The 1,153,433-nt window shown below is 48.3% G+C and overlaps 4 protein-coding genes and 1 non-coding gene across 5 annotated transcripts; 2 read left to right on the forward strand and 3 right to left on the reverse strand.

Moving 5' to 3' along the window:
• Positions 1-306,796: 306,796 nt before the first annotated feature.
• LOC138489513 (zinc finger protein 771-like) lies at positions 306,797-366,586 on the reverse strand. Its single transcript, XM_069617255.1, has 3 exons — positions 366,528-366,586; positions 343,526-343,915; positions 306,797-309,028 (listed from the first exon to the last, which is right to left on the reverse strand). Exons 2-3 carry the CDS (start codon positions 343,881-343,883, stop codon positions 308,802-308,804), a joined length of 585 nt encoding a protein of 194 aa, XP_069473356.1. The 5' UTR covers positions 343,884-343,915; positions 366,528-366,586; the 3' UTR covers positions 306,797-308,801.
• Positions 306,797-880,234, reverse strand: LOC138489514 (zinc finger protein 658B-like). Its single transcript, XM_069617256.1, has 4 exons — positions 880,031-880,234; positions 739,681-740,003; positions 606,193-607,223; positions 306,797-308,758 (listed from the first exon to the last, which is right to left on the reverse strand). The coding sequence occupies exons 2-4, from the start codon at positions 739,967-739,969 to the stop codon at positions 307,895-307,897; spliced, it is 2,184 nt and encodes a 727-aa protein (XP_069473357.1). The 5' UTR covers positions 739,970-740,003; positions 880,031-880,234; the 3' UTR covers positions 306,797-307,894.
• LOC138490908 (5.8S ribosomal RNA) lies at positions 342,326-342,479 on the forward strand. Its single transcript, XR_011275796.1, has one exon. It is a non-coding gene; the product is annotated as a 5.8S ribosomal RNA (ribosomal RNA).
• A 46,366-nt stretch (positions 880,235-926,600) lies between the features above and the next one.
• LOC138489512 (zinc finger protein ZFP2-like) lies at positions 926,601-1,007,628 on the reverse strand. The gene is made up of 3 exons (XM_069617254.1): positions 1,007,464-1,007,628; positions 978,302-978,653; positions 926,601-931,382 (listed from the first exon to the last, which is right to left on the reverse strand). The coding sequence occupies exons 2-3, from the start codon at positions 978,606-978,608 to the stop codon at positions 930,259-930,261; spliced, it is 1,431 nt and encodes a 476-aa protein (XP_069473355.1). The 5' UTR covers positions 978,609-978,653; positions 1,007,464-1,007,628; the 3' UTR covers positions 926,601-930,258.
• Positions 1,007,629-1,064,815: 57,187 nt separating this feature from the next.
• LOC138487588 (putative surface protein SACOL0050) lies at positions 1,064,816-1,070,019 on the forward strand. The gene is made up of 2 exons (XM_069614058.1): positions 1,064,816-1,065,610; positions 1,069,108-1,070,019. The coding sequence occupies exons 1-2, from the start codon at positions 1,064,816-1,064,818 to the stop codon at positions 1,070,017-1,070,019; spliced, it is 1,707 nt and encodes a 568-aa protein (XP_069470159.1).
• Positions 1,070,020-1,153,433: the final 83,414 nt, after the last annotated feature.

Below are 1,153,433 nucleotides of genomic sequence, written 5' to 3' on the forward strand. Positions count from 1 at the left end.
ATCTCTGTAAGGAGTCGACCCCGTCAGGGTGCCGCCTATGACGTTCTAGCTTAAATGGCATCCCTGTAAGGAGTCGACCCCGTCAGGGTGCCGCCTATGACGTTCTAGCTTAAATGGCATCCCTGTAAGGAGTCGCCCCTCCAGGGTGCCGCCTATGAAGTTCTAGCTTAAATGGCATCCCTGTAAGGAGGCGACCCCCACCCCCCCCCAGGGTGCCGCCTATGAAGTTCTAGCTTAAATGGCATCCCTGTAAGGAGTCGACCCCGTCAGGGTGCCGCCTATGACGTTCTAGCTTAAATGGCATCCCTGTAAGGAGTCGACCCCGTCAGGGTGCCGCCTATGACGTTCTAGCTTAAATGGCATCCCTGTAAGGAGTCGACCCCGTCAGGGTGCCGCCTATGACGTTCTAGCTTAAATGGCATCCTTGTAAGGATCGACCCCGTCAGGGTGCCGCCTATGACGTTCTAGCTTAAATGGCATCCTTGTAAGGAGTCGACCCCGTCAGGGTGCCGCCTATGACGTTCTAGCTTAAATGGCATCTCTGTAAGGAGTCGACCCCGTCAGGGTGCCGCCTATGACGTTCTAGCTTAAATGGCATCCCTGTAAGGAGTCGACCCCGTCAGGGTGCCGCCTATGACGTTCTAGCTTAAATGGCATCCCTGTAAGGAGTCGCCCCTCCAGGGTGCCGCCTATGAAGTTCTAGCTTAAATGGCATCCCTGTAAGGAGGCGACCCCCCCCCCCAGGGTGCCGCCTATGAAGTTCTAGCTTAAATGGCATCCTTGTAAGGAGTCGACCCCGTCAGGGTGCCGCCTATGACGTTCTAGCTTAAATGGCATCCTTGTAAGGAGTCGCCCCTCCAGGGTGCCGCCTATGACGTTCTAGCTTAAATGGCATCCCTGTAAGGAGTCGACCCCGTCAGGGTGCCGCCTATGACGTTCTAGCTTAAATGGCATCCCTGTAAGGAGTCAACCCCGTCAGGGTGCCGCCTATGACGTTCTAGCTTAAATGACATCCCTGTAAGGAGTCGACCCCGTCAGGGTGCCGCCTATGACGTTCTAGCTTAAATGGCATCCCTGTAAGGAGTCGACCCCGTCAGGGTGCCGCCTATGACGTTCTAGCTTAAATGGCATCCCTGTAAGGAGTCGACCCCGTCAGGGTGCCGCCTATGACGTTCTAGCTTAAATGACATCCCTGTAAGGAGTCGACCCCGTCAGGGTGCCGCCTATGACGTTCTAGCTTAAATGGCATCCTTGTAAGGAGTCGACCCCGTCAGGGTGCCGCCTATGACGTTCTAGCTTAAATGGCATCTCTGTAAGGAGTCGACCCCGTCAGGGTGCCGCCTATGACGTTCTAGCTTAAATGGCATCCCTGTAAGGAGTCGACCCCGTCAGGGTGCCGCCTATGACGTTCTAGCTTAAATGGCATCCCTGTAAGGAGTCGCCCCTCCAGGGTGCCGCCTATGAAGTTCTAGCTTAAATGGCATCCCTGTAAGGAGGCGACCCCCCCCCCCCCAGGGTGCCGCCTATGAAGTTCTAGCTTAAATGGCATCCTTGTAAGGAGTCGACCCCGTCAGGGTGCCGCCTATGACGTTCTAGCTTAAATGGCATCCTTGTAAGGAGTCGCCCCTCCAGGGTGCCGCCTATGACGTTCTAGCTTAAATGGCATCCCTGTAAGGAGTCGACCCCGTCAGGGTGCCGCCTATGACGTTCTAGCTTAAATGGCATCCCTGTAAGGAGTCGACCCCGTCAGGGTGCCGCCTATGACGTTCTAGCTTAAATGACATCCCTGTAAGGAGTCGACCCCGTCAGGGTGCCGCCTATGACGTTCTAGCTTAAATGGCATCCCTGTAAGGAGTCGACCCCGTCAGGGTGCCGCCTATGACGTTCTAGCTTAAATGGCATCCCTGTAAGGAGTCGACCCCGTCAGGGTGCCGCCTATGACGTTCTAGCTTAAATGACATCCCTGTAAGGAGTCGACCCCGTCAGGGTGCCGCCTATGACGTTCTAGCTTAAATGGCATCCTTGTAAGGAGTCGACCCCGTCAGGGTGCCGCCTATGACGTTCTAGCTTAAATGGCATCCCTGTAAGGAGTCGACCCCGTCAGGGTGCCGCCTATGACGTTCTAGCTTAAATGGCATCTCTGTAAGGAGTCGACCCCGTCAGGGTGCCGCCTATGAAGTTCTAGCTTAAATGGCATCCCTGTAAGGAGTCGCCCCTCCAGGGTGCCGCCTATGACGTTCTAGCTTAAATGGCATCCCTGTAAGGAGTCGACCCCGTCAGGGTGCCGCCTATGACGTTCTAGCTTAAATGGCATCCTTGTAAGGAGTCGACCCCGTCAGGGTGCCGCCTATGACGTTCTAGCTTAAATGGCATCCCTGTAAGGAGTCGACCCCGTCAGGGTGCCGCCTATGACGTTCTAGCTTAAATGGCATCCCTGTAAGGAGTCGACCCCGTCAGGGTGCCGCCTATGACGTTCTAGCTTAAATGGCATCCCTGTAAGGAGTCGACCCCGTCAGGGTGCCGCCTATGACGTTCTAGCTTAAATGGCATCCCTGTAAGGAGTCGCCCCTCCAGGGTGCCGCCTATGAAGTTCTAGCTTAAATGGCATCCCTGTAAGGAGTCGACCCCGTCAGGGTGCCGCCTATGACGTTCTAGCTTAAATGGCATCTCTGTAAGGAGTCGACCCCGTCAGGGTGCCGCCTATGACGTTCTAGCTTAAATGGCATCCCTGTAAGGAGTCGACCCCGTCAGGGTGCCGCCTATGACGTTCTAGCTTAAATGGCATCCCTGTAAGGAGTCGACCCCGTCAGGGTGCCGCCTATGACGTTCTAGCTTAAATGGCATCCCTGTAAGGAGTCGACCCCGTCAGGGTGCCGCCTATGACGTTCTAGCTTAAATGGCATCCCTGTAAGGAGTCGCCCCTCCAGGGTGCCGCCTATGAAGTTCTAGCTTAAATGGCATCCCTGTAAGGAGGCGACCCCCCCCCCCCCCAGGGTGCCGCCTATGAAGTTCTAGCTTAAATGGCATCCCTGTAAGGAGTCAGCCCCTCCCAGGGTGCTGCCTATGGTTCTGGGCCATCTGACAGAGTAGGGGGGGTATTTGACACAGTTGTTCTAGCCCCTGAAGTTGCTTGGCCATGTCCCAGATCAGGAGTGTGTCCTGTGCAAGGAGTGAAGAGTGGCTCCAAAGCAGTACACTTTGCTCTTTCTTCGATGCAGACTGAGGGAAAAGCTCTTTCTCCGAACGGGGCCAGCAGATGCAATTTGGGGAAGATGGAAACCAACGATATGGACAGAGTAGAAAGTCCAGTTGAAACAAAGTATGAATTTAACAACAATAGAAAAGACATACCTGGGTCCATAGAAGAAGTCCAATATGCGCAACAAAGCGGGAACTCTAGTGGTAGGGTGCAGGACAGGAACATGCTCAAGGAGGGGCCACTGAGGCAGTCTCAGCCCCAGAGGACAGCCCTCTTGAGGCAGTAATTGGGGTGGACCGATGGGATCACCACTTTCCTGATGAAAAAAGGTACAGTGTAGACCTTCTCAGCCTTGGGTACCAGGTCCTTGGATCATTGGAGATTATTGCATATTCGAACCTGCTGGAGAGGTGCCCGGCAATTTGGTCATTCGCAGCGCAGCCTTTGCTCTTTGGTAAAGCCTGCGTTCCATGCAGGCCACTGGGATCGCTCCTGCAGGTTGCCATTTTTTTTGTGCCCTCTGGGAAGGCATCTTGGTGTAAGGCACAGACAACAGACTATGAATTAGAAATACAACACTTTTTATTAACTTAAGTCCGGATGGAAAAAGGCCTATCTTGCCCTATAATATGGTGGGATTTCCCAGCCGAAATAAAACTAAGGAAAGACAGAGTCAAAGAGTTCAACTTAAGAATCTGTCTGTGTACAGAACCTATACTTGCCCTCACAACTAATCTATACAATGTGTAGGGATGTCGGCAACCAACAAAACAGTGTCCAACAGAGTTCTGAGCTCCACCCAGCTTGCAGCTTCCTTTCAGCTATGTTCCCCCAGAATAAAATAGTTCCAACAAAAGTCTCTGAATGGTCTTCCTTAAGTTCAGGATGATTTTAACCAGTACTCAGTGTTCCCTTATAAGTAATATCTCAGTTCCAAACACACAAGAATCTTGAGACCCCTTCCTCTAGTCAATAAATGGGTGCAGCCTCAGAATTGATTACTAAGCTGTGTGTAACATAAGCATTAGGCTTAGTGGAAATCTAAAAAAGACTTGTAGTTACACCTCTAATGTTCCAAAGTTCATTCTGAGTATTTTTCTACTGAGATTGGTGGAAGTGTGCTCCTCTATGGTCCCTGGTGAATAAGACCTGGGGTATACCTATGTTATATAAGTGTACATTACGCTGCACACAGCTTGGTAATCAATTTCTTTTTCTTCACCGTATGTAATGTTTTGTTAAATAACTTTGTCTATGTTTACATATGTATTTTATGTTTGTATTAAGTATTTTGAATTGAAAGGGCCTCTAGAAATTAATGTACGTCACAATGTATGTAATATGGATCAGATGGAAATATATGAAGTAGCAGAAGCCGTTAAATGCTGTATATTCGGTCAATGTTTTGCACTAGTTTTCGTTGAAATAACTTTTGAAAAATGAAAGACTAAGAGGATGGGGATCGATACCATCGCTCTACACTGAAATATAAACTAAGTGAAATCATAATTAATTGGTGATTGTGATGTATTGTTGCTAATTCATCTGTTTTGTATACAGATAATAAAAACTAAATGCACTCAATGTGCTTCAAAACAAAGAGGACAATTTCACATTATACAACCCCTCCAGAGCTCACCATGTAATGGCTTCACTTCCACTGTTAAAGTTCCATCACTTAAATTCAAAGTTCTGTTCACTTGAAAGTTCTGCATATATTGATTGTGCTTGGAATAAAGTTTCATACATTTCAGTGTTCGGCACATGGTAGTTTTATTTGAATTTAATACTCCATTCACTTTTAATCTTCGTATATAACTGTTCTGCTTGTTTATTAGGTTTCTATTTAGTTCGTAATGCATTAGCCATGTAGTTTAAGGTTTTCATTGAGCTCGGAATTCAATAATCGTGAGGTTATGTTTGTTAAAGTTTTCATTCAGCTTGATACGTTGTTTAATAACTTTGTAGATTGCCTTTAATGAAGTACCCAGCACACAGACTTGCGAAAACCTGTTTTCGTATACACGTGACACTCCAATACAAAGTTTTTTCAGCTGTTCAATAGTTAACAAGGATTCACATGGAGACCGTTGAAAACGTGTTATATAATATCATACAAGCAACCACTCCAATACAATGTAATCCTTCACGAAAGTTCAAACACTCACATACCAGGTTTCTCCTTTGATAGAAACTCATTGGTGCGTCCATGAGTTTTCCAGCAGCGCAGATCGTTCGCTCTTCTGCTCTCTGCCTCAGGGCTCCACCTCCTGCCCCTCATGCACTCCTGTGTCGGCTTCTGTCCACAGGAGAACGAGCAATGAACACCAGAAAAAGGGCTAGTATCTCTGCACAGCTCCCTTCCCAGTGTTCAAATGGAGCCTCAGCTCCCAGGCCGCACTTCCATGAACAGTTGGCGTGCTTCACACACGCAGCCTGCTGTTTCTCTTGGCGTCTCTGCTGCTGCTTCACAACTGCCTCTCTCCATGTCTCTTGGATTGCGTGCCTTTTATACACCTGCATCCCCTTGACCGGCGGCAGGTGTGATTTTTATTTTTTTTCTCCAATTGGCCCTGCCTAACCACAATCAAAGGGACATGCCTGACCTTGACAGTCCTAAGCAGGCATCTTCTTTGTCCCATTAGCAGAGTGGTAAAAGCACGTAGGCCCTCATTACGAGGTTGGAGGTAACCATGCCGCATTTAGCGGCATGGTTGCCTCCTTAACGCATACCGGGCCCGGGTTCCTCAAATGAGGACTTACCGGGCCATGCCAACCTTGGCAGACCCGGTAATTCCTCTTCCGAGGAACCCGGACCCGGTCCATCCCCATTCCCATTCGAGCCCCCATAGGGCTCAAAGGGAATTGGGAAGGAGCTAACAACGGGCCCATTTATAACGGGCCCCTTGGCTCCCTGGTCTCCTTGCCGGACCCGGTAAGGACGCCTGGTTTTACCAAGCGCCCATTGCGGGTCCCGCGAGGAGACCTCGTAATAGGGTGGAATGGGTTTACCGGCACCATTACCGGTGCCGGTAAACCCATTCCGCCAACCTCGTAAGGAGGGCCCTAGACTTCATTACTCCTGGTTGCCTCTTCTTCCTCCCAGTACTGTCAATGGTCATATATGAAGAAGTCAGGGGTGCAGTTTTACAAAGGATATGAAGGGTTGGGTTGGTCGTCAGTAGGGAATGCGGGATACCATGTTTCTCCCAAAGGCATCCCCCTCCTAGTCACTAAAGATCCTCCGCCCATCTTATATTTAACTCTTTGCTTTCTTCCTGGCCCATCTGGTGTGAGAGTATCCCATACCATTTTCTCGGTCAATGGGACATGGATAAAAATATCCCATAACTGCCCCCAGGATCAAGGTTTCTTTCTGGCAGGGAATTGGGGAATACTGCATCTCGCCTAAAGGCACCCCACTCCCCATCCCCAAGGACCCTCCACCCAGGTGATCCTCCCCGGCTTCTCCATCTTCAGGGTCTGGATCCAAGAGCGATGGCCCTTCCCTGGCCACCTGTGCAGAAGATTCCAAGGGAGTGGAAGTGGGAATACCCTGAGGTTTCTCATATACCCTTCTACTATGAAAACAGCCTCCTACACAAGGGACTGATGCTGCAGGGTCATGAGATGTTACTTCATGTTGTGATCTTTTCTGGACCTCCGGCCTTTCCCATACAACATTATTGGCTTCAAAAGTATCCTTTTAGAGGGGGTGGGTAGGAGACCTTGGAGGGACCAACTTCGTGTAATAATAATAATGAAAAATTCAGGAAGTCGGTTCCAATAATGTTTTCCTCTGGTAACCCCGGGATAATGGTAGTTACCCGGGATAATGGTAGTTACCCGGGATAATGGTAGTTACCCGGGATAATGGTAGTTATCCCTTTTACTTGAATGGGGACATTTTCTTTAGGGTAGATTTGATTTCCTGATCCCCAAGCACGCATGTTCTCTTCACTGTGGAGACGCTAGCTCTGCACTCAGTGTGGTCTGCTTGCTGCCCGAGTCCACGAGGGCCTGGACTGGGATCCCATTAACCCCTGCTGGTTTATAGGTGGATTGAGCAGATATGCCACAAAGGAAATGACTTTCCACTTCCTCCTCATTATTCCCCGGATAGTCCCATTCTTCCCCCACCACACACCCAATCTCCATGGGTTCCTCTTCTCTATTTAAGAGATAATTTCAAGCCCAATATACCAGTTCTCTACAGGAGAAGCAGGTAATTTTGTTGTTCTATTCTCTTCTCTCTTCAGTTCTTCTCAGGGTTTGGATTCAGGTCTCTTATCTATTCTTGCTCTCTCTCCGCTATGTAAATCTCAGGACCGGTAGGAAGGCGCAACCCTCTGTTTAGGAAAAAAGGAGGGTTTAGGAGGTCCTTTACTTTCTCTCCTGCTCGGGTTTGTGTAAAGAATGAAAATATTTGTTGGCATCAGAATTTTGTGCGGTCTCAATAGCTACAGAGAGAGAGTAGGTTTATTTAATTGCTAAACCGCCCGCTGGACTGAAGGAGGAATTGAATTAGTGAACTGCTCCAAGTTTTAGACTTCCAATATTTTGGGCAGAGTCTTCCTAACTGTTAGGGAGAATTCTCTGTTTGGGCCGAATTTCCCTACCTAGTGAGTCCCCCAGCAGCTTTGCTGGATTTCTGGGGTTTCTTTTTTTCTCCTGCCAAGAGTGAGACTCTTTTACCCTCACTCTTGGACCTGTTGAAGTGTGTTTTCTTGGTTAAACCTTGTGTTGAATGGGCTATGGGGTCTTTTACTCCATAGGGCCTCATGTATTTTTGTGATGTGGGTCACACAGCACCCTCTGTGCCGTGACCCAGGGGTGTCCTAGGAACTCCCCAACATAGACTCCATACCCTGGGACTGACTACTGTCTCCCAGGGCATGTAAAGTCACCAAAGACTTTGCTAGTCTTGAATCCTGAACAGAACCAGTACAAACCATCATATTGTGGACGTACTGGCTGGGGCAATTCGATTGCCCCAGGGTCTGTTAGTCGAGGGGGCACGTATCCGTCCCCCCTGATCGAGTTTTGGCTGGTGGCAGTGGAAACTACTTTTTATATTCGACCGCGAATATTTCCCTATGGGATTTCCCATTGTTTTAGGCTAACACATTTAATTATTTATTTACGGTAGCCTTAAACATACCGCCGGTTTATATATTTATTATTATAACTCCGGTTGGGACTTTTTGCCAAAACTTGATTCTAAAATGGCGTTGGCGTTCGCCTCTGTAACTCTGACCCAAAGTGGAGCCCTTTGTTCCACTTTTGGCGGGCTTCTCCACTGAAGCCCTCCAAAGTGGTGCCACTCTGTCTGGGGTACTTAGGAGGGGTGGAGGGGGATTTAGGCACCCTGGACTGAGTTACCTTGGTAACTCAAGTCGCACTCCGTCCTGATTGGCCCAAGTGGTGAGCCGGCCGGCTCACCACTTAGCATGTTTGAGTGACAGCTAGGCTGGGTGAATGGGGGTTTGCTGCATAAAAGCAGGGCTTTGGGGACTGGAACTTCAGAAGTCGCCACAGGACCAAGAATCCGACGAGGGAAGAGCTGAGCCGACCTGCTTCGACGACACCACCCGGTGGAGCCCTGCTGAACCGTCTCACCACTTTTCCCGACGACCGAGGAGAACTCTTAACGGAGTGGCTCCTTCCCTTGACTGATGGGGACAACCAGTTTTCACCTTCTTTCCGCTTCTCGAGGTATCTCGTGGCCGCCTTGCCCGTGCCAAGCACCCCGGCAACCGGTATACCACACTTTTACCCCTAACCGCGAAAGTCGGTACAACCCCTTAACCGGAGGACTCCGCGGCTGGTTTCTTCCCGGGCAGTGCAACGACCTTCTTCTTCTGCTCTTCAGCGAGAACTTCTTCTCCCCTGACCGACGTCGAGCCTTGCTGCCACTGCCTGGAACAACTGCCACCGCTGGAGGATCCTTTCCGCTTAAGGTACCGTGTTCCGCCTGGCTTCCCTTGCCACCGACTGTACGGGGTAGATTTAGCCCCCGGCTTTCGAACCTGGGAGTGCCTGGGACACCCTGGCTAAACTTTCTAAGCCACTCTAAACTCTTTCTAACTCTTTGCAAGACTTTGAATCCCTACTAACAGTGTGATCTTGGGCACATTTTCGCTCCGGCTACTCTAAGAGTGGGCCCTGCCTAGTGACTTTTGCTCACCTGTGACTTTGTACTTCTTTGAGCCTATTGCAAGTGTTCTGGACCTTAGAGTGGTGTGTTTAACCTATTTCTGTTTCTTTTATCCCTTTCTTGAACCTACTAGAGTGTCATCTAACGTTAAGCACTCACCTCTGTTCGAATTATGTGGTGTTAACCTAGAGTTGTCTAGATAGGAGTAAGGGTTGAAACTGCTTTCATTATAACTGTGTTTGAAGTGTTTACTATATTTTTGCTAGAGTGATTTCAACTTATGTGTGTCTAATAAATAAATAACTATATACTTTTGAAACCAAGCTCTGGTCAGTGTTTGCTTGTGCTATTGTATTTGAGTACCTATGGTGTATACTTTACATACTGCCTAACTCTTCTTGAGGGAAGTCTGACTGCTCAGCCACAGCTACCAAGTAAATCTGGGTGGTGCAGACTGCTACCAAGTGGGTTTACTGCTATACCTGTAGTCTTAAATCTTTTGCAGTGTTCCCCAAGGGAACTGCACAGGTTTCTGCCTAACACTAACCATAGAGACACAGGGTTTTTGACCTGCTCTCCAAGTTCAACTAGTGTTTCTCCAGGACCCAATTTTCATTCAATACATTTCTGGTGGTAAAAAATACCCGTTTGACCTACCCGTTATAGAAGCCCCTCTTTAATATCAGCGAAAGATGCAGTCCCCAGAAGATTTAACAGTTGGTATGTCTATAATCCTCCTTTCAAAAGGGGGCGTACACACAGATTTTCATCTCGTTCCCCCAATGGAATTGACGAGCTAGCCTTTAAAAAGTTCAGAAAAATAAATCCCAGATAGTCTGCCTTTTTGTAAGGTTGTAAAACACCCTGGGGAATCCTGGGTTTTTCTTGGGTAGCTATGAGTCTTTCCAGCCTGGTTTGTAGCCGGCTCAGCCTCAATCTGGTGTTTGGCTAGTTGTGCTAATAACTCCTCTATAGATGCCATCCTATCAGAAGAAGATATGGTATCCCTTGAACCCCTGTCAGAATCAGATCCAGAAAACCATTCTAAATCGTTGGTGGTATCAGATTTTACTTCCAGATCTTCTTTTATCAGTTCTATATGAGAGGAAGGGAGGGAGATGGTACATTGTCCCTGGTCTGGCTTTATAGGACCACGGCTCGAATAAAGGTTCTGGATTCTCTGATTTACAGCCAGATTTCATCCTCGTGCTTAAAGTGATAAGTGGTCATGGTAAGGGTATCAAGAAGGATTTGCGATTGATAGAATAAGTCTTGACACTTAACCGGGAGGTGTAACTGCAAGGAGATGGCCCTCTTTAGTGCCAACACTCTATCCTGCTCTTCAACTTTTACACTAATGATCTTCCTTACTTTTTGTTGAATTTCCAACCACATAGGGGTCCCTCAACTTGTATCGGCTGAGCCACATCCCATTTCTGAGACCATCTGTGAAGGCATCTTAGAGAAAGACAGACAACAGATTCTGAATTAGAAATACAACACTTTATTCACTTAAAATTCAGGCTGGAAAAAGGCCTGTTTCTCCCTATACAATGTTGGGATTTCCCTACCTATTGAATTAAACTAAGGAAAGTCGGAGTCAAAGAATACAATTTAAGAATCTGTCTGTGTCCAAAACCTATACTTGCCCCCAACAGCTAATCTATTCAATCCCCAAGGACCCTCTAACCAGAGGATCCTCCCTCACTTCTCCAACCACAGCGTCAGGATCCAAGAGCGATGGCCTTTCCCAGGCAATCTGTGCAGAAGATCCCAAGGGAGTGGAAGTGAGAATACCCTCAGGTTTCTCAAACCACACTGTCCCCAACCCACCCTCATGCCCCTGAACGTGCTATGGCACCCACTAACGTGGCTCCTTCCTCCCCTGGTTTCTACTTATAATGCCATCCGGCCCCTCGCCGGCCTGTCCATCTCCACTGCCATGATAGACATAGAAAGGTGACTCCTTTACTTTTAGCTATGTTGCTTGGATATAGAGTTATACCATGGAGGTGTGACATACCTGTCAATATGGTCCAACATGAGACCCCTGCCTTGCTAAATGCCACATAGTGTTCTTATGAAGCAGCATGGTAAGAAGCGGTTGGTCATATGTTGCTGGACAGGCAGCGCTGCTTATAACTGATGTAGTGCTGTGGTGCAAGGCAGCACAGCATGGAATGGGGCCTACAGTGATGCACAGGTGGAGCAGACACTCAGCTATATCTGGATGTGCAACGTTGATGGGCTTGTAGCACTGTAAATGCCAGAGACAGTAACAATGAAGACAAGATGGATGCCACTTGTTTTCAAGTGTTAATGCATGTTGAATAGTATTTGCACATGAATAGTGAGGGAAACATTGAATAACTTGGCACCCATGCTACAGGGTAGGTCTCGACCTTCCTGTCCTACATAAGAGGCAGAACAGGCCAAAAGGAATCCACTTGAAAACTTTGTTTGTAGAGTACATTGTATTCAACCCTGCAGGTCAGCGCCTCTTCACAGACACCAAGGTTAATGCAAAACCAACCCAACATCAACACCAATGTATGCAAAGAAGAAAAAAGCAGGAAGACGAGACCCCTGCCACCATCTCAACCACCTTGGCGGACCCGGTAATTCCTCTTCCGAGGAACCCGGACCCGGTCCATCTCCATTCCCATTCGAGCCCCCATCGCAAGTTAGCCCAAGAGGTGGTTATTTCCCCCCCCCAGCGGACCAACCCTGAACCTTCCCCGACGGGCACAGGCCCGTAGACTGACTCAAAGTCCAGGCGAATCAAGGACTTAATCCACTGGCCAATAGGAGGAGTGGAAGGCGACCAAGAGACACCATGCCAATTTCGTGGATCCTAGCATGATGTTCTTATATTTCTTCACTCCTTCAAGGTAAGGATGGCTTTAACCTCCCTCATCTGCTATTTTTGCTCTTTGGACTCGGGTATTCCTCTTCTGACTTTGTTAAAGTGCCCTGCTCTACTCGTGTTCACTATCCTCGTTGGCATTATCACCAATTATGACATCTCTTCACTTATATACCATATTATTGTCGTATCTTAGATATTTGTACTCGTACACTTGATGTAGCCCTCCCCCCACCATGAGGTGAGGCTTTCCCAATCTGTGCATCCATACTATGTTGTATCTTAATTTGGGAGTATAGCTCAGGGACAATGTGCTCGCCTTGGAAGCAAGACGACACGGAGCACCACAGGTTGGATCCCCGGGTCTGCGCTTAGAAACCACTGGGTATTCAGCGCGTTATAAATAATCTATCTTATTATATCATATTTATATCTGTACACTTGATGCAGCCCCCCGCACCATCCAGAACTATCAAGGACCACATCGACGCCCTTGCTCCAGCTTTGGCCGATTTCTGCAATCACTCCTTTGCCACTGGAATCTTGCCCCCCCCCTTAAGTACTCACTTGTGCACCTCCTTCTAAAGAAGCCCTCAGCCGAACCTTCTTCTCCAGCTGACTATCGCCCGATCTCCATCACTCCTTTCCTGGGCAAACTCTTGGAAAAGCTGGCCATCTCCCAGCTTAATGTACATACTGAATCTGTTGGTTGTCTCCATGACCACCAGTCTGGCTTCATAGCTGCCAGAAGCACGGAAACTGCTCTCCTGAACACCTGTGAAGACTTGCTCTCCAATCTTGACCCTAACCTCCCTTCTGTCCTCATTCTCCTTGATATATCCTTTTTTTGACATGGTCAACCATGCTATCCTGCTCAATCTTCTCTGGGACAAACTTGGTATTACTGATCAGACCCCGGCCTGGTTGACCTCCTTTCTCACCGGCCGACCCTCTCCGGTCCAACTGGGGTCTTTCGTCTCATCCATCTCTCTCTACTTGGGTGCTCCCCAGGGGTCTAACCTCTCTCCCTGGCTCCAATAACTACTTAGCACCTCTTGCCCACTGCAACGCTACTTTCTGCTCCAATATTCAATGTTATGCTGTTGACACTCGGCTCTCCTTCAGGCTCCCCTCAGCCACCTCTGCTTCTTGTCTTATTCTAGACTACCTGGCCGCAATTCAGGAATGGTGTGTCGCCAATGATTTCTGCCATAATGCCAGTAGGACTGAGATCCTCTTCAAGGGGATACCCGCTGCCTCCTTTCCTCTCGCTCTCTGGCCGCCCACTCTGGGCACTCTTCCTGCTTCTTCCAGTGAGGCTAATAACCTTGGTGTTGTCTTAGACTCTACCCTCTCCTTCTCTCCTCACATCTGACGTCAAACTATCAGCGGCACCTCCTCAGAGGTATTCTTCCTTTTCTCTCTTTCCCCCAGAAGCTTACTGTAGCTAGAGCTCTGGTTCTCTGTAGGCTGGACTACTGCAACAGCTTCTTTCTAAATCTGCCTACCTCTACTCTTCAACCTTTACAACTTATCCAGAGCAGGACTGCAAGACTTGTCCTCAGCCTCAAGCCCAGGAATCGTATCTCTCCAGCTCTGAAATATCTTCAATGGCTCACTGTGGCTGCAAGGATCAAGTTCAAGATCCTGTGCATCGTCCACAAGGCTTTCCGGTGCCAGGGACCGCTCTGCCTCCAAATTTCTCTTCCAAAACATCTTCCTTCTCGAGCTCTACGCTCATCCACCTCCAACTCTGAGGGTCAGATGCTTCTCCAAGCAGAGAGTTGGGGGCAGATCTATCTCCTCGGCTGGGGCCTCCCTCTGGAACAGCGTCTGTGCCACTCTCAAACTTGAGCAGAACCACCTTCAGTTCCGTAAACCACTCAAGACCTTCTTTTTCAGTTCCGCTTTCTCTCTTCCTCTGCCCTGCTGATGCACCTGACTTCTCTGCACACTGGTCACCTGGTCACCCTCTGAACTTGGGCCCAGGCTCCTGCATGTCCAGTTGCCCTTGCACTGCCTCTGGGCTCCCCAACATTTAAGGGTCTGTATCTGTAACCCTACAGTCCCTTCTCTGCATTTATGAGCCACCCGCTGGCTGCACTTGTGAGTTACTGGACTCCTCCCCACCCCCCCCACCCCTCTTCCCTTCACGTGCGTGATCTGAATGACACAAGGCCTTGTAAGATAGTTATTTTGTCCTCCCTTGTTTACCCCCTCCTTGGCCTGTCGCGCCTAGAAACACTTGTGTACAGGCGTGTTATAAATGCCACATCCTATCGCCATTAGTGAGGCTTTCCGAATCTGTGCAACCATATTATGTCCCATCTTACCTATTTGTGCATTTACACTTGATGTAGCCCACCCGCACCCTGTAGTGAGGCTTCACTAGTCTGTATACACTCACCTATTCTGCCTTTAACTATTTACTCTAATGACCTATGCTCTCTCTGTAACTAGTGTCAAGATGCCTCTAGGTGTTGTGCTCTGGGATAAATGCAAAAATCAATCATGGACTATGAATTCTTTTTAGACTCACTTGCTTGAATCACATGTTTTGGAAACAATGATAGGTTCCTAAGCTGCCATTGCAGGAGGAGTTTTTTTCCTCCATATCTTTTTCGTATTTTCACATTGTAACACTTTATTTAATTTTTATATAGCGCCTAGCCAACCATCAAGCCTGGGGGCTTCAGGATGCTAATACAGACATAAATAAAGACACACAAAACATAAACCACAGTACCCTACAGAAAAAACAGTAAAACCGTTCCAGAGTTGCTTGAACAAATGAAAAGGCGGTCAGGTTCAGGCTGTGACACACAGCCCTAACATCCAGGTGCAATGAATTCTAGAGCCTGCGTGCTGCGCAGTGAAAAGCATCCTGGCTAACCAATGACAGTTTTGATCTCAGAACCCATAGTAGATTAGTATTCTTTCATCTCGGGGTCCTCCGGCTCGGTAGCCATGAGAGCCTTTCCGACAAGTTAGCAGGCCTCATGCCAAATGGGCATTTATGCCTCAGAGTCAAGAGCCGAAATTAGATTCTTGTTTTAATTGGGAGCCAGTGCAGTTCCCTTCTGACTTGTGACGCATGCTCTATTCTCCCTAACCCGTCCACAGCATGCATTGCACTTTTTTGGATGACTTGTAATTTGGGGATGTCTCCCTTCCCTAAACCCTTAAGAAGACTAACTCAATAATCCAACTTGGTGCTGATGATGGCTCTCTGCAGTAGTGGCCCAGTTCTTCTTGGTTACACAAGCTCGCAATTGACTAAGCAGTTTAATGTAGTAGGCCAATGAGGACACAATATTTCCACGCACCTTCATTTTCATCTCTTGATAGAAATATACATGCAGGGTTTTCACCTTTGGTAATGTAGCTATTTTACATCCTGCTATAACAAAATGCTTATAATCCGTTCCAGGTTTTTTCAACCTGCATGCTGTGCCAGCAACCATTGAGGGAAAGCTAGAGCCACATGCTCTAGTTCTTCTTACCATAGGCACACAGAGCATGTCAGGAGGAACCGCTTCCTGTGGCAGTGCCAACATCATATTCAGATGCATACTGAGGACATGGTTAGTTGAACAATTTGGTTTTTAGCAGTTTGAGGAAGACATTGTAGGATTCTTCGTTCCTGAGTGCAGTAGGGAGGGCATTCCAGTTCTTAAAGGCTAGGTGTTGGAAGCTGGAACCTCCTGCTTTTACTCTTTTGAAGGGAGGGACATAGATCAGGTTAGAGAGATGTGTTCTGATGGGTCTGGATGACTGGTTGCGGGTGATCCTTTCTGAGAGGTAAGGAGGGGCATTAAGTGACAGGTACTTGTGAGTGATGGCCATTGTTTTAAAGAGGATGCGTTCTCTGATGGGTAACCAGTGCACGTCTTTCCTGGCCTGGGAGATATGTTCCTATTTGGGAATGCTCAATGCTGCTCTAAGGGCATTGTTTTGTGTTACTTGGACCTTATTGATGTTTTTGGCTGATGTGCCAAGGAATAGTGCATTGCAGTAATCTAGCTTGGTGCCTACTGTGTCTCTGGCAATTGATCGGCGGTTTTTGATTGACAGGAAAGGCTTGACCGCATGATGATCTTAGTGGTGAGGGCAGCAGAGAAGGCTATTGTATTGACCTGGCGTGTCATGGTTGGGGAGGAGTCAAGGTGTACCTCTAGGGTTTTGACTGCTGATGACGCTGTAATGGTGGTGTTGTATTGGGGGGAGAGTTTCTTAAGTGTTTCTTTAGTGCCTTTGACGACCATCTCTGTTTTATCTCCATTGAGACAGAAGTCATTGGCTGCCATCCATATTTGGATGGCTGTGTAAATGTTGGTTAGAGCAGTAGCGTCTTGTTCGTATATGCCGGTTAGGGGGAGTAGGACTTGGGTATCGTCGGCATAGTTTGTGTAGGCTATGTCACGTTGATCCAGGTCATTAAAGAGGGGGAGGGTGAAGATGTTGTAGAGGGTGGGTGCCGTGCACAAGCCTTGTGAAACTCCACAGTGTATGGTGGTAGGAGAGGCACAGGTGGCGTCTGAATACCCTCATGAGTCTCCCTTTGAGGAATGACTCAATCCAGGCTGTTGATGCGTTTGTTGTAGGAGGACAATTTGGCTGTTTTTATTGCTTTTTTTGTATTGGGTCTTGTCGAAAGATGAAGTGGATTCCTGAGAAGACCCTAACCATTTACTTAAGGCTTTATGTTTTTGGGTACGCAGTTCTTCCAGTTCTGCGGAGAACCAAGTATTAGTGTTTTATTTTGTTTGCTTTTTTGCTTTGTAGCGGTGCAATAGTGTTGACCGTTGTGGTCCGATTAGCATTGTAGATGTCCGTCAGAACAGAGGTGTCTGGGGAGGTTGGAAGGTTGAGTGTTAACAAGTCAAGGTGAGGGAGGATGCTTTCTTTTGTAAGGTAGCATGCACTTCTGGCTAGTGCGGGTGGGATAGAGCTGAGATTTTTGTGAGCTGGCATCTGTTAGTAGGAAGAAGTGATGGTGGTGGTGGTCAGACCAAGGGGTAGGAGTGTTGGAGCTGACGTCTATACCACAGTTATGATCTACCAGCCAATCAAGGGTGCATCTTTTGCAGTGGGTGGGAGTGGGGATTTCTTGTAGGAAGCAGAGTTCCTGTAGTGCTTGGGCCAAGGCTTTAGATGGTTTGTCTTTCTGATCGTTAAGTGCCAGATTGAAGTCCCCTAGAAGAGCTGTTTTGGTGGAACCTTTGAGGTTTTCACCTAGGAGGTGGGTGAGATTTTCATGGAAGTCTGCTATGGGACCTGGTGGGTGGTAGGCTAAGTGTAGGTTGACAGTGGTATTAGGGGAGATGAAGATCTTGACTATAAGGTAATCGGTGTTCCCCTCAAGGTTGGAGATGGTTTGTCTGATCTCTAGGTAGTCTTTGACTGAGGGCTACTCCACCCCCTTTGGTTGTGTGCCTATCTTGCCTAAGCATGGAGTGTCCTTGTGGGAGGGCTAGTGCAAGGGCAGGACCAGCAGCTTCGTGGAGCCAGGTCTCAGTGACAGCTAAGATGTTGAGATTGGTGATGAGGTCATGTATTTCCGTGGCGTATGCTGGGAGGGATCTTGCATTAATTAGTGTGCATTGCAGATAAGTGGGAGATGTTTTATTCCTTGTTTTACCTTTGGCTGGATGGGTGGGCAATGCTGCTGGTGTAAAGGTTCTGTTGGCATTAGGTGGGATGGGGATTGTTGGAGACATGACATTACAGTGGAGGCGAGAGCCTAGTCTGGCGTTTCTTAGCTTGAGGGGGGCAAGGAATCAGTGGAGTAGGGCGAGAGGCAAAGCGTGTGATCCATTCGATGGGTGATAAATGATGCGAGGTGGTGGCATGGTCTGTATGCCAGTTCTCTGTGGTTGGTTTGGAGTGGAAGGTAGGGAGGAATTTGGTGGGTGTTATGGAGAGGGATGAGGTGGGGTTAACCGCTATAGTGAGTGTTGCTCTCTGTGGGGAGTGCATTGTAAGCTAGAGAAATGCAGGACCGGTGTCAGAGAGATATATGTGAGGTTAGTTGTGGTGTTGGGCTTAGGGCTGGCTAGGGCGGCTATGAGACAATGGTGAAGTTGCAGTGGAGCACGGTTACAGAATGCAGTCTATGGCACGGTTACAGAATGCAGTCTATGGCACGGGTACAGAATGCAGTCTATGGCACGGGTACAGAATGCAGTCTAGGGCACGGGTGCCAGGAGCAATCTAAGGCACAGGTACAAAAGCAGTCTGGGGCAGGCAGAACTGTTTAGAACGAGTGTTGTACCTGTTACAAGGGGCACATCGTGTGCGAGTCAGAATGGGACACATAGGTGCGCAGCTGCAGTGTTTAGCTACCGTTTTGTAGCGTGGATTACGGCTGACCTAACGGCCGGATGCAAGTCAGGTTGTGTCTAGAGGCAAAGAATGAGTCAGCGTGAGGTATATGCCGGCAGTAAAAGTATTTACATTTGCATGATGAGGATGGGGTGCGACGGTGACAGGCCCGACGTGGACAGGCGCAGACAGGCAGCACCCTTGGTGAAACAGCTGGCTTGCTCCTTCCGGTGACCCTGCGTCACTGAAAGAGGACGGAGCAGTTTATCGGCATTAGTAACCGTTGCCTGGCAACGGAGTAAACGAGGTGATGGTGGCCATATTGGGATCCTCCTCGTGGGGAATGGCGGTCAGCGTGAAGATGTAGCCACTCAGTGAGTGGAATTAGCACGATGAGGCACTGTGGGCAGTGTGGCTTGAAGGTGGGGCCATGCTAGTAGCACAGGCTTACCCAGGGATACAGTGCAGCCAGAGGCGCTCCAGCGGGCTTAGCAGCATTTGCAGGGGGCTCCTGCCCTCCTGATGGCTAGCGCGATGTGCAGGCGCAGACAGGCAGCACCCTTTGTGACGCATACTTCCTTATACCTTCTCCACTTTGATTTCACACATGCACACACACCACGACTCATCCACCTTCCTTCCTTTTTTACCACAAGATAGCAAGAGAAATATACAAAAATAATGGACTAAAATCCAGGCCCATTCCTTATACCGAGCCACTACTGTTTTTCCTTATATCCTTTGTAATACCACTTTCCTGAGCATTTTTTAATATGCTGAGGATCCTATTGCTTCTATCGTCAAAAGAATAATGCGTGGTACTACCTTCTCAACCTGTTATGGCTTCACCCCCAGTCCTTATAAGCTGGGGCTCCCTTTCATCTCTGTCTTTTATACGCGGAGGGTCCCTTTCATCTAGTCTTTTATATGCTGAGGCTCCCTTTTTCCATTATAAAAAGTAGAAAAACAGAAATATGCAACCATTTCAATACATAACCCACCTCCTATCCAATCTACTCATTAAAACCAAAAATCCTATTCCATAATAAATCACCAAAAGGTTCTATTCCATAATACGTCTCCATACTAACATTCACATTACCATATCATAAATATATGTTCCCCTGTTATCACTTGCAAGAGTATACTCACATGGGCGTGCTTCACTTTAGTTTTTCTCCGTTATGGAGTCCCATGCTGCACTGTCTTTCTGGAGCCACGCCCTGCTTCAGTAAGCGGAGAGGATTTATTTTAAAATGGCTTCTACTAAAACCTCTCTGGGAAACGCGCCTTTTTTTTAATTAGGGGACCGGACACTATAGATGACCTTGGCTGACTGGTCTGGGGCTTCGTAAAGTACGGGGCCAAGAAACTAAGATCACGTTGGGGTCACCACTGAAAGGTAGCCCAATTTACAGGGGTACCCCTTAAGTATATGGGTACTCCTAATCACGCTCACACCAGACTACATTTCACCCCTCTAGGGAATTAAAACCAAGAGTCTTTATCTTGCAAGGATAACTAGTTCAATCTGTACAGAAATGAGGATGGGGGAGGGGGGAAATAAATCTGCACCCCGACCGGCATTCTGTCCCTCTTCCGTGGCTGGCTCCTGCAGACTGGTGCCAAGGAGGAGCCTTATATCTGTTTAACTTGGATACTGGATACTGCATGGCTCATCCAAAACTACCCTTCTTCCCTTACAAGGGATGTTGTAGTCTTCCTTCCTGCATGGCCGGGTTTCCATTTAGGTGTAAAGACCGGAGGGGGGGGGGTCTGCACTTCCGTTCTCTATATGGTAGAGGGGAGGCACAGAGACTGCTGCCAAGATTCTCTAGTATTGGTAGTTATGGTCGAGCAATCAAGGCCTAGCTTCTCGGGAGGTGATGCGAGCTGGTTCTTAAGTACAGTGTAGTCCCCGAGCACCCACGAAGGAATGTCCACACACTGTATCGGTTAAAACAGTCTTTAAATAATTAATATTCAAAGTCATATACATGATCACGATAACTTCACTTTGTACTCCGAAAATCAACAATGGTAGATATGTACAATTGTAAAGTGGTACCACTAACGTTATTAGATCTCATTAAGGTGCATACAGTGAGAAAGACACACAGATCAGAATAAAGAGGAAACCAGCAGTAGAGAGAGGAAGGAAAGCAAGATGGTTGAGCAATTGGCAGAATACTGGTCCCGCTACCTAGACAGTTTTGTGTGGAGATCCCCCCCCCCCACCTGGGCAATCTGTAGAAGAAAGATGCAAGCCCAGTCCATATATAGTTCACACTAGACTTTCCAATAGTTCTGCAACCCCAAAGTACCTTGGCATTGTAGCGTTCTGCGTCGGGGAATCTATGGCCCTTCTTGAGTGTCCTTCCTTTCAGGCAGGAGTCACGGGTCATTGAACGTCTGACGGAGAGCAGGTCGAGCTACGACGGTGAAGTGGCCGCGTCGTTCCTAGCGGTGCTTGTTGACGGGGAAGCGTAAACATCCTGCCAGGAAGAGGTGTGCGGGGCACCTCGGTGACGATACTTCTGAACCGCAAAGAGTTGAAGAACTGTGGCCCAGCAAGGACGTCGAGTAGTCGGAATCTCTGTGGTCTTTGGGTGGCGGGAAACCCACCGGTGGATGCTCCTCGGCGCGTCGACGGTCAGGCCTTCTCCAGCAGGATACAGCAGCGACAATGCGGACGAGAGTGTCCTTGGATCAATGAAGTTCTTAGTCAACGGGAGCACGGTGGCTCCAGCCGGCGATGGCAGTCATCGACAGTGGCGGACAACAGTCTGGGCGCTTCTACTTGGAGTTCCGCAGCAATCCCTGTATCGGGTCGACAGCCTGTTGAAGGTCTGTCTACCAGGGAGCTTAGGCAAAGATCAGCTGTGCACGATGGTCCCTCGTAGCTTGGGAAGAGGGCGCCTTACCAGGTCCTCTCTGGGTCAGTTCTTGAAGCACAGCAGCCTTCAGATTGCGAAGGAGAGAAACCGCAATTCTTCTCGTCCAGCAGGGCTTCAAGGGCAAGCGTCAGTTTCACTCCAGTTACTCTTCGTAGTTTGGACTTCAGCTCTGAACACTTCTGAACACGATTCCTAGCAGTGAGAGGTCCCCAGATATACTGTTGATCTCCCATTCTTTCCGCTGTGTCACACTCAAGCATCCAATCACTACGAAGGGCATTCATGCAGGCAGGCAGCCAATCAGGCACACAGTGCGTTCAGGCTATTCACTTCTCTCCAGACACTCACAACAAGTTATGTGTATTGGGACAAGTACCGAGCCATTCAACACTCCCAACTGCATTCATACCGGTTTCGGGCAGGGGTGTCTCAGTCATTGTGTCGACCACTAGATACTAGACAACTACAACACAGAATGCGTATTCGTCACACACTCCATTCACCCAGGTCCCACCCACGGGCGTACCCACAACATATAGTCCTTGAGAAGGTCAGCACTTCCCCCACACTACCATATATGGAACTTCCACCCAACAGCCAGTCAGGGGGAAGGGACATAGTCAGGGCTTCCCGGGACTTTGGGAAGATCAAGGTAACAGGCGATGGAAGGCAAGAGGCCATGGGGGCCTTCTTGTCTCCATCGGGGATCTATAGATTCCAATGATAGGGCCTGGGCATCCCAAAATGGAGGACGCTCAGGGCACCATTCAATTCAGCACAGAGCTGCCACCAGCCCGTACCCTTCTCTGTGGGTCACACACAGGTGCCCAAAAAACATACACTAGGGGCACAGGGTTGCACCCCTACTCATGGGTGCCATAAGGGTATCCCATGGGTCTGTTCACCAAACCGAGAGAGAGCTTCACCGCCAGGAGTCCCACATGAACTCCTGCACGGAAAACACCACAGAACACAAAAGCAGTAAAGGACAAAGATACGTAGGCCCTGTCCCTCCGATGCATTTCCAGCATCACATTAGGACATACTACTTAGCATACTGCTGCCTAGGCAAGAATGCATTGTAGCTCCTGTCTATCATCATTTTGCTATATTATAAACATTTATATATAAACACATTTTCCCGTCATACTCTCCATACTTCACTAAATGTACTCCTATTTTATCTGGTCCAGTAATTCCCCTTTAAAACCTTATTTTCTCATAATGTTGCATTGTGTACATGAGCCCAAGGCTGCCTGGGTTTTTTGATGGACAGGAAACAGCTGCTCAGCCACTTTGTGCGCTCTGCCAGAGCTAGCCTCAGTAACGCAAAACTGCATGCTCTGCGATCCATTTTTAGAGCAGGCCACAGCACAGGCCACATTCCTTTTGGCACAGAGCCTACTGCTCTTTACCGTGCTTTGAGAAAAACTAAATACAATTTAACATTTTACAAATGTGTTCAGCTAATGGTTATTTACACCTTTTATTTAAATACTAAGTATCTTCATTTAGTGCCTGGCCAAGCCTGTGTGCGATTTTATTTTTGCCTGAAGAAAGCTTTCTCCATGCTATAGTGCTTGGAGAAGTGTTGCCTAATTGTAAAGCGCTTGGGGATGCGGGAAGGTGTAAGCTCCTGCCCCACACTGGCCCACTTCAATCTACCTATGACTCACTATTACTTTCCGCTAAACATAACTTCAGTTATCTGTTAAATTCTGTCTTCCCACCCTGTCACTTATTTCACATCATGAACTGCATTCTTTCTCCCCCTGCACCTGACCCTGCTACACTCTCTCCACTTACTGTACCTGAATTTATATTTCTTCAAAAATTCTCTCCTTCGCTCTTCTATTCTTATTCTGCTTCATCTGATATTTCTCTTTTCCCCGTCTTCGATGTATGTATTTTCTCCTCTTTCTGACTAACGTTTCTTCCTTTCTTGTCAAAGCCGATACTACTACTGCCCCTTCTGACCCTCTTCCTTCCTCCCTTATTCCATCAGTCTGTCCTCCTCCTTCTTCTTCCTTATTTCCAACAGTCTATCCTCTTCTTTGTTCCCTTATTCCATCAGTCGATCATCTTCTTGCCTTATTCCATCTGTTTGTTTGTTTGTTTATTTATTTATATAGCGCTCTTGACCCGGGGGTATATATGCGCTTTGAACATCAGGTTACAGGTAAAAGACAATAGTACAGTGTTGATAGGGCATAGATAATAGTATTCAAACAATATACATAAAATTGGACATTCGGAGTGCATACATATGTGGTAGGACAGTTATTTGTTGGTTAACCAGGAAATGACCTTGGTTCTGAAAGGTTGGAAAGTAGGTGTGGATTTAATATCCAGTGGGATGGAATTCCAGAGTTGTGATGCCAAGGTTGGGAAGCTGGATCCTCCGGCTCTTTTGAGGGAGTATTTGGGAACTGTTAGTTGTAGTGAGTTGGACGATCTGGTGGTTCTAGTGTTCTGTCTTAGTGTAAATTTGTTCGAGAGGTAGGGTGGGGCAAGATGATTGAGGGCTTTGTAAGTAAGGCATATGGTTTTCAAATCAATTTTCTGTTGGATGGACAACCATTTGCAGGCAGTTCTGGTGGCGGAGATGTGTTCCCTTCTAGGAATATTGAGGGCGGCACGGAGTGCGTTATTTTGTAAAACTTGCAATTTATTGATTACTGTTTTGTTGGCACCTACATAGAGGCTATTACAGTAATCCAGTTTAGATTGAATGAGTGCTCTGGCTAGGATGAGACAGTTGCTAGGGGAGATCAGTGGTCTGCAGGCCCTGATACGTTTACCGGTGTAGGCAGTGGCTGAGGCGGTCATGTTGATTTGTTTAGCTAGGTTGATGTTCGTGTCTAGGTAGAAGCCGAGGGTTTTTACGCTCTTGGCAATGGGTATGGTGTTACCGTCAATAGTGAAGCTAGTGTAGCCGGGACAGAGTTTACTGATAGTGTTCGGTGAGCCGACAAGAAGCAATTCAGTCTTGTCATCATTCAGGCATAGGCCATGTGTGGCCATCCATGCCTGAATGATGGAAAAGACTTCATTGATCCATTTGGCGTCCTTGTTGTAGTTGCCTGATAAGGTGAGGAGTATCTGGGTGTCATCTGCGTAGTTAGTATAGGTGACACCCAGATTGTCCAGCTTGTCGAATAAGGGCTTGGTGAAAATATTGTAAAGGGTAGGTGAGACACAGGATCCTTGTGGGACACCGCAGGTGATGGGGATGGGGTCAGCCGCTGCTAGGGGGGAGAAGACCCGCATGGTTCTGTTGTCCAGGAAAGATTGGATCCATGTGACTGCAGAGTGGGAGAAGTGTGCTGCCAGAGATAAATGGTTGCACAGGATTTTATGGTCGACCAGGTCAAAGGCAGCGGAGAGGTCAAGGAGTAGAAGGATGGCAGCCTTGTTTTTGTCTTTGAGTTCGTCTATCTGGCATTTGAGATCAACAAGGGCCGTTTCTGTCCCGTGTTGTGGTCTAAAGCCAGATTGGCGAGTTCCTAGTAGGTGATTGGCCTCAAGGTAGTCCTGGATTTGTAAATAAGCCACTCTATCCAAGATTTTTAGTAGGAATGGGACGGTGGTAATGGGTCTGTAATTCGTGGGGATGTCTATCCTCTTCCTTGTTACCTTATTCCATCAGTCTGTTATCTTACCCTATTCCATCAGCCTATTCTCTTCCTTGTTCCCTTAGTCCATCAGCCTATTCTTTTCCTTGTTCCCTTAGTCCATCAGCCTATTCTCTTCTTACCTTTACCTTATTTTATCAGTCTATCCTCTTCCTTGTTCTCTTATTCCATCAGTCTATCATCTTCTTCTTGCCTTAGTCCATCAGTCTATCATCTTCTTGCCTTATTCCATCAGTCTATCCTCTTCTTCTTACCTTAATCCATCCGTCTATCCTCTTCCTTCCCTTATTCCATCAGTCTATTATCTTCTTCTTGCTTATTTCCATCAGTCTATTCTCTTACTTGTTCCCTTATTTCCATCAGTCTGTCCTCTTCTTATTCCCAAATTCCTTCAGTCTATCCTCTTCTTCCTTGTCTTACTCCCCTCTTTAACTCTGTTTTCTCTACTGCAACCTTCCCTTCTTCATTCAAACAACTCTCCATTCTTCCTATTCTTAGGAAACTATCCTTTGACCCTTCTCTCCCGGCCAACTTTTGCCATATCTCACTTCTACCCTTTCTTTCAAAGCTTCTTGAGTGTATTGTTTATTATCTGGTATTGGTTCACATTAATGCAAATGCACTTCTCCCGCCCTTCCAATCAGGATTCTGCCTATGCCAATCCACCGAAACAGTTCTTCTTACAGTTTCAAACTCTCTCCTCGCGCCCCGCTAGTCTAAACCTTCTTCTCTTCTTTTACTAGTAGACTTGCCTGGTGCTTTCCATACTGTCGATCCTTCCATTCTTCTTTCCGCTCCCTATCATCTCGGGCTTCAGGGAGCTGTTCTGGATTGCTTGTGTTCATATCTTTCAGGTCGCACATTCTTGGTCTCTTGGCTGGGTCACTCTTCTTCTGTTCACTCTTTGTTATGGTGTCCCTCAAGGTTCAGTCCCAGGACCCTTACTCGTCTCTCTTTGCACTATCCTGCTAGCCTCCTTTACACCCTCACTTCAGTCTTTTCTATCTTCTTGCTATCCAATCTTGGATGTCTGCCCATTACCTTCACTTAAACCCCTCTAAGACTGAGGTGCCCCTTTTCCCTGCCTCAACTATTCCCTGCTATTTCATACCATCCATCTTTCATTTCACCCTCCTCTGCCTGCAATCTTGGCATTAGCTTCAACTATTCCCTGTTCTTTTCTGCTTATATTTCTACCATTGCTCGTTCTGGCTCCTTTTGAACTTTACAGTGTCTAGAAGGCTTGTCAGTTTCTTACCACTCAAGCCACCAAAACGGTTCTTTCCTCTGTCATTTTCTCTTGTCTGTTCTACTTCTTCAGCCTCTGCCTATGGACTTAAGCCACTCTATTTAGAATTATTCTGTCCGCCTTTTTTCCGGTTTACCTCCCTGTGACTTTAATCGGCCTGCTCTTGTGTGTCTTTGCTGGCTTTCTTCTGACTCACGTGCACTGTTTAACTTTCTCTGTATTGTCTTTGTCTCTCATGGCCAGGCCCCTCCTTATTTTTCCTCGCTTGTATACTTCCATTTTCCGGCCCCTCTGGTCCCAGACTAGATTTCTTCTATCTGTTCCTCATCCTTCTTGATTTTTGCTCCTTTTCTGTTATGGGTCGTCGTTCACCCCCCTCTGTGCGCAAAACCCAGCCACCTGCACCTCCAGCACTTCGACTTCCTAGTGCAACTACCAGAATGAAGAGGAGATTTGTGGCACTCCCCAAAAGAATTCGGCATTATGCTGCCCCATTTCGTGCACGATGGCAGCTGCCGTGGAAGTTAGTGAATCGAAAACTACATTCCCCAGCAAACCTGGCTCCGTACGGTAGTTTGCCGGTAGAGCCTCGCATTGGCTTGCCCCGCCTCTCTCACTGATGTAGTCCATGGAGACAGCCAGGGCGCCGCTTCTGTTTACAGCTACTCCCGGCACTTAGAAGCTCCATCTTCAATTGCTGAAAACCTCCTTGTTCTTACGGATTCGACTCGGACTGTTTACTGAACCCTCTATTTGGAATACCCTTATTGAACTGCCTTCCCGTGTACCGAACCTGTTTTGCTTCACGGACCCCACTAGAAAAAGTTTGTCTTTGTTATTGTCCGCTAGTGTACCAGACCTTGCCTGCCTTCGACTTCCTATCTCAGGAATAGCCATCCCGACTGGTTGTTCTGCATCGTGCCAAACCTTACCTGCCTTCCACTTCCCTTCCCTGGAACTACCATACCGACTGGTTGCTGTCATCATCCTTCGTTCATCAGTGGTAAGACTTTTTGCTTCACAAACGGAACATTTGGAAAGCACCTGGTTAATCCGTGCACTTAAGGACGCTCTGCAGCTGTGCACCATCCCGAATCCAGTGCGACTCTCGTGCCGCCCGGGTATTAGCATCCTACTACTAACATTTCCTTTTTCTTATTTTATCCCTGTCGTTGTGTTCTAAGCTACTCAAATCCTCCATTCATTCTCCACTGGTAAGATCTTGTCCACCTCTTGAATTGTGTCATAGTTTAAGCCAGTTAGATACTAAGTCTTGTTATATTCCTAGGTGATTCCCGAATAGTGCTGCTCTTCTATCCTACGGGGGGAAAAAGCCCAGGTATTCCATCAGTTAGTAAGGCTTATAGGGGACAACTGTTACCTTCGTGTTACTCACTTGTTATTCTTCCTTTACAGCCTGGTTCGTGGCGGTGCGCTTTCTCCCCGCCCTTCTGGGTGATCAGTCCCCTTGTCTGGTTAAATACAGCAAGTGGTCATATCATTTCGAAGGTCTTATTCCCTCACAGAGAGGAGGCTTGGGTAGAGGCCCTACCCAAAGCTCTTCAAGCAACTTCCTGGGTTTTGGATACTCCCCGGTTCCACGCACTCATCTCACCGGTGAGTAACATTTTCCTTATTCACCTCCAAACACTGTAATGCCATCTCTTTTCCCTCCGCTCACCTTTTCCCTCCGCTCGCCTTCTTCTTCCTGTCTCAAGGATCATCTTCTCTCTTCCTGATTGATTTGTCATTGATTAATTTTGCACCTTTCGCATCGTTCTTTGTAAAGCGCTTTAGTGTAACTGGCTATTGAAATACAATACAAATACAGAAGAGATGGGGTTGAATGGACAGGTGGCAGCACCTAAATGGGTGGTGCAGGGAACTCATGGTAGCAACAGTAAAGTCACACAAGTGATTACAGTTCAAGGGTGTTTATTAAACTGTAGGCATGTTGGAAAAATGCCTAATCCAAACCTATTTCTAAGATGGGAGCAATCGTCGACTATCAGATTAAAATAAGGCAGTCCTAGTGGCGTTGTGTCAAATAAAAAGGGCTTATACTCAAAAACCTATTGCCAAACCTTACAACTAATACAAAAAGGGTGTTGGATGGCTTTTGAGAAAGGAAAGAAGTGTTCTCGAATAATATGTCAGGATGCAGTAGCTTGGATCTCCCTTCCCCACGTTTTAAGCACGTGGTAAGATGGGATCTTGGAGCACAGTACACTCTCGAGCTTCCCCAGCACGAGTCGACAGTTTGGTTCCATTTTATCAGGAGCCTTGATGGCCATGCCTCGTTTCTCTTGAAAGTCTCTTGCCTTTGAGGGCCTGACATATTGAAGCAACAAAACTAAAGTTTCTTCAACAAATTAGTTTTTACCTGGTTTCACTAGGGCGAGGATTCTTAACCCCTGGGTCCCCATCTTCCGGCCATGACCCCTGTTCCTCGTGGTGTTAGGTTATTGTTTTTCGCCCCTTGGATCTCCCTCTTCCAGGCTTGGATCCTAAAACAGTTCCTTTCAATATCAAGGCCTTCAGTGGTTGGTTTCCTGGTTCCGGGAGCCTTATAGGTTTATGGAAAACAAACAAACAAACACAAAGTTCTGTTTCACGTATTTCTCAGGTGATGGCTTCACCCTTGGGTCCCCCTCTTCTGGGCGCAGACTCCTTCTCTCCTTTCAGGCTCCCTCCACCAGGTTCTCTATGGCTTTTCTCCGGTAATGGATCCACCTCTGGATCCCCCTCTTCTGGGCGTAGACCCCTCTTTGGTTTCAGCCTCCCTCCGCCGGGTTCACTATGGCTTTTCCTTCTTTCACAAATCTCAATGTCTTTTAAACAGTTCCAGTGGACATCCCTCGATCGGGTTCACTCTTGTCAACGCACTGTTTCTTCGGACTTTAGACTGGCCCCCTTCTCGTCCGCATCCCGCGGTTGGGTTCACTCTTGCCAACTTCACATTCACAAATGTTTGCGGGATTCACTTCCCTTGCTTTCTCACAGTTCTTGGATCAAAGGCTTTAGACTGTAGAGGGGTTTTGCTTGTCCTCCGGTATGACCACTTTGACCTAACTTGGTGGCTCTCCTATGGGCTTAGGGTACCTGTAGTTTCATTCAAATGGGGATCAACCAGAGTCTCTCGAGTTAGCACCCACGTGGTGCTGCTTCGCTCTCCAGCTGGTCTCCCCTCAACACTTTCAGAGTTCTTTGAACTTGGCTCAATTTGCCATTTTGCGTCTTTCATTCACCACATCCCGGCTCTTATCGGCTCTCCCCTCGACACACTGGATGTGATGAACCACTTGGCTTTCTTCGTAATTGGAGTCCAGGCCGGTACCACGGTAGCAGGCGTTTCCCTCGCTCCCGCATATACCGTTGACATCTGTTGCAGCACACTTGAGCTATTGTCCTTGGTCTTACGAATCCCTCTACGGAGGTTTCGTGGGTCTGCGTTGGAAAGGACAAGATCGTGTCACTGCTTGTTAGCCTCTCGATATTCGCCGCCTTTCTCCTCCTCTTGAACTGCTGGACCTGTATAGCTATCTTATTGTGCGGTCTGCCTTGCTCGTACTGTGCTCTCTTGCTCCACCTTTTATCCCTGGGGGGAAAGTAAAGAGCTGTCGTGTGTGATTCTGATTAATTGCCTGACTGTCTAACCCTTGTGTTGGGACACATCAGGAAAACAGTTTTATGAGTCCGTCGTCTTTTATGGGGCAAAAAAGTGTTCGAGTTGGACATGGGGTTTAGAGTGTCAGATTGTTTTATGGGGTAACAGTGCTATATGGGATTACAACCCTTGTATTCCAGGGGTTTCTGGTAAACTCAGAAGGGCGGGTTTTGGAGGGGGGTTTGACATGAGTAGGAGGGTTTGTGAGGCAAACGGGAATGGCTAGGATCGTGAAATAAACGAGCGATTGTGGGAACGGTAGTATTTTGCCTGAGCAGGTTGGCAGTGCGGGAAATAATCAGAGGGGCGGGACAGAAAAGGACTGGGAGTATTCGAGTAGGGTGTAGGGAAACAGAGATTCTGGGATAGATAATCTTCAGGTGCAAGTGGGTTGGAGATCTTGGGGGATTGGTTCTGTACAGAGGGTTCATTGGCTATAGGTAGGAGAGATTTAACGGGAGGAGGCGAGGTAGAGATGTTGTATCTGATAAAGCCTCAGAGATTTCGACGTCCTCTCCTTTTCCCTCTGTACAATACCACGTCTCCCTTGGGTTATTAACCCCAGTACAACCTCGGGTTCCCCCCTCCTGGTCAGCCTTTCTCGCTCTTTCACCCCTAGAGTTGGGATCTGAGGGAATCAGCCCTTCATTGGCCACCTGAATAAGGGTCTCTTGAGGTTTGTTGTGGGAGATACCCTCAGGTATTTCACAGTGGTGAGTGCTATTGAAATAGTGCATCTGCTTACAATAGTTTACTTCATCAGACCATCATTAAACGTTAAGGGTGCCCTTATCGGTAAAGGGCCTGTCTCCAAAAATGATCCTCATTTGACAGTAGGAGAGGGGCGAGCTTTACAGTTGCTCTCCAGGTCAGAGGGGCTGGTACATTTATCACAGTCTTTCAAAAGAAAGTTGCTGTGTGTAGAGTAGACACACCGCACTAAATATACCGCACTGATGAGGAAACGGGACAATGGCGCCTGTGTGCAACCCAAGCATTCCCGGCCAATGGTGAGTTGCAATTCACCTACTCCCGGTCATTCTCTTGTTAAAGGGAGGGAATATGTTGAGTTTATTTTAGTGTCTAGGGGCGTTACTGTTTGTGTGTGAATGTTTGTGTTGCATGAAAGTGGAACTTTGATTAGAGGAAGGAAGCACACGGAGCACGCACTTGCAGTGTGCTGAAAGGAAATCTGCATCTGAGACAGTGACATCACCATCCAACAGGCTCTCTGCATTCTCAAATGTTGTGGCTGGAAGTCTGTCTATCATGTCCTGTGCATTCTCAAAGATGACTTAAATGGTGTGGCTGGAAGTCTGTTTATCATGTTTATTCTGAATATAGTAGTCTGCAAAGGATAACTTGCACACATGTTACTGTTTTAGGCAGTCTTGAGACCTGGATCACACACCCACAAAGCACTGAGAATATACACACCGCTGTTACTATAAACCTGGGTCATAACAGTAAATGTGCCAGCATGCAAGAGATACCGTGCATCCATATTCTAGTATAATGGCGCGCGCATCCGGAAGTGCATGGGAAGTGCCAAGGCTGTTTGGCTGGGACCGCTGCTCTACGGCATCTGATTGCTTTGCCTTGCCTTTCGTTCCTCGTCTGATGCCGCGAGTGGGGCCGTCGGCAAGAGGAAGCGTGAGCTCCGCCCTCCGACCCGCCCACTTGCTGATCGCGTCTTCCCTACATCATCTCCGGTGCCCGTGCATCTCGTGCGCGCATCCGGAAGTGCATGGGAAGTGCCAAGGCTGTTTGGCTAGGACCGCTGCTCTACGGCATCTGATTGCTTTGCCTCGCCTTTCGTTCCTCGTCTGATGCCGCGAGTGGGGCCGTCGGCAAGAGGAAGCGCGAGGTGTGTGGAAACACCTTAACCAACATTGTTTAGATCTTTAGTAAGATCTCCTGGACTTGTGCTGGACTTGTGCGCAACTTCTGCATCTATTACTCTGTAGATACGCGCCAACCTTTTTTTGATTTTTTTTTTTTTTCTCTCCCCCTAGCTCCGCCCTCCGACCCACCCACTTGCTGATCGCGTCTTCCCTACATCATCTCCGGTGCCCGCGCATCTCGCGCGCGCATCCGGAAGTGCATGGGAAGTGCCAAGGCTGTTTGGCTGTTCGGGTGAGCGGGAGGGCGTCCGTGGATTGATCCTGGACTAAATATAGGTTCTTTTTTTATGTTAGTACACCTGTAGAGTCCTCTATTGTATTCTAGGTAGGATCTTGCTATTTAAAATCCATAGCTATTCTGTGATCATTATAAAAATAAAAAATAAATAAATAAATAAATAAAAAAAGTGAGTTACTCTATCGGGCACTTATTTTGTCTTCATATATGATGGCCAGTGGTCTGAGGAGCAGAAAATGCTCAAATGGCGATCCCCTCTAATCTTACCGACCAAACTAATAATGGGGCATTTTCCATGAGTACTGCCGATATGGATATTACAAGACATCCGGCTGATCTGAATATAGAATCGGAAAAGCCTGATGACTTGTCTCTAGGCACTACTAATGAATCGCAGCCTTGTAATAGTAATCTAGATCTCGAAACTCTGGCTGATTTGGACTCCCGTATTAGGCTATCTATCGGTTTATTGACTCCACTAATAACAAAAAATCGTGACTCGCATATGAATGCAGATAATTCTGATGTATATTTACCATCAAACTTACATCTGCCATTCTTACCTGCAAATGATATAGCTTTAGATAATGCCTCTCACTCGGAACCTCCTATAAGCCCTGATCTCCATGTTCCATACTCACAAAATATTGGGAGTGAACTGAATTCATCCCCTATTACCAAGAACCATTCACTTTCCCAGTGATAATTCGGATATTGGATCTGTTGGACAAAGGACATGATGTCACTCACCTAGAATTAAGGGATATAAAATATTCTATGAATGAGATTATGTCCAAAGTAATAAGGATGGAAGGATTTATTCTTGCTTTGGAAGGGCTTAATGTAGGGGTAAAAAATCCCATTGAGGCCAAAGATATCATTTGTCATGAACAAAGCACACAAACTGAAATCAATGACTCTTTTCTTCAATGTTTTGCTAATCAACCCTTTAAAGGATTTGACTTGCTCCTAGGTGAACTTGGATCTATCAGCTCTACAATAATTGAACTTAAAAATAAAATTGAACCTCCAACCCCTAATATATTACCAGAGATAAGTGGGAATACTGCTGATAGCCCTTCAGTCCTAATTAAACTCATAGAAGAAGGACAAGACAATGATGGTATTGTCGATAGTGACATTGATTATAAAGGCTACTCTTCTAGAAGATTTCGCAAAAATCAAAAACGGTGTGTTAAACGTGCTGAAAAAAAACGGAGATCTGCCAATGAAAAAATGAAAAAATCAAAAAAAGAAATCTCTGTGATATCAGAAAGCGGGGGGTGAAGATGTGATTGATGTGGAACAGCTTTCTGTAGAATGCCAATCACACCTTGGGGCAAAGAATATGGAGGCGATAAAGACAATAGATACAATACAGCCATCTACTTCAAACAATCATGTTAAAATGGTTAATGTTGAAGTACATTCAACTTGTGTATTCTAGTATAATAAGGGAGGGAACCAGTTCAGATGGCTAATCCTAGCAGCACTCCTCAAGGGTGAGAAGCACGGAGATATAGCAGCTGCATAAGATAACCCTCCACTTCCTTGCTGTCAGGCGAGAGTCCAGAGGCTGACCGGCCTTTGCTTGTTTCTTGCAGTGCCAGGCCAGTCCCTACTTTTTCTATCCTAATCCATTTTTACTTGATGCTGCTGCCTTTTTCAACAGCCCCCTTTCCCTCCTTTCTCATCTGCACAATGCTCGGGCCACGTAACCCTTCTAAAATCACAGGTTGTACTTTTTAATAGTGGACCTGTAATCTTGGGAAGTATGGGGTTGGTTTATTTAATTTATTTATTTATTGTGTTCCATAGTACAATTGTACTTTTAACACATTTACATAAGAAATATACATAAACCCGAAATACATAATCATACAATTCATTGCAAAAATATCCCAAAGGAAGCTAAAACTTAAAAAAAAATATTGCAACGTTCTTTAAAAATTCTAAAACATGTATACTCAGACTTGGCTCATTAGTTTAAAATTCTCTTCCACAAATCTTCTTCTGATGAGTATCTTATCCTAGAAAAAGCTTGGGTTCTGAGATTTACCAAGTTAGGACACCCCACACATAGATGTTTTAAAGTTTCAATCACAGTCTTACAATGGCGGCATAATTTTAAGTCTCGTGGGATGTTAAGGCGCCTGCCCACTATTTCATTGGTTGGGGCCAAATTCAACCTAAACCTTTAAAATTGAGATCTATAAGTCCTTGAAGGGTGTATTTTCAGGTAAGGGGCAAGCACATTAAAACTTTTACAAGTCCACACAAAATGGTCCCTATAACATTTGGCATCCATGATCGTAGATCTCGTACTTGACCAAATGTACCTACACCATCTTAACCTTGCCACTTTAGGTGTAAGGGCCAGTTGTTCAAGCAAGATTTCTGCACAAAGGAGCATTGATTCACAGCTCAAAACCCAGTCATTGAGGACTCCACAACTGCCCTGTAACCTTACCGGGTTAAGTTCCTCCAAAACCGAGGCTGTTGGAGGGTTCAGGATATTTATAAAGAGCTGGAGTTTCGCCCAGTGCACCAAAGTTTGGATGGGTAATTGTCGTAGCTCAAACAAAATCCCAGTAAGGGGAACTGACTGTGGCAATTGTAAGAGACCTCTCCACAGAACACCCTCCAGTTTTGGCCAGTCTATGAACTGACTCCTAGTTTGAGCGCCATAAATTAGTTTGGGAACTAATTGCTGCTTGTATAATTTCAAAGCTGGTAGGAGTGAATATCTACCGAATTTGCCATCAAACACTCGAAGTTTCACGAGAGCCCCGAGAAAGTTAGCCTTCAAATCCACTTGGGGGTCTGGACCTGTAACTTTGTCATAAACTGTAAAGCCTAGGTAAACACATTTGCTCACTACCTCCAGCTTACCATTTTCCAAAGACCAAGGTAAGGTTTTACAACTTTTCTTTCTCCCTTTTAGGACAAGCACCTTTTGATTTAGCAACCTTTGGTGTTGGTTTATTCTTTTGTTTTTCTCATTGGTTAAAGGGAAGCATCTTTACCTGTTCTTCTTTTCTACAGGAAGATGAAGATGCAGCTTCAATTTTCTTAGATCTTGGAGAGGAAGTGGGAGGAAGAATCATGGACCCTGATCCAGGTGAGTGTCCACTGCCCCGGGTGCTTCTGAAGCTTGAATTGAATGGAGAAAGACCCTCCTTCCCTGCATTGTGGATCGGATCCGGATTGGCTGCTTTGCTGGATTTGCTCACTTTGTTCACCTATGCCAGCTGGTGCAGATTCTCCTGATTGTTGCATATCTGGGGTGGAACGTCACCCATCACCTCTGGTTGATCCCGATTGGCTGCATTGCTGGCTATGCTCAGTTAGTCCTCCTGTGCGAGCTGGTTGCAGATTCACCTGATTGTTGCATAACTGGGGTAGAGTGTCATCCATCCCCTCGGCTTGATCCTGATTGGCTGCATTGATGGCTCTGCTTTGTTAGTCCTCCTGTGTGAGCTGGTTGCAGATTCTCCGGATTGTTGCATATCTGGGGTAGAGTGTCATCCATCCCCTCTGCTTGATCCCGATTGGATGTATTGCTGACTCTGCTATGTTAGTCCTCCCATGCCTGCTGGTGCAGATTCTCCTCGTTGTTGCATATCTGGGTAGAGTGTCATCCATCCCCTCTGCTTGATCTCGATTGGCTGCATTGCGATCTCTGCTCAGTTATTCCTCCTATGCTAGATGGTTGCAGATTCTCCTTGTTGCATATCTGGGGTGGAGCATCATCCATCCCCTCTGTTTGATCCAGATTTGCTGCATTGTTGGCTCTGCTCTGTTAGTTCTCACGTGCAAGATTGTTGCAGATTCTCCTGATTGTTGCATATCTGGGGTAGAGTGTCATCCATCCCCTCTGCCTAATCCCGATTGGCTGCTTTGCTGGCTCTGCTCTGTTAGTCCTCCTGTGTGAGCTGGTTGCAGATTCTCCGGATTGTTGCATATCTGGGGTAGAGTGCCATCCATCCCCTCTGCTTGATCTCGATTGGCTTCATTGCCCCAGTCATGAGGATCCACCCGAAACCTGCCTCCAAACATAACACCTGGTATGACTCTGAACTTACAGCCCTGAAACGCAAGTGCAGTGCTGTGGAACGGGAGTGGTGAATCTCAAGCTCACCCTATGACGATCTGGCCTGCCGCCTGCTCCAAAGGCAATACAGACACTCCATCTGTGCTAAGAAAAGAGCCCAAATTCAGGCCCAGATATCGTGTGCATCTAACATGGCTGAACTTTTTAAATCTTCAGGGACCTAGCCAGTCCATCTGCAGTCTCCTCATCCCCTATTCCATCCCAGGCCCTCTGGAACACACTAGCCACACACTTCACCACTAAAACTCCGGATATCCTGAGCACCCTTGCTACCCTCCTGCCCAACCCCTCCTTCACTCCCTCTCCTCCTACGGCTTCTGACCCTCCTTCCTCCCCCCTCCTTCTCCCTCTCTCTCCTCCTTCTCCCCTGTCACACCTGAAGAAGTCACCAGACTTGTCCACTCCATGAAGGTCTCTTCCCAACAGGTTTCCCCTTGCTCCTCCAGAACCATCAAGGACAACATTGGCTCTCTTGACCCTGCACTCTCTGATCTCTGCAACCACTTTTTTTGCCACTGGATCTTTCCCATCCTCCCTCAAGCACCCCCTTATGCGCCCCCTTCTGAAAAAACCTTCAGCAGACCCTACATTTCCAGCCAACTACTGTTTATATCTATTACCCCCTTCCTTGGGAAACTGCTTGAGAAGCTGGCCTTTCCACAACTTATCTTACCTCACACATTGAACTTGTTGTGGTCTCCACGATCATCAATCTGGATTCCGAGCATCCAGAGGCACATAAACTTCTCTTCTGAACACCTGTGACCAACTGCTCGCATCTATGGACTCTAACTCTCCAGCTGTCCTCATCGTACTCGATCTATCCTCTGCCTCGATACGGTTAACCATTCCATCCTCATTAAATGGCTCTGTGAGACCCTTGGTATCTCGGAGCGGGCACTAGACTGGCTGACCTCCTTCCTAACTAACCATTCATCCCAAGTCATTTTGGGCACCACCTTCCTTCTCCACCTGTGGTGTCCCCTGTTAGGGAGAATTCTCTGTTTAGGCTGAATTTCCTAACCTAGTGAGTCCCCCAGCAGCTTTGCTGGATTTCTGGAGTTTGTTTCTTTTCTCCTGCCAAGAGTGAGACTCTTTTTCTCCCACTCTTGGGCATGATTTGTGGTGTTCTTTGAATGTCAATGTGTTTCATGGGCTATGGGGTCTTTTACTCCATAGGGTCTCATATGTTCTTTTCTGTGGGTGTTACACAGCACCCTCCGTGCAGTAACACTGGGGTGTCATAGTGACCCCCCACCATAGACTCCATACCCTGGGACTGACTGTCTCCCAGGGCATGTAAAGTCACCATTGGCTTTACTAGTCCCAAATTGCTAACAGAACCAGTACAAACCATCATATTGTGGACGTACTGGTAGGGGCAATTCGATTGCCCCTGAGTCTGTTGTTCGAGGGGGCACTGTCCCGTCCCCCCTCGTCGAGTTTTGGCTGGCGGCAGTGGATACTACTTTTTCTATTCAACCGCAAATATATCTCTATGGGATTTTCCCATTGTTCGAGGCTAATACTTTTTTTTTTAACATAGCCTCTAACATACCGATGGTTTATTTAATATTAATTCACCGGTTGGCATTTTCTGCCAGGGCTCGGTTTTAAAATGGCGTTTGTGTTCGCCTCTGTAACTCCAAACCAAAGGTCGAGCCCTTTGTTCCACTTTTGGCGGGCTTCTACACAGAAGCCCTCCAAAGTGGTGCCACTCTGTCTGGGTACCACAGGGGGTGTGGGAGGGGGTTTAGGCACCTTGGACTAAGTTGCCTTGCCAACTCAGGTCACACTCTTGCGTGATTGACCCAAGTGGTGAGCCACCCCGCTCACCACTTAGCATGTTCGATTGACAGCTAGGCTGAATAAATGGGGGTTTCTTGCATAAAAGCAGGGCTTTTGGGACTGGAACTTGAGAAGTCGCCACAGGACCTGAAAATCCGACGAGGGAGAAGCTGAGCCGACCTGCTACGACGACACCACTGGTGGAGCCCTGCTGAACCGACTCGCCACTTCCCAACGACAGAGGAGATCTCCCGGCTGGAGAGTCTTCTTCCCTTGACTGGTGGGCACAACCAGTTTACCTTTTTTTTTGCTCGCATCCCAGGACGTCTCGTGGTCGAATTGCCCATGCCAAGCTCCCCGGCAACCGGATAGCCACTTACCACTGGACCGCAAATAAAAGGACCGCTCCTTGTAATTGAGAACTCCGTGGCTGGTTTCTTCCCTGGCAGTGCAACGGACTTCTGTTTTCCTCCACGACGAGATCCTCTCTTCCCCCGAACGAAGCACTGACTTGCACCCGCTGCCAGGAACAACTGCCCCCGCTGGAGCGTTCTCACCATTTTAAGGTACCGTGTCCGCCAGGCCTCCCTTTCTAAAGATTGCTACAAGGTAACAATAACCCCTTAACCTTCTGGACTGGGCTGGCCGCCTTGACCATCTAACTGGTCCCTTTCTTTTTGCTCCAACTGTTTCTGAAACTTTTGCGAGACTTTTGGGCACTTTCAACCGTGTGACCTTGGACACATTTCGTCCGGAGCCTCTTAAAGTGGGTCTGGCCTTTTTGACTTTACGGTTTTAATCTGCCTTCTTCTCCTACTGGGTTCTTCCGAAAGTGTTGGGATCTGTTTCTATCTTTGCTCTGCCTTTCTCTCCCTTTTAAACCGATTGATTAGAGTGCCATCTTCGTTAAGCGCTCACCGCTGTCTGAAAATAAGTGTTGCTTTACTTAAGACTTGTCTAATAATCGTTAAAGGGAGTGTATATCTTTTAGTGACCGTGTTTTTGAACTGCTTAATATTAGTGCCAGTGTGTTTAACTAGATTTGTTTTTAAATAAATGATGATATCTCTTTTACACCAAGCTCTGGTCAGTGTTTGCTTGTTCTACTGTGTCCTTTTCACCTATTGTGAATACTCTGTATACTGCCTAACTCTTCTTGAGAGAAGTCTGACTGCTCAGCCACAGCTACCAGGTAAATCTGGGTGGTACAGACTGCTACCAATTGGGTTTACTGCCAACCACCTGTAGTCCTAAATCTTTTGCAGTGGTCCCAGAGGGAACTGTACAGGTTTCTGCCTAACATCCCCCAGGGCTCAAACCTCTTCCCCTGGCTCTTCAACACTTACCTTGCTCAGCTAGCACTCCCCATTTCCTCCTTCTCCGCCAACTTCCAGTGCTACGCAGATGAAACACAACTTCTTGTTGATATCTGCCTCAATTCCAGCAAGACTGAGATCATTCACATTGGGACTCCTGCTTCCTCTTTTTCCCCCCTCACTCTGGCCATCCCCAATGGGTTCTCCCCCTGCTCCTTCATCTGAAGCCAGAAACATTCGTAGTCATCTTCGACTTCTCTTTGTCCTTCCGCCCTAACACTCGAGACATTGCCAAGAAGTCCCACTTTCAGCTCTTCCTTCTCAATGGAATTCTCCTTTTTCTCACTTTGCCCCAGAAGCTCAATGTTACCTGAGCCCTGGTTCTCTCTAGGCCTGACTACTGCAATAGCCTTCCCTTGAATCTACCTTCTTCCACTCTACAACCCTTCCAGCTAATCCAGAACAGGGCAGTGAGACTTATCCTTGGCCTTAAGCCCGGGGACTGCATCTCTCCTGCCCTAAAAACTCTTCACTGGCTCCCGGTTGCAGCACAGACTCAAATCCCTCTACATCATTCACAAGGCTGTCTGGGGGCTGGGCCCACCTTATCTGCAACTTTCTCTGCGTTCCTCTGGCACCAACTCTCTGTGTAAAGCATTTAGCTAAACAGATAGCCGGAGGCCGATCACTTTCTTCAGCTGACTCCCTCTTATAGAACCGATACCGTGGAAGTGACTGAATCCAATGTTTTCAAGGAAGAAGTGACAACATTTTTATTTTAATTTTTTTACGGGAAAAAAACATTTTTATAAAATGCAAGTGATATTAATAAAGGTAGAGGGGACGAGCTGTTGGGGGGGTCAATAAAGATACATTTGGTCACTTCACTCTTTTGAAAACATGGATTCGCTCAAATCACCTACATCCTTATAGAACAGCTTCCCCCTCCCTCTTCGTCTTGAGCAGGACTTCCTCAAATTCCAGAAGCTCCTCAAGACTTTCCTCTTTATCGCCTCTTTCCCTTCATCCCATCTCTGCTAATTTCACAGTCGCTGTGATTGGTGGCCAGGGCCCTTACTTATCCCTCGGGGACCTGGCCACCCATACCCAATCGCCCCAGCCTCTGCCTACCCCTCAGCACTTGCCTCAGCACCCGCCGGCCTCAATCCTGTAGGCTTGCACTTTCTACCCAATGCGGCTTCAGGCCGCATAGCACTTACTATACTATGCACTTCACCTGCTGCTCACCCATGAGCACGGACATTCCAGCACTTACCCCTAGCCCCCACTTTCCCTCTTTTTGCTGCACTTGCAGGTTCTGAATACTCACAAGGCATAGTAGGTTTGTCTTTGTCTTCCATTGCATTAATAGTTTTTCAATTCCATTTTCCCTCCCTGCTGCCCTGTGGGTGCTTTGAAACAGAATTGACTTGCTTTATAAGTGTCTAACATGCACAATACAATAAAAAGATATGTAGCGTCGAGATCGTCGTTCAGCATCTTTAGCGTGCATCGCATTTCACTAGGTCTTGTACTGCTGGCATCCTGGTTGCCAGTTGTAGGCGTGCATTCCGCTAGAGCCACTTCATTTTCCGTCACCCGTTCCGATAAGCAGCATACATCTTGCCGCAACAAGCCGAGGTCAATCCTCACTTAGTTTACCTTAGTTTCTATTGAGCTCCATAGTGCTGCAATCGCAGCCAGCACTTTATCCTTGTGGACTTGCCCCCCAGGATCAGAGTGCAGCTGATCAGACAGCCCTGTTGACGCTACAGGGTCTTTCTGTGCTGTTTTTGGTGTGAAGGAGTCCATGTTGGTCCCCTTCTAGCCAATTGCTTCGAACTAGCGGCACACTTCGCCGCCATCTTCTCAGAGAGGTGACAGGAAACAGAGGATTGCAAGCACCGAGGGAAGAGGATCAGGGCAGGAGCTCACTCAAAGTACGTCTTCACAGCATGGTCTCCGGCCAGACCCCCGCTCGAGATTTGAGATGTCTGTGAGACAGTGGTCGGAGCATCTATTGTGCCCCGTTAGTCTGAAGATTGTAAGCAATAACAAAATTGGGTACATGTTTTTTTGCTAAGAACCTCTTCCAAGTTAGCGTAATAAAGTTTCTGGAAAATATAGTGAATCTGCATGTGAGTGGTTCTTTTAAAATTTTAATTGTATTTGTAAAAAGAGCTGATTCATTTTTTTAATTGGGGTTACTAAGTTAATCGTTAGCAGAGATGCAAAGACATAAACCTACCTTAATTCTGTGAGTCTGGGATGAGAAACTGGATCTGTGGCAGCAAGCTTGTGGGCAGACGTGTGTTGTGCTTCTCTATTGAGTCGCGCATACCTCCATTCTGTGAGTCTGGTGGAGAACCTGCGTCTGTGGCAGCCTGCTTGTGGGCAGGCGTGTGTTGTGCTGCTCTATTGAGTCGCGCATACCTCCATTCTGTGAGTCTGGTGGAGAACCTGCGTCTGTGGCAGCCTGCTTGTGGGCAGACGTGTGTTGTGCTTCTCTATTGAGTCGCGCATACCTCCATTCTGTGAGTCTGGTGGAGAACCTGCGTCTGTGGCAGCCTGCTTGTGGGCAGGCGTGTGTTGTGCTGCTCTATTGAGTCGCGCATACCTCCATTCTGTGAGTCTGGGATGAGAAACTGGATCTGTGGCAGCCTGCTTGTGGGCAGACGTGTGTTGTGCTTCTCTATTGAGTCGCGCATACCTCCATTCTGTGAGTCTGGTGGAGAACCTGCGTCTGTGGCAGCCTGCTTGTGGGCAGGCGTGTGTTGTGCTGCTCTATTGAGTCGCGCATACCTCCATTCTGTGAGTCTGGTGGAGAACCTGCGTCTGTGGCAGCCTGCTTGTGGGCAGGCGTGTGTTGTGCTGCTCTATTGAGTCGCGCATACCTCCATTCTGTGAGTCTGGGATGAGAAACTGGATCTGTGGCAGCCTGCTTGTGGGCAGACGTGTGTTGTGCTTCTCTATTGAGTCGCGCATACCTCCATTCTGTGAGTCTGGTGGAGAACCTGCATCTGTGGCAGCCTGCTTGTGGGCAGGCGTGTGTTGTGCTGCTCTATTGAGTCGCGCATACCTCCATTCTGTGAGTCTGGGATGAGAAACTGGATCTGTGGCAGCCTGCTTGTGGGCAGACGTGTGTTGTGCTTCTCTATTGAGTCGCGCATACCTCCATTCTGTGAGTCTGGTGGAGAACCTGCGTCTGTGGCAGCCTGCTTGTGGGCAGGCGTGTGTTGTGCTGCTCTATTGAGTCGCGCATACCTCCATTCTGTGAGTCTGGTGGAGAACCTGCGTCTGTGGCAGCCTGCTTGTGGGCAGGCGTGTGTTGTGCTGCTCTATTGAGTCGCGCATACCTCCATTCTGTGAGTCTGGGATGAGAAACTGGATCTGTGGCAGCCTGCTTGTGGGCAGACGTGTGTTGTGCTTCTCTATTGAGTCGCGCATACCTCCATTCTGTGAGTCTGGTGGAGAACCTGCGTCTGTGGCAGCCTGCTTGTGGGCAGGCGTGTGTTGTGCTGCTCTATTGAGTCGCGCATACCTCCATTCTGTGAGTCTGGTGGAGAACCTGCGTCTGTGGCAGCCTGCTTGTGGGCAGGCGTGTGTTGTGCTGCTCTATTGAGTCGCGCATACCTCCATTCTGTGAGTCTGGGATGAGAAACTGGATCTGTGGCAGCCTGCTTGTGGGCAGACGTGTGTTGTGCTTCTCTATTGAGTCGCGCATACCTCCATTCTGTGAGTCTGGTGGAGAACCTGCGTCTGTGGCAGCCTGCTTGTGGGCAGGCGTGTGTTGTGCTGCTCTATTGAGTCGCGCATACCTCCATTCTGTGAGTCTGGTGGAGAACCTGCGTCTGTGGCAGCCTGCTTGTGGGCAGGCGTGTGTTGTGCTGCTCTATTGAGTCGCGCATACCTCCATTCTGTGAGTCTGGGATGAGAAACTGGATCTGTGGCAGCCTGCTTGTGGGCAGACGTGTGTTGTGCTTCTCTATTGAGTCGCGCATACCTCCATTCTGTGAGTCTGGTGGAGAACCTGCGTCTGTGGCAGCCTGCTTGTGGGCAGGCGTGTGTTGTGCTGCTCTATTGAGTCGCGCATACCTCCATTCTGTGAGTCTGGTGGAGAACCTGCGTCTGTGGCAGCCTGCTTGTGGGCAGGCGTGTGTTGTGCTGCTCTATTGAGTCGCGCATACCTCCATTCTGTGAGTCTGGGATGAGAAACTGGATCTGTGGCAGCCTGCTTGTGGGCAGACGTGTGTTGTGCTTCTCTATTGAGTCGCGCATACCTCCATTCTGTGAGTCTGGTGGAGAACCTGCGTCTGTGGCAGCCTGCTTGTGGGCAGGCGTGTGTTGTGCTGCTCTATTGAGTCGCGCATACCTCCATTCTGTGAGTCTGGGATGAGAAACTGGATCTGTGGCAGCCTGCTTGTGGGCAGGCGTGTGTTGTGCTTCTCTATTGAGTCGCGCATACCTCCATTCTGTGAGTCTGGTGGAGAACCTGCGTCTGTGGCAGCCTGCTTGTGGGCAGGCGTGTGTTGTGCTTCTCTATTGAGTCGCGCATACCTCCATTCTGTGAGTCTGGGATGAGAAACTGGATCTGTGGCAGCCTGCTTGTGGGCAGGCGTGTGTTGTGCTTCTCTATTGAGTCGCGCATACCTCCATTCTGTGAGTCTGGGATGAGAAACTGGATCTGTGGCAGCCTGCTTGTGGGCAGGCGTGTGTTGTGCTTCTCTATTGAGTCGCGCATACCTCCATTCTGCGAGTCTGGGATGAGAACCTGCGTCTGTGGCAGCCTGCTTGTGGGCAGGCGTGTGTTGTGCTTCTCTATTGAGTCGCGCATACCTCCATTCTGTGAGTCTGGGATGAGAAACTGGATCTGTGGCAGCAAGCTTGTGGGCAGGCGTGTGTTGTAATGAACGAAGCAAGAACTCTCCTTCAGTGAAGTTCATGTAAGCTTTATTCTCAGCTCAAAACATACTGCACCTCCCCTCCGAAGGTGAGCATTTTAACTGACTAAAATATTAAACATTCTCAAACACTCATGAACATTCTTGAACACCTGGGTTCTGATGATGAAAATGACAGTGTTCCATTGGTAATGTGGATGCATTGCTGGCACCCTGAGCCAGCAGGAACTATGTACATGTGAACTATCTACCCTCTGAATTCGGGCCGAGATCCCTGCCCACCAGCTGCACACCGGCACTGCCTTCTGGCAACCCTTGCACTTGGGTCTGTATCTGCAACCCTGCAGTCCCCTTACCTGTACTTATTAGACACCCGCTGTCTGCGCTTAATTCGTGCACTTGGCTGCACTATCTGTTATTATTTTTGATCACGCGTTCAGCACTTTCCACTCCTCCCCTATGCCTTGCACTTCCCTCACCCCTGCACTTGCGCATTCTCAATGTCACTGGGCCTAGAAGATCGTTGTTTTGTCCTCCCTTGTACCACTCCCTTGCCTCGTCGCGCCTTGAAACACTTGTGCATGGGCGCCACATAAATAAGATATCAAATCAGATCTACATCATAACACACATCCTTTCCTTTGACAAAAGCAATTCTATGAATGAGTTATCCAAGGAGAATGATCATAAATGGCACCAAACAGACCTAAACTATGTACAGGTGAACTATCTACTATTCTTTGAGGTAATGTCTCTGATTATTTCAACCTCAGACCACTTTGTGAGTAAACCCATTACCACTATGACATAGCTATCCTGTGTTCCTCGAAAATTTAGAGGACCTAACAAATCAATTGCTATGCTGTCCCACACCATTTTGGGAGTATCTGGTATCTTCACGGGCAAACTCTCGTTCCTAACACCTTGTCACTGTCTCTGTACTGTTCACACTCTTTTATCCTGTTCTCAATAAATGTGTCCATTCCTGGCCACCAGAAGTCCATTTGAATAAGGGCTTTGGTTCTACTGATTCCCATGTGTGACCTATGTCTGAGAACGACAACCTTCTCACACGTACTAAACGCTGGCCTCTACCCAACCTGCCATCCATCACGCTTAACGCGACTTTGACTCTCTTAAACACCTTTATTTTTACTCTGGAATCTCCTTCTACACTGCACCTCCAACTCCTAAGGGTCTTCTCTTTAGTTTCCTGATACACAACATCCTGCCCACATGTGTCAAAACTGCTTCCCAAAGTTCCTTCCCCTGGAGTCTCCTCACCTTGGTCTTCACTGTGACTGGTGGCTTTCTGTCTTCTCCTCCGGTCTTTCGGGGTTTTCTCCTCCTCAGTGTCCTTCTTAAGGAGTCCTTTACTCCTCTTGCGTTCGAAGAGATAGGGACGGTCTCCTCCGGAGGCCACCTTGACCGTGATTAGAATACACCGTCAGGTGAACCCTGGGGAGTCCGCCCCTCCCAAAACAGGGAAAAAGCCAGTAAGGCAGAAAAAACCCTGTGAGGCTGTTGGCGAGGATAGATTGGAGGAACAGCGGATCCAGATGTCGTAAGAGTCTTGAGACTAATGTCCAATAGTAACAGGACTGTGATTCCTTGGCAGGGATGAGGGCGCCTTGGGAGAGGCGATGGGATGAGGAGCCACGAAGGAAGACTTATCAGACTCCGCAGGATCAAACAGAGGCTCCGAGGACTGCTGACGGAGGTAAGTTGGTATGGAGAGAGAAGGCACGAGAGCAAAGGAGAGTAACACAGAGTCCGTGAGGGTGAGAGAGAGAGAACGCGAGAGAATATGAATGGGAGAGAGCAAGTGACTATGAGAGTGCGCGAATGCGAGGTAGAGTGAATGCGAGAGAGTAAGAATGAGAGAGAGCAAGTGACTTTGAGAGTGCGCGAATGCGAGGTAGAGTGAATGCGAGAGAGTAAGAATGAGAGAGAGCAAGTGACTTTGAGAGTGCGCGAATGCGGGGTTGAGTGAATGCCAGAGTACACGAAAGAAATAGGAGTGAAAGAGAGGGATGGTAAGACCGAAGGAATATGGAAAGGCAAGAGAGAACGGCCTTCGCCTGGTGAAAAGGCGAAGGGCCGCGGAGAGCAAACAAGAAAGCAAAAGAGGAGCTCGGTAGGTCAGGAGCTATCGTAGGCTCGAAATCGAAAGTCAGCATAGCGAGTTGCAACGCAACTCGCAGGGAGGGCGTGGCTTCTTTAAATGCTGCGACTACCAAAAAGACTGGACCGCTCACCGACAGACATTCAGGACCTAATAACGCCTCCATCTTGCCCATAGCTTCCACGGTCTCAGCGGCGTGACAGTATGCCCTCTCCTTATCCCTTCTCCCCCAGGCTTCCCTGGGTGAAGGCGATGGAACAGTCTGAGAAGGCGTGGGGCATGGATGTTACGTCTGGGCTCCCAAGATCGTTCTGCTGTGGAGTATCCTTTCCAATGGACCAGATATTGTACGGTGCCATGTCTGTAACGGGAATCCACCAGCCTTTCCACCTCATACTCATCGGGGTCCGGGTCCTCGATCCTTAAAGAAGAGGGTCTACGATGACTCGTAGGATCGGGAACGTAAGCCTTTAGGAGAGACGTATGGAAAACAGGATGAATCCTCTTCATCTTGGGTGGTAATTGTAATCGAAAGGCCACAGGATTTACTTGGGATGCAATGGGGAACGGACCTATGAAGCGGGCCGAGAATTTTCCTGGGTGAACCCAACGTGGGATATATTTGGTTGATAACCACACCTTGGTTCCTACAACCCAGTTAGGGTTGGGGGATCGCTTCTTATCAGCATACTTCTTGTAACGTATCCGACTTGCCTCCAACTTCTGTCCCGCTTCCTTTTGGATGATACGGAGATCATGAAGATGTCGATCCACCGAGGGCACAGTAGTAGAAGGACTCTCGAAAAGAGGTATGTGTCTCGGATGATACCCGTAGGTAAAAAAGAAGGGACTGATACCTGTAGCAGAATGTTGGGTGTTGTTATATGTAAACTCTGCCAGTGCTAGATAGGACTGCCACTTATCCTGCTCCTGACTGCAGAAACAACGTAGATATTGTTCAACGGTGGCATTGAGGCGTTCGGTCTGGCCGTTACTCTGGGGATGGTAACCAGATGACAATGCCCTCTGAATCCCCAGAGAGTTGCATAATGCTGACCAAAAACGGGAGGTAAATTGTGTACCCCTATCAGACACAATGGTCCGAGGCAAGCCATGTAGTCTCACTACGTCTCTCAGGAACACCTCGGCAGTCACAGGGGCGGAAGGCAAGCCATGTAAGGGAGAGAAATGTGCCATCTTGCTGAGGGAGTCAATAGTCACCATGATTGCTGTGTATCCCCCCGAGGGGGGAAGATCTACAATAAAATCGGTAGATACATGTATCCAAGGCTGGGATGGTAGAGGCTCTTGTTGGAGCAGGCCCAAAGGTCTGTGAGTGGTATTCTTGTTGGCAGCACAGACTGGACAACTCATCACGTATGTCTTAGTGTCCTTTACCATTGTCGGCCACCAGAAATATCTAGAAGCCAGGCCTAGGGTTGCCCTCTGTCCCTTGTGACCTGCAGACGGAAGGTCGTGACACCAATATAGGGCTTGCGTTTGGAATTCCTTAGACGGTAGAAATAGAGCGCCTTGATGAAAGTACAATCCACCCTTCTTCTCCAGAAGCGGTTGATACTCTGAAGACACCTCGATATGGTTAGTGGCAAGCTCTACTTCTTGTAGGAAAGAGTTGACCATTCCCAGGATTCTCTTGCCAGCAAACATCCCATCCTGGCCCTGTTTCTCTTCCTCTCGGTACTCCAGGCTCCGAGAGAGAGCGTCTGCTAGGGCGTTCTCCTTTCCGGGAAGATATGTGATTTCGAAGTCATATTGGGAAAAGAAATAGGCCCATCGAGCGTGTCTGGAATTACGACACTCCATTTGCTGCAATATCTTCAGATTCCTGTGGTCAGTACGAACCAGAAAGGGATGGGCAGCTCCCTGTAACAAATGTCTCCATTCGATGCAGGCCTGTCGGATAGCCAGTAACTCTCGTTCCAAAACCGAGTAATTCCTTTCGCTAGGTGTAAGGGTTCTAGAATAATAAGCCACTGGATGTTCCACCCCATCTTTGCCGGTTTGTAGAAGGGCAGCTCCAATAGCCCCTCCAGAGGCATCTGTTTCAACCACAAAGGGGAGAGACTGGTTAGGTTGCACCAGAATGGGGGCTGTAGTAAAGGCTTTCTTAAGTACCAGGAAGGCTTGGTCAGCATCCTCATCCCATTCAAACTTCTGGCCCTTCTTTAGAAGACGAGTGATGGGTAAGACTATGTCAGAGAAGTTTGGGATGAATCTTCTGTAGAAGTTGGAAAGACCCAAAAACCTCTGTATGTCCTTAGGACTCTTCGGAACAGACCACCTAAGGACTGCCCTTACCTTCTCAGGATCCATCTGTACCCCTTCCTTGGAGACGATAAAACCTAAGTATGACACTGAGGCAGCCTCGAAAATGCACTTTTCTGGCTTAACCAGAAGCTGATTTTCCCTTAATCTTTGGAGGACTAGGGAGACATGTCTTCGGTGTTCCGAGAGAGAAGAGGAAAAGACCAAAATATCGTCTAAATAGACTACCACTGAGGCATACAGTAAGTCAGAGAAAATCTTATCTACAAAGCGCTGGAAGACTGCCGGGGCATTCACCAGACCAAAGGGCATGACTCTATATTCAAAGTGTCCCAGAGGAGTTCGAAAGGCAGTCTTCCATTCATCCCCTTTCTTTATTCTCAGCAGATGGTAGGCTCCCCGAAGGTCTAATTTGGTGAATATGGAGGCTCCTTCTACTGCTTCGAGTACCTCCTTTATGAGAGGCATAGGGTATCTGTCCCTTATAGTCAAGCTGTTCAATCCGCGATAATCAATGCACGGCCTGAGTTCTGTAGAGCCCTTCTTTGGGATGAAGAACATAGAAGCCCCAGCGGGGGAATGAGATTCTTGGATCAGGCCGTTCTGTAGATTAGCATCAAGATACTCCTTCAATGCCCTTCTTTCTGGTAGGGACATCGGATACATGCGTCCAAAGGGTACAGATGCTTCGGGTTTCAAATTGATGGCACAATCCTCTGCACGATGAGGAGGTAAAGTACGGGGAAGTTTGTCCTCAAATATCTCGGCATACTGCTGATAATAAGGAGGGATTGTTTGAACCACTGCCGAGGAGGTTGGAATAGCAGCTCCCTTTCCCCTGAAAGGAGATGTCTGGGGAAGACACGAAGTGTAACAATATGAAGACTGAAAACTCACAGTATTAGTAGCCCAGTCTATCCTGGGATTGTGCTTACGCAACCAGGGTATGCCCAGGATGACGGGAAAATGGGCAGCTCTGATGACATCAAAGGTTATTTGTTCCTGGTGTTGGAACAAGGACATAGTGGCTGGACAAGTCTCTTGAATGATAGGTCCAGAAGAGAGAGGAGCTCCGTCTACACCCTCTACCGGTAAAGGACAGACTTTCTGGATTAGGGGAATAGCTTGTTCTCGAACCCACTGGATGTCTATAAAATTTCCAGCAGCACCGCAATCCAGCATAGCCAAAGTTTCTAATGAAGCAAGAGATCCGAACGTCAGATGTACTGTAAATACCATGAGTCTATGGTCCTCCTTCGACTTATCCTGTTGCCTGGAACTGCAGGGATTAATCGATTCCACCCGGTGCCTTTCCCTGCTTAAGACCGGGGAGACGCGTTTCCCGACCGTCTCGGGGGAACTTCGGGACAACTCCGAAGCAGATGCTTAGAGGATCCGCAGTACATGCAGAGACCCTGCTCTCTGCGTCTTTTTCGTTCCTCGGGAGTCAATGGGCCCCTAGTTGATCCTATTTGCATAGGTTCCTCTGGCTGCGATCGATTAGAAGGGTTTGAGGCGGGTACTCCGAAGGTCTGATGTGGTCTGAACTTCCTCCTTTCTTATCTTCGCTCTTGCAATCTAAACTCCAATTGCAGGGACAGCGTGACCAACTCTGGGAAGGAAGCAGGACGTGCCATCCGGGCTAGTTCGTCTTTAAGTTCATCATGTAATCCTCGTCGGAAGAGGGTCTGCTGGGCTGAATCTGGCCACCCTGCCTCCGTCGCCAACTTCAGAAATGCGGAGGCGTATGTCTGTACTCCTTGATTCCCCTGACGGAGATCCAGAAGGGCTTCGTATGAAGAATATTGGACCTCTGGTCGTTCAAATCTGTTCCGCATCAATAGAAGGAACTGTGCGTAATCATTAATCGCAGGATTTGCTTGTGCTATCAAGGGAGTAGCCCACGCTAAAGCATTACCTACTAGGTTGGAGACCAAGAACCCAACCTTGGCCCTATCGAGTTCATAGGCCTTAGGTCGAAAGGTAAAGTAAATCATACAGGCATCCAAAAATTCTTTCAGGAGTTGTGGACTGCCATCATACTTCCCGAAGGAAAACGTCAGGGGAGGCAGGTCGCCTCGGAAATCCTCTCGAGTTGCCACCTGCTGCCGTAAGTTGATGTTCTCTGTTCGAAGGCTCTGAACCTCCGTCTGGAGACCCTGAATCGCTGTTACCATCTCCTGGTATTGTTCCAAGGAGGCCATCGTATTTGTCGGGCGTTGCAAACTGTCAAAACTGCTTCCCAAAGTTCCTTCCCCTGGAGTCTCCTCACCTTGGTCTTCACTGTGACTGGTGGCTTTCTGTCTTCTCCTCCGGTCTTTCGGGGTTTTCTCCTCCTCAGTGTCCTTCTTAAGGAGTCCTTTACTCCTCTTGCGTTCGAAGAGATAGGGACGGTCTCCTCCGGAGGCCACCTTGACCGTGATTAGAATACACCGTCAGGTGAACCCTGGGGAGTCCGCCCCTCCCAAAACAGGGAAAAAGCCAGTAAGGCAGAAAAAACCCTGTGAGGCTGTTGGCGAGGATAGATTGGAGGAACAGCGGATCCAGATGTCGTAAGAGTCTTGAGACTAATGTCCAATAGTAACAGGACTGTGATTCCTTGGCAGGGATGAGGGCGCCTTGGGAGAGGCGATGGGATGAGGAGCCACGAAGGAAGACTTATCAGACTCCGCAGGATCAAACAGAGGCTCCGAGGACTGCTGACGGAGGTAAGTTGGTATGGAGAGAGAAGGCACGAGAGCAAAGGAGAGTAACACAGAGTCCGTGAGGGTGAGAGAGAGAGAACGCGAGAGAATATGAATGGGAGAGAGCAAGTGACTATGAGAGTGCGCGAATGCGAGGTAGAGTGAATGCGAGAGAGTAAGAATGAGAGAGAGCAAGTGACTTTGAGAGTGCGCGAATGCGAGGTAGAGTGAATGCGAGAGAGTAAGAATGAGAGAGAGCAAGTGACTTTGAGAGTGCGCGAATGCGGGGTTGAGTGAATGCCAGAGTACACGAAAGAAATAGGAGTGAAAGAGAGGGATGGTAAGACCGAAGGAATATGGAAAGGCAAGAGAGAACGGCCTTCGCCTGGTGAAAAGGCGAAGGGCCGCGGAGAGCAAACAAGAAAGCAAAAGAGGAGCTCGGTAGGTCAGGAGCTATCGTAGGCTCGAAATCGAAAGTCAGCATAGCGAGTTGCAACGCAACTCGCAGGGAGGGCGTGGCTTCTTTAAATGCCGCGACTACCAAAAAGACTGGACCGCTCACCGACAGACATTCAGGACCTAATAACGCCTCCATCTTGCCCATAGCTTCCACGGTCTCAGCGGCGTGACAACATGCCACAAGCCACCCCCCACGACTGAAGGGATTCTTTCACCAGAAAAATGCCTTTTATGCTTTCATCATACATGGCTTCAACATCACCTCTAGATAACACTGGTCTCCTAGATAAGGCATCTGCCACCACAGTTGCGCTGCCATTCACATGTTCCATAACAAATTCCAATCCTTGCAGTCCCGTGATCCACTTTGAGATGCGCCTGGACACACCATCCAACCCTTTCTTATTAAAAATCCCTACAAGAGCCTTATAATCGGTGCATATTTTGAACCTCCTCCCATACAGGTATACCCTGAATTTTATAATGACCCACATGATAGCAACACCTCTTGTTCAAAAACTGAGTAACGACTTTCCACCTCCTTAAGAGACCTTGAAATACGCTACCAAGTCCACATTTCAATGCATCCGTGTAGACTACTGTGTTGTCCACTTCTCTGAACCCTTGTAAAATTGGAGCATTTGTTATGTCTTCTTTTATCAAGTCAAATTCTTTCTGACACTATTCACTCAACTCAAACACAACACCCTTTCTGGTTAATCTTCTCAAGCCTACAGTTTTATTCGCCAACCTCTTACAAACTTTCTGCAATATTCAATCAGACCAAGAAAGGAAGATGCTTCACTCTTATTGGTTGGGGCAGGCATATCTACGATAGCCTGGACGGTACTCCCTTTCAGCTTTACACCTTCACCAGAAATGATGTAACCTAGGTAATCCACCTGTTTCTTCCTGAATCTGCATTTCACCAGGGTTATAATCAGACCTGCATCTTCTAGCTTCTATAACACTTGCTTGAGTCTACTATCATGTTGTTTAACAACTGCTACCCACACTAAAATATCATCCAGATAAAACCTACCACCCTTACCTCCTAAAATGCTATGCATGACATGCTGAAAAACACTGGCAACAAAGTGTAAAGACTGGAGGATGTATCTGTACTCCTGATCTCTACATGGCAGAGGAGAGGAACAGAGGACCGCAGCCAAGATTCTCTATTCAGTAGCTATGGTTGAGCAATCAAGGCCTAGCTTCTCAGGAGGTGATGCAGGTTGGTTCTTAAGTACAGTGCAGTCCCCAAGCACCCACAAAGGAATGTCCACACACTGCATTAGTGAAAACACAGTCTTTATATAATTAAGGTTCAAGGTTATATACACAATCACAATAACTCACTTTGTGCTCAGTTAATCTACAATGGCAAATATATACCACAATTATTATCAGATTTCATTAAAGTGCATCAACTGTACTCTGGTCAAATGTCACACAAATCAATTAATAAAGGTAACCAACAATATACATATGAGGAAAGCAGTTTGTTTGGAACAATTGGCAGAATACTGGCCCCGTTACCTAAACACAGTTCAGTGTGAGGATCCTCCCACCTGGGCAACCTGTAAATAATTTTGGGTAAGATTTGTGTGTTTGGATGGGAGTTGGTTCCTGGTCTCCTGAGTGAACACTTGTGCCATCACTACAATAACCAGAATCCCTTGACTGAAATTGAAAAAGTAATTAGCAACACCTGAAAAGGAACACAGCCAACACGGCCTCCCTGAAGAGAGTTTGAGACTTGAAAGTACTTGGAGGAGTAGAACTAGTGTGCATTTGAACTGCAGAAGTTGGGATATAACCCAGGTAATTGTTCGGACTATTTGCATCTGGGATTCAACCCTGTTATTACTTACATCAGGATTAAATGACTGGGAACTAGAGTGTGCGCCTGACCTTCTTTTTCTCTGTAAATAAAGATATATCTTTATATATATATATATTGTTCACAAGAGTCTTATTTCCTTCTAATTAGTTCTACAACCCCAATGCAGGAGCCATGGATCGTCGAGATCTTATGAGGAAAAAGGGTGAGCATTGTTGTTGCGGCAGCAGCTTCGCTTCTTGCAGTGCTCGTTGACGATCGGTGGAAAACCTTCTGCAAGCTGAGGCGTGCGGTGCACCTCGACGACAAGGGTTCGTTGCCGCAAGGAGTCAATGAAGAACTTTGGCCCAGCAAGGGCGGCGAGTCATCAGCATTTCTGTGGTCTTCGTGTGATATATGATATGATATGGCATTTATAATGCACCTATAGACAAGTGTTTCGGGAACCCCACCGGCGGATGGATTCTCCTCGGTCGTCAGCGGCCTTGACTTTCTCCGGCAGGACGAAAGCAGTCGTCGAGGATGAGCAAGGGAGTCCTTGTTTCAATGTTCTTAGGCAAAGGGAGCACTGCGGCTCCGGTCGGTGCTGGCGGTCGGCGAAGGATGGCTGTCTGGTGCTTCACTCCGTTCTCTTCGGCGGTACCCCTCTCCAGACGGCACCCTTTCGTAGGTCTATCTACTAGGGAGCTTTGGCAATGATCAGCTGGTGCACGATGGTCCCTCGTAGCTCGGCAAGAGGTCTCCTAGCCAGGTCCCGTCTTGGATCAGTTCCTTGAAGGCACAGCAGCTTTCAGATTAGCAAAGGACAGCGGCAGCGGTTTTCCTTCTTCCAGTGATCTTCAAAGTTGAGCATCAGTTTCAACCTCAGCTTCTGAACGATTTCTAGCAGTGAGAGGCCCCCAGATATACCGTTGATCTCCCATTCACTCTGCTGGGTCACACTCGGGCAACCAATCATCCAAAAGGGCATTCAGGCAGCCAATCGGCTCACAGTGCATTCAGGCCATTCTTCTCCCTCCAGACACTCGCAGCGCAGAATGTGGATTTGGACAAGCACTCTGCCATTCAGCACTACACACTGCATTGATACCACTTTTGGGCACGGTGGTCTGTCATTGTGTCAAACACCAGATACTAGACAATCATAACACGGAATGCGGATTCGTCACATACTCCATTTACCCAGGTCCCGCCCCACGGGCTTATCCACAACATAGTCATTGAGAAGGCTCCAGCCAGTCTGGGCTGCACTTCACAACAACACCATATATGGAACTTTCACCCAACAGCCATTCGGGGAAGGGACTGAGTCAAGGCTTCCCGGGACTTCGGGAAAAGTAGGTTAACAGCCGATCGAAAGCAAGAGGCCACAGGTGCCATCTTGTTTCCTATCAGGAATCCACTGATTCCAATGACGGTGTCACGACTCGCTCCCTTCGCTCCCGTTCCCACCACTTGGGGGCATGATTTGGGGTTTATTCCCTACTGGACCTTTCCTCCGAACCTTATGCTACAGTGCTGTGATGAATTGGGAGCGCTAAATCCCTATTTTCCAAGCTACTTCCCTTCCGGATCCATTCCAGGTTTTTGGCAGCCAGCATGCTTCTTTAACCAAATGACTATGCTTCCCAGAATGCCTGGCCCACTGCTCCACCTCCACCCTTGCAGGACAAGGTTGGGTGGAGGATAGGTAACAGCTGTGGCTGCAGGTGCAGCAATCAGCACACCTGAGGCGTGTGCTCGTTAAGCAGCTTTAAAAGCCTCAGTCTTACTTCAGTCCAGCGCTGGTCATCGTTTGCAGTGTTCCTGTTGTGACTAGTCCCTTGTTCCTTGCCTTTGTACCTAGTTCCTAGTTCCTGTTTTCTTGTTCCTCCGCCCTGAATCTCGGATTCATGCGCTAATTGATTTCTGCTCCCTTGATTCCCTTTTTGTCTTCCTCTGTTTGCAGGCAGCATTTCTCAGTGCTTTCCCCTTTTAGATGCAGCCCAGTTTGTCTGTGTTCTATATTTCTTTGACTCTGTCCTTTGCTGCTGTAAACCCGTATGCCTTAGCCTTCCTCTTAGATTAGCTTCCTGTCTTTTCCTTGGAGGGGTAGGGAGAAGTTTGCATTGGTTATTTCGTTTTTCCCTGCTCCTGATCCTTACTTTCTATTGGGATCCATTCCATGTTTTCCATTGCACTTCTGCATTTATTTCCCATTTGATTATTAGGTGTGGTGTGCGGTTGTAGCTAGCTCCTGTGTTGAATGCTTATGTTTTCCTCACTAATTTGTAATCACTATTCCAATTTAGGTATTTAGTTTTCCTCCCATTGCTGTTCTAGCCTTTCTGGGTCCCAGTTTCATCAACAGGATTCGTGGGCTAGCTGACATTCAAGAGGTTTATCTCGTCCTCGTGAGTACAGTTCTTTAGTTCCCTTATTTAATACCATCAAGAGTGTTAGTTCACAGATCCTGTCATTGCTTGCCCTCCACGTGGGTTTAGCGCTGTCAGTACCTGTAACAGCAATTGGGGGTAAGGCGCTTGCCGACTTTCCTCGCGGTCAGGTGCTTACCCCACATCCCTTTTCATATATTGGTTTTGTTGTCACACTCTATTTGCACTCCTGGGTTCTAGCATACATGAGTCGTTGTTCCTGTGTGCACGTAGTTTAATTCGAAGCTATTCACTGTGTGATTTAGTGCACATTTCCCTTGCCATATTCGCTGCCTTTGTACTCGCCTGACTAATCCTGACAGAATGACCAGCCCAAAATTCCCATTGAATATGGCAAGTTTAAGAAAGAAAGGCAGCAAGGCCTCTAACAAGTTTGTACAGAAAGCTTCCCCTACATTTACCTGTGATAATCAAATCACTAGTCCTGACTTAAATGAACTCCTTGTCACGAATGGGCATTTACGTGCAAAGTATTTTTCCCATAGGATGGCACATCCTACATTGCCTGATCCTAGTTCTATCTTTTGTTTTGATCCCGATTCTATGTCAGCGCAAGCCTTAGCCACAGAAAACAACACACTGTTAGACTTATTATACAAGAGTACCTCTGTTGTTGAACCCCATGATTCCAGTTGTGCTTCACCTCAGATAGAACAGTTTCATGGTACAAACATAAAGAATGGAGGGGTTCCTTGCATAACCTCTGTTTTCTACCCTCAGTCTAAAGCATACTCCTTTGCACAGGTACATACTGTAGTCCCTAATGCCAAGAGGTCTAATGTCAATAGTTTGCTTAAGGGAAACACAGACCAAGTTGGTAAGAGAAACTATAAATCACAGAACCTGCAAGCAGTAGAGGACAATGTACAATCGGTGCACATCCAAATTGCTAGTGCAGGATCCAGCCCTGATGCCACTATGCCTCCCCCTGTGCCTACTGATAGTGATGTACAGTTAATGCAGGGCATGCTAAGAGCTAAGCTTGAGGAGTTAAGACAAGAATTCATTTCTTTACAAGAGGAGAATAAAACCTTGCACTCTTTACTGAATACACCTCAGACTTTATCCGTTGATGTTGAGGAAGTGAACACTGTTCAGCCCCTGAGTGCAGAGACTTTGGTAAACCATGATATTTGTCAATATGTTAGATCTATTGGGAGTGAAGGTCTTTCGTCTAGCACAGCGCTTAATCTGGGCACAGTTTCTAACAATTGTTCTGCTGTTTGTCAGGGATTGCAGTTAGCTGAAGATTTACAAGCCACTCCTTTACCTAAAATTTCCTGTGTAGCAGTTTGTCATAATTCTGAGCTAGCACACATACAAGCTTCTGATTTCCAAACACAATCCACAATGGTGGCATACACAGATTCAGTCACTACAGTAGGCTTAGGCCCTGCTCTTGATACAGCTGCTGAGACTGAAGTAGATGTTAAAGCTGATGTGGAAAACGATGTTACCTCTGGGTTCACTCTTCCTTCTGCCAATTCTGATCAATACGAACAGTCAGAGACAGTACAGATTTCATGTTCTGATGGACTCATTCCACAGTATACAGAACCAAAAAACCGGCAGGCGATTCCTGAACTGTTGATTGTTAATCTGCCTCTTTCAGAAGCTAAAACAGAGGAATGGACAATTGACGAAATCCTGATTAACAGAGACTTTACTATGGTGATTCCACTGGTCGATTTTGACTTCTACAAAGAAAGAGACTCTGTGTCACCCACTAAAGAAAGGGACTGCAAGGGTACAGCTCAGTCTTTGGTTACTGGTGCCAAGGAGTCTACTGCCCTAAAGGTGCCCTCCATTCCTGAGCCACCAATGTGTCTGTCAACTTCTGAGACTTCTGTCTGTCCTCCTACAACCATTGACTCTTCTATGATCCAATCCACAGCCCTGCAGTCATCTTTGGCACACGCGTCTTCAACCAATGAACCACTGCCATGTCTGCCATTTACTCAAGAGCCAGTCCCAAAGACCTGGACATGTTTGTATCCAGCAACCGAGATTGCTTCAGCTTGCATGCCTTCAGCCTCAAGGTTTCCCCTGGCCTGCCTGTCTTCAGCTACAGTGTCTCATCCTGCAGATCATCCTTCAGCTTTAGAGCCTCCGGTAGTCCATCAAAAGTGCATGTCTTCAGTCCCGGAGTATACTGAGTATTTGCCTTCAGTTCATGAGACGCCTGTATCCTGCTTATCCTCGCTGCCAATATCAGAGGTATACCTGTCTACACCATCAGATCCTGCTGTATTTTCTTCTGCTCCAGCGATTCCTCCTGAATCCCAACCATTTACTGTCGATGAACGTCTAGCTTGCCTTTCTTTTGCTTCAGGAGGAGCACCAGAATGCCTGCCTTTTCCACAAGACGATTCTCCCAACTGCTTCACTTTAGCATCAGAGCCTCCTAAAAATGCAGCATCAGAGTTTGAGACTTTTGCCAGCTCCCGCTTCAGAGTCATCAAGCTGGACCAAGTGGTGAGTCAGAACCACTCACCTGGGTGTGCACAGGGGGTGGTGCAGACCGGCGTATTACCTACAGGACTTGTGCAACAGAATTCCGCCAAGAAGCACCAGTTGGGTCCTAGTAGCCAAAGGAAGGGAATGACTGCTGCAGTTCAAAATGTGTCTGTTATTGCTCCTTCTGAGAGTGTGCCTGAAATACCAAGTACTGCGTCTATCACTCCTATCAGTATGCCAAACGTCCCTGCTGTTGTATCCCACGTGCAACAAGGTGGTTACACGACTGTCACCAGGAGTACCAGCCTTGTACAACCCATTGGACTTTCAGGTCTCCAAGGCGTAGAACATGTGCAGTCAAACCTTAGTCACTTTCAACCACAAGCCTTTTCCCAGATGGATGACAGAAGAAAATCTGAACCTCTACCTCAGCCGCCACCTTCTCTAATGGCTGAACATAAACCTTTCCTGAAGCCAGCAATTTCCTCACCTCCCGCATTGCCACTCTCGGCAGAAAGGCTAACAGGGCTTCTACCATTGTCTAAGGCATGTTGCACCAGCCTGCCTCCCTCCTCAAAGACTTATAAGGGTCCACTCCCAGTGACTGAGCTTCCTGGACCTTCCACCTCTGCTTCAGGTCCTGCAAGTCCTTCATGCCTTTCTTCGAACCATGAGTCTCTTCCTCACCAGAAGCCACCGTTTCCATCAGTACCACCTCCAAAGACAAAGCACTCCTATCATGGAAGTCCATCTGCCTTTGCCCACAGGCCACCATTTCCATCAGTGCCACCTCCAAAGAAAAAGCACTCCCATCATGGAAAGAAGATGTCTCGTGCGGGTGGCGGGCACCCGAAGACGGCCGTAGGAGGGGGTATACTGTCACGACTCGCTCCCTTCGCTCCCGTTCCCACCACTTGGGGGCATGATTTGGGGTTTATTCCCTACTGGACCTTTCCTCCGAACCTTATGCTACAGTGCTGTGATGAATTGGGAGCGCTAAATCCCTATTTTCCAAGCTACTTCCCTTCCGGATCCATTCCAGGTTTTTGGCAGCCAGCATGCTTCTTTAACCAAATGACTATGCTTCCCAGAATGCCTGGCCCACTGCTCCACCTCCACCCTTGCAGGACAAGGTTGGGTGGAGGATAGGTAACAGCTGTGGCTGCAGGTGCAGCAATCAGCACACCTGAGGCGTGTGCTCGTTAAGCAGCTTTAAAAGCCTCAGTCTTACTTCAGTCCAGCGCTGGTCATCGTTTGCAGTGTTCCTGTTGTGACTAGTCCCTTGTTCCTTGCCTTTGTACCTAGTTCCTAGTTCCTGTTTTCTTGTTCCTCCGCCCTGAATCTCGGATTCATGCGCTAATTGATTTCTGCTCCCTTGATTCCCTTTTTGTCTTCCTCTGTTTGCAGGCAGCATTTCTCAGTGCTTTCCCCTTTTAGATGCAGCCCAGTTTGTCTGTGTTCTATATTTCTTTGACTCTGTCCTTTGCTGCTGTAAACCCGTATGCCTTAGCCTTCCTCTTAGATTAGCTTCCTGTCTTTTCCTTGGAGGGGTAGGGAGAAGTTTGCATTGGTTATTTCGTTTTTCCCTGCTCCTGATCCTTACTTTCTATTGGGATCCATTCCATGTTTTCCATTGCACTTCTGCATTTATTTCCCATTTGATTATTAGGTGTGGTGTGCGGTTGTAGCTAGCTCCTGTGTTGAATGCTTATGTTTTCCTCACTAATTTGTAATCACTATTCCAATTTAGGTATTTAGTTTTCCTCCCATTGCTGTTCTAGACTTTCTGGGTCCCAGTTTCATCAACAGGATTCGTGGGCTAGCTGACATTCAAGAGGTTTATCTCGTCCTCGTGAGTACAGTTCTTTAGTTCCCTTATTTAATACCATCAAGAGTGTTAGTTCACAGATCCTGTCATTGCTTGCCCTCCACGTGGGTTTAGCGCTGTCAGTACCTGTAACAGCAATTGGGGGTAAGGCGCTTGCCGACTTTCCTCGCGGTCAGGTGCTTACCCCACATCCCTTTTCATATATTGGTTTTGTTGTCACACTCTATTTGCACTCCTGGGTTCTAGCATACATGAGTCGTTGTTCCTGTGTGCACGTAGTTTAATTCGAAGCTATTCACTGTGTGATTTAGTGCACATTTCCCTTGCCATATTCGCTGCCTTTGTACTCGCCTGACTAATCCTGACAGACGGGGCCTGGGCATCCCAAAATAGAGGACGCTCAGGGCACCTGTCAATCCAGCACGGAGCTGCCAACAGCCCGTACCCTGCTCTGTGGGCCACACCCAGGTGCCCAAAAACATACACTAGGAGTACAGGGTAGTACTCCCACCCATGGGTGCCATAAGGGTATCCCAAGTGTCTGTTCAGCAAACGAAATCCAGGAAGAGCTGCACCGCCAGGAGTCCCACATGAACTCCTGCACGGAAAACAAGACAGAACATACATGAAAAGGTGTTATGCCACTTACCCGGGGTGCAGGGCGCATCTGCAGGTCCCGGCGCTTCCCGTCCTGGCACATCTGTCCCCGATACAGGTTGGGGGAACCTTGGTCATCTGCGGCTCAAGCCGCCTCCGGAATTTCCCGTACGCGTGGTTTGCGCAGGCGCGGAGGGCCGTGTTTCGCCCTCCGCGCATGCGCCGTCCACAGAGCGCTCGGGAAGTTGCAAGCTTGCTTCCCAAGCCTCGTTTTGGGCGCTTCGGCACCCGGGGACATCACGGATTGCGTTCCAAGCCTCCCGGATGCTGCCTGCCCTATATAAAGGGCCAGTTTGCTTGAACAAACCGCGTCTCAACTCGGTTTGTTTCCTGATCGCGTTCTCGCTTGTGTTACTCTTGAGTGGCACCTTGTCAGTATTCCCAGTTCTTTGTCCTTGTCCTTCCCTGCTGAAGTTTCCTTTCCTTGTCTGCCTCTGGGAGTTCTTGCCTCATTTCCTTTCTAGCCAGTAGGATCCCTGGGCCTCATTCCTTCCTGCTCCCTTCCTACCTTCCAGCTTTTTCCCTTGTTCTGCCCCAGGGTTCCTAGTCCCTCCTGCCTTTTGCCTGTTGGTTCAGTGCCTTGCCTCCTGCTTCTTGCCTGTTGGTTCAGTGCCTTGCCTTCCCTGGAGTTCTGAGTCTACTAATCCTTCCACTGCACCTTCATCGGACACCCGCTACTTCTGGAGCCTAGCAGTGGTATCAGCTGTGGAATTTCCATCCAGTCAAGACCCGCCTTCCCTGTCAGTGCTTGCACTGTCCCGACGTCACACAAATCAGGGAAGTGCGCATCTGTGGCGTTGGGAGCTGGTTCACCACTGACCCTGTTTGAATTCAGGGTGGGTGTTGCGCTGGTTCCTCGCGTCACACATTCTGCAACCATCAGTCGGACAGCCTGGCTACTTCACCACGACCATCCACTGGAAGTTCAGGTACCCAGCGCCCACGAGACGCTTTCCTTAACAGATTGAGACGCCTACCTTCTGACTCCGAGATGGATGAAGCCCAGGAACTTTGGGATGAGATGCGGGCCCTTCGAGCCGAGATGTCTGCACTTCATCAGGAGAACATTGGTCTAAGACAGTTGGTGGCACAAGGTACCGGGGCTACACCTCAGGGTGAAGGTGCTATGGCTCATACCGCACCTATCAAATTCGATGGAGATTGAAGACGTGTGGTCGAGTTTTGTAATTATTGTAGAATACATTTCCTCTTCAGGTCCTCCTATTTCAACTCGGACAAGGCCAAGATTGGGTATATTCTGGGTAATTTGACTGGGAACGCGCTTGCTTGGGCAGCGCCTTTGGTGGCTGCCAATAGCCCCATTCTCAATGACTTTGCAGCGTTCGAAAAGGCGTTCCTAGAGGTTTTTCAATCACCCAATCTGGCTTCTGCAGCACAGAATCAATTGATGGACCTCAAGCAAGGAGCCATGGACATAATAGCCTATATTGGTCGCTTCCGACAATTGGCCACCGATTCCCAGTGGCCTGAAGTAACCCAGAAGACTCTGTTTCGTCGGGGATTGAGAGAAGAATATAAGGATGAATTATTACACATTCCAGAGCCCGACACCCTTCAGCAACTTGTGGAACAAGTTTTGCGGATTGATCACAGACTGGCAGAACGAAGAGGAGAGAGACGTCGAGCTGAGAGGCTGTTTCCCAGACCCACAAACACGTCTACCGGAATTCCTGGGTCTTTCGGACTCCGGTCCAGAACCCATGCAGTTGGGTGCTGTGAGGGGTCCGTTATCAGAAGCAGAAAAGAAACGCTGAAGAAGTCAAAGGTTATGTTTGTACTGCGGAGACGCCGGACATTACTTGGGTACCTGTCCTTTACGTCCTCAAAGGAAGTCGGAAAACTAGGTGACCTGTCGTCTATAAGAAAGGCAACGACAGGTCTCCCTTCACTTTCAGTCCTTTCCGGTCCTTGCTCCCTGTTTCAGCCCATGCAACCTGCTGTCTTGTTAGTTTTGGAGATCAAATTGAGATGGTTAGACAAAGAGGTGAAGGCTCTTGGCTTATTGGACTGTGGAGCATCTGGCAATTACATCGACGAAAGTTTCGCAGCAAGGCATGGTATACCTTTGTTTTCCCGGAAGAATGTTCTGTCTGTGGAGGTGATTGATGGGACTCCTTTATCCTCGGGGCCAATACGTCAACACACCATGGGTCTATTCATCCAGATCAAGGAACATGGTGAAAGAATCGCTCTGGACGTCATCAAATCACTTTCGTATTCAATAGTTCTGGGTTTACCGTGGCTGCTATGGCACAATCCCACTATCGATTGGGAAGCACGTACTTTGGTTTTTGCTTCCGCTCATTGCCTTCGGAATTGTTGCTTGCCTGGCAGGCCTCAGAACATCGTCATCTCTACGCCTCTTACAAGAAGCAATAATTCACCTGGTCTTTGCTCATTGTTCCCAGTCCCTCAAGTGTACGACGATTTTCGGATGGTCTTCTCCGAACCAGGGGATATACCTCTACCTCCTCACAGAACATTCGATTGTTCCATTGATTTGATACCAGGTTCGGTGATACCTCACGGGAAGGTGTACGCCTTGTCCTTAACCGAGAAAAAGGTCTTACAGGAATACTTGGATGACTGCACCAAGAAGGGATACATAACAACTTCAAAATCCCCTGCTGGTTTTCCTTTATTCTTTGTGAAGAAAAAGGAAGGTACTTTACGTCCTTGTATAGACTATCGACAATTGAACGACATCACGCAAAAAGATAGATATCCACTGCCCTTGATCCGGAATATCATGGAATCCCTTCGAACAGCCCAAGTCTTCACCAAGTTAGATCTCCGTGGAGCTTATCATCTGATCCGGATAAAGGAAGGCGATGAATGGAAGACGGCCTTCAAAACTCCATTCGGACATTATGAATATCGGGTAATGCCATTCGGTTTGTGTAATGCCCCGGCCGTCTTCCAGCGCTTTATGGACTACATTTTTAGTGACTTGATTGGCATCTCCGTTTGGGTGTATCTGGATGATATCCTCATTTTTTCTGTTACCCAGGAACAACATGTGGAACACGTCCGAGAGGTACTTCGACGGCTATCCCAGAATCAACTGTACGCAAAAGCTGAGAAGTGCTCTTTTCACAAGGAAAGCATGGAGTTTTTGGGCTATGTGATCAGTGGATCAGGCATTTTCATGGATCCCGCAAAGGTACAAGCCATTCAGGACTGGAACCAACCTCTCGATCTGAAGTCCCTGCAACGGTTTTTAGGGTTCGCCAATTTCTATCGGCACTTCATACCCCATTTTTCACAGCTAACGGCTCCTTTAACTAAACTAACCAGCAGCAAAGTACCTTTTCTTTGGGATTCGCAGGCCACCTTGGCCTTTGACACCTTGAAAAAGGCCTTCAGCACAGAACCCATTCTGTCTCACCCTAATGACGAAATACCATACATTGTAGAAGCAGACGCTTCCGACTTCGCTGTTGGTGCTGTTCTCCTACAAAGGCAATCCGAAACCGACATGGAACATCCTGTGGCGTATTTCTCCCGTAAACTCACTCCTAGTGAAAGGAACTATGCCGTGATTGAGAAGGACTTGTTGGCCATAAAAGCAGCATTTGAAGAATGGAGGTATCATCTCCTCGGGGGATGGCATTCGGTGGAAGTTCGTACTGACCATCGCAATTTACAGTATTTACGTTCTCTTCAGTGCCGTACCTCTCGCCAAGCCCGATGGGCCTTCTTTTTCTCTCACTACGACTTCCACATTACTTACATTCCCTGTGCTCAGAACTTGAAGGCTGATGCCTTATCTCGTTCTTTGGAAGGAGACGTTAAGGGCGACTGTAGTGACAAGCCACTGATCTCTCCGAAGCATTTTCTACTTACGCTCTCGCCTCATCTCCAGAAGATTGCACAGGATACCATAACAGATCCAGTTCGGGCAAGCCTCTTGAAACGACCACAGATCACTGAAAGCAATGGGTTGCTATTTTACCGGAACAGATTATGCATACCCACAGTCTCTCTTCGAACTCTTGTACTTCGTGGGTTCCATGATTCCCGAATCGGCAGACATCGTGGCATAAAGGCCACCCAAGAACTAATATCCAGGCAATTCTGGTGGCCAGGTTGGGCCGAAGAAATTGAGCAGTATGTCAAGAGCTGTCCTGTGTGCGCCCAGACCAAGACCCCAAGGAAAAGACCATTGGGGTTACTTCATCCCACAGAGATACCTCCCTACCCATGGCATACCATTGCCACAGATTTCATCGTTGACCTTCCTCCATCTGACGGACATACCTGCATCATGGTGGTTGTAGACTGTTTCACCAAGACTGCCCATTTTGTTCCATTTCCCGGAATACCCACGGCATCCCAGATGGCTTTGGCGTTCTTCCAGGAAATTTACAGATTACATGGATTACCAGAAAAGATCATATCCGATCGTGGATCCCAGTTTCTGTCCTCTTTTTGGCGTCAGTTGTGTAGTCATCTAGGCATCCACAGAGCCCTGAGCTCGGGTTATCATCCACACACTAACGGTCAGACTGAGAGAACCAATCAAACTTTGGAGCACTACCTTCGATGTTTTGCTAACGCCACTCAGACCAATTGGAAGACACATCTGGTTCTTGCTGAAGCCTCTTATAACAATGCAAAACATTCTGCTACCAGACTCAGTCCTTTTTACTGTTCTTTTGGTCAACATCCTAAATTGGTGCCTTTTCATCCAGTACCACCCAGTACAGTTCCATCTGCTGATCGTCTGGTCGTCACCATCCAAAAGCAACACTCGTTGGCACACAGAACTCTTGTTGAGGCACAGGGGCGCATGAAGCAGCGGGCTGATAAAGGGCGCACTCCCGAACCACTTTTCCATGTGGGAGATTTAGTCTGGTTGTCCTCTAAGAATCTGCCAGTGCGTAATCTACCTACCAAACTAGCTCCCCGTTATTTTGGCCCATTCAAGGTTACTAAGCATTTGTCCTCTGTAGCATATCGCCTATAGTTGCCACAATCCTGGCGGGTTCATCCTTTCTTCCATGTCTCCCTTTTGAAACCTTATGTGGTTGACACCTTCCAGCGATCATTCTCCCGACCTGCCTCTGTTAATGTCCATGGTGTACCCGAATTTGAAGTGCAGGAGATTTGTGATTCGCGCATACGACGGGGAGTGCTTCAGTATTTGGTGGACTGGAAGGGTTACCCGGCCTGTGATCGCACTTGGGAACCTTGCAGTTATGTGCACGCTCCCCGTCTGGTTCGCGACTTCTACCTCCGATTTCCTTGGAAACCTGGGGCCCCTGGCCTTTCTGGGAGGGGACATAATGTTATGCCACTTACCCGGGGTGCAGGGCGCATCTGCAGGTCCCGGCGCTTCCCGTCCTGTCGCATCTATCCCCGATACAGGTTGGGGGAACCTTGGTCATCTGCGGCTCAAGCCGACTCCGGAATTTTCCGTACGCGTGGTTTGCGCAGGCGCGGAGGGCCGTGTTTCGCCGTCCGCTCATGCGCCGTCCACAGAGCGCTCGGGAAGTTGCAAGCTTGCTTCCCAAGCCTCATTTTGGGCGCGTCGGCACCCGGGGACATCACGGATTGCGTTCCAAGCCTCCCGGATGCTGCCTGCCCTATATAAAGGGCCAGTTTGCTTGAACAAACCGCATCTCAACGCGGTTTGTTTCCTGATCGCGTTCTCGCTTGTGTTACTCTTGAGTGGCACCTTGTCAGTATTCCCAGTTCTTTGTCCTTGTCCTTCCCTGCTGAAGTTTCCTTTCCTTGTCTGCCTCTGGGAGTTCTTGCCTCATTTCCTTTCTAGCCAGTAGGATCCCTGGGCCTCATTCCTTCCTGCTCCCTTCCTACCTTCCAGCTTTTTCCCTTGTTCTGCCCCAGGGTTCCTAGTCCCTCCTGCCTTTTGCCTGTTGGTTCAGTGCCTTGCCTCCTGCTTCTTGTCTGTTGGTTCAGTGCCTTGCCTTCCCTGGAGTTCTGAGTCTACTAATCCTTCCACTGCACCTTCATCGGACACCCGCTACTTCTGGAGCCTAGCAGTGGTATCAGCTGTGGAATTTCCATCCAGTCAAGACCCGCCTTCCCTGTCAGTGCTTGCACTGTCCCGACGTCACACAAATCAGGGAAGTGCGCATCCGTGGCGTTGGGAGCTGGTTCACCACTGACCCTGTTTGAATTCAGGGTGGGTGTTGCGCTGGTTCCTCGCGTCACACATTCTGCAACCATCAGTCGGACAGCCTGGCTACTTCACCACGACCATCCACTGGAAGTTCAGGTACCCAGCGCCCACGAGACGCTTTCCTTAACAAAAGGCAATAAAGGACAAGGTTACAGAGGCCCTGTCCCGATGCATTTCCAGCATCACACAGAGTCCAAAAGACATTCTAACACATCTAAACAGGCCTACATGCATAATAAACGTGAGTATGTCATAAGATGAGGGATGCAATTTTACTTGATGATCCACAGAGCATCAATCTAACAAAGAAAATATTTTGGAGCCATTGAAATTGGTGATCATCTCATCGAATTTTGGTAATGGGAATCTCTCCGTAATTACATTTCTATTAACTTCTCTGAGGTCTATGTATAACCGAATTGAACCATTTGCCTTTCTTACAATAACAATGGGGCAAACCCGCTAAGAGGCTTCCGCCTTCTCAATTATGCCATCTTTCAACATTCTCTGAATTTCTGTTTCAACTTCCTTTTTACATGCCAAGGGCACTGGCCTAACTTTTGCAGCAAACGGGATTGCATTATTTGTTTAGTTTTATCTTGTGAACAAATGTATTCAAACATCCCACTCTAAAACCCTGAGTGCCCACTTCTCCATTTCATCTTTATCACACTCTCCTCCATTCTTTTCTACTTTAGGGGTGTTTTCTGCTGCAGTGTTTTCATTTAAATTGCACACATTATACACCTGTTTGTCTCGATTAGGATCTAATTTCATCCCCAAGCACGCTTGACAGCTCCAAGAGAGTAGATTTCTTTCAACATTCGCTACATACACCTTGGATTGAACTGTTTTTCCCTCTAAATGTTGTTTTTGCATTCAGCTCTCCCATAATAACAATGGGGTTTTCACCATATGCATTGGTTTTAATGTTTGCTTCCTTCAATCTGCAACTTTTCAGACACTCTTGCCATGACTTCCTACTGACTAATGTGCAATCTGCCCCACTAGCCACCAGCATTTGAATCTGTTACATTTATTTCAATTATTTTTCTGGGTTTCTTCACTTTTACCTCATTGACTGCATCTACTACTTGTATGATGTTCAAACCTTCACACACTTCAATATCTTGCACACCATCATCCTCAATAGTTCCTACTTCACCACCTCAAAATCTGCAACACCTAGAAATGTCCCCTCTTCCCACATTATCTACACTCCACACATCTGGCCATGCATTCTTTATCTCTGGCAAAGTGATTTGTATCGCCACATCTATAGCATCCGTTAGCTTCTCTTGGGGTGCAACCACCATATGCTCCCCTGAAACTCTGAAAACCTCTCCACCTTCCTCTGTGGTTATGTTAATCACCAATGTATTTATTAAAAAACACTCCTCTTCCACGGAATTTGCCACTACTCTCGCTTTTCACAAGACTGGTTTCTGATCTTTCTGGGCTCTTCTTTTCGTTCTCGATGGGTTTCCCTTCCTTGACCAATCCTTTAATGCAGGTGGAGGTGTGTTTGACATTCTTTGCTATTTCAATAGCCCTATCCAAGTCTGGGTCCTTTTCCCTGCACAGTTCCTCCCGTATTTAATCTTCCATGCATTTCATCATGAGCTGGTCTACCAGATGCTCTTCCTTACAGCGGGACTTGAATTGACACGTACAGCCAGTCCCCCTAAAGCTGTAAGGAACTCTTCAATTGTCTCACTTTTTCTTTGTTCCCTTGTTGCAAATCTATATTTTGCCAAGATTTTATTTTCTTTAACCTCAAAATGTTCGTCCAGTTTCCATATGCTAATGTCAAACGCATTTTTATCGTGCCCTTTTTCTCCTGATGGCTCAGACAGTCTCTTTAGTACTTCTTGTCCACCATGTCCTAGACCGTGAAATAGTAGGGCATCTTTCCTATCAACGGAATGATTGGGGCCATCCACTGCTCGGGTAAATTAAAAAGAATCTTTCTATTCCTTCTATTTAATTTGTGGTTTGCCGCACCCTTGGGGACGAAATATTGCCAATGTAAAGACTGGAGGGGGTGTCTGTACTCCTGCTCTCTATATGGCAGAGTAAAAGCACAGAGCACCCCAGCCAAGGTTCTCTATACGGTAGCTGTGGACGTGCAATCAAGGTTTAGCTCTCAGGAGGTGATGTGGGCTGGTTAAGTACAGTGTAGTCCCCAAGCACCCACAAAGGAATGTTCACACACTGTTAGTGAAAACGCAGTTCTTTATATAAATAGGCTCAAGTTATGTACACAATCACAACAACACACTTTGTGCTCAAGATAATCTAAAATGGTGAATATATACAGTTTCTGTGTGGTACCACAATTACTCTTTGATTCCAATAAAGTGCATTAACTGTGCTCAGTTCAAATGTCATACAAATCAGTAAATAAAGTGAACCAACAATAGATATAGGAGGAAAGCAGGTTGGTTAAAACAATAGGCAGAATACTGGCCCCTACCAATACACAGTTCAGTGTGAGGATCCTCCCACCTGGGCAACCTGTAAATAAAGGTAGAATATAAGGCCAGTCCATATATTGTTTATGAGTCTTTTATTCCCTCTAAAAAGGTTCTACCACCCCAATGTACCTGGAATAGTAGAGTTTGGCGTCGGGTCGTCGACAGATCCTTCTTGAGCAGCTCCCTTTAAGGCAGGAGCCACGGATCATCGAGATCCCTCTAACAAATGATGAACAAAGACGTTGAGGCAGTAGCTTCAGTCCTGGCGGTGCTCGTTGACGATCAGTCGTGGATGTCCTGCAAAGATGAGGCGTGCAGTGCACTTCGACGACGATGGTTTGTTGCCGCAAAGAGTTACTGAAGAACTTTGGCCCAGCAAGGTTGTTGGGTCGTTGGTGTCAGGTCGTTGGTGTCTTTTTGGTCTTCCGGTGGCAGAGAAACCCACTGGTGGATTCTCCTCGGCACGTCAGCAGCCTTGACTTTCTCTGGCGGGACAAAGCGGTCATCGGTGATGAGCGAGCGAGTCCTTCGTTCAAAGTGTTCTTAATCAATGAAGCGTTGCGGTGCCTGTCGACGATGATTGTTGTCGACGGTGATGGACTTCAATGTCCGGGCGCTTCGCGTCGTGATTCCGCGGCGGCCCCCGTCTTGGGTCGGCCACCTTTCAAGGACTGACTTCAAGGGCGCTTCGGCAAAGGTTAGCTGGTGCACGATGGTCCCTCATAGCTCGGGGAGAGGTCTCCTAGCCAGGTCCTCTCTTGGATCAGTTCCTTGAAGGTACAGCAGCTTTCAGATTAGCGAAGGACAGCAGCAGCAGTTCTTCTTCCAGTGGGCTTCAAAGTTAAGCATCAGTTTCAACTTCAGCTTCTGAACTATTTCCATCAGCGAGGGGTCCCCAGATATACTGTTTGGTCTCTCATTCACTCTGCTGGGTCACACTCAGGCAACCAATCATTCAGAAGGTGTTAGGCGGAAACCTGTGCAGTTCCCTCTGGGACCACTGCAAACGATTTAGGACTACAGGCGTTGGCGGTGAACCCACTTGGTAGCAGTCTGCACCACACAGATTCACGTGGTAGCTGTGGCTGAGCAGTCAGACTTCTCTCAAGAAAAGTTGAGCAGTATGTGGAGTATACAAAATAGGGCAATTCTTCACAGCAAGACAAGCAAACACGCAACGAGGCTTAGTGTAAAGATATTAAGATATTTATTTATAACAGAACATCTATGAAAAACACTATAGCAAATTCACGGCAAACAAATCAAACACAGTTACTCTACGAAGCAGAAAACAATCAATCCCCCTAGCAATACTTTGACAACTCTAGGTTCTACTGGTACCACTTATTTTCAGACAGAGGTGTATACCTCAACCTAGATGACACTCGAACATTAGTTAGGACGGGAGAGAAAAGGATAGGCCGGTTATGAAATCAACACAGTTCAATCCTTCGCGGATAAAATGCAAGGCAGGAAGGCAAGAATCACCATAGATCATAAAGTTCAGAGGCCAGGCCCACTCGGAGAGAGGCAAGGCATGATGTCCCAAAAGTCTCTAGCGGAGATGCATTCAAGTCTTTGTAGCAAATTGTTATCGGCAGATTGAACTAGTTCAGAACAACAAATGAGAAAAGCTTGGAGGCGACCCAACGGAATGGAGAGGATTAAGACACCCCACTCGAACCGATCGAAAGGGAAGCCAGGCGGACACGGTACCTTGTTGTGGAGGGCAGCTCCAGCGGGGGCAGTTGTTCCTGGTGGTGGATGCACGTCGGGTCTTTGCCAAGAGTAGAGATGATCTCGTCGTCGAAGAAAAGTGAAGTCCGGTGCACCACCAGGGAAGAGACCAGCCGTGGAGTGCTCCGTCACAAGGCACCACCTTTTGGACGCGGTACAGGAGTAGTGGCTATCCGGTTGCCGGGGTGCTCTGCACGGGCAATTTGACCACTGCGTCCTGAGGCGAATAAAAAGCAAAGGGGACTGGTTGTTCCCACCAGCCAGGGGAAGAGACTCTCCGGCAGGGAGATCTCCTCTGTCGTCGGGAAGTGGTGAGTCGGTTCCGCAGGGCTCCACCGGAGGTGTCGTCGTACAGGTCGGCTCAGCGTTACCCTCGTCGGATTCTTAGGTCCTGTGGCGAATTCTGAAGATCCAGTCCCAAAAGCCCTGCTTTTATGCAGAAAACCCCCATTCATTCAGCCTAGCTGTCAATCAACACATGCTAAGTGGTGAGCGGGAACGCTCACCGCTTGGGCCAATCACTCCAGAGTGCGACCTGATTTGGCAAGGCAACTCGGTCCAGGGTGCCTAAACCCCCTCCCACACCCCTGTGGTAACCCAGACAGAATGGCACCACTTTGGAGGGTCTCTGTACAGAGCCCGCCAAAAGTGGAACAAAGGGCTCAACCTTTGGTTTAGGAGTCACAGAGACGAACACACACGCCATTTTAAAAACCGAGTTCTGGCAGAAAATACCATCCGATAAACTTATTTAAGATAAGTAGATCGATGGTACGTTAGAGATTAACGAGAAAAAGTATCAATCTCCAACAATGGGACGAATCCCATAGGGTTATGTTTGGGGTCGAACATAACAAGTAGTTTCCACTGCCACCAGCCAAAACTCGACGAGGGGGGACGGGACAGTGCCCCCTCGAGTAACAGATCTAGGAGTAGTCCAATTACCCCTACTAGTACGTCCACAATAAGATGGTTTGTACTAGTTCTGTTAGTAAATTTAGGTCTAGTAAAGCCAATGGTGACTTTACATGCCCGGGGAAAACAGTAGTCAGTCCCCGGGTATGGAGTCTATGGTGGAGGTCCGCTAGGACGCCCCAGTGTTACGGCACGTAGGGTGCGGTGTAACACACATAGCAAAACATATGAGACCCTATGGAGTAAAAGACCCCATAGCCCATAGAACACATTGACATTCAAAGGAATTACACACATACATGTCCAAGAGTGGGAGAAAAAGAGTCTCACTCTTGGCAGGATGGAAAAAAACAAACTCCCGAAATCCAGCAAAGCTGCTGGGGGACTCACTAGGTTAGGGAATTCAGCCTAAACAGAGAATACTCCCTAACAGAAGGGCATTCATGCAGGAAGCCAATCAGGCTCACAGTGCATTCAGGCCATTCTCCTCCCTCCATACACTCACAACAAGGAATCTGTATTGGGACAAGCACTCTGTCATTCAGCACTCCACACTGCATTCATACCAGTTTTGGGCAGGTCTGTCTCAGTCTTTGTGTCGCATACCAGAAACCAGACACCCATAACAAGAACTGCATATTGGTCACACACTCCATTCAACCAGGTGTGATGCTGGAAATACATGAGGGACAGAGCCTCCATATCATTGTACATTATTGCTTATGTATGTTCTGTCTTGTTTTCCGCGCAGGAGTTCATGTGGGACTCCTGGCGGTGAAGCTCTTCCTATTTTTGGTTTGGTGTACAGACCCTTGGGATACCCTTATGGCACCCATGGGTGGAAGTACAACCCTGTATTCCTAGTGTGTGTTTTTGGGCACCTGTGTGTGGCCCACAGAGCAGGGTATGGGCTGGTGGCAGCTCCGTGCTGGATTGACAGGTGCTCTGAGTATCCTCCATTTTGGGATACCCAGGCCCTGCAATTGGAATCACTTGATTCCTGATGGGAGGCAAGATGGCCCCTGTGGCCTCTTGCTTTCTATCGCCTGTTACCTTGTTTTTCCCGAAGTCCCGAGTAGCCCTGACTCTGTCCCTTCCCCCTGTCTGGCTGCTGGTTGGAAGGTCCATATATGGTGTTGTGGGGGAAGTCCAGGCCAGACTGCCTAGAACCTTCCCAGTGACTGTATGTTGTTTAAAGGATCACACCTGGGAGCTTTACAGTGATTATCCATCCCTGACACAAGGAAGCTTAGATGCATCACACCTGGGAGCTTTTCAGTGATTATCCATACCTGACACGAGGGTTGTTAATAGTAGTCATTCCTCTCCCGTGCAAGGCAGGGAGTGGGCTGATGGGTTAATAGTGGTCATTCCTAGTCATTCCTCCCCCGTGCTGGTCAGGGAGTCGCTGATGGGTTGTTAATAGTAGTCATTGCTCCCCCGTGCAGGGCAGGGAGTCGCTGATGGGTTGTTAATAGTAGTCATTGCTCCCCCGTGCAGGGCAGGGAGTCGCTGATGGGTTGTTAATAGTAGGCATTCCTCCCCCGTGCAGGGCAGGGAGTCGCTGATGGGTTGTTAATAGTAGTCATTGCTCCCCCGTGCAGGGCAGGGAGTCGCTGATGGGTTGTTAATAAGAGTCATTGCTCCCCCGTGCAGGGCAGGGAGTCGCTGATGGGTTGTTAATAGTAGTCATTGCTCCCCCGTGCAGGGCAGGGAGTCGCTGATGGGTTGTTAATAGTAGGCATTCCTCCCCCGTGCAGGGCAGGGAGTCGCTGATGGGTTGTTAATAGTAGTCATTGCTCCCCCGTGCAGGGCAGGGAGTCGCTGATGGGTTAATAGTAGTCATTCCTAGTCATTCCTCCCCCGTGCTGCAGGGAGTGGGCTGATGGGTTGTTAATAGTAGGCATTCCTCCCCCGTGCTGGTCAGGGAGTGGCTGGTGGATTGTTAATAGTAGTCATTGCTCCCCCGTGCAGGGCAGGGAGTCGCTGATGGGTTAATAGTAGTCATTCCTAGTCATTCCTCCCCCGTGCTGGTCAGGGAGTTGGCTGATGGGTTGTTACTAGTAGTAATTCCTCCCCCCTGCAGGACAGGGAGTGGCTGATGATATGATATGGCATTTATAACGCGCCTATACACATGGGTAGTTAAGTCATTCCTCTCCCGTGCAGGGCAGGAGTGGGCTGATGGGTTAATAGTAGTCATTCCTCCCCCGTGCAGGGCAGGGAGTGGCTGGTGGATTGTTAATAGTAGTCATTCCTCTCCCGTGCAAGGCAGGGAGTGGGCTGATGGGTTAATAGTGGTCATTCCTAGTCATTCCTCCCCCGTGCAGGGCAGGAGTGGGCTGATGGGTTAATAGTAGTCATTCCTAGTCATTCCTCCCCCGTGCTGGTCAGGGAGTTGGCTGATGGGTTGTTACTAGTAGTAATTCCTCCCCCCTGCAGGACAGGGAGTGGCTGATGATATGATATGGCATTTATAACGCGCCTATACACATGGGTAGTTAAGTCATTCCTCTCCCGTGCAGGGCAGGAGTGGGCTGATGGGTTAATAGTAGTCATTCCTCCCCCGTGCAGGGCAGGGAGTGGCTGGTGGATTGTTAATAGTAGTCATTCCTCTCCCGTGCAAGGCAGGGAGTGGGCTGATGGGTTAATAGTGGTCATTCCTAGTCATTCCTCCCCCGTGCAGGGCAGGAGTGGGCTGATGGGTTAATAGTAGTCATTCCTAGTCATTCCTCCCCCGTGCTGGTCAGGGAGTTGGCTGATGGGTTGTTACTAGTAGTAATTCCTCCCCCCTGCAGGACAGGGAGTGGCTGATGATATGATATGGCATTTATAACGCGCCTATACACATGGGTAGTTAAGTCATTCCTCTCCCGTGCAGGGCAGGAGTGGGCTGATGGGTTGTTACTAGTAGTAATTCCTCCCCCGTGCAGGGCAGGAGTGGGCTGATGGGTTGTTACTAGTAGTAATTCCTCCCCCCTGCAGGACAGGGAGTGGCTGATGATATGATATGGCATTTATAACGCGCCTATACACATGGGTAGTTAAGTCATTCCTCTCCCGTGCAGGGCAGGAGTGGGCTGATGGGTTAATAGTAGTCATTCCTCCCCCGTGCAGGGCAGGGAGTGGCTGGTGGATTGTTAATAGTAGTCATTCCTCTCCCGTGCAAGGCAGGGAGTGGGCTGATGGGTTAATAGTGGTCATTCCTAGTCATTCCTCCCCCGTGCAGGGCAGGAGTGGGCTGATGGGTTAATAGTAGTCATTCCTAGTCATTCCTCCCCCGTGCTGGTCAGGGAGTTGGCTGATGGGTTGTTACTAGTAGTAATTCCTCCCCCCTGCAGGACAGGGAGTGGCTGATGATATGATATGGCATTTATAACGCGCCTATACACATGGGTAGTTAAGTCATTCCTCTCCCGTGCAGGGCAGGAGTGGGCTGATGGGTTAATAGTAGTCATTCCTAGTCATTCCTCCCCCGTGCTGCAGGGAGTGGGCTGATGGGTTCTTAATAGTAGGCATTCCTCCCCCGTGCAGGGCAGGGAGTCGCTGATGGGTTGTTAATAGTAGTCATTGCTCCCCCGTGCAGGGCAGGGAGTCGCTGATGGGTTGTTAATAGTAGTCATTGCTCCCCCGTGCAGGGCAGGGAGTCGCTGATGGGTTGTTAATAGTAGGCATTCCTCCCCCGTGCAGGGCAGGGAGTCGCTGATGGGTTGTTAATAGTAGGCATTCCTCCCCCGTGCAGGGCAGGGAGTCGCTGATGGGTTGTTAATAGTAGTCATTGCTCCCCCGTGCAGGGCAGGGAGTCGCTGATGGGTTAATAGTAGTCATTCCTAGTCATTCCTCCCCCGTGCTGGTCAGGGAGTTGGCTGATGGGTTGTTACTAGTAGTCATTCCTCCCCCCTGCAGGACAGGGAGTGGCTGATGATATGATATGGCATTTATAACGCGCCTATACACATGGGTAGTTAAGTCATTCCTCTCCCGTGCAGGGCAGGAGTGGGCTGATGGGTTAATAGTAGTCATTCCTCCCCCGTGCAGGGCAGGGAGTGGCTGGTGGATTGTTAATAGTAGTCATTCCTCTCCCCTGTGTTAGAGATGGTTCTGTGTCATAATGAGGTTATTGGGGTCCCGCAGTGAGTTATCGCTTATTGAATCAGAGCAGTTGCGTGTCTGCTTTTGTTCTTTTGTTCTGCTCTCCCTTAGATTGGCCCATTGCATATAAAGCTGCAGAAAGTCTGTATTTCACATGAAGATTCAGGTGAGCTAATTACAAGGTTATTTAACTGCAATTAGAACACCTTAAAGGGTGTTTGACGTTCGTGATTGGTCAATCTGCGGGCTATATGAATTTGTGTAGCCTGCAGATTGATTACAGCCTGAAAAATGTAAGCAAAGCTTCCCTACGAGGCGGCAGCAGTTGATTCCAACATGGCACACGGAACTGAAACAGTTAAAGTTATGTGTGCTGTGTTGCCTTTGCTGCATGTCTGGCGTGGCCCCACCCCATCAAGGAAGCAAACTTCCTTTTGTTTTCAGTTTCCAATATCCCCAGTACCCGTGTGCGCACCAGCACGACTTCATCCCACAATTGGTATGAAATGTGGGGATTTGAAACATTCACTTTGCCCCACAGAACGCTTCATCCCAGCGTTCCCCGACCAGCATTATATGGCTGCACTGGAACAGCCACGTTCTAAGGAAAGACACGTTCCTCTGCAGAAGAATGCTACAAAGGCACTGGAGAAATGTTAATAAAAGCTCCAGCTTCATAGTAAATATGGGTAAAAGAGCTGTATTACACCGTTTTGATTTTTAAATAACATGTGAGTAGTTTGTAAGTAGTTCAACCCTATATTTGCATACATTAAAAGATATGTATCATTTGGCATTTTTTTCTTCTTTAAATATTTCTATTTTATTGTACTTTAATTAAACACTGAGGGTGTTCTAATAGCTTTATAGACGTGCAGCTCGGGCCGTACTGGGCGTTATGGTCCCTCAGACCTCGTTGAAGGCCGTCACTTTGCTCCGGCCCTAAACTCGGTCCTCCGGCCCCATAACGCCCGGTACGCCCTTGCTGCAGGTCTATAAAGCTATATTAACTGCCCAACTTGATTTTCCTGCATCTTTGCTAGGACTTGAAATTATCAGCACGTATTGGGTGATCAGGCCCTGATCAGTCTCTGATAGGAGCCTCCAGGATGAGTGATGGACGTGCACATAGTGATGGAATCCCTCAGTGTCTGCAGGCCCCAAATACACTCTGATGTCATATGACCTTTTCAAATTAATTCCACTGAGAGTCCAGACACCAAAATGAGTATGAACAGTCTTTATTCACAACGCAGGAGATCTGAAGCTAAAGCAAATCAAAGTTCACCCACAGGTTTCCCGTCTTGAGTTGTTAACTTGAATGAAACTGTTCCTCTCCAAAAGTTGATGATGATTTTAGTGCAGCTCCTCTGCAGCTCCCCTGCAGCCCCTCTCTGGCTGTCCTGGTCATCTTGTTAGATGTTGTGGATGCCTTACTAGCTCCAGTCCTTGAAGCAGTCCCAGAGTCTTGGCCACAACGTGGAACAGTTGAGGTATCTTGACGTCCATGAGCAAGAAAAGACACTTTGGCCTCTTGGCCGCAGTTTTCTCATAGGAGCGTCCATTGGTCGCATTACCTCCTTTCCTTGAAGTCCTGATGTCTGTCATCTGCTCAAGGTTTGTGACCTTGCACAGGTCCTGACCCTCCTTGTCGTCCCGTCACATGCCCATTCCTCCTCCTCCCGCTGTGCCTTAAGCAATTTCTAATCTGAGCTTCACTTCTACCTCCTGCCTTGGGCAGTGCATGCCATCTTGTACTTTCCACTTCTGACCATTTGTAACCTTATTAGTCTTCATACTCTTCCCCCCTGCTGGCTATCTACCTCGGAATTATTCTTTCTAGCCATTACCTGTTCTTCTGCTAATCCAGTGCGATTCTATGCCTTACCCTTGCCCTCTGCCATTCTCCGCTTTCCACCCTCTGCTGTTCTCTTTTGCTGTTCTCCTCCTGCCACCCTGTGCCGTTCCCCCTTCCTCCCTCTGCTATTCCCCATTCCACCCTCTACCGTTCCTCCCCCTTCCCCCTCTGCTGTTCCCCCCTCTGCCGTTCCCCCTTCCCCCTCTGCCATTCCGCCTTCCACTCTCTACCGTTCCCCCATTCCCTACTTCCACCCTCTGCCGTTCCCCCACTTCCACCCTCTGCTGTTCCCCCACTTACACCCTCTGCCGTTCTCCTCCTGCCACCCTCTGTGTCACAGCTCCAAATTCCAGGTGCAGGAGTGACACGAACCAACTACCCCCACTGCGGTATGGGCACCTGCAAGGCCCCAGCAGGGAAAGAGGGTTAGGGTCTCGTTGGTTGGATAGGTCTCGAACAGAGGGTAACCGGATTAAGGGTTAGGAGAGGGTAAGTGGGCAGGCAAGGGAACATAAGGGAAAAACAACAATAATACATGCATTATCGTCCCATGCATACACACTGTGCTTTACAATAACTTGTGATGCAAAAGAAGCACTTAGCTCTCTGGTTGAGTGCTGGCCTCCTGCCTGCGCACTCTCGGGTCCGGAGCTCGGAGCAGTTCAAATGCTGCAAGAGAGTTTAGTATTGGTGACCTGTGTTAACTCACATAGGCGTAGTACAAACCACAAATATACAAATGTGAGGCATGCCACCTCTGGGTTAGTTAGTGCTGGCACATGCACATTACACATTGAAGGTTAGTCTGCTCACAGAGCCTAATCGTGCCCAACTATAGTAAGTGGTTCAGAACATGTGGTCCAAGTTCGCCGCACGTGGCTAAAAGGGAATAAGATCCATCGTGCCGCCAAAGTTTTGCCACACGTGGCTTAACACCTAAAGCACTACGTCCGGCCAAAGTGTGCCGCACATGGCTGTGGTCTGAAATGCTCTCCGTGCTGCTAAAGTTTGCCGCACGTGGCTGAAGACACGTTAGTAAACAAACGCTGCGCGCGCTCGTCTCAGTGGAGCATGTGAGCCGAAATCGGCGTTGGTTAAATGCTATGGAGCGTTGATAGGCACTTAGCTTTTGGCCTCAGCAGGGGACGTTATGTGGCTGGGCGGTGCCCCCTGCGCGTGCCCCTCTATGGATTGGAAGTTCCAATGCTTCCCTGCTTCTTCCGCACTCTCCCCCCCCGTAGCTGCGCGTCTAATTCCCATATGGGGGTTGATCGCTTGATCACAAGGGGTTTGCTGCACTTATCTGCTGTATGCGAGGGGCCGGAATGCTGGTTCCTTGGGCGTGGCCCCTCGCGTGATCCCCGTCGGCAGGAGCTCTGGAGGATGCGTCTGTTCCGGTTGGGAGCTTAAGCACAAGCCCCATGCCTTTGTTCTTCGCACATGCGTGTGCGCGAGCCCCTCCCAACCTGGGAGTGAAAAAGTACTTCCCGGACCGGAGGTTGCTGGGAGTTGTGGTCTGGAGGGCCCTTTGCCTGCAAAAGGGACAGAGAAGCCTCCTATAAGGCTGGAGGCTGTTCCTTTTGGGTTTGTTTTGTGTTTGGTTTTTCTGTGCCTGGGGCACCTCACTGAGCCCTGATTCCCCCTCACAACGCCCTGCGCCCTGACACTCTGCTGTTTTCACCCTCTGCCATTCCCCCCTTCCTGCTGTCCCCCTCTTCCCCCCCTCTGCTGTCCCCCTCTTCCCCCCTCTGCTGTTACCCCCTTACCCCCTCTGCCGTTCCCCCACTTCCACCCTCTGCCGTTCCCCCACTTCCACCCTCTGGCATTCCCCCTTCCACCCTCTGCCGTTCCCCCACTTCCACCCTCTGCCGTTCCCCCACCTCCACCCTCTGCTGTTCTCCTCCTGCCACCCTCTACCGTTTTTCACCCTCTGCCATTCCCCCTTCCACCCTCTGCCGTTCCCCCACTTCCACCCTCTGCCATTCCCCCTTCCACCCTCTGCCATTCCCCCATTCCCACCTTCCACCCTCTGCCGTTCCCCCCTTTCACCCTCTGCTATACCTTCTTCTTGCCCTCCCCCTCTTCCCTCCTCTGCCGTCCCCCTCTTCCCTCCTCTGGCATCCCCCACTTCCCTCTCTTGTCTCCCTTCCACCCTCTGCCCTTCTCCCTCTGCCGTTCCCCCTTCCCCCTCTGCCATTCCCCCTTCCCCCTCTGCTGTTCCCCCTCTGCCATTCCCCCTTCCACCCTCTGCCATTCCCCCACTTCCACCCTCTGCCGTTTTTCACCCTCTTCCACCCTCTGCCATTTCCCCTCTTCCACCCTCTGCAGTCCCCCCTTCCACCCTCTGCCGTTCCCCCACTTCCACCCTCTGCCGTTCCCCCACTTCCACCCTCTGCCGTTCCCCCACTTCCACCCTCTTACATTTCCCCATTCCCGCCCTCCCCCTCTGCCATCCCCCCACTTCCCCCCCCCCTCTGCCGTCCTCCACTTCCCCCCCTCGGCTGTCCCCACTTCCCCCCCCTCTGCTGTCCCCACTTCCCCCCCTCTGCTGTCCCCCCTCTGCCATTCTCCCTTCCCCCCTCTGCCATTCTCCCTTCCCCCTCTGCCGTTCCCGCTTCCCCTCTGCCGTTCCCCCTTCCCCCTCTGCCGTTCCCCCTTCCACCCTCTGTCGTTCCCCCGTTCCTGCCTTCCCCCTCTGCCATTCCCCCTTCCACCCTCTGCCATTCTCCCATTCCCCCTTCCACCCTCTGCCATTCTCCCATTCCCATCTTCCACCCTCTGCCGTTCCCCCACTTCCACCCTCTGCTGTCCCCCCCCCCTTTCACCCTCTGCCATACCTTCTTCCCTCCTCTGCCGTCCCCCTCTTCCCTCCTCTGCCGTCCCCCTCTTCCCTCCTCTGGCGTCCCCCACTTCCCTCTGCTGTCTCCCTTCCCCCCTCTGCCCTTCCCCCCTCTGCCCTTCCCCCCTCTGCCCTTCCCCCTCTGCCGTTCCCCCTTCCCCCCTCTGCCGTTCCCCCTTCCCTCCTCTGCCGTTCCCCCTTCCCCCCTCTGCCGTTCCCCCTTCCACCCTCTGCCATTCCCCCATTCCCCCCATCCCCCCGCTGCCGTTCCTCCACTTCCACCCTCTGCCGTTCCCCCACTTCCACCCTCTGCCATTCCCACCTTCCACCCTCTGCCATTCCCCCATTCCCACCTTCCACCCTCTGCCGTTCCCCCACTTCCACCCTCTGCCACTCCCCCCTTTCACCCTCTGCCATACCCTCTTCCCGCCCTCCCCCTCTTCCCTCCTCTGCCGTCCCCCTCTTCCCTCCTCTGGCGTCCCCCGCTTCCCTCTGCTGTCTCCCTTCCCCCCTCTGCCCTTCCCCCTCTGCCGTTCCCCCTTCCCCCTCTGCCGTTCCCCCTTTCCCCTCTGCCATTCCCCCTTCCACCCTCTGCCGTTCCCCCACATCCACCCTCTGCCGTTCCCCCACATCCACCCTCTGCCATTCCCCCACTTCCACCTTCTGCCGTTTTTCACCCTCTGCCCCCTCTGCCATTTCCCCTCTTCCCCCCTCTGCCATTTCCCCTCTTCCCCCCCTCTGCCGTCCTCCCCCTTCCACCCTCTGCCGTCCTCCCCACTTCCACCCTCTGCCGTTCTCCCCACTTCCACCCTCTGGGGTTCCCCCCCTTCCACCCTCTGGGATTCCCCCCCTTCCACCCTCTGGGATTCCCCCCCCTTCCACCCTCTGCCGTTCCCCCACTTCCACCCTCTGCCATTTCCCCATTCTCGCCCTCCCCCTCTGCCATCCCCCCACTTCCCCCCCCTCTGCCATCCCCCCCACTTCCCCCCCTCTGCCGTCCTCCACTTCCCCCCCTCTGCCGTCCTCCACTTCCCCCCCTCTGCCGTCCTCCACTTCCCCCCTCTGCCGTCCTCCACTTCCCCCCCCTCTGCCGTCCTCCACTCCCCCCCTCTGCCCTTCCCCCCCTCTGCCGTTCCCCCGTCCCCCCTCTGCCGTTCCCCCGTCCCCCCTCTGCCGTTCCCCCTTCCCCCCTCTGCCATCCCCCCACTTCCCCCCTCTGCCATCCCCCCACTTCCCCCCCCTCTGCCGTCCTCCACTTCCCCCCTCTGCCGTCCTCCACTTCCCCCCTCTGCCCTTCCCCCCTCTGCCGTTCCTCCTTCCCCCCCTCTGCCGTTCCTCCTTCCCCCCCTCTGCCGTTCCCCCTTCCCCCCTCTGCCGTTCCCCCTTCCACCCTCTGTCGTTCCCCCATTCCTGCCTTCCCACCCTCTGCCGTTCCCCCTTCCACCCTCTGCCGTTCCCCCTTCCACCCTCTGCCGTTCCCCCTTCCACCCTCTGCCATTCCCCCACTTCCACCCTCTGCCATTTTTCACCCTCTGCCATTTCCCCTCTTCCCCCCCTCTGCCATTTCCCCTCTTCCCCCCCTCTGCCATTTCCCCTCTTCCCCCCCTCTGCCATTTCCCCTCTGCCGTCCCCCTCTTCCATTTCCCCTCTGCCGTCCCCCTCTTCCACCCTCTGCCGTCCCCCTCTTCCACCCTCTGCCGTCCCCCTCTTCCACCCTCTGCCGTCCCCCTCTGCCGTCCCCCTCTTTCACCTTCTGCCGTTCCCCTCTTTCACCCCCTGCCGTTCTCCTCCTTCCACCCCCTGCCGTTCTCCTCCTTCCACCCCCTGCCGTTCTCCTCCTTCCACCCCCTGCCGTTCTCCTCCTTCCACCCCCTGCCGTTCCCCCACTTCCACCCCTTGCCGTTCCCCCACTTCCATCCCCTGCCATTCCCCCTTCCCCCTCTGCCGTTCCCCCACTTCCACCCTCTGCCATTCCCCCTTCCCCCTCTCTGCCGTTCCCCCACTTCCACCCTCTGCCGTTCTCCTCCTGCCACCCTCTGCCATACCCCCCTTCCTACCCTCCCTCCTCTGCCGTCCCCCTCTTCCCTCCTCTGCCATCCCCCTTCCCCCTCTGCTGTCCCCCACTTCCACCCTCTGCCATTCCCCCTTCCCCCCTCTGCCATTCCCCTTCCGGCCTTTCCCCCTCTGCTGTTCCCCCTTCCACCCTCTGCCGTTCCCCCATTCCTGCCTTCCCCCTTCTGCTGTTCCCCCACTTCCACCCTCTGCCATTCCCCCTTCCCCCCTCTGCCGTTCCCCTCGCGTCCACCCTCTTCTGTCCCCCTCTTCCACCCTCTGCCGTCCCTCTTCCACCCCCACTTCCACCCTCTGCCATTCCCCCTTCCCCACCCTCTGCCGTTCCCCTCCTTCCACCCTCTGCCGTTCCCCTCCTTCCACCCTCTGCCGTTCCCCCTCCTTCCACCCTCTGCCGTTCCCCCTCCTTCCACCCTCTGCCGTTTCCCCTCCTTCCACCCTCTGCCGTTCCCCCTCCTTCCACCCTCTGCCGTTCCCCCTCCTTCCACCCTCTGCCGTTCCCCCTCCTTCCACCCTCTGCCGTTTCCCCCTTCCACCTTCTGCCATTCCCCTCACCCCCCTCTGCCGTTCCCCCATTCCTGCCTTCCCCCTTCTGCTGTTCCCCCACTTCCACCCTCTGCCGTTCCCCCTTCCCCCCTCTGCCGTTCCCCCTCCTTCCACCCTCTGCCGTTCCCCTCCTTCCACCCTCTGCTGTTCCCCCTCCTTCCACCCTCTGCCGTTCCCCCTCCTTCCACCCTCTGCCGTTCCCCCTCCTTCCACCCTCTGCCGTTCCCCCTCCTTCCACCCTCTGCCGTTTCCCCCTTCCACCTTCTGCCATTCCCCTCACCCCCCCTCTGCCGTTCCCCCCTTCCACCCTCTGCCGTCCCCCCCTTCCATCCTCTGCCGTTCCCTTCTCCTTCCACCCTCTGCCCTTCTCCTTCCACCCTCTGCCCTTCTCCCCTCTGCCCTTCTCCCCCTTCCACCCTCTGCTGTTCTGCTAGGCTGTTTTCCTCCTTACAGTCATGTCTGTTCTCTCTTCTGCCCCTCACTCCTGCAATCTCTTCCACGCATTGCCCCGTCCTCCACTCCCACTTCCTTCCTGCTCTTTCCCAATTCCAACCCACTTCTAATGCTGCTCCTCTTCTGCTCCAAATACCTCCAGCACTGCCTTTCTGGTCATGCTCTTCACTTCTGTGCTGCCCACCTCCCCATGGTTTGGGGTACGCTCAGGGTGTCCTTGTTCGGCGCATTATTCACTTGCTTTTGACATTGGTGTTATTTAAGAGGCTGTTGCACCTTGGCTGTTATCCGAGCCAGTGTTACCAGCACGCGCAGAGGCTAGACCCGGGGTGATGAGCATGTCTTCCGCTATGCATGCATGCATGCATGCACGCACTCATGGACGCCGATTTGGGAATGAGTCGTGTCTGCTCCTTTCTGGCGCGTAAGCACTTGGGAAGCGCAGACTGGTTCCAGTGGGCAACTGTCCAGGCTGGCTGGGCACCCTCGGGTCACTGTCTATTCTGATGACCTTGTTCAGGGACATTGGTGTGCAGGGGTCCTGCTCCTTGGTATGGTGAGCCTTACAGTTCTTTCTCTGTAAGGGTCCGGAGCTGTGAGTGCAGAAGAGTGACCCTCCACTGCCTGTTGGAGGGGGTTTACTGGGGGCGTCTTTAAGGTCCATTATCCTCTGGCTCGGGGAGGCACTCATCCCCTCCAGTCACCCCACTAGAAGTCCCTAAAGCAGGCAATGGCCTTTGCCAGAACATGATGAGGGTCATTGAGTTCCTCAGGCTCTGCCACCCTGTTTCACTGATGTACACTCCTCTAGCCACAGGGAATCCTCCCCATTGAATATCTTTGTCACTACTTTCTCTTTCTCTCTTAATTACTAGGATATGACGTTGTTACAGTCCGTATAAAACAGGAAGACCCGACCTGCTGCAGTGAAGATCAGGACAGCACGTCCACAGGTGAGTTTAATCATCGGGGATGGTATATTTGGGAATGTATGCATATGTGCTTTGTATCATGCATGTGCTACTGTGAGCCACTTTCATATGTTAGGAGGATGTTCCTAAGGCACTGTTTCCAGCGCCCAGCTCCATCCACCTCACTTGGTTCAAAGGATCTCCTTTGGGAGTATCAGGCTCCCCAAAGAGGCAGAGGACAGAGCAGCCCCAGCCTCGCTCTCAGGCGATGATAGGGGGGTCAAAATCAAGCACTTTACTCCTTATATAAATAAGGCAAAAGGGGAAATCGCTGCAATTCCTGGTGCGTAATACTTAATAAGACACATGTTGACATCAAGCCTCAATAATAGAAAGTCTCCTCGTTCTTGGCAGTTCGGGAAAATGTTTCTCATAAGATGAAGAGACATTTTATAAGGTAAGTGAGGTGTTTTCCATCTTTTGAGGGCGGGAGGGGGAAGATAGTTCAGTGGGACAAAGACTTGTGGGAAGGCGACATTCTTTCAGAACAGTGAAGTGTCTGAGAAATTAACCTGTACAGGAGGTGCACACAGATCTCAGGTGACCAGGTTTAACATATATATATCTGAAAAATCAAAGATATTATAAATGCTGGTATGCATCAGTAAAGGGGCCCAGAAGGGTAATTTCTCAAAAAAAACCTTCAGATAAGTGTAAAGTAGAAAGATGGAAAGGCCTCACCATCTGCGCTTCAGCCCAATAAAGTGATACAAAACCACTAGTGGTTACAGGTGATGCTTCTCAGTTAAACCAATTAGGAGTGCAAAAGTAACACTATCAATTTTTAACACCAGCTTAATGAAACAAAATAATTTTTTATTTTGTCATATAATCCTTCCTTCAACAATGGGCCTCTACAACACCAACACGTGTTTCAACCCTAACTGGGCCATCTTCAGGGCGTAAAAAAATAATAATATATATCACTAACATCACAAATATGTTAGTACATACAAAAGGAAAACATGGATAATGTGGTCATCAAGAGGGTTAGGTAATCAAAAAACATAACGAGTTCAAATGTCCAAGCCATTGAGACAAATCAGAAAAAGGAGGGGGGGGGAGAGCAAGGGGGAGTGGAGGGAGAGGGAGAAAAACAAGAAAAATGTTAAGTGAGCAGTTCTCCATTTGGAACAGTTTAGAAAAAAAATGATGTATCGTTCAGCACATATTGGTGATCCATGTCCAATCCAAGATGGTGAGTACATAGTCCTCCATTTAGTAATATTTGGCAATAGTATTATTATGTACAAAATAACATGACCATAAAGCCCAAAGGCGCACTTGGTGAATATTCCCACATCACATAAAATGGCGAGTAATATTAGCTAAAAATGGGAATACCTGGTCTGTAGAGCACATGTATCTATTGGAGTGCAGAAAACTGTGTTTTACTGGGTACGTTATCCCTCTGGGTTTCAGAAAATCTGTTAAAGTGGAGGAGAAAGCCCGTCTGTAAAAGCCGCGAAGGCTAACTCTAGAGAAGCAAAAAATGCCAGTTTTTATTTTCATAAAAGTGCATAAAAGAAGGTAAGCGACCGCTTACCTTGAATTTGCATCCAGAGTGGAAAAAAGGCATAAAGCTCTTTAAACTCGGTAGTATTCGGATTAAATTCCAAAGTAAGGCAGTGTGGTCTATTGACAAACCCATTCTCCAAGAGAAACTGGAATCAAAAGTGACAAGTAGAGACACATTCTGGAAACTGGACCGTCCTTGCTCGCCAATCGATCGGAGGATTGTGTTTCTCTAACCAAGGTATTCCTAGAATAATCTGAAACTGAGGGGCCTTGATCACATCGAACACGATCTTCTCATGGTGTCCATCTTGACTTACTAGCGTCACCTCTTGAGTGGTATGCGTTACTGGCCCGGAGGCTATCTCCGTTTCATCCACCGTAGTAATGATGTCCTTTACAGCCTTGGGACAAAGAGTTAGATTCATCCTCAAAACCATTTCATGATCCACATAATTGCCGATGGCACCGCTGTCGACGTAAGCTTCAATTGCATGTAATCGATCCGGATTATCAGGGCTAATGAGGACCATAGGTATCACGAAATGCGAGGTCACGGAACTGGTTTTCACGCTCGGCAAGAGGACCTCTATTCTTGTCGGGCGAGGTTGTTTCCCTGCTCAGAGTTTGTAACTTTGGTAACTGCAGCTCCTACTGCCTTCTTGGCAGGTTTCACCGGACAGTCTCGAAGAAAGTGCCCTGAGTTTCCGCTATAGAGGCATAATTGCAACTGTTTTCTCCTTTCCCGCTCCTTTTGTGTTAGAGGACCTTTCAGACCCCCTATTTGCATGGGTTCCCCGGAGTCTACTCCTTTGGAAGGAGTTGGCGGTTTGGAAAATACTCGAGCATCAAACTTGGAACGATCGGCCTTCCTGTTCTGCAGTCTGTGATCTATTTGAACAACTAAGTCTATATAGTCCGAACAATCTTGTGGGGGATTCACTACTTGGGCTAACACATCTTTGAGCTCTCCACGTAGACCTCTATAAAACAGCGTAATCCTTTTGTCCTCAGGCCATTGAGTTTCCACTATCAGTCTGTTGAAAGACGCAATATAAGCCAAAAGGTCTTGATTACCTTGTCGCAACGAAGGAAGCTCATTGTCCAAGGCCTGCCCCTGTGAATGTCTTGCGAACAGTTTTTCCATACTGAGCTGAAAAGCTTGAAAATCATGGAGGACCGGATCATCTTGATTTACTAGAGGGATCGACCAGTCTGCCGCATTGCCACTAAGGTACGAAAGCACGAAAGCTACTTTAGCTTGATCAGTTGGAAAGGCTGCTGGCCGGCATAAGAAATGCAACCGGCACTGATTGATAAATACTGCAAACCTCTTTGGGTCACCAGAAAATCGTTCGGGCGGAGCCAGAGGTACATTCCCAGGTAGGTTGACCTGCACTGGATTCATAGAGGATGTAGAAGGAAGATTTCCCCCAGATGCGGGTAACGGGGTCTGTCCGGCTTGTGACTGTAGCAATTGTCTAGCAAGATCATTTGTTCGCTCCTTGGAAATAATCAGTTCCCTTCTTAGAGCGTTTGTTTCCTGACGGGCTGCATGCACTTCTGCCCTTAGTTCCCCAAGTAACTGGGCTAGCTGGTCGGTATCCGAGGTTTCCATAGCGCCTGGACGGGAGTTTTGTGGTAGGCTTTGCGTTCTGTAACGCTCACCTGATTCCCGTAGAGGCGCCGGTCTTGACTGGGCGTATACCGTATCTTCAAAGGTGATGTGTAACACACGGCTGGCTCTTTGGGCTGGACCTCTGTGCACTGTATGTCTGACTCGAAGGGTAAGATGTCTGCAGATAGAAAATATGGGATTAAGGAACTGGGTTATTGAATGTCTCTCTCTTCTTCCCTTTCTCTTCTCCTGTAGAACCCCAAAGGTTAACGCTCTCACCTTAGGTAAGTGAACGCCGTGCTCTCCATCTGCCTCGGGGCAGGGTGCTGTAACCAGTTTCTTCACTGGATAAGGGGAGCAGGCCTCTTGACTTCAGAGGACTGCTGTCCGTCGTTTACTGCACGAACGGTAAGTTTCGAGTAATTCTAATGTCTTTAAAGTCTTTAGTAATGATGCTTCTTGTTTTGCAGGGTTCCGGCGATGGCGGATGACGGGCTGAAGTGAGTTGAAGATGGAGCCCGTGTGATGAATAGAAGCGCCTGGAAGCACGTAAGTAAGCGCTTGTTGCCTGCTTCACGATGCGCTCTAACTGTCTTTTTATTTTGCAGGTACAAGTTCGGAGCGACTGCAGGGTGCCGGAATACCCACTGGGTTAGATGTGGAAAGGAGTAATGGCATGTGAATATTAAAGTTCCCCAATGTCTTTAAACGCACCTTGTTTTGTCTTTCAGATGCGGGATGCAGCGCCGAAGGCCTCCGGAGCGCACGAAGAGTAGGTAAGCCTTTGTCTTTCAGATGCCGGAATGCAGCGCGAGGCGTTGGTGACAGCCGATGGACCAGGTAAGTGAAGAGCTGTCACTGAAGACTGTAATGCTAACCTGTTCTTTCTTGTCTTTATAGGTGTTGCTGAAGACTGGATTCAGGATGGTAAGCCTTTTTCCTTAGGCCCAGGATCAGATGCAGAAGACATGATGAGCGTTCTGCTGCAGAGGATGCAGAATAACGCAAAGCAAGATTCATCCATCGGGTGTGGTTTAAATAGCCTCCTGTAGTGCTTAGGTGTCTCCTTCCACAGCCACGCCTAGGTAAGAAAAGAGTTCCTGCTTTCCAGAAGAGTTCCAGTGTTCTGAATCTAGGGAGTGGCTCCTGCCCCACCCAACAGGAAAAGTAGTTCCAAACAGAAGAGGATCAGAGGCTCAACTGGCAGGCAAGTAAGCAGCATGGTCTGCTGCAGGTAAGTCCACCCAAGCATTATGAGCCCGGCGCTTCCAGCGCTGGGACTGGGCATATTTATGAGCCTGGTGCCACTGGCGCCAGGACTGGGTCCAAAAGGTCCCAATTGGGACTGGTTGGCACTCGGAACCTGGGTTATGGATCTGCTTCCAAGGGAGTTGGGAAAACCCTGACCTTTTGGAAGCAGAGATCATGACACTGTCCTATTGGGGAAATAACACATTGTCCGATGTGTAATCATTACTATTACTGTAATACGTGTTTGGCTGTGTATCGAAAACGTTCCCACTCTTTCCTCTATTTCCCCCACTCTGGTTTCCATATTGTTGATTTTGCTGTCCCTGACTCTGGTTTGGGGCATTTTGGTTTTGGCCTTGGTTTTGATTACCTCCATTATTGTGATGCTGCTGCATACTATTCCTATTTGGTCCATTCGCTCCTGGGTGTCCTCTATGCTATCTCCTCTGACCAGACCCATTTCTATTCTGTAGATGCGGACATTGCGCTCGCCAATGTCTTTCCTCCTTACAATACGCACACTGATTCGGTCCCACTGTTCCCCCATGCATATTCGAATTACTCGTTCCTTGTGCGTTTCCTCGCCCTCTGTCCTACTACTTGCTGCATTAATACCTGTCTTCAGATTTACCCTATCGCTCTCTTCTTTTTCTTTTCCTGCAGTCACTCTGCGCTCATAATATTGGGCCATATGTAATACTTCGCCCAACGTTTTTGCTTGCCATGCACTTTCTGATGTCATTATTAGATCCTGAATTTGAAGTTTTAACCCCCTCACATATTTGTCAACAAATAACCTCTTTCCCGCTTCCGAACCCACATCCTGCCCACTGAGGTCTGTGAATACTTCTTCAAATCTATTAAAATAAGCTGTAGCCAACTCATCCTTGCCTTTTACACATGCAGTCAATTTGTCCCATTGAATTCTTTTCTCTGGGACAATTTGTTTTAACTTCTGTACTATACGTGCTGCTAATACCACCAGGTTTGCTCCTGGTGTCCCTCCAACCGCTTTATTCCTATCCTCTATCATCAAATCCGCCCATGTGGCGCCAAAGGCTGTTGAGTCATCTACCTTCCTTATTTGTTTCCATATGTCTGCTGGCAGGATCACTGGGAATATTAGGTCTATATCACCCATGGTAAGCACGGATGATTGCAGGCAGGACTCTACTTCCTTGTAAAACCCTGCAGGATTCTTTCTTATATCGGGAATCGTCTGCTTTATATTGTTCACCTCCTGTCTGGAAAAGGGGACAGGCACATATTGGGCGGTATAATGGGCTGGTGTTACATGCGCCGCTATATTGCCCGCTGCGGGAACCTCTACTTTGGGCACAAAGGTACGTGGGACCTCTCATTGGAAATGCCCCACTTACTGTCCCTCCCCCTTCTCTCAGGTGTAACAATATTCCCAGATCCAGCGATAGGTCTGTTTCTCCTGTCCCTCGCTCTAGTGCTCTTCTACATACTGCCATTATTTCGGGTGGGCTGGCCTTGTCGTTTTTTATATCTTTGTCTAATAAATGTTCAGCCATCGACTGTAGTGCTTTTCTTTTCATGGGCATGGAATATTCATCAAATATCTTGTGTATCTCCATTGTGGGATTACTAGGATCCGACATCCATCTAAACGCTTCTCGAATACATACTTTTAACTTATCCCCCCTTTGTACTGACAACATTGAATGTCGTTGTTGTATATATGGCTCTACAGTTTCCTTCCTATTTCTCCCGATATCCCCACTCCTGTACCCAGGTGTAGCAAACATTTCGGCATAATCATTATCTAATTCATCTTTAAGCTCAAAAAGTCTATATACATGTTCTCTCACTTCTTCATCCCTCTCCCTACAGCGTGCTAATGCATTCAAATCTAACAATCGCTGCGGTGGTAATTTCCCAATCAACTGTTTCCATTTCTCCACCAAATAATCACGCATGCATTCCAACACTACCTGTCTTTCGTTGCTTCTACGGAAGTCATATATCGAAGCCAATGTTGCCGTCCCATCATTCCCATCTATATACATCTCTGCCTGTTGCTGCAATTCCACCTTCCTTTCTTTGCTGATTGTGCTGCGAGGTACCCTCGTGCATCCCCGTTGGTCAGTCCCGCCTCTTGCCCCAGTGGTTTCAACTTCAACCCCAGGAGGAAAGGACGGTACCGAGTCTGTGTCTGAGGCGGGAGGTGCGGATGGGACAATGGGAACAGGGAGTGTCTGTTGTGGGCCTGGTTGGCTAATAGGAAGTGTTACGCGCGCGGTCTGTGGCTGTGGGAGGGCTTGAGCTACCGGAGGTGGAGCTTAAACTTCGGGCGGGGTCTGGGCAATAGCTACTGACGTGTCTGGTCTTACTTCTGATCTTGGGCCTTGTTTTGTATGGGTCAATATATTTTCTATCAATTCATCTATGTATAATTCGCGTTGTGGGTATATCTTTTCTATATTCAACTGGTCAGGTCTACCTGCCCTCCTGAGACTCTCAGTCCACTCCTCCTCTTCTTTCTCTTCCGCTACTTCACCTTTCGATTTCTGCCTGCACGCATGCTTCGCTCTACTTCTAAATCGGACATTGCTTCCCTTCTCCAGTCTTTAATGGTCCCAAATGCTGCAGGATGTGCTTTCTTTCTTATCAACACCCTTTCCAAGTTATCTATTCTCGCTATCTCAAAACTACCATTAATCGGCCACTGATGGTCTTGTTGCTTTCTGGTTTGCCTATGGCAAGTCTCACAGAATATTATCGCACCCACTCCATACTTCACATACATCTCATACGCCGACGTTCCCCCAGGTGGTACAATTTGGCCATCTTCCAAAGATCGTCTACCACAGCGGAAAAACCCCGCTAAGGTGGACAATACCCCAGGCATGTTTCAACCTTCCCCCTGGTTAATCAACCTTACCTAGGGCGTTTGATTTTGCAAAGTCAACTCTCAACCAATATCAGGATTACTTTTAATCGGGGAATGAGTCACCTGATAAATCAAGTCGTCTGTATACTGACGCACTAAAGGACGTCGTTGTTGGGGAGAATTCTCTGTTTAGGCTGAATTTCCTAACCTAGTGAGTCCCCCAGCAGCTTTGCTGGATTTCTGGAGTTTTTTTTTTCTCCTGCCAAGAGTGAGACATAGCCTCTAACATACCGCCGGTTTATTTAATATTAATTCACTGGTTGGTATTTTCTGCCAGAACTCGGTTTAAAATGGCGTTTGTGTTCGCCTCTGTAACTCCAAGCCAAAGGTCGAGCCCTTTGTTCCACTTTTTGGCGGGCTTCTCCACAGAAGCCTCCAAAAGTGGTGCCTCTCTGTCTGGGTACCACAGGGGGTGCGGGAGGGGGTTTAGACACCCTGGACTGAGTTACCTTGGTAACTCAAGTCGCACTCTTGTGTGATTGGCCCAAGTGGTGAGCTGGCCGGCTCACCACTTAGCATGTTTGACAGCTAGGCTGAGTGAATGGGGGTGTGCTGCATAAAAGCAGGGCTTTTGGGACTGGAACTTCAGAAGTCTCCACAGGACCTGAAAATCCGACGAGGGAGAAGCTGTGCCGACCTGCTACGACGACACCACTGGTGGAGCCCTGCTGAACCGACTCACCACTTCCCAACGACAGAGATCATCTCCTGGCTGGAGAGTCTTCTTCCCCTGACTGGTGGGCACAACCAGTTTACCTTCCTTTTTCGCATCCCAGGACGTCTTGTGGTCGAATTGCCCGTGCCAAGCACCCCAGCAACCGGATAGCCACTTACCACTGGACCGCGAATAAAAGGACCGCTCCTTTTAATTGAGAACTCTGCGGCTGGTTTCTTCCCTGGCAGTCCAACAGACTCATGCTTTCCTCCCCGTCGAGATCCTCTCTTCCTCTGGACGAAGCACCAACTTGCACCCGCTGCCAGGAACAACTGCCCCCGCTGAAGCGTTCTCACCATTTTAAGGTACCGTGTCCGCCAGGCCTCCCTTTCTAAAGATTGCTACAAGGTAACAATAATCCCTTAACCTTCTGGACTGGGATGGCGGCCTTGACCATCTAACTGGTCCCTTTCTTTTTGGTCCAACCCTTTCTGAACTTATTGCGAGACTTCTGGGCACTTTGAACCGTGTGACCTTGGACACATTTCGACCGGAGCCTCTTAAAGTGGGTCCGGCCTTGTTACCTTTGACTTTACGGTTTTAACCTGCCTTCTTCTCCTACTGTGTTCTTCCGAAAGTGTTGGGATCTGTTTCTATCTTTGCTCTGCCTTTCTTTCCCTTTTAAACTGATTAGAGTGCCATCTTCGTTAAGCGCTCACCGCTGTCTGAAAATAAGTGTTGCTTTACTTAAGACTTGTCTAACTAATCGTTGAAGGGCGTGTAAATCTTTTAGTGACCGTGTTTTTGAACTGCTTGATATTAGTGCCAGTGTGTTTAACTAGATGTGTTTTTAAATAAATAATTATATCTCTTTTACACCAAGCTCTAGTCAGTGTTTGCTTGTTCTACTGTGTTCTTTTGACCTATTGTGAATACTCTGTATACTGCCTAACTCTTCTTGAGAGAAGTCTGACTGCTCAGCCACAGCTACCGGGTAAATCTGGGTGGTACAGACTGCTACCAATTGGGTTTACTGCCAACCACCTGTAGTCTTAAATCTTTTGCAGTGGTCCCAGAGGGAACTGCACAGGTTTCTGCCTAACAGTCGTGTCTGCGTTTCTTGGCTTCCGCCTCGTTTCGGGACCCTCGCCTCCTTGTTCTCTAGCCAGGCACATCGATCAGGGATCAGATGTGTGCAGATCTGCAAAGGGGTCTCATCACTTTTACAGGGCGCCCCAAACACCTCTTGATCCCGGCTCGATCGTCCCGTCCTCGTCGTTCTACGCCTTACTCAATTACAACGTTAAGCGATGGAACAAGTGGGGGAGGGTCCCTATTCGGGTGCCATCTTGAAAGGGGCCCCTAGGGGGACCCTGACGTCTATGGAAACAAGGCGAGTCACCACACACGATAGATACGCCAGACACGAGGTTGTATTCCCAAAGCTAGGGTTTATTGCAAAGCAAAAGTCTCTGTTGGCCAACTCGGTCTCACGCCCCGCGACGTGTATCTCTAGACCTCGAGGGACGCAAGAGTGAATTACGTACATCAGTTACATACATACAAAATGCATATCAAACAATCAGCTATGACATGTTAATCACCCCCCTTTATTGGGTTTCTTTGAACTTGGTGTGATGATGGACATCTCCGACTACTATGACATCTTCAAACATCTATTCTAGTAACAATTTGCAATTTGTGAGTGCAAAGGCATCTTTCAGTTATTGAATCGAACACAGCGCTTCTGTTCTTGGAAGCGAGCTACATACGGGGGGTGGAAGAGTTGCATTCCGGACCTTGCTATCTATTAGGTGCTATTCGTGTCCTGGGAGCCGACACGCTCTAGTGGGCTCAGCCAAGGGGGGCCGTAAGAAAAGCATAATTCAAGCCTTTAGCGGTATTATTCTAACATATTCTACCATATAACGAGACTGGCTGGCAGCTGCAAAATGATTAAATGCCCTGCAGCTCTGCTTCAAGGCTACATTCGGGAGGGAGCCGGGCATTCTTCCTGGCGCTGCCTACGTTTGTGTTTCAACAAACTCTTGTTATCCTCTCGGCCCTGCGGCCTTGTCCTCGCCTACCCTCGCCTTTCACATACAGACAACAATGTTTTACAGTCGAGCAGTGTAAGCGGAAAATATACTGCGAAGCAATAGGAACATAAAGCAATGAGCAATGGTTAGAAAACAAAATGGCGATTCTTGTTCCATCAAAATGGCCGTTCATTGGCAAACTCGAAAACCTATATTCTGTCATATCGTGCATGAGACGGTTGGCCCACGGCCACCAAAATGCGTTTGCGGTCACAAAGTAGAGGCATCCATTTTTCTAGACTGACAGTCTATGGAATCTTTCCTCTTCCTTGCTAGGATGAGGAGGATAGAAAGCCAGAAGCACCATTTTTTTGTGTCGGATGGAAGTCCGATACAATTTTGGGCAAAAATTATGGTTTTCCTTGTAAAAGATGGTTTACAGGATAATGCCTGCAACTCACTCACCCTGCGGGCTGATGTTATTGCCACTAAGAAAATGGTTTTGTAAATTAACAGTCTTAGGGGACAGGAGTGAAGTGGCTTGAAAGAAGCACATGTTAAAAACCTTAAAACTACGTTAAGGTCCCAAGTTGGTACATGGAATGGTGTAGGAAGAAAAAACATTTCTGAGTCCTTTAAGGAATTGAATTAAGGGAATTTTTAAAATGGAAAGCGCAGCCTTTGATTGTTCCAATCTGGAGCCCCACATTTGCCAAATGTAGTAGAAAAGAATATTCCCCGTCGTCAGGCTGGGAATCCTCGGTAAAGAAAAAACCAGTATCAGTTTCGTTTCTGATCTGTCTTTCGTAGTAATAACCAATCACTGGTCTCTGCGTCATACTGACCACAGCCAATGACTGCCCTCTACCTAAGCACCGCCTCTGGCAGCCATCTTCAGATTTTTACCGCACGTTCATGTGTTGGGATCCTCGTGCTATTGCTCTCGAGCGTTAGTGCTATTTTTTCACGTTTTTTTTCTCAAAAACTTTGTTTTTTCGGTCAAAAGAGCCTCATGCTCCACCGACTCTCCATCCGATCAACAGGGACCCGTGTCGGATTCGTCTGCGCCCCTCAAGGGTGAAGATTTCGTCGAGCTACGCTTTTGGAGGACTCCAGAAGTTTCTCAGGCCCGGACATGGCCCAGGAGAAGGGAAGCTCGACGCCCGGAAAGCTGTTCAGGATCTGCCCTGGATGCCAGCTGCAGAACGTCTTTAAGGAGGACGAACACTCCTTTTGTCTCTACTGCTTACATGAGGACAAGACGCACGTGGAGAAGGACTGTGTGTTTTGCGGCAATATGTCGGAGCGGACCATGAAGGACCCCATCAACGTCTCGCCAACTGGCTGGAAGGGAAGAGCCCGTCAGGCGAGAAGAAGAGGAAGAAATCCGAGCGGTCTTCTAAGACCTTTGAGGACGCCCCGGCGACGGGGGTCCAACACAAGGCCAAGCACCGCGAGTCCGCTGGCACCGGGAGCGCCGAACGGTCGGGCTCTACGGGCGCCAGGCAGGGCGCACCCTCCCCGGCACCTTCAGCCACAAGCCAACGCTCTGGGTCGGGTAAGAGGAAGGGCGAGCACCCGGCGAAGCTCCTGGAGAGGCCCCGGTGGAGCTCGAAGGCCCCATCGGAGGGGGAGCGAGGCAGTGTCCCCCCCCCTCAAGGATAAGGCAGTGAGCGCACCTAAGGTGGTGAAGGCCTTAATCCATCCGGCCAAGCCCTCTATCGATACTGTCGCGGCGGCCCTGGCTCAGCCTGTGGAGGCTACACCAGTGGTGGCGACCTCGGGGCTCAGAGTCTCCCTGCCACCTCGTAGGGAGTCCTCTTTTGTGCCCATCGATAGGACCCCCGTGAAATCCCCGGCGGGGAAGAAAAAGGGGGGGCACGGCGTCGTCGTAGATTCGGCCTCAACCTCGGAGGAAGAGCTGATTGAGGTCTTAAGCCACGGCCTTGGCGTGGAAGAAGACCGGCCCGTCGGGATGGATCCCGACGCAGGTGACGACGACATCGTCGAGGGTGCCGACGGGGCCCCTGATCGCCCGTCGGTTTCCCCTCTGCCAGCGCCGCAAGACAACTCGGCGGCCATTTTGTTGGCTATAAAGTCCTTATGTTCAGAGATAAGGACGAGACTACCGTTGCCGACGGAGGAACCTCTCCCGTCGGGGGATCCTGAACCGGGACCTTCTGGTGCTCCCCCGCCCAAGAAAAGAAGGATTCACCCTCCACCTCCTTTTCAGCCGTCGCGCCCCGTCCAGCCGAGGGGATGATACGGGGACTGACACGGCAGCGACGGGTACGGACGACGAGGTATACGACAAGGATATACCGTCGTCACCTCCCACCAGGGCTTCTCCGCCCGACGAGATTGGATCGTTCCACTGCATGATCGCCAGGGCATCCGAGCTTTTCCAACTCTGCCCTGAGGAGAAGAAAAAGGAAGGATTCCTTTATCAACGGCGCGAGGCCAAGAGGAAGACGGTCCTCGCGGTGCCTCTACTGGACGACATTTGGGATGAGGGCCTCGCCCTCCTCAAGAACCCTTCCACGACGCCAGCTAGAAGAGACCGGTACGAGAAGAAGTACCGGGTCCCGGACGCGGCCATCCTGTGCCTCCGGGCGCAGCCTACCCCGGACTCCGTCGTCTCCGCGGCGGCCAGGAAGAAAGCGGGGGGGGTGAGGCCTCCACATCGACTTCCCCACCGGACGGCGAGGGAAAGAAATTGGACGCTATGGGACGCAGGGTCATCTCGTCTGCAGCGACGACGATTAAAGCGGCCAACGCCTTGGCTATCGTGACCCGCTACGACAGGGAGCTATGGTACAAACTGGCTCCCCTGCTGGACTTCCTACCGGACGACAAGAGGGCGGATGCCCTGGAGATCCTGCAGGAAGGCGAGGTGGTGTCGGACCACGCCATCACTATTGCGACCTACATCGCCGACACTGGGTTTCGCCAGTTGGGCAACGGCGTGTGCCTTAGGCGGCGTGGATGGCTCAAGGCTACGGACTTCCGTCAAGACGTACAGACCAGAGTCCTGGACATGCCGTTCGATGGGAACAACCTGTTTGGGAAAACAGTGGATGATTCCCTTCAGGCCATTAAAGCGGACACTAAGACGGCCCGGGCCCTTGGGGTTCTGCAGCAACGACGGACGCCCTTTCGGAGCAGCGGAGGCAAGGGCGCCTCCAAAGGTTCCGGCGGCGGTTTCTCCACCTACCGTCAAGCGGCCCGCTCGTCGTCTCAGGAGGCCTACAGAGGACGAGGCAAGTCTGGCGGACCCCGCCGTCGTCGCCAAGGAGGTCAAGGCGGCAAAGCCTCGTCGAAACAGGATTGAACCGGCCGTGGGGTCGGGCCCCCACCGAAGCACCCCGGTGGGAGGCCGGCTGGCGAGCTTCGTCAGCGTGTGGGAGTCCATCTCCACCGACCGTTGGGTGCTGGACGTCCTTAGCCCGGGACCACGCGCTCGAGTTTCAAAGAAGGTGCCCGCGCGTCCCCCCCGTGGCCAGGAAAGAGCTTCACGTCCCTCAGCTTCTCCTGGAGGTAAAGGCGATGTTCAGGAAGGGCGCCATCGAACTCGTCCCAAAGAGGCTTCGGGGCTCCGGAGTTTACTCGAGATACTTCCTCGTGAAGAAGAAGACGGGAGGATGGCGCCCCATCCTAGACCTGCGACGTCTGAACAAGTTCATCAAGGCACAGAAGTTCCGGATGGTCACTCTCCAGCACGTCCTGGGGCAGCTGGAGGAAGGAGACTTCCTGTCGTCGTTGGATTTGGAGGATGCCTACTTCCATATTCCCATCCTAAAGGGGCATCGAAAATTCCTCAGGTTTGTGGTCCAAGGGCGTCACTACCAGTTCAAAGCCCTCCCCTTCGGACTACGGTCGGCACCCAGGGTATTTACCAAGTGCCTTGCTCCGGTGGCGGCGCAGCTGCGCCGCAAGGGGATCCACGTCTACCCCTACCTGGACGACTGGCTCATCCGAGCCAAGACGAGGGAGCTCGCCGTGGAGCACACGGCAAGGACCGTCCAACTTCTCACGGACCTGGGATTCTCCGTGAACTACGCCAAGTCCCACCTGGTACCCGCGCAAAACGCACTGTTTCTGGGAGCGAAGCTCGACACAGTGTCCCTTCTGGCCTCCCCGTCGGAGGAAAGGACCAGGTCCATCCTGGGCAAGGTACAGCGGATGTTGGTTTCCGACGCGGCCAAGGTGAGGTCCATCAAGTCCCTCCTCGGAATGATGTCTTCTTGCATCTACCTCATTCCCATGTGCAGGCTCCGGATGCGCCCATTGCAGGAGTTCCTGGACGCGCGCTGGATCCAAACGACGGGCGGCTTCGAGGAGAGGATCACACTCGACGAGAGTTTCCGCCGAGCGGTCCGGTGGTGGGGCAACCGCGCGCATCTGACGGCGGGCATGGACTTCCAGACCCCAGACCACCAGGAGACAGTGACCACGGATGCCTCCCTGGAAGGGTGGGGAGCACACACCGAAAATCTGCACGCGAGAGGCCTCTGGCTCCCGACGGAGAAGTCCCTCCATATCAACGTCCTGGAGCTCCGTGCAGTGTTCTGGGCCCTCAGGTCTTTCCTTCCGTCCCTCAAGGGCAAGGTGGTGAAGATCTTCACCGACAACACCACCACCATGTTTTACATCAGGAAACAGGGCGGAACCAGGTCCCCAGCACTGTCCAAGGAGGCGCAGGACCTGTGGCATTGGGCCGTCGCCCAAAGGATGTTTATGGTGCCGTTTCATCTGGCAGGGATAAAAAACACCATCGCCGACTCACTCAGCAGGGAGCTGCGCTCGTGCCACGAGTGGGAACTACGGCAGGATCTAGTGGATCGCCTCTTCCGACGGTGGGGCACACCCCAGATCGACCTGTTCGCGACGGCGACGAACTCCAAGTGCCGGAAGTTCGCCAGCAGGTTTCCCCAGCCGAGGAGCATGGGCGATGCTTTCTCGTTCCCCTGGGAGGGTTTGTTCCTCTACGCGTTCCCTCCTTTGCCACTGCTAAACCGGCTCGTCAACCAACTCAAGAGATCACGGTGCAGGATGATCCTCGCCGCACCTGCGTGGCCGAGGCAGATATGGTTCCCGGACCTTCTGGACTTGTCAGCGTCCCCGCCAATCAAGCTGCCGGTGGACGCGGATCTACTCTCCAGGGAAGGAGGCGCCATCCTCCACCACGACCCGAAATCGCTAAACTTGCAGGCCTGGCTCCTGCAGCGCTAGAGTTTGGAGGATACGACATACCGGCCGACTGCAGAGAGGTTCTTGCAAAGGCCAGGGCGTCCTCGACTCTTAAATGCTACGGACACAAATGGAAGAGGTTCTCTGTCTGGTGCCACGCACAGAATATTAACCCTCTACGGATTACGGCTCCCCAGGTACTGCCGTACCTGCTGACGCTGGCCAAAGCTGGACTGGCACACGCGTCCATCAAGATTCATCTTGCTGCGATCTCCCGATACACCAGAACCACGGGCCGGACGTCCTTGTGGTCTCATCGTCTGGTGAAAGAGTTCATGAAGGGACTGTTCAGATCGTTCCCGCCGGTGAAGGCGCCGGCCCCGGCGTGGGAGCTCAACGTGGTGCTGACCAAGCTCATGGGACCTCCGTTCGAGCCTCTGCACTCGGCCCCGTTGAAGTTTCTGTCGTGGAAAACAGCGTTTCTTGTGGCCATCACCTCCGCACGACGGGTGGGAGAGATCCAGGCCCTTTCCTGCAAGGCCCCGTACTTGACTTTTCACGACACGAGGGTAGTGCTCAGGACGCACCCCTCCTTCATGCCCAAGGTACCGTCGGACTTCCATCTCAACGAACCCTTGGTGTTGCCTGTGTTCTTCCCGTCGCCTTCGTCGCCGGCTGAGAGGACTTTGCACTCGCTGGATGTGGCTAGAGCGCTGAAGTTCTACGTGGACCGCACAAGGTGTTTTCGGAAGACGTCACAACTCTTTGTGAATTTTGGACCTGTCAATCAGGGGAAGGCTCTCTCGAAGGCTTCCATTTCCAGATGGCTCTCCGGCTGTATCATGTACTGTCATCGGTTGGCAAACCGACCGCTGCCTGGCCGTCCGAGAGCCCATTCCACCAGAGCGATCGCAGCTACCACGGCGTTCCTTTCTGGTGTGCCCCTGCTGGACATATGCAGGGCTGCTACGTGGAGGTCGACGCACACCTTCACGAAATTCTACTGCGTCGATCGGGATTCCAGGGAGGAGTCCAGGGTCGGCCAAGCAGTGCTGCGCAACCTGTTCGCCTGAGCCTGGTGAGGAGGTAAGATGCTTAATGTTGAGTTTGATGTAATGCTTAATGTTGAGCCTTTGCCACCTCCCGTGGTTGTGCATGTGTGTACTGCTATGTATTCTTTATTCATGAGCATGTGAATCCATGCCAGACCCCATGCTGGAGAAGGAACAAGTTACTTACCTGTAACTGTTGTTCTACAGCATGGGTCTGGCATGGATTCACATGCGAATCCTCCCGCCTACCCCTCTGCGGCTCTTCACTTGGTCATACTGCCACTTCACGTGCTTCCAAATCTGAAGATGGCTGCCAGAGGCGGTGCTTAGGTAGAGGGCAGTCATTGGCTGTGGTCAGTATGACGCAGAGACCAGTGATTGGTTATTACTACGAAAGACAGATCAGAAACGAAACTGATACTGGTTTTTTCTTTACCGAGGATTCCCAGCCTGACGACGGGGAATATTCATGAGCATGTAAATCCATGCCAGACCCATGCTGGAGAACAACAGTTACAGGTAAGTAACTTGTTCCTTTCCCTACACTAGCTCCAGAACTTGTTCCAACGGCAGCGGTATAGGGATTTTGTTGCTGGCCTTCTGGCCGAAAGCACAATCTCCATTACATCATCCGGATGTCCCAGTCCTTGCATCTCAGCCTCTCAGAAACCATGTGTGAAGGCTGAGTGTCTTGACCTCTGGATGGAGAACCCAACCCTCCTCTCGCGAGAGAAGGTCCTCTCTTTGTGGAAGACGCATTTGAGGACAGATGGACATGTCCAGAGGGTCCGGGTACCACGTCCTTCTGGTCCAATCTGGGGCCAAACCTTCTCAACCTCCTGATGACGTGAGGAATGACGGGGACTGGAGGAAACGTGTACAGGAGTGGACATTCCCAGTCCACCACGAATGTGTCCCCTAGAGCTCCTCTCGGGGGGAATTCCCTGGAGAAAAACAGTTTGCACTTCTGGTTGACACTGGTCGTGAACAGATCCACTTGAGGGGTTCCCCAAATGGTGAAGTTATCTTGAAGGACTTCCTGAGCTGGTTCCCACTCATGGGAGACTGTGCTCTGCCTGCTCAGAGCATCCGCTGCCAGGTTCTTCTCTCCATCTAGATAAATTGCTGATAGGGAGATTCCCTCTTGAATTGCCCAGAACCAGAGCTGCATTGCCTCTCTGCACAGTGGTAGTGACCCTACGCCTCGTCTCTTGTTGAGGTAGTGCATGGCCACTGTGTTGTCCGTCATTATCAGGCCATTCTTTCCCCGTACAGAGGGCAGAAAGGCCTTCAGCGCCAGTCTGACTGCCCTCAGCTCCAAAAGGTTCATGTGTAGTTTGGATTCCGATGGAGACCAACGAACGCTGATTGTCAAATCGTTGGTATGGCCTCCCCACCCTATGAGTGAGGCATCCGTTACTACCGTTTTCTCCGGCCATGGTTACCAAAAAGGTTCTCCCTTTTAGAATGTTGTCCTTGCAGGGCCACCATAGGAGAACCTGTGTGACCCTGCTTGGAACCTGAAGGTCTGACATCCTGCCTGAGAATTGGGACCATTGAGCCCCGAGAGCCCACTCTAGAGATCTCATTCTCAGGTGAGCCTCTGGCACCAGAAAAATGCAGGATGCCATGAGGCCGAGCAACCTCAGAATGTCGAAGGCCGGGTGATGCTGGCCACTCTGGAATTTGGAGACCATCAGGGAGCCGGTCAAGTGGCACAGCGAGTAGAGCGCTCGCTTTGACATCCGTGCAGAGCCTGCGAACGCAGGTTCGAATCCCGGCAGCGCCAAACTCAGCGTTTCATCCTTCCGAGGTCGATAAATGAGTACCACACACCGTGGGTAATAATAAGCAGCGCTCAGATACCTGAGGGTTCGTAGCGCTATATAAATGCCAAATTATTATTATTATCTGCAGAATGACTTGAGCCCTCACCTCTGGTGAGGCTTTTCCCAGGGATGCATCCAGGATGGCTCCAGTAAACTGGAGTCTTTGAGATGGTGTTATGTTGGACTTCTTGTAATTGATCGAGAAGCGAAGTCTGTGGAGAGAGTGGCGGGTTATGCTGAGATGTTCAGGGGTTTGTTTGGGTGACCGTGCCCTGATCAGCCAATCATCCAGCTAGGGGTAGACACGAATCCCCCGTCCTCTCCTGAAACTCGCTGCCACCAGCACCATCCACTTGGTGAAAACCCTCAGGTCAGAGATTAGCCCAAATGGCAGAACTCGAAACTGATGATGAGAACCGCCAACCTGAAGTATCTGAGAAAGCCATCTTGAACTTGTCCTTCCTCAGGAACTTGTTCAAGTATCTCAAGTCCAAGATGGATCTCAGTCCTACGTCCTTTTTGGGTATTAGGAAATAGGGCGAGCGCCATCCTTTGTTCCTCTCCATTACAGGTACTGGTTCTATAGCAGCTTTCTCTAGCAGGGTTACAATTTTCTGCAAAAGGAATGGATCCGGACCATTTCGTGAATGTTTCCCGGTGGATGATCCTGAGGTCTTTGTATACAGGGAGGGCAGTAACCCTGGGCTACTGTTTCCAGTGCCCATGCATCAGAAGTAATACTTCTCCATTCTTTCAGAAGCTGTGACAGTCTGCCTCTCACCAGGGTGTCGTTGGTCAAGACCTCACAGTGGTTTTGAGGCGGCTGAAACAGCGGCTGTTGGTAAAGGAGCCGCTGCTTGAGTGGGTTTAGAACCTTTCCATCGTGCACCACGAGGGAATTGTCTCTGTCCTCTTTGACTAACCTGTCCTCTCGCTCTTCCAACTGAGGAAAAGTAGCAAAAAGACCTACCACTCCAAGATGATTCGCTGGGGTGAAAAGTCAGTGGCTGCCTGACTGCAGCACCTAAGGACTTGGCTACTGCCTTTGAGGTCTGCAGCTTTTCACGGCTCTCATCAGCTTTATCTCCAAATAGATGGGAGCTGTCAAAAGGTATGTTAAGGAGTCTGGATTGTACATCGGTTGCAAATCCTGACTTCCTCAACCACGCAAATCTGCGTATGACAGTGTTTGCCGCCATGGCTGTGCTGACACAGGCAGCTGTGTCCAGACCTGATTGCAGAGACTCGCACATACCCTCTTTGCCATCCCTTATCAGGTTCAAGAAGCCGCCTCTTTCCTCGCCCTCAGGGATATGATCCGCCACCATTGCTACGCAGTCCCACAGGGTGTGTAAACTTTGCCAGCGCACAAGGGGAATTAGCAGATTTTAAAGCCATGCTGCTAGCAGAAAATACCTTCTTTGACCAAGAATCAATGCTTTTGTCATCCCTTTCAGGCGGTATGGTTGGATACGCTGCTTCCTGGAGGCAGAAGTAGCAGGCTGAACTACAAGGCTTTCCAGGGTTGGATGTCTTGAATGGCAGCTAGGATTGCTACTTGATGGTATATATTTTCTTTTTACATTTCTATTTATTGCTGGGTTGGATTGTGGCGCTTGCCAGTTTGTTCTGCAGTGCCACATGGAAGGGTAAAATAGGGTCCTTTTGTGGCCCCTTGTCCAGTGTGTCTGTCAGGTCATTCTGTTCAAATACAGGAGCTGGTCTCCTCCATCCCAGGAAATCAACTACCCTGGACATTTGGGATCTGTAAGATGCATCTGCATGTTCAGTAGGTTTTCTAAAATCTAGTTCTGGGGAGGTGTCAACTTAACTGGCTGTTTGTAATGAGTCATAAAGTTGTTTGACTCTAGTTTCTTCGGAAACAAAACAATCAGGTGTAACAGAATCATTCTGGACATTAAATGAATCCAATTGGAGACCACCTGGTGGTTTCCTATCAGTAGTTTCATATCCCTCATAAATAGCAGTTAGTGAATTGAAAAAATCCTTTTTGGGTAACGGTTTAAATACTTTTTCTTGACTTTTCCCAAAGGTTAAACAGATGGCGTTGATGGTTTAGGTATCGACGTCGAAGGTGTTGATGGTGTCGACGACTTATTTTTAGATTTATACTTCGAGGTACTATACCCTCGACTTGACAATTTCTTTGACGATTCTCGTCTCGTCGAGTGCTCTAAGCCTCTCGAGTAGACTTAGGCTTACACAGGCACAAGGGTGCGTGGGTTTTAGCCTTGGCATCATGCTTGTCTGTGACCGTAGCATGGCCAGTCTTCTTGTGCTTCGAAGGTATCAGAGCCTGATCATTGAAGAGTTTATGTAACTTTCTCCTAAAGAGTTCCCACTCCTCTTTAGAAGATTTGGTCGGGCAGACTACCCTTTCTGATGAAGAAGACGAGGAAGAGGACGGTGATCTGTGTCTTCTTTGATTTTATGGGGAAGAAGACTAATGTCTGCTCCTTGAATTAGATCATTTTTTCGATCGTCTTTGTGAGGAGAGGAATCTCTCGACTCGTGTGATGTCAATTTAGAAGGAGTGGACAGGGATTTGGGCACAATCCTACCCACTGCTAATTTATCCTTGCGCTCTTTTAAGGCCTTACCAGTCATTGACTGACACGATCGATAGTTGCCGGTTACGTGTTCGATGCCCAGGCACCAGAGGCAAACTTTATGCAGGTCTGTGAGGGACATCTTGGTGCCACATCACATACACTTCTGGAAGCCCATCTTCAGAGTACTTGAAGCAGAAGATGAGGCCATGTCGACCGGTTTTCAAAGAAAACTGAAGCGCGCCTTTAATCATGAAGCAATCACTATTGCGGAAAAACGGCACTGAAGCCAACAGGCGCTGCGCATGGTATATGTACTCGACGATGACGTAAGCCGAGATGGAAGCCCTCAAGGGACATCGAGTCGACCGTCTCAATGCACAACACCCTCTGCCGAAAAGAGACATTTTTTTCCAAAGCAAATGAAGCTGGAAATGAAGATATCAGATGAGGACCAGTCTGCCCCACACTACCTCACAGCTAGATTTACTACACAAGTAGCCACTCGCCCTCTAAGAAAAGTCAATTCCAACGTGCTATTAGTACCCAGATATAAACGTACCAAGTCCAGTTGGAGCAGCTTCCCTGTCAAAGCAGCACAATTCTGGAACTCCCTCCCTCCTGCCTTAAGGGGAAGATCTACCCTATCTACAATTCAGATCCAAGCGTATCCATTGGTTTAAGGAACACGATATTTGAACTTACATCATACGCAATCTCCCTAGCACCCACAGTATTTTTCATATATGTGTCCTACAGTACCTCACTGCATTTATTGTATATATTTATCCTACAGCAGTGCTTACCTACCTCCTGTATAAAGCTTGCTCTGACTGGTGACCATGCACACAGCACTGTAACCACGGCTGTTTTTATTCTGTGTACCAATGCAACATAAGCTTAACCCTCTTTTTTGCCTAATACCCTCGGGTCTGGTGCGCAATATAAATACTAAAACAAACAAGGAGTACGTGGGAGGACTCAATCCATTCGCAATGCAGATATTAGACTTCACCAAGCATTCTGCAGAGATTAGAGACTGCTCAGGAATTTCAGTACGTGTGTAGAATGCGCGGTTGGAGACCACTGAGGGAGTCCAGCATGTGGATAGAAACAGGGTCCATCAGGTGGGTCGGGAGTGTTCCTTCAATTCTTAGATAATGTCTGATCTCTGCAGGCACTGGGAGGGCTGCTCGACACTGTCCCGCAGTCTTAGGGCCTCATTACATGGAAGGTGGTAAGGGTTAACGGTCACCGGTAATGGTACTGGTGACCGTTAACCCTTACCGCCTTACTACAAGGTCCCTTTGAGGGTTGGTACTTTAACGCCTGCTTTTTAGCAGGCGTTAAAAACCAACCCGCAAAGGGACCAGGGTGCTAATTACGGTACCGCAATTTGTGGTACCGTAATTAGCACCTTCCCCATTCCCATTATGCCCTATGGGGCAAAAATGGGAATGGGGAAGGGCAATGGGGGAAGGGGAATTACCGCCCTGCCAACCTTGGAATATAGCGGTAATTCCCCTTTCCTCCAAGGCGGTGCCGGTATTTTACCGGCATGGACCAAGGTGCTAGTAGCACCTTGGTCCACCGCCTACCGTGTAATGAGGCCCTAAGTCTTTCATTACAGGGAACAGGGATTCACCCGTCTTACAAACAGGGGTGGTTCCATGAGGAACTTGAGTATAATCAGCTAAGGGGAAGGGACGAGGAGCGAGAGCAAAAGCGTAGGCTTCTGTCATTGTGATCAGAGAGGTGCTGCCTGTATCACATGTCTGATCAGGCAGAGCAGCAGGGAGCGAGGAACCGAGCTTCACGGGGGCCCAGCGCAGCAGTATGCTTAGAATAATTGAATCTTCATAGCCAAGAGTCTCTCTTTGCTTCCCATATGAATCTGCAAATTCAGAATCCTGCAGGTAAAAGCCTTAGTTAATCGGTTGATGTCGGGTGGGGGAGAAAGTGCTGGGCTCTTGTCAGTGGTACAGCCTAGGACCTTCCCCTCACAGCAGAATGATTTAATCTCTCACTATCTGCTGGCCTTTACCATACTCTGATGACATGTGCAGAGTGAGTGACTCCCTCAGTACCTAATGGCCCTGGTCATACTCTGATAGGCATGTGCAGAGTGAGTGACTCCCTCAGTACCTAATGGCCCTGGTCATACTCTGATAGGCATGTGCAGAGTGAATGAATCCCTCGGTACCTACTGGCCCTGATTGTTAGGAAAGATTTCTCTTTCTTACCATCTTCCATCTTCCATCTTCCTTCCATCTTTATGGAACCCCCACACTTTTTGCTTTTATTTTTTAATCTGACATGTATGTTTTGCAGTACAGTGAAGCCTTATGCTTCACTGCACTGGTTTTTGCTCATATGTCATGGGGAAACTGGCATATCCATCAGGCTGTCAGTACTGGGAAACATTGTTTGCATTAGTCGTGCTACTGTGTTACTACTTTTGGTTACTTTTGTATCACTTGTGGTAACTTTTTATCATTGTACAAAGCAGCTTACACGCAGTACAATGGGGTGGATTTTGGTTTTGCCCTAGACTAACACTGAGAGGATTTTTGGTTACTCTAGGTGTGCTAGCGTTACCGTGTTTACCTCCTTTGGCTACTAACTGTGGCTACTGGTCAAGCTTGGCCGTGCCACAAGGGCAGGAAAATCCTTGTAAGGACTTACGGTGCCCGGGAAAGCAGGAGCTTTTGGGCGGGCTACTGGAGGGCTCAGTGTGTGTGCTGGCAGGATGATGGCTGGATCTGTCTGAACCCAATCCACAAACTGGTTTCAGTTTGTCTGAGTGGTATGCATGAGTGTTGCAGCCAGTGGTCCTCATTGGACCACTGCTGGGGTGTGTGTGGGCTAGTCCTGCTATTGGCTAGTGTGAGTTTCAGCTCTTACCTGGCTTTTAGGATAAGAAGAGGACCCCTGCACCCATTCTTCAGAGATCCTGAGAAACCTGAAGGATTCAAGTATCCTGTCCAGCTGTGAGACCCGCGATCCTAGCATCCAGGGGACCCAAGATAGGAGGGAAAGTCTCATCGCAGATGCTGAGTCCTTTTGCGTCGCCCTGCTGTGGTGACCACCGTCCAAAATAGCTCACCTGAACCGGGTCTAGTCCTGAGAGGGGTGCTACATAGAGTTCTTCTGCATTCTTCGACCGAGAGTCCTTCCAACCGTAAAACTGTAAAAGACACCAACTGGAGATCAGCTCGAACCTGCAACCCCTGGGAATCAAGGACTGCGACTTTCAGCAGGAAAAGCAACATCGGACCCTCTCCCTTTGTTGTTCCAAGTCTGGGGAAGAATCTGAGTACGGGGGGTAAGTTACACAGCGTCTAACCCACCCCTATACTCCCATTATAAGTCAATGGGTTTATAATAAAGCTTATTTATAACAATATTAGCTATGCCATTAATTTCTTGCGCAAGACATCTGACTGTTGGGGCTACTTTTGGGCATTTGTCTAGCTAGAACCCTAACTCTAAGAACCCTTTACTGGACCCCCGAGAACCTACCTGCATTTTTTCCTGCCTCCTAACTTCTCTGGAACATGAACCTGGACTTTTGGGCACAAGGCCCCAGAAAACCTGGGGCTGGACAATTTTAGTTAGGGATCATCTCTGTGGACTCTTTTGTGCATAATACTATTCTAACATTTTATTTGCAGGAGTTTCTAATGTGTATTATGCCCTATAACAAAGTGAATGTATGTATGTATTTAATTTGATAGTGTTGTGTGATAAGTCTACCTGCTAGTAGTCATTTCTCTATAGTGTGTTTTGCCATAAATAAATGATTGTATGTGTATACATCCTGTCTTAGTGCAACCTCATTGTGGACACATTAAAAGCTCACCACCTCCGAAGAACCTAGCCTAGACCGCCTGTCACTGCTACCTAAACTGGTTTGGCTATAGCTTCCCAGAGTTGTTCCTATCACAATACAGGTTGGCCTTTTATACATCTGTCCACCAGGCCAGAGTATAAAAAAATCAGTCCTAACACTGATCATACAGGGTGAGTGGCTCCCTCAGCTCCTGCTGGCCCTGATCATCCTGTGATAGACCTGGACAGGGTATCTTAAACCCTCTGTATTTCCTGTCCCCGAGTAGAACCTGATCAGAGCACACATGGTAAGTGAATCTCTTGGTATTCTCCAGCTGGGAGTAGGCCCTGATAGCTGTGTGTAGGGTGATTGAATCCGTTAGCATCTGCCAGCTGTGATCATACATTGTAAGTGACTCCCTCAGTACCTGCTGGCCCTGATCATACAGGGTGAGTGACTCCCTCAGTTGCTGCTGGCCCTGACCACATTCTGATGGGCATGAGCAGGGGGAGTGACTCCCTCAGTGCCTAATGGCCCTGATCATACAGGGTGAGTGACTCCCTCAGTTCCTGCTGGCCCAGTCATACTCTGATAGGCATGTGCAGGGTGAGTGACTCCCTTAGTCCCTGCCAGCCCAGTCATACTCTGATAGGCATGTGTAGGGTGAGTGACTCCCTCAGTACCTGCTGGCCCTGATCATACAGGGTGAGTGACTCCCTCAGTTCCTGCTGGCCCTGACCACATTCTGATGGGCACGAGCAGGGTGAGTGACTCCCTCAGTGCCTAATGGCTCTGATCATACTCTGATAGGCTTGTGCAGAGTGAATGAATTCCTCAGTCCCTGCTGACCCTGATCATACAGGGTGAGTGACTCCCTCAGTTCCTGCTGGCCCAGTCATACTCTGATAGGCATGTGCAGGGTGAGTGACTCCCTCAGTCCCTGCCAGCCCAGTCATACTCTGATAGACATGTACAGACTGATTGGATCGCTCGTTTGTTTATTTGACAGGATTTGAAATGATTTCATTCTGCACAAAAGAGGATGAAGAGGCATATTGCAATGCCGATCCGGACCGTGACAGACCAGAAAGCCTCGGCACGTCCACAGGTGAGTAAACTGTGCATGTTTATTGACACTGGGGAGAGAGCATGGCACATGCGTATGGGAGGAATACGTGTGTGCTATGTAGTGCCAGATGTCACATTCACAGTAAGCTCCAAAGCTGGTCACTGACGCCACATTTAACGCCTGGGTCCTCTTTGCCTTAACTAACCCAGTGACAGTCCTATCAGAATGCAGCTGTCTCACTGGAAATCTGTACCGGAAAGTATGAACTGAGCACATGTGTTATTCACAGTATAGTTTGCCATGTCTCAGTTACTCCACAAAATGAAACCTTTTTTCTCCCTTTGAAACTTCAGGAAACCAAGTCCGCCCCACCACTGAACTGGGCCCCTGCAAAGCATTGCCAGAAGGATCCATTGTTAAGCAGATTCCTGGGCAGTGCCCTTAGGGACCACTACACAAGATTAAGACTACAGGTGGTAGTACAATTTCACCTTTGGTACAAGCCTGTACTGCACAGTTAGAGTGGTAGCAGCAGCGGAGCAGCCAGACTTATCTCAGGAGCAAACGAGCAGTAGTAGAGATTACACAAAGGACTACAATTACTGTGACTCAAGCAAACACTGACTCAAGGTTTTTGGTTAAAAAAGTAAAAAAGTAAAAGTACATGTTCACAAAACACTTCACTTCTATTAAATTAAAACCACACTTCAAATACAATACACACAACCAATTCCCCTTGTGCAGAACAATTCAAGGGAAGTACCTTTGGATTTGACAGACCAGTGTTGTGAAACAAAGACGTTACCGGGGTTGTTACACGATCACTTTTTGACAGTAATGACAGTTCGGTCTTACGAAAGAGAAGCGTACCCGCGGACAGAAATGTTATCGTAGTCAAACACACTTAACACATGAATCAACACAAGGGAGTTGGGGATAAAAATCATAGGCAATACTTTTGTCAAGGCAGATAGAATCAAGAGACACTTTCTAAAACGTAGATAAGTCAATAGGCCTGCACCAGTGTGAATGGGACAGGGGTCCTGTTGTCGAGGATCACAAGGTTAGAACAGTTCATGATTCGAGATTGCCAGGAGTACTTAGATATTGTCAAAAGAGGAAGCAAAACTTATAAGGGGGAAGGAAGATAAGGACAAGCCTTTGGTGAGGAGAACAGGTTTTCACCCTAATTCCTCGAAGTCGGACACAGTACCTTATTCGTATGAAGAAAAGCTGGTGCTATGGCAATTGTTCCTGCAGACTCACGGTTCCTGAAGCTTCAGTCATGGGAACAAGTAGGACGACATCTGGAGAGATCTGCACTACCCAGGGATGAAGCCAGCAGCAGCAAAGCAACGGTGAATAAAAGGTGCGCTCCTTTAAAACAGGAGAGGCTCTTCAGATGGCTATCCGGACCACTACAGCTGTGTACAGCGATTTCGACCAAGAGGATCCTCTGCCTGTGGAAGGTGAGCTGGTTGATCCCACCAGGCTCAAGGGAAGAAGACTCCGGACTGGATCTTCTCTTGATGTTGAAGGGTAGATATCTCAGGACTGCAGCAGAACTTCACCGGGACTCGGGAGTTGCAGCAGCCGTCTTCTTCTCTGCTTCTCTTCGGTTCCTTGCAGTTCCAGTGGCGACTCTGACTTCCAGCCCAAGAGTCCTGCCTTTTATGCCAAAATCCCGCATTCACACAGCCTGGCTGTCAATCACTCAGCAGGGGGGTTGTCCGGCCTGGACAACCACCCCAGCCAATCGACACAAAGTGCGACTCGGGTCTCCAAGGAGACCCTGTGCAGGGGGGTGACTAAACCCCTCCCTCACATTCAGCCCAACCAGACGCCAAAGGAGGGCTTCTGGACAGAAGCCTGCCAAAGGTCGGCGAACAAAGAAGGCAAACCTGGTTTGCCGCGCAAAGTAAAACACAAGAAGGACCTTAACAAAAAGAAAAGCCGATAAAACCCAACCGGAGCCGAAATAAAAAGTATTTGGTCAAGCGGGTTTAAGTTCGAGGCTAATATAATAGCCTAAAACAGTACCACGTTTATATAGTATAATCACGGTAGAAAAGTTAGGGTGGATACCACTGCCACCAGTTAAGTCTTAGGTCCTCATTACACGGATGGCGGAGAATCATGGCGCTATTAGCGCCATGGTTCATGCCGGTAAAATACCGGCACCGCCTTGGCGGAAAGGGGAATTACCGCCCCATTCCAAGGTTGGCATGGTGGTAATTCCCCCTTCCACCATTGCCCTTCCCCATTCCCATTTTTGGCCCATAGGGCTCAATGGGAATGGGGAAGGCGCTAATTACGGTACCGCAAATTGCGGTACCGTAATTAGCTTCCTGGGTCCCTTTGCGGGTTGGTTTTTAACGCCTGCAAAAAGCAGGCGTTAAATCCCCCAACCCGCAAAGGGACCTCGTAGTTAGGCGGTAAGGATTTACCGGTATTTTACCGGTACCGGTAAATCCTTACCGCCATTCGTGTAATGAGGCCCTTAGTGTTAATAGAGCAAAATAAAGCTCAGAGAGGCACAGACAAAAAGGGATAGGAACTAACCCTTTCCAATACTCCATGTAAGATGGGGTGTACTGGGTCTGTAGTTTAAATGACTATATAAGGTTAATGTCAACTTTGCATGTTTCTGGGGGACAGTAGTCAGCCCCAGAAAAATGGAGTCAGTGGGAAGTCTCAGACGACCCTGCGTCACTGCACTGAAGGTGCTGTGTAACACACACAAAAAGTGGGGCTCATGGAGTGTTGTAGCTCCAGAGCCCAAGATCACACAAACAGTAGAAATACACATGGCAAAACACGTGTAAGAGTGGGGAATAAAGACTCGCACTCTTACCAGGTGGAAAAAATAAACCCCAGAATTCCAGCAAAGCTGCTGAGGGACTCACTAGGTGAGGGAAATTAGCCATAAATGCGAATTCTCCCTAACATCCATCACCACCTAAATTAACAAACTGCAGGTACCTCAGGGCCCAACCAGGCTGTGGGTTTGCTACAGTCTTTTTTGCTGTCTGTGGCCTCTATCACATCACTTCCCTGCTTCTTGAGAGATTGCTTGGAAGCTAACGCCCAGTCTGGATTACAAACCACTAAAATATACAAGAAATGCAAAAGATGGCTAGCATGTGGAGTGTCACGCAAAGCCTCATTTGAAACCATGCCAAATTGGTGGCTTTCAAAGCAATCCGGACTTCCAGCTGGATGTAATTGAGTAAATAGGATGTCATTGGTGACACCTCCAGGTAATTCCATGGTATAAATAGGGTGTGCAACGTTCAGTGGCCAGTTGTGTTTAATTTGGTGTTATGCTCCTGAGATTTATTTTCTGCACTGCTGCCATTTGCATGGTCTCAGGTGCTCTGGCAGAAACTTCAAAGAGATAAACGAAAAAGGTGGCGTTTAAGGTTTATTTGTATTACACTGAGATGGTCTGTGAGGGATAGGAAATGCTACACTTAAATGGATCGCTAGGGGTGGGAAATGTGTCGCACCTAGATGGATTGTTGGTGGTAGGAAATGCTACACTTAGATGGATCGCTAGGGGTGGGAAATGCGTTGCACCTAGATGGATTGTTGGGGGTAGGAAATGTTACTTAGATGGATCGCTAGGGGTGGGAAATGTGTCGCACCTTGTTGGATTGTCAGGGTCAGGAAAGGTGTTTCATTAAGATGTATCATTGGGGTAGAACATTTCTCCAGCACGGGGTAGACTTGGATTTACATGCTCATGAATATTCCCTGTCGCCAGTCTTGGAATCCTCTGTAAAAGAAAAATCAGTTTCACTTTCACTTTAAAACTGTGTTTCTCCTCTAAACCAATCACTGTCCTCTGGGTCATACTGCCCCATCCAATGGCAGTCCTCTCCCTAAGCCCTGCCTCTGGCAGCCATCTTAAGATTTTTACTGCACACTTCAGTGTTGGGAGTCCTCAAGTTGCTCTCCAAGCTATTTGTATGTTTTTTGGAGTTTTTCGATGAGAAAAGTTCAATTTTGTTCCAAAGAGCCTGTGTGCTCTTTTCCTCATCTGCCGGCAAAGGGGGTCCATTGTCGGTGAATTTCCGTGCCCCTGAAGGGAGTAGATTCATCGAACAAAGATTCTAGAAGGCCATCTTAGTCCTACTTCACTCCCTCCAACCATGACGGAGGAGAAGGAGGGAAGGTCCCTCTTCAGGCCCTGCACCAAATGCGGTCTATGGAATGTGTTTGTGGAAGACAAACACCTACAATGCTTATACTGCCTACACTCGGACCATAAGAAGGTAGAGTGCAAGATATGCCTACGTTTCTCTAAAAAGACAAAAGACAGACATAGTAGGCTGGCGGCATTGCTTAACTCGAACAAGGCCTCGGACTCATGCTCTGAGCAGGGTCATGCCTTGTCCAGGACTGGCCGGTCCAAGGAGCGGTCTTCTAAGTCCTTTGAGGTCGCCACATCCGTGGGGGTCCAAGATAAGGTCAAAATCCCCAAGTCTGAATCCACCTGGTTTGCCACTGATGTGGGTCCCAAGCTTGATATGGCGCGATCAGCATCACCTTCTGCCTCTATAGCCAGACTACTGTCAAGCTCCTCTTCAAAAGGGAAGTTGTCCACCCAGACTAAGCTTCGGGAGAAATCTGATAACCAAGGACAGAGGAGAAGAAGGCTGTGCAGCCCAAGCAGTTCGACAGCCACTACTACCCCACAGCAGCTACGGGCGTTGATCCTACATGGGCGACGGTGGGCGCACAGGGTTGAGTTTCCCTTCTTTATCTTGGTGTCAGAGATCCAGCTGAGAATGACACCAGTACTTGTAATGCCCCAGGCCCCCGATCAGCCTATGTCTAAAAAGAGGAAGAGTCACCTGACTACCAATCCCCCCCTCCACCGCGTTGAGTCCCTATCCCCCTGCCCACCTAGCGGACCCAGAGACTCGGACTGAGACAGCCACGAGCGCGGATGAAGGCGAAGACTTCGTCCCAGCGGACAATGAATTGCACATTTGGATGCTCCTCACAGGGTTTCCCTACCGGATGAGGTTGGATCGTTCCACTCCCTGGTCGCCAGGGTTTCCGTGCTATTTCAGCTGGTGCCTGAGGAAACCAAGGAGGAGGGCTTCTTGTACCAAAGGCGGGAGGCCAAAAGGAAGGGGATCATGGCAGTGCCTTTTCTCGACGATATTTCAGAGGAGGGCCTAGCGCTCATGAAAAACCCTTGCACTACTCCAGCTAAGTGGAATAGGCTGGAGAAGATGTATAGGGTGCCGGACTCCGCACCCAAGTGCCTGAGGTCGCAACCATCGCTGGACTTGGTAGTGTTGGTGGCTGCAACCAGTTGGCTAATAACCCATCCTCATCATTGTCAGTCCCTCCTGACAGTGAGGGAAAAAGGATGGACGCCTTGGGGAAGAAGGTGATTAACACGGCAACGTCCACAATAAAGGCGGCCAACGCCCTGGCAATCCTGGACAGGGCATTGTGGTACAAGCTAGAACCGATCTTGTACAATAAGATGGATGCCCTCTTCCAGGAGGGGGCAGTGGCATCGGACCATGCCATCACAGTGGCAGTGGACATCACTGATACAGGGTCAGATGGGGGACGGTGTCTGTCTTGGTTGGCAGGGATGGATAAAGGCCACTAACTTTCATCAGGAGGTCCAAACAAAGGTACTGGAGATGCTCTTCAATGGGGAAAATCAGTTTGGGAAGGCCGTTGACGAGTCCCTCCAGGCCATCAAGACTGATACGGAGATCGCCCGTTCCCTCAGCAATCTCGAGCAGCACCTCTCTACTTCTTTTTGCTCCTGCAGGTCATCAAAAGGTTTCTCCACTTCCTACAGACAGCCTCCCCTCAACACAAGAAACCTACAGAGGCCGCTCCTAGGCCTATGGTAGTGGAGGACTGCGTCACTGTTGCCCACAGGGCAGGACGCCGGCGCCCAAGTAAGCCTGAACCGGCCAAGAAGTCGGGCCCCCACTTGTGCACCCTGGTGGGAGGCAGGCTGACGAGGTTCGTCAATGAATGGAGGAAGATCACCACCAACAGATGGGTGCTGGACGTTCTCGCCCAGGGGCACACCTTTGGAGTTCCAACACAGGTGTCCTCGTATTCCACCGGTTCCACGTCAGGAGCAGCACATCCCTCAACTCCTAGAAGAGGTACGACCCATGCTATGAAAGGGGGCGATAGAGCTAGTTCCCCAATGGGCCTGGGGTTCCGGAGTCTATTCCAGATACTTTCTAGTCAGAAAGCAGACAGTGGGATGGTGATGCATCCTGGACCTACGACGTCTGAACAAATACTTTTTAGAGTCCAAAAAATTCAGGATGGTCACATTGCAGCACATGCTCGGCCAACTTGAAAAGGGGGATTTCTTCACATCGTTGGACCTGGAGGCCGACTATTTCCACATCCCCATTCACAAGAAACATCGGAAGTTCCTCTGTTTCATGGTGTAGGGCCCTACCATTTGGCTTGAAGTTGGCCCCATGAGTGTTCACAAAATGCCTGGCTCTCGTGGTGGCCCATCTACGTCTGCAGGGCATACACGTATACCTGTACCAGGGTGATTGGCTGATACGCGCCCTCTCGCGGGTACTGGCCGACAAACACACAAAGGCAACCGTCCGACTGACGGATCTGGGATTCTCGGTCAACTATCCGAAGTCCTGCTTAACAACATTGCAGAATGCGCTGTTCCTCAGCGCTAGACTCAACACAGTGCCTTGCCTGGCGTTGCTCTTGGAGGAGAGTCTAGCAGCCATTCAAGGAATGGTGCTACAACTTTCGTCGGCGAAGACGGCCACAGTGCTGGCTATCAAGTCATTACTGGGCATGATGTTGTCCTGCACCTACCTCGTCTGTCTCTGCAGGTTGCAGATGCTACCCTTACAAAAATTCCTGGATGCCCGTGTCTGGACGTTTCACGGACAAGGTCCCTCTCAACGAGAAGTTCCGATGGAGTGGTGGGGTGTCCGCTGCCACATCGCCCAAGGCACAGGATTTCAAAATCCCCCATACCAGGAGACAGTCACCACAGACGCCACCCTGGAAGGATGGGGAGTACACACCGGACATCTGCACGTCAGAGGCCTGGGGCTGCCGGAGGAGAAAGATCTGCATATCAACGTCCTGGAGCTACAGGCAGTGTTTGGGCCTTCAAGTCATTCCTACCATCTCTGAAAGGCAAGGTGGTGAGGATCTTCATGGATAACACAACCACCATGTTCTACATCAGAAGGCAGGGGGCACTCGATCCCTGGCGCTCTCCAAGGAAGCTCAGGACTTGTGGCACTGAGCCGTCAGACATGGGATGTTTCTCGTCTCTCTACCTGGCGGGAGTGAAGAACACCATCATTCAGCAGGGAAGTGTGCTCTTGCCACGAGTGGGAGCTTCATCAGGATCAGATGGACCGGCTGTTCGTCACACAGGCAGACCCCAGATCGATCTGTTTGCCACAGCGGAAAACGCTAAGTTCCAGAGGTTTGCCAGCAGATTCCACCAGCTGAGGACCTTGAGGGATGTGTTCTCCTTCCCGTGGGAAGGGCTGTTTCTGTACACGTTCCTTCCGTTCCCTCTCCTGCAATGAGTCATCAACACACCAGAGACCGTGTCAATGCAAGATGATAATCGTCGCCCATGGCCGAGGCTGATTTGGTATCCAGTCGTTCTCAGTCTATCGGTGTCGCCTCCAGTCAAGTTGCTGGTGGTTCCTGATCGGTGCATCACAGAGGGAGGTGCAATCCTTCATCACGACCCAGGTTCGCTGAACATGAAGGCTCGACTCCTGCAGCCTCAGGGTTTGAAGGTTTTGAGTTGCCAGCGGACTGCAGGGAGGTGCTTGCCAAGGCCAGGGCTGAGTCGACTTAAGTGGAAGCGGTTTGCTATGTGGTCCCGGTCGCCCAAGATTACCCGTCTGAGGATCACGGCCTCTCGGATCCTTCCGTACTTGCTGTTCTTGGCGAAGGCTGGCCTGGCTCATGCGTCAATCAAGATACATGTGGCGGCCATCTCCCACTACACCAGGTCCCCAGGGAGATCCTCGCTGTGGCCCCTCAGACTCGTCATGGAGTTTCTAAAAGTTTTTTCCGATCCTTCCTGCCGGTGAAGGCTCCTGCCCCAGTGTGGGTACTCAACGTGGTCTGACAAAGCTCATGGGGGGCCCCCTTTGAGTCTATGCATCAGGTCTCACTCAGGTTTCTCTCGTGGGAGACTGCTTTCCTTGTGGCTATTCCCTCTGCCAGACGTGTAGGTGAGATCGAGGCCCTATCCTGCAAGCAACTGTACCTGACTTTCCACAAATCAAGGGTGGTGTTGCGTATGCACTCCTCTTTCATGCCGAAGGTTCCATTGGAATTCTACCCCAAAGAGCCTTTGTTGTTGCCTGTTTTCTTCCTGAAACCTTCAGTGGCGGATAGGGCCTTGCAATCGTGCCTTGAAGTTCTGTGTGACACGCACAAAGAGATTTCGGAAGACTTCACAATTGTTTGTGAACTTTGGTCCTGTGTACCATGGGAAGGCCTTGTCCAAGGCTTCCATTTCAAGATGGCTTTCTGGCTGCATCATGCACTGCCATAGGTTGACGAACTGACCGCTGCCGGGCCGTCCGAGAGCCCACTCCACCAGAGCTAGGACAACTGCAAGGCCGCTAAATGGAGCACACTCAAACCTTCACAAAGTTCTACTGCCTAGACAGGGATTCCAGGGAGGAGTCCAGAGTCGGGCAAGCAGTGCTACGCAACCTGTTTGCTCGAGGTGAGTCTGTAGAGCCCTGCCACCTCCCGTGGTTATGAAATGTTGTACTGCTCTGTATCCTATATTCATGAGCATGTGAATCCAAGCCACACCCCATCCATGAGAACAATAGTTACAGGTAAGTAATTTAAACCGTATTACACTTAAATGGATTGGTAGGGGTGGGAAATGTCGCACCTCGATGGATTGTTGGGGGTAGGAAATGCGTCAAACCTAGAGTAGGAAAGGTGTCACACTCAGATGGATCGTTGGGGGACAGGGGGGTAGGAAATGTATTACACTTAAATGGATCGCAAGGGGTGGGAAATGTGTCACACTTCGATGGATTGTCAGGATTAGGAAAGGTGACACACTCAGATGGATTGTTGTGGGTATGGGGATTGTGTTGCGCTTGGATCGTTTTTGGGGGGTGAGGAATGATATTGCACTTAGAAGACTGCACATGTAGGTCAACGCCTGTGTTGCATCTTGAGCAAATGGTGTACGTTATAACATGCCCTGCTCTTGAATATCTTGGAAGAGATGTGTAAGACAGCATGTAATGTTATCCCACCTTTATGCTCAAGATCGCTGCTGGTAACCTTCATTGCACTGAAAGGTCAGCATTGGTATCCTGATATCACAGTTAATAGATGGCTGTTTGTCGCATGTATAGAACCTGCAAGATAATGGGACTTTCCAGGTAGCCTGTCTATGATGCTTTCAGAATCCTGTATCCGCTGATAGTCTACCTGTCATGCCTAGATGTACTAGGACAGGCAGTCTATTGCACTTGGAAGACTTGAGGATAGCCTGTCCATAGCACCTAGTAGAGTCTTAGAGGGTAGCTGGCATTTTTTCCCCAGAGAAGATCTGATGACACAGCGACATTAAAGATGAGCTCCAGGCACACACTTAGGTGGGTACCATGTAATAATGTTGCCACAAAAATCTCGACATGCAAAAATATCGCCGCAAAAGTGCCGTTTTTTGTGGCGACATTATTGCATGGAACATGCGGGGGACACCCCCGCAACCCCCAAACTTTATTTAAAATTTTTGTATTTTTAAAAAAAAAATGTTTTTGCCCCTGCCCCCATATATATGGTCACCCATATAATATTGCTGCGACCTTTTCCCGGCGATATTATTTACGGCGACCATATATATGGGGATAATATTACCTGATACCCTTAGGTGGACATATTCCGCAGGCACCGCTGTCTATCCACACAAAATAGAATGCAGCTACAACCTACGACAACATTCGGTGTAGCTGGACACTCCTCGTTTTTAAACCTACTCACTCCAGACTTGCCTCAACACCTCTGCCATTGGAATACAGCAACAACCTACGACAACGTTTTGGTTTAGCAGGACACATAACAAGTCTCTTGCACTCACTCGTGACCCCCCCTCAGCACCCACCCACATGCCTGACCTCCTGGGATGCTTATTGTAGCCTAGCAAGCCCAGCCAGTCTCTAATCTTGGCCATATACACACGCATTCTAAACCTCCATGAGAATTTCCCATCCTCTGAACTGTGGTCTCCAAGGGTTTTCCCACCACAAGCACGTGGAGACTGTAGTAATGGTAAAAGGAGCTATATAAATGATAATTACAAATGTCTTGATAAATTTGTGTCATTTTCTCAGGAAACAAAATGAATTGTAGTTTAACACCCACAAAGCTCCAGTCTGATCAACACCATTTCTTAAATCGTCCCTTGAAAAAGCTGGCATGCTCACTCCTCACAGGCCTCAAGTAGAAATGCTGCTTCCTCAAACCTGCTGCCTGCACCCCCTATCACTGAGCCATCCTCACAGGGAAACAGAAATAAAGTCATGCAAACCAATACATTCACAATAACCTGTCCTCCACTTTTTTTGCCAAACGGTCAGCACAGCCATTATCTAAGCTGAAGCAACTCCGTCAGCCACATGCCCAAAGAATCTGATCCTCTTTCTCTAAACCAATAGCAGGAAGAGCCACACAACAAAAGAATGTCACCATTTCCTCTCAGCCAATAGCAAGAACAGCCACACACCAAAAGAGTGTCACCCATTTCCTCTCAGCCAATAGCGGGAACAGCCAGACACCAAAAGAATCGCACCCCTCTTCCACTCAACCAATCGCAGGAACAGCCACCCACCAAAAGAATCGCACCCATCTTCTACTCAACCAATCGCAGGAACAGCCACCCACCAAAAGAATCCCACCCCTCTCTATCATTCAACAGCAGGAACAGCCACACATCAAAAGAATCTTAGCCTTCATCCAATGGCAGGAATTTGTTTTAACCTGTGAATGTCCTGACAACAATCAACAGACTCGGGTCATGCTGAAATCTGCTGCCCTTGTCCCAACAGGCATAGCTAGCGGACAGCAACCCTATCCACCACTAACCCCTTTAACAGCTCTCTCCCCTGGCTGCGGTAGAAAGCTCTCTTGCCACAGCTCTCCTAAGAGCTGATTTACCTGATGCAGAGGCGCTCAGCAATTACTCTCGCCCAAGATCCTAGAGGCGATTAAGGTTTGACACATACCAATCTGGCTGCCGATACCCCTACTTTACATGTGTCTCTCTCCCAGCCTGGGTGGCGTGCAGGATCCTGTGAAAGGTGCTAATGCTATTCACCCCTGTCCCCTCATGCAGGAATGTATAAATGGGTAATCCCTATTTTTTGTTTACGGGGGGTCAAAACAGTAGGAAGGGATGCTCTGTGAAGGAAATTTATGAGAAACAGATCGACCACCCCTCTCTTTTAGTCCTGTATAGATTACGGGTGGAGATAAAGGTTAACCTGTACACTTTGTTAGTAAGGTTTTCGCCTTGTTGGGAAAAATTGCACAGAAATGCAACTGAATACAAAAATTCTATCTCCCAGTCACATTCACCCAGTCTCCCAGTTGCTATTCACCCAGTCACATTATGCAGGATCCTGTGAAAGGTGCTGATGCTATTCACCCCGTCCCCTCATGCAGGACCTATGAAAGGTGTGAATGCTATTTACTCCTGTCCCCTCATGCAGGATACTGTGAAAGGTGCTAATGCCATTTACCCCCGTCCCATTAGGCAGGATCCTGTGAAAGGTGCTAATGCTATTCACCCCGTCCCCTCATGCAGGATCCTGTGAAAGGTGCTAATGCTATTCATCCCCATCCCCTCATGCAGGATCCTGTGAAAGGTGCTAATGCTGTTCACCCCGTCCCCTCGTGCAGGATCCTGTGAAAGGTGCTAATGCTATTCACCCTGTCCCTCGTGCAGGATCCTGTGAAAGGTGCTAATGCTATTCGCCCCTGTGCCATTATGCAGGATCCTGTGAAAGGTGCTAATGGTATTCTCCCCCGTCACCTCATGTTGGATCCTGTGAAAGGTGCTGATGCTATGCACCCCACCCCCTCGTGCAGGATATTGTGAAAGGTGCTAATGCTTTTCACCCCTGTCCACGCAAGATCCTGTGGAAGGTGCTAATGCTATTCACCCAGTCACATTCTGTAGGATCCTGTGAAAGGTGCTTATGCTATTCACCCCCGTCCCCTAATGCAGGATCCTGTGAAAGGTGCTAATGCTATTCACCCCATCCCCTCGTGCAGGATCCTGTGACAGGTGCTAATGCTATTCACCCCCGTCCCCTCGTGCAGGATCCTGGGAAAGGTGCTAATGCTATTCACCCCATCCCCGTCCATGCAGGATCCTGTGAAAGGTGCAAATGCAATTCACCCCCGTCCCCTCGTGCAGGATCCTGGGAAAGGTGCTAATGCTATTCACCCCATGCCCGACAATGCAGGATCCTGTGAAAGGTGCTAATGCTATGCACCCCACCCCCTCGTGCAGGATCTTGTGAAAAGTGCTAATGCTTTTCACCCCTGTCCTTGCGGGATCCTGTGGAAGGTGCTACTGCTATTCACCCAGTCCCATTATGTAGGATCCTGTGAAGGGTGCTGATGCTATTCACCCCATCCCGTCCATGCAGGATCCTGTGAAAGGTGCTAATGCCATTCACCGCTGTCCCCATCCATGCAGGATCCTGTGAAAGGTGCTAATGCTGTTCACATCTGTCCCCTCATGCAGGATCATGTGAAAGGTGCTAATGCTATTCACCCCTATCCATGCAGGATCCTGTGAAAGGTGCTAATGCTGTTCACATCTGTCCCCTCATGCAGGATCTTGTGGAAGGTGCTAATGCTATTCAACCCGTCCCATTAGGCAGGGTCCTGTGAAAGGTGCGAATGCTATTTACTCCTGTCCCCTCATGCAGGATCCTGTGAAAGGTGCTAATGCTGTTCACCCCATCCCATCATGCAGGATCCTGTGAAAGGCGCTAATGCTATTCTCCCCCATCCCCTCGTGCAGGATCCTGTTAAAGTTGCTGATGCTATTCACTCCCGTCCCTGTTCATGCAGGACCTGTGAAAGGTGCTAATGCTATTCACCCCGTCCCCTCATGCAGGATCCTGTGAAAGGTGCTAATGCTATTCACCCCGTCCCCTCGTGCAGGATCCTGTGAAAGGTGCTAATGGTATTCGCCCCTGTCACCTCATGCTGGATCCTGTGAAAGGTGCTGATGCTATGCACCCCACCCCCTCATGCAGGACCTTGTGAAAGGTGCTAATGCTTTTCACCCCTGTCCATACGGGATCCTGTGGAAGGTGCTAATGTTATTCGCCCCTTCGCCATTATGCAGGATGCTGTGAAAGGTGCTAATGCTTTTTGCCCCATCCATGCAGGATCTTGTGAAAGGTGCTAATGCCATTCACCCCCGTCTATGAAAGGTGCTAATGTTATTCAACCCCGTCCCCCCATGCAGAATCCTGTGAAAGGTGCTAATGCTATTCAACTCCGTCTATGGAGGATTTTGTGAAAGGGGCTAATGCTTTTTACCCCATCCCCTCATGCAGGATCCTGTGAAAGGTGCTAATGCTATTCACCCCATCCCCTCATGCAGGATCCTGTGAAAGGTGCTGATGCTATTCACCCCCAACCCCTCGTGCAGGATCTTGTGAAAGGTGCTAATGCTTTTCGACCTCCATCCCATTAGGCAGGATCCTGTGAAAGGTGCTAATGCTGTTCACCCCCATACCCTCATGCAGGATCCGGTGAAAGGTGCTAATGCTATTCTCCCCGTCCCCTCGTGCAGGATCCTGTGAAAGGTGCTAATGCTGTTCACCCTTTCGCCATTATGCAGGATCCTGTGAAAGGTGTGAATGCTATTCACTCCTGTCCCCATTCATGCAGGACCTGTGAAAGGTGCTAATGCTATTCACCCCGTCCCCTCATGCAGGATCCTCTGAAAGGTACTAATGCTATTCACTCCTGTCTCCTCATGCAGGATCCTGTGAAAGGTGCTAATGCTGTTCACCCTTTCGCCATTATGCAGGATCCTGTGAAAGGTGTGAATGCTATTCACTCCTGTCCCCATTCATGCAGGACCTGTGAAAGGTGCTAATGCTATTCACCCCGTCCCATTATGCAGGATCCCGTGAAAGGTGCGAATGCTATTCACTCCTGTCCCCTCATGCTGGATCCTGTGAAAGATGCTAATGCTATTAACCCCATCTATGCAGGATTCTGTGAAAGGTGCTACTGCTATTTGCCCCTGTGCCATTATGCAGGATCCTGTGAAAGGTGCTAATGCTATTAACCCCATCTATGCAGGATCCTGTGAAAGGTGCTAATGCTATTCACCCCGTCCCCTCATGCAGGATCCTGTGAAAGGTGTTAATGCTTTTCACCCTTGTCCATACGGGATCCTGTGGAAGGTGCTAATGGTATTCACCCAGTCCCATTATGTAGGATCCTGTGAAAGGTGCTGATGCTATTCACTCCGTCCCCTGATGCAGGATCCTGTGAAAGGTGCGAATGCTATTCCCCCCTATTCATGCAGGATCCTGTTAAAAGTGCTAATGTTGTTCACCCCTGTCCCCTCATGCAGGACCCTGTTATAGGTGCTTATGCTATTTACCCCGTCCCCTTATGCAGAATCCTGTGAAAGGGGCTAATGCTATTCACCCCGTCCCCTCGTAGAGGATCCTGTGAACGGTGCTAATGTTATTCACCCCTGTCTATGCAGGATCCTGTGAAAGGTGCTAATGCTTTTCGCCCCATCCATGCAGGATCTTGTGAAAGGTGCTAATGCCATTCACCCCAGTCCCCCTCATGCAGGATCCTGTGAAAGGTGCGAATGCTATTTACTCCTGTTCCCTCATGCAGGATCCTGTGAAAGGTGCGAATGCTATTTACTCCTGTTCCCTCATGCAGGATCCTGTGAAAGGTGCTAATGCTGTTCACCCCCATACCCTCATGCAGGATACGGTGAAAGGTGCTAATGCTTTTTGCCCCATCCATGCAGGATCTTGTGAAATGTGATAATGCTGTTCGCCCTGTGCCCTCAGGAAGGATCCTGTGAAATGTGCTAATGCTATTCACCCCGTCCAATTATGCAGGATCCTGTGAAAGGTGCGAATGCTATTCACTCCGTCTATGCAGGATCCTGTGAAATGTGCTAATGCTATTCACCCCGTCCCCATATGCAGGATCCTGTGAAAGGTGCTAATGCTATTCACCCCCGTCCCCTTGTGCACGATCCTGTGAAAGGTGCGAATGCTATTCACTCCTGTCCCCTCATGCAGGATCCTGTAGAAGGTGCCAATTCTATTCACCCCCATCCCCTCAGAATGGATCCTGTGAAATGTGCTAATGCTATTTACTCCTGTCCCCTCGTGCATGATACTGTGAAAGGGGCTAATGCTATTCATCCCCGTCCCCTTGTGCACGATCCTGTGAAAGGTGCGAATGCTATTCACTCCTCTCCCCTCATGCAGGATCCTGTGGAAGGTGCTAATGCTTTTCACCCCGTCCCCTCGTGCAGTATCCTGTGAAAGGTGTTAATGCTATTCACCCCGTCCCCTCGTCCAGTATCCTGTGGAAGGTGCTAATGCTTTTCACCCCGTCCCCTCGTGCAGTATCCTGTGAAAGGTGCTAATGCTATTCACCCCGTCCCCTCATGCAGGATACTGTGAAAGATGCTAATGGTATTCGCCCCTGTCACCTCATGCTGTATCCTGTGAAAGGTGCTGATGCTATGCACCCCACCCCCTCGTGCAGGATCTTGTGAAAGGTGCTAATGCTATTCACCCAATCCCCTCATGCAGGATCCTGTGAAAGGTGCTAATGCTATTCACCCCATCCCCATCCCCGTCCATGCAGGATCCTGTGAAAGGTGCTAATGCTATTCACTCCGTCTATGCAGCATCCTGTGAAATGTGCGAATGCTATTCACCCCCGTCCCCTCATGCAGGATCCTGGGAAAGGTGCTAATGCTATTCACCCCGTCCCCTCGTGCAGGATCCTGGGAAATGTGCTAATGGTATTCACCCCGTCCCCTGGTGCAGCAGCCTGTGAAAGGTGCTAATGCTATTCGCCCCTGTGCCATTATGCAGGATCCTGTGAAAGGTGCTAATGCTATTCTCCCCATTCATGCAGGACCTGTGAAAGGTGCTAATGCTATTCACCCCGTCCCCTCATGCAGGATCCTGTGAAAGGTGCTAATGCTATTCACCCCGTCCCCTCGTGCAGGATCCTGTGAAAGGTGCTAATGGTATTCGCCCCTGTCACCTCATGCTGGATCCTGTGAAAGGTGCTGATGCTATGCACCCCACCCCCTCGTGCAGGACCTTGTGAAAGGTGCTAATGCTATTCACCCAGTCCCATTATGTAGGCCCCTGTGAAAGGTGCTGATGCTATTCACTCCGTCCCCTGATGCAGGATCCTGTGAAAGGTGCAAATGCTATTCACCCCTATTCATGCAGGATCCTGTGAAAGGTGCTAATGCTTTTTGCCCCATCCAGGCAGGATCTTGTGAAAGGTGCTAATGCTATTCACCCCAGTCCCCTCATGCAGAATCCTGTGAAAGGTGCTAATGTTGTTCACCCCTGTCCCCTCATGCAGGACCCTGTTACAGGTGCTTATGCTATTTACCCCCGTCCCCTTATGCAGAATCCTGTGGAAGGTGCTAATGCTATTCACCCCTCCCCCTCATGCAGGATCCTGTGAAAGGTGCTGATGCTATTTACCCCATCCCCTCAGGAAGGATCCTGTGAAATGTGCTAATGCTATTCACCCCGTTCTCTTGTGCAGGATCCTGTGGAAGGTGCTAATACTATTCACCCCGTCCCATTATGCAGGATCCCGTGAAAGGTGCTAATTCTGTTCACATCTGTCCCCTCATGCAGGATCCTGTGAAAGGTGCTAAGGCTATTCACCCCTATCCATGCAGGATCCTGTCAAAGGTGCTAATACTGTTTGCCACTCATCTATGCAGAATCCTGTGAAACGTGCTAATGTTATTCACCCCGACCATGCAGGATCTACTGAAAGGTGCTAATGCTATTCAACCCGTCCCATTAGGCAGGATCCTGTGAAAGGTGCTAATGCTGTTCACCCCCATCCCATCATGCAGGATCCTGTGAAAGGTTCTAATGCTATTCTCCCCCATCCCCTCGTGCAGGATCCTGTGAAAGTTGCTGATGCTATTCACTCCCGTCCCTGTTCATGCAGGACCAGTGAAAGGTGCTAAGGCTATTCTTCCCGTTCATGCAGGACCTGTGAAAGGTGCTAATGCTATTCACCCCGTCCCCTCATGCAGGATCCTGTGAAAGGTGCTAATGCTATTCACCCCATCCCATCGTGCAGGATCCTGTGAAAGTTGCTGATGCTATTCACCCCTGTCCCCTTGTGCAGGATCCTGTGAAAGGTACTGATGCTATTTACCCTCGTCTATGCAGGATCCTGTGACAGGTGCTTATGCTATTTACCCCATCCCCTTATGCAGAATCATGTGAAAGGTGCTGTTATTCACCCCTGTCTATGCAGGATCCTGTGAAAGGTGCTAATGCTTTTCACCCTGTCCATGCAGGATCTTGTGAAAGGTGCTAATGCCATTCACCCTGTCTATGAAAGGTACTAATGTTATTCAACCCCGTGCCCTCATGCTGAATCCTGTGAAAGGTGCTAATGCTATTCACCCCCGTCTATGGAGGATTTTGTGAAAGGTGCTAATGCTATTCACCCCATCCCCTCATGCAGGATCATGTGAAAGGTGCTAATGTTATTCACCCCATCCCCTCATGCAGGATCCTGTGAAAGGTGCTGATGCTATTCACCCCCAACCCCTCGTGCAGGATCTTGTGAAAGGTGCTAATGCTTTTCACCCCATCCCATTAGGCAGGATTCTGTGAAAGGTGCAAATGCTATTTACTCCTGTCCCCTCATGCAGGATCCTGTGAAAGGTGCTAATGCTATTCACCCTCTCCCCTCGTGCAGGATCCTGTGAAAGGTGCTAATGCTATTTGCTCCCGTGCCATTATGCAGGATCCTGTGAAAGGTGCTAATGCTATTCTCCCCATTCATGCAGGACCTGTGAAAGGTGCTAATGCTATTCACTCCTGTCTCCTCATGCAGGATCCTGTGAAAGGTGCGAATGCTATTCACCCCCGTCCCCTCGTGCAGGATCCTGGGAAATGTGCTAATGCTATTCACCCCCGTCCCCTCGTGCAGGATCCTGGCAAATGTGCTAATGCTATTCACCCACGTCCCCTCGTGCAGGATCCTGGGACCTGGGAAATGTGCTAATGCTATTCACCCCGTCCCCTCATGCAGGATCCTGGGAAATGTGCTATTGCTATTCACCCCCGTCCCCTCGTGCAGGATCCTGGGAAATGTGCTAATGCTATTCACCCACGTCCCCTCGTGCAGGATCCTGGGAAATGTGCTAATGCTATTCACCCCGTCCCCTCGTGCAGGATCCTGTGAAAGGTGCTAATGCTATTTGCTCCTGTGCCATTATACAGGATCCTGTGAAAGGTGCGAATGCTATTCACTCCCGTCCCCATTCATGCAGGACCTGTGAAAGGTGCTAATGCTATTCTCCCCATTCATGCAGGACCTGTGAACGGTGCTAATGGTATTCGCCCCTGTCACCTCATGCTGGATCCTGTGAAAGGTGCTGATGGTATGCATCCCACCCCCTCGTGCAGGATCTTGTGAAAGGTGCTAATGCTTTTCACTCAATCCCATTATGTAGGATCCTGTGAAAGGTGCTGATGCTATTCACCCCGTCCATGCGGGATCCTGTGAAAGGTGCTAATGCTGTTCACCTCTGTCCCCTCATGCAGGATCCTGTGAAAGGTGCTAATGTTATTCACCCCTGTCTATGCAGGATCCTGTGAAAGGTGCTAATGCTTTTCGCCCCGTCCATGCAAGATCTTGTGAAAGGTGCTAATGCTTTTCACCCCCATCCCATTAGGCAGGATCCTGTGAAAGGTGTGAATGCTATTTACTCCTGTCCCCTCATGCAGGATCCTGTGAAAGGTGCTAATGCTATTCACTCCTGTCTCCTCATGCAGGATCCTGTGAAAGGTGCTAATGCTATTCACCCCGTCCCCTCGTGCAGGTTCCTGTGAAAGGTGCTAATGCTATTCACTCCTCTCTCCTCATGCAGGACCTGTGAAAGGTGCTAATGGTATTTGCCCCCGTCACCTCATGCTGGATCCTGTGAAAGGTGCTGATGCTATGCACCCCACCCCCTCGTGCATGATCTTGTGAAAAGTGCTAATGCTTTTCACCCCTGTCCGTGCGGGATCCTGCGGAAGGTGCTAATGCTATTCACCCAGTCCCATTATGTAGGATCCTGTGAAAGGTGCTGATGCTATTCACCCCCCGTCCCCTGATGCAGTATCCTGTGAAAGGTGCTAATGCTATTCACCCCATCCCGTCCATGCAGGATCCTGTGAAAGGTGCTAATGCCATTCACCGCTGTCCCCGTCCATGCAGGATACTGTGAAAGGTGCTAATGCTATTCACCCCGTCCATGCAGGATCCGGTGAAAGGTGCTAATGCTGTTCACATCTGTCCCCTCATGCAGGATCCTGTGAAAGGTGCTAATGCTATTCACCCCTATCCATGCAGTATCCTGTCAAAGGTGCTAATGCTGTTTGCCACTCGTCTATGCAGAATCCTGTGAAACGTGCTAATGCTATTCACCCCCGACCATGCAGGATCTTGTGAAAGGTGCTAATGCTATTCAACCCGTCCCATTAGCTAGGATCCTGTGAAAGGTGCAAATGCTATTTACTCCTGTCCCCTCATGCAGGATCCTGTGAAAGGTGCTAATGCTGTTCACCCCCAACCCCTCATGCAGGATCCTGTGAAAGGTGCTAATGCTATTCTCCCCATCCCCTCGTGCAGGATCCTGTGAAAGGTGCTAATGTTATTCACCCCTGTCTATGCAGGATCCTGTGAAAGGTGCTAATGCTTTTCGCCCCGTCCATGCAGGATCTTGTGAAAGGTGCTAATGCCATTCGCCCCGTCTATGAAAGTTGCTAATGCTATTCACCCCCGTCTATGGATGATTTTGTGAAAGGTGTGAATGCTATTTACTCATGTCCCCTCATGCAGGATCCTGTGAAAGGTGCTAATGCTATTCACCCCATCCCGTCCACGCAGGATACTATGAAAGATGCTAATGCTATTCACCCTGTCCGTGCAGGATCCTGTGAAAGGTGCTAATGCTGTTCACATCTGTCCCCTCATGCAGGATCCTGTGAAAGTTGCTAATGCTATTCACCCCCATCCAGGATCCTGTGAAAGGTGCTAATGCTATTCGCCCCCTTCACCATTATGCAGGATCCTGTGAAAGGTGTGAATACTATTCACTCCCATCCCCGTTCATGCAGGACCTGTGAAAGGTGCTAATGCTATTCTCCCCATTCATGCAGGACCTATGAAAGGTGCTAATGCTATTCACTCCTGTCTCCTCATGCAGGATCCTGTGAAAGGTGCTAATGCTATTCACCCCTATCCATGCAGGATCCTGTCAAAGGTGCTAATGCTGTTTGCCACCCGTCTATGCAGAATCCTGTGAAACATGCTAATGCTATTCACCCCCGACCATGCAGGATCTTGTGAAAGGTGATAATGCTATTCACCCTGTCCCCTCATGCAGGCTCCTGTGAAAGGTGCTAATGCTATTCGCTCCCATGCCATTATGCAGGATCCTGTGAAAGGTGTGAATGCTATTCACTCCCATCTCTGTTCATGCAGGACCTGTGAAAGTGCTAATGCTATTCACCCCGTCCCCTCATGCAGGATCCCGTGAAAAGTGCTAGTGCTATTCACCCCATCCCCTCGTGCAGGATCCTGTGAAAGGTACTGATGCTATTCACCCTCGTCTATGCAGGATCCTGTGACAGGTGCTTATGCTATTTACCCCTGTCCCCTTATGCAGAATCCTGTGAAAGTGGCTAATGCTATTCACCCTGTCCCCTCGTGCAGCATCCTGTGAAAGGTGCTAATGCTATTCGCTCCCGTCCCCTTATGCAGAATCCTGTGAAAGGTGCTAATGTTATTCACCCCTGTCTATGCAGGATCCTGTAAAAGGTGCTAATGCTATTCACCCCGTCTATGGACGATTTTGTGAAAGGTGCTCATGCTATTCACCCCATCCCCTCATGCACGATCCTGTGAAAGGTGTTAATGCTATTCACCCCATCCCCTCATGCAGGATCCTGTGAAAGGTGCTGATGCTATTCACCCCAACCCCTCTTGCAGGATCTTGTGAAAGGTGCTAATGCTGTTCACCCTCATGCAGTATCCTGTGAAAGGTGCTAATGCTATTCACCGCGTCCCCTCGTGCAGGATTCTGTGAAAGGTGCTAATGCTATTCGCTCCTTTCGCCACTATGCAGGATCCTGTGAAAGGTGTGAATGCAATTCACTCCCGTCCCCGTTCATGCAGAACCTGTGAAAGGTGCTAATGCTATTCTCCCCGTTCATGCAGGACCTGTGAAAGTTGCTAATGCTATTCACTCCTGTCTCCTCATGCAGGATCCTGTGAAAGGTGCTAATGCTATTCACCCCGTCCCCTCGTGCAGGATTCTGTGAAAGGTGCTAATGCTATTCACCCCGTCCCATTATGCAGGATCCTGTGAAAGGTGCAAATGCTATTCACTCCTGTCCCATTATGCAGGATCCTGTGAAAGGTGCGAATGCAATTCACTCCTGTCCCCTCATGCTGGATCCTGGGAAATGTGCTAATGCTATTCACCCCGTCCCCAATGCAGGATCCTGTGAAAGGTGCCAAAGCTATTCGCTCCCGTGCCATTATGCAGGATCCTGTGAAAGGTGTGAATGCTATTCACTCTCGTCTCTGTTCATGCAGGACCTGTGAAAGGTGCTAATGCTATTCACCCCGTCCCCTCATGCAGGATCCCGTGAAAAGTGCTAGTGCTATTCACCCCCATCCCCTCGTGCAGGATCCTGTGAAAGGTACTGATGCTATTCACCCCTGCCCCCTTATGCAGAATCCTGTGAAAGTGGCTAATGCTATTCACCCTGTCCCCTCATGCAGCATCCTGTGAAAGGTGCTAATGCTATTCTCCCCATCCCCTCGTGCAGGTTCCTGTGAAAGGTGCTAATGTTATTCACCCCCGACCATGCAGGATCTTGTGAAAGGTGCTAATGCTATTCAACCCGTCCCATTAGCTAGGATCCTGTGAAAGGTGCTAATGCTGTTCACCCCCAACCCCTCATGCAGGATCCTGTGAAAGGTGCTAATGCTATTCTCCCCATCCCCTCGTGCAGGATCCTGTGAAAGGTGCTAATGCTTTTCGCCCCGTCCATGCAGGATCTTGTGAAAGGTGCTAATGCCATTCGCCCCGTCTATGAAAGGTGCTAATGTTATTCAACCCCGTGCCCTCATGCTCAATCCTGTGAAAGGTGCTAATGCTATTCACCCCTGTCTATGGATGATTTTGTGAAAAGTGTGAATGCTATTTACTCATGTCCCCTCATGCAGGATCCTGTGAAAGGTGCTAATGCTATTCACCCCATCCCGTCCATGCAGGATACTGTGAAAGGTGCTAATGCCATTCACCGCTGTCCCCGTCCATGCAGGATACTATGAAAGATGCTAATGCTATTCACCCTGTCCATGCAGGATCCTGTGAAAGGTGCTAATGCTGTTCACATCTGTCCCCTCATGCAGGATCCTGTGAAAGTTGCTAATGCTATTCACCCCCGTCCAGGATCCTGTGAAAGGTGCTAATGCTATTCGCCCCCTTCACCATTATGCAGGATCCTGTGAAAGGTGTAAATACTATTCACTCCCGTCCCCGTTCATGCAGGACCTATGAAAGGTGCTAATGCTATTCACTCCTGTCTCCTCATGCAGGATCCTGTGAAAGGTGCTAATGCTATTCACCCCTATCCATGCAGGATCCTGTCAAAGGTGCTAATGCTGTTTGCCACCCGTCTATGCAGAATCCTGTGAAACATGCTAATGCTATTCACCCCCGACCATGCAGGATCTTGTGAAAGGTGATAATGCTATTCACCCTGTCCCCTCATGCAGGATCCTGTGAAAGGTGCTAATGCTATTCACCCTGTCCCCTCATGCAGGATCCTGTGAAAGGTGCTAATGCTATTCACTCCTGTCTCCTCATGCAGGATCCTGTGAAAGGTGCTAATGCTATTCACCCCGCCCCTCGTGCAGGATTCTGTGAAAGGTGCTAATACTATTCACCCCGTCCCATTATGCAGGATCCTGTGAAAGGTGCGAATGCAATTCACTCCTGTCCCCTCATGCTGGATCCTGGGAAATGTGCTAATGCTATTCACCCCGTCCCCAATGCAGGATCCTGTGAAAGGTGCTAAAGCTATTCGCTCCCGTGCCATTATGCAGGATCCTGTGAAAGGTGTGAATGCTATTCACTCCCGTCTCTGTTCATGCAGGACCTGTGAAAGGTGCTAATGCTATTCACCCCGTCCCCTCATGCAGGATCCCGTGAAAAGTGCTAGTGCTATTCACCCCCATCCCCTCGTGCAGGATCCTGTGAAAGGTACTGATGCTATTCGCCCTCGTCTATGCAGGATCCTGTGACAGGTGCTTATGCTATTCACCCTGTCCCCTCGTGCAGCATCCTGTGAAAGGTGCTAATGCTATTCACTCCCGTCCCCTTATGCAGAATCCTGTGAAAGGTGCTAATGTTATTCACCCCTGTCTATGCAGGATCCTGTAAAAGGTGCCAATGCCATTCACCCCGTCTATGAAAGGTGCTAATGTTATTCAACCCTGTGCCCTCATGCTGAATCCTGTTAAAGGTGCTAATGCTATTCACCCCGTCTATGGAGGATTTTGTGAAAGGTGCTAATGCTATTCACCCCATCCCCTCATGCAGGATCCTGTGAAAGGTGCTAATGCTATTCACCCCATCCCCTCATGCAGGATCCTGTGAAAGGTGCTGATGCTATTCACTCCAACCCCTCTTGCAGTATCTTGTGAAAGGTGCTAATGCTGTTCACCCTCATGCAGTATCCTGTGAAAGGTGCTAATGCTATTCACCGCGTCCCCTCGTGCAGGATTCTGTGAAAGGTGCTAATGCGATTCGCCCCTTTCGCCATTATGCAGGATCCTGTGAAAGGTGTGAATGCTATTCACTCCTGTCCCCGTTCATGCAGAACCTGTGAAAGGTGCTAATGCTATTCTCCCCGTTCATGCAGGACCTGTGAAAGGTGCTAATGCTATTCACTCCTGTCTCCTCATGCAGGATCCTGTGAAATGTGCTAATGCTATTCACTCCTGTCTCCTCATGCAGGATCCTGTGATAGGTGCGAATGCTATTCACTCCTGTCCCATTATGCAGGATCCCGTGAAAGGTGCGAATGCAATTCACTCCTGTCCCCTCATGCTGGATCCTGGGAAATGTGCTAATGCTATTCACCCCGTCCCCAATGCAGGATCCTGTGAAAGGTGCTAAAGCTATTTGCTCCCGTGCCATTATGCAGGATCCTGTGAAAGGTGTGAATGCTATTCACTCCCGTCTCTGTTCATGCAGGACCTGTGAAAGGTGCTAATGCTATTCACCCCGTCCCCTCATGCAGGATCCCGTGAAAAGTGCTATTGCTATTCACCCCCATCCCCTCGTGCAGGATCCTGTGAAAGGTACTGATGCTATTCACCCTCGTTTATGCAGGATCCTGTGACAGGTGCTTATGCTATTTACCCCTGCCCCCTTATGCAGAATCCTGTGAAAGTGGCTAATGCTATTCACCCTGTCCCCTCGTGCAGCATCCTGTGAAAGGTGCTAATGCTATTCGCTCCCGTCCCCTTATGCAGAATCCTGTGAAAGGTGCTAATGTTATTCACCCCTGTCTATGCAGGATCCTGTAAAAGGTGCTAATGCCATTCACCCCGTCTATGAAAGGTGCCAATGTTATTCAACCCTGTGCCCTCATGCTGAATCCTGTTAAAGGTGCTAATGCTATTCACCCCGTCTATGGAGGATTTTGTGAAAGGTGCTAATGCTATTCACCCCATCCCCTCATGCAGGATCCTGTGAAAGGTGCTAATGCTATTCACCCCATCCCCTCATGCAGGATCCTGTGAAAGGTGCTGATGCTATTCACCCCAACCCCTCGTGCAGGATCTTGTGAAAGGTGCTAATGCTGTTCACCCTCATGCAGTATCCTGTGAAAGGTGCTAATGCTATTCACCCCGTCCCCTCGTGCAGGATTCTGTGAAAGGTGCTAATGCTATTCGCCCCATTCGCCATTATGCAGGATCCTGTAAAAGGTGTGAATGCTATTCACTCCCGTCCCCGTTCATGCAGAACCTGTGAAAGGTGCTAATGCTATTCTCCACGTTCATGCAGGACCTGTGAAAGGTGCTAATGCTATTCACTCCTGTCTCCTCATGCAGGATCCTGTGAAATGTGCTAATGCTATTCACTTTTGTCTCCTCGTGCAGGATTCTGTGAAAGGTGCTAATGCTATTCACCCCGTCCCCTCGTGCAGGATTCTGTGAAAGGTGCTAATACTATTCACCCCGTCCCATTATGCAGGATCCTGTGAAAGGTGCGAATGTTATTCACTCCTGTCCCCTCATGCTGGATCCTGTGAAAGATGCTAATGCTATTCACCCCGTCTATGCAGGATCCTGTGAAAGGTGTGAATGCTATTCATCCCCGTCCCCTCGTGCAGGATCCTGGGAAATGTGCTAATGCTATTCACCCACGTCCCCTCATGCAGGATCCTGGGAAATGTGCTAATGCTATTCACCCCGTCCCCAATGCAGGATCCTGTGAAAGGTGTGAATGCTATTCACTCCCGTCCCTGTTCATGCAGGACCTGTGAAAGGTGCTAATGCTATTCACCCCGTCCCCTTATGCAGGATCCTGTGAAAGGTGCTAGTGCTATTCACCCCCATGCCCTCGTGCAGGATCCTGTGAAAGTTGCTGATGCTATTCACCCCTGTCCCCTTGTGCAGGATCCTGTGAAAGGTACTGATGCTATTCTCCCTCGTCTATGCAGGATCCTGTGACAGATGCTTATGCTGTTTACCCCGTCCCCCTATGCAGAATCCTGTGAAAGGGGCTAATGCTATTCACCCCGTCCCCTCGTGCAGCATCCTGTGAAAGGTGCTAATTCTATTCGCTCCCATGCCATTATGCAGGATCCTGTGTAAGGTGCGAATGCTATTCACTCCCGTCCCTGTTCATGCAGGACCTGTGAAAGGTGCTAATGCTATTCTCCCCGTTCATGCAGGACCTGTGAAAGGTGCTAATGCTATTCACCCCGTCCCCTCGTGCAGGATCCTGTGAAAGTTGCTGATGCTATTCACCCCTGTCCCCTTGTGCAGGACCCTGTGAAAGGTACTGATGCTATTCACCCTTGTCTATGCAAGATCCTGTGACAGGTGCTTATGCTATTTACCCCATCCCCTTATGCAGAATCCTGTGAAAGGTGCTAATGTTATTCAACCCTGTGCCCTCATGATGAATCCTGTTACAGGTGCTAATGCTATTCATCCCCGTCTATGGAGGATTTTGTGAAAGGTGCTAATGCTATTCACCCCATCCCCTCATGCAGGATCCTGTGAAAGGTGCTAATGATATTCACCCCATCCCCTCATGCAGGATCCTGTGAAATGTGCTGATGCTATTCACCCCCAACCCCTCATGCAGGATCTTGTGAAAGGTGCTAATGCTCTTCACCCCCATCCTCTCATGCAGGATCCTGTGAAAGGTGCTAATGCTATTCGCCCCCTTCACCATTATGCAGGATCCTGTGAAAGGTGTGAATACTATTCTCTCCCATCCCAGTTCATGCAGGACCTGTGAAAGGTGCTAACGCTACTCACTCCTGTCTCCTCATGCAGGATCCTGTGAAAGGTGCTAATGCCATTCACCCCCGTCCCCTCATGCAGAATCCTGTGAAAGGTGCTAATGCTGTTCACCCCCAACCCCTCATGCACGATCCTGTGAAAGGTGCTAATGCTATTCACCCCGTCCCCTCGTGCAGGATTCTGTGAAAGGTGCTAATGCTATTCGCCCCCTTCGCCATTATGCAGGATCCTGTGAAAGGTGTGAATACTATTCACTCCCGTCCCCGTTCATGCAGGACCTGTGAAAGGTGCTAATGCTATTCTCCGCATTCATGCAGGACCTGTGAAAGGTGCTAATGCTATTCACTCCTGTCCCCTCATGCAGGATCCTGTGGAAGGTGCCAATTCTATTCACCCCCATCCCCTCAGGAAGGATCCTGTGAAATGTGCTAATGCTATTTACTCCTGTCCCCATGTGCAGGATCTTGTGAAAGGTGCTAATGCTTTTCACCCCTGTCCATGCAGGATCCTGTGAAAGGTGCTGATGCTATTCACCCCTGTCCCCTGATGCAGGATCCTTTGAAAGGTGCGAATGCCATTTACTCCTGTCCGCTCATGCAGGATACTGTGAAAGGTGCTAATGCTGTTCGCCCCGTGCCCTCAGGAAGGATCCTGTGAAATGTGCTAATGCTATTCACCCCCGTCCCATTATGCAGGATCCTGTGAAAGGTGCGAATGCTATTCACTCCTGTCCCCTCATGCAGGATCCTGTGGAAGGTGCTAATGCTATTCACCCCGTCCCCTCATGCAGGATCCTGTCAAAGGTGCTAATGCTATTCACCCCCGTCCCTTCATGCAGGATCATGTGAAGGGTGCTACTGCTATTTACTCCTGTCCCCTCTTGCAGGATCCTGTGAAAGATGCTAATGCTATTCACCCCGTCTATGCAGGATCCTGTGAAAGGTGCTGATGCTATTCACCCCGTCCCCTCAGGAAGGATCCTGTGAAATGTGCTAATGCTATTTACTCCTGTCCCCTCGTGCAGGATACTGTGAAAGGTGCTAATGCTATCCATCCTCGTCCCCTTGTGCACGATCCTGTGAAAGGTGCGAATGCTATTCACTCCTATCCCCTCATGCTGGATCCTGTGAAAGATGCTAATGCTATTCACCCCGTCTATGCAGGATCCTGTGAAAGGTGCTGATGCTATTCACCCCGTCCCCTCGTGCAGTATCCTGTGAAAGGTGCTAATGCTATTCGCCCCCTTTTCCATTATGCAGGATCCTGTGAAAGGTGTGAATACTATTCACTCCCGTCCCCGTTCATGCAGGACCTGTGAAAGTTGCTAATGCTATTCACCCCTGTCACCTCATTCTGGATCCTGTGAAAGGTGCTGATGCTACTCGCCCCTGTGCCATTATGCAGGATCCTGTGAAAGGTGTGAATGCTATTTACTCCCGTCCCCGTTCATGCAGGACCTGTGAAAGGTGCTAATGTTATTCGCCCCTGTGCCATTATGCAGGATCCTGTGAAAGGTGTGAATGCTATTTACTCCCGTCCCCGATCATGCAGGACCTGTGAAAGATGCTAATGCTGTTCACCCCGTCCCCTCATGCAGGATCCTGTGAAAGGTGCTAATGCTGTTCACCCCGTCCCCTCATGCAGGATCCTGTGAAAGGTGCTAATGCTATTCACTCCGTCCCCCCATGCAGGATCCTGTGAAAGGTGCTAATGCTATTCACTCCTGTCTCCTCATACAGGACCTGTGAAAGGTGCTAATGGTATTTGCCCCCGTCACCTCATGCTGGATCCTGTGAAAGGTACTGATGCTATGCACCCCACCCCCTCGTGCAGGATCTTGTGAAAAGTGCTAATGCTTTTCACCCCTGTCTGTGCGGGATCCTGTGGAAGGTGCTAATGCTATTCACCCAGTCCCATTATGCAGGATCCTGTGAAAGGTGCTGATGCTATTCACCCCATCCCGTCCATGCAGGATCCTGTGAAAGGTGCTAATGCCATTCACCGCTGTCCCCATCCATGCAGGATACTGTGAAAGGTGCTAATGCTATTCACCCCGTCCATGCAGGATCCTGTGAAAGGTGCTAATTCTGTTCACATCTGTCCCCTCATGCAGGATCCTGTGAAAGGTGCTAATGCTATTCACCCCTATCCATGCAGGATCCTGTCAAAGGTGCTAATACTGTTTGCCACTCATCTATGCAGAATCCTGTGAAACGTGCTAATGTTATTCACCCCGACCATGCAGGATCTAGTGAAAGGTGCTAATGCTATTCAACCCGTCCCATTAGGCAGGATCCTGTGAAAGGTGCAAATGCTATTTACTCCTGTCCCATCATGCAGGATCCTGTGAAAGGTGCTAATGCTGTTCACCCCCATCCTATCATGCAGGATCCTGTGAAAGGTTCTAATGCTATTCTCCCCCAGCCCCTCGTGTAGGATCCTGTGAAAGTTGCTGATGCTATTCACTCCCGTCCCTGTTCATGCAGGACCAGTGAAAGGTGCTAAGGCTATTCTCCCCGTTCATGCAGGACCTGTGAAAGGTGCTAATGCTATTCACCCCATCCCATCGTGCAGGATCCTGTGAAAGTTGCTGATGCTATTCACCCCTGTCCCCTTGTGCAGGATCCTGTGAAAGGTACTGATGCTATTCACCCTCGTCTATGCAGGATCCTGTGACAGGTCTTATGCTATTTACCCCGTCCCCTTATGCAGAATCCTGTGAAAGGTGCTGTTATTCACCCCTGTCTATGCAGGATCCTGTGAAAGGTGCTAATGCTTTTCACCCTATCCATGCAGGATCTTGTGAAAGGTGCTAATGCTATTCACCCCCGTCTATGGAGGATTTTGTGAAAGGTGCTAATGCTATTCACCCCATCCCCTCATGCAGGATCATGTGAAAGGTGCTAATGCTATTCACCCCATCCCCTCATGCAGGATCCTGTGAAAGGTGCTGATGCTATTCACCCCCAACCCCTCGTGCAGGATCTTGTGAAAGGTGCTAATGCTTTTCACCCCCATCCCATTAGGCAGGATTCTGTGAAAGGTGCAAATGCTATTCACTCCTGTCTCCTCATGCAGGATCCCGTGAAAGGTGCGAATGCTATTCACCCCCGTCCCCTCGTGCAGGATCCTGGGAAATGTGCTAATGCTATTCACCCCCGTCCCCTCGTGCAGGATCCTGGGAAATGTGCTAATGCTATTCACTCACGTCCCCTCGTGCAGGATCCTGGGAAATGTGCTAATGCTATTCACCCCCGTCCCCTCGTGCAGGATCCTGGGAAATGTGCTAATGCTATTCACCCACGTCCCCTCGTGCAGGATCCTGGGAAATGTGCTAATGCTATTCACCCCGTCCCCTCGTGCAGGATCCTGGGAAATGTGCTAATGCTATTCACCTCCGTCCCCTCGTGCAGGATCCTGGGAAATGTGCTAATGCTATTCACCCACGTCCCCTCGTGCAGGATCCTGGGAAATGTGCTAATGCTATTCACCCCGTCCCCTCGTGCAGGATCCTGTGAAAGGTGCTAATGCTATTTGCTCCCGTCCCCATTCATGCAGGACCTGTGAAAGGTGCTAATGCTATTCTCCCCATTCATGCAGGACCTGTGAAAGGTGCTAATGGTATTCGCCCCTGTCACCTCATGCTGGATCCTGTGAAAGGTGCTGATGGTATGCATCCCACCCCCTCGTGCAGGATCTTGTGAAAGGTGCTAATGCTTTTCACTCAGTCCCATTATGTAGGATCCTGTGAAAGGTGCTGATGCTATTCACCCCGTCCATGCGGGATCCTGTGAAAGGTGCTAATGCTGTTCACCTCTGTCCCCTCATGCAGGATCCTGTGAAAGGTGCTAATGTTATTCACCCCTGTCTATGCAGGATCCTGTGAAAGGTGCTAATGCTTTTTGCCCCGTCCATGCAAGATCTTGTGAAAGGTGCTAATGCTTTTCACCCCCATCCCATTAGGCAGGATCCGGTGAAAGGTGTGAATGCTATTTACTCCTGTCCCCTCATGCAGGATCCTGTGAAAGGTGCTAATGCTAGTCACTCCTGTCTCCTCATGCAGGATCCTGTGAAAGGTGCTAATGCTATTCACCCCGTCCCCTCGTGCAGGTTCCTGTGAAAGGTGCTAATGCTATTCACTCCTCTCTCCTCATGCAGGATCCTGTGAAAGGTGCTAATGGTATTCCCCCCGTCACCTCATGCTGGATCCTGTGAAAGGTGCTAATGCTATGCACCCCACCCCCTCGTGCAGGATCTTGTGAAAAGTGCTAATGCTTTTCACCCCTGTCCGTGCGGGATCCTGTGGAAGGTGCTAATGCTATTCACCCAGTCCCATTATGTAGGATCCTGTGAAAGGTGCTGATGCTATTCACCCCCCGTCCCCTGATGCAGTATCCTGTGAAAGGTGCTAATGCTATTCACCCCATCCCGTCCATGCAGGATCCTGTGAAAGGTGCTAATGCCATTCACCGCTGTCCCTGGCAATGCAGGATACTGTGAAAGGTGCTAATGCTATTCACCCCATCCATGCAGGATCCTGTGAAAGGTGCTAATGCTGTTCACATCTGTCCCCTCATGCAGGATCCTGTGAAAGGTGCTAATGCTATTCACCCCTATCCATGCAGGATCCTGTCAAAGGTGCTAATGCTGTTTGCCACTCGTCTATGCAGAATCCTGTGAAACGTGCTAATGCTATTCACCCCCGACCATGCAGGATCTTGTGAAAGGTGCTAATGCTATTCAACTTGTCCCATTAGCTAGGATCCTGTGAAAGGTGCAAATGCTATTTACTCCTGTCCCCTCATGCAGGATCCTGTGAAAGGTGCTAATGCTGTTCACCCCAACCCCTCATGCAGGATCCTGTGAAAGGTGCTAATGCTATTCTCCCCATCCCCTCATGCAGGATCCTGTGAAAGGTGCTAATGTTATTCACCCCTGTCTATGCAGGATCCTGTGAAAGGTGCTAATGCTTTTCGCCCCGTCCATGCAGGATCTTGTGAAAGGTGCTAATGCCATTCGCACCGTCTATGAAAGGTGCTAATGTTATTCAACCCCGTGCCCTCATGCTGAATCCTGTGAAAGGTGCTAATGCTATTCACCCCTGTCTATGGATGATTTTGTGAAAGGTGCAAATGCTATTTACTCATGTCCCCTCATGCAGGATCCTGTGAAAGGTGCTAATGCTATTCACCCCATCCCGTCCATGCAGGATACTGTGAAAGGTGCTAATGCCATTCACCGCTGTCCCCGTCCATGCAGGATCCTGTGAAAGTTGCTAATGCTATTCACCCCCGTCCAGGATCCTGTGAAAGGTGCTAATGCTATTCGCCCCCTTCACCATTATGCAGGATCCTGTGAAAGGTGTGAATACTATTCACTCCCGTCCCCGTTCATGCAGGACCTGTGAAAGGTGCTAATGCTATTCTCCCCATTCATGCAGGACCTATGAAAGGTGCTAATGCTATTCACCCTGTCCCCTCATGCAGGATCATGTGAAAGGTGCTAATGCTTTTCACTCCTGTCTCCTCATGCAGGATCCTGTGAAAGGTGCTAATGCTATTCACCCCGTCCCCTCGTGCAGGATTCTGTGAAAGGTGCTAATACTATTCACCCCGTCCCATTATGCAGGATCCTGTGAAAGGTGCGAATGCAATTCACTCCTGTCCCCTCATGCTGGATCCTGGGAAATGTGGTAATGCTATTCACCCCGTCCCCAATGCAGGATCCTGTGAAAGGTGCTAAAGCTATTCGCTCCCGTGCCATTATGCAGGATCCTGTGAAAGGTGTGAATGCTATTCACTCCCGTCTCTGTTCATGCAGGATCCTGTGAAAGGTGCTAAAGCTATTAGCTCCCGTGCCATTAAACAGGATCCTGTGAAAGATGCTAATGCTATTCACCCCGTCCCCTCATGCAGGATCCCGTGAAAAGTGCTAGTGCTATTCACCCCCATCCCCTCGTGCAGGATCCTGTGAAAGGTACTGATGCTATTCGCCCTCGTCTATGCAGGATCCTGTGACAGGTGCTTATGCTATTTACCCCTGTCCCCTTATGCAGAATCCTGTGAAAGTGGCTAATGCTATTCACCCTGTCCCCTCGTGCAGCATCCTGTGAAAGGTGCTAATGCTATTCGCTCCCGTCCCCTTATGCAGAATCCTGTGAAAGGTGCTAATGTTATTCACCCCTGTCTATGCAGGATCCTGTAAAAGGTGCTAATGCCATTCACCCCGTCTATGAAAGGTGCTAATGTTATTCAACCCTGTGCCCTCATGCTGAATCCTGTTAAAGGTGCTAATGCTATTCACCCCGTCTATGGAGGATTTTGTGAAAGGTGCTAATGCTATTCACCCCATCCCCTCATGCAGGATCCTGTGAAAGGTGCTAATGCTATTCACCCCATCCCCTCATGCAGGATCCTTTGAAAGGTGCTGATGCTATGCACCCCAACCCCTCGTGCAGGATCTTGTGAAAGGTGCTAATGCTGTTCACCCTCATGCAGTATCCTGTGAAAGGTGCTAATGCTATTCACCCCGTCCCCTCGTGCAGGATTCTGTGAAAGGTGCTAATGCTATTCGCCCCCTTCGCCATTATGCAGGATCCTGTGAAAGGTGTGAATGCTATTCACTCCCGTCCCCGTTCATGCAGAACCTGTGAAAGGTGCTAATGCTATTCTCCCCGTTCATGCAGGACCTGTGAAAGGTGCTAATGCTATTCACTCCTGTCTCCTCATGCAGGATCCTGTGAAATGTGCTAATGCTATTCACTTTTGTCTCCTCATGCAGGATCCTGTGAAAGGTGCTAATGTTATTCACCCCGTCCCCTCGTGCAGGATTCTGTGAAAGGTGCTAATACTATTCACCCCGTCCCATTATGCAGGATCCTGTGAAAGGTGCGAATGCTATTCACGTCTGTCCCCTCATGCTGGATCCTGTGAAAGGTGTGAATGCTATTCACTTCCGTCCATGCAGGACCTGTGAAAGGTGCTAATGTTATTCACCCCGTCCCCTCGTGCAGGATCCTGGGAAATGTGCTAATGCTATTCACCCACGTCCCCTCATGCAGGATCCTGGGAAATGTGCTAATGCTATTCACCCCGTCCCCAATGCAGGATCCTGTGAAAGGTGTGAATGCTATTCACTCCCGTCCCTGTTCATGCAGGACCTGTGAAAGGTGCTAATGCTATTCACCCCGTCCCCTCATGCAGGATCCTGTGAAAAGGTGCTAGTGCTATTCACCCCCATCCCCTCGTGCAGGATCCTGTGAAAGTTGCTGATGCTATTCACCCCTGTCCCCTTGTGCAGGATCCTGTGAAAGGTACTGATGCTATTCGCCCTCGTCTATGCAAGATCCTGTGACAGATGCTTATGCTATTTACCCCGTCCCCTTATGCAGAATCCTGTGAAAGGGGCTAATGCTATTCACCCCGTCCCCTCGTGCAGCATCCTGTGAAAGGTGCTAATGCTATTAGCTCCCGTGCCATTATGCAGGATCCTGTGTAAGGTGTGAATGCTATTCACTCCCGTCCCTGTTCATGCAGGACCTGTGAAAGGTGCTAATGCTATTCTCCATGTTCATGCAGGACCTGTGAAAGGTGCTAATGCTATTCACCCCGTCCCCTAGTGCAGGATCCTGTGAAAGTTGCTGATGCTATTCACCCCTGTCCCCTTGAGCAGGACCCTGTGAAAGGTACTGATGCTATTCACCCTCGTCTATGCAGGATCCTGTGACAGGTGCTTATGCTATTTACCCCCGTCCCCTTATGCAGAATCCTGTGAAAGGTGCTAATGTTATTCAACCCTGTGCCCTCATGCTGAATCCTGTTAAAGGTGCTAATGCTATTCACCCCATCCCCTCATGCAGGATCCTGTGAAAGGTGCTAATGATATTCACCCCATCCCCTCATGCAGGATCCTGTGAAAGGTGCTGATGCTATTCACCCCCAACCCCTCATGCAGGATCTTGTGAAAGGTGCTAATGCTGTTCACCCCCATCCCCTCATGCAGGATCCTGTGAAAGGTGCTAATGCTATTCGGCCCCTTCACCATTATGCAGGATCCTGGGAAAGGTGTGAATACTATTCACTCCCGTCCCAGTTCATGCAGGACCTGTGAAAGGTGCTAATGCTACTCACTCCTGTCTCCTCATGCAGGATCCTGTGAAAGGTGCTAATGCCATTCACCCCCGTCCCCTCATGCAGAATCCTGTGAAAGGTGCTAATGCTGTTCACCCCCAACCCCTCATGCAGGATCCTGTGAAAGCTGCTAATGCTATTCACTCCCGTCCCCGTTCATGCAGGACCTGTGAAAGGTGCTAATGCTATTCTCCCCATTCATGCAGGACCTGTGAAAAGTGCTAATGCTATTCACTCCTGTCCCCTCATGCAGGATCCTGTGGAAGGTGCCAATTCTATTCACCCCCATCCCCTCAGGAAGGATCCTGTGAAATGTGCTAATGCTATTTACTCCTGTCCCCATGTGCAGGATCTTGTGAAAGGTGCTAATGCTTTTCACCCCTGTCCATGCAGGAACCTGTGAAAGGCGCTGATGCTATTCACCCCTGTCCCCTGATGCAGGATCCTGTGAAAGGTGCGAATGCTATTTACTCCTGTCCGCTCATGCAGGATACTGTGAAAGGTGCTAATGCTGTTCGCCCCGTGCCCTCAGGAAGGATCCTGTGAAATGTGCTAATGCTATTCACCCCCGTCCCATTATGCAGGATCCGGTGAAAGGTGCTAATGCTATTTACTCCTGTCCCCTCTTGCATGATCCTGTGAAAGATGCTAATGCTATTCACCCCGTCTATGCAGAATCCTGTGAAAGGTGCTGATGCTATTCACCCCGTCCCCTCAGGAAGGATCCTGTGAAATGTGCTAATGCTATTTACTCCTGTCCCCTCGTGCAGGATACTGTGAAAGGTGCTAATGCTATTCATCCCTGTCCCCTTGTGCACGATCCTGTGAAAGGTGCGAATGCTATTCACTCCTGTCCCCTCATACTGGATCCTGTGAAAGATGCTAATGCTATTCACCCCGTCTATGCAGGATCCTGTGAAAGGTGCTGATGCTATTCACCCCGTCCCCTCAGGAAGGATCCTGTGAAATGTGCTAATGCTATTAACTCTTGTCCCCATGTGCAGGATACTGTGAAAGGTGCTAATGCTATTCATCCCCGTCCCCTTGTGCACGATCCTGTGAAAGGTGTGAATGCTATTCACTCCTGTCCCCTCATGCAGGATCCTGTGGAAGTTGTTAATGCTTTTCACCCCGTCCCCTCGTGCAGTATCCTGTGAAAGGTGCTAATGCAATTCACCCCGTCCCCTCGTCCAGTATCCTGTGGAAGGTGCTAATGCTTTTCACCCGTCCCCTCGTGCAGTATCCTGTGAAAGGTGCTAATGCTATTCACCCCTCCCCCTCATGCAGGATCCTGTGAAAGGTGCTGATGCTATTCACCCCATCCCCTCAGGAAGGATCCTGTGAAATGTGCTAATGCTATTTACTCCTGTCCCCTCGTGCAGGATACTGTGAAAGGTGCCAATGCTATTCATCCCCGTCCCCTTGTTCACGATCCTGTGAAAGGTGTGAATGCTATTCACTCCTGTCCCCTCATACAGGATCCTGTGGAAGGTTCTAATGCTATTCATCCCGTCCCCTCATCCAGTATCCTGTGGAAAGTGCTATTGCTTTTCACCCATCCCCTCGTGCAGTATCCTGTGAAAGTTGCTAATGCTGTTCACCCAGTCCCATTATGTAGGATCCCGTGAAAGGTGCTGATGCTATTCACCCCGTCCCCTGATGCAGGATCCTTTGAAAGTTGTTAATGCTATTCACCCCGTCCCCTCGTGCAGGATCCTGGGAAAGGTGCTAATGCTATTCACCCCCTCCCCACCCATGCACAATCCTGTGAAAGGTGCTAATGCTATTCACCCCGTCCCCTCGTGCACGATCCTGGGAAAGGTGCTAATGCTATTCACCCCATCCCCATCCATGCAGGATCCTGTGAAAGGTGCTAATGCTATTTACCCCCGTCCCTTCGTGCAGGAGCCTGTGAAAGGTGCTAATGCTGTTCACACCGTCGCCTCTTGCAGGATCCACTGAAAGGTGCTAATGCTATTCACCCCCATCCCCTCATGCAGGATCCTGTGGAAGGTGCATATCCTATTCACCCCATCACCTCATGCAGGATCCTGTGAAAGGTGCTCATGCTATTCACCCCCATCTATGGAGGATTTTGTGAAAGGTGCTAATGCTGTTCACCCCATCCCCTCATGCAGGATCCTGTGTAAGGTGCTGATGCTATTCACCCCATCCCATTAGGCAGGATCCTGTGAAAGGTGCGAATGCTACTTACTCCTGTCCCCTCATGCAGGATCCTGTGAAAGGTGCTAATTCTGTTCACCCCCATCCCCTCATGCAGGATCCTGTGAAAGGTGCTAATGCTATTCGCCCCCTTCGCCATTATGCAGGATCCTGTGAAAGGTGTGAATACTATTCACTCCCGTCCCAGTTCATGCAGGACCTGTGAAAGGTGCTAATGCTATTCTACCCATTCATGCAGGACCTGTGAAAGGTGCTTATGCTATTCACTCCTGTCTCCTCATGCAGGATCCTGTGAAAGGTGCTAATGCTATTCACCCCATGCATGCATGACCTGTGAAAGGTGCTAATGCTATTCACTCCTGTCTCCTCATGCAGGATCCTGTGAAAGGTGTTAATGCTATTCACCCCATCCCGTCCATGCAGTATCCTGTGAAAGGTGCTAATGCCATTCACCGCTGTCCCCATCCATGCAGGATACTGTGAAAGGTGCTAATGCTATTCACCCCATGCATGCATGACCTGTGAAAGGTGCTAATGCTATTCACTCCTGTCTCCTCATGCAGGAGCCTGTGAAAGGTGCTAATGCCATTCACCCCCGTCCCCTCGTGCAGGATCCTGGGAAATATGTTAATGCTATTCACCCCGTCCCCTCGTGCAGGATCCTGGGAAATGTGTTAATGCTATTCACCCACGTCCCCTCGTGCAGGATCCTGTGAAAGGTGCTAATGCTATTCGCTTCCGTGCCATTATGCAGGATCCTGTGAAAGGTGCTAATGCTATTCTCCCCATTCATGCAAGACCTGTGAAAGGTGCTAATGCTATTCACCCACGTCCCCTCATGCAGCATCCTGTGAAAGGTGCTAATGCTATTCGCCCCCATGCCATTATGCAGGATCCTGTGAAAGGTGCAAATGCTATTCACTCCCGTCCCTGTTCATGCAGGACCTGTGAAAGGTGCTAATGCTACTCACCCCGTCCCCTCATGCAGGATCCTGTGAAAGGTGCTAATGCTATTCACCCCGTCCCTTCGTGCAGGATCTTGTGAAAGGTGCTGATGCTATTCACCCCTGTCCCCTGATGCAGGATCCTGTGAAAGGTGCAAATGCTATTCACCCCGTCCATGCAGGATCCTGTTAAAGGTGCTAATGTTGTTCACCCCTGTCCCCTCATGCAGGATACTGTGACAGGTGCTTATGCTATTTACCCCCGTCCCCTTATGCAGGATCCTGTGAAAGGTGGTAATGCTATTCACCCCGTCCCTTTGTGCAGGACCTTGTGAAAGGTTCTGATGCTATTCACCCCTGTCCCCTGATGCAGGATCCTGTGAAAGGTGCTAATGCTGTTCAACCCTGTCCGCTCATGCAGGATCCTGCGACAGGTGCATATGCTATTTACCCCTGTCCCCTTATGCAGAATCCTGTGAAAGGGGCTAATGCTATTCACCCCGTCCCCTCATAGAGGATCCTGTGAAAAATGCTTATGTTATTCACCCCAGTCTATGCAGGATCCTGTGAAAGGTGCTAATGCTTTTCGCCTCGTCCATGCAGGATCTTGTGAAAGGTGCTAATGCCATTCACCACGTCTATGAAAGGTGCTAATGCTATTTAACCCCGTCCCCTCATGCAGAATCCTGTGAAAGGTGCTAATTATATTCACCCCAGTCCCCTCATGCAGGATCCTGTGAAAGGTGCGAATGCTATTTACTCCTTTCCCCTCATGCAGGATACTGTGAAAGGTGCTAATGCTGTTCGCCCCGTGCCCTCAGGAAGGATCCTGTGAAATGTGCTAATGCTATTCACCCCATCCCATTATGCGGGATCCTGTGAAAGGTGCGAATGCTATTCACTCCTGTCCCCTTATGCAGGATCCTGTGGAAGGTGCTTATGCTATTCACCCCGTCCCCTCATGCAGGATCCTGTCAAAGGTGCTAATGCTATTAACCCGATCCCCTCGTCCAGTATCCTGTGAAAGGTGCTAATGCTATTCACCGCCGTCCCTTCATGCAGGATCATGTGAAGGGTGCTAATGCTATTTACTCCTGTCCCCTCGTGCAGGATCCTGTGAAAGATGCTAATGCTATTCACCCCGTCTATGCAGGATCCTGTGAAAGGTGCTGATGCTATTCACCCCATCCCCTCAGGAAGCATCCTGTGAAATGTGCTGATGCCAGTCACCCCTGTCCCCTGATGCAGAATCCTGTGAAAGGTGCAAATGATATTCACCCCGTCCATGCGGGATCCTGTGAAAGGTGCTAACGCTGTTCACCCCTGTCCCCTTATGCAGAATCCTGTGAAAGGGGCTAATGCTATTCACCCCGTCCCCTCATAGAGGATCCTGTGAAAAATGCTAATGTTATTCACCCCTGTCTATGTAGGATCCTGTGAAAGGTGCTAATGCTTTTCGCCCCGTCCATGCAGGATCTTGTGAAAGGTGCTAATGCCATTCACCACGTCTATGAAAGTGCTAATGCTATTCAACCCCGTCCCCTCATGCAGAATCCTGTGAAAGGTGCTAATTATATTCACCCCAGTCCCCTCATGCAGGATCCTGTGAAAGGTGCGAATGCTATTTACTCCCGTCCCCTCATGCAGGATACTGTGAAAGGTGCTAATGCTATTTACTCCTGTCCCCTCGTGCAGGATCCTGTGAAAGATGCTAATGCTATTCAACCCGTCTATGCAGGATCCTGTGAAAGGTGCTGATGCTATTCACCCCGTCCCCTCATGCAGGATCCTGTGAAAGGTGCGAATGCTATTCACCCCGTCCCCTCAGGAAGGATCCTGTGAAATGTGCTAATGCTATTTACTCCTGTCCCCTCGTGCAGGATACTGTGAAAGGTGCTAATGCTATTCATCCCTGTCCCCTTGTGCACGATCCTGTGAAAGGTGCGAATGCTATTCACTCCTGTCCCCTCATGCAGGATCCTGTGGAAGGTGCTAATGCTATTCACCCCGTCTATGCAGGATCCTGTGAAAGGTGCTGATGCTATTCACCCCGTCCCCTCAGGAAGGATTCTGTGAAATGTGCTAATGCTATTAACTCTTGTCCCCATGTGCAGGATACTGTGAAAGGTGCTAATGCTATTCATCCCCGTCCCCTTGTGCACGATCCTGTGAAAGGTGTGAATGCTATTCACTCCTGTCCCCTCATGCAGGATCCTGTGGAAGGTGTTAATGCTTTTCACCCCGTCCCCTCGTGCAGTATCCTGTGAAAGGTGCTAATGCAATTCACCCCGTCCCCTCGTCCAGTATCCTGTGGAAGGTGCTAATGCTTTTCACCCGTCCCCTCGTGCAGTATCCTGTGAAAGGTGCTAATGCTATTCACCCCTCCCCCTCATGCAGGATCCTGTGAAAGGTGCTGATGCTATTCACCCCATCCCCTCAGGAAGGATCCTGTGAAATGTGCTAATGCTATTTACTCCTGTCCCCTCGTGCAGGATACTGTGAAAGGTGCCAATGCTATTCATCCCCGTCCCCTTGTTCACGATCCTGTGAAAGGTGTGAATGCTATTCACTCCTGTCCCCTCATACAGGATCCTGTGGAAGGTTCTAATGCTATTCATCCCGTCCCCTCATCCAGTATCCTGTGGAAAGTGCTATTGCTTTTCACCCATCCCCTCGTGCAGTATCCTGTGAAAGTTGCTAATGCTGTTCACCCAGTCCCATTATGTAGGATCCCGTGAAAGGTGCTGATGCTATTCACCCCGTCCCCTGATGCAGGATCCTTTGAAAGTTGTTAATGCTATTCACCCCGTCCCCTCGTGCAGGATCCTGGGAAAGGTGCTAATGCTATTCACCCCCTCCCCACCCATGCACAATCCTGTGAAAGGTGCTAATGCTATTCACCCCGTCCCCTCGTGCACGATCCTGGGAAAGGTGCTAATGCTATTCACCCCATCCATGCAGGATCCTGTGAAAGGTGCTAATGCTATTTACCCCCGTCCCTTCGTGCAGGAGCCTGTGAAAGGTGCTAATGCTGTTCACACCGTCGCCTCTTGCAGGATCCACTGAAAGGTGCTAATGCTATTAACCCCCATCCCCTCATGCAGGATCCTGTGGAAGGTGCATATCCTATTCACCCCATCACCTCATGCAGGATCCTGTGAAAGGTGCTCATGCTATTCACCCCCATCTATGGAGGATTTTGTGAAAGGTGCTAATGCTGTTCACCCCATCCCCTCATGCAGGATCCTGTGTAAGGTGCTGATGCTATTCACCCCATCCCATTAGGCAGGATCCTGTGAAAGGTGCGAATGCTACTTACTCCTGTCCCCTCATGCAGGATCCTGTGAAAGGTGCTAATTCTGTTCACCCCCATCCCCTCATGCAGGATCCTGTGAAAGGTGCTAATGCTATTCGCCCCCTTCGCCATTATGCAGGATCCTGTGAAAGGTGTGAATACTATTCACTCCCGTCCCAGTTCATGCAGGACCTGTGAAAGGTGCTAATGCTATTCTACCCATTCATGCAGGACCTGTGAAAGGTGCTTATGCTATTCACTCCTGTCTCCTCATGCAGGATCCTGTGAAAGGTGCTAATGCTATTCACCCCATGCATGCATGACCTGTGAAAGGTGCTAATGCTATTCACTCCTGTCTCCTCATGCAGGATCCTGTGAAAGGTGTTAATGCTATTCACCCCATCCCGTCCATGCAGTATCCTGTGAAAGGTGCTAATGCCATTCACCGCTGTCCCCATCCATGCAGGATACTGTGAAAGGTGCTAATGCTATTCACCCCATGCATGCATGACCTGTGAAAGGTGCTAATGCTATTCACTCCTGTCTCCTCATGCAGGAGCCTGTGAAAGGTGCTAATGCCATTCACCCCCGTCCCCTCGTGCAGGATCCTGGGAAATATGTTAATGCTATTCACCCCGTCCCCTCGTGCAGGATCCTGGGAAATGTGCTAATGCTATTCACCCACGTCCCCTCGTGCAGGATCCTGTGAAAGGTGCTAATGCTATTCGCTTCCGTGCCATTATGCAGGATCCTGTGAAAGGTGCTAATGCTATTCTCCCCATTCATGCAAGACCTGTGAAAGGTGCTAATGCTATTCACCCACGTCCCCTCATGCAGCATCCTGTGAAAGGTGCTAATGCTATTCGCCCCCATGCCATTATGCAGGATCCTGTGAAAGGTGCAAATGCTATTCACTCCCGTCCCTGTTCATGCAGGACCTGTGAAAGGTGCTAATGCTACTCACCCCGTCCCCTCATGCAGGATCCTGTGAAAGGTGCTAATGCTATTCACCCCGTCCCTTCGTGCAGGATCTTGTGAAAGGTGCTAATGGTATTCGCTCCTGTCACCTCATACTGGATCCTGTGAAAGGTGCTGATGCTATGCATCCCACCCCCTCGTGCAGGATCCTGTGAAAGGTGCTGATGCTATTCACCCCTGTCCCCTGATGCAGGATCCTGTGAAAGGTGCAAATGCTATTCACCCCGTCCATGCAGGATCCTGTTAAAGGTGCTAATGTTGTTCACCCCTGTCCCCTCATGCAGGATACTGTGACAGGTGCTTATGCTATTTACCCCCGTCCCCTTATGCAGGATCCTGTGAAAGGTGGTAATGCTATTCACCCCGTCCCTTTGTGCAGGACCTTGTGAAAGGTTCTGATGCTATTCACCCCTGTCCCCTGATGCAGGATCCTGTGAAAGGTGCTAATGCTGTTCAACCCTGTCCGCTCATGCAGGATCCTGCGACAGGTGCATATGCTATTTACCCCTGTCCCCTTATGCAGAATCCTGTGAAAGGGGCTAATGCTATTCACCCCGTCCCCTCATAGAGGATCCTGTGAAAAATGCTTATGTTATTCACCCCTGTCTATGCAGGATCCTGTGAAAGGTGCTAATGCTTTTCGCCTCGTCCATGCAGGATCTTGTGAAAGGTGCTAATGCCATTCACCACGTCTATGAAAGGTGCTAATGCTATTTAACCCCGTCCCCTCATGCAGAATCCTGTGAAAGGTGCTAATTATATTCACCCCAGTCCCCTCATGCAGGATCCTGTGAAAGGTGCGAATGCTATTTACTCCTTTCCCCCCATGCAGGATACTGTGAAAGGTGCTAATGCTGTTCGCCCCGTGCCCTCAGGAAGGATCCTGTGAAATGTGCTAATGCTATTCACCCCATCCCATTATGCAGGATCCTGTGAAAGGTGCGAATGCTATTCACTCCTGTCCCCTTATGCAGGATCCTGTGGAAGGTGCTTATGCTATTCACCCCGTCCCCTCATGCAGGATCCTGTCAAAGGTGCTAATGCTATTAACCCGATCCCCTCGTCCAGTATCCTGTGAAAGGTGCTAATGCTATTCACCGCCGTCCCTTCATGCAGGATCATGTGAAGGGTGCTAATGCTATTTACTCCTGTCCCCTCGTGCAGGATCCTGTGAAAGATGCTAATGCTATTCACCCCGTCTATGCAGGATCCTGTGAAAGGTGCTGATGCTATTCACCCCATCCCCTCAGGAAGCATCCTGTGAAATGTGCTGATGCCAGTCACCCCTGTCCCCTGATGCAGAATCCTGTGAAAGGTGCAAATGATATTCACCCCGTCCATGCGGGATCCTGTGAAAGGTGCTAACGCTGTTCACCCCTGTCCCCTTATGCAGAATCCTGTGAAAGGGGCTAATGCTATTCACCCCGTCCCCTCATAGAGGATCCTGTGAAAAATGCTAATGTTATTCACCCCTGTCTATGTAGGATCCTGTGAAAGGTGCTAATGCTTTTCGCCCCGTCCATGCAGGATCTTGTGAAAGGTGCTAATGCCATTCACCACGTCTATGAAAGTGCTAATGCTATTCAACCCCGTCCCCTCATGCAGAATCCTGTGAAAGGTGCTAATTATATTCACCCCAGTCCCCTCATGCAGGATCCTGTGAAAGGTGCGTATGCTATTTACTCCCGTCCCCTTATGCAGGATACTGTGAAAGGTGCTAATGCTATTTACTCCTGTCCCCTCGTGCAGGATCCTGTGAAAGATGCTAATGCTATTCAACCCGTCTATGCAGGATCCTGTGAAAGGTGCTGATGCTATTCACCCCGTCCCCTCAGGAAGGGTCCTGTGAAATGTGCTAATGCTATTCACCCCATCCCCTCGTCCAGTATCCTGTGAAAGGTGCTAATGCTATTTACTCCTGTCCCCTCGTGCAGAATCCTGTGAAAGATGCTAATGCTATTCAACCCGTCTATGCAGGATCCTGTGAAAGGTGCTGATGCTATTCACCCCGTCCCCTCAGGAAGGGTCCTGTGAAATGTGCTAATGCTATTTACTCCTGTCCCCATGTGCAGGATACTGTAAAAGGTGCTAATGCTATTCATCCCCGTCCCCTTGTGCACGATCCTGTGAAAGGTGCGAATGCTATTCACTCCTGTCCCCTCATGCAGGATCCTGTGGAAGGTGCTAATGCGTTTCTCCCCGTCCCCTCGTGCAGTATCCTGTGAAAGGTCCTAATGCTATTCACCCCGTCCCCTCGTCCAGTATCCTGTGGAAGGTGCTAATGCTTTTCACCCGTCCCCTCGTGCAGTATCTTGTGAAAGGTGCTAATGCTATTCACCCCTTCCCCTCATGCAGGATCCTGTGAAAGGTGCTGATGCTATTCACCCCATCCCCTAAGGAAGGATCCTGTGAAATGTGCTAATGCTATTTACTCCTGTCCCCTCGTTCAGGATACTGTGAAAGGTGCTAATGCTATTCATCCCGTCCACTTGTGCACGATCCTGTGAAAGGTGCGAATGCTATTCACTCCTGTCCCCTCATGCAGGATCCTGTGGAAGGTGCTAATGCTATTCACCCCGTCCCCTCGTCCAGTATCCTGTGGAAGGTGCTAATGCTTTTCACCCATCCCCTCGTGCAGTATCCTGTGAAAGGTGCAAATGCTATTCACCCCGTCCCCTGATGCAGGATCCTTTGAAAGTTGTTAATGCCATTCACCCATCCCCTCGTGCAGTATCCTGTGAAATGTGCTAATGCTATTCACACCGTCCCCATATGCAGGATCCTGTGAAAGGTGCTAATGCTATTCACCCCGTCCCCTCATGCAGGATACTGTGAAAGGTGCTAATGGTATTCGCCCCTGTTACCTCATGCTGGATCCTGTGAAAGGTGCTGATGCTATGCACCCCACCCCCTCGTGCAGGATCTTGTGAAAGGTGCTGATGCTATTCACCCCGTCCCCTGATGCAGGATCCTTTGAAAGTTGTTAATGCCATTCACCCCGTCCCCTCGTGCAGGATCCTGGGAAAGGTGCTAATGCTATTCACCCCCTCCCCGCCCATGCAGGATCCTGTGAAAGGTGCTAATGCTATTCACCCCTGTCCCCTCGTGCACGATCCTGGGAAAGGTGCTAATGCTATTCACCCATCCCCATCCATACAGGATCCTGTGAAAGGTGCTAATGCTATTCACCTCCGTCCCCTCGTGCAGGAGCCTGTGAAAGGTGCTAATGCTATTCACCCCGTCCCCTTGTGCAGGATCCTGTGAAAGGTGCTCTTGCTATTCACCCTGTCCCCTCCTGCAGAAGCCTGTGAAAGGTGCTAATGCTATTCACCCCTTCCCCTCGTGCAGGAGCCTGGGAAAGGTACTAAATCTATTCACCCCGTCCCCTCATGCAGGATCCTGTGAAAGGTGCTAATACTGTTCACTTCTGTCCCCTTATGCATACTCATATGAAAGGGGCTAATGCTATTCACCCCTGTCCATGCAGGATCCTGTGAAAGCTGCTAATGCTATTCACCCCCGTCCCTCCATGCAGGATCCTCTGAAAGGTACTAACGCTATTCACCCCCGTCCCCTCGTGCAGGATCCTGTTAAATGTGCTAATGCTGTTCACCTCTGTCCCATTATGTAGGATCCTGTGAAAGGGGCTAATGCTATTCACCCCCGTCCCTCCATGCAGGTTCCTGTGAAAGGTGCTGATGCTATGCACCCCGCCCCCTCCTGCAGGATCTTGTGAAAGGTGCTAATGCTTTTCACCCCTGTCCATGCAGGATCCTGTGGAAGGTGCTAATGCTATTCATTCAGTCCCATTATGTGGGATCCTGTGAAAGGTGCTAATGCTGTTCACCTCTGTCCCCTCATGCAGGATCTTGTGAAAGGTGCTAATGCTATTCACCCTGTCCCCTCGTGCAGGATCCAGTGAAAGGTACTGATGCTATTCACCCTTGTCCATGCAGGATCGTGTGACAGGTGCTTTTGCTATTCACCCCCGTCCCCTCATAGAGGATCCTGTGAAAGGTGCTAATGTTATTCACCCCTGTCTAAGCAGGATCCTGTGAAATGTACTAATGCTTTTCACCCCTTCCATGCAGGATCTTGTGAAAGGTGCTAACACCTATCACCCCTGTCCCCTTATGCAGGATCCTGTGAAAGGTGCTAATGCTATTCTCACCATCTATGCAGGATCCTGTGAAACGTGCTAATGGTATTCGCCCCATCCCCTCATGCAGGATCCTGTGAACGTTGCTAATGGTATTCACCCCGTCCATGCCGGATCCTGAGAGAGGTTCTAAGTCTATTCACCCCTGTTCCCTCGTGCAGAATCCTGTGAAAGGTGCTAATGCTATTCACCCTGTCTATGCAGGATCCTGTGAAAGGTGCTAATGCTGTTCACCCCGTCTCCTTATGCAGGATCCAGTGAAAGGTGCTAATGCTATTCACCCCGTGCCCTCGTGCAGTATCCTGTGAAAGGTGCTAATGCTATTCACTCCTGTCCCCACATGCAGGATCCTGTGAAAGGTTCTAATGCTATTCACCTCAGTCCCCCACCACTTAGTCCTGCTGTCACCTGAGTCAGCAGGGCCTGAGGGATGAGCAACTTCATATCCAAACGGAAGCGGTCACTTGCCACGTCCCCTAAGGATCAACTCACACCCCTTTTAATACAAAATATTTACAAGTCTCTTAGGTCAGGGCTGTGTATAAACCCTTACAATGGGTGCTCAGTCACTGCCTTGGATAGATGCAGTGCACTTTACTTTAAAGTGAGGTAGTGGATTACATGTTCACCAATTAAATGATCTTCCAGCCATTACACATTCCTTTATTAACCCTTTTAATGATAGTTAAAGATCATAATCCTCAAGGCCTGAAAGCTTAAGCTTAAAAATGATTCAGAGGCAATACAGTCACCGATATGGCCTAGTACTGGGCTAAAGTGTCAGTGTCTTGCACTGCTGTAGTCATAGGTTTATGATCTAGTTTTTCTAGTATTTCCCAGACCAAGATGGAGGCTCGTGTCCTTGAGGTGATGAACCCTTGTACGATTAAAAATGAGCAGATCAGGAGCCGGATGCAATCCATAGCATTTGAGCTCACTGTTCTATGTATAAAGAATTTGAAATATCTCCCAGCCAGTTTTTGCTTGTTACTTTTTTTCCTGCTGTGGAAATATCAAACTATTGCATTTATTTTAGATCATAAGTGTGTGCACTCCCCTGAAGTGTCATGATCCTGTTCCTTGGGATTCTCTTTAATCCGCAGGACGGGGAGAACAATGGATTCACCCTAGATCACCCATGGCATGGACTTCAGGGGTTAACAGGTCCCTGCTGCTATATTTCCATCATTTCCAGGGCAGAGTGCAAAAGGCAAGGGGGAAGGGTGGCATACAAGCGTGTATACCGCATTTTGCCCTCCCCTTTTGCACTCGCCATGAAAATTGAGTAAATGCCATATGCCATCTACACATGGCAGACACGCTTACAATGGACACTATGGAGTCCGCTGGATTTTTGCTGGTGCAAAGTTTCAGCGGACTCCATAGGGATCCCCATTATTTGCGCCAGCATGAAAATCCATGCCCGTGCATATGCTGGAGTATTTGTATGGCATAGAGGAAGGGAGCAGTGGAAACTCGAGTTGCGTTTTTCCCCTCCTCTCCGCCATACAAATTGAGGGAAATGGGGAGTAGCGTGAATGAAAGATGTGAAAGCTTTACACAGGACTTGTACGTCTTTCATTTCCGTTACGCAGAGCTGAACATGAGCGCCCCGGCGTGTTTTTGGGGAACGAGAACTGTCATTCACAGCTGTAGAGCAGTCCTAGTTATTATTTGTCTCTATGATGTCAGAAAGTAATACCTGGAATCTCTACTTCTTTCAACAGGAAATGGAGGCATTAGCACAAGTGAGAGTCTGCAGAAGAACCCCACAAGATGCAGGTACTGCCATCAGAGCTTTTACACGCCCTCGCAACTCAAGATACACATGAGGATCCACAAGAAAGAGAAAACATTTGCCTGCAGTGTCTGTGGGATGTGCTTCAGGAACAGGCCCAGTCTAAACACACACAAGAGATCCCACACAGACAGGAAGTGCTATGATTGTACAGAGTGTGGGAAAACCTTCACCAAGAGCTCAAATCTATACCAGCATCGGAAGACACACACTGGAGAACGTCCACACCAGTGTACGGAGTGTGGCAAAAGGTTTGCTCAAAGCTCTCAGCTGTACCGCCATCAGAAAACCCATACTGGAGAGCGGCCATACCAGTGTACCGAGTGTGAGAAAAGATTTGCTCAGACAACTCATCTGTGCAGCCATCAGAAGACCCATACCGGGGAGAAGCCCTATGAGTGCATAGAGTGCAAGAAAAGATTCAGTCACTCCTCAGCTTGGAGCAGCCATCAGAGAATTCATACTGGGGAGAAGCCCTATGAATGCACTGAATGCAAAAAATGCTTCAATGAATCCTCTGCCTTGAGCAAGCATCGCCGGATCCATACAATGGAGAAACCCTATAATTGCACAGAGTGCAATAAAAGATTCAGGCGGTCTAACGCTCTGAGCAGCCATCAGAGGGTCCATACTGGAGAGAGGCCCTATGAATGTCCAGTGTGCAAGAAAAGCTTCAGTCGTTCCTCTGCTCGGAGCAGCCATCTGAAGATCCATACCGGAGAGAAGCCGTATGAATGCACAGAGTGCAAAAAGCGCTTCCGTGAGTGCTCATCCTTGAGCAAGCACCGAAGAACTCATACTGGAGAGAAGCTCTATGGTTGCACAGAATGTGGAAAACACTTTAATCTGGCATCAAATCTGAGGGTACATCAGAAATCCCACACGGGAGAAAGGCCCTATGTGTGTATGGAGTGTGGGAAAAGGTTCATTCTGAAGCCACATCTGTACAACCACATGAGGATTCATTACGGGAAGAAAACCTAGCAGTGCATGGAGTGTGGTGAGTTATCTGGCATCAAATCGGAGATGACGCCACAAATTCCACTAGAGGTGGCGGGTCTCTGGTGGTTTCATTAATCAATAATGCACCTGTGCTGGTGTTAGCCTTCCTTAAACCCTATTTCTAATGGATTGTGTCCTCCAACGTATTCCACATCTTTAACGTATTCCACATCTTTGACATGTAATGTCCACGATGTGGAATATGTTGGAGGAACATCCAGTTGAAAGAACGTTACCAGTTGGTAAGTAACTTGTTCTTTTGAGGCTTGTGGAATCTGCTTAGATTCAGATGCTATGCATAGGCCGACATCTAGTGGAAGCTGCGGAGTGTAACAGTTGTTGTTTTCGAAACTCGAAAAGGGACGTCTACAGGGCATGCCAGTAATACTACCCCTAATGTGACATCCACTGTACTCATGGTACTTCACGCATCGAGGTCCCTCAGATTGGTATTTTCGGCCATCATCGATGGACGCTTAATCGTGAAGTTCCTATATTAGCTAACGCCATTGATTGAAAAATAATTAGACTTAGTTACTCTTTCTATCCTTTTAATCGCCGACTTCCAACATCATCTTCGGCGGTGGAAAGGACAAGCATCGGACAAAGACCTTGATTCGACGTACCCGTACCGGGCCTCAGCCCTAACAGTAGGGAGAGTGCGGAGTGGACATTTCTTAGGCCTCTATGAGAAAGCATAGTCCTCTTTACACTCTCTATTTTTACCTTGCTGCCATTCCTATAATTATGGGAAACACACCATTAAAATTCTGCCCAAGTTTTAATAAAAAGTTCCCCCGGAAAAACAAGCACCTGGTGTGCAATCTTTGACTTGCACGGGACCACGGTGAGGGCCATTGTCTAGCTTGTCAGCTCTTCAAACCGAAAACACTCAAGGACCAAATTTTGGGCCCAACACACCATGCAGGGCGAGGCCACCTTGGACGTGGAGGGTGCATCCAGCGACAGCAGCATCGCCGTCTTTTCGGACAGCGAAGGTGATGCAGAACCGAATAGACCAGCCGGCGGCGCTGTTACAGGGACGATACCCGGCGGCAGTAGCACACATAGTGCAACTCACACCAAGCACATACCCCGTGGCCGAAAGTCGACAACGCCATCTTTGACATGGCCAGACATGGCTCCAAGGTGCTAGGCCCTGAAGTCCCTCCCGTATGGAAACAAGGCACAATCACCATACACCAAGTGATACGACAGACACGAGGATCGATTTACAAGTACTAGGGTTTATTGCAAAGCAAATATTCTCAGTCGGCCGACTGGGTCTAATGTCTCGCAACGTGTGTGTCACCCAGACCTCGTAAGACGCAAGAGAGGAAACATTCTAAAACATTATCATATATACAAAAAGACAATCGTACAATCTCTTTGTGACGCATCAAAACCGCCAATAATGTATCTTCTTGAGCTAGGGTTCGGTAATTGACAATTATGACAAATATGACACATTATGACACGTTTCTTATTCAATCTATATTACTCGTTTTAGCAACAGTTGCAATTTGCAGTAAGCAGACATAGTTCTTTGTTACTAGGCACTTGTTCCGCGAGGATACTGTGTTCGTAGGAGAGACACATTCCAAAGTATGTTATCTACTGGTTTCTATTTGTGAACTAGGGGTCAGCCTGTTCTGAGGAGTGCCCGGAAGGGGGGCCACTAGGAAAGTTTAATTCATGCTTTAACAGCCTGTTTCTACAGTTTCAGCGAGACCGGCTGGCACCAGGACTTGTGAGGGAGGATGTTAAATGAGGTTTCACGGGATCGCTGGTTACCTTTTCTTCCCGGGGTTCGTGGAGTCGAGGCTGCCAGTCTGTCGGAGCGACGATGCCGATGAAGCAGTAACGCGGGAAATTAACCCAACACCCTCCTGACAATAAATGGCAGGATAGCACTGAACCAACTCCCAACGCCACGGGTGGCACTTCTCTGCATTAACGTGACGTCTGGACAGTGTTTCCACTGGCAGTGAAGGCGAATGAGTCCTTAAAACACCAGTAGATGGATGAGCTGTTCTTCGGGACTTCCAGGAAGGCAGTAAGGCACGGGTACCGGCAGGGCACAAGGCGGAGGAAGGGAAAGGCCAGGCAGCAAGGACGGGAAGGACTGACCAGGGAATCCCAGGAGACAAGGAAGGGGAAGGCTAAACAGGCAACCCAGAGATAACCCCTCCAAACCCCAAAACCGGAAAGTAGGTAAGGGCAGGACAGGGCTGAGAAACCAGGAACTGAAAGTACCAGGGACTGGAAGGAGAGGAAGGTAGGAGGGCAGGACAAGGCAGGGCAAAACTAGCAAGGGTAACTGGAGAGACTGTAGCACCGAAACCAGGCTCCAGCAGCGCATACACGGCAACAACCGCGTTGAGACGCGTTGTCTCTGTGTATACGAAGCCTTTTTAAGGTCCGGGGCCAAAGCGAGGCCCGGAACGCAAGTTCGCGTTACTGCGCATGCGCGAACGTCGAACACTGACGATCCGCGCATGCACAGAACACGCAAGATGGCTGCGCCCACGGACCGCGGAACGGCGTGGGGAAAGACGCCACCGCGGATAGAGTCTCCATGAAGGAGGAGACTGCCGAGGCCGAGGACCCGGATCCCCGTAGCAGGTAAGTGGCGCACGCGAGCGAGCGCGTGGCAGACACCATACCCCCTCTCGGACAACTCCGGGGCACCAGGCTTCCAGGGATAGCGGAGATAGAAGTCCCGAACCAGGCGCGGTGCATACACGAAGGAGTGCAGCTCCCAAGTGCGGTCACAAGCCGGATAACCCTTCCAGCTAACCAGGAACTGCAGCGCACCACGCCTAATCCGTGAATCGCAAATCTCCTGCACCTCAAACTCAGGAACCCCCTGAACCAAGACCGGGGCAGGACAGGAACAGGAACGCCCCAGAACATCAGGTACATAGGGCTTTAAAAGAGAGACGTGAAAAACGGGATGGATCCTCCAAGAACGGGGTAGCGACAACCGAAAGGCAACAGAGGAAACCCGCCCAATGATGCGGAAGGGACCAAAAAAGCGGGGAGCCAGTTTCACAGGTAAATTGCGTACCGGCCGATTCCTAGAGGACAGCCATACCCTGTCACCAACTTGAAGGTCAGGCTCAGAACTCCGTTTCTTGTCAGCCTGTTCCTTCATACGTGCCTGTGCCACTGCTAAGGTACCGGCCGCCAGGCGATGTTGATCGCTTATCTGAGTCACCAAGGCATCTGCGGATGGTACAGTACTGGTAGAAGTAGGATGAGCAGGTAGTAGCTTGGGATGTAGTCCGGCAGAACAGAAAAAGGGGCTGAGTCCGGTAGCAGAGTGAACAGCATTGTTGTAAGCCACCTCCGCGGTGTCCAACCACTCTGACCAGTTGTCTTGAGTGGCATTAGCGTAACAACGTAGATACTGCTCAAGAGTTTGGTTGGTACGCTCTGTTTGCCCATTGGTCTGGGGATGATGACCAGAACTCAGAGCACGCTGAATGTCCAAATGCCGACACAGTTGGTCCCAAAATGAAGAGATGAATTGAGACCCACGATCCGACAGAATCTTCTCAGGAAGACCGTGGAGACAATACACCTCGTGAAGGAAACGTCGTGCCATCTGGGAAGCGGTGGGCAGTTTAGGAAAGGGCAGGAAGTGAGCCATTTTGGTGAAGCAGTCCACTACCACCATGATACACATATAACCACCAGAAAGCGGCAAGTCAACGATGAAGTCCGTAGCAATGGTATGCCAAGGGTATGGGGGCGTTGGCGTGGGTTTCAGGAGACCAATGGGTTTCTTGCGAGGAATCTTGGTCTGGGCACATACTGGACAGGAATCCACGTAAAGCTTCACCAGCGTGGCCCATCCAGGCCACCAGAAATTCCGTGCGACCAGTTCTTGAGTTGTGCGAACTCCTCAGTGACCACAAACTACGGAATCGTGACAATTTTGCAGAATGATCCTCTGTAGCTCTAAGGTGGGAACGTACAGACGATCCCCGAAGAACAACAAGCCGTCACGTTCTTTGATGTCAGAGCGTTGCAGTATCTGTGACCTGGAGGGATCCGTCCGTGTGGCTTCTAACAACTGTTGAAGCTGGGGAGTCACCATCGACAGGAAATGCTTCGAAGTAATCGGAGGTTCTGGGTCCTTGGCCCCTTCGATGTTGTTTTCCAGGGACCGAGACAGGACGTCGGCCTTCACATTCTGGGAACTTGGGATGTACGTGACCGTGAAATCAAACTGCAAAAAGAAGAAGGCCCAACGAGCATGCCGGGATGTTCTGCATTGCAAAGACCGTAAAAATTGAAGATTACGGTGATCCGTGCGAACTTCCACCGGATACCTCCCACCCAGCAAGTGATGACGCCATTCCTCGAATGCCGCTTTTATAGCCAGTAATTCTTTTTCAATCACAGCGTAGTTTCTTTCACTCACAGACAATTTCCGAGAATAGTAGGCCACCGGGTGTTCTGTTTTCGTAACTGGATCTTGCTGTAGTAAGACCGCACCAATTGCGTAGTCCGAGGCGTCGGTTTCAACTACAAACGGTCTTTCATCATCCGGATGTATCAAAACAGGAGCCGACATGAAGGATTTCTTCAATTCCCGAAATGCCACCTCAGCCTGTGAGTCCCAGAGAAATGGTACTTTGGTGCTGGTCAGGCGGGTTAACATGTTGGCAAGTTGAGAAAAACGTGGTATGAAGCGTCGATAAAAATTAGCGAAGCCCAGGATCCTTTGTAAAGACTTAACCCTGTGTGGCTGTTTCCATTCCTGTATGGCTAGCAGTTTCACGGGGTCCATCCGCACTCCTGTGCTGCTGACTACATAGCCCAGAAATTCCATACTCTCCAGATGGAATTGACACTTCTCAGCCTTGGCATACAGGTGATTGGTAGTTAACCTACGGAGTACTTCCTGAACGTGCGCAACGTGCGCAGTGCGAGTGTCAGAAAAAAACAGGATGTCATCAAGGTATACCCATACTGATATACCAATAAGGTCCGAAAAGATATCATCCATGAACTGCTGGAAGACGGCCGGGGCATTGCAGAGCCCAAACGGCATTACTCTGTACTCGTAATGACAAAAAGGTGTCTTGAAGGCCGTCTTCCACTCATCCCCCTTCTTAATCCACACCAGGTGATAGGCCCCTCTAAGATCCAACTTGGTGAAGACCTGCGCGGATTTCAGGGATTCGATGATGTCCCGGATGAGTGGCAGTGGATATCTGTCTTTCCTTGTGATCTCGTTTAATTGGCGATAGTCGATACAAGGGCGCAAAGTACCCTCTTTCTTCTTGACAAAGAAAAGCGGGAATCCTGCGGGAGACTTGGACGGCATGATGTAGCCCTTGTTGAGGCAATCCTTGATGTAATCCTGTAGGACTTCCTTTTCGAGTTGGGTTAATGAATAGATCTTGCCGTGGGGGGTGACAGCATCAGGCAGGATATAGATGGAGCAGTCAAAGTGTCAATGAAGTGGTAAAGGAATGTCCTCTGGCTTGGAGAACACCTTGAGGTATCCGGCATACTCCTGAGGAACCGACTGAGTGGCACATAGAAGGTCAGATACATTGACAGGATTAAGAGACTCCAACATCGCTGGGAAGGAATCGTGAAGACCACAGTCCTGAGGACAACGTGCCGAAGTGAATACCAGGGATCGTGCAATCCAGTTGACCTGAGGATTGTGATAAAGCAGCCAAGGAAAGCCCAGCACCACCGGAAAAGAGGGAGACTTGATGACGTCCAACGAGATTTGTTCGAGATGCCCTTCCACAGAGAGCCACAAGGGATCGGACCGCTGGCACACCGGACTCGAAGACAATGGAGAGCCGTCGATTACTTCTACCACTGTAGGCCGTTCTTTGTTGTGTAGACGGATCCCATTGGAAATCGCGAACGAGGCATCGATGTAGTTACCTGATGCACCACAATCCAGAAGGGCTCGGGTCTTCGTACACTTCCCTAGCCAAGCCAAACCAACTTCCAAGACCAACAAGGGTACCGGGTTCATGGGATGAATGTCTGATTCAAGGAGACGGCCCGTCGCTGCCTTCACACCAAACAACGGGCCTGTTAGTTTTCCTGCTTCCTCAAAGGACATAGCGGGCAGGTGCCTAGAAAATGGCCAGAACCACCGCAGTACAAACACAGGTTTTGCTGCCGTCTTCTTTTCTTTTCGGCTTTGGACAACGGACCTCGGATGGCACCCAACTGCATGGGTTCTGGGCCCACGTCGGTTGAGGTAGCTGGCCTGGATGATTGTACTGGAAGGACTGGGTGGTACTTGTCGATTCTGCGACGTTCACTCCGTTGTTCCGCTAACCTGTGGTCGATGCGTAAGACTTGTTCCACCAATACAGGCAAAGTTTCCGGCTCCGGAATGTGCAACAATTCGTCCTTGTATTCTTCTCGCAGTCCCCGACGGAATAATGTCTTCTGAGTGATTTCGGGCCATTGGGAATCGGTTGCCAGTTGTCGAAACCGACTGATATACTGGATGATATCACCTGATCCCTGTTTGATCTCCATTAGTTGGTTCTGGGCCATGGCTGCCAAGTTAGGTGGTTGAAAGACATCCAAAAAGGCCTTCTCAAAAGCAGTGAAATCACCCAGCAGGGGGCTGTTAGTAGAGACCAGAGGTGCGGCCCAAGCAAGCGCGCTACCGGTCAGGTTTCCTAGAATGTACCCGATCTTGGCCTTGTCTTGACCGAAATGACTGGACCTAAACTGAAAATGGATCCTACAGTGGGTACAGAACTCTGTCACTCGACGCGGGTCTCCATCAAACTTCATGGGAGTCGTGTAAGCCATGGTGTTCTCAGGCGGTGGAACTGGTTGTGATAGTCTGCCCATACCCCGGCCCATCCCTTGTCGAAGGGTGTTGTTCTCCTGGCGAAGTGTAGTCATCTCGAGGCGCATGGCACGCATTTCTTCGCGTAGTTCCTACATGTCATCCATGTCGAGGCTGGAGGAAAGGCGTCTCAATCTGTTAAACGAGGTTTCACGGGATCGCTGGTTACCTTTTCTTCCCGGGGTTCGTGGAGTCGAGGCTGCCAGTCTGTCGGAGCGACGATACCGATGAAGCAGTAACACGGGAAATTAACCCAACACCCTCCTGACAATAAATGGCAGGATAGCACTGAACCAACTCCCAACGCCACGGGTGGCACTTCTCTGCATTAACGTGATGTCGGGACAGTGTTTCCACTGGCAGAGAAGGCAAATGAGTCCTTAAAACACCAGTAGATGGATGAGCTGTTCTTCGGGACTTCCAGGAAGGCAGTAAGGCACGGGTACCGGTAGGCCACAAGGCGGAGGAAGGGAAAGGCCAGGCAGCAAGGACGGGAAGGACTGACCAGGGAATCCCAGGAGACAAGGAAGGGAGAAGGCTAAACAGGCAACCCAGAGAAGACCCCTCCAAACCCCAAAACCGGAAAGTAGGTAAGGACAGGACAGGGCTGAGAAACCAGGAACTGAAAGTACCAGGGGCTGGAAGGAGAGGAAGGTAGGAGGGCAGGACAAGGCAGGGCAAAACTAGCAAGGGTAACTGGAGAGACTGTAGCACCGAAACCAGGCTCCAGCAGCGCATACACGGCAACAACCGCGTTGAGGCGCGTTGTCTCCGTGTATGCGAAGCCCTTTTAAGGTCCGGGGCCAAAGCGAGGCCCGGAACGCAAGTTCGCGTTACTGCGCATGCGCGAACGTCGAACACTGACGATCCGCGCATGCGCAGAACACGCAAGATGGCTGCGCCCACGGACCGCGGAACGGCGTGGGGAAAGACGCCACCGCGGATAGAGTCTCCATGAAGGAGGAGACTGCCGAGGCTGAGGCCCCGGATCCCCGTAGCAGGTAAGTGGCACACGTGAGCGAGCGCGTGGCATGACAGAGGAAAACAATGTATTTCTGTACTGCTTGGCATTTCCTTCTGGGCCGGTCTCTCAACATGTAAACTGTGGCCTTGCTCCAGGCATGAGCTTTATGAACTAAAATACATTTTGCAAAGCGTTGAACAGAAAGGCAAAGAAAGCAAATGGCGATCTAGGCACAAAATGGACGCTCTATGGTTATGCTGCCGATTCTCTATTGGCGATGTAGAGTATATGATGTGATTGGTTTTCGGCCAACATGATATACCTTCTATGCTTTGGTAGGGTAATTTCTAGACTCACAAACCCTCCTTTTGGCCATAAGCCAGGAGCATCATCCATACATCGCATCTTCATCTGACCATGTATCTAGTTCTGAGATATGCATACTACTGTAATCGTCATCATCAATATTAATTGACATGAACTCTTTCATAGTTTCTGTTTCGTGGCTTGCATTCGTATCCACTTTGGAACTTCTTTTCTCTGTTATCATGTGTACACATTCATTTGTTATTTCACAGCAAATGATTGGCAGGCAGTGTATGCAACAACAACATGTCATGATGATCCCAAGTAATGTTACTAGAATTGCAATTAGTTTCCATCCCCATGAGCGCAGTAACTCCCAAAACCAGGAACTTATATTCATCTCCCAACCACCTGTCTGGGTATGACTGTCAGAACTCAGAATGTGCAATTTCTTGATTGCCTCAAAAATCGTAGGGGAGGAGTCACTTACAAATACGCAGCATGCTGACCCCATGATTTTGCAAACACCTCCACGGTCGGCCAAAATTAATCAAGAGCCATTCTATTTTTAAGTGTCATTAATCTAACTGCCTTCTCTTCTAGGGTCATATTATACAATATGTCTGTCGTTCCATTTATCGTTTTTTCTAATATTCTGGACAGTCTCCGTATATTCCAGGAGTTTATTGCTTGGCCCCAAAATGGGATAAATGATTTTGCTATGTCTTCCACAATTAATCCTGTGTCATCCCGCCGGGGCCTGGATCTAGATAATTTCAATATGTCTGATGTTTTGGAAAGGAATACACCAGGGAAAAGGATCCTTAAGTAACAGGTCCCTCCCCAATTTCTAGGCAACCAGGGATAAGCTTTTTCTCCACATATAAAATAAACAGGATCACCTACATATATTGGTTCTTCTCTCTCAAGTACTGCAATATTCATGCATCTATTGAATGTCCTTACTGAATAGGAACCTTTTTTTCGTAGTCAAAATAGGACAATACGAGAATTGTAATTTATAGTATAGGAGGGGGGCACTACGTCCTTGTTCCCTGCTGGATTCATGTGAAACGTGATTACAGATGATTTATAAGGCACATAAAGTCTATCTACTGGCCTTACCACTGGTTTTATCACTCTTGCTCTGTTAAATATGGAACAACCTACAGGTTCCATTACCACTTTTTCAAACTCATCTATGTTTGTTCCATCTAACTGACCTGTATCACTCTTATTCCACTTCCCATAAAATAGTGCACTTAGGGATGCATAAGGAGTAATGGTTGTACATACCATCCCATTCCTTTCCCGCCATGCTGGGGTAAATGGGAGCAGACCCAGCAATTCGTTCTGTTCAGGACAGAGTGAGTAGTATTCATGATCAAAAGCAACGTGTTATTATCATACCCTCCTCTGTGTCTTTCTTCTAGTGGAGGGAGAGTATAAGAGAGTACATGGACTGGACTGTCTGTGGCAGGTGCATTGGTAACAGGCAAAAGAGAACTTAATGGATGCACGCTCTCCAATTACCATAATACTGGGATCAGAATACAAAGTAGTGTTCTAATCATCAGCATCAATTTCCTACAGCAAATCCTTAAAGGCATTTTTATAGTCTCTATCTATTACGTCATCAGCTTTGGTGCAGGAGGGAACAGAAGTGAGTATAGGCATTGTGTGCAATCCTTCTCTCCACCAATGTTCATTGTGAATAATTTCTTTACAGCAGCGCCTGTTAAAACAGCAAAGCATTCAAAGAGGTCAGCAAAGCGTCTAGGCCAGTTCTCATTAGCCCGTATTGCTAAACATGTGGCAAGATTATTGTGACTCTGCACAGTGCTCCAAAGACTTTAGAGCAGGCATCAATTGTGTTTGTACCATATGCGCCCCGCTTGTTCGGGGTGATCAACATAGGTCATTAACTTTTTCAAAGATAACCCTGGGAAGCCACGTTCCAGAGCTCTCAATTTGATGCAGATTGGTACAGCTCCCACGCTCCACTTCCCTAGGCCTCCGATTCCCAATTCATCCGTGGTGGGAATAGAGGCAAAAAAAACATGTAGATCAGATCACTTCCGATTTTGAGAACGTAGGTTGTACCTTATCGCTCCAGGTACTGTGTCATCTATGAACAATGCAGATTCACTACCAGATGCAGGCTCAGTGTCAGCCTGTGATACAATGAGTGATGAAGCAGGCTTAATGTCAGCTCGCAATGATGCAGGTTCAGCTGGGCAAAGTTGGGGCACCTTTAGCCCTTTTCCTTCATGGCAATCTTTTCAGGCACTTTCTCAGGTTTAGGCAGTAATTGTGGCAGACAACTGGCGATGGTGTCTTTCGAGTCAAAGGCAGCTGTTTCTTTTTTGTCGTCTGGATCAGGCAGCTCTCTCAACGGAAATGGAATTCTTTTTGTATGGGTGGCATGAATCCATGCCTTTCGACCATCCACTCGGACTGCAGTCTGCGTTGCCAGGAGAATCTGGTACAGGCCCCTCCACCGAGGTGCGAGCAAAGATTTTCTCTCAAAGTTCTTCACCAGAATCCACTCTCCTGGCTGAAGATAATGCCCTGGGCCTGTGGATCTGACAGGAAGAGCCTCCTGCACCTGCTGATGAATCAAACGTAGTTCTGAGTTAACACGTTACAATAAGTGCTGAGCAAAGGGTATTCTACTTCATTCAAGCGCCTAGGCTGCAGAGCGCACCAAACATTCACAGGTCTCCCCATCACGATTTTGTATGGGGAGAGTCCAGCCCTTGCCTGCACAGACGTGCACATGCACAACATCACTAAGGGCAGCGCATCCGGCCACCTCAATTGACTCCCTGAATAGATTTTGCTAATCTTAATCTTCAAGATTCTGTTCTGGTGCTCAGCAAGACTGGCACTCATCGGGTGTCTGGCCAAATGGAATTGTTTATCAATCTGGAGGCCTGCACAAATCTGTAGTATCACGGCAGCAACAAAATGCGGGCCGTTGTCTGACCATATGACCCGTGGCAGTCCGAATCTAGAGAAGTACTCTTTCAGCATCACTTTTGCTGTGCTCATTGCTGTGCAGTCCTTAAGCGGGTATGCTTCCACCCATTTACTGAATGCACAGACTTCCACCAGGACATACTTAAGGTTCTGACATCTTTCCATTTCTATGAAATCAAAATGGATGACTTCAAAGGGCATAGAGGGGGGGCCATTGTTCCTTTTCCAATGTTACGTTGCAAGCAAGTCATACAATTCTGGACTAGTCTTTCAGCAGTATTTCTAATGTGTGGATTCTGCCATACTGTGGCCAAATGCTGAATCATTTTTTTAGCACATGTGTGTGGGGCTGTGGGCCATGATGACCATTGCGGTTACGTAGGATTTTGCAGCATCCACTTTCTACTTTCTTTGTCTACCCAGCAACCCTCTGTCTAATTCTGCTGAACCCTCAGCCCACTCTTTTATTTCATCTCCAGTTGCTTCCGCTTGCATCTCTTTGACTGTGGCAATCCCATTTTCTATCAAGCAGGGCATTTCTTCTGACTTTTCAATAAACATTTTCGTGTGTAGATCAGTGGCATTTTGTTTCACAATTTTGTCTGCAAATGCGTTTCCTTTTCCAACGTTACATGTTACTTTTTTATGCGCTTCGCATTTCATTATTGCTAATTGTTTAGGATGCACCAGTGCAGATAACAATCGTGCTATCAAAGGGCCATGTTGAATCTTAGTCCCATGTGATGTTAGAAAACCCATCTCAGCCCAGATTCGACCAAAATTGTGTACCACCCCAAATGCGTACTGACTGTCAGTATATATGTTTACATTCAAATTTTCAGAAATTTCACATGCTCTTGTCAATGATATTATCTCTGCGGCCTGTGCTGAATTATATGGGATCCTTCTGCTCTCAACAATACACTTTAGTGTTGTGATGGTATATGCAGCAGTTGATGTGCCATCGGGCAATTTAAAACAGGAACCGTCACAAAACAGTTCTCCGTCTGGCTCTTTCGGTGGGGTGTCTGTTAGGTCAATTCTTCCTTTCGTTTCTTGTTTAGTAACCATTATACAATCATGGGGTGGTGGTTCGTTCTCACCCGCTCTTTCATTGGGAGGGGGCATTAACTCTGCAGGATTCAAAGCACAACATCTTAAAATTTCAATATGCGGTGAAAACAGGACAATTTCATATCTCATCAGTCTAGCTGATGTAAGATGTTGTTTCTGCGTTCTATTTAAAAGAACGTCTACCGTGTGAGGCACCATCAAAGTTAAGGCGTGACCCAAAACCATTCCCTCGGTTTGTTTTACTGATGCGGCAGCCGCAGCAACAGCTCGCAAACAGTGTGGCAAAGCGCATGCAACAGGATCCAGCGTGGAAGAAAAATAACCGCATGGTCTATTTCTTCCTCCTTGTTCCTGAGTCAAAACAGCCAACGCACAGCCATCATTTTCATGCACGAATAACTTAAAATCCTTTTCATAATTTGGTGTGCCCAAAACTGGAGCTGAGCACAATGCAACTTTGATCAGATCAAATGCATTCTGACATTCCACGCTCCATGGCAAAGGCAAAGCAACATCCTTCTTTGTCAATGCCACCATAGGTTTTACAATCATAGCAAAGTTAGCAATCCACTGCCTGCAATATGAAGCCATGCCTATTATGGCTCTGACTTCCTTCTGTGTCTTTGGAATAGGCATACCAGAGATGCTTTCTATTCTTTCTGGTGTCAGTCTCCTTCCCTCTTTCGAAAGTAGGTAGCCCAAATAGGCCACTTCCTTTCGACAATACTGGAATTTTTTTAATGAAGCTTTATGTCCATGTGCTGCCAAATGTGTCAACAATTTAACGGTACTCTCCTTGCAAATGTCTTCTGTGTCAGCAGCAATCAATAGGTCATCAATGTACTGCAATAGTACACAACCCGTTGGTAGCTCCAGCATATCTAGTTGTTCTTTCAGTGCTCTGCTATAAATACTAAGGCTCTCAGTGTAACCTTGTGGAATTCGTGTGAATGTGAAAAAACGTCCTGCTAATGTGAAAGCAAACAAATATCTGATATCTGGATATACTGGAATGCTAAAAAATGTGTTCTTTAGATCTATAACACTAAAATATGTTGTGGAAACTGGAATCATGGTTAAAATGGTAGTGACATCTGGGACCAATGGAAATTGGGGATCAAATAGTTTATTCAATCCGCGCAAATCAATTATAAAACGATATGGTATTTCATTTCCTCTTTTTTTATAAACTGGGAGAATTGGACTATTGCAAGTGCTACCAGTAATCTCTTCTATCACGTTCCGTTTAATCAAATCAGAAACAATGCATTTCAATGCTTTCTCACCTTCCACCGAAATGTTATACTGTGGAAATTGTGGCAATGTAATTCCCTCTTTCAAAATAATTTTCACCGGCTATATTTTCAAACAACCAACATCGTTGTCATTCAGTGCCCATATACAAGTTGGTACGTTACTTAATTCAGTTGGTAATGGTTTAGAAAAAAATGGTAACACTGGCATTTTTGTGGTGATATTGTCAAATACATTCCATCAGGAGAACAATGAATAACCGCACTTAATTTTTTCAACAAATTTAAACCCAATATATTCTCGCCGCAATTTTGTGTCAAAAGGAATGGGCAAGACTCAGTGAATGGACCTAATGTTATAGGTACTGACTGTGACACTGGGCTAATTACTGGTGTACCTGCAAACCCTATTGAGACTTTTTTTGCCCTGACAGTGGTATCTCTGGAACCAAGTGATGGTCTATTGAGCACTTCTGTGCACCTGTGTCCACTAGAAAAGTGAGCTCTCTATTCCCAACTTTCATCTCTACGTAAGGCCCTTTCTGATAAACGGGAATAGATACTGGTTCTGACCCCTATCTTGGGCTGTCCTAGTTGAACAATACATTATCCGATGCAAAGTCACCAGAATAGTATAAATTGGACTGAGTATCAAAAACTTTTCCTTCTCCTGAACTATTCTGCTGATGTTGGTTTTGGTGTTGATTTGGATTTATTCTGATTTTGTGGCATTCTAGTGTTTCTATTTTGTCCTTGTGTTCCCGGGCGACCTCTATTCTGCCTTCTCAGGGCATTTCCATTCCTATTCTGCAAATGTGGGCACTGTGCTCGCCAGTGACGTTCTTCCTTACGATATGCACATTAATTCAGTCCAATTGGACCTCCGTGCATGTTGGAAAAATTCCCTCTCATTTGTGCATTTCCTCTTCCCCTATTATTATTTGCTACCTGCTGCATTAATACCCTCATTTGTAGATTCACCCTATCCCTCACCTCTTTCTCTTTCTCTGTATTTACTCTATTATCATAGTATTGTGCCATGTGTAATACTACACCCTGTGACTTTGCTTGCCACGCACTTTCAGACGTCATTATAAAATTTTGAATTTTCTGTAGCAACCTTCTCACATATTTTTCAACAAATAGTCTCTTCCCGGGTTCAGTGCTTAAATCTTGGCCACTAAAATCTGCAAATACTTCTTCAAATCTATTGAAATAGTCAGTAGCCAATTCATCTTTGCCTTGCACGCGTGCCTTTAATTTGTCCCAGATAATTCTCCTTTCAGGTACCAAAATCTTTAATTTCTGTACTATTCGCGCTGGTAATGCTAACAGACCTGGCGATGGCTTCTCGCCAGCTTTTCTGTCCGTATCCTCTTTTATCAAATGTTCCCAGGTATCACCCAAAGTATCTGTGTCATCTACATTCCTAATTTGCTTCCATATATCTACTGGGAGAATCACAGGAATTAATAGATCAATATCACTCATTGTAAAAATGGACGATTTCAAATAGGACTCAATCTCTTTATAAAATCCTGCCGGATTCTTCCTCAAATCAGGGATTGTTTGTTTTATATTTTTTACCTCTTGTCTACAAAAAGGGACATGCACGTACTGTGCTGTATAATGGGCTTCTATTACGCTCGGTGGATTTCCATCAGACGTGTGAAGTGAATCTACACTTTTGTACAAATGTATTTATTTATTTTTCATTTGGCTCGTGTTTCATTTTTTGTTCAATTTTGACAAACTTGTTAATTTATATCGTTGCTTATATGTACTCAACACTCTGTTTGTGTTTCACCTAATTGTTTAGATTCTTGTGCTCCAATCTTTATATGCACTTCTGCTTTTACCATAATTGTATGCCTATTTACTACTATGTTTTTGGTTAAATTATGTTTTCTTTTTTTCTTTCAAATAAACCATTGAAATTATTCATAACATTAGCTTTCTTATTCCCGTTGATTATCTTTCTTTGTTTTTAAGGAAGAATTTTTGGATATCTTAGATACCATGATCACTAATTTAAGACTATAGTTTATTGCTTTACAGCTTTTGTATTTCTTGTTCATGGATTTCCATCAGCGGCAGGAACTTCTACTTTTGGCACAAAGGTGGGAGGGTCTTCTCTCATGGGATATATCGAACTGGGCGTTTCCTCATTGGCTCTCTTATTAAGCACTATAGCTAAATCGAGGGAAAGGGCAGTCTTTCCAATTGGAAATGCTCTCTTGTATATTGTCATTAAATCAGGGGGGTAACAATACTTCTTTTCAAAACATTCATCTTGCAAATACTAAACCATCACATTCAATACCTTCCTCTGCATCTCTACCGTATACTGATCAAACGTATCATGCCCCTCCATTGGAGAAATGCTAGCATCTGTAATCCATTTAAGCGCTTCTCGTGTACATATTTTCATCTCCTCACTAACAGGTTTTGACAGAAAAAATTGCCGCTTGACATATGGCACCACCTGTTGTTTCCCTCTTTTCACCTCTGCATGCAATTCATCAAGTTCATTTTTAAACTCAAATAGCCTGTCTATATGCTCTTTTATCTCTGCCGCACTTTCCCTCATAAGTGAAAAAGCATTTAGATCCCGTAACTTCTGCGGTGCTAACATACCGGTCAATTTCTTCCGTCTATCTATAAGATACTCCCCCATGCATTCTAACAATACCTGTTTTTCACAGAGCTTCTTATAGTCATACATTGCACTCAGTGTGGATCCCTCGTCATTGCTTTCATTGTACATTTCTGCCCATTCTTTAAGTTCTTCTCTCCTCTCCCTGCTAACCGTACTACGGGTTACTCTGGTGCTTCCTCTCTGTACAGGCCCCGCCTCTGTAGAACTGCCTTCTCTGGCAGCTAATTCCTGCTCTGTCGGCGGTGGGGGAAATGGTATCACGTGCGCAGGGGGAGATGGTGCAGTTGGAACAACAGGAATGGGGGGTGGCAACTGAGGTGGAGCAATGGATACTGGTGCAATTGTGTCAATATTACTTTGAGGGCGTGCTTGTCTCTTTTCATTCAAAATTGTATTTATTAGTTCATCTGATGCATGTAACTCTTGTTGTGGATATATCTTTTGTATGACTAATTGGATACTCCTGTCCCCTCTTCTGATATCCTCAGTCCATTTGAGCTCTTCTAGTTCTAGCGCTTTTTCTGTGTTTGATTTGTGCCTTTGTGCATGTTTCTCCCTACTTTTTAAATAGAGGTTAGCTTCTTTCCTCCAGTCTCTTATGACGACAAATGTCACGGGGTGTGCTTTCTTGCGCAGCAATACTGATTCTAAGTGTTCTATTTGGGCCATCTCAAAAGTACCATCTTTCGGCCACTGCAAATCTACTACATGTCTGGTCTGCCTATGCCAAATATCATTAAACATTATTGCTCCTATTCCATATTTCACATACATCTCAAACGCTGGCGACCCTATGGGTGGCGCAACCTGGCCAGTTTCCAAAGATTGTCTACCGCAGTGGAAAAATCCCACTAGACAGGAAGACAATTTCCCAGGCATATTGATCTTATTCGTACCTTAACCTGGACGTTTGATCTTGCAAGAGCAACACTTAACCAATATCAGGGCTGTTAAGAATTGGGGCACGACTCACCTGATCAATCAGTTCGTCTCTCAGGGTGCAATTCTTCCGTCTACAGACGCAACCAAGAATAGTCGTGCTTGCGTATCTGGTTCAATCTGCCTCATTTCGGGACCCTCGCCTCTATGCTCTCTGGCTGCTGCTCATCGATCAGAGACCGGTTGTGTACAGATCTGCAAAGGAGTCTCATCACTTTCAGAAGGGCGCCCCGAACACCTTTCGATCCCGGTTCGACGGCCTCGTCCTTGATTCGTTTTCGCATTCTTCAAATTCAACGTACACGATGGCGCAAATGGGGGAGGGTCCCTATTCGGGTACCATTTTTTGCTAGGCCCTAAAGACCCTCGTGTTTGGAAACAAGGCACAATCACTATACACCAAGTAATATGACAGACACGAGGATAGATTTCCAAGTAGTAGGGTTTATTGCAAAGCAAATATTCACAGTCGGCTGACTGGGTCTAACGTCTCGCAACGTGTGTGTCGCCCAGACCTCGTGAGACTCAAGAGAGCGAACATTCTACAACAGTATCATATATACAAAAAGATAATCGTACAATCTCTTCGTGACACATTAAAACCACCCATAATGTATCTTCTTGAGCTAGGGTTCGGTAATTGACAATTATGACAAATATGACACGTTTCTTATTCAATCTATATTACTCGTTTTAGCAACAGTTGCAATTTGCAGTAAGCAGACATAGTTCTTTGTTATGAAGAACACTAGACACTTGTTCCGTGAGGATACTGTGTTCGTAGGAGAGACACATTCCAAAGTATGTTATCTACTGGTTTCTATTTGTGAACTAGGGGTCAGCCTGTTCTGAGGAGAGCCCCGAAAGGGGGCCGCTAGGAAAGTATAATTCATGCTTTAACAGCCTGTTTCTACAGTTTCAGCAAGACCAGCCGGCACCTGGCCGCTGATTAAATGCCTCTGCTCGCCTTCAAGGACTTGTGAGGGAGGAAAACAATGTATTTCTGTACTGCTTGGCATTTCTGTCTGGGCTGGTCTCTCAACATGTAAACTGTGGCCTTGCTCCGTGCATGAGCTTTATGAAATAAAATGCATTTTTCAAAGCGTTGAACAGAAAGGCAAAGAAAGCAAATGGTGGATCTAGGCACAAAATGGACGCTCTATGGTTATGCTGACGATTCTCTATTGGGGATGTAGGGTATATGATGCGATTGGTTTTCGGCCAACATAATATACCTTCTATGCTTTGGTAGGATAATTTCTAGACTCACAAAGGTGGAGGTCCGCAAGCTCCCTGTCCTCTAGGCACTCAAGATCTCGATCGCCACACGACATGCCCCCAAAATCACGCAAAAAACGTGACGCGGCCGCTGTGCCTAATATAACGGCCGAAAGCTGAGCGTCTGAGGATGCAGCTTCAGACCGCCCTTTCGCCGAGATTCAACATTATACTTCAATGTTGAAATCGGCCAGTTCATTGAAAGTAGCGCAACTGGTCCAAAAACATGTCCCAGAGATGCTCCTCAAAGGGAGAACGTCGAAAAAACATTCCTCTAAAAGCCATCAATCCTCTAAAACTCACCATTCCGACAAGGAGAAGAGTAGTACACCTCACAAGGAAAAGGGTATGGATTCCCAAGGGGAGGGTACCTTAGCAGGTGCTTTGAAACACAAGCAACCTACTCAAGAAATACCACAGACTCCCATTCTGTCTGTGAGGACATTGATAGGGTAATGCGCAGAATGACTTTCATGGCAAATTTCTTTGAAACAAATCCACAGGCAATGCACAGCCTACAGAATATGCCAGCCACTAATGCCGCATCCACCTTTCAACCCACAGCAAAGCGGCAACGCCCAGACACACTCTTACTCATTACCCAGCTAGATCCAGGGCAATATGATCAGTATGATACCAATTAAGTCACTGAACATCAGGATACCCAAGGGGGGGAAGATCACTATTACGATGAGGAAGAAGTTTACGTCATGGCCTCTCCCGATCATCTTGATGCACCGGTGGCAGATTCACCTGTGGACAATCAACCCCAGTTCAATGATATGCTCATAAAGGCGGCATCGCATTTTCAAATCCGGACCCAAGAGACCCAATTGGATAAAGATTTTGTGGAGGACATATTGGGGGATAAGAAAGCTGTGACCCCGTTTATACCCCTCCCCCAATCTATACAAAGGAGAATACAGCCATCACTAGGGATGCCAAGCCAAACGTGGGCTGTGAACCCACGTATTGAAAAGATGTTCCGCCCTGTGCCTACAGATTCCCTTGATATAAGGGGTCAATTTAAACCAGACTTGTTAATAGTGACCACTACACGAAAGAGGGCAGGAACACTGCTAGCGTCTTCTGAAGCACCCCAGATAAAGAAAGCTAAAAGCTTAACAGTTAGGGAGAAAGGTGGCCACCTCAGTGGCCTTTCAAACAAGGATTCCAAACAATACTACATTATTGGCGAGTTACAACTGCCATAAGTGGGATGAGGTTGCAACTCTGATATATCAGCACCTGAACCCCTCAAATCACAATTATCCCTCGCAGTAGCGAAGGGAAAGGCAACATCAAATTGCATCCTGAAAAACTATTTTGATAGCGCAGATAACACAGGCAGAATCATTGCTGAGGGGACAATATTGAAATGCCATGCATGGCTTTGCCAGTCAAGATTCAAACTGAAGACGCAGGCAACACTCCTCAACATGCCTATAGAACCTAATGTCCTGTTTGGGAAAGCCTTTGAGGATGCATCAGAATCAGACAATGAAGAGTATGACACTCTTAATCATTAAGCCAGCTAACTAATAAGCCACCAGGACAAAGAGGCGGAAGCAATTTTCGTTGCTTTAGAGGATAAAACTCGCAAAGAGGTTCCAGTTGTGGCCAAAGCGAGGGCTCATCCTAGGGAAACAATCGGGGACAAGCCTTGCAAGCTTTCCAAAGAGGCCAGCGCAGGTGTGGCCGGGGAAGGTCCTCTACTTTGAGAGGTGGAGCAACACCTCCTAAACAATGACCACCGGCTTCAGCTCCCCTCCCATGCCTCTCCAGTAGGAGGGCGAATAACACACTTCACCCAGGCCTGGGAGGGACTCACCTCAGACAAGTGGGTGCTATCATCCGTAGCGGATGGTTATTGCGTGGAACTACTTCAGCGACCATCAAACCACCCCCGCCACAAAAAAACAACCACGAAGGAAGAACAAAGAATCCTTCTAGAAGAGGTTGCTACGCTGCGGCTCAAGGATGCCATCAAGATCATCCCAGCAAACCAGGTAAACAAGGGTATCTATTCAGCCTACTTCCTTGTGCCAAAGAAAGATATAACAATGTATCCAGTATTAGACCTACCCCCTGCAAACACCTATGTCAAACTCCAAAAATTCTACATGACAACACTATAAGAAGTAATCCCACTGCTAAAATGGAGGGACTACATGGCAACGTCAGATATGAAAGATGCCTATGTTCATATTTCAGTGTTCCTAGCGCACAGAAGATTCCTGCGTTTCAAGATAGCAAACCAGCCCTACCAATTCAAGGTGCTACCCTTCGGTATAGCATGAGCTCCAATGGTATTCACCAAGCTACTGCCAATGGTGGCGGCACACCTTTGCAGGGAGGCGATCCAAGTGTACCCATACCTGGATGACTGGCTGATCACAGGGGCGTCTCCCCAAATTTGCAGGCAAAACACTCAAAGAACCATAAACCTTCTCTTCCAATTGAGCTTCTTAATAAATGAGAAATAATCAAGCCCTGTACCAAGCACAACCAAACAGTTCTTAGGAGTTTTTATAAACATGGAAGAAGTGTTAGTCTTTCCTTCAAAGGAAAGAGTCCAAAATATGCTACTGCAAATACCTCAGTATCAAGCCGGTCACGAGATAGGTGTACGCAAAGCAATGCGTTTGCTCTGCATTATGACATCTTGCATTTACCTGGTCCCGCGTGCATGTTTGTGCATGTGCCCCATGCAGGAGTGGTTGGCGAAACAATAGTCTCAGGCAACCGGTCAGTTGGACGATCTAGTGGTCATTTCACTAACACTAGTACAAGACAAAGGAGAATCTGCTGAAGGGAAAACCCTTCCACGATCCAGCTCTGTGCAAGTGATAGTGTCAGGTGAGTAAAAAGTCAGTGAATATGGCAAAGGAAATGTGTACAAGATCACACTGTGAATAGCTTTGAGTCAAACAACATGCACATAGGAACCAAGACACATGTATACTAAAACCCAGGAGTGCAAATAGAGTGTGACAACAATACAAATATATAAAAAGGGTTGTGGGGTAAACACTTAGCTCCTTATGGTTACAAGGAGAGTCGGCAAGCTCCTTACCCACAATTGCTGTTACAGGTACCGACAGCGCTAAGCACACGTACAGGGCAAGCAACGACAGGATCTGTGAGCTAACACTCTTGATGGTATTGAATAAGGTAACTTAAAAACAGTAATCCCGAGGACGAGAAATACCACTTGAATGTCAGCAAGCCCACGAACCTTGTTGATCAAACAGTGACCCACAAAGGCTATAACAGCAATGGGAGGATAACTGAATACATAAGGCTCAAGACAAGGGGCAAGTAGGAATAGTGATTACAGAATAGGGAGGAAAACATAGGCATTCACACAGGAGCTAGCCACAACAGCACACCACATCTAATAATCAATGGGAAATAAATGCAGAAGTGTAAGGGAAAACCTGGAATGGATTCCAAGAGAAAGTAAAGAACAGGAGCAGGGAAAACGAAATTACAAGGGCAAACTTTCCCCACCCAACCAAGGAAAAGGGCAGAAAGCTAATCTAAAAAGAGGAAAGACTAAAGCATCAAAGTATACAGCAGCAAAGGACAAGTCAGAGAAATATAGAACACAGGCAAACTGGGCTGCATCAAAGGGGAAAGCACTGAGAAAGGCTGCCTGCAGACAGAGGAAGACAGAAAGGGAAATCTAGAAAGCAGAAATCAATTAAGCACATCAATTAGAAATCCAGGGTAGAGGAACAAGAAACAGAAACTAGGAACTAGGCGCAAAGCTAAGAACCAGGAACAAGGGACCAGTCACAACAGGAACACTGCATCAATGACCAGCGCCGGACTGAAGCAAACTGAGGCTTTTAAACCTGCTTAACGAGCACACGCCGCAGGTGTGCAGCTTGCTGCACCTGCAGCCACAGGTGTTGCCTATCCTCCACCCAGTCTTGTCCTGCAAGGGTGGAGATGAAGCAGTGGGCCAGGCATTCTGGGAAGCATAGTCATTTGATTAAAGCAGCATGCTGGCTGCCAAAAACCTTGAAGGGAAGTAGCTTGGAAAATAAGGATTTAGCGCTCCCACTTCATCGCGGCACGGTAGCATAAGGTTCGTAAGGAAAGTCCAGTAGGGAATAAACCCCAAATCATGCCCCCAAGTAGTGGGAACGGGAGCTAAGGGAGCGAATAGTGACAGATAGTTACAACAAACGCGTCCCTTTCGGGGTGGGGGCACATCACCTTCATCTCACAGCACATGGTCTGTGGACTCACATCACTGCACAGAACCACATCAACCTGCTGGAACTTTTAACAGTATTCAGAGCGCTTCAATCATTTGAAGCACAGCTGACAAATCATTTGGTACAGATCCTAACCAACAGCACTACTGCAATGTTCTACATCAACAAGCAGGGGAGCACACATTCTCCAAATCTGTCCAAGCTAGCACAGAAAACATGGAAATGGGCACTAGACAGGGGATGTTCGTATCTTCCCAACATGTTCCAGGGGAACGCAAAACCCTGGCAGACTCGCTAAGCAGAGATCCCCTACCAGAGGAACACGAGTGGCAACTAGACACAAATGTCGTAGACCACATCTTCTCACAGTGGGGTTACCCCACGCTAGACTTCTTTGCTTCAAAAGAAAGCAAGCAATGCCCAGACTTCGCGTCCAGGTTTCTCCACCAAGACTCCAAGGGGAATGCCCTATGGATTAGCTGGTCATGGAAATGTGCTTATGCTTTTCCCACAATCCCTCTAATGAACATAATTCACAGAGAACAAATGACGCTCATCCTAGTCGCCCCTATGTGAGCAAGACAACCATGGTACCCACATCTGCGCAAACTGGTGATGTGCAATCCCATCAAACTCCTGTGTCAGACCAACTTACTGACCCAACACGGGGGGATAACAGTACACCCTCAGCCTCAGTCAATGAACTTGGCAGCATGGCTCCTGAGGTCATAGAGTTTGGACATCTAAATCTACCACAACGGTGTATGGATATCCTCCAGGAGGCACGTAAACCAAACACCAGACACGGTTATTTTGACAAATGGAGATTTGCAATTTGGTGCCAGTCTAAACAGATAAACCCCATTGAATGTACTCCATCCCACAGTCTTAACTATATGCTCCACTTGTTAGACTCAGAGTTAGTATTTAATTCTATAAAGGTCCACCAGGCGGCTTTATCAGCTAACACCACCTCTCACAGTAAAGTATTGTGGTGGAAAGTTCCCATCATTAAGGCGTTCATGGAAGGAGTAAAGAGACTCCACCCTCCAATTTCTAATCCTCTGCCAGGCTGGGATCTCAATGTAGTACTTGCAAAGCTCATGGGACCGCCTTTTGAGCCTATGCATAAGTCAAGTCTTGAACACCTGACATATAAAACTGCCTTCTTAGTGGCTATTACTTCCATAAGAAGAGTTGGCGAACTGCAAGCATTGTCTTCCACAAGGACAAATTGGTTTTATGTTCACACCCTAGGTTTTCACCTAAATTCATTGCAAATTTCACGTGAACCAATATATTGGCCTTCTTCCAGAATCTAACAAGCTCAGCTGAGAAGAAACTCCATACACTAGATATAAGGAGGGTGGTCCTTTACTATGTAAACAAGACCAGACTGCTTAGGAAAACATACCAACTGTTTGTCTCCATAGCGCCAGGCAGAGAAGGAGACTGCATTTCCAAGAATGGCATCTCCCGTTGGATAGTCGGATGCATACAGCTCTGTTTTTCTCATTATCAAGTAAAACACTGTCTTTCACACAAAGAGCCCACTCCACAAGGAGGACAGGAGATACTTTGGCTTTTGTCGCAAATGTCCCGCTGGACACCATTTGCAAAGCAGCTACATGTAGCTCAGTACACACTTTCACTCAGCACTACTGTATTGATACTCATTCTAAAGCAGATACACAGGTGGGACAAGCGATTCTAAAACATCTATTTGCTGCTGGACCTTCTCACAACCCACCACCTTCTCCTAACACTGCTCGCTAATCTATGCATATAATGTGATCTAAGGAGATTCCATAAGCCTCAGAAGGGATACATTACTCACCGTAATCGTATTTCTGATGCTTGTATCTGCTTAGATTCATATGCGCCCTTCCTTCCTCCCTCCCCTTGGACAGAAGGTACATAGATGTTTATAAGAGCTTTATCTGATCATAGCTGCTTTTAACACACCTGTACACACGCTACACTTCATGCTACCTCATGTCAGAAACAAAACAATCTGAGGTACTTCGACGCGTGTAGGACCATGGGTAAAGTGGACGTCACGCTAGGGATGGTATTACTGGCATGCCCTGTCGCCGTCCCCTTTCGAGGTTCGAAAACAACTGTAATACTCCACAGGCAGCTTCCACTAGATGTCGGCCTATGCATAGCATGTGAATCTAAGCAGATACAAGCATCAGAAATATGATTACGGAGAGTAATGTATCACTTATAACCCACAGGTGGAACATAGTCCATTGCCATTAAATCTGAAGGATTGGAAATGGTGCATTAAGCGCCGGCAGGTTAGATAGACCTTGCAGCGCACCACCAAGTGAATGTAAACATGAACCAACCTAGGAGGTCCTAAACACAGAAGAAAAATAAAGTCAAGAGGAAGAAGCTGCAGCTGTACTAAAGAATGCATTTAAGACCATGGACCCACAGCAGAGGTCAGAGGCAGCACAGGTATGTAAACTAAAGACCCAGTACTGAAACGGCAGGCGATCAACTATTCATACCTGATTGGGAATGCTAAAGACCTCTGAAACCTGAAGATCAGGACACTGGGCTGTACACCTGCATTAATGCACAGAGACAGTCAGGGAAATCTGCCCATCCAGGTTCTGCCATACAGTTCCAGAGACTGCCTCCCACATGTGTCAGGTTGTGAGGATGTCATGGCAGGGAGACACAACATAGACACTCTAGGAGCTTTACAAATGCTGTAATGTTCCAGTACCTGCAAATTACCTGTCGAAAGTGTTGAAAACCTGATATAGTGGAAGTAAACACCTGCTTTCTGTGCAGAGATTGACAAATGTGAAATACCTGGAGATAGACTCAGAAACTGCCACCAGTGATTGAAGCTGAAACGTGATTTATAAAGAACTTTGATAGGCTGACAGGGACACTGTGGATGCTGAAAAGAGGGCGTAATGTCAGACAAGGAGATAATTTTACGTGTATTATATGTTTCTGTACACTGCTTGTGTGATGAGTGGAATTTGGAGGGAATGGTGCATGCAAGCAAGGTAAATTTATGCACAAGTATCTGAGGGGTGAGGCAGACTGAGGTATGAGTGTGTCCGTGGCTTTGTCCCTCACATTTGTTTCCTGGACTGTGCCCTGTGTTTCCTGTTTTTAGTGTTTGTTTTGTTCATTCTGGTGATGTTGGTTTTTCCAGTGTTTTCACACATTTTAAAAATCAGCATTTATCTGTATTTATGCCCCTCTAGCCCCCCAATTAAGTCGCAGACCACTGTTTTTCTTTAGTTACAAAAAAATAGCTTTTATTGTTGCATATATAACATGTATATTTCTCTTAAAGCAACACTACATGTTTACTATTAAGAGTGAAAGAGTACATTTCTCAAGAGTTTTCCTAGCAATCACAGACCTGGGTTTGGACTGGTTGACCTCCTTCCTCTCTGACTGTCCCTCCCAGGTTCAACTGGGCCCTTTTCTCTGCTCCATCTCACTCCCCACCTGTGGTGTCCTTCAGGGCTCTATCCTCTCACCTTGGCTTTTCAACATCTACCTGGCCCCTCTAGCCCATTTAATCTCTACCTTCTCGCCTAACTGCCAGTGGTATGCAGATGACACGCAGCTCTCCTTCAAGCTTCCCTCCCCTGCTGCATCCTCTTCCTCTCTCATTCCCTACTACCTGTCTGCTAGTCAGGCATGGTGAACTACTAATGATCTCTTCCTTAATTCCAGTAAGACAGAGATCCTTCTCATTTGGGCCCCTGCTCCCTCCTTCCCTACCACCCTCTGGCTGCCATCCATGGGCCCTCTCTCATCACCCTCTTGTGAGGCAAAAAACCTTGGTGTCATCTTCGATTCCTCTCTCTCTTTGTCTCCTCAAATCACCTTGCCAAGAAGGCCCACTTTCAGCTACACCTCCTCAGAGGCATTCTCCCTTTCCTCTCTTTCACTCAAAAACTCAATGTCTCCAGAGCTCTTGTCCTCTCCAGGCTGGACTACTGCATCAGCCTCTTTCTCAATTTGCCTAACTCCTCCCTTTGCCCCCTTCAACTAATCCAGAATAGGACTGCAAGACCTTGGACCATATCTCTCCAGCTCTAAAATCTCTCCACTGGCTCCCGGTTGCTGCAAGGATCAAGTTGAAGACCCTCTGCATCATCCACAAGGCTTTCTGGGGCCTGGGTCCCCACTACATCCAATTCTCTCTCCCTAAATACCTTCCAACTAGAGCCCTTTGGTCCTCTAGCTCCGACTCTCTGCAGATCAGCACAGAGTGGGGGGGGGGTAGATCTCTCTCTCACCTCCGCAGGTGCCTCCCTCTGGAATGGTCTCCCTGACTCTCTGAGACGAGTCCTGAGAATGTCTGCGGCTGCCGCTTGACTGCTGCCTCGTTCCCTCAGATTCATACAGGCTCTCCTTGTCCAGTCTCCCCCTGCACTTGCCACTTGCCCTTCCACCCCCCCCACACTAGCCTGGCTGGTCCTGCACCCTTGAGACCTTCTGGCCCCTCCCTCACCTTGCACTTAACACGTGGACCTTCCTTTCCCAGCACTCTCTACTTTCCCCTGGCTCTGTCCACCGGGCCTCCCCCGGCACTCGCTTATCCCACTTGCCCTTCCGGCCTGACCTACCCTCCCGCACCCCCATCCCTTCACTTCTTGGTACTGCACTTGCACAATCCGAATGTCACAAATATTAGTAGGATCATTTTTTTGCCATCCTGCCACCCCATTTTGTCTTGTTGCACCTTGAAACACGTTGTGTATAAGCGCATTATAAATACCCGATAAATAAAACATCAGATGTTCTGAAATGGAGGGGATATTGGGGTAATTCCAGATGAAGGGTCCCTGGCCAGGGAAAGACTAGGCTCCTTTGCAAGTGCTTAGTGATTTCTTACAATGTTTATGCTTTTTGGCACTATAAGGGAATTGAGCTCATTCTGCTACAACTTAACATTGTAGAAGCACAAGTGAATACATAGACTGGTGCACTATGTTCCAGCACAGTGAACATTTACACCTGAGGAGTGACGCAAGAGGACTTTTGTCTGAGTAGCATGACTCCTGTGACAGAGGCCTGTTTAGCCGCGATGCTCTGGCAAGTACTAAAGGAAGTCTCTAGAATGGGTGCAATCTTCAAATTACCCCAGGTATCTCAACATTTCCCTGTGTCTGGTGTCCCGCTCCCCCAGCTGCTTGCAATCCTCAGATTACCCCAGGGATCTCAACATTTCCCTGTGTCTGGTGTCCCGCCCGCCCAGTTTCTTGGAATCCTCAGATTACCCCAGGGATCTCAACATTTCCCTGTGTCTGGTGTCCAGCCCAGTTCCTTGTAATCCTCAGATTACCCCAGGGATCTCAGCATTTTCCTGTGTCTGGTGTCCCGCCCAGTTCCTTGCAATCCTCAGATTACCCCAGGGATCTCAACATTTCCCTGTGTCTGGTGTCCCGCCCGCCCAGTTACTTGCAATCTTCAGATTACCCCAGGGATCTCAACATTTCCCTGTGTCTGGTGTCCCGCCCACCCAGTTCCTTGCAATCCTCAGATTACCACAGGGATCTCAACATTTCCCTGTCTGGTGTCCCGCCCAGTTCCTTTCAATCCTCAGATTACCCCAGGGATCTCAACATTTCCCTGTGTCTGGTGTCCCACCCAGTTCCTTGCATTCCTCAGATTACCCCAGGGATTTCAACATTTCCCTGTGTCTTGTGTCCCACCCGCCCAGTTTCTTGCAATCCTCAGATTACCCCAGGGATCTCAACATTTCCCTGTGTCTGTTGTCCCACCCAGTTCCTTGCAATCCTCAGATTACCCCAGGGATCTCAACATTTGCCTGTGTCTGGTGTCCCAACCAGTTCCTTGCATTCCTCAGATTACCCCAGGGATCTCAACATTTCCCTGTGTCTTGTGTCCCACCCGCCCAGTTCCTTGCAATCCTCAGATTACCCCAGGGATCTCAACATTTCCCTGTGTCTGGTGTCCCACCCGCCCAGTTCCTTGCAACCTTCAGATTACCCCAGGGATCTCAACATTTACCTGTGTCTGGTGTCCCACCCAGTTCCTTGCATTCCTCAGTTTACCCCAGGGATCTCAACATTTCCCTGTGTCTGGTGTCCCACCCACCTAGTTCCTTGCAATCCTCAGATTACCCCAGGGATCTCAACATTTCCCGGTGTCTGGTGTCCCGCCCGCCCAGTGCCTTGTAATCTCCAGATTACCCTAGGGATCTCAACATTTCCCTGTGTCTGGTGTCCCGCCCAGTTCCTTGCAATCCTCAGATTACCCCAGGGATCTCAACATTTCCCTGTGTCTGGTGTCCCGCCCACCCAATTCCTTGCAATCCTCAGATTACCACAAGGATCTCAACATTTCCCTGTGTCTTGTGTCCCACCCGCCCAGTTTCTTGCAATCCTCAGATTACTCCAGGGATCTCAACATTTCCCTGTGTCTGTTGTCCCGCCCAGTTCCTTGCAATCCTCAGATTACCCCAGGGATCTCAACATTTGCCTGTGTCTGGTGTCCCACCCAGTTCCTTGCATTCCTCAGATTACCCCAGGGATCTCAACATTTCCCTGCGTCTTGTGTCCCACCCGCCCAGTTCCTTGCAATCCTCAGATTACCCCAGGTATCTCAACATTTCCCTGTGTCTGGTGTCCCACCCGCCCAGTTCCTTGCAACCTTCAGATTACCCCAGGGATCTCAACATTTGCCTGTGTCTGGTGTCCCACCCAGTTCCTTGCATTCCTCAGATTACCCCAGGGATCTCAACATTTCCCTGCGTCTTGTGTCCCACCCGCCCAGTTCCTTGCAATCCTCAGATTACCCCAGGTATCTCAACATTTCCCTGTGTCTGGTGTCCCACCCGCCCAGTTCCTTGCAACCTTCAGATTACCCCAGGGATCTCAACATTTACCTGTGTCTGGTGTCCCACCCAGTTCCTTGCACTCCTCAGTTTACCCCAGGGATCTCAACATTTCCCTGTGTCTGGTGTCCCACCCACCTAGTTCCTTGCAATCCTCAGGTTACCCCAGGGATCTCAACATTTCCCTGTGTCCGGTGTCCCGCCCGCCCAGTGCCTTGTAATCTTCAGATTACCCCAGGGATCTCAACATTTCCCTGTGTCTGGTGTCCCGTCCGCCTAGTTCCTTGCAATCCTCAGATTACCCCAGCATTTCCCTGTGTCTGGTGTCCCACCCGCCCAGTTCCTTGCAACCTTCAGATTACCCCAGGGATCTCAACATTTACCTGTGTCTGGTGTCCCACCCAGTTCCTTGCATTCCTCAGTTTACCCCAGGGATCTCAACATTTCCCTGTGTCTGGTGTCCCACCCACCTAGTTCCTTGCAATCCTCAGGTTACCCCAGGGATCTCAACATTTCCCTGTGTCTTGTGTCCAACCCGCCCAGTTTCTTGCAATCCTCAGATTACCCCAGGGATCTCAACATTTCCCTGTGTCTGTTGTCCCGCCCAGTTCCTTGCAATCTTCAGATTACCCCAGGAATCTCAACATTTCCCTGTGTCTGGTGTCCCGCCCGCCCGGTTTCTTGCAATCCTCAGATTACCCCAGGGATCACAACATTTCCCTGTGTCTAGTGTCCCGCCCACCCAGTTCCTTTCAATCTTCAGATTACCCCAAGGATCTCAACATTTCCTTGTGTCTGGTGTCCCTCCCGCCCAGTTCCTTTCAATCTTCAGATTACCCCAGGGATCTCAACATTTCCCTGTGTCTGGTGTCCCACCCAGTTCCTTGCATTCCTCAGATTACCCCAGGGATCTCAACATTTCCCTGTGTCTGGTGTTCTACCCACCTAGTTCCTTGCAATCCTCAGATTACCCCAGCGATCTCAACATTTCCCTGTGTCTGGTGTCCCGCCTGCCCAGTTCCTTGCAATCTTCAGATTACCCCAGGGATCTCATAATTTCCCTGTGTCTGGTGTCCCGCCCGCCCAGTTCCTTTCAATCTTCAGATTACCCCAGGGATCTCATCATTTCCCTGTGTCTGGTGTCCTGCCTGCCCGGTTTCTTGCAATCCTCAGATTACCCCAGGGATCTCAACATTTCCCTGTGTCTGGTGTCCCGCCCGCCCAGTTCCTTGCAATCTTCAGATTACCCCAGGGATCTCAACATTTACCTGTGTCTGGTGTCCCACCCAGTTCCTTGCAATCCTCAAATACCCCAGGGATCTCAACATTTCCCTGTGTCTGGTGTCCCGCCCGACCAATTCCTTGCAATCCTCATATTACCCCAGGGATCTCAACATTTCCCTGTGTCTGGTGTGCCGCCTGCCCAGTTCCTTGCAATCCTCATATTACCCCAAGGATCTCAACATTTCCCTGTGTCTGGTGTCCCGCCCGCCTAGTTCCTTTCAATCTTCAGATTACCCCAGGGATCTCAACATTTCCCTGTGTCTGGTGTCCCACCCAGTTCCTTGCATTCCTCAGATTACCCCAGGGATCTCATCATTTCCATGTGTCTGGTGTTCCACCCACCTAGTTCCTTGCAATCCTCAGATTACCCCAGGGATCTCAACAGTTCCCTGTGTCTGGTGTCCCGCCCGCCCGGTTTCTTGCAATCCTCAGATTACCCCAGGGATCTCAACATTTCCCTGTGTCTGGTGTCCCGCCCGCCCGGTTTCTTGCAATCCTCAGATTACCCCAGGGATCTCAACATTTCCCTGTGTCTGGTGTCCCACCCGCCTAGTTCCTTGCAATCCTCAGATTACCCCAGGGATCTCAACATTTCCCTGTGTCTGGTTTCCCGCCCGCCCAGTTCCTTGCAATCCTCAGATTACTCCAGGGATCTCAACATTTCCCTGTGTCTGGTGTCCCTCCCGTCCAGTGCCTTGCAATCTTCAGATTACCCCAGGGATTTCAACATTTCCCTGTGTCTGTTGTCCCGCCCACCCAGTTCCTTGCAATCCTCAGATTACCCAAGGATCTCAACATTTCCCTGTGTCGGGTGTCCCGCCCGCCCAGTTCCTTTCAATCTTCAGATTACCCCAGGGATCTCAACATTTCCCTGTGTCTGGTGTCCCACCCAGTTCCTTGCATTCCTCAGATTACCCCAGGAATCTCATCACTTCCCTGTGTCTGGTGTGCCACCCACCTAGTTCCTTGCAATCCTCAGATTACCCCAGGGATCTCAACATTTCCCTGTCTCTGGTGTCCCGCCCAGTGCCTTGCAATCCTCAGATTACCCTAGGGATCGCAACATTTTCCTGTGTCTGGTGTCCCACACGCCCCATTCCTTGCAATCTTTGGATTACCCCAGGGATCTCACCATTTCCCTGTGTCTGGTGTCCCGCCCAGTTCCTTGCAATCCTCAGATTTCCCCAGGGATCTCAACATTTCCCTGTGTCTGGTGTCCCGCCCGCCCAGTTACTTGCAATCTTCAGATTACCCTGGGATCTCAACATTTCTGTGTGTCTGTTGTCCCGCCCACTCAGTTCCTTGCAATCCTCAGATTACCCCAGGGATCTCAACATTTCCCTGTGTCTGGTGTCCCACCCAGTTCCTTGCATTCCTCAGATTACCCCAGGGATTTCAACATTTCCCTGTGTCTTGTGTCCCACCCGCCCAGTTTCTTGCAATCCTCAGTTTACCCCAGGGATCTCAACATTTCCCTGTGTCTGTTGTCCCGCCCAGTTCCCTGCAATCCTCAGATTACCCCAGGGATCTCAACATTTGCCTGTGTCTGGTGTCCCACCCAGTTCCTTGCATTCCTCAGATTACCCCAGGGATCTCAACATTTTCCTGTGTCTTGTGTCCCACCCGCCCAGTTCCTTGCAATCCTCAGATTACCCCAGGGATCTCAACATTTCCCTGTGTCTGGTGTCCCACCCGCACAGTTCCTTGCAACCTTCAGATTACCCCAGGGATCTCAACATTTACCTGTGTCTGGTGTCCCACCCAGTTCCTTGCATTCCTCAGTTTACCCCAGGGATCTCAACATTTCCCTGTGTCTGGTGTCCCACCCACCTAGTTCCTTGCAATCCTCAGATTACCCCAGGGATCTCAACATTTCCCGGTGTCTGGTGTCCCGCCCGCCCAGTGCCTTGTAATCTTCAGATTACCCCAGGGATCTCAACATTTCCCTGTGTCTGGTGTCCCGCCCAGTTCCTTGCAATCCTCAGATTACCCCAGGGATCTCAACATTTCCCTGTGTCTGGTGTCCCGCCCACCCAATTCCTTGCAATCCTCAGATTACCACAGGGATCTCAACATTTCCCTGTCTGGTGTCCCGCCCAGTTCCTTTCAATCCTCAGATTACCCCAGGGATCTCAACATTTCCCTGTGTCTGGTGTCCCACCCAGTTCCTTGCATTCCTCAGATTACCCCAGGAATCTCAACATTTCCCTGTGTCTTGTGTCCCACCCGCCCAGTTTCTTGCAATCCTCAGATTACCCCAGGGATCTCAACATTTCCCTGTGTCTGGTGTCCCGCCCGCCCAGTTACTTGCAATCTTCAGATTACCCAGGGATCTCAACATTTCTGTGTGTCTGTTGTCCCACCCACTCAGTTCCTTGCAATCCTCAGATTACCCCAGGGATCTCAACATTTCCCTGTGTCTGGTGTCCCACCCAGTTCCTTGCATTCCTCAGATTACCCCAGGGATCTCAACATTTCCCTGTGTCTTGTGTCCCACCCGCCCAGTTCCTTGCAATCCTCAGATTACCCCAGGGATCTCAACATTTCCCTGTGTCTGGTGTCCCACCCGCACAGTTCCTTGCAACCTTCAGATTACCCCAGGGATCTCAACATTTACCTGTGTCTGGTGTCCCACCCAGTTCCTTGCATTCCTCAGTTTACCCCAGGGATCTCAACATTTCCCTGTGTCTGGTGTCCCACCCACCTAGTTCCTTGCAATCCTCAGATTACCCCAGGGATCTCAACATTTCCCGGTGTCTGGTGTCCCGCCCGCCCAGTGCCTTGTAATCTTCAGATTACCCCAGGGATCTCAACATTTCCCTGTGTCTGGTGTCCCGCCCAGTTCCTTGCAATCCTCAGATTACCCCAGGGATCTCAACATTTCCCTGTGTCTGGTGTCCCGCCCACCCAATTCCTTGCAATCCTCAGATTACCACAGGGATCTCAACATTTCCCTGTCTGGTGTCCCGCCCAGTTCCTTTCAATCCTCAGATTACCCCAGGGATCTCAACATTTCCCTGTGTCTGGTGTCCCACCCAGTTCCTTGCATTCCTCAGATTACCCCAGGAATCTCAACATTTCCCTGTGTCTTGTGTCCCACCCGCCCAGTTTCTTGCAATCCTCAGATTACCCCAGGGATCTCAACATTTCCCTGTGTCTGGTGTCCCGCCCGCCCAGTTACTTGCAATCTTCAGATTACCCAGGGATCTCAACATTTCTGTGTGTCTGTTGTCCCACCCACTCAGTTCCTTGCAATCCTCAGATTACCCCAGGGATCTCAACATTTCCCTGTGTCTGGTGTCCCACCCAGTTCCTTGCATTCCTCAGATTACCCCAGGGATTTCAACATTTCCCTGTGTCTTGTGTCCCACCCGCCCAGTTTCTTGCAATCCTCAGTTTACCCCAGGGATCTCAACATTTCCCTGTGTCTGTTGTCCCGCCCAGTTCCCTGCAATCCTCAGATTACCCCAGGGATCTCAACATTTGCCTGTGTCTGGTGTCCCACCCAGTTCCTTGCATTCCTCAGATTACCCCAGGGACCTCAACATTTCCCTGTGTCTTGTGTCCCACCCGCCCAGTTCCTTGCAATCCTCAGATTACCCCAGGGATCTCAACATTTCCCTGTGTCTGGTGTCCCACCCGCACAGTTCCTTGCAACCTTCAGATTACCCCAGGGATCTCAACATTTACCTGTGTCTGGTGTCCCACCCAGTTCCTTGCATTCCTCAGTTTACCCCAGGGATCTCAACATTTCCCTGTGTCTGGTGTCCCACCCACCTAGTTCCTTGCAATCCTCAGATTACCCCAGGGATCTCAACATTTCCCGGTGTCTGGTGTCCCGCCCGCCCAGTGCCTTGTAATCTTCAGATTACCCCAGGGATCTCAACATTTCCCTGTGTCTGGTGTCCCGCCCAGTTCCTTGCAATCCTCAGATTACCCCAGGGATCTCAACATTTCCCTGTGTCTGGTGTCCCGCCCACCCAATTCCTTGCAATCCTCAGATTACCACAGGGATCTCAACATTTCCCTGTCTGGTGTCCCGCCCAGTTCCTTTCAATCCTCAGATTACCCCAGGGATCTCAACATTTCCCTGTGTCTGGTGTCCCACCCAGTTCCTTGCATTCCTCAGATTACCCCAGGAATCTCAACATTTCCCTGTGTCTTGTGTCCCACCCGCCCAGTTTCTTGCAATCCTCAGATTACCCCAGGGATCTCAACATTTCCCTGTGTCTGTTGTCCCGCCCAATTCCTTGCAATCCTCAGATTACCCCAGGGATCTCAACATTTGCCTGTGTCTGGTGTCCCACCCAGTTCCTTGCATTCCTCAGATTACCCCAGGGATCTCAACATTTCCCTGCGTCTTGTGTCCCACCCACCCAGTTCCTTGCAATCCTCAGATTACCCCAGGGATCTCAACATTTCCCTGTGTCTGGTGTCCCACCCGCCCAGTTCCTTGCAACCTTCAGATTACCCCAGGGATCTCAACATTTACCTGTGTCTGGTGTCCCACCCAGTTCCTTGCATTCCTCAGTTTACCCCAGGGATCTCAACATTTCCCTGTGTCTGGTGTCCCGTCCGCCTAGTTCCTTGCAATCCTCAGATTACCCCAGGTATCTCAACATTTCCCTGTGTCTGGTGTCTCACCCGCCCAGTTCCTTGCAACCTTCAGATTACCCCAGGGATCTCAACATTTACCTGTGTCTGGTGTCCCACCCAGTTCCTTGCATTCCTCAGTTTACCCCAGGGATCTCAACATTTCCCTGTGTCTGGTGTCCCACCCACCTAGTTCCTTGCAATCCTCAGGTTACCCCAGGGATCTCAACATTTCCCTGTGTCTTGTGTCCAACCCGCCCAGTTTCTTGCAATCCTCAGATTACCCCAGGGATCGCAACATTTCCCTGTGTCTGTTGTCTCGCCCAGTTCCTTGCAATCTTCAGATTACCCCAGGAATCTCAACATTTCCCTGTGTCTGGTGCCCCGCCCGCCCGGTTTCTTGCAATCCTCAGATTACCCCAGGGATCTCAACATTTCCCTGTGTCTGGTGTCCCGCCCACCCAGTTCCTTTCAATCTTCAGATTACCCCAAGGATCTCAACATTTCCTTGTGTCTGGTGTCCCTCCCGCCCAGTTCCTTTCAATCTTCAGATTACCCCAGGGATCTCAACATTTCTCTGTGTCTGGTGTCCCACCCAGTTCCTTGCATTCCTCAGATTACCCCAGGGATCTCAACATTTCCCTGTGTCTGGTGTTCTACCCACCTAGTTCCTTGCAATCCTCAGATTACCCCAGGGATCTCAACATTTCCCTGTGTCTGGTGTCCCGCCTGCCCAGTTCCTTGCAATCTTCAGATTACCCCAGGGATCTCATCATTTCCCTGCGTCTGGTGTCCCGCCCGCCCAGTTCCTTTCAATCTTCAGATTACCCCAGGGATCTCATCATTTCCCTGTGTCTGGTGTCCTGCCTGCCCGGTCTCTTGCAATCCTCAGATTACCCCAGGGATCTCAACATTTCCCTGTGTCTGGTGTCCCGCCCGCCGAGTTCCTTGCAATCTTCAGATTACCCCAGGGATCACAACATTTCCCTGTGTCTGGTGTCCCGCCCACCCAGTTCCTTTCAATCTTCAGATTACCCCAAGGATCTCAACATTTCCTTTTGTCTGGTGTCCCTCCCGCCCAGTTCCTTTCAATCTTCAGATTACCCCAGGGATCTCAACATTTCCCTGTGTCTGGTGTCCCACCCAGTTCCTTGCATTCCTCAGATTACCCCAGGGATCTCAACATTTCCCTGTGTCTGGTGTTCCACCCACCTAGTTCCTTGCAATCCTCAGATTACCCCAGGGATCTCAATATTTCCCTGCGTCTGGTGTCCCGCCCGCCCAATTCCTTGCAATCCTCATATTACCCCAGGGATCTCAACATTTCCCTGTGTCTGGTGTCCCGCCTGCCCAGTTCCTTGCAATCCTCATATTACCCCAAGGATCTCAACATTTCCCTGTGTCTGGTGTCCCGCCCGCCCAGTTCCTTTCAATCTTCAGATTACCCCAGGGATCTCAACATTTCCCTGTGTCTGGTGTCCCACCCAGTTCCTTGCATTCCTCAGATTACCCCAGGTATCTCATCATTTCCCTGTGTCTGGTGTTCCACCCACCTAGTTCCTTGCAATCCTCAGATTACCCCAGGGATCTCAACAGTTCCCTGTGTCTGGTGTCCCGCCCGCCCGGTTTCTTGCAATCCTCAGATTACCCCAGGGATCTCACCATTTCCCTGTGTCTGGTGTCCCGCCCGCCCGGTTTCTTGCAATCCTCAGATTACCCCAGGGATCTCAACATTTCCCTGTGTCTGGTGTCCCACCCGCCTAGTTCCTTGCAATCCTCAGATTACCCCAGGGATCTCAACATTTCCCTGTGTCTGGTGTCCCGCCCGCCCAGTTCCTTGCAATCCTCAGATTACTCCAGGGATCTCAACATTTCCCTGTGTCTGGTGCCCCTCCCGTCCAGTGCCTTGCAATCTTCAGATTACCCCAGGGATTTCAACATTTCCCTGTGTTTGTTGTCCCGCCCACCCAGTTCCTTGCAATCCTCAGATTACCCAAGGATCTCAACATTTCCCTGTGTCTGGTGTCCCGCCCGCCAAGTTCCTTTCAATCTTCAGATTACCCCAGGGATCTCAACATTTCCCTGTGTCTGGTGTCCCGCCCAGTTCCTTGCATTCCTCAGATTACCCCAGGGATCTCATCACTTCCCTGTGTCTTGTGTGCCACCCACCTAGTTCCTTGCAATCCTCAGATTACCCCAGGGATCTCAACATTTCCCTGTCTCTGGTGTCCCGCCCAGTGCCTTGCAATCCTCAGATTACCCTAGGGATCGCAACATTTTCCTGTGTCTGGTGTCCCACAAGCCCCATTCCTTGCAATCTTTGGATTACCCCAGGGATCTCACCATTTCCCTGTGTCTGGTGTCCCGCCCAGTTCCTTGCAATCCTCAGATTTCCCCAGGGATCTCAACATTTCCCTGTGTCTGGTGTCCCGCCCGCCCAGTTACTTGCAATCTTCAGATTACCCAGGGATCTCAACATTTCTGTGTGTCTGTTGTCCCGCCCACTCAGTTCCTTGCAATCCTCAGATTACCCCAGGGATCTCAACATTTCCCTGTCTGGTGTCCCGCCCAGTTCCTTTCAATCCTCAGATTACCCCAGGGATCTCAACATTTCCCTGTGTCTGGTGTCCCGCCCGCCCTGTTCCTTGCAATCCTCAGATTACCCCAGGGATCTCAATATTTCCCTGTGTCTGGTGTCCCACCCGCCTAGTTCCTTGCAATCCTCAGATTACCCCAAGTATCTCAACATTTCCCTGTGTGTGGTGTCCCGCCCACTTCCTTGCAATACTCAGATTACCTCAGGGATCTCTATATTTCCCTTTACTATTGTCCCGCCCGCTCAGTTCCTTGCAATCTTCAGATTACCCCAGGGATCTCAACATTTCCCTGTGTCTGGTGTCCCGCCCGCCCAATTCCTTGCAATCCTCATATTACCCCAAGGATCTCAACATTTTCCTGTGTCTGGTGTCCCGCCTGCCCAGTTCCTTTCAATCTTCAGATTACCCCAGGGATCTCAACATTTCCCTGTGTCTGGTGTCCCACCCAGTTCCTTGCATTCCTCAGATTACCCCAGGGATCTCATCATTTCCCTGTGTCTGGAGTTCCACCCACCTAGTTCCTTGCAATCCTCAGATTACCCCAGGGATCTCAACATTTCCCTGTGTCTGGTGTCCCGCCCGCCCGGTTTCTTGCAATCCTCAGATTACCCCAGGGATCTCAACATTTCCCTGTGTCTGATGTCCCGCCCGCCCGGTTTCTTGCAATCCTCAGATTACCCCAGGGATCTCAACATTTCCCTGTGTCTGGTGTCCCACCCGCCTAGTTCCTTGCAATCCTCAGATTACCCCAGGGATCTCAACATTTCCCTGTGTCTGGTGTCCCGCCCCCCCAGTTCCTTGCAATCCTCAGATTACTCCAGGGATCTCAACATTTCCCTGTGTCTGGTGTCCCTCCCGCCCAGTGCCTTGCAATCTTCAGATTACCCCAGGGATATCAACATTTCCCTGTGTCTGGTGTCCTGCCTGCCCAGTTCCTTGCAATCCTCAGATTACCTGAGGGATTTCAACATTTCCCTGTGTCTGTTGTCCCGCCTGCCCAGTTCCTTGCAATCCTCAGATTACCCCAGGGATCTCAACATTTCCCTGTGTCTGGTGTCCCGCCTGCCCAGTTCCTTGCAATCCTCAGATTACCCAAGGATCTCAACCTTTCCCTGTGTCTGGTGTCCCGCCCAGTTCCTTGCATTCCTCAGATTACCCCAGGGATCTCATCACTTCCCTGTGTCTGGTGTGCCACCCACCTAGTTCCTTGCAATCCTCAGATTATCCCAGGGATCTCAACATTTCCCTGTCTCTGGTGTCCCGCCCAGTGCCTTGCAATTCTCAGATTACCCTAGGGATCGCAACATTTTCCTGTGTCTGGTGTCCCACACGCCCCATTCCTTGCAATCTTTGGATTACCCCAGGGATCTCAACATTTCCCTGTGTCTGGTGTCCCGCCCAGTTCCTTGCAATCCTCAGATTTCCCCAGGGATCTCAACATTTCCCTGTCTGGTGTCCCGCCCAGTTCCTTTCAATCCTCAGATTACCCCAGGGATCTCAACATTTCCCTGTGTCTGGTGTCCCGCCCACTCAGTTCCTTGCAATCCTCAGATTACCCCAGGGATCTCAACATTTCCCTGTCTGGTGTCCCGCCCAGTTCCTTTCAATCCTCAGATTACCCCAGGGATCTCAACATTTCCCTGTGTCTGGTGTCCCGCCCGCCCAGTTCCTTGCAATCCTCAGATTACCCCAGGGATCTCAATATTTCCCTATGTCTGGTGTCCCGCCCGCCTAGTTCCTTGCAATCCTCAGATTACCCCAAGTATCTCAACATTTCCCTGTGTGTGGTGTCCCGCCCACTTCCTTGCAATACTCAGATTACCTCAGGGATCTCTACATTTCCCTTTACTATTGTCCCGCCCGCCCAGTTCCTTGCAATCTTCAGATTACCCCGGGGATCTCAACATTTCCCTGTGTCTGGTGTCCTTCCCGCCCAGTTTCTTGCAATCCTCAGATTACCCCAGGGATCTCAACATTTCCCTGTGTCTGTTGTCCCGCCCAGTTCCTTGCAATCCTCAGATTACCCCAGGGATCTCAACATTTCCCTGTATCTGGTCTCCCATGCAGTTCCTTGCATTCCTCAGATTACCCCAGGGATCTCAACATTTCCCTGTGTCTTGTGTCGCACCCGCCCAGTTCCTTGCAATCCTCAGATTACCCCAGGGATCTCAACATTTCCCTGTGTCTGGTGTCCCGCCCAGTTCCTTGCAATCCTCAGATTACCCCAGGGATGTCAACATTTGCCTGTGTCTGGTGTCCCACCCAGTTCCTTGCATTCCTCAGATTACCCCAGGGATCTCAACATTTCCCTGTGTCTTGTGTCCCACCCGCCCAGTTCCTTGCAATCCTCAGATTACCCCAGGGATCTCAACATTTCCCTGTGTCTGCTGTCCCGCCCGCCCAGTTCCTTGCAACCTTCAGATTACCCCAGGGATCTCAACATTTCCCTGTGTCTGGTGTCCCACCCAGTTCCTTGCATTCCTCAGAATACCCCAGGGATCTCAACATTTCCCTGTGTCTGGTGTCCCACCCGCCTAGTTCCTTGCAATCCTCAGATTACCCCAGGGATCTCAACATTTTCCTGTGTCTGGTGGCCCGCCCGCCCAGTGCCTTGTAATCTTCAGATTACCCCAGGGATCTCAACATTTCCCTGTGTCTGGTGTCCCGCCCGCCTAGTTCCTTGCAATCCTCAGATTACCCCAGGTATCTCAACATTTCCCTGTGTCTGGTGTCCCGCCCACTTCCTTGCAATACTCAGATTACCCCAGGGATCTCTACATTTCCCTTTACTAGTGTCCCGCCCGCTCAGGTCCTTGCAATCTTCAGATTACCCCAGGAATCTCAACATTTCCATGTGTCTGGTGTCCCGCCCACCCGGTTTCTTGCAATCCTCAGATTACCCCAGGGATCTCAACATTTCCTTGTGTCTGGTGTCCCGCCCGCCCAGTTCCTTGCATCCTTCAGATTACCCAAGGGATCTCAACATTTACCTGTGTCTGGTGTCCCACCCAGTTCCTTGCATTCCTCAGATTACCCCAGCGATCTCAACTTTTCCCTGTGTCTGGTGTCCCACCCGCCCAGTTCCTTGCATCCTTCAGATTACCCCAGGTATCTCAACATTTCCCTGTGTCTGGAGTCCCGCCCACTTCCTTGCAATACTCAGATTACCCCAGGGTTCTCTACATTTCCCTTTACTAGTGTCCCGCCCGCCCAGGTCCTTGCAATCTTCAGATTACCCCAGAAATCCCAACATTTCCATGTGTCTGGTGACCACCCGCCCAGTTCCTTGCAATCCTCAGATTACCCCAGGGATCTCAACATTTCCCTGTGTCTGGTGTCCCGCCCACCCAGTTCCTTTCAATCTTCAGATTACCCCAAGGATCCCAACATTTCCTTGTGTCTGGTGTCCCGCCCACCCAGTTCCTTTCAACCTTCAGATTACCCCAGGGATCTCAACATTTCCCTGTGTCTGGTTTCCCACCCAGTTCCTTGAATTCCTCAGATTACCCCAGGGATCTCAACATTTCCCTGTGTCTGGTGTTCTACCCACCTAGTTCCTTGCAATCCTCAGATTACCCCAAGGATCTCAATATTTCCCTGTGTCTGGTGTCCCGCCCGCCCAATTCCTTTCAATCTTCAGATTACCCCAGGGATCTCAACATTTCCCTGTGTCTGGTGTCCTGCCTGCCCGGTTTCTTGCAATCCTCAGATTACCCCAGGGATCTCAACATTTCCCTGTGTCTGGTGTCCCGCCCGCCCAGTTCCTTGCAATCTTCAGATTACCCCAGGGACCTCAACATTTACCTGTGTCTGGTGTCCCACCCAGTTCCTTGCAATCCTCAAATACCCCAGGGATCTCAACATTTCCCTGTGTCTGGTGTCCCGCCCGCCCAGTTCCTTGCAATCCTCATATCACCCCAGGGATCTCAACATTTCCCTGTGTCCCACCTGCCCAGTTCCTTGCAATCCTCATATTACCCCAAGGATCTCAACATTTCCCTGTGTCTGGTGTCCCGCCCGCCCAGTTCCTTTCAATCTTCAGATTATCCCAGGGATCTCAACATTTCCCTGTGTCTGGTGTCCCACCCAGTTCCTTGCATTCCTCAGATTACCCCAGGGATCTCATCATTTCCCTGTGTCTGGTGTTCCACCCACCTAGTTCCTTGCAATCCTCAGATTACCCCGAGGGATCTCAACATTTCCCTGTGTCTGGTGTCACGCCCGCCTAGTTCCTTGCAATCCTCAGATTACCCCAGGGATCTCAACATTTCCCTGTGTCTGGTGTCCCGCCCTCCCAGTTCCTTGCAATCCTCAGATTACTCCAGGGATCTCAACATTTCCCTGTGTCTGGTGTCCTTCCCGCCCAGTGCCTTGCAATCTTCAGATTACCCAAGGGATCTCAACATTTCCCTGTGTCTGGTGTCCCGCCCGCCCAGCTCCTTGCAATCCTCAGATGACCCCAGGGATTTCAACATTTCCCTGTGTCTGATGTCCCGCCCGCCCAGTTCCTTGCAATCCTCAGATTACCCCAGGGATCTCAACATTTCCCTGTGTCTGATGTCCCGACCTGCCCAGTTCCTTGCAATCCTCAGATTACCCCATGGATCTCAACATTTCCCTGTGTCTGATGTCCCGCCTGCCCAGTTCCTTGCAATCCTCAGATTACCCCAGGGATCTCAACATTTCCTTATGTCTGGTGTCCCGCTCGCCCAGTTCCTTGCAATCTTCAGATTACCCCAGGGATCTCAACATTTACCTGTGTCTGGTGTCCCACCCAGTTCCTTGCATTCCTCAGATTACCCCAGCGATCTCAACATTTCCCTGTGTCTGGTGTCCCGCCCGTCCAGTTCCTTTCAATCTTCAGATTACCCCAAGGATCTCAACATTTCCTTGTGTCTGGTGTCCCGCCCGCCCAGTTCCTTTCAATCTTCAGATTACCCCAGGGATCTCAACATTTCCCTGTGTCTGGTGTCCCACCCAGTTCCTTGCAATCCTCAGATTACCCCAGGGATCTCAACATGTCCCTGTGGCTGGTGTCCCGCCTGCCCAGTTCCTTGCAATCCTCAGATTACCCCAAGGATCTCAACATTTCCCTGTATCTGGTGTCCCACCCAGTTCCTTGCATTCCTCAGATTACCCCAGGGATCTCATCATTTCCCTGTGTCTGGTGTTCCACCCACCTAGTTCCTTGCAATCCTCAGATTACCCCAGGGATCTCAACTATTCCCTGTGTCTGGTGTCCTGCCCGCTCAGTGCCTTACAATCTTCAGATTACCCCAGGGATCTCAACATTTCCCTGTGTCTGGTGTCACGCCCGCCTAGTTCCTTTGCCATCTTCAGATTACCCCAGGCATCTCAACATTTCCCTGTGTCTGGTGTCCCGCCCGCCCAGTTCCTTGCAATCCTCAGATTTCCCCAGGGTCTCAACATTTCCCTGTGTCTGGTGTCCTGCCCGCCCAGTTCCTTGCAATCCTCAGATTACCCCAGGGATTTCAACATTTCCCTGTGTCTGGTGTCCCGCCCGCCCAGTTCCTTGCATTCCTCAGATTACCCCAGGGATCTCATCATTTCCCTGTGTCTGGTGTTCCACCCACCTAGTTCCTTGCAATCCTCAGATTACCCCAGGGATCTCAACTATTCCCTGTGTCTGGTGTCCTGCCCGCTCAGTGCCTTACAATCTTCAGATTACCCCAGGGATCTCAACATTTCCCTGTGTCTGGTGTCACGCCCGCCTAGTTCCTTGCAATCTTCAGATTACCCCAGGGATCTCAACATTTCCCTGTGTCTGGTGTCCCGCCCGCCCAGTTCCTTGCAATCCTCAGATTACCCCAGGGTCTCAACATTTCCCTGTGTCTGGTGTCCTGCCCGCCCAGTTCCTTGCAATCCTCAGATTACCCCAGGGATTTCAACATTTCCCTGTGTCTGGTGTCCCGCCCGCCCAGTTCCTTGCAATCCTCAGATACCCCAGGGATCTCAACATTTCCCTGTATCTGGTGTCCCGCCCAGTTCCTTTAAATCCTCAGATTACCTGTCAAATTTATAAAGGAATAGGGGTCTCGATACCCTCTTCCGAACCACAGAAGCCAAATAGATTGACCCCTCCCACCGTGGTTGGCACGGGCACCTGAAAATGATATCACAGGTAGCCACATGGCAGCCAATGGGGGGGAAGATGGAGTTATGGAAAGGGGATGGAGTGACAAAGGAAAGGAAGGGAACATAAACAAGCAAGTACATACAATATGCGCAATACTCCTATACCTGTACCTCTACTTCCTGAACACCTAGCCTGACCTCCTATACATGTAATGCACCTGCTACATACCCACAGTAGTGTACCTCATTAGTGGCCCTATACGACTCCACTTTGCACACCACAAAACATAGGATTATAAACATGAACATAGAACTTGAACATAACATAACATGCGCCTTGGGACGTATACTTCCTGAAAACACATAGGGTTGCATACAAGAAAAATGGCACAAACAAAGGGGTTGTCCCTTTTCATGAAGATACAAGACTCTGGCCCGCTGGGCCCAATGAAGCAACAAACAAGGGTTTAGAACAAATACACAAAACACTTGCCCTTGTGCTGTGTGGACCCTAAAGAATGTTTCCAAAACAAGTGCGCTTTAAAGGATAGTCTCCTATTTTCCCAGAGCACTGTTTTGTCAGTTCTGAGATTCATAGCATGTTTCCTCACACATGGCGTGTCTCACATATGGCGTGTATCCTACACATGGCGTGTTTCATCACACACTCCCTGCCGTGTTCGTATCATAAATCAACAAGCGAAAATAAGCATACTTTAACACCAAAACATGAACACTGTTGTAGAAAACTTAACTGATGGTCCGGATGCCTCACGAGGACATCCGGACCCTGAAGTTCGATGCCCAACACTTGGGAAGGAGCCTGATTCACCGCCGTGGCCCGCGACAGCTTTTTCTCCTGTTTAGGCTGCTAATCACCGTTGCGGCCCAGGGAAAGATCCAAAAGTCCTTCGGCGTTCAAAACGTTCCCACATGCTCTTGCTTCTTCAGCTGCCGCCGCCCGTGCTGATAATCTGTAATTACCTGCACCGAGGCACGGGCGGTGGCGAGTTTTCAACAGTTACTGCTAATGAGCAGCTGGCGTACCGCGCGAAAGAGGAACTACACGCATCCTAACGCCTGATAGGAAATGTAGTTTATCGCCTCTTGGGAAACACAAAGCGCCGTCCTCTACCCCAAATCAGATTCCTGACAGTACCTCCTCTCTCAGGGCCCCTTCCATGTTTTGCCTTCTCTGGATGCTGCAAATGAAACTGTCACACCAATCTAGGTGCATGAACCACACTAGCCGGTTCCCATGAACAATCCTCAGGGCCATATCCTACCCACTAGATGAGATACCATAATTGATTCTGTCTCCGTCTTGAGTCCAGTATCTTCTTTACTTCATATTCTGTCTGCCCATTCTTGATAATTGCTGGTGGTCGCTGCACTCGCGTCCCCGGAGCTGCAGGTTTAAGCAAAGACATATGCAACACTGGATGTATCTTTAAAGTTTGAGGCAACTTTAAATTGCATGCCACCGTAGATATACATTTCACAATTTCGTAGGGTCCAATAAACTTAGGGGCAAATTTACGGGGTCCTTTCAAAGGCAAATTGTGTGTCGAAAGCCAGAACTTATCCCCCACTTTATACTGAGGAGCCCCTCTCCTATTCCTGTCTGCATATCTTTTATACTGTTCCTTAGCCTGGTCTAAATTGGCTCGTGCTTTCTGTCTGTGGTGTAGAAGTAACTTTTTTCTATCCTGAAGCATAGGAATATTCTCCATATCAGGTAAATGTTCTGGTAACATATTCTGTGCTTGACCATACAAACATACATTCGGAGACATACCCAAAGAGGTGTGTTCAGTGTTATTATAAGTGAACTCAGCCAACCATAAAGACTGTACCCAAGATTCACGACCATCACTTAAATAAGAGCGTAAATACTTTTCAAGTGTCTGATTGACTCTCTCTATTTGTCCATCCATTTGTGGGTGATAACTGGTGGACAAAGCACACTCCATTCCTAACATTTTACAAAAAGCACGCCAAAATTTGGAAGTAAATTGAGGACCTCTATCGGATACAATACTCTGAGGTAGACCATGCAATCTGACCACATGTTGCAAAAACAATTCTGCCAATTTCCCTGCTCCCGGAATACCTTTACAAGGTACGAAATGGGCTTGTTTAGATAGATAATCCAGCACCACCCGGATTGTATCATACTGATCATCCGGAGGCAAATCAGTAATGAAATCCATGGATATATGTGTCCAAACCTTCTCCGGAGTAAGTAGGGGCTGGAATAACCCTGCTTTCTTATTATGGTCTGACTGACTGCGTACACATGTTTCACAATCTTGAATGTATTTAATAGCATCCTGTCTTAATCCTGGCCAACAAAAATATTTTTCCAACAAACCTGGTGTCTTTTTACTTCCTGAATGTCCTGCTAAAGGTGAATTATGACACCAATGCATCGCCTTCTTTTGCAAAGCGAGCGTCGGTAAAAACAATTTCCCTGCATAGTAGGGAAGACCATTGTGGAATGTTTCTGCAGGATTCGTCTCTCTCCATTTCAATTTGACCTTTCCTTTCATTTCTTGTTTTACTTGTCTCAGTAACTGAGTCATTACCGCTCCTACTACCTTGTCCGCAGGAATGATAGTCTTAACTTCGGTTGCACTGTTTTCCAAATTTTGCTGCCTAGACAGAGCGTCAGCTTTTCCATTATTTTTTCCTGGTCTAAAAGTGACTACAAAATTAAACTCATTAAAGTACTGTGACCATCTTAACTGCCTTGGACTCAATGTATGCGTTGTCTTGAAGTACTGCAAGTTCTTATGATCATTGACCACTGTAACCTGATATTTGGCCCCCAACAAATAATGTTGCTACTCCAGAAATGCTGATCTAATTGCCAATAACTCTTTATCGGTAATTGAATAATTTTGTTCACAGCTAGTAAGCTTGCGACAGTAGAAAGCTACTGGATGCCATACTCCTTCTTCATCCTTTTGAGACAATATAGCTCCCACAGCCACATTGGAAGCATCTGTTTCCACTTGGAAAGGTTTCTCTGAATTAGGGTGTCTCCATACCAGAGCTGACGTAAATGCTTTCTTTAACTCTTGAAAAGCTACTTCTGCCTCAGAGTTCCAATCAAATTTAGTGGCCTTCCTTAATAATTTGGTAATGGGTGTAACGATTTGTGAAAAATTTGAAATAAAGCGCCTATAAAAATTTGCGAAACCCAAAAAGGACTGGATATCCTTGATGCATTGAGGCGCTGGCCATTCCCTAACTGCTTGCACTTTCTTCTTGTCCATCACAATACCAGAGGGAGTCAAAATAAAACCAAGGAATTCCACTTGAGTGGTATGAAAGGCACATTTTTCTAGTTTTACATACAACTGATAGTCTTGTAATTTTTTCAACACTGCTCTCACATGACCTATATGTTGCTATTCAGAAGATGAATAAATCAAAATGTCATCAATATATACTATGACAAACTGATCTAGAAACTCACTCAACACCTCCTGCATAAAGTATTGAAATGCTGCATGAGCATTGCATAGACCAAAAGGCATCACAAGGTATTCAAATAAACCAAACTTAGACCTGAAGGCTGTCTTCCACTTATCCCCTTCTTTAACACGGATCAAATGGTAAGCCCCTCTCAAATCTAATTTGGTGTAAACCACTGCTGTTTTTACTTGGTCCAATAACACTGAAATCAAAGGCAAGGGGCACCTGTTTTTCACTGTCACCTTATTCAATGCTCTATAATCAATACATGTCCTAAGAGTTCCCTCTTTCTTTGGGACAAAGAATAAAGGTGATGAAACAGGTGAGGGGGAATGTCTAATAAATCCCTTATTTAACATGTCATCCAGATATTCTCTTAAATGCTGGTTTTCTGTTTCAGTCAAAGCGTAGATTCTACTACAAGGTAACTTAGCCCCTGGTTCCAAATCAATTACGCAATCATAGGATCTATGGGGTGGTAACCTGTCTGCTCCCCCTTTGTCAAATACTTTGGCTAAATCTTGGTACTGATTTGGGATACTCACAGCCATTGCTCCCACCCTTTGTGGTTCTGCCACCTGATCTGCCAAATATAATGCAGGTCTCACCTCCTCCTCCATGTGACCCTCACATTCCACTCCTGCAAATACCACCTCCCGCTTAATCCAATCAATCCTGGTTTTGTGCTTAAGTAACCAAGGCATACCCAAAATGAGTCCGAACTGAGGTGCCGCTATTAAATCAAATACAATTTCCTCTATATGTCCAGACTCACACCTCATTAGAATGGGCTTAGTTTGTTGACAAATGGGCCCTGAAACCAATGGTGATCCATCCACCGATTGCACCCCCTCAACCTGAGATTTTTCCCTTAATGGTAAACACAACCTTTTCGCCAATCCAATGTCAATGAAATTACCAGTGGCGCCTGAATCCACCATTGCAGACACTAGCTGTTTAGTACAGGCAAAAAATAAAGTCACCAGAATGTACAAATGTGAATTTCTTTTCCCTGTCGTATTTGCACTCCAATTGGGGAACCTAGTTGTTTCTGGGCCTGTCGCCTGAGTTCCCCCTAAGGCCGGCCCAATCCTTTTCCCGCCTCAACCTTGTTCCTATCCACACCTGCTCCTTTCTTGAGTATTCGGGCAGGTCCTAATAAAATGTCCTGGTTGTCCACAATAAAGGCACAAGTTATTAGCCTTACATTGCTCCTTCTCTGCAACAGACAATGGCCCCCTTATTCCACCAATCTGCATAAGTTCACCTACTGTATTCCTGTTTCCCTTACCCTGATCCAACCTGGCAAAGGGCAACACTTCTGGTCTTTTCTTCTCTCCTCTGCGCTCTCCAATACGATGATCCAATCTTAGTGCTAAATCAATCATGGACGTACATGTACTAGGTTGAGGTTCTACTTGAGCGATAGCATCCTTCAATTCCTCTTTGAGCCCTTGGTAAAACAACACAGTCTGTTTATTCTCAGGCCAATCTGTTTCAATCACTAACCTGTTAAATTGGGTAACATATGAAACCAAGTCGTGTGTTCCTTGTCTTAAAGCTAACAATCCTTTGTCTTGAGCCAAGGAAACTTCCCGGCGATCAAACAATCTTCCAAACTCCACTAGAAAACCATCCCAATCATATAATAAAGGATCATCCTTTTGCACCAAAGGCATTGCCCATGCTGCTGCATCTCCCGTTAAATAGGAAATAACAAATGCCGTTCTAGCTTGTACTGTTTCAAACGCCTTAGGTTTACACAAAAAATGAAGTCGGCACTGTGTTAAAAAGGTCATATATTTCTTAGGGTCTCCTGTGAACCTTTCTGGTGCGGCTAATGGCACACTACTAGGGGACTGCACAATCAGGGTAGACGTGGTTTTACCAGTTTGCCCTCCAGTAGAGGTTCCAGCCCCATCAAGCGGGGTGCCTTGTGTGACCAAACCCTGTACCTGGGCTTTCAATATACTGGATTCCTGTCTAGCCTGCACCAACTCTACCTGTATGTCCTGTAGTGCTTTTAGCACATCCGCTAAAAAGGGAGGATTCGAATCCATTTGGCCTCAATTACCCCGAAATCAGGGACAGGTAATTCTGTCAAACTTATAAGGGAATAGGGGTCTCGATACCCTCTTCCGAACCACAGAAGCCAAATAGATTGACCCCTCCCACCGTGGTTGGCACGGGCGCCTGAAAATGATATCACAGGTAGCCACGAAGCAGCCAATGGGGGGGGGGAGATGGAGTTAGGGAAAGGGGATGGAGTGACAAAGGAAAGGAAGGGAACATAAACAAGCAAGTACATACAATATGCGCAATACTCCTATACCTGTACCTCTACTTCCTGACCACCAGGCCTGACCTCCTATACATGTAATGCACCTGCTACATACCCACAGTAGTGTACCTCATTAGTGGCCCTATACGACTCCACTTTGCACACCACAAAACATAGGATTATAAACTTGAACATAGAACTTGAACATAACATAACATGCGCCTTGGGACGTATACTTCCTGAAAACACATAGGGTTGCATAGAAGCAAAATGGCACAAACAAAGGGGTTGTCCCTTTTCATGAAGATACAAGACTCATGGCCCGCTGGGCCAAATGAAGCAACAAACAAGGATTTAGAACAAATACACAAAACACATGCCCTTGTGCTGTGTGGACCCTAAAGAATGATTCCAAAACAAGTGCGCTTTAAAGGATAGTCTCCTATTTTCCCAGGGCACTGTTTTGTCAGTTCTGAGATTCATAGCGTGTTTCCTCACACATGGCGTGTCTCACATATGGCGTGTATCCTACACATGGTGTGTTTCATCACACACTCCCTGCCATGTTCGTATCATAAATCAACAAGCTAAAATAAGCATACTTTAACACCAAAACATGAACACTGTTGTAGAAAACTTAACTGATGGTCCGGATGCCTCACAAGGACATCTGGACCCTGATGTTCGATGCCCAACACTTGGGAAGGAGCCTGATTCACCGCCGTGGCCCGCGACAGCTTTTTCTCCTGTTTAGGCTGCTAATCACCGTCGCGGCCCGGGGAAAGCAGCGGGAGTACCGCGCGAAAAGAGGAACTACACGCATCCCAACGCCTGATAGGAAATGTAGTTTATCGCCTCTTGGGAAACACAAAGCGCCGTCCTCTACCCCAAATCAGATTCCTGACATTACCCCAGGGATCTCAACATTTCCCTGTGTCTGGTGTCCCGCCCAGTTCCTTTCAATCCTCAGATTACCCCAGGGATCTCAACATTTCTCTGCGTCTGGTGTCCCACCTGCCCAGTTCCTTGCAATCTTCAGATTACCCCTGGGATCTCAATAATTCCCTGTGTCTGGTATCCCACCCGCCTAGTTCCTTGCAATCCTCAGATTACCCCAGGGATCTCAACATTTCCCTGTGTCTGGTGTCCCACCCGCCTAGTTCCTTGCAATCCTCAGATTACCCCAGGGATCTCAACAATTCCCTGTGTCTGGTGTCCTGCCCACCCAGTTCCTTGCAATCCTCAGATTACCCCAGGGATCTCAACATTTCCCTGTGTCTGGTGTCCCGCCCAGTTCCTTTCAATCCTCAGATTACCCCAGGGATCTCAACATTTCTCTGCGTCTGGTGTCCCACCTGCCCAGTTCCTTGCAATCTTCAGATTACCCCTGGGATCTCAATAATTCCCTGTGTCTGGTATCCCACCCGCCTAGTTCCTTGCAATCCTCAGATTACCCCAGGGATCTCAACATTTCCCTGTGTCTGGTGTCCCACCCGCCTAGTTCCTTGCAATCCTCAGATTACCCCAGGGATCTCAACATTTCCCTGTGTCTGGTGTCCTGCCCACCCAGTTCCTTGCAATCCTCAGATTACCCCAGGGATCTCAACATTTCCGTGTGTTTGGTGTCCCACCCAGTTCCTTGCAATCCTCAGATTACCCCCTCAGGGATCGCAACATTTCCCTGTGTCTGGTGTCCCGCCCACCCAGTTCCTTGCAATCCTCAGATTACCCCAGGGATGTCAACATTTCCCTGTGTCTGGTGTCCCACCCGCCCAGTTCCTTGCAATCCTCAGATTACCCCAGGGATGTCAACATTTCCCTGTCTCTGGTGTCCCGCCCGCCCAGTTCCTTGCATTGCTCAGATTACCCAGGGATCTCAACATTTCCCTGTGTCTGGTGTCCCACCCACCTAGTTCCTTGCAATCCTCAGATTACCCCAGGGATCTCAACATTTCCCTGTCTCTGGTGTCCCGCCCGCCCAGTTCCTTGCATTGCTCAGATTACCCCAGGGATCTCAATAATTCCCTGTGTCTGGTATCCCACCCGCCTAGTTCCTTGCAATCCTCAGATTACCCCAGGGATCTCAACATTCCCCTGTGTCTGGTGTCCCGCCCGCCCAGTTCCTTGCAATCCTCAGATTACCCCAGGGAGCTCAACATTTCCCTGTGTCTGTGTCCCGCCCAGTTCTTTGCAATCCTCAGATTACCCCAGGGATCTCAACATTTCCCTGTGTCTGTTGGACCACCCGCCCAGTTCCTTGCAATCCTCAGATTACCCCAGGGATCTCAACGTTTCCCTGTGTCTGGTGTACCGCCCGCCCAGTTCCTTGCAATCCTCCTCAGATTACCCTAGGGATGTCAACATTTCCCTGTGTCTGTTGGTCCACCCGCCCAGTACCTTGCAATCTGACACTTGTAGTTACACACTTATAATGGAAAAACAGTACAAGCACCTGATTGTAAAGGGAAAACAAGTTTGAACCAGATATCTAGCGCAGTGTGGAAATACCAGAGGTCTCGGATTACTCCTGTCCCTGGAAATGGTTGTAATTTGATGCGCAAGACAGAGCCGTGATATGATGCCCGAGACAGAGCCGTGATATGATGTGCGAGACAGAGCTGTGATATGATGCGTGAGACAGCGCTGTGATATGATGCGCGAGACAGATCCAAGCCATTTAATGCAGTTATTTTTCTGAAATATCCCTTTTCACATGCATGACCCTTCCTACAAAACACTGTCACGGCCCTTGGCACACAAATGGTGCCTTAACATATGAACCTACTTATGGCATACCTGCGGGGAGGAGTAGCTACAACAATCGCAGAACCCACTAAGCTACCTGTGATACTTGGATGAGACTGTCGTGATTTGGGAAGAAGATAAACATTGGGCCTCATTACGACCCTGGCGGAAATGGAAAAATGATGGCGGAAATGCAATACCGCCATCGAACACCGCTCGTTGCGATTATGACCCGTCACCGTAAAGTACGATGCCATTAGCGACACCGTAGTGAACGCCAACGCTAACTGCACCAAGTACGCGCGCGCGCGCCATGCCAAACCGTAAATACCACCATGGCGCAAGGGTACGCGAATTCCGACCCTAGCGGACATGTACCTAACGCCATCAAGCACGGCGGAAAGCACCATACCGCCATGGTGAGAAGTACGGCATCGCGAATCAACCGTAAACGGCCCCACTGAGTGCCTGTACACCGCTCCCTGCCCACAAAGTACAACTCCCCGTAGGTGCAATGAAGTCACAATGCAACCATTGAAATGTACAAGTCACCCATGCATGCCAACGAACAAAAGAAACACAACAGGGGCCAATGGGAGCTTCAGGGCACAGATGGCACGAATACAGAAGCCATCCCAATGGACATGACCACAGTCCCCCACCAAGAAACGCACGCAAACACAGGCACCTGTGACCAGCAATATTCCGAAAATCACATCATTCCACCAGTCCACCTGGCTGACCGGCATCTGTTACACAAAACCCAATCCCCCGCCCCTGAGCATGACAACATCCAAACTGTCATATAGGCAGCCCCCATCCCTGACCTCACTGGGCTTCGTAGGCAAACGCGCCCAGCACAGTACCACGCAACTAAACCCCGAAGCTGGAACCCAATGCAGATCTCCTCACAATACATCGCCCCCCAAATAGGCATATGCCACATCACTTGCAAAGAAAAACGCTACACGGGCCAAATCAGAATAGAAATTTTATGCACATCAAAGTCACCAAGCCCATACAGCCATCAGGCCATGAACTCCAAAACACTAATCACCATTGTGGGCTGCATCCGCAAGAAATGACCAGCCACTACCTGTGTGTCGCCCTGTTCCCCCATGGTACACAGAGCCACATTCACGTACGAAAAGGCAACATGGAAGCGCACAGAACCGCAGGGCCGACCCAATGGGGAGGCACTAGTCCAGCTGAAAGGCCGAAATGTTGCTCCGAGCCACCAGTACTGCGTAAGGGCATGTGGGCCATTGGCGATCGTCCCATAAGATCGTAATGCTGCTCCACTGATTAACACGAAGCAGCAGGTGTCGGGAGTAAAATCCATCTGCAGGAGTGGCATACAGATGGCAGTGGCAAAAGGGGAGGAGATACCTGTCAACCAAAAGAAAAGAACAAGAACAGAATGGCCATCAGAACCACATTCGAACAACTCATTTCAATGATCACACGAAATCCCCAGCCATATGCATGCTAGCCCACTCAAAAGGATCATCACCACCCCAAAACCACTTGCGACTCATAACCATCTATATCGAGGTGCAAACACACCATCACAAACGAGTGTACCTGTGCATGCGTCTGTCAAAACAGAATCCATCAGATGGGAATGTTAACGTGCATGGACAAAAGTGTCTGAGGGCGCCTCGAGACAGGGAGGGCTCAACAAGGCCAGATAGACGATGGTCCCACTATGGCAGCCCTGCATCACATAGCGTAGGGGAGGCGGATAGATCCCAAGAAGCCCTGTACATGGCAAACTCTGTATCAAATCACCTGCCCATGCATCCATTCATCATTCCCTCATCCCGGGATCAAAACGCCTGAATAATTACTCACATAACATTAGAAACATCCATTGAGTCTGTGCGTTATGCAGCCTGCTAAATCCACAGTGCCCCAGCCCGTAATTCCAGTGTTGTGAAGTAACATGTATTTGGGAATGCCCGGCCTCATCGCCCACGTAGCTATTGCGCATCCCAAACTATTCATATCAATCATTGCTCCCTCGCCATGGGCCCTGTCTCAAGGACATTGAACAATAGAACGTTACATTTGCAGTCAGACCTGTGGGCATCTCCTCGCCGCTAGCTGGAAACCGAAAGCGCCGCCCTTCGAATTCCTCATTTGCAACATCACGTCGAAAAGGCATCTGTGGCCGTTTGAAATCACTAATTATTCCATCGAGTGCGGCTGTGTGTGAAAATGGCAACTGCCTTCACCCACAAATGGGACGCCCCGCCCGTCGTTGCAACTCGGTACAGTGATGCATGAGGGCCCACCGTTACTCGAGTACTACGTACCACTGACCCTTCACAAGTCTGTTCGCGACTGCACAGATAGTATGTGAAACAATGGGACCACAGCAGAATGAACATATCAACCAATCTTACACGGCCATCGGGTACAAATACATGATTGCAATAGCAAGATACCATTCCCCGAATTGCAGCGTTGTGCGCGGGACGTGCTCGGCCAAAGGGGAGAGCAGTTTGCACAGGTGGAATTAATCACCACAGGTGGAGGCCATACAGCCTGGAAACACATAAATTGCACAGCCAGTCTCCTCCCACAACCACACCGAAATGCTACCGGCAGGACTCGCGATGTTGGCCCTGGGGGACCTGATAGCACTGCAAGTGCTCCGACTCCAAGAGGAAGACGAACACCAACTACAACCAGCCGCACGGAGGAGACGCAGGAGGAGGAGGAGGCCAAGGCAGGGCCAGCAAGGCCCACCAGCACAGCCACTACCACCACGCAGGCAGCCCGCAATACCACGCCTCCGAGCACATCCGTTCAACCTCACTGATGAGCAGATCCACACCCTCTACCGTCTGGACCGGGACACCATAGCCGCCATTGTGGACATGACACAGGCTGACCTTGTCAGCATGATAGATAGCCCAACCGCCATCCCACCCCTACTGAAGGTGGTGTCTGTACTACACTTCCTGGCCACAGGCACCTACCAGCACACAGTCGGGCAGTTGCATGGCATTTCTCAGCCACTGTTCTCACGGACACTATTGCAAGTGCTCGATGCCCTCCTGCAGCACGCAGACGACTACATCTCTCTACCACGCTCGGAGCAGGAAATTACCAACACAAAAGTGCGATTCCATGCATACCGGGTTGCATTGGTGCCATCGACTGCACCCATGTTGAATTGGTCGTCCCACATGCCATGGAGGCCCAGTACCGCAACCGAAAACAATTTCATTCCCTGAATGTACAAATGGTGTGTGACTCCAACAGGATCATTACACATTGTTGTGCCCGATTCCCTGGATCAACCCATGATTCTATGGTCTTGAGGAACTCTACAATACCACGCTACATGGAGCGACACGCAGGGAACAGATCCTGGCTACTCGGTGAGTCTCATTACATGCATGATGATGTGGGGTATGTGAATTCGCAATGTACTGGCAGGAAGGGGGGGGGGTGTGCGTACGTATCAATGGCATCCCACATCCTACGTTTCTCGTCCACATACAGGTGATGCTGGATATCCACTGAAGAGATGGCTCCTCACACCAGTCCGGAACCCACGGGACCAGCATGAGGAGGACTACAACCATGCCCACTCACGTACCCGTGTAGTCATAGAACAGGCATTCGGCCTACTGAAGGGCCGTTTCCGCTGCCTCAGCAGGTCTGGCGGGGCACTCCTGTACCGCCATGAGAAGGTTGCAAAGATGGTCATGGCATGTGTCATGCTCCACAACATGTGCGTACGTAGAAATGTCCCCATGCCCCCTGACGCAGAACTGCAAGCACATGATGATGGTCATGATGAGGGTGGGGCTGTGGCAGCACCTCATGGAGTCTGCGAGGCACCGGAGGCCCGTGACATTCGTCAGCATCTCATTGATGTATGCTTCTAGCACTCACGCCTGGTGGCTGATACATGCACACGGGACTCGTGGCACTGCGTGTGTCTGGGACATGCACAATATGGACTCTACGCCTATGATGGCCTAGTACACAAAGATCAATGTCCACACATCTCATTGGTTTATCGTGCACTTTTAATGGCATATGTGATGTCATGTTGAACACCCTATCGACCCGCCACCCAAGTGAGCCCAACACACCCCCTCCACCCTCCTACCTCCCCCCCGAACACCAGTGTCCAAAGATGCTCATTGTCAGTGGGCTGTCGCTATTGCAAGCCCCCTCTGCGGGTATCAGGGGCACCCCTGCCTGTGGAGCGCAGGTTCCTTCCAGATCTACGTTGGGGGCTGCCCTGGACGGAACTTGCAACGGATGATGTGTCTGCCTGCTCACGTCCATGCATGTCCCTAAGGGTTTGCGAGAGCTCAGTGAGCACACGGCGCACTGCGGCAAGTTCGGCACATACGTCTTTGGACGTCGCATGCAGTTCCCCCCTCAGGCTCTCGGTGCTTCTCTCAATTTGTGCCCTTAGCGTCTCTGTACCTCTCTCCATTTCTGCCCTAAGTGTCTCAGTTGATGTTTCTATGTCTGCCTTAGTGCCCCCACATTCATCGGCATGGTCCTTGAGGAGTGTGGCCAGTTGCTGCTGTTGTTCGATCAACTGGTCGAGGGACTGTTGCCTCTGCTGGGCCATGGCCATTTGCGGGGGTGTCACAGAGGGGCTGTTGTCCTCATGTTGCCTTGCCACAGGGCTTGTGGGGGATGGCCAGTCGTCGTCTTGTGGGTGCCCCTGCGTGGTATCCTCATGTTGTACGGGATGGGACAGACAGGGGGATTGGGACAGGTCATGGATGGATCTGACTTCGGCATCCCCGTTTTCTGTGTCGGAGCATGCTGCCATCAATGGGGTGTCACCTATGGTGCTGCTGCCACCAGAGGCAGTGCCTTCTGTGGCATCCATTGGGGGGACCTGTGGTGGTGGTGTTGTGGGCATGCTGGCTGCTGGGGTGCCTGTTGATGTTCCCTCCTCTGTGCTGCCACCTGATTTGTGCTGCTGCCGTGTCTTGATGCGTGCAGCTGAGGTGGAGGGTCTCTGGCCGTTGGTCTTGGCCCTCTTTGCAGGTGTGCTGGTAGGGGTGTCCTGTAGCTCGTCGTTTGGATCGGACCCTGTGGTGGAGTAAAGGAGGGCGAGGGTTATTGATGGGTCTGTGGGAATTGGAATGGCATTGTATCACATGCTTTGGGGTGGTACCTGAGGGTGATTTGGGTCGGGGCCTTGGAGGTGCTTTGATTTGTGTGTGGAGTGAGGGTGCAGTTGTTTGGCAGCCTGCAGTTAGGGTGTGCCTGCTGCACGTGTAGTGCGTGTATTAGGGGTTTTTAATTATTTATGTATTTATTGTGGGTTTTAACGTGCGCTATCAGGCCGATGTGTGTGGACGTTCTCCTGGACATGTGTTTCTGTTGCACTATGTGGACGCATGGTACTTCACATGGATGGACTGTGTGGATTTGGCATTGTTTTATCTGGCCCACCTACCTGAATCTTCGGATGTCTGCACTCCTTTCTCCATCCCTCCGACTCCCTCTATGCTCTCCATTCCGATGGTGGAGGCACAGATTTCTTCCCAGGGGGTCAACTTGATGGGTGATTCAGGACCTTCCCCGGTGGCTGTGGCAATGTTGTGGTTGGCAGAGAGTATGCTGCGGACGCGTATCCGCAGGTCGTCCCATCGCTTGCGGCATTGCTGTGGGGTGCGGGGTGCGGTCCCCACCGCACTTACCCGCTGTGCCACCAGAGCCCATATGGCCTTCTTGTTTGCAAGTGCCGTCCTGGTCATTTGCGTGCAGAAGACGACGGCAGCATTCTCCTGGAGGGTCTCTGTTAGCACGGTGAGTTCCTCACGGGAGAAGTGGACCTGCCGCTTGCGGTCGCACGCTTTCTTCGCTACTTTTCCCATTTTTCTTGGTTTCGCTAGGGTGGTTGACGGGTTGGGGTGTGTTTCAGGGTAGTGATTTTAGTGGTTGTGTGGTTTTAGTGTTTTTATAGGTGTACGCCGGGATGTTTCCCGTTCCGGGCCCATGTTTTATCTTCCGTTTCCGTATATTTCCGGTCACCGTACTTTCCGGTAGGCGCACACTGCGGTGACCGCTAAGAGGGGTGGCGGTATTGCACCTAGGGCGCCGTACGGCGGCGGTGTGGGCCGTTTTGGGGTCATTTCCGCCATCGCGGACTTTGCACTTCCGCCATGGCGTAATGCTCGTGCCCGATGGGTCGTAATTAGCCGCACTTTGCTCCTTCGTGCAATGGCGGAAACGCTATTTACGCTGTTGCGGTCCGGTCAGTCACTTTCCGCCAGGGTCGTAATGAGGCCCATTGTCTTAAACATCTCCATAGATCAGTCGGTAGCTTTCACAGCACATTAAATTCACTGTGGTTTATTCCAAAATGTGCGTACACGCTCTAGATAGCATTCTCTCTCTGGGAAAGAAGCCAGATAGAAACAGCTGTCTACAAGAAACCCATGGGCAGGAACAAGTGTACTGCAACAGGACATGTTTTCATCTAAGCCACACAAACTGATCCATTAGCTAAGCACATGCATCAACACAAGGACAAGCAACTTGTTGCACTTGACTCATTCTTTCTGCAAAAGGGACACCCAGCCAGACAAATTGGCAGGGAGTTGCAGCATGCCTCATTACGACCCTGGCGGTAAGGGGTTTACGCCAGCGTTAGCTGCGCCGACCCCTTACCGCCAATTACGAGGTCCCCTAGCGCCATGGTGCTTTTAACACTTGCTTTTAGCAGGTGTTAAAATCCATGGCGCTAAGGGACCATGGAGTTAATTACGCCACCGTAATTTACGGTGGCGTAATTAACGCCTTCCCCACTCCCATTATGCCCTATGGGGCAAAAATGGGAATGGGGAAGGGTAAATGGGGATTGGGGACTTACCGCCCCGCCAAGGTCGGAATGGGGCGGTAAGTCCGCCAACCACCATGGCGTAAACATAGTTTACGCCATGGTGGTAAAGTCACGGCCCAGGCGGTAACTTACCGCCTGGGTCGTAATGAGAGAGAAACTCCGACAATGGGCCTCATTACGACCCAGGCGGTAAGTTACCGCCTGGGCCGTGACTTTACCACCATGGCGTAAACTACGTTTACGCCATGGTGGTTGGCGGACTTACCGCCCCATTCCGAGGTCGGCGGGGCGGTAAGTCCCCAATCCCCATTTACCCTTCCCCATTCCCATTTTTGCCCCATAGGGCATAATGGGAGTGGGGAAGGCGTTAATTACGCCACCGTAAATTACGGTGGCGTAATTAACTCCATGGTCCCTTAGCGCCATGGATTTTAACACCTGCTAAAAGCAAGTGTTAAAAGCGCCATGGCGCTAAGGGACCTCGTAGTTGGCGGTAAGGGGTCGCCGCAGCTAACGCTGGCGTTAACCCCTTACCGCCAGGGTCGTAATGAGAAAGCGGAACCACATAATTCCAATGTATCAAGAACGGATGAGACCTGGTGGAAGCCAGATAATACGAGGAGTTGCAAAACCAGCCAAGACGTCTGGACTGAATCTTCTATAGCCACCACCCACCCCACAGAACCAAACCATGCAGATTCCTGGCACTCGTCCAAGATCCTCTGCCTCACCCAGTGCAGGAAATATCTGCAAGGAAAGTGCCTAGGTGTAATCTGCCAGGGAGGACCTCGGTGCACACAGGGGGGACATACACTAAAGGAGCTGCCGCTTCTGGGACTGTAAGGGGATCTCCGAAATACAGGAGCCAGACGAACATGGAAGCTGAAAGATCTCAAACACGCTAGCCTGAAAGAACAGGGCTTTGCATGGAGACGTGGGCTTCACGTCTCGCTGTGGTGACCTTTGGCGTCTTGCCCATCAGGCAATGTACCCCTCAATTTCATGTACATTCTAGTTACTATACTCCCTCCCTCGCCAAGACATAGAGGTTGCACACTGTTTGGCCATACCTAAAAAAGAAATGAGCCTTCAGTATGCCTAGGAATGTGAAGCGCTTTTTAGGTATCGGGCCTTCACAAGAAGCAGTCAGGATTGGAACATGTTCATGTTTGGTCCAGAGCTTTTCCGCATTGCAATTCTAGCTGTGAAATGAAGACACTGTAACGTTATCTTCCGCTGCCTTTTAATCGTGCACTCAGAGATGTGTGCCGTGAACAGAAGTAGACATTTTTTAATTGGCTATGGCCACTTTTTAGAAAGCTCTCCCCATGTGTGGAAATGCACAAAAGACTGGACTGCTTTGAGTATTTGTGGACAGTGCAATATCTAACAGTTCTGGTCGCGTAGATTGGAACACCGCTGTATTCCGGGGCTGGCAGCCTGAGATGTAGAGCTCTAGGAATGGCGCCCCTCCCTGCACACACTCCTGCTCTTCACCATGTGATGAGCTAAAGCATTCATCCATTGCAGCAGAGTATTTGCTGCAAGTCCAATAAAAGGTACACAAACGCAACCCTTTCTGAGCTTTATAGAACATATATATATATATATATATATATATATATATATATATATATATATATATATATCAGTGTCTCCTGGAAACTGCTTTGCTTAATTGCTTGGAGACGTTTAAGTAAAATAAAGACAGGCAAGGGCAACATCATTGCAGTGCTATTTTATCCGTGTTGTTAGAAAACCATAAAGCCTAACTAGACCTTAACTGTACCCTTGAGAATTACGCTGCTTTTCTTTCGTATGTGGTCTCCCGCTGTCTTCAGAGATTTCAACAGCCTACTGTGGGTCTCGAGGTGGTGAACCCTCAGCAGATGCTTGAGGATCCTGCTCAGCACTTTCTAGTATTCATGGAAACTGATGTCCTTATGACATGGTTGCCACTACATCAACAGTGCCAGTGCACGTCAGCAAGAGGGCCATTTGAGCAAGCTCAGGGTGTTGCGTTGCAGCGCGCTATAGCAGAGAGAGACCTCCAAGGGTGGGTGCCACTACATCAACAGTGCCAGTGCACGTCAGCAAGAGGGCCATTTGAGCAAGCTCAGGGTGTTGCATTGCAGCGCGCTATAGCAGAGAGAGACCTTGCTTATCCAAGGATGGGTGCCACTACATCAACAGTGCCAGTGCACGTCAGCACATCTGAGCAAGCTCAGGGTGTTGCATTGCAGCGCGCTATAGCAGAGAGAGACCTTGCTTATCCAAGGATGGGTGCCACTACATCAACAGTGCCAGTGCACGTCAGCAAGAGGGCCATCTGAGCAAGCTCAGGGTGTTGCATTGCAGCGCGCTATAGCAGAGAGAGACCTTGCTTATCCAAGGATGGGTGCCACTACATCAACAGTGCCAGTGCACGTCAGCAAGAGGGCCATCTGAGCAAGCTCAGGGTGTTGCATTGCAGCGCGCTATAGCAGAGAGAGACCTTGCTTATCCAAGGAGGGGTGCCACTACATCAACAGTGCCAGTGCACGTCAGCAAGAAGGCCATCTGAACAAGCTCAGGGTGTTGCATTGCAGCGCGCTATAGCAGAGAGAGACTTTGCTTATCCAAGGATGGGTGCCACTACATCAACAGTGCCAGTGCACGTCAGCAAGAGGGCCATCTGAGCAAGCTCAGGGTGTTGCATTGCAGCGCGCTACGGCAGAGAGAGACCTTGCTTATCCAAGGATGGGTGCCACTACATCAACAGTGCCAGTGCACGTCAGCAAGAGGGCCATCTGAGCAAGCTCAGGGTGTTGCGTTGCAGCGCGCTACGGCAGAGAGAGACCTTGCTTATCCAAGGATGGGTGCCACTACATCAACAGTGCCAGTGCACGTCAGCAAGAGGGCCATCTGGGCAAGCTCAGGGTGTTGCATTGCAGCGCGCTACGGCAGAGAGAGACCTTGCTTATCCAAGGATGGGTGCCACTACATCAAGAGTGCCAGTGCACTTCAGCAAGAGGGCCATCTGAGCAAGCTCAGGGTGTTGCATTGCAGCGCGCTATGGCAGAGAGAGACCTTGCTTATCCAAGGATGGGTGCCACTACATCAACAGTGCCAGTGCACGTCAGCAAGAGGGCCATCTGAGCAAGCTCAGGGTGTTGCATTGCAGCGCGCTATAGCAGAGAGAGACCTTGCTTATCCAAGGATGGGTGCCACTACATCAACAGTGCCAGTGCACGTCAGCAAGAGGGCCATCTGAGCAAGCTCAGGGTGTTGCATTGCAGCGCGCTATAGCAGAGAGAGACCTTGCTTATCCAAGGATGGGTGCCACTACATCAACAGTGCCAGTGCACATCAGCAAGAGGGCCATGTGAGCAAGCTCAGGGTGTTGCATTGCAGCGCGCTATAGCAGAGAGAGACCTTGCTTATCCAAGGATGGGTGCCACTACATCAACAGTGCCAGTGCACATCAGCAAGAGGGCCATTTGAGCAAGCTCAGGGTGTTGCATTGCAGCGCGCTATAGCAGAGAGAGACCTTGCTTATCCAAGGATGGGTGCCACTACATCAACAGTGCCAGTGCACTTCAGCAAGAGGGCCATCTGAGCAAGCTCGGGGTGTTGCATTGCAGCGCGCTATAGCAGAGAGAGACCTTGCTTATCCAAGGATGGGTGCCACTACATCAACAGTGCCAGTGCACGTCAGCAAGAGGGCCATCTGAGCAAGCTCGGGGTGTTGCATTGCAGCGCGCTATAGCAGAGAGAGACCTTGCTTATCCAAGGATGGGTGTCACTACATCAACAGTGCCAGTGCACGTCAGCAAGAGGGCCATCTGAGCAAGCTCGGGGTGTTGCATTGCAGCGCGCTATAGCAGAGAGAGACCTTGCTTATCCAAGGATGGGTGCCACTACCTCAACAGTGCCAGTGCACGTCAGCAAGAGGGCCATCTGAGCAAGTTCGGGGTGTTGCATTGCAGCGCGCTATAGCAGAGAGAGACCTTGCTTATCCAAGGATGGGTGCCACTACATCAACAGTGCCAGTGCACGTCAGCAAGAGGGCCATCTGAGCAAGCTCAGGGTGTTGCATTGCAGCGCGCTATAGCAGAGAGAGACCTTGCTTATCCAAGGATGAGTGGCAGTGCACGTCAGCAAGAGGGCCATCTGAGCAAGCTCAGGGTGTTGCATTGCAGCGCGCTATAGCAGAGAGAGACCTTGCTTATCCAAGGATGAGTGCCAGTGCACGTCAGCAAGAGGGCCATCTGAGCAAGCTCAGGGTGTTGCATTGCAGCGCGCTATAGCAGAGAGAGACCTTGCTTATCCAAGGATGGGTGCCACTACATCAACAGTGCCAGTGCACGTCAGCAAGAGGGCCATCTGAGCAAGCTCAGGTTGTTGCATTGCAGCGCGCTATAGCAGAGAGAGACCTTGCTTATCCAAGGATGGGTGCCACTACATCAACAGTGCCAGTGCACGTCAGCAAGAGGGCCATCTGAGCAAGCTCAGGGTGTTGCATTGCAGCGCGCTATAGCAGAGAGAGACCTTGCTTATCCAAGGATGGGTGCCACTACATCAACAGTGCCAGTGCACGTCAGCAAGAGGGCCATCTGAGCAAGCTCAGGGTGTTGCATTGCAGCGCGCTATAGCAGAGAGAGACCTTGCTTATCCAAGGATGGGCGCCACTACATCAACAGTGCCAGTGCACGTCAGCAAGAGGGCCATCTGAGCAAGCTCAGGGTGTTGCATTGCAGCGCGCTATAGCAGAGAGAGACCTTGCTTATCCAAGGATGGGCGCCACTACATCAACAGTGCCAGTGCACGTCAGCAAGAGGGCCATCTGAGCAAGCTCAGGGTGTTGCATTGCAGCGCGCTATAGCAGAGAGAGACCTTGCTTATCCAAGGATGGGCGCCACTACATCAACAGTGCCAGTGCACGTCAGCAAGAGGGCCATCTGAGCAAGCTCAGGGTGTTGCATTGCAGCGCGATATAGCAGAGAGAGACCTTGCTTATCCAAGGATGGGTGCCACTACATCAACAGTGCCAGTGCACGTCAGCAAGAGGGCCATCTGAGCGAGCTCAGGGTGTTGCATTGCAGCGCGCTATAGCAGAGAGAGACCTTGCTTATCCAAGGATGGGTGCCACTACATCAACAGTGCCAGAGCACGTCAGCAAGAGGGCCATCTGAGCGAGCTCAGGGTGTTGCATTGCAGCGCGCTATAGCAGAGAGAGACCTTGCTTATCCAAGGATGGGTGCCACTACCTCAACAGTGCCAGTGCACGTCAGCAAGAGGGCCATCTGAGCGAGCTCAGGGTGTTGCATTGCAGCGCGCTATAGCAGAGAGAGACCTTGCTTATCCAAGGATGGGTGCACCTACATCAACAGTGCCAGTGCACGTCAGCAAGAGGGCCATCTGAGCGAGCTCAGGGTGTTGCATTGCAGCGCGCTATAGCAGAGAGAGACCTTGCTTATCCAAGGATGGGTGCCACTACATCAACAGTGCCAGTGCACGTCAGCAAGAGGGCCATCTGAGCAAGCTCAGGGTGTTGCATTGCAGCGCGCTATGGCAGAGAGAGACCTTGCTTATCCAAGGATGGGTGCCACTACATCAACAGTGCCAGTGCACGTCAGCAAGAGGGCCATCTGAGCAAGCTCAGGGTGTTGCATTGCAGCGCGCTACAGCAGAGAGAGACCTTGCTTATCCAAGGATGGGTGCCACTACATCAACAGTGCCAGTGCACGTCAGCAAGAGGGCCATCTGAGCAAGCTCAGGGTGTTGCATTGCAGCGCGCTACAGCAGAGAGAGACCTTGCTTATCCAAGGATGGGTGCCACTACATCAACAGTGCCAGTGCACGTCAGCAAGAGGGCCATCTGAGCAAGCTCAGGGTGTTGCATTGCAGCGCGCTACAGCAGAGAGAGACCTTGCTTATCCAAGGATGGGTGCCACTACATCAACAGTGCCAGTGCACGTCAGCAAGAGGGCCATCTGAGCAAGCTCAGGGTGTTGCATTGCAGCCCGCTAAGGCAGAGAGAGACCTTGCTTATCCAAGGATGGGTGCCACTACATCAACAGTGCCAGTGCACGTCAGAAAGAGGGCCATCTGAGCAAGCTCAGGGTGTTGCATTGCAGCGCGCTATAGCAGAGAGAGACCTTGCTTATCCAAGGATGGGTGCCACTACATCAACAGTGCCAGTGCACGTCAGCAAGAGGGCCATCTGAGCAAGCTCAGGGTGTTGCATTGCAGCGCGCTATAGCAGAGAGAGACCTTGCTTATCCAAGGATGGGTGCCACTACATCAACAGTGCCAGTGCACGTCAGCAAGAGGGCCATCTGAGCAAGCTCAGGGTGTTGCATTGCAGCGCGCTATAGCAGAGAGAGACCTTGCTTATCCAAGGATGGGTGCCACTACATCAACAGTGCCAGTGCACGTCAGCAAGAGGGCCATCTGAGCAAGCTCAGGGTGTTGCATTGCAGCGCGCTATAGAAGAGAGAGACCTTGCTTATCCAAGGATGGGTGCCACTACATCAACAGTGCCAGTGCACGTCAGCAAGAGGGCCATCTGAGCAAGCTCAGGGTGTTGCATTGCAGCGCGCTATAGCAGAGAGAGACCTTGCTTATCCAAGGATGGGTGCCACTACATCAACAGTGCCAGTGCACCTCAGCAAGAGGGCCATCTGAGCAGGCTCAGGGTGTTGCATTGCAGCGCGCTATAGCAGAGAGAGACCTTGCTTATCCAAGGATGAGTGCCAGTGCACGTCAGCAAGAGGGCCATCTGAGCAAGCTCAGGGTGTTGCATTGCAGCGCGCTATAGCAGAGAGAGACCTTGCTTATCCAAGGATGGGTGCCACTACATCAACAGTGCCAGTGCACGTCAGCAAGAGGGCCATTTGAGCAAGCTCAGGGTGTTGCATTGCAGCGCGCTATAGCAGAGAGAGACCTTGCTTATCCAAGGGTGGGTGCCACTACATCAGCAGTGCCAGTGCACGTCAGCAAGAGGGCCATCTGAGCAAGCTCAGGGTGTTGCATTGCAGCGCGCTATAGCAGAGAGAGACCTTGCTTATCCAAGGATGGGTGCCACTACCTCAACAGTGCCAGTACACGTCAGCAAGAGGGCCATCTGAGCAAGCTCGGGGTGTTGCATTGCAGCGCGCTACAGCAGAGAGAGACCTTGCTTATCCAAGGATGGATGCCACTACATCAACAGTGCCAGTGCACGTCAGCAAGAGGGCCATCTGAGCAAGCTCGGGGTGTTGCATTGCAGCGCGCTACAGCAGAGAGAGACCTTGCTTATCCAAGGATGGGTGCCACTACATCAACAGTGCCAGTGCACGTCAGCAAGAGGGCCATCTGAGCAAGCTCAGGGTGTTGCATTGCAGCGCGCTACAGCAGAGAGAGACCTTGCTTATCCAAGGATGGGTGCCACTACATCAACAGTGCCAGTGCACGTCAGCAGGAGGGCCATCTGAGCAAGCTCAGGGTGTTGCATTGCAGCGCGCTACAGCAGAGAGAGACCTTGCTTATCCAAGGATGGGTGCCACTACATCAACAGTGCCAGTGCACGTCAGCAAGAGGGCCATCTGAGCAAGCTCAGGGTGTTGCATTGCAGCGCGCTACAGCAGAGAGAGACCTTGCTTATCCAAGGATGGGTGCCACTACATCAACAGTGCCAGTTCACGTCAGCAAGAGGGCCATCTGAGCAAGCTCAGGGTGTTGCATTGCAGCACGCTACAGCAGAGAGAGACCTTGCTTATCCACGGATGGGTGCCACTACATCAACAGTGCCAGTGCACGTCAGCAAGAGGGCCATCTGAGCAAGCTCAGGGTGTTGCATTGCAGCGCGGTATAGCAGAGAGAGACCTTGCTTATCTACGGATGGGTGCCACTACATCAACAGTGCCAGTGCACGTCAGCAAGAGGGCCATCTGAGCAAGCTCAGGGTGTTGCATTGCAGCGCGCTATAGCAGAGAGAGACCTTGCTTATCCAAGGATGGGTGCCACTACATCAACAGTGCCAGTGCACGTCAGCAAGAGGGCCATCTGAGCAAGCTCAGGGTGTTGCATTGCAGCGCGCTATAGCAGAGAGAGACCTTGCTTATCCAAGGATGGGTGCCACTACATCAACAGTGCCAGTGCACGTCAGCAAGAGGGCCATCTGAGCAAGCTCAGGGTGTTGCATTGCAGCGCGCTATAGCAGAGAGAGACCTTGCTTATCCAAGGATGGGTGCCACTACATCAACAGTGCCATTGCACGTCAGCAAGAGGGCCATCTGAGCAAGCTCAGGGTGTTGCATTGCAGCGCGCTATAGCAGAGAGAGACCTTGCTTATCCAAGGATGGGTGCCACTACATCAACAGTGCCAGTGCACGTCAGCAAGAGGGCCATCTGAGCAAGCTCAGGGTGTTGCATTGCAGCGCGCTATAGCAGAGAGAGACCTTGCTTATCCAAGGATGGGTGCCACTACATCAACAGTGCCATTGCACGTCAGCAAGAGGGCCATCTGAGCAAGCTCAGGGTGTTGCATTGCAGCGCGCTATAGCAGAGAGAGACCTTGCTTATCCAAGGATGGGTGCCACTACATCAACAGTGCCAGTGCACGTCAGCAAGAGGGCCATCTGAGCAAGCTCAGGGTGTTGCATTGCAGCGCGCTATAGCAGAGAGAGACCTTGCTTATCCAAGGATGGGTGCCACTACATCAACAGTGCCAGTGCACGTCAGCAAGAGGGCCATCTGAGCAAGCTCAGGGTGTTGCATTGCAGCGCGCTATAGCAGAGAGAGACCTTGCTTATCCAAGGATGGGTGCCACTACATCAACAGTGCCAGTGCACGTCAGCAAGAGGGCCATCTGAGCAAGCTCAGGGTGTTGCATTGCAGCGCGCTATAGCAGAGAGAGACCTTGCTTATCCAAGGATGGGTGCCACTACATCAACAGTGCCAGTGCACGTCAGCAAGAGGGCCATCTGAGCAAGCTCAGGGTGTTGCATTGCAGCGCGCTATAGCAGAGAGAGACCTTGCTTATCCAAGGATGGGTGCCACTACATCAACAGTGCCAGTGCACGTCAGCAAGAGGGCCATCTGAGCAAGCTCAGGGTGTTGCATTGCAGCGCGCTATAGCAGAGAGAGACCTTGCTTATCCAAGGATGGGTGCCACTACATCAACAGTGCCAGTGCACGTCAGCAAGAGGGCCATCTGAGCAAGCTCAGGGTGTTGCATTGCAGCGCGCTATAGCAGAGAGAGACTTTGCTTATCCAAGGATGGGTGCCACTACATCAACAGTGCCAGTGCACGTCAGCAAGAGGGCCATCTGAGCAAGCACAGGGTGTTGCATTGCAGCGCGCTATAGCAGAGAGAGACCTTGCTTATCCAAGGATGGGTGCCACTACATCAACAGTGCCAGTGCACGTCAGCAAGAGGGCCATCTGAGCAAGCACAGGGTGTTGCATTGCAGCGCGCTATAGCAGAGAGAGACCTTGCTTATCCAAGGATGGGTGCCACTACATCAACAGTGCCAGTGCACATCAGCAAGAGGGCCATCTGAGCAAGCTCAGGGTGTTGCATTGCAGCGCGCTATAGCAGAGAGAGACCTTGCTTATCCAAGGCAAAAACTGCCTGGGGTGTGAGTCGTTTCCCCCCAGTCCACCCTGTGCATTATCGCCCCTTCAAGAGTGATAGTTTGAGAGACATAAATCCTGGTACAGAACAGTGAGTTATGGAACAAGCCTAGAAGCATTGGCAGTAGTCAGGGCAGCGTTCGGCTGAATGCAACGTTTCTTGCCAACATTGAACTTTTAGTTTCTTCTAGGAGATGCGATATGTTCAGCACAACAGAAAGACATGCTGATGGTTAAAAGAAAACATCAGAGGCATTGCAAAAGCGGTTTCGAATGGATTGTGTCCTCCAACGTATTCCACATCTTTGACATGTAATGTCCACAGCTGTGCACTTCGGAAACTTTTTCAGCAGAGGGCGTCCTACGTCGATGACGTCGGGTCGATGTCCCTCAAAGGCCTACGTCGAGGGCGACGTCACCGGATGTTATAAATAAAACGCACGGCATCCGTAGCCTCAGTTTCCGTTTTTTCCGCGAACGTGTTTCTTCATGAAACTCAGCGCGTCTCGTGTGTTATCATCATGGAGATATCTTTTTCTTCGACACCTCCGACTCTGCGGTCTGGCTTCAAGACCTGCCCGGACAGCAAGTCGTAAATGTCGTAAATGTCGATCACCGACCAGCATCACATTTGTTTGTGGTGCCTGGGCGAGTCACACGACACCGGCAACTGTTCAAAATGCCAGTCGCTGACTGCCAAGGCCTTGCGGGAATGGAAGGGGAAACTCCAGGTAAGTAGGGGCTCTAAGCCTAGTAAGTCCCGAAAATCTAAATCATCCAAGGGGGTTTCCACCGACGACTCGAGGTGCAACTCTCCGCGTCGGGAGGTGGCCCGGGGATCTCGGTCCCAGAGTGGTTCCTGCCATTCTTCTTCCTCGTCCCGGCACTCTAGGAAACGCCATCACTAGCCCCCTTCCCGGTCCTCCTCTGAGGACGGTGCCTCGAGGAAAGTGGCATGCCCTAACAAAGTCCTCGACTCTGGAGGAATGGGCTGCTTTTAAGGAGCAGATGTTAGCGATCTTTCTATCGCAGGGTGCAGTTCCGGTCGCACCTTTTAACAAAGTCGGCAAGGAACGGTCTCGTACCACGGCTCACATGCCTTCGGGCTTGGGTCTGCGACGCGCAGCAGGAACCTTCGAGGTCCCACCCGGACAAGGCTCAGGACAGTTGCAAGAGACATGCCTCCAGGTCTTGGTCCTCGTCTCCAGCGAGACCAATGTAATCTGCTATGGGCTCGAAGCCAGCATCGACTAGGTCGGCGCCGTGTCTGTCCAACTCGGACATTGACGCTTTGCCATTGTATCAGCCCACGGCGCTGTTGGCAACAGTGTCGACATCGACACTGAAGCCTTCGGTGCTCACGACGCCGAGGTTGTCGACGCTCTCGACGTCGAAGCCTTCGCCGCCCTCACCGCCTTCGGGTAATTTTGCCCACAATCTGCCATTGGAGTACCCGGATATCGTGGTCCCTCCTAGGAAAGCTTGTAGGAAGTATGTGAGGCCAGTTTTGGACTCCAGGCCCTCTTCTGTCCCCAGGCCAGGGTTTCAACTCCCTCTGGACGGCATTTATGAAGAGGAAGAAAGGTCTGATTTTGAGGACCCTGGTGAACTTGATGTGGCTCCAGTTTTTTCTGGGGACAGTCAATTGGAGGAGTTGAGGCAAATCCTTCATGATGCCAGTGGGTTGGACACTTCTCCGGAAGTGGAATTTGGTAGGCCTGAGCCTGGGGCTCATGCTGAGTCTTCATACAGGCGGCTCATGGCTAGGGTCTTGGAGTATCTGGGCTGGTCCATTCCTCGTGAAGACTTTGTACAGGATGATCTAATGGACATCTTAGATCAAGGTCCATCTTCTTACCTGGTGTTACTGTTTCATCTCACCTTACAGAAAAGGGTGGCAGCTGCTTGGCAGTCCCCGGAATCTCTTCTGGCTGTTAATAAAGTTCCGCCCTTCCGTTAGCGACCCCAGCTATTTATCCACTATCTCCACTCCCGAGAGTTTGGTGGTTCAGGCGGCTACGGACACCTTGAGGCAGGCAGCGTACCCTACCATCCCTCCTGATAGGGACAAGCACTTTGACAGTTGGGCTCGGAAGGTATTTTCTCCTGGGACCAATGGCCTTGAAATCGGCCAACTCCACATGTGCCATGGCAAGGTTCTCACACACTCTGTGGAACTGTTTATTTAGCAGCTGAGCATATTCCCAAGGGGGAAGAAAGGGATGGGTTCCTTGCTCTCGTGCAAGACGGCAAGGATGCCTTGTGCGAATCCCTTCAGTCGGGTTTAGATACGGCAGACAGTGTTAGCCAATCCATGGCTGAGAACACCGTTATACGCAGATTTGCGTGGTTGCGGAAGTCGAGTTTTGCACCGGATGTGCAGGCCCGCCTTCTGAACATGCCATTTGATGGCACACATTTGTTTGGCAGCAAGGCTGATGAGAGCCTTGAAAGGTTACAGACCTCGAAAGCTGCGGCTAAATCTGTGCGTCAACCTCTGCCTTTTCGTCCTAGGGGACAGCAATGGAGGGTAGGTTATTTTCATTACTCCTCCTTTGGTATAACGAGAGTAGCCGCCAGTCAAAGGGCCTTGCGAATAAATACCCGTGGTGGTTGGGGAAATCCTGGTGCCAAAGCCACTCAGGCAGCTGCCTCTTTGCCTTCAGGCACTGCCGAAGCCGCTTCCAAACAGTCATGAGACAATATCCCATGGTTCGCCGGTTGGGGGCAGACTGTCTCAGCATCTCGAAGAATGGCGAGCTATTACTTCAGATATGTGGGTTCTGGATACCAGTAGCCTACAGCTACTGCCTTCCCTTCCTTCAGCGGCCTCACAACAATCCACCGTGGAAACTGTCTTTGAAGATTCCAGATCTGCTCCTTGCGCAGGAAATCTTAACCCTGCTGGAGAAAGGCACTATAGGACTGGTGCCTGTAGCGGAGAGGAACAAGGGATGGTATTCCCCTTATTATTTGATCCTGAAGAAAGACGGGGGATTGAGACCCATCATGGACTTGCGTTGGTTGAACAAGCTTCTCAGGAAGGACAGGTTCAAGATGGTTACTCTTTCTCTAGTGCTCCAGGCCCTTCAACTTCAGGATTGGTTGGTGTCTCTGGACCTACAGGATGCTTAGTTTCATGTGCCGATTCATCCCAAGCACAGAAAGTACCTGAGGTTTGCGGCTCGCGACTTGCACTTTCAGTTTCGGGTCCTGCCGTTCGGATTGACCTCTGCCCGAGGGTCTTCACCAAGCTAATGGTGGTCGTGGCAGCGTACCTCAGGAGAGGGGGGATTTACGTCTACCTCTACCTGGACGACTGGCTGATCCATGCACGTTCTCCCAAGCAAGCATTGGATCACGTCAGTCTCACCTGTCGCACCCTCCACAGGCTGGGCTTCTCACTGAATTTCAAGAAGTCGCATCTGACACCTTCCCAACAGCTCCAGTACATCAGGGCTGTGTTAGATGCATCCTTGGGAAGTGCTCGCCTCCCAAGGTGAGGGCTCATCACATTGTGCAGATGGTGGACAAGTTTCAACATGCCCAGAGTCTCCCGGCTTTCGAATTCTTACGGTTGCTCTGCCTCATGGCATCCTTCATTTTTCTGGTGCCAGAGGCCAGGCTGAGGCTGAGATTCCTGCAATGGGTCCTCAAGATGCAGTGGTCGCAGTTCTCAGGCAAGATGTCAGATCCCGTTGAGATTCCATTCTCGGTCTCCCAGGACCTTCTGTGGTGGGCCAACGAAGGGAACCTGATGAAGGGGGAGCCGTTTTGGCAAACGTGGCCGGAGGTGACTGTAGTGACGGATGCTTCCCTTATAGGATGGGGTGCTCATGCCAATGACTTGACCGGCAGCCGTCGGCGGTCTCCGTCAGAGTCCAGACTCCACATCAATCTGTTAGAGTTGAGAGCCATCAGGATGGCCCTGAGGGCTTTTCTGCCACCTGTACGGGGGAAGAGTGTCCTAATCATGACGGACAACACAGTGGCCATGCATTACCTCAATAAAAAAGCGGGGTAGGTTCACTCCTGTTGTGCAGAGAGGCAATGCAGCTCTGGTTCTCGGCCATCCAGCAGGAAATTTCGATCTTGGCAGTTAATCTGGCCGGAGACGAAAATGCAGTGGCAGACGCTCTGAACAGGCAGAGCACGATCTCTCACTAGTGGCTGTTGGCTCAGGAAGTCCTTCAGGAGATCTTACCCCTTTGGGGAACCCCACAAGTGGATCTCTTCACCACCAGTGTCAACCTGAAAGTGCGAGAAATTCTGCTCAAGGGAATTTCCTCCAAGAGGAGCCTTAGGAAACGCGTTCGTAGTGGATTGGTCATTCCCACTGCTGTACACGTTTCCTCCAGTCCCTGTCATTCTTCAAGTGTTGCAGAGGTTACCGAGGTTCGGTTCCCACATGATCCTCATTGCTCCGGATTGGGCCAGGAGAACGTGGTACTCCTCCTAGAAATGTCCATCTGCCCTCCACGCCGTCTTCCCTACCGAGAGGATCTGCTCTTGCGCGAAGGGGGGGGTCAGTTTCTCCATCCAGAGGTCAAGACTCTCAACCTTCACGCTTGGTTTCTGAAAGGTTGAGGTATAAGGATTGGGACCTCCCAGATGACGTAATGGAGGCGTTGCTTTCGGCCAGGCGGCCTGCAACAAAATCCCTGTACCATTGCCGTTGGCTTAAGTTCTTTGACTGGTGCAGAGATCACAATGTGGATCCTTTTCAGTGTTCCATTCCTATGGTTTTGTCTTTTTTGCTTTCTTTGGCCCACAGGGGCCTTCAAGTTGGTACCATTAAGGGTTACCTGGCGGCGCTGTCTATATTTAAGTGCTCGTCTGAAGAATGTTCTTACTTTAAGATTCCTTTGATTTCGCAATTTCGTAAAGGACTGTCTGTGTTCCCGCCGTCTCCTTTCCAGGTGCCGGTTTGGGATTTAAATTTGGTTTTGAAATTTCTCATGGGTGCTCTGTTTTGAACCTTTGCACTCTTGTCCTTTGAGATTATTGTCTTTCAAGACAGTGTTCTTTGTTGCGGTTACTTCCGCTCGCAGAGTGAGTGAATTGCAGACACTTTCCTCTAAGCCACCCTTTACTGTGTTCCACAAGGACAGGGTTGTCCGTCCTTTCGACCTAAGGTAGTATCTGAATTTCATTTGAGTCAGAAGGTGGTTCTTCCATCTTTCTATCATCCTCCTCATCCTGGTAAGGAAGAGGAGCGGCTCCATGGGTTGGATCCTAGGAGAGCTCTGAGCTTTTACATTTCTAGGATGTTCAGGGTCAGAGTGGACGATCGGTTGTATACGAATTGATCGTTTTACAACTGCTCGAATGACAATTGACCTTTTCACAATTGACTGAATTGTGAAGGTCAATTGTACCATATATGAGGGGGGAAACCCCCCACAACCCCCCACCCACCGCCAAACCCCCAAAACCCATATATATATATATATATATATATATATATATATATATATATATATATATATTACCAAACCATTATATATATATATATATATTCGGTCAATTGTGAAAAGGTCAATTGTGACCCTTTAAATTCGGTCAATTGTTCATTCGAACAATTGTAAACGACCAATTCGGGTAATACCGGACGATCAACTCTTGTAGGATATGCTGGACAACGATTTGGCCAGGCTGTTACAAAACAGACCTTGTCCAGGTGGATTATCCTCACCATTATGGAGTGTTACCGGTTGGCGGGTAAGGACCCTCCTGAAGGGTTGCAAGCTCATTCCACTAGGGACGTGGCTACTTCCACCGCTTTCCAGTGTGGTGTTCCTATTAGGAATATTTGTGACCACAAAACACCTGTAGGAGGCAGCCTGTCGCAGCATCTGCAAGAATGGCGAGCCATTACTTCAGATGTTTGGGCTCTAGAAATAATAGCCCAAGGCTATTGCCTTCCTTTTCTAAAGCAACCTCAAAGCAACCCACCAGGAAGACACCCGTTGAAACTTTCAAACCGGCTCCTACAACAGGAAGTTCTAACCCTGCTGGAGAAAGGTGCTATAGAACCAGTACCTGCAGCAGAGAGGAACAAGGGTTGCTACTCCCCATATTTTTTGATCCCCAAAAAGGACGGAGGACTGAGACCAATCTTGGACTTAAGAAACTTGAACAAGTTCCTCAGGAAGGACAAGTTCAAGATGGTTACCCTTTCTCAGATCCTCCAGGCCCTTCAACTTCAGGACTGGTTGGTGTCATTGGACCTCCAGGATGCTTATTTTCATGTGCCGATTCATCTCAAGCACAGAAAATACCTGAGGTTCGTGGTTGGCGACTCACGCTATCAGTTTCGAGTCCTGCCATTCGGGTTGACCTCCGCCCGAGGGTCTTCACCAAGTTAATGGTAGTGGTTGCAGCGCACCTCAGGAGAGGGGGGATTCATGTCTACCCCTACCTGGACGATTGGATGATCAGGGCGCGTTCTGCTGAACAAGCACTGGATCATCTGAAAGTCATCTGCCACTTCCGCCACAAACTGGGCTTCTCCCTCAATTTCAAGAAGTCTCAAATGACACCTTCCCAACAGCTCCAGTACATAGGAGCTGTATTAAGCACATCCTTGGGAAAGAGCTCGCCTCCCAAGATGAGGGCTCAAGACATTCTTCAGATGGTTTCCAAATTCCAAAATGCCCAAAATCTCCAGGCTTATGACTTTTTAAGGTTGCTCGGCCTCATGGCATCCTGCATCTTTCTGGTGCCAGAGGCACGCTTGAGGATGAGATCCCTTCAATGGGCTCTAAAGACTCAGTGGTCCCAGTTCTCGGGTCAAATGACGGATCTTCTTGAGATTCCGAACAAGGTCAGACAAGACCTTCTATAGTGGACCTGTACAGAGAACATCCTGAAGGGAGAACCTTTTTGGCAACCATGGCCGGAGATCACAGTAGTGACGGACGCCTCACTCCTGGGGTGGGGAGCACATGCCAACGATTTGACAATAATCAGTTGTTGGTCTCCATCAGAGTCCAAACTACATATCAACCTTTTGGAGCTGAGGGCAATCAGACTAGCGCTGAAGGCCTTCCTGCCATCTGTCAGGGGAAAGAATGTCCTGATAATGACGGACAACACCGTGGCTATGCACTACCTAAACAAAAGAGGAGGTGTGGGGTCACTACCCCTGTGCAGAGAGGCAATGCAGCTCTGGTATTGGGCGATTCAGGAGGGAATCTCTTTAATGGCAATTCATCTAGCCGGGGAAGGGAATATGACGGCAGATGCTCTGAGCAGGCAGAGCACGGTGTCCCACGAATGGAAACTGGCTCAGGAGGTAATTCGAGAGATCTTTGCCCTTTGGGGAACCCCTCAGGTAGACCTATTCGCAACCAGTACCAACCGAAAATGTGAAAGGTATTGCTCAAGGGAATTTCCCCCGAGAGGAGCCCTGGGGGACGCGTTCGTGGTGGATTGGAATTTCCCACTATTGTACGCGTTCCCGTCATTCCTCAGGTCATCAGGAGGCTGAGACGCTTCGGGAACCGCATGACCGTAATTGCTCCGGATTGGGCCAGGAGAACGTGGTATCCGGACCTTCTAGATATGTCCATCTGTCCTCCAGTACGTCTTCCACAGAGAGAGAACCTTCTCTCTCAAATGGAAGGTCAGGTTCTCCATCCAGAGGTCAGAACACTCAACCTTCATGCTTGGTATCTGAAAGGCTGAGATACAGGGATTGGAACCTTCCAGATGATATCAAGGTGTTGCTTTCGGCAAGAAGGCCAGCAACAAAATCTCTGTACCGTTGCCGTTGGAAACAGTTTTGCAACTGGTGCAGGGAAAAGAATGTCGATCCTTTTCTATGTTCTATTCCGGAAGTACTATCTTTCCTTCTGACCCTAGCACATAGAGGTCTGAATATCGGAACAATAAAAGGTTACCTTGCAGCGCTTTCCATTTTCAAGCGCTCATCGGAAGAATGCTCCTATTACAAAATTCCTTTGATAACACAATTCTTAAAAGGTCTCACTATTGTGTTTCCTCCCACCCATTTCAAGTACCGATTTGAGATCTAAATTTAGTCTTAAAATTCTTAATGTGTGCCCCTTTTGAGCCTATGCACACATGTCCATTAAGATTATTAACATGGAAAACAGCCTTTTTAGTTGCTCTAACATCAGCAAGAAGAGTGAGCGAATTGCAGGCACTGTCTTCTGGGCCACCCTATACTGTGTTCCATAAGGACAGAGTTGTATTGAGGGTTAAACCATCATTTTTATCGAAGATAATATCTGATTTTCATTTAAGTCAGAGAATTGTTTTACCCTCATTCTATCCTCCACCTCATCCTCTAAGGAGGAAGAAAGATTTCACAGACTGGACCCAAAAAGAGCTTTAAGCTTTTACATCTCTAGACTTTCTAAGCTTAAAGTGGACAACCAGTTGTTTATAGGCTACACAGGAAGAAAACTGGGTCAATCAGTAACAAAATAGACAATTTCACGCTGGATCGTGCTTTGCATTTCAGAATGCTACAGACTAGCACACAAAGACCCACCAGAAGGGTTAAGGGCTCATTCCACCAGAAGCATCGCTCTTCCACAGCCCTTCAAAGAGGTGTCCCAATAAGGTCCATTTGCGAAGCAACAACTTGCAGGGTAATTCATAGAATTTTGCACAAAAGTGGCGCACGTGCGCTAAAATCGATATCCACGCACAGCGTATTCATGGATTTTAGCCTCCAAAATCAGCCGTGTCGCAGCGACCCTGCTGCAGCGCCAGTTACGCCCCCAAGAACGCCCTCACGCAAGGGAAAGCCATCAAAATTGCCAATTCAGCGCAAAGGGCTGTGCTAACCCTGGACCAGTATACAGGGCTGGCAAACAGCAAACGCCGAGCGGGGAACGTGTATTACTGGGTTGCGCAGGAAGTTCCACACGCGATTTCAGCAGGGTACGTGTATTTCTGGGGTACAGGGAAGTTTAACACGTGATTACAGCAGGGTACGTGTATTACAGGGATGCGCGGGAAGTTCCTCACGCGATTTCAGCAGGGTATGTGTATTTCTGGGGTGCGGGGAAGTTCCACATGCGATTTCAGCAGGGTACGTGTATTTCTGGGGTGCAGGGAAGTTTAACACGCAATTTCAGCAGGGTACGTGTATTACAGGGGTGCGCGGGAAGTTCCACATGCAATTTCAGCAGGGTACGTGTATTTCTGGGGTGTGGGGAAGTTTAACATGCGATTTCAGCAAGGTATGTGTATTACAGGGGTGCGCGGTAAGTTCCACACGCGATTTCAGCAGGGTACGTGTATTTCTGGGGTGCGGGGAAGTTCCACACGCGATTTCATCAGGGTACGTGTATTTCTCTGTGCGAGTGGGGTACGTGTATTTCGGGGGTGCAGGGGAGTCCTACACGTGAATTGGCAGTGTGGGTCCTCCCAGGTGTTCCCTCTACACCCTCCACGGCCCCTGCAGGTAGACCACACCACAGGGGACTACCCTGCACCCCTGGTCATGTCCCGCAGGCAGCCCATCCACCATGGGCATGCCCCCCCAGCCAAGCCACATGTCACCTTGCACTAGTGATCACCAACGCATTACCCCCTTGCACCCCCACCCCACAGCAGTGCAGGGCACCTGCCAGCAGGCCCCCACTCATGTCCCCCAGCACCCCCACCCCCCAAACAGTGCAGGGCACCTGCTAGCAGGCCCCCACTCATGTCCCCTTGCACCCCCACCCCCCAGCAGTGTGGGGCACCTGCCAGCAGGTCCCCACTCATGTCCTCTTGCACCCCCACCCTCCCAGCAGTGTGGGGCACCTGCCAGCAGGCCCCCACTCATGTCCCCCTGCCCCCAGGCCCTTATGGCCAGCCTCTCCAGACCAAAGACCCTACCAAGTATTGCACCCACCCACATAGAAAAGGCAATTACATGATACAACCCCACTGGCAAGTATGTAAATGAACACATGTCCGTCACACGCACACAATGGTTGCAAGTGAATGTGAAAACCCATATCATGACATGCATGAAACCAATGAGATAATACCACACATCGAAGTATGAAGAAAAAAATGTATTAAAAGCAACATGAATGGAATTAAAATCAAACAAACAACAGTGGGAATAAGAAAAGCTGCATGTCCGTAAAAAAATGAAAAACAAGAAATCATAATCCAAAGGAAAGGTGTCCAAAGTCACAGTCCAACAAAGCAAATCCAAGGGAAAAACAAAAGTGAAAACCATTGCTCCATGGGAAAACCAAAAAAAAAAAGATGAATCCAATAGTGAACTATATACAGATGAACAATCCAGGGTCCATGATCCCAACTGAAGAAATGAAACCTATCAAAAATACTACCTAATGAAAAACTATATACAGAAAGGTGGTGCATTTTCCAAGCGCAACCAAAATAAAGAAAAGAAAAAAGGAAACCTAAGACTATCTAACTATTTACTAGGGCAGCGGGCAAGTCCAATGGCTCACATGTTGATGTCCCGGGCCAGGGCATCATCGAACTCCTGCTCAATGTCCAGGAGGCGGTCCTCTTCCATGGCCCCGAGGGTTCACAGGGACGATGACATCTGGAACTCCAGGTCCCTGCGAATGGCCTCGAGGCACTCGCCCCGCCTCAGGGCCCTACGCATGGAGTTCTCCGCCCTGACCATCGTGAGCCGTGCCTCTTCTGCCCGCTGCCGCTCCGCATCTATCGCATGGCCCAACCGCTGCCACACGGAAGACACTTCCCGTCCAGGGTCCTCCTGCCCTCCCGCCGATGCCTGCCCCTCCGATGATGAAGGCCCCGAGCCATCATGGCTCCCACCTTGTTGCTGCTGCTGCTGTGCCGCTGCCTGTGCCCTGGCTCCTGCTGCCTGCACATCCTCCTCCAGCTGGGGTGGAGTTGTTGAGGTGGCCACCCCTGCTGGACGTCCGACTCCCGACTGTGGCAGGGGTGTGTCCTCCACCAGCCTGGCCACAGGGTCAGAGGCAGATCCACAGGGCACCCAGGTGACACATGGGTGGGAAGATGGCACAGAGGACGACTGGCGCATAGGGGGTTCAGTTGAGGAGGGGGTCGGAACAAGGTCCAGAAAAAGGAGAAATCTGGTCCTGGTGAGCTGTCCCAGTGGGTCAACGTGGTCAACGAGCCATGCGAGAAGACGTGCACTCTCCTCATGAAAAGACTGCAGGTCAGCTCGCATGGCACGTTGACGCAATGCCACCCCACCCAGAACAGGCTCAACCCGGTGCTGGATAGCCACATCTGCAGGGAGAGGAAGGCCAGTTGGTGTAAGCCAATCCCCTCCCTGAGAACGGGTCTGGACGTAGGTATCCCTGCTGGTGCAAGATGATGCAGTCACAGGATCAGGGACAGGATTACACACAGGCACCTCCGCGGCGGCCTGTGCTGCCTCCTGTCCCTGCCCCTGCACTGCACCACTAGCACCAGTGGAATCCCCAACTCCAGACCCCGTCTCTGTCCCTTGCACGGCCTCCTCCTCCACCAAACCCCCACCAACCTGGATGACTCCGTGCCATCTTCCTCCGTCAGGCCCTGTGGGGTCTCAGCTGCCCCTTCGGCTGCCGAGGAGTCCAACTCCAACCTCTGCCTCTTGGACCTCCCCTCGGCAGCTGCGACCTGGGACGCGGCACCAGACTCCTCCCCGACGAGATGACAACCTGGGAGGGGAGCCGGGCCTTGCGTCTCCGGCTGGCGGTGCGATCCCTGCCGCTGTGCTCCACACCACCTTCTCCGCCCTCTTCATCAGTTGACGCTGCAGACAGGGAGAGATGGGAGACAGGCATCAGGGCTCTGTACAATGGACTCATACACACATGACAGTTGTACATGAGTGGCATTGTCAAACTTCAGACATGGCATCACAATCCCCAACACACATGTCATTGCAACTCACACACATGAGCTATTCCACAGTCATATTGCAACAGCCAGAACCATCCATACACATACAACAGCATGAGCAGCCAAAGGTAAGCCAGACATCACATGAAACACAGGGAGTGCACTAGACATGCACACACACCACCACAATTACATGCATGTGTACACTTCCGCCAACTGTCGCAGTGATGAGATTGGCATCCATGTCACATCTGGCAATCATTCTTCTACATATGAGTCTCACATGCATCCATGTTGCATCACTGTTGCACCCATGTCAAATACACACACATGCACATGTACACGGTGCAGAATACAGCTGGAACCAACATCCATGTGTGACACCACAACCATGCCAACTTACATACAAAGTATTCCAAACATGTGTGCTCACACATCTGCATTTGGCCTGCATGCTTACCCACACATACACCATCCATGTGTCTCACACATGAAAGGACTTGCATGTGTCAGCCTCACAGCCCTGTACATACACATCCATACAAGGCCCTATAAAACCACATGTACAACCTGCATACTATTGGCACACCACCACACGCACAGCTTCCAATCAGTATGCATGTACACTTACCGCTCGACTCCAGACGGGTCTGCCTCTCAAGGACCTGGACGTGGAGCGCTGGGCATATGCGTTCCAGGACCCTCATCTGATGTTCCGACAGGTGGCCTCGACGCCCCTAAGCATCCGCTGCCTTCAGGAGGCGCCGGGCCTTGTTGAGGGTCCTGGACCTGAAGTCCTCCCAGCACTTCTTGACACGTTGGAAGTCGCGGACTGCCACCCCTCCGCGTTGATGGCAGTCACGATGTCTGTCCAGATCCGAGTCCGTCCTTCCTTGTCGGCGGCCGACCTTCCGAAGAGGGCATCATACTGCCCCAGAACATGCTCCACCAGGACACCAACTTCGGTGGCAGTGAAGCTGGTGGCCCTCTGCCTCTCTAGCTGGGGGTTGCCAGTGGTGCCAGATGGTGTAGTGCCCGACATGGCAACCCCAGAGGCAGGTGTGGGTGGGCAACTGGGTCCTGGGGCTGGGCTGTGGAGCGATGGAATAGCAGTCGGAAGTCTTCGGTTCCAGCAGGGGTGGTCACAGCAACAGCACCCCGGGCTGACGTGCAGGCAGCAAATGGCAGGGCACGTGGGCAGCAGGCAATCAGGCAGCAGCAGATGGCAGGTGGGTGGGTGCTCGGGGCTCTTGGGGGCAGTAATTCGGCCTTCTGGGCAGGAGCGTGGTCTTCCGTGTGCGAACACGTGGCCAGCTTGATACGGAGTGATTTGGCACGTGAAAATCTTGCACGTCAGTGTGTAATTCGAGGAAAGGCCCTTAGCGCGTAAGCGCGTCAGCACGCGTATGCGATTTCATTGGACCAAAGGCCCTTAGCGCGTAAGTGCATCTGTGACGTGCGCGCGCAGGCGTTTCCCTGAACCCGGGTGCATGTTACACGTCCAAGAACTGCACATCCGAGTGTCAGCTCGTTTAATTGGAGGATAGGGCCTTAGCGCGTATACGCGGAAGTGACGTTGGACGTGTGGGCTGGTTCAAAAGGTACGTGTAGGACGTCATTTCCTTGTATGTGCTTTTCGTGGCGAGCGAGTGGGTGAATTCTGTACTTCTTGTCAGTTCACACACGATTTACTTCACAGCGTTTCTAGTTCGTACTCCCTGTTACCTCTGACAGCTTTTTTCTGATTTTCTGTTGGGCCTGTTTCCTCAAACAGCGTTCACTTCTTCTTTTGTCCTGTCTCCTCAGACAGCGTATAATTCTTCTTTTGGCGGGGGGTTGCCAACGCGCACACGCGCTTATTTTTCACGCTCTTTTTACAGGCAGACGGTGAGTCGCGCACGTATTTACCAACTGTGCTTGCCCCTTGTGTCGGGTACCCCTTCAGAGGTCATTGTAGGCTGCGTGTAACACGCGTACGTTCATTTTTGTGTTTCTGGGTGCCACAGCGCAGTGCAGGTTAATTTTTCCACGCACGTGGTCTACGAGGGGTTGCATGCACGTTATTTTCTGTTTTTGGGGTGCCTGTGCGTTGCGTGACCCGTCATATTTCCCCAGGGGTCACATACAGCCTTGCTAGAGCACTAGGGTACAAATTCCATCTAGTACCCTACCCCTTTGACCCCCAATTGCCCAGGACAATAGTTTACTGCAACTCCCATACGCACAACAACATCAGTGGCATGGTTGGGAAGCGACCAAGCAGTAAGGGTGGCAAAGGTGGCTGAGCCTCAAGAGGTGGGCGTGGTGGGCGCGGTAGGGGACGTGGCCGGGATTTGCAGGGTACCCCTTGCCCCCCATGTGTGGAGGACCAGTCAGGGACACACATGCCTCCCCCACCATGGTTGAGGGAAACGTGGCCGACACCATCTCTGCTCAGCCCTTGTTGGACCAGCCCATTGTGACACCTGACCTGGCACAGGGTGACTCCCAGGCTGACTTCCAGGTCGCCAAGTCTAGGCCACGTGTGGCGATGCAAGTTGGTGTCACCAGGCCACGTGGATCAGGGGCAGTTATGTCATCTGCTGCCCCGAGTAGGCAGGGTGGGGAAGCTGCAGGGGCAGCTGCAGCTCCATCCACCCCAGCTCTGACTCTCCCAGCCAGGGCAGTGTTGGTCCCAGTCCATCTTGCTAACATTCGCCCTGACTACGTCACACTTCAGCCAATGCCTGCACCAAGTCCCATGCTCAGTGTGCATTCCCACACTCCAACTACCCAGTGCACCGGTGCTCCTGCCCCTAGTGGCCAGAGCGGCGTAGGCCACTCAGGATCGCCACCACCTTCCAAAAGAAAGAGGAATAGTGCTCGTCCAGTACAGGCTAATACCCCAGACACGGCTACGCAGTACGGCACGCCAAGGAAGCCTAGCTTCAATGATGCCGAACGTGATGCACTTGTGCAGTATGTGTCCACACATGACAGCGAAATGTTGATCACTTCAGGGTGCAAGACCACACCTGCTCGATGTCAGGCACACTGGCAGACCGTCGCGGACATCATAAGTGCCCTTGGATTTGTGAGGCGCACAGCTGGTGAGTGCTACAAGCGCTGGAATGACCTTAAGCGCAGGGCAAAGAAAAAGCTGACCTCAAGTCATGCGCTACTCTGGTGACTGGAGGTGGGTCTCCACAAGAGGACATTGAACTCACTGTACATGAGTCTGTTGCTGGGACCTACGTCACAGAGGAACAGATCCAAGGTGTGGGAGAACTGCCAGATTACGAGGCATTGTCCGGTGAGTGCACATGCATGTGTGTGTGTGTGATCTATGTGTATGTTGTGTGTGTGAGGGGTTCTGATTGAGTGCCAGGAGAGGGTGTGTGTGCCTGAGTGGTTTGGGTCACCCATGTGCTTCATCCAAAACATTCTGCGCCCCTGGATTTGGGTATTACAGTATCCCTTCTGCCCACAGTAGACATTTTGTGCAACATCATGCCAGTTGCCCTTGAAGTGGCATCTTGCAACAACATTGTTCCGTATTTTTCAGTGTTCATTCAGGCTGATTGTTTCAATTCCCACACTTTCACTACGCATTTCTCAGCCCTATTGTCAAACAATATGTGACATGCCTATGGTACATGCCATCTGTGTGATGGCATGTGTCATGTATGTGGATTGGACATGCCACTCACAGGCCAATGTGTGATGGCACTGCTAGCCAGCATTCAGCTAATGTGTTGCTCTTCCATTTTGGTGTCATCAGTGTCTGACATTTTCCTCCCCTTCAAACTCAGTGACAGTGCATGCATGGGAGGGTTATAGTCATGTGGGACATGTGTCAATCAAGTACTGGTTCTGTAGCTTGTCAGGCCTAATTGTGTGCCATGGTGCTAATGCCTGTTTCCATTTTTTGTCTTTCATGTTTTTGCAGGGGATGACGCACTTGATGCTGTTGAGGGTGAGGAGATGGTGCAGACCCAGGAGGGATCTCAGGCACGACCGGGCACCAGTGGGGGACGGGGTGTGGTGGTGGGTGAGAACCCACTTTTGCTGCAGACCGTTCTCTCCAGGGGTGTCTCTGGGTGCACCTCCCCAGACCTCTATTCAGGTGTTGATTCGGATGATGAGACCTATGTGGCTTCGCAGGTAGGTGTTTCTGGAAGGGATTTTGTTCTGTATGACCCACCTGCACCAGGGGTACAGCCCACTATGGGGATGTCAGTGTTGGTAGGTCCACCTTTGGTGGTTACGGATGCAGGGCCACACTCTGCAACATCTGATCCTGTTCCTGGGCCAGCAGATCAGAGGGGGAATGCAGTCCTTCAGCCTCAGGCAGTGCCGACACAGCAAGGCACAGTTCGCTTTGCCCCAGACAGGTGTGGTGCCCGCCAACGCGGTGGCCGTACGCCACCAGGCAATACCGCATGGGAGCAACCCATATACGGTATGGCAAACCAACAGGCAGCATCATCTGAGATGATGGCTCAAGCAATGGAGAGGGTGGCCACTTCCATTGTCCCCCCAGAAAGGCAGATGGAGCAACTACAGCAGGCAACAGACTCCATTTGCCAATCACTCAGGAAGGACATTTTGGCGTCCAACAGGGACAGACGGGCGGCCCTGGACACTATGTGGGTCCCAGGGCCAGAGGGAAGCCCTGAGGGTAGAAGCCCATCACCTCAGGCAGACTCTTGTGGCCCTTGAGGCTTCCACTGTCACGAGGACAGAACAGCTGCTGGAGCGGGTCACATGTACGCTCTCAGCAGAGATGCAGGCAACTCGGGAGGAGGTCCGGGCATCACGTCAGGTGGTGCATGGGGATCTCTGCACCATATTCCTCCAGAACGAGACCTTCCACACCTGCATGCTTGCTGCCATGGAGGACCAGACTAGGGCTTTGCGTGGGCTGCCTCCCATAGCACCACCACCTCCTGTGGCGGCAGCAGCACAGAGTGATGAGAGTGACCACAGCGATTCAGAATCTCTCACGATAGCGTAGCCGTGCAGGCCATGAGCCCATGGAGATTTTTTTTTTTCACAACATCCACACAGGTGGCTGTTGGTGTGCACCCTGTCCTCAGACCTCCTGGGTGGCCTCCCCCACACACCCTGGCCCCCACATGGCCATTTTTGATTTTTGATTTTTGATTACAGTGTGTTGCCTTGTGTGGCTCCCGTGGGCATCCACTGTATTCCGGCTGGGCACATGCAGGCTTGTCCTGAGTTTGGGTTAGATGCTTGGGTTCGCGAGACACACACCCCTCCTGCTTCCCGTTTCCATGGGCTTGCAAAGGGTGTACCCAAGTGACAGTGACTTACACAGTGACGTTGGACTCCCATGACATGTGTGGGCAGTCTGTAGTCAATACTGTGTATACATTCCTAGTGCATATTGTTGTTGTATTGTACACTGCATGGTGTATTGATGTGTGCTTGTGCATCCATGTCTCCCTCCTAATTTGCAGGTTCATTCCTCATGTCTTCACAAGGCCGTCTACTTTGGAGATGGAGTTCATGTTGTAAGCAGTGCACTTCCAGATTTGCATGGCACCAACACTGTACAGTTGGAAGTGGTCGATGTGCTAGCATCACCAGACTGTAAGACTATGTATCCTTTAACTTAGTACTGTCATGTGAATGCTATGTTTGGGGTTGGGTAGCTGCATTGTAGTGTGGTAAGTATTTGGTCATGTGTGTTGTCAGTTCTACATTAATGGGAGCATATTGTGTGTGGCCAGTTTCCATTCGGGACACTGTACTTTGTGACACTTGTGTCATGTTTTAGGGATTCCTTTGTTTGCTCTCACATAGCATGACATGCCATGGTGTGTTGGGTGGCGGTGCTGGGGAGGGGTTGGGTGACATGGCACTGTTGTCATGTTGTATCTTGCAAGGGGGTAATGATTTTAGCAGCATAGAAGTGTGTATTTTGATGACACAGCATTGGTGGTGTTTGTGTAGGTAGGGATGCACACAATGGAACACTTCCAGGTGAACAATCTCAGGCTGGTATGGTTGTGACAGTTGACTGTCACTTGACTCATCATCATTGATAGTCAGCTGGTATGTGCCAGGGATGTGTGCACACCACAGGGGTGTGATTTTAGGCGAAGTAATTATCCACCAGCTGCATACGGGCTGCCTCAACTTGTGCCCTTTCCCCTCCCATGCGCAGTGGGCGTGCATGTGGTTGGGGATGTGGGGGCACCACCATGTCCACAGCCAAGCCCCGGCGTGTTGCAATGTTGTGCAGGACACATGCTGCCACTATGATCCTGCACACTACTGGGGGAGCGTATAACAGCTGCCCGCCAGAACGGTCAAGGGAGCGAAAGTATGACTTGAGCACTCCGAATGTGCGCTCCACTATGCCCCGGGTTGCAATGTGGGCTGTGTTGTATCTTACCTGGGGTGGTGTGGTGGGGTTCCGAATTGGCGTCATCATGTGGGTGCTCAGAGGGTAGGCACTGTCCCCTGGGGAGGTGGTGATGGGTATCATTAGTGGGGTTGTGACATTACTCAGTATCTGACATGCATGCATGTGCAGTGGCATGTATACTCACCAAGCAGCCATGTATCGCCATGCCGCCCAGCTTCTAGGTCTCAGTTTAGGGTTGACATTCTGTAAATTAAACTGTCGTGGGTGGACCCTGGATAGTTGGCATATTTGGTGATGATTCTCTTGGCATCACATACTACCTGGACGTTGATGGAATGCCAGTGCTTGCGGTTTCTATAGATGTGCTCAGATGCCCTGGGGGGACGTAGAGCCACATGGGTGCAATCAATGGCACCTAGCACTTTGGGGAAGTGTGCCACCCCGTAAAAGTCCTGGATGGCAGCCTGCCTTTCTGCAGGTGTTCTGGGCAGGTATATGTGCCTGCCGACTGATGGGCGTGTAGTGATGATGGCCAAGACCTGGTTCAGGCAGCGTTACTGCGTGGCCTGTGACACCCCCCCCACTATGGCACTTGTTCGCTGAAATGATCCAGTGGCCAAGAAGTGCAGTACATTAAGGGCCTTCTCCAGGGGGATGAGTGCTTGGGAGTACAGGGTGGGTGATGTGAGGTCATCCTCCCACTCACTGACCAGGTCGAGTATTATGTGAGGTGGAAACCTGTACCTCCCATACACGTGGTCATCAGGCATCCCAAAAAGACTGGTTCTGGGTGTAAAAATTCTGGCCCTGACTATCCTCCTCCTCCTCCTGCGGTATCCCACGGCCACTGCTGCTAGGAACGGTATATTCATCCTGGCGTCTGAGCTTGTTTGTTGTTTGCGCACACTTTTATGATACGCGGGTCGACATACGCCTGCTTCCTGCTGGCGTACGTGTTTCCGGATTGGCCCCTCTTTTTGGGCGCATGCCTTAGCCACGTTCGATTCCATGAATACGTGTTGTAGGCGAGCGTGTGATACTTCCCGCACACACCAGTAATACACGTACCCCACTCACCCAGGCCCGATCGTGTGTGAAACTTCCCGCGCACTCCTGGAATACACGTACCCCGCTCACCCAGGCCCGATCGCGTGTAGAACTTTACGCGCACCCCTGAAATACACGTACCCTGCTCCCCCAGGCCCGATTGCATGTATAACTTCTACCCGGAATACATGCACACGCTATTTTTCACACAGCGGGTGTCGCTGTTTGTCGCATACCCCTTTGCACGTCATTTGTCCTAGGGGGCCACAGTATGGGACATTCATCAGAGCTGTATATTTGTGCTTTTTGTTAGCGCACATTTTGACGCACATTTTTTTCTAGCGCAGGAACGCTACCGCCTGCCTTCGTGTGGCGGACGGGTTTGGGTCTGTTCGTGTCTTTGCCCGTGCGCGTTGTTTTGTCCTATTCGATTCCATGAATACGTGTTGTAGGCGAGCGTGTGGGCATTCCGCGCACTTGCCTCCTGTACTTCCCCCGTGACGCCCACATTTTCACGAGTTGTTCCCCATTCCGAGTGTTATGCCCCGTGTTCCGCCTACTTTTGTTATGTTCACCGCGCTATGTGCGCTTTCGCTGTGGCCTTAGCGCACGCCGTTAGATGACCTGTGCGCCGGCGTGCACCACGCACTTTTTCAGCGCACATCCCTGATTTTACTCACGCACAGACTTCCATGAATAGATGTGCGCTGGTTTCCCTGCGATATTCGCACTTGCACTGCGATTTTCGCTCTTTCACTACGAATTGCATGTTTTCGCACGCTTGCGCCAAAATTTGCAGCGCATATTAATTCCATGAATCGGCCTGACGGTCTTCACTTCACACCTTCTCAAAATTCTATAGCCTGGATGGTTCCCAGTCTAGGGAGCTGACTTTTGGAAAAGCAGTGCTTTATTCCGCCATCTAAAGGCATTGATGGGAAAAATCTGCCCCCCTCCTCCAGAGGAACTATGCAAAATACTGCTTTGGGAGCCTATCTAAGATGAGGAATACGTTGGAGGACACAGTCCACTCCAAGAACAATTTACTTAACAACTGGTAACGTTCTTTCGATTGGATGTTCCTCCAACGTATTCCTCATCGCCCTCCCAACCTACCCCTCTGTAGATTTTTTCCAGGTTATTGCCATATCAAATCTCGTAAGGCTGATACCTGTCTGCCGGCACAATCTACACAGTACAAGATCACAGATACAAAAGAGGGGAAAAACAGAACTGAGGCGAACGGGCGGCGCGCGTGCTACTTATACACCCGATGACGTCGGCCTCGATGGAGGCCTTCGAGGGACCATTGACTCGACGACATCGACGCACGGCGCCCTCTGCCGAAAAAAAATCCGAAGAGCAGCAAAGCTGGATGGAATACATCTAAGATTAGGAATACGTTGGAGGAACATCCAATCCAAAGAACGTTACCAGTTGGTAAGTAACATGTTCATCTATTGGCTCTCAGGATTGAAAGTTCACATACATCTAAGATATGACATCCATTTTGATTGGTAATTCATAGTGCCATACTGTCTTTATAATCTTTTAAAATGACTGCCCCAGATCCAGAAGATTGAGGATGTAAAATGAGTATTGTATGTGTTACACGTGGCATTAGAAAATGAGAAAAAATCTTATCAGAGCGATAGAGACAGATGGTGAGACTGCATGTCTCATGCAATTTGAGTACTTGTAAACAACCTGCCGTGTGTACACATGAACACAATAACACTATAAATAACATTTTAATTGACTAACTCTGTACAGGCAGGGGTAGAAAATAAAGGCTCAGTCAGAGCCCCGGAATATTGAAGGAGCGAGAAGTAAAATATTAGGCAATTTGTACATGTAAGCACAAAATGGGGAACTGTTAAAAACAACAGTATTTTATGTACCTTCCTAGGCACTTACTGCAGTAGTGATGGACAGAGCAACAACACAAATAACAAGGGGTGGGGGTCCTGGGAGCCCCACTGCCGGACATTAGTCCCGGTTACGAGAGCCCTACCCAGATTCTTTAGCTCACTATCTTTCACAGAGGAGAAATATCCAAAGCATATCAGTCTTTGTCCTGTCCTGCTAGGCGATTCTCCTCTGAACAAGAGTACCAACAGCCACTCCAGACATGTAACCAGGACTACTATCCAGCAGAGGGACTCCCAGGAGCCCCCTTGTTTTTTTGTATAATTTAAGTAACTTGTCCCACCCTAAATTACTAGGGGAATTCAGACGTGGACCCCTTGCTCACTATTCTTAGAGAGGCACAGCTCCTCCATACTGATGAGGTCCAACCAGCCCCAAAAAACGTGTCTGGGGATGCTGTTGGAATGTGGAATGGTCCTTGAAAACACAAAATCAGGTTCTTTGCTCTTCCACTAATTCCTATTGTCAAGAGCAGGCCTATATTTTACTTAAAAGTAATGTGTGGTTAAAGTAACTAGAAGGATGCATGGGAGAAAAACAACCCTGACTCTAGGTCGTGGAACTACTAAGGCTAACAAACCTATGTCCACACACTTGTGGAACACTCCCGTCCACTGCACATCTATGACCATTGTGTTCCAATCAATAGTTCAAAACTTTGTTTGTAGTATACAGCAATCAAAACATTCACGTTTTTCAAAAGAAAACAATTTTCATTGTTTATAAATTTCAATGGACCTCATTATGATACCAGCGGTAGCCATGCCGGTAAAACCATCATTTTTATTCCGGCGCCTGCAAATGGGCAATTACTGGGGCATTACGGCCCTGCCGGACCCGGTAATTTCCCATTGCCAGCACCGGAAAATATTGCTCCCATTCGCCTATGAGTCCCATTGGACTCAATGGTATAGGGAGGCCGGATGCACCGGCACCATTCGTGAATGGTGCCGGTGCATCCGACATGGTCTGCTCGCGAGTGCCGGTATGTTAGGCGGAAACCTGTGCAGTTCCCTCTGGGACCACTGCAAAAGATTTAGGACTACAGGTGTTTGGCAATGAACCCACTTGGTAGCAGTCTGCACCACACAGATTCACTTGGTAGCTGAAGAAGAGTTAGACAGTATGTGGAGTATACAAAATATGGCAATCCTCACAGTAGAACAAGCAAACACGGAACAAGGCTTCGGTGTAAAGATATAAAGGTATTTATTTATAACGACACATCTATAGAAAACACTCTGGCACTAATACGGCAAACAACTTCAATCACAATTACTATACGAAGACAAATATCAAACCCCCTAACAATAGTTTGACAAGTCTAGGTTCACCGGCATCACTTATTTGCAGACAGAGGTGTATGCTTTAACCTAGATGGCACTCTAGTATTCGTTAGGACGGGAGAGAAAAATAAGGCAGGTTATGAAGTCAACTCGGTACCAATACTTTATGGGCAAATGCAAGACAAGGAAGGCAGGGTCTACGGCAGATCACAAAGTTCAGAGGCCAGGCCCACTCGGAGAGAGGCAAGGCGATATGTCCCAAAAAGTGTCTCAGTGGAAATGCGCTTCAAGTCTTTATCGCAAATTGTTATGGAAAGGTTGGACCAGTTCAGAACAGAAAGTTAAAGAACACTTGGAGGCGACCCAATGGAAAGGCGAGGATTAAGTCACCTCACTCTATCCGGCAGAAAGGGAAGCCAGGCGGGTACGGGACTGGTTGTTCCCACCAGCCAGGGGAAGAGACTCTCCGGCAGGGAGCTCTCCTCTGTCGTCGGGAAGTGGTGAGTCGGTTCAGCAGGGCTCCACCGGAGGTGTCGTTGTTGCAGGTCGGATCAGCTTTACCCTCGTCGGATTCTTAGGTCCTGTGGCGACTTCTGAAGATCCAGTCCCAAAAGCCCTGCTTTTATGCAGAAAACCCCCATTCATTCAGCCTAGCTGTCACTCAAAACACGCTAAGTGGTGAGCGGGGAGGCTCACTACTCGGGCCAATCACACCAGAGTGCGACCGGAGTTGGCAAGGCAACTCGGTCCAGGGTGCCTAAACCCCCCCCCACACCTCTGTGGTAACCCAGACAGAATGGCACCACATTGGAGGGTCTCTGTACAGAAGCCCGCCAAAAGTGGAACAAAGGGCTCAACCTTTGGTTTAGGAGTCACAGAGACGAACACAGACGCCATTTTATAAAACCGAGTTCTGGCAGAAAATACCATCCGATAGACTTATTTAAGATAAGTAAACCGGTGGTATGTTAGAGATTAACGGGAAAAAGGTATTAATCTCCAACAATGGGAAGAATCCCATAGGGTTATTTTCGGGGTCGAATATAACAAGTAGTTTCCACTGCCAACAGCCAAAACTTGACGAGGGGGGACGGGACAGTGCCCCCTCGAATAACAGACCCAGGAGTAATCGAATTACCCCTACTAGTACGTCCACAATAGGATGGTTTGTACTAGTTCTGTTAGTATATTTAGGTCTAGTAAAGCCAATGTTGACTTTACATGCCCGGGGAGAGAGTAGTCAGTCCCCGGTATGGAGTCTATGATGGAGGTCCGCTAGGATGCCCCAGTGTTACGGCACGTAGGGTGCGGTGTAACACACATAGAAAAACATATGAGACCCTATGGAGTAAAAGACCCCATAGCCCATAGAACACATTGACATTCAAAGGAATTACACACATTCATGTCCAAGAGTGGGAGAAAAAGAGTCTCACTCTTGGCAGGATGGAAAAAACAAACTCCAGAAATCCAGCAAAGCTGCTGGGGGACTCACTAGGTTAGGAAATTCAGCCTAAACAGAGAATTCTCCCTAACACGGTACGCCTGCCAGGTCAGGCCTGGCAGGCGGAAAGGCACTCGCGAGCAGAACTTGTAGTTTGCCGGTCCGGTAACAATGGTACCGGCAAGCTTACTGGTACCGTTGTTACTGGACCGGCAAGCTTATAATGAGGCCCAATGTTTCCCAAAGCGTACTTTACACAAACTGTTTTTATAGAAAATACCTAAACAAATCATGCATTATTCTGCTCTACGCATTTCGGGATATTTTTCCCACTTCGGGAGCTGTTGTTCATACTTTTCGTGTGCCAAAGTGCACATAGACCTACAAAATTGAAAATAGGGAACACATTTTAATTAAAGAGGGCTGAGGTTTATACAACCGGTTTTAGTATTTACATTGATTAATATTTGTAAGGCAGACACCTGTGCAGTTATCTTAGGGACCACTGCAAAAGATTTAAGACTACAGGTGTTGGCAGTAAACCCACTTGGTAGCAGTCTGCACCACCCAGATTTACCTGGTAGCTGTGGCTGAGCAGTCAGACTTCCCTCAAGAAGAGTTAGGCAGTATGCAGAGTATACACAATAGGCACTCAGGTACAATAATGCAAGCAAACACTGACCAGAGCTTTGGTATCAAAGTATATAATTATTTATTTAAAAACACACGGTTTGAAACACTCCAGCACTCTTATTGAAAAATATTCTAAACACAGTTGCTATTGTAATATATACACCCCTTTTTTCCTTATCAGATAAGTCATTGTAAAACACCACTTATTTTCATACGGAGGTGAGCGCTTAACTAGATGGCACTCCAATAAGTTTGTGAGAAAGGGAGGGAAAAAGACAGAATATGGAAAGGTTCACCACTCTAAGATTCAGGAACACCGTTAGCAAGGCAGAAGAGCAAAAGTCACTGGTGAGCCAAAGTCCAAAGGCTGGGCCCACTCTTAGAGAGAGCAGAGCACAAATGTGCCCAAGATCATACAGTTACACTAGGCTTTGAAAGTCTTGCAGAGGGTTCAAAAAGAGTTTAGAGAGGCTTAGGAAAGTTTAGCCAGAGTGTCCCAGGCTAACCCAGGTTCGAAAGCCGGGGGCTAAATCTACCCCGTACAGTCGGTAGCAAGGGAAGCCAGGCGGGACACGGTGCCTTAAGTGGGAAGGATCCTCCAGCGGTGGCAGTTGTTCCTGGTAGTGGGTGCAAGTTGCGTCGTTGTCCAGGGGAAGAGAAGATCTCGACTTGGAGGAAAGATGAAGGTCGTTGCACTACCAGGGAAGAAACCAGCCGTGGAGTTTTCCGGTTAAAGATGGTACCTTTGTTTCGCGGTCGTGGTAAAACGTGGTATCCCGGTTGCCGGGGTGCTTGGCACAGGCAAAGCGGCCACGAGGTACGTCGGGAAGGTGAAAAGACGGTGAAACTGGTTATCCCCACCAGTCAAAGTAAGAAGACTCTCCGGCAGGGAGCTCTCCTCTGTCGTCGGGAAGTGGTGAGTCGGTTCAGCAGGGCTCCACCGGAGGTGTCGTTGTTGCAGGTTGGCTCAGCTTCAACCTCGTCGGACTCTTAGGTCCTGTGGCGACTTCTGAAGTTCCAGTCCCCAAAGCCCTGCTTTTATGCAGCAAACCCCCATTCACTCAGCCTAGCTGTCACTCAAACATGCTAAGTGGTGAGCCGGCCGGCTCACCACTTGGGCCAATCAGGATGGAGTGCGACTTGAGTTGCCTAGGCAACTCAGTCCAGGGTGCCTAAATTCCCCTCCACCCCTCCTAAGTACCCCAGACAGAGTGGCACCACTTTGGAGGGCTTCTGTGGAGAAACCCACCAAAAAGTGGAACAAAGGGCTCGACTTGGGTTGGAGTCACAGAAGAGAAAACAAACGCCATTTTAGAATCAAGTTTTGGCAAAAAATACCAATCAGAGAATGAATATTAATTAAATAAACCGGAGGTATGTTCGAGGCTACTGTAAATAATTAAATAAAGATAGTAGCCTAAAACAATGGGAAATCCCATAGGAAAATATTTGCGGTTGAATATAAAAAGTAGTATCCACTGCCACCAGCCAAAACTCGATCAGGGGGGACGGAGACGTGCCCCCTCGACTAACAGACCCTGGGGCAATCGAATTGCCCCAGCCAGTACGTCCACAATATGATGGTTTGTACTGGTTCTGTTCAGAATTTAAGACTAGTAAAGTCAATGGTGACTTTACATCCCCTGGGAGACAGTAGTCAGTCCCAGGGTATGGAGTCTATACTGGGGGGTCACTATGACACCCCTGTGTCACTGCACTGAGGGTGCTGTGTAACACGCATCACAAAACCACATGAAGCCCTATGGGGTAAAAGACCCAATAGCCCATTAAACACATCTAGATCCAAAGAAACACACTCAAATCATGTCCAAGAGTGAGGGTAAAAGAGTCTCACTCTTGGCAGGAGAAAAAAATAAACCCCAAAAATCCAGCAAAGCTGCTGGGGGACTCACTAGGTTAGGAAATTCAGCCTAAACAGAGAATTCTCCCTAACAATATTCACCTGGTGTCAGTCTGGTTGATACAGGCCAAACTGTAATGGTATTGTTCTTGAATGAAGGGGCTGTAAAGACTTGAGGGGAGTGTCTGTACTCCTGCACTCTATATGGCAGTAGGTGGTTGTTAAGTACAGTGTAGTTCCCCAAGCAACCAGAAAGGAATGCCCACACACTATGTTAGTGAAAACACAGTCTTTATATAAATATGCTCAAGTTATGTAAACAATCACAATAACATATTTTGTGCTCAAGTTCATCTAAAATGGTAAATATATAGTTTCTATGTGGTACCACAATTACTCTTTGAGTCCATTAAAATGCATCAACTGTACCCAGTTCAAATGTCATACAAATCAGTTAATAAAGTGAACCAACAATAGACATAGGGGGAAAGCAGGTTGGCTAAAACAATAGGCAGAATACTGTCCCCGTTACCTACACACAGTTCTGTGTGAGGATCCCCCCACCTGGCAACCTGTAAATAAAGATACAATACAAGCCCAGTCCATGTATTGTTTTATAGGAGTCTTATTTCCCTCTAGAAAGGTTCTACCACCCAAATGTACCAGGAATAGCAGACCTCGACGTCAGGTCGTCGACGGATCCTTCTGGTGCGGCTCCCTTTAAGGCAGGAGCCACAAATCTTCGAGATCCCTCGAAGAAATGATGAATAAAGACGTTGAGGCAGCAGCTTCGGTCCTGGCAGTGCTCGTCGACGATCAGTCGTGGACGTCCTGCGCAGATGAGGCGTGCAGTGCACCTCGACGACGATAGTTCATTGCCGCAAAAGAGTCTATGAAGAACTTTGGCCCAGCAAAGGCGTTGAGGAGTCAGCGTCTCTGCGGTTTTCGGGTGGCGGGAAACCCACTGGTGGATTCTCCTTGACGTGTCGGCGTCCTTGACTTTCTCATGCAGGACAAAGCGGTCATCCTTGTTGAGCGAGGGAGTTCTTTCGTTCAAAGTGTTCTCAGGCAATGGAGCGTTGCGGCTCTGGTCGACGATAATTGTCGTCGATTGTGATGGACTTCAATGTCCTGGTGCTTCGCTTCGTGATTCCGCGGCGGTCCCCGTCTTTCGAGGACTAACTTCCAGGGGCTTTGGTGAAGGTTAGCTGGTGCACGATGGTCCCTCGTAGCTCGAGGAGAAGTCTCCTAGCAAGGTCCACTCTTGGATATGTTAGCAAATCTTCTTCTTCCAGTGGGCTTCAAGGTTAAGCATCAAGTATCAATTCAGCTTCTGAACGATTTCCATCAGTGAGGGGTCCCCAGATATACTGTTCGGTCTCTCATTCACTCTGCTGGGTCACACTCAGGCAACCAATCATTCAGAAGGGCATTCATGCAGGTAGGCAGACAATCAGGCTCACGGTGCATTCAGGCCATTCTCCTCCCCCAAGACACTCGCAACAAGGAATGTGTATTGGGACAAGTACCCAACCATTCAGCTCTCCACACTGCATTCATACAAGTTTCGGGCAGGGCTGTCTCAGTCACTCACACAGAGACCAGTCACCCATAACATGAAATGCGTATTTGTCACACACTCCATTCACTCAGGTCCCACCCCAAGGGCGTCCCACAACATACAGTCACTAGGAAGGCTCCAGCCAGTCTGGCCTGGACTTCCTCACAATACCATATACGGAGCTTCCACCCAACAGCCAGTCAGAGGGCACTACCATATAGGGAACTTCCACGCAACAGCCAGTCAGGGGAAGGGACAGAGTCAGGGCTTCCCAGGACTTTGGGAAACAAGGTAACAGGCAATCGAAAGCAAGAGGCCACAGGGGCCATCTTGTTTTCTATCAGGAATCAACTGATTCCAATAGCAGGGCCTGGGTATCCCAAAATGGAGGATACTCAGATCACCTGTCAAATTCAGCATGGAGCAGCCACCAGCCCATACCCTGCTCTGAGGGCCACACACAGGAGCCCAAAAACATACACTAGGGTTACAAGCTTGTATCCCCACCCATTGGTGCCATAAGGGTATCCCAAGGGTCTGTACACCAAACCAAAAAGAGGAAAAGTTGCACAACCAGGAGTCCCACATGGACTCCTAGGCGGAAAACAATACAGAGCAAACATGAAAAAGGACTACAGAACAAGGACAGGGAGGCCCTGTCCCTCTAATGCATTTCCAGCATCACAGGGGCACATGGAAATTTCAGGAGGACTGATGAGGCCTAAGGAATTGAAATAGAGTGTGTCATATTCCTGTGCATTCCTTCTATGGCTTATGTTTTGTAATCCATTCCTATTGCCATCTCACCTTTATTAGAAGATGTCCGATTCTATATGGTGGCGTTTCTTTGGGTGCATTCCCAGTTTCTCTCTATCACCTGTGTTAGGGCCGATGCTTACTTTCTGTGGAGGTCACTAGTCGGAGAAAACTTGCGTTTCTCTTCATCACCCGTGTTAGGGCCGATGCTTACTTTCTGTTGAGGTCACAAGTCGGAGAAACCTCGTGTTTCTCTTTATCACCCGTGTTGGGGCCGATGCTTACTTTCTGTTGAGGTCATTAGTCGGAGAAACCTTGCGTTTCTCTTTATCACCCGTGTTGGGGCCGATGCTTAGTTTCTGTTGAGGTCACTAGTCAGAGAAACCTTGCCTTAGATCTAATAAGAGGGTTCTCATATTTCTCTAAAAATCGCCTAGTGGGTTTTTAAAAATAAATCTTGCCCGTAGGGAGGAGGTTCTTGTCCAGGCTCCCTTAGTGGCTGTGTCCTCTCACAAAGGTAAATCTGGAGAAAATGTGAATAATACATTCAGAAAAACTGCTCAATACCACTGTGCTTAGAGACCAAAAAGCGTATGTCATATTTTGTTTAAAATAAGACTAAATTATACTGTTCTAATCCGTGTTCTCGAGTACACTATTCTAGCTGAGGTAATATTGCAAGCTGACTTTTACAATCAGGTCAAATAAATGGAGCATTTTCTCCTAAACCATTTTCCTGCTACAACGTGCATCCATGCACAAATTCCATGTCCAACCAACTACTTTGCAGTGAATCAAGCGCGTTCTCAATGTCACTGGGCCTAGTAAGATCGCTGTTTTGTTCTCCCCTGTTCCCCTCCCTTGCTTTGTCGCGCTCTGAAACACTTGTGTACGAGCGCGATAGAAATAAAATATCAATCAATCAATCCAAGATTTCTGTTATTTATAACGTGACGTGATCACGTAAAAACGTGATGACTTCACGTGTGTTTATCTGCGGATGATGTGGGGGTGCCATATTCCTTTAGTAATTAGTTACAGTTTTCTTGAATCATATAAAGACTTTAAGACTTGAATAAACAATTAAGAAAACATTATAAAAACATTATACTATTACCCAAGGCCACTTTTGTATCCTAATATGGTCTTGCTTTCTCCTAAAAATACTGCCCATGCAGAATAGAGCACACCTTAAAAAACGTTGTTGCCATCCATAGAATCTGTATCCATTTACTCCAACAGTGTAAGTCTACTATTACCCAATGGGTGGCAAAATTGGGAAGGACACTAAATCCTATATTACGCTAGGTGTGAATATCAACCAGATGGATATGAGCCCACTAACAGTGCCCTCAAGTCCACTATTCAAAAAGGGCGTATACAGGATTCAAAGACCTCTCCAGGTGTAATATTATGAACAGATTCCATGTTTGTATATTGGTACATACTTATCAGTTGGTCTCGTCAGTACTATTCTGTGCAATGGTTCAGTTTCATGTCCAATTTCATCTCCATTCAGGTGCGCTAGTAATAGTCTCTGTGGATATTCAGATCTTCATATATTTCACAAGAAGGTGCCTAGGTAAAAGTCTTTGTTCATCCCCTTGGGTGTCAAGCTATCCAGTTTGTCAATCCAGTACAGCTCCCTTTGTTCAAGTTTCCTTCCTAGATTCCCTCCCCTTTGCGATTTCCATAGTATCTCTAATACAATCACCTTGAGTTGTGCCACTGTGTGTTTTTGTTCTGTGAAGTGCCTTGCTACCGAGGAACGTGTACCTTTTGTTCTAATGTTGTTTTTGTGTTCATTCCAACATTCCTTAACCTTTATTTTTGTCTGGCCTATGTAGAAAATCCCACAAGGACAATTAAGTCCATAGATCACTGATTGTGAATCACAGGTGGTATAATCCCTGAGTTTAATTTTTGCCCCAGTGCAGGGATGTCTCACTTGATTGCCTCTCATGATGATTTTGGATTTATAGCAGCGTAAGCAAGGAAATGTGCCACTCTGTTGTTTATGTGGTCTCGTCTTCACAGCCCTTATTAGCTGGTCTCTGAATTTTCTGCCTCTCTTATATGCAATAATTGGAGGCTTTGGAAAGAGTCTCTCTAACTGGGGATTTAGTCCTATAGGTCTCAGATTTTTGTTGATGAGTCTAGTAACATGGTGACTCTGGCTTGAATATTTAAGGGCATACAGAAATGGGATTTCTTTTGTTTTGCAGTGAGAAGGTCCTCCCGTCTTAATTGGCCAACTTTAGCCTGTGCTGTCTCCACATCCGTATTTGGATAACCTCTCTTTATACATTTCTGCCAGGCCAGGCCATTTCTGAGCCATTTTCTCATTTTCCATTCCCAGGGTTTCCTCCTCTGATACAATGCGTTTCAATCTTAGGAATTGACTGCAAGGCAGGTTGCTTTCTGAGGTGCATGGGGTGGTGGCTGAGATAATGTATTGTATTACTCACATAAGTGGGCTTGTGAAATATATTGGTTTTGAGCATGCAAGCCTTCAATTCTAGCTCTACATCCAGAAAATGTCATTTTGGGAGGCCTACTTCCATAGTGAATATAATGCGTTCATATATACTGTTAAGGTAGTCCAGAAACTCATCTAATTCAGTACGTCCTCCTTTCCAAATGACAAATGCATCATCTATGCATCTCTTCCATGTTCTTAGTCTTGTAAATCAGTGTTGCTGGGTCAGTACGTTTTGAATTTCTAGGTTGTACATAAAGAGATCTGCATCGGCGGGTGCCATGGATGACCCCATCGAGGTGCCTGAGGCTTGCAAGTAAAATTGTGTTTTGTAATGGAAAACATTATTGCAAACAGTAATCTTCATCAGTTCAAAAGTAAAATTCCTGCTTGCCTTCCAATTCTCTTTTTGTAAGAGTGACCATTCCAGTGCTTCAAGTCTGACCTGGTGAGGAATGGATGTGTACAAACCTTGTACATCAAATGATCCCAGTATGCCCTTTGTCTGTATACTGTTGGGAAGGAAATTAACCTCTCCCACCCCCTAGGTTCTTTAGAGTAAGGTGAAACCCATAACTACACTTGTGATGTACCAGGGGGGAGGAGGGCGTGCAAAGAAACACTGCACCAACTCAATATCACAAATGCGTAGACTTAGTGCGCACATATAAGTAAGTGCCATTTTTGTAGTTATGGTAGAGACATTCGGCCCTGAAGGGCTGAGTGGTAAACACAGACCCAGCAAAGAAACCTGAACAGGCCCAAGCGCTGATGAGAGAGAGCTCCCATAGAAACTTCCCTTTTTTCCAAAACTGTTGTGAATTCGTGTTATCCCATGAAGGAATGCACCCTGCAGGGCCACGAGACCGCACCAGGTGCCTCAAAATGCATGTTATCACAGCAAGGCCAAAATCAGACCTGCAACTTCCACCCAGCCCACCATGAGTTATGACATCCACACCTGCCCCAGTCCGAGACCCCTGAATTCCACGATAGTAGGTGACCTCAGACCACCAACCATGAATCCAGTGGCCATAAAAGATCTAAAAGAATACGACCATTTCACCTTATCCCATAATGACACACATTGTAATACAAGGTTCAGGAAGGAATAAACTATAGTCCAAAGGGAGGGTGGAAGCCTTCGGTGAGAATAGTGCAATATAGACTGAGTGAGGAATGTGTGAGTCAGCAGGATCTTAAACCTCCCCCTGTGCCAGTCCCTGAATTTCCCAGGTGCTTGCCATAATGATAGAGTAGCATTGTCTTACATAGTAACTAATTGCGAACACAGCCTTGGTTCCCTGGAGATGAGCCCAGCTGACCCCACGTGATGGAAGATGGACGGACGGGGCTGGGTCCAATAGCAGCCTGGTATCCCCTATGGAGCAGGTTGCCGATGTATATGGTCTCGCCAACCAGCCACGCAGGTTTTTTCTATAGGTGTGACATCAGTAGTGACGATGTGTTTCGTTATAACATTCTGCTTGTACTATTTTTCAGCAGAACGTTCTTGAGCAGCAGCGTTCTTTGCTGGCCTACCTACTTTTTGTGTGATTAAAATATGTTATCCTTGCAAGAATCTCTTGGCCTTTTTTCCCTAGAGGATTGTATCAATATCTATTGAAATAATGTGTTGTGTCCCTGAAATAAGTAGTATTTACACAACGGTTCAGGAGCAGGAACACTTACTAGCACACGCGAGAGTGAATGTGCGCAGGGGGGTGCGATTTGTAAACACGAGAATCATCAATGTAGTTCTGCTCTAATTCTGGAACTAAGGGTAGGCCCGGCATAAGTGCTAGTTTAGTGTGATCATCAAACTATACTGTTTGACAGTAATAATGGTGGCCCTGGTCCTAATGCGAGAAATACTTAAGCGCAGTCATATTAGCAGTGAGGCCTAGTATTTCGCAAGCCCTGCTGAAAACAGCAAAGTAATGAGAAAAGAGTCTAAGTCCTATTCCCACCCCAAACCCCAGTACTGGAACTATCTTCCTTCTGTGCGTTGCAACCCTTCCGGTCAGCTGTGCTTTCTTTTGCTGCCGCGGTTTGCTGTATGCTGTATTCTGGCTCCGCTGAGCTTTCCTCTCTCTACTCCTCCTCGTCCTTTTAGGCTCCGATTCCCGGGACCTTTCTCTCTCTATTTTCCTTCTTATTCTTTGGTTTGTTTTTTAACCATCCTGTTTGCTTGCAGTTTTTCCGTTTTATTTGTTGTGGGAGTTATTTCAATTCCTACACTTCCTGTTTCCTGTTATTCCTTCCTTGCTTTCAATTACTGAGAATTGCTGATTTCCGTTGAGTTCAACTGCTACAATCTCCATCAGGATTCCCACCTTCCGTTGTGAATTCCTGGGGTTTTTGCCTACACTTGGCTTTTTTCCCCTTTCCGGTCTCTCCCCGGAGGGGGTCACGGTCAGGGCTTTACTATCGTTCTCACTGTGGCTTCTTTTCGTGGGAGATATCCGCAACAAAGAAAAAAAGAAAAGGACTATAGAGCGCATCGAACTCTCAGATCTATTGAAGAGGACTCTGATTCAACAGGTGAGGAGGTTGAAGAGGGAAGCGGGGATATTGACATCGAGATTGCTGACAGCATGTCTCAGAAGGCAAGTCATATGTGCATGGTGGGATGATGGGGTGGTGTTGGTGAGGCTGGGAGTGTGTTGTGGGGGTGTGTTTGCAGGGCTAATCAATGCATGTTAGCATGGGAAATGCCTGAACCTTCAGTGGAGCCTACATTTTCCATGTGAACTACTCCGTTGTGGACACATTTGCAACGGAAACATATTGCCAATCCCGTGACACATCATAAGCAAACCAACACAGGACTATCAGTTCACCAGCATGACATATCATGAACACAGGACCCAACAGTGTCAATGTCAGACAGTGATGAATCACCATAGCACAAGTGCCTCAATGTGACATTGCCACCACACGTCACCCTTCCATCTTGAGAGTGGGGCATGGGACCGCATACAGCATGAAGTGCATAAACAATGTATGCAGTCAAGGCAATACATGAATAAGCAACATGAAATCATGCACAATAAACAATATACTCACCAAAATGCAGTCCAACCATGCACTGGAGAAGCCATCATGAATCCCACTAGGGGTGTATACACAAGTTGGACTTCAGACTGGCCACACATATGATGGAAGCCCAATGCCTCTGTGTAAGTTGCTGTCACACGGTGCCATCCTTGCGAGCCCATGGAAAGGGGGAAGGAGGAGTGGCATGTGTGTCCGGACCTCAAGCCACAAACATGAGACAAGCCTGAATGGGCCCAGCCGGAACACACAGTGGATGCCTTCGGATGCCACAAAGCACCACACTGTGACATGAATGCACAATAGACAAAAAAAGAAAAAAAAGAAAAAATTGCCATAGTCAACCTGGGGGGGGGGTGAGGGGAGCACCCAGGAGGGGGGAGGTGCAGGGTGCACCTCCACACCCACATGTGTTGATGTTGAGATAAAAAAAAAATCCTAATGGGCTCATGGTCTGAACGGCCTGACCTGAGTGAGAGATTTGGCGTCGTTGTCACCCTCTGGTTGTACATCAGGAGGTTCCCGTGGTACAGGTGCCTGACCACGCATAGCCCCAGCAAGCGCCTCCACGGCAACAAGCATGCAGGCCTGGTAAGCCTGGTTCTGCAGGAATATGGCATAGAGGTCCCCATGCAGCACCTCACGTGAAACACAGAGTTCCGCCTATAAGGACTCAAGTGTAGCACGGAGTTCTGCCTGCGAGGCCTCATGTGACAGACAGACCTCCTCCTGGCTTGCATGGAGTTCAGCCGTGATTGTGCGTTCCAGCTGCTCCATCCTCTGTTCTGCCCGTGTGCCCTGGCTCATCATGAAAGCAGCCAGAGTAGTTCTGAGTGAGGTGCTATCTTCACTCAGGGCTTCTCTGTGGGCCTGTGCCTCAGCAGCAATAGCTGTGCACATAGCCCCCAGTTCAGCCCGGCAGGCCCTGTTGAAGGCTGCCATGCCCAGCCTGAGTGAGCGGCACATGTACTGCGTTGCCTGCTGCTGGAGCTCCACCTGCCTATCAGGGGGGAGAATGGAATCAGCCACACGTTCCATGCCTTGAGCCAACATCTCAATTGCTCCCCCTGTTGCTGTGCAATGGCATACATGGCATTCTCCCACCCAGTGTTACCCGGTGGTGCACGGCCACCGCGTTACTGGACACCACACCTGTTGGGACCAAGGAGACGTGGTCCTTGCTGTGCTGGCACTGCCTGTGGCTGCAGGACTACATTCCCCCGTCGATCTGCTGCTCCAGGAACAGGAGCAACTGGTGTGGAGCGTGACCCTGCACCTGGAACCACCACAGGCAGACATTCCAACACTGACTGGCCCCTTGAGGGGTCTACCACCACTGCAGGTGTGGCGGACAGAACAGCGTCCACTGCAGAATCACTCACCGTCGACAGCATGGATTGATGAGAATCCGATTCAACATCAGTGTCAAAGAGATCCTCAGACTCATACCCAGAGGCAGGCCTGGACAGGATGGCCTAGAGCACCGATGGATGTTCGCGGCCTACCACACCACGACCACCACTGGTGCATGGTTGTTGACCTGAACCCTCCACCCTGTCTGCCATCTCCTCCTCCTCTGCTTCCGGTGCCTCATCACCTGTAACAAAATAAAAAAACACATGAGCACACATGTCAGCAGACAAAAGTCAAGTTCCCAAATCTGGGAACTCACGTCCTCTGCACTCTATCGGTGGCTCAATGATGAGTCCTATTATTAATTTTTTCTATTAAATAGAAGATTGGGTAATATATTCGATTGAGATTAACAGTAGAATGATCAATAATAATTGTTCAATTGTATATGTACAAATATACACAATGACAAAACGTATATTAGTTTAAATCTAATGATTTATTAGGTACCCCAACACGTTTCGTGAATTGGTTCACTTCTTCAGGGGCAATTTTCATAATTTTCAAAATTTTCAAACAATCTCTGAAAAACATAACATTCAAATAAATCCACATTAGAACAAATCATCGCAATGCAGAATATCTTATATACTATTACAAAGGTAATCAAGCCAGTCATATCATGACGTCTAATTTTGTGGATAAAGATCCAAAAAGAAACCCATATCACGCTCATTCATTTGTTCCTTACTAATAGTCATAGACACACTGTGTCCTGTCTGTAAGAAAAAAGTCCATCACAAGGTGAATCACATATAGGGGGTAATTCATAGAATTCAGCGCACAAGTGGCGCACGGGCTGGTGCACAGTGTGCGCGTGCGACAATCTGCGCCAGCCGCGTGCGCCAAAATCCATTTCCACGCACAGCGTATTTATGGATTTTAACATCCATTACCAGCCATGGCGCAGAGTGGTGCAGCGACCCTGCAGCAGCACCAGTTACGCCCCCAACCCCTCACCGTGTGCCATGTACAGCGCACAAATCCCATACATGGCCCACAGGCCAGTGGACCAGCATACAGGCCCCCAACCACGAAAACGCCTATAAAACTCCCTGCGCACCCCTCCGAATACACGTACCCCGCTGCGTGGGGAGAATCACATGTGATTGGCCCTGTGCGAATGGGGTATGTGTATTTCGGGGGTGCGCAGGAAGTTTCACACGTGATTGGCCCTGTGCGAGCAGGGTATGTGTATTTCGGGGGTGCGTGGGAAGTTTCACATGCGAATGGCCCTGTGTGAGCGGAGTATGTGTATTTCGGGGGTTCACGGGAAGTTTCACACGTGATTGGCCCTGTGCGAGCGGGGTACGTGTATTTCGGGGGTGCGTGGGAAGTTTCACACGCGTTTGGCCCTGTGCGAGCGGGTTACGTTTATTTCAGGGGTTCTCGGGAAGTTTCACACGCGATTGGTCCTGTGCGAGCGGGGTACGTGTATTACTGGGGTTCGCAGGAAGTTTCGCACGTGATTGGCCCTGCGCGAGCGGTGTACGTGTATTACTGGGGTTCGCAGGGAGTTTCACATGCAATTGGCTCTGTGTGAGCGGGGTACATGTATTACTGGGGTTCATGGGAAGTTTCACACGTGAATGGCCCTGTGCGAGCGGGGTACGTGTATTTCAGGGGTGCGTGGGAAGTTTCACACACGATTGGCCCTGTGCAAGCGGGATACGTGTATTTCGGGGGTTCGCGGGAAGTTTCACATGCGATTGGCCCTGTGCGAGCGGGGTACGTGTATTTCGGGGGTCCGCGGGAAGTTTCACACGCGATTGGCCCTGTGCGAGCCGGGTACGTGTATTTCGGGGGTGCGCAGGAAGTTTCACATGCGATTGGCCCTGTGCGAGCAGAGTACATGTATTTCGGGGGTTCGCAGGAAGCTTCACACGCGATTGGCCCTGTGCGAGTGGGGTACGTGTATTTCGGGGGTGCGCAGGAAGTTTCACATGCGATTGGCTGTGTGCAAGCGGGGTACGTGTATTTCGGGGGTTTTGTGGGAAGTTTCACACGCGATTGGCCCTGTGCAAGCGGGGTACGTGAATTACTGGGGTTCGCGGGGAGATTCACACGCGATTTCGCTGTCAGAACGGGATACGTGTATCCAGTGGGGTGCGCAGGAAGTCCCACACGTGAATTGGCAATGTGGGTCCTCCCAGGTGTATCCTCTACCCCCTCCCTGGCCCCTACAGGCAGCCCACACCAGAGGGGACTACCCAGCACCCCTGGTCATGTCCCGCACGCAGCCCATCCACCATGGGCATGCCCCCGAGCCAGCCCACATGTCACCTTGCACTAGTGATCACCAACTCATGTCCCCCAGCACCCCCACCCCCCAGCAGTGAGGGGGACCTGCCAGCAGGCCCCGACTCATGTCCCCCAGTGCCCCCACCCCCCAGCAGTGAGGGGCACCTGCAAGCAGGCCCCGACTCATGTCCCCCAACACCACCACCCCCCAGCAGTGAGGCTCAGGCCCCGACTCATGTCCCCCAGCACCCCCACCCCCCAGCAGTAAGGGGCACCTGCAAGCAGCCCCTGACTCATGTCCCCCAGCACCCCCACCCCCCAGCAGTGAGGCTCAGTCCCGGACACATGTCCCCCAGCACCCCCACCCCCCAGCAGTGAGGCTGAGGCCCAGACACATGTCCCCTAGCACCCCCACCCCCCAGCAGTGAGGGGGACCTGCCAGCAGGCCCCGACTCATGTCCCCCAGTGCCCCCACCCCCCAGCAGTGAGGGGCACCTGCAAGCAGGCCCCAACTCATGTCCCCCAACACCACCATCCCCCAGCAGTGAGGCTCAGGCCCCGACTCATGTCCCCCAGCACCCCCACCCCCCAGCAGTAAGGGGCACCTGCAAGCAGCCCCTGACTCATGTCCCCCAGCACCCCCACCCCCAGCAGTGAGGCTCAGTCCCCGACGCATGTCCCCCAGCACCCCCACCCCCCAGCAGTGAGGCTGAGGCCCAGACACATGTCCCCTAGTACCCCCACCCCCCAGCAGTGAGGGGCACCTGCAAGCAGGCCCCGACTCATGTCCCCAGCACACCCACCCCGCAGCAGTGAGGCTCAGGCCCCGACTCATGTCCCCCAGCACCCCCACCCACACAGCATTGACAGGCACCTGCCAGCAGGCCTCGACTCATGTCCACCAGCACCCCCACCCACCAGCAGTGAGGCTCAGGCCCTGACTCATGTCGCCCAGCACCTCCACCCCTCAGCAGTGAGGCTCAGGCCCTGACTCATGTCCCCCAGCACCCCATCCACCCAGCATTGACGAGCACCTGCCAGCAGGCCCCGACTCATGTCCCCCAGCACCCCCACCCCCCAGCAGTGAGGCTCAGGCCCTGACTCATGTCCCCCAGCACCCACCCCCCAGCAGTGAGGCTCAGGCCCCGACTCATGTCCCCCAGCACCCCAACCCACTCAGCATTGATGGGCACCTGCCAGCAGGCCCCGACTCATGTTCCCCAGCACCCCCACCCACCCAGCAGTGAGGCTCAGGCCCCAACTCATGTCCCCCAGCACCCCAACCCCCCAGCAGTGAGGGGCACCTGCAAGCAGGCCCCGACTCATGTCCCCCAGCACCCCCACCCACCCAGCATTGACGGGCACCTGCCAGCAGGTCCCGACACATGTCCCCCAGCACTCCCACCCACGCAGCATTGACGGGCACCTGCCAGCAGGCCCCGACTCATGTCCCCCAGGACCCCCACCCCCCAGCAGTGAGGCTCAGGCCCCGACTCATGTCCCCCAGCACTTTCACCCCCAGCAGTGAGGCTCAGGCATGACTCATGTCCCCCCAACACGTCATTATGATCCACAATCATGGGCCTCATGGCCTCCCAAATCCCACTGCACGCCACCTCTGTGCAAAGACCCAACCAAGTATCCCATTCACCCCACATTGAAATGCCCATTACATGATACAACCCAAATGGCAAGAATGTACATCAACACATGTCTGTCACACACACACAATGGGTGCTGGTGATTGTGAAAACCTACACCGTGACATGCATGAAAACAATGAGAGAATACCACACATCAAGTAATAAAGCAAAATGTATTGAACAGAAAAAGATTGTAATCAAATGAAAACATGAAAAAAATGTTTGATAAAAAGATGAAATGCAGCATGTCCAAAACATAAAAAGAAAAACATGAAGTCTGAATCCAAATAAATCGAAATGAAAATGTTTCCAAAGACTCCGGCCACCAAATCAAATCCAAAAGGAAACGGAAACAGTAAAATCCATTGCTCCTGGCCAGAAAAATAATAATAGATAAATCCACTGTTCAACTATGTACAAAGAAGTAATCCAGGGTCCATGAGCCCAACGAAGGAAATGAAACCTAGCAAAAAAACAACCTAATAAAGAACTATATACAAAAAGGCGGGGCATAGTCCAAGCGCCCCAAATGAATGAAAAAGATAAAGGAAACCTAAAACTACAAACTATATACAATGGCGGCGGGCTAGTCCGATGGCTCACTTCCCGATTTCCCAGGCCAGGGCATCATCAAACTCCTGCTCGATGTCCTGGAGGCGGTCCTCTTCCATGGCCCGGGGGTTCGCAGGGACGATGCAATGTTGGACTCCAACTCCCTGCGAATGGCCTCGAGGCACTGGGCCTGCCTCAGTGCCCTCCGCATGGAGTTCTCCGTCCTGACCATTGTGAGTTGTGTCTCTTCTGCCCCCCGCCGCCGCTCCGCATCTATACGCCGGCCCAACCACAGCCACACAGAAGAAACACCCATTCCAGGGTTCTCCTGCCCTCTGGCCGATGCCTGCCCCTCCGATGTTGATGGCCCCGAGCCATCATTGCTCCCACCTAGAGCCTGCTCCTGCTGCTGCTGCTGTCCATGTGCCCTGTCCGATGATGCCTGCACATCCTCCATCAGCTGGTCTCCAGTTGTTGTGGTCTCCACCCCTGCTGGACCGCCGACTCCCGACTGTGGCAGGGATGGGATCTCCACCAAGCTGGCTGCGTTGGTCAGGCCAGGTCCACAGGGGGCCCTGGTGGAATCTGGGCCGGAAGACGGCAGGGAGAACGACTGGCGCATAGTCTCCACAGAGGAGGAGAGGTCTGCCAGACTGCGCGACACATGTAGGAACCCACCGACCAGGGCCCCTCCCAATGGTGCCACGTCACGACGCTGCTCTTCGTGATTGCGTGCGTGCTCCGCCCAAGAAGCACGCACGTCATCACGAATGTCACGCGCGCGCAACACCAATCAGGACAGAGCCCATACGGTCATGGGACCCCTCGTCCGCAGGTAGTGGAGAGAAAGATGATGTGGCACTCCCTCCTACCTGCGGACGGGCCTGGGACAGGGCATCCCTGCTGGTGCATGGTGGTGCAGTCACAGGGTCAAGGACAGCGACATGCACAGGCCCTGGACTGCACCACTTACACCAGTGGTACTACCCCCACCAGGCCCCATGGGCGGCTCAGTAGGGGGCTGCTCCTCCTCTGTGGAGACCACCAACCTGGATGTCTCTACACCGTCTTCTGCCATTGCAAGCCCCTGTGGGGGCTCACCCGGCCCTTCCGCTACAGCCGTAGTGGCAGACGCGGCACAAGTCCCCTCGCTCCCGGATGATGGCAATTCCTGGGAGGGTGGCTGGGCCTTGTGTCGCCGCCCGGTGGCGGCATCCCCGCCGCTTGGCTCCACGGCGCTGTCTACGCCCTCTTCTTCACTTGACGCTGCGTAGAGGGAGACATAGAACACAAGCATCAGGGTACAGTACAATATTCCCCTAGACAGGAAGCAATGACACATGAGTGGCTCTGTCAAATGTCACTTCCATCCTGTCCCTCCGCAACACATGGGTGAATGCACGCAACACACATGCAGAAACAGTCCTGGCACCTACAATCAACATCAGCATCCATGTACAAGGGCCTCTGTTAACCAAAATATTGCCTTCAAACTCACATGCATCATGGCTCACACTGATCCCATGCACACACATCAACGGAGGGTTATGCATCATGGCTTGTACACCACAGACACAGTGGATAGACACAGTGGATACAACGGTGACCGCACTGCATGAGTGAATCTACACATCATCACGGACATGTGTCATGCATCCATGGCGTTTCAAAGTCACACACACACTTCTCAGACACACACACATGTGCACCATGCATGTTCATGAGAGCAGCACCCATCCCTCACCCCCCCTCCATGTCCAAGAACAGAGACTGGCATGCATGCATGTGTACATTCCGCATACAGCTCCCCATGTTGCATTGGGACACATACACCATCCATGTGGTTTACACATTACTGGTCTCACATGCATGACCATGATGTCCCTGCGCACACACATCCATACATGGCCTATGTCACACATACAGGCAAATATCAGACTACCAGCACACTGCAACATGCCCTGTCTCACACAGCAATGCTTGGCCACTTACCGCTCAACTCCAGACGGGGCTGCTTCCGAAGGATCTGGGCATGGAGCGCTGGGCCTACGTGTTCCAGGACCCTCATCTGGATATTGCTCATGCTGACCCGGCCCCCCTCCGCGAGGTGCCAGGCCTTGTAGAGGGTCCTGGACATGAATTCCTCCCAGCGCTTCTGGACGTGCTTGATGCCGTGGGTTGCCACCCCCTCTGCGTTGATGGCAACCACTGCGTCCTCCCAGATCCTCTCCCATCCTTCCTTGTTGGCGCGTGATGTTCCGAAGAGGGCATCATAATGCTCCAGGACATGCTCCACCAGGACACCAACTTCCTTCTCACTGAAGCTGGTGGCCCTCTGCCTCTCTGGCTGGGGGTCGCCAGTGGTCTCAGATGGTGTTTGCCCCGACATGGCGACCCCCGAGGCAGGCGTGGGTGGGCAACTGGGTCTTGGGGCTGGGCTGTGGAGCGATGGTATCCCAGTCAGGAGTCTTCTGTTCCAGCAGGGGTGGACACAGCAACTGGACCCCTGCAGATGGCTGACGTGCAGGCACCAAATAGCAGGGCACGTGGGCAGCAGGCAGCAGCAGATGGCTGGTGGGAGCGTGCTCGGGGCGCTTGGGGGCAGGTAAATGGCCTTTTGGACAGGAGCGTGGTCTTCTGTGTGTTTTCGCGTGGCCAGCTTGATACGGAGTGATTTGGCACGTGAAAAAATGGCACGTCAGCATGTAATTCGAGGAAAGGCCCTTAGCGCGTAAGCGTGTCTGTGACGTAGCGCGCATGGGCGTTTCCCTCGTGACGTGGGCATAGTGGTTCAGCGAGTGTGTGAAAAAACTGCACGTCCGCGTGTGAATGCGTGTAATCTGAGGAAAGGGGCTACGCGCGTAAGTGACGTGACGCGCGTGGGCGTTTCCCCTCAGCACGGGTTAAAGGTGAGCGGGGCCAGCAGTTCACTGTACGTGCCTTTCGTGGAGACCGACGTGTGTTGCTACTTCGTGTTGTTTCGCGTGCCATCATGACTTCACAGCAGATCAAGGACGTATCTCTTCTTTTGGTGGGGGTATTGGTTACGCGTGTTTTTCATTATCACGCTAGTCAGACGGTGAGTCGCACACGCTATTTTTCCCACTGTGGGTGTCCCTGTGTATTGCACCCGTTTTCGAGGTTATAGTAGACTGCGTGTCCCACGCGTACGTGTTTTTCGTGTTACTGGGTGCCACCACATACTGCAGGAGGTTAATTCCACTGTTGGGGAGAAGCTGGACCCCCACCAGCAGCCATACCCTCACCATCTATGGGAGACCCCAACACCTCCCATATGGCCCCCAGAAATGCAACAGAGTCCCAAGCAGGCAGCAGCATGTTCCAAACTGCGTTTATTTCTGGGCAGCAAAAAAGAGAAAAACACGCAGAGCATCGTGCACATCGAGAGTTCAGGCGCCGTCTCCCCCGGGGCTGGCTTGCAAGCCAGCTTTGTAATAACACTGCAGGCTGACCTCACAGAATTGGATCAGCTCCCAGAAACCTATCTCCTCCTGCTATTGGCTGCTAAGTGATAGGTTACCTATGTAGCCCTTATAGAGAGCCTGACAATTTGATGTTAGCCTTTTGCGTCAGTGGGTTGGTTTAGCTGTGCCAGCCCCCCATTACCTAATTCTAACTTGTTGCAATATGACTTTGTTCCCATAACTTTTTAGCTGAAGCAAGCAGTTTGCACCTGAGCTCTGAGCGCTGATTGGCTGGGCTGAGCCATTCTTGTTACAATTATGTTTCAAATGTTGTGCGAGTCCTTGAGAAAATGTCTTTCTTTCCCAGAAAGAAAAAAAAAACACACTGGGTTGCCGTGGTTTATTCGCATTTGTGGAGAATTAAAAATGTTTGTCTGCAGAAAGCAATCTTATCTTGAATGTGCGACCTTGGCAGCTCGTGGGTTTTGCGAGGAGCATTGCTGAAGGCTTCTGCAGCCAATGTTCAGTGAGAGAAATGAACTTGACTGTAATTTTCCTGAAACATGGCTTTACACTGTGCAATTAGACCATGTTAATTCATATAGGCATTTGCAAGCCTTTAAACAGGGATTTTTGTGTGTGTAGATTCTGATATTGCAGCATTGATTCTAATGTAGCATGGAAGTTGCACTGTTGGTGAAGTGGGTGTGTTTCAGCATATTTGTCACCCATGGGTGCGCTGGGGCCTGGTTCAAATGATAAGTGCGCTCCTTGTTCTTCCTGCTGTTCTTCTGTATATGCGCCTGGGGTGAGGGGGCATGGGTTTGATCTCGGTTTTCCCTCTTCACCACACACATAGGCTGCAGGGTTGCATGCACGATTTTACTGCAGTTTTGGGGTGCCTGAGCGTTGCGTGACCCGTCACTACATCACCGGGGTCACATACAGCCTTGCAGGTGCAGGGGGGCAGTTAACATCTTGCATCCCACCCCAATTACCTAGGACAATTGTGGTGTACACCTCCCATTGGCACTCCTCCATCTGTGCCGGCACTACTCCATCTGTGCCATGGTTCGGAGGCCACCAAAGGTGAGAGGTGCCTCAGCGGGGCGTCCTCCTTGTGGTGGGGGTGACCAGGGAGTAGGGGGGCTCCAGGGTGTCCAGGGTGGCCGCAGAGGGGGAAGAGGCAGGGGTGCACCACTTGAGGACGATGTTGTGCCATGTGTCGGTGCAGTCATGCCACCACCCCCTGTGGTTCCGGGAGATGGAGCTCCTGCATCAGGCACTGGCGCCCGTGTGACCCGGCAGTCCATTTCATCGACTGCCACGGGCCCAAGGGTAGTGGTAGCTGCAGGTGCAGCTGTGGACACCACCACCCAGGCTCAGGGTCTGCCAGCGCAGGCTGCGTTGGCACTTGAAGAGTCCTTGGAAGATTTTCAACAGGCCAGGAGGGAAACCGTAGGTGCACGCAGGACTGCCCTGACCAAGACACGTGTCCCTGGGGCAGTAATGTCATCTGCTGGCCCGAACAGCCGGATGTTGGCAAGTGCAGGGGCAGATGCAGCCAACAACACCCCAGTTGTGAGCCTGCCAACCAGGACAGTCGCGGTCAATGACCCTGCCACAGTGGATGTTGCTGCGCAGGGTCCATTAGAGGGCACCCAGCTTCCACTGACGCAAATCAGGACTTTGGTCGTCCCTCCACCTGCCACTCCCTTGTTTCAATCCACCGGTGCCACTGGCCATACTGATCTGGGCAGCATTTGCCAGCCAGGCTCTGCGCCACAATCCAAGAGGAGGAAGGTTGCACCTGCAGCACAGGCTGGGACCCCACACACAGCCACGACCTCCTGCATGTCGAGGAAGAAGCCTTTCTGCAACCAGGAACTGGACTTCCTCATGGACTACGTGCGGGACCACAGCCGTGACATGCTAGTGGGTCCTAATTGTCAGACTACGGCTGCCCACAGTGATACCCACTGGAAGCAAGTTGCGGAACATGTGAGTGCATTCGGCCATGAGGTGCGCATGGTGCAAGAGTGCAAAAGGCATTGGAATGACCTCAAACGAGGTGCTAAGGCTAAACATGCCTCAAATTACAACTTGACTCTGGTGACTGGCAGTGGGCCTGCACCTGAGGAGGAAGACCTCACTCTGCATGAGTCACTCGTTGCAGAGTTCATACCATCTGAATCGGTCGAAGGAGTGGGAGAGATGCCGGACTTTGATGCCCAGTCCAGTGAGTGTTGCTGCGTGTTTGTTGAGGACATGTGTGTTTTACTTGTGTGATGTGTTGTGCATGACTGCCACTACATGTCACGTGTACATGGTTCTGATGAGCAAGTAATGCAATGCTTCCCTGATGCATGGCTGCTCTGCTGGATGGTGGACATGTGGAGCGGACGGGGACTGTCTGCATCACCACTATTGCACATGCTGGTCACCAGGATGCCCCTCCAGTCCATGTTCCAGCTCACTGGCCCACCTGCATGTAGCGTGGGGTGACCTTCCTTTCAGCCCAGGGACTATGTCATAGCATGACTGATGTGCATGTGTCCTCTGCCTGCATGCGGGTACTCCATGTAGGCATGCTCCCTTGCCCCTCCACCCACCTCTCTGCACCCCATTTCCACCTTTGCACTGGTCTGCTTCAATTTTGCCATTGAGTACTTCCCTGTTCATGCGTCCTGTGTACATGCTAACTTCCAGCAGCCAATCTGCCAGACATCTGCTGTGTGGTACATCCTTTGTACTTGATGCAGGGTGTCTCACTTGTCTGTGCAGAGGTCAGATGCCCCGCAGGGACATGAGTGCCCATTCATGCTCCATGTGTAATCCACGCATGCCCCTATGTGTCCTTGACTGGATGATCATTGTAGTACGAGTACAGGGTGACCGACATTGCATGAAATTTCATCAGCCTTCCCATGTCCACTGTGGCTCAGTCCTGCATCACACACATGTTTAGGGTGTGACAGTCTGTGTGGGTCACAGGCCTCAGCCTGTTTAATGGCCAATGACTCTGTCCAATTGGTGTAGTGTCTTCTTCACACATGGGTGTACTCCAGAGGTTTCATCATGTGTCCTGCTTACTGTCCCATCATCATTTGCTTTGTTGTCACTTGACTCACATGATGCAGCTGATGCTAGTCAACACTGTCTGTCAATACACAGGTCTATGGTCAGCGTTTTGATACCATGCTAGGCATCCCTGCATTTGCACTTGGGGGGAGGGGTGTTTGCTTGTAGCCATGCTACCCATTGAATGCACATTGCATGTGATGCCTGAAGTTGACCTTGCACTGCCTTCACATTTTCTGACACACATCATGAAGTACTTGTACATGTAGATAGTGAGTAACGTACAAATTTGCTGCACTGCATCGACCCACTTCTGTGCAAACTGACACCATTCTACATGCCTAATCACAGAAGCAATGTCAAGTTGACCCAGCATGCATGGCAGGTTCTATTTTGGGTGTGACATGTCTGCTTGATGTGTGTGATGTCTGTGTGTGTGTGTGTTGTGTGCTTCTAACATGTGTAGTGACCTTTTTTCTCTCTACTTTTCAGATGATGATGCAATGGAGCCAGAGGATGGTGTTGTCATGCCAGGCACAGGGTTGTTATCACTACAGCAACCGGCACAAGTGGGGGTAGTGGGGTGGTAGGCCACAAAAACCCACATGTGCTATAGTCCATCTTGTCTCTGGGTGGCAACGAGTCCAGCCCTGTTGAACGCTCTGACGTCCATGTCGAGTTGGATGTGCATCAGGTCCATATGTCAGGGGTGAGTGATTCTGATGTGGGCACTCCTCTGTCCACGACACCTGCACTGAGGGGTCAGACAGTGTTGAGACCTCCGCCTGTGGTGGATCGGGACACAGAGTCACCCTCCACAACAGTCACTGATGTGCCTGGGACATCATGTCGACGGGGGCATGTAGTTGTGCGGCCGCGGACGGTGCCAACACAACGAGGTCACCCGGTCCTTGGGTCCCGCAGTGGTCAAGCCCAGCAACGCGGTCGCCACGCGCAACCGCAGTATACTGAGTGGGAGCAAGACATGACTGCCAATTCTGAACGGCAGGGGGCAGCAATGGAGAACATTGCTGAGAGCATGGAGCATGTGGCCCAATCCGTGCTCCCCCATCCTAGGCAGGTGCTTCTCCAGCAGCAGGCGGCACGGTCCACGGCCCGCTCGCTCAGGCTGGGCATGGCGGCCTCAGACAGGGCACGCCAGGCTGAAATGTTGTCTCTGCGTAAAGCAATTGCTGCTTACGCAGAGGCACACATGGAGGCCCTGAGGCAGGAGTATGCTTCCCTAACATCCACTTTGGGTGTCCTTATGATGTCCCAGAGAGAGCGGGCAGAGGAGAGGTTTGCGCAGCTCTAGCGTACCATCTCAGCTGAGCTACATGCTTTCCGGGAGGTGCAGCAGTTGTCCAGCCAGGCCTTGCAGGAGGAACTTCGTGTTACACATGTTACCTTGCAAGAGGAAGCACGTGTATCACGGGAGGTTCTGCATGCAGACCTACGGGTCATCGCCACACAGAACCAGGCTCATCCGTCCGGCAGACTTGCTGCCGACGAGGGGCAAGCTGCGGCTAGGCGTGGTCAGGCTCCTGTGTCACGTCCTCCTTTCCAGGGAGAGCCAGACTCGGACGACAATGTATCTCCCACATAGGTCAGGCTGTGCAGGCGTTGGGCCCATGGAGGTTTTTTTTCCCTCAACATCATCGCATATGGGTGTTGAGCAGCACCCTGTACCTCCCCCAACCTGGGTGCCGCCCCCCCCCCCCCCTGGGTCATAGCTGGCCATTTTTGATTTTTCTTTTAGTTTAGTTTTAATTTGATAGTTAGTATAATTAGGTAATGTAGGTTTTTCATAGTTAGTGTAATTAGTTAATAAAGTTTAAAATTGCTTGTCTATTGTGCTTTCATGTGACGGTGTGGTGCTTTGTGGCTTTTGAAAGCATCCACTGTCTGTTCCAGCTGGGCCCTTCAAGCTTGTCTTGTGTATGTGTTTGCAGCTTGGGGTCCTTGACTCACATATGCCACTCCTGCGTCCCTTATCCATGGACTCGCAAAGATGGTTCGGTGTAACAGCCTACTACACAAGGGCTTTGGACTGTCATATCTGTGGCATGTCTGCTGCTGTCCAACTTGTGTTAACACCCCTAGTGGGGATGATAGGGGTGATATTGACCACAGTTCTTCCTTTGATAGATGTGGAGTTTCACGATTCATGTGTACATTAATTGCTATGCATTGTGTAGTATGTTTCTTATCTTTACTGTACTTGTGCTTGTTGCAATTCATGCCGTAGATAGTGTGTACCACACTTTGCCTGTGAAAGACGCACTGATGGTGTGATTTCTGATGTACGTCTCTGACATGGTCCAGTCATGAAATGCCTGAAGAGACACACACAGATGATTTTAAAGCATTAATCATGTGTTTCATGCCCTTTCTGCAGGGGAATGAGCCTCCAGACCACCTTTGCCAGCAGACATGGCCAATTGGACGTCTGGAATCTGGACACGTTTGGTGGTGACGACATGCGCATGTGTGCGCAAGCAGAGGCACAGGGATTGCGCTCATACATCCAAAAACAGCTGACGTGTTTCAAGGGACTCCAGGCAAGGTGAGTAGCACAGGGGGGCTATAACTCGGCAAACCTTTCACCAGGCTAGTTGCACATGCATGCTTAGTAGCAGCACTGACGGTGAGCTTGGACAAATATGGGTGTTGAAGCGCACAATACAGCTGAGATGCGTTGGTGGACTAATGGCTAGTTGATGGGAAAGCTGTCTGGGGCACCTGCAGGGGCAGTGACACATACCCTCCGGTCCACCATGGTCCATTGAGGCACTTGTATTAGCCATGTAGCATTCCAAGACATGGAAAGAAGCAGCTCACAGGGACAGACAGCAAGGGACAGACTCGTGTGCAGTGCATTTCATTCCCATGTAGAATTTGACACATGCACTACCTACTTTATTTCGGTCATGGTGGAACATGACTTGTTCTGAAGTCATACCTTGCTATATGTGTCTGGCTGCTTACCCAGAGAACATTACATGTTGTGTGAATCCGTGACACATTGGTCTTCCATTTGCCACGCACCCAAAGGCGCCTGACTTACTGCATTGACTGTGTATGAACCATCACAGGGGTAATGTTACGTATGGGTACGAAGCATCCACACCAGATTGTTTGTTTGTAGAGTAGTTTGTTACTTTGGGGCAAATATGGTGGTGTGTTTGTGTGTTATGGGCAAGCACAGATTAGTAACTGTGGCTCTCTTTGCAGCATTGAACTGCTCTTGTTACCGGACCTGAGAGTGCACAGGCAGGAGGCCAGCACTAACCCCAGAGATAAGTTTCTCTTTGTCTTCCATTTGAGTAATTTGTTACTATGTGCATGATGATCAGGTTTGGTGTAATTGTGTATGTGTTAATGTGAGTAGTTCAGTTTTGTGCATTTCCTACTTTCCTGTGTCAATCCTACTCCCCTCTCTTGCCCCTCATTCCGATTATCCAGTATAGCAATACTTGTCCCGCCTGCATATCCCTGACCCTCCTTCCCCACCAGGGTCTCAGAGGCCTGTGTGAGTTTGACCTTGCAGGCACCCAGACCACAGTGGGGGTGGTTGGTGCGTGCCACTCCTGCGCCTGTACACGGGAGCTGACAGTACACATCAGTTAGTGGTGCATCATTCTGTGTTATGTACCACACATGGTACACATCCTGTTGTGACATTGTTTTACTGTGCTACCTTGGTTGTACGTCATTGTGGTAGTACTTGGGATTTGTGACATACTGCTACTTCAAGTCATCTACTGGAGGCTCTTCTGATTTGTTTTGCTGCCTGCAGGCTTTTTGCTTGGCTTCTGTGTGGGCCTGCTTTGAGTTCTCTTTGAGTTCTCTTTGATTTGGTGTTTTTGCAAGTCAAGGTGGCCTCTGAGGGTGCTGAACACGTTTTACACACAAGATGGAAGATGGTGACAAAGGGGAAGGGTGATCCTGTGGCCAGGTGAACTTCAAGGATGAAGGCTACATAACTCAGGTGCAGTTGTTCAGTGGGTCATGGTGATTTGTGAGGGAGGGGGGGTGTTTTGTTGTCGACAGTTGCCTTGCCCTACAGTGTGATGCGCACCCTGATATTGTAATTGTGGTATCCTATGTACATGATGTATTCTGCTGATCAATGCCTGTTCATGTGTTGCGTTTACCTTTCAGGTGTGAGGGAATAGTTGTGGCTTGACATGCTGGGATGTACACATGGTCAATGTTCACATGTGATGTGTAGAGGACACTGATGGTCACTTGATTGCACATGCATATATTGAGTGCATGTCCCTACTGACCCACACACTCGCACTATGATCCACTACATGTACAACCACACTTCCATGTCCACATGTACACTCTGTTTGCCTTTTGGTGCCCATTGTGTCCCTGCAGCACATAATCTATGACCAATTGTGGATCCTGTACATGCGTAATTTGCTTTTTGATGTAGTTTGTCGCTTAGATGTGATGCTCAGGGTGTGCGACACACAATGGCTGTTCACTATGCTGTGCAGTGTGGTGCAGGAGGTGGACCCGGCACACAGAAGCTGCAGTGTTGATTTTGCAATGCACAATGTGCATGTAGACAGGCATTCATTGTTATGTTACAACTACAACTGTTGGAATGTATTTGGGTATGACTTATTTTGGGAGGGAGGTTGTTGGTCAGTCATTTCATCTGATTCCATGTCAGGCATCATTGTCTGATGCCACTTTACATTTTTCACATGTCAATGTGTACCTTATTGGTACTGTGTTGGTGTATAGCTATTGCTTGCCATGTCATGTTGTGGTTTGGGAGGGTTTGGGTGACATACTAGTGATAGTCATGGCCTGTTTTGCAGGTCTGTGATTCATACCTTGCATGTGTGCCTTTTGGTCACACAGGATTGCTTATGTTTAAGTAGCTAGGGATGCACACAATGTGGCACGTCCATGGCAACATACATTCTCAGGGTGGTAAGGTTGTGACAGTTGACTGTCTCTTTGTCATCATCGATTGTCACCTGGTATGTGCCAGGTCTGTGTGCCCTCCGCAGGGGTGGGAGTTTAGGTGAAAAATGTGGCCACAAGCTGGGTCTGGGCTTCCTCGCCACGTGCCCTATCCCCTACCATGGGCAGCGCCTGTGCCTGTGGTTGGGGATGTGGGGGCAATACCATGTCCACCGGTACGCCCTGCCGTGTTGCAACATTGTGCAGGACACATGCTGCCAAAATGATCCTGCACACTACTGGGGGTGCATAGAATAGCTGCCCGCCAGAGCGGTCAAGGGAGCGGAAGCATGACTTGAGCACTCTGAATGTGCGCTCCACTATGGCCCTGGTTGCAATATGGGCCGCGTTGTATCTTACCTGGGGTGGTGTGGTGGGGTTCCGGATTGGTGTCATCATGTGGTTGCTCAGAGGGTAGGCACTGTCTCCTGGAGAGGTGATGATGGCTGTGATTATTGAGGTTTGTGTATTTGTGTGTGTGTGACATGCATGCATGTGCACAGGGATTTGTACTCACCTAGGAGCCATGTGTCACCATGCTGCCCAGCTTCAAGGGCCCGGCTCAGAGCGGACATTCTGTATATGAAACTGTCATGGGTGGAGCCACGGTAGTTTGCATAGACAGAGGTGATGATTCCCTTTGCATCGCATACCACCTGCACGTTGATGGAATGCCAGTGCTTGCGGTTTTGGTAGATGTGCTCAGTGGCCCTAGGTGGATGGCCTGCCTTTCTGCGGGTGTTCTGGGCATGTATATGTGCCTGCTGACTGAGGGGCGTGCTGTCATGATTGCCAAGACCTGGTGTAGGCAGTATGACTGAGTGGCCTGTGAGACCGCCCCCCCCCTCTATGGCAGTAGTCCGCTGAAATGACCCAGTGGCCAAAAAATGCAGGACATTGAGCACCTTCTCCAGGGGCTCAATGCTTGGGAGCAGAGGGTGGGAGGTGTAAGGTCATCTTCCCACTCCCTGACCAGGTCTAGGATGATACGAGGTGGAAACCTATACCTGCCGTAGACCTGGTCGTCAGGCATCCCAAAAAGGCTTGTCTGGGGTTAAAAAATGCGGGCCCTGGCTATTCTCCTCCTCCTGCGGTGTCCCACGATCAGTGCTGTGACAAATGGGGCATTCATCGTAGCTATATATACGTGTTTGTTGTTTGCGCACACTTTTATACTGTGCACGGGGACGCTTCCGCCTGCCTTCGTGTGGTGGACTCAATGCCTATGCCCGTCTTTTGCCGTGTGTGGGTTTCCCGTATTTGAATCCATGAATACGTGTTGTTCGTGTGCGTGTGGGCGTTCCGTGTAGTTCCCTGCAGTACTTCCCCAGTTACACCTTCTTTTTCACGCGTTGTTCCCCATTCCGCGTGTTACGCCCCGTGTTACGCCCACTTTTGTTGTGTGCGCCGCGCTATGTGCGCTTTGGCTGTGCGCGTAGTGCACGCCGTTGGATGACATGTGTGCCTGCGTGCGCCACGCAGGATTTTAGTGCACATCCCAGGATTTACACGCGCACGGACTTCCATGAATCGATGTGCGCGGCTTTCGCACACTTGCGCTGCAATTTTCCCACTTGCGCTGCAATTCGCATGCTTTCACACGCTTGCACGGCGCACATTAATTCCATGAATTGGCCTCATAATGTCTATTTGGTATGTTGTGTTAAACCCAATAGTCAATAAAGTAATTGCTGTCACAAATAGGACATGTGAATATTCCAAGAGAACATTTACCTATGGTTTAGATTATATCAGTCATCAAAAAGATGGTTTTGCATCTTAGAGAAGGTGGGAAGTAGATCCTCTGTCTATTTGCGTCAGAATATGCTGAGGTCCTATTTGAAGAATATGCAAAAAAATTATTGTAAAAAATGATTGGAATGGATAGGTAGGTAAGAAAAAGTAAGGATATTAAAGGCTGTGGCATAGCTGTATCTTACCAGCAAGGGTCTCAACACAGTTAACAAGTAAATACTGAGGAGGGAGTATACTCGACCTTTGATACTTGTTTGACTCTAAGCCCACTAGGGTCATTTAACCCTCCTTTTTTCAGATTCTTTTTTAGATCAGGGGTTTTCCCTGGCCCATTCATTGCTGAACAAAATGGCTGACCACACTACCAAACTGGATCCCTCCTCAGAAGCACAGTGGGAAAAATAAGTGTGCGCGACTCACCGTCTGCCTTGCGTGGAAAAGAAAAACATACACGCATGTGCGCGTAGGCAACTCCCCCGCCAAAACAAGAAGTACGAACGCTAACCGTAGTGAAGATATCGCGTGTGAACCCACAAGAAGAAGAAACACTTGCATCGGTCTCCACGAAAAGCACGTACAGCAAACTGCTGTCCCGCACGGACCTTTAACCCGTGCCGAAGGCAATGCCCGCGCGCGCCACGTCACTTACGCGCTTACACGCTAAGGGCCTTTCCTCGAATTTCACGCTAACGCGCTGTTTTTTCCAATGCGGAGTTACTCTGCATCAAGCTGGCCACGTGACTACACACGGAAAACTGCTCTCCTGCCCAGAAGGCCATTTACCTGCCCTCCAAAGCCCCGAGCAGCCTCCTAAGAGCCATCTGCTGCTGCCAGCCAGCCTGCGGCCAACGTGCCCTGCAATTTGGTGCCTGCACAGAAGACATTGCCAGAGGTCCTGTTGCTGCGACCACCTCTGCTGAAACAGAAGACTCCCGACTGCTGTACCATCGCTCCACAGCCCAGCCCCAGGACCCAGTTTCCCACTCACACCTGCCTCGAGGGTTGCCATGTCAGTCCAAACACCATCCAGGGCTAGTGGCAACCCCCAGTCAGAGAGGCAGAGGGCTGCCAGCTACACTTCCAATGAAGTTGGCATCCTGGTGGTGCAAGTCCTGAGTCATTATGATGCCTTCTTCTCGACATTGCGCCTCGACAAGGAAGGAGGGGGATCTGGTCGGACATTGTGGATGCCATCAAAGGGGTGGGGGTGGCATCCTGCGACTACCAACGCGTCTGAAAGCGCTGGGAGGACTTCAGGTCCAGGACCCACAGTAAGGCCCAGAGCCTTGTTGAGGCTCGTGGCGAAGTGGGGCGCTGGGACCAGTTGAGCAACATCCAGATACGGGTCCTGGAGTGTACACACCCAACGCTTCACCACTAGATCCTTGAGTTGCAGACCCGTCTGGAGTCGAGTGGTAAGTGCCCATGTGTTCTTGTCCAGCGTACTGCATGTTGAGGTATGGCAGGAGTGGGCACCTCGGCCGTATGTCTGACATGCCCCAAATATGGATGTCTGTGTGCAGGGATGTGACAGTGCTGCATGTGAGTCCAGTCAAGCATGTTCCACATCAATGGTGTCTGTGTTGCAATGCATGATGTGCACCAGCATGTGACAACGCACACATGTTTGCATGCCTGTGTCTGTACTCGACCATGTTTGTGGTGTGGTACATGGATGCTTATGTCACCTTCATGGACGTGTACGGTGTACATGTGCGCGTGTCTGAGTGGTGAGTGTGTGACTGGGAATCGCTATGGATGCATGACACGTCCATCTCAATGTATGATTGACTGATGCTGATGCGGCACAGTTGCCAATGAGTGCTCTGTGACAGGAGGTAGACATGGCCAGATGCATGACTGTCCGGTGGTGTGTGCGCATGTGATGTGCATGTCCCATGATGCATTTAAGGTTCAGCCCCCCCTTCTGATTTTCCCACAGTGCCTTGGACATGGATGCAAATGTCTGCTTGTTTGTGGATGTGTGTTGCTTGCACTGACCCGTGTGATGTGGAGGGGGACGATGGCAGTGACGTTTGACAGCGCCAGTCATGTCCAATTGCTTTGTGTCTAGCTGACTATTGTTCAATACCCTGATGCTTGTGGTCAATCTCTCCCTATCTACAGCGGTGATTGCGGAAGAGAGTGGAGATGGCGCTGTGGAGCAAAGCGGCGGGGATGCCTCCACCAGGCGGAGACGCAAGGCACAGTCACCCTCTCAGTTTATGTTATCTTCCGGGAGCGAGGGGGCTGGTGCCACGTCGGCAACTGCCAAGGGGAGGCCCAAGAGGGGGAGGTTGGTAGCAGGCTCTTCAGCAGCGGAAGGGGCAGGTGGCCCCCTACAGGGGCGGGACAGTGCGGAAGACGGTGCAGAGGCTCCAGGTCGGTGGTGGTTGAGGAGGCCACATCAGACCCGCACATGATGCCACCGGTGCAAGTGGTGCAGTCCAGGGGCAGGAGGTAGCGCAGGTCGCTGCAGAGGGGCCTGTACCTGATCTTGTCCCTGAAACTGAGACTGCATCACTGCGCACTGGCACAGATGCCTCAGTCCAGGTCCGTCCACAAGTAGGGGAGGAGTCCACGGCAACTGACATTCCTCTACCAGCAGACGAGGCAATCCGTGACAGGGTTGAGCCCATCCTAGTTGGTGTCGCGATGCACACACACGTCATTCATCATGATGTGTGTTCTTCCTGGCAGGACCACACACGTCATCACGAACAGGTGTGTGCCATCCTGAACTGGCTAGGACAGCTCATTGACTGGGGTTTCCTCCATGTGCTGGGCGCTCTTGCTTCCCCCTCCTCTTCTTCACCCACTATGCGCCAATCGTCCTCCATGCCGTCTTCCGGCCCAGATGGCACCAGGGCCCCCTGTGGACCGGCCCCAGCCACCGCGGCCAGGCTGGTGGAGATCCCATCCCTGCCACAGTCGGGTCTCAGAGGTTCAGTAGAGGTGGTCACCCCAGCAACAGGACCCCTTTCAATGGAGGTTGTGCAGGCAGCTTCGAGCAGGGCACGTGCACGACAACCCTGGGGTTTGCCATCTTCCCGGAGACAGTCATGGTGGCACAGGCAGATTGCATCAAGGCAGTAGCAGGCTCGACGTAGGCGGCGTCAGGACTCGGGGCCAACTACATCACAGGGCAGGCATCGGCCAAAGGGCAGGAGGACCCTGGACAAAGTGTGTCTTCTGTGTGGCAGCGGATGGGCCGGCAGATAGGTGCAGAGCGGCGGGCAGCAGAGAGGGCATGGCTCACCATGGTCATAGCGGAGAACTCCATGAGGCGGGCATTGAGGCGGGCGGAGTTCCTCGAGGAGACTCGCAGGGAGTTGTGGAGAGCATGGCGGCATCCCTGTGAGCCATCGGGGATAGAGCACAGTCCCGCCTCCGGGCTATACACACAGAGTTCGATGATGCCCTGGCCAAAACTCTTGGTAACAACGGTGAGATGTAGGACTAGCCCGCTGCCATTGTAAATAGTTCTTTAGTGTTAGGTTTCCTTTCTTTTTCTTTTTTGTTTGGAGTCCATGGACATTGCTCCACTTTTTGTATATAGTTGTTTTTTTAGAGGGCTTGTTTGGGGGATTCGTCTGGTTTTGGGATCATGGACCCTTCAAACTTTCCTTGTGTATAGTTGGACTATTGTGGATTTTTGGGCTTTTTTTTTTACACATCGAGTAATGGTGATTTTTGGTTTACATTTGGATGTGCTATAATGACTTGGGACAAGGACCAGTTTCAGATTTTCACTATTTTTGCATTTCATTTCGATTTTGCATTTCATTGTCATGTTTGATTTTCATTTGGTCAATTTTTATATTTTATTAACATTCCCATGCAATCCTATATTAGTGTTGTCTGCTATCATTTGTTTGGTGTATGTGTCAGTCGTCATTGGCTCAGTCATGTGTCACTGCTGTGTGGCCATGTGGGGCTTGTCTTTGGGTGCACGCATGTGTGCTTTTGTCAATGTCATGCCATGGGCCCTGTACTGGGAAGTGGGGACAATGGATGGGTGTGGAGTTGCACTGTGGGGGGGGGGAAGCGTGGTGTGGCATTTGCTACATGATTGTATGTTGTGACAATGTGTTTGTTGGGGGGACATGAGTCAGGCACTGCCTGCAGGTTCCCGTCACTGGTGTGGGGACATGAGTTAGGGCCTGCCTGCAGGTTGCCGTCACTGGTGGGGGGGTAGCATGAGTCGAGGCCTGCCTGTAGGTTGCCGTCACTGGTGTGGGGACATGAGTCAGGGGCCTGCCAGCAGGTTCCCGTCACTGGTGGGGGGACATGAGTCGGGGACTGCATGCAGTGCATGGTGCCATGTGGGCTGCCTGCGGCCATGGTCACAGGTGATGGGGGTCCCTTGTGGTGTGGGCTGTCTGCGGTCATGGTCACGGGTGATGGGGGGTCCCTTGTGGTGTGGGCTGCCTGCGGCCATGGTCACAGGTGTTGGGGGTGTCCCTTGTTGTGTGGGCTGCCTGCGGCCATGGTCACAGGTGTTGGGGGTGTCCCCTGTGGTGTTGGCTGCCTGCGGCCATGGTCAGGGGTGATGGGGGGGTCCCTTGTGGTGTGGGCTGCCTGCGGCCATGGTCACGGGTGATGGTGGTCCCTTGTGGTGTGGGCTGCCTGCGGCCATGGTCACGGGTGGGTCCCTTGTGGTGTGGGCTGCCTGCAGCCATAGTCACAGGTGATGGGGGGGTTCCTTGTGGTGTGGGCTGCCTGCGGCCATGGTCACGGGTGATGGGGTGTCCCATGTGGTGTGGGCTGCCTGTGGCCCTGGTCATGGGTGATGGGGGTCCCTTGTGGTGTGGGTTGCCTGCGGCCATGGTCACGGGTGATGGGGGGGGGTCCCTTGTGGCATGGGCTGCCTGCAGCCACGGTCACGGGTGATGGGGGGGTCCCTTGTGGTGTGGGCTGCCTGCGGCCATGGTCACAGGTGATGGGGCGTCCCTTGTGGTGTGGGCTGCCTGCAGCCATAGTCACGGGTGATGGGGGTCCCTTGTGGCATGGGCTGCCTGCGGCCATGGTCACGGATGATGGTGGGGGTCCCTTGTGGTGTGGGCTGTCTCCGGCCATGGTCACAGGTGATGGAGGGTCCCTTGTGGCGTGGGCTGCCTGCGGCCATGGTCACGGGTGATGGGAGGGTCCCTTGTGGTGGGGGCTGCCTGCGGCCATGGTCACGGGTGATGGGGTCCCTTGTGGCGTAGACTGCCTGCAGCCATGGTCACGGGTGATGGGGGGGTCCCTTGTGGTGTGGGCTGCCTGCGGCCATGGTCACGGGTGATGGGGGGTCCCTTGTGGCGTAGGCTGCCTGCAGCCATGGTCACGAGGGATGGGGGGTCTCTTGTGGCATAGGCTGCCTGCAGCCATGGTTACGGGTGATGGGGTCCCTTGTGCTGTGGGCTGCCTGCAGGGTGTGTTCGTGCTGCCAAAACACAAGGCATTTTTCACACAATTCGGCAAGCGTATTCGCTGGTTTACGGTAGGCCCTTTTCACACGATATGGCTTGGACGAGTGGGGAACGCATATTCAAGGGGGTGCGCAAGGAGTTTTCACGTGTTTTGGCTGGCACAAGCGGGGTATACGTATTTGCGAGGTTATGGTAGGCCCTTTTCACGCGATTTGGCTTGCACGAGCGGGGTACGCATATTCAAGGGGGTGCGCAAGGCGTTTTCACGCGTTTTGGCAGGTGCAAGCGGGGTACACGTATTGAAGGGGTATGGTAGGCCTTTTTCATACAATTTGGATGGTGCAAGCAGGGTACACGTATATAAGGGAGTGCGTGGGTAGATTTTTATGCGTGTTGGCAGGCGCGAGCGTTGTACGCGTATTCAAGGTGGTGCGCGAGCAGATTTTCACACAATTTTGCTCACGCGAGTCTGAAACAAAATTTTGAGGGCTTCGCAAGGCCCTTTTCACGCGATTTGGCTGCAACGAGCAGGGTACTCGCTGTTTTTCACACGAATACGGTGTAGGGAGGCTGTATGCTGGTCCAGGGTTAGAGCAGCCCTTTGTGCCGTATTGGGGATTTCTGTGGCTTTTTCTGGCGCAAGGGGCATTCTTGGGGGCGTTACTGGTGCTGCTGGATTTTTGCTGTGCCACAGCTGCAAATGGCTTGGGAAATCCATGAATTCACGGTGCGCCAAAATGTTGTTTTGTGCTGTGCCTGGCACCCTTGTGGCGCATGTTCCCTCTCTGTGCCAGGTGCGTGCGCTACTTCTGTGCTTAATTCTATTAATTGACCCCTGAATTCTTCCTTCTCCTGGGGACACCTTTTCAGAACACAGGTCAGTTTCTCCCCCTTTCCACTGTATATGGAAAAGTCATCAGAATGCCCTTAGAAGACACTAAAAGTTATACTTATCTATTTATTTCAGAAATTGGAACATACCCTGTACCTGATGAAGGGCAATGCCCGAAACGCGTTGTACAATTATACTCTGCCCCACCATCATAAAACAGTATCTAAATAAAGTCACATTAATGAGAGACAGCCTTTTATGTTGAAATTGTGAAACTTTTTTTTGTCTTTTCTCTTGAAAAATTGTATCACTGTTATTTGATGAATGAATCAGTTTTGTTCATCTTGAATTTTGGTTTACATGTAGTATGAATCTATCAGTGTGATTAACCATAAAAACATGTTATGATTTAATTCCTTAGTTAAATGACACATCTGATTGTGCTTTCATGCACCCAATTACCTGAGATTACGTTATTTACTGAGCAATCAGTTTATAGTGTGCCCTGTTGTCCCCCAGATGTTGGTGGACCTACACTCTATACTGGTTCACTAACTTGCCAGACCTGACCATAGAGTTTACCAAATGTCTCAATACTGTAATCTCCAATGGGGTATCAAGTCTGGTTCACTAACCTGCCAGACTTAATTACATAATGTTGAGTTTGCTCTGTCGTTGGTTTCTCTTTAAATCCTACTTTCCTGCGGTCTCCCTTACTTCTTCTGGGCTCTAGCCCACTGGGTATAGGTATCTTGGCACTGATGTGGTCTCTGACCTTTATATATTTCACTGATGGGTTTTGCCTGTTTCCATGTGGTTCCCAGATCCTGATGCACATTGGCTGGGCTTCCCCACTTTCATATGGGTCCCGGACCCTGCTGTTCTGCTTTAGTGGAATCTCTGTCCCTGCTTCACCTATTCTCCCCTTGGACAAACCTGGTGTACTTGCCTGCCAGCTATTAATGTGTACAATTACTCTCTTATTTCCTTTTGCTTCTTGTGCTGTCTCTGTGTGCTTTACAAAGTTTGCTTCAACTTCTATGCTTCCACCGTTATCCCCCTTTGCTTTTTGGGATGCATTTGTCTGATTTGCAAAGTTTGTATTAACTTGTATTATCCCTCTGGTATCCCCTCTTGCTTCTCGGTGTGCATTGCAGTGGTTTACAAAGTTTGTATCAAATTGTAGAATTCATCTTTTATCCCCTTTTGCTCTTCTGGATGTATCCACGTGCCTTTTTAACTCAGTCAGCTCCCTTGGTGCCCTATGAACCAGTCTGACATTTTCCCTACCTTTGGGAACTCTCAGCTAGAGAACCCTTTTGCCCGCCATATGCAAGGACAAGCTTTGGATAACGAGTTGCTGTCCCTCCGGCAGGGTAGCCAAGATCTCTTGGCTTACGTGGCAACATTTAAATCGCCTGGTGGCCAAAGCAAACTGGCCCGAGGAGAAACTAACAACTTTGTTCTACAGGGGCCTACCGGGGGAGCTTAAGGGCGTCCTGGCACAAGTCTTTAATCCCCTGGATGGTTGTGTGGAATACATCAATTTAGCCATCCAACATACAAACCCGGAGAGCTGACCACGCAATTTCAGAGGGCAGGCCGTTCTACGTGCGACCCAAAGAGATGCCTGTTCGTCAGTCTGTAGAAACGCATCCTAAACCTATGCAACTGGGTGGAGTCCGAGGCCCACTCACCACAGCAGAGCGAGAGAAGACAAGAGCAGTTATGCTTGTACTGTGGCCAGTCTGGTCATTTCCTTAGTAACTGTCCAGCTAAGCCTCCACGAAAAACAGTTGGGGCCATAATATGGATGGGGAAAAAGAAGCTGCCGAGGTGGAAAACTCCAACACCCGACAGACATGAGGGTCAGTTTGTCGAGTGCAGTAAGGAACTACCTGACCTTACATTTCATCATCTCAGTGATCAGCATAGACCAACGGTTTCCTTCCAAGGTACACGCCCTGGAAGCCTTTGTGGACAGTGGAGCCATCGGAAATTACATGGACCCAGAAACAGCTGACAGGATGGGACTACCAATTTGCTCAAAGGATGCTGCAGATAATGTGACCGCAGTAGACGTAACTCAGCTAAATTCTGGCCCAGTAACCCATCGAACATCAGAGGTCGTCCTACTCTGACAAGATGGACATAAGGAAGAGGTCTCATTCAACCCTATCTCAGCCCCGCAACTCCAGATGATCCTGGGAATACCTTGGCTCGAAAAGCATAACCCATTAATAAATTAGCGTAATAGAACACTATTGTTCCCCAGGGAGTGCAGTCACTGTTATGGGACAGGACAGACATCACAAAATCCACTATCCACATCCCCTAAAACAACACCGGTATTGGGGTTACTAGGAGTCTTACCCACCGAATACCAGGAGTTCCAAGATGCATTTGCCAAGGAACAGGCTAATACGCTGCTGCCACCACACCGCTCTTATGACTGCCAAATCGACCTGGTACCAGGGGCAAAAGTTCCTTGCAGTCGAATCTATGCCCTGACAGAGGAGGAGAATGCTCAAGAATTACCTAGACCAATACCTTGCGAATGGCTTCATCCGTCCCTCCAAATCTCTGGCAGCTTCCCCCCTCTTCTTTGTCCCCAAGAAGGAGGGGGATCTTAGGACATACATCGACTACCGGGTGTTAAACCGGGTTACGGTAAAGAATAGGTACCCGTTACCTCTAATCCCTGTATTGTTCGATCAAGTGTGACAGGCATAGGTTTTCACAAAATTGGACCTCGGAGGAGCTTACCATCTGGTGCGCATAAAAGAGGGTGATGAATGGAAGACTCGTTACGCACCAGGTATGGTCTCTGAATACCAGGTAATACCGTTCGGGCTATGCAACGCTCCAGCGGCATTCCAACATTTCATGAACAACGTCCTGCGAGAACTACTAGATGTGCGCGCCGTCATATACATTGACGACATCCTCATTTACTCAACCACCTTACAAGAACATGTGTCGCATGTACAGGCAGTTCTCCGCAAGTTGCGTGAAAACCACTTATATGCCAAGCTTGAAAAAGGCTCCTTCCATGTCACCGAAGTGGAATTTTTAGGTTTTGTGCTGTCACAAGGCATCAGGATGGACAATAGAAAAGTGGAGGCTATTCTCACCTGGCCGTCACCCACATCCCAAAAGGGAGTGCAGAGTTTTCTCGGCTTTGCAAACTTTTATCGACGCTTCAGACCTGGTTTTTCACATCTAGTACACCCCATTACTTCCCTCCTACGCAAGCACTGAATATTCGAGTGGACCCCGGCAGCAGAAGAGGCTTTTCATGTTCTTAAGAGCAAATTCACTTCTGCCCCTGTATTACAACATCCACAACCAGATCACCCATACATCGTGGAGACCGATGCTTCAAACGTTGTCATGGAGCCAGTCCTGTCCCAACGGAATCCTGATACTGGTCACCTACACCTTGTGGCATTCTGGTCAAAGAAGTTTCCCCCTGCTGAGCTGAATTATGCCGTCACAGATAAGGAACTACTAGCGATCAAAGAAGCCCTCAAGGAGTGGAGGCATTACTTGCTCGGAGCCAGACATAAAATCACGATCATAACGGAGCATCGGAATCTCCAGCATTTACACTCGGCAAAAGTGCAGTCGTCACGACAGATACGTTGGGTCCTATTCCTGTCAGAGTACGATTTTGTGATAATTTACCGCCCTGGAGTCAAAAATGGGAAAGCAGACGCATTATCACGTATTGGTAAAGGAGAACAAGCTTACAATATCTCTGACCCGTTAGACATCATTCCAGGCGATAAAATCCTAGGCCTATGCGGGGAGGACTTTCCTTCGTGGGAGGCGTTCAAGCAAAAAATAAAAGACGACCTGCCCTAAAAAAAACTGCAGACATGGAACAAAAAAGGAAGCCACTTTACCATTAAAGACGGTTTACCGTATTATCAGAATCGCCTTTACCTCCCAACACATGCTCTGCAGGAAGAAATACTCGCCAACTATCACGACACACCTATTGAAGGGAACCCTGGAGTTGCAAAGACTGCAGAAAAAATTGAAAGATCCTACTGGTGGCCAACTTGTTGACAAGACATCACTGAATTCGTCAACTCATGTGTAACATGTGCTCAGAATAAAGCCTCGAGACAAGGACCAGCCGGCTTGTTACAACCACTGATGATACCGCCCACTCCCTGGCACACCGTTTCAAATGGACTTGGTCACGGACCTGCCTCCTAGCTCCGGATTTAACACCATCCTAGTAGTAGTTGACCTATTCACCAAAATGGCTCATTTCATAGCCTTAAAGGGTATTCTGTCCGCCCAGGCCTTAGACCAAATCTTCCTCGACAATATTGTGAAATTGCATGGGTTCCCATCCGTGATAATTTCCGACAGAGGCAGTCAGTTTGTGTCACGTTTTTGGAGAAAATGCTGCACCTTGGCTGGAGTTGAAATCCGACTGTCCACAAGTCACCATCCACAAACCGATGGACAGACGGAGCGCACAAATCAAACCCTGGAGCAATACCTCTGCTGCCTTCTGCACCAAACAGAACACTCTTGGGTGGAAATCTTGTGGATGGCTGAATATGCGTATAACAACTCAATACATGCCTCCACACATATGTCTCCTTTCTACACTCTGTATGGGCGCAACCCACGGACATCTGCATATGACCCACCAGAGGCCATCGAAATGCCAGCCATCAAGACCCTACATGACCGGATTACTCAGGCAACCAAAGATGCAGTGGCACACCAAGAGACAGCTAAGGCCACAAAAAAAGAGGTATGCCAATCGCCACCGGAAAGAGGCCCCAAACTACCAAGTAGGAGACTCGGTATGGTTAGCATCTAAGCACGTCACATTAAAGGGAACCAAAATATTCCAACCCAGATTCCTAGGTCCTTTCACAATCGAAGCTGTGATCACCCCTGTGACTTTACCTCCGCAGATGCGCATACACCCGGTATTCCATGTTTCTCTAATGAAACCTGTGCACCCAGGAACTAGGATACTAACACCTCGAGCCCCTATAATAGTAGAGGGTGATGAGCCAGAGTACAAGGTAAGGCAAATCCTAGATTCTAAAATTGTAAGACAAATTCTGTACTACCTAGTGGACTGCAAGGGATATGGACCCCAGGATAGGTCATGGGAACCGAGTGAAAACATCCATGCCCCTCGGTTGTTACGCTAATTCCATCGAGACAATCCCACCAAACCAGGTCCAGGGGACACACCTTTGGGCGGGGTCTTGAGGGGGAGGACTGTCATGGGTACAGGTCCGAATCACACATCAAGGTTACTTCCATTTCTAATTCACAGTGGTAGAAGGGAAGGGCAAGCAGGAGCGTTGTGGGTGAAGGCCTGGCAAGCTAGGAACAAAACATCATTCATTTCAGCCCACAAGAATCCCAGCGCCCATAAGTTATGACACTTCCTGTTTCCACCAACATGGGTTCTTTGGTGCCAGTCCAGTTTTGTGCTGCACGCTCTAGTCTCCGAGCGTGGCTGCCTATATAAGCCACACCCAGAGAATTAACCATGCTTTGCGTCGTTCTGTAGCCTGAGGCACACGCTTACCTGTTCCCGGACTCCTGATTCATCGACCCGCGTTTAGCAGCCCGCGCCCCTCCCAGGCACTCTCCTGAGGTATCCAAGTACCCAAAAGAAGAAGGAAAGAAGTCAGATCGCTGCTGAAGCTCTGCGCTTTCATACTTACATCTCCAGCGACCGCGTGCTGTAAAAACATTCCACAGGACTCCAGCTGATTGCACCTGAAGCGCTGACTTTTCGGGTCGCTCCCGCTGCACCTTTCTTCAGCCGCCGTTCGCCATCCGGCTCCACTGCAACTCCTGGAAACCTGCAAAAAAGGGGAAAGAACAGAGCAAACAGGTTAGAACATTAACACGTATCTCCTGTGTAAACTCCATCGAGCTTTACAAACTTACTTGAACAATCCACACACCTTAACCCAGTGAAGCAACTGGGAGGTTGCACTTACCTGTACCAGATACAGTGATTTCAACTGTGTTCACTGCCTCTCCTGCAGCACAGAGGAACCAGTGCAGTAAATGGCTCCCGGACTCTAATCCTGGAGAGTGAAGTACAGCGGCCAATTCGCTGTGACCCGACATCAGCCCATTCACAGCAGTGGCTGCAGCGACTACAAGTTAAGCTCGCGCAGAGTGGAACTAGGACCATAGCGCCCCTGCAGATGCAGGATGGAAAGCCCACCATACTAAACCACAAGGTAGCCTCCCCATCACCCTGGGTGGAGCAGAAATCCGAACTGGGACCAGAGGGCACATCGCTCCTGCGGAGACTCAGGTGAACGTGACAATCCCGTCAAATATGAAATGATGAATACAGTCCGTTCTTGCGTGGTTTCAAATGCTGCTTGTTTACAGAAGAAATGTAATCTACACTGTGTCAAGAAAGTCATGTATTTCCTTGGATCCCCAGCAAACATTTCCAGGGAGGCTAAAGGCACATGACTTTGCTGCTGTACAATCAGTGTAGGTGGCCGTCCACCTGATACAGACGTCACCACATTGTCCTGCTGTAATGGGGTCCCTTGTGCCACTAAACCCTGCACCTGGGCTTTTAACACTGAGGTCTCCTGCCTTGCATGTGTTAGTTCCGCCTGAATCACCTGCAAAGCCTTTAGCACTTCTGCTAAAGGGGGAGTGGTCGTGTCCATTTGGCTTGGGTGGTAAAATAACAGCGTATATGTAGGCAGTTTATTATGTCAAGAACTTGAAGGGAAGGGTATCAACACCCACTCCCGAACCACAGAGACGAATTAGTTCGACCCCCTTCCACTGTGGTTGGCACAGGATCCGGACGTTAGCAGTACAGGGGGCCACGTGGCAGCCAATGGGGGAAGGAGGGATTAGTGAGCGGTGGTGGATAGGGAAGAGGAAGTAGGGTAACCGGAAAGAGGGTTAGCGTAGCAAAGTGGATGGATAAAGGAATTAGGGAGAAAACACACCCTGATACCTTTGCATAAGCACCTCATAACCTGACCTCTCCTAGACTAGACCAAACCTGCCTGATATCACCTCCTGCCTCTATGTCCTGCTCACATGCTTCTCCTCTGAACTCTCTGGACATTTGTAACATGCAACATGATTTATCCTCACAAAATATGACATGGCAACATGTGAAACAAACAACAGGGATCTCCCCTTATGATTGACAAAACTAATGGCCTGTTACGCAAGATGCACAGAAAGAAAACAAACAGCAGGGTTCTCCCCTTATGATAGACAAACCCATGGCCTGTGAGGCAAAATGAACTAGACACACATAGCACGTAACATACAGTACCACAGAAAAGAAATGTTCTTGCCAGAGCCTCTGCAATGAGTAATTTGTGTGTTACATGCACACGCTTGCACCATCAGGCCAAGTGTAACTCTGTGTCGACTTCAATGGTTCAAAGCCCAAGAGATACTGGGCCTCATCCTAGGTCTGGTAAGCATGCCGGTACTGTAGTTCCTAGACCGGCACACTATGAGTTCTGCTCGCGGATGCCATTGCAGATGCCTGGTCTGACCGCAACGGCACCGGCGGCAGAGCATGTCGGGTGAACCGGCACCATTTTGAATGGTGCCGGTGCATCCGACCTCCCCATTCCCATTTGAGCCCTATATGGGAATGAGGAAGAATGTTTTCCAGCGCCCAGGAATGGGCAAATATCGGGTCTGGAAAGGCTGTAATTGTCAATTTCTGGGCGCTGGAACAAAAAAAATACAGGCGCGGCTACCGCCAGCCTCGGAATGAGGCCCACTGTCTCTCCACTAGAATGTGGAAATAGCGCAGCGTTCAGGTATAGAAATCTTATCTCCTTTTACCACAAACCCCTCTCCCCTGTTAGCAATCACACATGGTTGTCCCGGGGATGCACTTAACTGAAGTCCGGGAGCCCTGTGCGAGCACCCGGACGCTGTAGAAGATGCCTTGCACCCAGGGCTTTCCACCATCACTGCTTGCAGGCTGTGTTCTCGTACTGCTCTCTCGTCCTGGTCACTGTGGAAAAACCATTGTACTGATCTTCACGCCGTGTCCGCCATGCAGACAATCATCATCAATAAACCGCACCTGGCACGGCGGAACAGCAATTTTATGCTCACTTGGTCTGCGTAGCATGTGAAAGCCACGCCCCCAGCATGCTGGGAAATGTAGTTTGCAGCCGCTGCGCCGCATTCCCTAATGCCGCCTGTCCCTCACAACCCTTTTCCTGACAGTCTCTTTATATGCAGACAACCTCTTGATATATATGGGGGACCCTCAGCACTCGTCAGATAGTCACCTGAACACTCAGTGACAATGAGGCATTTAGTGGCCTTCCCGGTGAATTGGCAAAAGTCCACCTTTTTTCTGATACAAGGGGAAGACGGTGCCACCACCCAAGGCTGTCCTTACCAGAGATCGATGGTTGGTTTTAAGTACTGAGGCATAAAAATGGGGCTAAATCACACCGAGTTCCTCCCAAGGAACCTTTATCCCGTTACAGAAAGATCCCTCCAGGATGTTACAAACTGGAAATCCCTTCCGACTTTGCATGGAAAGGCTGATCTGTTTCAGGTACCTCTACATACTTCAGAAAGCCCCGCTCCTGATCCCCAACTCGGAGTTTGACAAGATTTACATGTCTCTTAGGGAACTGTTGTGGGGTGGGAAGCAACCTCATATCAGCTTGGCAACACTATTGAGATTGGTGTGGGAGGGGGCTAAAGACTACCCAACGTATGGCTGTATTACTGGACCGGTCAATTAGCGACAGAGAATGACTGGTTACACAGAGAACCTCAGCTACCACACAGTAAGGCCAAATGGGCATGGTGGGGTGGGGAGGGGGGACATTTGCTGACCCAAGCCCTGTACAGTGGACAGAGGAGACCCACCCTACCAGATACAACATATCCTACGGGTGTGGAAGGAAGCGCTCCAACATATAGGGTGGAGGAGCAGACTGACCCTGATGTAGCCCTTGTGGGATAATGCACATACCCCTGAAGTTAATAAGATCGGTACTCTAAAGGTGTGAGAACAGCGCAATATTTTATCTTTATCAGACGTGGCAGGATGGCAATCACAGGTCTTTAGCAGATCTCTAGCTCTCCTTCAGACTAGCCGATACTGAATACCAGTACCTTCAGTTTTCTCATGCTGTAGGTACACAACTCAGACACTTCAGGATACCCGATTGTACTCTCCCAGAACGGATAGCTACCAAAGTCACATCCATTTCATATCAGGTCAAAACTGCTTTCAGACCTAGGGAATTATCTAGCTTCAAAGCAAGGTGGGAGGGGGGTGTGGGCATAGTTGAGGCACTAATATTATCCAAGGGAGTTTGGAATCTCAACTAAGCTCTGGGTACTACAGTTCAAAATACTCCACAGAGTGTACTACCCCCGCACTGCTCCATTCAAATGGGGGCAGGCTGAACATACAGTTTAAGATTTGGGGGAACTGAGGCAACGTTCCTTCATATTCTGTGGCACAGTAACCTTATTCAGCATGCAAAGGGCCACGATTCTAGAAGACCCTAAACTGCTGTTACTGGGAATATGGGTGGAATCTCTGTATAATCGATACAAAAAACTTCCTATTTGAGAAGGTGGACTTCTGAGGTGGATATGTACTTATCCTGGAAAAAAGAGTTTACAATGCGAGGGGCTGCCCAGCCAAAATACAGAAAATATGGGGATTTGGGCCTTTGTTGTTGCTGTCCTTTTCTTGTATGTTACAATACATGATAGATCTCAGTATCCCCGCTGTCAAATGCAATTTAGGCTCTTGAGAAGATGCACCCAATCATGCTGTAGTTTACTACTCTTTTCATTAAAATAAATAAAAATGTGCTAAAAAAAAAAACTCTTCCGTGTGGCTCAGCAGACCTAACAACAATGTGGATAGGCACCTCCGGCTTGCTGTGGTGGGGGGAGGGGATGAAGACCGGTTCTCCGAGTTGACTTGCATACAGTGGCTGCAAAGGGTGTCAAAACTAACCCCCATTCGATACAGGCCTTGAAAACCCATCACATTCATCAATCCCTATGTAGCCAACAAATGCATAGGATTCTGGAGACAAGGCAGTAGAACACCTATCCCTCTCTAGGGATCGACTGTCATCTAAGATGAGGTTGGGGCAACCTCAGTGGGATCCCACCTGCACTGTACCCTAGGTGGTGTGTAAAGCTTAGCAGGCTCACCTACTTCGTCTCAAAGGAGGTGGCTCCCCACACACCATGCTTAGGCTGATTTTCTGCTCCCCTTTGGAGTGAAATTGCCTCGTACTTACACTCTCCTCTGTATCTATTCCTCCAGAAACTCCCAACTCTTTCTCCTAGAGTGATTGGTCTCCCCTTCTCCTTCCTTTCTTAGATGCTCTGGGTCTATCCACCTCTGTAGCCCTCAATACTTTACCCTCCTCTACACAACCATGATGTCCTCCAGTTTCAACTTACCCCCCATTACAATAAGACTTTTAAGAAGTCTCCACTTTCTAGCCCACTAAAAGAGGGTATCTCTCCCTTTCCACGCTCCAACAATACTATTCTTCTCCTGCTTTCCAGGGGTCTCTCTCCTTTACTTTTCTCACTGCCTTTCACCTTGTGCTGCCATGAGCTCTCGCTCCTTCTCCACCAATGTGACATTCCTCTGTCTGTTCATAAACACTCGCTGCCTCCATCTCAACCTCTCGCTACTGCTCCACCAATGTGACATTCCTCTGTCTGTTCATAAACACTCGCTGCCTCCATCTCAACCTCTCGCTCCTTCTCCACCAATGTGACATTCCTCTGTTCATAAACACCCGCTGCCTCCATCTCAACCTCTCGCTACTTCTCCACCAATGTGACATTCCTGTCTGTTCATAAGCACCTGCTGCCTCCATCTCAACCTCTCGCTCCTTCTCCACCAATGTGACATTCCTGTCTGTTCATAAACACCTGCTGCCTCCATCTCAACCTCTCGCTCCTTCTCCACCAATGTGACATTCCTCTGTTCATAAACACCCGCTGCCTCCATCTCAACCTCTCGCTACTTCTCCACCAATGTGACATTCCTCTGTTCATAAACACCTGCTGCCTCCATCTCAACCTCTCGCTACTTCTCCACCAATGTGACATTCCTCTGGTTGTTTATAAACACCCGCTGCTGCCTCCATCTCAACCTCTTGCTCCTACTTCAAACCAATATATCCCCATGCTTTGCTCACCTCTCCACACACTATTATAGCCTTCCAAGAGTCCACCATTGGGTTCTCCCAAGGTCTGCTATCTATCGCCTATCTCTCCATTGGATTGACAGTTTCTGACTGGGCTGGCTGCCTTTTAGGCCAGTCGCTTCACCACTTGGGTGTTGCTGAGGGACATTGACTGCACCTAGGAAGCTGCAGCTGGCCTTTCCTCCCATTAAGCCATGTTCATCGCGTCAGGCGAGTTGGATAGGGATTGGCCCAAGCTTATATTAAGCTATGCCATCACTTTGGGGTTTCCGGCTGTGTTAGAGGTCTCCCCATCTTCTGGTATTCTTGCCCCCATTGCCCGTTTCCCTCTCTTATTCTGCATGTGAAACAATCAGTCAGAAACCCTCTGGTAGGTGTTTTAAATTGGGATAAACTGGTAACTTGTGAGCTGAGATAAGTTTGCAATTTTGTGTCCCCCACACTGTTCATGGGAACAGGACAATGGCCTGTCCTTGTTTTCAGTTGCAGTACTTGTAGCACATGCACCTCTATTGCTCACAATGTGTAATGGTTCCTTTGGCATCAATGCAGAAGCAATAATGATATTGCCATTGAAATTAACTGTTTCCAGATGGTTCTCTTGAAGGAAAAGAGGTCTTTCCCTACCTATGTGAGGAGTTAAGCTCTGGCTGGGGAGAGCTTCTAGCTCCAGCCATCCTCAAAGAGTCACTCGCCAGAGCTGCCTTAGAGTTTGGGGGTCTTGGATACTATCGAAGCATGCAAGGAGGGTCTGGCCTGGTACCCAGCGACTTTCCCTTGCGACGACAACGAAACAAACCACACAGCCTCGCACAGCACATGTAAACTACCGACTGAATACAAATAATCCCCACACTTCATCCAACGGTATAAACCGAACTGAAGCTGCCAACAGCACATTACAGCTCTCTTGCGCATCTTTCCGCTCAATCCTAGTAACCTACAACACCCTCTTGCTTTTCAGATCTGCCAGAGCGCCAGGGGACCACTCCGGTGGTGATAGTGCGCAGTATCAATATCCTTTAACATAACAAGGTCACAAGCCTTCAAAACATTAGTTTACTATACATATTACAATATTAGTAGAGCAGTGTAAACGTGTAACTGTTGTGGTTTTGAGTGTGTGTTGGATGTGCATTTGTTGGATGCCACAACCCTGCAACCTACACTGAGCAATGCCCACACCCCCATGATACATATTCTCAGTCTGGCTGCAGCAGCACCTTCTGCCGCCAGACAGGAGACTGCTCTAGCATTAGAGCAGTGCAGGACTCCACAATGATATATGATGTGATAGGTAATTTATAATGCGCGTCATACCCAGGAGGTTTCTAAGGGCGGCGCCAGGGGCAGAACCTGTGTTGCTCCGTGTCGTCTTGCTTCCAAGGCGAGCACGTTGCCCCTGAGCTATCCTCCCAAGTCTCTCACAGCCACTGCTAGTGCTATTCTTAGTCTATGCACTGAGTCCAGTGTCCCTTTGACATTCAGCAGGTCTAGGTGAGAGAGCACACCAACAGTAAAAGCTACTTCTGGTCCGACTGCATCCATTGGGCTTTTATAAGCTTGTTTCCTGTTAATGCAGAGGAGTGAATAATCACTGCGAAACGTGGTTGTATCTCTAGGTGCCCTTGGGGCATCATAGGTGCACATTTTGGCATGATCATCTCAGTGAAACAAGCCTTGAGCTGTTATCTACTATGAGGTTCAGGGATTTGATTAGAGTCTTTTCCACTTGAGCTGCAAGGGCTTCTTCTACAGTAGTTTGCTCTTTATGGTTTTCTTGGGCGGAAATGTCAAATTGTAAGCTCAAAGATATAAGCTCTCAACTCTACCAATATCCTAGTGGTAAGTGCAATTCTGCCAGGATACTGGTAACACTGTTACCGGCACTAGGTCCGATAATATTACTGCTGGATTACGCGGGCCAGTAGAAGGCGGTAAATCCCCATTCCATGGAGTCCTATAGGACCTCATGGGGGGGATTTGCCAGTATTACTGGCACCAGTAATACTGGGCTCTGTAATACTGACTATTGTTGCTGTTAGGGTGGCAGAATTACCTCCAGCTCTTACCTGTAGGCAATTCCTCCACTCCACCGGCAAACTTGGTCTTTGCCGGTGTGGGAACGTGCCGCTATACGGTAATACCGGCACATGAATTCCACACCGGCAAAGTCATGATGAGTCACACTGAATGTGAAGCTCAACAGGAATGATAGTAGGTCTTTATACAGCGCTTCATGCCAAGATCGCAATGCTGCTAAGCGCCATCATAATAGCAGTTATTAGCCAATTCAATGATACTCCATTTATCAACCTCAGAAAGATGAAGACTAAAGAGCTGAGCCAGTCTGCCAGAGATTGAAATGTGCACAGAGCAAACAAGCGCTTAACCTATGAACTATCTACCAGCCAGGCCATGCTATAACATAGCATCCCAGAGCTTAAGTGTGAGATTTTGCACACAAGGAAGCACGGTTATGTTCAGAGTACTCTGCCATCTGTAAGTGGACATAAAGTAGACTTGTACTTATGTGCCATCTATTTTCAAGGACACATGCATAAAAAATATATTGTTTATTCATCAAAATCTTTGGTGCTCGATAGTGATAATGCCTCTGAATTTTATGTTTTAAAGGCAATACTAATAAGACAAAGTGAACTATTTTAAAATGTAATTTACATTCATCAGATGTATAAATTCTAAGAAACTGAAGCTACCGCTGCCCCAGGACAATGGCTTACACATTCGCGAACTCACAGTAGCAGGGGTAAAATGGAAGCAGAAGAGAACAGGAAAAGGGTAAAAGAAGAGGAAACACACACATAAATGATGAGACAATCCCACAGGTGGATGTACCTATTCTGTATCTGATCACAGATGGCCAGTGCATAACAGGGGGGTTTGTGAAGTGTGTGCGTGGTTTGTTTTTACTTTTAATCGGTCGATAATACAAATATTTGTTCTTTTATAATGCACTTAATACCAGCGAGTGGTTTCTAAGCGCAGAATCAGGATTCAAACCTGTGTTGCGCTGCGTTGTCTTGGTTCCTAGACACATGCTTTGCCCCTAAACTATCTTTCTTCCCCAATGCTTTCAGATGCTGAGCCGAGTGGATTGCCTCTGTCATGCAAAGTGTGTCAGCAGTACAGAGAATAGTTCATGTCAATCCTTACCGTTGTGCCAGGGAATCTGGGTGATCTGGGTTCCAATGCTTTTTTACACCGCCCAACTAGACAATCAGTTTTAACACGGTGGCTACATTGTATGTGCGCAACAGTATGCTTAACGATACTCACCACACCCTACCTCATCACTCTCCAGCGCACAACCCAACCTTCCAACCCTCCACCTTGTCATGCAGCACCCCTCACCCTCCAAAACTCCAGGGTATACGCGTCTCCTCTACCCTTCACCCCTGCTCCAACCTCAACATAGATCTCCGGGCCCCTCTCCCACTACTCAGGCTCTCAATCTAGGGAGACCACAACTGACAAGACCAGCCAATCGCATCAGACCTAGAAAAACTATATGGAAGATGAACTCCATCCGAGTTTAAGGTATGTATACCTTGCACCACGTCTGTGGACAGAGGCTGCGGGCACGGCCTCCCATCCATGCACTATAGAATGCTATGGCTGTGCAAAGCCGGTCTAGCAGCTCGCATAGCCGTCCACGTGCCTGACCTCGGGGCTACTATCTGAAGCCTAGCCAGACCACCAAGTCCTAACCTGGCAAAATGCACACATGCATCATATAAACATGGACTACGTTCCCCGAGGGTGTTCCAACCACAAAGCACATTGAGGCCATACAAATGGGGAGAGGGCGCTATATAAATGACAAGGGCAGAGGCCGTGCAGGCACCTGTGGGCCATTGCCCCATATAGTGGCCTGCAGATCATCTATCCACGCTAGAACTAGGTAGCAGTGGGGAGCACTAGTGCATAGAATGATAAGAGTGTGAAATGTAGGCCCTCTTAAGGGCCACACAAAGCTGGGACCCGGGTAGAGAGGTTTTCAGTCAATTACAACTTATCTCATTACTTCCTCGAGGAAAGAAGAGGATACAGAGTGGAGCCGAGGGGCCAGATGGAAAAAGAAGCGTGAAAAAAGTTTGGTCATGTATGTGTGCGTACATGTGAACGTCTAATTGAACAGGAGGGTAGTGTGTGGGCATGTGGCAGGCCAGGCAATATGAAAATGTGTTTCACAATGACAATCTTGGCAAATATTGGGCACTGGCTACATTACGACACATGCAAATGGGGCAATGCAAGATTATGCAGTGCACTAGCTCCATGAGATCGGGTTTAAAGGGCCATCCTGGGGGACACAGGATGCATGATATGGTGTTTATAATGGCATGCGAGGGGGTAATGGGCATAGTCAGCATGAAGTTGTGTTTTTAAGTGGAAGGCTGATGGAATGTATTGGACACTGCCAGCAGCATGAAAACAATGTTTTACAGAGGGAATACTGCATATATTGGGCACATATACTACGATAATGCATTTTATAGTGTAATACTATAGCTTTATAGACCTGCAGCGAGGGCCGTACCGGGCGTTATGGGCCCTGAAGACCAAGTAAATGTCCCGAGCGAAGTGAGGGCCTTTAACGAGGTATGAAGGACCATAACGCCCGTTACGGCCCAAGCTGCAGGTCTATAAAGCTATTAGAACGCCCTCAGGGCCCAATTCCGAACTTGGCGCAGTGAATGTGCTAACAAGCAGGATTCACTGCACCAAATCAGTACGCCCAGGCTCCACCAGTATTTTCAAGTGGGCCTGGCCGCCCTCATAGTGCACAACAGTGCACCTTCAGGATTGCGCATGTTTGTCATAACAGGCGCAATCCTGAAATCTCAGCAGCATTGTAAAATAACGACATATTCGTTATTTTACAAAAATGCTGCTGAGAACACAGGTGTATATAAACACCTTCATATACACCAAAGGAAGCAGCTTCCACGTTTAATTCTGCAATGTTGAAGCTGCTTGCTTTGGTGTGTATGAAAGTGTTCATATGCACTGCGGGTGTTTATGAACACTTTCATATACACCAAAGCAAGCAGCTTCAACGTTGCAGAATACAACGTTGAAGCTGCTTTGGTTGCAAACACCCGATTTGCGGGCTGTAATCAATCTGCGGGCTGTATCAGTGCGTATAGCCCGCAAATTGACCAATCAGCTTCCCAGAAACACCACTAGGGTGTTCTAATACGATATATTGGGCATAGCAAGCAGAAACACATTATCAGGGTTTGAAATTGGCAGAAGCTGGGAGCGATTTAGCTCCTGGTTATAGACCAGGTGAGCTTGGTTAGCTTGAAAGCAAGAGCTATCAGGAGCTCATTGAGACCCCCGAGGCAAGTGGTGTCATACAAACACAGCAATGCGATATTAAAGGACGCCTCACATTGGATATCATATGGTAGACAAAAAACAGAACCTTGTGCACAAGTTATGTATACATACTAATGTATGTAAAGCGGTTTAGATTAAAGCGCTATATAAAAGGTTAGATGGGCTGTTGATTATGTACTAGCTCCTGCTTAACGGGTGATGCCCGATACCGAGGAGCGGCTTCCCGCTCCTGCCTAACAGGTGATGCCTGATACCCAGCAGCTGCTTCTAGCTCCTGCCTAACAGGTGATGCCCGATACCCAGGAGCTGCGTCTAGCTCCTGCCTAACAGGCGATGCCCGATACCCAGGAGCTGCTTCTAGCTCCCGCCTGGCGGGTGATGCCCGATACCTAGCAGCTGCTTCTAGCTCCTGCCTAACGGGTGCTGCCAGATACCCAGGAGCTGCTTCTAGCTCCCGCCTAACGGGTGATGCCCGATACCCAGGAGCTGCTTCTAGCTCCTGCCTAACAGGTGATGCCAGATACCCAGCAGCTGCTTCTAGCTCCTGCCTAACGGGTGATGCCAGATACCCAGGAGCTGCTTCTAGCTCCTGCCTAACAGGTGATGCCCGATACCCAGCAGCTGCTTCTAGCTCCTGCCTAACGGGTGATGCCCGATACCCAGGAGCTGCTTCTAGCTCCTGCCTAACGGGTGATGCCAGATACCCAGCAGCTGCTTCTAGCTCCTGCCTAACGGGCGATGCCAGATACCCAGGAGCTGCTTCTAGCTCCTGCCTAACAGGTGATGCCCGATACCCAGCAGCTGCTTCTAGCTCCTGCCTAACGGGTGATGCCCGATACCCAGGAGCTGCTTCTAGCTCCCGCCTGGCGGGTGATGCCCGATACCTAGCAGCTGCTTCTTGCTCCTGCCTAACGGGTGATGCCAGATACCCAGGAGCTGCTTCTAGCTCCCGCCTGGCGGGTGATGCCCGATACCCAGCAGCTGCTTCTAGCTCCTGCCTAACAGGTGATGCCCGATACCCAGCAGCTGCTTCTAGCTCCTGCCTAACAGGTGATGCCCGATACCCAGCAGCTGCTTCTAGCTCCTGCCTAACGGGTGATGTCCGATACCCAGGAGCTGCTTTTTGCTGCATTTGTACAGTCTGAATGCTGCTGGGATACGTTGGGTATGGCCAGCTTAATGTGCTTGTACAATGCCGTGCTAGGAGGTATTCAAATGCTCAGGTGCACTCTATTGCTGTGTTCCACGTGCTCCCCTCTGAACAGACTGCACATTCAATTCTAATGCTTTTTGTAGCCATTTTGTTCTGAAATTTGTGCTATAAAATGACCACCTGAATCCATTAGAAACCAAACAGAAATCCCCTCTCATGCAGAGCTGAACCAAACACCCCCAACGTGGTCTCCGCTGGCTCACTTGGACCAATGCTACTTCATCGGCACCTGCCTTAAGATTTATTTTTCCATTCTAAACGGTACTTTTCTGTTCATTTCTTCAAGTGAAGTTTCTAACTTCATTGTCTATCTAGATTTCCAGTGATGCAAGTTTCTTTTTGCTACAAGTCACAGCTGGCAGAACCTGTAAACCATAAGAATTTAATAATATATTTAAACATCCTAACTAAGCAAGTCTATAGAATGAACATTTTAACACCAAGCCTCCAAAGTTTGTAAGTACTGCTACTTGGGTTTGTGACTCACATTATGAAGGTTTACAAGTGTTTTTTCTGCCATTTGATAATGGTCTCTCTTTTACGATGGGTATGAATGAGTACTGGGGAGCTTTGCATCTTCTAGGCATTTATTTAGCTCCTGGCACCAGTAAACTACATATCCTGCAACATTACAACTCTTGTAGCGCTTCCCGCATCCCACCCAGTTACTAGGTGCCAGGTGGTCTTGAAAGCAGTACAGGAGAATCTGAATGGGTTGATTTCCCAAGCTTTCAATGCATCTTGTAAACAATTGTGGTCCTCACACCAGTGTCGCAAGGTGCAATGATTAATCGCATCTTCATGTTCCATTTCTTTAAATTACCGTTTGCCCCTCGCTACTCTTTTCTGCGGGTCAGTTTTCTGACATTTATTCTTTTTACTATTGCTGTTGCTTCTCCGTCTTCTTTTTGCTCCTCGGTTAATATCTTCCACGCATTGACAGAAGGGAAGCACAGGCAGGAAATACTTGTGTCCAATTTTGTGCATTAAGTGAGACAGACTTCTGTGTCAAGTGGAGGATTTCCAATCCTGTAGATTAAACAATCATGGACTTCAGACCTCGCAAAATGTACTCAACCACTAGCAGAGTCTAGTAGTTTTGAAAAAGTTGGTGTACCATTTACAGGGCACTCGACCCTTCTAGCGAGTACAATGAGATTCTAGGATGTTTGATCCTTGTTTAAAACATTTACTGCAAACAAAGTTTGTTTGCAGCAAATGCCAAATAAAGGTGTTACTGTGCATGGCTGGCAGCAGTGCCCCAAGCATGCAGTGGACTTATGGTGATAGACACCATTTTACTGAAATCACTGGTAAAACCTTTGTCACCCATTACCATCGGTTGAGTGGATTTCTCTTGGGTTAAGTACGTAAAGAATTTGAAAGGCCTGGACTTCATTTCCCCTCTGTTGCGGTGGGGCAGCAAACTATTTCTACAGAAAAGACCAGGGCAGGAAAGTATTGGTTTAGGGAGTGTCTCCTGTAAGAACCATTTGATGCTTGCTTAAAGACGATGGCCCACTTAAGTCTTTCTTTGCATTCTGTGCATTTATAGAGTTTCTTTTGGCATGAGTTTTCTGATGACTAATCAGACAGGACGGGTTACCAAATCTTTTATCGCACTGCGTGCATTCATAGGGCTTCTCCCCAGTGTGGCGCCGTTGATGGATGGTCAGATTTTGGGACTGACTGAATCGTTTCTTGCAGTCTGTGCATTCATAGGGCTTCTCCTTTGTATGGGCCCTTTGGTGGATGGCCAGGTATTGAGACTGGCTAAATCTTTTATTGCAGAACATGCACTCATAAGGCTTCTCCCCAGTATGGATCCTAAGGTGGATTCTCAGGTTTTGGGACTGATTGAATCGTTTATCGCACTCTGTGCATGCATAGGGCTTCTCGCCGGAATGGATGTTCTGATGGCTGAACAGATGCGACCTCCGAGTAAAGCTTTTTCCACAGACTGTGCATGGATAAGGTTTTTCTCCTGTGTGTGTTCTCTGATGAAGCTTGAGGTGTGATTTTAGAATAAAGTGCTTACCACAATCTGTGCACTTGTAGGGCTTCTCTCCCGTATGGATTTTCTGATGGCGCCTGAGGGTGGAGCTGTCAATGAAGCTTTTCTGGCATTCGCTGCATTCATGGGGCTTCTCACCCGTATGAATTCTCTGATGATTGTACAAATATGACCGCTGGGTGAAGCTTTTCTCACACTCCTTACACTGGTACGGGCGCTCCCCGGAATGGATCACCTGATGTTGGGACAGATGTCCTCTGAAAGTGAAGCTTTTCTCACACTCTGTGCACTGGTATGGTCGCACCCCAGTATGGATCTTCTGATGATGCGCTAGATTTGAGCTTGATGCGAAGTGTTTATCACACTGTGCACTGATAGGGCCTCTCCTTTGTGTGGGATCTTTTATGACGGACTAGACTGGGCTTGTCTCTGAAGCATTCCTTGCAGGTGCTGCAGGTAAATTGGTTCTCCTTCACATGGATCCTCATATGCATCTTGGGTAGGGAGGGCTCGAAGCTCTGCTCACAGTCTGTGCATCTTGCGGGGTTCCTTTGCAGGCCTTTGGTTTCAGTAATGGCTCCATCTCCTGTGGAAGGAAGCAGAGATTCCAGGCATTATTTCCCATCACTGTACAGCCTAAACATCAATAAGACTAGTCTAAGGCTGTGAAGTATTGTTCTCATTACGCGATAATACCCAGAGTGATCACGGGGAATCCCGTGGGACTCCCATCCCATTACACAGAACCCTGAAAAAGTCAGTAATGTGATAAGAGCACAGTTTACACATTTGTTTGAGTTTTATTTTAAAATCAAACCTTTCACAATAACTTAAAATATGACATGAAATCCGCACAAAAAACATTCCATATTACCTTGCACAATCCGAGGTGTTAACATTAGAACAATTTGCATTTCGGTTAATAATCCACTCCAAAATTCCTAATTGTGAATTCATTTCTTGATTTGCATTCTACAAGTATATGTTTAAGCAGGTCATTTGAAGTAGACTACTCACAGAGGCTGATTAATAGAATTGATTGCGTGTAAAACAGGGAATTGCGTGCCATTCTGCCCGCAAATCCCCATTCGCCACACAGGGATTTGCAGGCAGAATAGCAAGCAAATCCCCAATCGCCACACAGGGATTTGCGGGCAGAATAGCACGCAAATCCCTAGTTGTCACACAGGGATTTGCAGGCAGAATAGCACGTAAATCCCTATTCGTCGCACAGGGATTTGCAGGCAGAATAGCACGCAAATCCCTATTCATCACACAGGGATTTGCAGCAGAATAGCACGCAAATCCCCAATCGCCACACAGGGATTTGCAGGCAGAATAGCACGCAAATCCCCAATCGCCACACAGGGATTTGCAGGCAGAATAGCACGCAAATCCCTATTCATCACACAGGGATTTGTAGCAGAATAGCACGCAAATCCCCAATCGCCACACAGGGATTTGCAGGCAGAATAGCACGCAAATCCCTATTCATCACACAGGGATTTGCAGCAGAATAGCACGCAAATCCCCAATCGCCACACAGGGATTTGCAGGCAGAATAGCACGCAAATCCCCAATCGCCACACAGGGATTTGCAGGCAGAATAGCACGCAAATCCCCAATCGCCACCCAGGGATTTGCAGGCGTACGAACGCTACCGCTGCTACCATCCTCCCCATTCCCATTGCACCCTATGGGGGCTCAAATGGGAATGGGGACGTACCGGCTGCGGGTCCCGCGCAAGGGGAATTACCGGGCCTGCAGAGGTCGGAATGGCCCAGTAATTCCCCTTTCGCGGGATACAGAGCTGGACCAGAGTTTGGGGGTAGCCATGCCGGTATAAACGGCATGGCTACCTCCAACCTCGTAATGAGGACCTCTTTCCCCTTCTATGCCACCTTTTTGAAGGATGTATCTTGAGCCATTCTCATCTCACAATGAACAAGTGGCTTCTCTATAAAGATAGAATAAATAGATAATGGCCAGTGCAAGACATATCAACTGAACGGGTGTGCATTTTAGTAAGTGTAGGAATGACTTCCACATGCACCCCCCTCTCCTGCTGATCTACCCCAAAGAAAAGGAGGGGAGAGGCTCTACCTCTTGGCAGGAACGATTTTCTAGTTGTGAAGTATGATGAGAAGTTCCATTGAGTAACCTCCACAAGATGTACTATACTTGAAATCTGGTTACTAAAATTGTTTTCAATGTTATCAGGGCTAAAAATGTGCACTTGCTAATAGGCAATATTGTGTGATAACTCACTCCTGGTGAGTAAACAATGGTGTGCTGCGTGCAGGTAGAGAATTAAGGAGGGCAAGTGACTTTTTATGCCTGGCTAGTAGCTTGCAATTTGAAATTGTAACCCCCGATTTTATGATTCAAAGCTGCATCTGCCTTAGAAGTAGTTAAACCCCAAGTATAAGATCTCAGGTCAATATTGTAGTGGCGCGTTGTCAAGAACCCAGACAGTTTTTTCTTTACAGTTGCAATGAACCGCATGATTTTCTGAGGGTGCGCAACAATTAAATTGATATGATATGATGTGGCATTTATGACGCGCCTGTACACAAGTGTTTCCTGGCGCGACAAGGAAGGGGAAACAAGGGAGGACAAAATAACGATTTTACTAGGCCTTGTGTCATTGAGATCGTGCAAGTGCAGGGGAAGAGGGAAGGGGAGAAGTGCCAGGGGTAGGGCAAGGTGGAAGTGCAGTTAACTCACAAGTGCAGCCAGCGGGTGGCTCATAAGGGCAGAGAGAAGGGACTGTAGGGTTGCCGTTACAGACCCTTAAGTGTTGGGGAGCCCAGAGGCAGTGCAAGGGCAACTGGACATGCAGGAGCCTGGGCCCAAGTTCAGAGGGTGACCAGGTGACCAGGGCGCGGAGCAGTCAGGTGCATCAGCAGGGCAGAGGAAGAGAGAAAGCGGAAGTGAAAAGGAAGGTCTTAAGTGGCTTACGGAACTGAAGGTGGTTCTGCTCAAGTTTGAGAGAGGCAGGAAGGCTGTTCCAGAGGGAGGCCCCAGCCGAGGAGATAGATCTGCCCCCAACTCTCTGCTTGGAGAAGCGTCTGACCCTCAGAGTTGGAGGTGGATGAGCGGAGAGCTCGAGAAGGAACATGTTTTGGAAGAGATGGATTTAAGCTATGCTGTAATTCTATTGGTGTTTTATGTAGTGAAATTAGATTGGCAGAGTATACTAGCCACTTAATCTAATACTGAACCAATTTAGAGAAATGTGTTACCTAACTCAGAGGATCCTGTCTGCCAGGCAGCCATGAATAGTTTAATTAGGCAGTGGTCAGGACTCTCACGAACAAGAATACTACAAGTTATTTGCAAATGTGACACTGGTGTGGTGATGTCACTCAATAGTACTGCATTGTATCATGTTAATAATATGACAGTATTTTCAATGTATTAATTATTTGTTTTATATATGTCTGTACCCTGTGTTTTTCCTTGATGTCTGTCTCAACCCTCTCAACCCTTCTCTCAGTCTATATTTTTTTTTTGCTACACGATCTGTTCATTTTGTCTATGTATGCACACATATAATTTTGAATGGCTCATGGATGGTTGTTAATTTGCTTCAGAAACGAGTTTTGTCAATATGTTCTAAGCCCATTTAGAAGCTTTGATAATGACCTGCAAGGTCGAAACGCGTGTCAGTTGAGGCACATTCGATATGGCTCATTTTATTTTTAATGTAAAGGTTGAGTATTTATCACATGAACCATGGAATGTATATTATTGTAATTTCTGATCCGAGTAATAGACCAATAACTGTTTCATTCTTTTTTAATTGAATCCCACATTTGTGACTTATTTACGTGTAATATCAACCTGATGTTGCAACTGTACAAAGAAAACAACCTCATATTTTCTGGTATACCACACATTGGGCCTCATTACGAGTTTGGCGGTAGCGATGCCCTTAATAAGGGCATGGCTATCCCCAAACTCGATGCGGGTCCCGCAAAAGGGGATGTACTGGGCCATTCTGACCTCAGTGGGCCCGGTAATTCCCCTTGCGCGGGAGTCAGAGCCGGTACATCCCCATTCCGATTTGAGCCCCCATAGGGCTCAATGGGAATGGGAAGAATGGTAGCAGTGGTACCATTCATAACGGTACTGTTGCTACCATCCTGGTTTGCTCGCGGGTGCCGCTCTGCACGCCTGGTCTGACCAGGCGTGCAGAGGGGCACCCGCGAGCAAACTCGTAATGTTGTGGCATGGCAACAACGGCACCCGTAGCACTACCGGCGCCGTTGTTGCCGGCGCCGTTGTTGCCTTACTGCAACATTCGTAATGAGGCCCATTGTCTTAGGCTCCATAAAGAGGCATGGGCGGAGCCTCAGTACTCCAGGAACTGCAGCTATCCTAAAACCCACATACTCCAACCTAAGTGCACTTTTTTACCCTGGATAGCCGTAACGCAAGTAGAATCTTCTACCATAAAGCTTCATGTTTTGAAATAATTCTTCCCAAGCAATACCAATGTGTTAATTTCTTTGTGCTTCCTCGCTGTCTTGTATAATGTTGAATCACCCCACCTTCAGTTACATGAGACAGGCGTTTAGAACGAAGATACCCACAGACTATGAAAGTGACTCATCAACACTCCATGATCGTTGTCATGTCTTCTGTAATTATAGCAAGTTCGCCTTGGGAGGACGGACTGCAAATATTTATGAACAACCAAGCCAACATCACAGTCCATGAATCTCAGTCCCAGACAGTCATAAGGTATTCACTCCTGCTTTAAATTATCTACAGGTAGAACATGTTTACAAGGATGAGCAATTGATCTCACTGAGGCCTCCGAGAAATAATTAAAACTAGAGCAATAAGGCACTTCTGAAGACCAGATCTCTTATAATATTAAAACACTGTATGTGCAAACATATACCCTAATCAGGTTGTTCGATATAAAACCCAGTGTGTTCCTGTTATGATGCGACTTACAGAGGGAGATGAAACATGGAACGTGGGGGTGGGGGGCGCAGTGTATCCAGAAGGTTGTGCTTCAAGGTTCTGAGATGTTCAGTTAAAGAGATGCGGTCGAGAAGAGAGGCTGTGCTGGGGTTTGTTACCTTCTTCATAAAGAACATTCACGGCCAGGCTTGTGCTTTACATCATTGGCGACGAGCTGTGAAAGAGCCACCACCCCTGCGTACATTTGCCTGTTTGTGCCATCCTAGCGCTTCTGCAAGACCCTGAATATTTGCGAAGGCCCTTGCGCAAGAATAAAACATCCCTGAGCTATGTAAGGAAGGCATGGTATCAAAGTAAGATAGCAACAAGTGATCACAGTTCAAGGGTGTTTATTGAACTTTATCAAGTGTGTGGAAAAACGCCTAATCTACACCTAAATCTAAGATGGGAGCAAGCTACGACCATCAAATAATGATAATACAGACTTAGTGGAGTCTAGTCAAATAAAGGGCCTATATTAAAAAAAAAACACTATTGGTATGGTATGGTAATGTTTATTTGTAAAGCACCTATATGCAAGGCAAGTGTTTCAAAGTGCTCAAGAAGGGAGGGAACAAGGGGAAAAAACAACAGTCATTTAGAACCCTTGACTTTCTGATCGATACAAGTCTGACCAGGCAGAGCAAGTGCATATAAGACAATTAACATTGTAGATAACAACAAATAAGGCCTGACGACGATTGTGCAGTTGTTCCAAGTGCATTGAGGTGCCACCATGCAAGGAGGGGAGACAAGGAAGGTAGACGATCTTCAAGGCATGGTACGTTCAGACTGTGAAAGGGCACAGAAGGTACAGGAGAGGGGAGGGAGAGCGGGGGGGCGGGGGTGACAAGTGCAGGGGGAGTGGGGTTGTCCAGGTGCGCCCAGTCAGTCAGAAACTGGGGTAAGTACTGAGAGATATCACTCTCATGGGTCAATTACCAAGTGCAGTAGTGATGAGGCAAGTGCAGGCCCAGAGGCAAGGGTGCCAGGGGCATGTGAGACTCTGAGTTACACCGGGCGGCCAGTCAGCAAGCTGTGTGAAAAAGGAGGGAGGGAGGGATAGAGAGGTTAGCAGGGTAGAGGGAGGGAGACAGAAGAGAAGAAGAGGAATGCGGGGAGGCTATTCCAGAGGGGGGCCTCTGTTGAGGATAGAGATCTCCCTCGGAATCTCTGCTTGGAGAACCGGCACACTCCCAGAAGGTTGGAGGTAGATGATCGAAGTGTTCGGGAAGGGACAGTATTTAGGTAGGCATCGTTCCAGATAGGTAGGGGACAGGCCCCAGAAAGCCTTGTGGACAATACAGAGGGTCTTGAACTTGATCTTTGCAGACAGTGGAGGGATTTCAGCGCCAGAGAGATGCACTCTCTGGCTTGAGGCCAAGGATTAGTCTCACGGTTCTGTTCTGGACGAGTTACAGAGGGGGCAAAGCCGAGGCAGGGTGAGTGAGAAGAACAACTTACTTTCTTACCTTGCATTGCTCTTTCGATGGGATGTTCCTCCAATGTATTCCTCATCTTTGATGTTACCCATCCCAGCTTGCTGGCCTCGGAAAAATCAGTAGAGGGCGCTGCATGTCGACGTCCCTCGAGTCGGTGTCCCTCGACAGCCTCCGTATCGGCGCAGACTTCATCATGTGTATAAATAGACTTGCGCAGCATCCGTTGCTCAGTTCCGTTTTGAAGCTTGAAATTACTTTGCATTAATTGTTTATTAAGCTTTAAGGACCGTAAACTGCAACTACAACGAAAGTTTTACTGTGGGGATGGATGGAAGGGGCGATAAGGAATATGTCGGAGGAACATCCCATCGAAAGAACATTACAAGGTAAGAAAGTAACTTGTTCTTCGAAGGGATTGTGTACTCCGACGTATTCCTTATCTTTGATAGACTCCCATAGCAGTAGTGTAAAGAGGAGGCGGGAGTAAAATGAAATATTTCCTCTTTAAGAATGTACAGAATGCAACACAGCTTTCCCAAATCTTGTTTCCCGACCAGAGGAGGAATCCAGGCTGTAAAATTTAGGAAAAGTATGTGCGGACGACCATGTGACAGCTGCACATATGTCTTTAATTGGAACACCTCTTTGGAGAGCCGAAGAGGCTGCGATACCCCTAGTTGAATGAGACCTAAAATGTTGAGGAGGCTCTTTTCCTGCTAATTTGTAGCATTCTAGAATGGTTAAAATGATCCACCTTGAAATGGTCTGTTTCGTGATTGGCAATCCTAATTTGTGCCCTGCATATCCTACAAACAATTGGTCTGCGTGCCTTATTCTAGCAAGTCTGCTAATACAAAAACTCAAGGCACGCCTTGGATCCAGCCGGTGTAACCTCTCTTCCTCTTTCCCTGGGTGGGGAGGAGGATAGAACGAAATTAAGATTATTTTCTGAGTAATGTGGAATTCAGGGACCACCTTTGGTTGAAAATTAGGCTTCACTTGTAAAACAACCTCGTCTTTATGAAAGATTGTATAAGGAGGTTTGCAAGATAGAACTTGTAATTCGCTCACTCTTCCGGCAGATGTTATAGCCACAAGAAAGACTGTTTTAAGAGTGAGAAATCTTAATGAACAGGAATGAAGTGGCTCAAAAGGAGTACCCATCAGACATTTTAAGACTAGATTTAGGTCCCACAATGGAACTTAAGGTTTTGGGGGATAAACATTAGTTAACCCCTTCAGAAATTGGATTATCAAGGGTAATTTGAAATATGAAGGCTCCTCAGCAGTACGCTTAAAGATTGACAGTGCTGCGAGATAGCCCTTGATTGTACCAATTTGAAGACCTGAATTTGTTTTTAAGTAAAGCTAGAACGATGAACACCATTGGTGTTTTGCATGAAAAGGGTTCAATAGTCTCTACACCAGCTGCAAAATTTGTTCCAACGGCAGCGGTATAAAGTTTTTGTTGCTGGCCTTCTGGCCGAAAGCAACACCTCCATGACGTCATCCGGGAGACCCCAATCTTTGTATCTCAACCTTTCAGAAACCAAGCGTGAAGGTTGAGGGTTCTGAAGTCTGGATGGAGAACCTGACCTCCCTTCTGCGAGAGAAGGTCCTCTCTTTGCAGAAGACGAATTGGAGGACAGATGGACATGTCCAGAAGGTCCGGTTACCACTTTCTCCTGGCCCAATCCGGGGCAATTAGAATCATGGCTTTCCGAAATCTTCTCAACCTCCTGATCATTTGAGGAATGACAGGGACTGGAGGAAAACCTGTACAGGAGTGAGAACTCCCAGTCCACTACGAACGCGACCCCTAGAGCTCCCCTAAAGCTCCTGTCGGGGGAAATTCCCTTGAACAAAACTGATTGCACTTCCTCTTGATGCTGGTGGTGAACAGATCCACCTGAGGGGTTCCCCAAAGGGTGACAATCTCTTGAAGGACTTCCTGAGCTAGCTCCCACTCGTGGGAAACTGTGCTCTGCCTGCTCAGAGCGTCCACCGTCAAGTTCTTCTCTCGGGCTAGATGAATAGCCGATAGAGAGATTCCTTGTTGAATTGCCCAAAACCAGAGCTGCATTGCCTCTCTGCACAGTGGCAGTGACCCTACGCCTCCTCTTTTGTTGAGGTATTGCATGGCCACTGTGTTGTCCGTCATTATCAGGACATTCTTTCCCTGTACTGATGGCAGAAAAGCTTTCAGCGCTAGTCTGATTGCTCTCAGCTCTAACAGGTTGATGTGTAGTCTGGACTCCGATGGAGACCAACGACCGCTGATGGTCAAGTCGTTGGCATGGGCTCCCCACCCTGCGAGTGAGGCATCTGTGACTACTGTTATCTCTGGCCATGGTTGCCAAAACTATTCTCCCGACAGGCCCTCCATCTTGTGCTACTCTGTTTGGGATTTGTAGGAGATCTGACATTCTTCCAGAGAATTTTCGACCACTGGGTCCTTAGCGCTTACTGGAGAGATCTCATTCTCCGAGCCTCTGGCACTAGAAAAATGCTGGATGCCATGAGGCTGAGCAACCTCAAAAAGTCGAAGGCTGGTAGACGCTGGGCATTTTGAAATCGGGTCATCTGTAGAATATCTTGAGCCCGCAATCTCTGGTGGCAAGGCTTTTCCCAGGGATGTGTCCAGGACTGCTCCAATGAACTGGAGTCTCTGTGATGGTATCATCTGTGACTTCTTTAAGTTGAGGGAGAAGCCCAGCTTGTGAAGGAAGTAGCAGACAATCTAGCTGGATCGGAGCTTGTACCGAAGATACTGCTCTGATCAACCAGTCGTCCAGGTAGGGGTAGACGTGAATCCCTTCCCTCCTTAGACTTGCAGCCACAACCGCCATTAGCTTGGTAAAGACCCTCGGGCGGAGGTCAGCCCAAATGGCAGAACTCGAAATTGACAGTGATAGTTGCCAATTGCGAACCTCAGGTATTTCCTGTGTTGGGGATGGATTGGCACATGGAAATAAGCATCCTCAAGGTCTAGAGATACCAACCAGTCCTGAAGCTGGAGGGCCTGAAGGATCTGAGAAAGAGTTCCCATCTTGAACTTGTCTTTCCTGAGGAATTTGTTAAATTCTCGCAAGTCCAAGATGGGTCTCAGGCCTCCGTCCTTCTTTGGTACTAGGAAATAGGGGGAATACCAACCCTTGTTCCGCTCCGCTATGGGTACCGGTTCTATGGCACCCTTCTCTAGCAGGTCTACAATCTCCTGCATAAGGAGCGGGTCTGGAAACTTCAAAGAATTGTTCCCTGGTGGATGACTGAGGAATGTGTAGGAAGGGCAGGCAGTAAGTAACCTTGGGCAACTGTCTCCAATGCCCAAGCATCTGATGTAATAGCCTGCCATTCTGCCAGATGTTGGGTTAACCTGCCCCCTACTGGTGTCTTGTGAGGAGAGACCTCAGAGGGGTTTAGAAGCGGCTGACACAGATGCCGAAGGTAAAGTGGCGCCTGCTGCTGTTGAGGTTTTTGTACCTTTTCCCCGTCCACCGCGGGTAAATCGTCTCTGGTCCCTTTGAGCTGGCTGTCCTCTGCCTTTTCCAAATGAGGAGTAAAAGCGAAAGGACCTACCCCTCAAGGAAGCTCCTGAGGGACGATTTGAAGTTTGCCAGATTGAAGCCCCAAGGGATTTGGTTGCTGCCTTGGATGTCTGCAATTTATCCAGGCTGTCATCAGCCTTCTTCCCAAATAAATAAGGGCATGTTCAGAAGTCTGGCCTGTACTTCTGGAGCAAACCCAGACTTCCGCAACCACGCAAATTTGTGGATTGTGGAACTTGCCGCCATGGCCCTGCTGATGCTGCCAGCAGAATCAATGCCTGTTTGGAGGGACCCGCACATTGCATCCTTTCCATCCGCATCCCTTTCTTCTCCTTCTGGAAGACTGTCAGCCGCGGATGAAGCACACTCCCAAAGTGTGGCTGGATCTTGCTAGCGTGCAAGTGGCGTTAATTGACTTAAGCGCCATGCTACATGCCGAAAATACATTTTTTGACATGGCATCAAATCTTTCATCATCCCTATCCTGTGGAATAGTAGGGTATGCTCACCTACTGTTAGATGAAGTTGCTGCCTGTACAACTAAACTCTCTGGAGTTGCATGCTTGCTCAGATATTCAGGATCTGAAGTGGACACCCTGTATTTAGCAGAACGTTTTTTATTTACTGCAGGGATAACTTCAGGAGTTTCCCAATTTGCAGACATTTTTCTTGTAGAGCAGTATGAAAGGGAACAACAGGGTCCTCCTGTGGACCTTTATCTAAAATATCAGTAAGGTCATCCTGCTGAAAAGAAGGTGTAGGTGTAGACCACCCCATGAATTCAATTATTCTGGCCATTAGAATCCTATAAAAGGGGTCTCAGCATGCTCTGGTCTGGTTTAGCAAACTAATTCTGGAGAAGTATCTAAACCACTTGTCTCATGCAGAGAATCCTGAAGGTCTTTTAACCTGTTCTTTTCAGAGATTAATTCCTCTGGCATGGGTATTGCAGTCCTTTGTAAACCAAAATGTCTCATGGTCGGAATCATCCCCTTCCTCATATATAGAGGACAAGGCTCTAAAGTAGTCAGATCTAGGATATGGTTTAAAACCCATTTCTAGAGCAGAGGGAGCCAAATTTGTTGTCACAGGTTGAGAGAACGTTGAGGTCGTCGACGTGGAAGTAATTGGCTTCGACAATCCTGAAAAAGGTGTCGAGAAAGTTTGAAGGGACCTCGATGCACTCGAGAGGATCGGAATCCTACTCAGCGTCATCGAGATTGTCGATGACATCCTCGACGTCATGGTCTAAGCTCTTGACACCTCCACTGTCTGAGTCGTAGTGACAGTTGTAGGTTTGTCTTTTATCGGTGTCGACAGTGGCGTCGAAGACGGTGTCGATGCAACCGATTTATGCGAAGGAACCTTAGACAAAGGCATCGATGACGATGACGCAGATTTATGAGTCGAAGAAATCTTCGACGATGGCGTAGATGACGCGGTCTTACTGTTTTTACTTGAGGGTTCATGATGCTCTCGAGTAGCTTCTTTCGCCGGGTTCAACGACTTGCGACGTTTTGATCTTTCGGGTCTTTCACCCAGGGTATCACCTTTAGATGTCTCCGAGGGAGGGGGGTGGGGGGGTCATGGCCACTTTCTCGAAGACGCTAAGCATTTTTTTTTTACAGAATTCCTCCTACTTAGCTGGAGAGCTGTGTTTCCGTGGGGCAGGTGACCCTTTCTAGGGAGGTAGAGGAAGAAGAGGGAGATCTACGATGCCTCTTCTTGGAGTGTTTTGATCTCGAAGACTGATGAGAACCGCTTCGAGATCTTGAACGGAAATGTTTCTTTTGTCGACGAGGAGACGAATGTCTCGACTCAGCTGAAGAAACTTTCGAGGGAGTAGAAGTTTTAAAGCTCTTACCTCTATCTAACTTCCCCTTATGCTCCTTCAAGGCTTTCGCCGTCATGGACATACAGTCCTCGCATTCCGAACAGTGATGCTCCGACCCCAGGCACCACAAACAGACCCTATGAGGATCCGTTAACGACATTTTCTTCCCACAGTCACAACATTTTTTGAAACCGGACTGTGGAGTTAATGGTTCGGATGAAGAAGCCATCGTATTAAGATAAAATCTTTTTATTCTTCGAAGATTATTTCCTGAAGAAAGGAACTGAGCGTCACATTTCCGAGGCCCACGAAGCGCGGAAAAACCGAACTGAGCAACGGATGCTGTGCGAGTCTATTTATACGCATGATGACGTCGGTACCGATACAGAGGCTGTCGAGGGACACCGACTCGAGGGACGTCGACGCGCAGCGCCCTCTACTGAAAACTTTTTCCAAGGCCAGCAAGCTGGAATGGGTAACATCAAAGATAAGGAATATGTCGGAGGACACAATCCCTTCAAAAGAAGCTGTTGCAGTAGCCCAGCCTTGAGAGAACCCGTCTCTGGAGACAGTGAGGCACTGGGGGAAGGTGAGAAAAGGAAGACTACCTCTCAGGAGGTGCAGCTGATGGACTTTTTAGAAATGTACGAAATGTGAGTGGATCTGGAGAGAGTGGAGTCGAAGATGACCCCCCAAGGTTTTTTGCCTCACAGGTGGGTTGTAGGTGCAGGGTAAGGGTGGACAGCCAGAGTGAGAGTGGGAAAGCGGTGGCAGGAGTCCCAATGCAAACGTTCTCAGTCTTACTGGCGTTGAGGCAGCGGTCGTTTGCAGCACACCCCGATTGAATTACGGACAGACCGTCAGATATGAGCAAGGTAGAGGAGGTGACTGAGGGTAGCCTGAAGAAGAGTTGTACGTCATCCGCATAACACTGGAAGTTAGGGATGAAAGTGGCAATCACACTTGCCAGGGCAGCCATGTACTCGTTGAAAAACCAGGGGGATAGGTTAGAACCCTGGATAACGCCACAGGTTGAAAGAGTGATGGTAGAGAGAAAGGATCCAAGTTCTACCTGAGATGGGCAGTCTGAAGGGAAGGGGGTTAACCACGCCAGAGACTGACCTGTGATTCCCAGGGTGTCACAGAGATGTGCGATCAGTATGTTGTGGTTTACCTTTTCAAAGGCAGAGAAGGAGGACAGAGGGAATGCTTGTGTCAAGATTTGAGAGCAGGTCTTCACGGGTGTTCAGTAGAGCAGTTTCCGTGCCTCTGGATGCTCTAAAGCCAGACTGATGGTCGTGAAGGCAACCAGCTGATTCAGTGTGGAGGGTGAGCTGAGAGATAGCCAGCTTCTCTAGGAGTTTGCTGAGGAAATGAGGCAGTAGTTTGCTGGAATGGAGGGGTCGCCAGAGGGTTTCTTAAGCAGAGGGTGCACAAGGGAGTGCTTTAGAGAAGTTGGGAAAACTCCAGAGGCAAAAGAGATTGCAGAGATCATCCGAGGCTGGAGGGAGAGAGTCAATGTTGTCCTTAATGGTTTTGGAGGGGCAGGAGTCCACCTGTTTGGATGAGGTCTTCATAGACCGGACTTGTCTGGCGACCACTGCCAATCCTTACAACTAGGCTACAAATGGTGTGGGATAATGTTCACGAAAAAGAAAGAAGTGTTCAAAAAATGATAAGTCAGGATGTTCAGGCCGTTGGCCTCCCTGCGCCACGTTTTTAGTACAGGACAAGGCAGTTCACTCGAGCACAGCACACTCTTGGGCTTCTATGGCACAAGGTCACAGTCCCTTTTACCAACATCAGGGCATTCTGTGCCCAGGTCTCTTAGTTTAAAGTCGCTTCATTCAGAGGGCCTCATGTACCAGAAACAGCAATAAAAGTTCCTTTCCAAATATTCAAGTCGGGTGATTCACTCTTCACCCTGGATACCCCTAAGACGGGCTCAGATCCTTTTTCATACAATCAGTTTCCCTCAGCCGGGTTCAGACCAACTTTAGTTTGCAGACATCATTCAGTCGGGTTCACACTTGCCACAGCAATATCTTCTTGGGCGACTTATGGTACATCCCAGATTCCCCTCTTCCGGGCTCAGATCCCCTTTTATACAATTAGTCCCCCTCTTCCAGGCTCAGACCAATTTCAGTTCACAGGCACTTCGATTTCACAGTTCAATAATTCTCACACGCTCAGTTGGATACTAGAGACCTTCGAGTGGCGCCGGACCACTCTGTATCTGGTACCTATTTCAGTTTCATAAAGTTCAATCATATACAAGTTTTCTTTCGTCATACAATGTTGCCGCTTGCAACCTTGAGCGTAACACAGGTCTGCTATCAGTTTCTCCAACTCACCGGCTATGCTGAACTCACTGGCGTTGCTTTGCCTTCATAGTCAAGGACAGTGCCACGCCGGCAATAGTTTCTCCCCGCCTTGGCCATCAATGCGGGAGGGCCCGTGTACTTTTGATACATACTGCACCATTTGTCAGCTGCAATTCCCGGTTTCATATCCTCGAGGCCTCGGTCGCGGTCTTTCTCTGAAAAGGGCAAGGGTAATTCGCCCTCTTTGTCGTCCTCTCTGGTCTTGCCGCCTTTCTCCTCGGTTTAAACTGCAATCTCGGAATTGCTACTTCCTCGTGCGGTTTGCCTTGCTCAGAGTGTGCTTTCATGCTCCGTCTTTTATCTGTGTTGTGAAGTAGGATGGAAGTCAGGTATGTGTAATTTAAATTGCCTGACTGCCTGACCCTTGTGTCGGGACATGTCAGGTATACGGCTGTGGTGTTAGTCCGTTGTCGCTCACAAACTGTCTGTGAGAAAGTGTTTGTGTCGGAAAGGGCGTCTGGGGGGCAGAGGGGATTTGAGCTTCTAGGTATCCTACCTGGTAGGTTGGGGAAAAGGTGTTAAAAGGAAGGGGATAATACCGCATCTCACCTTTCGGTATCCCACTTCCACGCCCCGAAGGCCCCTTCCAGGAACTGGATCCAACCGCTATGACCATGTCCTGGCCACCTGGATAAAAGACTAGTGGTGAGACATTCAGGTTTCTCACAGCTATTCACGAGATGCTGGCGCGTGTGCCCTCCCTTTTAACGGTCATAGTGTGAGAGAAGAGGAAGCAAGATTAGTGGATCGCAAAAGCGCGAGCACTCATGAGATTAGAGGAAAGGACCCATCAACGTGTCCTTACGTGCTGCAGCCATATTTGTTGATGCAGGTTGCCATGGAGATGACATTCTCCTGTGTATCGCAGCTATATTGTTGACACTGTAGCAGAAATCCTTGTTATGGCTCTGCTTTAACCGGCGAACAACAAAGATACGTGGAAATTAATATTGTGCACCCCGTGTGCGATCCCTGTGAAGCGTCACTGCCTGAGATAACAATTGCTGTGTGATCACAAAAGAATCCAGAGTGATCGCCACACAAACTGTTGACCTGAATCACATAAGTACAGAAGTGCAATTGGCAACTATACATAAATGAACACTGTACAGAATCAAATTTAGTTTGTGCATACATTCTAAGGGAAGGATAGCAGCATGGCTGTGCCACGTGCGCCTGGCTCTGCAACATTTATGACATTGCCAGGTCCGGTGGGAAAAAAAAGTGAGCCACTGGAAGAAAAGCTTCTTACACTACATGAAGGCTGCATGTGAATTTCTGCATCTACTGATAGGAAAGTTTCTCTGCTGATGCACTATGTAAGGTACAAAGGACAGCGAATTTTCGACACTCTACCACCCCTAGTTGAGTTAGATGGGGATGCACCAAATTAATTTGTGGTAGTCTTTCCAAAATTGGGACAGGCACTTCAATACTAAAACCAGCACCATTTTAGAGCGCTATCATTTTGGGTTTGCGTGTACAGGAACATGGGGGAAAGCGTGGAGGAATACGTTACTGCAGTATGCCACTTGGCATTGTCCTGCAAATTTGGAGAGACGTTTGAGGAGTATATCAGAGACCAATTCTCGATACATTGAAACAGGAATAAGATAAGAGAGGAACCTTGGTTAAAAGATAAACTGAGGCTAGATGAAGTTTGAGACATTGCCAAGCACGTCGAGCACTTGCTAGCATGTGTGGCCAAGTTAACTGAGGCAGAGAATAAAGATAACAAGACTGAAGCTTTAAACATATCTGAAGGTAGACAAAAGAAGAAGAGGAGGAGGGAAAAGTCTAATCTGAAGAGTGGTGTGGATAACCTAGTGGGCAAGGTCAATTACCAGCAGGGAGATGGACGACTGTTTCTGTTGTGCAAGTGGGTTGCATTTTGCTGCTTCTCCTATTTTCTCCAGACGCAAACTGTTTGCGTCAAATGTGACAGAAGAGGTGTCACAGTGTGTAGGTCTGTACACTCACCAACAAGTCAAACGCTTGGAAAACATTCTATTCATCCGTGTCCCTGGTGGTTGACGTGGCACCTCCAACACCACCAGGTACGCAGATGATATTAGTTCCGTTGCATGTACTGGTTCTTTTTATGTTGGTTCTTTTTCCAATAAGACGGTTCTTTCTTTCTCCCCTCAGCTTGACATGTACTGGTAGTACATTGCTCTTTCGTTTGAATCACAGTGGTACCCGTTTTATCCTACGAGTAGCACAGTGTCTCAATTGAGGAGACCCTCATTGGGTTCAAGTCGTGATCTGGGCAGTAACAATTCAATCAGATCTCGATTAGAACAGCCTCTAGGCGGCCTGATTCTCGGTATGTGAGTACTGACAAGAGGGCACCTTGCAAGTTGTTGTATAAACTTTAAAAGTGCTATACGTAGAAGAAGGAAGATCCTTGGAAGATGAAGAGGACAGTGAGATAGAAAACATTACTGTGAATGTAGTGCACAGTGTAGAAGATGAAGAGTGCGAGAGCCCCTATGCTGTGATCTATGTGAATGGGAGAGAAATCTCTATGATGGAATGACTCAGGGGCAAAATATTGTTGATGCCCAAGGAGGTGATGTCCAGGATTTACATAAAGCAGATCTGAATCCCAGAGGATATAATCTTGACCAAATAGAATTGTTGGGTTATTTTGATGCTCAGTTTACCTCTATGGGAGAAGTGCTCTAGGGAAGACATATGTAACAAAGGGTGCAACTTTGTTGGGATGGCGTGACCAAAAGCAATTACGGATAAGGCTTGATCCCAATGTGTCAGAACAAGTATTGCAGGTTGGAGATACGACTGTCTCAGAAATGTAAAGAAGTGTTTGAGAAAGGTGTAGGAAAAGTTAAGGGGATGAGTCATCGGATAATACCGAAGAAAGGAAGCAATCCCGTGGCTGTGAAGTTACGTTCTTGGTTCTGAAGGAAGGTGTGAAAAAAGTCTTGAGAAGTTACAAAGAGAAGGCATTACTGAAAGGGCACCACTAGTGGTGGTGAAAAAGCCTACCAGTGAGTTGACTTGTGTGAATTAAACAAATGTGTTGTAGTAGACGGACACCCACTACCAAACATTAATAAAATGTTATCCATGATAGGAAAGGGGAGGGTGCTTTTTTTTTTTTTAATCAAAACTAGATATAGCTTCTGCAATCAACACATGTAACTAGAAGAGAGTAGAAGATGAACAGCATTCATAACTCATGGAGGGGTTTTTCAATTGATGAGGAATGCCATTTGGTGTAGTATCTGCATCCTCTGTATTTCAAAAAGTGATGGATCGGTTTTTTAGGGGGATGACCGGAGTATTCTGCTTTCAAGGTGACGTTTTGGTGTGTGGTGAGAGCGAGGATGAACATGACATTCTACTGGAACAAGTATTGAAGATACTAAAGAAAAAATAAGTGTCTTTAAGAAAAGAGAAATGTGCATTTAAAAAGGGAGAAGGCAGAGTATCTAGGTCATAAAATATCAAGTCCAGGTTTAAAGCCCAAGGGCGAGATGATGAATGCTATTAAGAAAGTTGCGAGACCGGCAACAAAAGGAGAACTTAGATCATTTCAAGCTATAATTAAGTTCTACCAGAAAAATGTTACCTACAAAGTGACAGAAATGAGGAAGCTGTTAAAGAAAAGTGAAGAATGTATATGGAACAGTGCATGTGAGAAGACATTCTGTAGCATCAAGGAGGAAATTGACTTGGCAAAAGCGTTAAAATGCTTTGATACAAGGAGAACAAGTGTTGGTACTGTGGAAGCCAACGATAGCAGTGTGGGAGTGGTATTATCCCAGATGAGAGATGATGCAAAGGATGACATGAATGCTCATGCCATTTGAGTGCTAAAAGGGCCTGAAAGGAATTATTCTGTTCTAGAAAAAGAAGCATTGGCATGCCATTGGGCCGTAGAAAGATTCCAGAACTTCCTGTGGGATATGGCGTTTGTGATTCGAACTGACCATAAGCCTCTTAAATGTATACACTTGAGTTGAAAGGTCTCAGTAAAGTGTCTAGAACGGTAGCGAGCTGGGTGACGAGACTTCAATGTCATAAATTTAGAGACCATGCTTGGTGGATTATGGGAGAGAAGTTGAAAATCGTGGATTCTATACTTTATTTGGGGGTGGCTGTAAATAAGAACTGCAATGGTCGTTCCCACTATCTCTCACTCCGATATAAAACAAAAAAAACTAGCAGCCCAAAGATAGATACCCCATATGACCTGGACGTGCCGCTTTGGAAATATCCGGGTATACCGCCCACATTCTATAAAATAATACAGAGACCCAAATAAAGAAGTCCGAATGTGTGACACGTTCCCCAATGGGAAATTTATGACCAGAGAAGAATTTGATGGGGGGAGTTGGGTGGGGACCACTTAAAACACTTCAGTATCACAGGATGAAATCAGCATTCAATGCACGATGGCCACTCTTTCCAGAAGAACCACCCTCAAGTCCATGCATACAGGCGGCGACATCTGGGATGGGATTGGGAGTCTCCAAGTTATACTCACTAGTGCAAACACACATTCCCACAATAAAAAAGGTTAAAAGCTAAATGGGAGGAGGACCTGAACACAATCATCACAGATGGCAAATGGGCCAAATATTGCACGCTTACAAAATCGGTATCATTGAACGCAGGCCTTTGGCTGATTCAATTCAAGGTCCTAAACAGGCTACACTATACCCCAGCCAATGCCCTAAATGCAAGACAGCCCAGGCAGGGTCATACCACATGTACTGGGAATGTGCCTCGATTGCTACATTTTGGAATTAAGTGGCAGAAACATTAGAAGAGATAAAACAGATCCTGGCGTCCGTATCCCGCAAAAATACCTATTCAGAGATATTGGTAAACAGTCCAAAACAACTAGGAGACTGTTCAATGTCTTCTGTGCAGTAGCAAAAAGGTGTACATTGAAATGTTGGAAAAACCCTTTTCCACCTAAGATTGAGCATTTTCTTCGTGATCTAACCTACGTGAATGAATGCGAGGAACAATATACATTGACGGTAACATCAAGTAATCGCCCTAAAGACATATGGGCCCCGTTTCGGATATACCTTTGTGAAATGGCCTCGGATGAGGAAGCCTCCATGTAATGGAAATGCAAATGCAATTGGTGAAATATGTATCTAACAATGTGAGAAATCTATGTACTGTGAATGCAATGTGCAATGAGTTAAATCTGTGTTGATCATTAAAACAAAAACAAAAAAAAAAACATAAGAGTTTAAAAAAAAAAATCTAGCAGCCCAAGGTATGAGAATTTTTTATAAATATTGTAGATTTTCCCTTGCACCTCTTGTAAAACATTCTATCGCCAGAAGGTGGTGCCTATCTTAATCTATGGAGCAGAGGGAATGTGGAGTATGTCTTGGAAGATCTGGCCCCTATTGGAGGGCATGTTTTGGAGGAGATGTTTAAAGCGATCTAATGCTCTGCCAATAACGCTGCTAAAACACGAACTAAGACTTCAATCCCTTGAACGAATTGATTATGGAAATCATTAGGGCTTTATTGTAAATGTAGATTGGCAGTAAGTGGCTCGCACTTTGAAAAATGTAAACTGACGAAGAACTCTATTGTTTGTTTGTTTATATATTTATTGTGCACACCGGACCCGGAGGTATCAGGGCGCAGGTGAAGAGAGGCTTAGATAAGGATGTTACAGAGCAGAGGTGAAGACAATTTCCTCAGTGTTACAGAGTGAGGGTAAAACAGTATAATACATGTATAGAGTAAGTACACATGTTACATCTCTCATGCATTTACTTATCAGCATCCATGTGCCAAAAATGCATAACATACAGGTAGGGCTGGGTTAGTGCAGGAGGAGGGTGTGGGTTACATGTCTTTCCCTATGAGCCAGTTGATTGTGTTCTTTCTGAATTTGATAAACGTTTGGTCAGATCTGAGTGTGTGTGGTAAGTGTGTGTGTCTATTGATTGCCCCCTGAAGCGGTGGCAGGAAAAATAGAGGGAATACTGATAGATCTGGACCTGGTATTAGACAATCTACTTACCAATCCCATGAAAGGAAAAAAAAGTTACAAGAGCTTGATTGGATTGAGACAGTCAGGATACAAAATCTTGATCCCCTGAGGTCCTACCTGGAGAGAGAGAGAAAGGGCCTGAACCAGCCCCCACAGTACCTGCTGAAATTTCCTTCTGCTTATTACAGAAATATGCTGCTAAGGGTGAGATTGAACATTCTCGAAATGAGAGGTGCAATTGGAAAGACACTTGAAATGTCCTATTGCCGTCATTGTGGTCAAAATAGTGTGATGGAAACTCTTAACCACTGGGTTACATCTTGTGTTGCCCTGACAAGCATGCGTTCTATGTACTTAAGAAAACACCAGCTTTTAGGTTATAAATCATTAGATCAATATTGGTGGGAATGGATGCTTAATGGGGGAGAGCACAAGTTTATGGGCCTTCTTACCAGGCTGGCGGTAGCCGTGCCTGTTATACAGGCACGGCTGCCGCCAGTATCCATTTATTTCCGGCACCTGCGAATGGGCAATTACCGGGTCATGCCGAGTTTGGCAGACCCGGTCATTGCCCATTCGCGGGTGCCGGAAAGAAGGGACTCCCCATCCCCATTCGGCCCCATAGGGCTCAATGGGGAGGGTGGTAGCAGCGGTACCATTAATAACGGTACCGGTGCTACCATCATGTTCTGGACACAGGTGCCGGTACGGCCACCAGGTCAGGCATCCGCAAGCAGAACTCCTAGTATGGCGGTACGGTAGCAACGGTGCTGGTAACGATACCAGCGCCGTTGTTGCCTTACCGCTGTACTTGTAATGAGGCCCTATGTCTGGAAGTGTTGAGAGTTTAAAGATGCGATTTTAAATCTCACAAAAGAAATGAGTGAACAGAACTTTGTACTAACAAGAGATTTTTGTGGAAATGTAACCCATTTTTCTTTCTTTGCTTTAAAAAAAATCCTTTTAAAGAATATTTTGCAGGATTTATACTAATTGGATTGGATTTATGCAAATGTAAATGATTAAAAATAACTTTCTTTTGGCCTATATGAATAAGTTGAACCAATAAACATTTAATTAAAAAGAAAAAGAAAAAAAATAAAGTTTAACATGGAGATAATGGAGATTGGTGCACCATGCATCTGGCGATCAAGGCTTCATTCAATTATCATTTGGACCAGAAATAATTGCTACATATCTACTTGTGTCATGGGAATAACATCTATTCGCTACTTCGCCAAGCACTATCTTGTACACCCATCGACTGCTTCATTGGCTGTCTCCTACTTTCAGGTGAAACCCAAAACTAAATACATTGTCCTAGGAGACTTCAACCTAGGCTTTGATGATCCTGCAGAAAGCAAAGCGGCAGCCTGAAAAAAGGCCTTCTAGGAAATGCAATTCTCCCAAATAGTCATCACCCCCACTCATTCCAAAAGGAAGAATTCTAGACTGGATACTCTATTCTCAATACCACAGTAACCTTACTAGACATCCTCCAATCACATTGGACTGATCATTGCTTAATAAAATTCACAATAAAGATAGATACTGATCACAAATCCACAAGTTGCAAACTACCACCTATACAAGCCAGAAATATGCGTAAGCTCACCTTGGAAAATGTATACCCAGTACTTAAACTACTTAACACCAAACCCCAGGCCAATACCACCTCAAACAACATTGCTAAACACTATCACCAATGCTTAAAATCTGCAGTTGATGACCTAGCACCGCTCAAAGACAAAGTTCCCAAAACTAAACGCAGCGCCCCTTGGTTTAATAATGAACTCAGAGAACTCGGATGAGAAAAAAAGAGCTTAAGAGATCCCAACTAGAAAAAACAACTCACCCGACCTACAAACCAAACTACAAAAACTAGCCAAAGCCTACAAATCCAGTGTACTTTCCTACAACAGCCGCAGACTCCAACACCAAAGAATTATTTACTATTATCAAAGAACTAGAAACGCCCATACTTCCCTCCAACCCCATAGTTCCAAGTAAAGCTTGGTCCACCACCATTCAGGATGCCTTATCCTTTGAAGTGACCACTCTCCAAAACAAAATAGACGCCCAAAAAAAAACCTACTAGATCTTACCACCATGCCCCCCCAACCCCTCGACTACATCCATCAGCCCCGATGTACCGGAATTCTAGTTTACACAAGTCACCCCTGTACAAGTCCTTAAAACTATAGCATCCCTCAAGCCCTCGAACTGCAAAGGTGACAGCACCCCAGCTAAGGTACCCAAAGAATGAGACACCATACTAGCACCCACCATCACCTACTTTGTGAATTAATCCTTCACATCCAGCGAAATACCAGCCCTCCATTAAAGCAGCCTGGGTCACACCACTACTGAAAAAAACCTTCCCTAGACCCCACGGTCCCTACCAACTATAGGCCCATAACAACAGTACCATTCCTCCTAAAAATCATTGACAAAATAGCTTACACCCAAGTCCAACGCCACCTTGAACAGAATCACTTGCTAGGGGAAAGACAATCAGGCTTCCTCCCCAACCACAGTACAGAGACAGCCCTTCTAGACCTCAAAAACCAGATGGATGCCATCAGGGACTCCGGCAAGTTATGTATCCTCCTACTCCTAAACCTATCAGCTGCCTTTGACCTGGTCGACCACGACAAGCTCTGCCAAACTCTATCCACCAACTTTCATTTCTCCCACAAGGCCACCACTTGGGTAAAATACCTCATCTGACCGCACTTCAAGAGTATCCATAGGAGAGGTTGCAGCAGATCCCATCCCTGTACCACTAGGTGTAGCACAAGGATCCTGCTTCTCCCCCACCCTATACAATGCCTACACCAAGTTACTCTTCGCAGCATTAGACGCCATGGGAGTAATCTACACAAACTTTGCGGATGACACACAGATCCTCATCCCCATCACAGGTAACCTGGACCAAGACACGGCCACCATCAACACAATTTACTCACACATCCAAAGTTGGGTGGCTTACAACAGCCTTTGCCTCAATGGAGACAAAACTGAGATCCTTATAGTTGACTCCCCCAACAAACTCTGCAAACTCCACCCAGACTACACTTCCATAATGATTGACGACACACCCATCAACATCTCCCACAAAGTCAAAACTTTGGGTGTATACCTCGATTCGAATCTCACCATGAACCACCATATTAGCGTCCTTGCTTCCTCAACAGCCTACACCGCCAAACTCATCACACTGAACAGGCCTCTCCTATCTCCTAATAACTGCTTGACACTTTCTAGAGCCCTCATCCTAACTAAAATAGATTACTGTAACATCATACTGCTAGACACCTCCAAAACTAACTTAACCAAAATCCAGCTCCTACAAAACAAAGCCCTCAGAGCAGCGCTGGGTATCAAAAAAAGAGAACACATCTCACAACACAGAAGAGAGGCACAATGGCTCCCAGCACAGTCCAGAATCCTCCATAAAACACTCACCATCCCCCACAAATGCCTATCGGACACTGCCCCTACCTACCTACCTCAACAACTGCATTGCACGAAAAACCACATTGAGATCCCTTAGATCCAACGCTAATATCCAACAGCACATTCCCCGCTTCAGCGCCACAAGAACAGTTAGTTCTAGCTTCACCATCGCAGCTCCCCGTATCTGGAACTCTCTCCCACCCCACCTATCCAATGAAACATCGCTACCCAAGTTAAAAAAACAACAACTCAAAACCTGGTTGTTCAACAAGTGCTAATATTCTCTCATATGCTTCTTGCACCAGACGGTAAAACCTAGCAAAACTAGATCACTCTTATGGCATTTATTAGATTATGCACCTGCTATACTGCTGTCCTGATCACGAAGATATGTTCTCAACTATCAACAAAGATGTATATAACCTCAACTCGTTAACAAAGATATATGTAACTTACGCCGTGATGCCCAAGGGTTTGGGCTTGTATCCAAAGGTAATAAATAAATAAAAAATGAATAAATGGGGTTCTCATAAAGTTGGACAAATGCAAGCACTGCGACTCGCCAGCTCTAAAGTAACACATTGTGCAGTTTCTAATAAGGCCTTTGCTACAAAATGGCAGAGGCTCTGCTCAATGCAACATTATAGTTCATCAGGGACACTTGTTTCTTCATATATGTATATCTTCGTAGTCTCCTGCGTTTATTTAGCACCCTACATTTCTCAGTGATCTTCTCACTGGACACTGCAACCTAATTCTATTCTACAACGTGATATGACACTTGCCCCCATCCTACTTGTGTTAGTTTGTTGCTTGTATGCAAGCTTCTTCAAAACAGTTGGGACGGATAAAATGCCTAAAACCATTTGTTTAAGTGAGCTCCCTTACCTTATATTTAAGTTCACGTTTTGGAAGCGTGGTGGGTGGTGCACGACGTGATGTTTGCCCCATTTGCACCTTCGCACTAATGACGCTATTAGGAGCTCCTTGAGGCACCACGCCCTCCATAAAGTGTGGCTGACCTATTAAGAGTGGACGCTCACCACCTCCAACAAAAGCAAAGATCAGGAGTCTCGCGACACAGGACTCAATTACTATAAAAGACGCCTCCACCGCGGGCAGCATTGCTCATGGTCCACAGGTGATGCCATCATTTTAGTTTTTATAGCAGTGCACATTTCTTATAAATTACCTAAATCTTTCATGTGCAGTTTAAGTTGTTCACTAATGAAATATTGTCATACGCTCACCAAAACACTGCAAAAGTGCATGAATAGCTCTTAACAAAAGGTATAAATAAAAAATAAATACTATATGATAAGCCCTTTTGAGCCTTCCCACATCAATAAAAAAGACAACTGCTGAACAAATCCAGAAATAATTAAATATAATAATGAGCAGAACCGCGATGGCATGTGTCCAGGTCCTGCTCTAGGCTGCACTGCGTTCTGCGATGAGCAGGGGATTTGCCTGCACTATTTCACTGCATTCTGGGATGAGCAGGGGAGATGCCTGCACTATTTCACTGCATTCTGTGATGAGCAGGGGAGATGCCTGCACTATTTCACTGCATTTTGGAATGGTCCGGGGAGAGGCCTGCACTATTTCACTGCATTCTGGGATGAGCAGGGGAGATGCCTGCACTATTTCACTGCATTTTGGGATGGTCCGGGGAGAGGCCTGCACTATTTCACTGCATTCTGGGATGAGCAGGGGAGATGCCTGCACTATTTCACTGCATTAAGGGATGAGCAGGGGAGATGCCTGCACTATTTCACTGCGTTCTGGGATGAGCAGGGGCGATGCCTGCACGATTTCACTGCATTCTGGGATGAGCAGGGGAGATGCCTGCACGATTTCACTGCGTTCTGGGATGAGCAGGGGAGATGCCTGCACTATTTCACTACATTCTGTGATGAGCAGGGGAGATGCCTGCACTATTTCACTGCGTTCTGCGATGAGCAGGGGAGATGCCTGCACTATTTCACTGCATTCTGGGATGAGCCGGGGAGATGCCTGCACTATTTCACTGCATTCTGGGATGAGCCGGGGAGATGCCTGCACTATTTCACTGCATTCTGGGATGAGCAGGGGAGATGCCTGCACGATTTCACTGCATTCTGGGATGAGTCGGGGAGATGCCTGCACTATTTCACTGCATTCTGCGATGAGCAGGGGATTTGTCTGCACTATTTCACTGCGTTCTTGGATGAGTCAGGGAGATGCCTGCACTATTTCACTGCGTTCTGGAATGAGCTGGGGAGATGCCAGCACTATTTCACTGCATTCTGGGATGAGCTGGGGAGATGCCTGCACTATTTCACTGCATTCTGGGATGAGCAGGGGAGATGCCTGCACTATTTCACTGCATTCTGCAATGAGCAGGGGAGATGCCTGCACTATTTCACTGCATTTTGGGATGGTCCGGGGAGAGGCCTGCACTATTTCACTGCATTCTGGGATGAGCAGGGGAGATGCCTGCACTATTTCACTGCATTAAGGGATGAGCAGGGGAGATGCCTGCACTATTTCACTGCGTTCTGGGATGAGCAGGGGCGATGCCTGCACAATTTCACTGCATTCTGGGATGAGCAGGGGAGATGCCTGCACGATTTCACTGCATTCTGGGATGAGCAGGGGAGATGCCTGCACTATTTCACTACATTCTGTGATGAGCAGGGGAGATGCCTGCACTATTTCACTGCGTTCTGCGATGAGCAGGGGAGATGCCTGCACTATTTCACTGCATTCTGGGATGAACCGGGGAGATGCCTGCACTATTTCACTGCATTCTGGGATGAGCTGGGGAGATGCCTGCACTATTTCACTGCATTCTGGGATGAGCTGGGGAGATGCCTGCACTATTTCACTGCATTCTGGGATGCGTAAGGGAGATGCGGCACTATTTAATGCATTTCTTTTGCTATGTTACCAGATGCAGGATGCTAGATCTCTGAGACCGACATTGTTAGGAAGCGTAGGACACTATATCCCCAGGACTGAGACTCCCAAGAAGTGCAGGGCGCTATATCCCTAGGACTGAGATTGCCAAGAAGCACAGGATGCTATATCCCTGGGACTGAGATTGCCAAGAAGTGCAGGACACTATATCCCTAGGACTGAAATTGCCAAGAAGCGCAGGACGCTATATCCCTGGGACGGAGATTGCCAAGAAGCACAGGACGCGATATCCCTGGGACTAAGATTGCCAAGAAGTGCAGGATGCTATATCCCTAGGACTGAGATTTCCAAGAAGCGCAGGATGCTAGATCAGTGGGACTGAAATTGCCAAGAGGCGCAGGACTCTTATCTCTGGTACTGAGACTGCCCAGGAGGTTATATCCCTGGGATTGATATTGCCAAGAAGCACAGGACGCGATATCCCGGGGACTGAGATTACCAAGAAGCACAGGACGCTATATCCCTGGGACTGAGATTGCCAAGATGCACAGGATGCTATATCCCTGGGACTGAGATTGCCAAGAAGTGCAGGACACTATATCCCTAGGACTGAAATTGCCAAGAAGCGCAGGACGCTATATCCCTGGGAATGAGATTGCCAAGAAGCGCAGGATACTATATCCCTGGGACTGAGATTGTCCAGTAGCGTAGGACACTATTTCCCTGGGATTGAGATTGGCAATAAGCGCAAGACGCTATATACCTGGGACTGAGATTGCCAAGAAGCGCAGGACGCAATGTCCCTGGGGGAATGAGATTGCCAACAAGCAAGCATGTTATATCCTTGGGAATGAGACTGCCAAGAAGCGCAGGATGCTATATCCATTGGACTGAGATTGCCAAGAAGCGCTGGGCGTGATATTTCTGGGACTGACATTGCCAAGAGGCACAGGACTTGCTATCCCTGTGACCGACAATGCCAAGAAGTGCAGGACGCTATGTACTTGGGACTGAGATTGCCAAGGAGCGCTGGACACTATATCTCTGGTACTGAGATTGCCAATAGGCGCAGGACGCTATATCCCTGGGACTGAGATTGCCAAGAAGCACAGGACGCTATATCCCTGGGACTGAGATTGCCAAGAAGCACAGGACTTGATATCCCTGGGACTGAGATTGCCAAGAAGCACAGGATGCTATATCCCTGGGACTGAGATTGCCAAGAAGCACAGGACGCTATATCCCTGGGACTGAGATTGCCAAGAAGCACAGGACGCTACATCCCTGGGAATGAGATTGCCAAGAAGTGCAGGATGCCATATTCCTGGGACTGAGATTATTATTATAATAGTCTTTTATAACACGCCTGATAACGAAGAGGTTTCTAAGCAGGGACCCGGGATTCGAACCCGTGTTGCCCTGCGTTGTCTTGCTTCCAAGACGAGTGTGTTTCCAATGTGCTATACTACCCATGTCTGATTGCCAAGGAGTGCAGGAGCCTTTATCTCTCGGACTGAGATTGCAAAGAACGCAGGATGCTCTATCCCTGGGACTGAGATTCGCCAGAAGCGCAGGACACTATATCCTTGGGATTGAGATGCCCCAGTAGCTCAGGACGATTGCCAAGCAGCACAGGATGCTATATCCCTGGGATGAGAGTGCACAGAAGCCCAGGACGCTATATACCTGGGACTGACATTGCCAAGTAGCGCAGGACGCTATATCCCTAGGACTGAGATTGCCAAGAAGCGCAGGACGCTAGATCCCTGGGATCAGGAACAGTAAAATTACATTACATCAATAGTCCCAACACCCCACATCAAGGCGCAAAGTGTGTTCAGTTCTTTCGCCCTCTTTTTTGTGAATCTGTTGTTGAAGCACAACTGTTTTCTGACGGTGTAAAGACAGGCCATGTAACAAATTTTAAGTAAACCTTCCTGAGATTGTGGTATTCTATCCAGCTTTCATCCAAATGTTTGTGGAATGAGTTGATTCCAATTAAGAGAAAGGAACATCATCTACTGCCCCTTTATAATGAATAGGCTCTGGGGGATGTCCCTTGTTAGACACACTCTTTCATGAGGGATGCTGGGCATATGTCGCCTTTCCATTTGGAGGTTTTCAGGCTTTTGATTAGCTTTAGGACTTCAGATTCCGATAGGTCGGTGAAGCTGAATTTGGGTGTGGGCGGATTAGGGATGGGGAGGTGAGGCTGGTACCCATGTCATTTGGTTCATTTTTGGATTTAGCTTGTTGTACATACGTTTGATACCATCACAATTATGTACAGGAGTGTCCCCCGATTAGGAGCTTAAGACTGAGTATGTGTGTAGTATCGTACTGCAAGGGCGGCATGGTACATGGCACTGACACAAAAGGTACAATTTGTAAAACCGTTATTGAGGTTTCAATGGGGTTGAAGAAACTCCTACTTTGCCCTATAGCTGAGATGGGAGTAGTCTCGACCAAACAATAAATAAAACAGTCCTGGTTGAGTCTGTCAAATCAAAATGGCATGTACTAACAAAAACTTAATGCCTGCCCTATCTCTCGTACACAAAGTGTTAAAAGGAGACTATGTATGCAAAGGAAAGTTAGTGTTCAAATAGAAAGAATAAATGTGGCCGAGTCAGCTCTCCTCCCCACGCTGCACAGCAGGGAGTAAGGTGGTCCATGTAGACAGGATGACACACTCTGGCTCAGGCTCTTAACACAAAGGCAGTTCAAGACGTGGATCGAGGCCCGCCCCGGCCTGCCCTTCCACGTTAAAGTCTTAAAAAAAACAGTTCTCCATCAGTCAGGCTCGGACCGCTCAAAGCAAAAACAGAACACGTGCAGGGGTTCCCTTCCCAAAGCTGAATTCATCGCATTTAGGGGTTCCCTTCCCCCAACTTATTACACCTTCAGTCTTCCTCATTCGGGCTCAGACTGTTTCCCCGATGTCAAATACTTCTGAATGTGTGTGGCACTTAGACTTTCCCGCTTTCAACTCAGACTCCTAGGTTATTTGCCCCACTGCTTCCTGGTCTGGGTATTTCGTATTATGCACCAAAGTGCAACATACACCTTTTTACTCTCCCCTTTTCTCTGGGTCAATTTTAATCACCTTGCATCTACAGTTAATTCACTTTATCGCTACAAACTTTTCACCTTTCAAAGAGACTTTCAAGTGGGCTACTTCCTTTCGCCGGGCCACTCTGTTAATCAGTATCGCTGACTTTACAGCAATCGTTACTTCAAGGTTCATTTGCAGGTCTGCCTTTCTTCGCATCTCATTCACACGCATACAGCCTTGCGTGATATTATGTTGCCACTACAATCTTTTTTTAGAACACACCAGTCTTTCACGTTGCTTGCCACCTCACCGGATGTGTGCGTTTCTTTCTTGTCTTTACTGTCTTTCAGTTTATGAGTCAAGGTTAGTACCACAGGCTTGGCCTCGCCTTCCCAACTCTGCCGTTCACACTGGAGGGTCTCTGGCGTCCTCGATACACATTTCAGCCTTCTAGTTTGGGATTCGGCCTTCTCCACGTGTCTTTCGCAAGCCTTCTGGAGGCAACGTCCTCCTGCAGGGCACTCCTGTGGTTCTCCACCCGTGGCACTCATCCCTCGGTCATCGCTCTGCTCCAGTAGGTTTGCCTTCACCTCGGAGGTTCTGTTGTAACTCGTGTTCCACCTTGCTTGGAGTGTGTCTCTTTGTTCCGCCTTTTATCAGTGTGAGGAGAGCCAACTGGTATCAGATGTATGCACTTTGAGTCATGTGCCGGGACACGATCAATGCGATGTGTAACAGTTAGCATTATTACTCTCAGTCAACCTTCTTCCTCTGCCCACTGTTTGTGTGGAAAGGGGTGGGGGAATTGGGAAACCGGGTAATCCTAAAAAAATAGGAGGGATCATGGGTACGGGAAAGGGAGGAATACCGCATCTCGCCGTTAGGCAGAAACCTGTGCAGTTCCCTTAGGGACCACTGCAAAAGATTTAAGACTACAGGTGTTTGGCAGTAAACCCACTTGGTAGCAGTCTGTACCACACAGATTCACTTGGTAGCTGTGGCTGAGCAGTCAGACTTCCCTCAAGAAGAGTTAGGCAGTTTGTAGAGTATACACAATAGGTACAGAGACACAGTAGCACAAGCAAACACTGACCAGAGCTTTGTGTAAAAGTATATAATTATTTATTTAAAGACACACTTCTAAATTACACTAGCAGAAAGAGGTAAGTAAATTCAACACACAGTCACTATCATATATATACACAACCCTATTCACTTATTAGACAAGTCTTAGTGAGAAACACCACTTATTTTCAGACAAAGGTGAGCGCTTAACATAAAATGGCACTCTAATAAGTTGTAAAGAAAGGGAGGGAAAAAGGCAGAGTTAAGGAAGCACACAAGTTTCAATACTTTTACCAAGAACTTCAGTAAGGCAGGATAGGCAGATTTCTACTGGAGAGCAAGGAAGTCAATTGCAAGGCCCACTCTTGGAGAGAGCAAGCAGAAGGGGTCCAGGTTCACACAGTGGGGTTATGCCCAAAGAGTCTTGTAGATAGTTCGCACAAAAAGGATGAAATTCAAGTCAGGAAAAGTTAGCAAGGTTGTCCCAGGCTAGCCCAGGTTAGAAAGTCGAGGCTTTACTGTCACCCCGAACGATCTGTCGCAAGGGAAGCCAGGCGGGACACGGTACATTAAGTGTGAAGGGAGCTCCAGCGGGGGCAGTTGTTCCTGGCAGCAGGTGCAAGTCGGTGTTTCGTCCAGAGGAAGAAGAGGTCTCGCCGTGGAGGAAAGATGAAGGTCGTTGCACTGCCAGGAAAGAAACCAGCCGCGGAGTCCTCCGGTTAAAAGGTACTAGCCTTCTCTTCGCGGCAGTGGTAAACCGTGGTTTTCCAGTTGCCGGGGTGCTTGGCACGGGCAAGGCGGCCAAGAGATGCTACAGGAAGGTGAAAAGAAGGCAAAACTGGTTATCCCCACCAGTCAAAGGAAGAAGACTCTCCAGACTGGAGACCTCCTCTGTCGTCGGGAAAAGTGGTGAGACGGTTCAGCAGTGCTCCACCAGTGGTGTCATTGTTGCAGGTCGGCTCAGCTTCTCCCTCCTCGGATTCTTAGGTCCTGTGGCGACTTCTGAAGTTCCAGTCCCCAAAGCCCTGCTTTTATGTAGCACACCCCCATTCACTCAGCCTAGCTGTCAATCAAACATGCTAAGTGGTGAGCGGGCCAATCACACGAGAGTGCTACTTGATTTACCAAGGTAACTCAGTCCAGGGTGCCTAAACCCCCTCCCACACCCCTTGTGGTACCCAGACAGAGTGGCACCACATTTGGAGGCTTCTGTGGAGAAGCCTGCCAAAAAGTGGAACAAAGGGCTTGACTTGGGTTGGAGTCACAGAAGAGAACACAAACGCCATTTTAGAATCGAGTTCTGGCAGAAAATACCAACCAGTGAATTAATATTAAATAAATAAACCGGTGGTATGTTCGAGGCTATAAGAATTAAATAATTAAAGTTGGTAGCCTCAAACAATGGGAAAATCCCATAGAGATATATTCGCGGTCGAATATAAAAAGTAGTATCCACGGCCACCAGCCAAAACTCGATCAGGGGGGATGGAGACGTGCCCCCTCGAACAACAGACCCCGGGGCAATCGAATTGCCCCGACCAGTACGTCCACAATATGATGGCTTGTACGGGTTTCTGTTCATAATTTGGGACTAGCAAAGCCAATGGTGACTTTACATGCCCTGGGAGACAGTAGTCAGTCCCAGGGTATGGAGTCTATGTTGGGGGGTCGCTACGACACCCCTGGGTTACGGCACGGAGGGTGCTGTGTAACCCACATCAAAAAACACATGAGACCCTATGGAGTAAAAGACCCCATAGCCCATAGCCCATAAAACGCATGGAAAGTTAAAAGAACACCTCAAATCATGTCTAAGAGTGGGAGCAAAAGAATCTCACTCTTAGCAGGAGAGAAAAAAATAAACCCCAAAAATCCAGCAAAGCTGCTGGGGGACTCACTAGGTTTGGGAAATTAGTCTTACAGAGAATTCTCCCTAACACTCGCCACCGGCTGCCTCAGCCCCACTCCCCGAATACCGCTCACCCAGGTGATCCTCCCACACTGGTCCACCTCCAGGGTCTGGATCCAAAAGGTGAGGTCCATGCCCTGGCCACCTGAGAGAGATATCCCCCGGGGACTAGCAGTTTCTGTTCAGTTCTTGTTTTTTTTTTTAATCTTTTCTCTCACAGACATTGATTAGATCCAACTTGACTGGCATGTCAACATATTCACGGATACCGGTAGAAGTCTTCCCGGGCTAGTGTTTTTCTCCCCAATACACAAAAAGCACATGTTTTCCGGACAGTGGAAATACTAGACTATGCAGTTTAATCAATAAGGTCTTTGGATGGGTACAGCTCATTCCCATAGGTACTAGTCGAATGACACTACACCTAATATAGGATCCTCACATTAAGGGGTCAAGATGCGTGCAGAGCATTCCTATAGGTGCCTTGGGAATCACACTGGACATGCTAATGGATCCTAGCATTAATGTGTCAGGATGGGTGCAGAGCATTCCTATACCACACCAGCTGAACACATATCCGGTGCGCCCACGCACCATACGACACTCTCTCTCTCTACTGACTTGAACTACGGTTCCCGAGGGCGTTCAACCTACCAGCGGTTTGAGATCATACCAATGATACATAAGGCGCTATATAAATGCCAAGTAACACAACATAACATAACTATAGGTGCCTGGGGAATCACACTGGACATGCTAAAGGGTCCTAGCATTAAGGTGTCAGGATGGGTGCAGGTCATTCCTATAGGTGTCCGGGGAATAACACTGGAACTATCAACGGGTACTAGCGTTAAGGTGTCTGGATTGGTACATAGCATTCCTATAGGTGCCTGGGGGAATAACACCGGCAATAATAAAGGAGCCTAGCGTGAAGGGGTCAGGATGAGTGCAGAGCATTCCTATAGGTGCCTGGGGAATAACACTGGAAATACTAAAAGGAGCCTAGCATGAAGGGGTCAGGATGGGTGCAGAGCATTCCTATAGGAGCCCGGGGAATAACACTGGAAATACTAAAAGGAGCCTAGCATGGAGGTGTCAGGATGGGTGCAGAGCATTCCTATAGGTGCACGGGGAATAATACTGGAAATTCTAAAGTAGCCTAGCGTGGAGGTGGCAGTATGGGTGCAGAGCATTCCTATAGGTGCACGGGGAATAATACTGGAAATTCTAAAGACGCCTAGCGTGGAGGTGTCAGGATAGGTGCAGAGCATTCCTATAGGTGCCCGGGGAATAAAACTGGAAATTCTAAAGGAGCCTTGGCGGTGGATCACTCGGCTCGCGTGTCGATGAAGAACGCAGCTAGCTGCGAGAATTAGTGTGAATTGCAGGACACATTGATCACCGACACTTCGAACGCACCTTGCGGCCCTGGGTTCCTCCCGGGGCTATGCCTGTCTGAGGGTCGCAAAAAAAAAAAAAAAAAAAAACACAGGAAATTCTAAAGGAGCCTAGAGTGGAGGTGCCAGGATGGGTGCAGAGCATTCCTATAGGTGCACAGGGAATAACACTGGAAATTCTAAAGGAGCCTAGTGTGGAGGTGCCAGGATGGGTGCAGAGCATTCCTATAGGTGCTGGGGAATAATACTGTAAATAATAAAGGAGCCTAGCATGGAGGTGCCAGGATGGGTGCAGACCATTCCTATAGGTGCCAGGGAATAATACTGTAAATAATAAAGGAGCCTAGCGTGGAGAGGTCAGGATGGGTGCAGAGCATTCCTTTAGGTGCCCGGGGAACAACACTGGAAATACTAAAGATGCCTAGCATTAAGGTGTCAGGATGGGTGCAGAGCATTCCTATAGGGGCACGGAGAATAATACTGGAAATAATAAAGGAGCCTAGCGTGGAGGGGTGAGGATGAGTGCAGAGCATTCCTATAGGTGCACAGAGAATAATACTGGAAATTATTAAGGAGCCTAGCATGAAGGTGTCAGGATGGGTACAGGTCATTCCTATAGGTGCCCGGGCAACAACACTGGAAATACTAAAGACGCCTAGCATTAAGGTGTCAGGATGGTTGCAGAGCATTCCCATAGGTGCCTGGGGAATAACACTGGAAATACTAAAGGAGCCTAGCGTTAAGGTGTCAGGATGGGTACAGGTAATTCCTATAGGTGCTACACCCATTTATATAAACAATAAACATTGCTTGGAGAGGACTGTTAGTGCGCCAGTGTCAGCGCAAGACGTCGTCTCTGAACAATGAATGAGTCACACCATAGTGACCCTCATACTATTCACTTGTTCTTTGATGGAAGAGTGGGGAAGTGATGGTAGCTGACTTGTGATAGTGAGTGCCTATTGGTGACTACTGGGAGCAACATAGGACAAAAAGGGAGTACTCAGGGAACAAGATTGCAAGTTTTTCTTTTTTTTTATAATTCCCTTTCTTTATAGTAAACAAGATATTTCATAAAATTGCAATACTATATTTTAATGTATTTAGTCCTCACCTGCAGCTCTGGCAAATGCCCCCTTCTCATCTTCCGAGTTGACCCTCCTCAGAAATTTCTGAGTATCTCTGTCGGAAGCTCCTTCCTCTTCCTCAGTCTTCACCAGTTTCACCGACTTCTGATAATTCTGGTCAGGTAGTTCCTCTCCTACCACAACCGTCACCCAATCCTCAGAGCTCCCATAATTCCAGGAAGAAGCATCTTCCTCTTCAACCTTTACCTGGATAATGGGGTGCAGACAATCAATGGAAGATGGGCCCTCTTCAACCTTCATGCACTCCATGGAGGTGCCCCAATCCATGAGGGGCGGTTTCTCGTTGCTCGCACTGCAACTGGCTCGTGATGTCCTGATTATCATTAACAGACGCGGGGCTGAACGCCTCCTTCAATCTTCAGTGAGACCATGAAAGAGAGGAGAAAGAGAAAGCGAGAGATTGAGGCACTGGGATAGCAAAATGATCTTCCTTTGGTGAAACATAACTGACTGTTTACATGCTTACCCACCAAGTGCCTCCTTTCAGAGAGCAGAGAAGGCAGGGACACCACAAGTCGCTCATGCTGACGTGTTACATTGTGCTCTCTGTCCAGCCTGCTGCACAGGGACTCGGAAAGAGCCTTATAACCTGAGCATCTATCTTCAGACAAGTACTTCCTGTGAGCCCTGAAGCCATCACAAGCTCCTTCCATTGATTAAACAAACACCCGGATTATCAAATACCCTTCCTCGATTGCTCTGCCCTCCTCCCGTTGTTATTTGTAGGATAAACTGAAGTGTTCTCTCCCGGACTGTAAAACCAGATATTATTCTTGCCTGTTATGTTGTTATCATTAGTAATTCATTAATTCATTTAGTGATTCATGTATCCATCATTCATTCTGAGTAGAGATATTAGTCATCCATTCTCCAGGTTGCTATGTTGCATTGAAAGACACTTGCATGCATTTTGAAGAGAGAAATAGGCCCGGTTATATGAAGAGGCCATGTTTAGACATTGTTATTATGTATGCATTAGACACGCATGATGTGTGCACTTAGTATGCATTGAGTCCACATTATGGAGCGCTTTCGTTTGAGTGAATGTGTTAGGCACTATAGAGCATGTAACTGGCTCTGAAGCCATTTAGAAGCGGTTCGTTCCGCAGAAGGATTGTTATGGTAAACTGCGAATCGGAGAACGTCAACAGAGTCTTGGCAGGAAGGTCATAACTTTGGCCGAGTAGAAGCGAATGAGACGGGCTGGCTTATCAGGCCCTGGGCCTGCTCTGAGATAGACAGAAAAGTGGGAGGCATTTGAATGGAGTGAGGGATTTTCGGTGGAGAGAGAAGGATGATTTTCGCTTGCACTGAGCTGAATGGGAGGATGGTATGTTTATAAATAGGGGAGACGCAGTTTGAAAGCAGTATGAACTGGTCTGTAATGTCACAGTGACTGGGGACATTACAGGTGAGCGCAGACATTTCGACGCTTGCATGGAATTAGAAATGCAGGCTTAACAGGGGAGTGAATCTTAGCTTAGAGAGGATGTTACCACAGAAATGTATGACGTGATTTGACACTATAACTGTGAGCCTGAAATGAGCGAATCAGATGTACTTTGAGAAGTGTTTCGGATGCAGTTTGGGATGAGATCGTGGCATGCAGCTTGGCAGACAAGCTTGGGAGATCGGAAGAGTTTGGGATGAGAACCAGAGCTGAGTTGGCAAGAGACCAGACCACTGAGGGGCCAAGCAAAGAGGCCCTGTGCAGGGCTAGCAGAGGGAGTTGGAGAGGAGAGAGAGGCCCGGTGCTGCCTGCAGTTCTTGGAAATGGGTAGTATGGTTTAAGGCCTAACTGATTGTTAAGACAAGTGCACATGGGGAATTAGGACATGCACTCACACTGAGCTTTTGGCTTGGTGGAAGGGACGATCAGACAGGGATTGTCTTATGAGAGAGAGTGTGAAGTGTGGTGTGGATTGGCGAGGAATGCTGACACTTGCCACATGTATTTTACTATTACCATTTGTTGTTATTAGGCTACAATGCATGTAGAATGGTAATAGGTTGCTATGCACAGAATTTGCATTATAGTTACAACCCATGTAGAAAGGGTTACAAATTTGCTTTGCTAGTACCGATTTATCATGCCTAGCTGTGCATGAATAAAAGTATTTTTATTGTTGAATTGATTCATGCATTTTCTTTGTGTCTTTTGTTATTTCATCTTGTGTCTATATTTGGTTTTTGGGTTTGTATGTGTGTCCCTAGCATAGCAATTTGGCAGTAACACAGTGCACAACCGCCCTAAGATATACTTGCAGGGGGGGCCAGAGTGGTCCACCCCCCTGAGGTAGAGTTGCAGTTCCACAAATGGTCGCCCACGTGGGGCTAGGCTAAAAGGTAGATTCTTTGAAAACTGCCGTTCTGTGCTGCCCAAGCCCAGGGAAGCACAGAAAACATTAAATGAAAGGCAGAGCAATTATAAATACTTTGCCGGCTGCCGGCAGAGTTGTCATAATTGCTGTCACTTTCTTTTCTAGTTTCCCGTGCTCAGTAAACTAGAAAAGAAAGTCGCAGCAATTAGGAATACTCTGCCGGATGCTGGCGAGGTATTCATAAATGCCTGGGCTTACCTCCAAGAAAAGGCGTGACAATTATAAATACCTCACTGTTGTATTTATAAATGCTGTGGTTTGCTTGTTAAGTTTCCCGGGCTCCCCCGGGCCGGCAGAGCCCAGAAAACCTATATAGAAAACCATGGAAATAAATGCTGGTACTTTCTCTTTGAGTCTCCCAGGCTCCCCCTGCTTGGGGGAGGCCGGGAGACAAAGCAAAAGCTACTGCAATCATAAATACAACAACGTTGTATTTATAATTACAGTGATTTTAGACCTAAATAAAAAAATCTAAAGCACTTACCGGCAGCAGCCTTCCTGTCTGCATTCTCTGCACTGCTCTCCGGCAATAATGAAGCAAAAGCCACCTAGTGGTAGCTTTTGTTTATTACAGCTGGCTGGCTTTTGCTTCATTAGTGCCGCAAGGGCAGAGCTTAACACAAGCACAGGAGTGGGGAGGGGGGGGGTGGCACTGTTGCGCACAGAGCCTGCTTTGTGCGAAAGCTCTGTGTAAAAGCCGGATCCCGGGAACAATATCTGAATGAAAGTAGCCCGACTTCTAACAGAACTTGAGGAAAAGCTGTGCGAAGCGGCTGGCACGCTCCTCTGAAAATCCGGGGCGGATTGGTGGAGGAGGGTGCGTGAAACACTGTGTGGAAGGGGCTGCCGGTCCCCCAAACGCTGAGACGCAGCTCCACTGGTATGCCGCGCTGTGCAGTTGCACTACTGTCCATACTCGCTGCTTGCTGAGCAGATCCGACTCCTTGGCGGGTACCTTGGAAGGGCTCTAAGATCAACCCACACATATTCGTCTGACAAGCAGGCGCTCCAGCAACTCTGTAGAGCGCCTGCACATGCCCGTCTCCTGCAGATTATGAGACGAACAGAACGCTGCCCAACTTGCCTAACACTACATCAAGGTGAGGCCCCCCCAATCTCCCTTCTCAATGTATAGCGGTGTCCCTGGGGGCAACGCGGACTGCAGCCTGAGACAGCCCATCAGGGACCGTAGAATCTAGCTGGGAACACGCTCGGCCCGCCCAGCCACCACCGGGGGGGGGGGGGGGCTGTGTGCTCTCATAGTGGAGAGCGGGTGGGGACAAAAGAACCACACCACTCGTACTTGAGCAATTGCTTGGACCGCCACGGGCCACTGTTGGAGAGGCTACCACCGGCAAAGCCCAGGGACAGCACTGGGAAGGCCCACGGACATCCTGCGGTATAGGGGCCTGTGATCAGCCCATAACACAACAGGGATTAGCTTTTAATCCCACAGCAACAACGAAGAAAGGGATTGTTGGAGCCCCCAGTGGCCACCATCACGAGGATCCCCCTGGAGCACCAAGGCATAAGCAAGGAGGCGTCTCCGCTTTACTAACATGTTTAACCCGCTTGGGTTCACTGTGCTGCGGTCTGGGTTCGCACTGATATAGAGGAGCGATAGAGAGATACTGCCCACGACCTTCACATCTGTGCCTAGCGGCCTATTAAGCATCGCAGAGCGGAGCAACAGGATAGGTGGCATAGATCACCCCACATGATACATGCCAATCTACTGAAGGAGGAACACGGAAGGAACCATGGGGTCCGCACCAGAGGCCACGCTAAGACTTACAAGGCGCACCAAGACAAGGGGCGGAGGGGCGTGGGTTGGGGGAGGAGGGGTGTTGGTACCGAAGATGAAAAAAGGTATGACCAAAAACCAAAACGTTTTTAAAAGGTCTTGAAACATTTGAAACGTCAAGTTCTAAGGGGTCGAAGGTGAATGCAGAAGGGGAAGAGGATAACAAGCAGGTAAACTGCATTAAGGAAGACCAGACATGCAATTATGACAAACAGGTAAGAATGACTGCATCCTGGAAAAGCCACGCCTCACGGAATGAGGGGCTGCATCAGGCAATCAGATGAAGTAAAGCTATAGTGGAAAGTCAATCCTGAGGTGCAGGGGGCTACATAAAATATCACTTAAGTAAAACAATACAAACAAAGCATACAAAATAGACAAATGGATGCCAGCATGTCAAAAGCAATACACAGCACATGCTGCGGAAAGTCAGAAACCGTGGATGCAGGTAGGTCAAAGTGCTTTGCACTGCATAGGCTGCAAAAGTCAAGAACAGTGGATGAAGGTAGGTCAAAGTTCAATACACGGCATAGACTGCAAAAGTCAGGAACAGTGGATGCAGGTATGTCAAAGTCCATTACACAGCATAGGATATGATAAATCATTTATAACGCGCATGTACACAAGTGTTTCTAGGCGTAACAAGACAAGGAAAGGGGAGGACAGGAGGAGGACAAAACAACCATTTTACTAGGCCTTGTGTCATTCAAATCGCGCAAGTGTGGGGAGGAGGGAGGAGAGAAGTACCAGGGGGGTGGGGTGTGAAGTGCAGGTAACTCAGTAAGTGCTGCCAGAGGTTGGCTCATAAGGGCAGAGACAAGGGACTGTAGAGTTGCAGATACAGCCCCTTAAGTGCAGGGAGGACTGGAGGCAGTGCAAGGGCAACTGGACATGCAGGAGCCTGGGCTTGAGTTTCAGTGGGTGGCCAGGTGACCAGTGTGCGGAACAGTCAGGGACATCAGCAAGGGAGAGAATGAGAACGCGGAAGCGAAAAGGAAGGTCTTGAGTTGCTTCCAGAACCGGAGGTGGTTCTGCTCATGTTTGAGAGAGGCAGGAAGGCTGTTCCAGTGGGAGGCCCCAGCCGAGGAAAGAGATCTACCCCCCCATTCTCTGCTTGGAGAAGCGTCCAACCCTCAGAGAGTTGGAGGGGGATGAGCGGAGTGCTCGAGAAGGAAGAGAAAGTTAGAGGTAAGAGAAAGTTAGAGGTAGTACGGTCCCAGGACCCAGAAAGCCTTGTGGACGATGCAAAGAGTCTTGAACTTGATCCTTGCAGCCACAGGGAGCCAGAGGCTATGGGGTTGCAAGCAACGAAGAGACGTAGAGTCACCAATGATAAGGGCAACAACAGAGAAGCAAGACAAGGGCAACTGTATAAATGTATAATTGTAAACTGTACATAATGTACCAAGCGCCCTTTTACCTCAGGGTCCGGAGTGCTATATAAATAAATATAACAAAACAAACTTAATGAAGAGGTAAGGAGGGGGCGTAGCATAATGCGAGAGGGAAAGGTAACAGGTGAGCGCCTCAAACGCAGGGTCAAGTGTGGCGCTCTAAATCTGGGTCAAGTGGAGCGAGGCAGGCAAGACAGGAGAAAGGGCCATGAGTTGTGGAGAGTCGAGGGAACACAGAAAGCCCCCATAGGGACCAGGCTGCGCCTGGCAGGAGTGGAGTGATAGAGGGGGAAGGGAGTAACAGTGGGGTGGGGGGGGGGGGAGAGGCAGAGAAGCGAACCATTATGAGAGGCAACAGGCAGAAGCGGGAAATCGGGAGTGACATGACAATTGTGAGAGGGACGGAGCACAGAGAGGGAGGCAGCAGAACAGGGGGTAAGTATAGGTGCTGCGGTAAGAAGGCAGGTGGAGCGAGAGGATGAGAGGCGAAAAAGGCAAAGTGAGGGAGAAGCCTCCTTACCTTACGGGATGGATGAAGAATGACTAAAACTGCAAGCTGCCAGAACGGGAAACTTCAAGGAGATGAAGCGAGGTGCAAGAGGACACCCAGTAACAAAAGGGGGCAAGAGAGCTGGCACCCGGACAAGCCCCGACAGGCAAAGGCCCTTTTAAGTGGGCCTTTGAGGGAGACGCCAGCCATGACTACCAGCTTGCTGGTGGATGTCCGACACACAGGAGCCGATTTAGCTCTTGTTCACAGATTCTTAATTTCCAACCCTGTGAACAGTATGTATAGCATTTAGAACTATGCCAAACAAACGTAGGATAAGAATTATTGGGTAACTATCAGGGAATAAATACCGGGTCAAAACAAACCTACAATATACAAAAAAGTGAATTAATAAATACCTTGCCAGAAGCCTGCGGTGGCTGCAGCTTTCCTTTCTCTACTAGCATAGCATTAATTTTCCTTGCTCGTGCTGCAGCAGCATCCAACGCCCCAGAGGGCGGGGAGGAGGACGTCATTATCAGCGTTCCCAGAAGAGGCCTGCCACTCTAAAACTTGAGGAGATCATCTCCGGTTCCAGAAGCACCTCAACACCTTCCTCTTTGCTTCTGCCTTTGCTCCCCCTCTCCCCTGCTGATCTGTTCTCTCTTGGCACCGTGCACCTGGCCACCCTCTGTTCTCCTGGCCCAGGTACCTGCTCGCCCTGCCAACCTCCCGCACTGCCTCCGGGCTACCCCTTGCACGGGGGACTGTATCTGTACCCATACAGCCCCCACCCCTTTTTCTTCCTGCATTTATCAGACCTACCCTGTCTGCTGCCTTAAACCTAGAACTTGCCAATTGCTGGCTGCACTAACACGGTATGTTGCCCTTATTATTTATTTATTTTTATTCATCTGTTCTCCTTTGCTTCGCACTTTCCACTTCTCCCCCCTTCCATGCTCCTCTTGCACCTCGCTTCATCTCCTTGAAGTTTCCCGTGTTCTCAATATCACTGTGCCTAGTAAGATCGTTGTTTTGTTCTCCCCTGTTCCCCTCCCTAGCCTTGTCGCGCTCTGAAATACTTGTGTACGACTGCAATAGAAATAAAATATCAATATCAATGAATCTCAGCCGAGGGCATTCTCAGGATTGGAGTCCGGATAAACAGTACTTCTGGAAAATGAGTCTCTCTAACTAATTTCCAGACAATGAATCACAGAGGACAGCATTCCATAAAGGTGGACCACTGAATTCGGTATTACCATAAGAAGGGATTGGAGACAGGGCTGAGATAGCAGATCAGCACGTGGTGGCACAAAAGATGCAGCAAAAAGTCCAGAAACCCGATAGCATGAAGAAATTGATGAATCCGGAAGTGGAGCTGCACCACAACCAGTGGAGATGGGGCAAGTATGCATTGTAGCAAGATCATGAAAGGCAGAAAGAACACAGCCGCCAGGAAAGGAGGGGAAAGAAGAAAAACAGATAACCAGGAAAAATGCTGGAATCTTGTAACGCAGTGGATGTCACGCCAGGGCACAGGCTCAGTCAGGTACTAGTAGCTAGCAGAACAGAAGCAGCCAAAAGGCAGACCATGGCCAAACATAGGACAGGAGCTTGCCACTCAAAAAAAGGGCAATCTGGAAACAATCCAGTGACATGCCAAGGTCACTACTACAGGCCAGTGAGTCATTTGAAATATTTCAGGGACAACCAGGGTTGGTATTTGTAAAGGGGAAAAAAAGTGGGCAATCCAGGGACAGGCTCAGAATTGAAATATCATGATATGGCATTTATAACGCACATATACACAAGTGTTTTGAGGCGCGACGAGGGAGGGCGAAACAGAGGGAAGGGGGAGAGGGGACAGTGCAGTACATTGGATAAATATAATAAATAAACAATAAGTAAAAGTACGGCCAGCTGGTGGCAAGTGCAAGGGTAAGTGCAGACATCAGGAGTCAGGTGCTGGTAGTGGGACTGTAGTGATACAGAAAACAGTCCCCAAGTGCAGGGGTTGCCAGGAAGGCAGTGCACGTGTGCGACTGGTGGGGGAAGGGACTTGGGCCCGAGATCAGAGGGTGGCCAGGTAACCAGTGCAGTTTCAGTTTCTGCAGGAAATTCAGCAGGGGAGAGGAGGAGAGAAAGCAGAAGCAAAGAGAAAGGTTTGGAGGTGCTTCCGGAACCAGAGATGATTCTCCTCAAGTTTCAGGGAGGCAGTTCCAGAGGGAGGCCCCAACCGACAAAAGAGCTCTACCACCAACTCCTTGCTTGGAGAAGCGACTGACACTGAGGGAGTTGGAGGCGGATGAGTGGAGAACTCGAGAAGGAAGATATTTCGGAGCCCATAGAAATGGAAGGTTCTACATTGTCGCACTACAAAAGCAGTCATTGAGGAGTGCACAGATAAGTGAGCCTGCACATGCGCACTGCTGGCCAGGAATGCTGGGAGGTGTAGTTCTGCGCACCCGTGATGTTGAAGACATGCCACTGAAACCGCTGTGCTGCCCAGCAGTATCGGTCATTGCATTCACAACCAAAGCATCAACAGCCAAACCATCTAAAAAAAGCATATAATGCATTTTTGTAGATGGTAAAGGATTTAGTTTAATAAAAATGGTTTTTAATGTTAAACAAAGGGGGGGTTGGGGACCCCCCAGCCCCATTAAAAACAAAAATGAAAAGAAAATGCATTAGATGCTTTTTTTTTTTAAGATGGTATGTCATTAGATGCTTTGGCTGTCGATGGAATGACTATAAACCCTGCCTGACATATCTGCCACTCTCTCGATCCATATTGAGTAAGTCACAGGAGTTTACAAGAGTTTCAGTCCATGGGAACGCAACCAGGCCTAGCAGGAAATTGGCAGAGGGTGCAGCTTGCTACACTGTGCATATAGTTTGCAATTTGAGATGTCCAAGTGGATCTCCGGAAAACACAAGCACAGCAAACATGGATGCTCTTCCGCCAGCTCAGTGTGCATAGACGTCGTTGAGAGGAACGGTTTGCGCACATGAAACAGGGAGGCCAAAAGTTCCTGCAAGGATAGGTCATGAAAAGAAGCGTGATATGAAGTAACCACGGTGTGGCTCCTCTCATGTATGATGCAGGACACCGGGTAAGTTATTTAAATGCATGACTGTCCAGTTGTACACTTAGTCCAAGTTTAATGCAGGAAGGAACACTGGCCCATCCAATCCAGTTCACTCTCTCTAACTGTCCTCTTGGAATCCCCAACAGTTAAAACAAAACATTCCAGCCCAACAATCCACACACTCAAAGTCGAAGCACAAGTACATTACTACACTCCTCTACTCGTTAGTTACAACACAAATTAAAAGAGATAACGTTATGCGCAGTAACAAAATGCCCAGCAAATGGAAAGGACATGCTTAACAGAACCTGCTCAAACACACTGCTGCAGACCACTAAACAGAACAACACCCATGACAACAGCACAGTGCACAAACGCAACAGGATGCACCATGCACTACAGATGTAGAGAGCGCTACAAATGCCCCAAAAGCAACTTGCACACTGTAACCCCTAACCCTAACTGCCAGAAAACAAAACCAGACAGTGCTATGGCAAAGATGAGTGATGTACACCAACACACGCTGTAACCCACCTACCATGGATAAACACGCAGATCACAAAACCATTTACAAAGATGTGGCACGCCGCCACAAAACAACACCTTCGCAAACACTGCAACGTTGACAACCCATTCCAGACAAAAGAGATAACATTGCCTAACAGTGGGAATCGACCAACACAACAAGTCACCTCACCACAATGGACGACACCTGAAAAACCCCACAACCACTTTTATGGAGAACAAACCACTGGCTGTAACCAACTGTCTAAAATCCCGGCTGTAAACACCAACAGCACTAACAATTCTCATGACCTCCCTGACTGTAACCAACAGCCTAAAACAACTCACACAACCTCCCCGAGTGTACCAACAGACTAACTCTGGCTGTAACTAACAGCAGAACACCCCACATGACCTTCCCAACAGTAACAGTCAAACACAGGCTGTAACCAATAGTCTAAAATCACCACACACCACTGCGACTGTGACCAACAGTCTAAACTCATCACACACCACGACTGTAACGAACAGCCAACACTAGCTGTAACCAAAACACCACACTATGCTCACCACATATCACACTCAAATAACCAAATAGTCACAACCCCCGATTGTGACCAAGTCTATATTCACAACTGTAACCAACAGTCACAATCCCGACTGTGATCAACAGTCTATACTCACCATACTCATAACTTCAAGCAACAGTCAACACTCCCGACTGTAACCTCAACTCATCCACTACACAAGACCGCCATGCATAAAACATGGCCATGACTGTAACCAACAGTCACACACTCCCAACTTTTCCATCCACATAGGCAACACAAAGGGAAAACACACCCTTACACTCACAAAACAAAGAGCAGATGAAGAAATATAATGGGTGCAGGAACACTATTGAATGCAACAAATGTGAACAATAGATAAAAAGGTCCCACTTGTCCAAAAATGCCCAAATCAGTTACACCAAGCAAGGGAAAATCCAACAAACCCTGCTCCCACATCCCCATAAATGAACCCCTTATGACAGAAAGGCTACCATGTTAAAACACAATGAACATATCTGCTATGTGCGCTCATGGGCCTCAACGTATACATTGAAACACAAGAAAAATATTACAGGCCCAAAACATACATTAGCCCATGACAAACGCCACTGATTCTACACTAACCCAGAGGTCACAACACCAAAAACACAATTTAGGGGGGCACCCCCCCCCCCCCAACACCTAAACCAGGTCAATCGTCTGATACAGTGAGGGCTTTCAACTGTACATACTAACCCCAGAGGTCTGGATCCAGTTCTCTCAACTTTCCCAGGAAACCAGTACACCTTTAACAAAACTCCTCACTCCCTTGTAGACCCACCATACAGATGGGACAGTTCGCCATGCCCATGGATGCACCGAAAACTCAGCTCCTCGTGATTCCGGGCCCCACTCGACACATGAACTCTCCACAATAGCCAACTGCTGCCTCTTCGTGCCCCTACCAATCACACCATAGACGCGCAAGGCCCTGCTACAAACGGTTACTCGTTAACACACACGCCACCTGCAGGAGCCGAATCTTCAGTGCAACACACGCTGCATTCCATGGTAACGGTGCGTTCAATGTCTTCAGTAGAATACGCGCTGCATGCCATGGTAAAGCTGGATTCCACAAGACGAGGCTGCGTCCCTCCCTGAAACCCTTGTGAATCACCATAATTCCTCTGACAACAAAAATGGAAACATCTCCTTTATCTTCTCGCGTCCACGGCTGACAAATAGCCAGCCAAAGACATGCTCACCGCAGACACACCAGAACGGGAACGCCCCGGATGATCACCCTGTTGCTCCTGGCTACTGCCACTGAGGAAACAGGCTCTCGATTGGCCAAGAGCCGGCCAACAGATACAGGTGTCTGGCTGCCTCTGACAAAGTGCAACCCGGCACTCCTCTCTTGCAGTGCAAGACAAATCCGCTATGCCTGGACAGCACAAAACCGCCAGAGCACTCCTGACAGCATCTCTGCACCTTTGCTGGCCCTGACCAACTCCTGGGGGCACAGCCTCCTGCAACCACTGCAGATGCCGTTTCTGTAGGAGATTAACTCTTCCTGTGCCACCCGACCATGGGACTCCTCCAGACCTCCCCGACAGCAGAAATGGTACCTGCTCCAAGGACGGCCGACAGCACCTCCCAGCGCCACCCGGCATGCAAGGTACCTGATCCTGGGTTGCTGATGATTGAGTGGATGGCTAACTTTTCAGGGGGGCAGTGTCTTCCACCCGCTGCAGCTCCTGTTCCTGGCAAAGAAATCCTTGTCGCCAGTGAAGTTACTTAGGTGGGGCCCTTCTCCCAAGTATCGCGCAGGACATCTGGTAAGTTCTTGATATGCTTTATTGTGCAGTTGTACACGTAGTCCAAGTTTAATGCAGGAAGATTATATATTTCCCTCCCTCCCTCTCATAATCCACAACATTCCAGACACTCATAGTTCCGCAGGCACCAGCACATTACTACACAATGCTAAATCCGATGGAGAATTTCACGGTTTGTTGAGGGTCAGGAGAAAGCCCATTAAAACGTCCTCCACGATTAACAATCTGGTGTGAAACCAGCAAGAGAGATGAGATAAGCTTTGCTGCACAGGAGAGTTGAAATCCTGAGGTTTCTGGATGCCAACAGTCTTCATATTCAAGGATCGCTGAGCAGCTTTTGATATTAATCTCACCATCCTCCTCAGCCACCTTGAGACCTCCTTCGGGATCTCAGGCTCTGTTCTCAAGCTTATTTCAGTCTTCTTGGCAACAAGGGAACAAGTCATGAACCTTATTCTCAAAGCTGATCTGTCTATTCTGCGGGGGACAACACCCTATCACCTTTGCTATTTGATGCTTACCTCAACCCTTTGACTAACATCATTATGCAGCACACTACCACCTTTCAGCCTTGTGCAGATGTATAGAAATGCCTTCGACCTCCCACCTTCATCTAAGCGTGCCTCAGTACCTCTACATTTAGGAAAGGATTATCAACTACTGCTTCTTAAATATGGAACTCATGTATCCTGGGAATTATTTCTCCCCCGTTTACATATGATATGATATTGCATTTATAACGTGCCTGTACACAAGTGTTTCTAGGCGCAACAAGACAAGGAGGGTGAAAAAAAGTGTAGGACAAAACAACGATCTCACTAGGCTTTGTGTCATTCAAATCGCGCAAATGCAGGGAAAGTGAAAGGGAGCGAGGGGAAGGGAGAAGTACAAGTAAATCAATAAGTGCAACAAGCAGGGAGCTCATATGAGCATAGAGAAGGGACTGCAGGGTTGGAGGAACAGACCCTTAAGTGCTGGGGTAGCCGGGAGGTAGTGCAAGGTCAACTGGACATGCAGGAGCCTGGGCTCGAGTTCAGAGTGTATCCAGGTGACCAGTGCACGTAGCAGTCAGGTACATCAGCAGGGCCAAGGAAGAGAGAAAGCGGAAGCGAAAAGGAAGGTCTTGAGTTGCTTCCCGAACCGGCGGTGGTTCTGCTCCAGTTTCTCCCAGTCTCACTAGAAGCCGGTTGTCCTTGTGGATCCTGTCTGCCTGCTTCAGCCCCTGTGCTTTCCTGCTGTTCCTCTAAGGGACTGTTGGAAACGCCTATATCTCCACCAGGGGGCGCGAAGAGCCGGCGCATGAGTCCGCCGAGAGTACAGTCTCTCCCAGTCTAACTAGAAGCAGGTTGTCCTTGTGGATCCTGTATGCCAACTGCAGCCCCTGTGCTTTGCTGCTGTTCCTTTAAGGGACTGTTGGAACCGCCTATATCTCCACCAGGGGGCGCGAAGAGCCGGCGCATGAGTCCGCCGAGAGTACAGTCTCTCCCAGTCTAACTAGAAGCAGGTTGTCCTTGTGGATTCTGTATGCCTACTGCAGCCCCTGTACTTTGCTCCTGTTCCTTTAAGACAGGGGTGCACAACTGATTTTGACAGAGGGCCGAAAGTACCTTACATGAGGGCTATAGTGGGCCGAAAAGTAAAAGTGGGCAGGGCGGTAGGCGGGACATGTCAGGAGGCTTTTTCAACCCCCAATTTGTATTAAACACATGGAAAAAGATGTTTTTGAGGGGTAACGATTTTTATTGCATTTCAAACTTACATTTTGTACTACACATTTTCCATTGCTATCATTTATTTCGATTTAGTTATTGTATATCGTCTATTTAATTAAATTATATATATTTTATTGACCCTTGATTGGACATTCCGTTATTTTGGACTGCTATAGTTTGCTGTTTGGGTTACCCAAGAGGAGTATGGCCTTCGTTGAGTCAGGTTACCTCAAAAAAGCAAAGGATGTACATCTCCTAACTGTGCCTGTTTTAGCTTTATTATTGAGTTCACTCTTGGAGTGCAACACTATGCCCCATGGCTCCCATCCCCAACCAAACACTATGCCCCATGGTCCCCTCACCCCCAACCAAACACTATGCCCCATGGCTCCCATCCCCAACCAAACACTATGCCCCATGGCCCCCTCAACCCCAACCAAACACTATGCCCCATGGGCCCCCTCAGCCCCAACCAAACACTATGCCCCATGGGCCCCCTCACCCCCAACCAAACACTATGCCCATTGGGCCCCTCACCCCCAACCAAACACTATGCCCCATGACCCCTACCCCAACCAAACACTATGCCCCATGGCCCCCACCCCCAACCAAACACTATGCCCCCTGTCCCTCACCCCCAACCAAACACTATGCCCCCTGTCCCTCACCCCCAACCAAACACTATGCCCCATGGCCCCCTCACCCCCCTAACCCCCAACCAAACACTATGCCCCATGGCTCCCAACCAAACACTATGCCCCCTGTCCCTCACCCCCCAAGCAAACACTATGCCCCCTGCCCCTCACACTCAACCAAACACTATGCCCCATGGCCCCCTCACCCCCCTAACCCCCAACCAAACACTATGCCCCATGGGCCCCTCACCCCCAACCAAACACTATGCCCCATGGCCCCCACCCCAACCAAACACTATGCCCCGTGGCCCCCACCCCCAACCAAACACTATGCCCCCTGTCCCTCACCCCCAACCAAACACTTTGCCCCCTGTCCCTCACCCCCAACCAAACACTATGCCCCATGGCCCCCTCACCCCCAACCAAACACTATGCCCCCTGTCCCTCACGCCCAACCAAACACTATGCCCCCTGTCCCTCACCCACCAAGCAAACACTATGCCCCCTGTCCCTCACCCACCAAGCAAACACTATGCCCCCTGTCCCTCACCCACCAAGCAAACACTATGCCCCCTGTCCTTCACCCACCAAGAAAACACTATGCCCCCTGTCCCTCACCCCCAACCAAACACTATGCCCCCTGTCCCTCACCCACCAAGCAAACACTATGCCCCCTGTCCCTCACCCACCAAGCAAACACTATGCCCCCTGTCCCTCACCCACCAAGCAAACACTATGCCCCCTGTCCCTCACCCACCAAGCAAACACTATGCCCCCTGTCCCTCACCCACCAAGCAAACACTATGCCCCCTGTCCCTCACCCACCAAGCAAACACTATGCCCCCTGTCCTTCACCCACCAAGCAAACACTATGCCCCCTATCCTTCACCCCCAACCAAACACTATGCCCCATGGCCCCCTCACCCAAACCAAACACTATGCCCCATGCCCCCCTCACCCCCAACCAAACACTATACCCCAAACACACTCTCAAGCATGCACCCATACAGACCCGAACCCCCGCCCCCAACGCAGCACACACATTCTCAAGCATGAACCCATACAGACCCGAACCCCCCGCCCCCAACGCAGCACACACATTCTCAAGCATGCACCCATACAGACCCGAACCCCCCACCCACCAACTCAGCACACACACATGCACCCTTACAGACCCGAACCCCCCACCCCCCAACTCAGCACACACACACATGCACCCTTACAGACCCAAACCCCCACCCCCCAACTCAGCACACACACATGCACCCGTACAGACCCGAACCCCCCACCCCCCAACTCAGCACACACACATGCACCCTTACAGACCCGAACCCCCCACCCCCCAACTCAGCACACACACATGCACCCATACAGACCCGAAACCCCCACCCCCCAACTCAGCACACACACATGCACCCATACAGACCTGAACCCCCACCCCCCAAATCAGCAAACACAGACCCGAACCCCCCCAACCCCAACTCAGCACACACACAAACATGCACCCATACAGACCCGAACCCCCACCCCCCCAACTCAGCACACAAAAAACATTCAAATCAAAACATTCATACACATCCGACACCCACCCCCACATCTCAACATACACACAAAATACATTCAAATACAAACATTCACACACATCAGACACACCCCCCACCTCCGCATCTCAACATACACTCAAAATACATTCAAACACAAACATTCATACACATCCGACACACCCCCACCCCCGCATCTCAACATACACTCAAAATACATTCAAACACAAACATTCACACACATCAGACACACCCCCCACCTCCGCATCTCAACATACACACAAAATACACTCAAATCAAAACATTCATACACATCCGACACCCCCCACCCCCGCATCTCAACATACACATAAAATGCATTCAAATTCCAACATTCATACACATCCGACACCCACCCCCGCATCTCAACACACACACAAAATACATTCAAATTCCAACATTCATACACATCCGACACCCACCCCCGCATCTCAACATACACTCAAAATACATTCAAATTCCAACATTCATACACATCCGACACCCACCCCCGCATCTCAACACACACACAAAATACATTCAAATTCCAACATTCATACACATCCGACACCCCCCCACCCTCCCATCGCAACATACACACACAAACATAAAGTAAAACAGACCCGACACACAAACGCAAACAGACCACTTACCGAAGACGTGCTGGAAGGCAGGTAAGCGGCAGGTAAGCAGGAAAGCTGGAATCGTACTACGGCTGGCGTGGTCCAAGGCTGAAATGCCTTCCGGCATCAAGCCTTATGGACCACGCCAGCCGTAGTGCTGGCCCTCCATTGGGTCAGCACACACACACTACGTGGCTCGTAGGAGCAACGTGGTGCATGTGTGCTGAGCCAATGACGGCCAGTGTTTTGTCCGGCCCGGAAGACAACAAAGACTTTCCTAATGGAGGGCGGCCGCGGGCCGCCCGCCATTAGGAAAGTCTTTGTGCCTCGCGGGCCGGACAAAAGAGCATGGCGGGCCGCAACTGGCCCGCGGGCCGTATGTTGTGCACCCATGCTTTAAGAGAATGTTGGAAAACTTTTGGAACCGCCTATATTTCCACCAGGGGTCACATAGCACCAGCGCGCTAGTCCTGGGCAGCACTTGGGAGCCAGGACCAGTCCGCTGCATATTTTCTACTTTAAAAAAGGAGCCCGCTACTGCAACTGTTGCCAAGACTTCTAGCCTGATGTCAGCTCCTCGCCTGCTCTCGTGCATTCGGGCCCCAGAACCCAACAACAGCGTCTCCTGGGTGGCTTGATGGACAAGCATAGCAGTGCATTTCCTGAACTGGTCGAGGTGTTTCATCAGATTTGTTAAAAAAAAAAAAAAACTCAAAAGCTCCCTCTATGCCAGTAGGTGTAACAAACGGTATTAGCAAACTTCATAACAGATGCAGAGTTAGTTGCTCGAATCATAAATGCAAGATGTGGTGCATAAGGCAGTCACTGAGACTGAAGCAGCCGTGGATGAACAAAATCAGGACAATGAGCTGAATACTGCTTTGCTTACTCAGAGTTTAATCCAGAGAAAAACTACCATGAGACCCTACTCAGACTATGGGCCTCATTACAAGTCCGGCGGTAGCGGTAAAACCGGCAGGTTGCCGCCGGACCTGCAAATTTTACGGGTGCCTGGCTTGCCAGAAACACCAGGGTATTACAGCCCTGGCGGTCTTGGAAGTCAGGCACTGGTAAATGGTAAATCCCCATTCCCATTTGAGTCCCATAGGACTCAAGGGAACGGGGACCACAGAAGCACTGGCACCGTTTAGAACGGTGCTGGTGGTTCCGTGAAAGTCTGGCTACTGTGGCTGCTGTGCCCGGCAGGGTCAGCCCTGCTGGGCACAGCAACTCTGGCAGGCAGACTCGTAGTGCGCCAGTCTGGTAACAGCGGTGCCTCTCTTACTGGACCGCCACATTTGTAATGAGGCCCTATGACTGACCTGCCTACATTAGACAGGTCAGACAAACAGCAGAATGGTAGGTCCCCAACGCGCTGAGTAATTCTGCAGTCCGTGACGTCGCAATCATTCTCTCCGTCTGTCTCCCCACATGTGGCAACTGCCTTGATGGTAGATTGCGAACCCACAGTGAATTCACAAAGAAGAAAGTGTCCTTACAGGAGCAAATCTGTACTGCCAATGCCATCAACAGCATTGGCATCAAAGAGTGCTGTTTTAGCACTGAATACGAGACGCGGACTGCAGGATGCGGTGATGCCTTTGTGGCTTCATTCCCATTTCCCAGAATATCGCCTGTCACAACAAAATCAATTCTGTCTGAGGCATGGGCTGGAAGGATGTCTACACCAACAACAGTTGCGGCTTGACATAAGCCAGTGTTTAACATTAATAATGAAAAATCACTAGTGGAAGAGTTTGACGAACACGATGCTCGCTCACTTACACAGTACTCCGCGAGAGAAATCAATATAACACATCTAATAAATCACTTCAAATGGAGCCTCGAAAAAAAATGCATGACAAAGTACATACCGCCTCAGTAGGTGCAAATAGTGTCAACCCTAAAATATGGCTCCCTAATGATGAGGCTAAGATAAAGGTGACTGTTCCATCTGCCTTGTAAACCAGAGTGGCTGTGAAGGAGAGAAGTCCTACAACTTCTTTAACATCTACTCTGATATTTTATTTATATCCCGCCCATACACAAGCGTTTCTGCACCCAGTGGAATTAGATAGTCCTTCCTATAGCACCTTGCTGTCAACAGAATCGAAACACCTGGATGACTCCTCTCAAATGAGAGAGCGCCACAACTTCACGCAGCCCAATAAAGACAAATCGCAACTATCGGTGGCGGCTGGCATTCAAATCCACAATGTAATGGCTGCACTGACAATTTCACTGGCACCATATTTTAAAAAAAAGCTGGGATTGTACATGAAGCAGAATCTTCAGCTATGTGGCAAGCACGTTTATGTGATCTAGCAAGTGGTCAACCGATGGAAAAATCAACAATGATGACTGCTCTAATTGATATAACCAAGTGGATGAGAAATCAACAACATGGGTGCCTTATTGAGTGTCGGGGAAGTCACTGTGTGAGAGACTGCAAGAGTTCCGATGCTAGCCCCGAGTGACAGATTGGATTAAACAAGAAATATGCCCCACCAAAAAAACGAGTAAAAACAAAAGTAAAAGGGGTGGAATAGAATGTAACCACGGCTCAGCCAGAGTTTGACGGCTGCCAACCTATTGCGCTGATGGTGGATGTGTCTCAGTCAAATGTATCCAAAGACTCTACAAGGGCTTTTAGATGAGAAACAGAAAAGCAACGCCCACTACGGAAAAGAGGCAAACAGGAGATTTGTGTCCAGGAGGTTGAGGTGTTTACAATATTTAAGAAGCCAAACCAACTAGCTGAAACTGTGCAGTCGAATCATCAAAAACGCTGTATACCCAAACCTGCTAAAAAGAAATCTAAAAGCTGCCCCAAGACCAAGTCCAACGGCTCTCGTGTGTTTTTGAGGAACTTGAAAACACCACCTGCACGTTCAATACAGCATGAGCCCAACGAAAATAAAGTCCAGTGAACATTGCATCCCGCGACAAACACAAGAAAAGTCATTGGCCATGACACCACCCAAAATTTCAACGAGGCATGATGATGTGCAGATTGATTTCTGTCCTAAAGATTCATGTAACTCGACAAATATGGACGATCGTGACCGGATGGACGATCGTGACCCGATAGATGACTTATCTCAATATCTAGAAGACAATGAAGAGAGAAGCTTTAGTGCAAGAAATTTCATTCGATTTGCAAGATTTTGAACAGGAGCAAATATTCGCACCTGTAGGACAGACGAGGGTCAACCAACCAGTGCAAAAGATAACTAAGAAAGGTTTGTATACAACACCTACTCTTGCTCAAAAGCAGAGCAATATGATGCACAAGGAACAGCGGACCCAACAATAATGTAATGAAGCCAAATTGGTCATCTCAAATTACTTCAATTATAGAGGACCACGCGCAAGGTCACTGTCGGGCGCAACAACACCTGCCGCATGTGGGATCTCTGGCGGTCCCGCCACCATTGATTTTCCCTTCATGCTTTCTGCTATACTGTTCGGTCTAGTCTTTTCCAACATGACCGCCGCCGGGAGGTTTATCTTCTCTGCCCTCCCGGCGTTTGGCGCGTTGCAACCCTGTATCCACTCGCCTTTTGGGTTATCCCTGCCTCCACTCGCCTTTTGAATTATACGCTGTGTTTTCCTGCTTACAGCTCTGCTCAGCTTTTCCTCTCTCTTTCTCCCACTTGCCTCCAGTTCTGCTTCTCTCCCTTGCGGTTCCGGTTCTGCTCCTCTCCCTTGCGGTTCCGCAGTGGAATGCTTTCCCTTCTCTCGCCTTACCTTTGGTATTCCCTCGGCTTCCCCTCTCTGTCAGACTTCCTCCCAGGGGTCACGGACTCTCCTCTCTCTTGTTGCCTTCTTACCTTTGCTTTGCATCCAGCTGGCAGCGCTCAGAACATTCTGTGTCTTCTATAGCTGGCGTTTCTTTACCAGCCCTTCCAATCTTCTCATCCAGACCTTGAATCCACCATTCCTACCGGAAGCCTATCCTTGTGGTTTACTTGCTGTTCCTTGCTGGACAGAGCTGCTTCACATATACTCAGGACCTGGGAAGGTCACTCCACGGCACCTGCAAGACACTGGAGCAAGATTTTCTTTAACACCAATGCCGGCTTTTTACCCTATCCGGCTATCTCGGGAGTGAGGTCACTGGCCTGCTGGCTATTCAAGCAGCCATTGTAGCGTCTTCCTGAGGTAGGCCATTTCTGCATAAAAAAAAAGATTATCGAATTTGTGGAAGGAAGAAGGTCCAACAGCATCACAGCAGCAGTTTGGGTGAGGAGGTGGGGGAAGGCACCGATTCCGACAGCTAATTATACCAGATTGACAGTCACCATCGGCAACTAACCTCAAGTGCAGCATACCAACAACTTTAGCAGGCTCCTATAGATTGAGTAAGAAAATATACTGTCCGCAAAAAATGAAGTGAATCTAAACAGGAAAAACACGATGCACTTACTCCATTGTGTACCTGCTTCGTGAATTGTTGGATCAGACGACATCTCAATTGTAGAATACATGGATGAGACCAGAACTGACTGGGTGATAGGAATGTTAAATAGAATCTCATTCAAAAAAAAATCTTCGAGAAGCGAGCGTAGAAATGTTAACATTTGGTTTTGAACTACGAGACCATATGCCGTCAGTCTTCGCAGGATTCGATAATCCAAACCGCTCCTCAAATAACTGGTGCATATAAATCATCAGGGTGCAACCTGATTTGAGTTCAAACGAGGCACCGGATAAGAGGGTGCCCTTGCTGAAAGTTACATTTAGAAATAAACATGAGTTGCCCTGACGCACAACTGGTCTTTCCTCTGCCATTGACCAAGTAGAAGGTAATGCCAAGTGGTCATGGCCAATGAAATTGCCAACAACCTTGAATACCCATTAGCAAGCAGTGACAGCAGAGATAAAGGGTACCTTGCTTTCTTGGAATACTGGAGGTTTTAAGCATCTTTAGAACAACTCAATGCCTGGAAGCGAATGGTGCAACCATCATCTGTTTTCAGGAAACCTGACTTCGAAGTCCTCCTGTTTGTGATGGATATTCAACATTCATAAATCCAGTGGAAAAAAGGTCAACAAGGAAGACCATAAGCAGGTCTAATTACATTGATCAAAACCTGAAGGTGCGAGTCTGGTAACCCTAATCCGTTCGTACAGTCGACCATTCTACAACATGATCAATTTGAAAAGAAACCATCCATCTCACACAGTGGTGCTAAATCTTTACTGGAACCCGGTGAGGATAGGAACTACGTCATTTCTACTAATAGTTAGCAATATTATTGATGATGCCCATCATGATTTAACCAATCCACACTTTCTAATCTGTGGAGACTTGAATATTCGGTGTATCGATAATGAGGGTCTACCACTGAATGTAGACATGGCTGAATCGTCGATGATGAACAACTCATGAGTTCCAGAAACCTCTTTATGTTGAATGGACAGACAACGGGCGATACACCAGTAAACAGCATGATCAATCCTCCACAATGGATTCCATATGGACTTATAGAAATGTCCTACATAATATTGTTTGACTGGATATTGTCCCCAAAATAAATACATAAATGGGGAAAAAAGGGGAAGGAGTGATCACAACTTAATGCGCCTTTCGTGGAACCGGTATAGCACACACAGTTCTGTACACAAATTAGGAAGAACAACAAACTAGGGAGGCAATTGTCTGAAAAGCAGCAAAAAAAAAAAAATATCATGGCGCTAACTGGAAGATATCAGGAAATTTGTCATGAACATATCTATGGGCTTTTGTAAGCTCCTTTGCTAGCAAGCTATAAGGTAGTAAAAACAGGATTTAGACAGCCTAATATGAAATTCAAATATATTTATAGCACAGTTGCGGTTCAACAACGCAAAAGCCCACGCTGTGACAGCAGACATTTAAAAAAGCCTCCCCTGAATATGGCAAAAACTGCAATAAATCATGAAAGAGAGCATATAAACCATTGCAGCATTGGGTGCTCAAACCGTGTGCACTGGACACGACTTTGATATAACTACAAAAATCTCCAAGTGGGTCTCCCAGAAATCAATCAGTCTCTACGCCCAAGGGTACGCTGATATCCTGCAAAAGAGCGCACTGCGAGGATTCTGTGGGAGCAGGGGAGCGTCTGATGATGGGAGCTGCCCGGGTTAGTGGAGCACCAGGTGAATGCCGACTCTGCTCCAGTCCCTCCCTGCAGGTGGCAACGTCCCCGATACAACTCGAGATGCAGAGGGAGGAGAGCAGGAGAAGTGACCGAGGGGAAGCAGGCAGGGCTGAGCGGCCAGGCCGGCCGGGGCACATGCCTGCCAGTGCCAGGGGCTGCTCCTGCGGGGGGGGGGGGGGGCAACGGGCACCCTCCCCGGTGTCCCTCTGAGGGGCCATGCAAGGCTCCTAGGCCGGGGGGGGGGGGGGTCTTACCTTGCGCCCCCGCAGGCACGGATCTACACAAGAGGAGACAGCGAGAAGAACGGGATTCCAGAGCGTCCGCTCACGCGACTTCCGCTTCCGGGGCGGCGGAGGCAGAGACAGCACCAGGGCGGCGGTGAAGCCGGAAGTGGAATCCCCCCCCCCCCGCAGACAGGGGGCGGGGGCGGGAGCAGGGCATTGCCCTCGGACCATTGGGAAGGGGAAAGGGGTGCTTCTGTTTCCTCCCTTTCCATTGGAGACTCCCATGATGTTGCTAATGCTTCACTGCCAGTCACTGCCACTCCTCAGCTCAGCCCTTGCAGCAGCAGGGGAGGCTAACAGAGAGGAGCCACTGAGGGCGGCACAAAGAACTCAAAAAGTACAAAAAAGGAGTACATGTCACCTGAACAAATCCAATGGAAAGAAACTTGCCTTTAACAAGACGAGATTTAAAAAGACGAAAAGAGGATAGAAAGCACAGGGAAAGCATTCCAGTGCTAAGGAGGAGTAAAAGTGAGAGGAGGCACAGGCTGGGCCAGGGATAGCTAACAGAAACAGGGCCTGGGAGCAGACAGTGCGAGGACAGTACCCAAGACTAAAGAAGAAAGACATAATAGAGCGCAGAAAAGAAAGTTCATACGCAGGCAGATCAAGAAGCAGTACAACAACTGTGAAAAGACTAGTGGAAATATAAGAAGCTTAGGGCATCGGAGGTGAGAAACCAGCAGGACTTGCGAATGTTGAAGGGTAGAAAATGGCAAGACAGAAATTATACAAATGTGGGAAGTCAATGACAGAGCAGTGTCGAATATCACAACCAAATTGCACACACAAGGGGAAATGGGAAGAGAAGAAGAAGGAAATGAAATAGAGGAAAGGGAAAGTTCAGAAAGAATAGTAGACGTGGGAAAGAACAGAACCTCGGTCTAAAATGGATTGAAGTGTAAGTAGTGGGACGACATCCAGGATTGGATTGAAAGCAAGCAGGCAGAAAGAACAGAATGAATAGAGTTCAAGAAAGAAGAGAAAGAAAGAAGAATCTGTGAGTCATCGGCATAAAGATGATATGAGAAACTAAAAGAATAAACAAGAGGTGTGGTATAGAGGGAGAACATTAAAGAGCCTAAGATAGAACCTTGAGGCACACAGTGAGCGTGAGGAAAAACAGGATTAGAGTAACCCGCCCAGCAGACTGAAAACGTAGAAAGATAAGAGTGGAACCAATCAAGAACAGACTCACAGAAGCCAAGTTGAGAAAGAGAACAGAGACAAATAAAATGGCTGACCATATCAAATACCGCCGCAAGACTAGGATGACTAAGAGGGGAGGATAATATTAGAATAATAAGAAGATAGGAGAGACTCAGGAATAGCAAGAAGAGCAGTTTTGGTAGAGTGGCGTGCCTGAAGGCCAGATTGGAAGGGAGATACAGTTGAGTTCTGAGTCACAAAGCAAGAGACCTGGGAGTGAACGATCCATTCGAGCAGCTTAGAAAGAAAACGAAGCAGTGAGATAGGACGGAATTTAGAGGAGAGGGAAGGATCAAGCATGGATCTTTTAAGAATAGGAAGAATAGAGGCATGTTTAAAAGAAGAAGGTAAGCTATTGGTACAAAGAGATGAATTGAACATAGCTGCAAGATAGGGAAGACGAGTGGTGTAGATAATTGGGATTAAAGCGGAGGGGAAAGGATCACAGAGAGCAGTACTGAGATACATTTTATTTATAAAGCACGAGGCGCCAAAACGCTGTACAAAGGAAACAAATTAACGGTACAAATCAAATGGAATCAGCAAGTAGAATAAAAAAAACAATGGACAGGAAAAATCAAGAAAAGAGGAAATGCTTAAGTCGTAAGTTAAAAAGAAGAAGAGAGGAAAGGGAACAAAGAGGAAGAGCGTTCCAAAGTTTAGGGACTAGAAGGGGAAAATAATGAAAATGAGATTTAGCACAGTGAGGATGGGGAACAGTAAGTAGCAAGAGGGAATGCGTATGGAGGGAACGGGGAGGGACAGAAATAAAGAGTTAAGATAAGGAAGGGCAAGACCATTGAGACATTTAAAAACAAGACAAAGAAAAAAAAAGATGCAATTCAAATAAGAGCCAGTGCAAAGAAACCAAAGCAGAAGAGATGGAGTCGCGAGAAGATATAAACAAGCATCAGCAAAAAAACAACAGTTTTGCCTTGTGTATAATTATTTGGCATTTGCCAGGCACTGCTATTAGATGCCCGGATACTTGCACCATTTTGCATCTGCTGCCATCAATGGCCAGTTAATACCACTTCGGCAGTGCCTGCAAGTGCCTTTTCCCTTGCCTACACAAAAGCCCAACCTGTTGGCATTGTCAATGCTTTAACACATGCCGGATTTAGCCTATGGATGAATGATGGTTTCACAAGAGGCTATCCAAGATTAGCACTTTCCCACCACACTAGTACAGAGCTCACACTTAGGTGTATTTCTGATGATGAACTGGGTCTAAAGATTACCTGCACTGCCTGTTTTCCTCCCCATCTAGGTGGTCTACATATTCCGTGCTGTTAACTCCTTAGACCCCTCAGTCTTGTATATATATTGTATTGATTGTGATGTATTGGTTTACTTTAGTGTTACTGTGATTCTTTGCTATGGTCTATGTTACAAAGGCCTTGTAATAAATGTGTCTATATTTTTAATATAACACCTGTCTGGAGTAATTCATAAGTGCCCTTGCTTTGTGTGCTCATTGAGGTCTTTCAGCCACCCTCACCCCTTAGTCTTGACTGCCGCCAAGAAACTAGGCTGGCCTTCTGAACCTCTGCCCCTCCAGGTCAGAGTTCAGAAATCCGTCTTAACAAATTGGTGTACAGCAGTGGGATGGGACTGAAGGTATCCAGTGTTGCGCACTAGTGAGGGAATTTTGAGTTATTTCTACCAGGGCACATAGTGAATTGTTGTAGTATAACTTTTTAAAGGCCATACTCCTATCTAACAGTATGGAAACAAGTACCTTGTTAACTTTAAATGCTTCTAAATCCGACACATTAAGAAAGATGTGTGCTGAGAGAGGTGTCTCCTCTCAAGGCACGATAGTGGAAATGATCCAAAGAATCAGGGACTGGCAAGAAGCTCAGCTTAGAGCTATAGCTTCTGAGGACAGTGCAGAAGGAGGTGAGACTGCTCTCACTGGTAGAACTGATGGTTCTGCCGCTGCACTGATCCACAGCAACCATGAGGACATGGAGGATGAAATGTCTAGTGTTTCCTCTACCAGTGCTGACGGGGAGGCCATACTTGAATTCAAGAAGCAAGAACTGCTGTTTAGGCACAAGGAGCTTGAGTTCAATATGGCCAAACTAAAGATAGAGCAGGCAGAAAAACAGAAAGACAGGGATCATCAGTTGGAATTGGCCAAGCTTCAAGTTGCCAATGGATCCAAGGGTCCTGGACGTGGGTCTGGGGCCTCCTCTCATCCAAGGTTTCCAAAATATCTGCTCAGTGTGTATGAGGAAAAGAATGAAATTATGGACTGGCTGAATACAGTTGAGTATGCTTGTGAAGTTCAACAAGTTGACAATGCTGATAAAATTGCCTGGTTACTTAGCAGACTGCCCCATTCTGGCTGCAGTGCCATTATGGAAATGTCAAAAGCTGAGAGAACAGATTTTGCAATGTTGAAGCAGACTCTCATCTTAAAGTTTGTGAAGACTCCGGCCCAATACTTAAAAAGATTCAGAGTATAAGAAAAAGAAGATGGTACTTGGGTATCTTATGTAACCGAATCCTTAAAAAACTTGACTGGCTGGGTTGAAGGTTATAAGGTCTCTACCTTTGAAAGTATGATAAGTCTTGTCATGCTGGAACATATTTTTGCATCTTCTTCCCCTGAGCTTAAGCAGCACTTGGCAGATTCAAAGTAGATAGATCCGAAGAAGCTAGCCATTGCAGCAGATTTGTGGGTGTCACATTGAGTGTCCCATAAGGACAAGACTCATCCTGGTAAGCAGGAGGAAGGGAAAAAGTCCAAAGATAAAGAGGGTGGGGAAACTGATAAATCTTCCTCCCAAAAGGGCCACAAAAAGAAAAATAAGGGTAAGACACAAGAAAACTCACAGGGTAGTGGAGGTCAGCCTCCAAAACAGAACTCTGGTTATAATAAGCCTCCCTATGTGAACAGACCCAATGGATCTTGTTTTTCTTGTGGAGCAACTGACCACGTGAAGGGGGATCCCAGATGTAAGGTCAAAACCTTGGTGGTCCACTCTGCTAATCTGGCCTTCTCCTCCTACGAGGAAGAAGAGATTACAGGAGCATCCTTCTCCTCAGACTCCTTCCCCAGTGGGATAGAAGCTGAGGTAGTTTTAGTTTCCCTGTGTTCCTGGGAGCCTAAAGTCTCAGAGGCTTATGCTAGGATTTCAGATAACACCAAGCACTACTTTAAAGACAGTGTGCTGATCAATGGAGTAGATACTCCAGCTCTTAGGGATAGTGGGTGCAGTCGAACTGTAGTGGATTCTACCTTGGTAAACCCAGAGGAAGTTGCCAGAGCTACTCTGATGCCCACTAAGTTGGCTGATGGCCCACCTCTCATGTTTCCAGTAATACCTGTAAATCTTACTATCAATGGTACAGCAGTCAGGATTCCAGTGAGCATTCAGAGGAGTGTCCCAGGAAAGGCTTGTTGGGCAACGGTCTCAGAGCTTTAGGGCTTGTGGGAGATACTGCTGACAGACCCTGCACAAGGTCTCAAACAAGGGCAGCACTGGCCAAGACCAATGCCCAGCCAAAGGGGAAACCCAAGGCTAAAGGAGTCAAAAAACAAAAAAGAGGGAAAGAGAATATTCCCCCTAACTCACCTACCACTAAGGTGGAGGTAGTTGGTCCATCACCAGGACCTGACGAGGAGGTGGTGATACCTGAAGTATTTGACCCCAATGACCATCCTGAACTAAATGGTTTGTTAGTAGAAGGTGGTCCTGACAGGGAAGAATTAAATAAAGGCCAACGTGAGTGCCCATCTCTGGAAGGCCTAAGGAGACAGGCATGTTCCCAGCTTGAGGGTGAACCTCCTGGGAAGCATCGGATTTATTAGGAAGGTGGGATCCTGTATAGTGAGCCTACAGAGTCTACAGAAGGAAACCATCGGAGGTTGGTGGTTCCCCTTGCTGTAAAACCCTTTTCCCACAGCTGGCGCATGAAGTGGTCACCTTGGTATTGAGAGGACCCAGCAAAGGTTATCCATGAACTTCTACTGGCCCAAGATGGGGGTGCAAGTAGAAAGTCACTGCAGGAGTTGTGCCTCCTGCCAGTTATCTGGTAAGAGTGGATCAACAATCCAAGCTCCATTGGTACCACTCCCAGTTGTGGGGGTACCATTTTAGAGGGTAGGGATCGACATTGTTGGTCCCCTTGACCCCCAGACATCCTCAGGCAATAGATTTATCCTGGTGCTGGTCGACCATGCCACCAGGTATCCTGAGGCCATCCCATTGAAAACTGTGACTGCCAAGTCAATTGCAAAAGCGTTACTTGGCATCTTTACTAGGGTTGGCTTCCCTAAAGAAGTTGTGTCTGACAGAGGCAGCAACTTTATGTCTAAGTATATGCATGCTATGTGGAAGGAATGTGGGGTCACCTATAAGTGTTCTTCCACATACCACCCCAGACCAATGGTCTGGTGAAACGGTTTAACAGGACCTTGAAAAGTATGATTGGGGCTCTGGAAGAACCTCAAAGAAGAAAATGGGATCTTCTTTTACCATGCTTACTGTTTGCCTACAGAGAGGTACCACAAGAGGGTGCTGGCTTCAGCCCCTTGGAACTTTTGTTTGGTCACCCAGTACGGGGACCCTTAGCCATAGTCAAGGATGCCCACTCCTGTCACGGCTCGCTCCCTTCGCTCCCGTTCCCGCCACTTGGGAGCACGTTTTGGGGTTTATTCCCTACTGGACATTTCCTTCGAACCCTATGCTACAGTGTTCTGATGAATTGGGAGCGTTAAAACCTTATATTCCAAGTTACTTCCCTTCCGGCTCCATTCCAGGTTTTTGGCAGCCAGCATGTTACTTAAATCAAATGACTATGCTTCCCAGAATGCCTTGGCTCACTGCTTCACCTCCTGCTTCCCAGAATGCCTGGCTCACTGCTTCATCTCCTCTCTGGCAGCCAGCATGCTATTTAAATCAAATGACTATGTTTCCCAGAATGCCTTGACTCACTGCTTCACCTCCTGCTTCCCAGAATGCCTGGCTCACTGCTTCATCTCCTCCCTTGCAGCACAAGGCTGGGTGGAGGATAGGCAACACCTGTGGCTGCAGGTGCAGCAGGCGGCACGCCTGAGGGGTGTGCTCGTTTAGCAGCTTTAAAAGCCTCAGTTTGCTTCAGTCCGGCGCTGGTCATTGTAGCAGTGTTCCTGTTGTGACTAGTCTCCTGTTCCTTGTTCCTGTGCCTTGTACCTAGTTCCAGTTCCTAGCTTTTGTGCCCAGTTCTTAGCTCCTGTATCTTGTTCCTCTGTCCTGGATTTCGGATTAATGTGCTAATTGATTTATGCTTTCTGAATTTCCCTTTCTGTCTTCCTCTGTCTGCAGACAGCCTTTCTCTGTGCTTAACTCTTAGATGCAGCCCAGGATGCCGGTGCGTTCTGTCTCTTTATGCTGTCCTGGTTACTGAAAAGCTTGATGCATTAATCTTACTTTAGTAGTATTTGTTTACTGCCTTTTTTCCTTGGTTGGGTGGGAAAGGTTTCCTTTTGTAATAGCGTTTCCCCTGCTCCTGATCCTACTTTATTCAGATTCCATTCCATATTTTCCATTGCACTTCTGCATTTACTTTCCATCGAATATTAGGTGTGGGTGTTGTTGTAACATGTTCCAGTGTGTATCCCCTTTTGTTTTCCTCACAAGTAACATCACAATTCATACTTGCCCCTGACTAGGGTTTTATGTATTTTGTTATCTTTAACCCTTTGCTTTTACAGCCTTCTGGGTTCCTGTTTGATCTACAGGGTTCGTGAAATTACTGAAATTCTAGTGGTCTTTCCGGTCCTCGTGAGTACTGTTTGAATGTTCCTTATTCAGTATTTTACAGAGTGTCAGTTCACAGAATCTGTCCTTGCTTGCCCGCTACGTGGGTTTAGCGCTGTCAGTATCTGTAAGAGCATAGTGGGTAAAGAGTTTGCTGACTTTCCTTTCAGTTATAAGGAGGTCTTAAGTGCTTACCCCACATTCCTTTTCATATATTGGTAAATACTTTATTTGCACTCCTGGGTTTATACATACAAGAGTCTTGGGTATTTTATGCACGTTGTTAGATCCAAAGTTGTTCACTGTGCAATTCTGTGCACTTTTCCCCTTGCCATAGTCAAGGCCTTCTTCCTTTCTTAACAGAATGACCAGCCGTTATTCCCGTTTGAATATGGCCAGTTTAAGAAAGAAAGGCAGCAAGGTCACTAACAAGTTAGTACAGAAAGTTTCCTCTAAGTCTACCTGTGACAATCAAATCATTGATCCTGACTTAAAGGAACTCCTTGATACAAATGGGTATTTACGTGCTGAGTATTTTACCCACAGGATGGCCCATCGTATATTGCCTGATCCTAGTTCTGTCTTTAATTTTGATCCAGATATGTCCGCACAAGCCTTAGCAGCGGAAAATAAAACACTGTTAGATTTGCTAAATACGAGTACATCTGATGTTGAACCCCATGATTCCGGTTGTGCTTTACCTCAGATTGAACAGTTTCATGATTCAAACATAAAGAATGAAGGGGTTCATTACATATCTTCTGTTTTCAGCCCTCAGTCAACTGCTTACTCCTCTGCACAAGTACTTACTGTAGTCCCTAATGTCAAGAGGTCTGATGTCAGTAGTTTACTTAAAGGTAACACAGACCAAGTCGGTAAGAGAGAGTATAGATCACAAGACTTGCAAGCAGTAAATGACAATGTACAATCAGTAAACGTCCGGATGACTAGGGTAGGATCCAGCCCTGATGTCACCATGCCTTCCCTTGTGCCTACTGATAGGGATGTACAGTTAAGCCTGGGCATGCTAAAAGCTGAATTTGAGGAGTTAAAACGAGAATACATCAGTTTACTAGAGGAGAATAAAACTTTACGATTTTTTCTGACTACACCTCAAACTTTATCCGTTGATGAAGTGAAGACTGTTCAATCTCTGAGTGAGGAGGTTTTAGTAGGTCATGATACTTGTCAATATGAAAAATCTATTGGGAGTGAAAGTCCTCTTTCTTGCACAGCATTTATTCAGAGCACAGATTCTGACAATTGTTCTACCGTTTGTCAGGAATTGCTATTAGTTGAGGATTTACAAGTCACTCCTTTACCTAAGATTTCCTCTGTAGCAGTCAGTCATAATTCAGAGTTTGAACACATACATGCTTCTGATTCCCAAACATTATCCGCAATGGTGGCATACACAGAATCAGTCACTACCGTAGGCTTAGGTTCTGCCCTTGATCTAGCTGCTGAGACTGAAGTAAACATTCAAGCTGATGTGGAAAACGATGCTACCTCTGTGTTCATTCCTTCTTCTGCCAAATTTTGTCACAATGAACAATCAAAGACAGTACATAATTCTTGTTTTGATGAACTCATTCCACAGTATACTAAAACAAAGACCCGGCAGGCGATTCCTGAACTGTTGATTGATAATCTGCCTCCTTCAGAAGTTGAGACAAAGGAATGGACATTTGACGAAATCCTGATTAACAGAGACTTTACTATGGTGATCCCTCTGGTTGATTTTGATTTTTACAAAGGAAGAGACTCTGTGTCATCCACTAAGGAGAGGGACGGCATGGTTACAGCTCAGTCTTTGGTTACTGGTGCCAAGGAGTCAACCGCCCTAGAGGTGCATTCCATTCCTGAGCCACAAATGTGTCTGTTGACTTCTGGGACTTCTGTTTGTCCTCCTACAACCATTGACTCTTCGATTATCCAGTCCACGGCTCTGCAGTCATCATTTTCTAACGTGTCTTCAATCAATGAACAATTGCTATGTCTGCCAATCACTCAAGAGCCTTCACCATGTACGTGGTCAGAGTCAAAGACTTTGACAAGTTTGTCATCAGCTAACGTGACGGCTCCAGCTTGCATGCCCTCAGCCTCTGAATTTCCTCTGGCATGCCTGTTTTCGGCTACAGTGACTCATCCAGCGGATTATCCTTCAGTCACGGAGCCTCCGGTAGCACATCCTGAGTGCCTGTCTTCGGTCCCAGAGCCTACTGCTAGTTTGGCTTCAGTTCATGAAAAACCTGTATCCTGTTCAGCCTCGCTGCCAATATCGGAGGTGCACCTGTCTGCTCTGTTTGATCGTGTTGCAGATTCATCTACTTCAGAGCTACCTCCTAAATCACAACCATTTATTACGGATGAACGTCCAATCTGCCCTTCTTATGCTTCAGGAGGATCACCAGAAGGCCTGCCTCTTACACAAGTTAATTCTCCCAACTGCTTGACTGTAGAATCAGCACCTCCCGCATATGCTACATCTGAGTCTGAATCTTCTGCCAGAAACATCAAGCTGGATCACGACTCGGGAGGGCCTTACATGCAAGGCCGTTGGACTTGCCTGGAGTGTTACAATTGGGAGACGGATACCATCCGCCATGGCCCAGACATCGAACAAGTAGCCAACCAGGATAACGGGCTGGACGGTTCACATTTGGGGGCCAGTTTGGATCAGCCGCTTGACAGCCTTTTTGTTGCCGGATCCCACATGAGCCTGAAGGAAGGGACGGGCACGGCCCTCCAACTGCTGCACCATTCGGGTGCTAGTAGCCAAAGGAAGGACATGACTGCTGCAGTTCAAAATGTGCCCGTTATTACTCCTGCTGCGAATGTGCCTGATATGCCAAGTACTGCGTCTATCACTCCTATCGGTATGCCAAACGTTCCTGCGGTTGTATTCCATGAGCAACAAGGTGGCTACATGACTGACACCAGGAGTGCCAACCTCGTACAACCTATTGGACTTCCAGGCCCCCAAGGCGTGGGACAGATGCAGTCGAACCTTGGTCACCCTCAACCACAGGCCTTTAATCAAATGGATGATGGGAGAAGATCCGAACCTCTACCTCGGCCGCCACCTTCTTTGTCTGAACATGAACGTTTCCTGAAACCTGCTGATTTCTCACCTCCTGTGTGTCCGCTCTCAGCAGGGGGGCTACCAGAGCATCAATCATTGTCCAAAGCATGTCGCACCAGCCTGCCTCCCTCCTCAATGTTGTATAAGTGTTCGCTTCCAGAGACTGAGCTTCCTGGACCTTCTGAATCTGCTTCAGGTCCTGCAAGTCCTTCATGCCTTTCTTCGACCCATGAGTCTCTTCCTCACCGAAAACCTGCCTATGGCTTTTATAGACTGCGGCCTGATTCTATTAATTCCAGTCCTTCTGCTTCTGCCCGTGGGTCATTGTTTCCGTCAGTGCCACTTCTGAAGACAAAGCGCTCCTGTCATGGAAAGAAGATGTTTTGTGCGAGTAACGGCCACCTGGAGTCGGCCGTGGGAGGGGGTGTAGTGTCACGGCTCGCTCCCTTCGCTCCCGTTCCCGCCACTTGGGAGCATGTTTTGGGGTTTATTCCCTACTGGACATTTCCTTTGAACCCTATGCTACAGTGTTCTGATGAATTGGGAGCGTTAAAACCTTATATTCCAAGTTACTTCCCTTTCCGGCTCCATTCCAGGTTTTTGGCAGCCAGCATGTTACTTAAATCAAATGACTATGCTTCCCAGAATGCCTTGGCTCACTGCTTCACCTCCTGCTTCCCAGAATGCCTGGCTCACTGCTTCATCTCCTCTCTGGCAGCCAGCATGCTATTTAAATCAAATGACTATGTTTCCCAGAATGCCTTGGCTCACTGCTTCACCTCCTGCTTCCCAGAATGCCTGGCTCACTGCTTCATCTCCTCCCTTGCAGCACAAGGCTGGGTGGAGGATAGGCAACACCTGTGGCTGCAGGTGCAGCAGGCGGCACGCCTGAGGGGTGTGCTCGTTTAGCAGCTTTAAAAGCCTCAGTTTGCTTCAGTCCGGCGCTGGTCATTGTAGCAGTGTTCCTGTTGTGACTAGTCTCCTGTTCCTTGTTCCTGGTTTCTGTGCCTTGTACCTAGTTCCAGTTCCTAGCTTTTGTGCCCAGTTCTTAGCTCCTGTATCTTGTTCCTCTGTCCTGGATTTCGGATTAATGTGCTAATTGATTTATGCTTTCTGAATTTCCCTTTCTGTCTTCCTCTGTCTGCAGACAGCCTTTCTCTGTGCTTAACTCTTAGATGCAGCCCAGGTTGCCAGTGCGTTCTGTCTCTTTATGCTGTCCTGGTTACTGAAAAGCTTGATGCATTAATCTTACTTTAGTAGTATTTGTTTACTGCCTTTTTTCCTTGGTTGGGTGGGAAAGGTTTCCTTTTGTAATAGCGTTTCCCCTGCTCCTGATCCTACTTTATTCAGATTCCATTCCATATTTTCCATTGCACTTCTGCATTTACTTTCCATTGAATATTAGGTGTGGGTGTTGTTGTAACATGTTCCAGTGTGTATCCCCTTTTGTTTTCCTCACAAGTAACATCACAATTCATACTTGCCCCTGACTAGGGTTTTATGTATTTTGTTATCTTTAACCCTTTGCTTTTACAGCCTTCTGGGTTCCTGTTTGATCTACAGGGTTCGTGAAATTACTGACATTCTAGTGGTCTTTCCGGTCCTCGTGAGTACTGTTTGAATGTTCCTTATTCAGTATTTTACAGAGTGTCAGTTCACAGAATCTGTCCTTGCTTGCCCGCTACGTGGGTTTAGCGCTGTCAGTATCTGTAAGAGCATAGTGGGTAAAGAGTTTGCTGAATTTCCTTTCAGTTATAAGGAGGTCTTAAGTGCTTACCCCACATTCCTTTTCATATATTGGTAAATACTTTATTTGCACTCCTGGGTTTATACATACAAGAGTCTTGGGTATTTTATGCACGTTGTTAGATCCAAAGTTGTTCACTGTGCAATTCTGTGCACTTTTCCCCTTGCCATAGTCAAGGCCTTCTTCCTTTCTTAACAACTCCCCCCATTAATACCAACGTAGTGGACTATGTGTTAGGGCTCAGAAAAAAGAATGGTACTCCTGATGGGTCTGGCTAGTGACAAGTTGAAGGCAGGACAAGCTCTGGTGAAACATTGGTATGACCCGAAGGCTTCCCTCATTAACTTTACACCTGGTCAGAAAGTCCTGATCATGAATCCCATAAGGCCTAGGGTGTTACAGGATAAATGGTCCGGCCCTTACACAGTGGTGGAGTCACTGGGTATGGTCAACCATTTAGTGGACCTCGGAAGGACGGGACATGCTCCAAAAGTGTTCCATGTAAATAGGCTGAAGGCTTTCATCCCAAGAGTTGAAATCGCAGCATTGCTATTGGCTTCTGATGTTGAGGAAGAGGAGTCTGAACCTCTCCCTGACCTTTTTCAAAGCAGTCCTTCAGATAGCTCCTTTGAGGGTGTCCGAGTGGCCCCTCACCTGACTTCTGATCATCAGGCTGAGGTGAAAAGTTTGCTTAGGCAATTCCCCCCCCCCTGTTTTCACAGTCCCCTGGATTGACACCTTGGTGCAAACATAACATAGACACAGGGGACAGTGTACCTACCAAAAGTAGGGGATACAGAATGACAGACAAAGTAAGGTCTTACATTAAGACATAGGTCAACAAAATGTTGGATCTTGGGGTGATTGAACCCTCCAGTAGTCCTTGGTCCAGCCCTGTGGTTTTGGTTCCAAAGGCAGGTACTTCTGAATTGAGGTTCTGTGTGGATTACAGGGCTCTGAATGCTGTCACCAAGACAGATGCACACCCCTTGCCTAGAACAGATGAGCTGGTGGATACTTTGGGTGCCTCCAAGTACCTCAGCATGTTTGACCTCACTGCAGGCTATTGGCAAATAGCGCTTGCAGAACATGCCAAGGAGAAGACAGCTTTCTCAACTCCAGAGGGCCTTTACCAGTTCAGGGTAATGCCTTTTGGGTTGAAGAATGCACCTGCCACATTCCAGAGGCTTGTGAATCATGTGTTGAATGGGTTGGATGAATTCTGTCTTGCATATCTGGATGATATAGCAGTTTTCAGTGGCACCTGGGAAGACCATGTGAAACACCTTGGGATTGTGTTACAGGCTCTTCAGAAGGCCCACTTGACCATAAAGACCAGTAAGTACCAGATTGGACAAGGATCAGTGGTCTACCTTGGACAGGAAGTAGGTGGAGGGAGGATACAGCCTCTACCCAGTAAAGTATAAGAAGTACAAGAATGGCCTACCCCCACTACACAGACCCAAGTGAGAGCCTTCTTAGGACTCACTGGGTACTACCGAAATTTAATGGCAGACTATGGTACCATAGCTGCCCCTCTGACTGCTCTCACTACCCCAAAGAAACCCAAGAAGGTAACTTGGTCTGAAGAGTGTGAGAAGACCTTCAATGGCTTAAAAGACTCCTTGTGCCAGGCCCCTGTTCTCAGGGACCCTGATTACCAATTACCTTTTATTGTGCAGAAAGATGCCTCTGACACTGGGATAGGAGCTGTACTATCACAAGTAGATGAGAATGGTAAGGAACACCCTATTGGCTTCATTAGTCTCCAGCTTAAGGACAGAGAGCTCAGATGGTCCACAGTAGAGAAAGAATGTTTCTCTGTTGTGTGGGCCCTTCGGAAGCTGAGGCCCTACCTCTAAGGGACCCACTTCACTGTGCAAACTGACCATAAGCCCTTAAAGTGGCTAATGAACATGAAGGGAGAGAATCCAAAGTTGCTTAGGTGGTCCATAAGTCTGCAAGGCTTTGATTTCACTATTGAGCATAGGCCAGGTGTCCAACATAGCAATGCTGATGGGTTGTCCAGAATGTTTAACCGACCTGAACAAGAAACTCATCCATGGGTGGATTAGTTCCCTCTGTCCTTAGTATGGGGAGGGCGAGTGTTAGGAAAGATTTCACATTTGAATGTAATTTTCCCTCCATGTGTCGACCCCCAAGGTTTTTGCTGCTGTTCTACACCCAGCTCTAAACTTTGCCAGAGAAGCGCAGCCCTCAGCCGCACTCCTCTGTGCTTTCGCTCAATTCTTATAGGGAAACTGACATGCCCTTAAGACAGCCAGTACTGGGAGACTTTGTTTCCCTTAGTCCTTTCCTCATGTTGCAGCTTTTGTGCAACATGTAACAGTTGTACAATGTAACTTACCTTACAGTACACTTGGGTCTCTAGTCATTCTAAAGGCCCTAGAAACTCTCGCTGGACTTATTTATGAACTATGCAGGTGTGTCACAGACAGGACTGGTGGCAGCTATCGTTTATCGTATCTTTCAAACCCTTTTTTGCCATGTTAACCGCATTAACCGCGTTTGGCACGAATAGGCGGCCTGGCTCCAAAATGGCCATCCCACGAGGTTCTTTGTCCTGTCCTTTGGCCATCTTGCCCCTTCACCTTCCCCAGGTCGAGCCGACCTGGGCCAGTCCTTATTTGGTCATGCACTTTCCCGCGAAACCCTATGCTTTCGCGGGCTTCTGCATTCTGTCACGCCCTCTCACACACCCCATCTCTCACTTCCCCCTCACACCTGTCTCTCTCATCAGGCGCTTGTCGCCGTCGTATTCTCCATTCACATCAGCAGGGGAAGCACGGCAGGCGGGATGCCATGTTGGGCGGACGCGCCTCTTTTCGCCCTTTTCCGCGTTGGCGGTTGCCATGGCGCCTCCTGCACAGCCGGCGACGCCAGGATACCAGGAAGTACCGGCAGCCCCAATCGCTGGCGGCGTTGCGCTCCATGTAACGTGCGCAAGCGGTCACGTGATGCGTCATGTGACACCGCTCGCCGCTTCAAAAGAAGCCGGCAAACAAGACACTTTGCTTCACAGCTACTTCTACGGAGGACTGCCAGGCGTTACCTTTTGCTTCTTGTTACTCTCCTTGCCTCGACCTTGGAACGCTTCACTTGGACCTGCTCTCGGATTACCCTTGGACTCTGGCGTGCTCTCTGATCTTCCGGACCCCTGACACCTGTTTGTACTCTGGATTTGCTTTTGGATTACCCTTCTGTTTCTGCAAACCTCGGATTGCTTCAAGTTTTGCCACGGATCAAGTTCTTGCTCCACCAGGTGCTTTCAGGAGTGCCAAGTACATCATCTCAGCCTGCAGTGGGTTCCCCTGCTGTCTGCATAGGTCTCTTACCTATGCTCCACCCCTTTAGGTAAGCTGGTGTCACTGCATCTTGTTTGCTCCCTCTGCCAATTGCCTTTTGGGTGTTTCCTTGATTATAACCCTTTGCCTTACAGCACTCAGGGGTCCTTCCGGCGTTCCCGGTACCAGGCTGACGACGACACTCCCACCTGTGGCCTCAAAGATTGCTAGGGCAGTATTTTACATTCTGCTCGAGCAGTACTTGGGGACGGAGGCATTACATAACTGCACGACCATCAAGTAGGACCCATCAAGTTAGAACACATGCCGTGTGTGTGTGCCTACAGGATGTGGGCTGGGATGTCTGTTCCCTATACACATCCTGGGTGCCAGAGAGTCTAGAGAGTCCTGAATGCCTGGGACCACTGTGGTCCGTGATTGGTCCACGTATGGAGTGAGTGTTTGTGAGCAGATCTCCCATTAGGTCCTCTCCATTTTGGCGCTAAGGGAATTTTGGATAAGAGGAGGCTGAAAACACCACTACCATGTCGATCTCCTGAGTTCACACCAAACAAAGGATAAGGAGCCAAGTATCCTGCAACATGAAGCCGAGTCGAGGAACTGCTGGTGATCTGCTGGAAGGGTTGACACCCTGAGCCCGTTGTCGTCCTGTGGGACCCCTCTGCATCTGATCGTCCTAGAAGGTCTGCGAAGATGTTCGACCCATTGGAATAGTGGGACCAACTATTCTCGGCACCTTCATCAAACCCTGCAAGTAAGCCTCTTCGGAAGTGTCCCTGGGCCAACCAGTGGACTGACCAGCTTACACGGGACGTTTGCTCTGTCATCGCCGCCGTTTCGGGGAAGCCCTTGAAACTTGGCATACTGCTAGCTCTGTATCCACGGCACCCTCACACCGAATTTCGTACACTTGGCATTCGCAGGTCTGAAGTGAGACGAGTGCGCCCAGACCAGAATAAACGCGGTTGCCGTGTTGCCCTGCTGTGGCAACGACCTGTGCATGTTCGCTGCATTTGTGACCCCCTTGACCCTGAATCCTGATACCGCAGAAACGACACGGTGTCGAGACATCCTGATTGTCGGATTCAAACCTGCCATTAAAGTGAACGGAACTGGCGAAGTCTGGGTCTGCCTGCGTCGGGGACCGGTGAGTAGTCCATACCCCAACCAGTGGCCCCTAGCGCAGGAGCTCATTTCTTTTCTACCGCTGTTGTGAATTAGCGACTCCATCCCGCACTCTCAACCTGCCTCTGCCCGCAAGTGGAGGTCCTGCTTGAGTAGTGGGGACTTGTTCTTCATCGACCACATCCACCTTCCTGAGCTGCTAGTGACCCTTGAAGAGACCCTATCTTGTCCATTGGCACCAGCGTGTGCAGGTACTATTGAGCATAAGGCTCCTCTCTTCATAGGGCTTGGACTGCCTCTTAGTTAGGTGTATTTCTGATTATGAACTGGGTCTAAAGATTACCTGCACTGCCTGTTTTCCTCCCCATCTAGGTGGTCTACATATTCTGTGCTGTTAACTCCTTAGACCCCTCGGTCTTGTATATATATTGTATTGATTGTGATGTATTGATTTACTTTAGTGTTACTATGATTCTTTGCTATGGTCTATGTTACAAAGGCCTTGTAATAAATGTGTCTATATTTTTAATATAACATCTGTCTGGAGTAATTCATAAGTGTCCTTGCTTTGTGTGCTCATTGAGGTCTTTCAGTCACCCTCACCCCTCTTGAGACTTAGTCTTGACTGCCGCCATCGCTACCCTGATTGGTCTGGCTTGTCCAGAGGTTACCCTGTTCCAAGAAACTAGGCTGGCCTTCTGAACCTCTGCCCCTCCAGGTCAGAGTTCAGAAATCCGTCTTAACAGCGGGCATCACACACCATCTGTACGTTCAGTGAATGAAACAGCCTCCTGTTGCGGTACACTACCCCACAGCATGCCAGGCCACCAGCTCCACATGTGAGCAGTCCACGGCACCAATGACATTAGGCCTGCAAGGGCATGGAAGGCTATTTCTATGCCATTCACCTGGTCAGCATTCCGGGGTATGTGCCTGTGGCAAGAAAGTGTACCACAGACACTACCTTCAGCCAGGGGGGGTGGCTGTGCGGTATTGATGATGCTGACCAGTTCGTCATGGATCATGTCCACTATAGAGATGATGGTGTCCCTGTCGAGCCCGTACAGGGTGTGGATCTGACCGGGGCTGAGGTTGAATGGTGTGGCCCTTAAGTGAGGGATTGGACCTGCTGCAAATTGGGGATTCGCTGGGCCATGATAGCCCTCCTTCTCCTCAAGTGCCTCCGCTGCATCCTCCACCTCAGTGCCTCTTCAATTAATAGCTCTGCAGGCATGGCCGCCAGCTCTACTACTGCTACAGCTACTGCTAGCATTGCAGTGTTGGAAGGGATGTGGGTTGTGGGAGCGGTCCTTTTGTGCTGTGGCACAGCCCATTGGGTCCACCTGTGCTGATTTTCAGCACCTGTGGCATGTTTCTACACACCAAAATCCACTTAACGCCTAGTCCGTGATGCCAGTGTTTCCGGCATCATTTTCACGTTGTTAGTGGCATGTCTATGCCGGTGCTGGCGTGTCCGTGCACCTCGGAATGTGTAATTACTAATGCCATGCCGGTATCTCAGGCACAGCTTCCGCATGTCTCCGCAGATACCGGCAACGGTGTTGCCGGATGCGGTGGGTCACTTGCGATGCCGGTGTTACCGGCATCGCAACTCAGAATACACCGGTCCGGAAAAAGGTGCCGGTACGGATATACCGGCACAGCTATTTCCGGACCGGCAAGCTTGTAATGAGGCCCAATATAATCAGGTTCCACTAGTATACAAGCAGGAGCTGAATTGTTCCCAGCCCTTTTACCTAAAGTCTAAATGAAAAGAAATAGGAAAGGCAGGAGAGAGTAGGGAACAGAGACAGGGAAAAGGAGAAGGCAGGCAATTTGAGAAAGGAAATAAGGGACAAAAAGAATGAGTGTAGATTTACAGGAAAGTAAGGCTGCGAGCAAATGTTTCCAGTGGAGATCTCAAGGATGTGAAAGGGAGAGGGTTGAAGTCTAATTCCAACTACCAAGCACCGTCTGTTGCCCCGGCTCCTGCTGTTTTTAAACTGAGGGTGTCTGGCCCCCCAGCTCCTGTAGTGTGTAAAGTGGGAGGTGTTATTGCCCTGGCTCCTGTAGTTTATAAAGGAGGGTGTCTGTCACCCTGGCTTCTGCAGTTTTTAATCTGAGAGGGGTATGTCGACCCGGTTTATGCAGTTTTTAAACTGAGAGGCGTCTGTCGCCCTGGCTTGACCAGTTTTTAATCTGAGCGGCGTCTGTTGCCGTGTCTTCAGCAGTTTTTAATCTGAGAGGCGACTGTCTCCCTGGCTTGAGCAGTTTTTAATCTCCTAGTGGCGTCTGTCGCCCTGGCTTGAGCAGTTTTTAATCTGAGGGGCGTCTGTCGCCCTGGATTGACAATTTTTTTTATCTGAGAGGTGTATGTCGACCCGGCTTGTGCAGTTTTTAATCTGAGAGGCGTCAGTCGCCCTGGCTTGACCAGTTTTTAATCTGAGCGGCGTCTGTCGCCCTGGCTTCAGCAGTTTTTAATCTGAGAGGCGACTGTCTTCCTGGCTTCAGCAGTTTTTAATCTCCTAGCGGCGTCTGTCGCCCTGGCTTGAGCAGTTTTTAATCTGAGGGGCATCTGTCGCCCTGGCATGACCAGTTTTTAATCTGAGCGGCGTCTTTCATCCTGGCTTCAGCAGTTTTTAATCTGAGAGGTGTATGTCGACCTGGTTTGTGCAGTTTTTAATCTGAGCGGCGTCTGTCGCCCTGGCTTCAGCAGTTTTTAATCTCCTAGTGGCGTCTGTCTCCCTGGCTTCAGCAGTTTTTAATCTCCTAGCGGCATCTGTCGCCCTGGTTTGAGCAGTTTTTAATCTGAGCAGCGTCTGTCGCGCTGGCTTCAGCAGTTTTTAATCTGAGAGGCATCTGTCGCCCTGGCTTGAGCAGTTTTTAATCTGAGGGGCGTCTGTCGCCATGGCTTGACCATTTTTTTATCTGAGAGGTGTATGTCGACCCGGCTTGTGCAGTTTTTAATCTGAGAGGCGTCAGTCGCCCTGGCTTGACCAGTTTTTAATCTGAGCGGCGTCTGTCGCCCTGGCTTCAGCAGTTTTTAATCTGAGAGGCGACTGTCTTCCTGGCTTCAGCAGTTTTTAATCTCCTAACGGTGTCTGTCGCCCTGGCTTGAGCAGTTTTTAATCTGAGGGGCATCTGTCGCCCTGGTTTGACCAGTTTTTAATCTGAGCGGCATCTTTCATCCTGGCTTCAGCAGTTTTTAATCTGAGAGGTGTATGTCGACCTGGCTTGTGCAGTTTTTAATCTGAACGGCGTCTGTCGCCCTGGCTTCAGCAGTTTTTAATCTGAGAGGTGACTGTCTCCCTGGCTTCAGCAGTTTTTAATCTCCTAGCAGCGTCTGTTGCCCTGGCTTCAGCAGTTTTTAATCTCCTAGTGGCGTCCGTCTCCCTGTCTTTAGCAGTTTTTAATCTCCTAGCGGTGTCTGTCGCCCTGGTTTGAGCAGTTTTTAATCTGAGCGGCGTCTGTCGCCCTGGCTTGACCAGTTTTTAATCTGAGCAGCGTCTGTCGCCCTGGCTTCAGCAGTTTTTAATCTGAGAGGCGTCTGTCACCCTGGCTTGACCAGTTTTTAATCTGAGCGGCGTCTGTCGCCCTGGCTTGAGCAGTTTTTAATCTGAGAGGCGACTGTCTCCCTGGCTTGAGCAGTTTTTAATCTGAGGGGCGTCTGTCGCCCTGGCTTGACCATTTTTTTATCTGAGAGGTGTATGTCGACCCGGCTTGTGCAGTTTTTAATCTGAGAGGCGTCAGTCGCCCTGGCTTGACCAGTTTTTAATCTGAGCGGCGTCTGTCGCCCTGGCTTCAGCAGTTTTTAATCTGAGAGGCGACTGTCTTCCTGGCTTCAGCAGTTTTTAATCTCCTAGCGGCGTCTGTCGCCCTGGCTTGAGCAGTTTTTAATCTGAGGGGCATCTGTCGCCCTGGTTTGACCAGTTTTTAATCTGAGCGGCATCTTTCATCTTGGCTTCAGCAGTTTTTAATCTGAGAGGTGTATGTCGACCTGGCTTGTGCAGTTTTTAATCTGAGCGGCGTCTGTCGCCCTGGCTTCAGCAGTTTTTAATCTGAGAGGTGACTGTCTCCCTGGCTTCAGCAGTTTTTAATCTCCTAGCAGTGTCTGTTGCCCTGGCTTCAGCAGTTTTTAATCTCCTAGTGGCGTCTGTCTCCCTGGCTTCAGCAGTTTTTAATCTCCTAGCGGTGTCTGTCACCCTGGTTTGAGCAGTTTTTAATCTGAGCGGCGTCTGTCGCCCTGGCTTGACCAGTTTTTAATCTGAGCAGCGTCTGTCGCCCTGGCTTCAGAAGTTTTTAATCTGAGAGGCGTCTGTCGCCCTGGCTTGACCAGTTTTTAATCTGAGCGGCGTCTGTCGCCCTGGCTTGAGCAGTTTTTAATCTGAGAGGCGACTGTCTCCCTGGCTTGAGCAGTTTTTAATCTCCTAGCGGCGTCTGTCGCCCTGGCTTGAGCAGTTTTTAATCTGAGGGGCGTCTGTTGCCCTGGTTTGACCAGTTTTTAATATGAGCGGTATCTGTCGTCCTGGCTTCAGCAGTTATTAATCTGAGAGGTGTATGTCGACCCGGCTTGTGCAGTTTTTAATCTGAGTGGCGTCTGTCGCCCTGGCTTGACCAGTTTTTAATCTGAGCTGCGTCTGTCGCCCTGGCTTCAGCAGTTTTTAATCTGAGAGGCGACTGTCTTCCTGGTTTCAGCAGTTTTTAATCTCCTAGTGGCGTCTGTCGCCCTGGCTTCAGCAGTTTTTAATCTGAGAGGCGACTGTCTTCCTGGTTTCAGCAGTTTTTAATCTCCTAGCGGTGTCTGTCGCCCTGGCTTGAGCAGTTTTTAATCTGAGGGGCGTCTGTCGCCCTGGCTTGATCAGTTTTTAATCTGAGCGGTGTCTGTCATCCTAGCTTCAGCAGTTTTTAATCTGAGAGGCGTCTGTCGCCCTGGCTTGACCAGTTTTTAATCTGAGCTGCGTCTGTCACCCTAGCTTCAGCAGTTTTTAATCTGAGAGGCGACTGTCTTCCTGGTTTCAGCAGTTTTTTATCTCCTAGCGGCGTCTGTCGCCCTGGCTTGAGCAGTTTTTAATCTGAGGGGCGTCTGTCGCCCTGGCTTGATCAGTTTTTAATCTGAGCAGTGTCTGTCATCCTAGCTTCAGCAGTTTTTAATCTGAGAGGTGTTTGTCGACCTGGCTTGTGCAGTTTATAATCTGAGCGGCGTCTGTCGCCCTGGCTTCAGCAGTTTTTAATCTGAGAGGCGGCTGTCTCCCTGGCTTCAGCAGTTTTTAATCTCCTAGCAGCGTCTGTTGCCCTTGCTTCAGCAGTTTTTAATCTCCTAGTGGCGTCTGTCTCCCTGGCTTCAGCAGTTTTTAATCTGAGCGGCATCTGTCGCCCTGGCTTGACCAGTTTTTAATCTGAGCGGCGTCTGTCGCCCTGGCTTCAGCAGTTTGTAATCTGAGAGGCGTCTGTCGCCCTGGTTTGACCAGTTTTTAATCTGAGCGGCATCTGTCACCCTGGCTTGAGCAGTTTTTAATCAGAGAGGCGTATGTCATTGACCATGCTCTTGCAGTTTGTAGATGGGCTGGAGTAGATTGGAGACTTTGTATCTAGGGAGGGGAGTCAAAAAGAAGGGCACAATTATGCCTTAAAAGTATTTCAGGGCTGTGTAGGTAAGCCTTTTAAAGGTGGGACCAATCACTTCCAAATGAATCCTGGAGAACCAGGAGCCAAATGACAGACTAGTGATAGGCTATGGCACATATGAGACGAATGGCATCATTCTGCACCCTTAGGAGTCTATGAACTGATTGACGTCTTGGGGAGACCAGATTAAAGGCCATTAATCTAGTTTGCAAACAAGAGTCCATACATGTTCAACATCCACAGTGCAGCTTTCTGGGGGATGAAGGAGAGGAACCTTGCTTAGGAGTTGAAGTTGACAACCTGAGGATAAAGGCTCATGTCCTGGTCTTAAATGAGACTGAGATTTCTTAAAATAGCTTTGGGGGCATTGCAGTGTACATTGTAGAAGGAGCTTTTGGACCCTAGCATCAGGATCACAGTCTTTAAGCCACTGAGCAGAAGGGCTCTGTGTTATAGGTGGGTTTGCCTCCTTCCAAATATTCACATTAGGAAAAGTAGTACATTGGCACAACAAAGGAGTCTGTTAAAAACATGGCGAATCCACCCACACAAGCAAGTGGATTAAGCGTAGCTCAGTGGGAGGCCTGATGAATGTCAATTAGTGAAAATGTAATTCCCTAAAACATGTTCAAATGATCGTCGGAGATTGACTGCACATCCATTTTTCAATTGCTTCTAATGTTTGGAACACGACTGTGACCTGTTCACCCGAGCCTGTGATGCACATGTAGATCTGCTGCAGAGTAAAAGTGGAGATTGAAGGAGTCCTTCAGTGATTTAAAACAGGGATCATAAGCAAAAAGATAGAGTTGAACTGCTCTATCAAAAAAACGGTGCTCTCAGTTGGCCCTAAAATAGGGCTGCACATTAGATATGGACCAATTGCCAAAAATTAATAAATAAATTGTCAGCATTAATTAAATGTATCAAAGAAATGTTTATTCACATCTCCTTTGGTAGTTCTTGGTTAGAAAGTCACTCAAATGAATATTTTTGTATCCTATTCCATGAGGCTGTGCCAATATCAGGCTAGGATTATATGTACATATGCCAATGCATTTCGGTTGTAAAAAACCTTCATCAGGGCGGTACATTCAATCAATAATCTGTTCACATATATCAATACATTAACAGTCATCACAATAGTGATTCCAAACACATACCAGATCCAAGTGTTCCATAATGAGGATGATATGCAAAAAAAGAGAGAAATTCTAAGTCAATAACTACACATCAAAACACATAAGTTGCTATCATAGCGTAAGTTAGGCAGAACTAAATAAAAAAAAATGTTGTTCGTACCTATATATCCAAATGGCTCGTGTTCGTATTACCATCCAGTGGAAAAGACAACAACTTATAAATTAAGTTCCTGCAAAACCACAGGAAGGTTAATCAGTAGCAAGTAGTTAACAATTAAGGTCATATATACCGAGAAGGAAGTGAAGTGAAGTCAGCCTTACCGTGCAGCAACGCTGAGTCAATGTCAGCCGCATTTGCACAGGTGCGCGCGTGAATGTCAGTCTGGGAATTTGAACGTTCCCATGGTGACCAAAACGGCATCGTGTCAGTGTACGTACGCCTCGGGTCCCACCACAGTGGCGTCACGGGAGGGGGGACTCATCACCATGGAAACGTGATCCGTAGAACGGATGCTTACTCATGCGGGTGTTTCAATCTTTGTAACTTAGGCGCACAACTTTCACGTGTATCTGAGCGGTAAAGCGAACAGCATAATCGTGTGTGTAAACAGCTATCACATAGGTATGTAGCAACATATTATGAAAATACACAATAAACAAAAAAACAAATTAGCTCAATTAGTGCAATTATATCAAAATCGTTCTCATGATGCATATACTAGCGATGCATATCTTGGTCAAGTAGTAAAAAAAGTATCAAATGGAACATACAAAATGTGTAACTACATATGACATTAGAAGTTAGTGAACAGAAATGCAATGCAGTTCAATGTTCTGTAATCAAATGAAAACTGTCAGTAAATATCTTCGTAAAAACAGCCCACTGTATCATTGGAAATCCATCACGCTAAATTTCAAGGAAAAAATCTTAAAGGAAAAAAAGAATTATAGATAACACATATACAAGCCGATTCATGGAATAAATGTGCGCCGAAAATCCCGGCGCAGAGGGGCCAATGCGTGCGCTGCGCCGAAAATCAGCGCAAAGCGCAGGGAAACCAGCGCACGTCGATTCATGGAAGTCCCTGCGCAAGAAAAGCAGAGGACGTGCGCGGAAAAAACGCGCGGCGCAGGCCGGCGCACAGGTCAACCAACGTCGTGCGCCACGGCCACTGCGCCATCACTCCGAGCGCAGCGCACAGCTCTAAAGTAGGCGGAACACAGGGCGGGACACTCGGAATGGGGAATAAAATGGGGCACAACACTCGGAATGGGGAAGAATGTGGGCGGCACGGGGAAAGTTCAGGAGGCAAGTGCGCGGAACGCCCACACGCTCGCATACAACACGTATTCATGGAATAGAATAGGGCAAAAAAGCGCACGCTCAAAGCAGCGCACAGGCACAAACAGGCACAAACACGACCGCCACAAGAAAGCAGGCGGTAGCGTGTCTGCGCCTGCAAGAAATGTGCGCTAAAAGGCGCGCCAACAAATAGCACCTATATACAGACATGACCAATGTACAATACTGTTGCCCTCCTGGACAAATGACGTACAAAGGGGTACCCACAAACACAGACACGCGCAGAGAGAAAAAATAAACGTGTGCGTGCATACCGGGGTGCGCGGTAAGTTCCACACGCGATATGGGCGGGTACGTGGATTGCAGGGGTGCGCGGGAAGTTCCACACGCGATATGGCAGGGAACGTGGATTCGAGGGGTGCGCGGGAAGTTGCACACGCGAAATGGCCGGGTACGTGGATTTCAGGGGCGCGCGGGAAGTCCCACACGCGATATGGCAGGGAACGTGGATTCGAGGGGTGCGCGGGAAGTTGCACACGCGAAATCGCCGGGTACGTGGATTTCAGGGGCGCGCGGGAAGTCCCACACGCGATATGGCAGGGAACGTGGATTCGAGGGGTGCGCGGGAAGTTGCACACGCGAAATCGCCGGGTACGTGGATTTCAGGGGCGCGCGGGAAGTCCCACACGCGATATGGCAGGAAACGTGGATTCGAGGGGTGCGCGGGAAGTTGCACACGCGAAATGGCCGGGTACGTGGATTTCAGGGGCGCGCGGGAAGTCCCACACGCGATATGGCAGGGAACGTGGATTCGAGGGGTGCGCGGGAAGTTGCACACGCGAAATGGCCGGGTACGTGGATTGCAGGAGTGCGCGGGAAGTTGCACACGCGAAATGGCCGGGTACGTGGATTGCAGGAGTGCGCGGGAAGTTGCACACGCGAAATGGCCGGGTACGTGGATTGCAGGAGTGCGCGGGAAGTTGCACACGCGAAATGGCCGGGTACGTGGATTGCAGGAGTGCGCTGGAAGTTGCACACGCGAAATGGCCGGGTACGTGGATTGCAGCAGTGCGCGGGAAGTTGCACACGCGAAATGGCCGGGTACGTGGATTGCAGGAGTGCGCGGGAAGTTGCACACGCGAAATGGCCGGGTACGTGGATTGCAGGAGTGCGCTGGAAGTTGCACACGCGAAATGGCCGGGTACGTGGATTGCAGGAGTGCGCTGGAAGTTGCACACGCGAAATGGCCGGGTACGTGGATTGCAGGAGTGCGCTGGAAGTTGCACACGCGAAATGGCCGGGTACGTGGATTGCAGGAGTGCGCGGGAAGTTGCACACGCGAAATGGCCGGGTACGTGGTTTTCAGGGGCGCGCGGGAAGTTCCACACGCGATATGGCCGGGTACGTGGATTTCTGGGGCGCGCGGGAAGTTCCACACGCGATATGGCAGGGAACGTGGATTCGAGGGGTGCGCGGGAAGTTGCACACGCGAAATGGCCGGGTACGTGGATTTCAGGGGCGCGCGGGAAGTCCCACACGCGATATGGCAGGGAACGTGGATTCGAGGGGTGCGCGGGAAGTTGCACACGCGAAATGGCCGGGTACGTGGATTGCAGGAGTGCGCGGGAAGTTGCACACGCGAAATGGCCGGGTACGTGGATTGCAGGAGTGCGCGGGAAGTTGCACACGCGAAATGGCCGGGTACGTGGATTGCAGGAGTGCGCGGGAAGTTGCACACGCGAAATGGCCGGGTACGTGGATTGCAGGAGTGCGCTGGAAGTTGCACACGCGAAATGGCCGGGTACGTGGATTGCAGCAGTGCGCGGGAAGTTGCACACGCGAAATGGCCGGGTACGTGGATTGCAGGAGTGCGCGGGAAGTTGCACACGCGAAATGGCCGGGTACGTGGATTGCAGGAGTGCGCTGGAAGTTGCACACGCGAAATGGCCGGGTACGTGGATTGCAGGAGTGCGCTGGAAGTTGCACACGCGAAATGGCCGGGTACGTGGATTGCAGGAGTGCGCTGGAAGTTGCACACGCGAAATGGCCGGGTACGTGGATTGCAGGAGTGCGCGGGAAGTTGCACACGCGAAATGGCCGGGTACGTGGTTTTCAGGGGCGCGCGGGAAGTTCCACACGCGATATGGCCGGGTACGTGGATTTCTGGGGCGCGCGGGAAGTTCCACACGCGATATGGCAGGGAACGTGGATTCGAGGGGTGCGCGGGAAGTTGCACACGCGAAATCGCCGGGTACGTGGATTTCAGGGGCGCGCGGGAAGTCCCACACGCGATATGGCAGGGAACGTGGATTCGAGGGGTGCGCGGGAAGTTGCACACGCGATATGGCCGGGTACGTGGATTTCTGGGGCGCGCGGGAAGTCCCACACGCGATATGGCAGGGAACGTGGATTCGAGGGGTGCGCGGGAAGTTGCACACGCGAAATGGCCGGGTACGTGGATTGCAGGAGTGCGCGGGAAGTTGCACACGTGATATGGCCGGGTACGTGGATTTCTGGGGCACGCGGGAAGTTCCACACGCGATATGGCAGGGAACGTGGATTTGAGGGGTGAGCGGGAAGTTGCACACGCGATTTGGCTGTGTGCTCCCAGGCATTACCTGTACACCCTCCACGGCCCCTGCAGGCAGCACACACCACAGGGAACTACCCTGCACACCTGCTCATGTCTCCCACCACCCCCACCCCCAGCACTGTGGGCAACCTGCCAGCAGGCCCCCACCCATGGCCAACCCATGTCTCCCACCACCCCCACCCCCAGCACTGTGGGCAACCTGCCAGCAGGCCCCCACCCATGGCCAACCCATGTCTCCCACCACCCCCAACCCCCCATCCACCTGGGGCACCCTCCACCAGGCCCCCACCCATGTCCCCCTGGCCCCTGGTCCTGACGATACACAATAATGGCAGTAATGACCAGCATACCCAGCACAAACACCCAGGCAAGGATTGCATGCACCCACATAGTGAATGCAATCACATGACACAACCCCAAAGGCAAGTAAGCAAAAGAACACATGTCCGCCACACACACATACACAATGGGTGCAAGTCAATGTCAAAACCCATATCATGGCATGTAAGAAACCAAAGAAAAAATGACACAAGTGTAAGATAATATTAAAATGTATTAAAAAATAAAAATAAAGTAAACTCTGACAACTATCTGGTAAAGCAAATAAAAGGTCCATGTCCGGGAACAAAAATGAGAAACCAAAAAACAAAGGATAGAAAAATGAATAGATTTTGTCCAAAGTAAACACATGTAGAATGAAATGAAAGATAAACCATTACGACATGGTGTGACCAATATGAAAGTAAAAAAATTTATCTCACAAAAAATAACTATATTTACAGGATTGTTCAAGGGTCCATGAGCCCAACACCACAAATTAAACCTAATACTAACTATTTAAAAAAATATGTACAAAGAAGTGGCCATTGTCCAAGCGGTCCAAAAAAAAAAAATTAAATAAAGGAAACCTAGCACTAACTAACTAAAAAACTATATACAAAGGCAGCGGGCTAGTCCTGCGGCTCACTTGGTGATGCTGGCCAGGGCATCCTCGAACTCCATGTCAATGTCCTGGAGGCGGGACTCAGTCCTGGCCCCGAGGTCTCGCAGGGACAACCCCATGTGCTCTCCAAATTCCCTGCGAGCCTCCTCGACGCACTCAGCCCGCCTCAATGCCTGATGCATGGAGATCTCCGCCCTGGCCATGGCGAGCCGCTCCTCTTCCGCCCGCTGCCGCTCCGCACCTATCCGCTGGCCAAACTCCTCCCACACGGAACACACCGCCATGCCAGGGTTGCCCTGCCCTCCGGCCGATGCCTGCCCCTCCGATCTTGATGGCCCTGAGCCATGATGCCTCCCACGTCGAGCCCGCTGCTGCCTGCGACGCCACTGCCTCTGCCAGCACGACGGCATCCAGGCTGATGGTAACCACCGACGCCGTCGTGCACGTGCCCTGCCCGATGATGCCGGCACATCTTCCATCTGCTGGGGTCCACTTGCTGTGTCGTCCACCCCTGCTGGACCTCCGACTCCCAACTGCGGCAGGGATGGGATCCCCACCGAGCTGGCTGCATTGGTCGGGGCAGGTCCACAGGGGGCCATGGTGGCATCTGGGCCGGAAGACGGCAAGGAGAACGACTGGTGGATAGCCTGCACAGAGGAGGAGAGGGCCGTCAGATTGGCCAACACATGCAGGAACCCCCCGAACATGGCCGATCCCAATTGGGCCACGTCGGCACGGTGCACTTCGTGATGACGTGCGTGCTCCTCCCGGGAAGCACGCACGGCATCACGAATCACAGCCGTGCGCATCGCGACCCCAATCAGGACCTGCTCCACGCGGCCAGGGGTTCCCACGGCCGCAGGTGGAGGGGAGTCAGTTGACATGGACATCCCCTCTACCTGCGGACGGGCCTGGGACGGGGCATCCCTGCTGGTGCATGGTGGTGCACTCACAGGGTCAGGGACAGCGACATGCACAGGCCCCTCCACGGTGACCTGTGCTGCCTCCTGCCCCTGGCCCTGGACTGCACCACTTGCACCAGCAGGGATGCTCCCACCAGGGCCCATGTGTGCACCAGTGTCGGCCTCCTCCTCCTCTGTGCAAACCACCAACCTGGATGGCTCCTCACCGTCTCCCGCCGTAGCAGGCCCCTGTGGGGGCTCACCCACCCCTTCCGCTGCAGCCGTGGGGGCATCCCCGCCGCCTTGCTCCACAGCGCCGTCTCCGCCCTCTTCTTCACTAGCCGCTGCGTAGAGGGAGACAAAGAACACAAGCATCAGGCTACTGTACAATGGTCCCCTAGACAGGAAGCAATAGCAGATGAGCACCCCTGTCAAAGTACACTTCCATCATGTCCCTCCACAACACATGGGTCAGTCCAGGCAAAACACACACAGTAACAGGCATGGTGCATGCCATGCACATTTCCATGCATGTCCAATTGACTCTTGAAACATTCAATGAAATGTAACTCACATGCATCATGGCTCATGCATATCACATGCACACACTACACCTCAGTCACATCCATCTGGCCACAATCACACCAAACACAGGCAAAACAAGGGTAAGGTGGGTGCGTCACTGAATCTGTGCATTGTCACACACATGAGTCATGCATCCATGGCATGCACAAGTCACAGACATGCAGGTCAGGCACACAGACATGGCTACCATATATGTACCTGGCATCAGCACCCATCCTCACCCCCATCCATGTCCAGGTACAGAGACTGGCATGCTCTCATGTCCCAAATCTGCATAGTGCTCCCCATGCCGCATTTCTACACATGCAACAACCATGTGGGTCACACATCACTGGTCGCACATGCATTACCATGATGTCCCAGCACACATACATGCATACATGGCACATGGCACACATACAGGCAAGTATCATAGAACCAGCACACCGCAACATGCCCTGTCTCACACAGTGATGCTTGGACACTTACCGCTCAACTCCAGACGGGTCTCCCTCTCAAGGATCTGGGCGTGGAGCGCTGGGCGTACGCGTTCCAGGACCCTCTTCTGGATGGAACTCATGTGGCCCCGGCCCCCCTCCACGAGGCGCCGGGCCTTCACAAGGGTCCTGGACCTCAAGTCCTCCCAGCGCTTCTTGATCTTCAAGACGTTGCGGGTTGCCACCCCCTCCGCGTTGATGGCAACCACACAGTCGGCCCAGATCCTCTCCCGTCCTTCCTTGCTGGCGCGGGACGATCCAAAGAGGGCATCATACTGCCCCAGGACATGCTCCACCAGGACACCAACTTCGGTGGCAGTGAAGCTGGTGCCCCTCTGCCCCTCTGGCCTGGGGTTGCCACTGGTGCCAGATGTAGAAGTGCCCGACATGGCAACCCCAGAGGCAGGTGTGGGTGGGCAACTGGGTCCTGGGGCTGGGCTGTGGAGCGATGTAATCCCAGTTGGGAGTCTTCAGTTCCAGCAGGGGTGGACACAGCAACTGGACCCCTGCAGATGGCTGATGTGCAGGCACCAAATGGCAGGGCACGGTGGCAGCAGGCAGGCAGGCAGGCAGGCAGCAGCAGATAGCACGTGGGAGGCTGCTCAGGGCACTTGGGGGGCAGTAACTCGGCCTTCGGGGCAGGAGCGTGGTGTTCCGTGTGTTTTCGGGTGGCCAGCTTGATACGGAGTGATTTGGCACGTGAAATTCCTGCACGTCAGCGTGAAATCCGAGGAAAGGCCCTTAGCGCGTAAGTGCGTCAGCACGCATACGCGATTCTATTGGACCAGAGTCCCTCATCGCGTAAGCGCGTCTGACGTGATCCGCACGGGCGTTCCCCACTCAGCACGTGAAGACGGAGCACATGTGGAAATCCTGCACGTCAGAGTGTCATCGCGTGTAATTGGCCAAAAGTGCGCGTACACGCCATTGGCCTATGTACGTGTATTTCATCGCGTGTAATTGGCCAAAAGTGCGCGTACACGCCATTGGCCTATGTACGTGTATTTCATCGCGTGTAATTGCCCAAAAGTGCGCTTACACGCCATTGGCCTATGTACGTGTATTTCAGGGGCGCGCGGCCACTTACACAGGCAAGTACGTCAGCGCACCTGTATGCCTGCAGCGTGGGAATTTCCACACGCGATTGGAGTGGGAACTCGATTCCAGGGGTGCGAGGCTCACACGCTGCCAACTACACGCGCAAGGCATTAATTTGCGCACTTTTCAATTAACAAGCCAGATGCCAGGATGAACATACCGTTCCTAGCAGCAGTGGCAGTGGGCTACCAAAGGAGGATGAGGAGGAGAGTCAGGGCCAGAATATTCACACCCAGAACCAGCCTATTCGGGATGCCTGATGACCAGGTGTATGGGAGGTACAGGTTTCCAGCACACATCATACTGGACCTGGTCAGTGAGTGGGAGGATGACCTCACATCACCCACCCTGTGCTCCCAAGCACTCAGCCCCCTGCAGAAGGTCCTGAATGTACTGCACTTCTTGGCCACTGGATCCTTTCAGCGGACAAGTGCCATAGTGGGTGGTGTGTCACAGGCCACGCAGTCACGCTGCCTACACCAGGTCTTGAACATCATCACTGCACGGCCTTCAGTCCGCAGGCACATATATCTCCCCAGGACTCATGCAGAAAGGCGGACGTGCATCCAGGAATTCTATGGTGTGGCTCAATTCCCCAAAGTGCTTGGTGCAATTGACTGCACACATGTGGCTCTACGTCCACCCAGGGCAACAGAGCACATCTATAGAAACCGCAAGCACTGGCATTCCATCAACGTCCAAGTTGTATGCAATGCCAAGGGAATCATCACATCAGTATATGCCAACTATCCAGGGTCCACCCACGACAGCTTCATCTACAGAATGTCTACCCTATGCCGGGACCTAGAGGCTGGCCAGCATGGAGATACATGGCTGCTTGGTGAGCATGAATGCCACTCCACATGCATGCATGTCAGATACTGGGTCATGACACAACACCACTAATGATACCCATCACCACCTCCGCAGGGGACAGTGCCTACCCTATCAGCCCCCACATGATGACCCCAATCCGGAACCCCACCACGCCACCCCAGGTAAGGTACAACACAGCCCACATTGCTACACGGGGCATAGTGGAGCGCACATTCGGAGTGCTCAAGTCACGCTTTCGCTCCCTTGACCGTTCTGGCGGGCAGCTGTTATATGCTCCCCGAATAGTGTGCAGGATCATAGTGGCAGCATGTGTCCTGCACAACGTTGCAACACGCCGGGGCCTGCCCGTGGACATGGTGGTGCCCCCACATCCACAACCACATGCACGCCCGCTGCGCATGGGAGGGGAAAGGGCACGGGGGGAGGCAGCCCGTACGCAACTGGTGGCCAACTTCTTCACCTAGGAATCACAGTGCTGGCTAGTGCACACTGCTCTGGCACATACCATCTGACAATCAATGATGACTCTACCTGACAATGTCTGAAAATTACTTGACAATGAACTGTCAGATACACATCAGCCTGAGATTGTTAACATGGAAGTGTCAATATGTGTGCACCCCTAGCTACACATACACCAGCTATGCATCACAACGCAAAGACACAACTCCATCAATCTAAAATGCATTGCCACAGGCGATTCACTACATGACAACATTGCCATGTCACCCACTCCCTTCACAGTCCCGCCACTGAGGACACCATGTCATGGTATGTGACAGCAAACAAACTGGCCATCACAACATGACACCAGTGTCACAAATAGCAGTGCCCCAAATGGAACATAGCCGCACTTGAGCAGCTAACCGCCCTGGAGCCACTACTACACACCTGTGTAAGAGTAATTTCTATCAAATTACACACCAACCCACCCTGAAGCCCACCCAAACAAGACACATTGCATGTAATCAATGGTAGTCTCATTACCTGATTCAGCTGGTATGTCCTCACCGTCCAGATGTACAGTGATGGCGCCATGCAAAAGTGTCAGTGCACATCTACCGACATGTAGTGTGACTCCAGAGAGTATGCCCTTGTGAAGATCTGTGTGAAATACCTGCAAAACATGAGCAACATATGTAAGTAGAGGCACATATCATACCATCATGCATAGTTAGGTGCAACAACAATGAACACTATGAATGTCTACACAGTATTGACTATGGACTGGCCAACAGCTCATGGGAGTCCAATGTCACCGTGTAATTTGCTGTCACTTGGGCACACCCTTTGCAAGCCCATGGAAACGGAAGCAGGAGGGGTGTGGATGTCTGCTACCCAAGCATCGAAACCAAACTCAGGACAAGCCTGCATGTGCCCAGCCACAATACAGTGTATGCCCAGGTACCCACACAAGGCAACACTCTTGCAAAATAAAAATGAAAAAGAGAAAAAATGGCCATGAAAGGGCCGGCGGGGGGGGGGGGGGGCACCTATGAGGTCCGAGGACAGGATGCACGCCACAATCCACCTGTGTGGATCATGGGAAAGGAAAACACCCCATAGGCTCGTGGCCCACACGGCTACTCTGTTGTGGGAGATGAGTCGCTATGGCTCTGCCCAGACCCTGCAGCTGACTCTGGAGGTGGGGGAGCTGCCTCAGAAGATGGTGTGACAATGGGAGGCAGCCCACGCAAAGCACGAGTTTGCTCCTCCATGGCTGCAAGCAGGCGGGTCTGGTAGTTCTGGTTCTGGGTTATAATCATGCGGAGGTCCCCATGCAGTAACTCCCGGGATGACCTGACCTCCGCACGAGTTGCCTGCATCTCGGCCGAGAGCGTCCGTGTCAGACGCTCCAGCTGCTCCTCTGTCCTTCTATGGGATGAAGCCTCAAGCTCTAACAGGGTCGACCTGAGGTGACGGAGTTCTTCCCTCAGGGCTTCCCTGTGGCGCTGGGACTCCATGGAAAGTGATTCCCGCAGAGTCGCCAGTGCCGCCCGCCTGTCCATGTTGGACGCCAACATATCCTCCCTGTGTGCCTGGCAGATGGACTCTGTAGCCTGCTCCAGTCGCTCCATCAGCCTTTCTGGGGGGACAATGGAAGTGGCCACCCTATCCATGGCCTGTGCAATCATCTCGGATGATGCTGCCTGTTGGGTGGCCATACCGTAGATGGATTGCTCCCATACGGTATTGCCAGGTGGCATACGGCCACCACGTTGACGGGCACCACACCTGCCTGGGGCAAGGCGGACTGCGCCTTGCTGTGCCGGCAAGGCCTCAGGCTGCAGGACTGCATTCCCTCTCTGATCTGCAGCCCCAGGAACAGGATCAGAGATTGGGTGGTGTGGCCCTGCATCCGTAACCACCGGAGGCTGATCTGCCGACACTGACATCTCCATTGAGGCCAATGGCCTGGCTGCAGGTGGGTCGGACAGAGGAGATTCTCTCCCAAGAACACTCACCTGCGACTGCACATAGGTGTCATCCTCCGAGTCTACACCTGAATACTGCTCGGGGGAGGAACCCCCAGAGACACCCCTCGACAGCACGGCCTGCAGCACTTGTGGGTTTTCACCCACAAACACACCACGTCCCTCACTTGTGGTAGGTCGGCCCGGGTTGCCCTCCTGGGACGGCTCCACCACCACATCCCCAGCATCAACAAGTGCTTCGTCCCCTGCAAAGACATGAAAGAGAAAAATGGAAACAGGCATTAGCACCATGGCATGCAACAAGGGCTGATGAACAACATAGGCAGTAGTCCTACGACACATGTCCTACATGACTGGGAGTCCTCCTATGCATTCACCATCACTGGGTCTGTAGGGGAGGCTCAGGGCATACTATGTACTGATTGGAGAGCAACGCCTGCTCACCTTGATGCCTAGCACTGCCATCACACATTGGGCGGTGATTGCCATGTCAAAGGCACATGCCATCACACACATGGCATGTGACATAGCCACCAAGTGAAGAGGGAGAGGAGGGCTACTTTTTTGGATTTCAACCACTCTGGTCCTGACATTGCATCGTCACATCAATTAGTATACATGTTGTACATGGATCTGCTAGTCCAAATTGGCAACGATGCACAGTGCCTTGTCTACATCAACATAATGCAGTAAACATTGTGATTCCACCTCCCCAACACCTGTAACGGAATAATTTTGCATTCGTGAAGCACCGGTCAAGTAATGTTTGTAGGTGCAGCGGAGCACTGAGGGGTGGTGGGGCAGAAGGGGATGCCAGTCAACAATACTACTGGTGCTGGTGTCATTCATGTCACGCAAGTGCAGGGGTGGGTGGCACAATGAAGTGCAAGGGGGAGTGGCGGCTGGAAGTGCTGTACAAGGTAAGTAGGACTTGACGTCAAGGGCAGATGGTGTTAGGCGCAGACAAGTGCTGGGGGGGTGGCCTATAGGGGTACAGAGACAATCATGCTGTGCTGTGGGCTCGGAGGGGACAGGGGAGGTACACACTGCTTCTGGCTCGGCAAGGTCCTTTCAGATTTCTATGTGTCCTGCAGAGTTGTCACATGCCGCAGATATGTGCCCTTGGATTGGGGATCTCATCTTGGTGAGAAGGGTGAGGCGCTATTGCCTTTGGAGCATGTGGCAGGCCAGTTTGCCAGAGGATGGCCATGATGCAGGACATTCCCTCTCTGCCACCCGGCACCTGTGGTTTGGGTTCCCAAGATCCGAGTCATGCCAGGACTCTGCATTGGCATGGGGCTTCAGACAGGTGGTCATGACCGTGGCAAAGACATCCAGTGTACCTGACATGGAGTGGAGCATGGAGTGGGCCCTGTCAGGATGGGAGTGAGCCTAAGGGGGAGCTGGATGGGGGGGAGATTTTGGCAGCATGAGCCTCGACTGACACACACTTCATGGGTCGGAATACCAAGAAGGTGTGTGACAGTGGTGAGGGTGGCTTTGCCTGTGGGGTGTTGAGGGTGAGCTGGGAGGAGAGGAGAATGTGATCACTCCAGGAGAGAGGAGTGCAGAGATGGACGGAGAGGGGAAAGTCAGATGAGATCAGAGCATCAAGAGTGTGCCCTGCAGAATGAGTAGGGACAGACGGGAGTCTAGAGGGTGAGAGGGAGTTGCTGAGGTCACAGAAAGGTCACGTGGGGGCATCAACAGGCATGCAGGTGGATGCGTACCGCACCAAGGATGAGGAATTCTGTGTCTGGGGACATGAGTGAGGAGGAGAGGTGAGGACACTCAGAAAGGAAGTAGTACATTTGACCAGTTTTCCCAGACACAGTACGCACTGTTTGAGAATGTCAAGGTGTGGTGGACAGAAACCTCACACAAGCCATTCCAGAGTGGAGTAGGTCTAAGTAGGTGTGACAGTGGCAGGAATACCCTCAGGGAAGCCAAGGGCACACCCCCCCTGCACAGTAGTGGCGGGCCAAGGAGAGGGTCAAGGATGCAGACAGAGCTGGCCGTCAGACATGTTTCCATGAGACCAAGGATGTCAAGGTGCATAACCTCATGTAAGTGACAGTTATCGGAGGAATGCCTGATGCAGCCGCAGTGAAAGGAGTGTAATTGTGGAGGAGGTTGACAGCCTTGTAGGACTTACGGGGAGTGCTAGAGATCAGAGGTGCCGCATGTGTAGGAGTTGGAGTGGGAGGCGGAGAAGGTTCATGGGAGGGTGCAGGGAGGCAGTGCAGGATTGATGAGGAGAGAGGAGGGGGGACAGCAGGAGAGGTAAGGAAGTTGATGAGATGTGGGTAGCATTTCTCAAGGAGATTGAGGTTGGCCTAAGGGCCTTGGACTGAGACGCTCCCATTACCATGCACATCAATAGTGGTATCTGAGGATTGGAAGGAGGCCAGGAGTACACCCCAACGGGTCCCACCTATGATGGTGGAAGAGGAGCAAGGAGAGAGGACAGGGACCATGTGAAGGGTCTATGGGACAGGCAAAGGCATGTATGAGCAGATGTCAGTGAGAGTTAGCTTAGAGTAGGCTCAGATGCACTGGTCAGCAATAGGGTGGGTCGCATTGGAGGGCAGGCTGCCCTCATTTGACTTTTGGCAAGCAGGTGTCGTGCGTAGGGCACGATGGTCTGAACTGTAGAAGTCATGGAAGATAGACCATGAAGAGCAGCATGGAGTGTGAGGGAATGGGGCTCGAAACCAGACGGTACCAAAGGACCCAGGAAGGAGGTGGATGTCAAGGCTACATCCACAGTATGACTGCATGTTGGTAGGCATTTATATACAGAGGACGCATTAGCATGTGGTATCATTGCATGTCAGGCATGTGAAGATGAAACTTGAATGGCTGGGGGAAAGGAGAGGAATGGTATGTAAGACATCAGATGAATAGACAGGGGAGTATGAGCAACAATGTAGTGACAAAATTACTAATCAAGGGCAACTTCCATGGTGTTGGCCCATATGTGCACTGTTGCCAGTAGGGATAGTGCTGTGGCCAGATGGTGTTGCACTGAACATACTGGATGAGGCACATGGGTGCCACTATCAACTCTGCCACACACCCCCTTGACAGGCACCCAACATGAATGCTTCACACACACACCATGCACATGGATAATACACACATGCATGTGCACTCACCGGATGATGCCTCGTAATCAGGGAGGTCTCCCACACCTTGGAGTTGTCCCTCGGTGACGTAGGATCCAGCTACGGACTCGTGTGGTGTGAGTTCTATTTCCTGTGCTGGGGACCCACCTCCAGTCACCAAGGTTGCGGCATGACTTGAGGCCAGCTTATCCTTTGCCCTGCGCTTAAGGTCATTCCAGCGCTTCTGGCAATCACTAGCTGTGCGCCTCACTACTCCAAGGGCACTTATTCTGTCAGCAATGGTCTGCCAGTGTGCCTGGCGTCTGGCATGTGTGGTCTTGGACCCTGCAACGGTGACCATTTCCCTATCATGATCTGACACATACTGAACAAGTGCATTAAGTTCGGCGTCTGTGAAGCTTGGCTTCCTTGATGGGCCGGACTGTGCAGCCGTGTCTGGGGCATCAGCCTGTGCCGGACGTGCACTCTTCCTCTTGCGCTTGGAAGGGGGTGGGGATCCAGAGTGTCCTACGCCGCTGTGGACACTAGGGGCAGGAGCCGTGGTGGACTCTGTACTGGGTGTGTGTGATTGCCCACTCAGCATGGGAGTAGGTGCAGGCATTGGGGGTAGTGGGATGGGGTCAGGCCTGATCTGAGGTGCATGAACTAGGACCGACACAGTCTTGGCAGGGTGTATGAGAGGTGGGGTGGATTGAGCCACACCCTGGCTACGGGGGCCAGCAGATGACCTATCTGGCATAGATGCGCGTGCCCTGATGACACCAATGTGCACCGGTGCACGTGCAGTGGACCTGCTGACCTGGATGTCAGCGATGGAATCACCCTCGGACAGGTCTGGTGCCACAATGGCCTGGTCCGACATGGGCTGATCAGGGTTGGTATCAGCCACATGACTCTCAACTGGGGGGGGGGGGGGGGCATGGGTGTCCCTGACTGTTCCTCCAGACTGGGGGGAACAGGGGCGCCCTGCAAGTCACAACCACGTCCCCTGTTGGATCCTCCACGGCCACCACGTGTGGCTCGGCCACCTTTGCCACCCTTACGGCTTGCACGCCTCCCAACCATGGCACTGATGGTATTGTGCGTATGGGAGTGGGTGTGCACAATTGTCCTGGGCAATTGGGTGTCAAAGGGGTTGGGTACCAGATGGTATTCGTACCCTAGTGCAGTGGCAAGGCTATATGACACCCCTGGGGAAAGATGACGGGTCACGCAACGCACAGGCACCCCAAAAAAGTTAAGGAACGTGCACAATACCCCTCCTAGACCACGTGTGCTGATGGAAAACCCTGCACTACGCTGTGGCATCCAGTAACACAATGAACGTATGCGTGTCACACGCGGCCTAGATTGACCTCTGAAGGGGTAGGCTACACACGGGGCAAGCACAGATGTTAGATACGTGCGTGACTCACCGTCTGCCAGGTAAAAGAGCGTGAAAAAATAGCACTTTTGGTTGGCAACACCCCCGCCAAAAGAAGAGGTGTACGCTGTCTGAGGAGACAGGACAACTGTAGAAGGGGACACTGTTTGAGGGAACAGGCCCAGGAAAACCAGTACAAGAGGAAAAAGAGAAAAGAGCTGTCAGAGGTAACAGGGAGTACGAACTGGAAACGCCGTGAAGTAAATCGCGTGTGAAACGACAAGAAGTACCGAATTCACCCACTCGCTCTCCACGAAAAGCACGTACAAGGAAATTGTGTTCAACACTACCTTTTATACAGGCCCACACGTACATCGTCACTTACGGCGTGTACGTGCTTGGCCCATTTTAACCAATCACACGCTTTGGCACTCCTGCGTGTAGCTCTCTTTTCACCAATCACACGCTTTGTCACTCCTGCATGTGGATCCTTTTTCACCAATCACGCGCTTCGACACTCCTGCGTGTAGCTCACTTTTCACCAATCACACGCTTTGTCACTCCTGCATGTGGATCCTTTTTCACCAATCACGCGCTTCGACACTCCTGCGTGTCGCTCACTTTTCACCAATCACACGCTTTGTCACTCCTGCATGTGGATCCTTTTTCACCAATCACGCGCTTCGACACTCCTGCGTGTCGCTCACTTTTCACCAATCACACGCTTTGACACTGCACGTGCAGGTAACTATTGACGCACATATGCTGGTGACGGGTTTTCGCGCGATGAGTGTGGGGTTTTCAGGTGCAAAATCACTCCCTATCAGGCTGTCCACGCGTTCTAACACGAAAGACCACGCTCCTGGCCAGGAGGCCAAATTTAAGTCCCCAAGAAGCCTGAGCACGCTCCCACCTGCCATCGGCTGCTGCCTGACTGCCTGCTGGCCACGTGCCCCACAGTGCTGGTGGGTGGGGGTGGTGGGAGACATGGGTGGGGGCCTGGTGGAGGGTGCCCCTGGTGGATGGGGGTTGGGGGTGGTGGGAGACATGGATGGGGGCCTGATGGCAGGTGCCCCTGCACTGCTGGGGGGTGGGGGTGGTGGGAGACATGGGTGGGGGCCTGGTGGAGGGTGCCCCTGGTGGATGGGGGTGCAGGGGGACATGATCAGGTGTGCAGGGTAGTCCACTGTTTTGTGGGCTGCCTGCAGGGGCCGGGGAGGGTGTACAGGGTACACCTGTGGGGGCCCACCCAGCCTATTCGCATGTGATAATTCCCACGCACCCCTGTGATACACGTACCCTGGCCAATCGCGTGTTGAACTTCCCGCTACCCCTGTAATACACGCACCCTGCCTGTTCGCGTGTGATGATTCCCGCGTACCCCTGTAATACACGTTCCCTGGCCTATCGCGTGTTCTACTTCACGCGTCCCCCTGTAATACACGTTCCCTGGCCCATCGCGTGTTGAACTTCCCGCTACCCCTGTAATACACGCACCCTGGCTGTTCGCGTGTGATAATTCCCGCGTACCCCTGTGATGCACGTTCCCTGGCCTATCGCGTGTTCTACTTCACGCGTCCCCCTGTAATACACGTTCCCTGGCCCATCGCGTGTTGAACTTCCCGCTACCCCTGTAATACACGCACCCTGGCTGTTCGCGTGTGATGATTCCCGCGTACCCCTGTAATACACGTTCCCTGGCCTATCGCGTGTTCTACTTCACGCGTCCCCCTGTAATTCACGTTCCCTGGCCAATCGCGTGTTGAACTTCCCGCTACCCCTGTAATACACGCACCCTGGCTGTTCGCGTGTGATGATTCCCGCGTACCCCTGTGATTCACGTTCCCTGCCTAGTCGCGTGTAGTACTTCCCGCGTACTCCTGATTTGGAGATTGCCCGCTTTGCTTTCCTTGTTTGCCTGCCCTGTGAAGTGGTCCGGGGTTAGCGCAGCCCTTAGCGATGATTTAGCGCTTTTGATGGCTTTTCCGTGCGCGAGGGCGTTCTTGGGGGCGTTACTGGCGCTGCTGCAGGCTCGCTGCGATTCTCTGCGCCACGGCTGTTTTGGGAGCTTGAAATCCATGAATACGCTGTGCGCGGAAATCTGTTTTAGCGCACGTGCCTGGCGCAGACTATCGCAGGCGCACGCTGTGCGCCAGCCGCGTGCGCTACTTGTGCGCTGGATTCTATGAATTACCCTGATAGTTTATTTCTTCGTTGATCCCCTTAGGCGCCAGGGTCCCCAAACGATCAATCCAGTAAGTTTCACGTTGATCAAGTTTCTTTTGCAAATTTTCATATTTGTTATACCTTTGTACCACTTCTAGGATAACAAATTTAATCTGTGCCAAACTGTGGCGTTTCTCACACCAGTGTCTAGCTACCGCCGAGGTAACTGTTCGATTCCTAATGCAAGATCTATGCTCATTCCAGCGTATCTTCGCTGTGCGTTGTGTTTGTCCGATGTAAAAATGCCCACAGGGGCATTTGATACCATAGATGGCATTTTGGGTGTCACACGTCACAAAATCCTTTAATTTGATCTTTTCTCCAGAATGTGGATGGTTGATGGTTGGTCCTTTCATGATGTACTGACAATTGCTGCAATTAAGGCACGGGAATGTGCCAGTACGGTCTGTGAGTTTCTTCTTGCGTGGAGATTTGGTGTTCACCAACTTGTCTTTCAGATTCTGACTGCGTTGATATGCGAAGGTTTGGAATTCCCTGAACAGATGCTCTAATATTTTGATCACAAGTTATCGTGTTCCAGTTTTTCTTGATTATTTGTTTAATTCGATTGCTTTGTCTGGAAAATTTAGATACAAAGACTAGAGGAGGTGCTGATTTGTTTTTAGTTTGTTGTTTTAATAATTCCTTTCTGTCTTGTGCCGCTGTGTGGACTGTCGCCGCCTCTATTTCAACTTCAGAGTAGCCTCTCTCCAAAAATTTGGATATATAGGTACGAACAACATTTCTTTTTATTTCGTTCTGCCTAACGTACGCTATGATAGCAACTTATGTGTTTTGATGTGTAGTTATTGACTTAGAATTTCTCTCTTTTTTTGCATATCATCCTCATTATGGAACACTTGGATCTGGTATGTGTTTGGAATTACTACTGTGATGACTGTTAATGTATTGATATATGTGAACAGATTATTGATTGAATGTACCGCCCTGATGAAGGTTTTTTACAACTGAAATGCATTGGCATATGTACATATAATCCTAGCCTGATATTGGCACAGCCTCATGGAATAGGATACAAAAATATTCATATGAGTGACTTTCTAACCATGAACTACCAAAGGAGATGTGAATAAACATTTCTTTGATACATTTAATTAATGCTGACAATTTATTTATTAATTTTTGGCAATTGGTCCATATCTAATGTGCAGCCCTATTTTAGGGCCAACTGAGAGCACCGTTTTTTTGATAGAGCAGTTCAACTCTATCTTTTTGCTTATAATATTTTGGTCCCTATGCCATAGGACCTCTTTATAACCGGATGCCCCAGGCTAAAGTTTATCAATTAAAATCAACTGTGAATAAAATTTAATTAACAGTATTTTTGTAGTGCCCACCTTTTCACTTAGTTTTATTATTTTTCATCTCGGCATTTAACAAGGTGGAGGCACACTGACACAGAACATTAGAGAACAAAGAACAATACCTTTTGAATATGTCATTTGCTGACATAGAAGGTTTGACAACAAAAAAAGCAGAAACATTGGGCTTCACAGCCGAAGAGGCTGACAAAATATTAGGACTAATCAAAGATACTGGATTCAACACAGCCAGCGCAACCACAGGAGACCCCACACGGCAAATCAAACAATTAGAATACCTAATTCGCAAGGAGGTAAACCGGAAACTTCATGCCATAACACTCGGCAGATACTATAGAAACCAAAGAATACCTAGGGGCTTACGCATACAACTAAGACCAACCCTCTGTAAAGAAAATAAGGAGTTTGTAAAAAGATGGGAAGCTATACACAATAAATGTTCTCTTGATCTCATTCTACTAACAATTCAAGAATTGGCGAAAAATCTTAATGAATTGGGGCAAGAAATAGCGGAAATAGAGAAGGCACTGGTTGCAACCCTCAATCGAGAAGAAGTAGATGCTATACTAGAGGACATCAACACAAAATTGTCTGAAAAAACAAAAAGAAAAACCAAACACGAGATTGCAGCAAAAGAAAACATAGTGATCAATTTGTCAACGAGAGTGTTAACACCCAAGGAGAATCAAACCTTACAAAAAGGGTTCAGTTATGTTCCTACATATGACAGTACCCTTTTTGAGTCGAAGATCGAACTCTACAAATTAGTACACAAAATGAAATTGAAAGTGTTTTTCAGTGAATTGGTACAGGACAAACAAATGGATGATGACCGTTAGATTTCAAAGAGTTTAGAAGCAAGAGCAACTTCATTCCACCTATCACTGTACCTTCTGTTGAAATATTTCAAAAGCAAGTTACCAGAGATCTAGAAAAAATTTAATTTGGAGACTCAAAGAAACGCAATATGAAACCGCATGAACTGAAATTGATTAAAGATTTGTATGGAGATGAATCTATCACAATTAGATCTGCAGACAAAGGGGGTAGTCTTGTACTACTCAATAGTCAGGACTATGACCAGGAATGCATCAGGCAATTAAATGACACCAATGTATATGCTCTACTTGATGTTGACCCCACAGAAGAAATTAAAATGAACTTGGAAAGTCTACTTATTAAAGCAGAAGAATTGAGTTGGATTAATCATAATACGAGAAAGTTCCTGACTAACTCCTATCCACGTATTCCACATTTTTACATTCTTCCCAAAGTCCATAAAGATCCTCTGAAACCACCAGGGAGACCCATAGTAGCTGGGATAGACAGTATCCTTGAACCACTGGGTAAATATATTGATTTCTTTTTACAACCCATCATTCAAAAGACTAATACCTACATCAAAGATTCTACACATTTTTTACAGCTACTTGAATCTATACCATTTAACTCCAATAACATTTGTTTAACCGTAGACGTCAAGAGTCTATACACATCTATTCCCCCCGATCAGGGTCGAGAAGTGGTGGAATGGCTACTTTTGCAAGAAGAAGACATACCAGCTCAGAAGGAGTTTATAATGGCATTACTAGAATTTATCGGTAACAACTCCTATTTCCAATACAAAAACTCATTTTTTCTCCAAATAGCTGGTACTGCAATGGGGGCGACAATGGCACCTGCATATGCCAACGCATTTATGTATAAATTTGAAACCGACTTTGTTCTGAAAAAAATCCAATGGAATAACAACATAGGATTGTGGATCAGGTATATAGATGACATTTTTGGCATCTGGACAAGTACAGAAACCGAACTGCTAGAATTTTTCAACTATCTAAACAGCATTGACCCCAGGATACAATTCACTCATGTACATTCTAAAGAAATCATACATTTTTTGGATGTTGAAGTAAAGATCACAGACTATGGGTATCAAACAACCATTTTCAGAAAAAGTACTGATGGCAATAACCTTTTACAAAGACTCAGTTTTCACCAACTGAGCTTAATCAAAAATCTTCCCTACAGCCAAATGCTAAGGGTCAAAAGAATAGTTAGTGACCCTACTGATTATGAAAAAGTGGTGAAAGACATGGGAGACACATTTTTGGAGAGAGGCTACTCTGAAGTTGAAATAGAGGCGGCGACAGTCGCACAGCGGCACAAGACAGAAAGGAATTATTAAAACCTCAAACTAAAAACAAATCAGCACCTCCTCTAGTCTTTGTATCTAGATTTTCCAGACAAAGCAATCGAATTAAACAAATAATCAAGAAAAACTGGAACACGATAACTTGTGATCAAAGAATAGAGCATCTGTTCAGGGAATTCCCAACATTCGCATATCAACGCAGTCAGAATCTGAAAGACAAGTTGGTGAACACCTAACCTCCACACAAGAAGAAACCCACAGACCGTACTGGCACATTCCCGTGCCTTAATTGCAGCAATTGTCAGTACATCATGAAAGGACCAACCATCAACCATCCACATTCTGGAGAAAAGATCAAATTAAAGGATTTTGCGACGTGTGACACCCAAAATGCCATCTATGGTATCAAATGCCCCTGTGGGCATTTTTACATCGGACAAACACAACGCACAGCGAAGATACGCTGGAATGAGCATAGATCTTGCATTAGGAATCGAACAGTTACCTCGGCGGTAGCTAGACACTGGTGTGAGAAACGCCACAGTTTGGCACAGATTAAATTTGTTATCCTAGAAGTGGTACAAAGGTATAACAAATATGAAAATTTGCAAAAGAAACTTGATCAACGTGAAACTTACTGGATTGATCGTTTGGGGACCCTGGCACCTAAGGGGATCAACGAAGAAATAAACTATATGTGTTATCTATAATTCTTTTTTTCCTTTAAGATTTTTTCCTTGAAATTTAGCGTGATGGATTTCCAATGATACAGTGGGCTGTTTTTACGAAGATATTTACTGACAGTTTTCATTTGATTACAGAACATTGAACTGCATTGCATTTCTGTTCACTAACTTCTAATGTCATATGTAGTTACACATTTTGTATGTTCCATTTGATACTTTTTTTACTACTTGACCAAGATATGCATCGCTAGTATATGCATCATGAGAACGATTTTGATATAATTGCACTAATTGAGCTAATTTGTTTTTTTGTTTATTGTCTATTTTCATAATATGTTGCTACATACCTATGTGATAGCTGTTTACACACACGATTATGCTGTTCGCTTTACCACTCAGATACACGTGAATGTTGTGCGCCTAAGTTACAAAGATTGAAACACCCGCATGAGTAAGCATCCGTTCTACGGATCACGTTTCCATGGTGATGAGTCGCGCCTCCCGTGACGCCACGGTGGTGGGACCCAAGGCGTACGTGCACTGACACGACGCCGTTTTGGTCACCATGGGAACGTTTAAATTCCCAGACTGACATTCACGCGCGCACCTGTGCAAATGCGGCTGACATTGACTCAGCGTTGCTGCACGGTAAGGCTGACTTCACTTCACTCCCTTCTCGGTATATATGACCTTAATTGTTAACTACTTGTTACTGATTAACCTTCCTGTGGTTTTGCAGGAACTTAATTTATAAGTTGTTGTCTTTTCCACTGGATGGTAATACGAACACGAGCCATGTGGATATATAGGTACGAACAACATTTTTTTTATTTAGTTCTGCCTAACTTACGCTATGATAGCAACTTATGTGTTTTTATGTGTAGTTATTGACTTAGAATTTCTCTCTTTTTTTGCATATCATCCTCATTATGGAACACTTGGATCTGGTATGTGTTTGGAATCACTATTGTGATGACTGTTAATGTATTGATATATGTGAACAGATTATTGATTGAATGTACCGCCCTGATGAAGGTTTTTTACAACCGAAATGCATTGGCATATGTACATATAATCCTAGCCTGATATTGGCACAGCCCCATGGAATAGGATACAAAAATATTCATTTGAGTGACTTTCTAACCAAGAACTACCAAAGGAGATGTGAATACACATTTCCTTGATACATTTAATTAATGCTGACAATTTATTTATTAATTTTTAGCAATTGGTCCATATCTAATGTGCAGCCCTATTTTAGGGCCAACTGAGAGCACCGGTTTTTTGATAGAGCAGTTCAACTCTATCTTTTTGCTTATAATTTGTTGGTACCTATCCCATAGGACCTCTTTATAACCGGATGCCCCAGGCTAAAGTTTATCAATTAAAATCAAGTGTGAATAAAATTTAATTAACAGTATTTTTGTAGTGCCCACCTTTTCACTTAGTTTTAAAACAGGGATTAAACATCAACAGACACAGTGATGAACCCAGTGGGTCACCACAGGGGACCAGATTGCCTAACACTTTGTTATCGCTCTGAAAGACGAGATGATCTGGGACTCTGCCCATTGCAGAAGGAGGTTTACTTGGGCAGCATCTGTGCCATGTAGGGGCTGGGAGCCACCTTCGCTCTTTTAGGAACTCATGGTGGTAACAGTAAAGATAGACACAAGTGATCACAGTTCAAGGGTGTTTATTAAACTGGATATGCAGGTTGGAAAACTCCTAATCTAAACCTAAAGCTTAGGTGGGAGCAAGCTACGACCATCAAATGAAAAATAAGGCAGTCCTAGCGGAGTCTTGTCAAATAAAAGGGCATATACTAAAAACCTACTGCCAGTCCTTACAGCTAAATACAAAAAGAGTGTGGGATAATGTTCACAAGAAAGAAAGAAGTGTTCACAATTGTTAAGTCAGGATGTGATAACCGGGGGTCTCCCTTCCCCACATTTTGAGCACGGGACAAGGTGGGACTCTTGAGCACAGCACACTCTCGAGCTTTCCCAGCACAAGATGACAGTTTTGTTCTCAGTTACCAGGACCGTTGATGGCCAAGTCTCTTTTCTCTTAAAAGTGTCTTGCCATCGAGGACCTAATGTATTCAAAATAACAAATAAAAAGTTCCTTTTCGCTTGTATGTTGGGTGATGACTTTTCACCCATGGATCCCCCTCTTCCGGGCTCTGATCTACTCTCGAATGCCAGCCTCCCCCGTCTGATTCACTATGGCTTCCCTAGCATTCACGAGTATTAATGTCTTTTTAAACAGTTCACTGTGGGCATCGGGTTCACTCAACACACTGTTTATAGGGACTTCAGGCTTTGGCCCTTTCCATCGGCATCCCTCATTCGCGATCATTCTTGCCAACTTTTGCTAATCACACAGTTCTTTCTCTTTTCTCAGTATGCAGGATTCACCTCCCTTAGTTTGTCAATGGTTTGTAGGTCAAAGACTTTCGACTGTACAGAGGATTTTGCTAGACCCCTGTATGACCACTTTGACCTTTTCTTACAGCTCTCTAGGGCCTTCTGGGATAGGTAGTTTCAAAAAACGTGGGATCAACCAGAGTCTCTCGAGTGAGCACCCACGTGGCACCGGACCCCTCTGCAGCTGGGTTTCCCTTAATGTTAACAGTTCTTTGAACTTTCCTTAATTTGCCACTTTGCGACTTTCGTTCAACACAGTTCGATTTGTTATTGGTTCTCTAATCAACTCACTGGCTGTGATGAACCGCTTGCCTTTTCTTGTCTCTGGAGGCAAGACCAGTACCACGGTAGCAGGCATCTCTTCCTGTCCTGCTTATCAGCATAGGTGTGTTCCGTGTACCACTAACATCTTCTGCAACACATGTTGGCTATTGTTCGTGGTCTTACAATTCCTTCACACAGGCTTTGCGGTCGATTGTCTCCTTGTCACCCTCTCGGTTCTCACCGCCTTTCTCCTCCTCTTCAACTGCCATGCTTGGATAGCTGTCTCGTCGTCTGGTCTGCCTTGCTCGTACTGTGCTCTCGTGCTCCACCTTTTATCCCTGTGGGGAAGGGAAATGGCTGTTGCGTGTGTGTGATTCTGGTAAATTGCCTGACTTTGCCTGACCCTTGCATTTGGACATGTTAGATAAACGGCCCTGGTGTTAGTCTGTTGTCTTTCGTGGTGTACAAAAGTGTTCATGCCGGAAAAGGGGGGTAGTGTTTTGAGTATCCTACGTGGTAGGATGGGAAAAAGGTGTTGGAAGAAGGGGAATACCGCGTCTCACCCGTCGGTGTCCCACTTCCACTCCCAGAGGACCCCCATCCAGGTGATTGTCCCTCATTGGTCCACCCCCAGGAACTGGATCCAATAGCGATGGCTGTGTCCTGCCCACCTGGATGACAGACCCCTGGGGAATGGTCAGGGTGACACCTTCAGGTTTCTCACAGCACTGATCAAGAAGGGTGTAACCTTTGATGTATAGTTTTGGGAGTAAAGTGGCTTCCTTCCTAAGACTTGGGAGATCCAAGGAAGTCCGCTGGTAGGGATGTTTTTGCCAAGATCTCCCTGAGTCAAGTTGGGATTTATTTTTTTATTTCAGGGGGGTGGAGGGGAGCGTGATGTGTAATGCAAGGAATAAGGTATTGTTTTGCTGATCTTGTGAGTCTTCTCCACATTTTGCTTGTTATTTTGATGCCATGACCATTTTTCCCAAGTGAGTTCCATCCAGATATCACTGGAATGCAACTGATGTGCTTGTGGCACTTGGGGGACCTGTATGGCCTGCGCCAAGTCAGAGATAGGAGGTGGAGAACTGGACATTTCTGTTCACATTTTGGCTTTATTGAACTTAAAGAAGAATTCTCACCTTGCTATGTTGCTATGATGGAAGTTCCCTATGCTACAAACCAACGAACAGTGCTTGTCAGGATGTCACACAAACACAACTCGTCCTCTGTCCAAACCTATCCTTATCTTATTGACCCCACCAGTAAATAACAGAAAGACAAACTTGGCTTAGAAAAGAGCTTCCCTTTGTCCCCTTCCTAGGCCTCTGCCAATTGGTGCGTGACGCCCTCCCATAAAAATATCTCTGGAGAAAGGCTCCCTTGACCTCTCTTCACCTTCCACGTTTCTCCTCTTTGAATACAGTTATTGATATTGATATTGATATTTTATTTGTATTACGCTCTTACACATGTGTTTCAGAGCATGACGAGGTAGGGGAGGGGAACAAGGGAGAACAAAACAATGCTCTTACTAGGCCGAGTGACATTGAGAACGTGCAAGTGCAGGGGAAAGAGAAGGGGGGAAGTGCAGGACGGAGGGGGAACAGTGGACAGTGCTAAGATAGGGAAAGTAATAACAACAAAGTGTTAGTGCAGCCAGCAAGTGGCAAGTGCGAGGTTTAGAGTGCAGACAGAGGGTGTCTGATAAGTGCCGAAAAAGGGGGAACTGTAGGGTTACAGATACAGACCCAAGTGCAAGGGTTGCCAGGAGGCAGTGCGTGAGCCTGGCAGAGTGAGCAAGTATCTGGGCCCGAAATCAAAGGCTAACCAGGTGCACAATACCGAAGCAGAACAGATCAACAGGGGAGAAGAGAAGCGAAGGCAGAAGCAAAGAGGAAGCTCTTGAGGTGCTTCCGTAACCAGAGATGGTTCTCTGCAAGCTTGAGAGTGGCAGGGAGGCTGTTCCAGAGGTAGGCCCTAGCCGAAGACAGAGATCTACATCCAGCTTGTTTCTTTGAGAAACGACTGAACCTGAGGGAGTTGGAGGTGGAGGAGCAAAGAGCTCGAGAGGGAAGGTGTTTACTGAGGGAAAGTTGAAGGTATTTTGGACCCAGGCCCCAGAAGGCCTTGTGGACAATGCAAAGGGTCTTGAATGTAATCCTTGCAGCCACTGGGTCCAATGAAGAGATTTCAGGGCTGGAGGGATACGATCCAAGGGCTTGAGGCCAAGGACAATTCTTGCAGTCTTGTCCTGGATGAGTTGCAAAGGGCGGAGAGTAGAAGCAGGAAGATTTAGAAAGATGCTGTTACAGTTATCCAACCTAGAGAGAACCAGGGCTCAAGAGACAGTGAGCTTCTGGGGGCAGGAGAGGAAGGGCAGAATACCTCAGAGGAGGTGCAGTTAGAAGTTGAGGTTCTTAGCCTTGCAAGTGGGGGTAAGGGGAGGGCCAAGGGAGGCCGGCCAGATGGTGACAGGAAAAGAGGGTGAGGGTGTGCCGATAAGGAGTATCTCAGTCTTGCTGGCATTCAGGCAGAGATCATTAGCGGCACACCACGCTTGAATGGCAGACAGGTAATCAGAGATGAGAGAAGAAGAGGTGGCCGAGGGCAGCCTGAAAATGAGTTGAGTGTCATCCGCATAGCACTGAAAATTGGAACAGAAAATGGCAATGCGATGGCCTAGAGTTGCCAGGTATTGGTTGAAAAGCCAGGGTGACATTTTAGACCCCTGGGGAATACCACAGGTAGAGAAGGAGATAGAGGAAAGGAATGACCCAAGTTTGACCTGGGAGGGTCTTACAATCTCTTTCAACACCACACCTTTTCTTATGCCAGGAATGGTACTCACGAATCTTCAGGTTTTATCGGAAGGTCTGTAGAGGAGAGAGGCGAGCCTGCCCGGGAGTCCAGAGACCGTGAGTAGTACTATGTGCACCCGGGGGGCCACCCCCTGGGAAACCCTCGTGGGGAAGAAAACCCAGAATCAGACAGGTTCCGATTGTGTAGAACCACAGGATCAATGAAGAAGTAGAGTAGTAAGCCTGCTGTTCAGTAGAAAACTGGATGCAGAGTACGAGTAATCCAAGGTAAGTTGCTGAGGAGGAACTCAACAATGCCAGGAGAAGTGAACTGACAGTCGAGAGACGAGACTCCGGAGGTAGAAGAGGAGAAAGATACAAAGTCACAGCAGAAGGAGAGGAGCCGTGAGTAAGTGAGGCCAGAGGCGGCAGGAGCCGAGCCGAATGAAGGAAAAGGAAATTCGAGTGTAAGGACTGCAGGAGAACACAGAACCAAGGTTCAGGGAGCAATGCATACACGGGAACGAGTAGCAACGCACAGTGTGTTAGTGATTCAGAGTATAAGTAGGAGTGATCACGCTGATATCTGAGTGCGAGAACTAGACCTGCAATGTTAGGAAGTGGAAACGTGATCCAACAGGCGCCATCTTGAATTCCACTGGGTGCGCCGAGGATGGTGAATCTTCCAGTGTTTCCAAAGACTTCTAGGGGTTTTCCTAACAGAGGGTCGATCAGAGAGGAAAGAGGTCAGCCAGGCCAGAGCCTGATCAGTGATACCCAGGTTGTCACAGAGACGGTTGAGCAGAATTGTATGGTTGACCATGTCGAGGCAGAAGAGAGATCGAGTAGGATGAGCACGGATGGGATGTTAGATTCAAGGCTGGAGAGCAGATCTTCACGGATGTTCAGGAGAGCAGTTTCTGTGTTTCTGGCAGCTCTGAAGCCAGACTGATGGTCGTGGAGACAGCCAACAGAATCAGAGTGAAGATTAAGCTGCGAGATGGCCAGCTTTACTAGGAGGTTGCCCAGGAAGGGAGTGATATAGATCAGGTGATAATTTGCTGGGCAAGAAGGGTCGGTTGTGGGTTTTTTCAGAAGAGGGTGCACAAGAGAGTGCTTCAGATGGGAGGGGAAGGCTTCTGAGGTGAAGGAGAGGTGGCAGAAAATGGCCAGTACAGGAGCAAGGGTATCAATGTGGTCCTTGATGGTTTTGGAGGAGCCGGCAAGAACCTGTTTTGACGAGACTTTCATAGGTTGGACTTGTCTAGAGATCTCATCGGCGGGAAAGGAAGAGAAGGAGGTTGGGGGGAGGCGGCTGCAGGAGGGCCAGCGTCCGCAGAAGGAGAAAAGACAGGAGGGGAAGAGAGGGTGGAGAGGATGTCATGAGTTTCTGAGATGAAGTGAGAGGCAAGGGCCGTACAAAGGGCCTGCAAGGCGACAGGAGAGGTAGAGATTGCAGCAGGGTTGGCCAGCTCCTGGCAGATTTTGAAGAGTTTGGCCGAGTTGTTCAACAAAATAATACGCTCCTGAAGTTTCTTACAAAATCACAAAAAAAAGAATGTTCGTCTTAGCCCACCGGCCTTCAGTTTCTTACACAGTTCTAACAAATCTCCAGCTCAATTTAGGTAACAAGAGCACAAAGAATAAACTTCTGAGTTCCTCCACATAGAGCTTCTCAATTCTGAAAGTTCGGCTTGCAACTGACAAACTCCCTCTTGTAACTCTATCTATCTATCTATCTATCTATCTATCTATCTATCTATCTATCTATCTATCTATCTATCTATCTATCTATCTATCTATCTATCTATCTATCTATCTATCCATCCATCCACGCAAATCTTATATAGCACCATTCACCCATTGGCCTCAAGGCGCTCGCCTAGTCCTTCTCTTTCCTTCCCCCGTTCTCTTCCACCCTTCCTGGGTGATTGGATAGCAGTTAGGATATATTTGTCAGTGGTCCGACTGGGACTGGGGACTCTGTTTCATATAACTGATTAAATTTCACCACGGTGTGTGGATGCGAGTTGTATTCCGAACTGGGCTCAAACCTCTTGAGCCAAAGTCTCCCTCTTGAGGAATATATCTTTTACCAACAACCTTCATGGTTATTTCTGCTTTTTTTAGGTTTTCAGTCACCCTTCCTTGATTGTAGGTTTTGGGCTCAGCCCCTCAAGGTGGTTTGCTTATACTTTGGTTTCTACTAGCACCCTCCTGAATCTTATCTTGAGGAATGTATCTTTTATATACAACCCTCATGGTTGTTTCTGCTTCTTTACAGTTTTTGGTCACCCCTTCTAGGTGGTTTGCTTACTCTTTGGTTTCTGGTAGCGCCCTCTTGGGTCTTATATTAGATTCCCCCCTCTTTGGGTCTCTCTTTGATTTTCAGTATGTTTTTAGGACCACTGGTTCCCTTTGTATTTGTTCCACTTGCTTAGCGTTTGGGTTCTCTTTCGTGTCTCGCAAAGCTTAGCCACCCTCCGCCCTCTCCTCACTACGCCTGGGTTCCTGTGTCCTCACACAGCCTGTCGTCTGGGGAGGCGGTTGCTCCTTCTGGGTGGGAACTGTCCTTATCGGTTCGCCAGCATCTTTGTTTGGGCAACGTGGTTTGTCTCCACAGGTCAGTCACGGCACAGTCTCTCTCTCTCTCTCTCTCTCTCTCGGAAACCTCGGGGATGAGAATCCCCAACGTTCCTGGAATCATCAGTATTTCACAGACTCTCTGCCCACCAGGTATGCAGTGTGGTATTGCCTCCAGGAGGCGCTAGTCGGTGCAGCAGCAGTGGCGGATCCTGGTCTGTGCAGTCTCTTGGCTGATGGCCCCATTCCAGCGGTTGTCCACTTCAGCTCAACCTGCATGCAAGGGGCTTGTCCCTTATGTGCTTTGCCTGGGAACAAGAGACACAGTCCCATTGGTCATGGACTTTCAGCTTCACAAAGGGGTCAGCAACCAAACCCAACATTTTAAAGGCCCATTAGTAATGTGACCAACTTGCATGTATGCAACAACCCGGTAGACAAAGGGGTTAAGGGAGATGGTACAGATGGGCTCACTTAGGAGTCCTTGTCCCCTGAGAGTGGGGTCACCCCCAGTGAGATTCCACTTCCTGTATCCCCTAGGGAGTGTTTCACATAATGGGCCCACCCCCCTGGCTGGATGAATTCTGTGGATTTGACACAGGGCCCAGAGGTGAAGTTTAGGTTCCCCTTAGTCTCCTTAGTTCAGAATCTCAACCCAGAGAAGTGTACTGCTTCTGGTTGGTGCCACTGAACATTAGTGGCTGCATGGGTTAGTGGGAATTGTGGCTCCCAGAAAGACTTTCTTCCCGGAGGCTCCTATGCTGTGAAATCCATGTTGTTCTTGAGTGTTATCGGGTGAACATAGGTCATTACCATATTAGGTCACTTTTAATAATGAGAGCTCTGGCTGGGAGGAAACAAAGCCATGAATGGGGTTCTCTGGGGTTATGTGTCTGATTCCTCTGGGACACCAAAGGTGTCCAGCAGAATGCTCATGAAAGTTACCAAATGGCTGCCAAATGTTTCAATGGTGCAAGTGTGTATGAAAGGATTTAGTGTCAACCTCCACCCTCAGACAAGCGACCCAAGGACGATGGCAACTCTCCACCAGCATCTCCTGGACTCATGGAAATCAGACTGTGAAGCTGTACCTCTCCACTGATCAGAAAGAACTGTGCCCTGTGCTCCTTTCCCTTTACCCAGCATGGTCCGCTCAATACATTAATAATAATAATAATACTAATAATAATAATAATAATAATAATCACGCTCTACTGCCTATAGACTGCCTGTGCTGCCTGGCCATCTAATGTCAAAGCAAAGATATAATGCTTCTTATCTCTGTTGGACATTTGCTGAAGTGTTCATGTGTGTAGCTGCACCCTGGGTCTGTTCTTCCGGAGTGCGCTGCTGCTCTTTATCCAAACCATGACCTGTAACCCCAGACTAAAAATAGATTGGGTTCTTATATTGTGGTTCATGCCGTATTCTGTATTTTGTAAGCGTGGGACCGGGTATCGAATCTGTGCTGCTTTTGTGGTCTGGTTTCCAAAGCTAGCCTCCTAGACAAGACTAGGGTCAATATTGCTGATACAACAATCTCAAGTGGTTAAGTCTCCATTTCTTTGTGTGAATGTCTTCAGGGGGGTCCCCCCTCTATCTTAACTATCTTGTTGGGCCAATCTCACAGGTTAAGGTCTTAGCTGGTTAGGCAAAGTAGGCCAACAGACAACTGAAATAGTCCTTGCTGCTGCTCAAGGGACTCCAGTCTTCAGGTTATTCTATGGTGTGGTGTTAGGCAGAAACCTGTGCAGTTCCCTCTGGGACCACTGCAAAAGATGTAAGACTACAGGTGTTTGGCAGTAAACCCACTTGGTAGCAGTCTGTACCACACAGATTCACTTGGTAGCTGTGGCTGAGCAGTCAGACTTCCCTCAAGAAGAGTTAGGCAGTATACAGAGTATTCACAATAGGTCAAAAGAACACAGTAGAACAAGTAAACACTGACTAGAGCTTGATGTAAAAGAGATATAATTATTTATTTAAAACCACATCTAATAAAACACACAGGCACTAATATTAAGCAGTTCAGAAACACGGTCATAAAAGATATACACTCCCTTAAAAGAATATTAGACAAGTCTTAAGTAAAGCCCCACTATTTTTCAGACAGCGGTGAGCGCTTAACGCAGATGGCACTCTAATAATTCAGTTTAAAAGGGAGAGAAAGGCAGAGCATAAATTGAAACAGATCCCAACACTTTCAACAGAACACAGTAAGAGAGGAAGGCAGAATCAAACCGTGAAGTTAGAGTTCAGAAAGCCGGATCCACTTTAAGAGGATCAGAACGAAATGTGTCCAAGGTCACACAGTTGCAAGGTGCACAAAAGTCTCGAAAAGGTTCTGAAAAAGTTGGACCAAAAGAAAGGGACCAGTTAGATGGTCAAGGCGGCCAGCCCAGTCCAGAAGGTTAAGGGATTATTATTACCTTGTAGCAATCTGTAGAAAGGGAGACCTGGCGGACACGGTACCTTAAAGTGGTGAGAATGCTCCAGCGGGGGCAGTTGTTCCTGGCAGCGGATGCAAGTCGGTGCTTCGTCCGGGGGAAGAGAGGATCTCATCAGGGAGGAAGACAGGAGTACGTTGCACTGCCAGGGAAGAAACCAGCCGCGGAGTTCTCAGGTAAAAGGAGCGGTCCTTTGGTTCGCGTTCCAGTGGTAAGTGGCTATCCGGTTGCCGGGGTGCTTGGCACGGGCAATTCGACCACAAGACGTCCTGGGATGCAAGGGAAAGAAGGTAAACTGGTTGTGCCCACCAGTCAGGGGAAGAAGACTCTCCAGCAAGGAGATCTTCTCTGTCGTCGGGAAGTGGTGAGTCGGTTCCGCAGGGCTCCACCGGTGGTGTCGTCGTAGCAGGTCGGCTCAGCTTCTCCCTCGTCAGATTCTCAGGTCCTGTGGCGAGTTCTGAAGTTCCAGTCCCAAAAGCCCTGCTTTTATGCAGCACACCCCCATTCACTCAGCCTAGCTGTCAATCAAACATGCTAAGTGGTGAGCCGGCCGGCTCACCACTTGGGCCAATCACATAAGAGTGCGACTTGAGTTACCAAGGTAACTCAGTCCAGGGTGCCTAAACCCCCTCCCACACACCCTGTGGTACCCAGACAGAGTGGCACCACTTTTGGAGGCTTCTGTGGAGAAGCCTGCCAAAAGTGGAACAAAGGGCTCGACTTGGGTTGGAGTCACAGAAGAGAACACAAACGCCATTTTAGAATCGAGTCTTGGCAAAAATTGCCAACCGGTGAATTAATATTAAATAAATAAACCGGCAGTATGTTCGAGGCTATGAGAATTAAATAATTAAAGTTGGTAGCCTCGAACAATGGGAAAATCCCATAGGGATATATTCGCGGTCGAATATAAAAAGTAGTATCCACTGCCACCAGCCAAAACCCGATCAGGGGGGACGGAGACGTGCCCCCTCGACAAACAGACCCCAGGGCAATCGAATTGCCCCGACCAGTACGTCCACAATATGATGGTTTGTACTGGTTTCGGTTCATAATTTGGGACTAGTAAAGCCAATGGTGACTTTACATGCCCTGGGAGACAGTAGTCAGTCCCAGGGTATGGAGTCTATGGTGGGGTGTCACTATGACACCCCTGTGTCACTGCACAGAGGGTGCTGTGTAACACACATAGTAAAAACACATGAGACCCTATGGAGTAAAGGACCCCATAGCCCATAAAACACATTAACAGTCCAAGGAACCCCATAAATCATGTCCAAGAGTGGGAAAAAGAGTCTCACTCTTGGCAGGAGAGAAAAAAACAAACTCCAGAAATCCAGCAAAGCTGCTGGGGGACTCACCAGGTTAGGAAATTCAGCCTAAACAGAGAATTCTCCCTAACACTCGCCCCCGCCCCCAGACTAAGGGACATGAGGATTTAATCCACTCCTGGATGAATCTCATACCTCTAGTCGATGACATACATCCTAGAGAGACCATCAGCATTTTGGTGGTGACACCCTGACCTGTGCTCAATGGTGAAATCAAACCCTTGCAGGCAGATTGACCATCTCAATAGTTTTGGGTTTTCCCCTTTCATTTGCATTAACCATCTCAAGGGTTGGTGGTCAGTCTGAATGACAAAAGTAGAACCATACAAGTATGGCCTAAACTTCTTCAGAGCCCACACACTAGCAAAACACTCTCGTTCAATGGTTGCCCACCTTGTTTCAGGATCCTTCAGTTTTCGACTGATGAAGCAAATGGGGTGCTGCCTACCTTTCCCATCCAGTTGACTAAGGACTGCACCTATTCCTACATTTGAAGCATCTGTTTGCACAATGAAAGTTTGGTGATAGTCAGGAGCTCTGAGTACTGGGGTTTGGCAAAGAGCCTTTTTCAGGGTTTCAAATGCCTGATTGCATTCCTCATTCCACCTAACCTTTTTAGGGAATTTAGGAGAGGAGATGACATTCAGTGGAGAAGCTATGGAGCAATAGTTCTCAATGAAATTCCTGTAATATCCAGTGAGGCCTAAGAAGGCTCTCACCTGGGTCTGAGTAGTGGGTGTTGTCCAATTTTGCACAGCTTCAATCTTACTGGGCAAAGGCCTTATTTCTCCACCTCCTACCTCATGTCCAAGGTAGACCACTTTACTCTGCCCAATCTGGCATTTACTTGCCTTTATGGTCAGATTGGCCTTTCGAAGAGCCTGCAAAACATATCTCAGGTGGTCCACATGTTCTTCCCAGGAATTGCTGAACACTGCTATGTCATCCAACTATGCCATGCAGAAGATCTCCATCCCATTCAGAACCTGGTTTACCATCCTTTGAAATGTAGCAGGTGCGTTTTTCAATCCAAAAGGCATAACCTTAAAATGGTATAAGCCAACTGGGGTAGAAAATGCAGTTTTCTCCTTGGCATGGTCTGTCAGGGCTATTTGCCAATAGCCTGACGTCAAGTCAAATGTGCTGAGGAACTTGGCGGCACCAAGTCTATCCACCAACTCATTTGTCCTTGGCAAAGCGTGGTCATCAGTCTTAGTGACTGCATTAAGAGCTTGGTAATCCACGCAGAATCTAAGTTCCTTAGATCCTGCCTTTGGTACTAACACAACTGGGCTAGACCATGGACTAGTAGAGGGCTCTATTACCCCGAGATCAAGCATCTTGCTGACCTCACATTTGATGTGGGTTCTTACATTCTCTGACATTCGATATCCTCTGCTTTTGACCTGCAGACAGTCACCAATGAGTATGTCATGCTGTCCCCAAGGGGTCAAGCCTGGTGAAAGTGAGAACAGGGAGGCAAACTGATTTAAAATAGATTTGCACTCTTCCTGTTGCTCAGGTGTCAGATTTGAAGAGAACTCCTCCTTCAATCTACTCCTTCAATCTTTTCGTCTAAAGGTAAGCCTCTGAGGAGATCAGGAAGAGCTTCACTCTCTTCTTCTTCCTCTGATGATGCTAGAAGCAAAGCTCCTACATCAGGTCTGGAGACATACGCTTTTAGTCTGTTGGTGTGGAAGACTGTTGGAGCCTCCTTGGGATTGCCCAAGTCCACCAGATAGTTGACCTCTCCAAGTTTGCCCACAACTTTGAAGGGTCCCATCCATTTGTCTTGCAAGGCCTTCTGCTTTGTTGGAATCATAATGAGAACTAGCTGGTCCTGAGTAATCTCAACCATGTTAGCCTTTTGGTCATGCCGGTGCTTGACCAATGCTTGTCCAGCTTTCAAGTTATCACTTGCTTCTGCCATCATTTGTGACATTCTCATTCGGAGACCTATCACATAGTCAGTCACTCTGACTGGCTTGGGGGAAGGAGCACTCTCCAACCCCTCCTTGATCAGGGCCAATGGACCTCTGACCAGATGACCATAAAGAAGTTCAAAGGGAGAATAACCTACTCCCTCCTGAGGGACTTCTCTATAAGCAAAGAGAAGGCATGGCAGTAGAAGGTCCCACTTTCTTTTAAGGGGGTCCTCTAAAGCACCTATCATGCTCTTCATGGTTCTGTTGAACCTTTCAACCAGCCCATTTGTCTGAGGGTGGTAAGGGGTTGAGAACTTGTAAGTAACTCCGCAGGGTTTCCACATGGCTTTCATGTAGTGGGACATAAAATCCGACCCCCTGTCAGAGATTGCTTCCTTAGGAAACCCAACCCTGGTAAAAATACCAAGGAGGGCCTTAGCCACAGCCGGAGCTGTAACAGTCCTTATAGGAATTGCCTCAGGGTACCTAGTAGCATGGTCTACTACAACAAGTATAAACCTGTTATAAACCTGTTGCCTGAGGAGGTTGGAGGATCAAGGGGACCAACAATGTCAATCCCTACTCTCTCAAATGGGACTCCCACTACAGGGAGAGGCACTAAAGGTGCCACATTCTTGGAGCCAACCTTACCAGAAGTCTGGCAGGTGTGGCAGCTCCTGCAGTACTTATCTACTTCAGCCCCCATCTTTGGCCAATAAAAGTAGAGTGAGAGCCTTTCCTTAGTCTTCTTGAAACTCAAGTGACCAGCCAAAGGAATCTCATGGGCTAACTGCAGGAACTGTGGTCTGTTCCCTTGGGGTACTACAAGTCGTTTGTTGTCCCCAGGTGCAGACTCTGTTGGTTCACTGTAGAAGAGGCCATCTTCCCAGTGTACCTATATTTCCCAGGCTCTTGCCCTTCAGCCTGAGCATCTGCCTGGTGGCGAAGACCTTCCAGAGTTGGATGTTCTCTCTGTCCCTTACTGAAGTCTGCCCTGTTGGGTCCACCTTCTGCCAGTAAAGACTGCAGCTCAGGATGGTCAACAGGATCCAAATCTCCAATGAGTTCCTGCCCTTCCACTAGCTCTTCCTCAGAGTCTAGTTCAACCACACAGGGTTGTACCTCCCTCTCAGCCTCAGCTGGAGGGGTAGTTACTGGTGTAACTTTGGACAACCTCAGGGAAGTCCTTGTTGGCTGCACTGGAGTGCTGGTTGTGAGGTTCTTTTTAGAAGTTTTAGGTTTCCCTTTTTCTTCTAGCTTCTTAGAGACAGCATCTGACATCTCCAGTGGAGCAGGAGTGATCTCTTTCTTCATCATCTCCTTGGGAGCACCTCTCATGGTTTTCTCCCTTGCAGTTCTGGTGAGCTCCTGTAACCTTTTACTAGGAGGTCTGGTGGTATGTGACACTACTCCAAGAGGTTTTAAGTCATTACCCAGCAGAACCCTTCCTGGCACCTCACTTTGTATGCTGACAGGTATCTTCACAGTCATGTCATTACACTGGATGAGGACTGGTAATTGGGGAAGCATCTGCACAGGCCCTCCAGCTAACTTGGTGAGGCGTTTGGGTGCCTTAGCAACATCCTCAGCCTGAAAAAACGATTTGTCCACCACAGTTATGCTGGCCCCAGTGTCCCTAATGGCAGGAGTCTCCTGACCATTCACCGGGACACTGTCCTTATAATCCTCTTTAGTATTATCTGGGATAGAATTATAGACATCTAAATTCTGTTGTTCCCACAAACCCAGAGACACTAAAGAAACACTGGCTGAGACTCCAATGGGTTCATCAGCCAGTAATAGAAAGTTTCCACTTGCCATTTGTACTTCCTCCTCTGGAGCGAAGGCTAAGGAGACAAGCTGGAACCCTGAAGGTTTACCCTTACATCTGGGATCTCCTTTCACATGGTCAGTAGAGCCACAAACAAAGCATTTACCAAATGCTTTCTGGAATGGTGGCGTGTTCTGACCTCCTTCTGGTTTGGCACCAGAAGGTACACTAGCCTGATTTTGTTTCCCTTGTGGCTTACTCTTTTGGTTTTGTTTGGGGCCCTCTTTGGAATTGGAATTATTAGAATTCTCTTTGGAGTCCTTTTTTGGCTGTTTTCCCTCATCCTTTTTCTGAGTAGCCCCAGAATCCTTGTGAGTGGCCCTGTTGGCAACCCACAAGTCAGCAGCCTTAGCTAACTTCCTGGAATCCAATTCCTTTGAATCAGCCAAGTGCTGTCTGAGCTCAGGAGAGCAGGCATCATAAATTGACTCCAACATTACAAGATTCTTCATTCCTTCATAAGTGTTAACCCTTAATCCATCCCTCTAAGTTTTTCAAACTTTCACTCACCCAGGTACCCAAGGGGTACCATCATGCTTTTTGAGGGTCCTAAACCTCTTAAGGTACTGGGAAGGGGTCTTCCCAAATCTAGCTATCAAAGCTAGTTTCACACATTCATAATCCTTCTTATCCACCTCCCTCAACTCCATTACCACATCAGTTGCAACAGGGGGAAGCCTAGAGAACAGCCAGGGAAGTAACTCATTCCCTGTGATGTCCTGGAGCCCATAATTATACTCAAACATTTTTAACCAATCCAACACATCCAACTTAGGTTCATACATACCCACTAATTCCTTAGGCATCCGGGGTCTTTTGGGACTGGAACTCCCAGAGGAACCAGAGGAGAGAGAAGCATTTTCCACAGACAACTTCTTCATTTCTAGTTCATGATTAAGCTCTATTTCTCTGAGTCTTAACTCAGCTTGCTTCTGCTCAGCCTGGGCATTCATTCTTCTGAACTCTAGCTCTTGGTTTCTTTCAGATTGAGCAATAAAACGTTTGTACTCTAATTCAAGCTTCATTTTCTCAAGTTCAAAATAAGCAGCGTTACATGTAGGACCTGGTATAAGCCCAGTAGGTACAGTAGGTAAGGCAGACAGAGGCTCAGAGTGGCTAACTTCATTAGGTTCACTTTCATCTTCTGACTCATTATCAAGACTTTGATTTAGATCAATACCATCACTGTTTTCTACATTTGCTGGGGAGGTAGATTCCTCACCGTGTTCGGATCGGTCTCCAGTAGGCCTGCATCTTTCTTCTGCGCTCAGCTCCTGCAAGAACAAGAACACCTTTAGGAACAGCCTTACCTTGCAGCGCTTCTGCCCATCAGTCATCGCTCCTTCTGTTCTGCGGGCATCTTCGGCGGTGTCATTCCCATCCCGGCACGCCGCTTCCTAAGGAAAAGGGAAAAGAACAGAAAAAAGGCATTAGTAAGAATTCTGCTAATCTTCGCTTATTTTTAAATATTGTACGAGCTTAAATCGCTTACCTGAATCCCAGCCGCTCTGGGGGAACTCTGTCTCCGGAACTTCTCATCCATCTGCAAGAGGGAAAAGACACTCCAGGTTAGCGTGGAAACATCTAGAGGCGCCGCATAGCGCGCTTACCCACCGCATTTGTTCTTCATAACCAGCATCCATGCTGAAAACGTCGCGGCACCTAAAAGACACAGAAAAAGAACTCAGCTCAATGCAAATACGAAAGGAGTGCATCGCGCATCGCACTCTCACTCACCTTCAGCGCTACTCATCTCAGCAGCACACCGCCATCCCCGGACGACGGCCATCATCTAAGGAAGGAAAGGAACAAAGTTAGAGAACTGTTCAAAAGACTCATTATACTTACCTGTTGAACTCTTGCGAGTAAAGTAACTAGGCAGCAACAAGCCCACATCAATAAACGCGCCCCTGCGCTGAAGGCAGGATAGAGAGCACACTATCCAAGAAAACAAGGTGAGCTGTGGATCCAAGGGAAGGGTTGGACCCCGGGGAAGAAGGGGTTCCAGCACACAGAGACAATAGGAAGTTAAACTCTACCAATCCTGTGTTTCAGGCCCAGTCTCCAGTCGAACAGCCTCCAGGGAAGGGTTCGAGGTCGTAAGAGGCCAGAACAGGCTGAGTGACGTCCCCGTGGATACCAGGTGAGCGTTACAGAACGCAAAGCCTCACATCAAAATCCACCTGGGTGTCATGGAAACGTCAGAAACCAACTAGTTAGCCCACATGTTGGGGCAGCTACGTTCTGAAGTACATGCAGCCAGGCAGGAGACCAATACCCTTAGGAGAGAGCTGATAATAGTCAAAGAACGCACTGATGATTTAATCCGGCAACTTCTCCAGTCACAAGCAGGGCATGCACCATTGCCGGGAAGCGTGCCCTCGATGCCAGCACCATCAGCCAATCCTGTTCAGATAACCCTTCCTGGGCAGTTCCCTTGGCCTTTCTGAATGACCAATCATGGGTCGCTTTTGTGGTATCCTACCTGAGTGGTAGCGCCGCGGACTGGTCTGTACCCTTTGTGGCCCAAGACGCTCCTTTGCTGCATGATTTCAGGGGCTTTCAGCAGGAGATGGAAAAGCTGTTATCCCGTCGTACTCATGGGAAGGCATTAGACAACAAACTTCTGTCCCTACGTCAAGGGAATCAAGACCTATTAACATACATAGCCACGTTCAATAGACTTGTAGTTGAAGCAGAATGGCCAGTGGAGAAGAGAACCACGTTATTTCATCGGGGGTTGCGGGGGGAGCTCAAGGATGTTCTCACACAAGTAGTGAACCCCCTGAAAGACTGCTCAGAATTCATTGACCTTGTTGTTAAACTGGATCATAGGTTGCAGGACCGAAGAGCAGATCGAACCAGAGCGGACCCTCGCCCTATGTATGTGCGTGCAAAGGACAATACTGCCCAAACAACAGAATGTTCAGGAGAACCAATGCAAATCGGGGGGGTCAGATCCCCCTTGACTAAAGCAGAAAGGGATAAAAGGAGACAGCAGCAGTTATGTCTGTACTGTGGAAGGTCAGGTCATTTCCTTAAAGAGTGCCCTGTGAAGCCACCGAGGAGGACGGTAGGGGCCACGGACAAGGAAGAAACCATCAAGGAATCAGAAAACTCCCCAGCCCGGCAAGTGTAGGCGTCCACTTGTCGAGCGAAGAAAGTGAACTACAGACCTCCCATTTGGCACTATCTGTGGTCTTGATCAATCACCAACAACCATCTCAGATGCACGCAGTAAGAGCGTACATAGACAGTGGAGCCATTGGGAATTACATCGACCAGGATCTTGCGGCAAAAATGGGGCTTCCGTTACGCCCTAAATCAACCACCGACACTGTTACCACTGTCGATGGCACGGAAATAGCTTCTGGCCCAGTATCCCCATGCACTGCAGCTTTAACCCTTCTGTGCCAAGATGGACACCAAGAATCTATCGTTTTCGACCTCATTAAGGCACCACAGTTCCGGTTGATTTTGGGAATGCCATGGTTGGTAGCTCACAATCCTCGAATCGATTGGCGAGCAAAAGAATTGGCCTTTCCCGAGACTTGCACCCACACATGTTATCGCCAAGAGAAACAACCAATAGACACCAGAACCTCCACGCTTGCGACTGTGGCAATCGGCACCCTACCAAGTGAATACCAGGACTTTCAAGATGTCTTTCAGAAAGAACAGGCTAATACCCTGCCACCACATAGACCATACGATTGCCAAATCGACCTGATACCCGGCGCACAAATCCCTTGTGGGCGAATTTACGCACTCACGGAACCAGAAAACCAGCACCCGAAGGCCTATCTTGACCAATACCTGAGCAATGGGTTCATCCATCCCTCAAAGTCTCCAGCAGCCAGTCCTCTATTCTTCGTACCGAAAAAGGAGGGGGACTTGAGAACGTGCATCGACTATCGCGCACTGAACCAGATTACCGTAAAACATTGCTACCCCGTGCCAATGATGCCCAAATCTACACAGAACTAGACCTGAGGGGGGCATAACACCTTGTTCGCGTAAAACAGGGGGACGAATGGAAAAACGCTTTTCGCACCAAATACGGCTTGTACGAATATCAAGTAATGCCCTTTGGCCTTTGCAACGCGCCTGCTGCATTTCAATAATTCATGAACGATGTCCTACGGGAATTGATTGATGTCTGTGCTCTAGTGTACATCGACGATATTCTAGTATATTCTGCATCAAAGCAGGACCACGTTAAACACGTCCGATCTGTATTTGAGAAACTCTGTCAACACCCGCTCTACGCCAAGCTCGAAAAGTGCTCATTTCACGTCTCCGAGGTGGAATTCCTGGGCTTTATTCTCAGCCCGAATGGAATCCGAATGGATGTACATAAGGTAGATGCCATCCTGAACTGGCCATCCCCAAATTCATTCAAAGGGGTTCAAAGTATGCTATGTTTTGCAAGCTTCTGCCGCCGGTTCATCCCAGGATTTTTGCAAATCGTGCATCCCATCAAGTCATTACTAAGGAAAAGCAACAAAAAAGTTCCAGAGGACAACAGAAGCCGAGGAGGCTTTCCAGGAACTCAAAGCAAGATTCACATCTGCCCCAATCTTACGCCACCCTCGCCCTGATCTCCCATACCTGGTGGAAACGGACGCCTCAAGCATGGCTATGGGAGCCGTCCTCTCACAAAAGGACCCCTAAATGGGCCAGTTACACCCTGTTGCCCTCTGGTCGCGTAAATGCACACCCCCTGAACTCAATTATGCTATCACAGACAAAGAATTCCTGGCTATTAAGTCAGCCTTTAAGGCATGGCAGCACTCCCTCTTGGGTGCCACACACACAATCACCGTAATAACTGACCACCGGAACCTCCAGTACCTAAAAACGGCAAAGGCCCAATCCTCACGACAACTACGTTGGGCTCTTTTTTTGCTGAATATGACTATGTGATTACATTTCGACCAGGGGTGAAAAACGGGAAGGCCGATGCACTTTCCCGTATGGGGGGTGGAAGAGCAAGGGTATCAAACACCTGACCCAATAGCAATCATCCCGAGTGACAAGCTCCTAGGAATCACAGCAGCCATAACTCAGAAAGAATTATATGAAGAAATCCAAAACCTGATGAGTCCGGAGCAATTACAAGCGTGGAGTGCACAAGGAGAACATTACATGATAAAAGATCAGTTGCCCTACTTCAGGAATTGTTTATTCTTACCAAACCAAGAACTACGAGAACAAGTCATGTCCGGTTATCATGGTTCCTTGATCGAGGGCCACCCCGGAATCGCTAAAACCCTAGCCATGGTAAAACAAAATTATTGGTGGCCCACGTGGCGTAAAGACATTATCCAATTCATCCTATCTTGTGGAGTGTGTGCTCAAAACAAGTCATCAAAGCAGAAACCGGCTGGGCTATTACAACCATTGGAAATCCCACCATCACCCTGGCACACGTTGTCCCTCGATTTTATTACTGATTTACCACCCAGTCAAGGGTTTAACACTATTCTTGTGGTCGTGGACCTATTTTCAAAAATGGCACATTTCATTCCTCTTAAGGGGCTCCCAAATGCTTCCACTCTGGCAAAGGTATTTCTTGAAGGCATTGTATGGCTCCATGTGTTTCCTTCAGTTTTGGTCTCAGACCAAGGTACTCAATTCGTATCTAACTTCTGGAGAAAATGCTGCTCTATGCCCCAGATCGACATCCGGCTATCCACCAGTCACCATCCCCAAACGGATGGTCAAACTGAGAGGACAAATCAGACGCTCGAGCAGTATTTGCGTTGCATGTTACACCAAGCTGAAGGAAGCTGGTACGACCTATAATGGATAGCTGAATATGCTTATAATAATTCCCTACACACCAGCACTGGGCAGACACCCTTTTATACCATGTATGGCAGGTACCCACGTACTTCTGAGTTGGACGGTCCTACAACCCTGGAAATGCCAGCAGTCAAAACCTTGCACACAACCATTTCTCAAACCTTTAAAAGGGCAGCTGAACACCTACTTCAAGCTAAGAATCGCCAAAAGAAGTTTGCTGATCAACATCGAGCAAAGGCCCCCAACTACCAAGTGGGAGACAAAGTCTGGCTGGCGTCTAAACACGTGTCCATTAAAGGAGCCCGAACTTTCCGTCCAAGATACCTGGGTCCATTCACCGTCACCTCTGTGATAAATCCTGTGGCGGTCAGACTAGCTTTGCCGTCAAACATGCAGATTCATCCTGTGTTCCACGTGTCTCTCCTTAAACCTGTTCAACCTGGGACCCGGGGAGTAATGCCACTGCAGCTAGTAGTAGTTGCCTTGGGAGCCTGAATTCGAAGTCAAGGACATCCTAGATTCAAAGTACGTCAGATCCAAATTATACTACTTTGTAGACTGGAAGGGGTATGGTCCACAAGACAGTACATGGGAGCATTGTGAGTCCATACATGCACCTCGCTTGCTTAGACGATTTCATCAAAACCATCCAACCAAACCAGGACCAGACAGAAGAGCCACCTTGAGAGGAGCCTTGGGGGGGAGTGCTGTCATGATTCCTGCCCCTCATGTCCCAAGCCCTCCAAGATGTCAGGCTGGAGCCAGGCCACAATCACCTACATGGCCCTCAAGGGCCTCTCCATCCCTCCAAAGACCCACTTGGAGTCAGACCTGGCGCTTGTGGCACCAGACTCACTCACTCCCATAGGATAACATTGGGGATTGGACTTGTAGTGCATTGATGGGGACAAGATGGATGCCCCCACATATTTCGGTTCCCAGAACTGCATGTGCGGTCTAGTCTTTTGGGTGTGGTTCAGCCCAGAGGCACCTGGGATACCCAGAGACTATTTAAGCCACACCCAGGCTGAGGAACATGCTTTGCGTTTTCTGCACCTGCAGCGTGACACTCACCATGTTCGGATCGGTCTCCAGTAGGCCTGCATCTTTCTTCTGCGCTCAGCTCCTGAAAGAACAAGAACACTGTTAGGAACAGCCTTACCTTGCGGTGCTTCTGCCCATCAGTCATCACTCCTTCTGTTCTGTGGGCATCTTCGACAGTGTCATTCCCCTCCCAGCACGCCGCTTCCTAAGGAAAAGGGAAAAGAACAGAAAAAATGCACTAGTAAGCATTCTGCAAATCTTTGCTTATTTTTAAATATTGTACGAGCTTCAATCGCTTACCTGAATCCCTGCCACTCTGGGGGAACTCTGTCTCCGCAACTTCTCATCCATCTGCAAGAGGGAAAAGACACTCCAGGTTAGCATGGAAACATCTAGAGGCGCCGCATACTGCGCTTACCCACCGCATTTGTTCTTCATAACCGGCATCCACGCTGAAAACATTGCGGCACCTAAAAGACACAGAAAAAGAACTCAGTTCAATGCAAATATGAAAGGGGTGCATCGCGCTCTCACTCACCTTCAGAGCTACTCATCTCAGCAGCACGCCGCCATCCCCGGACGCCGGCCATCATCTAAGGAAGGAAAGGAACGAAGTTAGAGAACTGTTCAAAAGACTCATTATACTTACCTGTCGGACTCTTGCCAGTGAAGTAACTAGGCAGCAACGAGCCCACATCAATAAACACGCCCCCGCGCTGAAGGCAGGATGGAGAGCACACTATCCAAGAAAACAAGGTGAGCTGTGGATCAAAGGGAAGGGTTGGACCTTGGGGAAGAAGGGGTTCAAGCACACAGAGACAATAGGAAGTTAAACTCTACCAATCCTGTGTTTCAGGCCCAATCTCCAGTCGAATAGCCTCCAGGGAAGGGTCTGAGGTCATAAGAGGTCAGAACAGGCTGAGTGACGTCCCCGTGGATACCAGGTGAGCGTTACAATGGTGTGGTTCAAGCAAGCTTCTTCCCAGAAGCCTGTTGCTGTTGCTCAAGGGACTCCAATCTGCAGGTTATTCTATGGTGTGGTTCAAGCAAGCTTCTTCTCAGAAGCCCATTGCTGCTGCTCAAGGGACTCCAATCTGCAGGTTATTCTATGGTGTGGTTCAAGCAAGCTTCTTCTCAGAAGCCCGTTGCTGCTGCTCAAGATACTCCAATCTGCAGGTTATTCTATGGTGTGGTTCCAACATCTTTTGTTCAAGCAGCTGGAAGCGGTGGATCTGCTCCATCAACTCTGTACAGTTCCAGTGCACAAACTAGCACATTTGGAGAGTAATTGTAACCACTCGTGCTGCAGCTTGTGAAGCTACCTTAGCAGGCTTCAAACGTGTGCTGTTTATGCAGCCTTCCTCTTTTGAGATATCCTGTGCTTGAACTCCCCTAATAACCTTTGGCCTGTGTTCCATTCTTCCGTTGCTTGGTGGCTCCGTTCTGAGTCTGCCAATCCAGAAGCAACCACGACAGTACCTGGGAGCAGTGAGTGAAGCTATCTAGCTGGGCTCCTTTTTTCTTCTTCCAATGAATGTATCTTTTGGCTCCTGTTGTCCGTGGAGCACTGTGTGCGCAGACTGGTTACTTATCTCTGTTGAGTAAAATTGCAGAGATAGATATTGCTGGGCGGCATGTAGCTCCTGCTTCTAGCTTAGGAGAGCTTGTTAGCTTGGAAACAACAGTTACCAGGAGCTACCATTGACTCTCCAGGCCAACTAGCACCATACAAGCATGTGTATGTGATATTACCTCTGTATGATTGGTAATATGGATACATGTGAATAAAGGAATCATTTAAGGGACATTTAAAGAAAAATGGAACATACATCATGGGCAAAAATATAGTATTTGCATCTAATGCACAAGTTAAATTTGCAGCACATTGTGTATGGCTCCTGGTTCTCCAGAGGTAGCGCCTGGTTACCGGGTGATGCCAAATAACCAGCAGCTGCTTTTAGCTCCTGCTTATCATATTTCAGTATCGAGCCTGCATTGTGCCATTGGCTTCCATTAGGGCCAAAGGATAACACTGGGTTCCGGGTAAAGTGCACGTGAAGGCTTGAGAGCCATTTGCATTTTGCGGACATAAAGTCACATTTCATGGTCCTGTGTGATCACTATTCTGTGTTTTTTTAAAAAAAACATTTCTTTATTGGCATTTGTTGCACAACTTCCCCCCACCCTGCATCTCCACCCGCTACAACCCCCCGAGGGGCCGCATAGTGTGGCTGTGGAGTATAATGTACATATAGTTCATTGATAGCAATGAGGTTCCCTCTAGTTCCTTTAATAGTCACTGTATGTCCAACAAACAGAAATTTGTGGGCACCATTGTTGCACAAAGTCAATTTTCTTAAAATCAATAACCAATCCCCAGTCATGCCGGAATCTCTCCGTATCCCCATGGATCCGGCAGGTAATACACTCCATTGCTACTATAGCCCACAATTTGTGGAGCCAACACGGTGCCGTGGGTGGACTTTTTTCCCAGTTTTTTGCAATAACCAGCCAGGCTGATGTTAGTAAGGTCACCATAGCTCTTTTCTGTGGCTCTGAAATTATATGTTGCTCTGGGTCTAATAGTCCACATAGGTTCTTGCCTAATAAGAGAGGTTGAACTTCTGGTACTATTTTCTGCAAATGGCCCGTAACCTCTTCCCAGAAGCCCTTGATCTTGGGGCACCCCGACCATTATGTCTCCAATCCCTTTTGCACCCCCTTCAACATTCCTGAGATGCTGAGTCATACATTGCATGTAGTCTGCAGGGGGTTCAATGCCATTGTAGGATCATTTTATACCATGCCTCTCGTAATTGTAGGGACCTGGTCAATTTTGGGATGTTCCTCCACAGCCCCTCCCAATGACCCTCTGGGACCACTTCCCCCAACGTGCCCTCCCAGGCTATTTGGTACAGCCAGATCTTGTGGTCTGAGCACTATTGGAGTATCGTATATATATAAATATCCGACACCAGATGTTTATATCCCGTATGGGTAGTTCCGTAGGTCTCAAATTTTGTCTATGGGGCTCAATGGGAATGGGGACATACTGGGTTCCCTGAAGGGGGAAATACAGGGCCCTCCAAGGTCGGAATGGCCCGGTATTTCCCCATTCAGGGAACCCGGACACGGGTTTCGGGGTAGCCATGCCCTTATTAAGTTTGGAGTTTGCCCACCAAACTCGTAATGAGGCCCCATGTCTCTAATCTTCACACACCCGCTTTCATTCCACCAACTAAATGTACCCTTTACCGTGCTCGGAGTGAAATTGGGATTTTCAAATATAGGAGTGAATGGGGATGGAATAGTCGACAGGTTTCCCTTTTGGAACCACCTGACTATTCTGTGTTTTACCTACATTCCAAGAGGTTATTTCATTTATATTCCTGTAAATATTGTGTAGTTATTTGAAAAGCACAACTTCATAATAAGGAATCTATTTTTCATGGACATTAATGGCTTACAAATCAAAAGTGTTTATTGCACCATTAAACTACCTCGCTCCTATCTCCTTCTGAAGACTTGCCTTGACTATCCTGGACATCCTACCTCTGGAGAGTCAGAAACACAGAAGTAAAACACCCTGTAAACAAAGTAGGCCGATTTATCTGCACACTAGAAACATTCTCTAAGAAAAGTCTCCCCAACATGTAAAAAGTGGTGGTCTTCCCAAGGGAAGGATGAGGTATGATGTATGAAGTAGGGATCTTCTCGCAAGAAGGATGAGGTATGATGTATGAAGTCGGGGTCTTTCCAAGAGAAGGATGAGGTATGGTGTATGAAGTAGGGTTCTTCTCATGGGAAGGATGAGGTATGCTGGATGAAGTGGGGGTCTTCTCACAAGAAAGATGAGGTATGATGTATGAAGTTGGGGTCTTTCCAAGAGAAGGATGAGGTATGATGTATGAAGTGGTAGCCTTCCCAAGAGAAGAATGTGGTATGGTGTATGAAGTAGGGGTCTTCTCAGGGGAAGGATGAGGTATGCTGGATGAAGTGGGGGTCTTCTCAAGGGAAGGATGAGCTACGATGTGTGAAGTGGTGGTCTTCTCAAGGGAAGGATGAGGTATGATATATGAAGTGGGGGGTCTTCCCAAGAGAAGAACGAGGTATGATGTATGAAGTGGTGGTCTTCTTAAGGGAAGGGTGAGGCATGATGTATGAAGTGGTGCTCTTCTAAAAACAAGGATGAGGTATGATGTATGAAGTAGGGATCTTCTCACAAGAAGGATGAGGTATGATGTATGAAGTCGGGGTCTTTCCAAGAGAAGGATGAGGTATGGTGTATGAAGTAGGGTTCTTCTCAGGGGAAGGATGAGGTATGCTGGATGAAGTGGGGGTCTTCTCACAAGAAAGATGAGGTATGATGTATGAAGTCGGGGTCTTTCCAAGAGAAGGATGAGGTATGATGTATGAAGTGGTAGCCTTCCCAAGAGAAGGATGAGGTATGGTGTATGAAGTAGGGGTCTTCTCAGGGGAAGGATGAGGTATGCTGGATGAAGTGGGGGTCTTCTCAAGGGAAGGATGAGCTACGATGTGTGAAGTGGTGGTCTTCTGAAGGGAAGGATGAGGTATGATATATGAAGTGGGGGTCTTCCCAAGAGAAGAACGAGGTATGATGTATGAAGTGGTGGTCTTCCCAAGGGAAGGATGAGGCATGATGTATGAAGTGGTGCTCTTCTCAAAACAAGGATGAGGTATGATGTATGAAGTAGGGATCTTCTCGCAAGAAGGATGAGGTATGATGTATGAAGTCGGGGTCTTTCCAAGAGAAGGATGAGGTATGGTGTATGAAGTAGGGTTCTTCTCAGGGGAAGGATGAGGTATGCTGGATGAAGTGGGGGTCTTCTCACAAGAAAGATGAGGTATGATGTATGAAGTCGGGGTCTTTCCAAGAGAAGGATGAGGTATGATGTATGAAGTGGTAGCCTTCCCAAGAGAAGGATGAGGTATGGTGTATGAAGTAGGGGTCTTCTCAGGGGAAGGATGAGGTATGCTGGATGAAGTGGGGTCTTCTCAAGGGAAGGATGAGCTACGATGTGTGAAGTGGTGGTCTTCTCAAGGGAAGGATGAGGTATGATATATGAAGTGGGGGGTCTTCCCAAGAGAAGAACGAGGTATGATGTATGAAGTGGGGGTCTTCCGAATGCAAGGGTGAGGTATGATGCATGAAGCCGGGGTCTTCTGAAGAGAAGGTTGAGGTATGATGTAAAAATTGGTGGTCTTCCCAAACATTTTTAATTGAAAAAAGTCTATTTCATGTTCTACATCATTGTGGCTGTGTTCTTCTTTAGCAGCTTGATCGGTTTGGCATTGAAAGGCAGCACTTCCATCATGGCCATCCCTCACCTCTAGGCACCGGAGTGCCTGCTCTTCTGGGGTAGAAGTTTCCTGATTGGGCCTCTCTCTCTCTGCAGAGGCCCAATCAGACAAGCCGCAGGCGATTGCCGGCCAGCCTCCCAAGGCCCACATCCAAGGCACTGTCTGAGACTGTCCAGGCCCGGTTGGGTTCGGATGGGTCCCCACCTTATTGCCACTCCACATACAATGTTGCAGCCTCCTTTCCACGTCTTGCTCCTGCATGATCTTGGACCACATCACCCCATGCATCACTTTCTGCGCAAACGTGAGTGATGGTTGAACTGTCCTTTTGCCTCCTCCAGCTATCTCCTTGAACCGTAACTCTGCCAATCCTATTCTGCCTTTGTCCCTTGACCACCTCCTTTAGTCACTGCACTCTCTGTTCTTCAATTGGTAAACTCATGCAAGTTGTGCTTATTGCTTATCCTTTTTCCTCTCGCATCCCTATGTGCACTGCATTGGGATTTTGCTTTGCATCTTCCATTCATTGTGTGCACTCGATTGGGATTGTGCTTGACATCTTACATTCATTTTGTGCATTGTGATCCTTTTTTTTAAATTGAATCCTGCGCCTCACCTATTGCTCTGGATTTGTACTTGTCCCCTGTATGGAGTAATGGAGAAAAGTAATAGGATAGCTAACTTCAGGTGGGCCAACTAAGCCCTCCCTCCAAAATGGCCACTATGAACGTCACTAAATGTACGACGTCCCATTGGCTATGCACACTATAGAACCCCTAACTGTGTGACCCCTACAATTGGTTGGCTTTTTACGCCCATCAGTAATTTCCACCTACGTGAGCAGCACGCAGACTGAACAACCAGGTGCAGATAAGCTCATCTTGATACCAGCTTCCCTGCAATTAAAATGGGATCCATAATCACCTCAATGGTCTAGTGTCAATTAGTACTTTTGAAGTTGGCCTTGAGTCTATACTGTTCTCTGAACATTTTTAAGGAGTATGGGTACTATCTGGCTTCCGTCCGTAGGTGTGACCATCTAGTCCATCCAACTTCCTTCCATCACGTGACTGGACACCATGAATTGAGCCTTTTCGTGTATTTGATTTTATTCTTCAATAGTCCTCTGACGTCTTTTGTTTTTGCTTTGACCTTCTTGAACAGGAGCTTCTGTTCTTTCACATTAATTGTATCCAATGTCAGCCAACTCCTAGTTTGATAAGACCTTGGCTTTCTTGGTTCAGTGAACTCCTTAGCTGAAATGGATTCTGTTGAATTCAATTGCTTTTTGTAACTGCAACACTGAAATGAGGCCTTCTCGTGTTGTTCAGTACTGCTTTATACGTAGTGGAAACACTCATTCTTCACTTAATCCATATGTATCTATGAGGTATATAGATATATGTTGGCACTTGCCGCGGTCTAATCTATTTAAGCATGTGGCTAGCTTCATGATTGCTTTGCTGCTTGCGTTTCATTGCATCTGTACACGTTTAAACGAACTAAATATCATCAACACGTTTGTGGCATAAGTTTCTTCATCATGATCCCAAGATGTCACTTATCCTTGGTACTTCTTTGTTCTTTATAAATTGTCTGCCTCTCTGGTCTGGTTATCTTTCTATCTGGGTGTCGATTCAACTTTGGATGACGTCACCATTCATCTTGGTCATTCAGTTTCTTTGTATCATCAGGAATCTTGTTCAAATGGCCATCATATTGTCTTGGATGCAAGTATGGTTTCCTTAATGGGTACTTTACTTCCCATATTCTCTTAGGTATAGGTATTCTTATGGGTACTGCACAGAGCCCTCTCTCTTCTCTTTGTTGGTTTAACCGTTCAATATACGTCACATATTTTGGTTAATACGTTTCAGGTAATGTAGGCGGGGAAGTTGGATTGGGGGTACTTGACTCTCCTCTACACTCCCCCCTCTGGGCAATTTATCGACCACTCTCACATCTTCTTCTGTATCTAGACATCCTGGTCTGAAGAAATGCTTCTTAGGGATCCATATCTTTATGACCCCCTTCAAGCATCCAGATGATTTCTCATGCTCATCCTTGTTCCATGTCATGAGCATGCACGGTCCACTTGGACTGCAGTAGATCCATCTCCCAACATACTTCTTATGGTCCTTTGGATACAGGAACTTTGTTCCTTCAGGTGCATGGATACTGGCCTTCACAAATTCTCTGATTTCTTCATCAGTCAGATCTTTAGGCTTCCATCCTGTTTCAACATCAATCATAATCTTCATCCCTATGGCTTTCTTTGCTGTCTTTTTGCACTGTGAGATTATTATTTTCATCACACCGAATCCAAGCATCATTAATAATAACAAAGCTCCTCAAAACTTGAACATATCTGCCATCCCTTGTGGAACCCATGAGAAGAGTGATCCAAACCAGCTGTCATCAGCAATGTCTTCGACCTCTTCTATCATCTGGCCATGTAGCTTCGTTAGCATATCTATGGCCTCTGTCAATGTTCCATTCTCGTCATCACGAGAAGGTATAAATGTGTAACATGATTCTCCAATTTTGGCACAAACACCTCCATCCATAACATCAATCATATCTAGGACATATCTGTTCTGGAGGGTCATCAATCTTACAGATCTCAGCTTTTCTCTGATTGCATTTAATCCCTTTATGGTAGTCTTAATCGTCTGTAGCAGATCCCATCTAGTGATTCGAAGCCACTTGGTATTTGCTCCAACCTGGATCCTTGGCATGAAGATCAACGTGAACACTGAATAAGTCTGGCTGAAGAGTCTATGTTCATATGGAACAGCATCAAAGGCTTCTATTGATTTAGCTGAAAAGTTTTTCTCCCTCTTCATTCGATTTATTAGTTCCACAGATCTCTTCTTTCTTAGATGAGCATCTGCTTTCGGGAAACTATCTGTCAGGAATAGGGTTTGGGGCAAGCCCAGGAGACAGTGGGCCTCATTATGAGTTTGGCGGCAGCCATGGAGCTATTAGCTCCATGGCTGCCGCCAAACTGGGCTCCTTTACCGGGTTCCCTGAATGGGGAATTACCGGGTCATTCTGAGTTCGGAGGGCCCGGTAATTCCTCCCTCAGGGAACCTGGGCTCGGACCTTCCCCATTCCCATTTGAGCCCCCATAGGGCTCAATGGGACTAGGAGAGGGAGCTAACAACAGGCCGATTACGACCGGCCCATTGTTAGCTCCCTGGTACCCTCGGGGGACCCGGTAACGATGCCTGGTTTTGCCAGGCGTCCTTACCGGGTCCCACGAGGGGACCTCGTAATCGTGCGGAATGGTGTTAACTGGTCCGCATCCATTAGCGGAAACCGTTAACCCATTCCGCACGGGTTGTAATGTGGCCCAGTATCTGAAGAATTGAGGGTAAAGACTACTGTTCCCAGCATGCTTAGGGGTGGATTGTAGTCCATGGAGTTCGCGCCGTGAGATAGCTGGAGCCCATCAGGAGAGTATTTAGCTGTTGACCGCCCGTGCACAGGTGCTGAAAACTGATGTTTGTGCAGCACGGGTGGCCAGGACAGCATGAATGGGGTTTTGGAGGAACTGATGGCGATCGGGGTCAGCAGGCAGTCACGGCGGTGAGAGGAGATTTGCCGGCCCGAGCCTGCAGATCTTTTCAGGCTACGGCGGTGACTCTGGAAAGGCAACACGGGTCGCTTGGCAGCTTTCCCCGGGCCGCGGCGGTGAATCCTCTAAGCAGCTGCGTTGAGCAGCACCTCCAGGCTATGCGCAGCAGTGGCTACACGTGGCCACAGCATTCCGAAGGCGGCATGTTTTGATGTCCGGGTGTACTCTCGAGTCACCAGGACCCTAAGATAAGTGCATTGAAGTATTTACGTTAGCGCATCGAGCATGGTGTTTAAGTTCTAAGTTCTAAGAGTATTTACTGAACTACTGTAATTTGGCCAGCAGGGCAAAGTTGTTGGTAACATGGTTTATACCTGGAGTATGAGGCAATACTCGCAGGAAAGAGTGAAATCTTTACTAAGTGGAAGGGGCAGAGTCTTCCAGGCACACATCCACGGACAAGTCATGATTTAGGTTTGCTTATGTTAAATGTCAGCCCAGTGGGCCATGTGTCATGTTGAATTCATGTAGGGAAGATTCCCTTGTTTGTGCCATACAGTTTGTGTTACTTCATGTTTGCTATGTGGTATACAGTACACGTACAGGGTCATTGGTATGGTACAATATAATTAAAATCACTAGGTGCTATATAAGTATGCTCAGGAGTAGGATAGGATAGGCAGTATCGAGCATGGAGGGCATGAGTATGAAGTTTATGTGTTAGATATGCATGTTATTTCTTCCCTACCTTTCCTTTGTCATTCCACACCCTTTCCCTAACTCCGTCTTCCCCCCATTGGTTGCCACGTGGTTATCTGTGTATTTACATTCGGACGCCCGTGCCACCCATGGTGGGATGGTCGATCTATTTGGCTTCTGTGGTTCGGGAGAGGGGTTTGAGACCCTTTCATCCCTCATTAGACTTGACAGAATTATCAACCCCCGATTTAGGGGTATTTGAAGAACCACCCAAACCAAATGGAGTCGAATCCTCCTTCTTTAGCAGAAGTGCTAAAGACACTGCAAGAGATTCAAGCAGAGTTAGCACATGCCAGACAGGAGTCCAATACTATCAAGGCTCAAGTACAAGTGTTAGTGGCTCAGGGTACTCCCTTGGAGGGGGCGAGACCATCCACAGGGGCTAGTACAGGAAGGACCTCTACATTTATTGTACAAGCACCCAGTAGTGTTCCATTAGCGGCATCAGAAAGATTTGCGGGAGATCCTAGGAAGTACATGACATTTTTGACGCAATGTAGGTTGCATTGTTTGTGTAAACCCGCTGCATTTGAAACCATCCAAGCTAGGACAGCATTTGTGATTTCTTATCTAACAGGGGATGCAGCGGCGTGGGCCATGCCGTTGGTACAAAAGGATGACCCATTGTTACACAATTGGGATATGTTTTTGACAGAATTCGGACGGATATTTGATCGTAGAGAAGTTTCATTAGCTCAGGACAAGGAATTGTTAGCATTAAAGCAAGGAACACGTGATTTAGTATTGTATGTTACGCAGTTCAACCAGTTAGTAATAGAGACAGATTGGCCAGAGAATAAACAGACGGTATTGTTTTATCAGGGACTCAGGGAGGAATTGAAGGATGCGATGGCTCATGTGGAACCTCAACCGAGTTCCTGTACTGCTATGATTGACTTATCCTTGAGATTAGATCATCGCATGAATGAAAGAAAAGGAGACAGGAAGCGACCTGAGGTGGTACATTTTGTAAGATTGGACAAGGGCCGGGGGGGGGTGGGGAGAAATAGTGATGGAGAGCCCATGCAAATAGGTGGCGTAAGAGAGCCTTTGTCGGCGGGGGAGAAGGAGCAGCGCAAGGTTAATAACTTATGTTTGTATTGTGGTCAACCAGGACATTCTATACGAACATGCCCTAATACGCCAAAAAGGGTTGTGAGAAGTGAAGGGAGCAAGGTGGAAATGGGAAAAGGATTGGGCCGGCCTTAGGGGGAACTCAGGTGTCAGGCCCCAGTCTGAGTAGGTTCCTAAATTGGGCAGCTAATACGATGGATAACAAGAATTCTCATTTGTGTCTGTTGGTAATGTTATTATTTGCATGCACAAAACAAATGGTGTCAGCTATGGTGGATTCAGGTGCTACTGGAAATTTTATTGACATTGGTTTGGCACGGAAGTTCGGATTACCTTTAAGAAACAAGGCACAGGTGGAAGGAGTGCAGTCAGTGGATGGTTCTCCCTTAATTTCTGGTCCCATTTGTCAGCAAACCCAACCAATTCAGATGAGGTGTGGATCAGGACATGTGGAGGAAATTGTGTTGGATCTGATAGCGGCACCTCAATTTGGCCTTATTTCGGGAATGCCTTGGTTGATCTTACACAAGCCTAGTATTGATTGGGTCACAAGGGAGGTATCATTTGAAAGGTCGGGTGTGAAGGACATTTGGAGAAAGAGGTTGGACCGGCCCTATTTCTGGTGGATCAGGCAGGAGATTCACAAGTGGTGGGTGCTGTGGGGACAGGAATTCCTAGGCAGTATGTTGATTTTGCAGGAGTATTTGACAAAAAGGGAGCAGAGAGGTTACCTCCACATCGATCTTATGACTGTGTGATTGAATTAGAACCCGGGGCCAAGTTACCATGCAGTCGTATTTATGCCCTAACAGGAAATCAACATCTATAGGACTATTTGGATGAGATTTTGCAAAAAGGTTTCATTAGACATTCAACTTCTCCAGTATCATCACCTTTGTTTTTTGTGCCGAAAAAAGAAGGAACACTCAGAACCTGCATTGACTATAGAGCATTGAACAAGGTAACCATAAAGAATAGGTATCCCTTGCCTTTAATTTCTGTACTATTGGATCAGGTGAAATCAGCAGTGATATATACTAAACTGGACTTGAGAGGGGCAAAACACCTGATTCGTGAAAAAAACGGTGATGAGGGGAAGACTGCCTTCAGAACTAAATTTGGATTATTTGAATACTTAGTTATGCCGTTTGGGCTGTGTAATGCACCAGCGGCATTTCAGTACTTTATGCAGGAAGTGTTGAGGGAGTTTTTGGACATATTCGTCATTGTATATATTGATGATATCTTGATTTATTCTGCTTTGGAGGACCAACACATAGATCATGTGCGAGCTGTGTTACAAAGATTACAGGAGCATGAATTGTGTGGAAAGTTGGAAAAATGTGAATTCCACACTACTAAGGTGGAATTTCTTGGATTTATAATCACTGTCACTGGTATAGTAATGGATCAAAAGAAGGTACAGGCAGTCATAGATTGGCCAGTGCCTCAATGTGTCAAGGATATTCAGTCCTTTTTGGGATTTGCCAACTTTTACAGAAGATTCATTTCAAATTTTTCACAAACTGTTGCTCCCATAACTAAGTTGTTAAGAAAATCGTCTGGGTTTAGTTGGAATCAAGAAGCAGAGCGAGCATTCAATGCACTTAAAGAGGCATTTACCTCTGCTCCTGTTTTGAGACATCCAGATCCAGAAAGACCTTTTCAAGTAGAGACCGATGCCTCCAATATAGCAGTGGGAGCAGTGTTGTCTCAAAAGGATGGAGAAGGTAGGTGGCATCCAGTGGCTTTCTATTCTCGGAAACTCACGAGTTGTGAGCAGAATTACTCTATTACGAACAAGGAATTATTGATATGATATGATATGGCATTTATAACGCACCTATACACAAGTGTTTCAAGGCGCGACGAGGCAAGGGAGGGGGAACAGGGGAAGAAAGATAATGATTCTACTAAGCCAGGTGTCATTCAGATCGCTCAAGTGCATGGGAAGGGGGAAAGGGAAAAGTGCGAGGGTGCAGGGAGAGGGGAAAGTGCAATACATGGGAAAGAAGGATAAGAATAAAAAACGGCCAGCTAGTGGCAAGTGCAAGGTAAGTGCAGGCATAAGTGCAGGTAGGGGGACTGTAGGGATACAGAAACAGTCTCCAAGTGCAGGGTTGCCGGGGAGGCAGTGCAGGTGAGCAACTGGCAGGGCCGGGCCTATGAGCAGAGAGGGAGGCCATGTAACCAGTGCAGTTTCAGCCAGGAATCAGCAGGGGAGAGGAAGAGAGAAAGCAGAAGCAAAGAGGAAGGTTTTGAGGTGCTTCCGGAATCGGAGATGGTTCTCCTCAAGTTTCAGGGAGGCAGGAAGTCTGTTCCAGAGGGAGGCCCCTGCCGAAGAGAGAGATCTACCACCAACTTGTTGCTTGGAGAAGAGACTGACCCTGAGGGAGTTGGAAGCGGATGAGTGAAGAGCTCGGGAAGGAAGATATTTAGGAAGAGAGAGTTGAAGGTATTTCGACCCCAGTCCCCAGAAGGCCTTATGGACAATGCAAGGGGTTTTGAATTTATTCCTCGCAGCCACTGGGAGCCAATGCAGAGATTTCAGTCCTGGAGAGATACGATCCCTGGGCTTGAGGCCAAGGACAAGTCTCGCAGTCCTGTTCTGGATAAGTTGCAGAGGGCAGAGAGTAGAGGAAGGCAGATTAAGATAGAGGGTGTTACAGTAGTCCAACATAGAGAGAACCAGGGCTCTGGAGACAGTGAGCTTCTGGGGGAAGGTGAGGAAAGGAAGAATACCTCTGAGGAGGTGCAGGTGGTATTGGGACTTCTTAGAGACGTCAGAGATGTGAGGACAGAAGGAGAGTGTGGAGGCGAAGATGACCCCAAGGTTTTTTGCCTTACAGGTGGGATCAGGAAGAGGGCCAAGAGAGGCAGGCCAGAAGCTGCAGGGAAGGAGGGAGTGGGTGTGCCGTGAGTAGAATCTCAGTCTTACTGGCATTAAGGCAGAGGTCATTGGCTGCACACCATGCCTGGATAGCAGACAGACAGTCACAGATGAGGGAAAGAGAGGAGGAGGCCGAGGGTAGCCTGAAAATGAGCTAGGTATCATCCGCATAGCACTGAAAATTGGGACAGAGAGCGGCGATGCAGTGGGCAAGGAGTGCCAGGTATTGGTTGAACAGGCAGGGAGAGAGGTTAGATCCCTGGGGGACACCACAGGTAGAGAAAAAGATATCAGAGAGGAAAGACCCAAGTTGGACCTGGGAGGGTTGATCAGAGAGGAAGGAAGTCAGCCAAGCCAGAGCCTGACCAGTGATACCCAGGTTATCACGGAGGCGGTTGAGCAGGATGGCATGGTTGACAGTGTCAAAGGCAGAAGAGAGATCAAGCAAGATGAGGACGCAGGAGGTGTTGGAGTCAAGGCTGGAGAGCAGGTCTTCACGGATGTTCAGGAGAACAGTTTCCATGCTTCTGGCGGCTCTGAAGCCAGACTGATGGTCATGGAGACAACCAACAGATTCAGTGTGGAGATTAAGCTGGAAGATGGCCAGTTTCTCCACGACCTTGCCTAGGAAGGGAGTGATGGAGATTGGGCGATAGTTTGCCGGGCAAGAGGGGTCAGCAGAGGGCTTCTTAAGAAGAGGATGCACCAGGGAGTGCTTCAGAGGGGATGGGAAGACACCCGTGTCGAAGGAGTGATTGCAGAAATCAGCCAGGGCAGGAGCCAGTTAGTCGATGTGGTCCTTGATGGTTTTGGACAAACAGGGGTGAACCTGTTTCAACGAGACTTTCATAGTGAGGGGCGGGTTGGCTGCAGAAGGGCCAGAGGAGGAGCAGGCGATAGGGGGAGGGAGGCGATAGGAGGAGAGTGAGGATAGGATGTCCTGGGTTTTAGAAATGAAGTGAGAAGCCAGAGCCGTGCAGAGGGCCTGGGAGGGGACAGGAGAGGTAGAGACTGCGGCGGGATTGGCCAGATCCTTGCAGATTTTAAAGAGTTCAGCCGAGTTGTTAGATGCCACAGAGATGCATGCTTGGATATGGGCTCTCTTCTTGGTGACGATGGAGAGCCGGTATTGCATTTGTAGCAGGCGGCAGGCCAGTTTGTCAGAGGATGAACATGAACCACGCCATTTCCTCTCGGCCACCCTGCACTTGCGTTTTAGGGTGACGAGGTCTGAGTCATACCAGGAGTTACACTTGGCTTTGTGCTTCAGGCGGATTCTCATGACAGGGGCAAGGATATCAAGAGTATCAGATATAGAAGAGTGGGGTGTGGAGAGGGCTGTGTCAGGGTGAGAGACAGCCAAAGGGGGATGAGGGGGTGAGAAAGTGGAAGCGAAAGCCTCAACTGACACGCGCTTCATGGATTGAACGCCCGAGAAGGTGGGTGGCAGTGATGGAGGTGACTTGGCCTGAGGGGTGGGGAGGGTGAGGTGGGAGGATAGGAGAAAGTGATCACTCCAGGAGAGAGGAGTGGAGAGGGGGGCAGAGAGGGGAAGGTCTGAGGAGATCACAGCATAAAGAGTGTGCCCTGCAGAATGAGTCGGGCCTGAGGGGAGAATGGTGAGTGAGAGAGAGTTGCAAAGGTTGCGTAAGAGTGCAGAGGGGGGACAGAAGGCATTCAGGTGGATGTTGAAATCTCCAAGAAAGAGGTGTTGAGTGGTTGAGGCCAGGAGTGATGAGTCGAGGTCCGTCCACTCAGAAGGAAGAAATCTGACCAGGTGGCCGATAGATAGTAGCCACAGTAAGGGAATGGCTAGGGGAGAGAGAGAGCCTACAGATGAGGCATTCAAAAGAGGAGTAGGTCTGCGTAGGAATGACAGAGGCAGGAAACCACTGAGGGAAGATAAGGGCAACACCCCCACCAGAGCGGAAAGGCCTGGGAGCGGAGAGGATCTTGTATCCGTCAGGTGGGAGTGTGTCAAAGCTGGTGACAGAGCTAGCCGTGAACCATGTCTCAGTGAGACCGAGGACATCTAGGTCAAGTTCTTCAAGGAGGTGGCAGATATCAGAGGAATGCTTGACAGCAGAGCGAGAGTTTAGAGTGGCAGTGTGGAGAAGGTTGCCATCCTTGAAGGACTTCCGGGGAGGGGTACAGATCAGAGGTACGCCCTGCGGAGGTGTAGGGGGAACCAGAGAGGGGCAGAGAGGGAGGGGTAGGACAAGGTAGCCAAGGAAAGTGGAGGGGGGACAGCCGGAGAAGAAAGGAAGTTGATGAGGCGCGGGAAGCGTCTATCAAAGAGGTGAAGGTTGGCCTGAGGGCCTTGGACCAAGACGGTCCCATTTGAGTAAACATTAATGATGACATTAGAGGAAAGGAAGGGGGCCAGGAGGGCATCCCAGCGGGTGCCACCATTAATGGGAGAAGAGGAGAAAGGAGAGAGCACAGAGACCATATGAAGAGTCCATAAGTCAGGAGAAGGCACGACAAAGAGGATGTCGGTGAGAGTTTCCTTGGAGGAGGCACTGGTGAAGGTGTCAGCAATAGGGAGGCCTTGGTTGGAGACCAGGATGTCATTTTAAAACCTTTTCCTACCAGATTTAGTGAGGAGAGCAGGATAGTCAATGGAGAAGCAGTTCGAGAAGATAGGAGAGACAGAGAGCATCATAGAGTAGGTGGGAGAGGAGAGAGGTGGAGGTACTGGAGGAGGGCACAAGAGTAGGCAGACAAGAGCGAGAGGCAGGCAAGCTGCACAATAGGACAGGATGACGCCACTCAGACTTACAGAGCTAACATATTGCGCAGTAACATAGGAGAGACGACACAGCGAAAACGAGAGCGGCAATCCTGAATAGGGGGAGAAAGGCCTAGGTTCCACAATGCAATTTAAATACTTAGCCAGTGCATATTATACAGGATAAAAGACACCTAAATTTGAGAATCCTATTGGCCATACGAGCAGCATTTCTGGTGTGGCAGCAGTATCTTCTGGGGGCGAGACATCAGGTGAAGGTAGTAACTGACCATAAGAATCTACAGTGCTTTAAAACTGCACACACTTTAAGTCCAAGACAGTTGCGGTGGTCACAATATTTCAACGAATTTGACTTCCTGGTAACTTTCCGGCCCGGGAAGAAGAACGGGAAGGCTGACGCATTATCCAGACAGCAAAATTTAGAAAATGTGGTGACAGAGGTGAAGACTATTCTTCCGGTGGAAATAGTGGTAGGAGCAGTAACCAACAGTCTGTTGAGACAGGTGGAGGAAATGAAGAAACAAAAGAATGTGACATGGGGCACCAAGGGACCATTAGAGACAATCAATGATGGTCTTCCATACTATGCAGGGAAGTTATATTTACCTACTCAAGATTTATAAACAAAAGCATTGCATTGGTGTCATGACTCCCCCTTGGCAGGGCATGTGGGAGAAAAAAGACACAGGAAATGTTGACAATGTATTTCTGGTGGCCAACTTTAAGACAGGATACCATTGATTATATTGCAAAATGTGAAACATGCACACAGTGAAGGGCTGATCATGTACGAAAGTCAGGACTATTGCAGCCACTGCCTACTCCGGAAAATGTTTGGACTCACATTTCAATGGACTTCATAACTGACTTGCCTCCTGATAATTACTATGACACAATTTGGGTGGTAGTGGATTATTTGTCCAAACAAGCTCATTTTGTGCCTTGTCAAGGTATCCCAGGGGCAGGAAAATTGGCAGAGCTATTCTTACAGAACATTGTTAGTTGCATGGGTTGCCACAAAGCATTGTGTCTGATAGGGGTCCCCAGTTTACATCTAAATTTTGGTGTGCCTTTTGCCAAATGCTGGGTATTGAGTGTGCTTTATCTACAAGTTATCACCCACAGACTGATGGACAGACTGAGCGCGTCAATCAGACTCTGGAACAATATTTACAATATTATTTGCATGATGGTATGGATTCCTGGGTACAGGCTTTGTGGTTAGCAGAATTTACGTACAATAATACTGAGCAGGCTTTACTGGGGATGGCACCTAAAGAATGTTTGTATGGACAAGGACAGAATATGTTGCCAGAACAGTTACCCTCAGTGGAAACATTTCCAGCATTACAGGAAAGGAAAGAATTACTGTTGGCTAACAGACAAAAGGCTAGAGTGAATTTAGAACAAGCAAAGAAGGATTATAAGAAACAGGCAGATAGAGGAAGACGGACAGCTCCTCATTATCAAGTGGAAGACAAAGTATGGTTATCTACACATAATTTACCATTGGCAGGATATCGTAAATTTGCCCCCAGATTTATTGGGCCATATGAAGTTGTGACATGTATATCGCCAATGGCTGTTAAACTAAAGTTGCCTGATACGTTAAAAATACATCCTGTGTTTCATGTGTCTCTCCTTAAACCCGCAGTTCCAGGAACACGCGTACAGAGACCGCCAGCCATCACCAAAGAAGGTCAAATGGAGTATGAAGTCAAGAAGATTTTGGATTCAAGACGCAGACAGCGGAACTTGTGGTATTTAATTCAATGGGCTGGTTATGGGCTGGAGGATTGTTCCTGGGAACCTGCCAGTTCAGTACATGCACCAAGATTGGTAAGACAATTTCATTAACGTCACCCGGAAAAGGCAGGGCCAGGGAAGAGCCCTGGGAGAGGAGGTACTGTCAGGAATAGGGTTTGAGGCAAGCCCAGGAGACAGTGGGCCTGATAACGACCTCGGCAGTAACACTTAAATCCGGCGGTAGCGCTATTACCGCCGGATTTAAGGGTCCGCCGAATCAGGGCTTCAGCGGATTTCGCCCCAGCTCTTGGCTGGGGGGAAATCCGCTGAAAATGGGCGCTATTACTGCCGGCAGGAAATCCACCGGCGGTAAGAGCGCACATTTTCCCCATTAAGCCCAATGGGGAATGGGGCATTCCCGAATGGGCTCAATGGGGACTTCCAAGTCCGCCCAACTCGTGATCCCGTGCTATTAGCGCCGGGGGCTATGGCGGTCGCGCTAATAGCCCCCACGCAAATAGCGTTAGCGTTACCGCCGAGGTCGTGATCAGGCCCAGTATCTGAAGAATTGAGGGTAAAGACTACTGTTCCCAGCATGCTAAGGGGCAGATTGTAGTCCATGGAGTTCGTGCCGTGAGACAGCTGGAGCGCATCAGGAGAGTATTTAGCCATTGACTGCCCGTGCACAGGTGCTGATAATTGATGTTTGTGCAGCACGGGCGGCCAGGACAGCGTGAATGGGGCTCTAGAGGAACTGACGGCGATCGGGGTCAGCAGGCAGTCACGGCGGTGAGAGGAGTTTTGCCGGCCTGAGCCTGCAGATCTTTTCGGGCTACAGCGGTGACTCTGCAAAGGCAACACGGGTCACTTGGCAGCTTTCCCCAGGCCACGGTGGTGAATGCTCTAAGCAGCTGCGTTGAGCAGCACCTCCAGGCTATGCGCGGCAGTGGCTACACGTGGCCACAGCGTTCCGAAGGCGGCATGTTCTGATGTCCGGGTGTACTCTCGAGTCACCCGGACTCTAAGATAAGTGCATTGAAGTATTTACGTTAGCTCATTGAGCATGGTGTTTAAGTTCTAAGTTCTAAGAGTATTTACTGAACTACTGTAATTTGGCCAGCATGGCAAAGTTGTTGGTAACATGGTTTATACCTGGAGTATGAGGCAATACTCGCAGGAAAGAGTGGAATCTTTACTAAGTGGAAGGGGAGTCTTCCAGGCACACATCCTCGGACAAGTCATGATTTATGTTTGCTTATTTTAAATGTCAGCCCAGTGGGCCATATGTCATGTTGAATCCATGTAGGGAAGATTCCCTTGTTTTTGTGCCATACAGTTTGTGTTACTTCATGTTTGCTATGTGGTATACAGTACATGTGCAGGGTCAATGGTATGGTACAATATAATTAAGATCACTAGGTGCTATATAAGTATGCTCAGGAGTGGGGGGGCATGGATACAGGGCCATGTAAGTGGACGTGTTCCCAGATGAGCTCCTGCAATGATCTGGACAGGAGCTATACACAAAGGTGTCTACGACTGGAAAAATGAAGTGTGCAGGCTTGTGAAACTGCACAGCATGGCTGGAGAGCAATTTTGAACTGATTGACACAGTGGCTCCCGAACACTGAGTCCAAAGAAGATTTCTGCGGCTCGTAGCAGAGGCTTCAAAATGGCGATTTACTGAGAACAAAGAGACGGCACACGAAGACAAGCAAATACGATCAGACGGCCGCGGGTGGATGCGTTGGAAGCGGATCGACACTGACAAGAGAGCTTGGATGCAAGATTGAAGAGAGGTGACTGTCCATGGTTATATAGCGTGATTATAGCAAGTCCCCGGTAGAAGAAGAGGACGAGCCGGTGGATTGGTAACCGGAAAGTACACACATAGGATCGTAAAAGGCACTGAGCGATCTGCTTGCAACAAAGAACCGACACTGTGGCAGCCTGTTCCCTTTCCTGGGGCACCAGTGGAAAAACGAGAGGGCTGACAGAATAAATGCATAGCTGGCAGCACACCAGCACACTTGGAACCCAAGGGATACAATATAACGAAGACAAACAGAGATGAACATTAAACACACCCATAAATGAAACCGCAGCGGTCCGAATAATCCTTTTGGCAGTAGACAGCACGGTAACATTTTTACAAAAACAAAAAGACACAGCCGCAGAAGAGTGGGTAAAAGCTGGCCAAACTCTCGTTAAATATGGATGTCCATAGGCAGAGGCACAAAAGCCTGCAGAGAGTATGGAGCAGTATGTAATGGGAGCCTGAGGCAGCTGCGGACAGTACATGAAGGTGAGGAGGCAGGGTGCGTACCTAACAGCTGCAGGGGCCAAGCAGTGTGGCTTACAAGGAACATCAGTGAGACAGATTGGAGGAAGAGCAAGCAAATGCTGTGTGCAATCTTATGAAAGCACATTATTTTTCCCAAACATGCTGGACGCCAGCTCCCACGTAATTCAACAAGGGCATGCAACAGCTCGCTGAACAGATGCCCGCATATGCCAACAGTGTGTTCAGACAGACGTAGAGTTGTGAGCTCCATTGGCGAGGCACGAACACCAAGAGTGCGGCATTTTTTCCCTGTTGTGCAACGGAGGGATAGATGACTCGCAGACACTCAGTGTGAGAGCCAAAATAAAAGTCCTGTCCGCGTCATTATAGGAAGGGAATGAATGGACGTACGGAAACAAACAACACACCCTCCTGGTGAAAAGGAAAATAGCGATCCAACGAGCAGTGCAGTATGAGTTGCAGAGCCGCACCAAAGTGCATGCAGGCTGCCAGCTGAGAGAGGCAAAGTGTGGTAAGGTGCCGAAACACAATTACATGGGAGGACACAGCCCACTCCAGGAGCAGATTCAGCAGTCTTAGGAAACACTTAACACGGTCCGCCTGGGCACTGTCACTAACTGCAGTCTAACTTAACGGAGGCCAGAGGCCACACGCTGTGGAGCTCGCACACAGCTCGGACACATCAAGATGACCAACTAACTGCATAGAGCGAAGGGTAAGCAACCCACGCTCAACGAATATGCCAGAACACTGCATGGGGCAGAAGGGGCCAGAAGCAAAGACAAAACCCTCTCCGGGGGTACGGACACCATGGGCAGAGACCAGGAGATCTTTGCTGCGATTGCTGACCTGAAAGTGGCTTGGGAAACCAAACTAGGATTGGCCATGAACGAGCTGAAGGCGGCACTGGAGCTCAAAGTTGGGGCAGTACAAGAGGAGGTGAATTTCCTCTGGCAAGATGTCAGAGCGCTGGCAGAACGTACAGGTGACCTAGAAAAAGAAGTGGCCCCGAACACAGCTGCGTGTGCAGCCCACAAATCTGAATTTCATGCTCTAGTACAACGCATGGGAAACCTGGAAAGTAGGGCGGAGGAGGCGGAAGGATGCACCCGGAGGAATAATATACGTATCGTTGGATTGCCTGAAGGAGCAGAGGGACCCAACCCTACCGAGTACATTGAATCAATGCTGCTTCAGGAGATAACAGGAGGAGTGCTGACCCAGGGGTTCGCTGTGGAAAGGGCGCATAGGGCCCTGTTGAGGAGGCCACCACCGGGAACACCCCCGAGGTCGGTGATAGCTAAGATCCTGAACTATCGTGACTGGGAAAAAAGCTGTGAGTACTTCTGGAAGGGTGGAACGATACAAAGGGCGTCGGCAAACATGACGGCATACCCGGACTACACCCTGCAAGTGCAACGCATGTACTTTGGGGCAGCGGGAGGCAGGCTACAAGTATATACTGATCTACCCGGCAAAACTGAAAGTGTTCCACAAGAATAGAACATTGTTTCTTGAAACCCCGGAGGATGGATGCCATGGAATGGCTAGACACGCAGAGCTGCCCCAAAGAATCAGGTATCCAGAAAGAAGACGGCGCAGATAAGGAACATGTGACTGTGGCACCCATGGTGTCGCAGTCTAAGACATTGGGACTTGAATATAGTACAGGACATAGTCTGCTGGAGGCGTGCGACTAGGGCTATATATATATGCATGATCCTTGAGCTCGAGAAACTTAGGTAAAGGCGTAGGAGCCTAACGAAACTAGCCCTCATACCCCCACAATGAACAGATTAGTTATGTCACCGGTAGACCGGTGACACCCTGCTGGGTTCCTGATCTCGGCATCCTGAGGCAGGATCAAACGCGGGGGAGCCTGAGATCCAGGGATGGACCTGGGCACTTGATGGGGTTGGGTAGGGTGGGGCGAGGGAAGGGGTTGTGTGCAGTGGTTTATAGTTGTGCAGGGAGGGGAGGGGAGTTTTTGTTGGAAGTGGGAGGAGTACAAGCCCAATCCTGTGTCAAACCAGGTGGGACGGGGAACCTGGGAGGGGAGGCGGGATAACCCACAGATGGAGTCGGGTAGCCTCAGAGTGGTGACTTGGAACGTAAGGGGCCTCAACAGCTATTTGAAGAGAAATAAAGTAAAGAAGAATCTGAGAAGGCTGAAGATTGACATAGCATTATTACAGGAAACCCACCTTACTAGAGAGAAGCTGGATGTGGTCAAGAGAAAGTGGAGAGGGACTACCACGGGAGCCACATACTCTGCTTATGCGAGGGGGGTCATCACATGGGTGGCACCTCATGTACCATTTCAGCTGCTTCAGACCACAATAGACCCAGAAGGCAGAATGACAGTGGTGCAGGGGATGCTGGAAAACAGGGAAGTGAGCATTATGAATTTATACGCCCCTAACCAAGATACAGCGGCCTACTTTAGGGCCCTATATGGCAAAATTGGACCCCTATTGGGCGGCGCAATCATATGGGGAGGGGACTTTAACTGTACGTTAAACCCCAAAATGGACAGGTCAGACGGTAAACCAGAGAGACCCACTCCGGCCGCAAAGGCATTACAGGCCCTGCTGAGAGACTTTGGACTTGAAGATATCTGGAGACAGCTACACCCAGCAGATAGGCAGTACTCACACTAAGCGGCCCCACATAATTTGCACACAAGGCTGGATTATATGTTTGCCGCCTCTGAGCTGGTAGGAGAAATGACGGGTGCGGAATACAAGGCTAGGGTGCTCTCGGACCACTCCCCCTTGGTCCTGGAGTGGCGACACCAGCCCCCTAGAGCGAGAATCCCAACCTGGAAGCTCAGAGTTGAGGCCTTGCAGGACTCAGGATTCCATGAGGACTTGAGGGAGGTGATCATCGAGTATTTTGGCATTAACACGGGAAGTGTACAATCGGAAGGAACCTTATGGGAGGCATTCAGAGTGGTGGTACGGGGCACAGCCATATCTAAATCCACAGGGCTCCAAAGGGGCATAGAGCGGGAGTTACAAGAAACAGAGAAGGAGCTGGAAGGCATAATTCGTAAGGGGGGAACCTCACAGGAGGATGAGGAACGGGTGAAGCTGCTACAACAAGCTAGCAGAGAGCACTGGGACAGATTATGCAAGCTGAGTTATAAAAAATACGTCGAAAGGCAACATGCGGGGGGAGACAAGCCGGGCAGGCTGCTGGCTTGGTTATACAAAAATGAAACACCACGACCAGTGATCAGGGAGATCTGAGGAGATGAAGGCCAGATCTGGGATACCCAAGAGGGAGTAAATGAAGGGTTCCTTAGATACTACAAACGTCTTCACAGGGACGCAGGGGAAGAGATGGACCAAGAAATACAGGAAACACTGGAAGACATAGGCTTGCCCAAATTAGACGATCAGGAGCGGGAGGACCTAGACGCCTCAATCACATTAGAAGAATAAGAGATAGTGATCCAGCACCTACCCACGTGCAAAGCCCCGGGGTTGGACGGGCTCCCCAGCAAATTTTATAAAACATACAAGCAAGAGGTGCTCGCCCCGCTGCTGGCCATGCTTAATGAGGCGTTTGAGCACGGTCGGCTGCCGGAGTCCCTATGGGAGGCGGTGGTCATCCCGCTCCTAAAACCGGGTAAACCAAGCACAGATTGTGGGTCATATAGACCCCTATCGATGCTCAATCAAGACGGCAAAATCCTCACGGCGGCGCTGGCAAACAGGCTCAAGTGAGTCATCGGTAAATTGATACACCCCGATCAAACAGGCTACGTTCCTGGCAGGAACATAACCGACTATCATAGGAGACTCCACCACATTATTGATGAAACAGAAAATAGTCTCGTTGGATGCTATTAAGGCCTTCGACTCAGTGAGATGGCCTTGGTTGCTAGCAGCTCTGAGAGAATATGGGATGGGGCCGGGATATCTGAGGTGGGTCAAAATGTTATATAGTTCGCCAAATTGCTAGGGTCAAAACAGGCGCAACAATCTCAGACAAATGGCAACTCAGCAGGGGTACTAGACAGGGCTGCCCCTGGTCGCCCATGCTGTATATCCTCGCGTTGGAACCACTGGCAGTCTGCTTTAGACAGCAGTACGGGGAGATAGGGATCCATACTGCGGGGGGTTCGCATCTCATATCATTGTACGCCGATGATATTTGCGCTTCCCAGAGGAAAATCTACAATATGTCCTGGAGGTGATGGAGCGTTACGCTACCCTCTCGGGCATAGCAGTAAACCCCAAGAAATCAAGCATGTTCCCCCTGGGGAGATAACGACAGACCCTGCCGAGGAGTCTACCGGTCTTGCTGATACCCTGGCAGACCGAGATGTTCCGATATTTGGGAATTGATACATACCACACGACGGAAAAGGAACACAAATACAATACGGAAAAGGCAGTTGACGGTATCAAGAATAGCATGGGGTTTTGGTCCAGGCTACCACTGGCCATGATGGACAGGGCGGCTTTGATCAAGATGGTAGTCCTGCCCAGATTGTTACATTTATTTGTAAATATCCTGTTTGTGATCCCCAAACCTTTTTTGTGAAACTCCACAGCCTATGCAGGGGTTTCTTATGGCATAACTCCAAGAACAGGGTGGCCCTCTGGAAACTACAAAACTTGTGTGACAGGGGGCGTATAAACATACCGAACTTTGAGTTATACTATTTGGCGGGATAGCTTCAATATGTGGTCAGGTGGTTGTCTGAAGAAAAGACGGCCGAATCCAGGCTATTGTACAAGGACCCTGCCCCTTTTTTTCCTAGAGAGACGGTGTGGTTGCCTAAACCCAAGGTGCTAGGAATGGCGAGACTGCTGGTGCTAGGCTGGGAAATATGGCGCAAAACATGGCAAATGGTGGGAAACCCAACCCCATTCTCCCTGCAGGTTCCGTTAGTGGCGCTATGCGGGGAGGACTCACAAATGATAAAAGGTATCCGCAGATACTGGGAACCAATGGGCCTGGCGACCCTTGGAGATATATGGCAGGAGGGGGTGGCACTAGACTTTCAGAGAATAATGGAGGACACTGGGGTGCATAAGGGCCAACACATTACTTATACCAGAATTATTAGATGGGTGAGAGAGAAGTGGCCTGAGGCAGTGCTAGCGGAACAACCTGATGCAACCATTGAGACGATGTATGATATTTCAGAGGGTGGGCACGAAATATCCCGACTATACGAGCTACTAGGGGCTAGGGTGGGCAAGGAGCTGCTCCAACTGAGGCGAGACTGGGAGGACGTGGGAGAACCCATGTCGGATGGGCAATGGGATAGAGCTCAAAGGTATCATGAGAAGGTGTCCCGAAACGCGAGGTTACAGCAGATTCAGTTATATGTTACTCATAGGGCATAAATGACCCCCAGAAAAATCACCAGGTTTTGAGGTCCGGTGGCACAGAAATGGCCATGGTGCAGGGAGGAGGAAGCTGGGATGCTACACATGTTTTGGGCTTGCCCGGAGGTGGGTAGATTTTGGACAGAACTGAAGATACGCCTAGCGGAAAAAGGGATCACGTTGGAGGTAGAGTCAGCTTGGGCATGCATGCTGGGGGGTTTTACCAGACCACGCAACCTGAAGCACATTAGTAAGATGAAAGATCTGGCCTACATCCTGGCCAAATGGAGAATTGCAATGTGCTGGAAGGCAGCCCAACGGCCTAGAATTTAGATGTGGTGGGTGGACCTCATGAAGTGGGCAGAGGCAGAAACGGCCGCTTGGTACGAAGCAATCAGCAGGAGGGGAGGAGGAGGCGGGACCCCTGATAGCATGGAGCCAACTAGTGGCCTCGATGGTGGGACCCTCCCAGGCCGACCATAGTGAAGATGATACGGGAGAGATAATCGAAGTAGACACGCCTGGAGATTAGTAAAACAGTGACATGGAAGCAGGGTTTCAAGTTAAGGGAGTGGGAGGGGGGAGGACCGAAACGTTTAACATGTAATATAATGATGTGAAGCTTAAATGTGGATGTCCTCAACGTTTGGAGTGTTGTTAACAAATAATAATAAAAAATAAAAAACGTATGCTCAGAAGTAGGATAGGATAGGCAGTATCGAGCATGGAGGGCATGAGTATGAAGTTTATGTGTTAGATATGCATGTTATTTCTTCCCTACCTTTCCTTTGTCATTCCACACTCTTTCCCTAACTCCGTCTTCCCCCCATTGGCTGCCACGTGGTTATCTGTGTATTTACATTCAGACGCCCGTGCCAACCACGGTGGGAGGGTCAATCTATTCGGCTTCTGTGGTTCGGGAGAGGGGTTTGAGACCCTTTCATCCCTCATTAGACTTGACACTATCAATGTTCAGGTCACCTTTAGGAATCACTAATGCAGGAACATGAACATTCACCAATGTGCAGATTCCTCCCCAGTCTTTAGGCAGTTTGACATAGGCCTTAGATCCACACACCGAATAATGAGCCATGATTACTGCTGTCCTGATATTCATTCCTGGTGCATCGAAGATTCGACCACAGTTCTAATTTTCTCCCAGTTTTCTTGTACGATTGTTCCTGAAGCACAAATTAGAACCTTTCAATGGTACTATCTGCAGGGGGCCTCCTCTGTCTTCGACCCATGTCAGTAGTTTAGCAAGTATTGGCCATAGTGGCTTGCAGCCATTCTGCACTATGTCAATGGTAGGTTGATAGCCAATAACTACCCATGCTCTGTAGATCACCACTCCTTTCTCCCATCCATCTGGTGACAATACTGTTCCAAAAATCTGCATTTGACCTCTATTCTTCAATCTGCGAGCTTCTTCTTTAGTTTTTCCTGAAACCTCCAATTTCTTGTTCACCTCCCATCTGATTCCAGCTCCTTTTGCTCACGCCTTCTCATATCTGATCACATGATTACTAGTATGGGCTCTGTTTCTTGTCTTTATATCTTGTATATAGTCATGTTCATATGCATCTGTCTTTTCAGTTGCCCATTTGAGAGAAGCATCACTTTCCATAAATTGACCTCTTGGTTTGCAAAGTGCTATGTGCGAAAGACAATGTGCTGTTTGGACATCAATTTCAATAGCTATGAAGATCTTTGACTTTCCAATGTTGTATGGCAAGAGTGCACATACAAAGCATTCTTCAGCTGACGTCCTTCTTCCAACTTCTTTCATGTGTTGGTACCATATGTTATTTCCCAAGTGTGCTGTGCTGTCTAGATAATCATTCAGTTCATAATTATCTTCTTGAGTACTTCTTTTGGTCCTCAAATTCTTCATGTAGTTACTTATAACTACATGTTTGAATGCTTCTTCTGACTGGTCAATTTGCAGGATCATCCATCCAGGTTCCCTGCGTAGAAGAAAGTTCAGCAAGTCTTTCATTATCCATCTGTCTTTTTCTGGCAATAGGTAAAAAAGGCCATATAGTTTCTGCTATAATCTCTGCTTGTGATCTTTCTGTGGGACTTGGGCCTTTTGTTGCTGGACCAGGTGTATCTGAATGCATCATTTGTGTAGGCCCAACCTTTGTCAACCCCTCATTTTGCCTAATCCGCCGACCCTGTTAAAGGCAGTGTTTGAAACAAGTGCTGTGTGTGATTTATTACTGACAACATCTATCTCAAGCTCAGATATCTTCCCATTTTTTCTTGGGACAGGAATAACTATGTGGGGTCTAGGCTGCTTTCTAGTTGCCATGCCCACTGTTTCCTTCTGCTCAGAAACATATAGAGGAATCTTTGCATCATGTCCTCCTATTTAGAAAGCAGCTCTCACTGTCAGTGAAAGCAATATGAGTATGTCTATAATGCATGTGTAAATAATACAGTGGTAGGTGATGCAACAGCATCTACTTCTTGGACAATTTGTACGTCTGTCCTCATGGGGCAACACAACGTTGCTGTTGACATTCCCCATCTTGATCATTTGATGCTAAGGAAGGAAAAACAATGTTTTAATGGCTCTGCATCTTTAAATTGCTTCTGGAAGCTGTTGTCTTCATTCAGCATTCGTCCCTCATCAATTGTCTGCTTTCTGGATGCCTTTAGGAAGAGACGTTGGGCCTCATTACGACTTTGGTGGTAGCCATGCCCTTAATAAGGGCATGGCTGCCACCAAAACTGTGTCCAGGTTCCCTGAATTGGGAAATACCGGGCCATTCCGAGTATGGAGGGCCCAGTATTTCCTCCTTCAGGGAAACTGGGCCCAGCCCTTCCCCATTCCCATTCGACCCCCCATACGGCTCAATGGGAATGGGGAGGGAGCTAACAACAGGCCCATTACAAGCGCGCCCACTGTTAGCTCCCTGGTTCCCTCGCGGGACCCGCAAAGGACGTCTGGTAAATCCAGACGTCCAGAGCGGGTCCCGCGAGGGAACCTCGTAATATTGTGGAATGGGTTTAACGGCGCCGGCACCATTAGCGGCGCCGTTAAACCCATTCCGCAATAATTATAATGAGGCCCTTTATCTTTCTTTCTTGAACAAATTTTACCCCAATCAGGATGCAAATGTTCCTTTATCGTGAAGAAAAATGTCCGTGTGAGCCTCTATGAAATCTGCTTCATTTATTAATTCCCAATCAATGCTCTGAATCTGCTTCAGTCCAGATGACATCTTGCTTCCCTGTCAGCATGAACAAAGAGTTTTGTCCTTCATTCAATTCCCCGATCTGTCCCTTGGAAGAAAGTTTTTACATAGCTCTGTGATTTCTTTCAGAATAGATTGCCATATGGATAATTCCTTCCAGGATCACATTCAAGTTTGCAGTGTTTCTTGGGTCTCTTAACAAATCTACTACACCTGTGTGTCTTCCAATGAGATGCGGGTATTCTTCAATTAGACGAAAGAACACCACACTGACCAGTCTATGTGCTGAGTCCGTTGATAGGGGCATTTGTGGTTTCCTCAGTGAACTCAGGCAACTTCAAAAACTCTTCAGTGATGATTATGAGCAATCTTCTAATAAGTTTCTCATTCTCAGGATCCTGGATATATGCTGGAATGCGGCAAGTTCTCCCCACCAATGTAGGATAAGACCATAACACCCACTCAAGGTACGTAAGTATGTACCTACAAAGGTCATCACTGGGTAACACCATGAGTAAGACGAAACAAGACCTCTGTGTAAAACGAATCAGGGTATTGTACCCTCTTCCAATTGCTGTGTCCACGATCAAAATTTTGCATATCCTTATTCTTATCAAGGTTTGAGCATGCCTTAGTCCAAAGTCAATAAGCTACTGTGGCTTTCAAGAATGCAGATCTTCCCTTAACCCTGCAACTAATATGCACAGAGTGTTCGAATGTGTCCTTTTACCCTTTTATTTGTAGCTGAAAAGGGAGTGTCCAAATTTAAGCCACAGTCCACTAGTAGGTTCCTTTCTTTCCACTTGTCGGGTTATGCGTCCTCCTTCTTCGTCATGGATCTCGTCTGCACGTGATGTGGTTCTTCCCCGATGTTTGTAGCTTCTTCGTGGTGGGTTGCAAGCAGAGGGGTCTCTCCAGAGTAGAGCTTTGTATCTCCCAGGAAAATCCAAGCTCGCCTACCCTGCAATTTGATAGGAGATGGCGTCACGTCCTCAATGACAAAAGGACTGTGAAACCGGGGCTCGTCCCACTTTTTCCTTGTGTGGTTACGAATTAGGACTTTATCTCCTGGGTAGATTGTTGGACGTAGAAATTCGGGAGTTTGGGTTGTTAAAGCATCTCCTTCTGTGTTCAGTACTGCCTTGCACCCTTGTCTCTGCAACTATCCTGAAAAACTAGATGATAAACAGTTCAGACAGTTTTGCAATTCAAGTCCTAAAATTTCTGACGTTGGCTGAGCATCACTTCTAACTCGGGATAGAGGCATTAAAGGTGTTCTCATTCGCCTTCCCGTCACGCTTTTGTGCGGCGTAAAATGGTGGTCAGAACCTGGTTTGTTCCTCAATGCATACAATGTCAGTGGTAGGCAGTGCAACCACCTTTTTTTCAAAGTAAACTTCAAGTTAGCTATTATTTCTTTTAGCAGGCCGTTGAGTTTTTCACAGATAACATTTCCTTGCGGAGGATAAGCCGAAGAAAACTTGTGTTTTATACCAAGCAGCGAGGTGAGCTGCTCGAAAACTGTATTAACAAAGTAAGGTCCATTATCTGATCTCATTACTTCGCACACTCCCCATCTGGGAAATACTTTGCACACTAAGAACTTGGCTGCACAAGTAGAGTCTGGGTGCATGCATGGACCTGCCTATATCCATCTAGAGAAAGGACATATTACAACTAATAGGTATCTATAGCCATTACAAACTTGTATCATGTTGACATACTCGATATGCAAGTGCTGAAAAGGGCCATTAGGTTTTGGGATGACTCCCCTCACTATGTGCAGTGCATGCCCAGCCGTGAATTGTTGGAAAACAATACAATTTGCCATAAAAAATGCAACATGCTCCATTAGGTTCAGTACGAACCAATCCTCAGCAATGGTTACAGCAAGATTCTCCCTAGTTGTTGGGTAGTGTAGCTGTTCTAGTGCCACCCTTAATAAGGGTATAGACATCAGTGGTTTACCAGTGCTGTCTTGTCGCCACAATGCTTCCGAGGGGTTTAAAGAACAGCCTCTTTGTTTCCACAAGTTCTTTTCCTCTTGTGGTGCCTCTTCGTGAAGCTCCACTATCTGTGTTTTAGACACATAATTATATCCCTCATCTACACTCACCATCACAGTCATCTTTTCATTTACGTTAATGGTTTCAATATTAATTCTCTTTATATCTGTATTTGCTATGCGCTTGGCTTCAGCATCGGCTGCTTGATTTCTGTGCAAGATAAAATCTGTCCCTTTCGTGTGAGCTGCACATTTAATGACTGCTATGCCCACTGGGAGTTGTAGTGCCGTAATGAGCCTGTCCAATAAGGCTGCATGCTGCAGTGGCGTGCCGTCCGCTCGGAGGTAGCCCCTCCTTTTCCAGCACGCTAATCCTGCGTGTACCATCGACGTCACGTAGGGGGAGTCGGTGTACACTGTTACTTTCTGGTCGGCGTGATTCTCTAATTGCAAGTATCAACGCCAATTATTCTGCAGCTTGCGCTGAATAATGAGATGGCAAACGAGTACCTACAAGCACTCAAAATTCTCCATTTGCCAAATGTTTCACTACTGCAGCGCCTGTATATCTTTGCCCATCGTTTTGATCAATTCTCGAAGACCCGTCAATGAAGACAATCTCTCCCGCTGCGAGTGCATTCTCTTTTACTCTTGGGAGCTCATCACAGAATTCTTCATAGTTTGCACAATCGTGTACAGGCTCTCCTTCGGTAATGGGCCCAGCTATAAACATGGCTGGATTCACTATTTTACATCAAACTATTTTAATTGCTGGAGTTGATATGATAACCTCATAGGCAGAAGCCCTTTGAGTAGTCAACGTGCCTTTTGGTTTTTCTAAAATGGCAAATAATGCGTGTTCAACAAATAACGTCATGGAGCATCCCATCACTATGCATGTAGCCTTTTCTATGGCAAACGCGACAGTTGTCCAACTCTGTTCGCATGGAAAGTGACCTCTCATTACTGGGTCCGAAATTCCACTGTAATATGCAAGGGGCTTGTGTCCCAACGTGGTTCTCTGTGTAAGTACTGCTGTCATAAAAGTACCATCTATATGCAAGAATAAAACACATTCCTCTGCAAAATTGGGGATCCCTAGAACTGGAGCTGTGCAGATTGCTTTTTTCAATTCATCAAACCCTTCTTCCATTGCTTCAGTCCACACGATTTTTTCTTTTGTTGTCTGTGCTTTTTTCAAGGCCTGTAAAAGGGGCCTCGTATATGAGCTGTAGTCAAAGACCCATGCTCTGACATAATTGCATAGTCTTAGAAAACTGTTTTATCATGTGTGGCTTGGCTGTTTTTAAAATGGCCTCAGCTCTTTCAGGGGTGACCTTGTTTCCCTCATGTGAAATCAATTGGCCTATGTACAACACTTCTTGTTGACAATATTGTAACTTTTCCTTGTCAATCTTATATCCTTTGTCAGCAAGTATAATCATCAGCTAAACAGAATCGCATCTGCACTCTTCCTCTGTGGTGCTGTAAACTAGAATGTCATCTACGTATTGCAGCACAACGCTCTCTAAAGCAATTTTGCTCAAGTCCTTCTGGAGGACTCTGTTAAAAATCAATGGGGACTCACAGTACCCCTGAGGCAGCCTTGTGCCTTTTAATCGCACTTGTCTAAAAGTAAACAATGTCAAATCTTGTGAGTCTTTGTGAAATGGGATTGAGAAAAACAAATTTTTCAAATCAATCACTGTGTAATATCGTGCATCAACAGGTATATTACATAGAATCGTAGACGGGTTAGGGACTAGAGGGAACTCGGCCTCTACAATTTGGTTTATTGGGAAATGGTCTTGCATTAAATGCCACAACCTCCCCTTATATTTCTTGATAGAACAAACTGACGTATTACATGGTGACTCTGACGTCAGTCACTAAGCTACCTTGATCCATCATGGTGGAAATTGTTTTGAAAATACCTTCATCTGCCTCTCGAGACATGGGATCTTGTTGTGCTCGAGGTAAAATTGCTCCGGGTTTCAATTTAATCTTTACTTCCCCAACTCCTTTCAGTAAGCCTACGCCATAGGGGCCAGTGATCCATAATGAAATTGGCACTTTCGCCATATCGTCATCAAAATTTTCAGGACGCTTTTTTGCTTGCATCATTCTCTGCAGAACTTCTCTCTTAATCACCTTTGCCCAATAAGTAATGCACATTTCAAATATCACAAAATTGTCAGATATGTCATCTTCAAACAAATCCTCATCAATGACGTCAGTCACTCTGCAACCCTCCTCAAAGGCAATTATTGTGCTCCATCGTCTACCTTTATCATCAGTTGCATCAAGCAAATCCATATTTCCTCAGTCTATAGCTGCTTCTATGCGTAAGTGGAAAATTCCCCCCTCCTCTTTGTCCATGGGTATCTGAGGTCTAAATAGAAACTCATCTGGTATTCTCATGGTTCTGCCTACTAGACCTGGCAGCCATGTTAACAAAATACATATCCCATAATGGAACACTTCGGGTTCCAATGGTATCGCTCTAGGCGCTACTTGCCCTACGTATGCCCTGATCATTTTGCATAGGTTTAAATAATGCATTTCCGGTGTTGAGCATACTATGCCATCATCTGTAAACGAAATGGTCATATTAATTTTCGTCATTAAATCTTATCCTAATATGTTGACAGGTGTTTGCCTCGAATAAAGCAGTGGCACTGTCATATCGCATTCTCCTATGGCGACTGGTAATTCTTTTGTAAAAAGGAACACAACTCGTTGCTCCTGTAAAGCCCTGAGTATTCATCGCATCGCCAGACATTGAAAATGTACCCTCACGTATGCACGAGCGCGTTGCACCCGTGTCCACTAAGAAGGAAAAAGCTTTGCCGCCTATAATTACGTCTACCCTTGGCTCCTCATGAGGATTCAGCGTAATAGATAGGACTGAACACATCAGGTCTCCCAGTAAGCTGTTATATTTCGGGTACAATCTCACTCCATCACTCCAACATTAACACTTCCTATTCAACGTGTCGTAGACGGTTCTGTGTTTGTATTCTGCTGAAGTTGCATAGGAGATTGCTGCAATTGTCCTTGTGGTTGATTACCTGTTACTTGCTGTGATTGCAAGCCTTGCTGCACTCTCGGTGCTTGCTGCTGCACTGTTTGATTTTGTGCAAATCCATTTCCGCCCTGCTGCGAATATGCAGGTGGATTTGGCATTCCCTGTCTTGAAAATGTCTTGAGAATGTATCATTCTGTATCATCCCTTTGCTTCTACACATACGAGCTATGTGCCCTGTCATTCCACATGTCCAACATACAAGCGGCTGTCTCCCCATCTGCCCTTATTGCATGCTCTGATTTATTTTGCGGCCTGGCCCCTCCCTTTTCCAACAAGGGGAACTGTGACACTCCAAACTCATTCTCATCTCTCATGATTACTCATTCTCATCTCTCTGATTACCATTTTGCATATTCTGGAACCCTCCCTGATTATTCTGCCACTACCCTTGATTTCCTTGCCAACCTCTCCCTCGATATCCCCTTGCTTGTGGAGCATATCCATTATTTGTCTGACCAAACTCCCTTTGGTGATTTACTTGTGGCATGTGCACTGCCTGCTGCAAATTTGATCCACCTACGTTAGTTAACATTGCCCCTTCAATGGCATACTTAGATAGCTTTTTCTGAACTAATCTTGCTTCTTCACCTTTTCGTGCATTGTCCTTTTGCAATTCTTCTCCTGCAGGAGTCTGCAATAATGTGCAATGGTTGACTGGATTTCCGAACATGGTTTAGCTTCAATCCCCACTAATTTCTTGAGTTGTTTCTGTACCTGCTCTGGCAGCCCTTGGCATAATATATGATAAAATACAGGTATGGACATTCCCCAAGCCTCCTGTGTTTCAAGCACCCATGCGTCTTGAAAACTTTGAATGTAAAGCAACGGATCCTCTCCTTCCTTCATTTTCCTCGTCATTATAGCTCTCATATCGGACCTGTCCAGATAGAGCATGCAAAGCACTTTTCAAATCACTGCTCTACAGTTATTAAATGGCGCTCCATCATGTACGGTGTTGACTGTCATCACACCAGGGTAACCTGCCCATGTCTACACCTCCTCAGCTCTCTCACCAAGTATGGTGATTAGAAGACCTCTAATATCCCCTATAGCTAATGAATTCCCTCCCGTCAGTTTTTCTAAGACGTGTATCCATTTTCCAGCACCAGAGGTTACATTTGGTAGTTTACATTTTCTCTGTCCATCTGGGGCCATGGTTTATTTTGTGGCCTGGCCCCTCCCTTTTCCAACAAGGGGAACTGTGACACTCAAAACTCATTCTCATCTCTCATCATTTGTCTATCTACTGCCGGGGTAATATTCCCACATCGTCGTCTACCTGGCAGTGATCTTAGCCTGCTTAGACAAGACGGGGACTCCCCCATCTGAACATGGGGTTGCCTCTTATGTCGATCTGCCTCTGTCAGAGGCCCTGGTGCCTTAGACAGAGGTATTTCTGAATCTGACCATCTTACTCCCTTATCCATAGGCAAATATCCCTCTGGATCACATATATATCACTTCTCTCTTCCCTCTGGAAGGTTTCCCTTTCTTCGTCTGATACCTCTTGTGTCCAACTCATGCAACTTCTCTCCTCATCATCCCTATTTAACGTTAGTCTGTCTAAAGTCAGCTTCTTATGTCTTGCACTACAGGAGGCTTCCTCCGTGTCATACAACTGAGTGCTCTCAAGACGATAATTTTTTTCCTTCCCTTGTGATTCTCTCTGGGCTTGCATTTCATGCTATACCTTATCAATCATGTCCCCAATGCTTCGTGAGTCAAACTCGTCTTCTTGATTTGCTCTAGACGTGCCTGGTAATGACTCAGACTCGGGGAACAATGTCTTCCCATACTACTCGTGGATTGGGATTTCTTACTTCGCTTTCCAAATACTCGAGATCTCGTGCTTTCTGTCTTCTTTTACGTTTCATGTCGTCACCGACTTCGCTGCGCTTTCTCGCTTCTTCTCTTACTGAATCTTACTCTTTCTTTTTCATATCCCTTCGTTCATAGGCCCTTCATATTTCATCATCCCTTCGTCTTTGTATTGTTTTCTCTCTTATCCTTTCCTGTTCATCATCTTCTATTCTTTTTCCTTCTAGCCTTTCCTGATCATCGGCTGCTCTCCTTTTATCGTGTTTTCTTTGCTCTTCTGCTCTCTCTTGTTTTTTAGCTTGCTCATCTTGATATAACTGTTCTTGTCTTTGTCTATCTTTTCTTTTCCTCCCTCTGTTTGTCTTTTCTGTCTTGTTCGGCTTGATCTCCCCTTTGTCTTACCTCTTCAATGCTCTTGCCATCAATTTTAAGTAGAATCTGACCTCCTAACCATTCGTTCTGTAAGAGCGCTATCTCATCAGTTTCATCCTTATCGCCTTTCCATCTCTTTATTTCTCTCCTTATGTCTAGAGATGTGCTTGCTCCATCTGTTCTCTCCTTATCGCGTCTCTCCTTGTCCCTCGGGACTTTGCAGGGTTTATCTTTTCCATTGTTTTTTTTCTGGGCCCTCGTCACTACTTTGCGTAGGTGACACATGACGGATTGCTATATCCCGTCGCTGTTTTAAGTTCTCTTAATGGGTATAATCTTTCGTCTTTCTTAATCTCGTCTTTCATTTCAGACGGGGCAGGCGGAGCAGAAGGCTCTGCACCCCCTCTTTGCATATATTGAGTATCCAATCTAAAGGAGGCTCCTCCTCCTTGTTATGTCCATACATTTTCCAAAGCTCTAGAATCGATAGGCGCTTTTCTAACTTTTTTCCTGTGTACGCAGCATGCAAATATGTCGTCATATGCTGCAGAACTGCTCTCGATAATGACCCACCTTGTGGCCATGGCACAAACATTTTATCTGCAGTTCCTTTAACCCGTTCTGCACTGCACGTACTGTTTAAGTTTAAGCGCATGCTTTGGTAGCTGTTTGCAAAGATGCACTAATGGCGTAACTTCTTCCATTTCTTAACCTTTACTTTTCTCTTTGCTACCACTTACTTAGGCTTTAGTTACAGTTTTTCAATTTTATGTCAATCAACATAAACTTATGAGCAAGCACCAACCGTCGCAAGCTCCAATCCCGTCACAATGCACATGTTTTACTTTATCCAGCTTCCCTCTGTTAATTACTAAGCATGTATCCCTTTGCCATACTTTGTGGTCTATTCACTCACCGTTCGCATGTTTTTCATCTTTGGACACTCGGGATCACCGCCTTCGTTACCTACCGCCTATTCGAGCTGCTTTCCGATCCGCTTCCCATAGATGTGGGAGGGGTTCCTATGTAAAAATAGGGGTCACGTCAGACCTTTCCCTGCAGGGGTTTTTCGTATTCTAACCACTCTCTACGGGAAGCTTCACATCCTGTCAGCCGAATCGCAAAGGTCGTGCGACATTGCAGAGATTCTAAAATTACTTATGTCGACGGCCGATGGTATTTTATCTAACCATCAATCTCTACTACCAAGTGAACTGGAGGCTTCCATCCCTTTAAAATGAGTAGAAATACCCTGGAGATGGGTGAGGATGCAAATTCTACTCATATAGCAATAATCAAGACAACACAAATAGTTTGGCAAAGTTTTTCTGTTTTAATGCAAGTCTTAAAATAGGGAGTACAACAAACATCAGCAATCGCTCGATATTCTGACTCTAACTACCTCATAAAAAAAGTTGGATTCTAATACCCAAAATTGGTCATAGCTGACGTGTTGACCTGCGTCATTACCAACGTCATTCTATATGGCAAACTAGAGAAACTTATCGGGAAGCGGGATTGGGTCTAAGTGAATAACTAAGCATAGGTACTATATCTATATGCAGTAAAGGAGAAAGGTAATAGGATAGCTAACATCAGGTGGGGTAACTAAGCCCTCCCTCCAAAATGGCCACTATAAAAGTCACTAAATGTACGACGTCACATTGGCTCCACAAACTATAGGACCCCTAACTGCGTGGTCCCCTACAATTAGTTGGCTTCTAACCCCCGTCAGTAATTTCCACCTACGTGAGCAGCATACAGACTGAACAACCAGGTGCTGGTAAGTTCGTCTTGATACCAGCTTCCCTTCAATTAAAATAGGATCCATAATCACATCAACGGTCTAGTGTCAATTAGTGCTTTTGAAGTTGGCCTTGAGTCTGTACTGTTCTCTGTGAATTTTTAAGGAGTATGGATACTATCCAGCTTCCGTGCGTAGGTGTGACCATCTCGTCTATCCAACTTCCTTCCATCACGTGACTGGACACCATGAATTGAGGCTTTTCGTGTATTTGATTATATTCTTCAATAGTCCTCTGACGTCTTTTGTTTTTGCTTTGACCTTCTTAAATAGGAGCTTCTGTTCTTTCACGTTAATTGTATCCAATGTTAGCCAACTCCTAGTTTGATAAGACCTTGGCTTTCTTGGCTCAGTGAACTCCTTAGCTGAAATGGATTCTGTTTAATTCAATTGCTTTTTGTAACTGTGACACTGAAATGAGGCCTTCTCCCGTTGTTCAGTACTTATTTATATGTAGTGTAAACATTAATTCTTCACTTAATCCATATGTATCTATGAGGTATGTAGGTATATTTTGGCACTTGCCGCGGTTTAATCTATTTAAGCATGTGGCTAGCTTAATGATTGCTTTGCTGCTTGCGTTTCATTGCATCTGTACACGTTTAAAGTAACTAAATATCTTAATCACGTTTGTGGCATAAGTTTCTTCATCTTGATCCCAGGATGTCACTTAACCTTGGTACTTCTTTGTTCTTTATATATCGCCTGCCTCTCTGTTCTGGTTATCTTTCTATCTGGGAGTCGATGCAACTTTGTATAATGTCACCATTCATCCTGGTCATTCAGTTTCTTTGTTTCATCAGGAATCTTGTTCAAATGGGCATCATATTATCTTGGATGCAAGTAGGGTTTCCTCAATGGGTACTTTACTTCCCATATTCTCTTAGGTATAGGTATTCTTATGGGTACTGCACAGAGTCCACACTCTTCTCTTTGTTGGTTTAACTGTTCAGTATAAGTCACATATTTTGGTTCATATACGTTTCAGGTAATGTAGGCGGGGCAGTTGGAGTGGGGATACTTGAGTCCTCCTCTACAAAGTGGTGGGTCTTGCCAATGGAAGAATGAGGTATAATGTAAAAAGTTGGAGGTCTTCCCAAGAGAACAATGAGGTTTGATGTATGAAGTGGGGGTCTTCTGAAGGAAAGGATGAGGTATGATGTATGAAGTGGGGGTCTTCACAAGGGAAGGATGAGGTATGATGTATGAAGTGGGGGTCTTCACAAGGGAAGGATGAGTTATGATGTATGAAGTGGGGGTCTTCTCAAGGGAAGGATAATGTGTGATGTATAAGGTGAGGGTCTTCCCAAGAGAAGGATGAGTTATCATTGTCAGAATTACGCCATATGGACCACGCCAAGCCATATTGAGCAGGGTTGATTGGTGTTTATGCTGGGGAAGGCCACGTACTGCCATGGTCCTGTTTACACACTACAAATGGTGTGCCGCCATTTATCCTTAATGCCAGTAAGACTGAGATCCTCCTCATCGGGATACCTGCTCCCACCTTTCCCCCCTCTCTCTCTCTCTCTCTCTCTCTCTCTCTGGCAGCCCACTTTGGGCCCTCTTCCTACTCCTTCCAGTGAGGCCAAGAACCTTGGTGTCATCTTCGACTCCACCCTCTCCTTCTCTCCTCAAATCTCCGACGTCTCTAAGAAGACACACCATCAGCTGCACCTCCTCAGAGGTATTCTGCCTTTTCTCACTTTCCCCCAGAAGCTCACTGTCTCTAGAGCCCTGGTCCTCTTTAGGCTGGACATCTGCAACAACCTCTTTCTAAATTTGCCTGTCTCCACTCTTTGACCTTTACAACTTATCCAGAACATGACTGCAAGACTTGTCCTTGGCCTCAAGCCCAGGGATCGCGTCTCTCCAGCACAGAAATCTCTTCACTGGCTCCCTGTGGCTCCAATGATCAAGTTCAAAACCCTTTGCATGATCCACAAGGCTTTCTGGGGCCTGGGATTGCACTACTTCCAACTTTCTCTTCCTAAACAGCTTCCCTCTGGAGTTCTTTGCACATCCAACTCCAACTCTATGAGGGTCAGTCGCTTCTCCAAGCAGAGAGTGATGGGCAGATCTCTTTCCTCGGCTGGGAACTCCCTCTGGAACAGCCTCCCTGCCTCTCTCAAACTTGAGCCCAACCACCTCCAGTTCTGGATGCAACTCAATTCATTCCTTTTCGCTTCCACTTTCTCTCTTCCTCTCCCTTGCTGATGTCCCTGACGGCTCCACGCAATGGTCACCTGGCCTCCTACTGAACTCGGACCCAGGCTCCTACATGTCCAGTTGCCCTTTCACTGTCTCCGGGCTCCCCCAGCACTTAAGGGCCATTATCTGTAACTCACCAGTCCCTGCTCTCTCTCTGCACTTATGAGCCACCCTTTGGCTGCACCTATTGAATACCTGCAATTCTCCCCTCACCCCTGGCACTTATTGAGCTACCTGCCCTTCTCCCCCACCCCTGGGACTTCCACACTCCCTCTCCACTGCACTTGAGAGATCTGAATAACACAAGGCCTAGTAAGATCGTTGTTTCCCCCTTCTTCTTTTTCCCCCTCCTTGTCTTGTCGTGCCTAGAAACACTTGTGTACAGGCGCGTTATAAATGACATATCATATCATAACCCTGCACGTTCTCGTTACACCACCTTTCATCATAGACTTATGCGTGTATTGGCATGCTGACAGTTTAATACTGAGCCGGAATCAGTGCTTGGCATTCCCCAATGTGTCCTGTTTGTTTCATGTTCTTTGTGTCAAGCCTACGAAAGTGCCTTCATTTTATGTTGTTTTCCTTTGGATTGCCTTTCTTCAAACATCTTCAAAAAAACTTTTGGATTGCTTTTTTCCTTGGGTCCCGGATGTATGGACTTTGGGACTTTGTTTGGACATTGAGGAAATAATTTTCTCACGTGGCTTAGCTTTCATCAGCCATGGTTTGTTCATTCCTTTATTATTGTTCTTGTTATGCTACAAGGAGGATCAGCAGAGCTACATCCGTTCTTATTTTGCCTTCCTCATCTGAGCTCCTGCTCTTGGCCCTACACCTTTGACTTCTCAGGTATTGTCAAGTGGTTTCTATGGCAGTAATGCAATACTAATGCATTATTGTTTTGCCTTTTAGCTACTGGGGGGACAGTGCAGAGCCAGATATGCGCCCCACCTTTAGGGCCCTTATCCTAGACTGTAGTGTGATATAGTACTCCATTCTTCGGTGACCTATTGGGGTTTGCAGGGAATTTGCGACGGCCCATAAAGAGTCGACATTCTCGCGACAATGATGTATGAAGTGGGGGTGTCCTCAAGGGAAGGATGAGGCATGATGTATGAAGTGGTGTTCTTCTCTAGAGAAGGATGAGGTATGCTGTATGAAGTGGGGGTCTTCTGAAGGGAAGGATGAGGTATGCTGTATGAAGTGGGGGTCTTCTCAAGGGAAGGATGAGGCATACTGTATGGAGTGGGGCTATTCTCAAGGCAAGAGTGAGGTCTGATGTATGAAGTGGGGATCTTCTCATGGGTCTCAAGGGAAGGATGAGGCATGATGTATGAAGTAGTATTCTTCTCAAGAGAAGGATAAGGTATGAATAGGGTTTCCTGTTTTAGGGGTTTATTTTTTTTTTACTTCTGGGGGTGTTTTTCCAGTGTTTTCAAAAACTTTGGGAATCTGTGTTTATCAGTGTTTTCCCGTTTGCCCCTTTAAAAAAATCGCGGACAACTGTTTTTTTAGGTGTAAACACAGAAATGTTCTTTTATTGCTTCGTTGCGTGCATATGTAGGGTAATCTCTCAGTGCAAGATGTTCTAAGCAATTTCATGTTAATCAAGTAATATGTTACATTCCTACAAGTCAAAATGATTGTAATACATCATACAATATTTCTTCAAGGACTCTTTGCCCATCCGTGCCCTTTCTTTTCTTCCCATAAAGACTTTTATTTGGGAAAACGACCTTTCCACATTGGCACTGGACACGGGCGGGGCCAAAATATCCAACACACAAGCTGATAAATCTGCCCACTGTTGGCGCTTTCCCACCCAATACTCATGCACCCGAAGATGCAGATTCTCAGGCACAGGCTCTGCCAAATAGGCGTTAAACTGGCTGCACACAGTCTCAGTGGCTTTAAAATGGTTACAAATAAATGCATATTTGTCAAAGTTTTGACTAAATTCTTTTTTGCGGAAGGGATCTAGTACTTGCACGGCATACCACCAAGAGGCTTCACTCACTTCGAATGACATGGTGGCTGATGGAATGTTTCGACACAGCATTGCTTGCCATTTTACATGCATTGTTGCGTAGAATATCCTAAAATTCTCCTCAACAGTCCTTTGTTTTCCAAGTGGCAGACATTCCAAAAGTGCACATGTTACTGGACCAAAGTCACTGAAAGTGTCACCCAACTTTCTTTCAAATAAGAGTTTGACCTCCACACCAATGACATTGTACACTTGGTAAACGTATGTGTTTTCGGATTCCAGCCTCTTCATTATATCAACGACAGCAGTCATGTTCTCCTGCAAAAATCGGAGAACACAGTAGACTGTACTTTTATTCACCTCAGTATCAATGTGCGCCCCCAGATCCTCACATTTCTTGCCTGAGGTATCACCACTAAGGAGGAAATTGGTAAAAGGTCACCACATCAATAGTATGGCATTCACTGCCTCTAATACAGAGAACCACCGACTAAAGGAGACAGTTGGGATGACCTTTCCTTTCATGCCATACAAAGTGCAAAATGATAGGTATTTGCGTTTGAGTTCACGTGCATATCTAAATAGAGCACCAGAATGGACCACAAAGTCAACTACACCCCTAACCAAATCTGAGGACTTTAAGGCTGCTTTTAAAACTCCATCAAGTAAGTGGCAGGGGTCTCGCATGGGAAATGCCTTGAAATCGGCATTGCCCTTGGACAGATCATCACATAACTTTTTCATATAACTTGCCGAATCACTACAAACGCACACTACATCTCTCCAGTCCTTCCCAAACTTGCTGAGGACTTTCTGGAGTAATGCCGCTACTGAAACTGCATTGCAAGGTTCAACCACCTCTAAATCTGCCATGATAGTATGGCGCGCCCATCCACTTTTTGGGTCACAAAATGTGAAGAGGACTGCCACTGCTGGATCACCATGCATCTCGGGCGTTTCATCGACAGTGATTGAAATGTTTACGTCGCCTTGGACTAACTCTCTGATGTGGCCAATTTCTGTCATAAAAACCTCCGGTAGATATTTCTCATACATTTGAGTGGATCGGGGTAATGTTGTGGATGCTGGGGCCCGTCTGCGGAAAAGATTACCAATCGGGCCATCTGCCTGGTGCAAGCTGGTTCCTGCCTGGTGCAAGCTGGTTCCTGCCTGGTGCAAGCTGGTTCCTGCCTGTGCAAGCTGGTTCCTGCCTGGTGCAAGCTGGTTCCTGCCTGTGCAAGCTGGTTCCTGCCTGGTGCAAGCTGGTTCCTGCCTGGTGCAAGCTGGTTCCTGCCTGGTGCAAGCTGGTTCCTGCCTGTGCAAGCTGGTTCCTGCCTGGTGCAAGCTGGTTCCTGCCTGGTGCAAGCTGGTTCCTGCCTGTGCAAGCTGGTTCCTGCCTGGTGCAAGCTGGTTCCTGCCTGCACTAAGGCACGCACAAATCCATGTGCCACATCTTTTTCCTCATCCCGTTTTCTTTTAAAACGTGTCAGTGTCTCTGTAAGGGACATTTGGCACAGACTACTCTCAAATTTTGGCGGATCTTTCAACCTTAAGTGGGTCTTTGAAGAAACGTGCTCAGCGATTCGGCTTGAAGTCTTTCCTTTGACTAATACAACTGTTACTCTGCAAGCCTTGCAAATTAACAATTGTTTTCCGTTGTTTTCCTCTACTGTAAAATCTTTGTGTTCCCGGGCGTAATCCTCAGCGGTCTTGCTTTTGCAGGGCATTGCTCGATGTCAGAGAAGCCTATTGGAACAAATAAAAAAGAGGAGACTACTTACACATAGCAGAAGCATGACATTAACTGTGTCCTTCTGATTCAGTCTCAGGACCTTCCCCTGCAACATGTGGTCTTCAAGTCACATTCTCTCACCCCATGCCCTGCGCTCTTAATTTTTGCAGGTGTTTTTGTACCAAAAGAGTATTGCTTTCCCTGTGATTTCTATAAATAATTAAATACAATGAATTAAAAAGACCTCAGCTACCTACATAATGTTGCGTAGTGATGATACGTGACACCACTAATGTTCCCTATTTGGCTGCTGTCTTTTATGGCTAGAGAAGAGCTGCCATGCAGTAATGTAGATAACAGCGAAGGATATCACAACACAACAGTAAGTGCTTGGTCAAATGAACATGGCTGGGCAAACTTGTGTGTAAACGTACCTTTGGTGAATTCAGGTGGCTACTGTTTGGCTTCTTCGGTCCAGTGACTACTATTCTGATTGATTGATGGTGCCAACCTTCTCAAATCCAGTTTTGTTTGCTGCAAGGGAAAAACCATAGCTTAAGAAGTGCTGCCAAAAGCTGTGGTTCTTTTACCTTGCCGGAAATTGTGTTTCATTAAATCTGACCAGGAACTATACTTCTTCCATAACCTTTTATAAATGGTGGAAAGCATCTTGACGTGCAGCATCCCTGATGCTATTTACCACAGTGGGAAATCATTGTGCAAGGAGAAGGAGAAACTTTTCTATTGGCTGAGCGTTGGTTTACAGAATTTTCTTTTGACACAGTAAGGAGCCAAGGACTGACCTGAAACTTTGTGAACCCGGATTTCTTATTTATTTATTTTTTCTTTGAACATTGGGACTAAAACTAACTTGAAACCTGGGGAAGGGGGTCCCATCAAGGTTCCCAAGAGAGCCTGCGAAGATATTAGAAATACACTTGCTGACGTAGTTGTGAACTGCCAAATGTTATCTTTGTATATTTTGGGTAAGTGTGAGGACCAGGTATCCCTTGTTAGTTTTGGATTGGCAGGGCAGTCCTCGTCAGGGCATGGCAAGTGAGGTGTTTGTTCTAATTTAACACTTAATAAAATGGCACAATTTGAGCAATCATGCAGGAGTTGTCTACCTCACATTTCTGAGCCCTCACAATACACCCCCTTAACTGGTCCTGCCCTGTATGAAGACCCATTACCGACACATGACCACCTGTCAGCTGTCAGTGCCAAGAGACTGTGATGTTATCTGCTATGTCATGCTATGCTATGATGTGTTGCTGTTTTGTCTGGAAAGGACTATTGGCCCAAAAGTGTTGCCTGGTGACCTTTCGGTGACCTATGCCTTATTATGAAAGTTAAACAACTTTATTCAGGTGACCTATGCCTTATTATGAAAGTTAAACAACTTTATTCAGTGGCTGAACTGTACTTCTCAACTTGTTCATCTAACCGACACACATGCAACTCTACACAACCGGCATCACCTGCCAGCCACTCTCCATGCAACACACAAACCAAGCACTCGCTCCCCAGCTTCACCCCCGCCCCAATAAATACCCCAACTCCTAACAGCTCAAAAGACCACCTGCCCTAACTCGCATGCAGGAACCTGGCTCTCGCCATCACTCAGCGAAAACTTGAACACACGATGCGCAGTCATGAGCCGGCAGTGGCAACTCCCTGCCTGCCTTACCTCGCAACATCGAAAATGACGATCCCAATCCACACCCGCCCCCCTCAAAATCTATATTTTCGCAAAAATGCGAGTAAAAAAAAAACATGTTCTGGGAATTGCAGTAATGTGATTGGATGTTTTGTTATGATACCGCCCAGCCAATCAAATCGCAAACATTTGGTCTGCTCTCACTAACCCATCCGCATCCCCATCCTTTTTTTTGTTTGTTCTCAAAGGGTCCAAAGTGCCAAGAGGCCAGGTAAATGGCAGAAAGGGCGCTATATTAAGAGTATTTAGATAACCTGCCGCAGTTTTCCAGGTGACGACCCTCGCCCGCTACACGCAGCTTGCATAGGTCGTGGTGTGCCCCCCTCGCCCCCGATCTGAAAGCGGGGCTGGGGAGCTCGGGGCACACGGGAGTCTGGGGGGCACTTTTGCCATTAAAACGCATGGAAGGGGGCTGGGGAGCTCGGGGCACATGGGGGCCTGGGGGACACTTTTGCCATTAAAACACATGGAAGGGGGCTGGGGAGCTCGGGGCACAAAGTGGTAAAAAGCGGAACACCCATGACTCACTTACCTTACTGAAGACACTGAATGGGGGGGGGGGGTGGGTCGCGACTCCCGGGCAGGCTGCAGGCTGGATCCTCTGGGGACTGACGGTGATGCCGGGCAGGAGCAAAACAAAGAAGAAGCTGGCTCAGGCTCACTGGAGACGGCAGACGAGTGGCAAGTGGCTGCTGTCAGTGCTCTCTGCTCTGTTAGTGACACTGGGGTCTTTTTAAGCGCTTTTTATGCGGGCAAACTGGTGCTGGTATGAATGAGTCAGAGAGTGTTAACTGATGACAGTTGCACACCTGCAGAGAGGTAAAGCTGCCTAGAATGCAGGCCCACTCCCCACTCCCCATGCACCGGCGCACCTCCCCTACCATTACAATAACAGCACGAAACCATTCAGTGACTAATGGCCCATCATTAGCAGTTTGGTGCTGGCATTGTAATGGGAGGGGCTGATCTTAGGTGCAGGGAGAACTGAAGTGTTCTTATTGTTGTGCTTATGAAGAAATAAGCACAACAATAAGCAACTAAAACACACGATAAGCGGACAAAACCCTCGACAAGCGACCTATGAAAAGAACACGCGACTTGCTTCAAAAACAAGCCCAAAGTTTGCAATGTGAGGTCCTTATGACCAGGCAGTCAAATCGGCATTTGGCCACAAATTGGCAATATGGGATAATAAAAAATGATCATTGCAGCGTCAGTAGCAATGTCAGTTCCAATAGACAATGGGCCTCATTACACGGAAGGCGGAGGACCAAGGTGCTATTAGCACCTTGGTCCATGCCGGTAAAATACCGGCACCGCCTTGGTGGAAAGGGGAATTACCGCCCCATTCCAAGGTTGGCAGGGCTGTAATTCCACCTTCCACCACTGCCCTTCCCCATTCCCATTTTTGCCCCATAGGGCATAATGGGAATGGGGAAGGTGCTAATTACGGCACCACAATTTTGCGGTGCCGTAATTAGCACCAAGGTCCCTTAGCGGGTTGGTTTTTAACGCCTGCAAAAAGCAGGCGTTAAAGCACCAACCCGCTAAGGGACCTCATAGTAAGGCGGTAATGGTTAACGGTCACCGTTACCATTAACGGTGACCGTTCACCATTACCGCCTTCCGTGTAATGAGGCCCAATGGTTTAACTGAGCTGCTAGGATAGCTCACTGGCAACGTGTGTGTCTTGGAAACAAGACACCATGGTTTTGAATCCCGCTCCCAGCACTATGAAATACAGGGTTTATCGGATAACCCCGAGAATTTTAAAATTTTAACGGGGGTCACGTCACATATCAGGCACTTTACCAGACACCCTAGGTATGAAGTGGGGGTCTTCTCAAGAAATGGATGAGGTATGCTGTATGAAGTGGGGACACCCTAGGTATGAAGTGGGGGTCTTCTCAAGGGATGGATGAGGTATGCTGTATGAAGTGGGGGTCGTCTCAAGAGAAGGATGAGGTATGCTGAATGAAGTGGGGGTCTTTTCAAGGGAAGGATGAGGTATACTTTAGGAAGTGGGGGTCTTCCCAAGGGAAGGGTGAGGTCTGATGTATGAAGTGGGGATCTTCTCAAGGGAAGGATGAGGCATGATGTATGAAGTGGTGTTCTTCTTAAGAGAAGGATGAGGTATGAAGTGGGGGTCTTCCCAAGAGAAGTATGTGGTATGCTGTATGAAGTAGGGGTCTTCCCAAGAGAAGGATGAGGTGTGCTGTATGAAGTCGGGGTCTTCTCAAGCGAAGGGTGAGGTATGATGTATGAAGTGGAGATCCTCTCAAGGGAAGGATGAGGTATGATGTATGAAGTGGTGTTCTTCTCAAGAGAAGTATGAGGTATGCTCCATGAAGTAGGGGTCTTCCCAAGAGAAGGATGAGGCATGATGTATGAAGTGGTATTCTTCTCAAGAGAAAGATGAGGTATGAAGTGGGGGTGTTCTCAAGGGATGGATGAGGTATGTTGTATGAAGTGGGGGTCTTCTCGAGGGAAGGATGATGTATACTGTAGGAAGTGGGGGTCTTCTCAAGGGAAGTGTGAGGTATGATGTATGAAGTGGGGGTCTTCTCAAGGGAAGGGTGAGGTATGCTGTATGAATTGGGGGTCTTCTCAAGGGAAGGATGAGGTATACAGTAGGAAGTGGGGATCTTCTCAAGGGAAGGGTGAGGTATGATGTATGAAGTGGCGTTCTTTTCAAGGCGAAGTATGAGGTATGCTCTATGAAGTAGGGGTCTTCCCAAGAGAAGGATGAGGTATGCTGTATGAAGTGGGGCTCTTCTCAAGGGAAGGATGAGGTATACTGTATGGAGTGGGGGTATTCTCAAGGGAAGAGTGAGGTCTGATGTATGAAGTGGGGATCTTCTCAAGGGAAGGATGAGGCATGATGTATGAAGTGGTATTCTTCTCAAGAGGAGGATGAGGTATGAAGTGGGGGTCTTCTCAAGGGATGGATGAGGTATGCTGTATGAAGTGGGGGTCTTCTCAAGGGAAGGATGAGGTATGCTGTATGAAGTGGGTGTCTTCTCAAGGGAAGGATGAGGTATGCTGTATGAAGTGGGTGTCTTCTCAAGGAAAGGATGAGGTATGCTCTATGAATTGGGTGTCTTTTCAAGGGAAGGATGAGGTATGCTGTATGAAGTGGGGGTCTTCTGAAGGGAATGATCAGATATGCTGTAGAAGTGGGGGTCTTCTCAAGGGAAGGATGAGGTATGCTGTATGAAGTGGGGGTCTTCTCAAGGGATGGATGAGGTATGCTGTATGAAGTGGGGGTCTTCTCAAGGGAAGGATGAGGTATGCTGTATGAAGTGGGTGTCTTCTCAAGGAAAGGATGAGGTATGCTCTATGAATTGGGTGTCTTTTCAAGGGAAGGATGAGGTATGCTGTATGAAGTGGGGGTCTTCTTAAGGGAAGGATGAGGTATGCTGTATGAAGTGGGGGTCTTCTGAAGGGAATGATCAGATATGCTGTAGAAGTGGGGGTCTTCTCAAGGGAAGGATGAGGTATGCTGTATGATGTGGGAGGTCTTCTTAAGGGAAGGATGTGGTATGCTTAGCGTCCCGGGAGGATAGCTTAGTGGCAACCTTGGAAGCAAGACGACACGAAGCAACACAGGTTCGATGCCCAGGTCCGCGCTTAGAATTCTCTGGGTATTTAGGCGCGTTATAAATACGCAACTAAGACCAAAAAAAAACAATTACGCAACAAAAAAAAAACAATTCCTGTAACAGCGGCCGCGGGCTGTGTGAGCGCTTTAAAAATGCAAATAAATAAAATGCTGTATGAAGTGAGGATCAGATATGCTATAGAAGTGGGGGTCTTCTCAAGGGAAGGATGAGGTATGCTGTATGAAGTGGGGGTCTTCTCAAGGGATGGATGAGGTATGCTGTATGAAGTGGGGGTCTTCTCAAGGGAAGGATGAGGTATGCTGTATGAAGTGGGGGTCTTCTCAAGGGAAGGATGAGGTATGCTGTATGAAGTGGGGGTCTTCTCAAGGGATGGATGAGGTATGCTGTATGAAGTGGGGGTCTTCTCAAGGGATGGATGAGGTATGCTGTATGAAGTGGGGGTCTTCTTAAGGGATGGATGAGGTATGCTGTATGAAGTGGGGGTCTTCTTAAGGGAAGGATGAGGTATGCTGTATGAAGTGGGGGTCTTCTCAAGGGAAGGATGAGGTATGATGGAAAACGGGATTATGAAGTGCTTGGACCAGATGGCTGCCAAGATGGGGCTGGTGTTGAAAGCTGGTGAAGGAGCATGTGGGGAAAGATGGTGTTGGTTATGGTGGTGAAAGCTGGTGAAGGAGCATGTGGGGAAAGATGGTGTTGGTTATGGTGGTGAAAGCTGGTGAAGGAGCATGTGGTGAAAGATGGTGTTGGTTATGGTGGTGAAAGCTGGTGAAGGAGCATGTGGGGAAAGATGGTGTTGGTTATGGTGGTGAAAGCTGGTGAAAAGACTTGTGGGGAAACTTTTGAATGGAATTGTGGTGAAAGCGGTTGAAGAGGCATGTGGTGAAAACCGGTGACAGGATGGTGGTGAAAGCTGGTCAACTGGCATGTGGTGAACAGCGGTGAATTCTGGTGAAGAGGTTGTGTGGAAACTAGGGAAGGGGCTGGCAGTGAAGGGGAATTGTAGTGAAAGCTAGTGATGGGCTGGTGGTGGAAGCTGGTGAAGGGAGATGCAATGAAAGGTGGTGAAGGGAATGGTGGTGAAAGGTGGTAAACCAGGCTGGTGGTGAAAGCTGGTGAACGGACATGTGGTGAAAGATGAAAGGGCTTGTGGGGAAACGGGTGAAGGGGCTGGCCCGCCACTGTTGAAGGGGCTGGTAGGGACACTGTTGAAGGGGCTGGTGGGGAGACTGTTGAAGGGCTGGTGAAGGGGCTTCTGGGGAAACTGGTGAAGGGGCTGGCCAGACACTGTTGAAGGGACTGGTAGGGACACTGTTGAAGGGGCTGGTAGGAACACTGTTGAAGGGGCTGGTGGGGACACTATTGAAGGGGCTGGTGGGGACACTGTTGAAGGGCTGGTGGGGACACTGTTGAAGGGGCTGGTGGGGACACTGTTGAAGGGGCTGGTGGTGACACTATTGAAGGGGCTGGTGGGGACACTGTTGAAGGGCTGGTGGGGCCACTGTTGAAGGGGCTGGTGGGGACACTGTTGAAGGGGCTGGTGGGGACACTGTTAAAGGGCTGTTGGGGACGCTGTTGAAGGGGCTGGTAGGAACACTGTTGAAGGGGCTGGTGGGGACACTGTTGAAGGGCTGGTGGGGACACTGTTGAAGGGGCTGGTGGTGAAAGCTGGTGAAGGGGCTTGTGGGGAAACTGGTGAAGGGGCTGGCCAGACACTGTTGAAGGGGATGGTAGGGACACTGTTGAAGGGGCTGGTAGGGACACTGTTGAAGGGGCTGGTGCGGACACTGTTGGAGGGCTGGAGGTGAAAGCCGTTGAAGGGCTGGTGGGGACACTGTTGAAGGGCTGGTGGGGACACTGTTGAAGGGGCTGGTGGTGACACTATTGAAGGGGCTGGTGGGGACACTGTTGAAGGGCTGGTGGGGCCACTGTTGAAGGGGCTGGTGGGGACACTGTTGAAGGGGCTGGTGGGGACACTGTTGAAGGGCTGTTGGGGACGCTGTTGAAGGGGCTGGTAGGAACACTGTTGAAGGGGCTGGTGGGGACACTGTTGAAGGGCTGTTGGGGACGCTGTTGAAGGGGCTGGTAGGAACACTGTTGAAGGGGCTGGTGGGGACACTGTTGAAGGGCTGGTGGGGACACTGTTGAAGTGGCTGGTGGGGACACTGTTGAAGGGGCTGGTGGTGAAAGCTGGTGAAGGGGCTTGTGGGGAAACTGGTGAAGGGGCTGGCCAGACACTGTTGAAGGGGATGGTAGGGACACTGTTGAAGGGGCTGGCCAGACACTGTTGAAGGGGATGGTAGGGACACTGTTGAAGGGGCTGGTGCGGACACTGTTGGAGGGCTGGAGGTGAAAGCCGTTGAAGGGCTGGTGGGGACACTGTTGAAAGGCTGGAGGTGAAGGCTGGTGAAGGGGCTTGTGGGGGAATCAGTAAAGTATGTTAAATTGAAGATTTTTACCACTTATATTGCTTATGTGCTTCATTTTATTTTCCTTCTGGGTTGGAATCGCACAGTTTGGTTCAATTTTACATACATTCAGAGACACAAACAATCTTTAGGCAAGAGCATCTACCTTCATTTTAACATTTCCATATTAAGGCAAGTTTGTAAGCTTTTAAGTCACAAGATTGTATTTGCCCTTCGGCTTATCTGGAGGCCTAACACCGCAGAAGGTGTAATATTTATGTGTGAAGGTTCACCACTGCTGCAGCCACTACCTAGGTAGGATCTGTGATGTCCTATCATGTAATCACCAAATCTGTGCTGATCTACTTTTTTCCCCAGAATTGGTCTATTGATGCCCGAGCAGATGCAGCCTCAGAGAATCTTTTTGCAGACTTCGAACAATGTTCTAGTCTTTGCTCCTTAAAACACTGAAGACCCAGCCAGCTAGCACCCATCTTCAAGAAACCCTTCAATGAGAGAAATCCTAGAGAAATTAATCTAACAATAACTCTGAGATTATGTGAAAAACAACTGCTTCCCACATGAATCACACCTATGAGGGTACTCAATCACTACTCTCCTCCAGTTTAGACGCTCTTGTAAACAAGCCAAGTGCATGTATCCTTCTGGATATATCCGTAGCGTTCCACACCATCAGTCTTAAAACCCTGTGAAAAGGTCAAAGGGACCTGAGAATAGAGGGAACTGCATAATGCATGAGCGATTAATCCATCGCTGGAAGCACCAAGACCACACTGAAGGACACTTCCAGGTCTTGTCTCGCATCCTCACCTGTGGAGTACCCCAGGAATTCATACTTTCACCATTAGTCTTCAGCATTACAGGGCTTCCGGCATGCCTCAACTATGGAGACGATACCCAAAACATCTCAAACTTAACTCACCCAGAACTGATATTATGATATGCTGCTTAACATCAAGCAACTCGGTATAGATTGACTGGCCTGAAGAACTGGCAACCTGTTCACAGCTATCTACAAAGATCAAAAACCTGAGACTCAACATGGACAATGTCCTTGAACTTGAAAGTCAAGTTCAAGTGCTTCTTCCGACTCTGAACTACTTGTTGCATCATGCTGTATCTGAAGTTATCATACAGAACCTTGGTGGTCATGCCACTAATACTCTCCAGGTTAGACTATGTCAACAGCCTGCATCTGGCATCCAGGATTAGTTAGTAAATACAACAACTATGCCAAAATGCTGCAGCTAGACTCATCCTGAGACGCCAAAGACAGGAACAGCGTACTGGTGCTCCAAACTACACTCACTATAACCCAACTGTTGGATCAATCCATCAACATTGCCTTAGTAGCAGTCCCATCTTTAACCAGAAATGTCACACAGGATCTTCCTTCCTAATTCAGTCAACCAAGTTCTGGAACCAACCAATCACTGATTCCAGAGACCGGCCCAAAGGTCCTCCAAAAACAATACCTCAATGTCCACAACTCAAAGGTAAATCCCTTTTGACATCTTCCAACATAAATATCCACCCTGGATTTGGATCCAAAGCGATTCCACAAAGAACAAAAGGAACAACAATTTAGCAAACCAGGATGCTGCCAATACAGAGACAGGACCGTTCCGGGTAAGTCTTATCAACGCATGCCATATGCCTGCAATTCAGTACACTGGGTTCAGTTGGTTAAGTCTTCCATGATCTTGCCTTAAAATAGAACTGTGTTCTATAAAATTCCAAAGGGAAACAACTGGTCAAAAGTCACCATGCACTGGTCAACAACAGGCCTCAAGTACCAAACACCATAAGCAGAGCCCTCTCTGATGGAAAAACTGCTTTTGCTTAAATAACTCCATCATCTACCACCTTACATCTTGCACATGGAAGCATTACAACTACAAATACCACCTTTAGCTTTGTCTCCTATCTGCGGTCATTTCGTAGATCTTGGACTCTTCTCTCTGGATACAACATACACCCAGGTGTCGTCACCAGTAAATATACCGGAACTCGGGAGGAAGGCTCAGGGGCAATGTGCTCGCCTTGGAAGCAAGAGACGCGGAGCAACACAGGTTTGATCCTCGGGTCCACGCTTAGAACCCGCTATACAGTACTCTCAGACGTAGGTGTGTTTTTCTCTGGTGTTTAAAATGCATTGTGAATGTTTTTAAACTGCATTGAGAATGTTTTTAAACTGCATTGTGAAATTATTTTAATTGCATTGTGAAACTTAGGCCTCTCTCCCACTATACAGGACTCTCAGACCTAGGTGTGTTTTCCCACGTATCTTAACTGCATTGGGAAAGTAGTGCTGTCTTTAGTTTTTTCTTTTGTCTGAGCTCTTGCCGTTTTGTCCAATTGTCTACTATTGTCTCGTCTCTGTCTCGTCTGCTTGCGTCCCTCCCTGTGTCCTTCCCTAGTGTTCTCCTGCCCGCACCCACCCTCTAACTCCCTTTCCTCTTCTCTCCTCTCCCTACCTACTCCATGGTGCTCCCTGCCTCTCCTATCTTTTCTAACTGCTTCTCTATCGACTATCCTACTCTCCTCACTAAATCTGATAGGAAGAAGTTTAAAAAGGACATCCTGGTCACCAACCCAGGCCTCCCTATCGCTGACACCTATACTAGTGCCTCCTCCAGGCAAACCCTCACCTGCATCCTCTTTGTCGTTCCCTCGTCAGACCTATAAACTCTCCATATGGTCTCTGTGCTTTCTCCTTTCTCTTCTTCTCCCATTAATGGTGGCACCTGGTGGGAGGCTCTCCTGGCCTCCTTCCACTCCTCTAAGGTCATCATTAATGTTTACCTGAATGGTACCGTCTTGGTCCAAGGCCCTCAGGCCAACCTTCTCCTCTTTGATAGACGCTTCCCACGCCTCATCAAATTCCTTTCTTCTACTGCTGTCCCCTCTCTTCCCTCCACAGCTTCCTTGCCTCCCCCTGCTGTCTCCTCCTTGGCTACCTTGCCCTCTCCTCCTTCCTTTTCTGCCTCCCTCGGGCTTCTTCTACACCTCTGCAGGGCATACCTCTGATTTGTACCCCTCCTCGGAAGTATTTCACAGATGGCAACCTTCTCCATATTGCCACTCTCAACTCTCGCTCAGCTGTCAAACAATCCTCTGACAACTGCCACCTCCTTGAAGAACTTGCCCTCGATGTCCTCTGTCTCACCGAGACATGGTTCACTTCCAGCTCTGTCACAAGCTTTGACACTCTCCTCCCCGATGGTTACAAGATCTACTCTGTGCCCAGGTCCAATCTTTTCTGGAGGGGGTGTAGTCCTGATCTTCTCTGAGTGGATTCCTGCCTCTGTCATTCCTATGCAGGCCTACTGCTCTTTTGAATGCCTTGTCTGCAGGCTCTCTCTCTCTCTCCTAGCCATTACCTTACTGTGGCTACCATCTATTGGCCACCTGGTCAGATCTTCTCCTTCCTCTCCGAGTGAGCGGACCTCTCCTCTTCCCTCCTGGTCTAGACTGCTCCTTCTTGGAGACTTTAACATCCACCTGGAGGCTTCCTGTCCTTACTCTGGACTCTTTTGCGACCTCTGCAACTCTCTCACACTCTCTATCCTCCCCTCTGGCCTGACTCACTCTGCAGGGCATACTCCGGATGTTCTGATCTCTACAGACCTTCCCCTTTCTATCCCTCTCACCACGACTCTCTCCTGGAGTGATCACTTTCTCCTTTCCTCCCAGCTCCTTTTCTCCACCCCTCAGGCCAAGCCAACTCCAGCACTGCCACCTACCTTCTCGGTTATCTCACCCATGAAGCGTGTGTCAGTTGAGGCTTTCGCCACCACTTTCTCACCCCCATTCCCCCTTCGGTTTACACACCCTGACACAGCCCCCTCTATGCTCCACTCTTCTATATCTGATACTCTTGATGTTCTTGCCCATGTCATGCGGATCCGCTTGAATCCCAAAGCCAAGTGCAACTCCTGGTGTGACTCAGACTGAGTGGAAATGGCGTGCTTCCTGTACATCCTCTGACAAACTGGCCTGCCGCCTGCTCCAAAGGCATACCAGCTCTCTGTCCGCACCAAGAAGAGAGCCCTCATCCAAGCCTGCATCCCCGAGGCATTCAACAACTCGGCAGGAATCTTTAAAATCTGCAAGGAGCTGGCCAATCCTGCTGCAGTCTCTACCTCTCCTGCCCCCCCCCTCCCAGGCCCTCTGCACAGCCTTGGCTTCTCATTTCATCACTAAAACTCAGGAGATCCTGTCCTCTCTCTCTTCCTCTCCTCCTCCCTCTACTCCCCGCTCTTCCTCTAGCCCTTCTTCGGCCACCTCTCCTCCCTTCTTCTCTGCCTTTCCCCTGTTCTCCCCAGACGAGTTTTCTAGACAAGTCTGATCTATGCAAAGTCTTGTCAAAACAGGCTCTCCCCTGTTCCTCTAAAACTATCAAGGACCACATTGACACCCTGGCTCCTGCTCCCTTGTGCACCTTCTTCTTAAGATACATTTAGCCGACACCTCCTGCCTGGCCAACTACCGTCCAATCTCCATCACTCCTTTCCTGGGCAAACTCCTGGAAAAGCTGGCTATCTCCCAGCTTAATCTTTACACTAAATCAGTTGGTTGTCTCCACGACCATCAGTCTGGCTTCAGAGCTGCCAGAAGCATGGAAACTACTCTCTTGAACATCCGTGAAGACCTGCTCTCCAACCTCGATTCCAACACCCCCTGTGTCCTCATCTTACTTGATCTCTCTTCTGCCTTTGACACAGTCAACCATGCCATGCTGTTCAACCGTCTCTGTGATAACTTGGGTATCACCGATCATGCCCTGGCTTGGCTGACCTCTTTCCTCTCCGATGGACCCTCCCAGGTCCAACTTGGGTCCTTCCTCTCCTCTATCTCTACCTGTGGTGTTCCCCAGGGGTCTAACCTCTCTCCCCGGTCGTTCAACGAATACCTGGCACTTCTGGCCCACCGCATTTCCCTCTCTCTGCCCCAACTTTCAGTGCTATGCGGATGACACTGAGCTCATTTCCAGGCTTGCTTGCGCCACCTCTTCCCCTTCTCTCATCTCTCACTGTCTGTCTGCTATCGAGGAGAGGTGTGCCGCCAATGATCTCTGCCTTAATGCCAGTAAGACAGAGATTATCCTCATCGGCACACCTGCTCCCTCTGTTCCTGTCGCTCTCTGGCCCTCTTCCTGCTCCCACCTGTGAAGCTAAAAACCTTGGGGTCATCTTCGACTCCACACTCTCCTTCTCTCCTCACATCTGTGACGTCTCTAAGAAGTCACACTACCAGCAGCACCTCCTCAGAGGTATTCTTCCTTTCCTCTCCTTCCCCCAGAAGCTCACTGTCTCCAGAGCCCTGGTTCTCTCGAAACTGGACTACTGTAACAGCCTCTATCTAAATCTGCCCTCTCTACTCTCCGCCCTTTGCAACTCATCCAGAACAGGACTGCGAGACTTGTCCTTGGCCTCAAGCCCAGGGATCGTATCTCTCTAGGACTGAAATCTCTGCACTGGCTCCCAGTGGCTGCGAGGATTAAGTTCAAAACCCTCTGCATTGTCCACAAGGCCTTCTGAGGCCTGGGGCCTCAAAACCTTCAACTCTCTCTTCCTAAATATCTTCCTTCTCGAGCTCCTCACTCATCCGCCTCCAACTCCCACAGGGTCAGTCGCTTTTCCAAGCAACAAGTTGGTGGCAGATCTCCATCTTCAGCTGGGACCTCCCTTTGGGACAGCTTCCCTGCCTCTCTGAAACTTGAGGAGAGCCATCTCCCGTTCCGGAAGCACCTCAAGATCCTCCTCTTTGCTTCTGCTTTCTCTCCTCCTCTCCCCTACTGAACTCCTGACTGAAACTGAACTGGTCACCTGGCTAACCTTTGATCTCGTGCCCAGGTCCCCTCCCCCACCAGTTGCACACCTGCACTGCTTCCCGGGCACCCCTGCACTTGGGGGGTTGTTTCTGTATCCATACAGTCCCCTACCAGCTCTTGACACTTGATGTCTGCACTTACCCCTGCACTTGCAACAAGCTGGCCGCACTTTTTACCTATTGTTTTTATTTATTTTTACTGTTGATCCTATGTATTGCACTGCCCCCTCCGCCCTCACCCCCAGCACTTTTCCCTTTCCCCCCTCCCGTGCACTTGTGCGATCTCAATATCACCTGGCCTAGTAAGATCGTTGTCTTGGTCTTCCCTCTTTTCCCCCTCCCTTGCCTCGCCTTGAAATACTTGTGTATAGGCGTGTTATAAATGCCATATCATATCATGAATCATGAAGTGGCAAGAGGGAACCCGGCGGAGGGATGTCTACTATGTACTGTTTGAAAAGACATTGAGAAACAAAGGGGAGAAAATCCCACTAAAGTGAAGAGAAAGCTATAGTGAACCCAACGGAGGGAGGTTGATGTTTGAGAGGGGTTTGCGCCCGGAAGAGGTGGACCCAGAGGTGAAGAATAATCACCTCAAGTGCAATCCGAAAGGAACTTTCTTTTATTTGTTGTTTTGTAAACCAGGCTAGCAGAACTAGGAGAAGCAACCACCGAAGGCCCCGATATTGATAAGGACTGTTTTGAGATCCAAGCCCAGAAGATGGAGATCCAGGGGGGTGAAAAGCAATCGCCCAACAACACGAGAAGGGTCTGCGTCCAGAAGAGGGGGAGCCAAGGCTGAACCATAGTCACCCTAATCAAGAGCCACAGTGATCCCGGCGGAGGAAGGCTGAGATTCTAGAAGGGTCTCTGCCCAGAAGAGGGGGACCCAGTGGTGAAAGCATCACCCAACATACATTTGGAACTGAACTTATTTGGTTTGTTATTTTTGACCCACGAAGGCAAGAGACTTTTTAGTAAAAAGAAACTTGACGATCGAGGCTCCTGATGAGCTGAAACAACACTGTCGGCTCATGCTGGGGAAAGCTCGAGCGTGTGCTGTGCTCAGAAGTGTCACCTTATACCGTACTCAAAACGTGGAAAAGGGAGACCCCTGGCAATGGCATCCTGACTTATTATTTGAGAACACTTGTTTCGTTCTTCAGAATACTATCCCACACTCTTTTTTTATTAGTTGTGAGGTTTGGCAATAGGTTTCTTAGTATGGCCCTTTGATTTGACACACCACCACTAGGACGGCCTTATTTTTCATTTGATGGTCGACGCTCCCATCTTAGATTTAGGTTTAGATTAGGCATTTTTCCACCTTGCTCATTGTTTAAATAAACACCCTTTCACCGCGATCACTTGTGTCTGTCTTTACTGTTGCCACCATGAGGCTCAGGAAGGGATAACGCCTCTGCTTCTGCAAGGAATTATTGGTCCAACGCACAGTCAGCATAATACGCCAATTTTGCCTGTAAAACAAAAGAACCGGCAAGGAGCCTTACATGTGTACAGGATCTCCATGCTGTCAATACAGCAGTCCTACCCATTTCCCAAGCTGTTTCTAATTCTGCCACTATTGTATCTTGTATCCCTGCAACGGCAGCCCTTTTTATATTAACAGATTTATGTGCTGAATGTTTTTCCATACCTATGGATCACAACTGGGCTGCAGTAATGCACAATGTAGGTTCACAAAGCTACCACTGGAGTTCACAGAGTTCCTACATCTTTCTCTTAGATGTAGAAATAAGCCCTTGATTCACAGGGGGCGGGGGACATTCCTAATCCAGTATGTGGATGATTTCTATTTTTACTGGTGACCCCCTCATTAGTATCTTGCCAACAGGATCTGTTAATAACTCTTCCTTTGAAGAGATGATTAAGCCTTGAAAGAAAAGCTTCAATTGTGTCGAACCAGAATCCATTACTTAGGACATGATTATCTGCTGCTGAGAGATTTAGTCTATAGCTCAAATTAATGTGACTCCCCGTGTGCCTAAACACTACTCAGATGAGAGGATTCCATAGTATGGCGGTTACTGCCTTCAATGGGTTATGCTTCCATTGTACAGCCCGTGCAAAACCTTACCCTCGTGTGCAGTAGAACCTGGGAGCATATCTCATGCCCAGAATGGAATCACCATAAAAAAATGACCTCAGACCCAAATAAACGGATGGACTCAAAGAATATGGAAATTGAATGGTATTACCGCCGGTGGTGTTAGCCCTACCGCCAAACCCCCCGGCGCTATTAGCGCCGGATCACGGGTTTGGCGGTTATGGAATTCCCCATTCCCCACTGAGCCCATTCGGGAATGCACCATTCCCCATTGGGCTCAATGAGGAATTTTCACGCTCTTACCGCCGGCGGATTTCTCGCTGGCGGTAATAGCCTGAATTTTCGACGAATTTCCCCCCAGCTCAGAGCTGGGGAGAAATCCGCCCAAGCCCTGATTTGGCGGACCCTTAAATCCGGCGGTAATAGCGCGACCGCCGGATTTAAGGGTTACCGCCAAACTTGTGATGAGGCCCAAAGACTTTATAATCAGATGAACGTCGGCTATGACGTCATCCTACGTGGCAAACAACACTTATTGACGGGAGGGATTGGATAGGGGGACCAAATATACTTATAATATATGTAAGTGTTAATAACATCATTGGCCGCCCCTTATCAGGCGTGCACGCCTCAAACTACCTCTGAAATGCATATAATACTGATTATGGCAAAAATATTAACAACGGATTGGCTTCTGCAACATTGTATAGCATGCTGCTTCATAGCCACTCATAATTGATTGGCATGTTCTCCCAACATTGGACATTCAGCTCGCTATCAGCACATGAACAAAACAAAACCCAGGTGCCGAGAACGACATCAGAACACTGCCCACTTTGGTCAATTAGCCTGCCATCTCTCATCAGTTAGGCCATAAACCAATGCTTCTCCTTTATACTTGACTTTGCTGACTGTTTTTCTTCTCTGAAAGGGAGTCAGGGTACACCACTATCTTTGTCTGAGGATTAATGAATAGGCCTTGTTTTGTGTTAGTAGACAACGCATTTGTCCATTTCAACCTCTTATTTACTGCCATTTGATTAAATTAAGCTGGGTGCTATTACTCGTCTTGGCCTCTGGAGGCTTGGTTGCTCCGTCTTACAAATGCTTTTTGCATCCTTGATTGTCCAATACTTGGCACATGCATATGTTTTCCCTTCTGCTTAATGTAAGAGAGATGTGCCCTTCATTTATAGCTTATTCTGGTTAACTCCCTTTGTACTTTCCCATTATGCCTTGCTGTGTCATCCTTAGTTTTAGCAAAACAGATATTCTTTGTTTCTTGCAGGAAGCGGTTTCTGCAGCGTCTCCCAACTCTGCAGCCTTGGTTTGTCTCTGAGGTAGTTAAAACACAATCTGACGTGTCTATCTTTCCATCATGGCCGCTCTATTTATGTTATAGCTTCTATATGTCTCATCTACCTTGCGTTTCTGCATCTGTACATTCACTGAACTTCATCTCACTCGTATCTGCATATCGTTTCTATACGTCCTCATATCTTCCCTTTATGACGTCACTTTACTTGTGTCAACTTGCACTTACAGCTCTTCTATGCCCAATGTTGTATGTCGACATCCTTCCACCATTTCAGTACTAGGGTACATTCAGTAAAGTTGTCTGAGTGTATAACGTCTCTTGTAAACTCGATGCAGTACTGGAACAATACCTGGTGTCACACATAGAGCTCTTCTACTGGTGTTCACCCACTATGATGGAGGTTAGTGGGTGGGCACTAAGGATGACATCACCTGTTCCTCTACATTCTCCCCTCTTGTCGAGTCCTCAACCACCTCCTCAATCTTCTTAACTTTTTCTTTGCACTGTGGTTTCTTTGGGATCCATATCTTTGACACCCCCTCAGGTGACCTGCATTCTTGATATGCTCATCCATACTCGAGGTCATGTGACAGCACTCTCCAGTTGGTTGACAGAATATCCAATGTACTACATACTTCTTATGATCCTTTGGATAGTAGAACTTTGTTCCTGGGGGAGCCAGGGGACTTCTTTCTATATGTTCACGAGTAGTGCTCTCATTTTGTATGTTCTGATCACCAGTTTCAGCATTTATGTCAATCATTATCCTCATTCCAACAGTTTTCTTTGCTGTCTTCTGACATTGTCCAATGATGATTCTCACAACACAGAATCCCAGCATTACCAACACCAGTATTGCTCCTAACAGCTTGAAGGCATTTGCCATCCAGGTCAGACTCCATGAAAACAGGGACAATAACCAATCATCTCCTGTCATCTCGTCTTCATATGCAGGTTGGATAATATCGTTATGCCCCTGTAAGGATTTCATTTTCTCCATTGTGGGCAGGTATGTATGTGCCGCAAGAAGGCACGATCCTGGAGCAAACGCCACCTTCCATGGTTGTGACCAAGTCCAAGACATACCTGTTCTGGAGGGTCATCAATCAATAGCCCTTAATTCTTCTTGAATCACATTAAATCCTTTGATCGTGTTAATCGTTTGTAGCAGTTCCTATTTAGTGATCTGTAACCATTTATTTATTTATTTATTTATTTATTTATTTATTTATATTTATATAGCGCGCAAGAAGCCCAGGGGCATTGAGGCGCTGTTACTTGCAATAACTTAGTTACATGGTACAGGCATGAAAGCGATTGTTAACACATTATGAATACTACAAGATATCATACTGTTGTTACAGATATTTCATTGGGACGTATATTACAACATATATGATAAGTGTTCGTGCTGGTGTGTCAGGTCTTATGTGAAGAGGGTAGTTTTCAGAGTTTTGCGGAAGGTGGTGAGGGAGGCCTCCCCTCGGATAGTGGGAGGTAGGGCATTCCAGTGAGTGGGCGCTAGATAGGGGAAGCTGGATCCGCCCGCTTTTACACTTTTTACTAGTGGCACCGAGAGCATGTTGGTGTACGGTGATCTGGTTGGCCTGGTAGTGGAGACGGGGTGGATCCTTTGAGAGAGGTATGCTGGAGCAGTGAGGTGAATGCACTTGTGGGTCAGTGTCAGGGCTTTGAATACGATCCTTTCCTTTATTGGGAGCCAGTGGGCTAGTTTTCTAGCTTCAGAGATGTGTTCTCTTTTAGCAATGCCTTGGGCTGCCCGGAGAGCATTGTCCTGTATTACTTGTAGTCTCTATAAGTTTTTGTTGGAGGTTCCTAGAAAGAGTACGTTGCAGTAGTCTAGCCCAGAGCCGGTGATAGCTCTGGCTATGTTGGTGCAGTTCTCTTTGGAGAGAAAGGGTCTGACTGCGTTGATAAGTTTGGCATGATATGCAGCTGCTGAGGCTATTGCGCTGACTTGTCTATCCATGGATAGGCTGGAGTCCAGGTAGACTCCCAGAGTTTTGACAGAGTCGGAGACCGGAATTTTAATGGAGTCAATGGTGAAGTGGCTGAATTGGGCATCTAGATTTTTTAATGTGTCGGGGGAACCTACCAGGAGGAGTTCTGTCTTGTCAGAGTTGAGGCATAGACCGTTGTCTGCCATCCAGGCTTGGATGGTGTTGTAGAGGTTGTTGAGGGTCAGGGAGTAAGTGTCATAGTTCCCTGTGAGAGTGAGGAGGATCTGCGTGTCGTCGGCATAGTTGGTGTAGGATATGCCCATAGCGTCGAGGATGAGGAAGAAGGGTCGTGTGAAGATGTTGTATAGGGTGGGAGAGAGCATGGAGCCTTGGGGTACACCACAAAGTATAATGGTTGGTGATGCGGCGGCTAGGTCAGAGAATACTTGCATGGTTCTGTCTTGTAAGAAAGAGGTGATCCAGGCTGTGGCCTCTGGGGAGAATTTGGCAGTGGAGGAAAGGTGGTGGCATAAGACACTATGATCCACGAGGTCGAAGGCCGCGGATAGGTCAAGGAGTAGGAGAAGTGCTGGTTTACCCAAGTCTCTAGCATCGTCCATCTGGTTTTTCAGGTCAAGTAGGGCGGTTTCGGTCCCGTGTCTGGGGCGGAAGCCAGATTGGCGGAGTCCAAGGAGTTTGTTTTCTTCAATGAAGTGCTGGACCTGCAGGTAGGCTGCTTTGTCCAATATTTTGAGGAGGAATGGGACAGTGGTGATGGGTCTGTAGTTGTTGGGGGAGGTGGGATCGAGAGTTGGCTTTTTCAAAAGAGGGCGTACCCAAGCTTCCTTGAGGGAGGCGGGGACTTTCCCTGTGGTAAAGGAGGCATTCACAAAGGCTGTTAGGAAGGGAGCTAGCGCTTCCGTGCAGTCTTTGATAATGGAGGCTGGGCATGCATCACCTTTGCAGTTAGAGGGTTTGATGTTCCTCATTATGTTGATGATGTCTTTTTCCTGAATGGGTTTGAAAGAGAAGGGTAGGGGGGGATCCGGGGCAGGTGGTGGGATGGGGATATGCTTATTGGGTAAGGCTTGTTTAGTGGCTAGTATTTTGTTTTTGAGGAGGCTTAATTTGGTTAGCATGGCCGTTTGTATTTCATCACACCAGTCTTTGTCTTTGATGAAATTCTGGGGGGCGGGAGTGGGTGTCTCGAGCTCCCTGAAAATGGCAAAGATTTCTTTTGTGCTAGATTGGGCTTCCGAGATTCTGGATTCAAAGGATTTGGCCTTTGCTTGGGTGATTGCCTTTTTGTATTTGGTGGATAGGGCTTTAAAGATCATCTTGTCTTTTTCAGAGTGGGACGAGTGCGGCTTTTTTCTCATTGCGGAGTGTGAGGAGCTCAGGGGTGAACCAAGAGTTGGAGTGGGTAGTGGGTTTGGATTTGCGAGGTGTGAGAGGGGCAATGGAGTTGATAGCTGCTTTAATGGCAACCTCATAGGTTGTTGCGAGTGTTTCTGGGTCTGATGAAAAAGGTGGTCTGAAGGCAGGGCTTTGGAGGAAGGGCAGTAGCCTTTCCTTCGTGAGCTGGCAGGAGCTTCTGGCGAGGCAGGGTGGGAGCGGTTGAGGTGAGGGGGCAGCAGGGGAGCTAGTGGTGAGGATGCTAAAGGTGATGATGTGGTGGTCAGACCATGGGGTGGGATTGTTTCCTGTGATGATGAGTGGGCAGTTGTGCTGTGCTATCCAGTCGAGTGTTCTGCCCTGGGTGTGAGTTGGGCTCAGGATGGTGTTCTTGTAGCCTAGAGCATTGAGGAAAGAGTAAAGGGATTTGGCTGCTACGCCCTTGCTATTACGGAGCCCTAGGTTGACATCCCCAAGGAGAATGGCTTTAGACTGTTTTTTGAGGTTGTCAGAGAGGAGGTGGATGAGAGAGGCTTGAAAGTCTCCTGTTGGGCCTGGAGGGCGGTAGACAGTGTGTACAGTAATGGTGCAGTGGGGAGAGAGGGTTATTTTGACTTGGAGGTAGTCGCTGTTGTTGTTGGTCAGGGATTTCTCTACCTTTCTGATAGAGAGGCAGTCTTTGGCAATAATTGCTACACCTCCACCTTTGGAGAGGCGATCTTGTCTAGTAATGGAGTAGCCAGGGGGTAGGGCGAGGGAGAGCGCGGGGCCGGAGGCCTCATGTAGCCATGTTTCTGAGATCATGAGTAGATCCAAGTCCTGGGAGGTTAGGAGGTCGTGGATGTCTAGAGCGTGGGCATTGATGGACCTAGCGTTAATCATGGCGCATTTCAGGTGGGGTTCAGTAGTGGCTGGGGGGGTTCATGATGAAAGAGGGTGAGGTGGAGGGGGGGCTGCGCTCTGGGTGTTAGGGGAGATACACAACACAGATTTGACACTGGGGGGGTTCATTTTGAGAGGTAGTGGACACATGTGGCATAGCATTTGGCACAATAGCATTCAAAATGGTGGTAGAAGAATTGCATACCGCAGGTTTTACACTGGGGGGCTCATTTTCAGAGGTAGTGGACACATGTGGCATAGTATTTGGCACAATAGCATTCAAAATGGTGGTAGAAGAATTGCATACCGCAGATTTTACACTGGGGGCTCATTTTCAGAGATGGTGGACACACTCGTCTGGGAGAGGTTAAGCGACATCTCTCTTCTCTGGTACACATCCATTTTTTCAGAAATTCTTCAATATTGAGATCACTTTGAGGAATCACTAATGCAGGAACATGGATGAACACTAAGGAGCATATTTGTTCCCAATTTTTAGGCAGCTTCATATCAGCTCTAGATCCACAGGCCCAATAGTGATCAATTGGTAGAGCAGTTCCTCCATTCATTCCTGGTACTTTGAACGTCTGTTTACATCCTTTATTCTCTCTGACTCGGAAACAGTCTTCATTCCTGAAACATGCTGTCACATTTGTTAAGGCTATTATGGATATGGGTCCTGCTTCATTGTCAACCCATGTAAGTAGCTTTGAATACTTGGCCCATGACTTTAAACACTCGTCATTTACAATTTGCACTATATCTTTTATCAATAAATGTGCTCTGCATAACATTCCTCCCCATCCTGTATAAGTGGCAACTCGTCCCTATACCAACAGCTGAGGTCTCTCCCAGCATCCTGGTACTCCTGTACATTCAATCCTCTTCATTTCAACAATCTTCACTTGTTCCCCAATTAGCAATGAATATACAAGCTTCTTGCTCGTCCAACCTATCTCTTTTTCCATCTTTTGTGTTTTCACATAAGCAGCTTCATATAGGAACGTTCTCCTTGATCGCCGCTGTAGGGTTGCCCATCTCCCTTCGAATTGTCCTCTGGTTGTGCACACTGCTAAATGACTGAGGCATTTTGCAACATGTGCAGATATGTTCTGGCTGCGTTCATGGCATAAAGGATGAGAGAACACACGTAACAGCTTTCCTCTGATGTTCGCTTCCCCACCTTTCTCATGTGCTGGTACCACGTGTTATTCTTAAAATGGGTAGCATTAGCAAGATATGAGTTTATATCCTCAATATCTTCTGCAGCATCTCTTTTTGCTCGAACCATTTGTTCAGAAATATTAGGGAAAAGATTTATTTGCACCTCGGCAAGGAATGATCATAGAAGTAATGATAATACAATGATTAACCTAAACGAACTGATTGATCTTCATCTCACAGAGCTCTTGTACTCTGATATATCCTCATTTTCTCCTCTTTTTTCAGTGTGTGCTTAAATTACTTTTATAAATCTTTTCCCCTTTTCACAATAAATATTGCAAAATAATTGCAATTACAATTCTAAGAATGATAGGACGGTTTTTAGGATCCCAAATAAATGTGACAGCATCCACATCCTGCATTACTAAAGCTGGGTAGGACTGGAGAATATAGGTAAAAAGAGAAGTCAGAAATGTGCGCAATGCTACTATTTTGGGTTTCATGAAGTGACATTTCTATACACATTAGTATTTAATTTCTGGCATATTTACGGCAAGATTGCTGTAGTTTATCAAGCAACAGACAATATGTTATACGATCTTTGTCTCTTCTTTTTAATGTGTAATCTTGTTTTTAGTTCAGCTAAAAATGACTCTGGAACCACAGCAAGTCCATCCACTTCCTTTTAAACTCTAAGAAATGTCACTTGGTTCCAGAATATTTCAAATCTGTTGAGTCCTTGCCCTTGGTAGCTGATCTGGTCTGCATGCGCAGAACTTCTTCACTTGCTCCTCTGTCATCGTTGCTGGAGGGATATGGGTCTCTCCTTTGTAGAACTTCACGTCATTCAGATGCAGCCAAGCTCTTCTTCCTTTTAATTTTACAGCTGTGGGTGTGACCCCCTTCTATTAGGTATGATCCTTTGAAACGGGGCTTATTCCAAGTGCACACAAAACATTGTGCTAACACCTGGTCCCCTGGATACAAACTAGGCTTTATTAATAGTTCACTTGGATCGTTGATTTGGCTGTCTTCTTCAATCTTCTTTGACCCTTCTCTCCGATGTTTGGTCTGTTGAGAAATAAAAGAAACACTAGCGGTCATATTTGTTAAATAATCATGCATCTCATCGCATAAAGCCTTCGCTACACTGTGGGTATCTGCTTCAGTTCTAATGGGAGCAGCAAGGGTTCTCTTGTATTCTCTTACAACGTCCAGTCACCAACTCATGGAGAGTCAGGTGTTGATCTGAACCAGGCTGGTTCCTCAATCAAACAAAGCAGGGGCAGACAATGTAGCCAACCCTTCTTCAGGGTCATCTTTAATTTCGCTATCCTTTCCTTGAGGAGTCTGTTAAATCTCTCACAGATACCATTGCCCTGTGGATGCTAAGCAGACGGAAATGTGCATTTTATCCCTAATAAGAGAACTATCTGTTCAAATAACTCATTTACAAAATGCGGTCTGTTGTCCGACCGCAGGAATTCGCACACACCCCATCTTGGAAATACCTCACGCACGAGAAAGCTGGCAGCGCATGTGGCATCGGGGTGTGTACATGGACCTGCCTCCATCCATCTGGAGAAGGGGAATACTACTACCAGCATGTACCTATAGCCATTGCATAATTGCAACATATCCACATAATCTATCTGTAGATGCTGAAAGGGACCATTAGGCCTTGGGGTTGCTCCTGTCACTGTTCTTAAAGTGTATCCTGCTGTGAACTTCTGGCATTCAATGCAGTTCAATTAATTGTAGAATGGATAACATATTAAACCCTTCCTTCATCATCATGCATCTTCCTGACAATTGTTTAACACTCTCTACATCAATCAGAAATGGTTGGGAAATATGCTGCCCTTTCGGCTTCTAAATCTTTGGCTTTGTTACCGCGAGAAATCAAATCTACCCTTTTAGTATGGGCTGCGCATTTAATGACTGCGATAGCCAATGGAAGCTTTAGTACTTTAATAAGCTTGTCCAATAGCGGTGCATGTTGCACTGGTGAGCCATGTGCTGTTAAGATCTTGATGGTCGTGCAGATTAATAATGCCTCCGTCCCCAAGTACCACACAGACAATTGGTATAGAATGCCTGTGCAGTCTTTGAGGCCACAGGGTTTTGTTTGTGAGCCGTCAGGTCTGGAACCGGGAACTGCCAGAAGGACCCCTTGAGCGCTGTAAGGCAATGAGTGGTTATCAGATAATGTGCGATTGTTATAAGGTATACCCAGCGAGGAGATAAAGCACCTCTTACCTAGAAATACGAAAGGTGGCACCCTGATGGAAGAGGCAGTGAAACCCGGGACAGAGGGCTTGGTGAGCTTCTCGGTGTGGAATGTGGGTGGTATCCAAACCCTGGATGGCACACACGTGGCTTGTGGTAATGTAGGTCAGGCAAACACCTAGCAGAAGCCCAATGGCCAAAGTCACTGAATCCAAAAATGAAATCCGTAAAACAGTCCATTCCAAAAAACCAAGGTCGGGTAACAAATGCCAGGGGTTGACAGACCAATCCAGTAAACAGAGTCCGAGGTGTAGTAACGTGTAAAAAGCAAGAAGTAGACAAAGCAGTCCGGTAGACAAGGCAATCCAGTAGACAATATCCGAGGTCGTAGTAACGAGATTCAAGCATGCGAACAAACGCCGTAAAGTCCTGAAGGTAAACAGCTGTGAAGCAACGCTATCGATTTCAGGACGCCTTTTAAGCCAATAGGAAAGGTCACCTGATGCTGGAATGATCATATGACGTGCGTCCGGTGATGCAGTCACGTGAGATGTCGTCGTCACGTGACGTTTTGCCCGATCACGTGACGTGTAGATCTTTGTTGACAACGTGTAACGTTGCAGGCCAGCAGATGTTTCCATTGTAGACGCCAGCGATACGAAGGCCGGTAAACACCTGATCCAAATGACCATGTCCTAGCATAACGGGTGAGAGGCCGCAACCTCCGTAAACCAGAATGTGGGCGTGGGATACCCTTGTTTTGAAGTGTAGAGGGGTTAGTACGTATGGGGTTAGCACGTGTGCCTGTGGGTTGTCTGGCAGAAACAGGGCATGTCGTGGGAAACGTAACAGATTCCCCCCTCAAAGGCCCACGACCCCGTGGGCTGGAAGGGTTATCCCTATGAAAATGGGCAACCAGAACCAGAGCGTGTACATTACGGGAAGGGATCCAAGAGCGATCCTCAGGGCCATAACCTACCCAGTCCACAAGATACTGAAGACGACCCCTGAAGAAACGAGAACCCAAAATGGTCCTGACCTCATACTCATCGGGAGAGGAGACAGAAACAGAGGCAGGAGGGGCATTGAGTCAGGTAGGGGCAGGACAGAGTTTGAGGAGCGAGGCATGGAACACAGGGTGGATCCGCCAAGCGGGCGGAAGGCAAAGGCGAAAAGCCACAGGATTCAGGATCTTAGAAATTCTGTAGGGGCCGACAAAACGCGGCAGCAGTTTGCGACATCCAGGAATGTGCAAATGGTAAGTCGAGAGCCAAACCCGGTCCCCCACACAATACTCAGGGGCTGCTACCCGCTTCCTGTCCGCTTTGGCTTTCATTATCACCTGAGCCTCGCGTAGATGGATAAGAGTTTGGGCATGGACTGTGACCAAATTGCGTGCGCAGGCATCGGCAGCAGGAGTGGTGGAGGGCAAATCAGGAAGGGGAAGGGTACGAGGATGTTGGACATACAAAGAGTAAAAGGGGGAAAAGCCAGTAGACGAGTGCCATGAGTTGTTATATGCGAATTCAGCTAAATGGAGTAGGTCAAGCCAAGAATCCTGATACTGGAGAGTAAGACAGCGTAAATACTGCTCCAGGGCCTGATTCACCCTCTCAGTCTGCCCGTCAGTTTCAGGATGATAGGCAGAGGAGAAGCGAGAATCAATACCCAGTAGTCCAGTAAGGGCCCGTCAGAAACAGGACGTGAACTGGGAACCCCGATCTGAAACAATAACCTGTGGGAGACCAAAGAGACAGAAAACGGATTGGAAAAACAGACGGGCCAATGTGGGGGCAGAAGGTATTCCTGTGCAAGGTATAAAGCGGACCATTTTTGTATAGGAATCAACGATCACCCAGATTGTGTTGTAACCCCGTCTGCGGGGAAGATCAGTGATAAGGTCCATAGAGGTCGTGTGCCAAGGCTTGGGTGGGACCGGTAGCAGCTGAAGCAATCCCAGAGGTCGGCCTCTAGATGGTTTGCATTGGGCGCAGATCGAACAAGTGTTGACGTAATTCTTAACATCTCTTCTCATTGAAGGCCACCAGCACCACCGCTGTAGCAATTCTAGGGTGCGCTTTTGCCCCGGTTGACTGTTGATTGCAGCGTCATGAGACCAAGCGAGTGCCTGATTGCGAACCTCACTAGTGGGGAGGAAAAGTTTACCTTGAATAAATGGCAACCCCTCCTGAAGTAGAACGTCCCATTCTGTCAAGGCATGAGGGTGTTGGGAGACCCAGTGTTTGATAGTGGTAAGAATGGGAGGGGATGGCGTGCATACACAGATGACGTGACCTTTTTCTAACACTGCATCAGGAAACAGAGGCAAAGAATCCCCCCCAGGGGAACGAGAAAGTGCATCCGCCTTACCATGGGAGAGGCCAGGCCTATGTTTCACGATGAAATCGAAAGCGGAAAAAAATAAATGCCAAGGCACATGCCTACTGTTTGTGCACTTCAATGTGGCTAGGTCTTGCAGGTTCTTATGGTCAGTATATATCACTGTCTGATGTTTTGCCCCGAGGAGATGATGACGCCATGTCTGGAGGGCATCTTTTATGGCTAACAATTCCTTTTCGGTCACCGTATAATGGGATTCGGCTGATGAGAACTTCCGGGAATGATAAGAGACTGGATGTAAGTGGCCGGTAGATGGACAAGGTTGTGAAAGAACCGCCCCTAATGCGAAAGAGGAGGCGTCGGGTTCTAGGATAAACGGGAGTTCTGGGTCTGGGTGTTGTAACACCAGAGCCGTGGTAAACCTAGACTTGAGGGTATCAAACGCCTTCTGATGGTCGGGTGTCCAAGAAAACGGAACAAGAGGGCTGGTTAAGGTCGTGAGTGGGGTAACAATGGCAGAAAAACCGGCGATAAAACGCCGGTAAAAATTAGCAAAACCAAGGAAGGATTGGAGTTGTTTTATGGTGGTCGGGGAGGCCATTCTACAACGGCTCTGACTTTTGATGAATTCATGGAAAGACCACCGGGCGTAATATGAAATCCCAAGAAGTCCACCTCCTTCGAGTGAAACAAACACTTCTCTGGTTTGGCAAATAAGGCGTTGTCTTGGAGGCGAGATAGGACCTCTCTGACATGCATGACGTGTTCTTCCAGGGAGGATGAATATATCAGTATGTCATCCAGATACACCACGACATATATGTCAAGGATGTCAGAAAAGACTTCGTTAATGAAGCGCTGAAAAGTGGCAGGGGCGTTACATAACCCGAAGGGCATTACCGTATACTCATACAACCCTTGTCGGGAGCAAAGCGCCGTCTTCCATTCGTCTCCTTGGCGCATACGGATTAGATTATAGGCCCCCCTTAGATCTAATTTAGTGAAAATGGAAGCACGCGTCAGCCTATCTAGCAGGGTGGATATAAGCGGAATAGGGTACCTATTCTTTATAGTGATGGCTTTCAATCGCCTATAGTCTATGCATGGACGTAGGTCGCCTTCCTTTTTGGGCACAAAAAAGATAGGGCTGGCAGCGGGAGAACAAGAAGGACGGATATGGCCTAACTGTAAGGCTTGTTGGATATAATCTTTCAAAGCCGTTTCTTCAGAGGGAGATAAAGAATATATCCTGCCCTTTGGTATAGGTGCGCCAGGAATCAGATCAATGGGGCAATCGTAAGGCCTATGCGGGGGTAGACCCTCCGCCGTAGCTTTGTCGAAAACCTGTATGTAGTCGTGATATTCAACAGGAATGCTGGTCAACACAGCTCCCACGGTATGTGCTGGAGTGCACGGCTCTATGTCTTCCAGTCGGGAAGAGGCCATGGCCCCAAGAATAGCGGAGGGAGAGGTTAGCGAGTCGGGTTCTGTTAAGCAGAAGTGTTGGCATATGTCTGATTCAAACGTTACCTGCCCAGTTCCCCAATTGATCAAGGGATTATGTTGTCTTAACCAGGGAATACCGAGTATAATGCCGAATTGGGGTGTGGTGATAAGGTCGAAAGACATGGTTTCTTTGTGGGTATTCTGAATCACCACTTCCAAAGGAGCAGTCTGGTATCTGATCGGGCCAGAAGACAAGGAGGTGCCGTCAACTGCTTGTACATGCTCAGGATGTTCTTTCTGAACCAGGGGCAGATTGAGATGACGAGCTAATGTGATGTCTATAAAACAGCCAGTGGCCCCTGAGTCAATCACGATGCGTACATCATGCTCAATGTCCCTAGTGGGTTTCAACAATGCATGGACCACTATGGGCCTGATGGAGCCGAACATGGGTTCAGTGGGGGTCAATGATGGGCTCGCCGGTACCCCCGCTCTCAAGGGCGAGCCTTCGGAAAATCCAGAGTCTTGTTTTTAGGTCGACGGGGGCATTCTTTTACATAATGCCCACTTATACCACAGTAAAAACAGGCGTTACTGGTTCTCCTGCGTTCTCGCTCAGCTGGGGTTATAGGACTTCGAATGCCACCGATTTGCATGGGTTCAGCGCCAGTGGCAGACGAACCTGGAGGAGGCAGGTTAGAAAAGGACGTCTCTGTTTTACGCTCGGTTCTACGAGCATCTAGCTGTAAGGTAAGATCGACCAGGTCAGAGAAAACGTAAGGAAGGGATGGAACCACGGCGAGGGCATCTTTCATGGTATTGCACAACCCTCTGTAAAAAACAATGGCCTTTTTCTGTTCTGGCCAGGATGTCTCCACGGCGAGTTGGTTAAACCGAGTGATGTACTCAATTAGGGAATGTTTACCCTGTGACAATTCTAAGAGTTCCAGGTCTCGTGATTGTGCCCTATAACGAGTATCGAACACCTTCGCCATTTCAGTCACTAGAAGTTCAAAATCGTATAAAACAGGATGATCGTTCTCCAAGAATGGATTTGCCCATGTGGCTGCCACGCCAGATAGATGGGATAGAAGGAAGGAGGCCTTGGTAACAGAGTCAGGGAAGGCCTGGGCTCTACAAAGGAAGTGAAGTTTACATTGATTGATGAAGGTACGGTATTTACGTGGGTCGCCTTGATAGCGTTCTGGGGCAGCCAGAGGAAAAGAAGTCGGGAGTAACACAGGGGTGGGAGCAGGAGGTGGAGTAGGGGCAGGCTGGACAGGAGGGTTGGGATCCCCAAACTCAGCGTCAGCGGGCAATGGTTGGTGTGTGCTTTGTAAAGCGTCAAGACGATGGTGGATAGCAGAGGTGGCGGCGGCCATGTTGGTCCTAAGGGCCGCGACAGCCTGCATTAAAGCGGTCACAGGGTCCCCGGCGGAGGCCTCCATAATCAGCACGACCAGATGGCTTCACAGACTGATGGTCGTGCAGATTAATAATGCCTCCGTCCCCAAGTACCACACAGACAATTGGTATAGAATGCCTGTGCAGTCTTTGAGGCCACAGGTTTTTGTTTGTGAGCCGTCAGGTCTGGAACCGGGAACTGCCAGAAGGACCCCTTGAGCGCTGTAAGGCAATGAGTGGTTATCAGATAATGTGCGATTGTTACAAGGTATACCCAGCGAGGAGATAAAGCACCTCTTACCTAGAAATACGAAAGGTGACACCCTGATGGAAGAGGCAGTGAAACCCGGGACAGAGGGCTTGGTGAGCTTCTCGGTGTGGAATGTGGGTGGTATCCAAACCCTGGATGGCACCCACGTGGCTTGTGGTAATTTAGGTCAGGCAAACACCTAGCAGAAGGCCAATGGCCAAAATCACTGAATCCAAAAACGAAATCCGTAAGACAGTCCAATTCCAAAAAACCAAGGTCGGGTAACAAATGCCAGGGGTTGACAGAACAATCCAGTAAACAGAGTCCGAGGTCTAGTAACGTGTAAGAAGCAAGAAGTAGACAAAGCAGTCCGGTAGACAAGGCAATCCAGTAGACAATATCCGAAGTCGTAGTAGCGAGATTCAAGCATGCGAACAAACGCCGTAAAGTCCTGAAGGTAAACAGCTGTGAATCAACGCTATCGATTTCAGGACGCCTTTTAAGGCAATAGGAAAGGTCACCTGATGCTGGAATGATCATATGACGTGCGTCAGGTGATGCAGTCACGTGAGATGTTGTCGTCACGTGACGTTTGGCCCAATCACGTGACGTGTAGATCTTCGTTGACAACGTGTAACGTTGCGGGCCAGCAGATGTTTCCATTGTAGACGCCAGCGATACGAAGGCCGGTAAACACCTGATCCAAATGACCATGTCCTAGCATACCGGGTGAGAGGCCGCAACCTCCGTAAGCCAGAATGTGGGCGTGGGATACCCTTGTTTTGAAGTGTAGAGGGGTTAGTACGTATGGGGTTAGCACGTGTGCCTGTGGGTTGTCTGGCAGGAACAGGGCATGTCGTGGGAAACGTAACATGTGCATGGAGGAAGCCCCTCCTTTTCCAATGTAGCAATCCTGCATGTATGGTTGACGTCACATAGGCAGAGTCAGAGTACAATGACACATCCTTATATCTCTGGAGTGTGGCGATAAGCGCCACTAATGCTGCAGCCTGTGCTGAACAATGCAAAGGCAGTCTCGCACTTGTCACTACCACAAATTGTCCTCATGGTTTAATTTCACTACTGCCATCCCAGTATGCCTTTCACCAGTCATTTAATCCATTTTTGAAGAACCATCAATAAAGACAACACCCTTTTCCGTCTGTGAGGACATTTTCTCTAACATGGGAATGTCATCATAAGATTCAGTATACGTGTACGATCATGCACATAATCCTCTTTCCCTACCAATTCTGCAAAGAATTTAGCTGGATTTACTGTTTTGCATCTAACAATTTTAATTGCTAGATTCGAAATAATCACTTTGTACCCTGATGCTCTCTGTGTGGTCAATGTACTTTTGGGCTTCTCTAGAATAGCAAATAAGGCATGCTTGACAAATAATGTAATTGAGCACCCCATCGTAATAATTACAGCCTTTTCAATCGCAAATGCAGCAGCAGCTAAAGCTTGTTTGCAAGGGTAATGTCCTTGTATTACTGGGTCTAAGATCCCACTCTAATATGCTAATGGTTTATGCCCATGTCCTAACATCAGTTTCTCTGTGAGGACTGCTGTCATCCCTACTTCATTTGAGTAAAACCTCTCAATATGATCTGATATTCCTAACACAGGGGCTGTGCAAATTGCTCTTTTTAGTTCTTCAAATTCCTCCGTCATTTCATCAGTCCAACCATATTAATCTCCCTGCATCTGTCCTCCTTGTGCACTTGTCTGGGCACACCCTTCGCACTGGGGATTCACACTTTGCACCCAACACGGCGCCTGGTCGCATAGCACTTAGCTTACCTTGCACTTCAGCTCACCCTCGAGCACGGACACCTCAGCACCTACCCCACTGCCCTCTTCCTTCCTGCACTTGCAAGTTCTGAATACTCACAAGGCATAGTAGGTTTAGCCGACCCTTCCTCCTCTGTATTATTTGCATTTAATTGTACTCCTATCCCATGTTTACTCCCTGCTGCCATGTGGGTGCTTTGAAACAGAATTTATTTCCTATATAAGTGCTTAACAAGCAAACAAATAAAATATATGTTTCTTGTCCACCTGTGCTTCCTTGAGTCCTTTTAAAAGTGGAAGAATACATGTACTGTAATCAAAAACCCAGGTCCTGCAATAATTACATAGGCCTAGAAATTGTTGCATCTCTTTTACGGTCTCTGGTTTGTGAGTATTTTGAATCACCTCTGCTTTCTCAGGTGTCACTTTCTCCCCTCTTGAGAGATCAGCTCTCCTAAATATAGGACGTTTTACTGACAATATTGTTACTTCTCTTTGTCCACCTTGTATCCTTATTCTGCTAATATGGTCATGGGTTGAATTGAATCCTCTCTACATCTTTCTTCTGTTTCACTGCAAATTAGTATATCATCTACGTATTGAATTATTGCACTCTCAAGCTGTACATTACCTAGGTCCATCTGAATGACCCTAGTAAAGATTGAGGGAGACCCACAGTACCCCTGGGGAAAACAAGTATGTTTCAGGTGCTGTGGTCTATATGAAAATGAAGTCAAATCCTTTGAGTCTTCATTAAGGGGAGTTGAAAATAACGCTTTTTTAAAATCTATTACTGTAAAATATTTGGATGTGGATGGAATACTGCACACTATTGTAGCTGGATTTGGAACTAAAGAAAACTCTGCTTTGACAATATTTTTAAGAAGGCAGAGATCCTGAATACATCGCCATGACCCCCCTTTTGATTTCTTTAGGGGATACAGACTTGTGTTGCATGAGGGATCTAATGGTACGAATATTCCTTCCTTCATTAAAGCAGAAATGGTTTCAAAGCTGCCCTCATCCGCTTCTCTGGACATAGGGAACTACTTTGCTCATGGTAGAATAGCTCCAGGCTTGAGCTTAATTTTAACTGCCCCAACTCCTTTTAGTAGACCTACATCATAAGGACTACTAGTCCACAAGATGCTTGGTACCTTGTCCAAGTCCTTCTGGAAGTAAGATGCTTTAATTCTCACTAGTGTCATTCCCTGGGGGTGTCTCTGTTCTCTATTGTAATCCAGTAAGACTTTTAAAAAAGAAAACACTCATTCCTTGTCTGCATAATCATGCCTAAACAGTTCCTCATCTGTCTAATCTGTCCATCTGTATCCTTCACCAAGAGCTATTACTGCTCTCCATACCCTTCCCCCATCATCTGTCCCATGAACAATCACCCTCTCTTTTCAGACTACGGCTGCTTCTAGTTCTAGAGGAATTATCAGTCTGTCTTCATTGTCCATAGGTATTTATGGCCTGAACAAAAATGATTTTTTTTATTTCCTTTTTTAAATGAAGATTTATGGTTTGTTAAAAAAAACATTTATCTTTCCTGAAAATGTATCTTAATCACATAAAAAGACATTTGTCTCACGTCAGTAAAAAGAAAGCTAATCCCAAATGGAAAATAAAGAAGTGGAGGGGTAGAGGAGGGCAAGTAATGAGATGGAGCCTATAGACAAATGGGGAAGTGGAGGTGTAGAGAAGGGCAGGTGATGAGATGGAGCATAGAGCCAAATGAAGAAGTGGAGGAGTAGAGAAGGGCAGGTGATGAGATGGAGCATGGAGCCAAATGAAGAAGTGGAGGAGTAGAGAAGGGCAGGTAATGAGAAGGAGCCTAGAGCCAAAAGAGGAAGTGGCAGGGTAGCAAAGGGCAGGTAATGAGATGGAGCCTAAAGCAAAATCAAAAAGTGGCAGGCTAGCGAAGGGCAGGTAATGAGATGGAGCCTAGAGCCAATTGAAGTAGTGAAGGGGTAGAGGAGGGCAAGTAATGAGATGGAGCCTAGAGCCAAATGAAGAAGTGGAGGGCTAGAGAAGGGCAGGTAGTGAGATGGAGCCTAGAGCCAAATGAAGAAGTGGCGGAGTAGAGAAGGGCAGATAATGAAAAGGAGCCTAGAGCTAAATGAAGAAGTGGAGGGCTAGAGAAGGGCAGATAATGAAAAGGAGCCTAGAGCCAAATGAAGAAGAGGAGGGGTAGAGAAGGGCAGGTAATGAGATGGTTCCTAGACCCAAATAAAGAAGTGGTGGGGTAGAGAAGGGCAGGTAATGAGATGGAGCCTAGAGCCAAATGAAGAAGTGTCGGGGTAGAGAAGGGCAGGTGATAAGATGGAGCCTATGCCAAATGAAGAAGTGGCGGGGTAGAGAAGGGCAGATAATGAAAAGGAGCCTAGAGCCAAATGAAGAAGTGGAGGGGTAGAGAAGGGCAGGTAATGAGATGGTGCCTAGAGCCAAATAAAGAAATGGTGGGGTAGAGAAGGGCAGGTAATGAGATGGAGCCTAGAGCCAAATGAAGAAGTGGCGGAGTAGAGAAGGGCAGATAATGAAAAGGAGCCTAGAGCCAAATGAAGAAGTGGAGGGCTAGAGAAGGGCAGATAATGAAAAAGAGCCTAGAGCCAAATGAGAAGTGGAGGGGTAGAGAAGGGCAGGTAATGAGATGGTGCCTAGAGCCAAATAAAGAAGTGGTGGGGTAGAGAAAGGCAGGTAATTAGATGGAGCCTAGAGCCAAATGAAGAAGTGGCGGGGTAGAGAAGGGCAGGTGATAAGATGGAGCCTAGAGCCAAATGAAGAAGTGGCGGGGTAGAGAAGGACAGGTAATGAGATGGAGACTAGAGCCAAATGAAGAAGTGGCGGGGTAGAGAAGGGCAGGTAATTAGATGGAACCTAGAGCCAAATGAAGAAGTGGCGGGGTAGAGAAGGGCAGGTGATGAGATGGAGCCTACAGCCAAATGAAGAAGTGACAGGGTAGAGAAAGGCAGGTGATGAGATGGAGCCTAGAGCCAAATGAAGTGGCGAGGTAGAGAAGGGCAGATGATGAGATGGAGCCTAGAGCCAAATGAAGAAGTGGAGGGGTAGAGAAGGGCAGGTAATGAGATGGAGCCTCAAGCCAAATCGAGAGAAAAGCAACAAAGAAGCAGAGAAAAGAGAGAAGCAGAATAGTATAGAGGTTTCCCCCAAATGGTCCATTCGATATTAATAATTCCTTTGGGTCCATGTTTGATGAATGTAGTAGAGTTCGGTGCAACGAGGAAGACTTCTTTGAGGAAATTTGACAGTGCACAGGTTAGTTTAAAGCCCTTACCCGTGCAGATTGCTCTTCACAAGTCCTCTGCAGAGAATTACTTTTTGGTTGTTATAATCTTGCCCAAATAGTCAGTTCTTTTGAGTCGTAAGCCCTCTGCAATTTAGGGTCAAGCGTTTCAGGGTTTCTTGTTGGTCCTTGGCTTTGCAGAATCTGCAGGTAGTGTCTGTTTTTGGGATGGCAAATATCTCCAGTGATTCCCGAGTTGGTAGAATATAAAGGCGGAATTTCAAAAAGAGACTCTGGTGTTGCATACTCTGGAATTCTACCAAATATTCTGGAGGTTGGTATTGAAGTTGTTCTTGGGATCCTTAAAGACAGTCTCCAGAATAGACCTTCCAGTGTATTCCACATTTTCCAGGGAAATGAAAGCAATGCTTCCACCCTCCATATGAAATATTGGCATGACTTTCATCTTATAGAAGTCCAGTATCGGCCGGAACAGGAACTTGCCGTATTTTTGGTGGATTATAGCGGCCTGAGCCGCCAGAACTTTGACACGTATCCTCAATTCCAGTTGCCTGGGCTTACCTTCGACACTTGAGCTTATGGATACTCCCAAGTAAATAGTTTTTTACCAGAGACCATCTAAAGTGCTTCTTGGATCTGCCCCTCATTTTCCGCAGGACCATGATTTTTTTTCTGCTCATTAATTTGCAAGCCATTTTTGAGAACATACTTCTGCAGATCCATCAGGACTAAATTACTGGCATAGAGGGACCATGCAAGGGGAAGTCTGTTAATTGTAGGTGGAAATGCCCTGCCTTCATTTAAATCCTCATATAGATCAGAAAGGGTAAAGGTTAAACAGCATTGGAACTAAAGGGCAGCCTTGTTTTCACTCTCTCTGGGTGGGAATTTCTGTTTATAGGAGTCCATCTCCATTCAATCTTACCTAGACCCTGGGTTTGTGTAGAGTGCCTAGATTGCTCCCAATAAATGAGGAGGACATTTCCGGTTTGCCATCTTTTCCCATAATCCTTTTCTCTCAACGCTGTCAAATGCCTTTGTTAAGGCTGCACATATTTCCGTTCAATTTTTTATGGCCTTAATTTTTAGAAGATTGATCAGGAACAAAAATTAATTAGGTATTCTCAATATTTTCCCTATTAGCCTGGGTAGCCATGTTAACAAAATGTTTACTCCATACAAAAATACTTCTGGGTCTACAGGGACCCCACGTATTGCTTTATGATTTGCAAATGCTTATATAAGCTCTCCCACATTCAAAAAGTGTATTCCTGGAATGCAGCAAACAAACCTTTGTCAGTAAAAGATGTTGGGCCTCATTCCAACCCTGGTGCCGGGACCAGATGTCCTTAGCGGGTCCCGCGAGGGGACCAGGGAGCTAAAACGGGCCCGTTATTAACAGGCCCATTATTAGCTCCCTCCCCATTCCCATTGAGCCCTTTAAGATCGGCACTAAGTCCTTTAGGGCTCAATGGGAATGGGGATGGGTTTTTCCAATGAGGAATTACCGGGTCCTCCAAGGTTGGAATGGCCCGGTAATTCCTCATTGAAGGAACCCGGACCTGGAACCCGGTATGGAGGCAGCCATGCCCTTATTAAGGGCATGGCTGCCTCCATACTCGTAATGAGGCCCATTGTCACGTTTAGTTTTGTCATCAAATCTCGTCCCAATATGTTAACTGGTGTCTGTCGAGAGAATACAAAGGCATAGATACATTGCGTTCTCCTATAGGAATCAGGAATTCCTCATTAAAAGGAACTAAAGTAATCGACCCTGAGAATCCCTGCGCATTCATGACAATGCCAGACATTGGGCATTTACCCTCTCGAACACAGCAATGAATCGCTCCAGTGTCGACAAGAAATGAAAATGTCTAGCCTCCTATCGTCACCCCGACCCTTGGTTCCTCTTGGGGGTCCTGTGTCACTGATAGTACTGAACACATCAGGTCACTCTGTGGGCTGTCCTATTGTGGGTATAAATTAATCCCAGAACCCGTGAAAGGATTTCCAACTACCACAGTCACACTCCCGATCTTAGGTGTGGATGCTTTTGATGGCCCTGCATTCGTGTTCCATTGTGGTGCGCCGTTTGCTGCATCGGTACTTGCTTTGCTTGTATAGGCTCTTGCTGTAGATACCTTTGTGGCATTTGTACTTGTGCTGGGCCTTGCTGTATTTAGGGCATGTATCTGAGTTGGTGTGTTATCTTGGGCATAATACCCCTGTGGTTCTGTGGTATATTGTGGAACATAGCCCATCCCCCCTCCTTGGAGCTTGCCAGTTTTGCTGCATGCCCCCTCTACTCCCACAACTCCAACAGTGCCGTGGCTGTCCTCCATTAAAGCCCCCTCTTGCTCCTTGGAAGTTTTAAAATCCCTCTTGTCCTCCTTTAGGTGCGTTTCCTCTGCCTCATGGCCAAAAGTTATATCCACATCGATCTACTGGATTCCCTACATTGCCTGACTGCACTGGCTGCCCCCCTTGTGTTACCACACTTTCACCACTTGTCAATACCCCTCCTTCTATAGCAAACTTTGACAATGTTTTCTGAATTTCACTTCCTCCCCTCAGCTTTTTTATTTTTCTTCTTTTGCAACAATCGATAATGATGTACAATAGTCAACTGTATTTCAGGCCAGGCTCCGCTTCCATTCCCACCTGTTTATTCATTTGCAGTTGCACTGGCTCTGGCAGCCTCACCCAACACAAAATGTGGTAAAATAAGGCCACTGTTTTATCCACGGTTCTCTTGTCTCTTGGCAGCTTATCCTGAATTCAAAGAGTCTATAATTAGACCATACCTGGCTTCCAATGAACTGAAACTGTACCGCATTTTACCTCAAGGACAAAGTATGAGTACAAGTCACACTTACACGCTTGAAGATCTTGTGGGCAACAAAGGAACTCGCATATGAGTTCAACAGTTTAACTTTGGATGATCTGCTCTTGCAATCATGGGCTTAAGATCGGCACTAAGTCCAAGGTTCGCTGGATTAGTAAATCAGTGGCCTCTTTGTGCTGGATGCAGATTAAGAATGGGTTTAATAAACCCAGCCTTCGTATATTGAGACCATGACCAATGGTAGGAAACAAACTGAATGCTTCTTATTAAATGCATTTATTCAGTTGCTTTTTCTTAGCACCTACATGCATAATTCTAAGTGCTTATGAATGCATTCTGCAAAACATTTACACAATTGTATATGCAGTTATTACTGACACAATTTCTCAAAATGTTCATGCTTTCTTTTGCAAGCATTGGGTGTTAGGCAGAAACCTGTGCAGTTCCCTCTGGGACCACTGCAAAAGATTTAAGACTACAGGCGTTTGGCAGAAAACCCACTTGGTAGCAGTCTGTACCACACAGATTCACTGTGTTAGCTGTGGCTGAGCAGTCAGACTTCCCTCAAGAAGAGTTAGGCAGTATATAGGGTATACAAAATAGGTACAGAGGCACAGTAGTACAAGCAAACACTGACCAGAGCTAGGTGTAAAGTATATGATCATTTATTTAAAAGACACACTCATAAATTACACTAGCACATAAAAAAAGGTAAGTAAGTCAAAACACAGTCACTATTACTTATAGGTACATCCCTAGTTATTTGTTGGACAAGTCTACGTTAACACCACTTATTTCCAAACAGAGGTGAGCGCTTAACGTCAGATGGCACTCCAACAAGTTAGTTAAAAAGGGAGGGAAAAAGGCAGAAGTAATGAAAACAGCGAGGTAAAACACTTTTCACATAAGGTTAGAAAGGCAGTCTATTGTGGAGCAAAGAGATTTGGTTGCGAGGCCCGCTTTAGAGAGAGCCAGGCGAAAATATGCCCAAGATCACACAATGTCACAAGTCTTTGCAGGTGAGTAGAAAAGGTTTTCCTAAGTTGAGAAAAGTTTAGTTAGGGTGTCCCAGGCTTACCCAGGTTCGAGAGCCGAGGGCTAAATCTACCCCGTACAATCGGTGGCAAGGGAAGCCGGGCGGGACACAGTACCTTTAAAAGTGGAAAGGATCCTCCAGCGGTGGCAGTTGTTCCTGGTAGTGGGTGCAAGTCACGGCGTCGTCCAGAGGAAGAGATGATCTCGACGTGGAGGAAAGCTGAAGGTCGTTGCACTACCAGGGAAGAGACCAGCCGTGGAGTTTTCCGGTTACAAAGGATGTTACCCCTCTTTCGCGGTTGAGGTAAAAAGTGGTATCCCGGTTGCCGGGCTGCTTGGCACAGGCAAGGCGGCCACGAGATGCTTCGGGATGGCGAAAAGAAGGCAGAAACTGGTTGTCCCCACCAGTCAAGGGAAGGAGACTCTCCGGGCTGGAGATCTCCTCTGTCGTTGGGAAAAGTGGTGAGACGGTTCCGCAGGGCTCCACCGGTGGTGTCGTCTTGGCAGGTCGGCTCGGCTTCTCCCTCTTCGGCTTCTTAGGTCCTGTGGCGACTTCTGAAGAACCAGTCCCAAAAACCCTGCTTTTATGCAGCAAACCCCCATTCATACAGCCTAGCTGTCACTCAAACATGCTAAGTGGTGGGTGGGGTGGCTCACCACTTGGGCCAATCACACCAGAGTGCGACATGAGTTGCCAAGGCAACTCAGTCCAGGGTGCCTAAACCCCCTCCCACATCCCCTGTGGTACCCAGACAGAATGGCACCACTTTGGAGGGCTTCTGTGCAGAAGCCCGCCAAAAGTGGAACAAAGGCTCGACTCGGGTTCAGGGTTACTGAAGTGAACCTAAACGCCATTTTGGCGGCGAGTTCTGGCAAAAAATCCCAACCGGTGAATTTATATTAAATAAATAAACCGGCGGTATCTTTAACATTGCACCAAAAAGTGGTGCATTAAAAATCAATGGGAAATCCCATTGGGAAATATTCCGGTGGAATATTTCCGTGGTATCCACTGCCACCAGCCAGAACTCGGCTAGGGGGGACGGGACAGTACCCCCTCGACAACAGACCCAGGGGCAATCTAATTGCCCCTACTAGTACTTCCACAGTATGATGGTTTGTACTGGTTAAGTTCCTAAGTTAAGACTAGTAAAGTCAATGGTGACTTTACAGACCCAGGGAGACAGTAGTCAGTCCCAGGGTGTGGAGTCTATGTTTGGGGGTCTTTAGGACGCCCCTGTGTTACTGCACTGAGGGTGCTGTGTAACACACATTCAAAAAACCAATGATAGCCTATGGGGAAAAATTACCCCATAGCCCATAAGCACATAGCAAGTCACAGAAACACTCTCAAGTCATGTCCAAGAGTGAGGGTAAAAGAGTCTCACTCTTGGCAGGAGAAAAAAATAAACCCCAAACATCCAGCAAAGCTACTGGGGGACTCACTAGGTTAGGAAATTCAGCCTAAACAGAGAATTCTCCCTAACATTGGGCATGGGCAGCTTGCATGCAGAATGCAGCTCCTAAAAGTGTCAATAGGGGATTTTAGGCTCAACAGCGGAAATCGACATTTTTACCCTTAGCAAAACGATTTCTTGGGATCACGCTTCATGGTCTATTACACCAGCAGTGTGAGGGATGACATGATACCTGCCCTTATGGTTATGACCTCATCCATAAGGACGTCATCAACTCAAAGCAATGGGTTTCAGATGCTGTAACAGGCAGCAGAATGTGCACAAGGGATTCCTCTTTTTTTTGTTTGCAGTCTGGTTTTCGTCCTCTTGACGCCACTGAAAATGCGCTTGCTTTCTTTCTGTCTGTGATTCATTGCTTTCTGCTCACTATCGTAAACGCTCTTCTCTTCTTCTTCTTTTTCTTCCTATTGGGACTCCTGCTCCTTCTTTCCTTCCTTCACTCTGGCCACCTTCTTTGGGCTCTCCCCCCTCTCCTTTCTCTGAAGCTAGAAACCTGAGAGTCATCTACGACTCCTCTCTCTCTTTCCTTCCTCACATCCTGGACCTGCCAAGATGGCCCATTTCCAACTCCACCTCTACAGAGGTATCTTCCCTTTCCTCTGGACTATTGCAACAGCCTCTTCCTTAATCTACCCTCTTCCACACCCTCCAGCTAATCCAGAATAGGGCTGCAAAACTTATCCTTGGCCTCAAGCCCAGGGACAGTTTCTCTCCAGCCCTAAAATCTCTGCAATGGCCCCCGGTCGCTGCAAGGATCAAATTCAAATCCCTCTGCATTATCCGTAAAGCTGTCTGGGGTGTGGGACCACACTATCTACAACTTGCTCTCACCAAATACTTTCCCTCCAGATCCCTCTGACCCTTCGGCTCCAACTCTCTGCTTGTCAATCACTTCTCTAAGCAGCGAGCGATTTGCCGATCTCTTTCCTCGGCTGGCTCCCTCCTCTGGGACAGCCTCCCCCTTCCTCGCCATCTTGAGCTGGGTCTCCTCCAATTCCGCAAGCTCCTCAAGACTTTCATTTGCTACTCCTCCTTCCCCCTCTCCCTCCCGTGCTAGATCCCCACGGTCGCTGAGATAGGTGGCCTAGTCCCGTATGTGTCCTTCTGGGTCCTGGCTTCGGTCCAATCGCCATTCAGCCTCCGCCCTCCCCCTGCCTTTGGGTAAACACTGGCCTGGGTTGTCTCACAGGCCTGCACTTATTGCACCGGCAGGTGACCACTCTCCTACCAAGTGGTCACTGCCTTGCACTTACCTGTTGCCCTGCAACTGGCTCTCTGGCACTTCCCACTCCGTAGAACCACCAGCACGTACCTCCCTCCCCTGTCCCTTCTCTCACTCTCTGCACTTGCACGTTCCGAATGTTCATAAGACCTAGTAGGACCGCCTCTGTCTTTTACTTATCATTGTTAATTCAGCCCATTGTCTTGTTTTGTTCCCTCCCCTTTGCCCTGTGGGCGCTTTGAAACACAATTCCTTGATGTATAAGAGCCTTACAAATGCACAATAAATACATTCTATTGGACCTACCAGCTGCGTTTGACACATTGGATCATTCTTTAATTCTAACGCCCCTCTCTTCTGTTGTGTTCTGGTTCTGTTTTCTCTTGGTTTCATTCTTATCCATCGAGCCGTAAATATTTGGTTTCTTGGGCTGGAACTTCTGACACTTTACCTCTTCTTCACAGAGTTTCTCAAGGCTCTATTTTAGGTCCTATTCTCTCTTTATACGTCGTCCCCGCACCCCCTTTGTGCTATTATTTTGTCTTTTGGGATAACACATCACTTCTATTTGGATGATACCCAACATTTTCTGTCCTTCTCTTCTTTATTTTTATTTTATTTAATGTGATACAGTTTTTTGAACAAAAACTTTACACATACACAAATTTACACAAAAACTAAATTCTTAATACAATAATGTAAAACATCGACTTAGAATAGGACAACCAAAAAAAAAAAACAAAAAAAAAACAAAAAAAAGGCAAAAGAAGTGTATTTAAAAATATTTAACATATTTAAAATATTCACATGCATTTCATTATTATAAATTTCATGGGTCACAATCACCTTTAAGTTTTCACTTAACTTCATATGGAAACTCATTCCCTACTGTTATTTTCTGGGAGGTTTGGCCAGTCCATCCGTTTCAAATTTCAAGTTTTAAGTTTCAAGTTTTCCCTTAACCATATCCCATACTCTGTATAGGGCCAAATGTAGACTAGGATTCAAGGTATTGATACATCCATTCCAGAAGACTTTAGATTTGATATGGTCAAGATTATGTACATATCTGCTGTAGTGTTTTATATAGGCTAAAATTAGTCTAGGACATAATGTGAGGACATGTCTCGCAGTTTCAAGTGAGGCTTTGTTCTTACATATCCTACAATAACGCTCAGTTTTGGGGATGGCCCGTTGTGGGCCCAACACCGTTAGAATAGGGAGATGATTAATACGTAGAAGTAATAGAAAACGTCTCAAATTATTCGATGGGCAAAGGTTTAAATATTTTTGTGCCCTTCTAAAAGTGTATAATACATAAGATGTGAACTCATAGCTGTGAAGACTCGCAAGATGTCTAAAGTTATTCTGCCAGTCCCAAATTTTAAGATGTTCCGCCATTTGTGCCTTCAGATGTTCATACTTATCTCCCCAGTTAGGGGTCCATTCGATCATCTCAAATAAGACAGTCATTTCGCTCACAAAATGGACCTGCTTATTCCCATCAATCTCTTCTTTTACCGTCCTCAGGAGAGGATTAATCGGGGTGACCTGGACCCTAATGTAAATTTCTGCTCTTTTCTTTGAGACCAGAGCTTTTAGGGAAGGTAAGCCGAGCTCTAATCTTAAAATTGCCATTGGTATTCCCTGTGGCAAACCCAGCAGCTTACGCCAAAAACGACCCTCCAATACCTGAAGCCAATCCAGATATAAGTGGATTAAAGCTTCCAGCCCATAGATTACCATAGGAATTAGGCACTGGATGTAGAGTTGGCGAGCTTCCCACACAGAGTATCCACTTTTATTGCGCGAGAACTGACATATCATGGAGGTTAATTGTGCTGCTTTTATTTTACGGGCTTGAACACAGGAATGGAAATTACCCTTACAATCAAATTCAACTCCTAGATATTTATAGCAGTTAGTATATTGAATTTCCTGTCCTCTTATTATCATTCTGGGGCGGTTCACTTTGCCATGACTATACAGGAACAATTCAGTTTTCGTTTGGTTGATTGTGAGCTCGTTCTCCTCCGCATATTCCCAGAGCCGCTTAGCCGAGCGTAATATGCCACTGAATGTGTGGTCGAAGATGACCACATCATCCGCATAGGCCAGGACTGAGCAGTGCTGTGCACCAACTTTTGGAGGGCAATTACTCACAATTCCCAAACACTCCGGGATATCTGAGACAAACAAATTGTATAATATGGGTGCAGTGACACATCCCTGTTTCACTCCTCTAGTTTGCTCTACCACCCTAGTAATAGATCCACTTCCGTCCAGCCTCAACTGTACAGAAGTGTTATGATGTAATAGTTGTAGATAATAGAGCAAGCCTTCAGGGCATGCCAGACCCCTAAGCTTCCTCCATAGCTTCTCTCTATTTACCGTATCAAACGCAGCCTTAAAATCAATATATAGGGCATACAGAGGCGGGTTATTAGGAGATAAGGCTTTATCTCTGAGGTTATTCATAATATAGAGATTCTGGACAGTAGAATAACTGACTCTGAATCCACTTTGAAAGCGGTCCAGAATCCCTTCCTTCTCTGTCCAGAACTGTAATTTCTGCAATAATAAGGAGGCAAATAGTTTGCCAGAACAATCTAACATGGAGAGCAAACGATAATTACCTGGATCAGACCTATTACCTTTTTTAAATACCGGCACTAAGATTGCTCTTTGCCATGTCTCTGGAATCATCCCATCCTTTAGGACTTTTTCAAAAAGAATTTTCAGAAAATTAGCCCAGAAAACTGGATTACTCTTCATAAGAAGATTGGAAAGACCATTTGGGCCCGGGGCTCTTCTTTTATATCTTCTATTCATGATAACCTTACTTCTTGTCTTTTAGCCATTACATCTTGGATGTCGGATCATTTTCTTTCTCTGAATGCCACTAAAACTGAAGTTATCTTTTTCCTGGCTAACACTATTCTTCCTCCATTCCCTTTCCTCCCCTGCCCCTTTTGTTTCTTTTCCCCCTTCTCTACTTTCCATCTCTTCTGCTGCTCGTAATCTTGGTCTCCATTTTGACACAAAATTATCTTTTTCTTATAACATTCCACTACTTCATGTTCTTGCCGTTTGTCATCTCTTTAATATCTGTAAAGTTCAGCCTTTTCTTACTTTTGAAGCCACTGAACTCTTGGTTTTGTCACTCATTTTCTCATGTCTATTGTTCTGCCTCACATTTTGGTCGTCCTATATCTCACATAACCCCCTTAATATCGGGTTGTAATGCCTCTATTCGTCTTTTATACTTACTTTCCCCGTGTGATTATATTTCCTTCTCTTTATCCTATCTTGGATGGTTATCTGTTCACTCTTGTCTTAAATGTAACTTTCAATGTATTGTTGTTAAGTCTCCCCATGGTCTTGCGCCTTCTTATCTCATGTCTTGGTTCTTTTTATTTTCCATCTCGGCCTCTCCGTTCTCAGTTTCAATTCTCATTATCAGTACCCTCTGGCCCCTGTCCCCAATCACAGTCTCGTTGTTTTTCATTCTTTGGCCCTCTCTGTTGGAATGCTCTCAGTCTCTCTCTTCGTTCTCTTTCTTCTTCTTCTCTTTTTCATTCCACTCTTAAGAGCCATCTCCTTCAGTCCTGATGTAAAATGATGTACATTTTGTATAGACTTCTACCCTAATGTTATTGTACTGTAAGTTTGGTCTGTACAATGCTTTGGCATAAAGCGCTATATAAATGACAAATAAAATAAAATAGCGGAATGTTACAAGGTATGTAAAATCGCCATCAGAACACGCAGCTTTACAATGAACAAGGCCCATGATTGAATTTGCGAATCTCTGTAATCCCAATGGGCAGCTCTGCGTGGACCTACTAGAGAGTGAAAATGCTCATGTCTTAGCAGCAAAAGGGCAAGGCGTCAGTTTCCAACCTTTCAGAATTCTATTTCCTGAACAGAACCGGGGGCTGCAATAGGCAGTTTCTTGCCTTGGGGGCCTTTCTCAGACCGCAGTGTGTTCTAATACATTTCTAAGTGCCCTTTGTTAGCTACAGTGCTAAAGCGGGATGTTGGAGAAATCCAATGGGCAATGAGTCTTAGAAAAGCTGAACGGAGGAGCTGAAATGTTAACGTTCCATATGCAACAAGCCTTCCCAGACTGCATGAAATGTATAGATATATTTTTTTATTTAATTGGAAAACTATTTTTACAAAGAAAAAGTTCAATTCTTTTGATTCCATGGGGCGCTCCTAGTTTCAGTTGGTCTTAATTCGCAATGTAGTCTATGCATTCATCACCTGATAAGTGTGGATTATCGGATTATCATTCGATCATTGGGTTGCATAGGCCTGTCCAGAGTAGTTTCACTTCAATTTATAAGCGGCCTATCAAGGCCCAAGGTCTGAAAGAAATGCACTACTGCAATCACCCAGGTCGGCTTCTCTCCGCTCATTAGCCTGGCCAACTATTCATCATAACAGTGTAAGTCTTTGAATAGGTGACCTACATGGAGGTTCCGAGCAGCTTGGTCCCCAGGCATTCCAGCAACAGATCCACAGATCCACTTGATCCGGGAGTCTGCAAAACCTGCAACTCTTAGAACTGGCTTTGCTTCTTATAGCTATTATCTCATTTGTACATAACTAATTCAGGCGACTCCTCATGAAGCCTTGAAGAATGTATTGATTCAGGCATTTTTCCAGGTATTTCCTTGTTTGATTTATTTTGTGCTTTGGAAGGTTTTAAGGCTGCAGCTTCGTCTAAAGTGTGGATCCAATCCAACTCTAAAAGGCGTTTTTTCACTTTTGTAAAGTTATTCATCAATTCCTCTTCTGATCTTCCCAAGATGTCTAAGAAGAGTTTATCCTTTTCAGACCATCAGGTAGGCATCTTGCAGGTTTCTCCTTTTATTTCTTTCTTTATGGATTCCAGGATCTATGGTGGCGTTGGGAGGATGAACTTTCTAAACAGCAGTAAGCCATTGCGTGCCACTGTTGTGTTGATTGACATTAGTCCCGTTCCCGCCGGATCACTGCCATTCGTGCTGAGAGCAGTAGGAGAAGGACCTTGCGCCAGTACAACCCTTCTAGTTTTCGCCAGAGAGAGTCCCGGATCATCGGCATAGCTTCAACTCCCTATGTAAACCTCGGTACCATCTTGGATTTGTAAAAATTGATTACCGGGATGAGCGAAAAGCATCCCTATTTTCTTGTTGACTGCTTTTCTTTGCGCTATCATGACCTTTGTTTTGGTATACAAGCTTTCCTGCATCTGGATTTCAGTTGCGCTGTTGCTCAAGATTACTCCCATATATATAACTTTTTTTACTTTTTCAAGTGCAATACCATCGAGAATCATTTTCTGCTGTTCTATTATTTTGGTTGAATTCTCGAACGACATTATTTTTATTTTTTCTTTATTCATTTCCAGGTTGTTTTCCTTGATGTATAGATGTAAATTGGACAGCTGTCTCTGGAGACCAATCATGGTCTGGTCCATTAAAATTATGTCATCCGCGTAGAGGAGTCGAGATAGCTTATCCTCTCCAAGTGTCGGGGGGGGGGAGGATCTGACTCTTTTTTCTGCATCTTTCCCCAATATAGCGCTATATAGGGCTGGTGACAGAGGGCAGCCTTGCTTGAACCCTCTTTCGGTTTTTATTTCTTTAGATAATAGCCCTGATTGGTTCAATCTTACTCGCATAGATGTTCCTGAGTATACAGCCATTATCGGGTCCAAGATGGATCTGGGGCACTTCTGTTTGTCCAGTTTGTTCCATAAGGTGTGTCGGTTGACCTGGTCGAATGCCTGGACCAGGTCAGCAAATGCCAAGAAGACTCAGGGTTTATCCTCCATGATCTTTGCCTTCATGCAGCTTAGAGCCAGGATGTTTGCTGTAGTCCCCAGACCCTTGATAAAACCTGCTTGAAAAGGGTCTGAGGATGCGCTTTGACTGGTCCATTCTTAGAAATTATCCATTGCCACTGATCCAAAGATTTTGCCTATTGTGTCCAACAGGGCTATTGGCCTGTAATGTCGGGGATTGTCTTTAGCACCTTTCTTAAAGATGGTCACCACGTGAGCCTTTTTCCAAGATGCCAGTATTGTTTTTGTGTTCTTACAGTTTTGAAAGACCTTGCTTATGAAGAGAGACCATGGCTCAAGATGTTTTTTCAGGTCGTGATTAGTGATCCCGTCTGGCCCCGCCGCTCTAGAATGATTTTGTTTCTTTATTTTGGCAGCGATCGTCTCAAGGTCATTCGGGATCGCCCAACTGCTTTCCATTTGTTTCCAATTGGCTAATGAAGATTGTACTGGTTTTATATACATATTTGTAAAGAGGTCAATCCACTTTTGTTCCCCCACGTTGTTCTGTAGGGTGATGTTTGTTTCTTTTGAGGTGTTCCTTATTAAGGACCAAAATTCCCGAGCGTTGTTCCCACTTATAGCTCGTAACATTGTTTCTGAGTCTATTTGATAGAGCTTGAGCTTGTGATCCCTCAGCCATGATTTGTACATTTTTTCAGCTTCCTTTGCCTCGTCGATTTTTTGGTCTGTATTGTGATTTTTTGCAATTCTTTTAGCCTTTCTTAAGATCTTTCTTTTGCCAACTAGTTCTTGATTGAACTCGTGGATATGAGTTTTCGGTAATGTATTCTTCGCTTTCTTTGACGATCTGTATACTAGGAGCAATGGTTGGTAATCCACTCCGCACAAGCCCTTCCATATTCGGACCGAGTTGTATTCTAGGTATTGTGCTGTTAGATTCTTAATGGCTTCTTCTGTAAGCCTCAGACGAGAATCGACTCCACAGCTTTCTATTTCTGAGGACATATTCCTTGGCGCTGGACGGGAAGTTCTCCAAGTTGTTATTCGTAGGTTGTATTCACTTTGTTTTGTTTTTAGAACACTGAAGCTTTCTACTAGTGCTAAGAGTTCCCTTGCCACATTGGTGTGATCAGTTGTTGCTTTCATCCCTTCTCGTTCCCATGTTGGAGCACTGGGCAAAGTAGATTTTGTCATCCAGTGCATATTATGGAGGTCTTTCGAGTCCATTAGGGATGACCATATGCGTCCATATTCTAACGATTTCCCTGAGCCTGTCATAGTTTTGTTAGGAGCCCCTTAATCTTGACATGCTGCATTTAAGTCCCCAGTGATAATTGTATATGAAATCTCATATAAATCTTGAGCTTCCTCAATAATGGATTCCATTGCTCCTAGGAAGGATACATTGATACATTGGAGGTATACCCAGGGTTCCAATAAGTGTTAATCAATAAGATGTTTTCTGCTACATCCTTTAGATCATTGGCTTTTGGCCGTTGCCAAGATACCAAGATGGCCTGAATGAATTCCGATGAAAGGAGCGTTTTGTTTATGTGTAGTCCGCTCCCCGAACAGATCGCTGTAACGAGGCCCAATAGGGGGCAGCCTTTTGGACCTTTCAAAGCACTGGTGAAAGCTAAGTCGTAGCCGTCTAGTGTTGGTTTTGTACATAACCAGGTCTCCTGCAAGCATAGGATGTCAAAAGAGCCTAGATTTACATCACTTTGTGAGGTCAAATGGACAAAGCTTCTAGTGTTCCACTAGCACATTATGATGTTTCCATTGTGGGTTTCAGACTGCTCCAATGATTTCGGCCGAGCACAGGCCTCTCCTTCCCTAGGCTTTAATCACTAAATACTTGGTTTGGATGATACAGAGGTTTTAGACCATGACCACTTGCTTGGCGCTTCTTTATGTGTCAATGTTCTCCCTTTAATTTTGTTCATATCCTGTTTCTCTGTTGGTACATGTTGCTCGAAGGTTACCTTGAATCGCGGCAGAGGGCCTTTTGGTAGTCTCTCCAAGGACCTGTTAAAAGGCGAGTCCGGCTGTACCCCGGGGGTGTCCTGGGGCTTTGTTCTCATTGGTAAGTGCCTTTGAGTATAATCCTTTTTTAAATTCTGGGGTTCTCCCTCATGTTGCACTCCTAGGTCCCTATACTCGCCCTTAACCAACTGCGCGGATGCGTAGTTGGCTCGTCCACCACTCCTTTGATAAGTTCTTCCGTGCGCAACTCTGCACTCTTTTGGTGGGTCATCTTTATGGATTGCGTATGTTTTCTCTGGGTGGGCTTTCTTTAGCGACCCATCGGGTTGGTTTCTTTTAGGTCGTACCCCAGAAATTGTAAGTGCTATACTGAGTCGAGTAAAATGTGTTTATGACTGGAGAGTCTACATGAAGAAAGGAGCAGTCTTTATGACCATTTGATTAGGTTCTACCACCTTTAGGTCAGATGATGTTAGATACCTCAGGTTGGGAACTTGGTCGAATAGTCTCAATATTGTTCTACGATTAAGAATCAAGTTGTCCTTTACATCCAAGAATCTCTCCAGTTTAAAGATTCGATTTGGATGGGTTTCATTGAGTTGTGCGAGTGTGACTTTGTTTTCGATACATGGTCTGATTCTGTCCGCTCGCGTATCGCTTTTTTCGATCTTTGATTTGAATCTGAGATTTCTTGAGAGTGACTTTTGTGTTCTTTTTATGAGATCCTCTCATTCCTACCTGCTCTATGTTGTTCATTGCCGGTGTCTGTTTTCCGTGTTATCATTTTCAGTTTTGTCTCAGGTTTTGTGGCAATTCTTGTTTCTAGTATTTATTTCATTTTATTTTTTACATTTGTATAGCGCACAGTCTGCCCGGGGGCATTGTGGCGCAATTACTTGTAGGAGGCTTAGTTACAGTAGGTAAGAGTTCAAACATTAGACAGCATGGATATTATACATACTATGCATTGAAGGTCATTACTACAGAAGACTAGGTGCAGTAGTGAAACATTCGCTGTATCCCTGAGGGAGGGGAAGGTAGTCACATCAGCAAGTAGGGTTGATCATGCGAACAAGGGAGTTTTCATGGCCTTACAGAAGGCAGTCAGTGATGGTTCGGCTCGCAGGGTAGTGGGGAGGGCGTTCCAGTGTAGAGAGACAAGGTAGTGGAAGCTGGCGCCACCTGCTCTATCTCTTTTTACCCTGGGTACGGTAAGAATATTGGCATAGGGTGTCCTGGTAGGTCTTGTGGAGGTGGCGGGGTTGATTCTTTGTGACAGATAGGCTGGTGCAGAGAGGTGGATGCATTTGTGGATGAGGGTCAGGGCTTTGAAGTATCTTCCCTCTATTACTCCCTCCTGAGGAATTAGAGTAATAACAGTCTGTCTAAGACCTGTCCGTGTTGGACGCTCTATTTCTGTTCTCTTGTCGGTCTCTTTCCTTGTGAGCCTGGTCACGTTTCTCTGCCAATGTAAGAAATGTGGGAGATGGAGGATCAATGACCAATATCTTTTTTTTTTTGGCTCTAATGATGAGGCTTCCTTTATCATTTCTTCTGCTTTGCGTTTGTAGGAGTTCTGGTGTGGTATTTCCGACTCTGAGTCTTCCACTGAGTAGGTACTCAAGTTTGTAAGGTCGATGGAGGACGCCTTGGGCTCTTCGTCAACAATTGACTCTCGATCTTCTCCCCTTTCTTTTAACTTTGAGATTTTTACTTTTTTTTAAAGAGAAATTTGATGGGGGACATTTATGAGTTTGTAGCAAAACCACTCGCCTATCTTTTTTTCAGTTGGTTCTACTTCAGATCGAGTGAGAAGACCTCACGCTTTGGTGTAAATTGTGGGTCCTCTGCCTGTATAGTTAGTGCCTTCTGTGTAAAAATTCCAAAGGATGCTCGAGGTTTGTACATGATCTTGATTTGAGCTGAATTGTTTGATTTTTCATGATTTGAGTTGCTATTTTAGATCTTATCCATTGGGAATGAGGTGATCGAGACGTTGCGATGCGCTGTTTCCAGAGTCACTTGTTTGGGCAATTGTGGTTCTAACTGGATTGCAGATGATGGAGTTGGTGGTTTTGAAAGCCTTTTTGATTGCTTGCCTCTTTGGTTATCCATACCCAAGTCTGCAGGTGTTCCCTTCATCGTCTCTTTTTGTCTTCTTTGATCGTTTTCCTCGGTCAAGGGTTCCGTAGTTAGCGGGTGATCAATTAAATTAACAATCTGGTTAAGAGGTACTGATGATTCAGGGTCTCCTGGGGACGGCCGTCTCGATCATGAGTCGGTTTCAGTACTTTGTGATTTCATTATTGGTTTTTCATTGGTCTTGGCCATTATAAACCCTTCTAGGTAGGATAATTTGGTATTCCGAGTGCTAGCATGGTAGTATGGTCTTTTTGGGTATCATTTAGTGCTTCATATAAGTTGCATAACTGAGCCAATGCTAGGGTAATTGTCGACATAATTGACATGAGGTCCTTTTTCTTATGGAGAGTCTTTTATGGCAGGGGCTGAAATCTCGCTCAGACGTCTGTTATGAAGCAGTGGGTCTTGAAAAGAATCTTGGTAAAGGGAATTATCATGAGTGGTCTGAGCCCTGATTGGAGACGGCTTTTGATCCTTGTGTGATTTATTTTGCATCTGTAAGATGTCTACTTTTTTTTCAATCCTTTCCTGCTTAGACCTGGCAGGCGAGGACTGCATAGATGTTTTAAGTTCTTCCAATTGATGAGCGTCTCCGGTTTCTTCACATCCTGAGGTGTCATGCACCTTGTTGTTGGTTACTGATGGAGGGCCTTCCTTGGATGAGGTTTTTAAGCAATGATCAGATGTCTTATTGGTATTCAATGTGCTGTTGTTAGCTACCGAAGAGTCAGATGCAAGCGTTGATTCTTATACACGTCCTGTATTGGCTGAGAGCGCATTGCCAATCTTGCTTTCGTGTTGACTGTAGTGCCAGCTAATTAGAGTGAGAACCGGCACCGTTTCCGTCCCGGGACCGTGTGATTTCTCCCTCCGTTGTACTGATGCTGTTTGTGCATTACCCGGGGGTAGTTGTATAGGTGGGTCACTAGTGGGATCCTCTGCCCCTGCTAAGAGCTCTGCGTCCGAGAGTTCCTCGGCTTCATATGACGCTGAAAGGTGTTTCTTTTTAAAGAACTCTTCTAGGACGTTGATCGAGAATGTATGTCTGGGGGGGCATGGTTACTTTTCTATTAGGTCCCTTTAGTCTGGGCACTAAGCGCATTTGTTTCTTCTTGGACTTTAAGTTCGTACATGGATGCTGCGAAGGGATGCAATGTGCCCCTTTTTTTTGGTTGTTTTTTACATTGTTGAGTTATTGCAACCGTTAATTCCGGGGTATCAGGCGATTCACTGTTCGGTGCAATCTCTACCTTGTGTTCTAATTCCTGATTAGAAGGTATTTCATCTTGTAAGGTTTCTTGGATCTGTGCTGATTCAGAGAGGCTACTGTTGTTGGAAAAATCACTGCCATGAATGTTGGCTGCATTCAGATCGCTCCCTTTGGAGAGTTTTGAGATCGCTTCAGGCCCCAGGCCCCCCCCTTCCCACTCGATGTATGGTGGACTTGCCGGGTCTTCCTTTTCGATGGGTGTGTGGATATCGATCTGTAGTGTGGTAACAGGTCTTGCCACTTCCTTCCCTTTTAGTGCTCCGGCTCTGGTGCTATTTTCCCATGGACTGAGCCCTTAGCGGGGGCATCCTAGCGCCATTCACTTCCCCCCACTACACCTCCACCACCCAACCAACCCTTAGTCCAGCTGTCGGGTAGGCCGGCTCCACCCCCTGCCCCTCCCCCCGCTCCCCCCCCTCCCTTTCTCCCGTGCCGGCCTTCCCTCCTCCACATTCCCTGAGCAAGCAATAATAGGCAGAGACAAATTGTACGATTGGAAGTGTTAATGCCACAGCAGCTTTATTTTGCATAAAGTCTTGGAGTTATCTTACATACGATCCGTAATTCACCACACCACAGGTTCTTCTACTCCGTGTGAGGTTACCTAGGGTCGCCCCCTCCCCCCTCTCCATCGGCGTTGTACGGACGCCTCCGGGGTACCCCGGCCCTGTCTATCTTCTCTCTACCCCATGTTCATCGGTCGTTGATTTCCACTTGCCCCCATCGATATCGTTTAGTTCTCCTCTTAACTTTGGTCCATTGACCCAAATGCAGCTCTGCCCGCCCCCTCCCCTCTCTGCGTCCCCAAGGTCCCCTTCTATCTACCGCAGGTCGCCCCTTGGCGCCGTGCGACTGGAAATTCCTATACAGACACCACCGACAGTGTCCCAATGTCTCATACATACACCGGGCCGGCCCCGCCCTCCGGTGCCGACCCACCACTTTACACCGGGCCGGCCCCGACCTCCGGTGCCGACCCACCACTTTCTCCCTGCCTAAAAAGTCATCGTCCTGCGATGTCCATATGTACTAGTGTCCCATACTACTTTTGACTCACAGTCCCACCTTCTTCTCTAGCACAGCCTCTACTCGAGACCCTCATCCCCAAATTCCTCCCCCCCCGGAGGCTTCCCCTTGTATACCTTTGTTGTATTTTTGAGCTTCGTTCTTTTGATCCCCCCCCCGCCCCTCTCCTTTGGGTTTGGAATGGTTTCCAAGACCCCTATCTCCCTCCCCTTTTTCCCAGGGCCTCCCCTGAGTCTAGTACTCCTGGGGCACCGTAAGATCTAATCTGTTGGCTGTGCATTCCCCTATGGGCCTGACAGCGCTTTGCTACAGGGATCGCAATGTAACTCCGCCGGGCGACCTGTAAAAGAAGCAAAATTCATTACAACACATTTCTTCATAAAGGGAGGGCGGGTGGGAAAATGCTTCTTCGTGGACCACACATGGCGGGGGCAGGAAACCGGGGGAAGAGATCGTTCGTGAAACGATCCTACCCTTTTGTAGGGTCTTCCCCCTCCCCCCCCGGCTTCCTGCTCCCCCCACCCCCCTCCACCAATCCCAGGTACCCCAGCCACTTCCGGGGCGGCCCCCTCCCTCCTCCGTGGTCCTGAGTTAGCCCCTCCTCCCGTGACCCCGTGGGCCGCCCGGAATACCAGGCACGGGGGGGGGGGAGTCTCTGGCCCGGCAACCCCCACTAAGGGGCGGCGCCTGCCATGCCGCGCCCCGCGGCGCATTCACCCGCCATAGCGGGGGCATCCTAGCGCCATTCACTTCCCCCCACTACACCTCCACCACCCAACCAACCCTTAGTCCAGCTGTCGGGTAGGCCGGCTCCACCCCCTGCCCCTCCCCACGCTCCCCCCACACCCTTTCTCCCGTGCCGGCCTTCCCTCCTCCACATTCCCTGAGCAAGCAATAATAGGCAGAGACAAATTGTACGATTGGAAGTGTTAATGCCACAGCAGCTTTATTTTGCATAAAGTCTTGGAGTTATCTTACATACGATCCGTAATTCACCACACCACAGGTTCTTCTACTCCGTGTGAGGTTACCTAGGGTCGCCCCCTCCCCCATCTCCGTCGGCATCGTACGGACGCCTCCGGGGTACCCCGGCCCTGTCTATCTTCTCTCTACCCCGTGTTCATCGGTCGTTGATTTCCACTTGCCCCCATCGATATCGTTTAGTTCTCCTCTTAACTTTGGTCCATTGACCCAAATGCAGCTCTGCCCGCCCCCTCCCCTCTCTGCGTCCCCAAGGTCCCCTTCTATCTACCGCAGGTCGCCCCTTGGCGCCGTGCGACTGGAAATTCCTATACAGACACCACCGACAGTGTCCCAATGTCTCATACATACACCGGGCCGGCCCCGCCCTCCGGTGCCGACCCACCACTTTACACCGGGCCGGCCCCGACCTCCGGTGCCGACCCACCACTTTCTCCCTGCCTAAAAAGTCATCGTCCTGCGATGTCCATATGTACTAGTGTCCCATACTACTTTTGACTCACAGTCCCACCTTCTTCTCTAGCACAGCCTCTACTCGAGACCCTCATCCCCAAATTCCTCCCCCCCCGGAGGCTTCCCCTTGTATACCTTTGTTGTATTTTTGAGCTTCGTTCTTTTGATCCCCCCCCCCGCCCCTCTCCTTTGGGTTTGGAATGGTTTCCAAGACCCCTATCTCCCTCCCCTTTTTCCCAGGGCCTCCCCTGAGTCTAGTACTCCTGGGGCACCGTAAGATCTAATCTGTTGGCTGTGCATTCCCCTATGGGCCTGACAGCGCTTTGCTACAGGGATCGCAATGTAACTCCTCCAAGACTCTCTGCGGGCTGCCGGCGGCAGAGAGTTCCCCCATTTTTTCCCTCCTGCATCTCATACCCTCCCCCGTGCCATCGTGGCCAGTACTCGCCAACATGTTTAAGTATGGATAGAGGAGACAGATTCCTGAAACCTTGACTGGCCCCACACTGGTGTTTGACCCCTTTAACGGGAGCGGGTGCTGCCCTTTTCATATCCACCTCCCGTGGTTAAAGTGTACGAAAAGAAGTAGTAACAGTGCTGCTACTGACGTGTAATTCATGTAGCGCCATAATCCAACGCGCTTTACAGAGCACATATTACATGCAATATCCCCCAACAGTATTTGGTACGACATTAACCAACCTGCATACTGCTGTGACTGTTTCCAATGTTCATCATTAATACCTGCGCACCTCGTGTCTTTTTTCGCTTGGGCGCTTTACCCCGTTACCTGCGTAGGCCCCAAAACCATGAACGTGTTACCTAAACATCTTTATCGCCGAGTTGTACAGGGCCAATCGGGGCACCCTGCCATAAATGGCCCCTTCCGGCAGACGCCATTACCCACGAGGCATCGCGACTCTTAGTCACCCCCTTGTATCCTCGCACCTCATACCCTCTACACCCCGGTGCATTCTAAATTTGATGCTGTGCCCCATTCCGTCCCCTTTGTTCCCACCGCTGTAAAACATCTGGTGCCCAGTTCCTAATCCATGGACATGGGAATATAACACCGGATAAGCCCATTAGGAAGCACACCCCGTGGAAGGAAAAGCCACCTTAGCTAGAAATGGATAAACTTACCGCAGGTAGCCCCGCTACACCCAATGATGGGCAACTTGCTGGCTAAAACTGCCGAACCCAACCGGGCATGGTGCTGCCACCAGCAAACTAAGCCAATCCTGCTAGCATCTCACTGAATTACAGCACGTGGCGCACTGGCCTTTAGGTTAGACACACTTGGCGCGGAGGCCATTAATCTTGAAAATCACCAGCCCCATATAATCGAAATAACTCGATGTGGCGCGCGCCCATCCAACTTGTTAAACACGTGCTGCCTAAAATATAAAACACCCGTTAGTCGCGCGTTGGCCATCAGACTGCTGACAACATGCTGCATTACCTTGCGAAACGACCGTACGCTGCGGGGCGGCCATCGCAATTGGGAAAGAAACCTGCTGTGTTCACCTGAAACAAGCTAACCTTTGCACGGCGGCAATCTTACTGAACCAGAACATGCCGTGCGCTCGATTTAAACCACTAAAACGTGGCGGCCATCCGATACTGAAAAAACAGGCAGGGGGACCTTATGAGAACACCCACCTTAGTAACGCTGCCCGAACCATATTCCATTCGCAAAGCGGACGCACGGCTGCACCTTGCACATAAAACCACTTATCCCTCCATAATCCCGCCGCGTTGCGGCCATTACCTCTACGCTCTATGGGTACCTTGACACTCCTTGTCCCACCGGAACCGAAAACACCTTTGCCGGAACACTGGAACTTCCGCGCTGCTTCGCACGAACCCGCGCGACGTTCTTTCTTCCTTTGAAGGAAAGCTGTACACCCCTGCTTTAACTCCCCATGTTACCGAAAAGTGTCTTCCCTTATACATGATAACGTGAGACCCCGCGTTAACCTCCCTGTCTACCGCATCCGCAATATTGGGCCCTGCTCCCTGAGCTACTGCTCCCTGAGCTACCTAACCACTCGTTATCGACATGCCCTCCTAACAACTGCCGCCATGGGTCAGTCCCTTTTGACATATCATATTGGGCTTATATAGGGCTATGGAGACTCATGCATCGGAGCGCTGTTTTTTAATACCCACAGCCTGTGGTGTTCTTTAATCAAACGGCTGCGGTTGGCCCTGCCAGGATCCGAACCTATGTTAGCAAACCCTGCACGGATGTCAAAGTGAGCGCTCGCCTCACTGTGCTACCCGACCGGTCCTCTAATCCCTCCTAGCAAACCCAATCTCAGTACACAGCATACTTGCCCTTTAATATGAATTGAAGGGCTCCAGACAACCTATCCTTACCAACTACATGATATTTCCCAGCTCCAAAGTGCCCGAACCATTTGCTAATTAAGCTGTGTGGTAAAGTAAAAGCTAGCGTGCTTCCCTTCCATGCTCGGCCACTTCCCAGCATAGCACATGCTAAGGTGTACGGGCCGCCCAGCAGCGAAAATTACCTGCCGCCATCATAGTAAATCATGCACTTAATTACCCTGCGCCCGTGGGGGTGCTGTTCCCACACTAGCCCTACCAGGATGCTTACAAGCAGTATCCAAACATCCGTTTAACCGTTGCCCCAAGCAGACTCCCCTTTATTTTGAAATTCACTATCTCACCCCCAGTTCCATCAATACTGCATGCCGGGATGAGAGGATCCGTATAATCCAAGCCGGACCCTCCGCGCGCCTCCGCATGCCTAACCGCACAATAAAAGTGTGGTGGGGCGGGCGTGCAACATAGAAAATGATGCTACAAACCAGCCTGTCGTGCAATCTCTGCAACATGCCCCATATCCCCTGGCCCGTGTGCCTGGTGATGCCGTTACCAACGTCGCGACCATTTACATTGTTTGACACCCCTTTGTTGCCCGTACCTCTAATCATCGTATTCCCACCCTACCAGCATATGCCTGCTGCCATGCGCAATCTTCTTGACCCATTTCCCAAGTAGCTTGATCTACCACTTGGCAGCTCCTGCTGCACCAAGAATTCATCAAAATGTCCCCCCCAACATTTTCAGCAAAGTTTCTTCACTGATTAAACCACTCCAAAGAAAAACGATGTCCAAGTCGCGTATTTTCATAAAGTGACTAGTGCTCCAGAACACTGAATTAACCTTTTGCAGCCGCATAATGCTGCATGAAAGAACTAACAAGCCCTCAAGGGTTCGTAGCGCTATACGACTCCTAAAGTGATTCTGTAACACGGGAAGGCATCCTACACGGAAAACGTGCACTGACCCCTTCCATAATTCATTTGACCCATCGAAGCCACAACCTTGCACATTTAAAATGTTCTTGGCGACGTCCACTTGCACCAAGAATACATCAAAACGTTTCTACATCCAAACCCATGCATGGGAGCTATCCCATCCACCTTCCAACATGCGTTCCACTCATAATTCCCACTATGCAATTAGTTGTTCCCCAAAATTGCGCTCCACTCCCATGGTCCCAGATGCCATTACTAGCTGCTATTGTCGTTTACTCCCGACGGCCCCCTATCCATATGACTGCGGCCATTTCAATGCATCCTGTATAATCTGCCCGGCCACTTCCTGACGAATGCTGTGCATTCTATTTGCAATATAAATCACCTTTCCGTATCCAAGCAGCGTTTTTCTGCCCTTCTCTCGCTGCGAACAATCAATCTATAAAGCAAGACGTCCCTCCCCCAGCGGTCGAACTCCCAGATACAGAGGGGAACATGTGACCTAATGACCATTAAGAAAGGACATGAAGACGTTCCAACTTACTTGCTGCCGTTTTCTGTTAGCACCCCTTTACCGCCGCTTTCCGAGGTCCCTTAGCGGGTCCCACTAAGGCCGGCTGGTTTTACCAGCCGCCCTTAGCGGGAGCCGCTAAGGGACCAGGGAGCTAATAACGGGCCCACTATTTGCGTGTCCGTTATTAGCTCCTTCCCCATTCTCATTGAGCCCTATGGGGGCTCGAATGGGAATGGGGAATGGTTTTCAGAACGGGGACTTACTGGGTCCTCCAAGTTTGGAATGACCTGGTAAGTACCCATTCCGAGAACTCGGACCCGGTATGCGGTAAGGGGGTAGCCATGGTGCTAATAGCACCATGGCTACCTCCAACCTCATAATGAGGCCCAAGGTCAACAGTTTTGTTTGGACAGCATGCACAGCATTGCAGTCAAGAGGGCTAGGGTGAGGGGAAACATGGCAGCAGACTAGAGCTCATAGGAGAAGGAAGCCGATGGCTGCAGAGCCAAACTCCTAGGAGAGGGAAAGAGATGGCAGTGGAGCTGTGCACAGACAGGAGAAATGATTCCCATGCTTTTAAACTAGTATGACTTTTTCATTCTTTCTTGCTCAAGGTGTTCATTGCTTATGTGATTGTTTTATTGTTAGGAGTTATGTCTTGTTATGTTATATTTGCCATCATCGTCGCTTGCCGAACAAACTTACCTGCTTTTAGGAAATAAAGAGTTACATTAAATAGAACTCTGTAATGTTGTCACTTATGCAACAATTCAGAGTGCTCATCTGCAAATGGGTTTCAAATGATAATCCCTGAATGCTTGTGTGTGAATATGCTAAAAGGCAAAGTAAACTAGGCCCCAGATGCAGAGCGCTGGCATCTTGCGGGGCTTAGCATGCTTTGGACATGAGTGACAGATGACCAGAAGCATTCATCCCAGTCGCGTCAGGAGCAGCAGTTGAATGACTCCTGATAGTTCCTTATTAAGGAAATCAAGACAATCCCTCACAATGTGTCCCACTAGCATTGAAAACAAAGTTTGGTGTTTCCAATCCCACAAATTGCCATCAAGAGAGTCGGGTACACACCACGTTTGTTCAGATGGCATAAGGCCCGCTGCGTGCAGAGAGCTGGGGACTAGAGAGAGGTCTGACTGATAGCAAGAAAGCTGTTATCCTTGCTCGTTTCATTCAATATATTTTTATTCGGTTAACACAGACCTTTAAGTTTATAATAAACAAAATAAACAAATACATTAAAACAGTACATTTGGATGTTCTGGGCCTTCCTGAAGTTGCTTGCAGCCTTGGCGCATAGATGATTACAAGGGAGAGAACATATCATCCCAGTGACTGGCCCGATGCCTCTTTCTCAACAGCCACGTCCTGTGGCTGTATCGAGCTGTTGCGAATGTCACAGAGAGAAGTTAAAAACAACATAACCACTCCAGAATCTCTTAGAACTGCTTTTAAATACAGAAGTCCCAACCTCTTTGACTTTTCACATAGCAAAAAAGAAATGTGACACTGTTTCTCTTGTATTCCCACGCATGGGGCAGACGAGAGATGCTAAAGGGCACCAGGGCTGGGTCCACACAGCAACTGGAAAAATGACCAATCTCAAGCACAAGTACAAAGATCTTTGGAATGGGGCGAGATTTCATCCAGACAAAGCCTAACTCACTGGTACGAGCAATGTAAGCATGACCAAGACTCCCCTTGGAAGCGTCCTCAAGGAGCCATTCCATTGCAATCCACTTGGATGTGCTCATAACTGCTTGACAACTCCCCCTGGGATCACCCAAAACACATTTCTGGTAGCATATTCTTGATACGAGTAAGCCATTTGAGGCTTTTGCTCCGTTCAAAGTGGGCCTCATCACGACTTTGGCGGTAACCCTTAAATCCGGCGGTAGCGCTCTGAGCTAGGAGGAAATCCGCCGAAAATTTGCGCTAATACCGCCGGCGGGAAATCCGCCAGCGGTAAGAGCACACATTTTCCCCATTAAGCCCAATGGGGAATGGGGCATTCCCGAATGGGCTCAATGGGGAATGGGGATTTACTTTACCGCCGAACTCGTAATCCGGCGCTATTAGCGCCGGGGAGTTCGGCGGTAGGGCTAATACCGCCGGCGGTAATACCACCGGTGTTACCGCCCAAGTCGTGATGAGGCCCACAGCATGTAGCAACACCTCCTTACACTTTTCCGGGCCTGGTTGATACCAGACCCTTATCCAAAAGAACACAGGATTAAGCGTAGCCAAAGTGCCCATGGTAGTTATATCATGCTTCAAGTGAAAAGCGGGCGGAAGGAGCAATCCTAGGGAGAAGCAACATTTTTTAAAGAATTTATTTTCTTTGGTATTCAATTGGTCAACCTTCCCATGGCCCCAGAGCTCTGCCCCCATAGAACGTTGCTGGCTGTACTTGCTTGTTATAATAGAACGTTGCACGTTGCTGGCTATACTTGCTTGTTATAAGAGAATGTTGCTGGCTGTACTTGCTTGTTATAATAGAACGTTGCTGGCTGCACTTGCTTGTTATAATAGAACGTTGCACATTGCTGGCTGTACTTGCTTGTTATAAGATAACGTTGCTGGCTGTACTTGCTTGTTATAATGTAACATTGCTGGCTGTACTTGCTTGTTATAAGAGAACATTGCGGGCTGTAATTGCTTGTCATAATAGAACATTGCTGGCTGTACTTGCTTGTCATAATGGAACATTACGGGCTGTACTTGCTTGTTATAAAAGAACGTTGCTGGCTGTACTTGCTTGTTATAAGAGAACGTTGCTGGCTGTACTTGCTTGTTATAATGGAACATTGCGGGCTGTACTTGCTTGTTATAATGGAACATTGCGGGCTGTACTTGCTTGTCATAAGAGAACGTTGCTGGTTGTACTTGCTTTTTATAAGAGAACGTTGCTGGCTGTACTTGCTTGTTATAATGGAACATTGCGGGCTGTACTTGCTTGTCATAATAGAACATTGCGGGCTGTAATTGCTTGTCATAATAGAACATTGCTGGCTGTACTTGCTTGTTATAAGAGAACGTTGCTGGCTGTACTTGCTTGTTATAATGGAACATTGCAGGCTGTACTTGCTTGTTATAATGGAACATTGCAGGCTGTACTTGCTTGTTATAATGGAACATTGCGGGCTGTACTTGCTTGTCATAATAGAACATTACTAGCTGTACTTGCTTGTTATAATAGAACATTGCAGGCTGTAATTGCTTGTCATAATAGAACATTGCTGGCTGTACTTGCTTGTCATAATGGAACATTGCGGGCTGTACTTGCTTGTTATAAGAGAACGTTGCTGGCTGTACTTGCTTGTTATAAGAGAACTTTGCTGGCTGTACTTGCTTGTTATAATGGAACATTGTGGGCTGTACTTGCTTGTCATAAGAGAACGTTTCTGGCTGTACTTGCTTGTTATAAGAGAACGTTGCTGGCTGTATTTGCTTGTTATAATGGAACATTGCAGGCTGTACTTGCTTGTTATAATGGCACATTGCGGGCTGTACTTGCTTGTCATAATAGAACATTGCGGGCTGTAATTGCTTGTCATAATAGAACATTGCTGGCTGTACTTGCTTGTTATAAGAGAACGTTGCTGGCTGTACTTGCTTGTTATAAGAGAACGTTGCTGGCTGTACTTGCTTGTTATAATGGAAAATTGCGGGTTGTACTTGCTTGTTATAATGGAACATTGCGGGCTGTACTTGCTTGTCATAATAGAACATTGCGGGCTGTACTTGCTTGTTATATATGTTGAGAGCCGGGGACACAGCACCACTACTGTGACTGTAAAAGAACCACCTAATGGTGCCACTTCATCAACCTGGGCGACCCAACCAGGATACTCTTGGGATCTCACCCCAAGACAGTCCAAGTGGTCCACTTGTTCAATCAGACCTCCTCCCACTTTTAGGTGAATCACCCAATGTTTGGTAGATTGCCATCGATTTGGTTTTACCGATGTTAAATTTCAGGAAAATAGATGAAGATTTGTTTAGGCCCTGTGGAGTAGTTGAGATTAAGAGAATCTCAAAATAAAACACTGGATATTTGCAAGAAGCTAATTTAAGGCAATCCTGGCATAGGCTCAACAATACATCAATTATTAACTGAATGTAAATGTTAAAGAGGAGCGGGGCAGGGACGCAACCCTGGCCACTTCAAACTGGTCAGTTGCCCCCCACCCGGGCCATAGCGGACACAGGCATTTGTTTTTTAATACAGTTGGGTGAGGACCGGAATAAAGTTTAGCACCCCCCCGCCCCCACCAAGTTAGAAGAATTTGCCACAACGTTCCCCTTGAAACAGAATGAAAAAAACAGTGCTTAAATCAAGAAATACAACAAAGATTCATTTTCCAAAGAGAAGCAACAAGAACAGGATCAGGAACTGGTCCATCGTGCCCCTATTTCTCCTGAACCCCACCTGCAGGTCAGTTATTATGTTATTACTATCCACCCAGCCTTGGAGGGGCTTTAAAATGACTTTGCCAAGTAGTTTGCCCACAACGTCTAGTAAGGAGCTCGGTGGATAATTTGCAGGGTTATCCCTGCCTCCCTTTCTCAATAGCGGGACAATGGCCGCTCTATGCCAGGAGTCAGGTGTAACGCCCATAGTTAAGATGCCATTAAACACTTTTGAGAGAACCGGTGCCCAGATTTTAACTTCGTTTTTCAACAGATCTAATGGTATAAGTGTGGGCCGGGACCCTTACCGCATTTAGAAGTGGCCAAAGCAGCTTACACCTCTTTTACAGTAATAGACAGGGGACCTGTTTCACATAAACGGGGCAAAAAGACACCTAGGGGTAAAGAGGGCGAGGTATGACAATATATACCTTTAAAAACGTGGGTTCTGCACAGCTCACCGCTGATACAGCATAGCCGGGGCTGATCAGATTTAGGCTCTCTACTAGTGAACAATTCACAAAAACAGGGAGTAGCCCCTTCTTTGTAAGCGTCCTGCAGAGCCCCACCACATGTACGCTTCCGTATCGTCCGAGAGCTAGAGACCCCTGCCCCTCCCCCATCCAATGTCTCCAAAGAGGATGCCGGGTGCAATAGCGTGCAGGAATCTCACTCGGACAAATTCTACCCCTTCTAAACCAAAATCCAGCACAAACGTGGCTCCCTCAACACACCCTCCTCAGTCCTTTCTCTCCCCACCTATACACCTACACAGCACCCATCTCTTCAAATTCAGCCATGTCACCACCCAAGAGGTTACATTGCTCCTCAACAGCCGCAAGCCTTTCAAATGCAAAGCAGACATCTGCCCAGCTCCCCTCAGCAAAGAATGCTCAGAGCCTTGGATTCCTTTCATCACTGCCATTATCAATGCATCATTCGACTCCTGCTCCATCCCGTCCTCCAGCAAAGAAGCCTGGATCACCCTCCTCCTGGAAAAACCCTCCCTGGACCTTTCATCCCTGCCAACCACAGTCCTATCGCTCCTGTCCCATTCCTATTTAAAATAATATACTGCACTGCCCATATCCAGGTCCACCTGCTCAGCCCCCCCTCCAATCTGGCTTCTGCCCAGGATGCAGCACTGATTCCGCCCTTCTGGACCTAAAAAATCAACTAGATGATGCCTGTTGCTCGGGCAATCCCTCTCCCCTCATGCTACTAGACCTATCTGCGGCCTTTGACTTGGTTGACCACACCATACTCTGGAACCACCTCTCCGCGGCTGCCCCATTCTCTCCTAAAGCCTGCCAATGGACCTCATCTTTTTTGTCCGACCGCACCTCAAGTGTCTTTCTCCTCTGACCCCACCGCCATCACCTGTGGGGTCCCCCAAAGCTCATGCATATCCCTCACCCTCTACAATATCTTTACCAAACCCCTCTTTGACCTCCTCGACTCCTGCCAAATAAAATATACAAACTATCCCGACAACACCCATATGCACACTCCCCTCCGGCATCCATCACCAAGACACCGCCAACATTAACTGCATCTATGAATCTGTCCAATCCTGGATGGCGACCCATGGGCTTTGTCTGAATAACAATAAAACCGAGCTCCTCCTTGTCAGCAACCCAGCTCACCTTGCCAACCTCGGCCCCGAATACTCCCAATTCACCATTGACAAGAATGCCATTCTGGTCTCCCCAGCATTCAAAGCCTTGGGCAACCACTTGGACTCTACTCTCTCACTCACCAAGCATGTGAACTCCATCGCCTTCTCATCAGCTTATACAGCCAAACTAATCAATGGCTGCCACCCAATGGCATCAACATCGCCCGAGCCACCATCTACTCCAAGTTGGATTATTGCAACTCTCTCCTCGCCGGCACCTCCAAAGGTAACCTGCATAAACTACAAACTGTTCAAAACGACGCCCTCCGCGCTGCACTGGGCCTGAAAAAATTCAGACCATATCTCTCAAGTTCCATTGGCTGCCAGTGAAGGACCGTATCTCCTTCAAAATGCTTACCTTGACCCATTGCTGCATCTATAACACTGCTTCCCAATACCTCTCAGAGTGCATCACCAAACCAACTTCTTCTAGAGCCACCAGAACTGCCTACGCCAACCTCCTGCACACACCTAGGTTCAGAAGAACCAGAGTAGAAGGATCCAGCTGGCCCGCCACAAGCCACCGCACTCTGGTACACCCCCCTGCACTGGAGAACTCTCCGACTATCTTAAAAAAAAACTCAAAACATTTCCGTTTAACTGAACTGCTCTGACTTGGAGCCCCTGTGCATGCCCAACTTGTACGTATCTGTAACCAAGCATCTATGCTCACAGCGCCGTGACGCTAACTATCCATCTGCCGCTGCGACTGGGGCCTGGTCCCTACAGAGTGAAACAGGGGCCAGACCATCCCCTACCAATTACCCCAGCATCCTTTGCCAGCACTTGCCCTCAGGCTCCCTTTCGCCGACTAGCCCAACTTGGTCCTCCATGTCCACCGCACTCATCCTCCCTTACCCCCTCATTGCCCAGGCACTTGCTGCCTTGGCCAGCCTAGCACTTGCCTGGCCCCACCTTGATGGAAACCCACTTCTGCACTTCTCCCTCTACTGCCTCCCTCTTGCATTTACCACCTTTCCATGCACTTGCACGGTAGGATTGTCACAAGGCCAATATAAAAAATGTTGTTCTACTTTTGTGATTTTTATGCCCCTCCCCTCTTGTCTTGTGGCGCCTGGAAACACTTGTGTATAGGCACCATAGAAATGTCCAATAAATACCAATAAAAAAAGCAAGAAAAAAAGGGAGCAATTTGGAAACATGGTTACATCCACTTACCAATTACTAGGCAGGAATCCTGCAGAGGCGCAGAAAAAGGCTAACAAGTGCCAGTAAGCCAAAGGGGCACATCAGCAAGGTGGACCTTTAAGAGGTAGGGGAAGTTTTCAAGCGAGAAGGGGTGGTAGGGCACACCGCATCAGCTTTCTCAGATACAGAAAGAAAAATAGCCAAAAGATTAACCAAAGAATGAGAACGCTACAGGAGGTAAGGATGCCCCTCAGTGCAAGGCACTTACGCAGGAGACCTTGGTGTAAGCCTAGAGGGCAGTCCCATTTTAGACCAACAGACTATGATTTCAGAGATCGAAAACAAATGAGGACTCTACTGAAATATGGTAGCAAGGAGGGCTCATCTCATTCCACACAGGCAAAGTTGAAAGCAAGAAAGGAAAGGCAAGCGTGAACCCGGAGGAGGGATGTCGAGGGAGAGGGACAAAGCCTGACAATCATGAGAAACAGAGTGGGTAAGTGAGCCCAGAGCGGGGAGGACCACCGAACCATTCTTGACAAAGATAAATTGAGAAATTGAACATTTGATAAGTTACGACGGGTTCGAGCCCGACGCAAGGGAGATCCGGGGTGAAGCTAAAAACTCAAAAACTGACACTCGCAAGAGGTCCGGGCACAGCGTGAGGGAGACCCAGAGGAGAAGGGCTACCAGTTGGGAAGGGTCTGAGTCTGAATAAGGAGATCCGAACAGTTTTGCTATCATCCGAACATTCTAGTAAGCAAGGGTCGGTCACATAAGAGGTAGACCCAGGAGCGAAGGCAGTACTCTATTTGAACTTTGTCAAAAGGGAATACAATATAGAGAGGGGTCCGGCCAGGAAATGGGGACCCAGAAAATCTTTCATTTTTGTTTTGTTGTTTGAATGCTTGAGGCCCAGAAGGCAAGAGACTTTCTAAGGCAATGAGACTTAGCCATTGACGGCCCGAAGAACAACTTTTTGGAGACATTGGGCCTCATTACGAGTCCGGCGGTAACTGAGGTGGTAAAACCGCCTGGTTACCGCCGGACTCGTATTACCATTCTGCCTCCGTGACTCCCGGAAATACCAGGGCATTACGACCCTGGTGTCCCGGGAATTCCGGAGGCGGAATTCGGTAAATCCCCATTCCCATTGAGTCCCATAGGACTCAATGGGAATGGGGAAGTGGAAACACCGGCACCATCTTGTGATGGTGCTGGTGTTTCCACGTCCGCCTGCAGGCGTGCGGTGTTAGACCTGCCAGGTCAGACCTGGCGGGAACATCACCTCCCGCCTGCAGGACTCGGGATCGGGCAGTCCGGAATTATCAGTGGCGGCGGGTTTACCGCCACTGTTATTTCCGGACCGCCCGACCAATGTCTCGTGCTGAAGAGGTCCGGGACTATCTTGTGCTCCAAGTCTTGTGCCAAGTGAAGTCCGAGACTGTCTGCCTTGAAACTGTCCTCTCGTGCTTGTGAAGCCCGAGACCATACCAAGCTCCAACCTTACCCCATGCTTAAAACGTAGGGAAGGGAGACCAAAGCCACAGCATCCTGACTTATGATTTAAGAACACTTTTTTCTTTTCTTGACCACTATCCCTACACTCCTTTCTGTATTAGTTTTGAGATTTAGTAATAGGTTTATAAGTATAGGCCTTTTTTGATTTGACACAACATCACTAGGCCTGCCTTATTTTCATTTGATGGTCGACGTCTGTCCCCATTTTAGTTTTAGGTTTAGATTAGGCATTTTTCCAACCCGCAATTTACTTTCACTGTTCTATAAACACCCTTGAACTGTTCTCACTTGTGTGCTTGTGTCTGTCTTTTGATCACCATGAGTTTCTCACAGCACCAATTCAGTCTTTGGACTGTTTACACATGTGTTAATATGACAAAGTTACTTGCCGTAGTGACTACCTTACTCCTAGTCCATAGTCTCCTTTCCTCCGTACTTGTGGGGACATTCTGTCCATCATTAATGAAGCATCCTATCAAAAGTAACCTATCAAAGCATCAAAAAATTCCTTCTTTTATTTTTACACGGGGCCACCGAACGTGACCGCAGCCCCGCCTTCCTGCACTCCGCCCCACGCATCGCCCTTCAGTCCTTTCTTGTTACGCTCACCTAGTATCCACGGGAATGCCACCCAGCTGTGGGGACTCTGGTGCCCTTCTCAGCCGCTCCCAGGTATAATCAGCGGAGAAGTTCTGCCTGGAAAACAGGTGGGCAATGTTCAAGACTGGGCAACTGGGTTAAGAGCCTCCCAACACCCCGTATGCCCGCAGCCCCTCCCCGGACCTTTCCTCGCCTTGTTATAGGTTTTGGCGTGCTCTCCGTCCTGCCTTCTTGGCAGGGGCGCGTTGTCCTTTGTGGGCGAGTGCGACCTAGTTACTTCACTGATGCAAGCCCTTTAGAGTCTTTCAGGTAGGTCTTATTACTGTTATACTGTATGCCTTTCTTGGATTTAAATAATGTCTTTCTCTCTCCTTAGATGCGCGGAAGTTCGCTCTGGAACGTTGGCTGAATTGGGACTCGCCGACAGGTGATGGTGTCTTGAGAGCGCCTTGATGTGGTAAGTAGGCGCTATGCGCAGCGCTATGATGCCTTGCCTTTGCTAACCTGTTGTCTTTTGTTCATAGGTTGCGGTGCTCACCTGGAGCAAGAAGTCCCAAGGCGATGCTAGTCGATGGGCGACTCGTGAGGTAAGCTGCCGGCACAATTGCAAAATGTCTAATGTCCTTTTCTCTCCAGATTCGACGATCCGGGTGGCTCTGTGTACCTTGGATGATAGTTGCAGGAGCGGAGGGCAGCTTGCGTTGGAATCACAGCTAAGCTGCTGCTTTTCACGATGTCCTTTTGTTTTTCAGATGCTGTTCTTCCGTGGTTCGCAGATGCAGCTGAACACGATGAGCGTTACGTTGCTGGATTGCAAAGTAACGCCAAGCATGTACTGGAGTCCGGGCGTGGCTTATATAGCCTACAGGCAACCCACGTGTCTCTGGGCCTGCCAGACCCAAAATGCTAGACCGCATAGTTCAGTTCAGGAACTGAGCCATGTGGAAGCATCCATGTTGTTGTGCAATGCCCTTATGGGCTCAGATTACTGCTTAAGCACATGAGCCTGGCGCCAAAGGTTCCAGGACTGACTCCAAGAGAGTCTGGGGGCAAATGTCAAGGCCCTTGAGGGCCTTATGGGGGTACTAGAAGTAGCCCACCTGGCCTGGCAATCCAGGCCTAGGGCAGGGGTCGTGACAGCACTCCCACCTAAGGCCCCTCTCATGATGTTCCTTCTGTCCGGCCCAGGCTTAGTTGGGAAATTTCGATGGTAGTTTTTGATCAGACGCGGTGCATGAATGTTTCCACAGGGTTCCCAGGACCTATCTTGGGGTCCAAATCCTTTCCAATCAACTAGATATTACAGCTTGCCCCTTGAGTACTTGGAATCCAAGATGCCTCTGACTTCGAATTCTGGTTCTCCGTCAATGAGTACGGGTTTTGGTAGTGTCCCAATCAGTGTACCAGGCTGCATTGGTTTTAATAGGGACACATGAAACACCGGGTGAATCTGCAGGTTAGATGGTAAATCTAGTTTGACGGCTGCTGGATAATTGCCTCGATGGTGTAAGGTCCTAAGTACCTGGGTTGAAACGTCCGGGTTCCCTTAATGGGTACAAACTTGGCAGCCAGCCAAACCTTGTCTCCTACCTGATAGTTTGGGGCCTTTTTCCGGTGTTGGTCGGCAAATTGCTTTTGCTTTTCTTTGGCGAAAATAAGATGTTCTTTGGCCTTTTTGAAAGCCTGGGTGATATTGGTGTGAAGAGTTTTTACAACTGGCATTTCCAAATCTGTTGTGACATCTAGTTCTGAGGTACGTGGGTGTCTACCATAAAGGGTATAAAAGGGTGTTTGTCCGGTACTGGAGTGCAAGGAGTTGTTATATGCGTACTCGGCTATCCATAACAAATCTTTCCAGTCTCTTAGTTCATGGTGTAACATGCACAGTAGGTATTGTTCGAGGGTCTGGTTGGTCCTCTCGGTTTGGCCGTCTGTTTGGGGGTGATGGCTAGTGGATAGCCTGACGTCAATTTGTGCCATTGCACAACATTTTTTCCAGAAGTTGGAGATGAATTGGCTCCCTCGATCGGAGATCAGGACTGATGGGAAGCCATGCAGTTTTACAATACCATTCAGGAACACTTTGGCTAGGGTGGGTGCGTCAGGGAGGCCTTTGAGCGGAAAAAAGTGCGCCATCTTTGAGAATAAGTCCATGACTACCAGGATGGTGTTAAACCCATGACTGGGAGGTAGGTCAGTGATGAAGTTGAGGGAAAGAGTGTGCCAGGGAGTGGGAGGGATGTCTAAAGGTTGTAGAAGACCGGATGGTTTTTGCAACTTGTTTTGCGCACAGACTCCGCAGGACTGAACATATCGGATGACATCTTTACGCCAGGCTGGCCACCAGAAGTTCTGTTTTACCTTGACTAGAGTCTTGGTGATTCCTGGGTGCCCTTCGATCAGGGAATCATGATAAATAGCAACAATTTGTTGTTGTAAATCTTTGGTGGATACATGCAATCAATCCCTAAAAAAGGGTAAGTGATCTTTAACAAAATATTGTTCTCCTCGCGCTTGCCATGCGAGGTACGCACCTGGGTTCATGGTTCGCTGAATCTTATCCCTCAGTTCAACTTGGCTTAAGGCCGTAGTGAGGCCCAAGATCTTGTCTTCCGGTATGATGGGGACTGGATCTGGGGGCGTATATACCAAGTCATCAGTGCCTGTAAAAGAGAGTGCGTCAGCTTTTCCATTCTTGACCCCTGGTCAAAAAGTGATGACATAGTCGTATTCGGCGAAGAAAAGGGCCCTCCGCAATTGGCGTAAAGACTGGGCTTTAGCTGTCTTAAGGTATTGCAGGTTTTGGTGGTCTGTTATAACTGTAATGGTGTGTCTGGCCCCCAGAAGGTAGTGCCGCCAAGCCTTAAAGGCAGATTTGATCGCCAAGAGTTCTTTGTCTGTGATGGCATAATTCATCTCCGGGGGAGAAAATTTATTTGGCCAAAAGGCCACTGGATGTAGCTGGCCTGTAACTGGATCTCTTTGCGAGAGGACAGCTCCCATTGCTTTGCTGGAAGCGTCTGTTTCCACAATATAAGGAAGATCGGGGCGAGGGTGTCGCAGGATTGGCGCAGAGGTGAACCTTTTCTTGAGTTCCTGAAAAGCCTTATCTGCTTCTTCGGTCCAGGCAAATTTCTTGTTATTTTTTCTTAGCAATATGGTGATCGGGTGTACGACCTGTGAGAAGTCTGGTATGAACCGGCGATAGAAGTTTGCAAAGCCCAGCATGCTGTGTACCCCTTTTACTCATGTTGGAGATGGCCATTTCAAAACGGCGTCCACTTTATGCAGGTCCATTCTGATGCCTCCTGGAGTAAGAATAAAACTCAGAAACTAAACTTCGGTGACGTGAAAAAAGCACTTCTCCAGCTTTGCATATTAACGATGTTCCCAGAGCTTGGAGAGGACTGAACGGACGTGCTTGATATGATCCTGTTTTGAAGTTGAGTACACTAAAATATCATCTATGTACACTAGGGTGCAGACATCAATTAACTCTCTCAGAACGTCATTCATAAAATACTGAAACGCTGCAGGAGCATTGCATAACCCAAAGGGCATGACTTGATATTCGAACAAACCATACTTGGTGCGGAAAGCAGTTTTCCATTTGTGCCCGCTTCTGACCCGCACCAGGTGGTATGCTCCTCGAAGGTCTAGTTTGGTATGAATTTGGGCATCTTTGACCTGGTCCAGCATTTCTGGGATGAGCGGCAAGGAGTAACGGTTCTTTACAGTGATCTGGTTTATTGCGTGGTAGTCAATACAGGTTCTTAAGTCCCCTTCTTTTTTCGGTACGAAGAACAAAGGACTAGCTGCAGGGGACTTGGTTGGGCGAATTAATCCATTTGCGAGATACTGGTCTAAATAAGCCTTCAGATGAAGGTTTTCGGGTTCCGTGAGAGCATAGATTCTGCCGCAAGGAACTTGAGCCCCAGGAACACGGTCGATCTGGCAGTCATAGGGCCTGTGCGGTGGCAGCGTGTTTGCTTGGTCCTTCTGGAATACATCCTGGAAATCGTGGTATTCCTCAGGCAAGGTACTAGTCACTCCCAAAGTTTCCACTTCAGGAGTCGTAGAAATACTGAAAGCAGGTTTCTGTTCTTGGTAATAACAGGCTGGAGAGCAGTCACTGGGAAAGGTTAATTTTCTTGCCCGCCAGTCAATCAAAGGGTTGTGAGCAACTAACCATGGCATTCCTAGAAAAAAACGGAATTGAGATGCCTTGATGAGATCGAATGAAATAAGTTCCCGATGTCCGTCCTGACAGAGCAAGGTTATCTCGCCTGTGCGCTGGGTTACGGGTCCGGAAGTGATTTTTGTCCCATCCACCGTGGTTACCTTGTCTGTAGTCGGCTTGGAACACTGGGAAAGCACCATCTCCGCAGCCAGGTCCTGATCTATATAATTTCCAATTGCTCCGCTGTCGATGTATGCTTCAATGGCATGCATTCTTGACGACCGTTGGCTATTAATTAAGATCACCGGAATTGCAAAGTGTGAGGTCGGTGGCTCCTTTTCCTCACTCGACAAACTGACCTCTACGTTCGCCGAGCTGGGTAGTTTCCCGGCTGACACTCCTTCTCTTCATCTTTTTCCATGGCTCCAACGATCTTCCTCAGAGGTTTCACTGGGCAGTGCTTCAGGAAATGTCCTGACTTCCCGCAGTACAGACATTGTTGTTGTTGTCTCCTTTTATCTTGCTCTTGCTTTGTTAGCGGGGTCGTACCCCTCCAATTTGCATGGGCTCCACAGTATTTTCTTGCACTCCACTTACATTGTCTCTAGGTCAAACCTACACTGGCCGAGGGTCCGCTTTAGAACTGTCTGCTTTTCGGTCTTGCAACCGGTGGTCCAGTTGCACAACCAAGTCTATGAATTCAGAACAATCTCTGGGAGGATCAACCACTTGAGCTAGGACGTCTTTTAATTCGCCTCGTAAACCCCGATGAAACAACGTGGTTCTTTTGTTTTCAGGCCACCTAGCTTCAGCAACCAATCGGTTGAAAGTAGCGATGTACGTTAACAAATCCTGATTCACCTGTCGGAGGGAAAGGAGTTAATTGTCCACAGCTTGTTCTCGGGTATGGCGAGCAAAGAGTTTTTCCATTTCCCGCTGAAATTCCCCAAAGTCATGTAATAAAGGATCATCATGGGACACCAATGGTACCGACCAATCTGCTGCGCTACCACTCCGGTATGATAAAACAAAGGCTACCCGAGCTTGGTCATTTGGGAATGCTCCCGGCCTGCAAAGAAAATGAAGGAGACACTGATTCATGAAAGCTGCGTATTTTCGTGGATCACCAGCAAACCTCTCCCGTGGGGCCAATGGGACTGTACCTGGTAACACAACTTGTACCGGAGTAGAGACTGTGGATGACATGCTAGAATTTTGCATCGGTGGGTTGTTTCCAGGTAGAGACGTCTTGTGAAGACTTACCTGCTGATATCTTCGGTATGCTCTTTAGTCACCAATAAGTCTCTCCGGAGAGCGTTAGTCTCCTGTCTGGCAGAGTGAACCTCGGCATGAAGTTCTCCCAACAATTGGGCCAATTGGTCTAATTCTGAAGTTTCCATGGCGCCCAGGTGGATTGATTTGGCAGGCTTCACGTTCTGTTACGCTCACCTGGTATCCACAGGGACACCCCCCAGCTGTGGGCACTCTGGTGCCCTTCTCAGACGCTCCCAAGTATAATCAGTGGAGAAGTTCTGCCTGGAAAACAGGTGGGCAATGTTCAAGACTGGGCAACTGGGGTAAGAGCCTCCCAACACCCTGTATGCCTGCAGCCCCTCCCCGGACCTTTCCTCACCTTGTTATAGGTTTTGGCGTGCTCTCCGTCCTGCCTTCTTTGTAGGGGCGCGTTGTCCTTTGTTGGCGAGTGCGTTCTAGTTACTTCACTGATGCAAGCCCTTTAGAGTCTTTCAGGTAGGTCTTATTACTGTTATACTGTATGCCTTTCTTGGATTTAAATAATGTCTTTCTCTCTCCTTAGATGCGCGGAAGTTCGCTCTGGAACGTTGGCTGAATTGGGACTCGCCGACAGGTGATGGTGTCTTGAGGGCACCTTGATGCGGTAAGTAGGCGCTATGCGCAGCGCTATGATGCCTTGCCTTTGTTAACCTGTTGTCTTTTGTTCATAGGTTGCGGTGCTCACCTGGCGCAAGAAGTCCCAAGGCGATGCTAGTCGATGGGCGACTCGTGAGGTAAGCTGCCAGCACAATTGCAAAATGTCTAATGTCCTTTTCTCTCCTTTTGCAGATTCGACGATCCGGGCGGCTCGGTGTACCTTGGATGATGGTTGCAGGAGCGGAGGGCAGCTTGCGTTGGAATCACAGCTAAGCTGCTGCTTTTCACAATGTCCTTTTGTTTTTCAGATGCTGTTCTTCCGAGGTTCGCAGATGCAGCTGAACACGATGAGCGTCACGTTGCTGGATTGCAAAGTAACGCGAAGCATGTACTCGAGTCTGGGCGTGGCTTACATAGCCTGCAGGCATCCCAGGTTTCTCTGGGCCTGCCACACCCAAAATGCTAGACTGCATAGTTCAGTTCAGGAACTGAGCCATGTGGAAGCATCCATGTTGTTGCGCAATGCCCTTATGGGCCCAGATTACTGCTTAAGTAGATGAACCTGGCGCCAAAGGCGCCAGGACTGACTCCAAGAGAGTCTGGGGGCAAATGTCAAGGCCCTTGAGGGCCTGATGGGGGTACTAGAAGTAGACCACCTGGCCTGGCAATCCAGGCCTAGGGCAGGGGTCATGACATTTCTATCGCTAGGTTCAGGACCATTTAGCAACAATAGAGGATACTTATTAGAGGGGATGGCGGGCGGGCATATGGAGGAAAGGTGACTATGGACGAGGAGTAAGGTAGTCACTACGGTGAGTAACTTTGTCATACTCCTACGTCCCATCCCCTTTCCTCCATACTTGTGGGAGATTCCCAAGCACTGACCAAAGGAAACCTGGGTGGATGGAAATTTCCCAGAATTGGAACAAATTCTTAAAAACTGCCTGGTCAAATTGGGCATTAGCCTGTCAGGTCAAGACAATAACGTCTGCAAAAGGCAAAAGGGGTAGCCCACGTAGTAGCCTTAGCTATGAACTCCCAAGGGCAACAGCAGCTGCTTTGCTCCGGACCAGATGTGCATTAATGCCCTTTGGGGGCTGAAAGCTTTGAGTTTTGTAGGCCTCGGAAATACATGAAGCTATCCAACGCGAGATGGACGCTTTCGAGGCTGGTTTCCCTTTTGGTTCACCAAACACAACAAAGAGTTGTGAAGAACTTCAAAGTTCGCTAGTTCTGTCAAGGTAAAGCTTCAGAGCACGTCCGACGTGTAGGTTGTGTAAAACCCTATCGGCATCGGATTCGGGAAGAAAACCGGTAAATATATTAACTGGTTAAAATGAAATTCAGAAACAACTTTGGGAAGGAAGGAAGGGCGAGTGCGAAGCACAACCTTACCCTTGTGGAAAGTTAGGAACAGATGTACAACAGAGAGCGTGAAGCTCACTTATTCGTCTTGCAGATGTTACCGCAATCAAAGGCCACCTTGCAAGAAAGGTACTTCAGCTTGGTAGCGGCCATAGGTTCAAATGGCTTATGACATAGGACCACAATCAGATCCCATTTGGGATAAGGGGCCCGAACCGGTGGATAAAGATGAAGACCTGCAAAATGATGACTGGGGTTGCCAGTGAAAAAGAGTAACGGTCTGTGGACACATAAGTCGCAATGGGGGATATGATAAGACATGGATGCCAGAGGCTGCAAGGTCGGAAACAAAAGACAAGACTGTCAAAAGAAGCCTGCCTGGGATCAAGCTGTTTAGCTAGACACCAGTGACAAACTCAGAGCCACTTGCTTCTGTATTGAGCTCTCATAGAGGGCTTACATTCCGCATGAATTATACGCATGTTATTTTCGGAGAGGTTGAACTGCACTAATGATCGGAACTCAACCAGGCTGCCAAGCTGAAGGATTGTGGGGAGGGGTGCCACAACTGGTTTTTGCTCTAGTGAAGAAGGTCGGGAATCTGCGGCAACTTGATCGGGGAGCACACCAACAGGTGCTGCAGTTCCGAAAACCAGAACCTGACTGGCCAAGGAGCTATGAAGAGGAGAGTGCAGTTGGAAGCACTCCTGAATTTCAAGAGAGACAAATGAATCAGCGGCAAAGGAGGAAAAGCGTAAGCTTTCATGTTGTCCCAAGGGAAAAGCATAAAGAGGAAGCTTCCTGTTTGTTGAGGTTGCAAAGAGGTCCACTGTTGGAGAACCCCATTGCTGGAAGGCCATGGTGAGAACATCTGTGTTCATCTCCCACTCGCAACTCGCCGCAAATTGCCGGCTAAGGGAGTCTGCAGCCACACTGATATGACCTGGAATGTGCACAGCTTGAAGCCAAACATTGTGCTGGAAAGCCCAGTTCCAAATTTGGATAGCTAACTCCACCAGAGGAGGAGACTTGGTGCCACCCCCCTGTTTGTTGATGTAGAACATCGCTATGGAATTGCCTGTGCTAATTCAAAACACATTGTTGGTGATGGAGGGTTGAAAAGCCTTGAGTGCCAGAAAAATTGCCAGGAGGTCCAGGTAATTGATATTGGACTGCCTATCTTGGGGCGTCCACAATTCGTACATCTCGGGGTGACGTAGTGTTGCTCCCCACACCAGAAGGGAGTCGTCGGTGGTAACCGTTACTTGTGGGAAGGAGGTCCCCATTGAAAGGTTGCTGGCGGACGACCACCATTGAAGATCCACCATCATGCAGGCTGGGACTGGAATCATCGTGGAGTCCAAATCCGTACCATGGGACCATTCAGTACATCTTTCAGAAAGTCTGTGGTCAATCTTAATCACTTGGTCGATCAGAGCTTGAATTGGGACTGTGGTACTTGTGAGTGCCTATGCCTATTGGAAATCTGCTTTTTGGACTTTGTGCTTGCTATTCTCAACCGCCACATATCCAGGTTACTGGCCCTTTAACTAAATCAATGAATGATAGTTTATTTGTATAGCGCCTATACACACGTGTTTCAAAGCGCTTCAAGGTAAGGGAGGGAGCAAGGGAAAAAACAATAACATTCTTACAAAAGCATTCAGACATTAAGAATGTGAAATTAACTATCATACTAGGCCTCGCGACATTTCAGATAGTGCAAGAGCTTTGACAATGATAAGGAGGGGAGGGAGCGAGGGGGGTTAAGAGATGAAAACAGACAAGCGACTATCGTACTAGTACTGACGACATTTCTGATAGAGTAAGTGCATAGAATATAGTGAGAGGGAGGAGGAGAAGACTGAGAAGCGGTGAATGTGGTGAAAGAAGACGAGGCAAAGCCGGCAAAATACAGTATTCTAGAGAGCACACAAAGTTGCAGATGTAAATACTGAACAGCAAGTGCAAGCCTGGATTCAAGTCGTAGATGGACACAGCAAGATTCAAGGCCACCGTGATTATGTGATGCTAAAGGAAGTCCAGCATGAGAACGACGAGATTCGAGAAGGGTGAAACAATGTGAGTCACATGAGTCTAAAAAGTCAAATCAAAGCATCAGCAACAAGGTAGTGATGGTGTCACCATAATGTGTCAATACAAACTCCCACAATGGGCAGGGAGGGATTGTTGATGCAGGGGGGATAGCAGGAGAGGACTGCCATGGGGGGAAGGGACAGCAAGATGAAGGATTCAAGCACACAGGTATCACATGCAGACAACAGGGGGGCAGCAAAATACAAGATGCAGGCATGCATGCATCACATACATACCACGGGGGACAGCGAAATACAAGAGGCAGGCATACAGGCATCACATACATACCACGAGGGGGAGGGGACATCGAAATACAAGAGGCAGGCCTACAGGCATCACATACATACCACGGGGGACAGCGAAATACAAGAGGCAGACATACAGGCATCACATACATACCACGGGGGGGCAGCCAAATACAAGAGGCGGGCCTACAGGCATCACATACATACCACGGGGGGGAGGGGTCAGTGAAATACAAGAGGCAGGCCTACAGGCATCACAGACATACCATGGGGGACAGCGAAATACAAGAGGCAGACATACAGGCATCACATACATACCACGGGGGGGCAGCCAAATACAAGAGGCGGGCCTACAGGCATCACATACATACCACAGGGGGAGGGGGCAGCGAAATACAAGAGGCAGGCCTACAGGCATCACAAACATACCACAGGGGGGAGCAGCGAAATACAAGAGGCAGGCATACAGGCATCACATACATACCACAGGTACATAACACAAGGGGGAGCAAAATACAAGAGGCAGGCATACAGGCACGACATACATACCACAGGAGGGGCAGCAAAATACAAGAGACAGGCATACAGGCATCACATACATACCACAAAGGCAGCAAAATACAAGAGGCAGATAGCGTTATGGTAGCAGACAGGGAGCAGACAGGGGCCTTAATTGTGGGCCTTTGGTGTTTCGGCCAGCTCCCTCCTCCCAGTTGCTACGATTGTCACACCACTTACCTGGAGACCGGGATTCTCTGCACCCGCTTTCCCCTCCACCTCTTGGTGTGTCAACCTGTGCTTTCGCGCATGGGGATCCGCCACGGGGAGAGCGTCGGGGGTCCGCGCTGGAACTCCGCTGCGCATGTGCGGGAAACCGCGGTCACGGTTCCGTGCATGCGCCGTGGATTGGGCCCTTGCGATTGGAAGGGCTTGCCTTCCAAGCCTCGCTCTGGGTCCACCGGCGCCCGGCAACGAAACGGCTTGCGTCCCAAGCCTCACGGGAGCCGGCGACCCATAAAAGGGAGCAGTGATCAGGAGCAAGTCGCGTCTCAACGCGGTTTGTTCCGGATCGTGTTGCCCGCTCGCTCGGCTCCTGAGTTTTCCTGTTTGCTCCTGCCTTCAGCACTGGCCCTGGTCTCTCCTCTCCTTACCTGCTCTCCCTCTACAGCGGGTCCCTGGGCCATTTGCCTGTCCAGCCCTAGCTTGGCTGTGGGTTCCCTCTCCCTGTTCTTGGATTCCCTTGGGTTACCATCCCAGTCTTCAGGCTCCCTCCTTGGTACTTGGGTCTTCCAGCTCCTGGATCAGTTTCCTTCCTCCTGCCTGAGTCCTCTCCTGTTTTGTTCCGGACTTTTGGACAATCAGTTGTTTCACCTATCTGGCCAGTCTCATCTTGACCAGTTTCCTATTGCCTGCAAGTTCCTCGCATTCCTGTGGACAGAGTTCAACCAGCCTCTGTCTTCTCCTCGTGATCATCTTTGGCCAGCCTTGGACTTGATTCGGCCTCATCATCTGCTTAAGTTCTCCTGGGATTGGCTCTTTTGGATTTCACCCTTTGGCAAGAATCATCTGTCTAAGGACTTTGAACTTCCGCCTCTCCTGCCTGTGCCTGCACAGTCCCTACGTCACGCTAATCAGGAGAGTGCATCCCGTGACGTTGGGAGTCGGTCCATCTTCCACCCAGTATCAATCTTGGGTGGTGGAGAGGCTGGTTCCTCGTGTCACTTGCTCATCTAGCAACTGTTGTCAGTCTGGCTGCCACATCAAGATCCGCAACCAAGCAGACAGGTACGCAACATTCTCGTGATACTCACCTTAACAACGATTGGCTGAAGAGGGCCAAGGCAGCCAATGGGAGGGGTAGCAGGTTCAGGCAGCAGGGAAAACAAAGTGAAGCATCGGAGATGGCCATCTTGGAAGTACCACACTTTCAGTAAAATAGGCAAAATGCAAGAGGCATCGATCAACCTGGGTTCTTGGGCTGGTGAAAGATGCCCAAAACTTGCACAATTCTTGCAAACAAGTAAATCAGGTATTCTGTCAAAAATTCCATTTTCCCAATGTGCTGAGGTGCTCAGCAACACAGTGCATGTAAGGAACAAGTTACTTACCTGTAACTGTTGTTCTCGAGCATGGGTCTGGCATGGATTCACATGCTCATGAATATTCCCCGTCGTCAGGCTGGGAATCCTCGGTAAAGAAAAAATCAGTATCAGTTTAGTTTCTGATCTGTCTTTCTTAGTAGTAACCAATCACTGATCTCTGGGTCATACTGCCCCCAGCCAATGACTGCCCTCTCCCTAAGCCCTTCCCCTGGCAGCCATCCTCAGATTTGGTAGCACGTAAAGTGGCAGTATGACCAAGTGAAGAGCCGCAGAGGGGAAGGGGGGACGGTTCGCATATGAATCCATGCCAGACCCATGCTGGAGAACAACAGTTACAGGTAAGTAACTTGTTCCTTCTCCAGCATGGGGTCTGGCATGGATTCACATGCTCATGAATATAAGAATACATAGCAGTATACACATGCACAACCACGGGAGGTGGCAACAGGCTCAACATTAAGCAATACAACAACTCAACATTAAGCATCTCTTACCTCCTCACCAAGCTCACCTTAAGCGAACAGGTTGCACAGCACTGCTTGGCCGACCCTGGACGCCTCCCTGGAGTCCCGATCGACGCAGTAGAATCTTGTGAAGGTGTGCGTCGACCTCCACGTAGCAGCCCTGCAGATGTCCAGCCGGGGCACACCAGACAGGAACGCCGTGGTAGCAGCGATCGCTCTGGTCGAATGGGCTCTCGGACGGCCGGGCAGCGGTCGGTTTGCCAACCGGTGACAGTGCATGATGCAGCCGGAGAGCCATCTGGAAATGGAAGCCTTCGAGAGAGCCTTCCCTTGATTCACAGGTCCAAAGTTCACAAACAGCTGTGATGTCTTCCGAAAACTCTTTGTGCGGTCCACGTACAACTTCAGCGCTCTAGCTACGTCCAGCGAGTGCAGAGTCCTCTCGGCCTGCGACGAAGGCGACGGGAAGAAAACTGGCAACACCAAGGGCTTGTTGAGGTGGAAGTCCGACGGCACCTTGGGCATAAAGGAGGGGTGAGTCCTCAGCACCACCCTCGTGTCGTGAAAAGTCAAGTATGGAGGCTTGCAAGATAGGGCCTGGATCTCTCCCACTCGTCGTGCGGAGGTGATGGCCACAAGAAATTCTGTCTTCCACGACAGGAACTTCAACAGCGCCGAATGCATAGGTTCGAATGGGGCCCCCATGAGCCTGGTCAGCACCACGTTGAGCTCCCACGCCGGGGCAGGGGCCTTCACCGCAGGAACTATCGGAATAGTCCCTTCATAAATTCCTTCACCAGGCGATGAGACCAAAAGGACGCCCGTCCTGTAGTTCTGGTGTATCGGGAGATGGCAGCCAGATGTATCTTGATGGAGGCGTGAGCCAGTCCAGCTTTGGCCAGCGACAGTAGGTACGGCAATACTTGAGGGGCCGTAATCCGCAGAGCGTTAATCTTCTGTGCACGGCACCAGACAGAGAACCTCTTCCATTTATGTCCGTAGCACTTGAGAGTTGAGGATGCCCTGGCCTTTGCAAGAATCTCTCTGCAGTCGGCCGGGATGTCATATCCTCCAAACTCTAGTGCTGCAGGAGCCAGGCCTGCAAGTTCAGTGACTCTGGTTCGTGATGAAGAATGGCGCCTCCTTCTCTGGAGAGAAGATCCGCGTCCGTCGGTAGCTTGACTGGTGTGGACGCTGACAAGTCTAGAAGGTCCGGGAACCAGATCTGCCTCGGCCACGCCGGTGCGACGAGGATCATCATGCACGGGACCTCTTGAGCTGGTTGACGAGCCGGAATAGCAACGGCGGGAATGCATAAAGGAACAGGCCGTCCCAGGGGAACGAGAAAGCATCGCCCATGCTCCTCGGTTGGGGAAACCTGCTGGCGAACCTCCGGCACTTGGAGTTCGCCGCCGTCGCGAAGAGATTGATCTGGGGTTTGCCCCATCGTTGAATGAGCCGATCCACCTGGTCCTGGCGTAGTTCCCACTCATGACACGAGCGTAGCTCCCTGCTGAATGAGTCGGCGATGGTGTTTTTTATTCCTGCCAAGTGGAAGGGAACCAGAAAACATCCCCTGGGCGACGGCCCAGTGCCACAGATCCTGGGCCTCCTTGGATAGGGCTGGGGATCTGGTGCCTCCCTGCTTCCGGATGTAGAACATTGTGGTGGTGTTGTCGGTGAAGATCCTCACCACTTTGTCCTTGAGGGACGGAAGGAACGATTTGAGCACCCAGAACACGGCTCGTAGCTCCAGGATGTTGTGTGGAGAGACCTCTCCTCCGGGAGCCAGAGGCCTCTTGCGTGGAGATCTCTGGTGTGGGCCCCCCATCCATCCAGGGAGGCGTCCGTCATCACTGTCTCCTGATACGCCAGGGTCTGAAAGTCCGTGCCTGCCGTGAGGTGCGCACGTGTACCCCACCATAGAATCACCTGATGGAACTCCAAAGCTGCCCGCCACTTGAATCCAGCGGGCGTCGAGGAACTCTTGTAGCAGACGCATCCTGCAAAGGGGCACAAGGTATATGCATGAGGACATCATCCCAAGGAGGGACTTGATGGACCTCACCCTGGCCACATCTGTGCCTAACAGGCGCTGCACCTTGCCCAAAATGGCCTTCGTCCTTTCTTCCGACGGAGATGCCAATCGCTCCACTGTATCGAGGTTCGCTCCCAGAAACAGTGCTACCTGCGACGGAACCAGGTGGGATTTGGGGTAGTTGATGGTGAATCCCAGTTCCGTGAGCAGGAGGACGGTCCTCGCTGTGTGTTCGACGGCGAGTTCTCTTGACCTTGCACGGATTAGCCAGTCGTCCAGGTAGGGGTAGACGTGGATCCCCTGCACGCGCAGCCACGCTGCCACTGGTGCGAGGCACTTGGTGAACACCCTGGGTGCTGCCTTTAATCCCAACGGCAGGGCTCTGAATTGGTAGTGACGCCCCTGGACTACGAATCTGAGGAACTTTCTGTGTCCTTTTAGAATGGGGATGTGGAAGTAAGCATCCTCCAGGTCCAACGATGATAGGAAGTCGCCCTCCTCCAGCTGTCCCAGCACGTGCTGGAGGCTGACCATCCTGAATTTCTGTGCCTTGATGTACTTGTTTAACCAACGCAGGTCCAGGATGGGGCGACAACCGCCTGTCTTCTTTCTGACGAGGAAGTACCTTGAGTATACTCCAGAGCCCGGAGCCTCTTGGGGACGAGCTCGATGGCACCTTTCTTGAGCATCGCCCTTACCTCCAACAGCAGTTGAGGGACGTGATTCTCCTTACTGGCCACGGGAGGAATGCGAGGACACTTCTTTTGAAATTCTAGTGAGTGTCCGCGGGCCAGGTTGTCCAGCACCCAACGGTCGGTGGAGATGGACTGCCACACGCTGACGAACTTCGTCAGCCGGCCTCCCACCGGGGTGCTTCGGTGGGGGCCGACGCTACGGCCGATTCAGTCCTGCTTGGAAGAGGCCTTGCCGCCTTGGCCTCCTTGACGACAGCGGCGGGACCCTCCTTTCTTGCCGCGACCTCTCTAGGCCTCCTGGGACGAGGAATGGGCCGCCTGGCGGTACGTAGAAGAGCCACAGCTGGATCCCTTGGAGGCTCCCTGTCTGCCTCCAGAGCTCCGAAAGGGCCGCCGTTTCTGAAGGACTCCTAGGGCTCGGGCTGTCTCTGTGTCGGTCTTGATGGCCTGGAGGGACTCATCCAGGTTGTTGCCGTCGAACGGCATATCCAACACTCTGGTCTGGACGTCCTGGCGAAAGTCCGTAGCCCTCAGCCATCCTCGTCGTCGAAGGCAAACCCCGTTGCCCAGCTAGCGAAATCCGGTATCAGCAATGTCCGTTGCCACCGTTATGGCGTGATCCGATGCCACCTCACCTTCCTGCAGAATCTGTAGGGCCTCCGCCCTCTTGTCGTCCGGTAGGAAGTCTAACAGGGGAGCTATCTTGAACCAGAGCTCCCTGTCGTAACGGGCCACAATCGCTAAGGCATTGGCCGCCTTAATCGTCGTTGCCGCCGACGAGATGACTCGTCGTCCCATGGAGTCCAACTTCTTGCCCTCGCTGTCCGGCGAGGAAGTGGAAGTTGAAGCCGCCGCACCCGCCGCTTTCTTCTTGGCCGCTGCCGAGACGACCGAATCCGGCGTAGGCTGGGCCCTGAGGCACAAGGGGGCGGTATCGGGGACCCGGTACTTCTTCTCGTACCTGTCCCTTTTGGCGGGTGTCGTGGAAGGGTTCTTCAGGATAGCCAGCCCTTCGTCCCAGATGTCGTTGAGCAACGGTACCGCGAGGACCACCTTTCTCTTGGCCTCCCGTTGTTGGTAAAGAAAGCCTTCCTTTTTCTGTTCCTCAGGGCAGACCTGGAAGAGCTCGGATGCCCTGGCTATCATGGCGTGGAAAGAGCCAATTTCGTCGGGCGGAGAGGCCCGGGGGGGTGATGAATGAATGTCCGTTGTATCATCACCACTGTCATCGTCCGTCCCCTTCGCTGTATCCATCGCCGTATCATCCCGAGGGTCTGGCGAGGGGGATGAGGGGTCCACAGGCCTTGTGGGCACAAAGGGCGGTGCGGGGTGGACTCTCCTCTGCTTGTTCGGAGGGCTTCCCGACGGCCCAGGTTCTGGATCCTCCATCGGGGTTCGTGGTAACCTCATCCTTATCTCAGTACATAAGGATTGGATCGCCAACAAAATGGCCGCCGAGCTATCCTGGGGCTCGGGCAATGGCTGCGACGGGTGGGATGGCTGCTCCACTGGGCCCTTGTTGTCGCCATCGTCGCTATCTTCGATCACCTCAGCCGGATCCTTCCCCTGGGATCAAACCTTCTCGAACCTCTCGTTGAGGCCTTCGAACCTCTCGTTGAGGCCTTTCACGCTTTCCACCAGATCCTCCTCGGAGGCTGAATCCGAGTCTGTAATGGCCACCGCCCCCCCCTCTTTTTCCACCGGCATCTTCACGGGGGTCTTAACGATGGGCTGGAAAGAGGATTCCCTCCGCGGTGGCAGGGAAACTCTGGGCCCCGAGGCCGCCTTCACTGGCGTAGTCTCTGCCGGCTTTGCCAGGGCCGCTGCGACAACCTCGATAGAGGCCTTTGCCGGGATGATCAAGGCCCTCACCACCTTAGGTGCGTCCTGGGCCTTTGCTTTGGGGGGAGGGTCCTCGCCTCGCTCCCCCTCAGCTCCCTTCGAGATCGATCGGGGCCTCTCCAGAAGCTTACCCGGGTTCTCGGACTTCCTCTTCCCTGAACCAGAGCGCTGGCTCGCGGTTGATCGTGCCGGGAAAGTCGCGCCCTGCTTGGCAGCCAGCCGAAGAGCCCGACCTTTCGGCGCTCCCGGAGCCCGTGGACTCGCAGTGCTCAAGGCCTTCTGTTGGGCCCCCGTTGCCGGGGCACCCTCACAGGACTTAGAAGACCGCTCACACTTTTTCTTCGCCTACTCACCTGCTGTGCCCTTCTCCAGCCAGGCTACGAGGCGGGAACGACGATCTTGCTTGGTCCGTTCCGACAGGTTCTTGCAGAACACACAGTCCTTTTCCACGTGCGTCTTGTCCTCATGAAAGCAGTAGAGACATCTCGAATGCTCGTCCTCCTTGAAAACATTTTGCAATCCGCATCCCGGGCAGCTCCTGAACAGCTTGGATCCGGGAGTCGAGCTTCCCTTGTCCTGGGCCATGTCCGTTGAGGTAAGCCTCAGATCTTCTGGAACCTCCAAGAATCGTAACCCGATGAAAACTTCACCCTTGAGGGGCGTAGAAGAATTCCGAAACGGGTCCCCGTTATCGGAAGTGGAGACGGTGGAGCTTGAGGCTCGATTAAACCGAAAAAATGAGAAAATCTCCTGAAAAAGCGTGAAAACGCAGTAAAAGCTCGAGAGCTAAAGCACGAGGACTCCCAACAATTGAACCTGCGATAAACTTCTGAGGATGGCTGCCAGGGGAGGGGTTTAGGGAGGAGAGGGCAGTCATTGGCTGGGGGCAGTATGACCCAGAGATCAGTGATTGGTTACTATTAAGAAAGACAGATCAGAAACAAAACTGATACTGATTTTTTCTTTACCGAGGATTCCCAGCCTGACGACGGGGAATATTCATGAGCATGTGAATCCATGCCAGACCCCATGCTGGAGAAATTGCTTATCATGCACTAGGAGCACAGTGAAGATGAGGGAAGCAAGAATGCAGGGCTGCTGAGCATGGAGAGGCAGGTCATTGTTCTTCCAGGGGAAAGCAGAGTGGAGCTCTGACCCTGTGCTGAAGTGCCGAGGAAGAGGGCACCCAGACTACAAAATCACCTTCCTGTGCAAAGTGCGCGCGGAAGTGGGCGAAGTGGTCAATGGGACCAAGGGGCTAAGGAAGTAGGAATGTGCCTGGCTGTTGATTGATCTACGCCACAGCGACACAGTGAGGTGCTGTTAGCTGTGTTAGCTTTGCTCTACCTACCTGTCACAATTGGCACCACTGTGGATTATTTGGGACTGATTCATCTCCATAATACTCTCTGGACAACACCTATTCAGATTTTTATCCTTACTTTCCATTTGCAAGACTTTGTGGTACTTTTGTATTTAATTTTGCACACTACATGTCCCATAATGCACCTTGCGGCAGTTCTAATTTCCTGGTTATTCCTATGTCTCGAGAGGATAGCTCAGGGGTAATGTGCTCGCCTTGGAAGCAAGACGACACAGAGCAACACAGGTTCGATCCCCGGGTCTGCACTTAGAAACATCTGGGTATTAAGCGCGTTATAAATAACCTATCATATCGTGCATCAGTGTTGGAACCACAATCCCCAGAAGCCCTAGAGATCAGTGCTACTTTAACTTCCCAGGACCAGGGAGGGAGGAGGCAGGTGTGCTGATAACTAGCCTGCTTCAACACAGGGCAGGGCAGTATTTAAGCAGCAGACTGCAGGAGCACATGTCTCTTGCATTGAGTTCACTCCCAGCCTTTTTCCTAGAGCCTCAATATTCTGCTGTTTCCTGTTGATGTCAGATTCTGCTCCACTGGGCCCCCTGCTTTGCAGCCTGCTAATCTCCTCTGCCTTCTGCCCTGCTCCTCCGGGCTCCCTGCTTTGCAGCCTGCTACTTTCCTCTGCCTTCTGCTCTGCTCCTCTGGGCTCCCTGCCTTGCAGCCTGCTACTCTCCTCTGCCTTCTGCCCTGCTCCTCTGGGCTCCCTGCCTTGCAGCCTGCTACTTTTCTCTGCCGTCTGCCCTGTTCCCCTGGGCTCCCTGCCTTGCAGCCTGCTACTCTCCTCTGCCTTCTGCCCTACTCTTCTGAGCTTCCTGCAGTGCAGCCCTGCTCCTCTGTTGCAGTTATTGTTCCCTGTCCGCAGTTCCTCTCTACCTCCTATTATCTGGCTCTGCTTTCTGCTCTGCTCCTCTGGGCTCCCTGCCTTGCAGCCTGCTACTCTCCTCTGCCTTCTGCCCAGCTCCTCTGAGCTCCCTGCCTTGCAGCCTGCTACTTTCCTCTGCCGTCTGCCCTGCTCCCCTGGGCTCCCTGCCTTGCAGCCTGCTACTCTCCTCTGCCTTCTGCCCTACTCTTCTGAGCTTCCTGCAGTGCAGCCCTGCTCCTCTGTTGCAGTTATTGTTCCGCGTCTGCAGTCCCTCTCTACCTCCTATTATCTGGCTCCCTGCCTGCTGTTCCTTCTTCCTTTTCGTCAGTCTGTGTTTCCCTGGCTTTAGCTTCCAAGTTACAGTCCTGGGTTTCCTTGTAATAGGTCTTCTTTCCTGCCCTTGTTTCCCCACTTCAGAGCTACAGTTTCGCTGTTATCTGTCTTCAGTCCTGCGCCTGGTTATTCCAGTCCAGATTTACTGTTCCTGGTTACCTGACTGCAGTTCCATTTGTCTCATTTATTATTGCAAATTGATTCTTTTCTGCTTGCCCTTCCCCCTTCTGAACCTTGCTTACTTTGCTGCCTATTTTTCCCTAGTTATTTTAGTTACCGTTCTTGTCCTCAAGTGTGCTTCTGTTATTCCTTTGTTCAGAGTTTGGCTGCTGGGTTTCCCAGCAGGCAATCTCTGCCCTTTCCCTTGTCTTGTTTTACTTGTAGTCTATGGTGAATTAATGTAACAGTGTGTTGCATTCTGTTCCCTCCGAGGGCATCCGCTGTAGGTTCCGGCTGGACCCATACCGGCTTGTCTCGTGTAAATACACTCCTTGTTTGTGCCTTAGGGTCCAGACACAGAAGTCACTCCTGCTTTCCCTTTCCACAGGCTTGCAGGGAGTGGTGCCTGTAAAAGTAACCTATAGAGGCATTGAGCTTCCCTTATATCTGTGAGCAGTCCCTAGTCCACCCTGTGTATACACCCCTAGTGGGATTCCTCATTGTTTGTCCAGTGCATGGATCCCACCCCTTTATTGTTCACCACTGAGATCCGTCCTTTTTCCTGTTCCATCATTCTGAATTACCTTGCCTATCTTCATTCTTGTTTAAGTTCCTCCTGTATGAGTTTACCTGCCTCCTTACATCAGCACAGCCACCCAAAACCTACCTAGGTGGCCTGCGCAACATATGACACTGCCACATGTAAAGACTGAGTGAGAGGATTACGGTGGATGCAGGTTAAACTAAAGAAAGATGAAGACCAATGTTCCCTGTAAGCCGCGGCTGAGCACCTTTCACTCTGAAGCCGCGCATATTGTTTTCTTTACCGCGCACGTTAATTTTCCTTCCCTGCCCTCCCTTCAGCATCAATTAATTACAATGTGTATGTGTCTGCACAGTCACTCTCACACCATGCTTGTAATGATTGGCATTTGGCGGTAGCAGCGCTTGCCTGCACGTGTGCGCTGCTACAGCCAATCAAACACGGTTGCTCCACGGTTGCTCCCACCCACTCCAATCCGACCTCGTGCCTAAGGCGTAGCAACTTGGTTGAAGCTCGCTGGTGTGGCACTGGTGATCTCGGGTGGTCCAGCCTTTTTTCAGGCCCATAGATTACTGGGCACTGGCAGTGAGCAACACTGCAGTGGCACGGACAAGCCCTTTACATAACCCTTTGCCTGGGACAAGTGAGGTGAGTACTGCTCTGAGCGCACACATCTGGCAATCACTTGTGAATAAGAAGCGCACTAGTGTACTATTTGTCCCCTTCCTTTTCCCTCACCTTGCTTTACACTACCTCTGCTGTCCCCCCTCACAAATTAAGGATGGGGTTGGGGACGAGAGGGATGCTGTTTGAAGGGTGGGGGGTTGAGGCCGAGGGTTGCAATCGCAGGAGCTCAGGCTGTATTCAGGTTTGGGATGCCATGGTAGTAGTCAGTCAGTCAGTCACCCCATATGGCCTGGGTGGGGGGGGGGGGGATATAACAAAGCTCCTTGCCATTTACTGGAGGAAATATTCAGCATGCAAGGGAATATTAAGTGCATCAGGGAATGGCTCCCAGGCAGGTGGCACACTGGCACTGTGGTACAGGCACTGAGCAGGGTCTGGGTGTGATTGTTGGGTACCCGGGGCTATTGGGAAAGGAAGCAAAACGTATGGCTGAGCAGCACGGGCATCCAGGCCAGTGACATATTGTGGAGGAGAGAATCACCATTAAGCAGGATCTTACTAGGTTGCCTGTGGTGACTGGGAAGAGGTAAAAGGCAGTGCACTAAATACGTGCACAGGCTCGTAGATTCAGAAAACGGTAAAACGTACTGTACGCTGTCGAATGGGTATTTATTTTCATGAAGTAATGCTTCCGGCATTAGGAGGGAGTGTTACCTATCGTTATCTGAGGCACCACCTGTGTTCTGTGGAAACCATTTGAGATTCGGAGTCGGACAATGGTCAGTAGCCACTCCAGAGACCCCCCACCCGGCTCTAACCCCCTTTCTGCTTTTGGAAAAACTGTGTTCTCTTTGTGACTTTAAGCATTGCTTCTGCCCAATTTTGTGTGGTAAATTGTAGCTTTCTGAGTTGAAAAGGCAACACTGCAGTGCAAACTGCACGCAATAGTAATCTCCTAGAAAGCCGAAGCGGAATCACACGCCACGTGCACCGTTGGCACGCGAATGAGACCAATCAGGAAGCTGGTTTTTTGGCACATGGCTTTTATAGTACCCGTATTTGTCAGTAGGGGAGTGCACCCCTAAAAGCTTGGTCATCCAGCAGGTCCTTTGGGCTCCCTATTAAGAGAAAATCCAACGAGGCCTAAGAGCACGCACCCGCTGCCGCCACCATGCTTTTGCACGTATGAGCCCCATTGCCTCTGTCCCTCTGGTAGCCCTCCAAGTGTGCCGCTTGTGCCGCACACTTCCCCATATCCAGTATCCTTGCCTGCGCCACACATATACAGATCCCTGCCATTCCCATGCTGATATCAATTTCTATTTACTGTCAAAGCATAGATGGAACCCCTGTTCCTCTTTAACATCCTGCCAGTGCCACAGCAAATAAGTGTTGTGCCTGTGGCCCGATGTGTGATATTATATTATGCTTGGTCAATCTGTTATACACCATTTCTACTGCTATTGGCTATTTATGTTGTTGGTGTGTTTCTGAGGAACTAATGGGCTCTCTAATTTGCTAATGTACTATAAACACCCTCCTGAGCTATGTCATCATCCCCGGTATGCCCCGCTCTAGTCATTGTAATTGGTTATTTATAATGTGCTTAATAGAGGTTTCTAAGCATGGACCCAGGGATCAAACCTGTGTTGCCCTGGTCGTCTTGCTCCCAAGGCGAGCATGTTGCGCTGAGCAATCCTCCCTCGCCTCTTGTTCAAGTTCTTAGTGTGCTGTTTTCTTGTTTTTCTCTGGATCATACTCGAATTTGCTACACTTGATGGCCGGGTCCGTCCTAAGTGTGTGTCCATTAACTTCTCCTTCTGGCTGGTTAGGAAAGAGACATCTTCATTTGATTATGCCAGCATCTATTAAACACCATGTGGTTGCCCATTCATGTCTTATTAATCACTTATTTTTGCTGTGTTCCGTATGTGCGCTCTTCCATCTTTTCCCTGTGCTGTTAAAGCTGGATGTTGTGTAGTATCTGTCTATCCTGCTGCATGCTTGAGATGGATCGAATTACACAATCCTGAGTGATGCATGTGTGATGTAAGAGAGTTTTTGTGCTGGTTCTGTGGCTGCATTCTATCCATTTCACTTTGTCCGTTATAATTTGTGCAACTAGGGTTGTTGAACACTGCTGGTCTGGAGGACTGCAGTCATCATGGTTGTCCTATCAGGATTGCAGGGCGCTGGGGCTGCAGTATTGAATTTCAGTGACCGATTGTCAGTCTAGTACCAACTCCCTCTGCTTGGGCCCACACATTGTCAGGGACCAAGTGGTTATGTAAGTATTAGAAATTAAACACAGCAAACCTTTCAAGTTGCAACACCCAGTTATAAAAGGCATCTGCCTTTGGCCTGAATGCAAGTTCTACACTTGCACATAGTTAGCCCAGCAACACAGCACTTTATGTGCATGCAAATAATTGCTATTTCTTTTTTACCCCAATTATGGACAAATTGTTTAACTTCAGAAGATCAAAGTCTTCTTCATCAAAGGAAGGGCAAGCGAATGCTGCAGCTGAGAAATTGTGTGCTGCTTTTAAAGAAGATTGGTTAAAGGAAATAGTCGAAACAGAGTCACAGAAATCACAAGATAAGGTAGATTTTGTAGTGAAATGCTGATGTGGGCCTGATTTACAGAGTATGTGCTGAAGCTAAAGTTACTGGAGAATTTTTTACAGGAAAGAAATGGACAGATAGGTGGAAATTGGACTACATGAAACGCCATTTACTTGGAAAAGTCCATGTCTCTGCTGTACAGGCTCTCGGGCACAAGAATTCGGCAGAGAAACTGGGGTTTGGATTGCGTAGTATGCTTGCACAAATATCAACTGAGAGAGTTAATAGATTGCCCATGGTTGAGCGACAACGGTCCAAGCCTGAAGAGGTCAAAGTTCTACTGCGCAATGTATTGCTAGATGTAAAATTGAACACATCCATGCTATCTGTCCAAGAAATCCACAATCACATAGCGCACTACTCCAAAATACCAGACAGTTGGAGAAGTAAAAATTATGCGTTTGAATTCCTGGAGTCCCTTAGCAGCGTAATCAGATCAGATATCATGGCAGAAGTTTGCAATGCTCCATTTCACACACTCATTGTCAATGAAAGCACTGACATTTCAGTTAGTAAAATGTTGGTTATTTACTTTAAGATCAGATCTCTTGCAGCAACATGACATTCAATGCACAAAACTGTGTTTGGTGGCATTGTCAACTTAACATTTTGCAATGCAGAAGCGGTCACTTCACCAATTACTGAATTTTACTCTGCCAGTGGTCTGAATTTGCAGAACATGAAGATATCACATCAGATGGTGCATCCATTATGCTTGGCAAAAACACCAGTGTTGCTACAAGGCTTAAACAATCTATTCCACACTTAATTGAGCAACACTGTGTAGCTCACCGTGAAGAATTGGGCATCGGGGATGCTTGGAAGAAGGTGCCAATGATTAGGGAAGTAGAAACCTTGCTAAGAACTGTTTATTCTGTGTCTTGCAGATCTCCTTTGAGAAAATCCAAATTTGAAGAAATGGCAAGTCATTGAATGTGATGATTTGTCATTTCGACCCCACAATGAATTGAGGTGGTTATCAAGACATTTTGCAGTATATGCATTAATGCGCAATTATGAGGTGTTGCTAAAATACTTTGATGAGGAAATGAAGGAGGAAAATGATCCTATAGCGAAATACTGTTTCCAGAAACTGTCTGACCCCACTTATCACATTTCTTTGGCAGTGTTAAATGATATTCTTCGCGATCTAGCCGACTTGTCCAAGTTACTCCAAAAAAGCAGTCTTACCCCAATTGAAGCCATGCAGTTTGCACGCGGCATGATGAACCAGATCAGGGGACAGTACCTTGGTCAGGAAGTGTTCTGGAGCAGCACAGTTAGAGATCTGATCTCAACATACTCTGACAACGAGAAGGACTTCAGTACTGCATCTATTCTGAGTTCTATTGGCTTAGTGTGTGAGCATATGGAGAAAAGGTTTCCAGAAAACGAACTGAAGGACTGGGCCAGTTTTGATTTTGATTCACTAGCCACTCAACAATGCAGCTTTGACTTTGGAGTAGAAAATGTTAAGCATCTTGTTGAAAAGTACAAAGACATTTTAGATCGTATGGAGGTGGACTGTTTAGAATCAGACCCTACCATGCTTGCAGTGGATTCCATTGTTACGCAGTATAATGCCTTGAAGTACGTGGTAGCAGAGGAGATCAAGTGTGGTTCTTTAAAAAAAATGTCAATTTTCAAGACATGGCAAATTTCACAATTCAAAATGCCACCGAGTACAATGTAGTGGCACAGCTCATGGACATCTGCGCCACATTTCAAGCCTCAAGTGCAGGGTTCAGTCTCATGAACAGCATTAAGACCAAATCAAGGAATCAACTGGAAGAAAGTCACCTTGACATGCTCATGCGAACGAAGGTGCACGTATCACACAATGAAGTCAATCTTGATGATGTGGATCAGCCCTGGAAGGGCGGCAAAGACGGGCGAGAGAAGCATGTGACTCAGGGGGAGTCTGACAGGAGCTCAAAAGATTAGTAGTGCCACGGGCACGGCCATGGCGAGTGGCAGCACCACTGAGGTGTTCTAAAATAACCACTGTTAAGTTAACTTCTTCCCATCAATGCTGATAGCCTGACTTCTAACATACTGACTTTCTGAGCCCGTTGCTTTCCTATCTGATGAGGAATATGTTTGTTTTCTGTAATATTTACATATGTTTTATTTATTTTCTTAATTGACTGTAAAAACATTGTTTTTGAAATGTGCTATCTACCAGTCCCCCATTCCCAAGTTCATGTTCCATTCAGTTCCACGTAATTATATGTATTGATCATGTTGAATCAAACAGTAAAAATAATATACAAAACTAAACCCTTCCTTGTTTAGTGTTGCCCCTTGCTGGACCTCTGCTTTGGCTATACAAGTAAGCACCCCCTCTCTTATGATGCTGTTTTCATCCTTTTCTTGGCAGACTTTGAGACTGTCGGTTTGACTTCCGGTACATACATGATTTACATGAATTTATTTAACCATCCATCCATACCCCCTTTCTTTAGTCATCTTTGTCATTAATCATGTTCATGTATTGCTTATTTCTTTCAACCAATAGAAAGCATTTCCTTTATATTCCATAGGTTTAGTAAGATGAGAATGCAGGTGCTACTGTTGCTACTGGTCTAGATATTAATTTGTGAGGCGGAATCTGTGTTCCACCAGAAGAACCAGACTCCCTTCTTTACCAATCCATCATAAAACAAAAGATCTTGTTAATGTTTTGAGATTTAAAAAGACACAATTTCAGAGGAGTTTTAGTCTTGGGAGAATAGAAAACCTAAGGGTCCCTTGGAGTAGAGTTTTTTGTGCCACAAATTCACCTTGCTCGCTTACACAGTGGATCACTAAACATTTGCTGTGGCTACCTACGAAACAGTCCTGGGAGAAAGGGACGATGAGGAGAATTTGGTGGACATTAGGATGAAACCAGTAGAACTTGAAAAGTCTGAGACCCTGTTAGAAAAGAACGCCCTGGGAACACTGGAAGCAAACATGCAGGCACTGTTCCTGTTGTGCTCCAACATGGCTGGGGACCAACAATTACTAAGAGGAACTGGTTGGCATAGAAACAACGCTAAGGTCTGTAAAGGACATGCATTTCTGCGAAATTGGCCCCCAAATAGCTACCAGGTCCATAAGCACAATGTCCTCCCCACACCCGAGGCAAACTTACAGGAAAAGCCATATGTGGCAGCTGAATCAGATAGTGGGGCATTGGAGGCCATCAGCGCCATCAGCGCCAAATTGTCTAAGCCCCAAATTCCCCCGTAAGATCAGAAGACTAAAGAAGAAGATAAATAAGAGGGGGGTGCTGTGGGGAATCCAGAGCCAAAGCAATCTGGGGCAAACCAGATGAAGAAAAAGGAACAAGTTACTTACCTGTAACTGTTGTTCTCCAGCATGGGTCTGGCATGGATTCACATGCCCATGAATATTCCCCGTCGTCAGGCTGGGAATCCTCGGTAAAGAAAAAATCAGTTTCATTTTCATATCAGAACTGTCTTTCTTCTAACAACCAATCACTGAGCTCTGGGTCATACTGCCCCCAGGAAATGACTACCCTCTACCCAAGCCCCTCCTCTGGCAGCCAACTTCAGATTTGGTAGCACATAAAGTGGCAGTAGGACCAAGAGAAGAGTCGCAGCGGGGTAGGAGGGAGGGCTTGCATGTGAATCCATGCCAGACCCATGCTGGAGAACAACAGTTACAGGTAAGTAACTTGTTCCTTCTCCAGCATGGGGTCTGGCATGGATTCACATGCTCATGAATAAATAAAACATAGCAATACATACATGTACGACCACAGGAGGTGGCAAGGCACAACATAAGCATCTCTTACCTCCTCACCAGGCTCACCTTCAAGCGAACAGGTTGCGCAGCACTGCTTGGCGGACTCTGGACTCCTCTTTGGAATCCCTGTCGACGCAGTAGAATCTCGTGAAGGTGTGAGTCGACCTCCATGTAGCAGCCCTGCAGATGTCCAGCAGGGGCACACCAGACAGGAACGCCGTAGTTGCAGCGATCGCTCTGGTCGAATGGGATCTCGGACGGCCAGGCAATGGTTGGTTTGCCAACCAGTGACAGTGGGTGATGCTGGAAACGCTTTGTGCGGTCCACATAGAACTTCAGAGCTCCAGCCACATCCAGCGAGTGAAAAGTCCTTTCAGCCGGCGACAAAGGCGTCAGAAAAAACACAGGGAACTCCAAGGGCTTGTTTAGATGAAAGTCTGACGGCACCTTGGGCATGAAGGAGGGGTGCGTCCGCAGCACCACCCTATGTCGTGAAAAGTCTAGTAAGGTGGCTTACAGGACAGATCCTGAATCTCTCCCACTCGTCGTGCATAGGTGATGGCCACAAGGAATGATGTCTTCCATGACAAAAACTTCAGCGGAGCCTAATGCATAGGATCGAATAGCGGTCCGATGAGCCTAGTCAGCACCACATTGAGTTCCCACGCCGGGGCCGGTGGGAATGAACGGAACAATCCTTTCACAAACTCCTTAACCAGACGATGAGACCACAACAACAATAGTCCCGGAGATATGGTGTAGCGGGAGATAGCCGCCAGATGAACTTTGATGGAGGCATGTTCCAGTCCTGCTTTGGCCAGCGACAGCAAATACGGCAGTACCTGCGGAGCCGTGACTCGTAGAGGGTCGATCTTCTGTGCACAGCACCAAACCGCTGACCTCTTCCATTTATGTTCATAGCATTTTAGTGCAGACGAAGCCCTGGCCTTGGCAAGCACCTCCTTGCTGGGAGATCGTATTCACCGATCTCTAACGCTGCAGGAGCTGCAGGAGCAAGGCCTTCAGGTTCAGCGATCCTGGGTCATAGTGCAGAATTGCGCCTCCTTTCCTGGCAAGAAGATCTGCGACCACTGGAAGCTTGACTGGAGGGGACGCTGACATGCTGAGAAGGTCCAGGTACCATATCTGTTTCGGCTACGCTGGTGCAACAAGGATCATCCTGCACCGGGACCGTCTGAGTTGATTGATGAGTCGAAGAATCAACGGCAACGGAAGGAACCCATACAAAAACAGGCCGTCCCAGGGGAATGAGAATGCGCCCCCCAAGCTCCCCAGATGGGGAAACCTGCTGGCGTACCTCTGGCACTTGGTGTTTGTCGCTGTCGCAAACAGAATGATCTGGGGATGGCCCCATCTTCGGAACAGGTGATCCACTTGGTCCTGTCGAAGCTCCCATTTGTGGCAAGAGCGCAGCTCCCTGCTGAGAGTCGGCGACGGTGTTCTTCACTCCTGCCAGATGAAACGGGATGAGGAATATCCCCTGGGCTAAGGCCCAGAGCCATAAATCCTGCGCCTCTCTGGAGAGCATCGGGGACCTGGTGCCCCTCTGTTTCCTGATGTAAAACATTGTGGTGGTATTATCCGTGAAGACCCGCACCACCTTGCCCTTGAGGGATGGAAAGAAGGACTTGAGGGCCTAAAACACTGCTTGCAGCTCCAGCACGTTGATGTGCAACGTCTTCTCCTCCGGCAGCCAAAGGCCTCTTGCGTGAAGACTTCCTGTGTGAGCCCCCCAACCTTCCAGAGAGGTGTCCATCATGACCGTTTCCTGGTATGGTGGGGTCTGGAAATCCGTGCCTCCGCACAGATGTGTGCGATCTCCCCACCACCTTATCGCCCGATGGAAGCTCTCATCGAGCGCGATCTTGTCCTGGATGCTTCCCGACACTTGTATCCAGCAGTCGTCGAGGAACTCCTGTAGTGGACGCATCCGCAGCCTGCACAGTCGGATGAGGTAGATGCATGACGACATCATGCCGAGCAGGGACTTGATGGTCTTCACTGTGGCGATCTTCAGTGCTAACAGCCGTTGCACCATGCCCAAGATGGCCGCTATCCTTTCCTCTGACAGAGACGCCAGGCATGACACTGTGTTCAGTCGGGACCCCAGGAACAGTGCGTCCTGCGATGGAATCAAGCAGGACTTTGCATAGTTCACTGAGAACCCCAGGTCCATGAGGAGGCAGACGGTCATTGCCGTGTGATCGACAGCGATGTCCTTTGAGCTGGACCGGATGAGCTATTTGTCCAAATACAGGTAAACGTGAATCCCTTGAAGACACCGCCGCGCCACCACCGGCTCCAGGCACTTGGTGAAAACCCCTGGTGCTGACTTCAGTCTGAAGGGAAGAGCCTTGTACTGATAATGCTTCCCTTGCAGCACGAAGCGCAGGAACTTGCGGTGTCCCTTGTGGATGGGTATGTGGAAGTAAGCATCCTCCAAGTCCAACGACGACAGGAATTCTCCCTCTATGAGTTGTCTGAGCACGAGCTGAAGAGTTACCATCCAGAACTTTTTGGACTTGATGTATTTGTTTTGCAGACGGAGGTCTAGGATGGGCCTCCAGCCTCCGGTCTTCTTTTTCACAAGGAAGCACCTTGAGTACACTCCGGAGCCCCGCAGCCTCTTTGGGACAAGCTCTATCGCGCCTTTCTTTAGCATGGCCCTCACCTCTAGCAGCAGCAGAGGGATGTGGTTTTCCTGCCGGGCCACTGGTGGTATTGGGGGACACTTCTGTTGAAACTCCAGGGTGTGTCAGTGGGCGAGAGCATCCAGCACCCATCGGTCGGTGGAGATGGTCTTCCACACGCTGATGAAATTTGCCAGGCAGCCTCCCACCTGGGTGCACAGGGTCCGGCGCCACAGCTGGTTCAATCCTGTTTGGACGTGGAAGGGCCAGACTGGGGACCCTGGCAATTACATCCTCCTCCGAAATTCTTGGAGCGGCCCCTGTTGCTTTCCTGGGCCGAAAAGCAGGAGGGCTGGTGGTACGACGAGGAACCTCTGCCAAAACCCTTGGAGGATCCTTGGGACTTGCCATCTGAGGCCAAAAGGACAGCCGTCACTGTTGAAGCGTGCCTAAAGCACGAGCCGTCTCTGTGTCCGCCTTGATGGCCTGAAGAGACTCTTCTACAGCCTTGCCGAATAGATTGTCCCCATAGAATGGCATGTCCAACACCCTCGACTGAACTTCTTAGCGAAAAAGTGATGGCCTTAAGCCAGCCAGCCTCTATGACGAAGGCAAACGCTGTTGCCTATTTGGCAAAACTCTGTGTCGGCGATGTCCGTGGCCACCATGATGGCGTGGTCCGACGCCACCTCGCCTTCCTGCAGAATCTTCAGGAAAGAAGTCCAGAATAGGAGCGATCTTGAAACACACCTCCCGGTCGTAGCGAGCCACGATGGCGAAAGCGTTAGCGGCCTCAATGGTAGTCAACGCAGAAGAGATGACTTGTCGTCCTATGGCATCTAACTTCTTCCCCTCACTGTCCGGAGGTTTGGAGGCCGCTGAGGAAGAGGAGCCCAAAGACTACTTCTTGGCCGCTGCCAAAACCACAGAGTTCGGGGACGGCGGAGTCCATAGGCACTTGGGCGCAGAGTCCGGCACGCTGTACTTCTTTTCGTAACAGTCCCTCTTCACCGTGGAAGGGTTCTTCATGAGAGACAAGCCTTCGTCCCAGATGTCATCCAGCAGTGGGACCAAAATGATGGTCTTTCTCTTCACCTCGCGGCGTTGATATAGGAATCCCTCTTCTTCTGGAACACGCTGGAAGAGCTCCAAAGCCCTGGAGATCATGGCCTGAAAGGATCCGATCTCGTCAGGGGGGGAGGAACGGGGAGGTGGAGATGGGAGGTCCCACAACCCACCGTTGTTGTCTGTGCCAATGCCCATCGTTGCCGTGTCCGGGTTCGTCTCATCCCTCGAGGAGGGTTTCGGGGGAAGCTAGGTGAAGGGTGGCATGGAGGTGGAGGGTATACCTTCCTCTTCTTGGCTGGTGGCTCCCTGGTCGGTGGGGCTGTCGGCGGAAAAGGCCTCCTCCTCCGTATCTCCGAGACCAGAATATGCAAGGACGAGAGAATGTCCACTGAGATGTCTTCAGGTGGCTGTGGAGGCGGCTGTTGAGGGGCGGGGCGGCGACTGAGGAGAAGGCATAACCGGTGCCTGAGGGTTGGGTTGACAGCTCGGGTCCTCAACGTTTTGATCCTCGTGGACAGTATCCTCACTGTCGCCTTTGTCTGAACCCCGCCGTAGGGGGCTATTCCGATGTTGTCCTCTTCCCGGATGGTCCGGATGGCAGTAAGCTCTTTGTCCGAGGAGATATCCGAGCCCCTGAGGACTATGTGGCCCCCCGCTTCTTCACAACCAGAGGGAACGACAATCATCTCCTCTTCTCCGGGGCTTCTCTATGGGTTGAAAAGTGAACTCTCTCCTGGGGATGGGGGGGGGACACTTAACTTCAGGTTTGCGTCCTGCGGCTTCGCCACGGCGGCCTTAGCGAGGGACGCGACTATCCCTTCGATGGAAGGCTGGGCCTTTGTTGGATGCACTTGGGCCTTCACGGACAGGACCGATCCCTTGTTCTGCTTAGCCTTGGACAACACAGAGGCCTTCTCCTTCAGGGGAGGGTCAGAGCCCCGCTCCCCTGTGGCCTTCTCCGACAGGGCGGTCTTGGGCTTCTCCTTGAGGTTATCCGGGTAGTCCGATTTCCTCTTGGACGAGGATCCCGAGCATTGGCTGGTGGTTGAGGGCCCTGGAGACACCATACTCGCCCCGGCCGCCGCAGAGCCCGTCGCAACGGCGCTCCCGGTGGCAGCGGACTTGCAGTGCTTAGCCTTCTGTTGGGCCCCCGCGGGAAGGGTGCCCTCAAAGGGCCTTAGAAGACCGCTCAGCTTTCTTGGAAGCAGGCGAGGCATGCTCACAGGATTCACCCGGTGCAGCGGCCTTGGCCTGCAGCCACTCCTTGAGCCACCTGTGCCGGTCCTTCAGCGGGCAGACCATCATCTCCTGACAAAAAGCAAAAACTTCCTCCTTGTGCATCGGGTACAGGCAGTAAAGGTATTGGGAAGGCTTGTCATCCGAGAAGACATTCCGTGATCCGCAGTCGGGGCAAATCTTGAACAAGGGCGCTGAATCCTTGTTCTCCTCCAATATGGTGTAGGCTTGAAGAATCTTCTGGAAGCCTCCATGAAGAAACTCGATGAAATCTGCCCTTAAGGGGTGCTGAAAAGTCTGAAAAACGGGTCCCTGTTAATCGGAAGGTCGATCGATGGACGACGAGGCTCGATTGACCGAAAAATAGAGTAAACTCTGCCAAAAAGCGCGAAAATGCAGAAAAAGCTGGGTGGTCGCAACTTTAGTATCATCCCTGGTGGTAGAACGTATTTGTAAAAATGTGAGGGTCCTAAGCCAGGCGGGCTTTGAAATGTTGGTGTTTCTCTCAAGTGTTGCAGGTGGCCCAGGCAGGGGCAAGTCTCAATCCAGGGAATCCTGGAGCGGGCCAGGAGTGAGTAGCTTTGCCTCAGAGCAGTTAAGGTTGCCCAGGAATTGTGCTGAGATCCCACAAGCCTTACAATGACTGGGTGAAGTGGTAATAACCAGTAGCATGCACATCTTTTCCTGGAGCTCTAGGGGCCACAGCTCTTTCTTAGCCAATACATTAACCATGCAGATACTGACTAGTGTGGGATGTTTTCTGCTTACAAGAGACATGGCTATGGGATACCTTCCACCTACATGGCTATTCGTTAATATTCCGCAAGGCCGAGGTACCCGTGCAAGGAAGACCCAAAAGGGGTCTATGTATTGGCGGGAAAATAGCCACTAACCTTTCCGAGTTTTGCCCTGGCCTGCCCCATTCCAACTTTCTAGCTGCCCAAATAAGGAGTAGCACCCCAGCCCTACTGGCAATGCTGTATGACCCCCAGGGAGGTATAAGTATGGCAGAAATAATTGATACCACTGTGGAGATGCTCAGGGCCTGGGTATCACTTTTTCTGTATGGAATTATAATCCTAACTGGAGATTTCAATGTGGACTGTGGGTATGAATGTGGGGTGGATGGTGCATCAGAGGAAAAGAGGCCAGAAGGGGAGGCATAAGGAATGGCTGGAGGCACTGGCCAAAGGGGAACAGGTAAACTAGATGACTTGGACAAATCGGATATATAGCAGTAGGATTGATTTTATATTCATAAATAGAGAGTATAAACCAATACTGGTAAGGAGAGACACAGGCACCAGTAATCGTGATGCTAATTATGAAGTGTTGCACCAAACTAGGGAATACCAGAGAAAGATTGAGTGGGGAAATAGACTCCGATGGTCAGCAGGCAGGATTGAGCAGATCAATCACTCGCTGAGAAACTGTGGGCTGAGCGAATTGGATATGCTCACACACTAATAAAGATCTCCGATGGTCAGCGGGCAGGATTGAGCAGATCAATCACTCGCTGAGAAACTGTGGGCTGAGCGAATTGGATATGCTCACACACTAATAAAGATCTCCGATGGTCAGCGGGCAGGATTGAGCAGATCAATCACTCGCTGAGAAACTGTGGGCTGAGCGAATCGGATATTCTCACACACTAATAAAGATCTCCGATGGTCAGCTGGCAGGATTGAGCAGATCAATCACTCGCTGAGAAACTGTGGGCTGAGCGAATTGGATATGCTCACACACTAATAAATATCTCCGATGGTCAGCGGGCAGGATTGAGCAGATCAATCACTCGCTGAGAAACTGTGGGCTGAGCGAATTGGATATGCTCACACACTAATAAAGATCTCCGATGGTCAGCAGGCAGGATTGAGCAGATCAATCACTCGCTGAGAAACTGTGGGCTGAGCGAATTGGATATGCTCACACACTAATAAAGATCTCCGATGGTCAGCGGGGAGGATTGAGCAGATCAATCACTCGCTGAGAAACTGTGGGCTGAGCAAAATGGAAATGCTCACACACTAATAAAGATCTCCGATGGTCTGTGGGCAGGATTGCGCTGGTCAATCACTCGCTGAGAAACTGTGGGCTGAGTGAATTGGAAATACTCACACACTAATAAAGATCTCCGATGGTCAGTGGGCAGGATCGAGCAGATCAATCACTTGCTGAGAAACTGTGCCGTCCCCTGTGCCTGCATGGAGCCAAGGAGCACCGCCGGAGATGTTGGACCAGAGGAAGCTGTGTAGCCAAGGTACCACAGAACGACCCTGCATGCGCCACCCAAGTTAGTGCCATGAATGATACAGCCTCCACGTACCACGGGTAGGAAGGTACGTGGGGGCATGACACATCCTGGTCAACATTCCGCACAATCTGATCTGCCTGATCATCCCCTTGAAAAGAGTCATGACAGATGTCTTGTATAGTATGTGTGGGTGATGTTTGGCGCTTTGGTGATTTTGCTAAGGTCTGGCCAGTTTCTAAGAGTTGTCCCATTTCTAAATCTAATGTCTTTTGTCTAATTGGGTATTTGTTCATGAAGTCTACAAAAGTGGAGACTTTGTCCATGGTTTCCTCGAAACACTCCTTTGACAATGTTCCTGCTCTAGGTGTTTCAGGTAGAGGGAACACAATTGCCTTGGTGTCTATTCTTGACTAGGAGAGGGGGCAGCGCTGCTTAACCAAGAGTGGGAAGTCCTGCACCAGCGAGAAATGTAACCCTCTGTTTAATGGATAAGGGAACGATGGGATGAAAAATAAAAAATGGTTGTGTATATAAGTGTTGAATTTTAATTGTATTGTTAAAAGGGTAGATATTAAAGGTGTATTTGATTAGAGGTGAACACAGATTGGCTTGAGTGTGGAGAGTTGGCATACAGTGTGGAGAAGGGTGTATTTTTTTAATTGGTGCGAAGACAGACAGTGAATTGAATTTGTTTTATGGCTTTTGCAGTTAGCTTTTGCAGTTACTCGGGGGTGCCTTGTAGGGGGTGACCTCAGGAGATAGGTTTTGTTAATTGTTGGTGCTTTGCCCATTGTAGTTATTAGTTGTTGTTCAGTATTGTATTGTGACATTGGGCCTCATTACAAGTCTGGCGGTCACCGTTTCAGTCAAACCGGCATGTTGCCGCCGGACTTGCAATATTTACCAGCACCTGGCTTGCCAGAAACATCGGGGGATTACGTCAGGTGCTGGTAAATGGTTAATCCAATAGGACTCAATGGGAATGGGGTTGACGGAAGCACCGGCACCGTTAATAACAGTGCCGGTGTTTCCATGAAAGTCTGTGGGTGGGTGCCGTTCCATCCGCCAGGTCAGAACCTGGCGGGCGGGACGGCACCCACCCACAGACTCGTAGTGTGCCGGTCCGGTAACAATGGTGCTGGTAGGCTTACCGGCACTGTAGTTACCGGACCAGTACACTTAGAATGAGGCCCATTGTGTCACAAATGTGTACCCCAGCTGAACACATGTGTAGGGTGCTCCTTGCATACAGGGATACAAATGTTTACACCATGGCCAGTTGAAGGCACACATGATAAGAGTATCATTGAGCATATGTCTACACACTTGTTATTGACTTACAAAAGGTACAAAGTTGAAGAGACTGAGTATATTAGAGATCTGGAAGCTCTATGATGAGGTACCAGGGGAGTCAGAGGGAGGGGATCAAGCCAAAGGGAAAACACCTCTTGTAGCCTCCGCCCCTCCATTATCCAGAGGCCTCACAAGCAAGACACGGGCTGTGGCACCTGTGCAGTAGTCAGCCCCTCCCCGTGTCACGAAAAGACAAAGCCGGATATACGAATCCCTGATAAAAGCCCCAAACAGAACCAGGATCATCGATATTCCGAGAGCCACTGGGGACACTAAAAACAGATGTCCTATCATAACAAAGCACGTAGGGATCTAGTGGCAGCAATCCAGAAAACAGAGGTAGTACTACAGAGGGTGACAAAGAGAAAGGAACGAGAGCGATCATGTCCTGTAGTTAACGCGTACACAGGGACAGCAGGGGAGGTATTGTTAAAGATGAACAGAGCAGTGATTAAGGATGTGAAAATAGAGACGGAGAATGACATACAGTCAGAAGACAGAAGAGAGGGAAGCTTGGTACACCGAGAACGGACTAGACGACCTTTTGACTATAATTCAGCAGTAACAACGTGCCAAGGATCAGGACGACGATGAGGAAGACTGGGAAACAGAGGGAGAACGAGGTGAGGGAACTCCATGGGGGGAGCGAATTGAGCTGCACCCTATAACAATAGCAGTAGCAAGAGGGAAGGAACAAGCTAGAATGCACAATAAGGGGAAGAAAGGGACCCAATTTCTGTTAATACAGAAGGGGATAGGGAGATCACAAAATATGTGCCAGGCCACATATGGACAAACACAATTTGATAAAGACATGTCCCACTCTTACAGTGGAAGCGGGCAAGTGGACATACGCACTTGAAAAACATACAGCTGAAGTAACATTAACAGTGGGGGACATGAAAAGCTTACTCGCCAGCATATTAGGAGAAGAAATACCATTTGGTAGAAAGCATGGTATTGTGGAGTAAGATTAGAGAATGAGGCACACAATGGGTCTCCATTTAACAACTGAAGAGCCCATGTATGGGACACTTTCATGAGAACGCGCCCAGACAAACCCGACATAGGTTTGATCATGGCATGTACAATGCAAGCTGCCGAAGACCCAGCATTATACATTCACTCAATCCAGGAGATGTGGAGGGATAGAGACAGGCCACACATGGGATAAAACCATACCAATATTTTATCATGTATTGTGCAGGGGTCTTCCAGCAGAGGTACATACAGATTTACACAAAATAGTGGGCACTGAAGCTAAGGCACAGGGGAAATCCAAGTGCATATAGTACATTATTTTAAGCGCAAGAAAGAGAGAAAGAAGAACAAGTGTAGCGAGCTGAAGCAAAATCAGTGCAAAAAAGCTAGAAAAAGTGAGTATGAAAGGCGTGATGTCACAAATGCCATTGATGGGCAACAGGACCAGGAGCCTCAGCAGGGAAGGACAGGTAATATGGGCAATCATAGAAGAAAAATGGGAGGAGTGACAAGGAGCATGAAGCAACTCTTAAAGAGGGAGAGAAGGAGGCTTCAGAGGTTTGAGACCAAGGTTCAGAGGGGCATGTTGGACACGTGGCAAAGTGGGTCATGTAGCACAAGATTGTGGCGGAAGGCAACCATTGCAATATCATCCAGGTGCACCTCCAAATCAGTACCCAGCCTATGATTCATCATATAGGGCACCAGCCTATGGGGGATACACCCCAGGGTCAGCTCAGCCACAATATCCAGGCCCAAACAGTATCCAACAACAAATATTGTGCAGACCACACAGCAGGCACCATCCCAAGCAGTCACACCACCCTGGGAGCAGAACGCACTGCCGCTAGATACAGTAACACTATACAGGAGTAAGCGTCATGGGTGACAACGCATTCCTGCTCCCATGGACGAACATGTATGCACAATAGGACAGCCCACAGCGAGCCCTGACAAGTCCAGTTCTATGTAACACTTGTGTACAGGCGCGTTATAAATGCCACATCATATCTATCACCCCGGACACAGAAAAGGAACCTAAAATGGAAGTGAAGATAGCAGACAGAATGTTTACCATCATGGTGGATACAGGAGCCACTACATCTTGTATAAAGGGGGGAAGGTTTCCATTGACTAACAGATACATGGAAACGCAGGGATTCTCCGAGGCTATACCAAAGGTTCCTTTTACAGAAGATTTACCCCTCACACTAGGGACACAATCGATGTTGGCACCATTACTATACAGCACTGCAACACCAGTAAACTTGCTAGATAGGGATCTACTCCGAAAACTAAACAGGACTATTTCATTCACAGATAAAGGAATAGTGTGTTCCACACCACTATAATAACCAAAATAGTCAAAGCACTATGCAGCACTAGCACAATTCTAACATTACCCTTGCATGAGCAATCGTTCATGTAGGCAGTGACTGTCCTGATTGGATGGCTCCAATCAGTTCAGTTCAAAACATATTTCGCTTGTCAGCGTAATTCCTATTTAGATCATCTGTCCCACAAAAAAGAGCACCAGGTACAAAGTTAATTTTACCCATCGATGCAGTGATCACAAGAAAAGACACCATCATTCTCACAGGCACAGATCAAGAAGGAATAGAATTGTGCACAGTATTGCGCATAGACCCTATGTTACCATTGAGAGAAACTAGTGACAAACATTTATTCGCAGACACAGAACCTGAAGTGGAAACACTGTTCAAAATGTGCATCCCATGTAATACAGTAGAGAGAAGTACTACAGGCTGTGTTAGTGGCAACAGCACCGCCCACACAACTTGCAAAGATGCCCTGAAAAAAAGAAAGGGCCCTTCAATGAACAGATGAGATGACAGAGTGCTTCGATGATCTAAAGATGGCCATCAACAATGCCCCAGCAATAGCAACACCAGTTTACAACAATAACGTCAAATGTTGAACATGCACTTTTCACCATATTAGAGAGAAGCAAATCCACCCTTGCAACACAGGGAGCCTCTGAGTATGACATTATATTGTCCAATCCAGCCATCAATAAAGTGAGATGAAACACTGTAAACCCAGCAACATTTGTAAAACAACATGTAGAGCCAAACGATCAGGTTAATGGCTGTGCAGTGTATGATGGGGAGCCAGAAGACAGAAACGGAGTAAGTGAGAATGCACTCGACACAGGAGAAGTACTTCATGTAGACTGTTCATCAGCAATAAATCAGGAGAATGGTATAAAACCTACAGGTGCTGCAGTAGTGAGATATGCAAAAGTTCAGGAAGAATATTATCAAAAAGTGATGCAAAAAGTATTACCCTCGCACAGGGCAGCACAAGCGACAGAACTTGTTGTACTTCTAGAAGCAATTGAGGGGTCCTCGGATGACAACGTCACCATATTCAGAGATTCAGACTATGTAACATCCAAAGTTCCTTCAGGATTATCAAGACAGAAAAGAAGATAGAGATCTGATGGATCACCCATCCACCATGCTGGACTATAAACCAGACTAATAGATGCATTGAAATGTCCTCTTCATGTAGAAATTGTGAAGTGTGCAGCGCACACCAATGAAAAAGATGCAATTCCATGTGGAAACGCAGCTGCAAATGCAGCCGCCAAACAGGCAGTTTATATGCCCTATCCTATGGAAATTGTCAAGGGGAGTCCTGGGAGTCCCCTTGCTCACTATTCTTAGAGAGGCACAGCTCCTCCCTACTGATGAGGTCCAACCAGACCGAAACACGTGTCTGGGGATGCTGTTGGTACTCTTTTTCAGTGGAGACTTGCCTAGCATTTCGGTGCTGGACTGCCCCAGGGCAGGACAAAGACTGATATGTTTGGGATGTTTCTTCTCTGTGAAAGATAGTGAGCTAAAGACTCTGGGTAAGTCTCTCGTAACCAGGACTAATGTCTGGCAGAGAGACTCCCAGGACCCCCCTTGTCAATTTGCATATTTAAGTAACTTTGGGTCTCACCCTAAGTTACTAGGGGAATCCAGACGTGGACCCTTTGCTCACTATTCTTAGAGAGGCACAGCTCCTCCCTACTGATGAGGTCCAACCAGACCGAAACACGTGTCTGGGGATGCTGTTGGTACTCTTGTTCAGAGGAGAATTGCCTAGCATTTCGGTGCTGGACGGCCCCAGGGCAGGACAAAGACTGATATGTTTGGGATATTTCTTCTCTGTGAAAGATAGTGAGCTAAAGACTCTGGGTAAGTCTCTCGTAACCAGGACTAATGTCTGGCAGAGAGACTCCCATGACCCCCCTTGTCAACTTTCCTATGGAAAGCAATATGCTTGCCATAGCAGTACAGTAGGAAAAGTTAGCAGAATTATACAGGTCAGTGTCCATGGCACAGACTGTAGATCTGCAAGATAAAGCACCCGCATAAATAAAGAACTATGGGTGAAAAGAGGATGCACACTGTCACCGACAGATATTCTGTGGAGCCAAAACCACACAGGGAGTAATGTCTCATGAATTGCTAAATACTGCCCTCGAACAGCTCCATTACCAAACACATGCAACTAAGCAGCAAATCGCTGACATCATTGAGGATTGGTTTGTTCCGAACTGCTCAGAACAAGTGTATAGGTTTGTGGCCTACGGGCAACACTGCCCTGCTCATCAGGACCTTTCAAAGAGCTCAATGTTGACATTATCGACATGGTGAACAGGTGTAGTACATATAGGTATATGATCATGGTTGTATGCTCATTTTCCTGTTGGATTGGGTCTGGTCCTTATGCAAATGCGGGAGCAAAATCTGTAGCCACATTTCTGGTGAGGGAGGTATTTCCAAGGTGGGGAATATGCAGTGTCCTGAGGTCTGACAAAAAGTCCTCATTTTGCAAACAAATTCTTCAATGAGAACAAAAATACTGGTTATAAAGCAAAAGCTATGCACTGCGTACCACCCAAAAGCAAAAAAGATAGTTGAATGGTTAAAAGGACTGCTGAAAAACAAATTGCCTAAGATGTGTTCCATACTAAAAAAAGAGCTGGCTTTATTGCTTGCCCCTGGCCCAATTCAGTTTGCACAGTCAGCCAAGCAAGGACCACCACTTGTCACGGTATGAGGTGGTGAGAGGTAGACCAATGCACACGCCGGTCGCTCTGACGCAAACACTGATAGAAGCTCACAGGAGCGCAGATATTGTTGGACCAGAGATCAATGTTTATCTTAGGAATCTGTCAACATGTGCCAATGTTTCATCCCATCCGGTAACTACAAAGACACAGCAATGGGCCCCAACAAACTCAAGTCACACTGAAGCAACACCATCAGCGCAGCTACGCCCAAGGGACAAGTTCTACATGCGACAGCACAATCGCAAATGGCACCTGCCCAAGTTCATGGGACCCTATGAAATCATCCCGGCTACTCCCACAGCAGTAAAACTAAGGTATCTCATTGGGTGGCTCCACATCACAGTCATCACCTTGTTTATATAAGCTTCTACCATAACAGCCTCTGTTCTTTTGTTTCTATTATTAAGTGGGCGTCTGGACGCCCTAGGGCTTTTGGCGCTATACAAATGTTATAACATAACATAACATCAGAAAAGACACCAGCACAGCGATGTAGCTCCAACGAGAAGCAAACACTGGGACCAGCACCATCAACCAAAGTTGAATAATAAAAAAAATAAAAAATCAGATCATATTTCAGGAGATTACCACAATTTGGGCAGATAAAAGTTGAAAGGTCGACTCGACATGAGACTTGAATAACAGAAACAAGTAGAATGAAACAGCTGTTCGAGGAATTAGTTATTTGTTTTTCCCTCTTCTTCTCTCCTATTCCATGATGAAACTAATGACTCCAGAAGCTAGAAATGGGACCAATGTAACAGAGATTAGACACAACCTCGTTACCAGACATAAAAGAAGTATACAAAAGGAAGAAAATATAAATTCTAAAATAATAGATGAGCATCATTTAGAAGGGAATAATGTATGGTATTAATGTTTTGTGTGTGGGCTTATCCCGTACCCGCAGGCTGTTCATTCCCAAAGAGATAACAGAGTTAGAATCACAGTGCTTGGCACATTTAGTACTCTGCAAGTTGCAAGGACAATTCCAGGGACACAAAGTTCGAATAAGGCTCGAAGAGGTAGATAGAAGCAAGTGTAAAGGACAAAAGGGACAAGACTATAATAAATGTGCTATCAAACCCCAGATGTGTATCTAAGGATCTACATACTAGAAAAAGCAATGGGTAAAGGGGAAAGCAGTATTCAAAGCAAAGGGACCATTGGGGCATGAAGAAATCATACAAAAATGTAGATGGAAAGTGTCGAAAAGTGTGGGCTATATGTGAATAAACTAATTTGCACCAACAAGAGCAACCAGAGGCAAAGACAATGGGCCTCATTATAAGTATGGCGGTAAGGTAACAACGGTGCCGGTAGCACTACCGGCACCATTGCTACAGTACCGCCATACTACGAGCTGCCCTCGCGGCTGCCTGTCAGCCCGCAAGGTCTGCCCTGGCGAGCAGAGTGGCACCCGTGAGCACAGCAAGTCGGATGCACCGGCACCATTTTGAACAGTGCATCCAACGTCACCATTGCCATTGAATCCTATGGGGCTCGAATGGGGATGTACCGGTTCCGGCTAAAGGACAATTACCAGTTGCGAGTTTGGAGCTAGCCTTGCCGGTTTTACCGGCAAGGTTACCTCCAGCCTTGTAATGAAACCCAATGTGCATTTGTTGGCAATGTCGACCCAATGCAAACTTCCATCTACAATCATCCTGGAAAGGGGTGTGCTCCCTCGTGAACCTGCACGCCCTAATCCCTGAATTGTTGATTCCCAAGAAGAAACCCCAGACCCCTACTGTGTCCCCAGCAGTGCAAAGAAAGAATGACTCTCCGAATGTTGGAGATTCCTAGGTTTAAACGTTCGACAGCAGGAGGACCTACTTTCCCTGTTAAAGCGGCACAATGCTGGAACAAATTACCCGTCGACCTCAGACTAATACAACCCTACCCTAAATTCAGACATAAGATACTCAATTGGCTACACATCGACAACACCTAACTGACGAATCACTCTTCTATCTCTCTAGCCCCTACATGACCCTTGCTTCCACCAACTACACTGTAGTTTGGCTAACTGCGCACGCATGATCCTCTGCTCTGTCATATTTGAATACAATATGGACACACGATTGTAGACATGTAAGGTTGTATATGCATATATGTACATGTAGGTGAGCATACACTGATATTCATGATAATGCTTCCTTGATTTACCAAGTTCATTGCTTTGTACTTAATGTATCTTGTAACTGTATCTTGCTCCAATTGCAATCACTGCTCTATGTATTGCTACCTTTGCACTGTAACTAAGTTTTAAGACTTCTTGTTTCTGTTGCGCCCGTCTACCCAAGGGCTTGGTGCGAATTACCAAACAAATAAATAAACAAACAAATATTGAATTGCAGGAAAAAGTCAAATTATTTCGGCAAGGAAGTGAGCAAAGTCCTAGAAGAAGTCCTGACTCAATATCGCCTATTCACCAAGACACAGACATTCTTTGACTAAATTTCTAGCTCCTCGAATACAAGCAGCCACTAATGCAAAGTGGTTGCAAATAGTAAGCTGGTACCTGGTCCAGCTGGCAAACGTAACTGAGCAAGGATTCAATGCCATAATGGAAGAACTGAGGGCGATTCGTATTATGGCACTTCAAAATCGCAAGGGCCCTCTATCTCCTCAAAGCCATAGAAAGAGGAGTTTGTAGGAAAATCAGCAGTTCTTGCTATACCTACATTCCCTTAAACTACCAAGATAATGGATCCCTCACTGTCGCAATAAATGCCTTGCATCATTTAAAGGTTGATGTCATGCCCCGCGTTCCTGCACACGGACGACTAGAGTCATCCGTTTCCATGTGGAAGTTGCCTTGGCGACTGTTTCCAAGCCGCGGGACACGCCGCACTACATTTCCCAGCATTTCCCCTTTTTGCGGTCACATGACACGCCGACAACGCGTCTCACGTCCTGGGAAAGAAACTCGTACTTAACTCAGATTGTCCATGCAACGGGTGCTCCTAAAACTAAGCAGTTAGTTGAAGTGCCCGATTCTCGTTATCCTGTTTTCTAAATCTCCTGGACCCGGCTCTTGCTTTAAGGACTATTCCATACGTCTCCTCCCTTACCATTTCTGGCGCTAAAACCCTCGACTGTTTTCCCTTTGGTAATCGAACCCCTGGCTTTGTATACGGATTGCTCTCTCCTGCTCCTGTTTGTTGTGATGCTTTCGGATTTGCTTCCTCATCACTGAACTTCCAATTAAGCTTTGTTTATCTCTGGCTGCTATCTCCACGGACTTCCTAATTCCCCTTCAATATTCTACGCATTCTGGATTGTTTAATGGTACTTTTCATTTTGTCACAAGACACATCACTCTACGCATCAACGTGACTATATGGACGCTTTCCTGATTCTACTGGTCACAACCTGGATTGCTTACCATCACTTCAGGGACGCTTTGCTGAATTGAACAAGGGATTTCTTTTTGGACATTAGCGGCGCCCTCGTGCCGTTCGGGTTAGGTGAATCTCTGCACTAACTTCTACCAACTGGGACCTTCTTCCTGCATCACCTGGTTTCCGTGGTGTGTTTGGACTCACATAAGGTTGTGGGATATCTTTCTGGCTAAGCAGGTAAGAGAGGGTAATTGTGGGTGGCTGGTCGCTGCATTTTGGGTAACCTTAGTTATCCTATTGAATCATTGTTTTGTTTGCTCCCTTAGCTCTGTTGTCGCTGCTCCTGCCTTTTCGCTCAAGCCCCTGGCCTGTTAGTTATTATTAAATTCCTACAGGCTATGCTCTTGGGGGGGGAAGTCTTGTTTAGCATCACGTGCAAGGTGTCCCGGAAGAATCTGGTTCGCTGCACGTTCAAGCTACCCAGAGCGGAAGGGCTTCCCGAGATTGGATGCTGACTGTATCCTTTACACGACTGTATCCTTTTATAAAGTTTGTCTAACTGTGACAGTTGAAATGGAAGATGGGGGGGGGGATTAAAAGAAACAGTGATTGGATGTCAGAAGGTTTCTCACGGATGCCAAGCTGGTTGACAAACACTTGAATAATTTTGCCAATATTGATCTTCCTAATCCTGATTTGGAGCAAAGAGCCTGTTGTGCGTCTCATGGATAGGGTATAACATTACTTGTAGTAAAGGTAGAAGAGGCCACTTCACCTTGTAAACATGAGAACACACAAACAGATGAGGTAGAGATAATACTCATTCCCAAGATGGTATAGATCATCCCAAAGGCCCGCCAAGAACTCTTTGGGAACCACCCCGGGAATTACCTCAAGTCCTATGTAGATCCCACAGGAGATGGGAGTTGGTGTTTGTTAGGGTGCAGCCCCTGGGGAGGGAATGTAAGAAACATCAGCAAAATATGCATCTCAAAAGATACATTTGATTGGGCACATGGGCAAAACTTAAGAAACAGAGTTCATGAGGGAATTCGTTCTGGACGGAAAGAAAGGTGGGGGAATTTTGGGATGAACGTCTTACATCCCACACGCAAGAGGAAATATAAATTAAGAAAACCCACAAAGTATGATGCAGGGCACACGCTCAATGCCAAAAGGTTGCAAGCAGATCACCCTGTCATTTCCACCATATCCTTTCGCTGAGAGATAAACAAAGAACACACACACACATGCATTTTGAGTTTAGATGCACAGAAAGAATACAGGCACCATTAACCAGTAATCATACGCAGAGTCAACACACACAGATGTAGATGCAAGCGAGTAGGCCCAAGAGACAAGGGGCCTCATTACGAGTATGGAGGCAGCCAAGATAAGGGCATGGCTTCCTCCATACCGGGTTCCAGGACCGGGTTCCTTCAATGAGGAATTACCGGGCCATTCCAACCTTGGAGGACCCGGTAATTCCACATTGAAAAAACCCATCCCCATTCCCATTTGAGCCCGCATAGGGCACAATGGGAATGGGGAGGGAGCTAATAACGGGCCCGTTAATGCACCGTCTCTCCAAGCGGAGGAAGGGGGGGGCGCACGTGAATCTAACCAGATACAAGCATCAGAAATACGATTACGGTGAGTAATGTATCCCTTTTGAGGTTTGTGGAAACTGCTTAGATCACATGCTGTGCATAGATTAGTGAGCAGTGATAGGAGAAGGTGGTGGGTTGTGACAAGGTCCAGCAGCAAATAGATGTTTTAGAACTGCTTGTCCCACCTGTATATCTGCTTTGGAATGAATGTCAATGCAGTAGTGCTGAGTGAAAGTGTATACTGAGCACCATGTAGCTCAGTACACAGCGGGACATTTGCGACACTTGAAATGCTTGAAGACCTTTGACCAATTATGAGGAAACCCTCTTTTCCGTAGAAGGCTGATTTGGAAAACCACATTTTTAGAGAAAACCACAGTTTTAGACATTGTTTAGAAAATAAACCATTTGTGACAGTATTTGTAAGCATGTCTATATGTGTTGGTCCTGTTAGGTGTCTAAAGGGAACTACATATATGCATAGTGTGTGGATGATGTTTGCAAAACTGGCTATCATGTAGAAGGTTCTACCAAGCTGTATGCATATGTCATATTACACTGTGATGCCAAGAGGACCAGGGAAGTTACTGATAGGGTCTATTTCAAAAGAAAAGTTTCCACTCTATGCAGATATTGAGTCCATTTCTCAGTCATTATGTACTAATCCTCACATTGCTTATGTCGATGAAACAGCCACATTATATGATGACACAATATAATGTCAACATGGACTTGTGTACTTATATGTTTGTATGTTAAGGAAAGGAAACTGTTCCTTGTGTGTAAATAAATAAGTTTGTGTACTTTTAAGGCTGTGTTCTACTACAATAAAAACACAGATCTCAAGCACTCGGATCTGTTTACATGTATTTCTGTGCCACACCTGTAAGTATCTCAGAGGAAGAGGTAGCCTGAACCCACTCCTTTTCTCCATAGTATATTTCTCCTCCAGATTCAGGCCCCTCTATAAAAATAAAAGAGGATACCCCTTTCCATCCCTTTACAAACCTGTCAGGTGTTTAAAACTTTACTTATGCATAGGTTCAAAAGGGAGTTCCCATGAGCTTTGTGAGTACTACATTGAGGTCCCAGCCAGGCGGTGGGTTCGAAATTGGAGGGTGCAGTCTCTTCACTCACTCCATGAAAGCTTTAATGACTGGAACTTTCCACCACAATACTTTACTTGGGAGGTGGTGTAAGCTGATAAAGTGGGCAGGTGTACCTTTATAGAGTTGAATACTAACGCAGAGTCTACAAGTGGAGCATATAGTTTAGAAGGTGGGTGGTCATAATTTCGAAAAAAAAAAATGTCGACAGACAAAAATGTCAACAAAAGAATGTCGAAAAAAAAATGTCGACTTTCGTTTTTTTAAATTATATATTTATTTTAGGGATTCGGGAGTTAAAAAAAGGGAAAAATTAAAAAAAAAATTAAAAAAGGGGGGTTGGGGGGTGAACCCCCCCATTTAAAAAAAAAATGCATTGAAAAAAAAAGTCGACATTTTTTTTTTCGACATTTTTTTTTCGATATTTTGACTTTCGACATTTTTGTTGTCGAAATTATCACTGTAAACCGTTTAGAATGTGGGATGGAGTACATTAAAAAGTTATTTGTTTTCACTGGCACCAAATTACAAATCTCCACTTGTCAAAATAACAGTGTCTGGTGTTTGGTTTACATGCCTCGTTGAGGATATCCATACACCTCAGTGGTAGATTTAGATGACCAAACTCTCTGACCTCAGGAGCCATGCTGCCAAGTTCATTGAGTGAGGTTGAGGGTGTTCTGTTATTCCCATGTGTGGGGTCAGCAGATTGGTCTGGCACTGGAGTTTGATGGGGTCACACATCGCCAGTTTGCGCAGATGTAGATACCATGGTTATCTAGCCCACATGGGACCAACTAGGATGAGCGTCATCTGATCTCTGTGAATCTTGTTCACCATCCTGTTCCTTAGAGGAGTTGGGGGAAAAGTGTAAGCAAATTTCCCTGACCAGCTCATCTATAGGGCGTTCCCCTTGGAGTCTCGTTGGGGAAACCTGAAGCAAAGTCTGAGTATTGCTTGTTTTCTTTTGTAGCGAACAAGTCTGTTGTGGAGAAACACCATTGTGAGAAGATGTGGTCTGCTACATTTGTGTCTAGTTGCCATTCTTGTTCCTCTGGAAGGGGATCTCTGCTTAGCGAGTCTGCTAGTGTGTTGAGTTCTTCTGGAACGTGCTGGGAGGATAGGAACATCCCCCATTTGAGTGACCATGTCCAGTTTTTTTGTGCTAGCTTGGACAGATTAGGAGAATGTGTGCCCCCCGAGTTGTTGATGTAGAACATAACAGTGCTGTCGGTTAGGATCTGTTCCGACTGATTTGTCAGCTGTGCTTTGAATGCCTGAAGCGCCTTGAATACAGCTAGAAGTTCTAGCAGGTTGATGTGGTTCTGTGCCTTGATGTGAGTCCACAGACCATGTGCTGTGAGATGAAGGTGATGTGCTCCCCCACCCGGAGAGTGATGCGTCTGTTGTTACTACCGCTTGCACCGCCGGATCCTGGAAAGGTTTTCCCTTCAACCGATTCTCCTTTGTCTACCAGCGAAGGGCTTGTACTAGTGTTGGCAAAACGACCACTAGATCATCCCGCTTGCCTGAGACCACTGTTTCGCCAACAACTCCTGCAGGGGACGCATGCGCAAGCACACGTGTGGGACCAGGTAAATGCAAGATGCCATCATGCCAAGCAAACACATTGCGTTGAGTACGCTTATCTGGTGACCAGCTTGATACTCAGGTATTTGCAGTAACATGTTTTGGACCCTTTCTTTGATGGAAAGACCAACCCTTCTTCCGTGCTTAGGACAGCTCCTACGAACTGGTTGGTTGTACTTGGTAAAAGGCTTGATTTTTTGTCATTTATTGAGAAACCAAATTGGAAGAGAAGGTTTATAGTTCTTTTGAGTGTTTAGCCTGCAAACCTGGGGAGACTCCCCTGTAATCAGCCAGTCGTCCAGGTAAGGGTACACTGGGATTGCCTCCCTGCGCAGGTGCGCTGCCACTACCTCCAGTACCTTGGTGAATACCCTTGGAGCAGAAGCTATGCCGAAGGGTAGCACCTTGAATTGGTAGTGCTGGTTTGCTATCTTAAAATGCAAGAATCTTCTGTGTGCTGGGAACCTTGAAGTATGAAAATAGGCATCTTTCATATCCAATGTTGCCATGTAGTCCCCCCATTTTAGCTGTGTGATTACTTCTTGTAGCGTTGTCATGCAGATTTTTTCTGGCTTGACATAGGTGTTTGCAGGGCGTAGGTCTAATACTCGGCACATTGTTAGATCTTTATTTGGCACAAGGAAGTAAGTTGAATAGATATCCTTGTTTATCTGGTTTGCTGGGAGGATTTCGATGGCGCCGTTGAGCAGCAGCGTTGCGACCTCTTCCACGAGGATGCGTTTCTCCTCCTTCGTAGTTGGTCTTTGACGCGGGGGATTGTTTGAAGGTCATTGAAGTAGTTCCATGCAACAACCGTCTGCCACGGTATATAGCACCCACTTGTCTGAGGTGATTCCCTCCCATGCGTGGGTGAAGTGTGTTATTCGCCCTCCGACTGGAGAGGCATGGGAGGGGACCTGAAGTGGGTGGTCATTGTTTAGGAGGTTTTGCTCCACCTCTGGAAGTGGAGGACCTCCCTTGGCCACGAGATCTGCGCTGGCCTCTTTGGAAACCCTGCAAAGCCTGTCCCTGATTGTTTCCCCAGGATGATCTATGGCCTTGGCCATAACAGGAGCACCTGTGTGATTTGTTTCCTCGGAAGCGACGAAAATTGCTACCGCCTCTTTGTCCTGGTGGTTTATTGGTTAGTTTGCCTAAAGATGTAAGAGTGTCATACTCTTCTTTGGCCGATTTTAAAGCATCCTCAAAGGCTTTCCCAAACAGGACGTTTGGCTGTATAGGCATGTTTATTTGAGTCACCTGCGTTTCCAGTTTGAACCCCGACTGGCGAAGCCATGCATGGTGTTGCAATATTATCCCCTCAGCGACGATTCTGCCTGCGTTATCTGTGGCATCCAAATTGTTTTTCAGGATGTAGTTTGATTTCCGCAACTGCGAGGGATCGTTATGACTTGATGGGTTCAGGTGCTGATGCCATTAGTCTCGCAACCACATCCGACTTGTGGCAGTTGTAACTCGCCAACAATGTGGTATTGTTTGCAATCCTTGTCTGAAAGGCCGCTGAGGTGGAGACCTTTCTCCATAGAGTGTAAAGCTACTTGCGTTCCTTGTTTGGTGGTGCTTCAGAAGACGCTAGCAGTGTTCCTGCCATCTTTCGTGAACTGGTCACTAATAACGAGTCTGTTTAAGTTGACCCCTTATGTAAAGTGAGTCAGTAGGTGTAGGGCAGAAAATCTTTTCAATATGTGGGTTCACAGCCCACGTTTGGCTTGGCGTCCCTAGTGATGGCTGCATTCTCCTTTGTATAGATTGGAGGAGGGGAATAAATGGGGTCACAGCTTTCTTATCCCCTAATATGTCTTCCACAAAATCTTTATCCAATTGTGTCTCTTGGGTTTGGATTTGAAAATGCTCAGCCGCCTTTATGAGCATATCATTGAACTGGGGTTGATTGTCCACAGGTGAATCTGCCACTGCTGCATCAAGATGATCAGGAGAGGCCATGATGTAAAAGTCCTCCTCATTGTCCTCATCGTAAAATTGTTCTCCCCACTCCCCTTGGGTATCCTGTTGTTCAGTGTCTGAATAGGTATCATATAGAGTGAGTAAGAGGGTGTCTGGGCATTGCCTTTTTGCTGGGGGTTGAGAGGTGGATGTGCAGTAGTGGCTGGCATATTATGTAGGCTGTGTACTGCCTGTGGATTCTTTTCATAGGAAATCTGCCATGAAAGTTATTCTGCAAATTCTCTATTAATGTCCTCAAAGGACCATTGGGAGGAGCTAGGTATAGTAGTTGAAGTTGGTATAGAGATGGGTGTTTGTGGTATTTCTTGAGTTGGTTGTTTGTGTTTTGAAGCACCTGCTAAGGTACCCTCCCTTTGGGAAGCCATACCCCTTTCCTTGTGGAGTGTACTACCCTTCTACTTGTGGGAATGGTGAGTCTTGGAGGATGGATGGCTTTAGGAGGAATGTTTTTCGACGTTCTTCCCTTAAGGAGCATCTCTTGGACATGTTTTTGGACCAGTTTGGATAAGGTTGACGAACTGGTGCTTTTAGCAGATTTCGACGTTGGAGTAAAATGTTGAAGCTCGGCATAAAGACAGGCCGAAGCTGCGTCCTCCAACACTCGGATTTTTGCCATTATATTAGGCACGGCGTCCACGTTGCGTTTTTCACACGACTTTGGGGCCTGTCATGTGGCGATCTAGAATGCCAAGAGGACAGGGAGCTTGTGGACCTGCCCCTTGACACTGTGGCCGTATGGACGAAGGTGTCGTCGACTTTCGGCCACAGGGTATGTGTTTGGTGTGTGTTGCACTGTGTGTGTACCGCCACCGGGTGCCGTCCCCGTAACACAGAAGCCGGCCTGTCTATTTGGGTCGGGGGGCTAGCACGTGGGAATTGATCGGTTCCCCATCGCCTTTGTCGTCCGAAAAGATGGCAATGCTGCTATCACTGGAAGCACCCTCCACGTCCACAGCGGCCTCGGCCTGCATGGCGTGGTGGGCCCAACGCTTGGTCTTTCGGTCCTTTAGCGTTTTCGGCTTGAAGAGTTTACAAGCTAGACAATGGCCCTCGTCGTGGTGCCATGCAAGACAAAGGTTGCACACCCGGTGCTTGTCTACCCAGGGGAACATTTTATTGCAACTTGGGCAAAATGTAAATGGGGTGTTTTCCATAATTAGATGGAAAGGCAGCAAGGCAAAAGTAAAGAGTTTAAAGAGGGATATGCATTCTCTTAGTAGAGCCCTAAGAAATGTCCTCTCCCGCACTCTCGCTGCTGTGTGGGCCAAGGCCCAGGGCAGCCTTCCAAGGCCTAAAGGGTGCATCAAATCAAGGTCTTGTCGGAATATTCGTCGTTTCCACCGCCGAAGATGTTGTCGAAGTCATTGATTTAAAGAATAGAAAGAATAACTAATTATTTTTCAATCAATGGTGTTAGCCAATCTAGGAAATCCCTGAGTAAGCGTCTGTCAATGATGGTGGAAGGGACCTCAATGTGTGAAGGACCATGGGTACAGTGGACATCACACTAGGGGTTGTATTACTGGCACGCCCTGTCGACGTCCCTTTTCGAGTTTTGTAATACTCCACAGATTCCACTATGATGGAAGGCTCTGCATGGGCCATTTGAATAGCAGGCCTCAAGTCATTAAAGATAGTTTCACAGGTATAGGATAGGTCGGATATCACTTTATCGATTTCCTTTCCAAGGGAACCTTTTAAGGTTTTGTTATTGGCAAAAAGAGGTTGTTGTTTGAAAACTCGTTTGTATGGGTGTTGGATAAATAAGAGATTTGTAGTAGCAGTGAAACAATTCATGAAAGTGTGGAAATCTAGGAAAAAAACAACTATCGAGGATTGGATTAATGATGTGATTGTATTATCGGAATTTGAATTAGTTCTGTCCAAGAAACAGGGTAAAGAAAGGGATTCTTGGTCTTTATGGAAATCTTTCAGTGATTTGTATGGTAATGTAACACAGGATGAAGGAAGTGAGGTTTGAGGGTTTTTTTTGTATCTGTTTGTGGTGTTTTGTCCTCTTGTCTATAGGTCATGGCATTGGGTTCATCTTGATGCTCAGATGTTTTTGGTTCATGTTTAATTATTTAATTATTTTCTCTCAAAGAACTTGTTCACTCATGCTATACATTTGACTCTCATTTGGTTCGTGTTCTTGTTTTTCTCTTTATTGCTTGTTTCCATGTATCTCATTCTGAGAAATGTTTACTGTAATGGGTTTTATGGGAAGGTTTAGAGCTGTTTTTGTTGTTCTTCTTATGCTATTATCCTTCCATGTTTGAATTTGTTTGGAAATTATAAATAAAGAAGATTAAAAAAATAGATACTTTCACAGCAAAAGGCACACATAAGACACACAAGCTTCATAGGTACCTTAAATTTAGTAGGCCTCAAGATGGAAGGCTATACATGGGCCATTTGAATAGCAGGCCTCAATTCATTAAAGACATTTTCACAGCAAAAGGCAGTCAGTTCAAGAGAGTGCGTGAAGAATGCGCTGGCAAGGCCAGCAGCCTTGAGCACGGTGTAAAGTCGTGCAGCGATTGGTTAGAAGTATGAAGTGAAGATATTTCCCAGGCACAACACAAGGAAACATGACTTAATTAGACTTGCTAACAGAAGCAGGGTCTGCGAGTTCAAGGGGAGCCATGTATGGATTGGCTAAGAATGAGAATGCTCAATCCGGTCCCACATATTCAGCAAGTGAAACAAACAACTACTGAAGGTTCTGCCCATGTTCTGAAAACTAACACAAGGTCACAGCCCTGGCGAGGACAAGACTATGGGCAGAAACATGCACAGGACAGAGTCATTCAAACAGAAGAAGCACATTGCCCCCTGTAGGAAAACATCCACCTAGGAGTGGAGACACATACAATGGATGACAATCTCTCAGCCCAGAGAGGACTCAGTATACAGGGCTAAGGAGGGTCCAAAGGCGATAGTTCAACACAGAAGAAGGCAATATATGGTGTACATCGATTAGGACACCTCAATGAATTACAGAAACGATTTTAGCCACAGACTAAATGTCCATACAGTGGTAAAAACGCACATATTTCCAACAGATGCACAGTCCCAGAGCAAAGGGCCGAGAGCACATCACATGAGGCCAGGCACAGACACCCGAGGAAAGAGAGACGTTACAGGCTTCTAATGAGAGGTTGCAATAATATGCTGCCAGGCACAGAAACCCGAGGAAAGGGAGGCGTTACAGGCTTCTAATGAGAAGTTGCAATAATATGCTGCCAGGCACAGAAACCCGAGGAAAGGGAGGCGTTACAGGCTTCTAATGAGAAGTTGCAATAATATGCTGCCAGGCACAGAAACCCGAGGAAAGGGAGGCGTTATAGGCTTCTAATGAGAAGTTGCAATAATATGCTGCCAGGCACAGAAACCCGAGGAAAGGGAGGCGTTACAGGCTTCTAATGAGAAGTTGCAATAATATGCTGCCAGGCACAGAACCCCGGGGAAAGGGAGACGTTACAGGCTTCTAATGAGAAGTTGCAATAATATGCTGCCAGGCACAGAAACCCGAGGAAAGGGAGGCGTTACAGGCTTCTAATGAGAAGTTGCAATAATATGCTGCCAGGCACAGAAACCCGAGGAAAGGGAGGCGTTACAGGCTTCTAATGAGAAGTTGCAATAATATGCTGCCAGGCACAGAACCCCGGGGAAAGGGAGGCGTTACAGGCTTCTAATGAGAAGTTGCAATAATATGCTGCCAGGCACAGAACCCCGGGGAAAGGGAGGCGTTACAGGCTTCTAATGAGAAGTTGCAATAATATGCTGCCAGGCACAGAACCCCGGGGAAAGGGAGGCGTTACAGGCTTCTAATGAGAAGTTGCAATAATATGCTGCCAGGCACAGAAACCCGGGGAAAGGGAGGCGTTACAGGCTTCTAATGAGAAGTTGCAATAATATGCTGCCAGGCACAGAACCCCGGGGAAAGGGAGGCGTTACAGGCTTCTAATGAGAAGTTGCAATAATATGCTGCCAGGCACAGAAACCCGGGGAAAGGGAGGCGTTACAGGCTTCTAATGAGAAGTTGCAATAATATGCTGCCAGGCACAGAACCCCGGGGAAAGGGAGGCGTTACAGGCTTCTAATGAGAAGTTGCAATAATATGCTGCCAGGCACAGAACCCCGGGGAAAGGGAGGCGCTACAGGCTTCTAATGAGAAGTTGCAATAATATGCTGCCAGGCACAGAAACCCCGGGGAAAGGGAGGCGTTATAGGCTTCTAATGAGAAGTTGCAATAATATGCTGCCAGGCACAGAAACCCAAGGAAAGGGAGGCGTTACAGGCTTCTAATGAGAAGTTGCAATAATATGCTGCCAGGCACAGAACCCCGGGGAAAGGGAGGCGTTACAGGCTTCTAATGAGAAGTTGCAATAATATGCTGCCAGGCACAGAAACCCGAGGAAAGGGAGGCGTTACAGGCTTCTAATGAGAAGTTGCAATAATATGCTGCCAGGCACAGAAACCCGAGGAAAGGGAGGCGCTACAGGCTTCTAATGAGAAGTTGCAATAATATGCTGCCAGGCACAGAAACCCGAGGAAAGGGAGGCGTTATAGGCTTCTAATGAGAAGTTGCAATAATATGCTGCCAGGCACAGAAACCCGAGGAAAGGGAGGCGTTACAGGCTTCTAATGAGAAGTTGCAATAATATGCTGCCAGGCACAGAACCCCGGGGAAAGGGAGGCGCTACAGGCTTCTAATGAGAAGTTGCAATAATATGCTGCCAGGCACAGAAACCCGAGGAAAGGGAGGCGTTACAGGCTTCTAATGAGAAGTTGCAATAATATGCTGCCAGGCACAGAAACCCGAGGAAAGGGAGGCGTTACAGGCTTCTAATGAGAAGTTGCAATAATATGCTGCCAGGCACAGAAACCCGAGGAAAGGGAGGCGTTACAGGCTTCTAATGAGAAGTTGCAATAATATGCTGCCAGGCACAGAAACCCGAGGAAAGGGAGGCGTTACAGGCTTCTAATGAGAAGTTGCAATAATATGCTGCCAGGCACAGAACCCCGGGGAAAGGGAGGCGCTACAGGCTTCTAATGAGAAGTTGCAATAATATGCTGCCAGGCACAGAAACCCCGGGGAAAGGGAGGCGTTACAGGCTTCTAATGAGAAGTTGCAATAATATGCTGCCAGGCACAGAACCCCGGGGAAAGGGAGGCGTTACAGGCTTCTAATGAGAAGTTGCAATAATATGCTGCCAGGCACAGAACCCCGGGGAAAGGGAGGCGTTACAGGCTTCTAATGAGAAGTTGCAATAATATGCTGCCAGGCACAGAACCCCGGGGAAAGGGAGGCGTTACAGGCTTCTAATGAGAAGTTGCAATAATATGCTGCCAGGCACAGAAACCCGAGGAAAGGGAGGCGTTACAGGCTTCTAATGAGAAGTTGCAATAATATGCTGCCAGGCACAGAAACCCGAGGAAAGGGAGGCGTTACAGGCTTCTAATGAGAAGTTGCAATAATATGCTGCCAGGCACAGAAACCCGAGGAAAGGGAGGCGTTACAGGCTTCTAATGAGAAGTTGCAATAATATGCTGCCAGGCACAGAAACCCGAGGAAAGGGAGGCGCTACAGGCTTCTAATGAGAAGTTGCAATAATATGCTGCCAGGCACAGAACCCCCGGGGAAAGGGAGGCGTTACAGGCTTCTAATGAGAAGTTGCAATAATATGCTGCCAGGCACAGAAACCCGAGGAAAGGGAGGCGTTACAGGCTTCTAATGAGAAGTTGCAATAATATGCTGCCAGGCACAGAAACCCGAGGAAAGGGAGGCGTTACAGGCTTCTAATGAGAAGTTGCAATAATATGCTGCCAGGCACAGAAACCCGAGGAAAGGGAGGCGTTATAGGCTTCTAATGAGAAGTTGCAATAATATGCTGCCAGGCACAGAAACCCGAGGAAAGGGAGGCGTTATAGGCTTCTAATGAGAAGTTGCAATAATATGCTGCCAGGCACAGAAACCCGAGGAAAGGGAGGCGTTACAGGCTTCTAATGAGAAGTTGCAATAATATGCTGCCAGGCACAGAAACCCGAGGAAAGGGAGGCGCTACAGGCTTCTAATGAGAAGTTGCAATAATATGCTGCCAGGCACAGAAACCCGAGGAAAGGGAGGCGTTACAGGCTTCTAATGAGAAGTTGCAATAATATGCTGCCAGGCACAGAAACCCGAGGAAAGGGAGGCGTTACAGGCTTCTAATGAGAAGTTGCAATAATATGCTGCCAGGCACAGAACCCCGGGGAAAGGGAGGCGTTACAGGCTTCTAATGAGAAGTTGCAATAATATGCTGCCAGGCACAGAAACCCGAGGAAAGGGAGGCGTTACAGGCTTCTAATGAGAAGTTGCAATAATATGCTGCCAGGCACAGAACCCCGGGGAAAGGGAGGCGTTACAGGCTTCTAATGAGAAGTTGCAATAATATGCTGCCAGGCACAGAACCCCGGGGAAAGGGAGGCGCTACAGGCTTCTAATGAGAAGTTGCAATAATATGCTGCCAGGCACAGAAACCCGAGGAAAGGGAGGCGTTACAGGCTTCTAATGAGAAGTTGCAATAATATGCTGCCAGGCACAGAACCCCGGGGAAAGGGAGGCGTTACAGGCTTCTAATGAGAAGTTGCAATAATATGCTGCCAGGCACAGAAACCCGAGGAAAGGGAGGCGTTACAGGCTTCTAATGAGAAGTTGCAATAATATGCTGCCAGGCACAGAAACCCGAGGAAAGGGAGGCGTTACAGGCTTCTAATGAGAAGTTGCAATAATATGCTGCCAGGCACAGAAACCCGAGGAAAGGGAGGCGTTACAGGCTTCTAATGAGAAGTTGCAATAATATGCTGCCAGGCACAGAAACCAGAGGAAAGGGAGGCGTTACAGGCTTCTAATGAGAAGTTGCAATAATATGCTGCCAGGCACAGAACCCCGGGGAAAGGGAGGCGTTACAGGCTTCTAATGAGAAGTTGCAATAATATGCTGCCAGGCACAGAAACCCGAGGAAAGGGAGGCGTTACAGGCTTCTAATGAGAAGTTGCAATAATATGCTGCCAGGCACAGAAACCCGAGGAAAGGGAGGCGTTACAGGCTTCTAATGAGAAGTTGCAATAATATGCTGCCAGGCACAGAAACCCGAGGAAAGGGAGGCGCTACAGGCTTCTAATGAGAAGTTGCAATAATATGCTGCCAGGCACAGAAACCCGAGGAAAGGGAGGCGTTACAGGCTTCTAATGAGAAGTTGCAATAATATGCTGCCAGGCACAGAAACCCGAGGAAAGGGAGGCGCTACAGGCTTCTAATGAGAAGTTGCAATAATATGCTGCCAGGCACAGAAACCCGAGGAAAGGGAGGCGCTACAGGCTTCTAATGAGAAGTTGCAATAATATGCTGCCAGGCACAGAAACCCGAGGAAAGGGAGGCGTTACAGGCTTCTAATGAGAAGTTGCAATAATATGCTGCCAGGCACAGAAACCCGAGGAAAGGGAGGCGTTACAGGCTTCTAATGAGAAGTTGCAATAATATGCTGCCAGGCACAGAACCCCGGGGAAAGGGAGGCGTTACAGGCTTCTAATGAGAAGTTGCAATAATATGCTGCCAGGCACAGAAACCCGAGGAAAGGGAGGCGTTACAGGCTTCTAATGAGAAGTTGCAATAATATGCTGCCAGGCACAGAAACCCGAGGAAAGGGAGGCGCTACAGGCTTCTAATGAGAAGTTGCAATAATATGCTGCCAGGCACAGAAACCCGAGGAAAGGGAGGCGCTACAGGCTTCTAATGAGAAGTTGCAATAATATGCTGCCAGGCACAGAAACCCGAGGAAAGGGAGGCGTTACAGGCTTCTAATGAGAAGTTGCAATAATATGCTGCCAGGCACAGAAACCCGAGGAAAGGGAGGCGTTACAGGCTTCTAATGAGAAGTTGCAATAATATGCTGCCAGGCACAGAAACCCGAGGAAAGGGAGGCGCTACAGGCTTCTAATGAGAAGTTGCAATAATATGCTGCCAGGCACAGAACCCCCGGGGAAAGGGAGGCGTTACAGGCTTCTAATGAGAAGTTGCAATAATATGCTGCCAGGCACAGAACCCCGGGGAAAGGGAGGCGTTACAGGCTTCTAATGAGAAGTTGCAATAATATGCTGCCAGGCACAGAAACCCGAGGAAAGGGAGGCGTTACAGGCTTCTAATGAGAAGTTGCAATAATATGCTGCCAGGCACAGAACCCCGGGGAAAGGGAGGCGTTACAGGCTTCTAATGAGAAGTTGCAATAATATGCTGCCAGTTAAAGCAGCTCAAAGGGTGAGAATGGTAAGATGGTGCCAATGTTTAATTCTCAAGAGAACAGGATGCAAAAAATAAAATTGTTGCCACACTGTTCACACTTCACAATTTCATTGGTCAATGACCGAAGCGGCCCACCCCAGGATGACCTCAGGAGCCCCACCAATCAAATATTAAAAGACTGAACGAAATATAATAACATGTTGATTATCCAATCAGAAGTCTGTGAAACTAAATGGTACCACCATGAAGTCATTAGTATGATGTAGCTACCAGAACCGTCATGAGGGATAGGATAGGCCAATAGAGCTAGGGATTGCATAGATTCCCCTATAGAGCAACCATGAATGACCAATCAGCGAACAGTATTTTCAAAGTATTCTGAAACAATGTTTTGCAATGTCACTCTACTTTGTACTATAGAACACCACCATTTTGTATTCCTCGTTTAATGATTTTTCAAATTATTCCCAGCCATGGCTGCCTGTAATAAACATTGTTTTTTCTTGCTCCTGCGCACCTTGAATTATTTTTATTATTGATTTTTGTGGCTTACCCTACAAAAGTAAACAATAATTAATGCAATACATTAAATTACATGTGAGTTCTTAGATGCATCCTTAGGGCTGATGCCTGATTAAAGTGCTTGCCACAATCTCTGCAGCCATAGGGCTTCTCTCCGGTATGAATCCTCAGATGGCTGCTCAGAGATGTGGAGTGGCGGAATCTTTTCTTGCACTCTCTGCATTCATAGGGCTTCTCCTTGGTATGGACCCTCCGATGCATGCTCAAAGTTGAGGAGCGATTGAATCGCTTCTTGCACTGTGTGCATTCATAGGGCTTCTCCTTTGTATGGATTATCTGGTGAGTGTTGAGATGAGATCTCTGAGCAAAGAGCTTCCCACACACTGTACACTGATAAGGTTGCTCCCCTGTATGGACTCTTTGATGGATGTGTAGATATGAACTCTGAGTGAAGGTTTTGTCACATACCATGCACTCAAATGGTCGCTCCCCAGTATGGATATTCTGATGGTTGTAGAGATAGGCGCTCCGACAGAAGCTTCTATCACACTCTGTACACTGGTACGGCCTTTCCTCCATGTGGGATCTTTGATGTATCCTTAAGGAAGATCCCTGATTAAAGTGCTTCCCACATTCTGTGCATTCATAAGGCTTCTCCCCGGTATGAACCCTCTGATGGCTGCTCAGAGTTGAGGAGTGGCTGAATCTTTGCTTGCATTCTATGCACTCATAGGGCTTCTCCCCGGTATGGCTCCTCCGATGCCTTCTCAGCGTTGAGGAGTGACTAAACCTATGCTTGCACTCTGTGCACTCATAGGGCTTTTCCTCAGTGTGAATTCTCTGATGGCTATCCAGATGTGGCTTAAGGATGAAACTTTTCTCGCACTCCGTACACTTGTATGGTCGCACCCCAGTATGGATCTTCTGATGGGTGCACAGATGGGACTTCAGAGTGAAGCTTTTCTCACACTCTGTACACTGGAAGGGTCGCTCACCAGTATGGCTCTTCTGATGCTGGTGCAGATTTGAGCTGCAAGCAAAACTTTTCTCACACTCTGTGCACTGGAATGGTTTCTCGCCTGTGTGGGATCTCTTGTGTATAATCAGAGTAGATATGTTCTTGAATCCCTTCCCACAGACATTGCAGGTACACGGTTTCTCCTTCGTGTGGGTACTCATATGGAGTTTGAGTTGGGAATTCATGGTAAAGTGCTGATCGCAGTATGAACATCTTCTTGGGCTCCTTTGCAGGCTCTCTGTTTCGGTAATGTCCCCATTTTCTGTTGAAAGAAGCAGAGATAGGTATTATTTTCTGTCATCATACAGCCATTAAATCAATCAATAGACTTAGGCCCTTACTGTGAGTTTGGCCTGTGTGTTTCTTGCACGTTATGGATTCCAGCTCTTACACTACAGCATATATTGTCAATGCACCCATCTCGGACCAGCCCCAGGAACATTTGATATTGGGCTTATAGGAATATCAGCATCTCTGCTCCCCCTGACTCCCAGAGGGCCATTTAGACACTACCAATCAAATGCATGACTCTGGAATTTCAGCCAGGCCTGACCAGAAGAGAGACCATTCTCCGAGGAGCCTTGAGCCACTGGCAGGAAATCAGAACAGAGGGACAAGGGGATTCTTCCAAGAGGACTTATTATTGATATAGGCCTTCTACGACAGGTCCATCTAGATGGGGGCAGAGCACGAGAAGTAGCATAAAAGGGCAAATGCGCAAATCTTCATCTCCAGAGTTAATGAAGGTTGGGGGGAAAAGCTTCTGATGGTGTGAAAGTACAGGTTGAATAATAGGAAGCAATTGCAGAATAGGTCACATACATAAACGTGAAACCTGAATTCACTGTAATGAAACAGAAGTGAGTTCAATGCTTTTCACTGACAGGTTCTAAAACCACCCACTCTCCTAGTACTGGCAAAAATATTAAAATTAAAGTGAAAATCAACTTTAGTCTTCGCATTGCCCTAGATGTTGCATAAACAAAAGACAAAAATATATATTTAATAAACATTTATTCTAACCTTAAGACACATATAAGAAATATGTGCCATGGCAAAAATACATATAATAAAGAAGGCGCTGAACCACCAGCAGTGATCAAACCGGTATATTCATATCATCATAAGTCACGTGTAAAGCACCTTTTACCATTGGTATGGTCCCAACGCGCTGCAGGTTGAACACCCTCTGGGGCCAAAGTCCATGTATGAGAAATGAGTCAGGGGATTTTACAATGCGTATGTGCATTTTAGCCAAAGCAAAGTTGGGTAGGGGTGGCCAGGTCCCTACTAGCTACCAATGTCGAGCAGGCAAGTGGATGGGTGCTAGTGAAAGGTAGCCCAACTTACTGGGGTACTCCTAATCACGCTCCCACCACAGTAAGAGCACCTCTTGAGGGAATTAAGGCCAAGAGTCATCTTGCAAGGATAACAAACTTTAATCTGTACAAAGATGAGAATGGGGGGCAAACGACTCTGCCCCCCCGACCAGCATTTTGTCCTTCTTCCCTGGCAGGCTCCTTCCGACTGATGGCAAGCAGGCACCTTTATATACTGTTCAGCTTGGTCACTGGATTCCAGCACAGCTCATCCAAAACTGTTCTTCTTGCCTTACAAGGGATTCTGCAGTCTCCATTCTTGCATGGCCAGGTTACAACCTACTTAACATACTGCTGCCTCTGCAGGAATACATTGTAGGTCTTGTTTAGCATCATTTTCTATATTATAAACCTTTATATATAAACACACCGTCCCGCCATACTCTCAACACTTCACTCATATACTCATATGTTATCTGGTCCAGTAATTCTCCTCAAAAACCTTTTTTCCATACTACTCCGTATGTCGTGTATTGAATATTTTTTAGTCTGCATGGGCTTTTGATGGACAGGGAATGTCAATCCACAAAAACCAAACACCCCTTGAGGGTCCGGAAATGAATGATAATTGGTTGGCCGAAGACCAATCGCCTCATTTACAGTGTTAAGAATATATATTCATTCGTTATTACGTAGCTATTATTTCAACTAGAGTGAGGCCATTTTAAGATGACCAGAATCGCCATTTTATTTTCTCCCTCTGCTCTCTCTAACGTTGCCACTTTGCCTCATGTAAAACTGCTTTGCTGTAGATATTATTTCGCTTCAATGGTCCAAGGCTAAGAAACATGTTGAAACATTACACTGGAGAGCCAGACAGAAATGCCTGATTCCCTCCCTCACATATCGTTGAAGACAGGGAGCAAGGCATTTAATCAGTACACGAATGCCAGCGAGTCTCCTGAAAGAATAGCAATGTACGAAACTAGCATTTAAAGAGTTGAATATTCTCTTCTTTACGGCCCCCCTTTCTGAGCCCAGTGAGGCCCCGGAGAGCAGGCTGACCTCTAGAGCGAGAATCGAAACTAAGAGATAGTGAGTTCTGGTATGTGCCAGTCTCCTACGCGCAGCTTGCCCATGAAAAACAGAAACGCTGTGTTCTCACAAATAAAGAATGGTGTCTGTAAAATTGAAGATTGAAAACCGTTACTAAATATGGTGGTCTAAGGTGTCATATTTGTCACACTGGTCAATCATCGCCTCTAATTCAAAGGGAAATGAATTGGGGGCGGCATCATATGTGTCATACTGTGTCATTGCTGATTGTAAGGTGCTCGTTTTGTATATATGTAACTGATGTACGTTTCACTTCTCTTGCGTCCCCCGAGGTCTGTTAGACACACGTCGCGGGGCATGGGACCATTTGGCCAACTGGGACTTCTTTGTATTGCAATAAACCCTAGATTTTGGGAATGGAACCTTGTATCTGGCGTATCTATTCGAGTGTGGTGACTGTGCCTTGTTTCCACATCCGAGGGTCCCTCAGGGGCCCCTTCAAGATGGCGCCCGAATAGGGACCCTCCCCCACTTGTTCCATCATGTACGTTGCAAAATAAGGAAGGCGGTAAGAACGGCGAGGACGGGAGCGATCGAGCCGGGATCAAGAGGTGTACGGGGCACCCCTGGGAAAAGCGATGAGAGACTCCTTTGCAGATCTGCACACCGCTGATCCCTGATCGATGTTCCTGGCCAGCGAACAAGGAGGCGAGGGTCCCAAAACGAGGCAGAGCCGAGATACGCAGACACGATGTCATTGGTTGCGTCAGTATACGGACGAATTGTGTCTTGAAAAGACAAATTGACTAATCAGGTGAGTTGTGCCCCGATTCGTAAGTAATCCTGATATTGGTTGAGAGTTGATTTTGCAAAATCAAACACCCAGAGTACGTTTGATTAGCCAAGGGAAAGGTTAAAAAATGCCTGGGGTATTGTCCACCTTAGCAGGATTTTTCCGCTACGCGAACAATCTTTGGAAACTGGCCAGGAAGTACCACCGGGAGGAACGCCGGCTTATGATATGTACGTAAAGTATGGTATGGGAGCGATAATGTTTTGTGAAACTTGGCATAAACAAACCAGAAAACAGGAAAATCTTCAGTGGCCGAGGGATGGGAGTTTTGAGATGGAACGTATAGATAACCTGGAAAAGGTGTTGATAAGTAAGAGAGCACGCCCTGGGGCACTTGATAATCTCCGGTTCCGGAAGCACCTCAAAACCTTCCTCTTTGCTTCTGCTTTCTCTCTCCCTCTCCCCTGTTAAATTCTTCATTGTAACTGCACTGAATCTACAACTGGGCCACTCTCTCCGACCTCGGTCCTTGGCCCAGCCACTCTCCACTTGCACTGCCTCTCTGGCAACCCCTGCACTGCGGGACTGTCTCTGTATCCCTACAGCCCCCCCTCCCCAGCACTTGTCTGCACTTACCTTGCACTTGCCACCAGCTGGCCCTATTATTTATTTTTTATTCTACTTACCGTGTACTGCACTTCCCTCCCTCCCCTTCCCCTTGCACTTTTCCCTCCTCCTACCCCTGCACTTTCGCGATCTAAATGACACCTGGCCTAGTAGGATCGTTGTCTGTCTTCCCCTTGTTCCCCCTCCCTGCCTCGTCGCGCCTTGAAACACTTGTGTATAGGCGCGTTACAAATGCCATATCATATCATATCATATCTTAGGGACTGGAGGAGGGAAGCAATGCTCTGATTTAGAAGAAGAGTGAAACATGCGCGCAGGTATAAGTCAAAGGCGGAGAAAGCTGAGGAGAAGGAGGAGGAGGAGTGGAGTAATAGCTTGAGAAAGACAAGACGGTGCGATGAATTAAGCATAGAAAAAATATATCCACAAAGAGAGCTACACTCATCGGACAAATTAATAAACAAAATTTTAACTGAAACAAAACAGGGCCTGAGGAGTGAAACTAAACAGACTACGTCAGTAGCCGTCGCTCAACCCCATCCCGTTGCTCAGCCCCTCCCAACGCCAGCACAGCCACAGGTTGCATCAGACACTGCACTGCCCACTAGCCAGCCAGCCCCGAGTGTTTCGCAATAACCACAGCCCCAGCAGACGTATCCCACTCTCACTGCCCCCTCCGTACGTCCCGATCAAGAGGGTGCCACTGTTCCGACTGCCCCTCCCATGAAAGGAATTGAGCAGAATGAATGTACGAGAGTAACTCGCAGCGCGATCAGTAAGGAGAGAAAGCGTGAGCTGCAAGAACAGGTGGAATATACGAGAATGATGGGGCATCCACGCTAGCGTCACTGTATGACTTCAGAAGGAATAACGAAAGACAGATATTGTTGGAATGCATGGGGGAATATTTGTCGGGACAATGGAAAAAGTTAATTGGGAAGTGACCACCGCAACGATTGTTGGATTTGAATGCATTAGCCCGTTGTAGAGGGAGAGATGAAGAAATAGAAGAGCATGTGAAGCAACTGTTTGAAATAAAGAATGAATTGGATGAAGAGTATTCTGAAGTACTCGCCACACCGGGAAATAGGAGAAAGAATATTGAGAGAGGCAGGAAGAAAGCATCAGGACTGTATATGCAGAAATCTTTGCCGCCACCAGGACAGATAGGTGATAGACAAAGATTGCAGGTGTGTGTGCGGGAAACAATGAGATGGATGTCAAGCCCTAGGACTTCGGTAGGGGAGATAAATGAGATATGTAATGAGTACCCTTTGCAAATAAGAATAGAAGCTCTGCGGACGATAGTAGGGGTGTTACTCCAGCAGATAGCAGGACACAACAGGGGAAGGGGAAATGCACAGAGTAGGGGAAATTCGAATATGCATGGAGGGACTTTGGGATTAAACCAATGTGCATACTGCAGAGAGGAAGGACACTGGCGGGCACAATGTCCGCATTTGCAAAATAGAGGCGGATATAGTCAGAGAAGGCCTCACAGAGGGCACCCGGGAACAAATGGTCACAACAGAAATCATATGCAGCAGCACCAGACTAATCCTGGGAATGGTGCACAGAATCAAGGCCAGGCTCTGAATCAAACTACTCAAAGTCAAAATCAGCAGGGTGTACAAATGGGAAGTAGAGGGAGAGGGGGGGACATTTTTGATAACCAGACAGGTGCATACTATAATAACAGTGGTGACTACACATCGGATGATGTGTTGTTACCCCAATAGGACAGCCCAGGACAGGGGTCGGACCCAGTGTCAATTCCCGTGAATCAGAAAGGACCCTACGTAGAGAGGAAAATTGGGAATGAAGAGCATAGATTCCTCGTAGACACGGGGGCACAAAAGTGCTCGATAGATCATCACTTGGTTCCAGACATACCTCTGTCAGGGCGACAGAATATCTCAGTAGGGTTTGCAGGTACCCCAGTAATAAACCCCGAGTCCAAATCAGTAGCAGTGACAATGGGGCCTTTTACTGAACATTGTCCATTTCTTTTAACAGAGCATTGTGGGGAGAATCTTTTAGGATTAAACCTATTGAAAAAACTGAGTGCAGTTATACATTGTTCACCAGATGGGGTATTTTTGACTATTTCTCCCCAGACTATGCCGACTTCTGAATTTGTGGCAGAACCTTTATCAGGGGAATTCAGTAAGGTACCAACTTGCATTTGGGCCGTGAATGACAATGATGTGGGATGCTTCAAAATAGAGCCAGTAAAAATTACATTAAAAGAAGGAATAACGCTACCACATATTCCGCAGTATAAAATTTCAGCAGAAGGAGAAAAAGGATTGAAAAGCATTGTTTCTGATTTGGTGAAATTGGGAGTGATTGAGAGATTACAGGTAGTGTATGTAACAGTCCCATTCTTCCCGTGTACAAGAAAGGGGGTAATGAGGTACCGTACCGTTTCATAATTGATCTCCGTGCACTGAACAAAGTGGTAGACCCCCAATTCCTGTTAGTGCCAGATGTCACTACGATTTTGTCAATGATCCCTGCGTCAGCAGAATACTTTAGTGTTATCGATTTTTAAAAAACGCTTTCTTCAGCATTCCAGTACACAAAGAAAGCAGGTATTTATTTGCTTTCACTCTAGGAGGACGATCATTCATATTTACTAGCATTCCACAAAGCTATACTGAAAGTCTGAATATATACAGTAGAGCATTGAAAGAACAGCTAGACATGTTAGAATTACCAGCAGACTGTGTGTTGCTACAATACATTGACAATTTACTAATCGCTGCTGACACGGAGGAGATATGTAAAGAAGGTACTGTTCTATTATTGACTCATCTAGCTATGCATGGCCATAAAGCAAGCCTAAAGAAATTCCAGTACTGTCAGAAAGAAGTAGCTTATTTGGGTTACCTACTTTCAAAGGAAGGGAGAAGATTAACGCCAGAGAGGATAAAGAGTATTTCTGGTATTCCTATTCCAACAACACAGAAAGGTGTGAGAGCGATAATAGGGATGGCTTCTTATTGCCGTCAATGGATTATAAACTTCGCTTTAATTGTGAAACCAATGGTGGAATTGACAAAAAAGGATGCTGTGGTGCCTTTGCAATGGAATGAAGAATGTCAGAAAGCATTTGATTCGCTAAAAACCATTTTGAGTTCTGTTCCAGTTTTGGGCACACCAAATTATGAAAAGGTTTTTAGGCTATTTGTGCATGAGAATGAAGGATGCGCATTGTCTGTCTTAACACAGGAACAAGGTGGAAGAAATAGGCCGTGCGGCTATTTTACTTCTGCGCTGGACCCTGTAGCGCATGCACTACCACGATGTTTGTGAGCTGTTGCAGCGGCTGCTGCGTCAGTGAAACAAACAGAAGGGATGGTTTTGGGGCACACCTTAATTTTAATGGTGCCACATGCCATAGATGTTCTACTCAATAGAACGCAGACGCAACACCTCACCTCTGCTAGATTGACTAGATATGAAATTATATTGTTCGCGCCCCACTTCCAAATTATGAGGTGTAGCGCTTTGAATCCAGCAGAATTAATGCCAATGCCCGGGGAAAACAGTGGTGGGACTGAATTGCCTCCCCATGATTGCCTAATGGTTACTGAGGAAGAAACAAAAGGGAGAATTGATCTGAGTCACACACCACTAAAAGAACCAGAAGGCGAACTGTTTTGTGACGGCTCCTGTTATAAACTACCTGACGGCACATCAACTGCCGCATATGCTGTTACGACATTAAAAAGCGTTGTGGAGAGTAAAATAATTCCTTATAACTTTGCCCAGGCAGCAGAGATAATTGCCTTAACAAGAGCTTGTGAAATTTCAGAGAACTTGAGCATAAATATCTATACTGAGAGCCAGTACGCCTTTGGCGTAGTCCATAACTTTGGCCGATTATGGGCCGAGAGAGGTTTCTTAACATCCCATGGGGCTAGAATTCAACATGGCCCTCTGATTGTGCGATTGCTGTCTGCACTTACGTGTCCAAAGCACCAGGCAATAGTGAAATGCGAGGCGCATAAAAAGGTGACATGTAAAGTAGGAGAAGGAAACACATTTGCAGACAAGATTGCGAAACAGACTGCCACTGATTTGAATACAAAAATGTTGACAGTACAATCGGAGGAAGAAAATGCATGATAGAAAATGGAATTGTGACTGTTAAAGAAATGCAGGCGGAAGCTACCACCGACGAAATACAGGGATGGGCCAAGGGCTCTGCAGAATTGGATTTGGAGGGTTGCTGGGTGGACAAGAAAAGCAGGAATTGGATGTCGCCAAATGCTTATGTAAACGCAATGGTTACAATGGCTCACAGTCCCACACACATCTGTGCAAAGAAAATAGTCCAACATTTAGCCACAGTCTGGGAAAATCCCCTCATAAAAAAGAATCCCGAGAGGTTAGTACAAAACTGCATTACGTGCCTACAGCACAATGTGGGAAAAGGAACAGTGACTCCAACAGGAAGTTTCGGACATCCCTCTATGCCATTCGAAGTGATCCACTTTGACTTCATAGAAATGGAGAGATGCCAAAATTTGAAGTACGTTCTAGTGATCATATGTGCATTCAGCAAATGGGTGGAAGCATATCCCTTGAAAGATTGCACAGCTATGAGCACGGCAAAAGTAATGCTAAAAGAGTATTTCTCTCGTTTTGGTCTACCCCGTGTCATATGGTCGGACAATGGTCCGCACTTTGTAGGTGCAGTGATACTGCAGATTTGTGCAGGATTACAGATCGATAAAAGATTCCATTGTTCGAGACATCCGAGTTCGGCCGGTCTTATTGAACAGCATAACGGAATCCTGAAGTCCAAAATCAGCAAGATCTGTGCAGGCAGCAAACTAAGTTGGGTAGATGCATTACCAATAGCGTTACTGTGTATGCGAACGTCAGTGCAGGCCAGAACTGGGCTCTCCCCCTATGAAATCATAATGGGCCGGCGAATGTGTGGTGCGCACCCCAGCCTAGGAGAATGAGAGAGGTAGAATACCCTGTACTCAGCATTTACTGTAATCTGTTAGTAAAAAAACTGTGTTTGATTCATCAGCAGGTGCAGGAGGCATTACCGGTGCGGGATACTGGTTCAGGACATGCATTAGAGCCAGGAACCTGGGTACTAGTCAGAAACAATGAACGGAAAACATCACTGGCACCCAGGTGGCATGGGCCCTATCAGGTACTTTTCACCACGCAGGCAGCACTACGCGTGGATGGACACAAGGCGTGGATTCATGCCACGCACGCCAAGAAAGTCCCATCGCCATTCGACATGTCAACTGATCGGGACAAAGACCAGAAGGAGACAGCAGCGGTTCCAGAAACGGAAAAGGTCGTTGCCAGTCCTTTGCCACAGAAGTTGCCTGATCGTGAAACAGAGCCTGATGAGATTGCCATAAAAACAGAAGAGCAAAGAGTGCCTCAACGTTGTCCAGCAGATTCTGCATCTCTGCTGGCCGACATCAAGCGCATAGCTCTGTGGCGCCCACCATCTTCTGTTGCACCACAGCCTGCATTGTCGCTGGGGCACCCCTCATCATCTGCCATTGTGCCCCAGGCTGACTCCAAGCTCGGGCAAGGAAGTTCACCCGCACTATTTGTTGATCACACGGTACCAGGAGCAAAACGGTACAACCTGCGGAGCAGAAAGAAGGAGTGATCACATTTTCATCTCTTGGTGAATTTCTTGCCTCTGTTTCCTATTTTCGGATGAAGTGGGAACCGGAGGCCTAGAGGAGGGTGGCGTAAGAGTTGTGCAAGTTAGACAGCTCACGAAACGCAACTCCTCGGGGCTAAATCCATGTTTCAGGAACCCAAGTGAACAAGCGGGGCGCACGTGGTACAAAGGAGGCTGCTCTGAAACTCTAGGGCAATGCGAAAATGCACGAAGGCCTTGCCAAATGAAAAAGCAATCCAGGAAGATAGCAAACTGGCATAAAAAGATTGTAGACATTGATTGAACTCTGTCAACATCCTGGGAAGCACATGAACAAGAGATATTCACGACAAGCACAGCAGAAGAATAAGGAAGAAAAGAAATGTCTGAACGAGCAAATGCCCCCTCCTGCACCAATGCTGATAGCGAGTTAAATGTAGTACATAGAAAGGCGGAAAAAGGACATGTTAAAAAGAATTGTATGCTGGGTCTAACCATAGTAATGTGCATAATGAGTATATTAGCCCCAGTGTTGACCATATCAGTGTTATGGTACCTAGAGGAAATGCACCCTCTTGAAGTACTCTTGCCCATTATGAACATTTCCACAACAGAAAGCCCAGTCCATGTGATTTCCTATACCTTGTCCCCAATGGAAGAGAGACATAGGGAATGATATGGGAACAACACATTGCTATTAATAATGAATATGACACACTCAATCCTAAGAAAAAACAATTGCTGGGTTTGTGCCCATTTGCCTCAACATGGTGGCAAAGGAATAGGATGGTATGTACAGCCCCTGCCATTGACTTCCGCATGCTATGCCTCTCTAAGCGCCCTATACTATGGGAAATGGAACAAAAGTGAAACTGGTCAACTAGATAAAACAAATATGCATGAATTCGAGGAAGTGATTATGAAAACGGTGGGTTGCTCCATGTTCCATAAAAGACGATTAATTACACCAGCAATAATGCCACAGGATAGATTGTCTGTACCTTATAAAACTTCTGTGATCACGTTCCACATGAACCCACAGGGGAATACAAATGCGGAGCCCCCTTCCTATACAGTAAATTATAATCCACGTTCTGTCCCTTTTTGTTTAAGAAAGATGGGCTCCTTTCAGGTAGGGACATTCACTAGATGTAGGAATATAGCACGCCTTGATAAAGAAGTGGAACCAATATATGTGGGAGATCCGGTATATTTTATATGTGGAGAAAAAGCGTATCCTTGGTTACCTAGAAACTGGGGGGGGCACTTGTTATTTGGGATTCCTATTTCCTGGGGTGTTTCTTTCAAAGACAGCGGATATTGCCAAACTAAGTAGGTCACAAACTCAACGGAATAGTATGGATGGGTTCCTTGCAGAAGACATAGCGAAATCATTTGTACCATTTTGGGGCCAGGCAATAAACTCTTATAACATAAGACGACTGTCTAGGATATTAGAAGAAACAATAAATGGAACAACTGACATATTATATAATATGGCTCTCGAGGAAAAAGGAATTAGATTAATGTCACTGCAAAATAGAATGGCTCTTGATATAATCTTAGTTGATCGCGGCGGTGTTTGCACAATCGTGGGATCAGCGTGTTGCGTATTTGTAAGTGACTCCTCCCCCACGATTTTTGAGGCGATAAGAAAATTGCATGTGTTAAGCTCTGATCTCCACCCCCCTGAAGGTGGCTGGGAATTGAACATAAACTCCTGGTTCTGGGAAGTGTTGCAGTCCTGGGGATGGACGCTATTTGCAATCCTAGTAGCAATCCTAGGAATATTCGTAACATGTTGTTGTTGCATACATTGTCTCCCCATATTATGTACTGAAATTAGCGAAGAATGTGTACAAATGATGAAACAAAAAAACATTACTAAATCAAGCACTTGCCATAGTAATGAATCTGAAACCATTAAAGAATTCATGGCAATTGATATTGATAATAATAACGAGGAGACAACAAGTGTACATGAGTCAGAATTTGAATCAGATTCTGAATCTAATCCAAATACGTGGTCGGAAGAGGATACAATGTATGGATGAGACGTTTGGCATACGGCCAAGAGGAGGAGTTGTCAGTCCAGAAAAATCAAACACCCCTTGAGGGTCCGGAAATGAATGATAATTGGTTGGCCGAAGACCAACCACCTAATTTACAGTGTTAAGAATATATATTCATTAGTTATTACGTAGCTATTAGTTCAACTAGAGTGAGGCCATTTAAAGATGACCAGAATCGCCATTGTGTTTTCTCTCTGCTCTCTCTAACGATGCTACTTTGCCTCATGTAAAACTGCTTTGCTGTAGATATTATTTCGCTTCAATGGTCCAAGGCTAAGAAACATGTTGAAACATTACACTGGCACTGGAGAGCCAGACAGAAATGCCTGATTCCCTCCCTCACATATCCTTGAAGACAGGGAGGAAGGCATTTAATCAGTACACAAATGCAAGCGAGTCTCCTGAAAGAATAGCAATGTACAAAATTAGCATTTAAAGAGTTGAATTATGCTCTTCTTTACGGCCCCCCTTTCTAAGCCCAGTGAGGCCCTGGAGAGCGGGCTGACCTCTAGAGCGAGATTCGAAACTAAGAGATAGTGAGGTCTGGTATGTGCCAGTCTCCTATGCGCAGCTTGCCCATGAAAAACAGAAACGCTGTGTTCTCGCAAATAAAGAATGATGTCTGTAAAATTGAAGATTGCAAACCGTTACTAAATATGGTGGTCTAAGGTGTAATATTTGTCACACTGGTCAATCATCGCCTCTAATTCAAAGGGAAAAGAATTGGGGGTGGCATCAAATGTGTCATACTGTGTCATTGCTGATTGTAAGGTGCTTGTTTTGTATATATGTAACTGATGTACGTTTCACTTCTCTTGCGTCCCCCGAGGTCTGTTAGACACACGTCGCGGGGCATGGGACCATTTGGCGAACTGGGACTTCTTTGTATTGCAATAAACCCCAGAATTTGGGAATAGAACCTTGTGTCTGGCGTATCTATTCGAGTGTGGTGACTGTGCCTTGTTTCCACATCTGAGGGTCCCTCATGGGCCCCTTCAGGAACAGCTGCTGAGTTACCTCCTGTGCTCTGCCAGAGCAAGCCAGCCCCCAAGCAATGCCTGTAGTCTATTTTTAGCACAAGCTGCATTCTTTTTGGCACAGAGAATTCTGCTGTTTACCATGCTTTGAGATTTTAAAACTATATAAAATAACATTTATAAGTGTATCCAGGTAATGGTTATTCAAATACTAACTATCTTCATTTAGTGACCCTCCTCCCTCCTGGACTCTTGCAGTGCTTAGAAAACAGTTAACAGTAGTCTTGCCTAATTATAAAGCGATTGGGAAGCTTGGGAATGAAGAAAGGCACTAGCTACTTCCAAACATTCCCCCCTTTTGTTACTTCTACAGTAACAAACTCATCCCAACCCCACATATTTACAACCCCGGAATATATCAGTTTTTGAGTTTTGCTGTTTATTTTATGGCAAGGTGTTTTAGGTACCCCAATTGATACCATCATCTTTGCACTACTAGGGACTATACGAACACATCATCGGAGACCCAATTGGCACGTGCAGAAGAGAACCAGGAAAAACACGATCACAGGCACCAGTAGTTTTACTGCTGCCCCCAACCATGACGAGACCCAATCAAAGGCAAGCAATAGCCAATCTGTGTTCTGAACTCCCCCTTCTTTCTTCATTTTAACACCTAGATTGTGCACCACCTTGATGACGTGGGATAGTGACCCATTCTGAGAATTCTCCGGGGGTATTAAAGTGCAGCAGCTGCTTGTACTCCAGGAGCAAAAAAAGATCAAAAAGAAAGTCTCTGCTGAGCTAAAAAAGCCGATACTCATCAGGTATTCCTCTGAGCAGTGCAGAACAGTCTTTTGAGACAGTTTGATCTCTTCTTCCTTCCCCACCATTGAAATAGTCTTTTTCTGGCAGCAACATACCAAATTCTTGTGTGATCTGCAAGCTTCTTTCTGCTTCTTTAGGTGCTAGAGTGGCTGCTGTCACAGCGACAGGCATTTCTTACGGGTGTTCTTACAGGATTACTAGTAGCACTGAGTGCAGGGAGGCCAGTGAACGCTTGCCCCTCCAATATAGTAGGAGGTGCAGGTAGGCTTGTCGGCCACAAACCCAGTAGTAATCCATCACTGCTGCTGTACCTTTCGTCATATCAGGGATCACAAGAGTGTGGTTGCACTGTGTGTTTGCGCCACCAGGAACTGTTCCTTCATTGAGTCTATGGCTCTATGTACTAGCACTGGCCCCTTCATTGTTGCAATCCATGTCAGCCTTGTGATGTGCTGGGACCATATTTGCGCACAAAGTCTCTATTTAGGATATTGCTTCTCCACTGTACTCGATCAGTCCATCTGCCTGGCACGTCACTGTGGTGCCCTGCCATTTGCCATTGCCATTTGAGTAGCCTCCCAAGGAGAAATATGGTCCTTTTAGATACTAGCTGTATTTTGTGTTACCATTGCATAACACTGGGTCTAGATCAATGCTCCTCAACTGCACGATGTGTGCCTGGAATGTGCCCTTTAACCCCTATAGAGCACGATGTACCAGGCATAATTGGGCACTAAAACCTTAGGAGCCCCTGATGTGTGCACACACGTAATGGCTTTCATTGATTATATTCCTTCCTGCAATGCACATATCAGAGTAGCAGCTATTCAATGTTTCTACATTCTGGACGTCAGAAATAGTGCCAAAGCCCAACCCCTTATATAAATCACACGCCATTCATACTCCCCGTTTCATTCGTCTAAGAAAACCTGTAGGGGTGGCTGGTAAAAAGTGAGCCATTTTGTATTTCCTTTTTTATAGACATATTAGCATTTTATTCCAACAGTCCATCCCCCCTTTATATGGCCACCCCATATAACAGACATCCCTTCATCCACTCCAACAACCACAACCAGTATCATACAAAACATAGTACTAAAAAGAGGCACTACATAATTTCTAGAACAAATGTAATGTGTTTTAACTTAATCCCTACATAACAGAGAGGTCGGTCAGCCATCTTTGCTTATTCCTGGAGAGGAGAAAAAAGGTTATCAAGAAAGAGTGAGAAAGAGAGAGAGAATGAAAGAGGTGGTGAGGGAGAGGGTGAGAAAAAGGGATAGAGAGAGGGAGAAAGGGAGAGAGAAAGAAAGAGAGAGAAGGAAAGAGAGAAAGAAAGAGTGAAAGACAAAGAGGGGGAGAGCGAGAGAAAGAAAGAGAGAGAGCACGAGAGAGAGGAGGGAAAGAGAGAGAGCAGGAGAGAGAAGGGGAGAGAGGGAAAGAGGGAGACCCTTTTTCCACCAGGGCCGACCGGGTTCTGGACCTTTCAAGAAATTGAACAATCTAAATAAATTGATAAAAGATAAAAAAGAAAAAAGAAAAAATGAAAAGAAAAAGGAAAAAAGAAAAAGAAAATCAGGCGTGTGCCAGTGCACATCACCCTGGCAAGGATCCTAAAAATGTCTATTCTTTGGCTATGTCCTTACTAAACTTTGCCTTGTCTCAGGTGCTCTTCGGACATCCGAGAGATGCACCCAATATCTAACTCCTTCATATGGACGGCGAGAGGAGTACAGAACAGCACCTCATATGGATCTTCAAACCTGGGGCTGATCAGTTCCCCAGGTAATAATGGTCTAGTTTTAATATGGGCAATTCTGTGTATGAAACCATGGTCTCGCTTTCTACAGGGGGTGGTCACTATTTCTCCCCCCCTTTACCGCAAGCCACTACTGCCCGTGTGCTTCCGTCTCACCCCCATGTCAATTATTTATGACCCATGAACATATAATAGGTCTCCTTCCGTCAATGCATGAGCTGTTCATCAAAGTGGGAAAATAATTAAAAGTCCTGTATATAATCCAGAGTTGCTAAAACAGGGGCCGGGGGAATAGCTTAAATCCTCAAATTGTCTATTAATGTTGTCAGTCCATTGAAATGTACTTTTAAGTCCTCTGTCCTTCCCTGAAACTTTGCAACAGTGGCCTTGTGTAGACTGCAAAGTCTAGGATCCATGCCCTACAATAATTGCATAAGCCCAAAAAACGGCTACATTTCCTTCACAGTACTGGGTCTAGGGGTGGTGCATACTGCTGCTGCCCTATCTGGTAATATATTTTCCCCATTTGTAAAAATGAGTTGTCCCAAGTACAGTCCCACCTGTTGGCAGTATTGTAGCTTCTTTGTATCTGCCTTGTACCCTTTGTGAGCCAGCAATTGCAATAATGCAACACAATCCCTCCTGCACTGATGTTCATTTTCACTACATACCAACCGATCCACATACTGGATGCTTGTGCTAGGCACCTGACTTCAATGTACTCTGTACTGGGGTCACATCTCTCAGTAACCCACCATCATGTGGATTAATAGTCCATAATTACGCTGGCACATATCGCATGTCCTCCTCAAACGATAAAAACGACTGGGTCACCACTGCCATCAGGGGGCACTGTACCTTCCTATAATGCACCATGATATCGCAGTGGATGCAGGTTCCAAAAATAATCTCCCCATTTTGCTCACTGTCCTCAAATAACTCCTCATCAGTCATTTTCTTTAATTATACTGTCGGGTCTATACATAATATTGTGCGCCACTCGCACCCGTCCTCGTCTGTTCCAATCAGGACTACTCTTTTTCTGACACTAATAGTACTTGTAAATCTAATGACAATATTGTCCCTGCCACCATCTCGAGTGGCACCATGGGTATGAAAATAAAATCTGTAGGCACTTACCAACACGTTGTCGCAATTGGAGGCATTGCTTTTAACAATACCATAGCAAAATATGCCTGGGACCACAGGACACCCCACGTACTACTGTCTCCCTCGCCATTGCATTGATTATTACCATTGCTCGAGCTACACACATCCCTGGAGTGGAACACACTACCCCTTGATCTGTGAATGATATAGTCCTATTTCGTTTACTGAGCAGATCTCTACCCACCAGGTTCACAGGGGAACTCTCTGAATATAACAAGGGGGCTCGTACTACCTACCCTTCCACTTTTATATCCAGCTCCTCGGTGTCTTTCTTTCTTTCTTTTTATTTATTTGTATTTGTATTTGTTTAGCGCGCAACAGCCCTGAGGCACCGTGGCACTTGTTACAGAGAATGAACATACTTAGTTACAAGAATTATTATTGTGACACTTGTTACATAAAAAGAGAATATTTGATTACAGAATTATACGGTTGTCATATGCACTTGTTAAGGATTATGATATATGTACAGAAAAAATGACATTACATTTATAATACAATTTGAAGAGAGTGGTCGGTGGGAGGGAAAAGAAAGTAGTTAAGAAGTGTGGATTTGAGATTTTTACGGAAAGCATGGATGGAAGATTCAGCTCTAAGGGTGGCAGGGAGTGAATTCCATAGTTTGGGTGCAATGTATGAGAAGCCTTGCCCTCCGGCTTTGGTTCTACGGATGCAAGGGATGTGCAGTTGGTTGGTATACTGAGTTCTGGTTGGGCGCGCAGATGCGGTTCTTAATATAGCTTCTGATAGGTAAGTAGGAGCTGTGCGGTTGATGCATCTGTGCGTAGTTGTGAGGATTTTGAGTGTAATGCGGTCTTTGACCTGGAGCCACTGAGCTGACTGTCTGGCTTGTGATATATGGTCTCTTCTGGGGATGCTCATGGCAGCTCGTAGAGCATTGTTTTGTGTGGTTTCTAGTCTTTGTAGGTTTTTGGAGGAGGTGCCTGCCAGGAGAGCACTGCAATAGTTGAGTTTGGCGCCTATGCTTGCTCTGGCCATTGCAAGGCAGTTGGGTTTAGAGAGGTAGGGTTTAATGGCATTGATAAGTTAGTGCTGAATGCTGACGTGGAGGCAATAGCACTGACTTGTTTGTTCATAGATAGATTGGCATCGATGTAGGCCCCTAATGTTTTGACAGAGGATGAGACGGAGTGTATGGAACTGTAGAAATAGCACCAGAGAATCCCTGCATGTAAAGAGTTTTACCCGATGATGAAAAATTCCCCTCCATGGTGCATAATTTGGTTGCACCTGAATCTACCATAAATATAAATTGCCTGTTTCCTATTTCCACCTCCACCAAGGGCTCCTCTTCAGGGTGTGTGGTTATCAATAGGATTGGACATGCAAGTGCTTTCTGTGGGCTGTCCTAATCGGAATATGTATTTGTCCTGGAGAACGAAAAAAGGGCCGCCCCAGTCATTGTAACTCCTTGGAATGAGGCACTTGTTCCCCCTGCCATTCTGTTAAACTGTGTTCCCTCACCCTGCTGTAGTTGTTGCCCACGTTGCACTTGCCGGTCAGCCCCATAAGGGAACTGATTTTGACCACCTCGCCCAAATTGCTGTTGTCCCATTCCTTGAGGCCCTTGGATTCCCTGCCCTGCAGGTGATGGCCCATAATTAAATCTCATCCCAGGCCTCTTCCTACATTCCCTTGTGAAATGCCTCCATTTCCTGCAATACCAGCACTGTGATGTTCCCAATCCTCTTCCCCGTGGCCCTATCCTCCCAAAGCGTCTTGCTCATCGAAATCCTCCTTTTCCCCTTGGTGCTTCTTCATACTGCCTCTGTGGGTTGGGGTAATGTCCCCTCCACCCCATTGTCCCTGTCCTCCTTCACCCTATAGTGCTGCAATTGTGTAATTCCCAATTTGTTGAGTATCTCCTGTCCTTTCTCCCAGAGCCGGTGCCATCACCAGTGTTTGGACGACAACCTTATTTAGTTTCTTTCCCACTAGTTTTGATTTGTCCGTTTGTCGCTTCCGGGCTGTCTCCCTGTCCCGCTTCCTGATTCTCTTACAATTGTGGACTATTACACTTTGTATCTCTGCCCACCCTTTGGCTTCAATTCCCACAATTTTATCTAGTGCCTTCTGGACCTCTTTTGGTAGTCCCTTCTTTACAATAAAATAGAAAAATGGTACTGTCTCAACTCTCCACATTTCTTGTAACTTACGAATAAACCTAACTGGGTCCTCATCATCACCCATTGTGCACTGCATTAAAGAATGTAAGTCGGGGGTATCTGGGTACATCCTGCGTATGGCAGCCCATACCCTTGCCCTCACTTCCATCATGTTCATTATCTGCAAGATTTACCCCAGCCCTGGCCCATATGTCCCCAGCCTGGTCCCCGACTATGGTGACCAGTAGACTCTTAAAATCTCCTAGTGCAAAGCCTACCCCTGCTGTTCATTTTTCAAATTCAAAGATCCATTTACTAGCTCCGGCTATAAGCTGGGGGCAAGCATTAATCAAATTATTTTTGTCCATTTGAGGCCTTGGCACATACTGCGTTATCCCTACTCCTTTATGTAATAAGAGGCATCTGCATGTGTCTTGTCTTCTACCCCTTTAGTATTCTTCTGATCTTGAACTACCATGATTAAATCTGGTCTATTTCTTGGTCTGTCCCACCTCACTGTCTCTTGTGGCAGGGACAGGGTTCTCACTGCCTACTCTCTTTGATCTCCTTCTTGCCCTGCCTCTTCATTATTTCTACCACCTTGATCTTCCCCTCCACTCTCCCTTGCTTGTTCTACTTCTTGTCCCAGGACCGTCCATACGCTCTGCCCATCATCGTTTTCAACACAAACATTTCTTATTGCCCCAGGGTTGAATCTAAACAAAAAATCTCCTGACTTCCAATCCCCTATTTTCTGCACTGGTACCCTTATTTCTGGTGATACTTCTTCAGGTTTTTGTAACCTGACCAACCTTTCCCGCAATGCTCTTAACTCGTTGTCTATGTCTACTTGTGGCCCCTCTGGGTACACCAATGCTACTGGCATATTAGCGCTTGTGGGTGGCTTACATGGAGGTGCAAAAGCTCTTGAGTCCACCCTAGTTGCTAATCCTTATAATCCTGTTGACACTCTCTCTACCACTGGAGCCTCATATACTGAGTTTTTATATTCTACTACAGGTTTAGGCGTTACGGGGTATATCCCCTTACATTGGATCTCTTTCACCTTTCTGATCTTCCATATCCTCAACTAACTGCCAGAGATCTAGAATCTATTTTCTTTTGTGGAACTTGTTCCCTTCATATTTGGTGCTACAAAGATGAACATTTTTTCTCGCATGTTTCTGTTATGGGATCCCTGCTCTGGTCAGGAGCACAATGTCCCCCCTTCCTTTGTTTCTACTATCAATTATTTATTTGTTCTGTCACAATACAGTGGCAGAACCCTATGCATGTGTTTTATTGGGATTTCTTCCCCCATAATATTGTCCGTGTCCCTAATACTTTACTTAGACCCTATTGCATGCTTCAGTTTCTTACACAAAAATACAGATCAACCCACTTTTTTCCCCACCCCCATTACACTATCTCTACTTTGATTTCACACATAAACAGACACACCACGACTCATCCACCTTCCTTCCCTTTTTACCACAAAAGACAGCAAGAGAAAATATACAAAAAAGAAATGACTAAAATCCAGGCCCATTCCTTACCGAGCCACTACTGTTTTTCCTTATATCCTTTGTAATACCACCTATTACTTTTATCGTCATAAAAGAATAATGCGTGGTGCTACCTTGTCAACCTGTTATGGCTGAGGATCCCTTACCTCCCAGTCCTTATAAGCTGGGGCTCCCTTTCATCTCAGTCTTTTATATGCTGAGGATCCCTTTCTCTTATAAAAAGTAGAAAACAAAAATACGTGACAATTTCAATACATAACCCACCTCCTATCCACTCTATTCCGTAACACATCACCTGAAATCCAATGCAATCTATCCTATCCAATGTATGCCTTATCACCAAAAGGTCCTATTCCATTGACCGCGTACATCATTCACATCACCATATCATACATACATATTCCCATTTTGTTATCACTTGCAAGAGTATACTCACGTGGGCGTTGTTCATTTGAGGTTTTCCTCTGTTACGAAGTCCCCATGCTGGCCTGTCTGTCTGGAGCCACACCCTGCTTCAGTGAGCAGAAAGGATTTCTTTTAAAATGGCTTCTACTAAAGTAGATCAGGATACATGGGTTTTTTGATTTAGGAATCTGATCACTACTGATGGGCGTGGCTGACTGGCCTGGAGCTTCGCAAAGTACCGGGGTAAGAAGCTAAGGTCACGTCAAATGTCACCACTGGAAGGTAGTCCAATTTACAGGGGTACCCCTTAATTATATTGGAGTACCTCTAATCACACTCACACCATAGTAAGTGCACCCCTCTACGGAATTAAGGCCAAGAGTAATCTTGAAAGGATAACCAACCTTAATCTGTACAAAGATGAGGATGGGGGGCAAAGGACTATGCCACCCAAACAGCATTTTGGCCTTCTTCGGTGGCCGGCACCTTCCGATTGATGGCAAGCAGGCACCTTTATATACTGTTCAGCTTGGTCGCTGGATACTGGCATAGCTCATCCAAAACTGTTCTTCTTGCCTTACAAGGGATTCTGCAGTCTCCCTTCTTGCATTGCCAGGTTACAACCTTCTTAACATACTACTGCCTCTGCAGGAATACATTGTAGCTCTTCTTTAGCATCATTTTCTGTATTATAAACCTTTATATATTAACTCACCTTCCCACCATAGTCTCAACACTTCACTCATACACTCATATTATCTGGTCCAGTAATTCTACTCCTTCCATAGTACTCTTTATGTCATGCATTGAATCTTTATTAGTCTGCATGGGCTTTTGATGGACATGGAACAGCTGCTGAGTTATCTCTGGTGCTCTGCCAGACCTAGCCAGGCCCCACGCAATGCCTGTAGTCTATGTTTAGCACAGGCTGCATTCTTATTGGCACAGAGGATTCTGCTGTTTACCGTGCTTTGAGATTTTAAACTACATAAAATAACATTTCTAAGTGTATCCAGCTAATAGTTATTTGCACCTTAGATTTAATTACTATCTTCCTGTAGTGACCCTCCTCCCCCCTGGACTGTTGTAATGCTTAGAAAACAGTTAACAGAAGTCTTGCCTAATTCTAAAGCGCTTGGGAAGCTTGGGAATGAAGGAGGGCACTAGCTACGTCCCAACACTTTGCAGTTTCCCTCACCTACAACACCCACACCTCCACTTGACCAATCTGAATTATTCAAATTCGCCCCACTCAGCGTCAAAGAAGTAGAAGAAATTAACCTAAGCTTAAAACATTCCAGATGCATGGGCAGCATTTGCCCTGCACCTATCATAAAAGAGACAGCAAAGGAGACCGCCCCATTTATTACCTCTCTAATCAAGTCCAATACAATCCCTGCTAACCTTAAGGATGCCTGGGTTATGCCACTTCTAAAGAAACCATCCCTGGACCCCAATAATCCTTCGAATTATAGACTAATCACTACAGTACTTTTCCTTCTGAAGATCATCAACAGAGCAGCCTATCTGCAGATTCAGCACCACTTGGAAAGTAACAACTTGCTAGGGCTACAACAATCCGGATTCCGACCAAGACACGGCACAGAAACTGCCCCGATAGACTTAGTAACCCAGATTGAGTATATTAAAGATTCAGGCTTTCTCGCCCTCCTTCTCTTACTAGACTTACCAGTGGCGTTTGACCTCGTCGACCATAAAACCCTCTGTAACCATCTTTCTTCAGCAGCACAATTCTCTAACGATGCCATTGCCTGGATACAATCATTTCTTACCAGAACAACTAGAGTGTTTGCACCAACAGCCTCTGCATCTCCATCGACTGTCACCTGTGGAGTACCACACGGCTCTTGTATCTCCCCCACAATATATTCATGAAGCCCCTATCCGACAAACTTGACCATCTTAGTATTTCTTACACGAACTACGCCGACGACACACAAATCCTCATACAGATTACGGGCAACCACAACATAGACTCAACGACTCAATGACATTCATTTTATCATCCAAGCATGGATGGCACAACACGGTCTTTGCCTCAACAATGACAAGACTGAGCTTCTGCTAGTAGGTACCCAAGCCAGAATCAACAAACTTAACAACAAATTTAACACCTTCATCATTGACGGCAATAACATCAAAGTCTCAAAAGACATCAAAACGCTAGGTATGTACATCGACTCCACTCTCTCACTGGGAAGACAAATCAATGCAACAGCATCCACTACTGCCTACACGTGCAAGCTCATTAACGCTTGCAGACCCTTCCTGACACATGCCAACTGTATCACTCTGGCCAGGGCACTTGTACTAACCAAACTAGACTACTGCAATGCTTTATATCTAGGCACTAGTCAATATAATCTACGCAATCTTCAGATATATCAAAACAATGCACTCAGAGCAGTAACACATTTCCCTAGAAAATTGCGCATCTTGGAGATGAGGCGCAGTGTTCGCTGGCTCTGAATTAAACAAAGAATCAAGCTCAAGACTCCTTCCCTAACATACAAATGTATACACAACCAAGCACCTATAAATACCTCTGCGATAAATTACTTCAGAAAGACAAACTAGATCGTTCTTATCCAACTGCCTTATCATACCTAGGTTCAAGTTGCAAAAGGCAGGAGGTAGAAGCTTCCCAGTCCTCGCAGCTAAAACATGGAATGCTCTACCCCCCCCCCCCCAACATCAGACTAGAACCTTCATTCCACAAATTCCAGAAAGAAGCCAAAACCTGGCTCACTCCGAATGAAAACTAACCCGCCTCCGGCCGGTCCTAGTGCATATCCAACTCTCTTGTGAATACTCTTTCTTCCATCTGGCGCTACTGTGTAAATATTCTGTGTCTTTATAAACTCGGTTAACACCATGCCTGTAAATTGTATAAACTGTGTGAATGAATATGCCTGTAACTGTAAATAATGTATCTTTATATGTACCTAAGAAATGTGCCCAGTTGGCTCAGGGCTCGGTGCGCTATATAAATAAATACAATACAAGTTGACAAGAGAGTGTGCAAGGTTAGTAGATTCATCATGTGTCCAGCTAGATTGAATACTTGGGGATAGCTGCATTGTAATGGCAGAGGTGTTGTGCAATAGGTCTTTAGGAATGCAGTATGGTTGCAAATGTGTGCAAGTGAGAGGCCTTGCCTTGTGCTACCTTGCATAAGCATGAAGTGTGATACAAACCCATCTGCTGATGCTGGCTTCCCATTTTTGTATGTGTGGTACAGGCTTTCTCCTTTGTTCTGCTGGAGGGTATTAGCTTGTTTTGACCGTCATTCACAGAATGCATGGATGTTCCTTGCTGCCCTGGCCTGCCTGTGGTCAGTGGCTAGTTCAAGAGCACAGGCTTTGCCATGTTCATAGGGGGAACAACCATGTCTTGAGGGCCATCAGTAATGCCAAGTGGTCCTAAATGCGTCAGATGTCAAGCAACATTGAATTCCAGATAGTGGTGGCTTGAACGGAGAAGGTGGAGGCTCCTATTCTGGTTGATTTGAGGGAGGGGATCATCATGAGTAGTGCAGTGCCTGATCACAAGTTTCTGATGGGTTGATAGCGGGTGATTTTCTGTTGGAGGTATTCTGGGCCTCTACTGGAGGGCACAGTGAGTAATGCACATTGGTTTGAAAGTGTCCCGTCATCCAACCGGGAGCCAGTGGAGGACACAGGAGAGGGTGATGTGCTCTCTGGGGCCGAGGGCAATGAGGAGCCTAGCTGATGAGTTCTGGACCCTTTGGAGCTTCCTGAGTTGGTAGACAGGGGTGTCTAAGTAGAGGCAGTTGGTGTAGTCTAGGCGGGAGAGGGCAATGGACAAGATTGCAGTGACTCTGTGGGGGTAGGAGAGTTAAGGGAAGATGAGCAAGAGTGCAGAGGTGTAGATAGCAGGTCTTTGACACAGTGTTAATGTGATGAGTGTCGGGTCAGAGTCCATGCTGCATCCCAGGTTGTTAACTGCAGTGGGTGCAGCGGGGGTGAGGGGTAGCTAGGGAAGAAGGCCAGGGAGTCAGTTGGGGGAAGACAGCAGTCTTCCCGCAGCACAGGATTGCTGTCTTTTCGGGGTTGAGGAGCAGGTGGTTTTCCTTCATCCACTGGTCACTGTCAGTGAGACAGGATGCAAGGTCAGGATGGGAGGTGGAGATGGACTTGGGAATCTTAAAGATGTGACATGTAATTTTGTGTCTTACCACGCTCAAAGCAGATCATTTTCTGGTGCCTTTTTCTATCCTCTCTGGCTCACCCGGAATTAGATCAACCAGCCAAGCATCAATGCCGATGGCTTGACGTTTCGTCTGAAAATATTGACACGTCCATTGAATCTTTTACTCATCAAGGCATTTCCACTGACATTAATCCCTGTGACTCTGAGGCCTTACACTCCACTTTGGATTCTCTGGCCCCTCCTAAACTTTCCGTCTTTCGTGCAAACAAATCTGCCCCATGGTATTCCTTTGAATTGCGAACACTGAAGCAGAGATGCAGAAAAGCTGAACGCAGATGGCATTGACTTTCTGATCTCTCTGCTAAACTGGCCTATGTTCAGGCACGTAATATAAGGTGCCATATAAAATGCTAATTTCCAACACTTTGCGGACCGTATCTTTTGTGCTACCTGATCTTCTAGGGAGCTGTTTTGGGTGGCCAAAGAATGGTCTACCCTGACCCGTCCCCCCCACTACTATACTTACGCAATCGCATTGCAACCAAATTGCGTTCTTTTTCAAGGAAAAGATATGTAAGATCCAGGAGATCATATGTGCTGAACAACATGTTCTTGGCAGCCCCCCTGATGTTTTTCCTTTCCCAGTCACTTCCTCCGTTAATGGTTTTCAGTTTGAGACAGTGACGGATACCATGGTTTCTTCTGCTCTTCTTAAACTCAAATCTGCCCCCCCCACTGACACTATTCCACTCTTGCAATCCCTCTCGCATAAATGTGCCCCTCGATTTACTTCAGCTCTTCAGTATTCGTTTTCTACCAACTACATTCCTGACTCACTTAAAGATGCAAGGATCTCTCCTCTACTGACGAAGTCCCATTTAGATACTGCTGCTGTTGAAAATGATCGACCCATCTCCCTCCTTCCTGCTGTTATGAAACGCTTAAAGCTATTGCCACTCACAACTTTCTCGAGACAAGCTATCTTCTTCATCCTTTCCAGGCAGGCTCCCGCCATGGTATGGACACTGAATCAGTTCTGGTTTCTCTCCTTGATGACATTGCTTTACTTCAGGACCGCAGAGAGGTTCCTGCGCTTATTCTTCTCAACCTCTTCGCAACCTTTGACACTGTTGACCATCACAGACTTTTACAATGTCTTCAAGAAGCTGGAATTTCTGGTACCCCTTTGAAATGGTTCTCATTGTTTCTCTCAAATCGAGTTCAGACTGTCTCTCTTCCTCCTTTTACTTCTTCTCCTATCAACTTGGTTTGTGTTGTCCCACAGGGCTCGGCTCTCTCCCCTCTTTTGTTCAATCTCTATATGGTAGCTCTTGCAAAACTAATTTCTTGTCACGCCATTCACTTTTTCTCTTAGGCCGATGACACTCAAATCATTTTTCGTCTTAATGCTTCTTCTACTGATCCCTCACAAGCTCAAGAACTGTCTCTCTGCAGTAGCCGACTGGATGTCCAACAACTGGCTTAAGCTTAATGATGACAAAACCTAGGTTTTACTCGTTGGCTCTGCCTGCTCTAGTACATTCTGGACTCGTGACTACTGGCCTTCCTGCCTCGGCCCATGTCCAGAGCCCACTTTGGTGGTAATAAGCCTAGGCATAAAAATCATGTCTTCTGGATCCAGAACTTCTCAAGTATCTACAATTTGCCAAGCAGGCTTTGCTAAGCTAAACTTTTGAAAAAGGTCCTCCCTTTCCTTCCGACTGACTCGAGATACAAAATTGTCACTGCCTCCATTATGGAGTCCATACACTATGGCAACAGGATTTACATTGGCCAACCTGAATTCCTGCTTCAACTTTTGCAGATTCTTCAAAATTCAGCCACCCGTCTTGCTCTGAATGCTCCCAGGATGGCAAACTCTTGGGAGCTTCTCTGTCAACTCCACTGGCTCCCTGTAAAAAGCTGCATTAAGTTTAAGGCCCTTTGTCTTGTTCACCAAGCTATTCACAATGCTGGAGCTGAGTTTCTGCAAACCAAATTGGTACCTTATATTTCCTGCAGAACTCTCTGCTCGGCTAATCTCTCTTTGCTCTGTATTCCTCGATTCCGTCGTACCCGTGCCGGAGGTAGATCTTTCTCCGTGCTGGCCCCTACCTTGTGGAATGCTCTTCCAGCTGAGATTTGCAACACTAATTTTCTTTCTTTCTGTAAAAGTCTAAAAATGTTCTTGTTCTAGGTATCCCTGGCTCTCTCCTCTATCTTGTCTGTTCCGCCTTGATGCCTTCACTGGTCTTGTTTGCGCTTTACTACATTTCAGTGCAATACAATATAAACCATAGTCACCAGCCTTGATGCTAATGCAACGTGTGATGCAAATAGTTCATATAAAGTAAACATGAGCCGCAAGCATTAACTTGGAAATATTGAAGTACAATACTTTAGAGGGTTACTTTTAGTAGTCTGGCCGAGCGCCAGTGACCTTGAGCCTGGTTGTTACAGTCCTTTTTATATAAACAAAGCCGCTCATTGCTCTCTAGGCTTTTTTCAGGAACAAAAGCCAATGGTCTAATACATGGAAACCAAGAGAATGCACAGGAAATGCGGAAGAACTACACAACTCTGTCCTTGCTGTAGTTTACGCAGGGTAGGTGCTGTACCTTAGATAGGAGTAAAGGTAGGTGAGCAGAGGTTTTCATTTATGGTCGATACAGAGGCTATGAAATCATGCAAAGAAGGTGAGTTTCCCCTTTCAGGCAAAACAATGGACATTTTCTGGGGTTGTCCTGTCCATTCCTTAGAACGAGGATCTGCAGATTCAGGTAGGTAAGCACATTTCTGTCTGCTCCCTGTAAGAATACCCCAGCAAATCTTTTGGGACGGAACCTCCTGAGAAGCTTAATATGATGATTACTTTTTCAAAAGACAGCATAGAATCCTTGACTCAGGATTGTACCCATTGAGAGAAGTAGCGCTTACCCCTCAAGTATTACAGTGATAGTGCGACCAGGAGCGGTGCTAGTGCATTCAGCATTGTTCCTGTATAGGGTGATGATGGTGTTGAGGGTTTATAGTGATAATATCAAAAGAATAATACCGAAAAGCAAAAATGATGAAAAAAAATGTCGAATGTTAATATGTGGAAGTTAAATACATACAATGGGCAAAGTCATTTATTCGAGAAAGAAAATTCAAAACCGCAATGCCAAGATTGTCACGGGATGACACCCTGTAAAGAGAGGCACAGGACACCCAGGAAGGGTTTTGGGTGGTTGTGCCGAAGTAAGGTGGACAGATAAGTACACACACAGCTGAAAGTAATGAGAACGAAGAGTAGTCAAGTGTAGCAAGGAATAAGGTACTACAGAATGGATTCCCTCTTGGGGTGTATGCAGATATAGGAAAAGAGTATTCCACGGACCTTAGGAAAAACTCTAGCCTTCTGCACAGTTTGCTATAACAGAGGCCCACGCTGTTTGCTCATGGCTTGGAATAACAGCTATGGGTGTCTGTAACGCAGAAACAAGACAAGGGAAGGGGCAGAGGTTGCCTGATGGAAACCAACAGACAAGCTCTGTACAAAAGGGTCTACAAACAGTACAAGAGAAGATACTTACAGACAAATCCAGGAAAAGGAACTTGATAGCAAACTAGCAGAAGGAAATGAAGGGAAAGTCGTATAACAGGATTGGATAGCAGAGGTCAGTATGGAACAAGGTTGAGAGTTCAGAGGAGCAGGAAAGCAATGAGCAAGCCCACAGGAGCAGGGCTGTAAGATAGGGAGCCTAGAGGAAAAGGGCTTAGGGCAGTGGAGTAAAGCAGGCTGCACGGCACGGAGTCCAGAAGGGCCGGGCAGCAAGGAGTGAGCCCTCTGGGGCAGGGCCGCTGACCGTAGAAGGTTGCAGAGGACTGTAGAGGGCTGCTAGGCTGAGAACCCAGCAGACAAAGGCTGTAGGTAGCAAGCAGCGGAGCGTGATCGGCTGCAAGGTAGGAAGCCCCGAGGACAAGGGCTGTTGGCAGCTGAGAGAAGCGGGCTGCGCGGCAAGGAGCCAGAAGGACCGGCAGCAAGGAGTAAGCCCAGAGGAGCAGGGCTGCAGACTGTAGAAGGCTGCAGAGGACTGTAAGCTGCTAGGTAGGAAGCCCAGAGGACAAGGGCTGTAGACAGCCGGAGTGAGGCAGGCTGTAGAGCAGAGGGCCCAGAGGACAAGGACTGTAGGCAGCCAGAGTGAGGCGGGCTGCAGGGCAGGAGCCTGGAAGACCATGGCGGAAGGTAGCAGCTGAGCGTGATCGGCTGCAAGGCAGAAACCTGGAAGGGCAAAGGCAGAGGCTGCAAGGCAGCAGAGCGTGATCGGCTGCAAAGCAGAGAGCCCGGCAGGGCAAGGGCGGAGGCTGGGAGGCAGCAGAGCGTAATCAGCTGCAATGTAGAGAGCCCAGCAGGGCACTGGATCCAAAGCCGGAGTAAGGAGGAACCGCATACAAGATCCATAGCTCGAAGCAAAAAGGTGCCGGAAGGACTCTTAATGCAAGAGACTGAGCCCCTGCAGGCAGCAGATTTTATACCGCCCAGCCCAGCACAGCACAGAGGCAGGCTAATTGGTCGCACCTGGCTAAGCACACCTGCAGACAATCGGCCACCTCCCTCTCTGTTCCTGAGCTGGTGGAAGCAGAGGAGAGCCCTAGGGCTTCTGGGGATTGTAGTTCCGAAGATGGCGAATAGAAATGGCCAGGAAAAGATGGTTATAGCCAAGTGCATTGTGGTAAGTGTATGTTGGGAAAAATAGAAACGCACCACAGTCTCACAAATGGGAAATAAGGTCCATATTGATCGTAAATGTATGCGCCCATGGCGCAGGCATGACAAAGATATCAATGTAAAATGTGCAAAACAGTAAAGTTGATATTGGAGGGGTTTCCCCCCCAAATTCCCCAAAGCCCCCGCAACACCCCCTCCACAGAACCGTCTCACCCTCCACGAAAAATGGGTATGTATTACACATTATAAATGACGAAAAACACACAAAAGGACGATTACTAAGGGTTAAACGAATGAATGAAAACAATGAGTAAAGAACCTTAAGTGAACGCTGAGGAACAGATGACGGTTGCGACAAACTGTCATTACCTGACAGAACCTGAGGTCAGAGCAAACGGAACAATGTACACTGCAGCTACTTTAAGTAAATACAGGTAATAATACATCAATATATACAAATCTATATAGGCAATTAGAAAAGTAAACTATACATAATGTATGACAGAAATAGTGAAACGTTGTTTTCGTTATTTTAGATATAAGATGAGTGAGAACGTGGACTATTTTACGTCTCAGAAGGTAGGAGAACAGCTAATTCATGAGGGATACGTGTATGATAAAGAATCCAAGAAAAATGAAAGAACATATTGTGCATGGAATATACAAAGACAAAGTGTACAGGAAGAATAATAACAGAAAATACCATGGTAAAATTAAAAGGGGAACACAACCATCTGCCTGACAGAACCGCTATCGAGATTAAAAATACGATGAATGAACTGAAGAGAAAAGCAATTGAAAACCCTACAGAGGCCAGCGGGTCTGTGATTTCTAGGACGTGCAACAAAATTCCATTGCACATATCGGCACAAATGCCAGCAGAAAAACACATGCAACGTACAATAAACAGAACAAAACAACAAAAAGAAAATCTGCCACCAGCACCAAGAAATTACAACGAGGTAAACATACCTGATATATTTAAATTGACAGAAAAAGGTGAACATTTTCATCACGCAACATTGGACGTAAAGGATGACAAAATTATAATGTTCTCCACAGACAGCAATTTAAGACAACTTGGTGAGTGTGAGATGTGGCAAAGTGACGCAACATTCAAAACATGCCGCCAACCTATCCATCAGTTTTATTCTATGCATGGATCCATCAATAACCGTCTAATAACACTAATCTATGTTTTAATGCCCAAAAAACCGGAAGAAATATACAAAATAGTGTTTCAAAAAATGAAAGACGCTATACCTGACAAAAAACCAGCAACTATAATAATGGACTTTGAACTGGCACAAATAAAAGCATTCACATCAACATATAAAGAATCAAATATACAGGGATGTTTTTTCCATTTCACTCAGGCAATTTGGTGGAACCTCAGAAACTAGGACTCCATAACAAATACATCGAGGATAGCACATACCAACACAATGTAAAAAAAACTATTTGCATTAGCCTTTGTAAAAGAAGACAGCGTTATTACATTTTATGAACATTTAATCAAAATTGAATATTTCAAAAACAATGAAGAACAAAACACTGAATTAATGGACTATATGGAAAGCACTTGGTTGGGACAATTGACGCGAAATGACACACGAAGAAGGCCAAAATATCAGTTAGCATGGTGGAATTGCTACAATGCAGTGATGGAAGGAAGGGCAAATACAAACAATATGTTGGAAGGGTGGCACAACAGAGTGAACAGGAACTTTAATACTAAAAACCCAACGTTGTGGCATTTCTTAAAAGACTTAATATCAGAACAATCACATCAGGAATTCAGACTATCCCAAAGCATTTCACTAGAAACACACATTTGAAAAAAAGGAAATCTCGAGACTATGAACAAAGAATTCAACAAATAGTCAAACAGTTTGAACAAGAAGAAAGACACAACTACTTGGACTCAATTGCATATAATTTAAAATGTTAAAATACTCACAGATTGAAGAATCCACAAACCTCCATGGAAAATCCAATGTAACCAACGATGCCAATCCAACGTAACCAACAATTCCAAATAGTCTAAACTAAAATCCAATCAAAATGAAAAACACGATCCATGTTCCAATCCATACTCAAAAAAGGAAATCTAGTAAAGAAAATGAAAAAATCCATGTCCCAATCCACAGACGAAAAGTGAAATCCAAAGAAAAAAAAATCAGAATCCATGCTCGAACAGTATAATCCAGCCAAGAAAAATCAAAATCCATATCCGAACCCACAGACGAAAAGTCAGATCCAGCGAAATAAAAGTCAAAATCCATGCTCGAAAAGTAAAATCCAGCCAGGAAAAAACAAAATCCATATCCCAATCCACGGACGAAAAGACAGATCCAGCAAAAAAAAAAGGTCAAAATCCATATTCACATCCATGATCCAAAGGAAAAATCTATATAAAAAAAAAAAACAATCCATCAGGTCCAGAAAATCCACGAAAAAAATCTCCAAAAATAAAAAATCCAAGAAACCGCGACCAGGAGAACCAACCGGAACGAAAGCGCAAAACAAATGGACTTTAAAAATGGCGCTTACGTCGACGTAAGGCCTACGTAAAGTTACGTCAAGAATTTAAAAATAACAATAATAAATACATTGCAATTTGTGATACAATGGCACCATTTAGTGGTGAAAAATAATTATAAGTTAATCCAAGTTCAAAACTGCAACATACTAACGTTACTATTTAATAAACTATTTATTATAGCTACTAATATTGTTTAATAAAATATTTATTTAATCAAAGTTACAATTTAATATATTGTTTAATATTATATACTTACAAAGTTACAATTTAATATACTGTTTAATATAATATACATATAATATACCAATGTTACTGTTTAATAAATTGTATATTATACTACAACACTAACCTTGTATGTATAATTATTTAAAAAAAATTTGAGTTATTGTTTATTTGACATTAATATTTTCAAAATAATATTTTCGACATTTTGACTTTTGAAATTATTACATTCGAAAATATAACTGGATACCGTCCCTGAGTTCGATCCTGGGAATAAAAGATTGAACATGGCGGATAGCTCTTGACATTTTTGTCTCGGCCTGTGTCACAGGAGATAACACCAGGGACTATTGTTACCATTCTGTTAGAAGCAGTGGTTGTCAAGAAGGACATGGTGGTTCTTTCAGGCACTGATGAGGAAGGAGGCGAATGGCCCACAGTGTTGTGTATCGATCAAACCTCATCATTAAGAGACTTGTTCGATGAGCAATTGTTTGAGGATGCAGAAGACACAGGAGAGATGGTCTTTGAGATTGGGGTACCTTGCCAAGTAATGATAGAGCAAAGGGCAGTACCACAGACCATGCTCGTCGCTAGGAAAACGTCACCATATTGGAAGGAGGATTTGGAGAAAGTGCCGGCCCACTTGTGGACCAGCAATCCTCATGATGTGGGGTTGTTGAAATGTGAAGCAGTACAGATTAAATTAAAACCAGGAGCAATATTGAAACGAGTTAGGCAATACCTCATGTCTAGTGAGGCAGACAAAGGGATTTTTGAGAACATTGTGGCATTGTTAAAGCAAGGCATTATACAACCATTTATAAAACTCCATGTAATATGGCCATTTACCCTATGAAGAAAGCAAAGGGGTCTAGTTGGAGGATGGTCCAGGATTTGTTACCTCTAAACAACATTGGTGAAGCAGTTTCCAGTGGTACCAAATCCTGCCACCATTCTCTTTAACATCCCTACTGGGTCGACCAATTTTATAGTAATTGATTTAAAAAACACCTTTTTCTCTGTCCTCTTACAACCTGACGTCTAGTACCTCACAGCGTTTGTGTATCGTGGGCAGAGATTTCAGTATATAAGGTTACTGCCAAGTGTTTTTAATAGGGTTATTAAAATGGATTTCAGGAACTTACAAGTGTCCAGTACCGTAATTAAGTATGTGGACGACTTATTGGGCTGCTCGAGGAGAATGGGAACAAAGTGGATAAAGATAAATTGCTGTATTGCCAGACAGGTAGTATATTTGGGACACGTAATATAGTCTGCAGGCAGAAAGGCTTGCCTAGGAGCCACCACAATCCAGAATACACCTCAGCCAGTTATAGTAAAACAGTTGCAGAAGTTTCTGGGACTAACTATTGTAGGTCCTGGATTTTTGACTACTCTACTTACACGAGGCCCATACTTCAAGCACTTAAGCACAAAAGGAGGTGGGTCCAATAAAATGGTCAGAGGAAATGAGATCATGTTTTTGGGAACTCAAGAATGCGATCAGTAATGCTCCAGTTTTGGCAACACCGATTTGTCAGAAACCATTTTTCTATTTTCACATACAGATGGAAAGTTAATGACAGCAGTCCTGGCTCAAAAAAACATCATAAGGTTACAAGCCCTTGACTTACTACAGCAGGCTTTTGGATTCAGTTATGCAAGGGAAGTTGCTGTGTGAACAAGATCTTGCGGCAGCAGCTTTTGTGATACACAAGTCTTCAACCATTACTGGTTGACGGTGACGTTTGTGAAACCTGCAGTTTTTGCTAACTTGGAAAAGTCTAAGTCAACTTTGACAACCCAAAGAGTATGAGGGTATGAAGTTATTCTGTCAAATGCTTCCATACCTCCGGGAAGGTGTCACCTAGTCAATCTGGCGACATTCTTAGATGAACCAGTGAAACCAGAGTACATTGTTCATGACTGTGCAACTTATGAGGAAAAATGTTACGGAGGACGCCTTCGAAAAGGTGAGGTACTCTTGGTTGACGGGTCATCAACAATTTGTCAGGACACTGATGAGGCACACAGGAGAGGCTGTTGTACGTCTTGTGGATGGGGAACACCGGGTTGGAGTAGAGAAACGTTTGCCTCCACATTACTCTGCGAAGCGGCAGCACTAGTGACACTCATCGAGGCTCTAGGGAGGAGTAAGGGGAAGGCAGTCACAATCTACTCTTGACTCTGCGTATGTGTCACGTCCCCGGTCACACATCGCACTACCACCATGCCCCATGTAATTCCCGACGGCGGTTGGACTACAGCTCATGTTGGCATAGCAAACGACTCAAGAGAAACTCCTTTCCAACACGAGCTCCTTACCTCCAGTGGCGGTTACCATGGAGACTGTCCACGCCATTTCATGGTCTCCGGATTGGTGTTGGTCCCCGCTGCATTAAGCGGTACGTGATCAGGAAGTAACAGGCTAGATTGGTTACACGAGACGAGAAGCACGCATCATGTGATCACGAAGGAAGCGTAACACGTGACGTGCTCACGTGACTTTTCTGATTTTCAAAAGGTTCGAGCAAATGCTCACACTTCGCTTCACAGCTGCTTACGGCAAGTTTTGTAGAGCGTTTTCCTGCTTCTTGTTCCTTGGATTCCTTGATCATGGACTGCTTTCACGGACCTGCTCTGCTTCTCCTCGGTACCTTTGCTTTGGCGATCTTTCCCGAATCAAGATACGAACTTGGTTTTTTCCTTCGGATTTGTTTTTGGATCATCCATTGTTATTGTCATGACCGGCCAGTTTTCTGACCACGGACTTCATCTTGGACTGATTACGGATTTCCCATTGCAGTACTTTGTTCATGTTTCTTGGCAAAATCAGGTGTTTCCTTCCATCAAGAGTGCCACATTACCATCTGCTGCCTACCGCCATCGATAATCATAGAATCCTGCCCAATACTTCACCTAGGGTATCTGACCACTGCCATTGGGGTAAGAAAGAATGTGACTTGTCCTTGTAACCATTCACTGTCTTGTCTTGCTTTCTCTAACCAAGTTGCTTGCCTTACAGAGGTCAGGGGGTTCACTTCCGGCGTTCCTGGTTCCAGGCTGACGACACTCCACACCTGTGGCCCCAAAGATTGCACGGGCAGTTATATTCTATACCTGTCCGTGTGGTGCTTGGGGACGGAGGTTTCATCATCTACACGACCATCAAGTCTTGACAGACTGTGAAGCCTACTGGTCGTTCAGATGATAGAACCCTCAGCCGAGGACTCCGTGGCTGCTCTAATGCAAGCTGTCACAGCTCTAAGAACGGACATGGCGACAGCCACAACCACCATACACCACTGGCTAGACTCCTTGCAGAGTATCCGCCATCCATTGCCGGCAGACGCTGAGTTTGGAGACACCACGCCCCCAAACCCAAGACTTTCCACACCTCCCACACCTCCTGTCCCAGTGGTTGTGCCTACCCCTTTTCCTCTAGCAGCCTCAGAGAGGTATCAGGGTGATCCCAGGGGGTTCTGGACATTTCTAAACCAAGCTCCATTTCCTCTGCCGGCCCCAGGCTTTTCATGATTCCACCACTAAGGTGGCCTTTTTTGCTTTCACATCTGACGGGTATTGCTGGCACCTGGGCAAATCCCTTATTAGAGAATGATCATCCAGCACTCTATGACTTTGATCTCCTGGTGAGCGAAATGTCCAAAGTTTTTGACACCAGACCCAAAGCACAATCCAGAGACTTAGAGTTACTAGACCTCACTCAGGGCAAGCTATCCCTGATTGAATACATCACACGGTTTAATCAGTTATCCGCAGAAACAGCTTGGCCCGAAAATAAAAAGCTGGTAGTTTTCTATCGAGGCTTGTGTAATGCTATGAAGGATGCCCTCTCGGTTGTGCCGTCCCTCCCAGATGCCTTCTCTGATCTGGTTGATCTAACACTCCAAGTGGATGCACGGAGAACCGAGCGTCGGGCAGAAATCGGTCTTTCTAACAACCAGTCCCTTAGTACGGCAGAACCCTCTAGTGAACCCATGCAAATAGGGGGGATACGTAGCCCCATCACTCATGCTGAACGGGAGCGTAGGAGAACCGACAATGCATGTTTTTACTGCGGCCTAAATGGGCACTTCGTTAAGGAGATTTTGAGAGATGGCTGTACAGTTCCATTTGCCCGAGAAGGTGAGATCGATAAGATGGAAATGTGTTTGTTAGTTAATGTATTAACTTAAGTGGGGAATGTTGGGATAGTTGATAAGGGTCCCACGGTTAAAGAGAAGTTTGAATTGTGCACGCCATATTGGCGGCTAAGGTGAAAGAGATATGATGTTGCAATTTAGCATGAATCGAGTGTAGCTAATGGGAATGAGATATGTGTTATTTTTAGTGTTTGTGTTTTTAGTTGATACATTTTTTCAAATTGCATGTGCGCAGCAAGATAAATGTCAAACCTGCTGATGTAATATAGGTGTGTCGTGCCACATAGCACCTAACAATCGGGAAGCAGGGAGCTCTACCCGTGCATGTAGAGGTAAGAGATTTGCAATGAGAAAATCGGTGTGAGAGGATGCGGTAGTCCTGAACATACATGTATAGATACACATACATGGGGGTCTCTAGGGAAATAGGTTTTTGGGCAGTATGAATAGTTTTGCCACAGAGTTCACCGATAATCTAGGAATTGTGCTGGCTGAAAACCTGGGTTGGGCAATTGAACTCTGTGACTGAGAAACTTATTTTAAATGGTTGGGCAAAAGCAGCAGCAGTTGCGATGAATATCAGAAGTTAAGTTTTGGGCAGGCCTCTTTATGGCCTGGTGCATTGTGAAGGGGAGATGCAATCTCTATGAATATGGGAGTCTGTTATTGAATTACGGAGGAATTTCGGCCACCTGGTGGGGCTGGATTTTAGGGCCGGACAATTAAACCCGATGCAAGGGTTGCTTGCGGGGAAAGGAGCACCGATAGATCATGATTTTCAATAGGGTTGTCAAGGTGTGGGTCTCAGGTTCAGGCTGTTTAGTGTCTACAATTGTACCCTTATCACTCTCCCACTCCTCACCTGAGGTTTCTGAGTTGGCTTCCGAAGGCTCATCTGAAGAAGTCTCCACAGGATCTTGGGTTCTTATTCTTCACCGTCTTGCCCTTTTGTTTGAAGAGATAGGGTCGAGCTCCTGCGGAGGCCACTTTGCTAGTAAGGCAATATGCCTGGCAGCGGGGACTACGGGGAGCCCACCCCAAACCAGGGAAAACCTGCAGCAGAAAAGCCCTGGGTAGTTTCAGGTGAGTTGGTCTGTTCAAATAGGTATTCACAATCCTTCTTGGAATACAGCTTAAGTTCATATAAGTATTCACAATCCTTCTTGGAATACTGTTCAGTGAGTGGGTAATTCGCAATCCTTCTTGGAATACCACTTCTTGGGAGTACTACATATACCAGAATGCACTTGAGTGCAATGTCTATGCTTTGGAAAAGATTCCAAGAACTTCGTGAGCAAGGTTGAGTAAATAAACAGAAGGGGGTGACACAGGTCAGAGGAAGCACACAACTCAGGGGGCACGAGTTGAAAGTGGCAGCTGCTTGTAAAAGTGTGTGTGTTAGAAAAGAACTGCAGATAGCAAGTTCATGCTCGCTGAGTAATGGCCCCAGAGTGAACGCAGGTGTTCGCTGACTCCAGCAAAATATAACAGACACACACAATGGGAAGGTAGCAGGAAAGCACGAGCAGGGAAAACAAACAGTGTAAAGGCAAATGGGTGGAATAACAAGGAGTAGCACGAGACAGGAGCACTGTCAACTAGCGTTGGAAAAGAAATCAGTTGCAACGCACCGGTTGCCACACCTGACTGCTAATTATAGCCTCTGTTCCAGCGAGGCTAGAACTAACATCCAGGTAAAGGAGGAGCTCAGTCCTTCTTCCATTGCTTCCATCTCTCCAACAGGCTCCATGGGCGTTTCATGACAGTGGGTTGGGACCATGTGAGCTGGAATGGTAAGTCACATAGTTTAGAATGAAATATGGACACCAACACATTTGGGCGATAAAACCAGCAACAATAGATCAAAAGGAAATTAGTTTGTTCCGCTTCTCTTCACATCAATGGAATTTCCATAGAATAGCTGTGTGCGTCACAAGTAGGGGTAAAGGTTGCCAACCAGATGGAACCTGTGATAATTTAAATTATTTGAAAGTAGTGTAAACTGTGTAACTAGGAGATGGACTATGACCAAATATGGAAGGGCCCCAGAGAGGGATGTAGTGTAAATCTAAAACATGCAATTATAAGTTAAAGAGGATGGCGCTTAGATGAATGTATCCAATAAGAAGTGTGGGAACGAACTGAAGGGAATGTGTTTACATTGCATAGGTTTAACAAATCATGTGTAAGTTTTTTAACTGTTGCAAATTGTATAAAATGCATGTTCTTTGTGTGGTTCAGGGAGACAGGTTAGTTTGACCCTTTATATCATTTAACCCCTCGCGGCCATTTGTACAATAAACTTGCTTTACAGACAAGTGTGCACTTACTGCTTTAAGGTGGGCCTGCTTTGGGTTACGGTGATCAAAGGCCCACTTCTACACTTTGTACTGCTTCCTGGGATCAATGCTCCATGCCAAGATTCTGAGGAATCAGGTATATATTGGACTGTGTATTCTCTGCAAAAACAGAAAGAGGCATTGCCAGGACACATAGGTGTCGACACAGCGAGAAGGGCACCAAATGGCCTACACATATCCTAACAAACTGGGATGCAGGTTTCAAAATTGGAATTCATGGGGCAGGAGCTGGCAGGAGCTGGCAGTAGCTCATGGGTGTCAGGATGTTCCTCTGATCCCAAGCTATTAAAGTCTTATGAATGGAGGGCCTGAAAGTTGCACATCTTGAGCCCCTCTTTCCATTTCTTTGTTGCTCTGCCTTGTACGCCAATGTGCACTATTTCTGTTGCATCCTCACTCTTTGGCCATGTTGGTTTACATGCCTCCACTTTGGACATTCTCTTTAAATTGCTTTCCTTGTATTTCTTTTACTTGTTTTGGTCAATCTTGCTGCTACCTCATTTAGTCTCAACCTAACTTTGCCGCTACATCATAACATGTTTTACTGTCTCTTTACAGTCAAGTATGTCATCTTTTCAGTCACCTCTTTTTCTGTCACATGAGCTGCCTCATCCCCTTCTCTCAGCTGCTGTTGCAGGGGTGGTATCAATAAACAGCATGCAACAAATCGAACTTCCAAATCAGAAGCAACTATGGTCCAGGGGACGCTGATGCCCGGCACACAAAATGGCCACTACAAAAGGCACCCGCTCACCCTCCGGAGCCGGTGTGTAATGTGGTGGAGCACCGGTGCACAGTTTGTGCAAAAATACTGCTTCTGAAAACGGACGGAAGGTTCGGACTGTGAATCTTCCCACGGCTGTCATGCCCTCTTGGAAGATCTGGGATAGCTGGCGCCGTCATTAGATGTTCCATCACATTTAAACCATTCCGTTAGTAACGGTCTAGTTGTTTTTGTTCTAAGATGGCCTCTGCCAGGTTTATACTGACACAACTTCAGCGCCTCGGCGCGTTGCACTTTGGATTCTTTCTGTGCTTTCATGCTCACTCCTTATCGCTTGCGATACAGTTTCTTTCTGCCCTTCTTGCTTACTCCCCTCTCTGGAATTCTGTCCTTCGTTTCCTCAGGTATTCTTCTTCCTTACTTTCTTGCTCCCTTCTGCCCTCTCCGTGCTGGTCTCTCTCTCTCTCTCTCTCTCTCTCTCTCTCTCTCTCTCTCTCTCCTCTCTCTCTTTCTCTCTCTTTCTCTCTTCACGTGGCTCTTACGTGTATACTTTCCTTTCGCCTTTCCCTATTTCTCTTCTCTGCGTCCTCCGACATTTCTGTCTCCTGTTCCGCAGGATTCTTTTCCTTACCTTTCCTCGTCAGCTCTGTCCTTTCCTTGGTTTCTCCGTTACCTTGGTTTCCGGGATCACCGCTGCTACCGAAGCTCTCCTGCTAGGCTAAAAGGTCTACCCCAGTTCCGGCTTGTTTCCTTACCTTCAGTGGATGCGGTTATCACTCTGGTTTCAGAGTGTTTAGTGAAGCTGTACATTTTGGAATCAACGTACCTGAAGAGTCTTACCAGCAAGTCCAGCCTCTGTATTGCTTCATCTTTGATTTCACTTCCAAGTATATACCATCTAAGTTGGACATACAGGGTTTTTCAGCCCGGAGGCTTTTCCCTGTTAATTTTGGGCTTAGTCCAGGGGAGACCACTCTGTTGGGGATCTCCTTACTGACAGAGTAGCATCCCGAGGAGAGAGACCCTATTTACTCCAGAAGAAAGAAAGGAAAGGAAGTATCCAACAGAGGACTGCTCAGAGAAAGAAGAGGGATCCGGAAGAAAACTCTGCTGAAGAAACAGGTGAGGAGAAAGGAAGGGAGGCATCAACAGATCTTGACAGCGTGCAACGCCAAAGGGACACTATGGCCTCATTGGAACAATACCCTGAACTAGTTACAACCATACAAGGCTTGACTGCAGACCCTCCGCTCGGAGAACGTAGCCTTAAGACAACAGGTTGCTGCCAGGGATGAAGGAACCTGGGGTGACTTACCTCCCTACCCGTTACCCTTCGGGAAATACGACGGCAATCCAAAGTCATTAAAATAATTCCTGGATGCCTGCCTTATGTACTTTACCTTCCAACCTCGAGCTTTTGAGTCAGACAAAGACTGAGTTGGATTTTTGGTATCAAATTTGGTAGGCAATGGCCTACCCTAGGGGACCCCTTTGATAACCTAATCGGATCCGGTCATGAATGACTATGCCTTGTTCACCTAACGATTTAAGGCCCGTTTTGAGAGGCCTGAAGTCCAATATTCCACTTACGAAGCCTTGATAGACCTTCGATAGGGCTCACAAGATGTTCAGTCCTACGTCCCAGCCTTTCAGCGTCTGGCAGCTAACGCAGGATGGCCGGATTCGGCACAACTAACCCTGTTCCGCGGTGGGCTCCACGAAGACATCAAGGACGAATTGGCTAGGACGGCTCGACCTCAGACCTTCCAGGAGTTAGTAACCCTCGTTCTACAGATGGAGTTCCGTCTAGGGGAATGAAGACTTGAAAGAAGGCAAAACTGTGCCAACACGTCACCTCTGGTTAACCCTCCTCCGATGAGTGAGAGGCCTGTCACCCCTACAGGAGAAGAGCCGATGCAAATCAGTGCAGCAAGGGGACCCTTGACCGCTGAAGAACAGAAAAGAAGAAAAGAACTAGGCTTATGCATGTACTACGGCTCTCAGAAGCATCTCTTAAGGAACTGTCCAGAGGTCCCTCCACGATGGGCGGGAAATGCTGCCCCCCGAACCTAAACAGGGATAGGTCGGGGGTGGTTGCCATCAGTCCCTGTAGTCTTTCCAAAGCACCTAGAAACCATGGAGGTGGCAGTCTCATGGTTATAAAGGTGAAACTATCTTCTGATATCAAAGAATGGGAAGCCCTAGCTATGCTGGATTGTGGTGCAGCCAGCAACTTCCTCGACATTGGCTGGGCTAAAGAAAACCTACTTCCTATCCGCCGAAAGACCCAATCAATTCCGGTGGAAGGCGTTGATGGTTCTCCCTTATCATCTAGACCCATAGAGAGAAACACACCCGATACGAGCAACCATCTTCCAACATCAGGAAGAAGTAGTATTTGATCTCATTAAGGAGGCCCAATTCCCCATCATATTGGGTATGCCTTGGCTGCGTCACCACAACCCTTCCATAGACTGGGCTGATAACATGGTAACCTTTACTTCTTCCTACTGTAGAGACCACTGCTTGAGCTATCCTAAGCCAGTACCCCTCCTGGGTGTTCAGGGTGAAGGATCGCCCATTGTGGTCAGTTCAGTGCCACCCATTATCTAGAAGTCTTGGAAGACAAAGTTCATCACCTCCTTCCTCCTTACAGAGCTGAAGAATGTGCTATAGATACCACACCTGGAGCCTCCATTCCTTTTGGTAGGATGTACCCTCTTTCCATTCCTGAACGTCAAGCTCTCAAAGACTATCTAGAGACCAATTTGAAGCATGGGCTTATATGCGAGTCCAAATCCCCTGCAGGTATCTAAGCGCTGCTTATTATTACCCACGGTGTGTGGTGCTCATTTATCGACCTCGGAAGGATGAAAGGCTGAGTTTGGCCCCGCCGGGATTCGAACCTGCGTTAGCAAGCTCTGCACCGATGTCAAAGCGAGCGCTCTACTCGCTGTGCCACTTGACCGGCTGAAATGGGCCATGGGCTATGGGGTCCTTTACCCCATAGGGTCTCATGTGTTTTTCCTATGTGTGTTACACAGCACCCTCCGTGCAGTGACACAGGGGTGTCATAGTGACCCCCCACCATAGACTCCATACCCTGGGACTGACTACTGTCTCCCAGGGCATGTAAAGTCACCAATGGCTTTACTAGTCCCAAATTATTAACAGAAACCAGTACAAACCATCATATTGTGGACGTACTGGTCGGGGCAATTCGATTGCCCCGGGGTCTGTTAGTCAAGGGGGCACGTCTCCGTCCCCCCTGATCGAGTTTTGGCTAGTGGCAGTGGATAGTACTTTTTATATTCGACCGCAAATATATCCCTATGGGATTTTCCCATTGTTCGAGGCTACCAACTTCTTTAATTAATTAATTTAATTATTTAATTCTCATAGCCTCGAACATACCTCCGGTTTATTTATTTAATATTAATTCACCGGTTGGTATTTTTTGCCAGGATTCGATTCTAAAACGGCGTTTGTGTTCTCTTCTGTGACTCCAACGCAAGTCGAGCCCTTTGTTCCACTTTTTGGCGGGCTTCTACACAGAAGCCTCCAAAAGTGGTGCCACTCTGTCTGGGTACCACAGGGGGTGTGGGAGGGGGTTTAGGCACCCTGGACTGAGTTACCTTGGTAATTCAAGTCGCACTCGTGTGATTGGCACGAGTGGTGAGCCGGCCAGCTCACCACTTAGCATGTTTGATTGACAGCTAGGCTGAGTGAATGAGGGTGTGCTGCATAAAAGCAGGGCTTTGGGGACTGGAACTTCAGAAGTTTCCACAGGACCTGAGAAGCTGAGCCGACCTGCCACGACGACACCACCGGTGGAGCCCTGCGGAACCGCCTCACCACTTCCCAACGACAGAGAAGATCTCCCGGCTGGAGAGGCTTCTTCCCCTGACTGGTGGGCACAACCAGTTTACCTTCTTTTCCTCGCATCCCAGGACGTCTTGTGGTTGAATTGCCCATGCCAAGCACCCCGGCAACCGGATAGCCACTTATCACTGGACCGCGAATAAAAGGACCGCTCCTTTTACCTGAGGACTCTGCGGCTGGTTTCTTCCTTGGCAGTGCAACGGACTCCTGTCTTCCTCCCCGACGAGATCCTCTCTTCCCCCGGACGAAGCACCGACTTTCATCCGCTGCCAGGAACAACTGCCCCCGCTGGAGTATTCTCACCACTTTAAGGTACCGTGTCCACCAGGCCTCCCTTTCTAAAGATTGCTACAAGGCAATAATAACCCCTTAACCATCTGGACTGGGCTGGCCGCCTTGACCTTCTAACTGGTCCCTTTCTTTTGGTCCAACGCTTTTTTGAACCTTTACAAGACTCTTGTGCACTTCAACCGTGTGACCTTGGACACATTTCGTTCTGATCCTCTTAAAGTGGATCCGGCCTTCTGAACTCTAACTTCACGGTTTTACTTGCCTTCCTCTCTTGTTGTGTTCTTGTGAAAGTGTTGGGATCTGTTTCAAATTATACTCTGCTTTTCTCTACCTTTTAAAATTAATTATTAGAGTGCCATCTGCGTTAAGCGCTCACCGCTGTCTGAAAATAAGTGGGGCTTTACTTAAGACTTGTCTAATATTCTTCTAAGGGAGTGTATATCTTTTAGTGACCGTGTTTTTAACTACTTAACATTAGTGCCTGTGTGTTTTTCTAGATGTGGTTTTAAATAAATAATTATATCTCTTTTACACCAAGCTCTGATCAGTGTTTACTTGTTCTACTGTGTTCTTTTGACCTATTGTGAATACTCTGTATACTGCCTAACTCTTCTTGAGGGAAGTCTGACTGCTCAGCCACAGCTACCAAGTGAATTTGTGTGGTACAGACTGCTACCAAGTGGGTTTACTGCCCAACACCTGTAGTCTTAAATCTTTTGCAGTGGTCCCAGAGGGAACTGCATAGGTTTCTGCCTAACACTGGTGTACAGCGGTGGGATTTGTATTGAGTATACACTTTAAAGTGCTTTTTGAGTACTCTAGGACAACTAACCACAGAGCTTAGCACTAAAAAGCTGATTTTCTAACTATGTCTGCTATGGAGAGTTATACCCTAGAATCATTGTCTGCCAAAACTGCTGATTGCTTAAAAGTATTGTGTAGACATAAGAATCTCTCTGAGAAGGGCAAGAAAATGGAACTTATGGAAAGATTGTTAGAAAACCAAAGTCTGGGTGGTACAGAGGAATCTACCCCCCCAGCAAATGTAGAAAACAGTGATGGTATTGATCTGAATCAAAGTCTTGATAATGAATCAGAAGAGGAAAGTGAACCTAATGAAGTTAGCCACTCTGAGCCTCTGTCTGCCTTACCTACTGTACCTACTGGGCCTATACCAGGTCCTACATGTAACCCTGCTTATTTTGAACTTGAAAAAATGAAGCTTGAATTAGAGTACAAACGTTTTATTGCTCAATCTGAAAGAAACCAAGATCTAGAGTTCAGAAGAATCAATGGCCAAGCTGAGCAGAAGCAAGCTAAGTTAAGACTCAGAGAAATAGAGCTTAATCATGAACTAGAAATGAAGAAGTTGTCTGTGGAAAATGCTTCTCTCTCGTCTGGCTCCTCTAGGAGTTCCAGTCCCAAAAGACCCCGGATGCCTAAGGAATTAGTGGATGTGTTGGATTGGTTAAAAATGTTTGAGTATAATCATGGGCTCCAGGACATCACAGGGAATGAGTTACTTCCCTGGTTGTTCTCTAGGCTTCCCCCTGTTGCAACTGATGTGGTAATGGAGTTGGGGGAGGTGGATAAGAAGGATTATGAATGTGTGAAACTAGCTTTGATAGCTAGATTTGGGAAGACCCCTTCCCAGTACCTTAAGAGGTTTAGGACCCTCAAAAAGCATGATGGTACCCCTTGGGCTACCTGGGTGAGTGAAAGTTTGAAAAACTTAGAGGGATGGATTAAGAGTTACAGAGTTAACACTTATGAAGGAATGAAGAATCTTGTAATGTTGGAGTCAATTTATGATGCCTGCTCTCCTGAGCTCAGACAGAACTTGACTGATTCAAAGGAATTATATTCCAGGAAGTTAGATAAGGCTGCTGACTTGTGGGTTGCCAACAGGGCCACTCACAAGGATTCTGGGGCTACTCAGAAAAAGGATGAGGGAAAACGGCCAAAAAAGGACTCCAAAGAGAATTCTAATCATTCCAATTCCAAGGAGGGCCCCAAACAAAACCAAAAGGGTAAGCCACAAGGGAAACCAAATCAGGCTCGTGTACCTCCTGGTGCCAAACCAGAAGGAGGTCAGAACAAGCCACCATTCCAGAAAGCATTTGGTAAATGCTTTGTTTGTGGCTCCACTGACCATGTGAAAGGAGATCCCAGATGCAAGGGTAAACCTTCAGGGATCCAGCTTGTCTCCTTAGCCTTCGCTCCAGAGGAGGAAGTACAAATGGCAAGTGGAAACTTTCTATTACTGGCTGATGAACCCATTGGAGTCTCAGCCAGTGTTTCTTTAGTGTCTCTGGGTTTGTGGGAACAACAGAACGTATATGTCTATAATTATATCCCAGATAATACTAAAGAGTATTATAAGGACAGTGTCCAGGTGAATGGTCAGGAGACTCCTGCCATTAGGGACACTGGGGCCAGCATAACTGTGGTGGACAAATCGTTTTTTCAGGCTGAGGATGTTGCTAAGGCACCCAAACGCCTCACCAAGTTAGCTGGAGGGCCTGTGCAGATGCTTCCCCAATTACCAGTTATCATCCAGTGTAATGACATGACTGTGAAGATACCTGTCAGCATACAAAGTGAGGTGCCAGGAAGGGTTCTGCTGGGTAATGACTTAAAAACTCTTGGAGTAGTGTCACATACCCCCAGACCTCCTAGTAAAAGATTACAGAACTCTTTTTTGAACCTTTGCAAGACTCTTGTGCACTTCAACCGTGTGACCTTGGACACATTTCGTTCTGATCCTCTTAAAGTGGATCCGGCCTTCTGAACTCTAACTTCACGGTTTTACTTGCTTTCCTCTCTTGTGTTCTTGTGAAAGTATTGGGATCTGTTTCAAATTATACTCTGCTTTTCTCTCCCTTTTAAAACGAATTATTAGAGTGCCATCTGTGTTAAGCGCTCACCGCTGTCTGAAAATAAGTGGCGCTTTACTTAAGACTTGTCTAATATTCTTCTAGTCGAGTGTATATCTTTTAGTGACCGTGTTTTTAACTGCTTAACATTAGTGCCTGTGTCTTTTTCTAGATGTGGTTTTAAATAAATAATTCTATCTCTTTTACGCCAAGCTCTGGTCAGTATTTCCTTGTTCTACTGTGTTCTTTTGACCTATTGTGAATACTCTGTATACTGCCTAACTCTTCTTGAGGGAAGTCTGACTGCTCAGCCACAGCTACCAAGTGAATCTGTGTGGTACAGACTGCTACCAAGTGGGTTTACTGCCCAACACCTGTAGTCTTAAATCTTTTTCAATGGTCCCAGAGGGAACTGCACAGGTTTCTGCCTAACACTGGTGTACAGCGGTGGGATTTGTATTGAGTATACACTTTAGAGTGCTTTTTGAATGCGATCACCGCTGCTACCGAAGCTCTCCTGTCAGGCTAGACGGTCCACTCTCATTCCGGCTTCTTTCCTTACCTTCGGTGGCTGCAGTTATCACTCTGATTTCAGAGTGTTTAGTGAAGCTGTACCTTTTGGAATCAACGTACCTGAGGAGTCTTACCAGCAAGTCCAGCCTCTGTATTGCTTCATGTTCGCTTTCACCTCCAAGTATATACCATCTAAGTTGGACATACAGGGTTTTGCAGCTCAGAGGCTTTTCCCTGTTAATTTTGGGCTTACTCCAGGGGAGACCACTCTGTTGGGGATCTCCCTACCGACAGAGTGGCATCCTGAGGATAGACACCCTATTTACTCCAGAAGAAAGAAAGAAAGGAAAGGAGGTATCCAACAGAGGACTGTTCAGAGAAAGAAGAGGGATCTGGAAGAAAACTCTGCTGAAGAAACAGGTGAGTAAGAAGGTAGGGAGGCATCAACAGATCTTGACAACGGCAGCCTCTTCAAGCCCATTGTGCGTGGAGTGGAGATGGCGCGGTCCCCACTGAGCCCGACAACATTTGAAGACCCGCTTTTCAGCCAGCCAGCGGGAACTATCCAAGCTTGCAGAGTCATTTCATTGAGGGTGAAATACACAGGACGTCGACCTTCCAATCCGGCCCTACCTTGGTTCCCACTTCCCAGCCCATGAACACTGAGTCAATGCCGTTGCAGATCCTGTGTGCGGGAGACGTCTCCTGAGACTCCCCCAGGAGGGTGCCCACCAGCGCCAGCATCACGGGATGCCCCATGTGCTGGTGGGCGCCCCCACTTGGAACATAGTGAGGTGCAGGACCTGTGTGTGCTCTCCGAGTCCGGCCGGGCTTCAGGCGGTGGCCTGGGTCGGTGGTTAACCCCGCCTCGCAGCTTTCTACAAGTGCCCCTCCTATACTCCAGAGCTTGGACCAGAGCACGGCGGGCAGCAACGGCTACCTCATCCCCGGACACTAACCCTCCGCTGGGCACGCACGGCCCCTTGGGTGAGGGGCGCTGTGCATCAACGGATTCCCCGATCCAAAGGTGCTTGTGTTCGTACCCTGCCTCATCTGCATAGTGACTGTGGCCCTCCTGTCCCCCACCGTCGGAGTTGCCTAACGGAGGCAGGTTACTCTCAGCAGCGAGCAAGGAATCGTTGTGGCTCTCACCCGGATTCCATCTTCGCAGGGGAGCAGTTCCGGCAGCTTAATCTGGCAGTACATCACTGTGGAGGAATCGGGTCTTACATCCCGAGTAGGGCCCCTCGGACGCTGTAAAAGAATAAAGGCTCTGCCCGACCTATCCTGCACAATGCAGAGCGTGGACCTCGGACCGTGATCCTTGGCCCCAGCTCTGAGCGGGCAGCCGCTACCCTCCCACTGCCTGAGTGAAGATTTGAACATTACCCTGCTGTTGTGTCCCCACTGGGGGACCAACTTAGGACACCCGGTGGTTCGCCCTGCTGGCGCATAACTCTCATGACAGCTGGCAAGGGCCCCTGGCTAGATCTACTGCGCACCCTAACAGTACTGATTCCTGCATCGGCCTCACGCTCAGCTTCATACTCCATCAGCGATTCCCCGGCGAGAACCCACACCTGATACTGGCCCAGTATTTGAGGAGTGCTTCTGTTAGGCAGAAACCTGTGCAGTTCCCTTGGGGAACACTGCAAAAGATTTAGGACTACAGGTATAGCAGTAAACCCACTTGGTAGCAGTCTGCACCACCCAGATTTACCTGGTAGCTGTGGCTGAGCAGTCAGACTTCCCTCAAGAAGAGTTAGGCAGTATGCAAAGTATACACAATTTGTACTCAGACACAATAGCACAAGCAAACACTGACCAGAGCTTGGTTTCAAAAGTATATAAGTATTTATTTTCAAGAACACATAAGTTGAAAACACTCTAGCAAAATATAGTAAAACACTCTAAACACAGTTATATGGAAATCAGTCCCAATCCGTATTCCTATCTAGACAACTCTAGGTTAACACCACATAATTCAAACAGAGGTGAGTGCTTAACGTTAGATGACACTCTAGTGGTTCAAAGAAGGGAGGGAAAAAGAGCAGAATTAGGATAAACACACCACTCTAAGGTCAAGAACACTTTCAGTAGGCTCAAAGAAGCACAAAGTCACAGGTGAGCAAAAGTCACTAGGCAGGGCCCACTCTTAGCGCAGACAGAGCGAAAATGTGCCCAAGATCACACAGTTATTAGGGATTCAGAGTCTTGCAAAAGAGTTCAGAAAGAGTTTAGAGAGGCTTAGAAAGTTTAGCCAGGGTGTCCCAGGCACTCCCAGGTTCGAAAGCCGGGGGCTAAAACTACCCCGTACAGTCGGTGGCAAGGGAAGCCAGGCGGAACACGGTACCTTAAACGGGAAGGATCCTCCAGCGGTGGCAGTTGTTCCAGGCAGTGGCAGCAAGGCTCGACGTCGGTCAGGGAAGAAGAAGTTCTCGCTGAAGAGCAGAAGAAGAAGGTCGTTGCACTGCCCGGGAAGAAACCAGCTTCGGAGTCCTCCGGTTAAAGGGTTGTACCGACTTTCGCGGTTGTGGTAAAAGTGTGGTATTCCGGTTGCCGGGGTGCTTGGCACGGGCAAGGCGGCCACGAGATACCTCGAAGAAGCGGAAAGAAGGTGAAAACTGGTTGTCCCCACCAGTCAAGGGAAGGAGCCACTCCGTTAAGAGTTCTCCTCGGTCGTTGGGAAAAGTGGTGAGACGGTTCAGCAGGGCTCCACCGGGTGGTGTCGTCGTAGCAGGTCGGCTCAGCTCTTCCCTCGTCGGATTCTTGGTCCTGTGGCGACTTCTGAAGTTCCAGTCCCCAAAGCCCTGCTTTTATGCAGCAAACCCCCATTCACCCAGCCTAGCTGTCACTCAAACATGCTAAGTGGTGAGCCGGCCGGCTCACCACTTGGGCCAATCAGGACGGAGTGCGACTTGAGTTACCAAGGTAACTCAGTCCAGGGTGCCTAAATCCCCCTCCACCCCTCCTAAGTACCCCAGACAGAGTGGCACCACTTTGGAGGGCTTCTGTGGAGAAGCCCGCCAAAAGTGGAACAAAGGGCTCCACTTTGGGTCAGAGTTACAGAGGCGAACGCCAACGCCATTTTAGAATCAAGTTTTGGCAAAAAATCCCAACCGGAGTTATAATAATAAATATATAAACCGGCGGTATGTTTGAGGCTACCGTAAATAAATAATTAAATGTGTTAGCCTAAAACAATGGGAAATCCCATAGGAAAATATTCGCGGTTGAATATAAAAAGTAGTTTCCACTGCCACCAGCCAAAACTCGATCAGGGGGGACGGAGACGTGCCCCTTCGACTAACAGACCCTGGGGCAATCGAATTGCCCCAGCCAGTACGTCCACAATATGATGGTTTGTACTGGTTCTGTTCAGGATTTAAGACTAGTAAAGTCTTTGGTGACTTTACATGCCCTGGGAGACAGTAGTCAGTCTCAGGGTATGGAGTCTATGTTGGGGAGTCCCTAGGACACCCCTGGGTTACTGCACAGAGGGTGCTGTGTAACCCACAAAACAAAAATACATGAGGCCCTATGGAGTAAAAGACCCCATAGCCCATTCAACACAAGGTTTAACCAAGAAAACACACTTCAAACATGCCCAAGAGTGAGGGTAAAAGTGTCAGAAAACGCTTCAGGTCTTGTGGTACCCCCCCTGTTACTCTGTCCTCTCGTAGACAGAAGCGTTTTTCGCTATCGAATGACGGACAGGGGGCGGAGTTGGGTTCTCCACGTGTTGGTCGGTGCAGACGTGTTCGTCGGAAACTGCGTTTCCGACGCTTTGCGTGGAAGATGCCTTGGAGGCTACGTCAGTGGGTGCGCAGTCTTCCACCTGATAGTGCACGTACTGGGTCACGTGATCGTCTTGTTGCCGGTAGTTTGGGTACTTAACTATCCGGCGCCATTTACTCGCTGCTTCTGATCGCTTCTTGACAGTGGCTTTTCTCTTGCTTGGATTTTTGTGTTTTGGACCTCGGATTACGTCTTTGGATACGCTCTCGGATTGCCCTTACTTTGTCTCGGAATATTGGCCTCGGATTGTTCTTTGGATATTCTTGCCTAGTGATTTTGGTTAAGTAGAGTTTGGACCTGGGAGGTTGGGAGACCTCTTGCCTTTTTCCTATCGTTCCTTTCTTTTCCCTTTCCTCTGTTTTCCTGTCCTCCCTCCCTGGGTAGTCTTAGGCGTCCTCGTGCCGGCGGGAATAGGCTTGGTGCTGGACTAGAGACTTCCTGAGCACCCCATAGGCGTCCTCGTGCCGGCGGGAATAGGCTGGGTGCTGGATTAAAGACTGCCTCTACACCTTTGTGCCGTCTGGACCAGTGGCGGAGAGACTTCACACGAGTGCAGCGGAAGACTGGAAGGGGATTCAGTGGAAACGACAACCTATAGAGAACCAGGGTAAGATTCCTTACCTTCCTTACCATTCTCTGTATCTTGCTATCTGGTACTTATTGCATATTTTTCTTTCTTATGGTCTCCAGAATCCATCAGTCTAGAGGATAGTCTTGTATGAAACACTTCTGGGTCAAGCCCGTCTCATACAGGTTAGTCTGTTGATAATTGTTATCTTTAACAGAGAGAGGGTATATGTGGTGGTTAATCAGTTGTCGTCTTCTGCAGTTGTTGGAAGGTAACTGGATGTCTCTTCTGTCGTGAAGCCTGAGGTCCGCACAACTCTCCCGATACCAACGACTCTACATCATCATCTTCCGATCAATTAGTCTCTCAGTCTGTCCTTTTGTACCCCTGAGAGACACATTGATAGGAAGAAATATTTTCTTCACAACGGGTCAACAAGGAGCCGTGCTTAAGGATATCTGACAGAATCAGAAGCCTTTATCATGGATGTTGCTAATGACCCGTTGGCCGTTATGGTGCAACTAGTGGCCGACCTACGTGCCGATATGTCGGCAGCCCAGGCTGACACCCACCGGCGCATTGATGAAATGCAGGCTGGTATCAGGGAAGTGGTTACAGGATCACCGTCTTTGGCCTCCGCTTCTGCTCCGGGTCAGGCAGGGTCTTCAGCCAGACCAGATTCTACGCATGTTTATATGGCCGCTCAGTTCCCGCTTGCTCCCCCGGAAAGGTTTACTGGAGACCCTAAATCCTTTCGGACCTTTATTAATCAATGTAGGTTACATTTTTTGTGTCGGCCTACCTCGTTTCCCGATGCAACTACAAAAGCGGCCTTTGTATTATCGAATCTGGGAGGTATGGCCGCTGTTTGGGCGAACCCTTTGTTGGAGCAGGGTAGTCCGTTATTGTTTGATTGTGATGCATTGATTAGTGCTATGACAAGGGTATTTGATACTCGTTATAAAACTGAGGCCACTGATCTGGAATTGTTAAATCTCCGTCAGGGGGATGCTTCTTTATTGTCTTACTTGGCTAAGTTTAATCAGTTGGTTGCTGAAACCGGTTGGCCGGAAGATAAGAAGGCAGCCTTATTCTATAAAGGTTTGTCTGACTCTTTGAAGGATACCATAGCCACGGTTCCGGTGGTTCCTACGTCCTTTCCCGATTTCTTGGACTTAGTACTCCAGATTGATGCCCGACGGGCCGAAAGAAAAGGGGAGAGGAGAATATACCCTGTTCATCCTGCTGTTTCCTCAGTTCCTGTTTCTGGTGTTGATGAGCCTATGCAGATCGGGGCAGTTAGGGGCCCGTTATCTACTGAGGAAAGAGAAAATCGCAGACGGAACAATCTGTGCTTTTATTGCGGTTCCGCGAATCATCTACTTAGTTCTTGTCCAAAAAGACCCCGCAAGTCGGGAAACGCCAAAGCCCGACAGTAGAAGGAACCCCTACGCCGAGCTCTCCCATGCAGGGTTCCTTGTTGTCTATGCCCTTCTATGTAGACATTTCTCTCAGTTATGATCAGGTCACGCCATGGAGTGCTGAAGCTGTCCTAGACTCAGGGGCTACTGGTAACTACATTGATGCCCAATATGTTCAGAAGTGGGGTATTCCCCTTTTGCCAAAGGATGTCCCAGAGGTGGTGAATGCCGTTGATGGTTCTACCCTTCTGTCTGGGCTTGTTACAGAGCATACTATACCTTTGCAGTTAACTATTGGGGTTGAGCATACAGAAACCATCACGTTTGACGTCATTATGGCACCCCAATACAAACTGATTCTGGGTTTACCGTGGCTTAAGCTCCACAATCCGGTCATTAACTGGGGAACCGGGGCTATTACCTTCAGCTCTCAGCAATGTCTTCAGTCATGCAATTCAGCGGGGTCTATGTCTGCAGCTCCTAGTCGAGCTTTGTTGGATTCTGTGGTCACTATTGGAGCAGTTGCTAGCATCGTATTGCCTGTCGAGTACACAAGTTATAAGGATGTTTTTGATAAAGGGAAAGCTGAGAATCTGCCACCACATCGGCCATACGATTGTCCAATCGATCTCATACCAAATGCTAAGGTACCATCAGGACGCATTTATTCCCTTACCCAAAAAGAAGACGTCGTTCTTAAAGAATATCTGGATAAAGCCTTGGAATTGGGTTTTATTCGACCATCCCATTCTCCGTTTGCTTCTCCATTGTTCTTTGTACCCAAGAAGGAGGGTGAATTGAGACCTTGTATTGACTACCGAGAGCTAAATGCAGGTACTATCAGAAATCAGTACCCGATTCCCTTAATCTCGGTCTTACTAGATCAGTTAGGGTCTTCAGAATTCTTTACAAAATTGGACCTAAGGGGAGTCTACAACTTAGTCAGGATTCGTCGTGGGGATGAATGGAAAACCGCCTTCAAGACCAGATATGGTTTATTCGAGTATTTGGTAATGCCATTCGGGCTATGTAATGCTCCGGCTACTTTTCAGAATTTCATCAATGATGTTCTTCGAGACATGATCGACAGGTTCGTTATCGTTTACCTAGATGACATACTCGTCTACTCCCCATCTATGGAATACCATGTGCGCCATGTTTCGGAAGTCTTACAACGCTTGCGTGATCATCATCTCTTTGTCAAGTTGGAAAAGTGTGTGTTCCATACAACTCATGTCGAGTTTTTGGGATATGACATCACCAATAAGGGAGTGCAGATGAGTAGTAGTAAGGTTAAAGCTGTTTTGAACTGGCCGATACCTACTACCAGGAAGGAGTTGCAGTCGTTTTTGGGGTTTTCCAACTTCTACCGGCGGTTCATTAGACAGTTCTCCGCTATTTCTGCACCTCTCACCGAATTGACCAGCAGCAAGAAACCATATTTGTGGAATGATAGCGCTCAAACTGCGTTTGATTTCTTAAAGGCTGCGTTCACTACTGCTCCTGTCTTGTTGCATCCTAATGCCGAATATCCTTTCTTTGTCGAAGCAGATGCCTCTGATGTTGCGGTAGGAGCTATTTTGTCTCAGTCTTGTGCTGATACTGGGGAGCTACATCCAGTCGCTTATCATTCACGTAAGTTAACGCCCTATGAGCGAAATTATACTGTCACTGAACGTGAATTGCTGGCTGTCAGGGACGCATTTACGGTCTGGCGACATCATCTACTTGGTACTAAAGTGCCAGTCCAGGTATATACTGATCACAGAAACTTGTTGGCCTTACAGTCCTTGACTTGCACTACTGCGAGACATGCCCGCTGGCATGAGTTCTTTTCTATGTACAACTTTACGTTGACTTATCGCCCAGGTGTTCTACATTCCAAAGCTGACGCTCTGTCCAGAAGTTTTGGGGATTGTGTTTCACGTCCACAGGAGGGGTCGTTGTTGTTACCAACACAAGTGGTTTGTAGTTGTGTTTTACAGCCTCCTTTGAAGTCGACGCTCCAAACCTGGGTTGATAAGGGTCCTGCGGAATTGGCAGAATATAACATGGATGTTGTGCATGGTTTACCTTATGTCCAGGGTCGTGTTTTTATGCCTGATCAGGAGACTCGGTGTGCAGCTATTGCCTTGTGTCATGATGCTGCTATTGCCGCTCATCCGGGTTCACAGAAAACTCTCGAACTCCTCAAACGTTGGTGCTGGTGGCCTTCTATGCGAAGGGATGTCTCGCAATATATATCGACCTGCGCCATTTGTGCCCAATGTAAATCCTATTCTGGGAAACCTATGGGGTTGCTTCAGCCATTGCCAGTACCGGCGAGACCATGGGCTATGATTACGATGGATTTTGTAGTGGAGTTACCTTTGGTCGATGGTTTTGATACCGTATGGGTGGTGGTGGACAGTTTTTCGAAAATGTCTTTATTTATCCCTTGCCAAGGTCTGCCTTCCGCTTCCAAACTGGCTGAATTGTTCTTACGAAACGTCTTTCGGGTTTTTGGGTTGCCTGAAATCGTGGTTTCTGACAGGGGGTCTCAGTTTACGTCACGTTTTTGGAGGCATCTCATGTTCGCATTGGGTGTTGATGAACGTTGCTCCACAGCGTTCCATCCGCAGACGGATGGTCAAACTGAGCGTGTTAACGCTACTATGGAGCAGTACCTCAGGTGTCTCATCCTTCAATATCAAGAATCCTGGTTAGCCGTTCTCCCGTTAGCGGAATTTGCATATAATAATTCCAGCCATTCGTCTACGGGAACATCTCCATTTTTTGCCCTATATGGGCAACATCCACGCACTCTCCCTCTTGATTGGAAGCTTCCTGCAGATTGCCCGGCAGTGCAATCTTGCATTAACGATCTGTCTCTAGTCCATGCCAGGGTTTCGGAACATCTAGTGCAAGCCCAAGAGCAGGCCAAGAAATATGCTGATCGGAATCGCCGTCCTTCACCCGTTTACGTTCCAGGTTCGCGGGTATGGCTTTCCACAAAGAATCTACGTATTCCAGGGCGTCGGTGTCTAATACCACGTTTTGTCGGTCCCTATATTATCAAGGATGTCTTGAATCCATTGGTTGTCAGGTTAGATTTACCGTGTTCTTGGAAGATACATCCTGTTTTTCATGTATCCATGATTAAACCTTGTGCCGATTGTACCAGGATAGTTGCCCCTCCGTCCCCGGTATTGGTTCAAGGGGTGGAAGAATATGAAGTCAATGCTATTCTTGATTCTAAAGTTTCTCGTGGTACCAGATATTTTCTGGTGGACTGGAAAGGATACGGTCCGGAAGATCGGACATGGGAACCAGAGAGAAATGTGCATGCCCCGTTGTTGGTCTCCCGGTTTCTGGCCTCTCGGGGGCATGGGGGTCCTTTGGGGGAGGATACTGTCAGAAAACGCTTCAGGTCTTGTGGTACCCCCCCTGTTACTCTGTCCTCTCGTAGACAGAAGCGTTTTTCGCTATCGAATGACAGACAGGGGGCGGAGTTGGGTTCTCCACGTGTTGGTCGGTGCAGACGTGTTCGTCGGAAACTGCGTTTCCGACGCTTTGCGTGGAAGATGCCTTGGAGGCTACGTCAGTGGGTGCGCAGTCTTCCACCTGATAGTGCACGTACTGGGTCACGTGATCGTCTTGTTGCCGGTAGTTTGGGTACTTAACTATCCGGCGCCATTTACTCGCTGCTTCTGATCGCTTCTTGACAGTGGCTTTTCTCTTGCTTGGATTTTTGTGTTTTGGACCTCGGATTACGTCTTTGGATACGCTCTCGGATTGCCCTTACTTTGTCTCGGAATATTGGCCTCGGATTGTTCTTTGGATATTCTTGCCTAGTGATTTTGGTTAAGTAGAGTTTGGACCTGGGAGGTTGGGAGACCTCTTGCCTTTTTCCTATCGTTCCTTTCTTTTCCCTTTCCTCTGTTTTCCTGTCCTCCCTCCCTGGGTAGTCTTAGGCGTCCTCGTGCCGGCGGGAATAGGCTTGGTGCTGGACTAGAGACTTCCTGAGCACCCCATAGGCGTCCTCGTGCCGGCGGGAATAGGCTGGGTGCTGGATTAAAGACTGCCTCTACACCTTTGTGCCGTCTGGACCAGTGGCGGAGAGACTTCACACGAGTGCAGCGGAAGACTGGAAGGGGATTCAGTGGAAACGACAACCTATAGAGAACCAGGGTAAGATTCCTTACCTTCCTTACCATTCTCTGTATCTTGCTATCTGGTACTTATTGCATATTTTTCTTTCTTATGGTCTCCAGAATCCATCAGTCTAGAGGATAGTCTTGTATGAAACACTTCTGGGTCAAGCCCGTCTCATACAGGTTAGTCTGTTGATAATTGTTATCTTTAACAGAGAGAGGGTATATGTGGTGGTTAATCAGTTGTCGTCTTCTGCAGTTGTTGGAAGGTAACTGGATGTCTCTTCTGTCGTGAAGCCTGAGGTCCGCACAACTCTCCCGATACCAACGACTCTACATCATCATCTTCCGATCAATTAGTCTCTCAGTCTGTCCTTTTGTACCCCTGAGAGACACATTGATAGGAAGAAATATTTTCTTCACAACGGGTCAACAAGGAGCCGTGCTTAAGGAGATCTGACAAAAAGAGTCTCACTCTTGGCAGGAGAAAAAAGAAACCCCAGAAATCCAGCAAAGCTGCTGGGGGACTCACTAGGTAGGGAAATTCAGCCTAAACAGAGAATTCTCCCTAACAGCTTCATACAACCCCGCATGGTGAATGGGGGACCCCCCCGGTCAATGGCCTAAACACCAGCCACTCCCCAGGAATACTGACGGGTAGTTTCCTGGTGTCTGTCTAGCCACCCCCTTCCACTAGGGCTACAAACAGGCAAGGGGATAAACCCAAGGATATCTGGACATTGCAGACGCCCTGACTGAACCATCACACCTCCTCCCAAGTGCGCTTGCCCCGTCTGCTGGCCTGGGGGTCCCGCATCGCTGGGTTTCGTGTTAGGCAACGTTTGTATGCAGCACCCTCTGGGACCACTACACACAACTATGACTACAGGTGTAATGTGGGCATATTGACCCATTCAACAGTATTTCCCCACAATACCAAGATGCATGTGCGCAGAAACAGCTAAATGGTTGCGCTGGCTCCTTTTAGCGCGATGGCCTCAAAACTGCATTTATGCAGCAACAAAAAGATGGCTGCACCTTCTTTCCAAGCACACAGGGGCAGGACGGAACAAGGGGACACACTAAGGGAGCGTGCCAGTCAGTTATTACCTGTACAAAAGAAATAGAGTGAAAAGGCAGTACTGCTTTGCTGGAAGCCCAAGATTTCCATTATAAAGGACATTTTTCACCTTTAAATTAATGCTGCTGGCGCTATTTCCATCTGTTTTTCCTTAAATCATTGTCATTAATAAGACCCTGCCATGCCCAGTATTTCATTGTGCCTCAGCAAAACCAGGCATGATTTCTGAATGACAGGCCCTGTCAAACCAATTCAGAGAAATCAACAAGGAGCTTCACCTTTACTCGCACGGGAAAATGTGTTAATTTCTTTACAAATGTATCAAAGCTCAGTAGTTCAAAAGAGACTCCAGCTATCTGAGCCACGTCGGTTTCAATGCATCTGTGCTTCAAATAAACTACTGCCTAGAAGAAAATAACTATGGCTGTAAGGCAATATTGGGAAGTCTGATGGCAAAATCGAATTTGAAAGGAAATGCTAGGAGGTTTCAACACATGTATAATAATGGGCTTTTGCAAAACTAAAGGAGAAAAATGCCTGTTTTAAAAGTAAACTGTTGAAGGAAAGCCTGCCATTACCTAGCAATGTGAAGAGGTTTGTGGCTGGTGAAAATACATACATGGGATATTTTGTTCCACAGGTTTGTTTTAATTCAGGACCAAATATCGGAGAATAATGGTTTTAAACCACCTTGGCTGGATTTGCAAGCTGTCAAAAACAGGTTATTCCGGTTGGCAGAGTTAAAGCTTCCCGCTAGGAAGGGAGCCACACCATAAACTTCCAGGACACGAAAGTGATAATTGATAACTTGAAAAAACTTTGAATGGACCAAGACAAAGAAAGTTCACACGCTCGTCAGACATTCGTCTGTGCTCCAGGCTGGGACAATAGAAGTCCTGGGACACTAACCTGCGAAGTGGAGGGTGCCATATAACCTTCAATCAAACTGGGAACCCCCACCCGACACAGGGCTAAAGTGACAGTTGGTGGCAGCTGAAGAAAGAATAAAATGGCCCAGTGACAGACAAAGGACTGCCATTTGCTTCCAAAAACTATTCTATAAATAAACTTTAAAGACTTTTATCTCTGCAGCAAGAATTTGTAAAAATGTTATAGTTTAAATATGATTTTATGGGCTTTCATTGAAGACATGGTAGAATTCACTGACACTTTGGGGACAAAAATGGCAAAGTATTGCAAAGTTTTGTACATACATCCCCTATGATCATCCACACCCATGTATAAAGTTATGGAATTTTAGGCCGAATATTTCACACTGAAAATGATCAAAAAAGTATAAAAGGGCAAAACAATGTCTCACAGATTGCAGGATTTGACGGCTGTGCTCTATATAAAATATGTGACCTGATTATGTCATTGATTAAGGTGCCACAACTGTACAAATTTATACATTTTGATATGACAGATTTTTGGCCAAAAAGGTCTGTGGGAAGTCTTTTTACATCATAAAATGCAACCTCCTGAACTGAGTCACATCCCAGGGGAGGCAACCAACATTGATTCTCCAATGCAGTTGTTTAGAGGCAGGCTTAGCTAAGCCGACCCAGCAATAGGCTATGATGTCACTATGCATTATAAATAAGAGCCCCTGACAGGACTTGACAGACACACTCTTTCTGACGTTCCTGTGCTGCGTTCCTGTTCCATCCATCCAGATTCCAGATCCCAACTTCAAGGCCAAAGCATTGCCGACCCTACTCCAGGGCCCACTGCAAAACTCAAGCAGTGCTGATCCTATTCCCAGCAACGCCACAATTCTGAAAATCCACTAATCTCCCATGAAAAAGGGGAGAGCTGTGGTCCCTTTGCATCCAGAACCAGCCTGGCTTGCTGCCCACTCACTGCATGACATCCTGCCATCCTGCCATCCAGCTGACCTTTAGTATCCAGTGACCAGAATTGCCATTCCAGAAGTGCCATCCGGTGACCAGAACTGCCCAGCTGTTTGGCAGGTGCGCTGCCGTGCAGTGACCAGAACCGTTGACGGTCCAAAAATCCCAAAACTAAAAAGTGGACTGTGAGTCTAATCGTCATCCCATAGAAACCCATAGCCTATCTTTCCTTTGTCCTTATCTCATTCTCTAAGTCATCCCATCCTTACCCTGATAACTTGTTCAACTGTCAGAATTATCCCTTGATTTCTAGTACTAGCGCCATCTGTCTAGTGATTTTGTCTTGTGTAAATCCTAAGCCATTAGTCATATTTCGAGTGATCGGACTGGTTTCCGTCAGCGTTGGGCGCTGGGGTGGCGGGGTTGAAGTCGCAAATCAACCCTGGCTCTTACTGTGTCCATCTTTGATGGCCTAGCCTGAATACTCTAGTGTAAAGTAAAACTGTCCTTGTCACAAGTGATTTCCTTTCCTATTTCACAGCTCCATTTTATTCAAAGCGCACCTTTTTATTTCTTGCATAACTCACCCAGTTTCATAGCTAGACCTAGTTTCACTTATAGAATATCCCTCGGGTATACCTCTATCCCCCAGCCTAAAAACCGCACTTCAAATCAGTGTATTTCACCCGATTTTACTAAAAACCGTTTGGGTAATTTTAGACGGGAATTGAAAAATTGCAAAGTTTCCAATGTGTCATTTTGCTGCAATCTGTTTTAAACTTTCCACTTATTTTTTAACTGTATGCTTTTGGTAATCCATTCTTTGTGATTGTTAGTGTCTTTGCATTGTTGCTTTAATGAGGAATTATATTTGATTCAAGGTTTTTAACACACATTCATTATTTATTTGTCCATTTCCGAGTTTCATTTCATAACATTACAAGGGGTTTAAAATCAGTTTTTCTCTTTTATTTGGGGAGGGAAGGTCAGATTTGGATTCTGTTTCCTGTTTCTTATTCCTGATTACATGCTGCTTCTGTTCTAACTTGGGTGCTATCTATCCTAAACCATAAAGTGCTCCTATTCCGCTGTGCTGTGTATATGTTCCCCTAGAAAGTTAAACTCAGTGCATTGCTCACATTCACATTGTAATTATCACCCATTGGTGATTGCTGCCCCATATTAAAAAGTGTATGATTTCTTTTTAATTTTAAAATAAATAAATAAATATTGTATTTTACCAACCAGCCTGGTTCATGGTCCATTGTGACCCAGGGTATTTGAAAAGGGGGGTGTGATATGAGTGGTGTGCCATCTCAATATTGAATATGACAATGCATTACTTACCGTAAAAGCATTTCTGATGATTGTATCTGCTTAGATTCACATGCTGTGCTTAGGTCCGACATCCAGTGGTCACTGCGGAGTATTGCATTTTGTTTTTCGTAGTCGAAAAGGGACGTCGACAAGGCGTGTCTGAAATACTATCCCTATAGTGACGTGTGTTGTACCCACAATCCCTCACGCGTCGAGGTCCCTCTGTTTGTATTTTTCTGTCCTGAGGGAGCCTTCTAGACGTGAGTGAGTACAGAAAAGAGAGATATAAAAGGAAGTCTATGTTCCTTCCATCCGAGGGGGGAGGAAGGGTGGGCGCATGTGAATCTAAGCAGATACAATCATCAGAAATGCTTTTACGGTAAGTAATGCATTGTCTTCTGATGCTTGTTAATCTGCTTAGAATCACATGCTGTGCATAGACTAGCGAGCAGTACCCGGAGTTGGCGGTGGGTTATGAGAAGGAACAGTAGAGAAAAGATGTCTTAATACTGCCTGTCCCACCTGGGAGTCAGATCTCGAGTGTGCATCTAGACAGTAGTGTTTTGTAAAGGTGTGCACAGAACTCCAGGTAGCCGCTTTGCAGATGGACTCAAGGGGAACATTTGCAATGAATGCTATGGACGCCCCCGTGCCTCGAGTAGAGTGTGCTCTATGCTTAAAGGGCAGTTCTCTCTTAGCAAGAGTATAGCAGAGAGTGATGCATTTAACAATCCATCTAGAAATAGTGGACTTTGAAACTGCATCCCCTTCTCTTCCTGCTGCCACCGAGACGAAGAACTGATTAGTCTTCCTCAGTGGTCTGGTTCTTTCCATGTAGAACATGACCGCTCTGCGCACTCTAGTGTGTGCAGAGTTTTTTCTCCCAAGTTGGAAGGATTTTGAAAGAACGTTGGCAGTTCTATAGACTGGTTTACGTGGAATTTCGATATGAACTTCGGAGCAAACCTTGGGTGCGTGCGTAGAACCACCTTATCTGTGTGAACTGTAACAAAGGGGTCTAGAACAGAAAGAGCCTGTAGTTCACTTACCCTCCTGATGGAGGTGATAGCTATTAAAAAAGCAGTCTTAAGAGTGAGGTCTTTGAGAGATGCTTTGTGCATGGGTTCGAAAGGTGAGCCCATGAGTCTGGTAAGTACCACGTTAAGGTCCCATCCGGGAGCTGAGTCAGCTATCGGGGGGTGTATTCTCTTTATTCCCTCCATGAAGGCCTTTATAACAGGGATCTTCCACCACGACACCTTGAGTTGGGAAGTGGTGTATGCAGAAAGTGCCGCTAGGTGGACTTTAATGGAATTGAACACTAGACCTGAATCCAATAGGTGGGTCAGGTATAGAACAATATGTGTGGGAGAGCAGTCAATCGGGTTGATGCTTTTACCCCTGCACCAGATGACAAATCTCTTCCACTTGCTAGAATAGCAGTGGCGAGTGTTAGGTTTTCTGGCTTCCCTGAGGATGTCCATGCATCTCTGCGGGAGCTGTAGATGTCCGAATTCTATGATCTCAGGAGCCAAGCTGCTAAGTTCATGTTCTGGGGGCATGGATGCAGAGTCCTGCCCTTGTCTTGTGACAGCATGTTGTACAGGCAGGGGAGTTTCACTGGGGGAGATAGAGACATCTCCATCAAGTGAGCGAACCATGGCTGTCGGGCCCACATTGGGGCCACCAGTATCATGGTTACTTGTTCCTGGTGCATCTTGTGCACCACCTTGTTGAGAAGGGGAGTCGGGGGAAAAGCGTAAACAAATTTCCCTGACCATTGCATCGACAGACCGTTCCCCTTGGATTGGTTCTGGGGATACCTGGAGGCGTATCTTAGGCATTGTGAGTTCTCCAGGGTTGCGAATAGGTCTATCTCTGGGAATCCCCATTGTGTGAAGACGACGAAGACGATGTCTTCGTGCAGTCGCCACTCGTACTCTTCGGGCAAGGGGAAATCTCTGCTGAGTTTGTCTGCCAGCAGATTGAGTTCCCCTGGTACATGTTCTGACAGTAGGAACTTGTTTTGTTTGAGAGCCCACTTCCATATATTTTGGGCAAGTTTGGACAGTCCTGGAGAGTGGGTGCCCCCCTGCCTGTTGATGTAGTACATGGCTGTGGTGCTGTCTGTAAGGACCAGCACAGTTTTGCCTTGTAGGTGTTCCTGGAAGGCTTTTAGCGCCTTGAACACCGCTAGTAGCTCCAGTAGATTTATGTGTTTGGATGCTACGTTCGGAGTCCACACTCCGTGAGCAGTCTGATGGGATAGGTGAGCCCCCCATCCTGTTAGGGATGCGTCTGTGGTTAGAGTGGCTTGCGCCGCTGGTGTGGCAAAGGGTTTCCCTTTTTCCAGGTTTTCCTTTGTCCACCATCGTAGCGAGAGAACCAAGGCCTGCGAGACCACCACTGGATCGTCCCATAATCTGCTGGCCTGACACCACTGGCTGTTGAGCCACTCTGGGGTTTGATAAACTTGTTCGCTGGGCGCAGATCTAATACAGGGCGCATGGTTAGATCCTTTTTGGGAACAAGGAAGTACACTGAATAAATACCTTCCGTTACCTGAGATAGGGGCACAACCTCTATGGCTCCTTTTTCCAGCAGTTGTTGTACTTCTTGGAGAAGGATGGCAAGGTGTTCCGGTGTCATGTGTCGTCCCCTCGGGGGTCTGTATGTTGGGGTTCGATGCAGTATCCGTGGGCTACGGTGGAAAGTACCCAGCGGTCTGACGTTATTCCCTCCCAAGCTGGAAGAAAGGATGTTATCCGGCCCCCGACCGGTGTTGCATGGGAGGGGACGCGAATCTTCGCGTCACTTGGTGTTGTTGGGGGCTTGGGAGCCTCTGGGGGTGGACCCCCGCCCTCTCCCCTTGCCCCTGCGCTGTCCTCTTTGGCTGTACTGCCCACTATTGGTCTGGTAACTGGTGGCAGGGTACTGTTGCTGCTGATTCTGCTTTTAGCGTTGGCCACGAAAAAAGCGTGTGTTGCCATAGCCGCGTCTGGTAGTGGGCTTAGAGATCTGGTCAAGAGTTTTGATAGTATCGAACTCTTTTTTAGCCATTTCCAGAGCCTCATCCACCGCCTTCCCGAAGAGGTTTGCGTCCTCAACAGGTTTATTTATTAAAGACGCCTGTGTCTCCGGTTTGAACCCTGAGTTGCGCAGCCATACATGGCGTTTTAGGAGTATTCCCTGAACCAGGGAACGTCCCGCTGTCTCAGCAGCATCCAGAGAGTTCTTTACAATACTCTGGTTGACCTGGGTTCCTTCGCCAATAGTTAAAAGCAGGCGTGTACGTAATGGTACCGGCGCTTCTTCGGCGTCCTTGCGCAGTTTGGCCCACTGCGCGTCCGCGTAGCTGGCTAGCAAAGAATTGTTGTTCGCAATTCTTGCCGAAAAGGCAGCCGAGGATGTGACCCTTTTAGCAAGGGCATATAACCTCTTGCCCTCCTTGTCAGGTGGTGCCTCACTGGTGGACAGCGGCACCCCTGCACTCTTCCTTGCATTAGATACTACAAGGGAATCCGGAATGGAATGTCCCCTTATGTACAGCGGGTCTGAGGGTGAAGGAGTGAAAAGTTTTTCAATCCTTGGATTAACTCCTCTGATTAGTGCGGGTGTGGATAGAGAAGGGACGATTCTTCTCTTCACTGAAGCGAGGAGGGGAATGGTCTGGCTGACTGGGGGTTTCTCCTTAATTACTCTTTCCACAAAGTCTATTTCCGGAGAGATCTCCCCAATGTCCAGTTCGAAATGTGCTGCTGCTCTGCGCAACAGGGCATTGAATGTGGGCTGATCGTCAATGGGAGACGTGTTTCTGACAGGTGAATTGTCTGGAGGATTTAGGTTCAGGACATCAGTGTCGGAATATCCTGATGGGGATTGCCAGGGATGAGAAGGTCCTTCTTCTGGATTTTCTCCGAAGCCTTCTCCTACCATGTCAGGGCTGTCTTCCAGACCTTCCTCTTGGTTCTGTCCTTCTTCATTGTCCACAAAATCATCCTCCTCTTCTAAGTATTGTTCCTCACCAGTGAGGTCATACACATTATGGATGTCTAAGGCTGTATCCTGCCTCGGGTATTTGGCCCTGGGGTCCTCCTGAGGCCCTTCTCTTGTTCTCTTGGGAGTGGGAGGGTTCTGGGTGTTCATAAACCTCTCCATTCTCTCCATGCAGAGATGGAGCCTTTCCATGGTTTCATGGGGTACCCCTGAGCGGTCTAGCGGTGGAAAATTAGTGTTTTCTTGCTGAAAACAGCTTGACCTCTCCCACAACGTCGAGGAAAGTGTCCCGTCGCCCTCCGAAAAGCCTTCCGTTGTGCTGGGGGTCCCCCCGACTGAAGGGGGTAGTCCCTGTTTTTCTTCGGGCTTTTTCGGCGTGTCTTTCGACCTTTGCGTAGCGCTCGACGTGTCTTTCGGCGTACGCTTCTGGGCGTCGGCTACAACGATCCTCGCCAAGCTCTCTGTGACTCGTTTGTCAGCGGAGGGCTGTGGTTTGGACGTTACGGGTGTCGAACGTTCTACGGCGGCGTGCGCTCTCTGCTGGTGCGCGCCGGCCTATGGTTTGGAGGCGGCGCCCTTATTTGCCGAAAGCCCAGTCGCTGGTCGCGGCTGCGGTTGCGAGAGGGGCTTCGAACCCGAACGGTCCGAGGAGGCCGCCGGTATAACCTGCGTCTCCTTGGGCGCTGATGCTTTATTCGTCTTCGACGAAGAAGAGCTATGGGTTGTGTGCTTATGTGATGTATCGTGTGCGTCCGTGTCGCCGGGGTGTTCATCCCCATAAGCAGGGCGTGAGCCGAGCCCGTCGGGGCTGGGGACAGACGACGAAGAGCGCGAGCGCTCTTTAGAGGGGTGTACGACTTCCGAAGCGGAGGTCGTGTTATCACGTTCCTCATCACTATCGGTGGTAGCAGCGGCGGGTGAAGACCCGGCCTTCGACATCGCGTAGGCCGCCCACCTCTTGACCCTACGGTCTTTTACAGTCTTTGGCTTTAGAAGCCGACAAGCCGAGCAACCCTCCTCTTTGTGATCGAGGGGCAAGCAGCGGTTACACCGTGAATGCTTGTCCTTCCAAGTAAACTTGCCCTTACAAAGTGGGCAAAACCTAAAGGGTGTCCTCTCCATAGCCGAGGCAATAAACCGTGATAACTACCCCAAGGGAAAGGAAGGGGAAAAGGAAAGGCATTCTCAGAAAAAGAATCAGAGATGTCCCACGACCCCACTCTCCCTACTGTATTTGGCCTGCGAGGCCAGGCCACGTGTTCGGCAACGCCGAAGGATCTCCTCCGCTCGTCCCCTCCGTCGGAGATCTTGCTCGGCGGAGAAAGCTTCACAACTGCGTCGAGGGAGGGATCGATATATTAAATCTTTAAACAGGAAAAAACGACCAAAGGTCGAGGAGATGGAATCTGCAATGTCTCTCGAGGAGCTCCGCGTAAAGGCGACCAGTAGCTCGGCGGAAAAAAACAATCTGAGGGACCTCGACGCGTGAGGGATTGTGGGTACAACACACGTCACTATAGGGATAGTATTTCAGAAACGCCTTGTCGACGTCCCTTTTCGACTACGAAAAACAAAATGCAATACTCTGCAGTGACCACTGGATGTCGGACCTATGCACAGCATGTGATTCTAAGCAGATTAACAAGCATCAGAAATATATATATATATATATATATATATATATAATTTAACTTTACTTTCTCTGGGAAACAGAATGTTTATCCCAGAGAAGGTATTTAAACCTTGGAACAGCCTGAAAGGCTTCACTGTGTCACTGCACTGAGGGTGCTGTGTGACACACATGAAAAGATGATGCCTATGGAGTTGTCTAAAACTCCATAATCAAAGAACACAAGAGTAAAACACACATCAAAATACATGAGAGATGGGAAAAAAAAGGCTCACACTCTCTCATGGTAGAAAAATCAAGTTCTCAAAATCCAGCAAAGTTGCTGGGGGTCTCTAAGGTGAAGGCACTTAGCACATTTATGAGAATTCTCCCTAACACCCCGTCTCTACACATCACGCATAAACAGCGGTGGAAGAAACAAGCACTCCAGAGGTGCATCTGTGGGCAACTCAAAACAAACTGAGGTCAGTCCACCTCTAGTGACAGTATCATTGTGATGCCCCTGATTTGCTGGACAGCAAGGAACTAGTGGTCAAGTGAGTCAGAACCCAGTTACTAGCAACAAGATAGGTTGCAAACTAGAGATCTCCTGGCATTTGACTACTATACATTCCCACGCGATCAACCGAGCTGTGTCACTGATTCGTGGGATTTGTCCATGGGTATGTGTGTCTCACAGCACAGTATAGTACAGCCCGACATACCTGCCGCCCTGTTTCCTCCAGAGCCAGCTCGGCATTACCACCACGGCAGACCCTCTCGTGGAAGTCAATATCATGGTCAACCCCAAGAAATAGGCCAGGATGGACCAATTTGCACGCTCTGATCAGTCTCAACCACTGCCGTTATCCCCTCATAGCCAACAGCTGTCCCAGATAGATGTTGCTGCCCTTTATCAAACGCTACTAGCCCTCAAGAGCAGCACGGACAACCTGGGCGCGAAGATAGATGCCTTGACATGCAAAGTAAACGTCTCAGCTCTACAGATAAATTATGCGGGCGCATGTCGGAAGCCAAACAACGCATAGAAGAGGGCGAAGATAAGGTAGCAGTTCTACAACGAGAGATGGCGGAGCTACAACAGACTGTCAAAAACAAAGATCTGGAGGGGCGATCCAGACAGAAAAACGTAAGGATTGTTGGCGTTCCTGAATCAACTGCGATCGACAACATGGAACGGTTTATAGAGAATCTACTGGTGGAGATCCTGGACAACCCCTGGTCACCACGATGTTCATGGTGGAAAGGGCCCATCGTTCCCTGGCCGCCAGGCCCCTCCCCTCAGGCACCCCTGAACGTCTGATCATTGGCAGGATTTTCAACTATAGGGATTGTGACATCATCCTCTGATCTGCCAGAGAAAAGAGGGAGCTACGCTGGGGCCCCTCCACCATTAGATTGTTTCCAGACTTTAGCCCAGGAGTGCAGGACCAGCACAAGACGTTTCAATCAAATACACTCTCTGCAAGAAAGGGATTAAGTATGCAATGCTACCCGCCAAACTCTGTGTGCAACACAATGGATCCACTCTCTTTTTCACTTCCCCGGAGGCCGCAGATCGCTTCGAACTTTCCTTGAGCTGCCATAGCACTAACATACTCTCTTCTTTGCAACCCTGACTATGGTATGTTTGCCGCTCCGGAATGCTTTGAGCGCGGACCAGAGGCAGCACAAAATGGCCATCACCTGTAGCAGCGATCTAGCTGCCTTTTAGTGCCTCATTGCCCGCATCCACTGCGGGATAGATTTATTTGTTCATTTAAAGAACTAGTTATGAATTGGGTGGAGGTGTGGGAGCCGCTCGGTTACTGTTTCATGCGTGGATGGGATTGGGGCAGGGGAGAGCCCCCATTTCGGGCTGATTTTGGGCTGATTTGAATCAATGGTTATGGTTGTGACCAGTAAGTTTATGGGTTTTTTTTGCAACTCACAATGGTATAGTACATTTTCCTAGATCAGGCATCCCAACACTTGTACACAGGGTTCATATTACTGCTAAGTCTCTGTATATAACACGGCTACACCTACGATAGGACCAAAGCCCGGGGCATCTCTATCAGTCCTGACCTGGAATGTCCTGGGGCTTACTAATCAAAAGAAATTGCGACTGATGGTCAATTTCAGTAGGAATCACAGGGCAAATTTATTATGTCTACAAGAGACACACCTCTCGCAGGACACCGCCCTTCCCAGGCTTGCGGGTTGGGGTATTCATAGATACCATTCATCTTATACTTCACACTCCAGAGGAGTGGCCACCTATATACATGGGTCCTTACAGTATAGAATACACAAATAGATCAGTGACACAGAGGTGCGGTACATTATACTAGCAGGGGAACTATGTGGCATGAAGCTCCTACTAATTAATATATATGCTCCCAACACAGACTCCCCATAGTTCTTTCACCAGTGCGCTAAGCATATTCACAAGTACCCAGGCTACGAAATCGTGTGGGTGGGAGATCCCAATCTAGCCCTCACACTAGGATTGGATAGGTCGACAACGACACAGCTGACCACCGCCCCTTCCCCCTGATGACCGGGAATACACATCCTTTTCTGGGGTACACAGTAGCTCTTCTTGGATTGATTAGATAATGGCCACCAATACTATTCTTAGAGACGTAATTGAGGCGACTATTCTCGCCCAAACTCTTTCCGACCACTTCCCAGTATTAATCGGCATTGCGTCCTCCACACGCCCCTCCCCCACTGATCCGTTCCACTGGCGATTCAGGGTACCCGCACTAGAGGATGTAGCGTTTAGATCTGAAATAGGCCATGACATTCCGGCCTACTTCCAGGCTAATGAAAGGTCAATACTGATCAAGGCATACAATATGAAGCCTTTAAAGATTATGTGAGGGGGTGCTGTATCTCTGAAGAGGGTGGAGTTCTGAAGGCCCTTCGGAGGTCAATGCGTGCTTTGGAACTTAAAATTTGTGATGGGAAGAACAGATAGGGCGCCTCGGACACACCTGAGCTCCGCTGTGAGCTACTGGCTCTCAGGGAAGAGCTCCTCCAGCTGGCAACCAGTGAAGAGAGATTCATTGGGGACCCGATCCTTGCGGCAAGGTACAGTGAGGGTGATCGTGCGTGCAAAACCTTGGCCTGGGCCATTAGAAAAGAACGGCAATCTACCAACATAGCAGAGGTTGCAATCCAGAACGGGGAACTTATTAAAGATTTGCAGGGTATCAATAATGAGTTTAGGGAATACTATAATCAACTATGTACATCACGCCATACCCCGGCCATGACAAGCTGACACGGTACCTGGACGAGATAGCGCTAGGATGGTTGGACCAGGATCAGGGAAGCTCCCTCAATAACCCCATTACTGAAGAGGAGATCCGCAATGCAATAAAGTCACTTCCCAATGGCAAGGCCCCTGGACTAGCTGTCCAACAGCAGAATTTTATAAGGCGTACTCAGACCAAGTGATCCCCCACCTGATGGCCATGTATGAATGCGCTATGTCTAGCTGCTCCATCCCGGAATCCACCAGATTCGCCCTGGTGACCTTACTTTTGCAACCCAGAAAGAACCCCCGACAACTCCCCTCGTACCGACCACTCAAGTTAGTCAATACGGACAATAAAATTCTAGCAAAGATACTTACAGACTGCATACTCCCTTTCATGCCGGATTCATCCTGGGTCAGTCCACCCAAAACAAGCTATGGCGCCTGTTTACTCTAATGCATAACGTTGATCCAGAGGTACCCATAGAGATTGCCGCCGTTGACACCAAAAAGGCTTTCGATTCTGTCGAGTGGTCTTTCCTCTTTGAAGTACTGCAGCGCTCTGGCTTCGGGTTAACGTACATCAGTTGGGCCAAGCTGTTGCGCACTGCCCCCAGAGCAACAATATGCACAAATGGCATAACCTCAACGCACATTATCCATTGCGGGGCACCCGCCAGGGTTGCCCCTTTTCACCAGTCCTGTTTGCCCCTGCGATGGAACCCCTGGCCTGCCATCTTCGGGAACTATATGCACACCGAGGGATCTGCATACACACACACTTGTCCATCATCTCCCTATACGCTGACGACGTCCTGCTTTACGTTAAGCACCCCCATCAAAACTTAACCCTGTTGACACAAGAAGTGGTTAGGTTTGGAGAATTCTTCGGGCTGAGGATCAACTGGGACAAGTCTGAGGTCCTTCCCCTGGCCCCTGCAGTACAACGGGCAGATGTAGGCATTAGCTTCCGTCGGTGCCCCCACGGGATACGTTACCTGGGCGTCAAAGTCCCCACCTCACACGACGGCCTATATAGAGATAACTATGCTACCCCACTGGAGATCCTAGAACAGAAGGTGGAAGCTTGGATATTGCTCCCAATCTCACAAGCGGCCCGTATAGCCCTTGCAAAGATGGTGATACTCCCCAAATTACTTAACATTTTTAAAGAAAGCTGCTGACAAGACTGCTTTGGGCTGGTAGACAACCAAGGGTAGCCTATGACACACTAATACGCCCACAAGTAACACGGTGGCCTGGACTACCTGGATATGCATTTATATTATCTGGCGGCCCAAGTCCAATTGATAGCCGGATGGAACCCCCCCCCCCCCATGCCCCAGACTCTCCTCACTCTCAGCTGGCAAAAGCTGTTTCCAGGCCAGACACCCTGCTGGGTATGATCTGGGGCAATAGATCACCCACCATGAGAGGCGAGGTTCAACCCATAGCAGTGAGCTGCAGAGCGTGGGACCAGATAAATCGGCTACTAGAGACTAACCCCTTCTACCTGCCACAGCTGCCAGAGCTGCCAATGTACAATGTAATAGGAATCGAGAGATCCTTTAAGGACCGTTTCTAGACTTTAGGAGTACAGACTCTAGGCGATCTGGTACTGGAAGGTAGATTTGTGCACTGGGAGGAGATGAGACTAAGGGGGAACATAATGCTGTGACACTGCTTCATTACTACAGACTAAGGTGGATTCTGAGGAACAAATGGCCTGACTTGCCACAAGCCCCGCCCCCACACCTGGCCGAAAGTTATGTGATCAAACCTCTAACCTCCGGTAAACTAGTTTCTACCATATATTCCTTGATTCTAAGCGGGTGGAACGTATGGAAACAAACACATAAAACTACATGGGAAGTGTCTCTAGGGGAAGCACTGAGCGAGGATCCATGCAAACTCGATACATATCTTTGAATTGTCGGTACAGATTGGTCCACTACAAATTTGTTCACGATGTCTATTACTCCCCTCTTTACCCCCGCGAGGGGCCCTCTACCTTTTACCATATAGCTTGGTGCTGCCCCCGCAGCAGGACATTCTGGATGGATATAGAAGAGGTGATGGTCAGAATGTTACCCCAATCGAAGGAAAACTCACCCAAGCTCTGGCTTTTAGCTTTGATTGAAGGGAGCACACGCACCGAAAAAAAGCTACTAGGCATGGCCTCAGCGTTACCCAGATATCTGGAAGCAAGAACTTGGGCCAACCCCTGCACATTTTCAAAGTGGTTGGAAAATATGACTGTGTGAACAAAGGGAAACCAGGTACGCCTCAACTCGTAGGGCCAATAACCACCCATTCGACTATTGGCCACCCTTCAGAGCTGAGGCCGATCAACGGTCACAATCCCCAGAACCTACCCAAGGTCATTAAAACACGATTGTCAGCGTGATGACACTGGCGCCGGCTGTAAGATGTAACCGTACACTAACCAGTGTCGTCTGAACTCTCTCCGAGTGCGATGTCTGCAAACCTAATGTACTGAGATTTGTAATCAATAGTACCTTTGTGTGTTGGGGGGAGAGCAAGGGGGGCATACTGGGGGTATTGTTGCATTGTTGGATTTTCTTTGTTAATGTAAAACAATAAAGAAATATTTTTTTTTAAAAAGAAGCAACTAGGGTCCAGTACATCAGACCATTCGTTCTTTACATGTCTTCCAGCAGCTTAAATGTACCTTTTTAGGCAAAGTACTGACACACAGAGTTAATGTCAGACAGGTGTATTTGTGTTGCACCACATGGCTGGGTGAGCCATACGTAGTTCCTGATCGATATTTGTGTCAAGCTAAGTAGGGGCACCTAGTCCCTACGCAGGAGCCAAATTGCTCCCAGCTATTTCTAACCCTCGGTATGTCGGGGGTAGAGGACCTCCCTTAACTTCCTATTCTCGACAGGGTTATACCCATGAACTCGTCACATGATTCAGCAAGGACAGAGCAGAACCATTGAGCTTCACTAGAGATTTGAAGAAAATGATATGGAATGCAAGGACATAACTAACTGGGACTCAGGCCGGGATGATCACTCAAGGGCGACACACTTGCCTCTGAAGCAAGACAATGCGGAGCAGCACGTGTCTGAAAGGATGCATGCCCGCATGAAGCAAGATATACAAACCCAATTGAATGTATGTTTAACTGTTCAGACATCTCCTGGGGGAGGGGGGGTAAGTAGCAGAATGTCTCTAGATCTACTGGCCACTGAAGCACAAGAATGTGCATCCCTTATGCCCACTCCCAATGCACCCGCCATCTTGCTCCGATCATTAAAGGTATTTCGAAGGACCACACTACTGTGCAGTGTGGTACCACGCTCTTGTTGCTGGTTCCCTGTGACAGTATGGGAGGTGTCAACGAGATGCAGAAAGCTATGAAAACTGGAGAGGTGGAGTCAGGTGGTGCTCAGGAGACAGAGCACAGAGTTGACAGTCAAAGTTGGCCATAAAAGAAGACGCCTGAGATCCATCGCTCCAAATGGTACACAGACACCTGTTTAAATTATAAATGTAAGTAATGGGGTACAAAGGTGTAAGAAATAGAAACATAAGGCAACATCTTATTTTGCTAAGGTGACCCAGGAAGAGGGTGAATATTGCTTTAAGGCCAGCTCAAACTGGAAGAGCTACACTGCGTCCTGGCCATGCTGAGCGCCACATGGGCAACAGCAGAGCAGATCCTGGGACAGCAGAGCAAAGGGCCTATAAATGCCTCAGAAGAAAAGGGGAGTGAATGTTACATACGCCTAACGTCCCGCATGCGCGGTGACGTGAGGCGTGCGCTGATCAAAGGGCCCGCCCTGTCAGAAGACAGGCAGTTCCGGGTACGAGCCAGAGCGAGCGTGTTGTGTCCTTTATTCTGCTCCTCTGCCAGGCCCGATGCAGGCCCTGAGCATCTCTCCCTCTGCCTGCTGCACCGGCAGGGAGGGATCCAACACTGGCGACGAGGAACTGATCACACGCACAGATGTTTCCCAGGCTATAACTCAGCCCACAAGCCCACGACAAGGGCACATTTTTGGAGACACGGTAGGGGTACACCCAAAAAAAATAAAAAAAATAAAAACTTTTCCCCAAATCACTCCACAGAGTGTACCCAGATTCAGTGGATGTCACTGGGGGAATTGTTTTTCTCTCACTCCTCGTACTTCATGCCAAGCAGCACAGGGAGCACCACTGCGGCACCTGAAAGGTTACGGAGATGCTGGCAAAATCATTTGTGCTGCCCCAACTGACCAGAAAAGGAGGTGAGGATAGTTCAATCGCTGCCCACACACATACAGGGGTGACTCTAGCACCAAGGCAACATGGCAACCAGCCTTTCCACGCCCAGGCCCAGCACACCACCAAGAATCGCTGCATCGGTGACGCCGCCTGCACTGTCCCCTCGACCTCAGACCACAGCTGCGTTGGGGCCTTTTTGACCCCTACACCGATCCATCATCAGTGGGACCCGCTGGATGCTGTGGATCGAAAAGTTTGAGATGGCAATGGACTGTAGAGGACACAACGCCCAGGAAGATGCGGTCACACCTTCTGCTCAACGTGGGTGATGGCGTCCAATGCACTTTCAACACGCTGGTCATTGACGATGGTGCAGACATTTACCAACTGGCCAAAGATGCCCTCACAGCACACTTCATGCCACAGTTGAATCCGGACTACGAAACCTTGAACCTCTGCACCACAGTACAGATGAAGGATGAAACACTGGACGCCTACCACACAAGACTTAGGAAACTTGCACTCTCGTGTGAATTCGACAACATTGAGATGGAAATAAGGTGCCAGATCATCAAAGGCATGCACTGGGAGAAACTGCGCAGAATGGTGTTGGGCGAAAAGGGCATTCCCCTAGTCAGGATCCTTGAATATGGGCGCCAAAGAGAGCTGTTGCACGCTACAGAAGCTCCAACTGGTGCCAAAGACGGTGGTAATAGCACAGATCGCCAACCGCCAAGCACCAAGGGAAGACTATAATGAGATGAACAGTTCACCATGGTGGCAACAAGGATCCCAGGGCCCACTGAGTATGGATGGTGTGGTGGTGCATGTCGTGGAAGAAGAAACTGCCCAGCGCAAGGAACCACGTGTGGGGCATGTGGCCGGAAGGACCACTGCGTAGTGCGCACGTGTCAGCAGATCCTCAGGGCAGCCTCCACGCCCACAACCGCAACAAGCTAAAGCCTTCCCCAAGAAAATTAAGCAAGCGGACACGCGTCGCGTAGTGGCCGCTAACTCGTCGACAGACGAATCCGGAGAGGACAATGGTGACCCAGCGACGAATGCGGGGACTGGGGGAACGAGAAGAAGAAAAGTCTATTTGATCTAAGCACTTGAGCCCAGAAGCACAGAGCATTTGAAAAGACAGAGAAGACACAAATGCCTTGTGTCCAATCAGGGCAAGGAGGCACAAATGACGATAGACACCGGAGCATCAGTAAATGTCATGCCGTCAACAATGTTCCGGGCACTGCGTCCCCAACCTGACCTCCGGCTAACGTAAACACTCCTGTTCGCCTATGGATGCAAGACGCCACTAACAGTGGAAGGACGTTTCCAAACGACACTAAATAGGTGCGACAGAGTCCTTCAGTCAAAGGTATACATTGTCAATGCAGGAATTGAATGCCTGCTTAGTGGGGATGCAACGTCATGGTCTCAACGGACATCTCCGACCTCCTGGAGAAGTACCCGGGCATCCTCAAAGCCATCGGATGTTTGAAAGGCAAACTCATAAAGCTTCACATCAACCAGACGGTACAGCCCCAGGCGGTACGCCACAGAAGAAGCCAGTTTCATATGGGAGACCTGGTCAGGAAGGAATTGCGAAAACTTGAAAAGGCTGGCATCATTGAGCAAGTCACAGGACCAACGCCCTGGGTCTCACCTGTGATGGTATCGAAGAACCCGAAGCAACCGGGGAAAGAAAGAATTTGCATTGACATGGGCCTACCAAATACAGCGATCAAAAGGGAGCGTCATATCACCCCCATAACTACGGACCTCACAGGGTCAAAAGTTCTCGAAAGTCGACCTGAACGCTGGTTGCCACCAGTTAAAACTACACTGCGACTCAAGGTACATCACCACTCTCTCCACACACCTGGGTCTACGCCGGGACAAGAGACTGAGTTTCGGCATCTCCTCGGCGGGAACAGTGTTCCAAGAGTCCATCCAGGAAGTAATCCAGGGAATCCCAGGGGTGCTGAATGTCGGTGACGACATCCTCATCCACACCAGCAACAGGCAGAAACACATGCGTCGCCTCGAGATGGTGCTCAGAAGGCTGGAGACTGCTGGCCTAACCATCCACCGGGACAAATGAGAGTTCCTGAAGGAGGAGATAATATTCTTCGGGTACGTCTTCAACAGTGCGGGAGTGTCACCCGACCCACAAAAGGTTGCAGACATAAAGGAGCCCCTCGCCGACAACACCTACAGAGATACGCAGTTTCTTGGGGATGGCAACCTATTGCGGGAAGTTCATCCCCAACCTGGCAACAATGTCTGAGCTGCTCAAGGAGCTCACCAGATCGAACACCAAATAGGACTGGAGTGCTGAATGCCAGGAGGCATTTGAGCGGATCAAGACGTCCCTGTTAGCTGAAACAACAATGGCATATTATGACCCACCGTTGACAACGGAACTATATATCGATGCTAGCCCTCTCGGCCTTGGGGCTATCCTCGTTCAAATATCACAGAGAGGTGCAACAAAGCCCATTGCATATGCCTCCCGAGCCGGCACGCCCACTGAACAGCGGTACTCGTACATCGAGGAGGCCGCCATAGCGGTGCTCTGGGGCTGCTGCCATTTACACATCTACCTCTATGGACAAAAATGCAGGGCCTACACAGATCACAAGCCATTCATCCCGATCTTCACAGGGTCATCATCTGACCCTCTGGCCAGAATTGGGAAGTGGCTGCTCCACCTTCATCAATATGAGTTTGAGTTGGCCTACCAAGAGGGCACGGACAATCCGGCAGACTTCCTATCCAGGCACCCAAGGGCTGCAACCCTAGGGGGAAGCGAGTGAAGCAGAGGAGACGGAAGAGGACATCTGCCAAATCATTCACACCATGAAGCCCAAGGCAGTCAGCATCGAAGACATCGTGGAAGCCACGCACACTGACTCTTCCTGCGACATAGTCAAGAACACCATCATGTCGGGCGAGTGGAAATCTTTCCTCCGCCATGTACATAACCGCATGTCAACAGACGGAGACTTCCTCACTGACATGTTCCCAGTATGACAGGAATTGTCGGTCACCAGCGAAGGGTTGATCCTGAGGGGAGCTCGCATTTTGATCCCCAGCTGCCTGCAGGACAGAATCGTGGCGCTGGCACACAAAGGCCACCAGGAAATGGTCAGGATAAAAGCCAGTATTAGACACTGGGTGTGATTTCTTTACAATCATTACATCCTGCCACCCTTGCCAAAGCACAGGAGCACCTCCAAACCTTGAACCTATACAGTCGGCGGAACACGGGTCATCAAGGTGGGACGCCATCAGCGTGGATTTCTGTACGGTACAGGAAGGAACATATCTGCTGGTGGACATCAACGACCACTCAAGATACCCAGAAGTGTAGATCATATCCTCGACAGCAGCAGAGACGGTGATACCTGCACTTGAGAAGATGTTCACTACAAATGGCCTGCCAAGATGCATCAAGAGTGACAATGGACCATCATTCTAGGGGACAGCGCTCAAGAAATACCCGGAGGATTTGCACATCAAAATCACCACATCACGCCCAGGTTGCCACAGGCGAACGTCGATGTGGAAAGGTTAATGTGGACCATAAACAAGGTGCAATGCGCATATCCAGGGCTCAAACCAGCCTCTAGACAGTAGATCTATACAGATTCCTATGGCACTATCGAGTAACGCCCCACAGCTCTACAGTCTACCCCCAGCAGACCTCATGTACGGGATATTGGTAAACTCGTCCATACCACACCACCCAAGCACATGAGTAGACACCTTCGACATCGACTGCACTCAACGAAGGAGAGTGGAAGCAAACAAACACATGAGTGTCAGGAGGCATGCAAGAAAGTCGGGACACAAGGTCGACGATCACATTTTGGTGTTGCGAAACCACACTAAGACCAAGCTTGAAACACGGTATGACTGTGCACCTTGGACAGTGATCCAAACGGACGGAAAGATGGTGACAGCGGCACGAGGGATGCGTTGTGGTTCAAGAGGTTGCCCCGACAAATATGGACTGATGGAGACAGGCAGTCCCAGGCGGAGGCAGAGCTGCCACCAGACGTTTCGAGCCACCGTAACGAGGGAGAAGCGACCCGGAGTCGAGAATCTGAGGAGAAACCTAACCGATCTGACGAGGCGTATCCAGAAGATAAAGGTGAGCTAGAAGGGGGACCTGGCCCGGAGACAGCTCCCCGGTCAAGGCCCGGCCGGTATGACCTAAGGGCAGCCCCAAAGGCTACATGGAGACTATGAGTGGTAAACTGACAAAGTGGAGAGTGCGAAACTGTGCTGACTTGATTGCACAGCAAAGTTTATGATGTTGTTTGATGTGGTTATGTGTTTGCGTGTTGTGTTTGGTTGGAAAAAAGGAGGAATGTTACATACGCCTCACGTCCTGCATGTGTGGTGACGTGAGGCGCACGCTGAATAAAGGGCCCGCCCTGCTGGAAGACAGGAAGTTCCGGGCACGAGCCAGAGCGAGCGTGTCGTGTCCTTTATTCTGCTCCTCTGCCAGACCCGACACAGGCCTTGAGCATCTCTCCCTCCGCCAGCTGCACCGGCAGGGCGGGATCCAACAGTGAGCAGGGCCAAGCAATGAGAAAGCAGTACCACAAACCCCAAGGAACAAGGCTCCAAAGAAGCCATATTAGCAGGTACCACTGGCAGATAAGAAGGCAACTGAACCGTAAAACACTGATGTGTTAGAAACAGAGAAGGAATGCTCATAGCAAGTTAACTGAAACATTGAATTACGGAGTTCCAATGCCCAAAGCAATAAAAAGAATGCATTTAAACACACCAATTTGTTAAAAAAAGAAAATGAAAGCTGACCGAGCAATAAAGAACTAGATAAGGCAGACACATGAATATAGGGTCCATGGAGGGCCCTCGCTCTCAGGAAGCAAGGTGAGCCATGTTTCTGCAAGATGCTCTGTCGCTCTCAATACGTCAGTCTCCATGTCAGTCTGCCTCCATCTCTCTAGTGATCAGGGGAAATGCAGATGGGCTGGGGGGGTTCTCACGTGACCAAAGAAGGGAGGGCCTTGCTTGAAGGACATTTAGGAGTTCCTAGAGAGCTGCCTTACAATAGCACATGTGTCAAAAGACGGAGTGACACACAGATAAAAAAAAACAATGGTGCACACCAGGTTTTTTGCAAGTGGTGGAACAGCTAATGCTTCGATGTTTGATTTGTCAGCAACAAAACGTAGTACGATCTCTTGAAGTTCAGCAAGGGGCACAGCCACTTCAGTGCAATATTTATACCTATGAAGTAGGGGGCAAGCCTGGGGTATGTGCTTGGAGTTGGAGGCGTGTTTTCAGAGGTGATTGCAACATGTCCAACTCGCAAGGGAGACAGCCAAGCTGTGCTGATGACATTGATGTAGGATTGTATTCCTTCACAGGATCTGCAGAGCTCATCGGCATGAGGTGATAGCCTGCTCTGCTCCATGTATTCTCTTTAGGTCTTGGCGCTTCCTTGTGCATCTCTGCTAGTCGCTCAAGTGTAGAATTTCTGACTGCAGGTGGACAGGGAAAGGGCAGTCTTTCTCTCCATTTAGTCTGCAGGGGCATTTCCTAATGTGATGTCATCTTAAAGTCTTGGTATTACCTCTTGCACCATTTCCTTACATTAACGTTACATTTGATGATCTATGACCTTGGAGGGTATGGATTTACAGCACTATCCCCGTCCTGTACTAATCCACTCGACCTACCCACGCTCTAGCGGATCTCTCCCTTATTCGCAACATTGCCCGACCTGAAAACGAGTGTGCATGCGATCACATTCTGGATGCAAGGCGATGTTGCCTGCATTTAGCCCACATTGAGCCTAGTACTAGGCATCCCAGTGACATGGACAGAGTTTAACATAACATACGCACAGCCTCCTGGGCTTTTAGGTGCATGCCAACCAATCACCACTGTTTTCAAGCCACCTCTCAAAACATGGCTTGGCTGCTGTATCATTTTAAGGCCTGGCTGTAGATCGGCTCCGTCCATGGCGTGATAAAATACTGCCGACCAAGCCCACTGTAAATCACTGCTCGCTGATCTTGGAGCTTCCCATCGCTTTCTTTTTCTTTGATAGTCGACTCAAGATACACCTGTAACCCACTCCGGTTTGTACCCAAACATGAGAGATGCTAATCCTCTCTCCTCTCAGATTCAAGGGCTTTGGTGAAGCATTTATCCACAAGGTTCGTTTTCTTCCCTGTCAAGAGGGAGTGGTGACAGGTTGAAATATCTTGGAGAAAATAAAGTAGGGAAAAAAATGAACAAATATCTAAAAATAAAGAGCCAAAAAAGTAAGCAAATGGAAAACAAATGTAAAATTTAAATGAATGAAAATGAAAGTAATCAAAAAATATTCCGTCAGATTCCGTTGTAGACAGGGAAGACATGCAGATAAAGGGAAGTCCTTCGGCCTAAGTAAATGTCTCTATCTTATGCTGGCCTGTTGCTGCAGACTGGCTTCTTGCTCGTTTCATGGCTTCGCCAAAATAATCAAATACAAAGAAAGACACAATAAACCGTACAACATGTGCAATATATCAAACTAAATATTTTGACTTTAGAAACTATGAAAATTATCAAACTAAACTAATTTTTGTTCCACGACATTAAGGCAAGGAACCAGCAGGAGCATCCCCGGAAAGAGGCGTACGTAGCTCTAACTTCACTGTGAATCACAAATCATTGATTTTACAGCAGGAAAATTATTAAGAATGTGCATGGATTTAATCATCAAAACCAGCATCCTGAATACACTTCATTATTATAAGGGTATTGGTTGGGCGTGGACCTAGCTTCGGGAAGCAACAGAGCGCTTTACAATCATAAGAGGAAAAACATGGTGAGAGTCAGAAACACTTCATACATACCATGTTACCAACAACTGTATCAGTAAGTACTGCCACTTCCTACTTTTCCTAATGTTATTTGCACCAGTATGTTACTTCAAATATTGTACACGCATTTCTTTAGGTACTTTTATAACTATTTAAAAAAAATACATCTTATCCTTTAATCTATAAATGGGCCAATTCCAGCACTGGATTCATGATGTGTGCATAGTGTTTAAGATTTTAAGACAGAACATGACAGCTATTACTTACCAGTAATAGTCTTTCTGTAGCTTTCATCTTCTTAGAATCACATTCTTTGCATAGGTCGCCATTTAGTGGTTGGTGGAGTGTTACATAGTTTTATTTTAAACTTTAAAAAACTTGGTGTCGACAGGGGCGTACCTGTAATGCTACCCCTTACATACGAGTACCCATGGTTCGTTAGGCGTCGAGGGCCTCAGACTGCTTTCTGACATGTGAATTGAGCTTAAAAAAAGCATATTACACTTATGCTCCGGCATGGGGAGGACGGGTGGGAGCAAGTGATTCTAAGTAGATAAAAGCTACAGAAAGACTACTGCTAAATAGCATTTGCTTTCTGGTGCTTGTGAATCTGCTTAGATTCACATAATTTGCATAGACTAGCAAGTAGTATCTAGTGAAGGTGGCGTGTGAGCTGAAGGGGTAGGAGTGAATACATTTCTTAAAATTGCTTGACCTCCCCCCACCAGGGGGTCTGACTACAATATTGTTGTGCAAAACTTTGTACTTCACTCCAAGTAGCAGCCTTGTGTGATGAATCCTGGGGCGTCATCACTGTATTTGTATTTATTTATTTATAGCGCGCAGCCTTGCCCTGAGGCATCTGGGCGCGTGGTTACAAGAAAGTGGTTACAGCAGGCATAGTATGTTACAACAGTGACATAGTCTTATTCAGGATAATATATAATACATAAGGCTTAAAGCATAGCATAAAAAACAGTACAGGATACACATAGAAATGGATCTGAAGCTGGAGTAGGAAATAAATGAGAGGGGTGCGCAGGGCTGAGTTCAGTGCCTATGTAGACTGTGTAGTGGGCTCATCAATCTTGTGGAGCCAGAGCTTGGTTTTGTTTTTAAAGGAGAGGAACGTAGGTTCTGCTCCGAGTGTGGCGGGGGTAGTGTTCCAGAGTTTAGATGCAAGAACTGGGAAACTTGATTCCCCAGCAGACTGCAGCTTAAGTCTGGGTATAGTGAGCCTGTTAACATAGGCTGATCTTGGCGGTCTACTTGTGACATGCTGCGAGAAGCGGCTAGTCATGTAAGCTGGTGCCAGGTTGTTCTGAGCCTTATAGGTTAAGGCTAAGGTTTTGAGGGATATTCGCTGTCCGACGGGGAGCCATTGGAGACTATGTCTAATGTCCGAGATGTGAGATCTTCTAGGGATGTTGAGGGCCGCCCTTATGGCGTTGCTTTGTGCAACTTGTAGCTTGTCAATGTTTTTTTGACTGGTCCCTAGGTAGAGAGCGTTGCAGTAGTCCATTTTAGCCAATATTAATGTTCTGGCTAGAATTATGCAGTTCTCTGAATTCAGGAAGGGTCTGCAGGCAGTGATAAGTTTGCAGGTATATGCAGAAGCCGACGCTACGAGTGCCAGCTTGCCCTTATCTTTTAGGTCCTCAATTTGGGTTTTTAAATCTAACAAGGCGGTTTGCGTGCCGTGTTTCGGATAGAAACCCGATTGGCGGAGACCCAATTGGTTAGATTCAAGATATGCCTGAATTTGCACCTTGGACCTCAGCCTAAAATCTCCTCGCATGTAACCAGGGGAAGGCAGCCGCTATTGTATCCTAACCCTGGGGGTGGTATTGAGAGAGGACCACATGGGAGGAGATGGCAGTCAAGTGGAAGAGGTGACTCCCTTAAGAGGGACGCAGTATTCGCCTTCTTATGAGGATGAGGACCCTATAGTTCCCAAATACCTAATGGCATGCTGTCACTGCACAAGTTTCTCCCATGAGAAAACCCAAAGAACATTCTGTGAAGTCATCCTAACACAATAAGGTTTGCACCTCAGGAATTTATGAATTAAATGTAACATCCACTAATAATCATGATTTGGTCTTAGATAGAAGTCCTAACCTCAAGTTTAAACCACAAAAATGTTTATAACATCTCCTAACTGTGATAACTCAGCTCACATAGCAATCAGAACTTGACGATCCATAAGGCATGTGGTCCTGGGATGAGGAAGAGGGACCAAGAGTTCATAACTCTCAGAAGTGCTATTGAAACCAATGCGCGGTCTAGTTGTGAAGCAAGGCACTTACAGGGGACATTTAAATGCCAGAATGAGCCACATGTGCAGGAAGAAGTAGCAGAGGCAGAAGCAATACAGAGAGAGGCCACTGAAGCAGAAGGAAGAACGCCAGCAGAAGCCGACAAGGGAAGAGAAGGCATGTGGTTTTGCAGTGTATGCGCAGCAGGCAGCCGAGTCGTTGATGGCAACGAGGAGAGAAGCCCAGCCGAGTGGGAGACATGCTCCCAACCCAACTTGAGCGGTGCAGATATACAAAAGGACGCAGAGATTAAGCAGAGCCTGCGGAGCTCCAGAGAAGAGCTGTGCACAGAACTGAAGCTACGTGGGAGCGGTGAACAGAATAGGCAGACCATGGTCGGCCTGCCGCAGCAGGCAGAAGTAAAATGGAGATGCCGAAGGAGACCGGGGAGTTGGCCGGAAGAAAAAGGTAACCTCGGGGTGCTTCGGGAACATTTTGCAGTATCAGATAAATTTGAATATAAAACAGAAGCAGTAAAGAGGCAACTTGGGTGCAATTCTCATTCACTGAGCTATCAACTTGGGGAAACATTTAACCCACAATGCAACAGTCAAAAGACTAAACACAGACAGCCATTGTCCAACTCTCCTCAAATAAGGATATTGTTGTGCACAACCCTGGAACAAACATTGCCACTAACAGAAAAGACTAATTGTAGTTATAGGACTTTTTCCTCCTGGCAGGCGAGTAAACCAGGAAAGCAACCGTTGTTTTGAAGAAGTGAAGCAAAAGGGTGTTGTTGAAAGAGACATTTACTTTGATAAACTGTTGAATAACTAAAGATATTTGCTGTGCTGTCCTGACAAAAAGTATTCCATTGGAAGAATATTGTGGTATCCTTATATCTGCTTTATATCTTGGGAAGAACGCTTTGTGAAGAAAACAGTTGCTTTGATTTTGAACAAGTGTTTTATGAAGATATTCACTTTGCAAAGAGAAAGGATATATTGAAAGGAAAAGGCATTTTGGGTTGGACTGAATAGAACTTGGTTGAAGCAAAATGTTTGCAAAGGAATTCCTGAATTGATCCAGGGGAAGGGAACCAAAGCATGGTAGTAAGGAGTATTTTGGGGGAATTTAAAGTTTGAACCTGTTCACTATTTTGTTGAACCGAAATCAGATATATTTACCTTGTACACTTTGGTTATATTAGTGTGAGGGTCAGTTAAATTTGGACACTAGGTCATCTTCCTTTAGTTTTCTAGGTAGGAACATTTTTGTTAGGATAGGGACAGATTCTGTCTGAATTCTGTCTGTTCATGATGTATGCCTACCCTGTATTAGAGGTCAATACCGCTTGTTAGCATCTTGCCTTTAGACTATCCCAAGTGCCACCCATCTGCATCCTAACTATCCTTATTCATAATCTAAAGCCTAATCCTGCATCGGCCCAAACCTAATATCTCTCCTAAGCGCCAGACCACCTACCCTCCAGGAACACGCCTGCTATAACCAACTAGCATGCCTCCACTGTTCAGTAGCCTGTCTGCCTGCTCCTTGCTCCTCCTAAACATTATAGCACGGTTCAGCATGCCGCCCCAACATCCAACCACTATGTTCTCGACCATACCAAATACTAATTCAACTAGTAGCTCACCCTTAATGATAATTGACGCACCTCCAGTGCTACTTACCAGCGCCCCTTGCCCCACTTTAGACAGGAACTTAAGACTCAAACTAGACTAGCCAAAATCTACGAGCCACTCGCCCGTTCTATGCCCACCACACAGAGACTTAGTTCCACCACCACCAGCTTAAACAACCCTAAACCTAAATTATCTCAGAACCACCATAATAAATTTCCACTCTATCCTACTAACAAGAGCAGTACCAAAACTACACAGGAATTGTCAACCACTACAACCACTACACCTACAGCGAGCCCCCAAATTAAGGGAGCCCTAATCAACGCTAGATCGCTAGTAGCTCATGCAACTGAAATTGCAGACCTGATTCTCAAAGAGGACCTTGACCTCCTTGCTATCACAGAGACCTGGCTCCATCCGGCAGCAGGTCCTATGCTCATGTTAGCAGTCCCTGAAAACTACTCCATCCTGAGACAAGACCGACCCAACTCTAGAGGAGGAGGTGTTGCCATCATTCATAAATGTAGTCTTACTATGAGATTAGCTATTACCATTAGTGTCCTTTCCTGCGAATTACTCTCAGTCAAAGTGAAAGGGGCCCCCTAGGGGTCCCTCGTGCTATGGAAACAAGACAATGACCATACACGAAAAGATGCGCCAGACACGAGGTCTCAAATTCCCAATGCTAGGGTTTATTGCAAGCAAAAGATAGTTTCAATTGGTCAATTCTGATCTCACGCCCCGCAACGTGAGTTTCCTAGACCTCGAGGGACGCAAGAGAGCGAATTACGTACATTAGTTACATATATACAAAATGCATATCATACAATCAGCAAATTCATGTTCAACACCCCTCTGTATTAAGTTCCTTTGAACTCGGTATGACGATGGACATATCCGACGAGTATGACGATTATAATGCTTTCGATGTCTATTCTAGTAACAATGTGCAATTTAGAAAGTGCGGAGGCATCTTTTAGAACACGGTGGTTCTGTTCTTGGAAGCAATCTGTACACGGGGGAAGAGCCACATTCCAAGCTTTGCTATCTATGAGGTACTATTCGTGTCCTGGGAGCCGACACGTTCTAAAGGGTTTGCGAAGGGGGGGCCGTAAGAGAAGCATAATTCAAGCCTTTAACTGTATTATTCTAACATATCCTACCATCGTACGAGACTGGCTGGCAGCTGTGAAGTGATTAAATGCCCTGCAGCTTCCTCCCAAGGCTACAGAGAGGGAGCGTGGGCATTCCTCTCTGGGCTACTCAAGAGGAGTTTCAGCAAACTCTTCAGTCCCGCGACCTTGTCCTTCCATATTCAGACAACAATGTTAACAGTTGAGCAGAGTAAGCAGAATCCGCAAGAATTGCAAGCTGCAAAGCAGTTTTTAGACAAAAAGCAATGAGCAATGGTTAACAAGCAAAATGGCGATTCTTACTACATTTAAAATGGCTGTTCGTCGGTCAAGCATAGCAGTTCATATTTCATCAATTCGGTGCATAAGACGGTTGGCCCACGGCCATTAAGTTACGTCTATCATTCGAATGAAGGGTATTCATTTTTCCAGATTGACAAACCCTCCTTTTGGCCGTGTGCCAAACGTCTTATTTATTCATGGTATCCTCCTCTTCTGAGGAGGAGTCGTCTTGGGTATCTGCATCTGAATCATCTCCATCATTAATGTCTATCGCCATGAATTGTTTTACTATTTTTGTTTCCTCAGTGTCTCTGTTATTCCGGCCATGCGTTTGTTTTCCTCTCAACACCATGTGCATACATCCCTTAGTACATCCATCAGCTATTTCAGTGCATATTATTGGTAAGCATTGCATGCAACAGCAGCATGTTATGAAGTTCCCGAGTACCATCATTAGTATCGAAATTAACTTCCATCCCCAAGACCGCAATAATCCCCATAACCAGGATTCTATCCACCAACCCCCTGCTTCAGGAGAGAGTGTGGAACTTATGACATGTAATTTCCGGATCGCTTTAAATATCGTAGGGGAGTAGTCATCTATATACACACAGCATGTAGTTTTTACGAGCTTGCAAACTCCCCCACGATCAACTAATATTATATCGAGAGCCATCCTGTTTTGAAGTGCCATCAGTCTTATTCCTTTTTCTTCTAACGTCATATTCAATAAAATATCCGTTGTGGAATCTATTGTTTTTTGTAATATTCCAGACAGTTTTCTTATATTGTAAGAGTTTTCTATTTGGGACAAGAACGGTATAAATGATTTGGCTATATCCATTGCTATCATTCCATCCTCACTACTCCTTTGAGTTCTACCTTTTGTTCGTCTGGCTACTTCTGCTGTCTCCAAGAGGAACACTCCTGGAAACAGTAGACCTAGGTAGCATGTACCTCTGCAGTTCCTGGGTAACCATGGATATGCTTTTTCTCCACATATAAAATAAACAGGGTCTCCCACGTACACGGGTTCTATTTCATGTTTTAAATCCACTGTGTTCAGGCAGTTGCTAAACGTTCCTACTTTATAGGAACCCTTTTTCTGTAGACATAGGGGAGCAGTTTTGGGGCTGTGATCCACTGCATAGGCAGCGGGCACAGCATCTTTGTTCCATTCATCTCTCATCCGAAATGCCATTACTGATGTTCTTTCTGCTGGCGGGGTTGGTCTATTCTGCCTATGTAATCTATCTAGTCTTGTTATTTTTCGTGTATTCTTTCTCACGGGTTCTAGTGCAAATATGCAAGCTTTTTGGAATATGGAACAACCGACAGGTCTCATGATTACTTCCTCAAATTCATTCATATTGGTCTCATCTAGCTGACCCGTATTACTCTTGTTCCATTTCCCAAAGAACATTGCACTTAACGTTACTTCACAGGAATAAATCAAAGGCAATGGTTGTGCATACCAGCCTATCCCTTTCCCACCGTGCTGTGGTAAATGGGCGCAAAACCAGCAATCTTTTTTCTTTAACACCGCATGGGTCATGTTCATGATGAGCAACAATGTATTGTTGCCGTAACCTTCTCTATGTCTCTCTTCCATTGGGGGTAAAGTACCAGTGATTACATGAACCGGGCTTTCAGTAGCTGTTTTTGGCAAAAGTGTTTCTAATGGGTGTACGTACTCCAGGAACCATAGTGTAATAGCTGTTATTGTTGGTACTATCATACTTAAGAAACATAGGACCAATGTCCAAATCAGTACCTTATTCCTTTTACCATGCTTTCTCCCTAAATTTACAGTCTCTAAATCTATTATTTTTTTAGCAGGGGTGCAGGAGGAAGCTGAAACCGGTCTTGACTTGTTCTTCATCGTCCTTCTTCTTGCTGGCGAAGTTCGTCGTGAATGTCTCTCGTTCTTGATGCCAGAAAAGTTCAACGAAAAATGTCACAGTTCAATTCTCCCAGCCTTTTCACAGCCTGGATCATTTATCCACTCCCGAGAAAGATTAGTTGTTCTTTCTCCCACTGCTCAGACGATGTCTGAACAGTTCTTTATTGATAGAGTACCATGTGCGTCCAGCTTGTCCTGCTCTGGCTCCTGACACATGTACTTTATAAGCGCACCAAGGAGCCGTGAGTTTTGAATTGTCCGACTTGCACAATTCTCACACTTCTCTCCTCTACGCCCCTCGTTCCTACTCCATCCGTGAGTAGAACCAAAGGCCAAAAAGAAAAGCACCAAAGATCTGTGGATCACTTTGCCTGTCGAGGCCGCAGATTATATCGATTCAGTCCTGCTATTGTATGATCCGTGAATAGTGCCCTTGCATTTCCAGTATCAGCCTCAGTGTCAGCCTGTGGCACAATGATGGGCAGCGATGGGCGTCGTGGCAATGATGTAGTTTCTTGCTCTGGCTTTGGTGCATTCGCGAGAACTGGTGGGCGCCAAAGGGGTGCACGCGTTGTTTCTGTTCATGTTTGCAATGCAGGGTTTGTGTCGTTCGGCAGTGATGTTGTTTCCGCTGAGCAACTTTGGGGCACTTTTCGCCCTTCCCCCTTACTGGCAGCCTCCTCAGGCTCTGTTTCGAGTTTCACTTCTCGTTTGCGCTTTGTTTCAACTTTCACTTCTCGCTCAGGCTGATGCTGTGGCACTGGACTGGCAACAGTTTCTTTCGTTTCCGAGACCGTTGTCTTTTTCTCATCGTCTGGATCAGGCAAAGTTTTCAGTGACGCTGGGAACCTTTTGGCATGGGTAGCATGGATCCATGCCTTGCGTCCGTCCACTCGGATGGCCGTCTGTGTTGCCAAAAGTACTTGATAGGGGCCGCGCCATCTGGGTGCTAATGCTGTCTTCCGTTCAAAGTTTCTGATTAGCACCCAGCTCCCAGGCTCCAGTGAGTGCCCCGGTCCTGCACCTGCTGATGAATCAAACGCAACTTTTGTATTAAAAGTCCACAGTAAGTGCTTAACATAGGATGCTCGACCTCACATAATTTTCTGGGCTGCAGTGCGCACCATACATTTGCTGGTCTCCCCATTATAATCTCATAAGGGGAGAGCCCAGTCTTAGCCTGCACAGACGTGCGCATACACAACAGCGCTAGGGGTAATGCATCCACCCAACTCAACTTGGTCCCAGCGCAAATTTTCGCTATCTTTGACTTCAGGATTCCGTTATGTCTCTCTACAAGCCCGGCAGAACTGGGATGCCTGGAACTGTGGAATCTCTTCTCTATTTGCAGACATGCACAGATCTGTAGCACTACTGCGCCCACAAAGTGGGGGCCGTTGTCTGACCACAGGACACGAGGCAACCCAAACCGGGAGAAATACTCCTTCAGCATTACTTTTGCTCGGGACATGGCAGTACAGTCTTTTAAAGGATATGCCTCCACCCACTTGCTGAATGCATAGATTACCACTAATACGTACTTGTAGTTCTGGCACCTTTCCATTTCTATGAAATCAAAATGGACCACCTCAAACGGCATAGAGGGTGGGCCGAAACTACCTGCTGGAGTCACGGTTCCCTTTTCTACATTGTGTTGCAGGCATGTGATACAATTCTGCACTAGCCTTTCTGCATTCTTTTTATATGCTCATTCTTCCATACTGTGGATAAATGCTGTACCATTTTCTTTGCGCAAATGTGTGTAGGGCTATGCGCCATTATAACCATTGCAGTTACGTAACAATTTGGCAACATCCAGTTCTTTGGTTCCTTGTCCACCCAACATCCTTCCAAATCTAACTCAGCAGAGCCCTTAGCCCACCCCTGAATCTCTTTGGTCGTGGCCTCAGCCTGCATTTCTTTGACTGTGGCAACTCCATTCTCTATCATACAAGGTACTTCCTTAGTCTGTACTGTCATCATTTTATGTCCCAAATCTGTGGCTGTTTGCTTCGCAATCCTGTCTGCAAACGCGTTTCCCTCTCCCACTCTGCATGTTACTTTCTTATGCGCCTCGCACTTTACTATAGCTAGGCGCTTTGGAAACGTGAGCGCAGACAACAATCGCACAATCAAAGGGCCATGCTGAATCCTGGCTCCATGTGATGTCAAGAAACCCCTCTCAGCCCAAAGTCGGCCAAAATTGTGAACCACGCCAAAGGCGTACTGGCTGTCAGTATAAATATTTACGTTCAGATTCACAGAGAGTTCACAGGCTCGGGTCAGTGCTATTATTTCTGCGGCTTGTGCCGAATTGTAGGGGATCCTTCTGCTCTCTACAACTCTCTTTAGGGCAGTAATTGAATATGCAGCCGTTGATGTGCCATCAGGTAGTTTAAAACAAGAGCCATCGCAAAATAACTCCCCATCTGGCTCTTTTTGTGGGATATCGCTCAAATCAATCCTTCCCTTTGTTTCTTCTTCAGTGATCATTAAACAATCATGGGGTGGTGATTCGTTGTCACCAATTTCTGCTATGGGCAGTGGCATTAATTCTGCAGGATTCAATGCGCTACACCTCATAATTTGGATGTGGGGTGTAAACAAGATGAGCTCATATCTTGTCAGTCTAGCTGAGGTGAGGTGTTGCGTCTGCGTCCTATTTAATAGAACGTCTATAGCATGTGGCACCATCAGAATTAAAGTGTGCCCCAATACCATTCCTTCCGTTTGTTTCACTGACGCAGCAGCCGCTGCGATGGATCGCAAACATCGTGGTAGTGCGCGCTATAGGGTCCAACGCGCAAGAAAAATAGCTGCACGACCTATTTCTTCCACCTTGTTCCTGTGTCAAAACCGCCAATGCACATCCTTCACTCTCACTCACAAATAGTCTGAAGATCTTTTTATAGTTAGGAGTGCCTAAAACTGGCGCAGCACACAATGCAACTTTCAATTGCTCAAACGCTTTCTGACATTCCTCATCCCACTGCAAAGGTATCTCTGCATCCTTTTTAGTCAATTGTATCATCGGCTTCACAATCAACGCAAAATTACTGATCCACTGCCGACAATAAGAGGCCATGCCTATTACAGCTCTCACTCCTTTTTTGAGTTTTTGGAATAGGCATACTAGAAATACATTTTATGCGTTCTGGTATTAATCTTCTCCCTTCCTTTGAAAGTAGGTAACCCAAATAAGACACCTCCTTTTGATTATACTGGAATTTCTTCAAACTCGCCTTGTGACCATGAGTCGCTAGGTGTGTCAATAGTAATATAGTACTTTCTTTGCAGATCTCTTTCGTGTCAGCAGCTAATAACAAGTGATCTATGTACTGCAAGAGTACGCAACCTTCGGGTAGTTCTAGCATGTCTAGCTGCTCTTTTAGCGCTCTGCTGTAAATACTCGGGCTTTCTGTATATCCTTGTGGAATGCGTGTGAATGTGAATGATCGACCTCCTAGAGTGAACGCGAACAGATATCTACTGCTTTTATCCACTGGGATGCTAAAGAATGCGTTCTTCAAATCAACTACACTAAAGTATTCTGCAGTGGCCGGTATCATTGTCAGTATTGTTGTGACATCTGGGACCAAAGGGAATTGTGGGTCTACCACTTTGTTTAATGCGCGCAGATCAATTATGAAACGATAGGGTACTTCATTGCCTCCTTTCTTGTAAACTGGAAGAATCGGGCTATTGCACGTGCTCCGTGCAATTTCCTCAACCACCCCAATCTCACCAGGTCAGTAACAATGTTTTTCAATCCCTTCTCACCTTCAACAGAAATTTTATATTGGGGAATTCGTGGTAATGTTACACCTTCTTTCAAAGTTATTTTTGCTGGCTCTATTTTCAAGCATCCTACATCATTATCATGCATTGCCCACAGACAGGTTGGTACTCCACTTAACTCTTCTGGCAACTCTTTTGACATGAATTCCGTCACCGGTGTATCGTGAGGCCACATCGTGAGGAACACCCCGTCTGCCGTACAATGTATGACTGCCCCCAATTTTCTCAACAAATTTAATCCTAGCAAGTTCTCTCCACAATTCTCTTTCAAAAGAAATGGACACTGCTCCATAAATGGTCCTATTGTAATTGGGACAGCTTCGGACATGGGGTTAATTACTGGTGTACCTGCGAACCCTACAGAAACATTCTTCTGCCCCGACAGTGGTATCTCTGGAAGCAAGTGGTGGTCTATCTAACACTTCTGTGCCCCTGTATCTACAAGGAAACGGTGCTCCTTATTCCCGACTCTCATTTCTACGTAGGGTCCTCTCTGATTCACGGGAATAGACACTAGGTTCCAACCCCTGTCGTGGGCTGTCCTTTCGCGAAAATAACACATCGTCTAATGTGTAGTCACCGCTACTGCTATAATACGTGTTTGGTTGTGTATCAAAAATATTCCCATTTCCCCCTCGATGTCCTCCACTCTGATCATTTCTCTGTTGGCCCTGCCCGCCCTGATTTTGGTTCGAAACACTTTGGTTCAATGTCTGGTTCTGTTGTGCTTGGTTTTGGCCGTATGATTGGGTTTGAGTACCTCCATTGGTATATCTCTGCTGCTGCTGGATGTTACTTCTGCTTGGGCCGTTCGACCCCTGATGTCCTCTATGAGGCCTTCTCTGACCAAACTCACCTCTATTCTGTAGGTGCGGGCATTGCGCTCGCCAGTGTCCTTCCTCCTTACAGTACGCACATTGATTTAATCCCAATGACAACCCATGCATATTATTCAAATTTCCCCGGCCTTGTGCATTACCTCTACCTCTATTGTATCCAATGACCTGCTGCAGTAACACCCCTACTATCGTTTGCATCGCTTCCTTTCTCATCTCCAATGGGTACCCATTACATATCTCACTTACTTCTTTTACTGACGTTCTTTTGTTCGACATCCATCGCATTGTTTCCCCTACCCATACCTGCAATCTTTGTTTATCGCCTATCTGTCCCGGTACCGGCAAATGCTTTGTACCACCTGGAAAAACTCTCGGCCATGATTTTTTTATACTCAACCTTGACGCCTCCTTCCTACCTTTCTTAATAAACTCTCTACTATACTCAGGTGTAGCAAACATTTCAGCATATCTGTCTTCCATTTCATTTTTTACTTCAATCAGTTTGTGCACATGTTTTCTTACATCCTCATCTCTTTGCTCACTGCGTGCTAACTTATTCAAATCTAACAACCGCTGTGGCAGTAAATTCCCAAGTATCTTCTTCCATTCTCCCACCAGAATTTCCCCCATGCATTCCAACACTACCTGTCTCTCGTCTCTTCTTCGGTACCCATACAATGAGGCCAATGCTGCCGTCTCATCATTTCCTTCAATGTACATTTCTGCCTCTTGTCGTAATTCAATCTTTCTCTCTTTGCTGATTGCGCTTCGAGTTACCCGTCCAAATCCTTCAGCCCTGCCTTTCGCCTCCCCAGTCTCAATCTCGACTTCGGGAGGGGCGGATGGTGCTGAATCTGTCTCTAGAGCGGGAGGTGCGGATGGGACAAGTGACACAGGTGGCATCTGTGAAGGGTCTTCTTGGGTGCTGGGAAATTGTGTGTCCACGGTCTGCGCTTGTGGGAGTGCTCGTGCTGTGGGCGGGGCTTGGGTTAACGCTTGCGTGAGGGGAAGTGCTCGGGCTGCGGGAGGGGGTATGAGAGCTACTGGTTGGGCCCGCGCAGTCACTGCTGGCGTGTTTGGTTTCGATTCTGGTTTTGGGCCTCGACCCGTGTTAGTTAACAAGTGTTCCATTAATTCATCTGCTATGTGTAGTTCCCGCTGCGGGTATATTCTGTCTATGTTCATCTGGTCCCGTCTCCCTTCCCGTCTTAGACTCTCAGTCCACTCCTCCTCTTCCGTCTCTTCTGCTATCTCAAGCTTCGTTTTATGTCTACGTGCATGCTTCTCTCTACTCCCTAGTCGGAGCATCGCTTCCCTCCTCCAATCTTTGACGGTCTCAAAAGCTGCAGGTCGCGCTTTCTTTCTAATCAGCACCCTCTCCAGGTTATCTATCCTCCCCATTTCAAAACTACCATTAATCGGCCACTGATGGTCGGGTTGCTTTCTAGTTTGCCTATGCCAAATTTCACAAAATATTATCGCACCCACACCATATTTCGCATACATATCATAAGCCGGCGTTCCCCCAGGCGGTGCACTTTGGCCATATTCTAAGGACTGTCTACCGCAGCTGAAAAGCCCCGCTAAAGTGGACAGTACTCCAGGCATGTTTCTTTAACCTTCCCCTTTGGTTAGCCACTTTTACCTGGACGTTTGAGTTTGCAAAATCAACACTCTACCAAAAATCAGGTTTCTCTTTGAATCGGGGAATGACTCACCTGATAAAACAAGTCGCCTGTTCTAACCCAACCTCTCCCCACGTCGTGTCTGCGCTTCCCTGGCTTCTGCCTCGTCTCGGGACCCTCGCCTCCTTTGCCCTCTGGCCCGGTACGTCGATCAGGGATCAGATGTGTGCAGATCTGCAGAAGGAATTTCTCCTCTCTTCTACAAGTCGCCCCGTACACTTCTTCATCCCGGCTCGACCGTCCCGCCCTCGCCGTTCTTCCGCCTTTACTCCGTTACAACGTATACGATGGGGCAAGTGGGGGAGGGTCCCTATTCGGGTGCCATCTTGAAAGGAGCCCCTAGGGGTCCCTCGTGCTATGGAAACAAGGCAATGACCATACACGAAAAGATGCGCCAGACACGAGGTTTCAAATTCCCAATTCTAGGGTTTATTGCAAGCAAAAGATAGTATCAATTGGCCAATTCTGATCTCACGCCCCGCGACGTGAGTTTCCTAGACCTCGAGGGACGCAAGAGAGCGAATTACGTACATCAGTTACATATATACAAAATGCATATCATACAATCAGCAAAGTCAAGTTCAACACCCCTCTGTATTAAGTTCCTTTGAACTCGGGATGACGATGGACATATCCGACGAGTATGACGATTATAAATCTTTCGATGTCTATTCTAGTAACAATGTGCAATTTAGAAAGTGCTGAGGCATCTTTTAGAACACGGTGGTTCTGTTCTTGGAAGCAATCTGTACACGGTGGCTCTTCCCCCGTGTACAGATTGCTTCCAAGAACAGAACCACCAATATGATACATTCCAAGCTTTGCTATCTATGAGGTACTATTCGTGTCCTGGGAGCCGACACGTTCTAAAGGGTTTTGCAAAGGGGGGCCGTAAGAGAAGCATAATTCAAGCCTTTAACTGTATTATTCTAACATATTCTACCATCGTACGAGACTGGCTGGCAGCTGTGAAGTGATTAAATGCCCTGCAGCTTCCTCCCAAGGCTACAGAGAGGGAGCGTGGGCATTCCTCTCTGGGCTACTCATGAGGAGTTTCAGCAAACTCTTCAGTCCCTCGACCATGTCCTTCCATATTCAGACAACAATGTTAACAGTTGAGCAGAGTAAGCAGAATCCGCAAGAATTGCAAGCTGCAAAGCAGTTTTTAGACAAAAAGCAACGAGCAATGGTTAATAAGCAAAATGGCGATTCTTACTACATTTAAAATGGCCGCTCGTCGGTCAAGCATAGCAGTTCATATTTCTCCAATTCGGTGCATAAGACGGTTGGCCCAGGGCCATTAAGTTACGTCTATCATTCAAATGAAGGGTATTCATTTTTCCAGATTGACAAAAGTTCCCATTACTAATGCCCAAACCCTCAACATCCATGTGATCTATCGCCCTCCAGGCCCAATAGGCACATTTGATGAGGATCTTAACACTATCTTATCTACCAACCTCAAAAATTCCACCCAGGTACTCACCCTTGGAGACTTCAACATGGGTTTCAACGACCCTGAAGGCCAACCCGCCATCACCACGCTGAACACCCTCACCGAATTAGGATTTACCCAAAGAAGTCTGAAACCCACCCATGACTAGGGTAGAATACTAGATTGGGTGGCTGACTATAATTGTTTAGCTAACATTACCGATATCTCACCACTCGCCTGGACTGACCACCACCTGGTATCGTTCTCGCTGTCCACCACTAGACCTCCACCTTTGCAGACCAGTAGGGCTCCACCCACACTCACGAGAAATAAAAAGAGTATCGCTGTGGAGAGACTCATCCAAAATTTACTCCCTACACTCAACACACTCCCTGACAAACTTGGATCCTGAGACTCTGGTCGAAGAATACAATAAAATGATGTCCACTTCCCTGGACTTAATCGCCCCTCTCAAACTCAGACCAAGCAAGCCAAAAATGCATCTGAACAAATGGTACACACCATTCCTTAAAAACCTAAGACAGCAAAACAGAAACTGTGAAACCACCTTGAAAAGAGTCCCATCAGCAGCCAATAAAATCAAACTCACCAAACTAGCGGCCCTGTATAAAAAATCAATCTTCCTAGCAAAACGTACCTCTTTCGACTCCTGTATCTCCCAAACCAAATCAAACATGAAGGAACTATTTTCTATTCGCAAAGAAGTAGAAACTCCCATAGCACCACCAGATACCTGCATTAAAGACAAGAATTGGTGCACTGAAATCCAAAACGCCCTAGCCAACAAAACTGCAACTCTACAAAACAAAATCTTCTGTAAAAAAGCCTCCTTGAACAACCCTGACCTGTCCAAACTACCCGAGAAGCAGACTTCAAGGGAACATACCCGATTCAACTTCACCAAAGTTACCATACTTGAAGTTGAAAAAATCATCTTGTCCTTGAAACCCTCCAACTGCCAGGGAGACTTGTGCCTGGCACAGCTTATCAAAGACGCTGCCCGCGACCTCTCCCCATTTATCACGAAGCTAATCAACGCCTCCTTCTCCACTGGATCCATCCCAACTAATATAAAACAATCCTGGGTATTACCCCTACTAAAAAAAACACACTTGACCCAGCTACTCCTAATAACTGCAGACCCATAACGACTGCACCATTCCTTCTCAAAATCCTGGACAAGGTCGCCTATGTACAAATACAGAAGTATTTGGAAGAACATCGCCTTTTAGGAGCTAGACAATCAGGCTTCCTTCCCCAACATGGGACTGAGACAGCCCTTATCGACCTTAAAACACAGATTGATTTGCTCAGAGATAACGGCCAAGCTGCCTTACTCCTCCTCCTCGACTTCTCTGCATCATTTGACCTGGTTGACCACTCGGTCCTATGCACTCACCTACACACTGCCGCCCCCTTTTCCACCGAGGCCATAACATGGATTAGATCTTTCCTTAATGGCAGAACCATGAGGTTTTTCTCGCCCATAGAAGCAGCAGACCCCATATCCATCACTTGTGGCGTACCACAGGGTTCTTGTGTCTCCCCCACACTGTACAATATATTTACCAAGCCCCTTTTCGATGATCTGGATCATCTCAGTATCACCTACACTAATTATGCAGATGATACCCAGATCCTCCTTCCGCTTTCTGGAGATTATGGAAAGGATTTGGCCTTGGTGAACAGAGTGTACATCATCACCCAGGCATGGATGGCCACTCATGGACTATGCCTGAATGATGATAAAACTGAACTTATCACCTTGGGTACCACTGCTAGCCTAAAGAAATGAAGCCCAGCCTACTCATCCTTCATGATCAATGGCAACACTATCAGGGTGGGACATGAAGTTAAAACACTGGGCTTCTACCTGGATTCCAACTCCTCCTTCAATAGACAGGTGAACTCACTAGCCTCCTCCACGGCCTACACGTGCACATTGATCCGTGCAGCCAAACCTTTTCTATCTGACACCAGCTGCCTGACCCTTGCCAGAGCCCTCATACTATCCCGTCTAGACTACTGCAACTCTCTTTATCTTGGGTCCTCCAAAGCTACCACTAGTAAACTACAAATTCTCCAGAATAATGCAGTCAGAGCGGCCCTGGGCATCTCCAGAAGAGATCATATCACAGTACACTGACAACAGAACAATTGGATCCCTATCATAGATAAAATCTCCCTAAAAACTGCTTCACTCACCCATAAGTCCCTTAATAACACGGCCCCCATCTACCTGATTGACAGATTTCACAGACAGACATCCCTGAGACCGACAAGGACAGTATACAGAAACTGCCTCTCCGTTCCTAACTACAAACGCTCCACCATAGGAGGCAATAGCTTCCCAGTGAAAGCGGCTAAACTGTGGAACTCCCTACCACCCACTCTCAGAATGGACTTACCCTACCAAAACTTCCGATGTAAGATTACGGGCCTCATTACACGTTGTGCGGTAAAAATCGCAAATTACCGGCATGGCACTATTAACGTGTCCGCCCTCGCAAGAGGGTGCTAATGGCGTACCATTACGAGTACGCGGACACGAGCATAGCGCCATGCCGGTAATGACCCCACCGCCATGGCGCTAAAGTCCCCAAAAAGTCCCTTACCGGCTTCCACGAAAGTGCAGATAGCACCTCTGCCCTCACGCTACATGCAAACAGCGGTCACCGCTATTAGCGGTGACCGTTAAATAGCGGAACCGGAAATAGCGTCATCACACAGGAACGGGAAAGAGCACGGTGGCCATCTTTAAAAACACAATCCATTGCCATCCTCTGCCCGCTGGACCTGTTCTGAGTAGTGTGCAATAGGAAATCCACAGGGACACCCTCAACATGCCTAAGGCTGTAAAAAAAAACTACCGACCGGCAGAGGAAGGAAATATTCAGGGAGGAGCTAATGATGCCAACCCAGACCTTTGCTGCCAATGCTGCCGTGGTCTTTGCCAGCGACATGCGTCGGGAGACACTAATCAGAAAGAAGGTAATCTGGGCTGATGTTGCCTTAAAAGTCAGTGCTGTGGGCACCACCACCAGCAATGTGCGTGAGTGCAGAAAGCGGTGGGATGATCTCCGCCTACGTGTTAGAAGTATCCTATCAGCAAACCACAACATTGCCACATCAGGTGGATCTGATTCCCCTATTAAATTGAAGGAATGGGAAGAGACCTGTGCCAACCTCTTTGGAGTGGAATCCATAGAGGGAGTCGGGAGGATGGAGCATGGCGTGGCAACCACTTCAGATGGAGGTGAGTGTACACATGAAAGTATGCAATGTGAATCTACTAGTCCCCCCATATGCGAGGCCAGAATCAAGTCATGAATGGCCAAACATCCACAGATGCATCCAACCCTGGCTATGTCAGTCTCAAACCCAAATACACACACATGCACACATCACCAGAGACAAGTGCCACACACAACCATGCATGGATGAGCCACTGAACTGACACATCACCTGCATCCTTAACAATGAAGTCAAAATGCCCACAACTGCATTATTGATGTACACTGCATTAAGTACATATAACTGTAACCAATGCCATCCCCCTCTTTGTCCCTGACAGGCTCACATACAGACAGTGAGGATGCTGGCACTGAATCTCAGGCTCCCCCTGTGAGTAAGAAATCAAGGGAACAGGACACAGAGGACACCCCCACAACATCAAGGGGCAAAGGTAGAAGGGTCCACATGCAGAGTGGCAAACATCGGTGGAGCGACACTGCCAAGACGCAGGTGTCCACACCACCAACAACTGCCCCACCTCTGAAGGTGAACCCACCACCACCGATCCCAGCCACGGAGGGCCCACCCTCAGCTGCAGCTAGTTCTGCAGGAGAGGCGGCAGCCACTGCACCACTCTCTGATGTGGAGGATACGACCAATTCCACATGGGGATGCATACCCCAACCCCCCCTGGAACCCCTGAGGCATCACCACAGCAGACACCTGGGTCTAGTGTCACTGGCGAGAACAACGTGGGAGGTTTTAGTGCCCTCCGGTGGCTTCACCTGTTGACCTGGTTGCATCCGAGGGCACATCAGCCACACCACCAGAACGCAACACTGCCCTCGACCTGGCCAGCATCAGCCAGCGGCAACAGGAAATAACAGTGCTGGTTGGGCAGCATGTGGAGGAGGCTGCCCGTCTCAGGGCTGAGATTGCGGCGACAGCAAGGCACTCCAGGGAGGGGATGGAGGCCTGTACAGACAGGCTGTGTGGGGAGATTGTCCGATTTAGGGAGGTCTTCACATGGATAGCAGACGCAATGGACCACCAGTTCCCACCACCACCACCACCTGGACAGTCAGCCACTTCCTCATCCGCCAGTCCGAGGCAGACAAGCTCCCTCCGCCGCTCCTCACGCACCACCAGGCGCACGTCTAGGCAGCCTCCCAATGCTGGTGGTGGCAATGGCGAATAGGGAGTGCATGGTCAGGCTTCCACGTGTATGGCTGGACGAAAACATTGTGGCAGACACATGAGGAACTGTTGTGGGGGGTGGGGGAAGGGTGTTTTTGGACTGTTGTGGGGGGTGGGGGGAAGGGTGTTTTTGGACTGTTGTGGGGGGTGGGGGGAAGGGTGTTTTTGGACTGTTGTGGGGGTGGGGGGAAGGGTGGTGGCATGTTTGGGGACATGCACTTTTACAACTTTACATTTCTCAATAGACTGGTGTTTGATCCATACACAGGCTTGGACTTCTTCATTGTGTATGTGTGTTTTATTGGCGACAGGGTCCATTGTGCGCTTCCAAACAGACACCAGTGCATAACTGCCCATATCCATTCCCACAAAAAGAAAAAATGTAACTCAGAATATTTGGTTGTCTCACAGCACGTCCCTCCTGGCCATCCCATCTTGCATGTCCTGCATCCCCGTCAACTCTGTCCTCATCACCATCATCATCAGGTGATTCTATTTCTACGTCCGGGGGCAGTGGCACATTCCGTCTGATACACATATTGTGCAGCATGACACATGCCATGGTGATCTTGGCCACCTTCTCATGGCCATACTGGAGAGCGCCACCAGACCTGCTAATGCACCTAAACCGTGTCTTCGAATGGCCAAAAGTCTGCTTGATCACAACGCGGGTACGGGTATGTGCACGATTGTAGTCCTCTTCGTTCCTGTTCTGTGGGTTCCGTACAGGGGTAAGCAGCCACCTCTTCAGGGGATAGCCTGCATCACCTGTATGGGGGGACGAATGGGGTCTGGTTACTGTTCACCGCAAGAGCGGCCTGTTCATATCACACAAATTGACTTTGCATTGTGATTGAAGTCCACAATCAACAGCATGCATGCAGACGATCTGTGTGACTGCAATGTGCAAAGTTGAGTTCGAACCTGCAAGTGACCATGCCCCATTAATGCCTCCAAAAGTAATTGACATGTCATTCAAACATTTATGTTGCCATGCTGAGAGGCATCACTTCAGTGGTGCTATAGATGCGTGGTACAATGCTATGGGTAGGGGTTATCCCTTTGCATGCATTCAGGGGCACATTGCATTATTGTCGTTGTGCAGCGCTGAATCTGTATGACTATCTTGACGGCATGTAGGAGATTTGTGTATCTTGTGGTGTTGAATGTTGTGCAATGTGGATGGATGTTTAATGTTTCTAGACCTAGATTGTTCTCTATGTTGTGTATCTTATACTTGCATGTCGGTTCATCTCAGGTAGATTGCGGCCTTCCCAGATGGACATTGGCGTCCATCTGTACGTGCATTTGTCCTACGGACGACAAGCTACACCCAGTTGGAACATGTATCTCTCCCCCCCAATCACACCCAGTTGGAGTATGTATCTCTCCCCCCCCCCCCCAATCACACCCAGTTGGAGTATGTATTCCCCCCCCCTCCCATTCACACTGCCATGTGCTTGCCCTGCTACTCCCCAAGTAGCCACAAACGTTGTGCGGCTTGTCGCTCAATGTAGCGTGGGATAGTTGAGTTCCGCAGGACCATGGAATCATCGGTTGATCCGGGGAAACGGGCACAACAATGTGTGATTACCTTGTTGGCGTCACATACCATTTGGACGTTGATGGAGTGGAATTGCTTCCTGTTTCGGTAGACAACTTCAATGTGATGTGGGACCACCAATTCCACATGGGTACAGTCGATGGCCCCAATGCAACTTGGGATGCCTGCCAGTACATAGAAGCCAACTTTGGTGTTTGCAATCTCCTGGGCAGTCCGTGGCATGAATGTGTCCAGGTGCATGCCTCAGGAGGGCATCGAGTACCTGATACAGCGTGCGTGAGAATACTGGTTGTGAGATGCCATGCATGTGCCCCACTGTATGCTGGTAGGTGCCTGTGGCCAGGAAGTGGAGCGCGGTCACCACCTTTAGTAGAGGGGGGATGGCAGTTCTGATGTCTATGAGGCTCAAGATGTCATCATGTATCATGTCCACGATGCTGGTGATGGTATCCCGGTCCTCTGTGCTGCCTGTTGTTGTTGCTGCTGCACTGCAATCATGTCCTCCAGCCCATGTAATGCTGCTAGTATTGGGACCATCTTGGTGTGGGAAGGGGCGTGGTAAGGGGTGTGGTGTGCTCCTTTTGTGCTGCCAGAGTCTCCATTGCCTCCACCTGTGCTGATTGTGTCCACCTGTGGCAGGTGGGAACACTGCTCCGTTCTCTTAACGGGTGGTTCGCAATGGCGGTATTAGCGCCATGGCGGTAAGGGATTAGGGGTGCTTTACCATGCCGCTATTGGCATGTCCGCTCACCTTGTGATGGTGTGCTATTAGCGGCATGGCGTTATTTACGGGATGGAGGGTCGCGCACACGCAGACTGCCCGCTATTAGTGGCACCGTACTTAGCGGTGCCGCTAATAGCGGTGAGCCGGGTCGTAATTTGCATGGGGATTTAACGTTACCGGTATTCCATTACCGGTAACGTTAAATCCCTACCGCCTACCGTGTAATGAGGCCCTATGTCTTGGTGAAGACGAACGCTCTCTAAACACAATGAGCACAAGATCTGCTTCTCCCTTTTTGCCATCCGGACATACCATACTCACATGTGTTAACCTGTATATATGTAGATACTCCCTGCTATTATTATTATTGTGTGTATGTTATGTATGTATTTTATTGTCTGCAACTAAGCTTCGCAAATTCCTGTAACTACTGCGCCTTGTTACCCTGGAGTATTCCGGCGCATTACAAATAATAAGCAAACAAACAAACATAGGCGTTTATCTCACCCCTTTTAAATTTTAATTAAATTACTTACATTGAGAAAACGATACCTTTGTGTCTGTCTCGCATTTCTGAGCCCTCACACTTGCAAATGGCCTCCAGGGGAATATTTTCAAGAAAAGGTAGAGTTTCCAGTACTTCTGGTTGAAAGAGCCCCTGGTGTAAATGGAAGTGTTTTGTTAGCTATGGCGTAGCACATTTGTATACTTCTGACGATTCACATTGCAATAATTGCCTTGGTGACTGCATCTCCTCCTCTTCCTGTTGCCATGGATATGGAAAATTGTTGTGCTTTTTGTTTATTCTTGGTGTTTTCATGGGAATACATTGGCATCCCACAAACATCTAGTGTATGCAAGGCTCCTTCTCCTTTACTTTGCAGATTTTGGAACAAAGCTGGTAATTCAATTGATTGGTTAACATGGAACTTGGATATGCATTTGAGAAAACATTGCATGTTTTCTCAACGGCACCCTGTTCTTTTGTACAGTTACAAATGGTTCTGAAACTGATAGGACTTGTAACTCACTTATCCTTCTTATTGACGTAATGGCAAGCAGAAAAGCCACTTTGTATGTTAGTTCATTAAGTGCTCCTCTGCGGGGATGCCACCGTTACGATAACCTGGTCTATGCGGAGGCGTTGGGGCACGGTTGCAGCCCTCCCAGGGATGAAACTTCTCCTCTGTGCCTAAATGGGAACTGCAGTGATGAGCAGCGCCGTTCCTACTGAATGATAATGATGAGCTCTCCGTCCTGCTGCTTCTGGCAGGGGCGCTTGCCGAAGAGGACCGAGTTTCTTCACCGGTCCCGTGCTGTGGAAGTCCAGGCCAGCTGCGACTCATCCACTTCTCTAGCTGGTAAGTGTTTCCCTTGTTTCCACTTGCCTGCTTGTCTTTCACAATTGAATTGGTGAAGTTTGTTCTTAACTTAAAGTCCGTTCTACATGTAATGTCTCTTTCTATGCTCTCTGTGCCTTTGCAGGTGTTGTAGCGGTTCTGGCGGTAGCCGCAGTGATCGAAATGCAGCCATCGGTACGGAGGAGCGGAGCAGCGAAGGTCCGGCAGCTAGTAAGCAATTTTTATGGTTGCGCGTATGATTTTAAGCGAGGCGCGACCCTGGGACTGATGTTCTTAATTATACTAACCTTGTCTTATCTTCTTTCTCATTTCAGGTCTTCGGTTTCGGGAGCAGGAGTGCGGATGCTGCGGCGTTGGATTCAGAATCCGCCAAGGAGATGGGATGCTGCAAGGCTGATGAGAACCAGAGTCCAGGTAAGGTTGCAGCCGCTGGAGGGTCCCGCAAGGTAAATTAGCTACTACTCGGTCAGGCGGCAGTGAGTGTCATGTTGGACAGAGGTGCAAAGTAATGCAAAGCGCTTGTCTGAGGGATAGGTGGGTTTATATAGTCTAGTTCTTGGCCACGCCCATTGGTTCTGGCCTGCCTGCCACACCCTGCCCCACCTAGATACTACACATGCTTTTCAGTCTACACTTCCTGCCTCTCTTGGATTCTGCACGTGCCATCCAGTTTGTAAACAGACATGCCTGAACAGTATGCAAGTGGAGAATACCGGTGAATATAAATAAAGCACTCCTGCATTAAATAAACGTTTCAGCTTGTGTTCATTCATGAGCCTGGCGCCAAAGGCATAGTCCAGCTGGCCCCCTGTGTCTAAACGTCCCAAAGGGACAAGAAGGAGATATGTTACCCCTTACCCCTATCACCAGATGGTGTGGTTTCTGCGTTGTTGGGCCTGTGGCCATGACAGCACTCCCCTTCAAGGACCCTCTTATGGGTGGTTTCCCTCCTCGTCCTGGTTTGTTGGGAATTGTTTGATCAGTCGTGGTGCGTGAACTAATTCACTGGGTTCCCAAGTACTGTCTTCAGGTCCATAACCTGTCCAGTCTATGAGATAGTACAACTTGGATCAGATTATTTTAGAGTCTAGAATAGTTTTAACTTCGTACTCGGGCTCCCCTTCTATGATTTCAGGCTCTGGCGGAGTATTGTTTCGCGTACCTGGTTTCAAGAGTGAGACATGAAATACCGGGTGGATTCACATATGGGATGGTAGTTCTAATTTCATGGCAGCAGGGTTGATCACGGCTTTGATGGGATGGGGTCCTAGGTATCTGGGACGGAAGGCCTGTGGTCCCTTCAGAGAAATGTTTTTGGATGCTAACCAAATCTTGTCTCCGATCTGATAAGTTGGAGCCTTTTCAGTGTCGATCTGCAAACTGCTTCTGCTTTTCTTTGGCTTTAGTCAGATGTTCGGTTGCCTCCTTAGGAACGTGAGTGATGGTTTCATGCAAGGTCTTTACTGCCGGCATTTCCAATGCTTCGAGTGAATCAAAGTCAGGTTTGTGGGTGTCGGCAGTGCACTGTACAATGGAGTTTGTCCTGTGCTAGTGCGGATGGAATTATTGTATGCATATTCGGCTAACCAAAGTATGTTCTTCCATGGTATCTTCGATTTGTTGCAACATGCACCTTAAGTACTGCTCTAGAGTCTGGTTAGTCCGTTTGGTCTGACCACCCGTTTGGGGGTGATGACATGTGGACAATCGAAGGTCGATGTTGGCGATTTTGCAACATCTTCTCTAGAGTGCTGAGACAAACTGAGTTCTGCGGTCAGTTGTTATTATCGATGGGAAACCATGTAGCCGAACAATCTGTTCCAGAAATACGGTATCCAGGGTAGAGGCTGTTGGGATCCCTTTTAGAGGGATGAAATGAACCATTTTAGAAAACAGATCCACAATAACCAGGATGGTGGTGTATCCGTTGCACGGGGGAAGATCAGTAATAAAGTCCATTGACAGCGTATGCCAAGGCGCCAGAGGCACCATCAAAGGACGTAGGAGACCTGCAGGAGTTTGTTTTTGAGACTTGTGCTGTGCACAAATACCACAGGTCGCGATAAACTGGGAAATATCCTTTTCTCCAAGTCGGCCACCAATAACTCCTTTTTATCCTGGCTTGAGTTTTAGCAATTCAGGGATGTCCTTCAATTAAAGAGTCATGATAATTTGCTATGATTTGGTTTTGCAGGTCTTTGTCCGGAACATATAATCTCCCTTGATTATGATAGTGTATTGATCTCCTCTTGACAGCCAATCCTGTTGTTCTGATTGGTTCATCAGGTTTTGCAGGTCAATATTTAAGTCTTCTAAAGAGGCAGTGACTGCAATCGCATTTAGGATTTGCTCTTCAGGGATGATTGCCACAGGGTCTGGTGTGGTGAATGCCCTTTCCTCTTCACTCATTCTTGATAGTGCATCCGCTTTCCCATTGCGTACTCCCGGTCTGTAGGTAATGACGAAATCATATTCCGGAAAAAAGAGAGCCCAGTGGAGTTGACGTGATGATTGTGCTTTCGCGGTTTTTAAGTATTGTAGGTTACGATGATCCGTGATGATGGTAACTGTGTGCCTGGCACCAAGAAGATAATGTCTCCATGCCTTGAATGCTTCTTTTATTGCTAACAGTTCTTCATCTGTGATCGCATAGTTCAATTCAGGAGCGGAGAATTTGCAAGACCAGAATGCCACAGGATGTAATTGTCCTGTTTCGGGATCTCGTTGAGATAAAACTGCTCACATTGCTTCATTGGAAGCATCGGTTTTGACTATGTATGGCAATGCCGTAGAATGGGTGCTGATGTGAAGGCTTGTTTTAGGGTCTGGAAGGCTTCCTCCGCTTCTGCGGTCCACTGGAATCGTATGTTTTTCCGTAGCAGGGATGTGATTGGGTGAACGATCTGAGAAAACCCAGGGATGAACCGACGATAGAAGTTGGCGAACCCGAGCACACTTTGTACACCTTTCGTGGAAGTAGGTGAAGGCTGTTGGGGGATGCTATCTACTGTATGTGTGTCCATGTGTACTCCTCGTGGTGCGAGTATAAACCCAAGGAATTCAACTTGGCATATAGCCTGTGTTGCCGAAGTCTTTCCAGAACAGCCCGGACATGTCTGATACGATCCTCCTTGGTGGTTGAGCAAATGAGGATGACGTCGATATAGACGAGCATGCACACGTTTAATAGTTCACGGAGCATGTTGTTTATAAAGTATTGGGCATTACATAGCCTGAAGGGCATAAACCGATATTCAAAAAGGCCATATTTAGTGCAAAATACTGTCTTCCACTCGTCCCCCTTTTTGACTCTTACCAAATGGTAGGCCCCTCGTAAATCCAATTTGGTATAGATTTGCAAATTTTTCACCTGATCCAGACGTTCGGGAATGAATGGCAACGGGTACCGATTTTTTTACCGTGGTTTGATTGAAGGCTCTATAGTCTATGCAAGTCCTCAAGTCTCCTTTCTTTTAGGCACAAAGAAGAAGGATGAGGAAGCTGGGGACTTGGACGGGCGAATGAAGCCATTGGCTAAATACTGGTTCAAGTAGGTCTTTAAATTCTGGTTCTTTTGTGCCGTTAATGCGTAAATCCGACTGCACGGAACCTGGGCTCCGGATACAAGATCAATTTGGCAGTCGTATGTTCTGTGCGGAGTTAAGGTGTTCGCTTGCTCTTTCTGAAACACATGTTGGTAATCCAGGTATTCAGAAGGTAATGCACTGGTAAGGCCTAGCATGATTTCTTTCTCCAAACTTGACTTAGTCTGATCCTTTCCTAAGTATTATTTGTTGTAACAGGTGTCTTTGCAGTCTTGGGGAAAAGTCAGAACTCTTCTACACCAGTCAATCCTAGGGTTATGGGTTTTCAGCCAGGGCGTCCCTAATATCTGAAACTGGAGAGATCCGATGAGATTGAAGGTGATGTCATCTTGATGACCGTCCTGACACAGGAGCTTGACCTTTTCAGCATAATGCATCACCGGGCCAAATGATAACTGAGATCCATCAACCGCTGTGACGTTTTCTGATTTTTGCTTCTGTCGATGAGGAAGACCTATCCGGATAGCCAAATCTTGGTCTATGTAATTCCCCACAGCTCCACTGTCAATATATGCTTCCAAAGCATGCATTTTTGATGGACATTTGTGGTTTACAAAGATAACCGGGATGACTAGGTGCGAGGTCTGTATTGGTTCCTTTTCACCGCTCGACAACATGACCCCTACGCTTGCCGGGCGTTGGCGTTCTTCATCTTCACTCTTGTCAGTTGCTCCGACTGTTTTTCTGGGTGGTTTCACCGAACATTCTCTGAGAAAGTGTCCAGCTCTACCACTATATAAGCAGAGTTTCTGCTGTCTCCTTTTTTCTCTTTCAGCCTTGGTGAGAGGGCTCCTCAAGCCCCCGATCTGCATTGGGTCTGACTGGTCATGTGGTTTGGTCTGACTGTCATGGGGGCGCACGTAAACTGACCGCCCCTCTGCTCTGGCTCAATCTATCTTCCGATTCGGCAGCCTATGATCTAGTTGCACTGTCAGGTCAATGTATTCGGCACACCACTCCGGGAGATTTACTACTTGAGCTAGCACATCCTTCAGCTCTTCTCGCAATCAGAATCCACCGTAAAAGAGCGTAGTCCTTTTTTCCTCGGGCCAATTAGTTTGGGCTACAAGACGGTTGAACGAAGTGATGTAGGTTAACAAATCTTGGTTACCCTGTCGGAGTGACAATAGTTTGTTGTCCAGAGCCTGTCCTTTGGCATGTCGTGCAAATAGTTTCTCCATTTCATGCTGAAAACCCCCAAAGTCCCGAAGCAAGGGATTGTCTTGATTTACCAAGGGTATAGACCAGTCTGCCGTACTTCCTCCCAGATATGAAAGTACAAAGGCCACTCTGGACTGATCATCGTGGAAGGCCCCAGGTCTGTACAGGAAATGAAGGTGGCATTGATTAATAAATATTGCGTACTTGTTTGGATCCCCAGTGAAGCGTTCGGGCGGGGCTAAGGGAAACGCCCCTGGAAGAACTACCTGTACTGGCGTTGATGGTATTGGTTGGGACAACCCTAGTAACGGGATCTGGCCAGCCTGTGCTTGGAGCATTTGTCTTGCTAAATCGTCTGTGTGTTTTAGGTTCACAATGAGGTCCCTCCTTAAAGCGTTGGTTTCCTGTCTTGAGGCATGAACTTCAGCCCGTAACTCTCCCAGTAACTGGGCCAACTGGTCCATTTCTTAAGTGTCCATAACACCCAGACAGAGATTCCTAGGAGGCTTCGCTTTCTGTTACGCTCACCTGGTCTCTGCAGAGGCGCTGGGGCAGGGTCGCAGCCCTCCCAGTGTCAACGAGTTCCTCCCTTCTCACCTGGGTCCGGTGTTTGATGGAGTCCTTGGTCGCTGCCTTCTTGCGGACGGACCTGGCTTTAACTAATGCTGCTCGAGTCTCTTACGACTCCAGGGCGCGTTCAGTTCCGGGAACGCGGAATCAAGGAATCCAGGATTATAGGATGAGTGCAACTAGCACATGAGTCCAGGAAACAGGAAGAAAGGAAGGGGCAAGGAGCGGGTAGGTGAACGAGGACAAAGAAACAATACCGCGAGCTACGGAACACACGTCTGATGGCTACTTTGCAATAGCATTGAGACGCGCAGAGCCGCGGAGGGCGTGGTTTATAAATAGAGTACATTACGTCCAGCGCGTGGAACGAGAAAGGGTCTTAGCGCTGGGCGACCATGTTGGGAGTATTAGAGAATGCAAGCCCCGTTGAGACAAGGACCAGGAGGTCCAAAAGGGGCGTGTTCTGAAGGTCATGACAGCATGCCACCTCCGAAGACCTTTTCCTCCAGGTTTGCCCGGGTGTATGAGGTGAAATCTTCTGAGCAACCGAGGGGCCTTGATATTAGAGATAGGTTCCCAGGTTCTTTCACTAGGAGGGTATCCTTTCCGTTCAACCAGGTATTGAAGCTGGCCTCGTTTATACCTGGAATCGCAAATCCGGGACACCTCATATTCCAGTTGGTTGTCGACCAGCAGAGGAGGAGGTCTACTTGATTTCCGGGAGGTCTGAAAGCAGGGTTTCAATAAGGATGTATGAAAAACTGGATTCATTATTTTCCAGGAGTCAGGTAGCTTGATCCGGTATGAGACAGGGTTAATAATTTCCTTGATGGGAAATGGACCATAGTACCGGGGAGTCAACTTGTTTGGTTGTAGGTGTCGGGGTAGTAATTTTGATGACAACCATACTCGGTCACCGACTGCATAAGAAGGGCCTGGTCTTCTTTTGGAATCCGCATATCTCTTGGTTTGTGATCTGGCCTTCTCTAAGTATTTCTTGGCCTCGTGGTGTATGTTGATGAGGGTTTCGATCCAGGAGTCAACAGTAGGTACTGGTGTTGGATGAGGACGAACAGAAGGTAAAACCGATGGATGGAACCCTTCACTACAATAAAAAGGGCTGGTCTGGAGCGCTGAATGGTCGGAATTGTTGTAGGCGAATTCCGCAACGGGTATCAAGAGTGACCAGTCATTCTGGACCTTGGTGGCGAAGCATCGAAGATACTGTTCCAGGGTCTGATTTGCACGTTCTGTGGCTCTGTTGGTTTGGGGGTGATATCCTGAAGAGAGGGCACGTTGAATTCCTAGAATTCGACAGAGATGTTGAGGTCCTCAATTAGATATGATCTTGGATGGAAGTCCATGCAGGCGGAATATGTGTTCCAGAAATGTTCCAGCTAGTTCGGAAGAGGATGGCATTTTACACAGCAGCGTAAAATGAGCCATATGAGTGAACAGATCTATGGTGACCATGATGATAGTATATCCTCGGGAAGGTGGTAATTCTACTATGACGTCTGTGGCGATGATTTCCCATGGCTTAGTAGGCAGTGTAGGCTGCAGAAGAAGACCCGCCGTTTTTTTTGTTATCATGCTTATTTTGAGCACAGACAACACAAGCCTGGACGTAGTACTGTACGTCAGATTTCATTCTAGGCCACCAGAACTGTCTCTGTATAAGATGTCGGGTATTGGTAATGCCACGATGTCCGGAGTGAAGTGTGTCATGACAGAGGTTTATTACTCTCTGTTGTAACTTCTGTGTAGGAATGAGAAGTGCATTGTCCTTGAATAAATATCCTTCCTTGGCCCTTAGACTCCACTGGTTCTTCCTTGAGATATCCTTCCATAAGTCAGAGGCTTGGGTTTGCTCTCGGATTTCTTCCAGGAGGTTGACTGCTTGAGCTACGAAGATCGTGGGGGAAAACATCATGGGATATGCCTTTTCTTCAGCGGTTAGATAGTCTGGACGTCGAGACTGTGCATCAACAATCAGGTTATGTGATCCAGGAACGAGAGTGATGTGGAACTGATACTGGGCAAAAAAGTAGGCCCAACGTGCCTGACATCTATTCCTACACTCCAATGACTGTAGAATCTGAAGATTCCGATGGTCCGTACGGACTTGGACAGGATGTCTAGCTCCCAGGAGTAAGTGCCGTCATTTAGTGAGTGCTTGGCGGATGGCTAACAATTCTTTTTCTAGGACGGAGTAGTGTGTTTCACTCGGAGTTAGGGTTCGTGAAAGATACGCAATGGGATGTTCCAGCTTGTCCTCTATTTTTGTTTTAATACTGCTCCTATAGCGTAATTAGAGGCATCCGTTTCCGCTAGAAATGGCCGGCTTGGGCCAAAATAGGAGCTTGTGTAAACTCAGCCTTCAAACGTTGGAACTCTGTGTCTTGCGGTGTTGACCAGATAAAAGGGGTGTCCTTCTTTAATAAAGCTACGATCGGTTGGACAATCTCGGAAAAGGTGGATATGAACTTCTGATAGAAATTGGCTAGTCCTAGGAAGGATTGGACTTGTTTCACGGACGTGGGAGCTGGCCATGTCAGAATGGCTTTGACTTTGGAAGGATCCATTCCAATTCCCTCGGGACTAAGGATAAATCCTAGGTAGTGAACAGAGGTAACGTGAAACAAGCATTTTTCGGGTTTGGCTAAGAGTTGGTGTTCACAGAGTCTTTGTAGTACTGCCTTTACATGTTCTTCATGCTTTAAAGGGTCCTTGGAAAATATCAGTATGTCGTCCAGATAAACAATGATGAAGAGAAACAACATACCAGAGAACACCCTATCCATAAAACGTTGGAACACTGCCGGGGCATTAACTAGTCCAAAGGGCATGACCAGGTATTCGTAATGGCCAAAGGGTGTTCTAAAGGCGGTTTTCCACTCGTCTCCTTCCCGGATACGGATCAAATGGTAGGCACCCCGGAGATCCAACTTGGTGAACATTACCGCGCCTCTCACGGCTTCCAGGATATCCGAAATTAAGGGTACTGGGTACCGGTCTTTGAGGGTGCATTGATTTAGGCCAAGATAGTCGAGGCAGGGTCTGAGTTCCTTAGTATCCTTCTTGGGAACAAAGAATAACAAAGCTCCTGCTGGAGATTTTGAAGGTCTTATGGTGCCATTTTCAAGGTTGGTGTCCAGGTATTCTTTGAGGGCCTTTTTCTCAGGTTCCGAAAGGATGAACATCCTGCTGAAGGGAATCACTGCTGAGGGGTCTGTTTCAATTGCGCAGTCTTCAGGTCTGTGGGGGGTAAGGCCTGGACTATGGCAGTCGAAAATACATCGGTGTATCCTTGGTAGGCCTCAGGGACTTGTATGATATTGGAAACCATAAGTGGTGTTTCTTGATCTTTATATGGTTCCCTCGGGGGTGTTGACGAAGGTTCCAGGAATAGACAGTGAGACATACAAAACTCTGAGCCTAGGAATAGTGATCCTGCTGTCCAATTGATATTCGGATTGTGTCTTCTGTAACCAAGGCATACCCAATACCATGATGTAGTGGGCTGATTTAATGATGTCGAACCTAATCAGCTCTTGATAGTGATTTATTGAGAGCTGGATCTCCTTGGTTTGCAGGCTTATGGGCCCTGAGCTGAGGGGTCTTCCATCGATGGCTTCCACCGGCTACATGGTACTTCGTGCCTCGTAAGGTATTTGGTGACTGGCGACCCACTCTTGATCAATGAAGATTCCCATAGCTCCGCAGTCTACCAAGGCCAGAATGGGATAGGTCTTGTTCTTGGAGGGTGATAGAAATGCCTGGAGAATGATCAGTTTGCTTTGTCCAGGAGAGTTCAAGGATGGAATTGATGTGGAGCAAACATCTCTCTCCCAAAGCTCTGCTCCATCTAGGATCGGGAGCTGGCGTTTCCCGAATGCCGAGGAGGTGCTAGAGGACATTCCCTAACCAAATGTTTGGCCGAAGCACAATACATACACACGCCCGTATGGATCCTTCTCAACCTTTCTTGCGGTGATATGGGTCCACGGAAGGCTCCAATCTGCAAGGGTTCCGGTTCTGTGACTGAGCTTGGGTTTGTGTCCGTTCTGACTGTGCTTTCACAGGACATCTTGGACGAATTTCCCCTGGACTTCTTCTTTTCAGCCTTCCTTTCCTGGATGCGGAAGTCTATTTGCATAGCAAGGTCCATTAGTGCCTGGAATGAGCTTGGTCGAGCCACTCTGGCCAGCTCATCCTTTATCTCACCATTCAGTCCTCTCCTGAACAAGGTGAAACTCGCCTCAGAGGACCAATCGGCTTCTTTGGCCAATTGTTTAAATCGGGTCACATAAGTGAGCATATCCTGGGATCCCTGCTGAAAGTCTAACAGGCGTTCCTGGGCACTGTAGACCTGCTCAGGACAGTCAAACATGTTTTTAAGGGCCTGTATGAACCCATCATAGTCATCTAGGAGTGCATCGCCGGAGTTAACGAGGGGTGTAGCCCAGGTCAAAGCGTTACTGGAAAGGTGGGATATAATGAAACCCACCTTAGCCCAGGGAGTCGAAAAGTAATAGGGCTTGAACGTAAAGTGGACCAGGCATGAATCCAAGAACCCGCAAAGGGTTTTTGCCGAACCATCATATTTGTCAACAATGCCACCCAACAGGACCCCTTCTTTGGTGGCAGAATCCCGGGATAGGACCAATTGTTTAAGTGCAGTGTTTTCCGCCTTTAGGTTTTGAACCTCGGTTGAAAGTTCCTGCATGCGTTGCATCAGGTCCTGAACGGCGGCTTCCAAGTTCGGTCGGGTGGCGTCTCAAACTGTCAAGGAGTTCCCCCCTTCTCACCTGGGTCCCGTCTTTGATGGAGTCCTTGGTCGCTGCCTTCTTGCGGACGGACCTGGCTTTAACTAATGCTGCTCGAGTCTCTTCCGACTCCAGGGCACGTTCAGTTCCGGGAACGTGGAATCAAGGAATCCGGGAATCTAGGATGAGTGCAACTAGCACATGAGTCCAGGAAACAGGAAGAAAGGAAGGGGCAAGGAGCGGGTAGGTGAACGAGGACAAGGAAACAATACAGCGAGCTACGGAACACACGTCTGATGGCTACTTTGCAATAACATTGAGACGCGCGGAGCCGCGGAGGGCGTGGTTTATAAATACAGTACGTTACGTCCAGCGCATGGAGCGAGAAAGGGTCTTAGCGCTGGGCGACCATGTTGGGAGTATTAGACAATGCAAGCCCCATTGAGACAAGGACCAGGAGGTCCAGAAGGGGCGTGTTCTGAAGTTCATGACACCCAGGGATGAAACTTATCCTCTGCGCCTAAATGGGAACTGCAGTGATGAGCAGCACGGTTCCTGCTGAATGATAATGATGAGCTCTCCATCCTGCTGCTTCTGGGAGGGGCGCTTGCCGAAGGGGACCGAGTTTCTTCACTGGTGCTGTGCTGTGGAAGTCCAGGCCAGCTGCGACTCATCCACTTCTCTAGCTGTTTCCCCTTGTTTCTACTTGCCTGCCGACTTTCACAATTGAATTAGTAAAGTTTGTACTTAATTTAAAGTCTATTCTACGTCTAATGTCTCTTTCTCTGCTCTCTCTTCTTTTGCAGGTGTTGTAGCGGTTCTGGCGGTAGCTGCGGTTATCAAAATGCAGCCATCGGTACGGAGGAGCGGAGCAATGAAGGTCCGGCAGCTGGTAAGCAATCTTTATGGGTGCGCGTATGATTTTAAGTGAGGCGCGACCCTGGGACTGATGTTATTAATTATTCTAACCTTGTCTTATCTTCTTTCTTGTTTCAGGTCTTCGGTTTTGGGAGCAGGAGCGCGGCTACTGCGGCGTTGGATTCTGAATCCGCCAAGAAGATGGGATGCTGCTAGGCTGATGAGAATCAGAGTCCAGGTAAGGTTGCAGCCGCTGCAGGTTCCCGCGAGGTAAGTTAGTTGGGTCAGGCAGCGGGGAGCATCACGTTGCACAGAGGTGCAAAGTAACACGAAGCACTAGTCTGAGGGACAGGTGGGTTTATATAGTCTAGTTCTTGGCTATGCCCATTGGTTCTGGCCTGCCTGCCACACCCTGCCCCACGTAGATACTACATGTGCTTTTCAGTCTCCACTTCCGGCCTCTCTTGGATTGTGCACGTGCCTTCCAGTTTGTAAATAGACACACCCGAACAGTGTGCAAGTGGAGAATTCCAGTGAATATAAATAAAGCATTCCTGCATTAAATAAACGTCTAAACTTGTGTTCATTCATGAGCCTGGCGCCAAAGGCGTCAGGACATAGTCCAGCTGGGCCCCCTGTGTCTAAATGTCCCAAAGGGACAAGAAGGAGATATATTACCCCTTACATCCATCACCAGATGGCGTGGTTTCTGCGTTGTTGGGCCTGTGGCCATGACAGCCGCATGGCCAAGTAACCACTTTCCTGGGTGTAGGTGCTTTGGAAACTAGCGGTACCTTGTTGCATTTTTGAGTGGCCTGGTGTTTGGTTGTATGGCTGGGCTCGAAAGTGCTGCCTTACTCAGAAAGATCCCCTCTGTTGGTAGGCTTTTCCCCGATATTTGGCGAAGGCTTTTTAGGGTGTCACTTTTTTTAGCCTTCTCTAACAACTCATCTACAGCTGAAGCAAACAGGCAGTTATCTTCAAGAGGTTTGTCCATCAAGGTAGCTTGATTGTTGGGTTTGAAACCCGAATCCCTAAACCAGGCATGTCTTTGAATGTCCAGACCCTGCAACAATTCTTCCCGCTGTTTCTGCAGTATCCAGTGTATATGTAATTACTGCATTGGTTGAACCTTTACCCTCAGATACGATTTTAGGCATTGCTAATTTGGTGGGCTCAGCAACCTGACTGGTGACCTGTTCCATTGCGTCCCGTTAGCCCCGATTATATTGTGCCAGCAGTGTGTTGCGTTGCAATTCTAAACTCGTGGGATGTGAAACCAGCAATTATCCTTCCAAAAGCATAACGTTATTTGCTTTCCTCATCAGGGGGTCTACACTGATTAATAGGGATGCTCTGCCCCTCTTTTCGCAGTAGCTATCAATGAGTCTACCCTTTGCTGCCGCCTTATATACCATCGCTAGGTGCTAGCCTATATTTCTTTTGTATGCTTGGGTTGAGTTTGTACTGAGTTAACAAAGATGGAGTGATTCTTTTAAGCAATGGTATGGACTGCAAGACTGATTTCCTTTTTTGAGGACGTCCTCAAGTCCTTCTCGTCTTGGGGTTCCTCTATTTGAATATTACATTTTACAGCTGCTCTCCTTAAGAGATATGCATACAAGACCTGGTCCTCCGTGGGAGACAAAGGTTCCTCTTGGTCTGGGATGGAAGATTATAGTCTTCTGGGTATACTTATTTCTTCTTCATCCTCCACAAACTACTCTACATCTGAATAGAGGTCATCCTCGACTCGTTCTTCCTCCCCCTCATTTGCCTGCTCTGCTTCAGCCAATACTATTTTGTGCCTCTTTGAGCGGTAGTCTAAGCCCTGACCCCCCACTTTCTATTTTTTGGGAATTTATTGCAAAGTTCCATTAAGGATTCCATCTTTCTCATAAGGAAATTGACTCTCTCTTCTGTCCAATCTCTATGGGGCAGATGATGTGGATCTAGAGTACATCCTCCTCATCTTGTAAATCAGACCCTGAAGCCAAGGCAACACAGATGAAAGTACAAGTTATTTACTCCTGGTAATGTTTGACTGGATGTTCCTCCAACTTATTCCTCATCTTTGACATGTAATGTCCAGCTTCGGCTGCTTCGGAAAAAGAATTTCGGCAGAGGGCGCCCTGCGTCGAATCGATGTCGCTCGAAGGCCTCCGTCGAAGGGGACGTCATCAGATGTTATAAGTAGCATACACGGATCCTGTTGGCCTCAGTTCTGTTTTTCTCCCCCTCGTGTATCAGAAGCGCCCACAAACACGGGCAGGACAGTACTCAGCCTTGTTGAAACTAAAGCTGTAATAGGAGTTGTAGGCTGGGAGGGCGATGAGGAATACGTTGGAGGAACATCAGTTGAAAGAACGTTACCGGGGGTAAGTAACTTGTTCTTCAAATGGATTGTGTCCTCCAACATATTACTCATCTTTGACAGACTCCCAAAGCAGTATCCAGTATATGAGGAGGGTGAAGAATTTAGACATGCAGAAATTTGAGAGGGCAGAATAAAGGACTGCCTTACCAAAAGCAACACCCTGAGCGTGGGAAGTATCCAGAGAGTAATGCTTAGGAAACATTTGTATAGATGACCACGTTGCAGCATCACAGAGGTTCTTCGTAGGGACACCTGTCTGCAGGGCAGTTGAAGTGGCCATGCCTCTGGTGGAATGAGCACACAAACCCTCAGGCAGGTCCTTGCCAGCCAGTCTGTAGCATTCAAAAATAGTGAGGATGATCCACCTAGACAAGGTCTGCTAGGAAACAGCATGGCCTAGTCGGTGTCCAGTATACCCTAAAATGAGTTGGTCGTCCACTCTCAATTTGGACATCCTGGAAACATAAAAGCTTAGCGCTCTCCTAGGGTCCAAGCGATGTAGCCTTTCCTCGTCCTTACTAGGATGCGGAGGAGGATAGAATGCTGTTAGCACAATTTTCTGCCTTAGGTGGAAGTCCGAAACAACCTTAGGCAATAAGGAGGGTTTCGCCCTCAATAAAACCCTGTTCTTGTGGAATATAGTAAAGGGTGGCTTGGAAGAAAGCACTTGCAACTCACTCACTCGCAGATGTAAAAGCACCAACAGGATTGGCTTAAAAGTCAACAACCTTAATGGACATGAGTGCAAGGGTTCAAAGGAAGCATCAATTAGGAATTTCAAAACCAGGTTGAGGTCCCAAACCGGAACCTGAAATGTAGAAGGTGGGAAACTATTTGTGAGCCCTTTTAGAAACTGAGTGACCAGAGGGATCTTAAAATAGGAACATTCCTCTGATGAGCGCTTAAAAATCAAAAGCGTTGCCAGGTAACCGTTAATGGTACCAACCTGAAGACCTTTGTGTGCTAACGAAAGCAGGAAGGATAGAACATCCGGTGTAGTACGCTAAAAAGGATCAACATTCTAGTCTCGGCACCAGTCGCAAAACGTATTCCAATGGCAATGGTACAGAGACTTTGTTGGTGGCCTTCTGGCCGAAAGCAACACTTCCATCACGTCATCCGAGAGGTCCCAATCCTTGTACCTCAACCTTTCAGAAACCAGGCGTGATGGTTGAGAGGGTTGACCTCTGGATGGAGAACCCGACCTCCCCCCACTCTCAAGAAGATTCTCACTTTGCAGAAGACGTATCGGAGGACAGATGGCCATGTCCAGTAGATCCGGATCCCACGTTCTCATGGCCCAGTCCGGGGCAATGAGGATCATGCGGTTCCCGAACCTCCTCAACCTCCTTATTACTTGAGGAATGATGGGGACTGAAGGAAGCGCATACAGCAGGGGGAATTCCCAGTCCACCACTAAAGCACCTCCTAGAGCTCCTCTCAGAGGAAATTTCCTTGAGCAGTACTGCTCGCAATTCCGGTTGGCACCGGTCACGAACAACTCCACCTGATGGGTTCCCCAAAGGGCAAAGACCTCTGGAAGGACTTCCTGAGCTAGTTCCTACTTGTGGGAGACTGTGCTGTTATTAACACAAGGTAGTAGTACGTGTGTAGGTTGGCCTATAGGAAGGTGTGAATGAATTAAGGTCCTACCACTGGTCCAAACCTAAGTGCCCCATTTGGGGTAATAGCATCTACATATAATTGGTATCCATCATAATGCAACACATCAAGGAAAGTCATAAAAATTATTGTAAGTTAGAGACAAGACTTTATGTGCAAACATCAGTGCAAAAAATGAAATAAATGCCCTAAACCATGAGGGCAAATACAATCAATAAAACATTTTTGAGGTTACATATAAAATTCCTTCTAAAAATAAATCAGAATGCAGAATTGCTAAACAGAAATTATGAATTTTAGTTAAAAAGGAAAGAAGAAAAAATGGAAAAGTCAATGGAGCATAAAAAGAAATAAAGAAAATATTTCTCCCAATGTAGTAGCATCAACACTGGGAAAAGGTAACAAATACTTTTTTCAATCTTATATGGTCATGATAAGTATCATTGAAACCCCAGTGTGAATGTTTGTTCATACACCAATTGGGTGGAGTCTGCCAACGCATGAGGGGGAAAAAAAGGAAAAAAGAACAATGCTGATATGACAAAAATGAATAAAGCTAATTCAATAGACAGTGATCTCAGGAAAACAACTGAGTTACTGAACAAATGTTTTTGTAAATCCTGGCTAACTGAAGAGACAACAAAACATGTATTGTTATAGAGAGAGGTCCAATATAGATCAGATGTTATTCTGAGGGACCTCCAATCCCCTCTAGACAATATTGCGTTTCGGCGGTACCAGCTCTGCCTTCATCAGGGCAGTGATAGCAAGACCCTGTGGGAAAACAACAGAGGAAAAGAGGAAGGAATGTTTTAGTAAAAGAAAAGAACTGAATTCGAAGGAAAACAGAAAAAAAGAGAAACATGTGTAGAAAATGATGAAGAGAATGATTTATGTGGAACAAAATTATGTAGAAGAATTGCTAAAGTCAAAAAACTGCAAAGTGCATGATCCTGGTCATGTTTGCAACTCACATCATGCCAAAGTCTAAATCTCCTAACGTGTTGGGATCACCTGGTAACATGCTAGTGTGACCCCCCCGAGGAGAACAAAAGGACCTGGCCAGAAATCCCCTTCTGAGAACAAAATTGCAAGGGACTTGGAACACACCAAGCGGAACCCGCCCCCCCCGGGTGGGGTAAGGGTGAAAGGGCGGAAAGAGAGTACATTTAAAATTAAACCCCCAATTCGGGCATAAGTGGATAGTCGAAGCAAGAAATTGCCATGGAGATCGTAAAGATAACTTACCAAAGGTGATGGTATAAAAAATGAAAAAACCATGGCATGTAATAAACAGTTCATGCATCCAAAGAGTGCATGTGGCGTCTCTATAGAGAACTGGGAAAAAAATGTATTGGTTCCCAAAAAAATCTTGCAGTCAGTAGCATGCGACCGTGTTCCCCATATCTGTGAATCTAGTGAGAAAAAGCATAGTAGAGTATAAGCATATCTGTAAGCTTGGCCCATATGGAGGAGAAGAAAAACGAAGCAAAAATATTACCTTGAGCGTGATCCTATGCTACGCTCAATGAAAAAAGTGAGCCCATTATTACTCGTTGGGAAGTGGCTAAGTCCTATGTGGTGTCAGTTAAATGGGCATTTGCCTCACAAAGGAGATTATATCACCAGATGCGTTCGAGGTCCGTTGAAGAAACCAACCTGGACCAAAAGAAAGGAACAAAACCCAATTAAAGGGCGGTTAGCCTTCAAAGTTGTAAAACACAGGAAAGAAAACTTGAGTGTAAGGAAGCTGTAGTGCAGGTAGTTCAGTACCTGTTATTAGGTGTAGCTGAGTTCCATAACGAAGAGCTTGGGCAGATAGGGAAAGGAGGGAAAGACAGCCTCCGGCTGGCGCCTGTGCCGCGCTGCAAATTCTGCTGCGACTGGCTCCTGGAATGCGGAAAAGGAGCCTTTCTATTTGGAAGGACGCCATGACGTGTGACAGGGACCTAATCTCCTGACCGGCTCCCAAGGGATCTGTGTTACACCCATGTTGTTAGGACCCATGTGACAGGGACCTAATCTCCTGACCGGCTCCCAAGGTATCTAGACTCTTGCGCAATGAGAAGTCTAACTAGACATGGATTTCTGCCAGGTAAGGAAAAAATTGTGGGTGTGCATGTAAACAGTGTATGCATGCCGGGACTGAATGGTATTGTGGAGGCAGTCCCGAGTGTAAATGTGCGCAGCATGTTGAATAACCTGGAGGTCCCTATGTAGGGATAATATGGATGACAATAAAACCATAGGAAAGCTCAGCTCTAAAAAATTATCTAAAAGGGATCTCTGTTAACGGTGAAGGATTCAGGAAGGAGGTAGCTCATTGAGACCATTGTCCAGGGAGTCCAATCTGTACACCCATCTCTTTTCCAATTCGAGAAGTCTGTGCTGTACATTTTGACCTGTATGGATCCTACCAAGGACCCACCACAAGATATCATCAGGGGTATGGGAGTTGGTCAGGTAATGTGTGACCAACGGAGATGTAGTTTTCTTACACCGGATCCTCGAGCGGTGTTCTGAGATCCGAGTCCCTACATTCCACATAGTTTGTCCCACATATCTGAGCCCACAAGGGCATTCAATACAGCATATCACTTGACTGGTCTTGCAATTGGATTGATTGTTTAAGACCCATTGTCTATCGCCAATGTTGAATGTTTGAATCCTCTTAGTAAATTTACATACCGAACAGGATCCGCAAGGATAGTGTCCGGTGACCTTGCGTAAGTTCCACAGGCCTGTGCGTAGTGGAATTTTACTGTATGAGAAATGAACTAAATGATCTCTGATTTTTTTGCTCTTTTAAAAGCAAAGCGAGGTATAGGCTCATCCACCAGTTGTAATCTAATAATGGGCCAATATTTTCTGATCATTTTTTTAAAATCAAAAACATTCGGTCCATGAGTCAAGACGCATGTTAACCTTGCTGCATCAGGGGTATTCGGTTCCGGCCGTGATATCAAAAGTGAATCCCGGTCCGTGAACCTAGCTCTCTTGGTAGCGGTATTCACCAACCTTTTGGGGTATCCACGTAGGGGTAGGCGCTGACCAAGTGCTTCGGCATTCTCATAGAAATCTTTCAGAGAAGTACAATTTCTTCTGATTCTTAGTAATTGCCCATATGGCAAGTTCTGTTTAATATGTAGTGGATGGTCACTTTGATAATGAAGGAGAGTGTTGCGGTCTGTAGGTTTCCTGAATAGGTTACAGGCTAGTTTGTTGTTGAGACCTGTAATCTCTAAATCCAGGAAATGTATCTGTGTAGTACTATGTTCCATGGTGAATTTGATATTATTATCACAAGTATTCAACCATTCAGAAAATTGTTGGAGGGATGTGTCGTCGCCTGTCCAGATGAAGATAATATCATCGATATATCGATGCCAGCGAGAGATCTTGGTGCACCACTGGTTGATTTGATTGAAGATGTATTTTTCCTCAAAAGAGGCCATGAAAAGAATGGCAAGGCTAGGTGCGAATGTTGCACCCATAGCTGTACCTTTGACCTGCAAGTAAAACCGATTGTCAAAAGTAAAAAAATTCTTGCATAGAGCAAATGTGGCTAATTCAATGATGAATTCTGGTGGTATCCGGGATGGGCCGGTCTCAGTGTGGTCCCGGGTCAAATGTTCATAGATACACTCAATCGCTGCATCTTGTGGGATAGACATATATAAGGATTGTATGTACATGGTAACCAAAAGTTGTTTGGAACCATCAAACGACAGGTTCTCAAACACCTGAATGGTATGTGTCGTATCCCTGAGATATGATTGGGTTTTACTGCTCAAGGGTTTAAGGAAATAGTCAATGAATTGACCCAAGGGTTCCAAAATGAAGCCGCAACCCGAGACAATGGGTCTTCCCGGTGGATCCTGTGCGTTCTTATGGATCTTAGGGAGGGCGTATAGACAGGGGGTGCGATTAGAAGATGTGGTTAAGAAACTTGATTCTTTGTCTGTGATCCAATTTCTTTCGAGCGCGAATGCGACCATTTCTGAGATCTCTATTTTCATTTCTTTCGAACGGTACTTTCTAAGTATACGATAGCTGACCCCATCATTCAATAAATTATTGATCATATTGGTGTACTGGTCATTGGTCATCAAGACAATGCCGCCACCTTTGTCAGCTGGTTTTATAATAAGATCATGGTTGCTAGCGAGATCTTTCAAAGCTTTTCTCTCGCCCTTAGTGAGATTATGATGTACTCTATGCTTGTTTTTCTTCTTCAACAGTCTAATGTCTCTCAGGACACATCTCTCAAAGGTGAGTATGTCGTCCGGTGTTTGGTTGTCTGATGGAGTAAAGGAAAACTGAGGGTGAAGGCCTGTATCTGGGTCTGCATCTGGTATATTGTGATCTTGGAAAAAGACACGAAGTCTTAAATTCCGAAAAAAGCGGCGCATCTGAGTTTCGGCCTTAAACCAATCTGTATCACTAGTTGGTACAAAAGACAGACCGTTGGTTAAAAGCAAAATTTGCTCGGGAGTGAGATTAAAGTTACCCAAATTGAAAATCGGTAACTGATTGTTGTCGGGAAAGTGGTCTAACGTCTCCGTCTCCTGGGGCGTCTCCGTTGTCCTTGGCTCGGTGTGTTCCAGAAAGGAGGACCCCATCCCCCTCCCTGTCCTCCTCTGCCTAAAAAAGGGAAAGGTGGGGGGTACGGACCCTGGAGCTGTGGTTGTGCGAATTGATAGGGCTGATACAGAGGGAAGTTCTGGTGGGAGCTTCCCCCCGAGGAGCCCGAGCTACTTGATCCTGGAAAAGTAACTCTGCCTCGTCTACCTCGTGGTGAGGATTGGGATCCCGCTCCTTGTTTTTTCAGGGAATCGAGATAGCCGTCAGTTGTATAAGGGTAGATGATTTCAGTCCTAAAGTCTTTGATATCTCTATTTAATTTGTTGGTTTTCTTAGTTAGGGTATTGGACTTGAATTGTTCAAATTCTTTATTAATGTTTGAAAGTTGTGCCTCTATGTACGTGAGTAAGGTGTTATTTTTGAATTTAGATTCTTCAGTCTGTAAGATTTTTTGTAATTCTGTATTGATACGTTGTGCTGTAGTAATCGTAAGGACCATCAGGTCTCTACTGCATTTTGTAGCAAAAAAACTAAAGTTAGTGGTGTATTCTTTATCTTCTAAGAATAATCTGGGTTCGTTACGCACTATTAGTCCACTGGGTATGATATTCTTTTTCAAATATTCTCGAAAGAAGTGCCCGTGGAGTTCAGTGCGAAAAGCCTTTTTCCTTAATTTTAGTAGGTCCTCAGCTGTGCTGGATGAGGTAGTCGGCTGATTTGGATCTGGAGGGTCAAAGAAGGAGGGGCCCCGGATAAGTTCAATAGTTTCCTCCTCTGAGTAACTTAGTGTGGCATTCTCGGCCATCTCTGTATCACCCAACCCACGAGATGCGGGTGCCGCATGGGTGCCAGTGCCCTTGCGAGATGTACAATGATAGGGGAAAGAGGTGAAATGCCTAAGGCAGGCTAGAGCAAAGGACAGTAAATGAAGAAGCTTTGCAACAGAGCCTGAGTATGGCTATAATTATAAAGTCAATCAAAACCCCATTACGTGGGGCGCCCAACCACAATAACAACCTTGGTTGTCCAATAACAAATTCAACAAAGAAAAAGGCCACACTGTTGTGGCTGTGGTTGTGCCCGTGGGCTAACGTACCAGTAAGAGGGCAAAGAAAACTAATATTAACACACGGTACTAGTACGTGTGTAGGTTGGCCTATAGGAAGGTGTGAATGAATTAAGGTCCTACCACTGGTCCAAACCTAAGTGCCCCACATTTGGGGTAATAGCATCTACATATAATTGGTATCCATCATAATGCAACACATCAAGGAAAGTCATACAAATTATTGTAAGTTAGAGACAAGACTTTATGTGCAAACATCCGTGCAAAAAATGAAATAAATGCCCTAAACCATGAGGGCAAATACAATCAATAAAATATTTTTGAGGTTACATACATATAAAATTCCTTCTAAACATAAATCAGAATGCAGAATTGCTAAACAGAAATTATGAATTTTAGTTAAAAAGGAAAGAAGAAAAAATGGAAAAGTCAATGGAGCATAAAAAGAAATAAAAATATATTTCTCCCAATGTAGTAGCATCAACACTGGAAAAAGGTAACAAATACGTTTTTCAATCTTATATGGTCATGATAAGTAACAATGAAACCCCAGTGTGAATATTTGTTCATATACCAATGGGGTGGGGTCTGCCAACGCATGATGGGGAAAAAAAGGAAAAAAGAACAATGCTGATATGACAAAAATGAATAAAGCTAATTCAATAGACAGTGATCTCAGGAAAAAAACTGAGTTACTGAACAAATGTTTTTTGTAAATCCTGGCTAACTGAAGAAACAACAAAACATGTATTGTTTTGTTATAGACGAGAGGTCCAATATAGATCAGATGTTATTCTGAGGGACCTTCAATCCCCTCTAGACAATATTGCGTTTCGGCGGTACCAGCTCTGCCTTCATCAGGGCAGTGATAGCAAGACCCTGTGGGAAAACAACAGAGGAAAAGAGGAAGGAATGTTTTAGTAAAAGAAAAGAACTGAATTCGAAGGAAAACAGAAAAAAAGAGAAACATGTGTAGAAAATGATGAAGAGAATGATTTATATGGAACATAATTATGTAGAAGAATTGCTAGAGTCTAAAAACTGCAAAGTGCATGATCCTGGTCATGTTTGCAAATCACATCATGCCAAAGTCTAAATCTCCTAACGCGTTGGCATCACCTGGTAACATGCTAGTGTGACCCCCCCGAGGAGAACAAAAGGACCTGGCCAGAAATCCCCTTCTGAGAACAGAACCGCAAGGGACTTGGAACACACCAAGCGGAACCCGCCCTCCCCCCCGGGTGGGGTAAGGGTGAAAGGCCGGAAAGAGAGTACAATTAAAATTAAAACCCCAATTCGGGCATAAGTGGATAGTCGAAGCAAGAAATTGCCATGGAAATCGTAAAGATAACTTACCAAAGGTGATGGTAAAAAAAATGAAAAAACCATGGCATGTATAAACAGTTCATGCATCCAAAGAGTGCATGTGGCGTCTCTATAGAGAACTGGGAAAAAAATGTGTTGGTTCCCAAAAAAATCTTGCAGTCAGTAGCATCCGACCGTGTTCCCCATATCTGTGAATCTAGAGAGAAAAAGCATAGTAGGGTATAAGCATATCTGTAAGCTTGGCCCATATGGAGGAGAAGAAAAATGAAGCAAAAATATTACCTTAAGCGTGATCCTATGCTACGCTCAACGAAAAAAGTGAGCCCATTATTACTCGTTGGGAAGTGGCTAAGTCCTGTGTGGTGTCAGTTAAATGGGCAGCTGCCTCACAAAGGAGATTATATCACCAGATGCATTCGAGGTCCGTTGAAGAAACTAACCTGGACCAAAAGAAAGGAACAAAACCCAATTAAAGGGCGGTTAGCCTTCAAAGTTGTAAAACACAGGAAACTGTGCTGTACCTGCTCAGAGCGTCCACCGCTGTGTTCTCCTCCCCAGACAGGTGAACCGCCGATAGGGAGATTTATTCTTGAATAGCTCAATACCAGAGCTGCATTGCCTCTCTGCACAGTGGTAGTGACCCTACACCTCCTCCCTTGTTGAGGTAGTGCATGGCCACCGTATTGTCCGTCATTATCAGGACATTCTTTCCCCGCACAGATGGCAGAAAAGCCTTTAGCGTTAGTCTGATCGCCCTCAGCTCCAAAAGATTGATGTGTAGCTTTGGACTCAGATGGAGACCAACAACTGATGACAATCAAATCATTGGTGTGAGCTCCCCACCCCGTGAGTGAGAGGTCCGTCACTACAGTGATCTCTGGCAATGGTTGCCAAAAGTGTTCAACCTTCAGAACATTCCTCTTGCAGGCCAACCACAAAAGATCATTCGAGACCCTGGCCGGAATCCAAAGCCGGTCCGACATCTGGCCTGAGAACTGGGACCATTGTGATCGGAGAGCCCATTGAAGGGATTTCATTCTCAGGCGTGCCTCCGGCACCAGGAAAATGCAGGATGCCAGGAGGCCGAGCAACCTCAAGAATTCGAAGGTAGGGGTATATATGAATCCCCCCTCCTGAGATGCGCTGCCACCACCACCATCAGCTTGGTTAACACCCTTGAGGCGGAGGCGGAGGTGAACCCGAATGGAAGGACTTGAAACTGATAGTGCGAGCCGCCAACAGCGAAACTCAGGCATCTCCTGTGCTTGAGATGGATTGGCACATGAAAATAAGCATCGTGAAGGTCCAATGACACCAACCAAGCCTGAAGTTGGAGGGCGTGAAGGATCTATGAGTGACCATCTTAGATATGCCTTTCCTGGGAAATGTGTTCAAACATCTCAAGTCCAAGATGGGTCTCAGTCCCCAGTCTTTCTTGGGAATCAAAAAATATAGGGAACAACAACTCTTGTTCCTCTCCACCACAGGCACTGGTTCTAGAGCGCCTTTCTCTAGCAGGGTCAAAATTTCCCGCACAAAGAGCGGATCCAAAATCCTCAAAGAGTGTTTCCCTGGTGGATTGGTCTGAGGCTTCTTTATAAAGGGAAGGCAGTAGCCGTGGGCTATTGTTTCCAGAGCCCAAGCATCTGAAGTAATGTCTCGCCATCCTTATAGATGCTGAGACAGCCTGCCCCCACTGGAGAACTGTGCCAGAAGCCCTCAAGGTGGTTTTGAAGCTGCTGTTGCAGAGGCTGATGGCAAAGAGGCTGCTGCTGGAACTGACTTCGCACCTCTACCTCATCCACCACGAGGGAACTTTTGTTAGCTCCTTTCATCATCCATTCCTCTTGCCCTTCCAAATGAGGAGTAGTAGCGAAAAGATCTACCCCTACAAGGTTGTCCGCTAGGATGAAAAGGCTGAGGTTGCCTAACAGCAGCGCCTAAAGATTTTGCAGCCGCCTTCGAGGTCTGCAACTTCTCAAGGCTTTTGTCAGCCTTCCTGCAAAAAAAGAAGAGACCCGTCCAATGGCATGTTGAGAAGACCAGCATGCACACCAGGCGCATAACCCGACTTCCGCAACCACGCAAACCTGCGTATCATGGTGCTCATAGCCATGGATCTGCCGATACCATCCGCAGAATCCAATCCAGACTGGAGGGACTCACACATGGCTTCCTTGCCGTCCTTAACAACAGCCAGGAAACCGTCCCTCATCCCCTTTTGGAATGTGCTCCGCTGCCATGGATATGCACTCCCATAGACTGTATGAAAATTTTGCAAACCCACAGGTGGAGTTGGCTGATTTCAATGCCATACTCACCACCAGAAAAACCTTCTGTGCCCATCCATCTACGCGCTTATCGTCCCAATCAGGAGGGATGGTAGGGTATGCGGCCTTCTTCGAGGTAGCCTTAGAATTAAGGTGCCTATATGAAGAGTCGGCATGCTCCCCATGTTCTGGCTTGCCAAACTCCAGCTCAGCAGAGGTATCAATACCACTTGCGTTATGCAAAGTGTCACACAGGTCCTGCATCCTACTCTCCTCTGAAATGAGGCATTCCGGCACATTAGGAGTTTCATACTGGAGCCCAAAAAGGTCATTGTTAGGAAAGATTTCGTAATTGTAAGTAATTTTCCTTCCATGTGGCAACCCCTAAACTTTTTGCTGTTGTTTTTCACCTTGTTCTTGACTTTGCCAGAGAAGTGCAGCCTTCTGCCGCACTCCTCTGGGCTTTCGCTCCTTTCTTACGGGGAAACTGACATGCCCTTAAGACAGTCAGTACCGGGGAACGCTGTTTCCCGTAGTTTCTTTTATCATGCTGCGGCTTTAGTGCAACATGACACAAGAGGGCACTGTAAGCTAAGTTACAGCTCTCTTGGGTCTCTAGCCTTCTACAGGCCCTAGATACTCTTTTAGGATGGTATTTTGATCGGTGCAAGTCATTCAGGGACTGGAATGGTGGCAGCGATCGATTTGTGTATTTTGAGCTCCTTTTGGCGTTCTGAGCGCGTTTTTCGCACTGAACCCAAAATGGTGGCCTGGCTCCCAAAATGGCCAGACCACGAGGCTCCTTTGTCCTGTCCACTGACCGTCTTGCTCCCTTCCCCTTCCCCAGGTCGGGCGACCCGGGGCCTTCCTTATTTGGGCATGTACTTTCCCGCGAAACGTGGTTGCTTTCGCGGGCTTCTACATGTCTTTTGTGTGCCTCCAGGGTGTGGGCTGGGATGTCTGGTCCCAATACACATCCTGGGTGCCAGAGAGTCTAGGGTGGTGTGAATGCCTGGGACCACCGTGGTCCGTGATTGGTCCACGTATGGTATGTGTGTTGATGAGCGGATCTCCCATTGGCTCCCCTCCGTTTTGGCGCGAAGGGAACCGTGGATAAGAGGGGGCTGGAAACACCACTACCATGTCGATCTCCTGAGTTCTCATGAACGAAGCAATACAGGAGCCAAGTATCCTGCAACCACGAGGCTGGACCGAGGAATCGCTGGTGACCCGCTGAAGGAATCCTCCTTTGCACTGCTGTCACCCTGTGAAACCCTTTCCTCCTTTGATCGAACCAGAAGGCCTGTACTGGTGCTTCGACCTTTGGAATAGCAGGAACAGCTATTCCCGGCGACTTCATCATCTCCTGCCAAGTAAGCCTTCGGAAGCGTCTCTGGGCCATCCAGTTGACTGACCAGCTTACAAGGGAGTCCTGCTCTGTAACCACCGCCAGGTTGTGTTGTATTTCGAGTCCTTGTCACTCTCCCACGCTTCGTACAATTGGCGTTCCCAAGTCTGAAGGGAGGAGTGTACATTTGGCTCAGATACACACGGCCGCTCCGTTGCCCTGCTGTGGTGACAAAACTGTGCAGGTTTCTTCGATTGGGACGTCTTTTTGCTCTACACTGAACCTGCCAGCTGCTGAAACTAACGTGGAGAAGCCTGGGTCTGCTTGCTTCGGGGACCGGTGAGTAGTATAGCTAGGATCTGGTCGCCCTCCTGCAGTATCCCATTGCTTTTCCCTGCTGTGTAAAAACAGCACCCTTTTTGCCGTACTCGCGCTCTGCTTCTGCCCGCTGTGGAGGCTGCGCTTGAGTTGCGGAACCTGTTCTCCTTCTGCTGTGCACTAACCCGAACTGCCTGACTTCCTCCGAAGAGCTTCTCCTTTTGCCCGTTGGCACTGGCGTGGCAGGTACTTTGAGCACAAGGCTCCACTCTTCGCAGGGCTCGGACTTCCATCTAGTTAGGTGCCTCTGAAGGCGAACTGAGTCTAAAGCATTATCGCACTGCCTGTTTTCCTTCCCTTTCAGGTGGACTACGCATTTTGTGCGTGTAACGCTTAAGACTGTCGTATTTGTATATATATTGTGTTGATATGGTATGTGTTGGTTTAATATTGTGATATTGTGATTTTCTCGCTACGGTCATTATTTTAAAGGCCTTAAAATAAATGTGTATATATTTTTGATATAACAACTGTTTGGAGTAGTTTGTAAGCGCTCTTGCTTTGTGTGCTCATTGCGGGCTTTCAGTCACCCTCACCCCTCTTGAGACCTAGTCTTGACCACCGCGATCGCTACCTTGATTGGTCTGGCTCGTCCAGAGGCTACCCTGTTCCAAGTAATTAGGTTGGCCTTCTGAACTTCTGCGCCACCAGGACAGAGTTCAGAAATCCGTCTTAACAGTCATTCTCCTCATCCAAATGTTTCTCCTCTTCAAAAATAGAAGTGTGGTTCCTAAAAGAAAGCCATTTTGGGAAGTGGGACACACATTTTCTCTGGAATGGAGACCAGAGGCTTTGAATGCGTTGACTTTGATAGACTCCTTTCTTGAAGGGTCAACAGGTTCTGGGGAATGAGCCAGTTAACTAGACCCCGCTGGCGTCAATGTCGACAATGGCACCGAAGGCACCACAGGCGTTTAATCTCTCTGTCTCTCTGTCTCTCTGTCTCTCTGTCTCTCTCTGTCTCTCTCTGTCTCTCTGTCTCTCTCTCTCTCTCTCCCTCTCTCCCTATCTCCCTCTCCCCCCCTCTCCTTCTCTTCCTCTCCCTCTCCCTCTCTCCGTCTCGATTGATCCTTCAACACCTTGTCTCGACGCCTCGAGGGCTCTCCATATGGATCACGCAATATACCCGGGCTCGAGGGTGCGTGAGTATCCGGCTCAGACAGCTCCTTGCCGGCTTCCACAGAAGGCGCGGACAGAGCCCTGCCCTGCCTCTCAAAGGTCTTAAGCATCTCCATCCGGAAAATGTCCCACTCTGCCGGTGTTGATGATTTGGACGGGCATGTCACCCTCTCGGAGGTACCGCCTGACGAAGACGAGGAAGGCGGCCAGTGGTGCCTTCGCTTCGATGAGGACGAAGAGTGGCAGGAACCACTATGAGACATTGAGCGCTTAGCCTTCTTCCAACGAGTTGCCCTTCGACTCGTTGGTCAAAAGCCCAGCCAGTCTGGATTTACGGGGCTTGGACACTTTGCCTACCTGAAGCTTCCCCTTTCGTTCCCACAAGGCCTTCCCTGTCATGGACTGACATTTGGAGCAAGTAGCCGTTTCATGGCCCTCGGCCAGGCACCACAGACAGACCCGATGCGAACCTGTAGTCGACATCTTGGAGCCGCACTCTTTCCATTTCTTGTACACGGAAGGAGGAGTTGTCGGGGTAGAAGCCAAAGACATCGTCGAATAGATGATATTAGCAAGTACTTCAGAAGTATGAGGTGTGCCGAGTTTCACGAAGCAAACACATTTGCGGAAAAAAATGGAACTGAGGCCAATGGGTGACATGCGTGCTACTTATGACATCTGATGATGTCACCCTCGACGGTGGCCTTCGAGGCTCATCGACTTGATGCCATCGACGCAGAGCTCCCTCTGCCGAATATTTTTGCTGAAGCAGCCGAAGTTGGACATTGCATGTCAAAGATGACAAAATCCATTCGAAGTGTGCCTTTCCATTCTATGGTGTTTTTCAGGTGCGGTCATCCAGTGCTCCGACATGGCCCTGTGTTTGTGCCCCACCCTGTTCCATACGTATCTTAGGTTTATGTGCAGAGTATGTTCTTGGTACGGTAGGTGCAGAAACGGCAGGCATTTTTGGTACGGTAAGCGAACGGTCGGACAAGTGTTTCGTTCAATGTTAGTCTATTTTACCTTTGGTTTGGGGTCTTATGCAACCTTCTGAACATCGGGGGTTGTTTCCACAGCACAACCCAACTTCTGCCCTACATAGCTGGGGACCAGTTGCGAGGAAACTGTTTGCATTTCCTCTTTCACTTGCTCTTCGGTGTTGCTCTCAAAACCGGTGCCTGCTTCCTGTGTCTCAAGATCTTCTGCAGTAGTGGCAGATTCACCCATTTTCTTTTCGGCCTGCCTAGCATCGGATGCCCACATTTATTCTTCGACACTCTTACAGGCTTTACACAGGGAGTCGCTGTGATCCATTGGAAGACAGCTATTGCACTCTGTGCGTGTCCTTGCGAGGGGATTTTGTATTGCACAGAGGACAGAATTAAAACCGAGGCTTCTCCATTGGATAGCCAGGAAATGCGGGAGTTAGAACTAGCAAATAGCGGAGAGTAAACTCTGCACTTTACCTTCATAATCTTGTGGATTTAAAGCTTGTGGCAAAACCACCAAAATACCCATAGATCCAAATGGACTCCATAAATGGGTCCCTTACCTTGTCAATCCTGCAGTAATTTTGCATGCCAGCGTAGCAGTAACAGTACATTACACAACATTCGAATTCTACAAAACTTAAAAATATTATGTTACCTGCAGAAACACTTTCACCTCGCCTTCCTTCAGAATCCTGAAAATCTCTGGCAGATGCCTCCACCTCATCGTCAAAGTACAGCTCCTCGCCTACCTTCACCTTTACCCAATCCTCTGAGCTCAAACAATTCCAGGCAGAAGCATCTTCCTCTTCTTCAACCTTCACCAGGCTAATGGGTAGTGGATGATCACTGGGCCCCTCCTCTACTTCAACCTTCACCCATTCCATGGAGTTATCACAATCCTGGACAGAAGGTGCCTTTGCTTTGTCTCTCTGCACCAGATCCATGACGTCCTGGGAATGCTTCAGAATGCTTGAACGCCTTCATCAATATGAGAAAGAAGAAGAGAGAGAAAGAGAAAGATGTGCGTTAGCCTACAAAATGTATCATCCTTCCTGCCTAAAGGAAATACACGGTTTAGAATGTATTCCACTTCTAGGGCACTAGAGACAGCACAAGCTGCCGAAGAAGTAAATGTGCACCTCTCTGAATTCATTAGCCTTCTATTGACATTCCCCTATTTAAAGAAATACTGTGTTACCCTGAAAGGAAGCCCCATTGATTCAACCACTGCTACACCAAGGAATACAAGGCAGATGCAGGATATCCTTTTGGCCTGGAATTAGGGAGGTAATGACAGCTCCTAACCCTCGGAACGGGGCAAACCTCCTCAGAGCAGCAGACGGGTCCTGCCATACATGAGCGTTGGGTTAGCAGCTCCTGATGCCAATATATGCAGGTGGGTGCGGGAGGCCCATCATAGATAAGCGTGCGGAGCAGCTCCCGGTGGTGATGTATGCAGGTGGGTGCTGGAGGCCCATCATAGATAAGCGTGCGGAGCAGCTCCCGGTGGTGATGTATGCAGGTGGGTACTGGAGGCCCATCATAGATAAGCGTGTGGAGCAGCTCCCGGTGGTGATGTATGCAGGTGGGTGCGGGAGGCCCATCATAGATAAGCGTGCGGAGCAGCTCCCGGTGGTGATGTATGCAGGTGGGTGCTGGAGGCCCATCATAGATAAGCGTGCGGAGCAGCTCCCGGTGGTGATGTATGCAGGTGGGTACTGGAGGCCCATCATACATAAGCGTGCGGAGCAGCTCCCGGTGGTGATGTATGCAGGTGGGTACTGGAGGCCCATCATAGATGAGCGTTGGGAGCAGGTCCCGGTGGTAATGTATGCAGGTGGGTGCTGGAGGCCCATCATAGATGAGCGTTGGGAGCAGATCCCAGTGGTAATGTATGCAGGTGGGTGCTGGAGGCCCATCATATATGAGCGTTGGTAGCAGCTCCCGGTGTTAATGTATGCAGGTGGCTGCTGGAGGCCCATCATATATGAGCGTTGGGAGCAGATCCCAGTGGTAATGCATGCAGGTGGGTGCTGGAGGCCCATCATATTTGAGCATTGGGAGCAGCTCCCGGTGGTAATGTATGCAGGTGGGTGCTGGAGGCACGTCATATATGAGCGCTAGGAGCAGCTCCCGGTGGTAATGTATGCAGGTGGGTGGTGGAGGCCCATCATATATGAGGGTTGGGAGCAGCTCCCGGTGCTAATGTATGCAGGTGGGTGCTGGAGGCCCATCATATATGAGCGTCGGTAGCAGCTCCCGGTGTTAATGTATGCAGGTGGCTGCTGGAGGCCCATCATATATGAGCGTTGGGAGCAGCTCCCAGTGGTAATGTATGCAGGTGGGTGCTGGAGGCCCATCATATATGAGCATTGGGAGCAGCTCCCGGTGATAATGTATGCAGGTGGGTGCTGGAGGCCCGTCATATATGAGCGCTAGGAGCAGCTCCCAGTGGTAAGGTATGCAGGTGGGTGGTGGAGGCCCATCATATATGAGGGTTGGTAGCAGCTCCCGGTGGTAAAGTATGCAGGTGGGTGCTTGAGGCCCATCATATCTTAGCATTGGGAGCAGCTCCCAGTGGTAATGTATGCAGGTGGGTGGTGGAGGCCCATCATATATGAGCGTCGGTAGCAGCTCCCGGTGGTAATGTATGCAGGTGAGTGCTGGAGCCCGTCATATATGAGCGCTAGGAGCAGCTCCCGGTGGTAATGTATGCAGGTGGGTGGTGGAGGCCCATCATATATGAGGGTTGGGAGCAGCTCCCGGTGCTAATGTATGCAGGTGGGTGCTGGAGGCCCATCATATATGAGCGTTGGGAGCATCTCCCGGTGGTAATGTATGCAGGTGGGTGCTGGAGGCCCATCATATATGAGCACTGGGAGCAGCTCCCGGTGGTAATGTATGCAGGTGGGTGCTGGAGGCCCATCATATATGAGCATTGGGAGCAGCTCCTGGTGATAATGTATGCAGGTGGGTGGTGGAGGCAAAACATAGATAAGCGTCAGTAGCAGCTCCCGGTGGTAATGTATGCAGGTGGGTGCTGGAGGCCCATCATATATGAGGATTGGGAGCAGCTCGCGGTGGTAATGTATGCAGGTGGGTGCTGGAGGCCCATCATATATGAGGATTGGGAGCAGCTCGCGGTGGTAATGTATGCAGGTGGGTGCTGGAGGCCCATCATATATGAGCGTTGGGAGCAGCTCCCGGTGATAATGTATGCAGGTGGATGCTGGAGACCCATCATATATGAGCATTGGGAGTAGCTCCCGGTGGTAATGTATGCAGGTGGGTGCTGGAGGCCCATCATATATGAGCGTCAGTAGCTGCTCCCGGTGGTAATGTATGCAGGTGGGTGCTGGAGGCCCATCATAGATGAGCGTTGGGAGCAGCTCTCGGTGCTAATGTATGCAGGTGGGTGCTGGAGGCCCATCATATATGAGCGTCGGTAGCAGCTCCCGGTGGTAATGTATGCAGGTGGGTGCTGGAGCCCGTCATATATGAGCGCTAGGAGCAGCTCCCGGTGGTAATGTATGCAGGTGGGTCCTGGAGGCCCATCATAGATGAGCGTTGGGAGCAGCTCTCGGTGCTAATGTATGCAGGTGGGTGCTGGAGGCCCATCATATATGAGCGTTGGGAGCAGCTCCCGGTGGTAATGTATGCAGGTGGGTGCTGGAGGCCCATCATATATGAGCGTTGGGAGCAGCTCCCGGTGGTAATGTATGCAGGTGGGTGCTGGAGGCCCATCATATATGAGCGTTGGTAGCAGCTCCCAGTGGTAATGTATGCAGGTGGGTGCTGGAGGCCCATCATATATGAGGATTGGGAGCAGCTCCCAGTGGTAATGCATGCAGGTGGGTGCTGGAGGCCCATCATAGATGAGCGTCGGGAGCAGCTCCCGGTGCTAATGTATGCAGGTGGGTGCTGGAGGCCCATCATATATGAGCGTCGGGAGCGGCTCCCGGTGCTAATGTATGCAGGTGGGTGCTGGAGGCCCATCATATATGAGGATTGGGAGCAGCTCCCAGTGGTAATGTATGCAGGTGGGTGCTGGAGGCCCATCATATATGAGCATTGGGAGCAGCTCCCGGTGGTAATTTATGCAGGTGGGTGCTGGAGGCCCATCATATATGAGGATTGGGAGCAGCTCGCGGTGGTAATGTATGCAGGTGGGTGCTGGAGGCCCATCATATCTGAGCGTTGGGAGCAGCTCCCGGTGGTAATGTATGCAGGTGGGTGCTGGAGGCCCATCATATCTGAGCGTTGGGAGCAGCTCCCGGTGGTAATGTATGCAGGTGGGTGCTGGAGGCTCATCATATATGAGCGTCGGTAGCAGCTCCCGGTGGTAATGTATGCAGGTGGGTGCTGGAGGCCCATCATATATGAGCGTCGGTAGCAGCTCCCAGTGGTAATGTATGCAGGTGGGTGCTGGAGGCCATCATAGATGAGCACTGGGAGCAGCTCCCGGTGGTAATGTATGCAGGTGGGTGCTGGAGGCCCATCATATAGGAGCATTGGGAGCAGCGCCCAGTGGTAATGTATGCAGGTGGGTGGTAGAGGCCCATCATAGATGAGCGTTGGGAGCAGCTCCTGGTGGTAATGTATGCAGGTGGGTGCTGGAGGCCCATCATATATGAGCGTTGGACAGCTCCCGGTGGTAATGTATGCAGGTGGGTGCTGGAGGCCCATCATATATGAGCTTTGGGAGCAGACCCTGGTGCCAATGTATGCAGGTGGGTGCTGGAGGCCTATCATATATGAGCATTGGGAGCGGCTCCCGGTGGTAATGTATGCAGGTGGGTGCTTGAGGCCCATCATATTTGAGCATTGGGAGCAGCTCCCAGTGGTAATGTATGCAGGTGGGTGCTGCAGGCCCATCATATATGAGCATTGGGAACAGCGCCTGATGCTAATGTATGCAGGTGGGTGCTGGAGGCCCATCATAGATGAGCATTGGGAGCAGCTCCCGGTGGTAATGTATGCAGGTGGGTGCTGGAGGCCCATCATAGATGAGCATTGGTAGCAGCTCCCGGTGGTAATGTATGCAGGTGGGTGCTGGAGGCCCATCATATATGAGCGTTGAGAGCAGCTCCCAGTGGTAATGTATGCAGGTGGGTGCTGGAGGCCCATCATAGATAAGCGTAAGTAGCAGCTCCCGGTGGTAATGTATGCAGGTGGGTGCTGGAGGCCCATCATAGATAAGTGTCAGTAGCAGCTCCCGGTGGTAATGTATGCAGGTGGGTGCTAGAGGCCCATCATAGATGAGCGTTGGGAGCAGCTCCCGGTGCTAATGTATGCAGGTGGGTGCTGGAGGCCCATCATATATGAGCGTTGGTAGCAGCTCCCGGTGTTAATGTATGCAGGTGGCTGCTGGAGGCCCATCATATATGAGCATTGGGAGCAGCTCCCAGTGGTAATGTATGCAGGTGGGTGCTGGAGGCCCATCATATATGAGCATTGGGAGCAGCTCCCGGTGGTAATGTATGCAGGTGGGTGCTGGAGGCCCGTCATATATGAGCGCTAGGAGCAGTTCCCGTGGTAAGGTATGCAGGTGGGTGCTGGAGGCCCATCATATATGAGGGTTGGGAGCAGCTCCCGGTGGTAAAGTATGCAGGTGGGTGCTGGAGGCCCATCATATATATAAGCGTTGGGAGCTGCTCCCGGTGGTAATGTATGCAGGCGGGTGCTGGAGGCCCATCATATCTGAGCGTTGGGAGCAGCTCCCGGTGTTAATATATGCAGATGGGTGCTGGACGACCATCATATATGAGCGTTGGGAGCAGCTCCCGGTGGTAATGTATGCAGGTGGGTGCTGGAGGCCCATCATATATGAGCGTCGGTAGCAGCTCCCGGTGGTAATGTATGCAGGCGGGTGCTGGAGGCCCATCATATCTGAGCGTTGGGAGCAGCTCCCGGTGTTAATATATGCAGATGGGTGCTGGACGACCATCATATATGAGCGTTGGGAGCAGCTCCCAGTGGTAATATATGCAGGTGGGTGCTGGAGGCCCATCATATATAAGTGTTGGGAGCAGCTCCCGGTGGTAATGTATGCAGGTGGGTGCTGGAGGCCCATCATATTAGCGGTGGGAGCAGCTCCTGGTGGTAATGTATGCAGGTGGGTGCTGGAGGCCCATCATAGATAAGCGTCAGTAGCAGCTCCCGGTGGTAATGTATGCAGGTGGGTGCTGGAGGCCCATCATATATGAGGATTGGGAGCAGCTCGCGGTGGTAATGTATGCAGGTGGGTGCTGGAGGCCCATCATATATATGAGCGCTCGGAGCAGCTCCCGGTGGTAATGTATGCAGGTGGGTGCTGGAGGCCCATCATATATGAGCGTCAGTAGCTGCTCCCGGTGGTAATGTATGCAGGTGGGTGCTGGAGGCCCATCATAGATGAGCGTTGGGAGCAGCTCCCGGTGCTAATGTATGCAGGTGGGTGCTGGAGGCCCATCATATATGAGCGTTGGGAGCAGCTCCCGGTGGTAATATATGCAGGTAGGTGCTGGAGGCCCATCATATATAAGTGTTGGGAGCAGCTCCCGGTGGTAATGTATGCAGGTGGGTGGTGGAGGCCCATCATATATGAGGGTTGGGAGCAGCTCCCGGTGGTAATATATGCAGGTGGGTGCTGGAGGCCTATCATATATAAGTGTTGGGAGCAGCTCCCGGTGGTAATGTATGCAGGTGGGTGCTGGAGGCCCATCATATATGAGCATTGGGAGCAGCTCCCGGTGGTAATGTATGCAGGTGGGTGCTGGAGGCCCATCATAGATAAGCGTCAGTAGCAGCTCCCGGTGGTAATGTATGCAGGTGGGTGCTGGAGGCCCATCATATATGAGCATTGGGGGCAGCTCCCAGTGGTAATGTATGCAGGTGGGTGCTGGAGGCCCATCATATATGAGCGTTGAGAGCAGCTCCCGGTGGTAATGTATGCAGGTGGGTGCTGGAGGCCCATCACAGATAAGCGTCAGTAGCAGCTCCCGGTGGTAATGTATGCAGGTGGGTGCTGGAGGCCCATCATAGATGAGCGTTTGGAGCAGCTCCCGGTGGTAATGTATGCAGGTGGGTGCTGGAGGCCCATCATATATGAGCGTCGGTAGCAGCTCCCGGTGTTAATGTATGCAGGTGGCTGCTGGAGGCCCATCATATATGTGCGTTGGGAGCAGCTCCCAGTGGTAATGTATGCAGGTGGGTGCTGGAGGCCCATCATATATGAGCATTGGGAGCAGCTCCCGGTGGTCATGTATGCAGGTGGGTGCTGGAGGCCCGTCATATATGAGCGCTAGGAGCAGCTCCCGGTGGTAATGTATGCAGGTGGGTGGTGGAGGCCCATCATATATGAGGGTTGGGAGCAGCTCCCGGTGTTAATATATGCAGATGGGTGCTGGACGACCATCATATATGAGCGTTGGGAGCAGCTCCCGGTGGTAATATATGCAGGTAGGTGCTGGAGGCCCATCATATATAAGTGTTGGGAGCAGCTCCCGGTGGTAATGTATGCAGGTGGGTGGTGGAGGCCCATCATATATGAGGGTTGGGAGCAGCTCCCGGTGTTAATATATGCAGATGGGTGCTGGACGACCATCATATATGAGCGTTGGGAGCAGCTCCCGGTGGTAATATATGCAGGTGGGTGCTGGAGGCCTATCATATATAAGTGTTGGGAGCAGCTCCCGGTGGTAATGTATGCAGGTGGGTGCTGGAGGCCCATCATATATGAGCATTGGGAGCAGCTCCCGGTGGTAATGTATGCAGGTGGGTGCTGGAGGCCCATCATAGATAAGCGTCAGTAGCAGCTCCCGGTGGTAATGTATGCAGGTGGGTGCTGGAGGCCCATCATATATGAGCATTGGGGGCAGCTCCCAGTGGTAATGTATGCAGGTGGGTGCTGGAGGCCCATCATATATGAGCGTTGAGAGCAGCTCCCGGTGGTAATGTATGCAGGTGGGTGCTGGAGGCCCATCACAGATAAGCGTCAGTAGCAGCTCCTGGTGGTAATGTATGCAGGTGGGTGCTGGAGGCCCATCATAGATGAGCGTCAGAAGCAGCTCCCGGTGCTAATGTATGCAGGTGGGTGCTGGAGGCCCATCATAGATGAGCGTTGGGAGCAGCTCCCGGTGCTAATGTATGCAGGTGGGTTCTGGAGGCCCATCATATATGAGCGTCGGTAGCAGCTCCCGGTGTTAATGTATGCAGGTGGCTGCTGGAGGCCCATCATATATGAGCGTCGGGAGCAGCTCCCAGTGGTAATGTATGCAGGTGGGTGCTGGAGGCCCATCATATATGAGCATTGGGAGCAGCTCCCGGTGGTAATGTATGTAGGTGGGTGCTGGAGGCCCGTCATATATGAGCGCTCGGAGCAGCTCCCGGTGGTAATGTATGCAGGTGGGTGGTGGAGGCCCATCATATATGAGGGTTGGGAGCAGCTCCCGGTGGTAAAGTATGCAGGTGGGTGCTGGAGGCCCATCATATATGAGGGTTGGGAGCAGCTCCCGGTGGTAAAGTATGCAGGTGGGTGCTGGAGCCCCATCATATATGAGCATTGGGAGCAGCTCCCGGTGGTAATGTATGCAGGTGGGTGCTAGAGGCCCATCATATATGAGCATTGGGAGCAGCGCCCAGTGGTAATGTATGCAGGTGGGTGCTAGAGGCCCATCATATATGAGCATTGGGAGCAGCGCCCAGTGGTAATGCATGCAGGTGGGTGCTGGAGGCCCATCATATATAAGTGTTGGGAGCAGCTCCCGGTGGTAATGTATGCAGGTGGGTGGTGGAGGCCCATCATATATGAGGGTTGGGAGCAGCTCCCGGTGTTAATATATGCAGATGGGTGCTGGACGACCATCATATATGAGCGTTGGGAGCAGCTCCCGGTGGTAATATATGCAGGTGGGTGCTAGAGGCCCATCATATATGAGCATTGGGAGCGGCTCCCGGTGGTAATGTATGCAGGTGGGTGCTGGAGGCCCATCATATATGAGCGTTGGGACCAGCTCCCGGTGGTAATGTATGCAGGTGGGTGCTGGAGGCACATCATATATGAGCGTTGGGACCAGCTCCCAGTGCTAATGTATGCAGGTGGGTGCTGGAGGCCCATCATATATGAGCGTTGGGAGCAGCTCCTGGTGGTAATGTATGCAGGTGGGTGCTGGAGGCCCATCATATATGAGCGTTGGACAGCTCCCGGTGGTAATGTATGCAGGTGGCTGCTGGAGGCCCATCGTATATGAGCGTTGGGAGCAGCTCCCGGTGGTAATGTATGCAGGTGGGTGCTGGAGGCCCATCATATATGAGCGTTGGACAGCTCCCGGTGGTAATGTATGCAGGTGGCTGCTGGAGGCCCATCGTATATGAGCGTTGGGATATGGCCCACCGCCAAAGCTTAGGGTTCTCCCCTTGCAATGCTATCAACCATCGCAGAGGCCTGTGGTCCTTCTGGATCGTAAAGTGAGACCCAAAGATGTAGGGTTTCAGCTTCTCTACAGCCCACTCAACCGCATATGCCTCTTTTTATGCCAGCCCAGTTCCTTTTCCCTTTTTCTCAACTCACTGCTAATGTAGGCGACAGGTTGCTCTACCCTTTCAGCGTTCAGCTGCGCTAACATTGCTCCAATCCCAAAATCACATGCGTCTATCTGGATAATAAATTCCTGGCCATAGACTGTGTTAGGGAGAATTCTCAGAAATGTGATAATTCCTCTCTACCTTAGAGCCCCCAGCTCTTTTGCTGGACACTAGGACTTTTTAATTTTTACTGGGAGAGAGTGAGACCCTTTTTCCCACTCTCATGTATTTTAATGTGATTTGAAAACTGTGTTTCTGTTGGTTTTTGTAGTCTGACAAACTCGATAGGCATCTTTATACATTGTAGCACACAGTGCTGTCAGTGTAGTGCTTCAGGAAAGTTTTACAGGTCTCCCCAAAGGCTTAAAACACCTTTCTCTTGGATAACTACTGTTTCCAAGAATAGTAAGTGAAATTGACTTTATGCTTTAAATGTGTAGACCCAGCACACAGTATCTTACAATAGGACGCTGGAGGGGTTACCTAGTATCCCCTTTGTCTAGCTTTTCATGTTTATGTTACCCTTTCCTCGATGAATGGCTGGTGGCAGTGGTTACTTTAAACTACTGTGGTGTGTCTTTACCGCAGGCTGCAGGAAAGCACCCTTGGGTGCTTTTTTTGTCAAACTGGCCCGGTCGTCTTTTTTCACCATTTCTTTGTGGAAAGGTCCTTCTTGAGATTTACTCTGCGCGTTTTGTCTTTGGTGGGATTCACGAGTGAAGCCCGCCTCTGGCTCCAGGGTGTCTGGTGGGGGCAGGAAGTGAGGGAGGTGCCCGAAATTCGCTGTTCTTGGTCTCCTAGGCGACAGGAATGCACTTCTAGTTGATTGGTCAGCTGGCTGTCCGGCAAAGACAGCCACCCTGCTGGGTGATTGACAGCCAGCCTGGAATGAATGGGAGAAATTTGGAAGGCCACTGGACGAAGGAATCCGAAGAAGAACTTGAAGAGGACGCCTGCTGCAACTTCTGGACTGTTGGTTTGCTCAGTGAAGCCCTGCTGCTGTGCTGAAACTCCAAATTCGCATCGAGAAAGAAGCCAGGACAACTTCTCCCTTTGAGTTGGTGGGACCAATCAACTCCAAAGTAAGCCACCTGGACATCCGTCTCGAAGCTGGTTGGAATTCCACATAGTTGCTGCTGAAACCAAGACACCAGGGAGAGGAACACCAGTTTTTGTGCGTTGCTTTTAAGCTGGCCAAGAGCTCCAGGAAGATCCTCCAGACTCCCAGGAAGCAGGACTGACCGAGCCTGAGCCACCTCAGAGAGCTGGACACCAGATACAAGGAAAGTCCGCCTCGACATCCAGGAACCGCTATGGTGCTGTTTGCGGTAGACGCGAGGAGCTGAAACACCGAATTGCCACTTGTTTGAAGATAGCCGGTTGTTGTCGGTAACCGTCCCATTGCAGTGCAGGAGTCCCTAGAAGTCCTCCGTCTTGTCCCCACGACTGAGGCCCAGGAACACCAGGATCTGCAGAGCTGCACAGGAACAGAAGTCATCTGCTGCTTTTCTTCTAACTAAAAGGTACTGTAAGTCTAAGAGAACTTGCCTAGCGTTGTAATTTGTTTCTACTCTTCACAAGACTAACAGCGTGTGGCCCTACATTGATTCTTCTGCACTAAAGACTTCTAAAACATTGTACAAAGACCTTTCTACTTACATGCAAGAAGTGCTTCAGCTACATAGACTTTTCCCTATTGACTTTGGCCTAGCCTGTTTCCACTGAAAGACTCTTCTCTCCTCTGACACTGGGGAGGGTTGAAAAGTATTTGTCTGCTTAAGAATAATTGTGATCCCTTGTTTGCTCTGAGTAACCTTTTCTTTGCCACATCTCAGTGCTATTCTAAATGCTAACAGTAGCATATCAATGTCCACAGTGTCCTAACAATTGATGTCACCTGAGGGTGTAGGAAGTGTCTGTGTGGCATCCCCAATGGGTGCTTGCTGATTTAGAAAATAAGTGTGTGTATTTTGGAGTTATTTGTGTGTTGCTATAATATTGCTCCCGTCTAAAGAAGGATCATATAAATGACCAGTAAATAAATAACTGGTTTATCAAGAAACCTTGAGGTTAAATGTTTTTTTTGAATACTTGTCACTGTGAATCTTTGTGTAACCACTCTACTGCTCACATTGACCCCTCTTGAGATAAGCCTGGCTGCTCCGCTGTGCTACAAACTTGTGTAGTACAGACTTATACCAAAGGTTGGGTCCTATTGCCAGGAGGCTGAGATCGTTGTAGGGCTCCATAAGAACACTACCCCAAATCTGTACCTAACAGTCTGCACTTTCAGAACTGGGGCCCTGCACAATCCATCCTTTAAATCCTGAAAGGGGGTTTAACAGGCGGGGGTCCAAGTGACCTTCTTTGGCCTCTTTTTGGAGGTTACATCATTCAGGGGGCTGGCACTGGTCCCACACCCTCTGATGAACGACCGGTAGTACCCGGTGAGACCTAGAAAGGCTCTCACATGCGTTTGAGTGGTGGGGATATCCCAATCCTTCACAGCCTGTACCTATGCTTCGAGAGGTTGTTTCTTACCTCCACTGACGAGGTGGACTAGGTAAGTTACTGTGCCCTGTGCTATCTGGCACTTCGTGGCCTTGATAGTCAGGCCTGCATTCTGCAGCGCCTGAAGCACTTGTTTCAAGTGGGGTAAGTGATCATCCCAGGTGTGACTGAACACAGCAATGTCATCTAAATAGGCAACACTGATGTTTTCCAGGCCAGACAAAACCTGGTTAACCATCCACTGAAAAGTGGCAGAGGAACTCTTCAATCTAAAGCGCATCACAGTCAACTGATAATGTCCTTCTAGGGTTTAGAATGCTGACCTCTCTTTCGCTCCATCTGTCAAGCCGACCTGCTGTGAGGTCAAAAGTACTCATGTACTTTGCAGCACAAGATTGCCATTGAGTTTATCTGCCTGAGGAATGGGGTGAGCATCTGTCTTTGTGACAGCATTGAGCCCCCTGCAGTCCACACAAAAGCTAACTTCAGTCTTCCCACTACTGGTCTTTTTAGGGACCAGTACCACTGGGCTAGCCCAGGGGCTGTGAGATGGCTCTATCATTCCTACGGACAACATCTTGGAAACTTCCTCCTTGGTGGTGTCCCTGACCTTATTCGACATACGGTGAATCCTACTCTTCCTCTGCTTACTGTTTCCAGTGTCCACATCATGGGTGCACCAAATTGCGCGACCGGAGTCAGCGAAAACAGACCAGCAAACTGTCCCAGTAAACAGCGACAATCTGTCAGTTGCTGTTTTGATAGGTCTGTTGCAAGGTTGACAACTTCAACTGACCCATCTGTGGCTTACGTGTGCAGAAGGTATGGGAGGGGATCGGTCTCCTCCTCAGTCACTAATGCCATAACCAAGTCATCAGAGCTATAATGGGATTTTAGCTGGTTGAAGTGAAAGACCCTGCATATCTGTTTAGGTCCCTTCACGTCAAAGACAATTCACCTCACTGACCTTTTCCAGCACACAGTACGGCCCAGTCCACTTGTCCGGAAGGGTACTGGGTTTGGCAGGCTCCATAATCCACACCCACTGGCCTAGAGAATAGAATATCAATCTGGATTTTTGGTCGTGCCAGTACGTCATGAGCTCCTGACTGGCCTTTAGATTCTTTGTTGACTTTTCCATATACTTTGCCATTCTCGACCGAAGGGGAGTACATGGTCCACCACATCTCGTGATGGGGGTGAGGGTTTGCTTTCCCATCCTTCCTTGACTAGACTGAGGGCACCTCATACAGGTTGTCCAAACAGAAGCTCAAAGGGGCTAAACCGCCTTACTCCTATGCTGATACGCGAATCATCGTCTGGTTGGATTCTACCCAACCGGGCCTCACGTCTCAGCTTGGGAGTTGCCTGTTGGCTGTTAGTCAGGGGATGGGCAGCAATTGGCTGAAACTTAACGGGGACAAGACAGAGGTCCTGGTGGTGCATCGCCCCTGCGGTCCTCGATGGCCTGTCTCTGTACCTGCGCTGACTTAGTCCCCGGCCTTTTGGCCTACGGAACCTGGGACTTCTCCTTTCCCGGATTCGGAGGTAAAGAATCTAGGAGCGATTTTCTCTGCTTCGTTGTCGATGAATGGCCAAGTTGGGGCTATTTGCAAAGCAGGTTTCTTTCAGCTCTGGGTAGTTCGTAAGGTCTTGCCGCCCCCCCCTCCCGCCCGATTAAGGCCCCTAGTTTCGGCCTCCTAAGTGTTAAGTCGGCTGGAATATTGCAATTCCCTGTTTTTGACCAGACCCCTGTACCTCTTCCAACTTCTCCAAAACGATACTGTACGCATTTGCACGGGCACTCCATATGGTGCCCACATTTCCCCTATCCTTTGCTCATTGCACTGGCTCCCTGTTCTTCAGCGTGTGCAATTTAAATCTCTGGTGATAGTGTATCGGCCCTTTTACGGCTCTGGTGCTTAATATCACCAGGAAAAGTTCTGTGCTTATGTGCCCTCCCAGGTATTGCGGTCTGAGGGCTCTTGTCTTCTCGTGATCCCCCGCTATCAGTTCGAAAGCTTAGGGGGCCATTCATTTTCAGTGGCAGCTGCAAAATAGTGGAATTCTCTGCCAGTTTTATTGAGGTCCACAGAAAATAATTTTGCCTTTTGCAGATTGCTAAAAAACGTACCCATTCTAACTATTTTCTTTCTGCTAGTTGATCTCTTGTCCTTCCGGTTTATCTTAGCGCCAAGATGCTTCAGCGTGCGTGCGCTTTACAAAATTAATTAACATAACATAACCCTACCCCGTTCTGTGACACTTCCCTGTAGGCGAACAGAAGGCATGGTAGGATAATATCCAATGTTCTCGTCAGTTTCTCTTCCAAGCAAACTACCCTGACTTTCAGGGTCTTGCTGAACCGCTAAATAAGCCCATAGGTTTGCGGAAGGAAGGAGGTAGAGAACCGGTAGGTGACTCCACACTCTTCTCACATAGCCTTCACACATGCCGTTTGATCCCCAGTCAGAAACAACTTCCTTGGGGAAACCAACACTGGAGAATATCCCAATCGGAGCATTGGCAATCACATTGGCTCTGATGCTCCTCAGAGGGACAGCCTCAGGGTATCTTGTGGCGTGGTCCACCACCACCAAGATATATCTGTTCCCGGAGCTGATTTGAAGATCCAAAGGACCCACAATATCCATGACTATTCTCTCGAAAGGCTGCCCAGACACGGGTAGTGAAGTTAAGGGTGCCTTTGTGGCACCGCCTGACTTGCCAGAAGCTTGACAAGTCAGGCAGGACCGGACAAATTCCTTAACTTTTACGCCAAGCTGCAGCCAGTAAAAGTGTGCAGACAACCGTCCTGCTGTCTTAGTCACTCCCAAGTGACCCGCTAAAGGGATTTGGTGAGCCAAATCCAAAAGGAACTCTGTGGCATTGGGGAACCACCAACCTTCTGGTGTCCTCGCCCTCAGAATCCTTTCGCTCACTGTACAGGATTCCATACACTTTGAACAGTCCAGAGGCCTCGCCCTTAGCCTGGTCCTCTGCCTGCTTCCACATACCCACCAGAGTGGGACACGGTTTCTGCGCTGTGTAAAAGTCAGTCTGATCTGGACCCCAGCTGATGCAAACTCATCCAGGTTGGGCAAACCCTTCAGATCTGCACCCACCTGGTCCTCCACCTCAGGTTGTTGCGCCAGGCAACTCTCAAGTCAGAGTCCCCTGATACCAAAGTAGGGTTCTACGTGGCTACTACCCCCTCTCCCACAGGAGTAGGTGACTCAGTAGTCTGTGGAACTGGACTACTGGCTATCGGCCATGCAGGTCCTTCCAACAGGCCTTCTGGAAGCACTCCAGGCCCTAAGGCTCTGAAAGCGTTCAATCTGGCAATCTCTCTGGCCCTCGATCGTGTAGCCGCTACGACCATTTCGGGATCGGGAAGATCATTACCAAACAGACATGGTACAGGGATGCAGTCTTTCACTGCTACACGGCGCAGGGTAGTCTCACCTTGCCAGCTGAACTCTACTATCGACAAGGAGCACATACTCTTACCATCAAATCCACTTACGCAGAAATCAGGCCCAGCAATATACTTGCCTGGCTATACCCACTGCCGGCTGACAGTGGTGACGCTAGCCGCAGTGTCTCGGACCGCAGGAGTTTTCTGTCCATTGATCTAGATCGAGTTCAGCATTAATGGGAACTGGGGTCGCTTCTGGAGATTAGGTACCATTCCTACTCAGTGTAACCAATCCACATTCGGAAACTGACTGGCCTAGTGGGAAATCCTCCTCCGAGAGGCCCACACTAATGATGGCCTCTTCCACAAGTCCAACATTCACTATGGCTTGCTTGGGTAAACCCTTGCAAGCAGAATCCTCTTTCCTATGGGCCAGCTCCTTACACACAAAACAACCTTTGTGTGATGAGAACGCAGGTGTCCCAGTGTTAGGGGTGTCGGCACTCTTCTTTTCAGTGTGCACGGCTGAACTAGAGTTTGGGGGTTTCCCCTGGTTCTTTTGGGGATATGACTTTGAAGAGGATGGGGTTGGACCTTTGTCCTTCCCATCCTTGGGTGTGCTCCCCTGAATCGCTTTCTGGACTAGAGTACTCACAAACCTTTCGGCAACCTTTGTAAGCTCCCTAGGGTCTGTGATAGTCTTGTCTACAAGATTATGGTATAGGTCAACCTCACAATTTTCAAAACATACTCACACGCCATCAAACTGTGCATCCCTTTAAATGTGTCAACTCTGTGACCAGTCACCCATCCGCTCAGATATTTCAACAAGTGTGTGAACACTTCAAATGTCTGATCACTTTTCTTTCCGAGCTCTCTGAAGCTCCTGAGATACTGTTCTGGGGTTTTACAGAACTTCCTGAGGAGGGCTGCCTTCATGCTCTCATAAACAGGCCTTTCTTCAGGAGTTAACTGAAGAATTGCATCAGTCCCTGGTGTCGGTAAGCGACTCATCATGGCTGCACCCCACAGTACCTCATCCACCTCCTGCAGCTGGAATGCCAGCTTGAGCGCTTAAAACCAGTTAAACATATCCTTCTCCACTTCATAAGCCTATACTACATCTTTGGGGATGCGCCGTCGGGGTATCGCAGGCACTCTGGTTTGAGCCACTACTGCTGTTCTCGCTAGAGGCCAGCTGTTGGCCTCCTTCTGCTCTTCCAAGTGCCAGCTTGTGCAGCTCTATGGTGAATTTGTCCCGCTGTTTCTGTTCCTCTAGCGCAAGACTCCTCTCCTCGAACAGGAGCTTTCTAGCCGCTACCTCATTAACAGCTGGAACAATTAAATTACTAGGCGACTTATAGACTGTGCTGAGGCCTGGTGTCAATCTGCATTTATTTACGGTTTAGTTAGCATGGGCTAATCCATTAATCCAGTCAGTATGACCTCTGTTTAGCACTATAGTTTGTTTTGAGCTATCAAAGATTGATATTTGCTGAGAGCCATGTAGAAAGAGATTTAGCTTATTTTGTAAAGCGGCCATTGTAGCTATTATGTTTTTGCCCATTATGAATTTGGCTTTTGCTGAACGCGGAAAGGGAAATGAGTTTGCAACTGAACACAGTGGTACAGAGGATTTCATAATAAAGTGTCTCTTGCCAGATTGTCAGCCAGCCTTCACTGCGAAAATAGCCTTGATTTTATGTTTTCGGATTTCTGCAGTTAGACTGTCTTGTGTGGAGAGACAGGAATGTTAGCACGATATGCTTGCTGCTCTTAGAATATAGAATTACATGTCATTGTGAACTAGTACAGGGCTATGTTGAAATATGCACGTTAGACGAAATGCTGTGCCATGGAATGCTTTCTACGCATGTAAATCTAATGCACACATATGCCACTATGTATAAAACAGTGAATTTCTGTTCAGGAGTGGGGTTCGAAGGTGTTCAAGGGGAGTTAGTAGGAGAGGGAGCTCTCAGAGGAGAGTCAGTATGTGAAGCGAGCTAAAGTAGAGTACGGGAGGGACGGAGTTGGTGAGCTCTTTTGCTGGAGGCCCACTTTTGGGTGCTTTCATTACTAGATGGCCATCATTGCTAGATTACATTCTGCCATGCATAATAAACATGCATTCTGTTTATTTTGATTTCTGTGTCTGTGAGATCTCATTTTGTTTCGATAGTATTTACTTCATGTTTTACACTGGGACCCGCAGGATGCCGCACTAGCCCCTGTCCTCACTGACACTCTCGAGTGTTCAGAAACCATACTTGCCCCACCACTCCCGACGGGCTGATTGGCGAGAAACGCTGCTCATGCAGTCATACTTGTCATTTTCCGCCTCCAGAAGGTCTTCTCCGTTCAGGTACACCGGGCCTAGCCGTCCCCTGTGGTCTTCTCCCCAACTACCCTCACATCTACCCAAGCTTGGAGGCTGGTCAGCAGCTCAGGTTTATGAACCTTAGTGCTGTGGGGAAGTCCTCTCTCTTGACATAAGACGTGAAGGATATCCTTGGTCATGCCTTTTACGAATACTTAGCAGTGACTAAATGTTGCCTGCAACAGTACTATTATCGTTGGGTGATTAAGCTGTACGCAAGGCTCCAACTGATCTGACCCTGTAAAGGAACACAGAGGACAGTTTCACGAAGGAAAGGGATGCGCTCTGGATACTGACAGGAAGGTAGTTGGCAAAGTAATCAGTCTTACTGTTCAAGGTTATTTGGTTTCAGCACCAAGGGGGCAAAGAGTTGTAACTTTTTCTAGGGGCCACTGGAGAAGGACCAGGGGAGCAGAACCACAATGTACCTGGTGTTGAAGAGGTTCTTGGTGCTCGACAGAGTTGAGGCGGTTCCAGGGCGCTCCACAGCCCTTTATATGATAGGTTATTTAGAATGCGCTTAATACCCAGAGATTTCTAAACGCAGACCCAGGGATTGAACCTGTGTTTCTCCATGTAGTCTTGCTTCCAAGGTGAGCACATTGCCCCAAGGCTATCCTCCCAAGACAAAGTTAGTGGTGGGAGACAGCTGGGGGTACCAGGCGGCAGGCAGTTCGGCAAGCGAGGCTGGACGGATGTCTACAGGCTGACCGGTGCAGCGGCTGGGGCCACGATTCGTTCTCTGTGCTGGCTGGCGGATCTGGAATGCTGATCAAGGTGTCTCAGACAGCTCTGGTGACTGCGGCTTGACAACAGTCAGCGGTGTAGCCGGATGCGGTTCGAGGACGCGACAGTCTCGGAAATGTCCTTAAAAGATGGACACTGGATGTTGCTTGTGTGGCACTCCTCCTAGTTTCTTCGCAGGGCTTGTGTCCTTTTATGGCAGACGGCCCAAAGCTCAGGAGATTGTTTGCGGGCAACAGCCTTGCCCTTTGTGCAGAGACTCTCTGGCACTTCCCATGTAGGAAGCTTGCTGGCAGAACCTAGCAGGGCATGCTGTATGCTGGCTGGGTACCAGTTCTGGAGCTGCTGGACAGATCCTCTGAGTATGGTATCTCCCTCTGTTCCCTGGGAGATGTTTAGGGGAAGGATCTTGCTTCCCTCTTGGAACTCCTGGCCTTCCTTCACTGGTGGAAGATGTAAGGTAGACTGTACCTTCAGCTCGGGTCCAAATGAGTCCTTTTTACTCCTTTCAAAGTGTTCAGATGATCTGCTAAGTGAGGGGTGCAGCCCTCTTTCAAAGCTAATGGGCCCAAGTGATTGGTGCAGGCTAGACCCACTTTAATGAACCAATCCTGGGTCCTCACCAACAATCTTCTGTTATGCATGAGTCCAGAACCAGAGTGCTCTGCAACAGGACAGACAAGGGGGAGACCATGTATACCCAAGTCCCACCCATCTCCCCATCTGTTGCAGATCAGAGAGTCTCTCTGGTTAACTGAGCCCTCTGTGACTCATGATTCAAGTGCAGGGTTCCCTTGACGTTTGTGCTGGGCGCAGACTTCCTGTCTCTACTAAAGCACATACTTCTCCCCTCTGAAAGGGGTCAGCTCTGCAGTGGTTTTCTACAGTAGAAGACCCAGACATGTATTTCACCACCTTTCAAACAGAGGGGTGGGAACTAGCTTCAAGTTGACACATTGCATACCAAAGGGGTGTTATCTCCGCCTTTCCTGTTGTCTATTCTGGCAACCAAGCCCCTTCAAGTATCTCTCATTTGTATGCAGACAACGGAAAACAGATCCACTGGGCCTTAGATATTTTAATTAGGCTGCCCATGCTGGAGGAAGATGTGCCTTCCTCCTCCTTGAGATGCTTGATGTACCCGGGGCTGTCACATTCCAGCTGAATGCGACAGGGTAAGACGGCAACTGTAGGCTCCGTCCTCCCGGAGTACTTGTGACTATGCATTTTGTGCAGGAAGCAGATGGACTGTACGTGGAATGGACTTGCACAGTGCTCGGGGGGTTGGTCTCCCATCATTCATTTTCATTATTAAAAAAAAAAGAATCAAAGAAGCCCAGACAAGCGCACTCTCCTTGTGCGGATGTCGAATTCCTCACAGGAGCAGCTCCCGTTGCTAATGTATACTGGTGGGTGCTGAAGGCCCATCACATGCGAGCGATGGGAAAAGCTCCTGTTGCCAGTATATGCAGGAGGGTGCTGGAGGCCCACCAAACCTGAGCGTTGGGAGCAGCTGCCAGTGGTAATATATTATGCAGGTGGGTGCTGGAGGACCAGCATAAACGAGCGTTGGGAGCAGCTCCTGGTGTTAATGTATGCAGGTGGGTGCTAGAGGCCCACCATACATGAGCGTTGGGAGCAGCTCCCGGTGGTAATGTATGCAGGGATGTGCAGTAGGCCTGTCATTCATTAGAAGCGGGAACAGCTCTTGATGCTTATACATGAAAGGTAGGTGCGAGATGTAGAGAAAGTCATGCAAAATAAAAAGGATACATAGCAAAACTTTACCTTTAAAATAAACATGCGAGCTGCAGCCGGAGCACAGCATTTGAAAAAGACACATGCGAGGAAATGTGCAATGTTCAGCCTAAGGCCACCAAATCAATATTTCCAGAAAGTATCCAACAACGATCTAAAACAGTCCAACCCGAGATCCAAACAGTCTTTCATAGGAGAGTAAAAATGGAATTTGGGCCTTTATTCTTCTGTTTATTCCCTTACAGGATTAAGAAACCACATTATAAAAACTACATACTCCAACATGGAAAATGTTCATAGGAGTTGGACTGCAAATAAATGTATGATGTTGGCCTTTTCTGTGGAAATATAAAAGCTATGGGAGAAAAGAAAGACTGAAAGCTGCATTTGTGAATGAAACCAGCTTTGAGCCTGGCCAGCAAAGTGGAATTCCTTCCCCTCAGCCACAGTAATAGGAACGAGATGGGTTGCTTTCCCATGAGAAAAGAGTGAACACTGTCTTTGAAGCAGACCATCAAATCTTAGGACTTTGCCTAGAGTGAATTATCAGGATTCAGGCCTTGCAAGAAAAACAAATGCTCCCCCTATTAGAAATTCAATCGGTCTCTGAGCGTACGTTACACGTTCTTGGATATACAAGATATGATATGGCATTTATAACGCGCCTATACACAAGTGTTTCAAGGCGCGACGAGGCAAGGGAGGGGAACAAAGGGGAAGACGGACAACGATCCTACTAGGCCAGGTGTCATTCAGATTGCGCAAGTGCGTGGGAAATAGGCTCTCTACAGCAGTCCTTTTGCACATATGATCTTTTGATCAGCAGACCCTTCCAGAAGTAAACACTGTACACCTTTGGAAATCTGGAGTCTGGCTCAAGTGACAGAAAGTTTCTGTAATCACTCAAGGCAGCAGAGCTATATAAACATGTGTCTATGAGATTCTAAATATTCAAGAACTTGCATCAGGACAGCCAGCATTCTCAACAGTCATAATTGGCCCAGCCTGTGAAATCCAGCATTCCCAGAAGTCATGATTGGCCCAGCCCGTGACATCCAGCATTCTCATCAGTCATAATTGGCCCAGCCCGTGACATGCAGCATTCCCAGAAGTCATGACTGTGATGCCGGAAATGCATCTGAGGGACAGGGCCTCTGAATCCTTGTCCTTTTTCTGTTTTTACCGTGTGTTCTGTCATGTTTTCTGCCCAGGAGTCCATGAGGGACTCCTGGCAGTGCAGCTCTCTTTTGGTTTGGTGAACAGACCCATGGGATACCCTTATGGCACCCATGGGTAGGGGTACAACCCTGTGCCCCTAGTGTATGTTTTTGGGCACCTGTGGGTGGCCCACAGAGCAGGGTATGGGCTGGTGGCAGCTCCATGCTGAATTTGACAGGTGCTCTGGGTGTCCTCCATTTTGGGATACCCAGGCCCTGCCATTGGAATCAGTTGATTCCTGATAGGAAACAAGATGGCCCCTGTGGCCTCTTGCTTTCTATTGCCTGTTATCTTGTTTTTCCCAAAGTCCTGGGAAGCCCTGACTCTGTCCCTTCCCCCTGACTGGCTGTTGGGTGGAAGTTCCATATATGGTGTTGTTGTAAAGGCCCAGCTAGACTGACTGGAGCCTTCCCAGTGACTGTATGTTATGGGTACCTCCTGTGGGTGGGACCTGGGTGAATGGAGTGTGTGACCAATATACACTCCTTGTTGTGGTTGTCTGGTTTCTGGCATGAGAGACAAAGACTGAGACAGCCCTGCCCGAAACTGGCCTGAATGCAGTGTGTAGTGTTGAATGGCTGGGTACTTGTCCCAATCCACATTCCTTGTTGTGAGTGTCTGAAAGGGAGGAGTGTGGCCTGAATGCACTGTGTGCCTGATTGGCTGACTGACTGCATGAATGCCCTTCTGTGTGATTGGCTGCTGTGTGTGTGCCAGCAGTGTGGATGAGAGACAGAATAGTATATCTGGGGACCTCTCACCACTGGAAATTGTTCAGAAGCATTCAGAAGCTGAGTCTCCACTCAAGAGTAACTGGATTTGCTGATCCTCGACGTCCAGCTGGAAGAAGAAGACTTGCTGTGGCATTTGCTTCGACGGAACTGAAGGTTGTCGAAATCGTCGAGGACTGACCCGAGAGAGGACCTGGTAAGGCGCCCTCTTCCCGTGCTCCGAGGGACCATCGAGCACCGCTGAATCTTCGCCGAAGCGCCCTGGAAGTCAGACCCTCGAAAGGCTGCCGACCCGAGACGGGACCGCCGAGGAGATCGAAGTGAAGCACCCGGACCTCGACGCTGTCGAAGTCCATTGCCGTCGACCAGGGTTCGCAGGTCTGTGTAACCGCTGGAGGCCCGTCGAAGTTGTGTTGCCCAGCCGTGGGAACCACTTGACGCCGTGCCGCCGACGACCGGAGCCGTCCGCTCCTTGCCTAAGAACATTTGACTCGAAGGACTCCCTCGTCCGCACCGTCGACCGCTTTTGCCCTGCCGGAGAAAGTCGAGGACGACCAACGCGCCGAGGAGAATCCGCCGGTGGGGTTCCCGCCACCTCACGATCCCAAAGACTCGAGCGACTCGACGCCCTTGCTGGGCTCCCGTCTCTACAATCTTTGCGGTCCAGAACTATTGTCATCGAGGTGCCCCGCACACCTCCGCCTTGCAGGACGCCGACGCCCCGACGCCGACGAGCACCGCTCGGACGAAGCTGCCGCCTCTTCGACATCGTTCTACCTCGTTCGTCGACGGACGTTCGACGCCCCGTGCCTCCCGCTTGAAAGGGAAGGCATTCAAGAAGGGCCGTCGATTCCCCGTCGCCGAGCCCCGAGGTCTTCGACGTTTCTCTACGCCTCTCGACGATCCGTGACTCCTGCTTAAAAGGGGGTCATTCAAGAAGGATCTGTCGACGCCTCTTCGAAGAACTCGACTCCACCAGGTACATTGGGGGGGTAAAAACATTGTAGGAGAGAATAAGACTGTTGAACAATATATGGACTGGGCTTGTGTCATATCCCTTTATTTTACAGGTTGCCCAGGTGGGGGGATCTCCACACAGAACTGTGTCCAGTAGCTAGGGCCAGTATTCTGCCTATTGTTTCAACCATCTTTTATCTCTCCTCTCTCTATTGCTGGTTTCCTTCTTATTGATCTGTGTGCCATTTTTACAGTATTGTGAATGCACTTTAATGAGGTCTAATATTAGTGGTACCACTTTAGAATTGTAGATATTTATCATTATTGGTTTTCCTGAGCACAAAGTGCATTGTTGTGATAAGTGTACATAACCCTTGAATATTAATTATATAAAGACTGTGTTTTCAGTAATACAGTGTGTGGACATTCCTTTGTGGGGGCTTGGGGATACCCTGTACTTAAGAACCAGCCTGCATCACCTCCTGAGAAGCTAGGCCTTGATTGCTCGTCCATCGCTACCGTAATCGAGAATCTTGGCTGGGGTCTTCTGTGCCTCTCCTCTACCATATAGAGAGCGGAAGTACAGACCCCCCCACCGGTCTTGACAAGCTGGTGGCAGCGGTGGGATGCTTATGGTTTTAAGACTCAGTGTATAACCGTGCCACTTACAAAATATCCGCACTTTATTAGATTAAGGTTTGGGTGTGTACCAAATAACTGCATTACAGGCAATGGAGCCCATTGCAAATGGTAAATTGACTCGGATGAGCTTAGAGGCTCTCCAGAGTGCTTGTGAAGCCAGGGAGTTGGACTTTGTGGATAAGTCTAGGGCTGAGCTGATAGCTGCCCTGGTGGACTACCAGACTGATGGTGAAACCCTTGATGAAGGGGGGGATGCAACCAGTGAGGACTCTGCCCCTGGGGTTGTCGCTGAATCTGTTTCTGGGAATGCCACCATTCCTGCTGCCTCTGTTCCAAACCCCAGCAATTCCATGGAACTTGAGTTATTAAGGATGAAATTGGCCTTTGAATATCGCAAGTTGGAAATAGAAGCTGAGCTTAAGAAAGAGGAGCTGGCACAGCAAGTGGAACTCAAGAATAGGGATCTTGCGCTCAAAGACAAGGACACTGAATGTCAGAGAATCCAGCTAGAGAGAGCTAGAGTGGAGACTTCAGCTAGACCAATTGAGAGTGGCAGGTCCCCAGCCACCAAGTTTATGAAAGATTTGGTTGGTGTGTTTGTGGAGGGTTCAGATATCCTCCAATGGATTGAAGCGTTTGAAATGGCTTGTGCAATTCATGATGTAGATAAAAGAGATTGGGCTAAGTGTTTGTTAAGCAGAGTGCCTCAAACTGGATATGACTGTATTCTGAAGCTGAGTGTGGAAGAAAGGGGTCAGTATGAGTGTATGAAGTCTGCTTTGATTGCCAAGTTTGGCAAGACACCTGCCCAATACCTTAAAAGGTTCAGGGAATTTAAGAAAAGAGAGAATGTGTCTTGGGTTGACTGGGTGAGTACTGCGCACATGAACATGATGGGGTGGATTGATGGATACAAGGTGAAAACTTTTGTTGAGTTGTCCCACCTCTTGTTTTTTGAGCATTTTTCTGAAGCCTGTTCACCAGAGCTGCGTCAGTATGTGGCTGACCAGAACATTTTGGACCCCTTTAAGCTGGCTAGGTTGGCTGACAAGTGGGTCTCCCACCGGGTGTCCCCTAAGGACTCCAGTGGGAAGGACAAGGACAAAGAAAAGGGGGCCTCTCAGAAAGCTGAGGAGTCCCAAAAGCAGTCACAGTCGGGTAAACCAAAACCTTCCTCTCCTAAGACCCAAAAATCTAGTGGGGATAAGTCCTCTGTGGGTGGGAATAAGAGTAGTGGTCCACCTGCTGCAAAGCAGGCTCCCAGTGGTTCCAGTACCGTACCCCGCACTCCTGGCACTTGTTGGGATTGTGGGGCTCTGGATCACAAAAGGGGTGACCCCAAGTGTAAAGGTAAGGCACTTGGAGTACAGGCTGTCAGCCTGACCTACCCTTACCCCGTGTCTGAGGTGGAGGCCACTGTCCTCCCCTCCTCTACAGGAATCACATTTGGTGCTCCAGTAGAGATTTCCTTAGTGTCCCTTGGGGCCTGGGACCAGTACGCAGAAGTACTGGCGACTATCCCACAGAACACCCGTAGATTTTTGAGAAGTGTCCTCTTGAATGGCCAGCCTTCTACTGGTTTGAGAGACACTGGGGCAAGCATGACAGTGGTGGACAGGACCCTGCTCAAGCCAGAGGACTATGAAGGTGCTCCTCTGCAAACCACCAGGTTAGCTGGTGGGCCTCCCAAATTATCGCCTGTAGCCCTAGTCACACTCATGATTGGAGACAAGACAGCAAAGCTTCCTGTCCTGGTTCAGGACAATGTCCCTGCTAACATTCTGTTAGGAAATGATCTAGTAGAGTTGGGGTTGATCTCGGATGGTCTTCCCATGACTGCTGCTGCAGTCACTAGGTCACAGGTGACACCGGGTCTGGCTGTGAGTCAGGTATCCGAGCCAAAGGCGAGGCCTAAGGCAAGAAGAAGGAAGACCAAGAAGGCCACCTCTGTGGAGGGAACACCTTCTCTTCCTGCTGTTCCGACAGCACCCAATGGGATCCATGCTCCGGACGGGCTGGGTCCAGCGGAAAACCCAAACTCAACTCCTGTGGGAGAAGAGACAGAAGACTCTCCTGTGGGAGAGGTTCTCAACCCGGAGGATCATCCCGACCTTCAATGCTTGTTAGCTGAAGGGGGACCCTCCCGGGCAGACTTCTGTAAGGGACAGAGAGAGTGCCACTCTCTCGAGGGCCTGAGGAAACAGGCCCTGTCCCAGGCACAAGGTGAAGTGCCTAGGACATTCAAGATTTATTGGGAGGGTGAGCTCCTTGTTAGTGAGCCCACTAAGCCCGAACCTGGTGCCCGCAAGAGGTTGGTGGTACCCCAGGTTTACAGGCCCTTCCTACTGCAGTTGGCGCATGAGGTGCCCTTGGCTGGTCATCTTGGGACCAAGAAGACTAAGCAGAGGCTCTCTGCCCATTTCTACTGGCCACGGATGGGAGTAGAGGTGGAGTCCCACTGCAGGACCTGCCCAACTTGTCAGTTGTCTGGCAAGACTGGAGGCAGGGTCATTGCCCCACTGCAGCCATTACCAGTGGTTGGCACACCATTTGAGAGGGTGGGCATCGACATCGTCGGTCCCCTTGACCCTCCCACTTCAGGTGGACATCGGTTCATCCTGGTCTTGGTAGATCATGCCACCAGGTACCCTGAGGCAATACCCCTTCGGACTGTTACTGCCAAGGTGGTTGCCAGGGCTCTCCTGGGCATTTTCACCCGTGTTGGATTCCCCAAGGAGGTTGTCTCTGACCGAGGATCCAACTTCATGTCTAGTTACATGAAAACCATGTGGAAAGAGTGCGGGGTAACCTACAAGTTCTCCACCTCTTACCACCCCCAGACCAATGGTCTGGTTGAGAGATTTAACAAAACTCTCAAGGGCATGCTAGGTGCTTTGGAAGAGCCCCTAAGGAGGAAATGGGATCTCCTCCTGCCATGCCTGCTGTTTGCTTACAGAGAGGTACCTCAAGAGGGTGTTGGTTTCAGCCCCTTTGAGTTACTCTTTGGACATCCCGTGAGGGGGCCCCTCGCCTTGATCCGAGAAGGCTTGGAAGCCACCCCTCCAGGTCCCGCCAAGCAAGTGGGGGACTATGTGTTAGGCCTCAGGCGGAGGATGACACAAATGATGGGTCAGGCAACAGCAAATCTCAAGGCCAGCCAGGAATTGAATAAGTACTGGCATGACCTGAAAGCTTCACAAGTGGATTGGACTCCGGGACAGGAAATCCTTGTGATGGAGCCTACCAAGCCTAGAGCTTTGGCAGACAAGTGGACTGGACCCTTCAGGATCATCTCCAAGATGGGCGAAGTCAATTATCTGGTGGACATGGGAGCCTCTGGGGTAGCCCCCCAGGTATTCCATGTCAACAGGCTCAAGCCTTTCCACAGGCGAGCAGAGGTCTCATGTCTCTTGCTAGCTTCAGGGCAAGAAGAGGATGAGAGTGAGCCCCTTCCTGATTTGCTGCATAGCAACCCTCAGGATGGCTCAGTGGAGGGAGTACAACTCTCTCCCGATTTGACAACAGAGCAGCAGAGGGCCTGCCGGGCTTTGCTCCAGCAGTATGCCCCTCTGTTTTCACTGACACCGGGCCTTACACCGTGGTGTAAGCACGAAATTGACACTGGTGACAGTGTGCCTGTCAAAAGCAGGAGCTATCGTATGTCAGATACCGTCAAAAACCACATCCAGGCTGAGGTCGCCAAGATGTTGGATCTGGGTGTTATTGAACCCTCCACCAGTCCCTGGTCCAGTCCAGTGGTCCTTGTCCCCAAGGCAAGTTCCCCGGCGGGTACCAAGGATTGGAGGTTCTGTGTGGACTACCGAGGAGTCAATGCCGTCACCAAAACTGACGCGCACCCATTGCCCAGGGCTGATGAGCTCGTGGACACTATAGGTGCTGCCAAATTTGTGAGCACCTTTGACCTTACCTCAGGCTATTGGCAAATAGCTCTGACGGACCATGCCAAGGAAAAGACGGCATTCTCCACACCTGAGGGACTCTACCAGTTTAGGGTCATGCCCTTTGGGTTGAAGAATGCCCCTGCCACCTTCCAGAGATTGGTCAACCATGCGCTCAGTGGGCTGGAAGCCTTTTGTGTGGCTTACTTAGACGACATTGCCGTCTACAGTTCCACCTGGGAAGAGCATTTGACACATCTGGATAAGGTGTTGCAGGCCTTGAAAAGGGCTAACCTCACTATCAAGGCCACCAAGTGCCAGATAGCTCAGGGGAAAGTTACCTATCTTGGTCATGAGGTAGGAGGGGGTCAAATCCAACCTCTCTCCAGTAAAGTACAGGACGTACAGAACTGGGAGACTCCCACTACTCAAACCCAGGTGAGAGCCTTTTTGGGCCTCACTGGGTACTATCGCAATTTCATGGCAGACTATGGAACCATAGCTGCACCCCTGACAGCTCTAACTTCACCCAAACAGCCTAGGAAGGTTAATTGGACTGAAGACTGTCAGAGGGCCTTTGATGGCTTGAAAGAAAGTCTGTGTAGGGCACCTGTGTTGAGTGCGCCTGACTACAGCCGACCCTTTATCGTCCAGACGGATGCCTGCGACACCGGAATTGGAGCTGTCTTGTCCCAGTTAGATGACAAAGGGAGAGAACATCCTATCATATTCATCAGTAGACAACTCAAGGGTAGAGAACTTAGGTGGGCTACTGTTGAAAAGGAATGTTTTAGTATAGTTTGGAGCCTTAGGCGTTTTAGGCCCTACCTTACGGGGTCCACCTTCAAGGTCCAAACAGATCATAAGCCCCTGAAGTGGCTTATGCAGATGAAGGGTGAGAATCCGAAATTGCTCAGGTGGTCGATTAGCCTACAAGGGCTAGACTTCACCATAGAGCACAGACCAGGGAAGAGTCACGATAATGCAGATGGCCTTTCCAGAAGGTATGTTGACCGTCTGGATGAGGGTGTCTATCCCGTGGGAGATTAGGCACCCTCCACCTCAGTCTGGGGGGGGCGACTGTGATGCCGGAAATGCATCTGAGGGACAGGGCCTCTGAATCCTTGTCCTTTTTCTGTTTTTACCGTGTGTTCTGTCATGTTTTCTGCCCAGGAGTCCATGAGGGACTCCTGGCAGTGCAGCTCTCTTTTGGTTTGGTGAACAGACCCATGGGATACCCTTATGGCACCCATGGGTAGGGGTACAACCCTGTGCCCCTAGTGTATGTTTTTGGGCACCTGTGGGTGGCCCACAGAGCAGGGTATGGGCTGGTGGCAGCTCCATGCTGAATTTGACAGGTGCTCTGGGTGTCCTCCATTTTGGGATACCCAGGCCCTGCCATTGGAATCAGTTGATTCCTGATAGGAAACAAGATGGCCCCTGTGGCCTCTTGCTTTCTATTGCCTGTTATCTTGTTTTTCCCAAAGTCCTGGGAAGCCCTGACTCTGTCCCTTCCCCCTGACTGGCTGTTGGGTGGAAGTTCCATATATGGTGTTGTTGTAAAGGCCCAGCTAGACTGACTGGAGCCTTCCCAGTGACTGTATGTTATGGGTACCTCCTGTGGGTGGGACCTGGGTGAATGGAGTGTGTGACCAATATACACTCCTTGTTGTGGTTGTCTGGTTTCTGGCATGAGAGACAAAGACTGAGACAGCCCTGCCCGAAACTGGCCTGAATGCAGTGTGTAGTGTTGAATGGCTGGGTACTTGTCCCAATCCACATTCCTTGTTGTGAGTGTCTGAAAGGGAGGAGTGTGGCCTGAATGCACTGTGTGCCTGATTGGCTGACTGACTGCATGAATGCCCTTCTGTGTGATTGGCTGCTGTGTGTGTGCCAGCAGTGTGGATGAGAGACAGAATAGTATATCTGGGGACCTCTCACCACTGGAAATTGTTCAGAAGCATTCAGAAGCTGAGTCTCCACTCAAGAGTAACTGGATTTGCTGATCCTCGACGTCCAGCTGGAAGAAGAAGACTTGCTGTGGCATTTGCTTCGACGGAACTGAAGGTTGTCGAAATCGTCGAGGACTGACCCGAGAGAGGACCTGGTAAGGCGCCCTCTTCCCGTGCTCCGAGGGACCATCGAGCACCGCTGAATCTTCGCCGAAGCGCCCTGGAAGTCAGACCCTCGAAAGGCTGCCGACCCGAGACGGGACCGCCGAGGAGATCGAAGTGAAGCACCCGGACCTCGACGCTGTCGAAGTCCATTGCCGTCGACCAGGGTTCGCAGGTCTGTGTAACCGCTGGAGGCCCGTCGAAGTTGTGTTGCCCAGCCGTGGGAACCACTTGACGCCGTGCCGCCGACGACCGGAGCCGTCCGCTCCTTGCCTAAGAACATTTGACTCGAAGGACTCCCTCGTCCGCACCGTCGACCGCTTTTGCCCTGCCGGAGAAAGTCGAGGACGACCAACGCGCCGAGGAGAATCCGCCGGTGGGGTTCCCGCCACCTCACGATCCCAAAGACTCGAGCGACTCGACGCCCTTGCTGGGCTCCCGTCTCTACAATCTTTGCGGTCCAGAACTATTGTCATCGAGGTGCCCCGCACACCTCCGCCTTGCAGGACGCCGACGCCCCGACGCCGACGAGCACCGCTCGGACGAAGCTGCCGCCTCTTCGACATCGTTCTACCTCGTTCGTCGACGGACGTTCGACGCCCCGTGCCTCCCGCTTGAAAGGGAAGGCATTCAAGAAGGGCCGTCGATTCCCCGTCGCCGAGCCCCGAGGTCTTCGACGTTTCTCTACGCCTCTCGACGATCCGTGACTCCTGCTTAAAAGGGGGTCATTCAAGAAGGATCTGTCGACGCCTCTTCGAAGAACTCGACTCCACCAGGTACATTGGGGGGGTAAAAACATTGTAGGAGAGAATAAGACTGTTGAACAATATATGGACTGGGCTTGTGTCATATCCCTTTATTTTACAGGTTGCCCAGGTGGGGGGATCTCCACACAGAACTGTGTCCAGTAGCTAGGGCCAGTATTCTGCCTATTGTTTCAACCATCTTTTATCTCTCCTCTCTCTATTGCTGGTTTCCTTCTTATTGATCTGTGTGCCATTTTTACAGTATTGTGAATGCACTTTAATGAGGTCTAATATTAGTGGTACCACTTTAGAATTGTAGATATTTATCATTATTGGTTTTCCTGAGCACAAAGTGCATTGTTGTGATAAGTGTACATAACCCTTGAATATTAATTATATAAAGACTGTGTTTTCAGTAATACAGTGTGTGGACATTCCTTTGTGGGGGCTTGGGGATACCCTGTACTTAAGAACCAGCCTGCATCACCTCCTGAGAAGCTAGGCCTTGATTGCTCGTCCATCGCTACCGTAATCGAGAATCTTGGCTGGGGTCTTCTGTGCCTCTCCTCTACCATATAGAGAGCGGAAGTACAGACCCCCCCACCGGTCTTGACAATGATTGGCCCAGCCCGTGACATCCAGCATTCCCAGCAGTCATGATTGGCCCAGCCAGTAACATGCAGCATTCTCAGCAGTCATGATTGGCCCAGCCCATGACATCCAGCATTCTCAGCAGTCATGATTGGCCCAGCCCGGGACATCCAGCATTCTCAGCAGTGATGACTGGCCCAGTCTGTGACATCCAGCATTCCCAGCAGTCATGATTGGCCCAGCTCCCAGATGCAGAAAAGTAAAGGTTATGTGATACCAAATGTTCTCTTTTCAGGCAGAGGAACTGGAGATGCCATTTAATATTTTGTGAAAGTAGGAAAAAAGCTGCCTTTTGAATTGGATACATACAGAATCATGTTTTCGTTTATAACTTTGTACGAAATGTTGTAGAAAGAATTTTAAAAAAATGTTCAGGGTGAAAAGCTCAGCTGAATGTAAAATTATATTTGTATGATATTTTGTAACTCAGGCGAATGTGGATATTTTCACACAGAAACTACGCAGCCGTACCCTCGCGAAAGGACAGTCGCACGAAGAACAGGACACGAATCCCAGACGCTGCGGCATAGACGGAGGAAAAAAGACTGTGGAACCGGATGTGGAAAATGAAGGATAAGGGAACAAAAACAGAAAATTCCTTATGATGCAAGTGCGTCCGACCGCGCAGAGAACAGGACTGAAGGGTGATGCGTGGAGTGAAGCTCAGTAAGGCCACGTGCGATGGCCCCACAAAAGAATAAAAGGACTAAGTTATTTTTGATGCTTCAAAAGTGCTCCGGTCCAGTCCTGATGGACCGAATGTCCCAACAATATGGAGGAAAGGGGACGGGATGTAGGATTAAGTGGATTTAGAAGTCACTCTCATTAGGCTGCTGTCTCCATTAATATGCTGATTAGCTTTGGGAGTGGGGGGGATGGTTTGTGTGAAAAACGTTACGTTTCAGATTTTTTTCTTGTTTAATGTAGAAATCTCCAAGATGACATCACATCAAATTGGAGAGAATAACAAAGTTACTCACTGTAGTGACCAACTTACTCCTAGTCTCCTTTCCTCCATACTTAGGGACATTCCGTCCATCGGGATGGGACCAGAGCAACTTTTTCTCCTTTTATTTTTACACAAGGCCACTGCACGTGACCAGAGCCCCACCTTTCTGAGCTCCGCCCCACACATCACCCTTCAGTCCAGGACCATTAGCAAAATATTTTTTTAGAAGGGATGACGCGCATATAGAGGAAAGGGGACTATGGACTAGAGTAAGGTAGTCACTACGGTGAGTAACTTTGTTATACTTCTACGTCCCGTCCCCTTTACTCCATACTTTTGGAAGTATCCCAAGCACTGACCAAAGAAATGGGAGGAAACTTCCCTTATTGGAACAGGTTCTTAAGAACTGCCTGTCTGAACTGGGCATATTCCCGGGAGCTCAGGTCAAGACAATAGTGTCTGCAGAAAGCAGAGGGAGACGCCTATGTAGCAGCATTGGCTATGGACTGCCAAGGAACAGATTTCTGAAAGGCAACAGCAGCCGCTTTGCCACAGACCAAATGTGTATGAATGCCTCTTGGCAGCTGAAGGCCTTGAATTGTATAAGCCTCTGAGATGCATGAAGCGATACAGCATGAAAGAGGCATTTTGAAGCCCGTTTCCCATTTCGCCCCCCGAAAGTAACAAAGCTGTGAGGAGCTTCTAAGTTTGCGTGTTCTGTAAAGGTAAAACTTTAGAGTTCTTCTGACATCCAGGGTATGTAGAACCCTTTGCGCATCCGAAACCGGTTTCAGAATGTAAACCTGTAGGGATATGAACAGATTTATGTGGATCTCAGACAATTTTTGGGAAGTAAAGATGGATGAGTGCAAAATAGTCTCCTGCCACAGCTGAAGACCAGTGGAGGATGGCTTAGACTGAAGCGTACCTGCTACCTCTACCCTTGATGAGGGGAGTGGACATGCACACAAAAGGTATGTCCTCTGACAAGTAGCTTGAAGCAAGCGTCAACTTTCCTATTTACGTGCTGCCCAGAATGAGGTTTCTCCCAGACCTTGTGGGCTTCGGCAAGCACATCCTTTTGAAGGAAAAGGCTGGTGCGCTCCTGTGTGTTGTAAGAGTTAACGCAACTGAAAGTACTCAGAGGCTCAGGTATTGGAATATCCAGTAACGCCATCATATCCAAGGCCCAGTCATGAAAAGCTCTGACAGAGTGGGGTGGGTCTTGGCTATCCTGGTCTGCTTGGTCCTAGTCAGTTGTGGCGGGAACTGAAAATTGATCTGCAGCACATGGTACCTCAGTCAATGTGGGCATACTTGTTTATGCAACTGGCGTCTTAAGCACTGGTGAAAATGCAGGCAGTGGTGGCAGTGTAGGAGGGGGCCCACTGGAAGAGGCGGCAGCAGCACTCCAGAAACCTACTGAGGAGTAGGAGGAGCAGGCTGTGACTCAAGAGGCTTAGGATACATTTCTTTGAATAGATCCTTAAAGTAAGCCTTCAATGGGTCTGAGTGCACAAGGGCCTGGATTTTGTCAAAGAACGCCTCCTCAGAGGAAGGTCTAGGCAGAAGAGTGGGTAGAGGCCACTCTGGAGGGGACATACCCCCAGGATTGTAATGAGGCCGATTGCCAAGATGGCCCTCCTCCAACTGGATTCACATAAACGAAGCGAGCAGACGCAGGTGGAAGCGAAAACCGTGTATGCCAATCCATTCTAGTGCAAAAAGGATTTCCATTATCCACATCCCGTGGAAAATGCTGCTTGGTCCCAAAAATAGGCCCCTCTGCACCAGCCGTTGAGAATGTTGGGGACGGGATGTAGGATTAAGTGGATTTAGAAGTCACTCCCATTAGACTGCTGTCTCCATTAATATGCCGATTAGCATTTGGAGTGGGGGGATGGTTTAGTGTGAGGCACTTTTTTAGCACTGTTCAATCACATACACTGACCAATCAGAATAGAGAAATGATCCACACCTGCAAAGGAGACTTTTCTGATCTAGAAGTGCAAACCCACGGATTCGGGGGACTGAAGGCATCATGAAGCAAGACACAGATTCAAAGTCCAAAATAACCTGATTTATTAAAGTAAATGTCCGAATGGTAGAAGGCCTAACTTGCCCTATGCTAAGGTGGGATTTGCCCATCCGCTCAAAACTAAGGAAAGTCTGAGTCAAACAGTTCAACATAAAAGTCTGTTCCCAAAATCTGTTTCACAAAAGTCGAATGATTGCCTTTCTCCAGTTAAAGGCAATACAGTTCTGCACAGTCTTCAGTGTTCCCTTCCCCACGTTCCAAGAAACAGTTAAAAAGAAATAGGTCTTGAGGCTCAGTCCTCAAGACAGCACTTGCAGCTCAAGTCTCAGGGTTCCCTTCCCCAAGACTTTAATGTAGCAACAGGTATTTGTGTTAGTCTTTTCAAAAAGGTTCAACATCACTCTTGGCTTGTTTCACAAGGTCTGTAGTATTCACAACGTAAGGCTCACTGGTCTCGCCGCAGTCGTTAGACCACATTGTCCACCCATCAGAGGTCAGGCAACCAGAATCCCAAGGCTCCTCAGCCGAGACAGGTTCTTTTGTACTTGCCCCTGTGTTCAGAGTCACACTCATCTCTTTGTTCCTATCAGGTGGTCCCATTCATGCCCCACATTGTTCACACACTCTTTTTCATAGCCTACTTTCACTTGGGCACTTTCCTGGTTTAGCTTTCATGAGTTACTTCCATTTAGTTTTCAGGATGCTCAATTAAAAGATTTCGTTCAGTTTTAGATTCAATATGTGTAATCCCACTTATTACTAATTTTCATTCACTTCAGTAAATAATATGTAATATTCAACTTTGTGTTTCAATATGTATGGTTCAGTTTTAAATGTAAGTTTGTATTTAGTTCAGTATTCAATTTACCCCCATGCGGTCAGCTAGCAGCACTCGGACTTTCGAGTGTCTTACTTTAACACCCTCAAGTCCTCAGCGTTCCTTTCCGGCAGCTTTCGCTGCTCTCTGCAAGCTTTGCTCACATGCCGGGTGATGGTGTCTGCACACCAGTCCATCTACCCAATGTGGTTTCAACAATCAGGTCAAAACTCTGTCCTAAATAAATCAACCAAAGCATAAAATTCAGTAAAACATGGATCTCTGCCTATGTACATAATAACTCGAGTACAAACTTAAATGCAAAAAGAGAGAAAAGCCTCTCTTCTTACCGGGTAGAGTATGGTTGGTGCTCATTCATACTGAAAATGTCAAAAGTGAAAAAAAAGTACAAAAAACCCTTCCAGTAAAGTTAATGCCTCCTTCTAAATTACTAATTTTCAAGAGAGGTCTGCCTTGTGACCGCTTACCTCCGTGTCTCTTCATCCACTAACTCGAATGAGCTGCTCAATGGAGCTGCCGCCCGTGTTGTGTATATGTAACGCTATTCATTACGCACATGCGCGGAGCCTTCGGTGGTTAACATATTCTTTCTTTCTACCTGCGATTCTGCTGGAAACATCTACATAGTGCAATACAAGGAGGGCATCATAGTCAAGAAAGAAACTTCCACGATATCACTAGCCTTACATTCAGCTACTGATTTCGGATGGAGCCGAAATCTGCTTAATACGCATGCGTACAAGTATAGTTATTCACTGCTTTAGGTGGTGCGTTACTGCGCACGCGTACAGTGCAAACCACTATAGTTTCTCACTGTAATCATGTTCTCTTGTGACAGTTATTATGCGCTCATGTTCCTTCATGCACCTTTATCATTGCCACTTGTGATAAGTGACAAAAACAGCTCTGTCCCCAAACTACAATGTCTCAGCTTTTATAGTACTCTGGAAGGAGAGTAAAGAGTGAGCACACCCAAGAACGGATGGTGATCTGTTCCTTTTCTCTAAATATTTATGATAACCTTGTGTCAAGACTACAGGGTGTGCTCCCACTAAAGTGCTTCCTCGAAACCAACTGAACTGATTACATTATCCGATAGAGAGCAACACTAATCATACAATAGCAGTGCCCACCCTACCCCCTTGACTTGTCCTGAAACCTATACTTGCCCTCACGCTTCACAATAACCAAGTGTGGGGAAAATAGATGAAAATAAAGAGTGTGACAAAATAATGGCAATGAAAGTGGCTCACCACTCCCATCACTAAGTTCATTTCACTGGGGGGTCTTACTAAGTTCCTTCAAGGTGGATAGTATGTACAGTTAAAAGATTTCCCATAAATTGGTTAGGCTTCCCTCGCCTATTTCAATATCAGTTCAACATGTATAACAGTTCTCTTCAATGGATTCTTCCTGGCTTCCCTCACCTGGTTTCTCAGTTCTGAAACAAACAGGTATTTAAAAAGTTCCTTCTTAATTACTTTCAAAGGCTGCCCGTCTTCAAACACTTAAACATTGCTATAACACTTTCCAGCTAAACAGCGAGGCTTCACAGAGATCGGGGAAACCTCCCTTCCCCAACCTTTGTACTTCAAATGTCACAATGTTCATCTGTCAGAGACCTCGCAACTGCATAGTATTATCACCTCCATGCGTGACCACTTCGACAGCAGGGTCGACTTTTCAATGTCCGTGCCTCTTGTACTTGGTTTGGTAGAACAGGCCCTCGGCCACTCTGCTCCTTATTTCACAAAAGCATATGGTTCATTAGGACCGGCCAACAGCCACTCTGTTCCTTATTTCACAAAAGCATATAGTTCATTAGGACTGGCCCACGGCCACTCTGTCCCTTATTTCACAAAAGCATATAGTTCATTAGGACCGGCCCACGGCCACTCTGTTCCTTATTTAACAAAAGCATATAGTTCATTAGGACCGGCCAACGGCCACTCTGTTCCTTATTTCACAAAAGCATATAGTTCAGTAGTATGGGCCACGACCACTCTGTTCCTAGTTTCACAAAAAGATCAGTTAACATTCACTTTAACATTTCGGGATCTCTGGACACTCTTCCCCTCGTGCCCTTTCCTTCAATGGCTTTCAACACATTTTGCTTTCATCATTAACTGTTCTGCTATCTTTCAAGAAACATTTAACAACGTGCCTTCTCATACAGAAACCGCTCTGTTACTTTGTTCCTTATCGGCTCCCTCGCCGGCTAAATACATTCAAGCTTTCAGTTTAATCTCTTCATCCTTCAACACACCCTTGCGTGTAACACTGTAAATTTCTACAATCAGGCATATCACAAACCAGGCTCTCCTTTCTTTGAACTCACTGGCTTTGATTGCTTTCGCACGTCCTTCAGTTTTCAACTCGTCAGGGTCTTGCCTACCTGCCCCTCAGAGACTGCCAGGTAGACTTGCAGCCCCAGGGAGGAAACAAGCAGTTTGCTGGCGCATGGAGGAAAGGGATTTACCAGCTCCCACTCTAAACTCGCCCAGCTTCTTGGAGACACGGCTCCCTCATTACAATTTCTCCTGCCTTAACTTGCAGCATGACAGTGTCTCGTTCTCCCTGGCCTGGTTCTCGACAGCTCTCCCTCAGCTGCTCCTCCGACTCGCCATCAGTATGTGTTTGTCCGAATGCCTGGCCTTATTAGTGGGACAAGGCCAGTGCCGGTTACTAGTGGTAATCTTCCTCATGAGAAATCTTCCTCGTCCTCATTTTAGTAGTTGGGCTGATAAGGAAAGTTGTAGTATCCCATAAAGGTAGAGGTAATATGGAATAAATAACTGTCTGGAAATGGGGGATACCATGTCTCAACTACCTGTTTCTCCTCCCCACTCTCCTAAGATTCCTACCAAGGTGAGCCTCCCTCGCTAGTCCACCCTCGGGGTTGGGATCCAATAGCGATGGCCCTTCCCTGGCCACCTGAAGGAGCCATCCCGGGAACTGAGTCATGAAACACCCTCGCGTTTTTCACACGTTCCTTTTGGACCCATTTTGGATCCTTAGAAGAGCACTGTAAGTGAGATATAACTGGATTTCACACCCATACTTTTGTCAGTGGAAGAGAGAGCATACAGACCCCAGGTTGCTAACTGATGCTCACAGGTTCCTAGAGGGAGAGAATTTAACCAGTCCCCAAGAGGATTCGTACCTGCCTGTGCAATAATCAAAAGAAATGTGTATGTAAAGATTATATTGAGGGGAAATAATTCTGAGGGAGCGATAGTCTAAAGGGGAATAGATTAAAACCCTGCCGAAATATTGAGGAGGCGGGGTACATAAATGGATTATACATCCTGAGAAATTAATAAATATTTCAGAAAGTGTATGAATTGTGCAATGAAGGAGTTGATAGAGTAGGTCCTATGTGTTGAAGGAAAGCACATGTCAGAAATAAATAGAACCGCTAGGGAAAAAAGGCACAAGAGATTTCTTGCAAGGATAACAAGTTTTAATAGCACAAAAATAAGGATGCAAGCAAAGAACTCTACTGCTTGAAAACTTTCTGTTGAAAAACAGTACACGCAGTCGGTTATAACGCAACACAGCATCATAACTGTGTCATACATACAGTAAAAACGTGCATAGTTGGTTGGTGAGACCCTATACGTGGGACTGCTACACAGGGGATGCCAGGCTGCAACTGGTCCCAACCACGTCCATCTTCCATCACGTGGGGTAAGCTGGACTCATCTCTGCAGGGAATGAAGGTCATGTTCCTCATAAGTTACTACTGCAAGACAATGCTACTCTACTATCATTATGTCGTGCACCTGGGAAACTCTGGTACTGGCACAGCAGGCAGGAACACGATCACGCTGACCCACACATTCTTTGCTCCGTTCATATTGCACTCTCCGAATCCAAGGTATCTGCCCTCATTTTGGACTATAATGTATTCCACCCTCTAACTCATATTACAAAGTGTGTAATTCTGGAATAAGGTGAAATGGTTGTTTTCTTTTAGGACCACTAGGTTTATGGTTGGTGGTCTGAGGTCACCTACTATCGCAGTGCTGGGTATTGGACTAAGTCAGTGGCAGCTGCCATAACTCCTGGTGGGCTTGGTAGAGGTTGGAGATCTGCTGGTGGCCTGCCTGTGATGAATGAGTGCAGCGAGGAGCCTGGTGCTGTCTCGTGGCCTTGCAGGGTGCATCCCTATTTGGGTTAACAAAGAAATTGCAACAGTTGGGGAAAAAAGGGAGTTTTCTATGGTAATAAGAAGGTCGTTCTATCATCAGCATCTGGGCCTGTTCAGGTTTCCTCATCGGGCCTGTGTTTACTGCAAGGCCATGCAGAACTGAGTGCATCTACCATAACTACAAAAATGGTGCCTCCTTATATGCGCACATTAAGGGCACAATTCATGGAATCCAGTGCATTTTCGCACACCGCGTATTCATGGATTACCCGAGCCATTGCCAGCTGTGGCGCAGTAACCATGCATCAGCGCCAATTAGGCCCCCAACACCAACCCTTGTGCAGGAAAAAGCCTGTGAAATGTGCAATACGGCGCAAAGGCCCCACACTATCCTTCGCCCAGCACTCAGCCCCCCTCCATCGTAATCACTTGAAAAATTGGAGTGTACCCCGCTCGTGGCAGTCAAATGGCGTGAAAATGGCATCACGTACCCCAGTGAAATCGCGTAGCCTGCTGGCGCCAGTCAAATCGTGTGAAAAGGGCCTTGCGCACTCCCGCAAAATAGCGTACCCGCTCACACCAGCCAAATCTTGTGGAAAGGGCTGCGTCTGTGGTCACAGGTGTTGGGGGTCTCCTGTGGTGTGGCTGCCTGCGGGGTACGGTCACGGGTGATGGGCTACCTGCGGGATATGGTCAGAGGTGTTGGGGGGGGCCCTGTGGTGTGGGCTGGCTGCAGGGTATGGTCATGGTGATGGGCTGCCTGCAGGGTATGGTCAGGGGGGGTTGGGGGATTCTCTGTGGTGTGAGCTGGCTGCGGGGTATGGTCAGGGGTGTTGGGGGGTCCCCTGTGGTGTGGGCAGCCTGCAGGGTATGGTCAGGGGTGCGGGGGGTCCCCTGTGGTGTGGGCTGCTTGCGGGGTATGGTCACAGGTGATGGGCTGCCTGCAGGGTATGGTCACAGGTGTTGGGCGGTCCCCTGTGGTGTGGGCTGCCTGCAGGGGGTGTTCACGGCTGATGGCAGCACGCAAGGGCATGTTCTCTTGATTTGGCTGTGGGCTGGACCCCCCCCCCATCACCCATGCACGTGCCCCGCAGGCAGCCCACACCACAAGGGGACACCCCCCCCCCCCCCAACACCCCTGACCATACCCGGCAGGCAAGCCCTGCCTCATGTACCACCAAACCCACCAGAGACAGCAACCTGCAGGCAGGCCCCGCTTCATGCCCCCCCAACCAGTGCCGGCAACCTGCAGGCGAGGCCCCACCTCATGTCCCCAACCCCCACCAATGACGGCAACCTGCAGGCAAGCCCCGTCTCATGTCCCCCCCACCAGTGACGGCAACCTGCAGGCAGGCCCAGACTCATATCCCCCACCAGAGATGGCAATGTCCCCCCACCAGTGACGGCCTGACACACACCCCTCCCCCCCCAAACACATTGACCCAACATGCATTCATGTATGAAATATCCACTAAAAATCCACCACACGCTGCCACCCCACAGTGCAACTCAACATCCATCCATTGGTCATATTCCCCAGAACATGCCCCATCCCATGTGAATCACATGCATGACTGCACACACATCACCAACATTGATGGACAGCAGGGAAACAACGTAGCAAGTGAAGAGTGACACATGCACCAAACCATTGAGAGCAGACACCACTTACATTTGAATGAATGAAAATGTATTAAAACTTTAAAAACACACAAAATGAAAACTAAACATGAAAATGTAAAGCAAATCAAAAAGGAATCCCAAAAAAAAAAAAAAAGCTAATCCAGAAAGTGGTCCATGTCCAAAGTAAAAAGTAAAAATAAACTATTAATCCATGGTGAAAACAACAAAGTCCAACTATATACAAGGATGACGGGTCCATGATCCCAAAAGTTAAAACTATACACCCGAAAAACCCTATAAAAAAGAAACTATGTACACATCGTGTAGCTAGGTCCATGGACTCCAAATAATAAAATAAAGGAAACCTAACACTACAGAACTATATACAAGGGCAGCGGGCTAGTCCTACGAATCACTGATGTTACCAAGAGTCTGGGCCAGGGCATCATCAACTCCGTGTCAATATCCCAGAGGCGGGACTCAGCTCTATCCTCGAGGGCTCCGTCATGCTCCTCTCAAACTCCCTGCAAGTCTCCTCGAGAAACTCCACCCGCCTCTCTGCCCGACGCATGGAGTTCTCCGCCCTGGCCATGGTGAGTCATGCCCGCTGCCGCTCTGCATCTATTTGCTGGCCCATCCGCTGCCAAACGGAAGACACACTTGTTCTTGGGTCCTCCTGCCCGTCGGCCGATGCCTGTCCCCGTGATGTTGTTGGCCCCAAGTCCTGACGCCTCCTACGTTCAGCCCACCGCTGCCAATGTGCCCTGCGCCTGCGTCACCAGGACTGCCTCCGGGATGACAACCCACGGGGCAGTCGTACACGTGCCCTAATGGAAGGTGCCTGCACAACCTCCGTTGCCAGTGGTCCTGTTGCTGGAGTGACCTCCTCTGCTGAACCTCCGACTCCCGATTGTGGCAGGGATGTGATTGCCACCAGACTGGCCGCGGTGGCTGGGACAGGTCCAGAGGGGGCCCTGGTGGCATCTGGGCCGGAAGACGGCAGGGAGGAGAGGGGGAGGGGGGGTCACAGAAGGGCCCAGCACATGTAGCAAACACGCAACAATAACCTGTGCTAGCTGGTTCAGGATGGCACAGACCTCTTTGTGATGACGTGTATGGTGCTCCCAGTCACCAAGCAAGTCATCACGAATGACGATTGTGCGCATCACAACACCGACTAGAACGGGCTCAACCCTGTCAAGGATTGATTGGTCCGCAGGTAGAGGAAGGTCAGTTGACATGGACTCGTCCTTTAACTGCAGAACGGCCTGGACTGAGGCATGCCTGCAGGTGCACACTGATGCAGTTCCCAGAATCAGGGACAGGATTAGGCACAGGCCCATCCACGGTGACCAGCGCTGCCTCCTGCACCATTTGCACCTGTGGCATCACCCCTTCCAGGACCCATGTGCTGTTCTGATGCGGCCTCCTTGTCCACCACCAACCTGGATGACTCCGAGTCGTCTTCTGCATCGAATAGCCCCGATGGGGGCTCACCCGTTCCCGAGGAGCCCATCTCCAACTTCCCCTTCTAGGGTCTCCCCTCAGCAGTTGCGGCTATTCTTGCGGACGCGGCACCAGTCTCCTCGCTCCCGAAAGATGATGTAACCTGGGAGGAGGATTGGGCCTTGCGTCTCCACCTGGTGGAGGCATGCCCCCACATTGCTCCACAGCGCCGTCTACACCCTCTTCCTCCATCGCCGCTGTAGATAGGGAGACATGAACACAATTATCAGTGCACCAAACAAATGTCTGCTAGACACAAAGCAAATGCACATGAGTGGCACTGTCAAATGTCATTACCATCATCACCCTCCACAACACACGGGTCAGTGCAAGCAACACACATGCACAAACAAGCATGTCACATGCAATAGAAATTCGCATCCATGTCCAAGGCACTGCGGGAACATCAGAAGATGGGCAGTACCTCACATGCATCATGGTACATGTACATCACAAGCACACACATCACCGGACAATCATGCATCAGGCCATGTAGACCGCCCGTCGCAGTGCACTCATGGACAACTGGGCTGCATCAGTCAATCATGCATCAGTCAATCATGCATCGTGATGCTCATGTGTCATGCATCCATGGTGTTGGCCAGTAACACACTCCCTACTCAGACACACACAAGTGTACACCATGCATATCCATGGAGGTGACATAAGCCTCCATGTCTCACACCCCTTGCATGGTCAAGTCCAGACACAGGCATGCAAACGTGTGTTGTCACCTGCTGGTGCACATCATACATGGCAACACAGACACCATTGATGTGGAACACGCTTGACTGGACTCACACGCAGCACTGTCATGGAAATGCACACAGACATCCGTACATGTGGCATGCCAGACATGAGGCCAGGGTGCACACTCCAGCCACACCTTAACATGCACTACACTGGACAAGAAAAAATGGATACTTACCACTCGACTCCGCACGGAACTGCAACTCTAGGACCTGTGTGTGCAGCGCTGAGCGTATACGCTCCAGGAACCTCATCTCGTTGTTGCACAACCGGCGCCCCACTCCATCACCAGCCGCGACGAGGCACCGGGCCTTGTTGAGTGTCCTGGACCTGAAGTCTTCCCAGCGCTTCACAACATGTTTGAAGTTACGGGGTGCCACCCCCTCCACGTTTATGGCACCCACAATGTCCACCCAGATCCCACTCCGTCCTTCCTTGTGGAGTCACGATGGTCCAGGGAAGAGGGCATCATAATGCCCCAGGACTTGCTCCACCAGCATGCCAACTTCGTTGGGAGTGAAGATGGGAGCCCTCTGCCTCTCTGCCGGGGTGTAGCAACTTGCCCCAGATGTTGCTTGGTCTGACATGGCAACTCCCGAGGCAGGTGTGGGTGGGCAACTGTCATGCCGCCGTCTTTTGGTGGTCGCTGGCGGTTATGGAAGGCTTGTCGTTGGCGGCGCCATTAGATTGTTCCGTGTTTTTTCCTTTCACTTCCTGGTTTGACGGTCTAGTCTTTTTCTCTTGTTTCTGTATTTAACCACGCCCTCCCCTGGGCTCTGTGCGTTGCAACTTTGTTTCCTTTTCCTGGTTGCCATGCTACTTTGTTTTCCGTGCCTTTTCCTGTTGCCATTTTCCGCGGAGTCTATCGCAGTATCCTTTCACTCAGCTTCTCCCCCTTCCTTCCCTTTTTCTGCCTTTCCGTCCTCTTGGTCCTCTTACCTTTCGGGGTTTCTCCTCTCCTTCCTTTCTCCTGGATCTCGTTCCTGGTTCCTGGCGGTACTTCCATTCCAGTCCCTCGCACTGCTCCTAGTTCAGTATCAGCATCTCCGGACTATCCAGCTTCCTGCCGCACCGAGAGACTTACCTTGATTCTCCTGCTCCGGTTTTTTCCTGCATTCCCGGGCTCTCCAGTCATCTCTTCCTGCACAGCATCCGTACCAACTACATCGTAGAGAGGTTTTTTTTAGCGGCTGCTTTTTTCCTCTCGTCTTGGTTTCTGCGGGACGGGGGCCGGTTGCTTCCCTGTTTATCAGGGGATCAGGGTGGCTTCTTCCCGCGGACGGCCGTACCTCTTCACAAAGAAGAAGAAGCCCAAGAACAAGGCCTCCAGACGAGCAACCGTTTCGAAAGAGACAGGTGAGGAGAAAGGGGAGGTGGACGTTGATTTATCAGATTTGGAGGATAATCTGCTGGTTCCCATCATCCGTGACAGTTTGCAACGCCAGAAAGAGATTACAATGTCTATTCCGGAACAGGTCCAAGAGCTGCTCACTGCAATGCAGAATGTAACATTAGAATTACAGGCTGTGAAGGCCGAAAACGCTGCTTTGAGACAGCGAGTCGACCACTTCGAACAGTCCCGGAGAGATCTGCCTCCTATGCCCTTAGCCTGCGGTAAATATGATGGTTCACCTACTAGATTTAAGGAATTCATGGAGGCTTGCATAATCTATTTCACCTTCAGACCTCAGACATATGCCTCAGATGCAGCCCGCATAGGTTTTCTGATTTCTAACCTTACGGGTAACGCTCTTTCCTGGGCTACTCCGCTTGTGACCGGTGCCAGCCCGTTACTACACGATTACGCCGGTTTCACCGCCCAGTTCAAATTGGCCTTCGAGAGGCAAGAGACAGCGGTAGTCGCCAGTGAACAGTTACTGGACATTCGACAGGGAAGCTCAGATCTTCTGTCCTACATCTCCCGCTTTAAACGGGTGGCTGCAGACGCAGGCTGGCAAGAGAACGCTCAGTACACCATTTTTCGCCGAGGATTAAGGGAAGACCTTAAAGATGAATTAGCAAGGGTAACCAGACCAGCCACTTTAACCGACTTGTGGTCTACAGTGGTTCAGCTGGATTTCCGTCTCTCAGAACGGCGGTCTGAACGTCGAAGACAGCGTGGATTTCCTGCTACGCCTGATCCTAGGATTACCTCTCCTTCTCCTACCTGTATGTCGAAGGAAGAGCCAATGCAAATTGGAACTACTCGAGGGCCACTCACCTCGGAAGAAAGAAGAAGACGCAGGGAGAACAACCTGTGTATGTATTGTGGATCTAACCAGCATATTCTTAGAGACTGCCCTAATGTACCACCAAGACGTTCGGGAAACGCCAGTCCTCGGAGCTGGCAGGGACAAGTTACCGAGGGGGAATTCCTGGTCCCTTCGTTTCTTTATCAGTCACACCCATGCTTACTACAGAAGACAACCGTCTTATGGTAGTCGGAGTAGTGTTATACATCTCTCAGCAGTCCTATGAGGTTCTGGCTCTACTGGATTGCGGCGCTGCTGGCTGCTTTATGGACTTGGTTTGGGCGGAAAAGGTCGGTATTCGCCGTTTGCAGAAAGATGAGGACCAAAAGGTGGAAGGTGTGGATGGTAGACCACTCAGCTCGGGTCTTATCACTCATACCACATCTCCTATGCAGATGAAGATCCTACATCACAACGAAACCATTCAATTCGACCTTATCCGAGCAGCACATTTTCCAGTAATCCTGGGAATCTCTTGGCTTCGGAAGCATAACCCGACCATTGATTGGACAAAGAATCAACTGTCATTTACTTCAACATTTTGTCGTCGGTCATGTTCTTCGCAGACCATGCATACCTCTGTCCACATTTTTCCAGATATAACCTCCAGTTCAGATATATTGAAGGTAAACAGCATCCCTAAAGAATATCTCCGCTATCAGGAGGTGTTTACGGACGATGGCCCGCAGGAGTTACCTCCCCATAGACCAGAGGATTGTCAGATCATTCTCCAGCCCAATGCTGTTGTCCCTTTTGGACGAATGTTTTCTCTTTCTCTCAAGGAAAAGAAGGCTCTCAAGGAATATCTGGATTCTAATTCACATCATGGCCTGATCCGACCTTCATTCTCTCCCGCTGGGGCTTCACTTTTTTTTGTTCCAAAGAAAGGTTCCAATGAACTTCGTCCTTGCATTGATTATAGGGGCCTAAACCAAGTCACGCTTAGGGATAGGTATCCCATGCCACTTATCGGAGACATTCTGGAAGCAGTTCAAGGGGCGAAAGTCTTTTCCAAAATCGATTTAAGAAGAGCCTACCACCTTTTGCGGATACGAGCAGGTGATGAATGGAAGACGGCCTTTCGCACTCCCTTCGGACACTACGAATATTGTGTCATGCCCTTTGGCCTAGTCAACGCTCCATCGATATTCCAAAGATTCATGGATCGCATCTTTTCTGATCTACTTTTCCATTGTGCCGTCGTTTATCTTGACGACATTCTGGTTTATTCTAAAAACGCCCAACTCCATTCTGATCACCTCCACCAAGTCCTTCAAAGACTGCGAGACAATCTACTTAAGGCCAATGCTGATAAATGCATTTTTCAAGCCTCCGAGGTCAACTACCTTGGCTTTATATCCTGTCTTCGGAAGGAATCCGCATGGATCCCACTAAGATCGACACCATATTGCAATGGCCTACACCCCATTCCAAAAAGACGTCCAAAGGTTTCTATGGCTAGCCAATTTTTATCGCAAATTCATCCAAGGTTTCTCGGATCGAGTTCTTCCCATTACGAGGCTGTTAAAAAAGTCTTCAATGCCCTTTATCTGGTCTTCTGAGGCAAACCGAGCTTTCCAACTACTTAAGGAGGAATTCTGTTCTGCCCCGGTACTTCGTCAACCAGATCAGAATCTAAGATTCGTTGTGGAGACTGACGCCTCTTCTGCGGCGATTGGTGCAGCTCTTCTACAGGAACATGAAGGTTTGGAGTATCCTGTTGCCTACATGTCCAAGACACTGAATGACAGCCAGACACACTATTCGGTGATAGAAAAAGAACTCCTGGCCATGAAATCCGCATGCGAAGAATGGAGACATCTCCTACAAGGAGCAAACCATCCCTTTGAGATCAGAACTGACCACAAGAATCTTAAAATTCTACAAAAGATGGAATGTGTCAAATCCCGTCAGGCTCGCTGGGCGCATTTTTTCTCCCAATATGATTTCACATTGACTTACTTACCAGGTTCCAAGAACATACTAGCCGATGCCCTTTCTAGAAAGCCATATCCAGATGTGTCTCAGAAGGAGTTTCCCAGTCTCATGCTTCCTGAGGTCAAGGTAATCTGTTCGGTGGAGTCTTTCTTAGAAAGGGTCCGCAAGGCCACGCGGTCCACCTCTCCTCTCTCAAAGGACCTATCCATTCATGATGGTTTATGTTTCAAGCAACAGAGATTGTTTCTGCCAGACAGATTCAACCGTCAGTCGGTTTTAAAGTGGTGCCACGACGATCCAACGGCAGGACACAGAGGTGTTAAGAACACTTTGGAATTGCTTCATCGCAGGTTCTGGTGGCCCGGTATCGCCAAAGATGTTTCAACTTACGTCAAGTCATGTCCAGTATGCTGTCGATCCAAACATTGCACTCAAAAGTCGATTGGATTTCTCCAACAACAGGACCTTCCCAAGAGACCCTGGAGCCTTATTTCCACAGATTTTATTGTGGATCTGCCACCCTCGGAAGGTTGTTCATGCATTATGGTAACAGTCGACTGCTTCACTAAGATGGCACATTTCACTCCCTTGGCTGGTCTTCCCACTGCCGCTGAGATGGCGGCTGTATTTGCCAGAGAAATATTTCACCTACATGGTACTCCAGACAAGATTATTTCTGACAGAGGTTCTCAGTATACTTCAAGGTTCTGGAAGGAGCTTTGTGAGAGACTGGGAATGGAACGAGCATTGTCATCTGGCTTCCACCCACAGACTAACGGGCAGACTGAAAGAACCAATGCCACGCTGGAGCAGTATCTTCGATGCTTCACAAATGCCCAACAGGATAATTGGGTTAGTCTGTTGGTCACTGCGGAATTTGCCTATAACAATGCCAAACACAGTGCCACTGGTCTCAGTCCTTTCTTTTGTTCCTATGGTTTCCATCCCAGCTTTATTCCTTCTCTCTCCTTTCCTCCTTCTACCACTCCATCTGTGGATGCCCTACTTACCAGTATCACGGAGGCTCACAAGTCTGCTACAGGATGTTTGCGGGCGAGCAGTCTTCGGTATCGATCATACTGCAATCTTAAGCGCCAGCCTGTTCCGGCATGGCGGAGGGGCACCAAGGTCTGGTTATCTACTAGGTTTCTGCCTCGCTGGCTTCACCCCTCTAAACTGTCTCTCCGGTACCTGGGTCCTTTCCCTATACTTCGCCAGATCAACCCTGTGGCTTTCCGCCTCCGGTTGCCCAAACACATGCACCGTCTGCATCCTGTGTTTCATTCCTCTCTCCTGAGGGAATGTAGGGGTGATCCCTACCATCGTCCTTTGCCATGGGACCCGGTCCCCAAGGTGGTTCCTTCCGATGAGTATGAGGTGGCCTCCGTTCGTGACTCCCGCTATCGGCGGGGTCGCTTGGAGTATCTCATCCACTGGAAAGGGTACCCCCACTCAGAGGACCCCTGGGAACCGGTGTCTCATGTGCACGCTCCGGCGTTGATTCAGCGGTTTCACCGTCTGTTCCCGGGTAAGCCGGAGGGGGTGTCCTTTGGGGGGGGGGGCATACTGTCATGCCGCCGTCTTTTGGTGGTCGCTGGCGGTTATGGAAGGCTTGGCGTTGGCGGCGCCATTAGATTGTTCCGTGTTTTTTCCTTTCACTTCCTGGTTTGACGGTCTAGTCTTTTTCTCTTGTTTCTGTATTTAACCACGCCCTCCCCTGGGCTCTGTGCGTTGCAACTTTGTTTCCTTTTCCTGGTTGCCGTGCTACTTTGTTTTCCGTGCCTTTTCCTGTTGCCATTTTCCGCGGAGTCTATCGCGGTATCCTTTCACTCAGCTTCTCCCCCTTCCTTCCCTTTTTCTGCCTTTCCGTCCTCTTGGTCCTCTTACCTTTCGGGGTTTCTCCTCTCCTTCCTTTCTCCCGGATCTCGTTCCTGGTTCCTGGCGGTACTTCCATTCCAGTCCCTCGCACTGCTCCTAGTTCAGTATCAGCATCTCCGGACTATCCAGCTTCCTGCCGCACCGAGAGACTTACCTTGATTCTCCTGCTCCGGTTTTTTCCTGCATTCCCGGGCTCTCCAGTCATCTCTTCCTGCACAGCATCCGTACCAACTACATCGTAGAGAGGTTTTTTTTAGCGGCTGCTTTTTTCCTCTCGTCTTGGTTTCTGCGGGACGGGGGCCGGTTGCTTCCCTGTTTATCAGGGGATCAGGGTGGCTTCTTCCCGCAGACGGCCGTACCTCTTCACAAAGAAGAAGAAGCCCAAGAACAAGGCCTCCAGACGAGAAACCGTTTCGAAAGAGACAGGTGAGGAGAAAGGGGAGGTGGACGTTGATTTATCAGATTTGGAGGATAATCCGCTGGTTCCCATCATCCGTGACAGCAACTGGGTCCTGGGGCTGGGCTGTGGAGCGATGAACAGCAGTCGGGAGTCTTCTGTGTCAGCAGAGGTGGTCTCAGCAACAGCTCGGAGAATAGGGGGCAGGAAAATGGCCTTGTGGGCAGGAGCGTGATCTTGCGTTTGTTTTTCGCGTGGCCAGCCTGGTGCAGTGGTACTCTGCACGTGCAGAAATAGCGCGTTAGCGTGAAATCCGAGGAAAGGCCCTTAGCACATAAATTACTGAGGCGTGTGGGCGTTGCCGTTCAGTATGGGTTAAAGGTCCACGTAGGACACCATTTAGCTGTACGTGCTTTTCATGGGGACAGACGTGTGATATTCTGCTTTTTTGTGGGTTCACACGCGATATCTTTACTACGGTTGCAGTTCATACTTCTTGTTCTGGTGGGGAAGTTACCTACGCACACACGTGAGTGTGTGTGTGTTTTTCTTCTTTATTCAAGGCATAGAGTCGCACATGCTTTTTTCCCACTGTGGTTGCCCCTTTGTGTCACGTAGCCCATTTTTGCTGTCATAGTAGCCTGCGTGTTCCACGCATACACATTTTTTGTGTTCCTGGGTGCCACGGAGTACTGCGGGACGTTAATTCCACACACGTGGGCTACCAAGGGGTACGTTTACCATCATGCCCAGGTCAATTGTTGTGTGCACCTCCCATTCGCACTAGTCCATCAGTGCCATGGCTGGGAGGCCACCGAGTGGTAAGGGAGGCAAAGCTGGGCAACCTCTCTGAGGTGTTCGCGGTGGGGCACATGGCTAGGGAGGCCAAGGTGGTCGCAGTGGGGGACATGGCCAGGGATGCCAAGGACGCCACGGTGGGGGGGACATGGCCAGGGTGGTCCACAAGGGCAAGATGTCCAGGCACGTGCTGGGACAGCCATGCCAACCCCCCCCAGCGGGTCAGGGAGATGCAGCTGCTGCAGTCATCCCCAGCACCCGTCTGACCCGACAGGCAGTGTCATCTGCTGTCAAAGGCCTTCCAGGTTGTAGAAGCTGCAGGTGCAGCTGCGGCTACCACCACCCAGGCTTGGGGACATCCAGCACGGGCTGCATTGGCACAGGATGACTCCCAGGCAGATTTCCAGGTCGGGAAGGTGAAGGCACGTGTGGGTAAGGTTGCTGTGACCAAGCCACATCTGGGGCAGTGGTGACATCTGCTGCCCTGAGCAGCCATGTGGTGGAAGCTGCAGGGGCAGATGCAGCAGACACCACCCCGGCTGTGAGTCAGCCAGCCAGGACTGTGTTGGTCACGGCTCTTGGCACTGAGGCAGTCGTGGCGCTGGGTCCTGGCAACAGCACCCAGCAGCCAATGCCTCCAGTCGGACCTTCCGTTGTCTTGCCATTGCCTGCTCCCATTGGCCAGTCCAGCTGCGCTCCTGCAGAAGACACTCAGGGTCCGCACCACCTACCAAGAGGACGAAACGTGTTCCTGCACAAGAGGCTGGGACCCCAGACACCGGCACGTCAAGGAAGAAAAGTTTCAATGAAGTGGAACTGGACGCACTTGTGGGCTACATGTCGGGACACGACCGCGAAATGCGTTTAGAAGGGTGCAACACTACGCCTGCCCAGCGTAAGGCCGACTGGCAGTGCATCACGGAACATGTCAGCACAATGGGATTTGAGAAGCGCACAGCTGATGATTGCTATAAGCGTTGGCATGACTGCCGACGCCGAGCAAAAAACAAGCAGGCTTCCATTTACACCTCTACTCTGGTGAGTGGCAGTGGGTCAACACCAGAGGACGATGAACTCACTACGCATGAGGAGATTGTTGCAAGGTTCATCCAAGGGTCAGGTCCAAGGAGTGGGAGACATGCTGGATTATGATACAATGTCCGTCTGGTGAGTTTTGAGGCATGTGTGTCCAGCCCATGTGTATTTTGCTTGGGTGATGTGTTGTGATTGACGGCCAGTTCAGGCTATGTAGTCATAACTGCCATGTGTGACCCATGCGATGCTTGACTGATACGTGCTTGTTGTGATGCAGTCTGCATACAGGCCATGTGCTGCACACCAAGGCAACCCTCATCACCACACTTGCACCGTCCTTACATGCCAATGACTCGACAGCCTCTTGTCCATATTCTTGCTCCCAGACATGTTTGCGGGTAGCCTGTGATGATCTTCCACTCAACACTCGGCCTATGTCGTCACATGACTGACGTCTCTGTGAAGTCCCCCTGCAAGCTGGTCCTCCTCAGGGGCATACTTCCTTGCCTCTCTATCCCCTAGCAGCTCACTGTCTCCATGGTACTGGTGATTCCCATGTTGGACTACTGTAACGGCCTGTTTTCAATTTCTGTGGATATACACACTTCCCTCTGCAACTCTGCCAGACCTGTACTGTGTCGTACATCCTTTGCCCTTGATGCAGGGTGTCTCAGTAGGACTATGCAAATGGCACAGGCTCCCAGTGGACATGAGTGTTAATTCATGGACCATGTGCATTCCCAGCAAGCCCCTATGGGTCAGTGTCAAGCTATTAATTCTACTCCATCTCTGGTATGTCATCGTCTCATGGCATTTGGTTATCCCTCTCATGCTCACTCAGGGTCAGTTCCTCATCATGCCCATTTTTGGAGTGTTCTCGTCTGTATCGAGCAGAAGCCTCCCTCTGGTACAGCCTCCCTGACTCTATGCAACTGGTGTTGTAGCTTCTCGGTGTCTGAGTGAACTGCTGATGATTCCTCATGTGTTGTGCTTTCTGTCATCCTCTCATCTGCTGTAGTCTGAGATGATGCAATTGACATGCCAACACTGTCTGCTACAATACAGTACTCTGATCCACCATTCTGAGCCATGCACTGCCTCCCAGCCATTCCCTGTAACCCACTGCCAACACTTTGCACATGATGACCGCACTTGCCCTTACACTGCCCTCATGACAGGAAAATTGACATTACTGCATTTGTGATTAGATTGATGGTTGAGGCCGTACACATGTACTGCACAGCACCCACACACTTCTGAGCCCCGTTTCATCCTTCTACATGCCTATTGACTTGTGTGATGTCAAAGTGACCTAACAATAATGTATCCATCGGCCTTCCTTCACTGTATTGCAACACACTAGTGCTGTTGCATCCTGTGACACGTGTTCTTTTTGTCGTAGTGATTTGCATGTACTGTATCGTGACATGCATTTTACATGTGTCATGTCTTTAACTTCCATCTGGGGCTGGTTGTCAGTTCTGCCATGGCTATGCTACGTGACATTTCTGTTGGCATCTGTCAGTTTTGTGCAAGGTCTATGACAGGAAGGAGCTTGTGTGTGATGCACATGCTATGCAACATGCAGTACATGTTTTGGCTTCACATTTGACACGCATCCATGTCTGCTTTCAGGGTCCCCTTCCATTTCACTGTCACTGCGTGCATGACGAATTTGCCTCACGTGTGACATGGCTGCATCATATGTTGGCTGTCAACATTGTGATGCCTGTGTGTGTGGTATATGCTGTTGACATGTGTGCTCATGTGTTCTTTTGTTTTTTTGCAGGTGATGAGGCACTGGGAGCAGAGGAGGAGATGGCAGAGAGGGCACAGAGTTCAGGGCGCCAATCAGGCACCAGTGGAGGGCGTGGTGTGGTAGCCCATGAGCATCCATTGGTGCTCCAGGCCATCCTGTCCAAGGCTGGCTCTGGGTACACCTCTGAGGATCTCTTTGCCTCTGATGCCAAATCGGATATTGATCCATCCATGCCGTCGCAGGTAAGCGATTATGCAGTGGATGCTGTTCTGCCCGAAACACCTGCAGAGGGTATACCCCTCATGGGGCCAGTCAGTGTTGGTATGTCCGCCTGTGGTGGTTACGGATACAGGGCCACGCTCCACACCAGTTGCTCCTGTTCCTGGGGCAGCAGATCAATGGAGGAATGCAGTCCTGCAGCTACAGGCAGTGCCAGCGCAGCAAGGACCAGATATCCTTGGTGGTGTGATGTCCGGCAACGCGGTGGCCGTGAGCCACCTGGTAATACTGTGTGGGAGAATTCCATGTATGCCATTGCACAGCAACAGGGGGCATCATGTGAGATGATGGCTCAGGGCGTGCAACGTGTGACCAAAACCATTCTCCCCCCCTGAAAGGCAGGTGGAGCTCCAGCAGCAGGCAACGTGGTCCACGTGCAGCTCACACAGGCTGGACACGTTGGCTGCCAACAGGGACCGACGGGCTGATCTGGAGGCTCTGCGCACAGCCATTGCTGCTGAGGCAGAGGCCCACAGGGAAGCCCTGAGGGAAGAGAACATCTTCCTCAGAACTACTCTGGTTACTTTTGATGGGCATCGTACACGGGCCGAACAGAGGATGGAGCAACTGGAACACACCATCTCGGTTGAACTCCATGCAAACCGTGAGGAGGTCCGTCCGTCCGTCACGTGAGGCCTTGCAGGCAGAACTCCATGCTACACGTGAGACCTTGCAGGAGGAACTCCGTGCTACACATGAGGTGCTGCATGGGGACCTCTGTGCCATCTTCCTGCAGGACCAGGCTTACCAGACCTGCATGCTTGCTGCCATGGAGGGGCATGCCGGGGCTATGCGTGGTAAAGCATCCTTACCATGCACACCTCCTGATAGTCAATCAGAGGGTGACAACAGCGAAGACGATTCTCTCATTATGGCCTGGCCGTGCAGACCATGTGCCCATGGAGAATTTTTTTCTTCATCTCAACATCAACGCATGTGGGTGTTGAGGTGCACCCTCTCCTACCCCGCCACCTCCCACCCTCAGTCGACCATGGGCATTTAAATTTTTTTTTTTTTTTTTGTATTGCTTTGTGTAGCAGCAAAAGGCATCTGATGTGTGTTCTGGCTGGGCCCCTACAGGGCTTGTCTCATGTTGGTGTTTGTGGCTTGGGGTCCGGACACATATGCCACTCCTGCTTCCCCTTTCCATGGGCTCACAACGATGGCACTGTGTGACAGTAACTTACACAGAGGCATTGGGCTTCCATCATATCTGTGGCCAGTCTGAAGTCCAACCTGTGTATACACCCCTGGGGGTTCATGATGGTTTCTCCAGGGCATTGTTGGCCTGCATTGTGGTTTGTATATTGTTAAATGTGCATGTTATCATGTTGCTTATTCATGTATTGCCTTGCATGTCTCACATTGTTGATGCACTTCATGCGGTAACACGCTCCCTTTAGCTGTCAGAGACACTCAAGATGGAAGGGGGCCATGTGGTAGCAATGTGACATTGAGACACTTGCGCTATGGTGATTGGTACTCACTGTCTGACAATGTCACTGTTGGGTCCTGTGTTCAGGATATGTTATGCTGGTGAATAGATAGTCCTGTGTTGGGTTTGCTTTTGATGTGTCAGGGGATCAGCGTGGTTTCTGCGTCGCAGATAAGTCAGCGACAGAGAAGTTATAATGAGAAATGTACGCAACACTGAAGGTTCGCACATTTCCCATACAAACATGCATTGAATATCCCTACAATCCCACACCACAACCCACACACACACGACACATCCCCATACCCACCCCAACATACCCGCACGCACACCCTACTTACCTTAAGAGACATGCTGTGTCCCTGCAGCGCCTGTTCCCTTTCACTTCCATGATTAGGAACTGGCGCCGCAGGCTCCTTTTTATTTTCTTTTTTTGGGCAGGTGCAGAGGGTTGCGGGGGACACCCCTGCAGCACTCGCATGTTTTTTTATTTTTTACTTACCTGAAATGCATGCCTCCAAAAAGGTTCAAACTTTGGGTGTTCGGACCTTTGGTGGCATGCATTTACATCCTTTTAGTATAGGTCGCACATTTTTGGTCAGTCATTTCGTCAGATTCAGTGTCAGAGGGAATTGACTCTGGCCTGTTTCCATTTGTCACAGTGCACTTTGTGACAGTTGTGGCATGTGTTGTGCATTTATTTTGGAGTGCTCACATTGCACGCCATGGCATGGTGTGTCAGGCGGGTGACATGGGGTTTGTGAGCGTTTAGGTGACATACCAGGATTTGGATGTGCTGTTTTGCATGGGGGTGGTGGATTATGCACCTTGCATGTGTGCCTTTTGGTCACACAGGATTGGTTTTAAGTAGCTAGGGATGCACACAATGTAGCACTTCCAAGGACACATTCTCTGGGTAGTAAGGTTGTGACAGTTGACTGTCCATTTGTCATCATCGACTGTCACCTGGAAGGTGCCGGGCCTGTGTGCACTCTGCAGGGCTGGGATTTTAGGTGAAAAATGAAGCCACAAACTGGGTACGGGCTGTCTCGCCACATGCCCTTTTCCCTCAAATGCGGCCGTGTGTGTGGTTGGGGACACCACCATGTCCACCTGTATGCCACGCCGTGTTGCAACATTGTGCAGGACACATGCTGCCACAACGATCCTGCATACTACTGGGGGTGCATATAGTAGCTCACCACCAGAGTGGTGAAGGGAGTGGAAGCTTGACTTGAGCACTCAGAATGTGCGCTCCACTATGGCCCTAGTTGCAATATGGACTGCGTTGTATCTTACTTGGGGTGGGGTTTCGTATTGGCGTCGTCATGTAGGTGCTCCGAGGGTAGGCACTGTTCCCTGGGGTGTTGGGAATGGTGGTCATTATTTAGGTTTGTCCATTTGTCTGTGTGTGACATGCATGCATGTGCACAGGCATTTGTACTTACCAATGAGCCATGTGTTGCCATGCCTCACTGCTTCCAGGTCCCGGTTTAGGGCTGACATTCTGAATATGAAACTGTCATGAGTGGTGCCTGGATATTGCAAAGACAGAGGTGATGATTCCCTTGGCATTGCATTCCACTTGCACGTTGATGGAATACCAGTGCTTGCGGTTTCGATAGATGTGCTCATTGGCCTTAGGTGGACGTAGAGCCACATGGGTGCAATCAATGGCACCTAGCACTTTGGGGAAGTGTGCCACCCCGTAAAAGTCCTAGACCACGGCCTGCCTTTCTGTGGGTGTTCTGGACATGTACATGTGCCTGTGGACTGAGGGGCGTCCAGTCATGATGGCGAACACCTGGTGTAGGCAGCGTGACTGCGTGGGCTGTGAGACGCCCCCAACTATGGCAGTTGTTCGCTGAAATGACCCAGGGGTCAAGAAATGCAGGACATTGAGCACCTTTTCCAAGGGTCTCAGTGCTTGGGAGCACAGGGTGGGTGATGTGAGGTCATCCTCCCACTCAGTGACCAGGTCTAGGATGATATGAGGTGGAAACCTATACCTGTCAAAGACCTGGTCATCAGGCATCCCAAAAAGGCTGGTCCTGGATAGAAAAATGCGGGGCCTGGCTATCCTCCTCCACCTCCAGTGTCCCACGATCACTTCTGCGAGAAATGGTACGTTCATCGTAACTGTATATGCTTGTTTGTTGTTTGCGCGTACTTTTATGCTGCATGGGGGCGCTTACGACAGCTTTCCCGTGGTGTACGTGTTTCCAGCTTTGCGCGTCTTTTGGTGCACACGCAGGGGCAGGTTTGCCCAGTTGGATGCCATGAATACCTGTTAGCGCGTGTGGGCATTGCAGGATTCCACAGCGGTATTTCACCGTAACGCCCACATTTTTGTGTGTTGTTCCCCATTCCGCAAGTTCCGCACCCTTTTTAGGTGTGTGCGCTGGACGGTGTGCTCCTTCTCTGGGCATCTCGCGCAGGGCTTCCGTGATGTCGCAATGATGTGTGGAAGCCGCGCAGATTTGGCGCAGGTCGAGGGTAAGCCACGCGCAATGGGGTCCATGAATTGGGAACGGGCGCTTGCGCGCGTTTCGTACACGTGCGCTGCCTTTTCCACGCTTGCGCCCAGGTTTCGGCACACAATTTATTCAATGAATTACCCCGTAAGTCTATACATCTGTATTTCATGCAATATTGTGTTTGTGCAGGGTTTCTTAGCACAGCCCTCTACCTGCTGGTAAATCGCACATCTGTCTATGGGATTGGCCTCACTCTAAAGTGCCTAGAGGGGTTGGGAAAGGTTCATTTCCTTCCCAACATTGTGCATACTGGGAGATCCCTTGCCTCCTTCTGTGTGTAATGATCAAGCACAGATGTAGTATTCTGGGAGTGAAAACGATATCTCATTGTGTACACACTGTGTTAAGTCAGAATCAGGAGACTGACAACTCACTGTGGTTTGTACGAAAAGGCTTCGATTTGGGTGAAATCCCAGGTCTTTTCCTACCACTCTGGTTCATAGGATGAAGTAAACAAAAGGGTTCATGTCAGGATGTCATACAAAAGTAAAGCAGCATTCCGTCTAGAAACCCAACTAGCCTGATCCTAACTCTACCACTAAAAAGTAACTAAAGTAACAAGAACTACAAATGAAAATACTTAAGGGCCCCATTCTGACCCACAATGCACTGTTCCAGTTTGTCACTAACCAATGTCTCTGGGGCTCCTTTCTTCATTACAATTCAAACACCCGTGTTTCCTTAGGGCCTCCTGCCCGTGGCATTGCATAAGGAAAAAGTGAATGTCCCTAGGACTCTGGCTCAGTTCTGTACAAAACAAGGTCTCTTCATGTGTCCTTGGATAGCAGAGCTGCTCCCGGCATTGTTCTGTTCCCTTTGGCTCCTACCCCCGATCTGGGGTTTTGGGTTTCACACACCCTTGTGGGATATCCACTCAACCCCACTTGGGCTATTTGCTCTCTCAGCCTCCCTTAGGCTCCTTGTGCCCTCAGCCACTCTCGTGCTCTGGTCTCTCGTCCCAGTTTAGGGCATGTGGATTCTCGCCCCAGCTTAGGCTATACGACGGCTCTGCCCGTCTAGGGCCTTTTGTTTTCTCAACCCTTTTTCGGCCAACTCTAGGCTGGTCTGTCCTCCTCCCAGTTCCCTAACGCATACGTGGCTCACTGCAGTGACTTTCCTCGGGAGAAGGCAGCAGCATGGTTCCAGCTTCTTCCTAGTCTTCCATGTCAGTTTGCAGGCCTCCAGTCGGTTCCTGACAGAACTTTGGTGTGGATTCCAGTAGGCACTGGTCGACCACGTTTCGGGCTATTGCAGCTCTTCTCAGTGTGGAGGGGATTGGCTTCTCCAGCGCTTGCCAAAGTGCAGGGATTCAGCATTCCTCCTCGCTACAGGCCATATACATGGGAATGCTTCCTGACTCCGCCTCCAAGGACGACAGGCCCTCCTCTGTGTCAGTTATCTGCAGGATTTCCTGCTGCATGCCGGCGTACTCTGGTTCTCTTGTGTCAGTCCCACGCGTTCTTTATAGCCATCTCTGAAAGGAAATGCAACACTCCATTGGCTCTATGATGGCAGCAGTACAGGGTCAGAAACCAGACCAGGTAAAACATTCACACAGTGATTTGGCGCAATTCCCATATAACCAATGAGACATGGACGTTGAAGCATATCCCTGCCAAGGACAGCCTGTCCTCTAATGAGGGTGGGGGTCATGCCCCTGGGCCTGAAATGAGGTTTAATGAGCAGGAGCTGAAACCAGCACCTACGATTCAGGCATCAACCGGTAGGCAGGAGCCACTGCTTAGGAACCAGGAGCAAGAACCCACCACAAATCTAACTTCCAGAGGAGACGTACACTTTGACCTTTTGCCTATTATGAATGATCCATTATGTGTACAAGATGTGTCCTAATTCTTCTTTATTAACATTCCTAAAAAGGCAAAAGTAAAGTCACATGCATGTTGTAAAGCCAACACTAGAAGCTGCTGGCCGTTTGTTTCAAGCTAAGCAGGCTTTCCTAGGCTAGAGGAAGTAGCTACATTCAAAACCTGCCCTGCCGCCTAGGGGTTTAGAGGTTACAGGCTTCACAACCAAGTCCCAAAGGGAGCGGCTCCTCCTTGGGGAGAGGGGGGCACATTCCCTGGATCCATCACAATATATAACTGGGAGATTCTCTGCCTCTGTGCAATGATCAATAACACAAGTATTCTGGAAGTCAAAAGGGTATCTCGCGGTTTACATACCTACAACAATAATGTAATTGCCATCATTTCCTGGTTATATTACCAAGAGTCATGTTACTGGTGATGATCCACTCAAGAAAAGGGGGTGCATGTTATTAACTACCACTTTAAGTTGCCCATTGAAAATGACAAATCTACACTTTGTGAGTGTTAGGTAGTCTGTCTTTTAAATTGAGTCTCTAGAACGCGGTTCAGACTCAGATAGGCAGTGAAATTCTGAGTTAATTTGGTTTTCTATAAAATGACAGCTTTATCATGAGCCCCATACACTTTTCAATGCATTGTAGATGCATGCTCAGGGTAAATAAAAGTTAGATGGCGAGGTGAGTATATAAAAAAAAAAAGTTTATTCCTGTAAAAGTAGCATTGAAATTGAGCAACTAGAGCATTATTCTTCATTGGAATCACCATTGACATTGGAATTTCATAAATGTATAATTTGTTTGCATTTACACTGATTAAATTTCAATTATTTCTATTTCACTAATGAATAGACCTGCTGTGTGCCTGTGTGGTTCTTGTCCCGAAAGAGGAAGGAGGCTGTATGGAATACATTTGTTAAAGTCGGGGTTCCAGTTTCATTAAAAAAACAGTGAATGCCCAATTTGGGCTGGGTGGAAAATTCCCCCGAACTAGTCGCCCGATGAAAACATCCTACAAAACTGGAGGTCCCGCACAGATTGAATTTCTGGGATTAGGATTACTAGCGTCATTCAACAAACTGAAGTTGTGTAGAGCATGTTAATGTGCGTGAACGTTTTTGTTGCATGCAAAGGCCATCGTATCGATACTGCAGTTGTGCACAGAGGTCTAAAGCTCTGTAGAATAAGAGGTTTGCATTTGAAATTATAAAGTGATAGTGGTGAAATGGCGGCAGAAAGGTTTTCATTTTTCTGTTTAGCAAGAATGATGACCTGGAAATGTCTGGTTGAAGTGTCCGCTCTTTCAAAATGATATTCTAAGGGGGATTTTTCAGCCAGTTATTGACAGGTGGAAGACATGAAAAGTGGCCTCTGTGGGTTCAGCTATTTGAGATGAAAAAGGCCCATTAAATCAGTTCCTATATGCAACTTTAACAGTCAAAGAAGCACATTTTAACCTGATATGCCTCTCTGCAGACTTGCATGTCCACCTCCAATTCTGGGAGCATAGATTTGCAAACAAGGATGTTTAGATTAAGAAAGTAGCCAAACATAAGAGGTGATGGCTGAAATGTTTAGAATAAATCTTAACCTCCGGCATTGCTCTGGGCAACCCTCCAGACCATAGTTATTCGCCTGCCAAGCTATTACAAAAGGGAAAAGTATGCAAATCAGGCTTGGTCCCACCCCAAGACCGAAACATGTCTGGGGATGCTTGTGATCTCGCGCAGAAGGGATGTGGGCTAGCAGTTCGGGCTGGACTGCCCTTTTTGGCAGATGTAGACAGGGACAAGAAGTGGCTCAGGATAATTCTGAGGATTTGCTGAGCACCAAGCAAATGTGTAAGCACAAATTGGAAGACATTTTGGGTTTGCAGGAAACACTGAAAGAACAAGTTACTTAGCCCGGGAACGTTCTTTCGACTAGATCATCCTCCCAAGTATTATTGTCTTTTGAAGCTAACCTGTGTTTTCTTCTTCTCCTCACAGGCCGCTGTGGTGCTGCGAGTGGATGAGAGCGCGATGAAAAACAGGCCCCCGGAATCCGTTAAGGTAGTACAGCGCTGTGCGGTTGTTTAATATTGAAAGCAAACCTGACTATGTCTCTTTTCCTTTGCAGATGTTGCAGTGATGCTCCGGTAGGAAGCGGGGTGTAGAGGGATGGAATTCAGGTAAGACTGATGGAATTCGATGGTTTGGAAGCGCGCGCTGTAATATTGTTTTTCCCTTTCTCGTTATTGCAAGTCGCAATGTTCGAACAGCAGCTGTGGTAGCAGTTCGCCGGAAATCCTTAAGCTAGTACTCACACGTGAGTCATGTTTCTTCTTCTCTCGGTTTCCACAGGTTGCAGCCCAGTTGAGATGCTGAGTGCTGGATGGTGTAAAACAGAATAATCTTGTTCTTGCAGGATTACAGGAAGATGCTGAAGACCAGGAGCTGGACACGGTGAGCGTCACGCTGCTGGTTGCAGAATAACACGAAGCATGTTCTGCAGTAAGGGTGTGGTTTATGTAGCCCAGGTAAAGTAGTACCAGGGAAAGTAGTTCCAGGCCTGCCACACCCAAAACACTAGACCGCATGGCTTGGTTCTTAGAACTAGACTGTGTTGGTGCTTCCATGTTGAATTTAAAGGCCCATGTACATAAATGGGACCTAGTTTGAACAGCCCTTCCTTCCTACACATGAGCCTGGTTCCAAAGGCGCCAGGACTGGCTCCAGGAGCCCTTTTGCAGTGGTTTTAAGGCCCTCACGGTTCTGGTGGGAGCCTGCCTGTGGCACAACTTGCGCCCCCTCACAGTGGTCATGACAGCATGAGCGGTTTCGGAATTGTTTTTCCAACAGAGGTGCTGTGCGTCGATGCAGTCAACTAGATGTCCCTCGAGAGCTTCCACCCCCGACATTGTTCCTCGAGAGCTTCCATTCGTGACATTATATACACTTGCAGCACCGTTGGCTTCGGTTCTATTTTTACCTCTTCCTCATATAGAATTAACAGCCTCAGGGAGTCCTAGACAGTACTAGACTCTGAAAGAGTGTCAAGTGTAATGCCTGGAAATTCTACAGTGGGGTAGGGTGGGAGAATCGATGAGTAATACGTGGGAGGAAAATCCAGTCAATATAACATTGCCAGGGGTAACATGTTCATCAAATGAATTGTGTCCTCCCACATATTCCTCATCTTATGATAGACTCCCAAAGCAGTGTTGGAGGAGGGAGTAGGAATTTTCAGTTTTCAAGATTTGTCATGATCGTGTATAAGACTGCTTTCCCAAATCCTCCTTCCTGGCTAGAGGATGAATACAGAAGTAAGGCTTCATAAAAGTGTGGATGGTAGACGAAGTGGCTGTTGCACAAATGTCTTATCAGCACCCCTCTTTGAAGAGCATAAGATGTTGCCATGCCCCCTGTTGAATGGGCTCTTAGGCCTTCTGGGGGATATTTCCTGGCCAATATGTAGCACTCTGAAATAGCCAGAATTATCCACCTGGACAAAGGTTGTTTAGTAACCGGACGTCCCAGTTTGTGTCCAGTGTAGCCAATGAAACCTGGTCATGTTGATGTACCTTTGTCATCCGAGAAATGTAAAAGCTCGTGGCTCTTCTTGGATCGAGTGTATGTAGCCTTTCCTCTGCCTTGCCCGGATGCGGTGACGGATAGAAAGTTGGAAGCACAATTTTCTGGGCTTACAAAAAAGACGGTTTAACCCGAAGTGCAACCTTTATAAAAAACGATAAATGGGTGCTTGTCAGATATGGCCTGTAACACTTTCACCCTGCGGGCTGATGGTAACGCAACTAACAGAATGGTTCAATGTTAGCAGTCTTAATGGACATGAGTGGAGTGGCATGCTGCATGGATTCTAAACCCATCATGGACTACAGATATACTCCCCCCAGAAGGGGTAGGGGGGGAAATCAAGGAACAGTTATCCTGGGAAATCGCAATCAGAATTTCAAGTGGGAAGGAAAGAAATGCAACACCCCAAACTAAATTTCCAAAATGCTTACCCTCGTAATCCAAATTTCCAAAACAACTTCCCTCCTTCTCCTCCTAGATTCCAGGACAATACAGCCCAGAACCAAGGTGGGGGGTGGGTAGGGAGACTCAGAAATAAAGATTACAGCAATACTTTGCAACAATATCAGAGTTACCCTGCTAGTAGGGATAGCTATCCTTCCAGGGAGCAATAAAGACATGACCGAAAACATCTACGGTTCCGAGGGAGAAGAGAAGCTTCCTCACCTTGAGGGACATTGGACAGATGTCGGATCCCAACAGAAGTCTCAGAGTGCCAGCGTTCCCCAAAATGCCCCAATGTCCAGGCCACGTTCTCCCAAAGGGAGTGGGAGGGTGGAAGAGGACAATGACAAAAGTCTAACAATCTAGTTCATTTCCAAATGAGTGTGTATTCTGACAGGTTACCAAGCCAACTCACGTGAACTTGCTTTCAAAAAGGAAGTGCATACATGGTTGGCAACCCAGTAACTTGCACGCTCTTTGTAAACTAGAGTCTAAAAAAGGTAGATAATTTGCACTGGTTCAGATGCAAGATCACCGACGTATCAGCCTTGATAGAGACAGGGTGAAAAAGCAACCTTGATTTCAAAACTAACTTTTAATCAACTCAACCAAGGAAGGGTAGATAGTCTTAAATCCCTCTCAAACCTCTTCGAGGAGAACTCAAAAAAATGGGATTGCGGATCTGGGGATTTCAAAAAAGAAGAAAATAAAATGAAGTCGGGTGATGCCGTCAAACTCCAGTGATTGCAGTGGTTCCAGAGGGCAAACCCCAATTACTGGGGAACAACTCTTTCAAAGGCTGTGCCCTCTTGATTGTGTGAATCAGGTTCTCTGGACCCAAATAAACCATCCAAGGGGATGAAGAGGAGATCAGCGTGAATGTCACTTGTCACTTGAATGAACAATGATGCAACCAAGTTGAATTTAATTTTCCAAATAACCAGGTTCTGAGAGACACTAGAGGGTATCCTCACACCTACTCCCCTTGATTTCTCTTCTCAGGTGGCCAGGGAAAGGCCATCTCTTTTGGATCCTGAGGGTGTAGAGGAGAGGGAGGATTCTTGGGGATTGGGAGTGGAGTGCCCACAGGCGAGACATGGTATCCCCCTTTCCCTATTGAAGGCCATCCTAAGCCTCCCCTGGCCTTTATAGGCTATTGTAAAACCTCTCCGTTCCTTTTTCCACATTTTACCTACAACAGTATTGGGGCAAGGAAGATGCCCGTGCTTTAAAGGTCAGGAATGTCCTTTAAACTATATTCAGGCAAGCTCAATTTAGAACCCACACATGCAACTTGTCAAGTGGGTTTTGGTGTATAAAGGGAGAGCCATCGAGCAGCAGAGGGAGCAACAGTTAGGCCTGTGTGGGGGGAGACCAGCACGGGACCCTTCTTGAGAGGAGGTAGCCGTAATGGGTGTTAGGAAGAATTCTCCATTTAGGCTGAATTTCCTAACCTAGTGAGTCCCCGAGCAGCTTTGCTGGATTTCTGGAGTTTGTTTTTTTCCATCTTGCCAAGAGTGAGACTCTTTTTCTCCCACTCTTGGACATGAATGTGTGTAATTCCTTTGAATGTCAATGTGTTCTATGGGCTATGGGGTCTTTTACTCCATAGGGTCTCATATGTTTTTCTGTGTGTGTTACACCGCACCCTACGTGCCGTAACACTGGGGCGTCCTAGCGGACCTCCATCATAGGCTCCATACCCGGGGACTGACTACTGTCTCCCCGGGCATGTAAAGTCACCATTGGCTTTACTAGACCTAAATTTACTAACAGAACTAGTACAAACCATCCTATTGTGGACGTACTAGTAGGGGTCATTCGATTACTCCTGGGTCTGTTATTTGAGGGGGGCACTGTCCCGTCCCCCCTCGTCGAGTTTTGGCTGGTGGCAGTGGAGACTACTTGTTATATTCGACCCCGAATATAACCCTATGGGATTCTTCCCATTGTTGGAGATTAATACCTTTTTCCCGTTAATCTCTAGCATACCACCGGTTTACTTATCTTAAATAAGTCTATCGGATGGTATTTTCTGGCAGAACTCGGTTTTTAAAATGGCGTCCGTGTTCGTCTCTGTGACTCCTAAACCAAAGGTTGAGCCCTTTGTTCCACTTTTGGCGGGCTTCTGTACAGAGACCCTCCAAAGTGGTGCCATTCTGTCTGGGTTACCACAGGGGTGTGTGAGAGGGGTTTAGGCACCCTGGACTGAGTTGCCTTGCCAACTCCGGTCGCACTCTGGTGTGATTGGCCCAAGTGGTGAGCCTCCCCGCTCACCACTTAGCGTGTTTTGAGTGACAGCTAGGCTGAATGAATGGGGGTTTTCTGCATAAAAGCAGGGCTTTTGGGACTGGATCTTCAGAAGTCGCCACAGGACCTAAGAATCCGACGAGGGTAAAGCTGAGCCGACCTGCAACGACGACACCTCCGGTGGAGCCCTGCTAAACCGTCTCACCACTTCCCGACGACAGAGGAGATCTCCCTGCCGGAGAGTCTCTTCCCCTGACTGGTGGGAACAACCAGTCACCTTTGCTTTTTCTTCGCTTCAGAATGCAGTGGCCGAATTGCCCATGCAGAGCACAGCGGAAACCGGATAGCCACTACCCCTGTACCGCGACCAAAAGGTGGTGCCTTGTGACGGAGCACTCCGCGGCTGGTCTCTTCCCTGGTGGTGCAACAATCTTCAACTTTCCTTCGACGACGAGATCATCTCTTCTCTTGGCAAAGACGTGCATCCACCACCAGGAACAACTGCCCCCGCCGGAGCGGTCTCTCCACAAACAAGGTACTGTGTCCGCCTGGCTTCCCTTGTGGCCGGATAGAGTGGGGTGTCTTAATCCTCGCCTCTCCATAGGGTCGCCTCCACGCTTCTATAAAGTTTTTGGTCTGAACTGGTCCAATCTGCCTATAACAATTTGCGACAAAGACTCGAAGCGCATTTCCACCAAGATACTTTTTGGGACATATCGCCTTGCCTCTCTCCGAATGGGCCTGGCCTCTGAACTTTGGAATCTACAGTGGTTCTTGTCTTCTTGCCTTGCATCTTTGTTCTTACAAGTATTGGTATCGAGTTGATTTCTTAACCCACCTTTTTCTCTCCCGTCCTAACGAATACTAGAGTGCCATCTAGGTTAAAGCATACACCTCTGTCTGCAAATAGTTGATGCCGTTGAACCTAGACTTGTCGAACTATTGTTAGGGGGATTGATCTTTTTTTTCTGATAGTAATTGTGATTGAAATTGTTTTGCCGTATTAGTGCCAGAGTGTTTTCTATAGATGTGTCGTTATAAATAAATACCTTTATATCTTTACACCGAAGCCTCGTTGCATGTTTGCTTGTCTTACTGTGTAGAACTGCCCTATGTTGTATACTCCACATACTGCCTAACTCTTCTTGAGAGAAGTCTGACTGCTCAGCCACAGCTACCAAGTGAATCTGTGTGGTACAGACTGCTACCAAGTGGGTTTACTGCCAAACACCTGTAGTCCTAAATCTTTTGCAGTGGTCCCAGAGGGAACTGCACAGGTTTACGCCTAACAATGGGGCCTGAGAGGAATCGAGCAGACATCCCAGAGGACCTGTGGAGACCAGGGCAAGCTACAGGTGTGGGAGCCTCCGTTGTAGAGAGAGAGAAAGTGAGCGAGCAAGCGCAGCTGGAGCCGCGAGCAAGCAAAAAGAAGGAAGGACATTGTCCGCTTTGAGGAAGCAGAGCTACTGGTGTGTGCTGGAAAGCACCCAGATTGCAAGTGGGCCTCGCACAGGCCGTCCCGCCGACCTGAGAAGCAGAAGGGAAGAAACAGGAGCCACCGGAGAGGCATGCAAGTGTTGGGGAAAGTCACTCAATGCCGCTACGCTGCTACAGAGCTGCGCATAAGTAACAAAGTACTGCATGAATTAAAACGTGCATATTGAAAACCAAACTGAATGAAATTAAGCATATGGAACACTAAAACTTTATGGGCAAAGCTAATAGCGGGTGAAAGCCAAAAGGGAAAGTGCCCATTTGAAAGCAACCTATGGAAAAGAGCGTAAGTGTGAAAGAGTGGAACAGAAAGGTGGGGCATTAACAAGACCACCACGAAGTGAAGTTTATGAATGGATACAGTGCGGCAAGATCAAAGACTGGCAAGAGGTGTGTGTGTGACAAATTATGGGAAAGCCAAGAGGCCGACAAGGAGAAACTAAGTGAATGAGAAGCTGTATTACAGGGGCAAATACAGAGGAACCTGTGTGGGCTGAAGAGCCTAGGGTTCCTGGTTGCGCGACCTGTGACGGGGGGACCAGGTAGTCCAAAAACTGCACCTAGACCAGTGAGCCTTAAATTGCCAGACATTGTGAAACAAACAGAGGAGAAGCACTGTAAGTGAACTGGTGATGCCATCCAGAAGGAGGGTCAGGTTGACCGAAAGACTGAAACAAATACCAGTTGCTACATTGAAGCCTTGGGGAAGGGAAACCTGAGACTTGATGAATTGCAAATGCTGTCTTTAGGACGGAGACTCAAGACCCTTTCTTTTTGAATTGTGGTGCCTGAAACTTGGAGAAGGGAACCCAGAGGATTGTGTGGCACTGTATTGCCTTGAACATGGGAAAGGTAATCTTGGGACTTTTGTGGAACTTTTCTGAACTTGGGGAAGGGGAGCTGAAGCCGAAGCTGGAAGTAGCTCAGAACTTTGTGTTGATCACCATTTCTTTTATTATTGACATCCCTACACATTGTTTAGCTTCCGTTGTGAGGGCAAGGATAGGTTTTGGACACACAGACTTAAGTTGAATTCTTTGACTCAGATTTTCTTTAGTTTTGTTTAGGGAAAACCCACCTTAGCATAGGGCAAGTTAGGCCTTCAACCATCCTGACATTTAATTTAATAAACCATCTTATTTTGAACTTTGAATCTGTCATCTGCGTCTTGCTTCATGATGCCTTCAGCTTCCGATATCACCCTTATCACAATAGGAGAACAAAGTAGTGCAGGGACCTCATCTCAAAAAATTAAATCTCCCTCCCAACAAAAATAGTCTTCCACGTTGGAATGGGATACCTTGAGGTTCTACACCTCGGGAGGACCCCCAAGAAATCAAAAGTTCTCCTGAAAAGATTCCAGAAAAATATATTCATAATTTGACCCACATTCAGCAGTAGAGCAAATCCACACTCTTCCCCATTCAGATAAATGGCAGGAAAAATCCTGTGCTCAATCTGGCTAAACAATGGAAAAAGCTTCATTGTAATAGTAATTTACATAGCGCCTTTTACCATTACTATAGTCTCATTGCGCTTGTGGTGTTAATTCCTTCTAGGACCGCAGTCCACAGCATGTGTGCATATGGCATAGATTAGGGATTGGTTGGGCTGGCTAGGTTTCAGTAAACAATCCAAAAGATCAGGCATGTGGGTGGGTGCTTAGGAGGGGGCATGGAGGCTTGATTCTGTGTACATGCAAGAAACTAGTTAAGTGCCCAGCTAGACCGAATTTTGTCGTAAGTCATAGCTGCATTCTAATGTGCACGGATGGATAGCAGTGCCTGTGGCAGATGTCCACCAAAGTGGTGTGTTTATGGGTACCTGGAGATCTGATGGAGCTCATCTTTGATGTCGCTGTGTCATTAGATCATCCATGGGGACAAAAAGCCAGCTTCTATTTGTAGACTCTTCTAGGCACTATTGGAAGCCAGCCCTCAAGTCTTCCAAGTGCAGGTAGGCACCCATAGGATCAAGGATATACAATTCTGAAAGTGTCATAGACAGGCTACTTTGAAAGCCTTACTGTATTATCTTCCCAGTACCTTAGCGCTACTAGCAGCCATTTACTAACTGTGGGATCAGGATGCCAATTTAGGATCTTTAGGTGCCATGAAGGTTACCAGCAAAGATCTTGAGCATAAAGGCAGGCTACCTTTACATGCTGCTTTACCAGTCTCTTCCAAGTGCCCAGCATGTGCCAGTTTTAGATATTCAAATGCAGTACACGTTGTAGTTTACACCGTTTACAATGTCCTTCGCTATGCACTCCCCAAAACCACCCACGTGTGACGTTTTGCACCGAAAGATCCATCCATCTATGTGCAGTACAATTCCCACTTCCCAACAATTCATCCAGGTGCAACACATTTCCTATCCCTCACAAAACCTAAGTGTAGTGCATTTCCTACCCCAAGTAATACAGAGTGTAACGCATGTCCTACCACCAGCAATCCAAGTGCAACACATTTCCGATGCCTCGCAAAACATCTAGGTGGAACACATTTCCATATCCTCAACAGTCCATCTAGGTCCAACATGTTTCCTATCCTTCACAGCCCATCTAAGTGCAATACATTTCCTATCCCTAGCAATCGAACTGATGCATTTCAAAAACATAGCATTTACGTATTCGCATCCTTAGCCACTCCTTGTGTGTCCATAGTCGGCGGAATATTGAGTAGTGTGGATAGTAGCTGCCAATTCCAGAGACGGCGGCCGCGACAACGGCTGGTGCCACCTAGGGTTTCAGGTCATATCCCTGAGGAATTTGCACAGTCATTGTTGAGGGACGGTTGGTCTGTGGTATGCTACACCTTAGATAGGGACACGGCTGTGGCTGGGATGCAATGATTTCATGGCGAAGAGGAGGGACTTCCTTCTACTACACACTTCAGGGCGCCACTGGAAATAGCCACATTTGGGTCCTTTCTGAAGGAGAGGTATCGTTTGTTGTGGTGGATGTGTAATGGATTGGGGCTTGGATACAAAGAGGATGCTCCCAATGTGGTGGAATTGTTGGGGGGGGGGGGTTATGAGAAGCAATCCCAAGCCTGATCGGAGAGATCTAGTCGGGTGGTAGCAAGGGTTCTTGTTCTGGAGGAACTCTGGTCCAGTGTGGTGGAGGGCACGGTGAGTGATGCACATGGCTTTAAAGGTGATACATCGACTGATGGGGAGCCAGTGTAGTGTTCTGTGGGCGGGAGTAATATGTTCGTGGGGTGAGAGGGCAAGCAGAGGACGGGAGTAATATGTTCTCTAGGTGAGAGGGCGAGCAGTAGTCTGGCCGCAGAGTTTTGGATTCATTGGGAGTTTCCTGAGCGGGCGTGCTTGGACGTCTAGATAGAGGGAGTTGCTATAGACTAAGCGGGAGAAAATAATGGCAAGTGTTGCAGAGAGTCTATGAAGGTAGGAAACGTAAGGGAAGATTCTCCTTAGGATGCGTAAGTAGAAGTTGCATGTTCTGGACATTGATGTGTTGGGTAAAGGATGGCTCTGAGTGACTGCCAGTGGGGCTCCTATGGCATGTGTCCAGGGAATTTGTTGGGGCATGAGGGTGGTATTACCGCATAGTAGCATTTCAGTTTTGCCAGCGTTGAAAAGGTGTTTGGCTGTGATCATGTTTGGGGGATCTTGAAAATGATCTGGGAGTTCTTCTCCATAGTAAGAGCATGAAAGGTTGTGAGAGCGGATGAGTGCCGGCTGAGGTAGAGATTGAAGAGAAGGAGTGACAAGGAGGCTCCCTGAGGAAACCTTATCGGGACGGGGCAAGGGTAAAAGGCAGAACGAGCACGATTTGCGATCAATTAGAGTAAGGAGAAGATCCATTGTAGGCAGGGTCAATGATGCCTAGTGTCAGAAGCCGGTCCATAAGAATTGTGTGGTCAAAAGCGGCAGACAGATGGAGCAGGATGAGTGCAGGGCATCCTTCCGAGTCAGCTGTTCTTTTTAGATCGCCCCAGACGGACACAAGAGCAGATCTGGTTCCTCAAAAGGTGTCTGAAGCCAGATTTGGCTAGGTCAAGGAGCATGTTGGCTTGTTGTTTGTAAGCCACCAAGCCAAAGAGTTTAACAATGAAGTGGATGTTGGAGATAGGCCTGTAGTTAAAAAAAAAGTGGGAAAGATCCTGTGCTCGCCAGTCTGTCTATACAATGGAAAAAGCTGTTTCAGCCATTCCCTCCTAATTTCACAAATAGGAAGTTGGCCTGGAAACACAAAATTCAAAACATGTACTACCTACCAGGTGCGTGTTTTCATTTTTTCTGGTTAGCTCCGTCGATTTACAATAGTTTGGATTTATATTAATAACAAAGTTTGGTCAAGACTGCAGGCTTCGACAATGTTGAGAAAGCATTTTGGTCAGCGCAACGGTTGCCTATTGCAGTTGAAGTCCAAGTAAAAGAAGAAGAGCGTTCTATCCCAGGAATGGTGTGAAAATTCAAAGTGCCCCGGAAAATAGAGCAATGACAAACCCTAATAAATCAGGAAGCATTTATAAATGTAGATAGATATGAATCATACCCTCCAACAGCGAGGATTGTCCCTGCCCCCAAACACCTTTACTCAACCTGAATGATGGCACCATTCGAATGTTGGTGGATAAAGGCGATCCTCAATGCATCACTTTGAACACAGGCACCTCTATTGGAATGGCAGTCAATTTTATCGATTTAGAAAATTAAATTGTAGGTCCAATTACTTAAGATTGCTACTAGACGGACAGTATCCAACCGGAAAAGATTTCCACCCGACTGGGAACTTTCTTGGTATATTCTTCATGCCATTACAGGATAGAAGATTTTACCCTGCAACATCTTGGAAGATGAGCATGTATGTAGAATTAACAATTACCATTTCAAAACTATGGAACCCCTTGTTGTCATGATGCCTACCCCCGGAGCACCAGGCCAGGCCCAGCACTCCCTGGAGCAGGCATCACGCCCCCGGGTAAAAGCCCAGCAGCCCTTTATAGGGGCTCTTTGGACTCTGTCCTGGCGCCATAGGCGCCAGGCTCAAAAGGGGAAGTGTTTGGTGCACTTACCTGAAGCAGACCATGCTGCACACTCACCTGATGCAGACCATGCTGCATGAAGAACCAAGCCAAATGAGGCTTAGGAGGGACTATTTTTCTGAAGGAACTATTTTGTTACTTGGGTGGGGCTATGGAAGAATACTCACCTGGAACTTCTTCCAAAGCTATTTAAGCCACGCCCGGACAGCCACACGTGCTTCGCGTTGTTCTGCATCCCAGCAGCTGAACGCTCACCGTGTCTGCTCCTGCACCTGGACTCCAGCCACGCCCGCCTCGAACCTGGAACACCTGCAAGGGAATAAGAGAAGAGAAAGGTGAAAACCAAGAACTTATTCAACCTTCTTACCTGCATCCGGAATCTTCACGCCAGCATTCCTGAAGGAAGACTTCCATTTAAAAGCACCGCGTTGCTCGCTGCAGCGCCGCGTGTCACTCACCTGTTCCCGAGACGCCGCCCGGCTCCATCGCGGCTCTCAGCACCGGTCGCCTCATTTCTGCACCTAGGGGAGAGAAGAAGAGACAAAAGGTGAGCAGGGGAACACAGGAGTAAAGCCGAATTTTCAGCCATATTACTTACCGGCTTTTCTTGGTGAACCATTCCACATCTCGGGTCGGCGCCGCATCTTTGGCAGGCACCGCACCCCGGCCCCTATGGGGAAAGGACAAAAGACAATACTGGGGAATTATAAAGACATTCAGAGGGGTCTCCCTCATCACTAACTCACCTGATTTTACCACCGGCAATTTAATCCCTCAACGCATCGCCTTTGTTCTGCACCTGAAATAAAGGACAGAAAAAACAACATAAAAGGAGGCTCACACTTGAACTTTTGCATCTTCATACTTACGGCGTATCGCTCAGAAAAGTCAAGTGGATGTGCCAGCGCCATTCTGAAAACCAGTGAAGTAACTGGACGAACGCGCGCCCCCGCACCAGAAGCAGGATGGAGAGTTCATCCTTCCAAACCATAAGGTGAGCTTAAACCGGGGGTTTTGGAGGAAGTCAGAGAAGAACGAAGGGGGGAAGGGGGGAGCAAGCACACTATTCAGCAGACAGTTAATCCCCTTTCTCATCTGCAGAAGGATATTCCTACGGGCCAGACAAGCAAGATTTGGGGGTCCTGTTCAATCGGTGGTCCGAATTCTGCGCATCACGCTTGAAGAGGCCATCGCAACCCAGACCAGCGCCTCCGTGGGAGCCAGGTGAGCGTTACACTTGTCCAGGTAAACATCAAAAGAGATCCTGCCACCCAACTGTTTGGTACTTCTGAAATGTCATCCAATGCAAGCGAAGATGGGGGATTCGGGAGAGGCAGATGACAGTGAGGATAAGATGGCCTGAGTTTTGGAGGAGAAGTAGGCGGCCAGAGCAGAGGGTCTGGGAGAGATGAGGAGAGGAGGAGACTGCAGTAGGATTGGCAAGTTCCTTGCAGATTTTAAAAAGTTCAGCTGTGTTATTGGTGGCTCCAGAGATGTGTGCTTGGACATGAGCCCTCTTCTTGGAGCAGATGGGGAGACGATATTGCCTTTGGAGCAGGCGGCAAAGCTGCCAAGTCGGAGTCACACCATGAGTTGCATTTGGAGGGATGCTTCATGCGGATCCTCATGCCAGGGGCAAGGATGTCCAGGGTGTTAAGAGACAAAGAGATGGAGGTTAGCTAGAACTGAGTCAAACGGAGAGTCAAATGAAGGAGGCAGAGGAGGGATGAAGGAAGAGACAAATGTGACAGGTCATCGGTCGAATGACTGAGAAGGAGACTGGCAGTGCGGGTGGAAGGAATCAACAGCGGGCAGGGGAGGTCAAGATGGGAAGAGTGGAGAGAGGGGTAGTAAGAGGGTTGGAGAATGGGAGGTCTGTTGAGATGAGAGCATCCAATGTGTGTCCAGTAGAGTAGGTTGGGTCAGAGGGAAGGATTGTGAGGGAAAGAGTCATAGGTCGCGGGAGAGTACATATCTTCAAGGAGGCGACAGATGTCAGAGGAATGTGATAGTGGAGTGCGAATTGTGAGTAGCTAAGAGGAGCAGGTTGCCCCCTTTAAATGATTTGCGAGGGGAGGCACAGGTGTGGGGTGCCACCACTGAGGGGAGGGGAGAGAAGTGGGGATGAAAGAAGAGGGGGAAGAGGGAAGGGGGGGGGGTTGAAGTGACATGGAAGACGCCCTTCAAGGAGGAGGAGCTTGGGCTGAGAGCCCTGAGCCATGATAGTGCCATCGTGATAGCCATTAATGGTGGACTTGCAGGCTGCAAAGTAAGCCAAGAGCACTTCCCATCTGGTGCCACCAGTAATGGGAGAGAAAGAAAAAGAGGCGAGGGCAGAAACCATAGAGTCCATAGGTCAGAAGAAGGAACAGCAAATAGAACGTCAGTGATAGTCTGTTTGGAGGAAGCATTGATATAGGTGTCTGCAATGGGCAGACCAGGGTTGGATCGCAGGAGTGCCTTTTTAAATTTCTGTCTTCCAAACTTTGCGAGGGAAGGAGGATAGGTGATGGAGAAGCAATTAGAATAGAAAGTGCAGATGGAGAGCACCGTGGGGCAGTGAGAGAGGAGGGGGAATAGGAGGAGAGCAGGGGAGAGGGATAGAAGCACTATGCAACTGTATATACTCACCCGGCAGCCAAGCAGACAAAATCAAACGGGCACACTAGAATGTCACGAATGAAGATCAATTAACAAATTGGAAAGCACATCTAGATTCGAATTTATCAGTAAGCACTAAAAGCAGTATAAAAAAAAGGGAGGTTACACCCGAGAATAAAAACCTAGAGGAAAAAGTACTCCTGGGCACAGACTGGCTTCAAGGTTGATACAGAAGCAGAAAGGGTAATTGAACATTAAGACCTAGGGGAAAAGGGAAGACCTAGAGGAGGGGTGGAGGTATGTGACAGGAAAAGGTTCCGATTTCCAAGCGTTGTGGAGAATAGAAGGTAGGTGGAGTTGGTAGGATGGGAGAGGAGTAGAGTAGTAAAGTGAAAGGGGGTGATCAGATCAAGACGTACACATACACCACACTCTAGAACTAGGTAGGAAGTCCCTGAGGAAGAGGACTCCAGATTAAAGCTAGTTAGCAAACAGACAGTATGGGCTACCATGCTGTAGAAACTAACCGGAGCTACAGACGCCTGTGCTATTGCAGGAATCCTAGAGAAGTTGAAAGAAAGAGAGGGAGGGACAGCCCAAGCACCACGTTCAAATCCCATTTCCAGCCAGTAGATTATGTTGCTACTATTGTACTATTGTCTGTTCTGAAACCTTTAAATTCTGAAGAACCACCTGTAACGAATCAAGGGAATTCATCCCTTCTCTCCAAGGGGAGCACGCCCCCAACCCCGTGAGGCTCGGGAGATGAGCCCGCTCCATAACACTCCTTAGAGGTAGAGACAAGTTGGACCTCACCGGGAGAGACTGCCCCTTAGGGGACAAGGACTACTGTTCCTGTGAGAAATTCCCTTCACTAGTAAACATGATGGCATATATGGGTCTGTCAAACCCTGTCAACAATCAGGAGCGGGCTGAATAAGATCACCAATGCTATTATCTGGAAGAAACAACTGTTTCTTTAAGAAAAAGTGAACAATTCGATGAGACAAGTGGATTGAAAGAGGAGCAGTAAAGTATGAAGCGAAAGGGTAGACGAGAAGCGAAAGACGAAGGGAGTCTGCAAGCAGGGGAGGTTCCCTGGTAACATGCACCTGGGAAGAGGCAGAGCCACAGGAGGATGCTTAGTCCACCAAGTCCAAATATGCTGCAAAGCAGCAGAGAGAACGCTGAGAAAGAAGTAGAACCGAGAGCCTGAGACTGGACAAACTAAATGGGGCTCAAGAGTTAGGCGTGGAATGACCTCAAGAGAACCGTGGTGAGCAGCAGGCCCACGCAACTACACCCATAACGACACAGGGAAGCTGCAACAAATGGAGCATCTCCCTGTTGAGAGGAGGAAAGACAGGTGTATGTGAGAGATGCAGAGAAAGTCGGCTCAATAGTGCAGCAAAACTGGAGCCGGACCCGTAAGATCCACAAAGATGTATCCTGGTGAAGCCAAAGGTAACGAGGAACAGGGGAAGCACGGAAAGATCACAGACAATTATTATACAATGCAAATAATGCATCTCGGTACTAATGAAAAGAAATCTATTGAATGTGAACAGTAACAATATGAGAAAGAATAATATTGATCCCTGAAGGAGAAGAGCACCAAAACTGTACGAATACAAGAAAAGAATAGTAACGATCCTGAAAAAGGAGGTGAAGGAGAGTGAGAAAAGATGGGCATCTAGTGAACTTAGAAAGGCAGCTTCCTGATGGAGGAAAAAAGTGAACACCACTGTCCTGAAAAGAAAGATAGAACCTGTGTCCCAAGCAGAAGAGTGGGATTTAAGAATGAAAGAGTACAAAGAGCTGAAGACCAAAGCGGTCTTCATGATAAACCAGTCTGAACCAAATTAAAATCACATCTAAAGTGAAGAATACATATAATAACGTGAGGAAAGAAATGAATGAACTGACAAAGTTAAGAACTATTGAAAAAGCACATATTGAGAAGATAAGGGCTGGAAGCAACGAGCAGGAGGCAGGAGTCATTCTACCAGTAAAAGAACAGATTGACTTCAAAACCTTCACTACAGCACACCGATGCATCTACAGTGAAGCCCCCATGTACTTGAACCATTGCATCACAAAGAAACAGCACAGTCGCTCACTCCGCTCCTCTGACCAGTTCACCCTAGCTGTTCCACGCCTTAAACTAGCCGGAGCAGGAGGGGTTAGTTTCAGCACCACAGCCCCTGCCCTGTGGAACTCGTTAACTCCACACTTAAGAAATTAGCCCTCCTACTTCCCAGCATTCAAGCAACTTGAAAACTTGGCTGCTCAATAAGTTTGGCTAACACTCCAAGCATGAACTGCCTTCTACTTTGCATGTACTACTTCCTACTAACGCAATGATCTGACGTTTTTACTCTGCTATTATCCTGTACAAACGCTGCGATACCTGCAAATCTTGGCATTACACAAATGTTCTCCTGCCCCTTTATTTTGTCTGTAATGGTGTCAGATAATGTACTTTTTTGGGCTGTGGGCTACTTGTTTTTGGACATTGGAAAAGGTGACCGACAAGCACATTAAGAACTCCTTTGGGTAGGACTAGGAATAGTTAGGTTTACACTTTATTTAATAACCTTGTTGAAAAATGCCCTCAAGAGTCTGCACGCTTCTTCTGACCAGACACAATCGATAGCTCTACTTTACTGTGTGCAGTAATAACAACCCTTGAAGTAGGAAGGAGACTGTGCTTCTTTCAGGCCACTCATAATAATTGTACACGAAAAACTCATTGACAATATGCAGAGATCACTTGACCTTTAGTCAACTTATTGAAGGCTTGGGCTAAGTGGGGTGAAGCACAATCCCAGGAAGTAAAACAACTGAAGAGAAGCCCGTCATAAACTGCTTGTTTAGCTTACCCCATCAAGAATAAAGAGCTTTTCTTAGAGGATTGTTTCTCAGATAACTGCTTGATGGAAGTGTTGTATCAAAAACAAAGTCAATAAGGTTATCTTTTATGCGAGCAAAATATCCTCTGTAGAAGAGACATTCAAATGATTGCAGGAAGGCATTTAGGGCAACAGTATAGTTATTGAAAAAATACTGCCCGTTTAACCTCCCACTAACCGCTACAAGTTCTAAAAAGTGATAGGATACAGGCTGGGGATGTCTCTAATTCAAGAATTAATTTGTGGATTCCGTCAATGCAGGGTGCGAGGTCAGATAGGGCCAAAAGAAGGGGTCCTATAGAGCAAGGTTTGGCAGACTAATATGACTATGCTGAAGAACTGTCTTGAGGACGAAAGTCTAATAACCACTATACGAATGCATATCTGTCGTCCTCGCAAAAGGTAAATAAAGACAACACTTGTCAGGGGATACCCAAAGTTTACGTGGATGACTATTTATTTATTTATTACATTTATATAGCGCGCAGGCAGCCCAGGGGCATTGTGGCGCTACTGTTACTTGTAAGGGAACTTAGTTACAGGTACAGGTTGTGCCTTGGGTTACAGTGAGGCAGGATCCTTTGTTAAGCGATATGAAGTATCATACAACAAGGTACATCATACACCATAGTACATCATACATGTTAGTCATTAAAGTTTAAACATGTGGGGTTGGTTAGGTGAACAAGGTAGTTTTCATGGCTTTGCGGAAAGCAGTCAGTGAGGGTTCAGCTCGCAGAGATGTGGGAAGGGTGTTCCAATGTAGAGCAGCAAGGTGGGGGAAGCTGGCGCCACCTGCTCTAGCTCTTTTTACCCTGGGTACAGAGAGCATATTGGCATAGGGTGTCCTGGTGGGTCTTGTGGACGCAACCAGGTGGATTCTCTGGGATAGGTACGCTGGGGCTGAGAGATGGACACATTTGGGGGTGATGCTTAGCGCTTTAAATATAATCCTTTCCTTTATGGGGAGCCAATGGGACGCTTTTCTGGCATCGGTGATGTGCTCTCTCTTGGCAATGCCTTGTGCAGCACGCAGGGCGCTATTCTGAATTACTTGCAGCTTCTCTAGGTTTTTGTTGGAGGTCCCTAGGAAGGGAACATTACAGTAGTCTAGCCGGGAACCAGTTATGGCTCTGGCTATGTTGGTGCAAGTGTCTTGACAGAAAAGGCCCGATTGCATTGAGGAGTTTTGCATGGTAAGCCGCAGAGGAGGCGATTGAGTTTACTTGTCTGGTCATAGATAGGTTAGAGTCTAGATAGACACCCAGCGTTTTTACCGTGTCGAGTACTGGAATTCTGATTGGGTCAATGGTAAAGTGGTTAAACTGGGAGTCAAGTTTCTTGAGGGGGGTGGGGGGGGATCATACGAGAAGGAGCTCAGTCTTGTCGGAATTAAGGCAAAGGCTGTTGATAGCCATCCACATTTGGATTGTGTTGTATATGTTGTTGAGAGTTGCGCAGTCAGCGTCATAGCCGCCTGTTAGTGTGAGAAGGATCCGAGTGTCGTCAGCGTAGTTGGTGTAGGAGATGCCCATGGCATCAAGGATAAGGAAGAGGGGGCGGGTAAAGATGTTATATAGGGTAGGGGAGAGGCAGGAGCCTTGGGGCACCCCACATAGCACGATCGTGGGTGACGCCGTGGCTAGGTCAGAAAAGACCTGCATGGTCCTACCTTGGAGGAAGGAGGTGGTCCAAGTGGTAGCTTCTTGGGAGAAGTTGGCTGTGGAGGTGAGGTGATGGCAAAGGATGTCATGATCTACAAGATCGAAAGCTGCAGAGAGATCGAGGAGAAGGAGCAGGACAGGTTTACCTTGGTCCTTTGCGTCATCCATTTGGTTTTTAGGGTCGAGTAGGGCGATCTCTGTCCCGTGCCTAGGCCCAAAGCCGGATTGTCTCAGTCCTAGGAGGTTATGCTCTTCGAGGAAGTGCTGGTGCTGGACCTGCAGGTAGGCTGCCTTGTCTAGAATCTTGAGCAGGAATGGGACTGTGGTGATGGGGCAGTAGTTGTTGGGGGGAGGTGGAGTCAAGTGTAGGTTATTTTTTATGTGAGGTCGGACCCATGCTTCCTTGAGGCATGAGGGGACTCTCCCTGTGGTGAAGGAAGCATTGACGAAGGCTGTTAGGAAAGGAACAAGGGTGTCTGCGCAGTCTTTAATGATAGAAGCGGGGCAGGGGGTCTGATGTTTTTCATGATGTTGATCATGTCTTTCTCGTGAATGGTTTTGAAAGAGAAGATAGGGGCAGCCTCTGTGGGTGAGGAAAGGGGGGGGGGTGAGGAGAGGGGGTAGGGGGTGAGGAGCACTAGTTTGGTGTTCAGAATTTTGGCTTGGAGTGAGCTGATCTTGTTGCGCATGGCTGTTTGGATGTCATCACACCATGCTTTATCTTTGGTGAAATTTGGGTGGGGGGGGGGTTGATGTGGGGGTCTCGAGTTCCCTGAATATGGCGAACATTTCCTTGGTGTTTGATGTGGCCTCGGAGATTGCATCTTCAAATGATTTGGCTTTGATGATGGCTTTCTTATATTCATTTGCGAGGGATTTGAAGTTAAGATTGTCTTTGTCATCACGGGATGATTGCCATTGAGCCAGTGCTGCTCGCTTGTCTGTGCGCAATTTGAGAAGGTCTTGGGTGAACCAAGCATTGGTGTGGCTGGTAGGTTTGGTTTTGCGCGGTTTAAGTGGGGCGATAGCATTGATTGCTGCCGTGATAGCAGAATCGTAGTTCTTGGCAAGGGTTTCTGGGTCGTTGGAAAAGGGGTGTCTAAAGGCAGGTCCCTGTAGGAAGGGTAAGAGTCTTTCTTTGGTCAGTTCGCGGGCACTTCTTGTGAGAGCTGGTGGTAAGGGTTGGGGGGATGGGGAGGAGGTTGGGATGTTAAAGGTGATGGTGTGGTGGTCGGACCATGGGGTGGGGGTATTGCCTGTTACTGTGAGGGGGCAGTTGTGATGGGCTATCCAGTCTAATGATCTGCCTAGTGCATGAGTGGGGTCTGTGATGGTGTTGGCAAATCCCAGAGTGGCTAAGGCTGTGTCAAGTGATTTGGCAGCAGGGTCTTTGGTGTCATTCAGGCCTAGGTTGATGTCACCAAGGAGAATGGCTTTGGATGACTTTAGGTTGTCAGCCAGGAGGTGAGTGAGGGAGGCCTGGAAGTCTCCCAGGGGGCCTGGTGGTCGATAGATGAGGTGTAGGGTGATGGTGCAGTGGTGCGAGATAGTGAGTTTCAATTGAAGGTAGTCGCTGTTGTTGTTTATAGTTTTGTCAATCTTTCTGATGGTGATCAAATCTTTGGCTACGAGAGCAACACCGACTCTTGTGGTTAGGCGATCTTGTCTAGTGATGGCATAGCCTGGTGGGAGAGCGAGGGATAGAGCGGGGCCTGAGGCTTCATGAAGCCAGGTCTCAGTGACCATTAGAAGATCTAGATCAAGGGTGGTGATGAGGTCGTGGATGTCTAGGGCATGAGCATTGATGGATCGGGCGTTGATAAGGGCACATTTGAGGTGGGGTTCGGGGGAGACATTTACATCAGTGGGTGGCATGGCTGTGGTAGAAGAATTGCACATTGCGGTAATCACATTTAAAGTAGTGGGGGGGCTCATTTTCTAGGGTCCTAGACATGGATAAAGTAGCATTTACATCAGTGGGTGGCAGGGCTGTGGTAGAAGAATTGCACATTGGGACAATCATATTCAAGCCTGTGGGGGGCACATTATCCGGAGTCATGGGCATTGTTAAGTTGCATTGTGGTCAGGGTAGTGCTTACTGCGTGGGCTCTGGTCCATAGCGTGGCGCAGCCTATGGAGATTGTTGTTTGTTGAGGTTGGAGTGTTTGGGCTAATGGAAAGTTTCAGGGTTCTGGTTTGCAGGCACGCGTTGCATACGTTTGTTGACGTGGTTATTGAGAGTAGTGCACATGTGAGGGTACGGGCACGCAGAATCTGGAGTCTAGAAGCGAGTGCGTTAAGCTAATCAGGAGTGCAGGACTCCTTACCTTGTAATGCAGGCAGAGTTCCACGGCGAACAGTGGGCGGCGAGCAGCGAAGAGCTGCAAAGAGGAGTGCAGGCCTTGTCCTCTGGCCTTCTCCTCGCGGCTTCGCCTGGCGGTGAGCCCAGTCTCCCTTTATGGTGGGGGGGTGGAGCCAGCAGAGCGGGGAGCCAAATCAGGCTGTTCCTAACATACTACTTAAGACGGGGAGAAAGATTTGGTTACTGGCATAGGAACACATGGATGAATGATCCTCCTGAACCCTCTGCTACAAGATTTGCAAAATAGGTCCCTGAAGTAGTCGGATGGCCATAAACCAGATCTGACAGAACTGGTGCTCAGCTCAGATTCTGACTGCGACATGGGTCCCTGAAGTAGTCGGGTGGCAGAGCCGATGGCCGTAAACCAGATCTGAAAGAACTGGTGTTCAGCTCAGATTCTGACTGTAGTGAGAGAGAGAAAGGAGTTGTGGGGGTGTTGGAGGAAGTAGTGCATAGAGGAGGGAAGTGGTAAAGATAAGAAGAGGAGGGCCACCACTGGGGCTAGACATTCGGTAAACACTCAGGAGGAAGCCAGAGGGCAGGGCCTTGACCGGGAAGTGTTTTAACACGACAGTGAACCTTCAGTGCCGTAAATGACTTGGGACGTGGAAGTATGCAGCTTCGAGGTCTAAAGGAGAAAGGAAATCCCTTTCCTGCATCTGGGTTAGGATGTGCTGGAGGGTAACCATCCTAAAAATGTTACAGACAGTAGGAATTTCTTACGGAGATGCAGGTCAAGAATGGGTCTCCATCCTCCAGACTTGAGAAAGTTTCTCTAGTTCGGACCTGGCAAGGAGGGACAGAACTTTGCACAGCAGTACTGCCAAGTGCCTTCCACCTTTGACAAGGGAGGTACAGAGGCTGGCGCCCATTGAATTCCAGTGTGTGTCCCTGCTGGATTAATGGCAACTCCCATTATGATGGAGCGCCACTGACTTAACTTGGAGTGCGCCCCTGCCACTGGGGTGTGAACGTGAATAGGGGGGGCAGGGGGACGACATCGGAGCATGGTTAGGCCAGCTTGATGGATTGGCCTCTGGTGTGAAAGGAGCCACAATGGCGCCGATTCCTCCCCCCTATTTACCTGTAGAATTGCGACTTCCCCTTGTAGGTGTCCAAGGCAGCATAGGTGCTAGGCTGATCTGATACAAGGGCCTCTAGTCGTGTGTATGTCTTGCCTGACCAAAAGGACAACACTGTTGGAGTATGCCCAGGAAGGAGCTGTATCAGTGTCTGCTTTGATGGCGTGAAGCATGTCATCAACCTTCTTATCAAGCAGGTCCTCCCCATCGAAGGGCATATCCAATACCTTCAACTGGACTTATGGGCAGAAATTAGTGGCCTTCCACTAGCCTCATCTGGTCTGAAGTGGCCTCCAGTTCGCGAAGGAGGAAAGAACGTTTGTCCTTGTTAACAGGAAGACAATTCAAAACAGGGCCCAATTTACACCATAACTCCCCGAAATAGCGGGACAGTTTAGCATTAGCAGCCTTGATGGTGGTCGGAGTAGTGGAGACTATATGTTTACCTTCCTTGTCGGGCTGAACATAGCACGGAGGACTGATTAGCTGAAGGCTTTTGGGCTGCAGTAGACATCATGGAGTACAGACTGGGTTGTGTCCGTAGACAATTAGGCACCTTGTATTTCTTTTCCAATCGGCCCTCCCTGGGGCGGGCACAAAAAGCATTCTTCATGGTCAAGAGACAGTCTTTCCAGATGTCAAGGACAGGTATGGCAACCACAGACTTCCTAGTTTGCTCCCTCTGCTGGTACAAAAATAAAAAATGTGTTTCCTCCGCTGGGATATAGCAGCCATGGGCATGAGGGTGTGGAGGAGAATCGCTGAGCAGATCCTCAGGATCATCCCCTGGTACAACATTATCCAACTCAGGAGGTAGTAGTGGGAGTGGTCACTCCACCTTGAGAGACGTCCGAATCTGCCTCTTTAAGGTTGGTAGGAGGAGAAAGAGCAGGTTTGTGGGCACTTGAGGGGTGTCCAGTAGGAGGCGGAGAATAAGGCAACGAGCCGGCAGGCAGATCCTGTCGTGAAGGCAAAGCTGGGACAGGTAGCCTGTACTGTAACTCTGAGAACAGAGTCTGGAGTGTGGATAGGATACCCAAAGAGAGGTCACAGGGCTCTAGTTGAGTGCGAGCCGGCCTTTGTCATGGCCCAGTGTGAGCAGGAATAGCCCACAGGGGCGGCATAGTTGCTAAGGCACCAGCTGGAGGAGTCCTCAGCACATGTGCATAGGTGCCATCCTCACCAGAAAACATCTTCCTGAACTTCAAAATACACCTGACTGACAGGTTGCAAGAGGTACTCAGGCTGGACCATATTTGCAATAGAAGCCCCAAGAAGAACAGAGGGTTGCCAGCGTAAAAAGCGGATGAGAAAGCATAGGCTTTAGTAAGACCGAAAGTGCAGAGGCTGAATACCAAGACTGGGGAAACCCCTCGCAGAGCCATCGACATAGAAGAATGTACCTTGGACGAGGTGGTCACAGATGCTGATGGAATATGGTGCACAGTTAACCGAGTCATCAATGAAGTAATGAAGTAGAAGTCGAAATGGGCATCAGCAAGAGCATAGATTAGGCCGTCAATGAAGACTTGACCTGCTTATGCATCCTCGACAGGGTCGTAGACGAAGTCATTGTTGATGGGCCAGCAGGTGTCGTTGATGAGTGCTTTTCCAAACAAGTGCCGAGTAGAAGATGTAGACGGGCGCTTCATTGAAGAAGACTTAACCGAGGAGGGCATCACTGGCTGGATCCTGGGCACTGATGTCGAAGTGGCAGCCCAGATTTGGGCAGCATGTCCCGTTTTAGCCCTTTTCCTATGGGAAGAGTTATTGTGGGACCGCTTAGATGTGGAGGTATGCTCCTAGGGTCTGCTCTGCCTAAGGGAAGTATGGCTAAGGACAGAGGGTTTATCAGAATCTCCAGCACCATCGTCTAAACAGGTCACCAACCTCCGGTGACATTTTCTGAGAACACCAGGGAGGTGGAACAGTCACCAATCTCGTGGTGTGGATAGATCATCTAAATGTTCTTCAAGCAACAGGTAGCACATGCCTTGAAAAGGCTGTGTCCTGGGGTCAGCTATAGCTTCATGGACACAACTACAAGTCCTCAACGAAATAGGGAGTCAAAAAGGTACCTCCAGAGGTGTCAAGCAACTGGAACACCACTGCTGATTGGTGGAGGAAGTTCCTGGCGTGGTGAAGAATTGCAAAAACAGAAAAAAACTATAAAAACAAAGAAACATTCAGCAAATAAAAGAACAGACACTTTTTTAGGACTCCAAAAAGCTACCTTAGGCAGTAGGAGTCCTCACCAAGCAGAGAGGCTAGCTTAGGCAGTTGGGGTCCTCACCATGCAGAGAGGCTAGCTTAGGCAGTAGGGGTCCTCACCATGCAGAGAGGCTAGCTTAGGCAGTCAGGGTCCGCACCATGCAGAGACAGTACGGGTTCCTCCCCATGCAGAGAGGCTATCTTCGACAGTAGGGGGTCCTCCCCATGCAGAGAGACTAGCTTAGGCAGAAGACGTCCTCCCCATGCAGAGAGACTAACTTAGGCAGTCGGGGTCTTCACCATGCAGAGACAGTAGGGATTCCCCCCATGCAGCGACTAGCTTAGGCAGTAGGGGTCCTCACCATTGAGAGAGGCTAGCTTAGGCAGTAGGGGTCCTCACCATGCAGGGACAGTAGGGGTTCGTCCCCATGCAGAGTAGCTAGCTTAGGCAGAAGGGGTCCTCGCCATGCAGAGACGCTAGCTTAGGCAGAAGGGGCCCTCCCCATGCAGAGAGGCTAGCTTAGGCAGTAGGGGTCTTCACCATGCAGAGACAGTAGGGGTTCCTCCCCATGCAGAGAGGCTAGCTTAGGCAGAAGGGGGTCCTCCCCATGCAGAGAGACTAGCTTAGGCAGAAGACGTCCTCCCCATGCAGAGAGACTATCTTAGGCAGTCGGGGTCTTCACCATGCAGAGAGGCTAGCTTAGGCAGATGGGTCCTCACCATGCAGAGGATAGCTTAGGCAGTAGGGGTCCTCCCCATATAGAGAGGCTAGCTTAGGTAGTCGAGGTCTTCACCATGCAGAGACAGTAGGGGTTCCTCCCCATGCAGAGACGCTAGCTTAGGCAGAAGGGGCCCTCCCCATGCAGAGGCTAGCTTAGGCAGTAGGGGTCTTCACCATGCAGAGACAGTAGGGGTTCCTCCCCATGCAGAGAGGCTAGCTTAGGCAGAAGGGGGTCCTCCCCATGCAGAGAGACTAGCTTAGGCAGAAGACGTCCTCCCCATGCAGAGAGACTAGCTTAGGCAGTCGGGGTCTTCACCATGCAGAGAGGCTAGCTTAGGCAGATGGGTCCTCACCATGCAGAGGATAGCTTAGGCAGTAGGGGTCCTCCCAATACAGAGAGGCTAGCTTAGGCAGTCGAGGTCTTCACCATGCAGAGACAGTAGGGGTTCCTCCCCATGCAGAGTAGCTAGCTTAGGCAGAAGGGGTCCTCGCCATGCAGAGAAGCTAGCTTAGGCAGAAGGGGCCCTCCCCATGCAGAGAGGATAGCTTAGGCAGTAGGGGCCCTCACCAAGCAGAGAGGCTAGCTTCGGCAGTAGGGGTTCCTCCCCATGCAGAGAGGATAGGTTAGCCGGTAGGGGTCCTCACCATGCAGAGAGGATAGCTTAGGCAGTCAGGGTCTTCACCATGCAGAGAGGATAGCTTAGGCAGTCAGGGTCTTCACCATGCAGAGAGGATAGCTTAGGCAGTAGGGGTCCTCGCCATTCAGAGAGAGTAGAGGCTCCTCCCCATGCAGAGAGGCGATCTTAGGCAGTAGGGGCCCTCCCCATGCAGAGACAGCAGCGGTTCCACCTCATGCAGAGGGGCTAGCTTAGGCAGTAGGGGGTCCTCACCATGCAGAGGCTAGCTTAGGCAGTAGGGGCCCTCCCCATAGGGGTCCTCACCATGTAGAGAGGATAGCTTAGGCAGTAGGAGTCCTCACCATGCAGAAAGGCTAGCTTAGGCAGTCAGGGTCCTCCCCATGAAGAGAGGCTAGCTTAGGCAGTCGGGGTCCTCCCCATGCAGAGAGGCTAGCTTAGGCAGTAGGGGTCCTCACCATGCAGCAATTAGCTTAGGCAGAAGGGGTCCTCCCCATGCAGAGAGGCTAGCTTAGGCAGAAGGGGTCCTCCCCATGCAGAGAGGCTAGCTTAGGCAGTAGGGGGTCCTCCCCATACAGAGAGACTAGCTTAGGCAGTCGGGGTCTTCACCATGCAGAGAGGCTAGCTTAGGCAGATGGGTCCTCACCATGCAGAGGATAGCTTAGGCAGAAGGGGTCGAAGCTAGCTTAGGCAGAAGGGGCCCTCCCCATGCAGAGAGGATAGCTTAGGCAGTAGGGGCCCTCACCAAGCAGAGAGGCTAGCTTCGGCAGTAGGGGTTCCTCCCCATGCAGAGAGGATAGGTTAGCCGGTAGGGGTCCGCACCATGCAGCGATTAGCTTAGGCAGAAGGGGTCCTCCCCATGCAGGGAGGCTAGCTTAGGTAGAAGGGGTCCTCCACATGCAGAGAGGCTAGCTTAGGCAGTAGGGGTCCTCCCCATGCAGAGAGGCTAGCTTAGGCAGTAGGGGTCCGCACCATGCAGCGATTAGCTTAGGCAGTAGGGGTCCGCACCATGCAGCGATTAGCTTAGGCAGAAGGGGTCCTCACCATGCAGAGAGGCTAGTTTAGGCAGTCAGGGTGTTCACCATGCAGAGAGGCTATCTTAGGCAGTAGGGGTCCTCGCCATTCAGAGACAGTAGGGGCTCCTCCCCATGCAGAGGCTAGCTTAGGCAGTCAGGGTATTCGCCACGCAGAGACAGTAGCGGTTCCACCGCATGCAGAGGGGCTAGCTTAGGCAGTAGGGGGTCCTCACCATGCAGAGAGGCTAGCTTAGGCAGTAGGGGTCCTCCCCATGCAGTGAAGCTAGCTTAGGCAGTTGGGGTCCTCACCATGCAGAGAGGCTAGCTTAGGCAGTAGGGGTCCTCACCATGCAGAGAGGCTAGCTTAGGCAGTCAGGGTCCGCACCATGCAGAGACAGTACAGGTTCCTCCCCATGCAGAGAGGCTATCTTCGACTGCAGGGGGTCCTCCTCATGCAGAGAGACTAGCTTAGGCAGAAGACGTCCTCCCCATGCAGAGAGACTAACTTAGGCAGTCGGGGTCTTCACCATGCAGAGACAGTAGGGATTCCCCCCATGCAGCGACTAGCTTAGGCAGTAGGGGTCCTCACCATGCAGAGAGGCTAGCTTAGGCAGTAGGGGTCCTCACCATGCAGGGACAGTAGGGGTTCGTCCCCATGCAGAGTAGCTAGCTTAGGCAGAAGGGGTCCTCGCCATGCAGAGACGCTAGCTTAGGCAGAAGGGGCCCTCCCCATGCAGAGAGGCTAGCTTAGGCAGTAGGGGTCTTCACCATGCAGAGACAGTAGGGGTTCCTCCCCATGCAGAGAGGCTAGCTTAGGCAGAAGGGGGTCCTCCCCATGCAGAGAGACTAGCTTAGGCAGAAGACGTCCTCCCCATGCAGAGAGACTATCTTAGGCAGTCGGGGTCTTCACCATGTAGAGAGGCTAGCTTAGGCAGATGGGTCCTCACCATGCAGAGGATAGCTTAGGCAGTAGGGGTCCTCCCCATACAGAGAGGCTAGCTTAGGTAGTCGAGGTCTTCACCATGCAGAGACAGTAGGGGTTCCTCCCCATGCAGAGACGCTAGCTTAGGCAGAAGGGGCCCTCCCCATGCAGAGGATAGCTTAGGCAGTAGGGGTCCTCCCCATACAGAGAGGCTAGCTTAGGTAGTCGAGGTCTTCACCATGCAGAGACAGTAGGGGTTCCTCCCCATGCAGAGACGCTAGCTTAGGCAGAAGGGGCCCTCCCCATGCAGAGAGGCTAGCTTAGGCAGTAGGGGGTCTTCACCATGCAGAGACAGTAGGGGTTCCTCCCCATGCAGAGAGGCTAGCTTAGGCAGAAGGGGGTCCTCCCCATGCAGAGAGACTAGCTTAGGCAGAAGACGTCCTCCCCATGCAGAGAGACTAGCTTAGGCAGTCGGGGTCTTCACCATGCAGAGAGGCAAGCTTAGGCAGATGGGTCCTCACCATGCAGAGGATAGCTTAGGCAGTTGGGGTCCTCCCCATACAGAGAGGCTAGCTTAGGCAGTCGAGGTCTTCACCATGCAGAGACAGTAGGGGTTCCTCCCCATGAAGAGTAGCTAGTTTAGGCAGAAGGGGTCCTCGCCAAGCAGAGAAGCTAGCTTAGGCAGAAGGGGCCCTCCCCATGCAGAGAGGATAGCTTAGGCAGTAGGGGCCCTCACCATGCAGAGAGGCTAGTTTAGGCAGTAGGGGTCCTCACCAAGCAGAGAGGCTAGCTTCGGCAGTAGGGGTTCCTCCCCATGCAGAGAGGATAGGTTAGCCGGTAGGGGTCCTCACCATGCAGAGAGGATAGCTTAGGCAGTCAGGGTCTTCACCATGCAGAGAGGATAGCTTAGGCAGTCAGGGTCTTCACCATGCAGAGAGGATAGCTTAGGCAGTAGGGGTCCTCGCCATTCAGAGAGAGTAGAGGCTCCTCCCCATGCAGAGAGGCGATCTTAGGCAGTAGGGGCCCTCCCCATGCAGAGACAGCAGCGGTTCCACCTCATGCAGAGGGGCTAGCTTAGGCAGTAGGGGGTCCTCACCATGCAGAGGCTAGCTTAGGCAGTAGGGGCCCTCCCCATAGGGGTCCTCACCATGCAGAAAGGCTAGCTTAGGCAGTCGGGGTCCTCCCCATGCAGAGAGGCTAGCTTAGGCAGTCGGGGTCCTCCCCATGCAGAGAGGCTAGCTTAGGCAGTAGGGGTCCTCACCATGCAGCAATTAGCTTAGGCAGAAGGGGTCCTCCCCATGCAGAGAGGCTAGCTTAGGCAGAAGGGGTCCTCCCCATGCAGAGAGGCTAGCTTAGGCAGTAGGGGTCCTCCCCATGCAGGGAGGCTAGCTTAGGCAGAAGGGGTCCTCCACATGCAGAGAGGCTAGCTTAGGCAGTAGGGGTCCTCCCCATGCAGAGAGGCTAGCTTAGGCAGTAGGGGTCCGCACCATGCAGCGATTACCTTAGGCAGTAGGGGTCCGCACCATGCAGCGATTAGCTTAGGCAGAAGGGGTCCTCACCATGCAGAGAGGCTAGTTTAGGCAGTCAGGGTGTTCACCATGCAGAGAGGCTATCTTAGGCAGTAGGGGTCCTCGCCATTCAGAGACAGTAGGGGCTCCTCCCCATGCAGAGGCTAGCTTAGGCAGTCAGGGTATTCGCCACGCAGAGACAGTAGCGGTTCCACCGCATGCAGAGGGGCTAGCTTAGGCAGTAGGGGTCCTCACCATGCAGAGAGGCTAGCTTAGGCAGTAGGGGTCCTCCCCATGCAGTGAAGCTAGCTTAGGCAGTCGGGGGTCCTCCCCATGCATAGAGGCTAGCTTAGGCAGTCAGGGTGTTCACCCTGCAGAGACAGTAGGGGTCCCACCCCATACAAAGAGGCTAGCTTCGGCAGAAGGGGTCCTCACCATGCAGAGACAGTAGGGGTTACTCCCCATGCAGAGAGGATAGCTTAGGCAGTCAGGGTATTCGCCACGCAGAGACAGTAGCGGTTCCACCGCATGCAGAGGGGCTAGCTTAGGCAGTAGGGGTCCTCACCATGCAGAGGGGCTAGCTTAGGCAGTAGGGGGTCCTCAGCATGCAGATAGGCTAGGTTAGGCAGTAGGGGGTCCTCACCATGCAGAGAGGCTGGCTTAGGCAGTAGGGGTCCTCCCCATGCAGAGAGGCTAGCTTAGGCAGTAGGGGTCTGCATCATGCAGCGATTAGCTTAGGCATAAGGGGTCTTCACTAGGCAGAGACAGTAGGAGTCCTCACCATGCAGACAGGCTAGCTTAGGCTGTAGGGGGTCCTCACCATGCAGAGAGGTTAGCTTAGGCAGTAGGGGTCCTCCCAATGCAGAGAGGCTAGCTTAGGCAGTAGGGGTCCTCGCCATGCAGAAAGGCTAGCTTAGGCAGTCGGGATCCTCACCATGCAGAGGCTAGCATAGGCAGTAGGGGTCCTCACCATGCAGAGGCTAGCATAGGCAGTAGGGGTCCTCCCCATGCAGAGAGGCTAGCATAGGCAGAAGGGGTCATCACCATGCAGAGAGGCTATTTTAGGCAGTAGTGGGTCCTCACCACGCAGAGAGGCTAGCTTAGGCAGAAGGGGTCCTCACCATGCAGAGACAGTAGGGGGTCCTCACCACGCAGAGAGGCTAGCTTAGGCAGTAGGGGTCCTCACCATGCAGAGGCAGTAGGGGTTCCTCCCTATGCAGAGAGGCTAGCTTAAGCAGCAGTAGGGGTCCTCACCATGCAGAGACAGTAGGGGTTCCTCCCCATGCAGAGAGGCTAGCATAGGCAGTAGGGGCTTTAAGGAACTCATGGTGGCAACAAGACAAGCAAGTGATCAGAGTTAAAGGGTGTGTATTAAACTGTATGTAGGTTAGAAAAACACCTAATCTAAACCCAAATCTAAGATGGGAGCAAGCGTTTACCATCAAATGATAATTAAGGCATTCCTAGTGATGATGTGCCAAATAACAAGGGGCTATACTAAGAAACCTATTACACCAATACAAAAAGGTGTGGAATAGCTTTCAAGAAAAGAAAGAAGAGCTCTTAAACAATGTCAGGATGTGGTAGCCTGGGTCTTCCTTCCCCATGTTTTGAGCACGGGGTAAGGTGGGGTCTTGGAGCACAGTATTCTCTCGAGCTTTCCCCAGCACGAGATGACAGTTCTGTTCCAGCTATCAGGACCATTGAGGCCAAGTCACTTTTCACTTGTAAGTCTCTTGCCTTCGAGGACCTGACTTATTCAAATAACAAAACAGTCTCTTTTCCATGGGCTTTGGGTGACGACTTCGCCCTTGGATTCTCCTCTTCTGGGCAAAAATCCCCAGAAAGTTCTCCAACGGTATCAGGACCCCAGATAGCTATGTTCTCTCGCTTTCGAGGGCCGGTCAGGTTCCGATAAGTTCAAACAAAAAGTTCCTTCAACAAATGAAAGTTTGTTTTCTTGTTTTACTTAGAGTGAGGATTATTCACACCTGGTTCCACCTTTTCTGGGCGCAGACCCTTTTCAAATCGCAGCCTCCCTAATCTGGGTTCACTATGGCTTGCTCTTCTCTTTAGCTGGATTTACTTCCCTTGGTTTCTCAATGTCTTTTCTAACAGTTCATAGTGGGCATCTCTCGGCCGGGTTCACGTCTGTCAACAGGGTTTCCTGGGACTTTAGACTTTGCCCCTTCTTTGTTAGCACCCCTCTTCCGGGTTCACTATTGGCAACTTTGCCTTCAGTTCTGACTTTCACCAGTGTTTGGGGTGACACCTTTTCACCCTTGGACCCCTCTCTGCCGGGCACCTACTACTTCTAGAATATTAGCTTCCCTTCACCAGGCTCACTATGGCTCTCGATGGGGATGATAGATCTTCACTCCTGGGTCTCCCTCGTCTGGGCGCCGACCCGTCTGCGCTTTCTCAATTCTCTTTTACACAGTTCAATACTGGAGGAATTTGATTCCCTCAAAGGCTTTCGATTGTACAGGGATTTTGCGTGACCTCATGTATGACCACTTTGACCTATCTCAGTGACCTTTCTCCAGCCATTTGGCATCTGTAGTTTTACTCAAACAGGACCGGCCAAAATCTCTCGAGTTAGCACCCACATGGTGCCTTTTCCTTTTGCAGCTGGTCTTCCCCTTATCAAGTTTCTACAGTTCTTTGAACTTGGTTCAATTTGCTACTCTCATTCACCACAGCCCGGTTCTTATCGGTTTCCCCTTCGACTCCCCAGCTGTGATGAACCGCTTAGCTTTTCGCTTCAGTGGAGCTAAGGGCAGTACCACGTGGGCGGGAGTGTCCCTCCCTCCATCTTATCGGCATAGGCTTGCCCTGTGTACCGTGGACATCTGCTGCAAAACACTTGAGCTATTGTTTGAGGCCTTATGCTCTCTTCCACGAAGGGTTTGCAAGTCTGGGATGAAAAGGGCAAGGTTGCTTCTCTCCTCGCCACCCTCCTGATTCCCATCACTTTTCTCCTTTGCTTGAATTGCTGTGCCTGGTTAGCAGTCTTGTTGTACTGTCTGCCGTGCTTGCCTTTCTCGCCTTGCTTGTCCCATGCTCTCTTGCTCCACCTTTTATCCCTGTGAGGAAAAGGAAGGGCTGTCAGGTGTGTGCAATTTATTGCCCGACTTTGCCTGACCCTCGTGTCGGGACATGTCAAGTAAACAGTCTTATTACAGGTCTGTTTTCTACATCAGGGAAAAGTCTTGGTGTCGGAAAAAAGGAGAGGCAGAGTTTCTACAGGTTCTGCGTAGTAGGATGGGGATAAGGTGTTATGAATTATAGTCTTCGTATTGAAAGCGGGAGGGGTTGAGTGTCGGAGTTTCCTACGGGACAGGATAGGGAAGGTTCATGAAATGGGCGAGAATGACCAGGATGGAGAACAGAACAAAGGATTGTGGAAATAGTAGTGTTCTGTCATTGTAGATTGGTGTTCAGGACACAATAACTAGAGGAATGTGGAGCTGCAAGTGGGTTAGAGATCCTATAGGATGGGTTTTGTACGGAGGGTTTATTGGATCTGGGTAAGAGATTTACTGGGACGGGGAGGCAGATGTATTTTAACCTACGAAGGCTATATTAGACAGTAGGGGCCCTCCCCATGCAGAGAGGCTAGCTTAGACAGTAGGGGCCTTCCCCATGCAGAGAGCAGTAGGGGCCCTCCCAATGCAGAGAGGCTAGCTTAAACAGGAGGGGGAACTCTCCATTCAGAGAGGCTAGCTTAAACAGGAGGGGGCCCTCCCCCATACAAGAGAGGCTAGCTTAGACAGTAGGGGCCCTCCCCATACAAGAGAGGCTAACTTAGACAGTAGGGGTTCCTCCCCATGCAGAGAGGCTAGCTTAGACAGTAGGGGCCGTCCCCATGCAGAGAGCCTAGCTTAGACAATAGGGCCCTGCCCATGCAGAGAGGCTAGCTTAAACAGTAGGGGCCCTTCCCATACAAGGGACTCTAGCTTAGACAGTAGGGGCCCTCCCCATGCAGAGAGGCTAGCTTAAACAGTAGGGGTTACCAAGCTATAGAATTCCTCTAACAGTGGGGGTTAGGGAAGTCAGGTTAAGGTGAAGGGAGCCCAAGGGAGTTTGAGGGACCAGCCAAAACAAACACCCCTTTAGAAGCTTGAAACCCCATTTCTAAATACCGTCAAAAACCCTTGAACTATCTATCAGACTCATAAGATTCTTAAGGCTACCAGTGACAATAACAATATCACCACTTCTGAAGAACTGTCGATTAAACATACTGCAGACCTCAAGAAACTGTGGCTGGAACATATTGGCATTAAAATAAACATTTGCTCATGGATGCAGTGTGCAAGCCATTTTTTCAAATAACTCATGAGGATACTCTAGTTTGTACGTGGAAGAGTTGCAATTCTTACTTTTTGAAGGTGTCGGGAGTAAAAAAAACTGGAACAACAGAAATCTTTGGCTGAGCGTGCAGTTTGTGCAACCACAGAGTCATTTTTTTATGCTGGAGCTCATTGTTCGTGTTAATGGCAATGAGCACCTGACCTGTAGGCATGAGCCCATCGCTAAATAAAAATTAATCATGTCATGACATGAATTAACAAGCCAAAAACATGATTGAGATAAAATAAGAGAATTATTACAAGCACTTCCTTAATGAAAATGAGATGCACATTTAACATAAAGGTATATTCTATTAAATTAGTACCAGGCGAGGGGGGTGTGGTGGCCTCTCAGCCAATGGGAAGGATCGGCATGAAGGTATTAACGGACAGTAAACCCGCCAATCAAAGCCTCCTCACGGCTGGAGGCTGCTATCTTCCCCTGCTGGGGAACCAAGAGAGTGGTCCTCCTGTCCCCCTGCCTCTTCCCTGTCCCCAGAATTCCTTCCCTATCCCCCACCCACCTTTTAAGGTTCATTTCAGGTGCAGACACGCTGGAACACTTCTGTCCCCAGCGTGTATGTTCCCGGTCTGCGGCAGGCCATCATGGAAAGGAAGAAGGGACAACCCTTCTCCTGTTTCCATGTCAGCAATTTTTATTGGTTTTTTTCCAGTGGCTGCAAAAGGAAAGGGAAAAACGTAGCTTCCCCGGCGGACATCTTTTTTCTGTTCCAAATGCCAGAGCTTTTCAGAACAGGAAAAAAAATGCTTCTAGTTCCCCGGTCTTAGTACTTCACTCTGGCCTGTAACTATTACCTGAAGTGGTAATGCCACCCCTGCTCGGGCCAAATGAATTATGGAATGTCACAGATTTAAAAAAAACAATTAAAAAAAATTTTTTAAAAAATGCGTTGCCCATCGGGTAAACAGAAAATGAATATAACAATGTTGATCCATAAGAAAAAAGAGTCAATACTTTAATTAGGCTACTTAAGTCATTTATTTTGCATATTTGTGAACTTTCGTGGAATGTCTCCACTTCCTCAGAGATGAAATGAAGCATTTGAAAAAGATCACAGCTTTCAAAGCCCCTCCTGCAGATACCCCATTATCCGTGCCCGCCTGTACTCGATTTGTAGTTTTGCTCAGAAAGGCAAGTGGATGTTCAACTCACCCACACATTGCAATCTTCACGGCCTAAATGGCACACCGTGTTAAATAGTGCGAAGTGGATAGCAGGGTAACGTACTGAAAAAATAGCCCACCTGGTTAGTGTGTTCTCAGGTAATTAGGGGTTTGCCCCGACAGGGATGCCAAGGAGCGAGACAAAGCCAGTGCAGACCCCAGGAGAGACCGGAACCTGACGAGAAGAGCCCTGAAGGTACTGGGGAGCAGGCTGACCGGTGAGGGCACGAGAGGATCCTGGCAACCAAGGAACAGCACATGGGGAAACAGACAGGCACCATTTGGCTAATTTGAAAGGAAGTAAAAGTGAACTTTGCATGAGAGGGAATCTTCCTCATGTCAATGCTAGTACCAAACCCATTGACCACCAGAGAAGGGTCCAGGTCCCCAATGTGTGAGAGAGAGACTTTTGCACCCAAGGTGGTTTTCCTCATGTTGGTGGGACCCCCAAGGCCACTAACCATCAGAAAAGGGTTGCGGATCCCAACGCTATAGAGCAAGATAAAGATACAAGTCATCTTCCTCGTGGCAGTACTTGGAAGGAAGTGAACCAAGTGGGCCAAGGCAAAGAAGAGGTGAAACCAGAACTGGGCAGGGGTGAAGAATGTTAAAAAAGACCAGGGGAGGGGAGACCTTACCCCTGGTTGAGATAAACTGAGAGCAAGATATCAGGAGATGGGAGTCATTCTCCCGGTAGCTGGAAACAGCAGTAAAGTCCAAGAAGACCTGGGGAAGGCAGTCATTCCCCCAGGCTGTTTGAAGGAACAGATAACACCGACCGGAAGCAAGGTCAAAAAGGGGCCTGGGGGAAGGGAGTCAGGCTAGGTGACAATGTATGTCAGGAAAAGGGAGTCATTTTCCTGACCCACCAAGAGGGAGTACCAGAGTATTTGGGACTCCGGTATCAGGGGAAGGAAACCATTTGTCCTGATAACACATGAGAAGTATTGTTTGGAACATTATTAGCAGGGGTTGGAGCTATTCCTCCCGACAACATGTGAGACACTAGACTGTTCTGAAATGAAAAGAACTGTTACAACAGAACTCAAGAGAAAAGAGCCCTTCTCCAAGGATTGGTGCTGACAGACATTCCGACAGTCACCTTTGAATTTTTAGTTGGGGGAGGAACCCCCCCCCAGCGATAGGGATTGGTAGGTTTTCTTTCTCCTTTTTCACTGAATTAAGTCTTTGCCCACACATATGCCAGCTTTGTGTTGGTGTACTGTAGGTTGCAGAAGGAGGAGGCATCTTTAATTTGCATAAGTAGGAGTTTAGGAGTTGAAGTGCAAGTTGCTTTATGCATCTGTCAAGGGAAATCAGAAGCTTCAGTGTACACAGTTGGATATTTGTTATTAGCGATATGTGGAGTAGGTCATGAATTGTAGAAGCATATATGTTCCTTGGGGGCATCAACTTTTGCTCAGTGTTTCACTGCTTGTGGCTGGAGGATGGCACAGGCAGCTCATGACCTGTTGTGGAATGGCAACTTGAAATTGTTATGCATGTGGATGGCTCACGACCCGTTGGGGCAGGGCTAAATAGTAATAGTTATGGATTTTCTCATGTCCCGTTGTGGCGTGGCTGCATTGAATCGTTATGGAATTGCGTGGACCCATTGTGGCATGGCGAAAGGAGATTGGTGAAGGACTTGCTTGTGAACCATTGTGGCATGGGTAGATACATGTGTATTAGGGATCTGTGACTGGAAGTAGCACAAGTCTTAGTTCATGTAATTAGGGAGGGCCATGCTCTTTGGTATCCTGTCACGTTGGCTTGTGATAATATGGTGGCATGGATTGAGGCCTTTTTTTATTCACTTGGTTTAAGGGATATACAATTTTTTCAATTTAAAACACAGGTCGAAAGCCTGTCTTATAATTCTATAAAAGGATAGCAAGATATGATATGATATTTGATTTCTATCGCGCTCATACACAAGTGTTTCAGAGCGCAACAAGGCAAGAGAGGGTAACGGGGGAGAACAAAACAATGATCTTACTAGGCCCACTGACATTGAGAACGCGCAAGTGCATGTGAGAGGGGAAAAGTGCATGGAAGGGGGAGAAAAAGGAGTGTGCAAAGCAAGGAGAAACAGATAAATAATAAATAAAAACATAATAAAGACAACATACAATGGTAGTGAAGCCAGCAAGTGGCAAGTGATGGGTTTTAGGCAGCAGACTGGGTAGGTCTGATAAGTTCAGGAAGAAAAAAAGGAGGGGCAGGGGCTGTATGGGTACAGATACAGACCCCAGTGCAAGGGGTGGACCGGAGGCAATGCGGGAGGGTGGCAGGATGAGCAGGTACCTGGGCTCGGAGGACAGAGGGTGGCCAGGTGCACAGTGCCGAGGGAGAACAGAATCAGCAGGAGCGAGGGGGGGGGGCGAAGGCAGAAGCAAAGAGGAAGGTCTTGAGGTGCTTCCGGAACCGGAGATGGTGGAGACAAGAGGGGAGAAGAAATCGTAAAGACAGCGAGTTAAAGTTTATGTCCATCTTCATCTCCCTACTTGTTACTCTGTCACCCGTTTTCTTTCATTCGTTTTATATGTCCGTTACTTATCTCTTAAGTCAAAAAGAAGATTGAAAGAGCTAGAACGGTCATCATCCCTTGGCCTAGGGAGATGTTTTGAAAGAAGCACGCCACCACTATTACAAAAGAGGTTTTTTCAGCCGAAATTAGACGATTCCACCAAACCTCTCTGTTGGGAACTCCCAGGTCTGAGAAAAGGTGGCGCAGATATGACATTTTCTTTCCTGTGAAGCCTGGACAAGATAGCAAAATGTGCCTTAACGTTTCCACCTGGTCCAATTTGTCACAGTATCAACATTTATTTGAGCCCGATTTACCTCCGATTGCCATCAATTCATTTGTTGGAAATAGGTCAAGATGTGCTCTTAGAAAGGTGATTCTGTGGGATCGACTTGGAAGTTTCGTCATATACCCCGGCAGTTGGTTTAACATTTTTTTTGTTTATTGGCCAGCCAGATATTAACTTATATCCGCAGGCCGAGTCATTAGTGGGGATCCATCAAGTCCACACAGCTTTTTTCTCACTTTGTTTGGATTTAATATGAGATCTTCCTCAGAACAACCGATTGTTAGGGAGAATTCTCTTATGAGGCTAATTCCCCAAACCTAGTGAGTCCCCCAGCAGCTTTGCTGGATTTTTGGGGTTTGTATTTTTCTCCTGCTAACAGTGAGACTCTTTTACTCCCACTCTTAGGCATGATTTGAGGTATGTCTTTGACTTGTTATGTGCTTATGGGCTATTGGGTTTTCTTTTTACTCCATAGGGTATCATCTGTTTTTCTGTATGTGTGTTACACAGCACCCTCAGTGCAGTAAAACAGGGGTGTCACAGTGATCCCCAAACATAGACGCCATACCCTGGGACTGACTACTGTCTCCCAGGGCATGTAAAGTCTCCATTGACTTTACTAGTCCAAAATTGTGAACAGAACCAGTACAAACCCTCATATTGTGGAAGTACCGGTCAGGGGTAATTCGATTGCCCCTGGGTCTTTTTTTGAGGGGGTACTGTCCAATCCCCCCTCGTCGAGTTTCTGGCTGGTGGCAGTGGTTACCACGCGAAATATTCCTTCGGAATATTCTCTATGGGATTTTCCCATTGATTTTAAACGCACCACTTTTTGGTGCAATGTTAAAGATACCGCTAGTTTATTTATTTAATATTAAATCCCCGGTTGGGTCTTTTTCCCAGAGCTCAAACCTAAAATGGCGTTTGTGTTCGTCTCTGTAACTCTTCTCCACAGAAGCACTCCAAATAGTGCCATTCTGTCTGGGTTCCACAGGAGGGGTGGAGGGGGGAATAGGCACCCTGGACTGCGTTGCCTCGGCAACCCAAGTCGCACTCTACTCCGATTGGCCCAGTGGTGAGCCGCCCGGCTCAGCACTTAGCATGTGTGATTGACAACTAGGCTGATGAATGGGGGGTTTTCTGCATAAAAGCAAGGCTTTTGGGTCTGGAACTTCAGAAGTCGCCAAAGGACCTAAGAATCCAAAGAGGGAAGAAGCTGAGCCACCTGCAACCCGACGACAACACCGGTGAAGCCCTGCTGCAACAAACTCACCACTTTTCCAACGACAGAGAAGATCTTCTGCTGGAGAGTCTTCTCCCTTTGAGCTGGTAGGACCAACCAGTTCGCCCTTTTTCGCTTCCAAAGACGTTACTTGGTCGAATCGCCCGTGCCAAGCACCCCGGTGGCTGGATAGCCAAGCTCACCACTTTTGACAGCGAATAAAAGGAATGCACATTTTAATCGGGATCTCCGCGGCTGGTTTCATCCCTGTGCACTGCAACGACTCCAAGTTTCCTCCTCGACGAGATCTTCTCTTCCCCTGCTCGGAAACCCGAACTTCAACCACTGCCAGGAACAACTGCCCCCGCTGCAGCTTCCTTTCTCTACAAGGTACTACTGTGTCCTGCCTGTCCTCCCTTTCTACAGATTGCTAAAGGTGACCCTTAATGCCTTGCTTCTAAACTGGTTTGGCTCCAGGCCTTCCAACTATATCTTTTGACTCACCCCAACCTCTTTTTGAACACTCTGCAAAGACTTTCAGTGCACTTTAAACCGTGTGATCTTGGGCACATTTTGCTTTGCTCCATTTAAAGTGGGCCTGGCCTATGAATTTTGGCTCTACAGTATAACCTGCCTTTCTCCCCTTGCTCTGAACTGTAAAGTGACTCCAACTCAGCACTCCAACTAAGTCAATGCCTAGTCTGGGATGCCCAATGGAAGCCCTTATTTATATATTTTTATGACAAGTTCATTGATCTGGATGATGAACCCTTGTATAACGCACCTCTCTTTGAATCCCCCTGACCTCACTGAGCCAAGAAGTAGGTTTGCTTTGCAAATTAAAAGATTTATTTGAAAAATTAAACAATATATATCACACTTTTATGAATAAATTAATATTTGATGGCACACTTATGAATATAATGTTGATCAACAATGGATAATATTACACTAGCACACTTCTTTAATTACTTAGGAGTTGGTATAGAAAGGATAAGGTAGCAGAGAATACTTTATGGTTTCAAGGAAAAGCAATGATGGAAAGAATGCAGCACAGAAATAAACTGATATGGTTTCATCAAGAGATAATGTGATCACTTTTTCTTTTGACAATTCACTCCCCCCCCTATGCAATATAAGGAGATGGAAGAAGAGCACACAGTTTTCAGAAATACAAACAAATGCAATACAAATTCCAGTTCCTCCCTTGCATGCTTAGAGCAACCGTTATGCTTTTAAACAGGCAAAAATATTTTTAAATGTGATTTGCAATGAAGTGAAAATATGCTAAAATGATTTTATTTCCCTATAGGAGATACAGGGTAGGTGACAGCTACTTTGAATTAGTTCAGGTCAACACTAGCAATGATTCATGAGGGATTATTAGGTTGAAAATGAATTTCAGCAATGCAAGGAAGAGACAGCTATTTTTTAACGTGTGGTGAGATTGAGCTAGTGTTCAATTCGCAGCACTTTTTCCGAGTGCGCCGATCGCGATTACGGAAAAACTATAAGGAATAGAAAGTGTTGGGCTTGTTGGAAAGCTTAGGTTCTTAGCTTTAAAATGAAAGTTAAATCTCGTTTCTAGGATGTGCGGTTCAAAAGATACGGACAATTTAGTGGAGGTAGATTTTCAGAAATAAAGTAAGATTCAAATGACACTTTCACAGCTTTAAAGCCACAGAATCGACACACGGTTTCTATGATGCAGTTCTAGATAGGTGGAAATGGTTTGAATTAGATTATTTTAAACTAAGAGATTGGTTTTGCATAGTTCTCAGGATACTCGCACTATAAATTTGACTAGGCCGTCAAGATCTGGTCAACAGGTTTAGACTGGACATCTGGCGGGTGGTTCTGAAGTCACAGCTATCTGGGTCAGCTCTGCTCTGCTGGATCTCTGGTTCTGGCAAAAGTTCTTGGCACTGCACAGCGGTCTGGTCTGCGGTTCTGGATACAGCTCTGCTTTCTGGGTCTGGAACAGAGTTCTAGCCAGAAGCGAAACTGCACAGCCTGGCTGTTGAGAGTCAGGTTGCAAAAGATTTGCTGAAAATGGATTCAGCTTGTGGTTCAGGCCTCTCCGCTTTAAGTTCTGGAATCTGGAGTCTGGTTTTCTTGTGCAGAGCGTCCCGCCAATGTTCAGGTGATGAGTGAATCTGGAAGTCTAAGTTCTGGATCTGAAGTCGTCCGGCAAAGCACTTCGCAAGAAATCAGTTTGAAGTGGGAAGTGAATGTCTCTACCTGGGTCTCAGTGGCTCTTTTTATGTCTTTTGAAAATGGGTGGGAAGGCTGACTTTCTATGCCCAACCCTCTGAGGATCCTGATAGGTTATAGGATTCTCTGTCCTCTGACTGGGGAACTGAGCTGTGAGTCATCCGGCATCATTTCTATGGCATACAGAAAGAACACTCCCCGTGTCACTTTGCATACAAATCTATTTTTGACTTAAATGCATATTTATCTATGTACAGTTTTTCTAATATTATATGTCGTTAACATATTTTCTGTAGCGCCAAACCATCCCAACCCTGTCTTTGTAAGATGTTGTGTTCACTTCTGACAGAATTCTGCCCTTTTCATCCAGAACACAGTCTCCAAACTTTTCCAGAATTTACACAAATGTGCGCAAGGAATATGGGCATCAGATGATGAAGTGTCAGATTTTTAACATACAGACACTTGGAGTTATACCCCATTTTCCGCTACTACCCCCCAGAACATACCACACAGTTGAGCTTAGTCTTAAATTGTAGGTACATTTTTCATATTAAGAATCTCCAAATTGTACATTTCTGTATAGGAGATACAATATTTTATAAGCAATTTAATAAAACATACATTTGCCTCCAATGGAATTCACATCTGAGTCTGGTCCACCCCCAGGAGCTTGGCTTGACTCAGAGATCAAATGTCTTGCCTTCCCCCAGAGCAATAACACCACAAATCAACATATCCTATTCAGTAGAAAGAGTCTATGGTGTTGAATGAGGTCAGCAGACCAGGGTGCCACTCTGCATCTGGTTAATACGACCATGGGATCTCCGGTGCTGTTGCTGGTAAGGGCAGGTGTGAATGCTTCCCATGGACAGAGGCCTCTTGAACTTTTAATTAAATCAGACTGCCTTCTGGTATAGGGCCCGGGTACAGTAGGTGTGAAGAATTCTCATTGACCAGCAAGGCTTTGAAGTCCCAGCTGACTTAGGATCCTTTTCAGCTCCTGAAATGCAGGTCTCCTGTCAGAGTTTAGATCGCTAGCGCCGGTTAGTGTCAAGCGCCGGTACTACACCCATTTTTGGGAACTGTCTTGAATTAATACATTTCAAAAAGGGGATTTTACTTGATAGCATATGATCCTTGCTAACATTGTATTGATGTGGATTCTGCAGTAGAGTAATGTAGAACACCCAACCAGAAGTTGGATTTTTTATTTGGTGGTATCGTGCCCATGATTTTAGCAATTTCTGACATTAACTAAAACGGATTTTGAACAGCACCATATTCCTTTGCACTGATTTCGCTCTGTGTGCTTATGGCCCATCACGCTCGCACTGGTGGATGGCGGGTCAGGCGACCATTTTGGTGTGCGCAAAAACTGCGCGGTTTTCCTGGATTCTGGCGCAACTATGAGCTTTTCAGCCTTCTTGGATTTTCTAAGCCCACAGCACCAAATGTTGCAGCATAATAACTTGAACATGGGTCGATACACCTGACAGAACTCTTAAAAGTGTTGGGAACCGTTTTATTCTATACTTTGCCTTTTCTCTCTCCTTTTAGTGTGCTTTAACCCTGACTTGTCTGATAGTTATCAAGGGAGGTATGTATATTTTCTATGACTGTGTTTTAACTTGCTTTTGATTAAGAGTGCTAGTGTATGCCTTAAAGTGTGTTGAAAATAAATAACTATACTTTTTATACAAAGCTCTGGTCAGTGTTTGTTTGCTCTACTGTGTTTTGACCCTATTGTGTATACTCTGCATACTGCCCTACTCTTCTGAGGGAGGTCCGACTGCTCAGCCACAGCTACCAGGTAAATCTGTGTGGTACAGGCTGCTACCAATTGGGTTTACTGCTTACTCCTGTAGTCTTAATCTTTTTGCAGTGTTCCCAAAGGGAACTGTACACGATTCTGCCTAACACACGATCTGTTCGAGTGTTGGCTTTGTTTTTGTCAGCCCACATCGTCAGTAGGCTATTGTTTCCATTCACAATTTCTGCGTTAATGATGTTGAAGATTTCCGGTCTAGATGGTAGTAAGATCTTTCTATACAACATAAAGGTATTGCGTAATGTCACTGCTTTCAATGAGCACAGGCTCAAATCACGTCGGATCAATGCTGGTGGAGTTGACGATGGAAGACCCATGACTTGCCACCAAAAGTACCCTTCTAGTCTTGGCCAGATTTTATCAGGCATGAGTGGCATTGCTTAAACACCGTAGGTTAAAGAAGGAATTACTTTGGCCTTTTAGAAGTCTACTACTGGAATGATGGAGAAACTGCAACATTTTTCACCTATGGCTCTCGTTTGCGTCACCAATTTTTTCACCTTTTCAAAAAGAAGACTTTGCTTGAGGTCTTTTGGTTGTCATCTATGCGCTGTTCTCAACCTGTAGTTGTATTGATTTTTAGGTTTTAGGGTGTGAGTGAGGATGTTGGACAGCCTTAGTGACTTCTAGGTTCTTGGTGTAGTACAGTTTCAGCATTACATTTCTTGTGACCTTCGGGTCCTCCTGTGTGCTGTGTATCAGAGTGTTGTCAAAGTGACCTTCCAGTTCGCTTTTTTGGGGGTCGAGTTGTGTGGCTGCCTGAGCACTTTTCTAGTGCTGCCAAGGGAATCCATTCTGGGTTTTGTTGGACTCTAGGTTCCTTTTTCCTGCATGGGGGGTGTGGGGCTCCAGTTCAGTAGCAGTCCATTGTTTCTAGCAGGAATCACTTGTTTTTGTGTTTCCCTTCCGGTTGCACGTGATGATTTTGTGGTGTTAGAAAACTGTTGACACGTTTGGGGAGCTGAATTGCACGCATGGGTCATTATCTAGTGTTGTTGGGGCGTGTGCGTGGCAATGATATGGTCTCCTGGTCTTTGTGCCATCCTTATCTGGTGTACACTCGTTCCTTTCTAGTTTCCTCAAGCTAGATTGCCAAATAATTTAGGCTGTGTTCAAAGTTTACGGGTTGCGCTGCCTGTTTGATTTGTTGCAAGGTCCTTTTCCTCTTGCTGCGAGTTTCTTGTGGCAGGGAGGAGTGTTGTGGTGGGTGGGGCTGCAGCCACTTGTATGCGCATGTGGTGTTGTAGTAAAAGGGCGTGTTAGTTGCCTAGCAGAAGAGCTGGTCGCTACCTTTAGGTTCTCATTAGAATATGGTGTGGAAAGCTTGTCACATGTCCCTACGCGAGTGATGGAATGCAGGGGCTGGAATGCTGGTGTTCGAATAAGGACCGTTCACAGTTGACCGAGTGACAGCCTGCATTTGTATTTATTTTGGAGTATTTTATTGAATTTATAAAGCACCTTTCTTCAAAGGCGCTGAACAATAAAAGAAGTCAAAAACTGTACAAATCAAAATAGCACAAATGCAGTATGAATAAATGTTACATCCGCAGAAGGAGAAAGCAAATAGGTAAGACACGAAAGAATGTTAATGTTAAATGATATCTGTACTGTGCGCTATCACCACCGGAGTGGTCCCCTGGCGCTCTGGCAGCTCTGAAAAAGGGAAGGGGGTGAGATAGTGGGATTAAGCTGGAAAAGTGCAAGAGAGCAGTGATGTGCTGTTGGCAGCCTCAGCCGGGTGGGTCCGTTCACTGGGTTTGGGGCGTTTCATGGCTGTTGTAGTAAATGCTTTTGTGCAAGTCTGTATGGTTTGTTTTGTTGTTGCGGTGTAGTGAAGTTTGTGCAGATTGTTGTGTTGTAGGCTTGTGGTTGTGTTCGGTTAGCGTTTGAGAGGTGTATGCAAAGGGGTGAAATTGTTAGTGGATCGGTTAATTGGCATTGCTGTCATTGCAATTATGTCTAGGTAGGTAGAGTTGAAGATTTGTTTGGAATATCTGAAGAGATGAGGAAGGACAAAGGGAATAGAGTGTTCCAATGTTTATAAGCCGAAAGAGTGGAAACGAGACGAGGCTCAGAGAGGCTTAGGAACAGTTAAAAGAAATAGATTCTGAAAAAGGGGCGTGGCAGAACATAGAACGACAGTAGGGAATAGAGGTAGGGCGGGCCAGGCAATGAGTGCATTACAAAACAATCGAAAGTGATACAAAAGAAAGTGAAATTGAGAGCAGGAAGAATGCGATAGGGGACAGAGGACAGAGGACAAACAGAGGAGTTGTAGATGGAACTAAGAGTGTGGCAGGCATGGGGACAGAGCCATAAAGATGAACAGTAGTCCATGCGGGGAAAAGGTAAGAGGTTTAGTAGCATGAAAGGAAAGATAGGGGCGAGCACAGCAAATGTTAAAGCATAGCGGCAGTAGAGGAGATACGAAGAGAGAAGGAAGGATCAAATATAAAACACAGGTTGCGTGCTGAAGGTGAAAGGGTAAGAAAAGGGAAGGGGGTGGAGTGGGGGAAAGAGCAGGGAAAGAACAGAACCTCCTTTTCGGAAGGATTAAGATGTAGAAAGTGGGAAGACATCCAGTTCTGAACAGCAGAAAGATAGTGAGTGCAGAACAGAATCAAACAGAAAGATCTTGGGGTCATCAGCGTAAAGGTGAAAGGAAAGGGGAGTACGAGTTAAGAGAGCAGATGTGTTGAGCTCTATAAGAGGAATGACGAAACAGAGTAGAGTAATGGAGGAGAGAGGAGAAGAAGCAGAGTGGGCGAAAGCTAGATGACGATTAGCTACTTCAGATGTAAAGTAGTTTGTGAAATCAATAGAAGGGGACGAAAAAGCACACATCAGGGACTTTGGGAGAGAGGATATTGTGCAGAAGCTGAAAGACGCAGAGGGTGGTGAGATAAGGAAAGTGTAAGTTAAGATAAAGTAGGATTTCATAGCAATAAGTAAAAGCAGAATCGAGTGCAGCATTGAAAGTGTAGCAAGATGAGAAAGGGAGCGAGTTTTTCCAAAGCCACTCGGCTTTGCGCAGGCTATGGCGAAGGGAAATTAAGACTTGAGTGAGCCAAGGCTGTGAACATTTTTGAGAAAGGACGTAGAGGGAAAGTCGAGTCAAGGACAGATAGTACAGAGGAGCAAGGCATACGTTTGTTTTCAAAAATTGATTAGCCGAATTCACTAATTAAAATGTTCTTGATTAGCAAACAAACCGAGTAGCGATTCGGTATTAATATGTTAAATGTAATCAGAAGTTATTTGTACCAAAGTCATAAAATAAGCAAACATATAGCATGTTTGTGTACCGCTGAAGTTAAGACAGTGAGTGTCTGTAAAAGGTGCATGAACAGAAATAAAGGCCCTGAAAACATTTTTAAGTGCAGGGCTCTGTGCAGCTGGGTGCTGTCAGTGTTGCACAGTTAAGTGTCCTATATGTTGTAAGCTTCACACCTAACTGTCCATGTAAGGGGGCGTTCAGAGATTTCATAAAACCAAAGAGTTCACAATAAGGGAAGGTCGTAGCATTAAACTGAACACTAAGTGTGGTTTTGTGGTAGGCAGAGTAATTGTCCACGTCATGTGGTTAAGTTTGCCCTTGCCTGGCACTGACATCAACCGTTTACAATATACTGTTAATTACCACTTTCGATGGGAAGGGAAGGGCGGCCAACGGTCCTCAAGGCCAAATTAGGTAAGCACAAGTGCAGCATACCAGCCCTGCACACCCATGAAAGTGATATTTATCACTATCACCACTCAGAGCTGGGGTTCTGATACTTTGGTTTGTTTGTAAGGGAACCAGGCTTGCCCCCAATTTACGCTTCTTTTAAAAAGAAATTGCCCATATATCCACGATTGGAAACAAATATTTCCAGGACCTGAATGTGAGCAAGGAGGTGTGCAAGTGAGTGAGCAGGGGGTGGAGGTTTGCCACTGCAGTGGAGACTTGGCTTGGGACTCTACCGCCAAGGAGAGGGTAAAGGCTGGACACATGCGCAGCAGCCTGGCATGAAAAGCAGTCAGCTACTTAAGATTCAGCTTACATTCCCAGGCTCTGGATTGGCCAGCTCTCTCCTGCATGTGCCATTATATAATGCAATCATAAGCGTAGAGCAAATCGATCTCTAGAGGCTTACTGCAGTGCATGGGATTGCAGTAGATCTGTATGGAACTAATGATCACTACTTTGCATAAACTTCCTAGTTAACTGTGTGTATTGATTATGTAAGAGGAAAGAAAGGAAGTGACAAAGCAGAGTGGATAGTAGCATGTAGAGAACTGGGAACCGCTCACATTCAGGGTAGCTGGTATAAAGCAACAGAGTGGAATGTCAAGGACTTTATGATCAGGTCATGGGTTCAGCACCAGTTGCACAGATGTATGCAGCCAGCAGGTCACATAACTGGGTTGCCATTAAAAGTAGTTGTCCATGTAATCATGCACATTTCAAAAGAGTTCATTCATCGACATGACGCACCTTCCCCAACAAAATGAAATATAGTTTAGACTAGGAGATGTATATACACTTACTTAAACTTTACTGAAAAACATGGTGCCAATTATGCATTATGTAACAACTTAAATCTTTAGGAAGGGGAATTGCAGGACTGTCTTTTAAAAATAAAATGAAGTTAACACATACTGGTCTTTGCCACATAGGATATAGTTAGCTTAATAAAGGTTTCATCTCAATGACCTCTACTTTGCAATTATTTCAGAAAGAGTTTCTTGCCTAGCGCTCCCGCACAGGTCTTTGGCAATTTACTGCTGCACTCTCTCTCATTCGCTGCTTGTAACTTGCAGTGAACAGATAAGAGGGTGGAGGGAGCCCCAAGGGCAAGAGAGGATTGCAGTGTGAGCTGTGCTTTCATTGAACAAGGTCATTTAAATGGCAAGTTGTGCTACACAGGTGGCAATTTAATTAGAAAGCCTATAAAATTGCATAGCAAATTGCTATGCAGCACTGCTTATTTTATGCCTTGGGGGAGTGTAAAGTACTGCCAGCTAAGTCAAGAGAAAGGGAACAGAAGAGTGAAAGTGTTATAAGATGCGTCACGAGAGCTTAAATTACCTTTCTTTACTGGAGAGCGCTGAGTTGAGGCTGCCAGTATGTCGATGAATCACAGCCGAGGAAAGTGCAACGCTAGGAACCGACCCAACCCCCTCCTGACGATTAACGAGAGGATGGGACTGAATCAGCTCCCAACGCCACGAGGGGTCCTTCTCTGTATTAGCGTGACGTTGAGACAGTGTTACCACTGACAGAGAAGGCCAAGCAGAGTCCAGTAAGCAGATCCAAAAGCGAGTCTTCAGAACTCCTCCGGAAGGTAGAGCACAGATACCGGCAGGGCACAGCACAGGCAGAAGGAGGCAGGAAGAACAGCCCACCCAGGGAAGAAAACTCCAAGAAGAGGGAGCAGGGGAAGGAAGACCCAGACAGGCCAGCTAGAACCCCAGTAATAGAATCAGGGGGCAGGCAAGGGGTAGAGGAAGGGCAGTAGGCAGGGAGGACTGGGACTGGGGACCCAAGAAGAATACAGAGAAGCAGGCTAGGCAGGTAAGCACAATCAGGAAGGGAACTGGAGGCAGAGACAAGCAAGGCTCCAGCAGCGTACACACGGAAGAATCACGTTGAGACGCAAGTCTCCGTGTGTACGGAGCCTCTTTAAAGTTCCGGGCCAAGACGAGGCTTGGAACGCAAGCACCCGCTACTGCGCATGCGCGGAACGTCGGATACTGACGATCCGCGCATGCGCAGAACATTCAAGATGGCCGCGCCCATGGAGCCGACCCGGACCGCGGGGCGTCGCGAGGGAAGACGCCAGCGCGGATACAGTCTCCACGAGGGAGACCCTCGTGGCCGAAGAACCGGGACCCCAGAACAGGTAAGTGGCGCGCGCGAGCGTAGCGTGACACCACACCCCCTCCCGGGCAACCCAGGGGCACCAGGCTTCCAGGGATATCGGAGGTAGAAGTCCCGAACCAAGCGTGGGGCATGCACAGAGGAACGAGGTTCCCAAGTGCGGTCACAAGCCGAATAGCCCTTCCAACCGACCAGAAATTGTAGCACCCCGCGCCTGATCCGGGAATCACAAATCTCCTGTACCTCAAACTCAGGAACACCCCTAACCAAGACCGGGGCAGGACGGGAACAGGGACGCCCCAAAACATCAGGAATACAGGGTTTCAGGAGCGAAACGTGAAAGACAGGATGAATCCGCCAAGAAGGCGGCAGGGACAAACGAAAGGCAACAGGAGAAATCCGCCCAATGATGCAAAATGGGCCAAAAAAGCGGGGAGCCAGTTTCACGGGCAGATTGCGAACTGGTAAGTTCTTGGAAGAGAGCCATACCCTATCCCCCACCCGAAGATCGGGCTCAGGCCTCCGCCGTTTATCGGCCTGGTCCTTCATGCGTGCTTGTGCCACCGCCAGGGTACTGGCCGCTAGACGATGCTGGTTGTGGATGAGAGACACCATGGCATCAGCCGACGGAACCGCACTGGGGAGTGTAGGACGAACAGGAAGCAACTTGGGATGCAAACCGACAGAACAAAAAAAAGGGCTGAGTCCTGTAGCAGAATGGACAGCATTGTTGTAAGCCACTTCAGCGGTGTCCAACCAACCCGACCAGTTGTCTTGAGTGGCATTTGCGTAGCATCGTAGGTACTGCTCTAGGGTTTGATTAGTCCGCTCGGTTTGCCCGTTGGTTTGGGGATGATAACCGGAACTCAAAGCTCGCTGGATATTCAAATGACGACACAATTGATCCCAAAAAGAAGAAATATACTGAGAGCCACGATCCGACAATATCTTCTCAGGAAGGCCGTGAAGACGGTATATTTCATGGAGGAAACGTTGCGCCATCTGAGAGGCAGAGGGTAGTTTAGGAAAGGGAACGAAATGAGCCAACTTGGAGAAACAGTCTACCACCACCATGATGCACGTATGCCCACCCGAGAGTGGTAGTTCGACTATAAAGTCCGTGGCTATAGTATGCCATGGGTAAGGCGGTGCAGGTGTGGGTTGTAGAAGACCAAGAGGTTTCTTGCGAGGTATCTTGGTTTGAGCGCATACCGGACAGGAATCCACGTATTGTTTGACCAGCTTGGCCCATCCGGGCCACCAAAATTGCCGTGCAACCAGTTCTTGAGTGGTTTTGACCCCACGATGACCGCAAACAACGGAGTCGTGATTATTTTGTAGGACAATCCTCTGGAGGTCCCACGTGGGAACATACAGGCGATCCTTAAAAAACAAACAACCGTTACGTTCACTGACATCAGCAAGTTGCAATATCTTAGACCTGGAGGGATCCGTCTGGGTGGCATCTTGTAGTTGATGGAGCCAAGGTGTCAGCATCGACAAAAAGTGCTTCGAGGCAATCAAGGGTTCTGGGCTCTTGGCGCTTTCGATGTCTTTCTCCAAAGAACGAGACAGGGCGTCAGCCTTTATATTCTGTGAACAGGGTATGTATGTCACCACAAAATCAAACTGAGAGAAGAAAAAGGCCCAACGAGCATGCCGGGAGGTTCTGCATTGCAGGGAACGTAGAAATTGAAGATTACGGTGATCTGTGCGCACTTCCACTGAATATCTACCTCCCAGCAAGTGATGGCGCCATTCCTCGAAGGCTGCTTTTATTGCTAGAAGTTCCTTCTCGATGACAGCGTAGTTTCTTTCGCTGGGTGTTAGCTTCCGTGAGAAATATGCCACAGGATGTTCCGTCTCTGTGTCCGAATCATGCTGTAATAGGACCGCACCAATTGCAAAGTCTGAAGCATCGGTTTCCACTACAAACGGTCTCTCATCATCTGGATGTTTTAGAATTGGAGCCGTAGTAAAGGATTTCTTCAAATCTCGAAAAGCCGCTTCAGCTAGAGAATCCCAGAAAAAGGGAACCTTATTGCTAGTCAGGCGAGTTAGCACGGTGGTAAGATGAGAGAAATTAGAAATGAAGCGTCGGTAGAAGTTTGCGAAGCCTAGGAATCGTTGTAGCGATTTTATGTCATGGGGCTGTTTCCATTCCTGTATGGCCCGTAACTTCGTGGGGTCCATCCGTACTCCAGTGCTGTTGATAACATAGCCAAGAAACTCTAAGCTTTCCTGATGAAACTGACATTTTTCAACCTTGGCGTACAGATGGTTGGCGGCTAGTCTTCGTAGCACTTCCTGAACGTGCGTGACATGATCCATGCGGGTAGAGGAAAAAACCAATATATCGTCCAAGTATACCCACACTGAAACTCCAACAAGATCCGAAAAGACAACATCCATGAATCGCTGGAAGACGGCCGGAGCGTTGCAAAGTCCAAAGGGCATTACCCTATACTCATAGTGTCCAAAGGGAGTCTTGAAGGCCGTCTTCCACTCATCACCCTCCTTTATTCTCACCAAGTGGTAGGCCCCTCTCAAATCCAACTTGGTGAAAATCCGGGCAGATCTTAGAGACTCAATGATGTTCCTGATGAGAGGTAGGGGGTACCTGTCCTTGCAGGTGATCTCGTTCAATTGCCGGTAATCGATACAAGGGCGCAAAGTGCCCTCCTTCTTCTTGACAAAGAACAGTGGAAAACCCGCAGGGGATTTAGACGGTGTAATGTAACCCTTACTGAGACACTCCTGGATGTATTCATGTAGAACCTTCTTTTCAGTTTGCGTTAAGGAGTAGACTTTGCCATGGGGAATAACTGCATCAGGTAGAATGTCAATGGAGCAGTCAAACTGCCTGTGAGGTGGTAGCGGTATGCTCTCTGGTTCTGAAAACACTTTAAGGAATTCAACATATTCCTGCGGTACAGACTGAGTGACACATAGACAATCAAAGGTAGTCGTAAGAGCTGGAGACCCCAAGGCTGTTGGAAAGGATTCTAGAAGACGACAATCCCGAGGACAACGGGAAGTGGAAAAGACTAGGGTTCTGGAAGTCCAATTGACTTGAGGGTCGTGATAGAGTAGCCAAGGTAGACCGAGTACCACCGGAAAAGAAGGAGACTTGATGACATCAAATGAGATCCGTTCTAGATGCCCTTCCACTGATAGCCATAGAGGATCGGAATGTTGACACACCGGACCAGAGGACAAGGGAGTACCATCAATCACCTCTACCACCGCAGGTTGTTCCTTGCGGTGCAACTGGATCCCGTTGGATGCTGCAAACAAGACATCGATGTAATTACCCGATGCACCACAATCCAAAAGAGCCCGAGTCTTCAAGCATTTTCCTTGCCAGGCGATGCCTACTTCTAAGACCAATAACGGCACTGACTGCATAGGAGGAAGGTCTGATCCAAAAGAACGGCCCGCCGCTGCCTTCTCACCATACAGCGGGCCTGTCAGTTTTCCTGCTTCTTCAAAGGACGCAGTGGACAGATGCTTAAGAAATGGCCGGAACCACCACAGTATAAACACAGGTTTTGCCGGCGCCTTCTCTTCCTTTCCGCTTCAGACAATGGTCCACGAATGGCTCCCAGTTGCATAGGTTCGGGTCCTGTGTCGGAGGTGGAGGTCGATCCTGAAGGGTGTACCGAGGGCCCCGGGTGGTATCGGTCCGTTCGGCGACGTTCACTACGTCTTTCGGCCAACCTGTGATCAATGCGGAGGACCTGTTCCAACAATGCGGGTAATGTTTCTGGCTCAGGTATATGTAGCAGTTCGTCCTTGTACTCATCTCGTAGTCCACGGCGGAATAACGTTTTCTGAGTGACTTCAGGCCATTGAGAGTCAGTTGCTAACTGTCGGAACCGACTAATGTAGTGTATTATGTCTCCAGATCCTTGTTTAATGTCCATTAGCTGATTCTGGGCCATGGCTGCCAAATTAGGCGGTTTGAAAACATCCAAGAAGGCCTTCTCGAAGGCAGCGAAATCCCCTAACAAGGGACTGTTGGAGGAAACCAGAGGAGCGGCCCAGGCAAGAGCATTGCCAGTCAGATTTCCAAGGATGTAACCAATCTTTGCCTTGTCTTGGCTGAAATGACTTGACCGGAACTGAAAATGGATCCTACAATGGGTACAAAACTCTGCTACTTGACGTGGATCACCATCGAACTTCATGGGGGTTGTATAGGCCATGGAATTCTCGGGTTGGGGAGGTACATGCACACCCCGTTCCATCGCCTGACGGAGGGTGTCGTTCTCCTGTCGAAGGGCAGTCATCTCAAGACGCATGGCTCGCATCTCATCACGTACTTCTCGCAGATCATCCATGTCGAGACTGGTGGATAGGCGTCTCAATCTGTTATAAGATGCGTCACGAGAGCTTAAATTACCTTTCTTTACTGGAGAGCGCTGAGTTGAGGCTGCCAGTATGTCGATGAATCACAGCCGAGGAAAGTGCAACGCTAGGAACCGACCCAACCCCCTCCTGACGATTAACGAGAGGATGGGACTGAATCAGCTCCCAACGCCACGAGGGGTCCTTCTCTGTATTAGCGTGACGTTGAGACAGTGTTACCACTGACAGAGAAGGCCAAGCAGAGTCCAGTAAGCAGATCCAAAAGCGAGTCTTCAGAACTCCTCCGGAAGGTAGAGCACAGATACCGGCAGGGCACAGCACAGGCAGAAGGAGGCAGGAAGAACAGCCCACCCAGGGAAGAAAACTCCAAGAAGAGGGAGCAGGGGAAGGAAGACCCAGACAGGCCAGCTAGAACCCCAGTAATAGAATCAGGGGGCAGGCAAGGGGTAGAGGAAGGGCAGTAGGCAGGGAGGACTGGGACTGGGGACCCAAGAAGAATACAGAGAAGCAGGCTAGGCAGGTAAGCACAATCAGGAAGGGAACTGGAGGCAGAGACAAGCAAGGCTCCAGCAGCGTACACACGGAAGAATCACGTTGAGACGCAAGTCTCCGTGTGTACGGAGCCTCTTTAAAGTTCCGGGCCAAGACGAGGCTTGGAACGCAAGCACCCGCTACTGCGCATGCGCGGAACGTCGGATACTGACGATCCGCGCATGCGCAGAACATTCAAGATGGCCGCGCCCATGGAGCCGACCCGGACCGCGGGGCGTCGCGAGGGAAGACGCCAGCGCGCATACAGTCTCCACGAGGGAGACCCTCGTGGCCGAAGAACCGGGACCCCAGAACAGGTAAGTGGCGCGCGCGAGCGTAGCGTGACAGAAAGTGGAGAAAGGGAAGAGTTCAATGTTGATTGGAAAGATGAAGACTCAAAAGAGATTACGACATGTAAAGATAGTCGAAGGAGGGACAGAAGGAGAGAAGATGATCAGAAGCATAAAAGGGGAAAGAGGAGACCAGATTAGGGGGTGGGGGAGAGAAGATGAAGTCTAGACAGATGCCAGACTGATACAAAGAAGGACAAAAAATAGCAAAAAATAGCAAGTGATAAGAGTCAGAGTCAGCAAGTGAAAGCAACAGGGGGAGTGAAAAATAAAATCTCCAAGGAGTAATAAAGTGTAGGAACACAGTAGAAGAAGATGGGATATAGGAAGATAAAGATGTTCAATAAAATCAGGGGTGGGCCAGCGGGACGATAAACAACAAAGCAAGAGATAGCGAAAGGATTAGAAAAAGGAGGAAAAATGGTATTCGAAGGAAGGAAAGCTTGGGAGATTAGAACGAGGAGTTGGGAGTATCAGGGGCTGATCCAAGTTTCAGTTAAACAAAGGAAGTGGAAATTAGAATGAAGAAAGAGGTCAAGAATAGAATGTGACTTATTACAAATAGAGCAAGCATTTAAAAGACCAAAGTGGAGCTGAGGAAGAGCATCGGAAAAAATGAGAGGGCAGGGCAGATGTATTACATAGACAAGCAGAAGGTGGTACTGAAGAAGTGCGAGAGGTTATCCTAGATGGGATAGGACAAGGCACAGAAAGAAGACTGGGAAGGAAAAAAGTAGACAGATAAATGACTAGTCGGCATAGGACATGCCACAAACAGAAATAAATAATGAAAAAAACAAAGCCCTTCAAGGGGTTGGGGGTCGCCCATAGAGTAGGGTGCCCAGGTCTACAGAGGTCCAAAGGTGCTCTTAAAATAGCAGTCACATGCAAACATGTGACTGTGCCGTCACCAAACACAGTGAAACCCACTGCAGTGGCGATAAAATGGCCATGAGGAAGTCAGTTTGAAGGTTCAGGGACGATGGCACAATGTCGGTAGATGACGAAAGTACAGCGCAGATACCAGTCCAAGGAAAGACACAAAGTTGGGAAGTCAGAGGAGATGGTAACATGAATGCAGTGGAAGATGGTAGTTCCGATGCCTTACGCAGAAGTCCAGGCGCAGACAGCCGAGGGATCAAGTGCAATTTCACTGAAGTCTTAAGAACTTCAGGTCACGGCGTGATGCTGACAACCTCTAGAGAAGTAGGCGAAAAGGCTGAGAATACCGGCCTAGTAGTTAGCTTCAAGCGAAAGGAAGGCATGGTATCAAACAGTAATACAGACACAAGTAATCACAGTTCAAGGGAGTTTATTTAACTTCAACTGACATGATAGGATATGTGGCATTTATAACGCGCCTATACACAAGTGTTACACATCTGGGTTTGAAAAACGCCCATCTAATACCAAATCTAAATATAGGAGCAAGCTACGACCATCAAATAACAGTCCTAGTGGTGTCTTGTCAAAATAAAAAGGGCCTTTACTAATAAACCTATTGCCAATCCTTACTTCTAAATACAAATATCATGGGAGACAATGTTATGCAAAACAAGACAAGGCGGTGCACACTCGAGCTTAGCACACTCTTTGGCTTCTCTAGCACGAGGATGCAGTTCAGAACTTCAACAACAGGGCTTTCTGTGCCAAAGTCTCTTTGCCATTCAAAGTCTCTCGTCAGAGGGCCTGATGCAACAAGACAAAACATTCAAGTTCCTTTCTTCAAAATGTAAACAGCTTCTTGGATTTTTCACTCGAGGTCCCCCTCCGCTGGGCTCAGATCAAATTCATGTAATTTACCAAACTTTCTGTATTCCATTCAAATCGAAGACTGTGCGCAGGCTTTTGGTTGACAGACCGATTCACATTTATTAGTTCTTTTTCAATTGGTCTCCCTCGGGAAGGCTCAGAACAGATTTATCTACTGTTATCACTTCTCAGCTGGATACCTTACAGAGACCTTCGATTGAGCACCCAGGCGGTGCAAGACCACGGTCGAAGGTGTTGTAGCTTGCTTTAAAGTTCAATCACTCATCAGCAGTTCTGTGATGATTACCTCAGGTCACTATGATGGCGGCTTTACTAATCAGCCGACTTCAGCTTCCCTTAATATAGCCGTGCAGACTTGTTGCAGTAGCAGACTAGCTGTTTATTTCCCCAGGCACCAGCGCGGGTCGTGATGTCTGCTCCCTCCGCAGCATATCAGGAGAGAACGCCGTGGAATCTGGGCGTTGGTACTCTCACAGGAGAACCAAAGTGCTACGTGAGCTTGTTTAGGACTTTAAGACTTCCTTTATGCTAATTGCCTCTGTCGACTCTCTGCTCCTTTTTCTAGTTGACCCCGTCATCGTCCCTAGTACGGCAAGAGACGCCTTTCCTCTGTCAGTACAAGCCCTGCGTACCTGCCACGCGACCTTTGCCTGCTGTTTCGGAATTCTTCTGTCCGATCGCACGGTAGGCAGACACTCACACGGTTGCATCATATGTCCGTCTTCCAGGCTCTCTCTCAGCCCCTATAGTCAGTCAGGCGGAGCCAGGCTCCAGACACCAGCTCTCTTGCAGGAATACGCCTGCTCCCAACGGGTAGGTTATTCCTGATATCCCAGCCACCATCCCTTTGTGGGTTCCACAGTCTTTTCCTCTTTTTATCTGCCCATTTAACTAGTCTGTCTCTCTCACCAGCCTCTCTGCACCTCAAGGCACTCTTGTTGTGCCACAGCAAACAAAGGCAGCCTAAACCTTCTTGGGGTAAGAACCCAGAATCCACACAGAGGAATCCTCACCCTCGGAAAACAGCCAGACAGAAACCCAGTACTAATCTCCTTTTTCCTGCATCTCCTCAGCAGCCTAAGCTCAGACAAGAACCATTGCTGCAGTACCTGACCACCTATCATCAGTTCCCCATCGCATCTGATCCCTTGGAGACAAGGCAACCCAGCACCCATGAAGGTTTCCCTGGGAGCCTCTCAGTGATCGAGCCATTGTGCCGGGCCACAGAGGGGTACTGTGGGAAATTCCTAAGATCAGCTAGATCCAGCAAGGGCCTCCAATCTCTATCAGGTAGGTGCTCTTTTGGGTCTTCCCTGCTCTCACTTGGTGCAATCAACATTCGTGGTATAACAAACTTCAATTGCGTTTCTTATCACACACGTTCTAACAATGTTCGTTCCAGTGCTTGCCATACAATGTTGCTGCTTCCAACCTCGGCTACAACACAGACCGGTCTTGTATCAGTTTCGCCAACTCACTGACTGTGTTGACTTCACTGAAGCTGCTTTGTTCTTGGAGCCAAGGATGGTACCACAGCAGCAGGCGATTCTGGCTGGTGATTCTCCCCACCTTGATTGACGCAGGAGGACCCGGGGTATCTCAAACACACAATGCAGGATTCTTCAGCCTGGTTTCCTGGTCTTAGGCTTTCTATTTTCGAGGTTTCAGGAAAGTAACTGTTCCTTGTCGAAAAGAGTAAAGGCAATTATCACTCCTTGCGATCCCCTTCTGTTTTTCCATCCTTTCTCGCTCATTCAGGTGCCATCTTGAAACTGTGGTTCCCTTGTGTGCTTTGCCCCGCTCAGAGTGCTCGCCTGCTCCGCCTTTTATCCGTGTGGTGAAGTTTAATGAAGTCAGGTGTGTGCGATGGTCAGTAATTGCCTGACCATTATATCGGGACATGTCAGGTATATTGCTCGTGTGTTATAGTCCGTTTTCTCTCATAGCTGGCTGTCTGAGAAAAAGTGCTTGTGTTGTTAAGGGGGGGGGGGGTAAGAGTGCCTAAATATCCTACCTGGTAGGATGGGGTAAAGGTGTTACAAGGAAGGGGATACTGCATCTCACCATCCAGTGTCCCACTCCCACATGAACCCTCACCCAGGTGAATCTCCCGCACTGATCCACCTCCAGGAACTGGACCCAAAAGTGATGGCCGTGTCCTGGCCACCTGGATAACATATTCCCGGAGACTAGTGGGCGACACAACTTCTTGTTTCTCACAAGGGGGGGGGGGGGGCTCGAGCCAGGAAACTTGGGTACACGAGGGGCTCAAAATTGCTCGGTCACCCCTGGCACCCCACCTCTCCCAAAAGCTTCAACCCAAACCCAAGCTAGAAAATGTTTAGGAAAGGAGAAAAGAGTGGCTTGTGTAGGTGTGTGCACAGGTGTATAGATGATGAGAACAGGAGGTAGAAAACAAGTAATGGAGAAAAACAGAGCACCAAAGAAAAGCTTGGGCTCGAGATGGACGAGAGGCCTGCCACAGGGGCCCCAACAAGTAATCAAGGCATAAAACGCACACATTGCCCCCACAGCATATGCACCATAGTGTTGCCCACTACAGGATGCCCAACTCATCTCACCTGATGCAGCAGTGAAAGACAGGCTCAAGGCTCACAACCTACCAACTCTGCATGAGCCGAGCTCGAGGAGACTCACAGGAGGAGAATGCTGTGGCTGAAGGGAGCCCAGACCACAGAGAGCTCCAAAACACAGGGATGGGACTGCATCATCTTAACGATACCCTCTGAGGTACAAGCAATAAAGAAGGTGTTACTATTCACCTGCTCTTCCATCATCATGGAGTTGGATCCAGCCGGGAGAAAACGTAACTTATCCCTTTAACAAATTGCCCAAAAGGGCTGGTATCAAATCCCCTTACTTTACAAGATCAAACCATTCCTGTCACCCCAGGACTTCCGAGCAGTAGTGTAGGTTCGGATGATAATTTGACCACTTAGATGTGGATAATGAGCTACTAGCAGGGCTCCCAGTCATGTAGCTATCCCCCTCAGTAAGGAGACAAACCACACAGTGAGTCCCTTCAATACCGTGACATGCACATTCGATCCCACATCCCCTCTACTATATGCGATCCGACTGGACACCCTTACCGGCTATGATCCTGTTAAAAGATGCCTGTGTCACCTACAAAGCTACAGCAGCAGGCACAATAGCTTGCACGTTGGCTAAGTTTAACAACTCTGGAAGCTTGTGACAGACACACAGAGGGATCATTACTAGACTTGAGACTAGGTGGGCCAGCAAGGAGAAAACTAGGAAATGGACATTCTCTTGCTAAACTCCGGTCTGATGGAATTCTATCAGCGCACCAATATGGACCGTTCCTTCCCTCCTCCTGTTCTGTAATGAATTAAGATCTTTCATATTTCAGTCACACCATGACATTACCTAGGCTCGAGATTACCCACCAGCCTCAGGGCGGCGATCTGTGGCTCAAAGGACTACCGTGTTAATTGCTATGTGGACACAATGCTGCGTGACTGGTCTACCCCTCAACACTCAACTGTTAACAAGACCCTAATAATGCTCTATGGTGCCCCACTGCTTCAGAGCTTAGTCTGCGCTACATAAATATAAAATAAAAATTCAAATAACATCAAATTATCACCTTTCCAATTCCTGCAAAACACCCTAACCCGACCACTGAGCAGCACCTTTCCTCATCCTGGAGGATTTATTTACAGCCTGGTCCAGACACATCTATGCACAACTCCCGTCTAGACCCCACTCTGGTATACCTGGTTTCCCTTCCCCATCCATGCCTTTCTCTATAACCCCCCCCTACCCCCCTCGCCAACCCATGCATCTAACCCCAAAGAAAAATCACTATCCAAACACACTTAACAAAAGGTACATGAAGATGACACTACAAAAGAGACCCGACCAGGACACATCAACAAAAGTCCAGAACCCTCTAGAAGGTGCTACCCATGACCTTTTACAAACCTGAATCCAGACCCACTTGACAAGGGCACCTTCAGCTCCCTGATTCTAAACAGCCAAAAAACCATTTGCAAGGTCTGATTACCCCTATCCAAAGGGCCATCCAACAACCCCTCTGTCAAGGTCCAAAGGTCCACATGGCTGGAGCCAAATCTTCTAAAGTTCTGCAAACATCTCAAGACTTTACTTTTCTCCTCTTCCTTCCCTCTCCAGTGCCAACTCTCCCGCTGCACTGCAATCTTTTCCAGCACTTGCCCTCAGGATCCATTTCCCGGACTAGCCCTCCTTGGTCCTCCGTGCCCACTGCACTCTTCCTCTCCCCCCACCCGGCACTTGCCACATTGGCCCATCCAACACTTCCTTGCCACCTTTCCGGGGGGCACCCCCTCCTGCACTTCTCCATCTAGCCCCTCCCCCTGCACTTACAACCTTCTCAAGCACTTGCAGTTGTATTGTCACAAGGCCAATATAACCGTTTTTGTGGCTCTATGTTCAGGATTCCCTCGTTACACCCCTTGCCACCCACTCCCCCCCCAATCTTGTCTTGTGGCACCTGGAAACACTTGTGTACAGGCGCAATACAAATGTCCAATAAAATAAAGAAATAAACCTGTCCCACTTAAAAATCCCCATACAAAACCTACCTGGCATTGTTCCATCCAGAGACTCCGCAACAAAGCCACACACAAAAAGCCTCTAAAAAGATCAGATCCGGACAAAGCCCCACCAGAACACCTATGCAAATGTCCAATCCTGCCGCCACTCTGAAGCCCCATACAAAACCTACCTGGCATTGCTCTATCCCAAGACTCTGCAACAAAGCCACACACAAAAAGCCTCTGAAAAGATCAGAACCGGGTGCTTTCTACAAAGCCCCACCAGAACACCTATACAAACGTCCTATCCTGCCGCCACTCTAAATCCCCATCCAAAAGCACTACGACAAGGTCCAAATCAGGCTCCTTCTATAAAGCACCATCTGAAACGGTTCTGCAAAAATCCCAAAGTGATGCCTTCTCTATAGGTTCCATCCAAATCACCTCTTACAAAGTACAATCGCAATATATTCTCTGCAAATCACCACCGAAAAGCAATGACTAGATCCAATTCCCCCCTTACATTGCACCTTCCATAACATCCCTCTAACAAGGGGTCATGTAGACCTCTACCAAAAATCTCTATCGAGCTACCCTTCCTCAAATCGGACTCCTACACCCTGCTACCACCCAAAACCACCCCTACAAAGATACATGCCCCTTTCTTGGAGGTAGTTGGCATTCTCCTCTACAAGGACCATCCTTTATAAACAACACGTGCTCCGTTTACAAAGCCCCTCACAGACGCTCCACTTTCACATTTCAACTTACAAATCTGTTACTAGTACCATGAAGACTGGTCTTCACAGGACTCAAAACGCAACATGCTTTACTGCAATTCACCTATGTACAAAACCATAAGAAATCTGCCCTTCAGCCCAGGAAAAATTTCACCACTCTGCACAGGACCAGAACAAATCTACACAAACATGTACCCTCTTTCTGCACAGGACAAAACATCCATCCCACACTTGTGCTGCACAGAAATTGAAGGCATTTGATCCGGGTCTTTGTGAAAAGATGGACAACCTTTCTTTGGCGGAAGTATAGTAACATATCGTCGTTGTGAGGCCAGCATGCTGTAAAGCTCTGGGTTCCCAGTGATAACTCTGACCTCGGATGATGTTCTAGTAGCTTCTTTATTGAAGTTCCAGTACACTGTATTAAACTCATCAGTTCAAGTACATCTGAGCTCCAGGCAACATGCACCGGCATCCTCTCAGGTAGGCTATATCACTCCAACTGACTCACTCAGACCTCTCAACCATACAACACTCCCACAGGCAGCATGCTATGTCACTCATCCAACATTCCACTCAGTTACAAAAGCAACAAGGAAACCAAATCACTACATCACAACACACATATATCCCTTGCGCGTGCATCACAACCAAACATTAGATTCACCTCATCTGTACACCCTGAACCCTGCCCACACAAAAGTGGTACCAATCTCACACCAACAATGCCCTTCCTTTTTTTTTTAAATTTTGTTTGGTTTTACAAACTTTTCATTATTGACATTTGATTAACATTTCATTGGTTAAAACTTTACATCTGCGTTTCAGACTCATGCAAGTTACTGACATTGTGAATGACTATCCAAAATTTGATTCTTAAAACGAAATGTTTATCGTGTCCTCTTAGTAGACGAGCCCATCGCTCCTGCGTATTCATCTGTTTCTGAGATATTCTGAAAAAGTCTTTTGAGCAAGTTTCTTTTTTCTATCAAGGCGGAACAGACAACGAAGTGTCTCGTGAATATTCTCAGTCTCACAGAATCGGCAATCAGAGGTATTTGTATCCGATTGTTTTGTCTTGATTAGATAGTCACAAGTCAGTAGAATGTTTAGACGAAAGCGTAGAAACAGGTCTCGAATATTTCGGTCGAGAAAACATGCTAAATAGACCGGGAGTTCATGAAGAGCCCTTGTTTCAATTTCACATTTCAGGAAATGTTTGTATTTGATTTGTTCGGCAGTTGTTTTAATCCAATCGTTTCTCTGAATTTTGCGTTTCGCAGATTGCGGTCTATTTAATAGCAGATCTTCAGAAATGTCTTCTTCTTGCATTCTTCTCTTGATCTCGTTAGTCCAATATTGGAGAGCTTTCACATGTAAGGCATTCTTCCTTTCTTTAAGTATTTCCAGTGATGGAATTAGATATTGAAAAATTATTTTTCTATAAAAGATCCATTTGTTTCCAAGCAATTATAATGATTGGAGAGCCACTTCAAAACAGATTCTCGGCATTGAAAATGTTTTAGGTAGAGCTAAAGTTTTTCTCCAAAATATAGCCTCATAAAGATGCCACTTCATTGTTTGCTGGCTAATCAGTGTTTGGCCGGCATAAACAAGGATAGGAACCACCTTTTGTTTATATAAAGGCAATTGTTGATTTTATTGAATATGTCCCATACTTACGATGGAAAAAGCGACCTTGGCGGGCAAGAGATCTTGCTTTTCTCTCAATGTGGTCTTTCCATTCTTGATCCATTGGAGAGGGATTTATCATAGCGCCTAGATATTTGATTGATTTTATCGCTTCAATCTCTTTGCCTTCCAGTTGTAATTTTGGGTTTTCTCTGTTCTTTTTTTAGTTGAAATTTCATTAACTTGGTTTTTTTTAGTGTTAATTTGCAACTTGTTCTCTTTCATTAAGTTTTCGACCTTTGTCTAAGGTCTTTTGTAAGCCTGTCAGTTTTATCCATAACAATGATGCCATCAGCATATATTAGGGTTTGTATCAATTCGTTTTTTATCTTTGGAGGATTCGTGGATGTATCTTGTATCATTTTTACAAAATCAGATGTATATAGATAGACAGGCAGCCAGGGGGCACCCTTGCTTCAGGCCATTCCAAGCAGTAATTGGTTTAGTTACTACTCCATCTTTATTTAATCTAACTTGAATATAAGTATTAGAGTATAGTTGTTTCATTGGGTTGAGGATGGATAGAGGGCAGCCCCATGATGTTAGTTTCTTCTATAGTTGTTGTCTATTGACAGAGTCGAACGCCATTTTTAAGTCTATGAAAACCGCATATACCTGTTTCTTTGCAATTGCTTCATATTTAATCATACTTAAGAGCAGTAGGTTAACATTTGCTCCCATTTTGTTGACAAATCCAGTTTGTCTTTTTCTTGCTTGACATTTATCGCTGGCCATATGTTGAGTTTTTTTAGTAGATATCCTGCAAACAATTTTCCCAGCGGATCTAGTAGCGCTATGGGTCTATAGTTCTCCGGATTTTTCCTGTCGCCAGTGTTATAGACAGGAATCAGGATTGCCGAGGTCCAACTACGCAGAATTTGTTGTGTTTTTCCAATAAGAATAAGGAGTTGATCAAAAAAGGCGGCCCAATCTTCAGGTGCTGATTTTAAATTAGCATTAGAAAAGCCGTCGGGACACGGCGCTCGAGATGGATTAAGGGAAATAATAGTTTTTATAAGGTCTTCTCTTTTCCAGGTTAAGTCCCACGAGGGATTTTTGTTCACTCCTTGTATTGGCAGAATATGCTTTGTTTTATACAGATTAGTGAAGTGTTTATTCCATACTTGCGATTCTACTTCTTGAATCATGGTCGATGCTTGTGAGTTTTCATTTAAGAGTGACCATAGTTGTCTTGTATTTTTCTGTTTTAAGGCTGCTAAAATCACTTCTGCATCATATTGTTGTATTGAGGATTTAATTGAATTTTAATATTTGTTTTTCTTTTTTATTTCCGCTGCAGAGTTGGTTGTTTTATGTTTTTTTAGTATTCATATATAAAGGATTATTTCAGCAGCTTAATCTCACTATTAAAGTGATGTTTGTGTTTATTTTTTATTTTTAGGGTTACCATGCCTTGTCCGTGGTTGCTGGTAGTTCTGCAAGGTCCACTCATAGTTACGTTTTGGGTGGTCTGGGAGTGGTGAGGCTTCAAATTTTGAGAGAAGACCAGCCGTTTGATGTTGATTTATACAGAGTGTGTTCAAACCGTTGTTCAATTCGAAATCTGGAAGATTTAATCGTGGAGCTTGTATTCGCGATGTATCCCATGTTATTGATATTTGGTGATGATCGCTGTTTGGCTGTGGACAAGTTGCTGTTAGTAATGTTCGTATCCTTTCCGAAATGAAGATGTAGGCAATGATTGAATTAGATTTTTCTCGTGTCCAAGTTGTGGGCGGTAGCCCTTGTTCATTTAGTGGTTGATCCGTCAAGGTTACATTTCGAATAGCAATTTCTTTGGTCCATTTTCTTGCTCTTGGGGACAAGTTGTGGGAATCTAATCTAGTACATTCTGTCCTATATAAATGGATATTTCAATCTCCAGCAATGATGAACTCTGATTGTGAGTACTAGCAATTGTATCAAATTCATCACATATTGAATCAATAAACTTATTGTCATTCATTGCTGAGTGGGTTCTAATTGATGTTGAAGACTGTTAAATAGGTTACATGAGGATTCCGTCTTGACTCCGTTGTTGAGGTCGACATACAGAGTGTATATTTTTCTTTGCTATTATTGACCAATTAGGATCTATTTTAGTCAAAATCATCATTCCAGATGAAGGTCTACCTTGTTGTGAAGTGATCGCTGGATTCATGCAAGTAGAAAATCCCTCACAGATTACTTTGTCGGAAAGCCAAGTTTCCTGGAGACATATGTCCATTTCTTTTTGATTGACAGAACCTTCGTTGAAGTGACGTTTATAGCCTCTAGTATTCCAAGAGCATAGCGTAACCCCACTCGGTGGAGATTCCTTAGATATTGGTTGTTATAAATAAGTCGTCATTCGGGGCTTTGGACATCACATTGGGTTGTTGGATTTCTTTTATTCTGGGAGGTGTAATTCATATCACGCCGTAATTCTTGCATCCTGTAGGCCAAGTGTGAGTTTAACTGTGTATTTTTATTTGTAATATCTCTGGCTCATTATTGCTTGATAATTTCCTGATGTTAGGCTTTGGGACACGTTTCTTCAGTTTATTTCGATCATGAGAGTCATGTGTAACAAGTAAAAAAATGTTTTTCAGTCATCGATTTCGTTACAAAAATGTCTTCCGCCGTAAACCCTAGTCTTGCTAGCTGTGTATTTGTAGTATGTTGCATAATTTCTTGACTATAGAAGTCAATGTGAACTATTTCCATCCGAGTCTTGTTAGGGAAATGTATCACATCAATGTGTCTCGCGCTGATTTGAGCCAGTTGCTGAATAGCATTGAATAGACGTAAACTGTTTGATCTATTCATGATTAATGAGTAAGCAGGATTTGGACTACTAGCAGACAGTGATAATCTAAATACATTAGATGCTTTCCGCAGATCAACACATTTTGGTCTAGTAAGTGATGTTTCACCTTGAACGGTGGTCGTGTCAGTAACCTTGGAACAGTTTCTAGCTTCGAGTGAAGTACAGATTTCTTTGTTTGATGTAGTTGAATACACAAAAGAAATAGTAGATGTATTATGATTAATTGAAATCGACTGAGAAGTTTCAGACAAGGTTCCACAGCATTCGTCTAGCACTATAATAGTTCATCTTGTGGATCTGTTGCTTTAGCACCGAATACGTTTGAATGAGCAGTAGTTCCTGTGAGTTTGTCAGGTCAATTCTTTATCAATTGGATTGGTGAGATTAATCACTGCTATTAATGCGTCAAGTGGTTCATCCTCTAGATGGAAGGGAGTTTCACACCCTTGTTCTGACTTAGGCGTTGTTTCTTTGGTTTGCGACCTAGATTCAACAGATCCTAAGTTTGATTGGTTTTGAACATGGTCGTTTTTATTAAGTTCATTTCTGTTTGTCATAGTAGGTACAGGTTGTGACTGTTGCTTTTGTTCTAACTGGAGTTTTCTCAAGGCTCGAGAGCCTGTCTCAGGTTTTTTTTCGGCTCTTTCTTGCAAGTTTGCAGGCCGATTCATGGAATTAATGTACGGGGTGGCACACTTCCCCAAAGTCCTAGGTGCCATTGATTGCACCCATGTGGCTCTACATCCTCCCAGGGCAACTGAGCACATCTACAGAAACTGCAAGCACTGGCATTCCATCAACGTGCAGGTAGCATGTGATGCCAAGGGAATCATCACCTCAGTATATGCCAACTATCCAGGGTCCACCCATGACAGTTTCATTTTCAGAATGTCACCCCTTAACCGGGACCTAGAAGCTGGGCGGCATGGCGATACATGGCTGCTTGGCGAGTATAAATGCCTCTGCACATGCATGCATGTCCGATACGGAGTAATGTCACAACCCCACTAATGATACCCATCATCACCTCCCCAGGGGACAGTGCCTACCCTCTGAGCACCCACTTGATGATGCCAATTCGGAACCCCACCACACCACCCGAGGTAAGATAAAACACAGCCCATAATTGCAACCCGGGGCATAGTGGAGCGCACATTCGGAGTGCTCAAGTCACGGTTTCGCTCCCTTGACCGCTCTGGTGGGCAGCTGCTATATGCCCCCCCCAGTAGTGTGCAGGATCATAGTGGCAGCATGTGTCCTGCACAACGTTGCAACCCTGGCGGGGCGTGCCGGTGGACATGGTGGTTCCCCCACATCCCCAACCACATGCACGCCCGCTGCGCATGGGAGAGGAAAGGGCACGTGGTGAGGCAGCCGGTACGCAGCTGGTGGCTAATTAATTCACCTATAATTACACCCCTGTGGAGTGCACACAGCCCTGGCACATACCAGCTGACAATCAATGATGATGACATAAGGGACAGTCACCTGTCACAACCATACCAGCCTGAGATTGGTCACCTGGAAGTGTTACATTGTGTGCATCCCTACCTACTGAAAGACAACCAATGCTATGTCACAAAAAGACACACATTATGCTGCACGACTGACTACCCCCTTGCAAAATACAACATGAAAATAGTCCCATGTCACCCAACCCCTCCCCATCTCAGCTACCCAACACACCATGGCATGTCATGCAATGTGAAAGCAAACCAATGAGTGCACAACACATGACACAAGTGTCACAAAGTGCACTGTCCCAAATGGAAACAGGCCACAGACAATATGCTCCCAGTAATCAATAACAGCACACATGAACAAATACTTACCAACAACACAATACAGCAACACAGGATGAAACAGTGGCAAAATATGTACAAAATCAAAGTAGTGCAAGTCTTACAACCAAAATCAGCCAGCACATCAACCCCTTCCAACTGCAGAGGGTTGCTGTCAGGCAAATGTGTCAGTGTACTGCATACAACATGAACTGCATCTGCAAAGGGGATGGCCTTGTGAAGACATGAAGAAGGTACCTGTGAATAAGGAGGAAGACATGGATGCACAAGCACATATCAATACAACATGCAACGTTCAATACAACAATCCCCACTAGGGATGTCCACAGTTTTGACTACAGACTGCCCACACATCTCATGGGAGCCCAATGTCACTGTGTAAGTTACAGTCACTTGGTCACACCCTTTGCAAGCCCATGGAAAGGGGAAGCAGGAGGGGTGTGTGTGTGTCAGGAACCCAAGCATCTAACCCAAAGACAGGACAAGCCTGCATGTGCCCAGCTGGAATACACAGTGGATGCCCACAGGAGCTACACAAGGCAGCAAACTTAAAATAAAAAATAAATAAATTTAAAAAAAATTAAAGAAATAAACAAATCAAATATGGCCATGTGTGGGCCGGGGAGGGGGGGGATTTGGGGAGGACACCCAGGAGGTTCGAGGACAGGTCACCCATCCATGCGAGATGGACATGATGAGATGAAAAATGCAAACAGGCCCCAAAAATTCATGTGAGCAGGCCCTTACTCAATCAGCCTGAATGGTCAAATCATTCCCATAACAAAGTAATAAACATGGGCCAATGTGGGGTGTAATCCATGACAGAAGCTCGTCACATCTGTGGCATTAGGACTGAAAAATATGTTGCAAAAATGGGAGGATTGAAACAATCAGGCTGAATGAACACTGAAAATTCTGAACAATGTTCTTGCAAGATGACAGTTCAAGGGCAACTTCAGTAATGTGTTGCTAATTGGCTACTGTGGTCAGAAGGGATACTATAATACCCAAATCCAAGGCCGGTGAATGTTTTGGAGGAAGCACATGGGTGACCCATACCACTCAGGACTACACACCCTCACCTGGCACTCAATCAGAACACGTCACCCAAGCAACATACACATGGATTACACACACATGCGTGGGCACTCACCGGACAATGCTTCGTAATCTGGTAGGTCTCCCACGCCTTGGGTCTGTTCCTCTGTGACAAAGGTTCCAGCAACAGACTCATGTTCAGTGAGTTGTTCCTCCTCTAGTGGAGACCCACCGCCAGTCACCAGAGCAGAGGCATGATTTGAAGCCAGCTTGTTCTTTGCTCTGCGTTTCAGGTCATTCCACCGCTTGTAGCAATCATCAGCTGTGCGCCTCACAAATCCAAGGGCACTAATGTGGTCCGCGATGGTCTGCCAGTGGGCTCTACGTTGACCAGGCGTGGTCTTGCACCCTGCAGTCACCACCATTTCACGGCTATGTGCCGACACATAGGCCACAAGTGCATCAAGTATGGTGTCATTAAAGCTAGGCTTCCTTGACGTGCCGGAGTGTGTAGCCGTGTCTGGGGTCTCAGCTTGTAGTGCCAGAGCACCCTTCTTCTTGGAAGGTGGTGCGGATCCTGAGTGGCTTACGCCGCTCTGGTCAATAGGGGCAGAAGCGCAGGTAGACTGGGTACTAGAAGCCTGTAAAGGCACAATGACCATAGGTCTTGGTGCAGGCATTGGCTGCAGGGCGATGTTGGCAGGGCCAACATCGGTGTGATGGACCTGGACCGACACTGTCCCGGCTGAGAGACTCGGAGCTGGGGTGGATTGAGCTGCAGCTGCCCCTGCAGCCTCCCCACCCTGGCTACTTGGGGCAGCAAATTACATTGCTTCCCCAGATCCACGTGGCCTGGTGACAGCAACTTTCACCGCCACACGTGGATTTGACTTGCTGACCTGGAAGTCAGCCTGGGAGTCATCCTGTGCCGGTTCAGGTGCCAAAATGGGCCGGTCCAACAAGGGCTGAGCTGGGATGGTGTCAGCTAGGTTTCCCACAACCATTGAGGGGGGGTAGTGGGGGGGTGGGGAGGACATAGGTGGCCCCGATTGGTCCTCCACATACTGGGCTCTAGGGGCACCCTGCAAATCCTGGCCACTTCCCCTACCGCGCCCACCACGCCCACCTTTTGGAGGTCGGCCAACTTTGCCTCCCTTACTGCTTGGTAGCCTCCCAACCATGGCACTGATGTTGTGCGTATGGGAGTTGCAGTAAACAATTGTCCTGGGCAATTGGGGTGAAAGGGGTAGGGTACTAGATGGAATTTGTACCCTAGTGCTCTAACAAGGCTGTATGTGACCACTGGGGGCGGGGGGGGGAGATGACGGGTCACGCAATGCACAGGCACCCCAAAAACAAAAGTACACGTGTATGCAACCCCTAGTAGACCATGTGTGTGGAAAAATGAACCCGCACTACGCTGTGGCACCCAGAAACACAAAAATAAGCGTACGCGTGTTATACGCAGCCTACAATGTCCTCTGAAGGGGTACGCGACACACGGGGGCAACCACAGTTGGAAAATATGTGCGCGACTCACCATCTGCCTTGAAAAAGAACATGAAAAAGACACGCATGTGCGCGTTGGCAACACCCCCGCCAAAAGAAGAAAAGAACGCAATCTGAGGAAACACGGAGTATGAACTGGAAACGTGAAGTAATCGCGTGTGAACCGACAAGAAGTACAACAAACACCCGCTCGCTCTCCACAAAAAGCACGTACAAGGAAATAGCGTGATACTCGTACCTTTTAAGCCAGCCCACACATGCATTGTTACTTACGCGCTAAGGCCATTTCCTCCAATAGCACAGTGACGTGCAGTATTCTCACGTGCTGATTCACTATGCACCCATGTTGTGGGGAACGCCCGCGCGCGTAACGTCTCTTACGCGCCAAGGGCCTTTCCTCGGATTTCACGCTGACGTGCAATTTTTTCACGTGCCAAATCACTCCATATCAAGGTGGCCACGCAAAAACACATGGAAGACCACGCTCCTGCCCAAAAGGCCATTTTCCTGCCCCCAAGAGTCCCGAGCACGCTCCCACCAGCCATCTGCTGCTGCCCACGTGCCCTGCTATTTGGTGCCTGCACGTCAGCCATCTGCAGGGATCCAGTTGCTGTGTCCACCCCTGCTGGAACAGAATATTCCCGACTGGGATACCATTGCTCCACAGCCCAGTCCCAGGACCCAGTTGCCCACCCACGCCTGCCTCGGGGGTCGCCATGTCGGGGCAAACACCATCTGATAACACTGGCGACCACCAGCCAGAGAGGCAGAGGGCCACCAGCTTCAGTGAGAAGAAAGTTGGTGTCCTGGTGGAGCATGTCCTGGGGCATTATGATGCCCTCTTCGGAACATCACGCGCCAACAAGGAAGGCCGGCGAGGATCTGGGAGTACGCAGCGGTTGCCATCAACACGGAGGGGGTGGCAATCCGCAACATCAAGCACGTCCGGAAGCGCTGGGAGGACTTCAGGTCCAGGACCATCTACAAGGCTCGGCGCCTCGCGGAGGGGGGCCGGGTCAGCATGAGCAACATCCAGATGAGGGTCCTGGAACGCGTAGGCCCAGCGCTCCACGCCCAGATCCTTCGGAGGCAGACCCGCCTGGAGTTCAGCGGTAAGTGGCCAAGCACTGCTGTGTGAGACAGGGCAGGTTGCAGTGTGCTGGTAGTCCGATACCTGCCTGTATGTGCGACATAGGCCATGTATGGATGTGTGTGTGCAGGGACATCATGGTCATGCATGTGAGACAAGTAATGTGTGAACCACATGGATGGTGAATGTGTTCCAATGCAACATGGGGAGCTGTATGTGGAATGCACACATAAATGCATGCCAGTCTCTGTTCTTGGACATGGAGGGGATGCCAGGGATGGGTGCTGCTGTCATGTATATGTATAGTGCACGTGTGTGCATCTGCGAAGGGTGTGTGTGACTTCGAAACGCCATTGATGCAGGATACATGTCCGTGATGATGTGTACATTCACTCATGCAGTGCCGTCACCGTTGTATGCACCGTGTCTATCCACTGTGTCTGGTGTACAAGCCATGATGCATGACCCTCCGGTGATGTGTGCGCATGGGATCAGTGTGAGCCATGATGTGAGGTTGAAGGCAACATTTTGGTTAAAAGATGCCCTTATACATGGATGCTGATGTTCATTGCAGGCGCCGTGCCCGTTTCTGCATGTGTGTTGCATGCATTGACCCATGTGTTGTGGAGGGATAGGATGGAAGTGACATTTGACAGTGCCACTCATGTGTTATTGCTTCCTGTCTAGGGGAATATTGTACTGTACCCTGATGCTTGTGTTCTATGTCTCCCTCTATGCAGCATCAAGTGAAGAAGAGGGCAGAGACGGCGCTGTGTAGCCAAGCGGCGGGGATGCCTCCACCGGGCGGCTACGCAAGGCCCAGCCACCCTCCCAGGACTTGCCATCATCCGGACTGGTGCCGCGTCTGCCATTACAGCTGTAGCCAAAGGGCCGGGTGAGCCCCCACAGGGGCTTGCAATGGTGGAAGACAGTGAGGAGACATCCAGGTTGGTGGTCTCCACAGAGGAGGAGGAGCCCGCTACTGAGCCGCACATGGGGCCTGGTGGGGGTAGTACCACTGGTGCAAGTGGTGCAGTCCAGGGCCAGGGTCGGGAGGCAGCACAGGTCACCGCAAAGGGGCATGTGCATGTCGCTGTCCCCGACCCTGTGACTGCACCACCATGCACCAGCATGGATGCCCCGTCCCAGGTCCATCTGCAGGTAGGGGGGGGTTGCCACGTCATCTGCCTCTCCACTACCTGCGGACGAGGAGTCCCATGACCGTATGGGCTCCGTCCTGGTGTCGCGTTGTGCGCGTGACATTCGTGATGACGTGCGTGCTTCTTGGGTGGAACACGTACGCCATCACGAACAGCAGCGTTGCGACGTGGCACTGTTGGGAGGGGCCCTGGTCGGTGGGTTCCTACATGTGTCGCGCACTCTGGCGGACCTCTCCTCTGTGGAGACTATGAGCTAGTCGTTCTCCCTGCCGTCTTCCAGCCCAGATTCCACCAGGGCCCCCTGTGGACCTGGCCTGACCAACACAGCCAGCTTGGTGGAGATCCCATCCCTGCCACAGTCGGGAGTCCAGCAGGGGTGAACACCACAATAACTGGAGACCAGTTGATGGGAGGATGTGCAGGCACCATCGGACAGGGTACATGGACAGCAGCAGCAGCAGGCTTTAGGTGGGAGCAATGATGGCTTGGGGCCATCGACATCAGGGGGGCAGGAATCGGCCAGAGGGCAGGAGGACCCTGGAATGGGTGCGTCTTCCGTGTGGCTGCGGTTGGGCCTGCGTATAGGTGCAGAGCGGCGGCGGGCAGAAGAGGCACGGCTCACGATGGTCAGGGCGGACAACTCCATGCACTGAGGCGAGCCGAGTGCCTCGAGGCTATTCGCAGGGAGTCCAACATGGCATCGTCCCTGCGAACCCTCGGTCCATGGAAGAGGACCGCCTCCAGGACATTGAGCAGGAGTTTGATGATGCCCTGGCCCGGGACATCGGAAAGTGAGCCGTCGGACTAGCCTGCCGCCATTGTACATAGTTTAGTGTTAGGTTTCATTTTCGTTTCTTTTGGGGTGATTGGACTATGCCCCACATTTCTGTATATAGTTCTTTTCTTAGGTAGGTTACGTTTCTTTCCTTGGGCTCATGGACCCTTTCAAAATTGATTGTACATAGTTGGACTTTGGATTTATGTGTGCATTTTATTTGGATTTCACCATGGGGCAATGGATTTTTAAATTGACGTTTCCTTTGGATTTGTGGACAATGATTTTGGGCCATTTTTCTTCAGGATTTATTTGGATTGCATCTACATTTCATTTTTCATATTTTTGGACATGCATTTCATGTTTGATTTTTTTGCCTTTCATTTCATTACATTGATTTTGTTAATACATTTTGATATTTTAATTCCATGTGTGGGATTCGCTCATTGGGTTCATGCATGTGAAATTGTGGTTTTACACAATCTATGGCAAACCGTGTGTGTGTGTGTGTGTGACGGACATGTGTTGATGTACGTGGTTGACTTTTGATTTGTGCCCTGACATAGGCATGTCGGTGTGGGGTGGATTGGTGAAATCATTGCATGTCAAGACTGGGGTGGTGTGCAGTGGTATTTTGGTGCACATGAGGGCCACGATTGTGCAGCTTCCTTTCGTGTTGCAAGGGGACATGAGTCGGGCCCTGACCCTCACTGCTGGGTGGGTGGGGGTGCTGGGGGACCAGAGTCGGGCCCTGCTGGCATCTGACCTTCACTGCTGGGTGGGTGGGAGTGCTGGGGGACATGAGTCGGGCCCTGCTGGCAGGTGACCCTCACTGCTGGGTGGGTGGGGGTGCTGGGGGACATGAGTCGGGCCCTGCTGGCAGGTGACCCTCACTGCTGTGTGGGTGGGGGTGCTGGGGGACATTAGTCGGGCCCTGACCCTCACTGATGGGTGAGTGGGCCTGCTGGGGGACATGAGTTGGTGATCACTAGTGCAAGGTGACATGTGGGCTGGCTGGGGGGCATGCCCATGGTGGATGGGCTGCCTGCAGGACATGACCAGGGATGCAGGGTAGTCCCCTGTGGTGTGGGCTGCCTGCAGGGGCAATGGAGGGGGTAGAGGGCACACCTGGGAGGACCCACACTGCCAATCGCGTGTGAATCTTCCCGCGTACCCCCGAAATACACGTACCCCGCTCGCACAGGCCATATCGCGTGTGAAATTTCCCGCGTACCCCTGAAATACACGTACCCCGCTCGCACAGGGCCAATCGCGTGTGAATCTTCCCATGTACCCCCAAAATACATGTACCCCGCTCACACACGCCCAATCACGTGTGAAACTTCCCGCGTAGCCCCGAAATACACGTACTCTCTCTCCCCCCCTCGCACAGGCCCAATCGCGTGTGATTCTCCCTGCAGGGGTGTACGTGTATTCGGAGGGGTGCGCGGGGTGTTTTATGGTTGGGGGCCTGTAAGCTGGTCCACTGGCCTGTGCGCCGTGTAGGGGATTTGTGTGCTGTGCATGGTGCACGGGGAGGGGTTGGGCGCGTAACTGGCGCTGCTGCATGGTCGCTGCGCCACTCTGCGCTACGGCTGGTAATGGATGTTAAAATCCATGAATACGCTGTGCGCGGAAATGCATTTTGGCGCATGCGGCTGGCGCAGACTGTCGCACGCGTACACTGTGCGCCACTTGTGCGCTGAATTCTATGAATTACCCTGTTGATGTATAAGGAAGGTCTTCACGCATATTTGAATACTTACTTTCCGTTTGCAACTGAGATTGTAAGGGTAAAGTGAGCTCTCGTTTTGAGGGAGTTTAAGAGATGGGTTGAAAAATAGGTTTGGACAACGAAATCCGTTTGCTCTCTTGTTCCAACGTGTCCGAGGGATCTCGTAACTTAAGATTGGACACGGCACTGTCGCAACTAGCTGGGAGTTGTGTGCCTCCCATCTGTAAAGGAATTTAAGGGGCTGAGGATCTAGAATCGATGGCCTGATTATTGAATGTTTCTTATTTTCTGACTTCAATGTTAATGATGGTTGCCCTTGGTTTTCCACAGAACAGAGTAGAAGGGTTCTGTCGCAGATGCCATAAGAGGCGTATCTTCTTTTTTTTCCCTTCGCGGTAACACGCGGTGTAGCAGTGGACGTTGGGTGGATCTTGCAGGAGCTTATATGTGGATCTGAGATATTAGTGCCTTTTGGTATGTTTGCTAATGACTCTTCAAGTTTCTCTTGCAAACGTGTGCGGGGCTTGTTAAGGTCCATGGTGGCTAAAATAATGTTTAATTTAAATGTGATAGGACTCTATACCTATAGAGGGGTATGTGGAATGAAGAAAATGGGTTAACACTAGGAAGTTGGTCACTTACCGCGTAACCAGCAGGAAACAGTGAGTCAGAGGCCCTTGACTCCTCAGCGGGCTTCACGCCGCACGGGTTACGATGTCGTAGTTTTATACGCCTCTTCCTGTCGACGTGGTCTTGAACAGAGCTGATAAATGATAGAATAGTTTGCACTCACTTTCAAACTGCAACTGGGTCCTCCCAGTCGGTTCATGTGAATCGGAGCTCAGATCAGCTGATGGAATAAACAAACAGAAGCAGTGGGGTGAGTGGCACGGGGCGGCCTCTCCCAGCAAGTCAATAGGGATAATAGTTAATAATTTCAGCCGTACAGCAGCAAACAGTGAGAGCCAGACGCCCTTGACTCCTCAGCCAGCTTCCCCTTTCTACATAGTGGAGAAAGAACACCAAACCTTGAAAATTGCGCCACTGCAAATCCTCACGACCTCAGACCACAACTACTCACTACTTCTGCACACTCGCACCGGCAAACCATCTACACATCCACTACTCTCCTCACAACAACACCAAACGCACAACTCCCAGCTGTGCACCCACATGTTACTGAGAACCAGACTGGGCATCCCAAACACCCGAGTGAAACGACACAAAACAACATGAACACCTACGGTGCTGTGAAGCCACCCCCATCGTTACCTGTGTTCTCTGAAACCACACAAGCTACCACAACTGCTGTGAGGAAAAAACATCACCACAAGACACACCACATCACTACACGCTTCTTGCACACAAGCAACATCAATCCCCACATTACTAAATGCCTCTAGCACAACGGCAACCTCCAGAGAGCACACTGCAATAACACCTCACTACAGTAAAATACATAACATTTCAACACAGCTCAACGTACACTTATTAGTTCTCAAGCTAAAACGAAAGTCCCACCTGTAAAGGACATTAGTGTAGCACAATTGAAATGCATCTGACTCATTGCAGCGTAACATTGACCAGTCCACACTATCTACACCACCATAAAGTCCATCTGTAGGGAGGGAAAATTGTTGTTGGCACCACCTCAACATTGCACCAAACTGCATAACTCCCGTTACATTTCAAAAATGTGCATCTTTGGGAAAAACAATGTTAAACATAACAAAATATGTGTATCTCTATATCGCAACTAACTCCATTTCTGTGCATACCTAATAGAAGCCACGACTCCCCAATCATCCAGTGCACACCCAATCAAAAAGCACTCACAACTCAACACACCATTACTAGAGTCAACAGTAATTATATAGGCTTCGCATTACTACCATTGTAACCTACTAGCATAACAAAGCAAAGCCAGATTAAATAAATTAACATTATCTGCCGCTTCTCCTGCCAGCTCCTCTCAAACAAAAGTACCTTTGGGGACACGGCCCCACACCAGCTGGCCACTCGAACTAAGTTCTTGTGAAAATTGCCCAGATTGCTGCATCTGCTCGCCGGCATGTCTTTTCTCGTCAGTCGCAGTGCAGCCGCATGCTGCCTCCTCCTCCGGCAAAGCGCCATCAACCCGCTTCCACCAAATTCTGTATTAATAGATGCGAGCCGGAACTTCCCCTTGACCAACTGCTCTATCAGCAGCATTAGCTTGACTCCTGTCCTCCAACGCAGTAACTCCTCACAGACTTCTGTTATGCCCGCCTCTTGCTTCCTACTCATGTAAATGCACGTCGCTGGGTGCTTTACTCTGCCTGCGCTCGTAAAATGCCTAAACCACCGTGTTCTGCTATCCAGCAGTTACGAAGGCTCCCGCTGACTTTTTTTTTCTTCTCACACACAATCTCATGTAACAAACGGTCCCCACTCCGGATGGCATAAGATTCATGCGACTTGAAAGTTCTATTGAATCGCCAACACCCTACGCAGTTCCAACTACATCACCATTTCATGTAAACAGCTGAGAGGAACGGAGCTCCCGAAGCCAAAGGTTGCGGCTTAACTCAAAGTCCACACTCCTCCTATTTCACTCCAGGAAGTGCCTGCAGATTTTCTTTGCTGCATCCAAAACTGTAACAGGCACCCTGCAGCTTCTCTCAGCAGTGACCTTCCACAACAAATGGATTGCGGTCTTCCTCAGCCTCTTGCAGTCACAGACCAACACAGTTCACCACTCACTAGCTGCTCTGAGCAACCAGGTAAGGCTCTCCATACAGCTAGCTCCTTGCCCCTCCTGACACCAGTAGTGTCTTTGTCCATAGCAAAGTCACCATTAGAGCTTAACAGCTCCTCCAAAATGCTGGAATGGCCTCACCAAAGCGCTGCACCTGGGCCCCAAGCCCCTCTGCAACACAGCAACCGACTCCAAGCCCCTCCTAGCCACAGCTTCAGGCTCCAAACCACTCCATCCTTGTAATTGGGCCCTCAGCCACACCAGAGCTCATTTTCAATGCAGAGAGTCTCCTGATCACCACAGCCTCAGCCTGCTCTCAGATGGCATGCCTCCTGGCCCCAGGCCCTGGCGCCACTCACTAAATCCTGCGCCCTTTGTGCTGGGCCCTTCTGCAGCTACTGACAAACGCTCGCCCTACCGGAGAGGATCTTTTGTTGGGAGGGGGGGTGGTCATGTACCATCCTTAGCACCGTCCCCCCAGCACAGCCAGCATCCGAGTCGCCATTGTAAAGCTCTGGGGTCCCAGTGATAACTCCGACCTCGGATAGTAGCTTCTTTATTGAAGTTCCAGTACACTGTATTAAACTCATCAGTTCAAGTACATCGGAGCTCCAGGAAACATGCACCAGCATCCTCTCAGGTAGGCTACATCACTCCAACTGACTCACTCAGACCTCTCAACCATACAACATTCTCACAGGCAGCATGCTATGTCACTCATCCAACATTCCACTCATAGTTACAAAAGCAACAAGGAAACCAAATCACTACATATGTGTGTAGTGTGGCGTTAGTGTAGTGGCCTTGGTTTGTGTTGTTGTTGGGCCTGTAAAGTGCGTCTGCCAGAGTGAGTTTATGTTGTGGCCCGTCCGTGTACCCATTTGTTTCAGGATGCATAACTGATGATTTCGTGTTTACTTTGCAGGTGGTTTTGTTCTTGCAGGCGGGGAGCTGCACAGACTTGAGAGTGTGGGCGTCTTCCAGGTGGATGGGGACACAGACTTTGACTTGAGGGAGGACGTTTCCTCATTCAGCGTGGGTGTTACCCTAATTATCTATGACTCTCTCTCTCCTTACCAGTTTCGGGTCTTTGGTGGGGGAGGGTGCTTGCAGCATTGTGAGGCGTTAAATGTTCTCCGTTTCAGGGTGGGGACAGTTTGTTCTGAGTGCATGACACATATGCGTTGAGGGGCGGGGCATGCAAGTTGCCTGTAGCCTTTGGGGCGTGGGGGGGGGGGGGGTTCAGGCTCCTTACGTGAGCCATATTCATGACCGGTTTATTTTGAGGGTATTTGGCAGGATGCCAGCCGGGTCCTATCCTCGTCAACGGAGCAGTTACTCTTGTTGTTGACAGTGGTGCTCACGTGTTAAGTGGGGTGGGGTGTGGTGTTAGAGTGAGCGCGTAGGTTGTGGTGGTCAACTGTGTGTGCGCAGAGGGGCTGTGCACATTTCAGCAATGGCTTGGGGCCACAGGATGAGTGGTGGTGATCTGGGGTCACAAGTGTTTTGCGGGTGTTGGGGGCAGTCACACTGCTGTGTTCCTGTTTGGGGCAGTCCTGTTGCGGGTTGGTTTCCGAGTGGTGTTTGGAAGCCAGTTGGTTTATATTGTGGTTTGGTTTCTGTGCTGGGACGGAATGATTTTCGGGTTTTATGTTTTTCCCTGGCGGGTTATGTTGGTGTTGGGAGCCGATGGATTGCGGGACCCTTTAGGTGTTAGTGTGCAGGTGGTTGCTCAGGTTTGAAGCTGGTTTGTGCTCATGTGTGGCAGGCTTGAGGCTCTGGGGTGCAGCTGGGGCAGAAGGAGGTTTGTGTACTCAGGGTATAGGTGGTTAGTTGGTCAATTAGTGGTAGGATTAGGTGTGGCAGGACTAGTTCTGAGGGGCAGCTCAGAACAGGTGGCCGTTTGTTCATTTTTATTTATTTTAGTCCTCAGTGGTCGTGGGGGTCCTGTCTGGTGTTAGGTTTTTCTTCTATATAGGTTCTTCAGGTTTCGGTTGTAGGTTTATTGGTACGTTTGGGTTGTTAGGTTGGAATGGATAGTGGTGTGTTGCCTGTCTGTTTGGAAGGGGAGGTGCTGGTGTGGTACCTGTGTTTGGATGGGGAGGAGCTGCTCTTTGGTGTTCGTCCATGCCCGTGGGAGGGCAGTCTTGCTGGTTAGTCAGTGAGTCAGTGTTTAGAGTTTAAGTCCTTTTGGTAGGTTCAGAGTGCGATTGCCAGTATCGTGTTGTGCTGGTCAACTATTGACAAGGGCACTGGTTCATGTACAAGCTGGCCACACGTTTCGTGAAGGGGATAGGTAGTGGAGTTGGGTTCTGGCATAGCACTCAACTCACACTTTTGGCGGTTGTCACCCGCCTTGTGAAGGGCTGACTCACCCGCCAAGCCTCCTGCACACCCATTCATTCCAATAGGCGTCTCACCAGCCAAAAACAAAATTGGGTGATTTCACCCACCTTTGCAACACAAATGGTTGAGAGCTATGGTTCTGGTTTGGTTCTGTTGGGGGGGGGGAGTTGTAATGAGTCTTGATGGTCTTGTGCGAGTGTGATCGTGTGGATGCTGACGCATTGTTGCAGTGACATGTTGGCGTTCCATTCAGTGGCGATTGGAGAGCTCTGCCCACCGGATGGGACGCCAGTGTTTTCCTTGCCCAGGAGTTGGTTGTACATTGAATAAAAATATACTAACTATATCTACAGCTAAAGTACTTCTTTAACTCCTTAACTACCATTATGTCAGCCCAGTCCTAAAAATACTGTGCAATGGGGTGCTTTGAGTGTCCATCTTCAACCCTTTTATTTTTATCTTGAAAGGCTGGTCACCCTATGCAGAGGAAATCCCAAAAATAACTATCCACCTCAATGGACACCGCCTCTCTCTGATGCACATAGGAAATCCTCAAAGCACAACCATGCCAGGAGGCAGGGCAAAAAAGCCTCCCCAAGAGAAAACAAAAAAATAAACTGCACGCACCATAGTGAAGATGTGGTCTGGAAATGGGTATGGGAACGGGGGGAACGCCCATGATTCTCTTGCACATAATGAACACACCCCGCCCTCGGGGCCGCTGCGCTGGAATAACAAGCACGCGCCGCCTCAAGACTCACCGGACAGGGAGGAAAGAAGACGTCAATCGGCCCCGAAACAGCGATGTTCCCCACCAGGCGCAGGGACTCTCCACCAGCCTCGCAAACACGTCGATAAGCTATGCGAAGCCCGTCACGTGACTTTCCAGACACGTTAAAACGTGCAGCCCACGTGATGACCAGAGACAAAGCGTTGCTATGGTCCGTTTCTCGGATGAGAACCGTACACCACCCGAAGTGCAACGCACAGCAAGATCACGTCACTTTCCAGACACGCACGACGTGCAGCCCACGTGATGACCAGAGACGCAGCGTTCCTATGGTCCATTTCTCGGATAGGAACCATACACCACCCGAGGTGAAATGCGCACCGTGACGCACGTCACATTCAAGACACGCACGACGTCCAGCCCACGTGATGGCGAAGGCAACTACACGCTACCATACAATCACGTGATTCGTCCTCCAGTTGCGCCTGGAACACCCAAAGACTAGACACCTCTTCCCCAGTGTAACACAGCTTCACACCCCAAGCAATTTCCAAGCATTTATTATCAGGCTGTTGAGCACACCTGCCTACATTTGAAAATGAAAATTCCTGAGATTTATGCCCCGCCCACAGTCACAAAACTCCGCCCATTTTCACATGGCTCCACACACATGTCAAAAAGGTAAACTGTTGTAATGTGGTGTGATGTCAGAAATGTGCAGTTCAAATTAATTTGCATATTTCATTAAATTTCCTTTTCACAACCACCCACATTGCGTAGGACAAAAGGCATTCACCTTCCATAAAATCAATGTGCACATGTAAACTCCAAGAACCAATACAAAGGTTTTCCCTGAATTTTGCAGTACCGACATTGGCCATTTCACCGTAGTTGTTTTTCATCAGGTTATGTAGTGTAGTGGTGAGTTGTACAGACTGCAAACCTGATGGCTGTGGTTCAATGGGGCTGAGTCCACCCTAACTGTCAGCACAGGGGTCTGCCTCACTCGCTGCGCGCGGCACACATGCAATGAGGCTAGGACATGGAGAGCTTCATTAAACGTCTGCCTTTATTAAAGCTTCAGTAGAACTGCCCCGACCCTACTCTCACCACCCGTCACTTCCCATGCCCCAACGGCACTTCCCGTCCCCTGGCCCGCACCCAACTACAGAGATCTCAACGTGACACTAACCTGGGAAAAAAGAACGAAAACAAAAGAAACTCGCGTTCGCATTGAAACTCGGCAAAAAAGAACGAAAGGTGAAGCAAAATAAAAGCCATTATTTTGCTTCACCTGCATTCTTTTTGCCAATGTGCTGGAAGCGTTACAGCATAGCTCCCAACTCACACGCTTCTGGCGGGTGTCACCCGCCTTGTAAAAGGCTGACTCACCCGCCAAGCCTCCAGCACTCCCATTCATTTCAATGGGCGTCTCACCCGCCAAAAACAAAATCGGGAGATTTCACCCGCCTTTACAACATAAATGGTTGAGAGCTATGTTACAGTCCTTGCTGCAGAGATAAAGCCACACTCAGGCAGGGAGTCCATTGTGGTGCAGACCTGCAAGCATAACAAAAAAAACATTCAGTGAAAGCTTCCCCCCATCAAAATTCCTGAGATTCCACAGTCTTTCCCAGAGACTTAGAGAAATGGCTAAAATTCCTGAGTCTCCGAGAAAAATCCGGAAGTTAGGCAGGTATGCTGTTGAGCCCAGGAACACAGCCACCCTATATCCTCAGCTGCCAGGATAATGCAAAATTACCTCATGCCAGATAAAATAAGCTGTGTGCCTCTCTTCCACGACCTGTGCCTGAGGCCAGGCCCTGGCCCCTTACCTCCATGTGCATGTATTTAGAGATATATCGGCCTGCATCACAGCAAGCAATTATTATCAGGATGTTGAGCCCGGGAACACGGCCACTCTATAGCCTCAGCTGCCAGGATAATGCCACGTGACCTCTGGCCACATGAAAGAAGCTGTATGACTCTCTTCCACATACTGTACCTGAGGCCAGGCCCTGACCCTTTACCTCCATGTCCCTGTATTTAGAGATATATCGACCTGCATCACAGCAAGCATTTATTATCAGGCTGTTGAGCCCGGGAACACGGCCACCCATGGCTATAGCCTCAGCTGTCAGGATAATGCAACATGACCTCTTGGCAGATGAAGGAAGCTGTGTGACTCTCTTCCACGACCTGTGCCTGAGGGCAGGCCCTGTCCCCTTACCTCCATGTCCCTGTATTTAGAGATATATCCACCTGTATCACAGCAAGCATTTATCATCAGGCTGTTGAGACCGGGAACACGGCCACTCTATAGCCTCAGCTGCCAGGATAATGCAACATGACCTCTTGGCAGATGAAGGAAGCTGTGTGACTCTCTTCCACGACCTGTGCCTGAGGCCAGGCCCTGTCCCTTACCTCCATGTCCATGTTTTTAGAGATATATCGACCTGCATCACAGCAAGCATTTATTATCAGGATGTTGAGTCTGGGAACACGGCCACCCTACAGCCTCAGCTGCCACGATAATGCCACATTACCTCATGCCAGATAAAATAAGCTGTGTGTCTCTCTTCCACGACCTGTGCATGAGGCCAGTCCCTGTCCCCTTACCTCATTGTCCATGTATTTAGAGATATATCGACCTGCATCACAGCAAGCATTTTTTATCAGGATGTTGAGCCCGGGAACACGGCCACTCTATAGCCTCAGCTGCCAGGATAATGTCACGTGACCTCTGGCCACATGAAAGAAGCTGTGTGACTCTCTTCCACGACCTGTGCCTGAGGTCAGACCCTGACCCTTTACATCAACGTCCCTGTATTTAGAGATATATCCACCTGCATCACAGCCATAGCTCTCAACTCACACGATTTTGGCGGGTGTCACCCACCTTGTAAAGGGGTGACTCACCCGCCAAGCCACCTGCACGCCCATTCATTCCAATGGGCGTCTCACCCGAAAAAAACAAAATGTGGTGATTTCATCCACTTTTGCAACACAAATGGTTGAGAGCTATGCACAGCAGGCATTTATTATCAGGCTGTTGAGCCTGGGAACACGGCCACCCTGTAGCCTCAGTTGCCACGATAATGCCACATTACCTCAGGCCACATGAAAGAAGCTGTGTGACTCTCTTCCACCACCTGTGACTGAGGCCAGGCCCTGACCCTTTAACTACATGTCCCTGTATTTAGAGATATATCCACCTGCATCACAGCAAGCATTTATTATCAGGCTGCTGAGCCAGGGAACACAGCCACCCTATAGCCTACGCTGCCAGGATAATGCAACCTGACCTCTGGCCAGATGAAAGAAGCTGTGTGACTCTCTTCCACAATCTGTGCCTGAGACGAGGCCCTGACCCTTTACCTCCATGCCCCTGTATTTAAAGATATATCCACCTGTATCACAGCAAGCATTTATCATCAGGCTGTTGAGACGGGAACACGGCCACCCTATAGCCTCAGCTGCCAGGATAATGCCACATGACCTCAGGCCACGTGAAAGAAGATGTGTGACTCTCTTATACGACCTGTGCCTGAGGCCAGGCCCTGACCCTTTACCTCCATGTCCCTGTATTTAGAGATATATCCACCTGCATCACAGCAAGCATCTATTATCAGGCTGTTGAGCCCGGGAACACGGCCACCCTATAGCCTCAGCTGCCAGGATAATGCACCATGACCTCTGGCCAGATGAAAGAAGCTGTGTGACTCTCTTCCACGATCTGTGCCTGAGGCCAGGCCCTGGCCCTTTACCTCCATGTCCATGTATTTAGAGAAATATCCACCTGCATCACAGCAAGCATTTATTATCAGTCTGTTGAGCCCGGGAACACGGCCACCCCATAGCCTCAGCTGTCAGGATAATGCAACATGACCTCTTTCCAGATGAAAGAAGCTATGTGACTCTCTTCCACGACCTGTGCCTGAGGCAAGGCCCTGGCCCTTTACACCCACGTTCCTGTATTGAGAGATATTTCGACCTGCATCACAGCATGCATTTATTATCAGGCTGTTGAGCTCGGGAACACGGCCACCCTATAGCCTCAGCTGCCAGGATAATGCCACATGACCTCTTGCCAGATGAAAGAAGCTGTGTGACTCTCTTCCACGACCTGTACCTGAGGTCAGGCCCTGACCCTTTACCTCCATGTCCATGTATTTAAAGATATATCCACCTGCATCACAGCATGCATTTATTATCAGGCTGTTGAGCTCGGGAACACGGCCACCCTATAGCCTTAGCTGCCAGGATAATGCCACATGACCTCTTGCCAGATGAAAGAAGCTGTGTGACTCTCTTCCACGACCTGTGCCTGAGGCAAGGCCCTGACCCTTTCCTCCATGCCCCAGTATTTAGAGAAAAATCCACCTGCATCACAGCAAGCATTTATTATCAGGCTGTTGAGCCCCGGAACACAGCCACCCTATAGCCTCAGCTGCCTGGATAATGCAATAGGACCTCTTGCCAGATGAAAGAAACTATGTGACTCTCTTCCCTGACCTGTGCTTGAGGCCAGGCCCTGACCCTTTACATCCACGTCCCTGTATTTAGAGATATATCCACCTGCATCACAGCAAGCATTTATTATCAGGCTGCTGAGCCCGGGAACACAGCCACCCTATAGCCTCAGCTGCCAGGATAATGCAACATGACCTCTGGCCAGATGAAAGAAGCTGTCTAACTCTCTTCCATGACCTGTGCCTGAGGCCGGGCCCTGACCCTTTACCTCCATGCCCCTATATTTAGAGATATATCCATCTGTATCACAGCAATCATTTATTACCAGGCGGTTGAGCCCGGGAACACGTCCACCCTATAGCCTTAGCTGTCAGGATAATGCCACATGACCTCTTGCCGGATCAAAGAAGCTGTGTGACTCTCTTCCAAGATCTGTGCCTGAGACCAGGCCCTGACCCTTTGCCTCCATGTGCCTTTAGTTAGAGGTATATCCACCTGCATCACAGCAAGCATTTCTTATCCGGCTGTTGAGCTCGGGAACACGGCCACCCTATAGCCTCAGCTGCCAGGATAATGCCACATGACCTCTTGCCAGATGAAAGAAGCTGTTTTTAGGCAGAAACCTGTGCAGTTCCCTCTGGGACCACTGCAAAAAATTTAGGACTACAGGTGTTTGGCAGTAAACCCACTTGGTAGCAGTCTGTACCACACAGACTTACTTGGTAGCTGTGGCTCAGCAGTCAGACTTTCCTCAAGAAGAGTTAGGCAGTTACAGAGTATTCACAATAGGTCAAGAGAACACAGTAGAACAAGTAAACACTGACCAGGGCTTGGTGTAAAAGAGATATAATTATTTATTTAAAAACCACATCTAGAAAAACACACAGGCACTAATACTAAGCAATTCAAAAACATGGTCACTAAAAGTTATACACTCCCTTAAAAGAATATTAGACAAGTCTTAAGTAAATCCCCACTTATTTTAAGACAGCGGTGAGCGCTTAACCTAGATGGCACTCTAATAGTTCATTTTAAAAAGGGAGAAAAGAGCAGAGAACAAGTTGAAACAGATCCCAACACTTTTATCAGAACATAACAAGAGGGAAAGGCAAAGTAAAACTGTGAAGTTAGAGTTCAAGCGGCCGGATCCACTTTCAGAGGATCCAAACAAAATGTGTTCAAGGTCACATGGTTGCAGTGCACAAGAGTCTTGTAAAGGTTCAAAAAGGAGTTGGACCAAAGAAAGGGACCAGTTAGAGGGTCGAGGCGGCCAGCCCAGTCCAGAAGGTTAAGGGGTTATTATTACCTTGTAGCAATCTTTAGAAAGGGAGGCCTGGCGGACACAGTACCTTAAAGTGGTGAGAACGCTCCAGCGGGGGCAGTTGTTCCTGGCAGCGGGTGCAAGTCAGTGCTTCGTCCGGGGGAAGAGAGAATCTCGTTGTGGAGGAAGACAGGAGTCCGTTGCACTGCCAGGGAAGAAACCAGCCGCAGAGTTTCTCAGGTACAAGGAGCGGTCCGGTGCTTCGCGGTTCAGTGGTGAGTGGCTGTCCGGCTGCCGGTGTGCTTGGCACGGGCAGTTCGACCACAAACCGGGCTGCGGTGCGAAGAAAGAAAGGTAAACTGGTTGTGCCCACCAGTCAGGGGAAGAAGCCTCTCCAGCAGGGAGATCTTCTCTGTCGTCGGGAAGTGGTGAGTCGGTTCTGCAGGGCTCCACCGGTGGTGTCGTCATGGTAGGTCGGCTCAGCTTCTCCCTCGTCGGATTCTCAGGTCCTTTGGCGACTTCTGAAGTTCCAGTCCCCAAAGCCCTGCTTTTATGCAGAAAACCCCCATTCACTCAGCCTAGCTGTCACTCAAACATGCTAAGTGGTGAGCCGGCCGGCTCACCACTTGGGCCAATCACACAAGAGTGCGACTTGAGTTACCAAGGTAACTCAGTCCAGGGTGCCTAAACCCCCTCCCACACCCTCTGTGGTACCCAGACAGAGTGGCACCACTTTTGGAGGCTTCTGTGGAGAAGCCCGCCAAAAAGTGGAACAAAGGGCTCGACTTGGGTTGGAGTCACAGAAGAGAACACAAACGCCATTTTAGAATCGAGTCTTGGCAAAAAATACCAACCGGCGAATTAATATTAATTAAATAAACGGGCGGTATGTTCGAGGCTATGAGAATTAAATAATTAAAGTTGGTAGCCTCGAACAATGGGAAAATCCCTTAGGAAAATATTCGCGGTCGAATATAAAAAGTAGTTTCCACTGCCACCAGCCAAAACTCGATCAGGGGGGACGGAGACGTGCCCCCTCGACTAACAGACCCCGGGGCAATCGAATTGCCCCGACCAGTACGTCCACAATATGATGGTTTGTACTGGTTTCTGTTAATAATTTGGGACTAGTAAAGCCAATGGTGACTTTACATGCCCTGGGGGACAGTAGTCAGTCCCAAGGTATGGAGTCTATGGTGGGGTGTCAAAATGACACCCCTGTGTTACTGCACGGAGGGTGCTGGGTAACACACATAGGAAAAACACAAGAGACCCTATGGAGTAAAGGACCCCATAGCCCATAAAACACATTACCAGTCAAAGGAATACCATAAATCATGTCCAAGAGTGGGAGAAAAAGAGTCTCACTCTTGGCAGGAGGAAAAAAACAACTCCAGAAATCCAGCAAAGCTGCTGGGGGGCTCACTAGGTTAGGAAATTCAGCCTAAAGAGAGAATCCTCCCTAACAGCTGTGTGACTCACTTCCATGACCTGTGCCTGAGGCCAGGCCCTGACACTTTACCTCCACGTCCCTGTATTTAGAGATATATCCACCTGGATCACAGCAAGCATTTATTATCAGGCTGCTGAGACCGGGAACATGGTCACCCTGTAGCCTCAGCTTCCAGGATAATGCAACATGACCTCTTGCCAGATGAAAGAAGCTGTGTGACTCTCTTCCACGATCTGTGCCTGAGGCAAAGCCCTGAACCTTTACCTCCATGTCCCTGTATTTAGAGATATATCCTTCTGCATCACAGCAAGCATTTATTATCAGGCTGTTGAGCCCGTGAACACAGCCACCCTATAGCCTCAGCTGCCAGGATAATGCAACATGACCTCTTGCCAGATGAAAGAAGCTGTATGACTCTCTTCCATGACCCGTGCCTGAGGCCAGGCCCTGAACCTTTACCACCATGTCCCTGTATTTAGAGATATATCCACCTGCATCACAGCAAGCATTTATTATCAGGCTGTTGAGTCCGGGAACACGGCCACCCTATAGCCTCAGCTGCCAGGATAATGCCACGTGACCTCTTGCCAGATGAAAGAAGCTGTGTGACTCTCTTCCACGATCTGAGCCTGAGGCCAGGCCCTGACCCTTTACCTCCACATCCCAGTATTTAGAGATATATCTACCTGCAACACAGCAAGCATTTATTATCAGCCTGTTGAGCCCCGGAACACAGCCATCCTATAGCCTCAGCTGCCAGGATAATGCCACATGACCTCAGGCCAGATGAAAGAAGTTGTGTGACTCTCTTCCACGACCTGTGCCTGAGGCAAGGCCCTGACCCTTTTTATCCATGTCCCTGTATTGAGAGATATATCCACCTACATCACAGCATGCATTTATCATGAGGCTGTTGAGCCCGGGAACACGGCCACCCTAAAGCCTCAGCTGCCAGGATTATGCAACATGACCTCAGGCCAGATGAAAGAAGCTGTGTGACTCTCTTCCACAACCTGTGCCTGAGGCCAGGCCCTGACCCTTTATCTCCACGTCCCTGTATTTTGAGATATATTCACCTGGATCACAGCAAGCATTTATTATCAGGCTGCTGAGTCCGGGAACACGGCCACCCTATAGCCTCAGCTGCCAGGATAATGCCACATGATCTCAGGCCAGATGAAAGAAGCTGTGTGACTCTCTTCCACGACCTGTGCCTGAGGCCAGGCCCTGACCCTTTACCTCCATACCCCTGTATTTAGAGCTATATCCACCTGTATCACAGCAAGCATTTATCATCAGGCTGTTGAGCCCTGGAACACGGCCACCCTATAGCCTCAGCTGCCAGGATAATGCAACATGACCTCTGGCCAGATGAAAGAAGCTGTGTGACTCTCTTCCACAACCTGTGCCTGAGGCCAGGCCCTGACCTTTTACCTCCACGTCCCTGTATTTTGAGATATATTCACTTGGATCACAGCAAGCATTTATTATCAGGCTGCTGAGTCCGGGAACACAGCCACCCTATAGCCTCAGCTGCCAGGATAATGCCACATGACCTCTTGCCAGATGAAAGAAGCTGTGTGACTCTCTTCCACGACCTGTACCTGAGGCCAGGCCCTGACCCTTTACCTCCATGTCCCTGTATTTAGAGATATATCCTCCTGTATCACAGCAAGCATTTATTATCAGGCTGTTGAGCCGGGGAAACGGCCACCCTATAGCCTCAGCTGCCAGGATACTGCCACATGACCTCAGGCCAGATGAAAGAAGCTGTGTGACTCTCTTCCACGACCTGTGCCTGAGGCCAGGCCCTGGCCCTTTACCTCCATTTCCCTTTATTTAGAGAAATATCCACCTGCATCACAGCAAGCATTTATCATCAGGCTGTTGAGCCTGGGAACACGGCCACCCTATAGCCTCAGCTGCCAGGATAATGCCACATGACCTCAGGCCAGATGAAAGAAGTTGTGTGACTCTTCCACGACCTGTGCCTGAGGCCAGGCCCTGGGCCTTTACTTCCCTGTCCCTGTATTTAGAGAAATATCCACCTGCATCACAGCAAGCATTTATTATCAGGCTGTTGAGCCTGGGAACACGGCCATCCTATAGCCTCAGCTGCCAGGATAATGCCACATGACCTCAGGCCAGATGAAAGAAGTTGTGTGATTCTCTTCCACGACCTGTGCCTGAGGCCAGGCACTGGCCCTTTACCTCCATGCCCCTGTATTTAGAGAAATATCCACCTGCATCACAGCAAGCATTTATTATCAGGCTGTTGAACCCGGGAACACGGCCACCTTATAGCCTCAGCTGTCAGGATCATGCAATATGACCTCTTGCCAGATGAACGACGCTGTGTGACTCTCTTCTACGACCTGTGTCTGAGGCCAGGCCCTGACCCTTTGCCTCCATGCCCCTGTATTTAGAGATATATCCACCTGTATTACAGCAAGCATTTATCATCAGGCTGTTGAGCCCGAGAACACGGCCACCCTATCCCCTCAGCTGCCAGGATAATGCCACATGAGCTCAAGCCAGATGAAAGAAGCTGTGTGGCTCTCTTCCATGATCTGTGCCTGAGGCCAGGCTCTAGTCCTTTACCTCCATGTCCCTGTATTTAGAGATATATCCACCTGCATCACAGCAAGCATTTCTTATCAGGCTGTTGAGCCCGGGAAAACGCCCATCCTATAGCCTCAGCTGCCAGGAAAATGCCACATGACCTCAGGCCAGATGAAAGAAGCTGTGTGACTCTCTTCCACGACCTGTGCCTGAGGCCAGGCCCTGACCCTTTACCTCCATGCCCCTGTATTTAGAGATATATCCATCTGTATCACAGCAAGCATTTATCATCAGGCTGTTGAGCCCGGGAACACGGCCACCCTATAGCCTCAGCTGCCAGGATAATGTCACATGACCTCAGGCCAGATGAAAGAAGCTGTGTGACTCTCTTCCACGACCTGTGCCTGAGGCCAGGCCCTGACCCTTTACCCCCATGCCCCTGTATTTAGAGATATATCCACCTGTATCACAGCAAGCATTTATCATCAGGCTGTTGAGCCCGGGAACACGGCCACCCTATAGCCTCAGCTGCCAGGATAATGCCACATGACCTCAGGCCAGATGAAAGAAGCTGTGTGACTTTCTTCCACGACCTGTGCCTGAGGCCAGGCCCTGGCCCTTTACCTCCATGTCCCTCTATTTAGAGATATATCCACCTGTATCACAGCAAGCATTTATCATCAGGCTGTTGAGGCCGGGAACACGGCCACCCTATAGCCTCAGCTGCCAGGATAATGCCACATGACCTCAGGCCAGATGAAAGAAGCTGTGTGACTCTCTTCCACGACCTGTGCCTGAGGCCAGGCCCTGACCCTTTACCTCCATACCCCTGTATTTAGAGCTATATCCACCTGTATCACAGCAAGCATTTATCATCAGGCTGTTGAGCCCTGGAACACGGCCACCCTATAGCCTCAGCTGCCAGGATAATGCAACATGACCTCTGGCCAGATGAAAGAAGCTGTGTGACTCTCTTCCACAACCTGTGCCTGAGGCCAGGCCCTGACCTTTTACCTCCACGTCCCTGTATTTTGAGATATATTCACCTGGATCACAGCAAGCATTTATTATCAGGCTGCTGAGTCCGGGAACACAGCCACCCTATAGCCTCAGCTGCCAGGATAATGCCACATGACCTCTTGCCAGATGAAAGAAGCTGTGTGACTCTCTTCCACGACCTGTACCTGAGGCCAGGCCCTGACCCTTTACCTCCATGTCCCTGTATTTAGAGATATATCCTCCTGTATCACAGCAAGCATTTATTATCAGGCTGTTGAGCCGGGGAAACGGCCACCCTATAGCCTCAGCTGCCAGGATACTGCCACATGACCTCAGGCCAGATGAAAGAAGCTGTGTGACTCTCTTCCACGACCTGTGCCTGAGGCCAGGCCCTGGCCCTTTACCTCCATTTCCCTTTATTTAGAGAAATATCCACCTGCATCACAGCAAGCATTTATCATCAGGCTGTTGAGCCTGGGAACACGGCCACCCTATAGCCTCAGCTGCCAGGATAATGCCACATGACCTCAGGCCAGATGAAAGAAGTTGTGTGACTCTTCCACGACCTGTGCCTGAGGCCAGGCCCTGGGCCTTTACTTCCCTGTCCCTGTATTTAGAGAAATATCCACCTGCATCACAGCAAGCATTTATTATCAGGCTGTTGAGCCTGGGAACACGGCCATCCTATAGCCTCAGCTGCCAGGATAATGCCACATGACCTCAGGCCAGATGAAAGAAGTTGTGTGATTCTCTTCCACGACCTGTGCCTGAGGCCAGGCACTGGCCCTTTACCTCCATGCCCCTGTATTTAGAGAAATATCCACCTGCATCACAGCAAGCATTTATTATCAGGCTGTTGAACCCGGGAACACGGCCACCTTATAGCCTCAGCTGTCAGGATCATGCAATATGACCTCTTGCCAGATGAACGACGCTGTGTGACTCTCTTCTACGACCTGTGTCTGAGGCCAGGCCCTGACCCTTTGCCTCCATGCCCCTGTATTTAGAGATATATCCACCTGTATTACAGCAAGCATTTATCATCAGGCTGTTGAGCCCGAGAACACGGCCACCCTATAGCCTCAGCTGCCAGGAAAATGCCACATGACCTCAGGCCAGATGAAAGAAGCTGTGTGACTCTCTTCCACGACCTGTGCCTGAGGCCAGGCCCTGACCCTTTACCTCCATGCCCCTGTATTTAGAGATATATCCATCTGTATCACAGCAAGCATTTATCATCAGGCTGTTGAGCCCGGGAACACGGCCACCCTATAGCCTCAGCTGCCAGGATAATGTCACATGACCTCAGGCCAGATGAAAGAAGCTGTGTGACTCTCTTCCACGACCTGTGCCTGAGGCCAGGCCCTGACCCTTTACCCCCATGCCCCTGTATTTAGAGATATATCCACCTGTATCACAGCAAGCATTTATCTTCAGGCTGTTGAGCCCGGGAACACGGCCACCCTATAGCCTCAGCTGCCAGGATAATGCCACATGACCTCAGGCCAGATGAAAGAAGCTGTGTGACTTTCTTCCACGACCTGTGCCTGAGGCCAGGCCCTGGCCCTTTACCTCCATGTCCCTGTATTTAGAGATATATCCACCTGTATCACAGCAAGCATTTATCATCAGGCTGTTGAGGCCGGGAACACGGCCACCCTATAGCCTCAGCTGCCAGGATAATGCCACATGACCTCAGGCCAGAAGAAAGAAGCTGTGTGACTCTCTTCCACGACCTGTGCCTGAGGCCAGGCCCTGAACCTTTACCTACATGCCCCTGTATTTAGAGAAATATCCACCTGCATCACGGCAAGCATTTATTATCAGGCTGTTGAACCTGGGAACACGGCTAACCTATAGCCCCAGCTGCCAGGATAATGCCACATGACCTCAGGCCACGTGAAATAAGCTGTGTGACTCGCTTCTATGACCTGTGCCTGAGGCCCTGACCCTTTACCTCCATGCCCCTGTATTTAGAGATATATCCACCTGTATCACAGCAAGCATTTATCATCAGGCTGTTGAGCCCGGGAACACAGCCACCCTATAGCCTCAGCTGCCAGGATAATGCCACAATACCTCAGGCCACGTGAAATAAGCTGTGTGACTCGCTTCCACGACCTGTGCCTGAGGCCACGCCCTAGCCCTATACCTCCATGTCCTTGTATTTAGAGATATATCCACCTGCATCACAGCAATCATTTATTATCAGGCTGTTGAGCCTGGGAACACGGCCATCCTATAACCTCAGCTGCCTGGATAATGCCACATGACCTCTTGCCAGATGAAAGAAGCTGTGTGACTCTCTTCCACGACCTGTGACTGAGGCCACACCCTAGCCCTTTACCTCCATGTCCTTGTATTTAGAGAAATATCAACCTGCATCACAGCAAGCATTTATTATTAGGCTGTTGAGCCCGGGAACACGGCCACTCTATAGCCTCAGCTGCCAGGATAATGCCACATGACCTCAGGCCACGTGAAAGAAGCTGTGTGACTCTCTTCCACGACCTGTGCCTGAGGCCAGGCCCTGACCCTTTACCTCCATGCCCCTGTATTTAAAGATATATCCACCTGTATCACAGCAAGCATTTATCATCAGGCTGTTCAGCCCGGGAACACGGCCACCCTATAGCCTAAGCTGCCAGGATAATGCCACATGACCTCAGGCCAGATGAAAGAAGCTGTGTGACTCTCTTCCACGACCTGTGCCTGAGGCCGGGCCCTGACCCTTTACCTCCATGCCCCTATATTTAGAGATATATCCACCTGTATCACAGCAAGCATTTATTATCAGGCTGTTGCGCCTGGGAACACGGCCACTCTACAGTCCCAGCTGCCTGGATAATGCCACATGACCTCAGGCTAGATGAAAGAAGTTGTGTGACTCTCTTCCACGACCTGTGCCTGAGGCCACGCCCTAGCCCTTTACCTCCATGTCCTTGTATTTAGAGAAATATCCACCTGCATCACAGCAAGCATTTATTATCAGGCTGTTGCGCCTGGGAAAACGGCCACCCTATAGCCTCAGCTGTCAGGATAATGCCACATGACCTCTTGCCAGATGAAAGAAGCTGTGTAACTCTCTTCCACGACCTGTGCCTGAGGTCAGGCCCTGACCCTTTACCTCCATGCCCCTGTATTTAGCGATATATCCACCTGTATCACAGCAAGCATTTATCATCAGGCTGTTAAACTCGGGAACACGGCCATCCTATAAGCTCAGTTGCCAGGATAATGCCACATGACCTCAGGCCAGATGAAAGAAGTTGTGTGACTCTCTTCCACGACCTGTGCCTGAGGCCACGCCCTAGCCCTTTACCTCCATGTCCTTGTATTTAGAGAAATATCCACCTGCATCACAGCAAGGATTTATTATCAGGCTGTTGCGCCTGGGAAAACGGCCACCCTATAGCCTCAGCTGTCAGGATAATGCCACATGACCTCTTGCCAGATGAAAGAAGCTGTGTGACTCTCTTCCACGACCTGTGCCTGAGGTCAGGCCCTGACCCTTTATCTCCATGCCCCTGTATTTAGCGATATATCCACCTGTATCACAGCAAGCATTTATCATCAGGCTGTTAAACTCGGGAACACGGCCATCCTATAAGCTCAGTTGCCAGGATAATGCCACATGACCTCAGGTCAGATGAAAGAAGCTGTGTGACTCTCTTCCATGATTTGTGCCTGAGGTCAGGCCCTGACCCTTTACCTCCATGCCCCTGTATTTAGAGATATATCCACCTGTATCACAGCAAGCATTTATCATCAGGCTGTTGAGCCCGGGAACACGGCCACCCTATAGCCCCAGCTGCAAGGATAATGCCACATGACCTCAGGCCAGATGAAAGAAGCTGTGTGACTCTCTTCCACGACCTGTGCCTGAGGCCAGGCCCTGACCCTTTACCTCCATGCCCCTGTATTTAGAGATCTATCCACCTGTATCACAGCATGCATTTATCATCAGGCTGTTGAGCCCGGGAACACGGCCACCCTATAGCCTCAGCTGCCAGGATAATGCCACAATACCTCAGGCCACGTGAAATAAGCTGTGTGACTCTCTTCCACGACCTGTGCCTGAGGCCAGGCCCTAGCCCTTTACCTCCATGTCCTTGTATTTAGAGTAATATCAACCTGCATCACAGCAAGAATTTATTATCAGGCTGTTGAGCCCGGGAACACTGCCATCCTATAAGCTCAGTTGCCAGGATAATGCCACATGACCTCTTGCCAGATGAAAGAAGCTGTGTGACTCTCTTCCACGACCTGTGCCTGAGGCCAGGCCCTGACCCTTTACCTCCATGCCCCTGTATTTAGAGATATATCCACCTGCATCACAGCAAGCATTTATCATCAGGCTGTTGAGCCCTGGAACACGGCCACCCTATAGCCTCAGCTGCCAGGATAATGCCACATGACCTCAGGCCAGATGAAAGAAGCTGTGTGACTCTCTTCCACGACCTGTGCCTGAGGCCACGCCCTAGCCCTTTACCTCCATGTCCTTGTATTTAGAGATATATCGACCTGCATCACAGCAATCATTTATTATCAGGCTGTTGAACCTAGGAACACGGCCATCCTATAACCTCAGCTGCCTGGATAATGCCACATGACCTCAGGCTAGATGAAAGAAGTTGTGTACTCTCTTCCACGACCTGTGACTGAGGCCACACCCTAGCCCTTTACGTCCATGTCCTTGTATTTAGAGTAATATCAACCTGCATCACAGCAAGAATTTATTATCAGGCTGTTGAGCCCGGGAACACTGCCATCCTATAAGCTCAGTTGCCAGGATAATGCCATATGACCTCAGGCCAGATGAAAGAAGCTGTGCGACTCTCTTCCACGACCTGTGGCTGAGGCCACACCCTAGCCCTTTACCTCCATGTCCTTGTATTTAGAGAAATATCAACCTGCATCACAGCAAGCATTTATTATCAGGCTGTTGAGCCCGGGAACACGGCCACCCTATAGCCTCAGCTGCCAGGATAATGCAACATGACCTCTGGCCAGATGAAAGAAGCTGTCTAACTCTCTTTCATGACCTGTGCCTGAGGCCGGGCCCTGACCCTTTACCTCCATGCCCCTATATTTAGAGATATATCCACCTGTATCACAGCAATCATTTATTACCAGGCGGTTGAGCCCGGGAACACGTCCACCCTATGGCCCCAGCTGCCAGGATAATGCCACATGACCTCTTGCCAGATGAAAGAAGCTGTGTGACTCTCTTCCACGACCTGTGCCTGAGGCCAGGCCATGACCCTTTACCACCATGCCCCTGTATTTAGAAATATATCCACCTGTATCACAACAAGCATTTATCATCAGGCTGTTGAGCCCGGGAACACAGCCACCCTATAGCCTCAGCTGCCAGACCTCAGGCCACGTGAAATAAGCTGTGTGACTCGCTTCCACGACCTGTGCCTGAGTCCACGCCCTAGCCCTTTACCTCCATGTCCTTGTATTTAGAGATATATCCCCCTGCATTACAGCAATAATTTATTATCAGGCTGTTGAGCCTGGGTGTCATGATCTCTGCTTCCAAAAGATCAGGACTTGCCCGACTCCCTTGGAAGCAGACCCATAACCCCGGTTCCGAGTGCCAGCCAGTCCCAATTGGGACCTTTTGGACCCTGTCCTGGCGCCAGTGGCACCAGGCTCATAAAGATGCCCAGTCCCAGCGCTGGAAGCGCCGGGCTCATAATGCTTGGGTGGACTTACCTGCAGCAGACCATGCTGCTTACTTACCTGCCAGTTGAACCCCTGATCCTCTTCTGTTTGGGACTACTTTTCCTGTTGGGTGGGGCAGGAGCCACTCCCTAGGTTCAGAACACTGGAACTCTTCTGGAAAGCAGGAACTCTTTTCTTACCTAGGCGTGGCTGTGGAAGGAGACACCTAAGCACTACAGAAGGCTATTTAAACCACACCCGATGGATGAATCTTGCTTTGCGTTATTCTGCATTCTCTGCAGCAGAACGCTCATCGTGTCTTCTGCTTCTGATCCTGGGCCTAAGGGAACAAAGGCTTACCATTCTGGAATCCAGTCTTCAGCAGCACCTGTAAAGACAAAGAAAGAACAGGTTAGCACTACGGTCTTCAGTGGCAGCACATCTCTTACCTGGTCCATCGGCTGTCACCAACGCCTCGCGCTGCATTCCGGCATCTGAAAGACAAAGGCTTACCTACTCTTCGCATGCTCCGGAGGTCTTCGCACTGCATTCCGGCATCTGAAAGACAAAAGCTTACCAGCTCTTCGCACGCTCCGGAGGCCTTCGGCGCTGCATCCCGCATCTGAAAGACAAAAGAAGGTGCGTTTATAGACATTGGGCAACTTTATTACTCACGTGCCATTACTCCTTCCCACGCCGAATCCAGTGGGTATTCCAGCACCCTTCAGCTTCTCTAAAGCTCCGAACTTGTACCTGCAAGATAAAAGGGACAGTTAGTGCGCATCGTGAAGCAGGCTCCAAGCGCTTACTTACGTGCTTCCAGGCGCTTCTATTCCTCACGCGGGTTCGATCCTCAACTCTCATCAGCCCGCCATCCGCCATCGCCGGAACCCTGCAAAACAAGAGATATCATTACAAAAGACTTTTAAGACATTTGAAGTGCCCAGAACTTACGTTCGTGCAGTTAACGACGGACAGCAGTCCTCTGAGGTCAAGAGGCCTGCACCCTTATCCAGTGAAGAAACTGGTTACGGCACGCTGCCCCGAGGCAGATGGAGAGCTCGGCGTTCACTTACCTAAGGTGAGGGTGTTAACCTTTGGGGTTCTACAGGAGAAGAGAAAGGGAAGAGGAGAGAGGCACCCAATAACCCCAGTCCATTAATCCCTTATTTTCTATCTGCAGACATCTTACTCTTCGAGTCAGACATACAGTGCACAGAGGTCCAGCCCAAAGAGCCAACCGTGTGTTACACATCACCTTTGAAGATACGGCATTCACCCAGTCGAGACCGGCGCCTCTGCTCAGGCTAGATGAAAGAAGTTGTGTACTCTCTTCCATGATTTGTGCCTGAGGTCAGGCCCTGACCCTTTACCTCCATGTCCCTGGGTAAAGGAGGGTAAAGGGGGGGGGCACCAACCACAGGGATAAGAAAGGGCGAGCTGAGAGAGGAAGATGTAGAGTGGGTTTTATTTGGGTAGTGAGCAGGTCTTCTCGTGCTCTGAGACGATAGTCTCAAAAGCACTCCGAAGTCGCTCCCCCCTGCAGAGTACTGTGTCACGGTACATACATACAACTGTGACCCTCGAAAGGTAAGGGTCATCAGCATTCTGTATGGCCTGTGAGGCAGCTTGAGAAAGACGTTGTCCCACAGAGGTGGTCCTTGTGGTGACAGGATCAGAAACAGAGGATGAAGTAGAGGAAATCAACCTGCTACGTTCTTCGCAAGGTACAACCCTGCAAATAGCCTCAGAGTGAAATGACCTCAGGTGTCGCTTCATAGTAGTGGTCCCAAAGCTGTAGTTACCGTGCTTCCCGCGACTGCACTCATTGCAGGTAACATGGTTCGCACGAGCCTTAGGACCATTCCCATGAATGGTAAATAACCGCCACACCCAAGACTCACGCCTAGTGCGGGTAGTAGGGATTTCCTCTACCTCATTCTCATCATCCTCTTCTTCCTCCTCTGCATCCTCAGTCCTGTTCCCCTCTTCAGGCCCTTGGGGAGGTGGTGGTGGTGGAGGGGGTGGTGGTGGTGCTGAAGCAGGTGCAGCACCAAGTGGCAGTTCAGCAGCCAAGGATGCCATGTCGATGATGGTGTAGTCTGCAGGTGGCAGCAAAAATCACTGTGTTCTGAAGAATAGCCAGAAACACAATGGGAACAAGCTCTTGGGCATGGTCTTTTATAGGGGTGCATGTGCGCGGTCCGCGGACATGCGCACTGTGCGCGGACAGATCGAACACAAAAAAAGGATCGGAAAGTTTCAAAAGGTATATAGAAACTCAAGATTGCTATGTGGGACTTGTGGCATGGTGAGATTTTATTGAAAAATATTATGGATTAACTGAAAATGTACTTTTAAATTGTTCGGGAACACGAACAGTGTCCACATTTCAGGACACACGATGAGCGTGGGTGCGGTCATATGATCTGTTTGCGAACTAGTCTGCGAAGGAAGCGCCTGTCCGCAGTACACCAAGTGCACGGAGATTGGTTAGCGCATGCGCATTGATGTCCTACGGACACTGTTCGGGTTCTGAAGTAATTAAAAGTGCGTCACACGTGAAACAAACATTTCAGGACACCGCGTGTGTTCTTAGAACAGTTTAAACTTGGTAGCGAACAGTAAGGACAGATATAGTGTTCTTCAGGACACGTGTAATTTAGTTTATGTACGAACATTTCAGGACACCAATTGTGTTCTTAGAACACTTTCAATTGGGTAGCGAACACTACGAACAGTTGTACTGTTGTTCAGGACACATCATTTTCGTTTATTTACGAACATTTCAGGACACCAATTGTGTTCTTAGGACAGTTTTAGGTTGATAGCGAACATTACGGACAGATATAGTGTTCTTTAGAACACTTTAATTTTTGTTTCTTTACGAACATTTCAGGACACTACGAGTGTTCTTAGAACATTTTGAACTTGCATGAGAACATTACGGACAGATGTAGTGTCCTCAGGACAGTTACATTTTCGTTTCTTTACGAACATTTCCGAACAACCGCGGTGTCCGTGGACACCTAAATTGGTTTTATTACAAGGAACTGAAAGTAATTACAACACAACTTTATTTAACATATATAAACAATTTATGACTGAGAAGGTGGGGCAGAAACGGAAACAAAAACAGGAGAATTAGGGTTTTCAATATTAGTGGGATCAGGTGAAGAAGGGATGCAAATCTCATCAAAACGTTGTGGTCCATGGAGAGAGTTTGGGGATAAACGAATGGGATATGGTGAGGGGGTGTCACAAAACACAATAATAGGAGGAGAGGTCGACACTCTCCCCCGAACCACAGAAGCCGAATGAAGTCGACCCTCCCACCGTGGTTGGCACAGGTACCTGATATATATATAGACAGGACACCACGTGGCAGCCAGTGGGGGGAAGAGGGTTAGGGAGAGGTTGTGGATAGGGTGAGGAGTTTTAGGAACACCGGATAGAGGGTAGAGGAAAAACCTAGTTTGGATAGGACTGGGGAAGTACAGGGAAGTACAGGGAAAAATCCTACACTTAATAATACTTGTAACACCATAATCTGCAATACCTTGATTACTCGATTTCATATATGCCTATTACCTGATAACCCCTACCTTGAGAACATCTTAATACATGTATCTCACACACTATATGTCATCAACATGAAACAAACAAAGCATGATTAGCAAATGAAACATACAATGGGAATACTCCCAAGATGAAGACATGACACATGGCCCATTGGGCTGGTATATGCAACACTTAAGCAACTAACAAGTACAACGAGCACAACAACGTGTAGAACATAAAGATCTGTCAAATGCTTTCTTGCAGCATAACAGAAGAATATGCACAGTCTCTCAGTAGGTCGTTGTCCCCATACGCCTAACAAACACTGAGTACTTTTGTGAGCATACTCGTAATCACATGTGCATTTCATAAATGACCAATGAGCCCTTCCCGCACTTATCTTGTGTCCGGGAAGCTCCTGAGCCTTCCCGGACGTTGAATGCTGTTGCCCGTAGCAGCCGTGAAGATCTCTCTTCTCCTCGCTGCAAAGTGCTCCCGCCTGCCGCCTCTGTGATCATGCCAATTTCATAGCGGGCGGCTCCTGTCTCTTCCGATGCTGCTCCGACCGACGCAGCTTCGACCTCCAAACAAAATAAGCCACACCTGCCGCACGCCGTGAGCCGCTCATAAACTGTTAGCAATCAAGATCAGCTGGCCCCACGCGCGCCCGGCAGTAAACTACCCAGCCTCCCAAGTACTGCCGGGAATTGTAGTTTTGTTGGACTTTTTCAGTGTTTTAGCCCTCTGAGCCCAGTGTACACATGTTTGCCCTTATTCCTGACATTACCTCCTCTCCGAAGGCCCTTCCCAGGACCTGGCTTACCCGGATGCTGTCGATGAAATTGTTTAACCAACCTTGGAGCATGTACTGATTCCGCCAGCTCCCAGGAACAGTCCTCCGGCCCATAACCTGTCCAGTTAATCAGGTACCATAACCGTTGATTCCTTATTTTTGCATCCAGAATACTTTTCACTTCATACTCCATCTGACCTTCTTTCATGATGGCTGGTGGTCTTTTAGCAGTCATCCCCGGAGCTGCGGGTTTAAGTAAAGAGACATGGAATACCGGATGGATAGGTACATTATTTGGCAATCGTAGTTTCATCGCAGTGGCTGACACACATTTAATTATCACGTAGGGCCCAATAAAACGAGGTACAAATTTTCGAGAGCCTATCAAGGCTAGATTTCGTGTGGATAACCACACCTTATCTCCCACTGCATATTTAGGACCTGCTTGTCTATGTCTGTCAGCTTGACTCTTGTATTGTCTTTTGGCTTGTTCTAGATTTGCCCGTGCCTTTTGCCTGATCTCCAGAAGCAACTGCTTACGCTCTTGTAACGCGGGGATTTGTCCCACTTCTGGCAAATGTTCGGGTAGCATATTCTGCACTTGTCCATATAAACATTCATTTGGTGCCATTCCCAGGGAAGTGTGATAGGTATTATTGTATGTGAATTCTGCCAACCATAAAGCTTGTACCCAAGAATCTCTGCCATCACCCAAGTACCCTCTTAAATATTGCTCTAGGGTCTGATTAACGCGTTCTGTTTGCCCATCAGTTTGAGGATGATAGCTGGTAGAGAGCGCACAGTTGATTCCCAGCATCTGACAAAAGGCACGCCAAAACCTGGAGGTGAATTGTGAACCTCTATCCGATATTATACACTTTGGTAGCCCATGCAATATGACCACATGTTGCAAGAATAACTCTGCCAACTTTCCTGCTCCTGGTATTCCGGCACATGGAACAAAGTGAGCCTGCTTAGACATGAAGTCCACTACTACCCAAATGGTATCATAACCATTATCAGGAGGTAAATCCGTAATGAAATCCATCGAAATGGAAGTCCATAGCTGACTTGGTGTTGGTAAGGGCTGTAACAACCCTCTCTTCTTCCCATGCTCTGCCTTGTTACGTGCACAATTCTCACATAACCTTAAGTACTTCTCCGAGTCTTGTTTTACTGTGGGCCACCAGAAATATTTCCCTAGCATCTCTTGCATCTTTCTCAAATCTGCATGCCCTGCCAATGGAGAATTATGGCACCAGTATAATGCTTGCTTCTGTAAATCCTTGGTGGGCAAGTACAGTCTACCCTGATGATAGGGTAAACCTTCCCGTAGAGTACGTGCGGGATGAGTTTTACACCATTCCTGCAGTTGTCTAACTGGTAAAGCCTTCTTGACCTGCTCAATGATTTTCTGTGTAATAGCCCCGACAATTCTTTCAGGTGAAATAACAGTTTTACTTTCCCCTACTGAATTATCCACATTTTGTTGTCTAGACAAAGCATCCGCTTTTCCATTCTTACTACCTGGCCTGAATGTAACCACAAAGTCAAATTCATTAAAATATTGAGACCAACGTAGTTGCCTAGGGCTTAGCGATTGTGCCGTTGTGAAGTATTGCAAGTTTTTGTGGTCTGTTACCACCACCACCTGATGTCTTGCACCCATCAAATAATGTCTCCATTCCACAAATGCTAATCGAATGGCCAATAATTCTTTATCCGTAATAGAATAGTTTTGTTCACATCCTGACAATTTCTTAGAAAAAAAAGCCACAGGATGCAAAATTCCCTCTTCATCCTTCTGTGATAGAATAGCTCCTACTGCCACATTACTGGCATCCGTTTCTACCTGAAAAGCTCTCTCTAGTTTAGGATGTCTTAACACAGGAGCAGTAGTGAATGCTGTTTTTAGTTGTTGAAATGCTTGCTCTGCCTCCACACTCCATGTAAATCTCACTGCCTTTTTTAGTAGTTGTGTAATTGGACTAACGATCTTGGAGAAATTGCCAATAAAACGTCTGTAGAAATTAGCAAACCCCAAAAAAGATTGTATGTCTTTTATACATTGTGGAGAAGGCCAATTCACTACTGCTTGCACCTTCCTTGGGTCCATCACAATCCCTGTGTTTGTCAATATAAAACCCAGAAATTCCACCTGGCTTACATGAAATGCGCATTTCTCTGATTTCACACATAATTGATATTCTTGTAACCTTTTCAACACTGCTGTTACATGTTTTACATGTTGTTCTGGGGAATCTGAATAAATCAAAATATCATCAATGTACACAATTACAAAGAGATCAATAAACTCATGCAATACTTCTTGCATAAAAAACTGAAAAGCAGCAGGGGCATTACACAAACCAAACGGCATGACAAGATACTCAAATAATCCAAACTTTGTTCGGAATGCCGTCTTCCACTCATCTCCCTCCTTTACCCGTATCAAATGATAGGCTCCCCTTAGATCCAATTTGGTATAAATCTTTGCATTCTTTACTTGGTCCAATAGAACCGAAATCAAAGGTAAAGGGAATCGATTCTTGATGGTCACCTTGTTTAATGCCCGATAGTCTATGCATGTGCGTGGCGTTCCTTCCTTTTTAGGAACAAAAAATAATGGAGAAGAAACTGGAGAAGTAGAGTGCCTAATAAATCCTTTAGACAACATTTCATCAAGATACTCTCGTAAGTGTTCATTTTCCTTCTCTGTAAGGGCATATATTCTACTACAAGGTAATTTCGCCCCTTCTTCTAGTTCAATAACACAATCATAGGTCCTATGAGGAGGCAACTGCTCCGCCACTCTTTTGTCAAACACTTTTGCAAATTCCATGTACTGTGTGGGAATTCCGTTTTCCACTGCTCCCACCACTTGGGGCCCTACTACCTTCTCAATTAACAATGCTGTGGGGCCTGTTTCAAGTAACATGTGTTCTTGACATCGTTGCTCATCAAACCTTACTGTCCGTAGTACCCAATCAATTTGCGGGTTATGTAATCTTAACCATGGCATTCCCAGAATCAACCCAAATTGCGGGGCTGCTATAAGGTCAAAGGTAATTAGTTCTTGATGACCTCCTTCACAAATCATTTCCAATTCCTCAGTCTGTTGTCGTATGGGACCTGATGTTAATGTTGAACCATCTACCGACTGGACTCCTTCTACCTGCTGCTTGTCGACCACAGGTAACCCTAACTGATTAGCCAGTGAGATGTCTACAAAATTACCTGTGGCCCCTGAGTCCACCATAGCCCTAACCTCCTGTTTCGTCAAAGCAAAACATAATGTAACCAGAATGTAAAAATTGGAAGTTTTCCCACCCACCGTGTTTGCAATCCACCTGGGGAATCTTACTTCTAATGGGCCTGACACCTGTGTTCCCCTCAAGGCCGGCCCAATTCTTTTCCCGCCTCCTTCGAACTCTTTTCACCACTCTTCTGAGGGGTATTGGGACATGTTCGTATAAAATGCCCTGCTTGCCCACAATACAAACACAACTTATTGGACCTACGTTGTTCCTTTTCTGCCGCCGATAATGGCCCTCTGACACTTCCAATCTGCATTGGTTCTGCTTCACTTGCCCTTCCTCCTCTACTTCTGTCTAGTCGTACAAAAGGTGCTACTTCCGGTCTCTTTTTATCACCTTTCCTTTCATTCATACGATGATCCAACCTCAGCGCTAAATCTATCATAGCAGTACATGTGCTCGGTTGAGGCTCCACTTGTGCAATGGCATCTTTTAATTCCTCCCGTAATCCTTGGTAAAATAATACTGTTTGTTTGGATGTTGGCCAGTCTGTCTCTATGACTAGCCTGTTAAACTGAGTTACATACGTTACTAGGTCCCGCACTCCTTGTTTTAATCCCAACAATTCCTTATCCTGAGCTAGAGACACCTCTCTGCGATCAAATAGCCGGCCAAATTCCGTCAAAAACCCATCCCAGTTATATAATAGGGGATCATCCTTTTGTACCAAGGGCATTGCCCATGCTGCAGCATCCCCGGTTAAATAAGAAATGACAAAAGCCGTTCTAGCCTGAATAGTCTCGAAGGCCGTAGGTTTACACAGGAAATGTAATCTACACTGTGTAAGGAACATCATGTATTTTCTGGGATCCCCCGAAAAACGCTCGGGGGCTGCCAAGGGGACACTACTGGGAGGGTGGACAATTACCGTGGAATTTTGACTAGAAGAGGCAACTCCCATTGCACCTACCCCCTCCAAAGGAGTTCTCTGAGCAACCAAACTTTGAACTTGAGTCTTCAAATTATCAGCTTCTTGTCTTGTCTGAGCTAATTCTAACTGCATATCTTGAAGGGCCTTTAGCACATCGGCCAAAGGCGGAGGAGTCGCTTCCATTTGGCTTGGGTGGTTTGAGTATCCCAATATGGGGGTGGCTTATTATGTCACAAAACACAATAATAGGAGGAGAGGTCGACACTCTCCCCCGAACCACAGAAGCCGAATGAAGTCGACCCTCCCACCGTGGTTGGCACAGGTACCTGATATATATATAGACAGGACACCACGTGGCAGCCAGTGGGGGGAAGAGGGTTAGGGAGAGGTTGTGGATAGGGTGAGGAGTTTTAGGAACACCGGATAGAGGGTAGAGGAAAAACCTAGTTTGGATAGGACTGGGGAAGTACAGGGAAGTACAGGGAAAAATCCTACACTTAATAATACTTGTAACACCATAATCTGCAATACCTTGATTACTCGATTTCATATATGCCTATTACCTGATAACCCCTACCTTGAGAACATCTTAATACATGTATCTCACACACTATATGTCATCAACATGAAACAAACAAAGCATGATTAGCAAATGAAACATACAATGGGAATACTCCCAAGATGAAGACATGACACATGGCCCATTGGGCTGGTATATGCAACACTTAAGCAACTAACAAGTACAACGAGCACAACAACGTGTAGAACATAAAGATCTGTCAAATGCTTTCTTGCAGCATAACAGAAGAATATGCACAGTCTCTCAGTAGGTCGTTGTCCCCATACGCCTAACAAACACTGAGTACTTTTGTGAGCATACTCGTAATCACATGTGCATTTCATAAATGACCAATGAGCCCTTCCCGCACTTATCTTGTGTCCGGGAAGCTCCTGAGCCTTCCCGGACGTTGAATGCTGTTGCCCGTAGCAGCCGTGAAGATCTCTCTTCTCCTCGCTGCAAAGTGCTCCCGCCTGCCGCCTCTGTGATCATGCCAATTTCATAGCGGGCGGCTCCTGTCTCTTCCGATGCTGCTCCGACCGACGCAGCTTCGACCTCCAAACAAAATAAGCCACACCTGCCGCACGCCGTGAGCCGCTCATAAACTGTTAGCAATCAAGATCAGCTGGCCCCACGCGCGCCCGGCAGTAAACTACCCAGCCTCCCAAGTACTGCCGGGAATTGTAGTTTTGTTGGACTTTTTCAGTGTTTTAGCCCTCTGAGCCCAGTGTACACATGTTTGCCCTTATTCCTGACAGGGGGGACAAGTACAGGTGGGACAATGGTATGTTGTTGGTGGTTTTAGGTGATCGTCCACAAAGTTCTATAAATCCATAAAATTTGGCATAAGTTGGTCCATTTTGTGGGTAATGTGTTCAAGAGTGTTATCCACCACTTCTTTTTCTTTGGAAGTTGCAATTTTTGTAGGGTCTGTAAGAAAAAAATGTATATGTTGAATATATACAAAATAATATTTATCAATTGGTTTATACAGTAAAGTGTGTACCATTAGGTGGACTATCTTCTAACATTTCGTCTCGTGGGAAATGGTCCTCTAGCCAGTCCAGAGTACTACACATTTCTGTGAGAAAACAAAGAAGTAATATGTTTTTTTTCTTTCTAATATAGAATGTTTATAAATATATGAGTAAAAAGAAGTGCACTTACTATGTCTGGTGAGATATGTAATCAGTAGTGTATACGTCTGGTCTTGCTGTTGGTTGTGGAGCGTCTGTGAGGTAATGATGGTGGAAGCCACTTTATCTTCTTTTGGTATATTCCATTTTAAAACATATTGTATTTACATGAATGGTTAGTGTGTTACATATATGGGTAAAATTTTTTAAGTATTACTACATATTCTTTGTATGTGTGCTGCTTTGTGAATTTGTTAAATGTTCCTATGTTATGATATAACTATTCCACATCATACCTCCCCAGAGTTTTTAGGTGGTGGTACTGTTCTCCGAACATGTCCGCGAACATTAAATAAGTTCGCGGACATCAAGTTCATAAGAAGAGATATAGTCAGTTCCATATGACATGTATATAAAGTCAAAGTCATTATTGTTAAGTTGTGCTACTAAAAAACTATGAAATTCAGTGAAAAAACTTTGTTAAAGGGACGTTATGGTTAAGTTGCGCTACTAAAAACCTATGAAATTCAGTAAAAAAATGTTGTTAAAGGGACGTTATGGTTCAAAGTAAAAACGAAAAACCCCTGAAATTCGGCAGTTATGGTAAGATAAGCAACCATAACTCGCGCCACCGTGCACTGCTAACACTAACACCCAGGACATCAAAGATGACATCACAAATGCCATTGATGACATCACTGATGACATCACATGTGCATTTATTTTTCATGAAAACTCCGTACAAGGGATTCTTATAATACTGACCAAAAACTGTCAAGGATCATTGGGATAAATATCATGAGCTACTTAGTGTATTAAGCAATGCATTGATATAACTAGCATTCTATTATGAAGTTCTATCCAGTACACTAAGCTACTCATGCAGAAACATAGGCAGTGTGTGCAGCATATATGATGAAGGTGCCATATTCATAATCTTGCCATGTTGAATACTGAAATGATAACTGCTTTCTTATTAGAGTTTTGCGTACTGTGAAACATGTAATAAGTAGATAATAAAACCCACTTAATACATAATTATTACAGACAAAACACAAAGAGACAACAACACACACAAATATGAGTATATACAGGGACAGTGAAGTAAACAAAAAAGCAGAAGTAGTAGCAGAAAGAGTTCATAACCTAACTGATTGTCTTTATACAGAGAAACTATTGCTCTGTTTCAAAGCTGCTACTTACTGTATGTATGTGTATCACATGATGTGACTGCACCCAAAGGAGAGGAGAGTGAGTACAATGTATACAAATATGAGCATATACAGGGAAGGTAGAGTAATAAAAATAAAACTATGAGAAAGTGCTGATAACCCTAATGATTATCTTCATGCACAGAAAGGATTGCTCTCTTTCAAGACTGTGTCTTCCGCTATGTATATGTTTCAAATGATGTGACTTGACCCCAAGTCTACAAATATAGTACCTTTTCAATTTTTACTTCCTGACTGTTACTGAAGAAAACTATGTGGCTTCGATATGTCAGTAAAGGATAAAAAGGGAGAGCCAGCCATGTGATGTCATCAGTGATGTCATCAATGACATTTGTGATGTCATCTTTGATGTCCTGGGTGTTAGTGTTAGCAGTGCACGGTGGCAGTTATGGTTGCTTATCTTACCATAACTGCCGAATTTCAGGGGTTTTTCGTTTTTACTTTGAACCATAACGTCCCTTTAACCAAGTTTTTTTACTGAATATATATATATATATATATATCAATATGGGAAAATCAATTTAGCTAAAAGATGGCGCTCTCCCTCCTTAAGTGGCTGGTGCTGGAGTCAACGAATTTAGCCAAATTCGTAAATATAAGAAAAACACACAAGCCCCTGCGCGGTTGTAACACTGCAAAAAACCACCCAGTGGGCATGCGTAGAAAGTACTCCAGCACACAAGACCTAGCTATTTAAAATATCATATTTATTGTTGCTAAATACAGCACATTACAAAAAACAGAGGTGAAATCATTTGCCCCTGTGACAGCCGTAAGGTTGAACAAAACACTCACCCCACGGGTGGAAGATGGTCACGCGTTCAGCCTGAATGCTCAGGCTTCCTCAGACCTATAAAATCCAAATGCAGCATGCACATCATAGAATTTAAAAAGAAAGGTAGTTACAGAGCGTCCCCACTTGCATCACATCACGTGCAAAAACAGTCATGTGACCGCTGCAAGAAAACAATAGTGAAATCTGTCACATGCAGTGACCTCCATATTGGAATGGTCAAGGTCCTATAAGTGAGGTATATATGATGGCAAAATTTGTAAAAGGTACGCGCAAAGAAATCACTTAGCTCCTTTGTTAGCTGCCGCAATGTGAATTACACCATGGAGACGCTCTAAACTGCTTATTTAAAATATTATTGTCAAATTACAATCGATGTGTAACAAATGAGCACAAGTGTGCCTGTTCATAATTAGATGACTGAAACCAGCTCAGATGGCCGCTCTCAGACATACGCCCCCACATAGGGCCAGTGTTTGCAAGCCAAGGACTACGAGCACAACGGCCGCAGCCAAATCGTCAAAAGGCAAGTGCCCTGTTATTAGAGAGTGTACCCATAATAGACATTGTTCAAACAGGCAGGTGCCCTATTGCTTAATAGATACACAAGTGGACCCGGAGTCAGGGAAAAGGATACAAATGTTTCATCATATAACTCCTTCCAATGTGCAAATAGCAGTTCCTAAATCAATAATACAATCCAAAAGGATAGCAGCCCAATGCAATAAATACACAGAAATTGAATCCATTACAACGCTAAAATGTCCATTGTGCAAATAGCAGTTCCTATGTCAATGATAAAGTGTAAAAGGATAGCAGCCTCATTAAATACATCAATCAACAGCTCAATACATAACAGTGTGGAGATGTTTGACTCTCACCTCTCCCGATGTGCAAATAGCAATTCCTATGTCAATAATACAGTACAGTTCATACAGGTATAAAGTGATTGCCTAAGGGTCATCATGTATTTCAAATATCCAACTGTTATTCCCTTGTGCAAATAGCAGTTCCTATGTCAATAATAAAGTGCAAAAGGATAGCAGCCTCATTGAAAAAATCAATCAGCAGCTCGATACATAGCAGTATGGAGATGTCTAGCTCTCACTCCTCCCAAAGTGCAAATAGCAATTCCTATGTCAGTAATACAGTACAGTTTATACAGGAATGATTGCCTAAGGGTCATCCTGTATTTCAAATTCCCCCTAACTATATGTGCAAATAGCAAATTTAGAACTCTTAATGGCTATCGACAAATGCTTCAATAATGCCCTTATGATGATGGTAGGCAGAGATCTCAACAAAATACATATCTTAAATCAAGTGTGTAGGCAACCCTCATATTATTGAAAAGCTCAGATTTGCAAGAACACATAAAGTTCTGCATCTATGTTCAAGCCTTTCGGTCTCAAGGTGTCAAACTTGCCAATGAGTGTCGCTTCTAATTGCCTCAATTTCAATCCTCGGTTACCTAATCCTTTACTGGGTGGTATGTAAGCCAAGCCCGTAAAGGATAGAGATTTCACATCGCCATTATGCTTTTCTTGAAAGTGGCTAGTGAGAGGGTATGTTAGATCTCCATTTTTGATGGCTCTGTAATGTTGGAGAATCCGCATCTTTAAAGGACCTATTGTCGAGCCTATATAATGAAGACCACAAGTACATGTAATCACATAGACCACATATTTCGTGGTACAGGAAATTCTATGTTTATATTTCCAACAAAGGCCATTCACACTCTGAAAGGGAACCTTAGACACATGATTGCACAATTTACAGTGAGCACATTTATAGAAACCAGTTCTTCCACTCTGAGTCATTCCTATGTTTTCAGCTGGTTTGGTTATTACCATACTGGGGGACAGCATGGTTTTGAGCGTGGGAGCCTTACGATAAGTGACCTGAGGGAAGTCATTAAGCACTAGCTTGAGATGAGGGTCAGTAAGCAGAACCTTCCAATGTTTGTTCATTATCATTTTGATTTCTTTAGCTTGATGGTTAAATCCTGTGATTAGCCTGATTTTTTTGTCTTTCGCTTTCACTTTTCTGGACAACAAGGATTCTCTAGTGGGTATTTTCGCTTTCATAAAACTTTTGTAAATTACATCCTTTTCATATCCTCATTTTATGAATCTCTGACCAATTTCTTTGGCTTCACTCATGTAGTCATCGCTATTGCTGCAGGCTCTTTTCGCTCTCAAAAATTCCCCATAGGGTATGGAGTCTATTAGGGTTCTTGGGTGATGACTTTTGGCGTGGAGAGTTGAATTGGAACTGGTGGGTTTCCTGTATAATTTGGAGGTCAGCTTATCTTTCTCTACCTGGAATTCCATGTCTAGAAATACCAGATTATGTTTACTGATAACCGTGGTTAGTTCCAAATTGAATGTGTTGTCATTGAGTATATTCACATATTCCTTAAGCTCCAACTCGGTCCCATCCCAAATAATAAACAAATCGTCGATAAATCAATACCAAATTTGTATATGTTGGGTCCAATGTTCCAATTCTTCTGTCCACGCCTGATTAGTCTCCCACCATCCCTTGTATAGGTTGGCATAAGTAGGGGCCATACACGACCCCATTGCTGTCCCACGTATTTGCTTGAAAAGCTGATTGTCATTGAGGAAGTAGTTATGTTCAAGACAGAATTGCAACATGTTCAATAGCATCTTATTATGTTGGCGGTAGCTGATCGATCTACTTTCCAAAAATGATTGGCATGCCTTCATGCCTGTTGTGTGCTGTATCGAGGTATACAAAGATACTACATCTAATGATACAAGTAGATAACCAGGCTCCCAGTTGATATTTTCCAACTTCGCAAGCAAGTATGCAGTATCTCGTATGTATGAGTTAAGGCTCAAGACAAACGGCTGGAAGAAAAAGTCCAAATATTTGGATGTGTTCTCGAGCAGACTGCCATTCGAAGAAACAATAGGACGACCTGGAGGATCCATTAGACTTTTATGGATCTTGGGGTTAAAGTAGATCAAAGGGGTCACCGGATGGACATTTTTGAGAAAGAAATATTCATCTCGATCTATAAGCTCCAGATCACACCACTCTTTTAACATTCCATGGTATATCACTTTGGTGTCCGATAGCGTCTCCATTTCTATCGGTATATAGTTGGTACTGTCACTCAGTTGTCTCTTAGCTTCATGTTCGTATTTATGGCTATCCATGACAACAATACCTCCACCTTTGTCTGAAGGACGAATGACTATGGAGTGATCGCTCTTCAAAGTTCGCAATGCCTGGAATTGCGAGTAATTGAGATTGCGATCAGCCGGTGCGATGTGACTAGATAGTTTCTTGAGATCTTTCATTACTAACTCTTCAAAAATGTCAATGCGTCCACATGCTACATTGGGACAGAAGATAGATTGTGGTCTAAACTTAGTAGGACAGTTCAGATCAATAGAGATGCCAAACGTTGCTTCTAACATGGACTCATCCATTGTGATGTTATTATCCATATTAGATTCCACAGTTTCTTCCATATTGGCCAAACATAAAAGGTTAGTCAGATCTTTTTCAGATAGTATGGAGACCTCTTTCACTGCCTGTTTTTTCTTAATTCCTATATTTTCTTCAATCTTGGTGGCATGAAATGCCTACTATAGGTACACTCTCTAATAACAGGGCACTTGCCTTTTGACGATTTGGCTGCGGCCGTTGTGCTCATAGTCCTTGGCTTGCAAACACTGGCCCTATGTGGGGGCGTATGTCTGAGAGCGGCCATCTGAGCTGGTTTCAGTCATCTAATTATGAACAGGCACACTTGTGCTCATTTGTTACACATCGATTGTCATTTGACAATAATATTTTAAATAAGCAGTTTAGAGCGTCTCCATGGTGTAATTCACATTGTAGCAGCTAACAAAGGAGCTAAGTGATTTCCTTGCGCGTAACTTTTACGCATTTTGCCATCATATATACCTCATTTATAGGACCTTGACCATTCCAATATGGAGGTCACTGCATGTGACAGATTTCACTATTGTTTTCTTGCAGCGGTCACATGACCGTTTTTGCACGTCATGTGACACGAGTGGGGACGCTCTGTAACTACTTTTCTTTTTAAATTCTATGATGTGCATGCCGCATTTGGATTTTATAGGTCTGAGGAAGCCTGAGCATTCAGGCGGAACGCGTGACCATCTTCCACCCGTGGGGTGAGTCTTTTGTTCAACCTTACGGCTGTCACAGGGGCAAATGATTTCACCTGTTTTTTGTAATGTGCTGTATTTAGCAACAATAAATATGATATTTTAAATAGCTAGGTCTTGTGTGCTGGAGTACTTTCTACGCATGCCCACTGGGTGGTTTTTTGCAGTGTTACAACCGCGCAGGGGCTTGTGTGTTTTTCATATATATATATATGATACATTACTCACCATAATCGTATTTCTGATGCTTGTATTTTTTTAGATTCACATGCTATGCATAGGCCGACATTTAGTGGAAGCTGCGGAGTATTACAGTTGTTGTTTTCGAAATTTGAAAAGGGACGTCCACAGGGAGTGCCAGTAATACTATCCCTAGTGTGACGTCCACTGTACCCATAGTCCTTCAAGCGTCGAGGTCCCTCAGATTGTTTTGTTCTGACATGAGGATGCATGAAGTGTAGCATGAGTACAGGTGTATCCAAGCAGATAGATAACAGAAAACCCCATATAACATCTATGCAACTTCTCTTAGGGGTGGAAGAGTGGGCGATTGTGAATCTAAGCAGATACAAGCATCAGAAATACGATTGCTGTGAGTAATGTATCCCTTCTGAGGCTTGTGGACTCTGCTTAAATCACATGCTATGCATAGATTAGTGAGCAGTGTTAGGAGAAAGTGGAGGGTCATGAGAAGGAGCAGCAGCAAATAAATGTTTTAGAATCGCTTGTCCCACCAGTGTTCTGCTTTGGAACGTGTGTCAATACAGTAGTACTGAGTGAAGGTGTGTGCTGAGCTCCATGTAGCTGCTTTGCAAAGGCTGTCTAAGGGGACATTTGCAATAAAAGCCACAGTAGCTCCTGTGCTCTGTGTGGTGTGAACTCTTGGTGTAAAAGCAGTGTTTTGTTTGATAATGAATAGCATATTCGTATACATCTGACTATCCAAGTGGAGATAGCATTCTTGGAAATGGGGTCTCCCTCTCTGCCTGGTGCTATGGAGACAAACAGTTGGTCTGTTTTTCTAAGCAGCCTGGTCTTGTTTATGTAGTAAAGGACTCCCCCCCCCCTCACATCCAGTGTGTGGAGTGTTACCTCAGCTGAGCTAGTTGGATTCTAAAAGAATGCCAGAAGCTCAATGGATTGGTTCACGTGGAATTTGGAAATTAATTTAGGGGAGAACCTAGGATGAGTACGTAAAACCAATGTATCTTTATGGATGATAAAGAAAGGGTCCTGCACTGACAAAGCGAGCAAATCACAAACTCTTCTTATGGAAGTAATAGCCACTAAGAAGGCAGTCTTGTATGTCAGGTGTTTAAGACTTGACTTATGCATAGGCTAGAATGAGGGCCCCATGAGCTTTGTGAGTACTACATTGAGATCCCATCCTGGAGATGGGTTAGAAATTGGAGAGTGGAGTCTCTTTACTCCCTCCATGAATGCCTTAATGACTGGAATTTTCCAACACGATACTTTACTTCGAGAGGTGGTATATGCTGATAAAGCCGCCAGGTGGACCTTTATGGAGTTGAATACCAACCCAGAGTCTTACAAGTGGAGCATATAGTTTAGAATGTGGGATGGAGTACATTCTACTGGGTTTATTTGTTTAGACTGTCACCAGATTACAAATCTTCTCCACTTGTCGAAATAACAGTGCTAGTGGTTGGTTTACAAGCCTCCTTGAAGATATCCATACACCTTTGTGGCAGATTAAGGTGTCCAAACTCTATGACCTCAGGAGACAAGCTGCCAGGTTCATTGAGTGTGGTTGAGGGTGTACTGTTATTCCCCCATGTTGGGTCAATAGGTTTGTCTGACACATGAGTTTGATGGGATCACACATCGCCAGTTTGCGCAGATGTGGATACCATGGCTGTTTTGCCCACATGTGAGCAACTAGGATGAGCGTCATCTGTTCTCTGTGAATTTTGTTCACTACCTTCCTCATAAAGGGAGTCGTGGGGGGGAAGCGTAAGGAAATTTCCATGACCAGTTAATCCATCTGGCGTTCCCCTTAGAGCCAGGTTGGGGGAACCTGGACGCGAAGTCTGGGCATTGCTTGTTTTCTCCTGTAGCGAACAAGTCTAGCATGGGGTAACCCCACTGGGAGAGGATGTAGTCTACTACACCGGAGTCTAGTTGCCACTCGTGTTCTTCTGGTAGGGGATCTCTGCTCAGAGAGTCTGCTAGGGTGTTGAGTACCCCTGGAACGTGTTGGGATGATAGGAACATCCCCCGTTTGAGTGCCCACCTCCATAATTTCTGTGCCAGCTTGGACAGATTTGGAGAGTGTGTGCCCCCTTGTTTGTTTTTATAGAACGTTGCAGTGTGCTGTCTGTTAAAGGAATAGTGCTCTCAAAAATATTATTGTCCCAACAGATGGGCAATAATGAAAAACATGCACTAAACATAATTTTAATGAAAGTCCCTATGTAAACATTTGAGCAAAGAGGCTCAAAGAGTTTACATGGGAGCATCCATGTTAAGGTCTGCCCTGGCAGCATTAAACAAGCAGCAAAAGCCCCCTACTGGGAGCTTTTGCTTACTGCAGCCAGAGCAGAGCTGCATGAGCTGAGGAGACTGCCATCACTTTCATTTTACGTTTTCTGTGCTCCCCAAGCCCAGGGAAGCACAGAAAACGTAAAATGAAAGTGGAAAAAGCAAAGGCGCTGCAATTATAAATACAACGTTGTTGCCATCGGGTCAACTTTGTTGTATTTCTAAATGCTGTGGTTTTCTTTCTTCATTTCTCGGGCTCTGGGAAACGTAGAAAGAAAACTGCAGCATATTTAAATACAACAATGTTGTATTTATGTTTCCTGTGGCTTCAGCTGTGAGTCTCCTGGGCTCCTCCAACCCGGGTCGGGGAAGCCCAGGAGACTCAAAGCTGAAGCCACAACTGTCATGTCTCGGCTTCCTCCACATGGATATCGGGACGCCGCCCGCAGACCATGGAGGCTGCCCTGGCGCTTTTCCCAATATCGGATGCCTGCCATCGCAGGAGGACTACAATTCCCATGACACCTGGGAGGCCACGTGAACCACACGCAACGTGCCTTGCGCCTCCTCCAGCAGCTATTGTGGCTTCCCCGGAGTGCGCATCTTGTGTTCTTCCTGCATTGTTTTCTGGTTACCAACCTTTGGATCGTTTACCAACCTGTGTCTCTGGATCATCCTTGTCTGCTTTTGACGTTTGTTTCCCTCGGACCGCCTCCCTTTGGCTTTTTGACTACCCGCTGGCTCCACAACTTCGCAACTGCTTTGCCCTGTGTTTTTCATGTTTTCCTGCTCCTATCTTGCATCCCCGCTCCGGCGGCAGTGCTGCATTTGAGTTCTGAACATTGAACTTGGAAGCTTCTGTATTAGCTCATTTGTTTGCTACTCACGTTTCGCTATTCCAGTTTTTCTCTACTGCCTCCCGGTTGTTCCCATAAAACACTCTACTGCACACCGCCCTTGGATGTTATCTAGGATACACCTCTAGCTTTCTATGGATGCTTTGCTGCTTTCCTTCTTTCTACAGTAACCTGTGGGATGCTCTGCTGTTGGTATTAACAGGTTACCACCCAGATCTTCACTGGACATTTTGGATGGATGCTCTGCTGCTGTTTTCAGGACTTTTGCCCCTTAGCCTGCACCCTCATGCCGTTCAGGTTAGATACCCTCCCTCACAGACATTCTAATGGGACCTGGCCTTTCTACCTCCATTGGCAACATTGCACTCCTTCCCGGAATTCAAGTAGGTTTTCACTTTTCCCACGTCACACACCAGGTAAGAGTGTGGTTTGGAGGGTGGTGCAGTGGGGTAATTTCCAGTATCCTGTGATCAGTCAATGAACTGGTATTGTGTCTTTTTCTAGCTCAGTTGCTGCTCGTGCCTTTTCACTCAAGCCTAGCAGGTGTGTTGCAATCCTGCGGCTGCGCTCTGGAGGGGAAAGTTTTATTTCCTTGTGTTCTCAGAGCGCTCTGTCTTTTCCTGGATTGTGGTTCCATTCCACTTCCCTCGGACCACAACAGCAAACATAAATACAACGTTATAAATGCTGCGGTTTTGTTTGCAGTGCTTTCAAAAAAGAATCAAATGTAAAGCACTTACCAGCAGCAGGTTGTGTTAATCTCTGCTCTCCGGCAATAATGAAGTAAAAGCCACCTGCTGGTAGCTTTTGTGTATTACAGCTGGCTGGCTTTTGCTTCATTAGTGCCGCAAAGGCAGAAATTAACACAAGCACAGGAGGCTCATCCATTTCACAAAATGGATGCCTCCTAGTGCTTGAAATTTTTGAGTTTGAGCCTCATTTGCTCAAACTCTACATAGGAACTTTGCTTAAAAATATTATTTATATATATTTTTGATTATGGGCCATCTTTTTAGGCAATCAAATTTTTGATCGCACTATCCCTTTAAGATCTGAACCCTCTGGTTTGTCAGCTGCGCTTCGAATGCTTGAAGAGCTTTGAATACTGCTGGTAGTTCCAACAGTTCGATGTGGTTCTGTGCCGTGATGTGAGGCCACAGACCATGCTGTGTGGTGAAGATAATGAGCCCCCACACCCAGAGAGTGATGCGTCTGTTGTAACGATCGCTTGTGCCTCCGGATCGTGGAAGGGTTTTCCCTTCAACAGATTTTCCTTTGTTCACCAGCATAGGTTTTGAACTAGTGTTGGCGAAATGACCACTAGATCGTCCCCCTGACCGTTTGCCTGAGACCTCTGTTTCGCCAACTACTCCTGCATGGGGCACATGCGCAGACGTTCGTGTGGGGACAGGTATATGCACGACGCCATCATGCCTAGTAAACGCATCGCTTTGCGTACGCTTATCTGGCGACCGGCTTGATACTGGGGTATTTGCCAAAGCATGTTTTGAACTCTTTCCATGGATGGAAAGGCGAAGCCTGTTTTTGTGTCTAACACAGCTCCTAGGAACTGTTTTGTTGTCTTTGGTACAAGAATTGACTTTTTCTTGTTGTTTATTGAGAAACCCAATTGGAAGAGAGGGTTTATGGTTATTTGCGTGTTTTGTCTTCGAAGATGGGGTGATTCCTCTGTGATCAGCCAGTCTTCCAGGAAGGGGTACACTGGGATTGCCTCCCTGCACAGGTGCACTGCCACCACCACCAGTACCTTGTTGAATACCCTTGGAGCAGACACTATTCCAAAGGGTAGCACCTTGAATTTGTTGAGTCCTGGTTTGCTATCTTGCAATGCAAGTGTTTTCTGTGCAATGGGTACATTGAAGTATGCAAATAGGCATCTTTCATATCCAGTGTTGCCAGGGGATTATCTCTTGTAGCTTTATCAAGCAGACTTTTTGTGACTTTACATAAGTGTTTGCACCGTGTACGTCTAACACTGGCTGCATAGATAGATCTTTCTTTCGAACAAGGAAGTAGTTTGAATAAATACACTTGTTTACCTCATTGGACGGCACAATCTCTATGGCGTCCTTGAGAAGCAGCACGTTGACCTCTTCGAGAAGGGTGAGCTGTTCCTCTTTCATTGTATTTCTTTGGCGCGGGGATGGTTTAATGGTTTCTGGATGACCTCCACATGAAAACCTCCCGCTACTGTCGAAAGCACCCAGTTGTCTGGATATTCCCTCCCATGCGTGGGTGAATTGTGAAATCCATCCCCCTACTGGGGAGGCATGGGAGGGGACCTGTAGCGGGCTGTCATTGCTTGGGAGGTGTTCCTCCATCTCTAGATGTGGAGGATCTTCCCCGGCCGCGGGATCTGTGCTGGCCTCTTTGTTAGCCTTGTGAGGCTTGACCTTGGTTGTTGTTCCATGAAGAATTTTGACCCTGTCCGTACACGGAGCCTCGTTGTAAATTTTGGCCACGTAAACGGCAAAAATTGTTTCCACCTTTTTGGCCTGGTGGTTTATTTGTCAACTGGCCCAGAGACTTCAAGGTGTCATATTCCTCTTTGGCGGACTTAACGGCATCCTCCACTGCTTTACTGAATAAGACTGAAGGATCCACTGGCATGTTAAGTAATGTAGCCTGGGTCTCAAGCTTAAAGCCGGATAGGCGTAGCCAAGGGTGGCGTGTAGAGATTGTTGCTTCGTGCTGTCACGCGCGCGTGGTTTGGTTTGAGTAGATGTGTCACGTGACAGCAGAGGAAGTTAGTCGGCGGCGAGCGTTGGCTGGGTGTCCGTGTGCGGGCCCCAATCGAATAAACCTGTGAACCTACTTTACGGGCCTCACCTCGTTATTTCATGGCGCTTGATTATAGTCCCCTCAGTGATAATCCTGTCCGCATTATCTGCAGCATCAAGGTTCTTTTTTAGGATGCAGCTTGAAGTTGCCTTGCCATCCGCCGCCACCAGGCTAGTTGTGATTTTAAAGGTTCGGGTACAGAAGCTATTAATGCAGTTATTTCATCCAATTTGTGGCAATTATAACTTGCCAACAGTGTTGAATTGTTGGCGATTCTGGTCTGGAACGCCGCTGAGGTCGCAACTTTCCTCTCCATGGTATATAGCTTATTGCTCTCCTTATCTGGTGGTGCCTGAGAAGAGGCTAGTGGTGTCCCTTCCCTTTAACAGGTCGTTACCATGAGCGAGTCCATCTTAAGCTGACCCCTGATATAGAGCAGGTCAGATGGTGCTGGGCAGAAAAGTTTCTCCACTCGCGGATTAACTACCCTGGTCTGGTTAGGTGTCTGCAGTGAGGGTAGGATCCTCCTCTGGAAAGACTGTAAAATTGGGATGAATTGAGTGGCAGCCTTCTTGTCTCCCAGAATATCCTCGACAAAGTCTTTGGGCCTCATTACAAGTTTGGCGGTAGCCTTGCTGGTAAAACTGGCAGGCTGCCGCCAAACTTGCAAATTATTCCGGCATCCGCGAATGGGCAATTACCGGGTCATTATGGCCCCACCGGACCCGGTAATTGCCCATTCACGGGCACCGGAATGAAATACTCTATTCCCATTTGAGCCCCATAGGGCTCAATGGGAATGAGGAGGTTGGATGCACCGGCAGTATTCAAGAATGGTGCTGGAGATCCAACATGCTCTGCTCACGGGTGCCGGTACGCCTGCCATGTCAGAACTGGTGGGCGGGAAGGCACCCACGAGCAGAACTCGTAGTTTGCGGGTACAGTAACAACGGTACCGGCAAGCTTACTGGTACCGTTGTTACCGGACTGGCAAACTCATAATGAGGCCCTTTGTCTAGCTGCGTCTCCTGTGTCTGAATACCAAAGTGTTCAGCCACTTTGATTAGCATGTCGTTATGGAGGGGCTGATTATCCATTGGTGAATCAGCCACTAGGGAGTCCTGTTGAATTGGAGAGTGCAGAGTATACACCTCTGCCTCTTCATCATCATCACAATCATAACAGTGATCAGATTGTTGATAGTCCTCATTATCACCTTCGGTGTCTGTATGGACGTCATGGGGGTCACCTAGTGCTGGTTGGACTGGTAGTGACTCACAACAAGCTCTTTTAGCCAGAGGCTGGGAGCGTGAAGCCTCAGTTGTAGGTGTAACCTGAAAGTTCGGATGAGCCTGAGGGTTTTTTCTAAGAAATTGGCGAAAAGGGTAATTCTTCTCATGACCCTGTCTATGTCTTCTGCAGTCCATTGGGCTGAAATGGGAATGACACCAGGGTACTGAGGAGGGAGTGTGGGGAGTCTTGTCCTAAGGGTGTAGGTATGGGTAGGCCTTTGTTCTGTAAGGCTTCAGCCAAAGAACCCTCCTCTTGTGGGGCAGAGAGTGTTTCCCTATTGGGTGTAGATTTGTCCTTATGAGAGTTATCTTGATGATTAGCACTCTTGGAAGAGTGTTTTTGGTGTGAGTAGCCTTTAGCAGGCTCTCAGGGACATGCGTTTTGACTAGGTCTGATAAACCAGTCTTTTTCGACTCTATAACAGAAATCAACGTATTATGTCGACTCTCGGTAGTAGGACAGACCTCCCCGTCGTCAGACGAAGTTCGGTCGATGGAGTTTTAGGGACAGTGTCTTTATGCCAGGGCCTGTCATAGGGCGATTGGGACCTCGAGTACCCAGAGGATGGGGATTCAGTAGATCTTCCCCTTGACGCCGTAGTTGGGCATTTTGTCATCTCAGGATGTGTGTTTAGTAGCGGGGTAGTGGAAGTGCTTTAGCTGCCGTGTGTAGTCCCCGTAACAGAGCCGGCGGCCTGTCTATTGTGGTCAGGGGTCTGCACTTGGGTTCCCTGTCGCCCTCACCCTCTGAAAAGACGGCGACGCTGCCATCACTGGAAGCTTCCTCCATGCCAATGGCAGCTTCATCCTGCATTGCGTGCTGGGCCCAGTGCTTGGTTCTTCTGTCTTTAAGAGTTTTAGGTTTGAAGAGCTTGCAGGTTCGACAATACCCCTCGTGGTCGCTGTGCAGACACAAGTTACACACTCAGTGTTTGTCTATCCACAGGAATTATTTATTGCACGTAGTGCAGCATTTAAATGGTGTTCTATCCATGTTTGGGAAAGGCAGCCAGGCGAGAAAGGGAATGGGTGGGAAAAAATACATTTTTCCAAGACTGCCCCTCACGCTCCCTACTGTAAGGGCCTAGGCCCGGTGCGGCCTTCCTAGGTCGAAAGGGTCAGTCAAATCTTGAATTCGTCCGACGGCTGTCTTTTCCACCATGTCGATGTCGGAAGGAAAAGGACAAAAAGAGTAAACTATTTTTAATTTTCCATAAGCAAATGGCGTTAGCCGAAAGTGAACTCTGCGATAAGCGTCTGCTCACGATGGCGTAAAAAAACTATCTGATGGACCTCGACGCGTGATGGACCATGGGTACAGTGGACGTCACACTAGGGATAGTATTACGCCATGTCGACGTACATTTTCGAGTTTCGAAAACAACAACTGTAATACTTTGCAGCTTCAACTAGATGTTGGCCTATGCATAGCATGTGATCTAAGCAGATTCCACAAGCTTCAGAAATATATATATACTTTTTTACAGAGTCTGCTACGCGCGTGACCAGGGTTGTCCTCTGGGGAATTCTTGGTTCACCTGATTCACACAGCAACTGCCTCTTTAATGCTTTTCCCCAACGGCATTGTTCGGCACTGCTTATCTCGTTCACTGCCCTCGAGCTGTGGCTCCTTCGCATATAGTCAATTTATCTCGGTGTTCCACTGTAACACTGACTCACGGAGAGAGAGAGAGAGTCTGTCAACTGCTTCCCTCCGGCGCTGGCAGTAATTGATGTGATCACTTCTTTCAGTACAGCTGATACCAGGCTCCGAACGCGAGCCTCGTCAGTTACACCCCAGTCTCCCGTGGCAACGTTTATAAAAAATGTCTTCAGCCGCGTCCCTCCGACAGAGGCACTTCTGGTAACGCTTGCTTCTCCCTCTAAAGCCCAATGTGGTGGGTTGATCGAAACAAACTGCTCTTCATGCGACGAGGGCCTCAGTATGCCCATTCATATTCGTCCTCTTCCTCCACTCGAGCGCCTTGTCAACGAACTAACACAACCTTTAGAGGGAAGCCCCTTTATCTTCCTAATCCTCCTGATTTCCTGCATCATCCCTCCTTCCTTCCTTCCCCATTGTCCCTCCTTCTGGAGTCATCCTTGCACCCTTTCACTGCTGTGATGCTCTGTGTTGCCACGTTTCACCTCAGGGTTCAGCTTCTCCTTATTAACCCCTTCACACAGACCCACAGGTCTCAAGCAAATAGGTTTTTTCAGGCTCCACCATTTTGTTGCCTGTTAGACGGTATCTGCCTTTTTCCTTGCATGCAGGTCCCAAGGCTTCCTGTAAGGTTGCTCTGGTGTGCCCTGGTAGAGGTCCATGGAAAAGCATGGACCTTCCCTCACCCACCCTCTTCTGCGGACAGTACTTGGTCTTTGGCCCTCCTCCACCCTTCCATCTTTTAGGCTACCCTCCATGTGCCTTGCATAGTGGTGCAGTCCCATTCCTTCTCCCATCTCTTCACTCTCCCCTGGACCAAAGTGCCCCCTGGAGCCTCCCTACACTCTCTAGCTAGCTACCAAGATGATGCTTTTCTCTCCTCTGCCTAAGATGTTCTAGCTTTGTCTCACTTGCTAACAACATGGTTGTCTCCTGTCGGGCTTGAGGGTATCTCTCTTACACTCCCCATCTCTCTTTCAACATCTGAACTTCTTCATCCTCCTCCTCACACACTATCCTCTCCTCCCAGATCTGGACTCTCGTTCTGCCAAATGGTATTTTCCTTGTCCTGCTCCCACAGATTCTCTGTTCTTTCCTCTAGAAGGCTTTCCCGTCTCCTTCCTTACAACAATATCCTCCACTGTCTCCATTCTGATATTCTCAAAATCCTGCATCTGTCTCTCCAGATGGTGCCTCTTACCTTCCTCTCCAAGGTGATACCCTCTGTGTCAGCCCCCACCCACTCTCCCTCTCTGTGTCTATAAATGTCCTTTTCCAAATCAGAATCTCCCCCTTTCTATCAACAAGATCTTTCCCCATCTCCTTTAAATTCTCAGCCAACTCAACCGAATCCCTCTCCTCTGGCCAAAACTCTACCCATGCTTCTTTTACTTCACCACACAACAGTTTCCCCTTCCATTTCTCTACCTCGGGCTCTTTGCACTCCAGGTCTCTGCACATGCGGTCATCCAGTGCCTGTCATCTTCCTCCTTCCAGCTCTGCCAGGGACTTACCGACACTCTAGCTGAGCTGGCTGCCAGCCTTTTAAAGAGCAGTCTCTCCTCCCCTGGGCAGGCGCTCTGGGACTCATTGTACATGGGCTGGGTTGCTCTGGTTTAGGCCATGTGTTCATGGTCAGGTGGGCAGAGTCCAAGATTACATTAAGGCCTGCTGCCATCTTGGATTGTGGACTGACCCTGTATGCATAGGAAACCTCTCCTCCTCACCTTGGACAATGGATTGTGTTTACATTTGGTCCCTCACATTCAACGTATGTTAGTTTTCAATTCTCCTCATGATACTTAATATCTGCAGGTTTGTCCGGTCCATGTGGGGGTGACTCAGAATAGTTAATGCAGGTAAGAAATGCATCTGCTTGCTTGCTGGTGATGGTTGAATGATGCATGATGGTCTATTACAGGGAAAACCTTCTTTCGCAACACAGGGAGATTAGATCGGTCTGGATGGAGCGTCTGGTTCCCTCCAGTCAACGGGCCCCTTTCATCCCTCCCTCTCATCTCTTTACATTCTAGAGAGCATCTCCCTTGATTTCCTATCCCGCCTACAATCCCACAGGACGAGTCCAGCTGAGGCCCTCCACCCACACCTTTGCATTTAGAATTACTTTTGTTGATTTCCTTTATGGCAGCTGGACGCTTAACACCGGATGTCTGCACCTTCCCCCCTGCCGTGGTCAATCATCCACTTCTGCACATTCAGGACATTCTCCATCGCTGCTTCCATGATGCTAGGACCTCTGTAGGTTTGTGGTCTCCGTCTCCTGTGGTAGTTGTCCCTCGAGGATATAGGGGGCGCGAACAGTCACACCCTCCTGCATGGTTGCGTGACATCTTAGATGGCTTTATTTACTGAGATATCTGGCACAGCCAACCCTAAAAGATGTCACAGCTTTTCAGGAGGTGGATCATTTTAGAACAGGAATTTGTGGGCCTGGATACAAAATGAAATGCATCAAAATGACAATTGTCAAATAGCAAAATATTAGCCACTAGAAACTGTTCACACCTCAAGATAAAAAGACTAATGACCAAAATGTTATTATATCTTCATAACTCTATATCCCACTAATAATGACAGTTTCAGAATCTTAAAAAGACGGTCTGCGGACGGATTGATATATTCGTAAATGGAAAACCCCCAAAACCTTTAGGATGAGATTGAAAAAAGACTGCTCTGTCTATGTAGTAAGCCACCAGTTGTTTTCTTTATGTTCCACGTGGTTCGTGTACCCACATGCTTGGAATAAAACCACTTTTTTGGGGTGGAAAATTAACTCCAGAAATTCTTTTGTCATTTATTGTACTATAGATGCTATCAACAAGCATTACACTTATTGGCCCCACCATCTTTATCAGAATGAATCTCATAACAAATAAAGGAGATCAAAATCAAACATGCAAATGAAAGATTCTGAATGCAACACAGTGCAAAGCATTATGCAGCCAAGAAACTAGAGGATTGTATGCTATACTGGCAAGACATCCGATAGGGTGCCTAGTGGACATTCAAGCCAAAGACAAGGACTGGATACTGCTCCAGAACATTGACCAGAGCCTTTACGCAAATCTTTATTCTGTTATGGAACTTGCGTTGGTCACAGTGTTCCATTATAACCACATTCCTCTGCATTTCTTTCTCACATAGGTGTGTGATTTACTACTTAATGTCTCTAAGAAAACATAAGAATCATTTGCAACACATTACTTTCAATTATTTTTAATTATTACTTAATATAATTGTATATATTGATACTTCTGTTATATTGATTACAACCAAGCATAAAGGAGTCCCTAAGAGACTTGCACCATGGCAGACTGTTTTCAATAGAGTTCAAAGTAAAAAGATGCCAGCACGCTGTCTGCGCCACTTTACATGAGTAGTTTCATTCACTGGTCTGAATACAATCACAACAGGTGTCCAGTACATGACATGTATTTCGGCCTGGGGCCTTCTTCACAACTGGACTACAAATAATTACAACATTGTCAACCATATATACAATAACAATAATGGCATCATATAAGTCAACGCAATAAAAGTGGATGATTGAATGTTGCATTGTGTAATAAGTGGGGTAACCAGAAATAACAGAAAGACAAAAAAAGCAATGAAAGATAAGAAAAAATAAGAATAACGTATTAAGAACATGGGATCATATATAAGAACATGTTCACTGAGTATTTCAAATATAAGTCAGCTATATAGGACATGTTCTTCTATTTGCCTCCTCTGGAAGTCGTTTCCATGGTCCAATATGCCACTCTCTCTTTGCCACTTACTATACAATGCCACTTATTCAAGTAGTCATCATAGTCTGCTTAATATAAGTTAATACTCTAGCATGTATCTAGATTATGCAAAACAAAGGGGGGGCGTCTGGGAGTCTCTCTACCAGCACGAACACAGCCCAATGACCTGTTCTTGGGTGGATGGACCCTGGGAAAGTCTCAACCAAGTATTTAACTCACTGTCCCTTTCACAGAGAAGAAATATCGCTGCATATCAGTCTTTGTCCTTCCCAGGGGCAGTCCAGCACTGAAATGCTAGGCAATTCTCCTCTGAACAAGAGTACCAACAGCAACCTCTCCTCTGTGAAAGGGACTGGTTGAGACTCTCCCAGGGGCCATTCACCCAAGAACAGGTCAATGGGCTGTGTTTGTGCTGGTAGAGAGACTCCCAGAACCCCCTTTGATATGTATACAGATTAGCTTGTTTTTTGTATTCCTTCATTGAAAGTGCCTAAGTGATCTATGTATGAAGCGCTTAATAGATGCAAGTAGATACGAACATAGTAATGACTCCCATCGTATTACTCAGTGAACATGTTCTTACATATGATCTCATGTTCTTAATAGCTTATTCTTATTTTTTGTTATATTTCATTTTTTTTGGTCTTTCTGGTTACCCCACTTATCCTACCCTTGCCCAACCCCACGATCTGTCTCTATTTTGCAATTACACAATGCAACATCCAATCAACCACTTTTATTGCGATGACTTATATGTTGCCATTATTGTTATTGTATATATGGTTGACAATGTTGTAATTATTTGTAGTGCAGTTCTGAAGAAGGCCCCAGGCCGAAACACGTGTAATGTACTGGACACCTGTTGTGATTGTATTCAGACCAGTGAATGAAACTACGCATGTAAACTGGCGCAGACAGTGTGCTGGCATGTTTTTACTTTGAACTTAATGAGAGTGTAGTGGGTTAACTCTTTTGCCCGCACGTGCTGTCATAGGTGGTAGTGGCTAGATCATTAAATCCTTTCTGACACACAGAGCATGTCGTGCTAAAATTCCTCGCAACCATCCCACAGTTTCATATTGTTTTCAATGGAGCTCTTAGTTTCTCATTTATGACAATATTTTCCTGTGTGGACAGACTCTCATTACTAGAAACTTAAATCAATTGTAACATTAGTACCATTTATCACAATGGAATCCTACATATCCCATAGATACTCACGTTCATGGAATGAAGCACAAGAAAAAAACATCGCTACTTTGTCTACCTTTCTTTTAAAACATGCCGTCTTTGCATCAATGAGAATTGTGAAGAGTCTGGGGAAGTCTTCCCCCATGTGGCGAGGGAAGGACAGAAAGTGCCCGACTCCGACACTGGGGTGGCTATCTGTGGGAGGACCACATGGGGGGAAGATGGCTCACTAGAAGAAGTGTAATGTCCCCCGCACCTCTGTGAGGGATAACAGTCACAAGTCTTTGCCTTCCCACGTACTGGACCTGAAGGGCGGTCTATTACCCAAATCTTCCCTTAGTTATGATATTTTCACACTTGGATTTGGGCATGTTTATTTTGAATGATTTACTAAAAAACAAAGTTTTTGCAGAGCTTTGTTGTTTGTCATTAAAAAAAAAGGCTGTCCTCAAAGTGAACCAATATTAGCTTTATTGGGTTTCCCTTGAGGGCAGGTATTTCTTAAAAAAGGCCCAATATTCCCTAGTCAATGTTTTATGGTATTTTCATCACTGCAAACGTGGTGCTGTCGAGTGGGTATAGTTTGTGCATCTTGGACCGGGGGTCCTCGTGTCAATTCCTTTTTGTTCTTCTTTTATTTTTTCTCTTAATATTGAAGGTTTAGAGTTTTTTTTCTTCTCTGTGTCCCTGTGTGTTGGATACACAGTGAAGATCATTGATCAGTCCTTGTCTTTGTTTGGATCGATCAAACTATGATCTGGCATGTTACATTTAATTTAGTTGTGCAGATACAGTATTGTGATGAGCTCATTTGGAACTTGCTGTTAAAATCCATACACAAACAGATACTTGTTCCTATGGGCCAACTGGGATGAGGTAGAGGGCCTAAGTAATGAAGATCACGCCCACCGAGAAACACACAGTTCAGGCTAGTTGTTGCGAACAGCTGACCAATGCCAGGAATCAGATAAGCCAGGAAGATGGAGATGCTCCATGCCCAAGGCCGGTTGGGAAACCGGAGGGACACCGAACAGACCGAAGATCGGGGGAAGTGGCAGACGAAGCTTCAAGACCAGACGTCCACTGCGCAGAAGGAGCAAGATACGCTCTAGCGGGAGAGCCCCTGTGGTGTGAGGACCGGGGAGCCTATGCTATGTGTTCACTGGCAGGGAGAAGAACATAAGTTGAAAGGGTGACAGACTGAGGACTAAAGTCAAAGAATGACATTTGCTAGGTTTATGACCTAATTTAAACCTAATCCTTTAGTTTTCTGTTGTGATAATCAAGACTGTTGGTACTTGACTTGTGGCTTTGAGTTGCCTTGGCCTGAGACACTTATTAATGTATATATCCAGTTCAACTACACAACAGCAAGGACACAGCGTTCCCATAAGCCCACTGTGCCCATGCACTTGGATTGCAATGTGCTATTCCAGCAGCTCTCAGGCGCTGCCATCATGCATGACGCTCATGGACGATATGTTAGAACACTTATATTGCACCAGCCACAAGCACAGTGGTCTTATTGCTCCAGTACCGTATTTAAAGTTGGGTCAGTGCTGGCTCTGCCCAGTGGGTCTCGCAGTAGCATACAAGGCTGAAAGGTTCACAAGGTGGGATGCAACACAGAAATGACTAAATGTTGATAGGATGGAAAGATTAGGATAGACAAGTGCTAGCAGGATTGTATGTTTTGAGGTTCTTTCGGAAAGTGGCGATGGGGTGCAGTGCGGCTGTTCCATGCTCTTCCATGATATGATATGGCATTTATAACACGCCTATACACAAGTGTTTCATGTGCCCTACCACACTCCCTGCTGCACATGCTCTTACATGATGAATCTATTATGTGCTGAAATGTAAGCAGACATTTACAGAAGTAAGCATACCGATTCACCAGCCCCCATTCTACTAAGTCGGAAGCTTTGACTTTGCTGTAACATTACACAATGAGAGATGTGAAGTGCTGCCCATACAGAGTAGGCATGGAGTGCAGTCATGACTCGTATAGAGACGCTTCCACCATAGTACATATACGTTCCGCATACTTCAATGCTTCCACTTATATGAGTTCTGATACCACCATTCCGTCTAGTGTGGGCAGTCCTAGGGCAGATCTCCAGATGTTTCTCAAATCCATCACCTTGATTCTCAGGTCAGTCTTCGGATAATGGGTTCCATTGCTACCTTCTCTCTTCTCAGACCGTATAAAGTGTCCATTTCGTAGTTACTATGTCTGGGAGCAGTCAGACATTCTTGTTCATAAGTTGTGTCCACCAACAAAAATCAGTGCTACTTATTAGGATAAATTTTGAAAGTTGCTGCTAGAATTTCATATTTCCCATCATGTGGAGCACTGAAAGACTAACAGGAAATACTTTTCTATCTGCTAAGTCAATTGTACAACTATTATCTTTAACTGTTTCTTTCAGCGTATATGTTTGAGTCCTAGCTCTGGTGATTCGCAGACAGTGAGATGTTACAGCACCTGCAGAGCTGCAATGGAATCCGAGACGTGTCTTGCTGAGTGCGATCTCCTGCCCTGAAGATTCCCAGGAACTGGGATATTACAGTACCTACAGAGCTGCTATGGAGTCCGAGATGTATCTTGCTGAGTGCGATTCCCTACCCTGCAGATTCCCAGATACTGAGATGTTACAGTACCTACAGAGCTTCTACAAAGTCCGAAATATGTCTTGCTGAGAGCGACCCCCCCCCTCCCCTGGTGATTCCCAGAAACTGTGATATCACAGCACCTACAGAGCTGCTACAGAGTCCAAGAAGTGCCTTGCTGAGTGCAACTCCCTTCACGTGATCTTGGTTCAAGGTGTTAGTGGGCCTCTACGGCAGTCTGGTGGAATCTGCATTGTTGCGTTTGTGTGCATTTAGTGAACAATATTGACCATGTCCGGCTGTCCTGTGCTGATATGATGGACCTCATTGTTACGTGTCAGTTCTACTTTTTGTTACCATTCATGCATTAACTCCTCGTCAGCATCTGTTTTCGTGCTCGTATTCACCATTTTCCACTATACTTGAGCTGTCTTTTCTATGGGGTCAATAGTGTAAAGTTGGTTTGATTTACTACTTTGGTTGCTTTATTTCATTTTTCACTTTTTTCCTCAGTGTTAGTATCTCATAGTTGGGTAGATGACAAGGCAGCCAGTCAGGCACACTAGGATCATAGTGTGTGCCGCAGGTACTGGCATCTTTGTCCCTTTTATTCTTCTCATGTTCAGTGCACATTTTCCGATCCTGTGATTTGTTCAGCAGGTGGGACCTGTGATGTCGACTCCGGTTTGATGCACTATACTCCATGCACCCTTAGGGCTTCTCCCCAGAATGGATCTTCTGATGCCTGTATAGATTTGTACTGTGCGTGAAGCCTTTGCCGCACTCCATGCACTGGTGCAGTCTCCCCCCCGTGTGGGATTTCAGATGTTTCCTGAAGGCTGTTGCATGATTAAAGTGCTGATCACATTCTGTACACACATACGGTGGCTCCAGTGTATGGATCCAGCGATGGCTGCAGAGAGCTGAGGCATGAGTGAATCTTTTCTTGCACTCTGTGCATTCAAACGGCTTCTCCCCTGTATGGGTCCTTTCATGGCTGCTTAGAGCCGAGGAGCAACTGAACCTCTTCTTGCACTGGATGCATTCATAGTGCTTCTCTCCCGTATGGATCTTCTGATGACAGCTCAGATTGGATGGGGAACTAAAGCGTTTCTGGCACACTGTGCATTCATAGGGCTTCTCCCCTGTATGGGTTCTCTGGTGGATTTTTAGTGCCGAGGAGTCGCAGAAGCTTTTCTGGCAAGTACTGCATTCATATGGCTTCTCGCCTGTATGGATCCTCTGGTGACAGTGGAGATTGGAGGAGTCCCTGAAGCGTTTCTGGCACACTGTGCATTCATACGGCTTCTCCCCTGTATGGATTCTCTGATGGCTGCACAACTGTGATTTTTTAGTGAAGCTTCTCTCACACTGCGAACACTGGTACGGTCGCTCGCCAGTATGGATCTTCTGATGCTGGAAAAGATTTGAAGTGCAGGAGAAGCGCTTCTCACACTCTGTACATTGGTATGGCCGTTCTCCAGTGTGGGATCGCTGATGCAGAGTTAAGCGGGACACAGAAGTAAAGTGCTTACCACACTGAACGCACTGGTGGGGCTTCTCCACAGTAGGGCTTGTGCGAGGCTTCTGAGATGCACTTTTATCACGCTTGCTATTGCTGTAGGGGATGTCCCCCGAGTGAGATCTACTGTGTATAATAAGACAGTGCCTGTCAGCAAAGATCTTTTCACAGAAGCTGCAGGTAAGTGTTTTCTCCTTCATGTGGATCCTCATATGGAGCTTGAGTTGGGAGGGTTCCCGGAAGCTCTGATCGCAGTCTGTGCATCTTCTAGGGTTCATTTGCAGGCTCCCAGTTTCAGTCATGGCTGCATTTTCTGTTGAAAGAAGCAGAACTTCCAGTTATTACTCTGTAACTCTGGATCATACAGCCTAAACATCAACAGACCTAGTGTATAGTCATGAATTATTGATCCAGGGAATCCATTGATCCGACTGTCCAGCAGAGTGCCCTTAGCCATGAACAATAGGATCATGAAACCTGAGCAGACTTTATAATGAAATAGTTGGTGGGAGACAATAGTAACACAATCAGGCATCATAGACTCAGTGTAGTTCTATTCATTTGTGTTTAATAATGTGACAACTTACAGGGCAGCAAGGAAGTGAACATCAAACAACTGCTGTACAGTTAATTCCTACTTGACATTTATATCGTAAGCATAAACTAAACATCAAAGCAGGAATTGCACATAGAGTGTGGCACCAGGGGTGTGTGCATAGCTGAAAGTTAAACTTAAGAAGGCTTACATCTGGGAGGCAAGACCTTCTGGAGGTTGGAAATGTAGGAGTCTATGTAGGTGTCTAGGGGTTTGGGGGGATGGTATGTGAATAGGGCAGATGCTAGAGATCTCTTGAACCTAAATGTTGTAATCGTTTCGGTTCTCAAGCAGTTGGGACTATCATTGCACATTTATGTGGCGGACACCGCAAAGGTTTTCTCCCCATGTCTATATAATTTAAATAGGAGGGGGATTAAGATGCCAGCAGGGGTATAGGGAGACAGTTCTGAGGTCCTGGGGACCCTTCTTATATAAGCATTTGTGGTTCAGGAACAGAACGTTCAGATGTATTTTGGCTTCCAGTGAGAGCCATTTTAATGCCTTGAGTGCTGGTGTGATGGGTCCTCTCTTGCTAAGGTTAGCTCCACGCTGTATTTTTGGGTGAGGTTGTAAACTTAGAAACCACCTAATTATTTACCCATTTGTGTCCTTATTCTTGGCATGATCGGACAATAGAAGGAATTTGGGACCGCTCACCTTATGGTCAATCACTCAAGTTCTAGTGCAGCATACTTGGTGATGCAACATTCAACTGATAAAACGGATAGGGTGTCAGACTTTAAACCACTGCTTCAGGACCTACCCACAAAGAGTCTGTTTGAATCAGGCAGAAGGATGAGGGACTAATGGCATAGTGAGGTTATCAATATACCAACATCCTCCTCCAATTCAGCAGACTAGACCAACATCCTCCTCCACTTCAGCAGTCCAGACTAGACCACCATCCTCCTTCACTTCAGCAGTCCAGACCGACATCCTCCTCCACTTCAGCAGTCCAGACTAGACCAACATCCTCCTCCACTTCAGCAGTCCAGATTAGACCAACATCCTCCTCCACTTTAGCAGTCCAGACTAGACCAACATCCTCCTCCACTTAGGCAGTCCAGACTAGACCAACGTCCTCCTCCACTTCAGCGGTCCATACTAGGCCAACATTCTCCTCCACATCAGCAGACTAGACTAGACCCACATCCTCCTCCACTTCAGCAGTCCAAACCAACTTCCTCCTCCACTTCAGCAGTCCAGACTAGACCAACATTCTCCTCCACTTCAGCAGTCCAGACTAGACCAACATTCTCCTCCACTTCAGCAGTCCAGACTAGACCAACATTCTCCTCCACTTCAGCAGTCCAGACCAACATCCTCCTCCACTTCAGCCGTCCAGATTAGATCAGCATCCTCCTCCACTTCAGCAGTCCAGACTAGACCCACATCCTCCTCCACTTCAGCAGTCCAGACTAGACCACCATCCTCCTTCACTTCAGCAGTCCAGACCGATATACCCCTCCACTTCAGCAGTTCAGACCAACATCCTCCTCCACTTCAGCAGTCCAGACTAGGCCAACATCCCCCTCCCCTTCAGCAGTCCAGACTAGGCCAACATTCCCCTCCACTTCAGCAGTCCAGACTAGATCAACATCCTCCTCCACTTCAGCAGTCCAGACCAACGTCCTCCTCCACTTCAGCAGTCCAGACTAGATCAACATCCTCCTCCACTTCAGCAATCCAGACCAACATCCTCCTCCACTTCAGCAGTCCAGACGAGACCAACATCCCCCTCAACTTCAGCAGTCCAGACTAGACCACCATCCACCTCCACTTCAGCAGTCCAAACTAGACCACCATCCTCCTCCACTTCAGCAGTGCAGGCTAGACCAACATCCTCCTCCACTTCAGCAGACCAGACCAACATCCTTCTCCACTTCAGCAGTCCAGATTAGACCAACATCCTCCTCCACTTCAGCAGACCAGACCAACATACTCCTCCGCCTCCTCTTCAGCAGACCAGACCAACAGCCTCCTCCACTTCAGCAGTCCAGACCAACATCCTCCTCCTCCTCTTCAGCAGACCAGACCAACATCCTCCTCCACTTCAGCCGTCCAGACTAGGCCAACACCCCCCCCCCTCCACTTCAGCAGTCCAGACTAGATCAACATCCTCCTCCACTTCAGCGGTCCAGACCAACATTCTCCTCCACTTCAGCAGTGCAGGCTAGACCAACATTCTCCTCCACTTCAGCAGTGCAAGCTAGACCAACATCCTCCTCCACTTCAGCAGTCCATACTAGACCAACATCCTCCTCCCCTTCAGTAGTCCAGACTAGACCAACATTCTCCTCCACTTCAGCCGTCCAGATTAGACCAACATCCTCCTCCACTTCAGCCATCCAGATTAGACCAACATCCCCCTCCACTTCAGCAGTCCAGACTAGATCAACATCCTCCTCCACTTCAGCAGTCCAGACCAACATCCTCCTCCACTTCAGCAGTCCAGACAAACATCCTTCTCCACTTCAGCAGTCCAGACAAACATCCTTCTCCACTTCAGCAGTCCAGACAAACATCCTTCTCCACTTCAGCAGTCCAGACAAACATCCTTCTCCACTTCAGCAGTCCAGATTAGACCAACATCCTACGCCACTTCAGCAGTCCAGATTAGACCAACATCCTACGCCACTTCAGCAGTCCAGACCTACATCCTCCTCCACTTCAGCAGTCCAGACTAGACCAACATCCTCCTCCACTTCAGCAGTCCATACTAGACCAATATCCTCCTCCACTTCAGCAGTCCAGACCAACATCCCCCTCCACTTTAGCAGTCCATACTAGACCAACATCCTCCTCCACTTCAGCAGTCCATACTAGACCAACATCCCCCTCAACTTCAGCAGTCCAGACTAGACCAGCATCCTCCTCAACTTCAGCAGTCCAGACTAGACCAACATCCTCCTCCGCTTCAGCAGTCCAGACTAGACCAACATTCTCCTCCGCTTCAGCAGTCCAGACTAGACCCACATCCTCCTCCACTTCAGCATTCCAACCTAGACCAACATCCTCCTCCACTTCAGCAGTCCATACTAGACCAACATCCTCCTCCCCTTCAGTAGTCCAGACTAGACCAACATTCTCCTCCACTTCAGCAGTCCAGACCAACATTCTCCTCCACTTCAGCAGTGCAGGCTAGACCAACATCCTCCTCCACTTCAGCAGTCCAGACTAGACCAACATCCTCCTCCACTTCAGCAGTCCAGACTAGACCAACATTCTCCTCCACTTCAGCAGTGAAGGCTAGACCAACATCCTCCTCCATTTCAGCAGTCCAGACTAGACCAACATCCTCCTCCACTTCAGCAGTCCAGACTAGCCCCACATCCTCCTCCACTTCAGAAGACCAGAACAACATCCTCTTCCTCTTCAGCAGTCCAGACTAGACCAACATCCCCCTCCACTTCAGCGGTCCAGTCCAGACCAACATCCTACTCCACTTCAGCAGTCCAGACTAGACCAACATCCTCCTCCACTTCAGCAGTCCATACTAGACCCACATCCTCCTCCACTTCAGCAGTCCAGACCAACATCCTCCTCCACTTCAGCCGTGCAGATTAGAGCAACATCCTCCTCCACTTCAGCCGTCCAGATTAGACCAACATCCTCCTCCACTTCAGCAGTCCAGACTAGGCCAACATCCCCCTCCACTTCAGCAGTCCAGACTAGGCCAACATCCCCCTCCACTTCAGCAGTCCAGACCAACATCCTTCTCCACTTCAGCAGTCCAGATTAGACCAACATCCTCCTCCACTTCAGCAGTCCAGACCAACATCCTCCTCCACTTCAGCCGTCCAGATTAGACCAACATCCTCCTCCACTTCAGCAGTCCAGACTAGGCCAACATCCACCTCCACTTCAGCAGTCCAGACTAGATCAACATCCTCCTCCACTTCAGCAGTCCAGACCAACATCCTTCTCGACTTCAGCAGTCCAGACTACTCCAACATTCTCCTCCACTTCAGCAGTCCAGACGAGACCAACATCCCCCTCAACTTCAGCAGTCCAGACTAGACCAACATCCTCCTCCACTTCAGCAGTCCAGACTAGACCAACATCCCCCTCCACTTCAGCAGTCCAGACGAGACCAACATCCCCCTCAACTTCAGCAGTCCAGACTAGACCAACATCCTCCTCCACTTCAGCAGTCCAGACTAGACCACCATCCTCCTCCACTTCAGCAGTCCAGACTAGACCAATATCCTCCTCCACTTCAGCAGTCCAGACTAGACCAACACCATCCTCCACTTCAGCAGTCCAGACTAGACCAACATCATCCTCCACTTCAGCAGTCCAGACGAACATCCTTCTCCACTTCAGCAGTCCAGACCAACATCCTTCTCTACTTTAGCAGTCCTGATTAGACCAACATCCTCCTCCACTTCAGCAGTCCAGACGAGACCAACATCCCCCTCAACTTCAGCAGTCCAGACTAGACAACATCCTCCTCCACTTCAGCAGTCCAGACTAGACCAACATCATCCTCCTCTTCAGCAGACCAGAGCAACATCATCCTCCTCTTCAGCAGACCAGACCAACATCCTCCTCCACATCAGCATTCCAGGCTAGACCAACATCCTCCTCCACTTCAGCAGTCCAGACTAGACCAACATCCTCCTCCACTTCAGCAGTCCAGACTAGACCAACATCCTCCACAACTTCAGCAGTCCAGACCAACATCCTCCTCCACTTCAGCAGTCCAGACTAGACCAATATCCTCCTCCACTTCAGCAGTCCAGACTAGCTCCACATCCTCCTCCACTTCAGAAGACCAGAACAACATCCTCCACAACGTCAGCAGTCCAGACCAACATCCCCCTCCACTTCAGCGGTCCAGTCCAGACCAACATCCTACTCCACTTCAGCAATCCAGACTAGACCCACATCCTCCTCCACTTCAGCAGTCCAGACCAACCATCCTCCTCCACATCAGCCGTGCAGATTAGAGCAACATCCTCCTCCACTTCAGCCGTCCAGATTAGACCAACATCCTCCTCCACTTCAGCAGTCCAGACTAGATCAACATCCTCCTCCACTTCAGCAGTCCAGACCAACATCCTCCTTAATGTCAGCAGTCCAGACCAACATCCTTCTCCACTTCAGCAGTCCAGATTAGACCAACATCCTCCTCCACTTCAACAGTCCAGACTAGGCCAACATACCCTCCACTTCAGCAGCCCAGGCTAGATCAACATCCTCCTCCACTTCAGCAGACCAGACCAACATCCTCCTCCACTTCAGCAGACCAGACCAACATCCTCCTCCACTTCAGCAGACCAGACCAACATCCTCCTCCACTTTAGCAGACCAGAACAACATCCTCCTCCACTTCAGCAGTCCAGACCAACATCCTCCTCCACTTCAGCAGTCCAGACCAGACCAACATCCACCTCCACTTCAGCAGTCCAGACCAGACCAACATCCACCTCCACTTCAGCAGTCCAGACCAACATCCTCCTCCACTTCAGCAGTCCAGACCAGACCAACATCCACCTCCACTTCAGCAGTCCAGACCAGACCAACATTCTCCTCCACTTCAGCAGTGCAGGCTAGACCAACATCCTCCTCCACTTCAGCAGTCCAGACTAGACCAACATCCTCCTCCACTTCAGCAGTCCATACTAGACCAACATCCTCCTCCCCTTCAGTAGTCCAGACTAGACCAACATTCTCCTCCACTTCAGCAGTGCAGGCTAGACCAACATCCTCCTCCACTTCAGCAGTCCAGACTAGACCAACATCCTCCTCCACTTCAGCAGTCCAGACTAGACCAACATCCTCCACAACTTCAGCAGTCCAGACCAACATCCTCCTCCACTTCAGCAGTCAGGACTAGACCAATATCCTCCTCCACTTCAGCAGTCCAGACTAGCCCCACATCCTCCTCCACTTCAGAAGACCAGAACAACATCCTCTTCCTCTTCAGCAGTCCAGACTAGACCAACATCCCCCTCCACTTCAGCGGTCCAGTCCAGACCAACATCCTACTCCACTTCAGCAATCCAGACTAGACCCACATCCTCCTCCACTTCAGCAGTCCAGACCAACCATCCTCCTCCACATCAGCCGTGCAGATTAGAGCAACATCCCCCTCCACTTCAGCAGTCCATACTAGACACACATCCTCCTCCACTTCAGCAGACCAGACCAACATCCTCCTCCACTTCAGCAGACCAGACCAACATCCTCCTCCACTTCAGCAGACCAGACCAACATCCTCCTCCACTTCAGCAGACCAGACCAACATCCTCCTCCACTTCAGCAGACCAGACCAACATCCTCCTCCACTTCAGCAGTCCAGACCAACATCCTCCTCCACTTCAGCAGTCCAGACCAGACCAACATCCACCTCCACTTCAGCAGTCCAGACCAGACCAACATTCTCCTCCACTTCAGCAGTCCAGACTAGACCAACATTCTCCTCCACTTCAGCAGTCCAGACCAGACCAACATCCTTCTCCACTTCAGCAGACCAGACCAACATCCTTCTCCACTACAGCAGACCAGACCAACATCCTTCTCCACTTCAGCAGACCAACATCCTTCTCCACTTCAGCAGACCAGACCAACATCTTTCTCCACTTCAGCAGTCCAGATTAGACTAATATCCTCCTCCACTTCAGCAGTCCAGACTAGACCAACATCCCCCTCCACTTTAGCAGTCCAGATTAGACCAATATCCTCCTCCACTTCAGCAGTCCAGACCAACATCCCCCTCCACTTCAGCAGTCCAGATTAGACCAATATCCTCCTCCACTTTAGCAGTCCAGATTAGACCAATAACCTCCTCCACTTCAGCAGTCAAGACCAACATCCCCCTCCACATCAGCAGTCCAGACTAGACCAATATCCTCCTCCACTTCAGCAGTCCAGACCAACATCCTCCTCCACTTCAGCAGTCCAGACTAGACCAACATCCCCCTCCACTTTAGCAGTCCAGACTAGACCAACATCCTCCTCCACTTCAGCAGTCTAGACCAATATCCTCCTCCACTTCAGCAGTCCAGACCTACATCCTCCTCCACTTCAGCAGTCCAGACTAGACCGACATCCCCCTCCACTTTAGCAGTCCATACTAGACCAACATTCTCCTCCACTTCAGCAGTCCATACTAGACCAACATCCCCCTCAACTTCGGCAGTCCAGGCTAGACCAACATCCTCCTCAACTTCAGCAGTCCAGACTAGACCAACATTCTCCTCCACTTCAGCAGTCAAGACCAACATCTTCCTCCACTTCAGCAGACCAGACCAACATCCTTCTCCACTTCAGCAGGCCAGACCAACATCCTTCTCCACTTCAGCAGACCAGACCAACATCCTTCTCCACTACAGCAGACCAGACCAACATCTTTCTCCACTTCAGCAGACCAACATCCTTCTCCACTTCAGCAGACCAACATCCTTCACTTCAGCAGACCAACATCCTTCTCCACTTCAGCATACCAGACCAGACCAACATCAGTTCAGACTACACCAACATCAGTTCAGACTAGACCAACATCCCCCTCCACTTCAGCTGTCCAGACTAGACCAATATACTCCTCCACTTCAGCAGTCTAGTCCAACATCCTCCTCCACTTCAGCAGTCTAGACCAACATCCTCCTCCACTTCAGCAGTCAAGACTAGACCACCAACCCCCATCACTTCAGCTGTCAAGACTAGACCAACATCCTCCTCCACTTCATCAGTTCAGACTGTTAAGATGGATGTCTGAACTCTGTCCTGGAGGGGCAGAGGTTCAGAAGGCCAGCCTAGTTTATTGGAACAGGGTAACCTCTGGACAAGCCAGACCAATCAGGGTAGCGATGGCGGCGGTCAAGACTAGGTCTCAAGAGGGGTGAGGGTGACTGAAAGGCCGCAATGAGTACACAAAGCAAGGACGCTTACAAATTACTCCAGACAGGTGTTATATTAAAAATATAGACACATTTATTACAAGGCCTTTGTAACATCGACCATAGTAAAGAATCACGGTAAAACTCCCATAAACCAACACATCACAAGCAATACAATATATATACAATGTAGTTGGAGAGGAACTTTTTAATGAGGAGACATCTTACAGTGTACACTTGCGACCTGTAGATGGATGCTGCTGTAGCTGTTAGTATCTTTCTTATGTGATATTTATCTGGGTTATTTTCTGAAATTTTATTTTGTCGCAGGTGTGTGGGTCAGCACGGAGACATAGAGTTCCTCAACTCTGTATGAAAAATATGAGAAAAAGTTTGTGCCCACACCTAATTGCGCCAAACTTCTTATGTAGCAAATTAAATTCACAAAAGTCAAATTGCTTGATATGAATAATCTGTTTTAATTGGTACGGTTTCTGCCCTTTTTGGATGACACGTGTTTCGGCGTTTAACTAGCGCCTTTTTCAAATCCGGGCTGTTCTCATATAAAAACATAAACACAAAAAAATAGAAATAAAATAACATTTTGAGTAGCATATGACTTGATTGCTATCTTTTGATTAATTACACGTTGTGTACACGAGATAGTGAGCCTGGTTGTTATTGTGATCCTTATGAAAAACATCCCTCAATGTGACAGACACCTGAAAAGTGACAAGCAATTGATACCTCGAGTAATAGTGAAGCAAAAGAAAAAGTCAAACCATTAAATGCGTCGCAGAAAAAGTAGGTTAGACCCGTATTGGCTTAAATATCCAAAATGAAACACATTCAAAATTGATCTCTTACCCTTGCTTATCTAGGTTGAAGTCCCCATTCCGGGAAATATTTTTTTAAGTCGAATTACGTAACTGTAGTCCTAGAGTTTGATCCCTCCTAAATAGAAAAAACCAAATGTTCCATTTATACTGATGTTAGCTGGGATAAGACCATTTATCTCATCATTATCCATCTCTTGTTGTAAATATGTTTCTCACAGTTTCATGCCTACATTTTAATTTAGTACTTGCATTGCACCCTATGTTCTAATAATAGTGCGGTATCCCATTACTGAGGAAAATCCAAATCAGCGCTACTTATTTCACACTTGATTTAACCCGTGATGGCAATGATATGGGACGTGTGTCTTTCCCTTCGGCTCCTGGAGAAAGGCACACCTACTCCATCGATTCCACACTTTTTGGAATGTTAATTATAAAATTGGTGGCAATGATCATGAAAGTTATAGTCTTCCCGCCTCTTAAGGGAGTGAAAGCGCAAACAATTGATTATATTGTCATGTTTTACGGTTGTGCCCACTTCCGCGAGTTTGTTTACCCAAAAACGAACGTGTTTGTTTAAATCCCACGATGGGAAGCATGCTCGCCTCTGTAGGAGGCGTGTTTGTTCTATTAATCCGGGTGCTTTTAGGGCTTACCTGCAAACAATCTCTAATGCAAGTACTAAATTCAAATGTAGGCATGTAACCGTGAGAAACATATTTACAACAAGAGATACATAATGATGAGATAAATGGTCTTATCCCAGCTAACATCAGTATAAATGGAACATTTGGTTTTTTCTATTTAGGAGGGATCAAACTCTAGGACTACAGTTACGTAATTCGACTTAAAAAAATATTTCCCGGAAGGGGGACTTCAACCTAGATAAGCAAGGGTAAGAGATCAATTTTGAATGTGTTTCATTTTGGATATTTAAGCCAAAACGGGTCTAACCTACTTTTTCTGCGACGCATTTAATGGTTTGACTTTTTCTTTTGCTTCACTATTACACGAGGTATCAATTGCTTGTCACTTTTCAGGTGTCTGTCACATTGAGGGATGTTTTTCATAAGGCTCACAATAACAACCAGGCTCACTATCTCGTGTACACAACGTGTAATTAATCAAAAGATAGCAATCAAGTCATATGCTACTCAAAATGTTATTTTATTTCTATTTTTTTGTGTTTATGTTTTTATATGAGAACAGCCCGGATTTGAAAAAGGCGCTAGTTAAACGCCGAAACACGTGTCATCCAAAAAGGGCAGAAACCGTACCAAATAAACCAAAGATTATTCATATCAAGCAATTTGACTTTTGTGAATTTAATTTGCTACATAGGAAGTTTGGCGCAATTAGGTGTGGGCACAAACAAACTTTTTCCAATATATATACAAGACCAAGGGGTCTAAGGAATTAGAAGCACAAAATATGCAGACCACCTAGATGGGGAGGAAAACAGGCAGTGCAAGTAATCGTTAGACCCAGTTCGACATCAGAGGCCACCTAACTAGAAGGAAATCCGAGCCCTACTAAGAGTGGAGCCTTGTGCTCAAAAGTACCTGCACACGCAGGTGCCATTGGGCAATGGGGAGTCTCTTCAGGGAAATCAGGCAGTTCAGAGAGGTGAACAAAACAATGCTGAACAGATCCCCGCTACTCAAGCGTGCCCTCCACTTGTGGGCAGAAGCAGGATGCGAGTGCGGAAAAGGGTTGCTGTTTAAAACAGCAATGGAAAGCCACAGGCTCCTGCGGGAGGGCGACCGGTTAGGGTATTGACTACTCACCGGTCCCCGATGCAGGCAGACCCAGGCTTCTCTGGTTCCGCTTCGGTACTGGCAGGTGCAGAGGCGATCAGCAGGATGTCTCGACGCCATGTAGATTCTGCGACAGCAGGAGTCAGGGTCGAGGGTGTCCCAAATGCAGCGAACACGCACAGGTTTGTTACCACAGCAGGGCAACTCGGCAACCGCGTGTATTCCGGTCCCAAAGCACACGTCTCACTTCAGACCTGGGAACACCAAGAGTACGAATCGTGTGAGAGTGCCGAGGACACGGTATTCGCAGTAAGCCAGACGGTGGTGACAGAGCAAGGTTCCTGTGTAGGCTGGTCAGTCCACTGGATGGCCCAGGGACGCTTCCGAAGGCTTACGTACAGGACTTGGTGAAGATGGCGAGAATAGTTGTTCCCACTATTCTAAAGGGTCGAAGCGCCTTTGCAGACCTTTTCGTTCGATCAGAGGCCGAGTGGTCTCGCAGGACGACAGCAGTGCAGGGTGCCAAACCTTCAGCTGGTCACCAGCGATTCCTAAACTCAGCTTTTTAGTTGCAGGATACTTGGCTACTTATCGTTTGTTCATGAGAACTCAGGAGATCGACCTGGTAGTGGGGTTTTCAGCCTCCTCTTATCCAGAGTTCCCTTTGCACCTAAACGGAGGGGGCCCAATGGGAGATCCGCTCACAAACACTCACACCATACGTGGACCTATCACGGACCACGGTGGTCCCAGGCATTCATGACACTCTAGACTCTCTGGCACCCAGGATGTGTATTGGGAACAGACATCCCAGCCCACATCCTGGAGGCAAACACAAGGCATGCAGAAGCCCGCAAAAGCGTTGTGTTTCGCGGGAAAGTGCATGACCAAATAAGGACTGCCCCCGGTCGGCTCGACCTGGGGGAAGGTGAAGGGGCAAGACGGTCAGCGGATGGGACAAAGAACCTCATGGCCTGGCCATTTTGGAGGCCAGGCCACCCATTTGGGCCAAATGCGGGAAGCGTGGTTAACATGGCAAAAAGGGGTTAAAAAAACAAAGAAACGATAGCTGCCATCAGTCCCGTCCGTGACACACTGCACATTTCATGATAAGTCCAGCGAGAGTTCCTAGGGCCTTTGGAATGACTAGAGACCCAAGAGCACGGTAATTTAAGTTACGGTGCACTCTTGTTTCATGTTGCTCAAAAGCTGCAACATGAGGAAAGGACTAAGGGAAACAAAGTCTCCCGGTACTGACTGTCTTAAGGGCATGTCAGTTTCCCCGTAAGAATTGAAAGAAAGCCCAGAGGAGTGCGGCGGAAGGCTGCGCTTCTCTGGCAAAGTCTAGATCAGGGTGTAAAACAACAGCAACAAGTTTGGGGGTTGCCACATGGAAGGAAAATTACCTACAATTATGAAATCTTTCCTAACACAGACCAGACCAGCATCTTCCTCCACTTCAGCAGTCTAGACCAAACCAACATCCTCCTCCACTTCAGCAGTCCAGACCAACATCCTCCTCCACTTCAGCAGTCCAGACCAGACCAACATCCTCCTCCACTTCAGCAGTCCAGCATAGACAGTGAAGGGAGTCCCATAGAGGTTGGACCTCAACTTCCTAAGGAACTATACGAGGGAAGAACATTTATTTTCTACCTGGGGACACCCAAGTTCAAACTAGTAGCTGGTGTGACATATAGGTTGTTCCTCACCTTTGTCCTTAAGCTGCAATGGTTTCCCTACCACCACAGTGTCATGGGCATCTGCCTGCATTATGAAAGGTCTCTTCCAATCAGATGACCTGGAATCAGGGGCCTGACCTAGGGATTCCATCAGGCCAATGAAGATCTTCTCACACTCCAGAGTCCATAAGAACTCCTTTGGTCCCCTTCAAGTAGTGAGGGCAGTCAGAGGGACAGCTATACGACTATAGCCTGTCACTTTACCCATGTGTTTCCCAGTGAGGCCCAGGAAAGTCCTCTCTTGGGTCTTGGTAGTGGGGGTTGCCCAGTTCTGTACATCTTTTACTTCACGGACAAGAGGCTGCATCTTGCCTCCACTTACACCAATGTTATGCTCAAGGAAGACCAATGGCTACTGTTCAGTCTGACACTTGCTCATCTTCCTGAAAAGGTTGGCCTGATGAAGGTCCTGAAACCCAGTCTAGGGAGTTATTCCCAGTTTATTGCAAGTGGGGTTAGAATCTGCCAAACCACCCAGATATATTGCAGGGATCCTCTCTCCCAGTCAGAACAGTGTTGATTCTCATTTGACAGATGTCAGTTGGAGTCACCAATTCATTGCACTGAAGAAAGGCTCTGAAAAGGCCAAAACATATGTTGCCATACCCTGCAGAAGGATCAAAAATGGAACTGCACTTTTCAGTACAGGGCTGATCCACCAAGTTGTCGTAGCCGCAAGAATCGGCCGAGGATGACACTACCTGATCTAACAGGTGCTTATACAACAAATCGCCATCAGAGTTTCTAGGAATGTATAAATGCATCACTCCGGTGGACACCAGCCGCAGGCATGGTTTCCCGCACACATCAGAATACAGCAACGACAACAAAGGTAGTCTTGCTGGTCACATAATTATTCCACCTACTTACACCAGACTACACCTCTGCCATCAGTATGCAGCAAAGATCTATGACAAATTCGGACGAGCTGGCCACAATGAGCCTTTCACACTCACTCTTTTTCCCGACCTCCCTCAGCACCCATTCACATGTCTGAACTCATTGATTGCTTTTTACCGGAGACCGACCAGCCCTGCTAATAGGCCTTATCGTGGCCAAAAGCACACGCATTGTAAGCCAAATCCATGGTTGCCATATTTTGGGCTTCAGTCCCCTGAGGGCGTTCTCACCACTAGCACATTGAGACTAGAATAGTAAAAGGCACTTTATAAATGTCAACTACAATAACCTGGTCAAAGGAAGACTGTAGCCAGGAATCGTTCCTTTGATCAGATGCAAAGTCTTGGCTAGCAAGTGGTGGGCCAGGGACGGAGTAAGGGGGTGGCAGACACGCATGTAATGAGTCATGTGATATTATGCAGGGTGCTACCTCCTCAGAAAGACGGAAATTGCACTTCTCACACATAGTTTTGGCAAATGGGCCTCTGTCTTGAATCACAAATGTGTTCTTCATCACCAATGATTAGTGATTATGTACAATTCCCACCCCCATATACACTCCATACTTTACTGGCCAACAGGATTTGCCACTATTTGTCCATAAACATCCTCAGGAAATTGTCATTTCAAACCTATACACACCAGTGCACAGTGCTCCATTTCCTCAGAAAGGTCTAGAAAGTAACAAGAAAAAGTCTCTCTGAATCACTCCACGGCGTCGTCCACAATCATCATCTTTTGATAGTTGCAAGGTCCCCTCAGAGTCTGCAGATTGATGACCCCTTGCTATGGGTTCCAAAACTCCTAGTCAGGCATACACCACCTGGAGCTGAGGCAGACTTAAAGGAGTTACAGGCTGGCCACCGTGCTCCTGGCCACCTCCTCACTGTGGGCCCTAGATCTAAGCTTCCTAATGCACGCTCACTCATCTCTTGTAGCTCTGATGGAAGCATGTACCTAAGGGTCCCTTCTCTTGTCTGTCTTGTGGAACCCCTAAAGCCCCTCTCCCCAACATCTCTCCACATGCTTGTATTACCTACAACACATCATACTCACCTCTCAGCATCTAGTATGTGCCCCCCCTCTAACACTTTTTTATCAAGCTTGCTCTCTCTCCTAATTCCTCTCACCTCTTCCCCATCTGCAGGTCTTCATTCAGTCACTACCACCTCCTTTCCAGTTCTTACTTTCGTTACAGCCTCCTCCACCCCTTCCTCCTCCTCAACCTCAGTGCATATTCTCTCCTTCGGCAACTCATCCAGCACTGCATAACTTCTCCAATTCCTTCCCTGCTCGCCTAACTCTCTCCTTCACCTCTTGTTCCTTCTTACACCCAACACTCCTCCTTACTCAGTCTCCTTTGCTCCTCCGTCCTCCCCTTTCTCCAACCTTCAATGTCATTTTCTCCAAACTTCTATACATTGACCCTGTTGTGACCTCCATGTATGTTTGCCCTCTCTGCAGTCTAGGCTCCATGCATGACTTGTGTGGGATTGGCTGGAATTGCATATGCTTCCAATGGAGGGGCATGAGGCTGACATGGCATCCAGAATATGCCAGTCTGACCTCTTACAGGTTACCAGTCAATTGGTCGAAAACATTTGGTCGACAGGACAATTGGTCGACACCATTTGGTCGAATGCCAAATGGTGGAATTTTTTTTTTTTACCCCTTTTTTGGGGGGTCCGGGATTGACTGGGTGATGTTAACCCAGACGGGTCAGGCGCCGAACAGAGATGGGATAGGGGGGGGGGGGGATGGGTGGCAGGGGAACACATATTTTGTCACAGTTCAGACCGGAGGAGCGGAAAAACAAAATATGGGTATATAAAGGGGCTTTGTAGGGACTTGACGGGTCCGTTTTTGACCCCTACGGGAAGAATCGAGACCCAATGCAAAGAAAACGAACCACATACTCTAACAAGAAACATGATAAGGGCCTTGAAGCAGACGTACTGGACGCGCACACACTTGTCCACAACTTAAGATGGCTCCCACGCTCTGTACAGACACGATACGTATTTGCACACTTAATGTCAAAGGTTTGAACTCCCCCACAAAAAGATCCATGGTGGCTAGAGAATTCAGGAAATCGAAAATAGATATTCTTTTTCTTCAGGAAACGCGATATCGAAAGGGCGAGGAGAGAGGGATCCCGTCGCGGGAAGTTGGGCCCACCTTTTGGAGCTCTGGTGTTTTAAAGAAAGCTGGAGTGGGGATTCTGATACGCAAAAGCCTCCGGATTTCAATTCTGGAGACATGGACAGATAGGGAAGGGAGAGCCCTCATAGTCACCGGAAACATACGAGGCACAATAGTCACCCTTGCTACGCTTTATGCACCTAATCAGGGGCAAAACAGATTTCTTCATAAAATCACTGAGAAAGTCTTTGGGATGGCTAGGGGACACACGGTTCTTGGTGGGGACTTCAATACATGGATGGACAGCTCAATGGACAGACAAACTAGAGCCGATGCAGCAGACCCGCCCGGTACCAGAAATGAGGCAGACATCAAAATAACTCTTGATCTCTTGGGCCTCACTGATTGCTGGCGCCATTTGCACCCGATGGAAAGAGGCTTCACTTTCCACTCTCTCCCCCATGACACACTCACGCGCATCGATTACATCTTCCTCTCAGAACACCTCTTACACACGTTGCAGGCGGCCACTATACACCCCTCTGCATGGACGGATCACGATATGGTGATGGTGGATATATCTTGGAATGATCTGGCCCCCCGTAACACCAAATGGAGATGTAACCACTCCTTATGGGCTGATTCGGTCTTCAGGGAAACTTTCGAAACCGAGATCAAGCAATTCTTTATTACCAATGACACTGGGGAAGTTGGGAAGACACACGTGTGGGAGGCTGCTAAGGCAACCCTGAGGGGAGTACTTAAGGAAGGAGCCAATAAAAAAAGAGAACGGCATCAGGGAGAGGCTCGGGAAGGCTCAAGAAATGGCACAGTCCTCTCCATCTGAGAGACCCAAGTATATCGCTGAGGTCAGGCGTCTCAGGGAAGAGTTGAAAATACTTATTGCGGGCAAAAACAGCCCAGACCTTACAGTACCTTAAACAAAAATATTATGAGAAGGGCTACAAGGCTGACGCCCTGTTGGCAGCCCGTCTTCGTGCACAGAAGGCGGAGAGATGGGTTGACTTAATTGAAAGAACGGATGGTACCCTCACGGACACGATAGTCACATCCCCCGAAGACATACAGGAAGCATTCGCCTATTTTTACGAAGACTTATACATGTGCGACCCCCCCCACATCTAGGAAGTATAGACACATACTTGAAGGAAACACGGCTTCCCACACTCACACCCACGGAGGCAGCGTCCCTAGATACGCCAGTCTCGGAAGAGGAAGTTACAGACGCTATCAAGAGATTGACGGCGGGAAAGGCCACGGGCGACGACGGATTCACGCCCGGGTTCTACAAGACGTTCTCCCCCCTCATTGCCCTCTTTCTTGCATCCATGTTTAATCGCATCTTTGACACAGGCCAAGCACCTCCGTCCTTCTCACAAGCCCTTCTTGCCGTTATTCCGAAAGAAGGTCGGGATCCCAGGTTCTGTAGCTCCTATCGTCCCATCTCCCTCCTCAACATCGATGCTAAGATATACGCTAGAGTGATTGCGGCTCGGCTTGAAACACACCTCCCTAGGCTGATACACTCCGACCAGGTTGGATTTGTCCTTGGAAGACAGGGTGCGGGCACTATGCGGAAAACGCTGCACTTAATCCATGAAGCACAGGAAATGGAGGGGGACCCGTCCCTTCTGTCCTTAGATGCCGAGAAGGCTTTTGACCGGGTCTCATGGGACTTTCTAGAAAGGGTACTGGTGTCATATGGGCTGGGACCAAAACTTTGCCGTGCCATCAAAGCACTGTACAGTTCCCCCACAACATCAGTGACGGTGAACGGAGGCTATACTCGTTGGTTTCCTCTGGAAAGGGGGACAAGGCAGGGCTGTCCACTGTCAGCGATCCTATTTGTAATGTCACTTGAGCCATTGGCGCAAAAGTTGAGAAGTGATAATAGGGTAAAGGGTATCACAGTGGGCGATCTAGAATACAAATTGGGTCTATACGCCGACGATATCTTACTACATTTGATCGACCCCCTAGAATCGGTCCGGCTGCGCTCCGCATAATTGAAGAATATGGCGAGCTGGCGGGTCTGAAAATTAACACAGGGAAATCTGTCCTTCTCCCGATTGACAGACGTAGAGATTCTGAGGCCGAACGCTTCGCCCCCTTGGGAGTAAAAGTCAGCCTCACCACACTCCGATACCTGGGCATCAACGTCACCCGTGATCTGGGATCCCTATATGGGGCCAACTTCCCTCCTTTGTCATTAGCTCTTCAAAAAGATGTCCAAAGGTGGTCCAAGCTTACCATCTCGTGGCTAGGCCGTCTAAATGCTATAAAAATGGTCCTTCTCCCCAAGATATTATACTTATTCCAAATGCTCCCCATCAAAATGCCCCCAGAATATTTCACGGATACGAGAAGGCTGTTACTAACCTTCCTATGGCAAAGTCAAAAGCCGAGAATCCCGAGATCCCTCCTCCAACTTCGAAAGGACAACCCTGGGGTGGGTCTCCCAGATATTGAAACATATTATAGAGCGACTCAACTCAGAGTCCTTGTCCCACATTTTAGACAATGGTCGGAGCCACAATGGCTAGCGCTTGATAACTACCATCTCCGCCCCTATATCTTATGTGAATGGCTATGGGTGCCTGGGCCTCAATTACACTTTAGCGTCAAATCTCACCCGATTATAGGCACAATATGGTCAATATGGAAACCGGGCAAGAAAATGGTGGGAGTCACGACATGGCCCTCTCCCCTGGGACATCTTTGGTCTTGGATTCGCGACGCAATTCCTGAACCGGGAAGCTTTGAAACCTCGTACCAGGCGGGGCTAGAGAGGGCAGGCCAATTACGCCGAAATGGCTCTTTCATAACCATTCAGGAATTACAAGAGGCCCTTGGCATAGGTACACTTTCGGTCTTTCTGTATCTGAGACTCAAGGGGGTAATGACTAGACCAATATGGAAAGAGCAGTTACAGAGAGATCTTACCCCGTTTGAGAAAATCCTCGACTTATGCACGGGCTCCAGGGGTTTGATAAGTGCTATGTACCTGGCACTGATTGAAATTGATATTAAACCCTCCCTGGCACTCAAAGGCAGATGGGAATCAGACATGGGTAGGCAAATTTCATCAAAGCTATGGTTGCAAATATGCAGACGAACGGCGAAATCTTCCTTATCATGCCAGTATAAATTACACGCCATTAAGTTATTATATAGATGGCAATACGACCCAACCCGGCTTGCCAAAATGTACCAGGGAATAAGCCCACATTGTTGGAGGGGATGTGGGAAGCGAGCCGATTACTGGCATATGTGGTGGGGATGTGCACTGGTTCAAACCTATTGGTCAGAGGTCCTCAGCTGGATCAGGGACCTGGATGAAGAAGACAGAGAGAAGCATCCACTGCTCATTTTGTTTGCCCTAACTGAATCAGATGACAAGATTGTGAAGGCAGGCAAGATGGTGCAGGGTCTCCTGATGGCTGCGCAGGCATGTCTTACCATGACATGGAAAAGGCCCGCACTCCCCAGCAAAACTGAATGGCTGGCGGTCGCATTGAGCATTTATAGAATGGAATGTATGACTGCAGCCTTACACAGAAATCGTGATATTGTTGAAAACGCCTGGTCTAAGTTTCGATCCACATATGCTGCGTGAAGGAATTGTGTGCAAAACACTGTTGAGTTTCGTGTCAATTTGGTTTATCGCATGACGAGTCTGTGGTACTGGAATTTTGAATCATTGTGCGTCTTCTTTGCCCGAAGTCACGAGTACAATGTCGGTTTACAGGTATTCTTTAATGCTCTCTTCGTTCCCAGGTCTGAGTTTATGTGAGGGGGGTGGGGGGTGGGATATAATGAGAAACATGGAATGGGTTTTGTTGTTCTTACCTGTTATTTATCTGATTTCTAAAAAGACTCTACATACGATAAATGAGAATGTAATTCAATGTAAAGGCTCGCCTTTTTGAATCAAGAGATGTAACTTGCATATATTTGATTGTCAACCTTTTACAAAACCAATAAAATTGAATTTAAAAAAAAAAAGGAGGAAGGACAACCTAAAGGTGCAACTGCTCGTACCTAAACCTTTTCACAGGAAGATAATGGACATGCTGACATTATGACAGCTCAAGTGAATGCACCTAGAACCCCCAAAGATGCACTGAACTCTTTTGAATGACTGAACAGCTGAAATGCAATTCAGAACTATTGCCAAATATTCCAGGAATTAAGCAATAAACACATGCCTAAAGGACCCTTAAACTCTCTACCCAGAAACAAGTTCCCTTTCAATGCAGATGAGACCATGGATACGAAGGGCCCATTACAACCCGCCAAAAACCAGCTTGGCCATCCAATCGCATGCAACTAGATACCCTGAGGCTTTGCCCTTATGGACAAAGCATCTTCAAATGTCTCGTCGCCCAAAATGATGAAGATTAAAGATCTGCTGGTGATAAAACCAGGAGAACCTGGATATTCCACCTCCAAACGGATACAACGTTAGAGCGGCACAACAAGACTGATACACAATTTGAGAAAAGGAGGGGACTGTGGTGGTCCTTCCTACCCTGAATTCTATTTGCAGTTCGGAAGACTCCTCAAATATCGGCCAGTTTTAATCCCTTGAATATGGTTACAATCCACAGGATGTTTTGGACGCAAAGTAGAAAGAGTGGCAGAATCAAGAGCGGAGTAGCACCACCAACTTGAAAAATTCTGAAAATGGGAGTTAGAAATCAAGTCTGAGACAGCTTCAAGACAGCCCAATGGAATCAAAACTTCCCATAAAACACAGACCAGATTTACAAACCTTCCAGGTGGAATACAAGATAAGTGTACGAATGCCCAGTCATGACCACAAATTGCTAGATAGATTTATTTTGGGTGATGCCCATAAAAGTACATTAGAACCACACAACACATTATATGCCTCAACAAGTTACTAGTTCTGCGTCATGGATTGTATCATGCAAAAAACAAATCAGGTCCATCATATCAACTGCTTGAAAGGCGGTGGGAGACAGAGTAGGAAGCTCTTATGAATGCCCATATCACCAAACAAGAGTAAAGTTGAGAGGAACTGTGGGAACCAATGGCAAATGCTATTGCCAGCTGACTTGGCAACATCACCAAAGATCAAAGACAAGTCCTGGAGACTTGTCTACAGTAGCTCTAAAGAGTATTTTCTGATTTTCCTGGAAAAAGACAACATCAAATAATATCCCCTACAGGAAAGGTAAGCCAACAGTGACCCTGTAGACTCCTAGTGGCATGTTCAACAGGAAGTGGAAATGTTTCTGTAAATGGGTTTTTATAGAATGATCATTTAGATTGCCCTCACATGGGCGTTAGTCACACAATTAGGGGTATGAATGTCAAGTTGCAAGTTAATAGCAAACCACAGAAAGTCGCTTGCCACCTCAATTCTACACATACACACAACAAGCCATTTCTTTCTCACCCAAAGTCAATTATCACTAGCCACAATAACCAGGAACAATGGCGAGCTTGAACCCAGATCACGCCGTAACAATATCCGGATCATCAGGCTCCGGAGAAGAACCTGGACGGTTCCATGGAAGACTTTGCAGAGCACACTATTCTAACCCTGCTTGACAATCCTAAACTCTGGTCCCAGTTTGCGGTGGAGCATGCCCACCGGTCCTTGGCACCTACACCTGATGCACCACCTCGTCCAATAATTGCCAGATTATTAACCACTTAAGTGCCAAGGACGAACTAGCTCGTCCTTGACATTACGTTTCTGTTGCCAAGGACGAGAAAGCTCGTCCTTTTTGGCACAAAACTGAAATTCAACCCCCGGGCTATGTGAGGAAGAGGTTTCTCCTCACAGCCCGGGGGTTGGATTTCTTTCAGTTTCACTCCGGCGTGCGTAATGCACACTGACATGAAACTGAAAGTAATTTTCACTGCGGCAGCCATTTTTCAGCTACCGCAGTGAAAAAGAAAGCCGATTCTCCACCTTTCTCCCCCTCGATCTGCGGCACTATTGTGCCATTCAGATCGAGGGAGGTGCTGTTGGAAAGGGAAGACTCTGCCCTTTCCAACAACAGCTTTTTTGAAGCATTGCTGGGCGCAGAGTGCTCAATCCGTGCCCAGCAATGCCACTAGACCACCAGGGATCTGTTTGTGGCGTGGGAATGGAGGAGGAAGAGGGGGAAGAGGGTGCTGCTTACCATGTAAGCAGCCCTCACCCCCCCTGGACCCCCAAGTATGTGGCCACACATATTGGGTGATCATCTGCCCCTAGGGCAAAGGAAGAAAATACATTTTAAAAAAATATGATTGTGGTGGGGGGTCACTAGACCACCAGGGTTTTTCTATATTGCAAGGGTGGGTGGCCCTCTCCCCTCCCACCCTAGTGGTTGGGGGGGGCACCTCATGTAGCCCTCCATGGGGGCAGATTGCTGCCCCTACCTGCTCCCAGGGAGGGCTACAAGAGATGCCCTCCCCATCCATTTGGGGTGGGGTCGAGGGCCACCAGAAACTTTGGTGCAGCGCCCCACCAGCCCCCCCCCCCCCCCTTAAAATAAATTTTATTGTGCATTTGTAAGGCACTTATACAACCAGTAAATTGTGTTTCAAAGTGCCCACAGGACAACAAGAGGGAACAAGTGAATGAAAATCAATTAAAACAATGAACGATAGAGGCGGACCTACTAGGTCTTGTGAGCATTCAGAAAGTGCACATGCAGAGAGAAGAGAAGGGATGGCGGAAGTGCTAGGTGTGGCAGGAGGAAAGTGCTAGGGAGTGAGCAGCTGCCATTAAATAGGTAAGTGCAGGTCTGCAGTGGTATAGACCAATAGTGTCAGGCAAGTGCTGAGAGCGGGGCTGAGGCAGGTGGCGATTGCATGTGGGCGGCCAGGGCCTAGAGGACATATAAGGGCCCTGGTCACCAATCTCAGCAACTGGGGGATTAGCAGGTGAGGGAGGAAGAGGTGAAAAGGAAAGTCTTGAGAAACTAGAGGAGATCCGGCTCAAGAGGAAGGGGGAGGCTGTTTCATAGGAGGGAGCATGCCAAGGAAAGAGATCGGCCACTAGCTCTCACGTTAGAGAAGTGCTTGACACACAGAGTTGGTGCCGGTGGAGCCAAAAGATTTGGAGTTAGAGAGTATTTAGTGAGAGAAAAGTGTAGATAGCTTGGTCCCCAGCCCCAGAGAGCCTTCTAGATGTAGAGGAATTGGATCCTTGTAGTAATCAGGAGTCAGTGGAGAGTTTTTAGGGCTGGAGAGATGTGGTCCCTGGGCTTGAGGCCGAGGATACGTCTCACAGCCCTATTCTGGATTAGCTGAAGGGGTTGTAGAGAAAAAGAGGGTAGATTAAGGAAAAGGTTATTGCAATAGTCTAGTCTAGAGAGAACCAGAGCTCTAGAGACATTGAGCGACAGTGAGGAAAGAGAGAATTCCTTTGAGGAGTCTGTGAAACCAGTAGGGGTCTCACCCGCTAGTGTGTTGGGTGTGGTTTTCTTTCCCTCTCCCTCTCCCTCCCTCCCTCCCGAAGGGTCTTTGGGGAGTGGGGATGAGGAAGCCAATGGTGAGACACGGTATTACCCCCCCTATTTTGTTTATCCAACACATTCTATGTTTTAGGATGCTCCAAGGTCCCAACTCTCCTCCCCCTTTTTACACAAACATTGGGCCGAGGAAGAGGGCGGCAGAGTAACAACATCAACTTTCACACATCGTACTGGACAAGTCCCGCTAATCGGGTTAGGCAAAGTGAGGCACTTACACCTGATATCAATTAACTCTCCTCACACAAATAAGAGGCAGAACCCAAAGCAACACTCTGAGCAAGGCGGAACAAGAGTTCCCTACTGGAGGTCGTTGCCTCCTACAGGCCGCGAAAGACATGTGGAGAAGGGCAGATCCCACAAGTGAAGGCTGCATTGTGTTTCCCTGGTTAACGGCAGAGTTGGGGAGGTGAGGCCAAGCCTGTGGTACTAACCTTTGAATTGGGAATTGCAAAACTCAGTAGAGACGCACACAGTCGGTGAGTTGGCAAGCGACCTGAAAGACCGGTGTGTGTTAAAGTTTGAAAAGTAAATAATTTAAAGCGATAAAGCGTATGAACAGCAAAAGTGACAAATATGTTGAACTCCTAGAGACAGGGAAAGTAAAAGTTGAACTGTAAACTTTGAGTCGACGTGGTCCTGCAGTGGTCTGTAAAGTAAACCACGCACATTCGAAAGACTTCAATATCCGAAAGTGGTCCGAGCCCCACAGAGGGAGATCCAAAGTGAAATAAGGTTGGGGGAAGGATGCCCCTTTGCAAGTTTGTGTTGAACTTTATCGTGAGAAGTCTGAGCCCGGCAGAGGGCGACCCACGAGAACTGTGTGGTAAAAGGTCTGAGCCCGACAGAGGGAGGACCTTTGTGAACATTTTGATTGAAACATTATTTTTGGAAGTCAAGAAAAGAGAGTTAAACCTGGAAGGCCAGACGGGCCTCGATCCATGTTTAGGAACTGTTTATTGTGTTGGAAGCCAAGAGTGTGTCATCCTGCCTGCAGGGACATCCTTGCTCCGTGAGGTCTAAAGTGGGGAGGAGAGCTGTTTCAGCCACATTTATTCATTTGAACACCGATTTTTCCTTTTGCATAACTATTCTCTTTTTACACTTTTTTGTACAAGAGATAGGGCAAGCATTTTTTTTTTTTTAAGCATAAGCCATTTTGATATGACAGACTCCGCTAGGACTGCGTAATTTATTATTTAATGGTCAAGACTACTCCCATCTGAGTTATAAGGCAGAATAGGAGTTTCTCCAACCCAAACAATTTCAATAAAGGTTTTACAAGTTGTACCCATTGTGTCATGCCTCCCCTACAGGAGGTAGAGTTGAAATTGGAACTTCTTGGCAATATCCGGATCTCAGTATTGCTGGCATTGAGGCAGAGATCATTGGAGGTGCACCAGGACTGGATGTCAGATAGGCAGTAAGAAATGATGGAAGAAGAAGAGGATCAGAGGGGAGTTTGAAGAACAGTTGCGTTATCTGCGTAGTACTGGAAGTTGGGGAGAAGGTGGAAATTAGGAGTGCCAGTGGAACAAGGTAAGGGTTAAATAGCCAGGGGGAGAGGTTGGAGCCCTGTGGGACACCGCGGGTGGATATAGGAGGTACAGGAGGAGAAAGAGCCCAGAATAACCTGTGACAGACTGTCACTGAGGAAGGAGATCAGCCAGTCCAGTGCCGCCTCCAAGATACCCAGGGTATCATGGAGCCGTTTTATGAGGATGGAGCAGTTGACCGTATCAAATGCAGAGGAGAGATCGAATAGCATGGGAACAGCTGGAGAGTTGAGTCAAGAGATGTGAGCAGTTATGAGCAGTTTCCGTACCTCTGGATGTTCTGAATCCAGATTGATGGTCGTGGAGGCAAACAAGTTCAGTCTGCTGGGTAAGTTGGGGGGAAGGCCAGATTCTCAAGGAGTTTCCCTGAGGAAGGGGGTGATAGATGTGTGGTGCTAGTGGGCTGGACAAGTGGGGTCTGCTGAAGGTTTTTTTCAGGAGGTGGGCGCACAAGAGAGTGCTTGAGCGCCATAAGGTCAAGCTCTTGTTTTGTACAGGAGACCCATGCTGTTGCTGCCAGGTGCAAGGGGTTCGCCAAAAACTCGGGTAAGAACCTGTTTTTCACCACGTATTTCATGCAGTCTAGGGGAGTGAGGGAGTGATGATGTTGCTTCACAACTCTCTACCATTCACAGCGGAACGTCTACTTGGATCCACTGGGGCGATATGCCATGGTTTAGGGGGTGTTGGCCGGGAGGGATATGATCCTGTATATATATATATATATAGATATATAGATATATATATATATACCGTGCATACTCCTTTTATTCCTCTGTGCAGGATTCCTTTTCTCGCATCGACTTTAGGCTCTCTAATACCCTGCTTTGTGGCCTCACCTGGGTAGACATATTAATATTAAACAGGACATACTCGGACCACTCCCCTGTTTTAGTCACTCTTCAGCTCGATGGGCTCCCTAAAACCTGTACTAATTGACGGTTTAAATCCCAAACACTGTTGAACGCAGGTTTTGGGATAAACCTCCGCGACCACGTAAAATTATACTTTGGACAAATGGGGGGGGGTGTCCTTGTGCGGTAAGCTATGGGAGCCCTTCAATGATTATATCCGGGGCATCACAATGTCAACTGAATATGGGGTCCTCAACACCAAAAGACTAGACATTTCAAATAGTGAGAAGATCCTGAAATAGCTGAATCGGGGATCCCCGGTATAGCACCAGTTCTTTAACTCATGCCGCTCCCAAGACCACCTCCTTCGGTGCGCAACGCAAGAAGGCCGCCAAGACATCTCAAAATTTGGAGTTAGGCACCCCCTCCCGGCTGTCTACCTGTCCTGTATACGCTGTAAAGTCCAATTTTTGTTGGGGGTGAGGGGACACCCTCCGGGAGGCCTGCAAAGACCTACAGGGCTTGAAACTTTAGGTATTTGTCGGTCACCCATTCCCACAGGTCTTTAATCCATATATTCATTCTTCTGGACCGGTAATCCATGTCATCCAATCGTAGCTCGAGATTTTGCGTGGCCAGATTCAACCTTTCCAGGAGGTCTGTTCGTTTTCCGAGATGGCCCACCTCCTGACGAATTTCTGCCAAACCAGAGTTAAGGTCGGTTTGCATCAATTGAAATTGCTCCTGGAAGGCTTTGGCTATTGTTGCCTGAAGGGTCGGCATCTCTGTCAGTCTTCTCCACATAGGAGCCCCTCGAACCTCTTCGCCACCTGTCTACCGTGTACCGTCATGTCGGGAGCAGACTTGGTCAGTCCCTTTGGCTCACTCAGGCCCACATCGTGGGGAGGGTGCCCACCAATTCTCCGGCTCCCGTTGCCTGCCTGTGACACTTCAACCATGCCTTCGACATTCGTTCAACCTCCATGGGCACCGAGATCCTCTGTGCCAACCTCCCAGGGACCGGGGGCCAGTCGGGTCCTGCACAAGCCCTTAGTTTAGGCCTTGTACACCTCGAGCTGAGTCCACAGGTACGAAGGTCCAGGGGACCCCAATACAGGCATCCTCAGCCAGGGGGCCTGCTCGCCACTCAGTTTGTAATCGCTTGTTGTTTTTCAGTTAGGGGTGGGGGGGCTCTAAATGTCCTTTGCACAGAGTGAGCTGTGTCTGTGCGCGCAGCCCCTCTCTCCAGGTCCCCCCCTCAGTGTCGCCCAGCTCAACATGCAGGCGCCTCCAGGTGGCCAGACGCTCCGGGTATGAGGGGGTTCCCTGTGTTCCCCTGCAATCATGCTTTCCTTATTCCGCAGCCTGGGGATATTACTATAACTCCCCTGAAGTTCCTCCCAGGAGCCTGCAAGCTTCTTTACCACCAGTCTAAGTGCAGGGCATGTTGTTGGCCCAAAAACGAATGGCAGTTGTAACTTCAGGTCCGACCTGAGGGGCTCTCAGACCCTTGTGATGCTGCTTCCACTTCTGGATAATGGGACCCCACAGTACCCCGCTGCCCGTGCTCAGCAAGGTCAGATGCCCTCTTGGCCCCTCCAAAGGCCACTTTCAGTTGTGGGCTATTCAACGTCTATCTCCAACTGTCGCTGACGTCTCCCGGGTCTTCAATTCTGCGGGTAGTGCGCCTTCGAAGGCACTCTGTTCCCCACTATGATAACTCAAAGGGGGAGAGTGGGGGGGAATCGACGCCTGCTTGCTGCTCTCCCCTGGAGCCCCTACGGCTCAGTGGGAGAGCACCGGTCGGGAGGGAGCTCCTCACAGCTCGTCGGGGACCCTCCCTCGCCGGTCCCGAGCAGACCTTGGCGCCGGCCTGCCCGATGCCGCTCAAGTCCCTGCCTCAGGCATCCCAAGATTCCCGCGGTGCTCACCTCCTCCTCCGGGGGATGCCGGGTAAAGTGCACCACCTCACCAACACCACAAACCCCGACCAGGCCGCCACTCCTCACTCCTCAGAGGGCTGCATCTCGTGTCCCCCCACTGCTCACCCAGGGGGAACGCCGGACTCTGCACCTGGCTCTGCAGCACCAGCACTTGTATTGCGTCTCATCGCTGCACTTCAGGGGGACACTGCAGCAATCCTGCTCTGGTGTTACCGAAGCCTGCCACCCAACCAATGCTTCAGACTCTGTTACGCTCACCGGGTTCCCACAGGGGCCGTCGATCGGACCCAGGCAGCTGCGGCCTCCTCCAACGTGAAGCGTAGTGCAGAGATGACGGACTGGAATGGCCTACCTAATCTCGTCTGCTTGACTCATAGAAGTATTCTCCTGCAAGTGGAGAGAGGGATTTAGCCACCCATGCACTCTAGTAATGGCACCCCACTGTTCTCCCCACTAATCACCTCCGATATTCCCTCTCAGTAGTCTCACCTTATGTTTTTGAATAATGAGCTCTCCATCCTGCGTGGAATGCAGGGGCGCGTAGATACCAGTTACTTCACTGGTTCGAAGGCATTGGAAGAGTTCCGGTTGAATATTGACTCTGAGATTCCTGACAGGAACCCGTAAGTATAAAGTCCAAAGAGTTCAATATGTCCGATGTTCACTCTTGTCCCTTTCCCTTCTTGTATTGCAGCTGGTCCAAAAGAAGATTGTCTTGTTCCGCTAATGGCGTTCAGGTAAGAGTCTGTATTACCTAACACTGTCCGGTAAAAGATGCGTGTATTTAACTTGTTGTTTTCTCTCTCCTTACAGGTGCGGCGTAAGAAGTTGCGGGATGATAAAGAATAATGCCTCCGGTGGTAAATCAGTTAAGTCTAGGGTGGTAAAAAGAGATTGTATTTGTTGGCTTTCTCTCGGCTCACCTTATATTTCTTTTATCTCCTAGGTGCTGGAGTTCGGCGAAGAAAATGATGGAGGCAGCGCCGAATTGAAAAATGCTGTGAGGACTGGCGAGTATGGCACGGCACTGCAGCTGGCGATGCGACGCGTGCAGAAATAATGTCCTTTCCAAGTTCGAAGACGTGATGGATCCGGAATCAGGTAAGGAAGTAAAATAATGTCCGTGTTCTAACCTTCCCTTCTTCTTTCTTCTTGTTCTAGGAGCTCTGGATTCAAGGCGGGCGTGGCTGAAGACTGGATGCTGACTGCAGACACGGTGAGCGTTACGCTGCTGGCTGCAGAATAATGCAAAGCATGTGCTGCTGTTCGACATGGTTTAAATAGCCCTCAAAGTAGTCCCAGGTAAGAAGTCCCTCAGAACCACACCCAAGTAAAAAATAGTCCCTGATGCAAAGTAGTCCCAATCAGGCCTCACGTTGGCTTGACTTCATTGCAGCATGGTCTGCACAAGGTAAGTAATGTACATGAGCCTGGTGCCTATGGTGCCAGGACTGATTTCCTCTATGAGTCTGGCGCCAATGGTGCCAGGACTGTACACAGACAGCCCCTAGCCGGGGCTGCTAGGCTTTTAGTAAGCACCTGGATGCCTGCTCCCGGGGCTGATGGGCTTGGTCCAGATGCCCGGGGGTAGGCATAATGACAGCACTCCCCCCCCCCCCCCCCAAGGCCCCTCCTAAAGATTTTCTTCCCCTTGGTCCTGGTTTGTCTGGGAAGTTCCGATGGAATCTTTTCACCAACCGAGGTGCATGAACGTGGTCACTAGGCTCCCATGCCCTTTCTTGTGGTCCGTAGCCCTTCCAGTCGATTAAATAATAAAGTCTTGATTTAACCATTTTAGAGTCCAGGATATTTTTAACTTCGAATTCGGGTTCCCCATCTATTAGGATGGGGTCGGGTGGTTTGGCTAGTCTTGTCCCGGGTTGAACTGGTTTCAGGAGTGAAACATGAAAAACAGGATGAATCCGCATATTAGGGGATAATTCCAATTTGACGGCCACCGGGTTGATAATGGCTTTAATAGTGTAAGGTCCCAAATATCTAGGATTAAAAGTCTGAGTCCCTTTTAGAGGTATGTGTTTTATAGCCAGCCAAACTTGATCCCCAATCTGGTATTGTGGAGCATCACTTCTATGTTGATCAGCGTTTTTCTTGTATTTCTCTTTCGCTTGTTTCAAATGTTCTGTTGCTTCCTTAAAGGCTTGTGTAATAGTAGAGTGAAGATGATTCACTGCGGGCATTTCTAAGTGTTGAGGTGAATCGAGTTCTGAGGTTCGAGGATGATGTCCATATATGGTATAAAAGGGGCTTTGTCCGGTTCCTGAATGTACAGAGTTATTGGGCCTCATTACACGGAAGGCGGTGAGCCATGGCGCTATTAGCGCCATGGCTCATGCCGGTAAAATACCGGCACCGCCTTGGCGGAAAGGGGATTTACCGCCCCATTCCAAGGTTGGAGGGGCGGTAAATCCCCTTTCCGCCATTGCCCTTCCCCATTCCCATTTCTGCCCCATAGGGCTCTATGGAAATGGGGAAGGCGCTAATTACGCCACCGCAATTTTGCGGTGCCGTAATTAGCTCCGAGGTCCCTTAGCGGGTTGGATTTTAACGCCTGCAAGAAGCAGGCGTTAACCTCCAACCCGCAAAGGGACCTCGTAGTACGGCGGTAAGGGTTAACGGTCACCGTTGCCATTAACGGTGACCGTTAACCCTTACCGCCGTCCGTGTAATGAGGCCCATTGTATGCGTATTCGGAAATCCATAAAATATCCTTCCAATTGCTTTCGGTTTGGTGTAGCATGCAACGTAGGTACTGTTCAAGAGTCTGGTTGGTCCTCTCCGTCTGACCATCGGTCTGGGGATGGTGACTGGTTGATAACCTCACGTCGATTTGCGCTAATTGAGAACATCTCTTCCAAAATTGTGAAATGAATTGACTACCTCGGTCAGAGACCAATACAGGAGGAAATCCATGTATTCAAACAATGTTTTCGAGAAACTCCTTGGCCAAAATTGAAGCGGAAGGTAATCCCTTTAACGGAATAAAGTGGGCCATCTTGGAAAAGAGATCCACAATAACTAGAATGGTATTAAATCCATTACATGGAGGTAGATCAGTAATAAAGTCTAAAGACAAAAGTATGCCATGGTGTAGGTGGAATATCCAAAAGGTTGCAAAAGACCAGCTGGTTTTTTTCTTCTGACTTTTGTTTTGGGCGCAGATACCACAAGATAGCACAAATGACTTTACGTCTTTTCGCCAGGTGGGCCACCAGAATTGTCTTTTAATTTTAGCTTTAGTTTTTGCGATACCTGGGTGTCCTTCCATCAGAGCATCATGATAATTGGAGATAACTAGTTCTTGTGGTTCCTTATGTGGTAGAAATAGACGTCCTTGATAGTAAGGTAGGTCATTGTTGACTGAATAATCTTTGCCTTTCTTTACCCAATCCTGCAGGGCTGCAGGATCGAAAAGTTGTTGGATTTTTAAATGAATATCTTCTAAAGTCTGTAGAGTAGATATGCCAAGAATTCTTTGTTCTGATATTATAGGCACCGGTTCCGGATTCGAATATGCTTCTCCCATCCCTATTCGGGATAAGGCATCTGCCTTGCCGTTTTTACAATCTGGTCGATAAGTTATCACAAAATCGAAGTCGGCAAAGAATAATGCCCATCGAAGTTGGCGCGATGATTGGGCCTTGGCTGTTTTTAAATTCTGCAAATTCCTGTGATCGGTGATTACAGTGATGGTATGCCTGGCACCGAGAAGATGATGCCGCCAAGCCTTGAAGGCAGATTTGATGGCTAATAACTTTATCAGTAACTGCATAGTTTAACTCGGGTGCCGAGAACTTTCTTGACCAGATTGCTACTGGATGAAGTTGACAGGTTTCAGGATCCTTCTGGGACAGGACAGCTCACATGGCTAAACTGGATGCGTCGGTTTCAACTATGTATGGAAGCTCAGGGCGTGGATGCTTTAAGACAGGTGCAGACGTGAATTTCAATTTTAGCTCTTGGAAAGCTATTTCAGCTTCTTCAGTCCACAAGAAGTGTTTGTTTTTTCGCAAAAGTGCTGTGATGGGGTGTACAATATGTGAGAATTCAGGAATAAATCTGCGATAGAAGTTATCAAATCCTAGCATGCTTTGTACCCCTTTAACTGAACTGGGTGATGGCCACTTGAGGATTGCGTCCACCTTTCGAGAGTCCATTCGAACTCCGTTTGGAGTCAGGATAAATCCAAGGAATTCAACTTCTGTGGCATGAAAAACACATTTTTCCAATTTTGCGTATAACTTGTGCTGGCGTAGTTTCTCAAGGACTGCACGAACGTGCTTAACATGGTCTGATTCTGAGGCGGAGTACATTAGAATATCGTCTATGTATACGACAACACAACGTCAATGAGTTCATGAAGGACATTGTTCATAAAATACTGGAAGGCTGCTGGTGCATTGCACAACCCGAAGGGCATCACCTGATATTCGAATAACCCGTACTTGGTGCGAAAGGCAGTTTTCCATTCATCGCCTTTCTTTACACGTACCAGATGATATGCCCCTCGGAGATCTAACTTAGTGTAGATACAAGCATCCTTTACCTGGTCTAGTAATTCGGGGATCAGAGGCAATGGGTATCGGTTCTTTACCGTAATCTGATTTAATGCGCGGTAGTCTATGCACGTTCTAAGGTCACCTTCCTTTTTCGGCACAAAGAATAAAGCTGAGGATGCAGGAGACTTGGATGGACGAATGAAGCCATTAGCAAGGTATTGGTCCAAGTATTGTCGTAGGTGAAGATTTTCGGATTCCCTGAGGGCATAGATCCTGCTGCATGGAGGTTGTGCACCCGGTACAAGGTCGATTCGACAATCGTATGATCTGTGAGGTGGTAAGGTGTTTGCCTGTTCTTTTTGAAAAACATCCTGGAATTCTTGCTATTCCTGAGGTAACTGCACGACTGGATTAGTGACTGTGGCCAGGCCTTTGTTCAAGGTTTTTTCCGGGTAACATGTGTGTGCACAATCCGGGAAGGTCACTCTCTTCTCTCGCCATTCAATACAAGGATTATGTATGTATGTATGTATGTATTTATTTTTATATAGCGCCGGTAGCCCGAGGGCATCAGGGCGCTTGAGCAATACAACACAGACTACAAAGGACAGGCATGAAATGACACTTGCTGTTGGCTTGGAAGACCTAACAGCCACTGACGCCACCAATTCTTATCTAAAGAGGTATGTCTTCATCCGTTTCCTGAATACAAGGTGGTTTGCTTCTAACCTCAGAGAGTCAGGAAGGCTATTCCACAATGTGGGTGCCAGCACCAGAAAAGATCTACCCAACCCAGATTTCAGCTTGAACTTGGGTACAACCAGAAGGCATTTTCCTTCCGAGCGTAGTCTTCTCCTGGGTGTGTGGAGAACTAGGCTGTTTTTCAGATACTCTGGTGCTTTGCCATAAAGGCACTTGTGGACCAAAGAGAGGGCCTTGAACTTTATACGTTCCTCTACTCTAAGCCAATGAAGGGAAATCCTCTCGGTGGTGACATGGTCATTCTTCTTCAGATTTTTAACTAGTCTAACCGCATTATTCTGAACCACCTGACATCTAGATAGGTCCTTAGCCGAGGCCCCTATCAACAGAGCATTGCCATAGTCGAGCTGTGATAGAATGATGGCTCTGGCTATAGTGGCCAGGTTGCATTCATTAAGGAAAGGCTTGATACTTCTCATTAGCCTAAGATAGTACGCCGTATTTTTTTGAAGATAGCTGGTCTGGGCATGAGAATCAACCGCAGAGTTGACCATCATGCCCAAGGTTTTCACTTTGAGGGCCACCGAAATGATGGCATTCTTAATTTGGAAGGATTTATACTCTGCCCCTAGATTAGCCAACTGACGACTGGAGCCAAAAAGCATCAGTTCGGTTTTTGAATCATTCAGGCACATCCAGTTAGCCTGCATCCAGTCGTCTATTGTCTTGTAGACCCTTGCAATCACTTCGCCGTCTGCTGCGTAGTGGCTACCCCCCAGTTCCAAAATAAGCTGGGTGTCGTCTGCGTAATTCGTAAACGACACACCAGCTTTCACCAATATGCTGCACAAAGTGCACATGTATATGTTGAACAGCATCAGTGACAAGCTAGTCCCTTGGGGCACTCCGAAGAGGATGTCGCAAGGATCGGAGAAATTGCTTCCCCAATGGACTCTGGCTTGGCGGTTCGATAGAAATGACAATAACCAGTCAATGGCTCCTTCAGAACAGCCCACATGCTCTCTGAGAGCCTTAATGAGGAGTTGATGATCTACCAGATCGAAGGCAGCGCTTAGATCAAGTAGCATCAGCATCCCTAGTTTGTTTTTGTCTAACAGGCTCAGCATCTGATTCTGTAGGTCCAGCATAGCTGTTCAGTACTATGGGATGCTCTGAAGCCTGATTGTTGTTGGTGCAGGGCCTCCTGATTTTGTACAAAATATAGTAGTTGCTGCGTTGCTACCTTGTCCAACAATTTAAGAACAAAATTGGAGTTTGTTATTGGGCGTAGGTTAGCTGGGTCCTTAGGATCCAGGCCGGCTTTTTTTACAAGAGGGGTGATGGTGACCCTCTTAAGTTCCTTAGGCACTACGCCCTCCTGAAACGAGGCATTCACTATTCTCAGGAGGATGGGAGCAAAAATGTCTTTATGTTGGAGAATGATGCTGGGTGGTAAAATGTTTTCTGCACAGGTAGTGGGATTCATATTGTTAAACACCTCTAACAATTCTGCTTCGGTAATGGAGTCAAATTTGAATAACTGTTCTCTTATGGTTGCCACCACTTCTATAGGTGGTGTATCGTGATTAGCAGAGGTTCTAGCCTTGATAATATTTTGTCGTGCTTTTTCTGTTTTAGCTTGAAAGGCATTTGAGACAGTATTACAATCCTCCTCTGTGGGCGTAAAGGGGGGTGTGAGGCTCGCAGGTTTTTCAATACTCTTCAGTATGTCGAAGAGTTTACTAGTCTTGTTGTCAGCATGTTCAATCTCTGAATTAAAGAAGTTGGCCTTGGCTGACTTGATTTTGTCTCTATATTCCTTGTCCTTTATTTTCCAATTATTTTTACTGTCTGCTGATTTATCTAGGATCCATTTCCTCTCCAGAGTTCGTTTTTCCTTTATTAATGTGTGGAGTTCTGTAGTAAACCATTTTTGGCAGTTGTTTTTCCTAGCTAATTTAGATTTGAGAGGAGCCTCTGCCTCAACAAGTTCCAGAACATGCTTGTTATATTTGTCTAGGAGAGTTGCGCACAAATCGTGATCCTGAAAGGAGCACAGTATTTCATCAGCGCATGACTTAAGCTGTGTTTCCAACCATGGCATTCCCAGAATTATTTGGAATTGCGGGGCCTTGATTAAATCAAACAATAGTTTCTCGATGCCCATCTTGACCCAACAGTGTCATCTCAGTAGTAGAACGAGTTACGGGCCCAGAGGCAATTTCAGTTCCATCGACTGTAGTGATGACTTCCGAAGCGGTCTTTTTGCAAAGGGGTAGATTCATCCTTGAGGCCAATTCATGGTCCATGTAGTTTCCTATGGCTCCACTATCAATGTATGCCCTTACTGCGTGCATACGTGATGGCTACCTTGGATCAATAAGGACCATTAGTATGATTAGGTGCGAGGTCCGAGTGTCCTTCTTTAAGCTCGGCAAGCGGACCTCTACGCTTGTCGGGCATGGTCGTTTCCGGAATCAGGCTCTGTTCGGCTTTTGTCAGCAACTCCTACTAATTTCTTGGGTGGTTTTATAGGACAATCCCGTAGAAAATGTCCTGCGGTTCCAGAGTACAGACACAATTGCATCTACCGTCTCTTTTCTCTTTCCTTTTGCGTTAAGGGTCCTTTAACCCCCCCGGTCTGCATAGGTTCTGATGCATCTGTTCCTTTGGGGGTAATGTTGGGTTTAACCCATACCCGATTCTCAAACTTAGCTCGATCAGCCTTTCTATTCTGAAGTCGGTGGTCTAACTGGACCACTAAATCTATATATTCTGCGCAATCCTGAGGTGGGTTCACAACTTGAGCCAAAACATCTTTGAGTTCTCCCCGAAGTCCACGATGAAATAATGTAATTCGTTTCTCCTCAGGCCATCCGGTTTCGACCACCAACCTATTGAAGTTTGCGATATAGGTTAGCAGATGCTGGTTACCCTGTCGTAGGGATAAAAGTTTGTTATCCAGGGCCTGTCCCTGTGAATGTCTGGCGAATAGTCTTTCCATGCTCCTTTGAAAACCCTGAAAAGAAGAGGGTCATCCTGGTTGACTAGTGGATTAACCAATCAGCTGCGCTGCCACTAAGACATGATAGTACAAAGGCTACTTTGGCTTGGTCATTTGGAAAAACTCCAGGTCTGCATAAAAAGTGTAAGCGGCATTGGTTCATAAACACTGCAAACCTTTTTGGGTCCCCAGCAAAGCGTTTGGGTGGAGCCAAAGGAATAGTCCCTGGTAGAATTACTTGCACAGGATTGCTCAATGAAACAGGACTTGGGCCTCCCGCCATCCCCCCCCACCCAAGTCCAGGTAGGGGTGTTTGCCCAGCGTGGTTTTGCAGCAGTTGTCTAGCAAGATCATCAGTGCGTTCCTTTGACACAATCAGTTCTCTCCTGAGGGCATTAGTTTCTTGGCGCGCGGAGTGCACTTCTGCCCTACGTTCTCCTAATAATTGGGCTAGTTGGTCAGTCTCTGAGGTTTCCATAACACCCGGGTGGGGATTTGTAGAGAGGCTTCGCGTTCTGTTACACTCACCTGGTTCCCACAGGGGCGTCGATCGGACCCAGACAGCTGCGGCCTCCTCCAACGTGAAGCGTAGTGCAGAGATGACGGACTGGACTGGCCTGCCTAATCTCGTCTGCTTGACTCGTAGAAGTATTCTCCTGCAAGTGGAGAGAGGGATTTAGCCACCCGTGGACTCTAGTAATGGCACCCCACTGTTCTCCCCACTAATCACCTCCAATATTCCCTCTCAGTAATCTCACCTTATGTTTTTGAATGATGAGGTCTGCATCCTGCGTGGAATGCAGGGGCGCGTAGATACCAGTTACTTCACTGGCTCGAAGGCGTTGGAAGAGTTCCGGTTGAATATTGACTCTGAGATTCCTGACAGGAACCCGTAAGTATAAAGTCCAAAGAGTTCAATATGTCCGATGTTCACTCTTGTCCCATTCCCTTCTTGTATTGCAGCTGGTCCAAAAGAAGATTGTCTTGTGGCAGCTAATGGCGTTCAGGTAAGAGTCTGTATTACCTAACATTGTCCGGTAAAAGATGCGTGTATTTAACTTGTTGTTTTCTCTCTCCTTACAGGTGCGGCGTAAAAAGTTGCGGGATGATAAAGATTTCTTTTAACTCCTAGGTGCTGGAGTTTGGCGAAGAAAATGATGGAGGCAGCGCCGAATTGAAAAATGCTGTGAGGGCTGGTGAGTATGGCGTGGCCCTGCAGCTTGCGATGCGACGCGTGCAGAAATAATGTCCTTTCCAAGTTCAAAGACGTGATGGATCCAGAATCACGTAAGGAAGTAAAATAATGTCTGTGTTCTAGCCTTCCCTTCTTCTTTCTTCTTGTTCTAGGAGCTCTGGATTCGAGGTGGGTGTGGCTGAAGACTGGATGCTGACTGCAGACACGGTGAACGTTACGCTGCTGGATGCAGAATAACGCGAAGCATGTGCTGCTGTTCGGGCGTGGTTTAAATAGCTTTCAAAGTAGTCCCAGGTAAGAAGTCCCTCAGAACCACACCCGAGTAAAAAATAGTCCCTGATGCAAAGTAGTCCCATTCAGGCCTCACGTTGGCTTGACTTCATTGCAGCATGGTCTGCACGAGGTAAGTAATGTACATGAGCCTGGTGCCTATGGCGCCAGGACTGTACCCAGACAGCCCCTAGCCGGGGCAGCTGGGCTTCTAGTAAGCACCTGGATGCCTGCTCCCGGGGCTGATGGGCTTGGTCCGGATGCCCGGGGGTACGCATCATGACAGACTCCTGCTGGCTTAGTGTTTTTGCCCCTCAGGCGCAATGCCTCTATTACCACGGGGTAACCTCACAGTAGTCCTGGGGTGGTGAGGAACCCTATTTAGGCCTCTGGGCTTGTAGAGCTGCTGCTAGCACCGTCACTAAGTGCCAGCAGCCAACGTGAATCAGCACTTTAATTTTTTAATAACATGGATTGAGATCTCTTTTAGAGCAACGTGGGATGAGGGGAGATTTAGCAAAGGGTAGCCAGACCTGCAGAGACAACCATCTAACATATTTGGGGAAAGGACAAACATAATTTCACTTTTGTGGTAGATTGTTTTTTTTTTATCAAAGAATTAGATAGGTCCGGTGTAGTTTCACTACTGTGGAAGAAAGATCTCTGTGGGAAGAGCCGCAGGCAGCCCTTTTAAGTGCTGTGGATTCTGCTAGAGTTATGCAATGGCTGGTAACGCACTGTGTCACTCTCAGTCACTGTCCCCTAAAGAAGCCTGGATCGCTCTGGCTCTGAAAACCTTAGCCGCTCTTCAGTCCATGCAGCCAGGTCTGATCCTGCATGGAAGGACCCCCCTGCACTACAAGACAGGGGGCCAGAAGGGCACTAAAGTAGTGTTCCCCTCCCCCCCTGTGAGCATGTCCCTTGCCGGCAGGTTGTTTCAACCGCAAGCCTACAGTCCACTAGACTCCGTCCCAACCCCCTCCCCATACTCTGGGAGTGGGCTTACGTTTTCTCTGCCATTAGCACATCACACCCAGGATTGGCAGCACCTCACTTATTCTAGCACGGTCTGTTAGAGGACCTCAATCTATCTGGTGCTGCCCTCATTGTAACCTCCATATTCAAAGCATGTGGAATGAACGCAGTGTCTGAGCCTGAGAGGAAGTCAGGTTTACATAAAGTAAACCCCCATCTCAGGAATATCTTCTTCAGGGACTCACCAAGAGAGACCTGGGGCCTCATTACACGGATGGCGGTAGGGATTTACCGGTACCGGTAAATCCTTACCGCCTTACTACGAGGTCCCTTTGCGGGTTGGGGGATTTAACGCCTGCTTTTTGCAGGTGTTAAAATCCAACCCGCTAAGGGACCTCAGAGCTAATTACGGCACCGCAAAATTGCGGTGCCGTAATTAGCGTCTTCCTCATTCCCATAGAGCCCTATGGGGCAGAAATGGGAATGGGGAAGGGCAATGGTGGAAGGGGGATTTACCGCCCCTCCAACCTTGGAATGGAGCGGTAAATCCCCTTTCCGCCAAGGCGGTGCCGGTATTTTACCGGCATGAGCCATGGCGCTAATATCGCCATGGCTCACCGCCTATCGTGTAATGAGGCCCCTAGTTAGGGAACTCATTCTCAATAAAAAAAATAAAAAAAGACCCAATGTAATCCAACACAGGGACTCCAAAACTATTTGAATATAGAACTGCTGCGTTCTGGGAAACCGAGTTCTGATGCACATCCACAGCAATAGACAAATGCACATGAACTTTGGGACACGGAATTGCACAGAACTGTGCATAAGTGTCCACACGAGGCTAGATAAGAAGTAAAAACTGATCTGCATGTTCCAGAATAGATGTAGCGGACACCTAAGTGAAGAACATTTGTTGGAGGGAAATAAAGGGCCTCATTACACAGTAGGCGGTAAACCATGGTGCTATTAGCACCATGGTTGCCGCCGGTACCATACCAGTACCACCATGGAGGAATGGGGAATTACCACCCCATTCCAAGGTTGGCAAGGCGGTAATTCCCACTTTCTCCATGGCCCTTCCGCATTCCCATTTTTGCCCCATAGGGCATAATGGGAATGGGGAAGGAGCCAATTACAGTACCGCAAATTGCGGTACCGTAATTAGCACCAAGGTCCCTTTGCGGGTCCCAACTTTAACGGCTGGTCTACACCAGCCGTTAAGGTCGGGTCCCGCAAAAGGGACCTTGTAGTAAGGTGGTAAGGGTTAACGGTCACCGGTACCCTTACCGGTGACCGTTAACCCTTACCGTCTTCCGTGTAATGAGGCCCAAAGTCTCAATTTCTAGGAAAACTATCAAAATTCCCAAAAGAAGAAGATCCACCACATGAATGGGAGCTTGAATGAATGACTTTCAGAATGTGACGGTGCAATGAGGAAGACCAACCTCCTGGCATACATGATCAGGTTCTGGATTAACTAATCTACATTTCATCCCTTACCTTGAGTCCCGAGTCATTGAGTAAGACATCCTAATCCAAAGTCTTGCAAAGGGTAGTATGTCAGACCCGTTCAATTACAGAACAATGGCACTTAAGGACCCAGTAGGCAAACATTTTGCTAAATATATTTTGGTGGGATTACTCGAGTTGGCCAAGTAGAAAAATATCAAGTAAACACACAAATAGCCTTTCGGACTGGGTTTTCTCTCTGGCGCTATTGTTGACTGCCATGGTTTTCAACCACGTGAAAAGATCAAGACTGCGGGATCTTGCCTCGTCCGGGGATTCCACACATAGAACACTGAGATCATCGTGGAACAGGTATTGGCACAGCATCCTGTAAGGGCGCGGAAGTAGGACTGACACAGTGGCATGTTGCTTGGCAAAGACTTTTATTAAGCAAGAAAACATGGAAAGAAAATCCTATGTTGTCATAACTTTAAGAGGGGTTTCCCTACCTCAACTAAAATACTAAAGAATCGGTCAGTATGTACAAAACAAAACACCCACAGTCCGGTGTCAAAATCTATTTCCTTCCCTTATCCTTGCAACTAAACTAAAGTAGTGGAGAGTTCCCTTGGTGCAGAAGAATGTCTCACTTCTTCTGGGCACTGGAGCAGGGTTTCAATGAGAAACCGTCTCTTGAGGGAATGGATCCTTGTCCAAGGTCACAGTCTCCTTCAAAGGCAAAAGAACAACTTTCCAGGTTTTCAAAAGTTCTCAGCAGTAATTTTTAATGTCCAAAATATCAAAATCCCTTGTTGCACATAGTTTATTTTCACTAAAGGGTGTCCCGTTCTATGACCGCGAGGAGAAGATCCAGGATTCAGTAGCCACCAAATATTTTCGGTATTGCAGCAATACATTGGGTCGTCCATGAGTTTCGTCTCCATACTGGCACGATTCAGAGGCACGCGCTGATTCCAGCTCAAACTTGTGCTTCCACCCTAACTCTATCTCCGGGACGTGTTATATCATTCACCCTTTAATTCTGTTATGGCGAGTGCATCACTCCTAATGTGTCAGTGTTGACCCTTGGTCTGTTTGGCCACCATACTTGAGGCTCTCGACATCTTGTGGATCTACCACCTTGCTTCTTAGTGGCAAGTGTATATGTTTTTTCCTGATGAAGACTTTGTCCAAGCGACCTTCATACGTCGAAACCGGTCGAGAAATTGGGGATGTGATCTTTTTTTACATCTAATTGATCCACTCCAGTAGTAGATCACACATGTTAGAACTCTAGTGGTCTTGTACATTGAATTCACTTTATAAAATGAATCTCTCAGTTGTGACCATTAGTAGGTCCTCCCACATATGTATTGTAATTGGGTAGCATTTTATAAATTGTTGAATGAATGGCGGCTGAAGGTAGACGAATGGGCGAATGATTTACTGTCAATTGTATGAATTGGGATGTTCTTAATGGTTAGGCTTGCTGGTGTCTCGTTTAGTTTATTATTTGTAGAGCACACCTAACCCTGAGGTATCTGGGTGCTTGAGCATAGGTGATTGTTACAGGTACATATATTAGGCGACAGGTACACAGTGGCTTATTGACAATGGTTACAAAATAATAAACGTGCCAACATCAAGAATAGATACAAGAAGGCTGCAGCAGCTGGGAACAATTCACAGTTGGCCGTGGCGCACAATATGGATAATCAACAGGTCTACACAGTATTAAGATCACAAACTTAACAAAGGCCGTATAAATAACAATAGTAAGATTGACACCACAAACAATATGGGCAGTAGTTGCGGACGGGTAGAAGTTTAGTGTTGCTGGGCAGATCTAAAAGTCCAAAAGATGGTTCAAATCTGATGGCTGTAGGGAGGGAGTGCCAACACTTTGCAGCTAGCACAGGGAAGCTGGATCCACCGGCAGTTTTTAGTCTGTACCTCTGTTGAAACAGTGTAGGTAGAAGGATCTTGTAGGTCTGGAGGGCAGGTTTCTGGTGAATTTGTCAGTTAAGTATTTAAGGGCTGTGTTTCACAGGCATTTGTGTGTGATGACTAATGTGCGCAGCGAGAATCTGTTGCGCACTGGTAGCCAGTGTGAATCCCGTCTAGTAGCAGAGATGTGATTAGAATGTGGGATATTTAGGGCAGATCCGAGAGCATTGTTCTGGAGAACTTGTAATCTATTCAGGTTACGTTCGAAAGAGTCTAAGAATAAGGTATTGCAATAGTCCAGCTTGGACAAAATGTTACGCTCACCTGGTTCCCACAGCGGCGTCGATCGGACCTGGACAGCTGCGGTCTCCACCAACGTGATGCGTAGTGAAGAGTTGACAGTCTGGACTGGCCCGCCTAATCTTGTCTTCTGGACTCGTAGAAGTATTCTCCTGCAAGTGGAGAAAGGGATTTAGCCACCCGTGGACTTTAGTGATGGCCCCCCAACTGTTCTCGTTCTCCCCACTAATCACCTCCGATATTCCCTCTTGGTAACCTCACCTTATGTTTTTAAATGATGAGCTCTCCATCCTGCATGGCATGCAGGGGCGCGTAGATACCAGTTACTTCACTGGTTTGAAGGTACTGGAGGAGTTCCGGAGGAATATTGACTCCAGTGTCTATAAAGTTCAAAGAGTTCAATATGTCCGATGTTCACTCTTGTTCCATTCCCTCGTTAGGTTGCAGCTGGGTCCAAAAGAATATTGCCTGGAGGCAGCTGATGGTAAGAGTCTGTATTACCAAACACTGTCTGTTAAAAGTTGCACGAGTTTAACTTGCTGTTTTCTCTCCCTTTATAGGTGCGGCATAGAAAGATGTAGCGAATTAAAGGATAATACCTCCGGTGGTAAAGCAGGTAAGCCTATGGTGGCAAAGAGATTGTCTTTGTCGGTTTTCTTGGCTCACCTTGTTATTCCTTTTGTTTTCCCCCCAGGTGCTGGGTTTCGATGAAGAAAATGATGGAGGCAGCGCCGAGTTGAAAGATGCAGTGGACTGGCGAGTATAACGCGGCGCTGCTGCTGGTGAAGCGACGCGTGCTGAAATAATGTCCTGGGTTCGGAATCAGGTAAGGAATCAAATAATGTCTGTGATCTAACCTCTTCTCCTTTCTTTTCCTTTTGTCTAGGAGCTCCGGATTCGAGGCCGGCGTGGCAGAAGACTGGATGCTGACTTTGAGACAGGGTGAGCATTACGCTGCTGGATGCAGAATAACACGAAGCATGAGCTGCTGTTTGGGCGTGGTTTAAATAGCCTGCAAAGTAGTCCCAGGTAAGTAGTTTCCCAGAAACACACCCGAGTAAAAAATAGTCCCGGTAATAAAATAGTCCCATCCAGGCCTCACGTTGGCTTGGACTCATTTTCAGCATGGTCTGCATAGGGTAAGTAAAGGCTATGAGCCTGGCGCCTATGGCGCCAGGACTGAATCCAAACAGCCCCCCAGCCGGGGCTGTTGGGGTTTTAATGAGTATCTGGATGCCTGCTCCCGGGGCTGATGGACTCGATCCGGATGCGCGGTGTTTGGCATCATGACACAAAATCAACGCCCTGGCTAAGGTATGGAAGCTGTTAGTGGACAAGTAAGGTTTGTTGGTATATGCTGTAGTTGAGGCTGTAGAATTGACTTGTCTAGGTAGACACCCAAGGTGTTGACCTCATTGGCAACTTCAATGATATTCCCATCAATGTTGAAGGTCTTGTATCGTGTATCCAGTCTGTTTAGACGAACTTGAGATCCAATGATGAGAAGCTCCGTCTTGTCGTCATGTAGACAAAGGCTTTGGGAAACCACCCATGCCTGCATTTCGAGGTAGATTTCATTTAACATTTTAGAGTCTTTGGGCCTCATTACACGGATGGCGGTGGACCAAGGTGCTATTAGCACCTTGGTCCATGCCGGTAAAATACCGGCACCGCCTTGGTGGAAAGGGGAATTACCGCCCTATTCCAAGGTTGGTGGGGCGGTAATTCCCCCTTCCCCCATTGCCCTTCCCCATTCCCATTTTTGCCCCATAGGGCTCTATGGGAATGGGGAAGGCGCTAATTATGGTACCGCAAATTGCGGTACCGTAATTAGCTCCCTGGTCCCTTTGCGGGTTGGTTTTTATGCCTGCAAAAAGCAGGCGTTAAATTCCTCAACCCGCAAAGGGACCTCGTAGTAAGGCGGTAAGGGTTTACCGGTGCAATACCGGTACCGGTAAACCCTTACCGCCTACCGTGTAATGAGGCCCTTTGTCATGGCAGCTAGTGAGCGTAATGAGGACCTGGGTGTCATCTGCATAATTTGTGTGGTTGACACCCATGTTATCAAGACGATCAAAGAGGAGTTTTGTAAAACAAAATGTGTAAAGCCTGGGTAAAACACAAGAACCGTGTGGGACTCCACAGTAGATGGGAACTGGCTCAGCAGAAGCTGTTTGAGAAGACTCTATTGGAGAGAAAAGATTGGATCCAACTAGCGGCATTCAGAGAGAAGGCTGCAGCTGTGGTCAGGTGTTTACTTAGGATCAGGTGGTCGACGAGATTAAACGCTGCCGAGAGGTCCAGCAGAAGAAGGATGGCCAGATTACCTTTGTGACCTTTGGCTTCTTTGTGACTGCTTCTTGCTCCTCGGTGCAGTCTGCTTTCCCACATCGGACCATGTGTGGACAGACGCCTGAACCTCCTGGTTCGTGTAGAGGGGTTCATCTCCTCTGCACAACGTTGAACTCTCTCCTCGCGGTGCCTCCAAGGAGGATCTATGCCCCTTGTGTGTCCTTCTGCCTTTTTATGTTTTGAGAATTAGCATTGGGTCTCTTGTGAGAAGACTGCTCCTGTTGGTTCCGTAGAGCAGTGGCCATTGCTCTGCACGTCTACCTCGTCTGTATGGTTGCTGACTGCTGATCTTTCAACTCCCCCTAATCTTCCTCATGCCAGTTTTCCGTACTTCTTCAGATTTACATAAGTACATGGGATAGGAGGGCAAAGATGGGGAGATGTAGGGGGTGGAGAGGTGTAGCTATTGGGTGAATACCGTGTTCTCCCACAATAGTCGTCTCTGGTCCCACAGGGGGTTTCCCACTCCATGAGATCCTCAAGCTGAGTACCACCCTCAGGGGAATATCGGGAAGCAGCCTCACCTCTCTGGCTTCATGGGAAGGGGCTCCCCCATGGAAGCAGTGACGATACCCGGGGATTTGTCACTATATATCGTGTGTTGCCCCTTGCACTTCTTGGGCCAGGATAAGGGAAGCCATCAAAGCACAGAGGACGGGGGAGAGGAATCCTTTGCCTGGGGATTTCAAATGCATTACCTTTAATCTTTCTTGACTCATGGCTGTAGAGCGCCTTTAGGTTGCTTTTACTTAACTGCTGATAGAAGCCATGGCTTTTTGACATGGTTTGTATCCCTGTCCACCTTATAGGTCATCCAGAGGTTGATAGTTATAACCTCACTGGTCCCCTAGTTTGCCAATCCTCTGCATCACAATTGTGAGTATGATTTGAAGTGTTACTACATATTGTTGATTGGTTTTTGGTAGTTTTATCATTTTAGAACTGAATAGAAGAGTAAGATGCTAATATTAGGGACAGTATATTGCTTAAATATTATTAACGCTCATATTTATCTCCACAAGATAATATGCATAAATGCTAAACAAGAGAGTAAGAGCATTATGAATGTGTTTCTATTTATGAGATTAAAAGACAGTGGGCCTCATTACAAGGTTGGTGGTAACCCGCTAGTGCTACTGGCGGGTTGCCGTTGACTTCATAACACCGTCCAGCCGCCTGAGATCCCGGTTCAACCAGGACATTACAAGTCACAGCGGCCCGTGATGTCAGGAGGCGGAAAGTGCAAGTCCCCATTCCTGTGGAGTCCCCAAGGACCCCACAGGACTCCACAGGAATGAGGAAAAGGAAGCATCAGCCCCCTGCAGGCATTCTCGTTGTCAGGCGGTTCGGAAAGGGTGCCGATACATTGCCAACGACACCCTTATTTATGGACCGCCAGGCTTGTAATGCCACTATATGGCAAATGCAAACACTGTACTGAATATATAGCAACTGTTTATTATAGATTCATGGGTAATATGCACCGATACATAGGTTCACCCAGAAGCGAACCCACAACAATATTGCTGTCCAATAGTAAACCTGCCAGGAGTTGTAGTTTCTCATGCACTAAAGCACAGATGCAACTTTCACCCAGAACCTTGCTTCAGGTACAGCACTATTCTCTGCCGCAAAACCTGGCACAGCCGTCGGTAGCAATTTAGAGAACCTTTGGTGTGGTGGTTAGGCTCTGGCATGGCAGGGTGTGTGCAACTCATGACACCTTCCTACTCATGGCAATTCTAGCATTCTACAAGGGGGAACAAACTGTCTGGAACCCTTTACCCCTATTAGCCGGGAAGGATTTGATTTTTGCTGCACTGTCATTGTTCTGGAGTGAAAGCAGAGTAGAGGAGAGTGGAGACTGCGCTGTACGAGACTTCTGCGATGAGGACTAGCCATCCAGCCCATTAGGTCCCCACCGCGCGGACCAATTCCGAGAAAGAAAACGGTGAGAAGAGACAGAAGCAGTCTGCCTGCAGACCATCAAGAGCAGAGTAAAGAGAAGGGGAACAAGGAGTGGAAGCCAGTAGCAGGCTTTCCATCTGCAAGGGGGTGCCATCGCCCACATATGGAAGTGCGGAGGGGGAAAGGAAGGAGCCGATTGATACGGACAAGGACATTTTCAAGGGGTAGAAATTTCAAGTTGAAAGCTACAAGCCAGGTATGAAAATCGCTTGCTCTGTCACGAATGCCAGCCAATGCTATTGGTAAGTTCTAATTGTGTGGACTGCATTTCTGTACAAATAACCAATGGCTAGGTCTACCTTTCACAGATTGCCGCTGTGTGTATTGTTTTTTTTTTTGTGTTCCGGCCTCTCTGCCCACATGGACCATTTTATCTCAGATCTATGACATTTCTCTGAACCTGCAATTTGATTGCATTTTATTGCAGTGTATTTAATGGGGTTTAGCATTCCCAAAGACCTTCCTTTGTTCTTCTCATCCCTTGACCTCCAACCCCCACTCCTTTTTTACTCCCTACCCACCGCATACCAACAAACTGTCCTGTGGTAAAGTGCTGTGAAATGACTACAGGGAAATATGGGATACCTTTTTCCCCACCTCACACCAATAGCATAGACTTGTGGTACCAGTAGTCCGGACACTGGACTACAGACTGTTGAGGGGGACTGGGGCTCAGGGGCACTGAAAGAGGGACTGTGGGAATGCAGTTCTAGATCTATACTGTGCATAGTTATTGTATGCATTGCCATATCCTCATCAGCCACATAAAGGACCACATTACGGTGTGTAGGTGTAGGCATGTGTTATAATAAACATTACATAACAGACTACAGAAGTTTAATGTGTTTAGCTCCTCACCTGCAGCCTCCTGAGAATCTCGGTCTGGCACCCTTTCGCCTCCTTCAATCTTCAGGTCGCGCGCTGAATTCTGACATTCCTGAGCAGGTAACTCTTCTCCTACCACAATCTTCACCCAATCCTCAGAACCCTCACAATTCATGGAAGACACATGTTCCTCCTCTTCCTCTTCTTTAACCTTCACCAAGTTAAAGGAGAGCGGAAAATCACTGGAACATGGCCCCTCCTGTATTTCAACCTTCACCCACTCCAGGGAGTCTTCACCCCCGACAGAAGGCGTCTCTCCTTCGTTGCTCATCACCTCCATGACGACCTGGGAATCCTAAGCAGATAGGCCACCACCTATCTCAATCTTCAGCAGATCCACGAAAGAGGGAGTAGAAATTTAAAAAAAGAAAAAAAAGAGAGAAAGAAAGGTTAATCATGCTTTAAAAAGCATTTTAGGATTTTCCCACTGCTTGACTTTATTTTAAGAACACAACCACACCTATTACAATTTCTTTAGCTCCAGATCAGGGAAGGCAGAGACAGCACCAGAAGTCAATCCTAAAAGCTTTAATCAGCTTTCTCTGAGTCCATCCCGCTGCAGAGGGAGGAAGGGACATTCTCCTAACCATTTCACTGCTCTTAGAGATCGAGATATATATATATATTTTACAGGGCCTGCGGCAGCGTCCCTGTAGTTATGGTTATGTTGCTCAACCATACGAAGAGCACTTTTTGGGTAGCTTATAACTTCACCCCCGCCCACTGGACAAATCCTCACCAAAAAAGTATCTGGCCCCTTCAGAATAATTCTGCAAAGATTGGTACGGTTTTATCAAGGGAGGAGGCAAAGTTATAGGGGGGGTCCCAAAATGTGTGTAAATCCTCAGACGTAATGGAAAAACGAATGTGCTTATTCCTACAGCCCAAACCGCTGGACGGATTTTCAGCAAATTGGCGCCAGGAGGGCCGGCTTGGTCCCGAAAGCATGCTTTTGTAAATTTGGTGTAAATCCCTCCAGTATTATTTTTTTGTTTTTAAAGGCCAAAAAAGGTAGGTAAAAAGAGACTCAGCAGTGTTATTTCACTTTAGCAGCATGTCCGTAACTCATTGCGGCTTGTGGGTGGGAAAACTACTTTAATCGGTCAATATTCCATTGCATTGATACATTTCTCCCTTTGCACAGATAGCATTCTAAATTCTATTCACATATGTATTTCAGATATAGGGCTATGCCTTATTCCACACAATTAAGCCACATGGGGCCTCATTACAACTCTGGCGGTAGCCGTGCTGGTAAATCTGGCACAGCTGCCGCCGGAGTTGCATTTATTCTGGCACCCGCGAATGGGCAAGAACCGGGTCATTCCGAGTTCGGCAGACCCAGTAATTGCCCATTTGCGGGTGCCAGCAACAAGGGCCTCCCCATTGCCATTTGGCCCCATAGGCATGAATGGGGATGGGGACGTCAGATTCACCGGCACATCCGACGTGCTGTGCTTTCAGGCGCCTGTCTGCCCGCCAGGTCAGACCTGGCAGGCAGACAGGCATCCACAACCACAACACGTAGTATGGCAGTCCGGGAACTGCAGTACTGGCATGCTTACTGGTAACGTAGTTCCCGGACCGCCAGGGTCATAATGAGGCCCATGGTCTTCTAGCCCAGTAATTACAATGTGCCCATCAGGGATATGGCCTGTGATTATCAACTATCCCTAAAAAGCATGTAAATATTAATGATCTCTAAAAAGCATGCACCAATTTCTTGTCTTTTCATGTTTTATGACCCTTCATCCAACACGGTAGGTAAACATTTATTTCTTATGTTTTTGTCTGCTGGGCATATTGTTGGTATTATGCCATTTTCTTATTAATCACTGTAGCCCAACTAAGTGTCCTAGCCCTGAAGACGGACTTGATCTGAAACGCATTGGCGCTCAATAACATCGATACTCGATACCCGGATGCGCATTTGCCTTTTCATGCAATTAAAAAAACTGGTAATATCTCAAAATCCTTGTTTCGAGAATTGAAGTACAAGAGTTGAACTAATGTGAACATTATTAGCAGCTTTCTAGGAAAGCAGGGCGTGAGCATACCTTGGACTAGATTTTCTTCTAGTACCATTTCTTCACGGAAAACTACATTTCCCATCAGCCCCAGCAGCCTACTTTTCCTGTGACTAGGCGCACCAGCGCCGGCGCACGAGTAACAAGACATTCTTTGCAGGTCATCGGCCGGCTTCGGTGGTCAATCAGGCTCAGGTAAGAACGGAGTCCCACGGGCACATTTGAACTAGGCTCCTTGGGTCTTCTGACAAAGTGGACACTTGCTACCTTTACCTGTTTATCAAGTACTCCTGAGTAGTACATTTATTTACATCTGACGGTGAGAGTGCGATTGGTTGCAGCACGCCTACCCGGGGGAACAGTTTATTACCTCCCCTGGGGCTGACAGAGGTAAAAGTACATTATGGGGTACCTGGAAGACTTAAACCTGCTTTTGGCTGCACAACAAATGGCACGGCCCTCCATTGTCAATAGATATTTATAGCTGAAAATGGACAACACCTCTGTACCCCCCACTACCCAGACTCACAGTCTGCAAGAATCCTACAGGCCCCACCTTTGGTAATTAAGACAGGGGGCCTCATTACGAGTCCGGCAGTAACCAGGCGGTTTTACTGCCTCGGTTACTGCCGGACTCGTATTACCATTCCGCCTCCGTGACTCCCCGAAATACCAGGGCATTACGACCCTGGTGTCCCGGGAATTCCGGAGGCGGAATTCGGTAAATCCCCATTCCCATTGAGCCCCATAGGACTCAATGGGAATGGGGAAGTGGAAACACGGCAGCATCTTGTGATGGTGCTGGTGTTTCCACGTCCGCCTGCAGGCAGACGGTGTTAAACCCGCCAGGTCAGACCTGGCGGGATCATCACCTCCCGCCTGCAGGACTCGGGATTGTCCGGTCTGGATTTAACAGTGGCAGCGGGTTTACTGCCACTTAATTCCGGACCGCCCGACCTGTAATGAGGCCCAGACTCTTCAGATATAAATGCCCCGCACAATGAAAACTTAGAACGGTCAACAGCTATTGATGTTGAACCCAGTCTGAAACCCAAAAGTATCAATAAGATCTGTCCATTGATTGACCCCGCTGACTATCGTAAACTGTAAAGAAAACATGGTTGATTGTTCACACATCAGATTTGCTCTGCTTAATACAAGGTCCCTTAGTGAACATGCTTTGGAAATTCACAATCTCCTTATTGATCAGGACTTCGACATCCTGTGCCTGACTGAAACATGGCTAACTGAGGCAATCGGCATCATAATAGAGATGGCAGTCCCGGAAGGATACTGTATCATTTGGGTACGGTGGTGGGGTTGCAGCTATCATGAAAAAAGATTTTGATTTCTTTGAAAGCTCTAGTGAATGTTACGGATGTGAAATCCTCCATCTAAAACGCACTCCCACTCTGTGTAGGCCGTCTCAATATCACCATAGTCTACAGGCCACAGTGATTCACTTTAACGAGGACCTTATTCAGGAACTAAAAGCGGCCCCAATTGTCCCACTCTGTTGGTGGGCGATATGAACCGTTGGCAGCTTAATGCCAAGGACAAGAAGGCAAACAGATTGGAGGACGCATTAAAGAGATCAATTGCAAAGTGAATAACTAACCCACCGCCAACTCAGGAAACATTCTAGACTGGGTGATCATGAAAAAGCCAAAAAGGTAGAAAAACAAAAACACAGTTCCATGCATATGGTCGGACCATTGTATTATTAATTTCCCCGATACAATTGAGGGTGATTCCGAAAAACCCACCCAATTCAATGAAAAACGCTTACAGCCGTAACTTTAAGAAAATCAAAGGCTCCCATCTACAAAACTGCCTGCAAGATATTATCTCTGCCACACAGGATTCTGATTCCCCAGTACTTTTGGTGGGAAGCTATAAACAAGAGTTATGACAAATATGCTGGACAAAACTGCACTGTTCAAAAAGAAATCTGAGAGAAATCACCAACCATAAAAAATGGTATACGGCCGACCTTGCCCTAGGGAGGAAACTGAAGAGGCGGGCTGAACAAATCTGGCTAAACATCCAACGGGGAGTTACTAGAGCATGCTTATAAATGCAACATCATATCAGCCAAAAAGAACTTCTTCAATGAAAAGATATCAGGAGCAAAAAATTGTTCAGAGAAACTCTGAGATTTTCAAATCTCTAGAGAAGCCCAAAGCTCTGGCACACCCATTTCACCCAACTAACAGGACTGCAACGCGGTTCAGGAGGTCTTTGCAACAAAAGAAAGACAGTGCATGACAAAATGAAACAAGAAGCAGGAAATGGTGCTGATGCCCAGGCCCTCCCATTAATTCCACTGGGGGAATCCCTTAACTTCACCTTTAAACATTACAGATGGATTGGATTCTGTCGTCAATGCATTCCACATCCCGCAGAGAAAAGATTATCCCTGCTACATTAGTGTTCGACAATAAAAACATGCACACTCCTTTCTTGCAGAGATTGGGTAACTCCTCCTTTGACCATAACATCTTCCCAGAACCTATTAAGGTTGTTTCGATTACCCCTTTGGTGAAGAAAGTGGGCCTGGACCCAAGAAACGCTGCAAATCTTAGACCATCACTAATTCAAACTTCCTTTTAAATGTTCTTGACAAAGTGGCCGTTGGCCAACTGGAGTCCTTCCTGGAAGTGTCATCAATACTACACTGCAAGCAGTCGGGTTTTAGAGCTGAACACAGCACAGAGACAGCACTATTAGATCTGTAGACTAACATGTTCGAGAGAATTGACAGAGGGAAAATGGGGCTCTTAGTCCTCCTCGACTTGTCTGTGGCTTTTGACTTGCTCGACCATGACTGCTTGCTTTACGCTGGGAGAGCGCCTCTTCGAGATCTGCCCCCAAACTTTGTGGGGTTTCACAAGGCGCATGTATCTCACCTACTCTGTTTAATCCGTACACCCAATCCCGTAGTGATCTTTTGGAATCGCTGGGAATTTCATTTGCAAATTACGCAGATGATACACAGTTGATCCTTGATATCAGTGGGAATCACGGCCTTGACAATACATTTGAACATATATGAGATCATCGAACAATGGATGATGAAAAAACTGGCTCTATCTAAATGGTACTAAAACCGAGCTATTGCTATTCGGAGGTTCCCAGGCACGAGCAAAACTAGGGAGAGCGAGCGCACGCTATAGTATCTAGAACTGCAATAGGCCAGTGGAAGGAAAGGTTAAAACCTTTGGCAATTTTTATGACTCCTCTCTTACTGCTGAAACTCAGTCTAAATATATATCTAGAAACTCACTATCATTTGAAACTTCTACAAAACATCAAGCCTTTCGTTTCGGAGGATAATTGCGTGTCAGTGGCTCAAGCGATTATTCTCTCTCACCTGGATTATTGCAACACATTGCTGCTAGGGGCCTGCAGCAACTACATGCCCTTCAGAATGACGCAGTGTGTATTTATAAGGTTATCTCACGACTTGAACACATCTCAGCCGGAAGGCTGGCTCTACACTGGCTCCCTGTCCAAGCCCGGATTCACTTTAAGACAGCTACGCTTGTGCATAAATGCTTGTATGGCAAGGCTCCAGTTTACCTAAAGACGAGCATTACCGTACATGAGAATAAACAAGCTTTGCGCTCATCCAAGCTGTCTGATCCGCTCACTCAAGGCCAGAAGGACCAAAGGATTGGGTAGAGAGTTTCTGTTCGGCAGCTATGTACTGAAATTCCCCTGCCAAGCACACTACGGTATGATAAAAACATGAGATCCTTTTGGAAATGCCTGCTCTTCAGGTAGCTCGCTCTTTGATACTCTAGTCACACGGTCTCTCAGTAGGTAGGTGTGTATTTCTTGGCTGTCCGGTCTTTCTTTTATTTTTCCCGTGTGTGCCCAGATGCTTACAAGTTCCCGGCGCATAATAAATACATTTAAATAAAATCAGGGGTTGCGCAGAGTGGCAAAAATGTGGCGGGAACAGTATTACTGCTGCATAACCGCTCTGCCCAATCCAGAGTTTGGGTGGAAAGCTGGAGATTTACCTCCAGCTGCAGCTTTCTGCCCATTTTCGGTGCAATTATCGCTGGCACTATTATCGTTTTACGGACTCTTAAAAAATGGGGACTGACAGCCATACAGCAACTCCGCAACTCAGGATCCAGCACTAATAGCGCCGGACTGGGTTGCGGTAATGCTATTTGCATTGCCGTTATCCCGGCGCAATTACTACTGGGATACCGCCAAGTCTGTGAGGCCCAGCGTAATTAACACAGGAGGGCTTCTGACCCCAAATCACGGGAAGCCACACATAAACATGAGGCAACCAGAAAAAAAACAAAGACCAGACCATGCCATGTCAGAGAATCAGCCGACGTGAGAGAAAGCAAAACAAAAAAAGATATCCAGCCCCCAACCCCGACAAATTCCAGATTATGAACGCACAGCCACGACCATCGCAGGAATAAGAGCCACCCCAAAAACAAGACAAAAATCACTGTTTTACAGCATGTTAGGGAGAATTCTTTCTTTAGGCTGAATTTCCTAACCTAGTGAGTCCCCCAGCAGCTTTGCTGGATTTCTAGAGTTTGTTTGTTCCTCCTGCCAAGAGTGAGACTCTTTTTCTCCCACTCTTGGACATGATTTATGGTGTTCCTTTGACTGGTAATGTGTTTTATGGGCTATGGGGTCCTTTACTCCATAGGGTCTCATGTGTTTTTCCTATGTGTGTTACACAGCACCCTCCGTGAAGTGACACAGGGGTGTCATAGTGACACCCCACCATAGACTCCATACCCTGGGACTGACTACTGTCTCCCAGGGCATGTAAAGTCACCATTGGCTTTACTAGTCCCAAATTATTAACAGAAACCAGTACAAACCATCATATTGTGGACGTACTGGTCGGGGCAATTGCCCCGGGGTCTGTTAGTCGAGGGGGCACGTCTCCGTCCCCCCTGATCGAGTTTTGGCTGGTGGCAGTGGAAACTACTTTTTATATTCGACTGCGAATATTTTCCTATGGGATTTTCCCATTGTTCGAGGCTACCAACTTTAATTATTTAATTCTCATAGCCTCGAACATACCGCCGGTTTATTTAATTAATATTAATTTGCCGGTTGGTATTTTTTGCCAGGACTCGATTCTAAAATGGCGTTTGTGTTCTCTTCTGTGACTCCAACCCAAGTCGAGCCCTTTGTTCCACTTTTTGGCGGGCTTCTCCACAGAAGCCTCCAAAAGTGGTGCCACTCTGTCTGGGTACCACAGGGGGTGTGGGAGGGGGTTTAGGCACCCTGGACTGAGTTACCTTGGTAAATCAAGTCGCACTCTTGTGTGATTGGGCCAATTGGTGAGCCGGCCGGCTCACCACTTAGCATGTTTGATTGACAGCTAGGCTGAGTGAATGGGGGTATGCTGCATAAAAGCAGGGCTTTGGGGACTGGAACTTCAGAAGTCGCCACAGGACCTGAGAATCCGATGAGGGAGAAGCTGAGCCGACCTACCACGACGACACCACCGGTGGAGCCCTGCGGAACCGACTCACCACTTCCCGACGACAGAGAAGATCTCCCAGCTGGAGAGGCTTCTTCCCCTGACTGATGGGCACAACCGGTTTTGCCTTCCTTCTTCACACCCCAGACCGGTTTGTGGTCGAACTGCCCGTGCCAAGCACCCTGGCGGCCGGATAGCCACTCACCACTGAAACGTGAATCAACGGACTGCTCCTTGGACCTGAGAAACTCTGCGGCTGGTTTCTTCCCAGGCAGTGCAACAAACTCCTGTCTTCCTCCACGACGAGATCCTCTCTTCCCCCGGACGAAGCACCGTCTTGCATTCGCTGCCAGGAACAACTGCCCCCGCTGGAGTGTTCTCACCACTTTAAGGTACCGCGTCCGCCAGGCCTCCCTTTCTAAAGATTGCTACAATGTAATAATAAACCCTTAACCTTCTGGACTGGGCTGGCCGCCTTGACCCTCTAACTGGTCCCTTTCTTTGGTCCAACTCCTTTTTGAACCGTTACAAGACTTTTGTGCACTGCAACCGTGTGACCTTGGACACATTTCGTTTGATCCTCTGAAAGTGGATCCGGCCTATTGAACTCTAACTTCACGGTTTTACTTTGCCTTCCTCTCTTGTTATGTTCTTGAAAAAGTGTTGGGATCTGTTTCAACTTATTCTCTGCTTTTCTCTCCCTTTTAAAAACTAACTATTAGAGTGCCATCAACATTAAGCACTCACCGCTGTCTGAAAATAAGTGGGGCTTTACTTAAGACTGGTCTAATATTCTTTTAAGGGAGTGTATATTTTTTAGTGACCGTGTTTTTGAATTGCTTACTATTAGTGCCTGTGTGTTTTTCTAGATGTGGTTTTAAATAAATAATTATATCTCTTTTACACCAAGTCCTGGTCAGCATTTACTTGTTCTATTGTGTCCTCTTGACCTATTGTGAATACTCTGTATACTGCCTAACTCTTCTTGAGGGAAGTCTGACTGCTCAGCCACAGCTACCAAGTGAATCTGTGTGGTACAGACTGCTACCAAGTGGGTTTACTGCCAAACACCTGTAGTCTTAAATCTTTTGCAGTGGTCCCAGAGGGAACTGCACAGGTTTCTGCCTAACACTGGTGTACAGCAGTGGGATTTGTATTGAGTTTACACTTTAGAGTGCTTGTTGAACACTTTAGGACAACTAACCACAGGGTTTTGCACTAAAAAGCTGATTTTCTAACTATGTCTGCTATGGAGAGTTATACCCTAGAATCATTGTCTGCCAAAACTGCTGATTGCTTAAAAGTATTGTGTAGACATAGGAATCTCTATGAGAAGGGCAAGAAAATGGAACTTATATAAAGATTGTTAGAAAACCAAAGTCTGGGTGGTACAGAGGAATCTACCCCCCAGCAAATGTAGAAAACAGTGATGGTATTGATCTGAATCAAAGTCTTGATAATGAGTCAGAAGAGGAAAGTGAACCTAATGAAGTTAGCCACTCTGAGCCTCTGTCTGCCTTACCTACTGTACCTACTGGGCCTATACCAGGTCCCACATGTAATCCTGCTTATTTTGAACTTGAAAAAATGAAGCTTGAATTAGAGTGCAAACGTTGTATTACCCAATCGGAAAGAAACCAAGAGCTAGAGTTCAAAAGAATGGATGCCCAGGCTGAGCAGAAGCAAGCTGAATTAAGACTCAGAGAAATAGAGCTTAATCATGAACTAGAAATGAAAAAGTTGTCTGTGGAAAATGCTTCTCTCTCCTCTGGTTCTTCTAGGAGTTCCAGTCCCTAAAGACCCCGGATGCCTAAGGAATTAGTGGGTATGTATGAACCTAGATTGGATGTGTTGGATTGGTTGAAAATGTTTGAGTATAATCATGGGCTCCAGGACATCACAGGGAATGAGTTACTTCCCTGGTTGTTCTCTAGGCTTCCCCCTGTTTCAACTGATGTGGTAATGGAATTGGGGGAGGTGGATAATAAGGATTATGAATGTGTGAAACTAGCTTTGATAGCTAGATTCGGGAAGACCCCTTCCCAGTATCTTAAGAGGTTTAGGACCCTCAAAAAGCATGACGGTACCCCTTGGGCAACCTGGGTGAGTGAAGGGTTGAAAAACTTAGAGGGATGGATTAAGGGTTACAGAGTTAACACTTATGAAGGAATGAAGAATCTTGTAATGTTGGACTCAATGTATGATGCCTGCTCTCCTGAGCTCAGACAGCACTTGGCTGATTCAAAGGAATTAGATTCCAGGAAGTTAGCTAAGGCTGCTGACTTGTGGGTTGCCAACAGGGCCACTCACAAGGATTCTGGGGCTACTCAGAAAAAGGATGAGGGAAAACAGCCAAAAAGGGACTCCAAAGAGAATTCTAATAATTCCAATTCCAAAGAGGGCCCCAAACAAAACCAAAAGGGTAAGCCACCAGGGAAACTAAATCAGGCTAGTTTACCTCCTGGTGCCAAACCAGAAGGAGGTCAGAACAAGCCACCATTCCAGAAAGCATTTGGTAAATGCTTCGTTTGTGGCTCTACTGACCATGTGAAAGGAGACCCCAGATGTAAGGGTAAACCTTCAGGGGTCCAACTTGTCTCCTTAACCTTCGCTCCAGAGGAGGAAGTCCAAATGGCAAGTGGAAACTTTCTACTACTGGTTGATGAACCCATTGGAGTCTCAGCCAGTTTTCTTTAATGTCTCTGGGTCTGTGGGAACAAGATGTCTATAATTATATCCCAGATAATACTAAAGTGTATTATAAGGACAGTGTCCAGGTGAATGGTCAGGAGACTCCTGCCATTAGGGACACTGGGGCCAGCATAAATGTGGTGGACAAATCGTTTTTTCAGGCTGAGGATGTTGCTAAGGCACCCAAACGCCTCACCGAGTCAGCTGGAGGGCCTGTGCAGATGCTTCCCCAATTACCAGTTCTCATCCAGTGTAATGACATGACTGTGAAGATACCTGTCAGCATACAAAGTGAGGTGCCAGGAAGGGTTCTGCTGGGTAATGACTTGAAAACTCTTGGAGTAGTGTCACATACCCCCAGACCTCCTGGTAAAAGGTTACAGGAGCTCACCAGACCTGCAAGGGAGAGAACCATGAGAGGTACTCCCAAGGGGATGATGAAGAAAGAGATCACTCCTGCTCCACTAGAGATGTGAGCTGGTGTCTCTAAGAAACTAGAAGAAAAAGGGAAACCTAAAACTTCTAAAAAGAACCTCACAGCCAGCACTCCAGTGCAGCCAACAAGAACTTCCCCTAGGTTGTCCAAAGTTACACCAGTAACTCCCCCTCCAGCTGAGGCAGAGAGGGAGGTACAACCCTGTGTGGTTGAACTAGACTCTGAAGAAGAGCGAGTGGAAGGCCAGGAACTCATTGGAGATCTGGATTCTGTTGACCATCCTGAGCTGCAGTCTTTACTGGCAGAAGGTGGACCCAACAGGGCAGACTTCAGTAAGGGACAGAGAGAATGTCCAACTCTGGAAGGTCTTCACCACCAGGCAGATGCTCAGGCTGAAGGGCAAGAGCCTGGGAAATATAGGTTACACTGGGAGGATGGCCTCTTCTACAGTGAACCAACGGAGCCTGCACCTGGGGACAACAAACGACTTGTAGTACCCCAAGAGAACAGACCACAGTTCTTGCAGTTAGCCCATGAGATTCCTTTGGCTGGTCACTTGAGTTTCAAGAAGACTAGGGAAAGGCTCTCGCTCTACTTTTATTGGCCAAATATGGGGGCTGAAATACATAAATACTGAAGGAGCTGCCACACCTGCCAGACTTCTGGTAAGGTTGGCTCCAAGAACGTGGCACCTTTAGTGCCTCTCCCTGTAGTGGGAGTCCCATTTGAGAGAGTAGGGATTGACATTGTTGGTCCCCTTGATCCTTCAACTTCCTCAGGCAACAGGTTTATACTTGTTGTAGTAGACCATGCTACTAGATACCCTGAGGCAATTCCTATGAGGACTGTTACAGCTCAGACTGTGGCTAAGGCCCTCCTTGGTATTTTTACCAGGGTTGGGTTTCCTAAGGAAGTAATCTCTGACAGGGGGTCAGATTTTATGTCCCACTACATGAAGGCCATGTGGAAAACCTGTGGAGTTACTTACAAGTTCTCAACCGCATACCACCCTCAGACAAATGGGTTGGTTGAAAGGTTCAACAGAACCATGAAGAGCATGATAAGTGCTTTAGAGGACCCCCTTAAAAGAAAGTGGGACCTTCTACTGCCATGCCTTCTCTTTGCTTATAGAGAAGTCCCTCAGGAGGGAGTAGGTTATTCTCCCTTTGAACTTCTTTATGGTGATCCGGTCAGAGGTCTATTGGCCCTGATCAAGGAGGGGTTGGAGAGTGCTCCTTCCCCCAAGCCAGTCAGAGTGACTGACTGTGATAGGTCTCCAGAGGAGAATGTCACAAACGATGGCAGAAGTAAGTGATAACTTGAAAGCTGGACAAGCATTGGTCAAGCACTGGCATGACCAAAAGGCTAACATGGTCGAGTTTACTCAGGACCAGCTAGTTCTCGTTATGATTCCAACAACGCAGAGGGCCTTGCAAGACAAATGGATGGGACCCTTCAAAACTGTGGGTAAACTTGGAGAAGTCAACTATCTGGTGGACTTGGGCAACCCCAAGGAGGCTCCAAAAGTCTTCCACACCAACAGGCTAATAGCGTATGTCTCCAGACCTGATGTAGGAGCTTTGCTTCTAGCATCATCAGAGGAAGAAGAAGAGAGTGAAGCTCTTCCTGATCTCCTCAGAGGCCTACCTTTAGACGAAAAGATTGAAGGAGTAAATCTCTCTTCAAATCTGACACCTGAGCAACAGGAAGAGTGCAAATCTATGTTAAATCAGTTTGCCTCTCTGTTCTCACTTTCACCAGGCTTGACCCCTTGGGGTCAGCATGACATACTTACTGGTGACTGTCTGCCAGTAAAAAGCAGAGGATATCAAATGTCAGAAAATGTAAGAACCCACATCAAAGGTGAGGTCAACAAGATGCTTGATCTCGGGGTAATAGAGCCCTCTACTAGTCCATGGTCTAGCCCAGTTGTGTTAGTACCAAAGGCAGGATCTAAAGAACTTAGATTCTGTGTGGATTACAGAGCTCTTAATGCAGTCACTAAGACTGATGCCCACCCTTTGCCAAGGACAGATGAGTTGGTGGATAGACTTGGTGCAGCCAAGTTCCTCAGCACATTTGACTTGACGTCAGGCTATTGGCAAATAGCCCTGACAGACCATGCCAAGGAGAAAACTGCATTTTCTACCCCAGTTGGCTTATACCAGTTTAAGGTTATGCCTTTTGGATTGAAAAATGCACCTGCTACGTTTCAAAGGATGGTAAACCAGGTTCTGAATGGGATGGAGGACTTCTGCATGGCATACTTGGATGACATAGCAGTGTTCAGCGATTCCTGGGAAGAACATGTGGACCACCTGAGATATGTTTTGCAGGCTCTTGGAAAGGCCAATCTGACCATATAGGCAGGTAAATGCCAGATTGGACAGAGTAAAGTGGTCTACCTTGGACATGAGGTAGGAGGTGAGAAATAAGGCCTTTGCCCAGTAAGATTGAAGCTGTACAAAATTGGACAACACCTACTACTCAGACCCAGGTGAGAGCCTTCTTAGGTCTCACTGGGTATTACAGGAATTTAATTGAGAACTATGGGTCCATAGCTTCTCCACTGAATGTCATCTCTTCTCCTAAATTCCCTAAAAAGGTTAGGTGGAATGAGGAATGCAATCAGGCCTTTGAAACACTGAAAAAGGCTCTTTGCCAAGCCCCAGTACTCAGAGCTCCTGACTATCACCAAACTTTCATTATGCAAACAGATGCTTCAAATGTAGGAATAGGTGCAGTCCTCAGTCAACTGGATGGGAAAGGTAGGGAGCACCCCATTTGCTTCATCAGTAGAAAACTCAAGGATCCTGAAACAAGGTGGGCAACCATTGAACGAAAGTGTTTTGCTATTTTGTGGGCTCTGAAGAAGTTTAGGCCATACTTGTATGGTTCTACTTTTGTCATTCAGACTGACCACCAACCCTTGAGATGGTTAATGCAAATGTAAGGGGAAAACCCAAAACTATTGAGATGGTCAATCTGCCTGCAAGGGTTTGATTTCACCATTGAGCACAGGTCAGGGTGTCACCACCAAAATGCTGATAGTCTCTCTAGGATGTATGTCATCGACTAGAGGTATGAGATTCATCCAGGAGTGGATTAAATCCTCCTGTCCCTTAGTCTGGGGGCGGGGGCGAGTGTTAGGGAGAATTCTCTGTTTAGGCTGAATTTCCTAACCTGGTGAGTCCCCCAGCAGCTTTGCTGGATTTCTGGAGTTTGTTTTTTTCCCCCTGCCAAGAGTGAGACTCTTTTTCTCCCACTCTTGGACATGATTTATGGTGTTCTTTTGACTGGTAATGTGTTTTATGGGCTATGGGGTCCTTTACTCCATATGGTCTCATGTGTTTTTACTATGTGTGTTACACAACACCCTCCGTGCAGCAACACAGGGGTGTCATAGTGACACCCCACCATAGACTCCATACCCTGGGACTGACTACTGTGTCCCAGGGCATGTAAAGTCACCATTGGCTTTACTAGTCCCAAATTATTAACAGAAACCAGTACAAACCATCATATTGTGAACATACTGGTCGGGGCAATTCGATTGCCCGGGGTCTGTTAGTCGAGGGGGCACACCTCCGCCCCCCCTGATCGAGTTTTGGCTGGTGGCAGTGGAAACTACTTTTTATATTCGACCGCGAATATTTTCCTATGGGATTTTCCCATTGTTCGAGGCTACCAACTTTAATTATTTAATTCTCATAGTCTCGAACATACCGCCGGTTTATTTAATTAATATTAATTCGCCGGTTGGTATTTTTTGCTAGGACTCGATTCTAAAATGGCGTTTGTGTTCTCTTCTTTGACTCCAACCCAAGTCGAGCCCTTTGTTCCACTTTTTGGCGGGCTTCTCCACAGAAGCCTCCAAAAGTGGTACCACTCTGTCTGGGTACCACAGGGGGCGTGGGAGGGGGTTTAGGCACCCTGGTCTGAGTTACCTTGGTAACTCAAGTCGCACTCTTGTGTGATTGGCCCCACTTAGCATGCTTGATTGACAGCTAGGCTGAGTGAATGGGGGTATGCTGCATAAAAGAAGGGCTTTGGGGACTGGAACTTCAGAAGTCAGCACAGGACCTGAGAATCCGTGAGGGAGAAGCTGAGCCGACCTACCTCGACGACACCACCGGTGGAGCCCTGCGGAACCGACTCACCACTTCCCGACGTCAGAGAAGATCTCCCGGCTGGAGATGCTTCTTCCCCTGACTGGTGGGCACAACCAGTTTTATCTTTCTTCTTCGCACCCCAGACCGGTTTGTGGTCGAACTGCCCGTGCCAAGCACCCCGGCGGCCGGATAGCCACTCACCACTGAACCGTGAATCAACGGACAGCTCCTTGTACCTGAGAAACTCTGCGGCTGGTTTCTTCCCAGGCAGTGCAACAAACTCCTGTCTTCCTCCACAACGAGACCCTCTCTTCCCCCAGACGAAGCACTGACTTGCATCCGCAGCCAGGAACAACTGCCCCCGCTGGAGTGTTCTCACCACTTTAAGGTACCGCGTCCGCCAGGCCTCCCTTTCTAAAGATTGCTACAAGGTAATAAGCCCTTAACCTTCTGGACTGGGCTGGCCACCTTGACCCTCTAACTGGTCCCTTTCTTTGGTCCAACTCCTTTTTGAACCGTTACAAGACTTTTGTGCACTGCAACCGTGTGACCTTGGACACATTTCGTTTGATCCTCTTAAAGTGGATCCGGCCTATTGAACTCTAACTTCATGGTTTTACTTTGCCTTCCTCTCTTGTTATGTTCTTGTAAAAGTGTTGGGATCTGTTTCAACTTATTCTCTGCTTTTCACTCCCTTTTAAAAACGAACTATTAGAGTGCCATCTACGTTAAGCGCTCACCGCTGTCTGAAAATAAGTGGGGCTTTACTTAAGACTTGTCTAATATTCTTTTAAGGGAGTGTATATCTTTTAGTGACTGTGTTTTTGAATTGCTTACTATTAGTGCCTGTGTGTTTTTCTAGATGTGGTTTTAAATAAATAATTATATCTCTTTTACACCAAGTCCTGGTCAGCATTTACTTGTTCTATTGTGTCCTCTTGACCTATTGAGAATACCCTGTATACTGCCTAACCCTTCTTGAGGGAAGTCTGACTGCTCAGCCACAGCTACCAAGTGAATCTGTGTGGTACAGACTGCTACCAAGTGGGTTTACTGCCAAACACCTGTAGTCTTAAATCTTTTGCAGTGGCCCCAGAGGGAACTGCACAGGTTTCTGCCTAACACAGCATACCGCGCAACAACCGAAGCAACAGAACAGATGTCCATACACAACAGCAAGATATCAGGATCCCACAGAAAAAAGGCAGAAACAACCGGAAGAATGAGAAGCTGTACCCTCACTCATGCAGCACCAAACCCCAATAGAAATGCCAACACCATCCTGAATTGGAAGAGGAGCCTGAAATGGTAATGAAGCGAATTAGGTACGTACCCAACCTATTCAATGACGAAACAAGAACAACAACCCAAAGGCGATAAGATCAACCAACAAAACCACCCAAAGAAGCAAACCAGAACAAAATCAATTGACTACAAAGAGAATACTACACTGCAGCCTAATCAACGCCAGATGGCCATGCACGCTACCGAGATCTACCACCTACTCTGCGACGGGGGAATTAGCATCCCATTCATCACAGAAACAGGGCTCGAAATTGAGGTGAGCTTAGAGCTATTTAGCACCTTCTAGCATAGCAGAGCCTGGTTAGCTTGAAACCAACAGCTACAAGGAACTACTTTTGGCTCCTAGGGCCAACGGATGCCTTCCAAACATGTAAATGTGACAATAACTGAGTATTTGAGAATGTTAATAAAGAAGAATTAGAACACATCCAATATACATTTAAACACACTGGTTCATACAATATGGATACAAAGTTAAAGGGGAATTGCTGGTAGCTCCTGCTTCCCCTGCGGTTGCTCCTGCCTACAGGGTGATGCCAGACAACAAGGAGCTGGCTTTAGCTCCTGCCTACAGGGCGACACCAGACACCCAGGAGCTGTCTTTAGCTCCTGCCTACAGGGTGATGCCAGACACCCAGGAGCTGGCATTAGCTCCTGCTCATGGAATCTCCATTTCAAACCCTGCAGAAACCTGGCTAGCTGAAGACTACAAAGTCATACTACACAGCTGCCTACCTGATAACTTCAAATGCAATCAGGCAAACAGGAAAGGAAAAGGGGGCGAGGGGGGTGACTCGCAGTGCCCTACCAAGGACACCTAAAAATAAAAACAGCTCAGCCTTTAAACATCCAAAGCTGCAAATCCCTCATCCGTCACCTTATCACAGGCCCACAATTAAACTTTACATTCATACTCTTCTACAGGCCTCCAACCTACAACACCACCTTCACAGACACGTTCGTAGAAGCAGTCACCAATGTAGCCATCAAACATGATCATATGATCCTTCTTATGTCATGAACTTCAGATCACACCCCTTTTGGACCTCCTGGTCCTTGTCTCAACGGGGCTTACATTCCGTACTAATTCCAACATGGCCGTCAAGAGCTGAAGCCCTTGCTCGCTCCATGCGCTGAAAGCGGTGTGGTCTATTTATAGACTACGCCTTCCGCGGCTCAATGCTATTGCAGAGTAGCCCAGACGTGTGTTCGTAGCTTGCGGTATCGTTTCCTTCTCCCAGTGCTATTACCCACTCCTGTCTCTTTCCCCCTTCCTGGTTCCGAGCATTTCTAGCCTTTCCAATCTCCCAGATTCCTGGTCTCCGTGATCCCGGAACTAAACGCAACCTGGAACCAGACGAAACTCGAGCAGCGCTGTTCAAGAGCAGGAGCGTTCGCAAGAAGGCAGCGATCGAAGTCACCGGCAAACCCCAGACACAGATGAGAAGGGGGGGAACTCCTTGACAGTTTGAGACGCCACCCGATCAAACCTAAAAACGAGATGGAAGCCGCCGTGCAGGACTTAATGCGACACATGCAAGAACTATCAACCGAGGTTAAAAATCTTAAGGCGGAAAACGCCGCGCTCAAACAATTGGTCTTATCCCGGGATTCTGCTACAAAGGCGGGTGCCCTGTTGGGCGGTATTGTTGACAAGTTTGATGGTTCGGCGAAAACACTCGCGGATTCCTGGATTCATGCCTGGTCCACTTTACCTTCAAGCCCTATTATTTCTCGACTCCTAGGGCTAAGGTGGGTTTCATCATATCCCACCTTTCCGGCAGCGCCTTAACTTGGGCAACACCCCTTGTTAACTCCGGCGATGCCCTCCTAGACGACTACGATGGGTTCATAGAGGCCCTTAAAGGCATGTTTGACTGTCCAGAGAAGGTCTATACTGCCCAAGAACGCTTGCTGGACTTCCAACAGGGCTCCCAAGATATGCTCACTTATGTGACCAGATTTAAACAATTAGCCAAGGAAGCAGACTGGTCCTCTGAGGCTGGTTTTACCCTGTTCAGGAGAGGCCTAAACGAAGAGATCAAGGATGAACTGGCCAGGGTGGTCAGACCAAATTCATTCCAAGCACTAATGGACCTGGCCGTGCAAATAGACTTTCGCATCCAGGAAAGGAAGGCTGAAGGAAAGAAATCCAAGGGAAACCCACCCAAGACGTCCTTTGAAAGCACAGCCAGAACAGACACAAATCCAAGTCCAGCCCCAGAACCTGAACCCATGCAAATTGGAGCCTTTCGTGGACCCATATCACCTCAAGAAAGATTGAGAAGGATCCATACGGGTTTGTGTATGTATTGTGCTTCAGACAAACATTTGGTCAGGGAATGTCCTCTGGCACCTCCCCGGCGTTCGGGAAACGCCAGCTCCCGATCTTAAATGGAGCAGAGATTCGGGAGAGAGATGTTTCCTCCACATCAATTCCATCCTTGAACTCTCCTGGACAAAACAGTTTGGTGACTACAGGCCTTCCTGTCGCCCTCCAAGGACAAGACCTATCCCATTCTGGCCTTGGTAGACTGCGGAGCTATGGGAATTTTCATTGATCAAGACTGGGTTGTTAGTCATCATATTCCGTACGAGAAACGAAACACCCTGCAGCCGGTGGAAACAATTGACGGAAGACCTCTCTCTTCAGGACCCATAAGCCTGCAGACTAAAGAGATCCAACTTTCCAGAAACCATCATCAAGAGCGGATTACATTCGACATCATTAAGTCAGCCCATTACCCCATGGTTTTGGGCATGCCCTGGTTACAAAAGCACAATCCGTATATCAATTGGACAGCAGGATCATTATTCCTGGGCTCAGAGTTCTGTATGTCCTACTGTCTATCCCTGGATCCCTCCTCGTTAATTCCTAAAGAACCACCAAGAGACCAAGAAACACCACTCATGGTTTCCAATATCATACAAGTTCCAGAGGCCTATCAGGGATATGCTGATGTATTTTCTACTGCCATAGTCCATGCCTTAACCCCTCACAGGCCCGAAGACTGTGCCATAGATACAGATCCCTCAGCTGTAATTCCTTTCGGCAGAATGTTCATTCTTTCCGAACCCGAGAAAAAGGCCCTTCGGGAATACCTAGACACTAATCTTGAAAATGGCACCATAAGACCCTCAGAATCTCCAGCGGGTGCTTCATTGTTCTTCGTTCCCAAGAAGGATTCCAAGGAACTCAGACCTTGCCTCGACTATAGAGGCTTAAATCAATACACTCTCAAGGATCGGTACCCACTGCCCCTGATCTCGGATATCCTGGAAGCTGTGAGAGGAGCCGTAATATTCACCAAATTGGATCTCAGGGGTGCCTACCATTTGATCCATATCCGGGAAGGAGACGAGTGGAAGACCGCCTTTAGAACACCCTTTGGCCACTACGAGTACCTGGTCATGCCCTTTGGACTAGCCAATGCCCCAGCAGTATTCCAATGTTTTATGGATAGGGTGTTTTCTGATATGTTGTTTCTCTTCGTCATTGTCTATCTGGACGACATATTGATCTTTTCCAATGACCCTCTGAAGCATGAAGGACATGTTAAGGCAGTTCTACAAAGACTCTGGGAACATCACCTTTTAGCCAAACCTGAAAAATGTTTGTTTCACGTTACCTCTGTGCACTTTCTGGGATTTATCCTTAGTCCAGAAGGGACTGGCATGGACCCTTCAAAGGTAAAGGCCATTCTCGCCTGGCCTACTGCCACCTCCGTGAAACAAATCCAATCCTTCCTAGGACTAGCCAATTTCTACCGGAAGTTCATAGCCACCTTTTCTGAGATTGTACAACCCATAGTGGCTCTGCTAAAGAAGGACACCCCATTTTTCTGGTCAACATTACAAGAAACTGCATTCCAGCGTTTAAAGACTGTGTTCACATAAGCTCCCATTTTGGCTCAACCCGATACAAGTCGACCCTTTTTAGTGGAAACGGTTGCCTCTAATTACACCATAGGAGCAGTGTTGAAGCAGAAGATGGAGGACGATTTGGAACACCCCGTTGCTTATCTGTCAAGAACCTTAACTCCTAGTGAAACGCACTGCTCAGTCCTGGAAAAGGAACTTTTAGCCATTCGCCAAGCCTTCACTGAATGGCGACACCTACTTCTGGGAGCCAGACATCCTGTCCAAGTCCGTACTGATCAACAAAACCTTCAAATTCTACAGTCACTGGAGTGCAGGAACAGTCGTCAGGCACGTTGGGCCGACTTTTTTGCCCAGTATCAGTTCCACATTACCCATGTCCCTGGATCACAGAACCTGATCGCTGACGCCTTGTCTCGCCATCCTGACTACGTGACCACTGAAGATAAGGCATTTCCTAAGATGTTCTCTCCCACGATATTCGTAGCCCAATCAGTTGATCTCCTGGAAAAGTCTGATCGCAAACTCAATCCTCGGAATTATGGAAGGACATTTCAACACGAAATCTCTGGAAATTAAGAGCCAAGGAAGGCTACTTATTCAAGGACAATGCACTATTCATCCCTACACGGAAGTTACAGCAAAAGATAATAAACCTTTGCCATGACACACTCCATTCCAGGTACCGAGGTATCACCAACACCCTCCGTCTTATACAGAGACAGTTCTGGTGGCCTAAAATAAAGTCTGACGTGCAGCAATACATCAAGGCTTGTATAACCTGTGCCCAAAATAAACATGATAACAAGAGACCGGCGGGTCTTCTTCTGCAGCCCACTCTACCCTCTAAACCATGGAAAATCATCGCTACAGACTTCATAGTGGAGTTACCACCTTCCCGAGGATATACTACCATCATGGTCACCATAGATTTGTTTACCCATATGGCCCATTTTACGCCACTGATGAAACTACCCTCCTCTTCAGAGCTAGCTGGAATATTTCTGGAACACATATTCCGACTACATGGGCTTCCTTCCAAGATCATATCCGATGGGGTCCTCAATACATTTCACAATTCTGGAAACACCTCTGTCGGGTACTAGGAATCCAACGTGCCCTCTCTTCAGGATATCACCCCAAACCAACGGAGCCACAAAACGTGCTAATCAGACCCTGGAACAATATCTCCGATGTTTCGCCACCAAGGTCCAGGATGACTGGTCTCTCCTGATACCCGTTGCGGAGTTCGCTTACAACAACTCTGAACACTCAGCGCTACAGACCAGCCCCTTTTATTGTAGTCAGGGGTTCCATCCATCGGTCTTACCCTCGGTTCTTCCTTACCCTACACCAGTACGTACTGTTGACTCCTGGATCGAAACCCTTATCAACATTCACAGAGAGGCTAAAGAACACTTAGAGAAAGCCAGATTACAGACCAAGAGGTATGCAAATTCCAAGAGAAGACCAGGTCCTTCCTATACGGTCGGTGACCGAGTGTGGTTGTCATCAAAACTACTCCCCCGACACTTACGACCAAACAAGCTGGCTCCCCGCTACTATGGTCCATTTCCCATCAAGGAAATTATCAATCCTGTCTCATATCGAATCAAGCTACCTGACTCCTGGAAAAGAATTCATCCAGTTTTTCACACATCCCTATTGAAACCCTACATCCAATCCTTTCGAAATTCCAGTAGACCACCTCCTCTACTTGTTGACAACCAACTGGAATATGAGGTGTCCCGGATTTGTGACTCCAGGTATAAGCGGGGCCATCTTCAATATCTAGTGGAGTGGAAAGGATATCCTCCTAGCGAAAGGACCTGGGAACCTATTTCAAATATCAAGGCTCCTCGGCTGCTCAGAAGATTTCACCTAATACACCCGGGCAAACCTGGAGGGAAAGGCCTTCGGAGGAGGCATGCTGTCATGAACTTCAGATCACGCCCCTTTTGGACCTCCTGGTCCTTGTCTCAACGGGGCTTACATTCCGTACTACTTCCAACATGGCCATCCAGAGCTGAAGCCCTTGCTCGCTCCATGCGCTGAAAGCGGCGTGGTCTATTTATAGACCACGCCTTCCGCGGCTCAGCGCGTCTCAATGCTATTGCAGAGTAGCCCAGACGTGTGTTTGTAGCTTGCGGTGTTGTTTCCTTGTCCCAGTGCTATTACCCACTCCTGTCCCTTTCTCCCTTCCTGGTTCCAAGCATTTCTAGCCTTTGCAACCTCCCGGATTCCTGGACTCCGTGATCCCGGAACTAAACGCAACCTGGAACCAGACGAAACTCGAGCAGTGTTGTTCAAGACCAGGAGCGTTCGCAAGAAGGCAGCGATCGAAGTCACCGGCAAACACCGGACCCAGGTGAGAAGGGGGGAACTCCTTGACATCTTAGGGACTTCAACATAAGGTTCGAAGAAGAGAACACCAACTCGCAGAAAACATTAATCAAGCAACTCTAGACCATGAACCTTCGATAGATGGTGAAAGGAGCGACACACAAAGCAGGACACACCCTGGACACAATCTTTGCCAAAAAAGACCCGATCACAACAGCACTGCCCATTCAAATACTATGGAGTGACCTCTTCATCCCCTTTGTGATCCAAATACCATCAAACCCATCCAAAAATCAGCTAAAATCCCCACCAATTTGGAAAGAAACTGGAAAACCATCAGGGACAGTAACCTAGAAGAACTAGAAACCGCAAAGACAACTGACATATTATTGGATGCGACAGACGGAATAGCAAACCTGATCCAGTGATAAAAATGCATGGACAACACTTACCAGTGAGGGTTTTAACAGTAACCTGTGGATCACAAATTGAAATGGAGAGAGGGAATGCGAGTAGCCTGAAGCAGCCAGGATTATATGTGCCACACAGGTGTGGGTTAGAAGCCATAATGGACACTTATCATAGGGTTCATGTAGTTTGCAGTTGATATGAAACTGGAGATTGTTTCTCCTTAAATGGATGCTGTGAAGTAACATGCCCTGGTTAGTGGGTGGGCTGAGCTAGGTATACGGCTTCTGACGTAAAGTGGATAATTGTTTAGAGTGGGCTTACCTCTGTTGATACAGGTTGCAGCTATGTCACGAGGGGTCCCTCCACATTGGAGGTTCTCAATTATATGTTCCTACAAAAGCATGTGGTTATTAGATTATGCACTTACGAGTTACTGGTGAAGCGCCAGACAATGGGCCTCATTAGGACGCTGGCTGCCGCGAAATGAACGGTGCTGGTAAGGGACCGGCACCGTTCATTCCGGGCTGCCTCATTACGAGGTCTGCTGTGGGTCCGCCTCAGGAAGCCTGGCCAGACCAGGCGTCCTTAGCAGGACCTGCTAGCAGACCAGGTTGCTAACAACGGGCCTGTAGTTAACAGGCCCATTGTTAGCATCCCCCCCATTCCCGTTGAGCCCTATGGGGCTCAAGTGGGAATGGGGATTAATGTTTACCGGAGCCCAGAAAAAGGCAATTACCGGGTCCGCCAAGGTCGGCATGACCCAGCTATTGCCCTTTTCTGGGCTCTGGTAAAAAATCATTACCAGCGGCAGCTGGGCCCTTAATAAGGGCACGGCTACCGCCAGGGTCGTAATGAGGCCCATTGTCTAAAAACGCTACAAACAGTTCACGAAAGCACAGGCACTGTTGCACACACTGCCGGTGCTTCCGTCCTCCTCATTCCCATTGAGTCCTATGGGATAATTGCTGCCGTGTGATTTACCGGACTGCTGTGGCTGGAGTGCCCCGGTTATTCTAGCAAGTTAGGAGGCGGTAAATCATCACGAGTCCGGCGGCAGCCTGCCAGTTTTACCGGCACAGGTACCGCCGGACTCGTAATGAAGCCCACTGTCTTTGAAATGCAGTTGAAATCAGCTGTTATCTGGCTTTATAAATAACAGGTACATTTTAAAACATTGGGCCTCATTACGAATTTGGAGGTAGCCAGGCTGCCACAAACTCGGGTCCGGGTTCCCTGAATGGGGACTTACTGGGTCATTCCAACCTTGGAGGACCCGGTATTTCCCCATTCAGGGAGGCCATCCCCATCCCCATTCCCATTCGAGCGCCCATAGGGCTCAATGGGAATGGGGAGGGAGCTAATAAAGGGCCTGTTAACAATGGGCCCGTTATTAGCTCCCTGGTCCTTTAGCGGGACCCGCTAAGGGCGGCTGGTTTTACCAGCCGCCCTTAGCGGGACCCGCTTAAGGACCTCAGAATGCGGCAGTAAGGGGTTAACGGCACCGGCATCCTTACCGGCGCCGTTAACCCCTTACCACCGCACTCGGAATGAGGCTCATTGTATTTTAGTTTCATTTGAATTCAGATTCTATTTTATTATGGAGATAGTAACAGATCGCTAGACAGGGTCTTGGTCTCTGATGTCACATTCACTAACAGCTGGATAGTGGGACAGTGTATAGGCTTACCTAATGGAAGGCCATGTCCCGTGTGGAATATTCCTGGTGTGCTGATAATGGAGTGTGGCCCCGTCTTCGCGCCATATTGATATAGCTATGTTGGTATGGACCTCACAAGTAATAGTGTGTGGGACTTCACGCGCTTGGGTGCGCAGCGTGTCGTGAAATGTTTATGTCAATATTGACATTAGTGCATGTAAATATTGGATCCACTGAAGCTTGCTTGCGCCGAGTGCCCGGGACAGTGGTCCCATTGAACAGTGAAATTACTTGCGGTTCTTGACCGCAATGTTAAGTGCCGGATGCAACCATATAAGAGATTGCTCTGGCATGCGTGCATGGTGACTTGTTGAGTTATGCAGACCTACGAGCGAGAGTTGCTCTGGTATGAGTACATACCAAATGTTCTTTTCAGCTTATCCCATGGGCCATAGAACTGGGAAACCCATTGACACCATTTGCAGCTGTAAAAAAACCTCTAAATCACCATGGACAAAGTGTTAACGCGATAATCCAGAAGTGCTTCTTCCACCTACAAACGATTTTAAAAATTCGACCATTCCCCTCATTCACGCATAAAGCACTGCCCATCATATCCCTCATCTTGTCCAGGATAAATTATACTAATGAAAATGCAACGAATACAAAACGCCGCAGCCAGATTTCTCCTTAAACTCAACAGAAGAGATCACATCACACCAGTTCTTAGGAAGTTACATTGGCTCTGGGTCTAAAAAAGAAATCACTTTCAAAACAATGTGCATAACGCACAGAGCAATACACGACCAAGGAGCAGAATGTATTCTTCAAAATAAACTTTCCATCTACAAACCAACCAGAACCCTGAGATCCTGCAACGAAATCCACCTAGAACCTAAACAATACACAAATAAAAAACTGTGTGGATCAGCATTCTCCTGCCTAGCTGTGAAATTATGGAACTCTCTTCCCACGGAAATACAAACTATGGAGGACCATACAAAATTCAGAAAACTTCATTAAACCTGGCTCTTCACCTCCGAACACAATGAAACTGACTGAACAGCGCCTGTAGACTGTGTAACCGGCGAAGTACTGAAAAGGGAAAAGTAGCCCGAAAACAGACAAATGCATCGATGCAAATCCATCTAATGGAAATCCATCGAAATGCTATCTTGTACATGTAAGAGTACATTTCCATCGAAACTTGTCCATCGAATATAGGGATGGACAAGTTACAATGGATATGTGCTTTTAAATGTAAAAAATAGAATTTCAATGCTTTTATTTCCCACGTTAAAACGTTACATGGAGCTGTCCAGTGCTGAAATGTCGGCACTGGCCAGCTCTTTGTAACTTTTTAATGTTTATTGTATATTGGGGGGGTTTCCTCCTCAGGACCCCCCAACCCACTTAACGCTAAACCCCAACTATAACCCTAGCCCTAACCTTAAATCTAACCCTTGCCCTAACCCCAACCCTAATTCTAACCCTTACCATGGCAAGAGGAGGGGGATGCTTGGTGAGTGTCCCAAGAGGACTAGGAAGAGTTTATGAATTTTGAACATTATTGGATTATCGGGGGAATACCGCAGACATGGGAATCGGAGGAGAGTGGAAACACCAAAATTAAAGTTTACACCCACAGTGATCACATCTACTAGGCAGGGGGTCATGGGTCTCTGTGCCAAAGGCCATGGCTAGTGGGCCCCAAAGAAACGTATTGGTGCAACATGTATAGTGGCCACGCCCCAAAGCCATTGCTATTGGGCCCCAAAAAAACTATTGTGGCAAAATGTACAGTGGCCATCGCTGAAGGCCGCGGCCACTGGTCATGATCGAAGGACCAGGCTAGTTGGCCACAACGAAACGTATTGGTTCCATCAAGTACAGTTGCCATTGCTGAAGGCCAGGGCTAATGAGCCCCAAAGAAACCTATTGGTGCAACATGTACAGTGGCCCTGCAAACACTCATACTACGTTCTCTTATACTACATACACTCACACACTATGCGCCATACTCTCCACACAAAAACCACTGAATTTATATATAAAAACATGTTTTAAATCAAGAGTTAAGGCTAATGTACAAAGAGTGGGAATAACAAGGTTAAGATACAAATACTTACTTTATAACACTATAAATTCAACCATGAAATTCTAAGAAGCACATTTTGTAAAAAAAAAATTAAAAAACTGTCTTGAGAGGACAGTTTACATTTGCACGTATGTGCAAACAGGTCCCCTCTGGGTAATTTTCGTCACATGCACTGCAGAGTGAAAAAGAGAAGTATAAAGAGGTGGTGGAAACACCTTTACACCTCTCTTTTGCACACTGCAGTGAAAAATGAGAAAGCGGCACCTGCCATACATGCATGGCAGGCATCGTATGCAATAATTTCCTATGTAAGTGCTTTGCTTTTTGATGGTGTAAAAAGAAGGCAGATACACATTGGAACTCAATGGTTTTACACCAGCATGAAAACCCCATGCTCAAAAAAAAAAACTGTTTTTGAAGGGAGAGGATAAAAGGAAGGCGGACACGTAGTGCCCATTCTGCCCCGCCCACAAAAGTAATGTATATACCCCAGAGTGTGAATGGAGGTGTTAAGACCGACATAACACCTTTATGCCTGTCTTTTGCTCCTTCCTTCATTCATGCTCTGGGGACTACGAAAAACACACAGTGCATACTGCACCTGAACACTAACTTCAAGGATACAACAGATTACATCAGGGCCATAACTGAAATGAGTGTTCGGACTTGATTTGTAGCGGTGTGAAGTTAGTGTTTATAATTGGAGTGTCATGGTTGAATTTGTAGTTGTATACAGTGAATGTTGCCACTTTTTATGCACTTGGCTTTTTGTTAGGTTATCCTTAACTCTTGTTAAAAAACAAAAAGGCATATCATAGGAGGGCAGTTGCCACCCTATACTTGAGCTTAAACCTTTCTACATAGACTTTTCCCAAAATGCTCTCATCCCCTCTGATTATTTTCCCATCTTTTCTACTGTTCGTCTTTTCGGCATCCCTTCTTCACATCTTGCTTTGTGTTCTGTGTCTTTTGCTGCCTTGTGACCATTTCTTCTGCTTTCCTTTGAATCTCGTCTCCTTCGCAACTTCATCTGCATTGTCTTTAAGTGTCCTAATGGTCTTGCTCCTGCTCACCTTTCCTCTTTGATTTCTTTCCATTTTCATTCACACTCGAATCCCATTTTCTATTAACTGTTCCTCGACTTCCTTGTGCCCCCTATCGTTTTCGTTCCTTTGCCCTGATGGTCCCCAAACATTGGAACTCCCTTTCTCCCTCTACGTTCAATAACCTCTTTTTCTCTCTACAAACCCTGGCTTAAAGACAATCTTCTTTCTCACTGATCTGTTGGTTGAATTACTATTTTTATAAAGGTCTTAGACGTCAAGCACTATAAAAATACAAAATGGAGACAAAGGAATACAGCCAGGGGTTAATAGGCACAGTATCTATCATGGGACAGCCAGCCACAAGGGAGCTGAAACCCCAGGTGCCCACTAAAGAGTTACGATAAGAGTGCTGCCGCAGAGGTCCCAGAGAGGTGATGACCGTAAGGGCTCCAGCAAAGGCAGCCTGTAACATGTACACTTCAATGCGCCTATGTAAAGCCCTGAATGAAATATGTTGCATTTTCACAGGAGTAGCGACTGGGGGTCTCCCAGAGGCTCGGGCCCCTTTAACCTGAAATAGTTGAAAGACCCTGTTGCCATCCCTGAGTAGAGGGTTCACTAGGATCATGCCGGGAGCACAGCCACTTAATGGGCTGGGACAAAGGCAGCGTGCAGGTACCCAGACAACTTACTGTAGCTGTTTGTTCTGCTCAGGGCTTCATGGAAGACCACGCCTTGAAGTACCTAAAGATAGACCTAGTCCATGCAGGCCCTACTCTGACCCGAAATCAGCTGCACTGGCCCAGCTCAGGGTACATTACAGGGGCTGGTCTGCTGACTGGGGGTGCAGAGGACCACTCCTGCTCCACCATTGCTCAGGCCCACCAGGGGCTGCTGGGAGGGACCCTAAAGTGGTTTCCCAGAAGGATGCAGAATGATATGATATGATATGGTATTTGTAACGCGCCTATACACAAGTGTTTCAAGGCGCGACGAGGCAGGGAGGGAGGGAAACAAGGGGAAGACAGACAAACGATCCTACTAGGCCAGGTGTCATTCAGATCGGGCAAGTGCAGAGGTAAGGGGAAAAGGAGAAAGTGCAGGGGGAGGAGGTGGGGGGGAAAGTGCAATACACGGTAAGTAGCGTAATTAAATAATAAATAAAAGGGCCAGCTGGTGGCAAGTGCGAGGTAAGTGCAGAGCAAGTGCTAGGAAGGGGGCTGTAGGGATACAGTGACAGTCCCACAGTGCAGGGGGAGCCAGGGAGGCAGTGCAAGTGGAGAGTGGCTGGGCCCTGGACCGAGGTCGCTGAGAGTGGCCAAGATGCAGGTATAGTGCAGAATTTCAGTGGGGAGTTAAGCAGGTTTAGCAGGGGAGAGGGAGAGAGAAGGCAGAAGCGAAGAGGAAGCACAAGGCTATCCAGGGGGGGGGGAAGGGGGGGTAATAATGTCTAGCCTCTGGGAGCAGGGCACCCAGAGAAGGGTGACAGCCTGCACTTGGTATGACTGAGACGAGGAAGAGAGGGTAAGGTGCGGCAGAGAAGGGGCCTCCTTGCAGGTCCCTGGCTACATGTTGCCAGGGCCGTCTCCGGCCACTGCTGGCATCTGGACGCCTGATGGCCCGCCACTGACTGCTGGCCCCTGGAGACACTCACCTCCTCTGAGCCCTGCCCGGGCAGTGCCCCCAGGGATCCTGGGTGGGTTTCCCCGCAGTGGGGATCTTTTGGGGGACTCTGAGCTGGAGCCCCAAGAAAGAGAAAAGCAGAGCAGAGACAAAGCGAGGTCCCTGATGCGTGATGGCGGCGACGTCCGCCTGCGCTACACTGCGGCTGCGCAGAACCAGAGACACAGCACTGGCAGGTGCGTGTTGGCGGCCCGTGCGCGGCACTGCGGCTGCGCAGAGCCGGAGACGCTACTTATGGAGCACCACGCGCCAGGCGAGGTGAGGTGAGACACTACTCCCTCCGCGCATGCGTACATCTGCTGGCAACCTCCGGGTTTTCTTCGGAGAATGCTGGTTCTTACGCTCTTCTCCGGGGAAGAGCGTGGAGCCTCCGGGCTTTTCTCCACCCGATTGGCTACATTAGGCCGCCGCTGGTAGTAGGCAAGCGACTGCAGGCATGTGCGGCGCCCAGTAATGCTGTGAATTAGTACTCGGTCCGGCTCTCCCTCCTGTGCTAGTCACCGTCGAGGCCGCACATCACCCCCGTCTCTGCCTGAAACAGATATCTAGCTTCCCCCGCCTTGCCAGACTGTTCTCCCTCACCTAGTGTCCTCCTCCGCTGATCAGCCTGAGGTATTCAATAATAACTATACAGGATCTGTAACTGGAGCCCTGGGCCGTTATCACCCAGTAAAGGCACCCGTCTTGTGATTATTGTATGCAGGGCAGTTTCTAGCCAAATTGGTGCCCATGGCGAAACATCAGAATGCCCCTCCTCCATTGGAACTTGTCACTCCCAAACTACACATATGCATCGTGGGACAAACCCCCTTCTGCAATATGAATAAATCATTTCTAAATAAGTGAAGCAGGTTTAATTTACATTGTAATTCAAATACTTTACAGAGGAATTCTAATGTGGAAACACAGCTGTTGCTGCCCAAGTGAATGGGTTGTCTGTCACCTGCTCTTAGGGAAGGCCTTGCCTAAATGCAGTTTCAAACTCTGTACTGGCAAACTGAGTTGTGACCAGCCTACCGGGGTCTGAGGGCCCACTGACCTGGCCCTGTGTTGCTGTTTGTAGCACCTCACTTGTATTTCGCAAGGGGCAATACTAGACTAACCATATGAATTATTTTCTGATAGAAGGCTATCATTCCATGATGGATTGTCTGGTACACTTATTGTATACTTTCAAGGTTCCTGTATGCTTTGAATTAAATCACATAGCATTCAAGGAATGTTAATGTGATCAGAAATATCTATATTTGATTAACAAATCTGTGATAAAAGGATTGTATGAGTGAATCTCTAAATTCATAAGTGATGCATGTCTTGGTGCTCACATCACGGTTCACAATACTCACCGTCACATTCAAATATTTGTAGTCATGAACCATGCATGCTCATTTGGACAGCTTACTTTTGGGTGCAAGTATAAAATGGCTGCAACATGAGCCACTCAAATGGGGTAAAAGGGCTCTTTTGCTTCTTGTTTCTAAAGATTTTTAGAGGAAGAAGCGCTGGGTCTCAGTGTTAACATGTCCAACCCCAATACAGTAACATCCTTAGGGAATTATAACTACAGACAGGGCAGGATACTGCATAAGAGAGACCCAATAAACAATGCACAGGAAGGCTACACAGAAAGTATTGTACCTCTTTCAAACTTTAGCCTGACCAGTAATAACCTGATGAAGCATTTTAAATGCAACTGGCTTCTAATGCATGGTAAAGGGTCCACAGTTCATCAGCCACTACCTCCTCACTATAACGCAGGCCTCGGGTTATTTTGGCAAATAAGAGCAGACCCATGCTTTATCTAACAGAGCTGGCATTAGTATCTCTTATTGGTGCTGGCCTACAGCTAGTGAAAATCATGGTGTGGCAGTGTAGAAAGGGTGTGCATTATGCTTTAACTTCTTTAATTTACTACTCTTCAGCAGTTGCAACAAACTCATAAAACCATAACAAAACACTGAAAAATGTCTGAACAGACTTTTCTTCCTTTCAAACTACAATCCCCATAGTCTCTGTAGTCCATCTCACTCCATGCTCAGCTATGACCACTTCCTGTCCCTGAGCTCCTCCTCTCTTTTACTCGCTCTGAAAAAGTCACTCTGAGAACTCCACACTAAGTCCTGCAACTGGAAAAGACATGAACCACTCCAAACCGAATGTCGAACTTCCTCGACGCCAGGCGACTACCTCTGCTAGTCTCCTACTTCAATTGTTCTTCTGCTCTTCTCCTAGGAATAATACAAAGCAGAGAAGTCAGGGTGGCGTCCATGTATTGACAATATCATCACATTCTTATCACATGCTATAATCCAAAATCATGTGCCATACATAGCTTGGGTGGGAATTTAATGCTCGCCTCCTAGTCTTTAATAGAATTAATACTCCCTGCGCAGTTAGCAGGGGCAATCTTCATTCTATGACAAGACTGGAGGCGAGCATTATGCTTGTTCAAAGCTTCCCAACACAGGGACCGCTAAACTCTCTGTCGGCTTGAAATAAAATTCTTTAAATGTTCGATCATTCCACCAGTCTGCTGCTAACATAATGGGGGTCATTCCGAGGTTGGAGGTAAGGCATTACCGGCACCGGTAAGGGTGCCGATGCCAGTAATCCCATACCTCCATATTCCGAGGTCCCTTTGCGGGTCCTTCCTTACCTCCTGCTTTTAGCAGGAGTAAAGTACGGGACCCGCAAAGGTACTTCGGAGGTAATTACGGTACCGTAATTTGCGGTGCCGTAATTACCTCCTTCCCCATTCCTATTGAGCCCTATGGGGAAGAAATGAGAATGGGGAAGGGCAAAAGGTGAATGGGGAATTACCGGTCCCTCCAACCCTGGAATGGACCGGTAATTACTCCATTCACCATGCCGGATTTGGGACGGTTTCGGAGGCAACCATGGAGCTAATTACTCCATGGTTAGCTCCAAACCTGGAATGAGGCCCATATCTCTAAGGGATACTCCTGTCTTAAAGGCTTAAGATGCCATAGCTCCGCGTACAGAATGTGCCCCATACTTCCCCACATCTATCCCTGCTGCATGCATGACCTCTTTAACCCATCTGGCGATAGTAGCTGTGGATACGCCTTGCAAGGCTTTCTACGCGCTATAAGCAATTGCGTGGTATTTGCTGCTCTGTGTTCCGCTGTCCTGCTTTCATATTCTCTGATGCAACTTGCCACACACCATTTAGGTCTACTCAGGAAATATAGGTAGTGTACTGAAGACGTGCCTGTGTAAATTTCTCCTCGATATTGTAAATGTTACGCCCTCTGGAAGTCCAAATGACTTACTATCTACTTCTAGGGCTCTCACGTCTGACCTGCGTTTACAAGAGACTAAGCACAAAAGCATTGCCAACTTCCCCCACAATTGTTTCAAGGATATCTGTTCCCGGGCCAACTCTCCAATAGCTTAAGAACTATTAGTACATCCCATACTGTCATATATCGAGGTTCTGGAGGTGCTTTAAATTTGGCTCCTTGAATGAGCCTAATCACTGCTGGATGCTCACCTACTGGTACACCCTCGATTGGCAGGTGCCCCGCGGAAATGGCAGACCTGTACACTCCTATGGTACGGAACACTTTACCATCTTGTAACAGCTGTGCTAGAAAATTCAAAATCATCACTACAGGCGCAGAAATGGGATGAACACCTCTCCCTTTGCACCAGCTAGTCCACTTGGCCCAAGCCGCGTCGTAGCTCCTTCTCGTGGACGGAGCCCAGGATTCTGTGATGAGCTAAGCAGCCTGTGACGAAATGCCTGGCAACGCCCAGCATCTGCTGATACCCTGCACGTGATGAGTGGGAGTATCCCTCTCACTCTCAGAGGATGATATGACCCAACTGGGTACGTCAGCAGGTGCTCTCCTTCTGAGAGAATTCTCGGGTAATCCACTGTTAGTTCCATAAGAGTCGGGAACCACACTTGAGACTTCCAGAACGGTGCTACTAACAGCAACTCTGCCTTCTCCCTCCGACACTTCGCTAGAACTCTGCTCAGCATCATGAATGGGGGAAACGCGTAGTGTGGACCTCCGCTCCATTCTTGCAGGAACGCAGCTGTCCTTCGAGCCCCTGTGTCCAGCTGAAATATTCTGCTGTCTGGGCGTTCAACCGGGATGCGAAGAGGTCTATATGTAGCGGACCCCATCTCTCGGTCATCCTCTGAAACACTGCTGGATCCAGCCTCCAATCGCTGGAATCCATGAGGTAGCGTGAGTTCCAGTCCGCTATTACGTTCAGCGTCCCGGGGAGGTACTCTGCTGTGACCGATGTCTCCGATTGCAGGCAGAAGTGCCAAAAGTCCTTCACTAGCTCATCTAGCATCCTGGATTTGGTGCCGCCTAGATGGTTTATATATCGCACCGCTGATATGTTGTCCATCTTTAATAGGACGCACAATCTCATCTTCCCCCTTGTGAAGGCTCTGATCGCAAAGGACCCTGCTAGTAACTCTAGGCAATTTATGTGTAATCAGAGTTCTTCTTCGCTCCATTTCCCCCCGTCTGTAGGTCTCCGCACCTTGCGCCCCAGCCCAGCTGGCTGGCGTCAGATTCTATAATCAGATCCGGTCTGTCTTCGAAAATGGCACGTCCATTTCAGGCGTCCATATTCTTTAACCTTCATTCCAGCTCCGTCCTGGATTCCTGATCCAACGGCACCGATTGATGGTATCTCAAGCCCTGCTGCAGATGCCTTATCTTCAACCTCTGCAGTGCTCGATAATGTAAAGGTCCGGGAAATATGGCTTGAATGGAAGGTGCTAACAGCCCCACTATTCTTGCCAGTGTTCGGAGTGACACTACCTGTCTTTGTAGGCACCCCCTCAATTCCCTCTTGATGTCACAAATTTTTGGAGCAGACAGCTCGAGCGTCGCTTTCCTGGTATCCAGGACGAAACCCAGAAAGTCCAGCCTTTGGGCTGTTTCGGTGTCTGACTTCTCTATATTTCCTAGGAATCCTAGGGATGATAGCAGGTCCTGGAACCATTTTGTCTGGTATATGAGAGTCTCTCGGTCCTCGGCTAATAGCAGAAGATTGTCTAAATAAATGATCAATCTTATTCCTTTCTCTCTTATAGCTGCCGCTATTGGCTTCATCAGCTTGGTAAAGGCCCAGGGTGCTGAAGCAAGCCCGAAGGGCATAGTCTTGAATCGCCAGAGCTGTCGTTTCCAGCGAAAAGCTAGGAAAGTCCTGAATTCTGCTGCAATTGGGATCATTAAATAGGCATCCTTCAGATGCAGCCTCTTCAGCCAATCTTTCTCTCTGAGCGAGTCTCAGAGTTGATGGATGCCCTCCATCTTGAAATGCCGGTAAACTATCCAACCGTTCAGTTCCTTTAGTTTATCACTGGACGCACTTTCTCCTTTCTGTGCACCAGAAACATATTGCTTATAAAGTCGGGTTCTCCTGGACACCTCTCTATGGCGTTGTTCTTCGCTAACAGGTATAGCTCTTGGTCGAGAAGCCTCTGCTCTGCGCACTCTAAATGCTGCTGGTGAGGCCTGCGCTCCTGTACGGGTAGTTGTATAAACTCTAGATGCATACCCAAAACTGTTTGTAGCACCCACACATCGCTGGAAAGCACGTGCCAGTTTCTCAAGAACATGCCAGTTCTCCTCCCTACAGGGGGGTAATGCGCTCCTCTCACCTTGAGTGAACCCTTGACCATGGCCGGATCCTCTTCTTCTGCGCCCTCTTGGGAAGCGTCCCCTGGACGGGAAGAAGGAGTCCTGCTGCCTATTCTCCCAGTATTGGGCTCTGGGATTCTGGGGTCTTCTTCCACCCTGGTTGCGACCAGTCGAATGACCCCTGTGGCGACTGGTCCTGCCAAAAACTCGGTTAGGAAAAATCTTTCGGATTGAGGCCTGCGCCTTCTCCAGTGACATGTAGGTGCCGACAAAGCGTCCCATTTCTCTAAAGAGGAGTCCTTGTGCTGCCTCTCCGGCCTCGTATGAGGCTAGGTCACTGAGCTTTGCGTCAATTTTCAATAACAAACCTCTCTGGCGTTTCGAGGCGATGGCGCAGTTAGCATTCCCTAAGAGGCATACTGCTCTCTGTGTCCAGCCTGCCAGGGCGTCGGGGTCCACCTCTTCTCCAGTATCCCTGGCCCTTTCTGCCAGGTTCATGATTTTCGCGAGTGGGCCGTCCAGGTCAAGCACCTTCTCTTGACAACTCCTCCAAGATCTATCAATGCCTTTACGGTGGTCCTTGCTTGTTTTCGATACGAATGTCAGCATTCCGGCGTTTCGGACACTTTCCCCGGAAGGTCCGGCCTAGGGCACTCCGCCCAAAGGTGTTGGACGACCTCTTTGTCCAGAGCTTTATTCAACCTCTTGGTCATATACTGAGCCACTCTTGGCGAGGGTTGCCAGTCCGAGGACCTCGGGTTCCGGATGCTGTCCGGGTCAAACATATCCTTTTCCACCTCTTCAAGGTGCTTCTCTTTGCGGATTCTCTTCCCTCTGCTGGGTTTGATTTCCTCCTCCTCCCTTGATTCCTCCTCATCTTGGGATGGGGGTCACCTTCCTCCAGCTCCTCTTTTGAGCGTGGGTTCTCTTCTCCATCTTCTTCTTCCCCTGGAGTGGGGGTCGTGAGGCCCGGCACTGTCTGATGCCGCAAATATGCTTCACGGAGCTTTGCGAAGGCGTCAACGACCTCTGGGGCCTTCTCTTTTGCCCCATCCGAAGGGCCCTGGGGGTCGCAAGAGGCTTTCCTCTTTCGGGCCTTAGTACTCCCCATTGACCCCGTTTCAGAGGGTTCTGCGGGCGTGCAATCTTTCCGTCCGGCACTGTCTATGGGATGGTGTAGCATTGCCTCTAGGGACTCCAGCCTATCTTGCAGGGGTGTAACCCCTTGAGCCACTGCATCTATAAGTGAACTCTCCAGCACCTCCATGAAGCTGGCAGCAAGGTCTGATGGCTGCTCCTCTTCACTCCACTCAAATTCCGACATCTTGGGAGGGTGCTGTGTGCCTGATGTACCCGTGAGGGTGTCTCTGCACGCCCTTTCACTATAGGTGCTTCAGATGTCCTCAAAATGCTCTAGTATGCAATATCAGGGACTTCTTTCTCTTTCCTTTTTAATCACTTTCAATAATATATATATATATATATATTTTTTTTTTTTGAGCTGTGGCTGCACCAGACTTAATACAGTTCTTAAATGTGCCTGGTATGGGCGTTTTTCTAGTCGTTCTCACTGTCTGTGAGGAGCGTTGTACATAGCCTAGGCAAAAGCCTTGGTTCGCCTCGCGAGGCCGTAGCTCTTTCAGAGAGCTGTTTGCTGATTGAATCTGCGCTCTGGGGCGCACGTGTTAATCCAAGCTCCTACGCTCGGGAATTTGAGCAGATGTGCTCGTTCTGGCTACTTGCGTAGCTTATTATCAAATCACTGCTGGGCCCGGCTTCCAAAGAGTGCTCTGCTCTGCGTGGCTGCAAGAAATGCGACACGGAAGCAAGCTCTGCGTCCCGGTCCCGCCCCTGCAAAGCCGGGGGCCGTCGGGCCTCAGCGTACTAGAGTGCTGCTGGCTCCGCCTCCCTGAAGAAGGGGGCCGCAATCTTAGGCGCTCAGAGTCCCCGCTGCCTCCGCCTCCGCGAGGGAGGGGGCTGGGGACTCCCTACTTCTGCGCGGCTCCACTGGGCCGCTGCAAACTCCCACGGCGACGGGCAGCCACCCCTGGGGTGCTGGTAATATGGCACGGGTCGGACGTGCCGTGGGGTACGCCCGCACGAACGGGCTATTCGCGCGAACGCTAGATAAAGCCGCTCGCAGTCAATGAGCGTTGCGCCGATGCGCTACTCACATCGATATGCCAAAGATTAACGACCCGAAGATCAAAAGAATAAAATATACCTTCCTGCGCTCTTGTGCCTGCGTTGCGCTGTCGTACTCTGGCAAGATATGCTTATCACTCTATCCTATCCCTACACAATGGTGAAACTACTAAAATTCCACATTAGATAGGGAGATAATCAGAATAGTATTTATCTGCTTGAAGAGCAGTAAAAGAAGAAGAGGAGCTCAGGGACAGGAAGTGGTCATAGCTGAGCATGGAGTGAGATGGACTACAGAGAATGGGGATTGTAGTTTCAAAGGAAGAAATGTCTGTTCAGACATGTTTCAGTGTTTTGTTATGGTTTTATGAGTTTGTTGAAACTGCTGAAGAGTAGTAAATTAAAGAAGTTGAAGCATAATGCTCGCCTCCAGTCTTGTCATAGAATTTGAGGCAACTTCTTTGATTGCTTTATGTGTTTAAGTGTGGTCACAGTATGGCACGCTGGTCACAGCCACATACACAAAACATTCCAGTGTGCTCTTGTATGGACATTGGGTACATCCCAAAAAAACTGGTATATGTGCTGTTATATAAGAGAGTACCACATAGACTCCATTAACCAACAGGTTGGTGACTTGTGCAGCGCACAAATCATTGCTGCAAAAATCTCACTGCATTGATTTGCGATGGACTACTGTCTGCATGGTGACGCACAATGAACTCTACGTTCCTAATCAAGGTGCCAAGTGACACTGAGTCGCCATCTGGTGGACGTGCTGGGCAGTGACGGGCTTTGATGCTGAGCAGATGCATTTAGTAAGCACTAGAATACATGAGCAAGAAAGTTAGAGTTAACCTTCCCATGGATGCGCCAGATGTAACTCAAATTAATATTCAAAACAAGCGTTTTGGTGTGTCAAATAATGAGACTTGAAAATAAAGAAAATAGTTTAAAACTTTTCTGTGTGGCTCGTTAATTCTCTTTGAAGAATGCATAGGTTTCGTCAGCTAACTGATACTTGTGCTAGCCTGGGGAATAAGTGAGCTAAATTTATAAATTGCCCCACTAAGAGAAGAGAATCTGGCAGGAGAGCAGCGGACCGTGGACAGTGGTCTGTGGTGCATTGCACAAAAGGAAGACGGTGTCACTGATTTATGACCTGAAATGCCCAAACATTGGTGGTGGTCTCTGCCCACACCCTGCTGAGCTGGGAAAGTCACTGGTGTTGAAGCCTGTCACTGAGGATTTGTGCCCTGGGGGTGGGGGGTTTGGGGGCGGCAGAGGGGACGGTGGCTGCTGCAACCCCTCCTCCAACCCCTCCCCTCTGAGCACCTCTACCACTACCCAGGGTGGACTGTCCACAGCCCCACTGGGTAAGGGAAGGAAAGGAGTAAATACCCCAACCCATTGAGGAGGACTCAGCGTAAGGCTGCTGCACTGCTAGCCCTTGGGACTTTGCAGTGGCATTGGACCTTCTGGAGTGTCTCATCTGCCTTAGCTCCAAAAAGGTTCTGGCTGTCAAACGGCTTGTCCATCAGCCTGGACTGCACATTGAGAGCAAACCCTGAAGTCTGGAACCACGAGTGGTGCCTGATAACAGTGCTGGTAGACATTGTGCTACCCACTTAATCTGCTGTGTCCAGGCCCAACTGCAGCATCTGTCATACCACCTCTTTTCCATCGGAGACCATGGAAAAATACCCATCCCTCATGTTTGCTTCTGGAAGGTGCTCCGCAGCACCCGTAACAGCTGACCAGAGGCCGAAAGAAACGTTCCCCATGGCGCAAGAAGCATTGATAGTATGTAGCGCTTCACTCCACTACGCAAAAGCCTTTTTGCTTCCAGCCTCTTACTCTTTCTGTCCGGTGGAAGTGACGGGAAGATAGATGTCTTCAGGCTCGCAGTTGGGGCCTCTCTGTTGAAGCATGGGCTGAAAGAAACTCTGGGTCCAAAGGCGCAAGCCTATGCTTCCTTGCCAGCTCCTTGTCCACTGGGGGTGCAGAGGCAGGCTTCTGTAACTCTTCCACCACTGGCGCTTCGACAGCCACGTTGAAAGACAAGAATTTCTCCTTTGCAGGGGGATCAGCCAGAATGCCCCAGAGCTCATGTACTGAACTCTGGACCTGGAAGGGGCAGGAAGACCCAATGGTTCTGCCACCTAAGCCATCATGCTTTGAAAGGCAGCCTGAGCCCACACTACAGGGGACCCCCCCCCAACACCCAACACCCACGATCATGCCCCGCGGGCAGCCCATCACACATGACAATGCCCCGCAGGCAGCCCTCTCCACAGGGGACCCCCTGACACACATGACCATGCCCCGCAGGCAGCCCACAACACAGCGGACCCCCCGACACCCACGATCATGCCCCGCGGGCAGCCCATCACTCGTGACCATGCCCCACAGGTAGCCCACATGGCACCATACACTGCAGGCAGGCCCCGCCTCATGTCCCCCCACCAGTGACGGCAACTTGCAGGCAGGCCCCGCCTCATGTCCCCCCACCAGTTACGGCAACCTGCAGGCAGGCCCCGCCTCATGTCCCCCCACCAGTGACGGCAACCTGTAGGTATGCCCCGCCTCATGTCCCCCCACCAGTGACGGCAACCTGTAGGCAGGCCCCGCCTCATGTCCCCCCACCAGTGACGGCAACCTGCAGGCAGGCCCCGCCTCATGTCCCCCCACCAGTTACGGCAACCTGCAGGCAGGCCCCGCCTCATGTCCCCCCACCAGTTACGGCAACCTGCAGGCAGGCCCCGCCTCATGTCCCTCCACCAGTTACGGCAACCTGCAGGCAGGCCCTGCCTCATGTCCCTCCACCAGTTACAGCAACCTGCAGGCAGGCCCCGCCTCATGTCCCCCCACCAGTTTGTTTGTTTCTTTATTTGTAACATGCACCAGACCCAGGGGCATCAGGGTGCGAGGACAAGGACATTTTCAGCTTACATAGTTACAAGATACGAACCAAAATATGACATAACTCACAGGCTTGCAGATATAATACACAGATATACAAAGATAAAATTCCACAAATATACATGTACGAGACACATTACAAAGTATCAGGTTTATTACAGTGTGGGTCACCACAAGCGGAGGTGTAGGTTGAAGGAAACCAAGTATGAAGCGAGGTTGAGTGCACAGGGTGGGTTGCAGAGGTAGAACATTTCATCTCTGAGGACGCTACATTGGGAGGAGAGTTAGAGCAGAGGTGGCTCGTTTGGGCTTAGATATCATAGGTATTTCATCTCTGAGGACGCTACATTGGGAGGAGAGTTAGAGCAGAGGTGGCTCGTTTGGGCTTAGATATCATAGCTATTTCATCTCTGAGGACGCTACATTGGGAGGAGAGTTAGAGCAGAGGTGGCTCGTTTGGGCTTAGATATCATAGGTATTTCATCTCTGAGGACGCTACATTGGGAGGAGAGTTAGAGCAGAGGTAGCTCGTTTGGGCTTAGATATCATAGCTATTTCATCTCTGAGGACGCTACATTGGGAGGAGAGTTAGAGCAGAGGTGGCTCGTTTGGGCTTAGATATCATAGCTATTTCATCTCTGAGGACGCTACATTGGGAGGAGAGTTAGAGCAGAGGTGGCTCGTTTGGGCTTAGATATCATAGCTATTTCATCTCTGAGGACGCTACATTGGGAGGAGAGTTAGAGCAGAGGTGGCTCGTTTGGGCTTAGATATCATAGGTATTTCATCTCTGAGGACGCTACATTGGGAGGAGAGTTAGAGCAGAGGTGGCTCGTTTGGGCTTAGATATCATAGCTATTTCATCTCTGAGGACGCTACATTGGGAGGAGAGTTAGAGCAGAGGTGGCTCGTTTGGGCTTAGATATCATAGGTTTTAAACCAGTTGATAATGTTTCGTCTGAATTGTGGGTAAGTTTCGTCCGGACGGAGTTCCAGAGTTGGGCAGCTTTGACGGGGAAGCTATTACCAATGATAGTCACCCGTTTGAAGGAGGGGACTGTCAGACAGTTAGTATAGGCTGCTCTGGTAGGTCAGAGTGTGAGCCTTCTATTGAACATCTCTGTCAAGTAGCGAGGTGCTGCGTTATTAAGGCACTTGAAGGTTAGTGAAGCAGTTTTTAGTGTGATTTTATCGTGGCGGCAACCTGCAGGCAGACCCCGCCTCATGTCCCCCCACCAGTGATGGCAACCTGCAGGCAGGCCCCGCTCATGTTTCCTCACCCCCACCAGTGACGGCAACCTGTAGGCATGCCCTGCCTCATGTCCCCCCACCAGTGACGGCAACCTGCAGGCAGGCCCCGACCCACATCCACCCCCAACACATTGACCCAACATGCATTCAATAATGAAATTTCCACCAAAAAGCCACCACACACTGCCCGCCCACAGTGCAACTCAACACCCATCCATCGGTCATATTCCCCAGAACACGCCCCATGCCATGTGAATCACATTACATCACATGCATGACTGCACACACATCACCAACAGTGACGAACAGCAGGGACACGTAACGTAGCAAGTGAAGAGTGACACATGCACCAAACCATTGAGAGCAGCCACCACTTACATTTGAATGAATGAAAATGTATTAAAACTTTAAAAACACTCAAATGAAAAATAAACATGAAAATGAAAATGAAATGAATGCAAATGAAAATGAAATTCAAATCCAAAAGGAATCCGAAAATCAATAAAAAAGCAAATCCAGAAAGTGGTCCATGTCCAACGTCAGTCCTCCTGTCCCAAATGTAAATCAGAAAATAAACCATTAATCCATGGTGAAATTAAAAAGAAATAAAAACAACAAAGTCCAACTATATACAAGGATGAAAGGTCCATGAGCTCAAAAGTCAAAACAATATACCCCAAAAACCCTATGAAAAATAAACTATGTACAAATCGTGGAACTAAATCCATGGACTCCAAATAATAAATAAATAAAGGAAACCTAACACTACAGAACTATATACAAGGGCAGCGGGCTAGTCCTATAACTCACCGATGTTACCAAGAGTCTGGGCCAGGGCATCATCAAACTCTGTGTCAATATCCCGGCGGCGGGACTCAGCTCTATCCTCGAGGGCTCACAGGGACTCTGACATGCTCCTCTCAAACTCCCTGCGAGTCTCCTGGAGGAACTCCGACCGCCTCTCTGCCCAACGCATGGAGTTCTCCGCTCTGAGGAAAGTGAGTCGTGCCCTCCATGCCTACCGCCGCTCTGCATCTATTTGCTGGTCCATCCGCTGCCACACGGAAGACACACTTGTTCCTGTGTCCTCCTGTCCGATGGCCGATGCCTGCCCCCGTGATGTTGTTGGCCCCGAGTCCTGGCACCTCCACCGTCGAGCCCGCTGCTGCCAATGTGCCCTGTGCCTGCGCCACCAGGACTGCCTCGGGATGATGACAACCCCCGGGTAGTCGTACACGTGCCCTGCTGGAAGGTGCCTGCACAACCTCCATTGCCAGTGATCCTGTTGCTGGGGTGACCACCTCTGCTGAACCTCCGACTCCCGACTGTGGCAGCGATGTGATCTCCACCAGACTGGCCGTGGTGGCTGGGACAGGTCCAAAGGGTGCCCTGGTGGCATCTGGGCCGGAAGACGGCAGGGAGGACGACTGGCGCTTAGTGGAGGAAGAGGAGGAGGGAGTTGCAGCAGGGCCCAGCACATGTAGCAAACCCGCAACAATGAGCTGTGCTAGCCGGTTCAGGGTGGCACAGACCTCTTCGTGATGACGTGTATGGTCCCGCCAGGATCCACGCACTTCATCACGAATGACGGTTGTGCGCATCGCAACACCGACTAGCACATGCTCGACCCTGTCACGGATTGCCTGGTCCACAGGTAGAGGAAGGTCAGTTGACGTGGACTCCTCCTCTACCTGTGGATGGGCCTGGACTGAGGCATGGCTGCAGGTGCGCACTGATGCAGTCACAGGATCATGGACAGGATTAGGCACAGGCCCCTCCACGGTGACCTGCGCTGCCTCCTGCCCCTGCCCCTGGACTGCAACAATTGCACCTGTGCCATCACCCCCTGGAGGCCCCATGTGCTGTTCTGATGCGGCCTCCTCCTTGTCCACCACCAACCTGGATGACTCTGAGCCGTCTCCGCTTCGGATTGACGCTGTGTGGGCTCAACCGTCCCACCCGCTGCTGAGGAGCCCATGTCCAACTTTGCCTTCTTGGGCCTCCCCTCAGCAGCTGCGTCCGCTCTTGTGGACGCGGCACCAGTCTCCTCGCTCCCGGAAGATGTTATAACCTGGGAAGAGGACTGGGCCTTGCGTCTCTGCCTGGTGGAGGCATCCCTGCCGCGTCGCTCCACAGCTCTGTCTCTGCCCTCTTCCTCCATCGCCGCTGTAGATAGGGAGACATTGAACACAAGTATCAGTGCACCGAACAAATGTCTGCTAGACACAAAGCAAATGCACATGAGTGGCACTGTCAAACGTCATTACCATCATCACCCTCCACAACACACGAGTCAGTGCAAGCAACACACATGCACAAACAAGCATGGCACCTGCAACAGACATTTGCATCCATGTCCAAGGCACTGCGGGAACATCAGAAGGGGGGCTAAACCTCACTTGCATCATGGGACATGCACATCACATGCACACACACCACCGGACAGTCATGCATCTGCCCATGTCTACCTCCCGTCACAGTGCACTCATGGTCAACTGTGCCGACTCAGTTAATTCACACATCGTGATGGTCATGTATCATGTGTCATGCATCCATGGCATTTTCCAGGCACACACTCACTACTCAGACACACGCACATGTACACCATGCATGTCCATGAAGGTGACATGAGCATCCATGCCCACACCCCAAACATGGCCAAGTCCAGACACAGGCATGCAAACATGTGTGCGTCATCACATGCTGGTGCACATCATGCATTGCAACACAGACACCATTGATGTGGAACACGTTTGACTGTACTCACATGCAGCACCGTCACATCCCTGCACACAAACATCCATACATGGGGCATGCCAGACATTAGGCCAAGGTGCACACTCCAGCCACACCTCAACATGCATTACACTGGACAAGAACACATGGACACTTACCACTCGACTCCAGACAGAGCTGCAACTGTAGGACCTGTTGGTAAAACGCTGGGTGTATGCGCTCCAGGACCCTCATCTGGTTGTTGCTCAACTGGCCCTGGCGCCCCATTTCATCATCAGCCGCGACAAAGCACCGGGCCTTGTTGAGGGTCGTGGACCTGAGGTCCTCCCAGCGCTTCCCGACGGGGTTGTAATCGCAGGGTGCCACCCCCTGCGCGTTGATGGCTCCCACGATGGCCGCCCAGATCGTACTCCATCCCTCCTTGTCGAGGCGCGATGTTTAGAAGAGGGCCTCATAATGCCCCAGGACTTGCTCCACCAGGATGCCAACTTCATTGGGACTGAAGCTGGCAGGCCTCTACCTCTCTGCCGGGGGGGGGGGTGCACTAGCTCCAGATTGTAACTCACCAATAGCTGAACAGGCCGGGGCGTTGCTCGATCTCGAATCCGCAGATAAGAGTGAGCTGCTCAAGATAATAGTTCAGCTCAAGCTGGGTATTTCCAATTAAGGATACACTCAGAACCGAGCCTCCTCAACTTGAGGAACTCTTTAAGGCAATATAACCCTCTGATGAAGTAACAGACAGAGTGATGGATTGCTCAAAAGAGCGGAGATACCCACACCGCTATGACAAGGCTGTAAGGAAAGAAAGGAACACGTTAGATGATCAACCAAAAAGAAACGCAACAAAAACCCTGTATTAGATGTTATTGTTAGGCGGAAACCGGTGCAGTTCCCTCTGGGACCACTGCAAAAGATTTAGGACTACAGGTGTTTGGCAGTAAACCCACTTGGTAGCAGTCTGTACCACACAGATTGACTTGGTAGCTGTGGCTGAGCAGTCAGACCTCTCTCAAGAAGAGTTAAGCAGTATGTGGAGTATACAAGATAGGGCAATTCTTCACAGTCAGACAAGCAAACACGCAACAAGGCTTCAGTGTAAAGATATTAAGGTATTTATTTATAACGAAACATCTATCAAAAACACTATGGCACTATCACGGCAAACAAATCAATCACAATTACTCTACGAAGAAGAAACGATCAATCCCCCTAACAATATTTCGACAAGTCTAGGTTATACCAGCACGACTTATTTACAGACAGAGGTGTATGCCTCAACCTAGATGGCACTCTAATATTAGTTAGGACGGGGGAGAAAAATAGGCAGGTTACGAAATCAACACAGTTCAATACTTCACAGGAAAAATGCAAGGCAAGAAGGCAAGAACCACAATAGACCATAAAGTTCAGAGGCCAGGCCCACTCGGAGAGAGGCAAGGCGATATGTCCCAAAAGTCTCTAGTGGAGATGCGTTCGAGTCTTTGTAGCAAATTATTATCGGCAGATTGAACCAGTTCAGAACAATACGTGAGAAAGCTTGGAGGCGACACAACGGTAAGGAGAGGATTAAGACACCTCACTCGAACCGATCGACAGGGAAGCCAGGCGGACACAGTACCTTGTTGTGGAGGCCAGCTCCGGCGGGGGCAGTTGTTCCTGGTGGTGGATGCACGTCGGGTCTTTGCCAAGAGTAGAGATGTTCTCGTCGTCGAAGAAAAGTGAAGTCCGATGCACCACCAGGGAAGAGACCAGCTGCGGAGTGCTCCGTCACAAGGCACCACCTTTTGGTCGCGGTACAGGGGTAGTGGCTATACGGTTGCCGGGGTGCTCTGCACGGGCAATTCGACCACTGCGTCCTGAGGCGAATAAAAAGCAAAGGGGACTGGTTGTTCCCACCAGTCAGGGGAAGAGACTCTCCAGCAGGGAGATCTCCTCTGTCGTCGGGAAGTGGTGAGTCGGTTCCGCAGGGCTCCAACGGAGGTGCCGTCGTGCAGGTCGGCTCAGCGTTACCCTCGTCAGATTCTTAGGTCCTGTGGCGACTTCTGAAGATCCAGTCCCAAAAGCCCTGCTTTTATGCAGAAAACCCCCATTCATTCAGCCCAGCTGTCAATCAACACATGCTAAGTGGTGAGCGGGGAGGCTCACCACTTGGGCCAATCACTCCAGAGTGCGACCGGAGTTGGCAAGGCAACTCGGTCCAGGGGACCTAAACCCCCTCCCATACCCCTGTGGTAACCCAGACAGAATGGCACCACTTTGGAGGGTCTCTGTACAGAGCCCGTCAAAAGTGGAACAAAGGGCTCAACCTTTGGTTTAGGAGTCACAGAGACGAACACAGAAGCCATTTTTCAAACCGAGTTCTGGCAGAAAATACCATCCGATAAACTTATTTAAGATAAGTAGATCGGTGGTATGTTAGAGATTAACGAGAAAAAGTATCAATCTCCAACAATGGGATGAATCCCATAGGGTTATGTTCGGGGTGAACATAACAAGTAGTTTCCACTGCCACCAGCCAAAACTCGACGAGGGGGGACGGGACAGTGCCCCCTCGAATAACAGATCCCGGGGTAATCGAATTACCCCTACTAGTACGTCCACAATAAGATGGTTTGTACTAGTTCTGTTAGTAAAGTTAGGTCGAGTAAAGCCAATGGTGACTTTACATGCCCGGGGAGACAGTAGTCAGTCCCCGGGTATGGAGTCTATGCTGGGGGTCCGCTACGACGCCCCAGTGCTACGACACGTAGGGTGCAGTGTAACACACATAGAAAAACATATGAGACTCTATGGAGTTAAAGACCCCATAGCCCATAGAACACAGTGACATTCAAAGGAAGTACACACATACATGTCCAAGAGCGGGAGAAAAAGAGTCTCACTCTTGGCAGGATGGAAAAAAACAAACTCCCGAAATCCAGCAAAGCTGCTGGGGGACTCACTAGGTTAGGAAATTCAGCCTAAACAGAGAATTCTCCCTAACACTCGCCCCCCCCAGACTAAGGGACAGGAGGATTTAATCCACTCCTGGATGAATCTCATACCTCTCGTCGATGACATACATCCTAGAGAGACCATCAGCATTTTGGTGGTGACAACCTGACCTGTGCTCAACGGTGAAATCAAACCCTTGCAGGCAGATCGACCATCTCAATAGTTTTGGCTTTTCCCCTTTCATTTGCATTAACTATCTCAAGGGTTGGTGGTCAGTCTGAATGACAAAAGTAGAACCATACAAGTACGGCCTAAACTTCTTCAGAGCCCACACAATAGCAAAGCACTCTCTTTCGATTGTTGCCCACCTTGTTTCAGGATCCTTCAGCTTGCGGCTGATGAAGCAAACAGGGTGCTCCCTACCTTTCCCATCCAGTTGACTGAGTACGGCACCTATTCCTACATTTGAAGCATCTGTCTGCACAATGAAGTGTTGGCGGCAATCAGGAGCTCTGAGTACTGGGGCTTGGCAAAGAGCCTTTTTCAGGTTTTCAAAAGCCTGATTGCACTCCTCGTTCCATCTAACCTTTTTAGGAAATTTGGGCGAGGAGATGACATTCAGTGGAGAAGCTATGGTCCCATAGTTCTCTATGAAATTCCTGTAATACCCAGTGAGGCCTAGGAAGGCTCTCACTTGGGTTTGAGTAGTCGGTGTTGTCCAATTTTGCACAGCTTCAATCTTACTGAGCAAAGGCCTTATTTCTCCACCTCCTACCTCATGCCCAAGATAGACTACCTTACTCTGTCCAATTTGGCATTTACTCGCCTTTATGGTCAGATTGGCTCGTCCAAGAGCCTGCAAAACATCTCTCAGGTGGGTTACATGTTCTTCCCAGGAATTGCTGAACACTGCGATGTCATCCAAGTATGCCATGCAGAAGTCCTCCATCCCATTCAGAACCTGGTTTACCATCCGTTGAAACGTAGCAGGTGCATTCTTCAATCCAAAAGGCATTACCTTAAACTGGTATAAGCCAACGGGGGTAGAAAATGCAGTTTTCTCCTTGGCATGGTCTGTCAGGGCTATTTGCCAATAGCCTGACGTCAAGTCAAATGTGCTGAGGAACTTGGCGGCGCCAAGTTTATCCACCAACTCATCTGTTCTTGGCAAAGGGTGGGCATCAGTCTTGGTGACTGCATTAAGAGCTCTATAATCCACGCAGAACCTAAGTTCTTTAGATCCGGCCTTTGGTACTAACACAACTGGGCTAGACCATGGACTAGTAGAGGGCTCTATTACCCCGAGATCAAGCATCTTGCTGACCTCACCTTTGATGTGGGTTCGTTCGTTTTCTGACATGCGGTATCCTCTGCTTTTGACTGGCAGACAGTCACCAGTGAGTATGTCGTGCTGGCCCCAAGGGGTCAAGCCTGGTGAAAGCGAGAACAGAGAGGCAAACTGATTCAACATAGATTTGCACTCTTCCTGTTGCTCGGGTGTCAGATTGGAGGAGAGATTTACTCCTTCAATTTTTTCATCTAAAGGTAAGCCTCTGAGGAGATCCGGAAGAGCTTCACTCTCTTTTTCTTCCTCGGATGATGCTAGAAGCAACGCTCCTACATCGGGTCTTGAGACATACGCTTTGAGGCGGTTGGTGTGGAAGACTGTCGGAGCCTCCTTGGGATTGCCCAAGTCCACCAGATAGTTGACCTCTCCGAGTTTACCCACAACTCTGATGGGTCCCATCCACTTATCTTGCAAGGCCCTCTGCCTTGTTGGGATCATAACGAGAACGAGCTGGTCTTGAGCGAACTCAACCATGTTAGCCTTTTGATCGTGCCAGTGCTTGACCAATGCTTGTCCAGCTTTCAAGTTATCGCTTGCTTCCGTCATCATGTGCGACATTCTCCTCCGGAGACCTATCACGTAGTCAGTCACTCTGACTGGCTTGGGGGAAGGAGCACTCTCCAACCCCTCCTTAATCAGGGTCAATGGACCTCTGACGGTATGACCATAGAGAAGTTCGAAGGGAGAGTAACCTACTCCCTCCTGAGGGACTTCTCTATAAGCAAAGAGAAGGCATGGCAGTAGAAGGTCCCACTTACGCTTAAGGGGTTCTTCTAAAGCACCTATCATGCTCTTCATGGTTCGGTTGAACCGTTCTACCAACCCATTGTTTTGTGGGTGGTAAGCTGTTGAGAACTTGTAAGTAACTCCACAGGTTTTCCACATGGCTTTCATGTAGTGGGACATAAAGTTTGACCCCCTGTCAGAGATTACTTCCTTAGGAAACCCGACCCTAGTAAAAATACCAAGGAGGGCCTTAGCCACAGCCGGAGCTGTAACAGTCCTCATAGGAATTGCCTCAGGATACCTAGTAGCATGGTCTACTACAACAAGTATAAACCTGTTGCCTGAGTAGGTGGGAGGATCAAGGGGACCAACAATGTCAATCCCTACTCTCTCAAACGGGACTCCCACAACTGGGACAGGCACTAAAGGTGCCACATTCTTGGAGCCAACCTTACCAGAGGTCTGGCAGGTGTGGCAGCTCCTGCAGTGTTTTTCTACTTCGGCCCCCATCTTCGGCCAATAGAAGTAGAGAGAGAGCCTTTCCTTAGTCTTCTTGAAACTCAAGTGACCAGCCAAAGGAATCTCGTGGGCTAACTGCAAGAACTGTGGTCTGTTCTCTTGGGGTACTACAAGTCGTTTGTAGTCTCCAGGTGCAGACTCGGTCGGTTCACTGTAGAAGAGGCCATCTTCCCAGTGCAACCTGTATTTCCCAGGCTCTTGCCCTTCAGCCTGAGCTTCTGCCTGGTGGTGGAGACCTTCCAGAGTTGTACATTCCCTCTGTCCCTTACTGAAGTCTGCCCTGCTGGGTCCACCTTCTGCCAGTAAAGACTGCAGCTCAGGATGGTCAACAGGATCCAGATCTCCAATGAGGTCCTGGCCTTCCATTAGCTCTTCCTCAGAGTCTAATTCTACCACACAGGGTTGTACCTCCCTCTCAGCCTCGGCTGGAGGTGGAGTTACGGGTGTAACTTTGGACAACCGCGGGGAAGTCCGTGTTGGCTGCACTGGAATGCTGGCTGCTGGTTTCGGGATAGAAGTCTTAGGTTTCCCTTTCGCTTCTGATTTCTTGGAGACAGCAGCCGACAATTCCAGTGGAGCAGGAGTGATTTCTTTCTTCATCATCTCCTGGAGAGTACTGCGCATGGTCCTCTCTCTTGCGGGTCTGGTTAGCTCCTGTAACCGTTTACTAGGAGGTCTGGGAGTATGCGATACAACTCCGAGAGTTTTCAAATCGTTACCCAACAGTACGCGTCCTGGTACCTCACTCTGTATGCTGACAGGTATCTTCACAGTCATGTCGTTACACTGGATGAAAACTGGTAATTGGGGAAGCATCTGCACAGGCCCTCCAGCTAACTTGGTGAGGCGTTTGGGTGCCTTAGCAACATCCTCGGCCTGAAAAAACGATGTATCCACCACAGTTATGCTGGCCCCAGTGTCCCTAATGGCAGGAGTCTCCTGACCATTTACCTGGACACTGTCCTTATAATACTCTTTAGTATTATCGGGGATAGAATTATAGACATCTAAATTCTGTTGTTCCCACAACCCCAGAGATACTAAAGAAACGCTGGCTGAGACTCCAATGGGTTCTTCAGCTAGCAGTAGAAAGTTTCCACTTGCCATTAGGACTTCCTCCTCTGGAGCGAAGGCTAAGGAGACAAGCTGGACCCCTGAAGGTTTACCCTTACATCTGGGATCTCCTTTCACGTGGTCAGTCGAGCCACAAACAAAGCATTTACCGAATGCTTTCTGGAATGGTGGCTTGTTCTGACCTCCTTCCGGTTTGGCACCAGAAGACATACTATTCTGCTGTGGTTTTCCCGGTGGCTTACCCTTCTGGTTTTGTTTGGGGCCCTCTTTGGAATTTGAGTTATTAGAATTCTCTTTTGAGTCTTTTTTAGGCTGTTTTCCCTCATCTTTTTTCTGAGTTGCCCCAGAATCCTTATGAGTAGCCCTGTTGGCAACCCATAAGTCAGCAGCCTTAGACAGCTTCCAGGAATCCAATTCCTTCGAATCAGCCAAGTGCTGTCTGAGCTCAGGAGAACAGGCATCATAAATAGACTCCAACATAAAAAGATTCCTCATACCCTCATAAGTGTTCACTTTTTAACCCTTAATCCATCCCTCTAAGTTTTTCAACCCTTCACTCACCCAGGTAGCCCAAGGGGTACCATCATGCTTTTTGAGGGTTCTAAACCTCTTAAGATACTGGGAAGGGGTCTTCCCGAATCTAGCTATCAAAGCTAGTTTCACACTTTCGTAATCCGTCTTATCCTCCTCGCCCAACTCCATTACCACATCAGTCGCAACAGGAGGGAGCCTAGAGAACAACCAGGGAAGTAAATCATTCCCGGTGATGTCCTGGAGCCCATGATTGTACTCAAACAGTTTCAACCAATCCAACACATCCAATCTCGGTTCATACATACCCACTAATTCCTTTGGCATCCGGGGTCTTTTGGGACTGGAGCTCCTAGAGGAACCAGAGGAGAGAGAAGCATTTTCCATAGACAACTTTTTCATCTCTAACTCGTGATTAAGTTCTATTTCCCTGAGTCTTAACTCAGCTTGCTTCTGCTCAGCCTAGGCATTCATCTGTCTGAACTCGAGCTCTTGGTTTCGTTCAGATTGAGCCAAGAACCGTTTGTATTCTAATTCGAGCTTCATTTTTTCAAGTTCAAAATAAGCAGGGTTACTTGTGGGACCTGGTATGGGCCCCGTAGGCACAGCTGGCAAGGCAGGTAGAGGAGCAGGGGAGACAGTTTTGTTAGCCTCTCCGTCCTCATCAGCCTCTTCATCGCTATCATCAGAATTACGATTTAGATCAACACCATCACTGTTATCTACATTTGCTGGAGAGATTGGTTCCTCTGAACCAGTACCCAGACTTTGGGTCGCCAGCAATCTCTCTATTAGTTCTAACTTCTTGCCTCTTACAGGAAGATTCTCTTGCATACAGAGAGCTCGTAAACTCTCAGTATTTTCACCTAACAAGGACTCTTGACTGTAAGTTTCCATCGTAGACATGTTTTTTGAAAGTTGCTTTTTAGTGCTAAGTTTTGTGGTTAGTTATCCCAAAGTGTCGAAAAGCACTCTAAACTGTATACTCGATACAAATCCCACCGCTGTACACCAGTGTTAGGCGGAAACCTGTGCAGTTCCCTCTGGGACCACTGCAAAAGATTTAGGACTACAGGTGTTTGGCAGTAAACCCACTTGGTAGCAGTCTGTACCACACAGATTCACTTGGTAGCTGTGGCTGAGCAGTCAGACTTCCCTCAAGAAGAGTTAAGCAGTATGTGGAGTATACAAGATAGGGCAATTCTTCACAGTAAGACAAGCAAACACGCAACGAGGCTTCAGTGTAAAGATATTAAGGTATTTATTTATAACGAAACATCTATCAAAAACACTATGGCACTATCACGGCAAACAAATCGATCACAATTACTCTACGAAGAAGAAACGATCAATCCCCCTAACAATATTTCGACAAGTCTAGGTTATACCAGCACCACTTATTTACAGACAGAGGTGTATGCCTCAACCTAGATGGCACTCTAATATTAGTTAGGACGGGGGAGAAAAATAGGCAGGTTATGAAATCAACACAGTTCAATACTTCACGGGAAAAATGCAAGGCAAGAAGGCAAGAACCACAATAGATCATAAAGTTCAGAGGCCAGGCCCACTCGGAGAGAGGCAAGGCGATATGTCCCAAAAGTCTCTAGTGGAGATGCGTTCGAGTCTTTGTAGCAAATTGTTATCGGCAGATTGAACCAGTTCAGAACAATACGTGAGAAAGCTTGGAGGCGACCCAACGGTAAGGAGAGGATTAAGACACCTCACTCGAACCGATCGAAAGGGAAGCCAGGCGGACACGGTACCTTGTTGTGGAGGGCAGCTCCGGCGGAGGCAGTTGTTCCTGGTGGTGGATGCACGTCGGGTCTTTGCCAAGAGTAGAGATGTTCTCATCGTCGCAGAAAAGTGAAGTCCGGTGCACCACCAGGGAAGAGACCAGCCGCGGAGTGCTCTGTCACAAGGCACCACCTTTTGGTCGCGGTACAGGGGTAGTGGCTATCCGGTTGCCGGGGTGCTCTGCACGGGCAATTCGACCACTGCGTCCTGAGGCGAATAAAAAGTAAAGGGGACTGGTTGTTCCCACCAGTCAGGGGAAGAGACTCTCCGGCAGGGAGATCTCCTCTGTCGTCGGGAAGTGGTGAGTCGGTTCCACAGGGCTCCACCGGAGGTGTCGTTGTGCAGGTCGGCTCAGCGTTACCCTCGTCGGATTCTTAGGTCCTGTGGCGACTTCTGAAGATCCAGTCCCAAAAGCCCTGCTTTTATGCAGAAAACCCCCATTCATTCAGCCTAGCTGTCAATCAACACATGCTAAGTGGTGAGCGGGGAGGCTCACCACTTGGGCCAATCACTCCAGAGTGCGACCGGAGTTGGCAAGGCAACTCGGTCCAGGGTGCCTAAACCCCCTCCCACACCCCTGTGGTAACCCAGACAGAATGGCACCACTTTGGAGGGTCTCTGTACAGAGCCCGCCAAAAGTGGAACAAAGGGCTCAACCTTTGGTTTAGGAGTCACAGAGACGAACACAGACGCCATTTTTCAAACCGAGTTCTGGCAGAAAATACCATCGAATAAACTTATTTAAGATAAGTAGATCGGTGGTACGTTAGAGATTAACGAGAAAAAGTATCAATCTCCAACAATGGGACGAATCCCATAGGGTTATGTTCGGGGTTGAACATAACAAGTAGTTTCCACTGCCACCAGCCAAAACTCGACGAGGGGGGACGGGACAGTGCCCCCTCGAATAACAGATCCCGGGGTAATCGAATTACCCCTACTAGTACGTCCACAATAAGATGGTTTGTACTAGTTCTGTTAGTAAATTTAGGTCTAGTAAAGCCAATGGTGACTTTACTTGCCCGGGGAGACAGTAGTCAGTCCCCGGGTATGGAGTCTATGGTGGGGGTCCGCTAGGATGCCCCAGTGCTACGGCACGTAGGGTGCGGTGTAACACACATAGAAAAACATATGAGACCCTATGGAGTAAAAGACCCCATAGCCCATAGAACACAGTGACATTCAAAGGAAGTACACACATACATGTCCAAGAGTGGGAGAAAAAGAGTCTCACTCTTGGCAGGATGGAAAAAAACAAACTCCCGAAATCCAGCAAAGCTGCTGGGGGACTCACTAGGTTAGGAAATTCAGCCTAAACAGAGAATTCTCCCTAACAGTTATCTACCTGTAATGCCCAGGGATGGAAGCTTAAAGGAATGTTTCTCAGAATAACCACCAGCTAAGGGAAAGTAGACACAAAAGAATATGGTTACTCAGGCCTCCCTAAGGTAAATGCAGAGGAATTTAGACACCTAAATGTTTCTTACCCAAGGGAAGGCAGGAATGGTACCAGAGGAAGAGGAAACAATGATAGGAAAAAATAACAAACAGGATGATTAGTACAGGGAAGTACCCCGGACGGCAACGGCACTCAACTAGTGTCGGGGTGGTGCACCAAGCAGGAGAGCGTCCAATGTGCACTAGGTTTCCAGAGAGGTGAACAAACAAGCAGTTCCACAATTGAAATGGTCTCAATGAAAATCCAGATCCTCTTGAGCAAAGGTGGGAGATCCAGGAGATGAGTAACACAATTAACACTGTCCTAGTTTCCTTTAGATGAGACAAGAAGAATAGAGCAAGAGAAACAGGAGTGGACAAGGCTCACCTGGGTTTCAGAAAGCGTTCAGCAGCAGGGAGCGGGCTGTTAGAACTCCAGCCAGCACGATTGGTATGCTGTTACGTGGACAAACCACGGGAGACTGCAGCGGATGGATCCCCAGAACAGAGGAGATGGGATCCGAGGGTAGCTGCAGGAGTAAGAGAAAATCCGGTACGGAGACCGGTTCCGGTTCGCCAAATTCGAGGAAAAGACGAGTAGAATTGTCAGAAGGAATTCCAAGGTTCGATACACAAAAAACAAGTAATCCGATAAAGTAGGTAAGAAAACGCCAATTAGAAGCAGCGTCTTCACCCGCGAGGAGCGTTATAACTGTTTTGCCAGTGGGTGGACCCTGAGCTGCCGCGATCACCTGGTTTGACACGTGACATGGTACGGAGCCACGCGAAGTATCCCCCGCGTCTCCACGGCAACCTCTAGCGCTGAAGAAACGAAAGTGTGCTCCACCTGCCGATATCAGAACAAGCATTGCGGGAGCGGGATCGATATGTTACAGTATCCGCCCCCAAAGGCCAGGGCAACCCCCTGGCAGCATGAAATGCCCGCAGTAACACGGGCGAGTGGATGTTGCACAACTGCTCCCATGTTCGGTCCTCAGGCCCATACCCCTTCCAATCCACCAAATAGAACGGCCTGCCCCTGGACCATCGAATGTCTAGGATAGCCGAGACCTCAAATTCCTCCTCCCCATCGACAAGGATAGGGGCAGGCCGATGCAACAATCAGGTGCCAGCAAGGAATGGTTTCACAAGCGAAACATGAAACACTGGATGGATTCGCCATGAGGAGGGCAAGGATAGACGAACTGCAGCAGGATTGACAACAGACAAAATAGGGTAAGGACCTACAAACTTGGGAAACAAAAGCCTCTTCCCAGGAATCTTCAGATTTCGTGTAGATAACCATACCTTCATGCCAGGCAGGTAAGTCAGGGCCGGGGACCTGTGGGCCTCCGCATACTTTTTAGCCCTAGATTGGGCACGAAGAAGATGAAAACACACATCCCGATGAACCTGGTCCAAATCCCTGACACAAGAAACAGCAGCAGGATTGTCAGTAGGTAAAGATGGGTCAAGTGGCAAAGACCTAGGGTGAAAGCCATGCAAGGCGTAAAAAGGAGACGAACCAGCAGCCGAGTCCAGGGAATTATTGTACGCAAACTCGGCTTGGGGCAAGGCAGTGAGCCAGGTGCATTGGAATTGTAGGCATAAACACCGTAAGTACTGTTCCACAGTCGAGTTAAGACGTTCTGTCTGCCCATCTGTCTGTGGGTGGAAGGCAGACGAAAACCTGTCTTCTATTTTAAGAGATGTGGTAAGCGCCTTCCAAAATTTGGAGGTGAACTGAGGTCCCCTGTCCGACACAATGACAGACGGTGGTCCAAAACGTCTGAACACATGAGCAGCAAAGAGCGTGGCCAAATTGGGAGCGGACAGCAGTCCGGAACAAGGAACAAAGATGGCGTACTTGGTAAAGTAGTCGATGACCACCAGGATGGTGTCGAATCCGTTAATTGCAGGTAGTTTCACCACAAAATCCATGGACAGCATCTGCCACGGTTTATATGGAAACAGAAGTGGTTGAAGAAGGCCCATGGGTTTAGTCCTTGACTGCTTGCACTGGGTACAAACGGCACAGGTAGAGATGTAGTCCAAGACATTGCGAGACATCGATGGCCACCATGACCAATGCCGAAGCGATTCCAGTGTCTTCTGATGGCCCGGGTGTGCGGCTACAACCGAATCGTGAGCCCATTGCAAAGCATGCAGCTGAGCCGGACCAGACAGCACAAAAACACGGCCCTGAATGAATGGCAAACCATCATGTATAAGGAGATTAAAGGAGGCAACCTCCGCTGGATCAGTATTCACCCAATTCGTGATGATGGACCGCAATGACGGTTGGATGGAACACCCACAAACAACGCTGTCTGGCAAGAGAGGACCAGCGTCTGTTCTTGGAAATTGAACCATTGCAGTCTGTCTTGACAAGGCATCTGCGGGGACGTGAAGACGGGCTGGTCGGTAGGTGATGACAAAGTTGAATTAAGAGAAAAACAAGTGCCAACGTGGCTGACGCGCAGTGAGACATTTCATGGATTTGAAAGCAAGGAGACTTCTGTGATCAGAATAAACAGTGACAATATGGCTGGCCCCCAGGAGATGGTGTCTCCATTCCATGAAGGCGTCTTTGATGGCCAATAACTCCCTTTCCGTGATAGGATAATTTCTTTCAAAACTGGACAGTTTGCAGGAGTAGAAAGCAACAGGATGTGTCTCTCCAGACTGTGGACAAGACTGGGACAACACAGCACCGAGGGCATAACCCGAGGCATCAGCCTCCACAATGAATGGCAATTCCGGATTGGGATGCTGCAAAACGGGGGCCGAAGTAAAAGCCTCCTTTAACTGATCAAAAGCCGTTTGAGCAGCAGGGGTCCAAAGGAACGTGGTTTTGGAACTAGTCAAAGCCGTAAGTGGTGCAGAAATGGACGAAAAGGAATGTATAAACCGGCGGTAAAAGTTAGCAAACCCTAGAAAGGATTGTAGTGTTTTCACCGATGTAGGAATGGGCCATTCCAATACTGCCTTTACCTTGGAGGAACTCATCCTAATGCCTTTGTCAGTGATATCAAATCCCAAGAATTCCACTTCTGTGGTATGGAACACACACTTTTCGGCTTTTTGGTTATCTCTCAATCTTTGTAGAAGATTCGAGACACGTTGTACATGTTCATGCATGGACTCAGAATAGATGAGAATATCGTCAAGATAGACTACCACGTATTGATATTGTATGTCATGAAATATGTCGTTCATGAACGCCTGGAATGTAACCGGGGCGTTGCAAAGACCGAACAGCATCACCAGGTATTCAAAAAGTCCGAAACGTGTTTTGAATGCCATTTTCCATTCATCCCCACGTCGAATACGGACCAAATTGTAGGCGCCTCGCAAATCGAGTTTGGTAAATATTTTAGAATTACCCAATTGGTCAGCCAGGACGGAAATAAGAGGTAATGGGTACTGGTTTTTTACTGTTACTTCATTGAACGCCCGGTAGTCGATGCATGGACGTAAATCTTTTTTGCGCACAAAGAATAACGGAGGGGCCGCAGGTGATTTGGAAGGACGTATAAATCCCATGGCAAGGCCTTATCAAGAAACTCCTTCAATACGCGGTCTTCCTTCGAAGACAGAGAATGCACACGACCTGAAGGAATTTTAGCTCCAGGAACAAGATCTATGGGACAGTCATAAATCCTGTGGGGAGGCAAGGATTCTGCTCTTCCCTTATCAAAAACGTCATGGTACTTGGCATATTCACTAGGAATAGTCGAAACCGATGTGAGCGTAACTGCCCCTATGCATGCAGGTATGGCGGAAAGCATCTGACTAGGAACCTCAGACACGATACCAAGAACAGAAAAACAGGTACTGTTGCAAAAGGAAGAGGGAAACTGAATTGAACCCAAGACCCAGTCTATTACAGGATTATGTAATCGTAGCCAAGGGATGCCAAGGATGACTTCGTATGCCGGGGCTGTGATAACATCAAAGGTGATCTCTTCAGAATGTGCACATGGAGATGGGAACAGTTTGTTGAGTAACCAGACCAGAAATCAATGCAGAACCATCAACTGCACTGACGGACTCAGGGTATGTCTTATTTACCAGCTCTACCCTGGAGGTCATATCAAACTGTCGATCAATATAATTTCCTGTGGCCCCTGAGTCTATGATCACTGTGGGCCTCATTACGACCCTGGCGGAAAGGGGTTTACGCCGGCGCTAACAGCGCCGACCCCTTCCGCCTTACTACGAGATCCCTTAGCGCCATGGCGAGTTTAACGCCTGTTATTTGCAGGCAGTAAAATCCATGGCGCTAAGGGACCTTGTTGTTAATTACGCCACCGTAATTTACGGTGGCGTAATTAACGCCTTCCCCACTCCCATTATACCCTATGGGGCAAGAATGGGAATGGGGAAGGGTAAAATGGGGATTGGGGATTTACCGCCCCGCCAAGGTCGGGATGGGGCGGTAAGTCCGCCAACCACCATGGCGGAGTTGGCAGCTTAGCGCCATGGACCATGGTGCTAATAGCACCATGGTCCTCCGCCAGGGTCGTAATGAGGCCCTGTAACAGGAAATGGTAAACCTGCAGCCACCGTAAATGAAACAGACAAACAAATTAGACCTGTCTGTGGATGAAGGCGAGAGTCCAAAGCTAGCCTTCCCAACATAGGGACTCCAACTACTGTCGGGATTTGGCGTTTCCCGCCTTCTTCTTGGGTTTCTTGGTACATTCAGGAAGAAGATGTTCAGAAGAGCCACAATACATACATAGATTATGACTACGGCGATACTCCCTCTGTGCAGGAGTAAGAGGCCCCCGAATGGCTCCTATTTGCATAGGTTCAGGTGTAGGGACAACTGCCGTAGGGACCTCTGAAAGCAGAGGAACAACATTGGGTCTTTTCTCTCCCTTCCATTCTGTCTTGCGAGCGTCTATTTGGAGCACCATATCCAAGAGTTCCCCAAATGCAGTTGGGACGATAGGTACTGTGGATAGGGTGTCTTTCAACTCTTCTGAAAGGCCCTGATAAAAAACGGCAGATTTCTTTTCTTCAGGCCAGTCAGTTTCAGCTGCTAGTTGATTGAAACGGGCTAGATAAGCCAGTAGGGAAGAAGTGCCTTGTCTTAGTTTGAGTAGCTCCAGGTCTGAGGCTTGGGAGGTATACCGAGTGTCAAAAACTCTGCTCATGGCGGTTAATAGTGCATCACAATTGTATAGCACATGGCTGTTGGCCTCCAAAAGTGGATTAGCCCAGGCAGCAGCGGTGCCTCCCAAATGGGATAAGATGAACGCAGCCTTGGTGGTAGAAGTGGGGAAAGAAGTGGGTCGACACAAGAAATGTAGTTTGCATTGGTTAACGAATGTCCTATACTGTTTTGGGTTGCCCAAAAACCGTTCAGGTGGGGCCAAAGGGAATTGTGCTGAAAGCACTATTGGAGTAGCCTCTTGCCTGGTCGGGGGAAACCCGGAACCAGATGCGGTATCCCCCGATGCCTCCGCCCCTTGTTGCCCGGATGCAACCAAGGAGTGGATAGCATCAATGCGCTGTTGGAAATGATCCTTCATGGAAGACATTTCAGCCCTCAGATCAGCAACTACTTGTAACATCTGAGTCATTGCTTCCGTAGGATCCATGGCTTCTAATTCTGTAACTCACCACTAGCTGAACAGGCCGGGGCGTTGCTCGGCCTCGAATCCGCAGATAAGAGGGAGCTGCTCCAGATAATAGTTCAGCTCAAGCTGTGTGTTTCCAATTAAGGATACACTCAGAACCGAGCCTCCTCAACTTGAGGATCTCTTTTAGGCAATATAACCCTCTGCTGAAGTAACAGACAGAGTGATGGATTGCTCAAAAGAGCGGAGATACCCACACCGCTATCACAAGGCTGTAAGGAAAGAAAGGAACACGTTAGATGATCAACCAAAAAGAAACGTAACAAAAACCCTGTTCTAGATGTTATCTACCTGTAATGCCCAGGGATGGAAGATTAAAGGAATGTTTCTCAGAATAACCACCAGCTAAGGGAAAGTAGACACAAAAGAATATGGTTACCCAGGCCTCTCTAAGGTAAATGCAGAGGAATTTAGACACCTAAATGTTTCTTACCCAAGGGAAGGCAGGAATGGTACCAGAGGAAGAGGAAACAACAATAGGAGAAAATAACAAACAGGATGGTTAGTACAGGGAAGTACCCCGGGACGGCAACGACACGCAACTAGTGTCAGGGTGGTGCACCTAGCAGGATAGCGTCCAATGTGCACTAGGTTTCCAGAGAGGTGAACAAACAAGCAGTTCCACAATTGAAATGGTCTCTATGAATATCCAGATCCTCTTGAGCAAAGGTGAGAGATCCAGGAGATGAGTAACACAACTAACACTGTCCTAGTTTCCTTTAGATATGAGACAAGAAGAATAGAGCAAGAAAAACAGGAGTGGACAAGGCTCACCTGGGTTTCAGAAAGTGTTCAGCAGCAGGGAGCGGGCTGTTAGAACTCCAGCCAGCACGATTGGTATGCTGTTGCGTGGACACACCAGGGGAGACTGCAGCAGATGGATCCCCAGAACAGAGGAGATGGGATCTGAGGGTAGCTGCAGGAGTAAGAGAAAATCCGGTACGGAGACTGGTTCCGGTTCGCCAAATTCGAGGAAAAGGCGAGTAGAATTGTCAGAAGGAATTCCAAGGTTCAATACACAAAAAACAAGTAATCCGATAAAGTAGGTAAGAAAACGCCAATTAGAAGCAGCGTCTTCACCCGCGAGGAGCGTTATAACTGTTTTGCCGGTGGGCGGACCTTGAACTGCCGCAATCACCTGGTTTGGCACATGACATGGTACGGAGCCACGCGAAGCGTCCCCCGCGTCTCCACGGCAACCTCCAGCGCTGAAGAAACGAAAGTGTGCTCCGCCTGCCGAAATCAGAACAAGCATTGCGGGAGCGGGATCAATATGTTACACAGATGTTGCTCCCCGAGGCAGGTGTGAGTGGGCAACTGGGTCCTGGGGCTGGGCTGTGGAGCAATGGTACAGTAGTCGGGAGTCTTCTGTGTCAGCAGAGGTGGTCTCAGCAACAGAATCCCTGGCAATGGCTTCTGTGCAGGCACCAAATTGCAGGGCATGTAGGCAGCAATCACACTGAGTGGGCTGGCAGCAGCAGATGGCTCGTAGGCGGCAGCTCGGGGAATAGGGGGCAGGTAAATGGCCTTGTGGGCAGGAGCGTGGTCTTCCATGTGTTGTCGCGTGGCCAGCTTGATGTAGAGTGACTCCACACGTGCAAAAACAGCGCGTTAGTGTGGAATTCGAGGGAAGGCCCTTAGCGCATAAGCGCGTAAGTGACGTGACGCACGCGGGCATTGCCTTCGGTACGGGTTAAAGGTCCACGTAGGACACCAGTTCGCTGTACGTGCTTTTCGTGGGGACTGACGCGTGTGATTCTTCTTCTTGTGGGTTCACACGCAATATCGATATCTTCACTATGGTTACAGTTCGTACTTCTTGTTTTGGCGGGGGAGTTACCTACGTGCACATGCGCGTGTGTTTTTGTTTTTGATCCAAGGCAGACGGTGAGTCGCGCATGCTTTTTTCCCGGTTACCAGACATTTGGTCGAAAAAAATTGGTCGACCAGACAAATGGTCGAACCAATTTGGTCGAAAACCAAATGGTCGAATTTTTTTTATTTTTTATTTTCACCCTTTTTTTGTAATTTTTTTGGGGGGGTCCTCCCCCTACCCCCCTATTTTTTTCTAAAAACCCATTTTTGTAAAAAACGAAAACCCGAAAAATAAATATATAATTAAAAAAAAAATTCGACCATTTGGTTTTCGACCAAATTGCGTCGACCAAATGTCATTCGACCAGTTTTAGGTCGACCAAATGTCTGGACACCTTTTTTCCCACTGTGGTTGCCCCTGTGTGTCACATACCCCATTTTCGAGGTCAGAGTAGCCTGCGTGTTCCACGTGCATGCATTTTTTATGTTCCTGGGTGACACGGCGTACTGCAGGACGTTTATTCCATGCACGTGGGCTAGCGAGGGGTCGTGTGCACATTTTTTGTTTGTTCTTGGGGTGCCTGAGTGTTGTGTGACCTGTAATTTTTCGCCAGGCGTCACAGACAGCCTTGCAGGAGCACAGTTAAATTTAACTTTACTTGCTCTGGGAGACAGTAGTCAGTCCCAGAAAAGGTATTTAAACCTTGGGTAGTCTATAAGACCCCCCTGTGCCACTTTACAAGAGTAAAGTGAGCAATACAAGAGGTTACACAAAGGACTAGCAATCACAGTGTTTTAAACAAACACTTACTCAAGGTTTCTTGGTAAAAGAATATACATTTATTTATACAGTCATTTGGCAAACATTTCCCTAGTAGGAGCAGCTCAATATAACAATCTAATACACTACAATACACAACCAATCAGTTTACGACCAAGTTCAGCTCCCCTGAAGTGGGAGCAAAATGGCACTTCAGTTACTTTAAAAAGGGGTAAAAAGACAAGGTTATAAGAATCAAAAGCACAAATACTTTCAGAGGTAGGGCAAATAGTTTCAGTTCACTACAACCAGCAATTCAATTCAATAGGCCTGGGCCAAAGTCAATGGTTCAGAGTCTTGGATAGGATAGCACAGTTCTGATAGTAAACGGTTAAGTGTTTGCCACGGTTTTTAGAAGTAGTTGGTCAGACGAAAAGGTAGATGTTGGTTTAGGGAAGGACGAGCCTTCGAAGTTGGGAAAGTTTCACAAACCTTCACCACGGCAGAAAGGATTTCCTGACCGCGTTTGTACAGTACCTTTAAATTGAAGAAGAGCTGTAGCTGAGGCAGTTGTTCCTGGCAGTTCCTGCAGATCTCGCTGTTCCTGAGCTTCAGTAATGGGGACAAGAAGGAGGATGTCAGGAGGTTCCTGCACTGCCCAGGGAAGAGGCCACAAGCTTGGCAAAATGTCAGTATAAGGTGTGAGTGCCTTAAAGACCACAAACTGGTATCCTTCCCACTGGCTATCCGGTTTTCAAAAGCATTCTGAAGAAAATTCAACCAGTATAGGGACGGTGTCCAGGCGGCCTACGAGTTGGTTGTTCCCACCAAACTCAAGGGAATAAGTTAACCTTGAAAGGCTTCTCTGTCGATGGAGTTTCAGTTAATTCGGACCTGCAGCAGGGCTTGACCGGAGGACCAGGAGTTGCAGCAGTCATCTTCCTTCAGCTTGTCTTCAGTTCTTTCGTTCCAGTGGTCGACTCTGCTTTCCAAGTCCCAGAGGCCTGCTTTTAAACAGTTTTCCCCCATTCATTCCAGCCTGGCTGTCACTCACACAGCCGGGTGGCGGTCCTTGCCAGACAGCCAGCCGGCCAATCACGCCAGAGGGCACTCAGGACTCCTAGGAGACTAAGCACAGGGAGTTCCGGGCACCTCCCTCACATCCTGTCCACCCCAGACATTCAGGCACCAGAGGAGGGCTTCAGCATGGAAGCCCGCCAAAGGCCAAAGAACAAAGGGACCAAACCTGGTTTGGTGCGCAGAGTTAAACACAAGAAGGACCTTTTCTAAAAGAAACGGCAAAAAAAGTCGACCGGAGTCTGTTTTTACAGATAGGTCTTGGGCGCCATATTGAAAAACATGGCTGCCCCGATTTCTAGGTACCGGTGTTCGTGGTCGCGAAAAATCATGGTAGTTTGTTCAAAACCACTGCCACCAGCCATTTCAAGTAGAAATGGGAAACATTTGACTGTTACATGAGTGTTTAGACTCAGGGGATGCTAGGCAACCCCTCCAGCACTCTATAGGAAGATAGTGTGTGCTGGGTCTGTAAATTTAAAAAGACTAGTAAAGTCAATTTAACTTTACATGCTCTGGGAGACAGTAGTTAGTCCCAGAGAAGGTATTTAAACCTTGGGGAGTATAAAAGACACCCCGTACCACTGCACTGAAGGTGCTGTGTGACACACAAGAAAAAGATGATGCCTATGGAGTTGTTTTAAAACTCCATAACCAAAGAACACAAAAGTAAAACACACATCAAAATACATGAAAGAGTGGGGAGAAAAGGCTCACAATCTTTCCAGGTAAAAATTAAAATCCTAGAAATCCTGCAAAGTTGCTGGGGGTCTCAAAAGGTAAGGGAAATTAGCATATTCTTGAGAATTCTCCCTAACAACCACCGACGCCGAGCAAAAAACAAGCGGGCTTCTAATTACGCCTCTACTCTGGTAACTGGCAGTGGGCCGCCACCAGAGGACGATGAACTCACTACGCACGAGAAAATCGTTGTAGGGTTCATCGATGAGGGTCAGATCCAAGGAGTGGGAGACATGATGGATTATGATGTAATGTCCGGTGAGTGTTGATGCGTGTGTGTCCAGCCCATGTGTATTTTGATTGTATGATGTGTTGTGATTGACTGCCAGTTCAGGCTATGTAGTTGTGACTGCCACGTGTGACCCATGCAATGCTTGACTGATACGTGCTTGTTGTGATGCAGTCTGATACAGGCCATGTGCTGCACACAGAGCCAATTCTCATCACTACACCTGCACCCTCCTTAGATGCCAAACTCTCTGCAGCCTCTCTTGTCCATATCCTTGCTCCCAGGCATGTTTGCGGATAGCCAGCTATGACAGGAGACAAGGAGGATGCCTTTGGGACAAGATGAGGCACTGGGGCACACCGAGTGGTCCACTAGCCATATTAATGGAATTGCATAAAGATACCTCATTGATGGTCCGAGAAAGGGGTTAGACAAGGCTGTTTGGGTGCGCCCTGTTAGGCAGAATCCAGTGCAGTGCCCTTAGGTACCACTACACACAATTAAGACCACAGGTGGCAATACAAGTTTTACCTTTGGTACAAGCCTATACTACTATGTTAAAGTGGTAGCAGTAGCAGAGCAGCCAGGCTTATCTCAAGAGTATATGAGCAGTAGCAGAGATTACACAAAGGGACCACAATTACTGTGACTCAAGCGAACACTGACTCAAGGTTTCAGGTAAAAAAATATAAGTACATTTATTTTTAAACCATTTGTTATCAACACGACACTTCCATGAATTCAAAAACCACACGTAAAATATACTACAACTAACCAATTCACTTTGTACAGTATTATTCGAGATAAGTACCCTGTGTTTGAATGGACCGGTGTTACGAAACAGAACACGTTACCGTGAATACAATTGCGATCACTTTTTGACAGTTCGGTCTACGAGATAAACGCGTATCCGCGGCAAGAAATGCTACCGGGGTAAAAACACACTTAGCACCCAAAATACCCAGAGAGAGTTGGGGGCAAAAATCATAGGCAATATGATGGTCATGCAGACAGAACCGAAGAACACACATAGACAGGAATTCAAGAGTTAAAGGGCCAGAGCCAAAGTCAAGTGACACTGGGTGCCTGTTGTCGAGGATCACACAGTCGGACAGTTCACGATTCAACATAGCCAAGAGTACTTTGATATTTTCAACGTTCGGAAGCAAAAGTTATAAGAAGGGGAGAAAAGTAAGGACAAGCCTTTCAGAAGAGAAATAGGGATTTCACCCAAAATTCCTCAAACAGGACACAGTACCTTTCTCAAAGAACGAAGCTGGTGCCACGGCAGTTGTTCCTGTTGGTTTCCCGCAGACCCACACTTTCCTGGAGCTTCAGCACAAAGAAGGACAATGAGGGGATCCGCACCACACAGGGATGAGGCCGGCAGCAGCGACAATGAATAAAAGGTGCGCTCCTTAAAAACAAGAGAGGCTCTTCAGGTGGCTATCCGGACCACTACAGCTGTGTGCAGCGATTTCGACCAACGAAGGGGATCTCTGGCTGAAGAACATGAGCTGGTTATCCCCACCAGGCTCAAGGGAAGAAGACTCAGGACTGGATCTCCTCTTAGTCGTCGAAGGGTAGATAGCTCAGGACTGCAGCAGGGCTTCACCGGTACGGGGTAGTTGCAGCAGTCGACCTCTCCTCCACTTCTCGTCGGTTTCTTGTAGTTCCAGTGGCGAGTCTCTGACTTCCAGTCCAAGAGACCTGCTTTCTATACGCAAAACCCCCATTCACGCAGCCTGGCTGTCAATCACCCAGCAGGGGGGTTGTCCAGCCCTGACAACCACCTCAGCCAATCATGACAAAGTGTGACTTGGGTTTCCTAGGATACCCTGTGCAGGGGGTGACTACACCCCTCCCTCACATTCAGCCCACCTAGACACCGAGGTGCCTTGAGGAGGGCTTCTAGGTAGAAGCCCGCCAAAAGACAGTGAACAAAGAAGGCAAACCTAGTTTGCCGCGCAAAGTAAAACACAAGAAAGAGTTTACCAAAAAGAAATGGCGAATAAACCGCACCGCAGCCGCAGCCAAAAGAAAAAGGATTTGGTCAAGCGGGTTTAAGTTCGAGGCTTAACACAATAGCCTACAATATTACCACGGTTATATAAGATAACCGCGGTAGAAATTTAGGGTAGATACCACTGCCACCAGCCATGTCTAAATGTTAAAAGAGCAAAACAATGCTCTAGGATGTACAGATAAAAATAGTTAAGAGTTAACTCTTCCAGCACTCCATGTAAGATGGGGTGTACTGGATATGTGGTTAAATTTGACTAAGTAAAGTTAATGGTAACTTTACCCTTTTCTGGGGGACAGTAGTCGCCTCAGAAATGGAGTCGGTGGGAGTCTGAATGACAACCCTGTGCCACTGCACAGAAGGTGCTGTGTGACACACACAAAGAAGGGGGCTACTGAAGTGGTGTACTCCAGAGCCCACAATCACAAAAACAGGTAAAAACACATAGCAAAATACAAGTAAGAGTGGGGGAAAAGCTCACACTCTTACCAAGTGGAAATAAATAACTCCAGAGATCCAGCAAAGCTGCTGAGGGACTCACTAGGTAAGGGAAATTCGCCATAGAATGAGAATTCTCCCTAACACGCCCTTTTTCTTCAATTTATATCTTGCAGACCTGGGACCCTTTTTGCAGTCCTGGATAATGGCAAGTCCAAAACTAAATACAACCAAGGTGCATTGGCTCGCTTACGCTGACGATATTGTCCTGATTGACAAGACTCCTGTTGGGCTGCAACATCTCTTGAATGGACTGAGCAAATATGCCAAGATAAATGGTCTTCTAATTAATCTTAAAAAATCGAAAATTTTGGTGTTTAAGCGACCGAATAGGCATTTAAACTTTGCAGGGTGGTTTTTGGAGGGTGAAGCTATCCCAAGAGTAGAGGAGACACTATACCTGTGCTATATAATCTATGCCTCTCCAGTAACCGGTAAAATTGAACAGGAAATAAGGGTCAAAGTAGAGAAAGTAGTCCCACAGATGAAGAAGATTCTGCGAGAACTTTGTACATTTTTCATCATCCCCCTCCTCAAGTTGTATATTGCAAAAATAGTTCCAACAATTTTGTACGGTCTGGAGTCAACACCAGCAAGTTGGGAACTGGATTGGCAAAAAGTGGAAGGACACATATGGAAAAAATCTCTAGGGTTGCCCCCGAGCCTCCCTATGTCTGCTCTCAGGTTCGAATTGGGCCTAAAATCACTGGAATCGCTGACAGACTGGAGGCTTCTTTCACTTTACAGGCTGATAATAGAGCCGCAAGAAAATTCCATGTATGAGGACATTAACCATTATCTACAAACTCAGAAATCGAAGATCCTAATACATTTGGAACATAAAGTATCAATGGTTTTGAGTGAAGTGGATTCATCTATCGAAACGTTGAAGACCAATCCCATGAAAGTAAAAAAAGACATTGAAACGTGGCTCTAGGATGTACAGATAAAAATAGTTAAGAGTTAACTCTTCCAGCACTCCATGTAAGATGGGGTGTACTGGATATGTGGTTAAATTTGACTAAGTAAAGTTAATGGTAACTTTACCCTTTTCTGGGGGACAGTAGTCGCCTCAGAAATGGAGTCGGTGGGAGTCTGAATGACAACCCTGTGCCACTGCACAGAAGGTGCTGTGTGACACACACAAAGAAGGGGGCTACTGAAGTGGTGTACTCCAGAGCCCACAATCACAAAAACAGGTAAAAACACATAGCAAAATACAAGTAAGAGTGGGGGAAAAGCTCACACTCTTACCAAGTGGAAATAAATAACTCCAGAGATCCAGCAAAGCTGCTGAGGGACTCACTAGGTAAGGGAAATTCGCCATAGAATGAGAATTCTCCCTAACACGCCCTTTTTCTTCAATTTATATCTTGCAGACCTGGGACCCTTTTTGCAGTCCTGGATAATGGCAAGTCCAAAACTAAATACAACCAAGGTGCATTGGCTCGCTTACGCTGACGATATTGTCCTGATTGACAAGACTCCTGTTGGGCTGCAACATCTCTTGAATGGACTGAGCAAATATGCCAAGATAAATGGTCTTCTAATTAATCTTAAAAAATCGAAAATCTTGGTGTTTAAGCGACCGAATAGGCATTTAAACTTTGCAGGGTGGTTTTTGGAGGGTGAAGCTATCCCAAGAGTAGAGGAGACACTATACCTGTGCTATATAATCTATGCCTCTCCAGTAACCGGTAAAATTGAACAGGAAATAAGGGTCAAAGTAGAGAAAATAGTCCCACAGATGAAGAAGATTCTGCGAGAACTTTGTACATTTTCCATCATCCCCCTCCTCAAGTTGTATATTGCAAAAATAGTTCCAACAATTTTGTACGGTCTGGAGTCAACACCAGCAAGTTGGGAACTGGATTGGCAAAAAGTGGAAGGACACATATGGAAAAAATCTCTAGGGTTGCCCCCGAGCCTCCCTATGTCTGCTCTCAGGTTCGAATTGGGCCTAAAATCACTGGAATCGCTGAGAGACTGGAGGCTTCTTTCACTTTACAGGCTGATAATAGAGCCGCAAGAAAATTCCATGTATGAGGACATTAACCATTATCTACAAACTCAGAAATCGAAGATCCTAATACATTTGGAACATAAAGTATCAATGGTTTTGAGTGAAGTGGATTCATCTATCGAAACGTTGAAGACCAATCCCATGAAAGTAAAAAAAGACATTGAAACGTGGCACTGGATCAAAACCGGAGAGAAAACGCGGCAAATTAAACCCCAGAACTTCTTTTTAGTGGTGGACAAAAAACTAGGCCAGTTGCCAAACTACCTAATGAAACATCCAAGTTGGGAATCCAGAGACACATTTCTAAGGGTCCGCTTGAACTTAATCCACACAGGGGAAATACTAGACATCAGAGGTCAAAGCCATAAGGCAATTAAATTATGTAATACCTGCGAAGATCCAGCTAAGCAAAATCTGAGCCATCTACTCCGGTACTGTGGTGGTACATGGGATATAAGAGTAAACTATCTTTCCAAATTTGTAGACAAGGAGAACTGGCTGCTCTCAGAAAACTTCTGGAACCTGTTGATTTCAGGTCATAATTCTGCTATAACAATAGCAGTCGGTTAGATTCTCCGAAGAGCTGGACTAATCTACAAGGCCGAACTACAGGGTACCGGTGGTACATAAAAATGCAAACATGCATTACAAAGAAGTGGCAAAGATTTCATCGGCCTTAGATTCAGATAGAAGGCTCCTTTTACTTTTCTTTTGGTCTCCTTTTTTCAGTTCTTTTTACTAAGGTTAAATAACTTATAATCATCAGCTGTTTTATATGTCAAAATAAATTGAGTTTTTTTCCTTCACTCCGATTCATAAAATATATTTTAAAACTAGTCACTTTAACAATGTGTGTACAGGAAAATTAAACTTTTTAAAATGCATTTATTTAGCTTCAACTGTTGTAATTTTTGTAAAGGTCTATTTATGACCAAAACAATTTAAAAAAAAAAAAAAGAAAGATAGCCTGTGATGATCTTCCACTCAACACTCGGCCTATGTCGTCACATGACTGACGTCTATGTGAGGTCACCCTGCAAGCTGGTCCCCCGCAGGGGCATGCTTCCTTGCCTCTCTGTCCCCCAGCAGATCACTGTCTCCATGGTACTGGTGATGCACATTTTGGAATACTGCAACGGCCTGTCCACAAATTCTGTGTATATGCACACTTCCCTCTGCTACTCTACCAGACCTGTACTGTGTGGTACATCCTTTGTCCTTGATGCAGGGTGTCTCACTCGGACTGTGCAGATGGCACAGGCTCGCAGTGGACATGAGTGTTCATTCATGGAGCCTGTGCATTCCCAGCAGGCCCCTATGGGTCCGTGTCAAGCTACTCTTTCTACTCCATCTCCGTTATTTCATCCGTCTCATGGTATTTGGTCATCCCTTTCATGCTCACTCAGGGTCAGTTCCTCATCATGGGCATTTTTTGGGTGTCCTCGTCTGTGTCGCGGGTAAGCCTCCCTCTAGTACAGCCTCCCTGCCTCTATGCAACTAGTGTTGTAGCTTCTCCGTGTCTGGTTGAACTTCTGGTGATTCCTCATGTGTTGTGCTTTCTGTCCTCCTCTCAACTGCTGTAGTCTCAGATGACTGAGATGATGCAATTCACACGTGCCCACACTGTCTGCTACGACACAGTACTCTGATCCACCAGTCTGAGCCATGCACTGCCTCCCAGCCATTCCCCAAAATGGGGTGGGAGGGGTGTTACTGTATCCCTACAACCCACTGCAAACACTTTGCACATGATGACTGCACTTGCCCTTACAGTGCCATCATGACACAACACTGCCATTACTGCGTTTGTGTTTCTATTGATAGTTGAGGCTGTACACATGTACTGCACTGCACTCACACACTTCTGAGCCCTCTTTCAGCCTTCTACATGCCTATTCACTTGTGTGATGTCAACGTCATCTAGCATTAATGTATCCATGTGCCTTCCTTCACTCTGTCCCCCTCGTCAAGGGAAGAGGGCTGGAGCCCCTTCCTCACCACAGTCAGCAGGATTACAGCTGTTAGCTGTACGGCATTCTCCGGGGCACACTACAAGGCCTGCCTGACCTTGTCTCATCGCCCTGCCTGACCCCTGCATGCCGGGCGCTTCGCGGTGCGGAAACGAGGCTAAGCCTCCATTTGAACCGAATCTCCCGCCGGCAGGCGGATCCGACGGCGGCGCACACGAAAGCCACACAAAGGCCTGTTCCTGCGCCCTGGACCCTCACTCTGTCCCCCTCGTCAAGGGAAGAGGGCTGGAGCCCCTTCCTCACCACAGTCACCAGGATTACAGCTGTTAGCTGTACGGCATTCTCCGGGGCACACTACAAGGCCTGCCTGACCTTGTCTCATCGCCCTGCCTGACCCCCGCAGGCCGGGCGCTTCGCGGCACGGAAACGAGGCTAAGCCTCCATTTGAACCGAATCTCCCGCCGGCAGGCGTATCCGACGGCGGCGCACACGAAGGCCACACAAAGGCCTGTTCCTGCGCCCTGGACCCTCACTCTGTCCCCCTCGTCAAGGGAAGAGGGCTGGAGCCCCTTCCTCACCACAGTCACCAGGATTACAGCTGTTAGCTGTACGGCATTCTCCGGGGCACACTACAAGGCCTGCCTGACCTTGTCTCATCGCCCTGCCTGACCCCCGCAGGCCGGGCGCTTCGCGGCACGGAAACGAGGCTAAGCCTCCATTTGAACCGAATCTCCCGCCGGCAGGCGTATCCGACGGCGGCGCACACGATGGCCACACAAAGGCCTGTTCCGAGCATTCTGAGCCTGGGCCAGAGACGCTGCGCTCCACAAGTTCCTTCTTGAACACCCTCTGAACATTCTGCCCACAACCATTGAACTCTCCAGGGCATCCGTTATAGCCTCCTTTTACTGATGAGACACCATCAATGATCCATCACAACCATGCACCTGCATATGCAGTCGGCCATGTGAGTAAACTGTCACCCATTCCTAGGCGCTACCTATTACAGTAAACTGTACAGTTACAGTAAACTGTCACCCATTCCTAGGCGCTACCTATTACACGATGCACTACTCTGGACCTAGCTGCTGTCACACTGCATCATGTGCTGCTTTCGATTTGCGTTGTGCCCTATGGCCACTAATAGACCTCATTTAACCTGTGTGATGCCTTATGGTCGCTATTAGACCTCATTTAACCGGTGTTGTGCCTTATGGTCGCTATTAGACCTCATTTAACCGGTGTGTGCCTTATGGTCACTAATAGACCTCATTTAACCTGTGTGATGCCTTATGGTCGCTATTAGACCTCATTTAACCGGTGTTGTGCCTTAGGGTCGCTAATAGACCTCATTTAACCTGTGTTGTGCCTTATGGTCGCTATTAGACCTCATTTAACCTGTGTTGTGCCTTATGGTCGCTATTAGACCTCGTTTAACCGGTGTTGTGCCTTATGGTCGCTAATAGACCTCATTTAACCTGTGTTGTGCCTTATGGTCGCTATTAGACCTCATTTAACCTGTGTTGTGCCTTATGGTTGCTATTAGACCTCATTTAACCGGTGTGTGCCTTATGGTCACTAATAGACCTCATTTAACCTGTGTGATGCCTTATGGTCGCTATTAGACCTCATTTAACCGGTGTGTGCCTTATGGTCACTAATAGACCACAATTGACCTGTGTTGTGCCTTATGGTCGCTATTAGACCTCATTTGAGCTGTGTTGTGCCCTACCTGTAGTCACCACTGAACTCTTGCTAAAAGCCTATGACTCTCACTGCCACCACCATTAGAACCAAGCCACCTACAATGGCCACACTTAGAGGCGCCACTCTAACCATGGCTACCCTCCTCCCGTTGCTCCGCACCCACACAACCACACCACTTTACCCAGACCTACTATCTCCAATAGAATGGATAAACAGATTCGCCCGTCCACCTTCACCATGCATACCCTGTCCCACACCACTTAGAAATATAAGACTAGGCTCTCGCCTTGTTGCACCCTCTACCACATGCCTGAACATAGCCCCATTGACCACAACTAGAAACGATAGACTCAGCTATCGTACGAATCTTGTCACAAAATTCACTAGAATGCTCACCAATCAGACTACAAACCCCAAGCAGCCCACCTCACCTTCTGAACTCCCACCCAGTCACAACCTTACTATACCGCACCCGCCATCACACACGAAAACTAACCCGCCACAGACCTCTATCAAGGGAGCCCTCATCAACGCTCGCTCATTGGTCGCCCACGCAACTGATGTCGCTGACATTATCTCCACTAACCACCTAGACTTTATCGCCATCACGGAGACATGGCTCCACCCAGCAGCTGGTCCCACAATAGTGCTAGCCACGCCAGACAACTACAACATCATCCGAGCTGACAGGAAAAGTGGACTAGGCGGAGGGATAGCAATTATTGCAAAATCCACCCTTAATATCAGAGAAGTAACCAGCACCCTACCTTCTGCTGAACTACTATCTGTCAAACTCCCATTATCTGACACACAAACCATCTTGCTCCATATTATATACAGACCCCCAGATCCCCCCTCCTCCTTTGAAGAGGATATCTCTCTCCTACTCACTACCAATTTGAAACCGAAATCCCAAATCATCATTCTGGGAGATTTCAATCTGGGACTCAACGACCCTAATGACAACCAAGCCACTTCCCTAAACGACACGATTACTCATCTAGGCTTCACCCAACACATTAACCAACCTACACACACAAAAGGAAGATCCTTAGATTGGCTTGCAGATGCTAATTGTAACCTTTCACTCACTGACATCACACCTTGTGCTTGGACTGACCATCATCTCATTACCTTCTCCTTACCCAGATCACCACCACCTATCACACAACTCACAAAGCTACTTCAAATAATCTCCAGAAACAACCGCAACATCACTATAGAAAACCTCAAACCTCTTCTCGCGCCTATCAGTAAAGCTAATCTACCTATGCAAAAAAACAACCCAGCATAGTAGACCTTTATAACAAGACTTTAGAACTAGCCCTTAACCAAATAGCTCCTCTCAAACAACGAAAAGCCAAACCTATTGCCCATTCCAACAAATGGTTCTCAGCAGAATTAAAAGCTCTCCACAATATTAAAAGAACTGCAGAAACCAGCTGGAGAAAAGCCCCTTCTCTCTCCACTAAAGACAAATTTGCCTCAGCTGCCTCCACCTGCAAATCCGCCATCTTAAATGCCAAGAAAGAGATCTACAATTTGAGAATACAAAATGCCAAATCTGGCACCAAAGAACTCTTCTCTATACTAAGAGAACTTGAATCACCACTGCCCCCTACAGAGGACTGCATCAAAGACAAGGCCTGGTGTAACAATATCCAGCTCGCCCTTGCTAACAAAATTGCCCTCCTACAAACTAAGATAAAAGCAAAAAAGGCTAGCCTCGCCTCTTTACAGAACCCCAGCAGCAAAATTAACCACATTACCCCTATCTGCCCATCCTTCCACTTCTCTCCAGTCACAGAAGAGGAAGTAATCAAGATAATCGCCAGTCTCAAACCATCCAATTGCAAAGGTGACATTTGCCCAGCATCCGTCATCAAAGATGGTGCTAATGAGTTAGCCCCTCTCATCACCTCTCTGATCAACTCCTCCTTCAAGAACTCAGAGGTCCCCAACAACCTCAAAGAAGCGTGGGTCCTACCCCTGCTCAAAAAACCGAATCTAGATCCCAACATTCCCACAAATTACAGGCCCATCACCACAGTCCCATTTCTCCTAAAAATTTTGGACCGGGTAGCCTATCTCCAAATACAACAACATTTGGAAGAAAACAATCTCCTAGGCCTGCGACAATCCGGCTTCAGACCAAGGCACGGGACTGAAACTGCCCTCTTGGATCTAAAAATCCAAATGGATGACGCCAAAGACAAGGACAAACTGGCCATTTTGCTCTTGTTGGATCTCTCTGCTGCCTTTGATCTGGTCGACCACCAGATCCTCACTCAACACCTCTCCTCGGCTGCTGCATTCTCCCAGAATGCCACTAAGTGGATCCAGTCATTTCTGTCTGACAGAACGACTAGAGTCTTCGCCCCCTCCGCGGCTGCGGACCCCATCCCAATCACATGTGGAGTGCCACAAGGCTCCTGCATTCCTCCCACACTTTACAACATTTTCACGAAGCTCCTATTTGACCGTCTTGATGATCTGGGTGTCAGCTACACTAATTATGCTGACGACACCCAGGTCCTCATCACGCTCACTGGTAGCTACGAGGAAGATGTTGCCAAGCTTAATGATATCTACTCAGAAATCCAAACATGGATGGCCACACACAGTCTCTGCCTTAACGACGATAAGACAGAACTGCTTATCGTAGGCTCCCAAGCGCGCCTCAACAACCTGGACCAAAGGTACCACTCCTTTACTATTGATGGCAACATCATAAAAGTCTCCAAAGAGGTTAAAACATTAGGTGTATATCTAGATTCTACCCTTTCACTAAAGAAACAAATACATTCTACCATCTCAGCTACCTCACACACCAATAAATTGATCAATGCCTGCAGGCCTTTTCTCTCCACCTCTAGCTGCCTCACCCTTTCTAGAGCGCTGATATTGTCTAAATTAGACTATTGTAACACACTCTACTTAGGCACTTCCAATAAAAACTTGAATAGACTCCAGATCCTGCAAAATAATGCACTTAGATGTGCCCTCAACCTCTCGCGCAAGGCGCACATATCTACGACTAGAAAAGAAGTCCACTGGCTCCCGATCCGGGACAGAATTAAACTAAGAACACTGGTCATCACCCACAAGTGCCTATCTCACACTGCCCCACGGTATCTTTCTGACAAATTCTCTAGACACTGCCCCACTAGACCCACCCGAACACCTTACCTACACCAACTAAAGATCCCGAATTTCAACCTAAAAACAGCAGGGGGTTCCAATTTTCCAGTGCTTGCAGCACAATGTTGGAACACCCTCCCCACTACAATTAGATCGGAAGTCACATTCTGGCCATTCAGAGCTATGGTAAAATCTTGGCTATTAGCCTAAACACCCAGATTAACACCATCATGACCTGCTAGCCGCCGCTCTACACCTGTAGCAATGCTTACTCTACCTACAGCATACTCAGGGCCAACCTGTAACCTGGTCCGCATTAGCCACTGTAACTATTATTCCTCATCCCATATTCTTTGTACATACCTCTCTTTTCTTGGTATATTCTACTCTTGTATGTAAGCACTAATGTGCGCCCTGTCTGTTGTTATACGATGTTTGTGCAATGATATGTAACCTTGCTGTATACATGACTATGCGCCCAGTTACCTGAGGGTTCGGATGCGCTTTATAAATAAACTAAACTAAACTAAACTAAACTGTTTTGCAACACACTAGTGTAGTTGCATCCTGTGACACATGTGTCCTTTTTGTCGTAGTGATTTACATGTACTGTATGGTGACATGCATTTTACATGGGTCACAGACAGTACTATTTAACTTCCATCTGCGGCTGGTTGACGGTTCTGCCATGGCTATGCTACATGCCATCTGTTAGTTGGCATCTGTCATTTTTGTTTACGGTCTATGCCAGGCAGAAGCTTGTGTGTGATGCAGGTGCTATACAACATGCAGTACATATGTTGGCTTCACATTTGACACACGTCCATGTCTGCTTTCAGGGCCCCCTTCCATTTCATTGCCACTGCGTGCATCCCGGAGCTTATGTCATGTGGGACATGGCTGCTTCATGTGTTGGCTGTCAACATTGTGATACCTATGTGTGTGGTATATGCTGTTGACATGTGTGTTCTTTTGGTTATTTGCAGGTGATGAGGCACTGGGATCAGAGGAGGCGATGGCAGAGCGGGCAGAGGGTTCAGGGTACCAATCAGGTACCAGTGGAGGGTGTGGTGTGGTAGCCCATGAGCATCCATTGGTGCTTCAGACCACCCAGGCCAGGGGTGGCTCTGAGTACACCTCTGAGGATCTCTTTGCCTCTGATGCCAAATTGGATATTGATTCATCAATGCTGTCGCAGGTGAGTGATTCTGCAGTAGATGCTGTTCTGTCCAATACACCTGCAGTGGTGGTATACCCCTCAAGGGGCCAGTCAGTGTTGGAATGTCTGCCTGTGGTGGTTATGGATGCAGGGCCACGCTCCACACCAGTTGCTCCTGTTCCTGGGGCAGCAGATCGACGGAGGAATGCAGTCCTGCAGCCACAGGCAGCGCCAGCGTAGCTAGGACCAGGTCTCCTTGGGCCCAACAGGGGTGCTGTCCGGCAACACGTGGCTGTGCACCACCAAGGAACACTGTGTGGGAGAATTCCATGTATGCGATTGCACAGCAACAGGGGGCATCATGTGAGGTGATGGCTCAGGGCGTGGAACGTGTGGCCAATTACATTCTCCTCCCTGAAAGGGAGGTGGAGCTCCAGCAGCAGGCAATGCAGTCCACATGCCGCTCACACAGGCTGGACACGTTGGCTGCCAACAGGTACCGATAGGCTGAACTGGAGGCTCTGCACACAGCGCCTTTGCTGCTGAGGCAGAGGCCCACAGGGAGACCCTGAGGGAAGAGAACATCTCCCTCAGAACTACTCTGGCTACACTTTTGATGAGCCAGGGTACACCGGCGGAACAGCGGATGGAGCAGCTGGAACGCATCATCTCGGATGAACTCCATGCAAGTCGTGAGGAGTGAGGAGGTCCGTCTGTCACGTGACGCCTTGCAGGCAGAACTCTGTGCTACATGTGAGACCTTGCAGGAGGAACTCTGTGCTACATGTGAGGTGCTGCATGGGGACCTCCATGCCATCTTCCTGCAGGACCAGGCTTACCAGACCCGCATGCTTGCTGCCATGGAGGGGCATGCCAGGGATATGCGTGGACAGGCACCCTTACCGCGCACACCTCCTGATATTCAACCAGAGGGTGACAATAGCGACGACTGATCTCTCACTATGGCCTAGCCGTGCAGACCATGTGCCCATGGAGGATTTTGTTTTTATCTCAACATCCACGCATGTGGGTGTTGAGGTGCACCCTGCACCTCCTCCCTCCTGGGTGCCACCCCCACAACTCCTGGACGACCATGGCCATTTTTATTTATTTTTCCTTTTTTTGTCTATTGTGCATTCATATGAGTGTGTTGCTTGTGTGCCAGCCAAAGGCATCCACTGTGTGTTCCAGCTGGGCCCATACAGACTTGTCTCGTGTTGGTGTTTGTGGCTTGGGGTCCAGACACATATTCCACTCCTGCTTCCCCTTACCATGGGCTCGCAAGGATGGCACCGTGTGACAGTAACTTACACAGAGGCATTGGGCTTCCGTCATATCTGTGGCCAGTCTGAAGTCCAACCTGTGTATACACCCCTGGGGGTTCATGATGGTTTCTCCAGGGCATGGTTGGCCTGCATTGTGGTTTGTATATTATTAAATGGGCATGTTTTCATGTTGCTTATTCATGTATTGCCTCGCATGTCTACATTGTTGATGCACTTCATGCTGTATGCGGTACCATGCCTCCTTTAGCTGTCATAGCTGTCATAGACACACTCAAGATGGAAGGTGGCCATGTGGTGGCAATGTCACATTGAGATACTTGTGCTATGGTGATTGGTCACTGACTGACATTGTCACTGTTGGGTCCTGTGTTCATTATATGTTATGCTGGTGAATAGATAGTCTTGTGTTGGGTTTGCTTTTGACGTGTCATGGGATCGGATTGATTTTTGCATCGCTGAGAAGTCAGCGACAAATAAATTCTAATAAGAAATGAACGCAACACTGAAGGTTCGTACATTTCCCATGGAAACATGCATTGAATACCCCTACAATCCCACACCACCACCCACTACACACACACAACACACCCCCACCCCGAACACCATCCCAACACACCACCGCACACACCCTACTTACCTTCTGAGACATGCTGTGTCCCTGCAGCGCCAGTTCACTTTCACTTCCGTGATCGGGAACCGGCACCGCAGGCTCCTTTATTTGTTTAACCCCTCACCCCTCAACCCCCGCTCACTATACTGTGTACTGTAGTGAGCGGGGTGTTGTGGGGTACACCCCCACATCACCCGCATTTCTTTTTTCTTATTACCTGAAATGCATGCCACCAAATGTTCTAACTTTGGGTGTTTGAACCTTTGGTGGCATGTATTTACATCCTTTTAGTATAGGTTGGACATTTTTGGTCAGTCATTTCATCAGATTTCGTGTCAGCGGGAATTGTCTCTGGCCTGTTTCCATTTGTCACAGTGCACTTTGTGACAGTTGTGTCATATGTTGTGCATTTATTTTGGAGTTTTCACATTGCATGTCATGGCGTGGTGTTGTTAATAAAAGCATCTCGGGGGCGCTGAGTACTTGAACGTCCAGTCGATGGTCGCAATGAGGTAGCCAGGCTGTCCAAAGAGCTGCTGATGATTGAGTGGCATGAGAAACTGGGCCAACACCCAACCATGAGACCACCGGATTGGAGGTGAACCAGCTCCCAACGCCACAGGTGCGTACTGATTTATGTGGTGTCCGGACAGTGCAAGCACTGACAGGGAAGGCGAGTCTTGGCTGGAGTGAAGATACGTACTCAGGAAGCAGGTGGACCCAGTAGGCTGTAGACTCCTAGGAAGGTGGTGCAGACTGGAGCAGCAGGCGAGGTCCACAAGGCAGAGTACCCAGGCAGAGGCAGGATGTCAGGCACCAGAACCCAGATAGCAAAGGAGAGAGCCAGGGAACAGGGACGCAATGGAGGCTAGTGGTGCTGACTGGAGCATCAGGCGAGGTCCCCAAGGCTGAGTACCCGGGCAGAGGCAGGGGGCCAGACACCAGAACCCAGACTGGCAAGGAGAGAGCCAGGGAACAGTGAGCCCAGGGGAGAGACCAGGATATGATATGATATTTTATTTGTATCGCGCTCGTACACAAGTGTTTAAGAGCGCGACTAGGCAAGGGAGGGGAACAAGGGAGAACACAGCACAACATAAAAACGATCTTACTAGGCCCAGTGACATTGAGAACGCGCAAGTGCATGGGAAAGGGAAAAGGGAAAAAGTGCATGGAAGGGGGAGAGTGGAAAGTGCAGAAGCCGAGGAGCGCAGATAAATAAAATAAATAGAACATGGGGCAAACTGTGGTAGTGCAGCCAGCAAGTGGCAAGTGCTGTTTAAGGCAGCAGACTGGGTAAGTCTGAATAAGTGCAGAAAAAGAAGAAAAATGAGGGGGGGCTGTATGGGTACAGATACAGTCCCCAGTGCAAGGGATGGCCAGGAGGCAGTGCAGGAAGGTGGCAGGGCGAGCAGGTACCTGGGCTCTAGGGACAGAGGGTGGCCAGGTGCACAGTGCCAAGAGAGCAGATCAGCAGGGGAGAAGGGGAACGAAGGCAGAAGCAAAGAGGAAAGTTTTGAGGTGCTTCCGGAACCGGAGATGGTTCTCCTCAAGTTTTAGAGTGGCAGGGAGGCTGGGAGCCAATGGAGAGATTTCAAAGCTGGAGAGATACGATCCCAGGGCTTGAGGCCAAGGACATGTCTTGCAGTCCTGTTCTGGATAAGTTGTAGAGGGCGGAGTGTAGAGGCAGGTAGATTTAGAAAGAGGCGGTTACAATAGTCCAAGCTAGAGAGAACCAGAGCTTGGGATACCATGAGCTTCTGGGGGAAGGAGAGGAAAGGCAGAATACCTCCGAGGAGGTGCAGTCGGAAGTTTGACTTTTTAGAGACATCAGAGATATGGGCCGAGAAGGAAAGTGTGGAGTCAAAGATGACGCTAAGGTTCTTAGCCTCGCAGGTAGGGGTAGGAGGAGAGCCAAGGGAGGCCGGCCAGAGAGTGAGGGAAAAGGATGGAGATGGTGTGCCGATGAGGAGGATCTCCGTCTTGCTGGCATTCAGACAAAGATCATTGGCGGCACACCAATTTTGAATGGCAGTTAGGCAGTCAGAGATGAGAGAGGGAGAGGAGGTGGCCGAGGGCAGCCGGAAAATGAGTTGAGTGTCATCAGCGTAGCACTGGAAATTTGAGCAGAAAATGGCAATAAAGTGAGCGAGAGTTGCCAGGTATTGGTTGAAAAGCCAGGGTGAGAGGTTAGACCCCTGGGGAACCCCACAGGTGGAGAGGAAGATAGATGATAGGAAAGACCCCAGTTGGACCTGGGAGGGTCGATCAGAGAGGAAAGAGGTCAGCCAGGCCAGAGCCTGATCAGTGATACCCAGATTATCACAGAGACGGTTGAACAGGATGGTGTGGTTGACCGTGTCGAAGGCAGAAGAGAGATCAAGAAGAATGAGGACAGAGGGAATGTTAGAATCAAGGTTGGAGAGCAGATCTTCACGGATATTGAGGAGAGCAGTTTCCGTGCTTCTGGCCGCTCTGAAGCCAGACTGGTGGTCATGGAGACAACCAACAGAATCTGAATGAAGGTTAAGCTGAGAGATGGCCAGCTTTTCCAGGAGTTTGCCCAGAAAGGGGGTAATGGAAATTGGGTGATAGTTTGCTGCACAGGAAGGATCAGCTGTGGGTTTCTTGAGAAGAGGATGCACAAGGGAGTGCTTCAGAGGGGAGGGGAAGGATGCTGAGGCAAACGAGTGGTTGCAAAAATCAGCAAGGGCAGGAGCGAGGGTGTCAATGTGGTCCTTGATGGTTTTGGAGGAACAGGGATGAACCTGTTTTGACAAGGCTTTCATAGATCGGACTTGTCTAGCGACCTCGTCAGGGGAGAAAATGGGAAAGGAAGAGAAGGATGGTGGGGGGGTGCCTAAAGGGGGGTCTCCAAGCACAGACTGAGAGGGAATAGGAGGGGGAGGCGAGGCGAGGGTGGACAGAATGTCCTGGGATTTAGAGATAAAGTGCGAGGCAAGGGCATTGCAGAGAGCCTGGGAAGCAAGAGGAGGGGAGGAGACTGCTGCAGGGTTGGCAAGCTCCTTGCATATTTTAAAGAGTTTGGCCGAGTTGTTGGATGCCGCAGAGACACGGGCTTGAATGTGGGCTCTCGTCTCAGTGCGGACAGAGAGTCGCTATTGCCTTTGGAGCAGGCGACAGGCCAGTTTGTCAGAGGATGAACAAGAAGACCTCCATTTCCTCTCAGCCGCCCTACACTTACGTTTAAGTCTAGCTAGGTCGGAGTCATACCAGGAATTGCACTTGGCTTTGGACTTCAAGCGGATCCTCATGACAGGGTCAAGAGCATCAAGAGTATGAGAGATGGAAGAGTAGAGAAGGGACAGGGTTGTGTCGGGGTGTGAGTCAGCCAGGAGAGGAGGAGGGGGAGAGAAGGTGGCAGCGAAAGCCTCCGCTGACACACGCTTCATAGGTCGGATGTCCGAGAAGGTAAGTGGAAGTGTTGGGGTGTGGTTGGCTTGGGGGGAAGAGAGTGAGAGACGGTAGGAGAGGAGGCAGTGGTCACTCCAGGAGAGATGAGTGGTCAAAGGAATAGAGAGGGGGAGGCCAGTGGAGATCAAGACATCAAGTGTGTGTCCTGCAGAGTGCGTCGGGCCAGAGGGGAGGATAGAGAGGGAGAGGGTATTGCAGAGGTTGCGAAAGAGCAGCGATGAGGGACAGTGAGGTGAATGTTGAGGTCATCAAGGAGGAGGAGTTGAGTGGTTGAGGCCAGGAGGGAGGAGGATAGGTCAGTCCACTCAGAGAGAAAAGAGGTGATTTGCCCGGGGGGCCGGTAGAGAGTAGCAACAGTAAGAGAGTGGCTAAGAGAGAGTGAGAGCCTGCAGACAAGGCATTCAAAAGAGGAGTAAATCTGAATGGGAATGATAGTGGCAGGAATCCACTCAGGAAAGATAAGGGCTACGCCCCCTCCAGGTCGAGTGGATCTGGGTGCGGAGAGGATCTTGTAGCCATCAGGGAGGAGAGTTGCAAAGCTTGTGACAGAGCTGGCCATGAACCATGTCTCCGTAAGACCGAGGACATCAAGGTCCAGTTCTTCAAGGAGGTGGCAGATGTCAGAGGCGTGTTTGACAGCAGAGCGAGACTTGAGAGTGGCAAGATGAAGAAGGTTGCCGGCCTTAAAGACCTTCCGGGCAGGGGTACAAATCAGATACGCCCTGCAGAGTTGTGGAGGTTGCCTGAAGAGTGGCAGAGTAGGAGGAAAAAGTGGGTAAGGTAGCCAGGGAGTGAGAGCAGGGGACAGCTGGAGATGAGAGGAAGTTGATGAGGCGAGGGAAACGCCTATCGAAGAGGAGGACTGAGGACCTTGGACCATGACAGTGCCATTTAGGTAGACATTAAGAAGGACTCTGGAGGAGTCGAAAGAAGCCATGAGGACATCCCAGCAGTGCCACCATTAATGGGAGAGGAGGAGACAGGAGAAAGCACAGAGATCATATGGGGGGTCCATAGATCCGGCGAAGGAACAACAAAGAGGATGTCGGTGAGGTACTGTCTGGAAGAGGCGCTGGTATAGGTATCAGGGTTGGAGGCCAAAATATCCTTTTTAAATTTCTTTTTTCCAGACTTAGTGAGAAGGGAAGGTTAGTTGATATAGAAGCAGTTGGAATAGATGGGAGAGACAGAAAGCACCATGAGTGGAAATGACAAGAGGCAGAGGGAGGAGTAAGCAAGTAAAGCAGTATTGAGCAGTCACTGGGCAGTCACTGGGCCAGCAGGTTACAATCAATGGCCAAAAGCTAGATGCAGAAATACACTGAAGTTGGACTTTCAAGTAAATGCAAGAATACACCCAAGTTTGACTTTCAAGTAAATGCAAGAATACACCCAAGTTTGACTTTCAAGTAAATGCAAGAATACACCCAAGTTTGACTTTCAAGTAAATGCAAAAATACACCCAACTTTGACTTTCAAGTAATGATGGGAACCTTGCCAAAGGAACTGGAAATCATGAAGGGACTGGCTGAGCCCAAGGCCTAGGATCAGCCACAAAAAGGGGGAGCCAGGGAGCAAGGGGCAGGAACCAGGTCAGGGCCAAGAAGGAGGCAGGGAACAAGGAGCAGGAACCAGGTCAGGGCCAAGAAGGAGGCAGGAGACTGCTCAGAGGAGCAAATCCGGCGAGGACACGATCCGAAAACAAACCGTGTTGAGACGGTCAAGGGAGCGGAAACGTGACTTGAGCACTCCGAATGTGCGCTCCACTATGCCCCTGGTTGCAATATGGGCTGCTTTGTATCTTACCTGGGGTGGTGTGGTGGGGTTCCGTATTGGCGTCATCATGTAGGTGCTCAGAGGGTAGGCACTGTCCCCTGGGGAGGTGATAATGGTTGTCATTAGTTGGGTTTGTCTATTTGTCTGTGTGTGACATACATGCATGTGCACAGGCATTTGTACTCACCAATGAGCCATGTGTTGCCATGCCTCCCAGCTTCCAGGTCCCGGTTTAGGGGTGACATTCTGAATATGAAACTGTCATGGGTGGACCGTGGATAGTTTGCACAGACAGAGGTGATGATTCCCTTGGCATCGCATACCACCTGCACGTTGATGGAATGCCAGTGCTTGCAGTTTCGATAGATGTGCTCAGTGGCCATAGGTGGACGTAGGCCCACATGTGTGCAATCAATGGTACCGAGCACTTTCGGGATGTGTGCCACCCCGTAAAGGTCCTGGACCATGGCCTGCTTTTCTGCGGGTGTTCTGGGCATGTTTATGGGCCTGCGGACTGAGGGGCATGCAGTCATGATTACCAACACCTGGTGTAGGCAGCGTGACTGCGTGGGCTGTGAGACGCCCCCAACTATGGCAGTTGTCTGCTGAAATGACCCAGTGGCCAAAAAATGCAGGACATTGAGCACCTTTTCCAAGGGGCTCAATGCTTGGGAGCACAGGGTGGGTGATGTGAGGTCATCCTCCCACTCAGTGACCAGGTCTAGGATATGAGGTGGAAACCTATACCTGCCATAGACCAGGTCATCAGGCATCCCAAAAAGGCTGGTCCTGGGTAGAAAAATGCGGGGCGTGGCTGTCCTCCTGCGATGTCCCACGATCACTGCTGCGAGAAATGGTACATTCATCGTAGCTGTATATGCTTGTTTGTTGTTTGCACGCACTTTTATGCTGCATGGGGGCGCTTATGACAGATTTTGCCTGTTGTACGCATTTCCGGCTTTGCGCATCTTTTGGCGTGCACGGGTTTGCCCTGTTGGATTCCATGAATATGTGTTGTTAGCGCGCATGTGGGCGTTGCAAGGATTTCGCAGAGGTACTTCCCCCGTAATGCCAACATTTTCGCATGTTGTTCCCCATTCTGCGTGTTCTGCCCCCTTTTTAGGTGTGTGCGCTGGACGGTGTGCATCTTCTCTGGGCGTCTCGCGCAGGGCTTCCGTGATGTCACAATGATGTGTGGAAGCCACGCGGATTCGTCGCAGGTCGAGGGTAAGCCAGGCGCAATGTGTTCCATGAATAGGGAAACGGGTGCTTGCACGCGTTTCGCACACATGCGCTGCGATTTTCATGCTTGCGCCCCCGTTTTCGGCACACATTTATTCCATGAATTACCCTCTAGGTTAAGTGGTGTTGCCCACTGTATATGGGATACTGCCTAAACTCATTAAGAGGCAGCATTAGCTGGTGGCTGCCCTGATTACTCCTTTTTAAGGACCTTATCATTAGATTTTCTGTGCAACCTGTATCCGGATTTGGTGGGTGATCGGCTTCGGATTTAGGTCTCCTAAATGCACTTGAGGAGTGGGCACCTGACAATGGGAAGGACCGCTACCCCCTGTATACATCAGTGACGCGGAAATGCTCAAGGCAGCGCATCTCTCCTTGCTGTCTTCCCCAAAGGACGCAATCACTTTGCAAACAAATGGGGAAGAAATAATTAAGTGTGCCTGCTTTGTCAGGGGTTAGAATAGAGAAATCTAAACATGAGGGTATCTCAAAGGGTCTCCCATTAACTCCAGCCTCGGGGTCCAATCTATTAACGTCCTTTTTCCCGCTTCGAGGACCTCTGAAAGAGGACCCGGGTATGTCAATAAATCGTATTGAATAAATGGATGCCAATTGTAGATCGAATGAAGCCGAACATTCAGGCGCTCCCCTATTTTCTGATAGAGACGATCAAATCTCTCTGTGTGACACTTTAGACTTACTACATTGGACTCCTCATGATGCAACATCTGACTTCAGCGAAGAAGGAAATCAGGAGACAATTGTGCTCATTATTTTGCGCATCGCCTCCACCTTCGGACTCTCTACGAAGACCCTCATTATGTACACCCAGCAGGAGTCTTCTTTGGAGGAAACCCTGACGGAAATCAACCGAGTGTTATGGAGACTGGTGAATTGTATGAGGGGTTGAAGGTAGATGGAAAAACCAATTCCTCTGTATTAAACCTATTATTAGAAAAAGTTGAAGCATCTTCGGTCTGGGCTGTTAAGGACCCCCAGAGATGTATGGAGGTCACCCCGGTGGAGAGGTGGCCTAGTCCTCTGGGCCACCAAGTTGAGGTTGTAGTCGGTGTGGGGTGGTGGGACATTACATTGCAATGCCAGATACAGTTATCGAAATGAGTAAAATGGTTGAAAGAGTGAATGATGCGGATTACGTCTGTGAGGACGCTGATGAGGATTCCGTCCATGAGGACGCTGATGAGGATTCCGTCTGTGAGGACGCTGATGAGGATTCCGTCTGTGAGGACGCTGATGAGTATTCCGTCCATGAGGACGCTGATGAGGATTCCGTCTGTGAGGACGCTGATGAGGATTCCGTCCGTGAGGACGCTGATGAGGATTCCGTCTGTGAGGACGCTGATGAGGATTCCATCTGTGAGGACGCTGATGAGTATTCCGTCCATGAGGACGCTGATGAGGATTCCGTCTGTGAGGACGCTGATGAGGATTCCGTCTGTGAGGACGCTGATGAGTATTCCGTCCATGAGGACGCTGATGAGGATTCCGTCTGTGAGGACGCTGATGAGGATTCCGTCCGTGAGGACGCTGATGAGTATTCCGTCCATGAGGACGCTGATGAGTATTCCGTCCGTGAGGACGCTGATGAGGATTCCGTCTGTGAGGACGCTGATGAGGATTCCGTCTGTGAGGACACTGATGAGGATTCCATCTGTGAGGACGCTGATGAGGATTCCCTCCATGAGGACGCTGATGAGGATTCCGTCTGTGAGGACGCTGATGAGGATTCCGTCTGTGAGGACGCTGATGAGTATTCCGTCCGTGAGGACGCTGATGAGGATTCCGTCTGTGAGGACGCTGATGAGGATTCCGTTTGTGAGGACGCTGATGAGGATTCCGTTTGTGAGGACGCTGATGAGTATTCCGTCCATGAGGACGCTGATGAGGATTCCGTCTGTTTGTTTGTTTGTTTGTTTATTATTTATAGCGCGCACCAAACCCGAGGGTAACCGGGCGCGTTGTTCAAGGATACTTTAAACTTTACAGGTTACGCATGCTTACAAATGGTGGTTAAACATAGTAGAAATTACATAATGCAGGACAGTAGGGAGAGTATACATTGTGCATAATATAAACATATAACATAATATATACAGGAAATATGCAGTAGGAAGATAGAGAGTATTTAGTTATGTACATAGTACGAATGTAGGACAGTAGTTATATTAGTGTAGGGCGGGACTATCGGTCATTTTCTTTGATCCAGTTGATACAGTTAGATCTGAAGAGGGCGTAGGATTGGGTAGATCTCAGGCCGGGCGGGAGGGAGTTCCAAAGCTGGGCAGCTTTGACCGGGAAGCTATTTCCTCCGGCCGTACTTAGTTTGAATGGGGGGATCACTAACTGGTTAGAGTATGCTTCTCTAGTGGGTCTAGTGGAGATTTTTCTGTTGAATCTAGCGGCTAGGTATTTGGGTGCTAGATGGTTGATACTTTTGAAAGTTAGAGAAGCTGTCTTGAGATTGATTTTGTCCACTGTGGAGAGCCAGTTGGATTGTCTTCTAGCTTCTGAAATATGCTCCCTTCTTGGAATTCCTAAGGCTGCTCTAAGAGCATTGTTCTGTAGTGTTTGAATTTTTTGCAACGTATGTTTATTGGCTCCTAAGTATAGTGCGTTGCAATAGTCCAATTTCGACAGCACTAATGCTCGAGCAAGGGTTAGGCAGTTGGCAGTGGATAGGTATGGTTTTGCGGCTCTAATCAGCTTGCAGGTATATGCGGTACTGGATGCCATTGCGCTCACCTGTTTGGTTAGGGAGAGGTGGGAATCAAGGTAAAACCCTAATGTTTTTACTTCTTTTGCCACCTTGATAATATTGCCGTCTATGATGAAGGAGGAGTATTCTTCTTTTAATCTATTGATGTTTTGTTTGTTCCCCAGTATGATAAGTTCCGTTTTGTCATCATTCAGGCATAGCCCGTGGGTGGCCATCCATGCCTGAATGATGAGATAAATCTTGTTCACCAAGGCCAAATCTTGTTCATAATCCCCTGAAAGTGGTATGAGGATCTGAGTGTCATCCGCATAGTTAGTGTAGGTAACACCCAGATCATCTAGATCATCGAACAATGGCTTCGTGAAGATGTTGTACATAGTGGGGGAGACACAAGAACCTTGTGGGACTCCACATGTGATGGATACAGGGTCAGCAGCAGCAGAAGTAGAGAAGACTCTCATAGTTCTACCGGTTAGGAATGATTTGATCCATGCGATGGCATGTGTGGAGAAATGGGCAGCTGTTTCTAGGTGGGTGCAGAGCACATCATGATCCACCAGGTCGAAGGCTGCAGAGAGGTCCAGTAAGAGGAGTAGGGCCATCTTTCCAGAGTCTCTCAGCTCATCAACCTGAGTTTTAAGATCGATGAGCGCGGTTTCAGTTCCGTGCTGGGGTCTGAAACCTGATTGTCTTGTGCCTAAAAGGTGGTGCAGCTCCAGATGTTTTTGGATCTGTAGGTAGGCTACCCTGTCTAGGATTTTTAATAGGAAGGGTACCGTTGTGATAGGCCTGTAGTTAGTCGGGATGGATGGGTCCAGTGTTTGTTTTTTTAGGAGGGGGAGGACCCAGGATTGCTTGAGGTTATCTGGTATTGTGCCTGAAGCAAAGGAGGCATTAATAAGCTTAGAAATGAATGGGGAGAGGTCTCTGGCCGCTTCCTTTATTAGTTGGGCTGGGCATAGGTCGCCTCGGCAATTGGATGGCTTGAGTGAAAGTATTATCTTTTCAGTCTCGAGTATAGTTACTTTCGAGAAGTTAAATTTATAGTCTAGTTTAGTGCTGGTTGGTGGATTGCCTCTTGGGTTAGTTGAGGGTGGGATATTCTGTTTCTTTATCTCAATTTTTGTTTGGAGTGTGGCAATTTTGTCATTTAGCGCTTTTTGGATGTTCGAGCACCATATTTTATTTTTGTCGCAATTATCTTGGACAGGAATGGGGTTTTCTAATTCCTTTAGTATAAGGAATAGTTCTTTCGTTCCAGATTTGGCCTGCAGTATTCTGTTGTTGAAGTTTTCTCTTTTTGCTTTCTTTATTTCATTTTTGTAGATCTTGGAGGCATTGATGAGTGTAATTTTGTTTGTCTCTGTTGGGGTTAGTCGCCAAGCAGATTCGCATTTACGTTTTTCAAGTCTTAGAGATTTAAGGTGAGGAGTAAACCAAGTGTTTAGGTGAGGTCTGGGCTTGCTCTTTCTCAGTTTCAGTGGGGCAATAGTATCTAGAGCAGTAGCCATAGAAGAGTTGAATTCATTTACTAGTGATGAGGTGTCCAATGAGTCAGGTTGAGAGTTTAATCTAGGGAGGATGAGTGGTAGCAGTTTTTCTGTAGTTATAAGTTTTTTGTTTCTGGTTGGCAAGGGGGGAGCCAGAACATTTTCAATAGGTAGGGCCAAGTTAACATTTAGGAGGAAAGTTATCAGTGCATGATCAGTCCAGATTTGTGGGGTGATATCGACAATCGTTGTATTGCAGTTATAGTCAGCAACCCAGTCAAGTATACGGCCTTTTTCGTGTGTGGGTTGTAGGATTTTTTGGGAGAAGCCTAGTTCTGAGATGACATTAGTGATATTAGTTGCTTGCAGGTCTTTAGGGTCATTATAGCCTAGGTTTAGGTCTCCCAGAAGGATAGCGTGGGATGAAGTTTTTAGGTTGTTTGAGAGGATTGTGGAAATGTCCTCCTCGAACGTGCCAATAGGGCCAGGTGGTCTATAGATAAGGTGAATAGTAATAGTTTGAGAGGGAGATGCAAGGAGTTTAGCAGTTAATGATTCGCAGGAGTTAGTTGTTGAACTTGAGTCAATTTTTAGGGTGAGATTATTTTTAGCAATAATAGCTAGGCCGCCTCCACGAGAGTTGACTCTGTCTTCTCTAAGTATGGTGTAATTATGGGGTAAGGCAAGCATTAGGGCAGGTCCTGCAGCTTTGTGCAGCCAAGTTTCTGTTATGGCGAAGATGTCATAGTCTCCTATTTGAATGAGATCCGCAATTTCAGTAGCGTGTGCTATTAGTGACCTGGCATTAATAAGGGCGCACTTCAGTTGGATGTTCGGCTTTACTGTGGCCTGGGTAGCATTACTTTTCTTTTTTGGTATGCTATTGTTGGTGTTGGGCTGCTTATTTAGGCGGTTGTTGCGATGGAGGTCAATTTTTACAGGGGGAGTGTTTCGGATGTTAGCGTTACTTCTATTGCAGGAGGTATTGAGTCTAGCTAATGGTTCGTAAATTTTAGGTAGTCTCGAGCGTAGTTTTGCGTTTCTATTTGCGATGTCACAGGGAAGGTGTGTTAGTGATAGGTGGGTAATAAGTGAGTGTGAAAGTTGCTGGCTGGGCTCTAGGGGGGGAGTTAAGAGTCCTTCATCTACAGGCGGTATGCCCTGTAGTGTGGGCCTCGGATAGTGGTTTGGACGCTGTGAGGACGCTGATGAGGATTCCGTCTGTGAGGACGCTGATGAGTATTCCGTCCGTGAGGACGCTGATGAGGATTCCGTCTGTGAGGACGCTGATGAGGATTCCGTCTGTGAGGACACTGATGAGTATTCCGTCCATGAGGACGCTGATGAGGATTCCGTCTGTGAGGACGCTGATGAGGATTCCGTCTGTGAGGACGCTGATGAGTATTCCGTCCGTGAGGACGCTGATGAGGATTCCGTCTGTGAGGACGCTGATGAGGATTCCGTCTGTGAGGACGCTGATGAGTATTCCGTCCATGAGGACGCTGATGAGGATTCCGTCTGTGAGGACGCTGATGAGTATTCCGTCCGTGAGGACGCTGATGAGGATTCCGTCTGTGAGGACGCTGATGAGGATTCCATTTGTGAGGACGCTGATGAGGATTCCGTCCATGGGGACGCTGATGAGGATTCCGTCTGTGAGGACGCTGATGAGGATTCCGTCTGTGAGGACGCTGATGAGGATTCCGTCCATGGGGACGCTGATGAGGATTCCGTCCATGAGGACGCTGATGAGGATTCCGTCCATGAGGACGCTGATGAGGATTCCGTCCATGGGGACGCTGATGAGGATTCCGTCTGTGAGGACGCTGATGAGGATTCCGTCTGTGAGGACGCTGATGAGGATTCCGTCCATGGGGACGCTGATGAGGATTCCGTCCATGGGGAAGCTGATGAGGATTCCGTCCATGAGGACGCTGATGAGGATTCCGTTTGTGAGGATGCAGATGATGTAATTTTGATTAAAGTGTGGCTTCCTGACACGTCCAGGACGACTAACATGCCAATGGGAAAGTCCTTGGTTCAGCAAAGTAAGGCTGGTCTCCCAGTGACTGTTACTTTTCTCCAAACAAATTAGGGGAAGAAAGTTAAGTTGGAAAAGGACCCTATCAGGCTCTGAAAGATCCTCCCTCTGGCTCGCCTCACCTGGATCTTTGGTAGAGCTGTCCTGCGTTACCTGCTTCTTCTTTGCTTCTTGGAACCCTCTTCCTTCTTTTCTTTCTTTTCCTTCTTTCGTTTGTGGAGATAGGGATGGGCTCCCCCAGAGACCACCTTGACCGAGGGAAGAACTTCAGACAAGGGGAACCCTGAGGAGCCGGACTCTGAACAGGGAAAAAGCTGATGTAGGCAGAAAAAACCCTGTGCAGTTGGAAGGTACAGCAGGTCGGTGGAGTGTCCAGTAACTCCTGCGTAAGTCAGGAGAGGTTCAGTCTCCACGTGGGTAGGTATGGAAGCTTGAGGGATAGGAGTCAAAGGAAGAAGGTACGGAGCGGAGGTAGCAGGAGAAAGAGAAGAACACGGGTGTTTCGGGCTAGGAGAGTAGCCGCCTGTCTGAGAAAACAGAACAGAATCCAGAGAGAGAGAGAGAGAGAGAGAGAGAGTGGTCAGCGGTGAGGAGCCTAACCAGAAACAGAAAGAGGGAATCCAAGATCAGCAGGGCCAGAGTAAGAGAGTAAGAGACTACACGGGGGAGCCTGGGACAGAGCAAGAGTCCTGTTACCACAAACAAAGTCCAGGAAGCGCTGGCTCCGCCGAGGAGGACACCGGAGAGGCGTGAACTGGAAAGCCCAAAAAGAAGCGAGAAGGGAAAGACAAAGCTAGCACCTTCCAAGTCTGGTGGGAGCGTATAGCACAGAAAGCTGCAACGCTCTGAGCGAGGGGCCTGGCCTCCAGACCAGAATGAGCGTAGTGGCCTTCAAGGGAGTTTCCAATGCTGCCATACCTTCCAGGGACGAAGCGTGACCGACACTAAACTTGAGATCAGGGGCAAGAATCTTTCCAATGGCAAATATTGAAGTAATCAATCAAAACATTTTTTAAGTACCTTTTTTAAGCAGCCCATAATGAGAGAGGTGCTCTCAGGTAATTCGCTGAAAACCTCTCAGGATAAGAGTGTCTGGATACCTGGTAACCTTAAGACAGTAGCCAACAGGGGGGGGATTAAAAGCAGTGTGAACCGTTGCCGGACCTGAAAGAAACCCCTGCGTCCAATCAGTTGAAGTGCAGTAGTCCTACAGAAAAAGGGGTTTCTATTCAGGAGGAGGGTAGAGGAGTGAAGGGATTGAGTCCACGCAGACACATGGTGAGCCTCTCGTAAAGACTGTTGGGGTGTGGCCAAAAGCTATTCCAGGGAGTTTCTCTAAAACCCTGGATACTTCTTGGATTGGTAGTGGTAGGGGTAAAGAGGGGCAAATTCACTCCCAGGAAGATGAATTACAGAATGCCCATTTGGAGCAGACCAGACATGTTGATGTGGGGACAGGAATGGACAGTAGGGTTTTGCAAAATCATGCCAGGGAGGGCGGCGGACCGAAAGAGGCTGTAAATGATGGAGGGTTCTGCCAATTAAACCTACAAAATAAGATGAACTGGGGCCACCCTGCGAGGGAGGACTTCACTTAGGAGGCGGTGGAGGGATTCCCGAAGGGCCCAATATTTGACAGTCATCTGAAATCCCAAGTCCTTCGGGGAACGAGGCCATGCAAAGTGTTAACAGCAAATACTTCACTAAAGGGAACAGATCCTCACTTGATGATCCTAATAGAAAGTATTTTGCCTGAGAATAGGGAAGTGATCATGAGATGTACCGCGATCCTCCAACTATTTTGGAAGATACCAAATTTGAAGGGTAACATCTCAGTTGATCTGAATAGGGTTGATTTTTTGGAGCATGTTAAAACTGAAAGAGAAATTGTAATGCTTAGCTCAAGATTCATTCTGGACTCGATTTTTAAGGAAAGGGAGAGTTTGAGAATCTTGGGATTTGATGTTATCCATTATCATCCCACAGTGAAGGGAAATGCTCCCATTGCTCCGTTGGCAGAGATGGAGCAATTGAAGAAAAAAATGCAATACTCGGAAACCACCAAGAAATGGGCGTGGCTCATGCAAGCACTGTGTAAGCAGTAGTGGGACTAGCCCGTCTTGATATAAGGGTGGATATACATTCAGCGTTATAACATGAAATACTTGGGGGCACAAGCATCTGTTCTGAGATCCAGCTCTGGGGGTTAAGCTGCAAACAGCGCAAATTATAGCCTCACAAGAAACTTGACTGACTCAGGTCCGACGTTTGATGGTTTTGTAATTAAGAGCCAACCAGCTGTACAAGGCCCGAAGGGTCGAACCTTGGGTGGCCTGTTAACCCTAATCTGGTCTTCCCCTGAGTTGTTTGATATCACAGGAGGTGTGCTAGAGACTCATGTTGATGTTTGGGGGCTGCTCCTTGTGAATTACTAGTAGTAAACGTGTACTGGCACAAAGGGCTGGGAATTCTGGGATCAGTACTAGGCGGCATCGAGGCCGGGGGTTGACACCAAGTGGACATATTATGTTACTTGAAGATTTAAACTCGGATTCTCTTTCATCTGCCAAAGGGTTTGATCTAACCGGTCCAGGAAGTTTGAATGAGGTTAAGAGAAGGAATGGACGTCAATGGGTGGCGGTCTTAGAGAATTTGGGCCTGTGGTCTCTGAAAACACTGACATGCCCCACATGGAGCAACTGCGCTTCTACTTGTACTCTGGACTATATTTCCGTGGATAACGGCTTGGGTGCCCTGTGCGTAAAATCTGAGGATCATTTTACTGACCTCAGCCTTCAGGATTGATTTGGAACTATGGGTAATTCTTGTATTCACTAGGAGGAGGGTATTTTTTTATCTAATGGTGCCTCGGACTTGACTGTGAATCCTGAAGGCTCTCAGATCCGTTGGTATTTGGGTAAAGTGGAGAAGGTTCATTCCCTTCTAGGCCACTACCTTAATTCAACGGATCTCTCTTGGAAGTTTAATACCTTTAATCCTAATACATTTGAAGGGTTTATGCAATTTCTTTTAAAGTCAGAGGGACCCAAGAAAAATCATAAGCATGTTCATAACAGAACGTGGCCCTGTGTCAAAGGTAGTTGCGCCAAAAAATTACACAGCTGAAAAAGGATCAAATAAGAGGTTCTGTTCAACTGACGGAGGAAATAAGGAAAATCTGCCAGGGGTTCAGAAATGGGTAAAACAATCAAAAGTCTTACGTGGGCAGTGGGACGGGAAAGCAATGCTCCTGTGTCTGAAGGACACGAACTCTGGAGCGTTCTGGCAGATAATTAACACCAATGAAGCTCCCCAGTACTTTCTCCAAATAGATGGTATATCTGAGTCAGACTGGGTTAGTCATTTCACACAGGTGTTCTCGTGCCCACATGGCACAACTCAGGATATGGCTCCTCTGGTCTCGGCTCCCCATAAAGTGTCTGGGAGGGGCTTTGGGGAAGATCTGATTTTAAAAGTTATTAACTCTATCCTGTTTATAAATATACTTATACCAGGAATCTTTGCATCCACATGGTCTACGGCCCATATTGTTCCAATTTATAAAAGAGGGGATAGAGCTAAACCCTCTAGTTATCGCCCAATAGAACTGCTTGACGCAGACAGTAACGTGCTTGCGTCTATTGTGCTGTTTCATCTTGAAGCATGGTCAGCTGAGACTGGTAAACTCTTAAAGTGGGAAACTGGCTTCAGGCGACATATGGGGACCTCAATTAATGGACTGGTTATTAATATGATTCAGGATCTTGCTTTGAGTGGAAGATATGCTGTAGTTTATGGTGCCTCCCTTGACTTAACAGATGTTTTTGACACACTTGATTGCAGAATTCTATGGAGAAAACTTGCAAGTTGGAGTATTCTGCCGGGTCTCCTTAGTATTTTGATCTCTCTCCATTCAAGGACCTCCATTTAGGTTTGTCTGAATAATAACGGAGTGCTCTCTAGGGAAATCCCTACAGCCTGGGGGTGAGATAAGGCTGTATGGTTGCCTGTGTTTATTTAACTTGTATCTGGTGGATGTTATGGAGGCCCTTAGTCAGGCATCGCTGATTAACCCGAAACGATTCAATCTCTCTTTCCAATGCCTTTCTTACACTGATGACTTTTTCTTGTTCGATGCTTCTAAAATAGGTCTTCAGCATTTAATCTCTTCCTTTGTAACATATATGAATGGTCATGGGCTCTCTGTTAATCCTAATAAATCGGAAATAATCTGATTTTTAAACCTTAGGAAGAAATGTAATTTCAAATGGTATATAAGCACATCTTCCATTCAATGTGTGCACGCATTCGTATATTTGGGATTTCCAGTGTTTACAAGACCCACTTTGAATACTAGTTTGGTTTAGCTGGGTGACTTAATCACGAGATCAATCACTAAAATGAAAAGGATTGATGCAAAGTTTGGTAAATTCTCCTTAAAACCAATATTGCGATATCATGAGGCGAACATTGTACCCTATATGGCATCGAGACCCATCCCTTCTTCTTGTTAAGACATCTGCCAATTATGGAGGGTAGACTCTGGAAAAGCTCACTGAAACGTTCTATAAGCTTGCCAGGAGTTGTGGTGCGGTATGAGCTGGGTCTCTCCTTGCTACAATCCCATGCACATTGGAAAATACTTTCTCTCCGGCAGAACATTTTAATTCCAGCTTATAACTCCTTATTGGAAGACTTTAACTCTTTTTACATATCAGTCATGTACAAGTCTGAATAACCCCTTATGGGAAGACATTAACTCTTTTTACATTAATCAGTCATGCACCAGTCTGAATAACCCCTTATGGGAAGACATTAACTCTTTTTACATGAATCAGTCATGTACCAGTATGAATAACTCCTTATGGGAAGACTTTAACTCTTTTTACATTAATCAGTCATGCACCAGTATGAATAACTCCTTATGGGAAGACATTAACTCTTTTTACATTAATCAGTCATGCACCAGTATGAATAACTCCTTATGGGAAGACATTAACTCTTTTTACATTAATCAGTCATGTACCAGTATGAATAACTCCTTATGGGAAGACTTTAACTCTTTTTACATGAATCAGTCATGCACCAGTATGAATAACTCCTTATGGGAAGACATTAACTCATTTTACATGAATCAGTCATGTACCAGTATGAATAACTCCTTATGGGAAGACATTAACTCATTTTACATGAATCAGTCATGTACCAGTATGAATAACTCCTTATGGGAAGACCTTAACTCTTTTTACATGAATCAGTCATGCACCAGTATGAATAACACCATATGGGAAGACTTTAACTCTTTTTACATGAATCAGTCATGTACCAGTCTGAATAACTCCTTATGGGAAGACATTAACTCTTTTTACATTAATGAGTCATGTACCAGTCTGAATAACTCCTTATGGGAAGACATTAACTCTTTTTACATGAATCAGTCATGCACCAGTATGAATAACCCCTTATGGGAAGACATTAACTCTTTTTACATGAATCAGTCATGCACCAGTATGAATAACCCCTTATGGGAAGACATTAACTCTTTTTACATGAATCAGTCATGCACCAGTATGAATAACTCCTTATGGGAAGACTTTACCTCTTTTTACATGAATCAGTCATGCACCAGTCTGAATAACTCCTTATGGGAAGACTTTACCTCTTTTTACATGAATCAGTCATGCACCAGTATGAATAACTCCTTATGGGAAGACTTTAACTCTTTTTACATGAATCAGTCATGCACCAGTATGAATAACTTCTTATGGGAAGACATTAACTCTTTTTACAATAATCAGTCATGTACCAGTATGAATAACTCCTTATGGGAAGACCTTAACTCTTTTTACATGAATCAGTCATGCACCAGTATGAATAACTCCTTATGGGAAGACAATAACTCTTTTTACAATAATCAGTCATGTACCAGTATGAATAACTCCTTATGGGAAGACCTTAACTCTTTTTACATGAATCAGTCATGCACCAGTATGAATAACTCCTTATGGGAAGACAATAACTCTTTTTACAATAATCAGTCATGTACCAGTATGAATAACTCCTTATGGGAAGACCTTAACTCTTTTTACATGAATCAGTCATGCACCAGTATGAATAACTCCTTATGGGAAGACTTTAACTCTTTTTACATGAATCAGTCATGCACCAGTATGAATAACTCCATATGGGAAGACTTTAACTCTTTTTACATGAATCAGTCATGCACCAGTCTGAATAACTCCTTATGGGAAGACTTTAACTCTTTTTACATGAATCAGTCATGCACCAGTCTGAATAACTCCTTATGGGAAGACTTTAACTCTTTTTACATGAATCAGTCATGCACCAGTATGAATAACTCCTTATGGGAAGACTTTAACTCTTTTTACATTAATCAGTCATGCACCAGTATGAATAACTCCTTATGGGAAGACAATAACTCTTTTTACAATAATCAGTCATGTACCAGTATGAATAACTCCTTATGGGAAGACAATAACTCTTTTTACAATAATCAGTCATGTACCAGTATGAATAACTCCTTATGGGAAGACCTTAACTCTTTTTACATGAATCAGTCATGCACCAGTATGAATAACTCCTTATGGGAAGACAATAACTCTTTTTACAATAATCAGTCATGTACCAGTATGAATAACTCCTTATGGGAAGACCTTAACTCTTTTTACATGAATCAGTCATGCACCAGTATGAATAACTCCTTATGGGAAGACAATAACTCTTTTTACAATAATCAGTCATGTACCAGTATGAATAACTCCTTATGGGAAGACATTAACTCTTTTTACATTAATCAGTCATGTACCAGTATGAATAACTCCTTATGGGAAGACTTTACATCTTTTTACATTAATCAGTCATGCACCAGTATGAATAACTCCTTATGGGAAGACAATAACTCTTTTTACAATAATCAGTCATGTACCAGTATGAATAACTCCTTATGGGAAGACATTAACTCTTTTTACATTAATCAGTCATGTACCAGTATGAATAACTCCTTATGGGAAGACTTTACATCTTTTTACATTAATCAGTCATGTACCAGTATGAATAACTCCTTATGGGAAGACCTTAACTCTTTTTACATGAATCAGTCATGCACCAGTATGAATAACTCCTTATGGGAAGACAATAACTCTTTTTACAATAATCAGTCATGTACCAGTATGAATAACTCCTTATGGGAAGACATTAACTCTTTTTACATTAATCAGTCATGTACCAGTATGAATAACTCCTTATGGGAAGACTTTACATCTTTTTACATTAATCAGTCATGTACCAGTATGAATAACTCCTTATGGGAAGACTTTACATCTTTTTACATGAATCAGTCATGCACCAGTATGAATAACTCCTTATGGGAAGACCTTAACTCTTTTTACATGAATCAGTCATGCACCAGTATGAATAACTTCTTATGGGAAGACATTAACTCTTTTTACATTAATCAGTCATGTACCAGTATGAATAACTCCTTATGGGAAGACCTTAACTCTTTTTACATGAATCAGTCATGCACCAGTATGAATAACTTCTTATGGGAAGACCTTAACTCTTTTTACATGAATCAGTCATGCACCAGTATGAATAACTTCTTATGGGAAGACATTAACTCTTTTTACATTAAGCAGTCATGTACCAGTATGAATAACTCCTTATGGGAAGACTTTACATCTTTTTACATGAATCAGTCATGCACCAGTATGAATAACTCCTTATGGGAAGACCTTAACTCTTTTTACATGAATCAGTCATGCACCAGTATGAATAACTTCTTATGGGAAGACATTAACTCTTTTTACATTAATCAGTCATGTACCAGTATGAATAACTCCTTATGGGAAGACTTTAACTCTTTTTACATTAAGCAGTCATGTACCAGTATGAATAACTCCTTATGGGAAGACTTTACATCTTTTTACATGAATCAGTCATGTACCAGTATGAATAACTCCTTATGGGCAGACTTTTACTCTTTTTACATGAATCAGTCATGTACCAGTATGAATAACTCCTTATGGGAAGACTTTACCTCTTTTTACATTAATCAGTCATGTACCAGTATGAATAACTCCTTATGGGAAGACTTTAACTCTTTTTACATTAATCAGTCATGCACCAGTATGAATAACTCCTTATGGGAAGACTTTACCTCTTTTTACATTAATCAGTCATGCACCAGTATGAATAACTCCTTATGGGAAGACAATAACTCTTTTTACAATAATCAGTCATGTACCAGTATGAATAACTCCTTATGGGAAGACCTTAACTCTTTTTACATGAATCAGTCATGCACCAGTATGAATAACTCCTTATGGGAAGACAATAACTCTTTTTACAATAATCAGTCATGTACCAGTATGAATAACTCCTTATGGGAAGACCTTAACTCTTTTTACATGAATCAGTCATGCACCAGTATGAATAACTCCTTATGGGAAGACAATAACTCTTTTTACAATAATCAGTCATGTACCAGTATGAATAACTCCTTATGGGAAGACATTAACTCTTTTTACATTAATCAGTCATGTACCAGTATGAATAACTCCTTATGGGAAGACTTTACATCTTTTTACATTAATCAGTCATGCACCAGTATGAATAACTCCTTATGGGAAGACAATAACTCTTTTTACAATAATCAGTCATGTACCAGTATGAATAACTCCTTATGGGAAGACATTAACTCTTTTTACATTAATCAGTCATGTACCAGTATGAATAACTCCTTATGGGAAGACTTTACATCTTTTTACATTAATCAGTCATGTACCAGTATGAATAACTCCTTATGGGAAGACCTTAACTCTTTTTACATGAATCAGTCATGCACCAGTATGAATAACTCCTTATGGGAAGACAATAACTCTTTTTACAATAATCAGTCATGTACCAGTATGAATAACTCCTTATGGGAAGACATTAACTCTTTTTACATTAATCAGTCATGTACCAGTATGAATAACTCCTTATGGGAAGACTTTACATCTTTTTACATTAATCAGTCATGTACCAGTATGAATAACTCCTTATGGGAAGACTTTACATCTTTTTACATGAATCAGTCATGCACCAGTATGAATAACTCCTTATGGGAAGACCTTAACTCTTTTTACATGAATCAGTCATGCACCAGTATGAATAACTTCTTATGGGAAGACATTAACTCTTTTTACATTAATCAGTCATGTACCAGTATGAATAACTCCTTATGGGAAGACCTTAACTCTTTTTACATGAATCAGTCATGCACCAGTATGAATAACTTCTTATGGGAAGACCTTAACTCTTTTTACATGAATCAGTCATGCACCAGTATGAATAACTTCTTATGGGAAGACATTAACTCTTTTTACATTAAGCAGTCATGTACCAGTATGAATAACTCCTTATGGGAAGACTTTACATCTTTTTACATGAATCAGTCATGCACCAGTATGAATAACTCCTTATGGGAAGACCTTAACTCTTTTTACATGAATCAGTCATGCACCAGTATGAATAACTTCTTATGGGAAGACATTAACTCTTTTTACATTAATCAGTCATGTACCAGTATGAATAACTCCTTATGGGAAGACCTTAACTCTTTTTACATTAATCAGTCATGTACCAGTATGAATAACTCCTTATGGGAAGACTTTACATCTTTTTACATTAATCAGTCATGTACCAGTATGAATAACTCCTTATGGGAAGACTTTACATCTTTTTACATGAATCAGTCATGCACCAGTATGAATAACTCCTTATGGGAAGACCTTAACTCTTTTTACATGAATCAGTCATGCACCAGTATGAATAACTTCTTATGGGAAGACATTAACTCTTTTTACATTAATCAGTCATGTACCAGTATGAATAACTCCTTATGGGAAGACCTTAACTCTTTTTACATGAATCAGTCATGCACCAGTATGAATAACTTCTTATGGGAAGACCTTAACTCTTTTTACATGAATCAGTCATGCACCAGTATGAATAACTTCTTATGGGAAGACATTAACTCTTTTTACATTAAGCAGTCATGTACCAGTATGAATAACTCCTTATGGGAAGACTTTACATCTTTTTACATGAATCAGTCATGCACCAGTATGAATAACTCCTTATGGGAAGACCTTAACTCTTTTTACATGAATCAGTCATGCACCAGTCTGAATAACTCCTTATGGGAAGACTTTAACTCTTTTTACATTAATCAGTCATGCACCAGTATGAATAACTCCTTATGGGAAGACTTTACATCTTTTTACATGAATCAGTCATGCACCAGTCTGAATAACTCCTTATGGGAAGACTTTACCTCTTTTTTCATGAATCAGTCATGCACCAGTATGAATAACTCCTTATGGGAAGACTTTAACTCTTTTTACATTAATCAGTCATGTACCAGTATGAATAACTCCTTATGGGAAGACATTAACTCTTTTTACATTAATGAGTCATGTACCAGTCTGAATAACTCCTTATGGGAAGACCTTAACTCTTTTTACATTAATCAGTCATGTACCAGTATGAATAACTCCTTATGGGAAGACTTTAACTCTTTTTACATTAATCAGTCATGTACCAGTATGAATAACTCCATATGGGAAGACTTTACCTCTTTTTACATGAATCAGTCATGCACCAGTATGAATAACTCCTTATGGGAAGACTTTAACTCTTTTTACATGAATCAGTCATGTACCAGTATGAATAACTCCTTATGGGCAGACTTTTACTCTTTTTACATTAATCAGTCATGCACCAGTATGAATAACTCCATATGGGAAGAGTTAATAACTCCTTATGGGAAGACATTAACTCTTTTTACATTAATCAGTCATGCACCAGTATGAATAACTCCATATGGGAAGACTTTAACTCTTTTTACATTAATCAGTCATGTACCATTATGAATAACTCCTTATGGGAAGACTTTAACTCTTTTTACATTAATCAGTCATGTACCAGTATGAATAACTCCTTATGGGAAGACTTTAACTCTTTTTACATTAATCAGTCATGTACCAGTATGAATAACTCCATATGGGAAGACTTTACCTCTTTTTACATGAATCAGTCATGTACCAGTCTGAATAACTCCTTATGGGAAGACATTAACTCTTTTTACATTAATGAGTCATGTACCAGTCTGAATAACTCCTTATGGGAAGACCTTAACTCTTTTTACATTAATCAGTCATGTACCAGTATGAATAACTCCTTATGGGAAGACTTTAACTCTTTTTACATTAATCAGTCATGTACCAGTATGAATAACTCCATATGGGAAGACTTTACCTCTTTTTACATGAATCAGTCATGCACCAGTATGAATAACTCCTTATGGGAAGACTTTAACTCTTTTTACATGAATCAGTCATGTACCAGTATGAATAACTCCTTATGGGAAGAGTTAATAACTCCTTATGGGAAGACATTAACTCTTTTTACATTAATCAGTCATGCACCAGTATGAATAACTCCATATGGGAAGAGTTAATAACTCCTTATGGGAAGACATTAACTCTTTTTACATTAATCAGTCATGCACCAGTATGAATAACTCCATATGGGAAGACTTTAACTCTTTTTACATTAATCAGTCATGTACCATTATGAATAACTCCTTATGGGAAGACTTTAACTCTTTTTACATTAATCAGTCATGTACCAGTATGAATAACTCCATATGGGAAGACTTTACCTCTTTTTACATGAATCAGTCATGCACCAGTATGAATAACTCCTTATGGGAAGACTTTAACTCTTTTTACATTAATCAGTCATGTACCAGTATGAATAACTCCTTATGGGAAGACATTAACTCTTTTTACATGAATCAGTCATGCACCAGTATGAATAACTCCTTATGGGAAGACTTTACCTCTTTTTACATGAATCAGTCATGCACCAGTATGAATAACTCCTTATGGGAAGACATTAACTCTTTTTACATGAATCAGTCATGTACCAGTATGAATAACTCCTTATGGGAAGACATTAACTCTTTTTACATGAATCAGTCATGCACCAGTATGAATAACTCCTTATGGGAAGACTTTAACTCTTTTTACATGAATCAGTCATGTACCAGTATGAATAACTCCTTATGGGAAGAGTTAATAACTCCTTATGGGAAGACATTAACTCTTTTTACATTAATCAGTCATGCACCAGTATGAATAACTCCATATGGGAAGAGTTAATAACTCCTTATGGGAAGACATTAACTCTTTTTACATTAATCAGTCATGCACCAGTATGAATAACTCCATATGGGAAGAGTTAATAACTCCTTATGGGAAGACATTAACTCTTTTTACATGAATCAGTCATGCACCAGTATGAATAACTCCTTATGGGAAGACTTTAACTCTTTTTACATTAATCAGTCATGCACCAGTCTGAATAACCCCTTATGGGAAGACTTTAACTCTTTTTACATTAATCAGTCATGTACCATTATGAATAACTCCTTATGGGAAGACTTTAACTCTTTTTACATGAATCAGTCATGTACCATTATGAATAACTCCTTATGGGAAGACTTTAACTCTTTTTACATTAATCAGTCATGTACCAGTATGAATAACTCCTTATGGGAAGACTTTAACTCTTTTTACATGAATCAGTCATGCACCAGTATGAATAACTCCTTATGGGAAGACTTTACCTCTTTTTACATGAATCAGTCATGCACCAGTATGAATAACTCCATATGGGAAGACTTTACCTCTTTTTACATGAATCAGTCATGCACCAGTATGAATAACTCCTTATGGGAAGACATTAACTCTTTTTACATTAATCAGTCATGTACCAGTATGAATAACTCCTTATGGGAAGACTTTAACTCTTTTTACATTAATCAGTCATGCACCAGTCTGAATAACCCCTTATGGGAAGACATTAACTCTTTTTACATGAATCAGTCATGTACCAGTATGAATAACTCCTTATGGGAAGACTTTAACTCTTTTTACATTAATCAGTCATGCACCAGTATGAATAACTCCTTATGGGAAGACATTAACTCTTTTTACATTAATCAGTCATGTACCATTATGAATAACTCCTTATGGGAAGACATTAACTCTTTTTACATGAATCAGTCATGTACCAGTATGAATAACTCCTTATGGGAAGACTTTAACTCTTTTTACATTAATCAGTCATGCACCAGTATGAATAACTCCTTATGGGAAGACTTTAACTCTTTTTACATTAATCAGTCATGCACCAGTATGAATAACTCCTTATGGGAAGACTTTAACTCTTTTTACATTAATCAGTCATGCACCAGTATGAATAACTCCTTATGGGAAGACTTTAACTCTTTTTACATTAATCAGTCATGTACCAGTATGAATAACTCCATATGGGAAGACTTTACCTCTTTTTACATGAATCAGTCATGCACCAGTATGAATAACTCCTTATGGGAAGACATTAACTCTTTTTACATTAATCAGTCATGTACCAGTATGAATAACTCCTTATGGGAAGACTTTAACTCTTTTTACATTAATCAGTCATGCACCAGTCTGAATAACCCCTTATGGGAAGACATTAACTCTTTTTACATGAATCAGTCATGTACCAGTATGAATAACTCCTTATGGGAAGACTTTAACTCTTTTTACATTAATCAGTCATGCACCAGTATGAATAACTCCTTATGGGAAGACATTAACTCTTTTTACATTAATCAGTCATGTACCAGTATGAATAACTCCTTATGGGAAGACATTAACTCTTTTTACATGAATCAGTCATGTACCAGTATGAATAACTCCTTATGGGAAGACTTTAACTCTTTTTACATTAATCAGTCATGCACCAGTATGAATAACTCCTTATGGGAAGACTTTAACTCTTTTTACATGAATCAGTCATGCACCAGTATGAATAACTCCTTATGGGAAGACTTTAACTCTTTTTACATTAATCAGTCATGTACCAGTATGAATAACTCCTTATGGGAAGACATTAACTCTTTTTACATTAATCAGTCATGTACCAGTCTGAATAACCCCTTATGGGAAGACATTAACTCTTTTTACATTAATCAGTCATGTACCAGTATGAATAACTCCTTATGGGAAGACTTTAACTCTTTTTACATGAATCAGTCATGCACCAGTATGAATAACTCCTTATGGGAAGACATTAACTCTTTTTACATTAATCAGTCATGTACCAGTATGAATAACTCCTTATGGTAAGACTTTAACTCTTTTTACATGAATCAGTCATGCACCAGTATGAATAACTTCTTATGGGAAGACCTTAACTCTTTTTACATTAATCAGTCATGTACCAGTATGAATAACTCCTTATGGTAAGACTTTAACTCTTTTTACATGAATCAGTCATGCACCAGTATGAATAACTCCTTATGGGAAGACATTAACTCTTTTTACATTAATCAGTCATGCACCAGTATGAATAACTCCTTATGGGAAGACATTAACTATTTTTACATGAATCAGTCATGTACCAGTCTGAATAACTCCTTATGGGAAGACTTTAACTCTTTTTACATTAATCAGTCATGTACCAGTATGAATAACTCCTTATGGGAAGACATTAACTCTTTTTACATGAATCAGTCATGTACCAGTCTGAATAACTCCTTATGGGAAGACTTTAACTCTTTTTACATTAATCAGTCATGTACCAGTATGAATAACTCCTTATGGGAAGACTTTACCTCTTTTTACATGAATCAGTCATGCACCAGTCTGAATAACTCCTTATGGGAAGACTTTAACTCTTTTTACATGAATCAGTCATGTACCAGTCTGAATAACTCCTTATGGGAAGACTTTAACTCTTTTTACATTAATCAGTCATGTACCAGTATGAATAACTCCTTATGGGAAGACTTTACCTCTTTTTACATGAATCAGTCATGCACCAGTATGAATAACTCCTTATGGGAAGACATTAACTCTTTTTACATTAATCAGTCATGTACCAGTATGAATAACTCCTTATGGTAAGACTTTAACTCTTTTTACATGAATCAGTCATGCACCAGTATGAATAACTCCTTATGGGAAGACATTAACTCTTTTTACATTAATCAGTCATGTACCAGTATGAATAACTCCTTATGGTAAGACTTTAACTCTTTTTACATGAATCAGTCATGCACCAGTATGAATAACTCCTTATGGGAAGACATTAACTACCAGTACCAGTCTGAAAACTATAAAAGATGTGTGCAGCGTGATACTGGAAAACAGCAGCTGCTCAACTCAGGGTCAGACTCAACATCCTGGGAGGGTTAAAATCTTGCTTTGTCAGCACGACTAGGTAATGACAACAGAGCAACTTCATTCCTATCCCTCATTTATACATCTGCGGGGGGATCATAATTGCAAAGGTGTTTTGGCTCAATTTCTTAGCATATATCCAAATAAGTTGACTCGAGTAGTCTTTACCTGCTTTCGCTGCAAACTGACAAAATCTAAACACATCCTTATCAGATATGGTAAGGTTCCAGCGAATCTAGGTTTCTGCAGATTCTGTAAAAACAAAGGACCTCCTTATGAGTATGGCGGTAAGTGGTAAAATTGGAGATAACTGAGTTGCCTCCATTTTAACCACTACGCCAAATTATGAGTTTTGGCTTTGAACAGATGATTTACCTCAAGTAAACCTACAGAGGTAAATCTTTCCACTCAACGCTCAAAAATTGGCAGAATTGGCGGAATTACTGTGGCGGAAATTCCACAAAAAATGCCCCATTAGGTCCAAAGGACCCAAAACAATGGGGAATTACCCCACTACCGCCACTTGTAATCAGGCGGAAATTCCGCCTGACCAAGTGGCGGTAACAGTAATTTGTTTCCTGTGGATTTACCACGGAATTACCCTCATACTCATAATGAGGCTCAAGGACTTGATAGAGACAACTAAACATTGGGTGTTGGACTGCCCTGGTTTGAGCTCTTTGCGAAATCTGTATTTGTCTGGACTGGCCTGTATGTCTGGACTGGTTAACAGGCAAGAGTTCTGGTACAGATGCCTGGCAGGAAGAACTACGTCTGTTGTAATAGGAATAACCAATTTTATTCAAGCACTTACCGTGGATGCGACTCTTGAGGTGCGAGGAGTGATATTTTAATTTGCATAAGAAAAAGCTGTAATATTGTCTTTTAATCAACTTTTTTTGTTTTCCCTCTGGAATATAGTTGTTGGGCAATAAATTGATGTTATAGTTTTGCCTGGTGGAACTTTTTGACATTGTTAAACTGTGTGAATTGTTATAGTATTGAATCTTATTTATTGTGTACATTTCATGAAGTTATTGATTTTCTCTTTTACACTGTATTTGAGTTAATGTAAGAGACTCTGGGCGTCATTACGAGTCACCCGGTATGGAAATAACGGTGGCGGCGGGTTTACTGGCTTTACTCGAGTTCTGCAGTGGGGAGGTGTCATTCCCGCCAGGTCAGACCTGGAATCACGGAGGCAGAATGGTAATACGAGTCTGGCGGTAACCTGCCGGAATTTCAGGCACGGTTACCGCCGGACTTGTAATGAGGCCCTCTGTTTTATTAAAGTTTTGGTTATCTCAACTGAATAATACAAAAATAAAAAAGTTCCAAAGGAGCTCAGGGTTCCCTTCCCCCAGCTTCAAGCAGTGGTTCACAATTCAACCTCGCAATGTTCAGCTTTATCTTGTGTCAGGGTTGTATTGACAATTCTCCTGGATTTGTTTGGGCTTCCTGGTCTAGGTGCAGTTGACAGGCCGCACAGCCCACCCATTACAGGTCACGCAACCAGTTACCTTGGCAGTGAGCACCCCAACCCTTCAGAGATGCATCTGTGACCAACCTGGTCTGGGGCCATTGAAGCCAGAAGGGTTCCCCCACTATGGGCCTCATTAGGAGGCTGGCAGAATGGGTTTAACAGCGCCGGTAAAGGTGCTGGAGCCGTTAAACCCATTCTGCCCTATTACGAGGTCCCCTAGTGGGACCCGCACAGAACGTATGGTCAGACCAGACATCCTTTGCGGGTCCTGTGAGGGTACCAGGTAGCTAACAACGGGCCCGTTATTAACGGGCCGTTTGGTAGCTCCCTCCCCATTCCCATTGAGCCCTATGGGGGCTCAAATGGGAATGGGGATGGGTAAATTGAATGAGGAATTACTGGGTCCTCCAAGGTTGGAATGGCCCGGTAATTCCAAATTCAAGGAACCCGGACCCGACTTTGGAGGCTGCCTCCAAAGTCGTAATGAGGCCCTATCACTTTCTCACTGCTGGATCTGAGAAACCTGCATGTGTCTCCCTGACTAGTCCCCGGGGATCTGTCATCCAGGTAGCCAGGGCACGGCCATCGCTATTGCATCCAGTTCCTGGGGGTGGACCAGTGAGGGAGGATCTCCTGGATGAGGGGATCCTTGGGGAGTGGAAGTGGGACACTGACACAAACATGCCAACCCTCACGATTCAGGCGTGAGACTCCCAATTTTGAAATGAAAAATATTGTAAAATATTGCTATTTTTCATGTTCTCCCGCCTACAATAATTATAGCCCCAATGCATTCCTATGGGGGAATTAATTTCTCCTGAATTCTCTCATGAAATCTCCCTCCCAGGTGGCTCAGAATGTTGGCATGTATGCTGACAGTTGAGAAGCGGTATCCCTTTCTTCCAACACCTTTTCCCCATCCTACCACGTAGGATACTCAGAAACACCCCCACCCCGTTTTCCAACCCTAACACTTTTGCACACCACGAAAGACAATGGACTAACACCAGAGCCGTTTACCTGACATGTCCCAATACAAGGGTCAGGCAAAGTCAGGCAATTGACCAGAATCACACACACCTGACTGCCCTTTCCCTTCCCCACAGAGATAAAAGGTGAAGCATGAGAGCACACTATGAGCAAGGCAGACCGCACAACGAGACAGCTATCCCAGTACGGCAATTCAAGAGGAGGAGAAATGTAGTGAGAATCGAAGGGCCGAGAAGGAGAGAAGCGCCTTTGCCCTTTCCGATCCAGACCCGCAAATCCTCTGTGGAAGGAATCATAAGACTGCTAACAATAGCCAGCGTGTGCAGCAGATGTCAACGGTACACAAATCCCTCCTACACTGATAGTCAGGAGAGGGAGAGAGGCTTGCTACTGTGGTACCGTCCTTGACTCCAGAGACAAGAAAAGCCAAGCGGTTCATCACAGCCGGTGAGTCGAGGGTAGAACCGATAAGAAGCTGAACTGTGTTGAACGAAAGTTACAAAATGGCAAATTGAGGAAAGTACAAATAACTGTTAACATCTTAGGGGAAAACCTGCTGCAGAGGGGTCCGGCACCACGTGGGTGCTTACTCAAGAGATTCTGGTTGATCTGCCTTTTTGATGAAACTACCTATACCAGAAGGCCTTAGGAGAGCTTCAAGGGAAAAGGTCAAAGTGGTCATACAGGGGTCTAGCAAAATCCTCTGTACAGTCGAAAGTCTTTGACCGACACGTAATTGGAAAGCTAAGGGAGATGAAGCCCACTTAGTGGAAAAGGTGAAGGAACAGTGTGGTTGGCAAGAGCGAACCCGACGGAGGGATGCCGACAAGAAGGGGAAAAACATGGTGCTCTAAAAAACATTGTGATGACAAGAATTAACCCGATGAAGGGATGTTAACAGTGCGTTTTTTTAAGACATTAAGACTTGTGAAAGCAACAGGTGAAAGTGTTTTGAGGAAAGCCATAGTGAACCCGACAGAGGAAGGCTAACATTCGAGAAGGTCTAAGCCCGGAAGAGGGTGATCCAGGGGTCAAAAGCTATTACTCAACGACACGTGAATGCAGCAGAACCAAATATCTTCAATCCAAGCCAGGGTCCACCCAATGGAGGGAGGCTGATGTTTGAGAGGGGTCTGAGCTCGAAAGAGGGGCACCCAGGGGTGCAGAATTATCACCTTAAATATAATCCAAACAGAACTCTTTATTATTTTGAACACATCTGCTCCTCGGCGGCAAGAGACTTTTTTTTAGAAAAGAGACTTAACCACCGAAGGTCCTGATAGCTGAGAACAGAACTGTTGTCTGGTGCTGTGAAAGCTTGAGAGTGTGCTGTGCTCAGGAGTCCCGCCTTGTCCAGTGCTCAAAACGTGGCGAAGGGAGACCCCTGGCAATCACATCCTGACTTATTATTTTGTGAACACTTCTTTCTTTATTGAGAACATTACCCCACACTTATTTTTGTATTTAGAGTAAGCATTGGCAATAGTTTTATTTTTAGAATAGGCCCTTTTATTTTCCAAGACCCCTCCAGGACTGCCTTATTTTCATTTGATGGTCCTAGCTTGCTCCCATCTTATATTTAGGTTTAGATTAGGCATTTTTCCAACCCATTTATACAGTTTAATTAACAACTGTGATCACGTATGTCTGTCTTTACTGTTGCCACCATGAGTTCCTTACATAGGCCACCAAGAGAGATCATTGGCCACCAACCTGGACATCATTAGAATGCCTTTTAAGGTGTTGAAGTACTGGGACCATTGACCCTGTAGTAGCCACTGCAGAGACTGCATACGCTGCCTGAACTAGAAAAAGGCAGGAGGCCCTGAGGTCTAAGAGGGGGAGGAAGGAAACCGTGGCAAGGTGGTGTAGCTCTGGAATGGGTCCACAGATTTATGGGATACTATCATGTTTTATAAATTGCCCCATTGTGGATTTATGGAGCTTGTGGTCGTAGGTCTTGTTAGAACAAGATAATATTGTTGAATCACTTTATTTATATACCTTTTTGCTTATTCCCTTCGTAATTTGTTTCAGAGAATATCTATTGCTGCATCATCTTTCTGCTCCTATGGTTTGTTTGGATGCAGTATGTGGTATGCGTGGAATGGGTCTTCTGTTGGTTGTGTGAGTTCCCGCAGCTTTCTGTATGTATTAGTGGCTTATGGCTTAAAGATTAGCTTGCTAATGTGATGAAATTGAATTTGTTTTCTTTTTTATATGTGCAAATAAATATTCTATCTCAAATTAACCCCTAGTTGGTCCCTCCCTTCTGTTCAAATCTGGAGCAGTCGAACAATCTGTCTAACACTGGTGGCTCTCTCATCAGGGGGGATCCCTCCCCACCTGAGTGTCCAGGACCGATCTGATGAACTGGAACCTTTGCGTTGGTGTTGTGTGGGACTTCTGTAAGTTCAGGGAGAAACCCAGCCAGTGGAGTAGTTAGCAAGTGTCCTCGGGATGGGACAAAACCTGCTCTGCTGACCTTCCTTGGATCAACCAATTGTCCAGGTGGGGAAACACATGAACGCCGGATCTCCTGAGGTGGGCAGCAACTACCGCCATTATCTTGGAAAACACCCTTGGAGCAGATGTGAACCCAAAGGGAAGCGCCTTGAACTTGTAGTGCTTCCCCCAATGAGGAATCTCAGGAATGTCTGGTGCTTTTGGTGGATCGGCAGGTGGGAATATGCATCCTGGTGATCTAACGACACCAGCCAGTCCTGAAGTCTGAGAGCCTGGAGAATTGCTTTCAACGTCACCATCTTGAAGTTGTCCTTCCTCAGGTATTTTTCAAAGCCCTGAGGTCCAAGATGGGATGAAGTCCTCCGCCTTTTTGTTTACCAGCAAATATCAGGAATACCAGCCCAATCCTCTCTGCTCGGGAGGTACCTCTTCCAAGGCACCTTTTAAAATCAGGGCTCGCAGTTCTTCCTGGAGCACCTGTTTGGTTGTTGAGGAGGTGGTCTGTCTGGAGGGCTCTTTAGAAAAGGCAGACAGTACCCCCATTGGACGAGCTGAAGGGCCCAGTCATCAGAGGTAATCTCCCCCATTCGGGCCAATGTTGGCCTATCTGTGCCCCAACCGGTGAAGCATGGGGAGAGAACTCAAAGCGATGTCCAGGCCCATTGGCAAAGCCCACAGCTGTATTTTGCAAATCTGAAGGATGCATTGATCGCTTTTAGTGCCATACTGCCTGATGAAAATACTTTTTTTGCCAGGGCGTCTATTTTCTTACCTTCCCTGTCCGTAGGGAGAATGGAAGTTGACGTGGATGGTCTAGTATTAATGGTGGCTGCTTGTATTACCAGTTTATACTTCTTCGTGAAGAAAGAATTCACTGGTGGTATGGTACAAGGCTTCTGCCACAAGGTGTTGATAGGGTCAGCAATGGCCATATTGAAAGGCATGGGTCTTTTTGTAGGGGTTCCCTCATCCAAAATGTCAGTCAGATCATACCCTAACAGAGGTATGGCTGGGGAACTCCACCCTAGGGCATCCACTCCCCAGTCCACTTTGGAAAAATACTTCACACTTGCATGGCCATTAGGGTGGGCTTGCTGAGTCTCCACATCACGGGAAGTGTCCAGGCCACTTGCATCTCGAAGCCTTTCTGCCAAGGCAATCAAATGAGCCACATCTGAGAAAGAATCTTTGCCTACAGAGCCTGAATATGCGAGATCAATGCCAAATGGCATGTGGAGTATCACTGTCACTGAAAAACAATGCTATAGTGCAGAAAAAATCCGATATGGTCTGAGGCACGCACGATCAGTCGGGCATCGGTGCCGATGGATCCACACCAGATGGCACTGATAGCGGCGGCAACACCTTGGCAGTAGTCAGCGCCGAGCCCAAGGGCGCCGGGCCGACACGGTCTCCTTGGAGCCGGGGTCACCGGGCACCACTGGAGCCAATGGAGCGTGCTGCTTCGAGGAGTCACAAGTATATTCAGCCGCTTTCTTAAACATGTTGAGCATTTGCTCTTTTAAAACCTCCCACTCGGTCCTAGATGTAGGCCCTGAAGCTGACTTAACGCGTACGTCAGCGGAACTGGAATCATGCCTTCGTCAATGACGTCATTTCTTTTTTATGGGAAGAGGAGGATGAGGAATGACTGCACAAATGTGAGCACTTCTTTGTCTTTTTATGGCGCCTATCATCGTTTGCCGGAGTGGGCCCCTCCATCTTGAGCTCTGACAACCGGGTGGTCAAGCAGGCCAGAGATTCTGGCAGGGGCTGACCTAACGCGAGTTTCACATCCCTCTTGCGCAGTGATTTTGGGTTCATCTTCATGCAAGAACCGCAGTCCTCATTGACATGACGCAGACACTGGGCCTCATTACGGCCCTGGCGGTAGGGGGGTTAATGGGGCCGGTAGAGCTGCCAGCCCCGTTAACCCCCTGCCGCCTCATTACAAGGTCTGCTTGCGGGACCCGCTAAGGACGCCTGGTAAAACTAGGTGTTCTTAGCGGGTCCCGCGAGCAGACCAGGATGCTAACAACGCGCCCGCCATTAACAGGCCCGTTGTTAGCATCATCCCCATTCCCATTGAGCCCAATGGGGCTGACATGGGAATAGCAATGTACCGGGTCCCGGTTCCCTGAATGGGGAAATACTGGGCCCTCCAAGGTCAGAATGGCCCGGTATTTCCCCATTCAGGGAACCCAAACCCGGTACCCGGAATGGGGGTAGCCATGCAGCAAAAAGCGGCATGGTTACCTCCAGGGTCATAATGAGGCCCACTGTGTGGGTCGGTAATGGACATCTTGGAACCACAGTCCATGCACCACTTGAAGCCTGACACCTTAGGAGGCGACATAATGTTGAAACCGCGTTGAATAAGATGAAAATTCATTGGTTGAAAATAATATTTCTCTGAGAGAAAGTGAGTTGCTCCGATGAGTAGCGTGCTGAGGGGGTGGAAAAAAGAAACAGAGGAACTGAGGGAAAGGGGCATAGTGACATTTTATATTTATTTACACTGACAGACGTCATGTCAGTCGACGACCGCTGCATCGAGTCAAGAGGAATCAACGGCTGAGTCGAGGTGCACTAACGGACCATGTCGAAAAGTTTGCGAGCAGCTGACATTGGAATGGATATCTATCTGATGAGGAATCTGCGGGAGAAAAGCAATCTATTGAAATGTATTTTGCATAAAAATAGAACTGGGTAGCTGTACTCTCTCCCTCTTTCACTCCATTCCATGATCGTATGCCTCCTTACTCTCTACTTTTGTCTTCTACCTTGCTCAAGATGTAGCCCCTACTCTCCCACCTTCTCTTACTACCCAAACTTTACATTCTATCCTCCTCCTCCTCTCTCCCTTTTCCTATCTCCTTCCACCTCTATCCTCCTCTATCCATTCCATTTTCTCACTCCTCGCTCTTTTATCTCTCACACTCCCTTCCTTCACCTATGACAGTCTCCACCCCTTTATATGCCCCTCTACAACTCCTGCCTATACTTTGTCCACTTTAGCCCTCTCTACTCCTTCGACATCTACACTCTTCAACTACCCCTCTTCTACCTCCTGCACACCACAACACTAACACTCCATTGAACACTCACAATCCCAGCTCCCTCTGGAGTCACTGGTTACCACTCCCACACAGAGTGCACGAAAGTCATCCACCGATTATTCAGCACTTGGTTCCACCTTCCATGCACCTCACTGATCAAAAGGTTTCGGGGCATCTAGGAAGGGGCTAAAGATTACATACACACTGGTTGGGACCAGAGTAAATCTAAAACAGGATGACCAGTTGTGTCAGTGCGAATTACACCCAGGGAGGCAGGGGATTAAAATGATAATGGGTGCATTCAGGCCATGATATCTTGCACCCCCACAATCAAAAGGTATGAGGTGTCGAGGCAGGGGCTAGATGTACCTCTACTTCGGTTGGGACCAGATTACACATAAAACAGGTTGGCCACTTCTGTTAGCCTGAATTAACCCCAGGGAGGCTGGGGATGCGAATTAGCAAAGGTGCGTTCAGGCCATGATATCTTGCACCCCCCACAATCAAAGAAATGGGGGTGTCCCGGGAAGGGCTAGATGGTGCCTCTACATTAGTTGGGACCAGATTAAACATAAAACAGGATGACCGCTTGTGTCAGTTTAAATTAACCCTAGGGAGACAGGAGATGTGAATTGTGTTCAGGCCATAATTCGTGAAATATTAAAACTTTTTTTTTTTTAATAAAACTTCAAGTCCCATCATCCTCTGTGGTTCTAGCCTCTCGTCTCTGTGCCTTAGCCCTTCCTGTTCCTGTGTTCCTCCTCTTCTTTTCCTGCTCTCCAGATAAGTAACATCCCTTTTATAGAGCTCCGTGAAGTTTGGGTATTTTATATGCAAGTTATCATAGATTGATGCTATTTAAGAAGGAAATGTTATGAGTTTTCATTGTAAGACCAGAGCGCAGCGCGCAGCGTGACAGTTTAGATTTGTTGGAGAGATTCAGCGGTTCTGTGTCGCATTACTCGACACATTAGGAGCCTGCCGATCCATTCAGTGCAGCCTGCAGCGCTCCTCAGCGCGTTCGAGGCTAGCGGCCCCCACCTATGAGTCGGAGTCAGCGACGCGAGCGGGAAGCTTTCCCTTCCCGCTCGCGCTACAGAGAAAATATAGCCCCCACCTTTGTGGGGGCGGAGAGCGAGCACCCGGAAGCTCGCGCTCGGAGCGGGGGAGAGCCCCTCCGTTCCGTGAGAGTGCACAATCACGTGTGCAAATGAGCCTATGAGAGCGTGAGCGCTCGGCTCCTGAGGGCCCCCACCCTTGGGGAGGAGGAGCAACACACATGACACGGTGGAGATTCCGGATTTTGTAGGAATTTCACCGCGTTCGTGTCACAGAGCATTGATAAGCTCAAGGATTTAATGTGAAAGGAGATTTATTGCGAAGTAGCTGCAAAGCATATACTTGTCACTTTAAAGCAGAAAGCCCATATCTGAAAAACACTGCACAGCAGAAAAAGAACAAACAGGTGCAGCCTCATAGAGTGGAGCAGTGGACGTGCACCTACACCTGAAAAGGTATTGGAAGGCACCTATACAGCACAATAATGTCCAACTTTGAGTGGAGTGATGAGGAGGAGGCTACCTACCCAGAGGAATTAGCCTACAGCTTTAAAGAAGTGCTGGGAGACTCGCTCACAGAGGCAGTAGCACAGGGTGTGAGACCCCTGCAAGACAGGCTACATACCATAGAACTATACCTAAGTACTCAAGGTACATGCACCGGAGACAGCACGTCCACTAGGGTCGCTACAAAAGACCCCAAGGGGTGTATCAAGGCCGAAGAGCAAGGAATCTTCTGACCCCCCGGGCCAAACTGAAGGGGCGAGTACTGAGGCCCCGGAGGCTGTAGACGCTTTTAGTAAGCTAAGAGAAGCGTTCATAAAGAGAACACAGGTGCCGAGCCTCAAGACCCCCTACCCAGGGGAGGATAATATGGGCAACATTGAGGGAGGTTTCCCTGAAGAGGAAACCCCAGAATCCTCTACCTCTTCACAAGAAGAGGCGGACAAAGAAGGGGAAGCGAGCAGCCAACCTCCGCTGAGGAAAAGGCTCAGAAAGCTCAATAATTTAGAGGAAGATGAGACCTCCGATATGTTTAACCCCGAGATGATCAGGAACCCGAGGTCGTCTGAATGGGTTCCATCACCAAGAGTGACGAAATACATGACGCAGAGATTGCGAAAGGCACTAGAGAAAGAGGTCAGGCAAAGAAGGAGGGCAGAGTGCCCGAAACCAGAGTTGCCAGGAAAGGTAGCAGAGGCTCCGGAGCTTGATCCGAAAATGTTATCTTTTGTCTCAAAAGCGAACAAAGACCCAAGAAAAGGGATCAATCGCTCTTGGAAGAGCTGTCAGGAGAAGCTCCTAGACATAGCAGGACCATTAGCAAAGATCATGGATCTGGCCGAACGTGCGAAGGACACGGGAGAAGAAGTGGATCCAGGAATTCTAGCAAACTGGCCCAGAGAGCAGTATGCCTGCTTGGCAACGTGAAATGCGCAATTTCCTCAGAGCACAGGAAAGGGCTCCTGCTGAAAATTGACCAAAAGTTAGGCGATCTGTCGTCCTATGAAGCGGGCGAAGCCGCACAAGGCTTTCTATTCGGGGAAACTTTCGGAAAAGAAATGGGGAGGTTTGTTGGAACATACACATCCCTAGAAAAGGCCCAAGCATCCATGAAAAAGATTTTCCCGACACAAATTTTTGGAGGGACCGGTCGGTCTAGAGGCCGAACGGCCGGTCGCTACCAAGCATTCAGGAGGCCTCAAGGAAACAGAATTAACTACTGGAAAAACAGGCAACCAGACACATTTTTCCCACCAAGGGGTCGCTTCCCGAGAGGAAGACGTAGCAGAGGACAAGGGAGAGGACACATCTTCCCCACAGGTGAGAGTCCCAAATTATCCACCAGTTGGGGGGAGAACAGCTTTATTCTTGGAAAACTGGCTAGCGCTTTCCAGCGATGCATGGGTATTGCAGACAGCGAGGGGCATGCTCATAGACTTTATAGAGACCCCCAATCAGAGTCAAGCGCCTCGTCCTCTAACGAAAACACGAAAAGAGATAGATCTTCTGCACTCAGAACCGACGCAGCTAGCACAAAAACAGGCGATAGAGCCTTGCGTGACCCCTCCCGCTTTTGTAAGCAACATGTTCTTGGTCCATCGAAAGGACAAAGTGAGACCCGTAATAAATCTAAAAGACATGAACAGATGGGTAACGTACAACCATTTCAAAATGGAAGGAACTCACCATCTCAGAGACACACTCCGACAAGACGATTGGTTAGTGAGGATAGACCTCAAAGATGCTTATTTGACAATACCAGTTTGAAAAGATTTCCGCCCATTCCTAGCATTCTACTGGGGCGAGCAATTATGGCAATTTGCCACCATGCCGTTCGGCCTGGCATCAGCGCCTTGGGCCTTCACAAAAATTATGAAACCAGTAGCAGCAGCGATCAGGGAGAAGGGGATTTGCATGATTATTTATCTAGACGATATCCTACTGATGGCCAACTGCAGGGAGATGCTCTGCTACCAGGCCAGCTGGGTAGTGGATCTTCTGACATCACTGGGATTTCTAGTGAATCGAGAAAAATCGGAAATGAAACCAGCCAAGAGAGTGGAATTCCTAGGTTTCGTGATAGATACCGGAGCAGCGACACTAGAACTTCCAAACAGAAAAATAAGAGATATAAAAAGAGAGATAAAGACATGTCTCAGCAGAACAGTTATATCACTACGCACAATAGCGCGAGTAATGGGCCTCCTAGCAGCTTCCATACAAGCAATATTCCCGGGGCCATTACACTATCGAGCCCTCCAGAGATTAAAGATAAGACACCTTCAGCAGGGTCTGCAATATCATCATCTAGTTCGCATCGACCAGGATGCCAGAACAGAACTGGAATGGTGGCTTGCACATATGGAAGCATGGAACGGGAGAGCCATTTTCGGCGATCGTCCAGACCTGATCATAGAGTCGGACGCCAGCAGAGCAGGCTGGGGAGCTTGTTGCGGAGACCTTCAGACAGGAGGGAAGTGGAGCTCAGAAGAACTCAGACTTCACATCAACTGTCTAGAATTACTAGCAGGGTCATTTGCGATCAAGGCGTTTACGAAAGGGAAAGTGAACTCCTGTATTCTGTTGAAAATGGACAACATTTCAGCAGTGAAATATATCAATCATCTAGGCGGGACGAGATCCAAACTCCTGGCGGAGATAGCCAAGGATTTCTGGCACTCCTGCCTGGAATCAAGGACTTTAGTGGTAGCAGAATACCTACCCGGATCACAGAACGTGATAGCAGACTGGAATTCCAGGTACCTCTCGGACTCCAGCAACTGGAAGCTGGATCGAGTAGTTTTTCGACAGCTGGAAGAACGCTGGGGGCCGGTCCATACAGATCTGTTTGCGTCCAGACTGAACGCACAGACGGAGAGGTTCTTCAGCTGGAGATTAGACCCAGCAGCAGCTGGAGTAGATGCCTTTCTGCAGGACTGGAGGGAGCAGATTCTATACGCCTTCCCACCGTTCTTAATGCTGAGCAGAGTGCTGGCGAAGGTTCAATTTGGAAATCACAAGTTTGGTTCCCAACTCTCATAGAAATGCTACTAGACTATCCGAGAATATTACCACAAGGAATCAACCTGCTCACGGACCAAGTTGGGTCATTTCACCCTCTGAGAGTGAAGGGGACCCTGCCATTGATGGCGTGCAGGATAGCAGGAGACGCTGGAACCTCCCAGGCATTTCGGCGCAGGCTGCAAGTCTCATCGCTGAGTCCTGGGCTACCTCAACCAGAAGGAGCTATGAAGCAGCTTGGAATAAGTGGTCGTCATGGTGCAGAAGGAGAGATTTTCATCCCGTTTCTGCACCTTTAGTCGAAATACTGAACTTTCTAGCAGAACTGCTGCAGGACGGCAAAGCATATAGAACCATAGGAGTCTAAAGATCAGCAATCTCAGCAGGGCATGTACCACTGGACGGTACGCCAGTAGGGGAAAACATAGCTGTGATTAGACTTTTGAAAGGAATAAGAGTCAGAAAGCCACCTCAGCCTAAGTACAAAGTATTATGGGACGTAGCAGTGGTACTTAAACTGCTTTCAGATTGGCCCAGCAACAGGTATCTGTCATTAGAACAACTATCAGGGAAACTAGCCATGTTACTGTGTATGGTATCGTGCAGGCGTGAAGGCTCTTGAAATAGATAGGAAAACATATGGACCGGAAGGAGTAACCTTCTACCTAGCAAAGAGAACTAAAACGGACTCATCTACAATCACATATCCATACATGCAGGACTATTCAAAATGGTGCGTGGCCTCATGTATTAAGGAATATGAGAGTAGGACAGCGGAAATGAGACCAGTAGGTACAACTCAACTGCTTATAGCGCGCAGAAAACCTCACAAAGGCGTAGCATCAGCCACAACAGCGAGATGGGTCAGAGATGTCATGAGTTTAGCGGGCATTGATGTATCTGCAATTGGAGCACACTCTGTCAGAGGGGTGATGGCGTCTAAAGCATTGGGACAAGGCGCAACCTTACCAGATATCATGAAGGCAGCAGATTGGGCTAGTGATAAAACTTTTAGGACATTTTATTTTAGACCAATCAACAAGATAGCAGGGGCAGTAGCGAGAAGCTTTGAACAAGCTTAATGCTCGCCTCCGTCTTGACATAGAATGAAGATTCCCCCTGCTAATAGCGCAGGGAGCTCTTGATTCTATTTAAGACAAGGAGGCGAGCATTAAATTCCCGACCCAGATACACAGAAAACGGGATGAGTATTGTAAGGAAGGAATCAGGAATTGTGAATAACCATGATGACCGTTTTCTCCTCAAAATAGGGTGTGTATCCCCAGCCCTAACATATCTGTATTGTTTATTTCCTGACTCTAGGAGATGATCAAAAGAACGGATGACCGTATTCGAAGAGTTTGGATAGTTCCGATCAGTTTGCAAGTTCCGAAGCAGGAGATCGAAATCTGTTGAAAGCAGGAAGAGTGTAGTTGTGGGCCCGTTGGCCGGTTAAAGTTACAGAGGATTTCAGTTAAAGGCATGGTCTAGTAAAAATGTTTATTGTCCCAATGGGTCGGCCATGTTTTTTTAAGCCTAAGTGGCTCAATTTTAGAAAGCTTTCCTATGGACCTTACCCGAGTTTTCGTCCATTAAACGCACGCGAAAACAAGCACCAGGGAGCCACCATTTTCTGATAATCCTATCTTTTCCCCGATCGCCCTGGCTGACCCGCTTTTGTGGCACTAAATCAATTCCCCCGCCCCTGAGCCTGACATTATCAAAACATTCATATTCCCCGCCTCTCCCCGTGGCGTTACTGTGCTGCGTAGGCAAACGCGCCCAGTCGTCTTCTGCGCGACTCCACACAGAACCCGGAAACCAACACAGATCAACTCACAACACAGCGCGCCACAATTCGGAATATGAAACTGTACTTTAAAATGAAACAGCAACACAGTACATTTGGTAAAGTACATTTATTTGACATTAAATGTTTAGAGAATATTCAGCAATTGACATATGAACTCCGGAAGCCATTTATTTTCTTTTATCTGTATCCGCAATAACGCGCTGTTCCTTTATGGTACAAAGGGTGTTCATTTTCGTAAAAAGAATCACTTTGGAAGCACGGTGAACCGCAAGGCTGTTCCATCAACTAGGCACTAGTCCATCCTAAAGGTTGATATGTTGCTTCTAGCCACTAGTACAGCGTAAGGGCATGTGGGCCCTTGGCGATCGTCCCATAATATGGTGATCGTGCTCCAGTTGTTGACACGAAGCTGCATGTGTCTGCTGAAGAATCCATCCGCCGGTGTCTCAAACAGATGGCAGTGGCAGTAAGGGATCAAATACCTGTTATGAAAACAAAAAAATGATAATTAGTCTCGCTAGCCAAACTTCATTAATATTACTAATTTTATTTATTATGGCCGATCAGAAACTATTTGCTTGCAAGGGTAGTTCAATGGAGTATGTTCGTCTCTAAAATCAATGCGAAATGTAACGAGATAAATCGAGGCCAACACACAATGATAAACAACAGTCTACATGGGTGAGGAATTATATGATATATGATATGGCATTTGTAACGCGCCTATACTCAAGTGTTACTAGGCGTGACGAGGCAGGTGGGGAACAAGGGCAGACAGACAACGATCCTACTAGGCCAGGTGTCTTTCTGATCGCGCATGGGGATGGGCTGTACAAGGTTAGTTGAATACAAATTAAATAATAGGGCCAGCTGGTGGCAAGTGCAAGGTAAATGCTGGAAGAAGGGGCTGAAGGATACAGAGACAGTCCCGTAGTGCAGGGAAAAGTGGCTGGGCCAAGGAGCGAGATCGGTGAGACCAGTGGACCTGCATGCCCATGTACCCACTACGAACAGTTTTACTTGCTTTTCCTAGCTCTTCATTCATTCATTTATTCATGCATCCATTCATTAAATCTTCATTCCGGTATAAAAGTGTGTAAAGATTTACTTACATTATATTTGAAATTTCCATTGTGTCTCTTCGTAATGCAGTCTGTAAAACGGACCGTACTCTTGACAATGATTTTTCGTATACTGACCTAAAACTGAAACTCGGTCTAGTTTCTGAATTTTCTGCCTTATCGTCTCTTACGTTATTGCGCACTCCCTTCAAATGTAGTTCTTTCGGCATGGTCCCTGTCTCAAGGTCAAAAAACAATAGACCCTTATACTTCCAATGCGACTTGTGGGCCTCCTCTGGGCGCTGTCCTTCGCATTCTTTATTTGCAACATCACGTAGTATAGGCATCTATGAGAACTTGAAGTTTAGAATCCGTCTATGTAGTGCGCCTCAATGTGCAAATGCGAACTGGCTCCTCTCCCTAGTGCCACGGCCCGCTTGGCTGGCGCGTTCTAAGTGCCCCAATTTTGTCCCCGTTGTCTGCGAGCTTTGCAGCCCAAATTGAGACATTTAATTTTTGGCGGAAGGTCAGGGAAAGTATAAAGTACCACAGGAGTTGAGTTAAAAGTGAGATTTATTGTTTGTTTGTTTGTTTGTTTTATTATTTGCAATACGCAAGCCTCCCCTCCGTTAACAGTGCGCAGCATTTACATTTACATGAGATGAGACATGAGAAAAATATATACATACACATATGTGAGGTGAATAGAGAGAATTCAAAGATGACACCCAGCTTGTTCGCCACCCATGATGGTGAAGGTAGGGGTTAGGTTTACAGGTACACTGTACAATAACATTTATTTACGAAAAGACAATCGTATTGCAATTATTTAAACCGGAATTTGTACTTCACAATCAGCTGTGCATCGGGTGGGCATGGCACAGTCGCAATGTTCGGTGGCAATGGATCACTGCTCTGCACAGAAACGTCCAAAATTCCATATCTGTGCTTCTCTAACACAGCAACAATAAGGACTTTCACAAAGTCGAACTACATTTCATCATAGACTGGTTTGATCACCCATTGCTTACATCGTTTTGAAAACTCCTTAGTGTAGCGAGGCATCCTTACTTTACCCCTAGTCCTAGATTGTTCACGTCCGACATTGCTGTTATGGGCCAAGACCGCTAGTAGAGTGCGATGTTTCATGCCCCGAAAGCTAAAATGCAAGCGCTTTGGCCTGTACTTTAGGCACATATTGTGGAACACCTCCAAATCTCCTGTGTGACAGAATTCTGTCAGTCCTCTCAAATCTCTTGATAGAGTTTTGTCGAAAACAATCTTCTCAATGGCTTTGTGAGTCGGTGAAGATGGAATCAACCACTTCTTCTTCCGTGCCTCCTCTGGGGACAAAGGGCCATGTTCACATTGGTGGAAATGTTCATTTGCTGTCCAGCGGTGAACGTTGGTACAGTGGTGCATCAGTGACCGCCATTTTTCAAGTAGTATTTCCACTGACCCCTCACAAGTTTTTGAGCTCCACCAAAGATGGTTGGTGACAGAATGTGACCACTGCAAAATACTTTCAAAACCTTTTTTTTTTCCTGCAGCCGAGATTTTCTTATTGATTGATTTAGCAAGATGCCATACGTCAAATTGATGTTTAATATGTGGGAACTGCTCTCTCATTGTCTTGGCAATTGAAACGTGTCTATCCGTGGCTATGAGGTCGATGTGTTTTCCCCTCGATTGTAGATATTCCACTGATTTTATAAAACCTAGTTTCTCCATGGCCACTGACGATGTGCATTGTGTTACCTGCACGACCACCGAACTCACAATTTTCTTACTATCCATGTCCTGAAAGTGGTAGGTGCAGTACTTGGCAGAAATTCCAGGGCTGTCGCACTGTCCATCGCCGGCTAGCCTGAATCGTTTGCCTTCGAATGTACTTGCTAGAGACAATTGTTCAATTTCCCAAGCATCACTAATGGCCGGAAACAGATAATCACGTTGGTATGTGTAGTACAGCGCTTTAGAAATGAAATGGAGTCCCACAAACTGAAAGAAAGCCTCTAACTTTCTAAAACTGGAGCCACTAAAAAGTGATGCAGCTGCACACAGTAGATTGCCTGCTGGCATTTTCCCCAGCATTGGTTGTGCAGACCATGAGAACCTATGATTTAATCTACAGGCGGCATTTATTTTGACGTTACTGCCTTTTATTTGACAAGTCACATTAATCAATGGCTTCCCACATACTTTCCCTCTAATGGAATGCACACATTTCAGCATACTTATAATTTCCATCAAACAACTGTCGAATACAATGTATTTGCTCTCTTTCATTAGACTGTCATCCTGCGTCAACGTTGTTTCGGCCTTTGACGTTGTGGAGATTTCAACACATTGGAAAGTAATATCGCTGATATCAAGTTCTGATGCGTCTATGGATGTTGCGGCTGGTTCATTCACTGTCATTTCAACATCTATTCCTTCGACATTGATGGGAGAACACAACAATGTCGACAGGTTTTTTGGTGGCAAATTTTTGGCGGGTGTAGATTGTGTAAATTGATCTGCAACTGCTTCAGTGCTATCTTCAATACATTCAATAACATCTTCTTGTGGTGGTGCGGTCGCACTGTAGCTATGGTCCAATGCAACTTTGCTGTAATCTCCAAACACAATTAGTTCATGTTCTGGCCATTGGACATGAGCATCTCGAGCCTGAACACGCCTCGCCTCAATTAATAGTTCCTCCATAATGTACACGGTCTGGCAAGCCATATCTCTCATTCGCTTCACTGTCTGTGTGTGTATAGTTCTGACACCCACGGGTAACTGGAGGAGATATTGGAAAAGAGATGTTCAGTTTAAACACAAGATGGAGTGTAGTAGAATTGACTGGAAAAAAACATAAAATAGTCCCCAGCACAAACATTTTTTTAAAGTTATGAACTGTTTGTAACTAACCTTTTTTTGTTTTTTTTTCTTTGCAACTTTTTTGACTCGACCTTCAACATCTGCACGCTGTAGGTCTGATTCGTTTCCGCATGTCCTCCCTTCCTCTTGCGCTGCAAGGACTATATTTTCTGTATCCGCATAGACAGCACGGAATGAGGCTCCATCGTCTCCCTCAAACATAGTACTTTCATTACTATGTATCAAAATATTGTTAGCATAAAACACACGTGAGGACGAACACACAGGTACATCTCAATAGCCAAATACGATTTAAACATTGTGTGCAACAATCAAAGGACAAGTATTCGACCAGTGATGATCTATTTCGATGGAACTGTCAGTATCCATACCTCTTGCTCTGCATGGACTGCCATGAATGGTTGTGTGGAGAGGAGGCATCCGCATCTCCCTGAAAAACAGTACTTGCATTAGTATCCTTTTCAATATTGGAAACACAACACACACTTGGGGTCGACGGCACAGGTACATATAAAGAGATAACCGCAAATGATGCATTGTCCAAAAGAATCAAGGAAAATCCAAATATGATCACATTTCATCGACTAATTTCAACGATTCCTTTACATCTGCATCATCTAAATGAGATGTTGTGATTGTGGTGGAAGCTCCGTCGTCTCCCTGAAACACAGTACTTGGATTAGTATGGTTTTCAATATTGGAAACATAACACACACTTGGGGTCGAACGCACAGGTCCATATAAAGAGATAACCGCGAAAGATGCATTGTCCAAAAGAATCAAGGAAAATCTAAATATGATCACATTTCATCGACTTATTTCAACGATTCCTTTACATCTGCATCATCTAAATGAGATCTTGTGGTTGTGGTGGAAGCTCCGTCGTCTCCCTGAAACACAGCACTTGCGTTAATAGGGAAGAAAGTATAGCAAATTGAATCAAGTTATATGATCACGCATGATGGAGCTGTCATTATCCATACCTCGTGCTGCTGAAGAATATCTATGGATGTTGCAAATGTAGTGCGCACTTCCGAAAGCTGTTGCGCCGATTCGTATACTTCAATGTCAGGCTCTGCATCAAGTGCAGGGGTTGACGCTCCATCAACTGCCTGAAACATAGTACTTGCATTAGTGAGGATTACAATTGTGAAAACATAACACACACCTGGGGTCGACAGCACAGGTACATATCAACGGCTAACCACGAATGAAACATTGTGTAGAACAATCAAACAACAAGAATTCCAGCTCTGATGATGACGCTCGGTGGAGCTGTCAGTATCCATACCTCCTGATGTTGAAAAACATCTAGAAATGTTGTAGATGTGGCAGACGCTTCAGCATCTCCCTGAAAGACAGTACTTGCATTAGTATGGATAACACTAATTATAACTGAAAACAAACACCAGTGGACGATAACTAAGGTGTATATTAATTGGAAAGCAGTAACCAAACATTCGGTAAAATAATTACACGATAGAATAAAACTATTACTTGACATGCATAAAACAAGTATGTAGCAGATTAGCCTAGTAAGATTACCTGATACGCGCTAGAAGTGGTTGATAACTGCGACCACGCCAAGGATGTAGAATGTTCTTGCTTCAGATTCAAGGGATAGTCAAGAAGTTGTAAAGGTCAATTAATGATTGATAATGAAATGCCAATATTAAAAATAGCCATGTAAGCCGACAGAATACTTGAAAAATGCTCAATACAGCACAGTTCCCTGTCCCCATTTTTATATACATTGCGTTTGTGGGTTATGAAATCGAAAAAGAATATATTGATAAATGTCATTATTCAAAAAACTATACACTCATATCAATATCGAAATTATTACAAGGGATAGAACACCTACAATATCTATTAATCCATTCGGCTACACACTACCGCAAGGCCTAAAGCTAAATCCGGACACTTGACTCACCGGTGGCGGAATGTGGACGTATAGAGTGGGAATAGCGTTTTCGCGCAATTGCCGTGTCGTTCGACGTTTATTCTTCTTTGTTACCCAAGATGTTGTGTACATGTCCGAGGAAAAGTGCCGGCTGCAGATGCGGTATCGATCGCCCCTCTTGTCCTGTAAGACTTGTTGGACTCTACTTTCCAGCTCATCCAGTGGATATCCGCATTGTCTGACCCATTCTCTTATTCGATCAACAGTTTTCGGGAATACATGCATTGTAGTGCCTTCAGATTTCGCATGGGTCTTCGAAGGGCAACCGCTAATCGAACAGGCAGGCATTGTAGATAAATCTGAAAAGTAAATATCGACATTATTATACAATCTTCATGAATAAAGATTTGATACAAAAGTAAATGAATCATACAATGATCAATGCAAGGTTTGTTTTGGTCGCAGGAACTGTACCAGTTCATTATGTGCTGCTTAGTATTTGCATAAGTTGCAGAAATGTATAAATGATGTGACTAAAATCTGAACATGTGACTCGTCCCTTGGATGTTCTGTCTTGCACGAGAAGGAAACATGCTAACATTATTGACTGGACCCCCGAAGGATGCAATTCAATCACAATAGTCACAGATGAAAATAAATAGATCTATTGATAGCATAGCAATGGAAACTCAAGTCAATACCAATGAGACCAATGAACATAGCACTATTGTGTACTCTACTCGAAAATAGATAGAAATTTAAAAATCTGCGAAATATGACCAGGATACATGGCCTTACCTTGACCAACAAACAGTTGGATTCAGCAAGCAGAGCAGTATGTTGCGGGAGAATAGGTGGATGGCCACAGGTAGTGCACTGATGGGTATGCTCGAAGCGGTCACAGAAGTTCACGGATAGCACAACGACGAGCAGATTAGCATAGATCTCAGTGGTTCCCAGGTAGCACGTTCAAGAGTTGACTTGCAAAGCACAAAGATGTTCTCATGAGACATATCGAGTGGTTTTTAAAGTATTAGAAACTGGGGTGTGTTTGTGAATGAATGACGTATGTATGTCGTGGTATTAGGGGGGCGGCCTGCCTCAGGGGAGGCCTGCCTGGAGACACGGGGTCTGAGGAGGCCATGTGACCGATGGCCCGTTAGCGTGGGACACCTTTTGAAGTGTACATGCAGTTTGGCACCTTGGCATTTCGCGCCCCTGACAGCCCCCCATGCCAGCGCTCATCCCCGGGTGTGAACCGCCTTTGATAGAGGGGGGTGGGATGGATGGGCCTGGGGCGTGCAGATAAGGCACAGGAAGACTGCTGAATGGAGACACACTTATGTGGATTGCAGGGGGGCGGCCTGCCTCAGGGGAGGCATGCCTGGAGACACGGGGTCTGAGGAGGCCATGTGATCGATGGCCCCTTGGCGTGGGACACCTTTTGAAGTGTACATGCAGTTTGGCACCTTGGCCTTTCGCGCCCCTGACAGCCCCCCATGCCAGCGCTCATCCCCGGCTGTGAACCGCCTTTGATAGAGGGGGGTGGGATGGATGGCCCTGGGGCGTGCAGATAAGGCACAGGAAGACTGCTGAATGGAGACACACTTATGTGGATTGCAGGGGGGCGGCCTGCCTCAGGGGAGGCCTGCCTGGAGACACGGGGTCTGAGGAGGCCATGTGACCGATGGCCCCTTGGCGTGGGACACCTTTTGAAGTGTACATGCAGTTTGGCACCTTGGCCTTTCGCGCCCCTGACAGCCCCCCATGCTAGCGCTCATCCCCGGGTGTGAACCGCCTTTGATAGAGGGGGGTGGGATGGATGGCCCTGGGGCGTGCAGATAAGGCACAGCAAGACTGCTGAATGGAGACACACTTATGTGGATTGCAGGGGGGCGGCCTGCCTCAGGGGAGGCCTGCCTGGAGACACGGGGTCTGAGGAGGCCATGTGACCGATGGCCCCTTGGCGTGGGACACCTTTTGAAGTGTACATGTAGTTTGGCACCTTGGCCGTTTGCGCCCGTCACAGCCCCCCATGCCAGCGCTCATCCACCGGCGCGAACCGCCTTTATATCAATATACAGTATATCGCCTTTATATCAATGATAGTATATCGTCGCTTATCAATAACAAATGCCACATACCGGAGATTCTTGTGAGCACAGACCCACACTTCAACCGGTGTATTATAGTGGTCAAGACCCTAAGGCCTGTATAATCCAATGGTAATTGTTAGTATATATATATGTGTGACTTTTATAGAGACATAACCTACTGAAAGACTTTGAACAAGTGTTATTTAGTGCATGCATTATCGAGAATATGTTATGTTAGCTCAGATAGATAGTGACCACCCTGCTTCACAGCAAACAGACCTTCACCCATTCGGAGCACAGATGTCTGACGTCCATCCTTGAATGGAGACACACTTGATTCATTTAAAAAATCGAGACAAACGTTGTTAAAATATATGTGGTGTTTTATTTTGTATCTTATTTTCATGACACAAAAATACAAGACTTTAAAGATTATACAGGTCAGGTTGCAGCACAGCGAGAGAAAATCCCCTGTACTGACCGCTGTCACTCGGGAACGTTTCTCTAATGGCACGAACGGCACAGGCGGGTATCACTCTTCGAACGCGGTGTCTAAGCCTCCCGTGAAGCCACCATGTAAAGGAACGATAGGCCACCAGCCTGTACCACCTGTGAAAAGGAATGAAACAAACTGTTTTTAAATTACCAAGATAAGTTTAATAAACGTTTGTTGTCAATGACAATTCTTGTAACTAATGGCATTTTACACGGACAAATGCTATCTAGACAATGCACACTATTGAATGACTTACATGCGTTACAATGATATGTAGATGTATTTTTGATATAGTAGAAGAACAGGAAATAGGAGTGGCATGACAAGCAGAGTATACTCACTCGTTACTCGGATTACGAGGACGAACAGTTGCTCGAAGTTCGTGCATAAGCACCATCATTATTCTCAACACGGCCCGTGTGAGGCAGGCTGCCCTGAAGTCTGGCAGCTCGGTGATGCATTGCGGTCGTGGCTCGCCTTCCGAAATGTAGGCCAGGCATCCCGAGTTTTCTCGGCAGCAGCAGTTCTCGTCCTCAGTTGGCATTAGCTCGCACCGATTGCATGTGCACCAGGTGGAGACGCCGTCCATTCGACTAGGCCCAGGCTCTTCATCTGTTGATTCGTCCTGCCAACTGCCATCCGAATCCCCATCGTTTTCGCGTGCTTCCCTTTCCAGTAGTTCCTCCTCGGTATACTCGGGCTCGTACATGTATGGCATTATTGTAGCCATTGTGTGTTAAACAAACTAAAATAATTGATAGCGGTGGTACTGGTATCTGTTCACACGGGCTACAAGCGACGAAGGTAGCTGACCAGAGGACTGAAACGAGTGACAGAATACTCAAAGTAACACAGAGAGAGGAATGGAATCGAAAATCGGCTGCTGTGTGTTGTGAAACGGTCTGTTTATACTTATTGAGGAGAGAGGTGTCCTGCCATTTCCATGGCGACACGTCATTAGCTGAAGCTCAGTGAATGTTGACACGAGACGTGCTTTGGCGTTGGGAAATGGGCGGTACGAGTCTGCTGATGAAAGGCTCAGGGGCGGGGGAATTGATTTAGTGCCGCAAAAGCAGGTCAGCCAGGGCGATCGGGGAAAAGATAGGATTATCAGAAAATGGTGGCTCCCTGGTGCTTGTTTTCGCGTGCGTTTAATGGAAGAAAACTCGGGGAAGGTCCATAGGAACGTTTTCTAAAATCGAGCCACTTAGGCTTAAAAAAACATGGCTGACCCATTGGGACAATAAACATTTTTACTAGACCATGCCTTTAAGCAGTCAAAGAAGAGGAGGAACACAGGAACAGGAAGGGCTAAGGCACAGAGACGAGAGACTAGAACCACTGAGGATGATGGGACTTGAAGTTTTATTAAAAAAAAAAAAGTTTTAATATTTCACGAAATATGATGTAATTGTTGAAACTGCTGGAGAGTGAATTAAAGAGAAGAGAAAGCTTAATGCTCGCCTCCTTGTCTTTAATAGAATCAAGAGCTCCCTGCGCTATTAGCAGGGGGAATCTTCATTATATCTTGCACACACACAATTAAAAGGCATAGGGAGGGGCTAGATACTCCCTCTACATTGGTTGGTAGATGAGCAAATATAAAACAGGATGACACTTGTGTTGCTGCGAATTATACCCAGGGAGGCAGGGGATTACAATTATAATGGGTGTGTTCAGGTCATGATATCTAGCACCCCCACAATGAAAAGGTATGGGGGTGTCCAGGGAGGTGCCAGGTGGCGCCTCTACATTGGTCGGGACCGAGTAAATATAAAACAGGATGATTACTTGTGTTAGTGCGAGTTAACCCCAGGAAGACAGGGGATGCGAGTTACCATAGGTGCGTTCAGGCCATGATATCTTGCATCCCAGCTATCAACATTGCTTGTACTGTTCTTGTAATTGTATGAATGCTGCACCTCTGGTACATGTGCATAGTATTCAGCGCTGTGACGTGCGGTATGGGCCATGATTTGCCAGGGTACCATTGTTTCGATGTAGTGGAGCATATAGGTCTGATCAAATGTCCTCTCTAAACATAATGGAATATTCTCTGCAGGCCCGGCTAAAGATGTGTGGGGGCCCATTTCAACATGACGGTAGCGGGCTCCCCTTGCTAAGAGCAGAAAGCAGTCTGAGGCTCCTGTGGTGAGGAGGGCATACATTATAATGGAGATAAAGATAAGGTTAATAGCCGCCAATTATCACGAGCCAGCAGGGAGCTGAAACACTGAATGACCACTGAATAGTTGTGAATGATCCTTCTTCATAAGAAAGCGGCTGACGTGAAGGAACCAGTATTGAAAGTAGGTGATAATATTTCCTCAATGAAGTGACAGCAGGACGGGCTCCAGCAGCAGCTTGTAAGGCGAGCACTGCAAGCACACACTGTAAGACTTAGAAAGTGAGCAATATATAAAGGAATATATTGCTGTGTTATTAAACTGCTGAGTGGCAATATGGGGGCTGTTGATGGGGGCCCTCCTGAGGTTCTAGACCCCTTTAATTTGAAAGAGTTGAAAGGCTCTCACACTGTCCCTGATTCTCTGCTAATGTGCTGTCCTTAATGCTTACTAGCAAAGTATACAGCAAACATGGCTGGGAAGACCCGTAGAAGCTAAGCACCAGGGCTATACAGACGCAGAGTTCTGTTAACATAAAATTATACCTTCATAACTGGTTTCTAAATTCACAAGTACAAACTGAGCTAAATAGCACTCTTCCATTGTCATGGTGTAGAATGTGTTGTGACAGAGCTTGCTTGGTGCCCCCATCGTCTCTCCATCACTATCTTGCAGAGTTTAAGTAAAAGCTACAACGTACAGATGTAATGTTTTAGTTGCTGCCCACTGGTTTTGGATGGGCTATTCCTGGCACCTTTGCTCCCAATCTCTGGTCCAAGCCTTTAAGGCAATTCATGATTTAAACGCAGTTCACAGCCTGTTTGTGCCAACTGCTCAACGTTAGTGCAGCCGTCTGCATGGAGCTCCTTCCGCTAGTCCTGGGACAAGAACCACACACATCGGATTTGTGGCCCCGAAACGTACAGCATCGATGCATAGAAAAAGCAGTCACAACAAAGAAACAACTCGCCAGTTTTAATTGCCAAAACCAATTGATCTTGCAAACGGCTGAACGCTGCAAATAACATGGAACTGTAAGCACAGTGTATGCGGTCTTACTGAACATCAGTTCCCACACTCTAACATGGGAGTATTTTATACAATATAGTGTGATATTCGGCTTCCCATGACAGAATGAAGGACTTGAAGCCAGGCCCCCTGGTAGTTCCGAGGGCAGGCTACTGGGTGGACAGAGTGAAGGCCCTGAAGCCACGCCCACCTGGTATCTCTGAGGGCGGGCTACTGGGTGGACAGAGTGAAGGCTCTGAAGCCACGACCACCTGGTAGCTCTGAGGGCGGGCTACTGGGTGGACAGAGTGAAGGCCCTGAAGCCATGCCCACCTCATAGCTCCGAGGGCAGGCTACTGGGTGGACAGAGTGAAGGCCCTGAAGCCACGCCCACCTGGTAGCTCTGAGGGCGGGCTACTGGGTGGACAGAGTGAAGGCCCTGAGGCCAGGCCCACCTGGTAGCTCCGAGGGCGGGCTACTAGGTGCGTAGAGTGAAGGCCCTGAAGCCAGGCCCCTTGTAGTTCCAAGGGCAGGCTACTGGGTGGACAGAGTGAAAGCACTGAAGCCACACCCACCTGGTTGTTCCGAGGGCAGGCTACTGGGTGGATAAAGTGAAGGTCCTGAAGCCACGCCCACCTGGTAGCTCCGAGGGCAGGCTACTGGGTGAACAGAGTGAAGGTCCTGAAGCCACGCCCAACTGGTAGGTCCGAGGGTGGGCTACTGGGTGGACAGAGTGAAGGCCCTGAAGCCAGGCCCCCTGGTAGCTCCAAGGGCGGGCTACTGGGTGGACAGAGTGAAGGCCCTGAAGCCATGCCCACCTGGTTTGCGAGGGCAGGCTACTGGGCGGAGAGAGTGAAGGCCCTGAAGCCATGCCCACCACATAGTTCCGAGGGCGGGCTACTGGGTGGACAGAGTGAAGGCCCTGAACCAGGCCCCCTGGTAGCTCCGAGAGCGGGCTACTGGGTGGACAGAGTGAAGGCTCTGAAGTCACGCCCACCTGGTAGCTCTGAGGATGGGCTACTGTGTGGACAGAGTGAAGGCCCTGAAGCCACGCTCACCTGGTAGCTCCGAGGGTGGGCTACTGGGTGGACAGGGTGAAGGCCCTGAACCAGGCCCCCTGGTAGCTCCGAGAGCGGGTTACTGGGTGGACAGAGTGAAGGCCCTGAAGTCACACCCACCTGGTAGCTCCGAGGGCAGGCTACTGGGTGGACAGAGTGAAGGTCCTGAAGCCAGGCCCACCTGGTAGCTCCAAGGGCAGGCTACTGGGTGGGCGTGGATCCCAAGATTGCTCAACAGTGGCTCGCCTGGAGAAAAGCTCAAGAGTAACTCGCTCATCTTGGAAAAATGACAATGTTCACCAGTACAAGATTGAAACCTGTTCCCGAAATTGGAGGCTGGAATCCAGCATAAAGCATGTTATAAAAATACAATGACATTATTCTTGAATCATTTGCAGTTCAGAATGGATGTGATAATGACTCACTATACGACTGGTGGCGCTCCAGTCACATGCAACAACTGAGCTCAGCTTACTTTGAGCACATCCTCCTGCATCCCTCGCGCCTCCCGGCCCGCCGACCACCCTTGATTGGCTGTCCTTGTACCCGTTGTTAATAGCAGCTGCACGTGCACATCTGCATGCTTGTTTGTGCTTCCTGCCTCCAGCTAGGTGAGTTTCCCTGTCCAGAGACCATCCTGAGCCCCTTTTTAAATCTTAGGTGCCACAGGCCCCCGCATGCACCACGCTCCCAGGCCCCATCTCCAATCCTCCATTTACTCCTCCTGCGTCCTTCCCGCCCCGCTCAACACCCTTGATTGGCTGTCCTTGAGCCTGTTGTTAATAGCAGCTGCACGTGCACATCTGCGTGCTTGTTTGTGCTTCCTGCCCCCAGCCAGGTGGGTTGCCCCATCCAGATCCTCCATTTCCTCCTCCCATGTCCCTCCCGCCTCCCGGCCTGCCCACCGCCCTTGATTGGTTGCTCGAGTGCCTTTAACCAGCCTTCCCAGGGCAGCCCTCTACCCGGCATCCCGTGCGGCTAAGGGCCTCAAGGCAAAGGGCAGCTCCCACAGAGGTGGCTCCAGATCGTATCGTAGGTGTCAGTGAGGGAAGCCAGCGGCCAGCCCTCAGCCAGCAACTACTAGGACCAGTACGGTAGGAGTGGTCTAGAAGCCTGTCCACCTTCAAACTTACCTACACCAGGACAACACTGTGATCAATTCCACCACCTCCCTCCTGCCACCTCACAGGACTCTCAAATCTAGCTGTGCCCTATTTCAAACTGCATTGCCTGGCATTCAATTTGCATTGTTAGCTGTAGGCACCTCTCCCACTATACAGGACTCTCAAAACTAGATGTGTCCAATTTCAAATTGCATTCTCTGGTATTCAAACTGCATCGTCTGGTATTCAATCTGCATTTTTTGCTGTAGGCCTCTCTCCCACTATACATGACTCTCAAATCTAGCTGTGCCCTATTTCAAACTGCATTGTCTGGTATTCAATTTGCATTGTTAGCTGTAGGCCTCTCTCCCACTTTACAGGACTCTCAAATCTAGCTGTTTCATATTTCAAACTGCATTGTCTGGTATTCAGTTTGCATTGTTAGCTATAGGCAGAGGCGTAGCCAGGATAGTCTAGCAAATGGGGCCTGATGCTAATGTAGTTGGGCCCACTGTTAGGCAGAATCCTGTGCAGTGCCCTTAGGGACCACTACGCACAATTAAGACTACAGGTGGCAATACAAGTTTTACCTTTGGTACAAGCCTGTACTACTATGTTAAAGTGGTAGCAGTAGCGGAGCAGCCAGGCTTATCTCAAGAGTATATGAGCAGTAGCAGAGATTACACAAAGGGTCCACAATTACTGTGACTCAAGCAAACAGTGACTCAAGGTTTCAGGTAAAAAAATATAAGTACATTTATTTTTAAACCATTTGTCATAAACACAACACTTCTATTAAATTCAAAACCACATGTAAAATACACTACATCTAACCAATTCACTTTGTACGGTATAAATCAAGATAAGTACCCTATGTTTAAACAGACTGGTATTACGAAACAAGACACGTTACCATGAATACGATTGCGATCATTTTTTGACAGTTCGGTCTAATAAAAAAAAACGCGTATCCGCGTCAAGAAATGTTACTGGGGCAAAAACACACTTAGCACCTGAGATACCCAGAGGGAGTTGGGGGCAAAAATCATAGGCAATATTTTAGTTAGGCAGACAGAATCGAAGAACACTCATAGACAGGAATTCAAGAGTCAAAGGACCAGAGCCAAAGTCAAGTGACACTGGGTGCCTGTTGTCGAGGATCACACAGTCGGACAGTTCACGATTCAACGTAGCCAAGAGTACTATGATATTGTCAATGTTCGGAAGCAAATGTTATAAGAAGGAGGGAAAAGTAAGGACAAGCCTTAAAGAAGAGAAATAGGGATTCACCCAAATTCCTCAAGCAGGACACAGTACCTTTCTCAAAGAACAAAGCTGGTGCCACGGCAGTTGTTCCTGGTAGTTTCCTGCAGACCCACGATTCCTGGAGCGTCGGCACGAAGAAGGACGATGAGGCGGTCTGCACCACACAGGGATGAGGCCGGCAGCAGCGACAATGAATAAAAGGTGCTCTCCTTTAAAAACAGGAGAGGCTCTACATGTGGCTATCCGGACCACTGCAGCAGTGTGCAGCGATTTCGACCACAAAGGGATTCCCCTGACTAAAGAAGACGAGCTTGTTATCCCCACCAAGATCAAGGGAAGAAGACTCCGGACTGGATCTTCTCTTAGTCATTGAAGGGTAGATAGCTCAGGACTGCAGCAGGGCTTCACCGGTACGGGATAGTTGCAGCAGTCGACCTCTCCTCTGCTTCTCTTCGGTTCCTTGTAGTTCCAGTGGCGACTTTATGACTTCCAACCCAAGAGACCTGCCTTTTATGCGAAAATCCCCCATTCACATAGCCTGGACAACCACCTCGGCCAATCATGAAAAAGTGCAACTTGGGTTTCCTAGGATACCCTGTGCAGGGAGTGACTACACCCCTCCCTCACATTCAGCCCACCTAGACACCCCCACGCCTAGAGGAGGGCTTCTTGGCGGAAGCCCACCAAAAGACAGTGAACAAAGAAGGCAAACCTGGTTTGCCGCGCAAAGTAAAACACAAGAAGTAGTTTAACAAAAAGAAATGGTGAATAAACCGCACCGGAGACAAAAGAAAAAGTATTTGGTCAAGCGAGTTTAGGTTTGAGGCTAATACAATAGCCTACAATACTACCACGTTTATATAAGATAACCGCAGTAGAAAAGTTTAGGGTAGATACGACTGCCACCAGCCAATTATAAATGTTAAAAGAGCGAAACAATGCTCTAGGACGTACAGATAAAAAGGGCTAAGAGTTAACCCTTCCAGTACTCCATGTAAGATGGGGTGTACTGGATCTGTGGTTAATTTGACTAAGTAAAGTTAATGGCAACTTTACTCTTTTCTGGGGAACAGTAGTCATCCTCAGAAATGGAGTCGGTGGGAAGTCTAAACGACATCCCTGTGTCACTGCACTGAAGGTGCTGTGTAACACACAAAAGCAGGGGGCCACTGAAGTGGTGTCCTCCAGGGATCCACAATCATACAAACAGGTAAAAGACACATAGCAAAACATGGGTAAGAGTGGGAGAAAAGCTCACACTCTTACCAAGTGGAAAGAAATAACTCCAGAGATCCAGCAAAGTTGCTGAGGGACTCACTAGGTAAGGGAAATTCGCCATGAAATGAGAATTCTCCCTAACTCCCACTGCACTGACAAAAATATCTGTAAATACCCACACAGCGCTGCTGAGTGGGCATTTACAGATTTTGGGTGGGCCTTGCCCCTCAGGCCCTACCCTGCCTATGCCTCTGGCTGTAGGCATCTCTCCCACTCTACAGGACTCTCAAAACTAGCTGTGCCCTATTTCAAACTTCATTGTAGGCTGTGGGCCTCTCTCCCACTGTACGGGACTCTCAAATCTAGCTTTGTCCTATCTCGAACTGCAGTGTCTGATATTCAATTTGCATTGTTGTCTGTGGGCCTCTCTCCCACTGTGCAGGCCCTCAAATCTAACGGTGTCCTATCACAAACTGCACTGTCTGATATTCAATTTGAATTGTTGGCTGTGGACCTCTCTCCCACTATACAGGACTCTCAAATCTGTGTATGCCTTAATTTCAAACTCATTGTCTGGCTGTGTCCTATATTCAGATGCCATTGTCTGGTATTCAGTTTGTGTTGTCGGGTTTGGGCCTCTCTCCCAATGTTCAGAACTCTCAAACCTAGCCGTGTCCTATTGGCATACTGCCTCTACCCTTGGAGATTAGCGCTCATTTGTCCAGATCCACATCTAGAGACCTCCATTACGGAATAGCACTGTGTTTACAAGCTTGCACCCTCTAGAATGGTACTGCGATTACTAGCTTGCTTCCCCAGGGCTGTACTGCAATTATTGCCTTCTTCCCAAGGACACTACTGTAATTGATCATTAGACTAAGCACTATCCTGGAGATTGGCACACACTGACCAATTCACATCTGGAGAGCATCACTGTGGAGTGGTACTGTGACTATTGGCTTACGCCTCATGAGATGACACAGTTCTTATCAGTTGCGCCCATTAGAACAATTCTGTATCATCTTAATAGCTATACCCCTCTCCACACCACCGAGTTTGTTTACTGCAGTAAGCCTTTTCCAGGGAGACCCACATTAGAGAGAGCCACTGGAATATCCCAGCAATATAACCCTAGTAAACCTCCCCTACCTAACTTGAGACAGCGACTGAACACCCAGCTTTATCACCTGACTATACCACCCAACAGACTGAGCTCAAACTTTACCAGATGATTCCCCACACCCAGCACAACATCACAAGACAGCCGGGCCAAAGCAAAAAGACCAACTCGCCATCAATGAACAGGAATAAAAACCAACAAAAAACGTGCAAGCTCAAAAATGCTGCACAAACGAATTGGACCAAAGGAAAGACAAAGACAGAGAACAACAAGAACAAACACAAATGAACACCACCGAAGACTCACAACTGCAGAACACACTGACAGGAACAACAACAGAACCAGCACAGAGAAAAGACAAAAATTCTTCTATCTAATTCCATACCTCGCAAATAACCAGCCACCAGAACGAACCAACCCAACATAAAAATCAACAACAGACAACCAAACACAACCACGCAGAAGAAGAACAGACAATACTAGAAATAACAAGAACATAATCGACGCACTAACACCTTACATCACCAAAACAAGAGGACCTTCCAATCAACAGCCTCAAAATTTAGAAGAGGAACCTGATGAAAACAAAAACCCAAGACTGAACCTAGAAGAACTTTTCGATGACAAAGACGCAACTATACCAACACCACAACAAGCAATCTACTTGGAAGGAAATCGCAATACCACTCAGAAGACAACGCCGACACTAAAACACAAACCAAACTACTCCTTTAAAATCCACTGCAACCTAATAAATGCAAGATCAATGTTAAAACACTCAACAGAAATATTTGACCTTCTCTGTGACAACGGCATTGACATACTATTCATCACAGAAACATGGCTGGGTGACAACTACAAAATCACACTCCAAAGCTGCCTCCCCACCAACTTCAAATGCCTTCAGGTAAACAGGAAAAATAAAAAAGGAGGAGGCCTTGCAATAGCCTTCAAAGGACTCCTGAAAATAAAAACAGACAAACCTCTTAACATCATCAACTGTGAATCCATGGTCATACACCTTTCAGCAAATCCAAAAACAAACATCACATTCATTCTGGTTTACAGATCACCGACATACGATGTAACCTTCATCGACTACTTCATAGAAGCCATCACCAACCTAGCCATCAAGCACGAACATCTAATAATCCTCAGGGACTTCAACATTCGGGTCGAAGAAAAACACGCCAACTCCCAAAATTCACTAATTGGGCAGGTAACAACCATGAAACTACAACAGTTAGTCAAAGGAGCAACACACTCGACAGGACACACCCTTAACAAATCTTCTCCAAGAAAAAGCTCATCCCCACGGCACCACCGATACAAATACTCTGAAGTGACCATCTCATCATTCCATTCGTGATCGCACTACCAACTCAAGTCCGCATCCAGTCCCCCAAGATCACAACCTTTCCAAAAAGAAACTGGAAAACCGTCAAAGCAAGCAACCTAATGGAACAACTGGAGATGACCAAACCTTCAACTACAGAACTAGAGTTGGCAGACCTAGACGGAAAAACAGAGATACTCCACAAATGGATTGTTGATACAATTGAAAACATCGCCCCGGAAAAACCATTTACTCCTGCAAAAAAAAGAGCAATTGCAAAATGGTTCACCCCACTACTAAGCACCATGAAAAAGAACAACAAGAAGAAAGAACTGGAATGGAGGAAAGAATACAACCAAGACAAGAAAATACTGTTCCAGAAACAAATCCTCGCATACAAGAAGGAAATTCAAAAGGAGAAAAAAGGCATTGTGATGACAGAATCACCAATGCCACCAACACACAAAAAGAAATGCTCAACATCATAAAAGAAATGAGAAACCCACCTGGTTGCGGCAGCACTCCAACCCCCTCAAAGAAACTTTGCAACAACTTGGCAGACCATTTAAAAAACAAAATCAATGACATCCGACAAATCATACAAAACAGACAGACCAACCAACCAACCACAACACTCAACCAACCAGACCTAACAAAGAGCCACAGCACAAACTCCAAAACTTCCCTGAAATATCAGCAGAGGCATTCGCCAAGCTGGTAAAACACAGCAAGAAAGCGGGATCACCCATGGATCCCTGCCCCCGTGACATCTACAAATCAATCCTCGCACAAGGAACGTCATCAGAATACTTCAGAAACCTCCGAAATCTTTCACTAACAACAGGAACTGTACCACAATCCTTCAAATCAGCATACATTAAACCACTTTTAAAAAACACAAATGGCGACGTGGAAGACCTCTCCAACTACGACCGATTTCAAACATTCCCTACCCGGTAAAACTCCTAGAAATTTACGAATACAAATGAAGAAGAACATTTAGAAAAACACCACTTGCCAGACCAAGCACATGTCGGTTTCAGACCCGCAAGAGGAACAGAATCGGCACAACTATCCATCTGGGATGAGCTAAAAACAAACGCAGACTCCAACACAACCTTCCAACACAACCTTAGCTCTGATTCTGCTCGACCTCTCCGCAGCTTTCGACACAGTAAGCCATGACACCATAACCAAAAGATTGGAAGATATAGGTATAACAGACATGGCACTACTCTGGATTAAATCATTCCTAGCAGACAGAACAAAAACCGTATGGATAAAACCCTTCAAATCTACTCCACGAGGTAACGACTGTGGAGTACCACAGGTATCATCACTATCACCACTATACTTCAACATCTACCAGACTCAAGTAATCAGAATCTTCAAAAAATACAAAATCACATGGTACAACTATGCAGATGACACTCAAATCATCTACTAAATCGAAGACACTCCAGCCGATCACTTAACCCTAATTGAGTGTCTAAAAGAAGTCTTTACCTGGATGAACACCAACAACTTGAAAATCATCCCTGGGAAGACAGAAATCATGATTATATCCAAAAACCAAGAGAACAACACATACATTCCCTAGCCGACGGAAATAGGGACCGCGCCCACACCATCTAAGGAAGTAAAAAATCTGGGAGTCCTGATGGACAACACCCTAACCTTAGAACCACAAATAAACACAATAATCAAGAAATGCTTCTTGAGGGGGCGTGGCCAGCATGCAAGAGTGGAGGATGCGAGCCTCGTGTGCTCTGCTGACCGCCGATGAAATCCTGGGAAAATATTCTGGCTGGCAGTACGATTTGAGACAATTTTGACACACGGTAATGTGATTGCCTCCTGTTGCCTTGACCGAAGGCACATAACTCCAATCTCATCCCCTCTGCAGTTTTTCACTGAATAGAATCCTACGCGGCCACAAGGAGAGAGCCTCACAAGATGGCTGCCGGAGGAGGGGGTGACTGGTCGAGGGTGCCCCACAGCGGGATATGACTGAGAGGAGCCACCCGAGGTGAAACCCGGACCAGTGCAGCTGTGGCGGCCATCAGCCGACCCTGAACCGCACGGCTGGGGGACAGGACGCAGTCCCAAGCCGGGTCTCCTGCGGTGCATCTGGACTGCAGCAACTCAGAGATCCCACCTCTCTGACTGGCTGCAGGTTCGTGGCGGTGCAACCCTCTTCGACCATGGACGCGGACAAACCCGGCGTACCCAACACAGATGGCAATGAGGGGAGACAAGGAGAGATACAGGACATCAGACTGCTGATCAGTGGCGACCACGGGAACCTCGCCGCTGAGCATCCAGATGGGAAAACTGCTCGAGGCCGAGCCCACCCCGTAAGCCGGGAAGACCTACGGTGCAACGAAGCCTGTCCGCAAAACCGGACGGTCGGCGCAGCTGCCCCGAGGTCCCTGGGCAAGAAGTTCGTACCACCCGTGAACCCGCTGCTAGATCGTGCTCGGACTCGAGGAAGAGTGACATCCACAAGCTGTGCCTCGGCTTTGTCGGCTCCCACACCGGAGAATCTAGCCTCCCCCCTGAGAGGACGGTGACGGCTGCGGACCGGATTGTGCCCAAAACTAGGGTAACTGCTGGGCCGGATCACCAACCAGCATCCGCTAATTGGCCGACAAGCAGGTGACGGTGCTCCCAGCCGGCGAGACTTAATGGAGCACCGGTGCGCAGGTACGTGCTACAACAGAAAAGCCCCTTAGACAGGCTCGCGATGGGTGCGGAGGCGCACAGAGCGAATCCTGGAGGTGCAGGACCCCAATAACAGCTGAAACCCCTCCCGGAGGGGCTTGAAATAAACCCCCCTCCCTCAAAACAATGTTGCCTCTATTCCTGTAAGACATACAGGTCGGTCACTGAGTACCCACTACCACGCTCAGAGAAGGACTAAACACTTCCCACAGCACTGAAAGGCGGCGATCGGGGGGATCTTACAGCAGAGTGCCCCCACCTCATAGAATCTCTGGCAAAGGGCAGCACATAAGCAGATGCCGCCGAGGTCAGTATCTCTACCGGAGGCCCAGTCCCGCAGGGACACCGTCGGCAACAGAGGGACCCACAAGATCCCTGGAACAAATCTGCAAAGGTGAGAAGCGGACCCGCCGAGGTGTTGACCTGGGCCCCTACTGCCCTGTGAGAAGACACTACTTCGGCCCGCTCCCAGGGGCCCCCCCGGATGCTGAAAAGAGCTTCTATACTCCACCTCAATACAGAAGCAGCGGTGGGCTGCCATGGCCAGCAGCCGGACCGCCTGATTGGTGCACTGACCAACCACTGTGACAGACCTGCACCACAGTGTGGCACCCACGTGCTGCAGCCGGTGCCCCGCCGGGGTGCTTGCCTGCCTCCCCTCCAACATACATAAAAGATACTAAAAGGAGGATAGCAACATGGCGACCGGATGCTGGCGAGGACATACCCCCCAGTGCGACCCACTGACACCATAAAGGTGATAAGGATACCTGGGACTGGAAGACGATACCCCAGGGCTGCCAAGAGAAGAGGATAACCTGTATCAGACTTGCCCGGCACCCCGGGTCACCTCTGTCCTCATTGTTAGGGAGAATTCTCTGTTTAGGATGAATTTCCTAACCTAGTGAGTCCCCCAGCAGCTTTGCTGGATTTCTGGAGGTTTTTTTTTCCATCCTGCCAAGAGTGAGACTCTTTTTTCCCACTCTTGGACATGAATGTGGTTAATTCCTTTGAATGTCAATGTGTTCTATGGGCTATGGGGTCTTTTACTCCATAGGGTCTCATATGTTTTGCTATGTGTGTTACACCGCAACCTCCGTGCTGTAACACTGGGGTGTCCTAGAGGATCCCCACCATAGACTCCATGCCCTGGGACTGACTACTGTCTCCCAGGGCATGTAAAGTCACCATTGGCTTTACTAGACCAAAATTTACTAACAGAACTAGTACAAACCATCCTATTGTGGACGTACTGGTAGGGGTAATTCGATTACCCCTGGGTCTGTTGTTCGAGGGGGCACTGTCCCGTCCCCCCTCGTCGAGTTTTGGCTGGTGGCAGTGGAAACTACTTGATATATTCGACCCCGAATATAATTCTATGGGATTCTTCCCATTGTTGGGGACTAATACTTTTTCCTGTTAGTCTCTAACATACCGCCGGTTTATTTGTCTTAAATAAATCTACCGGTTGGTATTTTCTGCCAGAACTCGTTTTTTAAAATGGCATCTGTATTCGTCCCTGTAACTCCGAACCAAAGGTTGAGCCCTTTGTTCCACTTTTGGCGGGCTTCTACACAGAAGCCCTCCAAAGTGGTGCCATTCTGTCTGGGTACCACAGGGGGTGTGGGAGGGGGTTTAGGCACCCTGGACTGAGTTGGCTTGCCAACTCAAGTCGCACTCTGGTGTGATTGGCCCAAGTGGTGAGCCACCCCGCTCACCACTTAGCGTGTTTTGATTGACAGCTAGGCTGAATGAATGGGGGTTTGCTGCATAAAAGCAGGGCTTTTGGGACTGGATCTTCAGAAGTCGCCACAGGACCTAAGAATCCGACGAGGGTAAAGCTGAGCCGACCTGCAACGACGACACCTCTGGTGGAGCCCTGCTGAACCGACTCACCACTTCCCAACGACAGAGGAGATCTCCCGGCCGGAGAGTCTTCTTCCCCTGACTGGTGGGAACAACCAGTCCCCTTTGCTTTTTCTTCGCTTCCAGGACGTAGTGGTCGAATTGCCCGTGCTGAGCACCCCGGCAACCGGATAGCCACTAACCACTGTACCGCGACCAAAAGGTGGTGCCTTGTGACGGAGCACTCAGCGGCTGGTCTCTTCCCTGGTGGTGCAACGATCTTCAACTTTCCTTCGACGACGAGAGCATCTCATCTCTTGGCAAAGCCCCGACCTGCATCCACCACCAGGAACAACTGCCCCCACTGGAGCTGTCTCTCCACATACAAGGTACCGTGTCCGCCTGGCTTCCCTTGTGACAGTTAGCGTGAGGTGTCTTAATCCTTGCCTCTCCATTGGGTCGCCTCCAAGCCTTCTTAACTTTCTGTTCTGAACTGGTCCAATCTTTCTGTGACAATTTGCGACCAAGACTCGAAGTGCATTTCCACTGTGATACTTTTTTTGGGACATAGCGCCTTGCCTCTCTCCGAGTGGGCCTGGCCTCTGATCTGTGTGATCTACTGTAGACCCTGCCTTACTTGCCTTGCATTGTTTCGTAAAAGTGTTGGTACCGAGTTGGTTTCATACCCTGCCTTTTCTCTCCCGTTCTAACGAATATTAGAGTGCCATCTAGGCTAAAGCACTCACCTCTGTCTGCAAATAAGTGGTGCCGGTGAACCTAGACTTGTCGACATATTGTTAGAGGATTGAGATACTTATAGTAATTGTAATTGAAGTTGTTTGCCGTATTAGTGCCAGTGTGTTTTTCATAGATGTGTTGTTATAAATTAATACCTATATATCTTTACACCCAAGCTCTGTTCCGTGTTTGCTTGTTCTACTGTGTAAATTGCCCTATTTTGAATACTCCGCATACTGCCTAACTTTTCTTGAGAGGAGTCTGACTGCTCAGCCACAGCTACCAGGTGAATCTGTGTGGTACAGACGGCTACCAAGTGGGTTTACTGCCAAACACCTGTAGGCCTAAACCTTTTGCAGTGGTCCCAGAGGGAACTGCACAGGTTTCCGCTTAACACTCATTCCATCTGGAGATGACACTGCGGATGACCTTGTTACCGGACAAGATATAGACAGCAGGGGGTTAGCCACTGTTAGGCAGAATCCTCTGCAGTTCCCTTAGGGGGCACTACAGAAGATTAAGACTACAGGTATGAGCAAGAAAAATCCCCTTTAGTATCAGTCTGTACCACAAAGATTTAGTTGTTAGCTGTGGCTAAGCAGTCAGACTTATCTCAAGAGGGAGATGAGCAGTATTCAGGGTTTACACTATAGGTATTACAGCACTATGGCACAAAGGAAACACTGACCAAAGCTTTATATCAAAAAGAGAATATATAGATTTATTTTATACACATCTAGTTCAACACATAAATCACATTAATAAAGTAAGTTAAGTTTAGTCAAGGAAAAGGTATACACAACTCCCTAGTCAATTGTAGACAAGTTTGTGGTAGAGTGAAAACTGGGCAAAACGGCACAGTGAAAAATAACTACAAATGGCACTCTAGCAATTTAACGAACAGGAGGGAAAGCACAAGTTAACCCGAAATATCTCCATAGGAACCCTATCAACACTTCCCTGAAGTTTTGTGAACAAGTAATGCACAGTAGTACTTTAGCAAAAAGATAGGTAAATGAAAACTGAGCAAAATGGCACTTCACAAGTTAAAACAGTAGGAAAGAAGAGGGGTTGAGAAGATTCAGGTGCATCAACACATTTCTAGTTGAGAATCAATCTCGTGAGAGCAGATCTAACAAATCAGCCAGAGTCAATAGGCCTGAGGCAGAGTTAGTGGTACAGGACCAAGAGTTTAGCAGCAAAAATGTCCTTGTAGCTGCAGTCAAGTCTTTGGTTAACGAAGTTTGAAAAGGTAGATGCAAGTCGAAAGACAATGTTAGACGAAAGGGCGGCCAACCCAACAGGTAGCTAAAGGATTTAAAACACCTTTAGGGCTACCACACAAAAAGGACGGCCTGGCGGAACAATGTACCTTAAACGTTAAGAAGTGGCTCCTGCGGTGGCGGTTGTTCCTGGTAGTTCCTGCAGTTTGGGGGATCCAGTAGGGGAAGAGAGGCTCTCGACGTGGAGGAAGGTCCGAGTTATTGCACTACCTAGGGATGAAACCAACCGCAGTGCTACCAAACGAAACAAAGGTACGCTCCTTTAAATCGCGGTCTGGGTGGATGGCTGCCTGGCTATCCGGCCTCCAAGTGCTGGGCACTGGCGATTCGACCAAGGCAGGTCCGAGGAAGTGATTGGTGAACTGGTTGGTCCCACCAGCTCAAGGGAAGAAGGCTCTTTCAAAGAAGATCTCCTCTCGTCGTGTGGAAGAAAAGTGGTGAGACGCTGCAGCAGGGCTTCACCGGTGGTGCAGGTGCTGAAGATGTCCGTGGCTTCTCTCCCCTTCAGTTTCGTAGTTCCAGTGGCGACGTCTTGCTCTTCCAGTCCTCAGGACCCTGCTTTTATGCAGAAAGACCCCCATTCATACAGCCTAGCTGTCACTCACACAGCGAGACCCTCCATCCTATCAGGTTAGAGTGCGACTTGACTTGCTGCGGCAACTCTCTCCAGGGGTCCTACTCCCCCTCCAACACAAAAGACCCACCCCAGACTCAGTGGCGCCGAAAGGAGGGCTTCTTGGCAGAAGCCCGCCAAAAGGACGAACAAAGGATCCCCGACCTGGGTTAGGAGTTTCGAGAAAGACACAAGAAAGAAGTTATATTAAAGTTCTGGCAAATAAAACCTACCGGAGTAAAGTTAATAATAAAATGAACCGGCGGTATGTTAGAGGCTTACAGTAAAAGTGGTAGCCTCGAACAATGGGAAAATCCCATAGGAAAATATTCGCCGTCGAATATTTATGGTAGTAACCACTGCCACCAGCCAGAAACTTTAGAGAGAGGGACTTTACGGTACCCCCTCGAAAATGAACATAAGGGAAAAACTATTAACCCTTTCCAGTACTTCCATAGTAAGATGGTTTGTACTGGTTAAGTTCATAAGAATTGACTAGTAAAGCCAATGGGGACTTTACATGACCTCGGAGACAGTAGTCATTCCCAGGGTATGGAGTCTATGTTTCGGGGTCGCTACGACACCCCTGTGTCACTGCACTGAGGGTGCCGTGTAACACAAGTGAATAAAGATGGTTCCTATGGGGTTGATAAAATCCCATAGGCATTAAACACAAAAATAGCCTAGAACACACATAGCAAAAATGCCTAAGAGTGGGAAAAAAAGAGTCTCACTCTTAGAAGGTAAAAAGAAACAAACCCTTCAAATCCAGCAAAGCTGCTGGGGGACTCTATAGGCAAGGGAAATTAGCCATAGAATGAGAATTCTCCCCATCCCCCGGCTACGCATCAGTGGAGGGTCCGGAAGACCCATACCCGCCCTGGGGCAGCACCCCCATAAGGTAACCGACGCTGGGCATCTAACCACTGTGAAAGGTCCACTAAGATACTTGAACTTGTGGGTGGCCCGACGACGAAGAAGTCACACATCCTGTGCCCCCTCGTCTCGACTTGTCGTGCCAGACTGGGTGCACCGCCGGAGGCAGAGATGGGCAAAGACAAAAGCAAGAAGACCACAACACAGAGCACTCTGGACCAGTATGCCACAAGCTCCTCTGCCACACCTTCGGATACGGGAACACCACAGACCTCGACACGACCAGAGGACTCCCTGACATTCAAGGACGTGATGGCCAACTCCCGCTCCTTGATGGAGAAAAAGATGGACGGCATCTCGGCGGAGGTGTCCTTTCTCCACCATGATCTTCAAAAACTCTCGGCCTGCATGGGAGAAGTGGAAAATCGAGTGTCCGGTGTGGAGGACGGACTCTACGGGGTAGGGCAGCAACTATCACAGGCGCAAACATGCCTTAAAATGCTGGAAGCATGTGTGGACGAGACCGAAGGCCGATCGTGTAGAAGTAACATCCGCATACTTTGCCTTCCAGAAAATTCAGAGGGACCCAGTATGGAGCTCTTCTTGGAACAGTGGCTGGCTGACCTGGTTGTGCCTAAGGCTCTCTCAAAGTTCTTCACCATCGAGCGGGCGCACAGGATCCCAGCAGGCAGACCAATCCCTGGATCGTCCCCAAGAACGGTTATAGCTAAGCTACTGAATTACCGCGATCGGGATACAATACTGCAGATGGCCCGAACAAACGTGTCAATCACGTACAACGGGAGCAAGATCGCCTTTTACACGGACTACACTCGAGAGGTTCAATGAGCCAGACAGTCATTTGAACACCTTAAAAGGAGGCTACAATCAACAAATGTGAAGTATGGGCTGCTGTTCCCGGCCCACCTCAGGATACAACACCATGGCGCCACTGTCCACTTTACTGACCCACAGGAAGCATGGAAATGGGCTGAGACTCACATTGACAGGGACTAGTCGGTGCCACCCCCGGGAGCAGACCGCGGAATAGATCACGCCAGGATAGACCCCAGAGACGACCCATCCTACAAGAAATGCCGGAGTTGGAAGAAAACGCAGAATAACGAGGACTGTCAAAAACCAGAAGTTAACGAGGCATGGCAGCTACTTATTAGCTGAGCTTGGTTAGATCACCGTCATGCCTGTCATGGCCTCACCAACATCATAGCTGCCGCTGCATTTCGTCATCGGTGGCTAAGCTGGCTGCTAACGAACCCCCCCCCCGGGCAACTATACGAGACAGTAAGTACCGGAGATGACTGATTTGAAGAGTTTAGTTAGTTAACTAACGCTGTAGCGCCAGTTCCCCGGTGCTAGCATATTCAGGCGACAGATACCTCAGGTTGGGGTGGAGTATAAGGTGGGGGCAAGGGGAGTTGTTTATGGGTACATTAAGAGGGTAGTTATGTTAGTTTTACCGCCACTCACAAGACTGCCAAACACCTATGTCCGGGTCCAATCATTTCTGCCCCGCTGAGCGCCATGTTTTGAGATGGCAACCGCACCAACCAATCACCTCACAAAACACCACACCTGTCAGAACAAACCCGTCAAAACAGAATACCACTGACCATATAATGGTCGAACAAAATCCACCAACACCTGCTGATGGCCTTAAATCCGTCAAGTTCCTCACATGGAATGTCAACGGCATGGAATCAAGCATTAAATGACGTCTTGTAATCCAATTCCTGAATAGACATTCCCCCGACGTGGCCCTCCTCACTGAAACCCATCTGGTGGGCTCCACCTGCCGGTTTTTCCATAGAACGAATTTTCGTCTGGCATTCCACGCAGGGTATAGCATGGGCTCTCGGGGTGTCCTGATACTCCTACACAAACGTTTCCCATTCGAGCTGAGCGAGGTGGAACAGGACCCCAATGGCTGATTCGTGTTGGTGCAGGGCACCCTCTGGGGGGAAACACTAGCCATTCTGGCCATATACTCCCCGCCCGAGTTGGGGGAGGGACTACTGGGAGAGGTGACTACCATACTAGCCAAGCACCACCCGGACCTATGGATCCTGGAGGAGATTTTAACGATGTGCTTTGCAACACCCGTGAGCGGACCCACATTCGGAACCGCAACCCCAATATACCCACCAAACTGGCCACCTTCTCACCAGCACTAGGCCCGAGCGACATATGGAGGGAACTCCACCCCAGAGAGCAGGGCTTCTCCTTCCATTCAGGGGCCCACAAATCACTTTCTAGGATGGACTATTTCTTTCTTCCGGCCTCTGAGGCATGTAGAGCCCTTAGTGCCGAACTGCGCCCCAGAGGTATCTCAGATCACTCCCCCCTGGAGATGGCGATTAGTACGAATAGACCACGACCCCCCAGGACGTGGATGCTCAATAACTATTACCTCAGCCTTCCCGAATTTGTAGAGTTCATCACTGAGAAATTGCAAGAATACTTCGAAATAAACGCAGGCTCTGTTGAGGACCCTTTCATACTATGGGAAGCACATAAGGCAGTGCTTAGAGGGGAGTCGATTGCCTGGACGAGTAATAGACAGAAAGAGCACCATAGGAAAGTGACCGAGGCAGAAGGGGAAGTGGAAAAATGGGAAACCAAATATGTGCTAGACGCCTCCCCAGAAACACATCATTTTCTGATAAAGGCCAGGGAATCCCTTCACAACACTGCACTAGATAATGCAAAACAGGCGCACAGGGAATCAAGGACCAGAATCTATGAGTGCGGGGATAAGACGGGCAAATTACTGGCCTGGTTGGAGAAACGGGAGGAGGGGCATAGATATGTCGGACAGATCGAGGACAATGGGAACGGCTTGGTCCAAACAAACTCAGATATTGCAGATGCATTTGCCGAGTTTTACACTAATTTGTATAGGGCCCCAATTACCCCAACAGACCCGTCCTTCCTGGACGAAATTATGATCCCACAAATATTGCGCCTTGAAACACTTGAAACACTTTTGTATAGGCGCGTTACAAATGCCATATCATATCATATTATCTTATCAAAGAACTTGCCTCGATAGAGACCTAGAGGAAACCGACATAGCGGAGGCCATAGCCCAGCTACAAACCTGGAAGACGCCGGGCCCTAACGGATTCCCATGTTGAAACCTGGAAACGACTGGGCAGCGATAAGATGGCAACACCCCTCCATAATATGTTCCTCGCAGCCAAGCAACGGGGCTCTCTCCCAAAGGACCTGAGAAAGGCCTGCATTGTGGTAATCCCCAAGCAAGGGAAAGCCCCCAAATTATGTGCAAAGTTCTTGCTAAAGTGTTAGCCACTAAGTTCCAATCGGTTATATCCTCCTTGGTCCACCCTGACCACTGTGGCTTTATGCCACAAAGGTCGACCAGAATGAATTTACGCCGACTTCATTTATTGCTCGAAGGCACCCCAACTCTCGAACCGCTACTCACCCTCCTGCCAATCGATTTTGAGAAAGCGTTCGAATCAGTGACATCGGGAAGTCTGTGGGCAATGATGCGACGCATGGGGATTGGTGAAACCTTTATTGAATGGGTCCAACTTCTATACGAGGAACCACAGGCAGAGGTCAGGGTAAACGGCTGGTCCTCCAAAATCTTCCCACTGGGCAGGGGCACGAGGCAAGGATGCCCGCTATCCCCCGTCCTCTTTGTGCTGGCAATTGAACCATTGGCTCTATGGCTTCGACAGGTCACTACATGGCAGGGATTCCGATGGCCGGTTGGACGAGAAGATAGGGTTTCCCTCTATGTGGACGACCTGCTGCTCTACCTGAGCGATCCAGAACATGCAAGTCCGATAGTGACCAGAATGCTGATAGCCTTCGGAGAGTTTAGCGGTCTGAAGGTAAACTGGGGCAAGTCAGTCCTCTTTCCAGTAAAAGGAGGAGACCTGGCAATCCCATGGGGCCCCCCCTATCGAGTGGAGAGGGAGGGATTCAGATACTTGGGCATATGGATTTCTGGGAGTCTCTCGACCTATGTGCCCGCAACTTACACTCACTGATCGATCGCTTTGCTGAGGATTTGAGCCACTGGAAGCTTCTTCCCCTCACGATAATGGGCACGGCAGCGCTTTTTAAGATGTTGGCACTTCTACGGTTTATAAACGTACTACAGAATGCACCACATGCAATACCTGACTTAGAATTTGTCCGAATGGAACGCCTCCTCAGGAGGTTGATATGGCAGGGCGGACAACCCCGTATCGCGTTAACAACATTGCAGAGATCCATCTGGGAAGGGGGCATTGGACTGCCACACCTCTAATCCTATTATTGGGCCACCTAGTTGCAGGAAGTGAACAACCTCCTTCATTGAACCCAAGATCTCCCACATATCAGGGCGGAGATGTCCGTCGCACAGGACACCCCACCCCTCGCCATACTATACCAGAACCTCCCCAGAATCCCTCCGTAAACCACCTCCACGCACACCACAGCTATCTGGCGGCAAGTACATACACACATCGGCTGGGGTAACAAACTCACCTTAGCACAACCACTATGGCATAATTATATGCTTTACGAAGTGCGGGAACTTGCGATGAAGACCCGCTGGACCACGGCAGGGATAACCACAGTCGGGGATGTAATGAATGATGGCTCCATTCTCTCATTTGAGACACTGAAACAAAAATTCAGAATTTCTGAATCTGAGCGCTTCCACTACTTGCAACTTAGGCACGCCCTTAACGCTTATAGGCAGGCACTCGCCGAAGCACCGGAGTGCTCCCCTCTGGAACGCAACCTCTTTCCACAATTCATCCCCACTAAAGTCACATCCACCTTATACAAAGTCATAACTGCATTCGCCACACCGGAACTGGACAGCCTTAAGACCAAGTGGAAGAGGGATGTGGGCCCCATGGAACCGGAAGACTGGATCCAGGTGCTCATGCACCCCTGTGAGATTGCTATAGACTCTCAAATCTGACTGGTGCAACTTAAGATACTATACCGAGTCTATTATCCTCGCGTTGCCCTGTTCGGATGGGGACGAGCCTCGGAGCCCAACTGTTTAAGATGCTGAGAAAAGGAGGGCACCTTCTTCCATTTGATCTGGGAATGTCCTCGGATACAAACCTTCTGGACGCAATGTTGTCGTAGACTGTCTGGGGTTCTGGGACGTACAATAGCATTGGTACCTGTGAAACTGCAGCTAGGGGTCCCGGATGAAAATGATACGAACAAGTGGGAAAGAACCTTTTTATCTAATGCACTGGGTTTAATTAAGAGAGACATTGTGCAAAAATGGGGCGCCCCGGATGCTCCAACTCTGGCCCAGTGGGCTGCTGAAATGGACGTCTGGGCAGCGTACGAGCAGAGAATACACACTGCACGGGGATGCCCAGCTAAAGCTTCCAAGATATGGGGGAAATGGGAGGAGGTAATGGACTGAGAGACACTGGGCTGAAATGAATGGGAATAAATGTGGTGCGTACAACGATGCAATGTTTGACCACACAGTTGTGGACGCAAGAAGCGACAAAATGAACTATATGGTCCGGACAAGGAGGCGGGAGGGACAGGGGTGAGTGGGTGGGGGAACGGGCATTTATTTTGTATGTTGTATATTGGTATCGAAAAATAATAAAACGTGTTATTAAAAAAAAAGAAATGCTTCTTCCTCCTTCACACAAGAAGAAGAATCTTAACTTTCCTCTCCTTCATCCACAAAACACTCACAATCATCGCCCTCATCATGTCAAGAATCGACTGTGCAAACAGCCTCTACCTCGGGATGCCAGAATACTTCCTGAAGAAACTACAAGGCATCCAAAATGCAGCAGCCAGACTCCTCCTCAAACTATCCAGAAGAGACCACATCACTCCAGCGCTAATAATACTACATGGGCTCCCAGTCAAACATAGCATTACCTTTAAAACAATGTGCATAACACACAGGGCAATCAGCAGACAGGGAGCTGAATTCCTACAAAAGAAAATGACAATCTACAAGCCAACGAGACTCCTCAGATCAAGCAATGACATCCGCCTGGAACCAAAGCCATACGTCAAGAAAAAACTAGGTGGCTCCTCCTTCTCCCACCTAGCCTCAAAAACCTGGAACAACATCCCGAAATAAATAAGAAACACCAAATACCACCTACAATTCAGAAAGCTACTAAAAGCCTGGCTCTTCAACACTGTAGAATCAAATTGAAACAACTAAACAACCAAACAGGAAACACAAAGAACAGGTTGACAGAAATTAGGATGACACAGACACCACCCAGAACCGATTAAGGGAAGTTCCTACAGTAACAAGAGACTACGCTAGGTTGAATAGGACACAAGCAACAACCCTATGAGGACAGAATTAGCATCCCTGCCCAACTCCCTCCTACAACCTCACCCGCTCCATGAATGCTACCAAGTACCATACTTAGATGGAATTGTGAATGTTAGCAGTTGCCACATTTTGGACAGAGCTGTGGACGTGGGCATGAGCCGAGCCCAAACAGAGTTGTGAATGATGGCAGATGCCGTGGCTAGGCATAGTTGTGAGTGTTGGCATGCGCCGCGCTTGGATGGGGTTGTGAGCGATAGCATGCGTGAGCAGCTGGTAGGATTGTGAATGCCGACCATTGCCACATCTGGATAGAGTAGCGGTTGATGAGCGATGCTGCGTCTGGACTGCATTGGGTATGCTATCAAGGCCCGATTTGAATGAATTCTCGAACACCAACTAGCCACACATAAAAACAGGTTCCAAAAGGTGGGCAGAGGCTGGATTTGGAGACAGTTGTGCATATTGGCAGGCGTCAATTATGCAAGGGATTGTGAATATCGACTGGTGCCAGAACTAGATAGACATGCAGTGATATTCATGCGCCACACCTAGAAAGAACGTGGAGATTCAGCACATCGCTTCTAGACAACGATGGCAATAACCAATCCACTAACAATCTCACCCCTCTGCATCCACCTCTAAAACTGTAACCAAACACAACCACAATCCTATACCACAACAAACTGCACAAACTTCACTACACCGCAACATTAAAACAAAACACATATAGACTTGCACAACAGCACATGACGGCTACCAACTTGAAAACACCTGAAGCCCAGGGAACGGTGTTAACTGAGTTGAGGCTGCCAACGGCACATCAGTGCTCTCTTACACTTTTCCTGCTTTACTTGCACTAACTCACCCCCCTTCCCTTTTCAGAACCACTAGAGCGCCATGGGACCACTCCGGTGGTGATAGTGCACGGTACAACTATCCTTTAACATTAAGATTAACATGTGCCAGGGTGCGTCTGCCCATCTCGCTGGCCCCAGGGTTGCCTTTGTGCAACAACGCATGATGCAGGTGGAGATTATGCCCTGGCACACGTTTAGCAGCATGTGGCACAGGTTTTCACTTATAGGCCCAGTCATGCGCTCACCTGTAATGCCCCCAAGAATGGGCATGGTTCATGAGTGTCACTGTCCTCCTACCTTCACCTCCATAGTTTCATGGATGTGCCTTGGCCACAGGTCCTCCCCTTGGACACTGCGCGGCCATTTGGGTCAGAGCACTGGTGTTATCGTTTGCCCCCTCACGCCAGCGGCCCAAACAACCATGTCCTTGTCATGCCTCCACCGACATCTCCAGGACCAGGTTCACAACCCGTATGACACAGGTCCCGGAGCTGTGGGGTGCTTGCAGGTCCCGGAGCTGTGGGGTGCTTGCAGGTCCTGGAGCTGTGGGGTGCTTGTAGGTCCCGGAGCTGCAGGGTGCTTGCAGGTCCCAGAGCTGCGGGGTGCTTGCAGGTCCCGGAGTTGTGGGGTGCTTGCAGGTCCCGGAGCTGTGGGGTGCTTGCAGGTCCCAGAGCTCTGGGGTGCTTGCAGGTCCCGGAGCCGCGGGGTGCTTGCAGGTCCCGGAGCTGCGGGGTGCTTGCAGGTCCCGGAGCTGTGGGGTGCTTGCAGGTCCTGGAGCTGTCGGGTGCTTATAGGTCCCGGAACTGAGGGGTGCTTGCAGGTCCCGGAGCTGTTGGGTGCTTGCAGGTCCCACAGCTGCGGGGTGCTTGCAGGTGCCGGAGCTGTGGGGTGCTTGCAGGTCCCGCAGCTGTGGGGTACTTGCAGGTCCCACAGCTGTGGGGTGCTTGCAGGTCCCGGAGCTGCGGGGTGCTTGCAAGTCCTGCAGCTGTGAGGTGCTTCCAGGTCCCGGAGCTGTGGGGTGCTTGCAGGTCCCAGAGCTGCGGGGTGCTTGCAGGTCCCGGAGCTGCGGGGTGCTTGCAAGTCCTGCAGCTGTGAGGTGCTTCCAGGTCCCGGAGCTGCGGGGTGCTTGCAGGTCCCAGAGCTGCGGGGTGCTTGCAGGTCCCGGAGCTGCGGGGTGCTTGCAGGTCGCAGAGCTGTGGGGTGCTTGCAGGTCCCGGAGCTGTGGGGTGCTTGCAGGTCCTGCAGCTGTGGGGTGCTTGCAGGTCCCGGAGCTGTGGGGTGCTTGCAGGTCCCGGAGCTGTGGGGTGCTTGCAGATCCCGGAGCTGCGGGGTGCTTGCAGGTCCTGGAGCTGTGGGGTGCTTGCAGGTCCCGGAGCTGTGGGGTGCTTGTAGGTCCCAGAGCTGCGGGGTGCTTGCAGGTCCCGGAGATGTGGGGTGCTTGCAGGTCCCGGAGCTGTGGGGTGCTTGCAGGTCCCGGAGCTGTGGGGTGCTTGCAGGTCCCGGATCTGCGGGGTGCTTGCAGGTCCCAGAGCTGTGGGGTGCTTGCAGGTCCCGAGGCTATGGGGTGCTTGCAGGTCCTGGAGCTGTCAGGTGCTTGCGGGTCTGGGAGCTGCGGGGTGCTTGCATGTCCCGGAGCTGTGGGGTGCTTACAGGTCCCAGAGCTGCGGGGTGCTTGCAAGTCCCGGAGCTGTGGGGTGCTTGCAGGTCCCAGAGCTGCGGGGTGCTTGCAGGTCTCGGAGCTGTGGATGCTTACAGGTCTCGGAGCTGCGGGGTGCTTGCAGGTCCCAGAGCTGTGGGGTGCTTGCAGGTCCTACAGCTGTGGGGTGATTGAAGGTCCCGGAGCTGTGGGGTGCTTGCAGGTCCCGGAGCTGTGGGGTGCTTGCAGGTCCCGGAGCTGTGGGGTACTTGCAGGTCCCGCAGCTGTGGGGTGCTTGCAGGTCCCGGAGTTGTGGGGTGCTTGCAGGTCCTGGAGCTGTGGAGTGCTTGCAGGTCCTTGCAGGTCCCGGAGCTGTGGGGTGCTTGCAGGTCCCAGAGCTGTGGGGTGCTTGCAGGTCCCGCAGCTGTGGGGTGCTTGCAGGTCCTGGAGCTGTGGGGTGCTTGCAGGTCCTGGAGCTGTCGGGTGCTTGCAGGTCCTGGAGCTGTGGGGTGCTTGCAGGTCCCAGAGCTGTGGGGTGCTTGCAGGTCCCGGAGCTGTGGGGTCCCTCGTTGCCAATAAAATGATGTACCATGGAGTCCAAGTTGCGTGAGAAAGGAGTTTATTGAATGGCACCCCACAGTCGTCCTTGCTTGGCCCAAATGACACTCCTGGGTTTAGAGTTCCAGTTCTGGAAGAGAAAGACGTCACATGGTAGCATAACAAATAAAGACAGTCTTGGAATTGCTTGAGTACTAGCTAGCAGTAACACTGCGTTTCTGTGTAACATCAACTACAAGACAGTCCATTTTCTTCTTCTTCTTAATTATCGGAGGCGTGGGCGGACCCACGCAGGCGCTTCCCCATCCTATAGGATGTTGTGCACCATACGCATTAATTATTATTTAGCTCCATTTAAACTCACAACTCTTCCCACCTCCCCGTCTGCCTCACAAAATCCAACATCACACTACTCCTTCTCCTGCCTCTCTCCCCATCACCTCCCAGTAAAGCCCTCCCGCTCAGCTCAGCAACACCCAACGCAGTCAACCGAACCCTCATCAATTCTCTCTCTGCAACATGTCTCTCACACCTAATCAAAAAATGTCCCACCGTTTCAGGCACCCCACACACCACACAGTCCCTTGATTCACGCTTCCCTATTCGAAAGGCGGGGTCTCTGATTTATGTAAAATAAACTAAAGCCATTTGGGTCCACAATCTTGATATATTCAGCACTAATGGACTTTGATGCCGGATAACGAAAGAAAAGAAAGCTTTCTTTGGTTGCGCCTTGTGCTGCTTTGACGACGCGGCCATGCATTGTTGGCACAGGAACGCATCACCACATCAATAAAAGACATGGGGCTTCGGCACACGTGCCACAGGCATAGATGCCCATCCTCCCGATTTAGGCGGGAGTCCCGATTTTCCAATTGAAAGTATTGCTATTTTCCCTTTCTCCCGCCAAAAATGATTCCAGCCCCAATGCATTCCTATGGGGAAATGAATTTCTCCCCTTCCCTTGACAGTCTCCCTCCCTCCCGCCCTCCCTCCCAGGTGCTTCAGAGTGTTGGCGTGGTGCCACAGCCACTGAGTAATGTGTAATTAGCAGCAGAGTTGCTGTGCACTGTGGCGGTCAAGCACCCTGCAGAAGTGCAGCATCACACCTATTAGTGCAATCTACTCCACCACTGGCCCCGAGCTTCAGGTCACACAGGGTCACTGCCTGCTTATGCACTGTGGTGCCCCATCACACCTGGGAGTTTCCCCTACACTAGCACTGGTCCCACATGGTCACTGCCTGCTTATGCACTGTGGTGCCCCATCACACCTGGGAGTGTCCCATACCCTAGCGCTGGTCCCACATGGTCACTGCCTGCTGATGCACTGTGGTGCACCATCACACCTGGGAGTGTCCCCTACCCTAGCGCTGGTCCCACATGGTCATTGCCTGCTTATGCACTGTGGTGCACCATCACACCTGGGAGTGTCCCCTACCCTAGCTCTGGTCCCACATGGTCATTGCCTGCGTATGCACTGTGGGTACACCATCACACCTGGGAGTGTCCCCTACCCTAGCGCTGGTCCCACATGGTCATTGCCTGCTTATGCACTGTGGTGCCCCATCACACCTGGGAATGTCCCCTACCCTAGCGCTGGTCCCACATGGTCATTGCTTGCTTATGCACTGTGGTGCATCATTGCCTACTTATGCACTGTGGGTACACCATCACACCTGGGAGTGTCCCCTACCCTAGCGCTGGTCCCACATGGTCATTGCCTGCTTATGCACGGTGGTGCACCATCACACCTGGGAGTGTCCCCTACCCTAGCGCTGGTCCCACATGGTCATTGCCTGCTTATGCACTGTGGTGCCCCATCACACCTGGGAATGTCCCCTACCCTAGCGCTGGTCCCACATGGTCACTGCCTGCTTATGCACTGTGGGTGCACCCCACATGGTCACTGCATTGCTTGCTTATGCACTGTGGTGCACCATCACACCTGGGAGTGTCCCCTACCCTAGCGCCAGTCCCACCTGGTCACTGCCTGCTTATGCACTGTGGGTGCACCATCACACCTGGGATTGTCCCCTAGCCTAGCGCCGGTCCCACCTGGTCACTGCCTGCTTATGCACTGTGGGTGCACCATCACACCTGGGAGTGTCCCCTAGCCTAGCGCTGGTCCCACGTGGTCACTGCCTGCTTTTACACTGTGGGTGCACCATCACACCTGGGAGTGTCCCCTACCCTAGTGCTGGTCCCACATGGTCACTGCCTGCTTATGCACTGTGGTGCACCATCACACCTGGGAGTGTCCCCAACCCTAGCGCTGGTCCCACATGGCCATTGCCTGCTTATGCACTGTGGTGCACATCACACCTCTCGAGTGTCCCCTACCCTTGGGTCTGAGCTTCAGGTCCCACATGGTCATTGCCTGCTTATGCACTGTGGGTGCACCATCACACCTGGGAGCGTCCGCTACTCTAGCACTGGTCCTGAGCTTCAGCTAGCACATGGTCACTGCATGCTTATGCACTGTGGTGCACCATCACACCTGGGAGTGTCCCCAGCCCTAGCGCTGATCACACATGGTCTTTGCCTGCTTATGCACTGTGGGTGCACCATCACACCTGGGAGTGTCCCCTACCCTAGCGCTGGTCCCACATGGTCATTACCTGCTTATGTACTGTGGGCGCACCATCACACCTGGGAGCGTCCCCTATTCTAGCACTGGTCCTGAGCTTCAGGTAGCACATGGTCATTGCCTGCTTATGTACTGTTGGTGCACCATCACACCTGGCAGTGTCCCCTACCCTTGCCTTGGTCCAGAGCTTCAGGTCGCACATTGTCACTGCATTCTTATGCACTGTGGTGCACCATCACACCTGGGAGTGTCCCCTACCTTTGGTCCTGAGATTCAGGTCGCACATGGTCATATCCCGCTTATGCACTGTGGTGCTCCATCACACTTGGGAGCGTCCCCTACTCTAGCGCTGGTCCTGAGCTTCAGGTCACACATGGTCATTGCCTGCTTATGCACTGTGGGTGCACCATCACACCTGGGAGTGTCCCCTACCCTAGCGCTGTTCCCACATCGTCATTGCCTGCTTATGCACTGTGGTGCCCCATCACACCTGGGAGTGTCCCCTAGCCTAGCGCTGCTCCCACCTGGTCACTGCCTGCTTATGCACTGTGGGTGCACCATCACACCTGGGAGTGTCCCCTACCCTAGCGCTGTTCCCACATGGTCATTGCCTGCTTATGCACTGTGGTGCCCCATCACACCTGGGAGTGTCCCCTAGCCTAGCGCTGCTCCCACCTGGTCACTGCCTGCTTATGCACTGTGGGTGCACCATCACACCTGGGAGTGTCCCCTAACTTAGCGCTTGTCCCACATGGTCACTGCCTGCTTATGCACTGTGGTGCACCATCACACCTGGGAGTGTCCCCTACCCTAGCGCTGGTCCCACATGGTCATTGCCTGCTCATGCACTGTGGTGCCCGTTCACACCTGGGAGTGTCCCCTACCCTAGCGCTGGTCCCACATGGTCATTGCCTGTTTATGCACTGTGGTGCATCATTGCCTGCTTATGGACTGTGGGTGCACCATCACACCTGGGAGTGTCCCCTACCCTAGCGCTGGTCCCACATGGTCATTGCCTGCTTATGCACTGTGGGTACACCATCACACCTGGGAGTGTCCCCTATCCTAGCGCTGGTCACACATGGTCATTGCCTGCTTATGCACTGTGGGTGCACCCCACATGGTCACTGCTTTGCTTGCTTATGCACTGTGGTGCACCATCACACCTGGGAGTGTCCCCTACCCTAGCGCTGGTCCCACATGGTCACTGCCTGCTTATGCACTGTGGGTGCACCATCACACCTGGGAGTGTCCCCTAGCCTAGCGCTGGTCCCACGTGGTCACTGCCTGCTTATGCACTGTGGGTGCACCATCACACCTGGGAGTGTCCCCTACCCTAGTGCTGGTCCCACATGGTCACTGCCTGCTTATGCTCTGTGGTGCACCATCACACCTGGGAGTGTCTGCAAGCCTAGCGCTGATCACACATGGTCTTTGCCTGCTTATGCACTGTGGGTGCACCATCACACCTGGGAGTGTCCCCTACCCTAGCGCTGGTCCCACATGGTCATTGCCTGCTTATGTACTGTGGGTGCACATCACACCTGGGAGCGTCCCCTACTCTAACACTGGTCCTGAGCTTCAGGTAGCACATGGTCACTGCATGCGTATGCACTGTGGGTGCACCATCACACCTGGGAGTGTCCCCTACCCTAGCCTTGGTCCTGAGCTTCAGGTCGCACATATTCACTGCATGCTTATGCAGTGTGGTGCACCATCACACCTGGGAGTGTCCCCTACCCTTGGTCCTGAGCTTCAGGTCACACATGGTCATTGCCTGCTTATGCACTGTGGTGCACCATCACACCTGGTAGCGTCCCCTACTCTAGCACTGGTCCTGAAGCTCAGGTCGCACATGGCCATTGCCTGCTTATGCACTGTGGGTGCACCATCACACTTGGGAGTGTCCCCTACCCTAGCACTGGCCCTGAACTTCAGGTCGCACAGGGTCATTGCCTGCTTATGCACTGTGGGTGCACCATCACACCTGGGAGTGTCCCTTATTCTAGCGCTGGTCCTGAGCTTCAGGTCGCACAGGGTCACTGCCTTCTGGTGCACTGTGGGTGCACCATCACACCTGGGAGTGTCCACTACTCCAACACTGGTCCTGAGCTTCAGGTAGCACAGGGTCATTGCCTGCTTATGCACTGTGGTGCACCATCACACCTGGGAGCGTCCCCTATTCTAGCTCTGGTCCTGAGCTTCAGGTAGCACATGGTCATTGCCTGCTTATGCGCTGTGGGTGCACCATCACACCGGGGAATGTCCTACTCTACGCTGGTCCTGACCTTCATGTAGCACATGGTCATTGCCTGCTTATGCACTGTGGGTGCGCCATCACACCTGGGAGTGTCCCCTACCCTAGCCTTGGTCCTGAGCTTCAGGTCGCACATGGTCATTGCCTGCTTATGTACTCTGGGTGCACCACCACACCTGGAAGTGTCGCCTACTCTAGCACTGGTCCTGAGCTTCGGGTAGCACATGGTCACTGCATGTTTAGGCACTGTGGGTGCACCATCACACCTGGGAGTATCCCCTACCATAGCCTTGGTCTTGAGCTTCAGGTCGCACATGGTCACTGCCTTCTTATGCACTGTGGGTGCACCATCACACCTGGGAGCGTCCCCTACTCTAGCACTGGTCCTGAGCTTCAGGTAGCACATGGCCACTGCATGCTTATGCACTGTGGGTGCACCATCACACCTGGGAGTATCCCCTACCCTAGCCTTGGTCTTGAGCTTCAGGTCACACATGGTCATTGCCTGCTTATGCACTGTGGGTGCACCATCACACCTGGGAGTGTCCCCTACCCTAGCGCTGGTTCTGAGCTTCAGGTCGCACATGGTCACTGCATGCTTATGCACTGTGAGTGCACCATCACACTTGGGAGGGTCCCCTACCCTAGCGCTGGCCCTGAGCTTCAGGTCGCACATTGTTATTGCCTGCTTATGCACTGTGGATGCACCATCACACCTGTGAACGTCCCCTACTCTAGCACTGGTCCTGAGCTTCAGGTAGCAGATGGTCACTGCATGCTTATGCACTGTGGGTGCAACATCACACCTGGGAGCGTCCCCTACCCTAGCGCTGGTCCCACATGGTCATTGCCTGCTTATGTACTGTGGGTGCACATCACACCTGGGAGCGTCCCCTACTCTAGCGCTGGTCCCACATGGTCATTGCCTGCTTATGTACTGTGGGTGCACATCACACCTGGGAGCGTCCCCTACTCTAGCACTGGTACTGAGCTTCAGGTAGCACATGGTCCCTACATGCTTATGCACTGTGGGTGCACCATCACACCTGGGAGTGTCCCCTACCCTAGCCATGGTCCTGAGCTTCAGGTCGCACATATTCACTGCATGCTTATGCAGTGCGGTGCACGATCACACCTGGGAGTGTCCCCTACCTTGGTCCTGAGCTTCAGGTCACACATGGTCATTGCCTGCTTATGCACTGTGGTGTACCATCACACCTGGTAGCGTCCCCTACTCTAGCGCTGGTCCTGAAGCTCAGGTCGCACATGGCCATTGCCTGTTTATGCACTGTGGGTGCACCATCACACTTGGGAGTGTCCCCTACTCTAGCACTGGCCCTGAACTTCAGGTCGCACAGGGTCATTGCCTGCTTATGCACTGTGGGTGCACCATCACACCTGGGAGTGTCCCTTCTTCTAGCGCTGGTCCTGAGATTCAGGTCGCACAGGGTCACTGCCTGCTTATGCACTGTGGGTGCACCATCACACCTGTGAGTGTCCCCTACCCTAGCGCTGGTCCCACATGGTCACTACCTGCTTTTGTACTGTGGGTGCACCATCACACCTGGGAGTGTCCCCTACCCTAGTGCTGGTCCCACATGGTCACTGCCTGCTTATGCTCTGTGGTGCACCATCACACCTGGGAGTGTCCCCAAGCCTAACGCTGATCACACATGGTCTTTGCCTGCTTATGCACTGTGGGTGCACCATCACACCTGGGAGTGTCCCCTACCCTAGCGCTGGTCCCACATGGTCATTGCCTGCTTATGTACTGTGGGTGCACATCACACCTGGGAGCGTCCCCTACTCTAGCACTGGTCCTGAGCTTCAGGTAGCACATGGTCACTACATGCTTATGCACTGTGGGTGCACCATCACACCTGGGAGTGTCCCCTACCCTAGCCATGGTCCTGAGCTTCAGGTCGCACATATTCACTGCATGCTTATGCAGTGTGGTGCACGATCACACCTGGGAGTGTCCCCTACCTTGGTCCTGAGCTTCAGGTCACACATGGTCATTGCCTGCTTATGCACTGTGGTGCACCATCACACCTGGTAGCGTCCCCTACTCTAGCGCTGGTCCTGAAGCTCAGGTCGCACATGGCCATTGCCTGTTTATGCACTGTGGGTGCACCATCACACTTGGGAGTGTCCCCTACTCTAGCACTGGCCCTGAACTTCAGGTCGCACAGGGTCATTGCCTGCTTATGCACTGTGGGTGCACCATCACACCTGGGAGTGTCCCTTCTTCTAGCGCTGGTCTTGAGCTTCAGGTCGCACAGGGTCACTGCCTTCTTATGCACTGTGGGTGCACCATCACACCTGGGAGCGTCCCCTACTCTAGCACTGGTCCTGAGCTTCAGGTAGCACATGGTCAGTGCATGCTTATGCAATGTGGGTGCACCATCACACCTGGGAGTATCCCCTACCCTAGCCTTGGTCTTGAGCTTCAGGTCACACATGGTCATTTCCTGCTTATGCACTGTGGGTGCACCATCACACCTGGGAGTGTCCCCTACCCTAGCGCTGGTTCTGAGCTTCAGGTCGCACGTGGTCACTGCATGCTTATGCACTGTGGGTGCACCATCACACCTGGGAGTGTCCCCTACCCTAGCCATGATCCTGAGCTTCAGGTCGCACATATTCACTGCATGCTTATGCAGTGCGGTGCACGATCACACCTGGGAGTGTCCCCTACCTTGGACCTGAGCTTCAGGTCACACATGGTCATTGCCTGCTTATGCACTGTGGTGCACCATCACACCTGGTAGCGTCCCCTACTCTAGCGCTGGTCCTGAAGCTCAGGTCGCACATGGCCATTGCCTGCTTATGCACTGTGGGTGCACCATCACACTTGGGAGTGTCCCCTACTCTAGCACTGGCCCTGAACTTCAGGTCGCACAGGGTCATTGCCTGCTTATGCACTGTGGGTGCACCATCACACCTGGGAGTGTCCCTTCTTCTAGCGCTGGTCCTGAGCTTCAGGTCGCACAGGGTCACTGCCTTCTTATGCACTGTGGGTGCACCATCACACCTGGGAGCGTCCCCTACCCTAGCCTTGGTCCTGAGCTTCAGCTCACACATGGTCATTGCCTGCTTATGCAATGTGGGTGCACCATCACACCTGGGAGTATCCCCTACCCTAGCCTTGGTCTTGAGCTTCAGGTCACACATGGTCATTGCCTGCTTATGCACTGTGGGTGCACCATCACACCTGGGAGTGTCCCCTACCCTAGCGCTGGTTCTGAGCTTCAGGTCGCACGTGGTCACTGCATGCTTATGCACTGTGGTGCACCATCACACCTGGGAGGGTCCCCTACCCTAGCGCTGGCCCTGAGCTTCAGGTCGCACATTGTTATTGCCTGTTTATGCACTGTGGGTGCACCATCACACCTGGGAGCGTCCTCTACTCTGGCACTGGCCCTGAGCTTCAGGTAGCACATGGTCAGTGCATGCATATGCACTGTGGGTGCACCATCACACCTGGGAGTGTCCCCTACCCTAGCCTTGTTCCTGAGCTTCAGGTTGCACATTGTCACTGCATGCTTATGCACTGTGGTGCACCATCACACCTGGGAGTGTCCCCTACCCTTGGTCCTGAGCTTCAGGTCGCACAGGGTCACTGCCTGCTTGTGCACTGTGGGTGCACCATCACACCCGGGAGCGTCCCCTACTCTAGCACTGGTCCTGAGCTTCAGGTAGCACATGGTCACTGCATGCATATGCACTGTGAGTGCACCATCATACGTGGGAGTGTCCACTACTCCAGCACTGGTCCTGAGCTTCAGGTTGCACATGGTCACTGCCTGCTTATGCACTGTGGGTGCACCATCACACCTGGGAGTGTCCCCTACCCTAGCGCTGGTCCCACATGGTCAATGGCTGCTTATGCACTGTGGGTGCACCATCACACCTGTGAGCATCCCCTACTCTAGCACTGGTCCTGAACTTCAGGTTGCACATGGTCACTGCATGCTTTTGCACTGTAGGTACACCATCACACCTGGGAGCGTCCTCTACTCTGGCACTGGCCCTGAGCTTCAGGTAGCACATGGTCAGTGCATGCATATGCACTGTGGGTGCACCATCACACCTGGGAGTGTCCCCTACCCTAGCCTTGGTCCTGAGCTTCAGGTTGCACATTGTCACTGCATGCTTATACACTGTGGTGCACCATCACACCTGGGAGTGTCCCCTACCCTTGGTCTTGAGCTTCAGGTCGCACAGGGTCACTGCCTGCTTGTGCACTGTGGGTGCACCATCACACCCGGGAGCGTCCCCTACTCTAGCACTGGTCCTGAGCTTCAGGTAGCACATGGTCACTGCATGCATATGCACTGTGGGTGCACCATCACACCTGGGAGTGTCCACTACTCCAGCACTGGTCCTGAGCTTCAGGTCGCACATGGTCACTGCCTGCTTATGCACTGTGGGTGCACCATCACACCTGGGAGTGTCCCCTACCCTTGGTCCTGAGCTTCAGGTCGCACAGGGTCACTGCCTGCTTGTGCACTGTGGGTGCAACATCACACCTGGGAGTGTCCCCTACCCTAGCGCTGGTCCTGAGCTTCAGGTAGCACATGGTCATTTCCTGCTTGTGCACTGTGGGTGCACCATCACACCTGGGAGTGTCCACTACTCCAGCACTGGTCCTGCGCTTCAGGTCGCACATGGTCATTGCCTGCTTATGCACTGTGATTGTACCATCACACCTGGGAGTGTCTCCTACTCTAGCACTGGTCCTGATCTTCAGGTAGCACATGGTCACTGCATGCTTATGCACTGTGGGTGCACCATCACACCTGGGAGTGTCCCCTACCCTAGCCTTGGTCCTGAGCTTCAGGTCGCACATATTCACTGCATGCTTATGCAGTGTGGTGCACCATCACACCTGGGAGTGTTCCCTACCCTTGGTCCTGAGCTTCAGGTCGCACATGGTCATTGCTTGCTTATGCACTGTGGTGCACCATCACACCTGGCAGTGTCCCCTAGCCTAGTGCTGGTCCCACGTGGTCACTGCCTGCTTATGCACTGTGGGTGCACCATCACACCTGGGAGTGTCCCCTACCCTAGTGCTGGTCCCACATGGTCACTGCCTGCTTATGCTCTGTGGTGCACCATCACACCTGGGAGTGTCCCCAAGCCTAGCGCTGATCACACATGGTCTTTGCCTGCTTATGCACTGTGGGTGCACCCCACATGGTCACTGCTTTGCTTGCTTATGCATGTGGTGCACCATCACACCTGGGAGTGTCCCCCACCCTAGCGCTGGTCCCACATGGTCACTGCCTGCTTATGCTCTGTGGGTGCACCATCACACCTGTGAGTGTCCCCTACCCTAGCGCTGGTCCCACATGGTCACTACCTGCTTTTGTACTGTGGGTGCACCATCACACCTGGGAGTGTCCCCTAGCCTAGCGCTGGTCCCACGTGGTCACTGCCTGCTTATGCACTGTGGGTGCACCATCACACCTGGGAGTGTCCCCTACCCTAGTGCTGGTCCCACATGGTCACTGCCTGCTTATGCTCTGTGGTGCACCATCACACCTGGGAGTGTCCCCAAGCCTAACGCTGATCACACATGGTCTTTGCCTGCTTATGCACTGTGGGTGCACCATCACACCTGGGAGTGTCCCCTACCCTAGCGCTGGTCCCAAATGGTCATTGCCTGCTTATGTACTGTGGGTGCACATCACACCTGGGAGCGTCCCCTAGTCTAGCACTGGTCCTGAGCTTCAGGTAGCACATGGTCACTACATGCTTATGCACTGTGGGTGCACCATCACACCTGGGAGTGTCCCCTACCCTAGCCATGGTCCTGAGCTTCAGGTCGCACATATTCACTGCATGCTTATGCAGTGCGGTGCACGATCACACCAGGGAGTGTCCCCTACCTTGGTCCTGAGCTTCAGGTCACACATGGTCATTGCCTGCTTATGCACTGTGGTGCACCATCACACCTGGTAGCGTCCCCTACTCTAGCGCTGGTCCTGAAGCTCAGGTCGCACATGGCCATTGCCTGTTTATGCACTGTGGGTGCACCATCACACTTGGGAGTGTCCCCTACTCTAGCACTGGCCCTGAACTTCAGGTCGCACAGGGTCATTCCCTGCTTATGCACTGTGGGTGCACCATCACACCTGGGAGTGTCCCTTCTTCTAGCGCTGGTCCTGAGCTTCAGGTCGCACAGGGTCACTGCCTGCTTATGCACTGTGGGTGCACCATCACACCTGTGAGTGTCCCCTACCCTAGCGCTGGTCCCACATGGTCACTACCTGCTTTTGTACTGTGGGTGCACCATCACACCTGGGAGTGTCCCCTAGCCTAGCGCTGGTCCCACGTGGTCACTGCCTGCTTATGCACTGTGGGTGCACCATCACACCTGGGAGTGTCCCCTACCCTAGTGCTGGTCCCACATGGTCACTGCCTGCTTATGCTCTGTGGTGCACCATCACACCTGGGAGTGTCCCCAAGCCTAACGCTGATCACACATGGTCTTGGCCTGCTTATGCACTGTGGGTGCACCATCACACCTGGGAGTGTCCCCTACCCTAGCGCTGGTCCCACATGGTCATTGCCTGCTTATGTACTGTGGGTGCACATCACACCTGGGAGCGTCCCCTACTCTAGCACTGGTCCTGAGCTTCAGGTAGCACATGGTCACTACATGCTTATGCACTGTGGGTGCACCATCACACCTGGGAGTGTCCCCTACCCTAGCCATGGTCCTGAGCTTCAGGTCGCACATATTCACTGCATGCTTATGCACTGCGGTGCACGATCACACCTGGGAGTGTCCCCTACCTTGGTCCTGAGCTTCAGGTCACACATGGTCATTGCCTGCTTATGCACTGTGGTGCACCATCACACCTGGTAGCGTCCCCTACTCTAGCGCTGGTCCTGAAGCTCAGGTCGCACATGGCCATTGCCTGTTTATGCACTGTGGGTGCACCATCACACTTGGGAGTGTCCCCTACTCTAGCACTGGCCCTGAACTTCAGGTCGCACAGGGTCATTGCCTGCTTATGCACTGTGGGTGCACCATCACACCTGGGAGTGTCCCTTCTTCTAGCGCTGGTCCTGAGCTTCAGGTTGCACAGGGTCACTGCCTTCTTATGCACTGTGGGTGCACCATCACACCTGGGAGCGTCCCCTACTCTAGCACTGGTCCTGAGCTTCAGGTAGCACATGGTCACTGCATGCTTATGCAATGTGGGTGCACCATCACACCTGGGAGTATCCCCTACCCTAGCCTTGGTCTTGAGCTTCAGGTCACACATGGTCATTTTCTGCTTATGCACTGTGGGTGCACCATCACACCTGGGAGTGTCCCCTACCCTAGCGCTGGTTCTGAGCTTCAGGTCGCACGTGGTCACTGCATGCTTATGCACTGTGGGTGCACCATCACACTTGGGAGGGTCCCCTACCCTAGCGCTGGCCCTGAGCTTCAGGTCTCACATTGTTATTGCCTGTTTATGCACTCTGGGTGCACCATCACACCTGGGAGCGTCCTCTACTCTGGCACTGGCCCTGAGCTTCAGGTAGCACATGGTCAGTGCATGCATATGCACTGTGGGTGCACCATCACACCTGGGAGTGTCCCCTACCCTAGCCTTGGTCCTGAGCTTCAGGTTGCACATTGTCACTGCATGCTTATACACTGTGGTGCACCATCACACCTGGGAGTGTCCCCTACCCTTGGTCTTGAGCTTCAGGTCGCACAGGGTCACTGCCTGCTTGTGCACTGTGGGTGCACCATCACACCCGGGAGCGTCCCCTACTCTAGCACTGGTCCTGAGCTTCAGGTAGCACATGGTCACTGCATGCATATGCACTGTGGGTGCACCATCACACCTGGGAGTGTCCACTACTCCAGCACTGGTCCTGAGCTTCAGGTCGCACATGGTCACTGCCTGCTTATGCACTGTGGGTGCACCATCACACCTGGGAGTATCCCCTACCCTTGGTCCTGAGCTTCAGGTCGCACAGGGTCACTGCCTGCTTGTGCACTGTGGGTGCAACATCACACCTGGGAGTGTCCCCTACCCTAGCGCTGGTCCTGAGCTTCAGGTAGCACATGGTCATTTCCTGCTTGTGCACTGTGGGTGCACCATCACACCTGGGAGTGTCCACTACTCCAGCACTGGTCCTGAGCTTCAGGTCGCACATGGTCATTGCCTGCTTATGCACTGTGGGTGCACCATCACACCTGGGAGTGTCTCCTACTCTAGCACTGGTCCTGATCTTCAGGTAGCACATGGTCACTGCATGCTTATGCACTGTGGGTGCACCATCACACCTGGGAGTGTCCCCTACCCTAGCCTTGGTCCTGAGATTCAGGTCGCACATATTCACTGCATGCTTATGCAGTGTAGTGCACCATCACACCTGGGAGTGTTCCCTACCCTTGGTCCTGAGCTTCAGGTCGCACATGGTCATTGCCTGCTTATGCACTGTGGTGCACCATCACACCTGGGAGCGTCCCCTACCCTAGCACTGGTCCTGAAGCTCAGGTCGCACATGGCCATTTCCTGCTTATGCACTGTGGCTGCACCATCACACCTGGGAGTGTCCCCTACTCTAGCATTGGCCCTGATCTTCAGGTCGCACAGGGTCAGTTCCTGCTTATGCACTGTGGGTGCACCATCACACCTGGGAGTGTCCCTTACTCTAGGGCTGGTCCTGAGCTTCATGTCGCACAGGGTCACTGCCTGCTGGTGCACTGTGGGTGCACAATCACACCTGGGAGTGTCCACTACTCCAGCACTGGTCCTGAGCTTCAGGTAGCACAGGGTCATTGCCTGCTTATGCACTGTGGTGCACCATCTCACCTGGGAGCGTCTCCTATTCTAGCGCTGGTCCTGAGCTTCAGGTAGCACATGGTCATTGCCTGCTTATGCGCTGTGGGTGCACCATCACACCGGGGAATGTCCTACTGTAGCGCTGGTCCTGACCTTCATGTAGCACATGGTCATTGCCTGCTCATGCACTGTGGGTGCGCCATCACACCTGGGAGTGTCCCCTACTCTGGCCCTGAGCTTCAGGTAGCACATGGTCACTGCATGCTTATGCACTGTGGGTGCACCATCACACCTGGGAGTATCCCCTACTCTGGCCCTGAGCTTCAGGTAGCACATGGTCACTGCATGCTTATGCACTGTGGGTGCACCATCACACCTGGGAGTATCCCCTACCCTAGCCTTGGTCTTGAGCTTCAGGTCACACATCGTCACTGCCTTCTTATGCACTGTGGGTGCACCATCACACCTGGGAGCGTCCCCTACTCTAGCACTGGTCCTGAGCTTCAGGTAGCACATGGTCACTGCATGCGTATGACCTGTGGGTGCACCATCACACCTGGGAGTGTCCCTTACTCTAGCGCTGGTCCTGAGCTTCAGGTCGCACAGGGTCACTGCCTGCTGGTGCAATGTGGGTGCACCATCACACCTGGGAGTGTCCACTACTCCAGCACTGGTCCTGAGCTTCAGGTAGCACAGGGTCATTTCCTGCTTATGCACCGTGGTGCACCATCACACCTGGGAGCGTCCCCTATTCTAGCTCTGGTCCTGAGCTTCAGGTAGCACATGGTCATTGCCTGCTTATACGCTGTGGGTGCACCATCACACCGGGTAATGTACTACTCTACGCTGGTCCTGACCTTCATGTAGCACATGGTCATTGCCTGCTTATGCAATGTGGGTGTGCCATCACACCTGGGAGTGTCCCCTACCCTAGCCTTGGTCCTGAGCTTCAGGTCGCACATGGTCATTGCCTGCTTATGTACTGTGGGTGCACCACCACACCTGGAAGTGTCGCCTACTCTAGCACTGGTCCTGAGCTTCGGGTAGCACATGGTCACTGCATGCTTAGGCACTGTGGGTGCACCATCACACCTGGGAGTATCCCCTACCCTAGCCGTGGTCTTGAGCTTCAGGTCGCACATGGTCATTGCCTGCTTATGCACTGTGGGTGCGCCATCACACCTGGGAGTGTCTCCTACTCTAGCACTGGTCCTGATCTTCAGGTAGCACATGGTCACTGCATGCTTATGCACTGTGGGTGCACCATCACACCTGGGAGTGTCCCCTACCCTAGCCTTGGTCCTGAGCTTCAGGTCGCACATATTCACTGCATGCTTATGCAGTGTGGTGCACCATCACACCTGGGAGTGTCCCCTACCCTTGGTCCTGAGCTTCAGGTCGCACATGGTCATTGCCTGCTTATGCACTGTGGTGCACCATCACACCTGGGAGCGTCCCCTACCCTAGCACTGGTCCTGAAGCTCAGGTCGCACATGGCCATTTCCTGCTTATGCACTGTGGCTGCACCATCACACCTGGGAGTGGCCCCTACTCTAGCATTGGCCCTGATCTTCAGGTCGCACAGGGTCAGTGCCTGCTTATGCACTGTGGGTGCACCATCACACCTGGGAGTGTCCCTTACTCTAGCGCTGGTCCTGAGCTTCATGTCGCACAGGGTCACTGCCTGCTGGTGCACTGTGGGTGCACAATCACACCTGGGAGTGTCCACTACTCCAGCACTGGTCCTGAGCTTCAGGTAGCACAGGGTCATTGCCTGCTTATGCACTGTGGTGCACCATCACACCTGGGAGCATCCCCTATTCTAGCGCTGGTCCTGAGCTTCAGGTAGCACATGGTCATTGCCTGCTTATGCGCTGTGGGTGCACCTTCACACCAGGGAATGTACTGCTGTAGCGCTGGTCCTGACCTTCATGTAGCGCATGGTCATTGCCTGCTTATGCACTGTGGGTGCGCCATCACACCTGGGAGTGTCCCCTACCCTAGCCTTGGTCCTGAGCTTCAGGTCACACATGGTCATTGCCTGCTTATGTACTGTGGGTGCACCACCACACCTGGGAGTGTAGCCTACTCTAGCACTGGTCCTTAGCTTCGGGTAGCACATGGTCACTGCATGCTTATGCACTGTGGGTGCACCATCACACCTGGGAGTGTCGCCTACCCTAGCCTTGGTCTTCAGCTTCAGGTCCCACATGGTCATTGCCTGCTTATGCACTGTGGGTGCACCATCACACCTGGGAGTGTCGCCTACCCTAGCCTTGGTCTTCAGCTTCAGGTCGCACATGGTCATTGCCTGCTTATGCACTGTGGGTGCACCATCACACCTGGGAGTGTCCCCTACTCTGGCCCTGAGCTTCAGGTAGAACATGGTCACTGCATGCTTATGCACTGTGGGTGCACCATCACACCTGGGAGTGTCCCCTACTCTGGCCCTGAGCTTCAGGTAGCACATGGTCACTGCATGCTTTTGCACTGTGGGTGCACCATCACACCTGGGAGTATCCCCTACTCTGGCCCTGAGCTTCAGGTAGCACATGGTCACTGCATGCATATGCACTGTGGGTGCACCATCACACCTGGGAGTATCCCCTACCCTAGCCTTGGTCTTGAGCTTCAGGTCACACATGGTCACTGCCTTCTTATGCACTGTGGGTGCACCATCACACCTGGGAGCGTCCCCTACTCTAGCACTGGTCCTGAGCTTCAGGTAGCACATGGTCACTGCATGCGTATTACCTGTGGGTGCACCATCACACCTCGGAGTGTCCCTTACTCTAGCGCTGGTCCTGAGCTTCAGGTCGCACAGGGTCACTGCCTGCTGGTGCACTGTGGGTGCACCATCACACCTGGGAGTGTCCACTACTCCAGCACTGGTCCTGAGCTTCAGGTAGCACAGGGTCATTGCCTGCTTATGCACTGTGGTGCACCATCACACCTGGGAGCGTCCCCTATTCTAGTTCTGGTCCTGAGCTTCAGGTAGCACATGGTCATTGCCTGCTTATGCGCTGTGGGTCACCATCACACCGGGGAATGTCCTACTCTACGCTGGTCCTGACCTTCATGTAGCACATGGTCATTGCCTGCTTATGCACTGTGGGTGCGCCATCACACCTGGGAGTGTCCCCTACCCTAGCCTTGGTCCTGAGCTTCAGGTCGCACATGGTCATTGCCTGCTTATGTACTGTGGGTGCACCACCACACCTGCAAGTGTCGCCTACTCTAGCACTGGTCCTGAGCTTCGGGTAGCACATGGTCACTGCATGCTTAGGCACTGTGGGTGCACCATCACACCTGGGAGTATCCCCTACCCTAGCCTTGGTCTTGAGCTTCAGGACGCACATGGTCACTGCCTTCTTATGCACTGTGGGTGCACCATCACACCTGGGAGCATCCCCTACTCTAGCACTGGTCCTGAGCTTCAGGTAGCACATGGTCACTGCAGGTTTATGCGCTGTGGGTGCACCATCACACCTGGGAGTATCCCGTACCCTAGCCTTGGTCTTGAGCTTCAGGTCACACATGGTCATTGCCTGCTTATGCACTGTGGGTGCACCATCACACCTGGGAGTGTCTCCTACCCTAGCGCTGGTCCTGAGCTTCAGGTCGCACATTGTCACTGCATGCTTATGCACTGTGGGAGCACCATCACACATGGGAGTGTCCCCTACCCTAGCGCTGGCCCTGAGCTTCAGGTCGCACATGGTTATTGCCTGCTTATGCACTGTGGATGCACCATCACACCTGTGATCGTCCCCTACTCTAGCACTGGTCCTGAGCTTCAGGTAGCACATGGTCACTGCATGCTTATGCACTGTGGGTGCACCATCACACCTGGGAGTGTCCCCTACCCTAGCGCTGGTCCCACATGGTCAATGCCTGCCTATGCACTGTGGGTGCGCCATCACACCTGGGAGTGTCCCCTACCCTAGCCTTGGTCCTGAGCTTCAGGTCACACATGGTCATTGCCTG

This window comes from Ambystoma mexicanum, chromosome 9 (assembly GCF_040938575.1).
Source record: "Ambystoma mexicanum isolate Mex_15411 chromosome 9, UKY_AmexF1_1, whole genome shotgun sequence".
In the NCBI taxonomy this organism is placed as follows: domain Eukaryota; kingdom Metazoa; phylum Chordata; class Amphibia; order Caudata; family Ambystomatidae; genus Ambystoma; species Ambystoma mexicanum.

Coding starts and splice junctions, on each gene's coding strand:
- LOC138489513 (XM_069617255.1), bottom strand. CDS start 343,883: ATGATAATCAGGACATCACGAGCCAGTTGCAGTGCGAGCAACGAGAAA. Junction 309,029..343,525: donor GGCATTTGCCAGAGCTGCAG/GTGAGGACTAAA, acceptor TTCCTTCCACAG/GAGATGGAGCCATTACTGAA.
- LOC138489514 (XM_069617256.1), bottom strand. CDS start 739,969: ATGGATCTGGTGCAGAGAGACAAAGCAAAGGCACCTTCTGTCCAGGAT. Junction 607,224..739,680: donor AGGTGAAAGTGTTTCTGCAG/GTAACATAATAT, acceptor TTCTTTCAACAG/AAAATGGGGACATTACCGAA. Junction 308,759..606,192: donor CTTTGAGCATGCATCGGAGG/GTCCATACCAAG, acceptor CATCATCAGAAG/ATCCATACTGGGGTGCGACC.
- LOC138489512 (XM_069617254.1), bottom strand. CDS start 978,608: ATGGAGGTGATGAGCAACGAAGGAGAGACGCCTTCTGTCGGGGGTGAA. Junction 931,383..978,301: donor AGATTCTCAGGAGGCTGCAG/GTGAGGAGCTAA, acceptor TTCTTTCAACAG/AAAATGCAGCCATGACTGAA.
- LOC138487588 (XM_069614058.1), top strand. CDS start 1,064,816: ATGAGTAAAATGGTTGAAAGAGTGAATGATGCGGATTACGTCTGTGAG. Junction 1,065,611..1,069,107: donor AGGACGCTGATGAGGATTCC/GTCTGTTTGTTT, acceptor GGCCTCGGATAG/TGGTTTGGACGCTGTGAGGA.